The 1,062,157-nt window shown below is 47.0% G+C and overlaps 7 protein-coding genes across 17 annotated transcripts in view; 5 read left to right on the top strand and 2 right to left on the bottom strand.

Annotated features, from left to right (window-relative positions):
• The first annotated feature begins 47,278 nt into the window (after positions 1 to 47,278).
• LOC137379898 (probable G-protein coupled receptor 139) lies at positions 47,279 to 64,017 on the top strand. Of its 3 annotated transcripts, none has more exons than XR_010976934.1 (3): positions 47,279 to 47,363; positions 48,302 to 48,571; positions 62,967 to 63,049. XR_010976934.1 is itself a non-coding variant. In XM_068051301.1 (2 exons), exons 1-2 carry the CDS (start codon positions 47,968 to 47,970, stop codon positions 63,872 to 63,874), a joined length of 978 nt encoding a protein of 325 aa, XP_067907402.1. In that variant the 3' UTR covers positions 63,875 to 64,017. The 3 variants fall into 3 exon arrangements, 1 of the variants encoding a protein (XP_067907402.1); XR_010976933.1 differs by lacking the exon at positions 47,279 to 47,363 and adding an exon at positions 47,950 to 48,037; XM_068051301.1 differs by lacking the exons at positions 47,279 to 47,363; positions 48,302 to 48,571 and adding an exon at positions 47,968 to 48,037 and having other exon boundaries at positions 62,967 to 64,017.
• A 63,003-nt stretch (positions 64,018 to 127,020) lies between these two features.
• LOC137379370 (WD repeat-containing protein 91-like) lies at positions 127,021 to 138,349 on the bottom strand. The gene is made up of 6 exons (XM_068050073.1): positions 138,326 to 138,349; positions 136,470 to 136,495; positions 136,169 to 136,352; positions 135,867 to 136,067; positions 134,744 to 134,934; positions 127,021 to 127,207 (listed from the first exon to the last, which is right to left on the bottom strand). Exons 1-6 carry the CDS (start codon positions 138,347 to 138,349, stop codon positions 127,021 to 127,023), a joined length of 813 nt encoding a protein of 270 aa, XP_067906174.1.
• A 2,874-nt stretch (positions 138,350 to 141,223) lies between these two features.
• On the top strand, positions 141,224 to 148,348 carry LOC137379899 (probable G-protein coupled receptor 139). The gene is made up of 2 exons (XM_068051302.1): positions 141,224 to 141,293; positions 145,748 to 148,348. Exons 1-2 carry the CDS (start codon positions 141,224 to 141,226, stop codon positions 146,650 to 146,652), a joined length of 975 nt encoding a protein of 324 aa, XP_067907403.1. The 3' UTR covers positions 146,653 to 148,348.
• A 161,452-nt stretch (positions 148,349 to 309,800) lies between these two features.
• Positions 309,801 to 385,400, top strand: LOC137379900 (aldo-keto reductase family 1 member D1-like). Its single transcript, XM_068051303.1, has 6 exons — positions 309,801 to 309,949; positions 321,294 to 321,461; positions 339,922 to 340,038; positions 343,287 to 343,364; positions 376,805 to 376,927; positions 385,287 to 385,400. Exons 1-6 carry the CDS (start codon positions 309,854 to 309,856, stop codon positions 385,398 to 385,400), a joined length of 696 nt encoding a protein of 231 aa, XP_067907404.1. The 5' UTR covers positions 309,801 to 309,853.
• Positions 385,401 to 408,793: 23,393 nt separating this feature from the next.
• On the bottom strand, positions 408,794 to 484,440 carry wdr91 (WD repeat domain 91). 3 transcript variants are annotated; one of them, XM_068051087.1, is made up of 16 exons: positions 484,390 to 484,440; positions 483,835 to 483,971; positions 478,209 to 478,388; positions 477,205 to 477,412; positions 467,137 to 467,219; positions 466,514 to 466,617; positions 465,075 to 465,258; positions 464,775 to 464,975; positions 463,652 to 463,842; positions 462,610 to 462,760; positions 456,382 to 456,476; positions 438,282 to 438,441; positions 433,962 to 434,070; positions 433,206 to 433,318; positions 432,597 to 432,794; positions 408,794 to 411,171 (listed from the first exon to the last, which is right to left on the bottom strand). In XM_068051087.1, the coding sequence occupies exons 2-16, from the start codon at positions 483,955 to 483,957 to the stop codon at positions 411,007 to 411,009; spliced, it is 2,265 nt and encodes a 754-aa protein (XP_067907188.1). In that variant the 5' UTR covers positions 483,958 to 483,971; positions 484,390 to 484,440; the 3' UTR covers positions 408,794 to 411,006. The 3 variants fall into 3 exon arrangements, with proteins under 3 accessions (XP_067907188.1, XP_067907187.1, XP_067907189.1); XM_068051086.1 differs by having other exon boundaries at positions 484,297 to 484,434; XM_068051088.1 differs by lacking the exons at positions 467,137 to 467,219; positions 477,205 to 477,412; positions 478,209 to 478,388 and having other exon boundaries at positions 483,835 to 484,433.
• Positions 484,441 to 492,695: 8,255 nt separating this feature from the next.
• On the top strand, positions 492,696 to 965,270 carry LOC137379758 (uncharacterized). Of its 2 annotated transcripts, XM_068051089.1 has the most exons (19): positions 492,696 to 492,781; positions 492,955 to 493,093; positions 524,071 to 524,136; positions 546,303 to 546,430; positions 569,832 to 570,018; positions 585,958 to 586,398; positions 587,312 to 587,364; positions 607,484 to 607,617; positions 683,680 to 683,860; positions 685,138 to 685,162; positions 699,722 to 699,756; positions 735,343 to 735,361; positions 736,269 to 736,375; positions 746,596 to 746,782; positions 788,144 to 788,689; positions 887,360 to 887,409; positions 887,576 to 887,739; positions 908,507 to 908,672; positions 962,052 to 965,270. In XM_068051089.1, exons 2-19 carry the CDS (start codon positions 493,066 to 493,068, stop codon positions 962,109 to 962,111), a joined length of 2,577 nt encoding a protein of 858 aa, XP_067907190.1. In that variant the 5' UTR covers positions 492,696 to 492,781; positions 492,955 to 493,065; the 3' UTR covers positions 962,112 to 965,270. The 2 variants fall into 2 exon arrangements, with proteins under 2 accessions (XP_067907190.1, XP_067907191.1); XM_068051090.1 differs by lacking the exon at positions 524,071 to 524,136.
• Positions 965,271 to 1,005,054: 39,784 nt separating this feature from the next.
• LOC137379759 (protein-methionine sulfoxide oxidase mical3a-like) overlaps positions 1,005,055 to 1,062,157 on the top strand; it is a 1,360,716-nt gene continuing 1,303,613 nt past the window's right edge. For 4 of the 6 annotated variants that reach the window (XM_068051091.1, XM_068051094.1, XM_068051095.1 and 1 more), the window contains exon 1: positions 1,005,055 to 1,005,228. The gene's annotated coding sequence lies outside the window, so the exon portion shown is untranslated. Of the gene's footprint in view, positions 1,005,229 to 1,029,727; positions 1,029,805 to 1,061,839; positions 1,061,897 to 1,062,157 lie in introns of those variants that run through there. The other 2 variants (XM_068051093.1, XM_068051092.1) reach the window with 2 other exon arrangements.

The following is a 1,062,157-nucleotide window of genomic DNA, read 5'->3' on the forward strand; positions in this document are numbered from 1 at the left end:
GGCCATAACAGAATGGACAATCGCACAGCAAACATAATTTGACATGTTAAAGGTGAAGATAGCATCTTGTGTATTTCAATCCACATGTGGAAGCATATGTCACAACAGTCAGGAAATGCAATAGGAGCTGTACTCTCACATTGCAGGAAATGAACGACTGATTGTGTACACATCATGTCCATTGTCAGAAACAGAACACAAATGCTGTATTGGAGAGCAGGAACGACTAGGCTGTTTCTACATTTGTGAACATTAGCACATGTATACCTATGGTAGGAAGTTCACCCTCTGCACCGATCACCAGGCACGGACTACATTGCTAGGCATGTCAGGATCTAGTCATCGACCTCTAGGCATCTGCTGATGGTCTGATCGTCTTCATCAGTGCAACTGTGAGGTCGTGTACCTCACAGCTTCACGCAACCAAGTAGCTGACATGCTTGGCTGTACTACTATCATGGACAGCGTTAGCGATAGCTAAACAACTTGTGACCTCGAAGACTACGTAGTCATGGTGATTTTGCACGCAACTGTGAATCTTGTGACACAAGACGAGTTGCAGGCAGAGTCGGCAACAGGCAGCATATGCAGAAAGTAAGCCAGTGCCTAATAACCGACAGGCCTCGTGAAATAGAGAAAGAACTAGTCCCGAACTACAGATTACGCAATGAGCTTGCGTTATTTGATGATAACTGTATCATATCACTCAGTCTGTCCAAATCCCCTTGAAACCTCTGCATCTTCCTCACAACACACAGTCCACCTAATTTTGTGTCATCCACAAAGTTGGAAATATTACATTTGGTCTCCACATCCAAATCATTGATATATATTATGAACAGCTGGGGCCCAAGCATTGATCCCTGCGGTACCCCACTAGTCACAGTCCGCAAATGCGAGAATGACCCATTTATTCCTACTCTCTGCTTTTTGCCTGTTGTTATGAGCGACCGCTCCAAAGTCCCCAATCAAAGTATACGATTCTGATTGTGATGGGAGAAACGTACTGTTGATTGAGTCCCATTCCTCCACAGATCACCTAACATATCCTTTCAAACTTTCCAAATTAAAGAAAGACCCAGCCAAATTGTACCAGCTATTAATCCCTGAATGAGGCTATCCAAACCAGGTGTCTTTAAATCAACAAATTAACTGTTTAATTAGAAAAACTAAATTCTTAAACACTAGTAAATATAAACAACATTTAAAATAGAAAAATTAGAGTCCTTGCATATTATTCTCCTGCCGAAGCGAAATCTTCCAATGTGGAATCATCCAAGATTGTTTGAAGTCCTCAAAGCCATCCGATGGGGAAAAAAGAAAAATGGTTCTTCAACACTGGAACAGTCTGTAGTCTAATTCAGCAGTAAGTGATGCTTTCCTTCTCCAGCGATGGATTTCAACAATTAACAACTTGCAAATACTTTTTAATGAATCAATTTGGCTTTGGAACTTTTGATGGATAGAAGGTTATCACATTCTAACTTCCCTTCCTTCAGATTAAATTATCAGAGATTTCTGTTCCGTTCCTGCTGGTCCAGCTACCTGTCTGTGGTCTCTGAGTTAGAACAGTCTGTTTTCACTATAGGCCAGTTCAAAATTAAATTGTAACAATATATCTCTCAATCGCTGGTCCTGAATGGCTGTATCCCAGGCAATCAGAATGCACTCTTTGACTCATAGTCTCCAAATAGCTGTGTCCCGGGGCAATGAGAATACATTCTTGGACTCAATTTTTATAGCTTGCTGCCTTAAAGCAGTACTGCTCCCTTTCCAGCCTTAGAGACACACTGCATTCTTCCCAGAAAAAACTACAGGATTATAACACCTGCGCTCCTGGTGGAATGAAACACCATTCCTGGAATATGTTTCATTACAATGGGTAAAAAGTACAATTTGAAAAAAAACTAATTTTTTTTTCGCATTTACAGGCATACACTTTTCTAAAATGTTAAGACTACAGTAGTAAGTTCCACCAGAATATTCCAGCTTTAAATTGTCAAAAGGTTGTCCCAATTAACCCATTTCAAATTTCCAAGCATAGTTTTCCAATTGTTTCATGGTTTCCTTGCACGTGCCCCTATTGTCCATCACCTCAGCCAGGTGAACTGCACAGCTAGGAGGACTGACCACTACTGGGTTCACTATTCTCTGAGAAGTTTTTCAAGTACCCCTTAACCTATGTGCCATCACTTGATAGTGGAAAACCCTGTCCGGTGTAACAGAAGCTGACTTTTTCTTACTCTGAGGTGTCAAAGGAATTTGACAGGTTTCCTCCAACACATTTGTCTCTTTAAGACACATTGTGTTGCCCACTCTGTCCATACAGTCCTTCAAATGAGAATTTGGGTAGGAGTCTGCCTTCTCTATCACAGTGACTTTTCTAGAGTCTATGCAAGTTTGAGAAGACCCACCAGGTTTAAACATCAAGACCATCTTCGAATTCCAGTACTGACTAGGTTCATTTAAGTTGCCCTTCAGCATACATTGTAACTCTGCTTCCACTTGGGTCTGTCTATCTGGACCTAAGCAACAAGGATGTCATTTTAAAGGAATGGCTCCCCCTATACCCACATCATGTGTGGCTAAGTTGGAACATCCTGGCTTATTCCTACAAACGTTTTGAAACGTTGTGAAAACCTTGGTTAAGACTTCACACTGTTTTGCCTCTAAGTGTAAAAGCCTATTGTTTAATTTTCCTAGCCATTCTGCATTCATTAATGGGATAGTTGGAGGTTCAATCTGAGAATTTCCGAGGTCTGCTTCTGCCTCATCCTCACTATCCTTTTCCTTCTCGACAGTCCTGATTACCTGACATACCTGTACTGGCTTATCCTCCTCCCTGCGGTAATATTGTTTGAGCAAATTAATGTGACACAACCGGTTCTTATTCTGGCGATCGGGGGTGTCAATCAAGTAATCCACCTTACCCACTCTTTTGATCACTCTATATGGGCCACTGAACCATGCTTTCACTGGTTCTCCTTGTCATGGTAACAACATTAATACTTCATCCCCTGGTTTTATGGTTGGTTCTGGTTTTCCCACCATTTGACAGGTACGGCATGTCCTACAAAATTGACTCACATCCTTTGTAAAATCTGGCCAGTAATAATGTTGGCTTATGTGTGATTTGGTCTTCTGAATTCCCCTATGTTTTGCAAAAGGAATGCGTGCTCACCTGAATAATCCTTGTCGATATTTAGGTGGTACCATTATCTGTTCAACAACTGTCCAGTCTTCATTGGCAGGCCTATGAGGCGGTCTGCATTTCCTCGTCAAAACCCCCATTTGCCATATAAAAGCCTTCTGGAACTCCTTCTGCCTCATCTTCTGACAGAGCTGTCTGTGCTATTCGGAATATCTCTGGATCAGCTTGCTTTGCTGCAATGACAGTTGATCTGTTAAACATCTCATTTGGATTATCTAAATCCCCAAATAAGGTTTCAGATACTTGGCTATCTATTTGTAGTGCCCCTTTTACCTCCAACAATGGATCCTGTTTAGCCATTGCTTGAGTGACGACAGACACAGGAAATATTCCTGGAACTTGTTCCTGTAATTGCTCCGTTTCCTTAGTTTCACTTGGTTCCTCTGTAACTATAGGAGAACCTGATACTTTTGATCCTGCCAAATCATTTCCTAAGAGTAGATCAATTCCCTTTACTGGTAAACTGTAGACAACACCTACAGTAACTATCCCAGATATTAAGTCACTCTCTAGACGTACTTTATACAAAGGTACGGAATACACTCCCCGCCATTTCCATTAACTAAAACTTTAGCGTCCAAGGCACTCTCTGGTGGAAACCTCATATCTTTCCCCAGCAATAGTGTTTGGGTTGCTCCTGTGTCCCTGAATATAATGATAGGTTTTCTTGCCTCACTTACAGGATATGGTGTTACTATCTCTTTGACAAAAAACCACTATAACTCTCAGGTATTTTATTCTTAACCTCTGCACTCCTTTTAGTTTTAGTATCTGATTTCACATTCACAGCTGTCATTAAACCTATAGCCTGGTCTGCTATACTTTCAGTCAGAGTCTTTTCCTCTGCACTAACTTTGCGTACCCCAACAAGTCCTATAGGTTTACCTCCCAGTTTCCAGCACTCTGAACGAAGATGATCCGTTTTGTTGCAATGATAACACCTTGGCTTGCGAATCTCACTTCTACCCTCAGCACCTTCCTTGCTGACCTGAGGAGGTGATCCTGGGGCATTCCCAGCTGTTCCTTTTTATCCCCTCCTTCTTGCCTTCCTTTCACTCTTCCACTTTCTATCCTTCTCGGGTTTATGGGGGTGATGGACAAAATAGGTTGGCTTATTCACAAGCTCAAAATCATCAGCAATCTCTGTTGCTTGCCTAGCTTTCAAAACTTTCAGGTTATCTATATGAGTTCTCACTAATGAAGGAATGGAGTTTTTAAACTTTTCTAAGAGAATCAATTCTTGAAGGTTCTCATATGTGGTTTCTGTCTTTAATGCCCGTATCCAACGGTCAAAATTCATTTGTTTCACCCTCTCAAATTCTAAATATGTCTGCCCAGTCAATCTCTGTAAATTCTTAAACTTCTGACTGTTAGCTTCAGGGACTAACTCATACACAGTGAGAATAGCCTTTTTTGCCATCTCATAATCTGCAGAAGCTTCTTTAGAAAGCATGGCATAAGATCATAAGATTATAAGAACTAGGAGCAGGAGTAGACCGTCCGGCCCCTCGAGCCTGCTCCGCCATTCAATAAGATCATGGCTGATCTTTTCATGGACTCAGATCCACTTACCCGCGTTCTCACCGTATCCCTTAATTCCTTTATTATTCAAAAAGATATCTACCTTAGCTTTAAAAACGTTTACAGAAGAAGCGTCAACTACTTCACTGGGCAAGGAATTCCATAGATTAACAACCCTCTGGGTGAAGAAGTTCCTTCGTAATTCAGTCCTAAATCTGCTCCCTCTAATCTTGAGGCTATGCCCTCTTGTCCTAGCTTCACCTGCCAGTGGAAACATACTCTCCACTTGTATCTTATCTATTCCCTTCATGATTTTATATGTTTCTATAAGATCCCCCCTCATTCTTTTGAATTCCAATGAATATAATCCCAATCTACTCAGTCTCTCCTCATAAGCCAACCCCCTCAACTCCGGAATCAACCTAGTGAACCTCCTCTGCACCCTCTCCAGTGCCAGTACATCCTTTCTCAAGTAAGGAGACCAAAACTGCACACAGTACTCCAGGTGCGGCCTCACCAGTACCTTATACAGCTGCAACATAACCTCTCTGCTTTTAAACTCAATCCCTTTAGCAATGAAGGAAAAAATTCCATTTGCCTTCCTAATTACTTGCTGTACCTGCAGACCAACCTTCTGCGATTCATGCACATGGACACCCAGGTCCCTCTGCATAGCAGCATGCTGCAACATTTTACCATTCAAGTAATAATCCTTTTTCCTGTTGCTCCTACTGAGCTTCCTGAACTCTGCCTACCAGCCTGTCCTGTATGAGTAATGTACAGCCTTTGTTTGGCCACTTCAGTTGTTTGGCTATTTTTTTCAAATGATATGAAAAATGACACTATGTCCTTTTCCTCGAACTTAGGCAGAGCCTGTATAAATTTAAACAACTTCTCGCTGGGTCCTGATCTATATTCAGATTCTTCCTGACCTGAATTTTCCCTGGATTCAAGTCAACACTTTTGTCTTAGTTCTATCTCTTTTAATTTAAATTCCCTCTCTTTTCTTTCACTTTCTCTCTGAAATGCTCTCTCTTTCTCCCTTTGCTCCAATTCAAGTATTTTTGTTTCTAACTGAATCCTAGCCAATACTACTGCATCACTCTCAGACCTACTACCTTCTTGTCTCCTGTATTCGCTTTCTTGCTCCATGTAATCCCCTTCAGCTTCATCATCATCATCATCATCTTCTGCATCTTCTAATTCCAGATGTTCGGCTATTATTTCAATTATCTCTGCTTTTTTGGCACCTGATTTCAATTCCAACCCCAATTTCGCTGCCAATTATTTTAACTTGTTCTTAGTTCAAGTTATCAAGTCACTCAGGGAAACGTTCTGCTTTCCCGAAACCTCTGCTGCAACCACTAATGCCATTACAATGGTATAGACTGTACCTTATTATATGAGACCTGGTTATTTTATTTCTTTGTAATTGGCATTAGATTTAGATCCCAATAATTGAGTTTCCAATTGATATATTCCCAGACTCGAGAGAAATTAAATATGATGCCAAATGCAAGATCCCAATTTAAATGTGTTATCTCAGAAACGAGTGATTAATATGATTCCAAATGTGAGCCCTCCAAGTTAGTCTGATTCTGATCCCAGACATGAGCCACTGAATTAAATATGATTCAACTGAGAGTGAGCTCCTAATTAATATGTGATTCAAATCCCGGATGTGAAACCCAATTAATATGTTAGGACCAACTGCTCCAGCCAAAGCCCCCAATCAAAATATACAATTCCGATTGTGGTGGAGAAACGCACTGTTAATTCAGTCCTGTTCCTCCATAGATCACCTATCGTATCATTTAAAACTTTCCAAATTCAAGAAAGACCCGCCAAATTGTACCATCTATTAACCCCTGAATGAGGCTAACCAAACCAGGCCTCTTTAAATCAACAAATTAACTGTTTAATTAGAAAAACTAAACTCTTAAACCTTACTAAGATATAAACAACATTTAAAATAGAAAAATTAGAGTCCTTGCATGTTATACCCCTGCCGAAGTGAAATCTTCAATGTGGAATAGTCCAAGGTTGCTTGAAGTCCTCAAAGCTGTCCGATGGGGGAGAAAGAGAAAAGGTTCTTCAACAGTAGAACAGTCTGTAGTCTAATTCAGCAGTAAGTGATGCTTTCCATCTCCTGCGATGGATTTAACAATTAACAACTTGCAAAGACTTTTTAATGAATCAATTTGGCTTTAGAATTTTTGAGGGATAAAAGATTATCACAGTCTAACTTCCCTTCCTTCAGTTTAAATTATCAGAGATCTCTGTTCCTGCTGGTCCAGCTACCTACCTGTGTCTCTGAGTTAGAATAGTCTGTTTCCATTATATCTCTGGTCCTGAATGGCTGTATCCCGGGCAACCAGAATGCACTCTTTGACTCACAGGCTGGAATTTTACAGTGGGCGGAAGGGAGCCGGCTTCCGACGTAAAAGTCAGTGGCGAACCTGTTTCTGCCTCGCCTGGGGATCCGTTCCATATTTTACAGTCCCTAGGCTTTAATTGTTCCGAGGCGGGACTTCAACCCACCTGAGGAAGGAAGTCCCGCCTCATTGAGCTGCCGGCCAATCAGTCCCAGCAGTGCCACCGGGAGCTCAGCATGCACAGAAAATGCCGGTAAGGCAGGTAAGTTTTGGTTGCCTCGCCGGGGGTAATTGGTTGGGCCCCAATGAGGCAACGGTGATCATTTGGAGGTACAGGGGGAGCATGTTGGGTCTTGGGGGTGATTGGGGTTGCGGGACCAACCCTCCATCAGGCACAGAGTGCCCCAGGATGCTCAACAGCCACCTGGTTTTCCCAGGTGGCTTTTCCTGGCTCCAGGACGCCTGCTTGCCACGTGTAAAATCCGCATGGAGGCGGGTGAAGGCCCTTAAGTGGCCAGTAAGTGGCCACTTAAGGGCTTTGATTGGCTTGGGGTGGCTGTGCCATTTTTCACCCTCCCCCCCGCCCTACGTAAAGGGCGGCAGAGGCGGGAGCAGGTCGGGAAAGCCTCCCGGAGCCTCCCACTCCATTTTACGCCACCCCCACCGCAATCTCGCTCGTTGGGGTAGTGTAAAATTCCAGCCACAGTCTCAGAATGGCTGTATCCCGTGGCAATGAGAATACATTCCTTGACTCAGTTTTTAGAGCTTGTTGCCTTAAAGCAGTATTGCTCCCTTTCCAGCCTTAAAGGCACACCGCATTCTTCCTGAAAAAATAAACTACTGGATCATAACACTGTTAACCAATTTTAATCCACGCCAGTATATTCCCTCCTATCCCATGTGCTTTAAAATTGCTAACCAATCTCCTGTGGGGGACTTTATCAAAAGCCTTCTGAAAATCCAAGTATACCACATATCAATTCTATTAGTAACATCCTCAAAAAACTCCAACAGATTCGTCAAACATGATTTCCCATTCATAAATCCATGTTGACTATGCCCAATCAGATCATTATTATCCAAGTGTCCATTAATCACATTCTTTAGAATAGGTTCTAGCATTTTCCCAATGACTGATATAAGGCTCTCTTTCTTTGGCCTCCTTGTCTCGAGAGACAATGGGTAAGCGCCTAGAGGTGGTAAGTGGCTTGTGGAGCAGAGCCTGGAGTGGCTATAAAGGCCAATTCTAGAGTGACAGACTCTTCCACAGGCACTGCAGATAAAATTGTTTGTCGGGGCTGTTACACAGTTGGCTCTCCCCTTGCACTTCTGTCTTTTTTCCTGCCAACTGCTAAGTCTCTTCGACTCGCCACTCTTTAGCCCCGCCTTTATGGCTGCCCGCCAGCTATGGCGATCACTGGCAACTGACTCCCACAACTTGTGGTCAATGTCACAGGACTTCATGTCGTATTTGCAGACGTCTTTAAAGCGGAGACATGGTCAGCCGGTGGGTCTGATACCAGTGACGAGCTCGCTGTACAATGTGTCCTTGGGGATCCTACCATCGTCCATGCGGCTCACATGGCCAAGCCATCTCAAGCGCTGCTGGCTCAGTAGGGTGTATATGCTGGGGATGTTGGCTGCCTCCATGACTTCTGCATTGGAGATATGGTCCTGCCACCTGATGTCAAGGATTCTCTGGAGGCAGTGAAGATGGAATGAGTTGAGATGTCGCTCTTGGCTCACATATGTTGTCTAGGCCTCGCTGCCATAGAGCAAGGTACTGAGGACACAGGCTTGAAACACTCAAACTTTTGTGTTCCGTGTCAGTGCGCCATTTTCCCACACTCTCTTAGCCAGTCTGGACATAGCAGCGGACACCTTTCCCATGCGCTTGTTGATTTCTGCATCAAGAGACAGTTAATTAGTGATAGTTGGTGAACTCTTGAACCACTTCCAGAGCGTGGTCGCCGATATTGATGGATGGAGCATTTCTGACGTCCTGTCCCATGATGATCGTTTTCTTGAGGCTGATGGTTAGGCCAAATTTGTTGCAGGCAGCCGCAATCCTGTCGATGAGTCTTTGCAGACACTCTTCAGTATGAGATGTCAATGCAGCATCGTCAGCAAAGAGGAGTTCCCTGATGAGGACTTTCGGTACTTTGGTCTTCGCTCTAAGACGGGCAAGGTTGAACAACCTGCCCCCTGATCTTGTGTGGAGGAAAATTCCTTCTTCTGAAGACTTGAACGCATGTGAGAGCAGCAGGGAGAAGAAAATCCCAAAAGTGTAGGTGCGAGAACACAGCCCTGTTTCACACCACTCAGGATAGGAAAGGGGTCTGATGAGGTGCCGCTATGCTGAATTGTGCCTTTCATATTGTCATGGAATGAGGTGATGATACTTAGTAGCTTTGGTGGACATCCGATCTTTGCCAGTAGTATGAAGAGACCACGTCTGCTGACGAGGTCAAAGGCTTTGGTGAGATCTATGAAAACAACGTAGAGGGGCATCTGTTGTTCGTGGCATTTCTCCTGTAGCTGGCGAAGGGAGAACAGCATGTCAATGGTCGATCTCTCTGCTCGAAAGCCACACTGTGCCTCAGGGAAGACACACTCAGCCAGCTTCTGGAGTCTGTTTAAAATGACTCGAGCGAAGACTTTCCCCACTATGCTGAGCAGGGAGATTCCACGGCAGTTGTTGCCATCACCACGGTCACCCTTGTTCTTATAGAGTGTGATGATATTGGCATCGCGCATGTCCTGTGGTACTGCTCCCTCATTCCAGCATAGGCAAAGCAGTTCATGGAGTGCTGAGAGTATAGCAGGCTTGGCACTCTTGATTACTTCAGGGGTAAATTTGTCTTTTCCAGGGGCTTTTCCACTGTCTAGAGAATCAATGGCATCACTGAGTTCCGATTTTGTTGGCTGTTTGTCCAGCTCATCCATGACTGGCAGAAACTGGGCTGCATTGAGGGCGGTATCAGTGACAACATTTTCCCTGGAGTACAGTTCTAGGTAGTGCTCCACCCAGCGGTCCATTTGTTTGCGTTGGTCAGTGATCGTTTCCCCTGATTTAGACTTGAGGGGGTCGATCTTCTTGATGGTTGGCCCAAAAGCTCTCTTAATGCCATCATACATTCCTCTGATGTTTCCGGTGTCAGAGGCCAGCTGAATACGACTGCATAGGTGTTGCCAGTAGTCATTTGCGCAGCGCCTGGCTGTTCTTTGTGCAGCGCTTCTGGCTACTTTAAGTGCTACGGATGTTAACTCGCTGGGGGCTTTCTTGTAGTTCAACAGTGCAGTGCACTGTTGTAAGGCTAACAGGTCTGTAATTCCCTGTTTTCTCTCTCCCTCCCTTCTTAAATAGTGGGGTGACATTTGCGACCTTCCAATCTGCAGAAGCCATTCCAGAATCTATAGGATTTTGGAAGATGATTACCAATAGCTACCTCTTTCAACACTCTGGGATGCAGAATATCAAGATCCTTCTCAGATCCTTTATCTTTCCACATGACTGCTGTGCATCACGCATACACATCCTTGCCCTTATATGCCCATGACACAGAGCTACAATTCCCTTTTTGGTTTTATCCTTCGTTTATTTATTTATTCTTTATCTTAGATGACATTTTAGTTTCTTAAAAGTAACTTGCTAAATTACATTGGACTCTTTACATCTCAAAATTATCCCAAATTCAAATAACAGTGTTGCTGGGGTGACAGGTTTTGTTAATGTTCCATTGATTTCTTCCCAAAAGAAACATTTCTCTATATTCATATAAACCACTTCGACTTCCTTTTTTTTTTAGATTTTGATTTTCCCCTTAAACTTCAAAGCATCTCCATTAGGGACGACGACAGTATTTTAGATTAAACTCCAATTGTAAATTGGCCATTATAAATTGCCCCTAGCAGAGGTAGGTGGTAGGGGAATATAGGGACAGGTGGGGATGTGGTAGGAATACGGGATTAGTGTAGGATTAGTATAAATGGGTGGTTGATGGTCGGTAAAGACTCGGTGGGCCGAAGGGCCTGTTTCAGTGCTGTATCTCTAAACTAAACTAAACTAAACAAAGGGTTAACGACTGTTAGCTCTACAGCACACAAGCTACACAGACAAGGACATAAAGTCATGGAAGCTTCCAACATTCATACAGGCTCGAACAAAGACACAGTAACTTGTTTTTACTCACTTTAAATTTCACTGAAGCATCTTGTTTAAATTGTTCAGCTGATCTGGCAGCATCTGCAGAGAGAGAAGCAGAGTTAAGGTTTCAGGTCGGTGACCCTTCATCAGAACTGGCAGATATTAGAAAAGTAAAAGGTTTTAAGCAAGTAAAGCGGGAGTGGGGCAAGAGATAACAAAAGAGAAGGTGTTGATAGGACAAGGTCACAGAGAATAACTGACCAGAAGGTCATGGAGCAAAGGCAAATGGTATGTTAATGGTGTGCTGAAAGACAAAGCGTTAGTACAGAGAGGGTGTTAATGGACAGAAAGCTGAGCAGCCTGGCCCCAAGCTCGGTTTCCAGTGTGTTATCTGTCTGTCTCTGTCTCCTTCTCTCCTTGATGTGAGGATCCCTCATTCTGATCAGGCCCACAGCAGCCACCGTGATTTATCAGTTTGCTGTGGTGCCAGGGCAGGTTTAGTTGAAGTTTAACAGAGCTCTTTAGTGACGTCTGTTTGAGAAACAATTCATGAATCGTCTGTAGAGCAAGTCCCACCTCAATAGGCCGGATTATCAATAAAATATAACATCAGAGTCAGTTCTAAGATCATTTCAGAGCTCTGTGACAGGTTGCACCTGAACCAGAACGGGACCAACATCCTTGCTGGGAGGTTTGCTAGTGCTGTTTGGGGGCGGGGTGGGGGGGGGAGTGGTGTTTAAACTAATTTGGCAGGGGAATGGGATACAGAGTAGAGTTACAGTAGGGGTTGATGCACAGTCAAATATAGAAGAGAAACTGAGTCAGTTTGGAAGGCAGAGCAAATATAGACCTGTTAAGGCACAAGTGAAAAATGCAAGGCTGGATTGCATCTATTTCAATGCAAGGAGTGTTACTAGTAAGGCAGATGAATTGAGGGCATTGATTAAAACATAGGAATATGATATTATTGCTATCACAGAGACATGGTTGAAGGAAGGACAGGACTGGCAGCTCAACATTCCAGGGTACAGAATCTTCAGGCGTGACAGGGGAGGATGTAAAAGAGGAAGTGGCATTGCACTGTTGATCAAGGAGTCAATTACTGCAGTGAGGAGGAATGATATCTTAGTATCTTAGAAGGTTCCTCAAATGAGGCCACATAGGTACAACTTAAAAACAAAAAGGGGGCAATCACTTGGCTGGGAGTGTACCACAGGCCTCCAAACAGTCAGGGCGTGATAGAGGAGCAGATATGTAGGCAAATCGCAGAGAGGTGTAAAACTAATATGGGAATAATAGTGGATAAATGTGAGGTTATCCACTTTGGTAGCAAAAACAGGAAGGCAGATTATTATCTGAACGGCTATAAACTGAGAGAGGGTAATATGCAACGAGACCTGGGTGTTCTGTACAACAGTTACTGAAGGTAAGTATGCAGGTGCAACAGGCGGGAAAAAAGGCAAATGGTAGGTTGGCCTTCATAGCGAGAGGATTTGAGTATAGGAGCAGGGATGTCTTGCTGCAATTGTACAGGGTCTTAGTGAGGCCACACCTGGAATATTGTGTGCAGCTTTGGTCTCCTTATCTGAGGAAGGATGTTCTTGCAATAGAGGGAATGCAGCGAAGGTTTACCAGGCTGATTCCTGGGATGGCGGGACTGACGTATGAGAAGAGATTGATCAGTTAGGATTATATTCGCTGGAGTTCAGAAGAGTGAGGGGGGGATCTCATAGAAACCTATAAAATTCCAACAGGACTTGACAGGATAGATGCAGGAAGGATGCTCCTGATGGTGGGTGAGTCCAGAACCAGGGGTCATAGTCTAAGGATATGGGGTGAACCTTTCAGGACTGAGATGAGGAGAAAGTTCTTCACCCAGAGAGTGGTGACCCTGTGGAATTCGCTACCACAAAAAGCAGTTGAGGCCAAAACATTGTATGTTTTCAAGAACGAGTTAGATATAGCTCTTCGGTCTAAAAGGATCAAAGGATATGGGGCGAAAGCAGGAACAGGATACTGGGTTGGATGATCAGCCATGATCATAATGAATGACAGAGCAGGCTCGAAGGGCTGAATGGCCTACTCCTGTTCCTATTTTCTATGTTTCTATGTAACTTCAGCCCTCGCAATTGTCCAACAGGTTTGAGATTCTTGCAGCCTGTGTGGATGCGAGCAGGGACTGCGGGAAGAATGAGCAAACTGAACTTAGCACTATGACACAGGGGACCATTCAAGTTGGGAGGAGGAAAAAGGAATGTAGTAGTAGGGGACAGTATATTTAAGGGCATAGATACTGTTCCCTGAAGCCGAGAGTGTGAATTGCAAAGGCTATGTTGCCTGCCCGGAGCCAGGGTTAAGGACATCTCCTGAGGGCTGGACAGGAACTTGGATTGGAAGGGGAAGGATCCAGTTATCGTGGTGCACATGGGTAGCAAAGACATAGGTACAATTAAGAAAGGGGTTCTACTGAGGGATTGTGAGTATCACGGGGCTAAATTAGAAAGCAGAACCACAAAGGTAATAATCTCTGGCTCATTACCTGAGCCACTAGCAAATTGGCATAGGGTTGTTACGGAAAACCACACCTGCCAGATGGAAACATATTAATTCCATCATATGGAACATTATTTGAATGTTTGCTAGACATTGAAATAACTTGTTTAAAAAGACCAAAGGATTGAGTGGCTGTAAACAAGGTAGCACATTCGCATTCTGAGAGACAATTGCCCAGAGAGACAATGGAAGTACTTCCTGATCCAATTAGCCAGATAGGTTTTGTCAATAGTGATGATGAAAAGACATTGAGCGTCATTGACTGTGTAAGAGCTAGCATTCCACTAGCTCCCCCCCCACCCCCCCACACCCCCCCCCTCCCCCCACACACTGAGTGTGTCTGGTAAGCTTGGAAGAATTAACAAACTTCACAGGCAATGCTGTTGCAAACAAAAAAGCTAACATGATTAACTTGCTGGTCAAACTGGAGTTGATTGAATTGTGCTCACAATAAAGTTTGGAGACAGACCCCTTTTGGAAGACAAAAAGAGAAGCAAAGTCTCTCTCTCTCTCTCTTGCAAAGTTTCAAAGACCCACAGAAGTAACCTAAGCTTCTAGACAGAAGACCCTGCAGCCTTCTGGTACCAGACACAACAAGTGTGAAAGTGTACACTAGGCCCCAATGAGAACTGCAAGACTTAACTTCAAAGACTTTACATCCAACTCAAAACCAGTAACTGAATTACATCTACTTATTCAAACCTTTCCCTTTAATTTTCTCATCTCCTCTGTCTCTATCTCTGTGTCTGCTTATTGCGTATGCATGCTCGCATGGTCATGTCACGTATTCTTAGTGGTTTTAACTGAATTAGAGTTTTAAGGTTAATAGAGTTACACCTTACTTGTTTAAACCTAAGAAAACCTGTCTGGGTGATTCCTTTACAATCACAATTAGAGAGCAGTGAGCAAGCACTCACTGAGGAAAAGCTAAAAAGACTGTGTTTTAAACGTTAAACCCTGATATGGCCAAACCAGGAAAAGGTGAGAGAGGAGCCCTGGACCCCTTCCTTACCTGGTCATAATAGAAATTTGGGGGCTAGCGTCCATGACTGGACCCACAAATCCTTGCTGGGAAGTTTGCAAATGCTTTTGTGGTGGTGGGGGTGGGGGGGCGGTGTTTAAACTAATTTGGCAGGGGGATGGGATACAGAGTGGAGTTACAGTACAGGGTGATGCACAGTCAAATATAGAAGAGAAACTGAGTAAGTCGTGAAGGCAGAGCAAATATCGACCTGTTAAGGCACAAATTAATAATGCAAGGCTGGATTGCATCTATTTTAATGCAAGGAGTCTTACTAGTAAGGCAGATGAATTGAGGGCGTTGATTAATACATGGGAAAATGATATTATTTTTATCACAGAGACATGGTTGAGGGAAGGGCAGGACTGGCAGCTCAATATTCCTGGGTATAGAATCTTTAGGCATGACTGGGGTTGGGGGTGTAAAAGAGGAGGTGGCATTGCCCGATTGATCAAGGAGTCAATTACTGCAGTAAGGAGGGATGATATCTTAGAAGGTTCCTCAAATGAGGCCATATGGGTCGAACTTACAAATAAAAAGGGAGCAATCACTTGGCTGGGAGTGTACTACAGACCTCCAAACAGTCAGGGTGTGACAGAGGAGCAGATATGCAGGCAAATCTCAGAGAGGTGTAAAAATAATATGGTAATAATAGTAGGGGATTTAAACTTCCCCAATATCAACAGGGATAGCCTTAGTGCAAAAGGCTTAAAGGGGGCGGAATTCTTAAAGTGCATACAGGAGAGCTTCTTGAGCCAGCACGTGGAAAGTCCTAAAAGAGAAGGGTCGGTACTGGACCAAATCCTAGGGAATGAAGCCGGATAAGTGGTAGAAGTGTCAGTGGGGGAGCATTTTGGGGATAGTGACCATAACTCTGTAAGATTTAAGGTAGTTATGGAAAAGGACAAAGATAGACCGGAAATAAAAGTGCTAAATTGGAGGAAGGGCGATTTAAATATGATAAAACTGGATCTGGCCAAAGTGGACTGGGAGCATCTACTTGTTGGGCAGTCTACATCAGACCAGTGGGAGTCATTCAAAAAGGAAATAGTAAGAGTTGAGGGCCAACATGTTTCCGTAAAGGTGAAGGGTAGGACCAACAAGTCCAGGGAACAGTGGATGTCAAGCGATAAAGAGGATTGGATAAGGAAAAGAAAGGAGGTTTAATACAGATTCAAAGCGCTGTGGAGCCGGAGGACATAGATGAGGTTTTAAATGATTACTTTTCATTTGTGTTCGCTATGGAGAAGGACGATGTAGGTGTAGCTATCAGGAGGGGGATTGTGATATATTTGAACATATTAGCATTGAAAGGGAGGAGGTATTAGCTGTTTTAGTGGGCTTAAAGTGGATAAATCCCCAGGGCCAGATCAGATGTATTCCAGGCTGTTATGTGAAGCAAGGGAGGAGATAGCGTGGGCTCTGACACAAATTTTCAAATCCTCTCTGGCCACAGGAGAGGTACCAGAGGACTGGAGGACAGCAAATGTGGTACCATTATTCAAGAAGGGTAGCAGGGAAAAACCAGGTAATTACAGGCCAGTGAGTCAAACATCAGTGGTAGGGAAACTATTGGAAAAAATTCTGAGGGACAGGATTAATCTCCACTTGGAGAGGCAGGGATTAATCAAGGATAGTCAGCATGGCTTTGTCAGGGGGAGATCGTGTCTGACAAATTTGATTGAATTTTACAAGGCGGTGACTAGATATGTAGATGAGGATAAAGCAGTTGATGCATTCTACATGGACTTCAGTAAGGCTTTTGATAAGATCCCGCATGGGAGATTGGTTAAGAAGGTAAGAAGCCATGGGATCCAGGGCAATTTGGCAAATTGGATCCAAAATTGGCTTCATGGCAAGAGGCAGAGGGTGATGGTCGAGGGTTGTTTTTGCGAGTGGAAGCCTGTGACCAGTGGTGTACCACAGGGATCGGTGCTGGGACCCTTGCTGTTTGTAGTGTACATTAATGATTTATGTGTGAATATAGGAAGTATGATCAGTAAGTTCACAGATGACACGAAAATTGGTGGTGTCGTAAATAGTGAAGAGGAAAGTCTTAGATTACAGGATGTTTTCGATGGGCTGGTAAGATGGATGGAGCAGTGGCAAATGGAATTTAATCCTGAGAAGTGTGAGGTGATGCATTTTGGGAGCACTTAAAATGCAAGGAAATATACAATGGATGGTAGGACCCTAGGAAGTACAGAGGGTCAGAGGGACCTTGGTGTACTTGTGCATAGATGAATGAAGGCAGCAGCACAGGTAGATTAGGTGGTTAGGAAGGTATATGGGATACTTGCCTTTATTAGCTGAGGCATAGCATATAAGAGCAGGGAGGTTATGATGGAGCTGCATAAAACGCTAGTTAAGCCACAGCTGGAGTACTGTGTACAGTTCTAGGTGCCACACTACAGGAAGGATATCATTGCACTGAAGAGGGTGCAGCGGAGATTCATCAGTATGTTGCCTGGGCTGGAGCATTTCCGCCATGAAGAGAGACTGGATCGGCTAGGGTTATTTTCCTTAGAGCAGAGAAGGCTGAGGGGGGACCTGATTGAGGTACACAAAATTATGAGGGGCATAGATAGGATGATCGGAAGAAATGCTTTCCCTTAGCAGAAGGATCAGTAACCAGGGGGCATAGATATAAGGTAAGGGATAGGAGGTTTTCACCCAGAGGGTAGTTGGAATCTGGAACACACTATCTGAAGGGGTGTAGAGGCAGGAACCCTCACAACATTTAAGAAGTATTCAGATGTGCACTTGAAATGCCATAGCATACAAGGCTACGGGCCAAGTGCTGGAAAATGGGATTAGAATAGATAGATGCTTGATGGCTGGCACAGACACAATGAGCCGAAGGGCCTATTTCTATGCTGTATGACTCTATGACTCAACGAGAAATTGGAAGTGGGAAGTCAAATTGATTCGAAGCCAAAAAAGAGAAAAGATTTCAATTCAGGTTTTCTTGTGGTTGTGTTTGCTGGAATACTAACATGTCCGTGACTGAAGCCAGTAACTCCCCAAGTCAGGGTGAAGTAATGTGAGATCAGTTAAAGGCACTGTCTATGAAGAAGTTGAGTAATATGGCTGAGCAGAGTGGGATCACTGTCCGTGTCAAGGCTAGGAACTCAGAACTCCTAAGACTAGTGGCCAATCATTTTTCCCATGAATTTGAAGAATCAACGACAGGGTTAGAAATAAACTCTGACAGGGTATTACTAGCAAAGATACAATTGTAACAGAGGAAACTTGAATTAGAGGAGAGAGAGAGAGAAAGAACTTTCCAGAAGGAACAGGAGGAAAGAGAGCTGAGGCGGCTTGAGTTAATGAGGGGGCGATAGAGTAACCCCAGTGAAAGCATGGAAAATCCAAGTGGTGTGGGCTGTGTACAGAATTTTTAACATTTTCCCAATTGACTCCAAATTCACTGAGGGAGATGTGGAAGCATTTTTTGTATTTTTTGAAAAACTTGCAAGGCAGTTAAAGTGGCTAGCTGAGACTTGGACTCTCCTGTTGCAAAGTAAGGGAACAGGAAAAGCCAATGAGGTTTATTCCTTGTTGTCAGATGAGAGTTCATCAAATTATGAACTGACAAAAAATGCTATCCTCGGGGCATTTGAGCTAGTACCGGAAGCCTATTGCCAGAAATTTTGAACCCTCAAGAAGCAAGCTGATCAAACTTACTTGGAGTTTGAGAGAAGTAAGCAGCTGGGTTTTGACCAGTGTTTGAGGGCTCTTAAAGTACAGCCCAGCTATGAAAACCTCAGAGACGTGATTTTGCTTGACGAATTAACAAACTCTATCCCCCTCTCCATAAAGACCCATGTGGAGGAACAAAAAGTGCACAGAGCGAGGAAAGCTGCAGTTCTGGCTGATGAGTTTGCTCTAATATACAAGTCGGTTTCCCAGGGAGAACCTTTCCTAGTCACCCCCACAAATCCGAAAAGGACAAAGATGGGAAGGTGATAGGAGCCCAAGCAGTCCTGAGAGAGAAAGAAAAGCAGGAAACACAGGGGCCCTCCTCCAGCCAAAAAGGATAGTGCTGTAAGTAGGAGTGAGACCCAGAGATCTGTGTCCTTCCATTGTAATAATGCAAGCCATCTGAGAGCTGGCTGTTGGAAACTACGGAAACCCTGTAGGGGTAATCAGGGCACACCTGCCCAGTGAAGGAGAAAGGACCCTGATGGAAAGAACAGCTGAATAAGCTGTGGCTTTAACAGCAGTGGTAGTAAGGCGCAGTAAACATACTGCTGTGGGTGCAGGAAAATTTAATAGGATTGCTGAGGGTTATCAGGATTGTGTGTCTGAAGGGCGAGTAACCCCATACCATTTGAGTGGGGCAGGCAAGCCCATAGTAATCCTCAGGGACACAGGGGCTACTAGATCCCTTTTACTGGGAAAAGGTCTGACCTTTCCAGAGAGTGCAGGAAATACCAGAATTGTCCTGAATGGTAGGGAGGGCAGTGTATGCCTGTGCCTTCACGTCGGGTGCACTTGGAGTGTGACCTAGTTTCAGGACCAGAGACTGTAGGAATTGTGCCTAGTTTGCCTGTGGTTGACCAGCTCCTCGGTAAAGATCTGATGGGGGCGAAGGTGGTAACTTCCCCAGTAGTGAAAGAGAGACTGCGGGAGGTTAGATAGAAACATAGAAAATAGGAGCAGGAGTAGGCCATTTCTATCTATCTTCTTCTTGAATATATTTAATGACTTGGCCTCCACTGCCTTCTGCGGTAGAGAATTCCACAGGTTCATCACCCTCTGAGTGAAGAAATTTCTCCTCATCTCAGTTCTAAATGACATACCCCATATCCTGAGACTGTGACCCCTGGTTCTGGAATCCCCAGCCATTGGGAATATTCTCCCTGCATCTAGCCTGTCTAGTCCTGTTAGAATTTTATAGGTTTCTATGAGATCCCCTCTCATTCTTCTAAACTCTAATGAATATCGGCGTAGTCGACCCAATCTCTCCTCATACATCAATCCTGCCATCCCAGGAATCAGCCTGGTAAATCTTCTTTGCACTGCCTCCATGGCAAGAACATCCTTCCTCAGATAAGGAGACTAAAACTGCACACAATACTCCAGATGTGATCTCACCAAAGTCCTGTATAACTGCAGTAAGACAACCTTGCTCCTGTACTCAAATCCTCTTGCAACGATTCGCCTTCCTAACTGCTTGCTGCACCTGAATGCGACTGGTGTACAAGGACACCCAGGTCTCGTTGCACCTCCCCCTTTCCCAATCTATCACCATTCAGATAATAATCTACCTTTCTGTTTTTACAAAGTGGATAACCTCACATTTATCCACATTATACTGCATCTGTCATGCATTTGCCCACTCACCCAACTTGTCCAAATTGGAGCCTATTTGCATCCTCCTCACAGCTCAAATTCCCCCCCAGCTTTGTGTCACCTGCAAACTTGGAAATGTTACATTTAGTTCCCTCACCTAAGTCATTAATATATATTGTGACTAGCTGGGGTCCTAGCACTGATCCCCGCGGTACCCCACTAGTCACAGCCTGCCACCCTGAAAAAGACCAGTTAATTCCTACTTTCTGTTTCATGTCTGCCAACCAATTCTCAATCCATGCCAGTATATTACCCACAATATTGATTTCCTTCAGTTCCTCCCTCTGATTAGACCCTTGGTTCCCTAACATTTCTGGGAGTTTATTTGTGTCCTCCTTTGTGAAGACAGAACCAAAGTATGTGTTTAATTGTTCTGCCATTTCTTTGTTCCCCATTATAATTTCCCCCGTTTCTGACTGTGAGGGACCTACATTTGTCTTCACTAATCTTTTTCTCTTCACATATTTATAGAAGCTTTTACAGTCAGTTTTTATGTTTCCCGCAAGTTTACTCTCATACTCTATTTTCCCTCACTTAATCAACCTCTTTGTTCTCCTTTGCTGAATTCTAAACTGCTCCCAATCCTCAGACTTGCTGATTTTTCTGTCAATTTTATATGCCTTCTCTTTGGATCTAATACTATCCCTAATTTCTTTTGTAAGTCACGGTTGAGCCACCTTTCTGGTTTTATTTTTGTGCCAGACAGGAATGAATGATAGTTGTAATTCATGCACATGTTTTTTCAATATTATCCATTGCCTATCCACCGTCAACCCTTTCAGTAGAGTTCCTCAATCTACCACAGCCAACCCACACCTCATAACTTTGTAGTTTCCTTTATTTAAATTCAGGACCCTAGTTTCGGATTTAACTACTTCACTCTCCATCTTAATGAAGAATTCTATGATGTTATGGTCACTCCTCCCCAAGGGACTCGCACAACTAGATTGTTAATTAATTCTTTCTCATTGCACAATACCCAATGTAGGATAGCCTGTTCTATATTTGGTTCCTCAGTGTATTGGTCTAAAAAACTGTCACCTACACACTCCAGGAAATCCTCCTCCCCAATATCATTGCTAATTTGGTTTGGCCAAACTATATGTTGATTAAACTCATCTATGATTACAGTTGTACCCTTATTACATGCGTCTCTAATTTCCTGTTTAATGCCATCCCTTACATCTCCACTACTGTTTGGGGGCCTATAGACAACTCCAATAAACGTTTTCTGCCTCTTGGTGTTTCTTAGCTCCACCCATACAGATTCCACATCAGGAATTTCCGAGCCAATATCCTTCCTCACTGTTGCATTGATTTCCTCCTTTACTAACAATGCTACCCCTCCTCCTTTCCCTTTTTGCCTGCCCTTCCTAAATATTGAATACCCCTGGATGTTCAGTTCCCATCCTTGGTCATCTTGCAGCCATGTCCCCATGATTGCAACTATATCACAACTGTTTAGATCTATTTGCGCTGTTAATTCATCTTGTTGTGAATGCTCAGCGCTTTAAGACACAAAGTCTTTGGACTTGTATTTTTAACATTGTTACTCATCTTCGCTTTATTTTGCGTTATGGCCCCATTTGTTTCTTGCCCTTGTTTTCTCTGCCTTCCACTTTTGCTTCTTACCATTCTGTCTTTCATTTCTATCCTTGTTTCACCCTCCTCTGTCTCCCTGCTCAGATTTCCTTTCCCCTGCGATTCTTGTTTAAACCCTCCCCAAAAGTATTGGCAAACACCCCCCGAGGAAATTGGTCCCGGTCCTGCCCAGATGCAATCCGTCCAGTTTGTTCTGGTCCCACTTTCCCCAGAACCGGTCCCAATGTCCCAGGAATCTAAATCCCTCCCCCCTACCCTATTTCTCCAGCCACATATTCATCTGATATATCCTGCTATTTCTGCTCTTGCTAGCAGTGGCACTGGTAGTAATCCTGAGATTACTACATTTGAGGTCCTACTTTTTATGTTACGTTGTAGCTCCCTATATTCAGCTTGTAAGACCTATTCCCTTTTTTACCTATGTCGTTGGTACCGATATGTACCACGACAACTGGCTGCTTGCCCTCCCCTCTCAGAATTTCTTGCAGCCACTCAGAGACATCCTTGACCCTAGCACCAGGGAGGCAACATGCTATCCTGGAGTCTCTTTTGCAGCCGCAGAAACACTTGTCTGTTCCCCTTACGACTGAATCCCCTATCACTATAGCCCTGCCTCTCTTCTTCCTCCCCTCCTGTGCAGCAGAGTCACCCGTGGTGCCATGAACTTTCCTCTTGCTGCTTTCCCCTGAGCCATCTCCCCCAACAGTATCCAAAGCGGTGTATCTGCTAGAGAGGGGGATGGTCACAGGGACTCCTGCATTATCTGCCTTCCTCTACTGTGCTTAGTGGTCACCCATTCCTTTTCTTCCTTTGCAGCATTTGCCTGCAGTGTGACCACCTCACTAAACATGCTATCCATGATGATCTCAGCATCGCGGATGCTCCACAGTGAATCCACCCGCAGCTCCAGCTGTGTAATGCAGTTAGCCAGTAGCTGCAGATGGATACACTTCCTGCACACATGGTCATCAGGGACACTGGAAGTGTCCTTGATTTCCCACATAGCGCAGGAGGAGCATATCACGGGTACGAGCTCTCCCACCATGACTTACATTTAGATTACTTAGTTGCTCCCTTTAATTAAAAAATATTAATTACGCTAGGGGCCTTGTTCTACTTCAAACACTACCCACTACAATCTAAAGTCCTTACCTTTACTTTTGAAGCTAATGGACTACAGTAATATAAATAGTAGAAACACTCACCTGAACCTACTTACCAATTAGCTGCTTCCCTGCGCCTGTGTCACTTTTTGAATCCTGATGTCAATTGTAATTCTGCCGCCTGAAGGTCCTGAAAGTATGCCTGTCCTCAGCTCCTCTCATGTCTCGGCCTCCCTGCTTCTGTTCGCACCCTTTATCTCTCTCTCTCTTGCTCCGCTCCACCTCTCCTTATTAACTATAACTTTATTCCTCTGTGTATTGGACATCATGTCCAATTAAAAAGAAACTGTAACTTTATTCCCCTATGTATTGTTAATCATATCTGATGAAACAATTAACAGTACCTTTGTTCCTATACGCTTTAGCTATTAAGTTCAATTTAACAATGAACTGTGGCTGGAATTTAATAATTGGCTGGGAGGCCCTGCCCACCAGCTGAAAGGTTGGTGGCAAGCCCACCTCCGCTGGGCCTGGGAAGCCACACTGGGATTTTTCATTCCCCAGGCCCTTAATTGGCTTTGGGTGGGACCTCCACCTCCTTGAGGCAGGAAATCCCGCCAAATGGAGTTGCCAGCCAATCAGCGGGCCAGCAGCTCTTAGTCCCAACAGCGCCACTGGGAGCAGTGGCCATTGCTGGAACTATACCCAGCTTCAGCAGGAAGAGGAAGGAGGGCCACGGAACCAAGGTCGGTTTCTGCGGCCTCACCAGGGACAATCGGCCAGGCCGCAGCGAGGTAAGGGGGATCAGTATGAATGGGGGAAGTGTTGTACTTTGGGGGCTGTTGGGGCTTCGGGGGCGGCCCTCCATGGGGCATAGGGTGTTGGATCAGGAGGGCAACCCCAGTCCGCAAGAAAGCCACCAGGTTTTACCTGGCTGTGTTCTTGGAACCTTTGCCATCCGGCTACTGTGGGTAAAATACCAGCAGCTATGGGAGGAGACCCTTAAGTGAGAGTTATTTGGCCTTTTAAGGGCCTAATTGGCCTGTGGCGGGTTGTGGACCGTTTCTTGCCCGGCTTAAAAGTGCAGCGGAGGTGAGAAGGCATTGGGAATGGTCCCCCGCCTCCCTCTCAATTTTTCAGTCTTCCACTGCCACCACCCCGCTTGTTGGGGATGGCTGTAAAATTGCGGCCTGTAGCTTTATTCCCACATGCATTGTATCATAGCCAATTAACAGTAACTTTACATTTTGTATTCTTATCATGTCCAATTTTACAACTAGCTGTAACTTTATTCCCTTATATATTGGTTATCATATCCAGTTAAACAATTAACTGTAACTTATTTCCATGTGAACTGTTAGCAATCTCAATATAGTCATGACTGAGGCAGGAGAAGTGTGTTGTTTATTTTGGTTGCACTTCTTCATAGGCCGAACACATATTTAAATTTTCCCACTTACCGATACGGTCAATCAAATACTCTATTTTCCCTTAAATAAATCACACTAACCAGGTTTCTTTAATGAACAACAAATTGGTCAGTTTATTAAAAACCAGGTCTTAACCAATAATGAAGTAAAGCATAAACACACAGATTGAAATTTTAAAGTTCCCTTTTTACCTTAGTCACACACACAAACACACACACGTTAACCGGAAAAATAAAAGTAATTTTTGTTTAGCACTCTGTTACGGACAAAAAACACTTGGGCTGAATACTTGCTCATTCTTGAAGAAAACAGCAGATGAGATATGACATGTTCCATAACCGGCATACAGTCCGGCCTCCGAGTACACGTAGAGGAGTCATTGGGATCTTTTAGAACAGATCTTTTCAGGCAACATTGAAAATTAATTTATCAGGCTTTTCTTCAAAGCCAGAAGACGATATGAGTTGACACAGTGGACTTCACCCCTAGTCTTTTAGAGAGATGCTGGAAAGCTGAGCTGGGTTGTGGTGTTATGTCCTTCCTTTGGAATTCTTTTTTCTCCTTGGAAGTTCTCTTCCTTTATCTGCAAGCTTTTTAAAGAAATGGAACAGACTGGGCTGAGCTGGGGTTATGGTCTTCAGTTTTACTTTTATAAAACTCCATCCCCTTTTAAATCGTTCATTTACAACTCCAAACAATTCAAAAGTGAAGTCGGAAACAGAAAGTCCACCTTCTGACCTGTCATTCTCTGCACACATCTTCATCAGTTACCAGGGTTTCTGTTCTATTTTTAACTTGGTCATGTTACAACCAGTAAATGTTGTTGTCAAACAAGTCCTTTCAGTGTTCCCTTGATGACATTCTTAAAAAAAACTGGTCCAACATTTCTTCAGATTGACTATGTATTCTCAAAAAAATATTTATAAGAAAACGAGAAGCACTTTTGTAACAATATGATCATTAATTGTAATTATCTTCAGCATGCATGAGATATCAAGCTGAGATTGACAATTAACTGGAAATTTATCCCACAGTGAATTGTTCTCAAGCCTAATACAGCATGCAAGAGCACAAGAAATAGGAGCAAGAGTCGACCATATAGCCCATCGAGCCTGCTCCGCCATTCAAAATGATCATAGCTGATCTTAGGATTCAATTCCACTTTCTCACCTGCTCCTCATATCCCTCGATTCCCTGAGAGACCAAAATCAGTCTATCCCAGCCTTAAATGTATTAAACAATACAGCAACCACAGTCCTCTGGGGTAGAGATTTCCAATGATTAACAACCCTTTGAGTGAAGTAATTTTTTCTCATCTCAGTCCTAAATGATCGGCCCCTCATCCTGAGACTGTGATCCTGTGTTTTAGATTCCCCGACCTGTGGAAAAAATTTCTCAGTGTCTACCCTATCCAGGCCCTTTAGACTCTTATATGTTTCAATGAGATCACCTCACATTCTTCTAAACTCCAGAGAATACAGGCCTAATTTAATTCATCACTCATCATAGGACAACCCCTTCATCCCAGGAACCAATCTAGTGAACCTTTGCTGCTCCTCTCCAATGCAAGTATATCCTTTCTTAAATGTGGAGACGAAAACTGCACACAGTACTCCAGATGTGGTCTCACCAAAACCCTGTACAATTGAAGCAATATTTCTTTATTCCTGTACTCCAAGCCCCTTGCAATAAAGGCCAACATGCCAGTTGCCTTCCTAGTTGCTCGCTGTACCTGCATGCCCTTATCTTGCCAATTACCCTTTTGTGTGGCACCTAATTGAATGCCTTTTGGAAATTCGGGTTCTCTACTGGTTCCCCTTTATCTACTCAACTGGTTAGATCCTCAAAAAAACTTTAATAAATTTGTCAAATGGAATTTCCCTTTAGTAAAACCATGTTGACTTGTTCTAATCATACTGTGCTTTTCTAAGTGCATTGTTAAGACTTCCTTCACAGTAGATTCCAGCATTTTCCCAATGACTGATGTTAGGCTAACTGGCCTGTAGTTCCTTGTTTTCTCTCCCCCTCCTTTCTTGAAAAGCGGTGTAACATTTGCCAACTTCCAATCCGATGGAACTGTTCTCGAATCTAAGGAATTTTGGAAAATTATAGCGAGCGCATCCACTAACTCTACAGCTATCTCTTTTAGAACCCTAGGATGTAAACCAGCAGGTCCTGCCTGGAGATTTTTCAGATTTTAGGCCCTTAAGTTTCTCCAAAACCTTTTCTCTGCTGATATGAATTTCCTTAATTTCTCACTCTTTGGGCTGAATTTTATTAGCAGCAGCACGCTTTGAAGTTGGTGGCCTTTAGGCAGGGATGCCCCGCTGCTGAGCCCCTGCAATGTTTTGCATGGGGGCTTATTTCAATGGTGGTGGTGGAGCAGCTGCCCCTGATGACGTAGAGGGGACGGCTGCTCCATCCCTGGCAATGGCATACGATGCCACCACGCGGGCGCCAGTGCCATTTTTAAAGGGCTTCAAGCCCTTAGCAAATTTCGAATTTTCAAGTGACAAAACTCTGGAATTTGTTACAAAAAATAATTAAAAGCTGGAGGCCCTTTCCCAGCCACCACCCTCCACCCCCCACAATGTTTTGTCATTGGCCTTTATGGCTATCATTAACTTTATTTCCACCCCAAACTTTCTCCCCCAACCTCGTCACATTTGCCCTTCAACCCCTTCCCACCATCTCCACAGCCAATAAGTAAGGTTTTCCCTGCTTCCCCCACTCACCCCCCCCCCCCCGCCCTGATAATTTCAGCCCTCCCCCTTCCTCACTAGAGTCTTGCCTCAGAACTCCAAACGAGTTGCGCTGGCAGCCGTTAAATTGGCCTGGGACGGCAACGGGAAAAAATAAGTTGATTTGCAAGCTTTTAAATTAATTTTAATGTTTAAATGAAGGCCCCGTTGCCAAGCGGCGGTGGGTGGGGGGGGCCGCACCAAGACCTCGCTGCCACCGGTAAAATGCAGCGGGGCCGTCTTGGCGTCAGGGGGCTTGGCGGGCCACTCCCGCAAGTATTTTCCAGGCACCCACCCCCCCCCCCCCCCCAACCACGATCCCTGATGTCGAGCATCTGGTAAAATTCAACCTAGTTTATTCGCTCGGTTACTGTCTATTTCTGGTATGGAACTTGTATCTTCCACTGCGAAGACAGACACAAAATATTTGTTCAATGTCTCTTCCATTTCCTCATTCCCCATGGTAATTTCTCCTGTCTCTGCTTCCATGGGGCCAACGTTTACTTTAGCTTCTCTCTTCCTTTTGATATATCTATAAAAGCTCTTACAATCTGTTTTTATATTGCTGGTTAGTTTACTCTCATTCTATTTTTTCCTTTTTTATCAACTTTTTGGAGGCCCTTTGCTGGTTTCTAAAACACTCCCAATCCTCAGATGTGTTACTCTTTTTTGCAACATTGTAAGCCTTTTCTTTTAATCTAATACTATCCTTAACTTGCTGAGTGAGCCATGGATGGGTCTTTCTGGTTGAGTTTTTGTTTTTCAAAGGAATGTATTTTTGTTGAACATTTTGAGTTGTTTCTTTAAACGTTTCCCACATTTCATTTATCCGCTATACCTTTTCGTCAATTTACCCAATTTGCCTTAGCCAATTCTCCCCTCATGTCTACGTAATTGGCTTTGGTTAAGTTTAAGATTCTTGTCTGTGATTGGAGCATGTCGTTTCAAACTTAGCATGGGATTCAACAGTATTAAGATCACTGTTTCCCAGTGGATCTTTCACTATGACATTGCTAATTAATCCTGCTTCATTACACAATACTAGATTTAAGATAGCTTTATCCCTAGTTGGTTCCACAACGTATTGCTCCAAGAAACTATCCTGAAAACATTCTACAAACTCATCTTTGAGACCACTCCTGCCAATTTCATTGTCCCAGTCTATATGAAGATTAAATTCCTCTACAATTATTACATTGACTTTGTTACAAGCTCTAATAATTTCTTGTTTAATGCTTTGTCCAATGGTGTAATGACTGTTAAAGGGCCTATAAACTACTCCCACCAGTGCTTTCTGATTCTTGCTATTCCTTATTTCCAAGGACTGCAATGGTTCAAGAAGGCAGCTCACCACCACCTTCTCAAGGGCAATTAGGGATGGGCAAAAAATGCTGGCCTAGCCAGCGACGCCTGCATACCAGGAATGAATCATCAAAAAAAGCATATGTCTCAACATCCACATTTCAAAGGCCTCTATTTTCTTCCACAGGTCTTTACTTATTGTTCAGGTTTCTGAGGCACACTGGAAAGTGGATAGAATGTAGCATCTTATCAGTTTTTGCCTTGTTAAAAGCCCGAGCCTTCTTGCTGTCAACACATCCTTCATCTTCACAAAATTACTTCCATGTCTATCCTTCTTCTGACTCCGACATCGCATCTACCATCTTAGATTATTATTTGTCCTAAATGGACAAACTTACATATTTTTGACAGTGTGACACTATTCACTTCAATCTTCACTCAGCTTTCTTCTAATGTATTCCTTCTCAATACTGATGTTATTGTCGTTTTAGTTTTCATACTCATATTCTAAACTTCTAGATTTTCCTTAATCTACGATATTTTGTAGGATCTCTTCTGATTCTACAAGTAGTGCTGTGTGGTCAGCATACCACAAGTTTATGTTCTTACCACCAATTTTTAAACTGGAAGTATATCTAATATTTGTTCTGTGTACAGATTGAATAATTTTGGTGACAGTACACAGCCTTGTCATACTCCTCTCTTCACTTGAAGAATATCTGATTGTACATCTTCTAGCTTGATGCTCACTATTTGGTTCCAATATAGGCTCTGAATAAATCTCACATCTTTACTGTTAATGTCACATTTCAGCCACAGGTCTATTAGCTTTTGGTGAGAAACACAATTGAATGCTTTTTTATAATCTATAAAGAATATGTAAATGTTCTGGTTTACCTCGAGATATTTATCAAAGATTGTTCTTAGGTTAAATATCTCCTCTCTTGTTCCTATCCCAGGTCTAATGCCAGCTTGTGTTTCACCAAGTTCTGCTTCAAATGTGATATTATTTCTTTCTACCATGATTTTTAAGATCACTTTAATGATTTGACTCAATAAGCTTATGGCTTATGGCTCTAAACTGATTGAAGGAAGAGTGCTAAATTGGGGGAAGGCCAACTATACCAAAATTCGGCAGGAGCTGGGGAATGTATATTGGGATATGTTTGAAGATAAATCCACATGTGATATGTGGGATGCTTTTAAAGAAAGGTTGATTAGCGTGCAGGAGAAACATGTTCCTGTGAAAATGAGGGATAGAAATGGCAAGATTAGGGAACCATGGATGACAGGTGAAATTGTGAAACTAGCTAAGAGGAAAAAGGAAGCATACATAAGGTCTAGGCGGATGAAGAAAGACGAAGCTTTGGAAGAATATCGGGAATGTAGGACCAATCTGAAACGAGGAATTAAGAGGGCTAAAAGGGGTCATGAAATATCTTTAGCAAACAGGATTAAGGAAAATCCCAAAGCCTTTTATTCATATATAAGGAGCAAGAGGGTAACTAGAGAAAGGATTGGCCCACTCAAGGACAAAGGAGGAAAATTATGCGTGGAGTCAGAGAAAATGGGTGAGATTCTAAACGAGTACTTTGCATCGGTATTCACCGAGGAGAGGGACATGACGGATGTTGAGGTTAGGGATAGATGTTTGATTACTCTAGGTCAAGTCGGCATAAGGAGGGAGGAAGTGTTGGGTATTCTAAAAGGCATTAAGGTGGACAAGTCCCCAGGTCCGGACGGGATCTATCCCAGGTTACTGAGGGAAGCGAGAGAGGAAATAGCTGGGGCCTTAACAGATATCTTTGCAACATCCTTAAACACGGGTGAGGTCCCGGAGGACTGGAGAATTGCTAATGTTGTCCCCTTGTTTAAGAAGGGTAGCAGGGATAATCCAGGTAATTATAGACTGGTGAGCCTGACGTCAGTGGTAGGGAAGCTGCTGGAGAAGATACTGAGGGATAGGATCTATTCCCATTTGGAACAAGTGATAGGCAGCATGGTTTTCTGCAGGGAAGGTCATGTCTTACCAACTTAATAGAATTCTTTGAGGAAGTGACAAAGTTGATTGATGAGGGAAGGGCTGTCGATGTCATATACATGGACTTCAGAAAGACGTTTGATAAGGTTCCCCATGGTAGGTTGATGGAGAAAGTGAAGTTGCATGGGGTCCAGGGTGTACTAGCTAGATGGATAAAGAACTGGCTGGGCAACAGGAGACAGAGAGTAGCAGTGGAAGGAGTTTCTCAAAATGGAGACGTGTGACCAGTGGTGTTCCACAGGGATCTGTGCTGGGACCACTGTTGTTTGTGATATACATAAATGATTTGGAGGAAAGTACAGGTGGTCTGATTAGCAAGTTTGCAGACGACACTAAGATTGGTGGAGTAGCAGATAGTGAAGGGGACTGTCAGAGAATACAGCAGAATATAGATAGATTGGAGAGTTGGGCAGAGAAATGGCAGATGGAGTTCAATCAGGACAAATGCAAGGTGATGCATTTTGGAAGATCCAATTCAAGAGTGAACTATACAATAAATGGAAAAGTCCTGGGGAAAATTGATGTCCAGAGAGATTTGGGTGTTCAGGTCCATTGTTCCCTGAAGGTGGCAACGCAGGTCAATAGAGTGGTCAAGAAGGCATACGGCATGCTTTCCTTCATCGGACGGGGTATTGAGTACAAGAGTTGGCAGGTTATGTTACAGTTGTATAAGACTTTGGTTTGGCCACATTTGGAATACTGCGTGCAGTTCTGGTCGCCACATTACCAAAAGGATGTAGATGCTTTGGAGAGGGTGCAGAGGAGCTTCACCAGGATGTTGCCTGGTATGGAGGGCGCTAGCTATGAAGAGAGGTTGAGTAGATTAGGATTATTTTCATTAGAAAGACGGAGGTTGAGGGGGGACCTGATTGAGGTGTACAAAATCATGAGAGGTATAGACAGGGTGGATAGCAAGAAGCTTTTTCCCAGAGTGGGGGATTCAATTACTAGGGGTCACGAGTTCAAAGTGAGAGGGGAAAAGTTTAGGGGGGATATGTGTGGAAAGTTCTTTACACAGAGGGTGGTGGGTGCCTGGAATGCCTTGCCAGTGGAGGTGGTAGACGTGGGCACGATAGCGTCTTTTAAGATGTATCTAGACAGATACATGAATGGGCAGGAAGTAAAGAGATACAGACCCTTAGAAAATAGGCGACAGGTATAGATAGAGGATCTGGATCGGCGCAGGCTTGAAGGGCCGAAGGGCCTGTTCCTGTGCTGTAATTTTCTTTGTTCTAGGTATGTTAACAAATAATGAATGCTTCAAATCACCTAGAATGTATCCTTTGGTATATATTTGATCAGCAGTTTCTGTTATCACTTTTAATTCTGTTTCTCCGAGGGATTGTAGATGTTCTGTTGTTACTTCATCTATGCCTGGAGCATTTCCTAAACTCATCAATTTCAAACCATCCTTTACCTCGGATTTCATAATGTTTGGTCCTTCCTTTGCCTCTATATCTCCCTCGATTTGGATCCTCATACAATTCGCTGAAATATTCTGCCCATCTTTTTGCTACTGCACCCGTTTCAAACAATACTTTACCATCTTTGTCTTTGATACACCCACTATTTCTTGTTATCCCTTTCTATCTGTCAGAGTTTTCACCTTCTGGTGCATAACTCTCATTTTGTGATTTCTTTCCAGCTCCAATACTTAATCACACATCTAATAACACCATTTCTCTTCAGCCTGCCTACAAGCATTCTTTACAGACTTTGCAATTTCATCATCCTCAAGTGTGTTTCTTTTCTTTCCCCTTTCTATCATCATTGCTAATATCTCATCTGTCATCCTTGTTTCTTTTTCTTTTCCATTTTTGTAATATTTCCTTTGCAGCATGCGATATACTCTCATGTCTTTCCATTTGGTTTTTTCATTTGTATTTGCATTGAGGTCAATGGAAAATAAATTTGGGTGAATAATAAATCATGGGATGGGGAGCGGTGATTGCTCTGGGATGTTTTGCGCTCCTGCAAAAATTCAATTTTGTTCTAACATATTTCTGCAATCAGTCGCTTATCCCTCTAATTTTTTTTATTAGTTCCTGGGATGTGGGCGTCGGTGGCTAGGCCAGCATTTATTGCCCATCCCTAATTGCCCTTGAGAAGGTGGTGGTGAGCTGCCTTGTTGAACCGCTGCAGTCCATGTGAGGTAGATACACCCACAGTGCTGTTAGGAAGGGAGTTCCAGGATTTTGACCCAGTGACAGTGAAGGAACGGCGATATAGTTCCAAGTCAGGATGGTGTCTGACTTGGAAGGGAACCTGCAGGTGATGGTGTTCCCATGTATCTGCTGCCCTTATCCTTCTAGTTGGTAGAGGTCGCGGGATTGGAAGGTGCTGTCGAAGGAGCCTTGGTGTGTTGCTGCAGTGCATCTTGTAGATGGTACACACTGCTGCCACTGTGTGTCGGTGGTGGAGGAAGTGAATGTTTGTAGATGGGGTACCAATCAAGCGGGCTGCTTTGTTCTGGATGGTGTTGAGCTTCTTGTTGTTGCAGCTGCACCCATCCAGGCAAGTGGAGAGTATTCCATCACTCTCCTGACATGTGCCTTGAAGATGGTGGACAGGCTTTGGGGAGTCAGGAGGTGAGTTACTCACCACAGGATTCCTAGCCTTTGACCTGCTCTTGTAGCCACGGTATTTATATGGCTACTCCAGTTCAGTTCTGGATGGTAACCCCCAGGATGTGGGATTCAGCAATCGTAATATAATTGAATGTTAAGGAGAGATGGCTAGATTCTCTCTTATTGGAGATGGTCATTGCCTGAACACTTGTGTGGCACAAATGTGACTTACCACTTATCAGCTCAAGCCTGGATATTGTCCAGGTCTTGTTGCATTTCTGAACAGACTACTTCAGTATCTGAGGAGTCACGAATGGTGCTGAACATTGTGCAATCATCAGCGAACATCCCCACTTTTCGCCTTATGATTGAAGGAAGGTCATTGATGAAGCAGCTGAAGATGGTTGGGCCTAGGACATTACCCTGAGGAACTCCTGCAGTGATGTCCTGGAGCTGAGATGATTGACCTCCCACAACCACAACCATCTTCCTTTGCGTTAGGTATGACTCCAGCCAGCGGAGGGTTTTCCCCCAGATTCCCATTGACCTCAGTTTTGCTAGGGCTCCTTGATGCCATACTTGGTCAAATGCTGCCTTGATGTCAAGGGCAGTCACTCTCACCTCACCTCTTGAGTTCAGCTCTTTTGTCCATGTTTGAACCAAGGCTGTAATGAGGTCAAGAGCTGAGTGGCCCTGGCAGAACCCAAACTGAGTGTCACTGAGCAGGTTATTGCTAAGCAAGTGCCGGTTGATAGCACTGTTGACAACACCTTCCATCACTTTACTGATGATCGAGATTAGATGATGGGACAGTAATTGGCCGGATTGGTTTTGTCCTGCTTTTTGTGTACAGGACATACCTGGGCAATTTTCCACATTGCCGGCTAGATGCCAGTGTTGTCGCTGTATGGAACAGCTTGGCTGGAGGTGTGGCACATTCTGGAGTACAGGTCTTCGGTACTGTTGCTGGAATATTGTCCGACCCCATTGCCTTTGCAGTATCCAGTGCCTTCAGTCATATCCTGATATCACGTGGAGTGAATCAAATTGGTTGAAGACTGGCATCTGTGATGCTGGGGACTTTGGGATGAGGCCAAGATGGATCATCAACACAGCACTTCTGGCTGAAGATTGTTGCAAATGCTGCAACCTTATCTTTTGCACTGAAGTGCTGGGCTCCCCCATCATTGAGGATGGGGATATTTGTGAGCTACTTCCCCCTGTTCATTGTTTAATTGTCCACCACCATTCCCTACTGGATGTGGCAGGACCCCAGAGCTTATATATAATCTGTTAGCTTTGGGATCACTTAGCTCTGTCTATCGCATGCTTCTTGTGTTGTTTGGCACGCAAGTAGTCTTGTGTTGTAGCTTCACCAGGGGTTGACACCTCATTTTTAGGTATGCCTGGTGCTGCTCCTGGCATGCCCTCCTGCACTCTTCACTGAACCAAGTTGGTCCCCCGGCCTGATCGTAATGGTAGAGTGGGGAAATGCCAGGCCATGAGGTTACAGATTGTGGTTGAGTACAATTCTGCTGCTGCTGATGGCCCACAACGCCTCATGGATGCCCAGTTTTAAATTGCTAGATCTGTTTGAAATCTATCCCATTTAGCACGGTGGTAGTGCCATACAACACGATGGAGGGTATCCTCACTGTGAAGATGGGACTTTGTCTCCACATGGACTGTGCGGTGGTGACTCTGACAAATACAGTCATGGACAGATATATCTGTGGCCGGCAGATTGGTGAGGACGATGTCAGGTATATTTTTCCCTCTTGTTGGTTCCCTCACCACCTGCCGCACACCCAGTCTAGCAGTTCTGTCCTTTAAGACTTGGCCAGCTCGGTCAGTAGTGGTGCTACCGAGCCACTCTTGGTGATGGACATTGAAGTCCCCACATCCAGATATATTCTGTGCCCTTGCTACCCTCAGTGCTTCCTCCAAGTGTTCAACATGGAGAAGTATTGACTCATCAGTTGAGGGGGGGTGCTGTAGGTGGTAATCAGCAGGAGGTTTCCTTGCCCATGATTGACCTGAAGCCATGAGACCTCATGGGGTCTGGAGTCAATTTTGAGGACTCCCAGGGCAACTCCCTCCCTACTGTATACCACTGTGCTGCCACCTCTGCTGAGTCTGCCGGTGGGACAGGACATACCCGGTGAAGGTGATAGCAGTGTCTGGAACATTATCTGTAAGGTATGATTCCGTGAGTATGACTATGTCAGGTTGTTGCTTGATTAGTCTGTGGGGCAGCTCTCCCAATTTTGGCACAAGCCCTCAAATGTTCATAAGGAGGACTTTGCAGGGTCGACATGGCTGAGTTTGCTGTTGTCATTTCCGGTGCCTAGGTCAATGCAGGTGGTCCATCCGGTTTAATTCCAAAAAATAGGGAAGTATTGTTACAACTGTACAGGGTGTTGGTGAAGCTGCACCTGGAGAACTGTGTACAGTTTTGTTCCCCTTAATTAAGAAAGGATATACTGGCATTGGAGGCAGTTCAAAAGAGATTTACCAGGCTGATTCCTGGGATGAAGGGGTTGACTTATCAAGAACGGCTAGGCCTTTATTCATTAGAGATTCGAAGAATGAGGGGTGATCTTATCGAAACGTACAAGATTTCGAGGGAGCATGACAGGGTAGATGTTGAGAAGATGTTTCCACTAGTGGGGGAATCTCGAACTAGGGGACATAGTTATGGAACAAGGGGGCAGTCATTTTAAACTGAGATGCGAAGGAATTTCTTCTCTCAGACGGCAGTAAATGTCTGGAATTCTCTACCCCAGAGAGTTGTGGAGGCTAGATCACTGAAAGTATTTAGAGAGGAGGTAGATAGATTTCTGAAATATCAGGGAGTTGAGGGCTATGAGAAGCTGGCATGAAAGAGGAGTTGAGGTCTGGGGCAGATCAGGCATGATCTTATTGAATGGCGGGGCAGGCTTGAGGGGCTGAATGGCCTACTCCTGCTCCTATTTCTTATGTTCTTATGTTATCAACTTTGTAGTGGTTTGATACAACTGAGTGGCTGGCTCGGCCATTTCAGAGAGCATTTAAGAGTCAACCACATTGTTTAATGCATTTATTTTCTGAGTAAAGCCTAAAGAGGGCTAGTAGTGTTTTTCTTTGCCAGTAACCAAAACAATCCAAAATATATTCTACTTATTTGTGCCGGAGTGTTGCGAAATCAACCTGCATAACAGAGCAAACAGATGAATACGGATGTCATTCATTTCTGTTCGACATTAGAATAGGGCAGCACAGTTTTGATTGAGCTCAAATTTAAGGAGGGTGCAAGAATGTTAGGAGAGTACGGGAATGGACACATCATATAATTTTATTCAAACCAACGATGAAGCGAACAACAAAATGACATTGCAACACTTATGGCAAGTTACATTGGGAATTGACCGAGAGTGTGAAACTGATATTTATTCTCATATTACAATAACCACATGATATGGTTTTTTTGCCACAATCCCAGATAAATAAACAAGCCTCAGTTCACTAGGAGTTGAGGTTAACAAAGGGATAGAAAAGAAGGGAATGATGAAATATTAAATGGGGGAGGATGAAAAGCAAATCGGACAGGAAGCTAGGAAAATGTGGAGGGGTGGCTCTCTTAATTAATGATGGTATTATTGCAATAGAGAGGGATGACCTGAGTCCAAGAAACTCAAGATGTAGAAACGGTTTGGGTGGAGAGGAGAAATGATAAAGGCAAGAAGTCACTTATAGGAGTGGTGTACAGGTCCCCTAACAGCAACCACACAGTAGGATGGGGTATAAAGGAAGAAATAATGGGAGCTTGTCAGAATGGTACAGCAATAATCATGAGGGATTTTAATCTACAGATATTGGTATGGTTCTTAATGAATGCTTTACGTTTGTCTTCACAAAAGAGGGGGAAGATGCAGATATTGTAATCAAGGAGGAAAAGTGTGAAGTATTGGATGTGATAAACATAGGGAGAGAGGAAGTATTAATGGGATTAGCATCCTTGAAAGTTGATAAATCACCAAGGCCAGATGAAATATATCCCAGGCTGTTAAAGGAAGCAAGAGAGGAAATAGCAGAGCACCTGACCACCATTTTCCAGTCCTCACTGGATACGGGTGTGGTGCTGGAGGATTGGAGAACTGCTAAGGTTATATCTCTGTTTAAAAAGGGAGCGAAGGATAGACTGAATAATTGCAGGCCAGTCAGTCTAACCTCAGTGGTGGGCAAATTATTGGAATCTATTCTCAGAGACAGGATAAACTGTCACTTAGAAAGGCACAAATTGCTCAAGGATAGTCAGCATGGATTTGTTAAGGGAAGATCTTGTTTGACCAACTTGATCAAATTTTTTGAAGAAGTAAACAAGGAAGATTGATAAGGGTAGTGCAGTTAATGTGATCTACATTGATTTTAGCAAGGCTTTTGACAAAGTCCCACATGGCAGACTGGTTAAAAAAATAAAATTCCATGGGATCCAGGGAAATGCAGCAAGATAGATACAAAATCGGTTCAGTGGCAGGTAGCAAAGGGTAGTTGTTGACGGCTGTTTTAGTGACCGGAGGGCTGTTTGCAGTGGCGTTCAGCAGGGCTCAGTACTCGGTCCCCTGCTTTTTGTGGTATATCTATATGATTTGGACATAAATGTAGGGGGCTTGATCAAGAAGTTTGCAGACAACACAAAGATTGGCCATGTGGTGGATAGCAAGGTGGATAGCTGTAGGCTGCAGGAAGATATTGATGGTCTGGTCAGATGGGCAGAAAAGTGGCAAATGGAATTCAACATGGAGAAGTATGAGGTGATGCATTTGGTGAGGTCAAACAAGGCAAAGGAATACACAATTAATGGGAAAATACTGAGAAGTGTAGAGGAAGTGAGGGACCTTGGAGTGATTGTCCACAGATCCCTGAAGGTAGCAGGAGAGGTCGATAAAGTGGTTAAGAAGGCATATGGAATCCTTTCCTTTATTACACGAGGTGTAGACGACAAGAGCAGGGAGTTTATGCTGGAACTGTATAAATCATTGGCTAGGCCACAACTTGAGTACTGTGTGCAGTTCTGGCAGCATCTGTGGAGAGAGAAGCAGAGTTAACGTTTCAGGTCTGTGACCTTTCATCAGAACAACTGGAATTCTCCGGGACTTTCAGTTTTTATTTTGCATAGAAACATAGAAAATAGGAGCAGGAGTAGGCCATTCGGCCCTTCGAGCCTCCTCCGCCATTCATTATGTTCATGGCTGATCATCCAACTCAGTAACCTGTTCCTGCTTTCGCCCCATATCCATTGATCCCTTTCGCCCTCCTTCTTGAAAACATACAACGTTTTGGCCTCAACTATTTTCAGTGGTAGCGAATTCCACGGGTTCACCACTCTCTGGGTGAAGTAATTTCTCCTCATCTCAGTCCTGAAATACTTACCCCGTATCCTTAGACTATGACCCCTTCTGGACTCCCCCCCCCCCCATCAGGAACATCCTTCCTGCATCTACCCTGTCAAGTCCTGTTAGAATTTTATAGGTTTCTATGAGATCCCCCTCACTCTTCTGAACTCCAGCGAATATAATCCTAACCGACTCAATCTCTTCTCATATGTCAGTCCCACCATCCCAGGAATCAGTCTGGTAAACCTTCGCTGCACTCCCTCTATAGCAAGAACATCCTTCCTCAGATAAGGAGACCAAAACTGCACACAATGTTCCAGGTGTGACCTCACCAAGTCCCTGTATAATTGCAGCAAGATATCCCTGCTCCTGTACTCGAATCCTCTCGCTATGAAGGCCAACATACCATTCGCCTTTTTTACCACCTGTTGCACCTGCATGCTTACCTTCAGCAACTTGTGTACGAGAACATCCAGGTCTTGTTGCATATTCCCCTCTCTCAGTTTATAGCCGTTCAGATAATAATCTGCCTTCCTGTTTTTGCTATCAAAGTGGATAATCTCACATTTATCCACATTATACTGCATCTGCCATGCATTTGCCCACTCACTCAACTTGTCCAAATCACCCTGAAGCCTCTCTGCATCCTCCTCACAACTCACCCTCCCACCCAGTTTTGTGTCATCTGCAAATTTGGAGATATTACATTTAGTTCCCTCATCTAAATCATTCATATATATTGTGAATAGCTGGTGTCCTAGCCCCGATCCTTGCGGTCCCCCACTAGTCACTGCCTGCCATTCAGAAAAAGACCTGTTTATTCCTACTCTTTGTTTCCTGTCTGCCAACCAATTTCTATCTATCACAAGAAGGCAGCTCACTACCACCTTCTCAAGGGCAACTAGGGATAGGCAATAAATGCTGACCTAGCCAGCGACGCCCACATCCCATGAATGAATAAAAAAAATACACACCCCCAATCCCATGCACTTTAATTTTACACGCTAATCTCTTGTGGGACTTTGTCGAAAGCCTTCTGAAAGTCCAAATGAACCACATCCACTGGCTTTCCCTCATCAACTCTACTAGTTACATCCTCGAAGAATTCTTGTAGATTTGTCAAGCATGATTTCCCTTTCGTAAATCCATGCTGACTCTGTCTGATTCTACCACTGTTCTCTAAGTGCTCTGCTATAAAATCTGTGATAATGAACTCTAGCATATTCCCCACTGCCGACGTCAGGCTGACTGGTCAATAATTCCCTGTTTTCTCTCTACCTCCCTTTTTAAATAGTGGGGTTACATTAGTTACCCTCCAATCTGTAGGAACTGTTCCAGAGTCTATAGAATCTTGGAAGATGACCACCAATACATCCACTATTTCTAGGGCCACTTCCTTAAGTACTCTGGGATGCAGACCATCAGGCACTGGGAATTTATCGGCCTTCAATCCCATCAATTTCCCCAACACCATTTCTCTGCTAATACTGATTTCCTTCAGTTTCTCCCTGTCACTAAACCATGTGTTCCCCAACATTTCTGACATGATATTTGTGTCCTCCTTTGTGAAAACAGAACCAAAGTATGCATTTAGTTGGTCAGCCATTTTTTTGTTCCCCATAACAAATGCCTCTGTTTCTGACTGTAAGGGACCTACATTTGTCTTCGCCAATATTTTTCTCTTCACATGCCATAAGAAACTTTTACATTCAATTTTTATGTTCCCCGCAAGCTTTTATAACTGGGATTCTCATTCCTGGAAGCTGTTTGTGGCTGTCACATCAAGACACCTGGGGATAATTTATTTTGCTGCGATTGTACAAAATGGGTGATATTGAATTAGCTCTTGCACAGCCCGCCTGATTTTCCTTTCCGTTGACGATAATGGTTGGGAAATGGGACAGTGTAAAATGATCAGACACTACCAGATTGCTCATTTTACACAATGGCACACAACTAAAATCACCAAGGGTTGACTTCAATGCACATGTCCATGCAGTGACCTCAGCTGAAGGTCACTGGAATAACTGACTGTTATGACCAGGTGAGGAAGGGGTCTCAGGTTCCCATTTTGCCCCTTCTCTGGTTTGACCACAACAGGGTTTATTCTTTTAACACACTGATTTAGCTTACCACCTCAATGAGCACTTGCTCCTGTTTCTCTAATTATAAATGCAAATGAACCAATCAGACAGGTTTTCTTGAGTTAAGAACACACCTACGCTCACATTCACATGAGAGGCACTCACACATACAACTAGATTACAGAGGGAAAACGGAGTTGGGAGGTTGAAGTAAAGTCTGTAACAAATGGAATTCAAATACTGTGTCTCAGTGTCTTTAGTTGAAGTTAAAGTCTTGAATCCTTGCTGGGCCACGTGCACAATTTGGGCTTGCTTGTCTGGTTCCAGAAGGCACTTTATCTATGTACCTTGGTTGTTGACTGAAAGGATCTGTAGTCTTGAGGCTTAATAGCTGCCACCAAGGCTTCCCTGGGACATTGCTGGAGAGGGAGAGAGAGAGAGATATTCTTTCCCTGGAGTTCAGTTACTATCTTTATTTCTGAATCACAATTTACAAACTCTCAGAGTTACACAGGCAGTCATGTCATTTGATCATATCTTTGTTTGAAACAGAACCTTCTGGAAAGATCTTTGAACTTCAAAGCTGTTCAGACATACTTGGTGGGGGTGGGGGTTTGCTTCTTTCAAAGTCAATGGGTGTTGATGGCTTTTGATGATCAACATTGACAAAACCATTCCAGGAAATTTAATCAGACAGCACCCCAATTGTTCAAGCTAGACAGGGTAATCACCTCTGTCTCCAGTTGGCCTTTGGCTTTTCATGTGCAAATTCATGCATGGCCATCTTTAGCTGATCTGTTCTGCTTTTTAAAAGTTATTTGTTATAATGTTCCATATGACAAAATTAATATTTCCATGTGGCATATGGGGTTTCCATTACACTGACATATATCTACAGTGACCTGGAGATTGGCTCAGACCGACAGGCAGATCCACATTACAAACAGGGAGCGAATGCTGCTCAGAACGAGCTACCCACTGGAGATTGGGCTCTGGATCCAATTGACATTAAAGCAGCAAGTGCAGTGGATCTGAATATCGGGGCATTGCTTCTAATGTGGCACCTTTTGCAAGCGGAAGGTTAGCAGGATGGAGGGGACAATTGCCAGAGGAGAGTGATTGGTAGAAGGGGATGCTCGGGAGAAAAGAAGGCGATCAGAAGAGAAAGTGAGAGGGCAAGTTACAATGGGATTTGGTGTAGCGATCGTACTGGATGAGCAGAAATTCCCTCCAATTAAATATTGGGAAGATTAAAACCATTGTTTTCAGTCCCCGCTCTAAACTCCATTCTCTAGCTACTGACTCCATCCCTCTCCCTGGCAACAGTCTGAGATTAAGCCTGTCTGTTCGTAACCTCGGTGTCACATTTGACCCGGAGATGAGCTTCAGACCTCATATTCATGTCATGACTAAGGCCGCCTGTTTCTACCTCTGCAACATCGTCCAATTTCGCCCTGTCTCAGCTAATCTGCTGCTGAAACTCTCATCCATGACTTTGTTACCTCTAGACTTGACCATTCCAGTGCACTCCTGGCTAATTTCCCACATTCTATCCTCCGTAGACTTACTGCCCGTGTCTTAATTCACAACAAGTCCTGTTCCCCTATCACCCCTGTGCTCGCTGACCTACATTGGCTCCCAGTCAAACAATGTCTTAATTTTAAAACTCTCATCTTTGTTTTCAAATCCCTCCATGGCCTAGCCCTCCCTCGCTCTGTAATCCCCTTCAGTTCCACAACCCTCCAAGCTATCTGCGCTCCTCTAATTCTGGCCTCTTGTGCATCCCTGATTTTAATCACTCCAGCAATGGTGGCTGTGCAATCAGTTGTCTAGGCCCAAGTACTGGAATACCCTTCCTACACATCTCCTCCTTGAAGATACACTTTAAAACCTACTCTTTGACCAAGCTTTTGTTTATCTGTGGCTCAGTGTCATACTTTGCTTTATACTGCTCCTGTGAAGGGCCTTGGAACGTTTCATTATGTTAAAGGCTCTATATCAATGTCAGTTGTTCTTGTTGAATGGGCAGTGTGTTAAGGGAAAACCAATTTAGCGGAAGCATCAAACAGGGTTTAGGCCCTCGATGCCTGTTTTGATGTTGTGGGCAATGCTCAGAAGGTGCATGGAGTGCAGATGCTCCGAAATATTTAAGTTGCAAGTTAAGGCTTGAAGCCCTTTAAAAATGGCGTCAGTGCCTGCGCAAAGGTGGCTGACGCCATTGCCGGGGACAAACCGCCTGCCCCCTCCATGTCATGGGGAGTGGGGGTGTGGGGGGGCGGTCCTGCGCAGCCATTTAAATGAGCTGCCATCTTTAGTGCAGCTCGCATATGCAAGTCGCCATTGTTTACATCACGGCAGCAACATAAATTTCAGCTTCTTGTTAAAAAAAAACAGAGTCTTGGGAATTCAATATTCTTCACAGCAAAACTTTCAGGAAAGATATGGAAAAAAAATGAGGGCTGACAGTATTGATCAAAGATACCATTATAGCACGATGAGGGATGATCTAATTGAAAGGCCAAAGATATAGTGTATTAAATTAGAATTTAGGAACAATAGAAGTGCTGTTCCATTATTGGGTGTTTACTACTGGCCAACAAATAGAGAACATTCTTGATTAGTATGCTTCCAGCCCAACGAGGAAGGGAGAAATGCTGGATCTATTTCTGACAAATGAAATGGGGAAGGAGGGCATGCTTCAGTGGGAAAGCATCTGGGGAATAGTGATCATAATATCATTGGTTATAAAAGTTATGGAAAAGGATATCGTACAATCAAACGTAAAAATATATAACCACAGATTAGGCTGACTTCAGCAATCTAGTCCAGCTGGATTGGAATCAGAAATTGGTAGGCAAACAGTAACTGAATAATGGGAGATCTTCAAAGAAGAAATGGGTCAGGTACAGAGAAGACTCATTTCCATGAGTGGGAAGGAAAGAAAGGGCATGCAAAGCTGGAGCTCCTTGGATGAATTGAGATATAGAAGTTGAAATGAGACAGACAATGGGATGCATCTTAGTTTACTGTGCTGAGCAAGGTGGACATTGCATAAGCTCTGGCCACAATATTCCAATCCTCCTTAGATATGAGTGTGCCAGAGGATTACAGAATTGCAAATGCTACGCCTCTGTTTTATAAAAGGGAGAGGGATAAATCTAGCAACTACAGGCTGGTCAGCCATTCATTTATGGTGAGGCAGTTTTTAGAGACAGTAACCTGGAACAAAATTAATTTTTGCTTGGAAAAATATTGGCTAATAAGTAAAAGTGAGCTTGGATTTCTTAAAGGCGAATACTATTTGACTAACTTGATTGATTTCTTTTAAGAAGTAACAGAGAGGGTTGACAAGAGTAATGTGGTTGATGTTGAGTATATGGACTTTCAAAAGGCATTTTACACAATACCACATAATAGACTCAGCAAATTTAAAGTCCATCAGATTAAAGTAGCAGTGGCAACATAGGTGCATATGTCCTAAATAGTGGAAGCAGCATGCTCCAGACATGGTTGTGTTAACCCAACACCAGTGATCAGCTGAAAATTATGATATTCTGTCACATCAGGCAACAAAGTGTCATGGGAAATTTCTAAATTACTGAGAGATGGGAGCTCCATATTGATCCCCATTCTCAATGATGACCGAATGCAAAAGACAAGGCTCAAATGTTTGCAACTATATTCAGCCAGAAATAGCAAATGTATGATTCTTCTCAACCTCCTACTGAGGTTTCCATTGATCAAAAATGTCAGTCATCCTCCATTCTGTTCATTCCACCTGACATCAATAAACAGAGGAGTGCAAATGACAAATCAAAGGCTATGGGGTCCGTATAATATCCTTTTATTTTATTTGTTCCTGGGCTATGAGTGTCACTGGCCAGTACTTATTGCCCATCCGTAATTGCTCTTGAGAAGGTGGTGATGAGCTGCCTTCTTCAACCACTGCAGTCCATTTTGGGTAGGTACACCCACAGTGCTGTTAGGAAGGGAGTTCCAGGATTTTGACCCAGCGACAGTGAAGGAATGGCGATATAGTTCCAAGTCAGGATGGTGTGTATCTTGGAGGGGAACTTGCAGGTGGTGGTGTTCCCATGCATCTGCGACTCTTGTCCTTCCAGGTGGTAGAAGTTGTGGGTTTGGGAGGTGCTGTCAAAGGAGGCTTGGTAAGCTGCTGTATTGCATCTTGCAGATATTCTGATGAAGGGTCATCGACCTGAAACGTTAACTCTATTTCTATTTCCACAGATGCTACCAGACTTGCTGAGTATTTCCAACATATTTTGTTTTTATTTCAGATTTCCAGAATCTGGAGTATTTTGCTTTTATAGATGGTGCAGACTGCTGCCATTGTGCAGGGATTGAATGTTTAAGGTGGTGGTTGCGATGCTGATCAAGCAGGCTGTTCTGTTTTGGGTGGTATCGAGCTTCTTGAGTGTTGTTGCAGCTGCTGTTCCAGGCAAGTGGAAAGTATTCCATCATATTCCTGACTTTTGGCTTATAGATGGTATGCAGGATCTGGGGTGTCAGTGGGGGATTCAGTGATGGCAATGACATTGAACGTCAATGGAGGATAGTTAGATTCTCTCTTGTTGGAGATGATCATTGTCAGGCACTTGTGTTACTTGCTGCTTATCAGCCCAAGCCTAAATGTTGTCCAGGTCTTGTTGCATTGTTGCATTCAGGAGGGACTGCTTCAGGCTGCTGAACATTGCGCAATTATCAGCGAACATCTCCACTTCAGATCTTATGATGGAGGGAAGGTCATTGATGAGGCAGCTGGAGATGTTTGGGCTGAGGACACTACCCTGAGGAACTCCTGCAGTGATGTCCTGGGGCTGAGCTGATTGGCCTCCAACAACCACAGTCATCTTCCTTTGTGCCAGATATGACTCCATCTAATGTTCTAATATAGCTGCAACACTGGAATCTACCCAACCTGGTATCTAGGGTATAAATTTTTTCCAAAAGCTTTCCATCGTGTTTTCCTTGCTTCATGTCTGTGTCTGTGCTGCACTAAGAGATAGAACTTGATTGCAGTGATTCATCAGAAATTCCATTATTGTATTTTGTACCTACCAGCGGTGTTGAAGGTGAACTTGATGTACCTTTTTAATTCATCTATCAATTCCAATGTTCCTAAATGTAGGTTCATTGCATGAAAATAATGATGTTTATTAGAAAAATTGAAGATCCCATTCAAAGGGACTTTCAAGATGGAAACTGGAGGGAAACTATTTCCACGGGTTGATGTGCGGATAATTATATGGCATCAATTTAAAATCATTAGCAACTCAACCAAGGGACTAGGTTAAGTTTTTTATGCTTTCGGCAGAGAGAGCCCAGGACACGGAATGCTGAGCAGAGAATTGGTGCAAGTAGAATCCATGTTATATTTGAAAAAACAATTGGGTATGTATTTGAGGAAAGAGGGGAAATGTAAGAGGAATAAGAAGTGAATGGAAAAAAAAGCCATTTGGAGAGCCAACACAATTTTGACTAAAGTTCTGTTCTAGTTGCTTTAATTTAGGAAGATGATGATTGTTACAAAAAAGTGCTTCCTCACACTTCGAAATGTCAAGTTTAAAGTGCAGTGTGTAGAGTAAACTGATGGCACTATCCCAAAGCAAAGCTTTGTATGGATTTTCCCAGTTGTAATCAATGGCTCTTCAGTGATCTTTTCTGAGATTATTAGAGCTTCTGTTAAGGGAGGGTTTTTTAAAGAAATCTCCTTGCTGCTTATCTTCACTTTGTTAACCAAGCTAGAAAGGGGGATTTTCTAGAAGGTGTTTCAAAGAGATATCCTCTAGAGTTGATAACTTCTCGACACTTGCAGGCCTCTCAGTATCACCTGGGCGAACGCTGTAACGATTACAGGAAAAATAGATATTAAATCCTCCCACACTCAGACTTCTCATTGCGAGAGATTCTACAACACACGGTTAAATGAGTTTAGTTATTTTCCACTCGTCAAAGTGTAACAAGCTTAACAATATTGTTATGATCAGGTGAGGAAGGGTCGAAGGGCTCCCCTTCTTTCCCTCTCCTTTTTTGAGCACGGTAGATTTATTTCTTTTTTAAGTGGATATACTTGCCAATTCAGTGAGAGTTTAACTGTTTACGCACCGTGATTATAAAAAGAACCAATCAGACAGGTTTTCTTGAGCTTAACAAAGAAAGAGGTAAGTACCTAACCCAATCTAAGTAAAATTATAAAATATGCTCCGACCTTTTACACACACTCACACACGAACACACACAGACACAAATAGGTTACAGAGTAGCGAAGGATAGATTGGTCGCATTAGAAACCAGAGATATAAAAGGAGCATATATTCTGTGGAGGTTGGTGACTTGGCTGGCTTCAGGCTGAATTCGGTGGTCACGCAACTGAGGCTTCATGTTTGATGATGTGGATGCTGATTCAGTGGTTCTCTGGGAAGCAGCAATTCCTTCAAGGGGTGGGGGGGGGGGGGTCTCTGTCTGTCCTTTCGCATACTGCTCTACTCGCAGTAGCTCCCCCCTCAGTCTTAAGTAATTAAGCACAGTGAGCATCAATCAATGAACAGACTAATACAATCAAACACAGAGCAATTAAACTACTGAACACTACAGTTTGCAGCAGGTAATATGTGTTGGTGCTCACGGTTAGCAGGCAGAATTCAAAGCTTGCAAGATTTGAGTAGTTCGCCTCCACCAGTTTAATATTCAGGTTTCCATCCAGTGGATAAAAAGAATCATCATTCGACCTAACACGTTTTTGTGGCAATATTCTTACAATTCTGTTGTTGAATTGGTAGAAGAGGGTCATCACAGGTGGAAAAGGACAGCAATGTCCACTGCTGAGTGGCCCTGGAGAAGGAACACGTGGTATCCGCTGGCATGGTTGAAGCCTTTACAATTGGTGGACACCACAGAGACTGAAGTATGCGGTAAGGACAGAAAAACATTTATTATTTAAATTGTTAAGTTCCTTTATCATTCTTCAGATTTAGGTGTTTATTGATTGGTCCCCTTGAAAGAAAGAGGGACTATGTTTACTTTATTTTATTTGGGTTGGACGACAGTAGGGCAATGAAGTGCAATTAAGAGTCGGAATGATAGCAACCTCATTTGGTGCTTTGTCTATGGCCTGGTGGGTGCTAAGCCTGGAGAATGAGCTCACACTGTCTAACAGGTTGTTTGAGGCTTCCTGGAACTGGTGAGCAACATTGTGCATGTCAGAGAAATGGAAAATGATATTAGTGTTTAATTTGCTAAGTTTTATTCCTTTTCAGGATTTGGATTTAATTAGTTGTGCCCTACCAAAAAAGGGAGCATTTTTGCTTGTTTTTTGCTTGATGGCAATGTCTCCTTATTGTTCCATTGAAAAGAGTTGAATGAAAGCCACAGGCTCAATTTTTGTGCAAAGGAGTGGAAATAACATTAGTAATGATGTTACCTAATTGTGTCACTGGAGGCTTCTGCAATCTATATACTGACTCTGCTGCAAATCATGTGCTGAGGCTGTTGAGATCTAATCGCTTCTGGCAGAACATGCATGAACCAGTAACTGGTCCGGTGTATGCAATTTACTATCCAATTCTTGCCGCTCTTGGTATCCCAGGTAAATGGCAATCATACCCACTATGCAAACCTGTGTTACAATGTCTCATTGTTCTTGCTGCGTGTCTGCTGGTTAATCTGTCTTTGTGGATGTGTACGCAAAAAAGGAACATATTTTGCGGTAACCACTCGATGGCTAAACTATCCTAATTTTATATATTTATTCAATGTAATATTTTATTGCAATGAAATTTATTTCTGCTTCAACATATTCAGACCTTTTTGTAAATAGTCTTCTTGAAACAAATTGCTATTTCATATCCAGACGAACCATTTCGGAGCGGCACGTATCAGTGAGACCAGCGGGGTTATAAACAGCGAGGAGAAGGGAAGAGAGAGGTCAGTCAGAGCAGCGTGAATCAGTGACACCAGCGTGACTATAACCAGTGAGGAGAAGGAAGGAGAGAGCTCAGTCGGAGCAGCGAGACCAGTTGGGCTCTAATCAGTGAGACCAGCCAGACTCACTGTCGCCTGTAACCAGTCGGAACCCGCATTTGGAAAGAGAAAAAAGAGGTGTGACATCACAGGGAAGCAGGTAGATGATTGGTGAATATTGCAGTTTAGGGACTGTGTCTCAACAACTGGCAGACTAAAAATGAGAAAAAATTAAGTATTAATAATAAGGAACAAGTGAGTAGCTGCTGAGTATTATCTTTTTTAAGTAAGGTTTAGTTTAACTAGTGAACCCTGTATTGATTATTTATCAGGATTTATCAGGACTAGTTAGGTTTTATTAATAGTTCTAAGGTATTTTGGTATTGGCAACTTTTCTTTTTTTTAGCAGTAGCAAAGGGTCAACGAATGAATAAAGGAATGGCAGGGTTGCTTCAAACTTGAGAGACCACCTCCTGTGCTATGTGGGAGCTCCAGGATGCTTCTGATATCCTGGATAACCATTTGTGATAGGTGATTCGACCAGGGGTACAGACAGGCGTTTCTGTGCAAGAACAATAGGTCAGTAATAGTAGGGGATTTTAACTACCCCAATATTAACTGGGATAGTTTTAGTGTGAAAGGAATTGAGGGAGCAGAATTCTTGAGGTGCATTCAGGAGAACTTTTTTTGCCCAGTATGTAGCAAGTCCAACAAGAGAGGGATCAGTTTTAGACTTAGTTTTAGGAAATGAAGATGAGCAGATGGAAGGAGTGGCTGTGGGAGAGCATTTTGGTGGTAGTGATCATAATTCAGTCAGTTTTAACATAATTATGGAAAAGGACAGGATATAACAGGAATTAGAGTTCTCAATTGGGGCAAGGCCAATTTTACTAAGCTGAGGAGTGATTTAGCGAAAGTGGACTGGAAACAGCTACTTGAAGGTAAATCAGTGTCAGAAGAGAGGGAGGCATTCAAAGAGGAGATTCAAGGGGTTCAGAGTAAACATGTTCCCACAAAGTAAAATGGTGGGACTGCCCAATCTAGAGCCCCATGGATGTCAAGGAGCCGACAGAGTAAGATAAGGCAGAAAAGGAAAGCTTATGTCCAACACTGAGTACTCAATGCTACAGAAAGGCGAGAGGAGTATAGAATGTGGAGGGGTGAAATCAAAAAGGAAATTAGGAAAGCAAAAAGAGGGCATGAAAGAATATTGGCAAGCAAAATCATGGTGACGCCAAAGATCTTTTATCAATACATTAAGAGTAAGAGGATAAATAAGATAACCTATGTTTAGGGGCAGAAGATGTTGGTCTGTTCTTAATGAATAGTTTGTGACAGTCTTCACAAACGAGGGGGATGATGCCGACATTTTAGTTAAGGAGGAGCAGTGTGAAGTATTGGATGTGATAAACATAGGAAGAGAGGAAATATTAATAGGATTAGCATCCTTGAAAGTTGATAAGTCACCAGGGCTGGATGATATGTACCCCAGAGTGTTTCAAGAAGCAAGAGAGGAAATAGCAGAAGGTCTGACCATCATTCTGAACAAGGGTCACTGACCCGAAACGTTAACTCTGCTTCTCTCTCCACAGATGCTACCAGACCTGCTGAGTATTTCCAGCATTTCTTGTTTTTATTTCAGATTTCCAGAATCCGCAGTATTTTGCTTTTATTTTCCAGTCCTCAGGATTGGAGAACTGCTAACGTTGTACCTCTGTTTAAAAAGAGGGTGAGGGATAGAGAATAATTACAGGCCAGTCAGTCTCAGCTCATTAGTGGGCAAATTATTGGAATCAATTCTCAGAGACTGAGTGAGACCAGCGGTGTTTAAAAAGTGCAGCAGCAGCGAGAAGTAAGGAGACTGAGTGAGACCAGTGGTGTTTAAAAAGTGCAGCAACAGTGGGAAAGAAGGAGACTGAGTGAGAACAGCGGTGTTTAAAAAGAGCAGAGACAGCAGGAAAGAAGGGGACTGAGTAAGACCAGCGGTGTTTAGAAAGAAAAGAGACAGCGGGAATGAAGAAGACTGAGTGAGAACAGCGGTGTTTAAAAAGAGCAGAGACAGCAGGAAAGAAAGAGACTGAGTGAGACCGGTGGTGTTTAAAAAGAGCAGCGACAGCGGGAAAGAAAGAGACTGAGTGAGACCGGCGGTGTTTAAAAAGAGCAGAGACAGCAGGAAAGAAGGAGACTGAGTGAGACCGGCGGTGTTTAGAAAGAAAAGAGACAGCGGGAACGAAGAAGACTGAGTGAGACCAGCGGTGTTTAAAAAGAGCAGCAACAGCGGCAAAGAAGGAGACTGAGTGAGACCAGCGGTGTTTAAAAAGAGCAGCAACAGCGGCAAAGAAGGAGACTGAGTGAGACCAGCAGTGTTTAAAAAGAGCAGGGACAGCGTGCCTGAGTTTTGTAAAAGAAAAGCCAACAGTGACATCACAGGAGAGCTGCAAGGTGATTGGTTGGTGAGTAGCAGATGTTAGAATATCTTAAAAAAATAAGGGGTAAGTTGTTTTTTTGTTGAAAATAAAATCTCGTGATAAGGTGAGTATTACTAAAGTGTTTGTTTTAAGGACTTTAGATTGAAGTAGGTAGAACAAGGCCCCTAGTATAATTAGTTTTTTAAAATTAAGGGAGTAACTAATTAACCTAAGGGTAAGTCATGGCACGAGAGCTCAGCCCCGTGATATGCTCCTCCTGCACTATGTGGGAAATCAGGGATGCTTCCAGTGTCCCTGGTGACCGTGTGTGCAGGAAGTGTATCCATCTGCAGCTACTGGATACCCTCATTACGGAGCTGGAGCTGGGGTGGATTCGCTGTGGAGCATCCGCGATGCTGAGGAAGTCATGCATAGCATGTTTAGTGAGGTGGTCACACCGCAGGTAATGGCTGCACAGGCAGAAAAGAGATGGGTGACCACCAGACGGAGTAGTAGGCACAGGCAGGTAGTGCAAGAGTCCCCTGTGGCCATCCCCCTCTCAAAGAGACATACCGCTTTGGATACTGTTGGGGGGGGATGACCTCTCAGGGGAAAGCAGCAACAGCTACGTTCGTGGCACCACGGAGGGCTCTGCTGCACAGCAGGGAAGGAAAAGGGTTAGAAGAGCTATAGTGATCGGGGATTCTATTGTAAGAGGTGCAGATTGGCGTTTCTGTGGCCACAAACGAGACTCCAGGATGGTATGTTGCCTCCCTGGTGCGAGGGTCAAGGATGTCTCCGAGCGGCTGCAGAACATTCTGAAAGGGGAGGGTGAGCAGCAAGAGGTCATAATCCATATTGGTACTAACGACATAAGCAGGAAAAGAGATGAGGTCCTGCAAAGTGACTATAGAGAGTTAGGCAGAAGGTTAAAAAGCAGGATCTCTAGGATTGTAATCTCAGGATTACTTCCTGTGCCACGTGCTAGTGAGGGTAGGAATAGGAGGATTAGGCAAATGAATGCGTGGCTGAAGAGCTGGTGTAATGGGAGGGCTTCAGCTACTTGGATCACTGGTGCAGAGGCAACCTGGACAAGAAGAATGGGTTGCATCTAAACTGGAGGGCGACCAATATCCTTGCGGGGAGGTTTGCTAGCACAACTATATTGACTGGGACTCACTTCGTGATAGGGGCTTGGATGGGGCAGAATTTGTAAGGAACATCCAGGAGGGGTTCTTGAAACAATATGTAGATAGTCCAACGAGGGATGGGGCCATACTGCACCTGGTATTGGGGAATGAGCCCGGCCAGCTGGTCGAAGTTTCAGTTGGGGGGCATTTCGGGAACAGTGACCATAATTCCATAAGTGTTAAGGTACTTGTGGATAAGGATAAGAGTAGTCCTCGAGTGAAGGTGCTAAATTGGGGGAAGGCTAATTGTAACAATATTAGGCAGGAACTGAAGAATTTAGATTGGGTGCGGCTGTTTGAGGGTAAATCAACATCTGACATGTGGGAGTCTTTCAAACATCAGTTGATTAGAATCCAGGACCAGCATGTTCCTGTGAGGAAGAAGGATAAGTTTGGCAAGTTTCGGGAACCTTGGATAACACGGGATATTGTGAGCCTTGTCAAAAAGAAAAACGAAGCATTCGTAAGGGCTGGAAGGCTGGGATCAGACAAAGCCCTTGAGGAATATAAAGACAGTAGGAAGGAACGTAAGCAAGGAGTTAGGAGGGATAAAAGGGGTCATGAATAGTCATTGGCAAACAGGATTAAGGAAAATCCCAAGGTTTTTTATACGTATATAAAGAGCAAGAGGGTAACTAGGGAAACGGTTGGGCCACTCAAGGACAGAGAAGGGAATCTATGTGTGGAGCCAGAGGAAATGGGCGAGGTACTAAATGAGTACTTTGTATCAGTATTCACCAAAGAGAAGGACTTGGTGGATGATGAGCCAAGGGAAGGGAGTGCAGATAGGCTCAGCCATCTCATTATCAAAAAGGAGGAGATGTTGGGTGTCTTGCAAAACATTAAGGTAGATAAGTCCCCAGGGCCTGATGGGATCTACCCCAGAATACTGAGGGAGGCAAGGGAGGAAATTGCTGGGGCCTTGACAGAAATCTTTGCATCCTCATTGGCTACAGGTGAGGTCCCAGAGGACTGGAGAATGGCCAATGTTGTTCCTTTGTTTAAGAAGGGTAGCAAGGATAAACCAGGAAATTATTGGCCGGTGAGCCTTCCGTCATGGTAGGGAAATTATTAGAGAGGATTCTTCGGGACAGGATTTACTCCCATTTTGAAACAAACAAACTTATTAGCGAGACACAGCATGGTTTTGTGAAGGGGTGGTCGTGTCTCACTAACTTGATTGAGTTTTTTGAGGAAGTGACAAAGATGATTGATGAAGGAAGGGCAGTGGATGTTATCTATATGGACATCAGCAAAGCCTTTGACAAGGTCCCTCATGGCAGACTGGTACAAAAGGTGGAGTCACACTGGATCAGAGGTGAGCTGGCAAGATGGATACAGAACTGGCTTGGTCATTGAAGACAGAGGGTAGCAGTGGAAGGGTGCTTTTCTGAATGGAGGGATGTGACTAGTGGTGTTCCGCGGGGATCAGTGCTGGAACCACTGCTCTTTGTAGTATATATAAATGGTTTGGAGGAAAATGTAGCTGGTCTGATCAGTAAGTTTGCGGATGACACAAAGGTTGGAGGAGTTGCGGATAGTGATGAGGATTGTCAGAGGATACAGCAGGATATAGATCGGTTGGAGACTTGGGCGGAGAAATGGCAGATGGAGTTTAATCCGGACAAATGTGAGGTAATGCATTTTGGAAGGTCTAATGCAGGTGGGAAGTATACAGTAAATGGCAGAACCCTTAGGAGTATTGACAGGCAGAGAGATCTGGGTGTACAGGTCCACAGGTCACTGAAAGTGGCAATGCAGGTGGATAAGGTAGTCAAGAAGGCATACGGCATGCTTGCCTTCATAGGTCGGGGCATAGAGTATAAAAATTGTCAAGTCATGCTGCAGCTGTACAGAACTTTAGTTAGGCCACACTTAGAATATTGTGTGCAGTTCTGGTCACCACACTACCAGAAGGACGTGGAGGCTTTGGAGAGGGTACAGAAGAGGTTTACCGGGATGTTGCCTGGTCTGGAGAGGTTGGATAAACTCGGATTGTTTTCACTGGAACGACGGAGGTGGAGCGGCGACATGATAGAGGTTTACAAAGTTATAAGCGGCATGGACAGAGAGTGGATAGTCAGAAGCTTTTTCCCAGGGTGGAAGAGTCAGTTACTAGGGGACATAAGTTTCAGGTGAGAGGGGCAAAGTTTAGAGGGGATGTGCGAGGCAAGTTCTTTACGCAGAGGGTGGTGAGTGCTTGGAACTTGCTGCCGGGGGAGGTGGTGGAAGCAGGTACGATAGCGACGTTTAAGAGGCATCTTGACAAATACATGAATAGGATGGGAATAGAGGGATACGGTCCCCGGAAGTGCAGAAGGTTTTAGTTTAGGCAGGCATCAAGATCGGCGCAGGCTTGGAGGGCCGAATGGCCTGTTCCTGTGCTGTACTGTTCTTTGTTCTTTGTCCTCGGGAGAGTTTAAACTAGTCTTGCAGTGGGGTGGGACCCAAAGGAGTAGTGTCTCAGATGAGATAGTTGAGGCAAATGTAGAGGTTAAAGCAAGCAAGTCCAGTAGGTAGGCCAGTCAGGGAGCGTGGAAGGCCTAGTAGGCTAAACTGCATTTACTTTAATGCAAGAAGCCTTACAGGTAAGGCAGATGAACTCAGAGCATGGATCCGTACATGGGATTGTGATATTGTAGCCATTACGGAAACGTGGTTGAGGGATGGGCAGGACTGGCAGCTCAATGTTCTGGGGTATCTATCTTTCCGGTGTGACAGAGGTGGAGGTAAGAGAGGAGGGGGAGTTGCACTATTGATTAGGGAGGACATCACAGCAGTACTTAGAGAGGATATCCCAGGGGGAATGTCCAGTGAGGCCATTTGGGTAGAATTTGAAATAAGAAAGGGGTGATCACTTTGATGGTATTGTACTATAGGCATCCCAATAGTCAGAGGGAAGTGGAGGAGCATATATGTAGGGAAATCACAGATAGGTGTAGGAATTATAGGGTTGTAATAGTAGATGATTTTAACTTCCCTAATATTGACTGGGACTGCCTTAGTGCTAAGGGATCAGATGGGAAGAATTTGTCAAGTGTATCTAGGATAGTTTTCTGAAGCAGTATGTGGATGGCCCTACTAGAGAAGGGGCTACACTCAACCTCGTCTTAGGAAATGAGGATGGGCAGGTGGTTGATGTGTCAGTGGGGGAGTACTTTGGGACCAGTGACCATAACTCTATTAGCTTCAAGATAGTTATGGAAAAGGATAGGACTGGTCCTCAGGTTGAAGTCCTGAATTGTGGGAAGGCTAATTTCGATGGCATCAGACAGGAACTCTCAAAAGTTGAATGGGAGAGGCTGTTTATAGGTAAAGGGACGTCTGGCAAGTGGGAGGCTTTTGAAAGTGAGATAGGAGGAGTTCAGGGCCGACATGGTCCTGTCAGATGGAAGGGCAAGGCTGGCAAGTTTACGGAACCTTGGTTGACGAGGGATATTGAGGGTCTGGTCAGGACAAAGAAGGAGGCATATGTCAGGTATAGGCAGCTGGGATCAAGTGAGTCCCTCGAGGAATATAGGAGATGTAGAACTACACTCCAGAAGGAAATTAGGAGGGCGAAAAGGGGCCATGAGATTTCCCTCGCAGATGAGATAAAGGAGAATCCTAAAATTCTATAAGTATATTAAGAGTAAAAGGGTAGCTAGGGTGAGAGTAGGTCCCCTTCAGAATCAGTGTGGCAATCTATGTGTGGAGCCACGGGAAATGGTCGAGGTCTTAAATGAATATTTCTCGTCCATGTTTACCGTGGAGAAGGTCATGGAAGCTGGTGAGTTCAAGGGTGGGAACACCAATATCCTGGAGCATATCCACATTACAAAGGAGGAGGTGTTGGATGTTCTGAAGCGCATTAAGGTGGATAAATCCCCAGGGCCTGACCAGGTGTGTCCTAGGATGCTATGGGAAGCAAAGGAAGAGATTGCTGGGGCCCTGGCAGAGATTTTTGTATCATTGTTAGCCACGGGTGAGGTACTGGAAGACTGGAGGATAGCTAATGTTGTGCCTTTATTTAAGAAGGGCAGCAGGGATAAGCCAGGGAACTACAGGCTGGTGAACCTTACATCAGTGGTGGGAAAGTTATTGGAAGGGATTCGGAGAGACGGGATTTATATGCATCTGGAAAGGCATGGTCTGATTAGGGATAGTCAGCATGGCTTTGTGCGTGGGAAATCATGTCTCACGAATTTGATTGAGTTTTCAAGGAGGTGAGCAAGAGAATTGACGAGGGAAGGGCGATGGACGTTGTCTACATGGACTTTAGCAAGGCCTTTGACAAGGTCCCGCATGGTAGGCTGGTCCAGAAGGTTCATACACATGGGATCCAGGATGAGCTAGCCAATTGGATACAAAATTGGCTTGGTGATCGGAGGCAGAGATTGTCGTGGAGGGTTGTTTTTCAGATTGGAGGCTGGTGACCAGTGGTGTGCCGCAGGGATCGGTGCTGGGCCCTCTGCTGTTTGTCATATATATTAATGACTTGGATGTGAATGAAAGGGGCATGATTAGTAAGTTTGCAGATGACACCAAAATTGGTGGTATAGTGGACAGTGAAGAAGGTTTTCTAAGGTTATAACAGCATATAGATCAACTTTGAAAGTGGGCAAGGGAGTGGCAAATGGAATGTAACACAGACAAGTGTGAAGTGATGCATTTTGGGAAGTTAAACCAGGCAGGACATATACAGTGAATGGCAGGGCCCTGGGGAGTGTTGTTGAGCAGAGAGACCTTGGGGTACATGTACATAGTTCCCTGAAAGTGGCAACACAGGTTGACAGGGTGGTGAAGAAGGCGTATGGCATGCTTGCCTTCATCGGCCGAGGCATTGAGTACAAGATTTGGGACGTCATGTTACAGTTGTACATAATGTTGGTTAGGCCGCATTTGGAGTACTGTGTGCAGTTCTGGTCGCCGCACGACAGGAAAGATGTGATTAAGCTAGAGAGGGTGCAGAAAAGATTCACAAGGATGTTGCCTGGTTTGGAGGGCTTGAGTTATAAAGAGAGATTGGATAGGCTGGGTCTGATTTCCCTGAAGCGAAGGAGGCTGAGAGGGGACATGATAGAGGTATATAAAATTATGAGAGGCATAGATAGGGTAGATAGCCAGAGTGTGTTTCCCATGGTAGGGGTGACTAAAACTAGAGGGCAAAGAGTTAAGGTGAGAGGGGGAGGTTTAAAGGGGATCAAAGGGGTAAATTCTTTACACAAAGAATAGTGGGTATCTGGAATGAGCTGCCTGAGGAGGTGGTGGAGGCAGGAACAGTAGCGACATTTAAGAGGCATCTGGACAGGTACTTGAATGAGCAAGGCATAGAGAGATATGGAATTAATGCAGGAGGCGGGATTAATATAGATAGGCATTATGGTCGGCATGGACGTGGTGGGCCGAAGGGCTTGTTTCTATGCTGTACAACTCTATGACTCTTTGACTCAATGAGATAGAATAAACTGTCACTTCGAAGGGCACAGTTTAATCAAGAATAGTCGCCATGGATTTGTTAAGGGACGATCTTGTCTGAATAAGTTGATTCGATGTTTTGAAGAAGTAACACGGAAGATTGATGAGGGTAGTGTAGTTGATGTGGTCTACATGGACTTTAGCAAGACTTTTGACAAGGTTCCATATGGCAGACTGGTTAAAAAATTAAAGGCCATGGATCCAGGGAAATGTAGCAAGGTGGATACAAAATTGGCTCAGTGGCAGGAAACAAAGGGTAATTGTTGACGGATGTTTTTGCGACTGGAGAGTTGTTTCCAGTGGCGTTCTGCAGGGCTCAGTACTGGGTCCCCTGCTTTTTGTGGTATATATTAACGATTTAGACATAAATGTAGGGGGCATGATTCAGAGGTTTGCAGACAACATATAGATTGGTCGTGTGATATATAGCGAGGCGGATAGCTGGAGGCTGCAGGAAGATGTTGATGGTCTGGTCAGATGGGCAGAAAAGTGGCAAATGGAATTCAACCCGGGGAAGTGTGAGGTGATGCATTTGGGGAGGTCAAACAAGGCAAAGGAATACACGAAAATACTGAGAGGTGTAGAGGAAGTGAGGGACCTTGGAGTGAATGTCCGTAGATCTCTGAAGGTAGCAGGACAGGTTGATAAAGTGGTTAAGAAGGCATATAGAATCCTTTCCTTTATTAGCCGATGTATAGAATATAAGAGCAAGGAGGTTATGCTGGAACTGTATAACTCATTGGCTAGGGCACAACTTGAGTACTGTGTGCAGTTCTGGTCACCTCATTACAGAAAGGATGTAATTGCACTAGAGAGGGTACTGAGGAGATTTACATGGATGTTGTCAGGATTGGAAAAATGCAGCTATGAGGAAAGATTGGATAGGCTGGAGTTGTTCTCCTTGGACCAGAGAAGGCTGAGGGGAGATCTGATTGAAATGTACAAGATTTTGAGGGGTCTGGATAGAGTGGAGGTGAAGGGTCTGTTTACATTAGCAGAGAGGTCAGTGAAGAGGGGGCATAAATTTAAAGTGATTGGTAGAAAGATTAGAGGGGAGATGAGGAAAGAAAATTTCACCCAGAGGGTAGTGGGGGTCTGAAACTCACTGCCTGAAAGGGTAGTTGAGGCAGAGACCCTCAACTCATTCAAAAGGAGTCTGGATATGCACCTCATGTCCCGTTATCTGCAGGGCTATGGATCAAATGCTGGAAGGTGGGATTCGACTGGGTGGATCGCTTTTCGGCTGGCACAGACATGATGGGCCAAGTGGCCTCTTTCTGTGCCATAAACTTTCTATGATCTATTGTCTATTGTCTATGATCTATGCCAAGAGCATTTAAATGTATGCTGTGTTCACTTTAAACTTCCAATGGATAGAGATCACTCTCCAGAGTCCAAATGTAGGGGCTGATGAATATTAACTTTCGACTTTTCGCCATATGGGCGAATGATTCACCTCCATCCACATTGTGGCGTTTTCTATCCTACCCCTGTTACAGGTGTAAGTTATTAAAATAATAATAAGATTAAACAAAATACTATTGTATATACCTTCAGCAATTTGTATTGATTTTCAGCTTTACATGTCAATCATTGTTATTTCAACTAATATATTAAAACACATTGATTTGATTCCAGTTGCCAGACCTGTTTTTCTCCTCTCTCTCTCCTGCGCTTTGTATTTCTCGTCTCCTTTTCTTTCTCTGTCTCTCGTTGTTTCTTTTATCTTTCTCTCTCTTCAACTTTCTTGCAAAGGATCATATCGTCTTTTAATCGAATGGCAAAGCGAAGTGAAATGTTTAAATAAAAGCAAAATACTGCAGATACTGGAATGTTTGTAATAAAACAATGTTTCACCCAAACCCCAGTTCATCATTTAGTTCTGCAGGTTAGGTCTTGTGGTGCAACCAATAACACAGACCAAGCAGGCGAGTTGTTCCTTCATCTGATTGTTATTTCCGAGACACAAATGTATTAACCTAACAAGTAACAATCAGTATAGTCTAAACAGTGCTTTACTGTGTAAAGTCTTTGACCTGCATTGGGCGGTCTGTGTAATTACTAGCACTAAATATAATTTTGTAATCTGCTGATTGTGCCAACACATCGTTCAAAGAATTTGTTAAAGACAATAAGCAATTGTTTTCACCTTTCCCCTTCTGATATTAGGTCCCACAGCCACTGTCAGCATTCAGACACATGCCCTGTTATTCATGCACCATAATGACAGGCAGTTTAACAGCCTATTAACCAGACAGGATCGGCGAAATAATGTCTTCACCAGATTCTCATTCTCAGGCGCTTTCTACTTGTGCTGGTCATAGTAAAAACAATGATTGATGTCACCTGACTCCTCTTCACTATGGACGTCCAATCTCTCTACACCTCCATCCCCCACCAGGACAATCTGACGGGTCTCCGCTTCTTCCTTGAGCAGAGTACCAACCAGTCCCCATCCACCACCACCCTCCTCCGCCTGGCTGAGCTTGTTCTCACATTGAACAACTTCTCGTTCAACTCATTTCCTTCAAGTAAAAGGTGTTGCTATGGGTACCTGCATGGGCCCTAGTTTGTGAGATATGTTGAAAATTCCTTGTTCCAGTCCGACTCAGGCCCCTTCCCCGAACTCTTTTTCCGGTACATTGATGATTGTATCGGTGCTGTTTCCTGCTCCCGCCCCGAACTGGAAAACTTTATCAAATTTGTTTCTAATTTCCACCCTCTTCTCATCTTTACATGGTCCTTCACTGACTCTTCCCAACCCTTCCTCAACTTCTCTGTCTCCATCTCTGGGGATAGGCTGTCTACGAATGTTCATTATAAGCCCACCGACTCCCACAGCTACCTCGACTACGCTTCTTTACACCCTGCCTCCTGTAAGGACTCCATTCCATTCTCCCAGTTTCTCCGTCTCCGACGCATCTGCTCTGATGTAGCAACCTTCCACAACAGCGCTTCTGATATGTCTTCCTTTTTCCTCAACCAAGGATTCCCCCCCAACTGTGGTTGAGAGGGCCCTCAACTGTGTCCGGCCCATTTCCTGCACCTCTATCCTCACCCCTTCCCCTCCCTCCCAGAACCGTGACAGGGTTCCCCTTGTCCTCACTTTCCACCCTACCAGCCTCCACATCCAAAGGATCATCCTCGTCCATTTCCGCCACCTCCAGCGTAATGTCACTACCAAAGTCATCTTCCCCTCCCTTCCCCTGTCAGCATTCTGAAGGGATCATTCCCTCTGCGACACCCTGGTCCACTCCTCCATTACCCCCACCACCTCGTTCCCTTCCCACAGCACCTTCCCCTGCAAGCGCAGGAGGTGTAATACCTGCCCATTTACCTCCTCTCCTCAATATCCAAGGCCCCAAACACTCCTTTCAGGTGAAGCAGCGATTTACTTGTACTTCTTTCAATTTAGTATACTGTATTCGCTGCTCACAATGTGGTCTCCTCTACATTGGGGAGACCAAACGGAGACTGGGAGACCACTTTGCGGAACACTTCCGCTCAGTCCGAAAGCATGAGCCCGAGCTTCCGGTTGCTGGTCATTTCAACACACCCCCCTGCTTTCATTCTCACATCTCTGTCCTGGGATTGCTGCAGTGTTCCAGTGAACATCAACGCAAGCTCGAGGAACAGCATCTCATTTACCGATTAGGCACACTACAGTCTGCTGGACTGAACATTGAGTTCAATAATTTCAGGGCATGATGAGTCCCCCATTTTACTTTTATCTTTAGTATTTTTTTCTTTTTTCTTTTATTTTTTGTGTTTATTTTATTTTAGTTTGTTCAGTTTGTTTCTATTGTGCCTACCCACTGTTTTTTTCTTTTTTTTCATGTTTGTGCTTGTGGCTCTTCAGTTTTCAGTCCATTAACTCTTAATCTGTACTAATGCTTTGTCTTTCAGCACACCATTAACATATTATTTGCCTTTGCTCCATGACCTTCTGGTCGGTTATTCTGTGACCTTGTCCTATCAACACCTTCTCCTTTGTTATCTCTTGCCCCACCCCCGCTTTACTTGCTTCAAATCTTTTACATTTCTAATATCTGCCAGTTCTGAAGAAAGGTCACTGACCTGAAACGTTAACTCTGCTTCTCTCTCCACAGATGCTGCCAGGCCTGCTCAGTATTTCCAGCACTTTCTGTTTTTATTTCAGATTTCCAGCATCTGCAGTATTTTCCTTTATAACGTTAGATTGATGTTACTCCCTCTGCTGGTATCTCTGACTCTGCTGTACTGCCTGCATCACAACCTCTGAGATCAACTGGGGATTAGATGAGGAAGATTTCCACATATTTCATCAATGTGATCTCAGTCTAACACAAGGCTTGCTACTTTCCCGCAGGCCCATCAATAACACCCCATGAACATTAAGCTTCTTTACAATATGGCTTCTCTGCAGCTTATATTGTAATGTGAAAATTGTGTCCATTAATTGTAAAGGGAAGCTCAGGCGCATGTAAACATTTTTCATCAGTTTTGCATCACCCTCAACATGGAAAAGGAGAACGGGCAACAGGATTGTCACTTGAATAATCAATGGTGTGTCAAATGCCCTGAGATGTGGAGAGCACGGGTGGTGAGTCAGTGAGTCAGTGGCACTTTCCACAGCACGAAACCTCCTGTCTGATCTGCAGACAATCCACAACCCCAATTCACTCGCTTCAGTCCTTCCGCCACTTTGGTTCACCTCCGTTACCAGCAGATCCTGGGATCTACCCGATGTTAAGTTTCCCTTTTTTATTGGGGTTTTCCACCTTTATTATTCATTAGTTGAATTTTTAATCTCACACTCGTTTTCTATTGAATTGTAATTCATTCGCTTAATATATTTCAACTTCATTTTGTTTATTGTATTATTTATATGAAAGTGAATTATTCAAATTAATTTATGGCACTCAGCTCGGCTTATCATAACTCATTTCAAAATGTATTTACAACTGCAGTACAACTGTAATACCAGATTTCATTACCGAAACAGGCTTGCTCCTTCTTATGACTTCAAAATATCAAGTTACACTAACCTATCCCATCTATATTAAAAATCAGAGAAAAAATAATAACACCTTTCAGGACCTCAGGCTGTGTTAACGCACTTTACGACAACTTTTCAAGTCTAATCGCCATTGCAATGTACCAGAAATGTTGCAGCGAATTCGTGCACAGCAAGATCCCACAAACAGCAGTGAGGCAATGACCATATTATCGGGTTTAGTGATGTTGATTTAGGGAGAAATATTAGCCAGGGCACCGGGGGAGTGCAGCATTCTCTTCGTACTGGGTTGAAGTGCCAGCTGAGATTATGTGCTCAAATCTTTGAAGTGGGACATGAAACCTCAAACTTCGGACTCAGCTGGCCTTGTTTAAATTTGCAACCTCCATTTACTTGGAAATTTGCACGAACAACATTCGCAAGAGAACAAATGTTGGCAGAAAACTGCTACTTTCCCTTAATGTCTAACAATAATTATTCGTCTTGCTTGTTTTCCCTTCCCAGTTAACCTGGTGGCGATTGTGATCCTGGCCCAGGGAAAGTGCGGTCTCTGCAAATGTATCACCTATTATCTGGTGGCCATGGCAGCAGCGGATCTGATGGTTGTCATCACTGGAGTTATACTCAATCGGATCATTGATATTTACTTTCCTGGAAATTATCTGTTGATAACACCGCTATGTCGGACAAAAACTGCCCTAGTTTATGCAACCAGAGACATTTCTGTCTGGTTAACCGTTGCATTCACCTTTGATCGTTTTATAGCCATTTGTTGCCAGAAGCTGAAAACCAAATATTGCACCAAGGAAACAGCAGCTGTGATTGTAGGAATGGTGCTCACCCTGAGCTGTTTCAAAAACATCCCCTGGTACTTTGTATATGAACCTTTGTACATAATTGACAAATTGCCCTGGTATTGCAGGATAAGGTCAAGGTTTTATACTTCACCTCTATGGCTAGCATTTTCTTATTTTGGCTGCATAGCGACCCCTTTTCTGCCATTTTTTGTTATTTTACTGCTCAATGCACTGACAGTGAGATGTATATTAGTGGCTAGCAGAGTCCGCAAGACATTGAGGGGCAACACCAGCTCTGAAAATAATCCAGATCTTGAGATGGATAACAGGAGAAAATCAATCATTTTACTCTTCAGTATATCTGGCAATTTTCTATTTTTATGGCTGACATACACAATACATTACTTGTATTACAGAATTACCAATACTTATTCTTACACGGGTTACAATGACCCAGTTTATATCCTTCAAGAAACTGGATTTATGCTTCTGCTTTTGAGCTGCTGTACGAACACGATTATTTATGCAGTGACCCAGGCTAAATTCAGAAAGGAGTTAAAGAAAATAGTGAAATATCCAGTGAATCAAATTGTTAAGCTTTTTTTTGTTGGATAGTTAGAGGAACTATGGGCTTGCTGATATTACTATTCTTCTTTGAACTAAGAACATTGAAAAGGGACAGAAATAAGCAGTGTACCGATTTGCTGTTGTCACTTTTGTACTGTAACGGAAGACCAGTTTCAAAGCACAAATTAAATAAAGGCCAGTTCAAATCAAAATCCTGACAAACAGATCCACAGCTGAAGAACAACAATAACAGCAAGAAATTGCAACAAATAACCCTTCAACGTGGTGGCACATGAGAAGGAGATTCACAGGAGGGTTATCGATCACTATTTGACACACAGCTCGGAAGAAAGATATTGGACAGGGGACCAAAATCTTTGTCAATCAGAAACGTCTTAAAGGAAAAGACAATGGTTGGCAACAGAAAATGCAAGAGGTCAGAATTGCAAAGAGGATCTCTAATAGGCAGAAAAAGGAGAATAAAGAAACGGCGGCGATACTAAACAGATCCTCTATATCTGCCTTCATGCTCGAAGAATCAAAAAAAATCAAAATAGTAAGGGGGAGACAGGAAGGGATCAAGATTCTAAAGGCAGAGAGGAACTGACAGTTATTAATATCAGTAAAGAAGGTATTGGAGAAATTAATGGGAATAACAACCAATGAGCTGATGGCCTACATCCAAAGATATTAAAAGAGGTCAACTGGGAAAGTGGACAAAGGATTGGCAAATGGAATTTAACTTTACAAATGTAAAGTGATGCATTTTGGGAAGTTAAACCAGGCAGGACATATACAGTGAATGGCAGGGCCCTGGGGAGTGTTGTTGAGCAGAGAGACCTTGGGGTGCATGTACATAGTTCCCTGAAAGTGGCAACACAGGTAGACAGGGTGGTGAAGAAGGCATATGGCATGCTTGCCTTCATTGGCTGAGGCATTGAGTACAAGAGTTGGGACGTCATGTTACAGTTGTACATAACGTTGGTTAGGCCGCATTTGGCATACTGTGTGCAGTTCTAATTGCCGCACTACAGGAAAGATGTGATTAAGCGAGTGAGGGTGCAGAAAAGATTCACAAGGATGTTGCCTGGTTTAGAGGGCTTGAGTTATAAAGAGAGATTGGATAGGCTGGGTCTGTTTTCCCTGGAGTGAAGGAGGCTGAGAGGGGACATGATAGAGGTATATAAAATTATGAGAGGCATAGATAGGGTAGATAGCCAGAGTCTGTTTCCCATGGTAGGGGTGACTAAAACTAGAGGGCAAAGATTTAAGATGAGAGGGAGGAGGTTTAAAGGGGATCAAAGGGGTAAATTTTTCACACAAAGAATAGTGGGTATCTGGAATGAGCTGCCTGAGGAGGTGGTGGAGGCAGGAACAGTAGCGACATTTAAGAGGCATCTGGAAAGGTACTTGAATGAGCAAGGCATAGAGGGATATGGAATTAATGCAGGCAGGTGGGATTAGTATAGATAGGCATTATGGTCGGCATGGACGCGGTGGGCCGAAGGACCTGTTTCTATGCTGTACGACTCTATGACTGTATGATTCTATGAGGTGACGGCAGAAATTGTGACTACATTAACTTTTGATCTTCTAGAATTGCCTAGGTCCAAGAACCGTCCCCATGGAGTGGAAGGTAGCAACAACATAAACCTTACATTTATATAGTGCATTTAATGTAGCAAAATGGCCCAAAGCACTGAACAAGAGTGATATCAAGTAAACATCTTTGCAATTATTGGACACTTAACCAAAGAAGGAGAGAATCAGGAAAGATTATCAAAGGTTTAACCAGTGAGTTAAGTATTTAGAAACATCTGAAGAAATATGAAAGGGGGAAGAAAGACGGAGAGATTGAGGGAGGAAATTTCAGAGCTTTGGTTCAATGCAGCTGCAAGCACGATCGCCAATGGTGGACTAGTTAAAATCAGGGATGCAGAAAAGATCAGAATTGAAGGAGTGCTGAGATCACGAAGATTTGTAGGACTGGTGGATGCAACACAGATAGGGAGAGGTGAGTTCATAGAGGGATTTGAAAACATGGATGAGGATTTTAAAATTAAGGCATTGGTGGTCACAGAGACACAGGAAGTCAGCAAGCACATGGATGATGTGTGAATGAAATTTGGAGCAAGTTAAGATACAGATAGCAGTTTTGGATGAGCACAAGTTTATGTAGCATAGAATATAGGAACTGGCCAGGAATAGTGAGGTCTAGGGGTAACAAAGGCATGGATGAGGGTTTCAGCAGCAGGTGAGTTGAGAGAGTCTTCCCAACATTTAGTCAAAGGAAATTTCTCCTCAACCAATATTGGATGTCGGACAAGCAATGTGACACATCAGAGACAGTTGAAGGATCCAAAGAGGTTATGGTGAAATAGAGCTGAGCATTCTCGGAATATATGTGGAACCTGATGTTTTGGATGATACTGCTGAGGGCCAGCATATAGTGAGCAAAATAGGAGGGTAAATAATCGATCCTGGGAAACTCCATAGATAAGAGCGAGAGTGCGAAGGAAACCATTGCAGGTAATTCTATAGCTAGACTTACTGCCCTATCAGTTTACTCTTAATCATCAGCGAAGTGATGGAGAGGGTCGCCGAGAGTGCTATCAAGTGGCATTTGCTCAGCAATAACCTGCTCACTGACACTCAGTTTGGGTTCCGCCAGGGCCACTCACACCTCACCTCATTATAGCCTTCGTTCAAACATAGACAAAAGAGCTGAACTCCTGGGATGAGGTGAGAGTGACTGCACTTTACATCAAATCAGCGTTTGACCGAGTATGGCATCAAGGAACCTTAGCAAAATGGAGTCAATGGGAATCAGGGGTAAAACTCTTCACCAGTTGGAGTCATACCTAGCACAAAGGAAGATGGTTGTGGTTGCTGGAGATCAATCATCTCAGCTCCAGGACATCACTGCAGGAGTTCCTCAGGGTAGTATCCTAGGCCCAACCATCTTCAACTGCTTTATCAATGACCTTCCTTTAATCATAAGGTCAGAAGTGGGGATGTTCGCTGATGCTTGCATTATGTTCAACACTATTCGTGACTCCTCAGATACTGAAGCAGTCTGTGTCCAGATGCAGAAAGACCTGGACAACATCCGGCCTTGGGCTAATAGGTGACAAGTAACATTTGCACCACACAAGTGCCAGGCAGTGACCATCTCATGCAAGAGAGAATCTAACCATCTCCCCTTGATGTTCAATGGCATTACCAGCACTGAATCTCCCACTATCAACATCCTGGGGGTTACCATTGACGAGAAACTGAACTGAACCAGCCAGATAAATGCTGTGGCTACAAAAGCAGGTCAGATGCTGGGAATTCTGCAGCGAGTAACTCACCTTCTGGCTCCCCAAAGCTTGTCCATCATCTACAAGGCACATGTCAGGAGTGTGATGGAATATTCTCCACTTGTCTGGATGGGTGCAGCTCCAACAACACTCAAGAAACTCAACACCATTCAGGACAAAGCAGCCCGTTTGATTGGCACCCCATCTATGTCATTCACACAGTGGCAGCAGTGTGTACCATCTACAAGATGCACTGCAGCAACTCACCAAGGCACCTTCCAAATCTGCGACCTCTACCACCTAACAGGACAAGGGCAAAAGATGCATGGGAACACCACCACCTGCAAGTTCCCCTCCAAGCCACACACCATCCTGACTTGGAACTATATCGCCATTCCTGCACTGTCGCTGGGTCAAAATCCTGGAACTCCCTTCCTAACAGCACCCCAAGAACTGCAATGGTTCAAGAAGGCAGATCACCAGCACCTTCTCTTGAGCAATTAGGAATGGGCAATAAATGCTGGCCTAGCCAGTGACACCTACATCCCATGAATGAATAAAAAAATGATAAAAATGGAACAAAGCTGGGGAAGTTCCATGCTGCCAGAAGAGGGAGCAGAGGCCTTGGATCAGGATGGTATGTTGAAAGCTGCAGACAGTTCAAGGAGGCTGCATATAGAAGATCCAGAGGGGAAGTGAAAAAGTAAGTTAGAGAAGAAAATAAAGAGCATGAAAAGAGACTGGCAGCTAACACTAAAAGAAATCCCAAAGTTTTCTACAGAACTATAAATAGAAAAAGAGTGGTAAAAGGAGGGGTGGGACCAATTAGGGACCATAAAGGGATTTTATACACGGAGGCAGAGGGTATAGTTGAGGTATTAAATTAATAATGTGCAACTGTCTTTACCAAGGAAGACGATGCAACCCAGGCAATGATGAAAGAGGAGGTAATTCAGAAATTAGAAGGGTTTAAAATTGATAAAGGCAATGTTTTCGATCGGCTGTTTGTACTTAAGGTAGGTAAGGCAGCAGGACCGGATGAGATGCATCCAAGGATACTGAGGGAAGTGAGGGTGGAACTCGTGGAGGCACTGGCCATAATTGTTCCATCTTCCTTAGACTTGGGGGGTGGTGCCAGTGACTGAAGAATTGCTAATGTTACACCCTTGTTCAAAAAAGGGTGTAAAGATAAGCCCAGCAACTACAGGCCAGTTAGTTTAATTTCGGTGTGGGGAAACTTCGAGAAAAAATAATTCTGGACAAAATTATTAGTCACATGGACAAATGTGGGTTAATTAAAGAAAGCCAGCATGGATTTCTTTAGGGAAAATCATGTTTAACCAACTTGCTGGTGTTTTTTGAGGAGGTAACAAAGAGGGCAATGCTGTTGGTGTGGTGTACATGGACTTTCAAAATGAATTTGATGCAGTGCCACACAACAGACTTGTGAGCAAACTTACAGCTCATGGAATAAAAGGGACGATAGCAACATGGATACGACATTGGCTGAGTGACAGGAAACAAAGAGTAATGGATGTTTTTCATGGTGGAGGAAGGTTTGTAGTAGAGTTTTCCAGGGGTCAGTGCTGGGACCCTTGCTTTTCCTGATATATACTAATGACCTAGACCTTGGTGTACAGGGCCCAATTTCAAAGTTTGCAGATGATGCGAAACTTGGAAGCATTGTAAACTGTGAGGAAGATAGTGTAGACATAAAAGGACATAGACAAGTTGGTGGAATGGGCAGACAGGTGGCAGATGAAGTTCAATGCAGAGAAATGTGAAGTGATTCATTTTTGTAGGAAGAACATGGAGATACAATATAGAATAAAGGATACAATTCTAAAGGGGGTGCTGGAACCTGGGTTTGTATGGGCTGAATGGCCTCCTTCTGTGCTGTAATTTTTCTATGGTTCTTTTTTTTTATTAGAATTAGAATATTACAGCGCAGTACAGGCCCTTCGGCCCTCGATGTTGCGCCGATCATCTGACCTACACTATTCCATTTACATCCATATGTCTATCCAATGACCACTTAAATGCCCTTAAAGTTGGCGAGTCTACTACTGTTGCAGGCAGGGCGTTCCACGCCCCTACTACTCTCTGCGTAAAGAAACTACCTCTGACATCTGTCCTATATCTTTCACCCCTCAACTTAAAGCTATGTCCCCTCGTGTTTGCCATCCTCATCCGAGGAAAAAGACTCTCACTATCCACCCTATCTAACCCTCTGATTATCTTGTATGTCTCTATTAAGTCACCTCTCCTCCTCCTTCTCTCTAACGAAAACAACCCCAAGTCCCTCAGCCTTTCCTCGTAAGACCTTCCTTCCATACCAGGCAACATCCTAGTAAATCTCCTCTGCACCCTTTCCAAAGCTTCGACATCCTTCCTATAATGCGGTGACCAGAACTGCACGCAATACTCCAGGTGCGGCCTCACCAGAGTTTTGTACAGCTGCATCATGACCCCGTGGCTCTGAAACTCGATCCCCCTACTAATAAAGGCTAACACACCATATGCCTTCTTAACAGCCCTATTAACCTGGGTAGCAACTTTCAGGGATTTATGTACCTGGATACCAAGATCTCTCTGCTCATCTACACTACCAAGAATCTTCCCATTAGCCCAGTACTCTGCATTGCTGTTACTCCTTCCAAAGTGAATCACCTCACACTTCTCCGCATTAAACTCCATTTGCCATCTCTCAGCCCAGCTCTGCAGCCTATCTATGTCCCTCTGTACCCTACAACACCCTTCGACACTATCCACAACTCCACCGACCTTCGTGTCATCCGCAAATTTACTAACCCACCCTTCTACACCCTCATCCAGGTCGTTTATAAAAATGACAAACAGCAGTGGCCCCAAAACAGAACCTTGCGGTACACCACTAGTAACTAAACTCCAGGATGAACATTTGCCATCAACCACCACCCTCTGTCTTCTTTCAGCTAGCCAATTTCTGATCCAAAGCTCTAAATCACCTTCAACCCCATACTATGTATCAGTGTTTGGGCCCCAGCTCTTCACAATATATATCAATGATTTGGATGTGGGGACCAGTGCAGTGGTTAGCACCGCAGCCTCACAGCCCCAGCAACCCGGGTTCAATTCTGGGTACTGCCTGTGTGGAGTTTGCAAGTTCTCCCTGTGTCTGCGTGGGTTTTCTCCGGGTGCTCCGGTTTCCTCCCACAAGCCTAAAGACTTGCAGGTTGGTAGGTAAATTGGCCATTATAAATTGCCCCTAGTATAGGTAGGTGGTAGGGAAATATAGGGACAGGTGGGGATGTGGTAGGAATATGGGATTAGTGTAGGATTAGTATAAATGGGTGGTTGATGATCGGCACAGACTCGGTGGGCCGAAGGGCCTGTTTCAGTGCTGTATCTCTAAATGTAGTATTTCCAAGTTTGCAGATGACACAAATCTAGGTGGGAATGTGTGTTGTGAGGAAGATGCAAAGAGGCTTCAAGGGGATTTGGGCAGACTTAGTGAGTGGGCAAGAATGTGGCAGATGGAATATAATGTGGAAAAATGTGAGGTTATCCACTTTGATAGGAGGAATAGATGTGTAGAAACCAGGGTGTCCTTGTCAATAAATCACTGAAAATTAACATGCAGGTGCAGCTAGCTTATGGTATGTTAGCCTTTATCACAAGAGGATTTGAGTACAGGAGTAGTGAAGTCTTGCTTCAATTGTATAGAACCTTGGTTAGACCGCACCTGGAGAATTGTATGCGGTTTTGGTCCCCTTACCATAAGGAGGATATTATTGCCAGAGAGGGAGTGCAATGAAGGTTCACCATATTTGTTCCCGGGATGGTGGGACAGTCCTATGAAGAGAGATTGGGGAAACTGGGCCTATATTCTCTACAGTTTTGAAGAATGAGGGGTGATCTCATTGAAACCTACAAAATACTTAAAGGGATATACAGGGTAGATACAGCTCTGATGCTTCCCCTGGTTGGAGAGTCGAGAACCAGGGGACACAATTTCAAAATAAGGGGGAGGCCATTTAGGACAGAGATGAGGAGAAATGTCTTTACTCTGAGGGTTGTGAATCTTTGGAATTCTCTACCCCAGAGGGCTTTGGAAGCTCAGTCATTGAGTATGTTTAAAGCTGAGATTGACAGATTTCTAGATACCAATGACATAAGGGGATATGAGGATAGTGTCGAAAAAAGGCAATGAAGTGGATGATCAGCCATGATCATATTAAATGGTGGGGCAGCCTCGATGGGCTGAATGGCCTACTCTGCTCTTATGTTCCTATGTTCTCCTTTCAATATCAAAGGATTTCTCCACAGAACTATTTCGGGAGAGTTTAACGAGCTCCATCTTGGCAGACAAGTTTGTTTATTTCCAGTACAGGAGGGGTCACGTGACGGCAATTTCATTTTGACTGTTGTCTAAGTGTCCATGTTCTTGTAGTTTTGTTTAGAATTCATAAATTCTTCCATTTCATTGTTTATTTCATTACGGCTTCTTCCGTGCATGACAGAGGATTGGTTAACAGACAGAAAATGGAGAGTTGGAGTAAACATTTAATTTTTTGTTGGCAGGTTGGAACTAGTGGGGCGCTGCAAAAATCAGTGCTTTGGCCTCAATTGTTTACAATCTACAGCAATGACATAGATGAGGGGTTTGAGTGTGATTAATCAAGTTTTCTGACAATACACAATTGGTGGGAAAGTAAGCTGTGAGAAGGATGCAAAGAGGCTGGAAATGGATATAGACAGTTTAAGTGAGTGGGCAAGAAAATGGAAATGTGGACTAATGTAAGGAAATCTCCATTGCCATGGTTATCATATCCTGGCCAATTGTGTGGTCAGAACTGGGGAGAGGGCCATGCATCTCCTAATAGAAAATATCCACTTTGATCAGAAGAATGAAAATGCTGAATATTATTTTAAACATGAAAGATTAATCAACTTTGGTATTCAGAGGGATTCAGGCATTCTTGTACACAAATCCCAGGAAAATAACATGCAAGTACAGCAAACAATTAGGAAAGCAAATGTTGTGTTGGCCTTTATTGTAACATGTTTGTAGTATAACAGTTCGGATGTCTTGATGAAATTATACATAGCCTTGATGAGATCACATCTGGAGTACTGTTTGCAGTTTTGGTCTCCGTACCTAAGGAAATACTTGCCTAAGCTAGTGTGGAATAAAGGTTCACTAGATTGCTCCCTGGGATGAGAAAGCTGCACTAAGATGAGGGATTGATTGGAAAAGACCTATTTTCTCTAGGCTTTGGAAGCATCAGAAGTGATCTCTTTGAAATGTATACAATTCTTAGAAAACTTGACAGTGTAGATGCTGAGAGGCTATATGCCCTGGCTGCAGAGTCTAGAACTGGGCTCACAGTTTCAGAATAAGTAGTTTGCCATTTGGGGCTGAGAAAACAAGATTTTGTTTTACAGTCAGAGGGCTGTGGATGCTCGGTCATTAAGTATATTCAAGACTGAGATTGATATTTTGGGGCATTAATGACATCAAGAGATATTGTGATAGGACATGAAAGCAGAGTTGAGATAAAAGATCAGCTATGATCTTATTGGATGGTGGAGCATGCGTGATTGTTCACAGGGCCTATTCCTGCCCCTTTTTCTTCTGCTCTTAAGTTCAAAATTAAATTGTAATGCGAGCAAGTCCTTAGTTGCTCTGCTTATCTAAACAAAAATGATGAGCAAATCTGATTCACTGGATAAGTCACTGAAAGCTAACATGCAGGTGCAGCAGGCAATTAGGAAGGCTAATGGTATCTTTATTGCAAGAGGATTTGAGTACAGGAGTAGTGAAGTCTTGCTTCAATTGTATAGAACCTTGGTTAGACAGCACCTGGAGTATTGTGTGCAGTTTTGGTCCCCTTACCTTATGAAAGATATTATTGCCAGGGAGGGAGTGCAATGAAGATTCACCATACTTGTTCCCAGGATGACGGGACTGTCCTATGAAGAGAGATTGGGGAAACTCGGCCTCCAGATTTTTGAAGAATGAGGGGTGATCTCATTGAAACCTACAAAATACTTAACGGGATAGACAGGGCAGATGTAACTCAGATGCTTCCCCTGGTTGGGGAGTCGAGAACCAGGGGACACAATTTCAAAATAAGACGGAGATGTGGAGAAATGTCTTTACTCAGAGGGTTGTGAATCTTTGGAATTCTCTACCCCAGAGGGCTTTGGAAGCTCAGTCATTGAGTATGTTTAAAGCAGAGATTGACAGATTTCTAAACACAAATGACTTAAGGGGATATGAGGATAGTATCAAAAAAAGGCATTGAAATGGATGATCAGCCATGAATATTGAATGGTGGGGCAGCCTCGATGGGCTGAATGGCCTACTCTGCTCTTATGTTCCTATGTTCTCCTTTCAATATCAAAGGATTTCTCCACAGAACTATTTCAGGAGAGTTTAACGAGCTCCATCTTGGCAGACAAGTTTGTTTATTTCCAGTACAGGAGGGGTCACGTGACGGCAATTTAATTTTGACTGTTGTCTAAGTGTCCATGTTCTTGTAGTTTTGTTTAGAATTCATAAATTCTTCCATTTCATTGTTTATTTCATTACTTCTTCCGTGCATGACAGAGGATTGGTTAACAGACAGAAAATGGAGAGTTGGAGTAAACGTGTAATTTTTTGTTGGCAGTTTGTAACTAGCTGCAAAAATCAGTGCTTTGGCCTCAATTGTTTACAATCTACAGCAATGACATAATTGGGGGGGTTGAGGTTTCTTTAACTCTTCTCTGAATTTAGCTTGGGTCATGAAATCGATAAACGTGTTCATACAGCAGCTCAGAAATAGGAGTATAAATCCAATCTCTTGAAGGATATAAACTGGATCATCGTAACCTGTTTAAGAATAAGTTTTAGTAATTCGATAATACATATAATGGATTGTGAACGTCAGCTATAACAGGATAAAATTAGCAGATATACTGAAGAGTAAAATGATGGATTTCTTCCTCTTCTCCATCTCAGGATCAGGATTATTTGCAGAGCTGTTGATGACTTGCAATGCCCTGCAGACTGTACTGGCCACAGATCTTACTGTCGAGCAGCAAAACAATGAAAAATGGCAGAAAAGGACTGGCTATGCAGCTGAAATAAGAAAATGCTCGCCACAAGGGTGAAGTATGAAAAATTGTCCTCATCCGGCAATACCAGGGCAATTTATTATTTATGTACAAAGGTTCATGTACAAAGTACCAGGGGATGTTTTTTAACCAGCTCAGAACAAGCACCGTGACTATTATTGCAGCTGCTATTTCCTTGATGCAATATTTGCTTTTCAGCTTCTGGCTACAAATGGCTCTAAAGCGGTTAAAGGTGAATGCAATGGTTAACCAGACAGAGAAGTCACCGGTTGTATTAGCTGGGATTGTATTTGCCCGACGTGCCGGAGTAAGCAACAGGTAATTTCCGGGAAAGTAAATGTCAATGATCTGATTGAGTATAACACCAGTGATGACAACCAGCAGATCCGTCACTGCCATGGCCACCAGGTAGTAAGTTTTGCATTTTGAGAGACTGCAATTTCCCCGGGTTAGGATCACAATTGCTACGAGGTTAACTATAAGGAAAGGTAGAAAACCAAATACGCTATTAACAAAAATTTATGCAAAAAAACCAGTGTGTGTCCACATCAGAAATTGGGCTAGATCTTGACTTTGCATAATAATGAAAAATGATGACAGTGAGTTTAACATCTCTCTCCATTAACGTCAATGGGAATAAAAATCCGAAGCAATGTTAAGCCACTGATGCCTCATTATCTCTGGTTGTACACTATCGCACAATTTCAAGATCTACCCCATTGCTACTGATCCCGCAAGGAAATACATTTTCGAGTAAATATATATATATAGTATACATAGTGATGGCAAATTATAACTTTTAAAAATCAAATAAAAACTTAAATAGTCTGGGTTAATGCATCATGATATTTGTAGGTCATAGGGAGAAGCCAGTCCAACCAGAAAATGAAAAATGGACTAGAATTAAGTTTTAAAACAAAAATGAAAAGCAGTAATAAATTCTAAATTGAATACCATAAATTTGGCTAGAATAAATAATTTTCAAATAAGTAGCAATACTAAGAACAAAGAATAAAAAGTTATTTAATTGAATAAAATACAAAATACAACTCAACAGAACGCAAGTTTCAGATTAACAGTACAAATAATAATTATTCAAACTGGAACTGACCAATAAAAGCAGGAAATGTCATAAAGAACAGCCACCTGGGTCTCCCGCTAAAGCGTGCAATCCACCAGCAGGGTGGTGGACTGAAGAAACTAATTAAGTTCAGATTGTTACTTCAGAAAGGCTAAAAGATCTACGGATGAGAAAAGGGCCGTTAACTGACCAACGCTGCTCTCGAGACTCGAGGGATTTTTCGAAGCGCAAAACCTAGCTCTTGTGGCCAGAAGAACTAGTTTGGCAAACTTACAAAAGAGGAAGTAGCAGGGGCAACAAAAGCAGAGCGAAGATTGTTGAAGATAGTGAAACACAGCTGATGTGAAATAACAATGTGGTGATTTCAGGCAATACATACAAGCATACAACATACGAATTAGGAGCAGGAGTAGACCACTTGGCCACTCGAGCCTGCTCCACCATTCAGTAAGATCATGGCTGATCTGATTGTAATCTCGACTCCACATTCTCGCCTACCCCCGCTAACTTTTCACCCCCTTGCTTATCAAGAATCTATCTACCTCTGCCTTAAAAATATTCAAAGACTCTGCTCCCACTGCCTTTTGAGGAAGAGAGTGCCAAAGACTCATGACCGTCTGAGAGAAAAAAATTCTCCTCATCTCTGTCTTAAAGGAGTGACCCCTTATTTTTAAACAGTGACCCCAAGTTCTAGAGGATCTAAATGTACGAGCTTCCTTTAAAATAACATATTCATAACGAACACAGAAAGGAAGAACCTGTCAGTTCCATGGAAAATAGATGTTATTAAATCAATCAAATATGTCATTGACCATGTAATGTGGGGTGACTGTGTTGGCAGATGTTGTGCCAGATATCCAGACCTGGGCGAGTCCAAATTTGCACTAAAGCAACATTTGGAAGTTTGAAGCCATTGCTTTCGCCCCGACACAAATTCAATTGCTCAGAAAGCGATGCGATCCGCCTCACTGACCACTGTCCCAGCTTGAACCAGACATTTTGTAACTGATTTACTTGTACTTCTTTCAATGTAGTATACTGTATTTTCTGCTCACAATGTGGTCTCCTCTACACTGGGGAGATCAAACGCAGATTGGGTGACCGCTTTGCGGAACATCTCCGCTCAGTCCGAAAGCATGACCCCAAGCTTCTGGTTGCTGGCCATTTCAACACACCCCCCTGCTCTCATGCTCACATCTCTGTCCTGGGCTTGCTGCAGTGTTCCAGTGAACATTAACGCAAGCTCGAGGAACAGCATCTCATTTACCGATTAGGCACACTACAGCCTGCCGGACTGAACATTGAGTTCAATAATTTCAGAGCATGACGGGCCCCCCTTTTTGCTTTTATCTTTAGTTATTTTTTCCTTTTTCTTTTATTTTTTGTGTTTATTTTACTTTAGTTTGTTCAGTTTGTTTCTATTGTGCCTACCAACTGTGTTTTTTTCATGTTTGTGCTTGTGGCTGTTCAGTTTTTCAGTCCATTAACATCCTATCTGTACTAATGCTTTGTCTTTCAGCACACTATTAACATATTGTTTGCCGTTGTTCCATGACCTTCTGGTCAGCTATCTTGTGACCTTGTCCTATCAACACCTTCTCTTTTGTTATCTCTTGCCCCACCTCCGCTTTACTTGCTTAAAATCTTTCACATTTCTAATATTTGCCAGTTCTGAAGAAGGGTCACTGACCTGAAACATTAACTCTGCTTCTCTCTCCACAGATGCTGCCAGACCTGCTGAGTTTTCCCAGCACTTTCTGTTTTTATTTCAGATTTCCAGCATCCGGAGTATTTTGCTTTTATTTTAGTTTTGTAACCTTTATTGGCTCTTTGACAATATATTGAGTTTTCCACTTGATATCATTTTCTATTACCAAGATCCATGAGCTCCCATTTCCATAATATTGCTCATCTGAGCCCCATCTGAATCCATTTGCTACTGGAATCCTCCACCATGCTTTTGTTAATCCACTCTAGTCTATTCCATTGGCTGATCTCCTATCTTATACCCTCCATAAGATTATGCTCATCCAAAATTCTGCTTCCCATCTCCGAATTCCCATCAAGCCCATTCACCCAAGACACCTGTACTCATTGACCTACACTGGCTCCTCGTGATATCCTTTATTGTAGAATTCTACTCTCATGGTCAGATCTCTCATAGCTTCTCCCCTCTCTAACTCAGAAACCTACTCCAGCCCTACAAGACTTGGAGGAATTTACCTTCTTCCAATTCAGACCCCTTGTCCATCACCCCATCATTGGCAGCAGTGCATTTAGGCCCATGACTCTGGAATGCTCTACCTAAATCTCTCAACCTCTCTCTGAAACTTTTAGACTGGCCTTAAAGGATTCATCTTTCACCAAGTTTTTTCTTACCTCGCCTATTTCTCCTTCTTTTCCTTGTTTTCCATGTTTCTCTGTATTTGTGAAGTGGGTGAGTACATTTTGCTAGTTAATGCTGTTGCATAATTGCAAGTTGCTATTGTTGTTTGTGTAAGGTATTAATCTCAAGCTACTTTGATTACTATTTTGGTGAAAGAACAAAAGGTGTGATAGAACATTTGCTAATGGCTTCTCTACCATATCAGACAAAGGAATTTAAGAACAAGATATTTGAGTCTTGCTGAAAATAGAGACATTTTGTCAAAGCTTTTCATCTTGCACTCATCAGGACAATTTGAAAGAATACCAACGTAAGGGGAACAATGAATTTATACTGTATGAGAAGAGAGTGCTGATTGGTTGGCAAGTGGACTCTGATTGGTAGAGGCGTTGCCATGGAGAATGCACCAATTTATGGTGACTGACAGTTAACTGCCAAGCTTTGTTTGAAATTTAAACCAGGCAGCTTGACTCTGATTGGTCAAGGCATTGCCCTGAGGAATGAGACAGTGAAGGGCTGTCACTTATTTTGTTTAGCTGAAACAGGCGCAATGTGTGTACATGTTCTTTCTGTCTGCAAAGAACAGGGTCCTGTGTATTAATATATGTAGCTTCCAGTACATGCAAATATGCCACACTGCGAGCCTGACTGACAATCTTAAATTGGTTGTCAGCATAATTCTGAGCACACTGAGGATTATTTAGCAAATATTGTCCAATCGTGGAATCACATTGAATGTTGGACACTGTTTTTTGAGTTTTGCAAGCACGGGCTGGTTGGGTATGGCCTGTACCTTGCCTGTTGTGAACAGCGGAAGGGACATGTTGTTTGATACAATCCACCCGTCTTTGGGACGTACAGTTTATATATCTAGCATCACACTAGCATTGAAATTCATATATCACATTATTCATTTGTGTGACAGGTAGAACGTCTTTCAGGCTTGATGCCAGCATCCTGTTAGTGGCGAACACCACACTAACATAGTTAATTTTTGTAATCTGCTATGTTATAGTTCAATTTTAAAATCACATCTTTTCATTCATACCTTTATATATCTTTCAAATCCAGGTGGCATTCATTTCATTATTAAGCAAAATAATCAATTTAGCTGAATGATGAAATTGCACTTTACGAAAATACCGCTGAAAATATAGTCAGGTTATAAGTCCAAATATCAGTTGTTTAAATATTAATATTATAAATAAAATTCACTAGGTGACTGACTTAAATCAATCGAGTTGGCATTAGAACTATTTATCAAACTTTAACCATCATTTTGTCTTTTGAAAAAAATCACAAGCATCAATAAAAGCAACTAAGTTTAATCATTGCTCTGTTGCATACTCAAATCCAAATGACACAACGTTGCTCAGTCTCATAATACAGCTATTAATATTTATGGAGAACGTTATGCAACAGCTTCAAAACTTTACATGCGCTGAACTTCACCGCTCCCTTTACAATTGATGATCAGAACTTATATGTTGCAGTCTGTCCGCGAGATAGATTGCATTGTAAGTAAGCTTAATGCTTCTGAGCTGCATTGATGGATTCATGGGCAAGTACAATGTCTTATTTCATTCTGAGCTGCACAAACAGGGAAATCTAGGATACTTCCTCATCTCATCTGTCTGTTGATCTCAGAGGTTGTGATGTAGGTAATGTAACCAGACTTAGGAATGCCGGTGGAGGAACTAACACAGCTGTCCATTCTTTGTCTGCAGGTCTGAGGAGGTCTCTACTTCCTCGTCAGAATCCCATTTTTCATAGAATAGCCTTCCGAAACTCTTTTTGCCTCAGCTTCTGTTAGAATTGATTGTGCCACTTTATTTAACTCTGGATCAGCTTGCTGAGCTGTGATCAGAGAAGACTTATTAAACATTTCCTTTAGATTACCCAAATGCCCAAAGAAAGTTTAAGATATTCGACTATCTGACGGTGGTGCCAATTTTACCTCCGACAATAGAACTTGTTCAGCCATTGCTCAAGTTACTACACAAGAGGGGTAAGTTCCTGGAACCTTTTCCTGTAATTGTTCTGTCCCTTTAACGTCACTTGGTTTTTCCGTGACTACTGGAGAAGTTACTACTTTCACTCCACAATTATTCCACAAGAGTAGGTCAACTCCATCTACTGGCAAACTATGGACAACTCCTACAGTTACCGTTCCAGACATTAGGTCACAGTCTACGTGCACCCAATATAAAAGTACTGGTATATACTCCCCGCCAATACCATTCACTAAAACCTTAGCGTTCAGTGTGCGATCTGGTGGAAATGTTATGTCTTTCCCCAGCAAAAGAGTCTGGGTGTCTCCTGTATCCCTAAGTATAACTATAGGTTTGCCTGCCTCACTTGAGGGATAAGGAGTTACTTTTACTTTCGACAAGAATTCCCTATAACTGTCAAGTATCTTATTCACAACCCATACACTCACAGTGGTTTCTGTACATGGCCTTACAGCTGAAGTCCAAGGGTTACAGCCTCTCAGTCAGGGCCCCTTTCACTGCATTGTCTTTGTGTATCTCAATAAGTCCCCTGGGTTTACCCCGCAACTTCCAACATTCTGCACGAAGATGTCCCACCTTGTGACAATGGTAACACTTCGGCTTGTAGACCTCACTGCCACCCTCAGCACCTTCCTTTCTAACTGAGAAGGGGATCCAGGGGTGTTCCATGTGGTCGCTTCCTGTCCCCAGCTACTTGCCTTCCTTTCACCTTCCCACCTTCTATTCTTCTTGGGCTTGTGGGAGTGACGGGCAAAGAGTTTGGGCTTCTACACAAGCTCATAATCATCAGCAATTTCCGCTGCCTGTCTGGCCATTGAAATTTTCTGGTTCTTGACATGGGTTTTTACTAATGAATTTTTACATTTTTCCAGGAGAATTAGTTCCCTAAGGTTCTCAAAAGCGACTTCCATCTTAAGTGCCCGTATCCAACAATCAAAATTAACTTGCTTTATCCTTTCAAATTCTAAATCAGTCTGCCCAGGCAATCTCCAGAGGTTCCAAAATTTCTGTTGGTAAGCTTCAGTGACTGAGTCATATGCAATGAAAATAGCCTTTTTTGCCATCTCATAATCTGCAGAAGGCTCCTCAGAAAGCATGGCATAAACTTCATGAGTTCTGCCCATCAATCTGCTTTGCATAAGTAGTGTCCAGCTTTCCTTTGGTCACTTTATCTGTTTGACTATCTTTTCAAAAGAAATAAAAAAAATGCCTCTACATCCCTTTCCTCAAATTTAGGGAGGGCTAGTACAAATTTAAACAGCTGTCCACTGGGTCCTAGGCTTGAGACAGTCTTTCTCCACCAGAATTTTCACTGGAGTCAAGATCCAGATTTTGACTTAGTTCTAGCTTTCTAATCTGGTATTCCTTTTTTCTTTCTCTTTCCCTATCCTTTTCCTGGAGTTCGAGTCTTTTCATTGTCAATTCCTTTTCAAGCTCAAGTTTTTTCACTTCTATTTATTTTTTTTTATCAAGTTCAAGCTGTCTCATCTGTAACTGAATTTTAGCTACTTCAACTGTGCTGTCCCCTGGTTTTCTTTCTTTTTCTTCCAATTACAAATGGTGTGCTATTACTTCAAATATGTCTGCTTTCTTAGTTCCTGGTTTTCATTCTAACACCAAGACTTCTGCCAAATCCTTTAGGTTAACCTTGGTTAAGCTCCTCAAATCACTCAATGATACATCCTCCTTCCCCAAAAAAGTCACAGCAACTGTTAAAGACATTCCAGTGGTGTAAACTTTATTACACAAGAAACTGGGTTCTTTTTATTTTCGCATTTTCAGTTATTATTACCCCACTTACAATTGTACACGTCGGCATTGGGTTTATCCAGGAAAGAGAGCCCCCAATTAATATTTTATGACTGATGCAGGAGGAGTGCACTATTTAATCTAGTCCCACTTCCCCTCGGGTCACAACATATATTTTAAAATTTTCGCACTTACTAATAGTCAATCAGATACTCTATTTTTCCCAGAATATAGCACACCAACCAGGTTTTCTTTAATGAACAACAAAATTATCAGTTTATTATCGAACAAGTCTTAACTAGTAATGAAGTAAAGCATAAACACACAAATTTTAAATGTTAAAGTTCCCTTTTTACCTTAACCCCTCACTCCCACACACACACATACATACACTGGAAAAATAAAAGGGATTTTTAAAAAGTCAGAGCTCTGTTACAGACAAAAAACATGGGCTGATTTCTTGCTCATTTTTGAGGAAAACAGCAGATGAGATATGTTGTTCCAAAACTGGCATACAGTCTATCCTCCGAGTACACGTAAACAGGTCACTGGAATCTTTTCAGTTCTTTTCAGGCAATGTTGAGAATTAGTTTAGCAGGCTTTTCCTCAAAGACAGGAGGCAAGATGAATTGACACAATAGACTTCTCAGGGTCTTCTAGAGATGCTGGAAAGTCAGCTGGGTTGTGGTCTTCTGTCCTTCCTTCCCTTCTTCAACAGCAGGCTAACTTTATCAGCTGCTTACTCTAGAAGGTAAAACACACTGACGCATACCCAAAAGCTTGTGAGTTTGCTGCCCTCTCAAGTGTGCTCTGCTGCTTGCTGGGCTTGTTCAATCAAGGCACATGACTGACTTCTTTGCCCACGGACTGAATTTTACAGCCCCCCAACATCAGGGGTTGTGGCGAGGGTGGCGGACAGAAAATGCCTCTGGCAGAGGCCCATGGGCCTCGACGCAGGGAAGACCCAGCCAGATATTTCCAACAGTGGCGAGGCCTTCTGGTGGCCAACCCCCGCCACTCAGCCACTCATATTTAAATAAAAGCATTAATTACCTTGCTACCTCAACCTTCCATCCTGCTGCAATATTGGTTCCAGTGGCCAGCACTCCCTTGCCTTTGGCAACCCGTCTGGGGATCAGAGGCAGAACATTGATGAGGGGGGGGGTTGGCAGGTACATTTTTCAGTGCAGGGGGTGGGGGGTGCACGTTAAAGTCCTTTCATTGATGTAGGGGATGGTTGGAAGGGGTAAAAATTTAAAGTTTCTGAACTTTGGGGTGGGGGAAGGTCAGGTGCACCAAGCAAGTGTTATTTTTTGGGTGGAGAGGGCAGGTCATTAATTCCATGGGTTATTGGTGGGGAGGTGGGGGGTGGGAGAGAATCAGGATAAATTTATTTAACTTTTTAATTTCATTGCAGCTTTAAAAATTCAAATAAAATGGAAGGACTCAAAGCCCTTTAAAATGGCGTCAGCACCTGACACCATTTTAAAGGGCATGGACCACCTGCCCCCCACCCCCCCCCCCACCCCACCCCAGACCATTGGAGTGGGCGGTCCGCCCCGGCCATTTAAATGAGCCGCCGTGCTGATTACCGTGGCGGCTCTGCGACATGTGGTCCGCAAGGGCGGACTGCCATTGTTTGTGTCCATTGCATGTAGAATGCAGGCCACCTCTTCTCCTGTTACCAGGGTTTCTGTTCTATTTTTAACTTGAATCTTGTGATAACCAGTACATTGTTGCCAAATGAGTTCTTTCAGTGTCCCATTAATGACTCGCTAGGGGAAACAGGTCGTTCCTGTCTACTCTATCTAGGCCCCTCATAATTTTGTACACCTGAATTAATTAACACCTCAGCCTCCTCTGTTCTAAGGAAAACAGCCCTAGCTGATTCAATCTTTCCTCATAGCTGCAATTTTCAAGCCCTGGCAACATTCTTGTAAATCTCCTCTGTAACTCTCTCCAGAGCAATTATGTCCTTCCTGTAACGTGGTGACCAGAACTGTACACAATACTCCAGCTGTGGCCTAACCAGCGTTTTATACAGTTCCAGCATTACATTCCTGCTTCTGTATTCTGTACCTCGGCCAATAAAGGAAAGTATTCCATATGCCATCTTCACCACTCTATCTACCTCCTTTTTTATCCCCCTCTCTATCCCACCTGAAAACTCTATATCCAGGAATGATGAGCTGCCATTCTTTCCCCTCTTTAAGCCAAGTTTCCATTATAGCAATGAAAACATGTTGCCATGTGTCTATCTGTGCCCTCAGCTCATCAGTTTTATTTACTGTACTCCTTGCATTGAAATAAATACCTTTCAACTCTGCCCAATTCCTGTGCTGCACACTGTTTAACCTTTGCTTCTTCTGTCTTTCAGAGTCACTTGCTAATTTTCTGCCTCCCGTTCCCTGCCCTAAAATTGTCCTATCTGAAGCCGTCCTCAGGTTCCCATCTCCCTGCCAAACCAGCTGAAAACATCACCAACAGCACTAGCAAACCTTCCTGCAAGGATATTTGTCCCAGTCCTGTTCAGGTGTAATAAAATCAAAAAGTGCTGGAAATATTCAGCAAGTCTGACAGCATCTGTGGAGAGAGAAGCAAAGTTAACATTTCAGGTCAGTGACTTTTCATCAGAACCATCCGGCTTGTACAGGTCCCACCTTCCCCAGAACCGGTCACAATGCCCCAGAAATCTGAAGCCCTCCCTCCTGCACCATCTCTCAAGCCACGCATACATCCAGTGTATTTTCCTATTTCTAAACTCACTAGTACGTGGCCTTGGGAGTAATCCGGAGCTACTACCTTTGAGGTCCTGCTTGCTAATCTCGTTCCTAACTCCCTAAACTCAGCCTGCAGGACCTCATCCCTCTTTCTTCCTATATCTTTGGTACCAATGTGGACCACGACCTCTGGCTGTGCACCCTCACCCTCCAGAATGCTCTGTAGCCACTCGGTGATATCCATGAGCCTTGCACCAGGGAGGCAACATACCATCCTGGAATCATGTCTGTGATCACAGAAACGCCTAACTGTTCCCCTAACTATAGAATCCCCTATCACTATTGCTCTTCTGTCTTTTCTCCTCCCTTCCTGCACAGATGAGCCACCCGTGGTGCTCTGGTCATGACTCTCCCTGCACTCTCCAGAGGAAACTTCTCTCCCATCGGTACTCAGAACTGAATACCGGTTAGAAAGTGGGATGCCCTCTGGGGACTCCTGCACTACCTGCCTTGACTTTCTTGTCTCTCTGGCAGCCACCCAGTCCCTCTCTGCCTGTGCTCTCTTAAGCTCCAGGGTGACTACCTCCCGAAACGTGCTATCCATATAGTTCTCTGCCTCATGGATGTGCCACAGAGACTCCAGCCGCCACTCGAGTTCTGAAACCTGGAGCTCAAGCCTCTGCAGCCGATAACACTTCCTGCAGATGTGTTTGTCAAGGACACATGGTGCGTCCACGACTTCCCACATACCACAGGAGGCACATTCCGCTTGGCCGAGCTGCCCTGTCATTACTTAGCTTTACAAACTAATTATTGCTAATGTAATAAGTAGAATAATATATCAGCTACTTGCCAATCAGCTTCTTCCCCTGTACTGTGGAGACTGAAAAGGCAGAAATGAAAAGAAAGAGACCAAAGAGCAACTCCTTTCCCTCATCAGTAAAATCCCACACTCACAGCTTTACACTCTGTCCAAACAGCACTATTCAAATTAGTAATTATTAGTAAATTACACCAACTAAAACCTTAGTAGTACCAATCTTACCACTTGCAAGGTAGCTTTTGGAGGGTTTTTTAAAAAATATATTTTTTTTCCTGATTTTATAAGCTACATACAGGCAAAAACAGCTGTTAAATATCAACCAATCAGCTTATAGATTTCCTGTGATGTCACTGAAAGTGTTTTTCTTTCACTTTTCAATCCAGCGCACGCCGACACAGCTAGAGAGGGTCGACTGCCGCTCCACTCTCCCCGGTAACTGCTGCTCCGCTCTCCCCGGTAACTGCTGCTCCGCTCTCCCCGGTAACTGCCGCTCCACTCTCCCAGGTAACTGCTGCTCCGCTCTCCCCGGTAACTGCTGCTCCGCTCTCCCCGGTAACTGCCGCTCCACTCTCCCAGGTAACTGCTGCTCCGCTCTCCCCGGTAACTGCCGCTCCACTCTCCCAGGTAACTGTACGCAGTATTCCAACTGTGGCCTAACCAGCGTTTTATACAGCTCCATCATAACCCCCCCTACTTTTATATTCTATGCCTCGACTAATAAAGGCAAGTATCCCGTAAGCCTTCCTAACCACCTTATCTACCAGTGCTGCTGCCTTCAGTGATCTATGGACAAGCACCCCAAGGTCCCTCAGTCCCTGTACTCCCTAGGGTCCTACCATCCATTGTATTGTTAGACCTCCCAAAGTGCATCACCTCACACTTCTCAGGATTAAACTCTATTTGCCACTGCTCCGCCCATCTTACCAGCCCATCTATATCATCCTGTAGCCTAAGGCTATCCTCCACACTATTTTCCACCAATTTTTGTGTCATCTGCGAACTTACTGATCATACCTCTTATATTCACGTCTAAATCATTAATGTACACGACAAACAGTAAGGGTGCCAGCACTGATCCATGCGGTACCCCACTGGTCACAGGCCTCCATTCACAAAAACAACCCTTTATCATTACCCTCTGCCTTCTTCCACTAAGCCAATTTTGGATCCAATTTGCTAAATTACCCTGGATCTCATGGGCCTTTACTTTCTTAACCAATCTCCCATGCGGGACCTTATCAAAACCCTTACTGAAGTCCATGTAGACTACATCAACTGCTTTACCCTCCTCTAGTCACCGCCTCGAATAATTCAATCAAATTTGTTAGACATGATCTCCCCCTGACAAAGCCATGCTGACTATTCCTGATTAATCCCTGCTTCTCCAAGTGGAGATTAATCCTGTCCCACAGAATTTTTTCCAATAATTTCTCGACCACTGATGTTAGTGTTTATCCCTGGTTTATCCCAATGGTTTATCCCTGCTGGGAGTACACTCAGCCATAGAAGACAAGAGGAAGGACGGCCCCGGAACTCGGGTAAGTTTTTAGGGCATCGCCAGGGACAATTGGTGGGGCCCTGGCGAGGCAAGAGGGTGGGGGGGGGGGGGTGGTGGGGTTGGTTGGAGAGGGGAGTATTGTGCATTGGGGGAGGTTGGAGCTTCGGGAGTGGCCCTTCGTGGTGCATAGGCTGCCGATCAGGGCCTCCTCCCCCCCCCCCCACTAGCCCACAAGAAGGCCATCTGGTTTTGCCAGGTGATGTCCTTGGGGCCTTTGCCATCTGGCCGCCAAGAGTAAAATACCTGCGGTAGTGGAAGCAGGCCCTTAAGTGGCAGTTAATTGACAACTTAAGGGCCTTGATTGGCCTGGGGATGGCAGGTCATTTCTTGCCACCACCACCCATGTGAAATTGCAGCGGGAGCAGGGGGAGGGTGGTGGGGAATGCTGCCCCCCTCCACCTCCCACTCAGTTTTAGCCTCCCCCCATACCCCCACCACCTGCCCGCTTGTTGGGGGGATGGCAGTAAAACTCCGGCCTATGACTATATGACTGTTAATTTTGCCCCCAATTATCATTTGTAAAATCTTTCCCACACCGAGGTTAAACTGATTAGGCTGTAGTTGTTGAGTGTATCCTTTCAGCCTTTTTTGAACAAGAGTGTAATATGTGCAATTCTCCAGCCCTCTGGCACTACACCTGCATCTAAGGAGGATTGGAAAATTATGGTCAATGTCTCTGCAATGTCCGCCCTTACTTCCGTTTGCATCCTCAGATGCATCAGATCTGGTCCTGGTGGCTTAACAACTTTAAGTACAGTTCAGTCTTTCTAATACCGCCTCTTTATCAATTTTTAACCCACCCAGTATCTTAACTACCTCCTCTTTCATTATGATTTCAGCAACATATTCTTTTTTGTTAAAGACAGATACAAAATATAAATTTTGTATCATTTATTCATAATATACAAAATATTCATTTTGTATCTCAGTCATGCCCTCTGCCTCCCTGCATAGACCCTATTTTTGGTCCCTAATCAGCACCACCTATTTCTAATTACCGTTTTACTATTTATCTATCTATAGAATACTTTTAGATTCCCTCTTTTCTTGGCCACTCGTCTTGTCTCATACTCTCTCTTTGCTTCTCTTATTTCCTTTTTCACTTCCCTTCTGAACTTCGTATTTTCTGATTTTCACTTGTATGATCAACTTGACATCTGCCATCCACACCCTTTTTATGCTCATTGGCAATGAGTTCCAGGTCATTACCACTCACTGCATAAAACAGTTCTTCCTCACATTCCCCCTGCATCCCTTGTCCAAAACCTTCAATCTGTGCCCCCTAACCCTTGTGCCATGAACGAATGGGAACAGCTTTTCTTGATCTACCTGATCTAAACCTGCCATAATCTTGTACACCTCTATCAAATGTTAATTGCCGATATATAATGGTTCTAGCTTTCACGCTGGCAGGAGGTCAGAATTTAAAGGGGAATTGCATGTGAGGTTCATTCCTGGTATCTGCAGGAGAGGAATATTATTAGTGTGTTTTAAGGGTGAGGGCATTTATTTTGGCTGCACTTTATTCTAACCCCATTTGTGCCAAGATCTTTGATTCTGCCACTTTAAGTGTTATCTTGACTCAGCGGTGTTGTACTCAACTCTAACTCCGAAGGTTGTAAGTTCAGGTCTCACTCCAGGACATCACAAAATCTGGGCTGAGATTTCAGAGCAGTACTGAGGGAGTGCTGTATTGTCCGAGGTAACACTCCAGTAATGAAAATTGGAACATTTTATTACGTTAATGGCACCATATAAATATACTGTACTATAGTTCCCTCCCACATATACCTACTCTATTTAGGGTCTCATCCGTATAAACCTACTGAATTATTATATCTCACCCATGTAGACATAGCATTTATCTTTCAAAACTCAGGTAATTTATCAATAATTGTAAGGTTTTATTAGTAAGAGTAAAGTTTACTAGCAGTCACAAAGCTTATTGGGAGTAGTGGGGTTTATTAATTATAAGCTAATTAAGTAAAAAATAAATTAATAATCACCTAATCAAATGGCAGAGCAGGTGATGTGTTATGACTACATGATGTGGGAGCTCCTGGATGCCAGTGTGATCCAGGGAAAGCACATCTGCAGCAAGTGTCTGTGGCTCGAGGAGCTTCAGCTCAGAGTCAGTGAGCTGGGGGCCGAACTACAGACACTGCAATGCATCAGGGAGGGGGTAAGGGAGGGGGTAAGTTTTGAGTTTTGCAAGCACAGGTCAGTTGGGTACGGCCCGTATGTTGCCCGTAGCGAACAGCAGAAGGGACATGTTGTTTGATATGATCCGCTAATCTTTGGGACGTACTGAGCAACACACTGGCATTGAAATTCATATATCACATTACTCATATATGTGATAGGCAGGATGTCTTTTTGGCTTGACAGCAGCATCCTGTTTGAGCACAAGGCACAGGTCATACCCAACCAGCCCGTGCTTGCAAAACTCAAAACAGTGTCCAACATCAGATGTGATTCTGCAATTGGACAACATTTGCTAAATAATCCTCAGTGTACTAAGAATTACACTGACAATCAATTTAAGATTGTCAGTCAGGCTCGCAGTGTGGCGCATTTGCACCTACTGGAAGCTACATATATTAATGCACAGGGCCCTGTTCTTTGCAGACAGAAAGAACGTGTACACACATTGTGCCTGTTTCAGCTGAACAAAATAAGTGACAGCCATTCACTGGTTCATTCCTCAGGGCAATGCCTGAGTCAAGCTGCCTGATTTAAATTTTAAACAAAGCTTGGCAGTTAACTGTCAGTCACCATAAACTGGTGCATTCGCCATGGCAATGCCTCAACCAATCAGAGTTCACTTGCCAACCAATCAGCACTCTCTTCGCATGCAGTATAAGCTGTTGTTTTCCCTTACATTGGCTATTCTTGCGATTGTCCTGATGAGTGCAAGACGAAAAGCTTCAACAACGTGTCTCTATTTTCAACAATACAAAAGCTATGACTTTATAAAAAATACTGTTCTATTGGCAGTACTCATATAACATTATTGTGTTGTGTGCTATGCCCATATTCAGATACTGTAATGTTGGCAGTGCTCATATAAAGACATGGTATTATATGCTGAAGCCATCTAGTTTATGAGTGCCATGCTGCTCCTGTGAAGTGCCTTTAACCACTGTCTGTGAGCTACACATGGCCTCGACTTCCCATATTACAGCAGTGGAGCAGGCTAGGTTGGGGTGTGGAGGGGAGGCGGCGGCAGTGGAGCAGATCTAGGTGGAGACTCATCTGGGCAGTGGGAAGCATCAGCTGAATCCATGGACACAGGAAAATTACAATCACCAGGGAAGTGGTACTGAGCAAATTGTTGGAGCTGCGGGCTGACAAGTCATCGGGCCCCGATGGACTTCATCCTAGGGTGTTAAAAGAAGTGGCTAGTGAGACATTTGATGCATTGGTTTTGATTTTCCAAAATTCCCTAGATTTGGGGAAGGTTCCATTCGATTGGAAAATAGCCAGTGGAACTCCTTTATTTAAAAAGGGAGGGAGACAGAAAGCAGGAACCTGCAGGCCATTTAGCTTAATATCTGTCACAGGGAAAACGTTAGATGCTATTATTAAAGATATTATAGCAGGGACCTACGGCAAAAGTGCGAAGAGAAATGCAGACTGGTTTCAATCTCATAATGAAGAGCTGGAACCTGTCATAGCCGCTAAGCGCATTGCACTTTTGAACTACAAGAAAGCCCCCAGCGATTTAACATCCGCAGCACTTAAAGCAGCCAGAAGTACTGCACAAAGAACAGCTAGGCGTTGCGCAAACGACTACTGGCAACACCTATGCAGTCATATTCAGCTGGCCTCAGACACCGGAAACATCAGAGGAATGTATGATGGCATGAAGAGAGCTCTTGGGCCAACCATCAAGAAGATCACCCCCCTCAAATCTAAATCGGGGGACATAATCACTGACCAACGCAAACAGATGGACCGCTGGGTTGAGCACTACCTAGAACTGTACTCCAGGGAGAATGCTGTCACTGAGACTGCCCTCAATGCAGCCCAGCCTCTACCAGTCATGGATGAGCTGGACATACAGCCAACCAAATCGGAACTCAGTGATGCCATTGATTCCCTAGCCAGCGGAAAAGCCCCTGGGAAGGACAGCATTACCCCTGAAATAATCAAGAGTGCCAAGCCTGCTATACTCTCAGCACTACATGAACTGCTATGCCTGTGCTGGGACGAGGGAGCAGTACCCCAGGACATGCGCGATGCCAACATCATCACCCTCTATAAAAACAAAGGTGACCGCGGTGACTGCAACAACTACCGTGGAATCTCCCTGCTCAGCATAGTGGGGAAAGTCTTTGCTCGAGTCGCTCTGAACAGGCTCCAGAAGCTGGCCGAGCGCGTCTACCCTGAGGCACAGTGTGGCTTTCGTGCAGAGAGATCGACTATTGACATGCTGTTCTCCCTTCGTCAGATACAGGAGAAATGCCGTGAACAACAGATGCCCCTCTACATTGCTTTCATTGATCTCACCAAAGCCTTTGACCTCGTCAGCAGATGTGGTCTCTTCAGACTACTAGAAAAGATCGGATGTCCACCAAAGCTACTAAGTATCATCACCTCATTCCATGACAATATGAAAGGCACAATTCAACATGGTGGCTCCTCATCAGAGCCCTTTCCTATCCTGAGTGGTGTGAAACAGGGCTGTGTTCTCGCACCCACACTTTTTGGGATTTTCTTCTCCCTGCTGCTTTCACATGCGTTCAAATCCTCTGAAGAAGGAATTTTCCTCCACACAAGATCAGGGGGCAGGTTGTTCAACCTTGCCCGTCTAAGAGCGAAGTCCAAAGTACGGAAAGTCCTCATCAGAGAACTCCTCTTTGCTGACGATGCTGCTTTAACATCTCACACTGAAGAATGCCTGCAGAGTCTCATCGACAGGTTTGCGTCTGCCTGCAATGAATTTGGCCTAACCATCAGCCTCAAGAAAACGAACATCATGGGGCAGGATGTCAGAAATGCTCCATCCATCAATATTGGCGACCACGCTCTGGAAGTGGTTCAAGAGTTCACCTACCTAGGCTCAACTATCACCAGTAACCTGTCTCTAGATGCAGAAATCAACAAGCGCATGGGTAAGGCTTCCACTGCTATGTTCAGACTGGCCAAGAGAGTGTGGGAAAATGGCGCACTGACACGGAACACAAAAGTCCGAGTGTATCAGGCCTGTGTCCTCAGTACCTTGCTCTACGGCAGCGAGGCCTGGACAACGTATGCCAGCCAAGAGCGACGTCTCAATTCATTCCATCTTCGCTGCCTTCGGAGAATACTTGGCATCAGGTGGCAGGACTATATCTCCAACACAGAAGTCCTTGAAGCGGCCAACATCCCCAGCTTATACACACTACTGAGTCAGCGGCGCTTGAGATGGCTTGGCCATGTGAGCCGCATGGAAGATGGCAGGATCCCCAAAGACACATTGTACAGTGAGCTCGCCACTGGTATCAGACCCACCGGCCGTCCATGTCTCCGTTATAAAGACGTCTGCAAACGCGACATGAAATCGTGTGACATTGATCACAAGTCGTGGGAGTCAGTTGCCAGCATTCGCCAGAGCTGGCGGGCAGCCATAAAGACAGGGCTAAATTGTGGCGAGTCGAAGAGACTTAGTAGTTGGCAGGAAAAAAGACAGAGGCGCAAGGGGAGAGCCAACTGTGCAACAGCCCCAACAAACAAATTTCTCTGCAGCACCTGTGGAAGAGCCTGTCACTCCAGAATTGGCCTTTATAGCCACTCCAGGCGCTGCTTCACAAACCACTGACCACCTCCAGGCGCGTATCCATTGTCTCTCGAGATAAGGAGGCCCAAAAGAAAAAGAAAAAAAAAAAAGAAAATAGCAGGGCATTTTGAAAAATTCAAGGTAATCAGGCAGAGTCAATATGGTTTTGTGAAAGGGAAATCATGTTGAACCAATTTATTGGAGTTCTTTGAAGAAGTAACAGGTGCTGTGGATAAAGGGGAACCGGTAGATGTATTGTACTTAGATTTCCAGAAGGCTTTTGATAAGGTACCACATCAAAGGTTATTGCAGAAAATAAAAGCTCATGGTCTAGCGGGTGACAAGTTGGCCTGTATAAAAGATTGGCTAGCTAACAGAAAACAGAGAGTAGGCATAAATGGGTCATTTTCTGGTTGGCAAGATGTAATGAGTGGTGTGCCACAGGGATCTGTGCTGGGGCCTCAACTATTTACAATTTATATAAATACTTAGATGAAGGGACTCAAGGTATGGTTGCTAAATTTGATGGTGACACAAAGATAAGTAGGAAAGTAAGTGGTGAAGTGGACATAAGGAGGCTACAAAGGGACATAGATAGGTTAAGTGAATGGGCAAAGATCTGGAAAATGGAGTATAACATGGGAAAATGTGAAATTGCCTATTTTGGCAGGACGAATAAAAAAAGAAGTATATGATCTAAATGGTGAGAGATTGCAGAGCTCTGAGATGCAGAGGGATCTGGGTGTCCTGGTGCATGAATTGCAAAAGGTTAGTATGCAGGTTCAGCAAGTAATTAGGAAAGCTAATAGAATATTATTGTTTATTGCGAGGGGTATTGAATACAAAAGTATGGAGGTTATACTTCAGCTATGCAGGGCACTCATGAGACCACATCTGGAGTACTGTGTACAGTATTGGTCTCCTTATTTAAGAAAGGATGTAACCTTAGACCTGAGCAGCAACAGTCAGCGGCGGAGCTGGGAGGAGGCAGATCCAGATCGGAACCTGTAGAAATAAAAAGGTCCTTACCTACCTGAAAACCGGAGCAGCAGCAGTCGGCAGGCTCTCCAGCTGTGTCAGCTTGCGCTGAGTTTGAAAAGTGGGGAAAAAGCTACCAGTGACATCACGGGAAATCTGGAAGCTGTTTGATTGGTAAGGAGCAACTGTTATTGTAAATAGCTTTAAAAAATCAGGAAAAAAAGTTTTTTTTTAAATCCTCAGATAGCTACTTTGTAAGTGAGAAGGTTAGTACTACTAAGGTTTTTTTAATTAGTCCAATTTATTGATAATTACTAATTAGAATATTGCTGTTTGGACAGAGTGAGGCTTTGAGTTGTGTATGAGGGATTTCACTGACTAGGGGAAAGGAGGTGCTCTTTGGTCTCTTTCTTTTCTTTTCTGCCTTTACAGCCTCCACAGTACAGGAGAAGTTTAGAGATACAGCACTGAAACAGGCCCTTCAGCCCACCGGGTCTGTGCCGACCATTAACCACCCATTTATACTAATTCTACACTAATCCCATATTCCTACCACATCCCCACCTGTCCCTATATTTCCCTACCACCTACCTATACTAGGGGCAATTTATAATAGCCAATTTACCTACCAACCTGCAAGTCTTTTGGCTTGTGGGAGGAAACCGGAGCACCCGGAGAAAACCCACGCAGACACAGGGAGAACTTGCAAACTCCGCACAGGCAGTACCCCGAATCGAACCCGGGTCCCTGGAGCTGTGAGGCTGCGGTGCTAACCACTGCGCCACTGTGCCGCAAGCTGATTGGCAAATAATTGGTAAGTTATTCCACTTATTATACTAGCAATAATTAGTTTGTAAAGCTAAGTAATGGCAGGGCAGCTCGGCCAAGCAGAATGTGCCTCCTGTGGTATGTGGGAAGTCGTGGACGCACCATGTGTCCTTGACAAACACATCTGCAGGAAGTGTCATCGGCTGCAGAGGCTTGAGCTCCGGGTTTTGGAACTCGAGTGGCGGCTGGAGTCACTGTCGTGCATCCGCGAGGCAGTGAACTACGTGGATAGCACATTTCAGGAGGTAGTCACCCTGGAGCTTAAGAGAGCACAGGCAGAGAGGGACTGGGTGGCTACCAGACAGACAAGAAGGTTGAGGCAGGTAGTGCAGGAGTCCCCAGAGGGCATCCCACTTTCTAACCGGTGTTCAGTTCTGAGTACCGATGGGAGAGAGGGTTCCTCTGGAGGGTGCAGAGAGAGTCATGACCAGAGCATCATGGGCTCAGCTGTGCAGGGAGGGAGGAGAAAAGACAAGAGAGCAATAGTGGTGGGGGATTCTATAGTTAGAGGAACAGATAAGTGTTTCTGTGATCACAAGACGTGATTCCAGGATGGTATGTTGCCTCCCTGGTGCAAGGCTCATGGATATCACTGAGTGGCTACAGAGCATTCTGGAGGGTGAGGGTGCACAGCCAGAGGTCGTGGTCCACATTGATACCAACGATATAGGAAGAAAGCGGGATGAGGACCTGCAGGCTGAGTTTAGGGAGTTAGGAACGAGATTAGCAAGCAGTAACCTCAAAAGTAGTAATCTCGGGATTAGATTGTACAGCTATTTTTTTCAGCCGGCATGGACATGATGGGCTGAATGGCCTCCTTCTGTGCCGTAATTTGTCTATGGTTCTATGGTACTCCCAAGGCCATGTGCAAGTAAGTATAGAAACAGGAAACTACACCAGATGAATGCGTGGCTGGAGAGATGGTGCAGGAAGGAGGGATTCAGATTTCTGGGACATTGGGACTGGTTCTGGGGAAGATGGAATCTGTACAAGCCAGACACTCTGCACCTGAACAAGACTGGGACAAATATCCTTGCAGGAAGGTTTGCTAGTGCTGTTGGGGCTGGTTTAAAATAGTTTGTCAGGGGGATGGGAACCTGAGCGCAGTTTCAGATAGGACAATTTCAGGGCAGGGAACAGGAGGCAGAAAATTAGCGAGTGACTCTGAAAGACAGAAGAAGCAAAGGTTAAAAAGTGTGCAGTACAGGAATTTGGCAGTGTTAAAATTTTGAATGCAAGGAGTATAGTAAATAAAGCCAATGAGCTGAGGGCACAGATAGACACATGGCGACACAATATTGTTGCTATAACGGAAACTTGACGAAAAGAGGGGTTGAGCTCAGAAATAAAAAAGGGGCAGCCACACTACGAAGAGTGCACTACAGACCCCCAAATAGTGAGAGGGAGATGGAAGATCAAAAATATAGGCAAACTTCTGAGTGCAAAAACAATAGGGCAATAATTGTTGAGGATTTCAACTACCCTAATAAAAACTGGGATACAGTGTGAAGGACACAGAGGGCACAAAATTCTTGAACTGCATTCAAAAGAACTTTTTTAGCCAGCATGTAACAAGCCCAACGAGAGGGGGCACAATTCTAGATTTAGTCTTAGGAAATAAAGCTGGGCAAGTGGATGAAGTAGCAGTGGGTGACCATTTTGGAGATAGTGATCATAATACAGTTAGATTTAGCATTATTATAGAAAAGGACAAAGATAGAACAGGAGTAAAAGTTCTAATTTGGGGGAAGGCAAATTTTACAAAGCTAAGAGATGATCTGGTGAAAGTAGACTGGATACAGCTACTTGAAGAAAAATCAGTGGCAAACCAGTGGAAGGTATTCAAAAGTGAGATTCTACAGGCACAGTGTAGACATATCCCCACAAAGCAAAAGGGTGGTATTGCCAAATCTAGAGCCCCACTGGTCATCTATAAGCTCACAGGGTAATATAAAGCAGAAAAAGCTTATGATGATCACAAAAACTTAATTCTTTAGAAAGCCTAGAGGAGTATAGAAAGTGCAGGCGTGAAGTAAAAAAGGAAATTAGGAAAGCGAAAAGTGGAAATGAAAAAATATTGGCAGGTACAATCAAGGAAAACCCAAAGATGTTTTATCTGTACATTAGGAGCAAGAGGATAACTAAGGAAAGGGTAGGGCCTATCAGAGATGCACAAGGGAACTAATGCATGGATGCAGAAGATGTGGGCAGATTTCTTAATGAGTACTTTGTCTCTGTCTTCACAAAGCAGAGGAATGGTGCAAACATCATAGTTAAAGAGGAGGAGTGTGAAATATTAGATAGGATAAGCATAAAGAGAAAGGAAGTACTAGAGGGTCTGACATCCTTGAAAGTGGATAAATCACCAGGGCCAGATTGATTATATCCCAGGCTGGAAAAGGAAGCCAGGGAGGAAATAGCAGATGCTCTGAGGATCATCTTCAAATTCTCACTGGATACAGGTGAGGTACTAGAGGATTGAAGGTCTGTGAACATTGAACCACTGTTTAAAAAGGATGCGAGGGATAGGCCAAATAATTATTGGCTGGTCAGTCAGACCTCAGTGGTGGGCAAATTATTAGAATCAATTCTGAGAGATAGGATAAACTGCCACTTAAAAAGGCATGGATTAATCAGGGATAGTCAGCAGGGATTTGTTAAGGGAAGGTCATGTCTTACCAACTTAATTGAATTTTTTGAGGAAGTCACAAGGAGGATTGATGAAGATAGTGCAGTGGATGTTGTCTACATGGATTTTAGTAAGTCATCTGACAAGGTCCCACATGGCAGACTGGTCAGAAAAATGAAAGCCCACGGGATACCGGGGAATGTAACGAGTTGGGTCCAAAATTGACTCAGTGACATAAATAAAGGGTTGACGGATGTTTTTGCAAATGGAAAGCTGTTTCCAGTGGTATTCCACAGGGCTCAGTGTTGGGTTCCTTGTTGTTTGTGCTATATATTAACGATTTGGACTTAAATGTGGGAGGCATGATTGGGAAATTTGCTGATGACACTAAAGTTGGCCATGTAGTTGATAGTGAAGAGGGTAGCTGTGGACTCCAGTATGATATCAATGATTTGGTTCAGTGGGCGGAAAAGTGGCAAGTGTAATTCAATCCAAAGAAGTGTGAAGTAATGCATTTGGGGAGGCCAAATAAAGCAAGGGAATACACAGTAAATGGGAGGATATTAAGAGGGGTAGAAGAAGTGAGAGACCTTGGAGTTCATGTCCACAGATCCCTGAAGGTGGCAGGACAGGAAGATAGAGTGGTGAAGAAGGCAGCTGGAATGTTTTCCTTTATTGGCCGAGGTACGGAACACAAAAGCAGAGATGTAATGTCGGAACTGTATAAAACACTGGGTAGGCCACAGCTGGAGTATTATGTACAGTTCTGGTCACCACATTACAGGAAGGACATCATTGCTCTGGAGAGAGTACAGAGGAGATTTACAAGAATACTGCCAAGGCTTGAAAGTTGCAGCTATGAGGAAAGATTGGATAGGCTAGGGTTGTTTTCCTTAGAACAGAGGAGGTTGAGGTTAATTGAGTTAATTAATTCATTCATTAATTGATACGTTCAAAATTATGGGCTGAATGGCCTCTTCCCATGGCTATCGTTTGATGTCTGGGTGGGTACCATTCTGTTATGATGTGACTACTTCACACATATTTATTTTTTGTTTGGGTTGTGAGTCAATCTGTTTCCAGAACCCTTTGTTAATTAATTCATGACGCCAGGAGTCATCAATATGCAATAGTGCTCCTTTCCATTTCCATGGGTGCTCCCCAGAGCTATTTCAGATGAGTTTAATTAGTTTTATCTTTGCAGACAGGTTTGTTGATTTCCAGTACAGGAGGGGGGTCACGTGACTACTACTCCATTTTGACTGTGTATCAAGTGTCCAAGTTCTTGTGGTTTTTAGCAGTTGACTTCTTAACTTCACAATTCCTCCATTTCTTTGTTTATTTTATCATGGTACCTTCCATGCATGTCAATAAGGTTCCAGCCCATAAAAAGGTAAGTTTGCATAGTTCAGGGAATGCTGAGGTCAGCCGGGCAGCAAAAGAGGCAGGCCCAATCAGGTGACCCGTGTGACTGTCTGGACAAATACTAAGCTTTTGTTGCCAACTGTACCCCCACTCATCCTATTGATCCAGTAGCATTGAAACAGCAGTATCCGTTGTATGCTATGGGGATCTCATGGCATGGACAGGGCATGCCCTTGCCACAGTCCACGTCATGGGCCTTGGATACCATGATGGGCCCTATCCTGAACCCTGGCACCCAACTATTAACGTTCCAAAAGTCTTTAGATGCCTTTCCAGTGGTATGTGTTCCAAACAAACAGCCCAAACAAAAATGAATATGTGTGAAGTAGTCACATCATTACAGAATGGGACCCACCCAGACATCAAACAATAGACATGGATTCCACATCCTGGTCCATTGTGTGGTCTCAACAGGGAAGAAGGTCATTCGTCTCCTAACAGAAACTCAGATGTGATAGATTTTTACCTTAAAAAGGTAGCCCTCTGGAGAGAGAGCCAACATCAAGCCAACATCACAGAATGCATGTGATACCTTTCCTACTCTCACCCAGTTGGCCATTCAGCTGATGAAACTTTTCAAGCTTGTTGAAGTTGTCTGGTGGCCTAACATGAAGGGTACAGTAGATTCCACAGTTTTACAGTGTTTGGTTTACCTGCAACATAATGCCCCACCACCAGTGGGACCCTAGGCACACTTGCAAATTGACTTAATTGGTCCCATGCCCAAAACTCAAGGGAATCCTGCCTATGCCCTGGTCATGGTGGACTAATTTACTAAATAGATTGAAGCTTTCCCCTGTCGTACAAATACTGTAATCACTGCTGCCAAAAGTTTATTAATTGGGTTGATCTGCAAGTGGGGAATACTATTGCAGGTCAATAGTAATCAGAGTTCACATTTTCCTGGAAAAAATTTCACCCATCTGCAAGAAATAATGGGGATAAAACATGAGTTACACAGGTGGAGAGGGGCAATAGGACCCTGAAAAAGATGTTGAAGGAACTATATGCAGATCACCCCACTCAACGGACAAGTATGCTGCAAGTGTGTCTAATGGTGGTCCCCTCGATCCTACACAAAACAACCGAGTATCACAATATCAGGCTGTGACTGGGAGATTGTTGAGAATCCCGGGATATGGACATTGCCATGCATGAGTCCTCTGCTACAGGAGTCACGTAGTTCCAAGTGGTTGGAACAGGTGATGGAGTATACCAATCAGATGAATCAGTTTGTAACACAAAGGCTGGGGAAGTCAAAGAAGCATATCAAGAAATACTTCGACAAGGAGCTGCGACCATTTGAGTATGAAGTGGGAGACATGGATAAGGACCTGAATTATGGCAAAAAGGAGCCTGTCTTTGAACCCAAATGGAAGAGGCCATACCAAATTGTGAACAACTTCAGTCCCACAGTCTATTTGATTCTGTTCCAGGGAAAATTAGGTTCAATGGACACAAAGTGGTATCACATTATTCAGCAGGAAATTGTGAAAGAATAAATACATCACTGATCTGTTTGAGGAAGGCCTGGAATACCCGGACAATCTAGATATACAATGAAATTGACTCACTGCTGGATGTTTGTTGGACTATTACTCATTGAACTATCACCCTGCATAAGGAGGGCATACATGATGACCAAGTATGGCAGGTATTCTGCTGTGCCAAAGTATGAAAGCCAAATTACTGTTAACCTCAAAAGCCAACCCAGGAAAGCAGCCGAGAGGTTGCCCTTCGACACATTGGGAAAGGTCTCAGGTCAGCAACATGTGTGGCTCATTCAAAGTGAGAAAACAAATGAAACGAGTTACTCATGCTGGGACATCAGTATGCATATTGAAATCCATCCATGGATAAGGATTATCTCCCATACTTTGGTCATTGTTCAATTGGTGATTGTCCTGTACTTAGTAATGATAACCTACCATGTTGACAGGCAATGTGAGCAGCAAAAACAAACTAGGCTGTTACAGGAAATTCGGGGCTTATTAGAAAAGACTAAAATAGTAAGGGGTCGATAGGGATACCTCCACCTCAAGGTGGGGAGTTGTAGGACATTAAGAATGTCTTATAGAATTTCTTAGTTTATTAGGATAAAATATATAAGTAGGACATCCTATAAACCTACATCAAGGTAGAGGAATTATAGAAAGTAATGCCTCTGACCATGTGTGTCAGACAAAAGATCTCGCAGAGATTTTAACTTCTTGTGTAGGCTGAAAACACAGGATTTTCTGAGGCTGCTAGGGACAAGCGAGTCCAGGAATTTAACAGACTGAGATAACAGGATATTGAGATGATGAATGATGAAGTCATAATAGGGCTGTGTCCTTCTGCTCTGGTGAATCAGCATAGGGATGAGCATGATTGGGCACTGGGAGGGGTTAATTGGATAAGAGCCAGGATAAAATCAAGCCTGCACAGTAGAGAACACAAGAACCAAGCTGTCAAGGGCAGAGAGAGGGAGAGAGAGAGAGAGACAAATTTGAAGACCGACGACCAATAGCTGCAAGGAAAAAACATGCACTCTTCCATCCAGAACTAATATGGGAAGTATACAGCCCGCGTTAAACTGTAAATCGCTGCCCAAGTTTATTGCTTTAGTTTTAGTAAAACATAATAAACGTGTTCTGACTTTGTCTCAATAAAGTTGATTGACAACTGAACTTTTGTCACGTCTGTTCCTGTAGCAATAAGGGGGAGGAACCTTGCAACTGATTGCTGTCCCATCCTGATTTTACTGATGGTGCCAAAGATGGAGGTTGGTGTTCCAATAGGGATGTGGCGGGCAGGTAATTAAGATAGTTTAGAGACCAATTGAAAGTGATTTTATGGTTGGGTTTGAATTTTCCAAATGGTGCACTGGTTTCATAGGGCTTCGGAGGCTCGCCTCCGTCAAAGAGGTGACATTGAGGCGGGAGATCATGGCTGACTGCAAGGGAAGGCCATTGGGAGGTCAACCATCGAATACCTGGCAAGCTACCAAAGGGAGGACATTATACATGCTGTGAGAAGTGAGGGCACCAATGTCCATTTCAGAAGGGCCAACGACCATGTGCGTTTCCTCATGGATCCCAACTGTCAGGCTGAGGGGGCTCTCGGATTCCAGGCCATCACTGGATTCCCCCAGGTGCAGGGTGTCATTGACTTCACACATATGGCCATCCAGGCTCCTGAACACCAGGCAGTGGCCTTCATCATGAGGAAGAGTTTCCACTCCTGCAATGTAAAACAGGTCTGCGACCCTGTAAATTGATCCTGTAAAGATTTCCAAAAGGCAGATCGTGCTTGATGAAGCTAATTACATTTTTTGATGAGCTAACAGAAAAGACTGATGAAGGGATGTTGTCTATATGGACATTAAGAAAGCATTTGACAAAGTACCACTTTGGCACATAAAAGGCTGGTTAATGGGAGGGTCAGTATCAGCTTGGATAAAACATTGGCTTAAGGACAGAAAACAATGAGTCGTGATAAATGGTTTTCAGACTGGAGGATGGTAGACACTGGTCATAGAGTCATAGAGTCGTACAGCATAGAAACAGGCCCTTCGGCCCACCGCGTCCATGCCAACCATAATGCCTATCTATATTAATCCCATCTGCCTGCATTAATTCCATATCCCTCTATGCCTTGCTCATTCAAGTACCTGTCCAGATGCCTCTTAAAATGTTGCTACTGTTCCTGCCTCCACCACTTCCTCAGGCAGCTCATTCCAGATACCCACTATTCTTTGTGTGAAACATTTACCCCTTTGATCCCCTTTAAACCTCCTCCCTCTCACCTTAAATCTATGCCCTCTAGTTTCAGTCACCCCTACCATGGGAAACAGACTCTGGCTATCTACCCTATCTATGCCTCTCATAATTTTGTATACCTCTATCATGTCCCCTCTCAGCATCCTTCGCTCCAGGGAAAACAGACCCAGCCTATCCATTCTCTCTTTACAATTCAAGCCCTCCAAACCAGGCAACATCTTTGTGAATTTTTTCTGCACTCTCTCTAGCTTAATCTCATCTTTCCTGTAGTGCGGCGACCAGAACTGCACACAGTACTCCAAATGCAGCCTAACCAACGTCATGTACAACTGTAACATGACGTCCCAACTCTTGTACTCAATGCCTCGGCTGATGAAGGCAAACATGACATACGCCTTCTTCACCACCCTGTCTACCTGTGTTGCCACTTTCAGGGAATTATGTACTTGCACCCCAAGGTCTCTCTGCTCAACAACACTCCCCAGGGCCCTGCCATTCACTGTATATGTCCTGCCCTGGTTTAACTTCCCAAAATGCATCACTTCACACTTGTCTGCATTAAATTCCATTTGCCAATCCCTTGCCCACTTTCCCAATTGATCTATATCCTGTCGTAACCTTAGACAACCTTCTTTACTGTCCACTATACCACCAATTTTAGTGTCATCTGCAAACTTATTAATCATGCCCCCTACATTCACAGCCAAGAAATTAATATATGTGACAAACAACAGAGGGCCCAGCACCGATCCCTGCGGAACATCACTGGTCACTGGCCTCCAATCTGAAAAACAATCCTTCACTACCACCCTCTGCCTCCTATCACCAAGCCAATTTTGTATCCAATTTGCTAGCTCACCCTGGATCCCATGTGTTCGAACCTTCCGGACCAGCCTACTATGCGGGACCTTGTCAAAGGCCTTGCTAAAGTCCATGTAGACAACGCCCATCGCCCTGCCCTCGTCAATCCTCTTGGTCACCTCCTCGAAAAACTCAAATTCGTGAGACATGATTTCCCACGCACAAAGCCATGCTGACTATCCCTAATCAGACCATGCCTTTCCAAATGTTTATAAATCCTGTCTCTCAGAATCCCTTCCAATAGTTTTCCCACCACTGATGTAAGGCTCACCGGCCTGTAGATCCCTGGCTTATCCCTGCTGCCCTTCTTAAATAAAGGCACAACATTAGCTATCCTCCAGTCTTCTGGTACCTCACCCGTGGCTAACGATGATATAAAACTCTCTGCCAGGGTCCCAGCAGTCTCCTCCCTTGCTTCCCATAGCATCCTAGGATACACCTGGTCAAGCCCTGGGGATTTATCCACCTTAATGCGCTTCAAAACCTCCAACACCTCCTCCTTTGTAATGTTGATATGCTCCAGGATTTCGCTGTTCTGTCCCTTGAACTCACTAGCTTCCATGACCTTCTCCACGGTAAATACAGACGAGAAATATTCATTTCAGACCTCGCCCATTTCCTGTGGCTCCACACAGAGATTGCCACACTGATCCTTAAGGGGACCTACTCTCTCCCTAGCTACCCTTTTACTCCTAATATACTTATAGAATCTTTTAGGATTCTCCTTTATCTTATCTGCCAGGGAAATCTCATGGCCCCTTTTCGCCCTCCTAATTTCCTTCTTAAGTGGAGTCCGACATCCCCTATACTCCTCGAGGGACTCACTTGATCCCAGCTGCCTATACCTGACATATGCCTCCTTCTTTGGCCTGACCAGACCCTCAATATCCCTCGTCAACCAAGGTTCCCTAAACTTGCCAGCCTTGCCCTTCCATCTAACAGGAGCATGCCAGCCCTGAACTCTTCCTATCTCACTTTTCAAAGCCTCCCACTTGCCAGACGTCCCTTTACCTGTAAACAGCCTCTCCCATTCAACTTTTGAGAGTTCCTGTCTGATGCCATCGAAATTAGCCTTCCCCCAATTTAGGACTTCAACCTGAGGACCAGTCCTATCCTTTTCCATAACTATCTTGAAGCTAATGGATTTATGGTCACTGATCCCAAAGTACTCCCCCACTGACACATCAACCACCTGCCCGTCCTCATTTCCTTCTCTAGTAGGGCCATCCACATACTGCTTCAGAAAACTATCCTGGACATGCTTAACATAGCACTAAGGCAGTCCCAGTCAGTATTAGGGAAGTTAAAATCACCTACTATTACAACCCTATAATTCCTACACCTATCTGTGATTTCCCTACATATATGCTCCTCCACTTCCCTCTGAGTATTGGGGGGCCTATAGTATAATCCCATCAAAGTGATCACCCCTTTCTTATTTCTAAGTTCTACCCATATGGCCTCGCTGGACATTCCCCTGGGATATCCCCTCTAAGTACTGCTGTGATGTCCTCCCTAATCAATAATGCAACTCCCCCTCCTTTCTTACCTCCACCTCTGTCACGCCAGAAGGATTGGTACCCCAGAACATTGAGCTGCCAGTCCTGCCCATCCCTCAAAAATCACAATCCCATGTACCGATCCATGCTCTGAGTTCATCTGCCTTACCTGTAAGGCTTCTTGCATTAAAGTAAATGCAGTTTAGCCTATCAGACCTTCCACGTTCCCTGTCCTGCCCCTGACCGGCCTGTCTACTGGACTTGCTTTAACCTCTACATTTGCCTCAACCATCTCATCGGAGAGACTACTACTTTGGGTCCCACCCCACTGCAAGACTAGTTTAAACCCTCCCGAGTAGTACTAGCAAACCTCCCCGCAAGGATATTGGTCCCCTTCCAGTTCAGATGCAACCCGTCCATCTTGTACAGGTCACCTCTGCACCAGAAGAGATCCCAATGATCCAAGTAGCTGAAGCCCTCCCGCCTACACCAGCTCTTCAACCACACATTCATTTGCCTAATCCTCCTATTCCTACCCTCACTAGCACGTGGCACAGGAAGTAATCCTGAGATTACAACCCTAGAGGTCCTGCTTTTTAACCTTCTGCCTAACTCTCTATATTCACTTTGCAGGACCTCATCTCTCTTCCTGCCTATGTCGTTAGTACCAATATGGACCACGACCTCTGGCTGCTCACCCTCCCCTTTCAGAATGTCCTGCAGCTGCTCCGAGACACCCTTGACCCAAGCATCAGGGAGGCAACATACCATCCTGGAGTCTCATTTGTGGCCACAGAAACGCCTATCTGCACCCCTTACAATAGAATCCCCTATCACTCTGAGAGCCCTCTGTGGTGCCACGAACTTGGCTGTTGCTGCTTTCCCCTGGGAGGTCATCCCCCAAAACAGTATCCAAAGCGGTATATCTGTTTGAGAGGGGGATGGCCACAGGGGACTCCTGCACTACCTGCCTACGCCTATTACTCCGTCTGCTTGTCACCCATCTCTTTTCTGCCTGTGCAGCCATTACCTGCGGTGTGATCACCTCACTAAACGTGCTATCCACGACTTCCTCAGCATCGCGGATGCTCCACAGTGAATCCACCCGCAGCTCCAGCTCTGTAATGCGGGTAGTCAGTAGCTGCTACACTTCCTTCTCACATGGTCGTCAGGGACACTGGAAGCTTCCCTGATTTTCCACATAGCGCAGGAAGAGCTGAGCTCTCCTGTCATGACTTGCCCTGAGGTTAATTATTTACTCCCTTAATTAAAAAATTCTCATTACACTAGGGGCCTTGTTCTACCCACTACAATCTGAAGTCCTTAAAAATAAAACACTTTCGTAGTACTCACCTTATCCCCAGAGGTTTTATTTTCAACAAAAAAGCCTTTCCCCTTATTTTTTTTAAGATATTCTAACAGCTGCTACTCACCAAACAATCACCTTGCAGCTCTCCTCTGATGTCACTGTTGGCTATTTTTTTCAAAACTCTGGCGCGCTGAAAGAGGTTCCACTGCTCTCCGCTCCCAGAAGGTAAGAGACTGGGCCTCAACCCTCGGGGTCGATTTATAGGTTCCACACTCGGTGTTCTCCCCACAGGTCTGCTCTGGTCCTGTCCACTCCGCTGCCAGAAGGTAAGAGCCTTGGTGTTCCCCAAGGTTCAGTGCTAGCCCCACTGTTTTTATATATACGTATATGACTTGGATATTGGAGTACAGAGAAAAAATTGAACATTTACAGATGATATCAAACTTGGAAGTGTGGCAAATGGTGAAGATGATACCAATCGATTCCCACAATTCCTAGGATGTTGCCACAATACCTACATTTTGAGGCAGTCTCAAGTGCCAGAGCTTTTCCGGCCTCTTCCCACCTTCAAGGGCGACACACTGAGGACATGGTTACTAACGCCTGTGAGGAACACATACACAGATGCAGAGGTACAACACCTGCCATGGGACAATGTGAGCAACCATCGAGCAGGCTATTGGTCTGCTGAAGGTGAGATTCAGGTGTCTAGATCTATCAGGTGGAGCCCTTCAGTACGCCCCGGTGACAGTGCCATGTATCGTGGTGGTCTGCTGTGCACTACACAACCTTTCACTACAGAGGGGGCAGCCGATGAGCAATGAGGATAGCCGAGGAGTGGATTCCCTCCTTGGACAATAAGGATGCAGAGAAGGACAAGCAACACCAGATGAGGCAAGGGAATACACAATAAATGCTATGATACTGAGAAGTATAGAGGGACAGAGGGACCTTCGAGTGCATGTCGACAGCTCCCTGAAGGTGGTTGGACAGGTAGATAAGGTGGTCAAAAAGGCAGAAGGGATACTGGCCTTTATTAGCCGAGGCATTGAAATATAAGAGCAGGGGGGTTATGCTGGAATTGTATAAACCCTAGCCTCAGCTGGAGTACTGCATGTAGTTCTAGTGACCACACTATCAGGGGGAATAGATTTAGGATAAGAGGTATGGGGTTTTGATGGTATTCAAGGGGAATTTTTTCTTTATCCAGAGGGTCGTGGGGATCTGAAACTCACTGCATGAAAGGGTGGAGGAGGCAGAAACCCTCAGAACAATTAAAAAGTACCTGTATATGCACTTGATATGGCTTAACATAAAGTGATATGGACCAAGAGCTGAAAAGTGGGATTAGGTTGAATGGCTACGTGTTGGCTGGTGTGGAGACCATGGGCTGAATGGCCTCATTCTGTGCTGTAATTTTCTATGATTCAATGATTCTAATTCTATCTCCCACTTGTCTGCCCATCCTCCAAGTTTGATATAATTGGTAAATGTTCAATTTTTTTCTCTGTACTCCAATATACAAGTCATATACATATACTGAAAAGCAGTGGGCCGAGCACTGAACCTTGGTGAACACCAGTGTCTATTATCCTCCAGTCTGAAAAACATTTACCATGACTTGCTGTTTTCTGTCCTTAAGCCAATATTTTATCCAAGCTGACACTGGCCCTCCTATGCCATGAGAGTCAATTTTGTCAAGTAGCCTTTTATGTACTAAAGTGATACTTTGTCAAATGCTTTCTTAAAGTCCATATAGACAACATTCATTGTATTCCCGTCATCAATCTTTTCTGTTAGTTCATCAAAATAGTAATTAGATTCATCAAGGACTTTTTAGAAATCTGTGCTGGCTCTCCTTAATTAACTCAAACCTCTCCAAGTGCCTGTTAATTTTTTTCCCTGATTATATTTTCTAAAACCTTACCCACCACTGATGTTAAACTAATTGGCCAGAAGTTGCCAGGAATGTCCTTACACCCTATCTTGAAATGAGTGTCACATTTGCCACTTTCCAATCCTCTGGCAACACATCCATATCTAGGGAAGATTGCAAGATTATGGCAGCCCTTCCATTATCTTCACTCCCACTTCCTTTCGCAACCTGGGATACAAAACATCTGGACTGGTGACTTATCCACTCTAAGCATGGACAACCTTTACAGCACATTCTGCCTATCAGTTTTCACCCCATCCATCACCTCTATCATCTCCTCTTCTCCTGATATTTTGTCAGCATTCCCTTCCATCGAAAACACCAATACAATGTACTCATTAAGTATTCTAGCCTTGCCCTGCATCTCTAAGCATATATTACACTCTTTGTCCTTAATAGGCCCAGCTCAACTTTTACTACCCACTTACTATTTACATATCAGTGGAAGATTTTTGGCTTCCCTTTTATGTTAACTGCCATTCTATTCTCATATTCTCTCTTTGCCAGTCTTATTTTCCACTTCACTTCCCTCTCAACTTATTGAATTTGCCTAGTTTTTGTTTGAAAAATTCACCTGACATGCATCATAAGCCATCTTTTTTCTTTCATCATATTCTTTGTTGTCTTCTTTGGCCTCCTTATCTCGAGAGACAATGGGTAAGCGCCTGGCGGTGTTCAGTGGCGTGTGGAGCAGCGCCTGGAGTGGCTATAAAGGCCAATTCTAGAGTGACAGGCTCTTCCACAGGTGCTGCAGAAAATTTTGTTTGTCGGGGCTGTTACACAGTTGGCTCTCCCCTTGCGCCTCTGTCTTTTTTCCTGCCAACTGCTAAGTCTCTTCGACTCGCCACACTTTAGCCCCGCCTTTATGGCTGCCCGCCAGCTCTGGTGAACGCTGGCAACTGACTCCCACGACTTGTGATCAATGTCACAGGACTTCATGTCGCGTTTGCAGATGTCTTTAAAGTGGAGACATGGACGGCCGGTGGGTCTGATACCAGTGGCGAGCTCGCTGTACAATGTGTCTTTGGGGATCCTGCCATCTTCCTTGCGGCTAACATGGCCAAGCCATCTCAAGCGCCGCTGACTCAGTAGTGTGTATAAGCTGGGGAGGTACGATCCTGCCACCTGATGCCAAGGATTCTCCGGAGGCAGCGAAGATGGAATGAATTGAGACGTCGCTCTTGGCTGACATACGTTGTCCAGGCCTCGCTGCCATAGAGCAAGGTACTGAGGACACAGGCTTGATACACTCGGACTTTTGTGTTCCGTGTCAGTGCGCCATTTTCCCACACTCTCTTGGCCAGTCTGGACATAGCAGTGGAAGCCTTTCCCATGCGCTTGTTGTAGGATGTCTTTAAGTGGGTATGGCCATAATCTGTATACAGCTTCAGACAGTGAGTAACTGTACAAAGGAGTCACTAGATCATTTGCAAAGGGTTGTGATCAATTAATTTGGATCAGGCCAGTGCAGGTCGATTCAAAGGCAGGCTTAAAGGCTGGAAAAAGCCATCACAGTCATCACAGCTATTTGGGGCATTGCAATGCCGTTTGCACTAAAACAACGCTTTGTGGGCAGGGTCTGAAGAAGCAAAGCAAAGAGGTGCAACAGCACCACAGACTCAGGTACTGCAGGCAACCAGATCTGCAACTGTGAAACCTTTCTTTAGAGGAAAGCAGGAAACCTTCTTCCTACCTAGGAAATTGCATAGAATCCTGGGAATGTTCGCAAGATGTCAGTAAAATTTCAGTGTATGAATTGGAAAGCAGCATATAATCTTTCCAAATTTAAACTTGTCAAACAAATAGAGCTGTGGTTCCTTGATTTGGCTCTATCAGAATCAGATAAACAAGCAGTCAAAATTAAGATAGTTGTCGGAAACGAAGGACTTCATTGGCTTCATCGTACCGATGCAATTATATGTTGCAAACTTAGGGGGTATATATTGATCAGTTGGTTTTGTTTTAAGCTCCCCCTTGGTGAATCCTTGTTCACCGCTTTCCAATTATAAGGTAAAGAATCCAGCAAAAACAGGTTTTCTGAGGTTTAAAGAAATCTGTAATTTGGCTAACATCTGCGGATACACGATGCGTGCACACCAGCATGCACACATGATACACAAATGCAAATAGAGACAGAAAGAGAACAGAAGAGAACTCAAGAGGTGATGTAAGAGTGACTGCCCTTGACATCAAGGCAGCATTTGACCGAGTATGGCATCAAGGAGCCCTAGCAAAACTGAGGTCAATGGGAATCTGGGGGAAAACCCTCCGCTGGCTGGAGTCATACCTAGCACAAAGGCAGATAATAAAGAACAAAGAACAGTACAGCACAGGAACAGGCCATTCGGCCCTCCAAGCCTGCGCCGATCTTGATGCCTGCCTAAACTAAAACCTTCTACACTTCCGTGGTCCGTATCCCTCTATTCCCATCCTATTCATGTATTTGTCAAGATGCCTCTTAAACGTCTCTATGGTACCTGCTTCCACCACCTCCCCCGGCAACAAATTCCAGGCACTCACCACCCTCTGTGTAAAGAACTTGCCTCGCACATCCCCTCTAAACTTTGCCCCTCTCACCTTAAACCTATGTCCCCTAGAAACTGACTCTTCCACCCTGGGAAAAAGCTTCTGACTATCCACTCTGTCCATGCCACTCATAACTTTGTAAACCTCTATCATGTCGCCCCTCCACCTCCGTCGTTCCAGTGAAAATAATCCGACCTTATCCAACCTCTCCTCATAGCTAATACCCTCCAGACCAGGCAACATCCTGGTAAACCTCTTCTGTACCATCTCCAAAGCCTCCACGTCCTTCTGGTAGTGTGGCGACCAGAATTGCACGCAATATTCCAAATGTGGCCTAACTAAAGTTCTGTACAGCTGCAGCATGACTTGCCAATTTTTATACTCTATGCCCCAACCGATGAAGGCAAGCATGCTGTATGCCCTCTTGACTACCTTATCCACCTGCGTTGCCACTGTCAGTGACCTGTGGACCTGTACGCCCAGATCTCTCTGCCTGTCAATACTCCTAAGGGTTTTGCCATTTACTGTATACTTCCCACCTGCATTAGACCTTCCAAAATGCATTATCTCACATTTGTCCGGATTAAACTCCATCTGCCATTTCTCCGCCCAAGTCTCCAACCGATCTATATCCTGCTATATCCTCTGACAATCCTCATCACTATCCGCAACTCCACCAACCTTTGTGTCGTCCGCAAACTTACTAATCAGACCAGCTACATTTTCCTCCAAATCATTTATATATACTACAAACAGAAAAGGTCCCAGCACTGATCCCTGCGGAACACCACGAGTCACATCCCTCCATTCAGAAAAGCACCCTTCCACTGCTACCCTCTGTCTTCTATGAACGAGCCAGTTCTGTATCCATCTTGCCAGCTCACCTCTGATCCCGTGTGACTTCACCTTTTGTACCAGTCTGCCATGAGGGACCTTGTCAAAGGCTTTACTGAAGTTCATATTGATAACATCCACTGCCCTTCCTTCATCAATCATCTTCGTCACTTCCTCAAAACACCCAATCAAATTAGTGAGACACAACCTCCCCTTCACAAAACCATGCTGCCTCTCGCTAATAAGTCCATTTGTTTCCAAATGGGAGTAAATCCTGTCCCGAAGAATCCTCTCTAATAATTTCCCTACCACTGACGTAAGGCTCACCGGCCTATAATTTCCTGGATTATCCTTGCTACCCTTCTTAAACAAAGGAACAACATTGGCTATTCTCCAGTCCTCTGGGACCTCACCTGTAGCTAATGAGGATGCAAAGATTTCTGTCAAGGCCCCAGCAATTTCTTCCCTTGCCTCCCTCAGTATTCTGGGGTAGATCCCATCAGGCCCTGGGGACTTATCTACCTTAATGCTTTGCAAGACACCCAACACCTCCTCCTTTTTGATAATGAGATGACTGAGACTATCTACACTCCCTTTCCTCGGCTCATCATCCACCAAGTCCTTCTCTTTGGTGAATACTGATGCAAAGTACTCATTTAGTACCTCACCCATTTCCGCTGGAATCATAGATTCCCTTTTCTGTCCTTGAGCGGGCCAACCCTTTCCCTAGTTACCCTCTTGCTCTTTATCTATGTATAAAAAGCCTTGGGATTATCATTAATCCTGTTTGCCAATGACTTTTTATGACCCCTTTTAGCCCTCCTGATTCCTTGCTTAAGTTCCTTCCGACTGTCTTTATATTCCTCAAGGGATTCGTCTGTTCCTAGCCTTCCAGCCCTTACGAATGCTTCCTTTTTCTTTTTGACGAGGCTCACAATATCCCGCATTATGCAAGGTTCCCGAAACTTGCCAAACTTATCCTTCTTCCTCACAGGAACATGATGGTCCTGGATTCTAATCAACTGACGTTTGAAAGACTCCCACATGTCAGATGTTGATTTACCCTCAAACAGCCGCCCCCAATCTTAATTCTTCAGTTCCTGCCTAATATTGTTATAATTAGCCTTCCCCTAATTTAGCACCTTCACCCGAGGATAGTTGTGGTTGTTGGAGGTCAATCATCTGAGCTCCAGGACATCACTGCAGGAGTTCCTCAGAGTAGTGTCCTAGAACCAACCATCTTCAGCTGCTTCATCAATGACCTTCCTTCAAACATAAGGTCAGAAGTGGGGATGTTTGGTGATGATTGCACCATTCATGACTCCTCAGAAACTGAAGCACTCCGTGTAGAAATGCAGCAAGACCTGGACAATATCCAGGCTTGGGCTGATAAGTGGCAAGTAACATTCGCGCCACACAACTGCCAGGCAATGACCATCTCCAACAAGAGAGAATCTAACCATCTCCCCTTGACATTCAACGGCATTACCATCGCTGAATCCCCGACTATCAACATCCTAGGTGCTACCATTGACCAGAAACTGAACTGGAGTAGCCATATAAATACCGTGACTACAAGAGCAGGTCAGAGGCTAGGAATCCTGACGTGAGTAACTCACCTCCTATCTCCCCAAAGCCTGTCCACCATCTACAAGGCACAAGTCAGGAGTGTGATGGAATACTCTCCACTTGCCTGCATGGGTGCAGCTCCAACAACACTCAAGAAGCTCGACGCCATCCAGGACAAAGCAGCCCGCTTGATTGGCACCCCATCTGCAAACATTCACTCCCTCCACCACCGACGCACAGTGGCAGCAGTGTGTACCATTTACAAGATGCACTGCAGCAATGCACCAAGCCTCCTTAGACAGCACCTTCAAAATCCGCTACCTCTACCAACTAGAAGTACAAGGGCAGCAAATACATGGGAACACCACCACCTGCAAGTTTCGCTCCAAGCCACACACCATCCTGACTTGGAACTATATCGCCGTTCCTTCATTGTCGTTGGGTCAAAATCCTGGAACTCCTTTCCTAACAGCACTGTGGGTATACCTACCCCAAATGGACTGCAGCGGTTCAAGAAGACAGCTCACCACCACCTTCTCAAGGGCAATTAGGGATGGGCAATAAATGCTGGCCTAGCCAGTGACGCCCACATCCCATGAGTGAATAAAAATTATCTGAGGAGGTTTTTTGTGTTACGGTTCTTTGAGCTCACTGTAGTGTCCTTTATTGTAAGTGGATCTTGCTTTTCATTGGGGCCCAGTATTCTTCTTAAACCTTGTTCTCTGTAGGCGATGTTTCTCTCTTGGGGTTCATTGTCTTCAGTGGATTTGGAGTTTAGTGAGAAAGAGATGGTGAGCCAGTCAGAGAGGCTGTGGTGGGCCAGCCAGGAGAGATCTTCTCAGTCTAGGAGCATTCTGCTTTCTGCCCAAACTGTACAAATTCAGGTTGCCCAGCAGGTTAGTCATGTTGCTTTGACCATGTCCTTTTGTGTATTCGGCCATCTTCGCAGTCAACCTGGAATGCAAGCTCCCCGACCTTCAATGCCTGGTGATCAAAAGTCCATTGTGGGTTGAATGTGTCAGGGAGTGGCTGCTTTGTCCTTCCCAACGCTGTCTGTTAATTTGCAAATGTCTTTCCAGCCAAGATCTGGAAACAGTTTTTTAAAGCAAGTCCTTTCTTCAGTAAAAGTTTAAAATCAATGTTCATGACAAAATTAATGTGCCTCATTCTTGGCAGGTGGGGGCCTAGCATGACACCTCCACACCCAATGGAATGAAATGCGATTTGAGAAAAGGCTCATTTCATTAAAAGTGTTGAGAGAAAAATTTCAGATATCGAAAAAACAAGCATTTCTTTCATTCATTCACAAATCCTAAAACTTATTAAAATCATCCCTTTTTGGCATCCCAATAAACTTGTGGTTCTCTTTTGGGGAAGTTTCTCTTCCATTTGCCATTTCCATGGCTGCCTAGGGTCTTTCTTCCTGCTGAGGTAATTTTTTTTCCTAGGAGAGTCGGTAGTGGGCGGGGCAATCCTAAACTCTCTTTCAGTGCTTTGCTGAGTCACGCAAAGGCTTTTGACTTTGGGGGTTGGGTGGTTTTCTTTGGTGCTGACTATGGGGGAGGATTCTTTGCTGATCTCCCCTTTGCCCCAGAAGACTCCCCTGCCTGCAGGTATTTGTGCAGACTCTACTGCACTCCCCGATGGCACTTTGACTAGGTGAGGCATCACCCTCACGGTTTCTCTGTCCCCAGAGATCTTCCTTTGTCTCTGCAGCTTCCTGCAAATGCTGTTAGAAACTCTGATGGGGTGCTTCCAGTGTCTGCATTTATGTGGGAGGATGTGGAGTCTAACGCTGACCGGACAGTAGGCATTTTCGTCCAGAATTTCTGGGACTTCCTTTAATCTGCCTTCTTGGTCACTTTTCCCCCTTCCCTGTCAACCTTTTGCCAGCCTTATGCCTGCCTGTCCCTTTTTGTTCTCAGCGGGGGTCCCTTACAGTTCACCAGCCCTCTGCTGGAGGGTCCTCCTAACACCGGTATAGGACTTAGGGGTGCAGGTTTCACTGTAGGTTGGGGTTTCCCCTCAACCTGGCACATGTGGCAACTCCTACCTTTCTCTACCACATCTTTGTGGAGTTTTGGCCAGTCAAACTGCTGTCTTATGCGGGCTATGGTCTTTGCGGGCTTTGGCATGTACAGCCACTGTAGTCTCATGAGCGCTGCTTAATATTTCTCCCCGGTACCTCTGCGGCACCACTAACTGGTGAATTACTGTCCACTCCATATCCTCAGGTCTGTGAGGAGAACTCCATTTCCTCATCAGTATCTCAATCTTTAAATAATAGCAGTCAGGGACTCCCTCTGCTTCACTTTCAGACTGAGCAGCCTGTGCTAACTCTCACAATACTGGGTCAGCTCGCTGAGCCTCAGCTAGGGAAAATCCATTTAGTTCATTCCCTGGGTCTCCTAACTTTCCAAAGAAGGTCTAGGACAGACAGACCTCATGGTCACCTGACTGCAGTGCCAATTGAGTCTCCTCTGGGGGAGCTGGTTTGATCATGGCCTGATCCGTTACATATTCAAGGAAACTGCAGGGGACCGTCTCCTGCCACTGCCCTGTCTCACTGACCACCTGCAGTCTTTCTTTTATTACTGGGGGGGCTACCACCTGCACCCCCACCAAATCATTACCTAAGAGCAGGTCAACCCCATCCGCAGGCAAACTAGGGACATTCCTTACGGTCACCAGTCCCAAAACTAGGTAGCACTCCAGGTGTATCCGGTGTACAGGTACAGGCATACACTGCCCTCCAATACCATTCACCACCATTCTGGTGTTCACTGCACTCTCTGGCAGAAACGTCAGGCCTTTTCCCAGTAAAAGGCATCTAATGGCCCCTGTGTCCTTGAGAATTACTATGGGCTTGCTTGCCCCACTTGATGGGTATGGGGTTACTTTCCCTTCAGACACAAAACCCCGATAACCTTCAGGAATCCTATTAAAGTTTCCTGCACTTGCAGCCATAAGCTTCCTGGGTCTCACTCTTACTGCAGTTAAAGCCACAGCTTGTTCTGCTGTGCTTTCCACCAGGTTCCCGTCTTCACTGAGTGGGTGTGCCCTGATTAACCCTCCCGGTTTTTCCTTTAGTTTCCAGCAGTCAGCTTTTAAATGCCCTGCTTGATTACAATGGAAGCACACAGGTCTCCGAGTCTCACTCTTGCTCACAGCACCTTCCTTTTTGTCTGGAGGAGGGACCCCTGTGTTTCCTGCTTTCCTTTCTCTCCCAGGACTGCTTGGGCTCCTATCACCTTCCCACCCTTTGCTCCTTTTGGATTTTTGGGGGTGACTAAGAAAGGTTCTCCCCGGGAAGCCAACCTATAAATGAAAGCAAAACCCATAGGCCAGGATGGCCTCTTGCCAGGCTCTCTGAACCCACTCCTCCTCCAAATGGCTCTTGATGGAGAGTGAGAGACAGTGTTTAAATTCCCCTCTAACAGAATTACTTCTCTGAGATTCTCATAGCTGAGCTGTATTATAAGAGCCCTCGGCCATTGGTCATAATCCAGCTCGTTACTTCTTTCAAACTCCAGATAAGTTTGATTAGCTTGCTTCTTGAGGGTTCTAAATTTTTGGCGATAGGCTTCAGGTACTAATTCATATGCCTCGAGGATAGCATTTTTGATCAGTTCATAATTTGATGAACTCTCATCTGGCAACAGGGAATAAACCTCATGGGGTTTTCTGGTCAGCTTGCTTTGTAGTAAAAGTGGCCAGGTCTCAGCTGGCCATTTTAGCTGCCTTGCCAGTTTCTCAAAGTACACACAAAAAAATCTTCAACATCCTCCCCATTGAATTTTGGAATTAATTGAGCTAGTTTTAACAATTTTGTACCCGTCCCTGAATTACACTACTCCATATTGACTGGGCTTTCACTGGGGTTACTCCGTCATCCTCAAGCTAACTCAAGCCGCTTCAACTGTCTCTCTTCGCATTCCTACCGAAATATCCTTTCTCGCTACCTCTCCTGTCTTCCTCTCTCTCTTTCCTCTAATTCAAGTTTCCTCTGTTCCTTGTATCTTTACTAACAATCCCCTGTCTGGGTCTACTTCTAACCCTGTTTCAGCTTCTTCAGATTCAAGGGAAAATAGGTCGGACACTAGCCTTAGGAGTTCAGACTTCCTAACCTTGCCACGTACAGTGATCCCACACTGCTCAGCAATTTTCTTCAATTCCTCCATAGACAGTGTTTTTAACTTAACCCAAGTTACTTCACCCTGGCTTGGAGAGCTAATAGCTTCAGTTGCAGACATGTTAGTATTCAATCACACACAACCACAAGAAAACTTGTATTGAAATCTTGCTCTTTTTTGATTGGGAACAATTTGGCTTCCCATTTTGCCCGTGGGTAAAATCTGGATACGAGCATGCAAATTTCTGTTATAACCTGGTGAGAAGGGTGTCTAGGGGTCCTTCTCAGCCTTCATCTGGTCTTACTGTAACAGGGTTTAATTTTAAATACACCATGTTTCAGCTCCCCTTGGTGAATCCTTGTTCACCGCTTTCCAATTATATAAGGCAAAGAAACCGGCACAACAGGTTTTCTCAGGTTTAAAGAAGTATGGTGAAATTTTATTAAACTTAAACGTAAACTCTAATTCGGTTAACACCTACAGATGCACACGCGATACACAAATGCAAATAGAGACAGAAAGAGAACCGAAGAAATAAAGTGGAAAAGTTGTGGCAATATCTGAAGAGGTTTTTTGTGTTACACTTCTTTATTGTAGGTGGATCTTGCTTTTCGTTGGGGCCAGTATTCGTCTTAAACCTTGTTCGCTGTAGGAGACTTTTCTCTCTTGGGGCTCATTGTCTTCAGTGGATTTGGAGCTCCGTGAGAAAGAGATGGTGAGCCAGACAGGAGAGGCTGTGGCGATCCAGCTAGGCGAGATCTCCTCAGTCCAGGAGCATTCTGCTTTCTGCCCAAACTGTTTGTACAAATTCAAAAAACTCAGGTTGCCAAGCAGGTTATTCATGTGACTAGCTCATGCCCCTTTGTGTATTCGGCCATCTTAGCAATCAACCTGGAATGCGAGCTCCCCCAACTTCAACGTCTGGTGATCAAATGTCCATTGTAGGTTGAATGTGTCAGGGAATGGTCTTTTGTCCTTTCCAAGCACTGTCTGTTAATATGCAAATGTCCTTCCAGCAAAGATCTGGCAACCATTTTTTAAAGGAAGTCCTTTCTTCACTCCAGTAACAGTTTAAAATCAATGTTCATGATAAAATTAATGTGCCTCATTCTTGGCAGGAGGGGGCCTCGTATGACATACTTAAAACCTACCTCTTTTACTAAGTCTTTGATAACTTGTCCTATTATCTCTTTATGTAGCTCGGCGTCAAATTTGGTTCAAAAAAACGCCTAAGAACGCCTTAGGATATTTTACCATGTTAAAGGTGCTATATATGCAAATTGTTGTTGTTCTGACCATATAAACTGTCTGTATTATACTTCTCAGCCAAATAACCCTAGTATGTTAGAGATTCTGCCATATAAACCAATATTGCAGGCTGCTCCTTTATAAATCTACTCCATTAAAGGCTGTGACCTTATAAAGCTACTGTCATACTGCCAGTGCACATATAAAATTATTATGTTATGTGCTGTGCCCATATATGGATACTGTAATGTTGACAATGCCCATATAAAGAGAATACATTATAAACTGAGCCCATTTATAGTTCATTTGTGCAATGGTATCTCAAGCTGCTGTTAGGCAGCCTGGTGAAGTTGTGCTGTTTGAACATTAATAACTGAATTGATCTGAAACTTTGTCACAAAGGGGCTTTGTTTCCTGCTCAATAAATTGTAGCTGTCCCAATGTTTCTGCAACAGGGACGGGTACATTAATTATTTGTGTTATTCGCCAAGACAATGCTCATCATAACTTGGGTTGGATACATCTTGACATATATAGTATTAATAGGACAACTCTTTTCTGCCTACATTTTTTGTCGATTTTTTGCGATAGAACAACCAATCAATGAACAGAAGATTCCCGGAACAGACGACTATCCTGCTGTCAGTGGTCAGGCTTCTGCATCCAATATCATTGCAGCTGAAGAGACAATGCCTTTCAGCTCACAAAAAGAAGCTGTGAGTGAATCAAATACGTTGAAAGGAGATGTGAAGCAATGGGAAAAGAGCACAGGAACTCACAGTGCAGCAACAAAGCAGCAACAGACTGGTGTAAGGACTACACACCACCACATTGCCACTGACCTCCTGCTGATCAATGCACTGGCTGGTGGAGAACAGAACTCAACAGCAGAAATTGAAATAAAGCAAAAAGGGTCAGAGCAACAGTTCGAACAAGGGTTGGAATTAATGCCAAAGGAAACCGAACATCGGTCCCAGGAAGGATTAACACCAACATGGCCAGAGCATCAGTCCCAGGTAGGGGTAGGGTTACAGCTAACACCAACAGGAATAGAAAATCAGTCTCAGGAAGGGTTAGATGAAAACCTAAACACAGGGTGTGATTTCAAGCCAAGCTTAGGAATTGTGCACAGATCAGGAATGAGGAATATCCCGAACCCAAGTATCCGTATGAAGTGTGCAGTTAGCTTCAGTACATGGAGCCCTGGCTTCTTTGGTGGCATGCCAAGTAGGATTAACAGAAGGTGGTAGAAATATCAATGGATAATTCATGGAACAAAATCATTGTTTAAATAAACAGTTTAAACTTTGGTTAAATTCATGTTTTTTTGATCCATAGCTTCAGTCGTGAGTTTCTTTTTGTGGGGACTGGGTGCTGCTGTTTTTTGGATATTGGCTTTTTACCCTATGAAGCTGGATTTTAATCCAGCCCAGTGTAGGTGGTGATCAGCAGTCAATACTGCAGACTCCCAGGACCACTCTTCTAAAGTCAGTAGTTTTTTTCCCCATGTGTGAAGCTCTCACTCCAGTAATCCGTTAAGCACGGGCAGTGCCTTTCTGTATCATGTTTTTTTAAAGCAAGTCTACTCGGTCAGTCCGGGGAGAGTAAGTTATGCACATTTTACAGTCTTGTTAAAAAAAATCTCCCCTTCTGATTTAGCCAATGTCCCAGACTCCAACACCATTCCTGGCTAAATCCTGGCACACGGGCAAGACAGACCCACCACAGATGGCAGCGGCACAGTGGTATACAGCTGGGATGGAGTAGCCCTGGGGAGTCTGCAACATTGACTCTGGACAAAAAAAAGGTGTATAAAGTAATCATCTACTAAATAGTGCAGGTTCGGAATGGAGTTGAAGTAAGGGGAACCCAACTGAGAAAGAATAAGCAACCACAGAAACTGATTCTATCCAACAGGAGTGATGTACTTGCTGTCTAGGAGGTTAAGGTATTGCCAAAATGTGGACAATGACACCTTGTAAATTGGTGTCGGAATAAACAGATTATGGAATGGTTACAGGACCGGAGGTCTTTTGGCCCATCATGACCATGCTGGCTCTACACAAGAGCAACTCAGATGCACTCCTCCGCCCTTCCCCATAAACCTGCAATTTTCTTTCTTTTCTCGTGCTTCTCCAACTCCCTTTTGAATGCCATGATTGTTCTGAGGGATAAATCTTCATTTTGAAAGATACATATTAATCAAACACAATCAGCAGGGATTTGTTAAGGGAAGGTCACGTTTGACAGGATTGAATTTTTTTAAGGCGATAACACGGTGGGTTGATTGGGGTCGTGCATTTGATGTAGTCTAAATTGATTTTAGCAAGGCTTTCGATAAGGTCGCACATGACAGACTGGTCACGAGGGAGATAGAGAATATGATGAAACTAAAAAAGGTGTATGATGCATGTCAGGTGAATTCTTCAAGGGAGATCTGGGTCAAATGCAATAAGTTAAGACGGGAAGACAAGAGGCACATAAGACCGATAAAGGGAGAATATTTTTTAAAAGCGATTCTCAAAGTACCACATAAAAGGCTCGTTAACAAAACTGAGGCTCATGGAATAGGAGGGTCAGTCTCAGCTTGGATAAAGAAATAGGCGTAAGGACAGAAAACAGAGAGATGGTAATTGGTTATTTTTTAGACTGGATGATAGACAATGGTGTTTCCGAAAGTTGAATACTAGGATCACAGCTTTTTTGATACATTTAGATGACTTGGATATTGGAATAGAGAGTAACATTTCAAAATTTGCCAATGATACCAAATTTGGAGGAGTGGCAAACAATGAGGGTGCTACAAATCGACTGCAACTGGACTTAGATAGGTTAGCAGAATGGGCAGACAAGTGACAGATTCAATTTAATACGAAGTGTGAGGTGATGCATTTTGGCAGAAGGGCTAGGGGGAGGTAATATAGACTAAATGGCACAGGTCTAATGAGTGTGCAGGAATAGAGGGACTGGGGGTGCACGTGATTAGGTCTTTGAAGATGGCAGGAAATATTGAGAGTGGTTAGCAAAACATATGGGATCTTGGGCTTCATAAATGTAGTGAGTACAAAAGAAGGGACATTATGCTGAGCCTTTATAAAGCTCTGGTTAGGCCACGACCTGAGTTGCATCCAGTTCTAATCACCACACATCAGGAAGAATGTAAGGGTCCTTGAGAAGGTGCAGAGGAGATTTACCAGAATGGTTCTGGGGATGAGGGATTTTAGCTGCAAGGTTATGCTAAAGAAGCTGGGGTTGTTCTACTTTGAAGAAGGGAGCTAGAGGTGTACAAGATTATGACAGGTTTAGATAAGGTAGATAAGGAAGAAATGCTCCCATTATCTGATATTTACAAGGACTAGGGGACACAGATTGAAGGTTTTGGGCAAGAGACGCAAGAGGATGTGAAGAAGAACCTTTTACACAATGAGTGGTAATGACCTGCAACTTGCTACCAGCAAGGGTGGTGGAAACAGGGACGATCAATGATTTCAAAAGGAAATTGGATGGGCAATTGAAGGAAATAGACTTGTAGGGCTACAGGAATATAGCGGGGGAATGGAACTGATTGGATTGGTCTAGGGAGAGCCAACATAAATATAATGGACTAAAGGGCCTCCTTCTGTATCGTAAATCACACAATGAATCTTTGAAACAATGGCAGGAATGGCCCTTCAATGGCTCTTCATGCAAAGAGCTTTTAGTCAGAGAGCTACAGAAATGTGTAGCTAAAGGGAATGCAGAAAAATATTTGGAATCATTTGGTTAGTGGAACCTTCAAATATAGACACAGGACAATTGTACTGCAATGCCCTGCACCTTGCTAACGAAGCAATGTCTCAGTCACCCACACTGTAGCTTCAGTCCTGATGGCTTTAGATTTATGGTTTTTGGGCCAGTAGAGTCGTCAGCTTTATCCTCCCATCCATGGATGCTGTCAGGCATGTCCCACAATCCATTGCAGTTATGAGTTTCCATTTTTTAGTAATTTTGAGAATTTGAGCTTGAAACTGAGAAGGATTCCATAGATGTTGGAAATGTGAGTGCTTTTTTTCAAATAGGAGGTGACCAGAAGGTTTGGAAAGAGTTTGAACTGTAAACGGTTACTGGAAGGCACCTTTTTTCAAATAAAAAGCCAGCAGAGGTTGTTTTTGACTTGGAGAGATGTTTACAAGGGAGTGACAGGCCAAGATTTATAGACATCAGAGATTTGACTTGTGGAATGTTTTTGGTTTCAATTTCAACTGTTAAAAGAAGCCTAAAATAAAAACAAAATACTGCAGATGCTGGAATTCTGAAATAAAAACAGAAAGTGCTAGAAATACTCAGCAGGTCAGGCGGCATCTGTGGAGAGAGAAGCAGAGTTAACGTTTCAGGTCAGTGACCCTTCTTCAGAACTGGCAAAGGTTAGAAAAGAATTAGGTTTTAAGCAAGTGAAGGGGGTGGTGGGGGGATGGGTGGTGAGGAAGAGAACAAAAGGGAAGGTGTTTGAGAGGGCAGAGGACAGGACAGATTAAATAACAAAGCCGTCCTGGGACAAAGGCAAAGAGTGTGTTAATGCTTGTCATGAAAGACAAAGCATTAGTCCGGAGAGAGTGTTAATAGCGGAATAATGAGTAGCTCTGTCTACATGAAAAACAGGCACATGGTTAAAAAATAAAGTAAAATAAAATAAAAAATATAAAAATGTCAAAAAAAGGCCAGTCATGCTCTGAAGTATCTTCAGACTGCAAGGCTGTATAGTGCCGAATCGAAAGGTCAGATGCTGCTCCTCGAGCTTGCGTAGATGCTCACTGAAACACTGGAGTAGGCCAAAGACAGAAATGTTGGCATGAGAGCAGGGGGTGTGTTGAAATGGCAAGCAACTGGAAGCTCGGGGTCATGCTTTCGGGTTAAGCGGAGGTGTTCTGCAAAACGGTCGTCCAATCTTTATTTGGTCTCCCCAGTATAGAGATGACTGCATTGTGAGCAGTGAATACATTATACTAACTTGAAAGAAGGACAAATAAATTGCTGCTTCACCTGGAAGCAGTGTTTGGGGCCTTGGATGGTGAGGAAAGAGGAGGTAAAAGGACAGGTACTATACCTCCTGCGATTGCATGGGAAGGTGCCATGGGATGGGGACGAGGTGTCAGCGGTTATGGAGGACTGTGGCAAGGGCATGCCCTGTCCATGCCATGAGAGAGCAAGTGCTAGATAGAGGGTCTGACATCCTTGAAAGTGGATAAAATGTTGAAGGAAGCCAGTGAAGAAATAACAGATGCACTGAGGATCATCTTCAAATCCTCACTAGATACAGGCGAGGTACCAGACGATTGGAGGTCTGCGAACATTGTACCATTGTTTAAAAAGGGTGCGAGGGATAGACCAAATAATTATAGATCGGTCAGTCTGACCTTGATGGTGGGCAAATTGTTAGAATTTATTCTGGGGGACAGGATAAACTGCCACTTAGAAAGGCATGGATTAATCAGGGATAGTCAGCATGAATTTGTTAAGGAAAAGTCATGTCTTATTAACTTAATTGAGTTTTTTGAGGAAGTAACAAGAAGGATTGATTAGGGTAGTGCAGTGGATGTGGTCTACATGGATTTTAGTAAGGCATTTGACAAGGTCCTGCATGGCTGACTAGTCAGTAAAATGAAAGCCCATGGGATACAGGGGAATGTGGCAGGTTGGATCCAGAATTGGCTCAGTGACAGTAAACAATGGGTAGTAATCTATTGATGTTTTTTGTGAATGGAAAGCTGTTTCCAGTGGCGTTCCACAGGGCTCAGTGTTGGATCCCCATTAATGATTTGGACTTAAGTGTGGGTGGCATGATTGAGAAATTTGCTGACGACACACAAATTGGCCGTGTAGTTGATAGTGAAGAGGATAGCTGTAGACTCCGGAAAGATAATAATGGTTTTGTTGAGTGGGCAGAAAAGTGGCAAATGGAATTCAGTGTGAGGAAGTGTCAGGTAATGCATTTGGGGAGGGCAAATAAAGCGAGGGAATAGACAATAAATGGGAGGATATTGAGAGGGCTAGAAGAAGTGAGAGACCTTGGAGTGCATGTCCACAGGTCCCTGAAGTAGATAGAGTGGTACTGGAACTGTATAAAATGCTGGTTAGGCCACAGCTGGAGTATTGCGTATAGTTCTGGTCACCACATTACAGAAAGGACATAATTGGTCTGGACGTAGTACAGAGGAGATTTACAAGTATGTTGCCAGAGCTTGAAAGTTGCAGCTATGAGGAAAGATTGGATCAGCTAGGGTTGTTTTCCTTAGAACTAAAGAGGCTGAGGGGTGACTTAATTGAGGTGTACAAAATTATGAGGGATACAGGAAGGACCTGTTTCCCCTAGCAGAGAGGTCAATTACCAGGGTGCACAGATTCAAGGTGATTGGTAAAGGATTACAGGGTACATGAAGAAAACAATTTTCACCCAGAGGGTGGTGGGTGTCTGGAATTCACTGCCCGGATTGGTGGTGGAGGCAGAAACCTTCAATTCTTTTAAAAGGTACCTGGACATGCACCTGAAGTGCTGTAACCTGCAAGGCTATGGACCAGGAGCTGGAAGGTGGGATTAGATTGGGCAGCTTGTTGAAATTTACATTTCCTTTAAAAAGTGGACAATGTGCTGCAAGATCAGGGGACTTGGCCTGAATATTCAAATCATCTCACTGTCTCAAAAGGACAAAAGGATACATTCCAGACTACAAAGTATCAATTATACTCATCCTGAAAACATTAAGAGATATTCCTGAATTGAATGGGTTCTTCTGAAACAAAGAAGGTGTCAAGTAGCCATATCACAATGGGTTACACCCATCCAGATATCAATGCATGGCCATGGATTCCATATCCTGGTCCATAATGTGGTCACATCAGAGGAGATGACCATGTGTCAACTAACAATGACTCTCAAAGCAAAATACTGCAGATGCTGGAAATCTGAAATAAAAACAGAAAGTGCTGAAAATGCTCAGCATTTTCTGATCTGCTTTGCAAGCATCAATGCATTCATGTCATAGTAAAGACCTGCTCAGGTCTGCAAAGAAAAACCCGACTCGAGCCCGACAGAACCACATCCGACCCGAGCCTGACCCGGCCTGAGCCCTTCCTTTTTTTCCCGCGCCCGACTCAACTCAACTATCAGTTAACTTACCTTCCATTTTTCACTTTGTTGCTGATCTGCACAAGCTTAAAATAACTAACAAAACCACCTTTCTTGTCCAAAAATTAAATTAACATTGGAGCCACTTACCTGTGATACAGCATGTCTGACCCGGCCCAACCCGAGCCCGAAAACTGGACCTGGAAGTGCAACCCGACCCGACCCAAACCATGTCGTCGGGTTCGGGTCGGGTTCGGGTCGGGTAGCCGGCCTTTATGCCAAGGCCTGCAATGAGCATCTTTATTTTCATCTGAAACCATGCAAAAGATTTACAAGAGTACATCAAATGTTAAAGTAAATAAAGGTGTATTGAAAATTATTGACCAGTTCCAAACTATTTATTGTACTTGCTCCAACTTTGTGTTCAAAGTTGTTTCATTTTTTGCTTTCCCCCACTGTGTCTAGGAGCTACCTCGACATTAGCAGCTGAGGTGGAGATAGTCTGCTCAGTGTGCTGCCCCATTGCTGTGGATGGCTGTGTCAGGCGTCTTCTGGAGGAACAGGCGGTCCCTGGCAGCTGGCACTCCTCCTCCATCGCCCCCTCTCGCTTAGACTCTGTTGCATGGAGTCGATGTCCACAGCGATGGAGTGAAGTTCAGATCACATTTGGCTCATGTGCTAAATCACAGTCACCACGGAGCTCACCAAACTCTCAACTGAGGAAGCCTTATGCTCACATGCCTGGGACATGGCACACGTCATGGCTTGCATGGACTCCTCCATGGCACACCAGGCAGCATCTGTGGAGACAGAAGCAGAATTAATGTTTCAGGTCTGTGATATTTCATCAGAACTTTGCTGAAAATCCACTGATGCTGCCTGACCTCTGGGTATTTCTAGATCTTTCTGTTTTGCTAATCAAGCGGGCTGCTTTGTCCTGGATGGTGTCAAGCTTTGTGAGTTGTTGGAGCCGCACCCATCCAGGCAAGTGGAGAGTATTCCATCACACTCCTGACTTGTGTCTTGTAGATGGTGGACATGCACTGGGGAGTCAGGAGGTGGGTTACTCGCTGCAGAATTCCTAGCCTCTCACTTGCTCTTGTAGCCACAGTATTTATGTGGCTGGTCCAGTTCAGTTTCTGGTCAATGGTGACCCCCAAGAATTTGATCGTGGGGGAATTCAGTGATCAAAATGCTATTGAACATCAAGAGGAGATGGTTACATTCTCTCTCACATGGTCAATGGCATGTGTGTGCTGTTAATGTTAATTGCCACTTGTCAGTGCAAGCCTGTATGTTGTCCAGGTCTTGCTGCATATAGCCTGCATATGGGCTGCTTCAGTATCTGAAGAATCGTGAATGGTGATCAACATTGTGCAATCATCAGCGAACATCCCCACTTTTAACCTTAAGATGGAGGGAAGGTCATTGATGAAGAATCTGAAGATGGTTGGGCCTAGGATACTGCCCTGAAGAACTCCTGCAGTGATGTCCCGGGACTGAGATGATTGACCTCCAACAACCACAACCATCTTCCTTTGCGCTAGGTATGACTCCAACCAGCAAAAAATATTCCCCCGGTTTCCATTGTCTCCAGTTTTGCTAGGGCCCCTTGATGCCATACTCGGTCAAATGCTGCCTTGATGTCAAGGGCAGTCACTCTCACCTCCTTACCTACTAGAATTGAAAACAATTCTGCATGGAAATGAGTCAGCTTATCACACATGTCTGTGAGCTATACACAATATGAACTAAGACAAAAGCATTCCCCAGACTCTATGTCTCCAGCTATCCTTCATTACAACAGAGTGTGAATGGCCCTCTTATTATCAAAATGGGGCCATCAAAAGCTATTGTACCAGCCCATCAAGAACTGAAACCTAAAGTCACATGGACTAAGCTAATACATGAGTTCACCTTTAAAGATAATCCTTTGGAAGTAAAAAGGGGTCTTTACAGTTCAGAACATTCATCATCAACATCAGTCTGGGCTCTCCAACCACTCGGTCAACATTGAAAGCCATCTTGAATTCCAGCACAGGCCAAGAGAGAGAGAGAGATCAGTTCAAGCTAACACAGTTGAACCCTGCTGAGACAAGTTGAAAGCCAAAAGCAGCCAAAAGAGTTCCTTTTAAACCACCCTTCCACATGTGAAACTGAACAAAGAAATCAACACAGTTTTCAAACTGAAGTGAACCACCTGAATACTTCAGCAACTCGCAAATACAAGACAACCAGCAAACAGGCCTAAAATAAAAGCAAAATACTGCGGATGCTGGAAATCTGAAATAAAAACAAGAAATGCTGGAACCACTCAGCAGGTCTGGCAGCATCTGTGGAAAGAGAAGCAAAGTTAACGTTTCGGGTCAGTGATCCTTCTTCGGAACTAGCAAATATTAGAAATGTCAAAGGTTAAAAGCAAGTGAGGCGGGGGTGGGGCAAGAGATAACAAAGCAGAAGGTGCAGATTGGACCAGGCCACATAGCTGACCAAAAGGTCATGGAGCAAAGGCAAACAATATGTTAATGGTGTGTTGAAAGACAAAAGCATTAGTACAGATTAGGTGTCAACGGACTGAAAATTGAACAGCAGCAAACTGAACAAACTAAGATGAAATGAAATAAACACAAAAAAAAATTGTAAAAAATGTAAAAAAGAAAAAAAGAAAAAAAAGAGAAAAAATAACTAAAAATGAAAGTAAAATGGGGGGACCGTCATGCTCTGAAATGATTGAACTCAGTGTTCAGTCCGGCAGGTTGTAGAGTGCCTAATCGGTAAATGAGATGCTGTTCCTCGAGCTTGCATTGATGTTCACTGGAACACTGCAACAATCCCAAGACAGAGATGTGAGCATGAGAGCAGGGGGGTGTGTTGAAATGGCAAGCAACCGGAAGCTCAGGGTCCAGGTTGTGGACTGAGCAGAGATGTTGTGCAAAGTGGTCACCCAGTCTGCGTTTGGTCTCCCCAGTGTAGAGGAGACCACATTGTGAGCAGCGAATACAGTATACCACATTGAAAGAAGTACAAGTAAATCGCTGCTTCACCTGACAGGAGTGTTTGGGGCCTGGGATAGTGAGGAGAAAGGAGGTAAATGGGCAGGTATTATACCTCCTGCGATTGCAGGGGAAGGTGCCATGGGACGGGGATGAGGTAGTGGGGGGCAATGGAGGAGTGGACCAGGGTGTCGCGGAGGGAACGATCCCTTGCTTACCCACTGTTTTTTTTCATGTTTGTACTTGCTGCTGTTCAATCTTCAGTCCGTTAACACCCTATTTGTACTAATGTTTTGTCTTTCAACACACCATTAACATATTTACCTATGGAGCCTTTGCTCCATGACCTCTTGGTCACCTATTCTGTGGCCTTGTCCAATCTACACCTTCTCCTTTGTTATCTCTTGCCCCACCCCCGCCTCACTTGCTTATAACCTTTGACATTTCTAATATTTGCTGGCTCCGAAGTAGGGTCACTGACCCAAAACGTTAACTCTGCTTCTTTTTCCACAGATGCTGCCAGACCTGCTGAGTGGTTCCAGCATTTTTTGTTTTTATTACAGCAAACAGGCCTGCAACTTTAAAACCTAGCTTCCCAGAGGATCACGCAAGTTTTTCCTGAAGCAAAAGACTTTACACCTTGAACTCTTAAAACCCATTTTTCTTTCCCTTCACTTACCTTCAGGAGAGGAGTGCAGGCGGACCTCTTCTAGCACGCCGGAGTTTTGAAAAAAAAGAGAAAAAAAAAGCCAACAGTGATGTCACTGAAAAGCTGCAAGGTGATTGGTTGGTGAGTCACTGCTGTTAGGGAATAGCTCTAAATAGCTGGGGAATATCTAAGGTAAGAAAAGTTTACAGTTTATTTTCATATATAGTAAGTAGTTTTTTTTAGGGACTTCTGTAGTAACAAGGATCAAGGAAGAAGGGCCCTTCGAGTAATTGATATTATTTGACATTAAAGGCCATTTCCAGTGCCCAGGACGAGCAAGTGTGCAGGAAGTGTCTCCAGCTGCAGCTCCTGGAAGCCCGGGTTTCGGAGCTGGAGCCGCAACTGGGGACACTGTGGAGCATCCATGAGGCAGAGAGTATTGTGAATAGCATATATAGAGAGGTGGTCACACTGCAGGCTCAAACTCCACAGGCAGGAAGGGAATGGGTCACCACCAGGCAGAGCAAGAGGACTAGGCAGACAGTGCAGGAATCTCCTGTGGCTATTCCCCTGCAAAACAGATATACTGATTTGGATACTGTTGGGGGAATGGCCTCTCAGGGGAAAGCAGCAAAAGCCCAATTGGGATTCAATTGTAAGGGGAATAGATAGGCATTTCTGTGGCTGCATTAGAGATTCCAGGATGGTATGTTGCCTCCCTGGTGCGAGGGTCAAGGATGTCTTACAGCTGTTACAGGACATTCTGAAGGGGGAAGGTGAACAGCCAGTGGTCGCGGTGCATATTGGTACAAACGACGTAGGTGAAAAAAAAGGATGAGGTCCTAAAAGCAGAATATAGGGGGTTAGGAAGTAAGTTGAAAAGTAGGACCTCAAAGGTAGTGATCTGAGGATTACTACTAGTGCCACGTGCTAGTCAGAGTAGAAATAGCAGGATATATCGGATGAATACGTGGCTGAAGAGATGGTGTGAGGGGGAAGGTTTTAGATTCCTGGGACATTGGGACTGGTTCTGGGGGAGGTGGGACCAGTACAAACTGGACGGGTTACACTTGGGCAGGACCGGGACTAATGTCCGAGGGGGAGTATTTTCTAGAGTGGTTGGGGAGGGTTTAAAATAAAATGGCAGGGGAATGGGAACCTTTGCAAGGCAGCATAGTGGTTAGCACCGCAGCCTCAGCTCCAGCGACCTGGGTTCAGTTCTGGGTACTGCCTGTGCGGAGTTTGCAAGTTCTCCCTGTGACCGTGTGGGTTTCCGCCGGGTGCTCCGGTTTCCTCCCACATGCCAAAGACTTGCAGGTTGATAGGTAAATTGACCATTGTAAATTTCCCCTAGTATAGTTTAGTTTAGTTTAGAGATACAGCACTGAAACAGGCCCTTCGGCCCACCGAGTCTGTGCCGACCATCAACCACCCGTTTACACTAATCCTATACTAATTCCATATTCCTACCACATCCCCACCTGTCCCTATATTATCCCTACCACCTACCTATACTAGGGGCAATTTCTAATGGCCAATTTACCTATCAACCTGCAAGTCTTTGGCATGTGGGAGGAAATCGGAGCACCCGGAGGAAACCCACGCAGACACAGGGAGAACTTGCAAACTCCACACAGGCAGTACCCGGAATTGAACCCGGGTCGCTGGAGCTGTGAGGCTGCGGTGCTAACCACTGCACAGGTGGTAGGAGAGTTGAAGGAAGGTGGGGATGTGGGACAGAATATGGGATTTATGTAGGATTAGTATAAATGGGTGATTGTTGGTCGGCACAGACTCGGTGGGCTGAAGGGCCTGTTTCAGTGCTGTATCTCTAAATAAATAAAAGTCAGAGGAGGGGCGATCAAAGACAAGAAAAAAAGACAGTAAGGGGAATAAGAAAAGTGATGGGCAGAGAAATCAAAGGCCAGAATCAAACAGGGCCACAGTGAAAAATAGTGGGAAGGGGCCAAGTAATGCTAAAAAGACAAGCCTTAAGACTTTGCGCCTTAATACGCAGAGTATTCGCAATAAAGTGGATGAATTAATCGCGCAAATGGATGTAAACGGGTATGATATCGTCGGGATTAAGGAGACATGGCTGCAAGGTGACCAGGGATGGGAAATGAGCCTCCAGGGATATTCAGTATTTAGGAAGGACAGACAAAAGGGGGTGGAATTGCATTGTTGGTTAAAGAGGAAATTAACACAATAATGAGGAAAGATATTAGCTCTGACGATATGGAATCAGTATGGGTAGAGCTGAGAAAAACTAAGGGGCAAAAAACATTAGTGGGGGTTGTATATAGACCCCCAAACTGTAGTGGTGATTGTGGGAATGGCATTAAACAGGAAATTAGAGATGGATGCGATAAAGGAACATCAGTTATTTTGGGTGACATTAATCTGCATATAGATTGGGTAAATCAAATTAGTCACAATACCGCAGAGGAGGAATTCTTGGAGCGTATACGAGATGGTTTTCTGGACCAATACATTGCGGAACCAACTAGAGAACAGACCATCCTAGTCTGGGTATTGTGTATGAGAGAGGAATAATTGACAATCTAGTGGTGCGAGACCCCTTGGGGATGAGCGACCATAATATGATAGAATTGGCGCGAGTTGGCTATGACGGATTGGGAAACATTACCTAAAGGGATGACTGTGGATAGGCAATGGCAAACATTTAAAGAGTGCATGGATGAACTGCAACAATTGTTTATCCCTGTCTGGTGCAAAAATAAAACGTGAAAGGTAGCCAAACCATGGCTTACTAGAGAAATTAGAAATAGCATTAGATCCAAGGAAGAGGCATATAAATTCACCAGAAAAAACAACAGACCTGAGGATTGGGAGCAGTTTAGAATTCAGCAAAGGAGGACCAAGAGATTGATTAAGAAGGGGAAAATAGAGTACAAGAGCAAGCTTATGGGGAACATAAAAACTGACTGTAAAAGTTTCTATAGGTATGTGAAGAGAAAAAGATTGGTAAAGACAAATGTAGGTCCCTTACAGTCAAAAACAGGGGAATTTATTATGGGGAATAAAGAAATGGCTGACCAACTAAGTGCATACTTTGGTTCTGTCTTCACAAAGGAGGACACAAACATCATACCAGAAATGTTGGGGAACACAGGACTTAGTGAGAGAGGGGAACTGAAGGACATCAGTATTAGTAGAGAAATGGTGTTGGGGAAATTGATGGGATTGAAGGCCGATAAATCCCCAGGGCCTGATGGTCTGCATCCCAGAGTACTTAAGGAAGTTGCCCTAGAAATAGTGATGCATTGGTGGTCACCTTCCAAGATTCTATAGACTCTACAGATTGGAGGGTAGCTAATGTAACCTCTTCTCTCTTCTTTGGCCTCCTTGTCTCGAGAGACAATGGGTAAGCGCCTGGAGGTGGTCAGTGGTTTGTGCAGCAGCGCCTGGAGTGGCGATGAAGGCCAATTCTAGAGTGACAGACTCTTCCACAGGTGCTGCAGATAAAATTGGTTGTCGGGACTGTTACACAGTTGGTTCTCTCCTTGCGCTTCTGTCTTTTTTCCTGCCAACTGCTAAGTCTCTTCGACTCACCACACTTTAGCCCCGCCTTTATGGTTGCCCGCCAGCTCTGGAGATCGCTGGCAACTGACTCCCACGACTTGTGATCAATGTTACAGGACTTCATGTCGCATTTTCAGACGTCTTTAAAGCGGAGCCATGGAAGGCCGATGGGTCTGGTACCAGTGACGAGCTCGCTGTACAATGTGTCCTTGGGGATCCTGCCATCTTCCATGCGGCTCACATGGCCAAGCCATCTCAGGCGCCGCTGGCGTAGTAGGGTGTATAAGCTGGGGATGTTGGCCGCCTCGAGGACTTCTGTGTTGGTAGTACGGTCCTGCCACCTGATGCCAAGGATTCTCTGGAGGCAGCGGAGATGGAATGAATTGAGACGTCGCTCTTGGCTGACGTACGTTGTCCAGGCCTCGCTGCCATAGAGCAAGGTACTGAGAAGCTAATGTAACCCCACTATTTAAAAAGGGAGGTAGAGAGAAAACAGGGAATTATAGACCAGTCAGCCTGACGTTGTAAGTGGGGAAATTCTAGAGTCCATTATCAAAGATTTTATAGCAGATCACTTAGAGAACAGTGGTAGAATCGGACAGAGTCAGCATGGATTTACAAAAGGGAAATCATGCTTGACAAATCTACTGGAATTCTTCGAGGATGTAACTAGTAGAGTTGATGAGGGGAAGCCAATGGATGTGGTTTATTTGGACTTTCAGAAGGCTTTCAGCAAAGACCCACATAAGAGATTAGTGTGTAAAAGTAAAGTGCATGGGATTGGGGTAGTGTATTGCGATGGATAGAAAATTGGTTGGCCAACAGGAAACAAAGAGTAGGGATAAATGGGTCTTTTTCCGAATGGCAGGCAGTGACTAGTGGGGTACCAAAGGGATCGGTGCTAGGACCCCAGCTATGCATAAAGAACAAAGAACAAAGAACAGTACAGCACAGGAACAGGCTATTCGACCCTCCAAGCCTGCACCAATCTTGATGCCTGTCTAAACTAAAACCTTCTGCACTTCTGGGGTCCCTATCCCTCTATTCCCATCCTATTCATGTATTTGTCAAGATGCCTCTTAAACGTCGCTATCGTACCTGCTTCCACCACCTCCCCCGGCAGCAAGTTCCAGGCACTCACCACCCTCTCTGTAAAAAACATGCCTCACACATCCCCTCTAAACTTTGCCCCTCGCACCTTAGACCTATGTCCCCTGTAACTTACTAGTAACTGACTCTTCCACCCTGGGAAAAATGTTCTGACTATCCACTCTGTCCATGCCACTCTATTAATGATTTCGATGAGGGAACTAAATGTAATATCTCCAAATTTGCAGATGACGCAAAACTGGGTGGGAAGGTGAGTTGTGAGGAGAATGCAGAGGCGTCAAGGTGATTTGGACAAGTTGAGTGAGTGGGCAAATGCATGGCAGATGCAGTATAATTTGGATAAATGTGAGGTTATCCACTTTGGTGGCAAAAACAGGAAGGCAGATTATTATTTGAATGGCTATAGACTGAGAGAGGGGAATGTGCAGCAAGACCTGGGTGTTCTCGTACACCAGTCGCTGAAGATATGCATGCAGGTGCAACAGTCGGTAAAAAGGGCAAATGGTATGTTGGCCTTCATAGTGAGAGGATTCGAGTACAGGAGCAGGGATGTCTTGCTACAATTATACAGGGCCTTGGTGAGGCCACACCTAGAATATTGTGTGCAGTTTTGGTCTCCTTATCTGAGGAAGGATGTTCTTTGCTATAGAGGGAGTGCAGCGAAGGTTTACCAGACTGATTCCTGGGATGACAGGACTGATGTACGAGGAGAGATTGAGTCGGTTAGGATTATATTCACTGGAGTTCAGAAGAGTGACGGGAGATCTCATAGAAACCTATAAAATTCTAACAGGACTTGACAGGGTAGATGCAGGAAGGACGTTCCCGATGGTGGGGGAGTCCAGAACCAGGGGTCATAGTCTAAGGATATGGAGGAAACCTTTCAGGACTGAGATGAGGAGAAATTTCTTCACCCAGAGAGTGGTGAACCTGTGGAATTCACTACCACAGAAAGCAGTTGAGGCCAAAACATTGTATGTTTTCAAGAAGGAGTTAGATATAGCTCTTGGGTTTAAAGGGATCAAAGGATATGGGGCGAAAGCAGGAACAGGTTACTGAGTTGGATGATCAGCCATGATCATAATGAATGGTGGAGCAGGCTCGAAGGGCCAAATGGCCTACTCCTGCTCCTATTTTCTACGTTTCTGTTTCTATATTTATCTCCCCTTTTGAGAGTGAATGTGTGCATACGTGGTGTTGCTAACATTTCAGGTGCTAAATATTGTTCAATAAATATTTAATTTTCTGTTTTAAACCTATGCGAAAACCTGTCACCATCTTTTTATTTGATGGACAAAATGCAAGGGCTGAAACACTAGTAATACAAAAACACTGTCTGTGGTCACTGCGGGGTGAAAACTGGAAACCCGCCATCGGATATGGACAGGTGGTTGGGCCCAGGACACTACCCTAAGGAACTCCTGCAGTGACGTCCTGGGACTGAGATGATTGAGCTAACCCCTCCCCCTCCATCCCACCGCTCACCCGCAGTACATGATGGAGGAGTGATGCTCTGCATATTCCTCCTGACTCAATACTATGAAAGGCTGCTCACTCCCTCGCTCCAGGCTGTTCTTGGCCAGTTTTGTAGGAGAGTCCAATTGATCCACAGCCATCTCAGGACTGCTGGGATTATCCATCTCATTGCTGCCAGACTCCGTTTTTTTCTCCATACCCTACACACAAGGAAGATACATAACGTAGTGACATTGCACCCCTGTGCAATAAAGCATCAGTGAAGTTTACACTCAACATTTTATTCAATAAAATAACTTCTTAAACCTTCACAAAGACCTCGTGTGACCTTTGAGCTTTATAGTAAGGTCAGGAGGAACTCGTTCGACCAGATCAGAGGATCCCAGGTCCCATTTCTATTCTGAGTGATGTAGCTACTCTCAGCTGGAGCAGCAGATGGGATGATATAAATAGCTTCAGTGTTTAATATAAAGTTCAGCCAGGACTGCCTCTCATCGCTACCCAGGCAAAACATTTACCTGGGCAGGATCAGACTTAGCTGTAATGTTCTGTGATGAATAGCACACAGGCACTCTCTGTTCAGGTTCACATGTTATATTCCAATGCCAGAGGACTCCATGTGTCTGTCCAACCAAACCTCACAGGAGTCAGCACCTTCAGGAGCAGATGTGAGAATTTCAGCAATATAAAACTATTAATTGCAAGTTTTTAAATGATAATTGGCTGATAAATTACTCAACTGATATCAAACTGATCCATAAATCAGCAGAAATCTTCCACTTTCATTTGTAGGGGTGGTGGGATGCTGAGCAGCAGTTTGGGACTGTCAGAATCCTCATTGTTAAACAGTCGAGTGGCATCATCCTTTCTGTCTAGGCTGCATCTAAAGCCAGCCTGAGGGCAGTGTGCTGACAGCAATGCAGTATTGCTTACCAAACCTGCAACAGGGTTCAACATTTCTTCAAAACCTCCCAATGGCAAGGATTTTACTGAAGAGATCCTGCAGCATGTTGCTAGTTGGATACATGGTGCAGCACCAGGCCACCAGGGCTTGTATTGATGCGCTCATTATAGATTACATTCAGTCAATCGGAGCGATCCTGAGCACCACTCAGATCAATCTGGTCATTACCTGGGCAGCGTGTTTGGACAAGAGCTCCTTCCGTTCTTTCTCGTGGTCCAGCACCTTCCTCTGTCGCTGCTGCACTGTGTTTGGTTCTCTCTCGTGATCCTGCATCCTTTTCTGTCGCTGCTGCACTGTACTGGGGTCAGCAGCTGTGCTCAATGGCACTTTCCCATCTTTGGGGGCCGAGTTCTCTTTACTCTTGGAGGCCTGAACATTAGAAACAAAGAATAGCCATATCCTGATACAGAGACGAAAACTGAATGGGCTAACATTGAAATAGTGAATGAGCTCAGTGCAAATTGTGATACCTGATTGTTGGTACCATCTCTCTTTCCAGACAACACAGGACTCTGAGACAGCTGCGAAGATCCTGAGTGCACTGGGCTCTTCCCTGGAGGTTTCTTGCTTTGTGGGAGTAACAATGACAAAAATGAGCCGGCTTTGGTCTGAGAGGACAGTAGTGACGAGGTCCTCTGACTGGACATCAAATCGCTGCAAATAAACAAAATCAGAGATTGAGCTGAAAAAGTGCTTGAGCCCAATGTGCCTGACTCCAGAACCTGTACTCAGCAGGGCTAGAGCACAACCCACTGTCAGCCTCTACCGTACCAGGTCGCAGAGGGAAACCAGACATACTGTGAATAGGAAAAAGACATTATTAAAAGGACCCCAGAATTCTTGCAGGACAGGCAGAAAATTCTGACAATGTAGGAGCAAGGCAACTTCTCACTAAACATCACAAAGTCATAACAGCACAGAAGGAGTCCATTCAGACCATTGAGTGCATGTCTGCTCTCTGTAGAGCAATCCAACAGTCTTCTTCACCCGCCCTATTCCTCTAGCCCTGTAAGTTTATTTTCCTCAAGTGCCCATCCAATTTCCTATTGAAATCATTCATTGTCTCTGCTTCACCACCCTCGTAGGCAGCGAGTTCCAGGTCATTATGGTGGCTGGTGTATTGAAAGAAATGATATTTCAAAATTGGCTTCGCTGTAGGAGACAGAGAGTGATGACAGACGGCTGTTCTAGTGACTGGAAGCCAGTGTCCAGTGGCGTACCACAGGGATCTGTGCTGGGTCCCCGATTGTTTTTCATTTATATAAACGACATAGATGACGATGTGGGGGGTAGTTTCAGTAAGTTCGCGGATGACACAAAGATTGGCCAAGTGGTTAACAGTGAGGTTGAGTGGCTTGGGTTACAGGAAATATAGACGGGATGGTCAAATGGGCAGAAAAGTGGCAGATGGAATTTAACCCTGAAAAGTGGAAGGAGTAATGTGACACGGAAGTATTCAATGAATGGCCTGACACTGGGAAGTTCCGAGGAACAAAGGGATCTTGGCGTGTTTGTCCATAGATCTCTGAAGGCAGAAGGGCAGGTTAATAGGGTGGTGAAAAAGGCATATGGGACACTTGCCTTTATCAATCGAGGCATAGATTACAAAAGCACGGAGGTCATGTTGGAGTTGTATAGAACTTTGGTAAGGCCACAGCTGGAATACTGTGTGCAATTCTGGTCGCCACATTATAGGAAGGATGTGATTGCATTGGAGGGGGTGCAGAGGCGATTCACCAGGATGTTGCCTGGGATGGAACATTTAAGCTATGAAGAGAGGTTGGATAGGCTTGGGTTGTTTTCGCTGGAGCAGAGAAGACTGAGGGGTGACCTGATCGAGGTGTACAAGATTATGAGGGGCATGGACAGGGTGGATAGGGAGCAGCTGTTCCCCTTAGTTAAAGGGTCAGTTCCGAGGGGACACAAGTTTAAGGTGAGGGGTGGGAGGTTTAAGGGAGATTTGAGGAAGAACTTTTTTACCCAGAGGGTGGTGACAGTCTGGAATGCCCTGCCTGGGAGGGTGGTAGAGGCGGGTTGCCTCACATCCTTTAAAAAGTACCTGGATGAGCACTTGGCACGTCATAACATTCAAGGCTATGGGCCAAGTGCTGGCAAATGGGATTAGGTAGACAAGTCAGGTGTCTTTAATGCATCGATGCAGACTCGATGGGCCGAAGGGCCTCTTCTGCACTGTATTATTCTGTGATTCTGTGATATTGAGATGTATCATGTGTGCTATCAATGAATAGGAGACAAGGAACCACTCATGTCATTTCTGTCCAGACCAAGGGAGTGTCTAGGAATGGATCTTTTTGAACATAAGAGTTGTTCCAGGTGAATTGAAGTTAAACAACTACAGTGTCAAAGTTCAGAAGCCTTAATCACATCTTTGTGGGAAATTTTTGTTATGCATGGAATTCCAGATATTGTGATATCTGACAATGGGCTGCAATTTACAAATGAATGTTTCAGAGAGTTTACAGAAGTATATGGCTTTGTCTATGTCACTAGTTCGCTGAGATACCCTCATGCTAATGGTGAAGCAGAGAGAGGTGGACAGACTGTAAAGACATTGTTAAAAATGAATGAAGATCTTCAGCTAGCAATTTTAAATTATCAATCAATACCTCGACAGAACGGTTTCGCCCCATGTGAATTGTTAATGGAAAGAAGGTGGAAGACCCAGCTTCCCAAGTACAGTCAAGCCACAAGTAAATGCAGAAGACTTGGAAAAAGTAGGGGAGAGAGAGGATAGAGAGGAGTCAAATTAATCAGAAAATTATGAAAGACATCACAGAGCAAGAAACTTTTGCAGACAACCAACCTGGGGAATCAGTTTGGGTTAGAGACCAAAATAGGTATGGAGAAGTGATAGACATATCACCATATCCACGATCATACATTGTCCAAACTGACCAGGGGATGATAAGAAGAAACAGAAGGTCATTTGTGATGGCACCAAAGAAGCAGCAAATACAAGAGGACAAATCATCTCAAAAGTTTGATGAATGCGTGATGCTGAAATCAAGCAACCTGGAGGACAACCCAAGTGAAGAACTTGAGTCATTCAATAGTTCTACTCAAGCACTGCAAAGTCTGAAGGAGGAACTGGAAGACTCAAAACCTCAAACCCCTTCAAAAGAAAGAAGAATGCATGATGGCAGAGTTGTGAAAATGCCCCAGTGATTATCAATCTGAAAAGGTGAGATATAGTATAATGTAACATAGGGTTGTTACTAGGTGGAATATGTAAATAGTCTGTGAGCATCATCACAGGAAGTGATGTCATGTAATCTGCACAGAACCTCATGGAAGAGTTGTAGTGGAAGCCTTAGATGCAAGACATGTGGAAATAAACTCCTGTTACTTCAACACTCAGACGTATATGTGTATTCTATACTAAGTTCATAGCTGCCAAATACTACGCCATCAAAAGGCTAGTGTCAGAGGAATGAAGAGGCGACAGATTGGAGGAGAGGATGGAGATTCTGGAGCTGACAAATGTGTGATTGATGTTTCAGTGCCTGATGGGCTGAGGCAGGGGCAAAGGCTGGTGGAATGGAGGCGGAAGGAGGCAGGTCAGGGTTTGTGCTCGGGCCAAAGGAGGAGGCTTCGTTCTTCCCCATGTTTCATTGGAGAAAATTGCAGATCATGGAAAACAGATGGTTACAGTCTGATGACACAGAGACAGTGGATGGTCAAGAGAGATGGTAGAGGGCTAGGTGTCGTCAACACATATGTATTAGCTGAACCCATGTTTGTACATGATGTCGCCAGTGGACAGCATGTAGGTCAGAAAGAGAATAGAGCAGGAATTGAAAGTTCAGGGACTCCGGAGATAATGGTGCTGGTTTGGGAAGAGAAGCTATTGTTGAAGATGCTCTGCTTACAATCATATCAGTAAGAATGGAACCAAGCGAGGATATTCCATTGAAAGAAGCCAATGTTAGAGGTATAGAGAGATCACAGGTGGATTTACTGCAGTTTAGAGGAGAGGCTGGAAATGGGAGGGGTGAAAGATTTTAACCCAATGATAAGAATTTTAAATTTAAGGCATTGGGAGACTGGGAGACAATGGGGGTTAGTGAGGGTGATGACGATTGGGACTTGGTGAGGACTGGACATGGACAGTAGATGTTGATGGAAGGTAGAGGTTGGATGGCCACTCAGGAGCGAACTGGAGGAATGGAGTTTGGAGATAACTTTATTGGAGCCATTAACCAATGTAGAATAAACAGGTAAACATCTGCAGTAAAGTAGCAGAGAGAGGAATGTCAATCATTCAGTATCCATCCCCTAAAATCACCCTCAGTAATTTCTAGGCTGCAATCCTAAACATGACCCCCTTCTTCTTCTTTGACCTCCTTGACTCGTGAGACAATGAGTAAGTGCCTGGAGGTGTTCAGTGGTTTGTGAAGCAGCGCCTGGAGTGGCTATAAAGGCCAATTATAGAGTGACAGATTCTTCCAGAGGCGCTGCAGATAAAATTGTCGGGGCTGTTACACAGTTGGCTCTCTCCTTGCGCTTCTGTCTTTTTTCCTGCCAACAGCTAAGTCTCTTCGACTCGCCATTCTTTAGCCCCGCCTTTATGGCTGTCCGCCAGCTCTGGCGATCACTGGCAACTGACTCCCATGACTTGTGGTCAATGTCACAGGACTTCATGTCGCATTTGCAGACATCTTTAAAGCAGAGACATGGACGGCCGGTGGGTCTGATACCAGTGACGAGCTCGCTGTACAATGTGTCTTTGGGGATCCTAACATCTTCCATGCGGCTCACATGGCCAAACCGTCTCAAGTGCCACTGGCTCATGGTGTATATGCTGGGGATGTTGGCCGCCTTGAGGACTTCTGCATTGGAGATACGGTCCTGCCACCTGATGCCAAAGATTCTCCAAAGATGGAATGAATTGAGACGTCGCTCTTGGCTGACATATGTTGTCCAGGCCTCGCTGCCATAGAGCAAGGTACTGAGGACACAGGCTTGATACACTTGGACTTTTGTGTGCCGTGTCAGTGCGCCATTTTCCCACACTCTCTTGGCCAGTCTGGATAAAGTTAATAATTAAACTGGGAAACTGAAGGAATAGAGTGAAATGGGTCTGCTTGTGTCCGTGGATTCAGTGTCCACTGCGGAGAAATCAGTAAAATTTATAATTGAATCGACAAGTATGAACATAGCCAAAACAATTATATGAAAACTGTAATTGAAGCTGTTCATTAATATGGGATCAGTCCTGTATGAATGCAGCTTTCAGCTTTATTCCCAGGAAATGGCCAACTAAGATCTTGTCCTGGACTTTGAGACATTTGTGTTTTATGCACCATATTATTTACATCAGAGTCAAAGCTGCTGATATTATGTGTTTGTTCAGGTGAGTGTAACTAATAGCAACATCGGGGTGTAACCATGTCAGTAGAGACTTATCCCCTGTATAAATCAGGACCCATTGGAATGGATCAGCTCAGAGTGTCTGCCAGAGCTGTGGGTTTTCAGACCAATACAAGTCACTGCTTCTTACAACAATGGGATATCCATTAATCTATCAGATAGAAGACATTTACTATCCTGTGCTTGCAGGAGTTGGAATTCCTGGTAAGCCGTATCTCAGCTGCTAATGGTGTAATCAGTGCTTAATGTGATGCTGCACTCGGTATTATTTCTCACTGTGTGTTTTACACAGCCACCTGTTCTGTTACAGCAGTTGAATGATGAAATGTTCTCAGTCTATGCTCTTTCAGTCTTGTAGGAGATGCATTATATCTGTAATAGTCTTTGTTTGCCCAACTCTGCCATTGCTACTGGATTATTCTCTGTACTGAATATGTTGGACTCTGCTGTCTGGGCTAAGAGCAGGAATCAGACCATCAGGAGCTGTTAACAGTTCTATGTTGTGGAACTAACCTGTCCTGGACTATGTTTATGAGTGTGCTTTCAGTGATTGAAAATGAGACAGCAAGGAGGTCGCACAATATCCTTCCTCTCTAATAACATGGTTCAGTTTAACTGGAATTTCAGTGTTTATCACTGTTATAAAATATTATTTAATTCTGTGTGTGTCTGATGCTGCTTCAGAGGTCTGACTACTGAACTGAGTTTACTGCTGATTCTTTCACATCTCCTCTTCTCCACTGTGGATGAATTCACTGTCATTAGGCTACATTGTAAAATGAAATGTATTAATGTGATGCTGTGTCAGTTTGCACTGTATCCATTGGAAACATGAGTCCTTCTGTAAATTCTAGGTAGCAGCGGTGATGTTGGTTAAACAATCTCGCCCTCTAACACTGTACTTTGTAATTCCAGGAGAAGGAATTTCAATGATTGTGAGGTCTGTCTGGAAGAGGCTTTCGATTCTGTTTATTCCATGCATTGTAGATAAAGTGAACAGTGCAGGTTAACAGGTGGAGGCTTGGGTGATCTGTAGAAACATTAAACTATTCACAGATTGAACAAACTGCCTCTGGGAATACAATCACAACACGGGGCTGGTGAACAGAATGCAGGTGCAGGATGTTAGGATTAAATCATTTGGGAAAAGGGTCATTGAGAAAGAGATTGCGGAGAGTCAGTGCTCCAAACAGATAGGGCAACTGAGAGGCAGAAAGATTGAAGGAGAAGGGAAAATGATAGAGAGCGAGAAAGAGATAACCAGAAGGAAAGACAAAGAGAGAAGCAGCGGTGTGAATAATTCACAAGAATAAACTGGTGAAGTGTCCAGAACAATTAGTGAGAGAAACTTGAGTTGAAGTTGTTGGGCGGATGTTGTCAGATTGGGTGAGTTTATCATTGGTCTCGCTGCCTGTGTGGTTATTTAGCCCTGTCAGGTCCTCAGTCTGTTTTGGAGAAAGATCCTTTTCCTTACTTAGAGACTGAACAAATAAACACAATTGAATCAGTTATTCACGGATGGTGATTCATTAGTTAAATACTGTCCATTAAAATCACTACGACTGCTGAATTCAATAAAAAATGAGGCTGATTTCATGACACATTTAAATTTTTAGAATTACAACACAGAAGGAGACCATTTGGCCCATTGTGTCCATGCTGGCTCTCTTTGAAACTCAGCTAGTCCCACTCCCCTGCCTTTTCCCCGTCGCCCTGTAATTGTTTTCTCTTTTGGTAATTATCCAATTCTCTTTTGAAGGCCTCAATTGAACCTGCCTCCACCACACCCTCAGGTAGTGCATTCCAGATCCTAACCACTCGCTGCATAAAAAAGTTTTTCCTCATGTCACTTTTGCTTCTTTTTACGATCAACTTAAATCAGTGTCCTCTGATTCTAGATCTTTCTGCCAATGGAAACGGCTTCTCCCTCTCTACTCTGTCCACACCCCTTATGGTTTTGAACACCTCTATCCACAGGGATCGGTGCTGGGACCCTTGCTGTTTGTAATGTACATTAATGACGTCGACGTGAATATAGGACGTATGTTCAGTAAGTTCACAGATGACACGGAAATTGGTGGTGTCGTAAATAGTGAAGAGGAAAGCCTTAGATTACAGGATGATATAGATGGGCTGGTAAGATGGACAGATCTGTGGCAAATGGAATTTAATCCTGAGAAGTGTGAGGTGATGCATTTTGGGAGGACTAACAAGGCAAGGGAATGTACAATGGATGGTAGGACCTTAGGAAGTACAGAGGGTCAGAGGGACCTTGGTGTACTTGTCCATAAATCAGTGAAGGCAGCAGCACAGGTAGATAAGGTGGTTAGGAAGGCATATGGGATACTTGCCTTTATTAGCTGAGGCATAGAATATAAGAGCAGGGAGGTTATGATGGAGCTGTATAAAACGTTAGTTAGGCCACAGCTGGAGTATTGTGTATAGTTCTGGGCACCACACTATAGGAAGGATGTGATTGCACTGGAGAGGGTGCAGAGGAGATTCACCAGGATGTTGCCTGGGCTGGAGCATTTCAGCTATGAAGAGAGACTGAAAAGACTAGGATTGTTTTTCTTGGAGCAGAGAAGGCTGAGGGGACATGATTGAGGTACACAAAATTATGAGGGGCATTGATTGATAGGTTAGATAGAAAGAAACTTTTTCCCTTAGCGGAGGGGTCAATAACCAGGGGGCATAGATTTAAGGTAAGGGGCAGGAGGTTTAGAGGGAATTTGAGGAAAACTTGTTTTCACCCAGAATCTGGTTGGAATCTGGAACTCACTGCCTGAAGAGATGGTAGAGGCAGGAACCCTCACAACATTTAAGAAGTATTTAGATGAGCACTTGAAACACCATAGGCTACGGGCCAAGTGCTGGAAAATGGGATTAGAACAGTTAGATGCTTGATGGCCGACATAGACACAATGGGCCGAAGGGCCTGTTTCTGTGCTGTATAACTCTATAACTCGATGACTCTATCAAATCTCCTCTTAATCTTCTCCAAGGAAAACAGACCCAACTTCTCCAACCAATCCATGCAACAGAACTTCCTCATCTCTGGAACCATTCTTGTGAATATTTTCTGCACTCTCTCTAGTGCCTTCCCATCCTTCCTAAAGTGTGGTGCCCAGACCTGGACACAATACTCCAGTTGAGGCCGAACCAGCGTTTTATGCAGGTTCACCATAACTTCCTTGTTTTTATACTCTCTGTCCCTGTTTAGAAAGCCCAGGATCCCATATGTTTTATAAATCTCTTTTTCAACCTGACCTGCAACCTTCAGTGCTTTGTGGACATATACCCCCAGGTCCCGCTGCTCCTGCACCTCCCTTTAGTTTATGTTGCCTGACCTCGTTCTTCCGACCAAAATGTATCTCTTCACACTTTTCTGCATTAAATTTCATCTGTCACTTGTCCGTTCATTCCACCAGCCTGTCTATGTTCCCTTGAAGTTTATCACTATCCTCCTCACAGTTCACAACTCTTCCAAGTTTAGTGTCATCTGCAAATTTTGAAATTGTGTCTTGTACGTCCAAGTATAGGTCATTAATATATATCAAGAAAATCAGGGGTCAGAATACCGCTCCCTGGGGAACCCCACAATATACTTTCCTCCAGTCTGAAAAACAGCCATTCACAATTACTCTCTGTTTCCTATCACTCAGCCAACTTCACCTCATTGCTGCTACTGTCCTTTTTATTCCATGGGCTTTAACTTTGCTGACAAGTCTGCTTTTTAATTAAATGTACTGAACACATTTTAAAATCAATGAGCCGTTGTCTGAAACCAATAAGCACAGAGATTAATGGTTAAATGTATTAATTGAGTTGTGTTACTGGGATCTATAGATTAGATTTCCTCTAACACCCTGCTGCAGTCTCTACCTGTGAATCTCAGCCTCTCTCACTGTATTGAATCCTCTGTCACATTCTCCATTGCTTCAGTTTATCTGCTTTCCCAAACCATCTGCTCTTGTCTCTCCTCCAGCTCCTACATGTTCTTTTCCTTATCTCCCTCCCAATCTCACTCTTCCAACCCAATCCAAACCACCAAACTCAACACTGCCTTTTTCTGTTTTTCAGTCAGCCCCTGTCAGTTCTCTGAACCCAGAGCAACAAACCAGCTGCACCTCCCCTGTTCCAGCACCTCCCCTGTCCCCGCACCTCCCCTGTCCCCGCACCTCGCCTGTGCTCAAACCTCCCCAGTCCCTGCACCTCCCCTGTTTCCGCACCTGCCCTGTCCCTGCACCACCCCTGCCCCCGTACCTCCCCTGTCCCTGCACCTCCCCTGTCCCCAAACCTCCCCATCCCCAAACCTCTCCAGCCATCAGACTGGAGCTCAAATCCAGCTTTAACCCCCTGGGATCCCACTCTGAAAAATCCCTTCTCCCTACCCCACCAGCACTGCATCCTCACTCAGCTCTTCCAGTGAATCCAGTGCTGACTTTATTCACTTTCTGTATCCATTTCCCAATTCATTATTGATAATTGTGTTTCAAACATTTCTCTGTCGGAAAGCGCTGACCAGGTTAATGAATCAGTTTGTACTGTTCAATGCAGAAATAAAACTGGAGTTTTCACTCCAGATCTTGTCAAATTGTTGCTTTGTCTCCAGGTCTGATCAGTAATTTCTCTGCTTCCTTTACTCTCTCTTCCAGTTAACTTGGTGGCGATTGTGATCCTGTCCCGAGGAAAGTGCGGTCTCTCCAGATGTATCACTCACTACCTGGTGGGAATGGCAGCCGCCGATCTCCTGGTCATTATCATTGATCCTATATTGAAGTGGACTATTCCAGTTTATTTCCCACTTCCATTCCTGAGAATTACTCCTGTGTGTCGTCTCATTGCCTTCCTGATTTCTGCAACCACGGGGGTTTCTGTCTGGCTCACAGTCGCTTTCACTTTTGATCGATTTGTGGCCATTTGTTGTGAGAAACTGAAAACAAAATATTGTACTGAGAAAACAGCGGCTGCGGTTCTGGCAGCAGTGAGTGTGCTGGGCTGTTTGGAGAATCTTCCTTGGTACTTCGTATATGAACTAAAATATATAATTGATAATGTTCCCTGGGGTTGTGCCACCAAACCGAGCTTCTTTACTTCCACCGCATGGACTGCATTTGAAGCGCTTCACTATATTTTAACCCCTTGTGTCCCATTCTTTCTGATGTTGCTGCTCAATGTTCTGACGGTCAGACGTATTTTGGTGACCAGTAGGGCGCGCAGGGGACTCCGGGGCCACAGCAATCGAGAGAAACTCAAGGACCCAGAGTTGGAGAACCGAAGGAAATCTATCACTTTACTCTTCAGTATATCCGGTAGTTTTATACTGTTATGGGTGACCCAGGTTGTGTATTCCATTTACCGGCGAATTACAGTAATTCGGTATTATTACTCCGACTCTGACCCGTGCTTTATCACTGATCACACATCAGTGATGCTGCAGGTTCTCAGTTCCTGCACTAACACATGTATTTATGTTGTGAGCCAGACTAAATTCAGAGACGAACTGAAGAACGCGGTGAAATACCCTTTCAATCTAATTGTTAAATTAGTTAAAGCATAAAACGAGCTGAAGGGTTTACGTACGGGAACTCAATCCCATTTCATACTCCATTCCCTACACTCCCCTCGGGACAGATAGTACCTTTTATATTAACAATGCAGAGCCCTGAAATGATCTTAAAACTGATTCTAATGTTATATTTTATTGATAATCTGACCTATTGAGGTGGGACTTACTCTACAGATGATTCATGAATTGTTTTTCAAAGAGACATCACTAAAGAGCTCTGCTAAACTTCAACTAATCCTGCCCTGGCCCCACAGCAAACTGACCAATCACAGTAGCTGCTGTGGGCCTGATCAGAATGGGGGATCTCCACATCAAGGAGAGAAGGAGACAGAGACAGACAGATAACACACTGGAAACCCTCGGAGCCCAATTAGACCCAGATCTCAATGTCTGTCCCTCTGTTTTTCTCTGTCTCTCTCACTATGCCTCTTTTATTTCTCCCTCCTGCACCATGTCTAATCTGCCCCCATCTCTCCATCTCTTTCTCTCACAACCTATTTCCCTATTTTTCTCTCTGTCCATTTCTGTCTCTGTCTCTCTCCACCTCCCTTTGTATCCCTCTGTCTGCACATTTGTGTCTCTGTCTCTCCTCCCATCTCTATCCCTCTGTCTCTTGTCTTCTTCTCGTCCCCTCTGTCTCTGTCTTTCTCTTTCCCTCTGTCTTTCTTTCTGTCTCTCTCTCTCTCTCCACCTCTGTCCCTCTTTCTCTCTCCATCTTCGTCCTTCTGTCTCCCCCTCCCTTTCTGCATCTCTGCCTCTCTAACCATGTCTGTCCCTCTGTCTCACACTTTCCAATTCTCTCCCATCTGTCGGTCTCCCTATCCATGTCTGTCTGTCTCTCTCTCTCTCTCTCTCTGTCTCCCCCTCTCTCCGTGTCTTGTATTACTTTCTCTCTCTCCTCAGGTCTGTCTGTCTCTCTCTCCCTATGTTTCTCTGTCTCTCTCCATGTCTCTCTCTGTTACTCAAACCAAACCTGTCCCTGTGACTCTCCCTCTCCGTATGTTTCTCTCTCTCTCTCTTTTGCCACAATTTTCTGTATTTTTTTCTCTCTCTCCATCTCTGCCATCTTCCTCACCTTGTAATTCTCTCTCTTTCACCTTCTCCCCTTACATGACTGTTTCTCTCTTTCTCCATGTTGGCCCATGTTTCTCTCTCTCTCTTGCATCAAGTCTGTCTCTGTTACTCTCTCCCTCTCTATTGTAAAGCAGAGTCTAACTTGTGTTGCAAAGAGATGGAGGGAGAGGAGTAGAAAGAGATGGAGTTGGAGTGATTTAGAGAGGGAGAGATGGGAGTTACATTGGACAATAAGGAGAACCTGGTGGAAATTCAATGCTGGGATGTCTTGCAGTCTGTCTGCCCTACTTGAACTATTTAAATTTTTTACTCTCTGGTTTCTCCTTTCCCCTCCTCGGGTTCCAAATGAGTACAGGGGAAGGGAATGGATAGAGAGGCATTAGTTTAAGTCGGGGCCGTGGATATTAAACCAAAGCAAAACACTGTGGATGCTGGAAGTCTGAAATAAAAACAGAAAATGCTGTCAGTCTCTGTGGAGAGAAAAACTGTGTTGAAGTGTCACCTTGTGGACTTTTCCTCAGAATTTGTGTCACAATGTTCTGATGAAAGAGCATTAATCTGAAACAATGGGTGGAATTTGATTCCCACCTTGGGAGTGGGCTGGGAGGTAAGGAGGGATGTGTGGAATTGGAAGGGAAGGCAGGGGGTAGAGTGCCTGTGACCTTTGCAAATCCCCTCAGTGAAGGCAGGGTGGGGAAGGTCAAGGACGGTCTTTCACCCGGAGGCCAATTGAGGCCCTTAAGTATCATGAGGCCCTTAAGTATCCAATCAAAGGCCATTTAAGGGCCTCATCCTGCCACCACTGCAGGCATTTAACCATTGCCATGTGGAGAAGGCACCCAGTTAAACTGGACAACCTCCCTGTGGGCTGGAGGGGCCCTCCTACTTGGGCAATCTGTGGCCCATGGAGAGAGAGAGAGAGAGAGAGGGAGAGACCCAGGAAAAAGCTTCACAAGATTTGTCCATCTGGGAGCTGGGAGAAAATCCAACAAGCCAAAAAGAAGGCGTCCTGCTATGAATTCTACATTTCAACCTGTTCAGCAGTGAGCTGGAAGTGATCTTCAAATTGAACTTTCAACCAACAGAGAAATCTACAAACACCCCAGGCCTGCAACTAAAGAGAAATTGACCTCCGAGAGAATTCAACAAGTTTACCGTGAATCCCGAACCCCTACCTCACTTCAAACCACTTACCCTTTTCATCTCTATCTGTCTCCTCTTGTGTATGTGAGTGAATGTGTGAGTCAGTACGGTTGCGACAAATTTGGGATAAAGCGTATTGCTCAATAAATAATTCATCTCCTGTTTATCAACTTACAAGAAAACCTGTCGTTTGACAAATAAAGCACACGGTCAAGTGGGAGTTGAACAATGGGAAGCCCCCACCACCCCACCGCCCCCCCCACCCCCCCACACCCCTCAACTCTCACCAAGTGGCTGGAATACAGGGTAAAATTTCAAAGTTTGCTGATAGTCTCAAACTTGGAGGTGTGGCAAACAGTGAAGATGATATTAATCAACTGCAACAGGATATAGATAGGTGTGCAGAATGGGCAGGCAAGTGGCAAATGGAATTAGAATCATAGAAATTTACAGAACGAAAGGGAGGATCATTCAGTCCATTGTATCCATGCCAGCCTACAAGTAGCCATCCAGCCTAATCCCTCTTTCCAGTCCTTGGTCCATAGCCTTGTATGTTACGCCACTTCGAGTGCATATCCAAGTACTTTTTAAACATCACGAGGGTTACTTCCAAAGAAAACAGTTCTCACCTATCCAATCTTCCCCATTACTAAAATTCTTCAGTCCAGGCAACATCCTTGTAAATCTCCTCTGTACCCTCCATCATGCAAATATCATAAGGGTTACTTCCTCGACAAACCTTTCAGGCAGTGAGATTCAGATCCCCACCACACTTTGGGTGAAAGAAGTTTCCCTTGAATCCCCTCTAAACACTATGTATCCTAAACATCCTAAATCTACGCCCCCTGGTTATAAACTCCTCAACCAAGGGGAATTGGACCTTCTTAACCACTTTATCTAGACCCCTCATGATTTATACACTTCAAATCAGTCTCCCCTCAGTCTCCTCTGTTCCAAAGAAAACAGCTCTCACCTATCCAGTCTTCCCCATTACTAAAATTCTTCAGTCCAGGCAACATCCTTGTAAACCTCCTTTGTACCCTCCATCATGCAATCACATTTTTCCTATAGTGCAGTGATCAGAAGTGAACACAGTACTCCAGCTATGGTCTAACTATTGTTTCATCCAATTCCAGCATAACCTCCCAGCTCACATATTCTGTGCTTTGGCTAATAAAGGCCAGTATCCCTTATGCCTTCTTGACCACCTTCCCCACCAGTCCATCACCTTCAGGGATCTGTGGACATGCACTCCAAGGTCCCTCTGTTCCTCTACACTTCTCTGTATCCTACCATTTATTGTGTATTCACTTGCCTTGTTGGCCTTCCCCAAATGCATTACCTCACGCAATTTGATACAGGGAAGTGTGCAGTGATGTATTTTGGCAGAAGGGCTAGGGAAAGGTAATATACACTTTGTGGCACAATTCTAAAGAGTGTGCCGGGACAGAGGGACCTGGAAATTCATGTGCATTGATCTTTGAAGTTGGCAGGACACATGGTGAGAGTAATTTGCAAAGTATATGAGATTTTTGGCTTCATAAATTGAGGTATTGAGTACAAAAGCAGAGAAATTATGCTGAACCTTTAGAAATCCCTAGTTAGATAACAACTAGCATGTTGTGTCCAGTTCTGAAAACCACACTTTAGGAAGGATTGAGGGTCCTTGAGAGAGTGCAGAAGAGATTTACCAGAATGGTTCCAGAAATGAGGGCTTTTAGCTACAAGGTCAAGTTGGAGAAGTTGGGATTGTTCTCCTTGGAGCAAAGGAGATTGAGGGGAGATTTGACAGAGGTGAACAAATAATGACAGGTTTAGATAAGGTAGACAAAGAAAAGCTGTTCCCAATAAGTATCAAACAGGACTAGGGGACACAGATTTCAGGTTTTGGGCAAGAGATGCTGGGAGAATGTGAGGATTTTTTTATTATGCAGCAAATGATGATGGCCTGGAACTGGCTGGCTGTAAGGTGGAAGCAGAGACAATCAATGATTTCAAAAGGAAATTGGACGGGCACTTGAAGGAAATAAACTTATCGGGTTATGGGGATAGAGTTGGGGAGTAGAACTGACTGGATTCCTCTATAGAGTGACGGCATGGACTTGATGCGTCGAATGACCTCCTTCTGTGCCATAGTGACTCTGACTCTCGGCTTTGAACATAATTTACAAATATTCTTTAATATGGAAGCAGTGCTAATGAAGGGTTATCAAATGGGACTGCTATTAATTTCTCTTTATACTCATTTAACTGTGCTCAGTAACTTTCAATTAAAACTGATCTCACCAGCAGTTTGATTACCCTTTTAACATGGACAGAGCGTGGGAGATGTGAAGGTGACAGGGAACGCCATCTTGTAGATTATTCATCTTCCAGCTTCACAGGGACACAGATGGGAGTGGCCCTGGGAGTTTGCAATATTGACTGGACCCCATGATGCCCATGGCTTCGGGGCATCACCTACCGCTGATCACCACCCACAAAGTTGCCTCACCTCGGAGTTCCAGTTCATGGTTCAGGTGAGGAGACAGTATGAGGCCATGTTCCTGCTCAGTGATCAAGACCACCAGATACACCTGTACAAGGAGAATGAAACACTGGAGCAGCGTGAAGAACAGCCAATAAACTTTTTATTCCCCGAGTTAACAGACTTACCTATCAATATTCTCTGGTTTGAAGTGGTTAATAATGCAGATTACACCAGACTCCTGGCCTCTTGGTTGTCAGAATAGATTTGTGGAAATTTCCCTGTGGATCAGGACTCGAAAGTTGTTGTGCAGAGTTGAAGTGTAGAACAAGATAGGCCGATTTCTCCTGTCCTCCTCTTCAGATTACCCACCGACTGCAATAAGGGCTATTCACCTGGGAACTGCAGGACAAGTTTTGGTTCTGACCCAGTGAAGGTGACAACTCCTTGGATGATTATAACTTGCTGCTGAACTGTTCAATGGAGCTCTCTGTTGTTTATATAACTGCGGCCTAACCATTGCCTTGTACAACTTTATCCCTTAATTCTTGTAATCTTAACCTTTATTGGTGAAGTTCAATGGCATTTTAACGTTATGTATAGAGTCTTAGAGTGCAAGTGTTTAATGTTAATTGTACAACTGCTTTCCCCTCCAATGATAAATTTTCATCCAGAAAAACAGGTAAAACTGCCCAAGAATGCTAAACAGATAAATGCCTAATTTGACAATGACTTGAATTTGTACAGTGACTTTATAGAATAGAAAAACCTCCCAAAGTGCTTCACAGAGACATGAAACTGGATGCGAAAGCAAAGTATGAGATTTTAGGAAGAATTATCAAAAAGTTGTGGTTGAAAAGATGTGTCTTAATGAGGACTTTAAAGGAAAAGAGGGAGATCGAGATTCTTTTAGGTGGGGGAGCACAGAATGTGGGGCCTATGCAGCTGAAGACACAGCCACCAATGGTGGGACAAAAGGAGTGGTGGGGATTGGGGGGGTGCGTGCAGTGTGATGCACAAGAGGCAAAGGAATGGACAGTTTGAAGGGGTGAGAATAAGGAGTGTAGGGCTGGAAGAGGTTACAGAGATGGGGTGAGAAAATATATTGCAAATTTAACCATCATCTCATGAATGTCAAATTTAAGAACTGTACTAAAACACATTGGAAAGGAATTGGAGATCATAACATTATATTTGTGAAACTTGACCAACCGGTGAATCAGTGGGAAGCTTAAATTCTACCATTGTGTTTTACCAGGTGGGAACACAATTCTGTAGAACCAAGCAGTGCAGTATTACTGGCCAGTGAAACAAGGTAACTTCTGGGCTAGCAGAATCCCAGTGGGAAAATGTCCATTCAGTTTTGACACAAGAGCTAGTATCAGACTTGCATTTCATTCTCGAGACATAAATAAATGTAAATCATTCCCTTGCATTTATGCAGGCTCAGGGACAACAAAATAGCTGAAATACTTTGAGGATGGGTTGGTAGATTTTCATCTCATTGCTACTATCCAAAAGGTTGTTTCATTCCAGCAGTGATAAAATACAACCTTATATACCCTATGGTACAATAGTGAATAGACTGGTACTCAAGTTGGGTGTGAGGTGCTCTGGGATGTTCAGGTGTTCTGAAAGGTGCTTTGTAAATACAAGTTCTTCTTCATGACTCCAATGGAAAGTGTAGACCAACTGTTCCAACTTCTTCATTTCATCCTGGTTGAGTTGGTGTCTTCTGCCTTAGAAGTGTAAATATTTTGGACTCAGACATAGTGGGTATGTACAAGCTGCTGCGAAGTGACATACAGCCTGTTTGTGGTCACGTTGAAGCTCAATGCGATGGTGACCTTGCAGCCGATGGTGAGGTATCTGGAAAGCAAATTACAATGAGACACAGAACTATGAGTTTGGAGAGGTTCTCATAATGCACAGCTTCCCAGAGTGGGAGGCAATGGTGACCTGATCTGTTGTCCACTATCCTGAACCTTGCCAGGGGGTCCTCCACCCACCCTGCGGGTGGGACCCAAGTGTATGCTGGAGCGACTGATCTGTTCACTGCATTCTAGGTGGTGCTTGTGTTATGAAAGTGCTCATGATGTTTATGCCATGCTTTCTGGGGAGGCTTCTGCAGGTTATGAGATGCCAAGAAAGGCTATTCTCACTGCTTATGAGTTAGTCCCTAAAGCTTACAGGCAGAAATTTCGGAACCCCCGCAAACTGCCTGGGCAGACATACAGAATTTGAGAGGGTAAAGCATATTAACTCTGATTGTTGGATGCAGGCACTAAAGGTAGAGGCCACATATGAGACCCTTAGGGAAATAATTCTCCTGGAAGAATTTAAAAATTCATTCCTTCTGCTTGTAAGAACCCACATAGAGAACCCGAAGGTTTCAACAGCCAGACAGGCAGCTGAGATCGTTGATGATTACAAGCTTGTTTTCAATCCAAACCCTTTTTCCATCACCTCCACAAACCCGAGAAGGATAGAAAGTGGGACAGTGAAAGTAACGCAAATAGCAGGGGACAAGAAGGGACAGCTGGGAATGCCCTGGGATCTCCTCCTCAGGCCAGAAAGGAAGATGCTGAGGGTGAAGGTGAAGTCTGAAAGCCTAAGTGTTTCCATTGCCAAAAGGTGGGTCACCTTCGTGTAGAATGCTGGAAGTTGCAAGGTAAACCCATGGGACTTATTAGGGTACACAAAGACAATGCAGAGTATGACACATCAGGCTGTAACTCTGACTGCATCTGTAAGGCCAAGCATAAAACTCGCTGTGAGTCTGGGGACATGAACAAGATACCTGAGAGTTATAGAGAATTCTTGTCAAAAGGAAAAGTAATTCCTTATCCCTCAAGTGAGGCAGGTAAACCTATAGTTATGCTTAGAGATACAGGAGCCACCTAAACTCTTTTGCAGGGGAAAGACATAACTTTTCCACCACAGAGCACGTTGAATGCCCAAGTTTTAGTGAATGGTATCAACAGAGAGTATATACCCATACATTTGTATCAGGTGCACCTGGAATGTGACCTAATGTCTGGAATGGTAGCTGTAGGAGTTGTCCATAGTTTTCCTGTAGACAGAGTTGACCTACTCCTGGGAACTGATTTGGCCGCAGTGAAGGTAGTAGCTTCTCCAGTAGTCACAGAAAGACTAAGTGAAGTTAAAGAGACAGAGCAGTTGCAGGAAAAAGTTCCAGGAATTTTTCCTTCATGTGTAGTGACCCGAAGAATAGCTAAACAACTTCCATTGTCAGAGGTCAAATTGGCACCACAGACAGATAGCTGAATATCTAAAACTTTCTTTGGGGATTTGGATAATCCAAAGGAAATGTTCAATACATCTTCTCTGATCAAGGCTCAGCAAGCCAATCCAGAGCTAAGTAAAGTTGAACAATCGGCTCCAACTGAAACTGAGGCAAAGGGAGTTCCGGAAGGCTACTATATTAAAGATGGGATTCTGGTGAGGAAGTAGAGACCGCCTCACAGACCTACAGACGAAGAATGGATGGTAGTTCACCAGATAGTGGTACGGCCCATGTATCGCCAGGAAATATTAAGGATAGTGCATGAAATTCCTACAGCGGGACATGTAGAGGTCCAGAAGACCCAATCATGTATTAAGTCGACATTTTTACTGGCCAGGTCTTTCCAAGGTTATGGTGCAGTTTTGTAAAACGTGCCATATGTGCCAGATTGTGGGAAAACCGCAACCTGCCATAAAACCGGCACCTCTAATTCCCATACCAGTTTTTGGGGAACCATTTAGTCGGGTGTTGGTAGACTGTCTGGGACCTTTACCAAAGACAAAAGTAGGCACCAGTATATACTCATTATCATGTTCCCAGAGGCCATTCCCTTGAGAACAATTTCTGCTATGGTAATGGTAGAGAAGTTAACTCAGTTCTTCATAGATTACCGATTGAGATCTAGTCGGATCAAGGTTCCAATTTTATGTCTAAAATCTTTCAGGAAGTTTTGAGTAATCTGGGTATAACACAGTTAAAGTCTTCAGCATACCACCCACAGACACAGAGAGGTATCATCAGACCCTCAAAATGATGATCAGGGCATACTGTCATGAATATCCCCATGATTGGGACAAAGAGCTGTAATTTCTTTTGTTTGCCACTAGGGATTCACCAAATGAGTCTGCAGAATTTAGTCCTTTTGAATTAGTTTATGGACATGAAGTAGGAGTTCCTCTAAAACTAATCAAAGAAAAGTTTTTAGAACAGAGGGACGAATCTTCCATGTTAGACTATGAATCCATGCTCTGGGACCGGCTCACAAGAGCTGGTGAAGTGGCTCAGGAACACCTTAAAGCTTCCCAAACAACTATGAAGCAATGGGCAGAAAAGCATGCCAAGACCCGAACATTTCATCCTGGGGTGAAATGCTGAAAACACGGTTCAATGGACAACATAGAGCAGTCAAAAGGATTGGTAAAGTAAATGATTTGATTGACACCCCAGATTGCCAGAGAAAGAATCAGCTGTGTCAGATCAATATGTTGAAACAATATTCTCGCCAGGAGGAGGATAAGCAACAACAGGTATGTCAGGTAGTAGGGACAGTGAAGGATGAAAGGGATAGTAAGGACGAGGCAGAAGGAGGCCTAGACAATTCTCAAATTGAACCTCCTACTATCCAGTTAGCTAATACTGAACTGTTAGGGAGATTGGACACTATGCTTTCATATTAAGATACAGAACAACAAGAAGACCTAACAAGGCTACTCACAGCATTTAAAAGAGTCTGTAGGGATAAGCCAGGATGTACACCCTTAGCCATACATGATATGGATATAGGGGAATCCTTTCCTATAAAACAGCATCATTATCACGTGGGTCCAGAGCAAAAGGTCCAAATGAAAGCAGAAATCCAATACATGTTGGAAAACCACCTAATTGAACCCAGTCAAAGCAGCTGGACTTCTCCAGTCATGTTACTGCCTAAGCCTGATGGTTCAACTAGACTACAGAAAGGTTAATGCAGCAACAAAGGCAGACTCCTACCCAATTCCTCACTTGGAAGACTGTATTGACAGAATGGGCAGTGCCACATTCCATACCAAAATAGATTTGTTAAAGGGATGCTGGCAGGTTCCTTTAACACCCTGAGCTAAAGAAATATCAGCCTTTGTCACACCAGACAGTCTTTTCCAATGCTGAGTGATACCATTCAGGCTAAAAAAATGCCCCGGCAACTTCCCAGAGACTAATGAACCAAGTGGTAGTCAGCGTACTAATTGTGTGATTTACCTTGATGATGTGCTGCTATACAGCGACACTTGCAAGGACCACTTAGAACAACGAGAAAATCTATGTAGAAAATTACAGTCGGCTGATTTGGTGACAAACCTTGCCAAAAGTAAATTTGCAAAAGCACGGGTAACTGCCTAGGGCATATAGTAGGACAAGGACAAGTGTTGCCAAGAACAGCAAAAGTACAAGCATTGGTGGAGTTCCCTGCCCCTAAGACTAAACAAGAAATCGTGAGGTTTTTGGGGATGTGTGGTTTCTACTGCAAGTTTGTACCAAATTTTAGCACTGTAGCTGCTCCACTGACGGATTTGCTACAAAAAAAGCCAAGGTAGTGTGATCAGGGGAGTGCCAAGCATCTTTTTAGAGGCTGAAAGCCATTTTGATCAATGAACCAGTGTTGGCTGCCCCAAATTTCACTAAGCCCTTCAAGGTAGCAATTGATGCTAGTGACCTTGGGGCCGGTGCAGTCCTGTTATAAGATGATGAATTGGGCATAGAAAGGCTAGTAGGATACTTTTCCAAAACACTAAATCAACACCAAAAGAGATACTCTGCAGTGAAAAAAGAAACCCTGGGCTTAGTAATAGCTCTTAAACATTTTGAAGTCTATGTCCACCACGACTACAGAAAGACACTGGTATATACTGATCATAGCCCCCGAGCCTTTGTGGAAAAATTAAAAAACCAGAATGCCAGACAATTTTGATGGAGTTTACTATTGTAGCCCTATCACTTAATGATGATCCATATTGCGGGGAAAAAGCAATGTAATTGTTGTTGCTTTGTCAAGAATTTAACCTTGCTTTGAGTTATCTGAGTACAAAGATGGTACAGGGCATAACTGTATTTGTTACAGGTAAAGAGTGAATGAGAATGAGTATGTAACTGTTTTTTTATTATTCTTTATTTTTTCCCATTCATTGTAATGAAACACATTTAAAAATGGCATTTCATTCCTCCAAGGATGGAGATGTTATGAAAGTGCTTCCACTTTTTAATATATTTTGAGGACTCATATTTAAAAATTGTGGAAATTGATTCATTTGAAGGACTGAAGAGATTCCATAGATGCTGGACTTTTTTAAAAAAAAAAAGGTCACTGGAAGGACTTTGGGACTTTGTTTAAAAAGACACTTACAGCTAAGTAAACAACAGGAGCCTTCTGACTAAGGGAGTTGTTTACAGAGAAGTGACAGTTCAAATTTTATGGTGGTCCAGAGTTGGTTTCCTTTTTGGATATTGTTTTGGTTTAGAGAGAAATCATCAGCTCATCCTTTGTGATAGCTGAAACCCCTGATGCAGTGATTCTTCTGGAAAGCCTACCAGGCTAGTCTTCAACGTCATCTGAAAAGGACTGCTCCAAAAAGATCCCAGTGACAGCCGTCTACGGGTATTTGGACACCAGAATAAGGGACCTCCAGGGAACATACTGTATCTTATCCTTTTCCTTCAAAAATTAACAAGTATTTGGCCAAAGTATTTTTTTTTTTGCCTTCTTTGTAAACAGATCTCTGCAGAGAAAACTTCTTTATTTTTTCCTTAACCGGTTTGTGTGTGTGTCGTGTGTGTTGTGTTAATTTAGAAGGGAACTTTTATATTTCAACCTGTGTGTTAATAAGCTTTGCATATTTACTGAAAAAGTCGAGTTTAACAATACATTAATAATTTTATTGTTTATTAAAGAAACCTGGTTGGTGGATTTTATTCTGAAATAAAAATAGAGTACATAATTGGCCGTATTTGTAACTGGGTAAAACATATGTTGTGACCCATGGAGAAGTGGAACTAGAGAAAGACAGTGCACTCCTCCAGCTTCAGTCGTAACATTTGGCTTAGTCGATTGTGGTGGCAACCTGGAGGAGAATTGTTGATGGATGGCAGCTGCTGTGCAATGGGATACATTCCATTACAAGTAAGGCTGTAATGGTGCTCCGCTCATAGTCTCCTCCTATCCGCACCACAGAATGCCTGTACCACCTTGGGAAGCTTTCCTGATTGATTCTGCATGAGCTTGGCGTGGAGTTAACACATTGGACTCACGATTAAGACCAACTGGAGGTTGTGAGGTGCACTCGGCCATGACTCCATCAGGGTTATCCCCACTCAATAAAATTCAGCTTCATGGTGCCGGTAGATTCTGCAGCTAGCTGGCTGACAAGGACAGCAAGGACACTGGCTGAGTAGCAGTGGTGAGATGAAGAATGTTGTAATCCTGATAAATGACAGCAGGTTTGGCCTGCCTCTCCCCCTGGTGATCTGTTGGAGTTTGACTCCTCCATGCTCCTTGACAGTGACAACAGGCTCTCTGCTGGGCCAGTCAATGCTGATTGATGATTGGGTAAAGCAAGAGGTGCATGGTTACACCATCTGTAGCATGTAAATCATAACAGATTGTGGGATGAGAGTGAAGTGGGATAGGAGAGGATGGATTAGGCAGCAACATACCATCATCCGCGATGTTTACAGTCCTGTTGCTAGCCACTGCCGCAGTGACAGCTGCTCCTCTTATTTCCAGCACCATCTCCTCCAAGTGATGAGCACTTGCAGCGGTGCCTGCTCCTGCTGTCATCTATCATGGGCCACCTTGTCCTGCAAGAGAGAGGGAGGTTTGTCAGCGAGTGTGTTGCAACATGTTTGGTGACGGACCTGCCACAGTTGAATAGTTGGCAGCATGTGCAAAGTGTGAGGTCCAAAAGCGACAGAGAAGTGGACTACAGTGCAGGAAATTCAATTTCTGACCAGGAAACACACTGCAGCAAAATAAAGCTGATAAGCCACTTGTACAGAGACGCATAAACTTGACGGCAGAAAACAGATCTAAGATTTAAGTTCTGACGAAAGGTCATCAATTTGAAACATCAACTCTCCACAGATGCTGCCTGACCTGCTGTGTATTTCCAGCATTTTCGTTTTTGATTTCAGATTCCCAGCTTCCGAGGTATTTCTCTTTGGGTTACAGATTTAACTATGGTCAGAGGATGGGCAGTGGTGCAATACAGATTTAACTATGTGGAAGGGAAATTATTAGAGAGGATTCTTCGGGACAGGATTTACTCCCATTTGGAAACAAATGGACTTATTAGCGAGAGACAGCATGGTTTTGTGAAGGGGAGGTTGTGTCTCACTAATTTAATTGAGTTTTCTGAGGAAGTGACGAAGATGATTGATGAAAGAAGGGCAGTGGATGTTGTCTACATGGACTTCAGTAAAGCCTTTGACAAGGTCCCTCATGGCAGATTGGTACAAAAGGAGAAGTCACACAGGATCAGAGGTGAGCTGGCAAGATGGATACAGAACTGGCTCGGTCACAGAAGACAGAGGATCGCAGTGGAAGGGTGCTTTTCTGAATGGAGGGCTGTGACTAGTGGTGTTCCGCAGGGATCAGTGCTGGGACATTTGCTGTTTGTAGTATATATAAATGATTTGGAGGAAGATGTAGCTGGTCTGATTAGTAAGTTTGCGGATGACACAAAGGTTGGTGGAGTTGCAGACAGTGATGAGGATTGTCAGAGGATACAGCAGGATATAGATCGGTTGCAGACTTGGGTGGAGAAATGGCAGATGGAGTTTAATCCGGACAAATGTGAGGTAATGCATTTTGGAAGATCGAATACAGGTGGGAAGTATACAGTAAATGACAGAACCCTTAGGAGTATTGACAGGCAGAGCGATCTGGGCATACAGGTTCACAGGTCACTGAAAGTGCCAACGCAGGTGGATAAGGTAGTCAAGAAGGCATACGGTATGCTTGCCTTCATCGGTCGGGGCATAGAGTATAAAAATTGGCAAGTCATGCTGCAGCTGTACAGAACCTTAGTTAGGCTACACTTGGAATGTTGCGTGCAATTCTGGTCGCCACACTACCAGAAGGACGTGGAGGCTTTGGAGAGGGTACAGAAGAGGTTTACCAGGATGTCAGAAGCTTTTTCCCAGGGTGGAAGTCAGTTACTCGGGGACATAGGTTTAAGGTGAGAGGGGCAAAGTTTAGAGGGGATGTGCGAGGCAAGTTCTTTACACAGAGGGTGGTGAGTGCCTGGAACTTGCTGCCGGGGGAGGTGGTGGAAGCAGGTACGATAGCGACGTTTAAGAGGCATCTTGACAAATACATGAATAGGATGGGAATAGAGGGATACGGACCCTGGAAGTGCAGAAGGTTTTAGTTTAGGCAGGCATCAAGATCAGCGCAGGCTTGGAGGGCTGAATGACCTGTTCCTGTGCTGTACTGTTCTTTGTTTTTTGTTCTTTGTTCAGGGGATGGGCAGTGGTGGAATACAGATTTTGTTTAGCTTAATCTTTCATGGTATTTGTTGTGCGTCCTTAATTGTCCTTGAGAAGGTGGTGGTGAGATGCAATATTTCTTCACTCAGAGGATTGTGAATCTTTGAAATTCTCTCCCCCAGAGGCCGGTGGATTTTCAGTCATAGTGTAGATTCAAGACTGAGATTTTTGGACTCTGAGGGAATCGAAGGATAAGGAGGGAGGGAAGGAAATTGGAGTTGAGATTAGATCAGCCATGATTTTATTGAATGATGGATTTGGCAGGATGAGCTGTATGGCCTTCTCCTGCTCCTATTTCTTTTGTTTTGTGTTCACTCTCTTCCTAATATTGATTCTATAAATTCTAGTAACTGGAAACAACACAGCAATTATTGGTAAGTTCTTGCTATGGAACTTCTCTGAAGACTTCTGTCATGAAGAGATGAGAACCCCCTGTAAATTGTGTTTTGTGCTTTTGAGTATTAATGTCAACCGCCATTTTATACAGCATGTTTATATTTTAGCTGTGTTCCACTTGTGATCATGTGGTACAGCTTGTCCATGAGCCATACTATTCTGCCTGTATGAATGTGAAACCGTAGCAGTTGAAGGTACAGCTTGTTCCGAAGCCACAGCTTCCTGTGCTTCCTGAAGCTACACTTCTCCCTGAGACCTCCCTGCAACAGACCACAGCCGCCTGGAGATGCTCTCCACACTTCTCTCGAAGACACAGTCTGCAAGAAGCAGCACTGCCTTCAAGTTGCATTGATTAAGGCCTTTTCACCAAGAAAAATTAAAAAGAAGCCACAATTTGAAAAATCCAGCAAGAAAAATCAACAAGAAGACAAGCTGCAGAAACAGCAGAAAAGTCTGATTTCTACCAGTTTCCTCTCCGTCCAAAAGAAAGTGATTTCAGCAAGTTAGCTGCCTCCATTTATATCAGCGAGTGAGAGAAGAAGAAGACATTTTCAGAGAAGAGCTATTCTCAGGGACTCCTTCCCCTACCCAACATTTCCAGTCAGCGATCTCCATTTTTGGTCTTTTTTTTTACATTTTAAAAAGGCAACTGAAAATCCATGTTAGCCAGTAGTTAAGATAACTTTCTATTTAGTATATTGCTACAACCAGGTGTCTAGGGGTCTGTTACTATCTTCACCTGGTCTTATTGTAACAAGGTTTAATTTTAAACACACTGTGTTTTGAGCTCTCCCTTTGTGAATCCTTGTTCACAACTTTCCAATTATAAGACAAAGAAATGAGCACAAACAGGCTTTCTTTGGTTTAAAGAAGAAAAATGAAATTTATTAAACCTTAATCTTAAATTCTAATGTAGTTAAAGCCAACGGATATGCAACGCGCCCACGCTAGCATGCACATGTGATACACACATGAAAATAGGGACAGAAAAGATGAGTAGAACAGTTTGAGTCAATATCTTGTTACTGATTATCGAACTCACTGTATTCTTTGATTGAAGATATGGTCTTTTGTTTTGTTAGGGCCCAGTATTCGTCTTAAACCTTGTTCATGTAGGAGACTGTTTTCTCCTGTTTATGTGTCTTCATAAGATTCAGTTCCATGGGAAAGAGATGGAGGTAGGCAGACAGGAGAGGAGATGTTATCAATACATGAGAATACAGCATTCTGCTTTCAAAATCTGCTTTTCTACTTTACAACTCCCCTAGTTGGCCAGCAGGTGATCACGTGACTGACTGGTTTGGCCAGGTCTCTTTCTGTGTACTAGGGGGCAGGGACTGGCTCCCTTCGTTTCAACATTGTCTGGTACTATGCAAATGTCTTTCTAGTCAAGGGCTTGCAATTTTTAAGTTTTTAATGTTCACGTGGCGAAATAATATGTGCCTCAGTCTTGGCAGGTTTGCCTGACAAAATGTCCTTGTCTTTTTATGTCTTTAACCTTTCCCTGAATATTTGTAAGCCATACATCTTTGTTTTTAACTTTAACAACTATGTTGTTTATTTTTATTTATTTATTTCGAGATACAGCACTGGAACAGGCCCTTCAGCCCACCGAGTCTGTGCCGACCATCAACCACTCATTTATACCAATCCTACACTAATACCATATTCCAACACATCCCCACCTTCCCTATCTTCCCCTACTACCTACCTACACTAGGGGCAATTTACAATGGCCAATTTACCTATCAACCTGCAAGTCTTTGGCTGTGGGACGAAACCGGAGCACCCGGCGAAAACCTACGCGGTCACAGGGAGAACTTGCAAACTGTTGTTGTTGTGGTTTATTTACAGACAGGTCGTTGGAAAAACAGGAAATTGGTTCAGAGAAAAAAAGATTAACTACTTGTTCATAACACTTCTCCAAACAGTTTTAGTGAGTACATTTTTTCAATATTTATTCATGGGATGTGGGCATCGCTGGCTAGGACAGCGTTTATTGCCCATCCCTAATTGCCCTTGAGAAGGTGGTGGTGAGCTGCCTTCTTGAACCGCTGCAGTCCATTTTGGGGTAGGTACACCCACAGTGCTGTTTGGAAGGGAGTTTCAGGATTTTGACCCAGCGACAGTGAAGGAACGGCCGATATAGTTCCAAGTCGGGATGGTGTGTGACTTGGAGGGGAACTTGCAGGTGATGGTGTTCCCATGCATCTGCTGTTTTTGTTCTTCTAGGTGATAGAGGTTGTGGGTTTGGAAGGTGCTGTCAAAGGAACCTTGATGAGTTGGTGTAGGGCATCTTGTAGATGTTACACACTGCTGCCACTGTGTGCCTGTGGTGGATGGGGTACCAATCAAGCGGGCTGCTTTGTCCTTAATGCTGTTGAGCTTCTTGAGTGCTGTTGGAGCTGCATCTATAAAGGCAAGTGGAGAGTTTTCCATCACACTCCTGACTTGTGCCTTTTTTTTGCAGCTATGGTCGCCTCATTACAGAAAGGATGTAATTGCACTAGAGAGGGTACAGAGGAGATTTACGAGGATGTTGCCAGCACTGGAAAAAATGCAGCTATGAAGAAAGATTGGAAAGGCTGGGGTTGTTCTCCTTGGAACAAAGAAGGCTGAGGGGAGATTTGATTGAAATGTAGAAATTTGTGAGGGGCCTGTAAAAGTGGAGGTGAAGGGTCTATTCACCTTAACAGAGGGGTCAGGGATGAGGGGGCATAGATTTAAAGTGATTGGTAAAAAATTAGAGGGGAGATGAGGAAAAAACTTTTTCACAAAGAGGGTGACGGGGGTCTGGAACTCACTGCCTGAAAGGGTAGTTGAGGCAGAAATCCCAGTGGCGCAGTGGTTAGCACCGCAGCCTCACAGCTCCAGGGACCCGGGTTCGATTCTGGGTACTGCCTGTGCGGAGTTTGCAAGTTCTCCCTGTGTCTGCGTGGGTTTTCGCCAGGTGCTCCAGTTTCCTCCCACATCCAAAAGACTTGCAGGTAGGTAAATTGGCTGTTGTAAATTGCCCCTCGTGTAGGTAGGTGGTAGGGAATATGGGATGACTGTAGGGTTAGTATAAATGGGTGGTTGTTGGTCGGCACAGACTCGGTGGGCCGAAGGGCCTGTTTCAGTGCTGTATCTCAAAATAAAAAATAAATCAAATAAAATATAAATAGAGTCTGAAAGGGCACTTTAAGTGCCATAATCCGCAGGACTGTGGACCAAATGCTGGAAGGTGGGATTAGAATAGGTGGATTGCTTTTCGGCCAGCACAGACAAGATGGGCCAAGTGGCCTCTTTCTGTGCCTTACACTTTCTATGATTCTTTCTATGATTCTATGATTTTAGCACTCCAACCCCCTACTCCCTGCCTTGGTTGTGTTCCACACTTTGAATTTTGACCCTGACATTTTCAGTATGAACAGGTGGAATGTGTTTTGAGACAGGATGTCCCAGCTCTCCACCCTGAGATTCTCAGTATGAACAAGTGAGATGTGTTTTGTGCCAGCATGTTCCCGCTCTCCAGCATTAAAGGGTCAAGGAGAGGACTACTTGGGCTGAATGATGCTGCTTTATGATATTGTTGCAGTTCCTAGTAACCAAACATCCTGAGCCCTTCTCATGGTCAGCTGGGACCTGCTCTTGTATCCACAGTATTTATGTGGCTGGTCCAGTTCAGTTTCTGGCCAATGGTGACCCCCCAGGATGTTGATGATGGGGGATTCAGCGATGGTAATGCCATTGAACGTCAAGGAGAGATGGTTAGATTCTCTCTTGCTGGATGGAGGCATGGACTGTTTCAGTATCTGAGGAGTTGCGAATGATACTGAACACTGTGTGTTCATCGGTGAATATCCCCACTTCTGACCTCCTGCTGGAGGGATGGTCATAGATAAAACAGCTGAAGATGGTTGGGCCTAGGACACTACCCTGAGGAACTCTTGCAGTGGTGTCCTGGGGCCGAGATGAATGATCTCCAACAAGCACAACCATCTTCCTTTTTTCCAGGTATGACTCCAACCAGTGGAGAGTTTCCCCCATTCCCATTGACTTCATTTTTGTTAGGGTTCCTTGGTGGCATTCTCGGTGAATCCTGCCTTGATGTCGAGTCAATCACTTGCCTCACCTCTGGAATTCAGGCTTTTTGTCCATGTTTGGACCAAGGCTACAATGAGATCTGCAGCCGGGTGACCTCGGCAGAACCAAAACAGAGCGTCAGTGAGCAGGTTATTGCTGAGACAGTATCACTTGATAGCACTGTCGATGACACCTTCCATCACTTTGCTGATGATTGAGAGTAGACTGGGGCAGTATTTATTTATTTTTTAGTTATTTAGAGATACAGCACTGAAACAGGCCCTTCGGCCCACCGAGTCTATGCTGACCATCAACCACCCATTTATGCTAATCCTACACTAATCCCATATTCCTACCACAACCCCACCTGTCCCTATATTTCCCTACCACCTACCTATACTAGGGGCAATTTATAATGGCCAATTTACCTATCAACCTGCAAGTCTTTTGGCTGTGGGAGGAAACTGGAGCACCCGGAGGAAACCCACACAGACACAGGGAGAACTTACAAACTCCACACAGGCAGTACCCAGAATTGAACCCGGGTCGCTGGAGCTGTGAGGCTGCGGTGCTAACCACTGCACCACTGTGCCGCCCAGAAGTTAGCTGGATTGGATTTGTCCTGCCTTTTGTGGACAGGATATACCTGGGCAATTTTCCACATTGTTGGGTAGATTCCAGTGTTGTAGCTGTACTGAAACAGTTTGACTAGCCTGACCAAGCAAACCTGGATGGAGATCCCAGAGGAGGTTAGCAGCTGTGGGATCACCCTCCAAAACTGGGTCCAGTGCTGCAAGCGGGTGAATGAACTCCTTCACTCTGCCAAGGTGAGTCATCCATACACACCTCATTTTTGGGGCTTGTTTGTGGCCACATGGGAGGGAATGTGACAATGGTCAGGGAGTGGATGCAATGTGGGTGGCAAGGAGCTGAGACAACAGCAGATCATGTCAGATGCATGGCTGTACCTCCAAGATAGCCGGCCTTCTGTCCTCACTTTCCCCCCGCATGTCCCTTCAGAGCAAACTTTAGGGGCCAAAGGGCTGCCATCAGAAAAGAAATCCTGCTGGTCTCTGTGGGAAGACTCACATTGTTCCTCTTTCTGCTCACAGTAGAAATTGACGCACAACACTAGGGAAAGGGCAAAGACTGGAGGTGGAATCACGGACCCCGGTAGAGGAGGAAGCCCTGGAACTAGCGGGCTCCCTGGGCAGCCATTCCATAGCAGACTGGAGTGTCAACTTATGAGAGTGAGGAGGCATTGTGTTCATGTACCCATCACCACACTTTTAGAGAATCACATCACACATGGTTGACATGGGCAGAACCATGCAGCAGAACCCCTAAATGTTTGTGTTTTCTCATGCAGGTCGTGGCACTTTGGAGGGAAGATAATCTGTTGGTGCTACTGGAATCCCATTGTCCTCTGAGGACAATGAGGAAGAATCCTCATAGGGTATGTACTGGATTATAAACCTAGCCCCTTTTTGGGACTATCCCGAATCAGGCATACTCCTCAAATGATCACTCTCACTTAAGGTTGAGAAAGACAGATCCCAAAGACACTTGAATGGGTCTGAAGGGCTGATCCAACTGTCCCTAAAGGAATGGAACCAGCTGAGAACATTCTCATCCTCCAGACAGCCTTTTTAACAAGTTTCATCCAGATTATAACAACCCAGATATAATGAGGGTTCGGGAATCTCTCCTCAGTGATGTACCTCCCCACCAAAGAGTGCACAAAGATGGGTTCATGAGTCAGTGATACAGTATGTGAGACAATATAATTTCTAAATTAGATAAAAGTTTATTAAAGAACTGAACGTGCAATTCACAGTTGGTGAGGGAGTCAATCACAACATTAAAATCTTTCTGAGCAAAGAAAGAAATTGCAATCTTATTTCCAGTAGAGTTTCCAATTTTTATATCTAAATATTGCTACAGTAAAATATTGAAGTAGGATATTGATCAATTATTAAAGTGACGTTTATCTTAAATCCCTGAGTAAAAGATTACAGAGTTAGTGAGATAAGGGGAGAATTATCACTGCCTCACTCCAATAATCACACCTTTACCATGAGAGATGTTGGAATATAAAACATATCTAAAAATCCAATGTGTGATTCTACTATTTATACTGTTTTCCAATTTGCATAACTAACTACTTACATCTCCCATTATTTCTCGAATAAGGCTGTATAAGTGTTAATTTCTAATTAAGGTCTATCCTCTTTGATTCCTAAGAAAGGCTGCAGAACTATTAATTTCTCGGTAATGCCCGTCGTCTTTGAATTCTAAGAAAGCTAAGCTGTGACCCTTGTGATGGTCAATTTCACATTCATCCTCTCACTGTGTTTCAAGATTATAATTCAGTTTTTGAGTTTGGTTAGTTCTGTCAAAAATTAAGTTAGCTGTGGTTTAGGGCTGTCAATATAAAACCATCTTTATCAACTATTACAAACACTGTGGTGGCTTTTGTGACAGTTTGCAAACTATGTTATCAATGTTTTACTGTGTGATGAGGTTCATGACATTTGAGAGCAAATTCTCCTTCTCAGAATTTGCCTTTATGGTTCTAAGATGAGGCAAGCTTTTTCGCTCAGTAGCTCATGTCCATTTAGTGTTATAGAGACGAACCTTTATAACCTTTTAGGAAGATGAACCCTTTTAAAAAATTTTTATCCCTCATTCATAGGAAAATAATTCTTTTAACCTTATAACATATCGTTATGGCCAGATTCGTTCACAGGTGCATCATCACTACATTCCCCTTCATCCTGCACCAGCGCAAATACTCTCCCATCAGTGGGTATGTGCTCTGGCTTAGATGCAGGGTCACAGGCAGGTGAGAGCACCACACGCCAGTCCGAGCAGGTGATGGAGGCTCGAAAAGGTGAAGCAGTGACAGTCAGAGGACTGTGGGAGACCTGGTCCATTGCTGAGCCCCCGGTTGATGATGAGCCTCTGGTGTCGGTAGCACAGAACATGTTAGAGTTGCAGAGAAAGGTAATGGAACTGCTGGCAGAGTTGCCAGAGCTAATGCGCAGTCATGTGCAGACAATGCAGGAGTCCGTCCATGCCATAAGTGCTGCCATGTCTGAGATATGTGAGTTCATGACTTTCTCCATCAATCGGTCGGTGACCCTCATGGAGACCCAGATCTCACAGATATGTGCAGACCTGCACACCATGGCCTTGGTGATGAGCTCAACCCAGCAATGGCAAAGCGAGAGAAGGACGATGCATTTGAAGTCTTTTCCAGGTCCTTGTCCTTCTATGGTCAGCAGGGATGTTCAAGTGAGCTTTGAAAGGGAGGAGGAGAGGCTGCCCTCCATATCTGGGGGCTCGCCTCATGACATTCTGAGTGTGACAGTGGCTCCACAACCCCTCTGCCAGTAACCCCAGCTCCAGTAGCTGCGATAACTGAGGACGTTCCTGCACCAGTACAGGAACCCCTCATCCACACAGGGCCCTCCAGGATTCAGGAAGCCAGAGGGCACCTGCCAAAGTCATCCCAGGCCACGGGGTAGTGCATTCGCTATATGGAGCCTGCCTCCACCTCAGCTGCCAGCATAGGGGGAACACTTCATAGGAGTTCACGGAAGTGGGTGAAGAACAGAAACTAGACACACTTAGGGTTTTACAGGTGTGTTCCACTTTGTCTTGCTACTGGGTAATTGTAGATGTTTAAATAAATGGAAGTCACTTTCATTGCTGAGAATCACTGATGCTTTCCCTGCTACCCTGTGAGGTACCACCTTCAATGTTGCTCCTTCAATGGGCTGCCAGTATAGGGGCAGGCTTTGTGTGTGTGCCTGCAAGGTGCAGGAGTGAAATGGGAAAGAGACGATACGTGAGATATAGTGAAGTGAGTATTTGATTCAGTTCACTTGGAACGGGGATCATGGTGGCAGAAATGAGGTATGTATGGGATTGTCCCAAGCCTCCCTTGCAGATCTCTCAGTGGTCCTCGCCTCTGGTGCAAGGTCTTCATCATCCCATGCTGCCTCCTCGGCATCCTCCTCCACATCCTCCTCGTTGGATGAGAAGTGGCAATCGGTCAGGTCCTCTTGATGCAAGGCCTCCCTCCTCTGCAGTGCTAGATTGTGCAGAGCACAGCAGACCACTGCAATGTAGTTAGGATGTTTCCCCTGGCTGGTGAGTCTAAAACCATGGGACACAGTCTTAGAATAAGGGATAGGTCATTTAAGACATGAGGAGGAATTTCTTCACTGAGGGCAGTGAATCTTTGGAATTCTCTACCCCGGAGGGCTGTGAAAACTCAATCATTGAGCATGTTCAAGACAGAGATCAATAGATATCTGGATACTGATGACATGGGGTTAGCGCGGGAAAGTGATGTTGAGATAGATGATCAGCCATGATCTAAATGAATGGCAGAGCAGGCTCGATGGGCTGAATGGACTACTCCTGCTCCTAAGTTCCTATGATCCTATACGCGAGACCCTCACTGTGGTATACTGCAGGGCTCCACCAGATCAATCCAGGCACGGGAATCTCATCTTTAGCAACCCAATGGCCTGCTCGATGATCACTCACGTGAACCCGTGGCAGGTGTTGTACCTCTCCTCTGCTAAAGTGCAAAGGCTCCTCACAGGTGTGAGTAACCATATCATTCCTTGTTCCAGTCCTAATCAAGCCCCCTCGCCCAACTGTTTTTCCTGTACATTGATGACTGTATCGGTGCCGTTTCCTGCTCCTGCGTGGAACTGGAAAACTTTATCAAATTTGCTTCTATTTTCCACCCTTCTCTGATCTTTACATGGTCCATCTCCGACACTTCCCTTCCCTTCCTCGACTTCTCTGTCTCCATCTCTGGGGATAGGCTGTCTACTAATAGTCATTATAAGCCCACCGACTCCCACAGCTACCTCGACTACACTTCTTCACACCCTGCCTCCTGTAAGGACTCCATTCCATTCTCCTAGTTTCTCTGTCTCTGATGCATCTGCTCTGATGAAGCAACCTTCCATGACAGCCCTTCTGATATGTCTTTCTTTTTCCTCAACCGAGGATTCCCCCCCACGGTCGTTGACAGGGCCCTCGACCGTGTCCGGCCCATTTCCCACACCTCTACCCTCACCCCTTCCCCTCCCTCTCAGAACCACGACAGGGTTCCCCTTGTCCTCAATTTCCACCCCATCAGCCTCCATATCCAAAGGATCATCCTCCACCATTTCCACCACCTCCAGCGTGATGCCACTACCAAACGTATCTTCCCCTCCCCTGTCAGCATTCCGAAGGGATCGTTCCCTCCGCGACACCTTGGTCCACTCCTTCATTACCCCCACCACCTCATCCCCTTCCTATGGCACCTTTCCCTGCAATTGCAGGAGGTGTGATATCTGCCCAATTACCTCCTCTCTCCTCACTATCCAAGGCCCCAAACACTCCTTTCAGGTGAAGCAGCAATTTACTTGTACTTCTTTCAATTTAGTATTCTGCATTCGCTGCTCACAATGTGGTCTCCTCTACATTGGGGAGACCAAGCGCAGACTGGGTGACCGCTTTGCGGAACACCTCCGCTCAGTCCAAAAGCATGATCCCGAGCTTCCGGTTGCTTGCCATTTCAACACACCCCCCTGCTCTCATGCCCATATCTCTGTCCTAGGATTGCTGCAGTGTTCCAGTGAACATCAATGCAAGCTCGAGGAACAGCAACTCATTTACTGATTAGATGCGTTGCAGCCTGCCGGACTGAACATTGAGTTCAATCATTTCAGAGCATGACGGGACCCCCATTTTATTTTTATTTTTAGTTATTTTTTTCTTTTGTCTTTTTTCTTCTTTATGTGTTTATTTTATTTTAGTTTGTTTAGTTTGTTTCTACGGTGCCTACCCGCTGTTTTTTTCATGTTTGTGCTTGGGACCTGGCTGCTCAGTTTTCTGTCAATTAACACCCTCTCTATACTAACGTTTTGTCTTTCACCACACCATTAACATATCGTTTGCCTTTGCTTCATGACCTTCTGGTCAGTTATTCTCTGTGACCTTGTCCTATCAACCCCTTCTCTTTTGTTATCTCTTGCCCCACCCCCGCTTTACTTGCTTAAAACCTATTACATTTCTAGCCTCTGCCACTTCTGTTGAAGGGTCACTGACCTGAAATGTTAACTGTACTTCTCTTCCACAGACGCTGCCAGACCTGCTGAGTATTTCCAGCATTTCTTGTTTTATGTAACACCTGGTAACATCTTTCAGTGCAGCAGCTTTTTCGGGAGCAGCGTGTGAGCGAGTGAGCAGCTGGGAAAGTCCGTTTGAAAGTAAATTTAATTTCCTTTTGTTTTTCGGCGGAGGCCAGGGGGCTGCTGGGTAAGTAAAACACTATATATTTGGGCGGTTTCTGAACCCGAGACACCACACTTGTAGTGTCTCCCACCCGCCCTCCTCCTCTAACCAAAAAAAAGGACTCGGTGGGGTGTTTATAAGGTAAGGCTTTTTCGATTTCTCTGGTTTTATTGTGATTGGTAAAAACTTTTCGTTCCTTTTTCATTTAACTAAGTTTAAACTTAAGATTAAAAATGGCAGGAGATCTCAGACCCGTATCATGCTCCTCTTGCTCAATGTGGGAGCTCAGGGACATGGCTGATGACCCTGGCTCCTTCACGTGCAGGAAGTGTGTCCAGCTGCAGCTCTTGTTAGACCGCATGACGGCTCTCGAGCTGCGGATGGACTCACTTTGGAGCATGCGCGATGCTGAGGAGGTCGTGGATAGCACGTTTAGTGAATTGGTCACACCGCAGATTAGGATTGCTGAGGGAGAAAGGGATTGGGTGACCAAAAGGCAGAGAAAGAGCAGGAAGGCAGCGCAGGAGTCCCCTGCGGTCATCTCCCTCCAAAACAAGTATACCGTTTTGGATACTGTTGAGGGAGATGGCTCACCAGGGGAAGGCAGCAGTAGCCAGGTCCATGGCACCGTGGCTGGCTCTGCTGTTCCGAAGGGCGGGAAAAAGAGTGGAAGGGCTATAGTCGTAGGGGATTCGATTGTAAGGGGAGTAGATAGGCGGTTCTGTGGTCGAAAACGAGGCTCCCGAATGGTATGTTGCCTCCCAGGTGCACGGGTCAGGGATGTCTCAGATCGGCTGCAGAACATTCTAAAGGGGGAGGGTGAACAGCCAGTTGTCATTGTGCACATAGGCACTAATGATATAGGTAAAAAACGGGATGAGGTCCTACATGCAGAGTTTAGGGAGTTAGGAGCCAAGTTAAAAAGTAGGACCTCAAAGGTAGTAATCTCAGGATTACTACCAGTGCCACGTGATAGTCAGAGTAAAAATGAAAGAATAGTCAGGATGAATGCGTGGCTTGAGAGATGGTGCAGGAAGGAGGGGTTCAGATTTTTGGGACATTGGGACCGGTTCTGGGGGAGGTGGGACTATTACAAATTGGACGGTCTACACCTGGGCCGGACTGGAACCAATGTCCTTGGAGGTGCTTTTGCTAACGCTGTTGGGGAGGGTTTAAACTAATGTGGCAGGGGGATGGGAACCAATTGAGGTCAGTTGACAGTAAGGAGGTAGTAACAAAAGCCTGTAAGGAACTAGATAATGAAGTCAGTGTGACTAAGGGGAAGAGCAGGCAGGGAGCAGATGATGAATATAAAGGGACTGGTGGTCTGAGGTGCATTTGTTTTAATGCAAGAAGTGTAGTAGGTAAGGCAGATGAACTTAGGGCTTGGATTAGTACCTGGGAGTATGATGTTATTGCTATTACTGAGACTTGGTTGAGGGAAGGGCATGATTGGCAACTAAATATCCCAGGATATCGATGCTTCAGGCGGGATAGAGAGGGAGGTAAAAGGGGTGGAGGAGTTGCATTACTGGTCAAAGAGGATATCACAGCTGTGCTGAAGGAGGGCACTATGGAGGACTCGAGCAGTGAGGCAATATGGACAGAACTCAGAAATAGGAAGGGTGCGGTAACAATGTTGGGGCTGTACTACAGGCCTCCCAACAGCGAGCGTGAGATAGAGGTACAAATATGTAAACAGATTATGGAAAGATGTAGGAGCAACAGGGTGGTGGTGATAGGAGATTTTAATTTTCCCAACATTGACTGGGATTCGCTTAGTGTTAGAGGTCCAGATGGAGCAGAATTTGTAAGGACCATCCAGGAGGGTTTTCTAGAGCAGTATGTAAATAGTCCAACTCGGGAAGGGGCCATACTGGACCTGGTGTTGGGGAATGAGCCCGGCCAGGTGGTTGAAGTTTCAGTAGGGGACTACTTTGGGAATAGTGATCACAATTCCGTAAGCTTTAAAATACTCATGGACAAAGACGAGAGTGGTCCAAAAGGGAGAGTGCTAAATTGGGGGAAGGCCAACTACACCAAAATTCGGCAGGAGCTGGGAAATGTAGATTGGGAGCAGCTGTTTGAAGGTAAATCCACATGTGATATGTGGGAGGCTTTTAAAGAGAGGTTGATTAGCGTGCAGGAGAGACATGTTCCTGTGAAAATGAGGGATAGAAATGGCAAGATTAGGGAACCATGGATGACAGGTGAAATTGTGAGACTAGCTAAGAGGAAAAAGGAAGCATACATAAGGTCTAGGCGGCTGATGAAAGACGAAGCTTTGAAAGAATATCGGGAATGTAGGACCAATCTGAAACGAGGAATTAAGAGGGCTAAAAGGGGTCATGAAATATCTTTAGCAAACAGGGTTAAGGAAAATTCCAAAGCCTTTTATTCATATATAAGGAGAAAGAGGGTAACTAGAGAAAGGATTGGCCCACTAAAGGACAAAGGTAGGAATGTTATGCTTGGACTCAGAGAAAATGGGTGAGATTCTAAACGAGTACTTTGCATCGGTATTCACTGAGGAGAGGGACATGACGGATGTTGAGGTTAGGAACAGATGTTTGATTACTCTAGGTCAAGTCGGCATAAGGAGGGAGGAAGTGTTGGGTATTCTAAAGGGCATTAAGGTGGACAAGTCCCCAGGTCCGGATGGGATCTATCCCAGGTTACTGAGGGAAGCGAGAGAGGAAATAGCTGGGGCCTTAACAGATATCTTTGCAGCATCCTTAAACACGGGTGAGGTCCCGGAGGACTGGAGAATTGCTAATGTTGTCCCCTTGTTTAAGAAGGGTAGCAGGGATAATCCAGGTAATTATAGACCGGTGAGCCTGACGTCAGTGGTAGGGAAGCTGCTGGAGAAGATACTGAGGGATAGGATCTATTCCCATTTGGAAGAAAATGGGCTCATCAGTGATAGGCAACATGGTTTTGTGCAGGGAAGGTCATGTCTTACCAACTTAATAGAATTCTTTGAGGAAGTGACAAAGTTGATTGATGAGGGAAGGGCTGTCGATGTCATATACATGGACTTCAGTAAGGCGTTTGATAAGGTTCCCCATGGCAGGCTGATGGAGAAAGTGAAGGCGCTTGGGGTCCAAGGTGTACTAGCTAGATGGATAAAGAACTGGCTGGGCAACAGGAGACAGAGAGTAGCAGTAGAAGGGAGTTTCTCAAAATGGAGACGTGTGACCAGTGGTGTTCCACAGGGATCCGTGCTGGGACCACTGTTGTTTGTGATATACATTAATGATTTGGAGGAAAGTATAGGTGGACTGATTAGCAAATTTGCAGACGACACTAAGATTGGTGGAGTAGCAGATAGTGAAGGGGACTGTCAGAGAATACAGCAGAATATAGATAGATTGGAGAGTTGGGCAGAGAAATGGCAGATGGAGTTCAATCAGGGCAAATGCGAGGTGATGCATTTTGGAAGATCCAATTCAAGAGTGAACTATACAGTAAATGGAAAAGTCCTGGGGAAAATTGATGTCCAGAGAGATTTGGGTGTTCAGGTCCACTGTTCCCTGAAGGTGGCAACGCAGGTAAATAGAGTGGTCAAGAAGGCATACGGCATGCTTTCCTTCATCGGACGGGGCATTGAGTACAAGAGTTGGCAGGTCATGTTACAGTTGTATAGGACTTTGGTTCGGCCACATTTGGAATACTGCGTACAGTTCTGGTCGCCACATTATCAAAAGGATGTGGATGCTTTGGAGAGGGTGCAGAGGAGGTTCACCAGGATGTTGCCTGGTATGGAGGGCGCTAGCTATGAAGAGAGGTTGAGCAGATTAGGATTATTTTCATTAGAAAGACGGAGGTTGAGGGGGGACCTGATTGAGGTGTACAAAATCATGAGAGGTATAGACAGGGTGGATAGCAAGAGGCTTTTTCCCAGAGTGGGGGTTTCAATTACTAGAGGACACGAGTTCAAAGTGAAAGGGGAAAAGTTTAGGGGGGATATGCGTGGAAAGTTCTTTACGCAGAGGGTGGTGGGCACCTGGAACGCATTGCCAGCGGAGGTGGTAGATGCGGGCACGATGGAGTCTTTTAAGATGTATCTAGACAGATACATGAATGGGCAGGAAGAAAAGAGATACAGAACCTTAGAAAATAGGCGACATGTTTAGAGAGAGGATCTGGATCGGCGCAGGCTTGGAGGGCCGAAGGGCCTGTTCCTGTGCTGTAATTATCTTTGTTCTTTTTTCTTATCTCCCTTGTTTCAACATGTTTTTCTGTACTGTCTACAATTCCTTGGCCATCTGTGTACTGTGGTCCCTTTCTACCCATCCCCCCTATGCTTCAACATACTGTGCATTGTTGTGTGACTAGTCCCTTTGTTTCACTAAGTTCTTATGTGTTTTTATTGGGTCTACACGAGTCCTACAAGACATGTTTGCGACACATGGTATCCCTGATGAAGTACTGTCAGACAATGGACCACAGTTTGAGAATGAATATTTCACACAGTTTGTGCAAGAATGGAATTTCAACATCTCACAAGTACACCACAGTCGAATGGTGAAGCAGAAAGTGGTGTAAGATCCATAAAGTCCTTATTGAAGAAGAATGAAAATCTTCCAACCTCACTTCTAATTCATCGATCTACACCATCGATATGTGAACTATCACTTGCAGAGTTACTGATGGGCAGGAAGATTAGAATGCAACTTCCTGTTTTGCCTACAAAATTGCTTCCAGGATTGAATGTCTGGACTATGAGAGAGTAAGAGACCAGGAAAATTCTTATAGAAGGCAGCAAACTTGAAACTACAAATAAAAGATTTCATGTCAGAGATTTACCGAAACTGACTGAGTATGGTTACGAGACCTAGAAAGGGGAGGGATTGTAATCCACAGAGATGAAATCTACCAGAAATCATCTGTGGTACACACAACTGTAGGAAACATATGTCAAAATAGGAGAAACATTATCCCTATTCCCAAGAAACAACAGTGAATCATTCATTTGGAAGATCCAGATGAAGTTGCACAAATCCAAAGCAAAGATCATACTACAATCCTTAGTAGAAATCAACCAAGTCAGTGATCCAGATGGGATCTACCTGATGGGATCTACCCCAGAATACTGAGGGAGGCAAGGGAAGAAATTGCTGGGGCCTTGTCAGAAATCTTTGCATCCTCATTGGCTACAGGTGAGGTCCCAGAGGACTGGAGAATAGCCAATGTTGTTCCTTTGTTTAAGAAGGGTAGCAGGGATAATCCAGGAAATTATTGGCCGGTGAGCCTTACGTCAGTGGTAGGGAAATTATTAGAGAGGATTCTTCAGGACAGGATTTACTCCCATTTGGAAACAAATGGACTTATTAGCGAGAGGCAGCATGGTATTGTGAAGGGGAGGTCGTGTCTCACTAATTTGATTGAGTTTTTTGAGGAAGTGACAAAGATGATTGATGAAGGAAGGGCAGTGGATGTTGTCTATATGGACTTCAGTAAAGCCTTTGACAAGGTCCCTCATGGCAGACTGATACAAAAGGTGAAGTCACATGGGATCAGAGGGGAGCTGGCAAGTTGCATACAGAACTGGCTCGGTCATAGAAGACAGAGGGTAGCAGTGGAAGGGTGCTTTTCTGAATGGAGGGATGTGACTGGTGGTGTTCCGCAGGGATCAGTGCTGGGACCTTTGCTGTTTGTCGTATATATAAATGATTTGGAGGAAAATGTAGCTGGTCTGATTAGTAAGTTTGCAGACGACACAGAGGTTGGTGGAGTTGCGGATAGTGATGAGGATTGTCAGAGGATACAGCAGGATATAGATCAGTTGGAGACTTGGGCGGAGAAATGGCAGATGGAGTTTAATTCGGACAAATGTGAGGTAATGCATTTTGGAAGGTCTAATACAGGTGGGAAGTATACAGTAAATGGCAGAACCCTTAGGAGTATTGACAGGCAGAGAGATCTGGGCGTACAGGTTCACAGGTCACTGAAAGTGCCAACGCAGGTGGATAAGGTAGTCAAGAAGGCATACGGCATGCTTGCCTTCATCGGTCGGGGCATAGGGTATAAAAATAGGCAAGTCGTGCTGCAGCTGTACAGAACTTTAGTTAGGCCACACTTAGAATATTGCGTGCAATTCTGGTCGCCACACTACCAGAAGGACGTGGAGGCTTTGGAGAGGGTACAGAAGAGGTTTACCAGGATGTTGCCTGGTCTGGAGGGCATTAGCTATGAGGACAGGCTTGATAAACTCGGATTGTTTTCACTGGAACGACGGAAGTGGAGGGGCGACATGATAGAGGTTTACAAAGTTATGAGCGGCATGGACAGAGTGGATAGTCAGAAGCTTTTTCCCAGGGTGGAAGAGTCAGTTACTAGGGGACATAGGTTTAAGGTGCGAGGGGCAAAGTTTGGAGGGGATGTGAGAGGCAAGGCACCACTCACAGAGGGTGGTGAGTGCCTGGAACTTGTTGCCGGGGGAGGTGGTGGAAGCAGGTACCATAGAGACGTTTAAGAGACATCTTGACAAATACATGAATAGGATGGGAATAGAGGGATATGGACCCCAGGAGTGCAGAAGGTTTTAGTTTAGGCAGGCATCAAGATCGGCGCAGGCTTGGAGGGCCGAATGGCCTGTTCCTGTGCTCTACTGTTCTTTGTTCTTTGTTCAGACTTACATGGAAGGCAGACTAGAACAAGATTGGTGAGATTTGTGAAACCTCCAAACAGACTAAGGGCTGAATTTTACTAGCCCCTTGATGTTGGGGGTTGTGGCTAGGGAGCCTGTAAAATTCTGCCGGGAGAGGCCCACCACGACCCCTGATGCTGAGAAGACCCTGCCGCATTTTACCAGCGGTGGTGAGACCTCGATGTAGTCCCGCCACTGCTCGTCAGCGGCACTCCAATTACCATATTTAAAGTGCCACTTCTCCTGATTATACATCCCGCCGCCTGTCGCTCTACACTTCTACATTTTCCGCTGAATGGGCGGCTGTCAGGTGCTGTCCCATTCACAAATATGAAAAGCTGAAGGGACATCAGAAATGGGAGTACTCGCTCACAGTGCAGGTAAGTCTGGATTTAGTGGGCTCTCAACTCTGCATATTGGAAGGGAGGGAAGATGGTATTACAGGGGGCACAAGTGCATACTGGAAGGGAGGTGGGAGGGGGGATGGTATTACAGGGGGCACAAGTGCATACTGGAAGGGAGGTGGGAGGGGGGATGGTATTACCGGGGGCACAAGTGCATACTGGAAGGGAGGTGGGAGGGGGGATGGTATTACCGGGGGAACAAGTGCATACTGGAAGGGAGGTGGGAGGGGGGATGGTATTACCAGGGGCACAAGTGCATACTGGAAGGGAGGTGGGAGGGGGGATGGTATTACCGGGGGCACAAGTGCATACTGGAAGGGAGGTGGGAGGGGGGATGGTATTACCGGGGGCACAAGTGCATACTGGAAGGGAGGTGGGAGGGGGGATGGTATTACCGGGGGAACAAGTGCATACTGGAAGGGAGGTGGGAGGGGGGATGGTATTACCAGGGGCACAAGTGCATACTGGAAGGGAGGTGGGAGGGGGGATGGTATTACCGGGGGCACAAGTGCATACTGGAAGGGAGGTGGGAGGGGGGATGGTATTACCGGGGGCACAAGTGCATACTGGAAGGGAGGTGGGAGGGGGGATGGTAATACAGGGGGCACAAGTGCATACTGGAAGGGAGGTGGGAGGGGGGATGGTATTACCAGGGGCACAAGTGCATACTGGAAGGGAGGTGGGAGGGGGGATGGTAATACAGGGGGCACAAGTGCATACTGGAAGGGAGGTGGGAGGGGGGATGGTATTACCAGGGGCACAAGTGCATACTGGAAGGGAGGTGGGAGGGGGGATGGTATTACCAGGGGCACAAGTGCATACTGGAAGGGAGGTGGGAGGGGGGATGGTATTACCGGGGGAACAAGTGCATACTGGAAGGGAGGTGGGAGGGGGGATGGTATTACCGGGGGAACAAGTGCATACTGGAAGGGAGGTGGGAGGGGGGATGGTATTACAGGGGGAACAAGTGCATACTGGAAGGGAGGTGGGAGGGGGGATGGTATTACAGGGGGCACAAGTGCATACTGGAAGGGAGGTGGGAGGGGGGATGGTATTACCGGGGGAACAAGTGCATACTGGAAGGGAGGTGGGAGGGGGGATGGTATTACAGGGGGCACAAGTGCATACTGGAAGGGAGGTGGGAGGGGGGATGGTATTACCGGGGGAACAAGTGCATACTGGAAGGGAGGTGGGAGGGGGGATGGTATTACAGGGGGCACAAGTGCATACTGGAAGGGAGGTGGGAGGGGGGATGGTAATACAGGGGGCACAAGTGCATACTGGAAGGGAGGTGGGAGGGGGGATGGTATTACCGGGGGCACAAGTGCATACTGGAAGGGAGGTGGGAGGGGGGATGGTATTACAGGGTGCACGTCTGCAGATATGTAGGGAGCCACTGTGTTTCCGCCCTCTGTAAAGGTTGTCTGCTCTGTGCCATTGATTGACTCTGTCAGTGAAGGAGCAATGACGCTCAAGTCACCCTGTATATGGGGAGAGTGCCAGAAATGGTAGGCGCATAAAGCTTATATGTCTGGTGGGCCAATCGATGCAGCTTGTACAATATGTGGTTATGCGGTGCCACTCTTAGTGGGAGCTAAGACGGGCAATGCCATGCCATGCCACATAGTTAATGCATGAAAGCACCTGATGTACCAGTCAACATCAATCTCTGCCCCTTTAGGTACCTTCGAAGAAGTGAAGGAACCGAGTTTAACAGCAACTTTGCGATGGAGATGTTTCACCCTATATGATTTTTCTCGCTCCTCGTGCGGATCCATATGCACCGCAGGCAAAACCAACAGGTATTTGCAGCCCACATAGAGGCCCCCAGTCGTGAGCAGCAGCACCCAAGGAGAGACAGGTCCCGCATGACATACCTGCAGATGTCAGAGCGCCAGTGTCAGAGGCGACTGCAGATGTCGAGACAAGTGGTGACACATCTCTGTGCCCTGCTGAATGATGACCTGCAGCCCATGGGCTTCGGGACACATCCTATACCTGTGGCCCTCAAAGTGACAGCAGCTCTCAATTTTTACACCTCTGTATCATTAAAGTGGCCCACCGGAGACCTTCATGGGGTCACACAGTCATCAGTACACCACTGCATCAGGGAGGTCACTGATGCCCTGTTTCGGAGGGTTGGTGACTATATCCGCTTCACGACGGACTCTGAAAGCCAGGCCCAGAGGGCGATCGGTTTCGGCTCCATCGCGGGATTCCCCACAGGAGCAAGGGGTCGTAGATTGAACCCATGTGGTCATCAAGGCTCCCTCCAGGTGACCAGCTGAATACGCAAACTGTAAGTGCTTCCACTCAATCAACGTGCAGCTCGTATGTGATCACCGGAAATGATTCATACAAATCTGTGCCCGTTTCCCAGGCAGCTGACATGACGCCTTCATCCTGCGCCAGTCCCAGCTGACACTGCTACACAATGAACTGGCTCAGATGGAGGGGTTGCTTCTTGGAGACAAGGGCTTGCAGACATGGCTCCTGACCCCAGTGAGACACCCCACCACTGCTGCAGAGGAGAGATACAACGCCAGCCACAGAGCTACAGAGTCACCATTGAGCAGGCGATCGGCAGGCTGAAAATGTACTTCCACTGCCTGGATAGATCGGGTGGTGCCCTGCAGTACGAGCCGGAAAGGGTAGCTGATATCGTTGCTGTTTGCTATTCTCTGCACAACTACACACTCAATAGGGGGGAGGCCTTGCAGGATGAGGAGAGACGTGAGCAGGACTCATCCTTGGACGATGAGGACGCTGAGGACTTACAGCAGGAAAGTCACATGGGTGGACAGACAGCATCCAGGAACCTCATGCAGGTCGAGCAGTGAGCTAGGCATGCACGGCAGCGCCTCATTGATCAAAGGTTCTCCATGCCATAGGGACCACTGTGGGCTCTGCAAACCACACAGCACCCTCGTTCACCACAGTCCACATCTGCAACATCTTTGCACCCACCATTAATGGCAGCAGCAGACTGAGCCATTGTCCATGTTACTGCATGCGTGGAGATGCACATGAGTAATACTGGCATGGCAATGATGTTATTCCATATATTGGCAGTTCTGAATGGCCAATGATGTAGTGGGAGGAGACATGATCGATACATGTTAGTACACTTCACTCACACAGTCAAAACAACACACAACTTAGTGAAGAAGATTTTGGTTTCGACCTTTCTACATTGTTGTGTCACCAGTGCAGACCCATTTGTGTCACGGTGTTTTTTGGAAATGCTGGTGGATGCTCCTTCACAGTGCCACTTCTGCACTAGCAGCCTGACTGGAGGAAGGCTGCTGACCACATTGCCTTTTGGCTGTGGATGACTTTGACGGTCGTCCTCTGTGCTCACGAGACCTGGAGGGACCCGGCTGGCTGGGGAAATCCTGCATCCGTGCAGAACTCTCCTCAGACATCGCGGCTGCTGGAGCTTGACTCACCGGCGGAGGGGCAGAGGGGCCGGTGGCTACAATGGGTGCACCTTGAGGGTGGACCCCAGAAATGGCGCAGGTTCACCTCCTCCAGCTCAAGGCTCATTTGAACCTCTCTGCTCTCCCGGGAGGGAGCAGGGGCAGGGGCAGTCTCCATGTCCCTGGTCCCTCTCACACCTTGCTACTGATTTATGGATTTGGTGGCCTCGGTGAGGGATTGCAGGGAGCACGTATGAATGGAATGTGGCTCACCAGGAGGGCTGCCTTCGTCTCCACGTATAATGCCATGTGCTCTAATGCCTGGAACACAGCAGCTGTCATGGCCTGGATGGACTCCCCCATCGTCTGCTCAAGGCCGCACATGGCCTGTGGCATCTCCACCAGATGTTGCCACGACTGCTGCTGCAGCTCCAGCATGCCCTGTGCTGTCCACAACAGAGGGTCATCAGCAGCCTAGAGGATCAGCATGGGCCTGGCCACCCACAGCCCTCTTGACTGTCAGGGAAATTGGCTTTCTCAGCCTCAGTCAGCTGCTCAGGCGTGTGTGCAGTGCTCTCACCAGCTTGTGACCAGATTCTAAAGCCAATCGGATTTCCACTGAGGTGACTATCTGCACTGGTGGAAGGTGCGGGAGTGTCCTGGGATGCTGCATCTTCGGAGGATGTCTCTTCATCAGAGGTGTAGAAGGTGTCCTGGGCTGCCATTGCCAACTCAGAGTATTAACCTGCAACATACAATGAGAAGAGCACACTGTCAGTCTTTATGGTGAGTATGTAGTGATTGTAACAGCATTGTGTCAAACACACGATTTCCACAGTGATCATTGTGTATATCAAATGGATGCATGTTCGCCCAAGAGCCCGAGCTCAACTACACCGAATGCACGGTTCACATGTGTCACAGCCAGTTCGAGGGCCTCCTCCTCAGCCTGTGTCACCATCCGCGTATCTGGCACTCCTCCAACAGTCCGACTCATCTCATGAGCATTGTGGGCTCTGTTTGCCTGGAGGAGCAAGGAGGCAGAGATTAAGGATGGCAAGGCAACAACCTGAAAGGTGAGACAAAAGGGGTGCTGGGCCCACAAGTGGTGAAGGCTCAGTGTGCACTACTGAGCGATCCACTCATATAGGTGCCATGTTGTGAGCTGCAAACAAGAGTGAGCTCTGTCATACTTTCATCCATTCATGTCACGTCATTCATTCCTGCCCAACCTCCCTGTCTTTGGCATGGCAGTGGGACACATGTGCCACTCTGTGGTGACACCCAGGTTCAGTGGGGCCATGATGCAAAATACTTCTGCGGTGCGCAGCAGATTATCCTCTTCCGGCACGGGACCCTTTCACTCTGAATGACCCCATGGATACTTACCTCCTCTGCCACCTCCAGCCAGGCTGCCTTGGTCAGGTGGTAGGGGCTTTTCATCCCATCGCTGGGGAAAAGGACCTCCTGCCTTGCCCGCACAGCCTGGAGGAGAGTGAGCAGGGAGGCATCGTTGAACCGTGGGGCCACCCTGGAGCACCCCTCTGCCTTCTTTGGTTTTTGCTCTGGTCCTTTAAATGCAAAGGTTATTCCACAGTGTAACTGCTCTAACTTCCGGTTGCAAGGTTTTTTTTACACATGTTTGAACACTAATGCAGGACTAGTGAGGAAATCTGTGCTTTTGTCCTGGTTTCTCATCTATGACAGATTGACACATGCTCACATACACTTTGCTTCTGCAGCAGTTGATCATAATTATTGATGCAATATTTCTGGTTTTCAATGCAGCTAGAATATAAACATATTTTCCTGGTTCTTTAAGAAGTGCTTTTAATTCTAGTTACCTGTCTTTTCACATAACAGTTAGCAACTAAATGAATACAGATTCTAAATGCATATTATTCTGCAGCTTTTCGCATTCAGGTAATTAAGAGCCCATAGTATGTAGATATTCTTTAATGATGCTTTTATTTCTGATACTGTACTTGCCTTTTATGATACAATTCAGTCTCACGTTCTGGTATGTGTAAAATTAGGAAGGAATGTTACACTGAGTGGAAGAAGAGGATCTCAATTGCACAGGACACTGGGACAAAGCAGATTAAGTATGTGGCAGCGAAGCAGAAAGTGCTGGAGAAACTCAGCAGGTTTGGGAACATCTGTGGAGAGAGAAGCAGAGTTAACGTTTCAGGTCAGTGACCTGTGGCCTGTGTCACAGACCTGAAATGTTAACTCTGTTTCTCTCTCCACAGATGCTGCCTGACCTGCTGAGTTTCTCCAGCACTTTCTGCTTGGCTGCCAGATTTCCTGCATGCCCACTCTTCAATAGTGAGGTAAGTATTTATTTGGCAACTCTCAGGAAACAGGTGCGGGGGTGCCTTAAATAGGGCCCCAGCACATGCTACACAGTTGAGTCAACATCCAACAAGGCGCCGGATGTCCCGTCTCCCATCATGTAATATATGGTGGGGCACGTCACCGTGATGCTAATGAGCAGCCGACGTGCACAAGTATGCCGCCGACTTCAAAGCCCCCCGTCGCAATGTGCGGCCCGTTAATAAAATTCAGCCCTACATCTGTGAAGTCAGAGACTTGGGGGGAGAAAGGGCAGTAGGTTAAGTCAAGAATGTATATATGTTTAAGAAAATATTGAATAAATTCTTGGGGGAAGATGTAGTATAAGGACATGTAAGGGTTAATGTTGGAGACAGTGAGAGCAACCCTTCCCATGTGCAGATGATGTAATAGTCACATGGTAATGGGCTTTTGGCAGAAGAAAGGACAAAGACAGGCCGGAAATAAAGGTACTGAATTGGGGGAAGGTCGATTTCAATATGATAAAACAGGATCTGGCCAAAGTGAACTGGGAGCAGCTTCTTGTAGGGAAGTCTACATCAGACCAGTGGGAATCATTTAAAGAGGAAATAGTGAGAGTTCAGAGCCAGTAAAGGTGAAGGGTAGGACTAACAAGTCTAGGGAATCCTGGATGTCAAGGAATATAGAGGATTGGATCAGTAAAAAAAAGGAGGCTTATGGCAGATTCAGAGCGCTGAAAACAGCAGAGGCATGAGAGGAGTATAGAAAGTGTAGGGGAGCTACTTAAAAAAGTAATTAAGAGGGCGAAGAGGGGACATGAAAAAACATTGGCGGGAAAGATAAAGGAAAATCCTAAGGTGTTTTATAAGTATATTAAGGACAAGAGGATAACCAGGGAAAGAATAGGGCCCATTAGGGACCAAAGTGGCAATCTGTGTGTGGAGCCGGAGGACATAGGTGAGGTTTTAAATGATTACTTCACATCCGTGTTCACTATGGAGAAGGACGATGTAGGTCTAGGGATCAGGCAGGGGGATTGCGATGTACTTGAATATATTATCATCGAAAGGGAGGAAGTATTAGATGTTTTAGCGGGATTAAAAATGGATTATTCCCCAGGCCCAGATGAGATGTATCCCAGGCTGTTGTGTGAGGCAAGGGAGGAGATTGCAGGGGCTTTGACACAAGTTTTCAAATCCTCTCTGGCACAGGAGAGGTGCCATAGGACTGGAGGACAGCAAATGTGGTACCATTATTCAAGAAGGGATAGACCAGGTAGACCAGATAGACAGGCTGGTGAGTCTAACATCAGTGGTTTGGAAACTATTGGAAAAAATTCTGAGGGGCAGGAGTAATCTCCTCTTGGAGAGGCATGGATTAATCAGGGATAGTCAGCATGGCTTTGTCAGGGGGAGGTTGTGTCTAACTAACATGATTGAATTTTTTGAGGAGGTGACTAGATGTATAGATGAGGGTAAAGCAGTTGAGGTAGTCGACATGGCTGTTGATAAGGTCCCGCATAGGAGATTGGTTAAGAAGGTAAGAGCCCATGGGATCCAGGGCAATTTGGCAAGTTGGATCCAAAATTGGCTTAGTGGGAGGAGGCAGAGTAATGGTCGAGGGTTGTTTTTGCAAGTGGAAGCCTGTGACCTTTGGTGTACCACAGGGATCGGTGCTGGGACCCTTGCTGTTTGTAGTGTATATTAATGATTTAGACTTGAATTTCGGAGGTATGATAAGTAAGTTTGCAGATGACACGAAAATTGGTGGTGTCGTAAATAGTGAGGAGGAAAGCCTTAGATTACAGGACGATATAGATGGATTGGGAAGATGGGTGGAGCAGTGGCAAATGGAATTTAATCCTGAGAAATGTGAGGTGATGCACTTTGGGAAGACTAACAAGGCAAGGGAATATACAATGGACGGTATGACCATATGAAGTACAGAGCGTCAGAGGGATCTTGGTGTACTTGTCCATAGATCACTGAAGGCAGCAGCATAGGTAGATAAGGTGGTTAGGAAGGCATATGGGATACTTGCCTTTATTAGCTGAGGCATAGAATATAAGAGCAGGGAGGTTATGATGGAGCTGTATAAAATGTTAGTTAGGCCACAGCTGGAGTACTGTGTACAGTTCTGGTCACCACACTATAGGAAGGATGTGGTTGCACTGGAGAGGGTCCAGAGGAGATTCACCAGGATGTTGCCTGGGCTGGAGCATTTCAGCTATGAAGAGAGACTGGTTAGGCTAGGGTTGTTTTCCTTAGAGCAGAGAAGGCTGAGGGGGGAACCTGATTGAGGTATACAAAATTATGAGGGGCATAGATAGGGTAAATAGGAAGAAACTTTTTCTCTTCGCGAAGGGGTCAATAACTAGGGGGCATAGATTTAAGGTAAAGGACAGGAGGTTTAGAGGGGATTGGAGGAAAAATGTTTTCACCCAGAGGATGGTTGGAATCTGGAACCCACTGCCTGAAGAGGTGGTAGAGGCAGGAACTCTCACAACATTTAAGAAGTATTTAGATGAACACTTGAAATGTCATAGCATACAAGGCTACGGGCCAAGTGCAGGAAAAAGGGACTAGAATAGTTAGGTGCTTGATGGCCGGCACAGACACGATGGGCTGAAGGGCCTGTTTCTGTGCTGTATAACTCTATGACTCTAAGAAAGTAGCAGCACAAAGGATGCTAGCTAAGGAGGATTTAGGAGAGTGTAAACAGTAATGTGTATATAATGAGATATTAGTTGACCGAATCTAGACCCCTAGGACTGGATTTTAAGGAGCACTCGATGTCGGGATCCATGGCGGAGGGGGGGCCTGAAAATGGCCGCGTATGAGGCCCACCACGGACCTCGACGCCAGCAGGGCCCGGCCCAATATTACCGGCAGCAGGGAAGGCCCCTTGGCGGCCTAGCCACCGCTTGGCGATGGGACCATAATTTGAATATTTAAATAAATTAAAATAATAAATTTAAATAAACTTACGTCGCCTCTCAATGTCCCGCTGCAATCTTCTGCCCGGCAGCCAGCACTCCTGCGCCTTCAGATCCCCATCCGGGGAAATGAGGCACAACAATGGTGGGGAGGGGGAAGGAGGTAAGTTTCTCAGTTTGTTTTGGTGGGGGGTGCGGATGCGAATGGGGTCAAATTAACGTCATGGGTGTAGGGGATGGTGGGAAGGGTTGTAATTTAAAGTGCAGTTGGGGGATAAGGTTAGATGGTAAAGGTATTTTTTTGGGGGGGAAGGGCAAATAATTAAATTAATTGTTATGGGGGGGGGTGAGAGAGGAGCAAAAGAAATGTATTTATTTAATTTCATTAAATCTTTCTTTAAATATTTAAATATGCCGTTAGGTTTAACAACCATTTAAAAATGGCTATAGCGCCTGCACACAGGCAGCCACCTCCACATCATCGCGGGGGGCGGCCCACCCCGGCTATTTAAATGAGTCGCCACGATTGGAATCGCGGTGGACGGGTCACCATTTTCTTTTTTATAAAATTCAGCCCCTAGACTTTATCTACGTTACCCGAGCGACCATCCAACTGCTGCTACTACAACAACAACATACAACACAAGTCCTATACGGCTCAGGAGCCATAACATTTAACGTTCGCCTGGGGCCCCTTGTGGACCCATTCATTCTTCCCCTTTGAGGCAGGCAATTGGCAAATGAAACAATAACTTTAAGGGTAAAGGACATAGAGAAGTAGGTGGAATGGGTGGACAGGTGGCAGGTGAAGTTCAATGTGGAGAAATGTGAAGTGATACATTTTTGTCAAACTAACATAGAGAGACAATATAAAATAAAGAGTACAATTCTAAAGGGGATGCACGAGCAGAGGAACCCAGGTATATATGTGCATAAGTCATTGAAGGTGGCAGGACAGGTTGAGAGAGTAGTTAATAAAGCATCCAGTATCCTGGGCTTTAATAATAGGGAAATAGAGTACAAGAGCAAGGACGTTATGTTGAACTTGTCTCAGACATTAGTTCAGCCTCAGCTGGAGTATTGCATCCAGTTCTGGGTGTCATACTTTAGGAAGGATGTGAAGGCGTTAGAGAGGGTGCAGAAAAGATTCACGAGAATGGTTCCAGGGATGAGGAACGTCAGTTATGAAGATAGATTGGAGAAGTTTGGACTGTTTTCCTTGGAGAAGGCAGAGAGGAGATTTGATCGAGGTATTCAAAATCCTGAGGGGTCCGGACAGAGTAAATAGGGAGAAACTGTTGTCACTCATGAAAGGATCGAGAACGAGAGGGCACAGATTTAAAGTAATTGGTAAAAAAAGCAAAAGTGACACCTTTTCATGCAGCGAGTGAGTGGTTAAGTGGAATGCACTTCCTGAAAGTGTTGTGGAGGCAAGTTCAACTGAAGCATTCAAAAGGAAATTAGACTGTTATATGAAAAGGAAGAATGTGCAGGGTTATGGGGAAAAGGCAGGGGAATGGCACTAAGTGAATTTCTAATTCAGACAGCCGGTGCAAACACGATGGGCTGAATGACCTCTTTCTGTGCTGTAATAATCCTGTGATTCTGTATTCTATGTAACATTTTATACTGTGATGAACAACAAAGACTACGCTGAAATGATGCCCCTTCAACAACTTTCGTGACTAATCTTTACAAACAGAAAAGTCAAATTAATAACATAGAAATATAGAAAATAGGAGCAGGAGTAGGCCCTTCGAGCCTGCTCCGCCATTCATTATGATCATGGCTGATCATCCAACTCAGTAACCTGTTCCCGCTTTCCCCCATATAACATGTGCAGCAAGCATACAACAAAAGTTGTCCTGCCATATGAAATGTTACAGAGCTTCATGTTGGAGTGTTTAAACAATGGTTCCACTGTCTGGACTGCTCTGGAGGAGCCCTGCAGCACTCGCCAGAGCGCATGTAAAGATTTTTTGTTGTTGTTGGGTTTGTATTAGTAGTGTTGTAGGACATTCTAAAGAAAGTCTTTGACTCCGGTAACTAACAACTCTATTATTTACAGTTACTATATACACTCTCCGCAAGCCACCTAAGCTGGTATTCTTCAGACTGCTCTACCGTCTTCTCCCCAAGCCTATCTCATGTGACTGCTACAGCATCGCAAGTACAGTCGCAGAGGTCTCTCTCACTGTCTTTGTTATTAACTCTTTATATCCTTATCCTACATCTCCCCGCACCCCACCCCTCCAAGTCTTTATCCAACATTTTTCCAAATGCATACACATTTATAACTTCTCGACTACTCTCTCTTCCCCCAAGTCTCTGACTTTACAGATTCAGTCTCATTGGAGATTGACAACTCTCCCTGATCTGGTTGTAATCTGTTTGGAATGTTCAGTATTCTTCGTTGGAAGTCTGGGTTGCTGACTTGGTTTATCATTTCTACAGGCTGTAGTATTCCGTTTGGTTTGGATTTGTTCCCCTTCATCCGGATCTTGCAGGTGGATTATTGGCTGTTGCTTTTGTGGAATAGGAATGATATTCCTCTCATTCCCTTCATTTGTTCATCTAACACACGATCGCTGTTAGTTCTCATGTTTATGGATTACTGCACCTTCTCGATCCAGGTCACGTATCCAAACTTTGTGACCACTGTTTAATTTGGGTAAGCCTCTCACTCAAAGTCTCCTATTGTAATTCCGGATTTGTTTGCTTCTGTAGGAGTTTTCTCTTTCCTGAACTTTCTCGTAGTCTTGAGTCTTCAATTCTGGCAATAATTGTTGGGGCAATACTGGAAATTTTGTTCTTATCTTCCTTCCCATTAGTAATTCTGCTGGTGATAATCTGCACAGCAGTGGCGTTGAACGATAAACTAGGAGTGAGATAGGAGGATCCTCATTTTTCTTGAGTAAAGATTTTATGGTTTTCACACCTCGTTCTGCCTTGCCATTGGACTGTGGAGACCTCGGTGAGCTCGGAAGATGCTGAAAGTCTATCTTCACAGCACACTGGGTAAAACATTCGTTCACAAGCTGTGGTCCGTTGTCTGAAAGTATTTCAACCGGAATCCCACGTGTCGTGAAGATATCCGTAAGGATTCTGATAATGACCTCAGTGGTTATATAGAATGTAATCGTCTGACTTCTATCCACCTGGAAAAGCAGTCAATAATGATGAAATATGACTTCCCACCAAACATGAATAAATCTATGCCTAGCCATTGCCACAGTCTAGTTGGAAATTGGGTAGTCAACAGCAGGTCGCACTTTTTTGGCCTCTGTATCACACATGTCTGACAGTTGTTGATCATGGTCTCAATATCTAGATATCCAGGCCACCGTACTGAAGATTGTGCTCTCGCTCTGCACTTGGTTATACCCAAATGGCCTTGGTGTAATCGATCGGATCTCATTGAAGTAGGAATAACAATTCTGACATTGCAAACTAATGAGTCATCAATTATGATAAAATATTTCCTATACTCATGGAACGTCTTCATTGTTCTTCCTCCTGAACTTTCTTGTGGCCATCCATCTGTACACGATTGTGTAATACAAATGCATTCTTCGTTATTCTTCTGTGTTTGTCCTATTTCTCACAATGTCTATGTGCTTGCTTTGTGCTGTGTGCTGAGAGTATGACTTTATGTCACCTGAAAAATTCACATCTTCCTGTGATGGATGATCTATGGTTGCCCTCGATAATGCATTGGCTGATGATTGGAACTTCCCTTGGACGTATACCATTTCCTTTGTGTACGTCATTAATCTGAGAGGAAACCTTTGTCTACATGGAGGCATTTTTGCTATTTCTTTTTTGTCCAATAAAGAAACCGATGGCTTGTGGTCAGTCTCGATTACCACACATATTCCAATAATGTAGCCAGAGTTTCTTTTCCGATAACTGCGTAATGTGTCTCTGTATCTGACAGTGTTCTTGATGTATAGAATATGGGTCTCCAGTTGCTCCTGATAAAGAACAGTTCCCAAGCTGTCTGAAGAGGCATCTGCTGCTATCGTTGTACACAGTGTAGGATTGCCAACACATCTGGAGAAATTAACATCTCTTTAATTTTCTGGATGCTTGTTGCTGGTGGGCATCTCAACACCACACCTGCAGTTTTCTTAGAAGTTGTCTCAGCAGATCAGTTATTTGTGTTAAGTGAGGTAAAAACTTTGCTAGTCGATTTACCATTCATAGAAATCTCTGGAGTTGCTAAACTGTTGTAGGGAGAGGAAATTCCTTCATGGCCCTTGTTTTCTTTGGATCTGCCATTATTCCTTCACCACCCACAATGTGGCCAAAGAAACAAAACAAAGTTTTGGAAAACTCACACTTCTCGTTTAAATTCAGTCCCGCTTCTTGAAGTCTCTGTAGAACCTCTCTGACTTTGTGGTCGTGTTTCTCCACTAACTTTCCATGTATCAAAATATCATCCATGTAGCAGATGTAAGACAGCAACTAACAAACAATTATTCACAATTCTAGTCCTACTTAACTACAGATCCAATCTGATGAGGAAATAAATGCCAACATTCATGAGTTCACTGGAGTACCTTAAGCTTTACTCCATACGGCTTTCAAAAAAATTAAGCTTGCCCTACAAGATTAAAGATTACACGGAGGTTACATAGAATTCCAGTAAAATAGCACTAAAATCCTGGTGAGTATTTCTGTAAAATCAATGTTACAAATGATGCCCACAGTCTCTCACCAAGTCTGTGTCTTTGATCTCACCAAGTTCCCACTGATCGATGATCAGTCGTTCAGGACAGATCTTCTTCCAATGGCTGGCCAGGCTTTCTCAGCTGCAGTGCCTGATAAAGGAAAGAGACCCCTTATATCCAAAACTGACCCTCACTCTCACCTCGGACATGATGTCGCTAGTCAATGATAGGATCTTTCTCTGCATGATCAATCACTCTGTGTGATCACTACCTTTCCCTATACCTCCATCCCACTGCCTGTATGACCCACACACATATTCCATTTTCTGAGGATTCAGACTGGAGTAGAATAAATAATGACGCTAGCAAAGAACAAAGAACAGTAGAGCACAGGAACAGGCCATTCAGCCCTCCAAGCCTGCGCCGATCATGATGCCTGTCTAAACGAAAACCTTCTGCACTTCTGGGGTCCGTATACCTCTATTCCCATCCTATTCATGTATTTGTCAAGATGCCTCTTAAACGTCGCTATCGTACCTGCTTCCACCACCTCCCTCGGCAGCAAGTTCCAGGCACTCACCACCCTCTGTGTAAAGAACTTCCCTCGCACATCACCTCTAAACTTTGCCCCTCTCACCTTAAACCTATGTCCCCTAGTAACTGACTCTTCCACCCTGGGAAAAAGTTTCTGACTATCCACTCTGTCCATGCCACTCATAACTTTGTAAACCTCTATCATGTCGCCCCTCCACCTCCGTCGTTCCAGTGAAAACAATCCGAGTTTATCCAACCTCTCCTCATAGCTAATGACGTCCAGACCAGGCAACATCCTGGTAAACCTCTTCTGTACCCTCTCCAAAGCCTCCACGTCCTTCTGGTAGTGTGGCGACCAGAATTGCACGCAATATTCTAAGTGTGGCCTAACTAAGGTTCTGTACAGCTGCAACATGACTTGCCAATTTTTATACTCTATGCCCTGACCGATGAAGGCAAGCATGCCGTGTGCCTTCTTGACTACCTTATTCACCTGCGTTGCCACTGTCAGTGACCTGTGGACCTGTACGCCCAGATCTCTCTGCCTGTCAATACTCCTAAGGGTTCTGCCATTTACTGTTTACTTCCCACCTGCATTAGACCTTCCAAAATGCATCACCTCACACCAGTCATAGCCCTCCATTCAGAAAAGCACCATTCCACTGCTACCCTCTGTCTTCTATGACAGAGCCAGTTCTGTATCCATTTTGCCAGCTCACCTCTGATCCCATGTGACTTCACATTTTGTACCAGTCTGCCATGAGGGACAAAGGTTTAGGATTACAAAATTCTCAAACTAACTTTAATGAACTATGCTTCAAAATCACAAGGATATGAATAGCACTGATAGCTGATGAACAAGCGAATAACACCCTGCAGGCTTATCAATGGAAAACAAAACTCACAAACTAACCTCTTTTAATTCAGTTGTATCTTCATTTTATAAATACCGCACTGAAGCTGAATCTTCCCAATCCACAGGACAACTAACCTGTCTTACTTTAACCTATGAGATCAAAGATTTACACATCCAGTTGTCTGGATGATATCCACAAAGCTAAATAATCCACACAGTCCCCAGCTGCGCCCTTCAATTTCCTTAACTCAACCACAGAAAACTGGCACTGCCCCTCCAGCTCTCCACTTTAATTCAACCAGGTGACTAAAAGGTTGCACATTCCCTGAACGATACTCACCAGCTTTTTTCTTTCTTAGCCTAACTGGTCCCCTCTAGTCGCTGTTCACATCTGGAACACTGATCTGATGCCCAGGGGAAAAGATGTAACTTCTGATGCATTGTCCAAAGGTCTGGGTCTACAGCAAAGGACAAAGGAAGGTATGCCTTTCTTATACCCCTCTGTACATGTGTTCAGTACCTGTGGTGATCAGGGATTGGTTACTCCCTGCCACTGTCAGCTCTGTGAGTGGTCAAGGGTGATGTTACCTCTCATGGACAGTCCCTAGCAGATGCTAGTGATAAGGACAAAGCAGATGGCCTCTGTTGCCAACCATGTTGTGAATGTCTGTCCCTCTCTCAATCACCCAGGTGTCTTCCTTCACACTGTTTCGAGAATCCTTGCTCCCCTGACCATAATGATGACCAGAAGAAGTTAGAAACTTCCCTTAATGAGGTTCATCCTGCCAGTATTTTAATAATCATAGGTATTTGTACAATTGGAATGTTTGCAATAGGACCAGAATAACAGATCCCATACCTGATTTCTTATAATTACAAACTTTTGGTCATTTTATTGCCCATATCCTGCCTTCTTGTAATTACAATACTTTGGTCATTTACTGTCCATATCTTGTCTTCGGAATGCAGTACATAGTGAATTGCCCACGTTTTCCTTACTAATTCCCACTCTCCCACAAAGATCAAGCTAGCAAACTCAACAATGGTGCCAACAATGGTCAATTTGACTTAATATATCATGCCTTATTTACATTCTCATAGCATAGCAGGCATAACTGTAGTCATGATGAACAGCCAAAAATTGATCAGTTACATCGTCATTTCAGTCATTTCAGTCTGTATTTACACATATCACTCCTGAGCCCTTCTAGGATATGGGACGTTGATCATTGAAAAATCTCTGGTGCAGAGGTTATTCCGAACAGTCATCTTTTAAAACAAAACCACCCAAAAGGTGGTATGAATATAGTCAATAACCTTGAGGTCTCATCCAGGGGTACCTGCCAAAACCCACTATTGGCATTGGGTTTTGTAAACATGGTGCCATGAGGGAGTTTCGATAAACTGTCATCCACTGTAAACACTGAGTGAATCTCATATGCTACTGCTTTGTTGAGCTGCGTATTCATTTGACTTCGGAACAGGAATCATGGCTGAACACCAGTCCATCGGTTGTGTTACTGGAGAGATAATGCCCATTCTTGTCATCTCCTCCAATTGTTCTTGGACTTTTGTTCATAAGGAATGAGGTATTCATCTTGGTGTGAAGATACACACTGGTCTGGCCCCTTCCTTCAGAGTGATCCTGTACTCCGTCTTTAGTTTTTTGAGCCCGGTGAACAGCTTTGGCAATTATGTTTAAAAGGAATTGTTTACATTTTGTTAGCAACCCCCCCACACCTGCCAAGACTGAGGCACACATAATTTCACCACATGAACATCGATTTTTAAACTACTGATGGTGAAGAAAGAACTTGCTTTAAAAACAATTGGAGACTTTGGCTGGAGAGAGACATTAGCATATCAACAGACAAGTACTTCAAAGGACAAAGGAGCTATTCCCTGCTCCAATTTACTCCACAATGGACTTTTGATTACTAGACATTGAAGCATTTCAGGTTAACTACTAAGATGGCCAATGGAACAAACAGACATGATCAAGCCAGTTTAGTCACATGACTGACTGTTGGAGTTTTTTGAATTTGAAGTTTCAACAGAGTGTTTGAAACTCAGAACATTGTGTGCTCCCGGTTGGAACAGACCCTCCAGTCCTGCCTATTTCCATCTCTTTCCCACGGAACCGAATCTTGTGAAAACACGTGAACCTCAAAGAGGGAAAAGTCTCCTATGTGAACAAGGTTTAAAAGGAACACTGGGCCCCGACGAACAGCAAGATTACCCACAATCACGTGAGCTCGAAGCACAGTAAATAAGAGACTCTTCTGATATTGCCTCAAACCCCTCTCTAATATATTTTCCTCTTCTCTTTTCTGTCCCTATCAGCAGGTGTATATCGCGTGTGCATGCTAGTGTGGGCGCATCATATATCCGTAGGCATGAATCGTATTAGAGTTTAAGTTTAAGATTAAGGTTTAATAAATTTCATCTTCCTCCTTTAAACCAGAGAAACCCTGGTGTGTTGCTTTCTTTGCCTTATAATTGGAAAGTTGTGAACAAGGATTCACAAAGTGGGGGAGGTCAAAACGCAGTGTGTTTTAAAAATAAAACCCTGTTACAATAATACCAGGAAAAGACCACAAAAGACCCCTAGGCACATTTCTCACCTGGTCATAACACTTTGTTTGTTTGACTTCAGTTACCTTATTAATCAACGGCAGTTCCAGTCAGTAAAACAATTTCTTGATTGTGTAAGACAATGTAAGGTCTCTATCAGTTGCCAGCCTCTCTTTGGCCTCCTTATCTCAAGAGACAATGGATACGCGCCTGGAGGTGGTCAGTGGTTTGTGGAGCGGCGCCTGGAGTGGCTATAAAGGCCAATTCTAGAGTGACAGGCTCTTCCACAGGTGCTGCAGAACAATTTGATTGTCGGGGCTGTTACACAGTTGGCTCTCCCCTTGCGCTTCTGTCTTTTTTCCTGCCAACTGCAAAGTCTCTTCGACTCGCCACACTTTAGCCCCGCCTTTATGGCTGTCCGCCAGCTCTGGCGAACGCTGGCAACTGACTCCCACAACTTGTGATCAATGTCACAGGATTTCATGTCGCGTTTGCAGACGTCTTTAAAGCGGAGACATGGACAGCCGATGGGTCTGATACCAGTGGCGAGCTCGCTGTCCAATGAATCTTTGGGGATCCTGCTATCTTCCATGCGGCTCACATGGCCAAGCCATCTCAAGCGCCGCTGACTCAGTAGTGTGTATAAGCTGGGGATGTTGGTCGCCTCGAGGACTTCTGTGTTGGAGATACGGTCCTGCCACCTGATGCCAAGTATTCTCCGGAGGCAGCGAAGATGAAATGAATTGAGACGTCGCTCTTGGCTGACATACGTTGTCCAGGCCTCGCTGCCATAGAGCAAGGTACTGAGGACACAGGCCTGATACACTCGGACTTTTGTGTTCCGTGTCAGTGCGCCATTTTCCCACACTCTCTTGGCCAGTCTGGACATAGCAGTGGAAGCCTTTCCCATGTGCTTGTTGATTTCTGCATCTAGAGACAGGTTACTGGTGATAGTTGAGCCTAGGTAGGTGAACTCTTGAACCACTTCCAGAGCGTGGTCGCCAATATTGATGGATGGAGCATTTCTGACGTCCTGCCCCAAGATGTTCATTTTCTTGAGGCTGATGGTTAGGCCAAATTCATTGCAGGCAGCCGCAAACCTGTCGATGAGACTCTGCAGGCACTCTTCAGTGTGAGATGTTAAAGCAGCATCGTCAGCAAAGAGGAGCTCCCTGATGAGGACTTTCCGTACTTTGGACTTTGCTCTTAGACGGGCAAGGTTGAACAACCTGCCCCCTGATCTTGTGTGGAGGAAAATTCCTTCTTCAGAGGACTTGAACGCATGTGAGAGCAGCAGGGAGAAGAAAATCCCAAAAGGTGTGGGTGCGAGAATACAGCCCTGTTTCACACCACTCAGGATAGGAAAGGGGTCTGATGAGGAGCCACCATGTTGATTTGTGCCTTTCATATTGTCATGGAATGAGGTGATGATACTTAGTAGCTTTGGTGGGCATCCAATCTTTTCTAGTAGTCTGAAGAGACCACGTCTGCTGACGAGGTCAAAGGCTTTGATGAGATCAATGAAAGCAATGTAGAGGGGCATCTGATGTTTGCTGCATTTCTCCTGTATCTGACGAAGGGAGAACAGCATGTCAATGGTCGATCTCTCTGCACGAAAGCCACACTTTCGATCTCTCTGCACGAAAGCCTCAGGGTAGACGCGCTCGGCCAGCTTCTGGAGCCTGTTTAGAGCGACTCGAGCAAAGACTTTCCCCACTATGCTGAGCAGGGAGATTCCACGGTATTTGTTGCAGTCACCTCGGTCACCTTTGTTTTTATCGAGTTGCCAGCCTCTATGCTTCAGCTTTTCACAAAGCTTTTCAGCTGTCCAGTTTTTCCACAAGTAAAACACTCAGCTTTACTAAATAGTTGCTTGGAGTTTGCCTTTTACTCACAGTCGTGTCCTGCCTGGACCATGCAACTGTATATCTGTTGGTTGCAGTTAATGTCTCTTCACCTAAGGCTCTTGGTCAGACAATACAGTTACACTAGCCCCTGTGTCAAGCTTAAAATTTGTGAGGTGTCCATTCACGTAGACATTTGCTTTCCAGAAATCTTGGTCTGGATTACTGATTTCTCCAGAGAACTCACCTGGTTCTTTCTCTTGCTGAACTTGATTCACTGCTGTTTGTGTGAAGGTTTTCTGCTTTGTATCATTAAGGGCAAAAATTTTGCTGTGGCACATCTTCCCATAGTGTCCATTTTTTCCACAACTAAACACTCAGCTTTATTTGCTGGGCACTGCTCTCGTCTGTGGGTCTCTTGGCTCCACAATGTTGGTAAGGTTTTCCGGCGTCATGCGTCTTCTCACCTTCTCTGTTCCTCAGAATGTTTCCCTGGCTTTGGTTTAACCAGTCGGTCGGGCATTGGACTCCTTCTCATCCACAGCTTGTCCTTGGCTTGTAAGATGTCCCTATTCTGTTTGCGAACTTCAGCCTGTCCTGCAATGTGAATGGCCTTTTCCAGTGTAAGGTCTTCCTTGGATTACAGCAGGTCTGACAAGGATTCATCCACTATGCTAACAACTATCCTGTCTCTGATTAGTTTTGCTTTAATTTACCATATTCACTCCCTTCTGCCAATCTATAAAGGTCATTAACATAGGAATCTACAGATTCACCAATCATCTGCACCCACTTATTAAATGTGGCTCTTTCCAAGATTTTATTGGTACAGAGATTAAAATATTTATCAAAGGCTTGGAGTACCTATGCAAATTTATCAGTAGCCTCGTTGATCCCCTGTTGGAGAGTTATGTTTTCCACTATCGCTCCGACTGAATACAGGAGGGTATTCACTTGCTCCATTTCAGATTTCCTATGGTGTTGAGAAACAGTTTTGAACCTTAAGAACCTTTTCCTCCACATTAGCCAATTCTGGACCTGATCGGGACCTTCTTGATTCTGGAAATTCTCAGGCATTCCCAATTTTGGATCCATATTGCTTCTTTTTCTTTGCTAGGCTTTTCTAGAATGTTCCTCTTTACTATTAAATTTTTCAGGCTTGTCTTGAGGTGTTCGTGTTTGATTTGGGGCTATCCTGCACTCCTGAACTTTCCCATGCTTTCCGACAATTACCGTGCTTTTTCTCCTTGGTGAGGCTGAACAATGGCTGCCGACTGTACTCGCCTCTCTAGTCACCGATTCGACTGAGATCATGTTCTGCAGCCAATTTTTTTTCCCCACTGCACCATTTAAATAAACGGCCAGTTTCACTGCCTCACCATTGCCACGATGTTGCGGTGTTGGGTTTATATTAGTAGCATTGTAGGGTGTTCTAGAGAAAGGCTCTGGTAAAGGTTAATTAAAAACTCTTTATTATTTACAGTTACTATATGCACTCTCCGCAAGCCATCTAAGCTAGCACTCTTCGTGCTGCTACACCTTCTTCTCAAGCCTATCTCATGTGACTATTGTATCATCGCTCGTACGGTGGGTGGGGTCTCTCTCACCGTCTTCAGTATTAAACCTTTACATCCTTATGTTACAGTTGTCTGCTGCATGCAGCACAACCTTGCCATTATGAGGGCATAGCCGTTGCCACCAATGAACTGCTGAGAAGAAGGAGGAGCAAGGGCAACAAACACAGTCCCTTTCTGGCTGTGCTGTCCGCGATTGACTCATCTGATTGCACATACTAGTAAATGTAACCCTATTCATCATTCAGCAATGGCCCCGCACTGTTCCTTCCTTCTGTTCCTGATCATTGTAGCATCTGCAATGGCTACAATTCAAAAATAAAGGTTCCAGGCACTGACAATCAGCAACAAAAGAGACTCTAACAATCTCCCCTTTGCATTCAACAGCATTAGCATTGTCAGACACTCACCATCAACATTCTGGGGGTTGTGATGTCCTGGGCTGAGATGATTGACCTCCAACACCACAATCATCTTTGTTTGTGGTAGGTCTGACTCCCGTCATTGAAGAGTTTTCCCCCAATTCCCATTGACTTCAATTTTATAATAAACCGATTTTTGGTCTCTCAGGGAATGAACAGATATGGGGAGCAGGTGAAAAAGTTCAGTTGAAGTCAAAGATCAGCCATGATCATATTGAATGATGGAGCAGGCTCGATGGGCCAGATAGTCTACTCCTGCTCTTATTTCTTATGTTCTCATTAGGGCTCTTTGATGACACACTCAGTAAAATGCTTCCTTGATGTCAAGGGCAGTCACTCTCACCTCACCTGGGAAATTTAGTTCTTTTGTCCATGTTTAGATCAAGGCTATAATGAGATCTGGAGCCGACTGGTCCTGGCGGAACCCCAACTGTGATGGTGGGGAGTTCAGGAGGTGGCTAAGATAAATCATCCATTCGGCACTTCTAGCTGAAGATGGTTGCAAAAGCTTTAGCCTTGCCTTTTGCCTGACAGATAGAACAGGCTTGATTTAAATTCCAGGGTTGGGAACCCAAGGCCCAGATAATTTCCGTTTCCCGACCACTCACCATCTCTGCGTCGCTCATGCGACACTATCTTCATATGCAGATGCCCTAATTGGGCTGGAGGTGAGATCGGTACTGAGCTCTACCAGGAAGCAGAAGCTGCCTGCTGTACGCAATCCGCAAAGGCAGACGGCAGCCATGACGGTGCCTGTCACTGGCTTGCAGAATAGAGGAGACGGGACATTGGAGGGCAAGCAGACTCACTGTGCACAGAAATAGCCAAATGGCCAACGAAAGGTATTGCACACAGTTTGAGACAAACACCCTTAGTGCCAAAACATTTTCATCAGTGAAAACATTGTTTCTTGGTTCCCTGCATTGCAGCCAACAGCTGTGCACTAATGGGCACCAGACTGTTAGGGTTTGTTTAGTTTTTTTTTAGTTTAGAGATACAGCACTGAAACAGGCCCTTCGGCCCACCGAGTCTGTGCCGACCATCAACCACCCATTTATACTAATCCTATATTCCTACCACATCCCCACCTGTCCCGATATTTCCCTACCACCTACCTATACTAGGGGCAATTTATAATGGCCAATTAACCTATCAACCTGCAAGTCTTTTGGCATGTGGGAGGAAACCGGAGCACCCGGCAGAAACCCACAAGGTCACAGGGAGAACTTGCAAACTCCACACAGGCAGTACCCGGAATTGAACCCGGGTCGCTGGAGCTGTGAGGCTGCGGTGCTAACCACTGCACCACTGTGCCGCCGGTTTGGTGATCTTTGATTTGAAAATCACCTTTTAGCCCTCCCCAGCACGTTAATAAGCTTAACAGGCAGTTAATCAGCGGCGAGCAGGTTCCCGGCTCCAACCTCCCCACCACCACCGCCCTTACTTTGAAAATACCAGTGCATTCCGGAGTTGTCGGGACACTGACACGGCATCCAGGAGCGCTATTTTCAAAGCCCTCCCGCTATCGTTCTTGCCCACATAGGCAATTGAAAATCCCGGCCAACCTCTCAGTTCTGGTATCACTCTTGTAAATCTTGTTTATATCTCCAGCCATCCTCTTTATAATACAGAGAGTACACTTGTACACAATTATGGTCTAACCAAGGCTCTGTACAAGTTTAATTATAAGTTTTTCTTTTCAATTATTTTTATGCTCTTTATGGCCTTATTCACCTCCGTAGCTATTTTAAATGATTTATATATCTGCATCCCAAGATCCCGCTGCTCCTCTCCTCTATTTAGAGGTAGACGCTCAATCACCAGAGTGATGAAAGGTGTTGTCAACAATGCTATCAAGTGGCACTTACTCAACAATAACCTGCTCACTGATGATCAGTATGGGTTCCACCAGGACCGTTCAGCTCCACACCTCATTACAGTCGTGGTCCAAACATGGATAAAGGGGAGGTGAGAGTGACCGCCCTTGACATCAAGGTAGTATTTGACCGAGTGTGGCATCAAGGAGCCCAAGCAAAATTAAAGTCTCTGGAAGGAAAGAAGAAAGACTTGCATTTACATAACACCGGATATCCCCAAGTGCTTTACAACCAATGAAGTACTTTTGAAGTGTAGTCACTGTTGAAGTGTAGGAAATGTGGCAGTCAATTTGGGCAAAGCAAACTCCCAGAAACAACAATGCGATAATGCTAACCCTAATGATAACCATACAAAATTGAAGACAATGGGAATTATGAGGTAAGTTCTACACTGCTTAGAGTCATACCTAGCACAGAGGGAGATGGTTGTGGTTGTTGGAGGTCAATCATCTCAGCCCCAGGATAACACTGCAGGAGTTCCTCAGAAGAGTGTCCTAGGCTCAACTGTCTTCAGTTGCTTCATCATGACCTTCCCTCCATCATAACATCATAACGTCAGAAGTGGGGATGTTCGCTGATGATTGCATAGCATTCAGATCTATTTACAACTCCAGCAAGACTGGACAACATTCAGGTTTGGGCTGATAAGTGGCAAGTTACATTCGCACCACACAAGTGCCTGGCAATGACCATCTCCAACAAAACGGAATTTAATCATCTTGCCTTGATATTCAACGCCATTACCATCGCTGAATCCCCCACTATCAACATCCTGGGGGTCGCCATTGGCCAGAAACTGAATTGGACCAGCCACATAAAAACTGTGGTTATAAGAGCAGGTCAGAGGCTGGAAATTCTGTGGTGAGTGACTCACCTCCTGTCTCCTGAAAGCCTGTCTGCTATATACAAGGAACAAGTCAGGAGTTTGATGGAATACTCTCCACTTGCCTGGATAGGTGCAACTCCAACAGCACTCAAGAAGCTCGACATCATCCAGGACTAAGCAGTCCGCTTGATCTGAACCCAATCCACCACCTTAAATCTTTACTTCCTCCACAACCAATAAACATTGGCAGCAATGTGTACCATATACACACATATACATGATGCACTGCAGCAAACCGCCAAGCCTCCTTCAGCAGAACCTTCCAAAACTTGTGACTTCTGCCAGCTAGAAGAACAAGGGCAGCAGATGCTTGGAACACCACCACCTGCAAGCTCCTCTCCAAGCCACACACCATCCTGACTTGGAACTATATCGTCGTTGTTTTATTGTTGCTGGATCAAAATCCTGGAACTCCCTTCCTGTGGGTGTACTTACCCAAAGGACTGTAGCCATTCAAGAAGGCAGCTCACCACCACCTTCTCAAGGGCAATTAGGGATGGGCAATAAATGCTGGCCTTGTCAGCGACGCCCACATCTCATGAACAACCATATAAAGAAATCTATCAGCACCCACCGCACAAGGTGGCAGCCTGTTATACAGGTCTACTGTTCTCTGGAGACAGTAGAACTGCCTGACATCCAACCTATTTCTTCCCTTGAGGAGTTTATCCACCTGACCCCTGATCATTCCCAACCTATCGAATTGAAATAATTTGTCAATGTATACACAATCTATGTCTACACTTCTGCACTATTCAAGTCACCCTAGAGTCTATACTTCTCTAAAGTATATTGATCTTGTTATGACCGAGGCAGGAGGAGTGCACTGTCTTTTCTCGTTCCACTTCTCCACAGGTCACAACATATATTTAAATGTTTACCCAGTTACCGATGCAGCCCATCATAAATTCTATTTTTTAATACCAGAATAAAATACACCAACCATGTTTCTTTAATAAACAACAAAATTATCAGTATTATAAAACAAGTCTTAACCAGTAATGAAGCAAAGCAATAACACACAGATTGAAATATGAAAGTTCCCTTTTTAAATTCCCCAGTTACACTCACACAAACACTGGAAAAAATACATAATTTCTCTCTGCACAGATCTGTTACAAAAAAAGAGGCTACTTCGGCCAAATACTTGCTAATTCTTCACAAGAAAAGAAAAGATTTGGAAGGAAGTCAGTTGTCCCTTTTTGGTCTGGCGTCCGGGTATACAGACACGGGTCACTGGGATCGTTTCAGAAGCAGTCCGTTCTGGAGATGTCAGGAATTATTCAAGAAGGCTTTCCAGAAGAAATGTGGCATCAGGTTTTTCTGCTGGTATACACTTGAATCCGAGGATTTCTTTCAATTTCTCAGCAGCCATGCAGCACCAGGGATTTTAGTTCTCCCACACTGGATCTTTGCAGGATTTCTTCAAAGAGGTAGAGAAGGAGGTGAGCTGGGTGGTTTCTTTTTCCTTGGCAAGAAAACATCAACTGTCTTCAAACAGTTCACACCCCAATTACACTGAAAACAATGTCCAAACCCCAAACAGAGATTCGACCTCCTGACCTCCATAAACCTTGACATGTGGCTTCTCTGTAACCATTTTTCCCCAAGACACCAAGGGTTCTATCGTCTACTGAGCCCAAAGCACATGATTTCCAGCACATATGTTTTTCAAACAACATCTCAAGTGCCCTTTCAGCGAACTTGGTAAAAAAGAACACATCCATGGAATCTTTTCAGTTTTAACACAGGTCCTCAAAAAAATAAAATATTAAAAAAAGGAAGCACTTTCGTAGCAACTTCGATCCTTGACCCTTTGTGGGAAGTTGAGGTGCTTTAAAGCGGGACAAAAGTAAAATACTGCAGAGGCTGGAAATCTGAAATAAAAACAGAAAATGTTGCAAATACTCAGCAGGTCTGGCGGCATAAGTGGGGAGAGAAACAGAGTTAATGTTTCAAGACATTGAACAGGAACATTAGGCGAGATTTTATCCGGCCCTTGGAGACTGGCTGGGAGGCAGGAAGTCCATTAGGAGGACAATTACGCCACTTAGGGATGCCTCCCACCTCCACTGGCATTTAGCCAGTGACGGAGGGGTCCACTACTGCGTAGAGACACCACCAGGTGAGACCTGGTGGCCTCCTAGCGAGCTCGGGGGGGGGGGGGGGTGGTGGCGGCGCGGGGAGTCCCTTATCTGTGGATAATCCATGGTCCATGGAGGCCCCACCTGGTGACGATGGCAAGACTACCCCCCCCCTCACCAATCCCACCCCTCAACCCCTTTACCTGACCGGCCCAGGTGACCCTAATTCCACTTACCTTGGCCTCTTCCACCTTTGCTGCTCCAGGCTTCCTGCAGTATCGGCAATGGCCACCACTCTTGGTGGTGCTGCTGATACTGCTGAGCTGCCGGCCCTCTGATTGGAGGCAGGATTTTGACCCTGACACGGACAGTACCTCCGACAGTGGGCAGTTAATTTTTTTTTCATTCGTGGGATGTGGGCATCGTTAGCTAGGACAGCATTTATTGCCCATCCTTAATTGCCCTTGAGAAGGTGGTGGTGAGCTGCTTTCTTGAACTGCTACAGTCTATGTGGGGTAGGTACACCCACAGTGCTGCTCCAAATTGAGTTCCAGGACTTTGACCTAGCAGCAGTAAAGGAACGTCAATATGCTTCCAAGTCAGGATGGTGTGTGGCTTGGAGGGGAACTTGCAGGTGGTGTTGTTCCGTGCAGCTGCTGCCCTTGCCCTTCTCGGTGGTAGAGGCCACGGGTTTGGAAGGTGTTGTCTAAGGAGCCTTGGTTTGTTGCTGCAGTGCATCTTGTAGATGGTACACACTGCTGCCACTGTGTGTCGGTTGTGGAGGGAGTGAATGTTTGTAGATGGGGTGCCAAACAAGTGGGCTGCTTGGTCCTGGATGTACACATCCAGTCAAGTGGAGAGTATTCCATCACGCTCCTGACTTGTGCCTTGTAGATGGTGGACAGGCTTTGGGGAGTCAGGAGGTGAGTTATTCACCGCAGGATTCCTAGCCTCTGACCTGCTCTTGTAGCCATGGTATTTATATGTCTACTCCAGTTCAGTTTCTGGTCAATGGTAACCCCAGGAAGTTGTTAGTGGGGATTCAGCGATGATAATGTCATTGAATGTCAAAGGAAGATGGTTAGATTCTCTCTTGTTGGAGATGGTCATTGACTGGCACTTGTGTAGCGTGAATGTTGCTTGCCACATATCAGCCCAAGCTGGATATTGTCCAGGTCTTGCTGCATTTCTACACGGACTAATTCAGTATATCAGGAGTTGCGAATGGTGCTGAATATTGTGCAATCATCAGCGGACCTTATGATTGAAAGAATTGATGAAGCAGCTGAAGATGGTTGGGCCTAGGACACAACCCTGAGGAACTCCTGCAGTAATGTCCCAGAGCTCAGATGATTGACCTCCAACAACCACTAAATATGACTCCAACTAGTGGAGAGTTTTCCCCCGATTCCCATTGACTCCAGTTTTGCTAGGGCTCCTTGATGCCATACTCGGTCAAATGCTGCCTTGATGTCAAGGGCAGTCACTCTCACCTCATCTTTTGAGTTCAGCTCTTTTGTCCATGTTTGAACCAAGGCTGTAATGAGGTCAGGAGCTGAGTGGCCCTGGCAGAACCCAAAGTGAGCATCACTGAACAGGTCATTGCTAAGCAAGTGCCACTTGTTAGCAGTGTCGATGACACCTTCCATCACTTTACTGATGATTGAGAGTAGACTGATGAGGCGGTAATTGGCCGGGTTGGAATTGTCCTGCTTTTTGTGTCCAGGAGATACCAGGGCAATTTTCCACATTGCCGAGGAGATACCAGTGTTGTAGCTGTACTGGAACAGCTTAGCTGAGGGCGCGGCAGGTTCTGGAGCACAGGTTTGAGAAAGTCATTGCCAGGAATTTGTGTAACTTGAATGTTACTTGCCACTTATCAGTCCTCTTTGCAAAATCCATCTGTCAGCAAAATCCCTCTCTCTGCAAAATCCCTCTCTCTGCAAAATCTCCCTCACTGCAAAATCCCTCTCTCTGCAAAATCTCCCTCTCTCTGCAAAATCCCCCTCTCTGCAAAATCCCTCTCTCTGCAAAATCCCCCTCTCTGCAAAATCCCTCTCTCTGCAAAATCCCCCTCTCTGCAAAATCTCCCTCTCTGCAAAATCCCTCTCTCTGCAAAATCCATCTCTCTGCAAAATCCATCTCTCTGCAAAATCCCCCTCTCTGCAAAATCCCCCTCTCTGCAAAATCCCTCTCTCTGCAAAATCCCCCTCTCTGCAAAATCTCCCTCTCTGCAAAATCCCTCTCTCTGCAAAATCCATCTCTCTGCAAAATCTCCCTCTCTGCAAAATCCCCCTCTCTGCAAAATCCCTCTCTCTGCAAAATCCCTCTCTCTGCAAAATCCATCTCTCTGCAAAATCCCCCTCTCTGCAAAATCCCTCTCTCTGCAAAATCCATCTCTCTGCAAAATCTCCCTCTCTGCAAAATCCCTCTCTGTGCAAAATCCCTCTCTCTGCAAAATCTCCCTCTCTGCAAAATCCCCCTCTCTGCAAAATCCCTCTCACTGCAAAATCCCTCTCTCTGCAAAATCCATCTCTCTGCAAAATCCATCTCTCTCTGCAAAATCCCTCTCTTTGCAAAATCCATCTCTCTGCAAAATCCCTCTCTCTGCAAAATCCCCCTCTCTGCAAAATCCCTCTCTCTGCAAAATCTCCCTCTCTGCAAAATCCCCCTCTCTGCAAAATCCCACTCTACGCAAAATCCCCCTCTCTGCAAAATCTCTCTCACTGCAAAATCCCCCTCTCTGCAAAATCCCTCTCTTTGCAAAATCCATCTCTCTGCAAAATCCCCCTCTCTGCAAAATCCCTCTCTCTGCAAAATCTCCCTCTCTGCAAAATCCCTCTCTCTGCAAAATCGCTCTCTCTGCAAAATCCCCCTCTCTGCAAAATCCCTCTCTCTGCAAAATCCATCTCTCTGCAAAATCCCCCTCTCTGTAAAATCCCTCTCTCTGCAAAATCCATCTCTCTGCAAAATCTCCCTCTCTGCAAAATCCCTCTCTCTGCAAAATCTCCCTCTCTGCAAAATCCCTCTCTCTGCAAAATCCCCCTCTCTGCAAAATCCCTCTCTCTGCAAAATCCCTCTCTCTGCAAAATCTCCCTCTCTGCAAAATCCCCCTCTCTGCAAAATCCTTCTCTCTGCAAAATCTCCCTCTCTGCAAAATCCCTCTCTCTGCAAAATCTCCCTCTCTGCAAAATCCCTCTCTCTGCAAAATCTCCCTCTCTGCAAAACCCCCTCTCTGCAAAATCCCTCTCTCTGCAAAATCCATATCTCTGCAAAATCCCTCTCTCTGCAAAATCCATCTCTCTGCAAAATCCATCTCTCTGCAAAATCCCCCTCTCTGCAATATCCCTCTCTGCAAAATTCCCCTCTCTGCAAAATCCCTCTCTCTGCAAAATCCCTCTCTCTGCAAAATCCCCCTCTCTGCAAAATCCCTCTCTCTGCAAAATCCCCCTCTGCAAAATCCCCCTCTCTGCAAAATCCCTCTCTCTGCAAAATCTCCCTCTCTGCAAAATCCCTCTCTCTGCAAAATCTCCCTCTCTGCAAAATCCCCCTCTCTGCAAAATCCCTCTCTCTGAAAATCCCTCTCTCTGCAAAATCTCCCTCTGCAAAATCCCCCTCTCTGCAAAATCCCTCTCTCTGCAAAATCCCCCTCTCTGCAAAATCCCTCTCTCTGCAAAATCCCCCTCTCTGCAAAATCTCCCTCTCTGCAAAATCCCTCTCTCTGCAAAATCCATCTCTCTGCAAAATCCATCTCTCTGCAAAATCCCCCTCTCTGCAAAATCCCCCTCTCTGCAAAATCCCTCTCTCTGCAAAATCCCTCTCTCTGCAAAATCCCCCTCTCTGCAAAATCTCCCTCTCTGCAAAATCCCTCTCTCTGCAAAATCCATCTCTCTGCAAAATCTCCCTCTCTGCAAAATCCCCCTCTCTGCAAAATCCCTCTCTCTGAAAAATCCCTCTCTCTGCAAAATCCATCTCTCTGCAAAATCCCCCTCTCTGCAAAATCCCTCTCTCTGCAAAATCCATCTCTCTGCAAAATCTCCCTCTCTGCAAAATCCCTCTCTGTGCAAAATCCCTCTATCTGCAAAATCTCCCTCTCTGCAAAATCCCCCTCTCTGCAAAATCCCTCTCACTGCAAAATCCCTCTCTCTGCAAAATCCATCTCTCTGCAAAATCCATCTCTCTCTGCAAAATCCCTCTCTTTGCAAAATCCATCTCTCTGCAAAATCCCTCTCTCTGCAAAATCCCCCTCTCTGCAAAATCCCTCTCTCTGCAAAATCTCCCTCTCTGCAAAATCCCCCTCTCTGCAAAATCCCACTCTACGCAAAATCCCCCTCTCTGCAAAATCTCTCTCACTGCAAAATCCCCCTCTCTGCAAAATCCCTCTCTTTGCAAAATCCATCTCTCTGCAAAATCCCCCTCTCTGCAAAATCCCTCTCTCTGCAAAATCTCCCTCTCTGCAAAATCCCTCTCTCTGCAAAATCGCTCTCTCTGCAAAATCCCCCTCTCTGCAAAATCCCTCTCTCTGCAAAATCCATCTCTCTGCAAAATCCCCCTCTCTGTAAAATCCCTCTCTCTGCAAAATCCATCTCTCTGCAAAATCTCCCTCTCTGCAAAATCCCTCTCTCTGCAAAATCTCCCTCTCTGCAAAATCCCTCTCTCTGCAAAATCCCCCTCTCTGCAAAATCCCTCTCTCTGCAAAATCCCTCTCTCTGCAAAATCTCCCTCTCTGCAAAATCCCCCTCTCTGCAAAATCCCTCTCTCTGCAAAATCTCCCTCTCTGCAAAATCCCTCTCTCTGCAAAATCTCCCTCTCTGCAAAATCCCTCTCTCTGCAAAATCTCCCTCTCTGCAAAACCCCCTCTCTGCAAAATCCCTCTCTCTGCAAAATCCATATCTCTGCAAAATCCCTCTCTCTGCAAAATCCATCTCTCTGCAAAATCCATCTCTCTGCAAAATCCCCCTCTCTGCAATATCCCTCACTGCAAAATTCCCCTCTCTGCAAAATCCCTCTCTCTGCAAAATCCCTCTCTCTGCAAAATCCCCCTCTCTGCAAAATCCCTCTCTCTGCAAAATCCCCCTCTGCAAAATCCCCCTCTCTGCAAAATCCCTCTCTCTGCAAAATCTCCCTCTCTGCAAAATCCCTCTCTCTGCAAAATCTCCCTCTCTGCAAAATCCCCCTCTCTGCAAAATCCCTCTCTCTGAAAATCCCTCTCTCTGCAAAATCTCCCTCTGCAAAATCCCCCTCTCTGCAAAATCCCTCTCTCTGCAAAATCCCTCTCTCTGCAAAATCCATCTCTCTGCAAAATCCATCTCTCTGCAAAATCCCTCTCTCTGCAAAATCCATCTCTCTGCAAAATCCATCTCTCTGCAAAATCCATCTCTCTGCAAAATCCCTCTCTCTGCAAAATCCATCTCTGCAAAATCCCTCTCTCTGCAAAATCCCTCTCTCTGCAAAATCCATCTCTCTGCAAAATCCATCTCTGCAAAATCCATCTCTCTGCAAAATCCATCTCTCTGCAAAATCCATCTCTCTGCAAAATCCCCCTCTCTGCAAAATCCATCTCTCTGCAAAATCCCTCTCTCTGCAAAATCCATCTCTGCAAAATCCATCTCTGCAAAATCCCTCTCTGCAAAATCCATCTCTGCAAAATCCCTCTCTCTGCAAAATCCCTCTCTCTGCAAAATCCATCTCTCTGCAAAATCCATCTCTGCAAAATCCATCACTGCAAAATCCATCTCTGCAAAAACCATCTCTGCAAAATCCATCTCTCTGCAAAATCCATCTCTCTGCAAAATCCCTCTCTCTGCAAAATCCATCTCTCTGCAAAATCCATCTCTGCAAAATCCATCTCTCTGCAAAATCCCTCTCTCTGCAAAATCCATCTGTCTGCCATCTGCTATCCCACTCTTTGCAATCACACTGAACTAAACCACTTTCCATTTCACCCTATCTGTGTACATCAATCCCTCTCCACTATCCTTTTCTCTCTATATCTCTCTCCAATTCTAGTGCTTCTCCTGGGTGTTACCTGAGGGCTGCGATCACGGAGGTGGCTGGACGCTGTAACAGCATAGACACAAAATTGGTTAAGGAATAGAAAACAGAGAGTTGTGGTGAATGCCTAATTTTCAGACTGGAAGGAGGTGTACAGTGAAATTCCCCAAGGTTCAGGGCTCGGACCACTGCTGTTTTTGATATACATTAATGACTTATGTTGTACGGTTTCGGGCACAATTTCAAAATTTGCAAATGACATGAAACTTGAAAGTGTAGCAAATAGTAACAAAGATAATAATAGACTTCAAGAGGATGAAGACAGGCTGGTGGAATGGGTGGACATATGGGAAATGAAATTCAACACAGAGAAGTGTGAGTGATACATTTTGGTCAGAAGAATGAGGAGAGACCACTTTAAAGAAGGTGCAAGAAGTGACAGACCTGGCGGTGTTTGTGCACAAATCTTTGAAGGTGGCAGGACTGGTTTACAAAGCAGTTAATAAAGCAAGAAATGCTGGAAATACACAACAGATGCTGCCAGACCTGCTGAGTATTTCCAGCATTTCTTGTTTTTATTTCAGATTTCCAGCATCTGCAGTATTTTTGCTTTTATTTAAGTTCATAAAGCACATGGAATGCTGGGCTTTATAAATAGAGACATAAGAGTACAAAAGCCAGGATGTTACGCGAAACCTGTAGAACACACTAGTTCAATCCTAGCTGGAGTAGAAGAGATTTACCAGAATGGTTCCAGGTCTGAGAGACGACAGTTACGTGGATAGATTGGAGAAGCTGGGATTGTTCTCCTTACAGCAGAGAAGGCTCAGAGGAGATTTGACGAAGGGCTTTAAAATCATGAAGGGTTTAGATAGAGTAAATTCAGTGAAACTGTTTCCAATGGCTGAAGGGCCGATAATCAAAGGGCACAGATTTAAGGTGATTTACAAAAGGACCAGAGGTGATATGAGGATATGTTTTAAGGAACACATGGTTAGAATTTGGAATACGCTGCCTCACATGGAGGTGGATACAGATTCAATGGCAGCTTTCAAAAGGGAATTGGAGAAATCCTTAAAGAAAAAGAAAATTGCAGGGCCAAGGGGAAAGAACAGGGTAGAGGGATGAACTGGTTTGTTCTTTGAAAGAGTTGTACAGACTCGATGGGCCTAATAGCCTCATTTTATGCTGTATTATTCGATGATTCAATGATTCATGGTCTACAAAAGGGTCACGGGACTGAGGTGACTCCTCTACTGGCAGCTGGTTGCTGGCAGACTGCTGCTGCTGGCCGTATCTCAGCTTGTTCCTGTGCAGGCTTGTACAATCCAGTAACATAGTGTTGTGAGGTCAGAGGTCAGAAGCCTCTGCTGCTGTCCCAAGAGACGTGTGAGGCAGGTGGATTCCTACTCCTGTCATTCCATTGGGTCTTGGATCCATGTCCCAAATGATCAGTGGGATGGTTAATCTAACGGCTGCACTCAGATCCTGAAAGCCCTGACTGATAGGCTGCCGATAGACCTATTGCCATCAGGGCTGCAGTCAGTGCACGGGAGGCAGAAACACCTACTGGTACCTGGCTCTTCCTGAGCTGGTGACTGCTTCACAGCCCAATGGCTGCAACAAGCAAAAAGCCTGCCTGACGTTGCCACAGATGATACATGTCAGAGTCATACCTGTCAGTTGCCACACGTCCTCAATGATTGACCATACTGGTTGCACATAGAATCATCGAACCATTCAATACCAAAGCAGGCCATTCAGCCCATTGTGCTTGTGCTGGATCTTTCAATAAGCCATCCACTTAGTCCTATTAACCAGTTCTTTCCTCATAGGCCTGCAAATTTCTCCTTTCCAGTAACATAAGTATGGTGTTCCTTCAACCTCCTCTTTCAGGCCAGTACCCATGTATGTTGGTCCCCAGGCTCAGAACCCATGGGAATCTTTCTCCACCCCCTTCACTGACTAGATGGTATGTCCTCACCCACTCCCCCTCCTCTGCCTCCATCACCCAGTATCATATCATCACAAACACCATCTCATTGTGCCTGGGTGGAAGTAACTGTGCTGATTGGTGGGAGAGAGAAGTCAAGTGGCACAGGGGGTTAAATGGAGGTGGTTGAGCAGAAGAACAAGAGATCATGGGTGGCCTGGCTAGTTTATGACCTGCTGTTCCAACGCTTTATCATCTTCTTCCTCCTGAGTACCATCCCCCACCCACCTCCCCATTGCTGTAGGGGATCCGTAAGGAAGGAGGATGGAAGGGAAGAATGAATAAACATTACAGGACTGCAGCCTCACCTCCAGAGGCCCACTTTGCTGGTGGCTCTGCTTCATTAATGAGGCAGCCCCAGATCTATGTCACTAGTTGCTGCAGCAAATGAAGGCCGGCACCAGGTCTCACAATTCATTGCCTGTGGCTCTGAAGACCCTTTGACCCTGAAAATGTCCACGTGGGTCAGTCCAGGCTGCAACTTGACATAAGTATCATCCGTCAATTTCCCAGCATCAAGCCGGTTGCAGATATACTCTTTAACAAGTCAAACAATATGATCACCTATCCTACAGAGTCAGTGGTCTGGATTAGTGCTGGCAGCAGGGGTCTTGCCACTGTGCGGCGATGGGGATGGGGGGCAAACCTGCTTCAGAGTCACCGGGAGCCGAGTCCGCATCTTGTCAATCAAGAGCTGCCGGCCAATCAGTGGGCCAGCAGCTTAGTAGCCTCAGCACCTCCACTGGGAGCAGTGCCCACTGTAGGGGTTGCACCTGGAGAAGGAAGGCACATCGATTGCTGGGGGTGCCAGGGCCTGTCAGGGAGGCCCCGACAAGGTAGAGAGGGAGCGTTGGTGAGGGCCAGTGACGCTGTTGCCTCAGACGGGGCCCTTCTGTGTGCCAAAGAGTGCCCAAAAAGGAGGCCCCCCCCCTACCCCCAGAGCCCACAAGAATGGTTCAGCTGGGTTCTTGGTGGGCAAGCCACCCATCACCTTTCCTGCTGCTGGCAAGATGGCATGGTGACAGGAAGATGACAGGCATACCACCCACTACCTTTCTGTGCCCTCATGTCAGGAGGGTATTACTTGAACACTTATAAGGAGACACTTACTGAAACCGGTGGAGGTTTTGAGTGAGGAGCTACTTGTTTGTAATTATTTTTACTATGTACAATCAATGTGAAACTGAGTAAAGATAGGCTCCAGAATCATCCTTCCACAACAAGCCTTCTGGAATTTAACAGCTTGACCACATCAGAAAATCACAGGCCCAGTCGGAGGGTCAGAACTGAGGAAGTGCTGTACTGTCGGAGGGTCAGAACTGAGGAAGTGCTGAACTGTCGGAGGGTCAGTACTCAAGGAGCACTGCACTGTCGGAGGGTCAGTTGTGAGGGAGTGCTGCACTGTTAGAGGTTCAGCACTGAAGGAGTGCTGCACTGTCAGAGGGGCAGGATGGAGGGAGTGCTGCACTGTATGTGGGTTAGTACTGAGAGAGTACTGCACAGTTGGAGGGTCAAAACTGAGGAAGTGCTGCACTGTTGGAGGGTCAGTACACGAGGAGCACTGCACTGTCGGAGGATCAGTAGTGAGGCAGTGCTGCACTGTTGGAGGGTCAGTACTGAGGGAGTGCTGCATTGTTGGAAGGTTAGTACTGATGGAGTGCTGCACTGTCGGAGGGTCAGTAGTGAGGGACTGCTGCACTGTTGGAGGGTCAGTACTGAGGGAGTGCTGCACTGTTGGAGGGTCAGCACTGAGGGAGTTTCAGCTGCACTGTTGGAGGGTCAGTACTGAGGGAGTGCTGCACTGTCGGAGGATCAGTACTGAGGGAGTGCTGCTCTGTTGGAGGGTCAGTACTGAGGGTGTGTCGACTGCACCGTTGGAGGGTCAGTACTGAGGGATTGCTGCACTGTCGGAGGGTCAGTACTGAGGGAGTGCAGCACTGTCAGAGGGTCAGTAATGATGGAGCGCTGCACTGTTGGAGGGTCAGTACAAAGCGAGTGCTGCAATGTTGGAGGGTCAGTACTGAGGGAGTGCTGCACTGTCGGAGGGTCAGTACTGAGGGAGTGCTGCACTTTTGGATAGTCAGTCTGTGGAAATGCTGCACAGTTGGAGGGTCAGTACTGAGGGAGTGCTGCACTATTGGAGGGTGAGAACTGAGGGTGTGCTGCACTGTCTGAGGGACAATGCTGATGGAGTGCAACACTATCAGAGGGACAGTACAGAGGGAGTGCTACACTGTCGGATGGTCAGTTCTGAGGGAGTGCTGCACTTTTGGATAGTCAGTCTGAGGGAATGCTGCACGGTTGGAGGGTCAGTACTGAGGGATTGCAGCAATGTTGGAGGGTCAGTACTGAGGGAGTGCTGCACCGTTGGAGGGTCGGTACTGAGGGAATGCTGCACGGTTGGAGGATCAGCACTGAGAGAGTTTCAACTGCACTGTTGGAGGGTCAGTACTGAGGGAGTGCTGCACTGTCGGAGGATCCGTACTGAGGGAGTGCTGCTCTGTTGGAGGGTCAGTACTGAGGGGGTGTCGGCTGCACCGTTGGAGGGTCAGTACTGAGGGATTGCTGCACTGTCGGAGGGTCAGTACTGAGGGAGTGCAGCACTGTCAGAGGGTCAGTACTGGGGGAGTGCTGCACAGTTGGAGGGTCAGTACTGAAGGTTGCTGCACTGTCGAAGGGTCAGTACTGAGGGAGTGCTATACTGTCGGTGGGTCAGTCCTGAGGGAGTGCTGTACTGTTGGAGGTTCAGTTCTGAGGGAATGAAGCACTGTCGGAGGGTCACGACTGAGGGAGTGCTGCATTGTTGGAGGGTGAGAAATGAGGGCGTGCTGCACTGTCTGAGGGACAATGCTGATGGAGTGCAACACTGTCAGAGGGCCAGTCCTGAGGGAGTGCTGCACTGTCTGAGGGACAATGCTGATGGAGTGCAACACTGTCAGAGGGCCAGTACTGAGGGAGTGCTGCACTGTCTGAGGGACAATGCTGATGGAGTGCAACACTGTCAGTGGGCCAGTACTGAGGGAGTGCTGCACTGTCGGAGGGTTAGTGCTGACGAAGTGCTGCATTGTCAGGGGTTCAGTATTGAGGGAGTGCGGCACTGTTGGAGGGACAATACAGAGGGAGTGCTGCACTGTTAGAGGGTCACTACTGAGGGAGTGCTGCACTATTGGAGCGTCAGTACTGAGGGAGTGCTGCACTGTCGGAGGTTCAGTACTGAGGTAGCGCTGCTCAGTTGGAGGGTCAGTACTGAGGGAACGCTACACTGTCGGAGTGTCAGTCGTGAGGGAGTGCTTCACTGTTGGAGGGACAATACAGTGGGAGTGCTGCACTGTTAGAGGGTCAGTACTAGGGAGTGCTGCACAATTGGAGCGTCAGTACTGCGGGAATGCAGTACTGTCAGAGGGTCAGTAATGATGGAGCGCTGCACTGTTGGAGGGTCAGTACTGTCGAAGTGCTGCATTGTCAGAGGTTCAGTATTGAGGAAGTGCTGCGCAGTCGGATGGTCAGTACTGAGGAAGTGCTGCACTGTTGGAGGGTCAGTACTCAAGGAGCACTGCACTGTCGGATGGTCAGTTGTGAGGGAGTGCTGCACTGTATGTGGGTTAGTACTGAGAGAGTGCTGCACTGTCGGAGGGTCAGTACAGAGGGAGTGCTGCATTGTTGGAGGGTCAGTACTGAGGGGGTGTCGGCTGCACCGTTGGAGGGTCAGTACTGAGGGATTGCTGCACTGTCGGAGGGTCAGTACTGAGGGAGTGCAGCACTGTCAGAGGGTCAGTACTGGGGGAGTGCTGCACAGTTGGAGGGTCAGTACTGAAGGTTGCTGCACTGTCGAAGGGTCAGTACTGAGGGAGTGCTATACTGTCGGTGGGTCAGTCCTGAGGGAGTGCTGTACTGTTGGAGGTTCAGTTCTGAGGGAATGAAGCACTGTCGGAGGGTCACGACTGAGGGAGTGCTGCATTGTTGGAGGGTGAGAAATGAGGGCGTGCTGCACTGTCTGAGGGACAATGCTGATGGAGTGCAACACTGTCAGAGGGCCAGTCCTGAGGGAGTGCTGCACTGTCTGAGGGACAATGCTGATGGAGTGCAACACTGTCAGAGGGCCAGTACTGAGGGAGTGCTGCACTGTCTGAGGGACAATGCTGATGGAGTGCAACACTGTCAGTGGGCCAGTACTGAGGGAGTGCTGCACTGTCGGAGGGTTAGTGCTGACGAAGTGCTGCATTGTCAGGGGTTCAGTATTGAGGGAGTGCGGCACTGTTGGAGGGACAATACAGAGGGAGTGCTGCACTGTTAGAGGGTCACTACTGAGGGAGTGCTGCACTATTGGAGCGTCAGTACTGAGGGAGTGCTGCACTGTCGGAGGTTCAGTACTGAGGTAGCGCTGCTCAGTTGGAGGGTCAGTACTGAGGGAACGCTACACTGTCGGAGTGTCAGTCGTGAGGGAGTGCTTCACTGTTGGAGGGACAATACAGTGGGAGTGCTGCACTGTTAGAGGGTCAGTACTAGGGAGTGCTGCACAATTGGAGCGTCAGTACTGCGGGAATGCAGTACTGTCAGAGGGTCAGTAATGATGGAGCGCTGCACTGTTGGAGGGTCAGTACTGTCGAAGTGCTGCATTGTCAGAGGTTCAGTATTGAGGAAGTGCTGCGCAGTCGGATGGTCAGTACTGAGGAAGTGCTGCACTGTTGGAGGGTCAGTACTCAAGGAGCACTGCACTGTCGGATGGTCAGTTGTGAGGGAGTGCTGCACTGTATGTGGGTTAGTACTGAGAGAGTGCTGCACTGTCGGAGGGTCAGTACAGAGGGAGTGCTGCATTGTTGGAAGGTCAGTACTGATGGAGTGCTACACTGTCGGAGGGTCAGTAGTGAGGGACTGCTGCACTGTTGGAGGGTCAGTACTGAGGGAGTTTCAGCTGCACTGTTGGAGGGTCAGTACTGAGGGAGTACTGCACTGTTGGAGGGTCAGTACTGAGGGAGTGCTGCTCTGTTGGAGGGTCAGTACTGAGGGAGTGCAGCACTGTCAGAGGGTCAGTACTGAGGGATTGCTGCACTGTTGGAGGGTCAGTACTGGGGGAGTGCTATACTGTCGGTGGGTCAGTCCTGAGGGAGTGCTGTACTGTTGGAGGTTCACTTCTGAGGGAATGAAGCACTGTCGGAGGGTCACGACTGAGGGAGTGCTGCATTGTTGGAGGGTGGGAAATGAGGGCGTGCTGCAGTGTCTGAGGGACAATGCTGATGGGGTGCAGCACTGTCAGAGGGTCAGTAATGATGGAGTGCTGCACTGTTGGAGGGTCAGTACAAAGCGAGTGCTGCAATGTTGGAGGGTCAGTACTGAGGGAGTGCTGCAATGTCGGAGGGTCAGTACTGAGGGAGTGCTGCACCTTTGGATAGTCAGTCTGTGGAAATGCTGCACAGTTGGAGGGTCAGTACTGAGGGAGTGCTGCACTGTCTGAGGGACAATGCTGATGGAGTGCAACACTGTCAGAGGGACAGTACAGAGGGAGTGCTGCACTGTCGGATTGTCAGTTCTGAGGGAGTGCTGCACTTTTGGATAGTCAGTCTGAGGGAATGCTGCACGGTTGGAGGGTCAGTACTGAGGGATTGCTGCAATGTTGGAGGGTCAGTACTGGGGGAGTGCTGCACCGTTGGAGGGTCGGTACTGAGGCAATGCTGCACGGTTGGAGGATCAGCACTGAGGGAGTGCTGCTCTGTTGGAGGGTCAGTACTGAGGGTGTGTCGGCTGCACCGTTGGAGGGTCAGTACTGAGGGATTGCTGCACTGTCGGAGGGTCAGTACTGAGGGAGTGCAGCACTGTCAGAGGGTCAGTACTGGGGGAGTGCTGCACAGTTGGAGGGTCAGTACTGAAGGTTTGCTGCACTGTCGAAGGGTCAGTACTGAGGGAGTGCAATACTGTCGGTGGGTCAGTCCTGAGGGAGTGCTGTACTGTTGGAGGTTCAGTTCTGAGGGAATGAAGCACTGTCGGAGGGTCACGACTGAGGGAGTGCTGCATTGTTGGAGGGTGAGAAATGAGGGCGTGCTGCACTGTCTGAGGGACAATGCTGATGGAGTGCAACACTGTCAGAGGGCCAGTACTGAGGGAGTGCTGCACTGTCTGAGGGACAATGCTGATGGAGTGCAACACTGTCAGTGGGCCAGTACTGAGGGAGTGCTGCACTGTTGGAGGGTTAGTGCTGACGAAGTGCTGCATTGTCAGAGGTTCAGTATTGAGGGAGTGCGGCACTGTTGGAGGGACAATACAGAGGGAGTGCTGCACTGTTAGAGGGTCAGTACTGAGGGAGTGCTGCACTATTGGAGCGTCAGTACTGAGGGAGTGCTGCACTGTCGGAGGTTCAGTACTGAGGTAGCGCTGCTCAGTTGGAGGGTCAGTACTGAGGGAACGCTACACTGTCGGAGTGTCAGTCGTGAGGGAGTGCTTCACTGTTGGAGGGACAATACAGTGGGAGTGCTGCACTGTTAGAGGGTCAGTACTGTGGGAATGCTGTACTGTCAGAGGGTCAGTAATGATGGAGCGCTGCACTGTTGGAGGGTCAGTACAAAGCGAGTGCTGCAATGCTTGAGGGTCAGTACTGAGGGAGTGCTGCACTGTCGGAGGGTCAGTACTGAGGGAGTGCTGCACTTTTGGATGGTCAGTCTGAGGAAATGCTGCACAGTTGGAGGGTCAGTACTGAGGGAGTGCTGCACTATTGGAGGGTGAGAACTGAGGGTGTGCTGCACTGTCTGAGGGACAATGCTGATGGAGTGCAACACTGTCAGAGGGACAGTACAGAGGGAGTGCTGCACTGTCGGATGGTCAGTTCTGAGGGAGTGCTGCACTTTTGGAAAGTAAGTCTGAGGGAATGCTGCACGGTTGGAGGGTCAGTACTGAGGGAATGCTGCACGGTTGGAGGATCAGTATTGAGGGAGTGCCGCACTGTTGGAGGGACAGGACAGAAGGAGTGCTGCACCGTTAGAGGGTTAGTACTGAGGGAGTGCTGCACTGCTGGAGGGTCAGTACTGAGGGAGTGTTGCACTGTTGGAATTACAGTACAGAAGGAGTGCTGCACTGTCGGAGGGATAGTACTGAAGGAGTGCTGCACTGTCGGAAGGTCAGTGCTCAGGGATTGCAGCACTGTTGGAGGGTCAGTACTGAGGGAGTGCTACACTGTTCGAGGATCAGTACTGAGGGTGTGTCGGCTGCACCGTTGGAGGGACAGTACTGAGGGAGTGCTGCACAGTTGGAGGGTCAGTACTGAGGTAACGCTGTACTTTGGGAGGGTCAGTACTGAGGGAATGCTGTCGGAGGGTGAGTACTCAGGGACTGCTGCTCTGTCGGAGGGTCAGTACCGAGGGAGCAATGCACAGTTGGAGGGTCAATACTGAGGGAACGCTGCACTGTCGGAGTGTCAGTTCTGAGGGAATGCTGCACTGTCGGAGGGTCAGTACTCAGGGACTGCTGCACTGTTGGAAGGCAGTACTGAGGGTGTTGTACTGTAGGAGGGTCAGTACTGAGGGAGTGCCGCACTGTTGAATGGACAGTGCTGCAGGAATGCTGTACTGTCGGAGGGTCAGAAATGAGAGAGCGCTGCACTGTTGGAGGGACAGTACAAAGCGAGTGCTGCACTGTTTTAAGGTCATTACTGAGGGAGTGCTGCACTGTCGGAGGGTCAGTACTGAGGGAGTGCTGGACTGTTGGAGGGTCAGCACTGAGGGAGTTTCAGCTGCACTGTTGGAGGGTCAGTACTGAGGGAGTGCTGGACTGTCGGAGGGTCAGTACTGTCGAAGTGCTGCATTGTCAGTGGTTCAGTATTGAGGAAGTGCTGCACTGTTGGAGGGTCAGTACTGAGGGAGTGCTGGACTGTTGGAGGGTCAGCACTGAGGGAGTTTCAGCTGCACTGTTGGAGGGTCAGTACTGAGGGATTGCTGAACTGTCGGAGGGTCAGTACTCAAGGAGCACTGCACAATCGGAGGGTCAGTTGTGAGGGAGTGCTGCACTGTTAGAGGTTCAGCACTGAAGGAGTGCTGCACTGTCAGAGGGGCAGGATGGAGGGAGTGCTGCACTGGATGTGGGTTAGTACTGAGAGAGTACTGCACAGTCGGAGGGTCATAACTGAGGAAGTGCTCCACTGTTGGAGGGTCAGTACTCAAGGAACACTGCACTGTCGATCAGTAGTGAGGCAGTGCTGCACTGTTGGAGGGTCAGTACTGAGGGAGTGCTGCATTGTTGGAGGGTGGGTACTGATGGAGTGCTGCACTGTCGGAGGGTCAGTACAGAGGGAGTGCTGCATTGTTGGAGGGTCAGTACTGATGGAGTGCTGCACTGTTTGAGGGTCAGTACAGAGGGATTGCTGCAATGTTGGAGGGTCAGTACTGGGGGAGTGCTGCATTGTTGGAAGGTCAGTAGTGAGGGACTGCTGCACTGTTGGAGGGTCAGTACTGAGGGAGTTACAGCTGCACTGTTGGAGGGTCAGTAGTGAGGGACTGCTGCACTGTTGGAGGGTCAGTACTGAGGGAGTTACCGCTGCACTGTCAGAGGGTCAGTACTGGGGGAGTGCTGCACAGTTGGAGGGTCAGTACTGAAGGTTTGCTGCACTGTCGGTGGGTCAGTCCTGAGGGAGTGCTGTACTGTTGGAGGTTCAGTTCTGAGGGAATGAAGCACTGTTGGAGGGTCACGACTGAGGGAGTGCTGCATTGTTGGAGGGTGAGAAGTGAGGGCGTGCTGCACTGTCTGAGGGACAATGCTGATGGAGTGCAACACTGTCAGAGGGCCAGTACTGAGGGAGTGCTGCACTGTCTGAGGCACAATGCTGATGGAGTGCAACACTGTCAGAGGGCCAGTACTGAGGGAGCGCTGCACAGTTGGAGGGACAATACAGAGGGAGTGCTGCACTGTTGGAGGGACAATACAGAGGGGGTGCTGCACTGTTGGAGGGTTAGTGCCGACTAAGTGCTGCATTGTCAGAGGTTCAGTACTGAGGGAGTGCTGCACTGTTGGAGGGTCAGTACTGAGGGAGTGCTGCACTATTGGAGCGTCAGTACTGAGGGAGTGCTGCACTGTCGGAGGTTCAGTACTGAGGTAGCGCTGCTCAGTTGGAGGGTCAGTACTGAGGGAACGCTACACTGTCGGAGTGTCAGTCGTGAGGGAGTGCTTCACTGTTGGATTGACAATACAGTGGGAATGCTGCACCGTTAGAGGGTCAGTACTGAGGGAGTGCTGCACTGCTGGAGGGTCAGTACTGTGGGAGTGCTGCACTGTTGGAATTACAGTACTGAGGGAGTGCTGCACTGTCGGATGGTCAGTACTGAGGGAATGCTGCTGATTGGATGGTCAGTACTGAGGGAATGCTGCACTCTCGGAGGGTGCATATTGGGGGAGTGCTGCGCTGTTGGAGGCTCAGTACAGAGGAAGTGTTGCACTGTTGGAGTGACAGTACAAAGGGAGTGCTGCACTGTTGGAAGGTCAGTACTGAGGGAGTGCTGCACTGTTCGAGGGTCGGTACTGCGGGAGTGCTGCACTGCTGGAGGGTCAGTACTGAGGGTGTGCTGCACTGTTGGAATTACAGTGCAGATGGAGAGCTGCACTGTCGGAGGGTCAGTACTGAGGGAGTGCTGCACAGTTGGAGGGTCAGTACTGAGGGAGCGCTGCACAGTTGGAGGGTCTGTACAGAAGGAGTGCTGCACTGTCGGACGGTCAGTACTGAGGGAGCGCTGCACTTTGGGAGGGTCAGGACTGAGCGAGTGCTGTACTGTCTGAGGGTGTGTACTCTGTGACTGCTGCACTGCTGAAGGGCAGTACTGAGGGAGTGCTCTCCTGTCGGAGGGTCAGTACTGAGGGAGTGCTGCACTGTTGGAGGGACAGTACAAAGGGAGTGCTGCACTGTTGGAGGGTCTGTACTGAGCGAGTGCTGCACTGTTGGAGGGTCAGTACTGAGGGAGTGCTGTACTGTTCGAGGGTTAATACTGAGGGAGTGCTGCATTGTCAGAGGTTCAGTGTTGAGGGAGTGCTGCACTGTCGGATGGTCAGTACTGAGGAAGTGCTGCACTGTTCGAGGGTCAGTTCTGAGGGAGTGCTGCACTGTTGGATGGTCAGTCTGAGGGAATTCTACACTGTTGGAAGTCAGTACTAAAGGAGTGCTGCAATGTTGGAGGGTCGGTACTGAGGGAGTGCTGCACAGTCAAAGGGTGCCTATTGGGGGAGTGCTGCACTGTTGGAGGATTGGTACTGAGGGAGTGTTGCACAGTCGGAGTGTCAGTATTGAGGATGTGCCGCACTGTTGGAGGGTCAGGACAGGGGATGTGCTGCACTGTTGGAGGGACAGTACAGATGGAGTACTGCACTGTTGGACGGTCTGTTTTAAAGGAGAGCTGCATTGGTGGAGGGACAATTCACAGGGTGTGCTGCACTGCTGGAGGGTCGGTCCTGAGGGAGTGCTGCACTGCTGGAGGGTCGGTCCTGAGGGAGTGCTGCACTGCTGGAGGGTCAGTACTGAGGGAGTGCTGCACTGTTGGAATTACAGTACAGAAGGAGTGCTGCACTGTCGAAGGATTCGTACTGAAGGAGTGCTGCACTGTTGGAGGGACAGCACAGAGGGTGTGCTGCACTGTTGGAGGGTCGGTCCTGAGGGAGTGCTGCACTGTTGGAGGGTCGGTACTGAGGGAGTGCTGCACTACTGGAGGGTCAGTACTGAGGGAGTGCTGCACTGTTGGACATTCATTGATAATTTTGTGCTGTACTGTTGGAGGGACAATACAGAGGGAGTGCTGCACTGTTGGAGGGTCAGTACTCAAGGAACACTGCACTGTCGATCAGTAGTGAGGCAGTGCTGCACTGTTGGAGGGTCAGTACTGAGGGAGTGCTGCATTGTTGGAGGGTGGGTACTGATGGAGTGCTGCACTGTCGGAGGGTCAGTACAGAGGGAGTGCTGCATTGTTGGAGGGTCAGTACTGATGGAGTGCTGCACTGTTTGAGGGTCAGTACAGAGGGATTGCTGCAATGTTGGAGGGTCAGTACTGGGGGAGTGCTGCATTGTTGGAAGGTCAGTAGTGAGGGACTGCTGCACTGTTGGAGGGTCAGTACTGAGGGAGTTACAGCTGCACTGTTGGAGGGTCAGTAGTGAGGGACTGCTGCACTGTTGGAGGGTCAGTACTGAGGGAGTTACCGCTGCACTGTCAGAGGGTCAGTACTGGGGGAGTGCTGCACAGTTGGAGGGTCAGTACTGAAGGTTTGCTGCACTGTCGGTGGGTCAGTCCTGAGGGAGTGCTGTACTGTTGGAGGTTCAGTTCTGAGGGAATGAAGCACTGTTGGAGGGTCACGACTGAGGGAGTGCTGCATTGTTGGAGGGTGAGAAGTGAGGGCGTGCTGCACTGTCTGAGGGACAATGCTGATGGAGTGCAACACTGTCAGAGGGCCAGTACTGAGGGAGTGCTGCACTGTCTGAGGCACAATGCTGATGGAGTGCAACACTGTCAGAGGGCCAGTACTGAGGGAGCGCTGCACAGTTGGAGGGACAATACAGAGGGAGTGCTGCACTGTTGGAGGGACAATACAGAGGGAGTGCTGCACTGTTGGAGGGTTAGTGCCGACTAAGTGCTGCATTGTCAGAGGTTCAGTACTGAGGGAGTGCTGCACTGTTGGAGGGTCAGTACTGAGGGAGTGCTGCACTATTGGAGCGTCAGTACTGAGGGAGTGCTGCACTGTCGGAGGTTCAGTACTGAGGTAGCGCTGCTCAGTTGGAGGGTCAGTACTGAGGGAACGCTACACTGTCGGAGTGTCAGTCGTGAGGGAGTGCTTCACTGTTGGATTGACAATACAGTGGGAATGCTGCACCGTTAGAGGGTCAGTACTGAGGGAGTGCTGCACTGCTGGAGGGTCAGTACTGTGGGAGTGCTGCACTGTTGGAATTACAGTACTGAGGGAGTGCTGCACTGTCGGATGGTCAGTACTGAGGGAATGCTGCTGATTGGATGGTCAGTACTGAGGGAATGCTGCACTCTCGGAGGGTGCATATTGGGGGAGTGCTGCGCTGTTGGAGGCTCAGTACAGAGGAAGTGTTGCACTGTTGGAGTGACAGTACAAAGGGAGTGCTGCACTGTTGGAAGGTCAGTACTGAGGGAGTGCTGCACTGTTCGAGGGTCGGTACTGCGGGAGTGCTGCACTGCTGGAGGGTCAGTACTGAGGGTGTGCTGCACTGTTGGAATTACAGTGCAGATGGAGAGCTGCACTGTCGGAGGGTCAGTACTGAGGGAGTGCTGCACAGTTGGAGGGTCAGTACTGAGGGAGCGCTGCACAGTTGGAGGGTCTGTACAGAAGGAGTGCTGCACTGTCGGACGGTCAGTACTGAGGGAGCGCTGCACTTTGGGAGGGTCAGGACTGAGCGAGTGCTGTACTGTCTGAGGGTGTGTACTCTGTGACTGCTGCACTGCTGAAGGGCAGTACTGAGGGAGTGCTCTCCTGTCGGAGGGTCAGTACTGAGGGAGTGCTGCACTGTTGGAGGGACAGTACAAAGGGAGTGCTGCACTGTTGGAGGGTCTGTACTGAGCGAGTGCTGCACTGTTGGAGGGTCAGTACTGAGGGAGTGCTGTACTGTTCGAGGGTTAATACTGAGGGAGTGCTGCATTGTCAGAGGTTCAGTGTTAAGGGAGTGCTGCACTGTCGGATGGTCAGTACTGAGGAAGTGCTGCACTGTTCGAGGGTCAGTTCTGAGGGAGTGCTGCACTGTTGGATGGTCAGTCTGAGGGAATTCTACACTGTTGGAAGTCAGTACTAAAGGAGTGCTGCAATGTTGGAGGGTCGGTACTGAGGGAGTGCTGCACAGTCAAAGGGTGCCTATTGGGGGAGTGCTGCACTGTTGGAGGATTGGTACTGAGGGAGTGTTGCACAGTCGGAGTGTCAGTATTGAGGATGTGCCGCACTGTTGGAGGGTCAGGACAGGGGATGTGCTGCACTGTTGGAGGGACAGTACAGATGGAGTACTGCACTGTTGGACGGTCTGTTTTAAAGGAGAGCTGCATTGGTGGAGGGACAATTCACAGGGTGTGCTGCACTGCTGGAGGGTCGGTCCTGAGGGAGTGCTGCACTGCTGGAGGGTCGGTCCTGAGGGAGTGCTGCACTGCTGGAGGGTCAGTACTGAGGGAGTGCTGCACTGTTGGAATTACAGTACAGAAGGAGTGCTGCACTGTCGAAGGATTCGTACTGAAGGAGTGCTGCACTGTTGGAGGGACAGCACAGAGGGTGTGCTGCACTGTTGGAGGGTCGGTCCTGAGGGAGTGCTGCACTGTTGGAGGGTCGGTACTGAGGGAGTGCTGCACTACTGGAGGGTCAGTACTGAGGGAGTGCTGCACTGTTGGAATTACAGTACAGAAGGTGAGCTGCACAGTCGGAGCTTCAGTACAGAGTGAGTGCTGCACTGTTGGAGGGTCAGTACTGAGGGAGTGGTGCACTGTTGGAGGGACAATACAGAGGGAGTGCTGCACTATTGGAGCGTCAGTACTGAGGGAGTGCTGGTCTGACGGAGGGTCATTACTGAGGGAGCATTGCACTGTCGGAGGGTCAGTACTCAGGGCCTGCTGCACTGTCGGAGGGTCAGTACTCAGGGCCTGCTGCACTGTTGGAGGGCAGTACTGTGGGAGTGCTGTACTGTAGGAGGGTCAGTACTGAGGGAGTACTGCACTGTTGGAGAGTGAGAACTGAGGGAATGCTGCACTGTCGGAGTGTCAGTAATGAGGGTGTGCTGCACTGTTGGAAGGTCAGTGCTGAGCGAGTGCTGCACTGTTGGAGGTCAGTACTGAGGGAGTGCTGCACTGTTGGAGGGTCAGTATTGTGGTCGTGCTGCACTGTTGGAGGGTCAGTACAGAGGGAGTGTGCACTGTTGGAGGGTCAGTATTGAGGGAGTGCTGCACTGTTGGAGGGTCAGTATTGAGGGAGTGCTGCACTGTTGGAGGGACAATACAGATGGAGTGCTGCACTGTTAGAGGGTCAGTACTGAGGGCGCGCTGCACTATTGGAGCGTCAGTACTGAGGGAGTGCTGGTCTGTCGGAGGGTCAATACTGAGGGAGCATTGCACAGTCGGAGAATCAGTACACAGGGAGTGCTGCACTGTCGGAGGGTCAGTGCTGAGCGAGTGCTGCACAGTTGGATGGTCAGTACTGAGGGAACGCTGCACTGTTGGAGGGACAGTAATGAGGGTGTGCTGCACTGTTGGAGGGTCAGTACTCAGCGAGTGCTGCACTGTTTCAGGGTCAGTACTGAGTGAGTGCTGCACTGTTGAATGGACAGTAATGAGGGAGTGCTGCGCAGTCGGAGGGTCAGTACTGAGGGAGTGCTGCACTGTTGGAGGGACAGTAATGAGGGTGTGCTGCGCGGTCGGAGGGTCAGTACTGAGGGAGTGCTGCACTGTTGGAGGGTCAGTACTGAGGGAGAGCTGCACTGTTGGAGGGTCAGTACTGACGGAGTGCTGCATTGTTGGAGGGACAGTACAGAGGGAGAGCTGCACTGTTAGACGGTCGGTACTGAGGGAGTGCTGCACTGTTGGAGGGCATTACTGAGGGAGTGCTGTACTGTAGGAGGGTCAGTACTGACGGAGTGCTGCACTTTTGAATGGACAGTACTGAGGGAATGCTGGACTGTCGGAGGGTCAGTAATGAGGGAGTGGTGCACTGTTGGAGGGACAATACAGAGGGAGTGCTGCACTATTGGAGCGTCAGTACTGAGGGAGTGCTGGTCTGACGGAGGGTCATTACTGAGGGAGCATTGCACAGTCGGAGGATCAGTACACAGGGAGTGCTGCACTGTCGGAGGGTCAGTACTGAGGGAGTACTGCACTGTTGGAGAGTGAGAACTGAGGGAATGCTGCACTGTCGGAGTGTCAGTAATGAGGGTGTGCTGCACTGTTGGAAGGTCAGTGCTGAGCGAGTGCTGCACTGTTGGAGGTCAGTATTGTGGTCGTGCTGCACTGTTGGAGGGTCAGTACAGAGGGAGTGTGCACTGTTGGAGGGTCAGTATTGAGGGAGTGCTGCACTGTTGGAGGGTCAGTATTGAGGGAGTGCTGCACTGTTGGAGGGACAATACAGATGGAGTGCTGCACTGTTAGAGGGTCAGTACTGAGGGCGCGCTGCACTATTGGAGCGTCAGTACTGAGGGAGTGCTGGTCTGTCGGAGGGTCATTACTGAGGGAGCATTGCACAGTCGGAGAATCAGTACACAGGGAGTGCTGCACTGTCGGAGGGTCAGTGCTGAGCGAGTGCTGCACAGTTGGATGGTCAGTACTGAGGGAACGCTGCACTGTTGGAGGGACAGTAATGAGGGTGTGCTGCACTGTTGGAGGGTCAGTACTCAGCGAGTGCTGCACTGTTGCAGGGTCAGTACTGAGTGAGTGCTGCACTGTTGAATGGACAGTAATGAGGGAGTGCTGCGCAGTCGGAGGGTCAGTACTGAGGGAGTGCTGCACTGTTGGAGGGACAGTAATGAGGGTGTGCTGCGCGGTCGGAGGGTCAGTACTGAGGGAGTGCTGCACTGTTGGAGGGTCAGTACTGAGGGAGTGCTGCACTGTTGGAGGGTCAGTACTGACGGAGTGCTGCATTGTTGGAGGGACAGTACAGAGGGAGAGCTGCACTGTTAGACGGTCGGTACTGAGGGAGTGCTGCACTGTTGGAGGGCATTACTGAGGGAGTGCTGTACTGTAGGAGGGTCAGTACTGACGGAGTGCTGCACTTTTGAATGGACAGTACTGAGGGAATGCTGGACTGTCGGAGGGTCAGTAATGAGGGAGTGGTGCACTGTTGGAGGGACAATACAGAGGGAGTGCTGCACTATTGGAGCGTCAGTACTGAGGGAGTGCTGGTCTGACGGAGGGTCATTACTGAGGGAGCATTGCACAGTCGGAGGATCAGTACACAGGGAGTGCTGCACTGTCGGAGGGTCAGTACTCAGGGCCTGCTGCACTGTTGGAGGGCAGAACTGTGGGAGTGCTGCACTGTTGGAGAGTGAGAACTGAGGGAATGCTGCACTGTTGGAGTGTCAGTACTGAGGGAATGCTGCACTGTTGGAGTGTCAGTACTGAGGGAGTGCTGCACTGTTGGAGGTCAGTACTGAGGGAATGCTGCACTGTCGGAGTGTCAGTGCTGAGCGAGTGCTGCACTGTTGGAGGTCAGTACTGAGGGAGTGCTGCACTGTTGGAGGGTCAGAACAGAGGGAGTGTGCACTGTTGGAGGGTCAGTATTGAGGGAGTGCTGCACTGTTGGAGTGTCAGTATTGAGGGAGTGCTGCACTGTTGGAGGGACAATACAGATGGAGTGCTGCACTGTTAGAGGGTCAGTACTGAGGGAGTGCTGCACTGTTGGAAGGTCAGTGCTGAGCGAGTGCTGCACTGTTGGAGGGTCAGTACTGTGGGAGTGCTGCACTGTTGGAAGGTCAGTGCTGAGCGAGTGCTGCACTGTTGGAGGGTCAGTATTGTGGTCGTGCTGCACTGTTGGAGGGTCAGTACAGAGGGAGTGTGCACTGTTGGAGGGTCAGTATTGAGGGAGTGTTGCACTGTTGGAGGGACAATACAGATGGAGTATTGCACTGTCAGAGGGTTAGTACTGAGGGAGTACTGCACTGTCAGAGGGTTAGGACTGAGGGATTACCGCACTGTCGGAGGGTTAGTACTGAGGGATTACTGCACTGTCGGAGGGTTAGTACTGAGGGATTACTGCACTGTCAGAGGGTTAGTACTGAGGGAGTGCAGCACTGTCTGAGGGTTCGTGCAGAGGGAGTACTGCACTGTCTGAGGGTTAGTACTGACGGAGTACTGCACTGTATGTGGGTTAGTACTGAGGGATTACTGCACTGTCAGAGGGTTAGTACTGAGGGATTACTGCACTGTCAGAGGGTTAGTACAGAGGGATTACTGCACTGTCGGAGGGTTAGTACTGACGGAGTATTACACTGTCTGAGGGTTAGTACTGAGGGATTACTGCACTGTCAGAGGGTTAGTACTGAGGGAGTACTGCACTGTCAGAGGGTTAGTAATGAGGGATTGCCGCACTGTCGGAGGGTTAGTACTGAGGGAGTACTGCACTGTCAGAGGGTTAGGACTGAGGGATTACCGCACTGTCGGAGGGTTAGTACTGAGGGATTACTGCACTGTCGGAGGGTTAGTACTGAGGGATTACTGCACTGTCAGAGGGTTAGTACTGAGGGAGTGCTGCACTGTCTGAGGGTTCGTGCAGAGGGAGTTCTGCACTGTCTGAGGGTTAGTACTGACGGAGTACTGCACTGTCTGTGGGTTAGTACTGAGGGATTGCTGCACTGTCAGAGGGTTAGTACTGTGGGATTACTGCACTGTCAGAGGGTTAGGACAGAGGGATTACTGCACTGTCGGAGGGTTAGTACTGACGGAGTATTACACTGTCTGAGGGTTAGTACTGAGGGATTACTGCACTGTCAGAGGGTTAGTACTGAGGGAGTACTGCACTGTCAGAGGGTTAGTAATGAGGGATTACCGCACTGTCGGAGGGTTAGTACTGAGGGATTACTGCACTGTCAGAGGGTTAGTACAGAGGGACTACTGCACTGTCAGAGGGTTAGTACTGAGGGAGTACTGCACTGTCAGAGGGTTAGTACTGAGGGAGTACTGCACTGTCAGAGGGTTAGTACTGAGGGATTACCGCACTGTCGGAGGGTTAGTACAGAGGGAGTACTGCACTGTCTGAGGGTTAGTACTGACGGAGTACTGCACTGTCTGAGGGTTAGTACTGAGGGATTACTGCACTGTCAGAGGGTTAGTACAGAGGGATTACTGCACTGTCGGAGGGTTAGTACTGACGGAGTATTGCACTGTCTGAGGGTTAGTACTGAGGGATTACTGCACTCTCACAGGGTTAGTACTGAGGGAGTACTGCACTGTCAGAGGGTTAGTACTGAGGGATTACTGCACTGTCGGAGGGTTAGTACTGACGGAGTATTACACTGTCTGAGGGTTAGTACTGAGGGATTACTGCACTGTCAGAGGGTTAGTACTGAGGGAGTACTGCACTGTCAGAGGGTTAGTACTGAGAGATTACCGCACTGTCGGAGGGTTAGTACTGAGGGATTACTGCACTGTCGGAGGGTTAGTACTGAGGGATTACTGCACTGTCAGAGGGTTAGTACAGAGGGACTACGGCACTGTCAGAGGGTTAGTACTGAGGGAGTACTGCACTGTTGGAGGGTTTGTACTGAGGGATTACTGCACTGTCAGAGGGTTAGTACTGAGGGAGTACTGCACTGTTGGAGGGTTTGTACTGAGGGATTACTGCACTGTCAGAGGGTTAGTACTGAGGGAGTACTGCACTGTCAGAGGGTTAGTACTGAGGGATTACCGCACTGCCGGAGGGTTAGTACAGAGGGAGTACTGCACTGTCTGAGGGTTAGTACTGACGGAGTACTGCACTGTCTGAGGGTTAGTACTGAGGGATTACTGCACTGTCGGAGGGTTAGTACTGACGGAATATTACACTGTCTGAGGGTTAGTACTGAGGGATTACTGCATTGTCAGAGGGTTAGTACTGAGGGATTACTGCACTGTCAGAGGGTTAGTACTGAGGGATTACCGCACTGTCGGAGGGTTAGTACTGAGGGATTACTGCACTGTCGGAGGGTTAGTACTGAGGGATTACTGCACTGGCAGAGGGTTAGTACAGAGGGATTACTGCACTGTCAGAGGGTTAGTACTGAGGGAGTACTGCACTGTTGGAGGGTTTGTACTGAGGGATTACTGCACTGTCAGAGGGTTAGTACTGAGGGAGTACTGCACTGTTGGAGGGTTTGTACTGAGGGATTACTGCACTGTCAGAGGGTTAGTACTGAAGGAGTACTGCACTGTCAGAGAGTTAGTACTGTGGGATTACCACACTGTCGGAGGGTTAGTACAGAGGGAGTACTGCACTGTCGGAGGGTTAGTACTGAGGGATTACTGCACTGTCAGAGGGTTAGTACTGAGGTACTGCTGCACCATCTGAGGGTTCGTGCAGAGGGAGTACTGCACTGATGGAGGGTTAGTACTGAGGGAGTACTGCACTGTCAGAGGGTTAGGACTGAGGGATTACCGCACTGTCGGAGGGTTAGTACTGAGGGATTACTGCACTGTCAGAGGGTTAGTACTGAGGGAGTGCTGCACTGTCTGAGGGTTCGTGCAGAGGGAGTACTGCACTGTCTGAGGTTAGTACTGACGGAGTACTGCACTGTCTGTGGGTTAGTACTGAGGGATTACTGCACTGTCAGAGGGTTAGTACTGAGGGATTACTGCACTGTCAGAGGGTTAGTACAGAGGGATTACTGTACTGTCGGAGGGTTAGTACTGACGGAGTATTACACTGTCTGAAGTTTAGTACTGAGGGATTACTGTACTGTCAGAGGGTTAGTACTGAGGGAGTACTGCACTGTCAGAGGGTTAGTACTGAGGGATTACCGCACTGTCGGAGGGTTAGTACTGAGGGATTACTGCACTGTCGGAGGGTTAGTACTGAGGGATTACTGCACTGTCAGAGGGGTAGTACAGTGGGACTACTGCACTGTCAGAGGGTTAGTACTGAGGGAGTTCTGCACTGTTGGAGGGTTTGTACTGAGGGATTACTGCACTGTCAGAGGGTTAGTACTGAGGGAGTACTGCACTGTTGGAGGATTTGTACTGAGGGATTACTGCACTGTCAGAGGGTTAGTACTGAGGGAGTACTGCACTGTCAGAAGGTTAGTACAGAGGGATTACTGCACTGTCGGAGGGTTAGTACTGAGGGAGCACTGCACTGTCAGAGGGTTAGTACAGAGGGACTACTGCACTGTCAGAGGGTTAGTACTGAGGGAATACTGCACTGTTGGAGGGTTTGTACTGAGGGATTACTGCACTGTTGGAGAGTTTGTACTGACGGAGTATTGCACTGTCTGAGGGTTAGTACTGAGGGATTACTGCACTCTCACAGGGTTAGTACTGAGGGAGTACTGCACTGTCAGAGGGTTAGTACTGAGGGATTACTGCACTGTCGGAGGGTTAGTACTGACGGAGTATTACACTGTCTGAGGGTTAGTACTGAGGGATTACTGCACTGTCAGAGGGTTAGTACTGAGGGAGTACTGCACTGTCAGAGGGTTAGTACTGAGGGATTACCGCACTGTCGGAGGGTTAGTACTGAGGGATTACTGCACTGTCGGAGGGTTAGTACTGAGGGATTACTGCACTGTCAGAGGGTTAGTACAGAGGGACTACGGCACTGTCAGAGGGTTAGTACTGAGGGAGTACTGCACTGTTGGAGGGTTTGTACTGAGGGATTACTGCACTGTCAGAGGGTTAGTACTGAGGGAGTACTGCACTGTTGGAGGGTTTGTACTGAGGGATTACTGCACTGTCAGAGGGTTAGTACTGAGGGAGTACTGCACTGTCAGAGGGTTAGTACTGAGGGATTACCGCACTGCCGGAGGGTTAGTACAGAGGGAGTACTGCACTGTCGAAGGGTTAGTACTGACGGAGTACTGCACTGTCTGAGGGTTAGTACTGAGGGATTACTGCACTGTCGGAGGGTTAGTACTGACGGAATATTACACTGTCTGAGGGTTAGTACTGAGGGATTACTGCATTGTCAGAGGGTTAGTACTGAGGGATTACTGCACTGTCAGAGGGTTAGTACTGAGGGATTACCGCACTGTCGGAGGGTTAGTACTGAGGGATTACTGCACTGTCGGAGGGTTAGTACTGAGGGATTACTGCACTGGCAGAGGGTTAGTACAGAGGGATTACTGCACTGTCAGAGGGTTAGTACTGAGGGAGTACTGCACTGTTGGAGGGTTTGTACTGAGGGATTACTGCACTGTCAGAGGGTTAGTACTGAGGGAGTACTGCACTGTTGGAGGGTTTGTACTGAGGGATTACTGCACTGTCAGAGGGTTAGTACTGAAGGAGTACTGCACTGTCAGAGAGTTAGTACTGTGGGATTACCACACTGTCGGAGGGTTAGTACAGAGGGAGTACTGCACTGTCGGAGGGTTAGTACTGAGGGATTACTGCACTGTCAGAGGGTTAGTACTGAGGTACTGCTGCACCATCTGAGGGTTCGTGCAGAGGGAGTACTGCACTGATGGAGGGTTAGTACTGAGGGAGTACTGCACTGTCAGAGGGTTAGGACTGAGGGATTACCGCACTGTCGGAGGGTTAGTACTGAGGGATTACTGCACTGTCAGAGGGTTAGTACTGAGGGAGTGCTGCACTGTCTGAGGGTTCGTGCAGAGGGAGTACTGCACTGTCTGAGGTTAGTACTGACGGAGTACTGCACTGTCTGTGGGTTAGTACTGAGGGATTACTGCACTGTCAGAGGGTTAGTACTGAGGGATTACTGCACTGTCAGAGGGTTAGTACAGAGGGATTACTGTACTGTCGGAGGGTTAGTACTGACGGAGTATTACACTGTCTGAAGTTTAGTACTGAGGGATTACTGTACTGTCAGAGGGTTAGTACTGAGGGAGTACTGCACTGTCAGAGGGTTAGTACTGAGGGATTACCGCACTGTCGGAGGGTTAGTACTGAGGGATTACTGCACTGTCGGAGGGTTAGTACTGAGGGATTACTGCACTGTCAGAGGGGTAGTACAGTGGGACTACTGCACTGTCAGAGGGTTAGTACTGAGGGAGTTCTGCACTGTTGGAGGGTTTGTACTGAGGGATTACTGCACTGTCAGAGGGTTAGTACTGAGGGAGTACTGCACTGTTGGAGGATTTGTACTGAGGGATTACTGCACTGTCAGAGGGTTAGTACTGAGGGAGTACTGCACTGTCAGAGGGTTAGTACAGAGGGATTACTGCACTGTCGGAGGGTTAGTACTGAGGGAGCACTGCACTGTCAGAGGGTTAGTACAGAGGGACTACTGCACTGTCAGAGGGTTAGTACTGAGGGAATACTGCACTGTTGGAGGGTTTGTACTGAGGGATTACTGCACTGTTGGAGAGTTTGTACTGAGGGATTACAGCACTGTCAGAGGGTTAGTACTGAGGGAGTGCTGCACTGTCAGAGGGTTAGTACAGAGGGATTACTGTACTGTCGGAGGGTTAGAACTGACGAAGTATTGCACTGTGTGAGGGTTAGTACTGAGGGATTACTGCACTGTCAGAGGGTTAGTACTGAGGGAGTACTGCACTGTCGGAGGGTTAGTATTGAGGGATTACTGCACTGTCAGAGGGTTAGTACTGAGGGATTACTGCACTGTTAGAGGGTTTGTACTGAGGGAGTACTGCACTGTCGGAGGGTTAGTACTGAGGGAGTACTGCACTGTCAGAGGGTTAGTACAGAGGGAATACTGCACTGTCAGAGGGTTAGTACTGAGGGATTACTGCACTGTCGGAGGGTTAGTACTGAGAGAGTGCTGCACTGTCTGAGGGTTAGTGCAGAGGGAGTATTGCACTGTTGGCGGGCTAGTGCTGAGGGAGTACTGCACTGTCAGAGGGTTAGTACTGAGGGAGTGCTGCACTGTCTGATGGTTCATGCAGAGGGAGTACTGCACTGTTGGAGGGTTAGTACTGAGGGAGTACTGCACTGTCAGAGGTTTAGTACAGAGGGACTACTGCACTGTCTGAGGGTTAGTATTGAGGGATTACTGCACTGTTGGAGGGTTAGTACTGAGGGATTTCTGCACTGTCAGAGGGTTAGTACTGAGGGATTACTGCACTTTCGGAGGGTTAGTACTGAGGGATTACTGCACTGTCAGAGGGTTAGTACTGAGGGATTACTGCACTGTTAGAGGGTTTGTACTGAGGGAGTACTGCACTGTCAGAGGGTTAGCACTGAGGGATTACTGCACTGTCAGAGGGTTAGTACTGAGGGATTACTGCACTGTTAGAGGGTTTGTACTGAGGGAGTACTGCACTGTCAGAGGGTTAGCACTGAGGGATTACTGCACTGTCGGAGGGTGAGCACTGAGGGAGTACTGCACTGTCGGAGGGTTAGTATTGAGGGATTACTGCACTGTCAGAGGGTTAGTACTGAGGGATTACTGCACTGTTAGAGGGTTAATACTGAGGGATTACTGCACTTTCGGAGGGTTAGTACTGAGGGATTACTGCACTGTCAGAGGGTTAGTACTGAGGGATTACTGCACTGTTAGAGGGTTTGTACTGAGGGAGTACTGCACTGTCAGAGGGTTAGCACTGAGGGATTACTGCACTGTCGGAGGGTGAGCACTGAGGGATTACTGCACTGTCTGAGGGTTAGTACTGAGGGAGTGCTGCACTGTCTGAGGGTTAGTGCAGAGGGAGTATTGCACTGTTGGAGGGTTATTGCTGAGGGAGCACTGCACTGTCATAGGGTTAGTACTGAGGGAGTACTGCACTGTCGGAGGGTTAATACTGAGGGATTACTGCACTGTCAGAGGGTTAGTACTGAGGGATTACTGCACTGTTAGAGGGTTTGTACTGAGGGAGTACTGCACTGTTGGAGGGTTAGTACTGAGGGAGTACTGCACTGTCAGAGGGTTAGTACTGAGGGATTACTGCACTGTCGGAGGGTTAGTACTGAGAGAGTGCTGCACTGTCTGAGGGTTAGTGCAGAGGGAGCATTGCACTGTTGGAGGGTTAGTGCTGAGGGAGTACTGCACTGTCAGAGGGTTAGTACTGAGGGAGTGCTGCACTGTCTGAGGGTTCGTGCAGAGGGAGTACTGCACTGTTGGAGGGTTAGTACTGAGGGAGTACTGCACTGTCAGAGGGTTAGTACTGAGGGATTACTGCACTGTTGGAGGGTTAGTACTGATGGATTACTGCACTGTCAGAGGGTTAGTACTGTGGGAATACTGCACTGTCAGAGGGTTTGTACTGAGGGATTACCGCACTGTCGGAGGGTTAGTACTGAGGGATTACTGCACTGTCGGATGGTTGGTACTGAGGGATTACTGCACTGTCAGAGGGTTAGTACAGTGGGACTACTGCACTGTCAGAGGGTTAGTACTGAGGGAGTACTGCACTGTTGGAGGGTTTGTACTGAGGGATTACTGCACTGTCAGAGGGTTAGTACTGAGGGATTACTGCACTGTCAGAGGGTTAGTAAAGAGGGATTACTGCACTTTCGGAGGGTTCGTACTGGCGGAGTATTGCACTGTCGGAGGGTTAGTACTGAGGGATTACTGCACTGTCAGAGGGTTAGTACTGTGGGAGTGCTGCACTGTCTGAGGGTTCGTGCAGAGGGAGTACTGCACTGTCTGAGGGTTAGTACTGACGGAGTACTGCACTGTCTGTGGGTTAGTACTGAGGGATTACTGCACTGTCAGAGGGTTAGTACTGAGGGATTACTGCACTGTCAGAGGGTTAGTACAGAGGGATTACTGCACTGTCGGAGGGTTAGTACTGACCGAGTATTACACTGTCTGAGGGTTAGTACCAAGGGAGTTCTGCACTGTCTGAGGGTTAGTACTGACGGAGTACTGCACTGTCTGAGGGTTAGTACTGAGGGATTACTGCACTGTCAGAGGGTTAGTGCTGAGTGATTACTGCACTGTCAGAGGGTTAGTACAGAGGGATTACTGCACTGTCGGAGGGTTAGTACTGACGGAGTATTGCACTGTCTGAGGGTTAGTACTGAGGGATTACTGCACTGTCAGAGGATTAGTACTGAGGGAGTACTGCACTGTCAGAGGGTTAGTACTGAGGGATTACTGCACTGTCGGAGGGTTAGTACTGAGGGATTACTGCACTGTCGGAGGGTTAGTACTGAGGGATTACTGCACTGTCAGAGGGTTAGTACTGAGGGTCTGCTGCACTGTCTGAGGGTTCGTGCAGATGGAGTACTGCACTGTTGGAGGGTTAGTACTGAGGGAGTACTGCACTGTCAGAGGGTTAGGACTGAGGGATTACCGCACTGTCGGAGGGTTAGTACTGAGGGATTACTGCACTGTCGGAGGGTTAGTACTGAGGGATTACTGGACTGTCAGAGGGTTAGTACTGAGGGAGTGCTGCACTGTCTGAGGGTTCGTGCAGAGGGAGTACTGCACTGTCTGAGGGTTAGTACTGACGGAATACTGCACTGTCTGTGGGTTAGTACTGAGGGATTACTGCACTGTCAGAGGGTTAGTACTGAGGGATTACTGCACTGTCAGAGGCTTAGTACAGAGGGATTACTGCACTGTCGTAGTGTTAGTACTGACGGAGTATTACACTGTCTGAAGGTTAGTACTGAGGGATTACTGCACTGTCAGAGGGTTAGTACTGAGGGAGTACTGCACTGTCAGAGGGTTAGTACTGAGGGATTACCGCACTGTCGGAGGGTTAGTACTGAGGGATTACTGCACTGTCGGAGGGTTAGTACTGAGGGATTACTGCACTGTCAGAGGGTTAGTACAGTGGGACTACTGCACTGTCAGAGGGTTAGTACTGAGGGAGTACTGCACTGTTGGAGGGTTTGTACTGAGGGATTACTGCACTGTCAGAGGGTTAGTACTGAGGGAGTACTGCACTGTTGGAGGGTTTGTACTGAGGGATTACTGCACTGTCAGAGGGTTAGTACTGAGGGAGTACTGCACGGTCAGAGGGTTAGTACTGAGGGATTACCGCACTGTCTGAGGGTTAGTACAGAGGGAGTACTGCACTGTCTGAGGGTTAGTGCTGAGGGATTACTGCACTGTCAGCGGGTTAGTACTGATAGATTACTGCACTGTCAGAGGGTTAGTACAGAGGGATTACTGCACTGTCGGAGGGTTAGTACTGACGGAGTATTGCACTGTCTGAGGGTTAGTACTGAGGGATTACTGCACTGTCAGAGGGTTAGTACTGAGGGAGTACTGCACTGTCAGAGGGTTAGTACTGAGGGTTTACCGCACTGTCGGAGGGTTAGTACTGAGGGATTACTGCACTGTCGGAGGGTTAGTACTGAGGGATTACTGCACTGTCAGAGGGTTAGTACTGAGGGAGTGCTGCACTGTCTGAGGGTTCGTGCAGAGGGAGTAATGCACTGTTGGAGGGTTAGTACTGAGGGAGTACTGCACTGTCAGAGGGTTAGTACAGAGGGACTACTGCACTGTCAGAGGGTTAGTACTGAGGGAATACTGCACTGTTGGAGGGTTTGTACTGAGGGATTACTGCACTGTTGGAGAGTTTGTACTGAGGGATTACAGCACTGTCAGAGGGTTAGTACTGAGGGAGTGCTGCACTCTCAGAGGGTTAGTACAGAGGGATTACTGCACTGTCGGAGGGTTAGTACTGACGAAGTATTGCACTGTCTGAGGGTTAGTACTGAGGGATTACTGCACTGTCAGAGGGTTAGTACTGAGGGAGTACTGCACTGTCGGAGGGTTAGTACTGAGGGATTACTGCACTGTCAGAGGGTTAGTACTGAGGGATTACTGCACTGTTAGAGGGTTTGTACTGAGGGAGTACTGCACTGTCGGAGGGTTAGTACTGAGGGGGTACTGCACTGTCAGAGGGTTTGTACAGAGGGAATACTGCACTGTCAGAGGGTTAGTCCTGAGGGATTACTGCACTGTCGGAGGGTTAGTACTGAGAGAGTGCTGCACTGTCTGAGGGTTAGTGCAGAGGGAGTATTGCACTGTTGGAGGGTTAGTGCTGAGGGAGTACTGCACTGTCAGAGGGTTAGTACTGAGGGAGTGCTGCACTGTCTGATGGTTCATGCAGAGGGAGTACTGCACTGTTGGAGGGTTAGTACTGAGGGAATACTGCACTGTTGGAGGGTTTGTACTGAGGGATTACTGCACTGTTGGAGAGTTTGTACTGAGGGATTACAGCACTGTCAGAGGGTTAGTACTGAGGGAGTGCTGCACTGTCTGAGGGTTAGTACTGAGGGATTACTGCACTGTCAGAGGGTTAGTACTGAGGGAGTACTGCACTGTCAGAGGGTTAGTACTGAGGGTTTACTGCACTGTCAGAGGGTTAGTACTGAGGGAGTACTGCACTGTCGGAGGGTTAGTACTGAGGGATTACTGCACTGTCAGAGGGTTAGTACTGAGGGATTACTGCACTGTTAGAGGGTTTGTATTGAGGGAGTACTGCACTGTCGGAGGGTTAGTACTGAGGGAGTACTGCACTGTCAGAGGGTTAGTACAGAGGGAATACTGCACTGTCAGAGGGTTAGTCCTGAGGGATTGCTGCACTGTCGGAGGGTTAGTACTGAGAGAGTGCTGCACTGTCTGAGGGTTAGTGCAGAGGGAGTATTGCACTGTTGGAGGGTTAGTGCTGAGGGAGTACTGCACTGTCAGAGGGTTTGTACTGAGGGAGTGCTGCACTGTCTGATGGTTCATGCAGAGGGAGTACTGCACTGTTGGAGGGTTAGTACTGAGGGAGTACTGCACTGTCAGAGGGTTAGTACAGAGGGACTACTGCACTGTAAGAGGGTTGGTATTGAGGGATTACTGCACTGTTGGAGGGTTAGTACTGAGGGATTACTGCACTGTCAGAGGGTTAGTACTGAGGGATTACTGCACTGTTGGAGGGTTTGTACTGAGGGAGTACTGCACTGTCAGAGGGTAAGTACTGAGGGAGTGCTGCACTGTCAGAGGGTTAGTGCAGAGGGAGTACTGCACTGTTGAAGGGGTAGTACTGAGGGAGTACTGCATTGTCAGAGGGTTAGTACAGGGGGACTACTGCACTGTCAGAGGGTTAATACTGAGGGATTACTGCACTTTCGGAGGGTTAGTACTGAGGGATTAGTGCACTGTCAGAGGGTTAGTACTGAGGGATTACTGCACTGTTAGAGGGTTTGTACTGAGGGAGTACTGCACTGTCAGAGGGTTAGCACTGAGGGATTACTGCACTCTCTGAGGGTTAGTACTGAGGGAGTGCTGCACTGTCTGAGGGTTAGTGCAGAGGGAGTATTGCACTGTTGGAGGGTTAGTGCTGAGGGAGCACTGCACTGTCAGAGGGTTAGTACTGAGGGATTACTGCACTGTCGGAGGGTTAGTACTGAGGGATTACTGCACTGTCAGAGAGTTAGTACTGAGGGAGTGCTGCACTGTCTGAGGGTTCGTGCAGAGGGAGTACTGCACTGTCTGAGGGTTAGTACTGACGGAGTACTGCACTGTCTGTGGGTTAGTACTGAGGGATTACTGCACTGTCAGAGGGTTAGTACTGAGGGATTACTGCACTGTCAGAGGGTTAGTACAGAGGGATTACTGCACTGTCAGAGAGTTAGTACTGACGGAGTATTACACTGTCTGAAGGTTAGTACTGCGGGATTACTGCACTGTCAGAGGGTTAGTACTGAGGGAGTACTGCACTGTCAGAGGGTTAGTACTGAGGGATTACCGCACTGTTGGAGGGTTAGTACTGAGGGATTACTGCACTGTCGGAGGGTTAGTACTGAGGGATTACTGCACTGTCAGAGGGTTAGTACAGTGGGACTACTGCACTGTCAGAGGGTTAGTACTGAGGGAGTACTGCACTGTTGGAGGGTTTGTACTGAGGGATTACTGCACTGTCAGAGGGTTAGTACTGAGGGAGTACTGCACTGTTGGAGGGTTTGTACTGAGGGATTACTGCACTGTCAGAGGGTTAGTACTGAGGGAGTACTGCACTGTCAGAGGGTTAATACTGAGGGATTACCGCACTGTCTGAGGGTTAGTACAGAGCGAGTACTGCACTGTCTGAGGGTTAGTACTGAGGGATTACTGCACTGTCAGAGGGTTAGTACTGAAGGATTACTGCACTGTCAGAGGGTTAGTACAGAGGGATTACTGCACTGTCAGAGGGTTAGTACTGAGGGATTACCGCACTGTCGGAGGGTTAGTACTGAGGGATTACTGCACTGTCGGAGGGTTAGTACTGAGGGATTACTGCACTGTCAGAGGGTTAGTACTGAGGGAGTGCTGCACTGTCTGAGGGTTCGTGCAGAGGGAGTACTGCACTGTTGGAGGGTTAGTACTGAGGGAGTACGGCACTGTCAGAGGGTTAGTACAGAGGGACTACTGCACTGTCAGAGGGTTAGTACTGAGGGAATACTGCACTGTTGGAGGGTTTGTACTGAGGGATTACTGCACTGCCTGTGGGTTAGTACTGAGGGATTACTGCACTGTCAGAGGGTTAGTACTGAGGGATTACTGCACTGTCAGAGGGTTAGTACAGAGGGATTACTGCACTGTCAGAGAGTTAGTACTGACGGAGTATTACACTGTCTGAAGGTTAGTACTGCGGGATTACTGCACTGTCAGAGGGTTAGTACTGAGGGAGTACTGCACTGTCAGAGGGTTAGTACTGAGGGATTACCGCACTGTTGGAGGGTTAGTACTGAGGGATTACTGCACTGTCGGAGGGTTAGTACTGAGGGATTACTGCACTGTCAGAGGGTTAGTACAGTGGGACTACTGCACTGTCAGAGGGTTAGTACTGAGGGAGTACTGCACTGTTGGAGGGTTTGTACTGAGGGATTACTGCACTGTCAGAGGGTTAGTACTGAGGGAGTACTGCACTGTTGGAGGGTTTGTACTGAGGGATTACTGCACTGTCAGAGGGTTAGTACTGAGGGAGTACTGCACTGTCAGAGGGTTAATACTGAGGGATTACCGCACTGTCTGAGGGTTAGTACAGAGCGAGTACTGCACTGTCTGAGGGTTAGTACTGAGGGATTACTGCCCTGTCAGAGGGTTAGTACTGAAGGATTACTGCACTGTCAGAGGGTTAGTACAGAGGGATTACTGCACTGTCAGAGGGTTAGTACTGAGGGATTACCGCACTGTCGGAGGGTTAGTACTGAGGGATTACTGCACTGTCGGAGGGTTAGTACTGAGGGATTACTGCACTGTCAGAGGGTTAGTACTGAGGGAGTGCTGCACTGTCTGAGGGTTCGTGCAGAGGGAGTACTGCACTGTTGGAGGGTTAGTACTGAGGGAGTACGGCACTGTCAGAGGGTTAGTACAGAGGGACTACTGCACTGTCAGAGGGTTAGTACTGAGGGAATACTGCACTTTTGGAGGGTTTGTACTGAGGGATAACTGCACTGTTGGAGAGTTTGTACTGAGGGATTACAGCACTGTCAGAGGGTTAGTACTGAGGGAGTGCTGCACTGTCAGAGGGTTAGTACAGAGGGATTACTGCACTGTCGGAGGGTTAGTACTGACGAAGTATTGCACTGTCTGAGGGTTAGTACTGAGGGATTACTGCACTGTCAGAGGGTTAGTACTGAGGGAGTACTGCACTGTCGGAGGTTTAGTACTGAGGGATTACTGCACTGTCAGAGGGTTAGTACTGAGGGATTACTGCACTGTTAGAGGGTTTGTACTGAGGGAGTACTGCACTGTCGGAGGGTTAGTACTGAGGGATACTGCACTGTCAGAGGGTTAGTACAGAGGGAATACTGCACTGTCAGAGGGTTAGTACTGAGGGATTACTGCACTGTCGGAGGGTTAGTACTGAGAGAGTGCTGCACTGTCTGAGGGTTAGTGCAGAGGGAGTATTGCACTGTTGGAGGGTTAGTGCTGAGGAAGTACTGCACTGTCAGAGGGTTAGTACTGAGGGAGTGCTGCACTGTCTGATGGTTCATGCAGAGGGAGTACTGCACTGTTGGAGGGTTAGTACTGAGGGAGTACTGCACTGTCAGAGGGTTAGTACAGAGGGACTACTGCACTGTCAGAGGGTTAGTATTGAGGGATTACTGCACTGTTGGAGGGTTAGTACTGAGGGATTACTGCACTGTCAGAGGGTTAGTACTGAGGGATTACTGCACTGTTGGAGGGTTTGGACTGAGGGAGTACTGCACTGTCAGAGGGTTATTACTGAGGGAGTGCTGCACTGTCAGAGGGTTAGTGCAGAGGGAGTACTGCACTGTTGAAGGGTTAGTACTGAGGGAGTACTGCATTGTCAGAGGGTTAGTAAAGGGGGACTACTGCACTGTCAGAGGGTTAATACTGAGGGATTACTGCACTTTCGGAGGGTTAGTACTGAGGGAGTACTGCACTGTCAGAGGGTTAGCACTGAGGGATTACTGCACTGTCGGAGGGTGAGCACTGAGGGATTACTGCACTGTCTGAGGGTTAGTACTGAGGGAGTGCTGCACTGTCTGAGGGTTAGTGCAGAGGGAGTATTGCACTGTTGGAGGGTTAGTGCTGAGGGAGCGCTGCACTGTCAGAGGGTTAGTACTGAGGGATTACTGCACTGTTAGAGGGTTTGTACTGAGGGAGTACTGCACTGTCGGGGGGTTAGTACTGAGGGAGTACTGCACTGTCAGAGGGTTAGTACAGAGGGAGTACTGCACTGTCAGAGGGTTAGTACTGAGGGATTACTGCACTGTCGGAGGGTTAGTACTGAGAGAGTGCTGCACTGTCTGAGGGTTAGTGCAGAGGGAGTATTGCACTGTTGGAGGGTTAGTGCTGAGGGAGTACTGCACTGTCTGTGGGATAGTACTGAGTGAGTGCTGCACGGTCTGAGGGTTCGTGCAGAGGGAGTACTGCACTGTTGGAGGGTTAGTACTGAGGGAGTACTGCACTGTCAGAGGGTTAGTACAGAGGGACTACTGCACTGTCAGAGGGTTAGTACTGAGGGATTACTGCTCTGTTGGAGGGTTAGTACTGAGGGATTACTGCACTGTCAGAGGGTTAGTACTGAGGGAGTACTGCACTGTCAGAGGGTTTGTACTGAGGGATTACCGCACTGTCGGAGGGTTAGTATTGAGGGATTACTGCACTGTCGGATGGTTAGTACTGAGGGATTACTGCACTGTCAGAGGGTTAGTACAGTGGGACTACTGCACTGTCAGAGGGTTAGTACTGAGGGAGTACTGCACTGTCAGAGGGTTAGTACTGAGGGATTACTGCACTGTCAGAGGGTTAGTGCAGAGGGATTACTGCACTGTCGGAGGGTTAGTACTGACGGAGTATTGCACTGTCGGAGGGTTAGTACTGAGGGATTACTGCACTGTCAGAGGGTTAGTACTGAGGGAGTGCTGCACTGTCTGAGGGTTCATGCAGAGGGAGTACTGCACTGTCTGAGGGTTAGTACTGACGGAGTACTGCACTGTCAGAGGGTTAGTACTGAGGGATTACTGCACTGTCAGAGGGTTAGTACAGAGGGATTACTGCACTGTCGGAGGGTTAGTACTGACGGAGTATTACACTGTCTGAGGGTTAGTACTGAGGGATTACTGCACTGTCTGAGGGTTAGTACTGAGGGAGTACTGCACTGTCAGAGGGTTAGTACTGAGGGATTACCGCACTGTCGGAGGGTTAGTACTGAGGGATTACTGCACTGTCGGAGGGTTAGTACTGAGGGATTACTGCACTGTCAGAGGGTTAGTACAGTGGGACTACTGCACTGTCAGAGGGTTAGTACTGAGGGAGTACTGCACTGTTGGAGGGTTTGTACTGAGGGATTACTGCACTGTCAGAGGGTTAGTACTGAGGGAGTACTGCACTGTCAGAGGCTTACTACTGAGGGATTACCGCACTGTCTGAGGGTTAGTACAGAGGGAGTACTGCACTGTCTGAGGGTTAGTACTGAGGGATTACTGCACTGTCAGAGGGTTAGTACTGAGGGATTACCGCACTGTCGGAGGGTTAGTACTGAGGGATTACTGCACTGTCGGAGGGTTAGTACTGAGGGATTACTGCACTGTCAGAGGGTTAGTACAGTGGGACTACTGCACTGTCAGAGGGTTAGTACTGAGGGAGTACTGCACTGTTGGAGGGTTTGTACTGAGGGATTACTGCACTGTCAGAGGGTTAGTACTGAGGGATTACTGCACTGTCAGAGGGTTAGTACAGAGGGATTACTGCACTGTCGGAGGGTTAGTACTGACGGAGTATTGCACTGTCTGAGGGTTAGTACTGAGGGATTACTGCACTGTCAGAGGGTTAGTACTGAGGGAGTACTGCACTGTCAGAGGCATAGTACTGAGGGATTACCGCCCTGTCGGAGGGTTAGTACTGAGGGATTACTGCACTGTCGGAGGGTTAGTACTGAGGGATTACTGCACTGTCAGGGGGTTAGTACTGAGGGAGTGCTGCACTGTCTGAGGGTTCGTGCAGAGGGAGTACTGCACTGTTGGAGGGTTAGTACTGAGGGAGTACTGCACTGTCAGAGGGTTAGTACAGAGGGACTACTGCACTGTCAGAGGGTTAGTACAGAGGGACTACTGCACTGTCAGAGGGTTAGTACTGAGGGATTACTGCACTGTTGGAGGGTTAGTACTGAGGGATTACTGCACTGTCAGAGGGTTAGTACTGAGGGAGTACTGCACTGTTGGAGGGTTTGTACTGAGGGATTACTGCACTGTCAGAGGGTTAGTACTGAGGGATTACCGCACTGTCGGAGGGTTAGTACTGAGGGATTATTGCACTGTCGGATGGTTAGTACTGAGGGATTACTGCACTGTCAGAGGGTTAGTACAGTGGGACTACTGCACTGTCAGAGGGTTAGTAATGAGGGAGTACTGCACTGTTGGAGGGTTTGTACTGAGGGATTACTGCACTGTCAGAGGGTTAGTGCTGAGGGATTACTTCACTGTCAGAGGGTTAGTACTGAGGGATTACTGCACTGTCGGAGGGTTAGTACTGACGGAGTATTGCACTGTCTGAGGGTTAGTACTGAGGGATTACTGCATTGTCAGAGGTTTAGTACTGAGGGAGTACTGCACTGTCAGAGGGTTAGGACTGAGGGATTACCGCACTGTCGGAGGGTTAGTACTGAGGGATTACTGCACTGTTGGAGGGTTTGTACTGAGGGATTACTGCACTGTCAGAGGGTTAGTACTGAGGGAGTACTGCACTGTCAGAGGGTTAGTACTGAGGGATTACTGCACTGTCAGAGGGTTAGTACAGAGGGATTACTGCACTGTCGGAGGGTTAGTACTGACGGAGTATTGCACTGTCTGAGGGTTAGTACTGAGGGATTACTGCACTGTCAGAGGGTTAGTACTGAGGGATTACTGCACTGTCGGAGGGTTAGTACTGAGGGATTACTGCACTGTCGGAGGGTAATTACTGAGGGATTACTCCATTGTCAGAGGGTTAGTACTGAGGGACTGCTGCACTGTCTGAGGGTTCGTGCAGAGGGAGTACTGCACTGTCTGAGGGTTAGTACTGACGGAGTACTGCACTGTCTGTGGGTTAGTACTGACGGATTACTGCACTGTCAGAGGGTTAGTACAGAGGGATTACTGCACTGTCGGAGGGTTAGTACTGACGGAGTATTACACTGTCTGAGGGTTAGTACTGAGGGATTACTGCACTGTCAGAGGGTTAGTACTGAGGGAGTACTGCACTGTCAGAGGGTTAGTACTGAGGGATTACCGCACTGTCGGAGAGTTAGTACTGAGGGATTACTGCACTGTCGGAGGGTTAGTACTGAGGGATTACTGCACTGTCAGAGGGTTAGTACAGTGGGACTACTGCACTGTCAGAGGGTTAGTACTGAGGGAGTACTGCACTGTTGGAGGGTTTGTACTGAGGGATTACTGCACTGTCAGAGGGTTAGTACTGAGGGAGTACTGCACTGTCAGAGGGTTAGTACTGAGGGATTACCGCACTGTCTGAGGGTTAGTACAGAGGGAGTACTGCACTGTCTGAGGGTTAGTACTGAGGGATTACTGCACTGTCAGAGGGTTAGTACTGAGGGATTACCGCACTGTCGGAGGGTTAGTACTGAGGGATTACTGCACTGTCGGAGGGTTAGTACTTAGGGATTACTGCACTGTCAGAGGGTTATTACAGTGGGACTACTGCACTGTCAGAGGGTTAGTACTGAGGGAGTACTGCACTGTTGGAGGGTTTGTACTGAGGGATTACTGCACTGTCAGAGGGTTCGTACTGAGGGAGTACTGCACTGTCAGAGGGTTAGTACTGAGGGATTACTGCACTGTCAGAGGGTTAGTACTGAGGGATTACTGCACTGTCGGAGGGTGAGTACAGAGGGATTACTGCACTGTCGGAGGGTTAGTACTGACGGAGTATTGCACTGTCTGAGGGTTAGTACTGAGGGATTACTGCACTGTCAGAGGGTTAGTACTGAGGGAGTACTGCACTGTCAGAGGGTTATTACTGAGGGATTACCGCACTGTCGGAGGGTTAGTACTGAGGGATTACTGCACTGTCGGAGGGTTAGTACTGAGGGATTACTGCACTGTCAGGGGGTTAGTACTGAGGGAGTGCTGCACTGTCTGAGTGTTCGTGCAGAGGGACTACTGCACTGTCAGAGGGTTAGTACTGAGCGAATACTGCACTGTTGGAGGGTTTGTACTGAGGGATTACTGCACTGTTGGAGAGTTTGTACTGAGGGATTACAGCACTGTCAGAGGGTTAGTACTGAGGGAGTGCTGCACTGTCAGAGGGTTAGTACAGAGGGATTACTGCACTGTCGGAGTGTTAGTACTGACGGAGTATTGCACTGTCTGAGGGTTAGTACTGAGGGATTACTGCACTGTCAGAGGGTTAGTACTGAGGGAGTACTGCACTGTCGGAGGGTTAGTACTGAGGGATTACTGCACTGTCGGAGGGTAATTACTGAGGGATTACTGCACTGTCAGAGGGTTAGTACTGAGGGACTGCTGCACTGTCTGAGGGTTCGTGCAGAGGGAGTACTGCACTGTCTGAGGGTTAGTACTGACGGAGTACTGCACTGTCTGTGGGTTAGTACTGAGGGATTACTGCACTGTCAGAGGGTTAGTCCTGAGGGATTACCGCACTGTCGGAGGGTTAGTACTGAGGGATTACTGCACTGTCGGAGGGTTAGTACTGAGGGATTACTGCACTGTCAGAGGGTTAGTACTGAGGGATTACTGCACTGTCAGAGGGTTAGTACTGAGGGAGTACTGCACTGTCAGAGGGTTTGTACTGAGGGATTACTGCACTGTCAGAGGGTTAGTACTGAGGGATTACCGCACTGTCTGAGGGTTAGTACAGAGGGAGTACTGCACTGTCTGAGGGTTAGTACTGAGGGATTACTGCACTGTCAGAGGGTTAGTACTGAGGGATTACCGCACTGTCGGAGGGTTAGTACTGAGGGATTACTGCACTGTCGGAGGGTTAGTACTGAGGGATTACTGCACTGTCAGAGGGTTAGTACAGTGGGACTACTGCACTGTCAGAGGGTTAGTACTGAGGGAGTACTGCACTGTTGGAGGGTTTGTACTGAGGGATTACTGCACTGTCAGAGGGTTAGTACTGAGGGAGTACTGCACTGTCAGAGGGTTAGTACTGAGGGATTACCGCACTGTCTGAGGGTTAGTACAGAGGGAGTACTGCACTGTCTGAGGGTTAGTACTGAGGGATTACTGCACTGTCAGAGGGTTAGTACTGAGGGATTACTGCACTGTCAGAGGGTTAGTACAGAGGGATTACTGCACTGTCGGAGGGTTAGTACTGACGGAGTATTGCTCTGTCTGAGGGTTAGTACTGAGGGATTACTGCACTGTCAGAGGGTTAGTACTGAGGGAGTACTGCACTGTCAGAGGGTTAGTACTGAGGGATTACTGCACTGTCGGAGGGTTAGTACTGAGAGAGTGCTGCACTGTCTGAGGGTTAGTGCAGAGGGAGTATTGCACTGTTGGAGGGTTAGTGCTGAGGGAGTACTGCACTGTCTGTGGGATAGTACTGAGTGAGTGCTGCACTGTCTGAGGGTTCGTGCAGAGGGCGTACTGCACTGTTGGAGGGTTAGTACTGAGGGAGTACTGCACTGTCAGAGGGTTAGTACAGAGGGACTACTGCACTGTCAGAGGGTTAGTACTGAGGGATTACTGCTCCGTTGGAGGGTTAGTACTGAGGGATTACTGCACTGTCAGAGGGTTAGTACTGAGGGAGTACTGCACTGTCAGAGGGTTAGTACTGAGGGATTACCGCACTGTCGGAGGGTTAGTATTGAGGGATTACTGCACTGTCGGATGGTTAGTACTGAGGGATTACTGCACTGTCAGAGGGTTAGTACAGTGGGACTACTGCACTGTCAGAGGGTTAGTACTGAGGGAGTACTGCACTGTCGGAGGGTTAGTACTGAGAGAGTGCTGCACTGTCTGAGGGTTAGTGCAGAGGGAGTATTGCACTGTTGGAGGGTTAGTGCTGAGGGAGTACTGCACTGTCTGTGGGATAGTACTGAGTGAGTGCTGCACGGTCTGAGGGTTCGTGCAGAGGGAGTACTGCACTGTTGGAGGGTTAGTACTGAGGGAGTACTGCACTGTCAGAGGGTTAGTACAGAGGGACTACTGCACTGTCAGAGGGTTAGTACTGAGGGATTACTGCTCTGTTGGAGGGTTAGTACTGAGGGATTACTGCACTGTCAGAGGGTTAGTACTGAGGGAGTACTGCACTGTCAGAGGGTTTGTACTGAGGGATTACCGCACTGTCGGAGGGTTAGTATTGAGGGATTACTGCACTGTCGGATGGTTAGTACTGAGGGATTACTGCACTGTCAGAGGGTTAGTACAGTGGGACTACTGCACTGTCAGAGGGTTAGTACTGAGGGAGTACTGCACTGTCAGAGGGTTAGTACTGAGGGATTACTGCACTGTCAGAGGGTTAGTGCAGAGGGATTACTGCACTGTCGGAGGGTTAGTACTGACGGAGTATTGCACTGTCGGAGGGTTAGTACTGAGGGATTACTGCACTGTCAGAGGGTTAGTACTGAGGGAGTGCTGCACTGTCTGAGGGTTCATGCAGAGGGAGTACTGCACTGTCTGAGGGTTAGTACTGACGGAGTACTGCACTGTCAGAGGGTTAGTACTGAGGGATTACTGCACTGTCAGAGGGTTAGTACAGAGGGATTACTGCACTGTCGGAGGGTTAGTACTGACGGAGTATTACACTGTCTGAGGGTTAGTACTGAGGGATTACTGCACTGTCTGAGGGTTAGTACTGAGGGAGTACTGCACTGTCAGAGGGTTAGTACTGAGGGATTACCGCACTGTCGGAGGGTTAGTACTGAGGGATTACTGCACTGTCGGAGGGTTAGTACTGAGGGATTACTGCACTGTCAGAGGGTTAGTACAGTGGGACTACTGCACTGTCAGAGGGTTAGTACTGAGGGAGTACTGCACTGTTGGAGGGTTTGTACTGAGGGATTACTGCACTGTCAGAGGGTTAGTACTGAGGGAGTACTGCACTGTCAGAGGCTTACTACTGAGGGATTACCGCACTGTCTGAGGGTTAGTACAGAGGGAGTACTGCACTGTCTGAGGGTTAGTACTGAGGGATTACTGCACTGTCAGAGGGTTAGTACTGAGGGATTACCGCACTGTCGGAGGGTTAGTACTGAGGGATTACTGCACTGTCGGAGGGTTAGTACTGAGGGATTACTGCACTGTCAGAGGGTTAGTACAGTGGGACTACTGCACTGTCAGAGGGTTAGTACTGAGGGAGTACTGCACTGTTGGAGGGTTTGTACTGAGGGATTACTGCACTGTCAGAGGGTTAGTACTGAGGGATTACTGCACTGTCAGAGGGTTAGTACAGAGGGATTACTGCACTGTCGGAGGGTTAGTACTGACGGAGTATTGCACTGTCTGAGGGTTAGTACTGAGGGATTACTGCACTGTCAGAGGGTTAGTACTGAGGGAGTACTGCACTGTCAGAGGCATAGTACTGAGGGATTACCGCCCTGTCGGAGGGTTAGTACTGAGGGATTACTGCACTGTCGGAGGGTTAGTACTGAGGGATTACTGCACTGTCAGGGGGTTAGTACTGAGGGAGTGCTGCACTGTCTGAGGGTTCGTGCAGAGGGAGTACTGCACTGTTGGAGGGTTAGTACTGAGGGAGTACTGCACTGTCAGAGGGTTAGTACAGATGGACTACTGCACTGTCAGAGGGTTAGTACAGAGGGACTACTGCACTGTCAGAGGGTTAGTACTGAGGGATTACTGCACTGTTGGAGGGTTAGTACTGAGGGATTACTGCACTGTCAGAGGGTTAGTACTGAGGGAGTACTGCACTGTTGGAGGGTTTGTACTGAGGGATTACTGCACTGTCAGAGGGTTAGTACTGAGGGATTACCGCACTGTCGGAGGGTTAGTACTGAGGGATTATTGCACTGTCGGATGGTTAGTACTGAGGGATTACTGCACTGTCAGAGGGTTAGTACAGTGGGACTACTGCACTGTCAGAGGGTTAGTAATGAGGGAGTACTGCACTGTTGGAGGGTTTGTACTGAGGGATTACTGCACTGTCAGAGGGTTAGTGCTGAGGGATTACTGCACTGTCAGAGGGTTAGTACTGAGGGATTACTGCACTGTCGGAGGGTTAGTACTGACGGAGTATTGCACTGTCTGAGGGTTAGTACTGAGGGATTACTGCATTGTCAGAGGTTTAGTACTGAGGGAGTACTGCACTGTCAGAGGGTTAGGACTGAGGGATTACCGCACTGTCGGAGGGTTAGTACTGAGGGATTACTGCACTGTTGGAGGGTTTGTACTGAGGGATTACTGCACTGTCAGAGGGTTAGTACTGAGGGAGTACTGCACTGTCAGAGGGTTAGTACTGAGGGATTACTGCACTGTCAGAGGGTTAGTACAGAGGGATTACTGCACTGTCGGAGGGTTAGTACTGACGGAGTATTGCACTGTCTGAGGGTTAGTACTGAGGGATTACTGCACTGTCAGAGGGTTAGTACTGAGGGATTACTGCACTGTCGGAGGGTTAGTAATGAGGGATTACTGCACTGTCGGAGGGTAATTACTGAGGGATTACTCCACTGTCAGAGGGTTAGTACTGAGGGACTGCTGCACTGTCTGAGGGTTCGTGCAGAGGGAGTACTGCACTGTCTGAGGGTTAGTACTGACGGAGTACTGCACTGTCTGTGGGTTAGTACTGACGGATTACTGCACTGTCAGAGGGTTAGTACAGAGGGATTACTGCACTGTCGGAGGGTTAGTACTGACGGAGTATTACACTGTCTGAGGGTTAGTGCTGAGGGATTACTGCACTGTCAGAGGGTTAGTACTGAGGGAGTACTGCACTGTCAGAGGGTTAGTACTGAGGGATTACCGCACTGTCGGAGAGTTAGTACTGAGGGATTACTGCACTGTCAGAGGGTTAGTACTGAGGGATTACTGCACTGTCAGAGGGTTAGTACAGTGGGACTACTGCACTGTCAGAGGGTTAGTACTGAGGGAGTACTGCACTGTTGGAGGGTTTGTACTGAGGGATTACTGCACTGTCAGAGGGTTAGTACTGAGGGAGTACTGCACTGTCAGAGGGTTAGTACTGAGGGATTACCGCACTGTCTGAGGGTTAGTACAGAGGGAGTACTGCACTGTCTGAGGGTTAGTACTGAGGGATTACTGCACTGTCAGAGGGTTAGTACTGAGGGATTACCGCACTGTCGGAGGGTTAGTACTGAGTGATTACTGCACTGTCAGAGGGTTAGTACTGAGGGATTACTGCACTGTCAGAGGGTTAGTACAGTGGGACTACTGCACTGTCAGAGGGTTAGTACTGAGGGAGTACTGCACTGTTGGAGGGTTTGTACTGAGGGATTACTGCACTGTCAGAGGGTTCGTACTGAGGGAGTACTGCACTGTCAGAGGGTTAGTACTGAGGGATTACTGCACTGTCAGAGGGTTAGTACTGAGGGATTACTGCACTGTCGGAGGGTGAGTACAGAGGGATTACTGCACTGTCGGAGGGTTAGTACTGACGGAGTATTGCACTGTCTGAGGGTTAGTACTGAGGGATTACTGCACTGTCAGAGGGTTAGTACTGAGGGAGTACTGCACTGTCAGAGGGTTATTACTGAGGGATTACCGCACTGTCGGAGGGTTAGTACTGAGGGATTACTGCACTGTCGGAGGGTTAGTACTGAGGGATTACTGCACTGTCAGGGGGTTAGTACTGAGGGAGTGCTGCACTGTCTGAGTGTTCGTGCAGAGGGACTACTGCACTGTCAGAGGGTTAGTACTGAGCGAATACTGCACTGTTGGAGGGTTTGTACTGAGGGATTACTGCACTGTTGGAGAGTTTGTACTGAGGGATTACAGCACTGTCAGAGGGTTAGTACTGAGGGAGTGCTGCACTGTCAGAGGGTTAGTACAGAGGGATTACTGCACTGTCGGAGTGTTAGTACTGACGGAGTATTGCACTGTCTGAGGGTTAGTACTGAGGGATTACTGCACTGTCAGAGGGTTAGTACTGAGGGAGTACTGCACTGTCGGAGGGTTAGTACTGAGGGATTACTGCACTGTCGGAGGGTAATTACTGAGGGATTACTGCACTGTCAGAGGGTTAGTACTGAGGGACTGCTGCACTGTCTGAGGGTTCGTGCAGAGGGAGTACTGCACTGTCTGAGGGTTAGTACTGACGGAGTACTGCACTGTCTGTGGGTTAGTACTGAGGGATTACTGCACTGTCAGAGGGTTAGTACTGAGGGATTACTGCACTGTCAGAGGGTTAGTACAGAGGGATTACTGCACTGTCGTAGGGTTAGTACTGACGGAGTATTACACTGTCTGAGGGTTAGTACTGAGGGATTACTGCACTGTCAGAGGGTTAGTACTGAGGGAGTACTGCACTGTCAGAGGGTTAGTACTGAGGGATTACCGCACTGTCGGAGGGTTAGTACTGAGGGATTACTGCACTGTCGGAGGGTTAGTACTGAGGGATTACTGCACTGTCAGAGGGTTAGTACAGTGGGACTACTGCACTGTCAGAGGGTTAGTACTGAGTGAGTACTGCACTGTTGGAGGGTTTGTACTGAGGGATTACTGCACTGTCAGAGGGTTAGTACTGAGGGATTACCGCACTGTCTGAGGGTTAGTACAGAGGGAGTACTGCACTGTCTGAGGGTTAGTACTGAGGGATTACTGCACTGTCAGAGGGTTAGTACTGAGGGATTACCGCACTGTCGGAGGGTTAATACTGAGGGATTACTGCACTGTCGGAGGGTTAGTACTGAGGGATTACTGCACTGTCAGAGGGTTAGTACAGTGGGACTACTGCACTGTCAGAGGGTTAGTACTGAGGGAGTACTGCACTGTTGGAGGGTTTGTACTGAGGGATTACTGCACTGTCAGAGGGTTAGTACTGAGGGAGTACTGCACTGTCAGAGGGTTAGTACTGAGGGATTACCGCACTGTCTGAGGGTTAGTACAGAGGGAGTACTGCACTGTCTGAGGGTTAGTACTGAGGGATTACTGCACTGTCAGAGGGTTAGTACTGAGGGATTACTGCACTGTCAGAGGGTTAGTACAGAGGGATTACTGCACTGTCGGAGGGTTAGTACTGACGGAGTATTGCTCTGTCTGAGGGTTAGTACTGAGGGATTACTGCACTGTCAGAGGGTTAGTACTGAGGGAGTACTGCACTGTCAGAGGGTTAGTACTGAGGGATTACTGCACTGTCGGAGGGTTAGTACTGAGAGAGTGCTGCACTGTCTGAGGGTTAGTGCAGAGGGAGTATTGCACTGTTGGAGGGTTAGTGCTGAGGGAGTACTGCACTGTCTGTGGGATAGTACTGAGTGAGTGCTGCACTGTCTGAGGGTTCGTGCAGAGGGCGTACTGCACTGTTGGAGGGTTAGTACTGAGGGAGTACTGCACTGTCAGAGGGTTAGTACAGAGGGACTACTGCACTGTCAGAGGGTTAGTACTGAGGGATTACTGCTCTGTTGGAGGTTTAGTACTGAGGGATTACTGCACTGTCAGAGGGTTAGTACTGAGGGAGTACTGCACTGTCAGAGGGTTAGTACTGAGGTATTACCGCACTGTCGGAGGGTTAGTATTGAGGGATTACTGCACTGTCGGATGGTTAGTACTGAGGGATTACTGCACTGTCAGAGGGTTAGTACAGTGGGACTACTGCACTGTCAGAGGGTTAGTACTGAGGGAGTACTGCACTGTCAGAGGGTTAGTACTGAGGGATTACTGCACTGTCAGAGGGTTAGTGCAGAGGGATTACTGCACTGTCGGAGGGTTAGTACTGACGGAGTATTGCACTGTCGGAGGGTTAGTACTGAGGGATTACTGCACTGTCAGAGGGTTAGTACTGAGGGAGTGCTGCACTGTCTGAGGGTTCGTGCAGAGGGAGTACTGCACTGTCTGAGGGTTAGTACTGACAGAGTACTGCACTGTCAGAGGGTTAGTACTGAGGGATTACTGCACTGTCAGAGGGTTAGTACAGAGGGATTACTGCACTGTCGGAGGGTTAGTACTGACGGAGTATTACACTGTCTGAGGGTTAGTACTGAGGGATTACTGCACTGTCAGAGGGTTAGTACTGAGGGAGTACTGCACTGTCAGAGGGTTAGTACTGAGGGATTACCGCACTGTCGGAGGGTTAGTACTGAGGGATTACTGCACTGTCGGAGTGTTAGTACTGAGGGATTACTGCACTGTCAGAGGGTTAGTACAGTGGGACTACTGCACTGTCAGAGGGTTAGTACTGAGGGAGTACTGCACTGTTGGAGGGTTTGTACTGAGGAATTACTGCACTGTCAGAGGGTTAGTACTGAGGGAGTACTGCACTGTCAGAGGCTTAGTACTGAGGGATTACCGCACTGTCTGAGGGTTAGTACAGAGGGAGTACTGCACTGTCTGAGGGTTAGTACTGAGGGATTACTGCACTGTCAGAGGGTTAGTACTGAGGGATTACCGCACTGTCGGAGGGTTAGTACTGAGGGATTACTGCACTGTCGGAGGGTTAGTACTGAGGGATTACTGCACTGTCAGGGGGTTAGTACTGAGGGAGTGCTGCACTGTCTGAGTGTTCGTGCTGAGGGAGTACTGCACTGTTGGAGGGTTAGTACTGAGGGAGTACTGCACTGTCAGAGGGTTAGTACAGAGGGACTACTGCACTGTCAGAGGGTTAGTACTGAGCGAATACTGCACTGTTGGAGGGTTTGTACTGAGGGATTACTGCACTGTTGGAGAGTTTGTACTGAGGGATTACAGCACTGTCAGAGGGTTAGTACTGAGGGATTACAGCACTGTCGGAGTGTTAGTACTGACGGAGTATTGCACTGTCTGAGGGTTAGTACTGAGGGATTACTGCACTGTCAGAGGGTTAGTACTGAGGGAGTACTGCACTGTCGGAGGGTTAGTACTGAGGGATTACTGCACTGTCGGAGGGTAATTACTGAGGGATTACTGCACTGTCAGAGGGTTAGTACTGAGGGACTGCTGCACTGTCTGAGGGTTCGTGCAGAGGGAGTACTGCACTGTCTGAGGGTTAGTACTGACGGAGTACTGCACTGTCTGTGGGTTAGTACTGAGGGATTACTGCACTGTCAGATGGTTAGTACTGAGGGATTACTGCACTGTTAGAGGGTTTGTACTGAGGGAGTACTGCACTGTCGGAGGGTTAGTACTGAGGGAGTACTGCACAGTCAGAGGGTTAGTACAGAGGGAGTACTGCACTGTCAGAGGGTTAGTACTGAGGGATTACTGCACTGTCGGAGTGTTAGTACTGAGAGAGTGCTGCACTGTCTGAGGGTTAGTGCAGAGGGAGTATTGCACTGTTGGAGGGTTAGTACTGAGGGATTACTGCACTGTCAGAGGGTTAGTACTGAGGGATTAATGCACTGTCAGAGGGTTAGTACTGAGGGATTACTGCACTGTCAGAGGGTTAGTACAGAGGGATTACTGCACTGTCGGAGGGTTAGTACTGACGGAGTATTACACTGTCTGAGGGTTAGTACTGAGGGATTACTGCACTGTCAGAGGGTTAGTACTGAGGGAGTACTGCACTGTCAGAGGGTTAGTACTGAGGGATTACCGCACTGTCGGAGGGTTAGTACTGAGGGATTACTGCACTGTCGGAGGGTTAGTACTGAGGGATTACTGCACTGTCAGAGGGTTAGTACAGTGGGACTACTGCACTGTCAGAGGGTTAGTACTGAGGGAGTACTGCACTGTTGGAGGGTTTGTACTGAGGGATTACTGCACTGTCAGAGGGTTAGTACTGAGGGAGTACTGCACTGTCAGAGGGTTAGTACTGAGGGATTACCGCACTGTCTGAGGGTTAGTACAGAGGGAGTACTGCACTGTCTGAGGGTTAGTACTGAGGGATTACTGCACTGTCAGAGGGTTAGTACTGAGGGATTACCGCACTGTCGGAGGGTTAGTACTGAGGGATTACTGCACTGTCGGAGGGTTAGTACTGAGGGATTACTGCACTGTCAGAGGGTTAGTACAGTGGGACTACTGCACTGTCAGAGGGTTAGTACTGAGGGAGTACTGCACTGTTGGAGGGTTTGTACTGAGGGATTACTGCACTGTCAGAGGGTTAGTACTGAGGGAGTACTGCACTGTCAGAGGGTTAGTACTGAGGGATTACCGCACTGTCTGAGGGTTAGTACAGAGGGAGTACTGCACTGTCTGAGGGTTAGTACTGAGGGATTACTGCACTGTCAGAGGGTTAGTACTGAGTGATTACTGCACTGTCAGAGGGTTAGTACAGAGGGATTACTGCACTGTCGGAGGGTTAGTACTGACGGAGTATTGCTCTGTCTGAGGGTTAGTACTGAGGGATTACTGCACTGTCAGAGGGTTAGTACTGAGGGAGTACTTCACTGTCAGAGGGTTAGTACTGAGGGATTACTGCACTGTCGGAGGGTTAGTACTGAGGGATTACTGCACTGTCAGGGGGTTAGTACTGAGGGAGTGCTGCACTGTCTGAGGGTTCGTGCAGAGGGAGTACTGCACTGTTGGAGGGTTAGTACTGAGGGAGTACTGCACTGTCAGAGGGTTAGTACAGAGGGACTACTGCACTGTCAGAGGGTTAGTACTGAGTGAATACTGCACTGTTGGAGGGTTTGTACTGAGGGATTACTGCACTGTTGGAGAGTTTGTACTGAGGGATTACAGCACTGTCAGAGGGTTAGTACTGAGGGAGTGCTGCACTGTCAGAGGGTTAGTACAGAGGGATTACTGCACTGTCGGAGGGTTAGTACTGATGGAGTATTGCACTGTCTGAGGGTTAGTACTGAGGGATTACTGCACTGTCAGAGGGTTAGTACTGAGGGAGTACTGCACTGTCGGAGGGTTAGTACTGAGGGATTACTGCACTGTCAGAGGGTTCGTACTGAGAGAGTGCTGCACTGTCTGAGGGTTAGTGCGTAGGGAGTATTGCACTGTTGGAGGGTTAGTGCTGAGGGAGTACTGCACTGTCAGAGGGTTAGTACTGAGGGAGTGCTGCACTGTCTGATGGTTCATGCAGAGGGAGTACTGCACTGTTGGAGGGTTAGTACTGAGGGAGTACTGCACTGTCAGAGGGTTAGAACAGAGGGACTATTGCACTGTCAGAGGGTTAGTACTGAGGGATTACTGCTCTGTTGGAGGGTTAGTACTGAGGGATTACTGCACTGTCAGAGGGTTAGTACTGAGGGATTACTGCACTGTTGGAGGGTTTGTACTGAGGGAGTACTGCACTGTCAGAGGGTTAGTACTGAGGGAGTGCTGCACTGTCAGAGGGTTAGTGCAGAGGGAGTACTGCACTTTTGAAGGGTTAGTACTGAGGGAGTACTGCACTGTCAGAGGGTTAGTACAGAGGGACTACTGCACTGTCAGAGGATTAATACTGAGGGATTACTGCACTTTCAGAGGTTTAGTACTGAGGGATTACTGCACTGTCAGAGGGTTAGTACTGAGGGATTACTGCACTGTTAGAGGGTTTGTACTGAGGGAGTACTGCACTGTCAGAGGGTTAGCACTGAGGGATTACTGCACTGTCGGAGGGTGAGTACTGAGGGATTACTGCACTGTCAGAGGGTTAGTACTGAGGGAGTGCTGCACTGTCTGAGGGTTAGTGCAGAGGGAGTATTGCACTGTTGGAGGGTTAGTGCTGAGGGAGCACTGCACTGTCAGAGGGTTAGTACTGAGGGAGTACTGCACTGTCGGAGGGTTAATACTGAGCGATTACTGCACTGTCGGAGGGTGAGTACTGAGGGATTACTGCACTGTCAGAGGGTTAGTACTGAGGGAGTGCTGCACTGTCTGAGGGTTAGTGCAGAGGGAGTATTGCACTGTTGGAGGGTTAGTGCTGAGGGACCACTGCACTGTCAGAGGGTTAGTACTGAGGGAGTACTGCACTGTCGGAGGGTTAATACTGAGCGATTACTGCACTGTCAGAGGGTTAGTACTGAGGGATTACTGCACTGTTAGTGGGTTTGTACTGAGGGAGTACTGCACTGTCGGAGGGTTAGTACTGAGGGAGTACTGCACTGTCAGAGGGTTAGTGCAGAGGGACTGCTGCACTGTCAGAGGGTTAGTACTGAGGGATTACTGCACTGTTGGAGGGTTAGTACTGAGGGATTACTGCACTGTCAGAGGGTTAGTACTGAGGGAGTACTGCACTGTCAGAGGGTTAGTACTGAGGGATTACCGCACTGTCGGAGGGTTAGTACTGAGGGATTACTGCCCTGTCGGATGGTTAGTACTGAGGGATTACTGCACTGTCAGAGGGTTAGTACAGTGGGACCACTGCACTGTCAGAGGGTTAGTACTGAGGGAGTACTGCACTGTTGGAGGGTTTGTACTGAGGGATTACTGCACTGTCAGAGGGTTAGTACTGAGGGATTACTGCACTGTCAGAGGGTTAGTACAGAGGGATTACTGCACTGTCGGAGGGTTAGTACTGACGGAGTATTGCACTGTCTGAGGGTTAGTACTGAGGGATTACTGCATTGTAAGAGGTTTAGTACTGAGGGAGTACTGCACTGTCAGAGGGTTAGGACTGAGGGATTACCGCACTGTCAGAGGGTTAGTACTGAGGGATTACTGCACTGTTGGAGGGTTTGTACTGAGGGATTACTGCACTGTCAGAGGGTTAGTACTGAGGGAGTACTGCACTGTCAGAGGGTTAGTACTGAGGGATTACTGCACTGTCAGAGGGTTAGTACAGAGGGGTTACTGCACTGTCGGAGGGTTAGTACTGACGGAGTATTGCACAGTCTGAGGGTTAGTACTGAGGGATTACTGCACTGTCAGAGGGTTAGTACTGAGGGATTACTGCACTGTCGGAGGGTTAGTACTGAGGGATTACTGCACTGTCGGAGGGTAATTACTGAGGGATTACTGCACTGTCAGAAGGTTAGTACTGAGGGACAGCTGCACTGTCTGAGGGTTCATGCAGAGGGAGTACTGCACTGTTGGAGGGTTAGTACTGAGGGAGTACTGCACTGTCAGAGGGTTAGGACTGAGGGATTACCGCACTGTCGGAGGGTTAGTATTGAGGGATTACTGCACTGTCGGAGGCTTAGTACTGACGGATTACTGCACTGTCAGAGGGTTAGTACTGAGGGAGTGCTGCACTGTCTGAGGGTTCGTGCAGAGGGAGTACTGCACTGTCTGAGGGTTAGTACTGACGGAGTACTGCACTGTCGGAGGGTTAGTACTGAGGGATTACTTCACTGTCAGAGGGTTAGTACTGAGGGATTACTGCACTGTCAGAGGGTTAGTACAGAGGGATTACTGCACTGTCAGAGGGTTCGTACTGAGAGAGTGCTGCACTGTCTGAGGGTTAGTGCAGAGGGAGTATTGCACTGTTGGAGGGTTAGTGCTGAGGGAGTACTGCACTGTCAGAGGGTTAGTACTGAGGGAGTGCTGCACTGTCTGATGGTTCATGCAGAGGGAGTACTGCACTGTTGGAGGGTTAGTACTGAGTGAGTACTGCACTGTCAGAGGGTTAGAACAGAGGGACTACTGCACTGTCAGAGGGTTAGTACTGAGGGATTACTGCTCTGTTGGAGGGTTAGTCTGAGGGATTACTGCACTGTCAGAGGGTTAGTACTGAGGGATTACTGCACTGTTGGAGGGTTTGTACTGACCGAGTACTGCACTGTCAGAGGGTTAGTACTGAGGGAGTGCTGCACTGTCAGAGGGTTAGTGCAGAGGGAGTACTGCACTTTTGAAGGGTTAGTACTGAGGGAGTACTGCACTGTCAGAGGGTTAGTACAGAGGGAGTACTGCACTGTCAGAGGGTTAATACTGAGGGATCACTGCACTTTCGGAGGGTTAGTACTGAGGGATTACTGCACTGTCAGAGGGTTAGTACTGAGGGATTACTGCACTGTTAGAGGGTTAGTACTGAGGGATTACTGCACTGTTGGAGGGTTTGTACTGAGGGAGTACTGCACTGTCAGAGAGTTAGTACTGAGGGAGTGCTGCACTGTCAGAGGGTTAGTGCAGATGGAGTATTGCACTGTTGGAGGGTTAGTGCTGAGGGAGCACTGCACTGTCAGAGGGTTAGTACTGAGCGAGTACTGCACTGTCGGAGGGTTCATACTGAGGGATTACTGCACTGTCGGAGGGTGAGTACTGAGGGATTACTGCACTGTCAGAGGGTTAGTACTGAGGGAGTGCTGCACTGTCTGAGGGTTAGTGCAGAGGGAGTATTGCACTGTTGGAGTGTTAGTGCTGAGGGAGCACTGCACTGTCAGAGGGTTAGTACTGTGGGAGTACTGCACTGTCGGAGGGTTAATACTGAGCGATTACTGCACTGTCAGAGGGTTAGTACTGAGGGATTACTGCACTGTTAGAGGGTTTGTACTGAGGGAGTACTGCACTGTCGGAGGGTTAGTACTGAGGGAGTACTGCACTGTCAGAGGGTTAGTGCAGAGGGAGTGTTGCACTGTTGGAGGGTTAGTACTGACGGAGTATTGCACTGTCTGAGGGTTAGTACTGAGGGATTACTGCACTGTCAGAGGGTTAGTACTGAGGGATTACTGCACTGTCGGAGGGTTAGTACTGAGGGATTACTGCACTGTCGGAGGGTAATTACTGAGGGATTACTGCACTGTCAGAGGGTTAGTTACAGAGGGACTACTGCACTGTCAGAGGGTTAGTACTGAGGGATTACTGCACTGTTGGAGGGTTAGTACTGAGGGTTTACTGCACTGTCAGAGGGTTTGTACTGAGGGATTACTGCACTGTCAGAGCGTTAGTACTGAGGGATTACCGCACTGTCGGAGGGTTAGTACTGAGGGATTACTGCACTGTCGGATGGTTAGTACTGAGGGATTACTGCACTGTCAGAGGGTTAGTACAGTGGGACTACTGCACTGTCAGAGGGTTAGTACTGAGGGAGTGCTGCACTGTTGGAGGGTTTGTACTGAGGGATTACTGCACTGTCAGAGGGTTAGTACTGAGGGATTACTGCACTGTCAGAGGGTTAGTACAGAGGGATTACTGCACTGTCGGAGGGTTAGTACTGACGGAGTATTGCACTGTCTGAGGGTTAGTACTGAGGGATTACTGCATTGTCAGAGGTTTAGTACTGAGGGAGTACTGCACTGTCAGAGGGTTAGGACTGAGGGATTACCGCACTGTCGGAGGGTTAGTACTGAGGGATTACTGCACTGTTGGAGGGTTTGTACTGAGGGATTACTGCACTGTCAGAGGGTTAGTACTGAGGGAGTACTGCACTGTCAGAGGGTTAGTACTGAGGGATTACTGCACTGTCAGAGGGTTAGTACAGATGGATTACTGCACTGTTGGAGGGTTAGTACTGACGGAGTATTGCACTTTCTGAGGGTTAGTACTGAGGGATTACTGCACTGTCGGAGGGTTAGTACTGAGGGATTACTGCACTGTCGGAGGGTTAGTACTGAGGGATTACTGCACTGTCAGAGGGTTAGTACAGTGGGACTACTGCACTGTCAGAGGGTTAGTACTGAGGGAGTACTGCACTGTTGGGGGGGTTTGTACTGAGGGATTACTGCACTGTCAGAGGGTTAGTACTGAGGGAGTACTGCACTGTCAGAGTGTTAGTACTGAGTGATTACCGCACTGTCTGAGGGTTAGTACAGAGGGAGTACTGCACTGTCTGATGGTTAGTACTGAGGGATTACTGCACTGTCAGAGGGTTAGTACTGAGGGATTACTGCACTGTCAGAGGGTTAGTACTGAGGGATTACTGCACTGTCAGAGGGTTAGTACAGAGGGATTACTGCACTGTCTGAGGGTTAGTACTGAGGGATTACTGCACTGTCAGAGGGTTAGTACTGAGGGAGTACTGCACTGTCAGAGGGTTAGTACTGAGGGATTACCGCACTGTCGGAGGGTTAGTACTGAGGAATTACTGCACTGTCGGAGGGTTAGTACTGAGGGATTACTGCACTGTCAGGGGGTTAGTACTGAGGGAGTGCTGCACTGTCTGAGGGTTCGTGCAGAGGGAGTACTGCACTGTTGGAGGGTTAGTACTGAGGGAGTACTGCACTGTCAGAGGGTTAGTACAGAGGGACTACTGCACTGTCAGAGGGTTAGTACGAGCGAATACTGCACTGTTGGAGGGTTTGTACTGAGGGATTACTGCACTGTTGGAGAGTTTGTACTGAGGGATTACAGCACTGTCAGAGGGTTAGTACTGAGGGAGTGCTGCACTGTCAGAGGGTTAGTACAGAGGGATTACTGCACTGTCGGAGGGTTAGTACTGACGGAGTCTTGCACTGTCTGAGGGTTAGTACTGAGGGATTACTGCACTGTCAGAGGGTTAGTACTGAGGGAGTACTGCACTGTCGGAGGGTTAGTACTGAGGGATTACTGCACTGTCAGAGGGTTCTTACTGAGAGAGTGCTGCACTGTCTGAGGGTTAGTGCAGAGGGAGTATTGCACTGTTGGAGGGTTAGTGCTGAGGGAGTACTGCACTGTCAGAGGGTTAGTACTGAGGGAGTGCTGCACTGTCTGATGGTTCATGCAGAGGGAGTACTGCACTGTTGGAGGGTTAGTACTGAGGGAGTACTGCACTGTCAGAGGGTTAGAACAGAGGGACTACTGCACTGTCAGAGGGTTAGTACTGAGGGATTACTGCTCTGTTGGAGGGTTAGTACTGAGGGATAACTGCACTGTCAGAGGGTTAGTACTGAGGGATTACTGCACTGTTGGAGGGTTTGTACTGAGGGAGTACTGCACTGTCAGAGGGTTAGTACTGAGGGAGTGCTGCACTGTCAGAGGGTTAGTGCAGAGGGAGTACTGCACTTTTGAAGGGTTAGTACTGAGGGAGCACTGCACTGACAGACGGTTAGTACAGAGGGACTACTGCACTGTCAGAGGATTAATACTGAGGGATTACTGCACTTTCGGAGGGTTAGTACTGAGGGATTACTGCACTGTCAGAGGGTTAGTACTGAGGGATTACTGCACTGTCAGAGGGTTTGTACTGAGGGAGTACTGCACTGTCAGAGGGTTAGCACTGAGGGATTACTGCACTGTTGGAGGGTGAGTACTGAGGGATTACTGCACTGTCAGAGGGTGAGTACTGAGGGAGTGCTGCACTGTCTGAGGGTTAGTGCAGAGGGAGTATTGCACTGTTGGAGGGTTAGTGCTGAGGGAGCACTGCACTGTCAGAGGGTTAGTGCTGAGGGAGTACTGCACTGTCGGAGGGTTAATAGTGAGCGATTACTGCACTGTCGGAGGGTGAGTACTGAGGGATTACTGCACTGTCAGAGGGTTAGTACTGAGGGAGTGCTGCACTGTCTGAGGGTTAGTGCAGAGGGAGTATTGCACTGTTGGAGGGTTAGTGCTGAGGGAGCACTGCACTGTCAGAGGGTTAGTACTGAGGGAGTACTGCACTGTCGGAGGGTTAATACTGAGCGATTACTGCACTGTCAGAGGGTTAGTACTGAGGGATTACTGCACTGTTAGAGGGTTTGTACTGAGGGAGTACTGCACTGTCGGAGGGTTAGTACTGAGGGAGTACTGCAGTGTCAGAGGGTTAGTGCAGAGGGAGTATTGCACTGTTGGAGGGTTAGTGCTGAGGGAGTACTGCACTGTCAGAGGGTTAGTACTGAGGGAGTGCTGCACTGTCTGAGGGTTCGTGCAGAGGGAGTACTGCACTGTTGGAGGGTTAGTACTGAGGGAGTACTGCACTGTCAGAGGGTTAGTACAGAGGGACTACTGCACTGTCAGAGGGTTAGTACTGAGGGATTACTGCACTGTTTGAGGGTTAGTACTGAGGGATTACTGCACTGTCAGAGGGTTAGTACTGAGGGATTACCGCACTGTCGGAGGGTTAGTACTGAGGGATTACTGCACTGTCGGATGGTTAGTACTGAGGGATTACTGCACTGTCAGAGGGTTAGTACAGTGGGACTACTGCACTGTCAGAGGGTTAGTACTGAGGGAGTACTGCACTGTTGGAGGGTTTGTACTGAGGGATTACTGCACTGTCAGAGGGTTAGTATGAGGGATTACTGCACTGTCAGAGGGTTAGTACAGAGGGATTACTGCACTGTCGGAGGGTTAGTACTGACGGAGTATTGCACTGTCTGAGGGTTAGTACTGAGGGATTACTGCATTGTCAGAGGTTTAGTACTGAGGGAGGACTGCACTGTCAGAGGGTTAGGACTGAGGGATTACCGCACTGTCAGAGGGTTAGTACTGAGGGATTACTGCACTGTTGGAGGGTTTGTACTGAGGGATTACTGCACTGTCAGAGGGTTAGTACAGAGGGAGTACTGCACTGTCAGAGGGTTAGTACTGAGGGATTACTGCACTGTCAGAGGGTTAGTACAGAGGGATTACTGCACTGTCGGAGGGTTAGTACTGACGGAGTATTGCACTGTCTGAGGGTTAGTACTGAGGGATTACTGCACTGTCAGAGGGTTAGTACTGAGGGATTACTGCACTGTCGGAGGGTTAGTACTGAGGGATTACTGCACTGTCGGAGGGTAATTACTGAGGGATTACTGCACTGTCAGAGGGTTAGTACTGAGGGACTGCTGCACTGTCTGAGGGTTCGTGCAGAGGGAGTACTGCACTGTTGGAGGGTTAGTACTGAGGGAGTACTGCACTGTCAGAGGGTTAGGACTGAGGGATTACCACACTGTCGGAGGGTTAGTACTGAGGAATTACTGCACTGTCGGAGGGTTAGTACTGAGGGATTACTGCACTGTCAGAGGGTTAGTACTGAGGGAAAGCTGCACTGTCTGAGGGTTCGTGCAGAGGGAGTACTGCACTGTCTGAGGGTTAGTACTGACGGAGTACTGCACTGTCTGTGGGTTAGTACTGAGGGATTACTGCACTGTCAGAGGGTTAGTACTGAGGGATTACTGCACTGTCAGAGGGTTCGTACTGAGAGATTGCTGCACTGTCTGAGGGTTAGTGCAGAGGGAGTATTGCACTGTTGGAGGGTTAGTGCTGAGGGATTACTGCACTGTCAGAGGGTTAGTACTGAGGGAGTGCTGCACTGTCTGATGGTTCATGCAGAGGGAGTACTGCACTGTTGGAGGGTTAGTACTGAGGGAGTACTGCACTGTCAGAGTGTTAGAACAGAGGGACTACTGCACTGTCAGAGGGTTAGTACTGAGGGATTACTGCTCTGTTGGGGTGTTAGTACTGAGGGATTACTGCACTGTCAGAGGGTTAGTACTGAGGAATTACTGCACTGTTGGAGGGTTTGTACTGAGGGAGTACTGCACTGTCAGAGGGTTAGTACTGAGGGAGTGCTGCACTGTCAGAGGGTTAGTGCAGAGGGAGTACTGCACTTTTGAAGGGTTAGTACTGAGGGAGTACTGCACTGTCAGAGGGTTAGTACAGAGGGACTACTGCACTGTCAGAGGGTTAATACTGAGGGATTACTGCACTTTCGGAGGGTTAGTACTGAGGGATTACTGCACTGTCAGAGGGTTAGTACTGAGGGATTACTGCACTGTTAGAGGGTTTGTACTGAGGGAGTACTGCACTGTCAGACGGTTAGCACTGAGGGAGTGCTGCACTGTCTGAGGGTTCGTGCAGAGGGAGTACTGCACTGTTGGAGGGTTAGTACTGAGGGAGTACTGCACTGTCAGAGGGTTAGTACAGAGGGACTACTGCACTGTCAGAGGGTTAGTACTGAGGGATTACTGCACTGTTGGAGGATTAGTACTGAGGGATTGCTGCACTGTCAGAGGGTTAGTACTGAGGGAGTACTGCACTGTCAGAGGGTTAGTACTGAGGGATTACCGCACTGTCTGAGGGTTAGTACAGAGGGAGTACTGCACTGTCTGAGGGTTAGTACTGAGGGATTACTGCACTGTCAGAGGGTTAGCACTGAGGGATTACCGCACTGTCGGAGGGTTAGTACTGAGGGATTACTGCACTGTCGGAGGGTTAGTACTGAGGGACTACTGCACTGTCAGAGGGTTAGTACTGAGGGAGTACTGCACTGTTGGAGGGTTTGTACTGAGGGATTACTGCACTGTCAGAGTGTTAGTACTGAGGGAGTACTGCACTGTCAGAGGGTTAGTACTGAGGGATTACCGCACTGTCTGAGGGTTAGTACAGAGGGAGTACTGCACTGTCTGAGGGTTAGTACTGAGGGATTACTGCACTGTCAGAGGGTTAGTACTGAGGGATTACTGCACTGTCAGAGGGTTAGTACAGAGGGATTACTGCACTGTCGGAGGGTTAGTACTGACGGAGTATTGCACTGTCTGAGGGTTAGTACTGAGGGATTACTGCACTGTCAGAGGGTTAGTACTGAGGGAGTACTGCACTGTCAGAGGGTTAGTACTGAGGGAGTGCTGCACTGTCTGAGGGTTCGTGCAGAGGGAGTACTGCACTGTCAGAGGGTTAGTACAGAGGGACTACTGCACTGTCAGAGGGTTAGTACTGAGGGATTACTGCACTGATGGAGGGTTAGTACTGAGGGATTACTGCACTGTCAGAGGGTTAGTGCTGAGGGAGTACTGCACTGTCAGAGGGTTAGTACTGAGGGATTACCGCACTGTCGGAGGGTTAGTACTGAGGGATTACGGCACTGTCGGATGTTTAGTACTGAGGGATTACTGCACTGTCAGAGGGTTAGTACAGTGGGACTACTGCACTGTCAGAGGGTTAGTACTGAGGGAGTACTGCACTGTTGGAGGGTTTGTACTGAGGGATTACTGCACTGTCAGAGGGTTAGTACAGAGGGATTACTGCACTGTCGGAGGGTTAGTACTGACGGAGTATTGCACTGTCTGAGGGTTAGTACTGAGGGATTACTGCATTGTCAGAGGTTTAGTACTGAGGGGGTACTGCACTGTCAGAGGGTTAGGACTGAGGGATTAACGCACTGTCGGAGGGTTAGTACTGAGGGATTACTGCACTGTTGGAGGGTTTGTACTGAGGGATTACTGCACTGTCAGAGGGTTAGTACTGAGGGAGTACTGCACTGTCAGAGGGTTATTACTGAGGGATTACTGCACTGTCAGAGGGTTAGTACAGAGGGATTACTGCACTGTCGGAGGGTTAGTACTGACGGACTATTGCACTGTCTGAGGGTTAGTACTGAGGGATTACTGCACTGTCAGAGGGTTAGTACTGAGGGATTACTGCACTGTCGGAGGGTTAGTACTGATGGATTACTGCACTGTCGGAGGGTAATTACTGAGGGATTACTGCACTGTCAGAGTGTTAGTACTGAGGGACTGCTGCACTGTCTGAGGGTTCGTGCAGAGGGAGTACTGCACTGTTGGAGGGTTAGTACTGAGGGAGTACTGCACTGTCAGAGGGTTAGGACTGAGGGATTACCGCACTGTCGGAGGGTTAGTACTGAGGGATTACTGCACTGTCAGAGGGTTAGTACTGAGGGAGTGCTGCACTGTCTGAGGGTTCGTGCAGAGGGAGTACTGCACTGTCTGAGGGTTAGTACTGACGGAGTACTGCACTGTCTGTGGGTTAGTACTGAGGGATTACTGCACTGTCAGAGTGTTAGTACTGAGGGATTACTGCACTGTCAGAGGGTTAGTACAGAGGGATTACTGCACTGTCGGAGGGTTAGTACTGACGGAGTATTACACTGTCTGAGGGTTAGTACTGAAGGATTACTGCACTGTCAGAGGGTTAGTACTGAGGGAGTACTGCACTGTCAGAGGGTTAGTACTGAGGGATTACCGCACTGTCGGAGAGTTAGTACTGAGGGATTACTGCACTGTCGGAAGGTTAGTACTGAGGGATTACTGCACTGTCAGAGCGTTAGTACAGTGGGACTACTGAACTGTCAGAGGGTTAGTACTGAGGGAGTACTGCACTGTTGGAGGGTTTGTACTGAGGGATTACTGCACTGTCAGAGGGTTAGTACTGAGGGAGTACTGCACTGTTGGAGGGTTTGTACTGAGGGATTACTGCACTGTCAGAGGGTTAGTACTGAGGGAGTACTGCACTGTCAGAGGGTTAGTACTGAGGGATTACCGCACTGTCGGAGGGTTAGTACAGAGGGAGTACTGCACTGTCTGAGGGTTAGTACTGAGGGATTACTGCACTGTCAGAGGGTTAGTACTGAGGGATTACTGCACTGTCAGAGGGTTAGTAGAGAGGGATTACTGCACTGTCGGAGGGTTAGTACTGACGGAGTATTGCACTGTCTGAGGGTTAGTACTGAGGGATTACTGCACTGTCAGAGGGTTAGTACTGAGGGAGTACTGCACTGTCAGATGGTTAGTACTGAGGGATTACCGCACTGTCGGAGGGTTAGTACTGAGGGATTACTGCACTGTCAGAGGGTTAGTACTGAGGGATTACTGCACTGTCAGAGGGTTAGTACTGAGGGAGTGCTGCACTGTCTGAGGGTTCGTGCAGAGGAAGTACTGCACTGTTCGAGGGTTAGTACTGAGGGAGTACTGCACTGTCAGAGGGTTAGTACAGAGGGACTACTGCACTGTCCGAGGGTTCGTACTGAGGGATTACTGCACTGTTGGAGAGTTTGTACAGAGGGATTACTGAACTGTTGGAGAGTTTGTACTGAGGGATTACAGCACTGTCAGAGGGTTAGTACTGAGGGAGTGCTGCACTGTCAGAGGGTTAGTACAGAGGGATTACTGCACTGTCGGAGGGTTAGTACTGACGGAGTATTGCACTGTCTGAGGGTTAGTACTGAGGGATTACTGCACTGTCAGAGGGTTAGTACTGAGGGAGTACTGCACTGTCGGAGGGTTAGTACTGAGGGATTACTGCACTGTCAGAGGGTTAGTACTGAGGCAGTACTGCACTGTCGGAGGGTTAGTACTGAGGGATTACTGCACTGTCAGAGGGTTAGTACAGAGGGAGTACTGCACTGTCTGAGGGTTAGTACTGAGGGATTACTGCACTGTCAGAGTGTTAGTACTGAGGGATTACTGCACTGTCAGAGGGTTAGTAGAGAGGGATTACTGCACTGTCGGATGGTTAGTACTGACGGAGTATTGCACTGTCTGAGGGTTAGTACTGAGGGATTACTGCACTGTCAGAGGGTTAGTACTGAGGGAGTACTGCACTGTCAGAGGTTTAGTACTGAGGGATTACCGCACTGTCGGAGGGTTAGTACTGAGGGATTACTGCACTGTCAGAGGGTTAGTACTGAGGGATTACTGCACTGTCAGAGGGTTAGTACTGAGGGAGTGCTGCACTGTCTGAGGCTTCGTGCAGAGGGAGTACTGCACTGTTGGAGGGTTAGTACTGAGGGAGTACTGCACTGTCAGAGGGTTAGTACAGAGGGACTACTGCGCTGTCAGAGGGTTCGTACTGAGGGAGTGCTGCACTGTTGGACGGTTTGTACAGAGGGATTACTGAACTGTTGGAGAGTTTGTACTGAGGGATTACAGCACTGTCAGAGGGTTAGTACTGAGGGAGTGCTGCACTGTCAGAGGGTTAGTACAGAGGGATTACTGCACTGTCTGAGGGTTAGTACTGAGGGATTACTGCACTGTCAGAGGGTTAGTACTGAGGGAGTACTGCACTGTCGGAGGGTTAGTACTGAGGGATTACTGCACTGTCAGAGGGTTAGTACTGAGGGATTACTGCACTGTTAGAGGGTATGTACTGAGGGAGTACTGCAATGTCGGAGGGTTAGTACTGAGGGAGTACTGCACTGTCAGAGGGTTAGTACAGAGGGAGTACTGCACTGTCAGAGGGTTAGTACTGAGGGATTACTGCACTGTCGGAGTGTTAGTACTGAGAGAGTGCTGCACTGTCTGAGGGTTAGTGCAGAGGGAGTATTGAAATGTTGGAGGGTTAGTGCTGAGGGAGTACTGCACTGTCAGAGGGTTAGTACTGAGGGAGTGCTGCACTGTCTGATGCTTCATGCAGAGGGAGTACTGCACTGTTGGAGGGTTAGTACTGAGGGAGTACTGCACTGTCAGAGGGTTAGTACAGAGGGACTACTGCACTGTCAGAGGGTTAGTACTGAGGGATTACTGCACTGTTGGAGGGTTAGTACTGAGGGATTACTGCACTGTCAGAGGGTTAGTACTGAGGGATTACTGCACTGTTGGAGGGTTTGTACTGAGGGAGTACTGCACTGTCAGAGGGTTAGTACTGAGGGAGTGCTGCACTTTCAGAGGGTTAGTGCAGAGGGAGTACTGCACTGTTGAAGGGTTAGTACTGAGGGAGTACTGCACTGTCAGAGGGTTAGTACAGAGGGACTACTGCACTGTCAGAGGGTTAATACTGAGGGATTACTGCACTTTCGGAGGGTTAGTACTGAGGGATTACTGCACTGTCAGAGGGTTAGTACTGAGGGATTACTGCACTGTTAGAGGGTTTGTACTGAGGGAGTACTGCACTGTCAGAGGGTTAGCACTGAGGGATTACTGCACTGTCGGAGGGTGAGTACTGAGGGATTACTGCACTGTCAAAGGGTTAGTACTGAGGGAGTGCTGCACTGTCTGAGGGTTAGTGCAGAGGGAGTATTGCACTGTTGGAGGGTTAGTGCTGAGGGAGCACTGCACTGTCAGAGGGTTAGTACTGAGGGAGTACTGCACTGTCGGAGGGTTAATACTGAGGAATTACTGCACTGTCAGAGGGTTAGTACTGAGGAATTACTGCACTGTTGGAGGGTTTGTACTGAGGGAGTACTGCACTGTCGGAGGGTTAGTACTGAGGGAGTACTGCACTGTCAGAGGGTTAGTACAGAGGGAGTACTGCACTGTCTGAGGGTTAGTACTGAGGGATTACTGCACTGTCAGAGGGTTAGTACTGAGGGAGTACTGCACTGTCGGAGGGTTAGTACTGAGGGATTACTGCACTGTCAGAGGGTTAGTACTGAGGGATTACTGCACTGTTAGAGGGTATGTACTGAGGGAGTACTGCAATGTCGGAGGGTTAGTACTGAGGGAGTACTGCACTGTCAGAGGGTTAGTACAGAGGGAGTACTGCACTGTCAGAGGGTTAGTACTGAGGGATTACTGCACTGTCGGAGTGTTAGTACTGAGAGAGTGCTGCACTGTCTGAGGGTTAGTGCAGAGGGAGTATTGAAATGTTGGAGGGTTAGTGCTGAGGGAGTACTGCACTGTCAGAGGGTTAGTACTGAGGGAGTGCTGCACTGTCTGATGCTTCATGCAGAGGGAGTACTGCACTGTTGGAGGGTTAGTACTGAGGGAGTACTGCACTGTCAGAGGGTTAGTACAGAGGGACTACTGCACTGTCAGAGGGTTAGTACTGAGGGATTACTGCACTGTTGGAGGGTTAGTACTGAGGGATTACTGCACTGTCAGAGGGTTAGTACTGAGGGATTACTGCACTGTTGGAGGGTTTGTACTGAGGGAGTACTGCACTGTCAGAGGGTTAGTACTGAGGGAGTGCTGCACTTTCAGAGGGTTAGTGCAGAGGGAGTACTGCACTGTTGAAGGGTTAGTACTGAGGGAGTACTGCACTGTCAGAGGGTTAGTACAGAGGGACTACTGCACTGTCAGAGGGTTAATACTGAGGGATTACTGCACTTTCGGAGGGTTAGTACTGAGGGATTACTGCACTGTCAGAGGGTTAGTACTGAGGGATTACTGCACTGTTAGAGGGTTTGTACTGAGGGAGTACTGCACTGTCAGAGGGTTAGCACTGAGGGATTACTGCACTGTCGGAGGGTGAGTACTGAGGGATTACTGCACTGTCAAAGGGTTAGTACTGAGGGAGTGCTGCACTGTCTGAGGGTTAGTGCAGAGGGAGTATTGCACTGTTGGAGGGTTAGTGCTGAGGGAGCACTGCACTGTCAGAGGGTTAGTACTGAGGGAGTACTGCACTGTCGGAGGGTTAATACTGAGGAATTACTGCACTGTCAGAGGGTTAGTACTGAGGAATTACTGCACTGTTGGAGGGTTTGTACTGAGGGAGTACTGCACTGTCGGAGGGTTAGTACTGAGGGAGTACTGCACTGTCAGAGGGTTAGTACAGAGGGAGTACTGCACTGTCAGAGGGTTAGTACTGAGGGATTACTGCACTGTCGGAGGGTTGGTACTGAGAGAGTGCTGCACTGTCTGAGGGTTAGTGCAGAGGGAGTATTGCACTGTTGGAGGGATAGTGCTGAGGGAGTACTGCACTGTCAGAGGGTTAGTACTGAGGGAGTGCTGCACTGTCTGAGGGTTCGTGCAGAGGGAGTACTGCACTGTCAGAGGGTTAGTACAGAGGGACTACTGCACTGTCAGAGGGTTAATACTGAGGGATTACTGCACTTTCGGAGGGTTAGTACTGAGGGATTACTGCACTGTCAGAGGGTTAGTACTGAGGGATTACTGCACTGTTAGAGGGTTTGTACTGAGGGAGTACTGCACTGTCAGAGGGTTAGCACTGAGGGAGTGCTGCACTGTCTGAGGGTTCGTGCAGAGGGAGTACTGCACTGTTGGAGGGTTAGTACTGAGGGAGTACTGCACTGTCAGAGGGTTAGTACAGAGGGACTACTGCACTGTCAGAGGGTTAGTACTGAGGGATTACTGCACTGTTGGAGGGTTAGTACTGAGGGATTACTGCACTGTCAGAGGGTTAGTACTGAGGGAGTACTGCACTGTCAGAGGGTTAGTACTGAGGGATTACCGCACTGTCTGAGGGTTAGTACAGAGGGAGTACTGCACTGTCTGAGGGTTAGTACTGAGGGATTACTGCACTGTCAGAGGGTTAGTACTGAGGGATTACCGCACTGTCGGAGGGTTAGTACTGAGGGATTACTGCACTGTCGGAGGGTTAGTACTGAGGGATTACTGCACTGTCAGAGGGTTAGTACAGTGGGACTACTGCACTGTCAGAGGGTTAGTACTGAGGGAGTACTGCACTGTTGGAGGGTTTGTACTGAGGGATTACTGCACTGTCAGAGGGTTAGTACTGAGGGAGTACTGCACTGTCAGAGGGTTAGTACTGAGGGATTACCGCACTGTCTGAGGGTTAGTACAGAGGGAGTACTGCACTGTCTGAGGGTTAGTACTGAGGGATTACTGCACTGTCAGAGGGTTAGTACTGAGGGATTACTGCACTGTCAGAGGGTTAGTACAGAGGGATTACTGCACTGTCGGATGGTTAGTACTGACGGAGTATTGCAATGTCTGAGGGTTAGTACTGAGGGATTACTGCACTGTCAGAGGGTTAGTACTGAGGGAGTACTGCACTGTCAGAGGGTTAGTACAGAGGGACTACTGCACTGTCAGAGGGTTAGTACTGAGGGATTACTGCACTGTTGGAGGGTTAGTACTGAGGGATTACTGCACTGTCAGAGGGTTAGTACTGAGGGAGTACTGCACTGTCAGAGGGTTAGTACTGAGGGATTACCGCACTGTCGGAGGGTTAGTACTGAGGGATTACTGCACTGTCGGATGGTTAGTACTGAGGGATTACTGCACTGTCAGAGGGTTAGTACAGTGGGACTACTGCACTGTCAGAGGGTTAGTACTGAGGGAGTACTGCACTGTTGCAGGGTTTGTACTGAGGGATTACTGCACTGTCAGAGGGTTGGTACTGAGGGATTAATGCACTGTCAGAGGGTTAGTACAGAGGGATTACTGCACTGTCGGAGGGTTAGTACTGACGGAGTATTGTACTGTCTGAGGGTTTTTACTGAGGGATTACTGCATTGTCAGAGGTTTAGTACTGAGGGAGTACTGCACTGTCAGAGGGTTAGGACTGAGGGATTACCGCACTGTCGGAGGGTTAGTACTGAGGGATTACTGCACTGTTGGAGGGTTTGTACTGAGGGATTACTGCACTGTCAGAGGGTTAGTACTGAGGGAGTACTGCACTGTCAGAGGGTTAGTACTGAGGGATTACTGCACTGTCAGAGGGTTAGTACAGAGGGATTACTGCACTGTCGGAGGGTTAGTACTGACGGAGTATTGCACTGTCTGAGGGTTAGTACTGAGGGATTACTGCACTGTCAGAGGGTTAGGACTGAGGGATTACCGCACTGTCAGAGGGTTAATACTGAGGGATTACTGCACTTTCGGAGGGTTAGTACTGAGGGATTACTGCACTGTCAGAGGGTTAGTACTGAGGGATTACTGCACTGTTAGAGGGTTTGTACTGAGGGAGTACTGCACTGTCAGAGGGTTAGCACTGAGGGATTACTGCACTATCGGAGGGTGAGTACTGAGGGATTACTGCACTGTCAAAGGGTTAGTACTGAGGGAGTGCTGCACTGTCTGAGGGTTAGTGCAGAGGGAGTATTGCACTGTTGGAGGGTTAGTGCTGAGGGAGCACTGCACTGTCAGAGGGTTAGTACTGTGGGAGTACTGCACTGTCGGAGGGTTAATACTGAGGAATTACTGCACTGTCAGAGGGTTAGTACTGAGGAATTACTGCACTGTTGGAGGGTTTGTACTGAGGGAGTACTGCACTGTCGGAGGGTTAGTACTGAGGGAGTACTGCACTGTCAGAGGGTTAGTACAGAGGGAGTACTGCACTGTCAGAGGGTTAGTACTGAGGGATTACTGCACTGTTGGAGGGTTAGTACTGAGGGATTACTGCACTGTCAGAGGGTTAGTACTGAGGGAGTACTGCACTGTCAGAGGGTTAGTACTGAGGGATTACCGCACTGTCGGAGGGTTAGTACTGAGGGATTACTGCACTGTCGGATGGTTAGTACTGAGGGATTACTGCACTGTCAGAGGGTTAGTACAGTGGGACTACTGCACTGTCAGAGGGTTAGTACTGAGGGAGTACTGCACTGTTGCAGGGTTTGTACTGAGGGATTACTGCACTGTCAGAGGGTTGGTACTGAGGGATTAATGCACTGTCAGAGGGTTAGTACAGAGGGATTACTGCACTGTCGGAGGGTTAGTACTGACGGAGTATTGTACTGTCTGAGGGTTTTTACTGAGGGATTACTGCATTGTCAGAGGTTTAGTACTGAGGGAGTACTGCACTGTCAGAGGGTTAGGACTGAGGGATTACCGCACTGTCGGAGGGTTAGTACTGAGGGATTACTGCACTGTTGGAGGGTTTGTACTGAGGGATTACTGCACTGTCAGAGGGTTAGTACTGAGGGAGTACTGCACTGTCAGAGGGTTAGTACTGAGGGATTACTGCACTGTCAGAGGGTTAGTACAGAGGGATTACTGCACTGTCGGAGGGTTAGTACTGACGGAGTATTGCACTGTCTGAGGGTTAGTACTGAGGGATTACTGCACTGTCAGAGGGTTAGGACTGAGGGATTACCGCACTGTCAGAGGGTTAATACTGAGGGATTACTGCACTTTCGGAGGGTTAGTACTGAGGGATTACTGCACTGTCAGAGGGTTAGTACTGAGGGATTACTGCACTGTTAGAGGGTTTGTACTGAGGGAGTACTGCACTGTCAGAGGGTTAGCACTGAGGGATTACTGCACTATCGGAGGGTGAGTACTGAGGGATTACTGCACTGTCAAAGGGTTAGTACTGAGGGAGTGCTGCACTGTCTGAGGGTTAGTGCAGAGGGAGTATTGCACTGTTGGAGGGTTAGTGCTGAGGGAGCACTGCACTGTCAGAGGGTTAGTACTGTGGGAGTACTGCACTGTCGGAGGGTTAATACTGAGGAATTACTGCACTGTCAGAGGGTTAGTACTGAGGAATTACTGCACTGTTGGAGGGTTTGTACTGAGGGAGTACTGCACTGTCGGAGGGTTAGTACTGAGGGAGTACTGCACTGTCAGAGGGTTAGTACAGAGGGAGTACTGCACTGTCAGAGGGTTAGTACTGAGGGATTTCTGCACTGTCGGAGGTTTGGTACTGAGAGAGTGCTGCACTGTCTGAGGGTTAGTGCAGAGGGAGTATTGCACTGTTGGAGGGTTAGTGCTGAGGGAGTACTGCACTGTCAGAGGGTTAGTACTGAGGGAGTGCTGCACTGTCTGAGGGTTCGTGCAGAGGGAGTACTGCACTGTCAGAGGGTTAGTACAGAGGGACTACTGCACTGTCAGAGGGTTAATACTGAGGGATTACTGCACTTTCGGAGGGTTAGTACTGAGGGATTACTGCACTGTCAGAGGGTTAGTACTGAGGGATTACTGCACTGTTAGAGGGTTTGTACTGAGGGAGTACTGCACTGTCAGAGGGTTAGCACTGAGGGAGTGCTGCACTGTCTGAGGGTTCGTGCAGAGGGAGTACTGCACTGTTGGAGGGTTAGTACTGAGGGAGTACTGCACTGTCAGAGGGTTAGTACAGAGGGACTACTGCACTGTCAGAGGGTTAGTACTGAGGGATTACTGCACTGTTGGAGGGTTAGTACTGAGGGATTACTGCACTGTCAGAGGGTTAGTACTGAGGGAGTACTGCACTGTCAGAGGGTTAGTACTGAGGGATTACCGCACTGTCTGAGGGTTAGTACAGAGGGAGTACTGCACTGTCTGAGGGTTAGTACTGAGGGATTACTGCACTGTCAGAGGGTTAGTACTGAGGGATTACCGCACTGTCGGAGGGTTAGTACTGAGGGATTACTGCACTGTCAGAGGGTTAGTACAGTGGGACTACTGCACTGTCAGAGGGTTAGTACTGAGGGAGTACTGCACTGTTGGAGGGTTTGTACTGAGGGATTACTGCACTGTCAGAGGGTTAGTACTGAGGGAGTACTGCACTGTCAGAGGGTTAGTACTGAGGGATTACCGCACTGTCTGAGGGTTAGTACAGAGGGAGTACTGCACTGTCTGAGGGTTAGTACTGAGGGATTACTGCACTGTCAGAGGGTTAGTACTGAGGGATTACTGCACTGTCAGAGGGTTAGTACAGAGGGATTACTGCACTGTCGGATGGTTAGTACTGACGGAGTGTTGCACTGTCTGAGGGTTTGTACTGAGGGATTACTGCACTGTCAGAGGGTTAGTACTGAGGGAGTACTGCACTGTCAGAGGGTTAGTACTGAGGGAGTGCTGCACTGTCTGAGGGTTCGTGCAGAGGGAGTACTGCACTGTTGGAGGGTTAGTACTGAGGGAGTACTGCACTGTCAGAGTGTTAGTACAGAGGGACTACTGCACTGTCAGAGGGTTAGTACTGAGGGATTACTGCACTGTTGGAGGGTTAGTACTGAGGGATTACTGCACTGTCAGAGGGTTAGTACTGAGGGAGTACTGCACTGTCAGAGGGTTAGTACTGAGGGATTACCGCACTGTCGGAGGGTTAGTACTGAGGGATTACTGCACTGTCGGATGGTTAGTACTGAGGGATTACTGCACTGTCAGAGGGTTAGTACAGTGGGACTACTGCACTGTCAGAGGGTTAGTACTGAGGGAGTACTGCACTGTTGCAGGGTTTGTACTGAGGGATTACTGCACTGTCAGAGGGTTGGTACTGAGGGATTAATGCACTGTCAGAGGGTTAGTACAGAGGGATTACTGCACTGTCGGAGGGTTAGTACTGACGGAGTATTGTACTGTCTGAGGGTTTTTACTGAGGGATTACTGCATTGTCAGAGGTTTAGTACTGAGGGAGTACTGCACTGTCAGAGGGTTAGGACTGAGGGATTACCGCACTGTCGGAGGGTTAGTACTGAGGGATTACTGCACTGTTGGAGGGTTTGTACTGAGGGATTACTGCACTGTCAGAGGGTTAGTACTGAGGGAGTACTGCACTGTCAGAGGGTTAGTACTGAGGGATTACTGCACTGTCAGAGGGTTAGTACAGAGGGATTACTGCACTGTCGGAGGGTTAGTACTGATGGAGTATTGCACTGTCTGAGGGTTAGTACTGAGGGATTACTGCACTGTCAGAGGGTTAGTACTGAGGGATTACTGCACTGTCGGAGGGTTAGTACTGAGGGATTACTGCACTGTCGGAGGGTAATTACTGAGGGATTACTGCACTGTCATAGGGTTAGTACTGAGGGACTGCTGCACTGTCTGAGGGTTCGTGCAGAGAGAGTACTGCAATGTTGGAGGGTTAGTACTGAGGGAGTACTGCACTGTCAGAGGGTTAGGACTGAGGGATTACCGCACTGTCGGAGGGATAGTACTGAGGGATTACTGCACTGTCGGAGGGTTAGTACTGAGGGAATACTGCACTGTCAGAGGGTTAGTACTGAGGGAGTGCTGCACTGTCTGAGGGTTCGTGCAGAGGGAGTACTGCACTGTCTGAGGGTTAGTATTGACGGAGTACTGCACTGTCTGTGGGTTAGTACTGAGGGATTACTGCACTGTCAGAGGGTTAGTTCTGAGGGATTACTGCACTGTCAGAGGGTTAGTACAGAGGGATTACTGCACTGTCAGAGGTTTAGTACTGACGGAGTATTACACTGTCTGAGGGTTAGTACTGAAGGATTACTGCACTGTCAGAGGGTTAGTACTGAGGGAGTACTGCACTGTCAGAGGGTTAGTACTGAGGGATTACCGCACTGTCGGAGAGTTAGTACTGAGGGATTACTGCACTGTCGGAAGGTTAGTACTGAGGGATTACTGCACTGTCAGAGCGTTAGTACAGTGGGACTACTGAACTGTCAGAGGGTTAGTACTGAGGGAGTACTGCACTGTTGGAGGGTTTGTACTGAGGGATTACTGCACTGTCAGAGGGTTAGTACTGAGGGAGTACTGCACTGTTGGAGGGTTTGTACTGAGGGATTACTGCACTGTCAGAGGGTTAGTACTGAGGGAGTACTGCACTGTCAGAGGGTTAGTACTGAGGGATTACCGCACTGTCGGAGGGTTAGTACAGAGGGAATACTGCACTGTCTGAGGGTTAGTACTGAGGGATTACTGCACTGTCAGAGGGTTAGTACTGAGGGATTACTGCACTGTCAGAGGGTTAGTAGAGAGGGATTACTGCACTGTCGGAGGGTTAGTACTGACGGAATATTTCACTGTCTGAGGGTTAGTACTGAGGGATTACTGCACTGTCAGAGGGTTAGTACTGAGGGAGTACTGCACTGTCAGAGGGTTAGTACTGAGGGATTACCGCACTGTCGGAGGGTTAGTACTGAGGGATTACTGCACTGTCAGAGGGTTAGTACTGAGGGATTACTGCACTGTCAGAGGGTTAGTACTGAGGGAGTGCTGCACTGTCTGAGGGTTCGTGCAGAGGGAGTACTGCACTGTTGGAGGGTTAGTACTGAGGGAGTACTGCACTGTCAGAGGGTTAGTACAGAGGGACTACTGCACTGTCAGAGGGTTCGTACTGAGGGAGTACTGCACTGTTGGAGGGTTTGTACAGAGGGATTACTGAGCTGTTGGAGAGTTTGTACTGAGGGATTACAGCACTGTCAGAGGGTTAGTACTGAGGGAGTGCTGCACTGTCAGAGGGTTAGTACAGAGGGATTACTGCACTGTCGGAGGGTTAGTACTGACGGAGTATTGCACTGTCTGAGGGTTAGTACTGAGGGATTACTGCACTGTCAGAGGGTTAGTACTGAGGGAGTACTGCACTGTCGGAGGGTTAGTACTGAGGGATTACTGCACTGTCAGAGGGTTAGTACTGAGGGATTACTGCACTGTTAGAGGGTTTGTACTGAGGGAGTACTGCACTGTCGGAGGGTTAGTACTGAGGGAGTACTGCACAGTCAGAGGGTTAGTACAGAGGGAGTACTGCACTGTCAGAGGGTTAGTACTGAGGGATTACTGCACTGTCGGAGTGTTAGTACTGAGAGAGTGCTGCACTGTCTGAGGGTTAGTGCAGAGGGAGTATTGCACTGTTGGAGGGTTAGTGCTGAGGGAGTACTGCACTGTCAGAGGGTTAGTACTGAGGGAGTGCTGCACTGTCTGATGCTTCATGCAGAGGGAGTACTGCACTGTTGGAGGGTTAGTACTGAGCGAGTACTGCACTGTCAGAGGGTTAGGACTGAGGGATTACCGCACTGTCGGAGGGTTAGTACTGAGGGATTACTGCACTGTTGGAGGGTTTGTACTGAGGGATTACTGCACTGTCAGAGGGTTAGTACTGAGGGAGTACTGCAATGTCAGAGGGTTAGTACTGAGGGATTACTGCACTGTCAGAGGGTTAGTACAGAGGGATTACTGCACTGTCGGAGGGTTAGTACTGACGGAGTATTGCACTGTCTGAGGGTTAGTACTGAGGGATTACTGCACTGTCAGAGGGTTAGTACTGAGGGATTACTGCACTGTCGGAGGGTTAGTACTGAGGGATTACTGCACTGTCGGAGGGTAATTACTGAGGGATTACTGCACTGTCGGAGGGTAATTACTGAGGGATTACTGCACTGTCAGAGGGTTAGTACTGAGGGAGTGCTGCACTGTCTGATGCTTCATGCAGAGGGAGTACTGCACTGTTGGAGGGTTAGTACTGAGGGAGTACTGCACTGTCAGAGGGTTAGGACTGAGGGATTACCGCACTGTCGGAGGGTTAGTACTGAGGGATTACTGCACTGTTGGAGGGTTTGTACTGAGGGATTACTGCACTGTCAGAGGGTTAGTACTGAGGGAGTACTGCACTGTCAGAGGGTTAGTACTGAGGGATTACTGCACTGTCAGAGGGTTAGTACAGAGGGATTACTGCACTGTCGGAGGGTTAGTACTGATGGAGTATTGCACTGTCTGAGGGTTAGTACTGAGGGATTACTGCACTGTCAGAGGGTTAGTACTGAGGGATTACTGCACTGTCGGAGGGTTAGCACTGAGGGATTACTGCACTGTCGGAGGGTAATTACTGAGGGATTACTGCACTGTCAGAGGGTTAGCACTGAGGGACTGCTGCACTGTCTGAGGGTTTGTGCAGAGGGAGTACTGCACTGTTGGAGGGTTAGTACTGAGGGAGTACTGCACTGTCAGAGGGTTAGGACTGAGGGATTACCGCACTGTCGGAGGGTTAGTACTGAGGGATTACTGCACTGTCGGAGGGTTAGTACTGAGGGATTACTGCACTGTCAGAGGGTTAGTACTGAGGGAGTGCTGCACTGTCTGAGGGTTCGTGCAGAGGGAGTACTGCACTGTCTGAGGGTTAGTACTGACGGAGTACTGCACTGTCAGAGGGTTAGTACAGAGGGACTACTGCACTGTCAGAGGGTTCGTACTGAGGGATTACTGCACTGTCGCAGGGTTAGTACTGACGGAGTATTGCACTGTCTGAGGGTTAGTACTGAGGGATTACTGCATTGTCAGAGGTTTAGTACTGAGGGAGTACTGCACTGTCAGAGGGTTAGTACTGAGGGATTACCGCACTGTCGGAGGGTTAGTACTGAGGGATTACTGCACTGTCAGAGGGTTAGTACTGAGGGATTACTGCACTGTCAGAGGGTTAGTACTGAGGGAGTGCTGCACTGTCTGAGGGTTCGTGCAGAGGGAGTACTGCACTGTTGGAGGGTTAGTACTGAGGGAGTACTGCACTGTCAGAGGGTTAGTACAGAGGGACTACTGCACTGTCAGAGGGTTCGTACTGAGGGAGTACTGCACTGTTGGAGGGTTTGTACAGAGGGATTACTGAGCTGTTGGAGAGTTTGTACTGAGGGATTACAGCACTGTCAGAGGGTTAGTACTGAGGGAGTGCTGCACTGTCAGAGGGTTAGTACAGAGGGATTACTGCACTGTCGGAGGGTTAGTACTGACGGAGTATTGCACTGTCTGAGGGTTAGTACTGAGGGATTACTGCACTGTCAGAGGGTTAGTACTGAGGGAGTACTGCACTGTCGGAGGGTTAGTACTGAGGGATTACTGCACTGTCAGAGGGTTAGTACTGAGGGATTACTGCACTGTTAGAGGGTTTGTACTGAGGGAGTACTGCACTGTCGGAGGGTTAGTACTGAGGGAGTACTGCACAGTCAGAGGGTTAGTACAGAGGGAGTACTGCACTGTCAGAGGGTTAGTACTGAGGGATTACTGCACTGTCGGAGTGTTAGTACTGAGAGAGTGCTGCACTGTCTGAGGGTTAGTGCAGAGGGAGTATTGCACTGTTGGAGGGTTAGTGCTGAGGGAGTACTGCACTGTCAGAGGGTTAGTACTGAGGGAGTGCTGCACTGTCTGATGCTTCATGCAGAGGGAGTACTGCACTGTTGGAGGGTTAGTACTGAGGGAGTACTGCACTGTCAGAGGGTTAGGACTGAGGGATTACCGCACTGTCGGAGGGTTAGTACTGAGGGATTACTGCACTGTTGGAGGGTTTGTACTGAGGGATTACTGCACTGTCAGAGGGTTAGTACTGAGGGAGTACTGCACTGTCAGAGGGTTAGTACTGAGGGATTACTGCACTGTCAGAGGGTTAGTACAGAGGGATTACTGCACTGTCGGAGGGTTAGTACTGACGGAGTATTGCACTGTCTGAGGGTTAGTACTGAGGGATTACTGCACTGTCAGAGGGTTAGTACTGAGGGATTACTGCACTGTCGGAGGGTTAGTACTGAGGGATTACTGCACTGTCGGAGGGTAATTACTGAGGGATTACTGCACTGTCGGAGGGTAATTACTGAGGGATTACTGCACTGTCAGAGGGTTAGTACTGAGGGAGTGCTGCACTGTCTGATGCTTCATGCAGAGGGAGTACTGCACTGTTGGAGGGTTAGTACTGAGGGAGTACTGCACTGTCAGAGGGTTAGGACTGAGGGATTACCGCACTGTCTGAGGGTTAGTACTGAGGGATTACTGCACTGTTGGAGGGTTTGTACTGAGGGATTACTGCACTGTCAGAGGGTTAGTACTGAGGGAGTACTGCACTGTCAGAGGGTTAGTACTGAGGGATTACTGCACTGTCAGAGGGTTAGTACAGAGGGATTACTGCACTGTCGGAGGGTTAGTACTGACGGAGTATTGCACTGTCTGAGGGATAGTACTGAGGGATTACTGCACTGTCAGAGGGTTAGTACTGAGGGATTACTGCACTGTCGGAGGGTTAGCACTGAGGGATTACTGCACTGTCGGAGGGTAATTACTGAGGGATTACTGCACTGTCAGAGGGTTAGTACTGAGGGACTGCTGCACTGTCTGAGGGTTTGTGCAGAGGGAGTACTGCACTGTTGGAGGGTTAGTACTGAGGGAGTACTGCACTGTCAGAGGGTTAGGACTGAGGGATTACCGCACTGTCGGAGGGTTAGTACTGAGGGATTACTGCACTGTCGGAGGGTTAGTACTGAGGGATTACTGCACTGTCAGAGGGTTAGTACTGAGGGAGTGCTGCACTGTCTGAGGGTTCGTGCAGAGGGAGTACTGCACTGTCTGAGGGTTAGTACTGACGGAGTACTGCACTGTCAGACGGTTAGTACAGAGGGACTACTGCACTGTCAGAGGGTTCGTACTGAGGGAGTACTGCACTGTTGGAGGGTTTGTACAGAGGGATTACTGAACTGTAGGAGAGTTTGTACTGAGCGATTACAGCACTGTCAGAGGGTTAGTACTGAGGGAGTGCTGCACTGTCAGAGGGTTAGTACAGAGGGATTACTGCACTGTCGGAGGGTTAGTACTGACGGAGTATTGCACTGTCTGAGGGTTAGTACTGAGGGATTACTGCACTGTCAGAGGGTTAGTACTGAGGGAGTACTGCACTGTCGGAGGGTTAGTACTGAGGGATTACTGCACTGTCAGAGGGTTAGTACTGAGGGATTACTGCACTGTTAGAGGGTTTGTACTGAGGGAGTACTGCACTGTCGGAGGGTTAGTACTGAGGGAGTACTGCACTGTCAGAGGGTTAGTACAGAGGGAGTACTGCACTGTCAGAGGGTTAGTACTGAGGGATTACTGCACTGTCGGAGTGTTAGTACTGAGAGAGTGCTGCCCTGTCTGAGGGTTAGTGCAGAGGGAGTATTGCACTGTTGGAGGGTTAGTGCTGAGGGAGTACTGCACTGTCAGAGGGTTAGTACTGAGGGAGTGCTGCACTGTCTGATGCTTCATGCAGAGGGAGTACTGCACTGTCGGAGGGTTAGTACTGAGGGAGTACTGCACTGTCAGAGGGTTAGTACAGAGGGACTACTGCACTGTCAGATGGTTAGTACTGAGGGATTACTGCACTGTTGGAGGGTTAGTACTGAGGGATTACTGCACTGTCAGAGGGTTAGTACTGAGGGATTACTGCACTGTTGGAGGGTTTGTACTGAGGGAGTACTGCACTGTCAGAGGGTTAGTACTGAGGGAGTGCTGCACTGTCAGAGGGTTAGTGCAGAGGGAGTACTGCACTGTTGAAGGGTTAGTACTGAGGGAGTACTGCACTTTCAGAGGGTTAGTACAGAGGGACTACTGCACTGTCAGAGGGTTAATACTGAGGGATTACTGCACTTTCGGAGGGTTAGTACTGAGGGATTACTGCACTCGCAGAGGGTTAGTACTGAGGGATTACTGCACTATTAGAGGGTTTGTACTGAGGGAGTACTGCACTGTCAGAGGGTTAGCACTGAGGGATTACTGCACTGTCAGAGGGTGAGTACTGAGGGATTACTGCACTGTCAAAGGGTTAGTACTGAGGGAGTGCTGCACTGTCTGAGGGTTTGTGCAGAGGGAGTATTGCACTGTTGGAGGGTTAGTGCTGAGGGAGCACTGCACTGTCAGAGGGTTAGTACTGAGGGAGTACTGCACTGTCGGAGGGTTAATACTGAGGAATTACTGCACTGTCAGAGGGTTAGTACTGAGGGATTACTGCACTGTTAGAGGGTTTGTCCTGAGGGAGTACTGCACTGTCGGAGGGTTAGTACTGAGGGAGTACTGCACTGTCAGAGGTTTAGTACAGAGGGAGTACTGCACTGTCAGAGGGTTAGTACTGAGGGATTACTGCACTGTCGGAGGGTTATTACTGAGAGAGTGCTGCACTGTCTGAGGGTTAGTGCAGAGGGAGTATTGCACTGTTGGCGGGTTAGTGCTGAGGGAGTACTGCACTGTCAGAGGGTTAGTACTGAGGGAGTGCTGCACTGTCAGAGGGTTAGCACTGAGGGATTACTGCACTGTCGGAGGGTGAGTACTGAGGGATTACTGCACTGTCAAAGGGTTAGTACTGAGGGAGTGCTGCACTGTCTGAGGGTTAGTGCAGAGGGAGTATTGCTCTGTTGGAGGGTTAGTGCTGAGGGAGCACTGCACTTTCAGAGGGTTAGTACTGAGGGAGTACTGCACTGTCGGAGGGTTAATACTGAGGAATTACTGCACTGTCAGAGGGTTAGTACTGAGGGATTACTGCACTGTTAGAGGGTTTGTACTGAGGGAGTACTGCACTGTCGGAGGGTTAGTACTGAGGGAGTACTGCACTGTCAGAGGTTTAGTACAGAGGTAGTACTGCACTGTCAGAGGGTTAGTACTGAGGGATTACTGCACTGTCGGAGGGTTAGTACTGAGAGAGTGCTGCACTGTCTGAGGGTTAGTGCAGAGGGAGTATTGCACTGTTGGAGGGTTAGTGCTGAGGGAGTACTGCACTGTCAGAGGGTTAGTACTGAGGGAGTGCTGCACTGTCTGAGGGTTCGTGCAGAGGGAGTACTGCACTGTTGGAGGGTTAGTACTGAGGAAGTACTGCGCTGTCAGAGGGTTAGTACAGAGGGACGACTGCACTGTCAGAGGGTTAGTACTGAGGGATTACTGCACTGTTGGAGGGTTAGTACTGAGGGATTACTGCACTGTCGGAGGGTTAGTACTGAGGGATTACTGCACTGTTGGACGGTTTGTACTGAGGGAGTACTGCACTGTCAGAGGGTTAGTACTGAGGGAGTGCTGCACTGTCAGAGGGTTAGTGCAGAGGGAGTACTGCACTGTTGAAGGGTTAGTACTGACGGAGTACTGCACTGTCAGAGGGTTAGTACAGAGGGACTACTGCACTGTCAGAGGGTTAATACTGAGGGATTGCTGCACTTTCGGAGGGTTAGTACTGAGGGATTACTGCACTGTCAGAGGGTTAGTACTGAGGGATTACTGCACTGTTAGAGGGTTTGTACTGAGGGAGTACTGCACTGTCAGAGGGTTAGCACTGAGGGATTACTGCACTGTCGGAGGGTGAGTACTGAGGGATTACTGCACTGTCAGAGGGTTAGTACTGAGGGAGTGCTGCACTGTCTGAGGGTTAGTGCAGAGGGACTATTGCACTGTTGGAGGGTTAGTGCTGAGGTAGCACTGCACTGTCAGAGGGTTAGTACTGAGGGAGTACTGCACTGTCTGAGGGTTAGTACTGTGGGATTACTGCACTGTCGGAGGGTTAGTACTGAGGGATTACAGCACTGTCAGAGGGTTAGTACTCAGGGATTATTGCACTGTCGGAGGGTTCGTACTGAGGGATTACTGCACTGTCAGATGGTTTGTACTGAGGGAGTGCTGCACTGTCTGAGGGTTAGTGCTGAGGGAGTGCTGCACTGTCTGAGGGTTCGTACAGAGGGAGTACTGCACTGTCGGAGGGTTAGTACTGAGGGAGTGCTGCACTGTCAGAGGGTTATTACTCAGAGATTATTGCACTGTCGGGGGGTTCGTACAGAGGGATTACTGCACTGGCAGTGGGTTAGTACCGAGGGATAACAGCACTGTCAGAGATTTAGGACTCAGGGATTATAGCACTGTCGGAGGGTTCGTACTGAGGGATTACTGCACTGTCGGAGGGTTTGTACTGAGGGAGTGCTCCACTGTCTGAGGGTTAGTGCTGAGGCAGTGCTGCACTGTCAGAGGGTTAGTACTGAGGGATTACTGCACTGTTGGAGGGTTAGTACTGAGGGATTACTGCACTGTCGGAGGGTTAGTACTGAGGGATTACTGCACTGTTGGACGGTTTGTACTGAGGGAGTACTGCACTGTCAGAGGGTTAGTACTGAGGGAGTGCTGCACTGTCAGAGGGTTAGTGCAGAGGGAGTACTGCACTGTTGAAGGGTTAGTACTGAGGGAGTACTGCACTGTCAGAGGGTTAGTACAGAGGGACTACTGCACTGTCAGAGGGTTAATACTGAGGGATTGCTGCACTTTCGGAGGGTTAGTACTGAGGGATTACTGCACTGTCAGAGGGTTAGTACTGAGGGATTACTGCACTGTTAGAGGGTTTGTACTGAGGGAGTACTGCACTGTCAGAGGGTTAGCACTGAGGGATTACTGCACTGTCGGAGGGTGAGTACTGAGGGATTACTGCACTGTCAGAGGGTTAGTACTGAGGGAGTGCTGCACTGTCTGAGGGTTAGTGCAGAGGGACTATTGCACTGTTGGAGGGTTAGTGCTGAGGGAGCACTGCACTGTCAGAGGGTTAGTACTGAGGGAGTACTGCACTGTCTGAGGGTTAGTACTGTGGGATTACTGCACTGTCGGAGGGTTAGTACTGAGGGATTACAGCACTGTCAGAGGGTTAGTACTCAGGGATTATTGCACTGTCGGAGGGTTCGTACTGAGGGATTACTGCACTGTCAGATGGTTTGTACTGAGGGAGTGCTGCACTGTCTGAGGGTTAGTGCTGAGGGAGTGCTGCACTGTCTGAGGGTTCGTACAGAGGGAGTACTGCACTGTCGGAGGGTTAGTACTGAGGGAGTGCTGCACTGTCAGAGGGTTATTACTCAGAGATTATTGCACTGTCGGAGGGTTCGTACAGAGGGATTACTGCACTGTCAGTGGGTTAGTACCGAGGGATAACAGAACTGTCAGAGATTTAGGACTCAGGGATTATAGCACTGTCGGAGGGTTCGTACTGAGGGATTACTGCACTGTCAGAGGGTTTGTACTGAGGGAGTGCTGCACTGTCTGAGGGTTAGTGCTGAGGCAGTGCTGCACTGTCTGAGGGTTCGCACAGAGGGAGTAGTGCACTGTCGGATGGTTAGTACTGAGGGAGTGCTGCACTGTCGGAGGGTTAGTACTAATGGAGTGCTGCACTGTCTGAGGGTTAGTACTGACGGATTACTGCACTGTCAGTGGGTTAGTACTGAGGGAGTACTGCACTGTCTGAGGGTTAGTACAGAGGGATTACTGCACTGTGTGAGGGTTAGTACTGAGGGAGTACTGCACTGTCAGTGGGTTAGTACTGAGGGAGTACTGCACTGTCAGTGGGTTAGTACTGAGGGAGTACTGCACTGTCTGAGGGTTAGTACTGAGGGAGTACTGCACTGTCACTGAGGGAGTACTGTACTTTCTGAGGGTTAGTGCTGAGGGAGTACTGCACTGTCTGAGGGTTAGTACTGAGGGATTACTGCACTGTCAGTGGGTTAGTACTGAGGTAGTACTGCACTGTCAGAGGGTTAGTACTGAGGGAGTACTGCACTGTCAGAGGGTTAGTACTGAGGGATTACCGCACTGTCTGAGGGTTAGTACAGAGGGAGTACTGCACTGTCTGAGGGTTAGTACTGAGGGATTACTGCACTGTCAGAGGTTTAGTACTGAGGGATTACTGCACTGTCAGAGGGTTAGTACAGAGGGATTACTGCACTGTCGGAGGGTTAGTACTGACGGAGTATTGCACTGTCTGAGGGTTAGTACTGAGGGATTACTGCACTGTCAGAGGGTTAGTACTGAGGGAGTACTGCACTGTCAGAGGGTTAGTAGTGAGGGAGTGCTGCACTGTCTGAGGGTTCGTGCAGAGGGAGTACTGCACTGTTGGAGGGTTAGTACTGAGGGAGTACTGCACTGTCAGAGGGTTAGTACAGAGGGACTACTGCACTGTCAGAGGGTTAGTACTGAGGGATTACTGCACTGTTGGAGGGTTAGGACTGAGGGATTACCGCACTGTCGGAGGGTTAGTACTGAGGGATTACTGCACTGTTGGAGGGTTTGTACTGAGGGATTACTGCACTGTCAGAGGGTTAGTACTGAGGGAGTACTGCACTGTCAGAGGGTTAGTACTGAGGGATTACTGCACTGTCAGAGGGTTAGTACAGAGGGATTACTGCACTGTCTGAGGGTTAGTACTGAGGGATTACTGCACTGTCAGAGGGTTAGTACTGAGGGATTACTGCACTGTCGGAGGGTTAGTACTGAGGGATTACTGCACTGTCGGAGGGTAATTACTGAGGGATTACTGCACTGTTGGAGGGTTAGTACTGAGGGAGTACTGCACTGTCAGAGGATTAGGACTGAGGGATTACTGCACTGTCGGAGGGTTAGTACTGAGGGATTACTGCACTGTCAGAGGGTTAGTACTGAGGGAGTGCTGCACTGTCTGAGGGTTCGTGCAGAGGGAGTACTGCACTGTCTGAGGGTTAGTACTGACGGAGTACTGCACTGTCTGTGAGTTAGTACTGAGGGATTACTGCACTGTCAGAGGGTTAGTACTGAGGGATTACTGCACTGTCAGAGGGTTAGTACAGAGGGATTACTGCACTGTCGGAGGGTTAGTACTGACGGAGTATTACACTGTCTGAGGGTTAGTACTGAAGGATTACTGCACTGTCAGAGGGTTAGTACTGAGGGAGTACTGCACTGTCAGAGGGTTAGTACTGAGGGATTACCGCACTGTCGGAGAGTTAGTACTGAGGGATTACTGCACTGTCGGAAGGTTAGTACTGAGGGATTACTGCACTGTCAGAGCGTTAGTACAGTGGGACTACTGAACTGTCAGAGGGTTAGTACTGAGGGAGTACTGCACTGTTGGAGGGTTTGTACTGAGGGATTACTGCACTGTCAGAGGGTTAGTACTGAGGGAGTACTGCACTGTTGGAGGGTTTGTACTGAGGGATTACTGCACTGTCAAAGGGTTAGTACTGAGGGAGTACTGCACTGTCAGAGGGTTAGTACTGAGGGATTACCGCACTGTCGGAAGGTTAGTACAGAGGGAGTACTGCACTGTCTGAGGGTTAGTACTGAGGGATTACTGCACTTTCAGAGGGTTAGTACTGAGGGATTACTGCACTGTCAGAGGGTTTGTAGAGAGGGATTACTGCACTGTCGGAGGGTTAGTACTGACGGAGTATTGCACTGTCTGAGGGTTAGTACTGAGGGATTACTGCACTGTCAGAGGGTTAGTACTGAGGGAGTACTGCACTGTCAGAGGGTTAGTACTGAGGAATTACCGCACTGTCGGAGGGTTAGTACTGAGGGATTACTGCACTGTCAGAGGGTTAGTACTGAGGGATTACTGCACTGTCAGAGGGTTAGTACTGAGGGAGTGGAGCACTGTCTGAGGGTTCGTGCAGAGGGAGTACTGCACTGTTGGAGGGTTAGTACTGAGGGAGTACTGCACTGTCAGAGGGTTAGTACAGAGGGACTACTGCACTGTCAGAGGGTTCGTACTGAGGGAGTACTGCACTGTTGGAGGGTTTGTACAGAGGGATGACTGAACTGTTGTAGAGTTTGTACTGAGGGATTACAGCACTGTCAGAGGGTTAGTACTGAGGGAGTGCTGCACTGTCAGAGGGTTAGTACAGAGGGATTACTGCACTGTCGGAGGGTTAGTACTGACGGAGTATTGCACTGTCTGAGGGTTAGTACTGAGGGATTACTGCACTGTCAGAGGGTTAGTACTGAGGGAGTACTGCACTGTCGGAGGGTTAGTACTGAGGGATTACTGCACTGTCAGAGGGTTAGTACTGAGGTATTACTGCACTGTTAGAGAGTTTGTACTGAGGGAGTACTGCACTGTCGGAGGGTTAGTACTGAGGGAGTACTGCACTGTCAGAGGGTTAGTACAGAGGGAGTACTGCACTGTCAGAGGGTTAGTACTGAGGGATTACTGCACTGTCGGAGTGTTAGTACTGATAGAGTGCTGCACTGTCTGAGGGTTAGTGCAGAGGGAGTATTGCACTGTTGGAGGGTTAGTGCTGAGGGAGTACTGCACTGTCAGAGGGTTAGTACTGAGGGAGTGCTGCACTGTCTGATGCTTCATGCAGAGGGAGTACTGCACTGTTGGAGGGTTAGTACTGAGGGAGTACTGCACTGTCAGAGGGTTAGTACAGAGGGACTACTGCACTGTCAGAGGGTTAGTACTGAGGGATTACTGCACTGTTGGAGGGTTAGTACTGAGGGATTACTGCACTGTCAGAGGGTTAGTACTGAGGGATTACTGCACTGTTGGAGGGTTTGTACTGAGGGAGCACTGCACTGTCAGAGGGTTAGTACTGAGGGAGTGCTGCACTGTCAGAGGGTTAGTGCAGAGGGAGTACTGCACTGTTGAAGGGTTAGTACTGAGGGTGTACTGCACTGTCAGAGGGTTAGTACAGAGGGACTACTGCACTGTCAGAGGGTTAATACTGAGGGATTACTGCACTTTCGGAGGGTTAGTGCTGAGGGATTACTGCACTGTCAGAGGGTTAGTACTGAGGGATTACTGCACTGTTAGAGGGTTAGCACTGAGGGATTACTGCACTGTCGGAGGGTGAGTACTGAGGGATTACTGCACTGTCAAAGGGTTAGTACTGAGGGAGTGCTGCACTGTCTGAGGGTTAGTGCAGAGGGAGTATTGCACTGTTGGAGGGTTAGTGCTGAGGGAGCAGTGCACTGTCAGAGGGTTAGTACTGAGGGAGTACTGCACTGTCGGAGGGTTAATACTGAGGAATTACTGCACTGTCAGAGGGTTAGTACTGAGGGATTACTGCACTGTTAGAGGGTTTGTACTGAGGGAGTACTGCACTGTCGGAGGGTTAGTACTGAGGGAGTACTGCACTGTCAGAGGTTTAGTACAGAGGGAGTACTGCACTGTCAGAGGGTTAGTACTGAGGGATTACTGCACTGTCGGAGGGTTAGTACTGAGAGAGTGCTGCACTGTCTGAGGGTTAGTGCAGAGGGAGTATTGCACTGTTGGAGGGTTAGTGCTGAGGGAGTACTGCACTGTCAGAGGGTTAGTACTGAGGGAGTGCTGCACTGTCTGAGGGTTCGTGCAGAGGGAGTACTGCACTGTTGGAGGGTTAGTACTGAGGGAGTACTGCGCTGTCAGAGGGTTAGTACAGAGGGACTACTGCACTGTCAGAGGGTTAGTACTGAGGGATTACTGCACTGTTGGAGGGTTAGTACTGAGGGATTACTGCACTGTCAGAGGGTTAGTACTGAGGGATTACTGCACTGTTGGAGGGTTTGTACTGAGGGAGTACTGCACTGTCAGAGGGTTAGTACTGAGGGAGTGCTGCACTGTCAGAGGGTTAGTGCAGAGGGAGTACTGCACTGTTGAAGGGTTAGTACTGAGGGAGTACTGCACTGTCAGAGGGTTAGTACAGAGGGACTACTGCACTGTCAGAGGGTTAATACTGAGGGATTGCTGCACTTTCGGAGGGTTAGTACTGAGGGATTACTGCACTGTCAGAGGGTTAGTACTGAGGGATTAGTGCACTGTTAGAGGGTTTGTACTGAGGGAGTACTGCACTGTCAGAGGGTTAGCACTGAGGGATTACTGCACTGTCGGAGGGTGAGTACTGAGGGATTACTCCACTGTCAGAGGGTTAGTACTGAGGGAGTGCTGCACTGTCTGAGGGTTAGTGCAGAGGGACTATTGCACTGTTGGAGGGTTAGTGCTGAGGGAGCACTGCACTGTAAGAGGGTTAGTACTGAGGGAGTACTGCACTGTCTGAGGGTTAGTACTGTGGGATTACTGCACTGTCGGAGGGTTAGTACTGAGGGATTACAGCACTGTCAGAGGGTTAGTACTGAGGGAGTGCTGCACTGTCTGAGGGTTAGTGCTGAGGGAGTGCTGCACTGTCAGAGGGTTCGTACAGAGGGAGTACTGCACTGTCGGAGGGTTAGTACTGAGGGAGTGCTGCACTGTCAGAGGGTTATTACTCAGAGATTATTGCACTGTCGGAGGGTTCGTACAGAGGGATTACTGCACTGTCAGTGGGTTAGTACCGAGGGATAACAGCAGTGTCAGAGGTTTAGTACTCAGGGATTCTAGCACTGTCGGAGGGTTCGTACTGAGGGATTACTGCACTGTCAGAGGGTTTGTACTGAGGGAGTGCTGCACTGTCTGAGGGTTAGTGCTGAGGCAGTGCTGCACTGTCTGAGGGTTCGTACAGAGGGAGTAGTGCACCGTCGGAGGGTTAGTACTGAGGGAGTGCTGCACTGTCGGAGGGTTAGTACTAATGGAGTGCTGCACTGTCTGAGGGTTAGTACTGACGGATTACTGCACTGTCAGTGGGTTAGTACTGAGGGAGTACTGCACTGTCTGAGGGTTAGTACAGAGGGATTACTGCACTGTGTGAGGGTTAGTACTGAGGGAGTACTGCACTGTCAGTGGGTTAGTACTGAGGGAGTACTGCACTGTCAGTGGGTTAGTACTGAGGGAGTACTGCACTGTCTGAGGGTTAGTACTGAGGGAGTACTGCACTGTCACTGAGGGAGTACTGTACTTTCTGAGGGTTAGTGCTGAGGGAGTACGGCACTGTCTGAGGGTTAGTACTGAGGGATTACTGCACTGTCAGTGGGTTAGTACTGAGGGAGTACTGCACTGTCTGAGGGTTAGTACTGAGGGATTACTGCACTGTCGCAGGGTTAGTACTGACGGAGTATTGCACTGTCTGAGGGTTAGTACTGAGGGATTACTGCATTGTCAGAGGTTTAGTACTGAGGGAGTACTGCACTGTCAGAGGTTTAGGACTGAGGGATTACCGCACTGTCGGAGGGTTAGTACTGAGGGATTACTGCACTGTCGGAGGGTTAGCAATGAGGGATTACTGCACTGTCAGAGGGTTAGTACTGAGGGAGTGCTGCACTGTCTGAGGGTTCGTGCAGAGGGAGTACTGCACTGTCTGAGGGTTAGTACTGACGGAGTACTGCACTGTCTGTGGGTTAGTACTGAGGGATTACTGCACTGTCAGAGGGTTAGTACTGAGGGAGTGGAGCACTGTCTGAGGGTTCGTGCAGAGGGAGTACTGCACTGTTGGAGGGTTAGTACTGAGGGAGTACTGCACTGTCAGAGGGTTAGTACAGAGGGACTACTGCACTGTCAGAGGGTTCGTACTGAGGGAGTACTGCACTGTTGGAGGGTTTGTACAGAGGGATGACTGAACTGTTGTAGAGTTTGTACTGAGGGATTACAGCACTGTCAGAGGGTTAGTACTGAGGGAGTGCTGCACTGTCAGAGGGTTAGTACAGAGGGATTACTGCACTGTCGGAGGGTTAGTACTGACGGAGTATTGCACTGTCTGAGGGTTAGTACTGAGGGATTACTGCACTGTCAGAGGGTTAGTACTGAGGGAGTACTGCACTGTCGGAGGGTTAGTACTGAGGGATTACTGCACTGTCAGAGGGTTAGTACTGAGGTATTACTGCACTGTTAGAGAGTTTGTACTGAGGGAGTACTGCACTGTCGGAGGGTTAGTACTGAGGGAGTACTGCACTGTCAGAGGGTTAGTACAGAGGGAGTACTGCACTGTCAGAGGGTTAGTACTGAGGGATTACTGCACTGTCGGAGTGTTAGTACTGATAGAGTGCTGCACTGTCTGAGGGTTAGTGCAGAGGGAGTATTGCACTGTTGGAGGGTTAGTGCTGAGGGAGTACTGCACTGTCAGAGGGTTAGTACTGAGGGAGTGCTGCACTGTCTGATGCTTCATGCAGAGGGAGTACTGCACTGTTGGAGGGTTAGTACTGAGGGAGTACTGCACTGTCAGAGGGTTAGTACAGAGGGACTACTGCACTGTCAGAGGGTTAGTACTGAGGGATTACTGCACTGTTGGAGGGTTAGTACTGAGGGATTACTGCACTGTCAGAGGGTTAGTACTGAGGGATTACTGCACTGTTGGAGGGTTTGTACTGAGGGAGCACTGCACTGTCAGAGGGTTAGTACTGAGGGAGTGCTGCACTGTCAGAGGGTTAGTGCAGAGGGAGTACTGCACTGTTGAAGGGTTAGTACTGAGGGTGTACTGCACTGTCAGAGGGTTAGTACAGAGGGACTACTGCACTGTCAGAGGGTTAATACTGAGGGATTACTGCACTTTCGGAGGGTTAGTGCTGAGGGATTACTGCACTGTCAGAGGGTTAGTACTGAGGGATTACTGCACTGTTAGAGGGTTAGCACTGAGGGATTACTGCACTGTCGGAGGGTGAGTACTGAGGGATTACTGCACTGTCAAAGGGTTAGTACTGAGGGAGTGCTGCACTGTCTGAGGGTTAGTGCAGAGGGAGTATTGCACTGTTGGAGGGTTAGTGCTGAGGGAGCAGTGCACTGTCAGAGGGTTAGTACTGAGGGAGTACTGCACTGTCGGAGGGTTAATACTGAGGAATTACTGCACTGTCAGAGGGTTAGTACTGAGGGATTACTGCACTGTTAGAGGGTTTGTACTGAGGGAGTACTGCACTGTCGGAGGGTTAGTACTGAGGGAGTACTGCACTGTCAGAGGTTTAGTACAGAGGGAGTACTGCACTGTCAGAGGGTTAGTACTGAGGGATTACTGCACTGTCGGAGGGTTAGTACTGAGAGAGTGCTGCACTGTCTGAGGGTTAGTGCAGAGGGAGTATTGCACTGTTGGAGGGTTAGTGCTGAGGGAGTACTGCACTGTCAGAGGGTTAGTACTGAGGGAGTGCTGCACTGTCTGAGGGTTCGTGCAGAGGGAGTACTGCACTGTTGGAGGGTTAGTACTGAGGGAGTACTGCGCTGTCAGAGGGTTAGTACAGAGGGACTACTGCACTGTCAGAGGGTTAGTACTGAGGGATTACTGCACTGTTGGAGGGTTAGTACTGAGGGATTACTGCACTGTCAGAGGGTTAGTACTGAGGGATTACTGCACTGTTGGAGGGTTTGTACTGAGGGAGTACTGCACTGTCAGAGGGTTAGTACTGAGGGAGTGCTGCACTGTCAGAGGGTTAGTGCAGAGGGAGTACTGCACTGTTGAAGGGTTAGTACTGAGGGAGTACTGCACTGTCAGAGGGTTAGTACAGAGGGACTACTGCACTGTCAGAGGGTTAATACTGAGGGATTGCTGCACTTTCGGAGGGTTAGTACTGAGGGATTACTGCACTGTCAGAGGGTTAGTACTGAGGGATTAGTGCACTGTTAGAGGGTTTGTACTGAGGGAGTACTGCACTGTCAGAGGGTTAGCACTGAGGGATTACTGCACTGTCGGAGGGTGAGTACTGAGGGATTACTCCACTGTCAGAGGGTTAGTACTGAGGGAGTGCTGCACTGTCTGAGGGTTAGTGCAGAGGGACTATTGCACTGTTGGAGGGTTAGTGCTGAGGGAGCACTGCACTGTAAGAGGGTTAGTACTGAGGGAGTACTGCACTGTCTGAGGGTTAGTACTGTGGGATTACTGCACTGTCGGAGGGTTAGTACTGAGGGATTACAGCACTGTCAGAGGGTTAGTACTGAGGGAGTGCTGCACTGTCTGAGGGTTAGTGCTGAGGGAGTGCTGCACTGTCAGAGGGTTCGTACAGAGGGAGTACTGCACTGTCGGAGGGTTAGTACTGAGGGAGTGCTGCACTGTCAGAGGGTTATTACTCAGAGATTATTGCACTGTCGGAGGGTTCGTACAGAGGGATTACTGCACTGTCAGTGGGTTAGTACCGAGGGATAACAGCAGTGTCAGAGGTTTAGTACTCAGGGATTCTAGCACTGTCGGAGGGTTCGTACTGAGGGATTACTGCACTGTCAGAGGGTTTGTACTGAGGGAGTGCTGCACTGTCTGAGGGTTAGTGCTGAGGCAGTGCTGCACTGTCTGAGGGTTCGTACAGAGGGAGTAGTGCACCGTCGGAGGGTTAGTACTGAGGGAGTGCTGCACTGTCGGAGGGTTAGTACTAATGGAGTGCTGCACTGTCTGAGGGTTAGTACTGACGGATTACTGCACTGTCAGTGGGTTAGTACTGAGGGAGTACTGCACTGTCTGAGGGTTAGTACAGAGGGATTACTGCACTGTGTGAGGGTTAGTACTGAGGGAGTACTGCACTGTCAGTGGGTTAGTACTGAGGGAGTACTGCACTGTCAGTGGGTTAGTACTGAGGGAGTACTGCACTGTCTGAGGGTTAGTACTGAGGGAGTACTGCACTGTCACTGAGGGAGTACTGTACTTTCTGAGGGTTAGTGCTGAGGGAGTACTGCACTGTCTGAGGGTTAGTACTGAGGGATTACTGCACTGTCAGTGGGTTAGTACTGAGGGAGTACTGCACTGTCTGAGGGTTAGTACTGAGGGATTACTGCACTGTCGCAGGGTTAGTACTGACGGAGTATTGCACTGTCTGAGGGTTAGTACTGAGGGATTACTGCATTGTCAGAGGTTTAGTACTGAGGGAGTACTGCACTGTCAGAGGTTTAGGACTGAGGGATTACCGCACTGTCGGAGGGTTAGTACTGAGGGATTACTGCACTGTCGGAGGGTTAGTAATGAGGGATTACTGCACTGTCAGAGGGTTAGTACTGAGGGAGTGCTGCACTGTCTGAGGGTTCGTGCAGAGGGAGTACTGCACTGTCTGAGGGTTAGTACTGACGGAGTACTGCACTGTCTGTGGGTTAGTACTGAGGGATTACTGCACTGTCAGAGGGTTAGTACTGAGGGATTCCTGCACTGTCAGAGGGTTAGTACAGAGGGATTACTGCACTGTCGGAGGGTTAGTACTGACGGAGTATTACACTGTCTGAGGGTTAGTACTGAGGGATTACTGCACTGTCAGAGGGTTAGTACTGAGGGAGTACTGCACTGTCAGAGAGTTAGTACTGAGGGATTACCGCACTGTCGGAGGGTTAGTACTGAGGGATTACTGCACTGTCGGAGGGTTAGTACTGAGGGATTACTGCACTGTCAGAGGGTTAGTACAGAGGGACTACTGCACTGTCAGAGGGTTAGTACTGAGGGAGTACTGCACTGTTGGAGGGTTTGTACTGAGGGATTACTGCACTGTCAGAGGGTTAGTACTGAGGGAGTACTGCACTGTTGGAGGGTTTGTACTGAGGGATTACTGCACTGTCAGAGGGTTAGTACTGAGGGAGTACTGCACTGTCAGAGGGTTAGTACTGAGGGATTACCGCACTGTCGGAGGGTTAGTACAGAGGGAGTACTGCACTGTCTGAGGGTTAGTACTGACGGAGTACTGCACTGTCAGAGGGTTAGTACTGAGGGATTACTGCACTGTCAGAGGGCTAGTACTGAGGGATTACTGCACTGTCAGAGGGTTAGTACAGAGGGATTACTGCACTGTCGGAGGGTTAGTACTGACGGAGTATTGCACTGTCTGAGGGTTAGTACTGAGGGATTACTGCACTGTCAGAGGGTTAGTACTGAGGGAGTACTGCACTGTCAGAGGGTTAGTACTGAGGGATTACTGCACTGTCGGAGGGTTAGTACTGAGGGATTACTGCACTGTCGGAGGGTTAGTACTGAGGGATTACTGCACTGTCGGAGGGTTAGTACTGAGGGACTGCTGCACTGTCTGATGGTTCGTGCAGAGGGGGTACTGCACTGTTGGAGGGTTAGTACTGAGGGAGTACTGCACTGTCAGAGGGTTAGGACTGAGGGATTACCGCACTGTCGGAGGGTTTTACTGAGGGATTACTGCACTGTCAGAGGGTTAGTACTGAGGGAGTGCTGCACTGTCTGAGGGTTCGTGCAGAGGGAGTACTGCACTGTCTGAGGGTTAGTACTGAAGGAGTACTGCACTGTCTGTGGGTTAGTACTGAGGGATTACTGCACTGTCAGAGGGTTAGTACTGAAGGATTACTGCACTGTCAGAGGGTTAGTACAGAAGGATTACTGCACTGTCGGAGGGTTAGTACTGACGGAGTATTACACTGTCTGAGGGTTAGTACTGAGGGATTACTGCACTGTCAGAGGGTTAGTACTGAGGGAGTACTGCACTGTCAGAGGGTTAGTACTGAGGGATTACCGCACTGTCGGAGGGTTAGTACTGAGGGATTACTGCACTGTCGGAGGGTTAGTACTGAGGTATTACTGCACTGTCAGAGGGTTCGTACAGTGGGACTACTGCACTGTCAAAGGGTTAGTACTGAGGGAGTACTGCACTGTTGGAGGGTTTGTACTGAGGGATTACTGCACTGTCAGAGGGTTAGTACTGAGGGAGTACTGCACTGTTGGAGGGTTTGTACTGAGGGATTACTGCACTGTCAGAGGGTTAGTACTGAGGAAGTACTGCACTGTTGGAGGGTTTGTACTGAGGGGGTACTGCACTGTCAGAGGGTTAGTACTGAGGGATTACCGCACTGTCGGAGGGTTAGTACAGAGGGAGTACTGCACTGTCTGAGGGTTAGTACTGAGGGATTACTGCACTGTCAGAGCGTTAGTACTGAGGGATTACTGCACTGTCAGAGGGTTAGTACAGAGGGATTACTGCACTGTCGGAGGGTTAGTACTGACGGAGTATTGCACTGTCTGAGGGTTAGTACTGAGGGATTACTGCACTGTCAGAGGGTTAGTACTGATGGAGTACTGCACTGTCAGAGGGTTAGTACTGAGGGATTACCGCACTGTCGGAGGGTTAGTCCTGAGGGATTACTGCACTGTCAGAGGGTTAGTACTGAGGGATTACTGCACTGTCAGAGGGTTAGTACTGAGGGAGTGCTGCACTGTCTGAGGGTTCGTGCAGAGGGAGTACTGCACTGTTGGAGGGTTAGTACTGAGGGAGTACTGCACTGTCAGAGGGTTAGTACAGAGGGAGTACTGCACTGTCAGAGGGTTAGTACTGAGGGATTACTGCACTGTCGGAGTGTTAGTACTGAGAGAGTGCTGCACTGTCTGAGGGTTAGTGCAGAGGGAGTATTGCACTGTTGGAGGGTTAGTGCTGAGGGAGTACTGCACTGTCAGAGGGTTAGTACTGAGGGAGTGCTGCACTGTCTGATGGTTCATGCAGAGGGAGTACTGCACTGTTGGAGGGTTAGTACTGAGGGAGTACTGCACTGTCAGAGGGTTAGTACAGAGGGACTACTGCACTGTCAGAGGGTTAGTACTGAGGGATTACTGCACTGTTGGAGGGTTAGTACTGAGGGATTACTGCACTGTCAGAGGGTTAGTACTGAGGGATTACTGCACTGTTGGAGGGTTTGTACTGAGGGAGTACTGCACTGTCAGAGGGTTAGTACTGAGGGAGTGCTGCACTGTCAGAGGGTTAGTGCAGAGGGAGTACTGCACTGTTGAAGGGTTAGTACTGAGGGAGTACTGCACTGTCAGAGGGTTAGTACAGAGGGACTACTGCACTGTCAGAGGGTTAATACTGAGGGATTACTGCACTTTCGGAGGGTTAGTACGGAGGGATTACTGCACTGTCAGAGGGTTAGTACTGAGGGATTACTGCACTGTTAGAGGGTTTGTACTGAGGGAGTACTGCACTGTCAGAGGGTTAGCACTGAGGGATTACTGCACTGTCGGAGGGTGAGTACTGAGGGATTACTGCACTGTCAGAGGGTTAGTACTGAGGGAGTGCTGCACTGTCTGAGGGTTAGTGCAGAGGGAGTATTGCACTGTTGGAGGGTTAGTGCTGAGGGAGCACTGCACTGTCAGAGGGTTAGTACTGAGGGAGTACTGCACTGTCGGAGGGTTAATACTGAGGGATTACTGCACTGTCAGAGGGTTAGTACTGAGGGATTACTGCACTGTTAGAGGGTTTGTACTGAGGGAGTACTGCACTGTCGGAGGGTTAGTACTGAGGGAGTACTGCACTGTCAGAGGGTTAGTACAGAGGGAGTACTGCACTGTCAGAGGGTTAGTACTGAGGGATTACTGCACTGTCGGAGGGTTAGTACTGAGAGAGTGCTGCACTGTCTGAGAGTTAGTGCAGAGGGAGTATTGCACTGTTGGAGGGTTAGTGCTGAGGGAGTACTGCACTGTCAGAGTGTTAGTACTGAGGGAGTGCTGCACTGTCTGAGGGTTCGTGCAGAGGGAGTACTGCACTGTTGGAGGGTTAGTACTGAGGGAGTTCTGCACTGTCAGAGGGTTAGTACAGAGGGACTACTGCACTGTCAGAGGGTTAGTACTGAGGTATTTCTGCACTGTTGGAGGGTTAGTACTGAGGGATTACTGCACTGTCAGAGGGTTAGTACTGAGGGATTACTGCACTGTTGGAGGGTTTGTACTGAGGGAGTGCTGCACTGTCAGAGGGTTAGTACTGAGGGAGTGCTGCACTGTCAGAGGGTTAGTGCAGAGGGAGTACTGCACTGTTGAAGGGTTAGTACTGAGGGAGTACTGCACTGTCAGAGGGTTAGTACAGAGGGACTACTGCACTGTCAGAGGGTTAATACTGAGGGATTACTGCACTTTCGGAGGGTGAGTACTGAGGGATTACTGCACTGTCAGAGGGTTAGTACTGAGGGATTACTGCACTGTCGGAGGGTGAGTACTGAGGGATTACTCCACTGTCAGAGGGTTAGTACAGAGGGACTACTGCACTGTCAGAGGGTTAATACTGAGGGATTACTGCACTTTCGGAGGGTTAGTACGGAGGGATTACTGCACTGTCAGAGGGTTAGTACTGAGGGATTACTGCACTGTTAGAGGGTTTGTACTGAGGGAGTACTGCACTGTCAGAGGGTTAGCACTGAGGGATTACTGCACTGTCGGAGGGTGAGTACTGAGGGATTACTGCACTGTCAGAGGGTTAGTACTGAGGGAGTGCTGCACTGTCTGAGGGTTAGTGCAGAGGGAGTATTGCACTGTTGGAGGGTTAGTGCTGAGGGAGCACTGCCCTGTCAGAGGGTTAGTACTGAGGGATAACTGCACTGTCGGAGGGTTAATACTGAGGGATTACTGCACTGTCAGAGGGTTAGTACTGAGGGATTACTGCACTGTTAGAGGGTTTGTACTGAGGTAGTACTGCACTGTCGGAGGGTTAGTACTGAGGGAGTACTGCACTGTCAGAGGGTTAGTACAGAGGGAGTACTGCACTGTCAGAGGGTTAGTACTGAGGGATTACTGCACTGTCGGAGGGTTAGTACTGAGATAGTGCTGCACTGTCTGAGAGTTAGTGCAGAGGGAGTATTGCACTGTTGGAGGGTTAGTGCTGAGGGAGTACTGCACTGTCAGAGGGTTAGTACTGAGGGAGTGCTGCACTGTCTGAGGGTTCGTGCAGAGGGAGTACTGCACTGTTGGAGGGTTAGTACTGAGGGAGTACTGCACTGTCAGAGGGTTAGTACAGAGGGACTACTGCACTGTCAGAGGGTTAGTACTGAGGTATTACTGCACTGTTGGAGGGTTAGTACTGAGGGATTACTGCACTGTCAGAGGGTTAGTACTGTGGGATTACTGCACTGTTGGAGGGTTTGTACTGAGGGAGTACTGCACTGTCAGAGGGTTAGTACTGAGGGAGTGCTGCACTGTCAGAGGGTTAGTGCAGAGGGAGTACTGCACTGTTGAAGGGTTAGTACTGAGGGAGTACTGCACTGTCAGAGGGTTAGTACAGAGGGACTACTGCACTGTCAGAGGGTTAATACTGAGGGATTACTGCACTTTCGGAGGGTGAGTACTGAGGGATTACTGCACTGTCAGAGGGTTAGTACTGAGGGATTACTGCACTGTCGGAGGGTGAGTACTGACGGATTACTCCACTGTCAGAGGGTTAGTACAGAGGGACTACTGCACTGTCAGAGGGTTAATACTGAGGGATTACTGCACTTTCGGAGGGTTTGTACTGAGGGAGTACTGCACTGTCAGAGGGTTAGCACTGAGGGATTACTGCACTGTCGGAGGGTGAGTACTGAGGGATTACTCCACTGTCAGAGGGTTAGTACTGAGGGAGTGCTGCACTGTCTGAGGGTTAGTGCAGAGGGAGTATTGCACTGTTGGAGGGTTAGTGCTGAGGGAGCACTGCACTGTCAGAGGGTTAGTACTGAGGGAGTACTGCACTGTCTGAAGGTTAGTACTGTGGGATTACTGCACTGTCGGAGGGTTAGTACTGAGGGATTACAGCACTGTCAGAGGGTTAGTACTCAGGGATTATTGCACTGTCGGAGGGTTCGTACTGAGGGATTACTGCACTGTCAGATGGTTTGTACTGAGGGAGTGCTGCACTGTCTGAGGGTTAGTGCTGAGGGAGTGCTGCACTGTCTGAGGGTTCGTGCAGAGGGAGTACTGCACTGTCGGAGGGTTAGTACTGAGGGAGTGCTGCACTGTCAGAGGGTTATTACTCAGAGATTATTGCACTGTCGGAGGGTTCGTACAGAGGGATTACTCCACTGTCAGAGGGTTAGTACTGAGGGAGTGCTGCACTGTCTGAGGGTTAGTGCAGAGGGAGTATTGCACTGTTGGAGGGTTAGTGCTGAGGGATTACTGCACTGTCAGATGGTTTGTACTGAGGGAGTGCTGCACTGTCTGAGGGTTAGTGCTGAGGGAGTGCTGCACTGTCTGAGGGTTCGTGCAGAGGGAGTACTGCACTGTCGGAGGGTTAGTACTGAGGGAGTGCTGCACTGTCAGAGGGTTATTACTCAGAGATTATTGCACTGTCGGAGGGTTCGTACAGAGGGATTACTCCACTGTCAGAGGGTTAGTACTGAGGGAGTGCTGCACTGTCTGAGGGTTAGTGCAGAGGGAGTATTGCACTGTTGGAGGGTTAGTGCTGAGGGAGCACTGCACTGTCTGAGGGTTAGTACTGTGGGATTACTGCATTGTCGGAGGGTTAGTACTGTGGAATTACTGCACTGTCGGAGGGTTAGTACTGAGGGATTACAGCACTGTCAGAGGGTTAGTGCTCAGGGATTATTGCACTGTCGGAGGGTTCGTACTGAGGGATTACTGCACTGTCAGATGGTTTGTACTGAGGGAGTGCTGCACTGTCTGAGGGTTAGTGCTGAGGGAGTGCTGCACTGTCTGAGGGTTCGTACAGAGGGAGTACTGCACTGTCGGAGGGTTAGTACTGAGGGAGTGCTGCAATGTCAGAGGGTTATTACTCAGAGATTATTGCACTGTCGGAGGGTTCGTACAGAGGGATTACTGCACTGTCAGTGGGTTAGTACCGAGGGATAACAGCACTGTCAGAGGGTTAGTACTCAGGGATTATTGCACTGTCGGAGGGTTCGTACTGAGGGATTACTGCACTGTCAGAGGGTTTGTACTGAGGGAGTGCTGCACTGTCTGAGGGTTAGTGCTGAGGCAGTGCTGCACTGTCTGAGGGTTCGTACAGAGGGAGTAGTGCACTGTCGGAGGGTTAGTACTGAGGGAGTGCTGCACTGTCGGAGGGTTAGTACTAATGGAGTGCTGCACTGTCTGAGGGTTAGTACTGATGGATTACTGCACTGTCAGTGGGTTAGTACTGAGGGAGTACTGCACTGTCTGAGGGTTAGTACAGAGGGATTACTGCACTGTGTGAGGGTTAGTACTGAGGGAGTACTGCACTGTCAGAGGGTTAGTACTGAGGGATTACTGCACTGTTGGAGGGTTTGTACTGAGGGAGTACTGCACTGTCAGAGGGTTAGTACTGAGGGAGTGCTGCACTGTCAGAGGGTTAGTGCAGAGGGAGTACTGCACTGTTGAAGGGTTTGTACTGAGGGAGTACTGCACTGTCAGAGGGTTAGTACAGAGGGACTACTGCACTGTCAGAGGGTTAATACTGAGGGATTACTGCACTTTCGGAGGGTGAGTACTGAGGGATTACTGCACTGTCAGAGGGTTAGTACTGAGGGATTACTGCACTGTCGGAGGGTGAGTACTGAGGGATTACTCCACTGTCAGAGGGTTAGTACAGAGGGACTACTGCACTGTCAGAGGGTTAATACTGAGGGATTACTGCACTTTCGAAGGGTTGGTACGGAGGGATTACTGCACTGTCAGAGGGTTAGTACTGAGGGATTACTGCACTGTTAGAGGGTTTGTACTGAGGGAGTACTGCACTGTCAGAGGGTTAGCACTGAGGGATTACTGCACTGTCGGAGGGTGAGTACTGAGGGATTACTGCACTGTCAGAGGGTTAGTACTGAGGGAGTGCTGCACTGTCTGAGGGTTAGTGCAGAGGGAGTATTGCACTGTTGGAGGGTTAGTGCTGAGGGAGCACTGCACTGTCAGAGGGTTAGTACTGAGGGAGTACTGCACTGTCGGAGGGTTAATACTGAGGGATTTCTGCACTGTCAGAGGGTTAGTACTGAGGGATTACTGCACTGTTAGAAGGTTTGTACTGAGGTAGTACTGCACTGTCGGAGGGTTAGTACTGAGGGAGTACTGCACTGTCAGAGGGTTAGTACAGAGGGAGTACTGCACTGTCAGAGGGTTAGTACTGAGGGATTACTGCACTGTCGGAGGGTTAGTACTGAGAGAGTGCTGCACTGTCTGAGAGTTAGTGCAGAGGGAGTATTGCACTGTTGGAGGGTTAGTGCTGAGGGAGTACTGCACTGTCAGAGGGTTAGAACTGAGGGAGTGCTGCACTGTCTGAGGGTTCGTGCAGAGGGAGTACTGCACTGTTGGAGGGTTAGTACTGAGGGAGTACTGCACTGTCAGAGGGTTAGTACAGAGGGACTACTGCACTGTCAGAGGGTTAGTACTGAGGTATTACTGCACTGTTGGAGGGTTAGTACTGAGGGATTACTGCACTGTCAGAGGGTTAGTACTGAGGGATTACTGCACTGTTGGAGGGTTTGTACTGAGGGAGTACTGCACTGTCAGAGGGTTAGTACTGAGGGAGTGCTGCACTGTCAGAGGGTTAGTGCAGAGGGAGTACTGCACTGTTGAAGGGTTAGTACTGAGGGAGTACTGCACTGTCAGAGGGTTAGTACAGAGGGACTACTGCACTGTCAGAGGGTTAATACTGAGGGATTACTGCACTTTTGGAGGGTGAGTACTGAGGGATTACTGCACTGTCAGAGGGTTAGTACTGAGGGATTACTGCACTGTCGGAGGGTGAGTACTGAGGGATTACTCCACTGTCAGAGGGTTAGTACAGAGGGACTACTGCACTGTCAGAGGGTTAATACTGAGGGATTACTGCACTTTCGGAGGGTTTGTACTGAGGGAGTACTGCACTGTCAGAGGGTTAGCACTGAGGGATTACTGCACTGTCGGAGGGTGAGTACTGAGGGATTACTCCACTGTCAGAGGGTTAGTACTGAGGGAGTGCTGCACTGTCTGAGGGTTAGTGCAGAGGGAGTATTGCACTGTTGGAGGGTTAGTGCTGAGGGAGCACTGCACTGTCAGAGGGTTAGTACTGAGGGAGTACTGCACTGTCTGAAGGTTAGTACTGTGGGATTACTGCACTGTCGGAGGGTTAGTACTGAGGGATTACAGCACTGTCAGAGGGTTAGTACTCAGGGATTATTGCACTGTCGGAGGGTTCGTACTGAGGGATTACTGCACTGTCAGATGGTTTGTACTGAGGGAGTGCTGCACTGTCTGAGGGTTAGTGCTGAGGGAGTGCTGCACTGTCTGAGGGTTCGTACAGAGGGAGTACTGCACTGTCGGAGGGTTAGTACTGAGGGAGTGCTGCACTGTCAGAGGGTTATTACTCAGAGATTATTGCACTGTCGGAGGGTTCGTACAGAGGGATTACTCCACTGTCAGAGGGTTAGTACTGAGGGAGTGCTGCACTGTCTGAGGGTTAGTGCAGAGGGAGTATTGCACTGTTGGAGGGTTAGTGCTGAGGGAGCACTGCACTGTCAGAGGGTTAGTACTGAGGGAGTACTGCACTGTCTGAGGGTTAGTACTGTGGGATTACTGCACTGTCGGAGGGTTAGTACTGTGGGATTACTGCACTGTCGGAGGGTTAGTACTGAGGGATTACAGCACTGTCAGAGGGTTAGTACTCAGGGATTATTGCACTGTCGGAGGGTTCGTACTGAGGGATTACTGCACTGTCAGATGGTTTGTACTGAGGGAGTGCTGCACTGTCTGAGGGTTAGTGCTGAGGGAGTGCTGCACTGTCTGAGGGTTCGTACAGAGGGAGTACTGCACTGTCGGAGGGTTAGTACTGAGGGAGTGCTGCACTGTCAGAGGGTTATTACTCAGAGATTATTGCACTGTCGGAGGGTTCGTACAGAGGGATTACTGCACTGTCAGTGGGTTAGTACCGAGGGATAACAGCACTGTCAGAGGGTTAGTACTCAGGGATTATTGCACTGTCGGAGGGTTCGTACTGAGGGATTACTGCACTGTCAGAGGGTTTGTACTGAGGGAGTGCTGCACTGTCTGAGGGTTAGTGCTGAGGCAGTGCTGCACTGTCTGAGGGTTCGTACAGAGGGAGTAGTGCACTGTCGGAGGGTTAGTACTGAGGGAGTGCTGCACTGTCGGAGGGTTAGTACAGAGGGATTACTGCACTGTGTGAGGGTTAGTACTGAGGGAATACTGCACTGTCAGTGGGTTAGCACTGAGGGAGTACTGCACTGTCAGTGGGTTAGTACTGAGGGAGTACTGCACCGTCAGTGGGTTAGTACTGAAGGATTACTGCACTGTCTGAGGGTTAGTACTGAGGGAGTACTGCACTGTCACTGAGGGAGTACTGTACTTTCTGAGGGTTAGTACTGAGGGAGTACTGCACTGTCAGTGGGTTTGTACTGAGGGAGTACTGCACTGTCTGAGGGTTAGTACTGAGGGATTACTGCACTGTCAGTGGGTTAGTACTGAGGGAGTACTGCACTGTCTGAGGGTTAGTACTGAGGGATTACTGCACTGTCAGTGGGTTAGTACTGAGGGAGTACTGCACTGTCTGAGGGTTAATACTGACGGAGTGCTGTTTTCTTGGATAGATTCTGAAGATACCAAGGCATGATTTTGAACAGCAGTGGAATTCACCCTGGGGCCTGACCAAACCCGACATCAGTAAAACAGATTCCCTGGTCATTTGACACATTGCTGTTTGTGGGATCTTGCTGTGTGCCAATTGGCTGCTGTGGTTCCTAAATGACAACAGTGACTACACTTCAAAAATACTTTATTGGCTGGAAAGTGCTTTGGGATGTCCTATGATGGTGAGATCTTGGAATTAGAAGCTCGTCCAGTGCTGACCATGAAACCATTGTCCATTGTTATAAAAACACATCTGGATCACGAATGTCCTTTAGGGAAGGAAATCTGCCATCCTCACCTGGTCTGACCTCCATGTGACTCCAGACACACAATGTGGTTGACTCTTACTTGCCCTCTGAAATTGTCCAGCGAGCCTCTCCATTCAAGGGCAATTAGGGATGGGCAATAAATGCCAGCCTCGCCAGTGATGCCCACTTCCCACAGATCAATAAAAAACTAATGGAATCTTCCTTTTCATTCGAGGGCAGATCAGACAGAAAAGGGAATGAGAGGAAGAAAATTAAGTTCCAAAGAGAGTTATTTGGAGGGAGTGATGAACATGTTTAAATTGAAGCTTTCTCCGGCCACGTTCTTCCCCGGCCAAGTTTATAAGAATGTTTTTGGTGCAGCCTGTTGGAAATAACTTCCTGTAAACATTGAACCCCGAATGAAGTTTAAAGAGGGACAGGAAGAGTTTGTGAGGAGCAGCAGCGCTGAGCAGCCCCGGCAGAACAGGACATGGCAGGGGGGACCGCCCTGTAACTGGCTCCTCCCCGGGGAAGCGATGCTTTATCAGCCGAGGCAGCAGCTGCTTCACCTCCACCTCCGGCTCCGGGATGAGTGAAGCTGCGGCCGCGAAACAGCAGCGGGTCCCCCTGTGTGACGGGAACAGCCTCCCGATCCTGGGGCTGGGAACCTGTTCACTGGATAAGGTGAGGCAGAGCGGAGAGGGGAGTGAGTGGCTGTGGGGTAGTAAAGGGAGTGTGAGGGAGGGAGGGGCGGGGGATGGGGCTGGAGGTGGTGGGTGAGGTTGAGGGAGCTGGAGGGGGGTGAGGGTTGGTGAGGGGAGTGTGGGTGAGGGTAAGGGGTGTGAGGGGGTGGAGGATTGGGGGGGGTGGTGGTAGTCGGTGAGGGGGTGGAGGGGGAAGGGTGAGGAGATGGAGGTGAGGGTGAGGAGGTGGAGCAGAGAGAGGGTGTAGAGGAAGGGGTGGAGGGGGTTGAGAGAGGGCTGGAGGAGGAGGTGGAGGGGGAAGGGGTGGAGGGGAGGTGGTGGAAGGTGGGTTGAGGGGGAGATGGTGGAGGGGGAAGGGGAGGTGGTGGAGGGGGAAGGGGTGGGGGGGGAGGTTGAGAGAGGGCTGGATGAGGAGGTGGAGGGGAGGGGGAGGTGGTGGCGGGGGAAGGGGTGGAGGGGAGGTGGCGGAAGGTGGGTTGAGGGGGAGATGGTGGAGGGGGAAGGGGAGGTGGTGGAAGGGGAGGTGGTGGAGGGGGAAGGGGAGGTGGTGGAGGGGGAAGGGGGAGGTGGTGGAGGGGGAAGGGGTGGGGGGGGGAGGTGAGTGAGGGTGTTGAGTGTTAAGGGTGGGAGGAGGGTGATCCTGGGGTTTGGTGAGTGGGAGTGTTGAATCTTTATAAATGGGCTATGGACACTCTGACAGCAGCCTGCAGACTCTATAATATCAAAGAAAAGACTGTGTTTGTATTAATGTGAATTGAAGTAATTTTCGACACTTTGAGATTGAAACAATATCACCCTGTCCTGGAAATTGAACAGCAGCTGACTGCTGATATGAGATTCAACTCGAGTTGCCAACATTCCCGAGTTACAGAATCACAGAATTATTACAGTGCAGAAGGAGGCCATTCGGCCCATCATGTCCGCACCGGCTCTCTGAAAGACCAACTCCCTCAGTTCCATTCCCCTGCCTTCTCCCTGTAACCCTGCACATTCTTCCTTTTTATATCACTGTCTAATTCCCTTTTGAATGCTTCAATTGAACCTGCCTCCACCACACTCTCAGGCAGCGCATTCCAGACCTTAACCACTCGCTGCATGAAAATGTTTTCCCTCATGTCACTTTTGCTTCTCTTGCCAAATACTTTAAATCTGTGCCTCTCGTTCTCAATCCTTTCACGACTGGGAACAGTTTCTCTCTATCTACTCTGTCCAGACCCCTCATGATTTTGAACACCTCTATCATATCACCACTGAGCCTTCCCTTCTCCAAGGAAAACTATCTTAACTTCTCCAATCTGTCTTCATAACTGAAATTCCTCATCCCTGGAACCATTCTCGTGAATCTTTTCTGTACTCTCTCTGATCGTCCTGGAGTCTCCAGGAATGAATAAATTAAACTCCTGGACATTGCTGGGAACAGACCAGGAGAATTATCATGGACAGTAAAAACAGCTTTTTTTTTACTTTCTTTGAACTCTCGTTTGTTAATCAGAAAACTATTGACGATGTGAACAAAATCTGTTTGGCTGGTTGTAGGTGGGAAATCATGTGATCAGATCTCCAGGAATACAATTATCCAGAGTTGGCCTCTGATTCTCGGCAGCTCTGAGGGCAGGATCTTCAATCCGACAGAATGCCGGGTGCTGTCCACTTAAATGCCTAATTGGCACTTGATTTGGTGGGCCTTCCCCAGTGGAGGCAATGTGGGCTGTTGTCAGTGCTTTTGAACATAGAGAACATTACATCGCAGTACAGGCCCTTCGGCCCTCGATGTTGCGCCGACCTGTGAAACCATCTGACCTACACTATTCCATTTTCATCCATATGTCTATCCAATGACCACTTAAATGCCCTTAAAGTTGGCGAGTCTACTACTGTAGCAGGCAGGGCATTCCACGCCCCTACTACTCTCTGAGTAAAGAAACTACCTCTGACATCTGTCCTATATCTATCACCCCTCAACTTAAAGCTATGTCCCCTCGTGTTTGCCATCACCATCCGAGGAAAAAGACTCTCACTATCCACCCTATCTAACCCTCTGGTTATCTTATATGTCTCTATTAAGTCACCTCTCCTCCTCCTCTCTAATGAAAACAACCTCAAGTCCCTCAGCCTTTCCTCGTAAGACCTTCCCTCCATACCAGGCAACATCCTAATAAATCTCCTCTGCACCCTTTCCAAAGCTTCCACATCCTTCCTATAATGCGGTGACCAGAACTGCACGCAATACTCCAGGTGCGGCTGCACCAGAGTTTTGTACAGCTGCAGCATGACCTCGTGGCTCCGAAACTCGATCCCCCTCCTAATAAAAGCTAACACACCATATGCCTTCTTAACAGCCCTATTAACCTGGGTGGCAACTTTCAGGGATTTATGTACCTGGACACCAAGATCTCTCTGCTCATCTACACTACCAAGAATCTTCCCATTAGCCCAGTACTCTGCATTCCTGTTACTCCTTCCAAAGTGAATCACCTCACACTTTTCCGCATTAAACTCCATTTGCCATCTCTCAGCCCAGCTCTGCAGCCCATCTATGTCCCTCTGTACCCTACAACATCCTTCAGCACTACCCACAACTCCACCGACCTTCGTGTCATCTGCAAATTTACTAACCCACCCTTCTACACCCTCATCCAGGTCATTTATAAAAATGACAAACAGCAGTGGCCCCAAAACAGATCCTTGCGGTACACCACTAGTAACTAAACTCCAGGATGAACATTTGCCATCAACCACCACCCTCTGTCTTCTTTCAGCTAGCCAATTTCTGATCCAAAGCACTAAATCACCTTCAATCCCATACTTCCGTATTTTCTGCAATAGCCTACCGTGGGGAAACTTATCAAACGCCTTACTGAAATGCATATACACCACATCCATGGCTTTACCCTCATCCACCTGTTTGGTCACCTTCTCAAAAAACTCAATAAGGTTTGTGAGGCACAACCTGCTGGTGGGTCAAGAGCCCTGTTGCCAGGACAAAATCCTGACCAGTGCGGGGCTTCTGATCCCATTTGAGCCGATGGCGAGGTTCAGAATCCTGCAGAGCAATTCCTGCCCAGAATTTCTGCTCCTGAATTATTGTCTAATCATCTCAACTGGCAAGTTCATATAGGTATAGGTTTGCGTGTGTGCACGTGTGCTGGTGAGTCTGGATATTGGATGAAAACAAAATTGTGCTCATCTCTGATGCCCTTCATGCTTGAATAGGAGACTGCAGCATTGTTACTTGGTTCAGGTACAAGTTGAATTGTTACCCCGAGAGGCAGAGCCTAAAATTTGTTGGGTGGGGGAGGGGGTGCAGTGGTGGGAGAGAGGGAGTTGGATAAATATTGAAATCAAAAGAATTTACAGGGCTTTGAAGGGTCCAAGTAATTTAATAGCTCTGCCTGAGAACTGGCACAGGGACGTTGGGCTGAATGGCCTCCTTCTGTCCTGCTTCATTCTCCTGTGGTCAGAGGGCAGATCCTTTTTCAACACTTGCTGATGTAGGCCCTGAAAAGTTGGTCAAGTAACGCTTTCTACCCAGCATGTTCTAAGGCAGCTAAAGATAAGCGCAGAACTTGCTGAATGAAGTAAGCTAACAGACATGTCGACGCATGTGGTTAGGGACATGTGACCATTAGATTAGAGTGTTGAACAACAATAGATAAAAGAGAAAAGAGATAAAAGAAAGATATAGGGGAATGAACAGTGGCCATTGCAAACATGTCTGGACTTCTTTCCAGGTGGTTAAATGGCTAATGCTTGCCAAAGACGAGATAATGCTTGAAGATTTGTGCAAAACAAGATCATGTGAGTCATGAGTTGAGCAAGGAGCCTTCAAAGAATATATAAGGGTTAACATTTGAGGGTATTCTCAGCTGAAACCCAGGAACATCTCTCGAAGGCAAGACCCTGAGTCTGGAGGCTCCGTGATCAACCGTGACAAGAGACTGATCACCTCTATGTTGATGGGTCGTATCTTGTACAAGAAGTGAGACTTGTACTTATTTGGTGTCTCAATAAACTGTTGTAAGCATTTGTATGCTTTAAGTGATTTTAGTACTAATAAAGTGAAGTTATACGAGACTTTGGTTTCAGTGTATTTTTGTCCGTCACGTCAGTTGATACTGTACAGAGAAAAAAGGTCAATACTGAGATAACAGGTAGGATTCCTCAGAAACTTTTTGTAAACCATTTGCAGATGCAGTAATATAGGGCTGGATTTTCCAGCAGGTGTTCGGACCCCAAGGTGGGGCCCATTTGGGGGTCTCGAATACAGCCATTTCGTCAGTGCAACCTTCCAGGATGTGGTCTCCTATTAACGACAGCAGGCAGGCTCCTGCTCCCGCCTCTGGCTCCGATGGTCCCCTGGTCTGCCGCCAGGAGGCCACCTCGATTGAGCTGACAGCCTCCGCACGAGGTGGGCTCTGCTAAAATGTTGGTGCCGATGCAAAATGGTTTACGTTTTGAAAAAATAGCAACTTTAATGTTTTTTATACCAACTCTCTAGATTTTTCAGAGTTTGTCTCCTGGTTTATGAAATGGTGGGCCTGACATTACTGAACCTCAGCTGCACTCGAGTATAAAACAATATGACCAGGGAGCCAAGTGCAGCAGATACACAGGGAATACCGTTCAATACATGTGCTGTCAGATTAAAGGTCTCTTTAGGGGAGAAAATTCCATGCACCAGGGGCCAGCATCAAACACTAAAAGCATAATACCCCCATGGCTTTCTGTGGTCTTGGTTTGATCTCCCTCTGTCCCCAGAGGGCTGCCTTTTTTAAGGTAAAAATCTATCACATTTGAGTCTCTGTCAGGTGTCACATGGCCCTCTCCCCTGGTGTAACCGCACAATGGTCTAAGATATGGAAACCGTAGCTAATCTACTGATGTCAATGGGAACCATTCTATTATAATTGTGCTAATTGACACGTATTCATTTTGGTTCAGGCTGTGAGTCAGTCTGTCTCCAGACCCATTGTTAGTTCTTTCATGTAAACATAGAAACATGGAAAATAGGAGCAGGAGTAGGCCATTCGACCCTTCGGGCCTACTCAGCCATTCGAAAAAGATCATGGCTGATTGTCTAATTCAGTACCCAGTTCCCACTTTTTCCCCATATCCCTTGATCCCTTTGGCATTAAGAAATATATCTATCTCCTTCTTGAATATATTTAATGACTTGGCCTCCACTGCCTTCTGCAGTAGAGAATTCCACAAGTTCACCACCGTCTGAGTGAAGATATTTCACCTAATCTCAGTTCTAAATGGCATACCCCATATCCTGAGACTTTGACTCCTGGTTCTGGACTCCCCATCCATTGGGAACATCCTCCCTGCATCTAGCCTGTCTAGCCCTGTTGGACTTTTATAGGTTCCTATGAGATCCCCTCTCATTCTTCTAAACTGTAGTGAATATAGGCCTAGTCGACTCAATCTCTCCTCATACGTCAATCCTGCCATCCCAGGAATCAGCCTAGTAAATCTTGTTTGCACTCCCTCCATGTCAAGAACATCCTTCCTCAGATAAGGAGACCAAAATTGCACACAATACTCCAGATGTGGTCTCAACAAGGCCCTGTATAACTGCAGTAATACATCTTTGCTCCTGTACTCAAATCCTCTTGCAATGAAGGCCAAATACCTTTTGCCTTCCTAATTGCTTGCTGCACCTGAATGCTTGCTTTCAGCGACTGGTATACAAGGACACCCAGGTCTCGTTGCACCACCCCTGTTCCAAATCTATCACCATTCAGATAATAATCTAAGTTTCTGTTTTTACAACCAAAGTGGATAACCTCACATTTATCCACGTTATACTGCATCTGCCAGACATTGGCCCACTCACTCAACTTGTCTAAATCACATTAGAGCCTCTTTGCATCCTCCTCACAGCTCACTTTACCTCCCAGCTTTGTAAATAGGAGTCATCAGTATGCAATGATGCTCCTTTCAATTTCAGTGGGTTCTCCCCAGAGCTATTTTAGAAGAGGTTAATGAGTTTCATGTTCAACAGAGAAGTGTGTATTTCATTTTGTCTGTGGTACAAGTGTTCATGTTCTTGTGGTTCAGTTTAACAGTTGACTTTTTATTTTCATAATTCCTCCAATTCATTGTTTATTTCATCACGGCTCCTTCCGAGCATGCCATAGTTTATAAGCAACAGAGGTCTCGATGGGCCCTTCAGAGAATTCCAAGAGGGGAACCGAAAGAGGCTGTGGACTTATTCAAATATGAGACAGCAGCAGCAGAGTAGAATGGCAAATGAATAGCGATGGATTGTTTTTAGAAAGGGCAAAGTAGCCAAAGGGTAAAAATGATGAGTGACAATGAGAGACAGAAGAGGAGAAGCCAAGACAAGAGAAATAGAAGTAATGGACTCGGTTCTGGAGCAGCAACCAAAGTGCTCATGGAAATGGATACAGTGGGAATTCAGCTTCCATAAACATGGTAGAGATTAGGAGAAACAACTCGCCAACAGAGGACTGTGCAGAGACAAAATCTGAGAGAGTCAGACGTTGTGAAGTCTGAGGTTCTGTGGTTGGGTGAAGCAGACTTATGTGTTGCGTTCTGATCTGAAACCCAGGTTCAGAGACACTGCAGAGAGGGAGTGAATCCAAGAGCTATTTGAGGCAAAAACAAGAAATGCTGGAATCACTCAGCAGGTCTGGCAGCATCTGTGGAAAGAGAAGCAGAGTTAATGTTTCGGGTCAGTGACCCTTCTTCGGAACTGACAAATATTAGAAAAGTCACAGATTATAAACAAGTGAGGTGGGGGTGGGGCAAGAGATAACAAAGGAGAAGGTGCAGATTGGACCAGGCCACATAGCTGACCAAAAGGTCACGGAGAACAGGCAAACAATATGTTAATGGTGTGTTGAAAGACAAAGCATTAGTACAGATTAGGTGTGAATACACTGAATATTGAACAGCAGCAAGTGCAAACCTGAAGAAAAACAACCTGAAAAAAACAGTGGGTAAGCAAACTGAACAAACTAAGATGAAATGAAATAAATGCAAAAAAAGATTGTAAAAAATGTAAAAAGGAATGTAAAAAAAAAGGAAGAAAAAAAAAGGAAGAAAAAATAACTAAAAATGAAAGTAAAATGGGGGGCTGTCATGCTCTGAAATTATTGAACTCAATGTTCAGTCCGGCAGGCTGTAGTGTGCCTAATCGGTAGATGAGATGCTGTTCCTCGAGCTTGCGTTGATGTTCACTGGAACACTGCAGCAATCCCAGGACAGAGATGTGAGCATGAGAGCAGGGGGGAGTGTTGAAATGGCAAGCAACCGGAAGCTCGGTCCTGCTTGCGGACTGAGCGGAGATGTTCCGCAAAGCGGTCACCCAGTCTGCGCTTGGTCTCCCCAATGTAGAGGAGACCACACTGTGAGCAGCGAATACAGTATACTACATTGAAAGAAGTACAAGTAAATCGCTGCTTCACCTGAAAGGAGTGTTTGGGGCCTGGGATAGTGAGGGGAGAGGAGGTAAATGGGCAGGTATTACACCTCCTGCGATTGCAGGGGAAGGTGCACTGGGACGGGGACGGGGTGGTGGGAGTAATGGAGGAGTGGACCAGGGTGTCACGGAGGGAACGATCCCTTCGGAATGCTGACAGGGGAAGGGAGGGGAAGATGCGACTGGTAGTGGCATCACGCTGGAGGTGGCGAAAATGGCGGAGGATGATCCTTTGGATATGGAGGCTGGTGGGATGAAAAGTGAGGACAAGGGGAACCCTGTCACAGTTCTGGGAGGGAGGGGAAGGGGTGAGGGTAGAGGTGCGGGGAATGGGTCGGACACGGTTGAGGGCCCTGTCAACCACAGTGGGGGGAAATCCTCGGTTGAGGAAAAAGGTCATATCAGAAGCACCGTCATGGAAGGTAGCATCATCAGAGCAGATGCGTCGGAGACGGAGAAACTGGGAGAATGGAATGGAGTCCTTACAGGAGGTAGGGTGTGAAGAAGTGTAGTCGAGGTAGCTGTGGGAGTCGGTGGGCTTATAATGGATATTGGTAGACAACCTATCCCCAGAGATGGAGACAGAGAAGTCGAGGAAGGGAAGGGAAGTGTCAGAGATGGACCATGTAAAGGTGAGAGAAGGGTGGAAATTGGAAGCAAAGTTGATAAAGTTTTCTAGTTCGGGGAAGGAGCAGGAAACGGCACCGATACAGTCATCAATGTACTGGAAAAAGAGTTGGGGGAGGGGGCCTGAGTAGGACTGGAACAAAGAATGCTCGACATATCCCACAAAAAGACAGGCATAACTAAGACCCATGCGGGTACCCATAGCGACACCTTTTACTTGAAGGAAGTGCATGGAGTTGAAGGAGAAGTTGTTCAATGTGAAAACAAGTTCAGCCAGGCGGAGGAGGGTGGTGGTGGATGGGGACTGGTTGGGCCTCTGTTCCAGGAAGAAGCGGAGAGCTCTCAAACCATCCTGATGGGGGATGGAGGTGTAGAGCGATTGGACGTCCATAGCGAAGAGGAGGCGGTTGGGACCAGGAAACTGGAAATTGTCAAAATGACGTAGGGCGTCAGAAGAGTCACAGATGTAGGTGGGAAGAGACTGGACCAGCGGAGAAAAGATAGAGTCTAGATAGGAAGAAATAAGTTCAGTGGGGCAGGAGCAGGCTGACACAATGGGTCTGCCGGGACAGTCCCGTATGTGGATTTTGGGAAGGAGGTAGAAGCGGGCTGTCCGGGGTTGTGGGACTATGAGGTTGGAAGCCGTAGAGGGAAGGTCTCCAGAGGAGATGAGGTCAGTGACAGTCCTTTGGACGGTGGCTTGATGTTCGGTGGTGGGGTCATGGTCCAGAGGGAGGTAGGAAGAAGTGTCCGTGAGTTGGCGTTGAGCTTCTGCAAGGTAGAGGTCGGTACGCCATACAACAACAGCACCACCCTTGTCTGCAGGTTTGATGACCATGTCGGGGTTAGACCTGAGAGAATGGAGTGCCTCAAGCTCAGAGGGGGCAGGTTAGAGTGAGTGAGGGGGGCAGAGAAATTGAGATGACCAATGTCTCGCCGACAGTTTTCAATGAAGAGATCAAGAGCGGGTAAGAGGCCAGGGGGAGGGTCCAGGTAGAGGGAGAATGCTGGAGGCGGGTGAATGGGTCTGCTGGTCGGGGGGAGGACTCCTGGTCGAAGAAGTGAGCCCGGAGGCGGAGGCGACGGAAGAAGAGCTCAACGTCATGCCGAGCACGAAATTCATTGAGGTGGGGGCATAAGGGGATAAAACTGAGACCTTTGCTGAGTACAGAACGCTCAGCATCAGAGAGGGGGAGGTCAGAGGGTATAGAGGGTGGTGCTGTTGTTGTATGGCGTACCGACCTCTCTGAGCTTCCGGTTGCTTGCCATTTCAACACTCCCCCCTGCTCTCATGCTCACATCTCTGCCCTGGGATTGCTGCAGTGTTCCAGTGAACATCAACGCAAGCTCGAGGAACAGCATCTCATCTACCAATTAGGCACACTACAGCCTGCCGGACTGAACATTGAGTTCAATAATTTCAGAGCATGACAGCCCCCCATTTTACTTTCATTTTTAGTTATTTTTTCTTCCTTTTTTTTTCTTCCTTTTTTTTTACATTCCTTTTTACATTTTTTACAATCTTTTTTTGCATTTATTTCATTTCATCTTAGTTTGTTCAGTTTGCTTACCCACTGTTTTTTTCAGGTTGTTTTTCTTCAGGTTTGCACTTGCTGCTGTTCAATATTCAGTGTATTCATACCTAATCTGTACTAATGCTTTGTCTTTCAACACACCATTAACATATTGTTTGCCTGTTCTCCGTGACCTTTTGGTCAGCTATGTGGCCTGGTCCAATCTGCACCTTCTCCTTTGTTATCTCTTGCCCCACCCCCACCTCACTTGTTTATAACCTGTGACTTTTCTAATATTTATCAGTTCCGAAGAAGGGTCACTGACCCGAAACGTTAACTCTGCTTCTCTTTCCACAGATGCTGCCAGACCTGCTGAGTGACTCCAGCATTTCTTGTTTTTGTTTCAGATTTCCAGCATCCGCAGTATTTTGCTTTTATTTTAGCTATTTGAGGCACACTGCTGGAGCTTCTGCAATGGGATGTAAGGGACCAAGGAGGAGTAGAAAGTTGACCATGAGCCAACAGAGGTTGATCCAAGGGTCCAGTAGAGGTGTGTAGTGGCCTTGGCATCAATAGTTCACACCAGTGGATCCAGCAGAAAGTACAAAGGAACGTGGTTCTATCTGCTGCCCCTGTTATACAGGGATGTGACACAGTATCAAGCATTGTAGCTCTGTGCTTACTCGTGTACTTTCAGGCAGATACACTGGCCACAGGTCAGATGTCGGGGCCTGTTTTTCATTCTAAATATTGAAGCACTTAGTGTTCTATTGCTGCCCTGGCTCAGCACAGAATGTTTGTTTAAAATTGATACCTGAGTTACCCTGGTGACCTGGTGAGTAAAGGCCCTGTCCAATGGAGGACCAGGCCACAAAGTTCCAAGGCCAGAATTTAATCTGTGAGTTGGCAAATTCCAGCCAGGAGAGCAACAAGGGGACTGTGAGTAGCAGCAGTGCCCCTGGACCAGGGAGAGAAAGTTCACCCAGCTTTACTGTTAATCGCTACCCATTGAACCCCTTCTGAAACAGAACATGGGAATGTTGGGTGAGAGTGGGAATGGACTTGTGTGAGGTACCGGAAGGCTGTTTGTAACTGTGGAGTTGGACCCAGCTGAGCGTTAGGACCCTCGGGAGAGGGAAGGAGAAAAATAGTGGTAGACTTGTCAGTGAGTTGTCTGAATGAGAATACAGGAATTAGGTATAAATTACTCAGTAGGATGTTTCAAAGTGCTCTTGGATTGACTAAGTACTGTCCCAGCTGGTGGTGTGTGAGGAAAAAGGTATCTGAATCAGTTTCTGGTCTACAGCTGGAGTTGACAATATACTCTACATCTGAGGTATGATTGGTTATGGTGAGCCAAGGAGATGACAGGAAATAGACTAAATGTGTTTGCACTGCTGTGCTAAATGGTATCAAACTGAGACCTGTTTGTTTTGTCCCAGACTCTTTCTAGTTTCAGGCTGCTCACTATCAGTGAGTAGGGTGACCTGGCTGAGGCAACATCTTCTCCCTGTCTGCTGTCTGTGCTGAAGGAGGCTTATAGAAATGGAATAGGGATCCTGCCCTTCTCACAAGCCAGTAGAAATCACCCTACTGTTAATTGCAGTTTTCAGATGCTCCACAGAAATGGGGCCAAAGACTGCCTGGGAAGTGGGGAAGTCTAAGATGTGTGTGGGTGGATGGGTGTAGCTGTATATTTTGAACATAACACTTATGGATGCTTGTTTTGACAGGTTGTTAAAGGTGAGACAGTAAAAGCTGTGAAGGCTGGCATTGAAATTGGGTACCGTCACCTCGATGGAGCCTTTCTGTACGGCAATGAAGATGAAGTAGGCGAAGCCATTCGGGCAAAGATTACTGATGGAACAGTGAAACGGGAAGACATCTTTTATACCAGCAAGGTATGAAGTGTTCCTTCACAGTCACAGGCATGTGCCGTGTACTCGGGGGAACCTCCTAAGACAGGAATCTCTGAGTATAAAACAATTTCTGTTGATTTTCAGACCATTTTATTGGGTTGAAAGGTTTACAAAAAGGGAAGGGAACCTGCAATATCTTCTCTACCTCAAATATCATTGTTAAGTTGTGTTGTTGAGATAAAATGAGCAGGGAGAGCCAGGGACAGAGAAAAGAGGAGTGTGAGGAATCAGAAGAAAGTACGGTAGGAAGAGCTATGGTGAGAGGAGTCAAAGAACAAAGAAAATTACAGCACAGGAACAGGCCCTTCGGCCCTCCAAGCCTGCGCCGATCCAGATCCTCTATCTAAACATGTCGCCTATTTTCTAAGGGTCTGTATCTCTTTTCTTCCTGCCCATTCATGTATCTGTCTAGATACATCTTAAAAGACGCCATCGTGCCCGCATCTACCACCTCGGCTGGCAACGCGTTCCAGGCACCCACCACCCTCTGCGTAAAGAACTTTCCACGCATATCCCCCCTAAACTTTTCCCCTTTCACTTTGATCTCGTGTCCTCTAGTAAATGAATCCCCCACTCTGGGAAAAAGCCTCTTGCTATCCACCCTGTCTATACCTCTCATGATTTTGTGCACCTCAATCAGGTTCCCCCTCAACCTCCGTCTTTCTAATGAAAATAATCCTAATCTGCTCAACCTCTCTTCTTAGCTAGCGCCCTCCATACCAGGCAACATCCTGGTGAACCTCCTCTGCACCCTCTCCAAAGCATCCACATCCTTTTGGTAATGTGGCGACCAGAACTGCACGCAGTATTCCAAATGTGGCCGAACCAAAGTCCTATACAACTGTAACATGACCTGCCAACTCTTGTACTCAACACCCCGTCCGATGAAGGAAAGCATGCCGTATGCCTTCTTGACCACTCTATTTACCTGCGTTGCCACCTTCAGGGAACAGTGGACCTGAACACCCAAATCTCTCTGGACATCAATTTTCCCCAGGACTTTTCCATTTACTGTATAGTTCACTCTTGAATTGGATCTTCCAAAATGCGTCACCTCGCATTTGCCCTGATTGAACTCCATCTGCCATTTCTCTGCCCAACTCTCCAATCTATCTATATTCTGCTGTATTCTCTGACTGTCCCCTTCACTATCTGCTACTCCACCAATCTTAGTGTCGTCTGCAAACTTGCTAATCAGACCACCTATACTTTCCTCCAAATCATTTATGTATATCACAAACAACAGTGGTCCCAGCACGGATCCCTGTGGAACACCACTGGTCACACGTCTCCATTTTGAGAAACTCCCTTCTACTGCTACTCTCTGTCTCCTGTTGCCCAGCCAGTTCTTTATCCATCTAGCTAGCACACCTTGGACCCCATGCGCCTTCACTTTCTCCATCAGCCTGCCATGGGGAACCTTATCAAACGCCTTACTGAAGTCCATGTATATGACATCGACAGCCCTTCCCTCATCAATCAACAGTCAGCAGGGGATAGGTCAGAAGTGAGAGGAATGGATGGGAGAGAGGAGGGATCTGGGGTGGAAAGGGTGGCGGGCAAAAGATGGACAGTTGGAACTGGGAGAGGAGAAGAGGAGATCACGAGAGGAGTTGTGGAAGAAGAGGATCGGAGGAGTCGAGTCAAGAAAAGAAACTGAGAGGAAAGGAAGAAGTTTATAGCAGGGCGGGTGGAGAGAACACGAGATGGGAGATGGAAATGGGATGAGAGGAACTGTACCTCCCTCATCAAGGAGGGGAGAGAAAAAGGGTAGGAGCTGAAGAGGAGAGAAAATGCACTGCAAGGGTTTGGGAGAAGAGAAGATGCAGGGAGAGACTGAAGAAGGGAAAAGAGGAGTGGGAGGGGTCTGGAAAAGAATGGCAGGACCCATTGGTTAGGGAACGTCACGCAGTAAGGGAGGCTGATGGGGCCAGTGGAATGTGGGAGAAGTTTAGTGGAAGTTGAGGCTGGGTTTGCAATGTCTTTTCTTTAACCTCTGAGGAAAGTGAGCAATAAAATCAATATATATTTCACTACATGAATTATGGGAGGTTTTAGGAACAGGAGTTGGTCATTTAGCCCATTGATCCCGTTTTAGCCATTCAGTCAGCTCATGGTTGTATATTCACTCAAACCTTCGCCAAACCAAAAAGCCAACCAGTCTCAGTCTTGAAAACTTCAGTTCTCTCAGTATCCAATCTCTTGAAGGTGAGATTTTCAGATTTCTACTCCGCTTTGTGTGAAAACTCCTTTGTTTTATTCTTGCTTTTTCTCCTTCCCTGGATTTGCTAACTCTTGCGTAGGTACAGTTACACATGGCAGATATCTCAACAAAGAAAGAACTTGCATTTATAAAGCAGTTTCACCACCTGGGGACGTCCCAAAGTATTTTACAGCCAATGAAGTTGTTTTCGAGGTGTTCTCATTGTTGGAATCATGCGGCACAGAAGGAGGCCATTCGTCCCATCGTACCTCTTTGAAAGAACTATCCAGTTAGTCCCACTTCCTTGCTCTTTCTCCATAGCCTTGCAAATTCTTCCACTTCAAATATTGAAAGTTATTCTTGAATCAGTTTCCATCCGCCTGTTCGGGCCTTGCATTCCAGATCAGAACAGTTTCTTACGTCATTTCTTTCCCTCATGTTGTCTCTGGTTCCTCTGCCAAGTACCTTAAATCTGTGTCCTCTGTTTACCAAACCTTCTGCCACTGGAAACAGTTTCTCTTTTGTTACTTTCAAAATTCTTCATGGATTTTGACCACCCCTATCAAATCTCCTCTTAACTGCTCGAAGGAGAACAACTGCAGCTTCTCCAGTCTGTCTACATAAAACTGAAGAACTGAATCCCTGGTTCTATTCTAGTAAATCTGTTCAAGGTCTTACAAGAATTGGCCACAATATCCCTGCCTGACCGGTGTTTTATAACATGTTTAACATAACAGTGTACAAAAGCAAGGAAGTTACATTTATAAAGCCAAGAATCCCTCAAGTCTTTCTATCAGCATTCCCAGCTTGTCCTGCCACCTTCAGAGAGTTGTGTCTATACACTCCCAGGTCTCTTTCTTCCTGAACCCCCTTTCAAACTGTACCTTTTAGTTTACAGTGCCCCTCCTTATTCTTCCTACACCCCACATATCTTCTGTGTTAAATTTTATCAGCCAAGTGTTTACTTATTGCACCAGTCTGTCTGTGTCTTCCTGATGTCTGTTATTATCCTTCCCATTGTTCGCTACATTTCTGAGTGTCATCTGAAGACTTTGAAATGATTCCCTGTAAACCCAGATCCAGGTCATTAATTATATATCCAAAAGACCAGTGGTCCCAACACTGACACCTGTGGGACACCACTTCCCTCTCGTCTGAAAAACAACCATTTAACACTACTCTCTGCTTTTGGCCTCTGAGCCAATTTTTGGACTGTGTACCACTACCCCTTTAACTCCATGGGTTTTAATTCTGCAGACAAGTCTATTTTGTGGTACTTTATCAAATGTCTTTTGAAAGTCTGTATTGAGGTCAACAGCACTATCCTCACCCACTCTCTCCATTACTTCATTAAAGAATTCAACCAAATTAATCAAACACAATTTGCCTTTAACAAATCCATGCTGACTCATTTATTAATCCATATTTTACCAAGTGCAAATCATTTGCCTCAGTTTAAAAGTTTTCCCACCATCAGCATTGACCTAACTGGTCTCTTAATTGCCAGGTTTGTCCCTATCCCCTATTTTGAACAGGGGTGTAACAATTGCAATCTTCCAGACCTCTGGCATCACTCCATATCTAAGGAGGATGGAGGATTGTAGCCAGAGCCTCTGCAATTTCCTACCATACTTCCTTCAGTAACCACATCCCATCCAAACTGGGTTTTCTGTTTGAGGACTGCCAATCTTTTAAGTATTACCTATTTTTATGCTATCAAATTTCTCTATTACCTCCTCCCTCTACTGTGGGATTCGCAACATCCTCTTTAGTAAAGTACCTTCACCATGGTCTCTGCCTCCACAAGAAGATCTCCTAATCAGCTCCACCCTGACAATAACTACCTTTTTGCTATTATATGTTTATAAAAGATTTTGGGTTCCCTCCTATGTTCGATGCTGATCTATTCTTCCGTTCTCTTTGTCCTTCTTACTCCACTTTTTTAGATTTCCTCTCTACTTTCCATATTCAGCTTGGTTCTCTGTTGAATTATGAAACTGTTTATTATAAAACCCCTTCTGTCATTTTAATCTCTTTATCTTTATTGTCCAGGGAGCTCCAGTTTTGGATGCCCTTGCTTCCCCCCCACACCCCCTCGGTGAGAAAGTTCAGGCATAGATTAGACACAATCTTCTCTTTGAAGGCTAGTGTTCAACTGGGCCAGATCCTTTTTCAGCCTCCTCCAATTACATATTTTCACATTTGATTGTTTTCTTTTGCCCTTTCCCATAATGACTCTAAAGCTAATGATATTGTGATTACTGTTTCCCAAATTCTCCACTTCATTGCCTGTAACTATACCCAGTACTGCTTCTTTCCTCAATGTGCTGAAAACACAATGATCAAGAAAGTTTTCTTGTACACATTTCCTCCTTGTGTTTTTTCTTTACACTGTTATTTCCCCATCTTATATTAGAATAATTGAAGCTCTCCATTATCACTCCTCACATCCTTCTTAATGCAGGAAACATAGCAAATAATTGCTACGCTGTGAATTCCCACAATGGCAATGAGTTAGTGACCAGGTAATCTGTGTTGGTTAAGGGATAAATCTTGCTGAGGTCACTGAGATCTTCCCTTCTCTTCTTTGAATACTGGCATAGGCTGTTTTAGAGTCATAGTTATTTATGGTACAGAAGGATGCCATTTGGCCCATCAAGTCTATGCTGGTTCTCCACAGAGCCATGCAGTCAGTCCCACTCTCTTTCCACCCACCCCACCCCTCGCCCCCACCACCCCCCGCTCAATCCCCATAGCCTGCAAGTTTATTTCCTTCAAGTGGCCATCCGATGTCCTTTTGTAGTCATTGATCATTTCCCCTTCCACTATCCTTGTGGGAAGTGAGTTCCAGATCATTACCACTTGCTGTGTATCAAAAAAATGTCCTTCCTCATATTCCCCTGCATCACTTGCCCAAAACCTTCAATCAATGTCCCCTAGTCCTTGTACTGTCAGTTAATGGGAACAGTTTTTTCTCATTTAACTTATCTAAGCCTATCATAATCTTGTACACCTCCATCAAATCCCTCAATCTCCTTTGTTCTAAAGGGAACAAACACATCTTTTCCAACCTAACCTTGTAACTAAAATCCCCCATCCCTGGAACTGTTCTGGTAAATCCCCTCTGCACTAGAACTGGATGTACTACTCCAGTTGGGGGCTACCTGGAGCATTATAAAGATTCAGCATAATTTCCTTGCTTTTGTACTCAATGCCTCTATAAAGCCCAGGATCCCAAAAGTTTTACTAACCACCCTCTCAATATGTCCTGCTACCTTCAAAGATCGATGAACGTGCACCCTCAGGTCCCTCTGTTCCTGCACCCTTACCTCTGGTGTTCCCCCGAGGATCTACCCTTGGCCCCCTCCTATTTCCTATTTACATACTCCCCTCAGTGACATCATTGGAAAACACATCAGGTTGCACATGTACACCAAGGACACTCAGCTCTATCTTACAACTGCCTCTCTGGACCACTGCACTGTCTCTGATTTGTCACACTGCTTGTCTGACACCATCCAGCAGAATTTACCTCCAACTAAATATTGGGAAGACTGAAACAATTGCCTTTGATCACCACCACAAACTTCATTCCCTGGCAACTATCTGAAACTGAGCCAGGCTGTTTGCAACCTTGGTGTTCTGTTTGACTCTTGGATGAGCTTCCGACCACACATCTATCACCAAGACTGCCTACTTCCACTTCTGTAACTTCGCCCAACTCTGCCCTGCCTCAGCTGCACTGCTGCTGAGATCCCCATCTATGCCTTTGCTATTTCTAGACTTGACTATTGCAGTCTCCTGGTCTCCCAGCTTCCACCCTACATAAACTGGTGCTCATCCAAAACCCTGTTGCCTGTATCTTAACACCCAGCAAGTTTCATTCACCTATCACCATGTTTTCGCTGACTTACATTGACCCCCAATCGAAAAAACTCAATTTTAAAATCCTTAATTAATATAAAAACAAGAAATGCTGGAAATACTCAGCAGGTCTGGCAGCTTCTGTGGAGAGAGAAGCAGAGTTAATGTTTCAGGTCAGTGACCCTTCATCAGAACTGACAAATATTAGAAATGTAATAAGTTTTAAGCGAGTAAAGCAGGGGTGGGGCAAGAGATAACAAAAGAGGTGTTGATAGGACAAGGTCACAGAGAATAACTAACCAGAAGGTCAAGGAGCAAAGGCAAATGGTATGTTAATGGTGTGTTGAAAGACAAAGCGTTAGTGCAGAGAGGGTGTTAATTGACAGAAAAATGAACAGCCTGGCCCCAAGCACAAATCCTTATCCTTGTTTTCAAGTCCCTTCATGGCACGCCCCTTTTTATTTCTGTAATTGCCTCCATCCCGACAAGCTTTGAGAATCTGCGCTCCTCCAATTCTGGCCTCTTGCACACCCCCAATTTTAATTTCTCCACCATTAGTGGACGTGCTTCCAGCTGCCTTGACCCTAAGCTCTGGAATTCCTTCCAGAAACCTCTCCACCTCTCTACCTCTCTCTCCTCCTTTAAGATGCTCCTTAAAACCTACATCTTTGAGTAAGCTTGTGGTCATCTTTTATGGCTCAGTATCAAATGTTTTTATTGATATTGCTCTTATAAGATCATATGAACTAGGAGCAGGAGTAGGCCGTCCGGCCCCTCGAGCCTGCTCCGCCATTCAATAAGATCATGGCTGATCTTTTCGTGGACTCAGATCCACTTACCCACGCTCCCACCGTATCCCTTAATTCCTTTATTATTCAAAAAGATATCTACCTTAGCTTTAAAGACATTTACTGAAGAAGCGTCAACTACTTCACTGGGCAAGGAATTCCATAGGTTAACAACCGTCTGGGTGAAGAAGTTCCTTCTTAATTCAGTCCTAAATCTGCTCCCTCTAATCTTGAGGCTATGCCCTCTTGTCCTAGCTTCACCTGCCAGTGGAAACATCCTCTCTACTTGTATCTTATCTATTCCCTTCATGATTTTATATGTTTCTATAAGATACCTCCTCATTCTTCTGAACTCCAATGAATATAATCCCAATCTACTCAGTCTCTCCTCATAAGCCAACCCCCTCAACTCCGGAATCAACCTAGTGAACCTCCTCTGCACCCTCTCCAGTGCCAGTATATCCTTTCTCAAGTAAGGAGACCAAAACTGCACACAGTACTCCAGGTGTGGCCTCACCAGTACCTTATACAGCTGCAACATAACCTCTCTGCTTTTAAACTCAATCCCTTTAGCAATGAATGACAAAATTCCATTTGCCTTCCTAATTACTTGCTGTACCTGCAGACCAACCTTCTGCGATTCATGCACAAGGACACCTAGGTCCCTCTGCATAGCAGCATGCTGCAACTTTTTACCATCCAAGTAATAATCCTTTTTACTGTTACTCCTACCGAAATGAATGACTTCACATTTATTAACATTGTATTCCATCTGCCAGACCTTTGCCCACTCACTCAATGTATCTATGTTCCTCTGCAAAGTTTCACAGTCATCTGCACACTTTGCTCTGCCACTCATCTTAGTGTTATCTGCAACTTTGACACCCTACACGTGGTCCCCAACTCCAAATCATCGATATAAATTGTAAATAATTGCGGTCCCAACACCGATCCCTGAGGCACACCACTAGTGACTGATTGCCACCCAGAATAGCACTCATTTATCCCCACTCTCTGCTTCCTGTTAGTCAACCAATCCTCTATCCATGCTAATACTTTACCCCTGACGCCATGCATCCTTATCTTATGCAGCAGCCTCTTGTGCGGCACCTTGTCGAAGGCCTTTTGGAAATCTAGGTACACCACATCCACTGGATCCCCATTGTCCACCTTGCTCGTAATGTCATCATAGAATTCCAAAAGGTTTGTCAAGCATGACCTGCCCTTCATGAACCCATGCTGCATCTGCCCAACGGGACAATTTCTATCGAGATGCCCTGCTATTTCTTCCTTGATAATAGACTCAAGCATCTTCCCCACTACAGAGGTTAAGCTAACTGGTCTATAATTCCCCATCTTTTGTCTACCTCCCTTTTTAAACAGTGGCGTCACATCTGCTGTTTTCCAATCTGCTGGGACTACCCCAGAGTCCAGCGAATTTTGGAAAATTACCGTCAGTGCACCTGCTATTTCTCCCGCCATCTCTGTTCGTACCCTGGGATGCATTCCATCAGGGCCAGGAGACTTATCAATCCTTAGCTCCATTAGCTTGCCCAACACTACCTCTTCCGTAATAATGATTGTTTCCAGATCCTCACGTACGTTCGTCTCTTTGTCAATTACTGGCATGTTATTAATGTCCTCCACTGTGAAGACCGATAGAAAATACCTGTTCAATGCCTCGGCCATTTCATCATATCCCATAACTAAATTCCCCTTTTCATCCTCTAAAGGACCAATGTTTACTTTAGCCACTCTTTTTCGTTTTATATATTTATAGAAACTTTTGCTATCTGTCTTTATATTCTGTGCTAGTTTTTTCTCATGTTCTATCTTACTTTTCTTTATAGCTCTTTTTGTAGCTTTCTGTTGACCTTTAAAGTTTTCCCAATCTTCTAGTTTCATGCTGCTTTTGGCCACTTTGTATGCCTTCTCTTTCAATTTGATAGCCTCCCTTATTTCCTTAGACACACATGGCAGATTACCCCTTTTCTTCCAGTCCCTCCTTTTCACTGGAATATACTTTTGCTGAGCACTTTGAAAAATTGCTTTGAAAGTCAATACCTTGTGATGCTTTACTATATTAAATGTGCGATATAAATGTATGTCAGTAATTGTGGAAAGGATATGTCTCCATTGAGATTATAGCACTATCTCTGGAGCAAGTAAAACAAACAGTTCTTGCCTATTGATTTTGATATACTGATGCATTGCAGCATTATCAATCCAAGGTTTTTATACAGATGATGAACAGCCCTTGCGGTATTCTGGGCCATTGTGACCAGCTGAATTGTATATAATCACAACCTGTAACCTCATGGCCTGGCATATGCCTTCCTCTGTGATCACCATTAAGCAAGGTGACTAATCCTGGTTCAGTACAAAAGGGCATGATAGGAACAGAACCTGACATGCCTTGCAATTATGTATGTACCTAGTGAAGCTGCTGCACAGGACTACCTGCAGGCTGGGCCTGAAAAGCAGCAAACTATTGACCGTTAAATAGGTCCACAACTAACAACAACAACAGCATATATTTATAAAGTGCCTTTAATGTAATAAAACATCCCATTACAGGAGTATTATAAAACAAAATATTGGACTGAACCACATAAGGAGATATTTGGTCAGGTGACCAAAAACTTGGTCAAAGAGGTAGGTTTTAAGGAGTGTCATAAAGGAGGAAAATGAGGTAGACAGGCAGAGAGGTTTAGGGAGGTTATTATAGTTCTTAAAGCCGGGGCAACTTAAAATCGGGGATGTTCAAGAGGCCAGAATTAGAGGAGCACAGGTATCTTGGAGGGTTGTGGGGCTGGAGGGGATTAGAGATAGGCAGGGGCGAGGCCATGGAGTGATTTGAAAACAAGGGTGCGAATTTTAAATTCAAAACATTGCTTGACCGGGCTCTAATATAGGTCAGTGAACAAAGAGATGATAGGTTAATGGGACTTGGTGTGAGTTGAGACATGGGCAGCAGAGTTTGGATGACCTCAAGTTTACGGATGGTAGAATATGGGAGACCAGCCAGGAGTGTGTTGGAATCATCAAGTTTAGAGGTAATGAAGGCATGAATAAGGGTTTCAGCAGCAGATGAGCTGAGATGCGAGAAGTTGGATGATATCGTGGAAGTGGCAATGGACTGTCTTAGTGATGGGCAAGTATAAGGTCAGAAGCTCATTTCGGGGTTAAATGTGACACCAGGATCACGATTAGACTTTTTTAATCTCAGACTGTTGCCAGGGAGAGGGATGGACTTAATAGCCAAGGAATGGAGTTTGGAGCAAGGACTAAAATGATGGCTTCAGTCTTCCCAATATTTAATTGGAGGAAATTACTACTCATCCAGTACTGGATGTCGGATAAGCAGTCTGATAGTTTAGCAACAGTGGAGGAGTTAAGACAAGTGGTGGTGAGATAGAGCTGAGTGTCATCAGCGTACACGTGAAAACTAACGCTGTGCTTTCGGATGATGTCGCTGAGGGGCAGCATGTAGATGCGAAGTAAGAGCAGGCCAAGGATAGATCCTTGGGGACACCAGAGGTAACTGATCAAAACAAAGCTCTGTAACCCTACCTCATCCAGTCAAGAATGGACAACAAACAGGAAGGATGGACATCCCCATTCTCAGGCATGGCACAGCAAAGGCTGTAATTTTCCTAGTGTCTTTAGCCAAAAGTGCTCAGTGGATAATCCTGCTCTGCCTTTTCCCTGGGTCCCCACCAGATTCCAATGTCTAGACAAAAGCAAAATACTGTGGAAGTTGGAAATCTGAAATTTAAAAACTAAAACCACTGGAAACGCTGAGCAGGTCAGGACACATCCAGGAATGTAGGAGCAGGAATATTCTGTTTCACCGCCTCAAGCCTGTTCCACCATTCAGTGAACTCATGGCTGATCTGTGACCTAACTCCATATCCCTGCCTTTGCCCCATATCCCATAACACCTTTGACTAACCTGCGGAGAGAGAAACTGAGTTAACTTTTCAAGTTGATGACCTTTCATCAAAACTGGAAGATGTTGGAGATGAAATTTTTAAGCAAGTACTGAGCTGAGGAAAGGCAGGGTGGTGGGTGTGGTGGAGAGGGAGCAGGAAAAGAACCAAAGGAACAAGTCTATGATGGAGTGGAGTACAGGGCTGATAATGCAGTGTAAAAGGCAGTGATAATGAGGCCAGTAAAGAAACAAAATATGGGTTCAGAGGAGATGTCTAAACAATTTGGTTTATTCCGTAAGACATATCTTGAGTGAACTAGAACGGCAAAGATTAAGGGCTTTGACAGCATCCCAACTAAGGCTTGTTCACAAGCCCTCGTGCTTCCCTCGTTCCACTGTTCCATTACTGCTATAGTATATATCTACCTCACAATATGGACAATTTCCACGATACATCCTATCCACAATTACTACCCTATCAGCCTCATCCCAATCATAAGGAAAGTGATGACACTGAGAGCTCATTTATTGAGTGATGTGTATTCACTGAATCTCCATTTGAGTTTCACCAGAAGCACTCTGCTTTGACCTCATCACAGCCTTGCTATAGCCATGGCATTCAGTTCTTGCATCCAGAGGAGAGGCAAATAGCTTTCCTCAACATCAAGGCAACCTTCAGCCAAGTGGGACCCCTAGCAAAACGAAAGTCAATTGGGTCAAAAGGGAAACTCACCAATGGCGAGAGCTGTATTGACTAAAAGGAAGATGACTGTGACTGTCAGACGCTGATTGTCACAGCCCCAGGCCATCACCGCCAGAATTCTTGGGCCCAACCATCTTCTAGTGCTTCATCAATGATCTCTATGTGATAACATTGGGGTGAGACATTCAAAATGATAATGGTCCCAATGAGTTGGAGAATCCCAATCTTCTTCCGACACCCCTTCCCCCACTTCCCCACTTTGCCATTGCTACTTTCACCAGTGCATTTTTTTTAAACTTTAGCCTGTTTCTTCTCCACACTCAAGTTTTGCCCTCGATCCTGGAAGTTTTGACCTTTTTTGAAGAACAACCTTTCATGTGGGGTGTAATCACCCGACTTTTGAAATTCTACACAATGCTATAGGTTTTACTATTCTTAACTCTGATACTATTTGTGTAACAATGTGGTAAATAGCAGTCAACATGGAAAAGGCCTGCCTGATAATTCAGAAGTTGGTCAGCCAGGCCTTTTCCATGTTGACTGCTATTTAGCATGTGATGGTTATACAGATAATCCTCAAATTTACTCCGATAATTGATGTCATTATTTTATGTGGAATTGAAATAGGACTAATGAACCTGTAACATCTCCAGGTCATACGCTAACCTGATATGTACATGTGTTTCTATTCCTTCATCACCACTGGGTTAGTATCCTGGAATTCCCTACCGAGCATCATTGCGGGAGTAACATCACCACAAGGGCTGCAAGAAGGCTTGTCTGTACCTTCTCGGGGGATACTGGACATTGCCAGCATTGCATAAACTCTGAGAACAAATAGCTTAACAAAAGCAGTGTGTGAAATCCTGAGCATAAACCCTTTTCTCAGTATCCCCTATCTACCTGGCTTGGTTGGTTGTATTGTATAATTCAAGTAAATGTTTTAAAAAGAAACACTCTGCTGAAGATGCCCATAGCCATTTGAAATGACAGATCAACACTTCATTGTCTAAAGTTAATTCGTTAATGTGAATGGCTGTGGAAGGGGCAGGCCAGTTTGCAAATGTCCCCTGTTCACTCAGTCCAGTTGTTCTGAGCCCACCTGCTCAGTCTGACTGGGTGGTTCCTGGGCCTGCTACTCACTCTTGCATCTATTCCAAGTGCTTGTCAACCTGGCTGTTCACCCAGTTTGTCAAAGTACTTCCTAGTCCTGCCATCCTTGTCTGTTCCCTGTTGGGTGGAAAACCCCCCACAAGGCAGTCGGACACAGTCACCCACCCAAGTGTGTTCTGGCCCACCTACCCTCAGTACTTTCCCATCTGCCTGACTGTTTTTCTTCCCATTGAGAGGTCAAGGGGAAGAGACTGAAGTAGTGAGGCCAGGCTTGTTTGTGATATACATGAATGATTTGGAGGAAAGTATAGGTGGTCTGATTAGCAAGTTTGCAGACGACACTAAGATTGGTGGAGTAGCAGATAGTGAAGGGGACTGTCAGAGAATACAGCAGAATATAAATAGATTGGAGAGTTGGGCAGAGAAATGGCAGATGGAGTTCAATCAGGGCAAATGCGAGGTGATGCATTTTGGAAGATCCAATTCAAGAGTGAACTATACAGTAAATGGAAAAGTCCTGGGGAAAATTGATGTACAGAGAGATTTGGGTGTTCAGGTCCATTGTTCCCTGAAGGTGGCAACGCAGGTCAATAGAGTGGTCAAGAAGGCATACGGCATGCTTTCCTTCATCGGACGGGGTATTGAGTACAAGGGTTGGCAGGTCATGTTACAGTTGTATAAGACTTTGGTTCGGCCACATTTGGAATACTGCGTGCAGTTCTGGTCGCCACATTACCAAAAGGATGTAGATGCTTTGGAGAGGGTGCAGAGGAGGTTCACCAGGATGTTGCCTGGTATGGAGGGCGCTAGCTATGAAGAGAGGTTGTGTAGATTAGGATTATTTTCATTAGAAAGACGGAGGTTGAGGGGGGGACCTGATTGAGGTGTACAAAATCATGAGAGGTGTAGACAGGGTGGATAGCAAGAAGCTTTTTCCCAGAGTGGGGGATTCAATTACTATGGGTCACGAGTTCAAAGTGAGAGGGGAAAAGTTTAGGGGGGATATGCGTGGAAAGTTCTTTACGCAGAGGGTGGTGGGTGCCTGGAACGCGTTGCCAGCGGAGGTGGTAGACGCGGGCATGATAGCGTCTTTTAAGATGTATCTAGACAGATACATGAATGGGCAGGAAGCAAAGAGATACAGACCCTTAGAAAATAGGCGTCATGTTTAGGTAGAGGATCTGGATCGGCGCAGGCTTGGAGGGCCGAAGGGCCTGTTCCTGTGCTGTAATTTTCTTTGTTCTTTGTTCTTTGTTCAGGCTGAAGGAAGGGCAAGATTTGTCTTCAAGATGTACCAGTATTCTTAGCAAGAGGGATATGAGAAGCTGAGCATTTTTCTGATGGGGTTTGACCATTATTTGTGAAATACTGAATGAGATTTATTTTTGGTGATGTTTATTGCTAAGGTGGGCTTAAATTTTGCACTCGAGCATAAGGATTTTCTCCAACTAATTTAGCGGTGCCCCTCACAGTTGACGCACTTTAAGGGAATGCTCTTCCCTCTGGCTCATGCCCACCTAAATGCACCTCTTCGTCTTCTTATGCTGTGCCTTCTCTATTATTGCTTTCCTGTGCACTATCCTATCTGTTCTACTCACGCCAACACTCTCCAGGGTTGATTCTGCAGGTCAGACATGGGCAGGGAGCACATGTCAGGAAAAGCCTGCAGTGCCGGTGATGTCTCAACCAGCTGTGCCTGCAAGTGCTCCTTTGTGCTGGGAGTGCCCAACCACAATGTTAGTCCAACAATCACCTCCCTTTGCCACTCCACCTGCCCTCAGCCCCACTCCCATTGGTCAGCACCCCCTGATTGACAGCACCAGTCTTCCCAGCAAGTCCTGCCTCCTGTGCACTCCTATTTGATGGAGGTCCACGCGCAGGCAACCTGTTTTGATTTGTGGATTGACAGGCCCGGTCCAGACCTTTAGCAGGCTGGATTCTGGACCATGAGCCGTAGGGCCTTGCCCGATGCCCCAATGATCCTGATCCTTTCTAATTACTTTCGTTCCTGGTAACTTAACTGTCTTGCTCCAAGCCTGTAAGTTTGTTTTATATTAACCGAGCCACTAGGTTATTTTAAATCACAAGTTTAAAGGCTTGGAATTACCATGGACCTCAAAATTTGTTACCATGGACACTGATGTCCATGTACAGACACGTTGCCAATCCCTGCCATGCAGCCTGTTCCATACAATTGGAACACCTTGTCTATCACAATGCATTCATTGCCCACCCAGAGCCATGTCATCTCCTGGGAGATGTGGAAAACAAGCTAAAAACCCAAGCCACTTCGGGGGGAAAACTTCTGGAAGGTTCCTCTCTGACCCATTTGTTGATCAAAACTAGTCCAGGAGAGCAGTCTATGTCACCAGGTACCTATCTCTTGTACAAGGTGATTGCCACCCCGGCCAGAAACGAGTCCAGTTCTTTTCTTTTTCAGAGATACAGCACTGAAACAGGCCCTTCGGCCACCGAGTCTGTGCCGACCAACAACCACCCATTTATACTAATCTGGCATTCACCCCATGTTCCTACCACATCCCCCTACCACCTACCTATACTAGGTGGAGCACGGGGAGCACCCGGCGAAAACCCACACAGTCACAGGGAGAACTTGCAAACTCCGCACAGACAGTATCCAGAATTGAACCCAGGTTGCTGGAGCTATGAGGCTGTGGTGCTAACCACTGCACCACTGTGCTGAGGAGGTTAGGAGAATTTTTATTTATATTTGGGGTGATAAGAACATGGAATGCCCCAGCAGAAACCATGGGAGATGCAGAATCCACAATTGCCTTTCAATAAAAAATAGATGAATACTTGAGAGAAGAACATTTGTAAAAGGCATTTTGAGAGCCAGCACAAGGTTGATTATTAATTGTATTATTGTATTCAGATGGTGGGTATTAATTGTGCTTATATTTATTATAATATGAGTTGTCCTTCTCCTACATGAGCTGCTGAGCCTCACCAACTCTTTCTACATGACCATCCAGTCCATTGATACTGTCTCTGCTTTTTCGCACTGACAGCTGACAAAGACTTTACTATCTGGTCTATAGCTGGGTGCTTTAGTAGAGTTTTCCTTCTCCTAGGTAGGCTGCCATCCAAGGCTGATGCGCCTCACCTATTTTTCAGCCATGCTCTTGTATGTACTCAAAGATCTGGACATAGGAATACACAGTCAATCCAGGACAGACAGCAACCTCTTCAATCTGCAAACTTCGAGTCTGGCACAAAGATCAAGGAACAGCTACTCAGTGAACTCTTTGTTTGCCGATGACTCTGATCTCATAGCTCTCATAGCACACAATCCAGAGGACATCCAGCTGCTTGTTGACTGCTTTGCCCAAGCCTCCGATCACTTCAGCCTTGTAATAAGTCTGGAAAAGACAGAGATCTTGTACCAACCTACTCCTGGCCACAAACTTCAAGACCTCACAGTCACAATCAACAATAGATCCCTCAATGCAGTTCAGAAGTACTGAAATCTGGGGAGTATCCTCTCCAGCAACACCACGTTGGATGATGAAATAATTGCCCATTGACTGGCAAAGGCAAGTTCAGCAATCGGCAGCTTTCCCACCGGCTTTGGCGAAAACATGGAGTCTGTCTCAAAACAAAGATCAAAGTCTACAAGGCAGTGTTCTCACATCACCGGCTGAATTTTATTATCCCACTGTCAGGAACGGCAGCAGGTGTGCAAAATGAGGGCGGTAATTCCTGTGACGTCAGAGGCTGCACTGCCACGATTACACGGCTGTCAGCCATTTAGCATCGCGGCAATGACCGTCATCCCAATCACGTGGCGGGGCAGCTGTGCAGACGCCGTTCACGGTATCACCTGATGTTGGAGCAAGTGCTGACGCCATCTTTAAAAGGCTGCCAGACCTGCATATACCATCTCTATTCTCCTTGGATCTTCAGTTTCCTTCAAAAGCTAAAGTAAACCTGTAGGATGCCTGCAGTTGCTCTATAACATGGATTTATGTTGATCTGACAATTTTACAATAAGTGAGAGCCATCATTACCATCCCAATACCATTTAAACTACCCAGTAATGCCCTTCCCCCAGACAAATACAACCTATACATTCTCTGAGTCCGCCCCTTTCAAACAAGGTCCACTTGCAGTGTTCCACCACCCTGCCTCAAAGACAATGCACTTGCAGTGTTCCCCTACCACCTTGACAAACCAGCCCCTTGCAGATTCAGCATAGCGGCAATGTCCACTGCAAACCCCACTTCCCCTACATAACTCCAGTGAAGTGACCTTCCCTCTCGAGGCACTGAAGACTCTCGCCATGGTGGCTTCAGCGTTTGAAAGACACGAAACTGAAGGCACGCGAGCGCTGCACGTCAAACACAAAATTAAGTCCGCCTCATTGAATCATGGTGAATAACATTCAAAAATATGCAAAAACATATAAATGATGCCATTGCATCGGGGTGGCAGTGCCACCATGGTACTTCGCCACCTCCGACAAAATCGGAAGCGTAAATTACGTCGCTGGTTCCATAACGGACGCGTCATCAGGGATTCTCCGGCTCCTCCCCGTAATGATCCCACCTTCAACAGGAGTGTAAAATCCATCCCCACATCTATACAGCAATGAGGCATGGACAACTTACTGGTGTCACATAAAGCAACTAGTTGCATTTTACCTTCACTGCTGAAGATCTATCTGCAGCATAAATTGGCAGGACAAAGTCCTGGAGAAGTCTCTGTCATCAGCAATCTCAACATTTGAGGAGAACAGAGTCGGGTCCCTGCAGGACGAGTGAGCACCCGCAAAGCCAGTGCCTTCACCCACCCCTCCAACAGAGACCTCTTATGTAATATTTGTAATTGGATCTGCAAATCAAGATTTGGTTTAACATCATCTATGAGACGAACCAACCTAGATAGTTGAACAACCGGTCTCCTTGCTGAACACTCATCTGTCTAAGGGACAGGAGAATCCGTCATGTATAGCAGCCGGACTGAGTGAGGGATTGTTGGTTGGAGGTGTGCAATATGTGTAAATAAAATCTTAGAAATGTATCAAGACCAAACTGCAGTGTTCTGTCCTTCGCTGTCTGGCTATCTCAGCTGTAACATCAATGGGTCTGATTGGGCTTCGTCTGTGCTCCCTAATGCTGTTTCCATGATTCACGTGTGTAGTATTAATTCTTAAGTGCTGAAACAAATGAAACCTGATTTTTGCCACCATAATCTTAATTTTATTAAATGTACTTCTCATTTCTGTGCGGATGGTTCAATGAAACCAGCCACAAAGGACGTGTAGCCACTGGGATGATATAAACTTATCCTCCAAGTTACAGTAAGCAATGCCACAGGGGATCTGTAGCACACAAATAAAGTCTTGCACTTCGCATCCACCTGCTACACGCCAAAGTTTCAGCTTTAATTACATGTACAACACAAACAAAAGAGCTATCTCTTTGTGAGCTTTTGATTTGAAACCATGAATCCAGAGGAAGCTGTAACTGCTAACACGTAACTATAACCTATTAAATTATTGTATTTACCTATTTCGAGAGTAATTAACCTAAGAAAGGACAGTCTAAGTTGAACATACTTCCATTTTAACAACTGAATATCGCAATTGTGCTTGAGACTCCAGGATATCATTGAGCAAGACGAGGGCAATCCGCCAGCATATTTAAATATGAATTAACAGAGTTGAGTGATTGGAATACTACAATCTATAAACATGCCAGGAAGATTAGGAGACCTGTAGGACACTTTACTGATAACATTCTAAATACAAACAGAAACGTGGGATAATTTTCTGATCGCATTAAGAACTCTATTGTGTTGTGTTTTGACTGTAGCTATGGATGACCTATCTTACTCCCACCCTGGTGCGGAAAGGTCTTGAGAAGACACTGAAAAGCCTGCAGCTGGACTACGTTGACTTATACCTTGTGCACTGGCCTATGGGTTTGAAGGTAAAAACAAAATCAGTTGGTGTACCCATGATAGGTGGAGCTTCGAATGACCAGTGGGTGAACAGCCTAGTATAGTACTGAGCTAAACAAATGAGAATTCCCAGGTTTAATCCTCAGTCTCTGCTGAGTTAGCTGATCTTAGCAGGGGCAGCAGTCGAGGCTCCACGGAGTTCGTGTGTTTAGAGTAGGAAAATTAAGCAGTGTTCCCATTTCTGATCGTTGTCCAGCTCTCCCAGTGAAAGTTCCATCTGTGTGGATCTCACAGTTAGGGATTCAGTGGCTATTTTCTTTGAATAGGACTCAAACATCATCTGCCTGAAAATGTATTTTGAGCCAAGGGCTGAGCTGTTGGGTGATAATTTCCACAGTCCCATGCTCGATTGGCCATAGACACATGAGAGGTGTTTTAAAATTTGCACAGGCCGCAATCATTGGTCATTCAGGAGACATCTAGGACCTTGGTATTGAAAACATTTCTTATTTCTCTTTGGTCTTTGACGAGGGGCTTTTTAAGAGTCAACACACTCACCAGAAGTCAGTCAGTAAAGCAAGATAGGCGGTGGCATAGTGGTATTAGCACTGGGCTAGTAACCCAGAGGCCCAGGGTATTTCTCTGGGGACATGGGTTCGAATCCCACGACGGCAGAAGGTGGAATTTGAATTTAATTAATAAATCTGGAATTAAAAGCTAGTCTAATGGTGACCATGAAACCATTGTCGATTGTTGTAAAAACCCATCTGGTTCACTAATGTCCTTTAGGGAAGGAAATCTGCTGTCCTTACCTGGTCTGGCCTACATGTGACTCCAGACCCACAGCAATGTGGTTAACTCTTACATGCCCTCTGAAATGGCCTAGCAAGCCATTCAGTTGTACCTAACCGCTACAAAGTCAATAAAAAGGAATGAAACCAGACGGACCACCCAGCATCGACCTAGACACCGGAAACGACAACGGCAAACTCAGCCCTGTCGACCCTGCAAAGTCCTCCTTACGAACATCTGGAGGCTTGTGCCAAAGTTAGAAGAGCTGTCCCACAGACTAGTCAAGCAACAGACTGACATAGTCATACTCACGGAATCATATCTTACAGACAATATCCCAGACACTGCCATCACCATCCCTGGGTATGTTCTGTCCCACTGGCAGGACAGACCCACCAGAGGTGGTAGCACAGTGGTATACAGTAGGGAGGGAGTTGCCCGGGGAGTCCTCAACATAGACTGCTGACCCCATGAAGTCTCATGGCATCAGGTCAAATATGGGCAAGGTAACCTCCTACTGATCGCCACCTACCGCCCTCCCTCAGCTGATGAATCAGTACTCCTCCATGTTGAACACCACTTGGAGGAAGCACTGAGGGTGGCAAGGGCACAAAATGTACTCTGGGTGGGGGGACTTCAATGTCCATTACCAAGAGTGGCTCGGTAGCACCACTGCTGACCGAGCTGGCCGAGTTCTAAAGGACATAGCTGCTAGACTGGGTCTGTGGCAGGTGGTGGGGGAACCAACACGAGGGAAAAACATACTCGACCTCATCCTCACCAATCTGCTTGCCGCAGATGCTTCTGTCCATGACTGTATTGGTAGGAGTGACCACCGCACCCTCCTTGTGGAGACGAAGTCCCGCCTTCACATCGAGGATACCGTCCATCGTGTTGTGTGGCACTATCACCATGCTAAATGGGATAGATTTCGAACAGTTCTAGTAATGCAAAACTGGGCATCCATGAGGCGCTGTGGGCCATCAGCAGCAGCAGAATTGTACTCAACCACAATCTGTAACCTCATGGCCCAGCATATCCCCCACTCTACCATTACCATCAAGCCAGGAGACCAACCCTGGTTCAATGAAGAGTGCAGGAGGGCATGCCAGGAGCAGCACCAGGCATACCTCAAAATGAGGTGTCAACCTGGTGAAGCTACAACACAGGACTATCTGCGTGCCAAACTGCGTAAGCAGCATGCCATAGACAGACCTAAGCGATCCCATAACCAACAGATCAGATCTGAGCTCTGCAGTCCTGCCACATCCAGCCGTGAATAGTGGTGGACAATTAAACAACTAACTGGAGGAGGTGGCTCCACACATATCCCCATCCTCAAAGATGGGGGAGCCCAGCACATCAGTGTGAAAGATAAGGCTGAAGCATTTGCAACAATCTTCAGCCAGAAGTGGCGAGTTGATTATCCATCTCGGCCTCCTCCTGAAGTCCCCAGCATCACAGATGCCAGACTTCAGCAAATTCGATTCACTCCGCGTGATATCAAGAAACAACTGAAGGCACTGGATACTGCAAAAGCTATGGGCCCTAACAATATTCCGGCAATAGTACTGAAGACCTGTGGTCCAGAACTTGCCGCACCCCACGCCATGTCTGCAGGAACACGATATTCAAATCTCTAGATAAAGGGGAAAAAACGTACCCAATATCGCCCTCATCCTGATGGTCACCTTTGTCTGTGCCTACATCAAGCTGTGCGTATGTCCCCGGTACGCAAACGCCAACTGTTACTATGTGCTGAGGTTTTTTTTATTCATTCATGGGATGTGGGCTTCACTGGCTATGCCAGCATTTATTGCCCATCCCTAATTGCCCTCGAGAAGGTGGTGATGAGCTGCCTTCTTGAACCTCTGCAGTCCATGTGAGGTAGGTACACCCACAGTGCTGTTAGCAAGGGAGTTCCAGGATTTTGACCTAGCAACAGTGAAGGAACGGCAATATAGTTCCAAGTCAGGATGGTGTGTGACTTGGACGGGAACTTGCAGGTGGTGATGTTCCCATGCATCTGCTGCTCTTGTCCTTCTAGTTGGTAGAGGTCACGGATTTGGAAGGTGCTGTCTAAGAAGCCTTGGTGCGTTGCTGCAGTGCATCTTGTAGATGGTACACACTGCTGCCACTGTGTGTCGGTGGTGGAGGGAGTGAATGTTTGTGGATGGGGTGCCAATCAAGCGGGCTGCTTTGTCCTGGATGATGTCGAACTTCTTGAGTGTTGTTGGAGCTGCGCCCATCCATTCTATCTGTCCACGTTCTATCTGTCCCTGGTGTTGCGAAGGATGGGTCTGGCCACTTCATTCAGTTAGACTGTGCCGTACCATCTATCCTTATATTTTCTTATGTTTTATACTATTTTGTTTTATACTATTCCTGTGAAGTCCCTTGGGACATTTTATTATGTGAAAGATGCAATATAAATAAAAATTGTTGTTTTTCGTGCCTTGTCATACCTTGCATTTATCTTTTGCAGCCGGGAGATGTGATTAACCCACAAGATGAAAACGGGAAGTATTTGTACCACCCAACAGACCTGTGTGCCACCTGGGAGGTAAGCTGGGGCACATCCTCACTCTCCCCTCTCTGCATTGTGTAACATTCCTCTTGTTAATGAGTCAGAAACTGAGAAACAACAAAATGCCAGCAGCAAAGCAGGATGTCAGAACACAAATAATCTAGTCTAAATTTGAGACAAACTTTTACATGTACTCAATAGATTGTGCTTATGAGTTGAGTGCAACAAATGGGTACTTGTTTTCTGCTGGTCGAGTATTATTTAAGTTGAAATGCCCAGCATGTGACCCTGTCATAGGCCTTTAATTATACCACTTTTAATCATACTGCCTCCTATTAATTCATTCCATTCTTCAATGTTCTGTGTGCAGTTTGATCAGATCTGAAAATTTCTCACCTCTCTGTGAATGTTTTTTATTCATTCATGGGCTGTTGGCACCACTGGCAAAGCCAGCATTTATATTCCATCCCAAGGTTGTGGTAAGCACCCTTGTTGAACCCTTGTAGTCCATGTGCTGTGGGTACATCCACAGAACTGTGAGGAAGGGAGTTTCTAGACCTGGCGACGATGATAAATGGTGATAAAGTTTTAAGTCAGGATTGTGTATGACTTGCAGGTGGTGGTATCTTCATGGTCTGGTGCTCTTGTTCCTCTAGTTGGTAGATGTGTATTTTAGAAGGTGCTGTCGAAGGAGGCTTGGTGAGTTGTTGCTGTGCATCTTATAGATGGTACACACTGCTGCCATTTGTGCTAGTGGTGGAGGGAGTGAATGTTTAAGGATGAGGTGTCAGTCAAGCCAGCTGCTTTGTCCTGGATGGTGTTGAGCTTCTTGAGTGTTGTTGGAGATGCACTGATCCAGGCAAGTGAAGATTATTCTATTGCACTCCTGACTTGTGCCTTATAGATGGTGGACAGGCTTTGGGGAGTCAAGAGGTGAGTTACTCGCTGCAGAATTCACAGCCTCTGACCGACTCTTGTAGCCACAGTAGTTATGTGGCTGCTCCAGTTCAGTTTCTGGTCAATGGTAACCCCCAGGATTGACAGTGGGAGATTCAGCGATGGTAATGCCATTGATTGCCAAGGGGAGATGGTTAGATTCTCTCTTGCTGGAGATGGTCATTGCCTGGCACTTGTGTGGCGTAAATGTTACTTGTCACTTATCAGCCCAAGCCTGGATATTGGCCAGGTCTTTCTGCATCTGGGCACGAGCTGCTTCAGTATCTGAAGAGTCGCGAATGGTGCTGAACATCGCACAATCATCAGCGAACATCCCCACTTCTGACCTTATTATGGAGAGAAGGTCACTGATGAAGGAGCTAAAGATAGTTAGGCCTATGAACACTACCCTGAGGAACTCCTTCAGCAATCACCTGTGACTGAGATGATTGGCCTCCAACAAGCAGAACCTCTGTGCTAGGTATGACGCCAACAAGTGGTGAGTTTTCGCCTTGATTCCCATTGAGTTCAATTCTGGGGCTCCTTGATGCATACTCGGTCAAATGCTGCCTTGATGTCAAGGGCAGTCATTCTCACCTCACCTCTGGAATTCAGCTCTTTTATCCATGTTTGGACTAAGGCTGTAATGAGGTCTGGAGCTGAGTTGTTCTGGCAGAACTCAAACTGAGCATCAGTGTGCAGGTTTTTGCTGAGTAAGTGGCACTTGATGTCGATGACACCTTCCATCACTTTGTTGATGATTGAGAGTAGAATGATGGAGCCAAGATGTTAGTGAGGAGGAGTCTGTAGGGTCGACTGGGCAGGGTGTGCCTTTGTTGAGTCCAAATCCGGTGCCTAGTTAAATGTCGATTTTGATGTCTAGTTTTATTCTTATACGAGCTTTCCGTCATGGGTTTGATAAAACTGAGTGGCTCGCTAGGCCATTTCAGAGGGCAGTTAGGAGTTAACCACATGTAGACCAGACCAGGTAAAGACAGCAGATTTCCTTCTCTAAAGGACAAATGTGTACCAGATGGGTTTTTTATGACAATCCGGCTCTTTACACCTCTGTGTGCATGTTCTATTTGATCACCCCACTAAGTGAAATGGTTCTATTTGACTTGTCAATTTCTCACCACTCTGTTAACACTCTGTGAAAATTGTCAGCTGATCAGAGAGCCAGTATGGGTTTGTAAAGGGTACGTCATGTCTGATGAACCTGACTGAATTGTTTGAAGAGTTATCGGAGTGGGCAGGGGAATGTCTATAGATGTCATTTCTATGGTAGGAGACAGAGAGTATGGAGAATGGATAAGTAAGAGCTTGGGTTTGCTTTCATTTAATTGCAAGACTTAGATCAATTCCAATTACAGACGAAGTTGGGAGAGCTGATCTCGAAGGGACTTTCAGTTCAGACTAGCTACAAACCAAGCTGGGTATGAGTGTCTTTTCACAAGCTTCACAGAATTTATTAAGTTTATTACAATAAGTACAAAAATGTAATACTTAACAAAAGGCAGTGGTAAGCAGTTACATTGGCTGTGGAACACCGGTCCTTGACCTCTGGTTGACTCTGGTATTTGTCTATCTTCTATCTTCTCGTTTCTCTTCTTCTCAATGTTGCGTGCCGATGTCTCTCAGCACCTTTCTTTTATCCCACTCCTAGGGGTACTTCATTCCATATTAGGTCATATTCCAAATTAACCCTTTCAATTGATCAGGTATGACCTCACCTTCCATACATGGTCTCTACAAATGGTTTGATGGTCTAAACAATTGTCACAATGGGAAATGTTTGATATCCCCATCAATATTCCAGTTGTGAATAGTCTCCAAACACCTTTATTTACATTTCCTTAATCATGAGGCCTGCAAACCTATCAGTTATTGTTACTCTGAGTCTCTCTCTTAATTGAAATGATGAGGGGCAGTTATCAGACATCCTTCCTACCTCAAAACCATTTCTGCCTTTGTCCTACAGCAGACACTGTCTTTCACCATCTTTCCAGTTGGTTGGTCGGCATCCTTCCATCTATGAAAGATGATGGACACACAGCAAACAAGTCATTTAGATTAGATTAGATTAGAGATACAGCACTGAAACAGGCCCTTCGGCCCACCGAGTCTGTGCCGAACATCAACCACCCATTTATACTAATGCTACACTAATCCCATATTCCTACCAAACATCCCCACCTGTCCCTATATTTTCCCTACCACCTACCTATACTAGTGACAATTTATAATGGCCAATTTACCTATCAACCTGCAAGTCTTTTGGCTTGTGGGAGGAAACCGGAGCACCCGGAGAAAACCCACGCAGACACAGGGAGAACTTGCAAACTCCACACAGGCAGTACCCAGAATCGAACCCGGGTCCCTGGAGCTGTGAGGCTGCAGTGCTAACCACTGCGCCACTGTGCCGCCCTAGGTGGGGTGTCTTCTCTTGGTGCACTTTTGCTGATGGCTGTGAAGGCCAATCCTTGAGAGGCAGGTTCTGCCACAAGTGCTGCCTGTGAAGCTGCCAAGTGACGCTGTGAGTTGTTGTCTTTGACGTTGGCGCCTGTTGCCAAGCTGCAGTAGTAACTGGTCGTCGTGGTAGTGCACACCAGTCCACAGGATGTGTCACCATTTCCCTCTTTCTCCAGCTAGTGACTCCCAGATGTGATAGTCAACATTTAGGGCCTTCATGTCATGCTTGCAAGCATCCTTGAAGCGGAGCTTTGGGTGCCCACAGGTCTTCTGGTCCCGGCTACCCCGCCACACAGAAGGTTCTTGGGTATGCGACCATCTTCCATCCTGCAGACATGGCCGATCCACCAAAGCTGCCTCTGTTTGATCAGTGCCAACACTTGGGAGATCTGCCTTTGAGAGGACTGTCACATTTGTGATTTTGTCCTGCCAGGATATACCCAGAATGCGCCGGAGAGAGCAAAGATGGAAATTATTGAGCTTCTTTTCCTGGTAATTGTAAGTCACTCATGTTTCACAGCCATACAGCAAGGTGCTGAGAACACAGGCCTTATAAACCATCAACTTGGTCCTAAGGGTCAGCTTGGTGTTATCCCGTGCATATTCTGCAAGTCGGCCAAAGGTGGTAGTTGCTTTCCCTATACATGTATCGATCTCTGTATCAAGTCTGTTACCGTGCACCCAAGGTAGAAGAATTTACTAACCACTTCCAGTGGGGTGTTATTTAGTATGATCAGAGGTGGAGATGCAACACCTTGTCCCATGACCACAGTTTTCTTGATGCTTATCATCAAGAAGAACAAGTTACAGACATGGGAGAAACAGTCCATGAGTCTTTGTAAGTGAGTTTCCGTGTAAGCGACTGGCGCAGTATCTTCAGCGTAGAGCAGTTCTCTGATCAGGACGTGATGTGTTTTTATCTTCGCTTTCAGCTTCCAGTACAGCATACGAATGTACATTTCACAAAACAACATGATTCCAGGCACAAACTACACAACTTAATCCTAATATAATGCATTGATACACAGACAAAGTATAATTATTTCCTGCCGTAACTGCATCATTCCCTATATAGCACCTTATGTAAACTGTAGCAGGCCGTAACCTGCACAGTTTCATTCATCAGTACAGTAACAACAGTCCCTGCAGTCCCCACCGTGAGGGTGAAATCCCAGATCACATTAATCCTTCATACACTGCTTCTTAAGGAGGACATACCCTTTCACGATCTCCTGTCTAATTCTCATTTTCTCTATCATTCTCCTGATTTGTCTTCAGGCACATATTAAAATCAGAATTATCACCAATTGAACATTCATTATGACATGGGAAATCTTTCCATCTTTCTTTTGGGCCTCCTTATCTCGAGAGACAATGGATACGCGCCTGGAGGTGGTCAGTGGTTTGTGAAGCAGCGCCTGGAGTGGCTATAAAGGCCAATTCTGGAGTGACAGGCTCTTCCACAGGTGCTGCAGAGAAACTTGTTTGTTGGGGCTGTTGCACAGTTGGCTCTCCCCTTGCGCCTCTGTCTTTTTTCCTGCCAACTACTAAGTCTCTTCGACTCGCCACAATTTAGCCCTGTCTTTATGGCTGCCCGCCAGCTCTGGCGAATGCTGGCAACTGACTCCCACGACTTGTGATCAATGTCACACGATTTCATGTCGCGTTTGCAGACGTCTTTATAACGGAGACATGGACGGCCGGTGGGTCTGATACCAGTGGCGAGCTCGCTGTACAATGTGTCTTTGGGGATCCTGCCATCTTCCATGCGGCTCACATGGCCAAGCCATCTCAAGCGCCGCTGACTCAGTAGTGTGTATAAGCTGGGGGTGTTGGCCGCTTCAAGGACTTCTGTGTTGGAGATATAGTCCTGCCACCTGATGCCAAGTATTCTCCGAAGGCAGCGAAGATGGAATGAATTGAGACGTCGCTCTTGGCTGGCATACGTTGTCCAGGCCTCGCTGCCGTAGAGCAAGGTACTGAGGACACAGGCCTGATACACTCGGACTTTTGTGTTCCGTGTCAGTGCGCCATTTTCCCACACTCTCTTGGCCAGTCTGGACATAGCAGTGGAAGCCTTACCCATGCGCTTGTTGATTTCTGCATCTAGAGACAGGTTACTGGTGATAGTTGAGCCTAGGTAGGTGAACTCTTGAACCACTTCCAGAGCGTGGTCGCCAATATTGATGGATGGAGCATTTCTGACATCCTGCCCCATGATGTTCGTTTTCTTGAGGCTGATGGTTAGGCCAAATTCATTGCAGGCAGACGCAAACCTGTCGATGAGACTCTGCAGGCATTCTTCAGTGTGAGATGTTAAAGCAGCATCGTCAGCAAAGAGGAGTTCTCTGATGAGGACTTTCCGTACTTTGGACTTCGCTCTTAGACGGGCAAGGTTGAACAACCTGCCCCCTGATCTTGTGTGGAGGAAAATTCCTTCTTCAGAGGATTTGAACGCATGTGAAAGCAGCAGGGAGAAGAAAATCCCAAAAAGTGTGGGTGCGAGAACACAGCCCTGTTTCACACCACTCAGGATAGGAAAGGGCATGGGAAATAATCCTGATATAAAGAGGTTTTTCAATGTCTCAGCAGTGGTTGTTGTTGTATATTTGGTTCTTTATGTTGCCACCGTATAGAGTCCAGGCAGAGAGGTTCTTAGACTGTATTGTTTAAACATGAATCGTTATTGTATTGTAATCATCTACACTCCATACTAGCCTGGGTCTTTCCTTCAAAAGCCATGCTGTAAATGTTCTCGAGTCTCTCCCACATGATGTCTTACCGCATCCTGGTGGGCGGTAATCTTTACATTCTCTCAAGATTAACCTTATAGTACATCTCCCCCTAAGTCTTTATCCCAATATATATTTACATACATTCATTTTTTTATTTACATGCTACCCCAACTCCCCCCCCCCCAAGTCTCTGACTTCATAGATTCAACCTATCAGGACGCTGCACAACTCTCCCTGATCTTGTTGTCAGATGTGGAAGGTTGGTAACCTTTCTCTGATCCCTTGTTTCTTGACTTGGACGGCCTTTATTGAGGTTTGGAGCATTCGGTGGTTTTTGAATTTTCGGTTCATCATCTGAGTCCTCTAAATGTCTGACCGATTGACGTCTTTGATGCAAAGGAATAAGATTCTCTCTATTTCTCTGTATAGAGCATTCTTGAGTTTGTTGATTCTCATCTTTATGGAGAATTACTCTTCTGTATTTTGGTCTCATACTCATACCCATACCCACACCAACTTTGATAGGTTTCTTGTACGGTATCATCCGTTATAATTATGGGTCTGTTTGTTTTGATACGACTTTTCTTTGTCTTGTATTTTCTGATAATCCTTGCTTTGCAATCCTGGAAGTAATTTCTTGGGTAGAATTGGAAGTTACATTCAAAGTTTTCTTTCCATTAAGAGTTCTGATTGAGCTAATCCGCATAATCATGGAGTTGTTCTGTATGTCAGTGAGTGCTAATTGGAAATCTTCATTTTTTTTTCATCAGCATAGTTTTAATGGTTCTGACTGCTCACTCAGCTTCTCCATTTGATTGTGGATACTTAGGAGAGCTTGTTAGGTGAATAAATCCACGTCCTTCCGCAAAGTGGGTGAAGTAATTGTTTGCAAACTGTGGTCCATTATCAGAAACTATCTGATCAGGGATACGTGTGTAGTGAAAAGTTCTTGGAAAACTCTGAATATTGCTTCAATTGTGTACATCTGCTTAACGTCAATCCACCTTGAGTAGTAATCAACAATAATTAGATAGAATCTTCCCTCAAAGAAGAATAAATCCATCACCAACCGTTCTCACAGGCTAGTTGGGAATTGGGTCGAAATTAATGGTTTTCTTTGATCTTGTCTGTGAGCTGCACATACATCACAATTTGAAATGAGTTCTTCAATATCCTTCGAGAGTCTTGGCCCCCACATGGGCGCCTGAGCCTGTGCTCTACATTTAGGTTATGTCCACGTAAGCCTGGTGTACTTTGTCCAAGATATCTACCTGGAATGACTCTGGAATCACCAGTCTCTCATCATATAGCAGCAAATCATCTACTATGGTAAAGTGTCTTCTGTGTTCAAAGATGATTTTCATCTTCTTATCTTTGGAACTTTGTGGCCACTCTTGCTCGCAATATTAGCGGACATAGATGCATTCTTCATCTTGCTTCTGTGCCTGATGAATTTGTTGGAGTTTATTTGAACTTGCCAGCCAGCGTGATGCACTGAATCAATTTTGTTAACAAAGTTAACATCCTGTTGAGCAGGATGGTCGACCATCACTCGGGACAATGCATCTGCTGTCGTTTGTTGCTTGCCCTGTACTTATACTGTTTGTACGTGAATCTCTTTAGCCTCAACCAGAATTGTTGGATCCGCGTTGGAATCCTAGTGAGTTCCTTTACATCAAGTAAGGAAACTAGGGGTTTATGGTCTGTCTCAATGATGACCTTTAAGCCAATAATGTAATTTGACAATTTCTCACAAGCCCTAGTGACCGCGAGAGCTTCCTCCTCTATCACAGTGTATCTAATCGCTGGGTCAGATAGCACTCATGATGCGTTATAAACAGGTCTTCGACTTCTATCAGGTTATTCCTGGAAAAGGACTGCCCTATCCCTGTGGATGAGGTGTCGGCCGTGATCCTAGTTAGAAGTGAAGGGTTATAATGGGCTAAAACATCCGGCGAAATTAACATCTCCTTGACCCGTTGGAATGATTGTTTATGATGTGCATCCCAGTGCTATGCTTGAGCTTTCCTCAGCAGTTGCCACAAAGGCTCGGCAATCTGGGCTGTTCGGTCGGAATTTTACAAACTGATTGGCCATACCAAGAAACCGTTGAAGATCATGTATCGAAGTAGGACTCGGAAATTCTCTCATGGCTCCCGTCTTTTGTACATCTGCCATTATGCTGCTACTGCTGACGATGTGTCCCAAAAAATGAATGGACATCTTAGAAAACTTGCACCTCTCATTGAGTGTTACGCCTTCATCCCTGCAGATGATTCAAAAGCACTCTAACCCTTTGGTTATGTTCTTCTATCGACTCCCCATGGATTAGAATGTTGTCCATATGGCAGATTTTTTTACTGTTCTTTCATGGGATGTGGGTGCTGCTGGCAAGGCCAGCATTTGTTGCCCATCCCTAATTGCCTTTGACAACTGAATGGCTTGCTAGGCCATTTCAGAGGGTAGTTAAGAGTCAACCATATTACTGTGGGTCTGGAGTCAAATGTAGACCAGACCAGGTAAGGACAGCAGATGTCATTCCTTAAAGGACATTAGTGAAACAGATGGGTTTTTATAACAATCAATGATAGTTTCATGTCACCATTACTGAGACTCGCTTTAAATTCCTGATTTTTTAATTAATTAATTGAATTTAAATTCCACCATCTTCTGGTGGGATTTGAACCCATTTCCCAAGGCTGTAACATGGGCCTCTGGATTACTAATTCAGTGACATTACCACTATACCACCATCTCCCCCCTAAGATTATACCTTCCAGGCCCTGTAGAATACCTGACATAATTCTCTGGAAAATTTCCAGTGCTGACGTGATACCAAATGGAAGACGGTTGAAGCAAAATCACCCAAAAGGAGTAATGAAGATTGTCAATAGCCATGACTGCTTATCTAATGGATCTTGCCAAAAGCCACCATTCACGTCAAACTTCATGAAGACAGTGCTTCTGGATAACTTTGCTAAACTTTTGTCCACTGAGGACATCAGATGGACTTCATGTGCCAGTGCCTTATTAAATTGAGTTAGGTCTAAACAGATATGAAGATCACTCTTCGGTTTAGGAGCTGGAACCATTCCTGAACACCAATCTGTCGTCTCAGTAACAGGAGAAATGACTCCTGTCCTGGTCATGTCTTTGAATTGATGTTGGGCTTTCTACATTAGTGGGTGTGGAATCTTCCTCAACATGAAGAGACAAAATGGTTTAGCGTCTTTTCGCAATGTGATACTATATTCAGTCTTCAGTCTCCCTAGACCTGTGAACAATTTCAGAATTCCTCTTGAAAGTGACTGCCAGATTCTTGTTGTTTGATCTCTTCAACTTTCTCAATAAGATAAAGGTCAATACAAGTTCTTCTCCTTAAGAGTGAGAACTTCTGACTGCTTAGGGTATGCAGTGTTTCCAATATCTGTTTTCCCTTTATTGAAGTGTTGCTTGTAACTTCCCCTTTATTTCAAGTACAACACCTCCTGGGACATGTAACTGAGTTTCTGCTGCTTGCAGAAAGTGTGTGAAAAGCCACAGCTCTTTATCTGACAGGATCACCACACTTGCTGCTGTATCGAATTTGGAATTAATAATATTTCCATTGACATACATGTCTGCTGACCAAAATACCTGTTTCAGATCATTAATCTCACCACTGCTGCAGGAGGTTTCTTAACTTCATTTACCTCTCTATTCTTAACTACTTTTCCTCTAGAGGTTGAGGTAGTTGAGAATGTATTTCGGCACATTTTACTGAAATGCCCTATTTTCCTGCAGTAAAAGCATTCTGCTCTATTGGCGGGACGTTGTTCACACCAGTGGGATGTTTCTGCACCACACACTAACAGGGTTTAAAGGCGTCTTTCGCTCTCCCCCACTGCACCCCCCCACCCACCAACCCCCCCCCCCCCCCCCCCGCACCCAATGTACCTTTTTTCTTGGTGACTCTTGTCCAGCCCTCTGGTGAAGGAACTGAACAGCTGCAGGTTTTTATCACTGTTTAAAAATAAAAGGTTGCACATTTAAGACAGAGAAAACAACAAAGAACAAAGACCAGAACAGCACAGGAACAGGCCATTCGGCCCTCCAAGCCTGCGCCGATCATAATGCCTGTCTAAATTAAAACTTTCTGGAATTCCGGAGACTGTATCCCTCTATTCCCATCCTATTCATGTATTTGTCAAGATGCCTCTTAAATGTCGCTATCGTATCTGCTACCACCACCTCCCCCAGCAGCAAGTTCCAGGCACTCACCACCCTCTGTGTAAAGAACTTGCCTCGCACATCCCCTCTAAACTTTGCCCCTCGCACCTTAAACCTATGTCCCCTAGTAACTGACTCTTCCACCCTGGGAAAAAGCTTCTGACTATCCACTCTGTCTATGCCACTCATAACTTTGTAAACCTCTATCATGTCGCCCCTCCACCTCCGTCGTTCCAGTGAAAATAATCCGAGTTTATCCAACCTCTCCTCATAGCTAATGCCCTCCAGACCAGGCAACATCCTGGTAAACCTCTTCTGTACCCTCTCCAAAGCCTCCACATCCTTCTGGTAGTGTGGCGACCAGAATTGCACGCAATATTCCAAGTGTGGCCTAACTAAAGTTCTGTACAGCTGCAGCATGACTTGCCAATTTTTATACTCTATGCCCCGACTGATGAAGGCAAGCATGCCATATGCCTTCTTGACTACCTTATCCACCTGCGTTGCCACTTTCAGTGAGCTGTGGACTTGTACGCCCAGATCTCTCTGCCTGTCAATACTCCTAAGGGTTCTGCCATTTACTGTATACTTCCCACCTGCATTAGACCTTCCAAAATGCATTACCTCACATTTGTCCAGATTAAACTCCATCTGCCATTTCTCCGCCAGAGTCTCCAACCGATCTATATCCTGCTGTATCCTCTGACAATCCTCATCACTATCCGCAACTCCACCAACCTTTGCGTCGTCTGCAAACTTACTAATCAGACCAGTTACATTTTCCTCCAAATCATTTATATATACTACAAAGAGCAAAGGTCCCAGCACTGATCCCTGCGGAACACCACTAGTCACATCCCTCCATTCAGAAAAGCACCCTTCCACTGCTACCCTCTGTCTTCTATGACTGAGCCAGTTCTGTATCCATCTTGCCAGCTCACCTCTGATCCCGTGTGACTTCACCTTTTGTACCAGTCTGCCATGAGGGACCTTGTCAAAGGCTTTACTCAAGTCCATCTACTGCCCTTCCTTCATCAATCATCTTGGTCACTTCCTCAAAAAACCCGATCAAGTTAGTGAGACACAACCTCCCCTTCACAAAGATGAAGAGATGAGGAGATAGTTGTTCACTCTCTGGGTCGTGAGTCTTTGGAATTCTCTTCCTCAAAAGGCAGTGGAAGCAGAGTGTTTGAATAATTTTAAGGCAGAGGTAGATAGATTCTTGATAAACAAGGGGGTGAAAGGTTATCAGAGGTAGGTGGGAATGTGGAGTCAAGATTACAATCAGATCAGCCATGATCTTATTGAATGGCGGAGCAGGCTGGAGGGGCCGAGTGGCCTACTCCTGTTCCTCGTTCATTTGTTTGTATGAGGTTTCCTGTACCTCAGCTCGTAGGATCAGTCTGTTGTTCATTCTGTCCTCAGCTTTCCTCACCAACTGAATGGCTATTTCTCGGGTGAGGTCTTCTTTTGACTGTCATAGGTGTGATATGGAATCATCTGCAACACCAACAACAATGAATGAATTCCTCTTTAAGGACTCCATAGTCACATCCCTCTGTGAGTTCTGTAAAGGTCATTGATAAATGTCTTGACCATTACTCCCGGTTTCTGGAACCTTTTATTGAATTTAGCTGTTTCAAGAATCCTATTGCTGCACCAATTGAAGTAGGAATCAAAGCATTTAAGACATCATCAAATTTTGCTGATGTTTCATCAATACATTGTCTTGCTATTATATCATCAGCTACAGCACCAGTGAAATATAATAATGTGTTCACTTGCTCTGTTTCTGACCTGCTGTCCAATTCTGATGCAGTTCTATACCTGAGGAACCTTTTCGTCCACTTTTGATTCTGATTGGATCTGTCATGATCTTTAAAACTCTCGGGCACTCCCAATTTTTGATCTATTGAAAAAAATTTTTATCGACTTTTATAGAGTGTTTCCCCTTTAAGAAACTTTTTTTTTATTTCAGGCTAGCTCACTTTAATGGAGTATAATAGGTGCTTACAGTGTTCCCTGTTTGTTTTTTGGGGGGTTCTCTAGGGATTTTCTCTTTGCTTAAACAGTTCAGTGAAATGTTTACACACCTGTCTATTGGAATTCACAGAGCTGCTCGATAAACAGTTCAAGGGTTTTCCCCTTTGCTTTTTTACTAGCTAGACTGTATTTACCTCCTTCAGGCTTCGCTGCTTTGATGATTTTTTTCTTTTAGTTTGCTGTGTTAATGGAGACTCTGCTGTGTTCGGGGGTTTCCGCACTTTTATTCCACTATTGACCTTCTTTTCTCCTCAGTTCGTGTGCTTTTCAGGGTTTCCCCCTTTTTTTTCTCTTGCTCTCACACAGCCTTTAGAAAACTAGTTTTTTAAGCTCTTGTATGGCTTTTCTTTACTGGGATTTTTCAATCATTGGCACAATGACTCATCCGATCACTTGCCTTTCACACATGCTTTCATTCTACTGAGCTTTTTCAGGTCCGTACTTTGTTTCACTTTTTTCAGGTACATGTTTTAAAGTTTCTTCTCTTCTGGTCATAGGACTTCGATCCCAGCACTGTTCACCATGTTATATATTTGGTTCTTTATGCTGCCACCGTATAGAGTCTAGCCAGAAAGGTTCTTAGACTGTATTGTTTAAACATTAATCTTTATTGGAAAGTAACTATATGCAGTCCACACTAGCCTGTGTGTCTCCTTCAAAAGCCACGCTGTAACTGTTCTCGAGTCTCTCCCACAAGATCTCTTACCTCATCCTGGTGGGCGATAATCTTTACATACTCTCAAGATTAACCCTTTGATACTCTTATACTACTGCTGTCATCCACTATCTCAAGGATTTCCATCTAAATTTCCCCATTTTGTTGGTGTAGGACATAAAAGTGTTTGTTTGATGTGTTGATTCTTTGCAATAGCTCAGTCAGATGTTTGAGTAGAGAGGGAAGGTCTAACCAAATCGACTAGTGTATTGATGTATCTCAGGGTTGTCCAACATACAGCCCGCGAGCCAGGATCCAGCCTGCCAAAGGTTTTCATCCAGCTGGCAGGTGTATTTCAGCGATGAGAAATTTTCCATTGTCATCTTCTTCCAGACTGGCTTTTTAACAAATATCGCTAGTCAGTTTCACAGCTGATTGATGCTGCATGAACAGGACTGGGACAAATATCCTTGCAGGAAGGTTTGCTGATGCTGTTGGAGATGGGTTTAAACTAGTTTGTCAGGGGGATGGGAACCTGAGGACAGTTCCAGATAGGACAATTTCAGGCCGGGGAACGGACAGCAGAAAATTAGCGAGTGATTCAGAAAGACAGAAGAAGCAAAGGTTAAAAAGTGTGCAGTACAGGAATTTGGCAGTGTTAAAAGTGTTTATTTAAATACAAGGAGTATAGTAAATAAAGCCAATGAGCTGAGGCCACAGATAGACACATGGCAACACGATATTGTTGCTATAACGGAAACTTGGCTTAAAGTGGGGCACGAATGGCAGCTCAATATCCCTGGATATAGAGTTTTCAGGCGGGATAGAGGGAGATAAAAGGGGAGTGGGTGTAGCATTATTGGTTAAGGAATCAATAACAGCTGTGAGGAGAGATAATATGCTAAATGAATCATCAAATGAGGCCATATGGGTGGAGCTCAGAAATAAAAAAGGGGCAGTCACATTACAAAGAGTGTACTATAGACCCCCAAATAGTGAGAGGGAGATAGAGGAACAAATATGTAGGCAAATATCTGAGTATAAAAACTATAGGGCAATAATAGTTGGGCATTTCAACTACCCTGATATCAACTGGGATACAAACAGTGTGAAGGGCACAGAGGCCCAAAATTCTTGAACTGCATTCAAGAGAACGTTCTTAGCCAGCACGTAACAAGCCCAACGAGAGGGGGTGCAATTCTAGATTTAGTCTTCGGTAATGAAGCTGAGTAAGTGGATGAAGTAGCAATGGGTGACCATTTTGGAGATAGTGATCATAATAAAGTTAGTTTTAGCATAAGCATGGAAAAGGACAAAGATAAGACAGGAGTTAAAGTTCTAAATTAGGGGAAGGCAAATTTTATGAAACTGAGAGGTGACCAGGCAAAAGTGGACTGGATACAGATACTGGATGGAAAATCAGTGGCAAACCAGTGGGAGGCATTCAAAAGCTAGATTCTACAGGCACAGTGTAGGCATGTCCCCACAAAGATAAAGGGTGGTATGGTCAAGTCAAGAGCCCCCTGGTTATATAAAGGCTTACAGGGTATGCTGAAACAGAAAAAAAAGCTTATGACGATCACAAAAAACGTAATACTTTAGAAAGCCTAGAGGAGTATACAAAGTGCAGGGGTGAAATAAAAAAGGAAATTAGAAAAGCAAAGAGAGTTCATGAAAAACTATTGGCAGGTAAAATCAAGGAAAATCCAAAGATGTTTTATTAGTACATTAAGAGCAAGAGGATAACTAAGGAAATGGTAGGGCCTATCAGAGATGTACAAGGGAAGTTATACATGGATGCAGATGATGTGGGCAGGGTTCTCAATGAGTTTATTGTCTCTGTCTTCACAAAGGAGAGGGATGATGCAGACATTGTAGTAAAAGAGGAGGAGTGTGAAATATTAGATATGGTTAGCATACTGAGAGAGGAAGTTCTTAGTTTAGTTCAGTTTATGTTTAGAGATACAGCACTGAAACAGGCCCTTCGGCCCACCGGGTCTGTGCCGACCATCAACCTCCCATTTATACTAATCCTACACTAATTCCATATTCCTACCACATCCCCACCTGTCCCTATATTTCCCTACCACCTACCTATACTAGGGGCAATTGCTAATGGCCAATTTACCTATCAACCTGCAAGTCTTTGGCATGTGGGAGGAAACCGGAGCAGACACAGGGAGAACTTGCAAACTCCACACAGGCAGTACCCAGAATTGAACCCGGGCCGCTGGAGCTGTGAGGCTGCGGTGCTAACCACTGCGCCACTGTGCCGCCCTACTAGAGGGTCTGATATCCTTGAAAGTGGATAAATCGCCCGGGCTGGATGGATTGTATCCCAGGTTGTTAAAGGAAGCCAGGGAGGAAATAGCGGATGCGCTGAGGATCATCTTCAAATCCTCACTAGATACGGGTGAGGTGCCAGAGGATTGGAGATCTGCGAACGTTATACCATCATTTAAAAAGAGTATGAGGGATTGGCTAAATAATTATTGCCAGTCAGTCTGACCTCAATGCTGGGTAAATTATTAGAATCAATTCTTAGGGACAGGATAAACTGCCACTTAGAAAGGCACGGACTGATCAGAGATAGTCAGTATGGATTTGTTCAGGGAAAATCATGTCTTACTAAATTAATTGAATTCTTTAAGGAAGTAACAAGGAGGTTTGATGAGGGTAGTGCAGTGGATGTGGTCTACATGGATTTTAGTAAGGCATTTGACAAGGTCCCACATGGCAGACTGGTCAGAGAAATGAAAGCCCACGGGATACAGGGGAATGTGGCAGGTTGGATCCAAAATTGGCTCAGTGACAGGAAGCAAAGGATAGTAGTCGACGGCTGTTTTTGTGAATGGAAAACTATTTCCAGTGGTATTCCACAGGGTTCAGTGTTGGATCCCTTGCTGTTTGTGGTATATATTAATGATTTGGACTTAAATGTGGGAGGTCTGATTGGGAAATTTTCTGATGACACAAACATTGGTCGTGTAGTTGATAATTAAGAGGATAGCCACAGGCTCCAGAAAGATATCAATGGTTTGGTTGAGTGGGCGGAAAAGTGGCAAATGGAATTCAATCCAGAGAATGTGAGGTAATGCATTTGGGAGGTCAAATAAAGTGAGGGAATACATAGTAAATGGGAGGATATTGAGAGGGGTAGAACAAGTGAGAAATCTTGGAGTGCATGTCCACAGGTCCCTGAAGGTGGCAGGACAGGTAGATAGAGTGGTGAAGAAGGCATATGGAATGCTTTCCTTTATTGGCCGAGGTATAGAATACAAAAGCAAGGATGTAATGCTGGAACTGTATAAAACACTGGTTAGACCACAGTTGGAGTATTGCATTCAGTACTGGTTGTCACATTACAGGAAAGACATAATTACTCTGGAGACAGTACAGAGGAGATTTATAAGAATGTTGCCAGGGCTTGAAAGTTGCAGCTGTGAGGAAAGATTGGATCAGCTAGGGTTGTTTTCCTTAGAACAGAGGAGGCTGAGGGGTGACTTAATTTAGGTGTACAAAATTATGAGGGATCTAGATAGAGTATACAGGAAGGACTTGTTCCCACTCGCAGAGAGGTCAGTTACCAGGGGCCACAGAATTAAGGTGATTGGTAGAAGGATTAGAGGGGTCATGAGGAAAAACTTTTTCACCCAGAGGGTGGTGGGTGTCTGGAATTCACTGCCAGGAATGGTGGTGGAGGCAGAAACCCTCAATTCTTTTCAAAGGTACCTGGACATGCACCTGAAGTGCTGTAACCTGCAGGGCTATGGACCAGGAAGGTGGAATTAGATTGGGCTGTTAGTTTTGTCAGCCAGCACAGACACGGTGAGCTGAATGGCCTCCTTCTGTGCTGTAATTTTTCTATGATTCTTCTATGGTTCTATGAGAACGGGAACAGTGGTTTCACAACTTTGGACTGATTTGGGATTTTCTGACATTTTTTAAAAGGCTCCCGGACAACCCCAAATCTGTCCAAAGTTCAGAAACCGCTGTTCCACTCAGCACCTATCAGCTGTGAAGCTCAGTGTGATTTTTTTAAAAACTGACTGGACAGAAAGTGACAGAGATGGGGGGCACAGAGAGAGAAAGGAGGAGCTTGTGGGGGGAGCAACACAGAGAGGGGGCACAACACAGATTGGGGAGAACATAGGGAAAAAGAGAATCAGAGAGAGAGAGTCAGAGAGAGAAATAGAGAGCGAAAGGGAGAAAGAGTGATCAAGATCATTCCTGACAGATGGACATCTATCTGGAATATTCCGCATCGCTACAAGAAGTGTGCAGGAACACATTGACTACTTGTGCAAGCAAAAAAATGCCAGGTATCTCACTAAACCAGTGTCCAACATAGTGATGAGAAAGTAAGTCAATAAATTAATCCTCTCATTTCAAACTTCTTAACAAAAATGCACATTTGTTGTTGTTTTGATTCATAGTAAGTTAAATTTTTAATGCCTTTATCTTTCCGAACTTGTCTCACAGGCCCCCTATGTAAGACAAAAATTGTAATGAGGCCCCCCACGCAAAAATGTTGGACAACCCTGGTGTAACTTCTCCTTGAGGTGATCTTCAACCATGATATTTATTTGTTTATGATTCCTTATACTGAATAGAACCTTGTTTCCTATCTGTGCAGTTAAAGAAGGCCTAAAGAAAAACATTTCCTTATCCAATTGACACACTTAACTGCCATGTGTGTAGTCTGTCTGGGTAATAACAACACAATACCTTCCCTCACCTTGGTAGGCAAAGTGAACGGGGAACTCCTTGCTGCTCACTATTTACAATGTACATTTGAAAGGGTCTTTAAGTCCACACGTTGGAGCAGTGTTTTCTACTATATCATAGGGACAAACAAAGGCATCTTCTGGCTGGAGACACCTAGTGACGTCTGGAACAACCCAGGTGGTTCCATTGACTCGGGAGATATAATTTGGTGGCTTTTCATATCTAACAATGTGATTCCTCATTATAATCTGTTCCTTAACAACTGTTGCTGTTATTCCAGATTCCCAAGACCAATTCTTTATTCTTTGCCTAAGCGCTGTTAATTCTCAGTTATTGACACCTGTTGTAAGCACTTTTGTTTCAAGTAACCAATCAGACGTGGACTTAAAAGATTTGCGATTGCTCCTTTACTGTATCCATATTGTGGATAATTCCTAGTCCTTCAACTGTCTCTCTGAACTTTAATCTTACTTCTTCTGCCCATTACCAGTGTGTTTAATTCTATTCTAATTGTTTTAAAGTCAGTTTCTCTATGGAATATGTGCCTTGATAATTTAAAAATGTTTCACTCTACTGGCCACATTAACCATTCCCTGTTGTTCTGTTGTTGAGTAGGTGAACATGTCTGAGACCCGTTCTTCAGAGCATTTCACCATACATTCTGCATGTTAGTTACCTCACATGTGACATATCACATTTGCACATTTATAGCAGTGTCCCAATATCATGTCACACATTCTTGACTCTCCTACGTCACCTCTCACGGTCCGCCTTGCTTCTTCAGGCGGCGTGTGGAGACTGATGAAACGTGGGAGCGAGTGGGCAAGAGGTGGGAAGCGGCGCGGCCTGGAGCTAGCGGCTGGAGGGGGCAGCGGGGAATGAGCGGCCAGAGAACGGGGTGATGGAGTGGAGAACAATTGGCCAGGGAAGTGGGGGAGCGCAGCGAGGTCTGGAGCGAGCGGCTGAGGGGGGGAAGCAGCTGGTGGTGATGAGGGGGAGAAAGCGAGTTGCCGAGGGAGGAGAGCGGTCAGTGGGGTGGGAGCTAATAGCTGCGTTCAGCTGAAATCAGTCCATGTCAGTCATATAAACAAATCACGATAACCAACTGGCAGCACATTTTATACTCTGCCTGATTTTCGATCACATTATCTTCCAATGGAAATTCAATCATAAAATTCCTTTTGTATTTAATAGGTTTACTGGAATATTAAATGGGATCTGAGGATTACAGTTAGTATGCTGTAGGTACATAGTAGCATATTACTGGGCTTCCATCCAACTTAATGCAAGGTTAGTTTGCTGGAACAATCTCGCCGTAAGCATTTCCTGTGATAAATTGAGCAGCGCCATCTTTAATCCTGGCAGCTGCCTGAACATCGCAGACACTGATGTTCCAGTTGAAGACCCTGCATTTGTGCATGTGCAAGACTGCGCCAATTCCAATTTACACTACCAAATCCTAAAAACTACCCCACTCTTACATGTGTGAATTTGCATCTGGATTAAAATTCCCATTTGTTTTACTGACTGGAATATCACTATGGCCACCAATGAAATGCCAGTTTTCACAATTTAAATGGTTTACTTTATTAATTCCACATCCCTTTAAACGGTGCTTACAATTCTCATGTTTAACTCAAAGTGTCAAATCTACTATCACCAGATTGTGAGTTCCAGGGATAAAAATTAAGTATTACAAATGCAGACACATATTAAACAGACAACTTAACAACAACTTCCACCCCAGACCACAAAGGGGTTAAAATATTTCAATTCAGTACACAGAAGGGTAGAGATGACACAAAAAAATTCAAACAAAAGAATCACACACAACACCCAAACTGAAAAAAGGTCTTTCATTCAAAAATTAGGAAGCTTCCTCTCACACACACTGCAGCCACTTTGGAGCTTTTCGACTTTAATAACTTAAAACTACTTTATCAACTCAACACAGAACAGAATAGAAAGTGCTTATTAAAAGGGAAAATAGAGGAAAATAAATTACATCACTTGTCTTCTTTCTTCAGGTACCTTGACAAGTGCCCGTAATTGAAAACTATCGAGTTCGTTCCACAAACAACAAAAGGAAACCTTCACCATTTTTAGCCCAAAAAGAAAATCACCCAGCAAAGTTTTTGCAGCCTGTTATGCAATGTCTCGAGTCACAGGGAGATTCTTAAAGAGACAGAACACTACAACCTCACATTTTCCATTCATTTCAACATAACTTATTCTTCCCGCTTAAACCAACTTTGATACAAATGTATACAGCACACACATTAAACAATCAACAACCTTAGTTGTTGCACAGTGGCGCAGTGGTTAGCACCGCAGCCTCACCGTTTCAGGGACGTGGGTTCGATTCTGGGTACTGCCTGTGCGGAGTTTGCAAGTTCTCCCCGTGACCGCGTGGGTTTCTGCCGGGTGCTCCGGTTTCCTCCCACAGCCAAAGACTTGCAGGTTGATAGGTAAATTGGCCATTGTAAATTGCCCCTAGTGTAGGTAGGTGGTAGTGAATATGAGTATAAATGGGGGGTTGTTGGTCGGCACAGGCTCAGTGGGCCGAAGGGCCTGTTTCAGTGCTGTATCTCTAAATAAATAAAATAATAAAGCAGCATGCGAAACCGGACCACAGAGGATTAATTAGTCTACAATTCCAGTGACATATTGAACACACGCACACAAGGGAATCAATCAGAGATAGAGTTATACAGCACAGAAACAGGCCCTTCGGCCCATTGTATCTGTGCCAGCCATCAAGCACCTAACTATTCTGATCCCATTTTCCAGCACTTGGCGTTGGTGAATCTTTGCTCACCGCTTTCCAATTATAAGGCAAAGAAATGAGCACAAACAGGCTTTCTTAGATTTAAAGAAGAAAAGTGAAATTTATTAAAACTTAAACTCTAATTTGGTTAACACCTACAGATACACACTGTGCCCCATGCTATCATGCATACGCGATACACACATGCAAATAGAGACAGAAAAGAGCAGAAGAAAAATAAAGTAGAGAGGTTTGAGGCAATCTCTGAAGAGGGGTTTTTGTTCCTGTGCTTCGAGCTCAGTGAGTCCTTGCTTGCAGATAGATCTTGCTTTTCGTTGGGGCCTAGTATTCTTCTTGAGCCTTGTTCACTGTTGGAGACTTTTCTCTCTTGGTGCTCATATGCCTTCAATGTTTTCCGAAGCTGGTGAGAGAGATGAGAGCAGACAGGAGAGAGACGTTCTCAGTGCAGGAGCAAAGAGCTTTCTGTCTTCAAATTCTGTTTCTCCAATTTAAAACTCCCCTTATTAGCCAGCAGGTGGCCACGTGACTGACAGGTTTGACCAGGTCTCTTCTGTGTAATGGGGCAGGGACTGGTTCCTTTATTCCAACACTGTCTGCTAGTATGAAAAAAATGCCTTTCCAGCCAGAGACTTAGCAACCCCTTGTAATAGGCCTTCTTTTATTCCCAGCAACAATTTTAAAATTTAATGCCCATGTGGAGAAATCTATATGCCTCATTCTTGGCAGGTGGGGGCCTGCATGACAATAACTAATTCCTAGCATAACCACATCATTCCCTAAAGCATTCTACTTTTAAAAATATAACACCTTATGTAAACTGCAGCAGGCCATAACCTGCAGTTTCATTGAAGCAGTATAGTAACAACAGTCTTTTATTTAGCAGATCAACTTAACAGTTGCTGTTAGGGTTGGGGAAGATGAGTTTTAGACCAGCTTTAAACAAGGTTCACTCAGGCTCTGCTTGCAGCTGCACCTTGTTAATTAGAGAATTGGTTTAAACCAGTTTTCAGGGGGCGAGAGTGAGTCAGTGTAAAAGTGAGCTATCTTACAGTGCTGACTTTGTTTGTACTGGAGTGCTGACTTTGTTTGTACTGGAGTGCTGACTTTGTTTGTACTGGTGTGCTGCAGTGGAAGTTTGGTAAGTGAGGAAGTTCGGTAAGGAGGGAGCGAGGAGCTCCTTTCATTTCCTACCCTGTCCTCAGTGAGGGGAGCCCAGAGCTTCCAGAGAGCACCGCTGACTGGGAGAAGACTCAAAGGGCAGAGTTCCAGACCGGTAAGTATAAAAAACTTACCTCTGATAAAAAAAAACTGAAAATGACTTCACAGGAAAGCTGTGACCTGATTGGCTGGTAGGGAATTTTTTTTACTGAATTTGAAAATAAAGCATTGATAAAAATTGATTAAAACCCTAATTAACTAATTCATAAGTAGAGTAACTAAACCAGAGGGAGGAGGTTACTGTTTAGTTAGCATTTAATATTTATAGTAGGAATCTACCACGAGAGACCATATAGTTATAACAATTTAGTAAGGATTTAATAAGTATTTATTTATCTTAAATTAATTTATTAATTAGTGATAGAAATGTCAGTTAGAGGGGTGAAGTGCTTCACCTGTGAGATGTGGGAGGTCCGTGATGCTTCCAGCGTTCCGGACGACTGCATCTGCAGGAAGTGTACCCAGTTGCAGCTCCTCACAGACCGCATGGATCAGTTGGAGCGGCAACTGGATGCACTTAGGAGCATGCAGGTGGCGGAAAGTGCCATAGACAGGAATTTTAGAGAAGTGGTTACACCCAAGGTGCAGGCAGATAGATGGGTGACCGCTAGAAGGGGCAGGCAGTCAGTGCAGGACTCCCCTGTGGCTATCCCCCTCTCTAACAAGTATACCGTTTTGGATACTGTTGGGGGGGATGGCCTATCAGGGGAAAACAGCAGCAGCCAGAACAGTGGCACCATGGCTGGCACTGTTGTTCAGCAGGGAGGGACAAAGCGCAGAAGAGCAATAGTTATAGGGGACTCGATAGTCAGGGGCACAGATAGGCGCTTCTGTGGATGTGAAAGAGTCTCCAGGATGGTATGTTGCCTCCCTGGTGCCAGGGTCAAGGATGTCTCTGAACGGACAGGGGGCATTCTGAAGGGGGAGGGTGAACAGCCAGACATTGTGGTACACATCGGTACCAATGACATAGGCAGGAAGAGTGACGAGGTCCTGCAGGGGGAGTTTAGGGAGTTAGGTAGAAAGTTAAAAGACAGGATCTCTAGGTTTGTAATCTCGGGATTACTCCCTGTGCCACGTGCCAGTGAGGCTAGAAATAGGAAGATAGTGCAGCTAAACACGTGGATGAACAGCTGGTGTAGGAGGGAGGGTTTCAGATATCTGGACCATTGGGATCTCTTCAGGGACAAGTGGGACCTGCACAAGAAGGACGGGTTGCATCTAAACTGGAGGGGCACAAATATCCTGGCTGTGAGGTTTGCTAGCGTCACTTGGGAGGGTTTAAACTAGTGTGGCAGGGGGGTGGGAACCGTCCATGTCTCCGCTATAAAGACGTCTGCAAACGCGACATGAAATCGTGTGACATTGATCACAAGTCGTGGGAGTCAGTTGCCAGCATTCGTCAGAGCTGGCGGGCAGCCATAAAGACAGGGCTAAATTGTGGCGAGTCGAAGAGACTTAGTAGTTGGCAGGAAAAAAGACAGAGGCGCAAGGGGAGAGCCAACTGTGCAACAGCCCCGACAAACAAATTTCTCTGCAGCACCTGTGGAAGAGCCTGTCACTCCAGAATTGGCCTTTATAGCCACTCCAGGCGCTGCTTCACAAACCACTGACCACCTCCAGGCGCGTATCCATTGTCTCTCGAGATAAGGAGGCCCAAAAGGAAGGAAAGGCAGGGGGGTGGGAACCAGAGCAGTAGGACAGCAAGTGAAATAAATGAGGGGGAACTAGTAAATAAGGCCAGTAAGACTAAGAGGAAGAGCAGGCAGGGAGATGTTGCTGAGCAGGACTGGTGGTCTGAAGTGAATTTGTTTTAATGCAAGAAGTATAACAGGTAAGGCAGATGAACTTAGAGCTTGGATTAGTACTTGGAACTATGATGTTGTTGCGATTACAGAGACTTGGTTGAGGGAAGGACAGGATTGGCAGCTAAATGTTCCAGGATTTAGAAGCTTCAGGCGGGATAGATGGGGATGTAAAAGGGGTGGGGGAGTTGCATTACTTGTTAAGGTGAATATCACAGATGTACTGCGGGAGGACACCTCGGAGGGGTCATGCAGCGAGGCAATATGGGTGGAGCTCAGGAATAGGAAGGGGGCAGACACGATGTTGGGGGTTTTCTACAGGCCTCCCAACAGCCAGCGGGAGGTAGAGGAGCAGATATGTAGACAGATTTTGGAAAGATGTAAAGGTAACAGGGTTGTAGTGGTGGGTGATTTTAACTTCCCCATATATTGACTGGGACTCACTTAGTGCTAGGGGCTTGGATGGGGCAGAATTTGTAAGGAGCATCCAGGAGGGCTTCTTGAAACAATACGTAGATAGTCCAACTAGGGATGGGGCTGTACTGGACCTGGTATTGGGGAATGAGCCCGGCCAGGTGGTCGAAGTTTCAGTCGGGGAGCATTTCGGGAACGGTGACCATAATTCCATAAGTTTTAAGGTACTTGTGGATAAGGATAAGAGTAGTCCTGGAATGAAGGTGCTAAATTGGGGAAAGGCTAATTATAACAATATTAGGCAGGAACTGAAGAATTTAGATTGGGGGCGGCTGTTTGAGGGTAAATCAACATCAGGCATGTGGGAATCTTTCAAATGTCAGTTGATTAGAATCCAGGACCAGCATGTTCCTGTGAGGAAGAAGGATAAGTTTGGCAAGTTTCGGGAACCTTGGATAATGTGGGATATTGTGAGCCTCGTCAAAAAGAAAAAGGAAGCATTCGTAAGGGCTGGAAGGCTAGGAACAGACGAATCCCTTGAGGAATATAAAGACAGTCGGAAGGAACTTAAGCAAGGAGTCAGGAGGGCTAAAAGGGGTCATGAAAAGTCATTGGCAAACAGGATTAATGATAATCCCAAGGCTTTTTATACATAGATAAAGAGCAAGAGGGTAACTAGGGAAAGGGTTGGCCCGCTCAAGGACAAAGAAGGGAATCTATGTGTGGAGCCAGCGGAAATGGGCGACGTACTAAATGAGTACTTTGCATCAGTATTCACCAAAGACTTGGTGGATGATGAGCCTAGGGAAGGGAGTGTAGATAGTCTCAGTCATTTCATTATCAAAAAGGAGGAGGTGTTGGGTGTCTTGCAAAGCATTAAGGTAGATAAGTCCCCAGGGCCTGATGGGATCTACCCCAGAATACTGAGAGAGGCAAGGGAGGAAATTGCTGGGGCCTTGACAGAAATCTTTGCATTCTCATTGGCTACAGGTGAGGTCCCAGAGGACTGGAGAATAGCCAATATTGTTCCTTTGTTTAAGAAGGGTAGCAAGGATAATCCAGGAAATTATAGGCCGGTGAGCCTTACATCAGTGGTAGGGAAATTATTAGAGAGGATTCTTCGGGACAGGATTTACTCCCATTTGGAAACAAGCAAACTTATTAGTGAGAGGCAGCATGGTTTTGTGAGGGGGAGGTCGTGTCTCACTAATTTGATTGAGTTTTTTAAGGAAGTGACAAAGATGATTGATGAAGGAAGGGCAGTGGATGTTATCTATATGGACTTCAGTAAAGCCTTTGACAAGGTCCCTCATGGCAGACTGGTACAAAAGGTGAAGTCACACGGGATCAGAGGTGAGTTGGCAAGATGGATACAGAACTGGCTCTGACATAGAAGACAGAGGGTAGCAGTGGAAGGGTGCTTTTCTGAATGGAGGGCTGTGACTAGTGGTGTTCCGCAGGGATCAGTGGTGGGACCTTTGCTCTTTGTAGTATATATAAATGATTTGGAGGAAAATGTAGCTGGTCTGATTAGTAAGTTTGCGGACGACACAAAGGTTGGTGGAGTTGCGGATAATGATGAGGATTGTCAGAGGATACAGCAGGATATAGATCAGTTGGTGTCTCTGGCGGAGAAATGGCAAATGGAGTTTAATCCGGACAAATGTGAGGTAATGCATTTTGGAAGATCTAACGCAGGTGGGAAGTATACAGTAAATGACAGAACCCTTAGGAGTATTGACAGGCTGAGTGATCTGGGCGTACAGGTCCACAGGTCACTGAAAGTGGCAACGCGGGTGGATAGGGTAGTCAAGAAGGCATACGGCATGCTTGCCTTCATCGGTCGGGGCATAGAGTACAAAAATTGGCAAGTCATGCTGCAGCTGTACAGAACCTTAGTTAGGCCACACTTGGAATATTGCGTACAATTCTGGTTGCCACACTACCAGAGGGACGTGGAGGCTTTGGGGAGGGTACAGAAGAGGTTTACCAGGATGTTGCCTGGTCTGGAGGGCATTAGCTATGAGGAGAGGTTGGATAAACTCGGATTGTTTTCACTGGAACGACGGAGGTGGAGGGGCGACATGATAGAGGTTTACAAAGTTATAAGTGGCATGGACAGAGTGAATAGTCAGAAGCTTTTTCCCAGGGTGGAAGAGTCAGTTACTAGGGGACATAGGTTTAAGGTGAGAGGGGCAAAGTTTAGAGGGGATGTGCGAGGCAAGTTCTTTACACAGAGGATGGGGAGTGCCTGGAACTTGTTGCCGGGGGAGGTGGTGGAAGCAGGTACAATAGCGACGTTTAAGAGGCATCTTGACAAATACATGAATTGGATGGGAATAGAGGGATACGGTCCCCGGAAGTGCAGAAGGTTTTAGTTTAGGCAGGCATCAAGATCGGCGCAGGCTTGGAGGGCCGAATGGCCTGTTCCTGTGCTGTACTGTTCTTTGTTCTTTGATTAAACATTGCAGTTGTTAATCCCTTAGTTGCTACAGATATGTACTCTAATTGGCAGGATGTGACTAGAAGTATCCTGCAAGGATCTGTGTTGAGATGTCAACTATTCTGCGCATTTATTAACACTTAAGATGATGGGGTAGAGAGCTACATATCAGAGTTTGAAGATGACACAAAGATAGTCAAAATTGTAAGCAATGGAGATGGAAGCATAACATTACAAAATGCTAGTTATCCCACACCTGGAGCACTGTGAGCAGTTCTGGACACCACACCTTAGGAAGGACATGTTAGTCTTGGAGAGAGTGCAGCAAAGACTTACCAGAATGAAGTTAGGAAACACTCTGACTGCAAAGGGTGGTAGATGTTTGGAACTCTCTTCTGCAAATGGCAATTGATGTTTGGTCAGTTGTTAATTTTAGACCTGAGATTGATAGATTTTTATTAACCAATGGTGTTAAGGGATATGGACAAAGGAGTTAGGTCACATATCAGCCATGATCTCATTGAATGGTGGAACTGTTCTAGAGGCTAAATAGCCTCCTCCTGTTTCTAGATTCCTATGTCCATTCTTTGCCCCACATGAAATAGATTGATCAGATCTGTCCATTCCTCACCCCTTGTTAATTGTGTATCAATTGTATTTAATTGAATGCAGGTGTTGAGCATTAACTGGGGATTCACTTATGCTCCTAATAAGAGGAACAGACTGAAACTGTAGTTGTTGGGTTAGGAGGTATATGTTGCAATATGTATCTCTGTAAATAAAAGTTTATAAAAGTGTGTAAAATTAGGCTCCAGTTCTATCTTTCACCACTTGGTTTTCTGGAATAGAACATGGCAACAGAGAATGGTTACCCAAAGGTGAAGGTTGGAAACTCAGAAAAATATTTTTCAGACTGAAAATAAAATCCTAGTTGCCATTGTAGAAAAATGGCAGAAAACAAGGGTGAACTGTTAAGGTATGATTACCCTCCGACGTTTTCGGAGTCTGAACCATATGACCCATGGAAGAATGAAGTGGATATATGGACACTGATTATGTCCCTATCAAAGAGGAAACAAGGCATGGCCTTGGCATCATTGATTCCTACCAGAAGTAAAATCAGCAGTAAAGTATTTTGTGAGATGGGTGCCTGTCATTTGGATAGTGATGGAGGTTTGGACCTTCTATATGAGTTCTTGGATGAAATCTACAAGAAATATAATCTGGTAAATGCCTTAAGGCAGGGTCAGAATTTGATAGATTTTGGAAAACAGATGTTCATGTCATGGAGGAATATATCATGAACTTTAAAAAATTGTGTAAAAGATTGGCAAAATTCAATTTGGGGATCTCTGGGTGAGTAGTCAGTGTTTAAATTATTGGATTGTGCTAAGGTGTCTCATATGGACAGGCTCCTGGTTCAAACGGGATCAGATGTCTGCTGCCTTGAAAAAATTCCTGCAGAAACAACCATTTCCATCAGCCTTCATGGAAAAGTCAGATATTCTACAGTGACACAAAGAATAGAGGACTCAATGATTGCCAAATTTTCAAATAATCCAGATGTAGGACACAAGGGTCAATACAATGGAAGGAATAAAGACAGACAGAAAGGGGATGAAAGTACCTTTAGCAGATCTGGTTATTACAGTAGGAGACAAAATTGGAACAAAAATAATAGGTGAATGAATCCCAGGAATGCCCAAGGAACAGTGATAAGTGCTTTATGTGTGATTTGAAGTATTGGCGCAGTGGTTAGCACCGCAGCCTCACAGCTCCAGTGACCCGGGTTCGATTCTGGGTACTGCCTGTGTGGAGTTTGCAAGTTCTCCCTGTGTCTGCGTGGGTTTCCTCCGGGTGCTCCGGTTTCCTCCCACATGCCAAAGACTTGCAGGTTGATAGGTTAATTGGCCATTATAAATTGCCCCTAGTATAGGTAGGTGGTAGGGAAATATAGGGACAGGTGGAGATGTGGTCGGAATATGGAATTAGTGTAGGATTAGTATAAATGGGTGGTTGATGGTCGGCACAGACTCAGTGGGCCGAAGGGCCTGTTTCAGTGCTGTATAACTAAACTAAACTAAAATTATTATATGGTGAAGTGCCCAACGATGCAAGGTTTTCAAGATGATGCATGACAAAGAGAATTCTGAGGAAAAGTGTGAAGATAAAGATGAATCCAAATAAATTATACTTGTCATAAGGAGTTTTAGTCCTGTGATGAATGTGTGAGTCATGGACTCCTTTAACTGTGCAATACCAGACAATTGTGGGATGTGAAGGAAATGCTCCTGGCAAGTTTAATATTGGTTGAACGTTCAGGATGATGGTCAGGATGTAAGGTCCATGAATTAGTAGGATGGGGTGACAGAGTGGAGAGTAAGAAAGTGCAATGCAAGTGCTGATAATGGGTCTGGAAATGACATGTCAGAAAACGAGCATGTGCCAGAGAAAGAAGGTTCGATAGTGCAGAGGGAGATCTCACAGTCGTAGTCCTGACAGACATAAAAGTTCAAGTAAATTAGATGATGAAATTAAGGCTATAGAATAGTCTTGTAACAGAACTAAAAGCAGAAGTCCTTAGGCCCGTGAAGTTTTGGTGACTGCCAATAAATGTGAGGATAAACTTATAAGAGAGGCAAAACAAAGAGAGCCAGATAGTTGGAGAGATTTGGAGTTTATTCTGAGGTACCAGATAAGGGGCATCCACCTTGTTACATAGGTGGATTTGTACTGGCAAAGTCCTTTGTCACAAAAGCGTGCTTTAGGTCAAATGATTTTTAATCCACTGGCTGGAAACTGGAATTGAATTTTTTTTAAAAGAGATTAAAGGTGACTCAATGCTTGCAGCTAAAAATGGTTATTCCAATTTGCATCGCTGAACCTTCCACATTCCAATACAATTTGCATCACTGGACCTTCCACATTCCGATACACTGAGATGCAGACTGCATGTCTTCACAGACTCATCAGGGACAATGACCTGGGGAATCTGAGTGATCCTGTTCCCAATAGCAAGATGTCAAGGCCATCACCTGATGTATTCAACTGGTAGAGATGAGCCACTAAACCTAATCACTTGAACAATAGGACCCTGGCTGTGAGAACGGGATTCCGAGACATGGACTAATTAAGTCGCAAGAGGGAATGCACTAATAATGACCATGCTTGAATCACTGGTGACACTCATGTGACAGGCTCGCCCTCCGTGTGCTTATGCTTCTGTTTTCTCTGAATTTTGAGACAACCAGCTAGATGCTGATGAGAGAGGACCTGAGTGGGGTCCCTCCTTCCTTTCTCTCTCTCCAACCCACCTTGCAAGCTTCGAACTCTGTTTGCTGACCGTGACCACCCAGGGTTGCCCCTATTGTAGACAGAGACAATTTGAAGGAAACTAGTGTTGGATCCCATTAGTTGCACAAAGAGAGACGTAGTCTGACTGCAGCTTTAAGAAACTTTATTGCAGTACTTAATTGTAACATCTTCAGAAAACTTAACAATGAACTGAACTAAAACTAAAAGCAACACATGCACGGAACTAACACTGAACTACCCAAAACTAAAAGCAACGCACACACTAAACTAACCCCCGAACTAACCCCCCTCCCTGAACTGAACTCTTCGTGCCAAATCAAGCCTTATTATAGTTATTCATACAAATCAGTAACACCTACTCTTTGTTCCCAATTGGTCTACAAACTTCTGCAGTTTCTTGGTGTCGGGGCCTGATTGGGGTACTGCCTTGTCAATTTGTTTTTAACTTCTTACTCCAGTTTCTCATCCCCTTTATCTGCTTGTGAACCGTTAGGCTGACTGTTATACAATAAGCTATTATGAAGCAGCTTACAGTTGTCCTGTGAATTTTTACTTGTTAGTCTACTTCTGCTGATAAGCTATCTGTGTAGCCCTGAAGCTATGAAGTCATTTCTGATAAGCTGTCTCTGCAGCTCCGAGGTTATTTTGTCAGTCGGCTATACTTAATTGATTAGTTCACTTTAAATGTCCCCAATAGTTCTGTTCTCGAAAATTCTGTTCCCACACCAGTGACACTACTGTCTCCAGGAGGACAGCCAAATCAGCTGTCTCCATCTCCTAATCAGAAGCCTCAGGACCACCAAAGGGAAGTCGCACAACCACCGAATTCAGCATGAAGCCAGCCAAGTCACCAACCCCCACAGACTGTATACCCCTTTTATTTCTCTGGACTCTAATTCAACTCGTCTACTCTCCCCCACTCACTCTGTAACCTGTGTGTGTGTGTGTGTGTGAACTTTGAGTGAGTGTGTGAAAGTCACAGCATATTTTTTAGTTTACCTAGATCAATTTAAGTACAATAAATCTAACCTCTTTCTTTGGTAAACGCAAGGAAACCTGTCTGGTTCTTTTTATGATCATAGAACGTAAACAGTTGAACACTTTCTGAATTGGCAAGCAGATCCTTGCCAAAAAATAAGTAAACCTGTTGAGGTCAAACAAGGAGGAGGAAGATAACTATTCAACCCTGATCGTAACACTTTGCAGATGGCACTTATAAGGCTAAAGTGAGGCTAATTACTAGGAGTCTTGAAGAATGACTTGGTGATACAGATGTTAGAGTGAACTCTCCCACAGCTGGAAAAGTAATCTGGAAAATCTTTTTAGCTCTTTTGGCCAAATATTCATTGGAGTGTAGAATAATTGACATAACAGCTACATATCTGCAGGGTGATAATTTTCAGTTACAAGTGTTTCTGAAACCACCCAAAGATACAACGATGGAGAAGGTAAACTATGGAAATTAAACAAATAAGTCAATGGCCCGAATGATGCTTCCAGGGTGTGGTATTTTTCAGTGAGACCAATTTTGCTGAAAATAGGTTGTGTTCAACTAAAAGCAGATCTGGCAATGTTATATTGGTATCATGAAGTAAAACTTTCAGGTGTCTTCTTGATGCATGTTGATAATTTCTTATGCGATGGTTCTGTGGAATTTGCGAAATTAGTTATTAGTAAGATTAGAATCGAATTTAAGATTAGGAGTCAGGCTTGTGGGGCTTTTAAATATATTGGTTTAGATATTAAGCAGGGTAGGTTGGGAATAATTTAAAATCAACAATCCTATTTGGAGAGTGTTACTCCCATCCGGTCAATCGTGCTCGGTCGTCACAGAAAGATGATGATATATCTGACAAAGAAACAACAATTGCAAAGCCAGTTGAACGTTTTGTGCATCCTGACTAGGCCAGATGCTAGTTTTGATGTTTTGGAGGTAAGTACTACAATGAAACACCCTAAGGTACTGGAGTGTGAACCCGGGTGCGGGAGTCTGACCCCGGGTGCGGGAGCCTGGCCCCGGGTCTGGGAGCCTGGCCCCGGGTCTGGGAGCCTGACCCCGGGTCTGGGAGTCTGACCCCGGGTGTGTGTGTGGGAGTCTGACCCTGGGTGTGGGAGTTTGACCCTGGGTGTGGGTGTGGGAGTCTGACCCCGGGTGTGGGAGTCTGACCCTGGGTGTTGGTGGGGGAGTCTGACCCCGGGTATGGGTGTGGGAGTCTGACCCCGGGTGTGGGAGTCTGACCCCGGGTGTGGGAGTCTGACCCTGGGTGTGGGAGTCTGATCCCGGGTATGGGTGTGGGAGTCTGATCCCGGGTGTGGGTGTGGGAGTCTGACCCTGGGTGTGGAAGTGCCCAGATTGATGACATTTTCTCATATTGAATGAGCTTATACATTTTATCAGGTATTAATGGAAATCTTAGCCACTGGATTCCCCTCACTCCTTCTGTCCAATGCTGTGAAGGAGGAGGGGTAGATAATAAAACAAAAGTCCTTTCTTGCCCAGTGTCATCAATTCGAGAGCACTGTGCATCACCGGAGAATTAATATCCATTTAATAACATGTTTCTGCAGCTGGTAAAGGCAGATCAGCAGCAGATATTTCCCCACACCCATCCTCTGCTCACAGCAACCCCCCCCCCCCCTCCTCCCCCGCCGCCAGTGATGAGCTCTCAGGAGAAAGTGCCAATGACACAGTGAGTCCAGCATGATATTTTAACCAGTCTGATGCCAGGAAATTAGCTGGGTACAGGTGGAGGTTCCCAGTGCGACACAAACACCCTCCCCGGGAGGAAAATCCTTGCCTGCCAGTTTCTCCCATCAAAAAAATCAAAAGCAGCAGCTGGGTATCAGAAGCAGCCAATGATGTCAGTGGAGCTTCTAGCTCTGTCCCTTTAAACAGGGCCTGTGCTTTAAATGGAGGGTAATCACCATGGCGATGAAAGCTGAGACAGTCTCCTTCTGTAGCAATTTTTTTCCCTTGTAATCTTCGATGAGGAAAGTGTCAGGAATTCCCAGTAGTTCCTTTAAATACAGAAGTTTTGAAAGTTGCAGCGACGAGGAAAGATTGGATAGGCTGGCGTTGTTTTCCTTAGAACAGAAGAGGTTGAGGGGTGACTTAATTGAGGTGTACAAAATTATGAGGGTAGACAGGAAGGATCAATTACCAGGGGGCAGAGATTTAAGGTGATTGGTAGAAGGATTTGAGGTGACATGAGAAAAACTTTTTCACCCAGAGGGTGGAGGGTGTCTGGAATTCACTGCCCAGATCGGTGGTGGAGGCAGAAACCCTCAACTCATTTAAAAGGTACCCGGACATGCGCCTGAAGTGTTGGAACCTGCAAGGCTACGGACCAGGAGCTGGAAGGTAGGATTGGAATCGGCGGCTAGTATTTTCAGCTAGCGCAGACATGATGGGCTGAATGGCTTCTTTCTGTGCCGTAACATTTCTATGGTTCTATAGTTCTAATGAATGTCTTGGTATGTAGCCCAATGAAAACATCTTCACAAAATTCACACTCAGGATGTAATTTTGCAGGTGATTTTAATGATAAAATGAAAGTGAAAAGAATTTAAGAACTGAAAATATTAGAAATTCTCAGCAGGTCAGACAGTATGTGCAGAGAGAGAGAGCAAGAAACAGAGTTAATGTTTCAGGTCTGATTTAAGACTTCCAGCATCCACAATATTTGGCTTTTGTATCACAATTTTTACCTGCTAGGCCCTGGAAGTGTGTAAAGATGCTGGTTTGGTGAAGTCGATTGGTGTGTCAAATTTCAATCGCAGACAGTTGGAGCAGATCCTCAACAAACCAGGCCTGAAGTACAAGCCAGCAGTAAACCAGGTATTGTCCATTTACAACATGTAGTGGTATGGTGTTCTAATTCTACCTATTTCAGCAGATTAGATTAGATTAGAGATACAGCACTGAAACAGGCCCTTCGGCCCACCGAGTCTGTGCCGACCATCAACCACCCATTTATACTAATCCTACACTAATCCCCTATTCTTACCAAACATCCCCACCTGTCCCTATATTTCCCTACCACCTACCTATACTAGTGACAATTTATAATGGCCAATTTACCTATCAACCTGCAAGTCTTTTGGCTTGTGGGAGGAAACCGGAGCACCCGGAGAAAACCCACGCAGACACAGGGAGAACTTGCAAACTCCACACAGGCAGTACCCGGAATCGAACCCGGGTCACTGGAGCTGTGAGGCTGCAGTGCTAACCACTGCGCCACTGTGATATCGTGAAACCTTCACCTTTACTGAAACCTTCATTCCTCGCTATATTTTCTACCACTTGTCCCACCCAGACTGTCACGGTCATGGTGTGGGTCCTGTCACCAAATCACACCTTGATCTGTCCCCCCAACCCTTAGTACCTTTTCCTCCTTTGAGTATCTCCCCTTGTTCCATCCCACTAATCTCTCATTTAACATCCTCATTCTCTACTGCCCACTCAAGAACCATGCCAAATTTCTCACTGAGATATCATCCCTGCTTTCCTCCCTCAGCCTCTGAACTGGGCAATTTCTCATCCTCGGTAGAGTCATACAGCACAGAAACAGGCCCTTCGGCCTATCGTGTCTGTGCTGGCCATCAAGCACCTAACTATTCTAGTCCCATTTTCCAGTACTTGGCCCATAGCCTTGTATGCTACAGTGTTTCAAGTGCTCATCTACCATCCCTTCAGGCAGTGCGTTCCAGATTCCAACCAACCTCTGGGTGAAAAATCTTTTCCTCAAATCCCCTCTAAACCTCCTGTCCCTTACCTTAAATCTATGGCCCCTGGTTATTGACCCCTCCGCTAAGGGAAAAAGTCTCTTCATATCTGACCTATCAATGCCCATCGTAATTTTGTATACCTCAGTCATGTCCCCCCTCATCCTTCTCTGTTCTAAGGAAAACAACCCTCGCCTTTTCAGTCTCTCTTCATAGCTGAAATGCTTCAGCCCAGGCAACATCCTGGTGAATCTCCTCTGCACCCTGTCCAGTGCAATCACATCCTTCCTATAGTGTGGCAACCAGAACTGTACACAATACTCCAGCTGTGGCCTAACTAGCATTTTATACAGCTCCATAATAAACTCTCCCTGCTCTTATTCTATGCCTTGGCTAATAAAGGCAAGTATCCCATATGCTTTCCTAACCACCTTATTTACCTGTGCTGCTGCCTTCAGTGATCTTGGACAAGTACACCAAGGTCCCTCTAACCTTCTGTACTTCCTAGGGTCCTACCATCCAGTGTATATTCCCTTGCCTTGTTAGTCCTCCCAAAATGCATCACTTCACACTTCTCAGGATTAAATTCCATTTGCCACAGCTCCACCCCATCTTACCAGCCCATCTATATCGTCCAGTAATCTAGGGCTTTCCTCCTCACTATTTACAACACCACTAATTTTCATGTCATCTGTGAACTTACGGATCATACCTCCTATATTCACGTCTAAATCATTAATGTACACTACAAACAGCAAGGGTCCCAACACTGATCCCTGTGGTACACCACTGGTCACAGGCTTCCAATCGCAAAAACAACCTTCGCCCATCACCCTCTGTCTCCTGCTACTAAGCCAATTTTGGATCCAATTTGGCAAATTGCCCTGGATCCCATGGGATACCTTCTTAACCAATCTTCCATGCGGAACCTTATCAAAAGCCTGACTGAAATCCATGCAGACATCATCAACTGCTTTACCCTCACCTACACATCTAGTCACCTCCTCGAAAAATTCAATCATGTTAGTTAGACATGATCTCCCCGACAAAGCTGTGCTGACTATCCCTGATTATTCCCTGCCTCTCAAAGTGGAGATTAATCCTGTCCCTCAGAATTTTTTCCAATAGTTTCCCAACCACTGATGTTAGACTCACCAGCCTGTAACTACCTGGTCTATCCCTGCAACCCTTCTTGAATAATGGTACCACATTCGCTGTCCTCTAGTCCACTGGCATCTCTCCCGTGGCCAGAGAGGATTTGAAAATTTGTGTTAGAGCCCCAGCTATCATCTTCCTTGCCTCACATCACAGCCTGGGATACATCTCATCTGGGCCTGGGGAATTATCCACTTTTAAGCCTGCTAAAACATCTAATACTTCCTCCCTTTCAATGTTAATTTGTTCAAGTATATTGCAATACCCCTCCCTGATATCTACACCTACATCGTCGTTCTCCACAGTGAAAACAGATGAAAAGTAATCATTAAAAATCTCACCTCTGTCCTCCAGCTCCAAACACAGATTGTCACTTTGGTCCTCAATGGGTCCTACTCTTTCCCTGGTTATCCTCTTGCCCTTAATATACTGATAAAATGCCTTAGGATTTTCCTTTATCTTGCCTGCCAATGTTTTTTCATGTCCACTCTTTGCTCTCCTAATTACTTTTTAAGTAGCCCCCCCCCCACCCACACTTTCTATACTCCTCTAATGCCTCTGCTGTTTTCAACGCTCCCTATCTGCCATAAGCCTCCTTTTTTTTCCTGATCTAATATTCTATATCCTTTAACATCCAGGGTTCCCTGGACTTGATGGTCCTACCCTTCACCTTAATGGGTACATGTTGGCTGTGAACCCTCACTATTTCCTCTTTGAATGGCTCCCACTGGTCTGATGTAGACTTTCCGACAAGTAGTTGCTCCCAGTCCACTCTGGCCAGATCCTGTTTTATCAAATTGAAATCGGCCTTCCCCCAATTCAGTACCTTTATTTCTGGCCCGTCTTTGTCCATAACTACCTTAAATCTTACAGGGTTATGGTCACTATCCCTGAAATACTCCCCCACTGACACTTCTACCACTTATCTAGTTTCATTCCCTCGGATTAGGTCCAGTACTGTCCCTTCTCTTATAGGACGTTCTACATACTGCCTTCATATCTGCCTACCTCTCCCTGACTGTTTGGAAGCCTGTAGTACATGCCCAGCCAAATGATTGCCCCCTTTTTGGTCTTCAGTTTTTTTTAGATTAGAAAGATGCAGCACTGAAACAGGCCCTTCGGCCCACCAAGTCTGTACTGACCAATGACCACCCATTTATACTAATCCTACATTAATCCCATATTCCCTACCACCTACCTACACTAGGGGCAATTTACAATGGCCAATTTACCGATCAACCTGTAAGTCTTTGGCTGTGGGAGGAAACCAGAGCACCCAGCGGAAACCCACATGGTCACAGGAAGAACTTTTTAAAATTTATTTAGAGATACAGCACTGAAACAGGCCCTTCGGCCCACCGAGTCTGTGCTGACCAACAACTACCCATTTATATTAATCCTACTTTAATCCCGTATTCCCTACCACATCCCCACCATTCTCCTACCATCTACCGACACTAGAGGCAATTTACAATGGCCAATTTACCTATCAACCTGCAAGTCTTTGGCTGTGGGAGGAAACCAGAGCACCCGGCGGAAACCCACACAGTCAGAGGGAGAACTTGCAAACCCCGCACAGACAGTACCCAGAACCGAACCCAGGTCGCTGGAGCTGTGAGGCTGCAGTGCTAACCACTGCACCACTGTGCCACCCACTACCCATATGGCCTCATTTGAGGTACCTTCTAAGGTCTCATCCCTCCTTACTGCAGTCATTGACTCCTTGATCAACAGTGCAATACCACCACCTCTTTTATCCCCTCCCCTATCATCCCAGAAGATTCTATACCCTGGAATATTGAGCTGCCAGTCCTGCCCCTCCCTCAACCATGTCTTTGTGGTAGCAATAATATCCTAATGCCATGTGCTAATCAATGCCCTCAATTCATCTGCCTTCTTAGTAAGACTACTTGCATTAAAATAGATGCAATCCAGCCTTGCATTTTTCACTTGTGCCTTAACAGGTCTATATTTGCTCTGCCTTCCAGACTGACTCAGTTTCTCTTCTATACTTGACTGTGCCTCACCCCCTACTGTACTCTGTATCCCATCCCCCTGCCAAATTAGTTTAAAACCCCCTCAACAACACTAGCAAACCTCCCAGCAAGGATGTTGGCCCTGTTCCAGTTCAGGTGCAACCCATCCAACTTGTACAGGTCCCACTTTTGCGAGAAACGGATCCAGTGATACAGGAAACTAAAGCCACTCCGTCCTGCACCATCTCCTCAGCCACACATTCATCTGCTCTATCCTCCTATTCCTATACTCGCTAGCACATGGCACAGGGAGTAATCCAGAGATTACAACTTTTGAGGTCCTGCAACAAGAATCTAGGGAGCTCGGGAGTAGAGTAAAAGCAGGACCTCATCCCTCTTTCTACGTATGTCGTTGGTACCAATCTGTATCATGACCTCTGGTAGTTTCATCTCAGCTCATTAATCTCTTTCTGCTCTGAGTTCATTGCCCCCCTGTCACCCCTAAATCTCTCCCTCCAAATAAGCTCTGTTACCCATGTTAATGGCCACCTTCTTGACTTTGTCATTTCATGTGACCTTGCTACTCACACTGTATCATTCACAGAGAAGACTATCTCTGATTCTTGAACTCCAACCCCCTTACAATAAAGGCCCACAGAGCATTTGCCTTCCTAATTGCTTCCTGTATTTACATGTTAACTTTCTGCGATTCTTGTATAACAAAACCCAAGTCCCTCTGATCACCAACATTTAATTATTTCTTACCATTTAAAAATGTATCTCTTCTATTCTTCCTCGCAAAATGAATAACCTCACATTATACTACATCTGCCACCTTTTTGCCCATTCATTTCACCCACCGAAACACCTTTGCAGACTCTTTGCATCTTGCTCACAGCTTACATTCCCACCTAGCTTTGTATCGTCAGCAAACATCAATACATTACACTCGGCTCCTTCATCTCATTCATTAATGTAAATTGTAAATAGCAGGGGCCCCAGCACTGATCCTTGTGCCACCCCACTAGAAACAGCCTGTCAATTTGAAAATGCCCCGTTTAGCCCTATTTTCTGTTTTCTGTCATTTAACCAATCCTCAATCCATGCTAATATATTACCCCAACCCTGTGAATCCTTATCTTGTAAAACTTCTCATGTGGCATCTTGTTGAATGCCTTTTGAAAATCCAAAAATACTACATCCATCTGTTCCCCTTTATCTACCCTACTTGTTACATCCTCAAAGAGCTAAGATTTGTCAAACACAATTTTCTTTTCATTAAACCATGCTGACCCTGCCTGATCATACTTTGATTTTCTAAGTGCCATTACCACTTCCTTAATAATGGATTCCAGTATTTTCCCGACGACTGATGTCAGACGAACTGGCCTTTAGTTCCCTGTTTTCTCGTTCCCTCCATTCTTGAATAGTGGTGTTACATTTGCTAACTTCCAATCCACTGGGACTGTTCTAGAATCTAGGGAATTTTGGAAGTTCATGACCAGTGCATCCACTATCTCTGCAGCTACCGCTTTGAACCTTAGGATACAGGCCATCAGGTCCAGGAGATTTGTTGGCTTATATTCTCATTAATTTCTCCAATACTTTTTCTTGCTAATATCGATTACATTTAGTTCCTCTCTTATTAGACCCTTGGCCCCACTATTTTTGATTGTTTTTGTCTTCCACTGTGAAGACAGGTTAACATCTCTGCCATTTCCTTATTCCCCATTATCATTTCTCCTGTCCCAGCCTCTAGTGGATGAATATTTATTTTTTCTACTCTCTTCCTTTTTACATACTTTTAGAAGCTGTTACAATCTGTTATATTTCTGGCTAAGTTATTCTCATATTCTATTGTTTCCCTCTTTATCAATTTTTTTGGTCATCTTTGACTGGTTTCTAAAACTCTCCCAATCTTCAGACTCTTCCTGGCAATATTATAAGTCTCTTCTTTTAATCTAACACTATCCTTAACTTTTTTATTTATCCACAGGTGGATCACTTTTCCAGTGGAATTTTTATTCTTTCATGGAATGTAGATTTGTTGAGAATTATGAAATATTTCTTCAAATGTTCACCAATGAGCATCTACCATCATACCTATTAATCTCATTTCCAATCTACCTTAGCTAACCTGTCCTTCATACCTATATAATTGGCTTTATTTAAATTCAGTGCTCTAGTTTTGGACTTAAGTGTGTCACTCTCAAATTCAGTGTTAATTTCTGTGCAATTATGATCACTCTTTCCCAGAAGATCGCTTTCTAGGAGATTACTAATTAAACTTGTCTCCTTACGTAAGGTAAGACCTAAAATAGCCTCTTCCCTGGTTAGTCCCATGACAAATTGTTGTGGGCAACTGTCTCGAATGCACTCCATGAACTCCTCCATCAAACTATTTTTGCCAATTTAATCCATCTAGTCTATATGACGGTTAAAGTTCCCCATTTAAAAACAAAAAGTGCTGGAAATAATCAGCAGGTCTGGCAGCATTTGTGAAAGGTCACAGACCTGAAATATTAACTTTGTTTCTCTCTCCACAGATGCTGCCAGACCTGCTGAGTATTTCCAGCACTTGTTGTTCTTAATTCAAATTTCCAGTATCTGCAGTATTTTGCTTTTATTAAAGTTTCCCATAATTGTTCCATTTCCTTTGTTACAGCCTTCTTTTATTTCTTGATTATTGCTCTGTCCAACAGTATAACTACTGTTGGGGGGTGGGGGGGGGGGCAGAGGAGTGGGTCTATAAACTACTCCCACCAGTTTTCTGACCCTAGTTATTTCTTACATCCACCCATACTAATTCTCCTTCCTGCTCTTCTGAGACCAGATCCTTCCTTACTACTCTCTTTATGTTATCCTTTATTATCGGGGCTAACACCTTCCTTTTCCATTTTGCGTGTTTTATCAAAATCTCAACTATCCTGAAATAATTACTTCTCACCCTTGGTCACCTTGCAACCACATCTCTGTAGTGGCTGTTAGATCAACCCCATTTATCTCTAGTTTTGCCATCAACTTGCCTATCTTGTCACTTCGTTGTCTCACTCAGTACCCATATCTCCCTTCCCCTTCCCACCCAACTTCCCTCTGTGTCTGCCCCGGGAAAAAAACTTGATCCCAATTCACTGACAAGTTAATTTTCAAATTTCCAACTGTCTAAGCATTCGCCATTGCATTTCTACAGGTATCAATCTACTCAACCACATTTTCCCCTCTGCCTTTGATGCTCTAGTCCTCATCAAAATCATTACTATTTCTCACCCAGCATAGCTCTTATCTCTGCTGCTAAGTCCAAGGAACATAGTCTGAATGGATATGGCAGACAACTGCTTTGGCCAGTCACTGCCAGAACTGGTGGACAACATGAAGCACTTTCAGGTCTACTCTCATCTATCAAAGCTGCTCATTATTCCAGGCTGTCGTGAAATGCAAAGATTCTTTTCTCTGCTACAAACAGTCTTCTTAAACCCCTCTGGGCTGCATTCTCCACCCTCAACTCCGACAATGGTGAGGACTTTACCATGCATTGGCGGAATCTTATGGGCCCCCTGGAGTGAAGGGCCTACAGAATTATGACAAGAGGCGAGGGGCAGAGGGTCTGTCACCTTCCTGTCTCACCAGAATTTTGTCAGGGGCAGGAAAGGCCAACCTTCCCGCCCAGAGACCAATTGAGCCCCTTAAGTGGCCTATTAGCAGTCACTTAAAAACCTCTTCCTGCTGTCACTGGGGTTGAACCAGTGGTGGCAGGGGGGGTGGTGTGGGGGAAGCCTCCACCACACGGTAAGTTCACTCAGTAAAACGAGGCTGCCTCCCTGCGGGCTTCGGGGGGGCCCCTCCTCCATGGGCAATCTGTGGCCCACAGAGGATGCCTGCTGGGAAAACTTCCACATAGGTTAACCCCTTCTCCCTGCATTAAATGCCCACCCTCCTCCCATAACACCACCCCCTCCCTCAGCTTGCCAGGGCCTGCTGATTTGACCCCAGCAACTCCACTGCACTTAACGTTACTAAACTGAGCTGGCATCACATCTCTACACACCCACTCTTCACCCTTCTGTCAATGCTAACTACTGCCTCATTCAGATTTCACTGCCACAGATTACTAATTCCCTGACTCCTCCTTTTCCCAAAGTTTCCCCAACTTCCACATTCTGATCAGTCTGAGAGTGAGCTTGAATTCACAATCTGATAATTCTGGGGTGAGAATGCTCCCTCTGAACTAGACTGAGGGCTCCTTATATGGAATGTAATTTACACAGAATGATGCAAGGCCCATATCTGTGTCCACTGGTCAAAATTACAAGAGGCTTTTTCTTTTTGTCTTTTTCTTCTCAGGTCGAATGTCACCCATACTTTACTCAGCCCAAGTTAAAGGAATTCTGTGACTCCCATGGCATTGTCATCGTGGGCTACAGCCCCCTGGGAACTTGTCGAGATTCTCTCTGGTAAGCAGTCCTGTTGCTGTTTTTCCCCCCCTCCCCCCACCACTCTCTGAGGTGCTGACTCCCGACTGGAGTGCAGTGCCACCGAACTGACCATTCTCCATGTGTGAGGCGAGACGGTGAGTACAGGTCGAGGTCAGTCCATTGAGCCTCAGCTGCTGCAGTGATTGGAATCAGATATCTTGGCATGGTTTTATATCCTAAACTGATTTATGGTGTTGTAAATTCAGTCCCTTCACACTGCAGGCTAGTGTCTGTGACTAGCAGTAAATGCTGAACTGTTGGGTAAACACAAGGCACTCCCCAGCTCAGTTACTCCAAGCCTTAGTGAGTTTAATATTCTAACTCTCGACCTTTGCACTGCTGAGGTCACAGTTCAGCAATATTCAAACCTTGTAGCTATGGATAAAAATGTTTGCAGTTTTGGGACTGGGCAATTTTCCTCTTTCACTGAGAGCACTTTACCTCCACAAACCTGCCCTGTGTGATCCCAAACATGTGCAGTTTGCAACAAGCACGAGATATAATCTGGGGCAAGAATCTTGACCGATTAACCAGGGACACTGAACCAAATTGTAAAACCACAGTTACCCTTGCCTATATAGTAGTCAAGTGTCAGCCAGTTCCCAGTGGGTAGCACTCATTCCTCTGACTCAGAAGGTTGTGGGTACAAGTCCCACTCGAGAATCTTGAGCACAAAATCCAGGCTGATGCTCCAGTGCAGTGCTGAGGGAGTGCTGCACTGACAGAGGAGCCATCTTTCAGATGAGATGTTAAACAGGCCCCATCTGCCCTCTCAAGTGAACATTAAAGATCCCATGGCACTAAGTTGAAGACGACCTTGGGAGTTCTCCCATCGGTCTTGCCTGACATTTATCAGTAGAACAGATCACCTGCTCATTTAGCTCATTGCTTTTTGTGGGATCTTGCCGTGCACAAATTGGTTGCCACATTTCCCACATCACAACAGCAACTACACTTCAAAATTATTTAATTGGCTGTAAAGCGTGCTTTAATTTTTTCATGCCCACAGCCTTATCTGTATGACAGATCTGCCTCTGAATGCAGAGCCATCTTAAAACACTGCACCATAAATAAATAGCTGTCACTTTCTAGTATGCTACTGAGCTGTATCGTGATAGGGTCCTTATTGTTCAGAGTATGTCCAAGCTGTAAATGATTTCATCCTCTCCTGTGCATCCCCTCGTGACTGAGGAATCTGATGCAGATTCAGCATGGACGTCCACAAAACTGGCAGTTCATACTGTTGTTGTTGGAGGAACTTCTGCAGCTGCACCACCTCTGACCTTTTCTGGACACATCGGTTGTTGCGAGTTTGGCGTAGATGATCCTCAAAACACATTGAAGCAGATTTCTGTGTGTGCCTCTATACAGACAGGCAGCTGCTGTGTTTTCCCAAGAGAGGTGGTCTACAATGCAGAGGTTTATAAGGCTCTTTTTTAATGTGTCCTTATATCATTTATACTGACCACCTTGATATCATTTGCCATAAGACAGTTCCTCAAAGAAGATCTGTTGGGGATTCTGTAATCATCCATGTGGGAGATATGACCTGTCCATCTAAGTTCAATTTCCTGGATGGTGGTCTCTGTTGTATTATATTACTTTAAGGGCATGTACAAAGAGTGGGTGTGATCTTCGTAAAGGGAAGTGATATCATGGAGCATGTGACCATGCCCATTGTAAGGTGTGGATTCCAAGGCTCGATGTGCCTCATGGACTCTCTTGTAATATATCTGTAACAGTCATAGTTTTCAAAGAAAAGAACCTATCTTGTTTGTATCAATTGTTTTGGTTTGATTGATCTATTCGTGTACAGCAAAGAAGGAACATGAAATGGTGGCAACAGTAAGCATTTAAAGGCTGGACCACATTGTAGAATCTTTAAAAAACGAAGCCAAGAAGTGGAATGGAAAAATTGGGATCATGGTGCTCTACTTCAGCAAAACATCAGTGAATGCAGCCAGCCCAAAGAGAGAGAGAGCCACTTAAGAAGTGAGAGAACACACAGGACATTTTCAGCAAGAGCAATAAAGGGCAAGGTGTCCGTAAAACATTCAAGCTGCAGTGATTACCTCAGTTCAAAATAGACATTGAAGGCAGGGAAGCACATTCCATTCCCTGCTAAGAAGATACAATACACAGAACCAAGATGTGGTCAGACCAGTTAGTAACCTGCTTGGCAACCTGGGGGTTTCAGAATTGTACAGTTTGAACTGACAGCCTGCAGAAAGCAGAATGCTCCTAGACTGAAAAAGACCTCCTGTCTGTCTGCTCCCATCTCTTTCACAAGCCTCTGAATACACATGAACCCCAAGAGAGAAAAGTCTCCTACAGCGAACAAGGTTAAGAGAAATACTGGGCCCCAAAAAAAAGCAAAATCTACCTACAATCAAAGACACTACAGTAAGCTCAAAGAGCCTTAACAAAAACTCTTGAGATATTGCATCAAACTTTTCAACTTTATTTTTCTTCTGCTCTTTTCTGTCTCTATTTGCATGTGTGTATCATGTATGCATGCTAGTGTGGCCGTGTCGTGTATCCGTAGGCATTAACCGAATTAGAGTTTAAGTTTAATAAATTTCAACTTTTCTTCTTTAAATCTAAGAAAGCCTGTTTGTGCTGGTTTCTTTGCCTTATAATTGGAAAGTAGTGAACAAGGATTCACCAAGGGGGAAGCTAAAAAAAAAAAATGTGGGTTTAAAATTAAACCCTGTTACAGTAAGACCAAGTGAAGGCTGAAAGGGAATCCTAGACCTCTTTCTCAGCTGGTCGTAACAAATAGCCTTTAAAGAAATATTGCATAGTTTACAGCAACTATACATTCCTTCAAGGCACAAAACCCCCAAAAGTAAAGGTAGTCAACCATGGATAACAAAGGACATTAAGGATTGTATAAGATTGAAAGAAAAGGCCTATAAAGTTGCCAGAAATAGTAAACCTGAGGATAGGGAGGATTTTAGGATACAGCAAAGGAGGACCAAGAAACTGATTAAGAAAGGGAGAATAGAACATGGAAATAAGCTGTCAAAAAATATAACAATGGTGTTACGACCAGGTGCGAAAGGTGCCTTGGGGTCTTTGGCTTTCTTTATCTGGTCTTATTGTAACTGGGTTTTATTTTATACACACTGTTTTGAGCTCCCTTTTTGTGAATCCTTGTTTACAGCCTTCCAATTACAAGACAAAGAAACAAGCACAAACAGGCTGCGATTTAAAGAAAGATGAAATTTATTAAACCTTAAACTTAAACTCTAATACGGTTCACGCCTACGTATATTCGACTCGCCCACACTAGCATGCACACGCTATGTAAACATGTAGATAGGGACAGTAAAGAGAAGAAAAGGTAAGTAGAACAGTTTGAGGCAATGTCTTGTTACTGTTTCTCGAGCTCGCTGTCGTCCTTGAAGATATGGTCTTGCATTTCAATGGAGCCCAGTAATCTTCTTAAAACCTTGCTCAGGTAGGAAACTGTTCTCTCGGAGTTTCACATGTTTTCACAAGATTCAGTTCTGTGGGAAGAGATGAAAGCAGGCAAACAGGAGATGTTCGCAGTCCATGAGCGCACGGCATTGTGTGTATAAATCCCTTTGTCAGGAGTTCAAAATCAAAAAAATACTCCCAGGTTGCCCAGCAGGTTAGTCATGTGACTAGCTCCTTATATGGAACAGTCTATTCAATATCCTTTGTTCGAAGTTCAAATTCTCTGCAACAGCCAGTTAGTCATGTGACTAAAACTGGTCTGATCACTTGTGTATTGGGGAAGCAACTGCTGGGTCCCCAATGTTTCAACATTGTAAATGTCCTTCCAGTCTGGGCTTGCAATTTTTACATTTTTGTTCAAGTGGCGAAATACTGTGTACCTCAGTCTTGACAGGTGGGGGGATTTGCCTGACTGTAAAAGCTTCTACAGGGACGTAAAAAGGAAACGTTTGGCTAAGACAAATGTGGGTCCATTACAGGCAGAGTCAGGAGAATTTATAATGGGGAAGAGAAATGGCAGAGAAGCTAAATGATTACTTCATGTCTGTCTTCACTGAGTAAGATACAAGAGATCACCCAGAATTAGAGATCCAAGGGATTGGGGGAATGAGGAATTGAAGGAAATTAGTAAGAAGGTTGTATTGGAGAAATTAATGTGGCTGAAGGTTGATAAGTCCCCAGGACCTGATATTCTACATCCTAAAGTGTTGAAAGAGATAGCTATGGAGATAATAGATGCATTGGTGATCATCTTCCAAATTTCTATAGATTCTGGAGCGGTTCCAGCCGATTGGAAGGTCGCAAATGTCACCCTACTATTTAAGGGAGGGAGAGAGAAAACAGGGAATTACAGACCTGTTAGCCTTACATCAGTTGTTAGGAAAATGATGGAATCTATTCGAAGGTATATGATAAATGGACACTTGGATAATAATGATCTGATTGGGCATAGTCAACATGGATTTCTGAATGGGAAATCATGGTTGATGAACCTGTTGAATTGATAAAGGGGAGTCTGTGGACATGGTATACTTGAATTTTCAGAAGGCTTTGATAAAGTCCCACACAGAAGTTGGTTAGCAAAATTAAAGAACAGGGGAGAGGAGGTAATATACTGGCATGGATTAAGGATTGGTTAACAGGCAGATAAGAGAGTAGGAATAAATGGATCATTCTTGTGTTGGCTGGCTGTGACTAGTGGGGTTCCACAGGGATCAGTGCTTGGGCCCCAGATGTTCACAATATACATCAATAATTTCGATGTGGGGATTAAATATATTTCCAAGTTTGAGGATAACACAAAACTAGGCAGGAATGGTGTTGTGAGGAAGATGCAAAGTGGCTTCAAGGGGATTTGGACAGACTTTGTGAGTGGGCAAGAACATGGCAGATGAAATATACTGTGGAAAAATGAGAGGTTATCCACTTTGGTAGGAGGAACAGATGTGCCGTGTATTTCTTAAATGGTAAGAGATTAGAAAGTGGAGATGTACAAAGGGACCTGGGTGTCCTTGTCAATGTCACTGAAAGCTAACATACAGGTGCAGCAAACATTAGAAAGGCTAATGGTATGTTCATGAAAGCAAAATACTGAAATAAAAACAAGAAATTCTGAAAATACTCAGCAAGTCTGGCAGCATCTGTGGAGAGAGAAGCAGAGTTAACATTTCAGGTCAGTCAGTGACCCTCCGAACTGACAAACATTAGAAATGTATAAGGTTTTAAGCAAGTAAAGCGGGGGTGTGGCAAGAGATAACAAAAAAGGTGTTGATAGGGTAAGGTCACAGAGAATAACTGACCAGAAGGTCATGGAACAAAGGTATGTTAATGGTGTGCTGAAAGACAAAGCATTAGTACACAGAGGGTGTCAATTGACTGTAAAATGAGATGGTATGTTTGCCTCTATCGCAAGAGGATTCGAGTACAGGAATAGCGAAGACTTGTTTAATTGTATAAAACCTTGGCTAGACCGCACCTGGAGTACTGTGTGCAGTTTTGGACCCCTTACCTTAGGGAGGATATTATTGCCATAGAGGGAGTGCAACGAAGGTTCACCAGACTTGTTCCCGGGATGGTGGGACTGTCCTATTAAGAGAGATTGGGGAAACTGGGCCTCTATTCTTCCGTGTTTCGAAGAATGAGAGGTGATCTCATTGAAACCTACAAAATACTTAAAGGGATATACAGGATAGATGCAGCTCAGATGTTTCCCCTGGTTGGGGAGTCTAGAACCAGGGACACAATTTCAAAATAAGGGGGAGGCCACTTAGGACAGAGACTAGGAGAAATTTCTTTATTCAGAAGGTTGTGAATCTTTGGAATTCTCTACCCCACAGGGCTGTGGAAGCTCAGTCATTGAGTATTTTTAAAGTAGAGATTGACAGATTTCTCAATACCAATGACATAAGGGGATATGAGGATGGTGTGGGGAAAAAGGCATTGAAGTGGATGATCAGATTGTATTGAATGGCGAAGCAGGCTCGATGGGCTGAATGGCCTCCTCCTGTTCCTATGATCAATGAAGTTACAGGAGACTTTTGAAAATGAGAGAAGCAACGATCATGGAAAAATTTAGGAACAGCATTCCAATAACTATTAGATCACACTTGGAAGACTACAGTTTCTAAGATTAGAAATGTTGCAGTTCTGGCAGATGGGTACAATATTTCACAAACAGCAGGGGGCAGTAGGCCTCCATTTGTAAACCCACAGGAAAACTGAAGCAATAGAAAATTTGGAAATGGAAAAGATTCAGGTTTTAGAACATAGAACAGTACAGCACAGTACAGGCCCTTCGGCCCACGATGTTGTGCCGACCCTTTAACCTACTCTAAGATCAAACTACCTACATACCCTTCATTCTACTATCATCCATGTACCTATCCAAGAGTCGCTTAAATGTCCCTAATGTATCTGCTTCTACTACCACCGCTGGCAGCGCATTCCACGCACCCACCATTCTCTGGTTAAAGAACCTACCTCTGACATCTCCCCGAAACCTTCCTCCAATCACCTTAAAATTATGTCCCCTGGTGATAGCCCTTTCCGCCCTGGGAAAAAGTCTCTGGCTATCCACTATCTATGCCTCTCATCATCTTGCACACCTCTATCAAGTCACCTCTCATCCTTCTTTACTCCAATGAGAAAAGCCCTAGCTCCCTCAATCTTTCTTCGTAAGACATGCCCTCCAGTCCAGGCAGCATCCTGGTAAATCTCCTCTGCACCCTCTCTAAGCTTCCACATCCTTCCTATAATGAGGCGACCAGAACTGAACACAATATTCCAAGTGTGGGCTACCCAGGGCTTTATAGAGCTGCAGCATAACCTCGCGGCTCTTAAACTCAATCCCCCTGTTAATGAAAGCCAACACACCATACGCCTTCTTAACAACCCTATCAACTTGGGTGGCAACTTTGAGGGATCTATGGACGTGGACCCCAAGATCCCTCTGTTCCTCCACACTGCCAAGAATCCTGTCTTTAAGCCTGTATTCTGCATTCAAATTCGACCTTCCAAAATGAATCACTTCACACTTTTCCAGGTTGAACTCCATCTGTCACTTCTCAGCCCAGCTCTGCATCCTGTCAATGTCCCGTTGCAACCTACAACAGCCCTCCACACTATCCACAACTCCAGCAACCTTTGTGTCATCGGCAAACTTACTAACCCAGCCTTCCACTTCCTCATCCAAGTCATTTATAAAAATCACAAAGAGCAGAGGTCCCAGAACTGATCCCTGCGGAACACCACTGGTCACCGAGCTCCAGGCAGAATACTTTCCATCTACTACCACCCTCTGTCTTCTATGGGCCAGCCAATCCTGTATCCAGACAGCCAAATTTCCCTGTATCCCATGCCTCCTTACTTTCTGAATGAGCCTACCATGGGGAACCTTATCAAACGCCTTGCTAAAATCCACATACACCACATCCACTGCTCTTCCTTCATCAATGTGTTTTGTCACATCCTCAAAGAATTCAATAAGGCTTGTGAGGCATGACCTGCCCCTCACAAAGCCATGCTGACTATTTAGGGCGGCACAGTGGCGCAGTGGTTAGCACCGCAGCCTCACAGCTCCAGGGACCCGGGTTCGATTCCGGGTACTGCCTGTGTGGAGTTTGCAAGTTCTCCCTGTGTCTGCGTGGGTTTTCTCCGGGTGCTCCGGTTTCCTCCCACAAGCCAAAAGACTTGCAGGTTGATAGGTAAATTGGCCATTATAAATTGTCACTAGTATAGGTAGGTGGTAGGGAAATATAGGGACAGGTGGGGATGTTTGGTAGGAATATGGGATTAATGTAGGATTAGTATAAATGGGTGGTTGATGGTCGGCACAGACTCGGTGGGCCGAAGGGCCTGTTTCAGTGCTGTATCTCTAATCTAATCTCTAATCAAACTATGCTTTTCCAAATAATCATAAATCCTGTCTCTCAGATTCCCCTCCAATAATTTGCCCACCACCAACGTTAGACTGACTGGTCTGTAATTCCCAGGGTTATCCCTATTCCCTTTCATGAACAAGGGAATAACATTTGTCACCCTCCAATCATCTGGTACTACTCCAGTGGACAGTGAGGACGCAAAGATCGCCAAAGGCGCAGCAATCTCTTCCCGTAATAACCTTGGGTACATCCCGTCTGGCCCCGGGGACTTATCTATCAAGAACAAAAAGAACAAAGAACAGTACAGCACAGGAACAGGCCATTCGGCCCTCCAAGCCTGCGCCGATCTTGAAGCCTGCCGAAACTAACACCTTCTGCACTTCTGGGGCCCATATCCCTTTATTCCCTTCCTATTCATAGATTTGTCAAAATGTCTCTTAAACGTCGCTATCGTATCTGCTTCCACCACCTCCCCTGGCAGCAAGTTCCAGGCACTCACCACCCTCTGTGCAAAGAACTTGCCTCGCACATCCCCTCTAAACTTTGCCCCTCTCACCTTAAACCTATGTCCCCTAGTAATTGACTCTTCCACCCTGGGAAAAAGCTTCTGACTATCCACTCTGTCCATGCCGCTCATAACTTTGTAAACCTCTATCATGTCGCCCCTCCACCTCCGTCGTTCCAGTGAAAACAATCCGAGTTTTTCCAACCTCTCCTCATAGCTAATGCCCTCCAGACCATGTCTTTCAAAATTCCAGCAAATCCTCCTTGTTATCAACCTGTTCGAGCATATCAGCACGTTTCACGTTGTCCTCACAAACGACAAGGTCCCTCTCACTAGTGAATACTGAAGCAAAGTATTCATTTAGGACCTCCCCTACCTCCAGGCACAAGTTCCCTCCACTATCCCTGATCGGCCCTACCCTCACTCTGGCCATCCTCTTGTTCCTCACGTAAGTGTAGAACGCCTTGGGATTTTCCTTAATCCTACCCACCAAGACGTTTTCATGTCCCCTTCTAGCTCTCCTAAGTCCATTCTTCAGTTCCTTCCTGGCTTCCTTGTAACCCTCTAGAGCCCTGTCTGATCCTTGCTTCCTCAACCTTAAGTAAGCTTCCTTCTTCCTCTTGACTAGCTGTTCCACATTTCGTCATCCAAGGTTCCTTCACCCTACCATCCCTTCCTTGCCTCATCAGGACAAACCTATCCAGCAGTCGCAGCAAGTGCTCCCTAAACAACCTCCACATTTCTGTTGTGCATTTCCCTGAGAACATCTGTTCCCAATTTAAGCTCCCCAGTTCCTGCCTAATTGCATTGTAATTTCCCCTCCCCCAATTAAATATTTTCCCATCCTGTCTGTTCCTATCCCTCTCCATGACTATAGTAAAGGTCAGGGATTTGTGATCACTATCACCGAAATGCTTTAGGGAGAAGGCAGAAGCTGTTCCTGGCATAAGCCACGGGAAGTAAAAGCACATTGTTGGAAGATAAAAGGTAAATCAATGGTAATTATCGCAATACCCAAGAAGTTTTCAGAAAAGATTATATCAGAAGAGAAAATGGGTGATAATACAGTAATAGTACAATTGCAAAATGTTTCCCTCAGAACTGACTAGAGGGGTGGATGCACGTGATAATCAAAGGGATACTTCCCTGGGTACTAATGAAGTGAGCCAGATTAGTGAAGGTTTTGTCTCTAAGGGAGAAGTATTTATATTTATTTAGACATACAGCATTGAAACAGGCCCTTCGGCCCAGAGTCTGTGCCGACCACCAACCACTCATTTATACTAATCCTACATTAATCCCATATTCCTACCACATCCCCACAATTCCCCTACCACCTACCTATACGAGGGGCAATTTATAATGGCCAATTTACCTATCAACCTGCAAGTCTTTGGCTATGGGAGGAAACCGGAGCACCCGGCGAAAACCCACGCGGTCACAGGGAGAACTTGCAAACTCCGCACAGGCAGTACCCAGAATTGAACCCGGGTCACTGGAGCTGCGAGGCTGCAGTGCTAACCACTGCACCACTGTGCTGCCCCAGTATTCCCTTTCTCCTCCAACAAGTAAACACATAAATATTCTGAGGGATACTGGAATATTGATGGTGGCTGATGATACGATTTGTCTTCTAGATGGTTTGATGAAAAAGTGCTAGGGTGTATTCATAGGAGGTGTGAACTTGTAACTTAGTAAATGGAGTTGTTACTGTGGGAGTTGTTCCTACTTTGCCTATTATAGAGGGAGTGAGGGAGGGATGGAGGGAGGGAGGGAGCGAGAGAGTGACAGCGCTGCAACAGGCCCATCAGCCGACCAAGTCTGTGCCAACCAACCACTTATTTATAATAATCCTACATTAATCCCATATTCCCTACCACATCCCCTCCTACATTAATCCCATATTCCCTACCACATCCCCTCCTACATTAATCCCATATTCCCTACCACTTACCTACACTAGGGGCAATTATTGAAGGGATGGATTTTATACTGGGAAATGGTTTGGTAGGTTTGAGAGTATTAGCATCTCCGAGAGTTTTGAGAGAGCTATTGAAGTGAAGGAAACTGAGATTTTGCAGGGGGAACATCCTGGATTGTTCCCAGATTGCATGGTAACTAGATCCTAGGCTCGTAAAGCTAGACAGGATGAAGCAGAATCTATTGATAGGAAGGGTGATTCGGGTGTTCAGTTAGCTAGGACTTTTTTCAAGAATTTGAATGAGCATAAAGACCTTGAAAATAGCAGGGCTGACTTATTTTGGCAATCTTCCTTGATTCAGGCCCAACAGGCAGATCCTGGATTGCAGAGATTGTCTCCAACAGCATATTCTCTGAGGAAGAATCAGAAAAGGTTCCTGAATGGTATTATCTAAAAAAGGACATTAACGAGGAAGTGGAGACCTCATCAGAGACCAGCAAAAAAAGGAGTAGACAGTAGCCCAGCAAATTGCTGTCCCTCCTGATTATCACAGGGAAACTCAGAATTGCCCATGAGATTCCAATGGCAAGTCACTTTGGAATAAGACAGGCTCAGGCTAAAGTAATGAAGTACTTTTATTGGCCAGGATTGCATGGAGATGTGGCTGAATTTTGCAAGACACGTCACCCATGTCAAATGGTTGGGAAGCCCCAGTCATCAATTTAAACCAGCTCCATTGGTCCCTATACCCATTTTTGATCAACCATTCAGTAGGGTTCTAGTGGATTATTTGGGACCCCGACCCAAAACCAAAACAGGGCATCAATATCTTTTAACTTTCATGGAGTTGTCTACTCAGTTCCCAGAGGCAATACCCTTAAGAAAGATTACTGCAAAGGTAGTAATCAAAGTGTTAATTCAGTTTTTCACTAAGTATGGGTTACCCAGAGAGGGTCAGTCTGAATAAGGATCAAATTTTATGACCCGAGCATTCCAGGAGACGATGTGCAGCTTAGGAGTAAAGCAGCTTAAATTATCTGCATACCATCCAATCACAGGGGGCATTGGAAAGATGCCATCAGACCTCAAATACTATGATTAGAGCTTATTGTCTTGAATATCCTGAGGACTGGGGTAAGGGAATTTCATTTTTATTATTTGCCATTAGAGAAGCACCTAATGAGTCAACTGGTTTCAGTCCCTTTGAGTTAGTCTATGGACATGATATAACGGGACCACTTAAATTCATTCAAGAGAAATTCATAGCGCAGGAAGAAGGAAATACTCTCAGACTACATGTCCAAGTTTCAAGAAAGACAGTCAAAAGCATGTGCAGTAACTCAGGAACATCTTAAGGTTTCCTAACACGTAATGAAAAAAATGAGTAGATAAGACAACTGAAACTCAAACTTTTAAAGCTGGGGATAAAGTACTAGTTCTGTTAGCCTTCAGGGGTTCACCCAGCAAAGGTAAGTTTAGTGGACCTTCTATTAAAAAGAAACGCAATGAGGTAAACTATACAATCAGTACCCCCGGAAAGAAGGGAAAATCTACTAGCATGTAATATAAAAAGGTGAAACAGTATTAGAATAAGGAGGCGAGTCAACCAGTGAGCATCTTCCAGGTAGTAAGGAAGGAAAATGGTGTTATGAATACACAAGGGTTCAAACAACGAGTCAGAGACTCAAATCCAACACCCAGTAATAAAATTAGCCAATACAGAGGTGTTAAAGAATTCAGATAGAATATTACACCGTCTTCTAGAGACGTTTCGGGGTGACATAGCCTAGCTACTAAAAGAATATGAGTCAGGGTGTAAAGATAGATCAGGGCAAACTTCTTCAGCTCTGTATGATATGGGAAATGTTACACCCATCAAACAAAACCCTTACCAATTCAACCTTGAAAAATTGGCTCAAGTCAGAGGGGAAATTAAATTTATGCTGGACAATATCATTGAACCAAAGTAGTTGGAGTTCTCTAGTCACATTACCACCAAAACTTGACGGATCACAGCAATTGTGCATTGATCAAAAAGTTAATGGTGCAACAAAGGATGATTCTTATCCAATAAACCATCTTGAGTGTTGCATCGATACAGTTGGAAACTCAAGACTTTGTTAGCAAGATCGATTTGCTAAAAGGTTATTGGCAAGTTCCACGAACAGATCAAGCCAAATAAATCTCTTTTTGTAACCCCATACAGCCTGTATCAATGTAAAGTTATGCTACCTTTCAAAGATTGACAAACCTAGTTATTGCTAGATTTCATAATTGTGTTGCATATAATCGATGATCTATTGGTCTACAGTAACATTTGGGAAGGACATGCAGAACACCTAAGTGCACTATTTGATAATGACAAAAAGCTGATTTGGTGATAAATTTGGCAAAAAGTGAACTTGCCAAGGCCAAAGTCACTTATTTGTGACATGTCATGAGACAAGTTCAAGCAATTATGTACTTTTCTGTGCCTAAAACAAAATGAGAAATACTGCAGTTCCTTGGACTGTGTGGGTTCGACAGGAAGGTTGTCCCAGCACAGTAGTTGCTCCATTAACCAAAGGCCTGCTCGGGTCTAGAAAAAAAAACGGACCCAAACCCAGCAGAACCACATCGGACCCGAGCCCAACCTGGCCAGAGTCTTTCCATTTTTTCCCGCGCCCGACCCGACCTCCGGAATGTTCACTTTACCTACCTTCCGATTCCAAATCAGTTTTTCACTTTTTCAGTTTGTGCAGATAAGCAACAAAAACTGTAGTTGGACTTGAAAGGTTGTTTAAAATGATGAAGATTGGAGCCACAAAAACAGCGATTTGGTCACGAGTTAAACAAAAACCCATGGAATTGTGCCCAGACAGGTTGTGCCACACTGTACCTGTATCTGTATTGCTTAAAATAAACACAGCAATTCCCCGAAGGCTCAGACAATATTATACATTATCTAGACCCCCTGCTTTACAGGTTGAAATACTTGCTGCAAGTTTATCCAGTGAGCAGCTGAGATGCAGAGACCAGGAAGGTCCTGAGTGATTATTATAAAATATATACAGTATTTATACAAAAAATATAAAATCATCACGGTCAGGACTCTAGTCTACACACACAGTACTGTACTCCACCAGCATTTTTGGAAAAATTCCGCATAAATAATCTTCGGTTGCTTTGCTCGAGTTTGATGCTGCGCCCATTCAACCTAAGTATTGTTCACGCTGCAGGGAAAAGCAACATAATTGCCGATGCGCTATCTAGAGTGTAACGTTTTTTTTAAAATGACTCAACTGTCCTCAGAGACTTGCAAGTACATTTGCTTACGACAATACTGAAAATATTCTTTCCATCTATTTAAATCCTATCATCTCTTGTAAAGGACATGGGATCACACAATTTTGGATATTTGAATGTTGATTGAACTATGTGGGGGTAATACTGTGTATTATATGTGAGAAGATTGAGATTGAAGTCCATAGCCTTTATAAGTTACTTTAAATTGGTACAATGAAAACATCATGTTGATGAAGCACTTTCATTTTTCCATGGGAGCAGGTGTTACAATCATCTAGTTTCATGGTTTATATTATTTAGAGTTCACTTTTAGTTTTGGGGAAATAAAACTTGTAAATATAAGGTGATTGAAACTCGAATTCAGAAGGTGCCAGACCAGTATTTACACTTCAAAGGTCTTCTGTTACCATAGAAATAAGTGATTCATGGAGGAGCCTTGGTTGGAATTCTGGGGGGTTTTGACTAGAGGATTCGTCCAGAAGGCAGTTAGGGTTCTGGGTGTCGCCAGGCTGGGATCAGAAAGAATGTAGTGAAAGAGAAAACTAACAGACAGTGGATTACAGCAATTGAATCCCGAAGCGAACGGACTTCAGGAATCAGGGAGTGTTTCCTGTTTTTGATGTCGCTACGCGTGACCGTCAGTGACACCTCTACTTCAATTGGGAGTTCACAAATAGTTAGCTGCTTGATGGCCGGTACAGACACGATGGGCTGAAGGGCCTGTTTTTGTGCTGTATAACTCTATGACAAACATCAGGGGGTGAAGGAGATTTAAAAGGAATTAATCTGACCGAATTAGTGGAAGACCCGAGAAATCTCATACCTCAAGAGAGCTGTGGAAATCTTTGGAGCTGTTCCCAGGAAAAGAGCATAACCTTGCATAAGTAGCCATTGATTTTCTGGGTGGAGAGTGGAAAGGGGAAGGTTGATTTCAGGATTTCAGTTGTAAAATGTAAGCAACTGTGCTTTTTTGTACTTTGATTTCTTTAAAGTATAAGTGACTACCTAAGATTGCGTTTAGTTAGTAGTCCTTGCCTTGTTTAACTCTTGCACAGTAAAGGTTTTTGTTTAAAACATAAAATTGCGTGGTGTAATTCTGTTATTACCTGGGAGTTTGAATTTTTAAAAAATGTTACTGGTCTCTACTGAGATGGTAACACAGTCACCCTACCCTTAATTATACATTCTAGCAATTACCCGACAACAGATGTTAAGCTAACTGGTCCATAAAGAACAAAGAACAGAACAGCACAGGAACAGGCCATTCATCCCATCAAGCCTGTGCCGATCTTGATGCCTGCCGAAATAACACCTTCTGCACTTCCGGGGACCGTATCCCTCTATTCCCATCCTATTCATGTATTTGTCAAAATGCCTCTTAAACGTCGCTATTGTACCTGCTTCCACCACCCCCCCCGGCAGCAAGTCCCAGGCACTCACCACCCTCTGTAAAGAACTTGCCTCGCACATCCCCTCTAAACTTTGCCCCTCGCACCTTAAACCTCTGCCCCCTAGTAACTGACTCTTCCACCCTGGGAGAAAGCTTCTGACTATCCACTCTGTCCATGCCGCTCATAACTTCGTAAACCTCCATCATGTCGCCCCTCCACCTCCGTCGTTCCAGTGAAAACAATCCGAGTTTATCCAACCTCTCCTCATAGCTAATGCCCTCCAGACCAGGCAACATCCCGGTAAACCTCTTCTGTACCCTCTCCAAAGTATCCACATCCTTCTGGTAGTGTGGCGACCAGAATTGCACGCAATATTCTAAGTCTGGCCTAATTAAAGTTCTGTACAGCTGCAGCATGACTTGCCAATTTTTATACTCTATGCCCCGACCGATGAAGGCAAGCATGCCATGTGCCTTCTTGACTACCTTATCCACCTGCGTTGCCACTTTCAGTGACCTGTGGACTTGACGCCCATATCTCTCTGCCTGTCAATACTCCTAAGGGTTCTGCCAGTTACTGTATACTTCCCACCTGCATTAGACCTTCCAAAATGCATTACCTCACATTTGTCCGGATTAAACTCCATCTGCCATTTCTCCACCCAAGTCTCCAACCGATCTATATCCTGCTGTATCCTCGGACAACCCTCATCACTATCCGCAACTCCACCAACCTTTGTGTCATCCGCAAACTTACTAATCAGAGCAGCTACATTTTCCTCCAAATCATTTATATATACTACAAAGAGCAAAGGTCCCAGCACTGATCCCTGCGGAACACTACTAGTCACATCCCTCCATTCAGAAAAGCACCCTTCCACTGCTACCTTATGCCTCTTCTATGATTGAGCCAGTTCTGTATCCATCTTGCCAGCTCACCTCTGATCCCGTGTGACTTCACCTTTTGTACCAGTCTGCCATGAGGGACCTTGTCAAAGGCTTTACTGAAGTCCATATAGATAACATCCACTGCCCTTCCTTCATCAATCATCTTTGTCACTTCCTCAAAAAACTCAATTAAATTAGTGAGACACAACCTCCCCTTCACAAAACCATGCTGCCTCTCGCTAATAAGTTCATTTGTTTCCAAATGGGAGTAAATCCTGTCCCGAAGAATCCTCTCTAATAATTTCCCTACCACTGACGTAAGGCTCACCGGCCTACAATTGCATGGTTTCCTTCTGTCACCTTTCTTAAATAGTAGACTGTAATGCGCAATTTTTCAATCTAAAGGAACAGTTCCTGAACTGATAGAAGTTTGGAAGATTATAGTTAGGACATCAACAATGTTCTGACCTACTCTTTGAAAATGCTGGGATGGAAACCATCTGGTGCTTTATACTGCAACCTGACCCTATTTATACTGTTATCTGACCCCTATTTATACTGCTATATTTCAGTTGTAAAATGTAAGCAACTTTGCTTTATTGTACTTTGATTTCTTTAAAGTATAAGCGACTGCCTCAGATTGCGTTTAGTTAGTAATCCTTGCTTTGTTGCAAGTAAGTTTATGCATCCTGACCTTCTAGACATCGATATCAATAGGACCTACCTATTCTATCTATTAATTGCACTCGTCAGTCCTTTCTCTTCATTGAGTTAGTGATGAAGCAGAGGCTGACTCCATTTAGAAAAACTGGAATCCATTGTTCCGAACAGAAATGGGAAATTCAGAAACCTTTGCATCGATAGCCTGCCAGTTTAGCAATCAGATGTTAATGTTTTTACAAGACCACAAAGTTTGGTATAAAAACAAGAAATGCTGGAACCACTCAGCAGGTCTGGCAGCATCCGTGAAAAGAGAAGCAGAGTTAACGTTTCGGGTCAGTGACCCTTCTTCGGAACTGATAAATATTAGAAAAGTCACAGGTTATAAGCAAGTGAGGTGGGGGTGGGGCAACAGATAACAAAGGAGAAGGTGTAGATTGGACAAGGCCACATAGCTGACCAAAAGGTCATGGAGCAAAGGCAAACAATATGTTAATGGTGTGTTGAAAGACAAAGCATTAGTACAGATTAGGTGTTAACGGACTGAATATTGAACAGCAGCAAGCGCAAACCTGAAAAAAAAAGTGGGTAAGCAAACTGAACAAACTAAGATGAAATGAAATAAATGCAAAAAAAAAGATTGTAAAAAATGTAAAAAAGAAAAAAATAATAACTAAAAATGAAAGTAAAATGGGGGGGGCTGTCATGCTCTGAAATTATTGAACTCAATGTAGTGTGCCTAATCAGCAGATGAGATGCTGTTCCTCGAGCTTGCGTTGATGTTCACTGGAACACTTCAGCAATCCCAGGACAGAGATGTGAGCATGAGAGCAGGGGGGGAATGTTGAAATGGCAAGCAACTGGAAGGTCAGGGTCCTGCTTGCGGACTAAGCAGAGATGTTCCGCAAAGCGGTCACCCAGTCTGCGCTTGGTCTCCCCAATGTAGAGGAGACCACATTGTGAGCAGCGAATACAGTATACTACATCGAAAGAAGTACAAGTAAATCACTGCTTCACCTGAAAGGAGTGTTTGGGGCCTGGGATAGTGAGGAGAGAGGAGGTAAATGGGCAGATATTACACCTCCTGCAGTTGCAGGGGAAGGTGCCATGGGACAAAGTTTGGTAACCGTCTCAAGAAGCATTAGAGTAGGAAATAGAGGTGTGGCAATACACCAGTCTTCTGTGTTCCCTCAATCTGGGTAGAACATTGTAAAGGTAACTCTACGCTGTACCTAACCTGGGCTGTACCTGCTCTAGGTGTGTTTGATGGGACGGCATAAGGAGAGCTTTACCCTGAATCTAACCTGTGCTGTATAAGGAAATAATTTATATTTATATAGCATATTTTGCATTAATAAAAATTCTCATCTTAGGCCTATATGATCACCCTGAAACTGTGTTCTCGTGTTCTAGATTCCCCAGTCAGAGGAAACAACTTCAGTATCTACCCAGTCAAGCACCTGCAGAATCTTGTATGTTTCAATGAGATCACCTTTCATTCTTCTAAACTCCAGTGAATATAAGCCTAATTTACTCAGCCTCACATCCCAGGAACCAATCTAGTGAATCTTTGCCAGGATGATCCTGGAATAGTGAGCAGTCTTACCAGACAAAAGCAGGACCTGCCGTACCTTCGGCCTCCAGAATTGGATTACTAGGGGATAGAGGGAATCTATGAAGTACAAGCTCTTTTCAATACTTTTCAACAAATGCATCGACATGGTCAACCAGAAATACCAACAAAGGACAAAAGTTTAGTGATGCTTTTTACCATCTCAGTAAAACCTTTGGATTTTACAGGACTGGCCAATACAGTGTGAAATTCTCCCCTGCTGTTCCAGGATATCAAACCATTCATTAAATTGTCACAAACCCAATCAGTTGTGAACCAGAGGTCATCCAATCTGTCCTTCCAAAATCCAGGTGCCACTCAATCACATACAGTTTAACTGTTAACCAAGACTGGACTCATCATTAACCAAATGACCCAGCAGACCAAGTGATCTGGCTAATGACTCATTGATTGAGTGGTTACTAATTTCTAAGCAGGTTGCTTGACTGTTCGGCAATGACACTGAACATGTCTCTGCCCTGTCTCTGAGGAGCACTGTCCCGTTAGTGTGATATCTGAATGCTTCCTCATCATTCCCTGAACTCACTCACTCTCCCTGCAAGTATCTGATGACCTGGATAATTGCACTTTTTGAGGGTCAGCTGGAGCTTTGGCCGTGTGGAATGAGAAATATTTGATAGTTTCTGACAGGAGTAACATTGGGTCAACACCAGCAGTCGGGAGCCACAGCTTCCCCTCACAGCCTGTGAAGTAGATGTTGTGCCAATTAACTGGATGTTTCTCCAGTGACCAGCTCCTGATATAACAGAGAAAGCAGATTAGGATTAGACTAAATACAGCAAACTGTGACTTGGAGACAGTAGTCAGAAGGGCTGACATATCATTAAGTGATAGTGACACATGACAGAGGCTAAACAAACAATTCAATCTTGGACTGTTAGTAGTGGGTGACTGGTAAGAACAGAGTTTGGTCTCACCTGATAGGCAGCCAAACCAAATACGATAAAAGGTGGCTTCAACCGACAAAACCTCAGTGAATCAGGCAAACCCAACCATAAGAAAACATGCCGTTTCATTCCATTTTTGATCTTAAACACAAATTGATAAATTACAGAAATTAAGGTAGAGACCAAGGATCCGAATGAGGCTTAAAAAAAAGAGAATAAACACTGGCTACAGTCTGACATGGGAGCAACACAATACCCATTGGTTGGACCATAGCATACTGCTGCTGGTCTCTCAAAGCAGGAGAGTTTAATGCTCTTTGGCCTGCGATTAGGCAAGTTATTGGCTCCTGTAACAATTTTAAAAAATGCACTTCACCTTTCATTAGTAGCTAACCTCTTGTGGTGTTGGTGGATCTGCTATTTTGAATGACAGGAGCATGGTGTTATTCTGTCAAACTGAAGCTTTTTAAAGTAATCTGTCCTTTGTCCCTTTGAGGACATAAAGCCTAATCATGGGAAATAAAAATTTTGGGGGGGCCTCATTCAGAATTGCAATGTTTAATCAGGGAACTTTTTGATACAGAAGAGAAAGCAGGGAGCAGGAAAGTGGGGGACAGCCAGAGCGCGAGAGAGAAGGGACAACGAGAGAGAGCATACGATGGACAGAGAAGGCGGGGAGGACAGGGAGAGAGCATGCGGGCGAGACAGGTAGAAAGCAAGTGATTGGATAGAAAGAGAGAGAGCGAGAATCAAGAGAAGTCAGATGTGAAAGAAAGCGACGAGAGCAAGAGAGTGAGCACGCATGCGCATGAGGGGGACAAACAGTAGGGACTGAGAGGACGGAAAGTCAACAGACAGGTGGGGGGGAGGGAGGGGGAAGAGAGAGAGAGAGAGCGCGCGAGCGAATAGTTAGAGAGCAGTAGAGAATGGAAAGACCAGCTACTGTGCTCTACGATCTCCCATGGACTGGTCACTGTGATCGTAAATGTGACTGTATGGTCAGCTCCAAGCTCAGCCGAGGCTTGTGGACTGTTGACATGTTATGCGCCAAACGATTCGACTGTCTAGTGGTGCGTGGGTAGCACAAATCTGTAAGGGCTGCTGCCAGCCAACTGCTCCCCAGCATCTGGGGAAAGCCAGGGAGAGCGCTCATACTTCCCGTCACATTCTATATTTAAAAAGGTGCTTCACACACTGTGTCTGACTCTAATTCTGGTTGGATGGAACCTGACAGTGGGAGCTTCAAAATATTTAATAAGGCAGAAGAGATCCTATTTGGACCTTGCCCACCAATAGGAGGAGAGAAAAAGGGAAAGGCAGAGTTGGAAGAGAGAAAGAGCTTTAGGTGGATTTGAAATTGGAGGGAGTTTCAGAGGAAAGGGAAGAGGGAGCAAGCACCCCACTATTTGTCCTGCTAGGACCACCATCTTCAAGCTGAGTGAGAACAACTCTCCAGCTTTTGGGTCCCAATAAACCAAGCTGGATGGTCAATCCTTACTACCCTGGAATACCATGACCCTGCCTGGCTCAGGTATTCAAATACTGACGAGTGATTGCTCTAATTTTCCAACTTCAGGCGATAACCTTCAAACCAGCTTTACTGCTGAGTGACCATATTTACAGCACTACACGCAGACACTGGGCATAGAGAAATTAAAACAGAATAATGTATTCAAATCAATTAAAACACCTTTACTCTGACCCTGATTGCGATTAATCCCTGGTCTGGGTGGAGTTATCTGCATGGGGGGCCTTCCTGTTCCAGAACAGCTACTTGCTGTGCAAGTTCAAATGACTTTTATTGTTATTTAGTGACTCCTCCTATAAAGCATTTAGTAGGTGTGAATGTCAGGAGTGAGGACAGAACTAGCTCATCTGTAACTAAACTTCTCCATTTACAGTCATTCGGGGGAAAGGAGGGGGGGGGGGGGGGGGTGGAATCCCAATCAGTTTAAGCAGCTTCAGTTATATTCATGTTTTTCTGTTCCAACTCAGATTGCTTGGACACCCCATGTACCTGCTGCACAATGAATATTGAGATCTGCATGTGATGGGGTGCCTCAAAGACGCAACTTTGCCAAAATTCACAAGACCAACTGGATAGGTCAGGAACATGACAGATTCCTTGCAGCAGATACATTACTTGATAAAGAAATAAAATCTGAGCATTATTGGATATTTCAAAGGAACTGTCTCATTAAACATTCTTGAGTGAATTAAATATCCATCCGGCTGTCGCTGACCTTTTCTCCCTCTCCCCAACTCAATGTCCTCTGCTTCAATGAAGCAAGGGCATAGAATGTACTCGGCATGGGGGACTTCAATGTCCAGCACTAAAAGTGACTCAGTACGCTACCAATATTTGAGCTCTGAAGAGCACAGCTGTTAGAGTGGTGATGAGGGAATCCGCCTTGTCCTCACTAACCTGTCTTTTAATACTAGTACCAATGAGCACTGAAAAATCCTTGGGAAGGCAGAAGTCTCCACTCCACAGTGAGCACATCCTTCATCATTTAGTGCAGCACTACCACTAGGTAGGACAGACTAAAGACCAAGCGAACAGCCCAAAAGTCCATCAGGCACTGTGGGCCACCAGCAGTAGCATGATTATATACCAGCCCTACTTTACTGAGAAGTGTCAATTAGTTTGCCAGAAGCAGCACCAAGCCTTCCTCTGAATGAGTGAAACATAGCAAACAGGTCCGCCTGTACAGTGATCATCAAAACTAGCAGGCTGTAGTTCGAGCTAAACAGCCCTACAAACAGTTCAGAGGAGAAGCTCTCTAGCCCTACTCTATCCAGTCATGAATGGTGATGGCCTCCCAGCCAGGTAACAGTAGGAAGAAATTCTGAACATGCCATCAACCATGGTGGAACCCAACCATGTGGAAGCAACAAGACTGAAGTGCTTGGCATCTTCGAAAGTACTCAGTGGACAATCTCACCCTGCTTCTTTCTGTATTACCCAGCCAATTCAGTTCACTTCATGATATTGAACAGTGACCGAGTGCACTGCCTGCAAAGACGATAGGTCCCTTTACATCCACGCTGTGGTGTTGAAGAACTGTGCACCAAAACTAGCTGCTTCTGTAGCCAAACCGTTTCAGTCCAGTTTTGACAATGGCATTGTCCATAAGAGAATAAATCTAACCCAGTCTTAATAGCTTCCTCAAAATAATCCGTATGATAGAAGGAGTCAGCAAGCAACTCCCCAAAAACCTGTTCCCTATTAGATTCCATAACTACTAAGCTCCAACATCCATCACAGCGTATATCCAGACATAGACACAAGAACCAAATGCCAGAGGAAAAGAGTGTAGCTGGTTTTGGCATCAGGGCAACATTCAGAGTATGAATTCAACAAGGCCAAGCAAAACAATGGGGGCCAAAATGAAACCTTCCTATTACTGGAGTCATAGCAGATAATGCCCATCGCGAACAAGAGAAAGCCCAGCCACTCCCCTCTTGGCCTGAAATTGTTCTTGGGATGACTATGCTGCCAAAACCACAATTATCACTGTTCCCTAACCCAGGGTTGAAAGTTATTGTAGACACCATCTGTCATCCTTGCTAGCCCAGCACAGAACCGGAACATGGCTCTGTTGCACACTCTCAACTATCAGGGGAGTCTTGTTGATTCTGAATGCTACAGCAATACAGATTGCGACCCATTCACGTATTTTGCTATTCCTCGTCCTACATCTCAACTTGTCACTTTTTATTAGCCATCTCCATGCCCGAGTCATAGGAATAGGAGCCAGTCATAGGATCCAAATCAAGCTGCTGAGAAATCTACCCTGTGTGTCGGTTTTTTCTCTGATATGGAGTGCAATTTCTCGTTGTAGGGACACATCCTACATACCCAAGTTCAAAGAGCTTATGCACAGGGGCAGAACCTAGTCTTTAGGAATGCCCAGGTGTAAGCAGAAGCACTGCTGGAGTTTAATCAAATAAAACCATGCAATACATTGAAATAAAATAGTGATAAACTTCCTACTGCTAGTCCATTTAGCACCATTCTACTTCCACTCTTAAATCCAATTTCAGTGGCCAATTAGCAACAGCTCCCTAAAGAGTGCAGACTTGATTGGTTCAGAACTCAGGTTACAAAGTCTATCATGGTCCAGTGCAGAATCTGTCAGCCTCTTTTCCAGGACAGGTCAGCCCTGCCATCTTAACCAAGGCAACAACTGGTCTAAGGTTTCCCCCACCAGACTGAATAATGCATTTGGAAAGCAACAAGTAGGCAAACTATTCACTACAGCATGTATTGCTGCAATCTCTGAACTCTCTGCTTATGCCAAGTAGTTAACAAACCTCATACAAAAAGAACATACAACAAATGGGATTTGCAGCACCTTTAAAGTATATTTGAGTCACCAATGAGAAGCAATTAACAATCAGGAAGCCATCTGATGAGGCCTTCCACGAGTACATCTTGCATCTTGAAAATCCGCAACACCAAGACCCTTGCAGCTGAGGAAAATACAAAAATCTTTGCCCAAAAGCTAACAAAGCTCAGCCAACATCCACTGTAAGTAGGTCCTGATCTGAGACATGACTGGTCATATTTCTATCTGGGTACACAGGTCTTCAGTCACATTATGGGATTTTATCACTTTAATCATCTGCAAAAGGATTTTCAGATTGAGTTATATTGTGTTGTATTTTAAAACAGTTTGCACTGGTTTAAAAAAGCCATTGGCTGCGTATGAAAGCCATACAAGCCAATTTGTGGAACGTCACTTTGGACAGTCTATTCCATACCAATATAATTAGACTTCATTGTCAGGGGGGCCTGGGATGTTGAGCAATTGGTTCTTAGCGCAGGTTGGCAACAAATATTCACAACCTTTGTGGTGAGGTTGATTCTATTTATGTGAGCACTGCAAGGAGTATATTCTTCTGGGGCTAGGGGTGGTCACTATGGTTCAGAGGCCTGTTGATGAATTTTGGCACAGGTTCCTGGGTCAGAATTAATCGAGAAAGGAAGGGAGGGGATTGTGCAAAGCAGAAATGCGTACCCAAAACCTAGTGAGCCAGGGCACATGGTTTCTTATTTTTCTAAAGAGAGAAATGAGATCAAGCAGAATTTGCTCTGACTCGTATTCTAGGTTCACCTGCTGTCTGCTCAATAAAGCAGCCTAACAATTCCTATCAGGACTCATTTCACCAAGTGTTTCAACCTGCAGAAAGATTGGATTGTACATGCCCTCATGTGAAAGATTTGATTACCTAATTCAGATCACAAAGGCATTCCACTGTTACAACACCAGCTTACACAATTGTGCAATTAGTTAGTACAGTACAAGCAAATTCTTGAACACAAGACATTCAGACCGCTTAAAGGAGCGAGCAGCACCACTGCCTCAGAGAAAACATCAAAGGCCGACTCAAAACGTCTAACACTCAGACAACTTATCTAGGGAGCCTGAGTCAATAGTCATTGACTATTGTTTATACTGAAGGGCAAGGACACAAATTGGTTTCTGACCTGAGGCTTTGGACCATCCTGGAAGTTGGCATTTTGCACCATTATACCCTTAAATGTCCTCATCTCCCTGTAAAGCACTCAATCTTTCTTCTACTTGAGTGAACTATGTAAAGCTAAACTTGCCAGTTAAGATATTCAGATTACTCCAAGTAGACATCAGAGATTAAATCTCTGCAAATCAGGGGCATTTAATGTCAAGTAATGTTAATATAAATGGCTCATGTGCACAATTCTGGATCAGGAGCTTTATTTTGTGCTAAGTTTCTCATTGATGTATCCTATTTCAAATCTGTCCAAGCTGCCACGATGCTACACAGCGAGTGCCTGCAGCATACTTGACCATGACAGTTATCACTGTCTGCCCAGATCTTGTTCTTAACCAAAAATACTAAAATACTTCAGCAGGTAGCACTGGATAGCACAGGAGTGAGAAACTGGTTAATTTTTAACCATCTACCCCAGGGGCACTGAGGCAAGCTGTAGTATCCGACAACTGTCCCATCTGACATCAGCCAAGCCAATGATTTCCAGCAACTGCAGTATTTCGCTTTTCCATCAATTTCTGGTTTGGGTGTCTTATGATTATACCACCTGGTGCATGTAAGCAGTACACTGGCACAACTACTGCTACACAATTCTGAGCATAATATGTGACTCATGTCCCAACTGTGAGGTGAGTAAAAAAATGTATTATTTTGTTCATAGAAGGCATGTTGCATTGCAGTGACAGAGAGCCAGGAGCCACTATTAACAGGGTATCCAGCTTCTGCCATGTTTAAAATCAGGTTTAGACAGCACATTGATCTGGCCCCAGTAATGCAATATGCTATTTTTGAAGTTAATTGTTAGACATGAAACAATAGCAGGAATGGCTTTTCATACAAAGAGCTGTTAGTCTGAGAGCTACAGAAATGTGTAGTTGAAGGGAATGCAATTAAATTATTCCAAACATTTTGCTTGACACAGATTCAATTGGAAGTCAAGTACTGCAATGCCCTGCACCTTGCTAACGAAGCAATGTCTCAGTCACCCACACTGTAGCTTCAGTCCTGATGGCTTCAGATTTATGGTTTTTGGGCCAGTAGAGTAGTTAGCTTTATCCTCCCATCCATGGATGCTGTCAGGCATGTCCCACAATCCATTGCAGTACACCAATCGACAGTGACCACAGGTGCTCGGTGACCTCCAAGTGACAGACAAGGCTCCAAGATTCGTTCTGTATCTGTCAGCTAGGAAAAAAGACAGAAAAGCCCACTGGAGTCAACAGGTATATAGAATCTAGAACCTTACTCATTCCTGGATCAACTTCAGACCACCCCCATTAAGAGTTACTTCTGGTGTCAGAAGAATTAACCATAAATAAAAACACTTCTTACTCTATGAAAAGAAATGGAGATCTTTGATCTCAAAAGGTAGCAACTTAGGGGAATCTTATATAAAAAAAACTAAATGTTATATAAATGGCAAATCTGAAGTATCGCTTCAAGGTATAAACACACCATTAGAAGAGGACGCATAGCTTCAAACTGGTGATGGACAAATTAAAGAGCTATAATGGGATTAGCAGGCACTCATCTCATTCACTTTACAATCTTGTCAACTGGACATAGGAACAGATTAAGTAATTCAGTCCCTCAAGACTGTTGCGCCACTCAATGAGATCATGGCTGATCTGTATTCCAACTCCAGCTACCTGCCTTGGCTTCATACCCTTTTCATTCAGGTTTGAAATTGAGGTAGCATCAGATCCTTTTTTGTGGGATCAGAATTCCACAATTTTACCACTCTCTGCATGAAGGCGTGCTACTTAACTTCTCACCTGAATGATCTGGTCCTGAGATTAAGGTTATAACACTTCTCCTAGATTTGAGATTCGAAAAGAGGGGAAGAGATTTTTTCTCAGATGGATGGGCGACTGGCACCTGAAGCAATTCCTACACCATGTGGGACCTTCAGGACACTTCGTACATATGACGTGGTTCCAGCTGCTTGAGCTCGTGCTCAGAATTTCTGAGCTTGAAGGGCAGCTGGAGTCACTGCGGAGAATCAGAGAGGATGAGAGTTTTCCTGGATTGTACGTTCCAGGTGGTGGCCACCCCTCAGGCAGTAAGAGTTCAGGATAGTGGGTGGCCACCTGGAAGAGGCAGGAAGTCTTCAGGGTGCGCGCTATTCAGCATTAGAGACAGCTGGGAGTGATGATACCTTGAAAGAGTGCAGTGCAGACTATGGCACCAATGGGCAAAGGACTGCACAGGAGGGAAGAGTAGAAATGCAGTCGTTTTAGCAAATTCTAGAGTTGGGGGACAGCCAGGCATTTCTGTAACTGGCATTGTGAGTTGCACGTTGCCTCCTTGGTGCCAGAGTAAAGGAGAGGGTGCAGAATATGTAGGGGAAGGGAGTGCGCCAAAATTTGCGGTACACATAAACAAACTGCAGATTGCAAGCCGAGTGTGGAGATTCGAGTTTGGTGAGTGGGGATTTTAAGTGTTGTTATCCTTACAAAAGTTTGGTCTGCAGTTAGCATTTAACTGGGATTTACCCTCTAGATAAAATAGGGTTAAGAAAGTAAAGTAAGTTTCTTAGAGTGTTAAGCAGGGATTAACAGGCTCAACTGCAGAGTAGCTGATTAGTTAAGTAGCTGAGCAGTCAAATCTGGTTGCTGCAGTTTCAGCTTCAAAAGGTATAAAGACAGAGGTCTGGGTGCAGCCTGCAAACAGAGTGCAGATTGCAAGCTGAATGTACAGATTTGGGTTTGGTGAGTGGCGAGTTAGGGGGAGGTGGTGCTCCATTGTTCTACTTTTTTTTTTTTTAAGCCCTCCAGTATTGGTTCTTGCTTTGGTGCAGTGGAAGGAGCGGTTTGATGAGTACCTGGTCAGCTATTCTACTTATAATAATTAGTCTGTAAAGTTAAAGTATGGCAGGGCAGCTCTGCCAACTGGAATGTGCAGCCTGTGGCATGTGGGAAGTCATGGACACACCATGTGTCCGAGATAAACACATCTGCAGGAAGTGTCACCGGCTGCAGAAACTTGAGCTCTGGGTTTCGGAACCCGAACGGCAGCTAGAGTCACTGTTGTGCATCTGCGCGGTGGAGGACTACGTAGATGGCACGTTTAGGGAGTTGGTCACACTGCAGGTTAGGAGCATGCAGGCAGATAGGGAATGGATGACTGCTAGGGCGTGTAAGAGAACCAGGCACGTAGTGCAGGAGTCCCCTGATATGATCTCACTCGCTAATCGGTTTTCCATTTTAGACACTGGTGAGGGTGATAGTTCCTCAGAGGAGTACAGTCAGAGCCAAGTTTGCAGCACCACAGGTGGCTCAGCTGCACAGGAGGGGAAGAGGAGGAGTGGAAGGACAGTAGTGACAATGGATTCGTTAGTTAGGGGAACAGATAGACATTTCTGTGCAGTAAACGTGACTCCAGGATGGTATGTTACTTCCCTGGTGCCAGGATCAAGGAGGTCACAGAAAGGCTGCAGGACATTCTTCTGGGGAAGGGTGAACTGCCAGAGGTCATGGTCCAATTTGGTACCAATGACATAGGTAACAAAGGGGAATGAGGTCCTGAAAGCAGATTTTAGGGAGCTAGGAACCAGATTTAAAAACAGGACCTCAAGAGCAGTAATCTCAGGATTACTCCCAATCCCACATGCAAGTGAGCACAGGAATAGGAGAACTGAGCGATTGAACACGTGGCTGGAGAACTGGTGTAGGAGAGAGCGCATCAGATTTCTCAGACATTGGAACTGGTTCTGGGGCAGGTGGGACCTGTAAAAGATGGATGGGTTGCATCTTAGCAGGACTGGGATGAATATTCTCGCTGGGAGATATGCTAGTGCTGTTGAGGAGGGTTTAAACTAAATTGTCAGGGGGATGAGAACCTGAGAGGGAGCTCAGATTGGAGGGAAGCAAAACTGGTAACTTGTCAGTGGTGTGGAAACCAAGAGGAAATATCAGAGGAATACCAAGATGCACAGAACACTGGGGGAGATAGATAGCACAAGAGTAGGGAATAGGACGTTATTAGGTGGGTTCAGAGTAAGGGAGAAAGTAGTAAAGTCTGAATCATAGAAACATAGAAAAACAGGAGGAGTAGGCCATTCGAGTCTGCTCCGCCATTCAATACGATCATGGCTGATCATCCAAACTCAGTACCCTGTTCTCGCTTTCTCTCCAAATCCCTTGACCCCTTTAGCCCCAAGAACTATATCTAACTCTATCTTGAACATATTTAATAATTTGGCCTCAACTGCTTTCTGTGGTAGAGAATTCCACAGGTTCACCACTCTCTGGGTGAAGAAATCCCTCCTCATCTAAGTCCTAAATGGCTTATCCCTTATCCTTAGACTGTGACCCCTGGTCCTGGACTCCCCCGCCATCAGGAACATCCTTCTTGTATCTAGTCTGTCCAGTCGATTTAGAATTTTGTAGGTTTCTATGAGATCCCCTCTCATTCTTCTAAACTCTAGCGAATACAAGCCTGATCGACCCAATCTCTCTTCATACGTCAGTCCTGCCATCCCAGGAATCAGTCTGGTGAACCTTCATTGCACTCCCTCCATAGCAAGAACATCCTTCCTCAGATAAGGAGACCAAAACTGCACACAATACTCCAGATGTGGTCTCACCAAGGCCTTGTACAATTGCAAATCTATCGCTGTTCAGATAATAATCTGCCTTTCTGTTTTTGCCACCAAAGTGGACAACCTCACATTTATCCACATTATACTGCATCTGTCATGTATTTGCCCACTCACTCAACCTGTCCAAATCAAGTCCAGTCCAACTGGAGCTTCTCTGCATCCTCCTCACAGCTCCCACTCAGCTTTGTGTCGTCTGCAAACTTGAATAGGACAGAATCAATTTGGCTAGAGCTAAGGGACAAAAAAGGTGCAGTTACAATGCTCGGTGTTGTCTATAGGCCACCAGTTAGTGGGAAGGACATGGAGGAACAAATTTGCAAGGAAATTACAGAAAGGTGAAAAAATTATATGGTAGTTATAATGGGGGACTTTAATTATCCAAACATAGACTGGGTTAATAGTACTGTAAAGTGCAGCGAGGGGCAAGAGTTCCTAGAGTGTGTTCAGGAAAATTTTCTACAACAGTATGTTGGTAGTCCAACAAGAAAGGAGGGACTGGTTCTTGGGAATGAGGTAGGCCACGTGAATTATGTATCAGTAGGAGAGCATTTAGGGGATAGTGATCATTGTATCATAAGGTTTATACTGACCATGGAAAAGGAGCAATCGAGGGTAAGAATAATTAACTGGGGGGAAGGCCAACTTCAATGGGGCAAGAATGTAACTGGGGCAACTAAACTGGAGTCAAAGGCTGGCAGGAAAACCGGTAGATGAACAATGGGCTACCTTCAAGAGATAGTTCGAGCACAGTCAAGGTATGTTCTCTCGAAGGGGAAATGTAGGGCAAACAAATCCAGAGCTCCCTGGATGACAAAAAAGAGGTAGAGATTAAGACACAGAAGAAAAAGTGTGCTTATGACACATGCCAGTTAAATATGTACTACTGAGAACCAGGCTGAATATTGAAGGTCCAAAGGGGAAGTGAAAAAGCAAATAAGAGAAACAAAGAGAGCATGAAAAGAAACTGGCTGCTAGCATTAAAGAAAATCCCAAAGTTTTTTTATAGGCATATAAATAGTAAAACGGTGGTAAAAAGGAGGGGTGGGACCAGAAAGGGGATTTACACATGGAGGCAGAGGGCACATCAAAATCATGAGGTGTCTGGACAGAATTGATAGAGAGAAACTGTTGCCACTCACGAAAGGATCGAGAACGAGAGTGTACAGATTTAAAGTATTTGGTAAGAGAAGCAAAAGTGACATGAGGAAAACTTTTTTCACGCAGCGAATGGTTAAGGTCTGGAATGGGCTGCCTGAGAACGTGGTACAGGCAGGTTCAATTGAAGCATTCAAAAGGGAATTAAACAGTTATACGAAAAGGAAGAATGTGCAGAGTTATGGGGAGAAGGCAGGGTGAATGGAACTGAGAGCTGCTTTTTCAGAGAGCTGATGCAGACACGATGGGCTGAATGGGCTCCTTCTGCACTGTAACGATTCTGTGATTCTATGATGTCAGTACCAATGATAGTGAGCAGTTATTGAGGTTCTACTGTCAGATTTTCATGAGGTTGGGAAGGAGGAAATTCCAGGTTTTTGACCCAGGTGACACTAAAGGAATGGATGGTGTATGACTTGGAAGGGAACTTGCAGGTGGCAGTTTTCCTAGGTGTCTGCCGCCTTTGATCTTTTGGGTGGTAGACGTCATAGGTTTCAAAGGTGCTGTCAAAGGAGGCATGGTGAGTTGCTAGTGCATCTTATAGATGGTACACACTGCTGCCACTGTGTGCCGGTGATGGAGGGAGTGAATGTTTAAGGTGGTAGATGGGGTGCCTATCAAGTGGGCTGCTTTTTCCTGGATGCTGTTGAGCTTCTTGAACGTTGTTGGAGCTGCACTCATCCAGGCAAGTGGAGAGTATTCCATCACACTCCTGACTTGTGCCTTGGAGATGGTGGGCAGGCTTTGAGTCAAGAGGTGAGTTACTCACCAGAGACAAAATATCAGGAGAAGTGGAGATGTTGGAGGTAATAGAAGGGGTAAAGATTGATAGGAAGGATTTTTTTATTCGTTCATGGGATGTGGGCGTCACTGACTCGGCCAGCATTTATTGCGCATCCTTAATGTACTGGGAAGGTTGGCTATAATTAGAACGGCTAAGTTGCCTGGTCCAGATGGCTTGTATTGCAGGTTGCTAAAAGAAGTGGGAGTGGAGATAGTGGAAGGCCTTGCCATAATCTTCCAATCTACCCTGGTTATCGGGGTGGTGCAGAGGATTGGAAAGTGGCAAATGTGACACCTATATTCAAGAAAGGGTGGAAGGATATTCCTCGTAACTACAGGCCAGTCAGTTTAACCTCAGGTGGTGGCCAACATTTTAGAAACAATAATCGGGGGGGGTGGGAAACAAATCAACAGGCACTTGGAGAGGTTTGAGTTAATTAAGGAGAGCCAGCACGATTTGTAAAAGACAGATCATGCTTGAGTAATCTAAAGATTTGATGAAGTAACAGGAGGTTGATGAAGAGAATGCAATAGATGTTGTCTATATGGATTTTTAAAAAAGCACTGGACATAATAGCACATAAAAGGCTGGTTAACAAAATTGAGGCTCATGGAATAGGAAAGTCAGTGGATAAAAATTGGCCTAAGGAAAGAGAACAGTGAATCAAGGTAAATGTTTTTTTCAGACTGGAAAATGGTAGATATTGGTGTTCCCCAAGGTTCAGTGCTGAGATTACTGCTTTTTGTATATGTTTTAGATATTGGAATACAAAGTAAAATTTCAAAATTTGCCAATGATACCAACCCTGGAGGAGTGGCAGACAATGAGGATGATACCAATCAACTGCAACAGGACACAGATAGGCTGGCAGAATGGGCAGGCAAGTGGCAGATGGAATTTAATACAGAGAAATGTGAGAACATAGAACATAGAACATACAGCACAGAACAGGCCCTTCGGCCCACAATGTTGTGCCGATCCTTTGTCCTCTGTCAAGGACAATTTAATCTATACCCCATCATTCTCCTTTATCCATATACCTATCCAAAAGCCTTTTGAAAGTCCCTAAAGTTTCTGACTCAACAACTTCCCCGGGCAAGGCATTCCATGCCTCGACCACTCTCTGGGTAAAGAACCTTCCCCTGACATCCCCCTTATATCTCCCACCCTTCACCTTAAATTTATGACCCCTTGTAACGCTTTGCTCCACCCGGGGAAAAAGTTTCTGACTGTCTACCCTATCTATTCCCCTGATCATCTTATAAACCTCTATCATGTCACCCCTCATCCTTCTCCTTTCTAATGAGAAGAGGCCTAGAATGTTCAGCCTTTCCTCGTAAGACTTATTCTCCATTCCAGGCAACATCCTGGTAAATCTCCTCTGCACCCTCTCCAAGGCTTCCACATCCTTCCTAAAATGAGGCGACCAGAACTGCACACAGTACTCCAAATGAGGCCTTACCAAGGTCCTGTACAGCTGCATCATCACCTCACGGCTCTTAAATTCAATCCCTCTGCTAATGAACGCTAACACCCCATATGCCTTCTTCACAGCCCTATCCACTTGAGTTGCAACTTTCAATGATCTATGCACATAGACCCCAAGGTCTCTCTGCTCCTCCACATGCCCAAGAACCCTACCGTTAACCCAGTATTTTGCATTCATGTTTGTCCTTCCAAAATGGACGACCTCACACTTTTCAGGGTTAAACTCCATCTGCCACTTTTCAGCCCAGCACTGCAACCTATCCAAGTCCCTTTGCAGACGACAATAGCCCTCCTCGGTATCCACAACTCCACCAACCTTTGTATCATCTGCAAATTTACTGACCCACCCTTCGACTTCCTCATCCAAGTCGTTAATAAAAATCACAAACAGGAGAGGACCCAGAACTGATCCCTGCGGCACGCCACTGGTAACTGGGCTCCAGGCTGAGTATTTACCATCTAAGACCACTCTCTGCCTTCTATCAGTTAGCCAATTCTTAATCCAACTGGCCACATTCCCCACTATCCCATGCCTCCTGACTTTCTCCATAAGTCTACCATGGGGGACCTTATCAAATGCCTTACTAAAATCCATGTACACCACATCCACTGGTTTACCCTCATCCACTTGCTTGGTCACCTGCTCAAAGAATTCAATCAGGCTTGTGAGGCAAGACCTACCCCTCACAAAACCGTGCTGACTGTCCCGAATCAAGCAGTGTCTTTCCAGATGCTCAGAAATCCTATCCCTCAGCACCTTTTCCATCAACTTGCCTACCACCGAAGTAAGACTAACTGGCCTGTAATTCCCAGGGTTGTTCCTATTCCCTTTCTTGAACAGGGGCACAACATTTGCCACCCTCCAATCACCTGGTACCACCCCCGTCAGCAGAGAAGATGAAAAGATCATTGCCAACGGCTCTGCAATTTCATCCCTTGCTTCCCATAACATCCTTGGATATACCCCGTCAGGCCCGGGAGACTTGTCTATCTTCAAGTTATTCAAAAACCCCAACACATCTTCCCTCCTAACGAGCACTTCCTCGAGCTTACCAGTCTGTTTCACACCGTCCTCTTCAGTAATACACCCCTTCTCATTCGTAAATACCGAAGAGAAGTACTCATTCAAAACCTCACTTATCTCTTCCGGCTCAACACACAGTCTCCCGCTATTGTCCTTGACCGGACCTACGGTCCCCCTGGTCATCCTCATATTTCTGACATACGCGTAAAAGGCCTTGGGGTTTTCTTTTATCCTACCCGCCAAGCATTTTTCATGCCCTCTCTTAGCTCTCCTAATCCCTTTCTTCAGATCCTTCCTGGCCATCTTGTATCCCTCCTGAGGTGATGCATTTTGACAGGAGGGATAAGAGAAGCAATACATACCTAACAGCCCAGTTCCAAACAGTGTGCAAGGACAGAGGGGCCTCGGGGTTCATGTGCACAAATCTCTGAAGGTGGCAGGACGTATGGAGATTAATTAGCAAAGCCCATGGAATGTTGGACTTCATAAATAAAGGTACGGAGTACAAAAGCAAGGAAGTTGTGCTGAACCTCTACAAAGCTCTCGATAGGCCACAACTAGACTATTACGTCCAGTTCTGGTCACCACACTTTAGGAAGGTGCAGGGGAGATTGACCAGAATGGTTCCAAGGATGAAGGATTTTAGCTACAAGGTTAGTTTGGAGAAGCTGTGTTTGTTCACCTTGGAACAAAGTAGTTTAAGGGGAGATCTGATACAGGTGTACAAGATTATGACACGTTTAGATATTGTAGACAAAGAAAAGCTGTTTGGGCAAGAGATGTGGGGGGGGGGGGGGGGGGGGTGGAATCTGAGGAAGAACATTATTTTTACAGTGAGTGGTAATGACCTGGCACTTGCTGTCTACGAGAGTGGTGGAAGTAGAGATGAATGATTTCAAAAGAATATTCGATGCTCACTTGAAGGGAATAAACTTGCAAGGCTACTGGGATAGAGTGGGGGGGAATGAGACTGACTGCATTGCTCTACAGAGCCCCTGCAATGACTCAATAGACTGAATGGTCTCCTTCTGTGTTATCACTTTGGGACTCCTCCAGCAGGGAAAAAGTTTCTCTTTTTCTAATCCATCAGTTCCTTTACAAATTCTATGAAACTTCAATCAAATCATAAGAACCAGGAGCCAGAGTGGGCCATTCAGCCCTGCGAGCCTGTTCCACCATACAGTAAAATCATGGTTTCTCTTCTAGTGCAACTCCACCTTCCCCCATCATCCCCACATCCATTGATTCCCTCAGTATCTAAAATTTGTGTCTTGAATATGCTCAACAACTGAGCTTATCTCAGGGCTAGCAAATTCCAAAGGTTCACAACCCTTTTTGAGTAAAGGAATTTCTCATCTCAGTCCTAAATGCCAACCCCCTTATTCTGAGTCTGTGACCCCCAACTTTAACTCCCCAGCCTGAAGAAACATCCTCCCAGCATCTACCCTGCCAAACTCCTAAAGAATTTTAGGTTTTAACAGGATTAGCTCTCATCCTTTTAAACTCAGGAATAAAGGCCAATTCTACTCAATCTTTGCTCATAAGTTCCCTCATCCCAGGAATCAGTCGCATGAACCTTCACTGTACTCCAAGGCAAGTTCATCCTTCCTTTGGTAAGGAGACCTGACCCTCCCCCCGCCCCCACCCCCATCCCTCCCTCTACCCCCAACCCACCCCCCCACCCATGGGCCTTCTCATTATGGACACTGGAAACATGTCCCGATTTTGAACACTTCCATTCTTGTATATAAAAGCAAAATACTGCGGATGCTGGAAATCTGAAACAAAAACAAGAAATGCTGGAATCACTCAGCAGGTCTGGCAGCATCTGTGGAAAGAGAAGCAGAGTTAACGTTTCGGGTCAGTGACCCTTCTTCGGAACTAACAAATATTAGAAAAGTCACAGATTATAAGCAAGTGAGATGGGGGTGGGGCAAGAGATAACAAAGGAGAAGGTGCAGATTGGACCAGGCCACATAGCTGACCAAAAGGTCACGGAGCAAAGGCCAACAATATGTTAATGGTTGTATATATGTTTGGTTGTGCCGAATGGCCTGTTTCCATGTTGTAACTTTGTTTTCTATGCTGATAATGCTGAATTTACCCAAACGTTGCTTTGTGCTGCAGCATAAACAATCAGAACAGAACACCCAACCATCATTCAGATAATTAAAGGCAATTTCCTCATTTTATCAAAATCATTATTATTCCCCTTGTATTAATACAGGTTCTCCATCTGCTTCTCCATTCTGGGCCGGTTAACCCAACTATTTCTATCCATCCTTCAACTCAGTGCCTATGCAATAGTACAGCTGGGATTTGGGAATCAGTGTTTACATCAACACTATTGCACTCTGTCACCATATGTTAGCAGCACCGTGTACATGGACCGCATTAGTCTGTCACCATTTGTTGGGTAGCACAGTTTCACAACATGGTGCAGAACATTACAACAGCAGCTAATGGCCTAATCCATAGAATGCAGTATTTTGGAACAGGAGGTTCAGATCCATGTGACAACCAGCGACTGAGCTACATATGATTAATGTGTTCTGAGGTTAGGCAGCACCCTGGTTAAACACCATATCTAACACAATCACCTTTTGGAATATGACCCAAACTCTAATTGTTTCAAAAACCTTAGGATTTAAATGCAGCCAAAGAGCACATTTAAAATAAAATCAAACAACATTTTATAAAAATTATCTTGCCCCCGGCTCCTCGCTGACCATTTACTATCTGCTGCTCACCTACTTTCTGCATCCATGGCTTCAGCTGGTGCTTCCCACTGCCAAGCTGAGTCTCCACCTGCTCCACCGCCCACTCCTCCCCTCCACTCCCCGACCAAGCCTGCTCCACCGCCCTCTCCTCCCTTCCACCCACCAACCAAGCCTGCTCCACCGCCCTCTCCTCCCCTCCACCCACCAACCAAGCCTGCTCCACCGCCCTCTCCTCCCCTCCCCGACCAAGCCTACTTCACCACCGTCTTCTCCTCTCTACACACCGACCAAGCCTGCTCCACCGTCCTCTCCTCCCCTCCACACCCCGACCAATCCTGCTCCACCGCCCTCTCCTCCCCTCCACACCCCGACCAAGCCTGCTCCACCGCCCTCGCCTCCCCTCCACACCCCGACCAAGCCTACTTCACCACCGTCTTTCTCCCCTCTACACACCGACCAAGGCTACTCCGTCATCTCCGCCCCTCCGCATGCTGACTAAGCCTGCTTCACTGCTGTAACATGGTCAGTCGAGGCCATGTGGGGCTCACAGACAGCAGTTAAGGGTATTGGCTGGTATAGTTCTAATGTACACAACCCAGAAACTCTCAGTTTAATTCCCTATCTTGTGGAGGCAGCTCATTTTTTTTTATTCATTCATGGGATGTGGGCATCGCAGGCCAGGCCAGCATTTATTGCCCATCATCTCAGCCCAGTAGCAGTAAGAGCAGCTCTACCACTATGCATGGAACAGAGGAATATGAGTAGGTCATTCAGCCTCTTGAGCCTGTTTCTCTATTCAATTGGGTCATGGTTGATCTGCATCTCAACTCCCATCTATCTGCCTGGCTCCATATTCCTTAATACCCTTACTTGACAAACCTGCATCAACCTCAGTCGTGAAAATCTGAATTGACCCCCAGCATGCACAGCCTTTTAAGGGAGTATGTGCAAAAATAGTAAAAAGACAGAACTAAAGGCTCTGTATCTGAATGCATGCAGCAGCATTCATAAATAAAAAGATGAATTGACAGCACAAATACAAATAAACAAGTATGACATGCTTTGAGAACAGAAAGTGCCAGAAATATTCAGCAGATCTGGCAGCATCTGTGTAGAGAGAAACAGTGTTAACGTTTCAGGTCTGTGACCCTTCAGCAGACTGCGACATGGCTGCAGGGTGACCAAGGCCGGGACGTGAATATTCAAGGGTACTTGGCATTTCGGACGGTCTGGAAGCTAGAAAAGGTGATGGGATTAAGGATGACATAAGTACTATAGTGAGAGATGACTTCAGTTTCAAAGATCAAGATGTAGAATCAGTTTGGGTAGATATAAGAAATAGTAAAGGTAAGAGTAGTTGGAGTAGTTTATAGGCCCCCTAAAAGTAGCTACACTGTAGGACAGAGTATACAGGAAGAAATAATGGGGGCTTGTAAGGAAGGTACAGCAATAATCATGGGTAATTTTAAGCTATATATAGATATTGGACAAATCAAACTGGCAAAGGTAGCCTGGAATGTGAGTTTGTAGAGTGTATACGAGACAATTTCTTAGAGCAGCACATTGTAGAGTCAACCAGAGAGCAGGGTATTCTCGACCTGGTAACGTGCAATGAGACAGGATGAATGACCTCAGTGAAGGAGCCGCTAGGTAGCAGTGATCACATGAATGTGAAATTCATTCAGTTTGAGGGTGTGTAATGTGGATCTAAGACCAGTGTTTTAAACTTAATGACAATTGCAAGGGAATGAAGGCAGAGCTAGCTGAAGTCAAATGGGAAATCAGGTTAAAGGGTAGGACAGTAGAGGTGCAGTGGCAGACATTTAAGGAGCTATTTCATAACACTTAGCAGAGATACATTCCAGTGAGAAAGAAAGACTGAGAAGGACAGACCATCCATGACTAACTAAGGAAGTTAAGGATAGTATCAAATTGTGAAAGAAAAAGCATACAATTCTGCAAAGATTAGTGATAGCTCAGAAGATTGGACAGAATTTAAAAACCAAAGATCGACAAAAAAAAGAGGGAGAAATTAGAGTATAAGGGAAAGCCAGTTACAGATATAAAAACAGATGGTAAGAGTTTCTAAAGTATTTAAAGCAAAATAACTAAAGTGAGCCTCTAGAGAACAAAGAACAGTACAGCACAGGAACAGGCCATTCAGCCCTCCAAGCCTGCGCCGATCTTGATGCCTGCCTAAACCAACACCTTCTGCACTTCCGGGGCCCATATCCCTCTATTCCCTTCCTATTCATGTATTTGTCAAGGTGTCTCTTAAAGGTCGCTATCATATCTGCTTCCACCACCTCCCCTGGCAGCATGTTCCAGGCACTCACCACCCTCTGTGTAAAGAACTTGCCTCGCACATCCCCTCTAAACTTTGCCCTTCGCACCTTAAACCTATGTCCCCTAGTAACTGACTCTTCCACCCTGGGAAAAAGCTTCTGACAATCCACTCTGTCCATGCCACTCATAACTTTGTAAACCTCTATCATGTCGCCCCTCCACCTCCGTCGTTCCAGTGAAAACAATCCGAGTTTTTCCAACCTCTCCTCATAGCTAATGCCCTCCAGACCAGGCAACATCCTGGTAAACCTCCTCTGTACCCTCTCCAAAGCCTCCACATCCTTCTGGTAATGTGGCGACCAGAATTGCACGCAATATTCTAAGTCTGGCCTAACTAAGGTTCTGTACAGCTGCAACATGACTTGCCAATTTTTATACTCTATGCCCCAACCGATGAATGCAAGCATCCCGTATGCCTTCTTGACTACCTTATCCACCTGCATTGCCACTTTCAGTGACCTGTGGACCTGTACGCCCAGATCTCTTTGCCTGTCAATACTCCTAAGGGTTCTGCCATTTACTGTATACCTCCCACCTGCATTAGACCTTCCAAAATGCATTACCTAACATTTGTCCAGATTAAACTCCATCTGCCATTTCTCCGCCCAAGTCTCCAACCGATCTATATCCTGCTGTATCCTCTGACAATCCTCATCATTATCCGCAATTCCACCAACCTTTGTGTCGTCCGCAAACTTACTAATCAGACCAGCTACATTTTCCTCCAAATCATTTATATATACTACAAACAGCAAAGGTCCCAGCACTGATCCCTGCGGAACACCACTAGTCACAGCCCTCCATTCAGAAAAACACCCATCCACTGATGCCCTCTGTCTTCTATGACAGAGCCAGTTCTGTATCCATCTTGCCAGCTCACCTCTGATCCCGGGTGACTTCACCTTTTGTACCAGTCTGCCATGAGGGACCTTGTCAAAGGCTTTACTGAAGCCCATATAGACAACATCCACAGCCCTTCCTTCATCAATCATCTTCGTCACTTCCTCAAAAAACTCAATCAAATTAGTAAGACACGACATCCCCTTCACAAAACCATGCTGCCTGTCGCTAATAAGTTCGTTTGTTTCCAAATGGGAGTAAATCCTGTGCCGAATAATCCTCTCTAATAGTTTCCCTACCACTGACGTAAGGCTCACCGGCCTATAATTTCCTGGATTATCCTTGCCACCCTTCTTAAATAAAGGAACAACATTGGCTATTCTCCAGTCCTCTGGGACCTCACCTGTAGCTAATGAGGATGCAAAGATTTCTGTCAAGGCCCCAGCAATTTCTTCCCGTGCCTCCCTCAGCATTCGAGGGTAGATCCCATCAGACCCTGGGGACTTATCTACCTTAATGCTTTGCAAGACACCCAACACCTCCTCCTTTTTGATAAAGACATGACCGAGACTATCTGCACTCCCTTCCCGAGGCTCATCATCCACCAAGTCTTTCTCTTTGGTGAATACTGGTGCAAAGTACTCATTTAGCACCTCGCGCATTTCCTCTGGCTCCACACATAGATTCCCATCTCTGTCCTTGAGTGGGCCAACCCTTTCCCTGGTTACCCTCTTGCTCTTTATATATGTATAAAAAGCCTTGGGATTTTCCTTAATCCTGTTTTCCAATCATTTTTCATGACCCCTTTGAGCCCTCCTAACTCCTTGCTCAAGTTCCTTCCTACTGCCTTTATATTCCTCAAGTGCTTCGTCTGTTCCTAGCCTTCCAGCCCTTACAAATGCTTCCTTTTTCTTTTTGACTAGGCTCAATATCCAGTGTTATCCAAGCTTCCCGAAACTTCCCTTTCTTCCTCACAGGAACATGCTGGTCCTGGATTCTAATCAGCTGACGTTTGAAAGACTCCCACATGTCAGATGTTGATTTACCCTCAAACAGCTTCCCCCAATCTAAATTCTTCAGTTCCTGCCTAATATTGTTATAATTAGCCTTCCCCCAATTTAGCACCTTCACCCGAGGACTACTCTTATCCTTATCCACAAGTACCTTAAAACTTATGGAATTATGGTCACTGCTCCCGAAATGCTCCCCCACTGAAACTTCGACCACCTGGCCGGGCTCATTCCCCAATACCAGGTCCAGAATGGCCCCATCCCTAGTTGGACTATCTACATATTGTTGCAAGAAGCCCTCCTGGATGCTCCTCACAAATTCTGCCCCATCCAAGCCCCTAGCAATAAGTGAGTCTCAGTCAATATAGGGGAAGTTAAAATCACCCACCACCACAACCCTGTTACCTTTACATCTTTCCAAAATCTGTCTACATATCTGCTCCTCTACCTCCCGCTGGCTGTTGGGAGGCCTGTAGTAAACCCCCAACATCATGACTGCACCCTTCCTATTCCTGAGCTCCACCCATATTGCCTTGCTGCATGACCCCTCTGAGGTGTCCTCCCGCAGTACAGCTGTGATATTCTCCTTAACCAGTAATGCAACTCCCCCATCCCTTTTACATCCCCCTCTATCACGCCTGAAGCTTCTCAAGCCTGGAACATTTAGCTGCCAATCCTGCCCTTCCCTCAACCAAGTCTCTGTAAGAGCAATATCATCATATTTCCAAGTACTAATCCAAGCTCTAAGTTCATCTGCCTTACCTGTTATACTTCTCACACTGAAACAAATGCACTTCAGACCACCAGTCCCGCTGTGCTCAGCAACATCTCTCTGCCTGCTCTTCCTCTTAGTCATACTGGCCTTATTTACTATGTCCTCCTCATTTATTTCACTAACTGTCCTACTGCTCTGGTTCCCACCCCCCTGCCACACTAGTTTAAACCCTCCCGAGTGACGCTAGCAAACCTTGCAGCCAGAATATTAGTGCCCCTCCAGTTTGGATGCAACCCGTCCTTCTTGTACAGGTCCCATCTGTCCCTGAAGAGAGCCCAATGGTTCAGATATCTGAAACCCTCCCTTCTGCACCAGCTGCTCAGCCACATGTTTAGCTGCACTATCTTCCTATTTCTAGCCTCACTGGCATGTGGCACAGGGAGTAATCCAGAGATTACAACCCTCGAGGTCCTGTTTCTTAACTTACTACCGAAATCCCTAAACTCCCCTACAGGACCTCATCACTCTTCCTGCCTATGTCGTTGGTACCGACGTGTAACACAACCTCTGGTTGTTCACCCTCCCCCTTCAGAATGCCCCCTGTCCGTTCAGAGACATCCTTGACCCTGGCACCAGGGAGGCAACATACCATCCTGGAGTCTCTTTCACGTCACGTATGGGGAATAATAATGGGAAATAAGGAAACGGTGGAAGCGTTGAAAAGATAGTGTGTCTGTCTTCACTGTAGAAGACACATGTAACATCCTAGAAATACTTGTAAATCAAGAGGTGAAAGGGGAGGAGGAACTTAAAAAATTACAATCACCAGAGAAAGGGTATGAGAAAACTATTAGAAATAATGGCCGATATGTCCTTAGGACCTGATGGCCTGAATCCTAGGATCTTAAAAGTAGCAAGCTGGTTAGCCTAACATCTGTCATAGCAAAAATGCTAGAACCTATTGAGGTTATAGCAGGGCACTTACATCTTAATGCAATCAGGCAGAGTCAACATGGTTTTGTGAAAGGGAAATCATGCTTGACTAAGAGGAAGTAACAAGAAAGATGGATAAAGTAGAACCTGTAGATGTAGTGTATTTGGAATTCCAAAGACATCTGATAAGGTGCCACGTCAAAGCTTATTTCACAAAATAAGAGGTCATTGTGTAGGGGGCAATATATTAGCACGAATAGAAGATTGGTTAGCAAAAAGGAAAAATAGGGATAAATGAGTCATTTTCAGGTTGACAGGATGTGCCTAGTGGAATGCTACATGATCAGTGCTGGGACCTCAACTACTTACAATCTATATCAACAATTTGGATGAAGGGACCAAATGTGTGCTTGCTAAATTTGCTGATAACACAAAGATAACTAGGAGAGTAAGTAGTGAAGAGGACATAAGGAGGCTACAAAGGAATATAGATAGGTTAAGTAAGTTGGCAAAAATTTGACAGATGGATTATAATGTGGGAAAATGTGAACTTGTCCACTTTGATAGGAAGAATAGAAAAACAAATTATTTAAATAGAGAGAGATTACAGAACTCTGACAGAGGGATCGGGATGTCCTGGTACATGATTCACAATAAGTATGTAGGTAAAGCAAGTAATTAAGGAGGCAGATGGAATGGTCACTTATCGCAAGGGGAATGGAACACAAAAGTAAGGAAGCTTTACTACAGTTTTACAGGGAGGTGATGAGACCACATCTGGAATACTGTGTACAGTTCGGGTCTCCTTATTTAAGGATCGATGCAATTGCATTCGAAGCAGTGGAGAAAAGAATTACTTGATTGATTTCTGGGATGAAGGGGTTATCTTATGAGGAAAGGTTGAACAGGTTGGGCCTGTATCCATGGAAGTTTAAAAAAATGAAGGGCAATCTTATTGTAACATACAAGATCCTGAGGGACTTGACAGGGTGGATGCTGAAAGGATGGTTCCCCTTATGGGAGAGACTAGAACTAGGCGATATAGTTGAAAAATTAGGGGTCTTCCATAAGATGGAAACGAGGAGAATTTTTTTAAAATCAGAGTCATTAGTCTGTGGAAGTCTCTTCCCTCGAGCAGTGGAGGCAGGGTCATTGAATTTGTTTAAGGTGGAGATAGATTCTTGATTGACAAGGGAGTCAAAGGTTATAGCAAGTAGACAGGAAAGTAGAGATGAACCAACAATCAGATCAGCCATGATCTCATCAAATGCTGGAATAGGCTTGAAGGGCCAAATGGCCTACTCCTGCTCCTAATTCGAATGTTGGTATGTTCTGGACTCTCCCACTAGAGGAAATAGTTTATCTGTTTACTGTATCAAATTATTTTGCCATTTTAAATACCTAGGCTAGATCATCCGTCAACTGAAGGGAAGGCAGCTTGTTCAATCTGTCCTCAATTTAACCCTTTTAGCTCTGTTATTATTCTAGTAAATCTGCACTGCACCCCCTCCAAAATCAATATATCCTTCGTGAGATGTGGTGCTCAGAACTGAACGCAGTATTCTAGATGGGGTCCAACCAGAGCTCTGTCTGGTTCAATGAACAAGAACAAAGAACAGTTCAGCACAGGAAGAGGCCATTCGGCCCTCCAAGCCTGCGCCGATCTTGATGCCTGTCTAAACGAAAACCTTCTGCACTTCTGGGGCCCATATCCCTCTATTACCATCCTATTCATATATTTGTCAAGATGCCTCTTAAACGTCACTATTGTACCTACTTCCACCACCTCCCCCGGCAGCAAGTTCCAGGCACTCACCACCCTCTGTGTAAAGAACTTGCCTCGCACATCCCCTCTAAACTTTGTCCCTTGCACCTTAAACCTATGTCCCCTAGTAACTGACTCTTCCACCCTGGGAGAAAGCTTCTGACTATCCACTCTGTCCATGCCACTCATAGCTTTGTAAACCTCTATCATGTCGCCACTCCACCGCCGTCGTTCCAGTGAAAACAATCCGAGTTTTTCCAACCTCTCCTCATTGCTAATGCCCTCCAGACCAGGCAACATCCTGGTAAACCTCTTCTGTACCCTCTCCAAAGTCTCCACATCCTTCTGGTAGTGTGGCGACCAGAATTGCACGCAATATTCTAAGTCTGGCCTAACTAAAGTTCCGTACAGCTGCAGCACGACTTGCCAATTTTTATACTCTATGCCCCGACCGATGAATGCAAGCATGCCATATGCCTTCTTGACTACCTTATCCACCTGCATTGCCACTTTCAGTGACCTGTGGACCTGTACACCCAGATCTCTTTGCCTGTCAATACTCCTAAGGGTTCTGCCATTTACTGTATACTTCCCACCTGCATTAGATCTTCCAAAATGCATTACCTCACATTTGTCCAGATTAAACTCCATCTGCCATTTCTCCGCCCAAGTCTCCAACCGATCGAATATCCTGCTGTATCCTCTGACAATCCTCATCACTATCCGCAACTCCACCAACCTTTGTGTCATCCGCAAACTTACTAATCAGACCAGCTACATTTTCCTCCAAATCATTTATATATACTACAAACAGCAAAGGTCCCAGCACTGATCCCTGTGAAACACCAGTCACAGCCCTCCATTCAGAAAAGCACCCTTCCACTGCTACCTTCTGTCTTCTATGACTGAGCCAGTTCTGTATCCATCTTGCCAGCTCACCTCTGATCCCGGGTGACTTCACCTTTTGTACCAGTTTGCCATGAGGGACCTTGTCAAAGGCGTTACTGAAGTCCATATAGACAACATCCACAGCCCTTCCTTCATCAATCATTTTCGTCACTTCCTCAAAACACTCAATCAAGTTAGTGAGACACGACCTCCCCTTCACAAAACCATGCTGCCTCTTGCTAATAAGTTCATTTGTTCCCAAATGGGATTAAATCCTGTCCCGAAGATTCCTCTCTAATAATTTCCCTACCACTGACGTAAGGCTCACCGGCCTATAATTTCCTGGATTATCCCTGCTACCCTTCTTAAACAAAGGAACAACATTGGCTATTCTCCAGTCCTCTGGGACCTCACCTGTAGCCAATGAGGATACAATGATTCCTGTCAAGGCCCCAGCAATTTCTTCCCTTGCCTCCCTCAGTATTCTGGGGTATCCCATCAGGCCCTGAGGACGTATCTACCTTAATGCTTTGCAAGACGCCCAACACCTCCTCCTTTTTGATAACGACATGACCCAGACTATCTACATTCCCTTCCCTAGACTCATCATCCTTCTTAGTTTAGTTTAGAGATACAGCACTGAAACATGCCCTTCGGCCCACAGAGTCTGTGCCAACCATCAACCACCCATTTATACTAATCCTACACTAATTCCATATTCCTACCACATCCCCACCTGTCCCTATATTTCCCTACCACCTACCTATACTAGGGGCAATTTATAATGGCCAATTTACCTATCAACCTGCAAGTCTTTTGGCATGTGGGAGGAAACCGGAGCACCTGGAGGAAACCCACGCAGACACAGGGAGAACTTGCAAACTCCACACAGGCAGTACCCAGAATTGAACCCGGGTCGCTGGAGCTGTGAGGCTGCGGTGCTAACCACTGCGCCGCCCTATCTCTTTGGTGAATACTGATGCAAAGTACTCATTTAGTACCTCGCCCATTTCTTCTGGCTCCACACTTAGATTCCCTCCTCTGTCCTTGAGTGGGCCAACCCTTTCCCTGGTTACCCTCTTTCCCTTTATATACGTATAAAAAGCCTTGGGATTCTCCTTAATCCTGTTTGCCACTGACTTTTCAAGACCCCTTTTAGCCCTCCTGACTCCTTGCTCAAGTTCCTTCCTACTGTCTTTATATTCCTCAAGGGCTTCGTCTGTTCCCAGCCTCCCAGCCCTTACGAATGCTGCCTTTTTCTTTTTGACTAGGCTCATAATATCCTTCGTTATCCAAGGTTGCCGAAACTTGCCAAACTTATCCTTCTTCCTCAGGAAAATGCTCGTCCTGGATTCTAATCAACTGACGTTTGAAAGACTCCCACATGTCAGATGTTGATTTACCCTCAAACAGCCGCCCCCAATCTAAATTCTTCAGTTCCTACCTAATATTGTTATAATTAACCTTCCCCCAATTTAGCACCTTCACCCGAGGACTACTCTTATCCTTATTCACAAGTACCTTAAAACTTATGGAATTATGGTCACTGTACCCGAAATGCTCCCCCACTGAAACTTCGACCACCTGGCCGGGCTCATTCCCCAATACCAGGTCCAATATAGCCCCATCCCTAGTTGGACTATCTACATATTGTTGCAAGAAGCCCTCCTGGATGCTCCTTACAAATTCTGCCCCATCCAAGCCCCTAGCACTAAGTGAGTCCCAGTCAATATAGGGGATGTTAAAATCACCCACCACTACAACCCTGTTACCTTTACATCTTTCCAAAATCTGTCTACATATCTGCTCCTCTACCTCCCGCTGGCTGTTGGGAGGCCTGTAGTAAACCCCCAACATCGTGACTGCACCCTTCCTATTCCTGAGCTCCACTCCAAAAATAATGACTTTTTAATTGGAAATTATACTGAATTAATTCAGAATTAAAGGCTAAATTAGATGGCACTGTTCACAGCCAGGACAGTGATAGGAACGCTGCAATTCAGCTCAGTGCCTACAATGTGGGAGAGGGAGAAAAAATACAACCAGAAAGCATAGTCTTGATGGCTATGTAGTTACTTTTGCTGGAAGTATGCCGGTCACTCAAGTGGATAATACTCATCTGTGATGCCCCCATAGTTGTTGAACGATCTGTGACACTCACTGTCCAGACTTACATAAGAGAAATAGCCACTTGGGTCAAGTGGCACAGGTCGCTCGGTGACAGGGGAATTGCACCTCAACATTAATCAGTCCTTCAGAAGAGGTAAGAAAACAGAATAATGGGTGAAAATAAAACAAGCTAAGCTTCCATCACAAATATAGGTGGGTTTGTCTCTTACCTTGTGAATGATTCCACCACCAGAGGAACAAGTGAGCACATAATGTCCCTCTGAGTCAAACGCAAAAAGTCTTCCACGTGGCACCTGCACTTGCTTGTACCCGCTATACCCAGACAGTACAAACGGGCCGATAGCGTCCGACTGTACACCACACTCAGAAACCTTGACTCCGCTCTTATGAATGTTCCACTGAATGAACTGGATCAGCGGGAGAATCAAAAATAAAAAACCATAATCAGGCAGATCCAATAAAACCTGCACATTCCTCAACTGGGTACATGAAACAAACCTATTGCAACTAGCTTCAAACTTATTCAGACTGCACCGGGGACGGCAGGTGTCACACGTATACGCACACATCCACCCACAGACAGACACGCACATCATCTCCTTGATTAAGCCTACATGGGAGCCTCCTACATGCTCCCATTGGGAAAATATGAATGTGGAGAGACTGTGCTTTCAAATTCCAGGGAAATGAAACTCTGCAGGAAGGAGGATGATCCCTGGGGGACGGACAGGTAGAGTTCTAACTGCTGCTGCCTCCCTTCCAATAGAACAGTTTGCTCACACCGCCCAAGTTTCCCTGTTTGGCACCTGTCCCATTACCTTTCCATCTTCACCAATGCTGTAAACAGAGTTTTCATCATAGCTGAATTCCACTGAATAAACCTCCCCAGAATGTGCGTGCCAGCTCATGGCACAATCGTACCGCTGCATGTCTGAAATACACCAAACAGAACACACTCACTCCGGAGACCTTCACGCTGGGGTTGGAGGAAAGAAGACAGTGAGAAGTTATATTACGTTTGGTGGGGGGGGGGGGGGGGGGTGGGGTGTGTGGCTCAACACGAGTCTTTACTGAAAGACTGTTGTGATCGATGAGGCATGCAGCACTGGGGCTGACAGGTTCTTGGCTCTGATACGTACACCTTATTTACTGCTCTAATGGCAGACGCAGAAATCCCAACATTTAAAGCACAGGCAAATCCTCTCAAAGGCCCGAACCCCTCAAAACCTTAACCCTTTCACCCCACTGTCCAGTAGTTTAAAGCCTGTGTAAGGAGGTGCCACACTTGATTTTGCTCTATGCTGGGTTTGCCAATTCTAGTCAGCTGGACTCACTGCCTTGGGCTAGGGACAGAGGCGAGGACAGGTTTTATACTGGGAATCACTATGCAGTGGTCCCTGTTGGAAGATGCATGGGTAGTCCAGCGGTCCAACATCTGGTGGAGGGCAGAGAGTTAGGAAAACAGGCTTTATATTAATGTTAACATCAGTTTGAACTGACCACAGTATGTGTGATTAGATGAAAACTTGTTAAAATGAGGTTTCGAAGTCTAATAGAGAAAATGTCCATCTTACCAAAGAGTCGGATGATGCCATCAGCAGCTCCAGTCACCAACAGATTTCCATTATGGTTGAAAGCTGTACAGTTAATGGCAATGGGCTCAGGATCCAGAGAAAACTGGTGCTGCAGAAAAATAAGTCAACCTACTGGAAACTTTTCAAGCCTTAGCAGTATGAAGTTGCAAACACTGCATCTTCCACCCATTTTAGTTTGCTATCAGACAGTAAGCCTGAACTAGATTTACCTCCCGGCACTGCTCAAACTGCAGATGAATTTGAATGTCACTGCCCTGATCAAAAGAACAAAATCAAACCCAACTGTCCATTTAAAGCAGCTCATGGGAAAGTTCACTTCCTTTTGGGGGGGGGATGGGGAAATGGCAGTCAGAGGATGGGGTGTCCTGAAGTATTTAAAAAAGGACAAAACAATAAAGTCAGGCTAAACTAAGCATTCACTGCCCAGTTACAGAAGGTATTCCAGGATCAGGACCAAAGGCACCTATATGCCTCAGCCAGGAACTTATAGCAAATACATCTTGTATCTGATAAAAGAGAAGTTCAATTTATGAAATCAAGTTGCGAGGGACTGTGCAGTAATAAACATTTGGCCCCCAAGCTTCCCTTTGCTTTTAGGGGATTATTCAGCACATTGTGTATACACAAAGATTCCTCTCCCGTAGACCCAGGAAATTCTTCACTGACCTGTTGTTCAAATTTCATTCTCAGATGTCGGTGTTGCCGAGGAAGGCCACACTTATTGCCCATCCCTACTTGCCCTGCGAAAGTGATGCTTGGCCTTCTTGAACCATCCTTTGTAACTAAGAGGCTTGTTAGGCCCCATCAGAAGGCAGTTAGGAATCCATCATGTTAGTGTGGGACTTTTTTTTTTTTAATTCATTCATGGGATGTGGGCGTTGCTGGCTAGGCCAGCATTTATTACCCATCCCTAATTCCCCTGGAGAAGGTGGTGCTGAGCTGCCTTCTTAAACCATTGCAGTCCATGTGAGGTAGGTACACCCACTGTGCTGTTAGGAAGGGAGTTCCAGGATTTTGACCCAGCGACAGTGAAGGAATGGCGATATAGCTGGAGTTACAGGTAGGCCACACTGGGTAAAGACAGGTTTCCTTACCTGAAGGGCATGAGTCAGTTGGGCTCTTATGACAATCCAAGTGCTTCATGGTCACATTTATGGATAGACATTTTATTTCCAGATTTTTAAAATTTAATTTAAATTATCAAACGGTGATTAGATTTGAACACCAAATTCCTTGATAAGTGCAGGCCCCTGGATTACTAACCCAGTAACATAACCGTTACATTATAGCACAGGTAGATAAGGTGGTTAGGAAGGCATATGGGATACTTGCCTTTATTAGCCAAGGCATAGAATATAAGAGCAGGGAGGTTATGATGGAGCTGTATAAAACGTTAGTTAGTCCACAGCTGCAGTACTGTATACAGTTCTGGTCACCACACTATAGGAAGGATGTTATTGTACTGGAGAGGGTGCAGAGGAGATTTACCAGGATGTTGCCTGGACTGGAGCATTTCAGCTATGAAGAGAGACTGAAAAGACTAGGGTTGTTTTCCTTAGAACAGAGAAGGATGGAGGTGGGGGGGGGGGGGGGGGGGGCAAGGGGTTGGTGGGACCATGAGTGAGGTATACAAAATTATGAGGGGAATTGACAGGTTAGATAGGAACAGACTTTTTCCCTCAGCGGAGGGGTCAATAACCAGGGGGCATAGATTTAAGGTAAGAGGCAGGAGGTTTAGAGAGGATTTGAGGAAACATTTTTCACCCAGAGGGTGGCTGGAATGTGGAATACACTGCTTGAAGGGGTGGTAGAGGCAGGAAACCTCAACATTTAAGAAGTATTTATGTGAACACTTGGAAGCGCCACTGCATACAAGGCTATGGGCCAAGTGCGGGAAAATGGGACTAGTTAGGTGCTTGATGGCCGGCACAGACATGATGGGCCGAAGGGCCTGTTTTTGTGCTGTATAACTATGACTCTTATTACCTACTGGAGGCCAGCTGGCACATTTGGAGTTTGCTGCACTTTTCATGAGAACTTTACATAGAAAGCTTCTCAGGTAAAGCTTGGCTTTAACATAAATGCTCTGGAATGTGATTGATGCCAACAAAGCCATATTCATGGCTTGTCCACTTCTGTTGTAATTAAGAGTTAACCATGTAGTTAAAAACCAAAGGGCCACCAAAAAGTTGATTTAAATAAAGGAAAAAAATAAAATGAGAGTTAACAAGCCAGTAATATAAAAACATTGTAAGAGCTTTTATAGGTATATAAAAAAGGAAGACGGTAGCTAAAGTAAATGTTGGTCCCTTAGAAGCAGATAGAAGAAATTATCATGGGCAATGAGGAAATGGCAGAGGCATTGAACAAATATTATGTCTGTCTTCACAGTCGAAGACACAAGTTTCATACCAGAAACAGACAGTAATCTACGGGCTAAAAAGAATTGAGGAAATTAAGGAAATTCATATCAGCAGAGGAAAAGTATTGGAGAAACTTAAGGGACTAAAATCTGACAGATCTCCAAGACCTGCTGGTCTACATCCTAGTGTTCTAAAGAGATAGCTGCAGAGTTAGTGGATGCGCTCACTATGATTTTTCAAAATTCCTTAGATTCGGGAACAGTTCCATCAGATTGGAAGTTGGCAAATGTTACGCTGCTTTTCAAGAAAGGAGGGAGAGAAAACAAGGAACTACAGGCCAGTTAGCCTAACATCAGTCATTGGGAAAATGCTGGGATCTATTGTGAAGGAAGTCTTAACAATGTACTTAGTAAAGCACAGTATGATTAGAACAAGACAACAATGGTTTTACTAATGGGAAATCCTGTTTGAAAAATGTATTCTTTTTTTGAGGATGTAGCTAACAGGTTAGATAAAGGGGAACCAGTAGATCTTGTATACCTGGATTTCCAAAAGGCATTCAATAAGGTGCCACACAGAAGGTCAACAGGAAAAATAAGGGTTCATGGAGTTGGGGTAATATATTAGCATGGGTAGGGGATTGGTTAATGGACAGGAAGCAAAGAGTGGGCATAAATGAGGCTTTTTCAAGTTGGCAGTCTGAATAGTGGAGTGTGCACGGATCAGCGCTTGGGCCTCAGCTATACATAACCTGGATTAATGACTTACATGAAGAGTCAGAAAGTATTGTATCTAAGTTTGCTGATAATACAAAGGTAGGTGGAAAGGTAAGATGTGAGAAGGACAGAGAGAGGCTGCAAAGATATATAGACAGGTTAAGTGAGTGGGCAACAAGATGGCAAATGCAATATAATGTAGGGAATTATGAAGTTATTCACTTTGGTCACAAGAATAGAAATAGAAAAGCAGAATGTTTTTTTTTTTTAAAAAGGTGTAAAAATTGCGAGTGTTGACGTTCAGAGACTCGGGTGTGCTCGGACAAGGAATGCAGAAGGTTAACACGCAGGTACAGCCAACAATTAGGAAGGCAAATGGCATGTTGGTCTTTATTGCAAGGGCATTGGAGTACAGGAATAAAGAAGTCTTGCTACAATTGTACAGGGTTTTAGTGAGACCACATCTGGAGTACTGCATGCAATTTTGGTCTCCACATTTGAGAAAGGATGTACTTGCATAGGAGGTGGTGCATCAAAGGTTCACTAAATTGGTGCCTGGGATGAGGGGTTTCTCCTATGCTGAATAAATTGGGCCTATATTCTCTGGAGTTTAGAAGAATGAGGGATGATCTAACTGAGACATACAAGATTCTGAAGGGGCTGAATAGTGTAGACACTGAGAGATTGTTTCCGCCGATCGGGGAATCTAAAACACGTGGGCACAGTTTCAGGATCAAGGGCCAATCATTTAGGACTGAGACGAGGAGAAATTACTTCACTTAAAGGGTTGTGAATCTTTGGAATTCTCTACCCCAGAGGGTTGTGGATGCTCAATTGTTGAATATATTTAAAGATGGAATAAACAGCTTTTTGGTCTCTCAGAATCAAGGGATATGGCAAGCGGGCAGGAAAGTGGAGTTGAAGGCTAAGATCAGCCATGATCATACTGAATGGCAGGGCAGGCTTGATGGGCCATATGGTCTACTCCTGCTCCTATTTCTTATGTTCTAATGTGGAAGTAGTCATGTGCAAGCAACACCAAAAGGTGGCGTACTCGTTGGACTTCTACAACAACCCAACAACCATTTTTCAGCTGCCAGCTCACAAATTACTCAATTTATTGAATTTATTTCACAATTTGAGCTCTCAAACTCAGTTGCTAGACCAGTACCATAACCCACTGCACTACCATTTCTCCAGAGGTTGTCCTGGTACATTACCTGCTGCTTCATGGTTTTTGTGTCCCACAGGAGGAGATTGCCTGGGACCAGGTTCACTCCCTTATCTCCAGTATCCAGCAGTGTCCCCAGTTTGATGCTCGGAGCAGCTGAGGAGCAAACAAACGATGTACCACTTGGACTACAAGCTAGAGACAAGATTCTGGTGGACACAAACAGGGGCAGCAAGTTAGGAAACTTCCCAAAGTATCCCACACTGATACAATACACGTTAGGAAACTATCCATATAATGACACTATACAAGCTCTGTTTTAGTGAGAATGCATTTACCATTTCTTGTATCCACCCAATCAAGTGCTTCCCCTCCTCCATGTTGTCCTCATCTGTTTTTAGATACAGACCCACAGGTATAGGACAACTCAGACACCTAAGTGACATGGTCATTCTCTGCCAGTGAGCATTTTGAGACTATTTAACTGCCAGCTGTGGCTCAGTGCTAGCACTCTCACCCAAGTCAGAAGGTGGTTGTGGTTCAAGCCTCAGGGACTTGAGCAGATAATCTGGACTGACACTCCAGTGCAGTAGTGAGGGACTGCTGCACTGTTAGAGGTGCCATCCTTCGGATAAGACATTGAAACCAAAGTCCCATCTGTCTGCTCAGGTGGATTAAACATCCCTTGGCATTACTGGAAAGAAAGCAGGAAGTTTTCTTAATGTTCTGACCAACATTTATCCTTCAACCTTCATCAAATGCTGACCAACTGGTTATGGAATTTGCTAGCTGGGGGACCTCACTGTGTACAAATTGGATGCTGTAATTCCTTACAAAACAGCAATGACACTTCAAGAGTAACATACTGGCTGTGAAGTGCTTTGGAACATCCTGAAAAAGTGAAAGGTGACAGATAAATGCAAGTTCTTTCTTTGAAATGTATCACAGTTAAGCCAAATCTTCATCCAACAGGCACATTTCCAGACCGATTGTTGGATAGTGATAAAGAAAAGTTAATGTCGGCTGATTGCTTCCCTCCCTAGTCCAAGGTTAACTGCAATGTCTTCCCTTCATTTGCTGGCTCAGCATGAACCAGGGATAGAATAGGAGACCTTTTTGATCCATATGGAATGCCACACTGTGCGTGGGCTGCACTTACCAGCTGAGCCACAGGTAGAAAAAGCCTCTGAATTTTACAGGCTTTGTGAGACCACACCTGGAATACTGTACACAGGTTTGTCTCTACATCCAATAAAGGATGTACCTGGCTTGGAAGCTGCACAGCGAAGATTCTGGGATGAGAGGGTTGTTTTATGGTGACAGGCTGAGTAAACTGGGCCTAAACTCTCTGTGGAGTCTAGATCTAATTGAAACATACGAGATTCTGAAGGGGCTTGACAGGGTAGTCAGAGGTCGTTTCTCATGGCTGGGGATCTAGAACACAGGGGCACAATCTCAGGATAAGGGGTCAATTGTTTAGGACTGAGATGAGGAGAAATTACTTCACTCGGGGTTGTGAATCTTTGGAATTCTCTAACCCAGAGGGCTGTGGAGGCTCCAGCATTGAGTAATTCAAGACAGAGATTGATAAATCTTTGATCTCTCAGGGTAATAAAGGTTATAGGGAGTGGGCAGGAAAGTAGAGTTGAGGTCAAAGATCAGCCATGATCGTATTGAGTGGTGCAGCAGGCTCTTATTTCTTATGTGATGTTCCCTCTAAAACAGTCTAGTGTGTATTTTGTTTTTTAAGACTGTGACTCAGTATTTTAGCTTCCTGTATCTGATAGCTTTGAAAAGTTTCACTGACGGGGTACTCTAAGCAGACAATTTGGAAAATGACTTCAAACCCTTTTTCTCATAGGAATTCTCCTTCTCCAGCGAATGCTGATGTACTCTTGGGTGAATGTTGATTAGTTTGCTTGGTTATCTGACCAGATTTCTAGCGCAAGATCACCACGATTTGATGCTGACGGGCGGGTTTTAACTTTATCAGCAATATGATATCGACCAAGTATCCACAGTAATGAAAACACAACGGACAAGCAAAACTTGTAATTGCATATCAAAAGCCCAACTGAAAGTATTTCTGAAGGTTTCTTGCTCCTTTGCTGATGACTCCAAGTCTACCTAGTGAGTAACAAGTGTACTGAAGACCCAGATTCAATTGCTAGACTACGGTGAGCTTTCTCCACCAAAGTGTCCTCAGTTCCCTGGGTTCGAGGGGAAAATCAGCCAAAACACTCATTCCCCATCGGTATCCAGTGACCTCAGCTGGAAGTGTGCAAGTGGGGATTTGGGCAAGGACAGGATCAGAACATTTTGTGCCCAGACTCACAACTGAAGCATCCTCATTTTCATGAGATACAGGAGGGCAGGCAGGACCCACAAAACCACACTTGAGAGTCAGCACCTTCAAGGTAGATGAGAATGATTGTAGGATAAACAATATTAATCCAATTATACTTCACAGAACTGGATGCTTCAAACACCATCTACAGGCAACATGCAAAGGAGGGGGTTGGAAGTCAGAAATGGGGGAAAGAGACAGGAAAAGAGAATGTCACAAACAGTAATCGAGATGGAGGATGGTGTGAAGGAGGAAACAGGTAAGGCAGTTTTCAGAGAGGTTGGAAGTGGGTAGCGGTGTCCCGCATGGTTCTGTTCTGAAGTCACTTGTGTTATTTGTGTAAATTTGAATATAGGGCTAAGTGAGGGATCTCTGCATTTGCAGACACCACCAAAATAAACAAAGTCAATAATTGGAAGACCAAAGGAAGTTCCAAGGAGATAAGGTGGAGCAATGGACAAAAAAAAGGCAGATGAAATTTAGCGTCAGTAAATGTGATGGCATATTTTCATAAAAAATAAAAGTAATGATACTTTGAATGGGGAAGGTTGATGTGGATGATTTTTTTTCTTATTCGTTCGTAGTGTCCCTAGTTAGGCCAGCATTTATTGCCCATCCTGAATTGCCCTTGAGGAGGTGGTGGTGAGCTGCCTTCTTGAACCGTTGCAGTCACTGGGGTGTAGGTACACCAACGGTGCTGTTAGCAAGGGAGTTCCAGGATTTTGACCCAGTGACAGTAAAGGAACGGCGATATAGTTCTAAGTCAGGATGGTGTGTGGCTTGGAGGGGAACTTGCAGGTGGTGGTGTTCCCATGTATGTGCTGCCCTTGTCCTTCTGGTAGAGGCTACGGGTTTGGAAGGTGCTGTTGAAGGAGCTTTGGTGTGTTACTGCAGTGCATCTTGTAGATGGTACATACTGCTGCCACTGTGCGTTGGTGGTGGAGGGAGGGAATGTTGAAGGTGGTGGATGGGGTGCCAATCAAGCGGACTGCTTTGTCCTGGATGGTGTCAAGCTTCTTGAGTATTGTTGGAGCTGCACCTATCCAGGCAAGTGGAGAGTATTCCATCACACTCCTGACTCATGCCTTATAGATGGGGAAACAGGCGAGTTACTCGCCACAGAATTCATAGCCTCTGACCTTCTCTTGTAGCCACAGCATTTATTTGGCTGTCCAGTTCAGTTTCTGGTCAATGGTAATCCCCCAGGATGTTGATAATGGAGGATTCAGCAATGGTAATGCCATTGAACATCAAGGGGAGATGGTTAGATTCTCTCATGTTTGAGATGGTCATTGCCTGGCACTTGTGTGGCATGAAAGTTACTTGCCACTCATCAGCCCAAGCCTGGATGTTGTCCAGGTCTTGCTGCATTGGACATGGCTGCTTCAGTATCTGAGGAGTCATGATTGGTGAACACCCCCACTTCTAACCTTATAATGGACAGAAGGTTATTGGTTGGGCCGAGGACACTACCCTGAGGAATTCCTGCGGTGATGTCCTGGACGGAGATGACAGACCTCCAACAACCACAACCATCTTCCTTTGCACTAGTTATGAGTCCAACCAGCAGAGAGTTCCACCCCCTATCTCCCGATTCCTATTGATTCCAGTTTTGCTAGGGCTTCTTGATGCCATACTCCGTAGCCACTCCAGGCGCTGCTTCACAAACCACTGACCACCTCCAGGCGCGTATCCATTGTCTCTCGAGATAAGGAGGCCCAAAAGACTCCGTCAAATGCTGCCCTGATGTAAAGAGCAATCACTCTCACCTCACCTCGAGTTCAACTCTTTTAGAGTCAGTTATACAATACACAAATAGGCCATTTGGCCCATCGTGTCCGTTTTGGCCATCAAGCACCTAACAATTCTAATCCCATTTTCAAGCACTTGGCCCATAGCCTTGTATGCTATGGCGTTTCAAGTGCTCATCTAAATACTTCTTAAATGTTGTGAGGGTTCCTCCCTATACCACCTCATCAGGGAGTGCGTTTCGGATTCCAACCACCCTCAGTGGAAGATTTTTTCCTCAAATCCCCTCTAAACCTCCTGCCCCTTACCTTAAATCTATGTCCCCTGGTTACTGACCCCACCGCTAAGGGAAAAAGTTTCTATATAACCTATCAATGCCTCTCATAATTTTGTATACCTCAATCATATCTCCACTCAGTCTTCTCTGCTCTAGGGAGACCAACCCTAGCCTTTTCAGTCTCTCTTCATAGCTGAAATGCTCCAGCCCAGGCAACATCCTGGTGAATCTCCTCTGCACCCTCTTCAGAGCAATAACATCCTTCCTATAGTGTGGTGCCCAGAACTGTACACAGTACCCCAACTGTGGCCTAACTAGTGTTTTATACAGCTCCATCATAACCTCCCTGCTCTTATATTCTATGCCTTGGCTAACAAAAGGCGAGTATCCCATATGCCTTCCTAACCACCTTATCGACCTGTGCTGCTGCCTTCAGTGATCTATGGACAAGTACACCAAGGTCCCTCTGTACCCCCCGAGGGTCCTACCATCCATTGTATATTCCCTTGCCTTGTTCGTCCTCCCAAAATGCATCACCTCACACTTCTCAAGATTAAATTCCATTTGCCACTGCTCCTCCCATCTTACCAACCCATCGAAAACATCCTGTAATCGAAGGCTTTCCTCCTCACTATTTACAACGCCACCAATTTTCATGTTATCTGCGATCTGACGATCATACCTCCTTTATTCACGTCTAAATTATTAATGTACAACACAAACCGCAAGGGTCCCAGCACCGATCCCTGTGGTACACCACTGGTCACAGGCTTCCACTCGCAAAAACAACCCTCGACCATTACCCTCTGCCTCCTGCCACTAAGCCAATTTTGGATCCAATTTGCCAAATTGCCCTGGATCCCATGGGCTCTTATCTTCTTAACCAATCTCCCACGCGGGACCTTATCAAAAGCCTTACTGAAGTCCATGTCGACTACATCAGCTGCTTTACCCTTATATACACATTTAGTCACCTCCTTGAAAAATTCAATCAAGTTTGTTAGACATGATTCCCCTTGACAAAGCCATGCTGACCATCCCCGATTAATCCCTGTCTCTACAAGTGGAGATTAATCCTGTCCCTCAGAATTTTTTCCAACAGTTTCCCTACCACTGATGTTAGACTCACTGGCCTGTAATTACCTGGTTTATCCCTGCTACCCTTCTTGAATAATGGTACCACATTCGCTGTCCTCCAGCACCTCTCCTGTGGCCAGAGAGGATTTGAAAATTTGTGTCAGACCCCCTGCTATCTCCTCCCTTGCTTCACATAACAGCCTGGGATACATCTCATCTGGGCTTGGGGATTTAACCACATTTAAGCCCGCTAAAACAGCTCATACTTCCTCCCTTTCAATGCTAATATATTAAAGTATATCAGAATCTCCCTCCCTGATCTCTACACCTACATCGTCTTTCTCCATAGTGAACACAGATGAAAAGTAATCATTTAAAACCTCACCTATGTCCTCTGGCTCCACACAGATTGCCACTTTGGGCCTTAATGGGCCCTACTCTTTCCCTGGTTATCCTCTTGCCCTTAATATACTTATAAAGCGCCTGAGGATTTTCCTTTATCTTGCCCGCCAGTGTTTTTTTCATGTCCCCTCTTCGCTCTCCTAATTACGTTCTATACTTTCTATACTCCTCTCGTGCCTCCGTTGTTTTCAGTGCTCTGAATCTGCCATAAGTCTCCTTTTTTTCCCCTAGCCAATCCTCTATATCCCTTGATATCCAGGGTTTCCTGGACTTGTTGGTCCTACCCTTCACCTTAACAGGTACATGTTGGCTCTGAACTCTCACTATTTCCTCTTTGAATAACTCCCACTGGTCTGATGTAGACTTTCCTACAAGTAGCTGCTCCCAGTCCACTTTGGCCAGATCTGGTTTTATCATATTGAAATTGGCCTTCCCCCAATTCAGTACCTTTATTTCTGGTCCATTCTTGTCCTTCTCCATAACTACTTTAAATCTTAGAGTTATGGTCACTATCCCCAAAATGTTCCCCCACTGACACTTCTACCGCTTGCCCAGCTTCATTCCCTAGGATTAGGTCCAGTACTGCCCTTCTCTTGCAAGACTTTCTACATACTGGCTCAAAAAGCTCTCCTGTATGCATTTTAAGAATTCTGCCCCCTTTAAGCCTTTTGCACGAAGACTATCCCAGTTGATATTGGGGAAGTTGAAATCCCCTACTATTATTACCCTATTATTTTTACACCTCTGAGATTTGCCAACATATCTGGTCGTATATCTCTCCTTGACTGTTTGGAGGCCTGTAGTACACTCCCAGCCAAGTGATTACCCCCTTTTTGTTTTTAAGTTCTACCGACATGGCCTCATTTGAGGAGCCTTCTTAGATATCATCCTTCCTTACTGCAGTAATTGACTCCTTGATCAACAGTGCAATGCCACCTCCTCTTTTACCCCCTCCCGTCTCACCTGTAGATTCTATACCCTAGAATATTGAGCTGCCAGTCCTGCCCCTCCCTCAATCATGTCTCTGTGATAGCAATATCATCCCATGTGCTAATCATCGCCCTCAATTTATCTGCCTTACTAGTAAGACTCCTTGCATTAAAGTATGTGCAATGCAGCCTTGCATTTTTCACTTGTGCCTTCACATGTCTATATTTGCTCTGCCTTCCAGACTGACTCAGTTTCTCTTTTATACTTGACTGTGCATCATCCCCTACTGTACCTCCACTCTGTATCCCATCCCCCTGCCAAATTAGTTTAAACCCCACGCCCCCCAACCACCAACAGCACTCGCATACCTCCTAGCAAGGATGTTGGTCCCGTTACGGTTCAGGTGCAACCCATCCACCTTGTACAGGTCCCACCTTTGCCAGAAACAGACCCAGTGATCCAGAAAACTAAAGCCCTCCCTCCTGCACCATCTCCTCAAACCTCCTATTCCTATACTCACTAGCACGTGGTACCGGGAGTAATCCAGAGATTACAACCTTTGAGGTCCTGCTTTTTAATCTGCTACCTAGCTCCCTAAATTCTTGTTGCAGGTCCTCATCCCTCTTTCTACCTATATCATTGATACCAATGTGTACCAGGACCTCTGACTGTTCACCCTCCCCCTTCAGAATGCCCATGTTTGGACCAAGACTGTAACGAGGTCAGCAGCTGACTGATTCTGGTGGAACCCAAACTGAGTGTCAGTGAGCAGGTTATTGCTGAGCAAGTGCCACTTGACAGCTGTCAACAAACCCTTCCATCACTTTGTTGATGTTCCAAAGTTGACAGACAGAGCGGTATTTGGCGGGTTGGATTTGTCCTGCTTTTTGTGCACAGGACATATCTGGGTAAATGCCAGTGTTGTAGTTGTAATGGAATAACTTGGCTAGGGGCACAGCTTGTTCTGGAACACAAGTCTTCAGTACTATTGCCAGAATGTTGTCAGGGCCCATAGCCTTTGCAGTATCCAGTGCCTTCATGTGTTGCTTGATATCACATGGAGTGAATCAGATTGGCTGAAGTCTGGCATCTGTGATACTGGGGACCTCAGGAGGAGGCCGAAATGCATCATCTACTCGGCACTTCAGGCTGAGGATGGACGCAAATGCTTCTGCCTTGTCTTTTGCAATGATGTGTTGGACTCCCTCCATCATTGAGGATGGGGATATTTGTGGAGCCTTCTCCTCATGTCAGTTGTTTAACTGTCCACTACCATTCACGGGGATGTGGCAGAATGCAGAGCTTAGACCTGATCCATTGGTTGTACATTTGCTTCGCCCTGTCTATCGTATGCTGCTACTACTATTTGGCATGCAAGTAGTCCTGTGTTATAGCTTCACCAAGCTGACACTCTTCATTGAACCAGGGTTGGTCCCCCAGCTTGATGGTAATGGTAGAGTGGGGGATATGCTGGGCCATGAGGTTACAGATGGTGGTGGAATACAATTCTGCTGCTGATGGTCCACAGCGCCTCATGGATATCCACTTTTGAGTTACTAGACCAGTTCGAATTCTATCCCATTTAGCACGGTGGTAGTGTCACACAACATGATGGTGGGGACCCTCAAGGTGAAGACAGGACTTTGCCTCCACAAGCACTGTGCAGTGGTCACTCTTACCAATACTGTCATGCACAGATGCATCTGTGACAGGTAGATTTGAGAGTACGAGGTCAAGTGGGTTTTTCCTTCTTGTTGGTTCCCTCACCATCTGCTGCAGACTAGCAAGAAACAAAGATTTTAAAAGCCTCTAGAAGTATGTAAATAGAAAGAACCTAGCGAGAGTAAATGTTGGTCTGTTAAAAGTCGAAGAGAAATTATAATAGGAATAAGGAAATGGCAGAGATGTTAAATATTTTGTATGTCTTCACAGTAGTGTTATGAAACACTGGACTTTGTAGTATGTTGGGTTTTTTTTTTAAAACAAAACTGATTTTTAATGCAGTGTAAACAGAATTCAAAGAAGACATGTGACCTCACATCAAGCTTGTCCAGAGACAAGCCAGGAGTCTTCTTTAGCATAAACACAAGGAACCCAGATCAAAGATCCTTCTGAAAGCACAGTGCAAAGTTATAATAACTGAAGGACAATGGGTTTCACTCTCCAAGACTCAGATCATAAACTGGGAGCCAGGGACTCTAAAAACTGAACATTCAAGTTGCAATTGCTAACACCTGGAAACAAAAGGCAGCCCAGGTGGTTTTGCTTTGCCCAGACTTATGAACTGATTATAAAAAGAAAACCACTATTGGATTTTGATTCTGGATAAATTCAACAGGCATTCCTCGGTCTATAGGCTGTCAGGAAAAAGGAAGACACAAATACCAGCAGCAACCTCAGAAGGAGAGAAAACAAAGGCTCTCAGAACACATACAGCAAAAGGATGCTAAAATTTGAACCCCATTCAAGGTTTATGAAGCAGAGATTCCCTTATTAAGAGAAGATCAGTCAAGTGTGCTCAGAAGAAGTGAGCAAAGAGGACATCTGTTATTTTTGAGAAGGGTACTGGGACCAATGTAACTGGAAGGAGATTGGGACATCTAACTGCAAAGATTCAATTAGAACACTAACGTATAAATGTGGGGTTTGAGTGCATCAAATTCATGGGAAATAACTTTCTCTAATTTAGTATATTAGATGCCCAAGTACTGTTAGGTTAAAGTTGATTTTTAGCTCAGTTACAGTAAAAGTCTTAAAATATGAAATTTTGCGTAATTCTTTAATCAGTCACTGGGAAGTTCAAACCTCTTGTTTTGAAGATAACAGTCTCAACTGCAGTTGTATCAGTGGAAGATACCAAAAATAGTGGGGAACGATGGGTGAATAAGTAACAAATCCAAGATATCAGTAAATCAGTAGAGAAAAGCTTATGGGACTAAAAGTCAGAATATCCCAGGACCTGATGGCTTACAACTCGGGGCTGAAGGAAGGTAGCTGCAGAGATAGTGAATACATTAGTTGCGAACTTCTGAAATTCCCTAGATTCCGGAATAATCCCAGTCGGCTGAAAGGTAGCAAATTTAACAGCGAGACCCCTTGGGGATGAGCGACCATAACATGATGGAGAGTGAGGTAGCTGAATCTAAGACTAGGGTCCTGGACCTCAGTAAAGGAAACTACGAAGGTATGAGGCGTGAGTTGGCTATAACGGATTGGGAAACGTTACTTAAAAGGGATGACGGTGGATAGGCAATGGCAAACGTTTAAAAAGCGCATGGATGAACTGCAACAATTGTTTAGTCATAAGAGTCACAGAGAGATACAGCACTGAAACAGGCTCTGCGACCCACCGAATCCGTGCCGACCATCAACCACCCATTTATGCTAATCCTACATTAATCCCATATTCCCAACCACATCCTCACCCTCCCTCAATTCTCCTACCACCTACCTACACTATGGACAATTTACAATGGCCAATTTACCTATCAACCTGCAAGTCTTTGGCTGTGGGAGGAAACCGGAGCACCTGGCAGAAACCCATGCGGTCACAGGGAGAACTTGCAAACTCCGCACAAGCAGTACCCAGAACCGAACCCGGGTCACTGGAGCTGTGAGGCTGCGGTGCCAACCACTGCACCATTGTGCCGCCCGTTTATCTCTGTCTGGCGCAAAAGTAAAACGGGAAAGGTAGCCAAACCTTTCCTAGCTTACAAGGGAAATTAGAGACAGCATTAGATCTAAGGAAAAGGCATATAAATGGTGCCAGGAAAAAAACAACAGATCTGAGGATTGGGAGCAGTTTAAAATTCAGCAAAGGAGGACCAAGGGATTGATTAAGAAGGGGAAAATAGAGTACAAGAGGAAGCTTGTGGGTAACATAAAAACTGACTGTAAAAGTTTCTATAGGTATGTGAAGAGAAAAAGATTGAAGAAAAATGTAGGTCCCTTACAGTCAGAAACAGGGGAATTTATTATGGGGAACAAAAATTGCTGACCAACTAAATGCATACTTTGATTCTGTCTTCACAAAGGAGGACACAAATATCATACCAGAAATGTTGGGAAACACATAGCTTAGTGAGAGAGAGGAATTGAAGGAAATTAGTATTAGTCGAGAAATGATGTTGGGGAAATTGATGGGATTGAAGGCCGATAAATCCCCCGGGCCTAATGGTCTGCATCCCAGAGTACTTAAGGAAGTGGCCCTAAAAGTAGTGGATGCATTGGTTGTCATCTTCCAAGATTCTATCGACTCTGGAACAGTTTCGACAGATTGGAGGGTAGCTAATGTAACCCCACTATTTAAAAAGGGAGGTAGAGAGAAATTAGGGGATTATAGACCAATCAGCCTGACGTCAGCAGTGTGGAAAATTCTAGGGTCCATTGTCAAAGATTTTAAAGCAGAGCACTTAGAGAACAGTGGCAGAATTGGACAGAGACAGCATGGATTTACAAAAGGGAAATCATGCTCGACAAATCTACAAGAATTCTTCAAGGATGTAACTAGTCGAGTTGATGAGGGGGAGCCAGTGGATGTGGTTTATTTGGACTTGCAGAAAGCTTTCAACAGAAGAGATTTTTAAAAATTCTAATTTTTTTTTATTCATTCGTGGGATGTGGGCGTCACTGGCCAGGCCAGCATTTATTGCCCATCCCTAATTTCCCTTGAGAAGGTGGTGGTGAGCTGCCTTCTTGAACCGCTGCAGTCCATTTGGAGTCGGTATACACACAGTGCTGTTAGGAAGGGAGTTCAAAGATTTTGACCCAGTGACAGTGAAGGAACGGCAATATAGCTCTAAGTCAGGATGGTGCGGGACTTGGGGGGGAAACTTGCAGGTAGTGGCATTTTAATGTATTTGCTGCCCTTGTCCTTCTAGTTGGTAGAGGTCACGGGTTTGCAAGGTGCTGTCTAAGCAGCCTTGGTGCATTGCTGCAGTGCATCTTGTAGATGGTACACACTGCTGCCACTGTGCATCGGTGGTGGAGGGAGTGAATGTTTGCAGATGGGGTGCCAATCAAGCGGGCTGCTTTGTCCTGGATGGTGTCGAGCTTCTTGTGTTGTTGGAGCTGCACCCATCCAGGCAAGTGCAGAGTATTCCATCACACTCCTGACTTGTGCCTTGTAGATGGTGGACAGGCTTTGGGGAGTCAGGTGGTGAGTTACTCGCCTCAGGATTCCTAGCCTCTGACCTGCTCTTCTAGCCACAGTATTTATATGGCTACTCCAGTTCAGTTTCTGGTCAATGGTAGCCCCCAAGATGTTGATCGTGGGGGATTCAGCGATGGTAATGCCGTTGAATGTCAAGGGGAGATGGTTCGATTCTCTCTTGTTGGAGATGGTCATTGCTTGGGACTTGTGTGGCGCAAATGTTACTTGCCACATCAGCCCAAGCCTGGATATTGTCCAGGTCTTGCTGCATTTCTACACAGACTGCTTATGTATCTGAGGAGTCACGAATGGTGCTGAACACTGTGCGATCAGTGAAAATCCCCACTTCTTACCTTATGATTGAAGGAAGGTCATTGATGAAGCAGCTGAAGATGGTTGGGCTTTGGACACTACCCTGAGGAACTCCTGCAGCGATGGCCTGGTGCTCAGATGATTGACCTCCAACAACCACAACCATCTTCCTTTGCGCTGGGTATGACTCCAGTCAGCGGAGGGTTTTCCCCCTGATTCACATTGACCTCAGTTTTGCGAGGGCTCCTTGATGACATACTCGGTCAAACGCTGCCTTGATGTCAAGGGCAGTCACTCTCACCTCACCTCTTGAGTTCAGCTTTTTTGTCCATGTTTGAACCAGGGCTGTAATGACGTCAGGAGCTGAGTGGCCCTGGCGGAACCCAAACTGAGCGTCACTGAGCAGGTTATTGCTAAGCAAGTGCCGCTTGATGGCATTGCTGATGACACCTTCCATCACTTTACTGATGATTGAGAGTAGGCTGATGGGGCGGTAATTGGCCGGGTTGGACTTCTCCTGCTTTTTGTGTACAGGACATACCTGGGCAATTTTCCACATTGCAGGGTAGATGCCAGTGTTGTAGCTGTACTGGAACAGCTCGTCTAGGGGCGCGGCAAGTTCTGGAGCACAGGTCTTCAGTACTATTGCTGGAATATTGTCAGGGCCCATAGCTTTTGCAGTATCCAGTGCCTTCAGTCATTGCTTGATATCACGCAGAGTGAATCGAATTGGCTGAAGTCTGGCATCTGTGATGCTGGGGACTTCAGGAGGAGGCCAAGATGGATCATCAACTCGCCACTTCTGGCTGAAGATTGTTGCAAATGCTTCAGCCTCATCTTTCACACTGATGTGCTGGGCTCCCCCATCATTGAGGATGGGGATATTTGTGGAGCCACCTCCTCCAGTTAGTTGTTTAATTGTCCACCACCATTCACGGCTGGATGTGGCAGGACTGCAGAGCTTAGATCTGATCCGTTGGTTATGGGATCGCTTAGTTCTGTCTATGGCATGCTGCTTACGCAGTTTGGCACGCAGATAGTCCTGTGTTGTAGCTTCACCAGGTTGACACCTCATTTTGAGATATGCCTGGTGCTGCTCCTGGCATGTTTTCCTGCACTCTTGATTGAACCAGGGTTGGTCTCCTGGCTTGATGATAATGGTAGAGTGGGGGGTATGCCGGGCCATGAGGTTACAGATTGTGGTTGAGTACAATTCTGCTGCTGCTGATGGCCCACAGCGCCTCATGGATGCCCAGTTTTGCATTGCAAGATCTGTTCTAAATCTATCCCATTTAGCATGGTGATAGTGCCACACAACACGATGGACGGTATTGTCAATGTGAAAGTGGGACTTCGTCTCCACAAGGGCTGTGCGGTGGTCACTCCAACCAATACAGTCATGGACAGAAGCATCTGCAGCAGGCAGATTGGTGAGGACGAGGTCGAGTATGTTTTTCCCTCGTGTTGGTTCCCCCACCACCTGCCGCAGACCCAGTCCAGCAGCTATGTCCTTTAGGACTCGGCCAGCTCGGTTAGTAGTGGTGCTACCGAGCCACTCTTGGTGATGGACATTGAAGTCCCCCCACCCAGAGTACGTTTTGTGCCCTTGCCACCCTCAGTGCTTCCTCCAAGTGGTGTTCAACATGGAGGAGTACTGAGTCATCAGCTGAGGGAGGGCGGTAGGTGGTAATCAGTAGGAGGTTACCTTGCCCATGTTTGACCTGATGCCATGAGACTTCATGGGGTCCGGAGTCGATGTTGAGGACTCCCAGGGCAACTCCCTCCCTACTGTATACCACTGTGCCACCACCTCTGGTGGGTCTGACCTGACAGTGGGACAGGACATACCCGGGGATGGTGATGGCAGCGTCTGGGACATTGTCTGTTAGGTATGATTCCGTGAGTATGACTATGTCAGGCTGTTCGACTAGTCTGTGGGACAGCTCTCCCAACTTTGGCACAAGCCCCCAGATGTTAGTAAGGAGGACTTTGCAGGGTCGACAGGGCTGGGTTTGCCGTTGTCATTTCCGGTGCCTCGGTCAATGCCGGGTGGTCCGTCCGGTTTCATTCCTTTTTATTGACTTCGTCGTGGTTAGGTACAACTGAGTGGCTTGCGAGGGCATGTAAGAGTTAACCACATTGCTGTGGGTCTGGAGTCACATGTCGGCCAGACCAGGTAAGGACAGCAGATTTCCTTCCCTAAAGGACATTAGTGAACCAGATGGGTTTTTACAACAATCGACAAGGGTTTCATGGCCATCATTAGACCAGCTTTTAATTCCAGATTTATTAATTAAATTCCAATTCCACCTTCTGCTGTGGCGGGATTCGAACCCATGTCCCCAGAGAAATACCCTGGGTCTCTGGGTTACACGTCCAGTGATAATACCAACACGCCACCGCCTACCCCGTGTGTAAAATTAAAGGGCATGGGATGGGGGGTAGTATATTGCGATGAACAGAAAATTGGTTTTTAAGATGGGAAACAAAGGTTAGGGATAAATGGGTCTTTTTCCGAATGGCAGGCAGTGACTAGTGGGGTACCGCAGGGATCAGTGCTAGGACCCCAGCTATTCACAATATATATTAATGATTTAGATGAGGGAACTAAATGCAATATCTCCAAATTTGCAGATGACACAAAACTGGGTGGGAGGGTGAGTTGTGAGGACGATGCAGAGGTGCTTCAGGGTGATTTGGACAAGTTGAGTGAGTGGACTAATGCATGGCAGATGCAATATAATGTGGGTAAGTGTGAGGTTATCCACGTTGGTAGCAAAAACAGGAAGGCAGACTATTATTTGAACGGCTATAAACTGAGAGGGAAATATGCAGCGAGACCTGGGTGTTCTCGTACACCAGTCGCTGAAGCTAAGTGTGGAGATGCAACAGGCGGTAAAAAAGGCAAATGGTATGTTGGCCTTCATAGAGAGAGGATTCGAGTACAGGAGCAGGGATGTCTTGCTGCAATTATACAGGGTCTTGATGAGGCCACACCTGGAATATAGTGTGCAGTTTTAGTCTCCTTATCTGAGGAAGGATGTCCTTGCTATTGAGGTAGCGCAACGAAGGTTTACCAGACTGATTCCTGGGATGGCGGGTCTGACGTATGAGGAGAGATTGAGTTGATTGGGATTATATTTGCCGGAGTTCAGAAGAGTGAGGTCTGGGGGGGTGGGGGGTGGGGGGAGGGGATCTCATGGAAACCTATGAAATTCTAACAGAACTTGACAGGGTAGATGCAGGAAGGACGTTCCTGATGGTGGGGGAGTCCAGAACCAGGGGTCATAGTCTAAGGATACGGGGTAAACCTTTCAGGACTGAGATGAGGAGAAATTTCTTCACCCAGAGAGCAGTGAGCCTGTGGAACTTGCTACCAGAGAAAGCAGTTGAGGCCAAAACACTATGTTTTCAAGAAGGAGTTAGATATAGCTCTTGGGTCTAAATGGATCAAAGGGTATGGGGAGAAAGCAGGAACAGGTTACTGAGTTGGATGATCAGAAATGATTAGAATTAATGGCAGAGCAGGCTCGAAGGGCCTAATGGCCTACTCCTGCTCCTATTTTCTATGTTTCTATTCAGTTGAGAGAAAACAGGGAACGGCACGCCAGTTAGCCTAACATTAGGAAAATGCTAAAATCCATGTTCTTATATTCTTTCATGGGATGTGGGTGTCGCTGGCAAGACCAGCATTTGTTGCCCATCTCTAATTGCCCTTGACAACTGAATGGCTTGCTAGGCCATTTCAGAAGGCAGTTAAGAGTCAACCACATTGTTGTGTATTTGAAGTCACATGTAGGCCAGACCAGTTAAGGCAGATTTCCTTCCCTGAAGGACATTAGTGAGCCAGATGAGTTTTGATGATAGAAAAATCTGGAATTGAAAGCTAATTAATTGAATTTAAACTCCACCAACCACCATGGTGAGATTTGACCCAGTGTCCCCATGGCATTAGCCTGGGCCTCTGGAGTACTAGTTCAGTGACTATCACGATGCCACCTCTCGCCGAAGTGATAATAAGGCACTTAGGCAGAGTGAACATGATTTCATGAAAGGGAAAGTGTTTGACAAATGTATTAAGAGCTTTTTCAGGATGTAACTAGCATGGTAGATTAAGCGGGAAAACCAGTGGATACAGTATATTTGGATTTTCAAGACATTCGACAAGCTACCATAGAAAACATTGCTACTAAAAAAGGGCTCATTGAGTGGAGGTCATTTATGAGCATGGATAGAGGGTTGGTTAGCGTACAGGAAGCAGAGAGTTGGGGTAAATGGGGCATTTTTTTTTTTAAAACAGGCAGAACATGCAGGCTGTAACTAGTGGGATCCGCAAGGATCAGTGCTGGGGCCTCAGTTATTTATAAACAATATTAAATGACTTAGATGAAGGGACCGAGGGTAATGTATCCAAGTTTGTTGATGATGCCATGATAGGTAGGACAGTAAGCTGTGAGGAGGATGCAAAGAGACTGCAAAGGGATATAGACAAGTTAAGTGAGTGAGCAATAAAGTGGCAGATGGAGTATAATGTGGGAAAGGGTGAGGTTATTCACTTTGGCAGATAGAATAGAAAATCAGAATATTGTTTAAATGGTGAGAAACTTTTAAAATGTTGGGTGTTCAGAGATTTGGATGTCCTCTTATTGGAAACACAAAAGGTTAGCAAGTAATTAGGAAGGCAAATAGCACAGTGGCCTTTATTGCAAGCGGGTTGGAGTACAAGAGTAAGGAACTCTTGCTACAATTGCACAGGGCTTTGGTAAGACCTGGAGTACTGTGCGCAATTTTGGTCTCCATAGCTCAGGAAGGATATACTTGCCTTGAGGGTATGTAGTGAAGGTTCACTAGATTGATTCCTATGATGAGAGGGTTATATTATGAGGAGATGTTAAGTAGTATGTTATAGTCATTACAGCACAGAAGGCAGCCATTCAGCCAATGGGTCCACACGACCTGGAACTTAGGAGAGAAGTGATCTCATTGAAATGTATAAGATTCTGAAGGGGTTTCACAGGATAGAGAGGTTGCTTCCCCTGACTGGAGAGTCTAAAACAAGGGGGCATGGTCTCAGAATAAAAGCATGACCATTTAAGACTGACAAGAGGAGGAATCTCCTCACTCAGAAGGCTGTGAATGCTCAGTCGTTAAGGACATTCGAGGCTTGAACAGATAGACTTGTGGACTCAAGGGAAAACAAGAGATATGGAACCAGACAGGAAAGTGGAACTGAGGTCCAAGATCAGCCATGAGCTTATTGAATGAAGGAGTAGACTCAAAGGGCCATACGGCCTACTCCTGTTCCTATTTCTTACACTTTTATGGAACAGAGCATTAACCTGCATTTATATAGCATCTTTAAGGAAGCAAAATATTCCAAGGCACTTCACAAAATTCTACACTGAGCCATGTAAGGAGATATCAGGATAGATGATCAAAAACTTGGTCAAAGGGGTAGATTTTAAGGAGAGTCTTAAATGAGGAGAGATGGAGAGGCAGAGGGGTTTAGGGACAGAATCCCAGAACTTAGGGCCTCGGCAGCTGAAGGCACAGCCGTTTATGGAGGAGCAATGAAAATCAGGATAAGCAAGAGGCCAGAATTGGAGGAGTGCAGTTATCTCGAAGGTGTAGAGTTGGGGGCGGTTAGCGATAGGGAGGGGTGAGGACATTGAGGGATTTGAAAACAGGTACAAGATTAGGGATACGCCTCTCGCGGAGGATCAATGATGCAAACTGGTTGGGCAGAATGGCCTGTTTCTGTCTTGTACTTTCTATGTTTGAGGGGTATTTGATGCAGAAAATCAACTGAGCTTCAACATTTCAACAGGTTTAAAACAGCAATCCCGCAAATTCTTCTTTTGCCAATTCACACTCTCTACATACACATTGAATCCAGAACTTACCTGGGATAAGATTCATCGATTGTCAGCTCATACAGACTCTTCTTGGCTTCAGTATCATAAAGTCGGACCGTTCCAACTCCACTGCCAAGCAACAGCTGCAGAAGAAATATGGAGCATGTGAAAACACAGCTGCAGCATCCTGAGGCAGGCAAAGTAAAACCTTCACAGCAGCTAGCAGACACTTGGTTCTTAATTGTGGTCTTGTACAAAATGAACAAATTGCAGCAAATTATCCTAAAACTGATGCAAAGCCCATCATCCTATGCGATAGAAATGGAATTTGATTTCCAATTACCATTGGCCCTGCTTAATCATTCTGTCACTATGAAATAGCAAAAATGGATCTAGACAGGTAATTACACTGAGCCTGCACCAGGAGATCATTAGAGTGCAAAGGGCCAGTGCAGTGGGGAGTTTCACTTCAACAGGAAGTTCAGTCTTGGGGTGCAGATGGTATAAACTTTATTTGAGCAATTAATCACCAAGTGATTTGTTTCATTTATCAAACTTAAGAATAAAAAAAAACAGAGAGGTGGGAGCAGAGTTAGAAAAACAGCTGACACTTAGCTTCTGCATTCTGGGGTAGATTCTGTGGCTGGGATGACCACACATACAGCAAACGTCTACAAGTTTTTGTGCATCAGCTCATAGGTCCTGAGCTCCAGGAGCAGCTGGCAATATTCCATCACATCTGAAAAGATGAAAGATTCTGGGAATCACATTCCAGGAGGTGCTCACTCTGCAGGCAGGGTGAGTTAGTGAGGAAAGGGAAGTGAAGGACTGTGCATTGTGGTAATACGAGACAGGAGGCAGTAACACTCTGTTGAATTGATAGGTGAAAACACACGACAATGGTAGCAGTTCAGATGTTGGAAGAGATATTGGATCAGGTGGCTAAAAGTTTGACCAAAGAGGTGGGTTTTAAGGAGGGTCTTAGAGGAAGAGAGAAGCGGAATAGGTTAGGGAGGGAATTCAAGAACGTGGAGCCCAGACGGTTGAAGTTATGGCTGCCGGTGGCGGGTGGGACTGGGGCAAGAGGCCAGTGTGTTGGAAGAACAGAGCTTGGGAGAGTGGTGGGGAGGGAAGGTTTTCCAGCCTTGAGTAGTTTAGAAGATACAGACAAAGCCATAAGAGATTTAAAGACAAGGATCAGAATTTGAATTTTTGAAGTATTGCAGAACCGGGAGCCACTTCAGATCAGAGGCACAGGAGTGACAGGTGAATAGGACTTGGTGCCACTTAGGATATGGATAGCAGAGTTATGAATGAGCTCGAGTTTACCGAAAGTGAAGAATGGGAGGCTGGCCAGGAAAGCATTGGCATAGTCAAGACTGGAAATGACAAAAGGCACAGTTGATTTTTTTTTTAAGCAGTGAGGGACTGAGGCAGGAGCGGAGATAGGCAATTTCACAGAGGTGAAAGTAGGTGGTCTCAGACAAATAGCATTGGAAGTCAGCTCGGGAGGAAGGACACGGAGGTTACAAGCAGTCTAGACAGTAAAAATGAAACCATGAAGCTATAAGATTGTTGTAAAAAACCAACTGGTTCATTAATGTCCCTTAGGGAATGAAATCTGCCATCCTTGCCCAGTCTGGCCTATGCGATTCCAGTTTAGCACCAAGTGTGTGGCACTTAATTGCCCTCTAAAATGGTTGAGCAAGCTACAGTCAGGGCAACAAGGGAATGAGCAATAAATACCTGCCTTATCAGTGACTCCCACATCCCAAGAATGTAAAGGAGATTTTTTTTTTTAAGTCTCTGGAGTGACGCTGACCCTACAACCTTCTGACTCAGGCGAGAGTCTCACCACTGAGCCATAGCTGAGACCTAAAAAAGTTATGTGCTAAACAGGCTCACGTCTGCACCCTTTGGACTTGGAGCAAAGTTGACGGCCACACCCGGGGAATGACCAGGATGGGAGAGAGTAAGAGTTTTACTGGGACAAGGATATCAAAGGTGGAACGGGGGAGAGCTTGAATGGATTAGCAGCTGTACAAGTATCAACAACATACATTTATATTGTGCCTTTAACACAATAAATCGTATGAAGAAGCTTCACTGGTGTGTCATTGAACACAATTTGACACTGAGCCACATCAGGAGATATTGGGACAAGTGAGATAGGTTAAGGAGTGTTTTAAAAGAAGAGAGGGGTAAAGAGAGAGATTTAGGGAGGGAATTCAAGAGATTAGGGCCCAGGCAGCTGAAGGCACAGCCACCAACTGTACAGTGATTAAAATCAGGCATGTGCAAGAGGTCGGAATTGGAGGAACACCGAAATCTGAGGATTGTAGGGCTGGAAGAAATCAGAGCTAGCGAGGGCTAGGCTATGGAGGGATTCGACAATAAGGACCAGATTTTTTTTCCAAATCAAGGCAAATGAAAGGCCAAAGGCTAGACAGTTATCAGCTTGTAATTGCAATTGTAAGAATCTTTTCCAGAAGTATACCAGAAGCAAGTGAGAGTGGAAGGAGTTTGGGGAATGTGGTTGATGAGGGATACAAGGAAGTGTTCAGACAAAGTTGGTCTATGATCAACATTCTGGGAGTAGAGCAGTCATGGGGCTTGGCAAAGTCAAAGGGGCGGTTGCGAATATGGGTAGGCGAGTTTCTATAAAAGGGAGAGGTTAAGGACGGACAGGAGGACAGTGAAATCAGAACATAAAGGGCAAGGTGAGTTGCAATGAAGATAGAAGTCAATGAGGATGAGGATTCATTCAGTGCAGTAGCTAAGGGAGGAAATCTGAGAAACTAGAGTTGGGACTAGGGGTGGGGGATTGGAGCAGAGTATGTGAATTTTAAAGAAGTCACAGGAAGGGTAGACCAGGTACTGAAAGGGGAGAAACCAAAGGCTAGCTTCACTCCTTTTGTCTTTTAATCACTCCTGCCTTTCACCCTATCTCAGACCTTTCCTTTTTTGCTCTTTCCTCCCCCACCCCCCTTTTTCCTTGCTTAGGTATTTGTTTAAAACATCGCTAACTTTCTCCAGTTCCGGTGAAAGTCCAGCAATGTGAAAAGTTAACCTTTTCTCTCCACAGATGCTGGCCTTTATAGCAAGGGAGATGGAGAGTAAAAGTAGGCAAGTTTTGCTACAACTGTGCACGGCATTGGTGAAACCACACCTAGAGTACTGTGAACAGTATGGGCCTCCTTACCTAAGGAGAGATACACTTGCATCTGAAGCAGTTCAGAGAAGGTTCACTAGGTTGATTCCTGGGATGAAGGGGTTATCTTATGAGGAAAGGTTGAATCGATATGTAGTGGAGTTTGAGAGGTGATCTTATTGAAACGTACAAGATTCTGAGGGGGCTGGACAGGGTAGATGCTTCCCCTCATAGGAGAATCTAGAACTTAGGGGCACAGTTTCAGAATAAACAGTCTCCCGTTTAAGACAAAGATGAGGAAGAATTTCTTCTCAGAGGGTCGTTAATCTGTGGAATTCTCTTCCCCAGGGAGCAGTGGAGGCTGGGTCATTAAATATATTCAAGGCTGAGTTGGACAGATTTTTGATTGACACAGGAGTCAAGGGTTATGGGGGTCAGCAAGAAAATTGAGTTAAAGCCACAATCAGAACCTTGTTGAATGGCACAGCAGGCTCAATAGGCCAAATGGCCTATTCCTGCTCCTATTTCTTCAGCTCTCAAAACCTGCTGAGTTTTTCCAGTATCTTCTGTTTCTATTTATTTGTTATTTGGTGAGTAGGACCACATCACAACCATGGCGGTTTAGGCATGGTAGATGGAGGAAAGTATAGCCAGGCCAGCAGGTGGGGAGGCTTCAGAAGAGGCAAGGAGAAAAAATTGAGGGGAGACAAAGGAAAAGAGGCAAAGGTTGCAGGAAGGGTGAGAGGAAAAGATTCTAAAGAACAGATCAGAAGAATGGATTTGAATGAGTATGGCAACGAAACAGGACAGGTTTGAGTTGTATATTTAAGAAAAGTTCCTCTCCTGGGAGTGATGGAGATTGAACACTAGAACCTCAGATGATATGGGCAGAAAACATTGCAATTTCTTTCAGTAAGCAGCACATGACAAATAGCCTGAGAAAAAAATCAGCTCCAAAGGGTGCCAGGAAAGCCCTGAGTAAGTGTCAAAGGGCAGCAAGTAGAGAAGGTTGAGGAAGGAAAATTACTTCATCTAGAAAGTAATAAAGCAGGTTCACTTAGACACCAGCATGTCCTCCAAGGCCAAGGGCATCACAAACTCCTTTGTGAATGATATTTGCAAGCACATCATGGCTGAGGCTTCCCACCCGGACCATTAGAACAAGTGCCACACCATGAGCTGCCAGGAAATCCCGACTGCCGATTGCCTATTGCTCTCTGGGGAGCTGGCCGGAAAGGGCATGGAAGAAGGGGCTAAAGCAATGACCAAGTTCACCAGCTCCATGTAAAACACCACAATGTCCTGAAAAAATGCACATGGCAGCAGTGCATCGAATACAGGAATGGTGATAAAAACACTGCAGGTTAGTACAGTAACCAGCACATGGCAGCACTGTATCTATTACAGGGATGGTGATAAAAGTCCAAACTTGCCTGGTTGCTTTGACTATCTCCCTGCTGCTGCCTCCATTGCAAACAGTTTTAACATTTCCCTCATGATGGACACCGAGTTAATTTTAGTTTAACTACACTTTGTTTAATTCTATTAATGGCGTCTCCTCAGTTTGAGGGGAAACTTATGTAGATGCCTATTAGTTACATCGGAAGAACCCAGCATTGGTTTATTTAAAATAGGCAACTGGAGATCCTTTTTTCATGGGATATGAGCGTCACAAGGCCAGCATTTGTTGCTCATCCCCAATTGGCCTTCTCTGAACACCACACTTAAGTAACATGGTAAATGATAAAGAACGAAAGAAAGACTTGCACTTAAAGAGCACCTTTCCACACCAAAGGACATCCCAAAGCACTTTACAGCCAATGAGGTAATTTTGCTCTGTAATCGCTGTTGTAATGTAGGAAATGCAGGTAATTTGCAAACAGCAAGATCCCACAAACTGTATCATCATAACCAGATAATCTGGTTTTGAGATTTGATTTTTTTTTTTATAGAGATACAGCACTGAAACAGGCCCTTCGGCCCACCGAGTCTGTGCCGACCATCAACCACCCATTTATACTAATCCTACACTAACCCCATATTCCTACCACATCCCCACCTGTCCCTATATTCCCCTACCATCTACCTATACTAAGGGCAATTTATAATGACCAATTAACCTATCAACCTGCAAGTCTTTTGGCATGTGGGAGGAAACCGGAGCACCCGGAGGAAACCCACGCAGACACAGGGAGAACTTGCAAACTCCACACAGGCAGTACCCAGAATTGAACCCGGGTCGCTGGAGCTGTGAGGCTGCGGTGCTAACCACTGGGCCACTGTGCCGCCCCCTATGGATTGAGATAAATATATTGGCCAGGAAACTGAGGCAAATCCCCTAACTCTTAGTTCAAAATAGTGCCATGGGTTATTTTATATCCACCTGAAAGGGCGGACAGTTTAACATCTCATTTGAAAGATAGCACCTTCAAAAGTGCACCACTCCCTCAGTATTGCATGAGAGTGTCAGCCTTGAGTTTTGTGAAGTTGCAGAATTGAATTTGAACACACAATCTTCTGACTCAGAGGCAAAGGTGCTACCAAATGAGGCACAACTGACATCAGTTAAGGTGCAACTTCAAAATGAACACCCATTGTAGCCAATTTGCTTTTAGTATCTTCTAAAATAAAGTAGTCTTCGCAATTTGGCTTCATTTATGAGTTTTCCCATTGGCTGGTTTAAATTTCTGTAATTTTTTTATGTCTTTAGGATTTCTCAAACAATATTAAATGGAATCTTCAGGTTCAATTCGCTCATGGAATTAAAACATGAGCAACCTGTTAAGTGTTCAAACCAGCAGCAATGGGCACTGGCACACAGAAAGCAAAAGGAAACCTTTTCTTCCACTCAATACTTTGCCGCTGTGCTACAGTCACTATGAGGAAGTCGGCTGTTTAGCGTTTGTAGTTATATTTCCCAGCACAGTATTGCACCCATTGCTGCACTGCATGCTTCTCATCGCCATGCTGTCCTGCTACTCTATCACCCTGTAGTACGTCTCTCTGCCACTCTGCCCATCACTCTGCACTACTTCACTAATGGCTCTTCCCATTTCATTCCAGTGAATATTCTGAAAGAAACCGCGCCTTTGAGAAATGTTCAGATTGCATAGATTGTTCCTCACCAATCGGTCTGGTTTGGTGGCCCATTCCAAGGAAAGCAGCTGTGATTTGGACATTATGGTGGCCTTAGTCTGCATAGTGGGGTTAAATGCCCACACTTTAACCACTCCATCAACATCCAGACTGGCAACTCTCCTACCAGAGCAATCCACCCTAAATCAATCACAAGAGATGCACTTTCAAAATGAGTGCAATATCCTCAGAAACCATGATTCGACTAATATCACTAACTGTATAATGAACCTCACCTCCATGAACACTGTACACCCCCCTCATTACCTAGAGCTGGTCCTCCAGGAGCACCAACACCAGTGCCTCTCTCCTAATAGTTCGGAAGTCTAATGTACCTCATTTGTTTGAGTACAAGAGAGTTAAATACGAGTACCAGAGAGGGATACAGATTAGTTGTGTAACTGAGTTTAGATATCACTCGCAAGTAAAAGGAGGTCAATGAAATGAACATCTATGAATCTGTGGTCAGTCAGTTTTCCTCAAAATAAAGCCAGTGCTCCCCCACCCAAAGGCTGTCAAGCAAATCCTGTGGATGGCCATGTTACACAGTATTTAATCACTTTAGCATGGTAAGTTACTGTAGAGGCATTGGAATAAAGTGCTTTCCTTTTCAGCACTGCAACCAGATACAGTTCACAACACCTGAAGCCTCGTCATTCAGGCTCTGGGTGGCAAATGTACATATTAGATTCAAGGCCCATATGAATAATAATTCTGCCATGAGAGGCAGTCCCCGGAATATAATTCCTTAACCCCACTAAAGATGTTGCCGAGATACATCACACATCTCGGAAGGGAAATAAAGACAACTTACATGGTACCGTGTTGATTAACAAAACCCACACACAATAACCACCCCCCAAAATAAATTAAACCTGTTGCTTTGTTAAATTGTTTTCAAATCTACCACACACGTCAGTTGAGAGAAAATTTCAGAACTCAATCAAGCTGTTAAAAAGATAAACCGAGCGACAATTCTTGACATTACTGCACTCCACTACCATCCCCGCCCCCCCACCCCTCCCCACTCACCCGCAGTACATGATGGAGGAGTGATGCTCTGCATATTCCTCCTGACTCAATACTATGAAAGGCTGCTCACTCCCTCGCTCCAGGCTGTTCTTGGCCAGTTTTGTAGGAGAGTCCAATTGATCCACAGCCATCTCAGGACTGCTGGGATTATCCATCTCATTGCTGCCAGACTCCGTTTTTTTCTCCATACCCTACACACAAGGAAGATACATAACGTAGTGACATTGCACCCCTGTGCAATAAAGCATCAGTGAAGTTTACACTCAACATTTTATTCAATAAAATAACTTCTTAAACCTTCACAAAGACCTCGTGTGACCTTTGAACTTTATAGTAAGGTCAGGAGGAACTCGTTCGACCAGATCAGAGGATCCCAGGTCCCATTTCTATTCTGAGTGATGTAGCTACTCTCAGCTGGAGCAGCAGATGGGATGATATAAATAGCTTCAGTGTTTAATATAAAGTTCAGCCAGGACTGCCTCTCATCGCTACCCAGGCAAAACATTTACCTGGGCAGGATCAGACTTAGCTGTAATGTTCTGTGATGAATAGCACACAGGCACTCTCTGTTCAGGTTCACATGTTATATTCCAATGCCAGAGGACTCCATGTGTCTGTCCAACCAAACCTCACAGGAGTCAGCACCTTCAGGAGCAGATGTGAGAATTTCAGCAATATAAAACTATTAATTGCAAGTTTTTAAATGATAATTGGCTGATAAATTACTCAACTGATATCAAACTGATCCATAAATCAGCAGAAATCTTCCACTTTCATTTGTAGGGGTGGTGGGATGCTGAGCAGCAGTTTGGGACTGTCAGAATCCTCATTGTTAAACAGTCGAGTGGCATCATCCTTTCTGTCTAGGCTGCATCTAAAGCCAGCCTGAGGGCAGTGTGCTGACAGCAATGCAGTATTGCTTACCAAACCTGCAACAGGGTTCAAAATTTCTTCAAAACCTCCCAATGGCAAGGATTTTACTGAAGAGATCCTGCAGCATGTTGCTAGTTGGATACATGGTGCAGCACCAGGCCACCAGGGCTTGTATTGATGCGCTCATTACAGATTACATTCAGTCAATCTGAGCGATCCTGAGCACCACTCAGATCAATCTGGTCATTACCTGGGCAGCGTGTTTGGACAAGAGCTCCTTCCGTTCTTTCTCGTGGTCCAGCACCTTCCTCTGTCGCTGCTGCACTGTGTTTGGTTCTCTCTCGTGATCCTGCATCCTTTTCTGTCGCTGCTGCACTGTACTGGGGTCAGCAGCTGTGCTCAATGGCACTTTCCCATCTTTGGGGGCCGAGTTCTCTTTACTCTTGGAGGCCTGAACATTAGAAACAAAGAATAGCCATATCCTGATAGAGACGAAAACTGAATGGGATAACATTGAAATAGTGAATGAGCTCAGTGCAAATTGTGATACCTGATTGTTGGTACCATCTCTCTTTCCAGACAACACAGGACTCTGAGACAGCTGCGAAGATCCTGAGTGCACTGGGCTCTTCCCTGGAGGTTTCTTGCTTTGTGGGAGTAACAATGACAAAAATGAGCCGGCTTTGGTCTGAGAGGACAGTAGTGACGAGGTCCTCTGACTGGACATCAAATCGCTGCAAATAAACAAAATCAGAGATTGAGCTGAAAAAGTGCTTGGGCCCAATGTGCCTGACTCCAGAACTGCACACAGCAGGGCGAGAGCACAACTCACTGTCAGCCTCTACCGTACCAGGTCGCAGAGGGAAACCAGACATACTGTGAATAGGAAAAAGACATTATTAAAAGGACCCCAGAATTCTTGCAGGACAGGCAGAAAATTCTGACAATGTAGGAGCAAGGCAACTTCTCACTAAAGGCGTGAAACAAGAACTGAAGAAAAAAAAGACGTGAAATCCCAGGACCACGGAACAGGCAAGGTCCAGGCTCACTTCCCAACCTGGGCTGGGCTGGCTGTTGTCAGCACTACATAGAGTCATTATGGCACAGTAGGAGGCTATCTGACCCATCAAGACCGTGCTGGCTCTCTGTAGGGCAATCCAATCAGTCTCATTCACCTGCTCTATCCCTGTAGCCCTGTAAGTTTATTTCCCTCAAGTGCCCATCCAATTTCCTTTTGAAATAACTCATGCTCTCCACTTCCACCGCCCTTAAAGGCAGAGTGTTCCAGGTCATTACTACTCACTGTATAAAATTTTTTCCTCACATCCCCGCTGCATCTCTTGCTCAAAACCTTAAATCAGCGTCCCCTAGTCCTACAGTAAATAGCTGTGCTCCTGAACTAGGGAGGGGCAAAACTTAACAGGGTTTTCACTTCCAGTCATTACCCACTGACACCATCTGGGAACGGAGCGTGTGAACAGAGAATGATGGCAAGCCAAAACTGGGCCAGCCTCTGATGTAGTTCTCACTGCAATTGAAAAGTTGCTGAAGCTGACTAAACCTACCCATACAAAATGAAGAAAAATATCCATTGGCCTGTACAACAGCAAGGAATCAACATCTTCATGGAATAGGGAGAGAATTACTATGATAAACAATTTGGATAATGCAGATCTATTACTCTATATGAACAAATGTCTTTAAAAGCTGCCATCTCCATGAAATGTTGCAGTGGATGATGGAATGTACTTTGTGCATGAAGTGTTCACAGAAGAATCAGGAAACAGGAATGTTGCTAACAACATTTTATATTGTACTTGAGTACATGACAAACCAACGGCAGAGGGAGTGGAATTGGCTAGAGGTGAGGGGGTGGTTTGCAGAGCTGAACTGGCACCAGATTCAATCCAGAGGAATGATCTGTTTTGAACTGGCCTGTGTAGAACGACAATAAAAACTGATCAAAACAAACCTCAGTGCACTACTCACAATTCTGAATCTCCCAGCCGGTCCATGTTCTGAATGTATGGGGGCAATTTATGGTGAATTATCTCTTCCTTCTTCATTCTTGACTCTGCTTGTAGAGCAAACAGCTGGGACACATGAAATATTTAGGGGAAAACAAAATATTAAGCACTTTACAGTACAAATGATAACCCTGTCAACAAGTATTTCTGCAAATCCCCAGTGTGCACTGAGAAACACAGGCAGGGAAGGACGAATAACAGACACCCTGACAAACACCCTCGAGGATTCCCATGCCTCCACTGACAACTGTAAGTAAACTGCAAGGAAAAGGCAACAACCCATTTGCCAGCCTGCACGTCTCACTTTGAAAGTACATTGCCGAGGGTTAAGCACAAACAACTGGAAACAACGGCAGTTCCCATACTATCCTGTGTGGCCATCAGCATGGGAAAACCTATGATTATTGAGCCTTGGCTTTCCATCCCACAGCCCTGCCAACCCCCGCAAGCCTCAGCCAGGCTGCCCGGCCCTGCCAGTTCCCGCCACTGCCCCCAGGCCCTGCCTGTCCCTTCAGCCCCCAGCACTCTCCCTTCCCCAGCACCCCTAGCTCACCCCTCCTAGGTCTCGTTAGAATAAAACACTACCTTCTGCCGTAAGGCTTCATTTTCTTCCAGCAGTTGTGAGCATCTCTGGACCTCTGCATCAAAGTTCAGCATAACAGGAACAGGTGATAAAAGTTAAAGAAAAAAAAACTTATCTATTCTCAGTTGGTCATGTTTTATTCTAATGTCAGTCCTCCCCCTGGGAAATATCTGTACTCCTTCAAGGAATCATCATAGCCTCTTGAAAGTCTCATGCCCAGCTTCTATATATGGCAGTAACATTATCAGACACATCAAATTCATCAGGTCCAAGCCAGTCAGATCTAGTAAAATTGTAGGCCATTACTTATACAACTCTGATAAGTCACCTACAGCCTCAGAGTGCCATTATTTACAATTCAATTGAATATTGGAATGGAGTAAAATTTCAAAATCTGCCAATGATACCAAACCTCGAGTAATGGCAAACAGTGAGGATGATACTAATTGACTGCAACAGGACATAGATAGGCTAGCAGAATGGGCAGATCGAATTTAATACAGACAAGGAAGGTGATGCATTTTGGCAGAAGGGATATGGGGAGGCACTTTAGACTAAATGGTTAATATACAATTCATTACAATATAGTTCTAAAGACGTATACAGAGACAACAAGGACCTGGGGGTTCATGTGCACAGATCTTTAAAAGGTGGCATGACATATTGAGAGTAATTAGCAAAGCATATTGGATCTTGGGCTTCCTGAATAGAGGTACTGAGTACAAAAGTAGAGAAGTTATGCTGAACCATTATAAAGCTCTGGTTAGGCCCCAAATAGAAAACTGTATCCAGTTCTGGTCACCACACTTTAGGAAGAATCTGAGAGTCCTTGAGACGGTGCAGAGGAGATTTACCAGAATGATTCCAAGGATGAGGGATTTTAGCTACAAGGTTAGGTTGGAGAAGCTGGGGTTGTTCTCCTTGGAGAAAAGGAGATATAGAGGAGATCTGATAAGGGTATACACGATTATGACAGGCTTAGATAAGTAAACAAAGAAAAGCAGGTGATCCAAGGACAAAGGGACACATATTTAAAGGTTTGGGGCAAAAGATGCAGGGGTGATGTGAGGAAGTACTTTTTTTTGCAGCAAGTGGTAATGATCTGGAACTTGCTGGTTACGAGCATGGTAGAAATGGAGATAATGAATGATTTCAAAAGGAAATTGGATGGGTACTCGAGGGAAATAAACCTGCGAGGCTATGCAGATAAAGCAGGGGATATGGGACTGACTGGATCGCTCTACGGAAAGCCGGCACTAGCTCGATGGCCCAAATGGCTCCTTTTGTGCCATAAAGACTATCACTTGTGCCAACTGTCAGATCTCAGTCTGGACCCTATGCACCTCTGAAATAATAGCGAACATCAAGGCCTCTAGCACAGGAATATTAGGAAATGCAAGAAAGCACAAGACTGCAAATCAAGTACTGACAATGGGTCTACACCAGTTCTCCCTCAACACTAGTACTCTGGACCCCTCCACTGCCTTTGATTTGTCACACTTTAACTTCCAGATCGGACAAACAGAAATTTCTTCCAATTAAATATTTGGAAGACTGAAGCTCCTATCTTCAGTCCTGCCACAAACTAAATTTTCTAACCCTAGTCACTGTCTCAGGCTGATCCAGACTGTCTGCAACCTCAGCATTCTACTTGATCCTTGAGCTGAGCTTCCATCCACATATCCTCGACATCGCCAAGACCATCTAATGCCACCTCTGTAATATCACCAGTTTCTACCCGTTTCAGCATCTCCATTGCTGAAACCCTCATCCATGCCTTTTTTGCCTTTAGACTTGACTATTCCATTGCTTTCCTGGCCAGCCTCCCACCTTGCACCCACTGCAAACTTGGAATATATTACTGTTCCTTCACTGTCACTGGGTCAAAATCCTGGAATACTCTACCTAACAGAAGTGTGTGAGTGTACCCACACCAGATCGACTGCAGCGGTTCAAGGTGGCGGCTCACCACCACCTTCAAGGGCAATAAATGCTGGCCTAGCCAGCGATGCCCACATCCCATAAATGAATAAATAAAAAAAGCTTTTGGTTACCCGCCATAGTATCTAATGTGGCTCAGTGTCAAATTTTGACCATGTTTCCGTGTAGAATCTCAGGTCATTTTACTGAATTAAAGGAACTAGCTGGAGATTACAGGAAGATAACAATGGACTGATCAGGTGGGCAGAAAAGTGGCAAATGGAATGGAACCCAGAGAAGTGCAAGGTGATGCATTTGGGGAAGTCAAACATGGCATATACAACAAATGGGAGGTTGCTGAGAGGTGTAAAGGAAGTGAGGGACCTGAAGGTAGGACAGATCAATAAGGTGGTTAAGAAGGCATTTGATCATCCGTTATTGGCCAAGGCATAGGAATAGGGAGGTTACGCTGGAACTATATAAAACATTTCGCCCACAACTTAAGTACTGTGTGCAGTGACTGGACTAGTAATCCAGAGGTCCAGGCTAATGCTCTGGGTCATCAGCAGCAGAATTGTATTCTGGTATGTCCCCCACTCTACCATTACCATCAAGCCGGGGGATCAACCCTGCTTCAATGAAGAGTGCAGGAGGGCATGCCAGGAGCAGCACCAGGCATAGCTAAAAATGAAGTATCAGCATGGTGAAGCTACAAGACTGGACTACTTGCATGTCAAACAGCATGCGATGGACAGGGATAAGTGATCCCACAAGCAACGAATCAGATCTAAGATCTGCAGTCCTGCCACATCCAGTCGTGAATGGTGGTTGACAATTAAACAACTGACAGGAGGCGACCCCAGAAATACCCCCATGCTCAATGATGGGGGAGCCCAGCACATCAGTGCAAAAAACAAGGCTCAAACATTTGCATCCATCTTCAGCCAGAAGTGCCAAGTGAATGATCCATCTCAGCCTCCTCCTGAGATCCCCAGCATCACAGATGCCAGTCTTCAGCTAATCTGATTCATTCCGCGTGACATCAAGAAACATCTGAAGGCTATGGTTACTGCAAAGACTATGCGCCTGACAATATTCCGCCAGTAGTACCGAAGACATGTGCTCCAGAATTAGCCTTGCCCCTAGCCAAGCTGTTCCAGTTCAGCTACAACACTGGCATCTTCCCGACCAGGTATGGCCTGTACACAAAAGGGACAAATCCAACCTGGCCAATTACCACCCTATCAGTTTACTCTCAATGCAGGAAGGGCTCATAGACAGTGCTATGAAGTGGCACTTCCTCAGCAAATACCTGCTCAGACGCTCTTTTTGGGTTCCACCAAGATCACTCAGCTCCTGACCTCGTTACAGCTTGCTCCTAGCATGGACAAAAGAGCTGAACTCAAGAGGTTAAGGGAGACTGACTGCCTTTGACACCAAAGGAGGATTTGACTGAAAAGGGCATTAAGGAGTCCTAGCAAAAGTGGAGTCAATGGGAATCAGGGAACACTCTCTGCTGGTTGGACTCATACCTAGCACAAAGGAAGATGACTGTGGTTGTTGGACGTCAATCATTTCAGTCCCAGGACATCACTGCAGGAGTTCCTCAGGGTAGTGTCCTTGGTCCAACCATCTTCAGCTGCTTCATCAATGACCTTCCCTCTATCATAAGGTCAGATGTGAGGATGTTCACTGATGATTGCGCAATGCTCAGCACCATTTGCAACTCAGATACTGAAGTAGCCTGTGTCCAGAGGCAGCAAGACCAGGACCACATTCAGGCCTGGGCTGATATGTGGCAAGTAACATTCGCGCCACACAAGTGGCGGGCAATGACCATCTCATACAAGAGAGCATCAAACCACCTCCCCTTCAATGGCATTACCATCGCTGAATCCCCCACCATCAACGTCCTGGGGGTCAGCATTGACCAGAAACTGAAATGCACCAGCCACAAGTACCGTGGCTGCAAGAGCAGGTCAGAGCTAGGAATTCGGTGGCGAGTAACTCACCTCCTGACTCCCCAGTGCCTGCCCACCATCTACAAGGCACAAGTCAGGAGTGTGATGGAATAATCTCCACTTGTCTGGATGGAGTGCAGCTCCAATGCTCAAGATGCTCAACACCATCCAGGACAAAGCAGCCCACTTGATTGACACCCCATCCACCACCATCAACGTTCACTCCCTTCACCACCAACGCACAGTGGCAAGAGTGTGTTCCATCTACAAAATGCACTGCAGCAACTTACCAAGGCTCTTTCAACAACACCTTCCAAACTCACAACCTCTATCGCCTGAAAGGACAAGGGCGGCAGATGCGTGGGAACACCACCACTTGTGAGTTCCCCTCCAAGACACACATCATCCCGACTTGGAGCTATATCACTGTTCCTTCACTGTCGCTGGGTCAAAATCCTGGAACTCTCTTCCGAACAGCACTGTGGGTGTACTTGCACCCTAAGGACTGCAGCAGTTCAGAAAAACAGCTCACCACCACGTTTTCAAGGACAATTAGGGATGGACAATAAATGCTGGTCTAGCCAGCAACTGCCACATCCCATGAAGGAAGAGTAAAAACAAGCTCTGGTCACCTCATTACACAAAGGATGTAATTGCACTAAAGAGGGTACAGAGAGAGATTTACGAGAATGTTGCCAGGACTGGAAAATGGAGCTATGAGGAAACATTGGAGAGGCTGGGGTTTTTCTTGGAACAGAGAAAGCTGAGGGGAAATTTGATTGAAATATACAAAATTGTGAGGGGCCTGGAGAGAGTTGAAGGATTAGCGGGGAGCTGAGGAAAAGCTTTTCCCAAAAAAGGGTGGTGGGGGTCTGGAATTCACTTGTCTGAAAGGGTGGTAGAGCGAAAAAACTTCATCTCATTTAAAAAAGGTACCTGGATGTGCACCTGAAGAGCCACAACCTGCAGGGCTGTGGACCAAATGCTGGAAAAGGGGATTAGGCCAAGTGGCTTCTTTTTCCGGCCAGTGCAGACATGATGGGCCAAGTGGCCTCTTTCTGTGATGTAAACTTTCTATGACTCTAATGCAAATTGTTTCTGTACTCAACTCTCCACAAATACTTCCATTTATTTCTTGTTCTCTTCAATGCCCTTCCCAGTAACTGGCCATACTACTTGTACTCTTTGGCTGAAAAGGTTCTCCAGACTTCCCTTTTTACTCTTAACTTGCTCATTGTATTTGATTTGAGTCTTCTCCACCATTTGCTTGCAGTTTATCAATTCCATGTATGGTCTTAAAAACCTCAATCAGGATCCTTCAAATGCTGCCTATCCTGCAGCAGCCTTGGACATGAAGGGAACCAGTACCCATGACACCGGCATCTCCACTCTACAAACTAAGTCCAGGAGGTGGCTCAGTCACCCTTAGAAAGTTTCCTTCCTTTATTAGCCTCCCCAAGACTGAGGTAAGGAGCTCACCATGCAGGAAGTGGCAGAGTTCACCCTTAATTCACAATGCAGTACACTGTTCCAATGGAAAAAGATCTTATAAATATAACCATCTGGTATGCACTGGAATCAGACAGATCAGATGATCCCAGGCTGTGCTCAGTTCGTTGATCTATGCCAGGCAAAGCATCACAACTGACCCCAGGACCAGGACAGGGGAAGCAAACAAAGTAAGAGTTACTGATCAGCATCCAGTGAGCCCTGCTGGAAAGTACATGGATGTGCACATGGCAGCCACTGAATAAAGTTGAGCTGCGATACCTTCTATGGTCCCGTAGCCTGCTGGCCTGGTCAGCTGTGCCTCCGTTGGTAGCACTCTTGCCTTTGAGTCAGAAGGTTGTGGGTTTAAGTCCAACCCAGGACTCGAGCACAAAAATCTTGGCTGACACTCCAGTGCAGTACTGAGGGAGTGTTGCACCGTCAGGATCTTTTGGATGAAACAGTAAACCGAGGCCCCGTCTGCCCTCTCAGGTACACGTAAAAGATCCCATGGCACTATTTTGAAAAGTGACAGGGAAGTTGTCACCAGTCTCTTGGCCAATAATTAGCTCTCAATCAACATCACAAGATCGGGCCCTGATGTCACTGTTTGTGGGAGCTTATTACGTGCAAACTGTCTGACATTTCCCACAACAGTGACTATACTTCAAAAGTATTTTACTGGCTGTAAAGCACTTTGGAACATCTTGAGGTCATGAAACGCACTATATAAATGCAAGTCTTTCTTTTGTCTCTCCATCTCGGCCCACATTTGAAGAATTACCAGTTGAATGGTGCACCAGAGGACACCTGACCTGCCTGGAACAATCCAGTTCAAATCAGTGTCCATAAGAGAGGAAATGGCCCTCTGCTCCATCCAGCCTGGCCCCTACAATTTTGTTACCTTGTGTATGCCACCAAATACTATCTCCACCCCACCCAAAACCCTGTCATCTCCTGGGAGGTGCAAAAGAACAGCAAAAAGACCCAGGAAATTCCTCTGTAAACACCACCCACCTTCCCTCCACCAAGGCAATCAAAACTAGGCTAGATCTCTACTCTGGCCCTGATAATTCCTTGCTGAACTGACCTTTTGTACAAGGTAATCTCCATCGCAGACAAAGAAATTTAGCTTTCACAAAGGAATTCAACAAATCTGCATCCACTGGACAAGCCAACACCCTGTTCCAGAGATCCGCTATTCTTTGGGAAAAGAACTACCTCCTGACATCTAACCTAGATCTGGTCTTGCACCACTCAAACACAATCTATTCTCGTCATCATCTTATAGATCTCAATCAGATCACTCCTAACTCTTTTAGCTTATGTTGACAATGAAGATGCCTCAATTGGGAAATCAGTCTTGTGGTCCTCCTTTGGACCCTTTCCAAAGCTTCAATCTCACCCACCATGGGAGACAACCGAAACTAGGAACAGTATTCTGATTGAGACCTGACCCCAAAGTCTTGTACAAGGACAAAACAGAATGCCTTTTTTCATTTGTTCATGGAATGTGGACATTGCTGGCAAAGCTGGTCTTTCTTGCCCTTGAGAAGTTGGTGGTGAGTCACCTTGAACCGTTGCAGTCCGTGTGGTATAGGTACACTCAGTGCTGTTAGAGCATAAGAAATAGGAGCAGAAGGCTATTTGACCATCCAGAGCCTGCTCCGCTATTCAATAAGGTCAATATTCAATAACGGCTGATCTGATTGTAGCCTTAACTCCACCTTCCTGCCTGCCACCCATAACCCTTAACTCCCTTAGCAATTAAAAATCTGAATTTATTCAAGGCTGAGTTAGACAATGACCCAGCCTTCACTGCTCTCTGGATTCCAAAGATTCACAACCCTCAGAAGAAATTCCTCCTCATCTCCATCCTAAATGGGAGACCCCTTAATTTGAAACTGTGCCCCCGAATTCTGGATACCCCCACAAGGGGAAACATCCTCTCAGGTTCTACCATCAAACCCCCTCAGAATCGTATGTTTCAATAAGATCACCTCTCATTCTTCTAAATTCCACTGAGTATAGGCCCAATCTACTCAACCTTTCCTCGTAAGACAACCCCTTCATCCCAGGAATCAACCTAGTGATCCCTTCTCTGAACTGCTTCCCATCCCTCCTTAAATAAGGAGACCAATATTGTACAAAATACTCTAGGTGTTATCTCACCAATGTCCTGTTCAGTTTTAGCATTACTTCTCTACTTTTGTACTTCACCCCCTTGCAATAAAAGCCAACATTCCATTTGCCTTCCCAATTACTTGCTGTACCTGCACACTAGCTTTGAGACTCATGTGCAAAGACACCCAGATTTCTTTGTATCACAGCATTCTGCAGTCTCTCTCCATTTCAGTGATTATCTGCTTTTCTGTTCTTCCCAAAGTGGAAAACCTAATTTTCCCACATTATACTCCATCTCCCAATTTTTGGCCCACTCACAACCTCTATATCCCTTTGCAGACTGCATCCTCCTTACAACTTGCTTTCCTATCTTTGCATCAGCAAATTTGGCTACAATACACTCGGTCCCTTCATTTGTGTCATTAATATAGATTGTAAATTGTTGAGGCCCCAGCACTGATCCCTATGGTACTTCATTAGTTAGTTTGCCAAACTGAAAATCACCCATTTATCCCAACTGTCTCCTGTTGGCCAATCCTCGATCCATGCTAACAGATTACCCACAACACCACGGGCTCTTATCTTGTGCAGGAACCTTTTATGTTGCACCTTATCTAATGCTTTTTGGAAAAACAAATACACATCTACTGGCTCCCCTTAATCCATCCTGCTCGTTACATCCTCAAAGAACTCTAATATATTTGTCAAGAAGGGCGTTCCAAGATTTAGACCCAGTGATGAAAGAATAGCAATATATTTCCAAGTCAGATGGCATGTAACTTGGAGGGGAACTTGCAGGTGGTGTTCACAGGCACTGCTGCCCTTGTCCTTCTCGGTTGACATGTCATGGGTTTGGTGCTGCTGTCAAACAAGCTTTGGTGAGCTGTTGCATGCATTTTGTAGATGGTACACACTGTAGACACTGTGTACCAGTAGTGGAGGGAGTGAGTGTTTAAGGTAATGGATCGGATGCAACCAAACAGACTGCTTTGTCCTGGATGGTGTCAATTATGCTCCTGATTTGTGCCTTGGAGCTGGCCAGACTTTCAGGTGTCAGGTGGTGAGTTACATGGTGCAGACCAGCTCTTCTAGCCACAGTATTTGGTGGCTGGTCCAGTTAAGTTTCTGGTCAATGGTGACCTCCACGATATTGATGGTGGGGAATTCAGCAATGGTAATGTCATTGCATGTCAAGGGGAGGTGGTTAGACTCTCTTGTTGGAGATAATCATTGCCTGGTATTTGTGCAGCGTAACTGTTACATGCCACTTATCAGCCCAAGCTTGAATATTGTCCAGGTTTTGCTACATGCAGGCACAGACTGCTTCAGCAGCTGAAGAGTTGCAAATGGTACTGAATATTACAATCATCAGCGAGCATCCCCATTTCTGACCTAATGATGGAGTAAAGGTCATTGATGAAGCAGCTGAAGATGGTTGTCCCTAGGATACTACCCTGAGGAACTCCTGCAGCAATGTCCTGGGGTGGAGATAACTGCCCTCCAACAACCAATAACTATCTGTTTTCAGAACAATGAACAGCGCTGTCCGAAAGCAAAAACATGAAAAACAAGTTTAAGACTAGCACGTGGTTAAAAAATATATAAAAATAATAATTGTCTGAAATTATTGAACTTAATATTGCTTTCAGAGTTGTTCATTATTATGCCATTAGCACTCTCTCTGGACTCGTGCTTTGTCTTTCATCACAACTATTCAGCACTCCAATTGCATTCTGTTCCATGACGTGTCATTTAATCTCTCTCCTCTCTGTCCTATCACAGACCTTCCTTCTTGTTCTTTCCACCCCCCCACCTCCCCCTTTCTACTTGCTCAAAGACTGATACATTTCTAACTTTTGCCAGTGCTGATGATCTGAAACATTAACTGTTTCTCTCTACACAGATGCTGCCAGACCTGCTGAGTATTTCCAACACTTTCTGTTCTCATTTCAGAGTTCCAGCAGCCGCAGTATTTTGCTTTCATCTTTTGTCCTAGCTGACCCCAGCCAGTGGAGAGTCCCCGCCCCCCCGATTCCCATAGTCTTACACTCAATTGTTCTGTGAATGCATCCCACCATTCTATTTGCTCTAGCTATCGCTTCACAGCATTATTCATGCATATGTAAAGATTTATGCACTCAATCACGGAGATCTCTTTCTCCACTTGCTTTAATGCTTTTTCCGAGGGTGTTTTCATATCCAGCATTTACCCAGTCCACATGCATAATATTGCACTTTTCAAAGTTGATGATCTGCCAGACAATGGAGAAAGAACTGGGGGGAAAATATGGCTTGGTTTTTTTTAAAATCCAATGTCAAACACTAAGGAATAAGATATAACTCACGACATTTGAGGGTGTATATTTTTAACAAAGTCACAAAGGATTGTGAGCAGCACAGAAAGGATTGAGAAGAGGCCGAAATTGACAGCAGGTATAAATCTGTTACTTTAAGGTGCCTTGATTTTCAACCTGAGTTCTATTAAATGGCTCCCCTTCTGTTTGGTTGACAAGTGGAAAAAAATCTCAGAATGGAAATTCAGACAGCAGGCTCCCCATTCTAATGCAAAAAGGATATGCATGCACTGGAAGAGCACACTCAGGAAGTTATGCAGTGACACCAGGAATGTCTCTGCCCACTGCTTGGAGAAGTAGGTGGCGAACACCAGGTTCTGATCTGGATTTGGAATGAAGGGAAGAACAAACCATTCTTTCCACTCTGGTTGGTTTTGCAATTCCAGGGCCTGTTTCTGGAAGAATTCCTGGGTTTTATCAATCCTGTTAGACTGCAACAAAAAGCAAAAGGAAGAAATTACTTTGCTTCCTTCACCAAAAGCCCAAACTCTACAAACTTGAAATGTTATTAAGACACATTTGAATAGCCTTCACCAACCACCTTCACTCCACCCTGCGCCCCCCACCCACCAGCCCCAGCCAATAGCTGGTCGGTAAAAATAACTGATCTCAGCTGCAGCAGCGCTTGGAGTCCTCTAAACACAGGAGGAGAAAGATATAAAAGTGTACCAAATCACAATCCAGGGGGCAGCATTGTGGGGAAGCAGTCATGATCAGGTTTGACCATGGTGCCCCCATGACAAAATAGTTGATTAGCACTCACTGCCCAGAATGTCATGAAGAATGGTCACAGGATAGGAGGCCTGCGATGACCCGTGGAAGGAGCTCCAGGCCAGGATACTGGGGGCACTGGGTGAACCATTGGAGATGATCCAGGGCAGGACACTAGGATATTTCCTGAAGTACGAAGGAGAAAGTACACATGCCTTCATTCTGCTGACACTAACATTGAAAGTGTTGCACTCTTAGCTTTCTCCTTGTACAGCTTTACTGATTATCTGTGCTGGTAAAGCTGTAGAATGAACCTCACTTTCTTCCTTGTGTCAGTAACAGAAACTTGCAGGTCAGAGTTAGACAGAGTAAAGCCTCATCAAACACTCTCAGGGCAGGTACAGCATGGACCAAGTACCTGGATAGTATGGACAAGGCAGTAACGGTACAGGTTGGTAATCAGATACCTGGACAGTATGAACCAGGTAGTAACGGTACAGGGTTGTAATCAGATACCTGGACAGTATGGACCAGGTAGTAACGGTACAGGCTAGTTTTCAACTTGTTGACTGTGTGTCGATATGCATCCTCCAGCCTGCTGAACAGGCGACGATCCAGGTAGCCCCAGTATTCACGCAGTCCATTGAGGTCATAACCCTGAACCAAATTCTGCAGCTGTTCTACAATCTTATCAACCTACCAAGAGAGAGATTATTACACCATTAGCATTACAAAGGTCATCTTTTTAAAACATGATTTATGCACTGATGCAAATGATCTTTGACCAATTGAAATTTCTCAAGGCAATAGCAATAGTTTTTTGTGACTGACATCAGTCATACACCTCATCACCAGTTAGTGTTAGCTGCAGCTCAATAGGCAGCACTTAAAAGTTAGAAGGTTGTGGGTTCAAGCCCCAATTCAGAGACTTGAGGACATAATCCAGATTGACACGCTAGTGTAGTACTGAGGGAGTGTTATCAGACGCGCTGTCCTTCAGATGAGACATTAAACCGAGGCACTATTCATAAAGTAGAGGAGTTCTTCCCCCATGTCCTGGCCAATACTTATCCCTCAACCAAAAAACAACAAAAACAGGTCACAAGAAATAGGAGCAGAAGTAGACCATATGGCAATCTCAAATAGTGCATTTTAGAAAAAAACAGTGATAGTTAAGAGTGCAGGAATGGAGATCCATGATGCAGATACCTTTAATGGAGATTGCCAAAGTAATGAACAGTGTTGAGAGTAAGTACTGACTCTTTCAACTGCTGATGGGCCAACTAACTAGTCTCCTGTGCTGTAAACTTGGATGGGCCAGAGTAACACACAGGACTGTCATGCAGGCCCCCATCTGCCAAGGATGAGGCATTATGAATTTCGCCACACGGACATTAAATTTCAAATTGTTGCTGGGAAGAAGAGATGGCCTGTTACCAGGAGTTGCCAGACCCCTGGCTGGAAAGACATTTTTGCATATCAACAGACAGTATTTATAGACAAAGGACCATTCCCTGACACACACAATACACAGAGTCAAGACATGGTCAGACCAGTTAGTCAGTGAACAGAGTTTAAGAATACTGGGCCCCAACAGATCTACCTACAAACAACGACTCTACAGTGAACTCGAAGACCCATAACAAAAACTTCAGATATTGCCTCAAACTTTTTCACTTTATTTCTTCTGCTCTTTTCTGTCCCGATCTGCATATGTGTATTGTGTATGCATAAGCGTTAACCAAATCAGTGTTTAAGTTTAATGAATTTCACTTTTCTTCTTTCAACCTAAAAAGAAACTGTGTGCACGCTGATTTCTTTGCCTTATAATTGGAAAGCGGTGAACAAGGATTTACGAAGAGGGAGCTAAAAACAGTGTATTTAACATTAAATCCTGTTACAGTAAGACCAGGTGAAGGCTGAAAGGGACCCCTGGACCTCTTTCTCATCTAGGTGTAACAAGGACAATGGACAGAGCAATCCCAATGGGTTATAGTTTGGATTATTCAAGCCACAACAGCTAAACTCTGACACAAATGGCTTTCTATAATGCAAACTGCTACGTTTCTAGGATTGGTGAACTACTAAAACAAGAGGCATAGACTGAGAATTATCACAAGAACAAAGGGGGAAGTTAAAAGAATGTTTAGAACATGGAATGCTTTCTTTCTTTTGGGCCTCCTTATCTCGAGAGACAATGGATACGCGCCTGGAGGTGGTCAGTGCTTTAATACAATGAATACAGGGGCTAGATCATAATTTAGAAGAGAATCAAATGAATGCTTGAAAAGCAAATGAAAGGAACACAGTGGCCATTCAATTAATCATGACTGATCAGCACCTCAACTCCATTTACCTTACCTTTGCTCCATATTCCTTAATACCCTGACCAATCAAATATCTAGTGATCTCAGCATTGAAAATTCCAGCCTCAACAGGGGCGGCGCAGTGGTCAGCACCGCAGCCTCACAGCTCCAGCGACCTGGGTTCAGTTCTGAGTACTGCCTATGCGGAGTTTGCAAGTTCTCCCTATGACCGCGTGGGTTTCTGCCGGGTGCTCCGGTTTCCTCCCACAGCCAAAGACTTGCAGGTTGATAGGTAAATTGGCCAGTGTAAATTGTCCCTAGTGTAGATAGGTGGTAGGAGAATGGTGGGGATGTAGTAGGGAATATGGAATTAATGTAGGATTAGTATAAATGAGTGGTTGTTGGTTGGCAGAGACCCGGTGGGCTGAAGGGCCTGTTTCAGTGCTGTATCTCTAAATAAATAAAAATAAACAGCTTTTGGGGAAATGAGTTCCAGATTTCCACTACCCTCTGTGTGGAAAAGTGTGGTTCTGGATTTCACTCAACAGCCTAACTCTAATTTTAAGGTTATACCTTCTTGATCTGGATTCCCCCACCAGAGGAAACAGTTTCTCTCTTTCTTCCTCATTAAACCCAATCATTTTGAACAACTATATCAGATCACCCCTTAATCTTCTAAACACAAGCAAAATACAAGCCAAGTTTATGCAACCTATCCACATAATTTAAATCTTTTAGCCCTGGTGTTATTCTGGTACATCTGCGCTGCTCACACTCGAAGACCAATACATCCTTCCTGAGCTGCAGTGCCCAGAACTGAACACAGAACTCTAAATGGGATTGAATAAGAACACAAGTAGGAGCAGAAGTAAGCCATTCAGCCCCTCGAGTCTGTTCCAGCATTCAATAAGATCATAGCTGAGCTGATCTTGGCCTCAACTCCAATGTTCAGTCTGCTCCCCATAAACCTCGACTCCACTACAGTTCAATCTATCTCAGCCTTGAATATATTCAATGACTCAGCTTCCACTGCTCTATGGTAGAAAATTCCAAAGATTCACAACCCTCAGAAGAAAATCCTCATCTCCATCTTAAATGGGAGTCTCCTTATTCTGAAACTGTGACCGAGTTCAGGATTGCCCTCACAAGAAGAAACGTCCTCTTAGCATTACCCTGTCAAGCCCCCACACATTTTTATATGCTCCAATAAGATCCTCTCATTCCTCTAATCTCCAACGAGTATAGGCTCAACCTTCCCTCATAAAACCACCCCTTCAGCCGAGTGAACCTTCTCTGAACTGCCTCCAAGTATATCCCTCCTTAACTAAGGAGGCCAAGACTGTGCAAAGTACTCTAGATGTGGTCTCACCAAAGACCTGTACAGTTGCAGCAAGGCTTCCCTACTTTTATACTCCATCCCCCTTGCAATAAAGGCCAGCATTCAATTTGCCTTCCTAATTACTTGCTGTACCTGCATGCTAACCTTTTGTGATTCATTCCTGAAAGGTGGCATTGCTGGAGCTGGCGCTGGGCCAATTGCCTGTGGGGGAACACTTAAGCAAGAGCGATCACCATATCACAAGGTTTATACTCGTTATGCAGAAAAGCAAGGAATGATACAAGATAGAACAGCATTATTGGAAGATAGCTAATTTCAATGCGACGAGAAAGGATCAAGCCAGGGTAAAATGAAACCAAAGACTGACAGGAAAAACTAATGGAGCAATATGTTATCTTCAAGGGAGAGATGTTTCAGGTACAGGCTAGGTACATTCAAACAAGCACGAAAGGTAGGGGAACCAAAAACAGGTCTCCTTGGATGAGAGGGAGATAAATATTATGATGAAACAAAAAAAAAGGATATATGATGCACGTCAGGCGAATTCTTCAAGTGAGAACCAGGCCATATACAATAAGTTGAGGGGGAGGTGAAGAAGAAAATAAGACTGGCAAAGAGAGAATATGAGAATAGAATGGCAGTCAAAATAAAAGGGAACCCAAAAAGCCTTCCACAGATATGTAAATAGTAAGCAGGTAGTAAGAGGTGGAGTGTGCCATATTAGGGACAAAGAGGGTGATATATGCTTAGAGGCACAGGGCAAGGTTAGAATGCTTAATGAGTACTTTGTACCAGTGTTTACTAAGAGGAATCAGACAAAATATCAGTAGAAACAGAGTACAGGCAATGGATAGGGTAAAAATTGAGAGGGAGGTGGTACTGAAAGGGCCGGCTATGCTTAGGGTAGATAAGTCACCTGGTCCAGATGGCTTGCATCCCAGTTTGCTAAAGGAAGTATGGGTGGAGATAGCAGAAGGGCTTGAAATAATCTTCCCTAGATAGGGGGGAGGTGCCAGAGGATCGGAGAGCGTCAAATGCAACATCCTTATTCAAGAAAGGGCGTAAGGACAGTTCTAACAAGTACAGGACTATTGGTCAGAAACAATAATCAGAGAAAAGAAAAATCAACACGCACTTCCAGATGTTTGAGTTAATTAAGGATAGCTAGCACGGATTTGGAAAAGGCAGATCATGCTAGACTAATCCAATATAATTTTTTGATGAAGTAATAGAGAAGGTTGATGAAGGAAATGCAGTGGATGTTGTCTATATAGATTTTAAGAAAGTGCTTGATTAAGAACCACATAATTGAGGCTCATGCAATAGGAGGATCAGAGTCCAATTGGATAAAAAAAACAGGCTTTAAGGACAGAAAACAGCAGGTCGTGATAAATGGTTGTTTTTCAGACTGGAGGATGGTAGACAGTGATGTTCCCCAAGGATCAGTACTGGGACCACTGCTTTTTTTCATTTATATATATTATAGATAAATGACTTGAATCTTGGAATATAGAGTAAAATTTCAAAATCTGATGATACCAAACTTGGAGGAGTGGCAAACAGTGAGGATGGTATGAACTGCCTAGGCAGACAAGTGGCAGCTGGTATTCAATGAAGACAAGTGCGAGGTGAGGTATTTTGGCAGCAGGGCTATGGAGAGGCAATATGGGCTTAATGGCACAATTCTAAAGAGTGTGCAGGAACAGAGGGACCCAGGGGTGCATCTGCGTAGGTCTTTGAAGATGGTAGAAAATATTGAGAGCATGGTTAGTAAAGCATATGGGATCTTGGACTTCATATATAGAGGCACGGAGTACAAAAGCAGGTATGTTATGCTGAACCATTATAAAGCTCTGGTTAGGCCCCAACTAGAGTACTGCATCACCACACTTTAGGAAGGATGTGAGGGTCCTTGAAAAGGTGAGATTTACCAGCATGGTTCTCGGAATGGGGAATTACAAGGTTAGGTTGGAAGAGCTGGGGTTGTTCTCCCTAGAGTAAAGAGATTGAGGGGAGATATGGTAGAGGTGTACAAGATTATGACAGGTTAAGTTAAACAAGGAAAAACTGTTCCATTAACTCATGTAGGAGGACAAGGGGACACAAATTGAAGGTTCTGGGTCCCGGAGATCAAGCGAGGGAGCGAGACTGACTGGATTGCTCCGCAGAGGGGTGCCATGGACTTGATGGACTGAATGACCTCCTTCTGTACTGTAAGTAACTATGACTCTGTACAAGGATGTCCTCTGTACTGCAACATTCTGCCACCTCTCTCCATTTAAAAAATATTTTGCTTTTCTATTCTTCCAAGCAAAGTAGGTAATTTCACATCCCACATTATTCTCCATCTGCACAATTTTTGCCTGACCAAGGCTTTGACACTCGAAAGAAAATTGTCTCTAATCTGCCTTTAATCTCTTGACAGCGACATCAGTCAGAAATAAACTTGGACACTGGCCATCAATGCCATGCTCGCCAGGCTTTGCTGTCAACTCACTCGAAATCCCTTTTCCTTGTCCGCCTTGATCTCTGCGTCAAATGTTTTGAGGGTACTGCTGAATTCTCGGTAGAGGAGGTACTCCCGGACCAACTCATCGGTTCGTTCCACAGCCGATGCCATGTCAGTTGATTATCCTGGGTAACAAGGGAAGAGAGGAGAGTGGGGATGTAATGCCGCTGATAGGGTTCAAACCCAGCACCGGGCAACGGCCGACAAATCCACGTGCCCAATGGCCAGCAATCATACAGTCACTGCCGACTGGGGGAAAACCAGGCTAATTCCTCCCCCCACCCCTCTCTCCCAGCCCAGCCCAGCCCAGCCCAGCCCAGCCCGGTCCGGGCAGCTCCACACTGTGGTCACAAACCAGGGCCCTTAGCCCGGGATAGAAACAGCAGCAGGACCAGAGACGGAACTCTCCTGTTTTGGGACAAGGACGGGCACAGTCAGTGGCGGATCCACCTGTAGCAGGATGGCCTCCATCGCGGGCCCGGGAGGCCGCACTCTCTCACTCCAGGCCGAGGATGCTGCCCAAGCGTTCACTCACTCACTCACCCACCGGCCCCACTGCAGACAACAACCAGTACAGCACGTGACCCACACTAGCCAATCCCCCTCCTGAACATCTCACCCCCCCCAGTCAGCTGACAAGAAGCTGGCTGACGCATCTTCAACCCGCCCATATCAGATGACGAGCACTGGCCAATCCGAACACCGCGCACTCTCGTCTTTTCCACATCCGAAGCCCAGCGCGTGACCCGGCCGACCTCGAGCCGCAGGCCAGGAAACCCCTCTAACCCCGCCCATCCAGAGGTCAGGCCCCGCCTACCCAGGTCCTTCCTCAGAGCTCCACCCACAGACCCGCCTAATCAGTCACTACCAAGACTGCTTATCACCCTCTTTGCAATATTGCACACCTCAATATTGTTCCACCTCAACCCAATGCTGCTGAAACACTTATTACATCTTCATTACATCTGGACTCATTGGTGTAGAAATACCTTTGCATCTTGAAGTTGTTGGAGCACAAATTCAGTGTTGGACTTACAGATTCTGCAGTTGGATGTCCCAAACGCATGTGCACTCAAATTGGTGGTCGCCACCACATTGCTGCAGGCAGGCAATAAGGCTCCCTGAAAGCCACCTGAAATGAATCACAAAATCACAGAATAATACAGTGCAGAAGAGGCCCTTCAGCCCATCGAGTATGCACCGATGCATTAAAACACCTGACTTGTCTACCTAATCCCATTTGCCAGCACTTGGCCCATAGCCTTGAATGTTATGACGTGCCAAGTGCTCATCCAGGTACTTTTTAAAGGATGTGAGGCAACCCGCCTCTACCATCCTCCCAGGCAGGGCATTCCAGACCATCACCACCCTCTGGGTAAAAAAGCTCTTCCTCAAATCCCCCTTAAACCTCCCGCCCCTCACCTTAAACTTGTGACTCCTCGTAACTGACCCTTCAACTAAGGGGAACAGCTGCTCCCTATCCACCCTGTCCATGCCCCTCATAATCTTGTACACCTCGATCAGGTCATCCCTCAGCCTTCTCTGCTCCAGTGAAAACAACCCAAGCCTATCCAACATCTCTTCATAGCTTAAATGTTCCATCCCAGGCAACATCCTGGTGAATCGCCTCTGCACCCCCTCCAATGCAATCACATCCTTCCTATAATGTGGCGACCAGAATTGCACACAGTATTCCAGCTGTGGCCTTACCAAAGTTTGATACAACTCCAACATGACCTCCCTGCTTTTGTAATCTATGCCTCGATTGATAAAGGCAAGTGTCCCATATGCCTTTTTCACCTCCCGATTAACCTGCCCTTCTGCCTTCGGAGATCTATGGACAAACACGCCAAGGTCCCTTTGTTTCTCGGAACTTCCCAGTGTCAGGCCATTCATTGAATACTACCGTGTCACATTACTCCTTCCAAAGTGCATCACCTCACACTTTTCAGCATTAAATTCCATCTGCCACTTTTCTGCCCATTTGAACATCCCGTCTATATCTTCCTGTAACCTAAGACACTCCACCTCACTGTTAACCACTCGGCCAATCTTTGTGTCATCCGTGAACTTACTGATCCTACCCCCCACATAGTCATCTATGTCGTTTATATAAATGACAAACAATCGGGGACCCAGCACAGATCCCTGTGGTACGCCACTGGACACTGGCTTCCAGTCACTAAAACAGCTGTCTGTCATCACTCTCTGTCTCCTACAGCGAAGCCAATTTTGAATCCATCTTATCAAGTTACCTTGTATCCCATGTGCATTTGCTTTCTTGATAAGTCTCCCATGTGGGACCTTGTCAAAGGCTTTGCTGAAATGCATGTAAACTACATCAACTGCACTACCTTCATCTTCACACCTGGTCACATGCTCAAAAAAGTCAATCAAATTTGTTCGGCATGACCTCCCTCTGACAAAGCCATGCTGACTATTCCTAATCAAATTTTGCCTCTCCAAGTGGAGATAGATTCTCTCCTTCAGAATTTTCTCCAATAGTTTCCCCACCACTGACGTGAGACTCACTGGTCTGTAGTTCCCTGGCTTATCTCTATAACCTTTCTTAAATAGTGGGACCACATTAGCTGTTCTCCAGTCCTCTGGCACCTCCCCCGTGGCCAGAGAGAAATTAAAAATTAGGGTCAGAGCCCCTGCAATCTCCACCCTCGCCTCCCACAGCATCCTGGGACACAAGTCGTCCGTACCTGGAGGTTTGCCCACTTTTAAGCCTTCCAAAACCTCCAATACCTTGTCACTCCCTATGACAATTTGCTCAAGAACCTCACAGTCTCTCTCTCTGAGTTCCATATCTGCATCCTCTTTCTCTTGGGTGAAGACAGATGTGAAGTATTCGTTCAACACCCTACCAATGTCCTCTGGCTCCACCCACAAATTTCCCCCTTGGTCCCTAATGGGTCCTACTCTTTCCCTGGTTATTCTCTTCCCATTGAAATACTTATAGAATATCTTGGAATTTTCCCTACTTTTACCAGCCAGAGCATTCTCATATACCCTCTTTGCTCTCCTAATTGCTTTCTTAAGCTCCATCCTACACTTTCTGTACTCCACTAATGCTTCCATTGATTTGCTCTCCTTGTATTTGCTAAAAGCCTCTCTTTTCCTTCTCATCGTACCCTGACTGTTTCTGGTCATCCATGGTTCTCTGGGCTTGTTGCTCCTACCTATTACCCTAGAGGGAACATGTTGGGCCTGTACCCTCCCCATTTCCTTTTTGAATGCCCCCCACTGCTCTTCTGTAGATTTCCCAACAAGTAACACTTTCCTGTCTACCTTGGCCAAATCCTGCCTTATTTTACTAAAATTCGCTCTCCCCCAATACAAAACCTTTTTTTGCAACTTGTCTATTTCTTTCTCCATAACAAGCTTAAATTGTACCGTGTTGTGGTCGCTATCACCAAAATACTCCCCCACCAACACATCAACCACCTGTCCGGCTTAATTCCCCAGAATTAGGTCCAGCACTGCAACCTCCCTTGTTGGATCCTCTATATATTGAGCTAAAAAGTTCTCCTGTATACATTTTAAGAATTCCACTCCATCTAAGCCCTTAACACGATGACTATCCCAATTAATGTTGGGAAAGTTGAAATCACCTAATATAATTACCCTATTATTTTTACACACCTCTGCAAATTGTGCACATATTTGCTCCTCAATTTCCCACTGACTGTCTGGGGGTCTATATAAACACCTAGCAATGTGGCTGTCCCTTTTTTATTCCTAAACTCTACCCATAAAGCTTCATTTGATGCCCCCTCCAAGAAATCATCTCTCCTTACTGCAGTAACTGACTCCTTAACGAATATAGCAATGCCTCCTCTTTTACCCCCTCTTTTGTCTCGCCTGAAGATTCTATATCCTGGGATATTGAGCTGCCAATCCTGCCCCTCCCTCAACCATGTCTCCGTGATGGCTACTATATCACAATTTCACGTGTCAATCATTGTCCTTAACTCATCCGTTTTACCTGGCATTAAAGGAGAGGCCTTCCATCCTGGTCTTACTCCCTTGAAACTTACTTCTGCTGTATTCCCTCTGACTTGTTCGCTGACATTGTCAAAATATCTTAATCGCAGCCCTGCATCATATTCGGATTCTTTTGTGAAATTAGTGAATGGAAGACTTCCGTTCAAACTTTCTTGAAGCCATGTTGGAGATGTGCTATTTAAAGCAACACCTGCTCTATTAAGGTAAGTTGGTTTAAGTGTTTTGTGTAGCTGTTTTGGTTGAGCTTTGGCAGCAGTGCAGAATACCAAGCAGGTGGACTGAAGAATTTTGGCTGCATCTGCAACGTTTGGCTCCGTTAACTGCAGCAGGCCCAGAAAAGAGGGGCATGTTGTCAGGATGACCATTGAGGCTGATACAGAGGTGGCATCAGTAGCAGCAAGCATGGCAGCAAAGACCTGTGGTGCATCAAAGAAGGAGGCAAGAGTCAAGGAGGCATTACAGCAAGAGCAAGATGTACCTTAATATGTCCGAAGCGGAGTGCTTCAGCAGGCAGTCACTGATCTATGTCACCTGTTGGAGCAGGAATTGGAGCCAAACACCAGGATACACACAATGAGACCTGTTGCTATGTAGGTAATGGTGGCCCTCAACTATATCACAGGCTCATATAGGTGGTAGGAGAGGTTAGTAGTTATATTACCGGACTGGTAATCCAGAGGCTGGATTAATAATCGGAGAAACGTGAGCTCACATCCCACTCTGGCAGTCTGAGAATTTGAATTAAGTTTAAATTTTTAAAACTGGTAAAAGTGACCATGAAATTGTGTAAAAATCCAACCTGCCGTCCTCACTCATGACTCCAGATCAACAGAGTGTGAAGTACAGTGTGATCGGGAATGGAGTGCACGGTTGACAGAGTGTGAAGTACAGTGTGATCGGGAACAGAATGCAGTTGACAGAGTGCTGAAGTCAGGATTTTGGTGTCGAGTGGGAAGGACACACTGCTATTTTTGCGTTACCTCCAGTAGCGGGTAAGTGTTTCTTCTTTTCTCCAAGCTAGAAAACTGTAGCTTGCTATTACTTTATTAAATTAGTAACAAATTTAATAATCAAATAAATAATGAATGGTAGACGGCTATGGAGGAGCAGCTGGAGTACCATGACTGCAACATGTGGGAATTTGTGTAAAACACTGTGATCCCGAACAACCACATACAGTCAGCCTCTGCATCTCAAGCAACTTCGGCTCAGAGTCGTTGAGCTGGAGTCCGAGCTGCAGAAATTGCGGAGTATAAGGGAGGGGATGTTGGGGAGGGTTTAAACTAGATTGACAGGGGGATAGGAATCTGAGAAGGAACTCAGATTGGAGGGTAGCAAAACTGGTAACTTGTCAGGGGTGTGGGAACAAGGAGCAAGTATCAGAGAGGAATACCAAGGTGCACAGAATACTGAGAGATAGATAGCACTAGAGTAGGGAATAGTAATTTGTTAGGTGGGGTCAGAGTAAGGGAGAAAATAATGAAGTCTGAATCAGGGTTAATGTGCATGTATGTGAATGCACGGAGTGTGCTTAGTAAGACTGGTGAGGTACAGGTGCAGATTGCCATGTGGAAATATGATGTTGTGGCTACAACAGAGACCTGGCTCAAAGAAAGGCAGGACTTGGTGTTAAATATTCCTGGATACAAGGTGTTCAGGCAAGATAGGAAAGGGAAAAAAGGTGGAAGTGTGGTGGTGTTGATTAAGGAGAGCATTGCAGTGCTGGAGAAAAAGGATGTCCCAGAGGGGTCAAGGACAGAATAAATTTGGCTAGAGCTAAGGAACAAAAAAGGTGCAGTTACATTGCTCGGTGTTGTCTATAGGCCACCAACTCGTGGGAAGGATGTAAAGGAAAGAAATTACAAGGAAATTACAGAGAGGTGCAAAAATTATTGGCTAGTTATAATGGGGACTTTAATTATTCAAACATAGACTGGGATAGTAGTAGTGGAAAGGGTAGTGAAGGGCAAGAGTTCCGGGAGTGTGTTGAGGAAAATTTTCTACAGCGGTATGTTTCTCGTCCAATGAGAAAGGAGGCAAGGCTGGAACAGGTTCTTGGGAATGAGGTGGGCCAAGTGGATCAAGTATCAGTCGGAGAGCATTTAGGGGACAGTGATCATTGTATCATTCGGTTTAGGCTGACCATGGAAAAAGACAAAGAACAATCCAGAGTAAGAATAACTAACTGGGGGAAATCCAACTTCAATGGGGTAAGAATGGAGCTGGGATGAATAAATTGGAGTCAAAGGTTGGCAGGAAAAACAGTAACTGAACAATGGGCTACCTTCAAAGAAGAGATAGTTCGAGCACAGTCAAGGTATGTTCCCTCGAAGGGGAAAGGTCAGGTAAACAAATCCCTGGATGAGAAAAGAGGTAGAGATTAACACAAAGAAGAAAAAGTGTGCTTATGACAGATGCCAGGTAGAAAATACTATTGACAACCAGACTAAATATAGAAGGTCCAGAGGGGAAGTGAAAAAGCAAATAAGAGTAGCAAAGAGAGAGCATGAAAAGAGACTGGCAGCTAACATTAAAGGGAATCGCAAAGTTTTCTATAGGCATATAAATAGTAAAAGGGTGGTAAAAGGAGGAGTGGGGCTGATTAGGGACCATAGAACATAGAACAGTACAGTACAGTACAGGCCCTTCGGCCCACGATGTTGTGCCGAACCTTTAACCTACTCTAGGATCAAACTACCTACATACCCTTCATACTAATAGAAGACCATAAACGGGATTTACACATGGAGGCAGAGAGCATAGCTGAGGTATTAAATGAATACCTTGCATCTATCTTTATCAAGAAAAAAGATGCAACCCAGGCAATGGTGAAAGAGGAGGTAAGTCAGACATTAGAAGGGTTTAAAATTGATAAAGAGGACATATTACATAGTCTGTCTGTACTTAAAGTGGATAAAATACCAGGGTCAGATGAGATGCATCCAAGGATACTGAGGGAAGTGAGGTGGAAATTGTGGAGGCACTGGCCATAAATTTTCAGTCTTCCTTCAACTCGGGGGTGGTGCCAGAGGACTGGGGAATTGCAAACGTTACACCCTTGTTCAAAAAAGGGTGTAAAGATAAGCCCAGTAACTACAGACCAGTCAGTTTAACTTCGGTGGTGGGGAAACATCTCGAAAAAATAATTCGGGACAAAATTAATGGTCACATGGACAAATGCGGGTTAATTAAAGAAAGCCAGCATGGATTTCTTGAGGGAAAATCATATTTAACCAACTTGCTGGAGTTTTTTAAGGAGGTAACAGAGGGTTGATGAGGGCAATGCTGTTGGTGTGGTGTACATGGACTTTCAAAAGACATTTGATACAGTGACACACAACAGACTTGTGAGCAAACTTACAGCTCATGGAATAAAAGGGACGATAACAACTTGGATACGAAATTGACTGAGTGACAGGAAACAGAGTAGTGGTTAATGGATGTTTTTCGGGCTGGAGGAAGGTTTGTAGTGGAGTTCCCCAGGGGTCAGTGTTGGGACCCTCCCTTTTCCTGATATATATTATTGACTTAGATCTGAGTGTACTGAGCACAATTTGAAAGTTTGCAGATGATAAGAAACTTGGATGCATTGTGAATTGTGAGGAGGATGGTGTAGAACTTCATAAGAACCTGGACAAGTTGGTGGAATGGGCAGATAGGTGGCAGCTGAAATTCAATGCAGAGAAATATGAAGCGATTCATTTTGGTCGGAAGAATATGGAGAGACAATATAGAATAAAGGGTACAATTCTATAGGGAGTGCAGGAGCAGAGGAGTGAAGGTTGCAGGACAGGTTGAGAGCACAGTTAATAAAGCATAAGGTATTGTGGGCTTTATAAATAGCGGCATAGAGTACAAGAGCAAGGAAATTATGATAAAACTTTATAAAACACTGGTTCAGCCTCAACTGGAGTATTGTGTCCAGTTCTGAGCACCACACTTTCAGGAGGAGAGTAAGGTATTAGAGACGTTGCAGAAAAAAATTACAAGAATGGTTCCAGGGATGAGGAACTTCAGTTCTCTGGATAGATTGGAGAAGCTGTATCTGTTCTCCTTGGAGAAGAGAATATTAAGAGGAGAGAAGATTGAGACGCAATTTGATAGAAGTGTTCAAAATCGTGAGCTGTCTGGATAGAGTAGATAGGGAGAAACTGTTCCCATTGGCGGAAGGATACAGAATCAGGGACACTGATTTAAGGTGATTGGCAAAAGAAGCAACAGTGACATGAGGAAATGCTTTTTTACACAATAAGTGGTTAGGATCTAGTATGCACTGCCTGAGAGTGTGGTTGAAGCAGATTAGATCGAGGCCTTTAAAACAGAATTGGATAATTATCTGAAGAGAAAAAATTTGCAGGGCTACCGGGAAAAAAGCAGGAAGTGAGACTGGGTGAATTGCTCTTGCAGAGAGCCAGCACTGACACATTGGGCTGAATGGCCTCCTTCTGTGCTATAACCATTCTATGATTCTATGCATCAGTTGCATGCCTTACAGATAGAAACAGAGAAACCTGGAAAAATTGACACCCCAGGAGGAGGACATTCAATCCACCATATTGCCTGTTTGCTACATTAGCAGTATATTTTAATTCTAAGATTTACTTACAAACATAATATTAAATTAAACTTAATATAATTTTTTGGGGGTTAAATGGATTGCTTATTTATTTCTCAATCTTAATCTCCAACAGATTGAGGTCTGGAGGATAGCAGGTGCAACCCAACCAGAGCAAGAATCAGCGGAGAGGCGGAGAATCATTCGGGAATTGATTTGGAAAACAAAACCTTGTCATATCTGCATGCAAACTCTGCAAGTTAGAACATACATAAATAGACTGACAGGAAAAGAAAAGCCACTTCCTGGATATTCTGTGCACAGCCCTTTAAACTATCAGCGAGCCTTTTAAGTGGAGAACGTGTGGTAGGTATAGATTCAATTAACAAATGAAACTATCAGAATGAAATTAACCACCCAACTCTTGCTTAATGTAGAAAATAATCTTACTAAACAGGAATGCCAACCTGTTGGATTTTAAATATCTCACGGAGGGTGAATAGTCGATACAGGATGCTGACGCTTCTCTCGCATTCTAGGTTTCAGATTGTTCACACTCGGTCCATCTTGCTCTGCGTGTGATAACTACTGTGACTGGGATCACCCTGTCAAGTGCCCACCAGCCTTTTGACCAACGGTGAGCCCTTTATATGGCGAACACAAATAAGAATCCATCTGGTACGTGTGTGTTTTTTTAAATTAAAATTATCGGATGAAATTAACCATCTTTCCTTATTTGAAAATTGATGTGGTTAAGTAGACCTGAAATGCCTGTTATGATTTGCCTGTGCCGAGTTATCAAACAAGTTGTCCATAAATATGTTTATAAATACAGCAGGTGTTTTTAACCAGCAGTGAATAGGAACTCTTCAAATGGGCAGAGTACAGTCACCAGGTACTGGTGCATTGTCACTGAGTTAAGTGGGTCTGGATCTGAGTGACATTAACACTGAGGTGAGGAGGGGGTTGTGATATTCAGCCAGAGAAAAGGAGACAGATAAAAACAGGGCCATGTTAGTCTGTTGATCTTGTTCGTAAAGGGATTTTGTTTACAATATTGAAATAAAGTGGAATGAAACCTGTTTATTATATATTTGCTGTTTTCTCCAGGGATAGAGAGTTCACTGAAGAAGCTTCTGAATTTATTCCATCTATTTGGTCCCTTTTCTCTGTTCTTTTGCCAGCCCTGACTGGGGATTTTCTGATGGACCAACCCTTAAACAGCTTTGACACAGAGCAAAGAAAATATAAAGTAAACCGTATAATGGCTCGCATGTAGTAATTCAACAGAAAATGTGAAAAATCTAACTCATCTTCTCTGAGTCAGATACAACTTCCTGTGAGGTGTGGAGTCCAGTCCTTTTAGAAACATCTATACCAAACCACATGAGTGAGATTTAATTTCTAAGTAGGTTCATTTAATTAACCCCCAATTTCTATTGCATCCCTCTCCTGAAAGTACAAATTTTGGACACTTTGGGATGGGCCTTCCTTGTTTTGACTACCCTGTTTTGGGTAGTGTTAGGATGATCGAAACAGTAAAATGGGGCTGGATGGCATACTAAAATGATCATCTTTAATCATCTGTGGTACCACTTGCCCTGAAATCACCCTGCCACATGTAAATAAGGGTGGATGGGTGGGTATAACCCGTACCTTCATGCAACTGCCCCAGAGCTGCCCTCTGAGAATTCTGTCACTGTTTAAAGGTGGTATAAAAACAGAGAAAATAGGAGCAGGAGTAGGCCATTCGGCCCTTGGAGCCTGCTCCTCCATTCATTATGATCATGGCTGATCATCCAACTCAGTAACCTGTTCCCGCTTTCGCCCCACATCCTTTGATCCCTTTTAACCCAAGAGCTATATCTAACTCCTTCTTGAAAACATACAATGTTTTGCCCTCAACTGCTTTCTGTGGTAGCGAATTCCACAGGTTCACCACTCTCTGGGTGAAGAAATTTCTCCTCATCTCAGTCCTGAAAGGTTTATCTCATATCCTTAGACTATGACCCCTGGTTCTGGACTCCCCTACCATCGGGAACATCCTTCCTGCATCTACCCTGTCACGTCCTGTTAGAATTTTACAGATTTCTATGAGATCCCCCCTCACTCTTCTGAACTCCAGCAAATATAATCCTAACTGACTCAATCTCTCCTCATACGCCAGTCCCGCCATCCCAGGAATCAGTCTGGTAAACCTTCGCTGCATTCCCTCTATAGCAAGAACATCCTTCCTCAGATAAGGATACCAAAACTGCACACAATATTCCAGGTGTGGCCTCACCAAGTCCCTGTATAATTGTAGCAAGACATCCCTGCTCCTGTACTCAAATCCTCTTGCTATGAAGACCAACATACCATTTGCCTTTTTTACTGAATGTTGGACCTGCATGCTTACCTTCAGCGACTGGTGTACGAGAACACCCAGGTCTCGTTGCATATTCCCCTCTCTCAGTTTATAGCCATTCAGGTAATAATCTGCCTTCCTGTTTTTGCTACCAAAGTGGATAACCTCACATTTATCCACATTATACTGCATCTGCCATGCATTAGCCCACTCACTCAACTTGTCCAAATCACCCTGAAGCCTCTCTGCATCCTCCTCACAACTCACCCTCGCACCCAGTTTTGTGTCATCTGCAAATGTGAAGATATTACATTTAGTTCCCACATCTAAATCATTAATATATATTGTGAATAGCTGGGGTCCCAGCACCGATCCCTGCGGTACCCCACTAGTCACTGCTTGCCATTTGGAAAAAGACCCATTTATCCCTACTCTTTGTTTCCTGTCTGCCAACCAATTTTCTATCCATTGCAATACACTACCCCCAATCCCATGCCCTTTAATTTTACACGCTAATCTCTTACATGGGATTTTGTCGAAAGCCTCCTGAAAGTCCAAATAAACCACATCCACTGGCTCCCCCTCATCAATGAGCAGCACAGCAGTGCCCCTGTGGCAGATACAACATTTCTTTTACCTGACTCCTTGAAGAAATAGCAGCAAAGTGCCTGACCACTGTTCTACATTGACAATTCTCATGAAGCTGAAACAGCCTGTGCTCCCCCTTACCCTGCCTTTACCAGCCTCATTTCAGCACTTCATCTCTTCCCCATCGTCAACAGCCTTTCCTGTTTGTCATCCAATGAACTGTTCAGCTTCCTCCTCGCATGGACTTAAATAATTCAAGATTACCATTCTTCCTCAATGAGAGAATACAGATTTGAAGGAATGCCATTGGCAAGGATACTTCTTTTCCCTGTGTGTCTGTACACATACCATTGCAGACCTAACCTCCTTTAAAACCCTCTACAGAAAGATAAGCAAAACCTGTGTCAGGTAATGTGAGTTCCACAGTGATTTCAAATTCACATCGTGCAACATTGTTCCCATAGCTTCCCCCGTGAAGAGCTGTCACCTAGGCAATGAGACTGAGTGGGTCTGAGAGATAGGGAAGTAAGTTATACCTTTATCCTTCTTACAAGATATGCATGGGGAACAGTGCCACCGCTCACATTTGTGGCCCCTGTGAGGTCCTTAAAGTGCTTCTTGCACTGTGTAGCAGTTGATATTGTGCTGCAGGTCCCACTCACTAGCACTCCACTGGACCACTCACTGCCTCTGACACCAGACCATTCACTGCCTCTGACACCAGACCATTCACTGCCTCTGACACCAGACCATTCACTGCCTCTGACACCAGACCATTCACTGTCTCTGACACCAGACCATTCACTGTCTCTGACACCAGACCATTCACTGCCTCTGACACCAGACCATTCACTGCCTCTGACACCAGACCATTCACTGCCTCTGACACCAGACCATTCACTGCCTCTGACACCAGACCATTCACTGCCTCTGACACCAGACCATTCACTGCCTCTGACACCAGACCATTCACTGCCTCTGACACCAGACCATTCACTGCCTCTGACACCAGACCACTCACTGCCTCTGCCACCAGACCATTCTCTGCCTCTTGTCACCAGACCATTCACTGTCTTGGTCACTGGACCACTCACTGCCTCTGTCACCAGGTCACTCAGTACGCTCAGCTCTGACGCTCCTTCCCTACTGCACCTTATTTCTTCTGTAAGGATATCCAATGAATCATGAGCATTTCTGGGCATTCTTCCTGCTGCTGCCCCCTCCTCAAAGCCACTATTTCCTGATTCAGTCTAACACTGTTCTGCTACTCCCTGCCAAAAGATGTATATTCATTAGTAGCATCATTTTAAAACGATTGAGTGTCCCTTCCTTCCAATGGTAGTAAACCAAAAGACAACTCCCTGTAAGAAATGAGGGCCAAACCGGAAAACTCCAGCATTTTAATGGTGGAATCACATGGACAGGCTGTACCCCTGCCCTGCTTCTAGTTTGCCAAAGGGAGGAGAATCCAGCCTTTTATTCGGATGATTTTCCAGTATTTTCACAGACTTTCTAAGGCTGATTTTATGAGGCTCTACTGTCACAACCAATTTCATATTACTCTCATTTAAGAGGGATGTTTATTCTTTTGTCCTGGCCGAATGATCTCCAAAAGCGTAGGATGAAGAGCTTCCAGGAGTTGGTAAAGAAGGTGAGTGGTATCAGCACTTTCCGGAAAATATGCCAGCAGGTGGGTTCATCATCCACTTGGCACCACCACATCCTGTTTCTGGCCAGGCTGTCCATTATCACCTCATTTGACTATAGTTCTGCTGAAGACAACTCCAAATCCGAATTGTACAATGGTCCCACATCTTACCTGTGTGGATAGAGTCATAGAGGGAGAGTCATAGAGTCCTTGAGTTTTACAGCACAGAAACAGGCCCCTTCGGCCCAACGCGCCTGCGCCGTCCATCAAGCACCCATCCTAACTAATCCCATTTCCTTTATCCTTCTTACACGATATGCATGGGGAACAGTGCCACCGCTCACATTTGTGGCCCCTGTGAGGTCCTTAAAGTGCTTCCTGCACTGTGTGCAGTTGGCATTGTGCTGCAGGTCCCACTCACTGCCTCTGACACCAGACCATTCACTGCCTCTGACACCAGACCATTCTCTGCCTCTGACACCAGACCATTCTCTGCCTCTGACACCAGACCATTCACTGCCTCTGACACCAGACCATTCACTGCCTCTGACACCGGAACATTCACTGCCTCTGACACCGGACCACTCACTGCCTCTGACACCAGACCATTCACTGCCTCTGACACCAGACCATTCACTGCCTCTGACACCAGACCATTCACTGCCTCTGACACCAGACCATTCTCTGCCTCTGACACCAGACCATTCTCTGCCTCTGACACCAGACCATTCTCTGCCTCTGACACCAGACCATTCTCTGCCTCTGACACCAGACCATTCTCTGCCTCTGACACCAGACCATTCTGTGCCTCTGACACCAGACCATTCTCTGCCTCTGACACCAGACCATTCACTGCCTCTGACACCGGAACATTCACTGCCTCTGACACCGGACCATTCACTGCCTCTGACACCAGACCATTCTCTGCCTCTGACACCAGATCATTCTCTGCCTCTGACACCAGACCATTCACTGCCTCTGACACCAGACCATTCACTGCCTCTGACACCGGACCATTCACTGCCTCTGACACCGGACCATTCTCTGCCTCTGACACCAGATCATTCTCTGCCTCTGACACCGGACCATTCACTGCCTCTGACACCGGACCATTCACTGCCTCTGACACCGGACCATTCTCTGCCTCTGACACCAGACCATTCACTGCCTCTGACACCAGACCATTCACTGCCTCTGACACCAGACCATTCACTGCCTCTGACACCGGACCATTCACTGCCTCTGACACCGGACCATTCTCTGCCTCTGACACCAGATCATTCTCTGCCTCTGACACCGGACCATTCACTGCTTCTGACACCAGACCATTCTCTGCCTCTGACACCAGATCATTCTCTGCCTCTGACACCAGACCATTCACAGCCTCTGACACCAGACCATTCACTGCCTCTGACACCAGACCATTCACTGCCTCTGACACCGGACCATTCACTGCCTCTGACCCCAGATCATTCACTGCCTCTGACACCGGACCATTCACTGCCTCTGACACCAGACCATTCACTGCCTCTGACACCAGATCATTCACTGCCTCTGACACCGGATCATTCACTGCCTCTGACACCAGATCATTCACTGCCTCTGACACCGGACCATTCACTGCCTCTGACACCAGATCATTCACTGCCTCTGACACCAGATCATTCACTGCCTCTGACACCGGACCATTCACTGCCTCTGACACCAGATCATTCACTGCCTCTGACACCGGACCATTCACTGCCTCTGACACCAGATCATTCACTGCCTCTGACACCAGACCATTCACTGCCTCTGACACCAGACCATTCACTGCCTCTGACACCAGACCATTCACTGCCTCTGACACCAGACCATTCACTGCCTCTGACACCAGACCACTCACTGCCTCTGACACCAGACCATTCACTGCCTCTGACACCAGACCATTCACTGCCTCTGACACCAGACCATTCACTGCCTCTGACACCAGACCATTCTCTGCCTCTGACACCAGACCATTCACTGCCTCTGACACCAGATCATTCACTGCCTCTGACACCAGATCATTCTCTGCCTCTGACACCAGATCATTCATTGACTCTGACACCGGACCATTCACTGTCTTGGTCACTGGACTAATCACTGCCTCTGTCACCAGGTCACTCAGTACGCTCAGCCCGACACTCCTTCCCTACTGCACCTTATTTCTTCTACAAGGATATCCAATGAATAATCTGCATTTCTGGGCATTCTTCCTGCTGCTGCCCCCTCCTCAAAGCCACTATTTCCTGATTCAGTCTAACACTGTTCTGCTACTCCCTGCCAAAAGATGTATATTCATTAGTAGCATCATTTTAAAATGATTGAACAAAGAACAGTACAGCACAGGAACAGGCCATTCGGCCCTCCAAGCTTGTGCCGATCGTGATGCCTGTCTAAACTAAAACGTTCTGCACTTCCGGGGTCCGTATCCCTCCATTCCCTTCCTATTCATGTATTTGTCAAGATGCCTCTTAAACATCGCTATCGTACCTGCTTCCACCACCTCCCCCGGCAGCAAGTTCCAGGCACTCACCACCCTCTGTGTAAAGAACTTGCCTCGCACATCCCCTCTAAACTTTGCCCCTCGCACCTTAAACCTATGTCCCCTAGTAACTGACTCTTCCACCCTGGGAAAAAGCTTCTGACTATCCACTCTGTCCATGCCGCTCATAACTTTGTAAACCTCTATCATGTCGCCCCTCCACCTCCGTCGTTCCAGTGAAAACAATCCGAGTTTATCCAACCTCTCCTCATAGCTAATGCCCTCCAGACCAGGCAACATCCCGGTAAACCTCTTCTGTACCCTCTCCAAAGCCTCCACATCCTTCTGATAGTGTGGCGACCAGAATTGCACGCAATCTTCTAAGTGTGGTCTAACTAAAGTTCTGTACAGCTGCAGCATGACTTACCAATTTTTATACTCTACGCCCTGACCGATGAAGGCAAGCATGCCGTATGCCTTCTTGACTACCTTATCCACCTGCGTTGCCACTTTCAGTGACCTGTTGACCTGTACGCCCAGATCTCTCTGCCTGTCAATACTCCTAAGGGTTCAGCCATTTACTGTATACTTCCCACCTGCATTGGACCTTCCAAAATGCATTACCTCACATTTGTCCGGATTAAACTCCATCTGCCATTTCTCCGCCCAAGTCTCCAACCGATCTATATCCTGCTGTATCCTCTGACAATCCTCAACACTATCCGCAACTCCACCAACCTTTGTGTCGTCCGCAATCTTACTAATCAGACCAGTTACATTTTCATCCAAATCATTTATATATACTACAAAGAGCAAAGGTCCCAGCACTGATCCCTGCAGAACACAAGTCACATCCCTCCATTCAGAAAAGCACCCTTCCACTGCTACCCTCTGTCTTCTATGACTGAGCCAGTTCTGTATCCATCTTGCCAGCTCACCTCTGATCCCATGTGACTTCACCTTTTATACCAGTCTGCCATGAGGGACCTTGTCAAAGGCTTTACTAAAGTCCATATAGACAACATCCACTGACCTTCCTTCATTAGTCATCTTTGTCACTTCCTCAAAAAACTCAATCAAATTAGTGAGACATGATCTCCCCTTCACAAAACTATGCTGCTTCTCGCTAATAAGTTTGTATGTTTCCAAGTGGGAGTAAATCCTGGCCCGAAGAATCCTCTCTCATAATTTCCCTACCACTGACGTAAGGCTGACCGGCCTGTAATATCCTGGATTATCCTTGCAACCCTTCTTAAACAAAGGAACAACATTGGCTATTCTCCAGTCCTCTGGGACCTCACCTATATGAGGATGCAAAGATTTCTGTCAAGGCCCCAGCAATTTCTTCCCTTGCCTCCCTCAGTATTCTGGGGTAGATCCCATCAGGCCCTGGGGACTTATCTACCTTAATGCTTTGCAAGACACCCAACACCTCCACCTTTTTGATAATGATATGACTGAGACTATCTACACTCCCTTCCCGAGGCTCATCATCCACCAAGTCCTTCTCTTTGGTAAATACTGATGCAAAGTACTCATTTAGTACCTCGCCCATTTCCTCTGGCTCCACACGTAGATTCCCTTCTCGCTCCTTGAGTGGGCCAACCCTTTCCCTCGTTACCCTCTTGCTCTTTATAAAAAGCCTTGGGATTTTCCTTAATCCTGTTTGCCAATGACTTCATGACCCCCTTTTAGCCCTCCTGACTCTTGCTTAAGTTCCTTCCTACTGTCTTTATATTCCTCAAGGGCGTCTGTTCCTCGCCTTCCAGCCCTTACGAATGCTTCCTTTTTCTTTTTAACAAGGCTCACAATATCCCGTGTTATCCAAGGTTCCCGAAACTTGCCAAACTTATCCTTCTTCCTCACAGGAACATGCTGGTCCTGGATTCTAATCAACTGATATTTGAAAGACTCCCACATGTCAGATGTTGATTTACCCTCAAACAGCCGCCCCAATCTAAATTCTTCAGTTCCTGCCTAATATTGTTATAATTTGCCTTCCCCCAATTTAGCACCTTCCCCCGCAGACTACTCTTATCCTTATCCACAAGTACCTTAAAACTTACGGAATTATGGTCACTGTTCCCCAAATGCTCCTCTACTGAAACTTCGACCACCTGGCCGGGCTCATTCCCCAATACCAGGTCCAGTATGGCCCCATCCCTAGTTGGACTATCTACATATTGTTTCAAGAAGCCCTCCTGGATGCTCCTTACAAATTCTGACCCATCCAAGCCCCTAGCGCTAAGTGAGTCCCAGTCAATATATGGGGGAAGTTAAAATCACCCACCACTACAACCCTGTTACCTTTACATCTTTCCAAAATCTGTCTACATATCTGCTCCTCTACCTCCCGCTGGCTGTTGGGAGGCCTGTAGTAAACCCCCAACATCATGACTGCACCCTTCCTATTCCTGAGCTCCACCCATATTGCCTCGCTGCACGACCCCTCCGAGGTGTCCTCCCGCAGTACAGCTGTGATATTCTCCTTAACCAGTAATGCAACACCCCCACCCCTTTTACATCCCCATCTATCCCGCCTGAAGCTTCTAAATCCTGGAACATTTAGCTGCCAATCCTGTCCTTCCCTCAACCAAGGCTCTGTAATAGCAACAACATCATAGTTCCAAGTACTAATCCAAGCTCTAAGTTCATCTGCCTTACCTGTTATACTTCTCGCATTGAAACAAATGCACTTCAGACCACCAGTCCCGCTGTGCTCCGCAACATCTCCCTGCCTGCTCTTCCTCTCAGTCTTACTAGCCTATTTACTAGTTCCCCCTTATTTATTTCACTTGCTGTCCTTCTGCTCTGGTTCCCACCCCCCTGCCACACTAGGTTAAACCCTTCCGAGTGACGCTAGCAAACCTCGCAGCCAGGATATTTGTGCCCCTCCAGTTTAGATGCAACCCGTCCTTCTTGTACAGGTCCCATCTGTCCCTGAAGAGATCCCAATGGTCCAGATATCTGAAACCCTCCCTTCTACACCAGTTGTTCAACCACGTGTTTAGCTGCACTATCTTCCTATTTCTAGCCTCACTGGCACGTGGCACAGGGAGTAATCCCGAGATTACAACCCTAGAGGTCCTGTCTTTTAACTTTCTACCTAACTCCCTAAACTCCCCCTGCAGGACCTCGTCACTCTTCCTGCCTATGTCATTGGTACCGATGTGTACCACAACGTCTGGCTGTTCACCCTCCCCCTTCAGAATGTCCCCTGTCCGTTCAGAGACATCCTTGACCCTGGCACCAGGGAGGCAGCATACCATCCTGGAGTCTCTTTCACGTCCACAGAAGCGCCTATCTGTGCCCCTGACTATCGAGTCCCCTATAACTATTGCTCTTCTGCGCTTTGTCCCTCCCTGCTGAACAACAGTGCCAGCCGTGGTGCCACTGCTCTGGCTGCTGCTGTTTTCCCCTGATAGACCATCCCCCCCAACAGTATCCAAAACGGTATACTTGTTAGAGAGGGGGATAGCCACAGGAGATTCCTGCACTAACTGCCTGCACCTTCTAGCGGTCACCCATCTATCTGCCTGCACCTTGGGTGTGACCACTTCTCTAAAACTCCTGTCTATGACACTTTCTGCCACCTGCATGCTCCTAAGTGCATCCAGTTGCCACTCCAACCGATCCATGCGGTCTGTGAGGAGCTGCAACTGGGTACACTTTCTGCAGACGTAGTCGTCCGGAACGCTGGAAGCGTCACGGACCTCCCACATCTCATAGGTGAAGCACTTCACCCCTCTTGTGTCCCTTCCTTCCAGTGGTGGTAAACCAAAAGACAACTCCCCATAAGAAATGAGGGCCAAACCGGAAAACTCCAGCATTTTAATGGTGGAATCACATGGACAGGCTGTACCCCTGCCCTGCTTCTAGTTTGCCAAAGGGAGGAGAATCCAGCCTTTTATCCGGATGATTTTCCAGTCTTTTCACAGACTTTCTAAGGCTGATTTTATGAGGCTCTACTCGCACAACCAATTACATATTACTCTCATTTAAGAGGGATGTTTATTCTTTTGTCCTGGCCGAATGATCTCCAAAAGCGTAGGATGAAGAGCTTCCAGGAGTTGGTAAAGAAGGTGAGTGGTATTAGCACTTTCGAGAAAATATGCCAGCAGGTGGGTTCATCATCCACTTGGCACCACCACATCCTGTTTCTGGCCAGGCTGTCCATTATCACCTCATTTGACTATAGTTCTGCTGAACACAACTCCAAATCCGAATTGTACAATGGTCCCACACCTTACCTGTGTGGATGAGAACAGGAACTGCAGGGTGGATGAGCAAACTGACCTTTGGACGATGGCATAGGACCAGTGGGGCAGCGAAAAGGATTGTGGTACTGATAGGAGACGGTATAGTCAGGCGGATAGATACTGTTCTCTGCAGATGCAACTGGGAGTTCCAACGTTGTGTTGCCTGCCCAGTGCCAGGGTTGAGGATGTCTCCTCATGGCTTGAGATGAACTTAGAGTGGGAGGGGAAGGATCCAGTTGTCATAGTCCACATAGAAAACAATGGCATATGTAGGGGTAGGAATCATGTTCTGCTAAGTGAATTTGAGGAGTTCGTATCCAAATGAGAAGAAGAACATCAAAGATAATAGTCTCTAGATTGTTACCTGAGCCACCCGCCAATTGGGTTAGGGTCAAGCAGCTTACAGAATTAAATGCATGGCTCAAAGATTGTGGTGGGAAGAAAGGGTTTTGATTCATGGGTCACTGGTAACAGTACTCTGGAAAGAGGGAGCTGCTCTGTATGGATGGACTCCACTTAAACAGGGCTGCGATAAGTGTCCTGGCGAATCGTATAACTAGGGCTGTGGACAGGGCTTTAAACTAATAGAGTGGGGAGAGGGTTCAAGTGAAGGTCGATTTAGAATTCCAAAGAGAAAGTTGGGACAATGGAACAGTGTAGCAATGTGGTCAACGATAAGCAGAGTGGGACAGGAAAGGACAGAGAGTTTAACAGTAATAATGCATCGTGAGTAAGGACCATGCAAAGGTTAGTCGTAAAAAAAAAATCAAAGGCTCTTTATCTGAATGTGCAAAGCATCTGCAATAAAATAATTGAACTAGTGGTTGCAAGGTGACCAAAGTTGAGAAATAAATATTCCAGGGTATATAACATATTGAAAAGACAGACAGAATGGAAAAAGAGGAGTAATCCAGATAGTAAAGGATGAGATAAGAACAGCAGTGAGGAAGGATCTTGGCTCACAAGATGAGGAAGTTTGGGTCAGAAGAAGCTGATAGGAGTAGTTTACAGGCCCCTTAACAGTGGTTGTACCATTGGACAGGGCATTAAGCAATTAATCATTGGAGCTTGTAACAAAGGCAGTGTAATAATTGTGGGGATCTTTAATGTGATCTGAAGGATGTATTTGTGGAATGCTTCCATGAGAGTTTCCTGGAATAGTACATTGTGGAACCAACTAGGGGAATAGCTATTTTAGATCCAATATTGTGCAATGTGGCAGGGTTAAATAGTAATCGCATAGTAAAAGATCCACTGGGAAAAAGTGATCACAATTGAATTTCATATTAAGTTTGAAAGTGAAATACTCCAGTCCTAAACATGAATCTTAATTTTAAACAAAGCCGATTACATAGGAATGAGGGGAGAGCTGGCCAAGGTTGATTGAGTAAATAGACGAAAAGGTATAGCAGTAAATAAACAGTGGGAAACATTTAGAGTCATAGAGTTATACAGCACAGAAACAGGCCATTCAGCCCATCGTGTCTGTGCCGGCCATCAAGCACCTAACTATTCCAATCCCATTTTCTAGCACTTGGCCCGTAGCCTTGTATGCTATGGCGTTTCAAGTGCTCATCTAAATACTTCTTAAATCTTGTGAGGGTCCCTGCCTCTACCACCTCTTCAGGCATTGCATTCCAGATTCCAACCACCCTCTGGGTGAAAACATATTTCCTCAAATCCCCTCTGAACCTCCTGCACTTTACCTTCAATCTATGCCCCCTGGTTTTTGGTCCCTCTGCTAAGGGAAAAAGTTTCTTCCTATCTAATCTATGCCCCTCATAATTTTGTGTACCTCAAAAATAACTCCCCTCAGCCTTCCCTGCTGTAAGGAAAACAATCCTAGCCTTTTCAGTCTCTCTTCATAGCTGAAATGCTCCAGCCCAGGCAACATCCTGGTGAATCTTCTCTGCACCCTCTCCAGTGCAATCACATCCTTCCTATAGTGTGGTGCCCAGAACTGTACACAGTACTCCAGCTGTGGACTAACTAGCGTTTTATACAGCTCCATCATAACCTCCCTGCTCTTATATTCTATGCCTCGGCTAATAAAGGCAAGTATCCCGTATGCCTTCCTAACCACCTTATCTACCTGTGCTGCTGCCTTCAGTGATCTATGGACAAGTACATCAAGGTCCCTCTGACCCTCTGTACTTCCTAGAGTCCTACCATCCATTATATATTCCTTTGCTTTGTTAGCCCTCCCAAAATGCATCACCTCACACTTATCAGGATTAAATTCCATTTGCCACTGCTCCGCCCATCTTACCAACCCATCTATATCGTCCTGTAATCTAAGGCTTTCCTCCTCACTGTTTACGATACCACCAATTTTTGTGTCATCTGCGAACTTACTGATCATACCTCCTCTATTCATGTCTAAATCATTAATGTACACTACAAACAGCAAGGGTCTCAGCACCGATCCCTGCGGTACACCACTGGTCATAGGGTTCCACTCACAAAAACGACCCTCGACCATCACCCTCTGCCTCCTGCCACTAAGCCAATTTTGGATCCAATTTGCCAAATTGCCCTGGATCCCATGGGCTCTTATCTTCTTCACCAATCTCCCATGCGGGACCTTCTCAAAAGCCTCCCTGTCGTCCATGTTGACTACACCAACTGCTTTACCCTCATCTACACATCTCGTTACCGCCTCAAAAAATTCAATCAAGTTAGTTCGACACGATCTCCCCCTGACAAAGCCATGCTGACTATCCCTGATTAATCCCTGCCTCTCCAAGTGGTGATTAATCCTGTCCCTCAGAATTTTTTCCAATAGTTTCCCAACCACTGATGTTAGACTCACCGGCCTGTAATTACCTGGTTTATCCCTGCTACCCTTCTTGAATAATGGTACCACATTCGCTGTCCTCCAATCCTCTGGTACCTTTCCTGTGGCCAGAGAGGATTTGAAAATTTGTGTCAGAGCCCCTGCTATCTCCTCCCTTGCCTCACATGACCTGACAACAGTGAAGGAACAGCGATATAGTTCCAAGTCAGGATGGTGTGTGGCTTGGAGGGGATCTTGCAGGTGGTGGTGTTCCCACACATCTGCTGCCTTTGTCATCTAGGTGGTAGAGGTCACGGGTTCAGAAGGTGCTGCTTGAAGGAGGAATGATGAGTTACTGCAGTGCATCTTATACACTTTAAACTCTGCTGCCACTGTGCATCGGTGGTGCAGGGAGTGAATGTTGAAGATGGTGGATGGGGTGTCAATCATGCAGGCTGCTTTGTCCTGGATGGTTTTGAGGTTCTTGTCAAGCTTGTTAGAGCTGCATCCGTCCAGGCAAGTGGAGAGAACACCATCACATTCCTGATTTGTGCCTTGTAGATGGTGGAGCACTGGGGAGACAGGAGGTGAATTACTCACTGCAGAACTCCTAGCCTCTGACCTTCTCTTGCAGCCACAGCATTTATGTGGCTGGCTCGGTTCAGTTCTTGGTCAATGTTAACCCACAGGATGTTGATAGTGGGGGATTCAGCGATGGTAATGCCATTGAATGTCAAGGGAGATGGTGAGATTCTCTCTTGTTTGAGATGAATATTACTTGCCACTTATCAGCCCAAGCCTGGATGTTGTCCAGGTGTCGTTGCATTTCTACACAGACTTCTTCTTATCTGAGGAGTTGCGAATGGTGCTGATCATTGTGCAATCATCAGCGAACATCCCCACTTCTGACCTAATGATGGAGGGAAGGTCATTGACGACACAGCTGAAGATGGTTGGGCCTGGGACACTACCCTGAGGAACTCTTGCAGTGATGTCCTGGGACTGTGATGATTGACCTCCAACAATTACAACCATCGTCCTTTGTGTTAGGCATGACTCCAACCAGTGGAGAATTTTCCCCATGATTCCCATTGGCTGCAATTTTGCTCGGGTTTCTTGATGCCAGACTCAGTCAAATGCTGGCTTGATGTCAAGGGCAGTCACTCTCACCTCAGCTCTGAGTTCAGCTCTTTTGTCCATGTTTGAACCAAAGCTGTAATGAGGTCAGGAGCTGAATGGCTGTGGCGGAACTCAAACTGAGCACCAGTGAGCAGGTTATTGCTGAGCAAGTGCCTCTTGATAGCACTATTGATGACCTCTTCCATTGCATTACTGATGATCGAGAGTCGACTGATGGGGCGGTAATTGGCCGGGTTGGATTTGTCCTGCTTTTTGTGTACCGGACATATCTGGGCAATTTTCCATGTTGCTGTGTAGATGCCCAGTTGTAGCTGTACTGGAACAGCTTGGCTAGGGGCCTAACTAGTTCTGGAGAACAAGGCTTCAGTACTATTGCCGGAATGTTGTCAGGGCCCATACCCTTTGCAGTATCCAGTGCCTTCAGCCGTTTCTTGATATCACATGGAGTGAATTAGATTGGCTGAAGACTGGCATATGTGATGCGGCGGACCTCAGGAGGAGGCCGAGATGGAACTTCCACTTAGCACTTCTGGCTGAAGATAGATGGAAATATTTCAACCTTGTCTTTTGTATTGATCTGCTGGGGCTCCCCCATCATTGAGGATGGGGATATTTGTGGAGCCTCCTCATCCTGTTAGTTGTCTAATTGTCCTCCACCATTCATGACTGGATGTGGTAGGACTGCAGAGCCTTGATCTGATCTGTTGGTTGTGAGATCGCCGAGCCCTATCCATCGCATGCTGCTTCCACTGTTTGGGATGCAAGTCGTCCTGTGTTGTAGCTTTACCAGACTGACACCTCATTTTGAGGTATGCCTGGTGCTGCTCCTGGCATGTCCTCCTGCATTCTTCATTGAACCAGGGTTGTTTCCCTGGCTTGATGGTAATGGTAGAGTGGGAGATATGCCAGGCCATGAGTTTACAGATTGTGGTTGAATACAGTTCTGCTGTTGCTGATGACCCACAGAGCCTCAAGGATGCCCAGTTTTGAGTTGCTGGTTCTGTTCAATGTCTATCCCATTTAGCATGGTGATCGTGCCACACAACACGATGGTGGCTAGCCTTAATGTCAAGACTGTACTTTGTCCCCACAAGGACTGTGCGCTGGTCACTCCTTCCAATACTGTCCTGGAGAGGTGCACCTGTGATAGGTAGATTGGTGAGGACAAGGTCAAGTAAGTTCAACAATAATAAAATCCATTAAAAAACAAAAAGCTCAACAAGAAGGGCGGCACAGTGGCGCAGTGGTTAGCACCGCAGGCTCACAGCTCCAGGGACCCGGGCTCAATTCTGGATACTGCCTGTGTGGAGTTTGCAAGTTCTCCCTGTGACCGCGTGGGTTTTCGCCGGGTGCTCCAGTTTCCTCCCACAGCCAAAGACTTACAGGTGATAGGTAAATTAGCCATTGTAAATTGCCCCTAGTATAGGTAGGAGGTAGGGAGTATGGGATTACTGTAGGGTTAGTATAAATGGGTGGTTGTTGGTCGGCACAGACTCGGTGGGCCGAAGGGCCTGTTTCAGTGCTGTATCTCTAAATAAATAACGATCCAACCATGGCTTATTAAGGAAATTAAGGGTAGTATTAGATTAAAAGGAGTTGACTGGACTGAAAGTTGATAAGTCACCAGGACCAGATGTGATGCATCCAAGGATACTTCGAAAAGTAAAGTAGAAATTGGGGAGGCACTGGCCATAATCTATCTGTCCTCCTTAGATATAGGGCTTGTGCCAGAGGACTGGAGAATTGCAAATACTGATAATTTGGGACAAAATTAATAGTCATTGGACAAATGTGGATTAATTAAGGAAAGGCAGCACAGAATTGTGAAGGGCAACTAACTTGCTTGAGTTTTTTGATGAGGTAACAGAGAGAGTTGATGAGAGTAATTCGGTTGATGTAGCATATATGGACTTCCAAAAGGCCTTTGATAAAGTGCCACATAACAGGCTTGTCAACCAAGTTAGAGCCCATGAAGTAAATGGGATAGTTAGCAGCATGGATACAAAATGTTCTGAGTGACAGGAAACAGAATAGTTCTGAAATGTATTTTTTTGGAGTGTAGGATGGTATATAGTGGAGTTCCCTAGGGGCCAGTGTTGGGACCCCTGCTTTTCTTGAAATATATTTAAGACCATACTTGGGTATACAGGGTACAATTTCAAAATTTGCAGATGACACAAAACAACCAGGTTGGTGATGGAGTGGCTGGTTTCCACTGTTCACCCTCCAACTGACCACAATTGTGTTTTGTTTAAAATGATGAGTTCACCCCTGAGTGTTTTACTTGCCAAATAAACAGACAGTGACAGGTTCTCTTGTAGGTTTAAAGCAGAAGATTCATCATTTATTGAAAAATATTCATTCCTGAAATGGTCACAACTGCACCCACACATGGACTCAGACACACACACAACACAAGAACTGAAAGATAGAGAGGAAAAGGGGAAGTGGTTTGAAGTGAGGTAGGTGTTCAGGGTTCACGGTAAACATGTTGAATCTTCTTGGAGGACAGTTTCTTTTAAAGTTGCAGGCCTGGGTGTTGTTAGATTTTTGGCGGTTAAGCCTTCAGAATGGAGGCGGTGGCACTTTCAGTTCTCTGCTGTTCCAAGTTGAAGTGTAGAATTTTTAGCAGGGCTCTTGTTTTTCATCTGGACTTCTTTTCACAGCCCTTCGCTGGATTGCTTTTCTCTGATGTTCTCGTGATCTCTCTCCTGCTCTCTCCAGAGAGCTATCTTTTAAGGTAAAAAATCTCTCACATTAGCTTCTGTTAGGAGACATATGGCCTTCTCCTTGTTGCGACGATACAATCACCAGGATGTAGCTACTTCACAGCTTTTGTTTCAGAAGAACCCATTCAATTCAGGAATGTCACTTGATGATTTCAGGATAGGTACAATTGACACGTCTTAATCTGGAATGTGTCTTTCTGTCCTTAACAGACAATGAGACATTTTGAATATACAGTGTAAGTCAGCTGACCTTCGGTGACCATTTTGCAGCACATTGTCCACTTTTTAAAGGAAAAGTCAATTTTCTATAACTCTTCAGTTTGGTTATGTATTTTCATCGCTGCGCTTCTCACGAGTGTGAAAATTGTGAACTGTGAAGTGGATAGTGGATACAGACAGGCTGGGGGGAATGGACGAACAATTGGCAGATACAATTTAATGCAGAAAAGTGTAAAGGGATTCATTTTGGTTGGAAGAATGAGGAGAGGCAATATAAATTAAAGGATGTAATTCTAAATGGGGTGCAGGAACAGAGGAACCTGGGGGTATATGTGCACAAATCATTGAAGGTTGCAAGGCAGATTAAGAAAGCAATTAATAAAGCATATAGGATCCTGGGCTTAATAAATAGAGGCATTGAGTACAAAAACAAGGAAGTTATGATAATCCTGTTTAAAACACTAGTTCGGCCACAACTGGAGTATTGTGTCCAGTTCTGGGCAATACACTTTCGGAAGGATATTAAAGCATTAGATCGGGGTTGCCAACACATCGATTGCGAGCTGCCAGTAGCTTGCGTCGACCTTTATGTAGCTCGCATAAAGCTCCTGACAATGCAGTCGATCACCCATGTCATCCTATCAGCATTAATCCGTGCATGCGAATCCTCATGTATGGCACACTATAGGAAGGATGTGATTGCATTGGAAAGGGTGCAGAGGAGATTCACCAGGATGTTGCCTGGGCTGGAGCATTTCAGCTATGAGGCGAGACTGGATAGGCTAGGGTTGTTTTCACTGATGCTCAGTTTGGGTTCTGCCCGGGCCACTCAGTTCCTGACCTAATTACAGCCTTGGTCCAAACATGGACGAAAGAGCTGAATTCAAGAGCTGAGGTGAGAGTGACTGCCCCTGACATCAAGGCAGCATTTGACCAAGTATAGCTTCAAGGAGCCCTAGCAAAACTGGAGTCAATTGGAATCAAGGGGAAAACTCTCCACTGGTTAAAGTCCTACTTAGCACAAAGGAAGATGGTTGTGGTTATTGGAGACCAATCATCTCAGCCTCAGGACAAAGCTGCAGGAGTTTGATTTGGTAGTGTCCTATGCCCAGCCATCTTCAGCTGCTTCATCAATGACCTTCCATCCATCATAAGGTCAGAACCATATTGCAACTCCTCAGCTAATGATGTAGTTCATGGCTGCATGCAGTAAGACCTGGCCAACAGTCAGGCTTAGTTCATAAGTGGCAAGTTGCATTCGCACTACACAAGTGCCAGGCAATGACCATCTCCATCAAGAGAAAATCTAACCATCTTCTCTTGACATTCAACGGCATTACCATCACTGAATTCCTCCCACCGTCAACATCCTGGGAGTCACCATTGACCAGAAAGCTAGCTGGACCAGTCATATACATACTGTGGCTGCAAGAGCAGTTTAGAGGCTGGGAATTCTACGGCGAGTAACCTACCTCCTGACTCCCCATAGCCTGTCCACCATCTACAAGGCACAAGCCAAGAGTGTGATGGAATACCACATCTTGCCTGGATGGGTGCAGGTCCAAAAATGCTCAAGATACACCGTCCAGGATGAAGCAGCCCCCTAGATTGGCACCTCATTCAGTACCTTAAGCTATTCACTCCATCCACTCCTGGCACATAGTGGTGACAGTGTGTATCATCTACAAGATGCACTGCAGCAACTCCCAAGGCTTCTTCAACAGCACCATCTAAACCTGTGATCTCTATCACCTCAAAGAACAAGGACAGCAGACGCATGGGAACACCACCACTGCCTGCAAGTTCCACTCCAAGCCACGTACCATCCTGACTTGGAAAAAGATCACTGTTCCTTCACTGTTGCTGAGTCAAAATCCTGGAACTCCCTCCCGAACAGCACTGTGGGTGTACCTACACTACAAGGACTGCAGTTATGCAAGAAGGTGGTTCACTACCATTTTCTCAAGGGCTATTTGGAATGGGCAATATATGCTGGCTTTGCCAGCGATGCCCACATGCCATGAACGAATATAAAAAATAAATCCCTGGCAGTGTATGCAAACTGTGAGATGTAAATGTGAGGCTTGCAGTAGTGTTAAATGTGTGAGTTTAAGGTAATGCGATGACTGTTGGATATGATTCGTTTTTGATTGAAACTGGTCATTGGATGAAGCTGGTGTGGTGAATTGAGCAGTTTGTCTGGGTAGTGCTTTATTTGTAAGTATATGGCATGTGAAAATGCATTCATTAATCTTGATCATCCTGTGAGGTCATGTGGCACTGCATCCAGGTCTTTGGAGCTGTACTGCTGGCATTGACTGTGATGGCTGTCTGCTCTCACTGTTTTCGTAATGTCTGTCTGAAGTGCCTCCTAGGGCCCCGAGAGAAAAGGACCTCTCCCATCCTGAACATCTCCTCCGACAAAGGTGTTGCATTGGAGAAACTCGGGGGGATGCTGTTTGGCCTGTTGTGTCTTTTCAACTCCTCTTTCTGCTCATAAACTCCTCTTTAATTAGTTCCAGAGCTGCTCCAGCCAGAATGTACCTCCCCTTTCAGAGGTGAAGCTGGGTTTAGGTAGTGCAGGCTAGCTTTAAGTGGCACAAGCCTCACACAAACTTGAGCCTCCTGTTGAGGTGTGCAACCACTCACCAGCTTGCTTAGTGTTGGGGTACACACTACTATTATTTAAATTAGCAGGCAGCATGAAATTTGCATGCTGCCTACGTCAGTATGAACAGGTACCGGCAAATTGCAGAATGTGATTCCTGATTACCGACCTAATCCAATTTTTCACTACATATTTGCTGCATCCACTGTATTTATCCCATCCACGATGTATGTGTCAAAGAATTCTACGAGGTTTGTCCAGTACTATTGTCCTTTTGCAATCCATGCTGATTACTTCTCATTATTTTCTCAATCTAGATATGTAGTAATTTAATCCTTAATTAAAGACACTAAAATTTTCTCTACCACAGCTCAGCTATTCGCTGAGGCTGAACAAGACCCTACAAATCATTGGTGGCCTTGAAGCCCAATATCCTATCCTTCCTTAATGTCACTTATTTCTAATTCCACAATGTAGCCACCTGACCCTCAGTCGCCGAAACCCTTATCCACATGTTTTGCATCTCAAACTCAATTTTCTAATTCCCTCCTTGCTGGCCTCTCACCCCCCATAATTCTTGCTTCTCCAAAACTCGTCTTCCCATATCTTGTTTCCCACTAAAACCCTCTTGTCCATGAATTTAAAATCATCCTCCTCAAGTCCCAACAAGCATTGCCCTATCCTATCTCTGCAACTGCCTCTAGTTGATTATTTCCACCTGTATTCTTTAGTTTACTCACCTCTATTCTTTTGTACATCCTTCTCCCTTCAACTAGCTTTGTTCTACTCACTGGAACTCCCTTCTTTCCTCTATCCAGCTATAAAACCTTTCTTAAAACTCCTTTTATCATCCAACAACTTTTATTTATATAGCACCAAAAATATTGGAAAATATGCCAAGGTGCTTCTTAGAAAAGTAAGGAAAATGATGTGAAGCCAAAGATGGAGAGATTAGAGAGAGGACCAAATGCTTGGCCAAATGGGTGCGTTTTAGGGGTGATCTTAAAGGAAGAGAGTGAGCTAAATGAGCTTAGGGTGGAAATTCTAGAGCATTGGACCTTGGTGTGGTAACCTAATGGTTATGATAGCAACCAGAGGTTATGAGTACAGATCCCACCATGTGAAGATGAATTTAATGAATCTGGTAGTTTATGGGCTAGAAAATTACCATAAGAGTTGATAGATTGTCAGAAAAACACGACTGGCTCACTAACATCCTTCAGGGAATGGATCTTCCCACCCCTACTTGGTCTGGCCTCCATGTGACTCATCTCTATACTACAGGGTTGCCTCTTAAATGCTCTTTGGCAAATGAAAGATGGACAATAAATATTGACTTCCAAGTGTTGCCTGCATCCTAAGAACAAGTATTTTAGAAAAAGTGCTGAAGGCAGGGCTGCTAATGGTAATACAAAGGGATCGGTACGCATTAGAGTTCCTCAGCCTCCTGCTATAGCTTTGGCAGTAACTGTTCAGTATAGAAATACAATACTGTACTAATTTGCCTCCTGGCTTGTTGTAGTCATGTGATCTCTTCCATGAGGCACTCACTGCAGACAGCCATCACAAATTCAGTTCAATAAAGATGCAGTACAACCAAAATTGTTGTCCTGTGAGCTCGTAACATGGTGTCAGAGTGGTGATGAGATTGAGCATTGAAAAGCTGTATAGAAGCACAGCTACTAAAAGAGGAACATAGGAATGTTTTGGGCTGCTGAAAGCTGCAAAAAGCTATAGGGAGCCACAGAACAGGAACAAAGAAAGCTGAAAGCACTAGGTAAAACAATGGCTGCACATTTTCCTCTCCCGGCACCAGTTGAAATGAAAGGTGATATGAAGCAGAACTGGCGGTTTTTCCATTCACAATGACATTATTATGAAATTGCAACAGATTTAATGAACAAACCACAACAGCCAAGAGTAGCTGCACTTTTATTCCTGCTGGAGAGAGACTGTTACAAAATGTATACCACCCTAACTCTCTCTGAAGAACAAAATGAAAGCATAAATTTTGAAGGCCTTGACAGCACGCTTTGAACCCCAAGTGAACATGACTTATGAATGGTATATGTTTAATATTAGGGCCCAAGGTGAAAAAGAGTTCATTGATCAATATGTGACTGTATTAACATAGCTCATAGAAGTTGCACAACAAAAAGATGATCTAATTAAAGACAGGATCGCATTAAGCATAAGAGATCCTGCAGTGAGAACACATCTATTGAGAGAGGACAAACTTACTCTCAGGAAAGCGATCGACTTGCAGAAGCATTGAGGTTGTAAATCAGCAGCTGGAGCATATTCATGGCAGAACAGACCAGGCTATGCATTATGCTGAAAGAAATTCCAGGCCAAAAGGCCAGAAAGATCACGGACAAAGGGCAGGATGCAAATACTGCGGAAGACATCACACAAAAGAAAGCATGTCCAGCACGGGGAAAGCAGTGCTCTCACTGCAAGAAGCAGAATCATTTCGCACACAAGTGTTTGGCTTGAAGGAGTTCCAGATCATAGATGGCAAGCAAAAGCCACCCATCTCAGCAAGTCTAAAGCTTGGACTGGTAACCCTCAACATGCAAAAAGAGATTTGCAACGTGTCACAGCAAACTAAACCTTTGAACACAGAACAGATCCCAGAGGAGTACAACGATGTGTTTACAGGTTTAGGGTGTCTTCCTGGAGAATATCATCTCGAAGTAGGTGGGAGGATAAGACCAATTCAGCATCTGCCAAGGAAAGTTCCAGCTGCCCTCAAGGCCAGCCTGAAAGACAAGATAGAAGAGCTGGAAAAGAAGGAAGTAATCAAGATAGTGATAACCCCAACAGAATGGCTTCGCAGCATGGTAGCAGTGAAACAATATGGAAATCTGAGAGTAAACATCGACCCAAAAGATTTAAATAAAGCTCTGAAGAGATCACACTACTCCATGCTAACCATCGAAGGAATTTTGCCACAACTTGCAAAGGCAAAAATCTTCACTACCCTAGATGCGAAGGATGGTTACTGGCAAAGTAAAGCTGGATAAAAGCAGCAGTTTTCTAAGTACAATCTGGACACCGTTCAGGAGATACACGTGCTGTTTGGCCTTTCCACGGCTCCAGAGGAGTATCAATGCAGACAGCATGAGATAGCGAATGATCTTCCCGGAGTGGAACCTGTAGTGGGATGATCGGCTCGTTTATGAATGCGGAGACACAATGGAAAAAGCCATTGCTGACCACGATCAAAATCTAGTGTGACTGTTAGACAGAGCTCGCCAGATAAACCTGAAGCTGAACAAGAAAAAATTGCAATTAAAAATGCCCGAAGTCAAGTAAATAGGTCATGTACTGACAGCAAAAGGTCTTCGCCTGGATCCTGAAAAGGTGAGAGCGGTAGCAGCAATGCTCGACCAACAGATATAAAAGCAGTGCAATGATTTGTTGGATTCATCAACGATTTGTCGTCAGAATGTGAACCATTACACCAACTCACTGCCAAGGACATGCAGTGGCATTGGGGCACAGAACAAGAAGCAGCGTTCACTAAAATCAGGTAACTAGTTACGGCAATGCCAGTGCTGAAATACTATGACCTAAATGATAAAGTCACCCTGTAGTGTGACGCCAGCGGGACAGGACTTGGAACAACCCTAATGCCGCAAGAACAACTGGCATTAACGCAAATGGTTCAGCACAACTGTCAGGCAAACCCCACCTGCCAAGACTAAGGCACACGTTATTTTGCCACATGAACATTAAAACTTAAAAATTGCAAGCCCTGATTGGAAGGACATTTGCATAGTACCAGACAATGTGGAAACAAAAGGAGTCATCCCTGTTCCTCCAATACACAGAAGTGGTCAGACCAGTTTTAGTCACAAGACTAACTGGCTGTTCAGAGTTTTTGAACTCCCAACAAAGGAATTGCCAGTCAGAACGCCATGTGTTCATGGACTGAGATCATCTCTGCCTACCTGTTCAACTTTCAGGGAACTGAAACCATTGAAGACACATAAACTCAGAGAGAGAAAAGGTTTCCTATGTGAGCAAGGTTTTTAGAAGACTACTGGGCCCCAACAGAACGCAAGACTACAGTGAACTGAAGAAACAGTAACAAGATATTGCCTCAGACTGTTCTACTTATCTTTTCCTCTGTCTTTTCTATCCATATCCGCATGTTTATATCGCGTGTGCATGCTAGTGTGGGCGTGTTGTCTATCCGTAGGCGTGAACCGTATTAGAGAGTAAGTTTAAAGTTTAATAAATTTCATCTTTCTGCTTTAGACCAAAGAAAGCTTGCTTGTGCTCACTTATTTGCCTTATAATTGGAAAGTTGTGAACAAGGATTCACAAAAAGCGAGCTCAAAACACAGTTTGTTTAAAATTAAACCCTGTTACGATAAGACCAGGTGAAGCCAGCAAAAGACCCCTAGACACATTGCTCACCTGGTTGTAACATTACGCTCAGATTGTGAAAGAAAGGCCATTGTCTTTTCTTGTGAGCATTTTCATCAATACCTTCTTGGAAGAGACAAAGTGACAGTCGAGTCTAACCACAAGACACTTAAAAGCACTTTCCTCAAGCCGCTCCTATCTACTCCAAAGCGTCTGCAAAGAATGTTACTCCGGTTACAGAGATATCATCTGGACGTGACATACAAGCAAGGGAAACAGATGTACATCGCTGACATCCTATGAAGGAAGTTGAGGATGCTACGACAGAGTGTGAAATCTTCCAGATCAGGTCAGAGTGTAAAATCTTCCAGATCCAACGTGAAGCTGCAGTTCAACATGCTCTGGAAGTCATCAGCCCAGCAGAGACATTGAATCTGACGGACAAGCACCTTGCTCAAATCAAGCGAGCTACCCAAAAAGATGCAACTCTCCGAGTGTTGCATGAAGTAGTGATGAAAGGATGGCGTGAAAGTATCATGGACACTCCTGTGGCCACAAGAGTGTATTGGGCAGACAGAGATAAATTGACAGCCCAAGATGCATCTTTTACAAAGGAAGCAGAGTCATTATGTATGAGGAGTTGAGAGGAGAGATGCCAAAGTGCATCCATGCAAGCCATCAAGGAATTGAGTGGAGTCTGAAGAAGGCAAGAGAAGTGCTCTACTGGCCAAACATGAGCAATGAAATGAAGGACTACATCAGCCAATGAGGTGCATGTAATGAATACCATGCTAAGCAAGTAAAAAAGCTGCTGATGACACATGACATCCCTGACAGACCATGCATGAAGCTGGAAGTCGACCTCTTTACTCTCGTAGGAACTAATTATCTTATCGTAGGCTACTATTCTGACTACTGGGAGGTAGACCAGCTGACGTCATCAACTACCGGTGAGATTGTAGAGTGCCTGAAAGCACACTTCGGATGTTATGGCATTCCAGACATTGTGAATGAATGACAATGGCCCTCAGTTCACGAGTGAAGAATTCAGCCACTTTACAAAGAATTGGGAAATTTAACTCCATACATCATCTCCACGCTTTCCCCAGTCAAATGGAAAGGCTGAGGTGGCAGTGAAAATCGCCATAGGAATCATAAAGAAAGTGAGCAAATCCAGTACAGGAAAGGCAATACAAAGCAATCCTCGAGTGGAGAAACTCACCTAGTGAAGGCATGGAAAGTAGTCCAGTGCAAAGACTAATGTCACGCTGCACTCAAACTACTCTTCCAATAGCAAAAAAGCTACTGAAGCCAGAAGTAGTAACAGGCGTGAGTGACAAAATCAAGGTGAAACAGCAGAAAGCCAAATTTCATTTTGGCAGAACTGCCAAACCATTGCCAGAATTGAGCATTGGAGAGCCAGTCAGGTTACTAACGTTCAATGTTCTCAACAAGAGTCAGCTCAAGTGGCATTTGTCACCTTGATCGTACGCGGTGGAAGTGAATGATCAGATATACCGTGGCAACCGCAGGCACATTCACACAACTGGAGAAGCTGTTCCTTCACTGCAGGCGGCCGATCAGGAAGATGTAAACTCACCATTCTGCACAGACCACAGATCAACCATCAGTCCCAGAGGTCCACAGCACCCCAACAACGGAAGTGAAACAACAACAGTTACCGCAGCAAAAACAAGTGACATGGGAACAACACTCCCCGGAGAAGGAAAATCACCCAGATGAACAGCCAACGACAATGCGCATGCACACCGTTGAGAGACCAGCATGATTTAAAGACTATGTGTGCAATGCATGCTCAGAGACTGACGAGAATAACAAACTGCTAATGCATGAGAACAGTTGTGTGCATCGTGCGTAACATGAGTAACTCACTACCATGAGGCACTCGCTGCAGGCAGCCATTACAGGTTCAGTTCAATAAACACACTGTACAAGCAAGATTGTTGTCCGGCGAGCTCATAACAGAAACCTCAAATAAATGGTAATTTATAGAGTTTCACCAGGATTTCTCCCAATCTTCTGATGAAGAACCTCAGCATAAATTACTGGTGGAAGTGTTAAGGGACTGAAGTCAATGTAGATCAGTGAGGATGGTGTAATGGATGAGTATTACTTGGTGCAGTATAGAATATGGGAAGCAGACGTTTGGATATTCTGAAGTTGATGGGGGGTGGAGAATGGAAGGCCACCAAAAGAATTTGGAGTAGTCAAGTCTGAACATGACGATGACATGAAAAACCGAGCTTTCAGTCGCTTGTCCTATTTTTCCTCCACGGTTTGGCTTCTGTTTCCCCTTCTATTCCCAAATAGACATTTATAAATTAACGGTACTGTAAAAATGGAATTTTACATGTACTCTAGAGCAGCATGATTCTGCATTTGAACAGTGGTGAATTGCTGAAATTGCTTGTGTCAGTTTTTGTTTAGAAGTGCGAAATCATGTTGAGTCATTTATTGAATTTCTTTCAGTAGATGACAGATCTAGTAGATAGGAAAGAGATGGTGGGTGTTATAAACCTGAATTTCAGGAAGTCATTTGACTCTGTCCCACATAACAGGCTAATGCATAATAAGCCCATGGGATAGGTGGTAATCTACCAAAGTGGATTGGCAAATGGTTGATAACAATGAGTTGTAGTGTGTGCGTTGGTATCTGGTTAGCAGTCAGTTCCCAGTGGAGTGCCACAACAATCAGTGCTGGAGCAGTTGTTTATAATTTTTATATAACATTTAGAGGAAGGAAGTATTTCCAAAGTATCCAAATTTACAGACAACACCAAATTGAGAAAAGATTAATATCAATGCACACAAATAGAAATGATCTGGACAAATTCATTCAGTAGGTGGAGATGCACTTTGATGTAGGGAACTGCAAGGTTATGAAAGTTGGTAGGTCAAATGTTGATGAGGATTATGTGCTAATTGGGATTATACTTGAACTATTGGAGCAGGAGAGAGAACTTGAGGCTTTAGTGAAATGTCACTAAACCCATCAATCAACACAATGGTATAAGGGCAAAATACTGCGGATGCTGGAACTCTGAAATGAGAACGGAGAGTGCTGTAAATACTCAATAGGTCTGGCAACATCTGTGCAGAGAGAAACAGAGTTAATGTTTCAGGTCTGTGACCATCCATCACAAATGCTGCCAGACCGGCTGAATATTTCTGGCACTTTCTGTTCTTAGTCAATACAATGGTCTCAGCCTGTTAAAAAAGCAAACAGAATGTTGGGTTGCATAGAAATTGGCTGTATCATATAAATCCAGAGAGGTAATTTTAAAACTGTATTAGTCCTGGTGAGACCACATTTGGAATATGTGAGCAGTTTTGGACTCCTTATTTCTAAAATATTCATCCGCTATTGGAGGGCCGCAAAGAAATGCTACACAGTTGAGCTCACAACTTAGGAATGATATATGAGAAAAGGTTGACAACCTTGGGTCTTTTCTCTTTTGAAAGAGAAAACAGAGTGGATCTGAAGATCGAATCAAAGTAAACTTTTCAGCCATGTACAGAATTGAAGCATGAGTAGTTATATTTACAAACTAAGGTAACAAAAGAAAATAGGAAATGTAGGAGGAACTTTTATTCAAAAGTTGGTAAATATGTGGAACAGATTCCTGATATGGGTGGTGAATGAACAAGAAACCTTAATGGGTTTTAAGAAAAAACTGGACAGGTTCTTGCCAACAGATTGGATTCAGGGTTATTAGGGTAATGTTCTAGGCCCAACCATCTTCAGCTGCTTCATCAATGACCTTCCTTCAATCATAAGGTCAGAAGTGGGGATGTTCGCGGATGATTGCACAATGTTCAGCACCATTCGTGACTCCTCAGATACTGAAGCAGTCCGTGTAGAAATGCAGCAAGACCTGGACAATATCCAGGCTTGGGCTGATAAATGGCAAGTAACATTCGCGCCACACAAGTGCCGGGCAATGACTATCTCCAACAAAAGAGAATCCAACCATCTCCCCTTGACATTCAACAGCATTTCTTTTCTTTTGGGCCTCCTTATCTCCAGAGACAATGGATACGCACCTGGAGGTGGTCAGTGGTTTGTGAAGCAGCGCCTGGAGTGGCTATAAAAGCCAATTCTAGAGTGACAGGCTTTTCCACAGGTGCTGCAGAGAAATTTGTTTGTCGGGGCTGTTGCACAGTTGGCTCTCCCCTTGCGCCTCTGTCTTTTTTCCTGCCAACTACTAAGTCTCTTCGACTCGCCGCATTTTAGCCCTGTCTTTATGGCTGCCCACCAGCTCTGGCGAACGCTGGCAACTGACTCCCACGACTTGTGATCATTGTCACAGGATTTCATGTCGCGTTTGCAGACATCTTTATAGCGGAGACATGGACGGCCGGTGGGTCTGATACCAATGGCGAGCTCGCTGTACAATGTGTCTTTGGGGATCCTGCCATCTTCCATGCGGCTCACATGGCCAAGCCATCTCAAGCGCCGCTGACTCAGTAGTGTGTACAAGCTTGGGATGTTGGCCGCTTCGAGGACTTCTGTGTTGGAGATACGGTCCTGCCACCTGATGCCAAGTATTCTCCGGAGGCAGCGAAGATGGAATGAATTGAGACGTCGCTCTTGGCTGGCATACGTTGTCCAGGCCTCGCTGCCTGTACTGAGGACACAGGCCTGATACACTCGGACTTTTGTGTTCCGTGTCAGTGCGCCATTTTCCCACACTCTCTTGGCCAGTCTGGACATAGCAGTGGAAGCCTTACCCATGCGCTTGTTGATTTCTGCATCTAGAGACAGGTTACTGGTGATAGTTGAGCCTAGGTAGGTGAACTCTTGAACCACTTCCAGAGCGTGGTCGCCAATATTGATGGATGGAGCATTTCTGACGTCCTGCCCCATGATGTTCGTTTTCTTGAGGCTGATGGTTAGGCCAAATTCATTGCAGGCAGCCGCAAACCTGTCGTTGAGACTCTGCAGGCACTCTTCAGTGTGAGATGTTAAAGCAGCATCGTCAGCAAAGAGGAGTTCCCTGATGAGGACTTTCCGTACTTTGGACTTCGCTCTTAGACGGGCAAGGTTGAACAACCTGCCCCCTGATCTTGTGTGGAGGAAAATTCCTTCTTCAGAGGACTTGAACGCATGTGAAAGCAGCAGGGAGAAGAAAATCCCAAAAAGTGTGGGTGCGAGAACACAGCCCTGTTTCACACCACTCAGGAAAGGAAAGGGCTCTGATGAGGAGCCACCGTGTTGAATTGTGCCTTTCATATTGTCATGGAATGAGGTGATGATACTTAGTAGCTTTGGTGGGCATCCAATCTTTTCTAGTAGTCTGAAGAGACCACGTCTGCTGACGAGGTCAAAGGCTTTGGTGAGATCAATGAAAGCAATTTAGAGGGGCATCTGTTGTTCACGGCATTTCTCCTGTATCTGACGAAGGCAGAACAGCATGTCAACGGTCGATCTCTCTGCACAAAAGCTACACTATGCCTCAGGGTAGACGCGCTCGGCCGGCTTCTGGAGCCTGTTCAGAGCGACTCAACAGCATTACCATCGCTGAATCCCCCACTATCAACATCCTAGGGGTTACCATTGACCAGAAACTGAACTGGAGTAGCCATATAAATACTGTGGCTACAAGAGCAGGCCAGAGGCTAGGAATCCTGAGGCGAGTAACTCATCTCCTGACTCCCCAAAGCCTGTCCACCATCTACAAGGCACAAGTCAGGAGTGTGATGGAATACTCTCCACTTGCCTGGATGGGTGAAGCTCCAACAACACTCAAGAAGCTCGACACCATCCAGGACAAAGCAGCTCACTTGATTGGCACCCCATCTACCTCCACCAATCACCATCCACTCCCTCCACCACCGACGCACAGTGGCAGCAGTGTGTATCATCTACAAGATGCACTGCAGCAATGCACCAAGGCTCCTTAGACAGTACCTTCCAAACCCACGACCTCTACCAACTAGAAGGACAAGGGGAGCAAATACATGGGAACACCATCACCTGCAAGTTCCCCTCCAAGTCACACACCATCCTGACTTGGAACTATATCGCTGTTCCTTCACTGTCACTGGGTCAAAATCCTGGAACTCCCTTGCTAACAGCACTGTGGGTCTACCTACCCCAAATGGACTGCAGCGGTTCAAGAAGGCAGCTCACCACCACCTTCTCAAGGGCAATTAGGGATGGGCAATAAATGCTGCCCTGGCCAGTGATGCCCACATCCCACGAATGAATAAAAAAAAACTAGAAATGAATCAAGAGAATACTGTGTCTAGGTGGGCTAGATGGGTCAGAGGTCTGTTACTGCCTGAAAGTATGACAATAGGAATGATTTTAACCCCACATTCCAAAAACAGACCTGGAGTTAAATTCAGTGCTTATATTGCTAAAATGTTAACACAATTGACTAAGAATAAATGAAATTGATCAATAAGTTTCATCCACTTTCTTCCTCTCCTAGATGCAGCCACTGAACTTTGTAGCAACGCCACAGCTGACCAGCAAACCAAAGAAAAGAAGCCAAGTGGTAATGATAGCTCTGTGTTCTCTTACTGTACTAAGAATTCACCTGGTCCTCCATAACTTCCTGAATGAAACACATTTCCTTGCCACTCATCTGCTGGCCCTTAAATCACCACAATACTCCACTTCTAGTTGAATTCCTTTGATAAATCCCTCTGCCTCCTTTTCTATCATTGTTTTTAAAAACCTCAAAATCCTTCTGTCTGACCAGGCATTCTTTCTGCTCTCGCCGTCCATGGCTCAGCCTATATTTCCATTGTGATATCCTCAATTTTAGACCCAAGGAAGATAAATCAAAATGTTTTCTCAATGGCAAGAAACTAGGAACTGTGGAGGAGCAAAGGGATTTGAGTATTCAGCTAGGCAAATTACCAAAAGTTAGTGCACAAGTACAAAAAGCAACCAAACAATTGAATGGACTGTTATCCTTTATCTCAAAGGGGATGAAATACAAAGGGGAGGAAGTGAAACTACAGTTGTAAAGAGCCTGGGTCAGGAACCATCTGGAGTATTGCATTCAGTTTTGGGCACCGTATGCCAGGAAGGATATGTTGACCTTGAAGAGGTTACAAAGCAGATTCAGCAAAATGATACATGGGCTTAAAGGGTAAATTATGAGTACACATTACATTAACTTGGCTTACATTCATTTTAGATTAAACGATTAAGGGGTAATCTAATTAAAGTTTTTAAAATTGTAAAAAGCTTCTACAGAATAGATACAGGGAAGCTATTTGCTTTAGTGGATTGTCCAGGATAAAGGGGCAGAATATTACAATTCAAACTAGGTCATTCAGGAATGACATCAGGAAGCAATTTCTCACACAAAGGATAGTGGAAATCTGGAAATCTCTGCTCCAATGGGCTGTGGAATTTTCAAGAATGTGATTGAGTGATTTTTATTGGATAAGGATACCAAGGACTGAGGGGAAAAGGTGTGTAAATGGAGTTGAGGTACAGATCAGCCATGATCTAATTTAATGGCAGAAAATGCTCAAGGGGCTGAATGACCTACTCCTGTTTCGGTGTTTCTAAGGAAAGAAACCCGAGTTGATGTAGTTCGGGGTAATGAAGTAGAATAAGTAAGTGAGCTGAAAGTAGGGAACATTTGTGAGACAGTGATCTCAAAGTAAGCAGTGTAAGAATGGGAAAGGAAAAAGTGTAGTCAGGGACAAGGGCACTTGTGTAAATAAAGGGAATTATGAAGCAATAAAAATGGACCTCGGCCAGATTGATTGGAAGGAAAACCTGGCAAAAAGAACCATAGGTCTATCATGTTTAATGTTGACACAGGACATGGATAGGGTACAGATCAATGTATTCCAGTAAGAAAAAAGGGTGTATATTGAAGTTCGGTGTTCAGGGACGAACAGGGAAATTAGGTCAAATTTAAAATGAAGCATTTTGTACTTGCTCGGACGATAATAAAAAGGAAAGAAATGAAAGATTTGAAGATTATATAAAAACTATAAAATGTGAGGTTTAGAAGGCTGAGTGGTAGTATGGGAGAAAATAAAAAATAAACAAAGGGCAATGAAAAGGCATTCTACAGGCATTTTAGTAGTAAGTCAGGGTAAGAGTAGGATCACAAAGAAATAAAAGTGGAGTCCTTGTCATTAAGAATGAGTGAATGGCAGAGATACTGAACAAAGATTGTCTCAATTTTGACAAAGATGTTGGATATTGGGATTGTAGAGCTCTAAGAGGATGGGTGCACAACATTTAAAGCAGATGTGCTGAGGGCATAGATAGACACGTGGCAGTATGACATCATAGCTATTATAGAAACATGGCATAAGGAGGGACAGGAATGGCAGCTCAACGTCCCTGGTTACAGGACTTTCAGATGCGATAGGGAGGGGGATAAGAAAGGAGGGTGAATGTTCATTTTGGTCAAGTAAACTATTACAGCTGTGAAGAGGGATGATATGTTGGAAATTTCATCAAATGAGGCCATATGGATTGAGCTAAGGCACAAATAAGGGGCAATCACACTGCTGCGAGTGCACTATAGACCCCCAAACAGTCAGAGGGAGATAGAAGAGCAGATATGTAGGCAAATCTCTCAGAAGTACAAGAACAATAGGTCAGGAATAGTAGGGGATTTTAACTCAATACTACAGAAAGTCGAGAGGAGTATAGAAAGTGGAGGGATGAAATCAAATTAGGAAAGCAAAGGAAATTAGGAAAGCAAATTAGGGGCGGCACAGTGGTGCAGTGGTTAGCACCGCAGCCTCACAGCTCCAGTGACCCAGGTTCAATTCTGGGTACTGCCTGTGTGGAGTTTGCAAGTTCTCCCTGTGTCTGCGTGGGTTTTCTCCGGGTGCTCCGGTTTCCTCCCACAAGCCTAAAGACTTGCAGGTTGGTAGGTAAATTGGCCATTATAAATTGCCCCTAGTATAGGTAGGTGGTAGGGAAATATATAGGGACAGGTGGGGATGTGGTAGGAATATGGGATTAGTGTAGGATTAGTATAAATGGGTGGTTGATGGTCGACACAGACTCGGTGGGCCGAAGGGCCTGTTTCAGTGCTGTATCTCTAAAACTAAAACAAAGAGAGGGCATGAAAGAACATTGGCAAGCAAAATCAAGATGAACACAAAGATGTTTTATCAGTACATTAAGAGGAGAAGGGTCCATAAAAGACCAAAAAGGTAACCTATGTGTAGGGGTGGAAGGTGTTGGTATGGTTCTTAATGAATACTTTGCGTCTGTCTTCACAAAAGAGGGGGACGATGCAGATATTGTAGTTAAGAAGGAAGAGTGTGACGTATTGGATGTGATAAACATTGGGAGAGAGGAAGTATTAATGGGATTAACATCCTTGACCGTTGATAAATCACCAAGGCCAGATGAAATGTATCCTAGACTGTTGAAAGAAGCAAGAGAGGAAAAAGCAGAGGGTCTGACCATCATTTTCCAGTCCTCACTGGATACAGGTGTGGTGCCGGAGGATTGGAGAATTGCTAACATTGTACCTCTGTTTAAAAAGGAAGCGAAGGATAGACTGAATAATTACAGGCCAGTCAGTCTACGCTCAGTAGCAGGCAAATTATTGGAATCGATTCTGAGAGATAGGATAAACTGTCACTTAGAAAGGCACAGGCTAATCAAGGATAATCAGCATGGATTTGTTAAGGGAAGAACTTGTTTGACCAACTTGATTGATTTTTTTGAAAAAGTAACTAGGAAGATAGATGAGGGTAGTGCAGTTGATGTGGTCTACATGGAATTTAGCAAGGCTTTTGACAAGGTCCCACATGGCAGATTGGTTAAAAGAGTAAAATCCCATGCAATCCAGGGAAATGCAGCAAGATGGATACAAAATTGGCTCAGTGGCAGAAAACAAAGGGTAATTGTTGACGGCTGTTTTAGCAACTGGAGGGCTGTTTGCAGTGGCGTTCCACAGGGCTCAGAACTGGGTCCCCTGCTTTTTGTGGTATATATTAGTGATTTGGACATAAATGTAGGGGGTATGATCAAGAAGTTTGCAGATGATACAAAGATTGACGTGTGGTAGATAGTGAGGAGGATAGCTGTAGGCGGCAGGAAGATGTTGATGGTCTGGTCAGATGGGCAGAGAAGTGGCAAATGGAATTCAACTTGGAGAAGTATGAGGTGATGCATTTGAGGAGGTCAAACAAGGCAAAGGAATACATGATTAACGGGAAAATACTGAGAGGTGTAAGGAAGTGATGAACCTTGGAGTGAATGTCCATAGATCCCTGAAGGTAGCAGGACAGGTCGATAAGGTGGTTAAGAAGGCATATGGAATCCTTTCCTTTATTAGCCGAGGTGTAGAATACAAGAGCAGGGAGGTTTTGCTGGAACTGTATAACTCATTGGTTAGGCCACAACTTGAGTACTGTGTGTAGTTCTGGTCACCTCATTACAGAAAGGATGTAATTGCACTAGAGAGGGTACAGAGGAGATTTACGAGGATGTTACCAGGACTGGAAAAATGCAGCTATGAGGAAAGATTGGATAGGCTGGGGTTGTTTACCTTGGAACAGAGAAGGCTGAGGGGAGATCAGATTGAAATGTACAAAATTGTGAGGGGCCTGGATAGGGTGGAGGTGAAGGGTCTATTCACCTTAGCAGAGAGGTCAGTGACGAGGGTGCATACATTTAAAGTGATTGGTAGAAAAATTAGAGGGGAGATGAGAAAAACGTTTTCACCCAGAGAGTGGTGGGGGTCTGGAACTCACTGCCTGAAAGGGTAGTTGAGGCAGAGACCCTCAACTCATTCAAAAGGAGTCTGGACATGGCACCTCCAGTGCCGTAATCTGCAGGACTACAGACCAAATGCTAGAAGGTGGGATTATAATAGGTGGATCATTCTTTGGCTGGCACAGACACGATGGGCGAAGTGGCCTCTCTCTGTACCTTACACATTGTATGATTCTGTGACAGTGTTATTTTTCAAAGGGAGACAGAGGGTAAGAGCCAGTGGTGGATCAGAGATGGCAAGAAACTCAGTGAAGGATTGGGGACAGAAGGAGAGATTCTGAAAGATCAGGGACGTCTCAGACTTGAATTGTTCCTGGAATAAGCCCACAGCTACCCAGTGTGCTCTCCCCAACTATGCTTCTGTGTGTTGGCCATGGCTCAGTTGCTAGCACTTTTGCTTTTGAGTCAGGAAGTTCTGGGTTTAAGTCCCACTCTGGGGCTTGAGCACAAAAATCTAGACTGACACATCAGTGCTGCACTTTCAGAGGAACCCCCTCACCATCACCTTTAATGTCTCCAGGAACACCTTTGTTCTTCCATACTGGTTTTCCCTTCTGATAGAGCTCCCATCTTTCCACCCTCAAGCCCAAGAGGCACAAATATAAGCATATCTAGCACACAACGGATTTAGCTATTCATCACTAGACCTAGCAGGACAACACAACAGTGCTAGTAGGCCCCACTTTCTATCAAAACAGCCTCAACTCTAGGATCATCTGGGAGAGCATAGGTAACCTCCGGCTTCTTTTACCCATTGCCAACCATCTCCTTAAATCTCGTTCTCTTACTTCCTCCATTCTCACCTCCAACAAGTGTGAAGATCTCATGAACTCATTTGCCACTAAAATTGAAACAGCTTTCTCTGCTGCTTCCCCTTTACTCTTTCCCACCAAGTCAGAATTCCCACCGACCCTAGCCCTGTGATCTTGTTGCTTCCTAGTTTCTCTTTCATCTCTCTTCATACACCATCTTGGAGCTCACCTTGTCCATGAGAGTCACCTGCTGACTTGACCTCATTCCCATTAAATTGCTAACCATCCAACTTCTGTTTCTGGCCCCCACTCTGGCTGACATTTTAAATACATGCCTTTTCTGAGGCACTCTTTCAAGACTGCCATCAATTCCTCACTCATAAACCCCACCCTCAGCCTCTGCTTTTGTTCCGATCTCCAACTTCCTCTACAAAGTTCTTTACAAACACAACCTACTTCCCCCTCAGTAAATGTATCTACCTCTGATCTTACCTCAGCCCAAGTGCTACTGAAATCCTCATCTATGGCCTTTGTCAATTCCAGGCTTGACTATTCCAACTTTTTGCTGGCTGGCCTCACATTCTTTTCAAACATTCTATGATTCTATGATATTCTGAAGGAACTGTTGTGCATTATTTGCATTTCTGGTTTCAGTCTAGGGACTCAGCAGTGTCCCTGAATCTCTCAATTTCAGGAATAAAAGCTTCCTTCTAAGGACCATGTACCTTCAGTTCAGTGAGATAATTAATATTGGAAGGACTGATATTGACAGGAATTTACTTATAGCAGCCCCTGGAACCTCTCTGACTCCTAAATCGACTCCATTACGCTGGACTTGTTATTTTTAAACAGTTAATTTTTTACTTTTTCAGATCATGTTTTTTTTGAAATTAGTTCCTTCCTTTTTAACTCCTGAGAGGCACCCAGTAGATCTGCTTTGCATCTGCTCTGTAACTGAGTGGCCAAAATAAGCTTCCACTTCTGACCGTTCCCCCTTCTCCCTAATTCTCCATGCTTCCTTCCGGTGTCAGGGCTGAGATCGGGTTGTGGTTCTGAAGCTGTGCCACAACCCTGCACCAGCCTTTCCACCACATCACACTTACACTTGCATTTCAGATTGGTGCTGAATGAAACATCATTAATGGAAGCTACATGATTAACATTTATTGTACAAGTGATTCGGTCCCATCCTCAGTCTGTGCTGAGTTACCTGACTCAGAGTTACCTGCTCGGTAAAAGTTTAGGGTGTTACATTTGGCCTCAGTACCGGAAGGGATTCCTGATAATTATCCAGTGACCCCTGCTGTAGGTGTCTGTGTGTGCTATGTACAGGATCAGACACCCATGTGGTCAAAGCCTGTAGATCGTCTGCAGCTGTATGCACTTTTTCTTCCTGGGTGTTCCTTGTTCTGGATGTTGGCAGGCAGCTTGACTATGGGGAGAATATGACCAAAACTGACACTATCCGCACTTCATGCACTGAGCTGATGTTTAATACTTGACCGAAATAACAGAAAAGCCCTGATTGCTATCTTTCTCCTCCCGCTTCCCCCAGCATCCACCCCCCCTCCCATGCCCACCCACTATCACTTTGGCTGGGATCAATTAACTGAATGTAGACCAGGGGTTATATCAGGAAACTGCAAGGCTGGTGCCTCACACCGTGAGCAACCAGGGATTTGAAGCATTTAAAACTAAATATTTCTCTCAATAACTTGCCATCTTTGTAAGTTCAGGGTAAGTTCCTCTATACACTAAAGTTTAAATAAGCTCAATATTTCAAAATAATCTCAAAACTTGCCAATGACGCCAATCTCGGAGGTGTGGCAAACAGTGAGGATGATATGAACTGCCTGCAACAGGACATAGATAGGCTAGCGGAGTGGGCAGACAGGTGGCAGATAGAATTTAACACTGACAAGTGTGAGGTGATGCATTTTGGCAGAAGTAATAAGGAGAGGCACTATATACTTAATGGCACAGTTCTAAAAAGAGTGTGCAGGAACAGAGAGACCTGGGGGTGCATGTGCATTAATCTTTGAAGGTGACAGGACATATTGAGAGTGGTTAGTAAAGCATAAGGGATCTTGGGCTTTATAAACAGAGGCATTGTGTACAAAAGCAGGGAAGTTATGTTGAACCTTTATAAAGCTCTGACTAGGCCTCAACTGGAGGATTGCATCCAGTTCTGGTCACCACACTTCAGGAAGGATGTGAGGGTCCTTGCGAGGGTGCAGGGGAGGTTTTTATTTTATTCATTCATGATATATGGGCATCGCTGGCTAGCACACCATTTATTGCCCATCCCTAATTGCCCTTGAGAAGGTGGTGGTGAGCTGCCGCCTTGAACTGCTGCAGTCCATGTGGGGTAGGTACACCCACAGTGCTGTTAGGAAGGGAGTTCAAGGATTTTGACCCAGCGACAGTGAAGGAACAGCGATATAGTTCCAAGTCAGGATTGTGTGTGGCTTGGAGGGGAACTTGAAGGTGCTGGTGTTCCCATGCAACTGCTGCCCTTGTCCTTCTAGGTGGTAGAGGTCATAGGTTTGGAAGGTGCTGTCTAAGGAGCCTTGGTGTGTTGCTGCAGTGCATCTTGTAGATGGTACACACTGCTGCCACTGTGCATCTGTGGTGGAGGGAGTGAATGTTTGTGAATGGGTGCCAATCAAGCGGGCTGCTTTGTCCTGGATGGTGTCGAGCTTCTTGGGTGTTTTTGGAGCTGCACCCATCCAGGCAAGTGGAGAGTATTCCATCACAATTCTGATTTGTGCCTTGTAGATGGTGAACAGGCTTTGCGGAGTCAGGAGGTGAGTTACGTGCCACAGGATTCCTAAACTCTGACCTGCTCTTGTAGCCATTGTATTTATATGGCTACTCCAGTTCAGTTTCTGGTCAATAGAAACCCCCAGGATGTTGCTAGTGGGGGATTCAGCGATCGTAATGCCATTGAATGTCAAGGGGAGATGGTTAGATTCTCTCTTGTTCGAAATTGTCATTGCCTGGCACTTGTGTGGTACGAATGTTCCTTGCCACCTGTCAGCCCAAGCCTGGATGTTGTCCAGGTCTTGCTGCTTATGAACATGGACTGCTTCAGTATCTGAGGAGACGCGAATGTTGCTGAACATTGTGCAATCATCAGCGAACATCCCCACTTCTGACCTTTATGATGGAGGGAAGGTCATTAAAGCAGCTGAAGATGTTTGGGCCTAGGACACTACCCTGAGGAACTCCTGCAGTGATGTCCTGGAGCTCAGATGATTCACCTCCGACAACCACAACCTTTGTGCTAGGTATGACTCCAACCGGCAGAAAGTTTTCCCCCCCTGATTCCCATTGACTCCGGTTAGCTAGGGCTTCTTGATGCCAGTCTTGGTCAAATGCTGCCTTGATGTCAAGGGCAGTCACTCTCACCTCAACTCTTGAGTTCAGCTCTTTTGCGTGTGTTTGAACCAAGCCTGTCATGAGGTCAGGAGCTGACGGCACCCGAACTGAGCATCACTGAGCAGGTTATTGCTAAGCAAGTGCCGCTTGATAGCAGTGTCGATGACACCTTCCATCACTTTACTGATGATTGAGAGTAGACTGATGGAGCGGTAATTGGCCAGGTTGGATTTGTCCTGCTTTTTGTGTACAGGACAAACCTGGGCAATTTTCCACATTGCCAGGTAGATGCCAGTACTGTAGCTATACTGGAGTAGCTTGGCTAGGGACGAGGCAAGTTCTGGAGCACAAGTCTTCAGTACTATTGTCAAAATGTTGTCAGGGCCCAAAGCCTTTGTCGTATCCAGTGCCTTCAGTCGTTTCTTGATATTACGCGGAGTGAATCGAATTGGCTGAAGACTGGCATCTGTGATGCTGGGGACTTCAGGAGGAGGCCGAGATGGATCATCCACTCTGCACTTCTGGCTGAAGATTATTAACCAGAATAGTTCCAGGGAAGGGGGATTTTAGTCAGAAGGTTAGGTTGAAAAAACTGGGATTGTTCTCTTTAGAAGAAAAGAGATTGAGGGAGATTTAATAGAAATGTACAAGATAATGACGGGTGTAGTATAAGGGTTTGAAAGCGTTAATGTCTGGGATAATGTGAGTAACACCTCCCACTATGATGATGTAAGAGATCACATGTGAAAGAGATTTGAGTAGAAGAAGCATCATGACCATCAGACGAGTTAGACATGTTTAAGTAAAGTATATATAGTTTCTTATTATGTAATAAGTAGTTATTGTTTAAACCTGACCAAAGACTCTGGTAGAGTAATCAAACATACAATATTGTGGCAATGGTGAACAGTGGTGGTTCTTGCTATACAACACCCAGAGAAATTTGAAAATCATCAGACCTGGAAAAACTGCAGAGCTCGAGAAGCGGCTGTGAAGAGCTCCAGAGCAGCCCCGTGGACAGAACAGAGAGTCGGGGAGTTGGCTTGCAGAGGCATTCAGGCTACACCACAGAGGCGTGGTGGTTGGTGAAGAAAAATTCCGGTCCAGCGGGCCGTAAGCTTCGAGTCGGAGAACCAAGCAACGGTTGGGGATCTGGTGAGCAACCCTTAAAAAATAGTATAACATTTTTCTAATGATGCACGAGGTAGACAGCACTGGGAAAAACAAATTCCTGGCAAGGACAGATCCGAGGTCAGAGCCATTCCATGAGGTGACCGCAAGGCTGAAAAGCATGAGAAAACTTGCAGCACTGGAAGAAAAATTTAAAATTGAAATAAAATGACATAGAAAGTTTAGAAAAGCCTTGGATCTTAAATTTACACTCGCAAAGAGGTTTGAACGCATGGAAGGGCCAAATCAAACTCAAAACTGGTCACTGTGGAGGAAAAGATTTTTGAGGTACAAAATTGCTTCTCAATTAGGCAGCAAGTCTGAATCAGAACAAGTCAGCACTTTACTCCATCGGGGCAATAGCAGACAATGTTATTGCTGGACAACTCATTAATGAGACATTAGATAAGTTTTGAAGAAGTCTGAAAAGCCCTTGATAAATACTTCAACCTGAGGAACAAGAAGATTCTAGAAAGGGCCAAGTTCAACAAAAGTGTGCAGAAACCGGGTGAATTGGTAGATGCTTTTATGAATGACCTTTAAAGGCTAGTAGAAGGATGCGAAAACGGAGTCCTAAAATCAGAATTAATACCAGACCGCATTGTAATAGGCATTGCTGATGAACCCCAATCAGATTTATTGCTGTCGAAGGAAGAACTCACCCTAGAAAAAGTAATACAGCTGGAGAGAGAAGCAGATAACTGTAAGCAGAACAGAGCAATCCCGACAGGTGAAGAAAAACCTTGGTTCAGGAAACCTCCAATGACCATACAGTTCCTTAATTGAAAGACTAAAAGAAGCAGCAGAAAAGATAGGGAAGGTACGAGACGCCCAAGACCCACAGGCGCGAACAGTGTCCTGCAAACAAAGCAGAATGCTTTCATGGCAAGAAAGTTGGCCATTTTGGGAAGATGTACCAAAGTAAAACTTCCAAGATTCTAAAGAAAAAGTCTTCACACACACAGCTATTAATGAAGTTCAACAATCTCCATCAGAAGAGGAATCAGAAAACTTCCTTGGTGAGAGCAATGACCCCAGTCGTGCATTCTGGACTGCAGATATATATGTCAATGGATATATCATCAACTTTAAACTGGACATTCAAGCAAGCGCAACAGTTTTAATAGACAACGAGCTGTGATTATCAATGCATTACCTACAATCAACAAACACTCAGTTACACAGTCCAGCAGGGATTAAACTGAAAGTCAAGGGAAAGGTACAGGCAACAATCCAGTGCAAGGGAAAGCAGATATTGGAAACACTGTATGTTCTACAAGAAGCAATAATTTTCTCTTTTAAGTAGAAGAGCCTGTATAGACCTTCATCTTATCAAGAAAGTGGAAGAAATCAAGCAGCAAGAATTGAGGAGTCACTTCCAAAAAGACTTTCCAAAATTATTTACTGGTCTAGGAAGACTTAAGACTGAATATCGCATTACTTTATGAAAAGATGCTGAACCTCTATGTCTTTTCATGTCTAGGAAGATACCACATCCACTAGTGAAGCAAGTGTAACTTCAGCGAGAAGAAATGACCAGGATGGGAGTCATTCTCCTGTCACTGAGCCAACAGAGTGGTGTTTGGGAATGGTTCCAGTTCCTAAACTTGATGGTACTCTTCACATTTGTGTAATGTCATGCAGGCCCCCACCTGCCAAGAATGAGGCACATTAATTTCGCCACATGGGTATTAAATTTCAAATTGTTGTTGGGAAGAAGAAAAGGCATGTGACAAGGTGTTGCCAGGATCCTGGATGGAAAGGCATTTTTACATATTAACACACAGTGCTTGTAGACAAAGGAACTATTCCCTGCTCAAATACAATCCTCAAACAGACGTAGTCAGACCAGTTAGTCACATGATCTGAGTTTGAACTGAGAGTTGGCAAAAAGCAGAATGCTCCTGTACTGAGAAGAACTCTCCTGGCTGGCTCGCCACAGCCTCTCCTGCCTGTCTGCCTGCTACCATCTCTTTCTCACTGAACTCCAAAAACCAACTTGAACCCCAAGAGTGAAAAGTCTCCTACAGTGAAAAAGGTCTAAGAGGAATACTGGGCCCCAACGATCTACCTACAAGCAAGGACTCTACAGTGAGCTCAGAGACCAATAACAAAAATTCTTCAGATATTGCCTCACATCTCTTCTGTCCCTATCTGCCTGTGTATATCGCATATGCATGGTAACGTGGGCACGTCGTGTATCCGTAGGTGTTAGCCGAATTAGAATCTAAGTTTAATAAAATTCAATTTTTCTTCTTTAAACCTAAGAAAACCTGTTTGTGCTGGTTTCTTTGCCTTATGATTGGAAAGCGGTGAACAAGGCTTCAACAAGGGGGAGCTAAAAACATGGTGTCTTTAAGAATAAAACCCTGTTACAGTAAGACCGGGTGAAGGGTGAAAGGGTCCCTAGACCTTTTTCTAACTGGTCGTAACAGAAATTTGGGTGCTAGCATCTGGGATTGACCCACAGACAAATGAGAGAAATTGGAAGTGGGAAGCCAAATTGTTCCCAATCAAAAAAGAGCAAGTTTGCAACACAGGTTTTCTTGTTGTGTGTGCTTGAATACTAACATGTCTGCAACTGAAGCTGGTAGCTCTCCAAGCCAGGGTGAAGCACTGTCAATGGAGGAGTTGAGGGAAATGGCTGAGCAGTGTGGGATCACTGTACGTGGCAAGGCTAGGAAGTCTGAACTCTTAAGGCTAGTGGCCAACCATTTTTCCCCTGAATCTGAAGAAGCAGAAACAGGATTAGAAGCAGACCCAGACAGGGTATTGTTAGCAAAGATACAATTGGTACAGAGGAAACTTGAATTTGAGGAAAGGGAAAGGGAGAAAGAGACAGCCTTCCAGAAGGAACATGAGGAGAAAGAAAGAAGAGAGATAGAGAGAAAGACAGGAAAAAGAAACAGAGGGAGAGGAGAGAGAGAGAGAGAGAGAAAGAATATTCCTGAAGGAATGCGAAGAAAGAGAGCTGAAGCGGCTTGCATTAACTAGGGGGTGACAGAGTAACCCCAGTGACAGCACGGCCATTATGGAGAAGTGTAATTCAGGCTGGGTACAGAATTGTTAAAACTAGCTCAACTAATTCCAAAATTCAAAGAGGAGGATGTAGAAGATTTTTTGTGTCCTTTGACTAACTGGCAAGGCAGCTAAAATGGCCAGCTGAGATCTGGTCTCTTTTACTACAAAGCAAGCTAACTGGAAAACCCCATGACGTTTATTCCCAGTTGCCAGATGAGAGTTCATTAAATTATAAACTGATCAAAAATACTATCCTCGGGGCATATGAATTAGTACCCGAAGGCTATCGCCAAAAGTTTAGAACCCTCAAGAAGCAAGCTAATCAAACTTATCTGGAGTTTGAAAGAAGCAAGCAGCTGGCTTTTGACCAGTGGCTGAGGGTTCTTAAAATACAGCTCAGCTATGAGAATCTCAGGGAAGTAATTCTGTTAGAGGAATTTAAACACTCTGTCCCACTCTCCATAAAGACCCATATAGAGGAGCAGCAGGTCCGGGGAGCCCGGCAAGCGGCCGTTCTGGCCGATGAGTTCGCTTTAATTTATAAGTCGGTTTCCCAGGGGAGAACCTTTCCTGATCACTGCCACAAATCCGAAAAGGACAAAGGGTGGGGAGGTGATAGGAGCCGAAGCATTCCGAGGAGAGAAAGGAAAGCAGGAGACACTGGTGGCACCCCGTTAGCCAAAAAGGAAGGTGCTGTGAGCAAGTGTGAGACCTGGAGATCTGTGTGCTTCCATTGTAATAAAGCAGGGCATTTAAGAGCTGACTGCTGGAAACTAAAGGGAAAACCGGAAGGGTTAATCAGGGCACACCCGCTCAGTGACAACAGGGACATGATGCAAAGCACCGCAGAACAAGCTGTGGCTTTAATCGCAGTAAGAGTGCAACCCAGGAAGCTTGCTACGGCCAGTGCAGGAAAAGCCAATAGGATTTCTGAAGGCTATCAGGGTTTTGTGTTTGAAGGGAAAGTAACAGCATACCCCTCGAGTGGGACAAGGAAGCCCACAGTAATTCTAAGGGACACAGGGGCCACTGGATCCCTTTTACTGGGAAAAGGCCTGACCTTTCCCACAGAGAGTGCGGTGGTGATGATAGTATTGGAGGGCAGTGTATGCCTGTACCTGTACACCGGGTGCACCTGGAGTACCACCTAGTTTCGGGACCGGTTACCATAGGGATTGTCCCTAGTTTGCCTGTGGTTGGGGTTGACCTGCTTCTAGGTAATGATCTTGCGGGGGTGAAGGTGGTAGCCCCCACAATAGTGAAAGAAAGACCACAGGAGGTCAGAGAGACAGAGCAATGACAGGAGACAGACTCCTGCAGAGATAATGAATGTGTAGTGGGTCGGGCCGTGATCAAACCAGCTCCCCCCAGAGGAGACTGCATTTGCACTGCAGGCAGATGACCATGAGGTCTGTCTGTTCAAGACTTTTTTTGGAAACTTAGGAGACCCGGGGAAGTAATTAAATGGAGTTCCCCTAGCTGAGCAGAAGGAAGTGCAGAAGGTGTTAGTTTAGGTAGGCATCAAGATCGGCGCAGGCTTGGAGAGCCAAATGGCCTGTTCCTGTTCTTTGTTTTTTGTTCTTTGTTCTGAGGTTCAATGAGATGACCCAGTATTGCGAGAGTTAGCACAGGCTGCCCAGTCTGAAAGTGAAGCAGAGGGAGTCCCTGGTTGCTATTATTTAAAGAATGAGGTACTGATGAGGAAATGGAGTTCTCCTCACAGACCTGAGAGCAAGGTGTGCACAGTGGTTCACCAGTTAGTGGTGCCGCAGAGGTACTGTAGAGAAATAATAAGAAGGGCCCACGAGGCTACAGTGGCTGTACATGTGGGTATACGAAAGACCATAGCCCGCATAAGGCAGCAGTTTGACTGGCCAAAACTCCACAAAGATGTGGTGGAGTACTGCAGGAGTTGCCACATGTGCCAAGTTGAGGGGAAACCCTCAGTGAAACCTGCACCCCTAAGTCCTGTATCGGTGTTAGGAGCACCCTTCAGCAGAGGGCTGGTGAACTGTAAGGGACCCCCGCCGGGAACAAAAAAGGACAGGCAGGCACAAGACTGGCAAAGGTTTAGACAGAGAAGGGGAAAAAGTGATCAAGAGGGTAGGTTAAAGGAAGTCTGGGAGGAATCCCGGATGAAAACCCCTACTGTCCAGTCAGCCAACCCCCAAAAATTTGAGAAGTTAGACCCCACATTCTCCTATGTAAATGCAGACATAAAAGCACTCCACCAGAGTTGCTAACAGCATTTACAGGAATCTGCAGAGACAACAAAAGACCTCTAGGGGGCAGAGAAACTGTGAGGTTGATGCCTTACCTTGTCGAAGTTCCGCAGGGGAGTGCAGTAGAGTCTGCACAAATACCTTCAGGCAGGAGTGTCCCAGAGACCAAAGGGGAGATTAACAAAGAATCCTCCCCCACAGGCCGAGAAAAAGGGAACCACCCATCCCCCTTTTCAGACCTCAACAGGAACAAAGACCCTAGGCAGCCATGGAAATCGGCAAACGGAAGGGAAACTTCCCGAAAAAAAAGGAACCACGTGGTTACTGGGATGCCAAAAAGGGGAAATTAAAGCAGCACTGGCACCAAGAAAAGACAGTTTTAGTAAGTTTTCAGATTCATGAATGAATGGGATTGAATGAGAGAAATGCATGGTTTTCTGTATCTGATATATATTTTCTCTCAACCCTTTTAATAAAGTGTGCTTTTCTCAAATCACATTTCATTCCCCTGGGTGTGGCGGTGTCATGCAGAATGCTCCTGGACTGAGAAGAACTGTCCTGGCTGGCTTGCCAGAGCCTCTCCTGCCTGTCTGCCTGCTCCCATCTCTTTCTCATGGAACTTCAAAAACCCACTGAAGTCATTTGAACCCCAAGAGAGAAAAATCTCCGACAGTGAACAAGGTTTAAGGAGAATACTGGGGCCCAACGGAAAGCAAGATCTACCTACAAGCAAGGACTCTACAGTGCGCTCAAAGACTCTTCAGATATTCCCTCAAACTTTTCCACTTGATTTCTTCTGCTCTTTTCTGTCCCTGTCTGCATGTGTGTATCACGTATGCATGCTAGCGTGGGCACGTCATGTATCAGTAGGCGTTAGCCGAATTAAAGTTTAAGTTTAATAAAATTTCACTTTTCTTTTTGTGCTGGTTTCTTTGCCCTGTAATTGGAAAGTGGTGAACAAGGCTTCACCAAGGGGGAGCTAAAAACACGGTGTGTTTGCAAATAAAACCCTGTTACAGTAAGACCAGGTGAAGGTTAAAAGGGAACCCTCGACCTCTTTCTCACCTGGTCGTAACAGTAGACTTAACACAACTTCATAAGGCTGTCACACGAGAAATTCATCTGATGCCCTCAGTAGACAAAGCTTGTCAAAGCTATCTAAAAGTATTATGTTCAGAAAGCTTGACACGAATAGTAGCTCTTGGTTGGTCCCTTTGGATGGGAAGTCAAGGTTACTGACAACGTGCATTGCTCCGTTCAGAAGATATTGTTTTAATAGTTTAGCATTCGGTTTAACATCTGCAACTGAAATATTCCAAAGAGCTATGTCAAACATTCTACAGGGCCTTAAAGGAGTAACATGCTAACTGGAGGATATCTTTGTCCATGGTGAATCCGTCAAAGAATATGACATGTGGGTTAGTGCGGTTTTGAATTGCCTACAAGAGGAAGGCCTGATGCTTAATGAAAAGTGCGAATTCTCGAAAACATCTATTTATTGTTCGTAGCAAGGGCATAATGGCAGACCTGCAAAGACGAGAGCCATTAGTGAATTCCCAATTCCTACTTCTGTCCGAGGTCGTCAACAATTCCTTGGAATGGTTAATCACCTGGCAAAGTTTCTGCCCAATCTAGCGCAAGTTACTGAACCCTTAAGATAACTATTAAGGAAAACTCAAACAGGTGTTGGAATGCACATCAGGAGCAGGCATTTCAAGCGATCAAGTAAATGCTGATTTCGCCAGATATCTTAATGCATTATAGCCTCTCACGACTGACCACAATTGCAGCAGATGCTTCATCTACAGGGCTAGGGGCAGTCCTTTTTCAAGAACAGCCAGATGGATGTTGCAGACCAGTTTATTATGTGTCTCAAGCATTGACTGAGACAATGTACGCCTTCATAGAGAAAGAAGCTCTCGCAGTCTTGTGGGCTTGCAAAAGTTCTCAGGTTACATCATCGGCTTAAAGGTTGTCACAGAGACAGACCACAAACCCCTAGTTTCCTTACTTGATGACAGCAACTCATTAGAATGCCTCCGAGAATCCAGAGATTCCAGTTGAGGCTAATGCGATTCACGTATGAAACAGTATATGTACAGTGCAAGCTGCAAACGTCAGCAGATGTATTGTCCAGAGCTACTGTTAACTTCATTAATGAGATTGAGTCATATTCTCAGTTCACTGCATCACAATGGCCAGCATGCTCAAAAAAGCTCCAATAAATTAGTCATGCTCAGATGCAAGATGAGGAATACATCCGTATTTGTCAATTTTGCACACAAGGTTGGCCACAGCAGCGTTCCAGTGGTACGATGATGAAAATCATCTTTGAGTACAGGAGGCACTTTACTATTGTGGCTGATTTGCTGGTACATGCATGAGGCTGGTGGTTCCGGTCTCACTCCAGGCAGATATCTTGGAAAAGGTGCACCAGGGCCACATGGGTATTACAAATTGCAGAGCACAGGCTCAGTCATCTGTGTGGTGGCAGGAATATCAAGAGGTAGAGGAGAAATGATTTCTGAATGCCGGGTATGCACAGTTCACAGATCAGACCAGAGGGAACCCCTTATCTCGACCCAATTTCCAACGAGATGGTGGGAATGTCTGGGGATGGATCTATTCATGCAGTGTCTGCTGCAATTGTGGTCAGTCTTGAGAGGCTATAATGCGTTAAGCTATCTGGTGAAATCAACTTTTCCTTGATTGCTTGAAATGCCTCTCCTGATGTGCTTTCCAACAGCTGTTTGAGTTTTCCTTAATAGTTATCTTTAGGGTTCAGTAACTTGCACTAGATTGGACAGAAATTTTCCCAGATGATTAGCCATTCCAAGGAATCATTTGAAGATCTTGGACAGAAGTAGGAATTGGGAATTCACAAATGACTCTGGTCTTTGCGGGTCTACCATTGTTGTTATTCATTATTTTCTAAGGTGAATTGAAGTCAAACATTTGTACACAACGACAGCTGAGACGGTCATTTGAGCTTGACAGAATATCTTTGCAACTCATGACATTCCTGACGAGTTTGAATCAGATAATGGTCTTCAATTTGCAAATCACTACTTCATGCAATTTGTGGAAAACTTTTGATTTGTACACCTTACAAGTTCCCCTAGATACCCTCAAGCTGAAAGGAGAGTCAGAACTATCAAAGCACTGTTAACGAAGAATGAAAATTTCCAAACACAGTCCTAAGCTACAGATCTACTCCATTGCTATGTGGATAAGCACCATCAGAGCTGTTAATGGGAAGGAAGCTCAAAGCACAACTTTCTTTCCTACAAAAAAAATTACTTCCAGGGCTCGAAGTCCAGGATTATCTGAGAGTTGAAGACAGGAAAGATTTATTGAAAAGAATAAGCTTATAACTTTAACAGGAGATATCGTACCAAGAAGCTACCCAAATTGATGGAAGGAGAACAAGAATGAGATGAGACCAGGGGGATGGGATACAGAGTGGAAGCACAGTAGGGGGTGATGTACAATCAAATATAAAAGAGAAGCTAAATCAGTCTGGCGGACAGAGTAAATGTAGACCTGTTAAGGCTCAGGCAAATAATGCAAGGCTGGATTGTATCCATTTTAATGTAAGGCAGATGAATTGAGGGTGTTGATTAACACATGGGAATATGATATTATTGCTATCACTGAGACATGGTTGAGGGAAGGGCAGGACTGGCAGTTTAATATCTCAGGGTATAGAATCTTCAGACGTGATAGGGGAGGTGGTAAAAGAGGAGGTGGCATTGCTTTGTTGATTAAAGAGACAATTACTGCAGTAAGGAGGGATGATATCTGAGAAGGTTCCTCTAATGAGACCATATGGGTAGAACTTAAAAACAAAAAGGGGGCTATTACTTGGCTGGGAGTGTACTACAGGCCTCCAAACAGCCAGGCAGCGGTAAAGTAGCAGATATGTAGGCAAATCTCAGAGAGGTGCAATAATAATAGGGTAATAAGAAAAGGGGATTTCAGCTTCCCCTATTTTGGAGGGGATAGTATTAGTGCAAGGGAGCGGAATTCTTCAAGTGCATTCAGGAGAGCTTTTTGAGCCAGCACGTAGAAAGTCCTACAAGAGGAGGGGCAGTACTGGACTTAAACCTAGGGAATAAAGCCAGCCAAGTGGTAGAAGTGTCAGTGGGGGAGCATTTCGGGGATAGTGACCATAACTCTGTAAGATTTAAGGTTCTTATGGAAAAGGACATAGAGGGACCGAAAATAAGAGTACCGAATTGGGGGAAGGCAGATTTCAAAGTGATAAAACAGGATCCGGCCAAAGTGAACTGGGAGCAGCTTCATATAGGAAAGTCTACATCAGACCAGTGGGAATCATTTAGAAGGGAAATTGTGAGGGTTCAGATGCAACATGTTCCTGTAAAGGTGAAGAGTAGGACCAACAGGTCAAGGGAACCCTGGATGTCAAGGGATATAGAGGATTGGATAAGGAAAAAAAGGAGGCGTACGGCAGATTCAGAGTGCTGAAAACAGCAGAGGCCCGAGAGGAGTATAGAAAGTGTAGGGGAGTACTTCAAAAAGTAATTAGGAGAGCGAAGAGGGGGCATGAAAAAACACTGGCAGACAAGATAAAGGAAAATCCCAAGGCATTTTATAAGTATGTTAGGGGCAAGAAGATAACCAGGGAAAAAGTGGAGCCCATTCGGGATCAAAACAGCAATCTGTGTGTGGAGCCGGAGGACATAGGTGAGGTTTTGAACGATTACTTTTCACCTGTGTTCACTATGGAGAGGGACGATGTAGGTGTAGTGATCAGGGAAGGGGATTGTGATATACTTGATCAAATCAGCATTGAAAAGGAGGAAGTATTAGCTGTATTAGCGGGCTTAAAGGTGGAGAAATCCCCAGGCCCAGATGAGATGTATCCCAGGCTGCTATGTGAGGCAATGGAGGAGATAGCGGGAGCTCTGACACAAATTTTCAGATCCTCTCTGGCCACAGGAGAGGAATCAGAGGATTTGAGGACAGCGAATGTGGTACCGTTATTCAAGAAGGGTAGCAGGGATAAACCAGGTAATTACAGGCCGGTGAGTCTAACATCAGTGGTAGGGAAATTATTGGAAAGAATTCTGAGACAGGATTAATCTCCACTTGGAGAGGCGGGGATTAATCAGGGATAGTCAGCATGGCTTTGTCAGGGGGAGAACGGGTCTAACAAATTTGATTGAATTTTGCGAGGAAGTGACTAGAGGAGGGTAAAGCAGTTGATGTAGTCTACATTGACTTCAGTAAGGGTTTTTATAAGGTCCCGCATGGGAGATTGGTTAAGAAAGTAAAAGCCCATGGGATCCAGGGTAATTTGGCAAATTGGATTCAAAATTGGCTTCGTGGAAAGAGGCAGAGGGTAATGGTCGAGGATTGTTTTTGTGATTGGAAGCCTGTGACCAGTGGTGTACCGCAGGGATCGGTGCTGGGACCCTTACTGTTTGTGGTGTACATTAATGATTTAGACATGAATATAGGAGGTATGATCAGTAAATTCACAGATGACGCAAAAATTGGTGGTGTCGTAAATAGTGAGGAGGAAAGCCTTAGACTACAGGACGATATAGATGGACTGGTAAGATGGGCGGAGCAGTGGCAAATGGAGTTTAATCCTGAGAAGTGTGAGGTGATGCAGTTTGGGAGGTCTAACAAGGCAATGGAATATACAATGGATGGTAGGACCCTAGGGAGTGCAGAGGGACCTTGGGATGCTTGTCCATAGATCACTGAAGGCAGCAGCACAGGTAGGTAAGGTGGTTAGGAAGGCATACGGGATACTTGCCTTTATTAGTGGAAGCATAGAATATAAGAGCAGGGAGGTTGTGCTGGAGCTGTATAAAATGCTGGTTAGGCCACAGCTGGAGTACTGTGTACAGTTCTGGTCACCACACTATAGGAAGGTTTGAATGCAGTGGAGATGTTGCCTGGGCTGGAGCATTTCAGTTATGAAGACAGGCTGGATAGGCTGGAGTTGTTTTCCTTGGAGTGGAGAAGGCTGAGGGGGGACCTGATAGAGGTATACAAAATTATGAGGGGCATTGATAGGATAGATAGGAAGAAACTTTTTCCCTTAGCAGAAGAATCAATAACCAGAGGGCATAGATTTAAGGTAAGGGGCGGGAGGTTTAGAGGGGAGTTGAGGAAGAATTTTTTCACCCAGAGGATGGTTGGAATCTGGAATACACTGCCTGAAGAGGTGGTAGAGGCAGGAACACTCACGACATTCAAGAAGTATTTAGGTAAGCACTTGAAACACCATAACATACAAGGCTACGGGCCAAGTGCGGGGAATTGGGATTAGTTAGGACGGGTGCTTGATGGTCAGTGCAGGTGCGTTGGGCCGAAGGGCCTGTTTCTGTGCTGTAAAACTCTATGACTCTATGACCAAGGCAGTGGAGGAGTAATCATCCAGAGAGATGATAATCAACAGTAATCTTATTTAGTACATACTTCAGAAGGTACGATAAGAAACAGGAGAAATCTTATTTCTATTCATCAAAGATGTCAATCGGTCATTCATTTGAATGAACCAGATGTTGAACCTGAGGTTCAGAAAGCATCAGTTACTACAAACCTCAATGAAGGCCGTCCATGTCAAGACACAAGTGTTCAGAGAAAAACTACTGATCTTCCAAGTCTCACAAGAACATTATCAGGGAGAGTTGTGAAGCCTCCTGAGAGATTGAATCTGTGATGTCAGAGACTTGGGGGGAGACATGGGCAGTATGTAAGTGTAAAAATGAATGTCTAAATAAATATATGGACAAAGACTTGGGGGTAGATGTCGTATAAGGGTTTGAAAGGGTTAATAGCTGGGAGAGTGTAGTAACACCTCCCACTATGATGATGTAAGCAATCACATGTGAAAAAGACTTGAGAAGAAGCAGCATCATCATGACCATCAGAGGAGTTAGACATGTTTAAGTGTCTATAGTTTCTTATTATATGATAAATAGTTATTGTTTAAACTCTACCAAAGACGCAGTAATCTCTCTGGTAGAGTAACCAAACATAAAACAACAGGCTTAGATAATTTAGACAAGGAAAAACTGTTCCCATTAACTGATGGTACAAGTACTAGGGGACACATATTGAAGGTTTTGGGCAAGAGATGCTGGGAGAATATGAGGAGGAACCTTTTTACACAGAGGGTGGTAATGACCTGGAACTCGCTGCCCACAAGGGTGGTGGAAATGGAGACAATCAGTGACTTCAAGAGGAAATTGGATGGTCATGTGAAGGAAATAGACTTGCAAAGCTATGAGTATTGAGCGGGAGAGTGGGACTGACCGAATAGCTCTGTGGAGAGCCGATATGGACTTGATGGGCTGAATGGCCTCTGTGCCGTAAATGACTCTGACTCTAAGCTGTGGTGACTCTTATTCCAGATTATGCTGAGCCTACCCTACGGCTGAAGGACAAGGAGACCCTCTTCATGCTGCTTGCTCTTCACATGGAAGAGTCTCCACTCTGTGAAGAACCAGTTAGACTAAGTAACAAAAATGAAAATATCAAGGTAGGAAAAATAATTTGTTTCTGAATTTTTCAATAACAATCATTGCAGATTCATAATAAATTGGAGGATTGTTTCAAACAACTGAAGAGTAGAAAGCATTGACCAAGTTTTTTGCTTGCATGTCTTGTCTATTTGGAATCTAAAACTCCAAATTTAACTAGTGTTACGACCAGATGAGGAATGTCTAGGGGTCTTTTGCTGTCTTTACCTGGTCTTATTGTAACAGGATTTAATTTTAAACACACTGTATTTTGAACTCCCCCTTTGTGAATTCTTGTTCACAACTTTCCAATTATGAGGCACAAACAGGCTTTCTTTGGTTTAAAGAAGATGAAATTTATTAAACCTTAAACTTAAACTCGAACACAGTTCATGCCTACGGATATATGACTTGCCCACGCTAGCCTTCACATGCGATATAAACATGCTGATAGGGACAGAAAAGAGCAGAAGAAAAGATAAGTAGAACAGTTTGAGGCAATATCTTATTACTGTTTCTTGAACTCGCTGAAGTCCTTGATTGAAGATATGGTCTTGCGTTTTGTTGGGGCCTAGTAGCCGCCTTAAAATAAAAACAGAAAGTGCTGGAAAAACTCAGCAGGTCTGGCAGCATCTGTGGGGAGAGAAGCAGAGTTAACGTTTCAGGTCAGTGACCCTTCTTCAGAATCCTTCTTAAAACCTTGTTCAAGTAAGAAAACTTTTCTGTCTCTGAGTTTATGTGTCTTCAATGGTTTCAGTTCCCTGAGAGATGAGTAGACAGGAGAGGAGATATTCTCAGTCCATGAGCATATGGTATTCTCTGTCTCAGTCCTTTTGTTGGGAGTTCAAATTCAAAAAAACTCCCAGGTTGCCCAGCAGATTAGTCACGTGACTAGCTCCTTATATGGAACAGTCTCTTCAAATCCTTTGTTGTGCGTTCAAATTCAAAAACTCCAGCCAGTTAGTCATGTGACTAAAACTGGTCTGACCACATCTGTGCATTGGGGAAGCAACTGCTGGGTCGCCATTGTTTCAAAATTGGAAATGTCCTTCCAGTCAGGGCTTGCAATTTTTAAGTTTACTTCATGTGGCGAAATACCCTGTGTCTCAGTCTTATCAGGTGGGGGGGTTTGCCTGACACTAGGAACAGAAATTGGGGGTGGGGGCAGGTGCAGGTGACACTCCATCGTCCGAGGAGTTCATCATCAAAACATCTTTTCCACTGGGATACAAACGATCAGTTACTGAAAGGAACATGGTCACCAGGTCTGTTCTAGATTAGATTAAGTTATTTTAGGTCAAGTGGATATTTGACACAGGCAGAAACACATCCACCTTCTTCAGAGTCTCCAAACTGAGAAATAGATACAGGTAGATTTCTGGTCTGCCCAATATGAAGTGCATGACTCTGTCCACAAACAGACACTTGCTGCTCATCTAAATCCAGAGAGTTTAGGCAGAATTTGGCACTGGCCAAGTGTAAGGGATCCTGAGGTGTGAGAAGGGGTATTGCTGGAGTTCAACTAGCTAAAACCATGCAGTTCGCCAGCACAGAGCATGAGTAAGCATGTTAATGACCCAGCTAGTTGTCCATCAGTTCTTTAAAAAATCTTTGCATGAAAAAAGGAATAAGAAATGTGGAGTGAGCAGCAGAGTGGGATTGGACTGAGTGAGATTTTAAAAGTTTGAAGGTGTGATCAGCGGACTGTGATTAGACAACCTGGAGCATTAAAGTGTGTGAAGAGTGAGCTGGAGAGTCAGGTTGTAGTCGATGTGACAGTAAAGTTTATGGAGCTGGAGCAAGAGAGTTGGATTGGGGCATTAAAGGGTTTGCAAGTGCTTCGGAGACTGGGATTTGGCTATCAGGGATAGTAGACGATATGAGGACATATCGGGGATACAAAACAGGGGGTATCACACTGGCTGCCCATTACACACTGCCCATTATATATTGCCTGTTATATTCTCCCTGTTTTTTGCTCCGTCCGATATTGGGTTTCATTGACACAATGGAACTGAATATCATGCGTGTATATGAAGGGTTGGAAATGAGACCCCACCTGTTTGACCCAAATCCAATTTCACTGCAACCATCTCTTTACAGCTCTCGCACCCCTTACACATCCATTGGGGGAAAACTTGGATATGACCTGAAAATGGGTGGCTGTGAGCAGCCCTTTCATTGCAATGCGGGCAGTCTGTTAAATTTATGCTGCCTGCTGTTTTAAATAGGAACATAGGAACAGAAGTAGGGCATTCAGCCCGTCGAGCCTGCTCCGCCATTCAGTTAGATCATGGCTAATCTTAATGCCACTTTACCACGTTATCCCCATATCCCTTGATGTCGTTAGTATCCAGATATCTATCGATTTCTGTCTTGAACATGCTCAATAATTGAGCTTTCACAGCCCTCTGGGGTAGAGAATTACAAAGATTCACCACCCTCTGAGTAAAGAAATTCCTCCTCATCTCAGTCTTAAATGGTCTACCCTTTATTCTAAGACTACGTCCCCTCATTCTAGTCTCACCAGTCATGGGAATCATCCTATTTACTCCCAGCTTGTCACGCCCAGTAAGAACTTTGTAAGTTTCAATGCGATCACCTCTCATTCTTCGAAACTCTTGAGGCCCAGTTTCCTCAATCTCTCTTCATAAGACAATCTCGCCATCCCAGGGATTTGTCTGGTGAACCTCCGTTGTATTCCCTCTATGTCATGTATATCCTTGCTTAGATGAGGAGAACAAAACTGTACACAATACTTCAGGTGCAGTCTCACCAAGACTCTATACAATTGCAGCAATACAATTCTTGCATGCACATCTCACACCTCGTATGGTCATGTGCTACATGAGATCACTTCCTTTCGTGATGATCACGCCCACTCTCTATATATGTCCTTAAAGCAACATAAGACAACAGCTAGTGCTATTTAAAGGCAGCCTCCACATATTAAAGGGGAGGTGCATTGTGGCTGCAGGAAGTGGTGGCAGTCCTTTGTAAGCTGAATCTGTGCTGTACCTGAACATGGTAGGGAGCGTGGACCAACCAAGGTTTTCTGATGGTGTGCTGGAAGTCTTGGTGGAAGAGATGTAAAGGAGGGGAGTGTGCTGTATCTGCAGGGGTGGCAGGTGGCTCTCCAGACACCTGATTAGGAGGCAGTGGGAAGAAATAGCGGCAGAGGTCAATGCCAAGAGCATAGATGTGGTGCAGGAAGAAGTTTAATTCTCTCACATGAGTTGTCAAGATGAGTGACGTCTTATTCAATTCTTATTTAAAATTCTTATCCTAACAACTGCATCTCTAGCCTCATCCACTGCTCAATTCACTACACCCACATCACCTACCTATCAACAATCTCTATCAATCAGTACCCAACCCTACCATTCCTATGCTTGATCTCACCCTCACACACAAAGCATTGATGCAACCCTCACACCAACATCTCACAGCGTGCACAGAGCTATTCAACCATGACAACCGTATCACCCAGGCAGATTTCACAATGTTCATTGACACATTTCCCTCTCTCTTGAGAAGGTTGTCACACAACCAGAGGCAACACTAATTAACTGGTGGGGAACAGGCACAAGTGCACATTCTACCTCCATGGAGGAGACAGTGCTGGTCATAATGGGAGTAGCCGTTGCCAAGCCCGCGCCCAGTGGCACAGGTGAAGCCATTGAAGATGAGGGAATCCCCAGGCCCAATCCTCTTTCTCCCATCCCACTTCTCCCTCACCCTTTCTCCCACAATCTCTTCTGAGAAGCTGCTGATGGTGTAATCATGTCCTCCTTATTTTCTCCTCTCCTCTCACCACAACCCTACCCTTGATCCTTTTCCCTTTCGATATCCAAGATTTGCAGCCTGTTCAGGTAGTGGAGTGAGATCAAGAAGCTAGTGAAGGTGAAGGGACACTGTCACTCAATCTTACACTAACAGCCATCAGCTCAGATACTGACACTGAGTCTATTTTAGAGTCCACGATAGAGGAGGGATCTGCATATGGTGAGTACAGGCACAAGTGCACTGCAGCAAGGCAGGGAGAAAGGATGTGCCAGCTTGTCGGATGGCAAGATATCACACTAGTTCTATTGCAGAGGATTCAGATGATGACTTTGATGGGCCAGGCTACAGAAGGCTGATGGGTGTACACATCCAAATGCTTGGTGCACTGAGAAACCGGCCAGAATGCCTGCGTTCAATGTCAAGGAGCATGGAGGAGTTTGGAACTAATTTGGTTTGGAGCTATCTGCAGAGCTTGGAACGATCCTTTCAAAAATGCAATGGGTGGCTACCTCCTTCAGCACACCTGTGGAACCAACCATGGGCAGACAAGTGGCAGATGAAATTTAATGCAGAAAAGTGTGAAGTGATTCATTTTAGTAGGAAGAGCGAAGAGAGGCAATATAAAATAAAGGGTAGAATTCTAAAGAGGGTGCAGCAGCAGAGGGACAAATCATTGAAGGTAACAGGGCAGTTTAAGAACATGGTTAACAAAGCATACGGGATCCTGGGCTTAAAAATTGGGTCAGAGTACAAAAGCAATAAAGTTATGCTGAACCTGTATAAAACACTGGTTTGGCCTCAACTGGAGTACGGTTCCAATTCTGGACACCACACTTTAGGAAGGATGTGAAGAGTGCAGAAAAGATTCATGAGACTGGTTCCTGGGATGAGGAACTTCAGTTATGTGGATATATTGGCGAAGCTGGGGCTGTTCTCCTAGCGTTTCTACTCTATATCTCTACTTATAAAGCCCAGGATCCCATATGCTATTTTAACTACTTTGTTAAGTTGGCCTGCCATCTTCTAAGATTTGTATACAAATACCCCCAGGTCTCTTTATTTTTGCACCCCTTTAATATTCTACCATTTAGCATGTATTGTCCCTCCTCATTTTTCCCACCAATATGTAACATCTCTCACTTTTCCATGTTGAACTTCATTTGTCATGTGTCCTCCAATTACAGCAGCCTGTCTGTGCCCTGTTGAACTGTATTACTATCTTGCTCAATGATTATTACACTTCCAAGTTTCATGTCATCTGCAAGTGTCAAAATTATACCCTATATCCTCAAGACCAAAACATGAACTTACATCTACCGTTTGTCACAGAGCTACCGCCTCCTACAGATCTCCACCTCTTACAGATCTACTGCCTCTTGCAGACCTAATGCTCTTCTAGATCTCCCCCATCTCTTGGTCTATCATTTCTTGCAGGCCTGCTACCTCTTGCAGTTCTCGGACCTACCATCCCTTACAGAACTCCCATCAGTTACAGATCTCCCAACAACTATTGCCCACATATCTACCCTTTCTTACAGATCTACAATATCTTAGAGTTCTACCAGCTGTTACAGATCTACCATCTCTTGGTGTACTGGACAGCTCTACGAACGCTTAGGACTGGATTTTGTGCAGGAGGAGGGGCTCCCGACACCAGGCCGAAAAGTTGGGGGGAACGTTGCCTCTGCATTTTCTCTGACCCCCGGGGTGATCCTCTGATCTTTTGGGGTCAAAGTTTAAGGAGGCGGGACAGGGATCCCACCCCCCAAGAGCTGCGGCCAATCACAGGGCCAACAGCTCAGCAGTATCGACAACGCCACGAGGAACAGTGGCTACTGCCAGTACTGCAGAGGCCTCGGAACCATGCCCAGTTGTGGAATCCTGGAACACAGGTAGGTGAGGCGAGGTCACCAGGGCCAGTCCAGAAGGCCCCACAAGGGGAAGGCATGGGGGCGTGGGTGTTTGGTCCAGGGGGAGGGGGGTTCCTGGGGGTACATTTATTCCCTGTGGAGGGTCCTCTGTGGGCCTCAAATTGGCCATGAAGGAGGGACAACCGCACCCTCCCCCACCAAGTCCACAATAAGGGCGCCTTGTTTTCCAAGGCATCCTCCCCGCGCGCGGAGGCACCCCCTTCCCCACCCCCCCCACCCCAGCTGCTGGTAAGATCCCAGCGGCGGCAGGAAGAGGCCCTTATTTTGCCTCGGGGCAGGAAGGCTGTCGTCAGCTTATCCTGTTCCCAGGAGAATCGTAACAGGGATCGCTGGCATCAGTTTCCCTGGCGGACAATTATGCCCCGATTCTCTGGCACCACCACCCCCCCCCCCCCCCGCTCTACCCCTGGCTCGAAAGGTGCTGTTGGGATGACCATAAAATCTGGCCCTTACTGTTCTCCCACCTACCATTTCTTACAAATCTGCTATTTCTTTCATATTTCCCATCTCTTTCTAATATTCCAACTTTCACACATGTACCAATTCTTACAGATCCTCCCACCTCTGATCCACCATTTCTTACAGTTCTCCTACCTGTTAAAGATCTCCCACCTCTTACAGATTTACCATCCGTTCCAAAGCTCCCATCTCTTACAGATTTATAAGCTCTTACATATCTCCCATCTGTCTGACTGTAGGTTCTTACATATATCCCATCTACCATCCCTTACAGATCTACCATCCTTCAGCATTTACTAGTCCTTTCTCCCATCCCGTACTGGTTTCCCAGCCTTACTAATCTCCCACCTTCTATTACACATCCATCATCTCTTACAGATCTCCTATTCCTTGGCCCGTGTTTAGTACAGTTCTCCCATCTCTTAAAGGTCACCCATGTACCATCTCTTACCATCTCATTGCTTGATCTAACATTTTTAAAGGTTCCAGCTTGGCTTTTATTTAATTCAGTTGCTCTTTGTGATGGTGTGTTAATCTATTATGGCTGAATTTGCATAAAATGCAGACTTACATTTAAAGATCTTATTGTCATTTATATAACATCTTATCATATCCTTCGGATGTCGCCTGTACTTCACAGCCAGTATGATGAATTTTAAAGTCCAGTCACTGTTGTATAAGTGAGACTGTTGGTTATTTTGGCTCAATACTCCAAGATGCCTGGCTCAATAACTAACTAGTATTGGTGGTATGCAGATGGGAACAAAAGTGTCAAGTTTCTGATCCAATATCAGTTGAATTCTTACTGAAACCACCATCTCTGTCTGTCATTGGGTGATGCTGAACCAGGGAGCCCAGGCCTGCTAGCCTCAGTAACCTGATCTTTGGCAGGATGGGAATGTGGACAAAGAAATTTGCGAATACTCCAAAACCTGGTTGTGCCAGAGACACATATTCTGAGGTCCTAAATCATTGTGCACCAAAGGGAGAATGTATGCACCTTTTTTGGTTTTGCTCAACTCATTTTCTTGTGTTCAACATCAAGACTGTCATCGATACTCTGGAGTTTAGAAGAATGAGAGGTGACCTCATTGAAACATACAATATTCTGAAGGGGCTTGACAGGGTAGATACTGAGAGGTTGGTTCACCTGGCTGGGGAATCTAGAACACAGGGGCACAGTCTCAGGTTAAGGGGCCGATCATTTTGGACTTAACTCAAAGGGTTGTGAATCTTTGGAAGTCTCTACCCAACAGGGTTGTGGATGCTCAATCATTGAGTATATTCAAGGCTGAGACAGATAGATCTTTGATTTCTCTGGGAATAAGGGATATGGAGAGTGGGCTAGAAAATGGAGTTGAGGCAGAAGATGAGCCATGATTGTATTGAATGGTGAAACAGGCTTGAGAGGCCCAATGGTTTACTGCTGCTCTTATTTCTATGTTCTTATCTCACTCCCTCCAAACCAACATGTGTTCATTATACTCCCACTCCTTTGGGCTCAATTTTAACTCAAAACCAATTCACTTACAGCTAAAATCAGGCTGAAAATTTCAGTGATTTAAGAAGGGACAGAGCACAGGAAGATTGGAAAAGGGATTGCAAGGAAAAGCAGTAATAGAGTAATAGAAGACATTGGGGGATGAGATATTTTAGGTACAAAATTGACATATTCCTTTGAAGGGAAAGTGTAGTGCATCAAAAGCTAATACAGCTTGGATGACAAAGGAAATAGAAGTTAAAATAAAAGAGAAAAAGGAGGCTGATAAAAAATGTCAGGAGAAAAATTCAGTTAATCACCAGGAAGATTATGGAAAGTACAGGAGGGAATTGAAAATTATAATATGAGAATGTCATGCAGGCCCCCACCTGCCAAGCATGAGGCATATTAATTTCGACACATGGATATTACATTTTAAACTATTGTTGAAGTGAAGAAAGGACTTGCTTTAAAAAAATGCCAGAACTTGGCTGGAAAGGCATTTGCATATTAACAGACAGTGTTTGCAAGGACAAAGCAGCCATTCCCTGACACATTCAACCTACAATGGACTTTGATCACCAGACATTGAAGATGGAGCAGCTTGAATTCCAGGTTGACTACTAAGATGGCCGAATACAAAAACGGGCATGGTCAAACCAGCTAGTCACAAGACTAACCTGCTGACAACCTGAGTTTTTTGAAACAAACAGTTTGAACTGAGTGTGTCTGTTTGCTCCTGGACTGAGAAGATCTCTCTCCTGTCTGCTCCCATCTCTTTCTCACAAGGCTCTGAATCCACTGAAGCCACATGAACCCCAAGAGAGAAAAGTCTCCTACAGCGAACAAGGTTTAAGAAGAATACTGGGCCCCAATGAAAAGCAAGATCTACCTACAATCAAGGACTCTACAGTGAGCTCAAAGAACTGCAACACAACTCTTCAGATATTGCCTCAAACGTTTCCACTTTATTTTTCTTCTGCTCTTTTCTGTCTCTATTTGCATGTGTGTATCGTGTATGCATGCTAGTGTGGGACACGTTGTGTATCCTTTGGCATTAACTGAATTAGAGTTTAAGTTCAAGTTTAATAAATTTCAACTTTTCTTCTTTAAGCCTAAGAAAGCCTGTTTGTGCTGGTTTCTTTGCCTTATAATTAGAAAGCAGCGAAAAAGGCTTCACCAAGGGGGTTCTAAAAACACGGTGTGTTTAAAATCAAACCCTGTTACAGTAAGACCAGGTGAAGGCAGAAAGGGAACCCTAGACCTCTTTCTCACCTGTTCGTAACAGATATTTTAGCGCTAGTGTCTGAAATTTTACGCACTGACAAACAAGAGAAATTGGAAGTGGGAAGCCAAATTGTTTCGAATCAACAAAAAAAAAGCACGATTTCAATACAGGTTTTCTTGTGGTTGTGTGTGCTTGAATACTAACCTGTCTGTGACTGAAGCTAGTAGCTCTCCAAGCCAGGGTGAAGTAACTTGGGATAAGTTCAAAGCACTGTTTATGGAGGAGTTGAGGAAAATGGCTGAGCAGTGTGGGATCACTGAATATGGCAAAGCTAGAAAGTCTGAATTCCTAAGACTAGTAGCTAATCATTTTCCCTTCAATCTGAAGAAGCAGAAACAGGGTTAGAAGCAGACCCAGACAGGGTATTGTTAGCAAAGCTGCAATTCGAACAGAGGAAACTTGAATTAGAGGAAAAAGAAAGGGAGAAAACAAGAGCCTTCCAGAAGGAATGTGAAGAAAATGAATGACAAGAGAAGGAACGAGAGAGAGGAGAGAGAGAGAGAAAAAGAATATTCCAGAAAGAATGTGAAGAAAGAGAGCTGAAGTGGTTTCGGTTAACTAGGGGGTGACAGAGTAACCCCAGTGAAAGCACGGCCAATATGGAAGAGTGTAATTCAGGGCTGGGTGAAAATTGTTAAAACTAGCTCAACTAATTCCAAAATTCAAAGAGGAGGATGTAGAAGATTTTTTGTCTCCTTTGACTAACTGGTAAGGCAACTAAAATGGCCAGCTGAGACCTGGCCTCTTTTACGACAAAGCAAGCTAACTGGAAAAGCCCATGAGGTTTATTCCCAGTTGCCAGATGAGAGTTCATCAAATTATAAACTGACCAAAAATACTATCCTCGGAGCATATGAATTAGTACCTGAAGCCTATCGCCAAAAGTTTAGAACCCTCAAGAAGCAAGCTAATCAAAATTATCTGGAGTCCGAAAGAAGTAAACAGCTGGCTTTTGATCAGTGGCTGAGGGCTCTTAAAGTACAGCTCAGCTATGAGAATCTCAGAGAAGTAATTCTGTTTGAGGAATTTAAAAACTCTCTCCCAATCTCCATAAAGACCCATGTAGAGGAGCAGCGGGTTCAGAGAGCCCGGCAAGCGGCCATTCTGGCCGATGAGTTTGCTTTAATTTAGAAGGCAGTTTCCCAGGGGAGAACCTTTCCTAGTCACCCCCATAAATCTGAAAAGGGCAAAGTGTGGGAAGGTGGTAAGTGGCCAAGCAGTCCTGGGAGAGAAAGGAAAGCAGGAGACACAGGAGGCCCTCCTCTATCCATAAAGGAAGGTGCTGTGAGCATGAGTGAGACTCGGAGCCCTGTGCATTTCCACTGTAATAAAGCAGGGCATTTAAAAGCTGACTGCTGGAAACTAAAGGGAAAACCTGTAGGATTAATCAGGGCACACCCACTCAGTGAACAAATGAATCTGTTGGAAAGCACAGCAGAACAAGCTGTGGCTTTAACTGCAGTAAGAGTGAGACCCAGGAAGTTTATTCTGCTAGTGCAGGAAAATTTAATAGGATTCCTGAAGGTTATAAGGGTTTTGTGCCTGAAGGGAAAGTAACCCCATACCCCTCGAGTGGGGCAAGCAAGCCCATAGTAATTCTCAGGAACACAGAAACCACTAGATCCTTTTTACTGGGAGAAGGCCTGACCTTTCCCCCAGAGTGCAGTGAACACCAGAAAGGTGGTGAATGGTATTGGAGGGCAGTGTATGCCTGTTACTTTACACCAGGTACACCTGGAGTGCTACCTGGTTTTGGGCCCAGTGACCTTAGGGATTGTCCCTAGTTTGCCTGTGAATGGGGTTGACCTGCTCCTAGATAATGATCTGGCGGGGGTGAAAGTGGTAGCCTCCCCAGTAGTGAAAGAAAGACCGCAGGAGGTCAGAGAGACAGGGCAGTGACAGGAGATGGTCCCCTGCAGTTTCCCTGAATAGGTAGTGGATCAGGCCATAATCAAACCAGCTCCCCCAGAGGAGACTGAATTAGCACTGCAGGCAGATGACCAGGTCTGCATGTCCGAGACTTTCATTGAAAAATTAGGATACCTAGGGAATAAATTAAATGGATTTTCCCTAGCTGAGGCTCAGCAAGCCGACCCAGTGTTACAAGAATTAGTACAGGCTGCCCAGTCTGAAAGTGAAGCAGAGGGAGTCCCTGATTGCTACTATTTAAAGAATGAGATACTGATGAGGAAATGGAGTTTTCCTCACAGACCTGAGGGCAAGGAGTGGACATTAGTTCACCAGTTAGTGGTGCCACAGAGGTACTTGGGAGAAATATTAAGAAGGGCCCACGAGACTACAGTGGCTGTACATGCCAGTATACGAAAGACCAAAGTCCACATAAGACAGCAGTTTAACTTGCCATAAACTCCACAAAGATGTGGTGGAGTACTGTAGGAGTTGCCACATGTGGCAGGTTGAGAGGAACCCCCAACCTAGAGTGAAACCTGCACCCCTAAGTCCTGTATGGGTGTTAGGAGGACCCTCAGCTGGTGAATTGTAAAGGACCCCCTGCCAAGAAAAAAAAGGACAGGCAGGCACAAGGCTGGCAAAAGGTTAGACAGGGAAGGGGAAAAAGTGACCAAGAGGGCAGGTTAAAAGAAGTCGAGAGGAATTCCGGATGAAAACCCCTACTGTCCAGTCAGCCAATCCTGAGAAATGTGAAAAGTTAGAACCCACATTCTCCTATGTAAATGCAGACATAGAACCCCACCAGAGTTCCTAACAGCATTTACAGCAACTTGCAGTGACAAAGAAAGACCTCGAGTGGGCAGAGAAACCATGAGAATGATGCCTCACCTAGTCGGAGTGTCACAGGGGAGTGCAGTGGAGTCTGCACAAATACATCAAGCAGAATGTCCTCTGGGACAAAGGGGAAAGTAGCAAAGAATCCTCCCCCACAGTTAGAATCAAAGAGAAACCATCCATAGAACCATAGAGAAATTTCGGCATAGAAGGAGGCCATTCAGTCTGTCGTCTCCATGCTGTCTGAAAAAACCAGCAGCCCAATCTAATCCGACCTTCCAGCACCTGGACCGTAGCCTTTGAGGTTACAACACCTCAGATGCATGTCCAGGAACCTTTTAAAGGAATTGAGGGTTTCTGCCTCCACCACCATTCCTGGCAGTGAATTCCAGACACCCACCATCCTCTGGGTGAAAAGGTTTTTCCTCATGTCCCTTCTAATCCTTCTACCAATCACCTTAAATCTGTGCCCCCTGGTAATTGACCCCTCCGCTTGGGGAAACAGGTCCTTCCTGTCTACGCTATCTAGGCGCCTCATAATTTTGTACACCTCTATTAAGTGACCCTCAGCCTCCTCTGTTCGAAGGAAAACAACCCTAGCTGATCCAATCTTTCCTCACAGCCTCTACGTTTGAGCCCTTGCAGCATTCTTATAAATCTCCTCTGTACTCTCTCCAGAGCAATAACATCCTTTCTGTAATGTGGTGACCAGAACTGTACGCATTACTCCAACGCCTAACCAGCATTTTATACAGTTCCAGCATTACATCCCTGCTTTTGTATTCTATACCTCGGCCAATAAAGGAAAGCATTCCATATGCCTTCTTCACCACTCTATCTACCTGTCCTGCCACCTTCAGGGACCTGTGGACATACACCCCAAGGTCTTTCACTTCTTCTAGCCCTCTCAATATTCCCCTGTTTATAGTGTAAGTGTTCACTTTATTTGCCCTTCCCAAATGCATTACCTCACACTTATCTGGATTGAACTCCAATTGCCACTTTTCCGCCCACTCAACCAAACTATTGATATCATTCTGGAGTCTACGGCTATCCCCTTCACTATCAAATAGAATGCCAATTTTTGTGTCATCAGATTTCCCAATCATGCCTCCCACTTTTAAGTCCAAATCATTAATATATACCACAAACAGCAAGGGACCCAACACTGAATCCTGTGGAACGCCACTGGAAACAGCTTTCCATTCACAAAAAACATCTGTCGACTACTATCCTTTGTTTCCTGTCCCTGAGCAAGTTCTGGATCCAACCTGCCACATTCCCCTGTATCCCATGGGCTTTCATTTTACTGACCAGTCTGCCATGTGGGACCTTCTCAAATGCCTTACTAAAGTCCATGTAAACAACATACACTGCACTACCCTCATCAATCCTTCTTGTTACTTCCTCAAAAAACTCACTTAAGTTAGTAAGACATGACCTTGCCTTAACAAATCCATGCTGACTATCCATGATTAATCCGTGCCTTTCTAAGTGGGAGTTTATCCTGTGCCTCCGAACAGATTCTAACAATTTACCCACCACCGAGGTCAGACTGACTGGCCTTTAATTATTTGGCCTATCCCTCACACCCTTTTTAAACACTCCATCCCCCTTTTCAGACCTCAACAGGAACAAAGACCCGAAGCAGCCATGGAAATGGGCAAACGGAAGAGAAACTTCCCAAAAAAAAGAACCATATGTTTATTGGAGTGCCAAAAAGGGGGAAGTTAAAGCAGTACTGGCACCAAGAAAAGACAGGCTGTAATAAGTTCTAGGATTTATGAATGAATGGGAATGAATGAGAGAATTGCATGTTTTTTTTCTGTATCTTATATTTATCTCTCGACTCTTTTAATAAAATGCGCTTTTCTCAAATTGCATTTCATTCCGCTGGGTTTGGAGGTGTCATGCAGGCCCCCACCTGCCAAGCATGAGGCATATTAATTTTGCCACATGGATATTAAATTTCAAACTGTTGTTGAAGTAAAGAAAAATCTTTAAAAAAATTGCCAGATCTTGGCTGGAAAGGCATTTGCATATTAACAGACAGTGTTTGGAAGGATAAAGCAGCCATTCCCTGACACATTCAACCTACAATGGACTTTTGATCACCAGACATTGAAGGTGGGGGAGCTCGCCTTCCAAGTTGACTGCTAAAATGGCTGAATACACAATTAAACGTAGTCATACCAGCTAGTCACATGACTAACCTGCTGGGCAACCTGAGTTTTTTGAATTTGTACAAACAGTTTGAACTGAGTGTGTCTGTGTGCTCCTGGACTGAGATGATCTCTCTCCTGTCTGCTGCTGTCTCTTTCTCACAAGCCACTGAGGACACATGAATCTCAAGAGAGAAAAGTCTCCTACAGCGAACAAGATTTAAGAAGAATGCTGGGCTGCAACGAAAAGCAAGATCTAACTACAATCAAGGACTCTATAGTGAGCTCAAGGAACCGTAACAACTCCTCTTCAGATATTCAGATAGGGCGGCACAGTGGCGCAGTGGTTGGCACCGCAGCCTCACAGCTCCAAGGACCCAGGTTCAATTCTGGGTACTGCCTGTGCGGAGTTTGCAAATTCTCCCTGTGACCGCATGGGTTTTCCCCAGGTGCTCCAGTTTCCTCCCACAGCCAAACACTTGCAGGTTGATAGGTAAATTGGCTATTGTAAATTGCCCCTAGTGTAGGTAGGTGGTAGGGAATATGGGATAAATTGGTGATTGTTGGTTGGCACAGACTCGGTGGGCCGAAGCGCCTGTTTCAGTGCTGTATCTCTAAAGAAAGAAATATTGCCTCAAACGTTTCCACTTCATTTTTCCTCTGCTCTTTTCTGTCTCTATTTGCATGTGTGTATTGCGTTTGCATGCTAGCGTGGGGCGCATCGTGTATCCTTCAGCTTTAACCGAATTAGAGTTTAAGTTTAATAAATGTCAACTTTTCTTCTTTAAACCTAAGTAAACCTGTTGTGCTGGTTTCTTTGCCTTATAATTGGAAAGCAGTGAACAAGGATTCACCAAGGGGGTTGCTAAAAACACAGTGTGTTTCAAATTAAACCCTGTTACAGTAAAACCAGGTGAAGGCTGAGAGGGACACCTTGACACCTTTCTCATTTGGTCGTAACAAGAAGCAAAGGGAGGTTACGAAGAAAGATTAGCAGGAAACATTAAATTGAACCCTAATACATTTTGTAAATATAATCTAGGGAAGACGTTGGCACTGATAAGGACCCAAAGTGGAATGTTTATGTAGAGGCAGAGGCCATGGCTAAAGCATTAAATGGGTTCTTTGCATATCTCTTCACAAAGGCATACTGGTTATACTCAAAATGGGAAGCTATTGACAGGATAATAATCAAGAAAGACTTGCAATTATATAGCGCCTTTCACAACCACTGGATGTTCCAAAGTACTTTACAGACAACGAAGTACTTTTTGAGGTGTTTGCTCTGTTCTAATGTAGGAAACACGGCAGCCAATTTGCGCAAACTCCCACAAACAGCAATGTGATAATGACCAGATGATCTGTTTTAGTGGTGTTGATTGAGGGATAAATATTGGCCGGGACACCGGAGAGATCTCCCCTGCTCTCCTCCAAAATAGTGCTTTGTGATTTTTTTCATCTACCTGATAAGGCAGGCGGGGCCTCAGTTTAACGTCTCATTGGAAAGACAGCACCTCTTCCACTGTAGCACTCCCTCAGTATGGCACTGCAGTGCCAATCTAGATTTTGTGCTTGAGTGCAGGCGTGGGACTAAATCGCACAACCTTCTGATTCAGAGGCAAGAGTTCTACCACCTGAGCCACAGCTGACAATGACACTATCTAGTAATGGATAGAAAAGATATACTGAAAAGATTATTACTAAAAGTTGGTAAGTCATCTGGTCCGGATGGAATGCATCCTGGTTGTTGATGTTGTGATAATGTAATATGTAAATAATGAGTGTGCATCATCACTGCAGGAAGTGATGTCATATAGCGTGCGACATAGCAGTCGGAGCTGTGTTAACCACGAGTAAGATGTGCAAGCAGAGCTCTCCTGTATCTTGTATATAGTCTTGTGAGTCTTCATTAATAAAGAACCCAAAGTATTTGTTATCATTCATCAGTGTGTGATTACTAACTTTGTATGAAGAACCCAATAATATTACAGTTGAAAGAAGCAAAGGTAGAAATAGCACGGCATTGGTCACAATCTTTCAATCCTCGTTGGATACAGTAGTAGTACCAAAGGACCAGTGATTTACTAATATTATACCACTATTCAAGAAAGGGGAGAGGGATAAACAAGGAAACTGCATGCCAGTCAGCCCTACATCCAACGGTGATGGAGAAGTTACTAGAAATCAATATCAGGACAAATAAACTTTGATTTGAAAAGGCAGGGGTTAATCAGGGAAAGATAGCTTGGATCTGGTAAAGGCAAAATCTGTCTGACTAACTTGATTGATGAGGTAACAAAGAAGGTTGGTAAGATAGTGCAGTAGATTTATATATGGACTTTCAGAAGACATTTGGCAATGTACCACACAGGAGACTTATTAAGAAGATGGAAGCCCATTGAATTAAGGAAAAGTGGTGGTATAGATACAAAATTGGCTGAGTGATAGGAAGCAAAGGTTGGTGGTACTGGTGGATGAATGTTTTCAGACTGGGGGATGTTTTGCAATGGTCTTCCCCATGGGTTAGTTTTGGGTCCATTACTCTTCTCAACTTTTATAAATGACTTAGACTCAGCTGTAGGGAGCAGCATTATAAATTTTGCAGATGATACAAAACTTTGCAAAGCAGTAGACAACGATAAGGTTAGATTTATGTTTCCAGATAACATAGGAAGGATGATGAAATGGCAACAGCGTGGCAGAAGGAACTCAATGTGGAGAAGTGTGAAGTGATGCACTTTGGGAGGACTAATATGAAAAGACAGTTTACTGTGAATGGCACAATTTTGAAAGTGTAGATGAGCAGAGGAGCCTTGGTGTCCATATACGCAAACCCTTGTAGGTGGCAAAGCAAGTTGATAAGGTGGTTAATAAGCTCATGGGTTAAATGGGTTTATAAATAGAGGAATAGAATATCACAGAAAAGAGTAAAATAAAAGCAAAATACTGCGGATGCTGGAAATCTGAGATAAAAACAAGAAATGCTGGAAATACTCAACAGGTCTGGCAGCATCTGTGGAGAGAGAAGCAGAGTTAACATTTCAGGTCAGTGACTCTTCTTCAGAACTGGCAAATATTAGAAATGTAAAAGGTTATAAGCAAGTAAAGAGGGGTTGGGGCAAGAGATAACAAAGGAGAAGGTGTAGATAGGACAAGGTCACAGAATAACTGACCAGAAGGTCATGGAGTAAAGGCAAACGATATGTTAATAGTGTGTTGAAAGACAAAGCATTAGCACAGATAGAGTGTTAATGGACTGAAAATTGAACAGCCGCAAGTACAAACATGAAAAAAAAAGTGGGTAAGCAAACTGAACAAACAAAGATGAAATAAAATAAAATAAACACAAAAAAAATATAAAAAAAGGAAAAAGAAAAAAATAACTAAAAATAAAAGTAAAATGGGGGGCTGTCATGCTCTGAAATTATTGAACTCAATGTTCAGTCCGGCAGGCTGTAGTGTGCCTAATCCGTAAATGAGATGCTGTTCCTCGAGCTTGCTTTGATGTTCACTGGAACACTGCAGCAATCCCAGGACAGAGATGTGAGCATGAGAGCAGAACATCAACGCAAGATCGAGGAACAGCATCTCATTTACCGATGAGGCACACTACAGCCTGCCAGACTGAACATTGAAAATACTCCCCCCTGCTCTCATGCTCTGTCAGGATCAATGGGTCTTTTTCAGGTTGGAAAGCCATAACTAGTGGGGTGTCACAAGGATTGGTCCTAGGGCCTCAACTATTTACTATCTATATTAACAACTTGGAGAAAGGGACAGAGTGTAGTGTATCCAAATTTGCTGATGATACAAAAATAGGTGGGAAGACATGTTGTGATGAGGCCACAAAGAATCTGCAAAGGGATATAGATAGATTAAGTGAGTGGGCAAAAACTTGGCAGATGGAGTTCAATGTGGGAAAGTGTGAGGTCATCCACTTTGGTAGGAAGAATAAAAAGGCAGATTATTATTTAGATGGAGAAAGGCTAAAAAATATGGCAGTACAGAGGGATCTGGGTGTTCTTGTACATGAAACACAAAAAGTTAGCATGCAGGTGCAGCAAGTAGCATCTAGGGATGGGCAATAAATGCTGGCATAGCCAGTGATGCCCACATCCCATGAATGAATAAAAAAAAATTAGGAAGGCAAATGGAATTTTGGTTTTTATTGCTAGGGGGTTAGAGTTTAAAAATAGGGAAGTCTTGTTACAACTGTACAGGGTGTTGGTGAGGCCACACCTGGAGTACTGTGTACAGTTTTGGTCCCTGTATTTAAGGAAGGATATACGAGTATTGGAGGCAGTTCAGAAAAGGTTCTCTAGGCTGATTCCTGGGATGAAGGGGTTGTCTTATCAAGAACAGCTAAACAGGTTAGGCCTTTATTCATTGGAGTTTAGAAGAATGAGTGGTGATCTTATAGAAACATATAAGATTCTAAGGGGGCTCGACAGGGTAGATGTTGAGAATATGTTTCCACTGGTGGGGGAATCTCAAACTAGGGAACATAGTTACAGAATAACGGGTCACACATTTAAAACTGAGATGCAAAGCAATTTCTTTTCTCAGAGGGTGGTGAATCTCTGGAATTCTCTACCTCAGAGAGTTGTGGAGGCTAGGTCACTAATTGTATTTAAGGAGGAGGTAGATAGATTTTTGAAATCTCGGGGAGTCGAGGGTTATGCGAAGCAGGCCCGAAAGAGGAGTTGAGGCTTGGGATAGATCAGCCATGATCTTATTGAATGGTGGGGCAGGTTTGAGGGGCTGAATGGCCTACTCCTGCTCATATTTCTTATGTTCTTATGTGGGTAGAGACAAGAAGTTGGGATTTGGGACTAAGTTTGCACAACAGGCCTCCTTCTGTGCTGTAAATTTCTATGATTCTTTAATATATGAGATCAGACAGAAACCCATCACGGTGTACAAGGAAACAGATTTATTACAAGTTTCACATGACCCTCCATGAGGGTTCTCCCCATCATCCACCATAACCTTCGACAACTCAGCCATTTCTCCAAGGTTTCTACTGAAGTTACTTCAGAAATTCAACTCCTCTACCTTTACAGCAAATTGCACAATTTTTACAGACATTTAACTCACTCTTCTTTCTCAGAAAGAAAATAACTAAAAAAAAAACCTGGAACTGTGTCCAAGTTGTAACTTATATTGTTGCAGCTTATATTTCACCTTTAAATCTCCCAGTGTATTATATTGTGAGCCCAATATGCAAGCCTGCACTTTTCTGTCCAATAAAATTTGGGGTAGAATAATTAATCTAAGAGGGTAAGAAAGAACTTGTATAGATTCATCCCCAAATCCAGTACTGGGTCCAATTCTGGTCACTTTATTAAAAGGCTTCAGAGACAATACACAGGATGGAACTAAACTGATAGCTGCATGATGCCTCATTTCAGTATCATGAACGGAAGCAGCCGTGATGAAATCAATAATGAAATGCAAGAATTATGAATTTAAAAAGTCAACTGTTAAACAAAACCATGAAAACATGGACACTTGTACCACAGTCAAAATGGAATAGTGATCACGTGACTCAACCTATACTAGAAATCAACAAACCTGTCTGAAAAGATGAACTCATTAATTTAATTTGAAATAGCTCTGAGGAGAACCCCATTGAAATTGAAAGGAGCAGTCTTGTATATTAATGACTCATCAACATGGATTAACTAACAAAGGATTTTGGAGACAGACTGACTCACAGCCCAAACCAAGATGAATAGTTGTGAAGTAGCACCATGTTATCAGAATGGTCCCCATTCAGACATCAATCGATAGCCATGGTTATCATATCCTGGCCCATTGTGTGGTCACACCAGGGAAGAGGGCCACGTGTCTCCTAGCAGAAACGCTAATGTGATGGATTTTTACCTTAAAAAGGTAGCCTTCTGGAAAGACAGGGGAGATCAAGCCAACACCTTCAGAAAACAGTCCAGCCAGGGGGTGTGCAAGAGATCCAGCCAAGCAAGAAGAACCCTGCTGAACAATAACTGAACAACCACTACAGCAGAGACATCACAAAGTGGCTTTATGATCTCCATCTGTGAAGGTAGCAAAGTCCACACCACCAGCTTTGTGCTAAGTTATAACCACTAAAATTCTACAATAACTCAACAGGTTTAAGACTACAAACACCCAGGCCTGCACTTTTAAAAATATTTTCCTCCTAAGAAGATTCAATGAAATTACTGTAAACTATGAACACTTATCTCACTTAGGACTTTAAACTACCTACCCTTTTCTCTCCCTCTATCTAGTCTTGTTTATATGTATGCAGGTGAATGTGTATGTGGGTGAGGTTGCGACCATTTCAGGAATTGTGTAAAAATAATTACCTTTTTTAACCTACGAGAACAACTGCAAATTGTCTGTTTATTTGACCCAAAAGACCCGCAGCCTAATGCATCATTTTTAACAAAAAAAGGTTGTGGTCAGTTGAAAGGTGAACAGTGGGAATCACCCGCCGCCCTTTATACCTGTCCATAACACCTGGTATGAGGAAGGATTAATATTTGACAAAAACAACAAATTCTGGGGTAGAAGTTGGTCTTGAACAGTAGCACAAAATGAGCGGTATCACGTTGGCTGCCTTTTATAGGCCCCAGGCAATACTCCGTTCCATTGGTATTGATAGAACTAAATATTGAGCGGAGCATATAACAGATGCCCAATGTGATACGGCATAAGAACATATAAAATAGGAGCAGGATTGGCATTTCAACCCTTTGGCTTGCTCCACCATTCAATAAGTTCATGGCTGATCTACCTCAACTGCACCTTTCTTCACTATCCCCATCGCTCTTGATTCCCTTTGTATCCAAAAATCTATGATTTCTGTCTTCAATATACTCAGTGACTGAGCATCCACAGTCCTCTGTTGTAGAGAATTCCTCATATTCGTAACCCTTTGACTGAAGAAATTTCTCCATATCTTAGTCCTAATTGGCTGACCCCTTATTCTGCGACTGTGACCCCAGCCAGGGGAAACATTTTCTCAGCAGCTATCCTGTCAAGCCCGTTACGAGTTGTACGTTGCAATGAGATCACCTCTCATTCTTCTAAGCTCTAGGGAATAGGCATAGTCTACTCAATCTCTTCATAGGACCATTCCCTCATCCAAGGAATCAGTCTAGTGAACTTTCATTGCACTTCTTATAAGGCAAGTATATCCTTCCTTAGGTAAGGAGACCAAAACTGTGCATAGTACTCCAAGTGTGATCTCACTGAGGCCCTATGTAATTGCAGTAAGACTTCTTTACTCTTATACTCTAAACCTTTTGTAATAAAGTTTAATGTACCATTTGCCTTCCTAATAGCTTGCTATACCTGTATGTTAACTTTCTGTGATTCAGGTACAAGGACACCCATGTCCCTTCAACATTTCCTAGGCTTTCAACTTTTAAAAAATATTCTACTTTTCTGTTTTTCCTTCCAAAGTGGATAATTTCACATTTCCCCACATTACATTTCGTCTGCCATGTTCTTGCCTTTTCGCTTAACCTATCTATCCCTTTACTGCATCTTTACAATGTTCTGACAGTTTATGTTCCCACCTAACTTTATATCAACAAACTTGAATACATTATAAATGATCTCCTCATCTGAGACATTAACATAGGTTGTAAATAGCTGTAACTCAAGCTCTGATACGTGTAGTACCCCGCTAGTTGCAACCAGCCAACCTGAAAATGGCCAGTTTATTTCTACTCTTTGTTTTCTATGCATTAACCAATCTTCAACATGATAATATATCACTCCAAATCCCATGAGCCCCTAATTTTGAGTGGAACATTATCAAATGCTTTTTGAAAATCTAACTGCTGGTTCTCCCTGATCTACCCTGCTAGTTACAACCTTAACAGATGTATCACACACAGTTTTCCTTTTATAAATCCATGCTGACTGTGCCCAATCATTTTCTAAGTACTCTGTTATCCTGTCCCTAATAATAGATTCTAGCGTTTCCCCAATACAGATGTTAGACCAACTGGCCTATAGTCCCCTACATCTTTCTCTCTCCTTTCTTGAATGATTTACCTTCCAAATCATGGAGACGGTTCCCGAATCTAGGGAACTTTAGAAAAATCTAGGATCTTTTAAAATCCTAGGGTGTAGGCCATCAGGTCCAAGGTATTTGTCAGCTTTCAGTCCTATTAATGTCTCCAGTGCTATATTTAGAATAATACTAATTTCTGCAAGTCTCATATACTCACTAGTCCCTTAGTTACCCACTATTTCTGGAATGATTTTGTCTTTTACCAAGAAAGTAGATACGAAGTATTCATTTAATGTCCGTTATTTCCTTATTCGCCATTATAATTTCTTCTTTCTCTGCCTATAAGGGGCCCACATTTACTTTCGCTAATCTAGTCCTTTTTACATACATAGAGCAGCTTTTCTGTCTCTTGCTGGTTTACTCTCATTCAATTTTCTCTTTCTTTATCAATTTCATGCCATCCTTTGCTGAATTCTAGAATCCTTCCCAATTCTTAAGCTTACTACTCTTTTTGGCAACATTATGTGCTTCTTTCTTTAATCTAATATTATCTCTAACTTCTCTAGTTGGCCATAGCTCAATCATTTTTACTGTGGGGTTTGATTTCTTCAGGGAGTGTATATTTGTAAAGAACTATGAATTTTTTTAGCATTAGCCATTGTTTTTCTGCCGTCATGTTGCTTAATAAAGACTTACATTTATATAGCGCCTTTCATGACAACTGGAATCCCAGTGCTTTATGGTCAATGACTTTTGAAGTGTAGTCACTGTTGTAATTTAGGAAACGCAGCAGCCAATTTGCGCACAGTGAACTCCCACAAAAAGCAATGTGATAATAACCAGATAATACGTTTTCATGATGTTGATTGAGGGATGATATTGCCCAGGACACTGGAGAGAACTCCCCTGCTCTTCTTCAAAATAGTACCATGGAATCTCTCTTTATCCACTTGAGAGAGCAAATCAGCCCTCAGTTTAATGTCTCATCTGAAAGATAGCATCTCCAACAAATGCAACACTGTAGTACTGCAATCAAGTTTTCGCCTTGATTTTTGTCTTGGAGTGGGACTAAAACCTAGAACCTTCTGCCTCAGAGCCAATGCTACTACCAACTGAGCCATACTGCAAATTTGGTCTTCCCACTCTATGTGACGTTCTCCATGGTTACTGTATTACACTTGTTGCATGCACCTCTAATTTGCTGATTGGTACCCTGCTTGTTTTGTACTTCCGCCCAATACCAGTTTCCCCCGCCTTGGTAACGAGGCATGTAAAGTCAAGCTCGGAAGAAGGATTAACCAACTGTTATTTAATTATTTTAATCAGTGTGTGCTCAGTAGAATAGACTGCATATGGAGACAGTTGCAGTGGATAGTGTTAGTTGAGCCGTAGAGAGCAGAGCAGGTATAGTGCATTTTTGTGAAGTCTAGGACTGACCAGATGAAGCACAATGATCTTTCCCTGTTCAGTAAAATGCTTTGCTGCTGTTGCACAGTTCTGTGCATTTTATTGTGCTTGCACACTTTATTAAGTTAGTTAATTCACTACTGTTCTTGCAGATCAACAAAACTGGGATTGTCATTTGTGAGTCAGATTCGATCCAGCGTATAGTGGCAATGGATTGCTCAAGGAAGAAGCTACATGCTGTGCAACTTGTGATGATGAATCTGACAACAAGGACAAGAGGATGCAGTGTGTACTTATCCAGGAAACCCTGCACAGACTGTGCGAAATGTCTAGTTCAAGGCAAGACTCAAATTTTTATAAATCACTGACTTGACAGCACTTTTTTCCAATTTTTTCCTCTCCTCTTTAAAGGTGCTAAAGCTGGTTCTCTGAGTGAGAAATCTCTGATACCTCAACCAAGTGCCCACTCTTTTATGAGATCAAGTGGTGAACATTTTGTAAGGTGATTCTCAAGATCACAAGATAGATGCAGATAATGGAGTTATTCAGCTTTCTTGAGTTTATCCATCTCGAATAAAAAAACTACTTCTTCTATCATGTCATCTAACTGTCCAGTGCATGACTATGTCATAGATCATAGCTTTTCACCTTCGCAACTCCATTATGAGTCTATTCCATCTCTTTATCATTCTTCATCTGAAGACATTCTTGCCATCTTTGACAAGTTTTCCTTTAATCTATTTCAACCTATTGCCACTTATTCTAGTATCCTGCCATATCTAGTGCATGCTCTGCCTTTACCTCATTGCCTTTACACCTCTCCACTCAAATCCTCATTCGCTCCTGTACCTCCAAGCTGCACCCTGAGTTTCTCGCTGAGATTTCCTCGTTCCTATTCTCCGTCAGCCACTGCACTCAGCCACTCTTTATCCTTTGTGATTTAAATCTCGTTCAAATTTACCAATTTCTCCTGTGATTTCACTGCCCTCTTACCCTTCATAAATCTCTCCCACCCTATGAACTCTCCTAATATATTCAAGACCACACCTTCCATTTTGATGTTTCACTCGACCTCTCTGACAAAGACCATCTTTGACCACTGACTGGTATCCTGCACCACCCACATCCTCCTAACCCCTTATAACGCTACTCCTTTCTGCACCCACCCGAAAATAACATTCTTTACCAAGGCACCTGGAATTGCATTTTCACACTTTCAGGCTGCCAAGAAACCACTCTTTCCTCTCCAAAGCCCTTGAACATGTTGTCACCTTGCAAGTCCATGCCAATTGTTATCAGAACTCTGTGTTTAAAATTCTCGAATGAGGTTTCTGCCTCTGCATAGCAGTGAAATTACTCTAATCAAAGTTATAAATTATATCCTCGATGACTGTGACTATGTTGCATTATTCCCTCTCATCCACTTTGACCTATCTGCAGCCTTTGATATGTCTAACCATTCTCATGTTTTTCCAATGCCTCTCCTTTCTTGTCCATGTCACTCGTTTCTACTCTTAACTATCTGATTATAGTTAGAGCAAATCCCACAACAGCTTCTCTTCCTGCCCCTGCACTGTTATTTTTGGAGTCTGTATGTGGCCCATTGGCAACATCATCAGACAACAAGAGTGTGGAGAACAGTTTTCACAAAAGAAGTGCTTCATAAACAGACTGCTAAAGTCAGGAATTTGGTGCAAATGGATCTCTCTGGTAAGTTTATCTCAAACTGAAATTTAGTTTAACATTTAGAATTTGGCTTAGAACTTTAAAGCTGTAAAAGAGATTAAAAGCTAGTTGTCAGCTCGTTAACAGAAACTGCTCGGCAATGGCAGTTAGCTGTCAATTAGAGGAAAGTGGTTGCCTGAATAAAGTGCTAAAGTTGGGAATTTGGTGTAAGTGGGAATTCGGTGCAGAGGGGGAAGGAGGGGATGCTTTTTATTCTGTTTGTTTTAAGTCCAGTAGCTGGTGAGTGTTTTCCTTTTGTCTCTAAGCCAAGAAACTGTAACTTATTGTTATTTTACTAAATTAATAACTAATCAACTGATCAATAAAAATAAGTAAATTAGACAGACATGGCAGGTGGTGTGCCGTAACTGCAACACATGGGAGTTTGTGGAGAGACTTGTGATCCCGGAGAACCATATCTGCGGTAAGTGTCTGGAGCTTGAGCTCAGAGTTATTGAGCTGGAGTCCGAGCTGCAGGCATTGCGGGGCATCTGGGAGGGGGAGAGTTACCTGGACACTTTGTTCCAGGAGGCAGTCATATCCATTATGTTAAGTAAAACTTTAGAGTTGGTCAATGGACAGGGACAGGAGGGTGTGACTGAGAGTCAGGCTGATATGAGGATCCAGGCTGCAGTGATAAAGGAGCCCCAGCCCTTTACTTTGACCAACAGGTATGAGGAGACTATTCAGGTAGGGGGAGTGGAAAGGAATGTGGTCGTGATAGGGGTCAGTATAGACGGGGGATAGATACTATTCTCTGCAGCCATGATTGGGAGTTCTGAAGGTTATGTTGCCCGCCTGGTGCAAGGGTTAAAGAGAATTCCTCATGGCTGGAGACAAATTTGGAGTGGGAGTGGGGGGAGGATCCAGTTGTCTTGGTCCACATAGAAACCAACAACATACGTAGAGCTAGGAATGATATTCTGCTGAGAGAATTTGAGGAGTTAGTGTCCAGATTATAAAGCAAAACCTCAAAGGTGATAATCTCTAGATTGTTACCTGAGCTACATACCAATTAATGTGGGGTCAAGCAGATTAGGTAATTAAACCCCTGGTTCAAAGAGTAGTGGGGGAAGAAGGGGTTGGGTTCATCTGTCACTGGCACCAGTACTCCATCGCACCTGCATTGGCTGACCTACATTGACCACAAGACCCCCAATGACTACAATGTACAATTCTTAACCTCATGTTTTAATCCCTTCATGACCTTACTCATCCTGAAGTCTGTAACTATGAACTTCACTCCCTGAGAAGACTGCATTCTTCTGACCTTGGCCTCTTATGTTTCTCCATTCTTTTGCCCCATCATTGCCGGATGTGCATTCAGTCACCTGGCTGTCATGGAACACTAAAACCTACCCTATCATAGACCATCAAAACGTATCCCATCATAGACCATCATCACACAGACAGCAATAGATCAACATCACCTAGACAGCCATTAACCAGGAACATTCAGACAGCCATGGTCTACTAAAACCTGGAGAGTCATGCACCAGCAGCTCTCAGACAACTATAGACTGATCAGACAGACAACCATGATCCAACAACACCCACAGCCATGGACCACCAGAACCCACATAATCATGCATCACCAGCATTCAGACAGCTAAGAACTATCAAAATAAAGTCAATCATGGACAACTAAAACCGAGACAGACGTGCCCCCCCCACCCCGCCCCCAGACAAACATGGATAACCACAGCCTACACTGTCATGAACCACCAAAACCCATACAGTCATGGACTCGGCAAAGCCTGGAAATTTATAGACACTGCTACCTCGACAGGAAAAAAATAGACTTGTATTTATGTAGTGCTTTTCATGACCACCTGACATCTCAAAGCACTTTAACGAAAATGGTGAGCCTGTGGAATTCGCTACCACAGAAAGCAGTTGAGGCCAAATCATTGTATGTTTTCAAGAAGGAGTTAGATATAGCTCTTGAGGTGAAAGGGACCAAAGGATATGGGGGAAAAGCGGGAACAGGTTACTGAGTTGGATAATCAGCCATGATCATAATGAATGGCGGAGCAGGCTTGAAGGGCTGAATAGCCTACTCCTGCTCCTGTATTCCATGTTGCTATGTTTACAGTCAATGAAGTACTTTTTTAAGTGTAGTCACTGTTATAATGTAGGTAACATGGCAGCCAAATTCGCACACAGCAAACTCTGACAAACAGCAATGAGTTGACCAGATAGTCTGTTTTTGTGATGTTGATTGAGGGTTTAATATTGGCCAGGACACCAGGGATAACTCCCCTGCTTTTCTTCGAAATATTGCCATGGAACTTTTTATCTTCACCTGAGAAGGGAGTTGGGACCTTCGTTTAACATCTCATCTGAAAGGTGGCACCTCTGACAGTGCCTAAGTCCCCTGGGCCAGATGGGATTTATCCTAGGATTCTCTGGGAAGCCAGGGAGGAGATTGCAGAGCCTTTGTCCTTGATCTTTATGTCGTCATTGTCGACAGGAATAGTGCCGGAAGACTGGAGGATAGCAAATTAGATTAGATTAGATTAGATTAGAGATACAGCACTGAAACAGGCCCTTCGGCCCACCGAGTCTGTGCCGAACATCAACCACCCATTTATACTAATCCCATATTCCTACCAAACATCCCCACCTGTCCCTATATTGCCCTACCACCTACCTATACTAGTGACAATTTATAATGGCCAATTTACCTATCAACCTGCAAGTCTTTTGGCTTGTGGGAGGAAACCAGAGCACCCGGAGAAAACCCACGCAGACACAGGGAGAACTTGCAAACTCCACACAGGCACTACCCAGAATTGAACCCGGGTCGCTGAGGCTGCGGTGCTAACCACTGCACCACTGTGCCGCCCTTACAAACAAATTTTGTGTTCATGTCCTGGAATGCGACTTGAATCTGGACCCTTGTGTCTTAGTAGCAAGAGTGCTGCCAGCTGGACCACAGCTGATAGTCATGGACTCAGCAGACAGACAGTCATGGATTACCAGCACCCAGATAGTATGGACCGCCAAAACCAAGGCAGTTAAAGATTGATTTCAGGGTGGACTGGACCAGTGGTGCCGAGATTTCCCCAAGCAAATGCTTGGATTTTCTGCTGTTGATCTCCATTTTTATGTGTTACAGCCAGGTGGTAAGGGGTGTGGGTGATCCCTACTGTTCACCTCCCAGCTGACCGCAGCAAGTGTTTTTGTTACTTGGGTTTTAACCCCTTTTGTTGTATTTTTCAAATAAACAGACAGTGACAGGTTTTCTTGTCGGTTTAAAACAGAACATTAACTATTTATTGAACAATATTCACTCCCGAAATGGTCGCAATCGCACTCATGCACACACGCACGCATAAGGATAGATAGAGGGGGGAAGTGTAAGTGGTTTGAAGTGAGGTAGGTGTTCGGAGTTCATGGTAAACCTGTTAAATTCTCCTGGAGGTCAATTTCTCTTTTAAAGTTGCAGGCCTGGATACTTTGTAGATTTTTCTAATGGTTGAAACTTCAGACTGAAGGCGGTCATCACTTGCAGCTCTCTGCTGCACAAGTTGAGGTGTGGAATTCACAACAGGTCTCCTTCTTTGGCTTTTGCTGAATCTCTCAAAAGTCTCGGCTGGACAGGCCTTCGTGATGTTTGTTTTGATCTCTCCCTCTCTCTCCAGAGAGGCACTTTTTAAGGTCAAAAATCTCTCACATGTTGCCTCTGTTGGGAGACACAAAGCCCCCTCTTTGTGGTGACCAGAAGAACCCATTCAATTCAAAATGTCTCTTGATGGGTTCAGGATGGGTGTAATTGATACCTCTCAGCTTGGAATGTATCCTTTTGTCCTTAACTGACAGCAAGATAGTTTGAATATACAGGGAAAGGTAGTTTGACCTTCAGTAGCCATTTTGCAGCACATTGTCCACTTTCTTTTTAAAGGAAAAGTCAATTTTTATAATTCTTCAGTTTGGGTTCTGTATTTTCAATCGCTGCACTTTATGTGAATGTGACATATGGCATTAACTGTACTGAATTCTAAAGTATACTGAATGTAATCATTTTGTGGCGTTACCACCCACATTGCCTACATGATCCATTTTCTATATGTTTTTAGGATCACTTACCATTAAAAAGTCAAGTGTAGAATTGGTTCATATCCACAAACTAAATGAATCTGTTTCTTACACAGATGCTGCTTGACCTGCTGACAGTTTCCCATATTTTGTTGTTTCCCTGATCCACTGGATCATAATGTAATCAAGTTCTAACAATATTTTAATATGCCTTGTACAGAGATGATATTGTATCAAATGACTAAGACAGCAGTGCTGTTGTATCATGTGACTAGTACTGCAGTGATATGTATCACATGTCCTGTAATGAGTGATATTATATCATTTGACTACTACTGATTTGACCCCTCTGTCCTTGCAAAACTATCACCCTATCTCCAACTTCCCTTTCCTCTGCAAAGTCTTTGAACATGTTGTCACCTCTTAAATCCATAGCAATCTCTCTCACACCAAAATGTGCCACCTCACACTTATTCGTTTACTATTTACATGCCTATTCTGGAAGTTTATTAATGGCTTCTTGTATTTTGTCACATTCTTCCTCTGTATTAACTATACCCCCAAATTTGGTGTCATCCAAAAAATTTGATGTTGTATTTCTGGTTCCTGAGTCCAAATCATTTATGTAAATTAAAGCAAAATACTGCGGATGCTGGAAATCTGAAATAAAAACAAGAAATGCTGGAACCACTCAGCAGGTCTGGCAGCATCTGTGGAAAGAGAAGCAGAGTTAACGTTTCGGGTCAGTGACCCTTCTTCGGAACTGACAAATATCATACTGTATTCGCTGCTCACAGTGTGGTCTCCTCTACATTGGGGAGACCAAGCGCAGACTGGGTGACCGCTTTGCGGAACATCTCCACTCAGTCCGCAAGCAGGACGCTGAGCTTCCGGTTGCTTGCCATTTCAACACTCCCCCCTGCTCTCATGCTCACATCTCTGTCCTGGGATTGCTGCAGTGTTCCAGTGAACATCAACGCAAGCTCGAGGAACAGCATCTCAATTACCGATTAGGCACACTACAGCCTGCCGGACTGAACATTGAGTTCAATCATTTCAGAGCCCCATTTTACTTTCATTTTTAGTTATTTTTTCTTCCTTTTCTTTTACATTCTTTTTTACATTTTTTACAATCCATTTTTTTGCATTTATTTCATTTCATCTTAGTTTGTTCAGTTTGCTTATCCACTGTTTTTTTTTTCAGGTTTGCACTTGCTGCTGTTCAATATTCAATGTATTTACACCTAATCTGTACTAATGCTTTGTCTTTCAACACACTATTAACATATTGTTTGCCTTTGCTCCATGACCTTTTGGTCAGCTATGTGGCCTGGTCCAATCTAGACCTCCTTTGTTATCTCTTGCCCCACCCCCACCTCACTTGCTTATAACCTGTGATTTTTCTAATATTTGTCAGTTCCGAAGAAGGGTCACTGACCCGAAACGTTAACTCTGCTTCTCTTTCCACAGATGCTGCCAGACCTGCTGAGTGGTTCCATCATTTCTTGTTTTTATTTCATTTATGTAAATGGTGAACAACAATGGTCCTAGCACTGATTCTTGTGAGGCACCAATTCCTACCTTCCATCAGTCAGAGTAACTAATGTTTACCCCTACTGTCTATTTTCTACTTTGTCGCCAGGTAACTTATCTGGTTATTCCACATGCTCGGAGTTTAGTCACAAGTCTACTCAGTCGTGTCTTGTATATTGCATCTATGACCTTCCTCTTGCCTACTTTTTTTCTTTCGTCTTGGCAGAATTCAATAGGACTGGTCAAGCATGATCTTCCCTTTTGTGCTGACTATTATTATATTTTTGGTTTCTCGGTGTTCTTCGGTTACAATTTTGAGAAAAATTCCTGTATTTTTCCTACCACCTTTAAGTTAACTGGTCTTTAGTTCCCTGGACGTGTTCTACTTTTTTTTTAAATATAGGAAAAATATTAGCTGTCTGCCAGTCCTCTAGCACTATTCCCTTTTCTATTGAATTCATAATCATGTATATCTCTTCCCTAGTTTATTTTGGCAGGTAGAGACCAGAGGTTTTATCCTCTCTAAATTTCTCTAGCTTATCAAATATTTATTCCTTTCTATTTTAAATGTCTTGATATCTTTTTGATCTCTTCTTCGAATGTCCACCTTGTCAGTTTCCCTGGTAAATACCGAGGCACAGTAACTATTCAATATTTTTTCCATTTCACAGTCATTACCTGAGCGTTTATCTTCTGCATCCCTTAGTGGCCCTTTCTCTATCTTAATTTTCCTTTTGGTATTTATGTATGTGTAGAATACTTAACTATTTTTATATTCTTTGATAATTTCATAGTTCATCTTTGCTTTCTTAATTTTGTTTGACGTCTTAACCTTTTTGTATTCCTTTTTTTATCCTCTCCCGCATTATTTATTATTTAGAAATAATCATTAGAATCTATCATTACCTGAAACCTTATTACGTTGTCATCGATATTGCCTGGATACTCTTCTATGTTTGCTTCTCCTACCTGCTCTAGATCATTTCCTATTACTAGATCCAGCAGGGATTTCTCTCTTTTAGGGCTTCTTATGTACTAGGTTAGAAAAGAGTCCGGTATACATTGTAAAAATTCCATTCACTTTTCCCCTTTCACTACCTCTTTCCAATTTATTTGTGAATAGTTGCAATCTCCCTTGATTATTATTCCAAGTTTTGACTAATTTCACAGATTTTCCAACATATTTTACCCCGCACTTCCCTTTCACTATTAGATGGTCTATAGTGTACTCCTATTTGATTCCTTGTCTTTTGTTTCAATCCTTTTGTATTTTGTTTCTGCCTTAATGTTCATTATTTCTCTTTTCTATTACTATTTCGTTATCTCTAATTAGTGCAAATACCCAAAACTCCTTCTTCCTCCCTATTCTTTCTAAATACATTATATCCTGCTCTATTTAGCTATCAATCTGTTCTTTATGTAGACATGTTTAGTTATCTCTATTACAGCTGGTTCCTCTTGAAGAATTATTGCCTTCAGTTCTCCTGTTCTGTTTTGGATGCTGTGCGTATTGCAGTATAGATAATTTAATTTGTTTTAATTAATTGCTCCACTCACTTCATTTTTAAACTTCTGTTCTATAACTTTATCTGTACCCTGACCATTTAGGTACCTTTATTCTTGATCTTCGGCTGACATTTACTCTCATCTCTTATTGTACACTTGCCCTTATCTTTCCCTCAGTACCTTACGAACTTAATGTTTTATCGACAGTCTTATTTATCCTTTCTGCTAGGACTCTGATTCCAGTGCAGCCCATCCCTGTGGTACAGCTCCTTTCACTCTCAGTGCTGGTGCCAGTTTCTATGAAATGGTATGTCTTCTTCGATATACTATCTATATCCCTGATTATTGAATCCTCCATGTCTACAGCCTTTCTATTTTGCTCCTTCTCCGATGGACTGCCTTCTGCTGCACAATGCCATCGTTAGCATTCTGGGTGTCCTTCCTGCAGCCTTCTCCCTTATCCTCGCAGGTAGCAAATACATTGTATCTATTGGTTAGGATCAGTGTCTGCGGGACCTCCTTTTCTATCTCTCATAGGTTCCATTTATCCTACTGACTGACAGCCATCCACTCCCGTTCCTGCACCTTTTCTTTACTCAGAGGTGTGACTGAACTCTGAAGAAAACCATTCAGCTATTCCTCCCCTTTCCCTATGGGTCAGAATTTCTCTACCTCCTGGTCCAGCTCAGCAATTCTGAGCCAGAGTGTCAGACAGTTCCTACAGTTGTGGTCATTCAGGACCGTCTCCCACATTCTGCAATCCCAACACACTGCCTGTGCTGCCAATTCTAAGCTTTACTTAGTTATTTATTTCTAGAACTAATAGAATGACCAGAGGTCTAGATTATATTTAGTAGATGGATTTAATTTTATTCCAAATTAATTATTACTAGCTCTAAATAAATAAAGAAATACTTGTTTATTATTTATTTATTATTTAATTATTTTTTGGGATGTGAGTTTCATTCGCCCAGCATTTATTGCCCATCCCTAATTGCCCGAGAAGGTGGTGGTGAGCTGCCTTCTTGAACCACTGCAGTCCATTTGGGGTAGGTACACCCACAGGTGCTGTTCGGAAGGGAGTTCCAGGATTTTGACCCAGTGGCAGTGAAGGAATGGTGATAGATTTCCAAGTCAGGATGGTGTGTGGCTTGGAGGGGAACTTGCAGGTGGTGGTGTTCCCATGCGTTTGTTGCTCTTGTACTTCTAGATGCTAGAGGTTGTGGGTTTGTAAGGTGTTGTTGAAGGAAGCTTGGCGAGTTGCTGCAATGCATCTTGTAGATGATACATATTGCTGCCACTGTGCGTCGGTGTTGGAGCAAATGAATTCTTTAGGTTGTGGATGGGATGCTGATTAAGTGGATGCTTTGTCCTGTATAGTTTGAAGCTTCTTGAGTGTGGTTAGAGCTGCACTCGTAGAGAAAAATGGAGAATATTCCATCATACTCCTCATTTTTGCCTTGTAGATGGTGGACAGGCATTGGGGAGTTAACTTACAGATGGTGGTGTTTCCTTGCATTTGCTGTTCTTGTCTTTCTAGGTGCTAGAGGTTGCATGTTGGAAGGTGCTGTCGAAGGAGGCTTGGTGAGTTGCTGCAGTGCATCTTGGAGATGGTGCAAACTACTGCCACTGCGCATCGGTATTGAGGGGAGTGAATTACTCGCTGCAGAATTCCCAGCCTCTGACCCACTTTTGTAGCCACAGTATTTAGATGATTGGTCCAGGATGTTGATGGTGGGGGATTCAGCGATGGCAATGCCATTGAATGTCAAGAGGAGCTGGTTAGATTCTCTCTTGTTGGAGATGATCATTGCCTAGCATTTGTATGGCGCAAATGTTACTTGCCGCCTATCAGCCCAAGTCTGAATGTTGTCCAGGTCTTGCTGCATGCAGGAATGGATTGCTTCAGTATCTGATGAGCTGCACATAGTACTGAAGCATTGTGCAATCATCAGCGAACATCCCCACTTCTGACTTCATGTTGATGAAGCAGCTGACGATGGTTGGGCCCAAGACACCACCCTGCATAACTCCTTCATTGATGTCCCGGGGCTGAGTTGATTGACCTCCAACAATCACAACCAGCTTCCTTAGTGCTGGGTATGACTCCAACCAGTAGAAAGTTTTCCCCCGGTTCCCATTGACTTCAATTTTGCTAGGGCTCCTTGATACCATACTCTGTCAAATGCCCCCTTGATGTCAAAGGCAGTCACTCTCACCTCACCTCTTGAGTTCAGCTCTTTTTTCCATGCTTAGACCAAGGCTGTAATGAGGTCTGGAGCTGAGTGGCTCTGGTGGAATCCAAACTGAGCTTCAGTGAGCACGGTTGTTGCTGAGAAAAATGTAGTTTGGTAGCACTGTCAACGACACCTTCCATCACTTTGTTGATGATTCAGAGTGGTCTAATGGGGAAGTAATTAACTGGATTGGATTTGTCCTGCTTTTTGTGGACAGGACATACCTGGGCAGTTTTCCACATTCGGAACATAGGAACAAACATGGGACCATAGGACTTAGGAGCAGGAGTAGGCCCTTTGGCCCTTCGAGCCTGCTTCACCATTTGATAAGATCATGGCTGATCTGATTGTGGTGTCAACTTCACTTTCCATTCTTCCTCTCACAACCCTTGACTGGCTTGTCTGTCAAAAATTTATCTAACTCAGTCCTGAATAATTTCAATGACCGTCTCCATTGCTTTCTGGGGAAGAAAAACAAATTCTCCTCATCTCTGTCTTAAAAGGGAGACCACTTATTCTTGAACTGTGTCCTCAAGTTCTAGTTTCCCCAACAAGAGAAAACACCCTCCAAGTATGCAGTCTCTCAAGTCCGCTCAGGATCTTATATGTTTCAATAAGATCATCCCTCATCCTTCTAAACTCTAAAATAAAAACAAGAAATGCTGGAAATACTCAGCAGGTCTGTCAGCATCCATGGAGAGAGAGCAGAGTTAACGTTTCAGGTCAGTGACCCTTCTTCAGAACTTCTTCTAAACTCTAATGGGTATAGGCCAATCTGTTCAACCTTTCTTCATAAGATAAACCCTTCATTCCCAAAATTGATCAAGTGAACCTTCTCTGAACTGCTTCTAATGCAATTATATCCTTTTCCAAATAAGGAGACCAAAACTGTATTCAGTACTCCAGATGTGGCCTCACCAAGGTCCTGCACAGCTGCAGTAAAACTTCCCAACTTGTATACTCGATTCCCCTTGCAATAATCGCCAACATTCCATATACCTTCCTAATCAATGACTGTACCTGTATACCAACTCTTTGTGATTCATGTACCAGGACACCCAATTCCCTCTGTAGCACTGATTCTCTCTCTATTTAAATAGCATGCTACTTTTTTATTCTTCCTGTCAAAGTGGACAAGTTCACATTTTCCCACATCATACTCCATCTGCCAAGTTTTTGCCTACCCACTTAACCTATCTATGTCCCTTTGTAGAATCTTTACCTCCTCTTGAAACTTACTTTTTCCTTCCCATCTTGGTGTTATCAGAAAATTTAGCTAACGTACATTTTTAGCTAACATACTTTTTCCTTCCTCTAAGTCATTGATATAAATTGTAAATAGTTGAGGCCCCAGCACTGATCCTTGTGGCACTCCACTAGTTACAGCTCGCCAACCTGAAAAAGACCCATTTGTCCCTACTATCTGTTTCCAGTAAGCTAATCAATCCTCCATCCATGCTATAATGTTTACCCCTACACCACATGCTCTTATCCTGTGTAGTAACCTTTGATGTGGCAGTTTGTCAAATGCCTTTTGGAAATCAAAGTACACCACATCTACAGTTACCCTTTATCCACCTTGCTTGTTAATTCCTCAAAGAACTTTAATAAATTAGTTAAACACGATTTCCCTTTCACAAAACCATGTTGACTCTGTCTGATCGCATTATGATTTTCTAAGTATCCTGCCATAACCTCCTTAATAATGGCGTCTAGTAATTTCCCTATGATAGATGTTCGGCTGGTTGGCCTATAGTTTCCTGCTTTGTGTCTCTCTCCTTTCATGAATTAATGTGTTGCATTTGCTATTTTCCAATCTGCTGGGACCTTCCAGAACAAAAGAACAAAGAACAAAGAACAGTACAGCACAGGAACAGGCCATTCGGCCCTCCAAGCCTGTGCCGATCTTGATGCCTGCCGAAACTAACACCTTCTGCACTTCCGGGGCCCATATCCCTCTATTCCCTTCCTATTCATATATTTGTCAAGATGTCTCTTAAACGTCGCTATCGTATCTGCTTCCACCACCTCCCCTGGCAGCAAGTTCCAGGCACTCACCACATCCCCTCTAAACTTTGCCCCTCGCACCTTAAACCTATGTCCCCTAGTAACTGACTCTTCCACCCTGGGAAAAAGCTTCTGACTATCCACTCTGTCCATGCCATTCATAACTTTGTAAACCTCTATCATGTCGCCCCTCCACCTCCGTCGTTCCAGTGAAAACAATCCAAGTTTTTCCAACCTCTCCTCATAGCTAATGCCCTCCAGACCAGGCAACATCCTGGTAAACCTCTTCTGTACCCTCTCCAAAGCCTCCACGTCCTTCTGGTAGTGTGGCGACCAGAATTGCACGCAATATTCTAAGGAATTTTGGAAGATTATAACCAATGCCTCTACTATCTCTGCAGCCACTTCTTTGAAGATGCAGGCCATCAGTCCTAGGGACTTGTCAGCCTATAGTCCAATAGTTTTCCCAATAACCTTTTCTTGGTAGTGGTGATTGTTTTAAGTTCCTCCCTTCCATTCACCACTTAATTTTCAAGTATGTTTGGGAGTTTTTCTAAGTCTTCTACAGTGAAAACAGACACAAGATACCTGTTGAATGCCTCAGCCATTTTCTTGTTTTTCATTATCAATTTCCTAGACTCACTCTCTGGAAGACTAACACTAGCTTTAGTTACTGTTGTATATTACTAAATAATTTTCTCTTGTACTCTATTATTTCCCTCTTTTTTGTTATTCTTTGCTGATTCTTAAAATCTGTCCAATCATCTGACTTACCACTAATCTTTGCAGATTTGTACAGTGTTTCTTTCAATTTGATACTATCCTTAATGTCCTTATTTAGCCACGGATGATGCATCCTTCTCAAAGAATCTTTCTTTCTCACTGGGATATCACTCCAGGGGTTGAGCACAAAAACCAAGGCTGATACTCCAGTGCCGTACTGAGGGAGTGCTGCACTGTTAGAGGTGCCATCTTTTGGATCAGACGTTAAACTGAGGCCCCATTTTCCTGCTCAGGTGGATGTAAAGGTTCCCATGGCACATTTTGAAGAACAGGAGAGGAGTTGTCCTGCCCAATATTTATCTCTCAATCATAGAATAGTTACAGAACAGATGGAGGCCATTCAGCCCTTCGTGTCCATGCCAGCTCTCTGAAACAGTAACTTACCTAGTCCCAAACCCCTGCTTTATTCCCGTAGCTCTGATCCTGACCACTCACTGTGTAAAAAAGCTTTTGCTCATGTCACCATTGCTTCTTTTGTCAATCACCTTAAATGAATACACTCTGGTTCTCAATTCATCCGCTAACGGGAACAGTTTCTCCCTATCTCCTCGAGACCCTCATGATTTTGAACACCTCTATCAAATCTCCTCTTAATTTTCTCTTCTCTAAGGAGAACAGCCCCAGCTTTTCCAATCTATCCACGTAACTGGAATGATACTCATGAATCTTTTCTGAACCCTCTCAAATGCCTTCACATCCTTCTGAAAATGTAGTGCACAATACTCCAGTTGAGGCCGAACCAATGTTTTAGACAGGTTTGTCATAATTTTCTTGCTTTTGAATTCTATGTCCCTATGTATAAAGCCAAAGATACTGTGTGCTTGATGAACCACTTTCTCAACCGACCCTACAAACTTCAATGACTTGTGTACATATACCCCCAAGGTACCTCTGCTTCTGCACCCCCATAGGAATTGTACCCTTTAATTCATTTTGCCTCTCCTCATTCTTCCTGCCAAAATGAATCACTTCACACTTCTCTGCATTATATTTCATCTGCCACTCATCTGTCTATATCCTCTAGAAGTTTATCGCTATCCTCCTCACAGTTTGCAATACTTCTAAGTTTTGTGTGATCGTCAAATTTTGAAATTGTGCCCTGTGCATCCAAGTCCAGGTCATTAATATATATCAGGAAAAGCAAGGGTCCTAATACTGATCTCTGGGGAATCCCACTATATACCTTCCTCCTGTCTGAAAAACAACCCATTCACCACTACTGTTACCTGTCACTCAGCCAATTTCATATCCATGCAGTCACTGTCCCTTTTATTCCATGCACTCTAACTTTGGTGACAAGCCTGTTATGTATCACTTTATCAAATGCCTTTTGGAAGTCCATAAACACCACATCAACAGCATTATCCTCATCAACCCTCTCTGTTACCACATCAAAAAACTCAAGCAAGTTAGTTAAACACGATTTGCCTTCAACAAATCCATATTTGCTTTCCTAAATTAATCCACAATTGTCCAAGTGACTGTTAATTTTGTCCCAGGTTAGTTATTTATAAAAGATTTCCCACAACCAAGGTTAAACTGACTGGCTTGAACAAGGCTGTAACATTTGCAATTCTCCAGTCCTCTGGCACCAACCCTGTACCTAAGGTGGTTTGGAAGATAATGGTCAGTGCCTCCGCAATTTCCAACTTTACTTCCTTCAGTATCCTTGGATGCATCTCATCGGGTCATGGCGACTTATCAACTTTAAGTACTGCCGCCATTTCTAATACCTCTTTTTATCACTGTGCTGCACCACTTGTGGATCTGTCCTGTTGGGGTGACAGGAAGTACCCAAAGATAGTGGCGCAGTGGTTAGCACCGCAGCCTCACAGCTCCAGCGACCCGGGTTCAATTCCGGGTACTGCCTGTGTGGAGTTTGCAAGTTCTCCCTGTGTCTGCGTGGGTTTCCTCCGGGTGCTCCGGTTTCCTCCCACATGCCAAAGACTTGCAGGTTGATAGGTAAATTGGCCATTATAAGGATGGTGCCCCACCCCCATTTTACTTGCTTATAACCTTTCACGTTTCTAATATCTGCTAGTTCTGAAGAAGGGTCACTGATCTGAAACGTTAACACTGCTTCTCTCTCCACAGATGCTGCCAGACCTGCTGAGTATTTCCAGCATTTCTTGTTTTTATTTCAGATTTCCAGCATCTGCAGTATTTTGCTTTTATTTTAGTTAATCATGACTAGCTTTTTAATTCCAGACTTAATGATTGAATTTAAATTCCCTCAGCTGTCATGGTGGGATTTGAACTCATATCTCCGGAGCATTACTCCAGGCCTCTGGATTACTAGCCCAGTAACATTACCACTATGCTACTGTCCGACACGCAATGGAGTTGATAGATTGGTTTATAGTTAAATTTAGAGTGTGTATAATAAATTCAACACGTACTTTAAATTATGCGATTTAAATAACTGTTATTGTCTCATTCATTGCAGGAGGGGTTTGTTCAGTGTTTTTCTGGCCTAAGGATCCAGAATATAGTCTCAAAAATGAAAAAACAGGTGAAAAAGATTCAAATGAAGTCAACCAAATCTTTAAAAGCAGCAGCACAATAGCAACAGCCCATGTACCTACTATTGATTATAATGCTGTGGAATCGAAGGTCTGCAGACTTACTCGCAGACAGAAGTGCAAAGAATGTCAGAAACTTGTTCAGAATACCAATTTGAAAAAGGAGATGATTGATAATTGGAATAAATTTGAAATGAATTATACAAGGGATAAGGAAACCTTGACATCTGTGATTGACTGCACAATACGTAGCTATGATGCACTCCTGAACTGTAACCATGGCACCATCGCTGAGATCCCAGGCTTCACTCCAGCCCTTGCTGCTCATTTATTGCAACTTTGCTTCCTGCTAGCTGCTCGATCAGGTTTGTTACTGCGTAGTAATCTCAAGTGCTATTGTCAGTGTTAGTATCAAGCATCACATGATAGTTATAGCAGAATGACAAAGAACAGGAGTCAGCCTGAACTGCCATTCAGTTAGTTCATGGCTGATCTGTACCTCAACTCCATTTACCTGCCTTTGTTCCATACCCTCTGATACAGTTAGCTAATACAAATCTATCAGTCTTGGTGTTCAAAATTTCAAATGATCCAGGTGGATGGGTAGAAATGCTCCACACTTTGCCTGGACCTCAGAAAAGAATCTCTTACTACACCAACATTTTTTATTTCACACTGTCTATCCTGTGGCTTGTCTGGATTACTTTGCCAGTTGAATGCTGAACTGGACATAACATTGTAGTATGGGCCCAGGTTCACTCGACTGAGATTCCCCAAACTCATTTGACCTTCACTTTATGAGTCTGTGTTAGGTTTGAAACCAAGCCAAAGGTGAGTGTCTCACCTTTTACAGCTTTTAGTCTCCCTTCTTTAGATCTGCACCATCAGATCACCAGTGTGCTATAAATAACAAACTAAGACTTGCACAAAAATGGAGACTCCACTTGTCTGTTCCAATTCCCAGTGTTTATTCCAAAAGCAGAGGATTACTGACTAGTGTTTAGTCCAAAAAATCATTTTAATTTACTTTTCATCTGTTTTTGTCTTGCATTTTAGTTTTAGTATGTATAAGTTTTTAGTTCTACTTTTAATTTGATAATGAAAATATAATAATTTTATTCAGTGACTATCTTCATCCTGATTTTGGTTGACTAAAGAAACATTGATTAAGCATGAAATGCCATCGCAGTTAGTGACAAGAAACAATCTAAAATAAAGAAGTGGAAAAGAATCCAAGAATATATCAGTGTGTTTCTAAGTTTCTCATTTCTGATTTAGATGATCCAGATCGTGGTGTTGGAGCAATAATCTACAACGAGAGACAGCATATCGTAAGTGAAAGCTGCATATTTAGAATTTTTTAAAATTCATTCACAGGATGTGGATGTTGCTGGCAAGACCAGCATTTGTTGCTCATTCCTAATTGCCCTTGGAAAGGTGGTGATGAGCTGCCTTCTTGAACCACTACAGTCGTGTGATGTAGGTACACGCACAGTGCTGTTAGGGAGTGAGTTCCAGGAATCTGACCCAGCAGCAATGAAGGAACGATATATTTCCAAGCCAGGGTGGTGTGTGACTTGGAAGGGAACTTGGAAGTGGTGGTGTTCCCATGCACCTGCTCCCCTTGTCCTTCTACATTGCTAGTTTGAAAGATGCTGTTGAAGAAGCCTTGGTGAGTTGCTGCAGTGCATCTTGTACACACTGAAGGGAGTAAATGTTCACCAACTCAAAACAGTATCTCTTGAAATGTAGTGCTGACACACTGCACTTTATTCTGAGGCATAAGATACCATAAGCTCCCATACTGTATTGTAAAACATGAAAAATGGAGCCAGGGTGCTGTCGTGCTCCCACCCTCCCCCCACCCCCCCTGTCTAAAACCTGACTCATGAAAGGCCCAAGTTGAAGGGCAGACCAATCCATGGATTTGGATGGTTTATGACTTTATGACCCTACTTCCACTAAGCTGCTGACCACCCCTTGCTGGCTGATATTGTAAACTACTCCTCTTCAAATACTGTTCCCCTCCTTTTAAATCTGCCATCATCACTCCCCTCTCAAAGAAACCCACCTTTGACCCTCTGTCTTTGTAAATTTTTGTTCCATCGCCAACCTCCGTGCCCTCTCCAAAGCCCGTGAATTCGTTGTCATCTCTTAAATTCATGCTGATCTTTCCCTTGACACAATGTTTGAACCTCTCCAATCAGGTTTCCGCTCCTGTCACAGCACTGAAACAGCCCTTATCAGAGTTAGCAATTACATCTGACTGTAACCATGGTAAACTATCCCTCCTCATCCTTCTTGACCTGTCTGTAGCTATTCACATGGTTGACCACACCAACCTTCCCCAACTACTCTCCTCCATTATACAGCTGAGTTTGACTACTCTGGCCTGGTTCCATTCCGATCTAACAGCTGCAAGCAAAGAATTACCTACAATGGCTTTTCATCCTTTCCCGTATTATTACCTCTGGAGCCCCCCACGGATCTACCCTAGGCCCCCTTCTATTTTTCATCTATCTATACACTGCCCATTGCCAACATCATTCAAAGATACATTGCCAAATCCCACCTGTACACTGACGATACCCAGTTCTTCGTCACCACCACCTCTCATGACCCCTCCATTGCCTCTGATTTGTCGCGCTGCTTGTCCAACATCTAGTACTCAAAGAGCTGAGATTTCTTCCAATTAATTTTTTGGCAGACTGAAGCCATTGTCTTCAATCTCTACCAGCAACTTTGACTAGGAGACCTCTAAGGGGCTATTGACCTGTGAGCTTATAGGAACATGGGGTCCACATATAATGAAGTAGGGTGGAGGAAGAGGTGCAGTGTCCTCCAGCTCAGTAGCCACAACAGCAGGAACAGCAGCTCGAGGTAGAGCAACAAACTGCAGCATGCAACATAGCCACATGTAGCTGGGCAGAGCAGAAGGAACATAGGAAATAGGAGCAGGAGTAGGCCTTTCGGCCCCTCGAGCCTGCTGCACCATTTAACTCGATCATGGCTGATCTTTTAACTCAACACCATTTTCCTGCACTATCTCCACATCCCTTGATATCTTTAATATCTGGAAATCTATTGATCTCTGTCTTGAGCATACTCAATGAATGAGACTCCACCACCCTCTGGGGTGGGAATTTCACAGATTCACCACCCTCTGAGTGAAGAAATTCCTCCTTATTTCAATCCTAAATGGCCTACCTGTTATTCTGAGACTGTGTCCACTGGTTCTAAACCCTAGACCCCCAACTCCCCCCTCACCACCACCCCCCCCCCACCCCCAGCCAGTATCAACTGTATCAACCTTGTCGAGCCCTATAAGAATATTTTTGCTTCAATGAGATCACCTCTCATTCTTCTAAACTCGAGAGAATACAGGTCCAGTCTCCTCAATCTCTCCTCGTAGGACAATCCCACCATCCCAGGAATCAGTCTGCTGAATCTTCGTTGCACCCCCTCCATGAACAAAGGGATGGACAAAGAGCTGCATATTGACGAAGGCAATACCCTCAGCACACGGTCTGTAGGCCAAGGGTCAGCTACCTCAACCTCTCTGAGCAGCAGTGCCTCTGAAGTCTGTAGCTCTCGTGTCAGGTAGTTGCAGATCTTAGCACCCTCATGGAAGCCCATGGCTGTCAAGGTGACCATAGCCCTCAATTTTTCTGCATTCAGTTCATTCCAGGGCTCAACCACTGACATCTGTAGGATATCACATTCTGCAGCCGACAACAGCATCAGCTAGCTTATGGCAGCATTCTTTGCGAGAGGTTCACACGACAGAGGGCTGTCGGTTTTACATCCCTGGCAGGTTTTCAACAGGTCCAGGGTGTGATGGACTACACCCATCAGAACAGCCAAGTCTCTTTGTCAATTGGAAGGGATTCCACTCCTTCAATGTGCATCTGGTATGTGACCACCACAAAAGGATAACTTAAATTTGTGCCAAGTATCCAGGGAGCTGCCATGATGAATTCATCCTTTGGCAGCCTCAGTTTCTGCAGCCCTTCTCTCCACCAGACAGTCTCATGGCTGGCTGTGGGGACAAGGGTTACCCACTCAAGTCTTGGCTGATGACCGCAATGACGGACCCCAGTACAGAGGCATAGGAGATGTACAACCACAGCCATCTTGCCACCAAGGCCACAATAAAGCAAGCCATTGACTTGCTCAAAATGTGGTTCTGGTGCCTTGAACTTCAATATGGTCTGGCAAGGGCCTCCCAGATAGTAGTGGTGTGCTGCACCCTGTACAACCTGGGACTGCAGAGAGGACTGGATCTGGCACCAGAGGAAGGTGGGGAGCACCCGGTGTCCTGGGAGGAGAAGTACGAAGAGGAGGAGGGGTGGGCAGAGCAGGAACATCCAGGTGTTCCACCGAAGACTCCTGCCATAGACCTGCATGCCTGTAAAGCCTGCAATGCCCTCATCTCGGCATGCTTCAGCTGAGTACAATGCGTTCAGCATTACACGAGCCATCCTGACCCCAGTGGCAGCAAGGATAGGCACACCCATCACCCCTCCCCACCAAACTGTACTCACAGCAAAGAGCCTTACGTTGTTATACCACTCACCTACATCCGCCTACCTATCGTCAATGTGGAATGGAACATAAACAACTCCATGACACTTACCAGGGCACAAAAATATATGCCTTCATTGAAATAAACATCACTCACATGACACTAATATTGGAATAGGCACCCGAGCGACTCCTGCGCCCTCTTTCTCTTACTTCTGCATGGTGCTACCCCTTTGGTTTCAACAGAGCTAGAGGCAGGCTGCTTGTTTCCCTGCTCTGACACATGAGATACCCGTGGTGGACATCCTGTGGATTGTGGAGCTCTTGAGGGTCCCACCAAAGACTGCCTTACCTGCATCTGTGCAAGGGCAGACTTCGTCATGGGGGTAGGAGGCAGTGTGCGCCACTCTGTCAGAGGGGCTGAGGGCATGGGCCATGCCATGGGGTTTCCTAGAGGAGAGTCTCCATTACCCTCATCCCTGCCACTCTCTTCTCTCTCAGGGCCCACCTACACTTCCTTGCTAACCAAGAGTAGGAGAGCACTTGGCTGCATTTGAATGTAGTGATCAACCATCAAGGCAACTGTTTGATCAATGCTTTGCAAATTCACCACCATAGTGTGCAGGCCATTGTTGTGAGCCAGAATCCACTCTTTGGCCTGCCTCCATAAGGTTGGCCACTCTTTCAGTGGAGGTGGTCATGAGCTCAAATGCATGAGACATCACGGCAATCATGGTTGAGATGGATTCCTCCATCTTCTGTGCAAAGGTACACACCGTTTCTGGAAATTCTGAACTGGTGCTCACATATTTCCCTTTGCTGCTCCTCAAGTACCTGTTTGGTGTGTGAACCCCCCCCTGAGGCTCAACATCTGTGTTGAGTTGAAATTAGTTGGAGGTGTCCTCAGGTCTTCGATGGGGATTCTCCACACCTGTCCCTGCCTTCAGCGCCTGTTTCTGCTTACATGTGAAGTGTTCCTCGCCTTGTGCCACACGAAAATACAAATTAGGAGCAGGAGTAGGCCACTCGGCCCCTCAAGCCTGCTCCGCCATTCAATAATCTGATTGTAACCTTAACTCCACATTCCTACCTACCCCCAATAACCTTTAACCCTCTTACTTATCAAGAATCTATCTACCTGTACCTTAAAAATATTCAAAGACTGCTTCCACTGCTTTTTGAGGAAGAGAATTCCAAAGCACCACAACCCTCTGAGAGAAAACTTTTCTCCTCATCTCTGTCTTAAATGGGTGACCCCTGATTTTTAAACAGTGACCCCTAGTTCTAGATTCTCCCACAAGGGGAAACATCCTTTCCACATGCACCCCGTCACGACTCCTCAGAATCTTATATTTCAATCAAGTCACCTCTTACTGTTTTAAACTCAAGCAGATACAAACCTAGCCTGCCCAACCTTTCCTCATAAGACAACCCACCCATTCCAGGTATTAGTCTGGTAAACCTTCTCTGAACTGCTTCCAACGCATTTACATCCTTCCTTAAATTAGGAGACCAATACTGTTCACAGTACTCCAGATGTGGTCTCACCAATGCCCTGCATAGCTGAAGCATAACCTCCCTACTTTTGTATTCAGTTCTCCTCGCAATAAATGATAACATTCTATTAGCTTTCCTAATTACTTGCTGTACCTGCATACTAACCTTTTGTGATTCATGCACGAGGACACCCAGATCCCTCTGCATCTCAGAGTTCTGCAATCTGTCACCATTTAGATAATATGCTTCTTTTTTATTCTTCCTGCCAAAATGGAAAATTTCACATTTTCCCACATTATCCTCCATTTGTCAGATCTTTTCCCACTCAGTTAACCTATCTCTATCCTTTTGTAGCCTCCTTATGTCTTCACCACAACTTACTTTCCTGTCTATCTTTGTGTCAGCAACAAATTTAGCAACCATACCTTCGGTCCCCTCATCCAAGTAATTTATATAAATTGTAAGAAGTTGAGGACCCAGCACTGATCCCTATAGCACACCACTTGTTACATCTTGCCAGCTGGCCAATCTTCTACCCATGCCTATATGTTACCCCCTACACCATGAGCTTTTATTTTTCGCAATAACCTTTGATGTGGCACCTTAGATTTCCTTCTGGAAATCTAAGTACAGTACATCCACCAGTTCCCCTTTATCCACAGCAGATGTTTCTTCTTCAAAAACTCCAATACATTTGTTAAACATGATTTCCCTTTCACAAAACCAGGTTGACTTTGCCTGATTACCTTACATTTTTCTAAGTGCGCTGCTGTTGTAATAGCTTCTAACATTTTCCCTATGACAGATGTTAAGCTAACTGGCCTGTCGTTTCTTGCTTTCTATCTCCCCCCTTTTTGAATAAAGGAGTTACATTCGCTATTTTCCAATCTAATAGAACCTTCCCCGAATCGAGGGAATTTTGGAAAATAAAAATCAACGCATCAACTATCTCGCTAGCCACTTCTTTTAAGACCCTAGGATGAAGTCCATCAGGACCCGGGGACTTGTCAGCCTGCAGCTCCAACAATTTGCTCAGTACCACTTCCCAGGTGATTGTAATTTTCTTAAATTTCTCCCTCCCTTCCATTTCCTGATTTACAGCTATTTCTGAGATGTTACTTGTATCCTCTATGATGAAGACCGATGCAAAATACCTGTTCAATTCATCTGCCATCTCCATATTTTCCCTTATTAATTCCCCAGACTCACTTTTTATAGGGCCAATGCTCACTTTGTTAACTCTTTCCTTTTTAAAATATCTATAGAAACTCTTACTATTTGTCTTTATATTTCTAGCCAGATTTCTCTCATATTCTAATTTTTCCCTCCTTATTCATCTTTTAGTTGTTATTTGCTGCTTTTTATATTCTGTCCAATCTCTGACCTGTCACCCATCTTTGCGCAATTATATGCTTTATCGTGAAGTTTGATACAATCTTGTACTTTTTTAGTTAACCACGGATGGTGGGTCCTCCCCTTGGAGTTTTTCTCTCTCGTTGGAATGTATCTATTCTGTGTATTCTGAAATATCCCCTTAAATGTCTGCCACTGCATCTCTTTTGACCTTGTCTTAATATACTTTGCCAGTTCACTTTTGCTTTCATGCCTTCATAATTGCCTTTATTTAAGTTTAAAATACTAGTCTTAGATCCACTCTTCTTTCCCTCAAATTGAATGTAAAATTCAATCATATTATGATCTCTGCTGCCCAGGGGAGCTTTCACTCTGAGATCATTAATTAATCCTATCTCATTGCACAATACCAGGTGTAGTATAGCCTACTCTCTGGTTGGCTCCAGAATATGTTGTTCTAAGAAACTATCCCACAAAAATTCAATGAACTCATCATCTAGGTTACCTTTGCCCATCTGATTTTTCCAATCTATATGTAGATTAAAATCCCCCATGATTATCGCCGTACTTTTCTGACAAGCACCCATTATTTCTTCCTTTATACCCCATCCTACCATGTGGTTATTGTTAGGGGACTTATACACCACTCCCACGAGTGATTTCTTGCCTTTAACATTTCTCATTTCGACCCAAACCGCTTTCACATCCTGGTCTCCTGAATTTAGGTCATCCCTCTCTATTGTGCTAATACCATCATTAGTTAACAGAGCCACCCCTCCACCTTTTCCTAGTTTCCAGTCCTTCCTAAATGTCATGTGTCCTTGAATATTCAGGTCCCAATCTATGTCATCCTGCAGACATGTCTCTGTGATGGCTATCAGATCGTACTTATTTATTTCTACTTGCGCTATCAGTTCATCTATTTTGTTTCAAATGCTACATGCATTCAGATACAGAGCCTTTAGTTTTGTCCTTTTATTATTTTTGTAACCTCTAGCCTTATCTGCTAATTTACTCTTAGATTTGTACTTACTGTCCCTTCCTGTCATGATCTGTTTATCTTTTCCCAAATTAATACCTTTCTCTCTTGCCTTGTCTCTTTGATCTACCACATCTTCCCAAATTTGATCCCTTGCCCCCACTTTTTAGTTTAAAACCCTTTCTACTTTCCGCGTTATGCGACTTGCTAGGTTCAGGTGTAGACCGTCCCAACTGTACAGCCCCCAAGTTTTCCCAAAACTAGTGCCAGTGCCCTGGAACCCACTTTTACCACACCAGTCTTTGAGCCACACATGCAGGAATGATAGGAAAGGTAAAAGAGGGGAGGGGTGGCAGTACAGATTAAGGAGAGCATTGCAGTGCTGGAGAAAAAGGATGTCCCAGAGGGGTCAAGGACAGAATCAATTTGGCTAGAGCTAAGGAATAAAAAAGGTGCAGTTACATTGCTCGGTGTTGTCTATCGGCCACCAGCTAGTGGGAAGGACGTGGAGGAACAAATTTGCAAGGAAATTACACAGAGGTGCAAAGATTATTGGGTAATTATAATGGGGGACTTTAATTATTCAAACATATACTGGGATAATAGCAGTGTAAAGGGCAGTGAGAGGCAAGAGTTCCTAGAGTGTGTTCAGGAAAATTTACGGCAACAGTATGTTGCTAGTCCAATGAGAAAGGCTAGGCCTGGTTTTTGGGAATGAGGTGGGCCAAATGGATCAGGTATCAGTAGGAGAGCATTTAGGGGATAGTGATCATTATATCATAAGGTTTAGGCTGACTATGGAAAAGGACAAAGAGCAATCCAGGGTAAGAATAATTAACTGGGGGAAGGCCAACTTCAATCTGGTAAGAATGGAGCTGGGGTGAATAAATAGGAGTCAAAAGCTGGCAGGAAAACCGGTAGATGAACGATGGGCTACCTTCAAAGAAGAGATAGTTCGGCACGGTCAAGTTATGTTCCCTCGAAGCGGAAAAGTAGGGCAAACAAATCTAGAGCTCCCTGGATGACAACTGAGGTAGAGATTGAGATAAAGAAGAAAAAGTTTGCTTATGACAGATGCCAGGGAGAAAATACTATTGAGAATATAGAAGGTCCAGAGGGGAAGTGAAAAAGCAAATAAGAGAAGCAAAGAGAGAGCATGAAAAGAGACTGGCAGCTAGCATTAAAGGAAATCCCGAAGTTTTCTATAGGCATATAAATAGTAAAAGGGTGGTAAAAAGAGGGGTGGGGCCAGTGAGGGACTAGAAAGGGGATTTACACATGGAGGCAGAGGGCACAGCGGAGGTATTAAATGAATACTTTGCTTCTGCCTTTACCAAGGAAAACGATGCAGCCCAGGCAATCGAAAGAGGAACTAAGTCAGACATTAGAGGGGTTTAAAATTGAGAAAGAGGAAGTGTTAGATGGTCTGTCTGTACTTAAAGTGAATAAAGCACCAGGGCTGGATGAATGCATCCAAGGATACTGAGGGAAGTGAGGGTGGAAATCGCAAAGGTACTGGCCATAATCTTTCAGTCTTTCTTAGACTCGGGTGTGGTGCCAGAGGACTGGCGAATTGCAAAAGTTACACCTTCGTTCAAAAAGGGGTGTAAAGCTAAGCCCAGCAACTACAGGCCAGTCAATTTAACTTCGGTGGTGGAAAAATTTTGGGACAAAATCAATAGTCACATGGACGAATGCAAGTTAATTAAGGAAAGCCAGCATGGATTTCTTAGGGAAAATCATGTTCAACTAACGTGCTGGAGTTTTTTGAGGAGGTAATAGAGAGGGTTGATGAGGGCAATGCCGTTGATGTGGTGTACATGGACTTTCCAAAGGTGTTTGATACAGTGCCACACAACAGACTTGTCAGCAAACTTGTAGCTCATGGAATAAAGAAGATGGTAGCAACATGGATACAAAATTGAGTGACAGGAAACAAAGAGTAGTGGTTAATGGATGTTTTTTGGGCTGGAAGAAGGTTTGTAGTGGAGTTCCCCAGGGTTCAATGTTGGGACTGTTGCTTTTCCTGATATAGATTATTGATCTAGACCTTAGTGTACAGGGCACAATTTCAAAATTTGCAGATGATTTGAAACTTGGAAGTATTGTGAGCTGTGAGGAGGATAGTGTAGAACTTCAAAAGGACATAGACAAGTTGGTGGAATGGGCAGACAGGTGGCAGATGAAGTTCAATGCAGAGAAATGTGAAGTGATTCATTTTGATAGGAAGAACATGGAGAGTTCTGGGCGCCACACGTTAAGAAAGACGTGAGAGCATTGGAGAGAGTACAGAAAAGATTCACAAGAATGGTTCCAGGGATGAGGAATTTCAGTTATGGAGAAGTTAGGACTGTTTCCTTGGAGAAGAGAAGGCTGAGAGGTGATTTGATAGAGGTATTCAAAATCATGAGGGGTCTGGGCAGAGTGGGTAGACAGAAACTGTTCCCACCCGTGAAAGGATCGAGAACGAGAGGGCACAGATTTAAAGTATTTGGTAAGAGAAGCAAAAATGATATGAGCAAAAACATTTTCACGCAGCGAGTGGTTAAGGTCTGGAATGCGCTGCCTGAGAACTTGGTGGAGGTTGGTTCAATTGAAGCATTCACAAGGGAATTAGACTGTTATATGAAAAGGAAGAATGCGCAAGGTTACAGGGAGAAGGCAGGGAATAGAACTGAGGGAGTTGCTCTTTCACCGAGCCAGTGCAGACAAGATGGGCCGAATGGCCTCCTTCTGCAATGTAACGATTCTGTGATTTCTCTAATCTTATTTGCCCTACTCCAATTTGCATGTAAATCAGGTAATAGTCCAGAGATTATTACCTTTGAGGTTCTTCTTCTTAATTTGGTGCCTAGTTCCTCATACTGACTATGCAGAATTTCTTTCCCTGTCCTGCCTATGTCGTTGGTACCTACATTGACCCCGACGACTTGATCCTCTTCCTCCCACTGTAAGTTCCTCTCCAGCCCTGAGCAGATGTCCCAAACCTTGGCACTGGGCAGGCAACACAGGCTTCTAGACTCTCGCTCTTTGCTGCAGAGAACATGTCAATCCCCCTTGCCATACTGTCTCCTAGTACCACTACTTTCCCCTTTTCTCCCCCCACTTGCACGGCCTCCTGTACAATGATGCCATGGTCAGTCAGCTCATCCACATTACAGCCCTCGCTCTTGTCCATTCAAGCCGCAAGAACCTCATACATGTTGCTCAATTACAAGGGCTGAGGCCCCTCCACTCCCACCTTCTTGATCCCCTTACCTGCCTGACTCGCAGTCACACCCTCCTGTCCCTGACCAACACAGATGATCCTATCATGAGGGGTGTGACTGCCTTCTGGAACAAAGTGTCCAGGTAACTTTCCCCCTCCCTGATGCATCGCAATGTCTGCAGCTCGGCCTCCAGCTCAATGACTCTGAGCCGAAGCTCCTCAAGCTGCAGACACTTACTACAGACGTGGTTGCCATGGATTGCCATGGCATCCAGGAGCTCCCACATACTGCAGTCGTAACACATCACCTGTCCCGCCATCTTTATTGTGTTAATTCAATTAAGTTTATATTCTCTTAATTATTTTATAGCTCCCCTCCTTACCAAACTCCCTCACTTACCAAACTCCCTTCTTCACACTCTGTGCATTCAAGCAGCATTCAGTAGAGACAAGCAGCACTGAGAGTCCTGTGAATTTATACTCTCTGAAAACAATGATGCTTTACTAGAGTTCTGCTGGAGCTCAGAAACCAGTTTATGCTAGCTACCTAATTAACTAGCTACAGCTACTCTCAGAGAGCTTGTATACCCCTGTTTAAAACTGTAAGAAACCTAACTTGCCTCTTAACTTAAACAGTAATTTCAGTTAATTGCTCAATGTAAACAAAACAAAAACTAGACTTGAGAGAGATTAACATTTGAAATTTACTCACTTACCAAACTCCCTTCTTCACACACTGTGCCCTCCAGCAGCACTCAGTGCCACACTTTCCATCTGACACTAGACTCCCTGAAGTGTGTCTATCTTAACAGTGGAGGTTTGCATGAGTCATGTGACAGTACTTCCTTAGAGTGATGTTCCTCCTCTGAGGACTACGCAGGCTCCTCCCTATTCTCCTGTGCTGGCTCCATCAATGCACCTGCGTGTGAAGAAAGCCATTTGTTTGTTTGCAATGAGGCGAAAAAAGGCCCAATAGTGCACAGTATGAGAGGTAATATATTGCTTTCAACAATTCAACATGAGTAGCAGTTCAGTGTCAAATGGCAGTGTGATAACGAATGCTGATACCAGGCCTCTGGGCCACCCACATATCTCCATCAGTAACAGCCAGTAATGCTGCCACCCTGACGATTTCCAGGTCTTCCTCCCCCACTGCCATCAGCATGACCAAGGATAAAATTCCACATCCCCTTTTCCACCTCTGCTGGTAGTTGTGGACTCTCTTCTCCTGTAATGAGAAAAGCAGAAATAGGACTCGAGGAGTAAAGTGTTTGCTCAAGGAGGGGAAAATAGAGTACGAGAGCAAGCTTGTGGGGAACATAAAAACTGACTGTAAAAGTTTCTATAGGTATGTCGAAAAAGATTGGTGAAGACAAATGTAGGTCCCTTACAGTCAGAAACAGGAGAATTTATTATGGGAATTATATGGGCGACACAGTGCCGCAGTGGTTGGCACCGCAGCCTCACAGCTCCAGTGACCCGGGTTCAATTCTGGGTACTGCCTGTGTGGAGTTTGCAAGTTCTCCCTGTGTCTGCTTGGGTTTCCTCCAGGTGCTCCGGTTTCCTCCCACAGCCAAAGACTTGCAGGTTGATAGGTAAATTGGTCATTGTAAATTGCCCCTAGTGTAGATAGGTGGTAGAAGAATGGTGGGAAAGTGGGGATGTGGTAGGGAATATGGGATTAATGTAGGATTAGTATAAATGGGTGGTTGATGGTCGGCGCAGATTCGGTGGGACGAAGGGCCTGTTTCAGTGCTGTATCTCTCTTAAAAAAAAAGAAATGGCTGACCAACTAAACACATACTTTGGTTCTGTCTTCACAAAGGAGGACACAAATATCATGCCAGAAATGTTGGGGAACACAGGGCTTAGAGAGAGAGAGGAACTGAAAGAAATCAGTTTTAGTAGAGAAATGGTGTTGGGGATATTGATGGGATTGAAGGCCGAGAAATACCCAGAGCCTGATGGTCTGCATCCCAGAGTACTTAAGGAAGTGGCCCTAGAAATAGTGGATGCATTGGTGGGCATCTTACAAGATTCTATAGACTCTGGAACAGTTCCTACAGATTAGAGGGTAGCTAATGTAACCCCACTATTTAAAAAGGGAGGTAGAGAGAAAGCAGGGAATTATAGACCAATCAGCCTGACGTCGGTAGTGGGGAAAATTCTAGAGTCCATTATCAAAGATTTTATAGCAGAGCACTTGGAGAACAGTGGTAGAATCAGGCAGAGTCAGCATGGATTTACGAAAGGGAAATCATGCTTGACAAATCTACGAGAATTCTTCGAGGATAGTAGAGTTGATGAGGGGGAGCCAGTGGATGTGGTTTATTTGGACTTTCAGAAGGCTTTCGACAAAGTCCCACATAAGAGATTAGCATGTAAAATTAAAGCGCATGGGATTGGGGGTAGTGTATTGCGATGGATAGAAAATTGGTTGGCGGACAGGAAACAAAGTGTCGGGATAAATGGGTCTTTTTCCGAATGGCAGGCAGCGACTAGTGGGGGACCACAGGGATCAGTGCTAGGACCCTAGCTATTCACAATATATATTAATGATTTAGATGAGGGAACTAAATGTAATATTTCCAAATTTTCAGATGACACAAAACTGAGTTGAAGAGTGAGTTGTGAGGAGGATGCAGAGAGGCTTCAGGGTGATTTGGCCAAGTTGAGTGAGTGGGCTAATGCATGGCAGATGCAGTATAATGTGAGGTTATCCACTTTGGGAGCAAAAACAGGAAGGCAGATTATTATCTGATCGGCTATAAACTGAGAGAGGGGAATATGCAGCAAGACCTGGGTGTTCTCGTACACCAGTCGCTGAAGGTCCAACAGGCAGTAAAAAAGGCAAATGGTATGTTGGCCTTCATAGCGAGAGGATTCGAGTACAGGAGCAGGGATGTCTTGCTGCAATTGTACAGGGTCTTGGTGAGGCCACACCTGGAATATTGTGTGCAGTTTTGGTCTCCTTATCTGAGGAAGGATGTTCTTGCTGTAGAGAGAGTGCAGCGAAAGTTTACCAGACTGATTCCTGGGATGGCGGGTCTGACGTATGAGGAGAGATTGAGTCGGTTAGGATTATATACACTGGAGTTCAGAAGAGTGAGGGGAGATCTCATAGAAACCTATAAAATTCTAACAGGACTTGACAGGGTAGATGCAGGAAGGATGTTCCCAATGGTGGGGGAGTCCAGAACCAGGGGTCATAGTCTAAGGATACGGGATAAACCTTTCAGGACTCAGATGAGGAAAGATTTCTTCACCCAGAGAGTGGTGAGCCTGTGGAATTCGCTACCACAGAAAGCAGTTGAGGCCAAAACATTGTATGTTAGATATAGCTCTTGGGTCTAAAGGGATCAAAGGGTATGGGGTGAAAGAGGGAACAGGTTACTGAGTTGGATGATCAGCCTTGATCATAATGAATGGTGAAGCAGGCTCTAAGGGCCTAATGGCCGACTCCTGCTCCTATTTTCTATGTTTCTATGTAAGAAGAAGGTAACACATTTGAGGGGGGGTCACTGATGGAATGGGGGACTCTAGGTCAGCATGTTGCGGGTGAGTATCAGTGCTGTCTGTAGAGATGGAGAGTTAAGGAGGAGCCTGGGGAGATATTCTTCTGTATGGCTGCAGATTGTGTGCCCCAGAGGATATCTGTGCTGAAGATTGCTAAGGAGGTGAGAGATTGATGGCTAAGAATTGCAGGGCTGTCACCTTGCTTGAACTCAGGAGGTTATTGAACCATTTCCAGCATTGAATCCACATTCTCTACACCCGCTTCTTCTGACCATCATCCTGGACACTCTTCCTAATTGGTCAGCAATCCTGGAGGAGGGTTCTTAACTGATTTGCTCTGGTAAAGAGCAATTGGAAAGCCTGCTAATCAGGAAGTCAGGTTCACCACCTGAAAATGGCCGTGCCATTGCACCAGCGACTAAGGCAGTATGAGTCCACCCAGACTTTTGGCAACCTCGGTGTCCTATTTAACTCTGAGCTGAGCTTTTGACCTCATATCCTGCCCGTCATTAGGAACGCCTACTTCCACCTCCGTAATATCACTCGTCTCCACTCCTGCATCAGCCTATCTGCTGCTGAAACCCGCATCTATGCTTTCGTTACCTGTAGATTTCACTATTCCAACCCACTCCAGGCACTCACAACCCGCCCCCCCCGCCAGCCGCACCCACTCCCGCCCCATCTTCCACCCTCCATAAACTTAAGCTCATCAGAAACTATGCTTACTTACACCAAGTCCAGTTCACCCCGGTCACCCCAGTCACCCCGGTCACCCCAGTCACCCCGGTCACCCCAGTCACCCCGGTCACCCCGGTCACCCCGGTCACCCCGGTCACCCCGGTCACCCCGGCCTACATTGGCTCTCCGTCAAGCAACGCCTCAATTTTAAAGTTCTCGTCCTTGTTTTCAAATCCCTCCATGGCCTCGCCTCTCCCATCTCTGAAACTTTTTCCAGCCCTCTGAGATATCTGCAGTCCTCCCATTCTGGTCTCTTACTGATCACCAATTTTAATCGCTCCACCACACAGTCCTTGTGGAGACGAAGTCCCACCTTCACATTGAGGATACCGTCCATCGTGTTGTGTGGCACTATCACCATGCTAAATGGGATAGATTTAGAACAGATCTTGCAATGCAAAACTGGGCATCCATGAGGCGCTGTGGGCCATCAGCAGCAGCAGAATTGTACTCAACCACAATCTGTAACCTCATGGCCCGGCATATCCCCCACTCTACCATTACCATCAAGCCAGGAGACCAACCCTGGTTCAATGAAGAGTGGAGGAGGGCATGCCAGGAACAGCACCAGGCATACCTCAAAATGAGGTGTCAACCTGGTGAAGCTACAACCCAGGACTACTTGCATGCCAAACTGCATAAACAGAGCTAAGCGATTCCATAACCAACGGATCAGATCGAAGCTCTGCAGTTCTGCCACATCCAGCCATGAATGGTGGTGGACAATTTAACAACTAACTGGAGGAGGTGGCTCCACAAATATCCCCATCCTCAAAGATGGGGGAGCCCAGCACATCAGTGCGAAAGATAAGGCTGAAGCATTTGCAACAATCTTCAGCCAGAATTGCCGAGTTGATGATCCATCTCGGCCCCCTCCTGAAGTCCCCAGTATTACAGATGCCAGACTTCAGCCAATTCGATTCACTCCATGTGATATCAAGAAACAACTGAAGGCACTGGATACTGCAAAGGCTATGGGTCCTGGCAATATTCCGGCAATAGTACATAGTACATAGAACATAGAACAGTACAGCACAGTACAGGCCCTTCGGCCCACGATGTTGTGCCGACCCTTTAACCTACTCTAAGATCAAACTACCTACATACCCTTCATTCTACTATCATCCATGTACCTATCCAAGAGTCGCTTAAATGTCCCTAATGTATCTGCTTCTATTACCACCGCGAGCAGTGCATTCCACACACCCACCATTCTCTGTGTAAAGAACCTACCTCTGACATCTCCCCTAAACCTTCCTCCAATCACCTTAAAATTATGCCCCCTGGTGATAGCCCTTTCCGCCCTGGGAAAAAGTCTCTGTCTATCCACTCTATCTATGCCTCTCATCATCTTGTACCCCTCTATCAAGTCACCTCTCATCCTTCTTCGCTCCAATGAGAAAACCCTGGCTCCCTCAACCTTTCTTCGTAAGACATGCCCTCCAGTCCAGGCAGCATCCTGGTAAATCTCCTCTGCAATCTCTCTAAAGCTTCCACATCCTTCCTATAATGAGGCGACCTGTGCTCCAGAACCTGCCGCATCCCTTGCCAAGCTGTTCCAGTACAGCTACAACACTGGCATCTACCCGGCAATGTGGAAAGTTGCCCAGGTATGTCCTGTACACAAAAAGCAGGACAAGTCCAACCCGGCCAATTACCATCCCATCAGCCTACTCTCAATTATCAGCAAAGTGATGAAAGGTGTCATCAACAGTGCCATCAAGCAGCACTTGCTTAGCAATAACATGCTCAGTGATACGCAGTTTGGCTTCTGACAGGGCCACTCAGCACCTGACCTCATTACAGCCTTGGTTCAAACATGGGCAAAAGAGCTGAACTCCAGAGGTGAGGTGAGAGTGACTGCCCTTGACATCAAGGCAGCATTTGACCGAGTATTACATCAAGGAGCCCTAGCAAAACTGAGATCAATGGGAATCAGGGGGAAAACCCTCCGCTGGCTGGAGTCATACCTAGCACAAAGGAAGATGGTTGTGGTTGTTGGAGGTCAATCATTTGAGCTCCAGGACATCACTGCAGCAGTTCCTCAGGGTAGTATCCTAGGCCCAACCATCTTCAGCTGCTTCATTAATGACCTTCCTTCAATCATAAGGTCAGAAGTGGGGATGTTCGCTGATGATTGCACAATGTTCAGCACCATTCGCGACGACTCAAATACTGAAGCAGTCTGTGTAGAAATGCAGCAAGACCTGGACAATGTCCAGGCTTGGGCTGATAAGTGGCAAGTAACATTTGCGCCACCCAAGTGCCAGGCAATGACATCTCCTACAAGAGAGAATCTAACCATCTTCCCTTGACATTCACTCCATCCACAAACATTCACTCCCTCCACCACCAACGCACAGTGGCAGCAGTGTGTACCATCTACAAGATGCACTGCAGCAATGCACCAAGACTCCTTCGACAGCACCTTCCAAACCCGCGACCTGTACCACCTCGAAGGACAAGAGCAGCAGATGCATGGGAACATCACCACCTGCAAGTTCCCCTCCAAGTCACACACCATCCTGACTTGGAACTATATCGCCGTTCCTTCACTGTCGCTGGGTCAAAATCCTGGAACTCCCTTCCTAACAGCACTGTGGGTGTACCTACCTCACATGGACTGCAGCGGTTTAAGAAGGCAGGTCACCACCACCTTCTCAAGGGCAATTAGGGATGGGCAATAAATGCTGGCATAGCCAGTGACGCCCACATCCCTTGAATGAATTTTTAAAAAAGGGCCCTGTTCTTTGCAGACAGAAAGAACCTGTACACACATTGTGCCTGTTTCAGCTGAACAAAATAAATGACAGCCATTCTCTGGTTCATTCCTCAGGGCAATGCTTTGACCAGTCAGTCAAGCTGCCCTGTTTAAATTTCAAACAAAGCTTGGCAGTTAACTGTCTGTCACTGTAAACTGGTGCATTCTCCATAGCAATGCCTCTACCAATCAGAGCTCACTTGCCAGCCCATGAGCACTCTCTTCTTATGCAGTATAAGTTGTTGTTTTCGCTTACATTGGTTATTCTTGCATATTGTCCTGACGAGTGCAAGACGAAAAGCTTCGACAACATGTCTCTATTTTCAGCAATATTCAAGTTCTCTCCTACCAAATTACTATTTGATTAATTTGTACTTCTTTCAATTTAGTATGCTATATTCACTGCTCACAGTGCGGTCTCCTCTGCATTGGGGAGATGAAACACAGATTAGGTGACCACTTTGCAGAACACCTCCACTCAGTGCATGACCCCAAGCTTCCGGTTGCTTGCCATTGCAATTCACCACCCTGCTCCCATGCCCACATCTCTATCCTGGGCCTGCTGCAGTGTTCCAGTGAACATCAACGCAAGCTCAAGGAACAGCATCTCATCTTCCGATTAGGCACTCTGCAGCCTTCCAGACTGAACATTGAGTTACAGTCATAGAGTTTTACAGCACAGAAAAAAGCCCTTCGGCCCATCGTGTCCAGGCTGGCCATCAAGCACCTAACCATTTTAATCCCATTTTCCAGCATTTAGCCACAGCCTTGTATGTTGTGGCATTCAAGTGTTCATCTAAATACTTCTTAAATGTTGTGAGTGTTCCTGCCTCTACCACCCCTTCAAGCAGTGTGTTCCAGATTCCAACCACCCTCTGGGTGAAAAACTTTTTCCTCAAATCCCCTCTAAACCTTTTGCCCCTTACCTTAAATCTATGCCCCCTGGTTATTGACCCCTCTGCTCAGAGAAAATGCTTCTTCCTATCTATCCTATCTATGCCCTTCATAATTTTGTATACCTCAATCAGGTCCCCCCTCAGCCTTCTCTGTTCTAAGGAAAACAACCCTAGCCTATCCAGTCGCTCTTCATAACTGAGATACTCCAGCCCAGGCAACATCCTGGTGAATCTCCTCTGCACCCTCTCCAGTGCAATCACATCCTTCCTATAGTGTGGCCACCAGAACTGTACACAGTACTCCAGCTGTGGCCTAATAATTTCAGAGCATACTGGCCCTTTTTTATTATTATTTTATTTTGTTTTAACATTTTTTTGACAATGCCTTGAACTTGGTTTTTCATGTTTGTGCTTTTGAACAGAGCTGTTCATTATACTGTCATTAACACTCTCTGCACTAATGCTTTGTCCTTCACCACACCATTAGCACACTTCCTTTGCCTTTGCCCCATGACTTCCTTGTCATTTAATCTCTCCTGCCCTCTGCCCTATCACACAACTTCCCTTTTGTTCTCTTCCCCCACCCCCAAATCCCTGCTTCACTTGCTTAAAACCTATTACATTCCTAACCTTTGCCAGTTCTGATGAAAGGTCACAGACCTGAAACATTAACTCTGCTTCTGTCTCCACAGATGCTACCAGACTTGCTGAGTATTTCCAGCATTTTCTGATTTTTGAAACCAATAAGCCTCACCTTGGCAGTGGGGAAATTATTGGAATCAGTACTGAGAGACAGAATAAACTGTCATTTCGAAAGGCATGAAGTAATCAAGGACAGTCAGCATGGTCTTGTTAAGGGAAGATTGTGACTGACCAACTTGATTGAATATTTTTAGGGTAGTGCAGTTGATGTGGTCGACATGGATTTTAGCAAGGCTTTTGACAAGGTCCCACACGGCAGACTGGTTAAAAAAATAAAAGCTCTTGGGGTCCAGGGGAATATAACATGCTGGATACAAAATTGGCTCAGTGGCAGGAAATAATGGGTAATTATTGACTGGTGTTTTTGTGACTGGAAGGATGTTTCCAGTGAGATTCCATAGGACTCAGTACTAGGTCCCCCGCCTTTTGTGGTATGTATTATATGCCTCTCCGGGTTCTGCTGCCTGCCTAAGCTGAGTCACCTCCCACTTTTGGCCCTGGCAACAGGACCTCAGCCATCCCGGTAAAATCCAGCCTGATGATTCCAATGCATTCCTGGCTGGCCTCCCATTCTTCAGCCTCAGTAAACCTCAGCTCATCCAAAATTGGGTGGGAAATCAGCATTTCTGATGACATTTATAAGCAGGCAGGACCTCTTAAAGAGGTGGTGCATTCTGGCTACTGATATGAGGGTATAAGGTGATAGAAATGGCTGAGAGACCTGTACAGTGTTTACAATACATTAATGGAGCAAAAGAGTGGGAGAACCTTGAGGGAGGGATGGAAAGTAAGCTGCTGAGGACTGCAGGCCAGACTTTCCATGCAGCCCCTAGTCCAAAATGCAGCCTGCAACTTTTGGTAACCTATTTCTCCACTACACCAAGCTATAATAAAAGAAGAAACAGACAGAGATAGAATCAAAAGAAAAAAAAACAAGGAGAGAGATAGCGAGAACAACATGAAGACAAGACAGGTTAGGAAGTGACCATAAATAAAAACAAGAAATGCTGGAAACACTCAGCAGGTCTGGCAGCATCTGTGGAGAGAAAAGCAGAGTTAACGTTTCAGGTCATTGACCCTTCTTCAGAATGGAAGTGACCATATTCTCTGTCTGACAGCTGCAACTACACAGAAGACTGACCGGTATAGCAGAAGGACAGAAACATCCTCTGCCAGGACAGTATATCTACTGGCAGTCCTTAATTGCAGTGGGTTGGATTCAGTTGCTGTCAAATGTTATTGCTATACATGCTGTTAATCTGTTACTTTTCTGCAGATTGGGGCTGGCTACAATGGCTATATTAAAAAAGCAACATACGGAAATTTTCCTCGCTGTGGACGAAATAGTAGCCGCACAATCGCCAAATCCCGTTCCATGGTCCATGCAGAAGTGAATGCTCTTCTGTTCAGGTAGAGTCTCTGCTGTCTGTCTATTAAGTGTAACACCCATGAAAACTATTAATAACAACATGCCTGATGGATCAATTGGTGAATGTCCTATGTTGACCTCAGCCTGATAGGCCAGAGCTGTCAAGGTTGAGCCCCAGTCAATGCTGTGTTAACTGAGGTCAGAGAGTGTGACTGAAGAGACACAACTTTTGGCCTCAATGTCTCTGGAAAAGAATGGAGAAAAAGTAGCTTGACTTTGCATGCCTGATCACTGTTCTGTTGGAAAGGACACATAAGTCTGTGAGGATGTCACATGAAGGATGGCTGGTCTGCATCTCATAGTTGAATAGCCTACCGAAACTTCCTGTGTAGACTTTGCACCGGAAGAAATTGTGTGAATTACAGGAAGTCAAGCGGCACCAGTGACATGAACTCCTGCAAGTCAACCCCGTAATGTGAGGAACTTGATAAAATAAAGGAAACTAGTGTCTGCTTCACAAGATAGAACTCTCCAGACATACTGTTCAGATAGTAGCCTACGCATCCCATGGATATCCGAGTAGGTGGAATCTCTCACATCCCACACAGACTCACACAGGTGGAGAACCTCACATCCCATACAAACACACACAGCAAGCAGAACCTCATAAGTAGTAATCTCCAGATTACTCCCAGTGCTACACGCCAGTGAGCATAGAAATAGGAGGATAGTGCAGATGAATGTGTTGCTGGAAAGTTAGTGCCAGAAGGAGGGCTTTAGATTCCTGGGACACTGAGACCAGTTCTTGAGGAGCTGGGACCTGTACAGGCCGTACAAATTACACCTGAATAGAGCTGGGACAAATTTCCTTGCAGGGCAATTTACTAGTGCTATTGGAAACAGTTCAAACTAAATTAGCAGGGGTGCGGGAACCAGGAGGAAATATCAGAGCGGAATACCAAAGTGCACAAAATACTGGGAGAGAGGATTAAAGGGGGCGGAATTCTTAAAATGCATACAGGAGAACTTTTTGAGCCAGTACGTAGAAAGTCCTACAAGAGAAGGGCCAGTACTGGACCTAATCCTAGGGAATGAAGCTGGACAAGTGATAGAAGTGTCAGTGGGGGAGCATTTCGGGGATAGTGACCATAACTCTGTAAGATTTAAGGTAGTTATGGAAAAGGACAAAGACAGACCGGAAATAAAGGTACTGAATTGGAGCAAGGCCGACTTCAGTCTGATAAAACAGGATCTGGCCAAAGTGGACTGGGAGCTACTTGTGGGAAAGTCTACATCAGACCAGTGGGAGTCATTCAAAGAGGAAATAGTGAGAGTTCAGGGCCAACATGTTCCTGTTAAGGTGAAGGGTAGGACAAACAAGTCCAGGGAACCCTGGATGTCAAGGGATATAGAGGATTGGATCAGGGGAAAAAAGGAGGCTTACGGCAGATTCAGAACGCTGAAAACAGCGGAGGCCCTAGAGGAGGATAGAAAGTGTAGGGGGGTACTTAAAAAAGTAATTAGGAGAGCGAAGAGGGGAATGAAAAAACACTGGCGAGCAAGATCAAGGAAAATAAAGGCAAGAGGATAACCAGGGAAAGAATAGGGCCCATTAGGGACCAAAGTGGCAATCTTTGTGTGGAGCCGGAGGACATAGGTGAGGTTTTAAATGATTACTTTTCATCAGTGTTCACTATGGAGAAGGACAATGTAGGTGCAGAGATCAGGGAGGGGGATTGTGATATACTTGAACATATTAGTATCGAAAGGGAGGAAGTATTAGCTGTTTTGACAGGCTTAAAAATGGATAAATCCCCAGCCTGTTATGTGAGGCAAGGGGGGAGATAGCAGGGACTCTGACACAAATTTTGAAATCCTCTCTGGCCACAGGAGAGGTACCAGAGGACTGGAGGACAGCGAATGTGGTACCATTATTCAAGAAGGGTAGCAAGGATGAACCAGGTATTTATAAGCCGGTGAGTCTAACATCAGTGGTAGGGAAACTATTGGAAAAAATTCTGTGGGACAGGATTAATGTCCACTTGGAGAGGCAGCGATTAATCAGCAATAGTCAGCATGACTTTGTCAGGGGGAGATCGTGTCTAATTAACTTGATTGAATTTTTCGAGGAGGCGACGAGATGTGTAGATGAGGGTAAAGCAGTTGATGTAGTCTACATGTACTTCAGTAAGGCTTTTGATAAGGTCCCACATGGGAGATTGGTTAAGAAGGTAAGAGCCCATGGGATCCAGGGTAATTTGGCAAATTGGATCCAAAATTGGTTTAGTGGCAGGAGGCAGAGGGTAATGGTCGAGGGTTGTTTTTGCGAGTGGAAGCCTGTGACCAGTAGTGTAACGCAGGGATCGGTGCTGGGACCCTTGCTGTTTGTAGTGTACATTAATGATTTAGACGTGAATATAGGAGGTATGATCAGTAAGTTTGCAGATGACACGAAAATTGGTGGTGTCATAAATAGTGAGGAAGAAAGCCTTAGATTACAGGATGATATAGATGGGCTGGTAAGATGGGCGGAGCAGTGGCAAATGGAATTTAATCCTGAGAAGTGTGAGGTAATGCATTTGGGAGGGCTAACAAAGCAAGGGAATATACAATGGATGGTAGGACCCTAGGAAGTACAGAGGGTCAGAGGGACCTTTGTGTACTTGTCCATAGATCACTGAAGGCAGCAGCACAGGTAGATAAGGTGGTTAGGAAGGCATACGGGATAATTGCCTTTAATAGCCGAGGCATAGAATATAAGAGCAGGGAGGTTATGGTGGAGCTGTATAAAACGCGAGTTAGGCCACAGCTGGAGTATTGTGTACAGTTCTGGTCACCACACTATAGGAAGGATATGATTGCACTGGAGAGGGTGCAGAGGGGATTCACCAGGATGTTGCCTGGGCTGGAGCATTTCAGCTATGAAGAGCTTGAAAAGGCTAGGGTTGTTTTCCTTACAGCAGAGAAGGCTGAGGGGGGACATCATTGAGGTAGACAAAATTATGAGGTGCATTGATAGATTAGATAGGAAGAAACCTTTTCCTTCAGTGGAGGGGTCAATAACCAGGGGGCTTATATTTAAGGTAAGGGACAGGAGGTTTAGAGGAGATTTGAGGAAAATTTTTTCACCCAGAGTGTGGCTGGAATCTGGAACACACTGCCTGAAGAGGTGGTAGAGGCAGGAACCCTCACAACATTTAAGAAGTATTTAGATGAGCACTTGAAACGCCATAGCCTATAAGGCTACGGGCCAACTGCTGGAAAATGGGATTAGAATAGGTAGGTGCTTGATGGCCGGGACAGACACGATGGGCCGAAGGGCCTGTTTCTGTGCTGTATGACTCTATGACTCTATGAGATAGATAGCACTAGAGTAGAGAATAATATGTTATTAGGTGGGGTCAGAGTAAGAGAGAAAGTAATAAAGTCGAAATCATGTATGTGAATGCACATAGCGTCGTTAATAAGACTGGTGAGGTACAGGTTGACATGTGCAAAAATTATAGGGTAGTTATTATGGGGGAACTTTAATCACCCAAACCTAGACTGGGATAGGAGTAGTGCAAAGGACAGTGAGGTTCAATAGTTCTGGGAGTGTGTTCAGGAAAATCTTGACAGCAGTATGTTACTAGTCCAATGAGAAAAAAGGCACTGCTAGACCTTGTTCTTGGGAATGAGGTGGGCCAAGTGGATCAAGTGTCAGGAGGAGAACATTTAGGGGATAGTGATCATTGTATCATAAGGTTTAGGCTGACTATGAAAAAGGACAAAGAACAATCCAGAGTAAGAATAATTAACTGGAGGAAGGGCCAACTTCAGTGAGGTAAGAACGGAGCTGGGATGAATAAATTGGAGTCAAAGTTTGGCAGAAAAAATGTATAGTTCAGGCACAGTCAAGTTATGGTTGCTCAAAGGGGAAAGGTAGGGTAAACAAATCCAGAGCTTCCTGGATGACAAAAGAGGTAGAAATTAAGATAAAGAAGAAAAAGTGTGCTTATGACAGAGAACCTCACATCCCATACAGACCTACAAAGGTAGCAACACTCATATCACATACAGATTCACACAGCTAGAGAACTTCACATGCCATACAAACTCACATATGTTGCAACCCTCACATTCCACAGAGACCCACACTGGTCGCATGCCCCAGATCCCATAAAGACCCACACAGGTAGAGAACTTCATATCCCATAAAGATCCAAACAGGTAGAGAACCTCATATCCCATAAAGCCAAACCGGTAGAGAACCGCATATCCCATACAGGCCAAACGGGTGAAGAACCTCATATCCCATACAGACCAAACGGGTGAAGAACCTCATATCCCATACAGGCCAAACGGGTGAAGAACCTCACATCCTATACAGACCAAACAGGTAGAGAACCTCATATCCCATAAAGATCCAAACAGGTAGAGAACCTCATATCCCATAAAGCCAAACTGGTAGAGAACCGCATATCCCATACAGGCCAAACGGGTGAAGAACCGCATACCCCATACAGGCCAAACGGGTGAAGAACCTCATATCCCATACAGGCCAAACGGGTGAAGAACCTCATATCCCATACAGGCCAAACGGGTGAAGAACCTCATATCCCATACAGGCCAAACGGGTGAAGAACCGCATACCCCATACAGGCCAAACGGGTGAAGAACCTCATATCCCATACAGGCCAAACGGGTGAAGAACCTCATATCCCATACAGGCCAAACAGGTAGAGCACCGCAGATCCCATTCAGACCAAACAGGTAGAGAATCTCATATCCCATACAGACCAAACAGGTAAAGAACCTCATATCCCATACAGACCCAAACAGGTAGAGAACCGCATATCCCATACAGACCATACAGGTAGAGAATCTCGTATCCCGTACAGACCAAACAGGTAGAGAATCTCATATCCCATACAGACCAAACAGGTAAAGAACCTCATATCCCATACAGACCAAACAGGTAGAGAACCGCATATCCCATACAGACCAAACAGGTAAAGAATCTCATATCCCATACAGACCAAACAGGTAGAGAACCGCATATCCCATACAGACCAAACAGGTAAAGAATCTCATATCCCATACAGCCCAAACAGGTAGAGAACCGCATATCCCAAACAGACCAAACAGGTAAAGAATCTCATATCCCATACAGACCAAACAGGTAGAGAACCGCATATCCCATGGAGACCAAACAGGTAGAGAACCTCATATCCCATACAGACAAAACAGGTAAAGAATCTCATATCCCATACAGACCAAACAGGTAAAGAATCTCATATCCCATACAGACCAAACAGGTAGAGAACCGCATATCCCAAACAGACCAAACAGGTAAAGAATCTCATATCCCATACAGACCAAACAGGTAGAGAACCGCATATCCCATGGAGACCAAACAGGTAGAGAACCTCATATCCCATACAGACCAAACAGGTAGAGAACCGCATATCCCACAGAGACCAAACAGGTAGAGAACCGTATATCCCATGGAGACCAAACAGGTAGAGAACCTCATATCCCATACAGACCAAACAGGTAAAGAATCTCATATCCCATACAGACCAAACAGGTAAAGAACCTCATATCCCATACAGACCAAACAGGTAGAGAACCGCATATCCCAAACAGACCAAACAGGTAAAGAATCTCATATCCCATACAGACCAAACAGGTAGAGAACCGCATATCCCATGGAGACCAAACAGGTAGAGAACCTCATATCCCATACAGACCAAACAGGTAGAGAACCTCATATCCCATACAGACCAAACAGGTAGAGAACCGCATATCCCAAACAGACCAAACAGGTAAAGAATCTCATATCCCATACAGACCAAACAGGTAGAGAACCGCATATCCCATGGAGACCAAACAGGTAGAGAACCTCATATCCCATACAGACCAAACAGGTAGAGAACCTCATATCCCATACAGACCAAACAGGTAGAGAACCGCATATCCCAAACAGACCAAACAGGTAAAGAATCTCATATCCCATACAGACCAAACAGGTAGAGAACCGCATATCCCATGGAAACCAAACAGGTAGAGAACCTCATATCCCATACAGACCAAACAGGTAAAGAATCTCATATCCCATACAGACCAAACAGGTAGAGAACCGCATATCCCATATTGACCAAATAGGTGGAGTACTGCATATCCCATACAGACCAAACAGGTAGAGAACCGCATATCCCATGGAGACCAAACAGGTAGAGAATCTCATATCCCATACAGACCAAACACGTAGAGAACAGCATATCCCATACAGGCCAAACAGGTAAAGAATCTCATATCCCATACAGACCAAACAGGGAGAGAATCTCATATCCCATACAGACCAAAGAGGTAGAAAATCTCATATCCCATACAGACCAAACAGGTAAAGAACCTCATATCCCATAAAGACCCAAACAGGTAGAGAATCTCATATCCCATACAGACCAAACAGGTAGAGAATCTCATATACCATACAGACCAAACAGGTAGAGAACAGCGTATCCCATACAGGCCAAATAGGTCGAGAACCGCATATCCCATGCAGACCAAACAGGTAGACAATCTCATATCCCATACAGACCAAACAGGGAGAGAATCTCATATCCCATACAGGCCAAACAGGTAGGGAATCTCATATCCCATACAGACCAAACAGGGAGAGAATCTCATATCCCATACAGACCAAACAGGGAGAGAATCTCATATCCCATACAGGCCAAACAGGTAGAGAATCTCATATCCCATACAGACCAAATAGGTAGAGAATCTCATATCCCATACAGACCAAACAGGTAGAGAATCTCATATCCCATACAGACCAAACAGGGAGAGAATCTCATATCCCATACAGACCAAACAGGGAGAGAATCTCATATCCCATACAGGCCAAACAGGTAGAGAATCTCATATCCCATACAGACCAAATAGGTAGAGAATCTCATATCCCATACAGACCAAACAGGTAGAGAATCTCATATCCCATACAGACCAAACAGGGAGAGAATCTCATATCCCATACAGACCAAACAGGGAGAGAATCTCATATCCCATACAGGCCAAACAGGTAGAGAATCTCATATCCCATACAGACCAAATAGGTAGAGAATCTCATATCCCATACAGACCAAACAGGTAGAGAATCTCATATCCCATACAGACCAAACAGGGAGAGAATCTCATATCCCATACAGACCAAACAGGGAGAGAATCTCATATCCCATACAGACCAAATAGGTAGAGAATCTCATATCCCATACAGACCAAATAGGTAGAGAATCTCATATCCCATACAGACCAAACAGGTAGAGAATCTCAGATCCCATACAGACCAAACAGGGAGAGAATCTCATATCCCATACAGACCAAATAGGTAGAGAATCTCATATCCCATACAGACCAAATAGGTAGAGAACCGCATATCCCATACAGACCAAATAGGTAGAGAATCTCATATCCCATACAGACCAAATAGGTAGAGAACCGCATATCCCAAACAGACCAAAGAGGTAGATAATCTCAGATCCCATGCAGACCAAACCGGTAGAGAATCTCATATCCCATACAGACCAAACAGGTATAGAACCGCGTATCTCATACAGACCAAACAGGTAAAGAACCTCATATCCCATACAGACCAAACAGGTAAAGAATCTCATATCCCATACAGACCAAACAGGTAAAGAATCTCATATCGCATACAGACCAAACAGGTAGCGAACCGCATATCCCAAACAGACCAAACAGGTAGAGAACCGCATATCCCATACAGACCAAACAGGTAGAGAATCTCATATCCCATACAGACCAAACTGGTAAAGAACCTCATATCCCATACAGACCAAACAGGTAGAGAATCTCATATCGCATACAGGCCAAACAGGTAGAGAACCGCATATCCCAAACAGACCAAACAGGTAGAGAACCGCATATCCCATACAGACCCAAACAGGTAGAGAACCGTATATCCCATACAGACCAAACAGGTAGAGAACCGTATATCCCATACAGACCAAACAGGTAGAGAATCTCATATCCCATACAGACCAAACTGGTAAAGAACCTCATATCCCATACAGACCAAACAGGTAAAGAATCTCATATCGCATACAGACCAAACAGGTAGCGAACCGCATATCCCATACAGACCAAATAGGTAGAGAACCGCACATCCCATACAGACCAAACAGGAAAAGAACCTCATATCCCATACAGACCAAACAGGTAGAGAATCTCATCTCCCAAAGAGACCAAACAGGTAAAGAATCTCATATCCCATACAGACCAAACAGGTAGAGAATCTCATATCCCAAAGAGACCAAACAGGTAAAGAATCTCATATCCCATACAGACCAAACAGGTAGAGAATCTCATCTCCCAAAGAGACCAAACAGGTAAAGAATCTCATATCCCATACAGACCAAACAGGTAGAGAATCTCATATCCCATACAGACCAAACAGGTAGAGAACCTCATATCCAATACAGACCAAACAGGTCAAGAACCTCCTATCCCATATAGCCAAACAGGTAAAGAACCTCATATCCCACACAGACCAAACAGGTAGAGAATCTCATATTCCATACAGACCAAACAGGTAGAGAATCTCATATTCCATACAGACCAAACAGGTAGAGAACTGCATATCCCATACAGACCAAACAGGTAGAGAATCTCATATTCCATACAGACCAAACAGGTAGAGAACTGCATATCCCATACAGACCAAATAGGTAGAGAATCTCATATCCCATACAGACCAAACAGGTAAAGAACCTCATATCCCAGACAGACCCAAACAGGTAGAGAACCGCATATCCCATACAGACCAAATAGGTAGAGAACCTCATATCCCACACAGACCAAACAGGTAGAGAATCTCATATTCCATACAGACCAAACAGGTGAAGAACCTCATATCCCAGACAGACCCAAACAGGTAGAGAACCGCATATCCCATACAGACCAAATAGGTAGAGAACCTCATATCCCATACAGACAAAACAGGTAGAGAACCGCATATCCCATACAGACCAAACAGGTAGAGAATCTCATATCCCATACAGACCAAACAGGTAGAGAACTGCATGTCCCATACAGACCAAATAGGTAGAGAAACGCATATCCCATACAGACCAAACAGGTAGAGAACCGCATATCCCATACAGACCAAACTGGTAAAGAACCTCATCTCCCATACAGACCAAACAGGTAGAGAATCTCATATCCCATGCAGACCAAACAGGTAGAGAATCTCAGATCCCATACAGACCAAACAGGTAGAGAATCTCAGATCCCATGCAGACCAAACCGGTAGAGAATCCCAGATCCCATGCAGACCAAACAGGTAGAGAATCTCAGATCCCATACAGACCAAACAGGTAGAGAACCTCATATCCCATACAGACCAAACAGGTAGAGAATCCCATATCCCATACAGACCAAACAGGTAGAGAATCTCATCTCCCAAAGAGACCAAACAGGTAAAGAATCTCATATCCCATGCAGGCCAAACAGGTAAAGAATCTCATATCCCATACAGACCAAACAGGTAGAGAATCTCATATCCCATACAGACCAAACCGGTAGAGAATCTCATATCCCATACAGACCAAACCGGTAGAGAATCTCATATCCCATCCAGACCCAAACAGGTAGAGAACCTCATATCCAATACAGACCAAACAGGTCAAGAACCTCCTATCCCATATAGCCAAACAGGTAAAGAACCTCATATCCCACACAGACCAAACAGGTAGAGAATCTCATATTCCATACAGACCAAACAGGTAGAGAACTGTATATCCCATACAGACCAAACAGATAGAGAATCTCATATTCCATACAGACCAAACAGGTAGAGAACTGTATATCCCATACAGACCAAACAGATAGAGAATCTCATATCCCATACAGACCAAATAGGTAAAGAACCTCATATCCCAGACAGACCCAAACAGGTAGAGAACCGCATATCCCATACAGACCAAACAGGTAAAGAACCTCATATCCCAGACAGACCCAAACAGGTAGAGAACCGCATATCCCATACAGACCAAATAGGTAGAGAATCTCATATCCCATACAGACCAAACAGGTAAAGAACCTCATATCCCAGACAGACCCAAACAGGTAGAGAACCGCATATCCCATACAGACCAAATAGGTAGAGAATCTCATATCCCATACAGACCAAACAGGTAGAGAACCGCATATCCCATACAGACCAAACAGGTAAAGAACCTCATATCCCAGACAGACCCAAACAGGTAGAGAACCGCATATCCCATACAGACCAAATAGGTAGAGAACCTCATATCCCATACAGACAAAACAGGTAGAGAACCGCATATCCCATACAGACCAAATAGGTAGAGAATCTCATATCCCATACAGACCAAACAGGTAAAGAACCTCATATCCCAGACAGACCCAAACAGGTAGAGAACCGCATATCCCATACAGACCAAATAGGTAGAGAACCTCATATCCCATGCAGACCAAACAGGTAAAGAACCGCATATCCCATACAGACCAAACAGGTAGAGAATCTCATATCCCATACAGACCAAACAGGTAGAGAACTGCGTGTCCCATACAGACCAAATAGGTAGAGAAACGCATATCCCATACAGACCAAACAGGTAGAGAACCGCATATCCCATACAGACCAAACTGGTAAAGAACCTCATCTCCCATACAGACCAAACAGGTAGAGAATCTCATATCCCATGCAGACCAAACAGGTAGAGAATCTCAGATCCCATACAGACCAAACAGGTAGAGAATCTCAGATCCCATGCAGACCAAACCGGTAGAGAATCCCAGATCCCATGCAGACCAAACAGGTAGAGAATCTCAGATCCCATGCAGACCAAACAGGTAGAGAATCTCAGATCCCATGCAGACCAAACCGGTAGAGAATCCCAGATCCCATGCAGACCAAACAGGTAGAGAATCTCAGATCCCATACAGACCAAACAGGTAGAGAACCTCATATCCCATACAGACCAAACAGGTAGAGAATCCCATATCCCATACAGACCAAACAGGTAGAGAATCTCATATCCCATACAGACCAAACAGGTAGAGAATCCCATATCCCATACAGACCAAACAGGTAGAGAATCTCAGATCCCATACAGACCAAACAGGTACAGAATCTCAGATCCCATGCAGACCAAACCGGTAGAGAATCCCAGATCCCATGCAGACCAAACAGGTAGAGAATCTCAGATCCCATACAGACCAAACAGGTAGAGAACCTCATATCCCATACAGACCAAGCAGGTAAAGAATCTTATATCCCACACAGACCAAACAAGTAAAGAACCTCACATCCCATACAGACCCACACAGCTGGAGAACCTCACATATCCGGGGAGACAGTGGCATCGTGGTAATGTCACTGGACTAGTAATCCAGAGCCCAGGCTAATGCCCTTGGGACACAGGTTCAAATCCCACCATGGCAGCTGATTGAATTTAAATTCAATTAATCAATAAAAATCTGGCAATGAAATTTCAGTAATTGTGCCACGAAACTATCATCTTCTTCTTGTTCTTCTTTGGCCTCCTTGTCTCGAAAGACAATGGGAAAGCGCCCAGAGGTGGTCAGTGGTTTGTGAAGCAGCGCCTGGTGTGGCTATAAAGGCCAATTCTAGAGTGACAGACTCTTCCACAGTTGCTGCAGATAAAATTGGTTGTCGGGGCTGTTACACAGTTGGCTCTCCCCTTGCGCTTCTGTCTTTTTTCCTGCCAACTGCTAAGTCTCTTTGACTCGCCACACTTTAGCCCCGCCTTTATGGCTGCCCGCCAGCTCTGGCAATCACTGGCAACTGACTCCCACGACTTGTGATCAATGTCACAGGACTTCATGTGGCGTTTGCAGACGTCTTTGAAGCGGAGACATGGACGGCCGGTGGGTCTGATACCAGTGACGAGCTCACTGTACAATGTGTCCTTGGGGATCCTGCCAGCTTCCCCATGCGGCTCACTTGGCCAAGCCATCTCAAATGCCGCTGGCTCAGTAGGGTGTATATGCTTGGGATGTTGGCTGCCTCGAGGACTTCTGTGTTGGAGATACGGTCCTGCCACCTGATGCCAAGGATTCTCCAGAGGCAGCAAAGATGGAATGAATTGAGACGTCGCTCTTGGCTGACATACGTTGTCCAGGCCTCGCTGCCGTAGAGCAAGGTACTGAGGACACAGGCTTGATACACTCGGACTTTTGTATTCCGTGTCAGTGCTCCATTTTCCCACACTCTCCTGGCCAGTCTGGACATAGCAGTGGAAGCCTTTCCCATGCGCTTATTGATTTCTGCATCGAGAGACAGGTTACTGGTGATAGTTGAGCCTAGGTAGGTGAACTCTTGAACCACTTCCAGAGCGTGGTCGCCAATATTGATGGATGGAGCATTTCTGACGTCCTGTCCCATGATGTTCGTTTTCTTGAGGCTGATGGTTAGGCCAAATTCTTGCAGGCAGCCACAAACCTGTCGATGAGTCTCTGCAGACACTCTTCAGTGTGAGATGTTAAAGCAGCATCCTCAGCCAAGAGGGGTTTCCTGATGAGGACTTTCCGCACTTTGGTCTTCGCTCTTAGGCGGGCAAGGTTGAACAACCTGCCACCAGATCTTGTGTGGAGGAAAATTCCTTCTTCTGAAGACTTGAACACATGTGAGAGCAGCAGGGAGAAGAAGATCCCAAACAGTGTAGGTGCGAGAACACAGCCCTGTTTCACACCACTCAGGATAGGAAAGGGGTCTGATGAGGCACTGCTATGCTGAATTGTTCCTTTCATATTGTCATGGAATGAGGTGATGATACTTAGTAGCTTTGGTGGACATCCGATCTTTTCTAGTAGTTTGAAGAGACCACGTCTACTGACGAGGTCAAAGCTTTGGTGAGATCAATGAAAGCAACGCAGAGGGGCATCTGTTGTTCATGGCATTTCTCCTGTAGCTGGCGAAGGGAGAACAACATGTCAATTGTGGATCTCTCTGCTCGAAAGCCACACTGTGCCTCAGGTTAGATGCACTCAGCCAGCTTCTGGAGCCTGTTTAAAGCAACTTGAGCGAAGACTTTCCGCACTATGCTGAGCAGGGAGATTCCACGGTAGTTGTTGCAGTCACCACGGTCACCCTTGTTCTTATAGAGGGTGATGATATTAGCATCGCGCATGTCCTGTGGTACTGCTCCCTCGTCCCAGCACAGGCAAAGCAGTTCGTAGAGTGCTGAGAGTATAGCAGGCTTGGCACTCTTGATTATTTCAGGGGTAATGCCATCCTTCCCAGGGGCTTTTCCGCTTGCTAGAGAATCAGTGGCATCACTGAGTTCCGATTTTGTTGGCGGTCCGTCCAGCTCATTCATGACTGGCAGAGACTGGGCTGCATTGAGGGCAGTCTCAGTGACAACATTTTCCCTGGAATACAGTTCTAGGTAGTGTCCATTTGTTTGGGTCAGTGATTGTTTCCCCTGATTTAGACTTGAAGGGGTCGATCTTCTTGATGGTTCGCCCAAAAGCTCTCTTCATGCCATCATACATTCCTCTGATGTTTCCGGTGTCTGAGGCCAGCTGAATATGACTGCATAGGTGTTGCCAGTAGTCGTTTGCGCAGCGCCTGGCTGTTCTTTATGCAGCGCTTCTGGCTGCTTTAAGTGCTGCGGATGTTAACTCGCTGGGGGCTTTCTTGTAGTTCAGCAGTGCAATGCGCTTAGCGGCTATGACAGGTTCCAGCTCTTCAAAGTGAGATTGAAACCAGTCTGCATTCCGCTTCACATGTTTCCCATAGGTGGTCATTGCTGAGTCATAGATGGCGTCTCTGATGTAGGCCCACTATGTCTCTGCATCCCCTGTAGGAGTGTTTTAAAGGGCTTTTTCAAGTGAATTTGGAAACCTATGTAACAGCTGTGGATAAGAAATTCTGTTTATGTTGATGCACGGGCAGCCCTTCTGCTTGGAGTGATGTAGCTTCTTTGGTTTGAGTCTAATCTTGCTGCACACCAGGGAGTGGTCGGTGTCGCAGTCTGCACTGTGGAAGCTGCGTGTGATTTGAACACTGTTTAAATTGCCTTGTGACGATGAGGTCCAGCTGGTGCCAACGACGTGATCTTGGGTGCCTCCAAGAAACCTGGTGACAGGGTTTAGTGTGAAAGAACGAGTTGGTGATGCACAGGTTATGATAGGTACACAACTCAAGCAGTCTCTGTCCATTCTCATTCATCCTTCCAATGCCATAGCGCCCAAGGCAGGAGGGCCATGAGTCATGGTCGGCCCCAACCCTGGCATTAAAGTCCCCCAGCAGGAACAGGTGTTCGGTATTGGGGATGCTACTAACTATCATCAATTGTTGTAAAAGCCTGTCTGGTTCCCTTTAGGGAAGGAAATCTGCTCTCCTTACCTGGTCTGGTCTACATGTGACTCCAGACCCACAGCAATGTGGTTGACTCTTAACTGCCCTTTGAAATGGCCTATCAAGCCAGTCAGTTCAAGGGAAACTGGGGATGGGCAACAAATGCTGGTCAGCCAGTGATGCCTACATCCCATGAAAGAATAAAAAAAACATACAGACCCACACTTGGTGCAACTCTCACATTCCACAGAGACCCACACTGGTCACAAGCCTCAGCTCCCATCCAGATCCACACAGGTAGAGAACCTCATATCCCACATGTGGCTGATCCTCGGCTTCCACTCCATTTTCAGGCCTGCTCGCCATATCCCGTGATTCCCTGAGAGACCAAACATCTAATTATCTCAGTCTTAAATGTATTCAACGATGGAGCATCCACAACCCACTAGGGTAGAGAATTCCAAATATTCACCATCCTTTGAGTGAAGTAATTTCTCCTCACCTCAGTCCTAAATGATCAGCTCCTTACCCTGAGACTGTGCCTCTGTGTTTTAGATTCCCCAAACAGCAGAAACAATTTCTCGGTGTCTGCCCTATCCAGCCCCTTCAGAATCTTATATGTTTCAATGAGATCAACTCTCATTCTGCTAAACTCCAGAGAATATAGGCCCAATTTACTCAGCCTCTCATCATAGGACAACACCCTCATCCTAGGAACCAATTTAGTGAACCTTTTTCTGTATTGCCTCCAATGCAGGTTTATCCTTTCTGAAATGTGGAGACCCAAACTGCACACAGTACTCCAGATATGATCTCACCAAAACCCTGTACAACTGTATCAAAAATTCTTTATTCCTGTACTCCAATCCCCTTGCAATAAAGGCCAACATGCCATTTGCCATCCTAATTCCTTGCTGTACCTGCTTACTAACTCTCTGCATTCCTTGTCCAAGCACACCAAGTCTCTATGGACATCAACACTTACAAATTACACACCTTTTTAAAAAAGTCTGCTTTTCTATTCTTTCACGCTTCCCTACATTATACTCCATCTGCCATCTTGTTGCCCACTCACTTAACCTGTCTATATCTCTTTGCAGCCTCTCTGTGTCCTCCCCACAGCTTACCTTTTCACCGAGCTTTGTATCATCAGCAAACATCAATACATTACTCTCTATCCTAACCCTAACGTGACCCTTCATCAGAACTGGCAAAAGTTAGAAATGTAACAGTCTTTGAGCAAGCGAGAGGGGGGATGGGGGAAGTAGAACAAGAAGGAAGGACTGTGATAGGACAGAGGGGAGAGAGATTAAATGACAGATGTCATGGAACAGAATGCAAATGGAGTACTAAATACTTGTAGCGAAAGACAAAGCACGGGTTCAGAGAGAGTGTGTCTCAGACCCCCACCTGCCAAGAATGAGGCATATTAATTTCGCCACATGGACATTAGATTTCAAATTGTTGCTGGAAAGAAGAGAAGGCCTGTTACAAGGGCTGCCAGATTGGCTGGAAAGACATTTCTGCACATTGACAGACTGTACTTGAAAGGTCAAAGGGGCTATTCCCTGCTCCAATTTAACCCACAATGCTCCTTTGATCACCAGGTATTGTGTGTAGAGGTGACATTCCAAGGTCTGCTAGAACAAGACAATTCACAAGGGCCAGGACTGATGAGGCCAGCTGGTCACATGACTGTTGCAGGTTTTTTTTGAACTTGCCACAGAGAATTTGAACTCAGAAATCTCTTGGCTCCTGGATCGAAAATACCTCCTCCCCTCCTGTCTGCTCCCACCTCTTTCTCACGGAACTGAAACACACCGAAGACATATCAGTTGTCCTGCCATCCTTAATGTGTTTTAATTAACTACTTAAATATTTTATTCAATTATTTATTTTCCATTTTTATATATTATTAACCTATGCGTCCCATTATCCCTCTCCTCACACACATGTCCCATTATCCCTCTCCTCACACACACATCCCATTATCCCTCTCTTCACGCACACGTCCCATTATCCCTCTCCTCACACACACGTCCCGTTCTCCCTCTCCTCAAGCACACGTCCCATTATCCCTCTCCTCACACACATGTCCCATTATCCCTCTCCTCACACACACATCCCATTATCCCTCTCCTCACACACACGTCCCGTTCTCCCTCTCCTCAAGCACACGTCCCATTATCCTTCTCCTCACACACACATCCTATTATCCCTCTCCTCACACACACGTCCCGTTCTCCCTCTCTTCACGCACACGTCCCATTATCCCTCTCCTCACACACACGTCCCGTTCTCCCTCTCCTCACACACACATCCCATTATCCCTCTCCTCACACACACATCCTATTATCCCGCTCCTCACACACACGTCCCGTTCTCCCTCTCTTCACGCACACGTCCCATTATCCCTCTCCTCACACACACGTCCCGTTCTCCCTCTCCTCACACACACATCCCATTATCCTTCTCCTCACACACACATCCTATTATCCCGCTCCTCACACACACGTCCCGTTCTCCCTCTTTTCACACACACGTCCCATTATCCCTCTCCTCACGCACATGTCCCGTTCTCCCTCTCCTCTCTTGTTCCTGTACTATGTCAACCATTAGGAATAGAGTAGACCTTAACCACTTACTAGATGCTCACCAAACAGATAGCTTCTTCCCCTGTAGTAGAGTAAGAAGCAAATCCTACATGGTGAAAAAGGTAGAAAAAGCAAAGGAGCACCTCCTTCCCCAACTCCTTCAACTCACTAACCTCCCAGCACTCTGTTCAAGTCGCACTCATTCCCTTTTTTAAGAATCTAATTAGTAACCTGTTTAAACTGTCAATTTTAATTAATACTTCTAGCCCTGCTCTGTGTTTATACTCTTATTACAACACTTACTGTTACACTACCCAACTGAAGATTTTCAATTTCCCAGGTCCTAATTTGAACCAATGTACTCCCTGCTGGTCTCTCTCTCTCTCTGTATGATAAATTATAAAATCTGCCCTCGTTTTTAGTTTATATACTAATGAATCGATCAAGTCTTATTTCATATTTCATTGATTGAGATTAAATTAAATCAAAAGCTTACCGGTATACTCACCCCAGCCGGCTTTCTGTTCCTCTGCTCTTTCTGTTAATTGTGACGTCACTCCGATGTCACTTTTCGGTTTTTCCAGTCTCTGACCCTTTGGTGTGCTTTTTAAATCTTCGCTCTGCTCCTGCCGTGCACTGTCATGCGTGAGAGGAGAGGAAGAACGGGACGTGTGCGTGAGGAGAGAGATAATGGGATGTGTGTGTGAGGAGAGGAATAATGGGATGCATAGGAGAGGAGAGAGAGAATGGGACGGGTGTGAGAGGAGAGGGAGAATGGGACATGTGAGAGGAGGGGGGCAACGGGACATGTGAGAGGAGAGGGGGAATGGGATGTGTGAAAGAGAGAGAATGGGACGTGCGAGGGGAGAGAGAGAATGGGACGTGTGAGGGGAGAGGGAGAATGTGACATCTGACTGAGGAGAAGGAGAGTGTGATGTGTCTGAGATGAGAAAGAGAATATGATGTGTGTGAGGAGAAGGAAAGTTGGATGTATAAGGGGTGAGGGATAATTTTTTTAATTTGTTCATGGGTTGTGGGCGTCGCTGGTCAGCATTTATTGCCCATCCCTAATTGCCCTTGAGGAATTGGTGGTGAGCTGCCTTCTTGAAACACTGCAGCCCTTGGGGTGTAGGTACACCCACAGTGCTGTCAGAAAGGGAGTTCCAGGATTTGAAAAGTGACAATGAAGGAACGGAGATATAGTTGCAAGTCAGGATGGTGTGTGGCTTGGTGAAGAACCCGCAGGTAGTGGTGTTCCCATGCATCTGCTGCCCTTGTCCTTCTAGGCAGTAGAGTTTGCAGGTTTGGAAGGTGCTGTCAAAGGAGTCTTGGTGAGTTGCTGCAGTGTATCTTGCAGATGGTACACAGTGCTGCCACTGTGCATTGGCAGTGGTGGGAGTGAATGTTGAAGGTGGTGGATTGGGTGCTAGTCAAGTGCGCTGCTTTGTCCTGGATGGTGTCGAGTTTTTGGAACTGCACCCATCCAGGCGAGTGGAGAATATTCCATCACACTCCTGACTTGCGCCTTGTGGACATGCATTGGGGAGTCAGGAGGTGAGTTACTCGATGCAGATTTCTCAGCTTCTGACCTGCTTGTAGCCACAGCATTTATGTGGCTGGTCCAGTTCAGTTTCTGGTCAATGGTGACCCCAGGATGTTGACAGTGAGGAGATTCAGTGATGGTAATGCCATTGACATCAAGGGGAGATGGTTAAATTCTCTCTTGTTTGAGATGGTCATTGCCTGCCACTTATGTGACACAAATGTTGCTTGCCACTTGTTGGCCCAAGCCTGGAGGTTGTCCAGGTCTTGCTGCATTTCTACACGGATGGCTTCAGTATCTGAGGAGTCGCAAATGGTGCTGAACATTGTGCAATCATCAGCGAACATCCCCACTTCTGACCTTATGATGAAGTGAAGGTCATTGATGAACAGTTGAAGATGTTGGGCCTAGGACACTACCCTGAGGAACTCCTCCAGTGATGTCCTGGAGCTCAGATGATTGACCTCCAACAACCACAACCATCTTCCTTTGTGGTAGGTGTGACTCCAACCAGCGGAGATTTTCACCCTGATTCCCATTGGCTCCAGTTTTGATAGGACTGCTTGATGCCATACTCAGTCAAATGCTGCCTTGATGTCAAGGGGAGTCACTCTCACCTCACCTCTGGCGTTGAGCTCTTATGTCCATGTTTGTACAAAGGATGTAATGAGGTCAGGAGCTGAATGGCCCTGGCGGAACCCAAACTGAGCATCACTGAGCAGGTTATTGCTGAGTAAGTGCTGCTTGATATCACTGTCAATGACCCCTTCCATCACTTTATTGATGATAGAGAGTAGACTGATAGGACAGTAATTGGCCAGGTTGGATTTATCCTGTTTTTTGTGTACAGAACATACTTGAGCAATTTTCCATATTGCCGGGTAAATACCAATGTTGCAACTGTCCTGGAACAGCTTGGCTAGGGGTGCAGCTAGTTCTGGAGCACAAGTCTTCAGTACTATTTTGTGGAGTGAATCGGATTGGCTGAAGACTGGCATCTGTGATGCTGGGGACCTTAGGAGGAGGCCAAGATGGATCATCCACTTAGCAGTTCTGGCTGAAGATGGATGCAAATACTTCAGCCTTGTCTTTTGTAATAATGTGCTGGGTTCCCCCATTGTTGAGGGTGGGGATATTGTGGAGCCTCCTCCTGTTAGTTATTTCATTGTCCACCACCATTCATGACTGGATGTGGCAGGAGTGCAGAGCTTAGATCTGATTCGTTGATTGTGGAATCGCTTTGCCCTCTCGATCACATGCTGCTTACGCTGTTTGGTATACAAGCAGTCCTGTGTTGTCGCATCACCAGGCTGACACCTCATTTTTAGGTATGACTGGTGCTGCTCCTCATGTGCCCTCCTACACCCTTCATTGAACCAGGGTTGGTCCTGCGACTTGATGGTAATGGTAGTGTGGGGTATGTGCCGGGCCATGAGGTTACAAATTGTGGTTGAATTGCTGCTGATGGCCCACAGCACCTCATGGATGCCAAGTTTTGAGTTGCTAGATTTGTTCGAAAAATATCACATTTAGCACAGTGGTAGTGCCGCACAGCACAATGGTGGGTATCCTGAATGTGAAAATGGGATTTTGTCTCCACAAGCACTGTGCAGCAGTCACTCCTACCAATACTGTCACAGACAGAAGCATCTGCGACGGGTAGATTAGTGAGGACGAGGTCAAGTAGGTTTTTCCTACTTGTTGGTTCTCTCACCACCTGCCGCAGACCCAGTCTGACAGCTATGTCTTTCAGGACTCAGCCAGTAGTGGTGCTACTGAGCCACTCTTGTGATGGATATTGAAGTCCCCCGCCCAGAGCGCATTCTGTCTTCTTGCTATCCTGAGTGCTTCTTCCAATTAGTCTTCAACATGGAAGGGTATTGAGTCATCAGTTGAGTGGGGTGGCGTGCAGTAGGTGGCAATCAGCAGGAGGTTTCCTTGCCCATGTTTGACCTGATGCCATGAAACTTCATGGGGTCTGGAGTCAATGTTGATGACTCCCAGGGCAACTCCTTGCCAACTGTACACCACTGTGCTGTCACCTCTGGTGGGTTTGTCCCACCGGAGGGAGAGGACATATGCTGGGATAATGATGTTGGTGTTGGGGACATTGTCTGTAAGGCATAATTCTGTGAGTATGACTATGTCAGGCTGTTGCTTGACTAGTCTGTGGGACAGCTCTCCCAATTTTGGCACATGCCCCCAAATGTTAGTAAGGAGGACTTTGCAAGGTCGGCAGGACTGGGTTTGCTGTTGTCGTTTCCAGTGCCAAAGTTGATGCTGGGTGGTTTGTCTGATTTCATTCCATTTATTATGCTTTGTAATGGTTTGATACAAACTGAGTGGCTTGCGAGACCATTTCAGAGGACACTTAAAAGTCAACCACATTGCTGTGGGTTTGGAGTCACATGCAGGCCAGACCAATTAAGGGCGACAGATTTTCTTCCCAAAAGGGCATTAGTGAGCCAATGGAATTTTACAACAATCGAAAATGGTTTCATGGTCACCATTCAATGAGCTTGTTTTTTAATTCCAGATTTACCAATTGAATTTAAATTTCACCATCTGTCATGGTGGGATTCAAACCCACCCCTGAGGCATCATAGTTCAGCAACTAGTGACATTTCCACTACACGACCACCTCCCCATATGTGAGAGGAAAGCGAGAATGGGACCTTTGAAAGGAGAGGGGGAATGGGACGTGTGTGAGGAGAGGGGGAATGGGACGTGTGTGTGAGGAGAGAGAATATGGGACGTGTGTGAGGAGAGGGGGAATGGGAAGTATGTGAGGAGAGGGGGAATGGGACGTGTGTGTGAAGAAAGGGAATATGGGACGTGTGTGAGGATAGGGGGAATGGGAGGTATGTGAGGAGAGGGGGAATGGGACGTGTGTGTGAAGAAAGGGAATATGGGACGTGAGTGAGGATAGGGGGAATGGGAAGTATGTGAGGAGAGGGGGAATGGGACGTGTGTGAGGAGAGGGGGAATGGGACGTGTGTGTGAAGAAAGGGAATATGGGACGTGTGTGAGGATAGGGGGAATGGGAAGTATGTGAGGAGAGGGGGAAGGGGACGTGTGTGTGAGGAGAGGGAATATGGGACGTGTGTGAGGATAGGGGGAATGGGAAGTATGTGAGGAGAGGGGGAAGGGGACGTGTGTGAGGAGAGGGGGAAGGGGACGTGTGTGAGGAGAGGGAGAATGGGATGTGTGTGAGGAGAGGGAGAATGGGACGTGTGTGTGAGGAGAGGGAATATGGGACGTGTGTGAGGATAGGGGGAAGGGGACGTGTGTGAGGAGAGGGGGAAGGGGACGTGTGTGAGGAAAGGGGGAATGGGACGTGTGTGAGGAGAGGGAGAATAGGACGTGTGTGTGAGGAGAGGGAATATGGGACGTGTGTGAGGATAGGGGGAATGGGAAGTATGTGAGGAGAGGGGGAAGGGGACGTGTGTGAGGAAAGGGGGAATGGGACGTGTGTGAGGAGAGGGAGAATGGGACGTGTGTGTGAGGAGAGGGAATATGGGACGTGTGTGAGGATAGGGGGAATGGGAAGTATGTGAGGAGAGGGGGAAGGGGACGTGTGTGAGGAAAGGGGGAATGGGACGTGTGTGAGGAGAGAGAATATGGGACGTGTGTGAGGAGAGAAAATATGGGACGTGTGTGAGGAGAGGGGGAATGGAATGTGTGTGTGGAAAGGGAGAATGGGACGTATGTGAGGAGAGGGAGAATGGGACAAGTGTGAGGAGAGGGGGAATGGGATGTGTGTGTGAGGAGAGAGAATATGGAATGTGTGTGAGGAGAGGGGGAATGGGACGTGTGTGAGGAGAGGGGGAAGGGGACGTGTGTGAGGAGAGGGAGAATGGGACAAGTGTGAGGAGAGGGGGAATGGGACGTGTGTGAGGAGAGGGAATATGGGACGTGTGTGAGGAGAGGGAGAATGGAATGTGTGTGAGGAGAGGGGGAATGGGACGTGTGTGAGGAGAAGGGGAAGGGGACGTGTGTGAGGATACGGGGAATGGGACGTGTGTGAGGAGAGGGGGACGGAGACGTGTGTGAGGAAAGGGGGATTGGGACGTGTGTGTGAGGAGAGGGAATATGGGACGTGTGTGAGGAGAGGGGGAATGGGACGTGTGTGAGGCGAGGGGGAATGGGACGTGTGTGAGGAGAGGGAGAATGGGACGTGTGTGAGGAATGGGGGAATGGGACGTGTGTGAGGAGAGGGGGAATGGGACGTGTGTGAGGAGAGGGAGAATGGGACGTGTGTGAGGAGAGGGGGAATGGGACGTGTGTGAGGAGAGGGAGAATGGGACGTGTGTGAGGATAGGGGGAAAGGGACGTGTGTGAGGAATGGGGGAATGGGATGTGTGTGAGGAGAGGGGGAATGGGACGTGTGTGAGGAGAGGGAGAATGGGACGTGTGTGAGGATAGGGGGAAAGGGACGTGTGTGAGGAATGGGGGAATGGGACGTGTGTGAGGAGAGGGAGAATGGGACGTGTGTGAGGAGAGGGAGAATGGGACGTGTGTGAGGAATGGGGGAATGGGACGTGTGTGAGGAGAGGGAGAATGGGACGTGTGTGAGGAGAGGGAGAATGGGACGTGTGTGAGGAGAGGGGGAATGGGACGTGTGTGAGGAGAGGGGGAATGGGACGTGTGTGAGGAGAGGGAGAATGGGACGTGTGTGAGGAGAGGGAGAATGGGACGTGTGTGAGGATAGGGGGAAAGGGACCTGTGTGAGGAATGGGGGAATGGGACGTGTGTGAGGAGAGGGAGAATGGGATGTGTGTGAGGAGAGGGAGAATGGGACGTGTGTGAGGAGAGGGAGAATGGGACGTGTGTGAGGAGAGGGGGAATGGGACGTGTGTGAGGAGAGGGAGAATGGGACGTGTGTGAGGAGAGGGAGAATGGGACGTGTGTGAGGAGAGGGGGAATGGGACGTGTGTGAGGAGAGGGAGAAGGGGACGTGTGTGAGGATACGGGGAATGGGACGTGTGTGAGGAGAGGGGGACGGAGACGTGTGTGAGGAAAGGGGGATTGGGACGTGTGTGTGAGGAGAGGGAATATGGGACGTGTGTGAGGAGAGGGGGAATGGGACGTGTGTGAGGCGAGGGGAAATGGGACGTGTGTGAGGAAAGGGAGAATGGGACGTGTGTGAGGAGAGGGGGAATGGGACGTGTGTGAGGAGAGGGGGAATGGGACGTGTGTGAGGATAGGGGGAAAGGGACGTGTGTGAGGAATGGGGGAATGGGACGTGTGTGAGGAGAGGGGGAATGGGACGTGTGTGAGGAGAGGGAGAATGGGACGTGTGTGAGGATAGGGGGAAAGGGACGTGTGTGAGGAATGGGGGAATGGGACGTGTGTGAGGAGAGGGAGAATGGGACGTGTGTGAGGGGAGGGGGAAAGGGACCTGTGTGAGGAATGGGGGAATGGGACGTGTGTGAGGAGAGGGAGAATGGGACGTGTGTGAGGGGAGGGGGAAAGGGACCTGTGTGAGGAATGGGGGAATGGGACGTGTGTGAGGAGAGGGGGAATGGGACGTGTGTGAGGAGAGGGAGAATGGGACGTGTGTGAGGAGAGGGGGAATGGGACGTGTGTGAGGAGAGGGAGAATGGGACGTGTGTGAGGAGAGGGAGAATGGGACGTGTGTGAGGAGAGGGGGAATGGGACGTGTGTGAGGAGAGGGAGAATGGGACGTGTGTGAGGAGAGGGAGAATGGGACGTGTGTGAGGAGAGGGGGAATGGGACGTCTGTGTGAGGAGAGGGGGAATGGGACGTGTGTGAGGAGAGGGGGAATGGGACGTATGTGAGGAAAGGGGGAATGGGACGTATGTGAGGAGAGGTGGAATGGGACGTGTGTGAGGAGAGGTGGAATGGGACGTGTGTGAGGAGAGGTGGAATGGGACGTGTGTGAGGAAAGGGGGAATGGGACGTGTGTGAGGAGAGGGAGAATGGGACGTGTGTGAGGAGAGGGAGAATGGGACGTGTGTGAGGAGAGGGAGAATGGGACGTGTGTGTGGAGAGGGGGAATGGGAAGTGTGTGAGGAAAGGGGGAATGGGACGTGTGTGAGGAGAGGGAGAATGGGACGTGTGTGTGGAGAGGGGGAATGGGAAGTGTGTGAGGAAAGGGGGAATGGGACGTGTGTGAGGAGAGGGAGAATGGGACGTGTGTGAGGAGAGGGAGAATCGGACGTGTGTGAGGAGAGGGAGAATGGGACGTGTGTGAGGAAAGGGGGAATGGGACGTGTGTGAGGAGAGGGGGAAGGGGACGTGTGTGAGGAGAGGGGGAAGGGGACGTGTGTGAGGAGAGGGAGAAGGGGACGTGTGTGAGGAAAGGGGGAATGGGACGTATGTGAGGAGAGGTGGAATGGGACGTGTGTGAGGAGAGGGAGAATGGGCGTGTGTGTGGAGAGGGGGAATGGGAAGTGTGTGAGGAAAGGGGGAATGGGACGTGTGTGAGGAGAGGGAGAATGGGACGTGTGTGTGGAGAGGGGGAATGGGAAGTGTGTGAGGAAAGGGGGAATGGGACGTGTGTGAGGAGAGGGAGAATGGGACGTGTGTGAGGAGAGGGGGAATGGGACGTGTGTGTGGAGAGGGGGAATGGGAAGTGTGTGAGGAAAGGGGGAATGGGACGTGTGTGAGGAGAGGGAGAATCGGACGTGTGTGAGGAGAGGGAGAATGGGACGTGTGTGAGGAAAGGGGGAATGGGACGTGTGTGAGGAGAGGGGGAAGGGGACGTGTGTGAGGAGAGGGGGAAGGGGACGTGTGTGAGGAGAGGGAGAAGGGGACGTGTGTGAGGAGAGGGGGAAGGGGACGTGTGTGAGGAGAGGGAGAATGGGACGTGTGTGAGGAAAGGGGGAATGGGACGTGTGTGAGGAGAGGGGGAAGGGGACGTGTGTGAGGAGAGGGGGAAGGGGACGTGTGTGAGGAGAGGGAGAAGGGGACGTGTGTGAGGAGAGGGGGAAGGGGACGTGTGTGAGGAGAGGGAGAATGGGACGTGTGTGAGGATAGGGGGAATGCGAAGTGTGTGAGGAGAGGGGGAATGTGACATGTATGAGGAGAGGGGGAATGGGACGTGTATGAGGAGAGGGGGAATGGGACGTGTGTGAGGAGAGGGGGAATGTGACGTGTGTGAGGAGAGGGGGAATGAGACATGTGTGAGGAGAGGGGGAATGGGACGTGTGTGAGGAGAGGGGGAATGGGACGTGTGTGAGGAGCGGGGGAATGGGACGTGTGTGAGGAGAGGGGGAATGTGACGTGTGTGAGGAGAGGGGGAATGAGACATGTGTGAGGAGAGGGGGAATGGGACGTGTGTGAGGAGAGGGGGAATGGGACGTGTGTGAGGAGAGGGGGAATGTGACGTGTGTGAGGAGAGGGGGAATGAGACATGTGTGAGGCGAGGGGGATTGGGACGTGTGTGAGGAGAGGGGGAATGGGACAAGTGTGAGGAGAGGGGGAATGGGACGTGTGTGAGGAGAGGGGGAATGGGACGTGTGTGAGGAGAGGGGGAATGGGACAAGTGTGAGGTGAGGGGGAATGGGACGTGTGTGAGGAGAGGGGGATTGGGACGTGTGTGAGGAGAGGGGGAATGGGACAAGTGTGAGGTGAGGGGGAATGGGACGTGTGTGAGGAGAGGGGGAATGGGACAAGTGTGAGGAGAGGGGGAATGGGACGTGTGTGAGGAGAGGGAGAATGGGACGTGTGTGAGGAGAAGGGGAATGAGCCATGTGTGAGGAGAGCGGGAAAGGGATATGTGTGAGGCGAGGGGGATTGGGACATGTATGAGGAGAGGTGGACGGGTACGTGTGTGAGGAGAGGGGGAATGAGCCATGTGTGAGGAGAGGGGAAATGGGACGTGTCTGTGGAGAGGGGGAATGGGACGTGTGTGAGGAGAAGGGGAATGGGACGTGTGTGAGTTGAGGGGGAATGGGACGTGTGTGAGGAGAGGGGGAATGGGACGTGTGTGAGGAGAGGGAGAATGGGACATGTGTGAGGATAGGGAGAATGTGACGTGTGTGAGGAGAGGGGGAATGGGACGTGTGTGAGGAGAGGGGGAATGGGACATGTGTGAGGAGAGGGGGAATGGGACGTGTGTGAGGCGAGAGGGAATGGGACATGTGTGAGGAGAGGGGGAAAGGGATATGTGTGAGGAGAGGAGGAATGGGACGTGTCTGTGGAGAGGGGGAATGGGACGTGTGTGAGGAGAAGGGGAATGAGACATGTGTGAGGAGAGGGGGAAAGGGATATGTGTGAGGAGAGGGGGAATGGGACGTGTGTGAGGAGAGGGAGAATGGGACGTGTGTGAGGGGAGGGGGAAAGGGACCTGTGTGAGGAATGGGGGAATGGGACGTGTGTGAGGAGAGGGGGAATGGGACGTGTGTGAGGAGAGGGAGAATGGGACGTGTGTGAGGAGAGGGGGAATGGGACGTGTGTGAGGAGAGGGAGAATGGGACGTGTGTGAGGAGAGGGAGAATGGGACGTGTGTGAGGAGAGGGGGAATGGGACGTGTGTGAGGAGAGGGAGAATGGGACGTGTGTGAGGAGAGGGAGAATGGGACGTGTGTGAGGAGAGGGGGAATGGGACGTCTGTGTGAGGAGAGGGGGAATGGGACGTGTGTGAGGAGAGGGGGAATGGGACGTATGTGAGGAAAGGGGGAATGGGACGTATGTGAGGAGAGGTGGAATGGGACGTGTGTGAGGAGAGGTGGAATGGGACGTGTGTGAGGAGAGGTGGAATGGGACGTGTGTGAGGAAAGGGGGAATGGGACGTGTGTGAGGAGAGGGAGAATGGGACGTGTGTGAGGAGAGGGAGAATGGGACGTGTGTGAGGAGAGGGAGAATGGGACGTGTGTGTGGAGAGGGGGAATGGGAAGTGTGTGAGGAAAGGGGGAATGGGACGTGTGTGAGGAGAGGGAGAATGGGACGTGTGTGTGGAGAGGGGGAATGGGAAGTGTGTGAGGAAAGGGGGAATGGGACGTGTGTGAGGAGAGGGAGAATGGGACGTGTGTGAGGAGAGGGAGAATCGGACGTGTGTGAGGAGAGGGAGAATGGGACGTGTGTGAGGAAAGGGGGAATGGGACGTGTGTGAGGAGAGGGGGAAGGGGACGTGTGTGAGGAGAGGGGGAAGGGGACGTGTGTGAGGAGAGGGAGAAGGGGACGTGTGTGAGGAAAGGGGGAATGGGACGTATGTGAGGAGAGGTGGAATGGGACGTGTGTGAGGAGAGGGAGAATGGGCGTGTGTGTGGAGAGGGGGAATGGGAAGTGTGTGAGGAAAGGGGGAATGGGACGTGTGTGAGGAGAGGGAGAATGGGACGTGTGTGTGGAGAGGGGGAATGGGAAGTGTGTGAGGAAAGGGGGAATGGGACGTGTGTGAGGAGAGGGAGAATGGGACGTGTGTGAGGAGAGGGGGAATGGGACGTGTGTGTGGAGAGGGGGAATGGGAAGTGTGTGAGGAAAGGGGGAATGGGACGTGTGTGAGGAGAGGGAGAATCGGACGTGTGTGAGGAGAGGGAGAATGGGACGTGTGTGAGGAAAGGGGGAATGGGACGTGTGTGAGGAGAGGGGGAAGGGGACGTGTGTGAGGAGAGGGGGAAGGGGACGTGTGTGAGGAGAGGGAGAAGGGGACGTGTGTGAGGAGAGGGGGAAGGGGACGTGTGTGAGGAGAGGGAGAATGGGACGTGTGTGAGGAAAGGGGGAATGGGACGTGTGTGAGGAGAGGGGGAAGGGGACGTGTGTGAGGAGAGGGGGAAGGGGACGTGTGTGAGGAGAGGGAGAAGGGGACGTGTGTGAGGAGAGGGGGAAGGGGACGTGTGTGAGGAGAGGGAGAATGGGACGTGTGTGAGGATAGGGGGAATGCGAAGTGTGTGAGGAGAGGGGGAATGTGACATGTATGAGGAGAGGGGGAATGGGACGTGTATGAGGAGAGGGGGAATGGGACGTGTGTGAGGAGAGGGGGAATGTGACGTGTGTGAGGAGAGGGGGAATGAGACATGTGTGAGGAGAGGGGGAATGGGACGTGTGTGAGGAGAGGGGGAATGGGACGTGTGTGAGGAGCGGGGGAATGGGACGTGTGTGAGGAGAGGGGGAATGTGACGTGTGTGAGGAGAGGGGGAATGAGACATGTGTGAGGAGAGGGGGAATGGGACGTGTGTGAGGAGAGGGGGAATGGGACGTGTGTGAGGAGAGGGGGAATGTGACGTGTGTGAGGAGAGGGGGAATGAGACATGTGTGAGGCGAGGGGGATTGGGACGTGTGTGAGGAGAGGGGGAATGGGACAAGTGTGAGGAGAGGGGGAATGGGACGTGTGTGAGGAGAGGGGGAATGGGACGTGTGTGAGGAGAGGGGGAATGGGACAAGTGTGAGGTGAGGGGGAATGGGACGTGTGTGAGGAGAGGGGGATTGGGACGTGTGTGAGGAGAGGGGGAATGGGACAAGTGTGAGGTGAGGGGGAATGGGACGTGTGTGAGGAGAGGGGGAATGGGACAAGTGTGAGGAGAGGGGGAATGGGACGTGTGTGAGGAGAGGGAGAATGGGACGTGTGTGAGGAGAAGGGGAATGAGCCATGTGTGAGGAGAGCGGGAAAGGGATATGTGTGAGGCGAGGGGGATTGGGACATGTATGAGGAGAGGTGGACGGGTACGTGTGTGAGGAGAGGGGGAATGAGCCATGTGTGAGGAGAGGGGAAATGGGACGTGTCTGTGGAGAGGGGGAATGGGACGTGTGTGAGGAGAAGGGGAATGGGACGTGTGTGAGTTGAGGGGGAATGGGACGTGTGTGAGGAGAGGGGGAATGGGACGTGTGTGAGGAGAGGGAGAATGGGACATGTGTGAGGATAGGGAGAATGTGACGTGTGTGAGGAGAGGGGGAATGGGACGTGTGTGAGGAGAGGGGGAATGGGACATGTGTGAGGAGAGGGGGAATGGGACGTGTGTGAGGCGAGAGGGAATGGGACATGTGTGAGGAGAGGGGGAAAGGGATATGTGTGAGGAGAGGAGGAATGGGACGTGTCTGTGGAGAGGGGGAATGGGACGTGTGTGAGGAGAAGGGGAATGAGACATGTGTGAGGAGAGGGGGAAAGGGATATGTGTGAGGAGAGGGGGAATGGGACGTGTGTGAGGAGAGGGAGAATGGGACGTGTGTGAGGAGAAGGGGAATGAGCCATGTGTGAGGAGAGGGGGAAAGGGATATGTGTGAGGAGAGGGGGAATGGGACGTGTGTGAGGAGAGGGGGAATGAAACATGTGTGAGGAGTGGGGAATGGGACATGTGTGAGGAGAGGGGGAATGGGACGTGTGTGAGGAGAAGGGGAATGGGACGTGTGTGAGGAGAAGGGGAATGAGACATGTGTGATTAGAGGGGGAAAGGGATATGTGTGAGGAGAGGGGGAATGGGACGTGTGTGAGGAGAGGGGGAATGAAACGTGTGAGGAGTGGGGAATGGGACATGTGTGAGGAGAGGGGGAATGGGACGTGTGTGAGGAGAAGGGGAATGAGACATGTGTGAGGAGAGGGGGAATGGGACGTGTATGAGGAGAGGGGGAAGCGGACGTGTGTGAGGAGAGGGGGAATGTGACGTGTGTGAGGAGAGGGAGAATGGGACGTATGTGTGAGGAGAGGGGGAAAGGGATTTGTGTGAGGCGAGGGGGATTGGGACGTGTGTGAGGAGAGGGGGAATGGGACGTGTGTGAGGAGTGGGGAATGGGACGTATGTGTGAGGAGAGGGGGAAAGGGATTTGTGTGAGGCGAGGGGGAATGGGACATGTGTGAGGAGTGGGGAATGGGACATGTGTGAGGAGAGGGGGAATGGGACGTGTGTGAGGAGAGGGGGAATGGGACGTGTGTGAGGAGAAGGGGAGTGAGACATGTGTGAGGAGAGGGGGAATGGGACGTGTCTGAGGTGAGGGGGAATGGGACGTGTGTGAGGAGAAGGGGAGTGAGACATTTGTGAGGAGAGGGGGAATGGGACGTGTCTGAGGAGAGGGGGAATGGGACGTGTGTGAGGAGAGGGTGAATGGGACAAGTGTGAGGAGAGCGGGAAAGGGATATGTGGAGGCGAGGGGGATTGGGACGTGTGTGAGGAGAGGGAGAATGGGACAAGTGTGAGGAGAGGGGGTATGGGACATGTGTGAGGATAGGGGGAATGGGACGTGTGTGAGGAGAGGGGAATGGGACGTGTGTGAGGAGAAGGGGAATGGGACGTGTGTGAGGAGAGGGGGATTGGGACCTGTATGAGGAGAGGTGGACGGGTACGTGTGTGAGGAGAGGGGAATGGGACGTGTGTGAGGAGAGGGGGAATGGGATGTGTGTGAGGAGAGGGGGAATGGGACGTGTGTGAGGAGAGGGGGAATGAGACATGTGTGAGGGGAGGGGGAATGGGACATTTGTGAGGAGAGGGGGAATGGGACGTGTGTGAGGAGAGTGGGAATGAGACGTGTGTGAGGAGAGGGGGAATGGGACATGTGTGAGGAGAAGGAGAATGGGACGTGTGTGAGGAGAGGGGAATGGGACGTGTGTGAGGAGAGGGGGAATGGGACATGTGTGAGGAGAGGGGGAATGGGACGTGTGTGAGGAGAGAGGAATGGGTCATGTGTGAGGAGAGGGGAATGGGACGTGTGTGAGGAGAGGGGGAATGGGATGTGTGTGAGGAGAGGGGGAATGGGACGTGTGTGAGGAGAGGGGGAATGAGACATGTGTGAGGGGAGGGGGAATGGGACATTTGTGAGGAGAGGGGGAATGGGACGTGTGTGAGGAGAGTGGGAATGAGACGTGTGTGAGGAGAGGGGGAATGGGACATGTGTGAGGAGAAGGAGAATGGGACGTGTGTGAGGAGAGGGGAATGGGACGTGTGTGAGGAGAGGGGGAATGGGACATGTGTGAGGAGAGGGGGAATGGGACGTGTGTGAGGAGAGAGGAATGGGTCATGTGTGAGGAGAGGGGAATCTGACGTGTGTGAGGAGAGGGGGAATGGGACGTGTGTGAGGAGAAGGAGAATGGGACGTGTGTGAGGAGAGGGGGAATGGGACGTGTGTGAGGAGAGGGGGCATGGGACATGTGTAAGGAGAGGGGGAATGGGACGCCTGTGTGAAGAGAGGGAGAATAGGACTTGTGTGAGGAGAGGGGGAATGGGACGTGTGTGAGGAGAGGGGGAATGGGAAGTGTGTGAGGAGAGGGGAATAGGACGTGTGTGAGGAGAGGGGAATGGGACGTGTGTGAGGAGAGGGGGAATGAGACAAGTGTGAGGAGAGGGGGAATGGGACGTGTGTGAGGAGAGGGGAATAGGACGTGTGTGAGGAGAGGGGGATTGGGACGCGTGTGAGGAGAGGGGGAATGGGACATGTGTGAGGAGTTGGGGAATGAGACATCTGTGAGGAGAGGGGGAATGGGACGTGTGTGTGGAGAGGGAGGTTGGGACGTGTGTGAGGAGAGGGGGAAGGGGACGTGTGTGAGGAGAGGGAGAATGGGATGTGTGTGAGGAGAGGGGGAATGGGACTTGTGTGAGGAGAGGGTGAAGGGGACGTGAGTGAGAAGAGGGAGAATGGGACGTGTGTGAGGAGAGGGGGAATAGGACGTGTGTGAGGAGAAGGGGAATAGGACGTGTGTGAGGAGAGTTGGAATGGGACGTCTGTGTGAAGAGAGGGAGAATGGGACGTGTGTGAGGAGAGGGGGAATGGGACATGTGTGAGGAAAGGGGGAATGGGACGTGTGTGAGGAGAAGGGGAATAGGACGTGTGTGAGGAGAGTTGGAATGGGACGTCTGTGTGAAGAGAGGGAGAATGGGTCATGTGTGAGGAGAGGGGGATTGGGACGTGTGTGAGGCGCGGGGGAATGGGATGTGTGTGAGGAGAGGGGGTATGGGACGTGTGTGAGGAGAGGGGGAATGGGACGTGTGTGAGGAGAGGGGGAATGGGACGTGTGTGAGGAGAGGGGGAATGAGACATGTGTGAGGGGAGGGGGAATGGGACATGTGTGAGGAGAGGGGGAATGGGACGTGTGTGAGGAGAGGGGGAATGAGACATGTGTGAGGGGAGGGGGAATGGGACGTGTGTGAGGAGAGGGAGAATGGGACGTGTGTGAGGAGAGGGGGAATGAGACATGTGTGAGGGGAGTGGGAATGGGACGTGTGTGAGGAGAGGGGGAATGAGACATGTGTGAGGGGAGGGGGAATGGGACGTGTGTGAGGAGAGGGGGAATGGGACGTGTGTGAGGAGAGGGGGAATGAGACATGTGTGAGGAGAGGGGGAATGGGACATGTGTGAGGAGAAGGAGAATGGGACGTGTGTGAGGAGAGGGGAATGGGACTTGTGTGAGGAGAGGGGGAATGGGACATGTGTGAGGAGAGGGGGAATGGGACATGTGTGAGGAGAAGGAGAATGGGACGTGTGTGAGGAGAGGGGAATGGGACTTGTGTGAGGAGAGGGGGAATGGGACGTGTGTGAGGAGAGGGGGAATGGGATGTGTGTGAGGAGAGGGGGAATGGGACGTGTGTGAGGAGAGGGAGAATGGGACGTGTGTGAGGAGAGGGGGAATGAGACATGTGTGAGGAGAGGGGGAATGGGACATGTGTGAGGAGAAGGAGAATGGGACGTGTGTGAGGAGAGGGGAATGGGACTTGTGTGAGGAGAGGGGGAATGGGACGTGTGTGAGGAGAGGGGGAATGGGATGTGTGTGAGGAGAGGGGGAATGGGACGTGTGTGAGGAGAGAGGAATGGGTCATGTGTGAGGAGAGGGGAATGGGACGTGTGTGAGGAGAGGGGGAATGGGACGTGTGTGAGGAGAGGGGGAATGAGACATGTGTGAGGGGAGTGGGAATGGGACATTTGTGAGGAGAGGGGGAATGGGACGTGTGTGAGGAGAGTGGGAATGAGACGTGTGTGAGGAGAGGGGGAATGGGACGTGTGTGAGGAGAGGGGGAATGAGACATGTGTGAGGGGAGGGGGAATGGGACGTGTGTGAGGAGAGGGGGAATGAGATGTGTTTGAGGAGAGGGGGAATGGGACGTGTGTGAGGAGAGAGGAATGGGTCATGTGTTAGGAGAGGGGAATGGGACGTGTGTGAGGAGAGGGGGAATGGGACGTGTGTGAGGAGAGGGGAATAGGACGTGTGTGAGGAGAGGGGAATGGGACTTGTGTGAGGAGAGGGGGAATGGGACGTGTGTGAGGAGAGGGGGAATGGGATGTGTGTGAGGAGAGGGGGAATGGGACGTGTGTGAGGAGAGAGGAATGGGTCATGTGTGAGGAGAGGGGAATGGGACGTGTGTGAGGAGAGGGGGAATGGGACGTGTGTGAGGAGAGGGGGAATGAGACATGTGTGAGGGGAGGGGGAATGGGACGTGTGTGAGGAGAGGGGGAATGGGACGTGTGTGAGGAGAGGGGGAATGGGATGTGTGTGAGGAGAGGGGGAATGAGACATGTGTGAGGGGAGGGGGAATGGGACGTGTGTGAGGAGAAGGGGAATGGGATGTGTGTGAGGAGAGGGGGAATGAGACATGTGTGAGGGGAGGGGGAATGGGACGTGTGTGAGGAGAGGGGGAATGGGATGTGTGTGAGGAGAGGGGGAATGAGACATGTGTGAGGGGAGGGGGAATGGGACGTGTGTGAGGAGAGGGGGAATGGGACGTGTGTGAGTAGAGGGGGAATGGGACGTGTGTGAGGAGAGGGGGAATGAGACATGTGTGAGGGGAGGGGGAATGGGACGTCTGTGAGGAGAGGGGGAATGGGACGTGTGTGAGGAGAGGGGGAATGAGACGTGTGTGAGGGGAGGGGGAATGGGACGTGTGTGAGGAGAGGGGGAATGGGACGTGTGTGAGGAGAGGGGGAATGGGACGTGTGTGAGGAGAGTGGGAATGAGACGTGTGTGAGGAGAGGGGGAATGGGACATTTGTGAGGAGAGGGGGAATGGGACGTGTGTGAGGAGAGGGGGAATGGGACGTGTGTGAGGAGAGTGGGAATGAGACGTGTGTGAGGAGAGGGGGAATGGGACGTTTGTGAGGAGAGGGGGAATGAGACATGTGTGAGGGGAGGGGGAATGGGACGTGTGTGAGGAGAGGGGGAATGAGATGTGTGTGAGGAGAGGGGGAATGGGACGTGTGTGAGGAGAGAGGAATGGGTCATGTGTGAGGAGAGGGGAATGGGACGTGTGTGAGGAGAGGGGGAATGGGACGTGTGTGAGGAGAGGGGGAATGGGACGTGTGTGAGGAGAGGGGAATAGGACGTGTGTGAGGAGAGGGGGAATGGGACATGTGTGAGGAGAGGGGGAATGGGACGTGTGTGAGGAGAGGGGGAATGAGACAAGTGTGAGGAGAGGGGGAATGGGACATGTGTGAGGAGAGGGGGAATGGGACGTGTGTGAGGAGAGGGGGAATGGGACATGTGTGAGGAGAGGGGGAATGGGACGTGTGTGAGGAGAGGGGGAATGGGAGGAGTGTGAGGACAAGGGGAATGGGACATGTGTGAGGAGAGGGGGAATGGGACATGTGTGAGGAGAGGGGGAATGGGACATGTGTGAGGAGAGGGGGAATGGGACGTGTGTGAGGAGAGGGGGAATGGGACTTGTGTGAGGAGAGGGGGAATGGGACGTGTGTGAGGAGAGACGAATGGGTCATGTGTGAGGAGAGGGGAATGGGACGTGTGTGAGGAGTTGGGGAATGAGACATCTGTGAGGAGAGGGGGAATGGGACGTGTGTGTGGAGAGGGAGGTTGGGACGTGTGTGAGGAGAGGGGGAAGGGGACATGTGTGAGGAGTTGGGGAATGAGACATCTGTGAGGAGAGGGGGAATGGGACGTGTGTGTGGAGAGGGAGGTTGGGACGTGTGTGAGGAGAGGGGGAAGGGGACGTGTGTGAGGAGAGGGAGAATGGGATGTGTGTGAGGAGAGGGGGAATGGGACTTGTGTGAGGAGAGGGTGAAGGGGACGTGAGTGAGAAGAGGGAGAATGGGACGTGTGTGAGGAGAGGGGGAATAGGACGTGTGTGAGGAGAAGGGGAATAGGACGTGTGTGAGGAGAGTTGGAATGGGACGTCTGTGTGAAGAGAGGGAGAATGGGACGTGTGTGAGGAGAGGGGGAATGGGACATGTGTGAGGAAAGGGGGAATGGGACGTGTGTGAGGAGAAGGGGAATAGGACGTGTGTGAGGAGAGTTGGAATGGGACGTCTGTGTGAAGAGAGGGAGAATGGGTCATGTGTGAGGAGAGGGGGATTGGGACGTGTGTGAGGCGCGGGGGAATGGGATGTGTGTGAGGAGAGGGGGTATGGGACGTGTGTGAGGAGAGGGGGAATGGGACGTGTGTGAGGAGAGGGGGAATGGGACGTGTGTGAGGAGAGGGGGAATGAGACATGTGTGAGGGGAGGGGGAATGGGACATGTGTGAGGAGAGGGGGAATGGGACGTGTGTGAGGAGAGGGGGAATGAGACATGTGTGAGGGGAGGGGGAATGGGACGTGTGTGAGGAGAGGGAGAATGGGACGTGTGTGAGGAGAGGGGGAATGAGACATGTGTGAGGGGAGTGGGAATGGGACGTGTGTGAGGAGAGGGGGAATGAGACATGTGTGAGGGGAGGGGGAATGGGACGTGTGTGAGGAGAGGGGGAATGGGACGTGTGTGAGGAGAGGGGGAATGAGACATGTGTGAGGAGAGGGGGAATGGGACATGTGTGAAGAGAAGGAGAATGGGACGTGTGTGAGGAGAGGGGAATGGGACTTGTGTGAGGAGAGGGGGAATGGGACATGTGTGAGGAGAGGGGGAATGGGACATGTGTGAGGAGAAGGAGAATGGGACGTGTGTGAGGAGAGGGGAATGGGACTTGTGTGAGGAGAGGGGGAATGGGACGTGTGTGAGGAAAGGGGGAATGGGACGTGTGTGAGGAGAGGGAGAATGGGACGTGTGTGAGGAGAGGGGGAATGAGACATGTGTGAGGAGAGGGGGAATGGGACATGTGTGAGGAGAAGGAGAATGGGACGTGTGTGAGGAGAGGGGAATGGGACTTGTGTGAGGAGAGGGGGAATGGGACGTGTGTGAGGAGAGGGGGAATGGGATGTGTGTGAGGAGAGGGGGAATGGGACGTGTGTGAGGAGAGAGGAATGGGTCATGTGTGAGGAGAGGGGAATGGGACGTGTGTGAGGAGAGGGGGAATGGGACGTGTGTGAGGAGAGGGGGAATGAGACATGTGTGAGGGGAGGGGGAATGGGACATTTGTGAGGAGAGGGGGAATGGGACGTGTGTGAGGAGAGTGGGAATGAGACGTGTGTGAGGAGAGGGGGAATGGGACGTGTGTGAGGAGAGGGGGAATGAGACATGTGTGAGGGGAGGGGGAATGGGACGTGTGTGAGGAGAGGGGGAATGAGATGTGTTTGAGGAGAGGGGGAATGGGACGTGTGTGAGGAGAGAGGAATGGGTCATGTGTGAGGAGAGGGGAATGGGACGTGTGTGAGGAGAGGGGGAATGGGACGTGTGTGAGGAGAGGGGAATAGGACGTGTGTGAGGAGAGGGGAATGGGACTTGTGTGAGGAGAGGGGGAATGGGACGTGTGTGAGGAGAGGGGGAATGGGACGTGTGTGAGGAGAGGGGGAATGGGACGTGTGTGAGGAGAGAGGAATGGGTCATGTGTGAGGAGAGGGGAATGGGACGTGTGTGAGGAGAGGGGGAATGGGACGTGTGTGAGGAGAGGGGGAATGAGACATGTGTGAGGGGAGGGGGAATGGGACGTGTGTGAGGAGAGGGGGAATGGGACGTGTGTGAGGAGAGGGGGAATGGGATGTGTGTGAGGAGAGGGGGAATGAGACATGTGTGAGGGGAGGGGGAATGGGACGTGTGTGAGGAGAAGGGGAATGGGATGTGTGTGAGGAGAGGGGGAATGAGACATGTGTGAGGGGAGGGGGAATGGGACGTGTGTGAGGAGAGGGGGAATGGGATGTGTGTGAGGAGAGGGGGAATGAGACATGTGTGAGGGGAGGGGGAATGGGACGTGTGTGAGGAGAGGGGGAATGGGACGTGTGTGAGTAGAGGGGGAATGGGACGTGTGTGAGGAGAGGGGGAATGAGACATGTGTGAGGGGAGGGGGAATGGGACGTGTGTGAGGAGAGGGGGAATGGGACGTGTGTGAGGAGAGGGGGAATGAGACGTGTGTGAGGGGAGGGGGAATGGGACGTGTGTGAGGAGAGGGGGAATGGGACGTGTGTGAGGAGAGGGGGAATGGGACGTGTGTGAGGAGAGTGGGAATGAGACGTGTGTGAGGAGAGGGGGAATGGGACATTTGTGAGGAGAGGGGGAATGGGACGTGTGTGAGGAGAGGGGGAATGGGACGTGTGTGAGGAGAGTGGGAATGAGACGTGTGTGAGGAGAGGGGGAATGGGACGTGTGTGAGGAGAGGGGGAATGAGACATGTGTGAGGGGAGGGGAAATGGGACGTGTGTGAGGTGAGGGGGAATGAGATGTGTGTGAGGAGAGGGGGAATGGGACGTGTGTGAGGAGAGAGGAATGGGTCATGTGTGAGGAGAGGGGAATGGGACGTGTGTGAGGAGAGGGGGAATGGGACGTGTGTGAGGAGAGGGGGAATGGGACGTGTGTGAGGAGAGGGGAATAGGACGTGTGTGAGGAGAGGGGGAATGGGACATGTGTGAGGAGAGGGGGAATGGGACGTGTGTGAGGAGAGGGGGAATGAGACAAGTGTGAGGAGAGGGGGAATGGGACATGTGTGAGGAGAGGGGGAATGGGACGTGTGTGAGGAGAGGGGGATTGGGACGCGTGTGAGGAGAGGGGGAATGGGAGGAGTGTGAGGACAAGGGGAATGGGACATGTGTGAGGAGAGGGGGAATGGGACATGTGTGAGGAGAGGGGGAATGGGACATGTGTGAGGAGAGGGGGAATGGGACGTGTGTGAGGAGAGGGGGAATGGGACTTGTGTGAGGAGAGGGGAAATGGGACGTGTGTGAGGAGAGAGGAATGGGTCATGTGTGAGGAGAGGGGAATGGGACGTGTGTGAGGAGAGGGGGAATGGGACGTGTGTGAGGAGAAGGAGAATGGGACGTGTGTGAGGAGAGGGGGAATGGGACATGTGTGAGGAGAGGGGGAATGGGACGTGTGTGAGGAGAAGGGGAATAGGACGTGTGTGAGGAGAGTTGGAATGGGACATCTGTGTGAAGAGAGGGAGAATGGGACGTGTGTGAGGAGAGGGGGAATGGGACAAGTGTGAGGAGAGCGGGAATGGGACGTGTGTGAGGAGAAGGAGAATGGGACTTGTGTGAGGAGTGGGGGAATGGGACATGTGTGAGGAGAGGGGGAATGGGACGTGTGTGAGGAGAGAGGAATGGGTCATGTGTGAGGAGAGGGGAATCTGACGTGTGTGAGGAGAGGGGGAATGGGACGTGTGTGAGGAGAGGGGGAATGGGACGCCTGTGTGAAGAGAGGGAGAATAGGACTTGTGTGAGGAGAGGGGGAATGGGACGTGTGTGAGGAGAGGGGGAATGGGACGTGTGTGAGGAGAGGGGAATAGGACGTGTGTGAGGAGAGGGGAATGGGACGTGTGTGAGGAGAGGGGGATTGGGACGCGTGTGAGGAGAGGGGGAATGAGACAAGTGTGAGGAGAGGGGGAATGGGACATGTGTGAGGAGAGGGGGAATGGGACGTGTGTGAGGAGAGGGGAATAGGACGTGTGTGAGGAGAGGGGGATTGGGACGCGTGTGAGGAGAGGGGGAATGGGACGTGTGTGAGGAGAGGGGGAATGGGACATGTGTGAGGAGAGGGGGAATGGGACGTGTGTGTGGAGAGGGAGGTTGGGACGTGTGTGAGGAGAGGGGGAAGGGGACGTGTGTGTGGAGAGAGGAATGGGTCATGTGTGAGGAGAGGGGAATGGGACGTGTGTGAGGAGAGGGGGAATGGGACGTGTGTGAGGAGAGGGGAATAGGACGTGTGTGAGGAGAGGGGAATGGGACTTGTGTGAGGAGAGGGGGAATGGGACGTGTGTGAGGAGAGGGGGAATGGGACGTGTGTGAGGAGAGGGGGAATGGGACGTGTGTGAGGAGAGAGGAATGGGTCATGTGTGAGGAGAGGGGAATGGGACGTGTGTGAGGAGAGGGGGAATGGGACGTGTGTGAGGAGAGGGGGAATGAGACATGTGTGAGGGGAGGGGGAATGGGACGTGTGTGAGGAGAGGGGGAATGGGACGTGTGTGAGGAGAGGGGGAATGGGATGTGTGTGAGGAGAGGGGGAATGAGACATGTGTGAGGGGAGGGGGAATGGGACGTGTGTGAGGAGAAGGGGAATGGGATGTGTGTGAGGAGAGGGGGAATGAGACATGTGTGAGGGGAGGGGGAATGGGACGTGTGTGAGGAGAGGGGGAATGGGATGTGTGTGAGGAGAGGGGGAATGAGACATGTGTGAGGGGAGGGGGAATGGGACGTGTGTGAGGAGAGGGGGAATGGGACGTGTGTGAGTAGAGGGGGAATGGGACGTGTGTGAGGAGAGGGGGAATGAGACATGTGTGAGGGGAGGGGGAATGGGACGTGTGTGAGGAGAGGGGGAATGGGACGTGTGTGAGGAGAGGGGGAATGAGACGTGTGTGAGGGGAGGGGGAATGGGACGTGTGTGAGGAGAGGGGGAATGGGACGTGTGTGAGGAGAGGGGGAATGGGACGTGTGTGAGGAGAGTGGGAATGAGACGTGTGTGAGGAGAGGGGGAATGGGACATTTGTGAGGAGAGGGGGAATGGGACGTGTGTGAGGAGAGGGGGAATGGGACGTGTGTGAGGAGAGTGGGAATGAGACGTGTGTGAGGAGAGGGGGAATGGGACGTGTGTGAGGAGAGGGGGAATGAGACATGTGTGAGGGGAGGGGGAATGGGACGTGTGTGAGGAGAGGGGGAATGAGATGTGTGTGAGGAGAGGGGGAATGGGACGTGTGTGAGGAGAGAGGAATGGGTCATGTGTGAGGAGAGGGGAATGGGACGTGTGTGAGGAGAGGGGGAATGGGACGTGTGTGAGGAGAGGGGGAATGGGACGTGTGTGAGGAGAGGGGAATAGGACGTGTGTGAGGAGAGGGGGAATGGGACATGTGTGAGGAGAGGGGGAATGGGACGTGTGTGAGGAGAGGGGGAATGAGACAAGTGTGAGGAGAGGGGGAATGGGACATGTGTGAGGAGAGGGGGAATGGGACGTGTGTGAGGAGAGGGGGATTGGGACGCGTGTGAGGAGAGGGGGAATGGGAGGAGTGTGAGGACAAGGGGAATGGGACATGTGTGAGGAGAGGGGGAATGGGACATGTGTGAGGAGAGCGGGAATGGGACGTGTGTGAGGAGAAGGAGAATGGGACTTGTGTGAGGAGTGGGGGAATGGGACATGTGTGAGGAGAGGGGGAATGGGACGTGTGTGAGGAGAGGGGGAATGGGACTTGTGTGAGGAGAGGGGGAATGGGACGTGTGTGAGGAGAGAGGAATGGGTCATGTGTGAGGAGAGGGGAATGGGACGTGTGTGAGGAGAGGGGGAATGGGACGTGTGTGAGGAGAAGGAGAATGGGACGTGTGTGAGGAGAGGGGGAATGGGACATGTGTGAGGAGAGGGGGAATGGGACGTGTGTGAGGAGAAGGGGAATAGGACGTGTGTGAGGAGAGTTGGAATGGGACATCTGTGTGAAGAGAGGGAGAATGGGACGTGTGTGAGGAGAGGGGGAATGGGACTTGTGTGAGGAGAGGGGGAATGGGACGTGTGTGAGGAGAGGGGGAATGGGACGTGTGTGAGGAGAAGGAGAATGGGACGTGTGTGAGGAGAGGGGGAATGGGACATGTGTGAGGAGAGGGGGAATGGGACATGTGTGAGGAGAGGGGGAATGGGACGTGTGTGAGGAGAGGGGGAATGGGACTTGTGTGAGGAGAGGGGGAATGGGACGTGTGTGAGGAGAGAGGAATGGGTCATGTGTGAGGAGAGGGGAATGGGACGTGTGTGAGGAGAGGGGGAATGGGACGTGTGTGAGGAGAAGGAGAATGGGACGTGTGTGAGGAGAGGGGGAATGGGACATGTGTGAGGAGAGGGGGAATGGGACGTGTGTGAGGAGAAGGGGAATAGGACGTGTGTGAGGAGAGTTGGAATGGGACATCTGTGTGAAGAGAGGGAGAATGGGACGTGTGTGAGGAGAGGGGGAATGGGACAAGTGTGAGGAGAGCGGGAATGGGACGTGTGTGAGGAGAAGGAGAATGGGACTTGTGTGAGGAGTGGGGGAATGGGACATGTGTGAGGAGAGGGGGAATGGGACGTGTGTGAGGAGAGAGGAATGGGTCATGTGTGAGGAGAGGGGAATCTGACGTGTGTGAGGAGAGGGGGAATGGGACGTGTGTGAGGAGAGGGGGAATGGGACGCCTGTGTGAAGAGAGGGAGAATAGGACTTGTGTGAGGAGAGGGGGAATGGGACGTGTGTGAGGAGAGGGGGAATGGGACGTGTGTGAGGAGAGGGGAATAGGACGTGTGTGAGGAGAGGGGAATGGGACGTGTGTGAGGAGAGGGGGATTGGGACGCGTGTGAGGAGAGGGGGAATGAGACAAGTGTGAGGAGAGGGGGAATGGGACATGTGTGAGGAGAGGGGGAATGGGACGTGTGTGAGGAGAGGGGAATAGGACGTGTGTGAGGAGAGGGGGATTGGGACGCGTGTGAGGAGAGGGGGAATGGGACGTGTGTGAGGAGAGGGGGAATGGGACATGTGTGAGGAGAGGGGGAATGGGACGTGTGTGTGGAGAGGGAGGTTGGGACGTGTGTGAGGAGAGGGGGAAGGGGACGTGTGTGTGGAGAGAGGAATGGGTCATGTGTGAGGAGAGGGGAATGGGACGTGTGTGAGGAGAGGGGGAATGGGACGTGTGTGAGGAGAGGGGAATAGGACGTGTGTGAGGAGAGGGGAATGGGACTTGTGTGAGGAGAGGGGGAATGGGACGTGTGTGAGGAGAGGGGGAATGGGACGTGTGTGAGGAGAGGGGGAATGGGACGTGTGTGAGGAGAGAGGAATGGGTCATGTGTGAGGAGAGGGGAATGGGACGTGTGTGAGGAGAGGGGGAATGGGACGTGTGTGAGGAGAGGGGGAATGAGACATGTGTGAGGGGAGGGGGAATGGGACGTGTGTGAGGAGAGGGGGAATGGGACGTGTGTGAGGAGAGGGGGAATGGGATGTGTGTGAGGAGAGGGGGAATGAGACATGTGTGAGGGGAGGGGGAATGGGACGTGTGTGAGGAGAAGGGGAATGGGATGTGTGTGAGGAGAGGGGGAATGAGACATGTGTGAGGGGAGGGGGAATGGGACGTGTGTGAGGAGAGGGGGAATGGGATGTGTGTGAGGAGAGGGGGAATGAGACATGTGTGAGGGGAGGGGGAATGGGACGTGTGTGAGGAGAGGGGGAATGGGACGTGTGTGAGTAGAGGGGGAATGGGACGTGTGTGAGGAGAGGGGGAATGAGACATGTGTGAGGGGAGGGGGAATGGGACGTGTGTGAGGAGAGGGGGAATGGGACGTGTGTGAGGAGAGGGGGAATGAGACGTGTGTGAGGGGAGGGGGAATGGGACGTGTGTGAGGAGAGGGGGAATGGGACGTGTGTGAGGAGAGGGGGAATGGGACGTGTGTGAGGAGAGTGGGAATGAGACGTGTGTGAGGAGAGGGGGAATGGGACATTTGTGAGGAGAGGGGGAATGGGACGTGTGTGAGGAGAGGGGGAATGGGACGTGTGTGAGGAGAGTGGGAATGAGACGTGTGTGAGGAGAGGGGGAATGGGACGTGTGTGAGGAGAGGGGGAATGAGACATGTGTGAGGGGAGGGGGAATGGGACGTGTGTGAGGAGAGGGGGAATGAGATGTGTGTGAGGAGAGGGGGAATGGGACGTGTGTGAGGAGAGAGGAATGGGTCATGTGTGAGGAGAGGGGAATGGGACGTGTGTGAGGAGAGGGGGAATGGGACGTGTGTGAGGAGAGGGGGAATGGGACGTGTGTGAGGAGAGGGGAATAGGACGTGTGTGAGGAGAGGGGGAATGGGACATGTGTGAGGAGAGGGGGAATGGGACGTGTGTGAGGAGAGGGGGAATGAGACAAGTGTGAGGAGAGGGGGAATGGGACATGTGTGAGGAGAGGGGGAATGGGACGTGTGTGAGGAGAGGGGGATTGGGACGCGTGTGAGGAGAGGGGGAATGGGAGGAGTGTGAGGACAAGGGGAATGGGACATGTGTGAGGAGAGGGGGAATGGGACATGTGTGAGGAGAGGGGGAATGGGACATGTGTGAGGAGAGGGGGAATGGGACGTGTGTGAGGAGAGGGGGAATGGGACTTGTGTGAGGAGAGGGGGAATGGGACGTGTGTGAGGAGAGAGGAATGGGTCATGTGTGAGGAGAGGGGAATGGGACGTGTGTGAGGAGAGGGGGAATGGGACGTGTGTGAGGAGAAGGAGAATGGGACGTGTGTGAGGAGAGGGGGAATGGGACGTGTGTGAGGAGAAGGGGAATAGGACGTGTGTGAGGAGAGTTGGAATGGGACATCTGTGTGAAGAGAGGGAGAATGGGACGTGTGTGAGGAGTGGGGGAATGGGACATGTGTGAGGAGAGGGGGAATGGGACGTGTGTGAGGAGAGAGGAATGGGTCATGTGTGAGGAGAGGGGAATCTGACGTGTGTGAGGAGAGGGGGAATGGGACGTGTGTGAGGAGAGGGGGAATGGGACGCCTGTGTGAAGAGAGGGAGAATAGGACTTGTGTGAGGAGAGGGGGAATGGGACGTGTGTGAGGAGAGGGGGAATGGGACGTGTGTGAGGAGAGGGGAATAGGACGTGTGTGAGGAGAGGGGAATGGGACGTGTGTGAGGAGAGGGGGATTGGGACGCGTGTGAGGAGAGGGGGAATGAGACAAGTGTGAGGAGAGGGGGAATGGGACATGTGTGAGGAGAGGGGGAATGGGACGTGTGTGAGGAGAGGGGAATAGGACGTGTGTGAGGAGAGGGGGATTGGGACGCGTGTGAGGAGAGGGGGAATGGGACGTGTGTGAGGAGAGGGGGAATGGGACATGTGTGAGGAGAGGGGGAATGGGACGTGTGTGTGGAGAGGGAGGTTGGGACGTGTGTGAGGAGAGGGGGAAGGGGACGTGTGTGTGGAGAGGGAGGTTGGGACGTGTGTGAGGAGAGGGGGAAGGGGACGTGTGTGAGGAGAGGGAGGTTGGGACGTGTGTGAGGAGAGGGGGAACGGGACTTGTGTGAGGAGAGGGGGAATGGGACATGTGTGAGGAGAGGGGGAATGGGACGTGTGTGTGGAGAGGGAGGTTGGGACGTGTGTGAGGAGAGGGAGAATGGGACGTGTGTGAGGAGAAGGGGAATGGGATGTGTGTGAGGAGAGGGGGAATGAGACATGTGTGAGGGGAGGGGGAATGGGACGTGTGTGAGGAGAGGGGGAATGGGATGTGTGTGAGGAGAGGGGGAATGAGACATGTGTGAGGGGAGGGGGAATGGGACGTGTGTGAGGAGAGGGGGAATGGGACGTGTGTGAGTAGAGGGGGAATGGGACGTGTGTGAGGAGAGGGGGAATGAGACATGTGTGAGGGGAGGGGGAATGGGACGTGTGTGAGGAGAGGGGGAATGGGACGTGTGTGAGGAGAGGGGGAATGAGACGTGTGTGAGGGGAGGGGGAATGGGACGTGTGTGAGGAGAGGGGGAATGGGACGTGTGTGAGGAGAGGGGGAATGGGACGTGTGTGAGGAGAGTGGGAATGAGACGTGTGTGAGGAGAGGGGGAATGGGACATTTGTGAGGAGAGGGGGAATGGGACGTGTGTGAGGAGAGGGGGAATGGGACGTGTGTGAGGAGAGTGGGAATGAGACGTGTGTGAGGAGAGGGGGAATGGGACGTGTGTGAGGAGAGGGGGAATGAGACATGTGTGAGGGGAGGGGGAATGGGACGTGTGTGAGGTGAGGGGGAATGAGATGTGTGTGAGGAGAGGGGGAATGGGACGTGTGTGAGGAGAGAGGAATGGGTCATGTGTGAGGAGAGGGGAATGGGACGTGTGTGAGGAGAGGGGGAATGGGACGTGTGTGAGGAGAGGGGGAATGGGACGTGTGTGAGGAGAGGGGAATAGGACGTGTGTGAGGAGAGGGGGAATGGGACATGTGTGAGGAGAGGGGGAATGGGACGTGTGTGAGGAGAGGGGGAATGAGACAAGTGTGAGGAGAGGGGGAATGGGACATGTGTGAGGAGAGGGGGAATGGGACGTGTGTGAGGAGAGGGGGATTGGGACGCGTGTGAGGAGAGGGGGAATGGGAGGAGTGTGAGGACAAGGGGAATGGGACATGTGTGAGGAGAGGGGGAATGGGACATGTGTGAGGAGAGGGGGAATGGGACGTGTGTGAGGAGAGGGGGAATGGGACTTGTGTGAGGAGAGGGGGAATGGGACGTGTGTGAGGAGAGAGGAATGGGTCATGTGTGAGGAGAGGGGAATGGGACGTGTGTGAGGAGAGGGGGAATGGGACGTGTGTGAGGAGAAGGAGAATGGGACGTGTGTGAGGAGAGGGGGAATGGGACATGTGTGAGGAGAGGGGGAATGGGACGTGTGTGAGGAGAAGGGGAATAGGACGTGTGTGAGGAGAGTTGGAATGGGACATCTGTGTGAAGAGAGGGACAATGGGACGTGTGTGAGGAGAGGGGGAATGGGACAAGTGTGAGGAGAGCGGGAATGGGACGTGTGTGAGGAGAAGGAGAATGGGACTTGTGTGAGGAGTGGGGGAATGGGACATGTGTGAGGAGAGGGGGAATGGGACGTGTGTGAGGAGAGAGGAATGGGTCATGTGTGAGGAGAGGGGAATCTGACGTGTGTGAGGAGAGGGGGAATGGGACGTGTGTGAGGAGAGGGGGAATGGGACGCCTGTGTGAAGAGAGGGAGAATAGGACTTGTGTGAGGAGAGGGGGAATGGGACGTGTGTGAGGAGAGGGGGAATGGGACGTGTGTGAGGAGAGGGGAATAGGACGTGTGTGAGGAGAGGGGAATGGGACGTGTGTGAGGAGAGGGGGATTGGGACGCGTGTGAGGAGAGGGGGAATGAGACAAGTGTGAGGAGAGGGGGAATGGGACATGTGTGAGGAGAGGGGGAATGGGACGTGTGTGAGGAGAGGGGAATAGGACGTGTGTGAGGAGAGGGGGATTGGGACGCGTGTGAGGAGAGGGGGAATGGGACGTGTGTGAGGAGAGGGGGAATGGGACGTGTGTGAGGAGAGGGGGAATGGGACGTGTGTGTGGAGAGGGAGGTTGGGACGTGTGTGAGGAGAGGGGGAAGGGGACGTGTGTGTGGAGAGAGGAATGGGTCATGTGTGAGGAGAGGGGAATGGGACGTGTGTGAGGAGAGGGGGAATGGGACGTGTGTGAGGAGAGGGGAATAGGACGTGTGTGAGGAGAGGGGAATGGGACTTGTGTGAGGAGAGGGGGAATGGGAAGTGTGTGAGGAGAGGGGGAATGGGACGTGTGTGAGGAGAGGGGGAATGGGACGTGTGTGAGGAGAGAGGAATGGGTCATGTGTGAGGAGAGGGGAATGGGACGTGTGTGAGGAGAGGGGGAATGGGACGTGTGTGAGGAGAGGGGGAATGAGACATGTGTGAGGGGAGGGGGAATGGGACGTGTGTGAGGAGAGGGGGAATGGGACGTGTGTGAGGAGAGGGGGAATGGGATGTGTGTGAGGAGAGGGGGAATGAGACATGTGTGAGGGGAGGGGGAATGGGACGTGTGTGAGGAGAAGGGGAATGGGATGTGTGTGAGGAGAGGGGGAATGAGACATGTGTGAGGGGAGGGGGAATGGGACGTGTGTGAGGAGAGGGGGAATGGGATGTGTGTGAGGAGAGGGGGAATGAGACATGTGTGAGGGGAGGGGGAATGGGACGTGTGTGAGGAGAGGGGGAATGGGACGTGTGTGAGTAGAGGGGGAATGGGACGTGTGTGAGGAGAGGGGGAATGAGACATGTGTGAGGGGAGGGTGAATGGGACGTGTGTGAGGAGAGGGGGAATGGGACGTGTGTGAGGAGAGGGGGAATGAGACGTGTGTGAGGGGAGGGGGAATGGGACGTGTGTGAGGAGAGGGGGAATGGGACGTGTGTGAGGAGAGGGGGAATGGGACGTGTGTGAGGAGAGTGGGAATGAGACGTGTGTGAGGAGAGGGGGAATGGGACATTTGTGAGGAGAGGGGGAATGGGACGTGTGTGAGGAGAGGGGGAATGGGACGTGTGTGAGGAGAGTGGGAATGAGACGTGTGTGAGGAGAGGGGGAATGGGACGTGTGTGAGGAGAGGGGGAATGAGACATGTGTGAGGGGAGGGGGAATGGGACGTGTGTGAGGAGAGGGGGAATGAGATGTGTGTGAGGAGAGGGGGAATGGGACGTGTGTGAGGAGAGAGGAATGGGTCATGTGTGAGGAGAGGGGAATGGGACGTGTGTGAGGAGAGGGGGAATGGGACGTGTGTGAGGAGAGGGGGAATGGGACGTGTGTGAGGAGAGGGGAATAGGACGTGTGTGAGGAGAGTGGGAATGGGACATGTGTGAGGAGAGGGGGAATGGGACGTGTGTGAGGAGAGGGGGAATGAGACAAGTGTGAGGAGAGGGGGAATGGGACATGTGTGAGGAGAGGGGGAATGGGACGTGTGTGAGGAGAGGGGGATTGGGACGCGTGTGAGGAGAGGGGGAATGGGAGGAGTGTGAGGACAAGGGGAATGGGACATGTGTGAGGAGAGGGGGAATGGGACATGTGTGAGGAGAGGGGGAATGGGACATGTGTGAGGAGAGGGGGAATGGGACGTGTGTGAGGAGAGGGGGAATGGGACTTGTGTGAGGAGAGGGGGAATGGGACGTGTGTGAGGAGAGAGGAATGGGTCATGTGTGAGGAGAGGGGAATGGGACGTGTGTGAGGAGAGGGGGAATGGGACGTGTGTGAGGAGAAGGAGAATGGGACGTGTGTGAGGAGAGGGGGAATGGGACGTGTGTGAGGAGAAGGGGAATAGGACGTGTGTGAGGAGAGTTGGAATGGGACATCTGTGTGAAGAGAGGGAGAATGGGACGTGTGTGAGGAGAGGGGGAATGGGACAAGTGTGAGGAGAGCGGGAATGGGACGTGTGTGAGGAGAAGGAGAATGGGACTTGTGTGAGGAGTGGGGGAATGGGACATGTGTGAGGAGAGGGGGAATGGGACGTGTGTGAGGAGAGAGGAATGGGTCATGTGTGAGGAGAGGGGAATCTGACGTGTGTGAGGAGAGGGGGAATGGGACGTGTGTGAGGAGAGGGGGAATGGGACGCCTGTGTGAAGAGAGGGAGAATAGGACTTGTGTGAGGAGAGGGGGAATGGGACGTGTGTGAGGAGAGGGGGAATGGGACGTGTGTGAGGAGAGGGGAATAGGACGTGTGTGAGGAGAGGGGAATGGGACGTGTGTGAGGAGAGGGGGATTGGGACGCGTGTGAGGAGAGGGGGAATGAGACAAGTGTGAGGAGAGGGGGAATGGGACATGTGTGAGGAGAGGGGGAATGGGACGTGTGTGAGGAGAGGGGAATAGGACGTGTGTGAGGAGAGGGGGATTGGGACGCGTGTGAGGAGAGGGGGAATGGGACGTGTGTGAGGAGAGGGGGAATGGGACATGTGTGAGGAGAGGGGGAATGGGACGTGTGTGTGGAGAGGGAGGTTGGGACGTGTGTGAGGAGAGGGGGAAGGGGACGTGTGTGTGGAGAGGGAGGTTGGGACGTGTGTGAGGAGAGGGGGAAGGGGACGTGTGTGAGGGGAGGGAGGTTGGGACGTGTGTGAGGAGAGGGGGAACGGGACTTGTGTGAGGAGAGGGGGAATGGGACATGTGTGAGGAGAGGGGGAATGGGACGTGTGTGTGGAGAGGGAGGTTGGGACGTGTGTGAGGAGAGGGAGAATGGGACGTTTGTGAGGAGAAGGGGAATGGGACATTTGTGAGGAGAGGGTGAAGGGGACGTGAGTGAGAAGAGGGAGAATGGGACGTGTGTGAGGAGAGGGGGAATGGGACGTGTGTGAGGAGAGGGGGAATGGGACGTGTGTGAGGAGAGGGGGAATGGGACGTGTGTGAGGAGAGGGGGAATGGGACTTGTGTGAGGAGAGGGTGAAGGGGACGTGAGTGAGAAGAGGGAGAATGGGCCGTGTGTGAGGAGAGGGCGAATGGGACGTGTGTGAGGAGAAGGGGAATGGGACGTCTGTGTGAAGAGAGGGAGAATGGGACGTGTTTGAGGAGAGGGGGAATAGGACGTGTGTGAGGAGAGGGGGATTGGGACCTGTATGAGGAGAGGTGGACGGGTACGTGTGTGAGGAGAGGGAGAATGGGACGTGTGTGAGGGGAGGGGGAATGGGACGTGTGTGAGGAGAGGGGGAATGGGACGTGTGTGAGGAGAGGGGGAATGGGACGTGTGTGAGGAGAGGGGGAATGGGACGTGTGTGAGGAGAGGGGGAATGGGACGTGTGTGAGGAGAGGGGGAATGGGACGTGTGTGAGGAGATGGGGAATGGGACGTGTGTGAGGAGAGGGGGAATGAGACATGTGTGAGGAGAGGGGGAATGGGACGTGTGTGAGGAGAGTGGGAATGGGACGTGTGTGAGGAGAGGGGGAATGGGACGTGTGTGAGGAGAAGGGGAATGGGACGTATGTGTGAAGAGAGGGAGAATGGGACGTGTTTGAGGAGAGGGGGAATAGGACGTGTGTGAGGAGAGGGGGATTGGGACCTGTATGAGGAGAGGTGGACGGGTACGTGTGTGAGGAGAGGGGGTATGGGACGTGTGTGAAGAGAGGGGGAATGGGACGTGTGTGAGGAGAGGGGGTATGGGACGTGTGTGAGGAGATGGGGAATGGGACGTGTGTGAGGAGAGGGGGTATGGGACGTGTGTGAGGAGAGGGGGAATGGGACGTGTGTGAGGAGAGGGGGAATGGGACATGTGTGAGGAGAGGGGGAATGAGACATGTGTGAGGGGAGGGGGAATGAGACGTGTGTGAGGAGAGGGGGAATGAGACATGTGTGAGGGGAGGGGGAATGGGACGTGTGTGAGGAGAGGGGGAATGGGACGTGTGTGAGGAGAGGGGGAATGAGACATGTGTGAGGGGAGGGGGAATGGGACGTGTGTGAGGAGAGGGGGAATGAGACATGTGTGAGGGGAGGGGGAATGGGACGTGTGTGAGGAGAGGGGGAATGGGACGTGTGTGAGGAGAGGGGGAATGGGACGTGTGTGAGGAGAGGGGGAATGGGACGTGTGTGAGGAGATGGGGAATGGGACGTGTGTGAGGAGAGGGGGAATGAGACATGTGTGAGGAGAGGGGGAATGGGACGTGTGTGAGGAGAGTGGGAATGGGACGTGTGTGAGGAGAGGGGGAATGGGACGTGTGTGAGGAGAAGGGGAATGGGACGTCTGTGTGAAGAGAGGGAGAATGGGACGTGTTTGAGGAGAGGGGGAATAGGACGTGTGTGAGGAGAGGGGGATTGGGACCTGTATGAGGAGAGGTGGACGGGTACGTGTGTGAGGAGAGGGAGAATGGGACGTGTGTGAGGGGAGGGGGAATGGGACGTGTGTGAGGAGAGGGGGAATGGGACGTGTGTGAGGAGAGGGGGAATGGGACGTGTGTGAGGAGAGGGGGAATGGGACGTGTGTGAGGAGAGGGGGAATGGGACGTGTGTGAGGAGAGGGGGAATGGGACGTGTGTGAGGAGATGGGGAATGGGACGTGTGTGAGGAGAGTGGGAATGGGACGTGTGTGAGGAGAGGGGGAATGGGACGTGTGTGAGGAGAGTGGGAATGGGACGTGTGTGAGGAGAGGGGGTATGGGACGTGTGTGAGGAGAGGGGGAATGGGACGTGTGTGAGGAGAGGGGGTATGGGACGTGTGTGAGGAGAGGGGGAATGGGACGTGTGTGAGGAGAGGGGGTATGGGACGTGTGTGAGGAGAGGGGGAATGGGACGTGTGTGAGGAGAGGGGGAATGGGACATGTGTGAGGAGAGGGGGAATGAGACATGTGTGAGGGGAGGGGGAATGAGACGTGTGTGAGGAGAGGGGGAATGAGACATGTGTGAGGGGAGGGGGAATGGGACGTGTGTGAGGAGAGGGGGAATGGGACGTGTGTGAGGAGAGGGGGAATGAGACATGTGTGAGGGGAGGGGGAATGGGACGTGTGTGAGGAGAGGGGGAATGAGACATGTGTGAGGGGAGGGGGAATGGGACGTGTGTGAGGAGAGGGGAATTGGGACCTGTATGAGGAGAGGTGGACGGGTACGTGTGTGAGGAGAGGGAGAATGGGACGTGTGTGAGGGGAGGGGGAATGGGACGTGTGTGAGGAGAGGGGGAATGGGACGTGTGTGAGGAGAGGGGGAATGGGACGTGTGTGAGGAGAGGGGGAATGGGACGTGTGTGAGGAGAGGGGGAATGGGACGTGTGTGAGGAGAGGGTGAATGGGACGTGTGTGAGGAGATGGGGAATGGGACGTGTGTGAGGAGAGTGGGAATGGGACGTGTGTGAGGAGAGGGGGAATGGGACGTGTGTGAGGAGAGTGGGAATGGGACGTGTGTGAGGAGAGGGGGTATGGGACGTGTGTGAGGAGAGGGGGAATGGGACGTGTGTGAGGAGAGGGGGTATGGGACGTGTGTGAGGAGAGGGGGAATGGGACGTGTGTGAGGAGAGGGGGTATGGGACGTGTGTGAGGAGAGGGGGAATGGGACGTGTGTGAGGAGAGGGGGAATGGGACATGTGTGAGGAGAGGGGGAATGAGACATGTGTGAGGGGAGGGGGAATGAGACGTGTGTGAGGAGAGGGGGAATGAGACATGTGTGAGGGGAGGGGGAATGGGACGTGTGTGAGGAGAGGGGAATGGGACGTGTGTGAGGAGAGGGGGAATGAGACATGTGTGAGGGGAGGGGGAATGGGACGTGTGTGAGGAGAGGGGGAATGAGACATGTGTGAGGGGAGGGGAATGGGACGTGTGTGAGGGGAGGGGGAATGGGACGTGTGTGAGGAGAGGGGAATGGGACGTGTGTGAGGAGAGGGGGAATGAGACATGTGTGAGGGGAGGGGGAATGGGACGTGTGTGAGGAGAGGGGGAATGAGACATGTGTGAGGGGAGGGGGAATGGGACGTGTGTGAGGAGAGGGGAATTGGGACCTGTATGAGGAGAGGTGGACGGGTACGTGTGTGAGGAGAGGGAGAATGGGACGTGTGTGAGGGGAGGGGGAATGGGACGTGTGTGAGGAGAGGGGGAATGGGACGTGTGTGAGGAGAGGGGGAATGGGACGTGTGTGAGGAGAGGGGGAATGGGACGTGTGTGAGGAGAGGGGGAATGGGACGTGTGTGAGGAGATGGGGAATGGGACGTGTGTGAGGAGAGTGGGAATGGGACGTGTGTGAGGAGAGGGGGAATGGGACGTGTGTGAGGAGAGTGGGAATGGGACGTGTGTGAGGAGAGGGGGTATGGGACGTGTGTGAGGAGAGGGGGAATGGGACGTGTGTGAGGAGAGGGGGTATGGGACGTGTGTGAGGAGAGGGGGAATGGGACGTGTGTGAGGAGAGGGGGTATGGGACGTGTGTGAGGAGAGGGGGAATGGGACGTGTGTGAGGAGAGGGGGAATGGGACGTGTGTGAGGAGAGGGGGAATGAGACATGTGTGAGGGGAGGGGGAATGAGACGTGTGTGAGGAGAGGGGAATGGGACGTGTGTGAGGAGAGGGGGAATGAGACATGTGTGAGGGGAGGGGGAATGGGACGTGTGTGAGGAGAGGGGGAATGAGACATGTGTGAGGGGAGGGGAATGGGACGTGTGTGAGGGGAGGGGGAATGGGACGTGTGTGAGGAGAGGGGAATGGGACGTGTGTGAGGAGAGGGGGAATGAGACATGTGTGAGGGGAGGGGGAATGGGACGTGTGTGAGGAGAGGGGGAATGAGACATGTGTGAGGGGAGGGGAATGGGACGTGTGTGAGGGGAGGGGGAATGGGACGTGTGTGAGGAGAGGGGGAATGAGACATGTGTGAGGGGAGGGGGAATGGGACGTGTGTGAGGAGAGGGGAATGGGACGTGTGTGAGGAGAGGGGGAATGAGACATGTGTGAGGGGAGGGGGAATGGGACGTGTGTGAGGAGAGGGGGAATGAGACATGTGTGAGGGGAGGGGAATGGGACGTGTGTGAGGGGAGGGGGAATGGGACGTGTGTGAGGAGAGGGGGAATGAGACATGTGTGAGGGGAGGGGGAATGGGACGTGTGTGAGGAGAGGGGGAATGAGACATGTGTGAGGGGAGGGGGAATGGGACGTGTGTGAGGAGAGGGGAATGGGACGTGTGTGAGGAGAGGGGAATGGGACGTGTGTGAGGAGAGTGGGAATGGGACGTGTGTGAGGAGAGGGGGAATGGGACGTGTGTGAGGAGAGTGGGAATGGGACGTGTGTGAGGAGAGGGGGTATGGGACGTGTGTGAGGAGAGGGGGAATGGGACGTGTGTGAGGAGAGGGGGTATGGGACGTGTGTGAGGAGAGGGGGAATGGGACGTGTGTGAGGAGAGGGGGTATGGGACGTGTGTGAGGAGAGGGGGAATGGGACGTGTGTGAGGAGAGGGGGAATGGGACATGTGTGAGGAGAGGGGGAATGAGACATGTGTGAGGGGAGGGGGAATGAGACGTGTGTGAGGAGAGGGGGAATGAGACATGTGTGAGGGGAGGGGGAATGGGACGTGTGTGAGGAGAGGGGAATGGGACGTGTGTGAGGAGAGGGGGAATGAGACATGTGTGAGGGGAGGGGGAATGGGACGTGTGTGAGGAGAGGGGGAATGAGACATGTGTGAGGGGAGGGGAATGGGACGTGTGTGAGGGGAGGGGGAATGGGACGTGTGTGAGGAGAGGGGAATGGGACGTGTGTGAGGAGAGGGGGAATGAGACATGTGTGAGGGGAGGGGGAATGGGACGTGTGTGAGGAGAGGGGGAATGAGACATGTGTGAGGGGAGGGGAATGGGACGTGTGTGAGGGGAGGGGGAATGGGACGTGTGTGAGGAGAGGGGGAATGAGACATGTGTGAGGGGAGGGGGAATGGGACGTGTGTGAGGAGAGGGGAATGGGACGTGTGTGAGGAGAGGGGGAATGAGACATGTGTGAGGGGAGGGGGAATGGGACGTGTGTGAGGAGAGGGGGAATGAGACATGTGTGAGGGGAGGGGAATGGGACGTGTGTGAGGGGAGGGGGAATGGGACGTGTGTGAGGAGAGGGGGAATGAGACATGTGTGAGGGGAGGGGGAATGGGACGTGTGTGAGGAGAGGGGGAATGAGACATGTGTGAGGGGAGGGGGAATGGGACGTGTGTGAGGAGAGGGGAATGGGACGTGTGTGAGGAGAGGGGAATGGGACGTGTGTGAGGAGAGGGGGAATGGGACGTGTGTGAGGAAAGGGGGTATGGGACGTGTGTGAGGAGAGGGGGTATGGGACGTGTGTGAGGAGAGGGGGAATGGGACGTGTGTGAGGAGAGGGGGAATGAGAAATGTGTGAGGGGAGGGGGAATGGGACATTTGTGAGGAGAGGGGGAATGGGACGTGTGTGAGGAGAGTGGGAATGGGACGTGTGTGAGGAGAGGTGGTATGGGACGTGTGTGAGGAGAGGGGGAATGGGACGTGTGTGAGGAGAGTGGGAATGGGACGTGTGTGAGGAAAGGGGGAATGGGACGTGTGTGAGGAGAGGGGGAATGAGATGTGTGTGAGGAGAGGGGGAATGGGACGTGTGTGAGGAGAGTGGGAATGGGACGTGTGTGAGGAGAGGGGAATGGGACTTGTGTGAGGAGAGGGGGAATGGGACGTCTGTGTGAAGAGAGGGAGAATGGGATGTGTGTGAGGAGAGGGGGAATGGGACGTGTGTGAGGAGAGGGGGAATGGGACGTGTGTGAGGAGAGGTGAATGGGACGTGTGTGAGGAGAGTGGGAATGGGACGTGTGTGAGGAGAGGGGGTATGGGACGTGTGTGAGGAGAGGGGGAATGAGAAATGTGTGAGGGGAGGGGGAATGGGACATTTGTGAGGAGAGGGGGAATGGGACGTGTGTGAGGAGAGTGGGAATGGGACGTGTGTGAGGAGAGGGGGAATGGGACGTGTGTGAGGAGAGTGCGAATGGGACGTGTGTGAGGAAAGGGGGAATGGGACGTGTGTGAGGAGAGGGGAATGGGACTTGTGTGAGGAGAGGGGGAATGGGACGTCTGTGTGAAGAGAGGGAGAATGGGATGTGTGTGAGGAGAGGGGGAATGGGACGTGTGTGAGGAGAGAGGAATGGGTCATGTGTGAGGAGAGGGGAATGGGATGTGTGTGAGGAGAGGGGGAATGGGACGTGTGTGAGGAGAGAGGAATGGGTCATGTGTGAGGAGAGGGGAATGGGACGTGTGTGAGGAGAGGGGGAATGGGACATGTGTGAGGAGAGTTGGAATGGGACGTCTGTGTGAAGAGAGGGAGAATGGGACGTGTGTGAGGAGAGGGGGAATGGGACGTGTGTGAGGAGAGTTGGAATGGGACGTCTGTGTGAAGAGAGGGAGAATGGGACGTGTGTGAGGAGAGGGGGAATGGGACGTGTGTGAGGAGAAGGGGAATAGGACGTGTGTGAGGAGAGGGGGATTGGGACCTGTATGAGGAGAGGTGGAAGGGTACGTGTGTGAGGATAGGGGGAATGGGACAAGTGTGAGGAGAGCGGGAATGGGACGTGTGTGAGGAGAAGGAGAATGGGACAAGTGTGAGGAGAGGGGGTATGGGACGTGTGTGAGGAGAGTTGGAATGGGACGTGTGTGAGGAGAGGGGGATTGGGACCTGTATGAGGAGAGGGGGAATGGGACGTGTGTGAGGAGAGGGGGTATGGGACGTGTGTGAGGAGAGGGGGAATGGGACGTGTGTGAGGAGAGGGGGAATGGGACGTGTGTGAGGAGAGGGGGAATGGGACGTGTGTGAGGAGAGGGGGAATGAGACATGTGTGAGGGGAGGGGGAATGGGACGTGTGTGAGGAGAGGGGGTATGGGACGTGTGTGAGGAGAGGGGGAATGGGACGTGTGTGAGGAGAGGGGGAATGAGACATGTGTGAGGGGAGGGGGAATGGGACATTTGTGAGGAGAGGGGGAATGGCACGTGTGTGAGGAGAGGGGGAATGGGACGTGTGTGAGGAGAGGGGGAATGGGATGTGTGTGAGGAGAGAGGAATGGGTCATGTGTGAGGAGAGGGGAATGGGATGTGTGTGAGGAGAGGGGGAATGGGACGTGTGTGAGGAGAGGGTTCATGGGACATGTGTAAGGAGAGGGGGAATGGGACTTGTGTGAGGAGAGGGGGAATGGGACGTGTGTGAGGAGAGGGGGAATGGGACGTGTGTGAGGAGAGGGGGAATGGGATGTGTGTGAGGAGAGAGGAATGGGTCATGTGTGAGGAGAGGGGAATGGGACGTGTGTGAGGAGAAGGAGAATGGGATGTGTGTGAGGAGAGGGGGAATGGGACGTGTGTGAGGAGAGGGGGAATGGGACTTCTGTGTGAAGAGAGGGGGAATGGGACTTGTGTGAGGAGAGGGGGAATGGGACTTGTGTGAGGAGAGGGGGAAGGGGACGTGTGTGAGGAGAGGGAGAATGGGATGTGTGTGAGGAGAGGGGGAATGGGACCTGTGTGAGGAGAGGGGGAATGGGACTTGTGTGAGGAGAGGGTGAAGGGGACGTGTGTGAGGCGAGGGGGAATGGGACTTGTGTGAGAAGTGGGAGAATGGGACGTGTGTGAGGCGAGGGGGAATAAGTGTGTCAGGAGAGGGGGAATGGGACATGTGTGAGGATAGGGAGAATGAGACAAGTGTGTGGAGAGGGGGAATGGGACGTGTGTGAGGAGAGGGGGAAAGGGACGTGTGTGAGGAGAAGGGGAATGAGACAAGTGTGAGGAGGGGGTTAAAGGGATATGTGTGAGGAGAGGGGAAATGGGACGTGTGTGAGGAGAGGGGGAATGAGACATGTGTGAGGAGAGGGGAATGGGACTTGTGTGAGGAGAGGGGGAATGGGACGTGTGTGAGGAGAGGGGGAATGAGACATGTGTGAGGGGAGGGGGAATGGGACGTGTGTGAGGAGAGGGGGAATGGGACGTGTGTGAGGAGAGGGGGAATGAGACATGTGTGAGGGGAGGGGGAATGGGACGTGTGTGAGGAGAGGGGGAATGAGACATGTGTGAGGGGAGGGGGAATGGGACGTGTGTGAGGAGAGGGGAATGGGACGTGTGTGAGGAGAGGGGGAATGAGACATGTGTGAGGGGAGGGGGAATGGGACGTGTGTGAGGAGAGGGGGTATGGGACGTGTGTGAGGAGAGGGGGAATGGGACGTGTGTGAGGAGAGGGGGTATGGGACGTGTGTGAGGAGAGGGGGAATGGGACGTGTGTGAGGAGAGGGGGAATGAGACATGTGTGAGGGGAGGGGGAATGGGACATTTGTGAGGAGAGGGGGAATGGGACGTGTGTGAGGAGAGTGGGAATGGGACGTGTGTGAGGAGAGGGGGTATGGGACGTGTGTGAGGAGAGGGGGAATGGGACGTGTGTGAGGAGAGGGGGAATGAGACATGTGTGAGGGGAGGGGGAATGGGACATTTGTGAGGAGAGGGGGAATGGGACGTGTGTGAGGAGAGTGGGAATGAGATGTGTGTGAGGAGAGGGGGAATGGGACATGTGTGAGGAGAAGGAGAATGGGACGTGTGTGAGGAGAGGGGAATGGGACATGTGTGAGGAGAAGGAGAATGGGACGTGTGTGAGGAGAGGGGGAATGGGACGTGTGTGAGGAGAGGGGAATGGGACTTGTGTGAGGAGAGGGGGAATGGGATGTGTGTGAGAAGAGGGGGAATGGGACGTGTGTGAGGAGAGAGGAATGGGTCATGTGTGAGGAGAGGGGAATGGGACGTGTGTGAGGAGAAGGGGAATAGGACGTGTGTGAGGAGAGGGGGATTGGGACCTGTATGAGGAGAGGTGGAAGGGTACGTGTGTGAGGATAGGGGGAATGGGACAAGTGTGAGGAGAGCGGGAATGGGACGTGTGTGAGGAGAAGGAGAATGGGACAAGTGTGAGGAGAGGGGGTATGGGACGTGTGTGAGGAGAGGGGGATTGGGACCTGTATGAGGAGAGGTGGACGGGTACGTGTGTGAGGAGAGGGGGAATGGGATGTGTGTGAGGAGAGGGGGATTGGGACCTGTATGAGGAGAGGTGGACGGGTACGTGTGTGAGGGGAGGGGGAATGGGACGTGTGTGAGGAGAGGGGGAATGAGACATGTGTGAGGGGAGGGGAATGGGACGTGTGTGAGGGGAGGGGGAATGGGACGTGTGTGAGGAGAGGGGAATGGGACGTGTGTGAGGAGAGGGGGAATGAGACATGTGTGAGGGGAGGGGGAATGGGACGTGTGTGAGGAGAGGGGGAATGAGACATGTGTGAGGGGAGGGGAATGGGACGTGTGTGAGGGGAGGGGGAATGGGACGTGTGTGAGGAGAGGGGGAATGAGACATGTGTGAGGGGAGGGGGAATGGGACGTGTGTGAGGAGAGGGGAATGGGACGTGTGTGAGGAGAGGGGGAATGAGACATGTGTGAGGGGAGGGGGAATGGGACGTGTGTGAGGAGAGGGGGAATGAGACATGTGTGAGGGGAGGGGAATGGGACGTGTGTGAGGGGAGGGGGAATGGGACGTGTGTGAGGAGAGGGGGAATGAGACATGTGTGAGGGGAGGGGGAATGGGACGTGTGTGAGGAGAGGGGGAATGAGACATGTGTGAGGGGAGGGGGAATGGGACGTGTGTGAGGAGAGGGGAATGGGACGTGTGTGAGGAGAGGGGAATGGGACGTGTGTGAGGAGAGGGGGAATGGGACGTGTGTGAGGAAAGGGGGTATGGGACGTGTGTGAGGAGAGGGGGTATGGGACGTGTGTGAGGAGAGGGGGAATGGGACGTGTGTGAGGAGAGGGGGAATGAGAAATGTGTGAGGGGAGGGGGAATGGGACATTTGTGAGGAGAGGGGGAATGGGACGTGTGTGAGGAGAGTGGGAATGGGACGTGTGTGAGGAGAGGGGGTATGGGACGTGTGTGAGGAGAGGGGGAATGGGACGTGTGTGAGGAGAGTGGGAATGGGACGTGTGTGAGGAAAGGGGGAATGGGACGTGTGTGAGGAGAGGGGGAATGAGATGTGTGTGAGGAGAGGGGGAATGGGACGTGTGTGAGGAGAGTGGGAATGGGACGTGTGTGAGGAGAGGGGAATGGGACTTGTGTGAGGAGAGGGGGAATGGGACGTCTGTGTGAAGAGAGGGAGAATGGGATGTGTGTGAGGAGAGGGGGAATGGGACGTGTGTGAGGAGAGGGGGAATGGGACGTGTGTGAGGAGAGGTGAATGGGACGTGTGTGAGGAGAGTGGGAATGGGACGTGTGTGAGGAAAGGGGGTATGGGACATGTGTGAGGAGAGGGGGAATGGGACGTGTGTGAGGAGAGGGGGAATGAGAAATGTGTGAGGGGAGGGGGAATGGGACATTTGTGAGGAGAGGGGGAATGGGACGTGTGTGAGGAGAGTGGGAATGGGACGTGTGTGAGGAGAGGGGGAATGGGACGTGGGTGAGGAGAGTGCGAATGGGACGTGTGTGAGGAAAGGGGGAATGGGACGTGTGTGAGGAGAGGGGAATGGGACTTGTGTGAGGAGAGGGGGAATGGGACGTCTGTGTGAAGAGAGGGAGAATGGGATGTGTGTGAGGAGAGGGGGAATGGGACGTGTGTGAGGAGAGAGGAATGGGTCATGTGTGAGGAGAGGGGAATGGGATGTGTGTGAGGAGAGGGGGAATGGGACGTGTGTGAGGAGAGAGGAATGGGTCATGTGTGAGGACAGGGGAATGGGACGTGTGTGAGGAGAGGGGGAATGGGACATGTGTGAGGAGAGTTGGAATGGGACGTCTGTGTGAAGAGAGGGAGAATGGGACGTGTGTGAGGAGAGGGGGAATGGGACGTGTGTGAGGAGAGTTGGAATGGGACGTCTGTGTGAAGAGAGGGAGAATGGGACGTGTGTGAGGAGAGGGGGAATGGGACGTGTGTGAGGAGAAGGGGAATAGGACGTGTGTGAGGAGAGGGGGATTGGGACCTGTATGAGGAGAGGTGGAAGGGTACGTGTGTGAGGATAGGGGGAATGGGACAAGTGTGAGGAGAGCGGGAATGGGACGTGTGTGAGGAGAAGGAGAATGGGACAAGTGTGAGGAGAGGGGGTATGGGACGTGTGTGAGGAGAGTTGGAATGGGACGTGTGTGAGGAGAGGGGGATTGGGACCTGTATGAGGAGAGGGGGAATGGGACGTGTGTGAGGAGAGGGGGTATGGGACGTGTGTGAGGAGAGGGGGAATGGGACGTGTGTGAGGAGAGGGGGAATGGGACGTGTGTGAGGAGAGGGGGAATGGGACGTGTGTGAGGAGAGGGGGAATGAGACATGTGTGAGGGGAGGGGGAATGGGACGTGTGTGAGGAGAGGGGGTATGGGACGTGTGTGAGGAGAGGGGGAATGGGACGTGTGTGAGGAGAGGGGGAATGAGACATGTGTGAGGGGAGGGGGAATGGGACATTTGTGAGGAGAGGGGGAATGGCACGTGTGTGAGGAGAGGGGGAATGGGACGTGTGTGAGGAGAGGGGGAATGGGATGTGTGTGAGGAGAGAGGAATGGGTCATGTGTGAGGAGAGGGGAATGGGATGTGTGTGAGGAGAGGGGGAATGGGACGTGTGTGAGGAGAGGGTTCATGGGACATGTGTAAGGAGAGGGGGAATGGGACTTGTGTGAGGAGAGGGGGAATGGGACGTGTGTGAGGAGAGGGGGAATGGGACGTGTGTGAGGAGAGGGGGAATGGGATGTGTGTGAGGAGAGAGGAATGGGTCATGTGTGAGGAGAGGGGAATGGGACGTGTGTGAGGAGAAGGAGAATGGGATGTGTGTGAGGAGAGGGGGAATGGGACGTGTGTGAGGAGAGGGGGAATGGGACTTCTGTGTGAAGAGAGGGGGAATGGGACTTGTGTGAGGAGAGGGGGAATGGGACTTGTGTGAGGAGAGGGGGAAGGGGACGTGTGTGAGGAGAGGGAGAATGGGATGTGTGTGAGGAGAGGGGGAATGGGACCTGTGTGAGGAGAGGGGGAATGGGACTTGTGTGAGGAGAGGGTGAAGGGGACGTGTGTGAGGCGAGGGGGAATGGGACTTGTGTGAGAAGTGGGAGAATGGGACGTGTGTGAGGCGAGGGGGAATAAGTGTGTCAGGAGAGGGGGAATGGGACATGTGTGAGGATAGGGAGAATGAGACAAGTGTGTGGAGAGGGGGAATGGGACGTGTGTGAGGAGAGGGGGAAAGGGACGTGTGTGAGGAGAAGGGGAATGAGACAAGTGTGAGGAGGGGGTTAAAGGGATATGTGTGAGGAGAGGGGAAATGGGACGTGTGTGAGGAGAGGGGGAATGAGACATGTGTGAGGAGAGGGGAATGGGACTTGTGTGAGGAGAGGGGGAATGGGACGTGTGTGAGGAGAGGGGGAATGAGACATGTGTGAGGGGAGGGGGAATGGGACGTGTGTGAGGAGAGGGGGAATGGGACGTGTGTGAGGAGAGGGGGAATGAGACATGTGTGAGGGGAGGGGGAATGGGACGTGTGTGAGGAGAGGGGGAATGAGACATGTGTGAGGGGAGGGGGAATGGGACGTGTGTGAGGAGAGGGGAATGGGACGTGTGTGAGGAGAGGGGGAATGAGACATGTGTGAGGGGAGGGGGAATGGGACGTGTGTGAGGAGAGGGGGTATGGGACGTGTGTGAGGAGAGGGGGAATGGGACGTGTGTGAGGAGAGGGGGTATGGGACGTGTGTGAGGAGAGGGGGAATGGGACGTGTGTGAGGAGAGGGGGAATGAGACATGTGTGAGGGGAGGGGGAATGGGACATTTGTGAGGAGAGGGGGAATGGGACGTGTGTGAGGAGAGTGGGAATGGGACGTGGGTGAGGAGAGGGGGTATGGGACGTGTGTGAGGAGAGGGGGAATGGGACGTGTGTGAGGAGAGGGGGAATGAGACATGTGTGAGGGGAGGGGGAATGGGACATTTGTGAGGAGAGGGGGAATGGGACGTGTGTGAGGAGAGTGGGAATGAGATGTGTGTGAGGAGAGGGGGAATGGGACATGTGTGAGGAGAAGGAGAATGGGACGTGTGTGAGGAGAGGGGAATGGGACATGTGTGAGGAGAAGGAGAATGGGACGTGTGTGAGGAGAGGGGGAATGGGACGTGTGTGAGGAGAGGGGAATGGGACTTGTGTGAGGAGAGGGGGAATGGGATGTGTGTGAGAAGAGGGGGAATGGGACGTGTGTGAGGAGAGAGGAATGGGTCATGTGTGAGGAGAGGGGAATGGGACGTGTGTGAGGAGAAGGGGAATAGGACGTGTGTGAGGAGAGGGGGATTGGGACCTGTATGAGGAGAGGTGGAAGGGTACGTGTGTGAGGATAGGGGGAATGGGACAAGTGTGAGGAGAGCGGGAATGGGACGTGTGTGAGGAGAAGGAGAATGGGACAAGTGTGAGGAGAGGGGGTATGGGACGTGTGTGAGGAGAGGGGGATTGGGACCTGTATGAGGAGAGGTGGACGGGTACGTGTGTGAGGAGAGGGGGAATGGGATGTGTGTGAGGAGAGGGGGTATGGGACGTGTGTGAGGAGAGGGGGTATGGGACGTGTGTGAGGAGAGGGGGAATGGGACGTGTGTGAGGAGAGGCGGAATGGGACGTGTGTGAGGAGAGGGGGAATGAGACATGTGTGAGGGGAGGGGGAATGGGACGTGTGTGAGGAGAGGGGGTATGGGACGTGTGTGAGGAGAGGGGGAATGGGACGTGTGTGAGGAGAGGGGGAATGAGACATGTGTGAGGGGAGGGGGAATGGGACATTTGTGAGGAGAGGGGGAATGGGACGTGTGTGAGGAGAGTGGGAATGAGACGTGTGTGAGGAGAAGGAGAATGGGACGTGTGTGAGGAGAGGGGGAATGGGACGTGTGTGACGAGAGGGGGAATGGGACGTGTGTGAGGAGAGGGGGAATGGGATGTGTGTGAGGAGAGGGGGAATGGGACGTGTGTGAGGAGAGAGGAATGGGTCATGTGTGAGGAGAGGGGAATGGGACGTGTGTGAGGAGAAGGAGAATGGGATGTGTGTGAGGAGAGGGGGAATGGGACGTGTGTGAGGAGAGGGTTCATGGGACATGTGTAAGGAGAGGGGGAATGGGACGTGTGTGAGGAGAAGGGGAATGAGACAAGTGTGAGGAGAGGGTTAAAGGGATATGTGTGAGGAGAGGGGAAATGGGACGTGTGTGAGGAGAGGGGGAATGAGACAAGTGTGAGGAGAGGAGGAATGGGACATGTGTGAGGAGAGGGGGAATGGGACGTGTGTGAGGAGAGGGGAATAGGACGTGTGTGAGGAGAGGGGGATTGGGACGCGTGTGAGGAGAGGGGGAATGGGAGAAGTGTGAGGAGAGGGAGGTTGGGACGTGTGTGAGGGGAGGGGGAATGGGACTTGTGTGAGGAGAGGGGGAAGGGGACGTGTGTGAGGAGAGGGAGAATGGGACGTCTGTGTGAAGAGAGGGAGAATGGGACGTGTGTGAGGAGAGGGAGGTTGGGACGTGTGTGAGGGGAGGGGGAATGGGACTTGTGTGAGGAGAGGGGGAAGGGGATGTGTGTGAGGAGAGGGGGAATGGGACGTGTGTGAGGAGAGGGTAAAGGGTACGTGTGTGAGGAGAAGGGGAATGGGACGTGTGTGAGGAGAGGGAGAATGGGACGTCTGTGTGAAGAGAGGGAGAATGGGACGTGTGTGAGGAGAGGGGGAATGGGACGTGTGTGAGGAGAGGGGGAATGGGACGTGTGTGAGGAGAGGGAGAATGGGATGTGTGTGAGGAGAGGGGGAATGGGACGTGTGTGAGGAGAGGGTGAAGGGGACGTGTGTGAGGAGAGGGGGAATGGGACGTGTGTGAGGAGAGGGAATATGGGACGTGTGTGAGGAGAAGTGGAAGGGTACGTGTTTGAGGAGAGGGAATATGGGACGTGTGTGAGGCGAGGAGGAATGGGACGTGTGTGAGGAGAGGGAGAATGGGACGTGTGTGAGGAGAGGGGGAATGGGACGTGTGTGAGGAGAGGCGGAATGGGACGTGTGTGAGGAGAAGGAGAATGGGACATGTGTGAGGAGAGGGGGAAGGGGACGTTTGTGAGGAGTGGGAGAATGGGACGTGTGTGAGGAGAGGGGGAATGGGACGTGTGTGAGGAGAGGGAGAATGGGACGTGTGTGAGGAGAGGGGGAATGGGACCTGTATGAGGAGAGGTGGAAGGGTACGTGTGTGAGGAGACGGAGAATGGGACGTGTGTGAGGCAACGGGAATTGGTCGTGTCTGAGGAGAGGGAGAATGGGACGTGTGTGTGAGGAGAGGGAATATGGGACGTGTGTGAGGAGAGGGGGAATGGGACGTGTGTGAGGAGAAGGAGAATGGGACATGTGTGAGGAGAGGGGGAAGGGGACGTTTGTGAGGAGTGGGAGAATGGGACGTGTGTGAGGAGAGGGGGAATGGGACGTGTGTGAGGAGAGGCGGAATGGGACGTGTGTGAGGAGAGGGAGAATGGGACGTGTGTGAGGAGAGGGGGAATGGGACGTGTGTGAGGAGAGGCGGAATGGGACGTGTGTGAGGAGAGATAGAATGGGACATGTGTGAGGAGAGGGGGAATGGGACGTGTGTGAGGAGAGGGGGAATGGGACGTGTGTGAGGTGAGGGGGAATGGGACGTGTGTGAGGAGAAGGGGAATGGGACGTGTGTGAGGAGAGAGGAATGGGTCATGTGTGAGGAGAGGGGAATGGGATGTGTGCGAGGAGATGGGGCATGGGACGTGTGTGAGGAGAGGGGGAATGGGACGTGTGTGAAGAGAGGGAGAATGGGACGTGTGTGAGGAGAGGGGGAATGGGACCTGTGTGAGCAGTGGGGGAATGGGACCTGTGTGAGGAGAGGGGGAATGGGATGTGTGTGAGGAGAGGGGGAATGGGACCTGTGTGAAGAAAGGGAGAATGGGACGTGTGTGAGGAGAGGGTGAAGGGGACGTGTGTGAGGCGAGGGGGAATGGGACTTGTGTGAGGCGAGGGGGAAGGGGACATGTGTGAGGCGAGGGGGAATGGGACTTGTGTGAGGAGAGGGGGAAGGGGACGTGTGTGAGGAGAGGGAGAATGGGACGTGTGTGAGGAGAGTTGGAATGGGACATCTGTGAGGAGAGGGGGAAGGGGACGTGTGTGAGGAGAGGGAGAATGGGATGTGTGTGAGGAGAGGGGGAATGGGACTTGTGTGAGGAGAGGGGGAATGGGACGTGTGTGAGGAGAGGGGAATAGGACGTGTGTGAGGAGAGGGGGAATGGGACTTGTGTGAGGAGAGGGTGAAGGGGACGTGTGTGAGGAGAGGGGGAATGGGATGTGTGTGAGGAGAGGGGGAATGGGACGTGTGTGAGGAGAGTTGGAATGGGACGTGTGTGAGGAGAGGGGGATTGGGACCTGTATGAGGAGAGGTGGAAGGGTACGTGTGTGAGGAGAGGGAATATGGGACGTGTGTGAGGAGAGGGGGAATGGGACGTGTGTGAGGCGAGGGGGAATGAGACGTGTCTGAGGAGAAGGAGAATGGGACATGTGTGAGGGGAGGGGGAATGGGACATTTGTGAGGAGAGGGGGAATGGGACGTGTGTGAGGAGAGTGGGAAAGAGACGTGTGTGAGGACAGGGGGAATGAGACGTGTGTGAGGAGAGGGGGAATGGGACATTTGTGAGGAGAGGGGGAATGGGACGTGTGTGAGGAGAGTGGGAATGAGACGTGTGTGAGGAGAGGGGGAATGGGACATTTGTGAGGAGAGGGGGAATGGGACGTGTGTGAGGAGAGTGGGAATGAGACGTGTGTGAGGAGAGGGGGAATGGGACATTTGTGAGGAGAGGGGGCATTGGACGTGTGTGTGTGGAGAGGGGGAATGGGACGTGTGTGAGGAGAGGGGGAATGGGACGTGTGTGAGGAGAGGGGGAATGGGATGTGTGTGAGGAGAGGGGGAATGGGACGTGTGTGAGGAGAGGGGGAATGGGATGTGTGCGAGGAGAGGGGGAATGGGACGTGTGTGAGGAGAGGGGGAATGGGACGTGTGTGAGGAGAGGGGGCATGGGACATGTGTAAGGAGAGGGGGTATGGGACGTCTGTGTGAAGAGAGGGAGAATAGGACTTGTGTGAGGAGAGGGGGAAGGGGACGTGTGTGAGGAGAGGGAGAATGGGACTTGTGTGAGGAGAGGGTGAAGGGGACGTGTGTGAGGCGAGGGGGAATGGGACATGTGTAAGGAGAGGGGGAATGGGACGCCTGTGTGAAGAGAGGGAGAATAGGACTTGTGTGAGGAGAGGGGGAATGGGACGTGTGTGAGGAGAGGGGGAATGGGACGTGTGTGAGGAGAGGGGGATTGGGACGCGTGTGAGGAGAGGGGGAATGAGACAAGTGTGAGGAGAGGGGGAATGGGACATGTGTGAGGAGAGGGGGAATGGGACGTGTGTGAGGAGAGGGGAATAGGACGTGTGTGAGGAGAGGGGAATAGGACGTGTGTGAGGAGAGGGGGATTGGGACGCGTGTGAGGAGAGGGGGAATGAGACAAGTGTGAGGAGAGGGGGAATGGGACATGTGTGAGGAGAGGGGGAATGGGACGTGTGTGAGGAGAGGGGAATAGGACGTGTGTGAGGAGAGGGGGATTGGGACGCGTGTGAGGAGAGGGGGAATGGGAGGAGTGTGAGGACAAGGGGAATGGGACATGTGTGAGGAGAGGGGGAACGGGACATGTGTGAGGAGAGGGGGAATGGGACATGTGTGAGGAGTTGGGGAATGAGACATCTGTGAGGAGAGGGGGAATGGGACCTGTGTGTGGAGAGGGGGAAGGGGACGTGTGTGAGGTGAGGGAGAATGGGATGTGTGTGAGGAGAGGGAGAATGGGACGTGTGTGAGGAGAGGGGGAATGGGACGTGTGTGAGGAGAGGGGGAATGGGACGTCTGTGTGAAGAGAGGGAGAATGGGACGTGTGTGAGGAGAGGGGGAATGGGACATGTGTGAGGAGAGGGGGAATGGGACGTGTGTGAAGAGAAGGGGAATAGGACGTGTGTGAGGAGAGGGGGAATGGGACATGTGTGAGGAGAGGGGCAATGGGACGTGTGTGAGGAGAAGGGGAATAGGACGTGTGTGAGGAGAGGGGGAATGGGACATGTGTGAGGAGAGGGGGAATGGGACGTGTGTGAAGAGAAGGGGAATAGGACGTGTGTGAGGAGAGGGGGAATGGGACATGTGTGAGGAGAGGGGGAATGGGACGTGTGTGAGGAGAGGGGGAATGGGACATGTGTGAGGAGAGGGGGAATGGGACGTGTGTGAGGAGAAGGGGAATAGGACGTGTGTGAGGAGAGTTGGAATGGGACGTCTGTGTGAAGAGAGGGAGAATGGGACGTGTGTGAGGAGAGGGGGAATGGGACGTGTGTGAAGAGAAGGGGAATAGGACGTGTGTGAGGAGAGGGGGATTGGGACCTGTATGAGGAGAGGTGGAAGGGTACGTGTGTGAGGATAGGGGGAATGGGACGTGTGTGAGGAGAAGGGGAATAGGACGTGTGTGAGGAGAGGGGGATTGGGACCTGTATGAGGAGAGGTGGACGGGTACGTGTGTGAGGAGAGGGGGAATGGGATGTGTGCGAGGAGAGGGGGTATGGGACGTGTGTGAGGAGAGGGGGAATGGGATGTGTGTGAGGAGAGGGGGTATGGGACGTGTGTGAGGAGAGGGGGTATGGGACGTGTGTGAGGAGAGGGGGAATGGGACGTGTGTGAGGAGAGGGGGAATGAGACATGTGTGAGGGGAGGGGGAATGGGACATTTGTGAGGAGAGGGGGAATGGGACGTGTGTGAGGAGAGTGGGAATGAGACGTGTGTGAGGAGAGGGGGAATGGGACATGTGTGAGGAGAAGGAGAATGGGGCTTGTGTGAGGAGAGGGGGAATGGGACGTGTGTGAGGAGAGAGGAATGGGTCTTGTGTGAGGAGAGGGGAATGGGACGTGTGTGAGGAGAGGGGGAATGGGACGTGTGTGAGGAGAAGGAGAATGGGACGTGTGTGAGGAGAGGGGGAATGGGAAGTGTGTGAGGAGAGGGGGAATAGGACGTGTGTGAGGAGAGTTGGAATGGGACGTCTGTGTGAAGAGAGGGAGAATGGGACGTGTGTGAGGAGAGGGGGAATGGGACGTGTGTGAGGAGAAGGGGAATAGGACGTGTGTGAGGAGAGGGGAATGGGACGTGTGTGAGGAAAAGGGGAATGGGACGTGTGTGAGGCGCGGGGGAATGGGATGTGTGTGAGGAGAGGGGGTATGGGACGTGTGTGAGGAGAGGGGGAATGGGACTTGTGTGAGGAGAGGGGGTATGGGACGTGTGTGAGGAGAGGGGGAATGGGACGTGTGTGAGGAGAGGGGGAATGGGACGTGTGTGAGGAGAGGGGGAATGGGACGTGTGTGAGGAGAGGGGGAATGGGACGTGTGTGAGGAGAGGGGGTATGGGACGTGTGTGAGGAGAGGGGGAATGGGACGTGTGTGAGGAGAGGGGGTATGGGACGTGTGTGAGGAGAGGGGGAATGGGACGTGTGTGAGGGGAGGGGGAATGGGACATTTGTGAGGAGAGGGGGAATGGGACGTGTGTGAGGAGAGTGGGAATGAGACGTGTGTGAGGAGAGGGGGAATGGGACGTGTGTGAGGAGAGGGGGTATGGGACGTGTGTGAGGAGAGGGGGAATGGGACGTGTGTGAGGAGAGGGGGTATGGGACGTGTGTGAGGAGAGGGGGAATGGGACGTGTGTGAGGGGAGGGGGAATGGGACATTTGTGAGGAGAGGGGGAATGGGACGTGTGTGAGGAGAGTGGGAATGAGACGTGTGTGAGGAGAGGGGGAATGAGACATGTGTGAGGGGAGGGGGAATGGGACGTGTGTGAGGAGAGGGGGAATGGGACGTGTGTGAGGGGAGGGGGAATGGGACATTTGTGAGGAGAGGGGGAATGGGACGTGTGTGAGGAGAGTGGGAATGAGACGTGTGTGAGGAGAGGGGGAATGGGACATGTGTGAGGAGAGGGGAATGGGACTTGTGTGAGGAGAGGGGGAATGGGACGTGTGTGAGGAGAGGGGGAATGGGATGTGTGTGAGGAGAGGGGGAATGGGACGTGTGTGAGGAGAAGGAGAATGGGACGTGTGTGAGGAGAGGGGAATGGGACGTGTGTGAGGAGAGGGGGAATGGGACGTGTGTGAGGAGAAGGAGAATGGGACGTGTGTGAGGAGAGGGGGAATGGGACTTGTGTGAGGAGAGGGGGAATGGGACGTGTGTGAGGAGAGGGGAATGGGACGTGTGTGAGGAGAGGGGGAATGGGACGTGTGTGAGGAGAAGGAGAATGGGACGTGTGTGAGGAGAGGGGGAATGGGACATGTGTGAGGAGAGGGGGAATGGGACGTGTGTGAGGAGAAGGGGAATAGGACGTGTGTGAGGAGAGTTGGAATCGGACGTCTGTGTGAAGAGAGGGAGAATGGGACGTGTGTGAGGAGAGGGGGAATGGGACGTGTGTGAGGAGAAGGGGAATAGGACGTGAGTGAGGAGAGGGGGATTGGGACCTGTATGAGGAGAGGTGGAAGGGTACGTGTGTGAGGATAGGGGGAATGGGACAAGTGTGAGGAGAGCGGGAATGGGACATGTGTGAGGAGAAGGAGAATGGGACGTGTGTGAGGAGAGGGGGAATGGGACATGTGTGAGGAGAAGGAGAATGGGACGTGTGTGAGGAGAGGGGAATGGGACGTGTGTGAGGAGAGGGGAATGGGACGTGTGTGAGGAGAAGGGGAATAGGACGTGTGTGAGGAGAGGGGGATTGGGACCTGTATGAGGAGAGGTGGACGGGTACGTGTGTGAGGAGAGGGGGAATGGGACGTGTGTGAGGAGAGGGGGAATGGGACGTGTGTGAGGAGAGAGGAATGGGTCATGTGTGAGGAGAGGGGGAATGGGACGTGTGTGAGGAGAAGGGGAATAGGACGTGTGTGAGGAGAGGGGGATTGGGACCTGTATGAGGAGAGGTGGAAGGGTACGTGTGTGAGGATAGGGGGAATGGGACAAGTGTGAGGAGAGCGGGAATGGGACATGTGTGAGGAGAAGGAGAATGGGACGTGTGTGAGGAGAGGGGGAATGGGACATGTGTGAGGAGAAGGAGAATGGGACGTGTGTGAGGAGAGGGGAATGGGACGTGTGTGAGGAGAGGGAGGTTGGGACGTGTGTGAGGGGAGGGGGAATGGGACTTGTGTGAGGAGAGGGGGAAGGGGATGTGTGTGAGGAGAGGGGGAATGGGACTTGTGTGAGGAGAGGGTGAAGGGGACGTGTGTGAGGAGAAGGGGAATGGGACGTGTGTGAGGAGAGGGGGAATGGGACGTCTGTGTGAAGAGAGGGAGAATGGGACGTGTGTGAGGAGAGGGTGAAGGGGACGTGTGTGAGGAGAGGGGGAATGGGAAGTGTGTGAGGAGAGGGAGAATGGGACTTGTGTGAGGAGAGGGGGAATGGGACGTGTGTGAGGAGAGGGTGAAGGGGACGTGTGTGAGGAGAGGGGGAATGGGACGTGTGTGAGGAGAGGGAGAATGGGACGTCTGTGTGAAGAGAGGGAGAATGGGACGTGTGTGAGGAGAGGGTGAAGGGGACGTGTGTGAGGAGAGGGAGAATGGGACGTCTGTGTGAAGAGAGGGAGAATGGGACGTGTGTGAGGAGAGGGTGAAGGGGACGTGTGTGAGGAGAGGGGGAATGGGACGTGTGTGAGGAGAGGGAGAATGGGACGTGTGTGAGGAGAGGGGGAATGGGACGTGTGTGAGGAGAGGGGGAATGGGACGTGTGTGAGGAGAGGGAATATGGGACGTGTGTGAGGAGAGGTGGAAGGGTACGTGTTTGAGGAGAGGGAATATGGGACGTGTGTGAGGCGAGGAGGAATGGGACGTGTAGGAGGAGAGGTGGAAGGGTACGTGTGTGAGGAGAGGGGGAATGGGACGTGTGTGAGTAGAGATAGAATGGGACATGTGTGAGGAGAGGGGGAATGGGACGTGTGTGAGGAGAGGGGGAATGGGACGTGTGTGAGGTGAGGGGGAATGGGACGTGTGTGAGGAGAGAGGAATGGGTCATGTGTGAGGAGAGGGGGAATGGGATGTGTGCGAGGAGATGGGGCATGGGACGTGTGTGAGGAGAGGGGGCATTGGACGTGTGTGTGTGGAGAGGGGGAATGGGACGTGTGTGAGGAGAGGGGGAATGGGACGTCTGTGTGAAGAGAGGGAGAATGGGACGTGTGTGAGGAGAGGGGGAATGGGACCTGTGTGAGGAGAGGGGGAATGGGACTTGTGTGAGGAGAGGGGGAATGGGACCTGTGTGAGGTGAGGGGGAATGGGACTTGTGTGAGGAGAGGGAGAATAGGACGTGTGTGAGGCGAGGGGGATTGGGACCTGTATGAGGAGAGGTGGAAGGGATGTGTGTGAGGAGAGGGGGAATGGGACGTGTGTGAGGAGAGGCGGAATGGGACATGTGTGAGGGGAGCGGGAATGGGACATTTGTGAGGAGAGGGGGAATGGGACGTGTGTGAGGAGAGTGGGAATGAGACGTGTGTGAGGAGAGGGAGAATGAGACGTGTGTGAGGAGAGGGGGAATGGGACATTTGTGAGGAGAGGGGGAATGGGATGTGTGTGAGGAGAGTGGGAATGAGACGTGTGTGAGGAGAGGGGGAATGGGACATTTGTGAGGAGAGGGGGAATGGGACGTGTGTGAGGAGAGGGGGAATGGGACATTTGTGAGGAGAGGGGGAATGGGACCTGTGTGAGGAGAGGGGGAAGGGGACTTGTGTGAGGAGAGGGGGAATAGTACTTGTGTGAGGAGAGGGAGAATGGGATGTGTGTGAGGAGTGGGGGAATGGGACCTGTGTGAGGAGAGGGGGAAGGGGACTTGTGTGAGGAGAGGGGGAATAGGACTTGTGTGAGGAGAGGGGGAATGGGACCTGTGTGAGGAGTGGGGGAAGGGGACGTGTGTGAGGAGAGGGAGAATGGGATGTTTGTGAGGAGAGGGGGAATGGGATGTGTGTGAGGAGAGGGGGAAGGGGACTTGTGTGAGGAGAGGGGGAATAGGACGTGTGTGAGGAGAGGGGGAATGGGACCTGTGTGAGGAGAGGGGGAAGGGGACTTGTGTGAGGAGAGGGGGAATAGTACTTGTGTGAGGAGAGGGAGAATGGGATGTGTGTGAGGAGTGGGGGAATGGGACCTGTGTGAGGAGAGGGGGAATGAGACGTGTGTGAGGAGAGGGGGAATAGGACTTGTGTGAGGAGAGGGGGAATGAGACGTGTGTGAGGAGAGGGGGAATAGGACTTGTGTGAGGAGAGGGGGAATGGGACCTGTGTGAGGAGAGGGGGAATGAGACGTGTGTGAGGAGAGGGGGAATAGGACTTGTGTGAGGAGAGGGGGAATGGGACCTGTGTGAGGAGAGGGGGAATGGGATGTGTGTGAGGAGAGGGGGAAGGGGACTTGTGTGAGGAGAGGGGGAATAGGACTTGTGTGAGGAGAGGGGGAATGGGACCTGTGTGAGGAGTGGGGGAATGGGACCTGTGTGAGGAGAGGGGGAAGGGGACGTGTGTGAGGAGAGGGAGAATGGGATGTGTGTGAGGAGAGGGGGAATGGGATGTTTGTGAGGAGAGGGGGAATGGGATGTGTGTGAGGAGAGGGGGAATGGGACTTGTGTGAGGAGAGGGGGAATGGGACCTGTGTGAGGAGAGGGGGAATGAGACGTGTGTGAGGAGAGGGGGAATAGGACTTGTGTGAGGAGAGGGGGAATGGGACCTGTGTGAGGAGAGGGGGAATGAGACGTGTGTGAGGAGAGGGGGAATAGGACTTGTGTGAGGAGAGGGGGAATGGGACCTGTGTGAGGAGAGGGGGAATGAGACGTGTGTGAGGAGAGGGGGAATAGGACCTGTGTGAGGAGAGGGGGAAGGGGACGTGTGTGAGGAGAGGGGGAATGAGACGTGTGTGAGGAGAGGGGGAAGGGGACGTGTGTGAGGAGAGGGAGAATGGGATGTGTGTGAGGAGAGGGGGAATGGGATGTGTGTGAGGAGAGGGGGAATGGGATGTGTGTGAGGAGAGGGGGAATGGGACGTGTGTGAGGAGAGGGGGAATGAGACGTGTGTGAGGAGAGGGGGAATAGGACCTGTGTGAGGAGTGGGGGAATGGGACCTGTGTGAGGAGAGGGGGAAGGGGACGTGTGTGAGGAGAGGGAGAATGGGATGTGTGTGAGGAGAGGGGGAATGGGATGTTTGTGAGGAGAGGGGGAATGGGATGTGTGTGAGGAGAGGGGGAATGGGATGTGTGTGAGGAGAGGGGGAATGGGACTTGTGTGAGGAGAGGGGGAATGGGACTTGTGTGAGGAGAGGGGGAAGGGGACGTTTGTGAGGAGAGTTGGAATGGGACATCTGTGTGAAGAGAGGGAGAATGGGATGTGTGTGAGGAGAGGGGGAATGGGACTTGTGTGAGGAGAGGGGGAAGGGGACGTTTGTGAGGAGAGGGAGAATGGGATGTGTGTGAGGAGAGGGCGAATAGGACGTGTGTGAGGAGAGGGGGACTGGGACGTGTGTGAGGAGAGGCGGAATGGGACGTGTGTGAGGAGAGGGGGAATGGGACGTGTGTGAGGAGAGAGGAATGGGATGTGTGCGAGGAGATGGGGCATTGGACGTGTGTGTGAGGAGAGGGTGAATGGGACGTGTGTGAGGAGAGGGAGAATGGGATGTGTGTGTGGAGAGGGGGCATGGGACTTGTGTGAGGAGAGGGTGAAGGGGACTTGTGTGAGGAGAGGGTGAAGGGGACTTGTGTGAGGCGAGGGGGAATGGTACATGTGTGAGAAGAGGGAGAATGGGACGTGTGTGAGGAGAGTTGGAATGGGACATCTGTGTGAAGAAAGGGAGAATGGGACGTGTGTGAGGAGAGGGGGAAGGGGACATTTGTGAGGAGAGGGAGAATGGGATGTGTGTGAGGAGAGGGAGAAAGGGACGTGTGTGAGGAGAAGGGGAATGAGACATGTGTGAGGAGGGGGTTAAAGGGATATGTGTGAGGAGAGGGGAAATGGGACGTGTGTGAGGGGAGGGGGAATGAGACACGTGTGAGGAGAGGGGGAATGTGACATGTGTGAGGCGAGGGGGAATGGGACGTGTGTGAGGAGAGGGAAATAGGACGTGTGTGAGGAGAGGGGGATTGGGACGCGTGTGAGGAGAGGGGGAATGGGACATGTGTGAGGAGAGGGGGAATGGGACGTGTGTGAGGAGAGGGAGGTTGGGACGTGTGTGAGGAGAGGGGGAATGGGACCTGTATGAGGAGAGGTGGAAGGGTACGTGTGTGAGGAGAGGGAGAATGGGACTTGTGTGAGGAGAGGGAGAATGGGACGTGTGTGAGGGGAGGAGGAATGGGACGTGTGTGAGGAGAAGGAGAATGGGACATGTGTGAGGGGAGGGGGAATGGGACATTTGTGAGGAGAGGGGGTATGGGACGTGTGTGAGGAGAGGGGGAATGGGACGTGTGTGAGGAGAGGGGGAATGAGACGTGTGTGAGGAGAGGGGGAATGGGACATGTGTGAGGAGAAGGAGAATGGGACGTGTGTGAGGAGAGGGGGAATGGGACATGTGTGAGGAGAAGGAGAATGGGACGTGTGTGAGGGGAGGGGGAATGGGACATTTGTGAGGAGAGGGGGAATGGGACGTGTGTGAGGAGAGGGGGAATGGGACATGTGTGAGGAGAAGGAGAATGGGACGTGTGTGAGGGGAGGGGGAATGGGACATTTGTGAGGAGAGGGGGAATGGGACGTGTGTGAGGAGAGGGGGAATGGGACGTGTGTGAGGAGAGTGGGAATGAGACGTGTGTGAGGAGAGAGGAATGGGTCATGTGTGAGGAGAGGGGAATGGGATGTGTGTGAGGAGATGGGGCATGGGACGTGTGTGAGGAGAGCGGGCATTGGACGTGTGTGTGAGGAGAGGGGGAATGGGACGTGTGTGAGGAGAGGGGGCATGGGACATGTGTGAGGAGAGGGGGAATGGGACGTCTGTGTGAAGAGAGGGAGAATGGGACGTGTGTGAGGAGAGGGGGAATAGGACTTGTGTGAGGAGAGGGGGAATGGGACCTCTGTGAGGAGAGGGGGAAGGGGATGTTTGTGAGGAGAGGGAGAATGGGATGTGTGTGAGGAGAGGGGGAATGGGACGTGTGTGAGGAGAGGCGGAATGGGACGTGTGTGAGGAGAGGCGGAATGGGACGTGTGTGAGGAGAGATAGAATGTGACATGTTTGTGAGGAGAGGGAGAATGGGACGTGTGTGAGGAGAGTGGGAATGGGACGTGTGTGACGAGAGGGGGAATGGGACGTGTGTCTGCTGCTCCTAATTCATTCTCTGAAGTCCCATTTTGCAAGTAACATTTCCATGCGGTTCGAGATTCACTCTCTTCCCAGCTCTGTTTTGTTTGTGCGTTCCTCTCATGCTACTGTGCTGTACTGCAACCTCTACCAGATTAGATCAGAAATCAAGTTCAGCTTCTCAGTGCAACTACTCAGTCGAGTAACCTTTATATTCTGACCAGCTGCTGATTTTGTTGTTACAGATCGGACACAGAAATCAATTCCGGAGTGCTGCTTTCCTCTAAAATTCCTTGCACAGCGTGTAAAGAAATGATCAATACTTCTGGCATAAAGTTTGTTGTTTCAGTCCGGGATTGGAACAAAGATGCGGAGGCATTGGGCGAAGGAGCTGTGGAGTTGAGTGAAGGTGTGAAAATCTTTTTGGTAAGTCAGATATACGTTGCATCTTCAGCGTGTGCTGTTTAGGTGAATAATGTCCAATCCACCATTTTGTTTTAATAAGTTTTGATCTGTGAGGATTTTGTTTGTGTATTTAACTTGAATAGAGAGCACTGTTTCATGGTTGAAGGGGCAGTCCTCTATCAATGCTGTATGACAACCCACCACTAGGAGCCACATCAAAGCAACCTGTATCAAGTAAAGCGCTGACTTTCCCTCTTCCATGTACGAACCCCATCTCTGCTCTAAACAGATTGACAATCAGAGGCAGGTGCTCACATCCAATATATGATAATAATACTCAGTTTTTGTCTGTCCGGACTGTTTTGAATGGTCTGTTTAAAGGGAGCATCTGTTAATGAGTTTATTTGGTCGACGGTGCCTGGCACACATGAGACACCTGGAAGATGATGATGTGATGCACATGGTTGATGGTGGCACCAGGCTGGGGAGGGGTTAGTGGAGAACAAAAAACTGCAGAAGGTAAGAGAAACCAACAAAGTCACCCTGCCTCGGGAGATTGTTTCCATGAGGAATGAGATGGGATTGATGAGGGGGGATGTTAATGGCAAGAGCAGAATGGGGATAGTATGGGAGGGATGGAAGGAATGGGATGGGGATAGCATGAGGGAGAAGGCATTGGCAGGTTGGAATGGCATCGAATGGGAATCCTAAACAAGGACTTTGTCCTGGAACAAAATTGATAGGAAGCTGTTTTATTTGATGATAAATGCTGAAATTATAACAGACAGATTTCAAGGATATAGACTGTTTATTCCTCGAAACAATGTGAGTCCATCAGATGTAAACCTGCCTTTTCAACTCAGGAGAAAACAGTTCCCAATTAGGCTTTCATATTCTATGATTATAAACAAGTCACAAGGCCAGACTCACGACAAAATTTGTATTTAGATTCCCAGGCCTGTTTTTACACCAGCTCAGATTTACGTAGCTTTTTCCAGAATGAGAAGTTTTGATTCTGTGAAAGTCTTTGGTGAAAGACTAACTAGAAATCCTGTATGTAAAGAAGTACTGTTGTAATAAAAATAGTACTTTTACCACAAATGTTTTTCAGGTCTTTGCTAAAATAATCAATAATAAACGAGTGCTGTATATTATTTCGATGTAGCAAGCCTGCATTATGAAATGGGCAGCCCTCTGAACAGCTAACAACTTGAACCATCATTTAATGCATGTGTTGAGATTATTCTGTTTAATTATATCGGGCAAGCATTAAAACTATTTCTGTCTTTTGCTTGCAGTGGGAGTGGCCCAGTGAGTTTCAAGGTAAGGGGCATTATTTTAAAAATTGGAATATTAAAAATCAGGAGTTAATATTGTTTCATTTGTGAAAAGTCAGTGAAGATATGTGCTGCAAGCTCTTATCATTTCACTCTCCCCTGTACAGCACTTACCCACATGCTTAGCCCCACAGTCTCAGCTAAATCTTCCCAATTGATCTTTCCCCTGCTAGAACCTGTCTAGTCACTTGTGGTCAGTATCAGTTGACCACTGCAGGGAAAACACATCCTGCCCATTGCACCTTTCTCACTTAATATGTTCTGTTACTGCAGGTAGGCTGCTCCTTATAACTACTTCAGTGACTCTGTCCTTCCTGGAAAGCACTTAACTTCATCTTTACAGGACATAGAGTCACAGAGAGATACAGCACCGAAACAGGCCCTTCAGCCCACCGAGTCCACGCTGACCATCAACCACCCATTTATACTAATCCTACATGAATCCCATTTTTCCCTCTCACATCCCCACCTTCCCTCAATTCTCCTACCACCTACCTACACTAGGGGCAATTTTTTACAATGGCCAATTTACCTATCAACCCACAAGTCTTTGGCATGTGGGAGGAAACCGGAGCAGCCGGAGGAAACCCACACGTTCACAGGGAGAACTTGCAAACTCCGCACAGGCAGTATCCAGAACTGAACCCGAGTCGCTGGAGCTGTGAGGCTGCGGTGCTAACCACTGCGACACTGTGTTGCAAAAGCCTTCAACCTTTGCGACTAAACCTTTGTCAAGTCCAGTTCTCAGCAGCATAAAGGACTATCGAGGAAACTATGGTTGAGAGGAATGATACCAACACCAAACACATTTCCCCTCCACTCCACTTTCAGTATGCCAAAAGGATCATTCCCTCCCTGACACCTCGTCGTCTTCCCATAGCACCTTCCCAAGCAATCGCAGGAGGTCTAACAACTGCATTTTACCTCCTCTCTCCTCACATCCAAGGCCCCAAACATTCCTTTTCGATGAAGCAAGGATTTACTTGGTCTTCTTTCAATTTTAGTATACTGTATTCATTGCTCACAATGCAGTATGCTTATACCGGGGAGACCAAACGCAGATTTGGTCATTGCAGAAAATCTCCACTCAGTCTGCAAGAATGACTCCGAGCTTCCGTTTGCCTGTCATTTTAATTCACTGCCCCGCTCTCATGCCCACATTTCTGTCCTTGACCTGCTGCAGTGTTCCAGTGAACCTCAACGCAAGCTAGAGGAGCAGCACCTCATCTTCCGATTAGGCACTCTTTTAGTTTACAAATTCATGGGATGTGGGCGTCACTGACCAGCCCAGCATTTATTGCCCATCCTTAATTGCCCTTGAGAAGGTGGTGGTGAGCTGCCTTCTTGAACCGCTGCAGTCCATGTAAGGTAGGTACACCCACAGTGCTGTTAGGAAGGGAGTTCCAGGATTTTGACCCAGTGGCAGTGAAGGAACGGCGATATAGTTCCAAGTCAGGATGGTGTGTGACTTGGAGGGGAACTTGCAGGTGGTGGTGTTCCCATGCATCTGCTGCTCTTGTCCTTCTAGGTGGTAGAGGTCACGGGTTTGGAAGGTGCTGTCGAAGAAGCCTTGGTGCGTTGCTGCAGTGCATCTTGTAGATGGTACACACTGCTGCCACTGTGCGTCGGTAGTGGAGGGAGTGAATGTTTGTGGATGGTGTGCCAATCAAACGGGCTGCTTTGTTCTGGATGGTGTCGAGCTTCTTGAGTGTTGTTGGAGTTGCACTCATCCAGGCAAGTGGAGAGTATTCCATTACACTCCTGACTTGTGCCTTGTAGATGGTGGACAGGCTTTGGGGAGTCAGGAGGTGAGTTACTCGCTGCAGGTTTCCTAGCCTCTGACCTGCTCTTGTAGCCACGGTATTTATATGGCTACTCCAGTTCAGTTTTTGGTCAGTGGTAACCCCTAGGATGTTGATAGTGGGGGATTCAGCGATGGTAATGCCATTGAATGTCAAGGGGAGATGTATAGATTCTCTCTTGTTAGAGATGGTCATTGCCTGGCACTTGTGTGGCGCAAATGCTACTTGCCACTTATCAGCCCAAGCCTGGATATTGTCCAGGTCTTGTTGCATTTCTACACGGACTGCTTCACTATCTGAAGAATCGCTAATGGTGATGAACATTGTGCAATCATCAGCGAACATCCCCACTTCTGACCTTATGATTGAAGGAAGGTCATTGATGAAGCAGCTGAAGATGGTTGGGCCTAGGACACTACCCTGAGGAACTGCTGCAGTGATGTCCTGGAGCTCAGATGATTGACCTCCAACAACCACAGCCATCTTCCTTTGCGCTCGGTATGACTCCAACCAGCAGAGAGTTTTCTCCCTGATTCCCATTGACTCCAGTTTTCCTAGGGCTCCTTGATGCCATACTTGGTCAAATGCTGCCTTGATGTCAAGGGCAGTCACTCTCACCTCACCACTTGAGTTCAGCTCTTTTGTCCATGTTTGAACCAAGGCTGTAATGAGGTCAGGAGCTGAGTGGCCCTGGCGGAACCCAAACTGAGCGTCACTGAGCAGGTTATTGCTAAGCAAGTGCTGCTTGATGGCACTGTCGATGACACTTTCCATCACTTTACTGATTATTGAGAGTAGGCTGATGGGGCGGTAATTGGCCGGGTTGGACTTCTCCTGCTTTTTGTGTACAGGACATACCTGGGCAATTTTCCACATTGCCGGGTAGATGCCAGTGTTGTAGCTATACTGGAACAGCTTGGCTAGGGGCGCGGCAAGTTCTGGAGCACAGGTCTTCAGTACTATTGCCGGAATATTGTCAGGACCCATAGCCTTCGTAGTATCCAGTATCTTCATTCTACAAGACAGAGATTGATAGATTTCTAAATATTAAAGATATCAAGGGATATGGGGATACTGCAGGAAAATGGCGTTGAGGTAGAAGATCAGCCATGATCTAGTTGAATGGCGGAGCAGGCTTGAGGGGCCGAATAGCCTACTCCTGCACCTATTTCCTCTGTTCCTATTTTTCAAATCCACCCAGGATTACAGGTATCTCCGAGAGATACAATGTTCCTCAGACTGCTTTTCTCACAGCATCCTGAGATCCACACTCAGTACCATGCACCCGCACATGTACACACTCGACCTCTCTCCAGAAGCACCTTGTCTCAAAGGTGTCCTGCTCTGCGGTTTCATTTCATCTTTCATCTTATCCAATGCATTAACAAAAAACATTTCCTCTTCCTTTCAGATGTTAAGGAACACAAGCTCCAGCAGCTCATGGGGATCAAAGCCACTCCAGACCTTTCTTCCCCTTCACTTCTCTCTGACCCCATCCCTTCTCCTAAACTCTCCCTTTGCTGTGTATTCATAATAGCCGCTGACCTTCCCCTCTTTGACACTGAACAATCTTTACTTAGCAAAGGACTTAGTTTTATCTTCTCACGCTCCCACCTCAATGAATTTTACAGCATGACGTTGAGCTCTTCTTCCGTCGCCTTTGCCTCCGGACTCACTTCTTTGACGAGGTGTCCTCCCGCGACCAGCACACCCATTCACCCGCCTCCAGTATTCTCCCTTCACCTGGACCCCTCCCTCTGGCCTCTTACCCGCTCTTGATCTTTTCATTGAGAACTGTCAGCGCTACATCAGCTGTGTTAATTTCTCCACTGCCCGCACTCACGCTAACTTGTCTCCCTCCGAACTTGCTGCACTCTGCTTTCTCAGGTCTAACCTCGACATTGTGATCAAACCTGCTGAAAGGGGTGGTGCTGTTGTTGTCTGGCATACCAACCTCTACCTTGCAGAGGCTGAGCACCAACTCTTAGACACTTCTTCCTACCTCCCCCTGGACCATGACCCTACCACTGAACGTCAAGCCACCATCTCCAGGACTGTCACCGGCCTCATCTCCTCTGGAGATCTTCCCTCTGCAGCTTCCCCCCTCGAAGCCCTGCAACCAAAGACAGCCCACTTCTATCTCCTTCCCAAAATCCCCAAAAAGGACTGTCCTGGTAGACCCAATGTTTCATCCTGTTCCTGCTCCACTGAACTTATTTTTTCCTATCTCAACTCTATGTTTTCTCCCCTGCTTCAGTCTCTTCCGACCTGTGCCCAAAGTAATTTCAGCAATTTGCGGTTTCCTGGCCCGAACCATCTCTCTTCACTATGGATGCCCAATCTCTCTACACCTCCACCCACACCAGGACATTCTGCGGGCTCTCCGCTTCTTCCTTGAACGGAGGCCCAGGCAGTCCCCATCCACCACCACCCTCTTTTGCTTAGCTGAACTTGTGCTCACATTGAACAACTTCTCCTTCAAATCCACTCACTTCCTCCAAATAAAAGGTGTTATAATGAGTACCCGCATGGGTCCCAGTTATGTCTGTCTTTTTGAGGGGCATGTCGAATATTCCTTGTTCTAGTCCGACTCAGGCCCCCTCCCTCAACTCTTCTTCCAGTACATTGATGACTTTATGGGTGCCGTTTCCTGCTCTCGACACGAACTGGAAAATTTCAGCAACTTTGCTTCGAATTTCCATCCTTCTCTCACCTTCACATGGCCCATCTCTGGCATTTCCCTTCCCTTCCTCTACTTTTCTGTCTCATAGAAACATAGAAAATAGTAGCAGGAGTAGGTCATTCGACCCTTCGAGCCTGCATTCAATACGATCATGGCTGATCGTCCAAACTCAGTACCCTGTTCCCGTTTTCTCCCTGTATCCCTTGATTCCTTTAGCCCTAAGAATTATATCTAACTCTTTCATGAATATATTTAATGAGTTGGCTTCAACTGCTTTCTGTGGTAGAGAATTCCACAGATTCACCACTCTCTGGGTGAAGAAATACCTCCTCATCTCAGTCCGAAATGGCTTATCCCTTATCCTTAGATTGTGACCCCTCGTCCTGGAATCCCCCGCCATTGGAAACATCCTTCCTGTATCTAGTCTGTCCAGCCCTGTTAGAATTTTGTAGGTTTCTGTGAGATCCCCTCTCATTCTTCGAAACTCTAGCGAATACAATCCTAATCGACCCATTCTCTCTTCATACGTCAGTCCTGCCATCACAGGAATCAGTCTGGTGAACCTTTGCTGCACTCCCTCGATAGCAAGAACATCCTTCCTCAGATAAGAAGACCAAAACTGCACACGATACTCCAGATGTGGTCTCACCAAGGCCTTGTATAATTGCAGCAAGACATCCTTGCTCCTGTACTGGAATCCTCTCGCTATGAAGGCCAACATACCATTTGCCTTCTTAACTGCCTGCTGCACCTGCATGCTTACTTACTGGTGCACAAGGACCAGGTCTGAGATGAGGAGGTGTTTCTTCACCCAGAGAGCGGTAACCTGTGGAATTCTCTACCCAGGTCTCACTGCACCTCCCCCTTTCCCAATCTATCGCCGTTCAGATGATAATCTGCCTTTCTGTTTTTGCTACCAAAGTGGATAACCTCACATTTATCCACATTATACTGCATCTGCCATGTACTTGCCCACTCACTCAACCTGTCCAAATCACACTGGAGCTTCTCTGCATCCTCCTCACAGTTCACACTCCTACCCAGCTTTGTGTCGTCTGCAAACTTGGATATATTACATTTAATTCCCTCATCGATATCATTAATATATATTGTGAATAGCTGGGGTCCGAGCACTGATCCCTGCGGTACCCCACTAGTCACTGCCTGCCACTCGGGAAAAAGACCCGTTTATTCCTACTCTTTGTTTCCTGTCTGCCTACCAGTTCTCTATCCATTGTCAGTACCCTACCCCCAATCCCATGTGCTTTAATTTTGCATGCTAATCTCTTATGTGGGACCTTATCGAAAGTCTTCTGAAAGTCTAAATACACCACATCCCCTGGTTGTCCCTTATCTGTTATACTAGTTGCATCCTCAAAAAATTCCAATAGATTTGTCAAGCATGATTTCCCTTTTGTAAATCCATGTTGGCTTTGTCCGGTCATGTCATTGCTTTCCAAGTGCTCTGCTATTACATCTTTTATAATGGACTCTAGCATTGTCCCCACTACTCATGTCAGGCTAACCAGTCTATAATTCCCTGATCTCCCTCTGCCTCCTTTTTTAAATAGTGGGGTTACATTAGCTACCCTCCAATCAGTTGGAATTGTTCCAGAGTCTATAGAATTTTGAAAAATGACCAGCAATGCATCTACTATTTCTCGGGCCACTTCCTTAAGTACTCTGGGATGTAGATTATCAGGCCCTGGGGATTTATTGGCCTTCAATCCCATCAATTTCCCCAACACCATTTCCCTGCTAATACTGACTACACTTCCTCTCACCCTGCCTCCTGTCAGGATTCCATTCCATTCTCCCAGTTTCTCCATCCCTGACGCATCTGTTCTAATGGTGCTACTTTCCACAACAGTGCCTCTGATATGTCTTCCTTTTTCCTCACCGAGGACTCCCCCCTGCTGTGGTTGACAGGGCCCTCAACCGTGTCCGACTCATTTCCCGCACCTCTACCCTCACCCATTCCCCTCCCTCCCAGAATAGCGGCAGGGTTCCCTTGTCCTCACTTTCCCACCAGCCTCCACATCCAAAGGATCATCCTCCGCCATTTCCGCATGATACCCCCAAACACACTTTCCCCTGCCCTCCCCTCGCCGTCAGCATTCCAATGGGATTGTTCCCTCCATGACACCCTAGTCCACTCCTCTGTCACCCCTATCACCACGTCGCCTTTTCATGTCACCTTCCCATGCAATTGCAGGAATTGTAATACCTGCCCTTTTACCTCCTCTCTCCTCACTATCCAAAGCCCCAAACACTCCTTCCAATTAAATTAGGGATTTACTTGTACTTCTTTCAATTTAGTAAACTGTATTCACTGTTCACAATGAGGTCGCCTCTACATTGGGGAGACCAAATGCAGATTCAGCGACCACTTTGTCAGACACCTCTGCTCAGTCCGAAAGCATGACCCCGAGCTTCCGGTTGCTTGCCATTTTAATTCAATACCTTGCTCTCATGCCCACATTTCTGTCCTTGGCTTGCTGCAGTGTTCAAATGAACATCAAAGCAAGCTCGAGGAACAGCACCTCTTCTCCCGATTAGGCACCCTACAGCCTTCTGGACTCAACATGGAGTTCAACAATTTCAGAGCATGACTACCTGTTTTTTATTTATTTTAGTTTCTTTTATGTTTTAATCATGTGCCTGTCTTAAATTTGTTTTTCATATTTTTCTTTTGGACAGAGCTGTTCATGATTCTGCTCTGAATACTCTCTGCACTAGTGCTTTGTGTTTTACTATAACTATTAGCACTCCCTTTGCCTTTGTTTCATGTCATTTAATCTCTCCTGCCCTCTGCCCGATCACACACTTTCCCTTTTGTTCTTCATTCCCCCTCCCCCCTTTCACTTGCTCAAAGCCTTTTACATTTCTAACCTTTGCCAATTCTGATGAAAAGTCACAGAACTGAAATGTTAACTCTGCTTCTCTCTCAACAGATGCTGCCAGACCTGCTGAGTATTTACAGCACTTTGCTTAGGCAGTGTGCATTGAACTAATTGTATTGTCAAACTGCAGTCTGCATGATCGGACTTCGGAAACAAAGTAGGAGGTAGTGCGTTTTGGCAGGAAGAATAAAGGAGGCCACGACTTGGGTAATAAGAATTGAGTAGAGGAGCAAAGGGATCAAGGGATACAGATAGACAAACCACTAAAAGCAGATTAATAAGGCTATAAAAAACATACACCAAACATCGGGTTCATTTCCAGAGGGATAGAATTGAAAAGCAGAGAAGTTATTTTAAACAGGTAGAGAACCCTGGTCAGGCCATACTTGGAGTCCTGTGTCACAGTTCTGGTCTCCCTGTTATAAAGAGAATATAGAGGGATTGGGGAAGCTGTAAAAAAATATTCACAAGGATGATACCAGAATTGAGAGGTTATATTTGTCAAGAAAGACTGAACCACAAAAGGCTGAGGGATGACCTGTTAGAGAAATTTAAGATAATGTAAGTGTTTGATCGACATAGGGAAAATGTTTCTATTATGGGGATGTTCAAAATTAGAGGTAATGATATAAGATAATCACTAATAAATCCAATAGGGAATTCAGGAGAAACTTATTTACACAGGAAGTGGTTAGAATCTAAAATGTGCTACTACAGGGAATAGTTGAGGCAAATAGCACAGGTGCATTTAAGGGGAAGCTAGATAAACACATGAGGGGGAAAGGAACAGAATATCTTGATAGATTTAGATGAAGAGGGGTGGGAGGAGGTTCATATGGAGCATAAGCATCAGCATAGACTAGTTAGAGTAATAGAGTTATACAGCACAGAAACAGGCCCTTTGGCCCATCGTGTCTGTGCCGGCCATACAGCACCCAACTATTCTAATTCCATATTCCTGCACTTGGCCCCTAGCCTTGTATGCTATGGCATTTCAAGTGCTCATCTAAATACTTCTTAAATGTTGTGAGGGTTCCTGCCTCTACCACCCCTTCAGGCAGTGCATTCCAGATTCAAACCACCCCATGGGTGAAAAAATGTTTCCTCAAATCCCCCCTAAACCTCCTGCCCCTTACCCTAAATCTATGCCGCCTGGTTCTTGACCTCTCTGCGAAGGGAAAAAGTTTCTTCCTGTCTAGCCTATCAGTGCCCCTCATAATCTTGTACACCTCAATCACGTCCCCCCTCAGCCTTCTCTGCTCCAAGGAAAACAACCCGAGCCTTTTCAATCTCTCTTTATAGCTGAAATGCTCCAGCCCAGGCAACATCCTGGTGAATCTCCTCTGCATCCTCTCCAGTGCAATCAGATCCTTCCTATAGTGTGGTGACCAGAACTGTACACAATACTCCAGCTGTGGCCTAACTCGCGTTTTATACAGCTCCATCATAACCTCCCTGCTCTTATATTCTATGCCTCTGCCAATAAAGGCAAGTATCCCATATACCTTCCTAACCACCTTATCTACTTGTGCTGCTGCCTTTTGTGATCTATGAACAAGTACACCAAGGTCCTTCTGACCTTCTGTATTTCCTAGGATCCGACCATCCATTATGTATTCCCTTGCCTTGTTAGTCCTCCCAAAATGCATCACCTCACACTTTTCAAGATTAAATTCCATTTGCCACTGCTCCGCCCATCTTACCAGCTCATCTATATCTCTCTGTAATCGAAGGATTTTCTCCCTCACTATTTACAATACCACCAATTTTTGTATCATCTGTGAAATTACTGATCATACCTCCTATATCCACGTAGGCGGTGGCGTAGTGGTATTATCACTGGACTAGTAACCCAGAGACCCAATGTATTTCTCTGGGGACATTGGACTCTGGGTTCGAATCCCACCACAGCAGAAGGTGGAATTTGAAATTAATTAATAAATCAGGAATTGAAAAGCTAGTCTAATGGTGACCATGAAACCATTGTCAATTGTTGCAAAAAGCCATCTGGTTCACTAATGTCCTTTCGGGAAGGAAATCTGCTGTCCTTACCTGGTCTGGCCGACATGTGACTCCAGACCCACAGCAATATGGTTAACTCTTACATGCCCTCTGAAATGGTCTAGCAAGCCACTCAGTTGTATCTAACTGCTACAAAGTCCATAAAAAGGAATGAAACCGGACGGACCACCCAGCATCGACCTAGGCACCGGAAACGACAACGGCAAACCCAGCCCTGTCGACCCTGCAAAGTCCTCCTTACTAACATCTGGGGACTTGTGCCAAAGTTGGGAGAGCTGTCCCACAGACTAGTCAAGCAACATCCTGACATAGTCATACTCACGGAATCATACCTTCCAGACAATGTCCCAGACACTGCCATCACCATCCCTGGGTATGTCCTGTCCCACCGGCAGGACAGACCCACCAGAGGTGGTGGCACAGTGGTATACAGTAGGGAGGGAGTTGCCCTGGGAGTCCTCAACATTGACACCGAACCCCATGAAGTCTCATGGCATCAGGTCAAACATGGGCAAGGTAACCTCCTACTGATTACCACCTACCGCCCTCCCTCAGCTGATGACTCAGTACTCCTCCATGTTGAACTCCACTTGGAGGAAGCACTGAGGGTGGCAAGGGCACAAGATATACTCTGGGTGGGGGACTTCAATGTCCATCACCAAGAGTGGCTCAGTAGCACCACTACTGACCGAGCTGGCCGAGTCCTAAAGGACATAGCTGCGAGACTGGGTCTGTGGCAGGTGGTGGGGGAACCAACACGAGGGAAAAACATACTCGACCTCATCCTCACCAATCTGCCTGCCGCATATGCTTCTATTCATGACGCTATTGGTAGGAGTGACCACCACACAGTCCTTGTGGAGACGAAGTCCTGCCTTCACATTGATGATACCGTCCATCATGTCATGTGGCACTATCACCGTGCTAAATGGGATAGATTTCGAACAGATCTAGCAATGCAAAACTGGGCATCCATGAGGCGCTGTGGGCCATCAGCAGCAGCAGAATTGTACTCAATCACAATCTGTAATCTCATGGCCCAGCATATCCCCCACTCTACCATTACCATCAAGCCAGGAGACCAACCCTGGTTCAATGAAGAATGCAGGAGGCCATGCCAGGAGCAGCACTAGGCATACCTTAAAATGAGGTGTCAACCTGGTGAAGCTACGACCCAGGACTACTTGCATGCCAAACTACGTAAGCAGCATGTGTTAGACAGAGCTAAGTAATCCCACAACTAACGGATCAGATCTAAGCTCTGCAATCCTGCCACATCCAGCCGTGAATGGTGGTGGACATTTAAACAACTAACTGGAGGAGGTGGCTCCACAAATATCCCCATCCTCAATGATGGGGGAGCCCAGCACATCAGTGCGAAAGATAATGCTGAACCATTTGCAACAAAGTTCAGCCAGAAGTGCCGAGTTGATGATCCATCTCGGCCTCCTCCTGAAGTCCCCAGCATCACAGATGCCAGACTTCAGCCAATTCGATTCACTCTGCATGATATCAAGAAACGACTGAAGGCACTGGATACTGCAAAAGCTATGGGTCCAGACAATATTCCGGCAATGGTACTGAAGACCTGTGCTCCGGAACTTGCTGCGCCCCTAGCCACGCTGTTCCAGTACAGCTATAACACTGGCATCGACCCGGCAATGTGGAAAATTGCCCAGGTATGTCCTGTACACAAAAAGCAGGAGAAGTCCAACCCGGCCAATTACCGCCCCATCAGCCTACTCTCAATCATCAGTAAAGTGATGGAAGGTGTCATCAACAGTGCCATCAAGTGGCATTTGCTTAGCAATAACCTGCTCAGTGATGCTCAGTTTGGGTTCTGCCAGGGCCACTCAGCTCCTGACCTCATCACAGCCTTGGTTCAAACATGGTCAAAAGAGCTGAACTCAAGTGGTGAGGTGAGAGTGACTGCCCTTGACATCAAGGCAGCATTTGACCGAGTATGGCATCAAGGAGCCCTAGCAAAACTGAGGTCAATTGGAATCAGGGGGAAAGCCCTCTGCTGGCTGGAGTCATACCTAGCGCAAAGTAAGATGGCTGTGGTTGTTGGAGGTCAATCATCTGAGCTCCAGGACATCACTGCAGGAGTTCCTCAGGGTAGTGTCCTAGGCCCAACCATCAATGCTTCATCAATGACCTTCCTTCAATCATAAGGTCAGAAGTGGGGATGTTCACTGATGATTGCACAATGTGCAGCACCATTCATGACTCCTCAGATACTGAAGCAGTCCGGGTAGAAATGCAGCAAGACCTGGACGATATCCAGGCTTGGGCTTATAAGTGGCAAGTAACATTCGCGCCACACAAGTGCCAGACAATGACCATCTCCAACAAGAGAGAATCTAACCATCTCCCCTTGACATTCAACAGCATTACCATCGCTGAATCCCCTGCTATCAACATCCTAGGGGTTACCATTGACCAGAAACTGAACTGGAGTAGCCATATAAATACCGTGGCTACAAGAGCAGGTCAGAGGCTAGGAATCCTGAGGTGAGTAACTCATCTCCTGACTCCCCAAAGCCTGTCCACCATCTACAAGGCACAAGTCAGGAGTGTGACGGAATACTCTCCACTTGCCTGGATGGGTGAAGCTCCAACAACACTCAAGAAACTCGACACCATCCAGGACAAAGCAGCCCACTTGATTGGCACCCCATCTACAAACATTCACTCCCTCCACCACCGACGCATAGTGGCCGCAGTGTGTACCATCTACAAGATGCACTGCAGCAATTCACCAAAGCTCCTTAGACAGCACCTTCCAAGCCCGCGACCTCTACCAACTAGAAGGACAAGGGCAGCAAATACATGGGAACACCACCACCTGCAAGTTCCCGTCCAAGTCACACACCATCCTGACTTGGAACTATATCGCCGTTCCTTCACTGTCGCTGGATCAAAATCCTGGAACTCCCTTCTTAACAGCACTGTGGGTCTACCTACCCCAAATGCACTGCAGCGGTTCAAGAAGGCAGCTCACCACCACCTTCTCAAGGGCAATTACGGATGGGCAATAAATGCTGGCCGAGCCAGTGATGCCCACATCCCATTAATGAATTTTTAAAAAAAATCATTAATGTACACTACAAACAGCAAGGGTCCCAACACCGATCCCTGTGGTACACCACTCGCCACAGGCTTCCAATCGCAAAAACAGCCCTCGACCTTTACCCTCTGCCTCTTGCCACTAAGCCAATTTTGGATCCAATTTGCCAAATTGCCCTGATCCCATGGGCTGACTTGCCTTTTTCTGTACTGTAGACTCGATATAACTCAACGTAGATACAGACTTCATTGATAAGGAACAGATAATATTTAGGGCAAGGATACTGATGAGGTGCAGCTACTGATAAAGAGTCTGTTTCGGGCCAGGATACGGAGAAGGAGCAGGTGCTAATAAGTGGTAGGTACTGATAAAGATCAGCTGCTGATAAGGGGCAGTGACAGAGATGGAATAGGTACTGATAAAGGGAAAATACTGAGAAGGTACAGATACTAATCAGGGGCAGATACTGATAAGGAACAGATATTGATCAAATGCAGATACGGATAAAGGGCAAATATAGAGAAGGAACAGATACTGATAAGGAACAGGTGCAGAAGAAATGCTGATACTGATCAAGGGCAGGTACTAATTAGGAGCAGCTACTGATATGAGGCAGACACTGAGAATAGCAACTAGTTATATATAATAACTTGATATTAGCCCCTTATCAAGCTATGACTGATGAGGAGCAGGCACTGGAAAAGCACCACATACTTTGCCCATTCTCTCCCTCTCTGTCCTCTCTCTCTCTCTGGCATCACTCTCTTTCCCTTTGCCCCTCTTTGTCCTCTCTCCTGATCTGTCCTCTCTCTCTGTCATCTCTCCCTCTCTGTCATCTCCCTCTTTCTGTCTTCTCCCTCTGTCTCCCTGGGCATTCTGTCTCTCTGTCCTCTATTTTTGTTCTCTCTCCCTCTCCTTGCTTTCCCTCTCTATTTCTCTCTCTCTCTCTCGTCTTTCTCTTTCTTCTATATCTGTCTACACCATGTCTATTCGTCCTGTGCCTGTTCTCTCATATCCTTTTGTTCTCGATCCATTGCTTGTGTCCTCCACCTCTTACCTCTATATCCTCTCCTTCACTGCTCTATCTCTCTCTGGCATGACCCTCTCTGGCCTCACCCTCTCTCGCCTCTTCCACTTTGTCCTTTCCCTCTGTGACCACATCCTCTCTGTCCACTCCTTCTCTGGCCTCTTCCACTCTGTCCTGTGCTTCTCTGTTCTATTTTGCTGACCACTCCATGGGTTAAATTTCACACACATGTCTGTGTTCTCCCTCTCTGTCTTCTGTTTCTGTCGAGTCCACATGTGTTGTGCCCATTTCTGTCTTCTCCTCCTCTGTCTGCTCCTTTGTTGCCCCCTCCCTCTCTGTCCTCTACTTTTCTTTCTTTAGCCTCCTTCTCTGTTTTCTCCCTATATGTCCTTGCTGTCTCTGTCCTCCCCCACACTCTTTTTTCCTTCCTTCTCTGTCCTCTCTGTCTGTCCTGTCTTTCTCCGTCTGTTGGTTTCAACTTTCACTGGGCTCTCCCGCTCTATCGTTTGCTTCTGTCATATGTTCTGTACTCCCCCTCTCTCCCCTCTCCTCTTGCCTTCCCCTCTTTTGCCTCTCCCTCTCTCACCTCCCCCTTCCTTCTCTCTCTTTCTGTCCTCCATCTCCCTCTGTCCTGTCCTATCATTTTCCTCTTTGCTTTCTTGTTTTGTCTTCTTCCCATCTGTTGTCTCTGTCGGTTAAATCCTTCTGTCCAAATGTCTATCAGAACATTCAATGTTTCTTTCCCTTTGCTGACCTTGGCTTCCACCTACGCTGTCTAAACTGCACCAGCCAAAGTGTTCGACAGTTTTTCTATGATTGAACTGTCTCTTGGACCCAGCTCCCACACTCTCATTTACTTTGTTCTGCATGTCCCTTCTATAGGCTTTGTACGCTGGTATGTTAATTTCAAAATCAATATCTTGGTTTGATCAACATAGAATTCCTAAGACCTTTCTTTAAGATGAATATTAGATCTTGCCAATAAATACATTCTAATTCTGATCCAAGATGTTATCATCCTGTATCTTTGACCTTCAGGTTCTCTGGGGAACAAGGCTCGTCCTGCCACTGAGGTAAGCTAAGTTATTCAGTGCAGTCAGTAAATTTTAAGCTTTGAGTGGATTGTTATTAATTTTTTAGGGATACAGCATTGAAACAGGCCCTTCAGCCCACCAAGTCTGTGCAGTTGATATATAGAGCCTGTGATATATTCAGCTATTGTTATATATATCAGTTGATATATAGAACCTGTGATATATTCAGCTATTGTTATACACAGCAGTTGATATATAGAACCTGTGATATATTCAGCTATTGTTATACACAGCAGTTGATATATAGAGCCTGTGATATATTCAGCTATTGTTATACACAGCAGTTGATATATAGAACCTGTGATATATTCAGCTATTGTTATACACAGCAGTTGATATATCGAGCCTGTGATATCTTCAGCTATTGTTATCCATAGCATTTGATATATAGAACCTGTGATATATTCAGCTATTGTTATATATAGCAGTTGATATATAGAACCTGTGATATATTCAGCTATTGTTATATATAGCAGTTGATATATAGAACCTGTGATATCTTCAGCTATTGTTATACACAGCAGTTGATATATAGAACCTGTGATATATTCAGCTATTGTTATATATATCAGTTGATATATAGAACCTGTGATATATTCAGCTATTGTTATATATATCAGTTGATATATAGAACCTGTGACATATTCAGCTATTGTTATACACAGCAGTTGATATATAGAACCTGTGATATATTCAGCTATTGTTATACACAGCAGTTGATATATAGAGCCTGTGATATCTTCAGCTATTGTTATATATAGCAGTTGATATATAGAACCTGTGATATATTCAGCTATTGTTATACACAGCAGTTGATATATAGAACCTGTGATATATTCAGCTATTGTTATATATATCAGTTGATATATAGAACCTGTGATATATTCAGCTATTGTTATATACAGCAGTTGATATATAGAACCTGTGATATATTCAGCTATTGTTATATACAGCAGTTGATATATAGAACCTGTGATATATTCAGCTATTGTTATACATAGCAGTTGATATATAGAACCTGTGATATATTCAGCTATTGTTATACACAGCAGTTGATATATAGAGCCTGTGATATCTTCAGCTATTGTTATACACAGCAGTTGATATATAGAACCTGTGATATATTCAGCTATTGTTATATATAGCAGTTGATATATAGAACCTGTGATATCTTCAGCTATTGTTATACACAGCAGTTGATATATAGAACCTGTGATATATTCAGCTATTGTTATATATAGCAGTTGATATATAGAACCTGTGATATATTCAGCTATTGTTATACATAGCAGTTGATATATAGAACCTGTGATATATTCAGCTATTGTTATACACAGCAGTTGATATATAGAGCCTGTGATATCTTCAGCTATTGTTATACACAGCAGTTGATATATAGAACCTGTGATATATTCAGCTATTGTTATATATAGCAGTTGATATATAGAACCTGTGATATCTTCAGCTATTGTTATACACAGCAGTTGATATATAGAACCTGTGATATATTCAGCTATTGTTATATATATCAGTTGATATATAGAACCTGTGATATATTCAGCTATTGTTATATATATCAGTTGATATATAGAACCTGTGATATATTCAGCTATTGTTATACACAGCAGTTGATATATAGAACCTGTGATATATTCAGCTATTGTTATACACAGCAGTTGATATATAGAACCTGTGATATATTCAGCTATTGTTATATATATCAGTTGATATATAGAACCTGTGATATATTCAGCTATTGTTATACACAGCAGTTGATATATAGAACCTGTGATATCTTCAGCTATTGTTATACACAGCAGTTGATATATAGAACCTGTGATATATTCAGCTATTGTTATACACAGCAGTTGATATATAGAACCTGTGATATCTTCAGCTATTGTTATATACAGCAGTTGATATATAGAACCTGTGATATCTTCAGCTATTGTTATACACAGCAGTTGATATATAGAACCTGTGATATATTCAGCTATTGTTATATATATCAGTTGATATATAGAACCTGTGATATATTCAGCTATTGTTATATATATCAGTTGATATATAGAACCTGTGATATATTCAGCTATTGTTATACACAGCAGTTGATATATAGAACCTGTGATATATTCAGCTATTGTTATACACAGCAGTTGATATATAGAACCTGTGATATATTCAGCTATTGTTATACACAGCAGTTGATATATAGAACCTGTGATATCTTCAGCTATTGTTATACACAGCAGTTGATATATAGAGCCTGTGATATCTTCAGCTATTGTTATATATAGCAGTTGATATATAGAGCCTGTGATATATTCAGCTATAGTTATACACAGCAGTTGATATATAGAACCTGTGATATATTCAGCTATTGTTATACACAGCAGTTGATATATAGAACCTGTGATATATTCAGCTATTGTTATATATAGCAGTTGATATACAGAACCTGTGATATATTCAGCTATTGTTATATATAGCAGTTGATATATAGAACCTGTGATATCTTCAGCTATTGGTATACACAGCAGTTGATATATCGAGCCTGTGATATATTCAGCTATTGTTATACACAGCAGTTGATATATAGAACCTGTGATATATTCAGCTATTGTTATACACAGCAGTTGATATATAGAACCTGTGATATATTCAGCTATTGTTATATATAGCAGTTGACATATAGAGCCTGTAATATATTCAGCTATTGTTATACACAGCAGTTGATATATCGAACATGTGATATATTCAGCTATTGTTATACACAGCAGTTGATATATAGAACCTGTGATATATTCAGCTATTGTTATATATAGCAGTTGATATATAGAACCTGTGATATATTCAGCTATTGTTATACACAGCAGTTGATATATAGAACCTGTGATATCTTCAGCTATTGTTATATATAGCAGTTGATATATAGAGCCTGTAATATATTCAGCTATTGTTATACACAGCAGTTGATATATAGAACCTGTGATATCTTCAGCTATTGTTATACACAGCAGTTGATATATAGAGCCTGTGATATATTCAGCTATTGTTATACACAGCAGTTGATATATAGAACCTGTGATATCTTCAGCTATTGTTATATATAGCAGTTGATATATAGAACCTGTGATATCTTCAGCTATTGTTATACACAGCAGTTGATATATAGAGCCTGTGATATCTTCAGCTATTGTTATATATAGCAGTTGATATATAGAGCCTGTGATATATTCAGCTATAGTTATACACAGCAGTTGATATATAGAACCTGTGATATATTCAGCTATTGTTATACACAGCAGTTGATATATAGAACCTGTGATATATTCAGCTATTGTTATATATAGCAGTTGATATACAGAACCTGTGATATATTCAGCTATTGTTATATATAGCAGTTGATATATAGAACCTGTGATATCTTCAGCTATTGTTATACACAGCAGTTGATATATCGAGCCTGTGATATATTCAGCTATTGTTATACACAGCAGTTGATATATAGAACCTGTGATATATTCAGCTATTGTTATACACAGCAGTTGATATATAGAACCTGTGATATATTCAGCTATTGTTATATATAGCAGTTGATATATAGAGCCTGTAATATATTCAGCTATTGTTATACACAGCAGTTGATATATCGAACATGTGATATATTCAGCTATTGTTATATATAGCAGTTGATATATAGAGCCTGTGATATATTCAGCTATTGTTATACACAGCAGTTGATATATAGAACCTGTGATATATTCAGCTATTGTTATACATAGCAGTTGATATATACAACCTGTGATATATTCAGCTATTGTTATACACAGCAGTTGATATATAGAACCTGTGATATATTCAGCTATTGTTATATACAGCAGTTGATATATAGAACCTGTGATATATTCAGCTATTGTTATACATAGCAGTTGATATATAGAACCTGTGATATATTCAGCTATTGTTATACACAGCAGTTGATATATAGAACCTGTGATATATTCAGCTATTGTTATATATAGCAGTTGATATATAGAACCTGTGATATATTCAGCTATTGTTATACACAGCAGTTGATATATAGAACCTGTGATATCTTCAGCTATTGTTATATATAGCAGTTGATATATAGAGCCTGTAATATATTCAGCTATTGTTATACACAGCAGTTGATATATAGAACCTGTGATATCTTCAGCTATTGTTATACACAGCAGTTGATATATAGAGCCTGTGATATATTCAGCTATTGTTATACACAGCAGTTGATATATAGAACCTGTGATATCTTCAGCTATTGTTATATATAGCAGTTGATATATAGAACCTGTGATATCTTCAGCTATTGTTATATATAGCAGTTGATATATAAAGCCTGTAATATATTCAGCTATTGTTATATATAGCAGTTGATATATAGAGCCTGTGATATATTCAGCTATTGTTATACACAGCAGTTGATATATCGAACCTGTGATATATTCAGCTATTGTTATATATAGCAGTTGATATATAGAGCCTGTAATATATTCAGCTATTGTTATATATAGCAGTTGATATATAGAACCTGTGATATCTTCAGGTATTGTTATACACAGCAGTTGATATATCGAACCTGTGATATATTCAGCTATTGTTATATATAGCAGTTGATATATAGAGCCTGTGATATATTCAGCTATTGTTATACACAGCAGTTGATATATCGAACCTGTGATATATTCAGCTATTGTTATACACAGCAGTTGATATATAGAACCTGTGATATATTCAGCTATTGTTATACACAGCAGTTGATATATAGAACCTATGATATATTCAGCTATTGTTATATACAGCAGTTGATATATCGAACCTGTGATATATTCAGCTATTGTTATACATAGCAGTTGATATATAGAACCTGTGATATATTCAGCTATTGTTATACACAGCAGTTGATATATAGAACCTGTGATATATTCAGCTATTGTTATACACAGCAGTTGATATATAGAACCTGTGATATATTCAGCTATTGTTTTACACAGCAGTTGATATATAGAACCTGTGATATATTCAGCTATTGTTATACACAGCAGTTGATATATCGAACCTGTGATATATTCAGCTATTGTTATACACAGCAGTTGATATATAGAACCTGTGATATATTCAGCTATTGTTATACACAGCAGTTGATATATCGAACCTGTGATATATTCAGCTATTGTTATACATAGCAGTTGATATATAGAACCTGTGATGTATTCAGCTATTGTTATATATATCAGTTGATATATAGAACCTGTGATATATTCAGCTATTGTTATACACAGCAGTTGATATATCGAACCTGTGATATATTCAGCTATTGTTATACACAGCAGTTGATATATAGAACCTGTGATATATTCAGCTATTGTTATACACAGCAGTTGATATATAGAACCTGTGATATATTCAGCTATTGTTATACACAGCAGTTGATATATCGAACCTGTGATATATTCAGCTATTGTTATATATATCAGTTGATATATAGAACCTGTGATATATTCAGCTATTGTTATACACAGCAGTTGATATATAGAAACTGTGATATATTCAGCTATTGTTATACACAGCAGTTGATATATAGAGCCTGTGATATCTTCAGCTATTGTTATATATAGCAGTTGATATATAGAACCTGTGATATCTTCAGCTATTGTTATATATAGCAGTTGATATATAGAGCCTGTGATATATTCAGCTATTGTTATACACAGCAGTTGATATATAGAACCTGTGATATATTCAGCTATTGTTATATATAGCAGTTGATATATAGAGCCTGTAATATATTCAGCTATTGTTATACACAGCAGTTGATATATAGAGCCTGTGATATATTCAGCTATTGTTATACACAGCAGTTGATATATAGAACCTGTGATATATTCAGCTATTGTTATATATAGCAGTTGATATATAGAACCTGTGATATATTCAGCTATTGTTATATATAGCAGTTGATATATAGAACCTGTGATATCTTCAGCTATTGTTATACACAGCAGTTGATATATAGAGCCTGTGATATATTCAGCTATTGTTATACACAGCAGTTGATATATAGAATCTGTGATATATTCAGCTATTGTTATACACAGCAGTTGATATATAGAACCTGTGATATATTCAGCTATTGTTATATATAGCAGTTGATATATAGAGCCTGTAATATATTCAGCTATTGTTATACACAGCAGTTGATATATCAAACATGTGATATATTCAGCTATTGTTATATATAGCAGTTGATATATAGAGCCTGTGATATATTCAGCTATTGTTATACACAGCAGTTGATATATGGAACCTGTGATATATTCAGCTATTGTTATACATAGCAGTTGATATATAGAACCTGTGATATCTTCAGCTATTTTTATATATAGCAGTTGATATATAGAACCTGTGATATATTCAGCTATTGTTATACACAGCAGTTGATATATAGAACCTGTGATATGTTCAGCTATTGTTATACACAGCAGTTGATATATAGAACCTGTGATATATTCAGCTATTGTTATACACAGCAGTTGATATATAGAACCTGTGATATATTCAGCTATTGTTATACACAGCAGTTGATATATCGAACCTGTGATATATTCAGCTATTGTTATACACAGCAGTTGATATATGGAACCTGTGATATATTCAGCTATTGTTATATACAGCAGTTGATATATAGAACCTGTGATATATTCAGCTATTGTTATACACAGCAGTTGATATATCGAACCTGTGATATATTCAGCTATTGTTATACATAGCAGTTGATATATAGAACCTGTGATATATTCAGCTATTGTTATATATATCAGTTGATATATAGAACCTGTGATATATTCAGCTATTGTTATACACAGCAGTTGATATATCGAACCTGTGATATATTCAGCTATTGTTATACACAGCAGTTGATATATAGAACCTGTGATATATTCAGCTATTGTTATATATATCAGTTGATATATAAAACCTGTGATATATTCAGCTATTGTTATACACAGCAGTTGATATATCGAACCTGTGATATATTCAGCTATTGTTATACACAGCAGTTGATATATAGAACCTGTGATATATTCAGCTATTGTTATATATATCAGTTGATATATAGAACCTGTGATATATTCAGCTATTGTTATACACAGCAGTTGATATATAGAACCTGTGATATATTCAGCTATTGTTATACACAGCAGTTGATATATAGAACCTGTGATATATTCAGCTATTGTTATACACAGCAGTTGATATATAGAACCTGTGATATATTCAGCTATTGTTATACACAGCAGTTGATATATCGAACCTGTGATATATTCAGCTATTGTTATACACAGCAGTTGATATATAGAACCTGTGATATATTCAGCTATTGTTATATATATCAGTTGATATATAGAACCTGTGATATATTCAGCTATTGTTATACACAGCAGTTGATATATAGAACCTGTGATATATTCAGCTATTGTTATACACAGCAGTTGATATATAGAACCTGTGATATATTCAGCTATTGTTATATACAGCATTTGATATATAGAACCTGTGATATATTCAGCTATTGTTATACACAGCAGTTGATATATAGAACCTGTGATATATTCAGCTATTGTTATATATATCAGTTGATATATAGAACCTGTGATATCTTCAGCTATTTTTATATATAGCAGTTGATATATAGAACCTGTGATATATTCAGCTATTGTTATACACAGCAGTTGATATGTAGAACCTGTGATATATTCAGCTATTGTTATACACAGCAGTTGATATATAGAACCTGTGATATATTCAGCTATTGTTATACACAGCAGTTGATATATAGAACATGTGATATATTCAGCTATTGTTATACATAGCAGTTGATATATAGAACCTGTGATATATTCAGCTATTGTTATACACAGCAGTTGATATATAGAACCTGTGATATATTCAGCTATTGTTATACATAGCAGTTGATATATAGAACCTGTGATATATTCAGCTATTGTTATACACAGCAGTTGATATATCGAACCTGTGATATATTCAGCTATTGTTATACATAGCAGTTGATATATAGAACCTGTGATATATTCAGCTATTGTTATACATAGCAGTTGATATATGGAACCTGTGATATATTCAGCTATTGTTATACACAGCAGTTGATATATGGAACCTGTGATATATTCAGCTATTGTTATACACAGCAGTTGATATATAGAAACTGTGATATATTCAGCTATTGTTATATATAGCAGTTGATATATAGAACCTGTGATATCTTCAGGTATTGTTATGCACAGCAGTTGATATATCGAACCTGTGATATATTCAGCTATTGTTATATATAGCAGTTGATATATAGAGCCTGAGATATATTCAGCTATTGTTATACACAGCAGTTGATATATAGAACCTGTGATATATTCAGCTATTGTTATACATAGCAGTTGATATATAGAACCTGTGATATATTCAGCTATTGTTATATACAGCAGTTGATATATAGAACCTGTGATATATTCAGCTATTGTTATATACAGCAGTTGATATATAGAACCTGTGATATATTCAGCTATTGTTATACATAGCAGTTGATATATAGAACCTGTGATATATTCAGCTATTGTTATACACAGCAGTTGATATATAGAACCTGTGATATATTCAGCTATTGTTATATACAGCAGTTGATATATAGAACCTGTGATATATTCAGCTATTGTTATACATAGCAGTTGATATATAGAAACTGTGATATATTCAGCTATTGTTATACACAGCAGTTGATATATAGAACCTGTGATATATTCAGCTATTGTTATACACAGCAGTTGATATATAGAACCTGTGATATATTCAGCTATTGTTATATACAGCAGTTGATATATCGAACCTGTGATATATTCAGCTATTGTTATACACAGCAGTTGATATATAGAACCTGTGATATATTCAGCTATTGTTATACACAGCAGTTGATATATAGAACCTGTGATATATTCAGCTATTGTTATACACAGCAGTTGATATATAGAACCTGTGATATCTTCAGCTATTTTTATATATAGCAGTTGATATATAGAACCTGTGATATATTCAGCTATTGTTATACACAGCAGTTGATATATAGAACCTGTGATATGTTCAGCTATTGTTATACACAGCAGTTGATATATAGAACCTGTGATATATTCAGCTATTGTTATACACAGCAGTTGATATATAGAACCTGTGATATATTCAGCTATTGTTATACACAGCAGTTGATATATCGAACCTGTGATATATTCAGCTATTGTTATACACAGCAGTTGATATATGGAACCTGTGATATATTCAGCTATTGTTATATACAGCAGTTGATATATAGAACCTGTGATATATTCAGCTATTGTTATACACAGCAGTTGATATATCGAACCTGTGATATATTCAGCTATTGTTATACATAGCAGTTGATATATAGAACCTGTGATATATTCAGCTATTGTTATATATATCAGTTGATATATAGAACCTGTGATATATTCAGCTATTGTTATACACAGCAGTTGATATATCGAACCTGTGATATATTCAGCTATTGTTATACACAGCAGTTGATATATAGAACCTGTGATATATTCAGCTATTGTTATATATATCAGTTGATATATAAAACCTGTGATATATTCAGCTATTGTTATACACAGCAGTTGATATATCGAACCTGTGATATATTCAGCTATTGTTATACACAGCAGTTGATATATAGAACCTGTGATATATTCAGCTATTGTTATATATATCAGTTGATATATAGAACCTGTGATATATTCAGCTATTGTTATACACAGCAGTTGATATATAGAACCTGTGATATATTCAGCTATTGTTATACACAGCAGTTGATATATAGAACCTGTGATATATTCAGCTATTGTTATACACAGCAGTTGATATATGGAACCTGTGATATATTCAGCTATTGTTATACACAGCAGTTGATATATCGAACCTGTGATATATTCAGCTATTGTTATACACAGCAGTTGATATATAGAACCTGTGATATATTCAGCTATTGTTATATATATCAGTTGATATATAGAACCTGTGATATATTCAGCTAGTGTTATACACAGCAGTTGATATATAGAACCTGTGATATATTCAGCTATTGTTATACACAGCAGTTGATATATAGAACCTGTGATATATTCAGCTATTGTTATATACAGCAGTTGATATATAGAACCTGTGATATATTCAGCTATTGTTATACACAGCAGTTGATATATAGAACCTGTGATATATTCAGCTATTGTTATACATAGCAGTTGATATATAGAACCTGTGATATATTCAGCTATTGTTATACACAGCAGTTGATATATCGAACCTGTGATATATTCAGCTATTGTTATACATAGCAGTTGATATATAGAACCTGTGATATATTCAGCTATTGTTATACATAGCAGTTGATATATGGAACCTGTGATATATTCAGCTATTGTTATACACAGCAGTTGATATATAGAACCTGTGATATATTCAGCTATTGTTATACACAGCAGTTGATATATAGAACCTGTGATATATTCAGCTATTGTTATACACAGCAGTTGATATATAGAACCTGTGATATATTCAGCTATTGTTATACACAGCAGTTGATATATAGAACCTGTGATATATTCAGCTACTGTTATACATAGCATTTGATATATAGAACCTGTGATATATTCAGCTATTGTTATATATATCAGTTGATATATAGAACCTGTGATATATTCAGCTATTGTTATACACAGCAGTTGATATATAGAACCTGTGATATATTCAGCTATTGTTATACACAGCAGTTGATATATAGAACCTGTGATATATTCAGCTATTGTTATACACAGCAGTTGATATATAGAACCTGTGATATATTCAGCTATTGTTATACACAGCAGTTGATATATAGAACCTGTGATATCTTCAGCTATTTTTATATATAGCAGTTGATATATAGAACCTGTGATATATTCAGCTATTGTTATACACAGCAGTTAATATATAGAACCTGTGATATGTTCAGCTATTGTTATACACAGCAGTTGATATATAGAACCTGTGATATATTCAGCTATTGTTATACACAGCAGTTGATATATAGAACCTGTGATATATTCAGCTATTTTTATATATAGCAGTTGATATATAGAACCTGTGATATATTCAGCTATTGTTATACACAGCAGTTGATATATAGAACCTGTGATATATTCAGCTATTGTTATACACAGCAGTTGATATATAGAATCTGTGATATATTCAGCTATTGTTATACACAGCAGTTGATATATAGAACCTGTGATATATTCAGCTATTGTTATATACAGCTGTTGATATATAGAACCTGTGATATATTCAGCTATTGTTATATATAGCAGTTGATATGTAGAACCTGTGATATATTCAGCTATTGTTATATATATCAGTTGATATATAGAACCTGTGATATATTCAGCTATTGTTATATATAGCAGTTGATATATAGAACCTTTGATATATTCAGCTATTGTATATATAGCAGTTGATATATAGAACCTGTGATATATTCAGCTATTGTTATACACAGCAGTTGATATATAGAACCTGTGATATATTCAGCTATTGTTATACATAGCAGTTGATATACAGAACCTGTGATATATTCAGCTATTGTTATACACAGCAGTTGATATACAGAACCTGTGATATATTCAGCTATTGTTATATATATCAGTTGATATATAGAACCTGTGATATATTCAGCTATTGTTATACACAGCAGTCGATATGTAGAACCTGTGATATATTCAGCTATTTTTATATATAGCAGTTGATATATAGAACCTGTGATATATTCAGCTATTGTTATATACAGCAGTTGATATATAGAACCTGTGATATATTCAGCTATTGTTATGCATAGCAGTTGATATATAGAGCCTGTGATATATTCAGCTATTGTTATACACAGCAGTTGATATACAGAACCTGTGATATATTCAGCTATTGTTATACACAGCAGTGATATATAGAGCCTGTGATATATTCAGCTATTGTTATACACAGCAGTTGATATATAGAACCTGTGATATATTCAGCTATTGTTATACACAGCAGTTGATATATAGAACCAGTGATATATTCAGCTATTGTTATACACAGCAGTTGATATATAGAACCTGTGATATATTCAGCTATTGTTATATATATCAGTTGATATATAGAACCTGTGATATATTCAGCTATTGTTATACACAGCAGTTGATATATAGAACCTGTGATATATTCAGCTATTATTATATATATCAGTTGATATATAGAATCTGTGATATATTCAGCTATTGTTATACACAGCAGTTGATATATAGAACCTGTGATATATTCAGCTATTGTTATACACAGCAGTTGATATATAGAACCTGTGATATATTCAGCTATTGTTATATATATCAGTTGATATATAGAACCTGTGATATCTTCAGCTATTTTTATATATAGCAGTTGATATGTAGAACCTGTGATATATTCAGCTATTGTTATATATAGCACTTGATATATAGAACCTGTGATATCTTCAGCTATTTTTATATATAGCAGTTGATATATAGAACCTGTGATATATTCAGCTATTGTTATATATAGCAGTTGATATATAGAACCTGTGATATATTCAGCTATTTTTATAATTAGCAGTTGATATATAGAACCTGTGATATCTTCAGCTATTTTTATATATAGCAGTTGATATATAGAACCTGTGATATATTCAGCTATTGTTATATATAGCAGTTGATATATAGAACCTGTGATATATTCAGCTATTTTTATAATTAGCAGTTGATATATAGAACCTGTGATATCTTCAGCTATTTTTATATATAGCAGTTGATATATAGATCCTGTGATATATTCAGCTATTGTTATACACAGCAGTTGATATATAGAACCTGTGATATATTCAGCTATTTTTATATATAGCAGTTGATATATAGAACCTGTGATATATTCAGCTATTGTTATACACAGCAGTTGATATATAGAACCTGTGATATATTCAGCTATTGTTATATATAGCAGTTGATATATAGAACCTGTGATATATTCAGCTATTGTTCTCTATAGCAGTTGATATATGGAACCTGTGATATCTTCAGCTATTTTTATATATAGCAGTTGATATATAGAACCAGTGATATATTCAGCTATTGTTATATATAGCAGTTGATATATAGAACCTGTGATATATTCAGCTATTTTTATAATTAGCAGTTGATATATAGAACCTGTGATATCTTCAGCTATTTTTATATATAGCAGTTGATATATAGATCCTGTGATATATTCAGCTATTGTTATACACAGCAGTTGATATATAGAACCTGTGATATATTCAGCTATTTTTGTATATAGCAGTTGATATATAGAACCTGTGATATATTCAGCTATTGTTATACACAGCAGTTGATATATAGAACCTGTGATATATTCAGCTATTGTTATATATAGCAGTTGATATATAGAACCTGTGATATATTCAGCTATTGTTATATATAGCAGTTGATATATAGAACCTGTGATATATTCAGCTATTGTTCTCTATAGCAGTTGATATATGGAACCTGTGATATCTTCAGCTATTTTTATATATAGCAGTTGATATATAGAACCTGTGATATATTCAGCTATTGTTATACACAGCAGTTGATATATAGAACCTGTGATATATTCAGCTATTGTTATACACAGCAGTTGATATATAGAGCCTGTGATATATTCAGCTATTGTTATACACAGCAGTTGATATATAGAACCTGTGATATATTCAGCTATTGTTATATATAGCAGTTGATATATAGAACCTGTGATATATTCAGCTATTGTTATATTTAGCAGTTGATATATAGAGCCTGTGATATATTCAGCTATTGTTATATATAGCAGTTGATATATAGAGCCTGTGATATATTCAGCTATTGTTATATATAGCAGTTGATATATAGAGCCTGTGATATATTCAGCTATTGTTATACACAGCAGTTGATATATAGAGCCTGTGATATATTCAGCTATTGTTATATACAGCAGTTGATATATAGAGCCTGTGATATATTCAGCTATTGTTATACACAGCAGTTGATATATAGAGCCTGTGATATATTCAGCTATTGCTATACACAGCAGTTGATATATACAGCCTGTAATATATTCAGCTATTGTTATATATAGCAGTTGATATATAGAGCCTGTGATATATTCAGCTATTGTTATATATAGCAGTTGATATATAGAGCCTGTGATATATTCAGCTATTGTTATACACAGCAGTTGATATATCGAACCTGTGATATATTCAGCTATTGTTATACACAGCAGTTGATATATAGAACCTGTGATATCTTCAGCTATTTTTATATATAGCAGTTGATATATAGAACCTGTGATATATTCAGCTATTGTTATACACAGCAGTTGATATATAGAACCTGTGATATGTTCAGCTATTGTCATACACAGCAGTTGATATATAGAACCTGTGATATATTCAGCTATTGTTATACACAGCAGTTGATATATAGAACCTGTGATATATTCAGCTATTGTCATATATAGCAGTTGATATATAGAACCTGTGATATATTCAGCTATTGTTATACACAGCAGTTGATATATAGAACCTGTGATATATTCAGCTATTGTTATACACAGCAGTTGATAAATAGAATCTGTGATATATTCAGCTATTGTTATACACAGCAGTTGATATATAGAACCTGTGATATATTCAGCTATTGTTATATACAGCTGTTGATATATAGAACCTGTGATATATTCAGCTATTGTTATATATAGCAGTTGATATGTAGAACCTGTGATAAATTCAGCTATTGTTATATATATCAGTTGATATATAGAACCTGTGATATATTCAGCTATTGTTATATATAGCAGTTGATATATAGAACCTTTGATATATTCAGCTATTGTATATATAGCAGTTGATATATAGAACCTGTGATATATTCAGCTATTGTTATACACAGCAGTTGATATATAGAACCTGTGATATATTCAGCTATTGTTATACATAGCAGTTGATATACAGAACCTGTGATATATTCAGCTATTGTTATACACAGCAGTTGATATATAGAACCTGTGATATATTCAGCTATTGTTATATATAGCAGTTGATATATAGAACCTGTGATATATTCAGCTATTGTTATATATATCAGTTGATATATAGAACCTGTGATATATTCAGCTATTGTTATACACAGCAGTTGATATATAGAACCTGTGATATATTCAGCTATTGTTATACACAGCAGTTGATATATAGAACCTGTGATATGTTCAGCTATTGTTATACACAGCAGTTGATATATAGAACCTGTGATATATTCAGCTATTGTTATACACAGCAGTTGATATATAGAACCTGTGATATATTCAGCTATTGTCATATATAGCAGTTGATATATAGAACCTGTGATATATTCAGCTATTGTTATACACAGCAGTTGATATATAGAACCTGTGATATATTCAGCTATTGTTATACACAGCAGTTGATATATAGAATCTGTGATATATTCAGCTATTGTTATACACAGCAGTTGATATATAGAACCTGTGATATATTCAGCTATTGTTATACATAGCAGTTGATATATAGAACCTGTGATATATTCAGCTATTGTTATACACAGCAGTTGATATATAGAACCTGTGATATGTTCAGCTATTGTTATACACAGCAGTTGTTATATAGAACCTGTGATATATTCAGCTATTGTTATACACAGCAGTTGATATATAGAACCTGTGATATATTCAGCTATTGTCATATATAGCAGTTGATATATAGAACCTGTGATATATTCAGCTATTGTTATACACAGCAGTTGATATATAGAACCTGTGATATATTCAGCTATTGTTATACACAGCAGTTGATATATAGAATCTGTGATATATTCAGCTATTGTTATACACAGCAGTTGATATATAGAACCTGTGATATATTCAGCTATTGTTATATACAGCTGTTGATATATAGAACCTGTGATATATTCAGCTATTGTTATATATAGCAGTTGATATGTAGAACCTGTGATATATTCAGCTATTGTTATATATATCAGTTGATATATAGAACCTGTGATATATTCAGCTATTGTTATATATAGCAGTTGATAAATAGAACCTTTGATATATTCAGCTATTGTTATATATAGCAGTTGATATATAGAACCTGTGATATATTCAGCTATTGTTATACACAGCAGTTGATATATAGAACCTGTGATATATTCAGCTATTGTTATACATAGCAGTTGATAAACAGAACCTGTGATATATTCAGCTATTGTTATACACAGCAGTTGATATATAGAACCTGTGATATATTCAGCTATTGTTACATATATCAGTTGATATATAGAACCTGTGATATATTCAGCTATTGTTATACACAGCAGTTGATATGTAGAACTTGTGATATATTCAGCTATTTTTATATATAGCAGTTGATATATAGAACCTGTGATATATTCAGCTATTGTTATATACAGCAGTTGATATATAGAACCTGTGATATATTCAGCTATTGTTATACATAGCAGTTGATATATAGAACCTGTGAGAGATTCAGCTATTGTTATACACAGCAGTTGATATGTAGAACCTGTGATATATTCAGCTATTGTTATATATATCAGTTGATATATAGAACCTGTGATATATTCAGCTATTGTTATACACAGCAGTTGATATATAGAACCTGTGATATATTCAGCTATTGTTATACACATCAGTTGATATATAGAACCTGTGATATATTCAGCTATTGTTATATATAGCAGTTGATATATAGAACCTGTGATATATTCAGCTATTGTTATATATATCAGTTGATATATAGAACCTGTGATATATTCAGCTATTGTTATACACAGCAGTTGATATATAGAACCTGTGATATATTCAGCTATTGTTATATATATCAGTTGATATATAGAACCTGTGATATATTCAGCTATTGTTATACACAGCAGTTGATATGTAGAACCTGTGATATATTCAGCTATTGTTATACATAGCAGTTGATATATAATACCTGTGATATATTCAGCTATTGTTATACATAGCAGTTGATATATAGAACCTGTGATATATTCAGCTATTGTTATACACAGCAGTTGATATATAGAACCTGTGATATATTCAGCTATTGTTATACACAGCAGTTGATATATAGAACCTGTGATATATTCAGCTATTGTTATACACAGCAGTTGATATATAGAACCTGTGATATATTCAGCTATTGTTATACACAGCAGTTGATATATAGAACCTGTGATATATTCAGCTATTGTTATACATAGCATTTGATATATAGAACCTGTGATATATTCAGCTATTGTTATATATATCTGTTGATATATAGAACCTGTGATATATTCAGCTATTGTTATACACAGCAGTTGTTATATAGAACCTGTGATATATTCAGCTATTGTTATACACAGCAGTTGATATATAGAACCTGTGATATATTCAGCTATTGTTATACACAGCAGTTGATATATAGAACCTGTGATATATTCAGCTATTGTTATACACAGCAGTTGATATATAGAACCTGTGATATATTCAGCTATTGTTATACACAGCAGTTGATATATAGAACCTGTGATATCTTCAGCTATTTTTATATATAGCAGTTGATATATAGAACCTGTGATATATTCAGCTATTGTTATACACAGCAGTTGATATATAGAACCTGTGATATGTTCAGCTATTGTTATACACAGCAGTTGATATATAGAACCTGTGATATATTCAGCTATTGTTATACACAGCAGTTGATATATAGAACCTGTGATATATTCAGCTTTTGTTATATATAGCAGTTGATATATAGAACCTGATATATTTTCAGCTATTGTTATACACAGCAGTTGATATATAGAACCTGTGATATATTCAGCTATTGTTATACACAGCAGTTGATATATAGAATCTGTGATATAGTCAGCTATTGTTATACACAGCAGTTGATATATAGAACCTGTGATATATTCAGCTATTGTTATATACAGCTGTTGATATATAGAACCTGTGATATATTCAGCTATTGTTATATATAGCAGTTGATATGTAGAACCTGTGATATATTCAGCTATTGTTATATATATCAGTTGATATATTGAACCTGTGATATATTCAGCTATTGTTATATATAGCAGTTGATATATAGAACCTTTGCTATATTCAGCTATTGTTATATATAGCAGTTGATATATAGAACCTGTGATATATTCAGCTATTGTTATACACAGCAGTTGATATATAGAACCTGTGATATATTCAGCTATTGTTATACATAGCAGTTGATATACAGAACCTGTGATATATTCAGCTATTGTGAAACACAGCAGTTGATATATAGAACCTGTGATATATTCAGCTATTGTTATATATATCATTTGATATATAGAAGCTGTGATATATTCAGCAATTGTTATACACAGCAGTTGATATGTAGAACCTGTGATATATTCAGCTATTTTTATATATAGCAGTTGATATATAGAACCTGTGATATATTCAGCTATTGTTATACACAGCAGTTGATATATAGAACCTGTGATATATTCAGCTATTGTTATACATAGCAGTTGATATATAGAACCTGTGATATATTCAGCTATTGTTATATATATCAGTTGATATATAGAACCTGTGATATATTCAGCTATTGTTATACATAGCAGTTGATATATAGAACCTGTGATATATTCAGCTATTGTTATATATATCAGTTGATATATAGAACCTGTGATATATTCAGCTATTGTTATACACAGCAGTTGATATGTAGAACCTGTGATAAATTCAGCTATTTTTATATATAGCAGTTGATATATAGAACCTGTGATATATTCAGCTATTGTTATACACAGCAGTTGATATATAGAACCTGTGATATATTCAGCTATTGTTATACACAGCAGTTGATATATAGAACCTGTGATATCTTCAGCTATTGTTATACACAGCAGTTGATATATAGAACCTGTGATATATTCAGCTATTGTTATACACAGCAGTTGATATGTAGAACTTGTGATATATTCAGCTATTTTTATATATAGCAGTTGATATATAGAACCTGTGATATATTCAGCTATTGTTATATACAGCAGTTGATATATAGAACCTGTGATATATTCAGCTATTGTTATACATAGCAGTTGATATATAGAACCTGTGATATATTCATCTATTGTTATACACAGCAGTTGATATGTAGAACCTGTGATATATTCAGCTATTGTTATATATATCAGTTGATATATAGAACCTGTGATATATTCAGCTATTGTTATACACAGCAGTTGATATATAGAACCTGTGATATATTCAGCTATTGTTATACACAGCAGTTGATATATAGAACCTGTGATATATTCAGCTATTGTTATATATAGCAGTTGATATATAGAACCTGTGATATATTCAGCTATTGTTATATATATCAGTTGATATATAGAACCTGTGATATATTCAGCTATTGTTATACACAGCAGTTGATATATAGAACCTGTGATATATTCAGCTATTGTTATATATATCAGTTGATATATAGAACCTGTGATATATTCAGCTATTGTTATACACAGCAGTTGATATGTAGAACCTGTGATATATTCAGCTATTGTTATACATAGCAGTTGATATATAGAACCTGTGATATATTCAGCTATTGTTATACATAGCAGTTGATATATAGAACCTGTGATATATTCAGCTATTGTTATACACAGCAGTTGATATATAGAACCTGTGATATATTCAGCTATTGTTATACACAGCAGTTGATATATCGAACCTGTGATATATTCAGCTATTGTTATACACAGCAGTTGATATATAGAACCTGTGATATATTCAGCTATTGTTATACACAGCAGTTGATATATAGAACCTGTGATATATTCAGCTATTGTTATACATAGCATTTGATATATAGAACCTGTGATATATTCAGCTATTGTTATATATATCAGTTGATATATAGAACCTGTGATATATTCAGCTATTGTTATACACAGCAGTTGATATATAGAACCTGTGATATATTCAGCTATTGTTATACACAGCAGTTGATATATAGAACCTGTGATATATTCAGCTATTGTTATACACAGCAGTTGATATATAGAACCTGTGATATATTCAGCTATTGTTATACACAGCAGTTGATATATAGAACCTGTGATATATTCAGCTATTGTTATACACAGCAGTTGATATATAGAACCTGTGATATCTTCAGCTATTTTTATATATAGCAGTTGATATATAGAACCTGTGATATATTCAGCTATTGTTATACACAGCAGTTGATATATAGAACCTGTGATATGTTCAGCTATTGTTATACACAGCAGTTGATATATAGAACCTGTGATATATTCAGCTATTGTTATACACAGCAGTTGATATATAGAACCTGTGATATATTCAGCTTTTGTTATATATAGCAGTTGATATATAGAACCTGTGATATATTCAGCTATTGTTATACACAGCAGTTGATATATAGAACCTGTGATATATTCAGCTATTGTTATACACAGCAGTTGATATATAGAATCTGTGATATATTCAGCTATTGTTATACACAGCAGTTGATATATAGAACCTGTGATATATTCAGCTATTGTTATATAGAGCTGTTGATATATAGAACCTGTGATATATTCAGCTATTGTTATATATAGCAGTTGATATGTAGAACCTGTGATATATTCAGCTATTGTTATATATATCAGTTGATATATAGAACCTGTGATATATTCAGCTATTGTTATATATAGCAGTTGATATATAGAACCTTTGCTATATTCAGCTATTGTTATATATAGCAGTTGATATATAGAACCTGTGATATATTCAGCTATTGTTATACACAGCAGTTGATATATAGAACCTGTGATATATTCAGCTATTGTTATACATAGCAGTTGATATACAGAACCTGTGATATATTCAGCTATTGTGAAACACAGCAGTTGATATATAGAACCTGTGATATATTCAGCTATTGTTATATATATCATTTGATATATAGAACCTGTGATATATTCAGCTATTGTTATACACAGCAGTTGATATGTAGAACCTGTGATATATTCAGCTATTTTTATATATAGCAGTTGATATATAGAACCTGTGATATATTCAGCTATTGTTATACACAGCAGTTGATATATAGAACCTGTGATATATTCAGCTATTGTTATACATAGCAGTTGATATATAGAACCTGTGATATATTCAGCTATTGTTATATATATCAGTTGATATATAGAACCTGTGATATATTCAGTTATTGTTATACATAGCAGTTGATATACAGAACCTGTGATATATTCAGCTATTGTGAAACACAGCAGTTGATATATAGAACCTGTGATATATTCAGCTATTGTTCACTATATCATTTGATATATAGAACCTGTGATATATTCAGCTATTGTTATACACAGCAGTTGATATGTAGAACCTGTGATATATTCAGCTATTTTTATATATAGCAGTTGATATATAGAACCTGTGATATATTCAGCTATTGTTATACACAGCAGTTGATATATAGAACCTGTGATATATTCAGCTATTGTTATACACAGCAGTTGATATATAGAACCTGTGATATCTTCAGCTATTGTTATACACAGCAGTTGATATATAGAACCTGTGATATATTCAGCTATTGTTATATACATCAGTTGATATATAGAACCTGTGATATATTCAGCTATTGTTATATATATCAGTTGATATATAGAACCTGTGATATATTCAGCTATTATTATATATATCAGTTGATATATAGAACCTGTGATATATTCAGCTATTGTTATACACAGCAGTTGATATATAGAACCTGTGATATATTCAGCTATTGTTATACATAGCAGTTGATATATAGAACCTGTGATATATTCATCTATTGTTATACACAGCAGTTGATATGTAGAACCTGTGATATATTCAGCTATTGTTATATATATCAGTTGATATATAGAACCTGTGATATATTCAGCTATTGTTATACACAGCAGTTGATATATAGAACCTGTGATATATTCAGCTATTGTTATACACAGCAGTTGATATATAGAACCTGTGATATATTCAGCTATTGTTATATATAGCAGTTGATATATAGAACCTGTGATATATTCAGCTATTGTTATATATATCAGTTGATATATAGAACCTGTGATATATTCAGCTATTGTTATACACAGCAGTTGATATATAGAACCTGTGATATATTCAGCTATTGTTATATATATCAGTTGATATATAGAACCTGTGATATATTCAGCTATTGTTATACACAGCAGTTGATATGTGGAACCTGTGATATATTCAGCTATTGTTATACATAGCAGTTGATATATAGAACCTGTGATATATTCAGCTATTGTTATACATAGCAGTTGATATATAGAACCTGTGATATATTCAGCTATTGTTATACACAGCAGTTGATATATAGAACCTGTGATATATTCAGCTATTGTTATACACAGCAGTTGATATATCGAACCTGTGATATATTCAGCTATTGTTATACACAGCAGTTGATATATAGAACCTGTGATATATTCAGCTATTGTTATACACAGCAGTTGATATATAGAACCTGTGATATATTCAGCTATTGTTATACATAGCATTTGATATATAGAACCTGTGATATATTCAGCTATTGTTATATATATCAGTTGATATATAGAACCTGTGATATATTCAGCTATTGTTATACACAGCAGTTGATATATAGAACCTGTGATATATTCAGCTATTGTTATACACAGCAGTTGATATATAGAACCTGTGATATATTCAGCTATTGTTATACACAGCAGTTGATATATAGAACCTGTGATATATTCAGCTATTGTTATACACAGCAGTTGATATATAGAACCTGTGATATATTCAGCTATTGTTATACACAGCAGTTGATATATAGAACCTGTGATATCTTCAGCTATTTTTATATATAGCAGTTGATATATAGAACCTGTGATATATTCAGCTATTGTTATACACAGCAGTTGATATATAGAACCTGTGATATGTTCAGCTATTGTTATACACAGCAGTTGATATATAGAACCTGTGATATATTCAGCTATTGTTATACACAGCAGTTGATATATAGAACCTGTGATATATTCAGCTTTTGTTATATATAGCAGTTGATATATAGAACCTGTGATATATTCAGCTATTGTTATACACAGCAGTTGATATATAGAACCTGTGATATATTCAGCTATTGTTATACACAGCAGTTGATATATAGAATCTGTGATATATTCAGCTATTGTTATACACAGCAGTTGATATATAGAACCTGTGATATATTCAGCTATTGTTATATACAGCTGTTGATATATAGAACCTGTGATATATTCAGCTATTGTTATATATAGCAGTTGATATGTAGAACCTGTGATATATTCAGCTATTGTTATATATATCAGTTGATATATAGAACCTGTGATATATTCAGCTATTGTTATATATAGCAGTTGATATATAGAACCTTTGCTATATTCAGCTATTGTTATATATAGCAGTTGATATATAGAACCTGTGATATATTCAGCTATTGTTATACACAGCAGTTGATATATAGAACCTGTGATATATTCAGCTATTGTTATACATAGCAGTTGATATACAGAACCTGTGATATATTCAGCTATTGTGAAACACAGCAGTTGATATATAGAACCTGTGATATATTCAGCTATTGTTATATATATCATTTGATATATAGAACCTGTGATATATTCAGCTATTGTTATACACAGCAGTTGATATGTAGAACCTGTGATATATTCAGCTATTTTTATATATAGCAGTTGATATATAGAACCTGTGATATATTCAGCTATTGTTATACACAGCAGTTGATATATAGAACCTGTGATATATTCAGCTATTGTTATACATAGCAGTTGATATATAGAACCTGTGATATATTCAGCTATTGTTATATATATCAGTTGATATATAGAACCTGTGATATATTCAGCTATTGTTATACATAGCAGTTGATATACAGAACCTGTGATATATTCAGCTATTGTGAAACACAGCAGTTGATATATAGAACCTGTGATATATTCAGCTATTGTTCACTATATCATTTGATATATAGAACCTGTGATATATTCAGCTATTGTTATACACAGCAGTTGATATGTAGAACCTGTGATATATTCAGCTATTTTTATATATAGCAGTTGATATATAGAACCTGTGATATATTCAGCTATTGTTATACACAGCAGTTGATATATAGAACCTGTGATATATTCAGCTATTGTTATACACAGCAGTTGATATATAGAACCTGTGATATCTTCAGCTATTGTTATACACAGCAGTTGATATATAGAACCTGTGATATATTCAGCTATTGTTATATACATCAGTTGATATATATAACCTGTGATATATTCAGCTATTGTTATATATATCAGTTGATATATAGAACCTGTGATATATTCAGCTATTATTATATATATCAGTTGATATATAGAACCTGTGATATATTCAGCTATTGTTATACACAGCAGTTGATATATAGAACCTGTGATATATTCAGCTATTGTTATACACAGCAGTTGATATATAGAACCTGTGATATATTCAGCTATTGTTATATATATCAGTTGATATATAGAACCTGTGATATATTCAGCTATTGTTATACACAGCTGTTGATATATAGAACCTGTGATATATTCAGCTATTGTTATACACAGCAGTTGATATGTAGAACCTGTGATATATTCAGCTATTGTTATATATATCAGTTGATATATAGAACCTGTGATAGATTCAGCTATTGTTATACACAGCAGTTGATATATAGAACCTGTGATATATTCAGCTATTGTTATATATATCAGTTGATATATAGAACCTGTGATATATTCAGCTATTGTTATACACAGCAGTTGATATATAGAACCTGTGATATGTTCAGCTATTGTTATACACAGCAGTTGATATATAGAACCTGTGATATATTCAGCTATTGTTATACACAGCAGTTGATATATAGAACCTGTGATATATTCAGCTTTTGTTATATATAGCAGTTGATATATAGAACCTGTGATATATTCAGCTATTGTTATACACAGCAGTTGATATATAGAACCTGTGATATATTCAGCTATTGTTATACACAGCAGTTGATATATAGAATCTGTGATATAGTCAGCTATTGTTATACACAGCAGTTGATATATAGAACCTGTGATATATTCAGCTATTGTTATATACAGCTGTTGATATATAGAACCTGTGATATATTCAGCTATTGTTATATATAGCAGTTGATATGTAGAACCTGTGATATATTCAGCTATTGTTATATATATCAGTTGATATATAGAACCTGTGATATATTCAGCTATTGTTATATATAGCAGTTGATATATAGAACCTTTGCTATATTCAGCTATTGTTATATATAGCAGTTGATATATAGAACCTGTGATATATTCAGCTATTGTTATACACAGCAGTTGATATATAGAACCTGTGATATATTCAGCTATTGTTATACACAGCAGTTGATATATAGAATCTGTGATATATTCAGCTATTGTTATACACAGCAGTTGATATATAGAACCTGTGATATATTCAGCTATTGTTATATACAGCTGTTGATATATAGAACCTGTGATATATTCAGCTATTGTTATATATAGCAGTTGATATGTAGAACCTGTGATATATTCAGCTATTGTTATATATATCAGTTGATATATAGAACCTGTGATATATTCAGCTATTGTTATATATAGCAGTTGATATATAGAACCTTTGCTATATTCAGCTATTGTTATATATAGCAGTTGATATATAGAACCTGTGATATATTCAGCTATTGTTATACACAGCAGTTGATATATAGAACCTGTGATATATTCAGCTATTGTTATACATAGCAGTTGATATACAGAACCTGTGATATATTCAGCTATTGTGAAACACAGCAGTTGATATATAGAACCTGTGATATATTCAGCTATTGTTATATATATCATTTGATATATAGAACCTGTGATATATTCAGCTATTGTTATACACAGCAGTTGATATGTAGAACCTGTGATATATTCAGCTATTTTTATATATAGCAGTTGATATATAGAACCTGTGATATATTCAGCTATTGTTATACACAGCAGTTGATATATAGAACCTGTGATATATTCAGCTATTGTTATACATAGCAGTTGATATATAGAACCTGTGATATATTCAGCTATTGTTATATATATCAGTTGATATATAGAACCTGTGATATATTCAGCTATTGTTATACATAGCAGTTGATATACAGAACCTGTGATATATTCAGCTATTGTGAAACACAGCAGTTGATATATAGAACCTGTGATATATTCAGCTCTTGTTATATATATCATTTGATATATAGAACCTGTGATATATTCAGCTATTGTTATACACAGCAGTTGATATATAGAACCTGTGATATATTCAGCTATTGTTATACACAGCAGTTGATATATAGAACCTGTGATATCTTCAGCTATTGTTATACACAGCAGTTGATATATAGAACCTGTGATATATTCAGCTATTGTTATATATATCAGTTGATATATAGAACCTGTGATATATTCAGCTATTGTTATATATATCAGTTGATATATAGAACCTGTGATATATTCAGCTATTATTATATATATCAGTTGATATATAGAACCTGTGATATATTCAGCTATTGTTATACACAGCAGTTGATATATAGAACCTGTGATATATTCAGCTATTGTTATACACAGCAGTTGATATATAGAACCTGTGATATATTCAGCTATTGTTATATATATCAGTTGATATATAGAACCTGTGATATATTCAGCTATTGTTATACACAGCAGTTGATATATAGAACCTGTGATATATTCAGCTATTGTTATACACAGCAGTTGATATGTAGAACCTGTGATATATTCAGCTATTGTTATATATATCAGTTGATATATAGAACCTGTGATATATTCAGCTATTGTTATACACAGCAGTTGATATATAGAACCTGTGATATATTCAGCTATTGTTATATATATCAGTTGATATATAGAACCTGTGATATATTCAGCTATTGTTATACACAGCAGTTGATATATAGAACCTGTGATATGTTCAGCTATTGTTATACACAGCAGTTGATATATAGAACCTGTGATATATTCAGCTATTGTTATACACAGCAGTTGATATATAGAACCTGTGATATATTCAGCTTTTGTTATATATAGCAGTTGATATATAGAACCTGTGATATATTCAGCTATTGTTATACACAGCAGTTGATATATAGAACCTGTGATATATTCAGCTATTGTTATACACAGCAGTTGATATATAGAATCTGTGATATAGTCAGCTATTGTTATACACAGCAGTTGATATATAGAACCTGTGATATATTCAGCTATTGTTATATACAGCTGTTGATATATAGAACCTGTGATATATTCAGCTATTGTTATATATAGCAGTTGATATGTAGAACCTGTGATATATTCAGCTATTGTTATATATATCAGTTGATATATAGAACCTGTGATATATTCAGCTATTGTTATATATAGCAGTTGATATATAGAACCTTTGCTATATTCAGCTATTGTTATATATAGCAGTTGATATATAGAACCTGTGATATATTCAGCTATTGTTATACACAGCAGTTGATATATAGAACCTGTGATATATTCAGCTATTGTTATACATAGCAGTTGATATACAGAACCTGTGATATATTCAGCTATTGTGAAACACAGCAGTTGATATATAGAACCTGTGATATATTCAGCTATTGTTATATATATCATTTGATATATAGAACCTGTGATATATTCAGCTATTGTTATACACAGCAGTTGATATGTAGAACCTGTGATATATTCAGCTATTTTTATATATAGCAGTTGATATATAGAACCTGTGATATATTCAGCTATTGTTATACACAGCAGTTGATATATAGAACCTGTGATATATTCAGCTATTGTTATACACAGCAGTTGATATATAGAACCTGTGATATCTTCAGCTATTGTTATACACAGCAGTTGATATATAGAACCTGTGATATATTCAGCTATTGTTATATATATCAGTTGATATATAGAACCTGTGATATATTCAGCTATTGTTATATATATCAGTTGATATATAGAACCTGTGATATATTCAGCTATTATTATATATATCAGTTGATATATAGAACCTGTGATATATTCAGCTATTGTTATACACAGCAGTTGATATATAGAACCTGTGATATATTCAGCTATTGTTATACACAGCAGTTGATATATAGAACCTGTGATATATTCAGCTATTGTTATATATATCAGTTGATATATAGAACCTGTGATATATTCAGCTATTGTTATACACAGCAGTTGATATATAGAACCTGTGATATATTCAGCTATTGTTATACACAGCAGTTGATATGTAGAACCTGTGATATATTCAGCTATTGTTATATATATCAGTTGATATATAGAACCTGTGATATATTCAGCTATTGTTATACACAGCAGTTGATATATAGAACCTGTGATATATTCAGCAATTGTTATATATATCAGTTGATATATAGAACCTGTGATATATTCAGCTATTGTTATACACAGCATTTGATATATAGAACCTGTGATATATTCAGCTATTGTTATACACAGCAGTTGATATGTAGAACCTGTGATATATTCAGCTATTGTTATATATATCAGTTGATATATAGAACCTGTGATATATTCAGCTATTGTTATATATATCAGTTGATATATAGAACCTGTGATATATTCAGCTATTGTTATACACAGCAGTTGATATATAGAACCTGTGATATATTCAGCTATTGTTATATATATCAGTTGATATATAGAACCTGTGATATATTCAGCTATTGTTATACACAGCAGTTGATATATAGAACCTGTGATATATTCAGCTATTTTTATACATAGCAGTTGATATATAGAACCTGTGATATATTCAGCTATTGTTATACACAGCAGTTCATATATAGAACCTGTGATATATTCAGCTATTGTTATATATATCAGTTGATATATAGAACCTGTGATATATTCAGCTATTGTTATATATATCAGTTGATATATAGAACCTGTGATATATTCAGCTATTGTTATACACAGCAGTTGAGAGATAGAACCTGTGATATATTCAGCTATTGTTATATATATCAGTTGATATATAGAACCTGTGATATATTCAGCTATTGTTATACACAGCAGTTGATATATAGAGCCTTTGATATATTCAGCTATTGTTATACATAGCAGTTGATATATGGAACCTGTGATATATTCAGCTATTGTTATATTATGCAGTTGATACATAGAACCTGTGATATATTCAGCTGTGGATATATATATCAGTTGATATATAGAACCTGTGATATATTCAGCAGCTACCACCATTTAAATTAGGTGCAGAAGTAGGCCATTCAGCCCATCAAGCCTGCTCCACCATTTAATAAAATCATGGCTGACCTGTGTCTCAACTTCCACACTCCCATGTACCCCGATAATCTTTGATTCCCTTGCCTAATAAGAATCTACATACCTCCCCCTTAAAAATATTCGATGATCCCGCATCCACCACCTTCTGAGACTGAGGATTCCAAAATCGCACAACCTTCTGAGAGAAAAAATTTCTCCTCATCTCTTTCCTAAAAGGGTGACCCCTAATTTTAAAACACTGCCCCCTAGTTCTGGACTCACCCACAAGAGGAAACATCCCCTCCGCATTCACCTTGTCAAGACCATTCAGGATCTTATATACTTCAATCAATTCTCCCCTCACTCTTCTAAACTCCAGTGAAAACAAGTCCAGTCTGTCCAACCTTTCCTCATAAGACAATCCGCTCATTCCAGGTATCAATCTCGTAAACCTCTTCTGAACTGCCTCCAATGCATTCACATCCTTCCTTAAATAAGGAGACCAAAACTGCACACAAATTCGAGATGTGGTCTCACAAATGCCCTGTATAACTGAAGCATAACATCCTTACTTTTATTTTCAATTCCTCTCGTAATAAAGGAGAGCATTCCATGAGCCTTCTTTCTTACTTGCTGTACCTGCATATTAACATTTTGTGTCTCCTACACTGGAACCCCTAGAGTCCTCTGCACCGGAATTATTCAGTCATTCCCCATTTACGAAATGCTCTGCTTTTTTATTCTTCGTGCCAAAGTGAATAACTTCACATTTTCCCATATTATACTCCATCTGGCAGATTTTTGCCCACTCACTCACCCTATCTATATCGGTCTGCAACCTCCTTTTGTCTTCTTCACAACGTACTTTCCTACTTATCTTTATGTCATCTGCAAATCTCGCTACCATGGTATTGCTCCCCTTATCTAATTCATTGATATAAATTGTAAAAAGTTGAGGCCCCAGCACAGACCCCTGTGGGACTCCACTCGTCACATCCTGCCAATCAGAAAAGGACCCATTTATGCATACTCTCTATTTTCTGCCAGCCAGCCAATCTTCTATCCATGCTCATATGTTACCCCCCCCCCCCCCCCCACACCATGAGCTCCGAATTTGCGCAATAGCCTTTTATGTGGCACCTTGTCGAATGTCTTCTGGAAATCCAAGTACAGAACTTGTAATATAGAAACATAGAAAATAGGAGCAGGAGTAGGCCATTTGGCCCTTCGGACCTGCTCCACCATTTAAAAAAGATTATGGCTGATCGTCTAATTCAGTACCCTGTTCCGCTTTTTCCCCATATCCCTTGATCCTTTGGCATTAAGAAATATATATATCTCTTTCTTGAATATATTTAATGACTTGGCCTCCACTGCCTTCTGCGGTAGAGAATTCCACAGGTTCATCACCCTCTGAGTGAAGAAATTTCTCCTCACCTCAGTTCTAAATGACATACCCCGTATCATGAGACTGTGACCCCTGGTTCTGGATTCCCCAGCTATCGGGAACATCCTCCCTGCATCTAGCCTGCCTTGTTCTGTTAGAATTTTATAGGTTTCTATAAGATCCCCTCTCATTCTTCTAAACTCTCGTGAATATCGGCCTAGTCGACCCAATCTCTCCTCATACATCAATCCTGCCATCCCAGGAATCAGCCTTGTAATTCTTCTTTGAACTCATTCCATGACAAGAACATCCTTGCTCAGATAAGGAGACCAAAACTGCACACAATACTCCAGGTGTGGTCTCATCAAGGCCCTGTATCACTGTGGTAAGACATCCTTGCTCCTGTACTCAAATCCTCTTGCAATGAAGGCCAACATACCATTCGCCTTCCTAACTGCTTGCTGCAACTGGATGCTTGCTTTCAGCGACTGGTATACAAGGACACCCAGGTCTCATTGCACCTCCCCCTTTCTCAATCTATCACCATTCAGATAATAGTCTGTCTTTCTGCTTTTACAACCAAAGTGGATAACCTCACATTTATCCACGTTATACTGCATCTGCCATGCATTTGCCCACTCACCCAACTTGTCCAAATCACACTGGAGCCTCTTTGCATCCTCCTCACAGCTCACACTCCCCCCCTGCTTTGTGCCTTATGCAAACTTGGAAGTGTTATATTTAGTTCCCTCACCCAAGTCATTAATATATATTGTGAATAGCTGGGGCCCAAGCTCTGATCCCTGTGGTATCCCACTAGTCACTGACTGCCACCCGGAAAAAGACCCGTTTATTCCTACTCTCTGTTTCCTGTCTGTCAACCATTTCTCAATCCGTGCCAGTATATTACCCCCAATCCCATGTGCTTTAATTTTGCTCACTAACCTTTTATGTGGGAGCTTATCAAAAGCTTTCTGAAAATCCAAATACACCACATCCACTGGTTCTCCCTCATCTATTCTACTAGTTACATCCTCAAAAAAATTCATTAGATTTGTTAAGCATGATTCCCCTTTCGTAAACCCATGCTGACTTTGCCCAATCCCGTTTATGCTTTCCAGGTGTTCTGCTATCACATCCTTTATAATGGACTCTAGCATTTTCCCCACTACTCATGTAAGGCTAACTGGTCTGTAATTCCCTGTTTTTTCTCTCTCTCCTTTTTTTAAATAGTGGGGTTACATTTGCCATCCTCCAATCTGTAGGAACTGCTCCAGAGTCTATAGAATTTTGAAAGATGACCACCAATGCATCCACTATTTCCAGGGCCACTTCCTTTAGCACTCTGGGATGTAGATTATCAGACCCTGGGGATTTGTTAGCCTTTAACCCCATTCATTTCCCCAGCACTATTTTTTTACTAATACTGATTTCCTTCAGTTCCTCCCTCTCATTGGACCCTTGGTTCCCTAACATTTCTGGGTGGTTATTTGTGTCCTCTTTTGTGAAGACAGAACCAAAGTATGTGTTTAATTGTTCTGCCATTTCTTTGTTCCCCATTATAATTTCCCCTGTTTCTGACTGTAAAGGACCTACATTTGTCTTCACTAATCTTTTTCTCTTCACATATTTATAGACACTTTTACAGTCAGTTTTTATGTTCCCCGCATGTTTACTCTCATACTCTATTTTCCATCGCTTAATCAACCTCTTTGTCCTCCTTTGCTGAATTCTAAACTGCTCCCAATCCTTAGACTTGCTGCTTTTTCTAGCAATTTTATATGCCTCCTCTTTGGATTTAATACTATCCCTAATTTCTTTTATAAGCCACGGTTGAGCCACCTTTCTGGGGCTTTTTGCGCCGGACATGAATGAATAATTGTTGTAATTCATGCACATGTTCTTTAAATAATATCCATTGCCTATCCACCGTCAACCCTTTTAGTAAAGTTCCCCAATCTACCATGGCCAACTCACGTCTCATAATTTTGTAGTTTCCTTTATTTAGATTCAGGACCCTAGTTTCAGATTCAACTATGTCACTCTCCATCTAAATGAAGAATTCTGAATGTTATGGTCGCTCCTCCCAAAGGGACTCCGCACAACAAGATTGTTAATTAATCCTTTCTCATTGCACAATACCCAGTCTAGGATAACGTGTTCTCTAGTTGGTTCCTCAACGTATTGGTCTAAAAAAAACACCATGTACACACTCCAGGAAATCCTCGTCAACTGTATTATTGCTAATTTGGTTTGTCCAATCTATATCTAGATTACAGTCACACCCTTATTACATGCGTCTCTAATTTCCTGTTTAGTGCCATCCCTTACATCTCCACTACTGTTTGGGGGCCTATAGACAACCCCCAGCAACGTTTTCTGCCTCTTGGTGTTTCTTAGCTCCACCCATACAGATTCCACATCATGATTATCTGAGCCAATATCCTTCCTCACTATTGTATTGATTTCCTCCTTTACTAACAGCGCTACCCCATCTTCTTTCCCTTTTTGCCTGTCCTTCCTAAATATTGAATATCCCTGATGTTCAGTTCCCATCCTTGGTCACCCTGCAGCCATGTCTCCATAATTGCAACTATATCAGAACCGTTTATATCTATTTGCGCTGTTAATTCGTCGACCTTACTGCGAATAAGGCTACAGGCCAAGTGCTGGAAAGTGGGATTAGAATAGTTAGGTGCTTGATGGCCGGCACAGACACGATGGGCCGAAAGGCTGTTTGTGGGCTGTATAACTCTATGAATGCTCCGCCCATTAAGCCACAATGCCTTTAAACTTGTCTTTTTCACATTGTTAGTCATCTTAGCTTTATTTTGTACTACGGCCACATTTGTTTCCCACCCTTGTTTTCTCTGCCTTCCACTTTTGTTTCTTACCTTTCAGTCTTTCATTTCTATCCTTGTTTCCCCCTCCTCTGTCTCCCTGCTCAGAGTCCCATCCCCCTGCCATTCTAGTTTAAACCCTCCCCGACAGTACTGGCAAACACACCCCCGAGGTCCTGGTCATGCCCAGATGCAACCCGTCCAGCTTGTACTGGTCCCACCTTCCCCAGAACCGGTCCCATGTCCCAGGAATCTGAATCCGTCCCGCCTACACCATTTCTCCAGCCACGTATTCATCTGATATATCCTGTTATTTCTGCTCTGGCTAGCACTAACTCCCTATATTCAGCTTGTAGGACCTCATCCCTTTTTTTACCTATGTCGTTGATACCGATATGTACCACGACAATTGGCTGCTCGCTGTCCCACCTCAGAATGCCCTGCAGCCGCTCAGAGACATCCTTGACCCTAGCACCAGGGAGGCAACATACCATCCTAGAGTCTTGCGGCCACAGAAATGCCCGTCTGTTCCCTTTACGACTGAATCCCCTATCACTATAGCCCTGCCACTCTTCTTCCTCCCCTCCTGTGCAGCAGAGCCATCCATGGTGCCATAAACGTGGCCTTTGCTGCTTTCCCCTGAGCCATTTCCATGAACAATATCCAAAATGGTATATCTGTTAGAGAGGATGATGGCCACAGGGGACTTCTGCATGACCTGCCTTCCTCTTCTCTGCCTGGTGGTCACCCATTCCCTTTCTGCCTTTGCAGCATTTGCCTGCGGTGTGACCATCTCACTAAACATGCTATCTATAGTTGATGTATAGAACCTGTGATATATTCAGCTGTGGAATAATACCGGCCTACCCAACCCTGCGAGAATTTTACCTCCTTTCTTTGTCTATGGCTCGAAAGTTTCCTGAACATATATCAAACATGTCAGCCATGGATGGTCTGTCGCTCCAGAGTCAGAAGGTAGTGGATTCAAACCCCACTCCATAATCTAGGCTAGTACTTCAGTACTGAGGGAATGCTGCATTGTCAGAAGTGCCATCTTTCTGATGAGATGTTAAACTGAGGCCCTGTCTGTCCTGTCAGGTGCACATAGAAAATCTCAAAGAAATGCAGGGAAGTTCTCCCAGGTATCCTAGCCAGTATTTATCACTCACTCAAAATCACTAAAACAGGTCATCTGGTCTTTATATCATTGCTGATTGTGGGAATTTGGTGCATGCAAGTTGGGTGCAGCGTTTCCCGCCGTTATCAGAGTGACTATATGTCAAAGCTACATTATTAGCAGTAAAGTGCTTTGGGATGTCCTTAGTTTGCAGAAGTGCTGTGTAATTGCGAATTCATTTAGTTTCCTATTTCCGCTGTGCTGTGCTCCATCTGGACCTCTGTGACCTGCTGCAGCTGTGACCCACCAGCTCCTTCTTGGAGCCAGCAGTATTATTTAATCTTCACATTTCCTCTGCTTCATTCTCACAAGATTTACTGTTCAAGAAGATTAATGAATGCACCATTTAATAACAGTGATATATCATGTCCATGTAAATACAATCAATGTTCCACACTTTGCGTTTGTTGAACTAATACCTCTATCCTTTTTTTATTCCAGGATCAGTGTCACCCTCCTGGTAAGCTGAAACATAATAGTGTTTAAGCAAATTAAATCACTAAAATAAAAACGATTCCAAACAATCAAAAGAAATATATGCATTTGGGCATTTTAAATGGTCATCAAACTTTTCTAATACAGTACTTTCATTATTTTTTAAGTTCAGTCAAGGCTCATGGTACCAGAAAAGCAGCTTATTCATTACAGGCATCAAATGCCAGACAAACACTCCCAGGTACAGCACGGGGTTAGATACAGAGTAAAGCTCCCTGTACACTGTCCCCATAAAAAGAAAACGGGGTTAGATAGAGAGTAAAGCTCCCTCTACACTGTCCCATCAAACACTCCCAGGACAGGTACAGCACGGGGATAGAGAAAAAAAAGGTTTAGATTCAGAGTAAAGTTCCCTGTACACTGTCTTCATCAAACACTCCCAGGGCAAGTACAGCACAGATTAGATACAGAGTAAGCTCTCTCTACACTGTCTTCATCAAACACTCACAGGACAGGGACAGCACAGGGTAGATACAGAGTAAAGCTTCGTCTGTACTCTCTTATCCAACATTCAGTGAAATACAGCGTGAAGCTCCTTTTAAACTGTCTGAAGCACTCCCAGGCCAGGAAAGGCAGGAGTTAGAATCAGAGTAAAGGTCAATGATTACTCCCAAGTCTGTCTCCCTTTTTTGACCTTTAACTTACACGCGCTTATATTCTAACCCTTACTCAACACATTTAAGGTCATAACTGCAATCTTACCTATACTTGCAGTCTTTGGCAATCTTGGTCTCCCTCACCAATTTTGTGTTGGAATTCATCCAACCTGTCTCTGATTTCCAATCCTAATGTTCACACTGCAAAATAATACAGGTGAATGTGACTTCTCGTAAGTGTAGTATCTTAAGTTGTGTCTATTTGATCAATCTTAGTTGGTCCTGCACGCCTACCATACAAGGATGATCTGTTGATGTATCTCGCTCTGCAAATGGAAGAATCGCCATTGTGTGTGAACCCTAAAGAAAAGGACGGAATGAAAGTAAGTATTTCATAGGATGAATGTTGCCATGCCATGTGGTGTGGCCATCTGTATTGGATCTCTCTTCCAGTCTGCTAATCCTACATAGCAAAGATCAGAGATCTACAGGCCTTGTCCCATAGGGGATGCAGTGGAACCTTGTGCTGTATAACCTCCTAGCAATTCTGGGGCTGTAATCAAACTAAAAAGAACTTAGTCCAGGATTCACGACACCTCAATTGCTCTAAAAACAAAGAATGCTGGAAACACTCAGCAGGTCTGGCAGCATCTGTGGAGAGAGAAGCAGAGTTAACATTTCCAGTCAGTGACCCTTTATCAGAACTGGCAAAGGTTAGAAATGTAATAGGTTTTAAGCAAATAAAGTGGGGGTGGGGCAAGAGATAACAAAAGGGAAGGTGTTGATAGGACAAGGTCACAGAGAATAACTGACAAGAAGGTCATGGAGCAAAGGCAAAGGGTGTGTTAATGGTGTGCTGAAAGACAAAGTGTTAGTGCAGAGAGGGTGTTAATTGACAGAAAAATGAACAGCCCAGGCCAGAAGCACAAACATGAATAAAACCAGTGGGCAGGCACCTGGCAAAGAATGAATGATGCAACAAACTAAAATAAAATTTTAAAAAACTAAAAATTAAAAAGGGGGAGGCCACTCATGCTCTGAAATTATTGAACTCAATGTTCAGTCCAGTAGGCTGTAGTGTGCCTAATCGCTAAATGAGATGCTGTTCCTCGAGCTTGCGTTGATGTTCACTGGAACACTGCAGCAAGCCCAGGACAGAGATGTGGGTATGAGAGTGGGGGGAGTGGTATGTTGAAATGGCAAATGACAGGAAGCTCGGAGTCATGTTTTTGGACTGAGCGAAGGTGTTCCACAAAGCGGCCACCCAATCTGCGTTTGGTCTCCCCAGTGTAGAGGAGACTGTATTGTGAGCAGCGAATACAGTATACTAAATTGACAGAAGTACAACTAAATCGCTGCTTCACCTGAAAGGAGTGTTTGGGGCCTTGGATAGTGAGGAGAGAGGAAGTAAAAGGGCAGGTATTACACCTCCTGTGATTGTATGGGAACGTGCTGTGGGGAGGGAACGAGGTTTCGGGAGTAATGGAGGAGTGGACCAGGGTGTCGCGGAGGGAACGATCCCTTCGGAATGCTGACAGGGGAAGGGAGGGGAAGATGCGTTTGGTAGTGGCATCACGCTGGAGGTGGCAGAAATGGGAGAGGATGATCCTTTGGATGTGGGGGCTGGTAGGGTCAAAAGTGAGGACAAGGGGAACCCTGTTGCGGTTCTGGGAGGGAGGGGAAGGGGTGAGGGTAGAGATGCGGGAAATGGGCCGGACACGGTTGAGGGCCCTGTCACTACAGTGGGGGGAATCCTCGGTTGAGAAAAAGGGAAGACATAACAGAAGGGCTGTTGTGGAAGATTGCAGATGCGTCAGAGATGAAGAAACTGGGAGAACGGAATGGAGTCCTTACAGGAGGCAGTGTGTGAAGAAGTGTAGTCGAGGTAGCTGTGGGATGTCAGTGAGCTTATAATGAATATTAGTAGACAGCCTATCCCCAGCGATGGAGACAGGAAGTCAAGAAGGGGAAGGGAAGTGTCGGAGATGGACCATGTAAAGGTGAGAGAAGGCTGGAAATTCAAGCAAAGTTGATAAAGTTTTCCAGTTCGGGGCAGGAGCTGGAAATGGCACCGATACAGTCATCCATACTTTAGCAACTTTGCTTCCAATTTCCACAATTTCCAACGCATCTTCTCCTCCCCTCCCCTGTCAGCATTCAGAAGGGATTGTTCCCTCTGCGACACCCTGGTCCACTCCTCCAATACTCCCGACACTTCGACCCCTTCCGACGGCACCTTCCCCTGCAATCGCAGGAGGTGTAATACCTGCCCTTTTACCTCCTCTCTCCTCACTATCCAAGGCCCCAAACACTCCTTTCAGGTGAAGCAGTGATTTACTTGTACTTCTTTCAATGTAGTATACTGTATTCGCTGCTCACAATGTGGTCTCCTCGACATTGGGGAGACCAAACGCAGATTGGGTGACCGCTTTGCAGAACACCTTCACTCAGTCCGAAAACATGACCTTGAGCTTCCGGTGGCTTGCCATTTCAACACACCCCCCTGCTCTCATGCTCACATCTCTGTCCTGGGATTGCTGCAGTGTTCCAGTGAACATCAACGCAAGCTCGCGGAACAGCATCTCATCTATCGATTAGGCACTCTACAACCTGCCGGAGTGAACATTGAGTTCAATAATTTCAGAGTATGACTGCCACCCCCCACCCCCCTTTTTTATTTTTAGTTTTAATTTTTCTTTTTTCATTTTATTTTATTTTATTTTATTTCATCATTCATTTATTTTACCAGGTGCCTACCCACTTTTTTTCCATGTCTGTGCTTTTGGCCAGGGCTGTTCATTATTCTGTCATTTAATACCCTCTCTGCACTAACACTTTGTCTTTCAGCACACCATTAACAAACCCTTTGCCTTTGCTCCATGACCTTCTTGTCAGTTATTCTCTGTGACCCTCTGTCCTATCAACACCTTCCCTTTTGTTCTCTTTTGCCTCACCCCTGCTTTATTTGCTTAAAACCTATTACATTTCTAACCTTTGCCAGTTCTGATGAAAGGTCACTGACCTGAAACGTTAATTCTGCTTCTGTCTCCACAGATGCTGCCAGACCTGCTGAGTATTTCCAGCATTTTTTGTTTTTATTTCAGACTTTCAGCATCTGCAGTATTTTGCTTTTATTACCTCAATTGCTCTACTTACCCTGACAAACTGAAGTGAAACCAACAGTGATGTCATGAACACTTATTGGAAACTCAGATCCACTCCCAGTTTCCCATTCTGTTCTCCCGGTGAGTGAGCCTCCATGGCAGCAGCATGGATTCATGGTATAAACTCCACAGTGTAAATGCGATGCCCAGAATCAAGACAATGGAGTGGAGTTTCCGATGGTCCCACTTGGACAACAGCAGTGTGACAGGCGGGACATCAACCACCCATTGAAATAGTTAAATATCTCTGACCCCAATTCACAGATTTCCAAATATTGTGGGCAGGCACCAATGCTATTTGTGGCACAGCTGTGGTGGGGGAAGTGAAAGCACTGTGCTTCCTTGCAGCAACATAAGTGATCCCAGCCTAATAGTGGGGGAAAGTTTTTGGAGCAGCTAAAGACGCCAATTGCCAGTTTCAATAATGCAATTAAACCAACCTTTTGAAATTTAAATCTCCCTCAAACCCCTCGGCAGCTTCTGAGCCCAGTGTACAAATGATGAAAACTATGCTGGATATCCTATTTCTTTTGTAATAATGTATACAGTTTTTTGGTGGGTGTGTTCTATGTCAATTCTATCTCCAGCAGAAATTACAATAGATGCAAAAAATGAGTAAGCACCCGAGGTGGCCAATTTCATCTCCCCAGTCAAATTACGGAGGTTTCCCAGTTCAATAGAACGGGAAATTGAGATTTAGTGGTCAACTCAGGTTGGAATAAAAGACAAATGTGACAAGACACACTGAGGTTACTAAGCACGTCATTTGTAATTTTGTAAGAATTTCGTATGTGAGAACTATCCCATCAAACACTCCCAGGACAGGTACAGCACTGGGATTGGCTGGGCAATTTGGGAAGCACTTCCTGCCTTCAATCAGGGGGAGCAGCTGCACCTGTGTTGCTGCAACTGCAACTGGAGAGGAGGGAGGAGACTGGAGACAGCTGTATTTACTGTGGAACTGTTGCACTTTTTCAAGACTAAGAAGACCTGAGAGTCATTTTGGAGAGGTGGGTGTTGGAGCACCAGAGAACTGTTGGTTGTTTGGACTGTTGGGGGAGGGAGAAGGCACCGGAAGATCCAGGGGTGGGGCTGCCAAATTCTATAGGGAGCCCCTGTACTTGCTCTTGTTTATCTGCCATCCTGCACAAAAGGGGCTCCCTCCCCACCCCCAACTGTGTGGCTCAGGACGGCTGGAGCTGCCTGGCTGAAGAGTGGACTGTCGACTCTGCAGGAAGGTGCTCCAACCACCAATTGAAGTGTAACATCCTTGCAGCTGTTCTCTCTCTTCCATCACTCGGCCACCGATCCTCTCCTCTCCTTTTCAGCCCTATCCTCCTCTATTCCCATCCCCCCCTCCCCATCATATTGCTTGTGTTAAAGGAAACTGTTGTGTGCTTTGTTTCTTGGGGGTGGACGTGGCTCTTAGACCCCATGGCAAGCCCTCCTTCGCCGGTGGCGGGGCCTTCCCGTTCATATGCTGCTGCAGCTGCACCTATTGCCCCGTCACCGTTTGCATTAATAACATCTAAGCATGGAGTCAAGAGCTACGTCCACCCGAACATGACAATAGAGGCATGTGTGAAAGCAATGGCTGAGGTTGTCGGCCCTTCGGCCATTGTTGCAGCCTCTAAAATGTATGGGAAGGCAGTGTTATTCCTGAAGACCGAGCGGGCGGTGTCCCTGGCTCTGAGCAAGCAGCTCACCGTGGGCGGAACCTTTCTGCCAGTGGACCCCCTGGAGGCAAAAGGTCATTTTATCCAACGTCCCGCCCTTCATTCCTGGTGAGCTCCTCCTTCCCCACCTGCACCATCTGGGGGAGGTAAAGACGGGGCTCACCCCAGTCCCGCTCGGTCTTCGGGAGAACATGTGTACTCCTTCCGCCGCCAGTTATTCATGCAGCTGGCGCGGGAGGAGGTTACAGAGGGTCACTTTAATATCGAGTTCCAGGGGACGGCCTACCGCGTCTTCTGGACCTTGGATGGGCTGCGGTGCCATGTCTGTAAGGGGGTGGGGCATGTTCGTAAGAACTGCCCCAACCTCCCGGCTGCCAACTCCAACTCGGCGGCCCAGGGTGGCGCCGCTGCACCTCCTCCCACCACCCCCCCACACTTCCACCATATACCATTCAGTCGGTACCGGAGGCTGTGGTTTTCACGGCCTCCAGCAGGGAGGGGGGTGACTGTCCAAGTGGAAGGAAGGCGCGAAGGAGAAATAAACATCGAGAGGCGCGTCCCCTGGACACCGTAACACTACCCGAGTCTGAACTCAGCGAAAAGCCCGATCTCGGGGAGTCAACTTGCCCCAGGGCTGGGCTCAGGCCCAGGGTGAATAAGAAAAAAGAGAGTGCGGAGGCGGAGGCCTCTGATGACATGGAGGTCTCTGAGCCTCTGCGCCCTGGTGGGAAAAAGAGGAGAAGGCACCCCTCCACAGAGGTAATGAGGGGCCCTGAGGCGCAGGGCCCATCTGTTGGAGGGGAGCTGTCTCCTGTCTCGGGTCCCCAGGTTTCCCCTACCGCCACCACCAAGGCTACAAACTCCATGCAGGATCTCTCTATTCCTCAGGATGGAGGGGAAGGGAAGGCCCCGGTACATGAGGCCCCTCCTGAAGGAGTAAGTGGGGCCCAGCTTGTGGTGGGGGAGCCTGGGGATTCCGCCCATTCTGCCACTGCTACTGGGTCGGTTGCCCTGAGTGAAGGGGAGGGCGAGGCCCCAGAGGGTCAGCCCTCCCAGCCGGAGTCCACCACCAACCAAGAGACACCCGACCCGGTTATAATCGAGAATGCTGCCCCATCTGCTGGACCTGTGGGTGCTGAAGGAGCGGGAGATGGCCTCCTCTCTCCGCCTCCAGTCTCGGCTCCGGCTGGTTTTCCGGAGTCGGGAACTTCTGTCGCCCCTGGACCGCTCATTGGCCTGGGGACGGAGGTGGAGGGGGTTCCTGAACCGCTGGTGCCTACAGGCTCCAGTTTCACAATAGAACCCAGAGAGGACTCCTCCGCCATCGATCCTGGGGGTGGGATTGTGACGGAGGCGGGACCAGCTGGCGCGGCCGGGACGTCCGCCCCACAGTGTGCGGTGGGCGTGTCGGCCGCTGGCGGTGATGACCCGGAGGAGGATGGGGATTCGGTGTGGGGCACGGAGGATGATCTTGATTCCATCGCCAGTGAGGTGGTGGAGTCCCTCGTGCCTCCCACCGAATCTCCTCTCATCCCCACGGCGGAACTCCGGGATTTCCTCGCGGCTTGCAGGGGTTGCCGCAATAAAGTTCAGCTGGCCCTCGGCCGTTGGTCGAATCTGGCGCTGATCATACAGTCCGTCCGTGCCGCCCTGAAGATAACGGGCAAGCGCACGGGCGTGTAACTGGTTGAGAGGCACCGTTTTAATGTGTTCCTCAATGGGTTGCTGGGGGAGTGGAAGGCCAGGTGCACTTCCACTCCCTCCTCACAGTGAGCTGTTGGTGACGGGTTTTAAGTACCTTTGACATGAAGATAACCATAGCCAGCCTGAACATCAACAGCAGCAGGGGGTCTCACCGCAGACTTCACAATCTCTCAGTCCTCAGGGAAGGGAGATACGCGGTGAGCTTTCTGCAGGAAACCCACACCGTTCTGGGAAACGAAGCCACCTGGCTCCTGGAGTGGCAGGGTGGGGTCTACATGAGTCACCTCACCCCTATTTCTAGTGGGGTGGCTATCTTGTTGGCCCCGACTTTTCAGCCGGAGATCTTGGGGGTCAAGGAGCTAGTGCCGGGCCACTTGCTCCACCTCGCCGTTGGCCTGAGTAGCGTGCCGCTCCACTTTGTGAACGTGTACGCGCCCAGGCCAGGCGCGTTGCAAGCGCGCCTCTTTGAAGAAGTGTCCGCTTTCTTGAGCTCCATCGATAGCGGCGAGTGCATCATCCTCGGGGGGGATTTTAACTGCACCCTCGAGGTGGGGGATCGCTCCGGTCCCCAGCGCGGCCAAGCGTCGGTGGAGAAGTTGAGGGGACTGATCAGCTCCCTTAACTTGGTGGATGTCTGGCGGAATCTCCATCCCGACTCCAGCGCCTTCACGTGGAGGTCTGGAGGACAGTCCCGAATCGACCGCCTCTACTTTTCGCAGGCGTACGTCTCCCGCGTCTCAGCGACCTCCATGCGGCTGGTGCCGTGCTCGGACCACCACCTGGTGTGGGCGGAGTTCACTCCGCTCCACACGCAGGCGGGGTCCGCGTACTGGCACTTTAAAAACCGGCTGCTGGAGGACGAGTGATTTCGGGACTCGTTCTGTCGATTCTGGGCCGACTGGAGAAGGAAGCAGGGGGGCTTCCCCTCCTTGAGGCTATGGGGGGATGTGGGCAAGACTCACATCCGTGTCTTCTGTCAGGAGTACGCGAAGGGGTCGAACAAGAGGCGGGAGGCCGAGATCGGGCGCATTGAGAGGGAGGTGCTCGACCTGGAGTCCCGCCTCGGTCATGCCGTCGCGGACCTGGCCCTGTGGCAGGCGTACGAAGAGAAGAAGGGCGCGCTGAGGGACCTGCGTACGTGAGGTCGCGGATCCAGATCCTGGAAGATTTGGACCGCGCCTCACCCTTCTTCTACTCGCTGGAAAAATGGCGGGGGTCTGTAAGCAGCTCGTTGAGCTGCTGGCCGACGACGGACCCTCCATCACGGATCCGGAGGGAATGGGCCTCCTGGTCCGTACTTATTACAGTGCGTTGTTCTCTCCGGATCCATCCAACGAGGATGCACGCAGAGTTTTGTGGGAGGACCTGCCGCAGGTCAGCCCGGAGGGCACCGAAGGATTGGAGGCTCCGCTCACGTTGGCGGAGCTGACTGGTGCCCTCCACCAGCTCTCAAGGGGCAAATCCCCAGGGCTGGATGGGTTGACCGTGGAGTTCCTCAGGGCGTTCTGGGACGTCCTGGGGGACGATTACGCGTGGGTCCTGGGAGAAAGCCTGGCGACCGGGGAGATGCCCCTTTCGTGGCGCAGGGCGGTCATTGTCCTGCTGCCGAAGAAGGGCGATCTCCGCCTGCTTAAAAACTGGCGTCCGGTCTCCCTCCTCAGCACGGATTATAAGATCTTTGCCCAGGCTATGTCGACCTGCCTGAGCTCCGTGCTGGCCCACATGATCCACCCTGACCAGTCCTACACGGTCCCGGACCGGTCCATCCAAGACAACATCTACCTAGTCCGGGACCTGATCCATCTTTCCCAGAGGACTGGTTGCCTTTCTCTCCCTCGATCAGGAGAAGGTGTTCGACAGGGTGGATCACGAATACTTTTTCGGGACTCTGCGCGCTTTCAGACTCGGGCCGCATTTCGTGGCCCGTGTCCGACTTTTATACGCCGCCGCAGAGTGTCTAGTCAAAGTTAACGGGTCCTTGACGGCGCCCCTTCACTTTGGGAGAGGAGTGTGTCAGGGATGCCCCATGTCCGGCCAATTGTATACCATCTGCGTGGAGCCCTTCCTGTGCCTGCTTCGCAAGAGGTTGATGGGATTGGCTCTGCGCGAGCCGGCCATGCGGGTCGTCCTCTCGGCTTACGCCGACAACGTGCTCCTCGCGGTCACAGATCCCGTTGACTTGCGGAGGATGCGCGACTGCCAGCAGACCTTTTCTGCCGCGTCCTCCGCGAGGATCAATTGGGAGAAATGTTCTGGACTCCTGGTGGGTCAGTGGCGGGTGGACTCCCTGCCGGAGGAGATGACACCTTTTGCGTGGAGCACCACGCACCTCCTCGATCTGGGAGTCCATCTTAGCCCCGCTGAGGAAGCCTGGCCGGCAAACTGGCAGGAGTTGGAGGCGAAAGTCACCGCTCGGCTGGGGCGCTGGACAGGACTGCTCCGAGTGCTTTCCTACAGGGGCCGAGCGCTGGTCATAAACCAACTGGTGGCCTCCATGTTGTGGTACCGGTTGGTCACTCTGGCCCTGCCCCCTGTATTTGCCACCAAGATCCAGTCGAAACTCGTTGATTTCTTCTGGGGCGAGAGGAAACACTGGGTCTCTGCCCCGGTCCTGAGTCTCCCGATTGAGGAGGGCGGTCAGTCGCTGGTGTGCGTCCGCACCCAGGCTGCGACTCTCCGCCTTCGTACCCTGCAGAGATACCTGTACGTCGAGCGTCCTCCCAGATGGTGTGCGCTGGCGACGTATTTTTCCGCCAGTGTCACTGCCTTCAAGACGACACGCAGCTCCCGGTGGAGTCCGTTAGCCGCGCCTCTCTGAGGGAGTTGCCTGTCTTTTACCGGGATCTATTCCGAGTCTGGAACATGGTTGCCTCCAGTCAGGGCGCTCCCCCGCCGGCGGAGGAGAACGCCTCGGCTGTCCGGGCGGCCGACTCCGGGGACGGTCCGGCGGGCGGAGGAGTAGCCGAAACCCCCAAGACGCCCCTCACTGCGGGTTGCGAGGGGGCTCGGGAGTGCGGAGCGATCCCGGCCGAGCTGACCCCCGCTCGGCTGGAACTGCTCATCGGACCCAGGCCCCGAAACCTTCCTCGGGAGCCGGTCCCGCACAACCCGAGCCGCCTCTCGGAAACGCCGATTGGAATGGCACGGAGGGGTTTCCTGTTCGGGCTGCTCCTGCACACCTTCCACTTCCTCGCCCTCGTCAGCCGACCGGACACTCCCTGGCGGTCCACGTTGCTATCTGGCGGCGAGGGGAAACCCCGATGGAGGTCTCTCTTCCCCCTTTACATCGGGGTCCTGGGGTGGAGGGTGCTGCACAGAGCAGTCCTGTGCAATAGACTTTTAATTCGGTTCACGGACTCCCAGGCCGCCTGTACTTTCTGCGGCCTGGGCGAGTCCGCGTTCCACGTTTATACGGAGTGTGCAAGGTTGCAGCCCCTATTTGAGTATCTGAAGGGGCTGCTCCTCAAATTCTGGCTGCACTTCAGTCCCACGCTCCTGATCTTTGGGCACCCGGCGCGGAGGGGCTTGGGCCAGGAGGAGGATCTCCTCGTCAGTCTGCTCCTGGGCCTGGCCAAGGTGTCAATTCACAGGTCCAGGTTGCGGGCCGTCGGGGGGGTCCGTCCTCCCCGATTGCCTGCCCCTCTTCCGCGGTTACGTTCGCGCCCGGGTGTCCCTGGAGAAGAAGCATGCGGTGTCCGCCGGTACGCTTGAGGCCTTCCGCGACCGGTGGGCACCGCAGGGACTGGAGTGCATCGTCGACGCCGAGAATGGCATTTTAATTTGAGTTTTTTGTCGATTTATCTGGTTTTAATAAAGTTATTTTAAAACTGTAAATATGTATATAAAGGGGGCCTGAGGAATAAAGGCCCCCTCGATGTGAAAAATATAAAAGGGGCCTGGGGTATAAAGGCCACCTTAAGAAAGAAAAAATAAATGGGGTTAGATACAGAGTAAGGCTCCCTCTAAACTGTCTCCTCAAACACTCCCAGGTCAGGAACAAACATGTGCAAAATACATCAAGGTTGTAAAGTGGTAAATTGTCCATCTTTTTTATTTCAGTTTTGTAAAACTGGGATTACAATCTATGATGCAAATGGAACCAATCAGATACTTGTGATTGACTGCTCCAGAAATGGCCTGCATGCTGTACAGCGAGCACTGCTCAGCTTTCCCAAATGTTTGCAAGGATGTGAGGTGTACTTGTCCAGGCATCCATGTATCCACTGTGCAAAATTACTCATTCAAGGTATGTGGAAACTGCCAGTACAGACATGGAGCATTGAGAATTGTATGGCTATGGGTGAATAATGTAAGATTTAAGCAACTCTCTGAAGCCTTAATTGTGTTATTAGCGAGGCGGGAGTCAATTCAGTCCCGTCACTCCATAGGTCACAGCATATTATTGATGTTTTCCCACCCAATCAGAAAAGCAGCCAAATTAAACACCCTAGTAACCCCCAGAATAAAACAGACCAAACCAGATATCTTTCGACAGCAACAAAATGTGGAATCTGTTTCGGTCGAGCTAAGAAACAGCAAGGGGCAGCAAACATTGGTAGGAGTTGTTTATAGTCCACCAACAGTAGTCATAGTGTGGGACATGGTATTAATCAGGAGATTAGAGAAGCATGTAGCATTGGTAATACAGTAATCATGGGTGATGTCAATCTGCAGAATGAGCACTAATGCTGTGGAGGACGAGTTTCTGGAGTGTGTTAGGAATAGTTTTCTAGAGCAGTATGTTGAGGAACCAACTCGAGAACGTGACCATAATATGATAGAATTTTACATTACGTTTGAAAGTGAGGTAGTTCAATCTGAAGGCAAGGTGTTAAATTTGAACAAAGGAAATTATGAAGATATGAGGGGCAAATTGGCTGAGGTGGATTAGGAAAATGCATTAAAAAGTAGAATCATAGAACGTTTAAGGCACAGAAAGAGGCCATTTGGCCCATCGCATCTGTGCCGGCCGAAAAAAGATCCACCTATTCTAATCCCACCTTCCGGCATTTGGTCCGTAGCCCTGCAGATTACAGCACTTGAGGTGCATATCCAGTCTCCATTTGAATGAGTTGAGGGTCTCTGCCTCAGCTACCCTTTCAGGCAGTGAATTCCAGGCCATCACCACCCTCTGGGTGGAAAAGTTTTTCTGCACCTCCCCTCTAATTTTTCCAGAAATCACTTTAAATCTATGCCCCCTCATCACTGACCTCTCTGCTAAGGTGAATAGACACTTCACCTCCATTCTATCCAGGCCCCTCAAAATCTTGTACATTTCAATCAGATCTCCCCTCAGCCTTCTCTGTTCCTAGGTAAACAACCCCAGCCTATCCAATCTTTCCTCATAGCTGCATTTTTCCAGTCCTGATGACATCCTTGTAAATCTCCTCTGTACCCTCTCTCGTGCAATTACATCCTTTCTGTAATGAAGTGACCAGAACTATGCACAATACTCAAGTTGTTGCCTAACCAATGAATTATACAGTTCCAGCATAACCTCCCTGCTCTTATATTCTATACATAGTCATAGAGAGATACAGCAGCGAAACAGGCCCTTCGGCCCAACAAGTGTGGGCCGACCATCAACCACCCATTTATACTAATCCTACATTAATCCCATTTTTTCCCTCTCACATCCCCACCTTCCCTCAATTCTCCTGCCACCTACCTACACTAGGGGCAATTTTTTTTACAATGGCCAATTTACCTATCAACCCACAACTCTTTGGCATGTGGGAGGAAACAGGAGCATCTGGAGGAAACTCACGCGGTCACAGGGAGAACTTGCAAACTCTGCACAGGCAGTACCCAGAACTGAACCCGGGTCACTGGAGCTGTGAGGCTGCGGTGCTAACCACTGCACAACTGTGCCACCCTTGGGCTAAAAAAGGAAAGGATTCCATATGCCTTCTTAACCACCTTATCGACCTGTCCTGCTACCTTCAGGGATTTGTGGACATTCACTCCGAGGTCCCTCACTTCCTCTACACTTCTCAGTATTTTCCCATTAATCAGTATTCCTTTGCCTTGTTTGACCTCCCCAAATCCAAGTTGAATTCCATTTGCCACTTTTCTGCCCATCTGACCAGACCATCAATATCTTCCTGCAGCCTACAGCTATCCTCCTCACTATCTACCACACGGCCAATCTTTGTGTCTACCGCAAACTTCTTGATCATGCCCCCTGCATTTACATCCAAATCGTTAATATACACCACAAAAAGCAGGGGACCCAGTACTGGGCCCTGCGGAACACCACTGGAAACAGCCCTCCAGATGCTAAAGCAGCCGACAACAACTACCCTTTGTTTCCTACCACTGAGCCAATTTTGTATCCACCTTGCTGCATTTCCCTGGATCCCATGGGATTTTATTTTTTTAACCAGTCTGCGATGTGGGACCTTGTCAAAAGCCTTGCTAAAATCTATGTATGACAGTACGTAGGCAATAGATAATCTTTAAAGAAATATTACATAGTTTACAGCAACTATACATTCCTTCAAGGCACAAAAACCCAAAAAGTAAAGTCAGTCAACTGTGGCTAACAAAGAAAGCTAAGGATTGCATAAGATTAAAAGAAAAGGACTATAAAGTTACCAGAAATAGTCATAAACCTGAGGATTGGGAGGATTTTAGAATATAGCAAAGGAGGATGAAGAAACTGATAAAGAGAGAATAGAATATGAATATAAAGTAGCAAAAAATATAAAAACGGACTGTAAAAGCTTCTATAGGTATGTAAAAAGGAAATGTTTGACTAAGCCAAATATGGGTCAATTACAGGTGGAGTCAGGTGAATTTATAATGGGGGAATAGAGAAATGACAGAGAAGCTAAATTATTACTTTGTAACTGTCTTCACTGAGGCAGCTACAAGAAATCTCCCAGAATTAGAGATCCAAGGGACTAGGGAGAATAAGGAATTGAAGGAAATTAGTTTTAGTAAGAAGATTTATTGGAGAAATTAATGGGGTTGAAGGTTGATAAGTCCCCAGGACCTGATATTCTACATACTAGACTGTTGAAAGAGGTAGCTATGGAGATAGTGGTGCATTGGTGATCATCTTCCAAAATTATATAAATTCTGGAGCGGTTCCTGCAGATTGGAAGGTTGCAAATGTCTCCCCACTATTTAAGAAGGGAGGGAGAGAGAAAACTGGGAATTATAGACCTGTCAGCCTTACATCAGTCATTGGGAAAATGCTGGAATCTATTCTAAAGGGTGTAATAAATGGACACTTAGATAATAATGATCTGATTGGGCGTAGTCAACATGGATTTCTGAATAGGAAATCATGTTTGACGAACCTGTTGGGGGTTTTTTGAGGATGTTACGAACAGAATTGATAAAGGGGAGTTGGTGGACGTGGTATACTTGGATTTTCAGAAGACTTTTGATAAAGTTCCCCACAGGAGGTTGGTTAGCAAAATTAAAGCACATGGGATAGGAAGTAATATACTGGCATGGATTAAGGATTGGTTAACAGGCAGAAAGTAGAGAATAGGAATAGACGGTCATTCTCGCATTGGCAGGCTGTGACTGGTGGGGCGCCACAGGGATCAATGTTTGTGCCCCAGCTGTTCACAATATATATCGATGATTTGGATGTAGGAACCAAATGTAGTAGTTCCAAATTCGCAGATGACATAAAACTGTGTGGGATTGTGTGTTGTGAGGAAGATGCAAAGCAGCTTCAAGGGGATTTGGACAGACTTCGTGAGTGGGCAAGAACTTGGCAGATGGAATACAATGTGGAAAAAATGTGAGGTTATCCACTTTGGTAGGAGGAATAGATGTGCAGAGTATTTCTTAAGTGGTAAGAGATTAGAAAGTGTAGGCGTACAAAGGGACCTGAGTGTCCTTGTCAATAAGTCACTGAAAGCTAACAGGCAGGTGCAGCAAGCAATTAAGAAGGCTAATGGTATGTTATCCTTTATTGCAAGAGAACAAAGAACACAGGAACAGGCCATTCGGCCCTCCAAGCCTGCTGATCTTGATGCCTGTCTAAACTAAAACCTTCTGCACTTCCGGGGTCCATATCCCTCTATTCCCATCCTATTCAGGTATTTGTCAAGATGCCTCTTAAACGTCGCTATCGTACCTGCTTCCACCACCTCCCCCGGCAGCAAGTTCCAGGCACTCGCCACCCTCTGTGTAAAGAACTTGCCTCGCACATCCCCTCTAAACTTTGCCCCTCGCACCTTAAACCTATGTCCCCTAGTAACTGACTCTTCCACCCTGGGAAAAAGCTTCTGACTATCCACTCTGTCCATGCCGCTCAGAACTTTGTAAACCTCTATCATGTCGCCCCTCCACCTCCATCGTTCCTGTGAAAACAATCCGAGTTTATCCAACCTCTCCTCATAGCTAATGCCCTCCAGACCAGGCAACATCCTAGTAAACCTCTTCTGTACCCTCTCCAAAGCCTCCACGTCCTTCTGGTAGTGTGGCGACCAGAATTGCATGCAATATTCTAAGTCTGGCCTAACTAAAGTTCTCTACAGCTGCAGCATGACTTGCCAATTTTTATACTCTATGCCCCGATCGATGAAGGCAAGCATGTCGTATGCCTTCTTGACTACCTTATCCACCTGCGTTGCCACTTTCAGTGACCTGTGGACCTGTACGCCCAGATCTCTCTGCCTGTCAATACTCCTAAGGGTTCTGCCATTTAATGTATACTTCCCACCTGTATTAGACCTTCCAAACTGCATTACCTAACATTTGTCCGGATTAAACACCATCTGCCATTTCTCCGCCCAAGTCTCCAACCGATCGAATATCCTGCTGTATCCTCTGACAACCCTCATCACTATCCGCAACTCCACCAACCTTTGTGTCGTCTGCAAACTTACTAATCAGACCAGCTACATTTTCCTCCAAACCATTTATATATACTACAAACAGCAAAGGTCCCTGCACTGATCCCTGTGGAACACCACTAGTCACAGCCCTCCATTCAGAAAAGCACCCTTCCACTGCTACCCTCTGTCTTCTATGACCAAGCCAGTTCTGTATCCATCTTGCCAGCTCGCCTCTGATCCCGTGTGACTTCACCTTTTGTACCAGTCTGCCATGAAGCCTTGTCAAAGGCTTTACTGAAGTCCATATAGACAACATCCACTGCCTTTCCTTCATCAATCATCTTCGTCACTTCCTCAAAAAACTCAATCAAGTTGGTGAGACACGACCTCCCCTTCACAAAACCATGCTGCCTCTCGCTAATAAGTTTGTTTGTTTCCAAATGGGAGTAAATCCTGTCCCGAAGAATCCTCTCCAATAATTTCCCTACCACTGACGTAAGGCTCACCGGCCTATAATTTCCTGGATTATCCTTGCTACCCTTTTTAAACAAAGCAACAACATTGGCTATTCTCCAGTCCTCTGGGACCTCACCTGTAGCCAATGAGGATACAAAGATTTCTGTCAAGGCCGCAGCAATTTCTTCCCTTGCCTCCCTCAGTATTCTGGGGTAGATCCCATCAGGCCCTGGGGACTTATCTACCTTAATGCTTTGCAAGACGCCCAACACCTCCTCCTTTTTGATAACGACATGACCGAGACTATCTACACTCCCTTCCCTCGACTCGTTAGCCACCAAGTCCTTCTCTTTGGTGAATACTAATGCAAAGTATTCATTTAGTACCTCACCCATTTCCTCTGGCTCCACACATAGATTCCCTCCTCTGTCCTTGAGTGGCCCAACCCTTTCCCGAGTTACCCTCTTGCTCTTTAAGGGGATTTGAGTAAAGTAGTGAAGTCTTGCTTCAATTATGCAGAACCTTGGTTCGACGGCACCTGGAGTACTGTGTGCAATTTCAGTCCCCTTACCTTAGGAAGGATATTATTGCCATAGAGGGAGTGCAACAAAGGTTCACCATACTTGTTCCTGGGATGGCGGGACTGTCCTATGAAGAGAGATTGGGGAAACTGGGCCTGTATTCTCTAGCGTTTCGAAGAATGAGGGGTGATCTCATTGAAACCTGCAAAATACTTAGAGATAGACAGGGTAGATGCAGCTAAGATGTTTTCCCTGGTTGGGGAGTCTCGAACCAGGCAACACAATTTCAAAATAAGGGGGAAGCCACTTATGACAGAGATGAGGTGAAATGTCTTCACTCAGAGGGTTGTGAATCTTTGGAATTCTCTACCCCAGAGGGTTGTGGAAGCTCAGTCATTGAGTATGTTTAAAGCAGAGATTGACAGATTTCTAAATACCACTGACATAAAGGGATATGAGGATAGTGTGGGAAAAAGGCATTGAAGTGGATGATCAGCCATGATCGTATTGAATGGCAGGGCAGGCTCGATGGGCTGAATGGCCTACTCTGCTCCTATGTTCCTAACAAATTAACTATTTATTAAATAACTCAATCTGAAACACTATTAAGATAAGCCTATATCTAAAGACCATATAACTTCTTATTTTAATCTATCTCCCCCATTCACACACATACATTCAAAAATCACAGTTAACTGGCTTCTTTCAAAAAATCATGTTTTTAAAAATTAGCAGATTCTTCACAATAAATAAATAAGTCTTTGAGATTTACGTTTCCAATTGGTGAAGTATTCTAATGTGAAAAGAATCAAATAGTGCTCGAAGTCTTCACACGGATTTGATGAAATAGTCTGTTTTTGAAAGGCATTCAAACTCTTCGGCTGCAGCAGGCATCAAGGCCATCAGCGAATTCCACAAAATACAATCAGTCAAGAGAGAGTCAATGTTGAAGCAAATACTTCCTGGCTTGGAAGTAAAGAAAAGGAGTTTTGCTGCCTTCAACAATACAAAATGGTCTCTTCAAAAAAAAAGGCTTTTTCTTTCCTTCATCAATTCATTTCACCCATAGCGCTTTATAGAATTTCTGCTGAGAGAGAATAGAAGCTCCTTTCACCAGTAGCATGCGTCGCTGTTTGCTGGTTCAGACCGGGTTTTGCCAGTCTTACACACAATCAAACAGCAGGAGAGAGGAGGACCCGGAGACAGACAGCAGGACCTAAAACAGCAGGAGAGGGGAGGACCCGGAGACAGACAGCAGGACCTAAAACAGCAGGAGAGAGGAGGACCCGGAGACAGACAGCAGTACCTAAAACAGCAGGAGAGAGGAGGACCCGGAGACAGACAGCAGTACCTAAAACAGCAGGAGAGAGGAGGACCCGGAGACAGACAGCAGGGTCTAAAACAGCAGGAGAGGGGAGGACCCGGAGACAGACAGCAGGACCTAAAACAGCAGGAGAGGGGAGGACCCGGAGACAGACAGCAGGACCTAAAACAGCAGGAGAGGGGAGGACCCGGAGACAGACAGCAGGACCTAAAACAGCAGGAGAGGGCAGGACCCGGAGACAGACAGCAGGTCCGAAAACAGCAGGAGAGGGGAGGACCCGGAGACAGACAGCAGGTCCGAAAACAGCAGGAGAGAGGAGGACCCGGAGACAGACAGCAGGACCTAACAGCAGGAGAGGGGAGGACCCAGAGACAGACAGCAGGACCGAAAACAGCAGGAGAGGGGAGGACCCAGAGACAGACAGCAGGACCGAAAACAGCAGGAGAGGGGAGGACCCAGAGACAGACAGCAGGACCTAAAACAGCAGGAGAGAGGAGGACCCGGAGACAGACAGCAGGACCTAAAACAGCAGGAGAGAGGAGGACCCGGAGACAGACAGCAGGACCTAAAACAGCAGGAGAGAGGAGGACCCGGAGACAGACAGCAGGTCCGAAAACAGCAGGAGAGAGGAGGACCCGGAGACAGACAGCAGGACCTAAAACAGCAGGAGAGGGGAGGACCCGGAGACAGACAGCAGGACCTAAAACAGCAGGAGAGGGCAGGACCCGGAGACAGACAGCAGGATCTAAAACAGCAGGAGAGGGGAGGACCCGGAGACAGACAGCAGGACCTAAAACAGCAGGAGAAGGGAGGACCCGGAGACAGACAGCAGGGTCTAAAACAGCAGGAGAGAGGAGGACCCGGAGACAGACAGCAGGACCTAAAACAGCAGGAGAGGGCAGGACCCGGAGACAGACAGCAGGTCCGAAAACAGCAGGAGAGAGGAGGACCCGGAGACAGACAGCAGTACCTAAAACAGCAGGAGAGGGCAGGACCCGGAGACAGACAGCAGGATCTAAAACAGCAGGAGAGGGGAGGACCCGGAGACAGACAGCAGGACCTAAAACAGCAGGAGAGGGGAGGACCCGGAGACAGACAGCAGGACCTAAAACAGCAGGAGAGGGGAGGACCCGGAGACAGACAGCAGGTCCGAAAACAGCAGGAGAGGGGAGGACCCGGAGACAGACAGCAGGACCTAAAACAGCAGGAGAGGGGAGGACCCGGAGACAGACAGCAGGACCTAAAACAGCAGGAGAGGGGAGGACCCGGAGACAGACAGCAGGTCCGAAAACAGCAGGAGAGAGGAGGACCCGGAGACAGACAGCAGGACCTAAAACAGCAGGAGAGAGGAGGACCCGGAGACAGACAGCAGGACCTAAAACAGCAGGAGAGGGGAGGACCCGGAGACAGACAGCAGGTCCGAAAACAGCAGGAGAGTGGAGGACCCGGAGACAGACAGCAGGACCTAAAACAGCAGGAGAGAGGAGGACCCGGAGACAGACAGCAGGTCCGAAAACAGCAGGAGAGGGGAGGACCCGGAGACAGACAGCAGGACCTAAAACAGCAGGAGAGTGGAGGACCCGGAGACAGACAGCAGGACCTAAAACAGCAGGAGAAGGGAGGACCCGGAGACAGACAGCAGGACCTAAAACAGCAGGAGAGGGGAGGACCCGGAGACAGACAGCAGTACCTAAAACAGCAGGAGAGGGGAGGACCCGGAGACAGACAGCAGGACCTAAAACAGCAGGAGAGAGGAGGACCCGGAGACAGACAGCAGGACCTAAAACAGCAGGAGAGGGGAGGACCCGGAGACAGACAGCAGGTCCGAAAACAGCAGGAGAGAGGAGGACCCGGAGACAGACAGCAGGACCTAAAACAGCAGGAGAAGGGAGGACCCGGAGACAGACAGCAGGACCTAAAACAGCAGGAGAGGGGAGGACCCGGAGACAGACAGCAGTACCTAAAACAGCAGGAGAGGGGAGGACCCGGAGACAGACAGCAGGATCTAAAACAGCAGGAGAGAGGAGGACCCGGAGACAGACAGCAGGACCTAAAACAGCAGGAGAAGGGAGGACCCGGAGACAGACAGCAGGGTCTAAAACAGCAGGAGAGAGGAGGACCCGGAGACAGACAGCAGGACCTAAAACAGCAGGAGAAGGGAGGACCCGGAGACAGACAGCAGGACCTAAAACAGCAGGAGAGAGGAGGACCCGGAGACAGACAGCAGGACCTAAAACAGCAGGAGAAGGGAGGACCCGGAGACAGACAGCAGGGTCTAAAACAGCAGGAGAGAGGAGGACCCGGAGACAGACAGCAGGACCTAAAACAGCAGGAGAAGGGAGGACCCGGAGACAGACAGCAGGACCTAAAACAGCAGGAGAAGGGAGGACCCGGAGACAGACAGCAGGACCTAAAACAGCAGGAGAGGGGAGGACCCGGAGACAGACAGCAGGTCCGAAAACAGCAGGAGAGAGGAGGACCCGGAGACAGACAGCAGGACCAAAAACAGCAGGAGAGTGGAGGATCCGGAGACAGACAGCAGTACCTAAAACAGCAGGAGAGTGGAGGATCCGGAGACAGACAGCAGTACCTAAAACAGCAGGAGAGAGGAGGACCCGGAGACAGACAGCAGGGTCTAAAACAGCAGGAGAGAGGAGGACCCGGAGACAGACAGCAGGACCTCAAACAGCAGGAGAGGGGAGGATCCGGAGACAGACAGCAGTACCTAAAACAGCAGGAGAGGGGAGGACCCGGAGACAGACAGCAGTACCTAAAACAGCAGGAGAGGGGAGGACCCGGAGACAGACAGCAGGACCTAAAACAGCAGGAGAGAGGAGGATCCGGAGACAGACAGCAGTACCTAAAACAGCAGGAGAGGGGAGGACCCGGAGACAGACAGCAGGACCTAAAACAGCAGGAGAGGGGAGGACCCGGAGACAGACAGCAGGACCTAAAACACAGGAGAGGGGAGGACCCGGAGACAGACAGCAGGACCTAAAACAGCAGGAGAGGGGAGGACCCGGAGACAGACAGCAGGTCCGAAAACAGCAGGAGAGAGGAGGACCCGGAGACAGACAGCAGGACCTAAAACAGCAGGAGAGGGGAGGACCCGGAGACAGACAGCAGGTCCGAAAACAGCAGGAGAGAGGAGGACCCGGAGACAGACAGCAGGTCCGAAAACAGCAGGAGAGGGGAGGAACCGGAGACAGACAGCAGTACCTAAAACAGCAGGAGAGTGGAGGATCCGGAGACAGACAGCAGTACCTAAAACAGCAGGAGAGAGGAGGACCCGGAGACAGACAGCAGGGTCTAAAACAGCAGGAGAGAGGAGGACCCGGAGACAGACAGCAGGACCTAAAACAGCAGGAGAGGGGAGGATCCGGAGACAGACAGCAGTACCTAAAACAGCAGGAGAGGGGAGGACCCGGAGACAGACAGCAGGACCTAAAACAGCAGGAGAGTGGAGGATCCGGAGACAGACAGCAGTACCTAAAACAGCAGGAGAGAGGAGGACCCGGAGACAGACAGCAGGTCCGAAAACAGCAGGAGAGAGGAGGACCCGGAGACAGACAGCAGGACCTAAAACAGCAGGAGAGGGGAGGACCCGGAGACAGAGAGCAGGGTCTAAAACAGCAGGAGAGAGGAGGACCCGGAGACAGACAGCAGGACCTAAAACAGCAGGAGAGAGGAGGACCCGGAGACAGACAGCAGTACCTAAAACAGCAGGAGAGAGGAGGACCCGGAGACAGACAGCAGGTCCGAAAACAGCAGGAGAGAGGAGGACCCGGAGACAGACAGCAGGACCTAAAACAGCAGGAGAGGGGAGGACCCGGAGACAGACAGCAGGACCTAAAACAGCAGGAGAGGGGAGGACCCGGAGACAGACAGCAGGACCTAAAACAGCAGGAGAGGGGAGGACCCAGAGACAGACAGCAGGACCTAAAACAGCAGGAGAGGGGAGGACCCGGAGACAGACAGCAGGACCTGAAACAGCAGGAGAGAGGAGGACCCGGAGACAGACAGCAGGACCTAAAACAGCAGGAGAGAGGAGGATCCGGAGACAGACAGCAGTACCTAAAACAGCAGGAGAGAGGAGGATCCGGAGACAGACAGCAGTACCTAAAACAGCAGGAGAGAGGAGGACCCGGAGACAGACAGCAGTACCTAAAACAGCAGGAGAGGGGAGGACCCGGAGACAGACAGCAGGATCTAAAACAGCAGGAGAGAGGAGGACCCGGAGACAGACAGCAGGACCTAAAACAGCAGGAGAGGGGAGGACCCAGAGACAGACAGCAGGACCTAAAACAGCAGGAGAGGGGAGGATCCGGAGACAGACAGCAGGACCTGAAACAGCAGGAGAGAGGAGGACCCGGAGACAGACAGCAGGACCTAAAACAGCAGGAGAGAGGAGGATCCGGAGACAGACAGCAGTACCTAAAACAGCAGGAGAGAGGAGGACCCGGAGACAGACAGCAGTACCTAAAACAGCAGGAGAGGGGAGGACCCGGAGACAGACAGCAGGATCTAAAACAGCAGGAGAGGGGAGGACCCGGAGACAGACAGCAGGACCTAAAACAGCAGGAGAGGGGAGGACCCAGAGACAGACAGCAGGACCTAAAACAGCAGGAGAGGGGAGGACCCGGAGACAGACAGCAGGGTCTAAAACAGCAGGAGAGGGGAGGACCCGGAGACAGACAGCAGGACCTAAAACACAGGAGAGGGGAGGATCCGGAGACAGACAGCAGGACCTAAAACAGCAGGAGAGAGGAGGACCCGGAGACAGACAGCAGGTCCGAAAACAGCAGGAGAGAGGAGGACCCGGAGACAGACAGCAGGTCCGAAAACAGCAGGAGAGAGGAGGACCCGGAGACAGACAGCAGTACCTAAAACAGCAGGAGAGGGGCGGACCCAGAGACAGACAGCAGGTCCGAAAACAGCAGGAGAGGGGAGGACCCGGAGACAGACAGCAAGGCCTAAAACAGCAGGAGAGAGGAGGACCCGGAGACAGACAGCAGGTCCGAAAACAGCAGGAGAGGGGAGGACCCGGAGACAGACAGCAAGGCCTAAAACAGCAGGAGAGGGGAGGACCCGGAGACAGACAGCAGGGTCTAAAACAGCAGGAGAGAGGAGGACCCGGAGACAGACAGCAGGACCTAAAACAGCAGGAGAGGGGAGGACCCGGAGACAGACAGCAGGACCTAAAACACAGGAGAGGGGAGGACCCGGAGACAGACAGCAGGACCTAAAACACAGGAGAGGGGAGGACCCGGAGACAGACAGCAGGTCCGAAAACAGCAGGAGAGAGGAGGACCCGGAGACAGACAGCAGGTCCGAAAACAGCAGGAGAGAGGAGGACCCGGAGACAGACAGCAGGTCCGAAAACAGCAGGAGAGAGGAGGACCCGGAGACAGACAGCAGGACCTAAAACACAGGAGAGGGGAGGATCCGGAGACAGACAGCAGGACCTAAAACAGCAGGAGAGAGGAGGACCCGGAGACAGACAGCAGGACCTAAAACAGCAGGAGAGTGGAGGACCCGGAGACAGACAGCAGGACCTAAAACAGCAGGAGAGAGGAGGACCCGGAGACAGACAGCAGGACCTAAAACAGCAGGAGAGGGGAGGACCCGGAGACAGACAGCAGGACCTAAAACAGCAGGAGAGGGGAGGACCCGGAGACAGACAGCAGGACCTAAAACAGCAGGAGAGAGGAGGCCCCGGAGACAGACAGCAGGACCTAAAACAGCAGGAGAGGGGAGGACCCGGAGACAGACAGCAGGACCTAAAACACAGGAGAGGGGAGGACCCGGAGACAGACAGCAGGACCTAAAACAGCAGGAGAGAGGAGGACCCGGAGACAGACAGCAGGACCTAAAACAGCAGGAGAGAGGAGGACCCGGAGACAGACAGCAGGACCTAAAACAGCAGGAGAGGGGAGGACCCGGAGACAGACAGCAGGACCTAAAACAGCAGGAGAGGGGAGGACCCGGAGACAGACAGCAGTACCTAAAACAGCAGGAGAGGGGAGGACCCGGAGACAGACAGCAGGATCTAAAACAGCAGGAGAGAGGAGGACCCGGAGACAGACAGCAGGATCTAAAACAGCAGGAGAGAGGAGGACCCGGAGACAGACAGCAGGACCTAAAACAGCAGGAGAGGGGAGGACCCGGAGACAGACAGCAGTACCTAAAACAGCAGGAGAGGGGAGGACCCGGAGACAGACAGCAGGATCTAAAACAGCAGGAGAGAGGAGGACCCGGAGACAGACAGCAGGATCTAAAACAGCAGGAGAGAGGAGGACCCGGAGACAGACAGCAGGACCTAAAACAGCAGGAGAGAGGAGGACCCGGAGACAGACAGCAGGACCTAAAACAGCAGGAGAGGGGAGGACCCGGAGACAGACAGCAGGACCTAAAACAGCAGGAGAGAGGAGGACCCGGAGACAGACAGCAGGACCTAAAACAGCAGGAGAGGGGAGGACCCGGAGACAGACAGCAGGACCTAAAACACAGGAGAGGGGAGGACCCGGAGACAGACAGCAGGACCTAAAACAGCAGGAGAGGGGAGGACCCGGAGACAGACAGCAGGGCCTAAAACAGCAGGAGAGGGGAGGACCCGGAGACAGACAGCAGGGCCTAAAACAGCAGGAGAGGGGAGGACCCGGAGACAGACAGCAGGACCTAAAACAGCAGGAGAGGGGAGGACCCGGAGACAGACAGCAGGGCCTAAAACAGCAGGAGAGGGGAGGACCCGGAGACAGACAGCAGGGTCTAAAACTGCAGGAGAGGGGAGGACCCAGAGACAGACAGCAGGACCTAAAACAGCAGGAGAGGGGAGGACCCGGAGACAGACAGCAGGACCTAAAACAGCAGGAGAGGGGAGGACCCGGAGACAGACAGCAGGTCCGAAAACAGCAGGAGAGAGGAGGACCCGGAGACAGACAGCAGGACCTAAAACAGCAGGAGAGGGGAGGACCCGGAGACAGACAGCAGTACCTAAAACAGCAGGAGAGAGGAGGACCCGGAGACAGACAGCAGGACCTAAAACAGCAGGAGAGGGGAGGACCCGGAGACAGACAGCAGGACCTAAAACAGCAGGAGAGGGGAGGACCCAGAGACAGACAGCAGGTCCGAAAACAGCAGGAGAGAGGAGGACCCGGAGACAGACAGCAGGTCCGAAAACAGCAGGAGAGAGGAGGACCCGGAGACAGACAGCAGTACCTAAAACAGCAGGAGAGGGGAGGACCCAGAGACAGACAGCAGGTCCGAAAACAGCAGGAGAGAGGAGGACCCGGAGACAGACAGCAGGACCTAAAACAGCAGGAGAGGGGAGGACCCAGAGACAGACAGCAGGTCCGAAAACAGCAGGAGAGTGGAGGACCCGGAGACAGACAGCAGGACCTAAAACAGCAGGAGAGGGGAGGACCCGGAGACAGACAGCAGGTCCGAAAACAGCAGGAGAGAGGAGGACCCGGAGACAGACAGCAGGACCTAAAACAGCAGGAGAAGGGAGGACCCGGAGACAGGCAGCAGGTCCGAAAACAGCAGGAGAGAGGAGGACCCGGAGACAGACAGCAGGATCTAAAACAGCAGGAGAGGGGAGGACCCGGAGACAGACAGCAGGACCTAAAACAGCAGGAGAGGGCAGGACCCGGAGACAGACAGCAGGTCCGAAAACAGCAGGAGAGAGGAGGACCCGGAGACAGACAGCAGGACCTAAAACAGCAGGAGAGTGGAGGACCCGGAGACAGACAGCAGGACCTAAAACAGCAGGAGAGTGGAGGACCCGGAGACAGACAGCAGGACCTAAAACAGCAGGAGAGTGGAGGACCCGGAGACAGACAGCAGGATCTAAAACAGCAGGAGAGGGGAGGACCCGGAGACAGACAGCAGGACCTAAAACAGCAGGAGAGGGGAGGACCCGGAGACAGACAGCAGGTCCGAAAACAGCAGGAGAGTGGAGGACCCGGAGACAGACAGCAGGACCTAAAACAGCAGGAGAGGGGAGGACCCGGAGACAGACAGCAGGTCCGAAAACAGCAGGAGAGGGGAGGACCCGGAGACAGACAGCAGTACCTAAAACAGCAGGAGAGGGGAGGACCCGGAGACAGACAGCAGGACCTAAAACAGCAGGAGAGTGGAGGACCCGGAGACAGACAGCAGGATCTAAAACAGCAGGAGAGGGCAGGACCCGGAGACAGACAGCAGGATCTAAAACAGCAGGAGAGGGGAGGACCCGGAGACAGACAGCAGGACCTAAAACAGCAGGAGAGGGGAGGACCCGGAGACAGACAGCAGGACCTAAAACAGCAGGAGAGAGGAGGACCCGGAGACAGACAGCAGGTCCGAAAACAGCAGGAGAGGGCAGGACCCGGAAACAGACAGCAGGTCCGAAAACAGCAGGAGAGAGGAGGACCCGGAGACAGACAGCAGGTCCGAAAACAGCAGGAGAGAGGAGGACCCGGAGACAGACAGCAGGTCCGAAAACAGCAGGAGAGGGGAGGACCCGGAGACAGACAGCAGGTCCGAAAACAGCAGGAGAGGGGAGGACCCGGAGACAGACAGCAGGACCTAAAACAGCAGGAGAGGGGAGGACCCGGAGACAGACAGCAGGTCCGAAAACAGCAGGAGAGTGGAGGAACCGGAGACAGACAGCAGGTCCGAAAACAGCAGGAGAGTGGAGGACCCGGAGACAGACAGCAGGACCTAAAACAGCAGGAGAGAGGAGGACCCGGAGACAGACAGCAGGTCCGAAAACAGCAGGAGAGAGGAGGACCCGGAGACAGACAGCAGGGCCTAAAACAGCAGGAGAGGGGAGGATCCGGAGACAGACAGCAGGATCTAAAACAGCAGGAGAGTGGAGGACCCGGAGACAGACAGCAGGTCCGAAAACAGCAGGAGAGTGGAGGACCCGGAGACAGACAGCAGGACCTAAAACAGCAGGAGAGGGGAGGATCCGGAGACAGACAGCAGGATCTAAAACAGCAGGAGAGTGGAGGACCCGGAGACAGACAGCAGGACCTAAAACAGCAGGAGAGAGGAGGACCCGGAGACAGACAGCAGGATCTAAAACAGCAGGAGAGGGGAGGACCCGGAGACAGACAGCAGGACCTAAAACAGCAGGAGAGAGGAGGACCCGGAGACAGACAGCAGGACCTAAAACAGCAGGAGAGGGGAGGATCCGGAGACAGACAGCAGGATCTAAAACAGCAGGAGAGTGGAGGACCCGGAGACAGACAGCAGGACCTAAAACAGCAGGAGAGAGGAGGACCCGGAGACAGACAGCAGGATCTAAAACAGCAGGAGAGTGGAGGACCCGGAGACAGACAGCAGGACCTAAAACAGCAGGAGAGAGGAGGATCCGGAGACAGACAGCAGGTCCGAAAACAGCAGGAGAGAGGAGGACCCGGAGACAGACAGCAGGATCTAAAACAGCAGGAGAGGGGAGGACCCGGAGACAGAAGGGAGGGCCTAAAACAGCAGGAGAGAGGAGGATCCGGAGACAGACAGCAGTACCTAAAACAGCAGGAGAGGGGAGGACCCGGAGACAGACAGCAGGTCCGAAAACAGCAGGAGAGAGGAGGACCCGGAGACAGACAGCAGGTCCGAAAACAGCAGGAGAGGGGAGGACCCGGAGACAGACAGCAGGTCCGAAAACAGCAGGAGAGGGGAGGACCCGGAGACAGAAGGGAGGGCCTAAAACAGCAGGAGAGGGCAGGACCCGGAGACAGACAGCAGGACCTAAAACAGCAGGAGAGGGGAGGATCCGGAGACAGACAGCAGGATCTAAAACAGCAGGAGAGGGGAGGACCTGGAGACAGACAGCAGGACCTAAAACAGCAGGAGAGGGCAGGACCCGGAGACAGACAGCAGGACCTAAAACAGCAGGAGAGGGCAGGACCCGGAGACAGACAGCAGGACCTAAAACAGCAGGAGAGGGGAGGATCCGGAGACAGACAGCAGGATCTAAAACAGCAGGAGAGGGGAGGACCTGGAGACAGACAGCAGGACCTAAAACAGCAGGAGAGGGCAGGACCCGGAGACAGACAGCAGGACCTAAAACAGCAGGAGAGGGCAGGACCCGGAGACAGACAGCAGGACCTAAAACAGCAGGAGAGGGGAGGACCTGGAGACAGACAGCAGGACCTAAAACAGCAGGAGAGGGGAGGATCCGGAGACAGACAGCAGGATCTAAAACAGCAGGAGAGGGGAGGACCTGGAGACAGACAGCAGGACCTAAAACAGCAGGAGAGGGGAGGACCTGGAGACAGACAGCAGGACCTAAAACAGCAGGAGAGGGGAGGACCCGGAGACAGACAGCAGGACCTAAAACAGCAGGAGAGGGCAGGACCCGGAGACAGACAGCAGGACCTAAAACAGCAGGAGAGGGCAGGACCCGGAGACAGACAGCAGGACCTAAAACAGCAGGAGAGGGGAGGACCTGGAGACAGACAGCAGGACCTAAAACAGCAGGAGAGGGGAGGATCCGGAGACAGACAGCAGGATCTAAAACAGCAGGAGAGGGGAGGACCTGGAGACAGACAGCAGGACCTAAAACAGCAGGAGAGGGGAGGACCTGGAGACAGACAGCAGGACCTAAAACAGCAGGAGAGGGGAGGACCTGGAGACAGACAGCAGTACCTAAAACAGCAGGAGAGAGGAGGACCCGGAGACAGACAGCAGGACCTAAAACAGCAGGAGAGAGGAGGACCCGGAGACAGACAGCAGGTCCGAAAACAGCAGGAGAGGGGAGGACCCGGAGACAGACAGCAGGACCTAAAACAGCAGGAGAGGGGAGGACCTGGAGACAGACAGCAGGACCTAAAACAGCAGGAGAGGGCAGGACCCGGAGACAGACAGCAGGACCTAAAACAGCAGGAGAGGGCAGGACCCGGAGACAGACAGCAGGACCTAAAACAGCAGGAGAGGGGAGGATCCGGAGACAGACAGCAGGATCTAAAACAGCAGGAGAGGGGAGGACCTGGAGACAGACAGCAGGACCTAAAACAGCAGGAGAGGGGAGGACCTGGAGACAGACAGCAGGACCTAAAACAGCAGGAGAGGTGAGGACCTGGAGACAGACAGCAGTACCTAAAACAGCAGGAGAGAGGAGGACCCGGAGACAGACAGCAGGACCTAAAACAGCAGGAGAGAGGAGGACCCGGAGACAGACAGCAGGTCCGAAAACAGCAGGAGAGGGGAGGACCCGGAGACAGACAGCAGGACCTAAAACAGCAGGAGAGGGGAGGACCTGGAGACAGACAGCAGGACCTAAAACAGCAGGAGAGGGGAGGACCTGGAGACAGACAGCAGGACCTAAAACAGCAGGAGAGGGGAGGATCCGGAGACAGACAGCAGGATCTAAAACAGCAGGAGAGGGGAGGACCTGGAGACAGACAGCAGGATCTAAAACAGCAGGAGAGGGGAGGACCTGGAGACAGACAGCAGGACCTAAAACAGCAGGAGAGGGCAGGACCCGGAGACAGACAGCAGGACCTAAAACAGCAGGAGAGGGGAGGACCTGGAGACAGACAGCAGTACCTAAAACAGCAGGAGAGAGGAGGACCCGGAGACAGACAGCAGGACCTAAAACAGCAGGAGAGGGGAGGATCCGGAGACAGACAGCAGGATCTAAAACAGCAGGAGAGGGGAGGATCCGGAGACAGACAGCAGTACCTAAAACAGCAGGAGAGGGGAGGACCCGGAGACAGACAGCAGGTCCGAAAACAGCAGGAGAGAGGAGGATCCGGAGACAGACAGCAAGTCCTAAAACAGCTGGAGAGGGGAGGACCTGGAGACAGACAGCAGGACCTAAAACAGCAGGAGAGGGGAGGACCTGGAGACAGACAGCAGGACCTAAAACAGCAGGAGAGAGGAGGATCCGGAGACAGACAGCAGGACCTGAAACAGCAGGAGAGAGGAGGACCCGGAGACAGACAGCAGGACCTAAAACAGCAGGAGAGGGGAGGACCCGGAGACAGACAGCAGGACCTAAAACAGCAGGAGAGGGGAGGACCTGGAGACAGACAGCAGGACCTAAAACAGCAGGAGAGAGGAGGATCCGGAGACAGACAGCAGGACCTGAAACAGCAGGAGAGAGGAGGACCCGGAGACAGACAGCAGGACCTAAAACAGCAGGAGAGGGGAGGACCCGGAGACAGAAGGGAGGGCCTAAAACAGCAGGAGAGGGGAGGACCCGGAGACAGACAGCAGGACCTAAAACAGCAGGAGAGAGGAGGACCCGGAGACAGACAGCAGGATCTAAAACAGCAGGAGAGGGGAGGACCTGGAGACAGACAGCAGGACCTAAAACAGCAGGAGAGAGGAGGATCCGGAGACAGACAGCAGGATCTAAAACAGCAGGAGAGGGGAGGACCTGGAGACAGACAGCAGGACCTAAAACAGCAGGAGAGTGGAGGATCCGGAGACAGACAGCAGTACCTAAAACAGCAGGAGAGGGGAGGACCCGGAGACAGACAGCAGGGCCTAAAACAGCAGGAGAGAGGAGGATCCGGAGACAGACAGCAGGGCCTAAAACAGCAGGAGAGAGGAGGATCCGGAGACAGACAGCAGGACCTAAAACAGCAGGAGAGGGGAGGATCCGGAGACAGGCAGCAGGACCTAAAACACAGGAGAGGGGAGGACCTGGAGACAGACAGCAGGACCTAAAACAGCAGGAGAGGGGAGGATCCGGAGACAGGCAGCAGGACCTAAAACACAGGAGAGGGGAGGACCCGGAGACAGACAGCAGGTCCGAAAACAGCAGGAGAGAGGAGGACCCGGAGACAGACAGCAGGACCTAAAACAGCAGGAGAGGGGAGGACCCGGAGACAGACAGCAAGGCCTAAAACAGCAGGAGAGGGGAGGACCCAGAGACAGACAGCAGGGTCTAAAACAGCAGGAGAGGGGAGGACCCAGAGACAGACAGCAGGTCCGAAAACAGCAGGAGAGAGGAGGACCCGGAGACAGACAGCAAGTCCTAAAATAGCTGTCCTGTCCAGTAAAGTCCAGTCTGTGGCACCAGTCAAGTTCAGTCCATATCAGTCTGTGGCTGCATTCCTGTTCACTCTGTGGCTCTCGGCCAGTCCAGTCCAGTCCAGTCTGTGGCTCAGTCCAGTCCATGGCTCCAGTCCAGTGCAGTCCAGTTCAATCAACGGCTCCAGTTCAGTCTGTGGCTCTTTCCAGTCTGTGGCTCCAGTCCAGTCCAGTTCAATCTGTGGCACCAGTTCAATCCAGTCCAGTCCAGTCTGTGGCTATAGTCCAGTCTCTTCCAGTTCAGTCCAGTCTGTGGCTCTAGACCAGTCCAGTCCAGTCCAGTCTGTGGCTAGAGTCCAGTCTATTCCAGTCCAGTCCAGTCCGTGGCTCTAGACCAGTCCAGTCCAGTCTGTGGCTCTAGACCAGTCCAGTCCAGTCCAGTCTGTGGCTATAGTCCAGTCTTTTCCAGTTCAGTCCAGTTTGTGGCTCCAGTCAAGTCCAGTCTGGTCGACTCTGTGGCTCCAGTCCAGTCTGGTCTACTCTGTGGCTCCAGTCCGGTCTGGTCGACTCTGTGACTCCAGTCCAGTCTGGTCGACTCTGTGGCTCCAGTCCGGTCTGGTCGACTCTGTGGCTCCAGTCCGGTCTGGTCGACTCTGTGGCTCCAGTCCGGTCTGGTCGACTCTGTGGCTCCAGTCCGGTCTGGTCGACTCTGTGGCTCCAGTCCGGTCTGGTCGACTCTGTGGCTCCAGTCCGGTCTGGTCGACTCTGTGGCTCCAGTCCGGTCTGGTCTACTCTGTGGCTCCAGTCCGGTCTGGTCTACTCTGTGGCTCCAGTCCGGTCTGGTCTACTCTGTGGCTCCAGACCGGTCTGGTCTACTCTGTGGCTCCAGTCCGGTCTGGTCTACTCTGTGGCTCCAGTCCGGTCTGGTCTACTCTGTGGCTCCAGTCCGGTCTGGTCTACTCTGTGGCTCCAGTCCGGTCTGCTCTACTCTGTGGCTCCAGTCCGGTCTGGTCGACTCTGTGGCTCCAGTCCAGTCTGGTCGACTCTGTGGCTCCAGTCCAGTCTGGTCGACTCTGTGGCTCTAGTCCAGTCCAGTCTGGTCTACTCTGTCTGCTCCAGTCCAGTCTGGTCTACTCTCTGCTCCAGTCCAGTCTGGTCTACTGTGTGGCTCCAGTCCAGTCTGGTCTACTCTGTGGCTCCAGTCCAGTCTGGTCGACTCTGTGACTCCAGTCCAGTCTGGTCGACTCTGTGACTCCAGTCCAGTCTGGTCGACTCTGTGACTCCAGTCCAGTCTGGTCGACTCTGTGGCTCCAGTCCAGTCTGGTCGACTCTGTGGCTCCAGTCCAGTCTGGTCGACTCTGTGGCTCCAGTCCAGTCTGGTCGACTCTGTGGTTCCAGTCCAGTCTGGTCGACTCTGTGGCTCCAGTCCGGTCTGGTCGACTCTGTGGCTCCAGTCCGGTCTGGTCGACTCTGTGGCTCCAGTCCGGTCTGGTCTACTCTGTGGCTCCAGTCCGGTCTGGTCTACTCTGTGGCTCCAGTCCGGTCTGGTCTACTCTGTGGCTCCAGACCGGTCTGGTCTACTCTGTGGCTCCAGTCCGGTCTGGTCTACTCTGTGGCTCCAGTCCGGTCTGGTCTACTCTGTGGCTCCAGTCCGGTCTGGTCTACTCTGTGGCTCCAGTCCGGTCTGGTCTACTCTGTGGCTCCAGTCCGGTCTGCTCTACTCTGTGGCTCCAGTCCGGTCTGGTCGACTCTGTGGCTCCAGTCCGGTCTGGTCGACTCTGTGGCTCCAGTCCAGTCTGGTCGACTCTGTGGCTCCAGTCCAGTCTGGTCGACTCTGTGGCTCTAGTCCAGTCCAGTCTGGTCTACTCTGTCTGCTCCAGTCCAGTCTGGTCTACTCTCTGCTCCAGTCCAGTCTGGTCTACTGTGTGGCTCCAGTCCAGTCTGGTCTACTGTGTGGCTCCAGTCCAGTCTGGTCGACTCTGTGACTCCAGTCCAGTCTGGTCGACTCTGTGGCTCCAGTCCAGTCTGGTCGACTCTGTGGCTCCAGTCCAGTCTGGTCGACTCTGTGGCTCCAGTCCAGTCTGGTCGACTCTGTGGTTCCAGTCCAGTCTGGTCGACTCTGTGGTTCCAGTCCAGTCTGGTCTACTGTGTGGCTCCAGTCCAGTCTGGTCTACTCTGTGGCTCCAGTCCAGTCTGGTCGACTCTGTGACTCCAGTCCAGTCTGGTCGACTCTGTGACTCCAGTCCAGTCTGGTCGACTCTGTGACTCCAGTCCAGTCTGGTCGACTCTGTGGCTCCAGTCCAGTCTGGTCGACTCTGTGGCTCCAGTCCAGTCTGGTCGACTCTGTGGTTCCAGTCCAGTCTGGTCGACTCTGTGGCTCCAGTCCGGTCTGGTCGACTCTGTGGCTCCAGTCCGGTCTGGTCGACTCTGTGGCTCCAGTCCGGTCTGGTCTACTCTGTGGCTCCAGTCCGGTCTGGTCTACTCTGTGGCTCCAGTCCGGTCTGGTCTACTCTGTGGCTCCAGACCGGTCTGGTCTACTCTGTGGCTCCAGTCCGGTCTGGTCTACTCTGTGGCTCCAGTCCGGTCTGGTCTACTCTGTGGCTCCAGTCCGGTCTGGTCTACTCTGTGGCTCCAGTCCGGTCTGGTCTACTCTGTGGCTCCAGTCCGGTCTGCTCTACTCTGTGGCTCCAGTCCGGTCTGGTCGACTCTGTGGCTCCAGTCCGGTCTGGTCGACTCTGTGGCTCCAGTCCAGTCTGGTCGACTCTGTGGCTCCAGTCCAGTCTGGTCGACTCTGTGGCTCCAGTCCAGTCTGGTCGACTCTGTGGCTCTAGTCCAGTCCAGTCTGGTCTACTCTGTCTGCTCCAGTCCAGTCTGGTCTACTCTCTGCTCCAGTCCAGTCTGGTCTACTGTGTGGCTCCAGTCCAGTCTGGTCTACTGTGTGGCTCCAGTCCAGTCTGGTCGACTCTGTGACTCCAGTCCAGTCTGGTCGACTCTGTGACTCCAGTCCAGTCTGGTCGACTCTGTGGCTCCAGTCCAGTCTGGTCGACTCTGTGGCTCCAGTCCAGTCTGGTCGACTCTGTGGCTCCAGTCCAGTCTGGTCGACTCTGTGGTTCCAGTCCAGTCTGGTCGACTCTGTGGCTCCAGTCCAGTCTGGTCGACTCTGTGGCTCCAGTCCAGTCTGGTTGACTCTGTGGCTCCAGTCCAGTCTGGTCGACTCTGTGGCTCCAGTCCAGTCTGGTCGACTCTGTGGCTCCAGTCCAGTCTGGTCGACTCTGTGGCTCCAGTCCAGTCTGGTCGACTCTGTGGCTCCAGTCCACTCTGGTCGACTCTGTGGCTCCAGTCCACTCTGGTCGACTCTGTGGCTCCAGTCCACTCTGGTCTACTCTGTCTGCTCCAGTCCAGTCTGGTCGACTCTGTGGCTCTAGTCCAGTCCAGTCTGGTCGACTCTGTGGCTCCAGTCCAGTCTGGTCGACTCTGTGGCTCCAGTCCAGTCTGGTCGACTCTGTGGCTCCAGTCCGGTCTGGTCGACTCTGTGGCTCCAGTCCAGTCTGGTCGACTCTGTGGCTCCAGTCCAGTCTGGTCTACTCTGTGGCTCCAGTCCAGTCTTGTCGACTCTGTGGCTCCAGTCCTGTCTGCTCCAGTCCAGTCTGGTCTACTCTGTGGCTCTAGTCCAGTCCAATCTGGTCTACTGTGTGGCTCCAGTCCAGTCTGGTCTGGTCCAGTCTGTCCCTCCAGAGCAGACCGCCTACTTTTTGAAAAAAATCAAAGTGTGACATTACAGAAAAACAGGTAACTGGTTGGTGAGTATTTTTCTCATTTATCTTCCAAACTCAGGTAATTTTAGGAATTGTAACGTTTTATTCATAATAGGTTTATTAATAGTAGTAAAGCTTATTAGATTGCCTAGTATTTCCCATTTATCTATTTAGAGATACAGCACTGAAACAGGCCCTTCGGCCCACCGAGTCTGTGCCAACCAACAACCATCCATTTATACTAATCCTACACTAATCCCAGATTCCTACCACATCCCCACCTGTCTCGAGATTCCCCGACCTATACTAGGGGCAATTTATAATGGCCAATTTACCTATCAACCTGCAAGTCTTTTGGCTGTGGGAGGAAACCGGAGCACCCGGAGAAAACCCACGCAGACACAGGGAGAACTTGCAAACTCCACACAGGCAGTACCCAGAATCGAACCCGGGTCACTGGAGCTGTGAGGCTGCAGTACTAACCACTGTGCACTGTGCCGCCCAGTCTTAACTAGGGGATTTCAATTGGGGTAAGTAGAACATTTATTGAAATATTAAGAATATAAACACAGGCAGGACGAGAGACATAAATTAAAATGCAATCAGTAAAATCATTAATTAATTAAACACTATCAAGATGGTAGTGCAGGTGATGTAAGGCAACTGCAGAATGTGGGAGCTCGTGACACCTGTGTGATCCAAGGCAAACACATCTGCAGTAAGCGTCTGCAGCTGGAGGAACTTCGGCTCAGAGTCATTGAGCTGGAGGCCGAGCTACAGACACTGCGGCACATCAGGCAGGGGAAGGTTACCTGGAAACTTTGTTTCAGGAGGTGGTGTCACCGCTTAGGATAGGGTTGTTTGATTTGGTCCATGGTCAAGGACAGCAGGGTGTGACTGTGAGTGAGGCAGGTAAAGGGGTCGAGAAGGTGGGAGTGGAGGAGCCTCAGCCCTCGCAATTGTCCATCAGGTTCAAGGTCCTGCAGCTTGTATGGACAGAAACGAGGTCTGCAGGGTCGATGAGGAAACTGACCAATGCACTATGGTACAGGAATTCATTCAAGTGGGGAGAGTTAATAGGAATGTAGTGGTAGTAGGAGACAGTATAGTCAGGGGGATAGACACTGTTTTGTGCAGCCAAGAGCAAGAGTCCAGAAGGCTGTGTTGCCTGCCTGGTGCCAGAGTTCAGGACATCTGCTCAGGGCTGCAGAAGAACTTACAGTGGGAGGGGGAGGATCCATTTGTGGTCCAAATGGGCACCAGCGACATTGATAGGACAAAGAAAGAAGTTCTGCTTAGAGAATATGAGCAGCTACAGGCTAAGTTTATAAAACAGAACCTGAAAGGTAGTAATCTCTGGATTATTACCTGATCCATGAACAAATTGCAGTACGGTAAATAAGACCAGAGAGTTAAATACGTGGCTCAAAGATTGCTGTGGGAGAAAAGGGTTTCAATTCATGGGGCACTCACCAGGACTGGGGAAAGTGGAAGCTGTACTGCTGGCACCAGTGTTCTGGCGAATCAAATGACTGGGGCGTCGAGAGGGCTTTAAACTAAATAGTAGGGGCGAGGGATCAAGTGAGGGAAGATGTGATAAATTAAAGAGAGAGGACAAGGCAAGAGAGCAATGTAGCAGTAAGGGAATTGATGATCTGAATGTGGCAGGAAGGGACAGAGCGTACAAACTTAAGAGTGTGTCGGCAGATAAGGATAGGGGTTGCGAAAATAGTAAAAAGCCAGAATTAAAGCACTTTACCTGCCTGCACGCTGCATTCACAACAAGGTAGATGAATTGATACACAAATAGAAGTATACAGGTGTGATCTAATTGCCATTAGGAGACATGGCTGCAGGGTTACCAAGGCTGGGAACTGAATGTTCAAGAGTATTCGACATTTAGGAAGGATAGGCAAAAAGGAAAAGGAGAATGGGTAGCATAAAGGATGAGATCAGTACATTAGTGAGAAAGAATCTTGGATCGGAAGATCAAGATGTGGAATCAGTTTGGGTGGAGCTAAGAAACAGCAAAGGGCAGCAGACATTGGATAGGAGTTGTTTATAGGCCATCAAACAGTAGTGGTAATGTAAGCCATGGTATAAATCAGGAAATTAGAGGTGCAAGTAACAAGTGTAATAGAGTAATCAAGGGAGACTTCTATCTACCTATAGACTGGATATAATCTAATTAATACTAATGTTGTCGAGGACTAATTCCTGGAATGTATATGAGATGGTTTTCTATAAAAGTATGTTGAGAAACCAACTCGAGAATGGGCAATGTGGAAGGGCTAATTAATAATCTCACTGTAAAGGTACTGCTCGGAAAGAGTGACCAGGATAGAATAGGTAGAATTTTACATTAAGTTTGAAAGTGATGTAGTTCAATACAAAACTAGGGTCTTAAATCTAAATACGAACATACGATTTAGGAGCAGAGGTAGGTCATTCAGCCTCTCTTGCCTGCTGCGCAATTCAATAAGATCATGACTGATCTGTTTGTATCTCAAATTCCACACTCCCATCTACCCCCGATAACCTTTGATTCCCTTGCCGAACAAGAATCTATCTACTTCCACCTTAAAAATATTCAATGACCACCACCTTCTGAGGCAGTGAGTTCCAAAATCACACAACCCTCTGAGAGAAAACATTTCTCCTCGTCTCTGTCCTAAAAGGGCGACCGCTAATTTTAAAACAGTGCCCCCTAGTTCTGGACTCACCCAGAAGAGGAAACCTCCTTTCCACATCCACCTTGTCAAGACCATTCAGGATCTTATATACTTCAATCAAGTCTCCGCTCACTCTTCTAAACACCAGTGAAAACAAGCCCAATCTGTCCAACCTTTCCTCAAACGACAACCCGCTCATTCCAGGTATCAATCTAGTAAACCTCTTATGAACTGCCTCCAACGCATTCACATCCTTCCTTAAATAAGAAGACCAAAACGGCACCCAGTATTTGAGATGTGGTCTCACCAATACCCAGTATAACTGAAGCCTAACATCCTTACTTTTTATTTTCAATTCCTCTCATAATAAAGGATAGTATTCCATTAGCCTTCTTTATTACTTGCTGTACCTGCATATTAACTTTTTGTGACTCATGCACTAGAAAACCTATATCCCTCTGCACCTCGGAATTCTGCAATCGTTCTCCATTTAAATAATACTCTTCTTTTTTTTATCCTTCCTGCCAAAGTGAACAGCTGCACATTTTCCCACATTATAATCCATCTGCCAGATTTTTGCCCACTCACTCAACCTATCTATATCAGTCTGCAAGCTCCTTATGTCCTCTTCACAACATACTTTCCTACCTATCTTTGTGTCATCTGCAAATTTAGCTACCATGCCATCTCCCCTCTCATCTAAGTCATCGATATAAATTGTAAAAGGTTGAGGCCGCAGCACAGACCCCTGCGGGACTCCACTTGTCACATCCTGCCAATCAGAAAAGAACCCATTTATGCATTCTCTCTGTTTTCTGCCAACCAGCCAATCTTCTATCCATGCTAATATGTTACCCCCTAAACCATGAGTTCCTACTTTGCGCAATAACCTTTCATGTGGCACCTTGTCAAATGCCTTCTGGATATCCAAATACAGTACATCAATGGGCTCCCCTTTATCCACAGTGCATGTTACTAGGGTGACCCTAGGATGAAGTCCATCAGGACCCGCAGCTCCATCAGTTTGGTCAGTACTACTTCCCTGGTGATTGTAATTTCACAAAGTTACTCTCTTCCTTCCACCACCTGATTTACAGCTATTACTGGAATGTTTTTTGTACCCTCTTTAGTGAAGACAGAAGCAAAGTATTTGTTCATTTCATCTGCCATTTCCTTATTATCTATTATTAACTCCCCATTCTCTGGAGGACCAACACTCACTTTACGTATTCTTATTCTTTTAAAATACCTGTAGAAAATTTTGCTATCCATTTATACATTTCCAGCTAGCTTCCTCTCGTACTCTAATTTCGTTCTCCTGATTTACCTTTTAGTCATTCTCAGCCGTTCTGTATATTCTGACCAATCATCTGACTTGCCACTCATCTTTGCGCAATTATATGCTTTTTCCTTAAGTTTGATGCTTTCCTTAACTTCTTTAGTTGACCACGGATGGGGGGTCCTCCCCTGAGAATTTTTCTTTCTAGTAAGAATATACTTATTCTGAGTATTCTGAAATATCCCCTTAAATGTTTGCCACTGCTTCTCTATTGACCTATCTCCGAGCCTCCTAACCCAGTTCACTTCAGCTAGCTCAGCTGTCATGCCCACATAATTGCCTTTATTTAAGTTTAAAATACTAGTCTTAGGCCCACCCTTCTCTCAAAACTGTGAAGGTATGAGGAGCAAATTGGCTGTGGTAGATTGGGAAACTATATTAGAAGATATGATGGTAGACAGGCAACAAATAGCATTTAAAGAATTAGTACATAGTTTACAACAAATTTACATTCATTTGAGGCACATAAACCCATGAGAAAAGGTGATCCAACCATGGCTAAGAAGACATTAGAGATTATATTAGATCAAAGGAAAAGGTTTAAAGTTTCCAAAAAAAAGTGGTAAGCCTGAGGATTTGGAGCATTTTAGAATTCAGCAAACAAACTGACATCAAGGCAGCATTTGACCAAGTATGGCATCAAGGAGCCCTAGCAAAACTGGAGTCAATGGGAATCAGGGGGCAAACTCTCTGCTGGTTGGAGTCATACCTGGCAGAAAGGAAGATGGTTGTGGTTGTTGGAGGTCAATCATCTGAGGCTCCAGGACATCACTGCAGGAGTTCCTCAGGGTAGTGTCCTCGGTGCAACCATCTTCAGCTGCTTCATCAATGACCTTCCTTCAATCATAAGGTCAGAAGTGGGGATGTTCGCGGATGATTGCGCAATGTTCAGCACCATTCACGAATCCTCAGATACTTTTTGTTTTATTCATTCATTTGATGTAGGCATCACTGGCTATGCCAGCATTTATTGCCCATCCCTAATTGCCCTTGAGAAGGTGGTGGTGAGCTGCCTTCTTGAACCGCTGCAGTCCATTTGGGGTAGGTATACCCACAGTGCTGTTAGCAAGGGAGTTCCAGGATTTTGACCCAGCGAGAGTGAAGGAACGGTGATATAGTTCCAAGTCAGGATGGTGTGTGACTTGGAGGGGAATTTGCAGGTGCTGGTGTTCCCATGTATTTGCTGCCTTTGTCCTTCTAGTTGGTAGCGGTCGCGGGTTTGGAAGGTGCTGTCTAAGGAGCCTTGGTGCATTGCTGCAGTGCATCTTGTAGATGGTACACACTGCTGCCACTGTGCGTCGGTGGTAGAGGGAGTGAATGTTTGTAGATGGGGTGCCAGTCAAGTGGGCTGCTTTGTCCTGGATGGTGTTGAGCTTCTTGAGTGTTGTTGGAGTTGCACCCATCCAGGCAAGTGGAGAGTATTCCATCACACTCCTGACTTGTGCCTTGTAGATGGTGGACAGGCTTTGGGGAGTCAGGAGGTGAGTTACTCGCCGAAGGATTCCTAGCCTCTGACCTGCTCTTGTAGCCACGGTATTTATATGGCTCCTCCAGTTCAGTTCCTGGTCAATGGTAGCCCCTAGGATGTTGATAGTGGGGGATTCAGCGATGGTAATGCCGTTGAATGACAAGGGGAGATGGTTAGATTCTCTCTTTTTGGAGATTGTCATTGCCTGGCACTTGTGTGGCGCGAATGTTACTTGCCACTTATCAGCCCAAGTCTGGATATTGTCCAGGTCTTGTTGCATTTCTGCACAGACTGCTTCAGTATCTGAGGAGTCACGAATGGTTCTGAACATTGTGCAATTATCAGCAAACATCCCCACTTCTGACCTTATGATTGAAGGAAGGTCATTGATGAAGCAGCTGAAGATGGTTGGGCCTAGGACACTACCCTGAGGAACTCCTGCAGTGATGTCCTGGAGCTCAGATGATTGACCTCCAACAACCACAGCCATCTTACTTTGCGCTAGGTATGACTCCAGCCAGCAGAGGGCTTTCCCCCTGATTCCAATTGACCTCAGTTTTGCTCGGGCTCCTTGATGCCATACTCGGTCAAATGCTGCCTTGATGTCAAGGGCAGTCACTCTCACCTCGCCTCTTGAGTTCAGCTCTTTTGTCCATGTTTGAACCAAGGCTGTAATGAGGTCAGGAGCTGAGTGGCCCTGGCGGAACCCAAACTGAGCGTCACTGAGCAGGTTATTGCTAAGCAAGTGCTGCTTGATGGCACTGTCGATGACACCTTCCATCACTTTACTGATGATTGAGAGTAGGCTGATGGGGTGGTAATTAGTCGTGTTGGACTTGTCCTGCTTTTTGTGTACAGGACATACCTGGGCAATTTTCCACATTGCCGGGTAGATGCCAGTGTTGTAGCTCTACTGGAACAGCTTGGCTAGGGGCACGGCAAGTTCTGGAGCACAGGTCTTCAGTACCATTGCCGGAATATTGTCAGGGCCCATAGGTTTTGCAGTATCCAGTGCCTTCAGTCGTTTCTTGATATCACGCGGAGTGAATCGAATTGGCTGAAGTCTGGCATCTGTGATGCTGGGGACTTCAGGAGGGGGCCGAGATGGATCATTAACTCGGCACTTCTGGCTGAAGATTGTTGCAAATGCTTCAGCCTTATGAATGTGGCAGGACTGCAGAGCTTCGATCTGATCCGTTGGTTATGGGATCGCTTAGCTCCGTCTATCGCATGCTGTTTACGCAGTTTGGCATGCAAGTAGTCCTGTGTTGTAGCTTCACCAGGTTGACACCTGGTATGAGGTATGCCTGGTGCTGCTCCTGGCATGCCCTCCTGCACTCTTCATTGAGCCAGGGTTGATCCTTGGATTGATGGTAATGGTAGAGTGAGGGATATGCCGGGCCAGGAGGTTACAGATTGTGGTTGAGTACAATTCTGCTGCTGCTGATGGCCCACAGCGCCTCATGGATGCCCAGTTTTGCATTGCTAGATCTGTTCAAAATCTATCCCATTTAGCACGGTGATAGTGCCACACAACACGATGGACGGTATTCCTCAATGTCAAGGCGGGACTTCGTCTCCACAAGGACTGTGCGGTGGTCACTCCTACCAATACTGTCATGGACAGATGCATTTGCGGCAGGCAAATTGGTGAGGAGGAGGTCAAATATGTTTTTCCCTCGTGTTGGTTCCCCTACCACCTGCCACACGGCCAGCTCGGTCAGTAGTGATGCTACCAAGCCACTCTTGGTGATGGACATTGAAGTTCCCCACCCAGAGTACATTTTGTGCCCTTGCCACCCTCAGTGCTTCCTCCAAGTGGTGTTCGACATGGTGGAGTACTGAGTCATCAGCTGAAGGAGGGCGGTAGGTGGTAATCAGTAGGAGGTTACCTTGTCCATGTTTGACCTGATGCCATGAGACTTCATGGGGTCCAGAGTCAATGTTGAGGACTCCCAGGGCAACTCCCTCCCTACTGTATACCACTGTGCCACCACCTCTGTTGGGTCTATCCTGCCGGTGGAACAGGACATACCTGGGGATGGTGATGGCAGTGTCTGGGACATTGTAAGGTATGATTCCGTGAGTATGACTATGTTAGGCTGTTGCTTGTCTAGTCTGTGAGACAGCACTCCCAACTTTGGCACAAGCCCCCAGATGTTAGTAAGGAGGACTTTGCAGGGTCATCAGGGCTGGGTTTGCCGTTGTCGTTTCCTAGGTCGATGCCAGGTGGGCTGTCCGGTTTCATTCCTTTTTATTGACATTGTAGCGGTTAGGTACAACTGAATAGCTTGCTCGGCCATTTCAGAGGACTTGTAAGAGTTAACCATATTGCTGTGGGTCTGCAGTCACATGTAGGCCAGACCAGGTAAGGACAGCAGATTTCCTTCCCTAAAGGACATTAGTGAACCAGATGGGTTTTTACAACAATCGACAATGGTTTCATGGCCATCATTAGACTGGCTTTTAATTCCAGATGTATTAATTAAATTCAAATTCCACCTTCTGCTGTGGTGGGATTCGAACCCATGTCCCCAGAGAAATACTCTGGGTCTCTGGGTTATTAGTCCAGTGATAATACCACTACACCACCGCCTACCCCATACTGAAGCAGTCTGTGTAGAAATGCAACAAAACCTGCACAATATCCAGGCTTAGGCTAATAAGTGCCACACAGGTGCCAGGCAATGGCCATCTCCAACAAGAGAGAAATCTCACCATCTCCCCTTGACATTCAATGGCATTACCATCGCTGAATCCCCCACTATCAACATCCTAGGGGCTACCATTGACCAGAAACTGAACTGGAGTAGTCAGGATAAATTGAGCCCGAGGCACTTACCTTCTGAGAGTGGAGCAGAGAGGAGCGGACCTGTGTGAGAGCTGTCCAGGTACGCTGGAGTTTGAAAAGAAGTCAACAGTGACATCACAGGAAAGCTGCAAGGTGATTGGTTGGTGAGTAATAGCTGTTCGTGCCTGGATATAGCTTAAAAAAAATCAGGGGAAAGTTCTTTTTTTAAACCTACTGGATAAGTGATAAGGTTAGTACTACTAAAGTGTGTGTTTTTTTTAATTAGTCTAATTTACTAAGAACTTTAGATTGTGGTGGGTAGTGTTTGGAGTAGAACAAGACCCCGACTGTAATTAGTATTTTTTAAGGGGAGTAACTAAATAATCTAAAGGTAAGTCGTGGCAGGAGAGCTCGCACCCGTAATTTGCTCCTCCTGCGCTATGTGGGAAATCAGGGATTCTTCCAGTGTCCCTGACGACCATTTGTGCAGGAAGTGTATCCATCTGCAGCCACTGGCTACCCGCATTATGGAGCTGGAGCTGCGAGTGGATTCACTGTGCAGCATCCGCGATGCTGAGGACGTCGTGGATAGCATGTTTAGCGAGGTGGTCACACCGCAGGTAATGACTGCAGAGGCAGAAAAGGGATGGGTGACATACGAGGCAGAGTAATAGGCACAGACAGGTAGTGCAGGAGTCCCTTATGGCCATCCCCCTCTCAAACAGATATATCACTTTGAATGACAGTATGGCCCAGGGGAAAGCAGCAACAGCCAAGTTCGTGGCACCACGGATAGTGGAAGGATGGATAAAGACAGGGAGAGCCAAAGTGATAGGAGTTTCAATTGTAAGGGGAACAAACAGGTGTTTCTGTGACAGCAGACAAGACTCCAGGATGGTATGTTGCCTCCCTGGTACTAGGGTCAAGGATGTCTTGGAGCGGCTGCAGGACATTCTGAAGGGGGAGGGTGAACATCTAGTGGTTGTGGTACATGTCGGTACCAACGACATAGGTAGAAAAAGGGATGAGGTCCTGCAAGATGAATTTATGGAGTTAGGGGCTAAATTGAAAAGCAGGACCTCAAAGGTAGTAATCTCAGTAATCTCATTGTGCCACGTGTTAGTGAGTATAGGAACAGGAGAATAAACCAGATGAATGCGTGGCTGGAGAAATGATGCAGGAGGGAGGGATTTAGATTTCTGGGACATCACGACCGGTTCTGGGGAAGGTGGGGCCTTTACAAGCAGGACGGGTTACACCCAGGCAGGACCGGAACTGATGTCCTCGCGGGGGCATTTGCTAGTGCTATTGGGGAGGATTTAAACTAGAATGGCAGGGGGATGGGAACCTGTGCGGGGAGACTGATGAGGCGGAAACAAGGATAGAAACGAAAGACAGGAAACAAAAAGGCAAAAGTGGAAGGCATAGAAATCAAGGGCAAGAAACAAATAGGGCCATAGTGCGAAATAATGCTAAGATGACTAAGAATGTTGAAAAGACAAGCCTAAAGGCATTGTGTCTCAATGCATGCAATAAGGGTGCAACTGTAATTATGGGTAACTTTAATCTACATATAGATTGGACAAACCAAATTAGCAATAATACTGTAGAGGAGGAATTCCTGGAGTGCGTACGTGATGGTTTTTTAGACCAATACATTGCAGAACCAACTAGAGAATAGGCCATCCTAGACTGGGTATTGTCTAATGAGAAAGGATTAGTTAACAATCTTGTTGTGCGGGGTCCCTTGGGGAAGAGCGACCATAACATGATAGAATACTTCATTAAGATGGAGAGTGAGAAAGTTGATTCCAAGACTAGGGTCCTGAATCGAAATAAAGGAAACTATGAAGGTATGAGGCGCGAGTTGGCTATAATAGATTAGGGAATGTCACTTAAAGGGTTGACAGTGGATAGGCAATGGCTAGCATTTAAAGAGTGAATTACAACAATTGTTCATTCCTGTCTGGCTCAAAAATAAAACAGGAAGGGTGGCTCAACCGTGGCTTACACAAGAAATTCGGGATCGTATTAGATCCAAGGAGGAGAAATATAAAATGGCCAGAACAAGCAGCAAACCTGAGGATTGGGAGCAGTTTAGAATTCAGTAAAGGAGGACAAAGGGATTGATTAAGAAAGGGAAAATAGAGTATGAGAGTAAGCTTGCAGAGAACATAAAAACTGACTGTAAAAGCTTCTATAGATATGTGAAGAGAAAAAGATTAGTGAAGACAAATGTGGGTCCCTTACAGTCAGAAACGGGGGAATTTATAATGGGAACAAAGAAATGGCAGACCAATTAAATACATACTTTGGTTCTGTCTTCACAAAGAAGGACACAAATTACCTCCCAGAAATGCTGGGGAAAATAGGGTCGAGTGAGAAGGAGGAACTGTGTGAAATCAGTATTAGTAGGGAAATGGTGTTAGGGAAATTGATGGGATTGACGGCCGATAAATCCCAGGGCCTGATAATCTACATCCCAGAGTACTTAAAGAAATGGCCCTAGAAATAGTAGATGCATTGCTGGTCATTTTTCAAAATTCTATAGATCCTGGAACAGTAACGACAGATTGGAGGGTAGCTAATGTAACCCCACTATTTAAAAAAGGAGGTGGAGAGAAAACTGAATTATAGACCGGTTAGCCTGACATCAGTTGTGGGGAAATGCTAGAGTCCATTATAAAAAATGTAATAGCAGAGCACTTGGAAAAGAATGACAGGATCGGACAAAGTCAACATGGAATTACGAAAGGGAAATCATGCTTGACAAATCTACTGGAATTTTTTGAGGATGTAACCAGTAGAATTGATAAGGGAGAACCAGTGGATGTGGTGTATTTGGACTTTCAAAAGGGTTTCAATAAGGTCTCATATAAGAGATTAGTGTGCGAAATTAAAGCACATAGGAGTGGGGGTAAGGTACTGACATGGATAGAGAACTGGTTGGCAGACAGGAAACAAAGAGTGGGAATAAACGGGTCTTTTTCTGAGTGGCAGGCAGTGACTAGTGGGGTACCGCAGGGATCAGTGCTAGCACCCCAGCTATTCACAATATATATTAACGATATAGATGAGGGAATTAAATGTAATATATCCAAGTTTACAGACAACGCAAAGCTGGGTGGGAGTGTGAGCTGTGAGGAGGATGCAGAGAAGCTCCAGTGTGATTTGGACAGGTTGAGTGAGTGGGAAAATGCATGGCAGATGCAGTATAATGTGGATAAATGTGAGGTTATCCACTTTGGTGGCAATAACAGAAAGGCAGATTATTATCTGAATGGCAATAGATTGGGACAGGGGGAGGTGCAGCGAGACCTGGGTGTCCTTGTACACCAGTCGCTGAAAGTAAGCTTGCAGGTGCAGCAGGCAGTTAAGAAGGCAAATGGTATGTTGGCCTTTATAGCGAGAGGATTCAAGTACAGGAACAAGGATGTCTTGCTGCAATTATACAGGGCCTTGGTGAGACCACATCTGGAGTATTATGTGCAGTTTTGGTCTCCTTATCTGAGGAAGGATGTTCTTGCTATGGAGGAAGTGCAGTGAAGGTTCACCAGACTGATTCCTGTGATGGCAGGACTGACATATGAAGAGGGGCGGCACAGTGGCGCAGTGGTTAGCACCGCAGCCTCACAGCTCCAGCGACCCGGGTTCAATTCTGGGTACTGCCTGTGTGGAGTTTGCAAGTTCTCCCTGTGTCTGCGTGGGTTTCCTCCGGGTGCTCCGGTTTCCTCCCACATGCCAAAGACTTGCAGGTTGATAGGTTAATTGGCCATTATAAATTGCCCCTAGTATAGGTAGGTGGTAGGGAAATATAGGGACAGGTGGGGATGTGGTAGGAATATGGGATTAGTGTAGGATTAGTATAAATGGGTGGTTGATGGTCGGCACAGACTCGGTGGGCCGAAGGGCCTGTTTCAGAGCTGTATCTCTAAACTAAACTAAACTAAACTAAACTAAAAGATTGGGTCGATTAGGCTTGTATTCGCTCGAGTTTAGAAGAATGAGAGGGGATCTCATAGAAACCTACAAAATTCTAACAGGACTGGACAGACTAGATACAGGAAGGATGTTCCCAATGGTGTGGGAGTCCAGGACCAGAGGTCACAGTCCAAGGATAAGGGTTAAGCCATTTAGCACTCAGATGAGGAGAGATTTCTTCACCCAGAGAGTGGTGAACTAATGGAATTCTCCAGAACAGAAAGCAGTTGAGGCCAAATCATTAAATATATTCAAGAAAGAGTTAAATATAGTTCTTAGGGCTAAAGGGATCAAGGGATACGGGGAGAAAGCGGGAACTGAGTTTGGACGATCCACCATGATCTTATTGAATGGCGGAGCAGGCTCAAAGGGCCGAACGGCCTTCTCCTCCTATTTTTCTATGTTTCTATATAAATACCATGGCTACAGGAGCAGGTCAGAGGCTAGGAATCCTGAGGCGAGTAATTCACCTCCTGACTCCCCAACACCTGTCCCACAATCTACAAGGCACAAGTCAGGAGTGTGATGGAATGCTCTCCACTTGCCTGGATGGGTGCTGCTCCAACAACACTCAAGAAGCTCGACACCATCCAGGACAAAGCAGCCCGCTTGATTGCACCCCATCTACAATCATTCACTCCCTCCACCACCAACGCACAGTGGCAGCAGTGTGTACCATCTACAAGATGCACTACAGCAATGCACCAAGGCTCCTTAGACAGCAGCTTCCAAACCCATGACTCTACCACCTTGAAGGACAAGGGCAGCAAATGCATGGGAACACCACCACCTGCAAGTTCCCCTCCAAGTCACACACCATCCTGACTTGGAACTATATCGTCGTTCCTTCACTGTCGCTGGGTCAAAATCCTGGAACTCCCTTCCTAACAGCACTGTGGGTGTACCTACCCCACATGGACTGCAGTGGTTCAAGAAGGCAGCTCACCACCACCTTCTCAAGGCCAATTAGGGATGGGCAATAAATGCTGGCCTGGCCAGTGACGCCCACATCCCATGAATGAATAAAAAAAAGAGAAAATAGAATATGAAAGTAAACTAGCAAGAAGCATAAAAACGGACTGCAAAAGCATCTATAGGTATGTGAAAAGGAACAGATTGGCAGAGACAAATGTGGATCCACTACAGGCAGAGACATGAGAAATTATAATGGGAAGTAAGGAAATGGAAGAGAAACTAAACAAATACTTTGGGAGAATTTTATGAAGTCCACCGTGGCGGTTTTGATGGTGTTGGCATGCAGGGGGATGTAATTTAGTGGGAGGTGTTTTTTTGAATTCCCGGTGGCGGGATATTTTAGAGGAATTAAGCCGTTGCCAGGTTTGCAGCATTCCAGGGTTCCCCCAGCATGATGGCGGATTGCAGCTGCGCATTTATTTACATTCCATGAATACTCATTACCCTATGCACAGTCAGGATTTAGTCATAGAGTCGTACAGCATGGAAACAGGCCCTTCGGCCCACCGCGTCCATGCCGACCATCATGCCTATCTATACTAATCCCACCTGCCTGCATTAATTCCATATCCCTCTATGCCTTGCTCATTCAAGTACCTGTCCAGATGCCCCTTAAATGTTGCTACTGTTCCTGCCTCCACCACCTCCTCAGGCAGCTCATTCCAGATACCCACTATTCTTTGTGTGAAAAATTTACCCCTTTGATCCCCTTTAAACCTCCTCCCTCTCACCTTAAATCTATGCCCTCTAGTTTTAGTCACCCCTACCATGGGAAACAGACTCTAGCTATCTACCCTATCTATGCCTCTCATAATTTTATATACCTCTATCATGTCCCCTCTCAGCCTCCTTTGCTCCAGGGAAAACAGACCCAGCCTATCCAATCTCTCTTTATAACTCAAGCCCTCCAAACCAGGCAACATCCTTGTGAATCTTTTCTGCACCCTCTCTAGCTTAATCACATCTTTCCTGCAGTACGGCGACCAGAACTGCACACAGTACTCCAAATGCGGCCTAACCAACGTTATGTACAACAGTAACATGGCATCCCAACTCTTGTACTCAGTGCCTCAGCTGATGAAGGCAAGCATGTCATATGCCGCCTTCACTACCTTGTCTACCTGTGTTTCCACTTTCAGGGAACTATGTACTTGCACCCCAAGGTCCCTCTGCTCAACAACACTCCCCAGGGCCCTGCCATTCACTTTATATGTCCTGCCCTGGTTTAACTTCCCAAAATCAGTGTCAGAACAGTGGGAGATATTCAAAGGGGAGATTCAAGGGGTTCCGAGTAAACATGTTCCCACAAAGAAAAAGGGTGAGGCAGCCAAATCTAGAGCCCCATGGATGTCAAGGAGCCTACAGTGTATATAAGGCAGAAAAGGAAAACTTATGTCCGACACCGAGAACTCAATACTACAGAAAACTGAGAGGAGTATAGAAAGTGGAGGGGTGAAATCAAAAATGAAATTAGGAAAGCAAAGAGAGGGCATGAAAGAATATTGGCAATCAAAGTCAAGGTGAACCCAAAGATGTTTTATCAATACATTAAGAGTAAAAGGATAACTAAGGAGAGAGTCGGGCCCATAAAAGACCAAAAAGGTAACTGATGTGTAGCGACAGATGATGTTGGCATAGTTCTTAATGAATACTTTGCATCTGCCTTCACAAAAGAGGGGGATGATGCAGATAATGTAGTTAAGGAGGAGTTATGCTGAACTTTTATGGAGCTCTGGTCAGGCCTGAATGAGAGTATTGCATCCAGTTCTGGTCACCACATCTCAATGATACAGTGGTAAACACCAAACTGAAATATGTGGCTGGTGCCATCTGCTGCAGCCTGGAAGAACCTTGTGTAAAAGTTAAGAGTCATTAACAGCCACAGACAATGCTATCCATGCCCAAATGCAGGACTTGAGTTGTGACTGCAGTGAGTGACATATCTCAGTGACAGCCTCCTTGGTGAATTGAAGGCACCTGGGACATGTTTTCTCAGTGAATTTAATGTAGGAGAAGCTCTCCCTAAAATCCCACGATGGGTATGTTCTCCTGTGCAGTGTCCTCCTTGTCCCTCATCTCCCAGCTGCTCCTGCTCGCTCTTGTCTTCTTCACTGTTTCCCTTCATCCTGCAAAGGTGACCTGCCAGACCACCCATTGGCAGTAACATAACTGCAAGTTAGATAAAATCAGTGCAGCACCTGAAAAAAATTGTTAGCAGAAGTCAGAATTCAGCTTTAGAAAGCAGGAAATAGGTTTCAAAATGCCCAGATGTTAACCAGCAGCCAAAAAGGACAAACCAGCAACTAGCCTTTAAGTAAGGGGGTGGCACAGTGGTGCAGTGGTTAGCACCACAGCCTCACAGCTCCAGCATTGCAGGTTCAGTTCCAGGTACTGCCTGTGTGGAGTTTGCAAGTTCTCCTTGTGCCCGTGTGGGTTTCCCCCGGGTGCTCCGGTTTCCTCCCACATGCCAAAGACTTGTGGGTTGATAGGTAAATTGGCCAATGTAAAAATTGCCCCTACTGTAGGTGTGGGGATGTGAGATGGAAAGTGGGATTAATGTAGGATTAGTATAAATGGGTGGTTGATGGTTGGCATGGACTCGGTGGGCTGAAGGGCCGTTTCGGTGCTGTATCTCTCTATGACCCTAATGGATGAGCCCTTAAATGGTCCACTGCAAGGCCCTTGCTGCCAGTTAGCACCATGATTTGCTGGGAGAGTTTATTGTACTATGGGATAGGCACTATGGCAGACCAGTTTCAGAAAGGAGTTCTACAACAAGCTTTGTACTCTTATTTAAATATGGTAAGAACCTTTTAAATACTTCTGGCACGCCTTAGAAGCCTATGGAGGAGACCCATCCAATATGGTAGTGGTACACTTCCAGGGTGGGATGAGCATGCATGCATGCTGCCACAGTGGGCCCTTGGGCACCTGTTCTGTCCCTGTAAAGTGGGTGCAACGCAATCAAATTTCTAAGTCTAGGTCTCTAAGCTCTGGGTCCCTCAGCACCTTAACCAAGCCAGGCATTTCTCCGGCTTTCATAGCTGAGAAGCTTGTTTCCCTTCCACTTCTAGGTCCTCATTGCTACACTAGTGCTTGGTACTTCACACTTTCTGGTCTGTCCTGTTGAGCACATGTCTCGTGGTGATGCTGAAGCAGAAAAGACTCATTGATGGAGCTGGTGAGGATGAGGCAGTTTTGTAACTTAAAGTGCCTGGCAGGTTCTGCTGTTCCACCAAACCATCTCCTTGGATGTTCGAAACACAAGACATTCTCTAGCTGTGTTATTAGTCAAATGGCTCTTTGAAAAATTCTCAGCTGAGTCATTGCTCATTTAAATACGTTGACATTTCATATGAAGTTTATACGAACTGTGCTCCCCCTTAGTCTGCCTTATCACCATCCTGTTCTTGGCACTTCACCTCTTCCATAGCCTGTCCTCTGTCCCATCCAATGAACTGTAAAGCTTCCCACTCTTCCGACTTATTTTGGAAAGTGGGTGTTCCTCCAGTTGTGTTTCTTTCCCTCTGGTTGTATTCTATCTTTCCCTTTGTGAAAAAGAACACAATGAAGAAGGAATCTGAATGGCAGTTACAGGCAGTGTGAGTTTCAAGTAAACAAAGTATATTGTTGGTTTCAGAAGTTGTTTGTGAATAGTGCATCTTTCTTTTCACCCAGTTAGTGACAGAGACAGCATGATAGGTAAAGGGGAAGAATCATGTTTCTATCATTCCTACATGATATGTATGGCCAACCACGTGAGGTCACTCTTCCAACACCATGTCGGATGGTGAAAGTGGTACTGACTTACATCTTCCACTTCCCCTCGTACCACCCTCATTGTGAATAAAACATCAATCAAAACATCTGAGAGCCCTTCCTACTGCTAACTCCCCCCCCCCCACCCCCCCCCCACCACCACCACCTCCCAGACAGCTCCTTCCTGATTCGTTCTTGCAGTGTTCCAAAAGGTGTGCGTCCTTTAAATTAATGGCAGCATTTTAATGCCTCAAGGTGGTGGTAAACCAATTAACAGCAATGTTACTGCTATGAACCCATTCTGTATAACTGATGAGAGCCACTTCATCAGACTTCAGTGGGCTTATGGTAGGGATACATGGACAGACGCAAGTCCTGCCCTGCCCTGCCATTAACCCACCAGTCAAAGGAAAATCCAGCCCGCCATGCAAAATAAAGATTCTGAAGCCATGCCATATTGTGTGATGTAAATGTTAGCTCCAATCCTTTTGCTGTTGGCCCTACGTTGACATTAATGTCAGGGTTCCATTCCCTGAACCTCTTCCCGCACCCATACAGTGTACATTCATTGCTGCCATGGATGCTGGGATAGCCCTGTCATGATAGCAGTCTCTTGAAATTACACATCAGGAAATACTGCAGGCATTATTTAGCAATTCTGGAGTAGGACATCACTGTGTCACTCACGAGGACCCATCAAGTGCATGAGTGTTGGTCGGCCTGAATTTTACATCTGCATTATAAATGTTAGAGTTTGATTTTAATACTGAGGTGATTTCTTTCTCAATAGGAGGTGTTCTCCATGTTCGTTATTGGCCTAATCTGGAGCAGGAAGAATCTCGCACGGAGGAAAGTGCTTTGGTTAATGCTACGAGTGTTAATCAGTTGTTTCGTGGGGGTAAAGTCATTGCAGAAATGTACATACCATTACTAGACTTAAACACTGTCAAACAAAGAATTTCACCGAAAATCAAATTGCAACCTGCAAAAACATCGATTGCATGCAAGTCAATTTTTGATTCACCTAACCTACCGAAAATTCTGGTTGCTCTGGATTTGTCACATATAAAAGAGAAGGATTACAAGGCCACCTTTCTGAAACAAGTGGAAACTGCTTATGAGTGCCTTAATGCATTGCAAAACTGCACTGCTGGTAAATTTGAAAATAACACAGAAATAAACCCCCAAGATCAGGATGACAGGAATTTACCTGAACTGTCAAACAGCACTGATGGTAATTTGAGAGAAAAAAGTCCCAATTGGGATGTGGAATTGCAGAGGAAGAAGAGGGATTTACATGCCTTGCAACTGTGCTTCCTACTGGCTGCAAGGACAGGTAAGAAAAATGACTCCAGAACATGGAGCAATATGACCATTGAATGGGTTGTTGCTTCTAATTCATGTGGTGAATTGGCTGTTTCTACCTAAGAAATAAACTCACTTGGTATATTGGTTTTCTCACTTTCTCTTTTCTCAAGTTTCCCAGGTGAGAGAGTGTGGTCTGCTAGCAGCCCTTTACCAGTTTAGCTCTGCAACTTGCAACTTCAGGTGTTTCAGTGACCTGGATGATGTAGGGATAAGAATTCTTCCCTCTCTGATGCATCGATGGATTAGATGCTATGGTCTAAAAATCAGAGTTCCAATATCTCAGTTAGGGAATGCATGTTCTTACTTATGTTATTCCATAAGATAATAGGATTCAAAGGCATTAATTGGATTTCATAGGAATTAAGCATACAAATGATAACTAGCATTACCAAAATGCATATGCAATGATAATCATTACTAATAATAGTTTTAAAGACCTCTTTTAGGTCATGCCTCAGCCTTCCATTTTCAGGGGAAAAGAGACCCAACCTATTCAACCTTTCCTACTAGTTATATCCTTTCAGTTCTGATATCAGCCTTGTGAATCATTTTTGCTCCCTCTCCAGTGCTTTATATTCTCCTTTTGTCCTGGTGACAGGGATCCTGATGGCGGGCTGGAAGGTGAGGGGAGACCATGCTTCGGCCCTCCGTCAGACCCCCTTTGCAATTCCACAGCAGGCGGGCAATATAACTGCCTGTCGTCGGGACGCCAACCCTTGAAGGGACGCGCTGCTGCCTCCAGAGCTGCCAGCCAATTGGAAGGCAGGCAATTCTGCAGTACCAGCAGCGCCACTGGGAGCAGTGGCCACTGCCCTTACTGCAGGTGGCCCTGCAGCACCAAGAACGTCGAAGACCCAGGAGAGGTAAGTGGGGTTGGGGTCACTGGGGCCAGTCAAGAAAGCCCTGGCGATGGGATGGGTGTGTGCGCGGCAGCGGGCCCCTCCACCTTCCATTAAATTGAGGTGGAGGCAGGAAGAGCCCCTTAAGTGGCCATTAATTGGAATTGAGAATTAACCATTTCCTTGCAGATTCCACTTTGAATGTCTATCTATATATATATATATATATATATATATACACATAAGGCATTCACTACACAATTTATTAGCACCATGTATCTATCTCAATCAATCTTTTCTACCCATTTGTATCATCAAAGCATTATTCGTAACATGACACATTGAATGACAAGCAAAGCCTTAAAGCACATTTCCCCCCAAGTACTCCCAACTATCAAAAGGTCATCTCCTGGTCTTAAAAGATTCTCCAGTACTCTTTTACTATTGTACATGCCTTGGGTAATCTTAATTTCAAATTTGGCTGTTCACCCTGAATTGTAATTTCCAATGTTACTTCATTCTTTACTTGATTTTCCATCCCTCTGATGTGTGTTTAATCCTATCCTGATGGTTTCATTAATTAGTTGGCTTCTCTGTGGAACATGTGGTAGTGTCTTTATTTCTCGTTCTCCTGAGGCACATGAGCCATTTCATATCATGGTGTTGTCAGCGTGATGGAGCATGTCTAAGACTTGTTCTTCAGTGCATCTTCATCATGCATTCCCCATGCTGGTTGTCTTACGTGCAATATATTACATTTTGCACAAAATGCAGTATCCCAAGATCATGCCACACATAACATCAGATACAAGCCATCAGTGTGTTTTCAGGCTATGTTGTCAAAAGATCGAGGATTGGAGGTTGGAGAGGTGGTGTCTGGAGGTCTTTGCTTATTCCCTGCTGCGTGGTCCCGGTGTCTCAGGCAGTGGCCAGCTTATCAATAGAAGCAAGGACACAACCATTTCCAAGAGAAAGCTATCAATTAACTAATTTTACCTTAATCTTCATTCATTTCACCCGATTGTATGTTGATTCTAGATTGATATCTTTTGGTGAATCGTGTCCTGGTAATTTGAGTTACTCGTGGATGTACTGACACATCTTTTCGGAAGTCCTTAGGTTTAGTTCCTGAAATTCACCAAGGGCAATGACCTTAGACTCCATTTGAAGATGTAATTTCCTGTTCCAATCACATCCTCTCATCTAATTTTATACAATGTTACCATTTCATCTCATTTATCAGCCCGGGAGATCAAATACAATATTATCATTTCTCCTTAAATGTTCCCAACTTAGTCTAAGATATAAACATTTTTATTTATTTTATTTAAACTCCTCTTGACCACTTTCTGTCTGTAAAATATCCTGTTATATTGTGTCTGACTCCATTTAATCCTTTCAGCACTATCCCAATTCCAGAGAGCAGTCCAATTTGCAAAATAAGGGATGTTAGTTACCTTTAACATACCAGTCTCCCCATTCACATCAGGAATCGGTTCAAACTGGTTGATATTGTTGGACAGACAGCACTTGTCAATGATAAATTTTATTTCCTGAAAAAGCTTTCTTTCTTAATATACGGTATTGGACAGGAACCACCTAGTCTGGACTCTGTTAAATAACATTTTGATTAACCCGTTAAAGCTTTCAGGTAAATGTTCCCTTCTTGAGTGCTAGGTTTGATGGTTTTACAGGGAAGACAGAAATGCTTGCAATTATTTTTGGAGGGAACTTGCCTGCCCTTGAGCACATAGTCTTGAAAGATAAATGACCTTGAATGGGTTAAAGGCAAACCTTTGCGACACATAGTCATATGTCACCACACTTTGGCATTTGATGATTTAGATAAGATCTTAAATTTAAATAAAAAGTTGGTATCAGTGAAACTGTCGGATTCTCATGCACTAATGTCCTTTCACTGTAAACATTGACAGGAATGAATACTTCCTCATAGAAGCATGTGTGTCTGGGGATCCTGAGCACCATCTGCCCCAAAACGAGTTGCAGCGCACATGCACACTTGATGTTCCACCAGGCATGTGTACGGAGCCTGGGGCCTGAAGCACGCTATTTCTCTGCTTGCCCACATTATCTGCCAGCTTGCTGCTGGCCTGGAGAAGGCCAGGAGATTGGAGGAGGGAAGTACAGGAGGTCGGAGGGGTGGAAGGACAGGGGATCAGGCAAGCGAGAGAAAGTCAGGTGCTCAGGGTGGGAGGGGCAGAAGATTGAAGGATGGGAGAAGGTCTGGAGTTTGGGGGCAAGGTCAGGAGATCGGAGAGGAAGCACAGAAAAAACAGTGGTGTAGGAGTAAACCGTGATCTAAGTCTAATGAGGAGAGATGGGAGGAAGAACGTAATCCAGAGGGGTAGACGGATCATGTTCTAACGCCCACTCTTAGAGCTGGATCACCTTCTTCCCTCTCCTTTTCCCCTCCACCCCCCCCCCCCCTCAGCCACTCACTCCAGGCCTCGATGCTTTCTCTCCCTCCGCCTCCTCCCCACCGGCCACTACCCCCGTCCCCCCTCAGCCGCTCGCACCAGATCTCACCACTGCTCCATCAACTCCCTTCGGCTGATATTTCCCCGCTTCCCACAACCGCCACCCCGCTCTCCGGCTGCTTGCTCCCCACTCACCACCACCACCCCCCCTCCCCCACAACCAGCCACTAGCTCTAGGCTGCGCCACATCCCTCCTCTTGGCCACTTGCTCCCAAATTGCTCCGTCACCCCTTGCAGCCCACCTTGCTTCTTCGGGCAGCGCAGCGGAGAACAATCGAACATGGGAGCCAGTGGCCGAGAGGAGGGAAGTGGTGCGGCCTGGAGCTAGCGGCTGGAGTGCGGGGGGAGAAGTTGGGAGCAAGTGGCCGGAGAGCAGGGTGGCTGGGGGGTGGTGGTGGTGGGGTGCAGGAAGCGAGGAGCAGGGAACAATCAGTCGAGGGGAAGGGAGGGGAGCAGTGGCAAGGCCTGGAGCAAGTGGCTGAGGGAGGGGGGAAATGCCAAGGCTGTAGCGAGTGCTTTAGGGGAGGCAGCGGGGAGCCAGCGATGAGAAGACGTATGCAGGAGGGACCAATAGATAGAAGCACAAAGGCAGGAGGGAGCGAGAGACTGTTGGGGGTAGGATGGAAGCGGCGATGGCAGCCATTGAGGGGGTTTTCGGGTTGAAGTTGTTTTTCTGTGATAAATTGAGCAGTGCCATCTTTAATCCTGGCAGCTGCATGAATGTCGCAGATACTGATGTTTCAGTGGAAGAGGCTGCATTTGTGCATATGTTAGTACTGTGCCACCTAGTGGTTGCGTTGTCAGCAAACACAGCCTTCACAGAAAGTTTAGTTTAGTTTAGAGATACAGCACTGAAACAGGCCCTTTGGCCCACCGAGTCTGTGCCGACCATCAACCACCCATTTATACTAATCCTACACTAATCCCATATTCCTACCACATCCCCACCTGTCCCTATATTGCCCTACCACATACCTATACTAGGGGCAATTTATAATGGCCAATTTACCTACCAAAGTCTGGCCAATGTGCACCAATGATAACTGGGCAAAATCCAAAAATTCGGATGCTGTCATTGTTCACTTTGTAGTTTAAAATGCCTGCAGGAACTGAATTTTTCCCATAGATCCCCAATAACAAAATCCATTTTTGGATCAAGGTTACGTTGAGCTCTGCAGTCAAGTCATCCTGGCCAAGCCCAAACTTAACATTGGTGAAGAGCTCAGCAGTGTACAGGTATTGTCAGATGGCACTATTGCTGATTCCTACTATCACTTTGCTGATTCAAAAACCAGAGACTACAGATGCTGGAAGCCAGATGTGAAATGCTGGAAACACTCAGCAAATCGGGCTATGTTTACAGAAAGAGAAAGAGTTAACATTTCATGTTCTGATAAAAGGGCACAACCTGAAACATTAACTCTGCTTCCCTCTGCACAGACCCAGCCTGACTTGCTGAGTGTTTCCAGCATTTTATGTTATATCACTGAACTGATAATTGGGAGGAGGTCACCAGGGTAGGCCATACGTGGCCGTGTTAGACTTACCTTGCTTTTCTGGGTGACCCTCCTTATTAATGGGTAGATGTAATTTTCATGGCTGCACTGGAGCAGCTTAGCTTGGGGAGCAGCAAGCTCTGATGCATGAATCTTCTGCACTTTACCTGGGATATTGTCCCAGGGCCTTTGCTGTGTCCAGTGCAGTGGGCCACTTCACCATTGCACGTGGAGTGAGCCAGTGGAAATAATATTTCACTATTTTTGAAATAAGCGGGGAGGGATAAAGTTAGCACCTACAGGCCAGTCAGCCAAACATCAGTAGTGGTGAAACTTATAGAGACAATAATCAGTGACAAAATTAATTAGCATTTGGAAAGATATGAGCTAATAAATGAAAGTAAACACAGATCGTTAAAGGCAAATGATGTTTGACTAACTTCATTGAGTTCTTTGATGAAGTAATAGTGCTTGTGTGGTCTTTGTGTATATGGATTTTCAAAAGGGATTTGATAAACTTCCACATAATACACTTTCAGCTCAGTTTGAGCTCCACCAGGACTGTGGGACTCCAGACTCCATCACAGACTTGGTCCAACATGAACAAAAGAACTGAATTCCAGAGTGAAGTGAGGTGAGAGTGTCTACCCTTGACAACAAGGCAGCATTTTGACCAACTGTGACACCAAGAACCCTTAGTATAAGTTCGAGTCAATGTTTGGGACTTTTAGTTCTCCGGGTATGAGGCATTTGGTGAAGCAGTACTAAGTTTATTAAGTAGAAACATCAGTAGTACAATAAAATACTGCTTAACAAGGCGGGAGTTACAATCTGTTCTTGTGAGTACCGGCTCTGGACTCTCCGGTTGATTTGGGTGCTGTCCTTGCTGTGTTCTTGCTGACCTTAGTCTACCTTCTCTTCTATTGATTTGTGCACTGAATACAGAATAGCTTCTTTCTTGATACCCTTTTCCCTAACAGTCTCTTGCCATATTAGGTTACTTTAGTTTCAGCCAATATGATTGATTTATCATTAAGCAGGGTGAAAGCTCGTTTTATCAACCTAATTAGTTTACCATTACTTCATTATTAACTGACACAACCTCCTGACCTCATGCAAGACGTTTTTGTTTATAAAGCAGGCGATGCTTTAGCTAATATGGTTAACGCAGCACCTTTCCTTATATTTGCTATTGTCTCTAGTTATACAGGTGAGCGGACGACAAACATATTTACCCAGTTCCTATCAGTCAGAATTTTCCCTGACATAAGCTTTTACAACCACTTGCTATTTTCCTTCCACTGTCCCCATAAATTGGAATCTTACATTGACTAAATAAATGAATCATGCCTCGCTTCTCAGCATTTTTCACTCATAATTCCATATTAACCGACACGAGTAAATGAGGATTGAGGGAAAACTATGGATGGATTGATACCTAGCACTCAGGAAGATGTGTTGTGGTTGTTGGAGGTCAATCATCTCAGCTCCAGGACATCACTGCAGGAGTTCCTCAGGGTAGTGTCCTAGGCCTTCATCAGTGATCTTCTCTCCATCACAAAGTCAGAAGTAGGATGTTCGCTGATGATTGCACAATGTTCAGCACCATTCGCAATTTTCAAACAGTGAAGCAGTCCGTGCCTGCATGCAGCAAGACTTGGACAACATTCAGGCTTGGGCTAAGAAGTAGCAAATAACATTGGCACCACACGAGCATCAGGCAATGACCATCTCAACAAGAGGGACTCTAACCACCTTTCCTGTATATTCAGTGACATTGCCATCGCTGAATTCCCCCCACTATCAAAACGCTGGGTGCCACCGTTGACCAGAAACTGAACTGGCTAGCTGTATAAGTACTGTAACTACAAGAACAGTTCAGAGGCTGGGAATTCTGCAGCAAATAACTAACCTCCTGACTCCCCACTGCCTGTCCAACATCTATAAGGCACAAGTCAGGAGTGTGATGGAATACTATCCACTTACCTGGATGTGTGTGGCTCCAACAACATTTAAGAAGCTCGACACCATCCAGGACAAAGCAACCTGCTTGATTGGCACCCCATCCACCACTTTAAACATTCACTCCCTCCACCACCAACACACAACGGCAGCATTGTGTACCCTGTACAAGATGCACTGCCGCAACTCACCAAGGCTGCTTCAACAGCACCTTCCAAACCTGCGACTTCTACCACCTCGAAGGACAAGGGCACCAGATGCATGGGAACACCACCACCTGCAAGTTTCCCTCCAAGCCACACACCATCCTGACTTGGAACTATATCGCCGTTCCTTCACTCACTGGGTCAAAATCCTGTAACTCCCTTTCTAATAACACGATGGGTTTGGCTACACAGATGAACTGCGGCGGTTCAAAAAGGCAGCTCACCACCATTTTCTGAAGGGCAATTAGAGATGGACAACAAATGCTGGCCTTGCCAATGACACTCACATATCATAGAACCATAGAAAAATTAGGGCACAGAAGGAGGCCATTCAGCCCATCGTGTCTGTACCGGCTGATAAAACTAGCCACCCAGTCTAATCCCGCCTTCCAGCACCTGATCTGTAGCCTTGCCGGTTGCAGCACTTCACCACCCTCTGGGTGAAAAAGTTTTTCTTCATGTCCCCTCTAATCCTTCTGCCAATCTCCTTAAATCTGTGCCCCCTGGTTATTGACCTCTCTGCTTGGGGAAACATTTCTTTCTTGTCTACTCTATCTAGGCCCCTCATAATTTTGTACACCTCAATTAAGTCACCCCTCAGCCTCCTCTGTTCTAAGGAAAACAACCCTAGCTGATCCAATCTTTTTTCATAGCTGCAACTTTCAAGCTCTGGCAACATTCTTGTAAATCTCCTCTGTACTGTCTCCAGACCAACTATGTCCTTCCTGTAACGTGGTGACCAGAACTGTATGCAATACTAAAGCTATAGCCTAACCAGCATTTTATACAATTCCTGCATTACATCCCTGCTTTTGTATTCTATACCTCAGCCAAGAAAGGAAAGCATTCCATATCTATCTGTTCTGCCACCTTCAGGGACCTTTGAACATGCAAACCAATGTCTCTCACTTCTTCTACCCCTCTCAATATCCTCCCATTTATTGTGTATTCCCTCGCTTTATTTGCCCTCCTCAAATACATTAACTCACACTTCTCTGGATTGAATTCCATTTACGACTTTTCCGCCCACTCAGTCAACCCATTGATATCATTCTGGAGTCTATGGCTATCCTCTTCACTGTCAACTACACGGCCAATTTTTGTGTCATCAGCAAATTTCCCAATCATGCCTCCCACATTTAAGTCCAAATCATTAATATATACCAGAATAGCAAGTGACTCAACACTGAGCACTGTGGAACACCACTGGAAACCGCATTCCATTCGCAATAACATCGGTTGACTACTACCCCTTGTTTACTGTCAATGAGCCAAATTCCGGATCCAACCTGCCACATTCCCCTGTATCCCATGGGCTTTCACCAGTCTACCATGTGGGACCTTGTCAAATGCCTTGCTAAAATCCATGCAAACCACATCCACTGCATTCATGAATCCTCCTTGATACTTCCTCAATAAATTCAATCAAGTTAGTAAGACACGACCTTCCCTTAACATATCCTGAACCAATATCATAATCAAATAAAAGAAATGTTCTGCAAACTATGGAGTGTCAGTGCTGTACATGCTCTGAATTCGATGGAGTTGGTGCTGTACATTTTATGAACTTTGTGGTGTCAGTACGGTATGTTCTGTGAACTCAATAGTGTCAGTGCTGTACATTCTCTGAACTCGGTATTGTCAGTGCTATACATTCTCTGAACTCGCTCGTGTCAGTGCTGTACATTCTCTGAACTTGGTAGTGTCAGTGCTGTACATTCTCTGAACTCGGTATTGTCAGTGCTATACATTCTCTGAACTCGCTCGTGTCAGTGCTGTACATTCTCTGAACTCGGTAGTGTCAGTGCTGTACATTCTCTGAACTTGGTAGTGTCAGTGCAGTACATTCTCTGAACTTGGTAGTGTCAGTGCAGTACATTCTCTGAACTTGGTAGTGTCAGTGCAGTACATTCTCTGAACTTGGTAGTGTCAGTGCAGTACATTCTCTGAACTCGGTAGTGTCAGTGCAGTACATTCTCTGAACTCGGTAGTGTCAGTGCAGTACATTCTCTGGACTCGGTAGTGTCAGTGCAGTACATTCTCTGAACTTGGTAGTGTCAGTGCTGTACATTCTCTGAACTTGGTAGTGTCAGTGCAGTACATTCTGTGAACTCGGTAGTGTCAGTGCTGTAAATTCACTGAACTCAGTAGTGTCAGTGCTGTACATTCTCTGATCTCACGAGTGTCTGTGCTGTACGTTCTCTGAACTAGGTATTGTCAGTGCTGTACATTCTCTGAATTCAGTATTGTTAGTGCTGTACGTTCTCTGAACTCGCTCGTGTCAGTGCTGTACATTCTCTGAACTCGGTATTCTCAGTGCTGTACATTCTCTGAACTTGGTATTATCTGTGCAGTACGTTCTCTGAACTCGGTAGTGTCAGTGCTGTACATTCTCTGAACTTGGTATTGTCAGTGCTGTACGTTCTCTGAACTCAGTATTTTCAGTGCAGTACATTCTCTGCACTTGGTAGTTTCAGTGCAGGACATTCTCTGAACTCAGTATTGTCAGTGCTGTTCATTCTCTGAACTTGGTAGTGTCAGTGCAGTACATTCTCTGAACTTGGAAGTGTCAGTGCTGTACGTTCTCTGCACTCGGTAGTGTCAGTGCTGTACATTCTCTCAACTTGGTAGTGTCAGTGCTGAACATTCTCTGAACTCGGTAGTGTCAGTGCTGTACATTCTCTGAACTTGGTATTGTCAGTGCTGTACATTCTCTGAACTTGGTATTGTCAGTGCTGTACGTTCTCTGAACATGGTATTATCTGTGCTGTACGTTCTCTGAACTCGGTAGTGACAGTGCAGTACATTCTCTGAACTTGGTAGTGTCAGTGCTGTACATTCTGTGCACTCGGTAGTGTCAGTGCTGTACATTCTCAGAACTTGGCAGTGTCAGTGCTGTACATTCTCTGAACTAAGTATTGTCAGTGCTGTACATTCTCTGCACTTGGTAGTGTCAGTGCAGAACATTCTCTGGACTCGGTAGTGACAGTGCTGTACATTCTCTGAATTTGGTAGTGTCAGTGCTGTACGTCCTCTGAACTCGGTAGTGTCAGTGCTGTACATTCTCTGAATTTGGTAGTGTCAGTGCTGTAAGTCCTCTGAACTCGGTAGTGTCAGTGCTGTACATTCTCTGAACTTGATAGTGTCAGTGCAGTACATTCTCTGAACTTGGTAGTGTCAGTACAGTACATTCTCTGAACTTGGTAGTGTCAGTGCTGTACATTCTCTGAACTTGGTAGTGTCAGTGTAGTACATTCTCTGAACTTGGTAGTGTCAGTGCTGTACATTCTCTGGATCGGGAGTGTCAGTGCTGTACATTGTCTGAACTCAGTCGTGTCAGTGCTGTAGATTCTCTGAACTCGGTAGTGTCAGTGCTGTACGTTCTCTGAACTCAGTATTGTCAGTGCTGTACATTCTCTGATCTCGATATTGTCAGTGATGTACATTCTCTGAACTCGGGAGTGTCAGTGCTGTACATTCTCTGAACTCAGTATTGTCAGTGCTGTACATTCTATGAACTCAGTAGTGTGAGTGCTGAACATTCTCTGAACTCAGGAGTGTCAGTGCAGTACATTCTCTGGACTCGGTAGTGTGAGTGCTGTAAATTCTCTGAACTTGGTATTGTCAGTGCTGTACAGTCTCTGAACTCAGTATTGTCAGTGCTGTACATTCTCTGAACTCGGTATTGTCAGTGCTGTACAGTCTCTGAACTCAGTATTGTCAGTGCTGTACATTCTCTGCACTCGGTAGTGTCAGTGCTGTAAATTCTCTGAACTCTGTATTGTCAGTGCTGTACATTCTCTCAACTTGGTAGTGTCAGTGCTGTACATTCTCTGAACTCAGTATTGTCAGTGCTGTACATTCTCTGAACTCGATATTGTCAGTGATGTACATTCTCTGAACTCGGGAGTGTCAGTGCTGTACATTCTCTGAACTCAGTATTGTCAGTGCTGTACATTCTCTGCACTTGGTAGTGTCAGTGATGTACATTCTCTGAACTCAGTATTGTCAGTGCTGTACATTATCTCAACTCAGTATTGTCAGTGCTGTACATTCTCTGCACTTGGAAGTGTCAGTGATGTACATTCTCTGAACTCAGTATTGTCAGTGCTGTACATTCTCTGAACTCAGTATTGTCAGTGCAGAACATTCTCTGGACTCCGTAGTGACAGTGCTGTACATTCTCTGAACTGGGTAGTGTCAGTGCTGTACATTTTCTGAACTCGGGAGTGTCAGTGCTGTACATTTTCTGAACTCGGGAGTGTCAGTGCTGTACATTCTCTGAACTTGGTATTGTCAGTGCTGTACGTTCTCTGAACTCGGTAGTGACAGTGCTGTACATTCTCTGAACTTGGTATTGTCAGTGCTGTACATTCTCTGAACTCTGTAGTGACAGTGCTGTACATTCTCAGAACTTGGTATTGTCAGTGCTGCACATTCTCTGAACTTGGTAGCGTCAGTGTAGTACATTCTCTGAACTTGGTAGTGTCAGTGCTGAACATTCTCTGGACTCGGTAGTGACAGTGCTGTACATTCTCTGCACTTGGTATTGTCAGTGCTGTACGTTCTCTGAACTCGGTAGTGTCAGTGCTGCACATGATCTAAACTCAGTATGGTCAGTGCTGTACATTCTCTGCACTTGGTAGTGTCAGTGCTGTACATTCTCTGAACTCAGTATTGTCAGTGCTGTACATTCTCTGAACTTGGTATTCTCAGTGCTTTACATTCTCTGAACTTGGTAGTGTCAGTGCTGTACATTCTCTGAACTCGGTAGTGTCAGTGCTGTACATTCTCTGAACTCGGTAGTGTCAGTGCTGTACATTCTCTGAACTCGGTAGTGTCAGTGCTGTACATTCTCTGAACTCGGTAGTGTCAGTGCTGTACATTCTCTGAACTTGGTATTGTCAGTGCTGTACATTCTCTGAACTTGGTAGTGTCAGTGCTGTACATTCTCTGAACTTGGTATGTCAGTGCAGTACATTCTCTGAACTTGGTAGTGTCAGTGCAGTACATTCTCTGAACTCGGTAGTGTCAGTGCAGTACATTCTCTGGACTCGGTAGTGTCAGTGCAGTACATTCTCTGGACTCGGTAGTGTCAGTGCAGTACATTCTCTGAACTTGGTAGTGTCAGTGCTGTACATTCTCTGAACTTGGTAGTGTCAGTGCAGTACATTCTGTGAACTCGGTAGTGTCAGTGCTGTAAATTCACTGAACTCAGTAGTGTCAGTGCTGTACATTCTCTGATCTCGCGAGTGTCTGTGCTGTACGTTCTCTGAACTAGGTATTATCAGTGCTGTACATTCTCTGAATTCAGTATTGTCAGTGCTGTACGTTCTCTGAACTCGCTCGTGTCAGTGCTGTACATTCTCTGAACTCGGTATTCTCAGTATTGTACATTCTCTGAACTTCGTATTATCTGTGCAGTACGTTCTCTGAACTCGGTAGTGTCAGTGCTGTACATTCTCTGAACTTGGTATTGTCAGTGCTGTACGTTCTCTGAACTCAGTATTTTCAGTGCAGTACATTCTCTGCACTTGGTAGTTTCAGTGCAGTACATTCTCTGAACTCAGTATTGTCAGTGCTGTGCATTCTCTGAACTTGGTAGTGTCAGTGCAGTACATTCTGTGAACTCGGTAGTGTCAGTGCTGTAAATTCACTGAACTCAGTAGTGTCAGTGCTGTACATTCTCTGATCTCACGAGTGTCTGTGCTGTACGTTCTCTGAACTAGGTATTGTCAGTGCTGTACATTCTCTGAATTCAGTATTGTCAGTGCTGTACGTTCTCTGAACTCGCTCGTGTCAGTGCTGTACATTCTCTGAACTCGGTATTCTCAGTGCTGTACATTCTCTGAACTTGGTATTATCTGTGCAGTACGTTCTCTGAACTCGGTAGTGTCAGTGCTGTACATTCTCTGAACTTGGTATTGTCAGTGCTGTACGTTCTCTGAACTCAGTATTTTCAGTGCAGTACATTCTCTGCACTTGGTAGTTTCAGTGCAGTACATTCTCTGAACTCAGTATTGTCAGTGCTGTTCATTCTCTGAACTTGGTAGTGTCAGTGCAGTACATTCTCTGAACTTGGAAGTGTCAGTGCTGTACGTTCTCTGCACTCGGTAGTGTCAGTGCTGTAAATTCTCTGTACTCAGTATTGTCAGTGCTGTACATTCTCTCAACTTGGTAGTGTCAGTGCTGAACATTCTCTGAACTCGGTAGTGTCAGTGCTGTACATTCTCTGAACTTGGTATTGTCAGTGCTGTACATTCTCTGAACTTGGTATTGTCAGTGCTGTACGTTCTCTGAACATGGTATTATCTGTGCTGTACGTTCTCTGAACTCGGTAGTGACAGTGCAGTACATTCTCTGAACTTGGTAGTGTCAGTGCTGTACATTCTGTGCACTCGGTAGTGTCAGTGCTGTACATTCTCAGAACTTGGCAGTGTCAGTGCTGTACATTCTCTGAACTAAGTATTGTCAGTGCTGTACATTCTCTGCACTTGGTAGTGTCAGTGCAGAACATTCTCTGGACTCGGTAGTGACAGTGCTGTACATTCTCTGAATTTGGTAGTGTCAGTGCTGTACGTCCTCTGAACTCGGTAGTGTCAGTGCTGTACATTCTCTGAACTTGATAGTGTCAGTGCTGTACATTCTCTGAACTTGATAGTGTCAGTGCAGTACATTCTCTGAACTTGGTAGTGTCAGTGCAGTACATTCTCTGAACTTGGTAGTGTCAGTGCTGTACATTCTCTGAACTTGGTAGTGTCAGTGTAGTACATTCTCTGAACTTGGTCGTGTCAGTGCTGTACATTCTCTGGACTCGGGAGTGTCAGTGCTGTACATTGTCTGAACTCGGTAGTGACAGTGCTGTACATTCTCTGAACTTGGTAGTGTCAGTGCTGTACATTCTCTGAACTCAGTCGTGTCAGTGCTGTAGATTCTCTGAACTCGGTAGTGTCAGTGCTGTACGTTCTCTGAACTCAGTCGTGTCAGTGCTGTAGATTCTCTGAACTCGGTAGTGTCTGTGCTGCACATTTTCTGAACTCGGGATTGTCAGTGCTGTACATTCTATGAACTCAGTAGTGTGAGTGCTGAACATTCTCTGAACTCAGGAGTGTCAGTGCAGTACATTCTCTGGACTCGGTAGTGTGAGTGCTGTAAATTCTCTGAACTTGGTATTGTCAGTGCTGTACAGTCTCTGAACTCAGTATTGTCAGTGCTGTACATTCTCTGAACTCGGTATTGTCAGTGCTGTACAGTCTCTGAACTCAGTATTGTCAGTGCTGTACATTCTCTGCACTCGGTAGTGTCAGTGCTGTAAATTCTCTGAACTCTGTATTGTCAGTGCTGTACATTCTCTCAACTTGGTAGTGTCAGTGCTGTACATTCTCTGAACTCAGTATTGTCAGTGCTGTACATTCTCTGAACTCAGTATTGTCAGTGCTGTACATTCTCTGAACTCAGTATTGTCAGTGCTGTACATTCTCTGCACTTGGTAGTGTCAGTGATGTACATTCTCTGAACTCAGTATTGTCAGTGCTGTACATTATCTCAACTCAGTATTGTCAGTGCTGTACATTCTCTGCACTTGGAAGTGTCAGTGATGTACATTCTCTGAACTCAGTATTGTCAGTGCTGTACATTCTCTGAACTCAGTATTGTCAGTGCAGAACATTCTCTGGACTCCGTAGTGACAGTGCTGTACATTCTCTGAACTGGGTAGTGTCAGTGCTGTACATTTTCTGAACTCGGGAGTGTCAGTGCTGTACATTTTCTGAACTCGGGAGTGTCAGTGCTGTACGTTCTCTGAACTTGGTATTGTCAGTGCTGTACGTTCTCTGAACTCGGTAGTGACAGTGCTGTACATTCTCTGAACTTGGTATTGTCAGTGCTGTACATTCTCTGAACTCGGTAGTGACAGTGCTGTACATTCTCAGAACTTGGTATTGTCAGTGCTGCACATTCTCTGAACTTGGTAGCGTCAGTGTAGTACATTCTCTGAACTTGGTAGTGTCAGTGCTGAACATTCTCTGGACTTGGTATTGTCAGTGCTGTACGTTCTCTGAACTCGGTAGTGTCAGTGCTGCACATGATCTAAACTCAGTATGGTCAGTGCTGTACATTCTCTGCACTTGGTAGTGTCAGTGCTGTCCATTCTCTGAACTCAGTATTGTCAGTGCTGTACATTCTCTGAACTTGGTATTCTCAGTGCTTTACATTCTCTGAACTTGGTAGTGTCAGTGCTGAACATTCTCTGAACTCGGTAGTGTGAGTGCAGTACATTCTCTGGACTCGGTAGTGTGAGTGCTGTAAATTCTCTGAACTTGGTATTGTCAGTGCTGTACAGTCTCTGAACTCAGTATTGTCAGTGCTGTACATTCTCTGAACTCGGTATTGTCAGTGCTGTACAGTCTCTGAACTCAGTATTGTCAGTGCTGTACATTCTCTGCACTCGGTAGTGTCAGTGCTGTAAATTCTCTGAACTCTGTATTGTCAGTGCTGTACATTCTCTCAACTTGGTAGTGTCAGTGCTGTACATTCTCTGAACTCAGTATTGTCAGTGCTGTACATTCTCTGAACTCAGTATTGTCAGTGCTGTACATTCTCTGATCTCGATATTGTCAGTGATGTACATTCTCTGAACTCGGGAGTGTCAGTGCTGTACATTCTCTGAACTCAGTATTGTCAGTGCTGTACATTCTCTGCACTTGGTAGTGTCAGTGATGTACATTCTCTGAACTCAGTATTGTCAGTGCTGTACATTATCTCAACTCAGTATTGTCAGTGCTGTACATTCTCTGCACTTGGAAGTGTCAGTGATGTACATTCTCTGAACTCAGTATTGTCAGTGCTGTACATTCTCTGAACTCAGTATTGTCAGTGCAGAACATTCTCTGGACTCCGTAGTGACAGTGCTGTACATTCTCTGAACTGGGTAGTGTCAGTGCTGTATATTTTCTGAACTCGGGAGTGTCAGTGCTGTACATTTTCTGAACTCGGGAGTGTCAGTGCTGTACGTTCTCTGAACTTGGTATTGTCAGTGCTGTACGTTCTCTGAACTCGGTAGTGACAGTGCTGCACATTCTCTGAACTTGGTATTGTCAGTGCTGTACATTCTCTGAACTCGGTAGTGACAGTGCTGTACATTCTCAGAACTTGGTATTGTCAGTGCTGCACATTCTCTGAACTTGGTAGCGTCAGTGTAGTACATTCTCTGAACTTGGTAGTGTCAGTGCTGAACATTCTCTGGACTCGGTAGTGACAGTGCTGTACATTCTCTGCACTTGGTATTGTCAGTGCTGTACGTTCTCTGAACTCGGTAGTGTCAGTGCTGCACATGATCTAAACTCAGTATGGTCAGTGCTGTACATTCTCTGCACTTGGTAGTGTCAGTGCTGTACATTCTCTGAACTCAGTATTGTCAGTGCTGTACATTCTCTGAACTTGGTATTCTCAGTGCTTTACATTCTCTGAACTTGGTAGTGTCAGTGCTGTACATTCTCTGAACTCGGTAGTGTCAGTGCTGTACATTCTCTGAACTCGGTAGTGTCAGTGCTGTACATTCTCTGAACTCGGTAGTGTCAGTGCTGTACATTCTCTGAACTTGGTATTGTCAGTGCTGTACATTCTCTGAACTTGGTAGTGTCAGTGCTGTACATTCTCTGAACTTGGTAGTGTCAGTGCAGTACATTCTCTGAACTTGGTAGTGTCAGTGCAGTACATTATTTGAACTTGGTAGTGTCAGTGCAGTACATTCTCTGAACTCGGTAGTGTCAGTGCAGTACATTCTCTGGACTCGGTAGTGTCAGTGCAGTACATTCTGTGAACTCGGTAGTGTCAGTGCTGTAAATTCACTGAACTCAGTAGTGTCAGTGCTGTACATTCTCTGATCTCGCGAGTGTCTGTGCTGTACGTTCTCTGAACTAGGTATTATCAGTGCTGTACATTCTCTGAATTCAGTATTGTCAGTGCTGTACGTTCTCTGAACTCGCTCGTGTCAGTGCTGTACATTCTCTGAACTCGGTATTCTCAGTGTTGTACATTCTCTGAACTTGGTATTATCTATGCAGTACGTTCTCTGAACTCGGTAGTGTCAGTGCTGTACATTCTCTGAACTTGGTATTGTCAGTGCTGTACGTTCTCTGAACTCAGTATTTTCAGTGCAGTACATTCTCTGCACTTGGTAGTTTCAGTGCAGTACATTCTCTGAACTCAGTATTGTCAGTGCTGTACATTCTCTGAACTTGGTAGTGTCAGTGCAGTACATTCTGTGAACTCGGTAGTGTCAGTGCTGTAAATTCACTGAACTCAGTAGTGTCAGTGCTGTACATTCTCTGATCTCACGAGTGTCTGTGCTGTACGTTCTCTGAACTAGGTATTGTCAGTGCTGTACATTCTCTGAATTCAGTATTGTCAGTGCTGTACGTTCTCTGAACTCGCTCGTGTCAGTGCTGTACATTCTCTGAACTCGGTATTCTCAGTGCTGTACATTCTCTGAACTTGGTATTATCTGTGCAGTACGTTCTCTGAACTCGGTAGTGTCAGTGCTGTACATTCTCTGAACTTGGTATTGTCAGTGCTGTACGTTCTCTGAACTCAGTATTTTCAGTGCAGTACATTCTCTGCACTTGGTAGTTTCAGTGCAGTACATTCTCTGAACTCAGTATTGTCAGTGCTGTTCATTCTCTGAACTTGGTAGTGTCAGTGCAGTACATTCTCTGAACTTGGAAGTGTCAGTGCTGTACGTTCTCTGCACTCGGTAGTGTCAGTGCTGTAAATTCTCTGTACTCAGTATTGTCAGTGCTGTACATTCTCTCAACTTGGTAGTGTCAGTGCTGAACATTCTCTGAACTCGGTAGTGTCAGTGCTGTACATTCTCTGAACTTGGTATTGTCAGTGCTGTACATTCTCTGAACTTGGTATTGTCAGTGCTGTACGTTCTCTGAACATGGTATTATCTGTGCTGTACGTTCTCTGAACTCGGTAGTGACAGTGCAGTACATTCTCTGAACTTGGTAGTGTCAGTGCTGTACATTCTGTGCACTCGGTAGTGTCAGTGCTGTACATTCTCAGAACTTGGCAGTGTCAGTGCTGTACATTCTCTGAACTAAGTATTGTCAGTGCTGTACATTCTCTGCACTTGGTAGTGTCAGTGCAGAACATTCTCTGGACTCGGTAGTGACAGTGCTGTACATTCTCTGAATTTGGTAGTGTCAGTGCTGTACGTCCTCTGAACTCGGTAGTGTCAGTGCTGTACATTCTCTGAACTTGATAGTGTCAGTGCAGTACATTCTCTGAACTTGGTAGTGTCAGTGCAGTACATTCTCTGAACTTGGTAGTGTCAGTGCTGTACATTCTCTGAACTTGGTAGTGTCAGTGTAGTACATTCTCTGAACTTGGTCGTGTCAGTGCTGTACATTCTCTGGACTCGGGAGTGTCAGTGCTGTACATTGTCTGAACTCGGTAGTGACAGTGCTGTAGATTCTCTGAACTCGGTAGTGTCAGTGTAGTACATTCTCTGAACTTGGTCGTGTCAGTGCTGTACATTGTCTGGACTCGGGAGTGTCAGTGCTGTACATTGTCTGAACTCGGTAGTGTCAGTGCTGTACGTTCTCTGAACTCGCGAGTGTCTGTGCTGCACATTTTCTGAACTCGGGATTGTCAGTGCTGTTCATTCTATGAACTCAGTAGTGTGAGTGCTGAACATTCTCTGAACTTGGTAGTGTCAGTGCTGTACAGTCTCTGAACTCAGTATTGTCAGTGCTGTACAGTCTCTGAACTCAGTATTGTCAGTGCTGTAAATTCTCTGAACTCAGTATTGTCAGTGCTGTACAGTCTCTGAACTCAGTATTGTCAGTGCTGTACATTCTCTGAACTTGGTATTCTCAGTGCTGTACATTCTCTGAAATTGGTCGTGTCAGTGCTGTACATTGTCTGAACTCGGTAGTGTCAGTGCTGTACATTCTCTGAACTCGGTAGTGTCAGTGCTGTACATTCTCTGAACTCGGTAGTGTCAGTGCTGAACATTCTCTGAACTCGCGAGAGGCTGTGATGTACGTTCTCTGCACTTGGTATTGTCAGTGCTGTACATTCTCTGAACTTGGTATTGTCAGTGCTGTACGTTCTCTGAACTTGGTATTATCTGTGCTGTACGTTCTCTGAACTCGGTAGTGACAGTGCAGTACATTCTCTGAACTTGGTAGTGTCAGTGCTGTACATTCTCTGCACTCGGTAGTGTCAGTGCTGTACATTCTCAGAGCTTGGCAGTGTCAGTGCTGTAAATTCTCTGAACTCAGTATTGTCAGTGCTGTACATTCTCTGAACTAAGTATTGTCAGTGCTGTACATTCTCTGCACTTGGTAGTGTCAGTGCAGAACATTCTCTGGACTCGGTAGTGACAGTGCTGCACATTCTCTGAATTTGGTAGTGTCAGTGCTGTACGTCCTCTGAATTCGGTAGTGTCAGTGCTGTACATTTTCTGAACTCGGTAGTGTCAGTGCTGTACATTTTCTGAACTCGGGAGTGTCAGTGCTGTACATTCTCTGAACTCGGTAGTGACAGTGCTGTACATTCTCTGAACTTGGTATTGTCAGTGCTGTACGTCCTCTGAACTCGGTAGTGTCAGTGCTGTACATTTTCTGAACTCGGGAGTGTCAGTGCTGTGCATTCTCTGAACTCGGTATTCTCAGTGTTGTACATTCTCTGAACTTGGTATTATCTGTGCAGTACGTTCTCTGAACTCGGTAGTGTCAGTGCTGTACGTTCTCTGAACTCGGTATTTTCAGTGCAGTACATTCTCTGCACTTGGTAGTTTCAGTGCAGTACATTCTCTGCACTTGGTAGTTTCAGTGCAGTACATTCTCTGAACTCAGTATTGTCAGTGCTGTAAATTCTCTGAACTTGGTAGTGTCAGTGCAGTACATTCTCTGAACTTGGTAGTGTCAGTGCTGTACGTTCTCTGAACTCGGGAGTGTCAGTGCTGTACATTGTCTGAACTCAGTATTGTCAGTGCTGTACATTCTCTGCACTTGGTAGTGTCAGTAATGTACATTCTCTGAACTCAGTATTGTCAGTGCTGTACATTCTCTCAACTCAGTATTGTCAGTGCTGTACATTCTCTGCACTTGGTAGTGTCAGTGATGTACATTCTCTGAACTCAGTATTGTCAGTGCTGTACATTCTCTGAACTCAGTATTGTCAGTGCAGAACATTCTCTGGACTCGGTAGTGACAGTGCTGTACATTCTCTGAACTGGGTAGTGTCAGTGCTGTACATTTTCTGAACTCGGGAGTGTCAGTGCTGTACATTTTCTGAACTCGGGAGTGTCAGTGCTGTACATTCTCTGAACTTGGTATTGTCAGTGCTGTACGTTCTCTGAACTCGGTAGTGACAGTGCTGTCCATTCTCTGAACTTGGTATTGTCAGTGCTGTACATTCTCTGAACTCGGTAGTGACAGTGCTGTACATTCTCTGAACTTGGTATTGTCAGTGCTGCACATTCTCTGAACTTGGTAGCGTCAGTGTAGTACATTCTCTGAACTTGGTAGTGTCAGTGCTGAACATTCTCTGGACTCGGTAGTGACAGTGCTGGACATTCTCTGCACTTGGTATTGTCAGTGCTGTACATTCTCTGAACTCGGTAGTGTCAGTGCTGCACATGATCTAAACTCAGTATGGTCAGTGCTGTACATTCTCTGCACTTGGTAGTGTCAGTGCTGTACATTCTCTGAACTCAGTATTGTCAGTGCTGTACATTCTCTGAACTTGGTATTCTCAGTGCTGTACATTCTCTGAACTTGGTCGTGTCAGTGCTGTACATTGTCTGAACTCGGTAGTGTCAGTGCTGTACATTCTCTGAACTCGGTAGTGTCAGTGCTGTACATTCTCTGAACTCGGTAGTGTCAGTGCTGTACATTCTCTGAACTTGGTATTGTCAGTGCTGTACGTTCTCTGAACTCGGTAGTGTCAGTGCTGTACGTTCTCTGAACTCGGTAGTGACAGTGCAGTACATTCTCTGAACTTGATAGTGTCAGTGCAGTACATTCTCTGAACTTGATAGTGTCAGTGCAGTACATTCTCTGAACTTGGTAGTGTCAGTGCAGTACATTCTCTGAACTTGGTAGTGTCAGTGCTGTACATTCTCTGAACTTGGTAGTGTCAGTGCAGTACATTCTCTGAACTCAGTATTGTCAGTGCTGTAAATTCTCTGAACTTGGTAGTGTCAGTGCAGTACATTCTCTGAACTTGGTAGTGTCAGTGCTGTACGTTCTCTGAACTCGGGAGTGTCAGTGCTGTACATTGTCTGAACTCAGTATTGTCAGTGCTGTACATTCTCTGCACTTGGTAGTGTCAGTAATGTACATTCTCTGAACTCAGTATTGTCAGTGCTGTACATTCTCTCAACTCAGTATTGTCAGTGCTGTACATTCTCTGCACTTGGTAGTGTCAGTGATGTACATTCTCTGAACTCAGTATTGTCAGTGCTGTACATTCTCTGAACTCAGTATTGTCAGTGCAGAACATTCTCTGGACTCGGTAGTGACAGTGCTGTACATTCTCTGAACTGGGTAGTGTCAGTGCTGTACATTTTCTGAACTCGGGAGTGTCAGTGCTGTACATTTTCTGAACTCGGGAGTGTCAGTGCTGTACATTCTCTGAACTTGGTATTGTCAGTGCTGTACGTTCTCTGAACTCGGTAGTGACAGTGCTGTCCATTCTCTGAACTTGGTATTGTCAGTGCTGTACATTCTCTGAACTCGGTAGTGACAGTGCTGTACATTCTCTGAACTTGGTATTGTCAGTGCTGCACATTCTCTGAACTTGGTAGCGTCAGTGTAGTACATTCTCTGAACTTGGTAGTGTCAGTGCTGAACATTCTCTGGACTCGGTAGTGACAGTGCTGGACATTCTCTGCACTTGGTATTGTCAGTGCTGTACATTCTCTGAACTCGGTAGTGTCAGTGCTGCACATGATCTAAACTCAGTATGGTCAGTGCTGTACATTCTCTGCACTTGGTAGTGTCAGTGCTGTACATTCTCTGAACTCAGTATTGTCAGTGCTGTACATTCTCTGAACTTGGTATTCTCAGTGCTGTACATTCTCTGAACTTGGTCGTGTCAGTGCTGTACATTGTCTGAACTCGGTAGTGTCAGTGCTGTACATTCTCTGAACTCGGTAGTGTCAGTGCTGTACATTCTCTGAACTCGGTAGTGTCAGTGCTGTACATTCTCTGAACTTGGTATTGTCAGTGCTGTACGTTCTCTGAACTCGGTAGTGTCAGTGCTGTACGTTCTCTGAACTCGGTAGTGACAGTGCAGTACATTCTCTGAACTTGATAGTGTCAGTGCAGTACATTCTCTGAACTTGATAGTGTCAGTGCAGTACATTCTCTGAACTTGGTAGTGTCAGTGCAGTACATTCTCTGAACTTGGTAGTGTCAGTGCTGTACATTCTCTGAACTTGGTAGTGTCAGTGCAGTACATTCTCTGAACTTGGTAGTGTCAGTGCAGTACATTCTCTGAACTTGGTAGTGTCAGTGCAGTACATTCTCTGAACTTGGTAGTGTCAGTGCAGTACATTCTCTGAACTCGGTAGTGTCAGTGCAGTACATTCTCTGGACTCGGTAGTGTCAGTGCAGTACATTCTCTGAACTCAGTATTGTCAGTGCTGTACATTCTCTGAACTCAGTATTGTCAGTGCAGAACATTCTCTGGACTCGGTAGTGACAGTGCTGTACATTCTCTGAACTGGGTAGTGTCAGTGCTGTACATTTTCTGAACTCGGGAGTGTCAGTGCTGTACATTTTCTGAACTCGGGAGTGTCAGTGCTGTACATTCTCTGAACTTGGTATTGTCAGTGCTGTACGTTCTCTGAACTCGGTAGTGACAGTGCTGTCCATTCTCTGAACTTGGTATTGTCAGTGCTGTACATTCTCTGAACTCGGTAGTGACAGTGCTGTACATTCTCTGAACTTGGTATTGTCAGTGCTGCACATTCTCTGAACTTGGTAGCGTCAGTGTAGTACATTCTCTGAACTTGGTAGTGTCAGTGCTGAACATTCTCTGGACTCGGTAGTGACAGTGCTGGACATTCTCTGCACTTGGTATTGTCAGTGCTGTACATTCTCTGAACTCGGTAGTGTCAGTGCTGCACATGATCTAAACTCAGTATGGTCAGTGCTGTACATTCTCTGCACTTGGTAGTGTCAGTGCTGTACATTCTCTGAACTCAGTATTGTCAGTGCTGTACATTCTCTGAACTTGGTATTCTCAGTGCTGTACATTCTCTGAACTTGGTCGTGTCAGTGCTGTACATTGTCTGAACTCGGTAGTGTCAGTGCTGTACATTCTCTGAACTCGGTAGTGTCAGTGCTGTACATTCTCTGAACTCGGTAGTGTCAGTGCTGTACATTCTCTGAACTTGGTATTGTCAGTGCTGTACGTTCTCTGAACTCGGTAGTGTCAGTGCTGTACGTTCTCTGAACTCGGTAGTGACAGTGCAGTACATTCTCTGAACTTGATAGTGTCAGTGCAGTACATTCTCTGAACTTGATAGTGTCAGTGCAGTACATTCTCTGAACTTGGTAGTGTCAGTGCAGTACATTCTCTGAACTTGGTAGTGTCAGTGCTGTACATTCTCTGAACTTGGTAGTGTCAGTGCAGTACATTCTCTGAACTTGGTAGTGTCAGTGCAGTACATTCTCTGAACTTGGTAGTGTCAGTGCAGTACATTCTCTGAACTTGGTAGTGTCAGTGCAGTACATTCTCTGAACTCGGTAGTGTCAGTGCAGTACATTCTCTGGACTCGGTAGTGTCAGTGCAGTACATTCTCTGAACTTGGTAGTGTCAGTGCTGTACATTCTCTGAACTTGGTAGTGTCAGTGCAGTACATTCTGTGAACTCGGTCGTGTCAGTGCTGTAAATTCACTGAACTCAGTAGTGTCAGTGCTGTACATTCTCTGATCTCGCGAGTGTCTGTGCTGTACGTTCTCTGAACTAGGTATTGTCAGTGCTGTACATTCTCTGAATTCAGTATTGTCAGTGCTGTACGTTCTCTGAACTCGCTCGTGTCAGTGCTGTACATTCTCTGAACTCGGTATTCTCAGTGCTGTACATTCTCTGAACTTGGTATTATCTGTGCAGTACGTTCTCTGAACTCGGTAGTGTCAGTGCTGTACATTCTCTGAACTTGGTATTGTCAGTGCTGTACGTTCTCTGAACTCAGTATTTTCAGTGCAGTACATTCTCTGCACTTGGTAGTTTCAGTGCAGTACATTCTCTGAACTCAGTATTGTCAGTGCTGTACATTCTCTGAACTTGGTAGTGTCAGTGCAGTACATTCTCTGAACTTGGAAGTGTCAGTGCTGTACGTTCTCTGCACTCGGTAGTGTCAGTGCTGTAAATTCTCTGTACTCAGTATTGTCAGTGCTGTACATTCTCTCAACTTGGTAGTGTCAGTGCTGAACATTCTCTGAACTCGGTAGTGTCAGTGCTGTACATTCTCTGAACTTGGTATTGTCAGTGCTGTACATTCTCTGAACTTGGTATTGTCAGTGCTGAACATTCTCTGAACTCGCGAGAGGCTGTGATGTACGTTCTCTGCACTTGGTATTGTCAGTGCTGTACATTCTCTGAACTTGGTATTGTCAGTGCTGTACGTTCTCTGAACTTGGTATTATCTGTGCTGTACGTTCTCTGAACTCGGTAGTGACAGTGCAGTACATTCTCTGAACTTGGTAGTGTCAGTGCTGTACATTCTCTGCACTCGGTAGTGTCAGTGCTGTACATTCTCAGAGCTTGGCAGTGTCAGTGCTGTAAATTCTCTGAACTCAGTATTGTCAGTGCTGTACATTCTCTGCACTTGGTAGTGTCAGTGCAGAACATTCTCTGGACTCGGTAGTGACAGTGCTGTACATTCCCTGAATTTGGTAGTGGCAGTGCTGTACGTCCTCTGAACTCGGTAGTGTCAGTGCTGTACATTTTCTGAACTCGGGAGTGTCAGTGCTGTACATTCTCTGGACTCGGTAGTGACAGTGCTGCACATTCTCTGAATTTGGTAGTGTCAGTGCTGTACGTCCTCTGAATTCGGTAGTGTCAGTGCTGTACATTTTCTGAACTCGGGAGTGTCAGTGCTGTACATTCTCTGAACTCGGTAGTGACAGTGCTGTACATTCTCTGAACTTGGTATTGTCAGTGCTGTACGTCCTCTGAACTCGGTAGTGTCAGTGCTGTACATTTTCTGAACTCGGGAGTGTCAGTGCTGTACATTCTCTGAACTCGGTATTCTCAGTGTTGTACATTCTCTGAACTTGGTATTATCTGTGCAGTACGTTCTCTGAACTCGGTAGTGTCAGTGCTGTACATTCTCTGAACTTGGTATTGTCAGTGCTGTACGTTCTCTGAACTCAGTATTTTCAGTGCAGTACATTCTCTGCACTTGGTAGTGTCAGTGCAGTACATTCTCTGAACTTGGTAGTGTCAGTGCTGTACGTTCTCTGCACTCGGTAGTGTCAGTGCTGTAAATTCTCTGCACTCAGTATTGTCAGTGCTGTACATTCTCTCAACTTGGTAGTGTCAGTGCTGAACATTCTCTGAACTCGGTAGTGTCAGTGCTGTACATTCTCTGAACTTGGTATTGTCAGTGCTGTACATTCTCTGAACTCAGTATTGTCAGTGCTGTACATTCTCTGCACTCGGTAGTGTCAGTGCTGTAAATTCTCTGAACTCTGTATTGTCAGTGCTGTACATTCTCTCAACTTGGTAGTGTCAGTGCTGTACATTCTCTGAACTCAGTATTGTCAGTGCTGTGCATTCTCTGAACTCAGTATTGTCAGTGCTGTACATTCTCTGATCTCGATATTGTCAGTGATGTGCATTCTCTGAACTCGGGAGTGTCAGTGCTGTACATTCTCTGAACTCAGTATTGTCAGTGCTGTACATTCTCTGCACTTGGTAGTGTCAGTGATGTACATTCTCTGAACTCAGTATTGTCAGTGCTGTACATTCTCTCAACTCAGTATTGTCAGTGCTGTACATTCTCTGCACTTGGTAGTGTCAGTGATGTACATTCTCTGAACTCAGTATTGTCAGTGCTGTACATTCTCTGAACTCAGTATTGTCAGTGCAGAACATTCTCTGGACTCCGTAGTGACAGTGCTGTACATTCTCTGAACTGGGTAGTGTCAGTGCTGTACATTTTCTGAACTCGGGAGTGTCAGTGCTGTACATTTTCTGAACTCGGGAGTGTCAGTGCTGTACATTCTCTGAACTTGGTAGTGTCAGTGCAGTACATTCTCTGAACTCCGTAGTGTCAGTGCAGTACATTCTCTGGACTCGGTAGTGTCAGTGCAGTACATTCTCTGAACTTGGTAGTGTCAGTGCTGTACATTCTCTGAACTTGGTAGTGTCAGTGCAGTACATTCTGTGAACTCGGTCGTGTCAGTGCTGTAAATTCACTGAACTCAGTAGTGTCAGTGCTGTACATTCTCTGATCTCGCGAGTGTCTGTGCTGTACGTTCTCTGAACTAGGTATTGTCAGTGCTGTACATTCTCTGAATTCAGTATTGTCAGTGCTGTACGTTCTCTGAACTCGCTCGTGTCAGTGCTGTACATTCTCTGAACTCGGTATTCTCAGTGCTGTACATTCTCTGAACTTGGTATTATCTGTGCAGTACGTTCTCTGAACTCGGTAGTGTCAGTGCTGTACATTCTCTGAACTTGGTATTGTCAGTGCTGTACGTTCTCTGAACTCAGTATTTTCAGTGCAGTACATTCTCTGCACTTGGTAGTTTCAGTGCAGTACATTCTCTGAACTCAGTATTGTCAGTGCTGTACATTCTCTGCACTTGGTAGTTTCAGTGCAGTACATTCTCTGAACTTGGTATTGTCAGTGCTGTACGTTCTCTGAACTTGGTATTATCTGTGCTGTACGTTCTCTAAACTCGGTAGTGACAGTGCAGTACATTCTCTGAACTTGGTAGTGTCAGTGCTGTACATTCTCTGCACTCGGTAGTGTCAGTGCTGTACATTCTCAGAGCTTGGCAGTGTCAGTGCTGTAAATTCTCTGAACTCAGTAGTGTCAGTGCTGTACATTCTCTGATCTCGCGAGTGTCTGTGCTGTACGTTCTCTGAACTAGGTATTGTCAGTGCTGTACATTCTCTGAATTCAGTATTGTCAGTGCTGTACGTTCTCTGAACTCGCTCGTGTCAGTGCTGTACATTCTCTGAACTCGGTATTCTCAGTGCTGTACATTCTCTGAACTTGGTATTATCTGTGCAGTACGTTCTCTGAACTCGGTAGTGTCAGTGCTGTACATTCTCTGAACTTGGTATTGTCAGTGCTGTACGTTCTCTGAACTCAGTATTTTCAGTGCAGTACATTCTCTGCACTTGGTAGTTTCAGTGCAGTACATTCTCTGAACTCAGTATTGTCAGTGCTGTACATTCTCTGCACTTGGTAGTTTCAGTGCAGTACATTCTCTGAACTTGGTATTGTCAGTGCTGTACGTTCTCTGAACTTGGTATTATCTGTGCTGTACGTTCTCTGAACTCGGTAGTGACAGTGCAGTACATTCTCTGAACTTGGTAGTGTCAGTGCTGTACATTCTCTGCACTCGGTAGTGTCAGTGCTGTACATTCTCAGAGCTTGGCAGTGTCAGTGCTGTAAATTCTCTGAACTCAGTATTGTCAGTGCTGTACATTCTCTGCACTTGGTAGTGTCAGTGCAGAACATTCTCTGGACTCGGTAGTGACAGTGCTGTACATTCTCTGAATTTGGTAGTGTCAGTGCTGTACGTCCTCTGAACTCGGTAGTGTCAGTGCTGTACATTTTCTGAACTCGGGAGTGTCAGTGCTGTACATTCTCTGGACTCGGTAGTGACAGTGCTGCACATTCTCTGAATTTGGTAGTGTCAGTGCTGTACGTCCTCTGAATTCGGTAGTGTCAGTGCTGTACATTTTCTGAACTCGGGAGTGTCAGTGCTGTACATTCTCTGAACTCGGTAGTGACAGTGCTGTACATTCTCTGAACTTGGTATTGTCAGTGCTGTACGTCCTCTGAACTCGGTAGTGTCAGTGCTGTACATTTTCTGAACTCGGGAGTGTCAGTGCTGTACATTCTCTGAACTCGGTATTCTCAGTGTTGTACATTCTCTGAACTTGGTATTATCTGTGCAGTACGTTCTCTGAACTCGGTAGTGTCAGTGCTGTACATTCTCTGAACTTGGTATTGTCAGTGCTGTACGTTCTCTGAACTCAGTATTTTCAGTGCAGTACATTCTCTGCACTTGGTAGTGTCAGTGCAGTACATTCTCTGAACTTGGTAGTGTCAGTGCTGTACGTTCTCTGCACTCGGTAGTGTCAGTGCTGTAAATTCTCTGCACTCAGTATTGTCAGTGCTGTACATTCTCTCAACTTGGTAGTGTCAGTGCTGAACATTCTCTGAACTCGGTAGTGTCAGTGCTGTACATTCTCTGAACTTGGTATTGTCAGTGCTGTACATTCTCTGAACTCAGTATTGTCAGTGCTGTACATTCTCTGCACTCGGTAGTGTCAGTGCTGTAAATTCTCTGAACTCTGTATTGTCAGTGCTGTACATTCTCTCAACTTGGTAGTGTCAGTGCTGTACATTCTCTGAACTCAGTATTGTCAGTGCTGTGCATTCTCTGAACTCAGTATTGTCAGTGCTGTACATTCTCTGATCTCGATATTGTCAGTGATGTACATTCTCTGAACTCGGGAGTGTCAGTGCTGTACATTCTCTGAACTCAGTATTGTCAGTGCTGTACATTCTCTGCACTTGGTAGTGTCAGTGATGTACATTCTCTGAACTCAGTATTGTCAGTGCTGTACATTCTCTCAACTCAGTATTGTCAGTGCTGTACATTCTCTGCACTTGGTAGTGTCAGTGATGTACATTCTCTGAACTCAGTATTGTCAGTGCTGTACATTCTCTGAACTCAGTATTGTCAGTGCAGAACATTCTCTGGACTCCGTAGTGACAGTGCTGTACATTCTCTGAACTGGGTAGTGTCAGTGCTGTACATTTTCTGAACTCGGGAGTGTCAGTGCTGTACATTTTCTGAACTCGGGAGTGTCAGTGCTGTACATTCTCTGAACTTGGTATTGTCAGTGCTGTACGTTCTCTGAACTCGGTAGTGACAGTGCTGTACATTCTCTGAACTTGGTATTGTCAGTGCTGTACATTCTCTGAACTCGGTAGTGACAGTGCTGTACATTCTCTGAACTTGGTATTGTCAGTGCTGCACATTCTCTGAACTTGGTAGCGTCAGTGTAGTACATTCTCTGAACTTGGTAGTGTCAGTGCTGAACATTCTCTGGACTCGGTAGTGACAGTGCTGGACATTCTCTGCACTTGGTTTTGTCAGTGCTGTACGTTCTCTGAACTCGGTAGTGTCAGTGCTGCACATGATCTAACCTCAGTATGGTCAGTGCTGTACATTCTCTGCACTTGGTAGTGTCAGTGCTGTACATTCTCTGAACTCAGTATTGTCAGTGCTGTACATTCTCTGAACTTGGTATTCTCAGTGCTGTACATTCTCTGAACTCGGTAGTGTCAGCGCTGTACATTGTCTGAACTCGGTAGTGTCAGTGCTGTACATTCTCTGAACTCGGTAGTGTCAGTGCTGTACATTCTCTGAACTCGGTAGTGTCAGTGCTGTACATTCTCTGAACTTGGTATTGTCAGTGCTGTACGTTCTCTGAACTCGGTAGTGTCAGTGCTGTACGTTCTCTGAACTCGGTAGTGACAGTGCAGTACATTCTCTGAACTTGATAGTGTCAGTGCAGTACATTCTCTGAACTTGGTAGTGTCAGTGCTGTACATTCTCTGAACTTGGTAGTGTCAGTGCAGTACATTCTCTGAACTTGGTAGTGTCAGTGCAGTACATTCTCTGAACTTGGTAGTGTCAGTGCAGTACATTCTCTGAACTCGGTAGTGTCAGTGCAGTACATTCTCTGGACTCGGTAGTGTCAGTGCAGTACATTCTCTGAACTTGGTAGTGTCAGTGCTGTACATTCTCTGAACTTGGTAGTGTCAGTGCAGTACATTCTGTGAACTCGGTCGTGTCAGTGCTGTAAATTCACTGAACTCAGTAGTGTCAGTGCTGTACATTCTCTGATCTCGCGAGTGTCTGTGCTGTACGTTCTCTGAACTCAGTATTGTCAGTGCTGTACATTCTCTGAATTCAGTATTGTCAGTGCTGTACGTTCTCTGAACTCGCTCGTGTCAGTGCTGTAGATTCTCTGAACTCGGTATTCTCAGTGCTGTACATTCTCTGAACTTGGTATTATCTGTGCAGTACGTTCTCTGAACTCGGTAGTGTCAGTGCTGTACATTCTCTGAACTTGGTATTGTCAGTGCTGTACGTTCTCTGAACTCAGTATTTTCAGTGCAGTACATTCTCTGCACTTGGTAGTTTCAGTGCTGTACGTTCTCTGCACTCGGTAGTGTCAGTGCTCTAAATTCTCTGTACTCAGTATTGTCAGTGCTGTACATTCTCTCAACTTGGTAGTGTCAGTGCTGAACATTCTCTGAACTCGGTAGTGTCAGTGCTGTACATTCTCTGAACTTGGAAGTGTCAGTGCTGTACGTTCTCTGCACTCGGTAGTGTCAGTGCTGTAAATTCTCTGTACTCAGTATTGTCAGTGCTGTACATTCTCTCAACTTGGTAGTGTCAGTGCTGAACATTCTCTGAACTCGGTAGTGTCAGTGCTGTACATTCTCTGAACTTGGTATTGACAGTGCTGAACATTCTCTGAACTCGCGAGAGGCTGTGATGTACGTTCTCTGCACTTGGTATTGTCAGTGCTGTACATTCTCTGAACTTGGCATTGTCAGTGCTGAACATTCTCTGAACTCGCGAGAGGCTGTGCTGTACGTTCTCTGCACTTGGTAGTGTCAGTGCTGTACGTTCTCTGAACTCGGTAGTGTCAGTGCTGTACATTCTCTGGACTCGGGAGTGCCAGTGCTGTACATTGTCTGAACTTGGTAGTTTCAGTGCTGTACATTCTCTGAACTCGGTAGTGTCAGTGCTGTACATTCTCTGAACTTGGTAGTTTCAGTGCTGTACATTCTCTGAACTCGGTAGTGTCAGTGCTGTACATTCTCTGAATTTGGTAGTGTCAGTGCTGTACGTCCTCTTAACTCGGTAGTGTCAGTGCTGTACATTTTCTGAACTCGGGAGTGTCAGTGCTGTACATTCTCTGAACTCGGTAGTGACAGTGCTGTACATTCTCTGAACTTGGTATTGTCAGTGCTGTACGTTCTCTGAACTCGGTCGTGACAGTGCTGTACATTCTCTGAACTTGGTATTGTCAGTGCTGTACATTCTCTGAACTCGGTAGTGACAGTGCTGTACATTCTCTGAACTTGGTAGTGTCAGTGCTGTACATTCTCTGAACTCTGTAGTGACAGTGCTGTACATTCTCTGAACTTGGTAGTGTCAGTGCTGTACATTCTCTGAACTCAGTATTGTCAGTGCTGTACATTCTCTGCACTTGGTAGTGTCAGTCCTGTACATTCTCTGAACTCAGTATTGTCAGTGTTGTACATTCTCTGAACTTGGTATTCTCAGTGCTGTACATTCTCTGCACTTGGTAGTTTCAGTGCAGTACATTCTCTGAACTCAGTATTGTCAGTGCTGTACATTCTCTGAACTTGGTAGTGTCAGTGCAGTACATTCTCTGAACTTGGAAGTGTCAGTGCTGTACGTTCTCTGCACTCGGTAGTGACAGTGCAGTACATTCTCTGAACTTGGTAGTGTCAGTGCAGTACATTCTCTGAACTTGGTAGTGTCAGTGCTGGACATTCTCTGAACTTGGTAGTGTCAGTGTAGTACATTCTCTGAACTTGGTAGTGTCAGTGCTGTACATTCTCTGGACTCGGGAGTGTCAGTGCTGTACATTGTCTGAACTCGGTAGTGACAGTGCTGTACATTCTCTGAACTTGGTAGTGTCAGTGCTGTACATTCTCTGAACTCGGTCGTGTCAGTGCTGTAGATTCTCTGAACTCGGTAGTGTCAGTGCTGTACATTTTCTGAACTCGGGATTGTCAGTGCTGTACATTCTATGAACTCAGGAGTGTCAGTGCAGTACATTCTCTGGACTCGGTAGTGTGAGTGCTGTAAATTCTCTAAACTTGGTATTGTCAGTGCTGTACAGTCTCTGAACTCAGTATTGTCAGTGCTGTACATTCTATGAACTCAGTAGTGTGAGTGCTGAACATTCTCTGAACTCAGGAGTGTCAGTGCAGTACATTCTCTGGACTCGGTAGTGTGAGTGCTGTAAATTCTCTAAACTTGGTATTGTCAGTGCTGTACAGTCTCTGAACTCAGTATTGTCAGTGCTGTACATTCTCTGAACTCGGTATTGTCAGTGCTGTACAGTCTCTGAACTCAGTATTGTCAGTGCTGTACATTCTCTGCACTCGGTAGTGTCAGTGCTGTAAATTCTCTGAACTCTGTATTGTCAGTGCTGTACATTCTCTCAACTTGGTAGTGTCAGTGCTGTACATTCTCTGAACTCAGTATTGTCAGTGCTGTACATTCTCTGAACTCAGTATTGTCAGTGCTGTACATTCTCTGATCTCGATATTGTCAGTGATGTACATTCTCTGAACTCGGGAGTGTCAGTGCTGTACATTGTCTGAACTCAGTATTGTCAGTGCTGTACATTCTCTGCACTTGGTAGTGTCAGTGATGTACATTCTCTGAACTCAGTATTGTCAGTGCTGTACATTCTCTCAACCTAGTATTGTCAGTGCTGTACATTCTCTGCACTTGGTAGTGTCAGTGATGTACATTCTCTGAACTCAGTATTGTCAGTGCTGTACATTCTCTGAACTCAGTATTGTCAGTGCAGAACATTCTCTGGACTCCGTAGTGACAGTGCTGTACATTCTCTGAACTGGGTAGTGTCAGTGCTGTACATTTTCTGAACTCGGGAGTGTCAGTGCTGTACATTTTCTGAACTCGGGAGTGTCAGTGCTGTACATTCTCTGAACTTGGTATTGTCAGTGCTGTACGTTCTCTAAACTCGGTAGTGACAGTGCTGTACATTCTCTGAACTTGGTATTGTCAGTGCTGTACATTCTCTGAACTCGGTAGTGACAGTGCTGTACATTCTCTGAACTTGGTATTGTCAGTGCTGCACATTCTCTGAACTTGGTAGCGTCAGTGTAGTACATTCTCTGAACTTGGTAGTGTCAGTGCTGAACATTCTCTGGACTCGGTAGTGACAGTGCTGGACATTCTCTGCACTTGGTATTGTCAGTGCTGTACGTTCTCTGAACTCGGTAGTGTCAGTGCTGCACATGATCTAAACTCAGTATCGTCAGTGCTGTACATTCTCTGCACTTGGTCGTGTCAGTGCTGTACATTCTCTGAACTTGGTATTCTCAGTGCTGTACATTCTCTGAACTTGGTCGTGTCAGTGCTGTACATTGTCTGAACTCGGTAGTGTCAGTGCTGTACATTCTCTGAACTCGGTAGTGTCAGTGCTGTACATTCTCTGAACTCGGTAGTGTCAGTGCTGTACATTCTCTGAACTCGGTAGTGTCAGTGCTGTACATTCTCTGAACTTGGTATTGTCAGTGCTGTACGTTCTCTGAACTCGGTAGTGTCAGTGCTGTCCGTTCTCTGAACTCGGTAGTGACAGTGCAGTACATTCTCTGAACTTGGTAGTGTCAGTGCTGTACATTCTCTGAACTTGGTAGTGTCAGTGCAGTACATTCTCTGAACTTGGTAGTGTCAGTGCAGTACATTCTCTGAACTTGGTAGTGTCAGTGCAGTACATTCTCTGAACTCGGTAGTGTCAGTGCAGTACATTCTCTGGACTCGGTAGTGTCAGTGCAGTACATTCTCTGAACTTGGTAGTGTCAGTGCTGTACATTCTCTGAACTTGGTAGTGTCAGTGCAGTACATTCTGTGAACTCGGTCGTGTCAGTGCTGTAAATTCACTGAACTCAGTAGTGTCAGTGCTGTACATTCTCTGATCTCGCGGGTGTCTGTGCTGTACGTTCTCTGAACTAGGTATTGTCAGTGCTGTACATTCTCTGAATTCAGTATTGTCAGTGCTGTACGTTCTCTGAACTCGCTCGTGTCAGTGCTGTACATTCTCTGAACTCGGTATTCTCAGTGCTGTACATTCTCTGAACTTGGTATTATCTGTGCAGTACGTTCTCTGAACTCGGTAGTGTCAGTGCTGTACATTCTCTGAACTTGGTATTGTCAGTGCTGTACGTTCTCTGAACTCAGTATTTTCAGTGCAGTACATTCTCTGCACTTGGTAGTTTCAGGGCAGTACATTCTCTGAACTCAGTATTGTCAGTGCTGTACATTCTCTGAACTTGGTAGTGTCAGTGCAGTACATTCTCTGAACTTGGAAGTGTCAGTGCTGTACGTTCTCTGCACTCGGTAGTGTCAGTGCTGTAAATTCTCTGAACTCAGTATTGTCAGTGCTGTACATTCTCTGAACTTGGTAGTGTCAGTGCTGTACGTTCTCTGCACTCGGTAGTGTCAGTGCTGTAAATTCTCTGTACTCAGTATTGTCAGTGCTGAACATTCTCTGAACTTGGTAGTGTCAGTGCTGTACATTCTCTGAACTTGGTATTGTCAGTGCTGTACATTCTCTGAACTTGGTATTGTCAGTGCTGTACGTTCTCTGAACTTGGTATTATCTGTGCTGTACATTCTCTGAACTCGGTAGTGACAGTGCTGTACATTCTCTGCACTCGGTAGTGTCAGTGCTGTACATTCTCAGAGATTGGCAGTGTCAGTGCTGTAAATTCTCTGAACTCAGTATTGTCAGTGCTGTACATTCTCTGAACTAAGTATTGTCAGTGCTGTACATTCTCTGCACTTGGTAGTGTCAGTGCAGAACATTCTCTGGACTCGGTAGTGACAGTGCTGTACATTCTCTGAATTTGGTAGTGTCAGTGCTGTACGTCCTCTGAACTCGGTAGTGTCAGTGCTGTACATTTTCTGAACTCGGGAGTGTCAGTGCTGTACATTCTCTGAACTCGGTAGTGACAGTACTGTACATTCTCTGCACTTGGTAGTGTCATTGCTGTACATTCTCTGAACTCAGTATTGTCAGTGCTGTACATTCTCTGAACTTGGTAGTGTCAGTGCTGTACATTCTCTGAACGTGGTAGTGTCAGTGCTGTACATTCTCTGAACTTGGTAGTGTCAGTGCTGTACATTCTCTGAACTTGGTATTGTCAGTGCTGTACGTTCTCTGAACTCGGTAGTGTCAGTGCTGTACGTTCTCTGAACTCGGTAGTGACAGGGCAGTACATTGTCTGAACTTGATAGTGTCAGTGCAGTACATTCTCTGAACTTGATAGTGTCAGTGCAGTACATTCTCTGAACTTGATAGTGTCAGTGCAGTACATTCTCTGAACTTGGTAGTGTCAGTGCATTACATTCTCTGAACTTGGTAGTGTCAGTGCTGTACATTCTCTAAACTTGGTAGTGTCAGTGCTGTACATTCTCTGGACTCGTGAGTGTCAGTGCTGTACATTGTCTGAACTCGGTAGTGACAGTGCTGTACATTCTCTGAACTTGGTAGTGTCAGTGCTGTACATTCTCTGAACTCGGTCGTGTCAGTGCTGTAGATTCTCTGAACTCGGTAGTGTCAGTGCAGAACATTCTCTGGACTCGGTAGTGAGAGTGCTGTACATTCTCTGAATTTGGTAGTGTCAGTGCTGTACGTCCTCTTAACTCGGTAGTGTCAGTGCTGTACATTTTCTGAACTCGTGAGTGTCAGTGCTGTACATTCTCTGAACTCGGTAGTGACAGTGCTGTACATTCTCTGAACTTGGTATTGTCAGTGCTGTACATTCTCTGAACTCGGTAGTGACAGTGCTGTACATTCTCTGAACTTGGTATTGTCAGTGCTGTACATTCTCTGAACTCGGTAGTGACAGTGCTGTACATTCTCTGAACTTGGTATTGTCAGTGCTGTACATTCTCTGAACTCGGTAGTGACAGTGCTGTACATTCTCTGAACTTGGTAGTGTCAGTGCTGTACATTCTCTGAACTCGGTAGTGACAGTGCTGTACATTCTCTGAACTTGGTAGTGTCAGTGCTGTACATTCTCTGAACTCGGTAGTGACAGTGCTGTACATTCTCTGATCTTGGTAGTGTCAGTGCTGTACATTCTCTGAACTCAGTATTGTCAGTGCTGTACATTCTCTGAACTCAGTGTTGTCAGTGTTGTACATTCTCTGAACTTGGTATTCTCAGTGCTGTACATTCTCTGAACTTGGTAGTTTCAGTGCAGTACATTCTCTGAACTCAGTATTGTCAGTGCTGTACATTCTCTGAACTTGGTAGTGTCAGTGCAGTACATTCTCTGAACTTGGAAGTGTCAGTGCTGTACGTTCTCTGCACTCGGTAGTGACAGTGCAGTACATTCTCTGAACTTGGTAGTGTCAGTGCAGTACATTCTCTGAACTTGGTAGTGTCAGTGCTGTACATTCTCTGAACTTGGTAGTGTCAGTGTAGTACATTCTCTGAACTTGGTAGTGTCAGTGCTGTACATTCTCTGGACTCGGGAGTGTCAGTGCTGTACATTTTCTGAACTCGGGATTGTCAGTGCTGTACATTCTATGAACTCAGTAGTGTGAGTGCTGAACATTCTCTGAACTCAGGAGTGTGAGTGCTGTAAATTCTCTGAACTTGGTATTGTCAGTGCTGTACAGTCTCTGAACTCAGTATTGTCAGTGCTGTACATTCTCTGAACTCGGTAGTGTGAGTGCAGTACATTCTCTGGACTCGGTAGTGTAAGTGCTGTAAATTCTCTGAACTTGGTATTGTCAGTGCTGTACAGTCTCTGAACTCAGTATTGTCAGTGCTGTACATTCTCTGAACTCGGTATTGTCAGTGCTGTACAGTCTCTGAACTCAGTATTGTCAGTGCTGTATATTCTCTGCACTCGGTAGTGTCAGTGCTGTAAATTCTCTGAACTCTGTATTGTCAGTGCTGTACATTCTCTCAACTTGGTAGTGTCAGTGCTGTACATTCTCTGAACTCAGTATTGTCAGTGCTGTGCATTCTCTGAACTCAGTATTGTCAGTGCTGTACATTCTCTGATCTCGATATTGTCAGAGTTGTACATTCTCTGAACTCGGGAGTGTCAGTGCTGTACATTCTCTGAACTCAGTATTGTCAGTGCTGTACATTCTCTGCACTTGGTAGTGTCAGTGATGTGCATTCTCTGAACTCAGTATTGTCAGTGCTGTACATTCTCTCAACTCAGTATTGTCAGTGCTGTACATTCTCTGCACTTGGTAGTGTCAGTGATGTACATTCTCTGAACTCAGTATTGTCAGTGCTGTACATTCTCCGAACTCAGTATTGTCAGTGCAGAACATTCTCTGGACTCCGTAGTGTCAGTGCTGTACATTCTCTGAACTTGGTCGTGTCAGTGCTGTACATTGTCTGAACTCGGTAGTGTCAGTGCTGTACATTCTCTGAACTCGGTAGTGTCAGTGCTGTACATTCTCTGAACTCGGTAGTGTCAGTGCTGTACATTCTCTGAACTTGGTATTGTCAGTGCTGTACGTTCTCTGAACTCGGTAGTGTCAGTGCTGTACGTTCTCTGAACTCGGTAGTGTCAGTGCAGTACATTCTCTGAACTTGGTAGTGTCAGTGCAGTACATTCTCTGAACTCGGTCGTGTCAGTGCAGTACATTCTCTGAACTTGGTATTGTCAGTGCTGTACGTTCTCTGAACTCGGTAGTGTCAGTGCTGTACGTTCTCTGAACTCGGTAGTGACAGTGCAGTACATTCTCTGAACTTGATAGTGTCAGTGCAGTACATTCTCTGAACTTGGTAGTGTCAGTGCTGTACATTCTCTGAACTTGGTAGTGTCAGTGCAGTACATTCTCTGAACTTGGTAGTGTCAGTGCAGTACATTCTCTGAACTTGGTAGTGTCAGTGCAGTACATTCTCTGAACTTGGTAGTGTCAGTGCAGTACATTCTCTGAACTTGGTAGTGTCAGTGCTGTACATTCTCTGAACTTGGTAGTGTCAGTGCAGTACATTCTGTGAACTCGGTCCTGTCAGTGCTGTAAATTCACTGAACTCAGTAGTGTCAGTGCTGTACATTCTCTGATCTCGCGAGTGTCTGTGCTGTACGTTCTCTGAACTAGGTATTGTCAGTGCTGTACATTCTCTGAATTCAGGATTGTCAGTGCCGTACGTTCTCTGAACTCGCTCGTGTCAGTGCTGTACATTCTCTGAACTCGGTATTCTCAGTGCTGTACATTCTCTGAACTTGGTATTATCTGTGCAGTACGTTCTCTGAACTCGGTAGTGTCAGTGCTGTACATTCTCTGAACTTGGTATTGTCAGTGCTGCACGTTCTCTGAACTCAGTATTTTCAGTGCAGTACATTCTCTGCACTTAGTAGTTTCAGTGCAGTACATTCTCTGAACTCAGTATTGTCAGTGCTGTACATTCTCTGAACTCGGTAGTGTCAGTGCTGAACATTCTCTGAACTCGGTAGTGTCAGTGCTGTACATTCTCTGAACTTGGTATTGTCAGTGCTGTACATTCTCTGAACTTGGTATTGTCAGTGCTGAACATTCTCTGAACTCGCGAGAGGCTGTGATGTACGTTCTCTGCACTTGGTATTGTCAGTGCTGTACATTCTCTGAACTTGGTATTTTCAGTGCTGTACGTTCTCTGAACTTGGTATTATCTGTGCTGTACGTTCTCTGAACTCGGTAGTGACAGTGCAGTACATTCTCTGAACTTGGTAGTGTCAGTGCTGTACATTCTCTGCACTCGGTAGTGTCAGTGCTGTACATTCTCAGAGCTTGGCAGTGTCAGTGCTGTAAATTCTCTAAACTCAGTATTGTCAGTGCTGTACATTCTCTGAACTAAGTATTGTCAGTGCTGTACATTCTCTGCACTTGGTAGTGTCAGTGCAGAACATTCTCTGGACTCGGTAGTGGCAGTGCTGTACATTCTCTGAATTTGGTAGTGTCAGTGCTGTACGTCCTCTGAACTCGGTAGTGTCAGTGCTGTACATTTTCTGAACTCGGGAGTGTCAGTGCTGTACATTCTCTGAACTCGGTAGTGACAGTGCTGTACATTCTCTGAACTTGGTATTGTCAGTGCTGTATGTCCTCTGAACTCGGTAGTGTCAGTGCTGTACATTTTCTGAACTCGGGAGTGTCAGTGCTGGACATTCTCTGAACTCGGTAGTGACAGTGCTGTACATTCTCTGCACTTGGTAGTGTCATTGCTGTACATTCTCTGAACTCAGTATTGTCAGTGCTGTACATTCTCTGAACTTGGTATTCTCAGTGCTGTACATACTCTGAACTTGGTAGTGTCAGTGCTGTACATTCTCTGAACTTGGTAGTGTCAGTGCTGTACATTCTCTGAACTTGGTATTGTCAGTGCTGTACGTTCTCTGAACTCGGTAGTGTCAGTGCTGTACGTTCTCTGAACTCGGTAGTGACAGGGCAGTACATTGTCTGAACTTGATAGTGTCAGTGCAGTACATTCTCTGAACTTGATAGTGTCAGTGCAGTACATTCTCTGAACTTGGTAGTGTCAGTGCATTACATTCTCTGAACTTGGTAGTGTCAGTGCTGTACATTCTCTGAACTTGGTAGTGTCAGTGTAGTACATTCTCTGAACTTGGTAGTGTCAGTGCTGTACATTCTCTGGACTCGGGAGTGTCAGTGCTGTACATTGTCTGAACTCGATAGTGACAGTGCTGTACATTCTCTGAACTTGGTAGTGTCAGTGCTGTACATTCTCTGAACTCGGTCGTGTCAGTGCTGTAGATTCTCTGAACTCGGTAGTGTCAGTGCTGTACGTTCTCTGAACTCGCGAGTGTCTGTGCTGTACATTTTCTGAACTCGGGATTGTCAGTGCTGTACATTCTATGAACTCAGTAGTGTGAGTGCTGAACATTCTCTGAACTCAGGAGTGTCAGTGCAGTACATTCTCTGCACTCGGTAGTGTGAGTGGTGTAAATTCTCTGAACTTGGTATTGTCAGTGCTGTACAGTCTGTGAAATCAGTATTGTCAGTGCTGTACAGTCTCTGAACTCAGTATTGTCAGTGATGTACATTCTCTGCACTCGGTAGTGTCAGTGCTGTAAATTCTCTGAACTCTGTATTGTCAGTGCTGTACATTCTCTCAACTTGGTAGTGTCAGTGCTGTACATTCTCTGAACTCAGTATTGTCAGTGCTGTACATTCTCTGATCTCGATATTGTCAGTGATGTACATTCTCTGAACTCAGTATTGTCAGTGCTGCACATTCTCTGAACTTGGTAGTGTCAGTGCTGTACGTTCTCTGATCTTGGTAGTGTCAGTGCTGTACATTCTCTGAACTCGGTATTGTCAGTGCTGTACCTTCTCTGAACTCAGTATTGTCAGTGCTGTACATTCTCTGAATCGGTAGTGACAGTGCAGTACATTCTCTGAACTTGATAGTGTCAGTGCGCGACATTCTCTGAACTTGGTAGTGTCAGTGCTGTACATTCTCTGAACTTGGTAGTGTCAGTGCAGTACATTCTCTGTACTTGGTAGTGTCAGTGCAGTACATTCTCTGAACTCGGCAGTGTCAGTGCAGTACATTCTCTGGACTCGGTAGTGTCAGTGCAGTACATTCTCTGAACTTGGTAGTGTCAGTGCTGTACATTCTCTGAACTTGGTAGTGTCAGTGCAGTACATTCTGTGAACTCGGTAGTGTCAGTGCTGTAAATTCACTGAACTCAGTAGTGTCAGTGCTGTACATTCTCTGATCTCGCGAGTGTCTGTGCTGTACGTTCTCTGAACTAGGTATTGTCAGTGCTGTACATTCTCTGAATTCAGTATTGTCAGTGCTGTACGTTCTCTGAACTCGCTCGTGTCAGTGCTGTACGTTCTCTGAACTCGGTATTCTCAGTGCTGTACATTCTCTGAACTTGGTATTATCTGTGCAGTGCGTTCTCTGAACTCGGTAGTGTCAGTGCTGTACATTCTCTGCACTTGGTATTGTCAGTGCTGTACGTTCTCTGAACTCAGTATTTTCAGTGCAGTACATTCTCTGCACTCAGTATTGTCAGTGCTGTACATTCTCTGAACTTGGTAGTGTCAGTGCAGTACATTCTCTGAACTTGGAAGTGTCAGTGCTGTACGTTCTCTGCACTCGGTCGTGTCAGTGCTGTAAATTCTCTGTACTCAGTATTGTCATTGCTGTACATTCTCTCAACTTGGTAGTGTCAGTGCTGAACATTCTCTGAACTCGGTAGTGTCAGTGCTGTACATTCTCTGAACTTGGTTGTCAGTGCTGTACATTCTCTGAACTTGGTATTGTCAGTGCTGAACATTCTCTGAACTCGCGAGAGGCTGTGCTGTACGTTCTCTGCACTTGGTATTGTCAGTGCTGTACATTCTCTGAACTTGGTATTGTCAGTGCTGTACGTTCTCTGAACTTGGTATTATCTGTGCTGTACGTTCTCTGAACTTGGCAGTGTCAGTGCTGTACATTCTCTGCACTCGGTAGTGTCAGTGCTGTACATTCTCTGAACTCAGTATTGTCAGTGCTGTACATTCTCTGCACTTGGTAGTGTCAGTGCAGAACATTCTCTGGACTCGGTAGTGACAGTGCTGTACATTCTCTGAACTCAGTATTGTCAGTGCTGTACATTCTCTGATCTCGATATTGTCAGTGATGTACATTCTCTGAACTCGGGAGTGTCAGTGCTGTACATTCTCTGAACTCAGTATTGTCAGTGCTGTACATTCTCTGCACTTGGTAGTGTCAGTGATGTACATTCTCTGAACTCAGTATTGTCAGTGCTGTGCATTCTCTGAACTCAGCATTGTCAGTGCTGTACATTCTCTGATCTCGATATTGTCAGTGATGTACATTCTCTGAACTCGGGAGTGTCAGTGCTGTACATTCTCTGAACTCAGTATTGTCAGTGTTGTACATTCTCTGCACTTGGTAGTGTCAGTGATGTACATTCTCTGAACTCAGTATTGTCAGTGCTGTACATTCTCTCAACTCAGTATTGTCAGTGCTGTACATTCTCTGCACTTGGTAGTGTCAGTGATGTACATTCTCTGAACTCAGTATTGTCAGTGCTGTACATTCTCTGAACTCAGTATTGTCAGTGCAGAACATTCTCTGGACTCCGTAGTGACAGTGCTGTACATTCTCTGAACTGGGTAGTGTCAGTGCTGTACATTTTCTGAACTCGGGAGTGTCAGTGCTGTACATTTTCTGAACTCGGGAGTGTCAGTGCTGTACATTCTCTGAACTTGGTATTGTCAGTGCTGTACATTCTCTGAACTTGGTATTGTCAGTGCTGTACGTTCTCTGAACTCGGTAGTGACAGTGCTGTACGTTCTCTGAACTCGGTAGTGACAGTGCTGTACATTCTCTGAACTCGGTAGTGACAGTGCTGTACGTTCTCTGAACTCGGTAGTGACAGTGCTGTACATTCTCTGAACTTGGAAGTGTCAGTGCTGTACGTTCTCTGCACTCGGTAGTGACAGTGCAGTACATTCTCTGAACTTGGTAGTGTCAGTGCAGTACATTCTCTGAACTTGGTAGTGTCAGTGCTGTACATTCTCTGAACTTGGTAGTGTCAGTGTAGTACATTCTCTGAACTTGGTAGTGTCAGTGCTGTACATTCTCTGGACTCGGGAGTGTCAGTGCTGTACATTGTCTGAACTCGGTAGTGACAGTGCTGTACATTTTCTGAACTCGGGATTGTCAGTGCTGTACATTCTATGAACTCAGTCGTGTGAGTGCTGAACATTCTCTGAACTCAGGAGTGTGAGTGCTGTAAATTCTCTGAACTTGGTATTGTCAGTGCTGTTCAGTCTCTGAACTCAGTATTGTCAGTGCTGTACATTCTCTGAACTCGGTATTGTCAGTGCTGTACAGTCTCTGAACTCAGTATTGTCAGTGCTGTACATTCTCTGCACTCGGTAGTGTCAGTGCTGTAAATTCTCTGAACTCTGTATTGTCAGTGCTGTACATTCTCTCAACTTGGTAGTGTCAGTGCTGTACATTCTCTGAACTCAGTATTGTCAGTGCTGTGCATTCTCTGAACTCAGTATTGTCAGTGCTGTACATTCTCTGATCTCGATATTGTCAGTGATGTACATTCTCTGAACTCAGTATTGTCAGTGCTGTACATTCTCTGCACTTGGTAGTGTCAGTGATGTGCATTCTCTGAACTCAGTATTGTCAGTGCTGTACATTCTCTCAACTCAGTATTGTCAGTGCTGTACATTCTCTGCACTTGGTAGTGTCAGTGATGTACATTCTCTGAACTCAGTATTGTCAGTGCTGTACATTCTCTGAACTCAGTATTGTCAGTGCAGAACATTCTCTGGACTCCGTAGTGACAGTGCTGTACATTCTCTGAACTGGGTAGTGTCAGTGCTGTACATTTTCTGAACTCGGGAGTGTCAGTGCTGTACATTTTCTGAACTCGGGAGTGTCAGTGCTGCACATTCTCTGAACTTGGTATTGTCAGTGCTGCACATTCTCTGAACTTGGTAGCATCAGTGTAGTACATTCTCTGAACTTGGTAGTGTCACTGCTGAACTTTCTCTGGACTCGGTAGTGACAGTGCTGGACATTCTCTGCACTTGGTATTGTCAGTGCTGTACGTTCTCTGAACTCGGTAGTGTCAGTGCTGCACATGATCTAAACTCAGTATGGTCAGTGCTGTACATTCTCTGCACTTGGTAGTGTCAGTGCTGTACATTCTCTGAACTCAGTATTGTCAGTGCTGTACATTCTCTGAACTTGGTATTCTCAGTGCTGTACATTCTCTGAACTTGGTCGTGTCAGTGCTGTACATTGTCTGAACTCGGTAGTGTCAGTGCTGTACATTCTCTCAACTTGGTAGTGTCAGTGCTGAACATTCTCTGAACTCGGTAGTGTCAGTGCTGTACATTCTCTGAACTTGGTATTGTCAGTGCTGTACATTCTCTGAACTTGGTATTGTCAGTGCTGAACACTCTCTGAACTCGCGAGAGGCTGTGATGTACGTTCTCTGCACTTGGTATTGTCAGTGCTGTACATTCTCTGAACTTGGTATTGTCAGTGCTGTACGTTCTCTGAACTTGGTATTATCTGTGCTGTACGTTCTCTGAACTCGGTAGTGACAGTGCAGTACATTCTCTGAACTTGGTACTGTCAGTGCTGTACATTCTCTGCACTCTGTAGTGTCAGTGCTGTACATTCTCAGAGCTTGGCAGTGTCAGTGCTGTAAATTCTCTGAACTCAGTATTGTCAGTGCTGTACATTCTCTGAACTAAGTATTGTCAGTGCTGTACATTCTCTGCACTTGGTAGTGTCAGTGCAGAACATTCTCTGGACTCGGTAGTGTCAGTGCTGTACATTCTCAGAGCTTGGCAGTGTCAGTGCTGTATATTCTCTGAACTCAGTATTGTCAGTGCTGTAAATTCTCTGAACTCAGTATTGTCAGTGCTGTACATTCTCTGAACTAAGTATTGTCAGTGCTGTACATTCTCTGAATTTGGTAGTGTCAGTGCTGTACGTCCTCTGAACTCGGTAGTGTCAGTGCTGTACATTTTCTGAACTCGGGAGTGTCAGTGCTGTACATTCTCTGAACTCGGTAGTGACAGTGCTGTACATTCTCTGAACTTGGTATTGTCAGTGCTGTACGTCCTCTGAACTCGGTAGTGTCAGTGCTGTACATTTTCTGAACTCGGGAGTGTCAGTGCTGTACATTCTCTGAACTCGGTAGTGACAGTGCTGTACATTCTCTGCACTTGGTAGTGTCAGTGCTGTACATTCTCTGAACTTGGTATTCTCAGTGCTGTACATTCTCTGAACTTGGTAGTGTCAGTGCTGTACATTCTCTGAACTTGGTAGTGTCAGTGCTGTACATTCTCTGAACTTGGTATTGTCAGTGCTGTACGTTCTCTGAACTCGGTAGTGTCAGTGCTGTACGTTCTCTGAACTTGATGGTGTCAGTGCAGTACATTCTCTGAACTTGATAGTGTCAGTGCAGTACATTCTCTGAACTTGGTAGTGTCAGTGCATTACATTCTCTGAACTTGGTAGTGTCAGTGCTGTACATTCTCTGAACTTGGTAGTGTCAGTGTAGTACATTCTCTGAACTTGGTAGTGTCAGTGCTGTACATTCGCTGGACTCGGGAGTGTCAGTGCTGTACATTGTCTGAACTCGGTAGTGACAGTGCTGTACATTCTCTGAACTTGGTAGTGTCAGTGCTGTACATTCTCTGAACTCGGTCGTGTCAGTGCTGTAGATTCTCTGAACTCGGTAGTGTCAGTGCTGTACGTTCTCTGAACTCGCGAGTGTCTGTGCTGTACATTTTCTGAACTCGGGATTGTCAGTGCTGTACATTCTATGAACTCAGTAGTGTGAGTGCTGAACATTCTCTGAACTCAGGAGTGTCAGTGCAGTACATTCTCTGCACTCAGTAGTGTGAGTGGTGTAAATTCTCTGAACTTGGTATTGTCAGTGCTGTACAGTCTGTGAAATCAGTATTGTCAGTGCTGTACAGTCTCTGAACTCAGTATTGTCAGTGCTGTACATTCTCTGCACTCGGTAGTGTCAGTGCTGTAAATTCTCTGAACTCTGTATTGTCAGTGCTGTACATTCTCTCAACTTGGTAGTGTCAGTGCTGTACATTCTCTGAACTCAGTATTCTCAATGCTGTACATTCTCTGAACTCAGTATTGTCACTGCTGTACATTCTCTGAACTCGGTAGTGACAGTGCAGTACATTCTCTGAACTCGGGAGTGTCAGTGCTGTACATTCTCTGAACTCAGTATTGTCAGTGCTGCACATTCTCTGAACTTGGTAGTGTCAGTGCTGTACGTTCTCTGATCTTGGTAGTGTCAGTGCTGTACATTCTCTGAACTCGGTATTGTCAGTGCTGTACCTTCTCTGAACTCAGTATTGTCAGTGCTGTACATTCTCTGAACTCGGTAGTGACAGTGCAGTACATTCTCTGAACTTGATAGTGTCAGTGCGCTACATTCTCTGAACTTGGTAGTGTCAGTGCAGTACATTCTCTGAACTTGGTAGTGTCAGTGCAGTACATTCTCTGAACTTGGTAGTGTCAGTGCAGTACATTCTCTGGACTCGGTAGTGTCAGTGCAGTACATTCTCTGAACTTGGTAGTGTCAGTGCAGTACATTCTCTGAACTTGATAGTGTCAGTGCGCTACATTCTCTGAACTTGGTAGTGTCAGTGCTGTACATTCTCTGAACTTGGTAGTGTCAGTGCAGTACATTCTCTGAACTCGGTAGTGTCAGTGCAGTACATTCTCTGGACTTGGTAGTGTCAGTGCAGTACATTCTCTGAACTTGGTAGTGTCAGTGCTGTACATTCTCTGAACTTGGTAGTGTCAGTGCAGTACACTCTGTGAACTCGGTAGTGTCAGTGCTGTAAATTCACTGAACTCAGTAGTGTCAGTGCTGTACATTCACTGATCTCGCGAGTGTCTGTGCTGTACGTTCTCTGAACTAGGTATTGTCAGTGCTGTACATTCTCTGAATTCAGTATTGTCAGTGCTGTACGTTCTCTGAACTCGCTCGTGTCAGTGCTGTACATTCTCTGAACTCGGTATTCTCAGTGCTGTACATTCTCTGAACTTGGTATTATCTGTGCAGTACGTTCTCTGAATTCGGTAGTGTCAGTGCTGTACATTCTCTGAACTTGGTATTGTCAGTGCTGTACGTTCTCTGAACTCAGTATTTTCAGTGCAGTACATTCTCTGCACTTGGTAGTTTCAGTGCAGTACATACTCTGAACTCAGTATTGTCAGTGCTGTACATTCTCTGAACTTGGTAGTGTCAGTGTAGTACATTCTCTGAACTTGGAAGTGTCAGTGCTGTACGTTCTCTGCACTCGGTAGTGTCAGTGCTGTACATTCTCTGAACTCGGTAGTGTCAGTGCTGTACATTCTCTCAACTTGGTAGTGTCAGTGCTGTACGTTCTCTGCACTCGGTAGTGTCAGTGCTGTACATTCTCTGAACTCGGTAGTGTCAGTGCTGTACATTCTCTCAACTTGGTAGTGTCAGTGCTGAACATTCTCTGAACTCGGTAGTGTCAGTGCTGTACATTCTCTGAACTTGGTTGTCAGTGCTGTACATTCTCTGAACTTGGTATTGTCAGTGCTGAACATTCTCTGAACTCGCGAGAGGCTGTGCTGTACGTTCTCTGCACTTGGTATTATCTGTGCTGTACGTTCTCTGAACTTGGTAGTGTCAGTGCTGTACATTCTCTGCACTCGGTAGTGTCAGTGCTGTACATTCTCAGAACTTGGCAGTGTCAGTGCTGTAAATTCTCTGAACTCAGTATTTTCAGTGCTGTACATTCTCTGAACTAAGTATTTTCAGTGCTGTACATTCTCTGAACTAAGTATTGTCAGTGATGTCCATTCTCTGAACTCGGGAGTGTCAGTGCTTTACATTCTCTGAACTCAGTATTGTCAGTGCTGTACATTCTCTGCACTTGGTAGTGTCAGTGATGTACATTCTCTGAACTCAGTATTGTCAGTGCTGTACATTCTCTCAACTCAGTATTGTCAGATCTGTACATTCTCTGCACTTGGTAGTGTCAGTGATGTACATTCTCTGAACTCAGTATTGTCAGTGCTGTATATTCTCTGAACTCAGTATTGTCAGTGCAGAACATTCTCTGGACTCCGTAGTGTCAGTGCTGTACATTTTCTGAACTCGGGAGTGTCAGTGCTGTACATTTTCTGAACTCGGGAGTGTCAGTGCTGTACATTCTCTGAACTTGGTATTGTCAGTGCTGTACGTTCTCTGAACTCGGTAGTGACAGTGCTGTACATTCTCTGAACTTGGTATTGTCAGTGCTGTACATTCTCTGAACTCGGTCGTGACAGTGCTGTACATTCTCTGAACTTGGTATTGTCAGTGCTGCACATTCTCTGAACTTGGTAGCGTCAGTGTAGTACATTCTCTGAACTTGGTAGTGTCAGTGCTGAACATTCTCTGGACTCGGTAGTGACAGTGCTGGACATTCTCTGCACTTGGTATTGTCAGTGCTGTACGTTCTCTGAACTCGGTAGTGTCAGTGCTGCACATGATCTAAACTCAGTATGGTCAGTGCTGTACATTCTCTGCACTTGGTAGTGTCAGTGCTGTACATTCTCTGAACTCAGTTTTGTCAGTGCTGTACATTCTCTGAACTTGGTATTCTCAGTGCTGTACATTCTCTGAACTTGGTCGTGTCAGTGCTGTACATTGTCTGAACTCGGTAGTGTCAGTGCTGTACATTCTCTGAACTCGGTAGTGTCAGTGCTGTACATTCTCTGAACTCGGTAGTGTCAGTGCTGTACGTTCTCTGAACTCGGTAGTGTCAGTGCTGTACGTTCTCTGAACTCGGTAGTGACAGTGCAGTACATTCTCTGAACTTGATAGTGTCAGTGCAGTACATTCTCTGAACTTGGTAGTGTCAGTGCTGTACATTCTCTGAACTTGGTAGTGTCAGTGCTGTACATTCTCTGAACTTGGTAGTGTCAGTGCAGTACATACTCTGAACTCGGTATTCTCAGTGCTGTACATTCTCTGAACTTGGTATCATCTGTGCAGTACGTTCTCTGAATTCGGTAGTGTCAGTGCTGTACATTCTCTGAACTTGGTAGTGTCAGTGCAGTACATTCTCTGAACTTGGAAGTGTCAGTGCTGTAAATTCTCTGTACTCAGTATTGTCAGTGCTGTACATTCTCTCAACTTGGTAGTGTCAGTGCTGAACATTCTCTGAACTCGGTAGTGTCAGTGCTGTACATTCTCTGAACTTGGTTGTCAGTGCTGTACATTCTCTGAACTTGGTATTGTCAGTGCTGAACATTCTCTGAACTCGCGAGAGGCTGTGCTGTACGTTCTCTGCACTTGGTATTGTCAGTGCTGTACATTCTCTGAACTTGGTATTGTCAGTGCTGTACGTTCTCTGAACTTGGTATTATCTGTGCTGTACGTTCTCTGAACTTGGTAGTGTCAGTGCTGTACATTCTCTGCACTCGGTAGTGTCAGTGCTGTACATTCTCAGAACTTGGCAGTGTCAGTGCTGTAAATTCTCTGAACTCAGTATTTTCAGTGCTGTACATTCTCTGAACTAAGTATTGTCAGTGCTGTACATTCTCTGCACTTGGTAGTGTCAGTGCCGAACATTCTCTGGACTCGGTAGTGACAGTGCTGTACATTCTCTGAACCTGGTATTGTCAGTGCTGTACATTTTCTGAACTCGCGAGTGTCAGTGCTGTACATTCCCTGAACTCGGTAGTGACAGTGCTGTACATTCTCTGCACTTGGTAGTGTCAGTGCTGTACATTCTCTGAACTCAGTATTGTCAGTGCTGTACATTCTCTGAACTTGGTATTCTCAGTGCTGTACATTCTCTGAACTTGGTAGTGTCAGTGCTGTTCATTCTCTGAACTCAGTATTGTCAGTGCTGTGCATTCTCTGAACTCAGTATTGTCAGTGCTGTACATTCTCTGATCTCGATATTGTCAGTGATGTACATTCTCTGAACTCGGGAGTGTCAGTGCTGTACATTCTCTGAACTCAGTATTGTCAGTGCTGTACATTCTCTGCACTTTGTAGTGTCAGTAATGTACATTCTCTGAACTCAGTATTGTCAGTGCTGTGCATTCTCTGAACTCAGTATTGTCAGTGCTGTACATTCTATGATCTCGATATTGTCAGTGATGTACATTCTCTGAACTCGGGAGTGTCAGTGCTTTACATTCTCTGAACTCAGTATTGTCAGTGCTGTACATTCTCTGCACTTGGTAGTGTCAGTGATGTACATTCTCTGAACTCAGTATTGTCAGATCTGTACATTCTCTGCACTTGGTAGTGTCAGTGATGTACATTCTCTGAACTCAGTATTGTCAGTGCTGTACATTCTCTGAACTCAGTATTGTCAGTGCAGAACATTCTCTGGACTCCGTAGTGTCAGTGCTGTACATTTTCTGAACTCGGGAGTGTCAGTGCTGTACATTTTCTGAACTCGGGAGTGTCAGTGCTGTACATTCTCTGAACTTGGTATTGTCAGTGCTGTACGTTCTCTGAACTCGGTAGAGACAGTGCTGTACATTCTCTGAACTTGGTATTGTCAGTGCTGTACATTCTCTGAACTCGGTCGTGACAGTGCTGTACATTCTCTGAACTTGGTATTGTCAGTGCTGCACATTCTCTGAACTTGGTAGCGTCAGTGTAGTACATTCTCTGAACTTGGTAGTGTCAGTGCTGAACATTCTCTGGACTCGGTAGTGACAGTGCTGGACATTCTCTGCACTTGGTATTGTCAGTGCTGTACGTTCTCTGAACTCGGTAGTGTCAGTGCTGCACATGATCTAAACTCAGTATGGTCAGTGCTGTACATTCTCTGCACTTGGTAGTGTCAGTGCTGTACATTCTCTGAACTCAGTATTGTCAGTGCTGTACATTCTCTGAACTTGGTATTCTCAGTGCTGTACATTCTCTGAACTTGGTCGTGTCAGTGCTGTACATTGTCTGAACTCGGTAGTGTCAGTGCTGTACATTCTCTGAACTCGGTAGTGTCAGTGCTGTACATTCTCTGAACTTGGTATTGTCAGTGCTGCACATTCTCTGAACTTGGTATTCTCAGTGCTGTACATTCTCTGAACTTGGTCGTGTCAGTGCTGTACATTGTCTGAACTCGGTAGTGTCAGTGCTGTACATTCTCTGAACTCGGTCGTGACAGTGCTGTACATTCTCTGAACTTGGTATTGTCAGTGCTGCACATTCTCTGAACTTGGTAGCGTCAGTGTAGTACATTCTCTGAACTTGGTAGTGTCAGTGCTGTACATTCTCTGCACTTTGTAGTGTCAGTAATGTACATTCTCTGAACTCAGTATTGTCAGTGCTGTGCATTCTCTGAACTCAGTATTGTCAGTGCTGTACATTCTATGATCTCGATATTGTCAGTGATGTACATTCTCTGAACTCGGGAGTGTCAGTGCTTTACATTCTCTGAACTCAGTATTGTCAGTGCTGTACATTCTCTGCACTTGGTAGTGTCAGTGATGTACATTCTCTGAACTCAGTATTGTCAGATCTGTACATTCTCTGCACTTGGTAGTGTCAGTGATGTACATTCTCTGAACTCAGTATTGTCAGTGCTGTACATTCTCTGAACTCAGTATTGTCAGTGCAGAACATTCTCTGGACTCCGTAGTGTCAGTGCTGTACATTTTCTGAACTCGGGAGTGTCAGTGCTGTACATTTTCTGAACTCGGGAGTGTCAGTGCTGTACATTCTCTGAACTTGGTATTGTCAGTGCTGTACGTTCTCTGAACTCGGTAGTGACAGTGCTGTACATTCTCTGAACTTGGTATTGTCAGTGCTGTACATTCTCTGAACTCGGTCGTGACAGTGCTGTACATTCTCTGAACTTGGTATTGTCAGTGCTGCACATTCTCTGAACTTGGTAGCGTCAGTGTAGTACATTCTCTGAACTTGGTAGTGTCAGTGCTGAACATTCTCTGGACTCGGTAGTGACAGTGCTGGACATTCTCTGCACTTGGTATTGTCAGTGCTGTACGTTCTCTGAACTCGGTAGTGTCAGTGCTGCACATGATCTAAATTCAGTATGGTCAGTGCTGTACATTCTCTGCACTTGGTAGTGTCAGTGCTGTACATTCTCTGAACTCAGTATTGTCAGTGCTGTACATTCTCTGAACTTGGTATTCTCAGTGCTGTACATTCTCTGAACTTGGTCGTGTCAGTGCTGTACATTGTCTGAACTCGGTAGTGTCAGTGCTGTACATTCTCTGAACTCGGTAGTGTCAGTGCTGTACATTCTCTGAACTTGGTATTGTCAGTGCTGTACGTTCTCTGAACTCGGTAGTGTCAGTGCTGTACGTTCTCTGAACTCGGTCGTGACAGTGCAGTACATTGTCTGAACTCGGTAGTGTCAGTGCTGTACATTCTCTGAACTTGGTAGTGTCAGTGCTGTACGTTCTCTGAACTCGGTAGTGTCAGTGCTGTACGTTCTCTGAACTCGGTCGTGACAGTGCAGTACATTCTCTGAACTTGATAGTGTCAGTGCAGTACATTCTCTGAACTTGGTAGTGTCAGTGCTGTACATTCTCTGAACTTGGTAGTGTCAGTGCTGTACATTCTCTGAACTTGGTAGTGTCAGTGCAGTACATTCTCTGAACTTGGTAGTGTCAGTGCAGTACATTCTCTGAACTTGGTAGTGTCAGTGCAGTACATTCTCTGAACTCGGTAGTGTCAGTGCAGTACATTCTCTGGACTCGGTAGTGTCAGTGCAGTACAATCTCTGAACTTGGTAGTGTCAGTGCTGTACATTCTCTGAACTTGGTAGTGTCAGTGCAGTACATTCTGTGAACTCGGTCGTGTCAGTGCTGTAAATTCACTGAACTCAGTAGTGTCAGTGCTGTACATTCTCTGATCTCGCGAGTGTCTGTGCTGTACGTTCTCTGAACTAGGTATTGTCAGTGCTGTACATTCTCTGAATTCAGTATTGTCAGTGCCGTACGTTCTCTGAACTCGGTCGTGTCAGTGCTGTACATTCTCTGAACTCGGTATTCTCAGTGCTGTACATTCTCTGAACTTGGTATTATCTGTGCAGTACGTTCTCTGAACTCGGTAGTGTCAGTGCTGTACATTCTCTGAACTTGGTATTGTCAGTGCTGTACGTTCTCTGAACTCAGTATTTTCAGTGCAGTACATTCTCTGCACTTGGTAGTTTCAGTGCAGTACATTCTCTGAACTCAGTATTGTCAGTGCTGTACATTCTCTGAACTTGGTAGTGTCAGTGCAGTACATTCTCTGAACTTGGAAGTGTCAGTGCTGTACGTTCTCTGCACTCGGTAGTGTCAGTGCTGTAAATTCTCTGTACTCAGTATTGTCAGTGCTGTACATTCTCTCAACTTGGTAGTGTCAGTGCTGAACATTCTCTGAACTCGGTAGTGTCAGTGCTGTACATTCTCTGAACTTGGTATTGTCAGTGCTGTACATTCTCTGAACTTGGTATTGTCAGTGCTGAACATTCTCTGAACTCGCGAGAGGCTGTGATGTACGTTCTCTGCACTTGGTATTGTCAGTGCTGTACATTCTCTGAACTTGGTATTGTCAGTGCTGTACGTTCTCTGAACTTGGTATTATCTGTGCTGTACGTTCTCTGAACTCGGTAGTGACAGTGCAGTACATTCTCTGAACTTGGTAGTGTCAGTGCTGTACATTCTCTGCACTCGGTAGTGTCAGTGCTGTACATTCTCAGAGCTTGGCAGTGTCAGTGCTGTAAATTCTCTGAACTCAGTATTGTCAGTGCTGTACATTCTCTGCACTCGGTAGTGTCAGTGCTGTAAATTCTCTGAACTCTGTATTGTCAGTGCTGTACATTCTCTCAACTTGGTAGTGTCAGTGCTGTACATTCTCTGAACTCAGTATTGTCAGTGCAGTACATTCTCTGAACTTGGAAGTGTCAGTGCTGTACGTTCTCTGCACTCGGTAGTGTCAGTGCTGTAAATTCTCTGTACTCAGTATTGTCAGTGCTGTACATTCTCTCAACTTGGTAGTGTCAGTGCTGAACATTCTCTGAACTCGGTAGTGTCAGTGCTGTACATTCTCTGAACTTGGTTGTCAGTGCTGTACATTCTCTGAACTTGGTATTGTCAGTGCTGTACATTCTCTGAACTCGCGAGAGGCTGTGCTGTACGTTCTCTGCACTTGGTATTGTCAGTGCTGTACATTCTCTGAACTTGGTATTGTCAGTGCTGTACGTTCTCTGAACTTGGTATTATCTGTGCTGTACGTTCTCTGAACTTGGTAGTGTCAGTGCTGTACATTCTCAGAACTTGGCAGTGTCAGTGCTGTAAATTCTCTGAACTCAGTATTTTCAGTGCTGTACATTCTCTGAACTAAGTATTGTCAGTGCTGTACATTCTCTGCACTTGGTAGTGTCAGTGCAGAACATTCTCTGGACTCGGTAGTGACAGTGCTGTACATTCTCTGAACTTGGTATTGTCAGTGCTGTACATTTTCTGAACTCGGGAGTGTCAGTGCTGTACATTCCCTGAACTTGGTAGTGACAGTGCTGTACATTCTCTGCACTTGGTATTCTCAGTGCTGTACATTCTCTGAACTTGGTAGTGTCAGTGCTGTACATTCTCTGAACTTGGTAGTGTCAGTGCTGTACATTCTCTGAACTTGGTATTGTCAGTGCTGTACGTTCTCTGAACTCGGTAGTGTCAGTGCTGTACGTTTTCTGAACTTGGTAGTGTCAGTGCAGTACATTCTCTGAACTTCGTAGTGTCAGTGCTGTACATTCTCTGAACTTGGTAGTGTCAGTGTAGTACATTCTCTGAACTTGGTAGTGTCAGTGCTGTACATTCTCTGGACTCGGGAGTGTCAGTGCTGTACATTGTCTGAACTCGGTAGTGATAGTGCTGTACATTCTCTGAACTTGGTAGTGTCAGTGCTGTACATTCTCTGAACTCGGTAGTGTCAGTGCTGTAGATTCTCTGAACTCGGTTGTGTCAGTGCAGAACATTCTCTGGACTCGGTAGTGACAGTGCTGTACATTCTCTGAATTTGGTAGTGTCAGTGCTGTACGTCCTCTGAACTCGGTAGTGTCAGTGCTGTACATTTTCTGAACTCGGGAGTGTCAGTGCTGTACATTCTCTGAACTCGGTAGTGACAGTGCTGTACATTCTCTGAACTTGGTATTGTCAGTGCTGTACGTTCTCTGAACTCAGTATTGTCAGTGTTGTACATTCTCTGAACTTGGTATTCTCAGTGCTGTACATTCTCTGAACTTGGTAGTGTCAGTGCTGTACATTCTCTGAACTTGGTAGTGTCAGTCTGTACATTCTCTGAACTTGGTATTGTCAGTGCTGTACGTTCTCTGAACTTGGTAGTGTCAGTGCTGTACGTTCTCTGAACTCAGTATTGTCAGTGCAGAACATTCTCTGGACTCCGTAGTGTCAGTGCTGTACATTTTCTGAACTCGGGAGTGTCAGTGCTGTACATTTTCTGAACTCGGGAGTGTCAGTGCTGTACATTCTCTGAACTTGGTATTGTCAGTGCTGTACGTTCTCTGAACTCGGTAGTGACAGTGCTGTACATTCTCTGAACTTGGTATTGTCAGTGCTGTACATTCTCTGAACTCGGTCGTGACAGTGCTGTACATTCTCTGAACTTGGTATTGTCAGTGCTGCACATTCTCTGAACTTGGTAGCGTCAGTGTAGTACATTCTCTGAACTTGGTAGTGTCAGTGCTGAACATTCTCTGGACTCGGTAGTGACAGTGCTGGACATTCTCTGCACTTGGTATTGTCAGTGCTGTACGTTCTCTGAACTCGGTAGTGTCAGTGCTGCACATGATCTAAATTCAGTATGGTCAGTGCTGTACATTCTCTGCACTTGGTAGTGTCAGTGCTGTACATTCTCTGAACTCAGTATTGTCAGTGCTGTACATTCTCTGAACTTGGTATTCTCAGTGCTGTACATTCTCTGAACTTGGTCGTGTCAGTGCTGTACATTGTCTGAACTCGGTAGTGTCAGTGCTGTACATTCTCTGAACTCGGTAGTGTCAGTGCTGTACATTCTCTGAACTTGGTATTGTCAGTGCTGTACGTTCTCTGAACTCGGTAGTGTCAGTGCTGTACGTTCTCTGAACTCGGTCGTGACAGTGCAGTACATTGTCTGAACTCGGTAGTGTCAGTGCTGTACATTCTCTGAACTTGGTAGTGTCAGTGCTGTACGTTCTCTGAACTCGGTAGTGTCAGTGCTGTACGTTCTCTGAACTCGGTCGTGACAGTGCAGTACATTCTCTGAACTTGATAGTGTCAGTGCAGTACATTCTCTGAACTTGGTAGTGTCAGTGCTGTACATTCTCTGAACTTGGTAGTGTCAGTGCTGTACATTCTCTGAACTTGGTAGTGTCAGTGCAGTACATTCTCTGAACTTGGTAGTGTCAGTGCAGTACATTCTCTGAACTTGGTAGTGTCAGTGCAGTACATTCTCTGAACTCGGTAGTGTCAGTGCAGTACATTCTCTGGACTCGGTAGTGTCAGTGCAGTACAATCTCTGAACTTGGTAGTGTCAGTGCTGTACATTCTCTGAACTTGGTAGTGTCAGTGCAGTACATTCTGTGAACTCGGTCGTGTCAGTGCTGTAAATTCACTGAACTCAGTAGTGTCAGTGCTGTACATTCTCTGATCTCGCGAGTGTCTGTGCTGTACGTTCTCTGAACTAGGTATTGTCAGTGCTGTACATTCTCTGAATTCAGTATTGTCAGTGCCGTACGTTCTCTGAACTCGGTCGTGTCAGTGCTGTACATTCTCTGAACTCGGTATTCTCAGTGCTGTACATTCTCTGAACTTGGTATTATCTGTGCAGTACGTTCTCTGAACTCGGTAGTGTCAGTGCTGTACATTCTCTGAACTTGGTATTGTCAGTGCTGTACGTTCTCTGAACTCAGTATTTTCAGTGCAGTACATTCTCTGCACTTGGTAGTTTCAGTGCAGTACATTCTCTGAACTCAGTATTGTCAGTGCTGTACATTCTCTGAACTTGGTAGTGTCAGTGCAGTACATTCTCTGAACTTGGAAGTGTCAGTGCTGTACGTTCTCTGCACTCGGTAGTGTCAGTGCTGTAAATTCTCTGTACTCAGTATTGTCAGTGCTGTACATTCTCTCAACTTGGTAGTGTCAGTGCTGAACATTCTCTGAACTCGGTAGTGTCAGTGCTGTACATTCTCTGAACTTGGTATTGTCAGTGCTGTACATTCTCTGAACTTGGTATTGTCAGTGCTGAACATTCTCTGAACTCGCGAGAGGCTGTGATGTACGTTCTCTGCACTTGGTATTGTCAGTGCTGTACATTCTCTGAACTTGGTATTGTCAGTGCTGTACGTTCTCTGAACTTGGTATTATCTGTGCTGTACGTTCTCTGAACTCGGTAGTGACAGTGCAGTACATTCTCTGAACTTGGTAGTGTCAGTGCTGTACATTCTCTGCACTCGGTAGTGTCAGTGCTGTACATTCTCAGAGCTTGGCAGTGTCAGTGCTGTAAATTCTCTGAACTCAGTATTGTCAGTGCTGTACATTCTCTGCACTCGGTAGTGTCAGTGCTGTAAATTCTCTGAACTCTGTATTGTCAGTGCTGTACATTCTCTCAACTTGGTAGTGTCAGTGCTGTACATTCTCTGAACTCAGTATTGTCAGTGCAGTACATTCTCTGAACTTGGAAGTGTCAGTGCTGTACGTTCTCTGCACTCGGTAGTGTCAGTGCTGTAAATTCTCTGTACTCAGTATTGTCAGTGCTGTACATTCTCTCAACTTGGTAGTGTCAGTGCTGAACATTCTCTGAACTCGGTAGTGTCAGTGCTGTACATTCTCTGAACTTGGTTGTCAGTGCTGTACATTCTCTGAACTTGGTATTGTCAGTGCTGTACATTCTCTGAACTCGCGAGAGGCTGTGCTGTACGTTCTCTGCACTTGGTATTGTCAGTGCTGTACATTCTCTGAACTTGGTATTGTCAGTGCTGTACGTTCTCTGAACTTGGTATTATCTGTGCTGTACGTTCTCTGAACTTGGTAGTGTCAGTGCTGTACATTCTCAGAACTTGGCAGTGTCAGTGCTGTAAATTCTCTGAACTCAGTATTTTCAGTGCTGTACATTCTCTGAACTAAGTATTGTCAGTGCTGTACATTCTCTGCACTTGGTAGTGTCAGTGCAGAACATTCTCTGGACTCGGTAGTGACAGTGCTGTACATTCTCTGAACTTGGTATTGTCAGTGCTGTACATTTTCTGAACTCGGGAGTGTCAGTGCTGTACATTCCCTGAACTTGGTAGTGACAGTGCTGTACATTCTCTGCACTTGGTATTCTCAGTGCTGTACATTCTCTGAACTTGGTAGTGTCAGTGCTGTACATTCTCTGAACTTGGTAGTGTCAGTGCTGTACATTCTCTGAACTTGGTATTGTCAGTGCTGTACGTTCTCTGAACTCGGTAGTGTCAGTGCTGTACGTTTTCTGAACTTGGTAGTGTCAGTGCAGTACATTCTCTGAACTTCGTAGTGTCAGTGCTGTACATTCTCTGAACTTGGTAGTGTCAGTGTAGTACATTCTCTGAACTTGGTAGTGTCAGTGCTGTACATTCTCTGGACTCGGGAGTGTCAGTGCTGTACATTGTCTGAACTCGGTAGTGATAGTGCTGTACATTCTCTGAACTTGGTAGTGTCAGTGCTGTACATTCTCTGAACTCGGTAGTGTCAGTGCTGTAGATTCTCTGAACTCGGTTGTGTCAGTGCAGAACATTCTCTGGACTCGGTAGTGACAGTGCTGTACATTCTCTGAATTTGGTAGTGTCAGTGCTGTACGTCCTCTGAACTCGGTAGTGTCAGTGCTGTACATTTTCTGAACTCGGGAGTGTCAGTGCTGTACATTCTCTGAACTCGGTAGTGACAGTGCTGTACATTCTCTGAACTTGGTATTGTCAGTGCTGTACGTTCTCTGAACTCAGTATTGTCAGTGTTGTACATTCTCTGAACTTGGTATTCTCAGTGCTGTACATTCTCTGAACTTGGTAGTGTCAGTGCTGTACATTCTCTGAACTTGGTAGTGTCAGTCTGTACATTCTCTGAACTTGGTATTGTCAGTGCTGTACGTTCTCTGAACTCGGTAGTGTCAGTGCTGTACGTTCTCTGAACTCGGTAGTGACAGTGCAGTACATTGTCTGAACTTGATAGTGTCAGTGCAGTACATTCTCTGAACTTGGTAGTGTCAGTGCAGTACATTCTCTGGACTCGGTAGTGACAGTGCTGGACATTCTCTGCACTTGGTATTGTCAGTGCTGTACGTTCTCTGAACTCGGTAGTGTCAGTGCTGCACATGATCTAAACTCAGTATGGTCAGTGCTGTACATTCTCTGCACTTGGTAGTGTCAGTGCTGTACATTCTCTGAACTCAGTATTGTCAGTGCTGTACATTCTCTGAACTTGGTATTCTCAGTGCTGTACATTCTCTGAACTTGGTCGTGTCAGTGCTGTACATTGTCTGAACTCGGTAGTGTCAGTGCTGTACATTCTCTGAACTCGGTAGTGTCAGTGCTGTACATTCTCTGAACTTGGTATTGTCAGTGCTGTACGTTCTCTGAACTCGGTAGTGTCAGTGCTGTACGTTCTCTGAACTCGGTCGTGACAGTGCAGTACATTGTCTGAACTCGGTAGTGTCAGTGCTGTACATTCTCTGAACTTGGTAGTGTCAGTGCTGTACGTTCTCTGAACTCGGTAGTGTCAGTGCTGTACGTTCTCTGAACTCGGTCGTGACAGTGCAGTACATTCTCTGAACTTGATAGTGTCAGTGCAGTACATTCTCTGAACTTGGTAGTGTCAGTGCTGTACATTCTCTGAACTTGGTAGTGTCAGTGCTGTACATTCTCTGAACTTGGTAGTGTCAGTGCAGTACATTCTCTGAACTTGGTAGTGTCAGTGCAGTACATTCTCTGAACTTGGTAGTGTCAGTGCAGTACATTCTCTGAACTCGGTAGTGTCAGTGCAGTACATTCTCTGGACTCGGTAGTGTCAGTGCAGTACATTCTCTGAACTTGGTAGTGTCAGTGCTGTACATTCTCTGAACTTGGTAGTGTCAGTGCAGTACATTCTGTGAACTCGGTCGTGTCAGTGCTGTAAATTCACTGAACTCAGTAGTGTCAGTGCTGTACATTCTCTGATCTCGCGAGTGTCTGTGCTGTACGTTCTCTGAACTAGGTATTGTCAGTGCTGTACATTCTCTGAATTCAGTATTGTCAGTGCCGTACGTTCTCTGAACTCGGTCGTGTCAGTGCTGTACATTCTCTGAACTCGGTATTCTCAGTGCTGTACATTCTCTGAACTTGGTATTATCTGTGCAGTACGTTCTCTGAACTCGGTAGTGTCAGTGCTGTACATTCTCTGAACTTGGTATTGTCAGTGCTGTACGTTCTCTGAACTCAGTATTTTCAGTGCAGTACATTCTCTGCACTTGGTAGTTTCAGTGCAGTACATTCTCTGAACTCAGTATTGTCAGTGCTGTACATTCTCTGAACTTGGTAGTGTCAGTGCAGTACATTCTCTGAACTTGGAAGTGTCAGTGCTGTACGTTCTCTGCACTCGGTAGTGTCAGTGCTGTAAATTCTCTGTACTCAGTATTGTCAGTGCTGTACATTCTCTCAACTTGGTAGTGTCAGTGCTGAACATTCTCTGAACTCGGTAGTGTCAGTGCTGTACATTCTCTGAACTTGGTATTGTCAGTGCTGTACATTCTCTGAGCTTGGTATTGTCAGTGCTGAACATTCTCTGAACTCGCGAGAGGCTGTGATGTACGTTCTCTGCACTTGGTATTGTCAGTGCTGTACATTCTCTGAACTTGGTATTGTCAGTGCTGTACGTTCTCTGAACTTGGTATTATCTGTGCTGTACGTTCTCTGAACTCGGTAGTGACAGTGCAGTACATTCTCTGAACTTGGTAGTGTCAGTGCTGTACATTCTCTGCACTCGGTAGTGTCAGTGCTGTACATTCTCAGAGCTTGGCAGTGTCAGTGCTGTAAATTCTCTGAACTCAGTATTGTCAGTGCTGTACATTCTCTGCACTCGGTAGTGTCAGTGCTGTAAATTCTCTGAACTCTGTATTGTCAGTGCTGTACATTCTCTCAACTTGGTAGTGTCAGTGCTGTACATTCTCGGAACTCAGTATTGTCAGTGCAGTACATTCTCTGAACTTGGAAGTGTCAGTGCTGTACGTTCTCTGCACTCGGTAGTGTCAGTGCTGTAAATTCTCTGTACTCAGTATTGTCAGTGCTGTACATTCTCTCAACTTGGTAGTGTCAGTGCTGAACATTCTCTGAACTCGGTAGTGTCAGTGCTGTACATTCTCTGAACTTGGTTGTCAGTGCTGTACATTCTCTGAACTTGGTATTGTCAGTGCTGTACATTCTCTGAACTCGCGAGAGGCTGTGCTGTACGTTCTCTGCACTTGGTATTGTCAGTGCTGTACATTCTCTGAACTTGGTATTGTCAGTGCTGTACGTTCTCTGAACTTGGTATTATCTGTGCTGTACGTTCTCTGAACTTGGTAGTGTCAGTGCTGTACATTCTCAGAACTTGGCAGTGTCAGTGCTGTAAATTCTCTGAACTCAGTATTTTCAGTGCTGTACATTCTCTGAACTAAGTATTGTCAGTGCTGTACATTCTCTGCACTTGGTAGTGTCAGTGCAGAACATTCTCTGGACTCGGTAGTGACAGTGCTGTACATTCTCTGAACTTGGTATTGTCAGTGCTGTACATTTTCTGAACTCGGGAGTGTCAGTGCTGTACATTCCCTGAACTCGGTAGTGACAGTGCTGTACATTCTCTGCACTTGGTATTCTCAGTGCTGTACATTCTCTGAACTTGGTAGTGTCAGTGCTGTACATTCTCTGAACTTGGTAGTGTCAGTGCTGTACATTCTCTGAACTTGGTAGTGTCAGTGCTGTACATTCTCTGAACTTGGTATTGTCAGTGCTGTACGTTCTCTGAACTCGGTAGTGTCAGTGCTGTACGTTTTCTGAACTTGGTAGTGTCAGTGCAGTACATTCTCTGAACTTCGTAGTGTCAGTGCTGTACATTCTCTGAACTTGGTAGTGTCAGTGTAGTACATTCTCTGAACTTGGTAGTGTCAGTGCTGTACATTCTCTGGACTCGGGAGTGTCAGTGCTGTACATTGTCTGAACTCGGTAGTGATAGTGCTGTACATTCTCTGAACTTGGTAGTGTCAGTGCTGTACATTCTCTGAACTCGGTAGTGTCAGTGCTGTAGATTCTCTGAACTCGGTTGTGTCAGTGCAGAACATTCTCTGGACTCGGTAGTGACAGTGCTGTACATTCTCTGAATTTGGTAGTGTCAGTGCTGTACGTCCTCTGAACTCGGTAGTGTCAGTGCTGTACAGTTTCTGAACTCGGGAGTGTCAGTGCTGTACATTCTCTGAACTCGGTAGTGACAGTGCTGTACATTCTCTGAACTTGGTATTGTCAGTGCTGTACGTTCTCTGAACTCGGGAGTGTCAGTGCTGTACATTCTCTGAACTCAGTATTTTCAGTGCTGTACATTCTCTGAACTCAGTATTGTCAGTGCTGTACATTCTCTGATCTCGATATTGTCAGTGATGTACATTCTCTGAACTCGGGAGTGTCAGTGCTGTACATTCTCTGAACTCAGTATTGTCAGTGCTGTGCATTCTCTGAACTTGGTAGTGTCAGTGCTGTACATTCTCTGATCTTGGTAGTGTCAGTGCTGTACATTCTCTGAACTCGGTATTGTCAGTGCTGTACATTCTCTGAACTCAGTATTGTCAGTGCTGTACATTCTCTGAACTCGGTAGTGTCAGTGCAGTACATTCTCTGGACTCGGTAGTGTCAGTGCAGTACATTCTCTGAACTTGGTAGTGTCAGTGCTGTACATTCTCTGAACTTGGTAGTGTCAGTGCAGTACATTCTGTGAACTCGGTCGTGTCAGTGCTGTAAATTCACTGAACTCAGTAGTGTCAGTGCTGTACATTCTCTGATCTCGCGAGTGTCTGTGATGTACGTTCTCTGAACTAGGTATTGTCAGTGCTGTACATTCTCTGAATTCAGTATTGTCAGTGCTGTACGTTCTCTGAACTCGCTCGTGTCAGTGCTGTACATTCTCTGAACTCGGTATTCTCAGTGCTGTACATTCTCTGAACTTGGTATTATCTGTGCAGTACGTTCTCTGAACTCGGTAGTGTCAGTGCTGTACATTCTCTGAACTTGGTATTGTCAGTGCTGTACGTTCTCTGAACTCAGTATTTTCAGTGCAGTACATTCTCTGCACTTGGTAGTTTCAGTGCAGTACATTCTCTGAACTCAGTATTGTCAGTGCTGTACATTCTCTGAACTTGGTAGTGTCAGTGCAGTACATTCTCTGAACTTGGAAGTGTCAGTGCTGTACGTTCTCTGCACTCGGTAGTGTCAGTGCTGTAAATTCTCTGTACTCAGTATTGTCAGTGCTGTACATTCTCTCAACTTGGTAGTGTCAGTGCTGAACATTCTCTGAACTTGGTATTGTCAGTGCTGTACATTCTCTGAACTTGGTATTGTCAGTGCTGTACATTCTCTGAACTTGGTATTGTCAGTGCTGAACATTCTCTGAACTCGCGAGAGGCTGTGATGTACGTTCTCTGCACTTGGTATTGTCAGTGCTGTACGTTCTCTGAACTTGGTATTATCTGTGCTGTACGTTCTCTGAACTCGGTAGTGACAGTGCAGTACATTCTCTGAACTTGGTAGTGTCAGTGCTGTACATTCTCTGCACTCGGTAGTGTCAGTGCTGTACATTCTCTGCACTCGGTATTGTCAGTGCTGTAAATTCTCTGAACTCAGTATTGTGAGTGCTGTACATTCTCTGAACTAAGTATTGTCAGTGCTGTACATTCTCTGCACTTGGCAGTGTCAGTGCAGAACATTCTCTGGACTCGGTAGTGACAGTGCTGTACATTCTCTGAATTTGGTAGTGTCAGTGCTGTACGTCCTCTGAACTCGGTAGTGTCAGTGCTGTACATTTTCTGAACTCGGTAGTGACAGTGCTGTACATTCTCTGAACTTGGTATTGTCAGTGCTGTACGTCCTCTGAACTCGGTAGTGTCAGTGCTGTACATTTTCTGAACTCGGGAGTGTCAGTGCTGTACATTCTCTGAACTCGGTAGTGACAGTGCTGTACATTCTCTGCACTTGGTAGTGTCAGTGCTGTACATTCTCTGAACTCAGTATTGTCAGTGCTGTACATTCTCTGAACTTGGTATTCTCAGTGCTGTACATTCTCTGAACTTGGTAGTGTCAGTGCTGTACGTTCTCTGAACTCGGTAGTGTCAGTGCTGTACATTCTCTGAACTCGGTAGTGACAGGGCAGTACATTGTCTGAACTTGATAGTGTCAGTGCAGTACATTCTCTGAACTTGATAGTGTCAGTGCAGTACATTCTCTGAACTTGGTAGTGTCAGTGCATTACATTCTCTGAACTTGGTAGTGTCAGTGCTGTACATTCTCTGAACTTGGTAGTGTCAGTGTAGTACATTCTCTGAACTTGGTAGTGTCAGTGCTGTACATTCTCTGGACTCGGGAGTGTCAGTGCTGTACATTGTCTGAACTCGGGAGTGACAGTGCTGTACATTCTCTGAACTTGGTAGTGTCAGTGCTGTACATTCTCTGAACTCGGTCGTGTCAGTGCTGTAGATTCTCTGAACTCGGTAGTGTCAGTGCTGTACGTTCTCTGAACTCGCGAGTGTCTGTGCTGTACTTTTTCTGAACTCGGGATTGTCAGTGCTGTACATTCTATGAACTCGGTAGTGACAGGGCAGTACATTGTCTGAACTTGATAGTGTCAGTGCAGTACATTCTCTGAACTTGATAGTGTCAGTGCAGTACATTCTCTGAACTTGGTAGTGTCAGTGCATTACATTCTCTGAACTTGGTAGTGTCAGTGCTGTACATTCTCTGAACTTGGTAGTGTCAGTGTAGTACATTCTCTGAACTTGGTAGTGTCAGTGCTGTACATTCTCTGGACTCGGGAGTGTCAGTGCTGTACATTGTCTGAACTCGGGAGTGACAGTGCTGTACATTCTCTGAACTTGGTAGTGTCAGTGCTGTACATTCTCTGAACTCAGTATTGTCAGTGCTGTACATTCTCTGAACTTGGAAGTGTCAGTGCTGTACGTTCTCTGCACTCGGTAGTGTCAGTGCTGTAAATTCTCTGTACTCAGTATTGTCAGTGCTGTACATTCTCTCAACTTGGTAGTGTCAGTGCTGAACATTCTCTGAACTTGGTATTGTCAGTGCTGTACATTCTCTGAACTTGGTATTGTCAGTGCTGTACATTCTCTGAACTTGGTATTGTCAGTGCTGAACATTCTCTGAACTCGCGAGAGGCTGTGATGTACGTTCTCTGCACTTGGTATTGTCAGTGCTGTACGTTCTCTGAACTTGGTATTATCTGTGCTGTACGTTCTCTGAACTCGGTAGTGACAGTGCAGTACATTCTCTGAACTTGGTAGTGTCAGTGCTGTACATTCTCTGCACTCGGTAGTGTCAGTGCTGTACATTCTCTGGACTCGGGAGTGTCAGTGCTGTACATTGTCTGAACTCGGGAGTGACAGTGCTGTACATTCTCTGAACTTGGTAGTGTCAGTGCTGTACATTCTCTGAACTCGGTCGTGTCAGTGCTGTAGATTCTCTGAACTCGGTAGTGTCAGTGCTGTACGTTCTCTGAACTCGCGAGTGTCTGTGCTGTACTTTTTCTGAACTCGGGATTGTCAGTGCTGTACATTCTATGAACTCAGTAGTGTGAGTGCTGAACATTCTCTGAACTCAGGAGTGTCAGTGCAGTACATTCTCTGGACTCGGTAGTGTGAGTGGTGTAAATTCTCTGAACTTGGTATTGTCAGTGCTGTACAGTCTGTGAAATCAGTATAGTCAGTGCTGTACATTCTCTGAACTCGGTATTGTCAGTGCTGTACAGTCTCTGAACTCACTATTGTCAGTGCTGTACATTCTCTGCACTCGGTAGTGTCAGTGCTGTAAATTCTCTGAACTCTGTATTGTCAGTGCTGTACATTCTCTCAACTTGGTAGTGTCAGTGCTGTACATTCTCTGAACTCAGTATTTTCAGTGCTGTACATTCTCTGAACTCAGTATTGTCAGTGCTGTACATTCTCTGATCTCGATATTGTCAGTGATGTACATTCTCTGAACTCGGGAGTGTCAGTGCTGTACATTCTCTGAACTCAGTATTGTCAGTGCTGTGCATTCTCTGAACTTGGTAGTGTCAGTGCTGTACATTCTCTGATCTTGGTAGTGTCAGTGCTGTACATTCTCTGAACTCGGTATTGTCAGTGCTGTACATTCTCTGAACTCGGTAGTGTCAGTGCAGTACATTCTCTGGACTCGGTAGTGTCAGTGCAGTACATTATCTGAACTTGGTAGTGTCAGTGCTGTACATTCTCTGAACTTGGTAGTGTCAGTGCAGTACATTCTGTGAACTCGGTCGTGTCAGTGCTGTAAATTCACTGAACTCAGTAGTGTCAGTGCTGTACATTCTCTGATCTCGCGAGTGTCTGTGATGTACGTTCTCTGAACTAGGTATTGTCAGTGCTGTACATTCTCTGAATTCAGTATTGTCAGTGCTGTACGTTCTCTGAACTCGCTCGTGTCAGTGCTGTACATTCTCTGAACTCGGTATTCTCAGTGCTGTACATTCTCTGAACTTGGTATTATCTGTGCAGTACGTTCTCTGAACTCGGTAGTGTCAGTGCTGTACATTCTCTGAACTTGGTATTGTCAGTGCTGTACGTTCTCTGAACTTGGTAGTGTCAGTGCAGTACATTCTCTGAACTTGGAAGTGTCAGTGCTGTACATTCTCTGCACTCGGTAGTGTCAGTGCTGTAAATTCTCTGTACTCAGTATTGTCAGTGCTGTACATTCTCTCAACTTGGTAGTGTCAGTGCTGAACATTCTCTGAACTTGGTATTGTCAGTGCTGTACATTCTCTGAACTTGGTATTGTCAGTGCTGTACATTCTCTGAACTTGGTATTGTCAGTGCTGAACATTCTCTGAACTCGCGAGAGGCTGTGATGTACGTTCTCTGCACTTGGTATTGTCAGTGCTGTACGTTCTCTGAACTTGGTATTATCTGTGCTGTACGTTCTCTGAACTCGGTAGTGACAGTGCAGTACATTCTCTGAACTTGGTAGTGTCAGTGCTGTACATTCTCTGCACTCGGTAGTGTCAGTGCTGTACATTCTCTGCACTCGGTATTGTCAGTGCTGTAAATTCTCTGAACTCAGTATTGTGAGTGCTGTACATTCTCTGAACTAAGTATTGTCAGTGCTGTACATTCTCTGCACTTGGCAGTGTCAGTGCAGAACATTCTCTGGACTCGGTAGTGACAGTGCTGTACATTCTCTGAATTTGGTAGTGTCAGTGCTGTACGTCCTCTGAACTCGGTAGTGTCAGTGCTGTACATTTTCTGAACTCGGTAGTGACAGTGCTGTACATTCTCTGAACTTGGTATTGTCAGTGCTGTACGTCCTCTGAACTCGGTAGTGTCAGTGCTGTACATTTTCTGAACTCGGGAGTGTCAGTGCTGTACATTCTCTGAACTCGGTAGTGACAGTGCTGTACATTCTCTGCACTTGGTAGTGTCAGTGCTGTACATTCTCTGAACTCAGTATTGTCAGTGCTGTACATTCTCTGAACTTGGTATTCTCAGTGCTGTACATTCTCTGAACTTGGTAGTGTCAGTGCTGTACGTTCTCTGAACTCGGTAGTGTCAGTGCTGTACATTCTCTGAACTCGGTAGTGACAGGGCAGTACATTGTCTGAACTTGATAGTGTCAGTGCAGTACATTCTCTGAACTTGATAGTGTCAGTGCAGTACATTCTCTGAACTTGGTAGTGTCAGTGCATTACATTCTCTGAACTTGGTAGTGTCAGTGCTGTACATTCTCTGAACTTGGTAGTGTCAGTGTAGTACATTCTCTGAACTTGGTAGTGTCAGTGCTGTACATTCTCTGGACTCGGGAGTGTCAGTGCTGTACATTGTCTGAACTCGGGAGTGACAGTGCTGTACATTCTCTGAACTTGGTAGTGTCAGTGCTGTACATTCTCTGAACTCGGTCGTGTCAGTGCTGTAGATTCTCTGAACTCGGTAGTGTCAGTGCTGTACGTTCTCTGAACTCGCGAGTGTCTGTGCTGTACTTTTTCTGAACTCGGGATTGTCAGTGCTGTACATTCTATGAACTCAGTAGTGTGAGTGCTGAACATTCTCTGAACTTGGTATTGTCAGTGCTGTACAGTCTGTGAAATCAGTATAGTCAGTGCTGTACATTCTCTGAACTCGGTATTGTCAGTGCTGTACAGTCTCTGAACAAACTATTGTCAGTGCTGTACATTCTCTGCACTCGGTAGTGTCAGTGCTGTAAATTCTCTGAACTCTGTATTGTCAGTGCTGTACATTCTCTCAACTTGGTAGTGTCAGTGCTGTACATTCTCTGAACTCAGTATTTTCAGTGCTGTACATTCTCTGAACTCAGTATTGTCAGTGCTGTACATTCTCTGATCTCGATATTGTCAGTGATGTACATTCTCTGAACTCGGGAGTGTCAGTGCTGTACATTCTCTGAACTCAGTATTGTCAGTGCTGTGCATTCTCTGAACTTGGTAGTGTCAGTGCTGTACATTCTCTGATCTTGGTAGTGTCAGTGCTGTACATTCTCTGAACTCGGTATTGTCAGTGCTGTACATTCTCTGAACTCAGTATTGTCAGTGCTGTACATTCTCTGAACTCAGTATTGTCAGTGCTGCACATTCTCTGAACTCGGTAGTGTCAGTGCTGTACATTCTCTGAACTCGGTAGTGTCAGTGCTGTACATTCTCTGAACTTGGTATTGTCAGTGCTGTACGTTCTCTGAACTCGGTAGTGTCAGTGCTGTACGTTCTCTGAACTCGGTAGTGACAGTGCAGTACATTCTCTGAACTTGGTAGTGTCAGTGCTGTACATTCTCTGAACTTGGTAGTGTCAGTGCTGTACATTCTCTGAACTCGGTAGTGTCAGTGCAGTACATTCTCTGGACTCGGTAGTGTCAGTGCAGTACATTCTCTGAACTTGGTAGTGTCAGTGCTGTACATTCTCTGAACTTGGTAGTGTCAGTGCAGTACATTCTGTGAACTCGGTAGTGTCAGTGCTGTAAATTCACTGAACTCAGTAGTGTCAGTGCTGTACATTCTCTGATCTCGCGAGTGTCTGTGCTGTACGTTCTCTGAACTAGGTATTGTCAGTGCTGTACATTCTCTGAATTCAGTATTGTCAGTGCTGTACGTTCTCTGAACTCGCTCGTGTCAGTGCTGTACATTCTCTGAACTCGGTATTCTCAGTGCTGTACATTCTCTGAACTTGGTATTATCTGTGCAGTACGTTCTCTGAACTCGGTAGTGTCAGTGCTGTACATTCTCTGAACTTGGTATTGTCAGTGCTGTACGTTCTCTGAACTCAGTATTTTCAGTGCAGTACATTCTCTGCACTTGGTAGTTTCAGTGCAGTACATTCTCTGAACTCAGTATTGTCAGTGCTGTACATTCTCTGAACTTGGTAGTCTCAGTGCAGTACATTCTCTGAACTTGGAAGTGTCAGTGCTGTACGTTCTCTGCACTCGGTAGTGTCAGTGCTGTAAATTCTCTGTACTCAGTATTGTCAGTGCTGTACATTCTCTCAACTTGGTAGTGTCAGTGCTGAACATTCTCTGAACTCGGTAGTGTCAGTGCTGTACATTCTCTGAACTTGGTTGTCAGTGCTGTACATTCTCTGAACTTGGTATTGTCAGTGCTGAACATTCTCTGAACTCGCGAGAGGCTGTGCTGTACGTTCTCTGCACTTGGTATTGTCAGTGCTGTACATTCTCTGAACTTGGTATTGTCAGTGCTGTACGTTCTCTGAACTTGGTATTATCTGTGCTGTACATTCTCAGAACTTGGCAGTGTCAGTGCTGTAAATTCTCTGAACTCAGTATTTTCAGTGCTGTACATTCTCTGAACTCAGTATTGTCAGTGCTGTACATTGTCTGCACTTGGTAGTGTCAGTGCAGAACATTCTCTGGACTCGGTAGTGACAGTGCTGTACATTCTCTGAACTTGGTATTGTCAGTGCTGTACATTTTCTGAACTCGGGAGTGTCAGTGCTGTACATTCCCTGAACTCGGTAGTGACAGTGCTGTACATTCTCTGCACTTGGTAGTGTCAGTGCTGTACATTCTCTGAACTCAGTATTGTCAGTGCTGTACATTCTCTGAACTTGGTATTCTCAGTGCTGTACATTCTCTGAACTTGGTAGTGTCAGTGCTGTACATTCTCTGAACTTGGTAGTGTCAGTGCTGTACATTCTCTGAACTTGGTATTGTCAGTGCTGTACGTTCTCTGAACTCGGTAGTGTCAGTGCTGTACGTTCTCTGAACTCGGTAGTGTCAGTGCAGTACATTCTCTGAACTTGGTAGTGTCAGTGCTGTACATTCTCTGAACTTGGTAGTGTCAGTGTAGTACATTCTCTGAACTTGGTAGTGTCAGTGCTGTACATTCTCTGGACTCGGGAGTGTCAGTGCTGTACATTGTCTGAACTCGGTAGTGATAGTGCTGTACATTCTCTGAACTTGGTAGTGTCAGTGCTGTACATTCTCTGAACTCGGTAGTGTCAGTGCTGTAGATTCTCTGAACTCGGTAGTGTCAGTGCAGAACATTCTCTGGACTCGGTAGTGACAGTGCTGTACATTCTCTGAATTTGGTAGTGTCAGTGCTGTACGTCCTCTGAACTCGGTAGTGTCAGTGCTGTACATTTTCTGAACTCGGGAGTGTCAGTGCTGTACAATCTCTGAACTCGGTAGTGACAGTGCTGTACATTCTCTGAACTTGGTATTGTCAGTGCTGTACATTCTCTGAACTCAGTATTGTCAGTGTTGTACATTCTCTGAACTTGGTATTCTCAGTGCTGTACATTCTCTGAACTCAGTATTGTCAGTGTTGTACATTCTCTGAACTTGGTATTCTCAGTGCTGTACATTCTCTGATCTTGGTAGTGTCAGTGCTCTGCATTCTCTGAACTTGGTAGTGTCAGTGCTGTACATTCTCTGAACTTGGTTTTGTCAGTGCTGTACGTTCTCTGAACTCGGTAGTGTCAGTGCTGTACGTTCTCTGAACTCGGTAGTGACAGTGCAGTACATTGTCTGAACTTGATAGTGTCAATGCAGTACATTCTCTGAACTTGATAGTGTCAGTGCAGTACATTCTCTGAACTTGGTAGTGTCAGTGCATTACATTCTCTGAACTTGGTAGTGTCAGTGCTGTACATTCTCTGAACTTGGTAGTGTCAGTGTAGTACAATCTCTGAACTTGGTAGTGTCAGTGCTGTACATTCTCTGGACTCGGGAGTGTCTGTGCTGTACATTTTCTGAACTCGGGATTGTCAGTGCTGTACATTCTATGAACTCCGTAGTGTGAGTGCTGAACATTCTCTGAACTCAGGAGTGTCAGTGCAGTACATTCTCTGGACTCGGTAGTGTGAGTGGTGTAAATTCTCTGAACTTGGTATTGTCAAAGCTGTACAGTCTGTGAAATCAGTATTGTCAGTGCTGTACATTCTCTGAACTCGGTATTGTCAGTGCTGTACAGTCTCTCAACTCAGTATTGTCAGTGCTGTACATTCTCTGCACTCGGTAGTGTCAGTGCTGTACATTCTCTCAACTTGGTAGTGTCAGTGCTGTACATTCTCTGAACTCAGTATTGTCAGTGCTGTACATTCTCTGAACACAGTATTGTCAGTGCTGTACATTCTCTGATCTCGATATTGTCAGTGATGTACATTCTCTGAACTCGGGAGTGTCTGTGCTGTACATTCTCTGAACTCAGTATTGTCAGTGCTGTACATTCTCTGAACTTGGTAGTGTCAGTGCTGTACGTTCTCTGCTCTTGGTAGTGTCAGTGCTGTACATTCTCTGAACTCGGTATTGTCAGTGCTGTACATTCTCTGAACTCAGTATTGTCAGTGCTGTACATTCTCTGAACTCAGTATTGTCAGTGCTGTACATTCTCTGCACTTGGTAGTGTCAGTGCTGTACATTCTCTGAACTCAGTATTGTCAGTGCTGTACATTCTCTGAACTCAGTATTGTCAGTGCTGTACATTCTCTGCACTTGGTAGTGTCAGTGATGTACATTCTCTGAACTCAGTATTGTCAGTGCTTTACATTCTCTGAACTCAGTAGTGTCAGTGCTGTACATTCTCTGCACTTGGTAGTGTCAGTGATGTACATTCTCTGAACTCGGCATTGTCAGTGCTGTACATTCTCTGAACTCAATATTTTCAGTGCAGAACATTCTCTGGACTCCGTAGTGACAGTGCTGTACATTCTCTGAACTGGGTAGTGTCAGTGCTGTACATTTTCTGAACTCGGGAGTGTCAGTGCTGTACATTCTCTGAACTTGGTATTGTCAGTGCTGTACGTTCTCTGAACTCGGTAGTGACAGTGCTGTACATTCTCTGAACTTGGTATTGTCAGTGCTGTACATTCTCTGAACTCGGTAGTGACAGTGCTGTACATTCTCTGAACTTGGTATTGTCAGTGCTGTATATTCTCTGAACTTGGTAGTGTCAGTGCTGTACATTCCCTGAACTCGGTATTGTCAGTGCTGTACATTCTCTGAACTCAGTATTGTCAGTGCTGTACATTCTCTGAACTCGGTATTGTCAGTGTTGTCCATTCTCTGAACTCCGTATTGTCAGTGCTGTACATTCTCTGAACTCGGTATTGTCAGTGCTGTACATTCTCTGAACTCGGTATTGTCAGTGCTGTCCATTCTCTGAACTCAGTATTGTCAGTGCTGTACATTCTCTGAACTTGGTAGTGTCAGTGCTGTACATTCTCTGAACTCAGTATTGTCAGTGCTGTACATTCTCTGAACTCGGTAGTGTCAGTGCTGTACTTTCTCTGAACTCGGTCGTGTCAATGCTGTACTTTCTCTGAGCTCAGTATTGTCAATGCTGTACTTTCTCTGAGCTCAGTATTGTCAGTGCTGTACATTCTCTGAACTTGGTAGTGTCAGTGCTGTACATTCTCTGAACTTGGTTTTGTCAGTGCTGTACGTTCTCTGAACTCGGTAGTGTCAGTGCTGTACGTTCTCTGTACTCGGTAGTGACAGTGCAGTACATTGTCTGAACTTGATAGTGTCAGTGCAGTACATTCTCTGAACTTGATAGTGTCAGTGCAGTACATTCTCTGAACTTGGTAGTGTCAGTGCAGTACATTCTCTGAACTTGGTAGTGTCAGTGCATTACATTCTCTGAACTTGGTAGTGTCAGTGCTCTACATTCTCTGAACTTGGTAGTGTCAGTGTAGTACAATCTCTGAACTTGGTAGTGTCAGTGCTGTACATTCTCTGGACTCGGGAGTGTCTGTGCTGTACATTTTCTGAACTCGGGATTGTCAGTGCTGTACATTCTATGAACTCAGTAGTGTGAGTGCTGAACATTCTCTGAACTCAGGAGTGTCAGTGCAGTACATTCTCTGGACTCGGTAGTGTGAGTGGTGTAAATTCTCTGAACTTGGTATTGTCAAAGCTGTACAGTCTGTGAAATCAGTATTGTCAGTGCTGTACATTCTCTGAACTCGGTATTGTCAGTGCTGTACAGTCTCTGAACTCAGTATTGTCAGTGCTGTACATTCTCTGCACTCGGTAGTGTCAGTGCTGTAAATTCTCTGAACTCTGTATTGCCAGTGCTGTACATTCTCTCAACTTGGTTGTGTCAGTGCTGTACATTCTCTGAACTCAGTATTGTCAGTGCTGTACATTCTCTGAACACAGTATTGTCAGTGCTGTACATTCTCTGATCTCGATATTGTCAGTGATGTACATTCTCTGAACTCGGGAGTGTCAGTGCTGTACATTCTCTGAACTCAGTATTGTCAGTGCTGTACATTCTCTGAACTTGGTAGTGTCAGTGCTGTACGTTCTCTGATCTTGGTAGTGTCAGTGCTGTACATTCTCTGGACTCGGTACTGACATTGCTGTACATTCTCTGCACTTGGTATTGTCAGTGCTGTACGTTCTCTGAACTCAGTATTGTCAGTGCTGTACATTCTCTGAACTTGGTAGCGTCAGTGTAGTACATTCTCTGAACTTGGTAGTGTCAGTGCTGTACATTCTCTGGACTCGGTACTGACAGTGCTGTACATTCTCTGCACTTGGTATTGTCAGTGCTGTACATTCTCTGCACTTGGTAGTGTCAGTGCTGTACATTCTCTGAACTCAGTATTGTCAGTGCTGTACATTCTCTGAACTTGGTATTCTCAGTGCTGTATATTCTCTGAACTTGCTAGTGTCACTGCTGTACATTGTCTGAACTTGGTAGTGTCAGTGTAGTACATTCTCTGAACTTGGTAGTGTCAGTGCTATACATTCTCTGGACTCGCGAGTGTCATTGCTGTACATTCTCTGAACTCGGGTGTGTCAGTGCTGTACATTGTCTGAACTCGGTAGTGACAGTGCTTTACATTCTCTGAATTCAGTATTGTCAGTGCTGTACATTCTCTGAACTCGGTAGTGTCAGTGCTGTACATTCTCTGAACTCGGGAGTGTCAGTGCTGTACATTCTCTGGACTCGGTAGTGTCAGTGCTGTAAATTCTCTGAACTCGGTATTGTCAGTGCTGTACATTCTCTGAACTTGGTAGTGTCAGTGCTGTACAGTCTCTGCACTCGGTAGTGTCAGTGCTGTAAATTCTCTGAACTCAGTATTGTCAGTGCTGTACATTCTCTGCACTTGGTAGTGTCAGTGCAGTACATTCTCTGAACTCAGTATTGTCGGTGCTGTACATTCTCTGATCTCGATATTGTCAGTGATGTACATTCTCTGAACTCGGGAGTGTCAGTGCTGTACATTCTCTGAACTCAGTATTGTCAGTGCTGTACGTTCTCTGATCTTGGTAGTGTCAGTGCTGTACATTCTCTGAACTCGGTATTGTCAGTGCTGTACATTCTCTGAACTCAGTATTGTCAGTGCTGTACATTCTCTGAACTCCGTATTGTCAGTGCTGTACTTTCTCTGAACTCGGTATTGTCAGTGCTGTACGTTCTCTGATCTTGGCAGTGTCAGTGCTGTACATTCTCTGAACTCGGTATTGTCAGTGCTGTACGTTCTCTGATCTTGGCAGTGTCAGTGCTGTACATTCTCTGAACTCAGTATTGTCAGTGCTGTACATTCTCTGCACTTGGTAGTGTCAGTGCAGAACATTCTCTGGACTCGGTCGTGACAGTGCTGTACATTCTCTGAACTTGGTATTGTCAGTGCTGTACATTCTCTGAACTCAGTATTGTCAGTGCTGTACATTCTCTGAACTCAGTATTGTCAGTGCTGTACATTCTCTGCACTTGGTAGTGTCAGTGCTGTACATTCTCTGAACTCAGTATTGTCAGTGCTGTACATTCTCTGAACTCAGTATTGTCAGTGCTGTACATTCTCTGCACTTGGTAGTGTCAGTGATGTACATTCTCTGAACTCAGTATTGTCAGTGCTGTACATTCTCTGAACTCAGTATTGTCAGTTCTGTAGATTCTCTGAACTTGGTTGTGTCATTGCTGTACATTCTCTGAACTTGGTTGTGTCAGTGCTGTATATTCTCTGAACTTGGTTGTGTCAGTGCTGTATATTCTCTGAACTTGGTAGTGTCAGTGCTGTATATTCTCTGAACTTGGTAGTGTCAGTGCTGTACATTCCCTGAACTCGGTATTGTCAGTGCTGTACATTCTCTGAACTCAGTATTGTCAGTGCTGTACATTCTCTGAACTCGGTATTGTCAGTGTTGTCCATTCTCTGAACTCCGTATTGTCAGTGCTGTACATTCTCTGAACTCGGTATTGTCAGTGCTGTACATTCTCTGAACTCGGTATTGTCAGTGCTGTCCATTCTCTGAACTCAGTATTGTCAGTGCTGTACATTCTCTGAACTTGGTAGTGTCAGTGCTGTACATTCTCTGAACTCAGTATTGTCAGTGCTGTACATTCTCTGAACTCGGTAGTGTCAGTGCTGTACTTTCTCTGAACTCGGTCGTGTCAATGCTGTACTTTCTCTGAGCTCAGTATTGTCAATGCTGTACTTTCTCTGAGCTCAGTATTGTCAGTGCTGTACATTCTCTGAACTTGGTAGTGTCAGTGCTGTACATTCTCTGAACTTGGTTTTGTCAGTGCTGTACGTTCTCTGAACTCGGTAGTGTCAGTGCTGTACGTTCTCTGCACTCGGTAGTGACAGTGCAGTACATTGTCTGAACTTGATAGTGTCAGTGCAGTACATTCTCTGAACTTGATAGTGTCAGTGCAGTACATTCTCCGAACTTGGTAGTGTCAGTGCATTACATTCTCTGAACTTGGTAGTGTCAGTGCTGTACATTCTCTGAACTTGGTAGTGTCAGTGTAGTACAATCTCTGAACTTGGTAGTGTCAGTGCTGTACATTCTCTGGACTCGGGAGTGTCTGTGCTGTACATTTTCTGAACTCGGGATTGTCAGTGCTGTACATTCTATGAACTCAGTAGTGTGAGTGCTGAACATTCTCTGAACTCAGGAGTGTCAGTGCAGTACATTCTCTGGACTCGGTAGTGTGAGTGGTGTAAATTCTCTGAACTTGGTATTGTCAAAGCTGTACAGTCTGTGAAATCAGTATTGTCAGTGCTGTACATTCTCTGAACTCGGTATTGTCAGTGCTGTACAGTCTCTGAACTCAGTATTGTCAGTGCTGTACATTCTCTGCACTCGGTAGTGTCAGTGCTGTAAATTCTCTGAACTCTGTATTGCCAGTGCTGTACATTCTCTCAACTTGGTTGTGTCAGTGCTGTACATTCTCTGAACTCAGTATTGTCAGTGCTGTACATTCTCTGAACACAGTATTGTCAGTGCTGTACATTCTCTGATCTCGATATTGTCAGTGATGTACATTCTCTGAACTCGGGAGTGTCAGTGCTGTACATTCTCTGAACTCAGTATTGTCAGTGCTGTACATTCTCTGAACTTGGTAGTGTCAGTGCTGTACGTTCTCTGATCTTGGTAGTGTCAGTGCTGTACATTCTCTGGACTCGGTAGTGTCAGTGCTGTACATTCTCTGGACTCGGTACTGACAGTGCTGTACATTCTCTGCACTTGGTATTGTCAGTGCTGTACATTCTCTGCACTTGGTAGTGTCAGTGCTGTACATTCTCTGAACTCAGTATTGTCAGTGCTGTACATTCTCTGAACTTGGTATTCTCAGTGCTGTATATTCTCTGAACTTGGTAGTGTCAGTGCTGTACATTGTCAGAACTTGGTAGTGTCAGTGTAGTACATTCTCTGAACTTGGTAGTGTCAGTGCTGTACATTCTCTGGACTCGCGAGTGTCATTGCTGTACATTCTCTGAACTCGGGTGTGTCAGTGCTGTACATTGTCTGAACTCGGTAGTGACAGTGCTTTACATTCTCTGAATTCAGTATTGTCAGCGCTGTACATTCTCTGAACTCGGTAGTGTCAGTGCTGTACATTCTCTGAACTCGGGAGTGTCAGTGCTGTACATTCTCTGGACTCGGTAGTGTCAGTGCTGTAAATTCTCTGAACTCGGTATTGTCAGTGCTGTACATTCTCTGAACTTGGTAGTGTCAGTGCTGTACAGTCTCTGCACTCGGTAGTGTCAGTGCTGTAAATTCTCTGAACTCAGTATTGTCAGTGCTGTACATTCTCTGCACTTGGTAGTGTCAGTGCAGTACATTCTCTGAACTCAGTATTGTCGGTGCTGTACATTCTCTGATCTCGATATTGTCAGTGATGTACATTCTCTGAACTCGGGAGTGTCAGTGCTTTACATTCTCTGAACTCCGTATTGTCAGTGCTCTACATTCTCTGAACTTGGTAGTGTCAGTGCTGTACATTCTCTGAACTCCGTATTGTCAGTGCTGTACGTTCTCTGATCTTGGTAGTGTCAGTGCTGTACATTCTCTGAACTCGGTATTGTCAGTGCTGTACATTCTCTGAACTCAGTATTGTCAGTGCTGTACATTCTCTGAACTCCGTATTGTCAGTGCTGTACATTCTCTGAACTCGGTATTGTCAGTGCTGTACGTTCTCTGATCTTGGCAGTGTCAGTGCTGTACATTCTCTGAACTCGGTATTGTCAGTGCTGTACGTTCTCTGATCTTGGCAGTGTCAGTGCTGTACATTCTCTGAACTCAGTATTGTCAGTGCTGTACATTCTCTGCACTTGGTAGTGTCAGTGCAGAACATTCTCTGGACTCGGTCGTGACAGTGCTGTACATTCTCTGAACTTGGTATTGTCAGTGCTGTACATTCTCTGAACTCAGTATTGTCAGTGCTGTACATTCTCTGAACTCAGTATTGTCAGTGCTGTACATTCTCTGCACTTGGTAGTGTCAGTGCTGTACATTCTCTGAACTCAGTATTGTCAGTGCTGTACATTCTCTGAACTCAGTATTGTCAGTGCTGTACATTCTCTGCACTTGGTAGTGTCAGTGATGTACATTCTCTGAACTCAGTATTGTCAGTGCTGTACATTCTCTGAACTCAGTATTGTCAGTTCTGTACATTCTCTGAACTTGGTTGTGTCATTGCTGTACATTCTCTGAACTTGGTTGTGTCAGTGCTGTATATTCTCTGAACTTGGTTGTGTCAGTGCTGTATATTCTCTGAACTTGGTAGTGTCAGTGCTGTATATTCTCTGAACTTGGTAGTGTCAGTGCTGTACATTCCCTGAACTCGGTATTGTCAGTGCTGTACATTCTCTGAACTCAGTATTGTCAGTGCTGTACATTCTCTGAACTCGGTATTGTCAGTGTTGTCCATTCTCTGAACTCCGTATTGTCAGTGCTGTACATTCTCTGAACTCGGTATTGTCAGTGCTGTACATTCTCTGAACTCGGTATTGTCAGTGCTGTCCATTCTCTGAACTCAGTATTGTCAGTGCTGTACATTCTCTGAACTTGGTAGTGTCAGTGCTGTACATTCTCTGAACTCAGTATTGTCAGTGCTGTACATTCTCTGAACTCGGTAGTGTCAGTGCTGTACTTTCTCTGAACTCGGTCGTGTCAATGCTGTACTTTCTCTGAGCTCAGTATTGTCAATGCTGTACTTTCTCTGAGCTCAGTATTGTCAGTGCTGTACATTCTCTGAACTTGGTTTTGTCAGTGCTGTACGTTCTCTGAACTCGGTAGTGTCAGTGCTGTACGTTCTCTGTACTCGGTAGTGACAGTGCAGTACATTGTCTGAACTTGATAGTGTCAGTGCAGTACATTCTCTGAACTTGATAGTGTCAGTGCAGTACATTCTCTGAACTTGGTAGTGTCAGTGCATTACATTCTCTGAACTTGGTAGTGTCAGTGCTGTACATTCTCTGAACTTGGTAGTGTCAGTGTAGTACAATCTCTGAACTTGGTAGTGTCAGTGCTGTACATTCTCTGGACTCGGGAGTGTCTGTGCTGTACATTTTCTGAACTCGGGATTGTCAGTGCTGTACATTCTATGAACTCAGTAGTGTGAGTGCTGAACATTCTCTGAACTTGGTATTGTCAAAGCTGTACAGTCTGTGAAATCAGTATTGTCAGTGCTGTACATTCTCTGAACTCGGTATTGTCAGTGCTGTACAGTCTCTGAACTCAGTATTGTCAGTGCTGTACATTCTCTGCACTCGGTAGTGTCAGTGCTGTAAATTCTCTGAACTCTGTATTGCCAGTGCTGTACATTCTCTCAACTTGGTTGTGTCAGTGCTGTACATTCTCTGAACTCAGTATTGTCAGTGCTGTACATTCTCTGAACACAGTATTGTCAGTGCTGTACATTCTCTGATCTCGATATTGTCAGTGATGTACATTCTCTGAACTCGGGAGTGTCAGTGCTGTACATTCTCTGAACTCAGTATTGTCAGTGCTGTACATTCTCTGAACTTGGTAGTGTCAGTGCTGTACGTTCTCTGATCTTGGTAGTGTCAGTGCTGTACATTCTCTGAACTCGGTACTGTCAGTGCTGTACATTCTCTGAACTCAGTATTGTCAGTGCTGTACATTCTCTGAACTCAGTATTGTCAGTGCTGTACATTCTCTGCACTTGGTAGTGTCAGTGCTGTACATTCTCTGAACTCAGTATTGTCAGTGCTGTACATTCTCTGAACTCAGTATTGTCAGTGCTGTACATTCTCTGCACTTGGTAGTGTCAGTGATGTACATTCTCTGAACTCAGTATTGTCAGTGCTTTACATTCTCTGAACTCAGTATTGTCAGTGCTGTACATTCTCTGCACTTGGTAGTGTCAGTGATGTACATTCTCTGAACTCAGCATTGTCATTGCTGTACATTCTCTGAACTCAGTATTTTCAGTGCAGAACATTCTCTGGACTCCGTAGTGACAGTGCTGTACATTCTCTGAACTGGGTAGTGTCAGTGCTGTACATTTTCTGAACTCGGGAGTGTCAGTGCTGTACATTTTCTGAACTCGGGAGTGTCAGTGCTGTACATTCTCTGAACTCGGGAGTGTCAGTGCTGTACGTTCTCTGAACTCGGTAGTGACAGTGCTGTACATTCTCTGAACTTGGTATTGTCAGTGCTGTACATTCTCTGAACTTGGTAGTGTCAGTGCTGTACATTCTCTGGACTCGGTACTGACATTGCTGTACATTCTCTGCACTTGGTATTGTCAGTGCTGTACGTTCTCTGAACTCAGTATTGTCAGTGCTGTACATTCTCTGAACTTGGTAGCGTCAGTGTAGTACATTCTCTGAACTTGGTAGTGTCAGTGCTGTACATTCTCTGGACTCGGTACTGACAGTGCTGTACATTCTCTGCACTTGGTATTGTCAGTGCTGTACATTCTCTGCACTTGGTAGTGTCAGTGCTGTACATTCTCTGAACTCAGTATTGTCAGTGCTGTACATTCTCTGAACTTGGTATTCTCAGTGCTGTATATTCTCTGAACTTGGTAGTGTCAGTGCTGTACATTGTCTGAACTTGGTAGTGTCAGTGTAGTACATTCTCTGAACTTGGTAGTGTCAGTGCTGTACATTCTCTGGACTCGGGTGTGTCAGTGCTGTACATTGTCTGAACTCGGTAGTGACAGTGCTTTACATTCTCTGAATTCAGTATTATCAGTGCTGTACATTCTCTGAACTCTGTAGTGTCAGTGCTGTACATTCTCTGAACTCGGGAGTGTCAGTGCTGTACATTCTATGAACTCAGTAGTGTCAGTGCTGTACATTCTCTGGACTCGGTAGTGTCAGTGCTGTAAATTCTCTGAACTCGGTATTGTCAGTGCTGTACATTCTCTGAACTTGGTAGTGTCAGTGCTGTACAGTCTCTGCACTCGGTAGTGTCAGTCCTGTCAATTCTCTGAACTCAGTATTGTCAGTGCTGTACATTCTCTGCACTTGGTAGTGTCAGTGCAGTACATTCTCTGAACTCAGTATTGTCGGTGCTGTACATTCTCTGATCTCGATATTGTCAGTGCTGTACATTCTCTGAACTCGGGAGTGTCAGTGCTGTACGTTCTCTGAACTCGGTAGTGACAGTGCTGTACATTCTCTGAACTTGGTATTGTCAGTGCTGTACATTCTCTGAACTTGGTAGTGTCAGTGCTGTACATTCTCTGGACTCGGTACTGACATTGCTGTACATTCTCTGCACTTGGTATTGTCAGTGCTGTACGTTCTCTGAACTCAGTATTGTCAGTGCTGTACATTCTCTGAACTTGGTAGCGTCAGTGTAGTACATTCTCTGGACTCGGTACTGACAGTGCTGTACATTCTCTGCACTTGGTATTGTCAGTGCTGTACATTCTCTGAACTTGGTAGTGTCAGTGCTGTACATTCTCTGGACTCGGGTGTGTCAGTGCTGTACATTGTCTGAACTCGGTAGTGACAGTGCTTTACATTCTCTGAATTCAGTATTATCAGTGCTGTACATTCTCTGAACTCTGTAGTGTCAGTGCTGTACATTCTCTGAACTCGGGAGTGTCAGTGCTGTACATTCTATGAACTCAGTAGTGTCAGTGCTGTACATTCTCTGGACTCGGTAGTGTCAGTGCTGTACAGTCTCTGCACTCGGTAGTGTCAGTCCTGTCAATTCTCTGAACTCAGTATTGTCAGTGCTGTACATTCTCTGCACTTGGTAGTGTCAGTGCAGTACATTCTCTGAACTCAGTATTGTCGGTGCTGTACATTCTCTGATCTCGATATTGTCAGTGCTGTACATTCTCTGAACTCGGGAGTGTCAGTGCTGTACGTTCTCTGAACTCGGTAGTGACAGTGCTGTACATTCTCTGAACTTGGTATTGTCAGTGCTGTACATTCTCTGAACTTGGTAGTGTCAGTGCTGTACATTCTCTGGACTCGGTACTGACATTGCTGTACATTCTCTGCACTTGGTATTGTCAGTGCTGTACGTTCTCTGAACTCAGTATTGTCAGTGCTGTACATTCTCTGAACTTGGTATTCTCAGTGCTGTATATTCTCTGAACTTGGTAGTGTCAGTGCTGTACATTGTCTGAACTTGGTAGTGTCAGTGTAGTACATTCTCTGAACTTGGTAGTGTCAGTGCTGTACATTCTCTGGACTCGGGTGTGTCAGTGCTGTACATTGTCTGAACTCGGTAGTGACAGTGCTTTACATTCTCTGAATTCAGTATTATCAGTGCTGTACATTCTCTGAACTCTGTAGTGTCAGTGCTGTACATTCTCTGAACTCGGGAGTGTCAGTGCTGTACATTCTATGAACTCAGTAGTGTCAGTGCTGTACATTCTCTGGACTCGGTAGTGTCAGTGCTGTAAATTCTCTGAACTCGGTATTGTCAGTGCTGTACATTCTCTGAACTTGGTAGTGTCAGTGCTGTACAGTCTCTGCACTCGGTAGTGTCAGTCCTGTCAATTCTCTGAACTCAGTATTGTCAGTGCTGTACATTCTCTGCACTTGGTAGTGTCAGTGCAGTACATTCTCTGAACTCAGTATTGTCGGTGCTGTACATTCTCTGATCTCGATATTGTCAGTGCTGTACATTCTCTGAACTCGGGAGTGTCAGTGCTGTACGTTCTCTGAACTCGGTAGTGACAGTGCTGTACATTCTCTGAACTTGGTATTGTCAGTGCTGTACATTCTCTGAACTTGGTAGTGTCAGTGCTGTACATTCTCTGGACTCGGTACTGACATTGCTGTACATTCTCTGCACTTGGTATTGTCAGTGCTGTACGTTCTCTGAACTCAGTATTGTCAGTGCTGTACATTCTCTGAACTTGGTAGTGTCAGTGCTGTACATTCTCTGGACTCGGTACTGACAGTGCTGTACATTCTCTGCACTTGGTATTGTCAGTGCTGTACATTCTCTGCACTTGGTAGTGTCAGTGCTGTACATTCTCTGAACTCAGTATTGTCAGTGCTGTACATTCTCTGAACTTGGTATTCTCAGTGCTGTATATTCTCTGAACTTGGTAGTGTCAGTGCTGTACATTGTCTGAACTTGGTAGTGTCAGTGTAGTACATTCTCTGAACTTGGTAGTGTCAGTGCTGTACATTCTCTGGACTCGGGTGTGTCAGTGCTGTACATTGTCTGAACTCGGTAGTGACAGTGCTTTACATTCTCTGAATTCAGTATTATCAGTGCTGTACATTCTCTGAACTCTGTAGTGTCAGTGCTGTACATTCTCTGAACTCGGGAGTGTCAGTGCTGTACATTCTATGAACTCAGTAGTGTCAGTGCTGTACATTCTCTGGACTCGGTAGTGTCAGTGCTGTAAATTCTCTGAACTCGGTATTGTCAGTGCTGTACATTCTCTGAACTTGGTAGTGTCAGTGCTGTACAGTCTCTGCACTCGGTAGTGTCAGTCCTGTCAATTCTCTGAACTCAGTATTGTCAGTGCTGTACATTCTCTGCACTTGGTAGTGTCAGTGCAGTACATTCTCTGAACTCAGTATTGTCGGTGCTGTACATTCTCTGATCTCGATATTGTCAGTGATGTACATTCTCTGAACTCGGGAGTGTCAGTGCTTTACATTCTCTGAACTCCGTATTGTCAGTGCTGTACATTCTCTGAACTTGGTAGTGTCAGTGCTGTACATTCTCCGAACTCTGGAGTGTCTGTGCTGTACATTCTCTGAACTCCGTATTGTCAGTGCTGTACATTCTCTGGACTCGGTACTGACATTGCTGTACATTCTCTGCACTTGGTATTGTCAGTGCTGTACGTTCTCTGAACTCAGTATTGTCAGTGCTGTACATTCTCTGAACTTGGTAGCGTCAGTGTAGTACATTCTCTGAACTTGGTAGTGTCAGTGCTGTACATTCTCTGGACTCGGTACTGACAGTGCTGTACATTCTCTGCACTTGGTATTGTCAGTGCTGTACATTCTCTGCACTTGGTAGTGTCAGTGCTGTACATTCTCTGAACTCAGTATTGTCAGTGCTGTACATTCTCTGAACTTGGTATTCTCAGTGCTGTATATTCTCTGAACTTGGTAGTGTCAGTGCTGTACATTGTCTGAACTTGGTAGTGTCAGTGTAGTACATTCTCTGAACTTGGTAGTGTCAGTGCTGTACATTCTCTGGACTCGCGAGTGTCATTGCTGTACATTCTCTGAACTCGGGTGTGTCAGTGCTGTACATTGTCTGAACTCGGTAGTGACAGTGCTTTACATTCTCTGAATTCAGTATTATCAGTGCTGTACATTCTCTGAACTCTGTAGTGTCAGTGCTGTACATTCTCTGAACTCGGGAGTGTCAGTGCTGTACATTCTATGAACTCAGTAGTGTCAGTGCTGTACATTCTCTGGACTCGGTAGTGTCAGTGCTGTAAATTCTCTGAACTCGGTATTGTCAGTGCTGTACATTCTCTGAACTTGGTAGTGTCAGTGCTGTACAGTCTCTGCACTCGGTAGTGTCAGTCCTGTCAATTCTCTGAACTCAGTATTGTCAGTGCTGTACATTCTCTGCACTTGGTAGTGTCAGTGCAGTACATTCTCTGAACTCAGTATTGTCGGTGCTGTACATTCTCTGATCTCGATATTGTCAGTGATGTACATTCTCTGAACTCGGGAGTGTCAGTGCTTTACATTCTCTGAACTCCGTATTGTCAGTGCTGTACATTCTCTGAACTTGGTAGTGTCAGTGCTGTACATTCTCCGAACTCTGGAGTGTCTGTGCTGTACATTCTCTGAACTCCGTATTGTCAGTGCTGTACGTTCTCTGAACTCGGTACTGTCAGTGCTGTACGTTCTCTGAACTTGGTAGTGTCAGTGCTGTACATTCTCTGAACTCGGTGTTGTCAGTGCTGTACATTCTCTGAACTTGGTAGTGTCAATGCTGTACATTCTCTGAACTTGGTAGTGTCAATGCTGTACATTCTCTGAACTTGGTAGTGTCAGTGCTGTGCATTCTCTGAACTCAGTATTGTCAGTGCTGTACATTCTCTGAACTCGGTACTGTCAGTGCTGTACGTTCTCTGAACTTGGTAGTGTCAATGCTGTTCATTCTCTGAACTCAGTGTTGTCAGTGCTGTACATTCTCTGATCTTGGTAGTGTCAGTGCTGTACATTCTCTGAACTTGGTTGTGTCATTGCTGCACATTCTCTGAACTTGGTAGTGTCAGTGCTGTACATTCTCTGAACTTGGTAGTGTCAGTGCTGTACATTCTCTGAACTTGGTTGTGTCATTGCTGTACATTCTCTGAACTTGGTTGTGTCAGTGCTGTACATTCTCTGAACTTGGTAGTGTCAGTGCTGTACATTCCCTGAACTCGGTATTGTCAGTGCTGTACATTCTCTGAACTCAGTATTGTCAGTGCTGTACATTCTCTGAACTCGGTATTGTCAGTGCTGTACATTCTCTGAACTCAGTATTGTCAGTGCTGTACATTCTCTGAACTCGGTAGTGTCAGTGCTGTACTTTCTCTGAACTCGGTCGTGTCAGTGCTGTACTTTGTCTGAGCTTAGTATTGTCAATGCTGTACTTGCTCTGAGCTCAGTATTGTCAGTGCTGTACATTCTCTGAACTCAGTAGTGTCAGTGCTGTACATTCTCTGAACTCAGTAGTGTCAGTGCTGTACATTCTCTGAACTCAGTAGTGTCAGTGCTGTACATTCTCTGAACTTAGTAGTGTCAGTGCTGTACATTCCCTGAACTCAGTATTGTCAGTGCTGTACATTCTCTGAACTCGATATTGTCAGTGCTGTACATTCTCTGAACTCGGGAGTGTCAGTGCTGTACGTTCTCTGAACTCGGTAGTGACAGTGCTGTACATTCTCTGAACTTGGTATTGTCAGTGCTGTACATTCTCTGAACTTGGTAGTGTCAGTGCTGTACATTCTCTGGACTCGGTACTGACATTGCTGTACATTCTCTGCACTTGGTATTGTCAGTGCTGTACGTTCTCTGAACTCAGTATTGTCAGTGCTGTACATTCTCTGAACTTGGTAGTGTCAGTGCTGTACATTCTCTGGACTCGGTACTGACAGTGCTGTACATTCTCTGCACTTGGTATTGTCAGTGCTGTACATTCTCTGCACTTGGTAGTGTCAGTGCTGTACATTCTCTGAACTCAGTATTGTCAGTGCTGTACATTCTCTGAACTTGGTATTCTCAGTGCTGTATATTCTCTGAACTTGGTAGTGTCAGTGCTGTACATTGTCTGAACTTGGTAGTGTCAGTGTAGTACATTCTCTGAACTTGGTAGTGTCAGTGCTGTACATTCTCTGGACTCGGGTGTGTCAGTGCTGTACATTGTCTGAACTCGGTAGTGACAGTGCTTTACATTCTCTGAATTCAGTATTATCAGTGCTGTACATTCTCTGAACTCTGTAGTGTCAGTGCTGTACATTCTCTGAACTCGGGAGTGTCAGTGCTGTACATTCTATGAACTCAGTAGTGTCAGTGCTGTACATTCTCTGGACTCGGTAGTGTCAGTGCTGTAAATTCTCTGAACTCGGTATTGTCAGTGCTGTACATTCTCTGAACTTGGTAGTGTCAGTGCTGTACAGTCTCTGCACTCGGTAGTGTCAGTCCTGTCAATTCTCTGAACTCAGTATTGTCAGTGCTGTACATTCTCTGCACTTGGTAGTGTCAGTGCAGTACATTCTCTGAACTCAGTATTGTCGGTGCTGTACATTCTCTGATCTCGATATTGTCAGTGATGTACATTCTCTGAACTCGGGAGTGTCAGTGCTTTACATTCTCTGAACTCCGTATTGTCAGTGCTGTACATTCTCTGAACTTGGTAGTGTCAGTGCTGTACATTCTCCGAACTCTGGAGTGTCTGTGCTGTACATTCTCTGAACTCCGTATTGTCAGTGCTGTACATTCTCTGGACTCGGTACTGACATTGCTGTACATTCTCTGCACTTGGTATTGTCAGTGCTGTACGTTCTCTGAACTCAGTATTGTCAGTGCTGTACATTCTCTGAACTTGGTAGCGTCAGTGTAGTACATTCTCTGAACTTGGTAGTGTCAGTGCTGTACATTCTCTGGACTCGGTACTGACAGTGCTGTACATTCTCTGCACTTGGTATTGTCAGTGCTGTACATTCTCTGCACTTGGTAGTGTCAGTGCTGTACATTCTCTGAACTCAGTATTGTCAGTGCTGTACATTCTCTGAACTTGGTATTCTCAGTGCTGTATATTCTCTGAACTTGGTAGTGTCAGTGCTGTACATTGTCTGAACTTGGTAGTGTCAGTGTAGTACATTCTCTGAACTTGGTAGTGTCAGTGCTGTACATTCTCTGGACTCGCGAGTGTCATTGCTGTACATTCTCTGAACTCGGGTGTGTCAGTGCTGTACATTGTCTGAACTCGGTAGTGACAGTGCTTTACATTCTCTGAATTCAGTATTATCAGTGCTGTACATTCTCTGAACTCTGTAGTGTCAGTGCTGTACATTCTCTGAACTCGGGAGTGTCAGTGCTGTACATTCTATGAACTCAGTAGTGTCAGTGCTGTACATTCTCTGGACTCGGTAGTGTCAGTGCTGTAAATTCTCTGAACTCGGTATTGTCAGTGCTGTACATTCTCTGAACTTGGTAGTGTCAGTGCTGTACAGTCTCTGCACTCGGTAGTGTCAGTCCTGTCAATTCTCTGAACTCAGTATTGTCAGTGCTGTACATTCTCTGCACTTGGTAGTGTCAGTGCAGTACATTCTCTGAACTCAGTATTGTCGGTGCTGTACATTCTCTGATCTCGATATTGTCAGTGATGTACATTCTCTGAACTCGGGAGTGTCAGTGCTTTACATTCTCTGAACTCCGTATTGTCAGTGCTGTACATTCTCTGAACTTGGTAGTGTCAGTGCTGTACATTCTCCGAACTCTGGAGTGTCTGTGCTGTACATTCTCTGAACTCCGTATTGTCAGTGCTGTACGTTCTCTGAACTCGGTACTGTCAGTGCTGTACGTTCTCTGAACTTGGTAGTGTCAGTGCTGTACATTCTCTGAACTCGGTGTTGTCAGTGCTGTACATTCTCTGAACTTGGTAGTGTCAATGCTGTACATTCTCTGAACTTGGTAGTGTCAATGCTGTACATTCTCTGAACTTGGTAGTGTCAGTGCTGTACATTCTCTGAACTCAGTATTGTCAGTGCTGTACATTCTCTGAACTCGGTACTGTCAGTGCTGTACGTTCTCTGAACTTGGTAGTGTCAATGCTGTTCATTCTCTGAACTCAGTGTTGTCAGTGCTGTACATTCTCTGATCTTGGTAGTGTCAGTGCTGTACATTCTCTGAACTTGGTTGTGTCATTGCTGCACATTCTCTGAACTCGGTAGTGTCAGTGCTGTACATTCTCTGAACTTGGTTGTGTCATTGCTGTACATTCTCTGAACTTGGTAGTGTCAGTGCTGTACATTCTCTGAACTTGGTAGTGTCAGTGCTGTACATTCTCTGAACTTGGTTGTGTCATTGCTGTACATTCTCTGAACTTGGTTGTGTCAGTGCTGTACATTCTCTGAACTTGGTAGTGTCAGTGCTGTACATTCCCTGAACTCGGTATTGTCAGTGCTGTACATTCTCTGAACTCAGTATTGTCAGTGCTGTACATTCTCTGAACTCGGTATTGTCAGTGCTGTACATTCTCTGAACTCAGTATTGTCAGTGCTGTACATTCTCTGAACTCGGTAGTGTCAGTGCTGTACTTTCTCTGAACTCGGTCGTGTCAGTGCTGTACTTTGTCTGAGCTTAGTATTGTCAATGCTGTACTTGCTCTGAGCTCAGTATTGTCAGTGCTGTACATTCTCTGAACTCAGTAGTGTCAGTGCTGTACATTCTCTGAACTCAGTAGTGTCAGTGCTGTACATTCTCTGAACTCAGTAGTGTCAGTGCTGTACATTCTCTGAACTTAGTAGTGTCAGTGCTGTACATTCCCTGAACTCAGTATTGTCAGTGCTGTACATTCTCTGAACTCAGTATTGTCAGTGCTGTACATTCTCTGAACTCAGTAGTGTCAGTGCTGTACATTCTCTGAACTTGGTAGTGTCAGTGCTGTACATTCTCTGAACTCGGTAGTGTCAGTGCTGTACATTCTCTGAACTCGGTAGTGTCAGTGCTGTACATTCTCTGAACTCGGTACTGTCAGTGCTGTACGTTCTCTGATCTTGGTAGTGTCAGTGCTGTACATTCTCTGAACTCGGTATTGTCAGTGCTGTACATTCTCTGAACTCAGTATTGTCAATGCTGTACATTCTCTGATCTCGATATTGTCAGTGCTGTACATTCTCTGAACTCAGTATTGTCAGTGCTGTACATTCTCTGCACTTGGTAGTGTCAGTGCTGTACATTCTCTGAACTCGGTACTGTCAGTGCTGTACATTCTCTGATCTCGATATTGTCAGTGCTTTCCTTTCTCTGCACTTGGTCGTGTCATTGCTGTACATTCTCTGAACTCGGGAGTGTCAGTGCTGTACATTCTCTGAACTCAGTATTGTCTGTGCTGTACATTCTCTGCACTTGGTCGTGTCAGTGCTGTACATTCTCTGAACTCGCTGGTGTCTGTGCTGTACATTCTCTGAACTCGGTATTGTCAGTGCTGTACATTCTCTGAACTCGGTATTGTCAGTGCTGTCCATTCTCTGAACTCAGTATTGTCAGTGCTGTACATTCTCTGAACTTCGTTGTGTCATTGCTGTACATTCTCTGAACTTGGTTGTGTCAGTGCTGTACATTCTCTGAACTTGGTAGTGTCAGTGCTGTACATTCCCTGAACTCGGTATTGTCAGTGCTGTACATTCTCTGAACTCAGTATTGTCAGTGCTGTACATTCTCTGAACTCGGTAGTGTCAGTGCTGTACTTTCTCTGAACTCGGTCGTGTCAATGCTGTACTTTGTCTGAGCTCAGTATTGTCAATGCTGTACTTTCTCTGAGCTCAGTATTGTCAGTGCTGTACATTCTCTGAACTCAGTAGTGTCAGTGCTGTACATTCTCTGAACTCAGTAGTGTCAGTGCTGTACATTCTCTGAACTTAGTAGTGTCAGTGCTGTACATTCCCTGAACTCAGTATTGTCAGTGCTGTACATTCTCTGAACTCAGTATTGTCAGTGCTGTACATTCTCTGAACTTGGTAGTGTCAGTGCTGTACATTCTCTGAACTCGGTACTGTCAGTGCTGTACATTCTCTGAACTCGGTACTGTCAGTGCTGTACGTTCTCTGATCTTGGTAGTGTCAGTGCTGTACATTCTCTGAACTCGGTATTGTCAGTGCTGTACATTCTCTGAACTCAGTATTGTCAATGCTGTACATTCTCTGATCTCGATATTGTCAGTGCTGTACATTCTCTGAACTCGGTATTGTCAGTGCTGTACATTCTCTGCACTTGGTCGTGTCATTGCTGTACATTCTCTGAACTCGGTACTGTCAGTGCTGTACATTCTCTGATCTCGATATTGTCTGTGCTGTACATTCTCTGCACTTGGTCGTGTCAGTGCTGTACATTCTCTGAACTCGCTGGTGTCTGTGCTGTACATTCTCTGAACTCGGGAGTGTCAGTGCTGTACATTCTCTGCACTCGGTAGTGTCAGTGCTGTAAATTCTCTGAACTCTGTATTGCCAGTGCTGTACATTCTCTCAACTTGGTTGTGTCAGTGCTGTACATTCTCTGAACTCAGTATTGTCAGTGCTGTACATTCTCTGAACACAGTATTGTCAGTGCTGTACATTCTCTGATCTCGATATTGTCAGTGATGTACATTCTCTGAACTCGGGAGTGTCAGTGCTGTACATTCTCTGAACTCAGTATTGTCAGTGCTGTACATTCTCTGAACTTGGTAGTGTCAGTGCTGTACGTTCTCTGATCTTGGTAGTGTCAGTGCTGTACATTCTCTGAACTCGGTACTGTCAGTGCTGTACATTCTCTGAACTCAGTATTGTCAGTGCTGTACATTCTCTGAACTCAGTATTGTCAGTGCTGTACATTCTCTGCACTTGGTAGTGTCAGTGCTGTACATTCTCTGAACTCAGTATTGTCAGTGCTGTACATTCTCTGAACTCAGTATTGTCAGTGCTGTACATTCTCTGCACTTGGTAGTGTCAGTGATGTACATTCTGTGAACTCAGTATTGTCAGTGCTTTACATTCTCTGAACTCAGTATTGTCAGTGCTGTACATTCTCTGCACTTGGTAGTGTCAGTGATGTACATTCTCTGAACTCAGCATTGTCATTGCTGTACATTCTCTGAACTCAGTATTTTCAGTGCAGAACATTCTCTGGACTCCGTAGTGACAGTGCTGTACATTCTCTGAACTGGGTAGTGTCAGTGCTGTACATTTTCTGAACTCGGGAGTGTCAGTGCTGTACATTTTCTGAACTCGGGAGTGTCAGTGCTGTACATTCTCTGAACTCGGGAGTGTCAGTGCTGTACGTTCTCTGAACTCGGTAGTGACAGTGCTGTACATTCTCTGAACTTGGTATTGTCAGTGCTGTACATTCTCTGAACTTGGTAGTGTCAGTGCTGTACATTCTCTGGACTCGGTACTGACATTGCTGTACATTCTCTGCACTTGGTATTGTCAGTGCTGTACGTTCTCTGAACTCAGTATTGTCAGTGCTGTACATTCTCTGAACTTGGTAGCGTCAGTGTAGTACATTCTCTGAACTTGGTAGTGTCAGTGCTGTACATTCTCTGGACTCGGTACTGACAGTGCTGTACATTCTCTGCACTTGGTATTGTCAGTGCTGTACATTCTCTGCACTTGGTAGTGTCAGTGCTGTACATTCTCTGAACTCAGTATTGTCAGTGCTGTACATTCTCTGAACTTGGTATTCTCAGTGCTGTATATTCTCTGAACTTGGTAGTGTCAGTGCTGTACATTGTCTGAACTTGGTAGTGTCAGTGTAGTACATTCTCTGAACTTGGTAGTGTCAGTGCTGTACATTCTCTGGACTCGCGAGTGTCATTGCTGTACATTCTCTGAACTCGGGTGTGTCAGTGCTGTACATTGTCTGAACTCGGTAGTGACAGTGCTTTACATTCTCTGAATTCAGTATTATCAGTGCTGTACATTCTCTGAACTCTGTAGTGTCAGTGCTGTACATTCTCTGAACTCGGGAGTGTCAGTGCTGTACATTCTATGAACTCAGTAGTGTCAGTGCTGTACATTCTCTGGACTCGGTAGTGTCAGTGCTGTAAATTCTCTGAACTCGGTATTGTCAGTGCTGTACATTCTCTGAACTTGGTAGTGTCAGTGCTGTACAGTCTCTGCACTCGGTAGTGTCAGTCCTGTCAATTCTCTGAACTCAGTATTGTCAGTGCTGTACATTCTCTGCACTTGGTAGTGTCAGTGCAGTACATTCTCTGAACTCAGTATTGTCGGTGCTGTACATTCTCTGATCTCGATATTGTCAGTGATGTACATTCTCTGAACTCGGGAGTGTCAGTGCTTTACATTCTCTGAACTCCGTATTGTCAGTGCTGTACATTCTCTGAACTTGGTAGTGTCAGTGCTGTACATTCTCCGAACTCTGGAGTGTATGTGCTGTACATTGTCTGAACTCCGTATTGTCAGTGCTGTACGTTCTCTGAACTCGGTACTGTCAGTGCTGTACGTTCTCTGAACTTGGTAGTGTCAGTGCTGTACATTCTCTGAACTCGGTGTTGTCAGTGCTGTACATTCTCTGAACTTGGTAGTGTCAATGCTGTACATTCTCTGAACTTGGTAGTGTCAATGCTGTACATTCTCTGAACTTGGTAGTGTCAGTGCTGTACATTCTCTGAACTCAGTATTGTCAGTGCTGTACATTCTCTGAACTCGGTACTGTCAGTGCTGTACGTTCTCTGAACTTGGTAGTGTCAATGCTGTTCATTCTCTGAACTCAGTGTTGTCAGTGCTGTACATTCTCTGATCTTGGTAGTGTCAGTGCTGTACATTCTCTGAACTTGGTTGTGTCATTGCTGCACATTCTCTGAACTCGGTAGTGTCAGTGCTGTACATTCTCTGAACTTGGTTGTGTCATTGCTGTACATTCTCTGAACTTGGTAGTGTCAGTGCTGTACATTCTCTGAACTTGGTAGTGTCAGTGCTGTACATTCTCTGAACTTGGTTGTGTCATTGCTGTACATTCTCTGAACTTGGTTGTGTCAGTGCTGTACATTCTCTGAACTTGGTAGTGTCAGTGCTGTACATTCCCTGAACTCGGTATTGTCAGTGCTGTACATTCTCTGAACTCAGTATTGTCAGTGCTGTACATTCTCTGAACTCGGTATTGTCAGTGCTGTACATTCTCTGAACTCAGTATTGTCAGTGCTGTGCATTCTCTGAACTCGGTAGTGTCAGTGCTGTACTTTCTCTGAACTCGGTCGTGTCAGTGCTGTACTTTCTCTGAGCTCAGTATTGTCAGTGATGTACATTCTCTGAACTCAGTAGTGTCAGTGCTGTACATTCTCTGAACTCAGTAGTGTCAGTGCTGTACATTCTCTGAACTCAGTCGTGTCAGTGCTGTACATTCTCTGAACTTAGTAGTGTCAGTGCTGTACATTCCCTGAACTCAGTATTGTCAGTGCTGTACATTCTCTGAACTCAGTATTGTCAGTGCTGTACATTCTCTGAACTCAGTAGTGTCAGTGCTGTACATTCTCTGAACTTGGTAGTGTCAGTGCTGTACATTCTCTGAACTCGGTAGTGTCAGTGCTGTACATTCTCTGAACTCGGTAGTGTCAGTGCTGTAGATTCTCTGAACTCGGTACTGTCAGTGCTGTACGTTCTCTGATCTTGGTAGTGTCAGTGCTGTACATTCTCTGAACTCGGTATTGTCAGTGCTGTACATTCTCTGAACTCAGTATTGTCAATGCTGTACATTCTCTGATCTCGATATTGTCAGTGCTGTACATTCTCTGAACTCGGTATTGTCAGTGCTGTACATTCTCTGCACTTGGTAGTGTCAGTGCTGTACATTCTCTGAACTCGGTACTGTCAGTGCTGTACATTCTCTGATCTCGATATTGTCAGTGCTTTCCTTTCTCTGCACTTGGTCGTGTCATTGCTGTACATTCTCTGAACTCGGGAGTGTCAGTGCTGTACATTCTCTGAACTCAGTATTGTCTGTGCTGTACATTCTCTGCACTTGGTCGTGTCAGTGCTGTACATTCTCTGAACTCGCTGGTGTCTGTGCTGTACATTCTCTGAACTCGGTATTGTCAGTGCTGTACATTCTCTGAACTCGGTATTGTCAGTGCTGTCCATTCTCTGAACTCAGTATTGTCAGTGCTGTACATTCTCTGAACTTCGTTGTGTCATTGCTGTACATTCTCTGAACTTGGTTGTGTCAGTGCTGTACATTCTCTGAACTTGGTAGTGTCAGTGCTGTACATTCCCTGAACTCGGTATTGTCAGTGCTGTACATTCTCTGAACTCAGTATTGTCAGTGCTGTACATTCTCTGAACTCGGTAGTGTCAGTGCTGTACTTTCTCTGAACTCGGTCGTGTCAATGCTGTACTTTGTCTGAGCTCAGTATTGTCAATGCTGTACTTTCTCTGAGCTCAGTATTGTCAGTGCTGTACATTCTCTGAACTCAGTAGTGTCAGTGCTGTACATTCTCTGAACTCAGTAGTGTCAGTGCTGTACATTCTCTGAACTTAGTAGTGTCAGTGCTGTACATTCCCTGAACTCAGTATTGTCAGTGCTGTACATTCTCTGAACTCAGTATTGTCAGTGCTGTACATTCTCTGAACTTGGTAGTGTCAGTGCTGTACATTCTCTGAACTCGGTACTGTCAGTGCTGTACATTCTCTGAACTCGGTACTGTCAGTGCTGTACGTTCTCTGATCTTGGTAGTGTCAGTGCTGTACATTCTCTGAACTCGGTATTGTCAGTGCTGTACATTCTCTGAACTCAGTATTGTCAATGCTGTACATTCTCTGATCTCGATATTGTCAGTGCTGTACATTCTCTGAACTCGGTATTGTCAGTGCTGTACATTCTCTGCACTTGGTCGTGTCATTGCTGTACATTCTCTGAACTCGGTACTGTCAGTGCTGTACATTCTCTGATCTCGATATTGTCTGTGCTGTACATTCTCTGCACTTGGTCGTGTCAGTGCTGTACATTCTCTGAACTCGCTGGTGTCTGTGCTGTACATTCTCTGAACTCGGGAGTGTCAGTGCTGTACATTCTCTGAACTCAGTATTGTCAGTGCTGTACATTCTCTGCACTTGGTAGTGTCAGTGCTGTACATTCTCTGAACTCAGTATTGTCAGTGCTGTACATTCTCTGAACTTGGTAGTGTCAGTGCTGTACATTCTCTGAACTCAGTATTGTCAGTGCTGTACATTCTCTGAACTTGGTAGTGTCAGTGCTGTGCATTCTCTGAACTCGGTATTGTCAGTGCTGTGCATTCTCTGAACTCGGTATTGTCAGTGCTGTACATTCTCTGAACTCGGTATTGTCAGTGCTGTACATTCTCTGAACTCGGTATTGTCAGTGCTGTACATTCTCTGAACTCGCTACTGTCAGTGCTGTACATTCTCTGAACTTGGTACTGTCAGTGCTGTACATTCTCTGAATTCGGTACTGTCAGTGCTGTACATTCTCTGAACTCGGTACTGTCAGTGCTGTCCATTCTCTGAACTCAGTATTGTCAGTGCTGTCCATTCTCTGAACTCAGTATTGTCAGTGCTGTCCATTCTCTGAACTCAGTACTTTCAGTGCTGTACATTCTCTGAACTCAGTATTGTCAGTGCTGTACATTCTCTGAACTCGGTATTGTCAGTGCTGTACTTTCTCTGAACTCAGTACTGTCAGTGCTGTACATTCTCTGAACTCAGTATTGTCAGTGCTGTACATTCTCTGAACTCAGTATTGTCAGTGCTGTCCATTCTCTGAACTCAGTACTTTCAGTGCTGTACATTCTCTGAACTCAGTATTGTCAGTGCTGTACATTCTCTGAACTTGGTATTGTCAGTGCTGTACTTTCTCTGAACTCAGTACTGTCAGTGCTGTACATTCTCTGAACTCAGTCGTGTCAGTGCTGTACATTCTCTGAACTCGGTATTGTCAGTGCTGTACTTTCTCTGAACTCAGTACTGTCAGTGCTGTACATTCTCTGAACTTGGTAGTGTCAGTGCTGTACTTTCTCTGTACTCAGCACTGTCAGTGCTGTACATTCTCAACTCGGTAGTGTCACTGCTGTACATTCTCTGAACTCGGTATTGTCAGTGCTGTACTTTCTCTGTACTCGGTCATGTCAGTGCTGTTAATTCTCTGAGCTCGGTAGTGTCAGTGCTGTACATTCTCTGAACTCGGTATTGGCAGTGCTGCACATTCTCTGAACTCGGTATTGTCAGTGCTGAACATTCTCTGAACTCAGTATTGTCAGTGCTGTACATTCTCTGAACTCGAAATTGTCAGTGCTGTCCATTCTCTGAACTCGGTATTGTCAGTGCTGTACATTCTCTGAACTCAGTATTGTCAGTGCTGTACATTCTCTGAACTCGGTACTGTCAGTGCTGTACATTCTCTGAACTCGGTATTGTCAGTGCTGTACATTCTCTGAACTCGGTGGTCTGATTAGCAAGTTTGCAGACGACACTAAGATTGGTGGAGTAGCAGATAGTGAAGGGGACTGTCAGAGAATACAGCAGAATATAAATAGATTGGAGAGTTGGGCTGAGAAATGGCAGATGGAGTTCAATCAGGGCAAATGCGAGGTGATGCATTTTGGAAGATCCAATTCAAGAGTGAACTGTACAGTAAATAGAAAAGTCCTGGGGAAAATTGATCTCCAGCGAGATTTGGGTGTTCAGGTCCATTGTTCCCTGAAGGTGGCCACGCAGGTCAATAGAGTGGTCAAGGAGGCATACGGCATGCTTTCCTTCATCGGACGGGATATTGAGTATTAGGGCTGGCAGGTCATGTTACAGTTGTATAAGACTTTGGTTCGGCCACATTTGGAATACTGCGTGCAGTTCTGGTCTCCACATTACCAAAAGGATGTAGATGCTTTGGAGAGTGTGCAGAGGAGGTTCACCAGGATGTTGCCTGGTATGGAGGGCGCTAGCTATGAAGAGAGGTTGAGTAGATTAGGATTATTTTCATTAGAAAGACGGAGGTTGAGGGGGGACCTGATTGAGGTGTACAAAATCATGAGCGGTATAGACAGGGTGGATTGCAACAAGCTTTTTCCCAGAGTGGGGGATTCAAATACTTGGGGTCACGAGTTCAAAGTGAGAGGGGAAAAGTTTAGGAGGGATATGCGTGGAAAGTTCTTTACGCAGAGGGTGGTGGGTGCCTGGAACACGTTGCCAGCAGAGGTGGTAGATGCGGGCACGATAACGTCTTTTAAGATGTATCTAGACAGATACATGAATGGGCAGGAAGCAAAGAGATACAGACCCTTAGAAAATAGGCGACATGTTTAGATAGAGGATCTGTATCGGCGCAGGCTTGGAGGGCCGAAGGGCCTGTTCCTGTGCTGTAATTTTCTTTGTTCTTTGTTCTACATTCTTTGAACTGGATCGTGTCAGTGCTTTACATTCTCTGAACTCGGTAGTGTCTACCCTGACATCAGAACATACGGCACTGACACAACAAAGTACAAAGAAGACAGTGAAGAGACTGATGGAATGATGGAGCAGTGGGGAGGCTGATGGAGCAGTGGGGAGGCTGATGGAGCAGTGGGGAGGCTGATGGAGCAGTGGGGAGGCTGATGGAGCAGTGGGGAGGCTGATGGAGCAGTGGAGAGGCTGATGGAGCAGTGGGGAGGCTGATGGAGCAGTGGGGAGGCTGATGGAGCAGTGGGGAGGCTGATGGAGCAGTGGGGAGGCTGATGGAGCAGTGGGGAGGCTGATGGAGCAGTGGAGAGGCTGATGGAGCAGTGGGGAGGCTGATGGAGCAGTGGGGAGGCTGATGGAGCAGTGGGGAGGCTGATGGAGCAGTGGGGAGGCTGATGGAGCAGTGGAGAGGCTGATGGAGCAGTGGAGAGGCTGATGGAGCAGTGGGGAGGCTGATGGAGCAGTGGGGAGGCTGATGGAGCAGTGGGGAGGCTGATGGAGCAGTGGGGAGGCTGATGGAGTGAGGGATCAGTGGAGGAGGGTGATGGAGAGGAAGCAGTGGGGAGGGAGGTGGAGTGAAGGAGCAGTGGGGAGGCTGATGGAGTAGTGGGGAGGCTGATGGAGTGAGGGATCAGTGGAGGAGGGTGATGAAATCAGAAAGCAGTGGGGAGAAGGAATTGGTGTCATGGAGCAGCATCGAAGGATGGAGTCAGGGTCAATTATCCAGATTCTGAATATGAAACACAGGTTTGATTTATACCAAAGCTTCATCATAGCATCAACATGGTTAAGGGAGGAGACTGTTGGAAGGCATGATCAGGTGATTGCAGTCTGCAGAGGGTGATCTACATCCAGTTCCTTGGTGACCGCGTAGAAGTGTTCTCCAACGGTTTGTTGAAGTTTGCAGACCAGCCTCAAATCAGAATCCCATGAACCCAAATGTTGGTGCTTTGATATTATAGTCACGTGTTTGAGAGACTGCATAGTTCCAGTTCATTGCCTTTCATGAATGATGTATTTCTGATTTTCAGATAGTCCTGGCCATGGAGTAGGGGCACTGATCTACCAGAATGATTACTTTGTAAGTACTGTTTGTACATTGACACAGATTCATTTCATTTTTGCTCATTTGGCAGGTCAAACTTTTCCCTTTAGTTTATACTTTAATTCCATGGGGGACTCTAATATTGTTAAAACATTGAAATGGATTTGGCTGCACTGATAAATCAACCATGATCATTCTGCAGGTGGGAATTGGCTACAATGGTTTTCCAAGAGGGAATCTCTACAGTCGATATCTTCGGGATTGCCAGGAGAATGGTGCTAATCAGTCACAGAATAGGACCTCAAGATCACAGGGATGCAGCACAGGCTTTATCATCTGTGCTGAGGCCAATGCTCTTTACTTCAGGTCAGTGGTGGGTCAATTCAACAGCAACAACAATTCTGTAACTCTTCTCCTACAGAGATGGACTGCAGAGGAAGTTACAGGGCAGCAACAACAACTTGCATTTAAATAGCACCTTTCATATTCTAAAATGTCCCAAGGCACTTCACAGGAAAATTTTAAGCACATTAGGACAGGTGACTAAAAACTTTGGCTCCTTAGGTTTTCAGAGCATTTTAAGGAGGAGAGTGAGGTAGAGAGCTGCAGACGTTTAGAGAGGTAATTCCAGAGCTTAGGGCCCAGGCACCTGAAGGTTTAGATGCCAATAGTGGGGCAAAGGTAATCGGGGATGTTTAAGGCCAGAAATGAAGGAGCGCAGAGTACTGGGAGGGTTGTGGGGATGGAGAAGGTTACTGAGATAGGGAGGGGTGAAGCCATGGAGGGATTTGAATGTAAAACCTGAGGCGTCCTGGATAAAGAGCCAATGTACATCAGTCAGCACAGAGATGAGAGGTGAATGGCACTTGGTGAGAGTCAAGATAGGGGTAGCAGAATTTTGGATAAGCTGAAGGTTCAGAGGATTGCAGATAAGAGGCCAGTCAGGAATGCATTACAATAATAACAACAACAACTTATATTTATATAGCACCTTTCTTCTTTGGCCTCCTTGTCTCGGGAGACGATGGGTAAGCGCCTGGAGGTGGTCAGTGGTTTGCGGAGCAGCGCCTGGAGTGGCGAGAAAGGCCAATTCCAGAGTGACAGACTCTTCCACAGGTGCTGCAGATAAAATTGGTTGACAGGGCTGTTACACAGTTGGCTCTCCCCTTGCGCTTCTGTCTTTTTTCCTGCCAAATGCTAAGTCTCTTCGACTCGCCACACTTTAGCCCCGTCTTTATGGCTGCCCGCCAGCTCTGGCTATCACTGGCAACTGACTCCCACGACTTGTGGTCAATGTCACAGGACTTCATGTCGCGTTTGCAGATGTCTTTAAAGCGGAGACATGGCCGGCCGGTGGGTCTGATACCAGTGGCGAGCTCGCTGTACAATGTGTCTTTGGGGATCCTGCCATCTTCCATGCGGCTCACATGGCCAAGCCATCTCAAGCGCTGCTGGCTCAGTAGGGTGTATATGCTGGGGATGTTGGCCGCCTCGAGGACTTCTGTGTTGGAGATACGGTCCTGCCACCTGATGCCAAAGATTCTCCGGTGGCAGCGAAGATAGAATGAGTTGAGATGTTGCTCTTGGCTGACGTACAATGTCCAGGCCTCGCTGCCATAGAGCAAGGTACTGAGGACACAGGCTTGATACACTTGGACTTTTGTGTTCCATGTCAGTGTGCCATTTTCCCACATTCTCTTGGCCAGTCTGGACATAGCAGTGGAAGCCTTTCCCATGCGCTTGTTGAATTCTGCATTGAGAGACAGGTTACTGGTGATAGTTGAGCCTAGGTAGGTGAACTCTTGAACCACTTCCAGAGCGTGGTCGCTGATATTGATGGATGGAGCATTTCTGACGTCCTGTCCCATGATGTTCGTTTTCTTGAGGCTGATGGTTAGGCCAAATTCGTTACAGGCAGCCGCAAACCTGTCGATGAGATTCTGCAGACACTCTTCAGTATGAGATGTTAAAGCAGCATCGTCAGCAAAGAGGAGTTCCCAGATGAGGACTTTCCGTACTTTGGTCTTCGCTCTTAGACGGGCAAGGGCACCTTTAATGTATCAAAATGTCCCAAGGGGCATTATAAAACAAAAATATGACACCAAACCACATAAGAAGTATTAGAGCAGATGATCAAAAATATGCTAAAGAGGTAGGTTTTAAGGTAATGAGAAGCTTTTTATGTTGTCTGATGCAACATAAATGAGATGCATGAGGTTCATTTGATTGAAGAACTCAAGCAGGATTATTAACAGCTAACAACTATGTACAGTGCAGAGCTAACTATTTACAGGTCTTGCCTCTTGGTGTTACAGTTACAGACTGAGACTGGCATGTAGTCTCATCTTAAGGGGACATCACTTCTTTCCAAAGATAGGGCTCGTATGCTAAAAGCAAAAACATATAAAATTAGATAGAACCATAGAATAATTACAACACAGAAGGAGGTCATTCAGCCCATCATGTCTGTGCCAACCAAAAAACTAGACTCCCAATCTAATCCCACCTTCCAGCTCCTGGTCCATAGCCTTGCAGATTACAGCACTTCAGGTGTAGGTCCAGGTACCTTTTAAATGAGTTGAGTGTTTCTGCTTCCACCACCGTTCCTGGCAGTGAATTCCAGGCACCCACCACCTCTGGGTGAAAAAGGTTTTCCTCATGTCTCCTCTACCAATCACCTTAAATCTGTGCTCCCTGATAATTGACCTCTCTGCTAGGGGAAACCGGTCCTTCCTGTCTACTCTATCTAGGCCCCTCATAATTTTGTACACCTCAATTAAGTCACCCCTCAGCCTCCTCTGTTGTAAGGAAAACAACCCGAGCTGATCCAATCTTTCCTCATAGCTGCAAATTTCAAGCCCTGTCAACATTCTTGTAAATCTCCTCTGTAACTCTCTCCAGAGTAATTATGTCCTTCCTGTAACGTGGTGACCAGAACTGAATGCAATACTCCAGCTGTGGCCTAACCAGCATTTTATACAATTCCTGCATTACATCCCTGCTTTTGTATTCCATACCTCAGCCAATAAAGGAAAGCATTCCATATCTATCTGTCCTGTCCTTCTCCCCCTCTCAATATCCTCCCATTTATTGTGTATTCCCTCGCTTTGTTTGCCCTCCCCAAATGCATTACCTCACACTTCTCTGGATTGAATTCCATTTGCCGCTTTTCCATCCACTCAGTCAACCCATTGATATCATTCTGGAGTCTATGGCTATCCGCTTCACTATCAACTACATGGCCAATTTTTGTGTCATCAGCAAATTTCCCAATCATGCCTCCCACATTTAAGTCCAAATCATTAATATATACCACAAACAGCAAGGGACCCAACACTGAGCCCTGTGGAATACCACTGGAAACCACTTTCCATTGGCAAAAACATTTGTCGACTACTACCTTCTTTTTCCTGTCACTGAGCCAATTTTTGGATCCAACATAGAAAATAGGAGCAGGAGTAGGCCATTTGACCCTTCGAGCCATTCATTATGTTCAAGGCTGATCATCCAACTCAGAACCTGTTCCCGCTTTCTCCCCGTATCCTTTGATCCCTTTCACCCAAGAGCTATATCTAACTCCTTCTTGAAAACATACAATGTTTTGGCCTCAACTGCTTTCTGTGGTAGTGAATTCCACAGGCTCACCACTCTCTGGGTGAAGTATTTTCTCTTCATCTCAGTCCTGAAAGGTTTACCCCGTATCCTTAGACTATGACCCCTGGTTCTGGACTCACCCACCATCGGGAACATCCTTTCTGCATCTACCCTGCCAAGTTCTTTTCGAATTTTATAGCTTTCTATGAGATCCCCCCTCACTCTTCTGAACTCCAGCGAATATAATCCTAACCGACTCAATCTCTCCTCATACGTCAGACCTGCCATCCCAGGAATCAGTCTGGTAAACCTTCGCTGCACTCCCTCTATAGCAAGAACATCCTTCCTCAGATAAGGATACCAAAACTGCACACAATATTCCAGGTGTGGCCTCACCAAGTCCCTGTATAATTGTAGCAAGACATCCCTGCTCCTGTACTCGAATCCTCTTGCTATGAAGGTCAACATACCATTTGCCTTTTTTACCGCCTGTTGCACCTGCATGCATATCTTCAGCGACTGATGTACAAGAACACCCAGGTCTCGTTGCATATTTCACTCTCTCAGTTTATAGCCGTTCAGATAATAATCTGTCTTCCTGTTTTTGCTACAAAAGTGGATAATCTCACATTTATCCACATTATACTGCATCTGCCATGCATTAGCCTACTCACTCAACTTGTCCAAATCACCCTGAAGCCTCTCTGCATCCTCCTCACAACTCACCCTCCCACTCAGTTTTGTGTCATCTGCAAATTTGGAGATATTACATTTAGTTCCCTCATCTAAATCATTAATGTATATTGTGAATAGCTGGGGTCCCAGCACCGATCCCTGCAGTACCCCACTAGTCACTGCCTGCCATTCAGAAAAACACCTGTTTATTCCTACTCTTTGTTTCCTGTCTGCCAACCAATTTTCTATCCATCGCAATACACTACCCCCAATCCCATGCGCTTTAATTTTACACACTAATCTCTTATATGGGACTTTGTCGAAAGCCTTCTGAAAGTCCAAATAAACCACATCCACTGGCTCCCCCTCATCAACTCTACTAGTTACATCCTCGAAGAATTCTAGTAGATTTGACAAGCATGATTTCCCTTTTGTAAATCCATGCTGACTCTGTCCAACTCTACCACTGTTCTCTAAGTGCTCTGCTATAAATATCTTTTATAATGGACTCTAGAATTTTCTCCACTACGAACGTCAGGCTGACTGGTCTATAATTCCCTGTTTTCTCTCTACCTCCCTTTTTAAATAGTGGGGTTACATTAGCTACCCTCCAATCTGTAGAAACTGTTCCAGAGTCTATAGAATCTTGGAAGATGACCACCAATGCATCCACTATTTCTAGGGCCACTTCCTTCAGTACTCTGGGATGCATACCATCAGGCCCTGGGGATTTATCGGCCTTCAATCCCATCAACTTCCCCAACACCATTTCTCTACTAATACTGATTTTTTTTAGTTCCTCTCTCTCACTAAGTCCTGTGTTCCCCAACATTTCTGGTATGATATTTGTGTCCTCCTTTGTGAAGACAGAATCAGAGTATGTGTTTAGTTGGTCAGCCATTTCTTTGTTTCTCATAATAAATGCCCCTGTTTCTGACTGTAAGGGACCTACATTTGTCTTCACCAATCTTTTTCTCTTCACATACCTATAGAAACTGTTACAGTCAGTTTTTATGTTCCCCGCAAGCTTGCTCTCATACTCTATTTTCCCCTTTTTAATCAATCCCTTGGTCCTCCTTTGCTGAATTCTAAACTGCTCCCAATCCTCAGGTCTGTTGTTTTTTCTGGCAAATTTGTATGCCTCTTCCTTGAATATAATGCTATCTCTAATTTCCCTTGTAAACCATGGTTTGGCTACCTTTCCCATTTTACTTTTGCGCCAGACAGGAATAAACAATTGTTGCAGTTCATCCATGCGCTCTTTGTTTGCCATTGCCTATCCACCGTCATCCCTTTAAGTAACATTTCCCAATCCATCATAGCCAACTCACGCCTCATACCTTCGTAGTTTCCTTTATTAAGATTCAGGATCCTAGTCTCAGAATCGGCTACGTCACTCTCCATCTTGATGAAGAATTCTGTCATATTATGATCGCTCATCCCCAAGGGGTCTCGCACCACTAGATTGTCAATTATTCTTCTCTCATTACACAATACCCAATCTGGAGTGGCCTGTTCTCTAGTTGATTCTGCAATGTATTGATCCAGAAAACAATCCCGTATGCACTCTATAAATTCCTCCTCTGCAGTATTGTGACTAATTTGATTTTCCCAATCTATATGCAGATTAACGTCACACATAATTACAGACGTTCCTTTATCGCATGCATCTCTAATTTCCTGTTTAATACCATTCCCAACATCGCCACTACTGTGTGGGGGTCTATATACAACCCCCACTAATGTTTTTTGCCCCTTAGAGTTTCTCAGCCCTACCCATACAGATTCCACATCATCAGAGCTAATATCTTTCCTCACTATTGTGTTAATTTCCTCTTTAACCAGCAATGCAACTCCACTGCTTTTTGCTTTTTGTCTGTCCTTCCTAAATACTGAATACCCCTGGTTGTTCATTTCCCATCCCTGGTCACCTTACAGCCATGTCTCCGTAATCCCGACTATATCGTACCCGTTCGCATCTATTTGCCCGATTAATTCATCCACTTTATTGCGAATACTCCGCGTGTTAAGGCACAAAGCCTTAAGGCTTGTCTTTTTAACATTATTTGTCCCTGTCCCACTATTTTTCACAGTAGCCCTGTTTGATTCTGGCCTTTGATCTCTCTGCCTATCACTTTTCTTATTCCCCTTACTGTCTTTTGTTCTTGTCTTTGATTTCCTCCCCCCCCCCCCCCCCCCCTCTGACTCCTTGCAAAGGTTCCCATCCCCCTGCCATTTTACTTTAAACCCTCCCCATCCACTCTAGCAAATACTCCCCCGAGGACATCAGTCTCGGTCCTTCCCAGGTGTAACCCGTCCAGTTTGTACTGGTCCCACCTCCCCCAGAACCAGTCCCAATGTCCCTTCCACATTCCTCTGTATCCCATTGGCTTTTAGTTTTCTGGCCAGTCTGCCATGTGGGATAACATCAAAATTATTTACACATGGATAGAGATTATGAAATTTACAAAACTAGAGGCTTAAAAGTCCATATATTTTCTCGGATATTTGGCAACTCTTGCTCGGTGAGTTTGCGTCTCATCTGTTGCTGTTCTTTCTGAAGTTTCTCCCTCTCTTCCAGTCAGCTTGCTGATATACCTTTCTCAAGTTGACCACCTTTGAGGCCTTGTCATTCTTAGAACGATCCAGCACCTCATCTCAAAAAAACCAACAGACAATTCTTCAACTTATTCCTCCTCTACCTCTTCAGGTCGTTGCGTGTCCTTCACCTCTCCTCATCCTCCATGTCGGAAGGCTTGGAGCACAAGGCTGAGGACTTGTTGGAAGAAGAGGACTTGGTCTCTTGGAGATACCCGTCCGTTCTGGCTCGTTGTTGGCGGTTTGCTATAGAGCAGAAGTTAAGGCACGGCCTATTTGTGCTGTTGCTGCATTTCCAGACTGCACCGTTTTAATGCTAGTCAGAGTTTGTGAGTGGGTTTCAGTCCTTGGAGATTTCCTCTTGGCAGTGCTCTCGTGGATAGTCAGGATATTGAGGTCCTTACACACTGGTAGTCCTGCCACTGCTGGTCCGCTCATGTCTACTGGGTAGAATGTTTGTGGTTTCCATGCCGACTTGCAATATCTGCATTGCATTGTTAGTGTGCCAGTTTTATCATTGATCTCCAACGACTCAGGTACATATGTTTGAGGATTCGGATTGGTAGGATATTTGCACTAGCACCAGTGTCAATCTTGACCTTGAGTGTATGACCATCTTTCTTTGGGCATGTGATGTTGAGAGTGGTGAAAGCTTTCAATTGTTTGACTTCATCAATATGATGTGTCAAGTTCACAATGTGGAATGTTTGCTTGTCTTCTGACTGAAAATTACTTCTCTCTGGGTTTTATCTCAGGTCTGTTTTGCTGTGGAGCTCATGAATTGGCTTGCAATTATGCAGGTCTCTGCCACTTTCCTTGCTGCTGTTGCTGTGTTGCTTCACCTGTCTTCTGTTGGCTCATGTCCTACCGTGGCTTCTGGCTGTATCTTCAGAGCCAGAATTCTGCATAGAAGGGCCCAATGCCCTTTTTCACTGCATGCCTTGCACAGGTCTTGAAATGCAGGGCAATTTTGCCATGAGTGGGACAGACCACACTTACCACACAGCTTGCTTTCTCTTTTCGACCTGGTTATAATGCCAATACTGTTGGCTACACCTAGTGCTTGCAGGTGCTGTTGTCCAACTACAATGGCTTCGTATTTCCTACCATTTTCCAGCAGTGCATCAATGCTGTGCCCTTTTTCCCTGGCAAGGTCTTTTTGGAATACTTCAATGGGTGTTAATACAATCACCAGCTCCATTCGTCAGTTTGACAGCTCAAATTCTGAAAAATCACACTCATTGCCCTGGCTATGGCATCTACTGATGAACTGGTCCATTGATTCCTGTGGCAGTTGCCTGGAGGACATCAATTCAAGGCGCTGAAATCGAAAATTTACTCTGAATCTGTGTTGATCTTCCAGCACTTTCCATATCCTTGCAGGATCTTTCTGGTCCTCTTCAGATATGCCTGTGGTGTTGATTCTGTGTAATCCCTCATTTCCAATTGCTATCATTATTTTTACAGCTTGCTTTTCTAGTTCAGTAAGTACTTGTTCTGTGAGGCATAAATGCATTTTTTGAACAATTGGAACTCAGGTAGGCCTTCAATGGCCTTTCAGTTCATGCTGGGAAGTTTGGTTTCCATGTTCACGCTGTTCTTTTGCTTTAAAACATGCTTTAAGACCTTGCTTCTATGACTCTGAACTGCTTTCCATTCAAAAAAAGTTCTCTTCTTTAAACTGGCTGGTTTGATTGACTGGAGCAGCTTCTCTGTTTATCTAGCTTCCAGCACTCTGTTCATACTGTGCAGTAGGCATTTCAAGTACTTTCTTTTTACGAGGATTTGTTTATACAGCCGTTCAAAAGACAATTCTTCATGCTTGAGTGGTTTTGTGAGTTTGTTTTCAACTCAGGCTGGTTGAATGAAAGCTCTTCACACTGGAGTGATTTAATGGTTTATTTTCATAGTTTCAGCGGCTCGAATGGAGGATTCCCATGCTTTTTATTCTCGGGTGCCTCCTGTAATGGCGTGGACATGATCAACCTGGGGGAGCCTTTGAAAACAATTGAACAGACTGAGATATGGAATGGGTTTTCCCTGCTTTTTTCATTTACTGAGCCTTCAAAAAAAAACACTTTTCAAGCACCTCAAAGCTTTATTTTTAACTGGGGTTCCTGTACTGACTCAGCCGCTGACAGTGATTGATTTGCAGCCTGTCATTCAGCTCTGTCTTCTACAGCTGGAGGTGAGTTTTTTTCTTCTTTACACTGTTTGAACCAGTGTCTCTTTTAACTTTCTTTTAGCGAGAGTTTTTAAAGCTGTTTTCCTGTGGTCTTCAGTCTTAGATTCTGCCTGCTCACTACAGCTGCCACCATGTTATAAGAAGCTTTTTATGTTGTCTGATGCAACGTGAATGAGATGCGTGGAGTTTAGTTGACTGAATATCTCAAACAGTTTTATTAAACAGCTCACAAGTATATACAGTGTAGAGCTAACTATTTACAGAACTTGTTACAGAATGAGACTCTGGCTCTGGGTCACATGACTGCATCCTGTTACTCATCTCATTAGCATATTAAGATCTTAAAGGGACTTCACTCTTAAAGGCAATCACACAACATTAAGGAGTGCCTTAAAGGAGGAATATGAGGTAGTGAGGTTTCGGGAGGGAATTCCAGAGCTTAGAGCCCAGGCAGCTGGAGGTACAACCACCCATGGGTAGAGCAATTAAAATCAGAGATGCTCTCAAGAGGCCTTGGAGGGTTGTAGGACTGGGGGACATGACAGAGGGAGGGTGAGGTGAGGCAATTGAGGGATTTGAAAACAAGGACAAGAATTTTAAACTCAAGACGTTGCTTAATCAGGAGCCAATGTAAGTTAGCAACCACAGCGATGATGGGTAAAGAGGACTTGGTGTGAGTTAGGACATGGGCAACAGAGTTTTGGATGCGTCACGTTTACCAGAGGCCAGCCAGGAGTGCATTAGCATACACAAGTCTGGAGGCAACAAAGGCACGAATGAGGGTTTCAACAACAGATGAGCTGAGGCAGGGGCAGTGTCAGGTGACATTAAGGAGTTGGAATAGGCAGTTTTGGTGATGGTGCCAAGTTGTGTTTGGAAACTTTTATCGGGGCCAAATATGACATCAAGTTTGCAAACAGTCTGGCTAAGCCTCAGACAGGAGCTAGGGAGAGGGAGGAATTTGTATTGAGGGATAGCGTTTGTGACGGGGACCAAAGAGGTTGGTGATGGGGCAGTAGTTTGTCTTCCCAATATTTAATTGGAGGAAGTTTCTACTCATCCAGTACTGGATGTTGGACATGCAGTCAGATACCTAAAGCACAGTGGAGGAGCCAAGAAAAGTGGTGGTGAGGTAGAGCTGGGTGTTGTCAGTATACATATGGAAACTGACATGGTGTTTTCGGAAGATGTCACTGAGGGGCAGTATATAGAAGACAAATAGGAGGAGGCCAAGGATAGATCTTTGGGGACACAAGAGGATTAGTGGGGGAGCAAGAAAGGAAGCCATTACAAGTGATACTCTGGCTATGATTAGATGAATAATCATGGAACCAAGACAAGAGAGAGCAGTCCCACTCAGCTGGACAACAGTGGAGAGGCATTAGTGGATGAGAGGATCATGTGGTCAACCATACCAAAGGCTGCAGAAAGGCCGAGAAGGATGAGGAGAGATAGTTTGCCTTTGTCACAGTCACATTGGATGTCATTTGTTACTTTGATAAGAGCTGTTTTGGTGTGGCAGAGGCAGAAAACTGGAGGGATTCCGATTTTGTTGGCTGTACGTCCAGCTCATCCATGACTGGCAGAGACTGGACTGCATTGAGGACTGTCTCAGTGACAACATTCTCCCTGGAGTACAGTTCTAGGTAGTGCTCCACCCAGCGGTCCATTTGCTTGCGTTGGTCAGTGATTATGTCCCCTGATTTAGATTTGAGGGGGGCGATCTTCTTGATGGTTGGCCCAAAAGCTCTCTTAATGCCATCATACATTCCTCTGATGTTTCCGGTGTCAGAGGCCAGCTGAATATGACTGCATAGGTGTTGCCAGTAGTCATTTGTGCAGCGCCTGGCTGTTCTTTGTGCAGTGCTTCTGGCTGCTTTAAGTGCTACGGATGTTATCTCGCTGGGGGCTTTCTTGTAGTTCAACAGTGCAGTGCACTTAGCGGCTATGACAGGTTCCAGCTCTTCAGAGTGAGATTGAAACCAGTCTGCATTCTGCTTCACACGTTTGCCAAAGGTGGTCATTGCTGAGTCATGGATGGCGTCTCTGATGTGGGCCCACTCGGTCTCTGCATCCCCTGTAGGAGTGTTTTGAAGGGCTTTTTCAAGTGAATTTAGAAACTTATGTAACAGCTGTGGATAAGAAATTCTGCTCGTGTTGATGCGTGGGCAGCCCTTCTGCTTGGAGTGATGCAGCTTCTTTGGTTTGAGTCTAACCTTGCTGCACACCAGGGAGTGGTCGGTGTCGCAGTCCGCACTGTGGAAGCTGCGTGTGATTTGAACACTTTAAAGAGGCTCGCCTTGTGATGATGAGGTCCAGCTGGTGCCAACAACGTGACCTTGGGTGCCTCCAAGAAACCTGGTGACAGGGTTTAGTGTGAAAGAATGAGTTGGTGATGCAGAGGTTATGATCGGTACACAACTCGAGCAGTCTCTGTCCATTCTCATTCATCCCAGTAATGCAACTCCCCCACCCCTTTTACATCCCCCTCTATCCCGCCTGAAGCTTCTAAATCCCGGAACATTTAGCTGCCAATCCTGTTCTTCCCTCAACCAAGTCTCTGTAATAGCAACAACATCATAGTTCCAAGTACTAATCCAAGCTCTAAGTTCATCTGCCTTACTTGTTATACTTCTCACATTGAAACAAATGCACTTCAGACCACCAGTCCCACTGTGCTCAGCAACATCTCCCTGCCTGCTCTTCCTCTTAGTCTGACTGGCCTTATTTACTAGTTCCCCCTCAGTTATTTCACTTGCTGTCCTACTGCTCTGGTTCCCACCCCCCCTGCCACACTAGTTTAAACCCTCCCGAGTGACGCTAGCAAACCTCGCAACCAGGATATTTGTGCCCCTCCAGTTTAGATGCAACCCATCCTTCTTGTACAGGTCCCACCTGTCCCTGAAGAGATCCCAATGATCCAGATATCTGAAACCCTCCCTTCTACACCAGTTGTTCAGCCACGTGTTTAGCTGCACTATCTTCCTATTTCTAGCCTCACTGGCACGTGGCACAGGGAGTAATCCCGAGATTACAACCCTAGAGGTCCTGTCTTTTAACTTTCTACCTAACTCCCTGAACTCCCCCTGCAGGACCTCGTCACTCTTCCTGCCTATGTCGTTGGTAATGATGTGTACCACAACCTCTGGCTGTTCACCCTCCCCCTTCAGAATGTCCCCTGTCCGTTCAGAGACATCCTATAGGTCCAACCTGCTCAACCTTTCCTTACAAGACAACCCCTTCATCTCAGGAATACACCGCTTGAACCTTCTTTGAATTGCTTCCAATGCAAGTATGTCCCTCCTTAAATAAGGAGAACAAAACTGTACACAGAACTCTAGGTGCAGTCTGACAAATGCCATGCACAGTTGTAGCAAGACTTCCCTTTAATACTCCATCCCCTTTGCATAAAGGCCAACATTGTATTTGCCTTCCTGATTACTTGCTGCACCTGCATGCTCACTTTTTGTGATTCATGTTCAAGGAAACCAGGTTCTTCTGAACCACAGCATTTTTTTAATTTTTTTTTAATTTAGAGATACAGCACTGAAACAGGCCCTTCGGCCCACCGAGTCTGTGCCGACCAACAATCACCCATTTATACTAACCCTACAGCAATCCCACATTCCCTATCACCTCCCTACACTAGGGACAATTTACAATGGCCAATTTACCTATCACCTGCAAGTCTTTGGCTGTGGGAGGAAACCGGAGCACCCGGCGAAAACCCACGCAGACACAGGGAGAACTTGCAAACTCTACACAGGCAGTACCCAGAATCGAACCCGGGTCCCTGGAGCTGTGAGGCTGCGGTGCTAACCACTACGCCACTGTGCCGCCCTATATTGCTGTATCATGTATTGCAATGGTAACCATGTAGTGCAAAGGCTTCGCCTTGCAGTCTTTCTCCATTTAAATAATATTCTGTTTTTTTATTCTTCCAAACAAAGTGGACAACCTCACATTTTCCCATATTATACTCTGCCATGCAGGCCCCCACCTGCCAAGAATGAGGCACATTAATTTTGTCATATGAACATTGATTTTGAACTGTTGCTGGAGAGAGGAAATGACTTGATGAACAGATCAGCTGTGGCTGGAAAAAACATTTGCATACCAACAGACAGTGCTTGTGTAGACAAAGGACCATTCCCTGATACATTCAACCCACAATGGATGTTGATCACCTGGTAGTGAGGGGGTGGGAAGCACATGACAGGGCCTGCTGGGGTAATGGGGCCAGGACTGGTTGGACCAGCTGGTCACATGACTAAATGGCTGTTCCAGGCTTATTTAAACTAGCCACAGAGAGTTTGAACTCAGAACAGACTGTTTGCTCCTGGACTGAGAAGATCTCTCCTATCTGCTCCCTTCTATTTCTGACAAGCCTCAGAATCCACTGAAGACTCATGAACCTCAAGAGAGAAAAGTCTCCTACAGCGAACAAGGTTTAAGAAGAATACTGGGCCCCAACGAAAAGCAAGATCTCCGTACAATCAAGAACTCTACTGTGAGCTCGAAGAGCCATAACAAAAACTCTTCAGATATCGCCTCAAAACTTTCCACGTTATTTTTCTTCTACTCTTTTCTGTCTCTATTTGCATGTGTGCATCACATATGCATGCTAGCGTGGGCGTATTGTGCATCTGTAGGCGTCAACTAAATTAGGGTTTAAGTTCAAGTTTAACCTTTTCTTCTTTAAACCTAAGAAAACTTCTTTTTGCTGGGACCTTTCCAGAATCTTGGGAATTTTGGAATTTTACAACCAATGCATCCACTATCTCTGCAGCCACTTCTTTGAAGACCCTCAGATGCAGGCCATCAGGTCCAGGGGACTTGTCAGCCTTTAGTCCCATTAGTTTTCCTAGTACTTTTTCTCTAATGATAGTGATTTTAAGTTTCTCACTCCCTTTTGCCTCCTAATTTTCTACTTTTCTTGGGATACCTTTTTGTGTCCACTACTGTGAAGACAGATACAAAATACTTGTTCAATGCCTCTGCCATTTCTTTGTTCCTTATTATTAATTCCCCAGTCTCACCCTCTAAGGGACCAATGCTTACTTTAGCTACTCTTTTCATTTTTATACATTTGTAAAAGCTTTTACTGTCTGTTTTTATATTTCTTGCTAGTTTTCTCTTATACTCCAATTTCTCCCTCTTTATTTTTATGAGTCATCCTTTGTTGGTTTCTAAACTTTTCCCAGTCTTCTGGCCTACCACTAATCTTCACCGTATTGAACGCATTTTCTTTCAATTTGATACCATCCTTAACTTCCTTAGTTAGCCGTGGAGAGATGGACTTAGTCAGAGATGGGCATTGTTTCCAAGGTGGAAGTAGGTGGTCTTGTTGATGGAGGGGCTATGGGGGCAGAAGCTTAGCTGATGGTTAAATAGGACTCCAAGGTTGCAAACAGTCTGGTTCAGCTGAGACAGTGGACAGAATCACAACAAGGGGACTGAGTTTGTGTCAGAGGCCAAAATCATTGCGTTGTCCAACACCTTGCCCTAGCTCCTGTCCAGTTATGCCTGACAAGTCAGCACATATAGCACCTCCTCTGGCCTAGTCTCTAAAGTCTACATGCTGCCAATATCTGAGCTGTGCTTGGGAGTCAAATCGAGTGATGGTGCATCTTGTGGGAGGGTGGCATCTTTCACTCATTGAGGAGTGTCAATATTCTGGGCAGCTAAAATGAAAGAAAGGGCCAATGGTTAGCTTGTGGTGTGAGGAAGAGCAGAGAGACCATTGGACAAGTCCTGTCCCTCTTCTTAGCTGCTGCCAGTGCTAAAGGATCACGATGCAACTCTGGATACTGTAAATGGGAGGTTCCATTTTTGTCATCCGCTGATTGTTGGCATAGTTGTGTGACGACTTGAACACCCATTCTACACCAGAAATGGAATGCAGTATTCAGGCAGTGCAGCAGTGAAGCAGTTTGTGTCTGGTGTCCCATTCAAAGAAAGCATCCATTCTCTATGCAATATCATCTGCAACATACTTACTGCTCATTGATCCCATTTCTTCTGGGGATTCAGATGTTCTTTTTTTAAATTATTCTCAGGGATGTGGCCGACTCGCAAAGCTGCATTTCTTAACTGTCCCAAGTTGCCAAGAGAAGGTGGTAGTGAGTGTCTTCACTCAAACATTGAGTGGTTTGAAACAACTGAGCAGTTGACTATGGCCATTCACAGGGCAGTTAACAGTCAGCCACACTGCTGTGAGACTGCAGTTAAATATCTGCCAGTCCAGGGTGAGGATAGCAAGCTCCCTTCCCTAATGAACAATAATGAAAAGGCTGGGTTGACTTTTACTTATTTTCTTAAACTGAATGCAAATTCTTCAATTGCCATGGTGGGATTTAAACACACGAGTTCAGGAAACTTTAACCCCTAAGAATGCGCAGGTTGAGATTGGGTGGGTAATCAGAATAAAAGAAACTGAAATGTGATGGCATCTGACGCCAAAATGAAAATATCAGAGACTATCAGAGGCACGTGTGTGTCTGTGTGTGCAATACATGTTCATGGGAGTTAGTGCAAACAGAAGCACAGCATTTAACATCAATAACACAGGAGGGTCAGTAATTATCACAGCATTTAACATCAATAGCACAGGAGGGTCAGTAATTATCACAGCATTTAACATCAATAACACAGGAGGGTCAGTAATTATCACAGCATTAAACATCGATAACACAGGAGGGTCAGTAATTATCACAGCATTTAACATCGATAATACAGGAGGGTCAGTAATTATCACAGCATTTAACATCGATAATACAGGAGGGTCAGTAATTATCACAGCATTTAACATCAATAACACAGGAGGGTCAGTAATTATCACAGCATTTAACATCAATAGCACAGGAGGGTCAGTAATTATCACAGCATTTAACATCAATAACACAGGAGGGTCAGTAATTATCACAGCATTTAACATCAATAACACAGGAGGGTCAGTAATTATCACAGCATTTAACATCGATAATACAGGAGGGTCAGTAATTATCACAGCATTTAACATCAATAACACAGGAGGGTCAGTAATTATCACAGCATTTAACATCGAGAGCACAGGAGGGTCAGTAATTATCACAGCATTTAACATCAATAGCACAGGAGGGTCAGTAATTATCACAGCATTTAACATCGAGAGCACAGGAGGGTCAGTAATTATCACAGCATTTAACATCGAGAGCACAGGAGGGTCAGTAATTATCACAGCATTTAACATCAATAACACAGGAGGGTCAGTAATTATCACAGCATTTAACATCGATAACACAGGAGGGTCAGTAATTATCACAGCATTTAACATCAATAACACAGGAGGGTCAGTAATTATCACAGCATTTAACATCGATAACACAGGAGGGTCAGTAATTATCACAGCATTTAACATCAATAACACAGGAGGGTCAGTAATTATCACAGCATTTAACATCGATAACACAGGAGGGTCAGTAATTATCACAGCATTTAACATCAATAACACAGGAGGGTCAGTAATTATCACAGCATTTAACATCGATAACACAGGAGGGTCAGTAATTATCACAGCATTTAACATCGATAACACAGGAGGGTCAGTAATTATCACAGCATTTAACATCAATAACACAGGAGGGTCATTAATTATCACAGCATTTAACATCAATAACTCAGGAGGGTCAGTAATTATCACAGCATTTAACATCAATAACACAGGAGGGTCAGTAATTATCACAGCATTTAACATCGATAACACAGGAGGGTCAGTAATTATCACAGCATTAAACATCGATAACACAGGAGGGTCAGTAATTATCACAGCATTTAACATCGATAGCACAGGAGGGTCAGTAATTATAACAGCATTTAACATCAATAACACAGGAGGGTCAGTAATTATCACAGCATTTAACATCGATAACACAGGAGGGTCAGTAATTATCACAGCATTTAACATCGATAGCACAGGAGGGTCAGTAATTATAACAGCATTTAACATCGATAACACAGGAGGGTCAGTAATTATCACAGCATTTAACATCGATAACACAGGAGGGTCAGTAATTATCACAGCATTTAACATCAATAACACAGGAGGGTCAGTAATTATCACAGCATTTAACATCAATAACTCAGGAGGGTCAGTAATTATCACAGCATTTAACATCGATAACACAGGAGGGTCAGTAATTATCACAGCATTTAACATCGATAACACAGGAGGGTCAGTAATTATCACAGCATTTAACATCAATAACACAGGAGGGTCATTAATTATCACAGCATTTAACATCAATAACACAGGAGGGTCAGTAATTATCACAGCATTTAACATCAATAACACAGGAGGGTCAGTAATTATCACAGCATTTAACATCGATAGCACGGGAGGGTCAGTAATTATCACAGCATTTAACATCAATAACACAGGAGGGTCAGTAATTATCACAGCATTTAACATCAATAACACAGGAGGGTCAGTAATTATCACAGCATTTAACATCGATAGCACGGGAGGGTCAGTAATTATCACAGCATTTAACATCGATAACACAGGAGGGTCATTAATTATCACAGCATTTAACATCAATAGCACAGGAGGGTCAGTAATTATCACAGCATTTAACATCAATAACACAGGAGGGTCAGTAATTATCACAGCATTTAACATCGATAACACAGGAGGGTCAGTAATTATAACAGCATTTAACATCAATAACACAGGAGGGTCAGTAATTATCACAGCATTTAACATCAATAACACAGGAGGGTCAGTAATTATCACAGCATTTAACATCGATAACACAGGAGGGTCAGTAATTATCACAGCATTAAACATCGATAGCACAGGAGGGTCAGTAATTATCACAGCATTTAACATCGATAGCACAGGAGGGTCAGTAATTATCACAGCATTTAACATCGATAACACAGGAGGGTCAGTAATTATCACAGCATTAAACATCGATAGCACAGGAGGGTCAGTAATTATCACAGCATTTAACATCGATAACAGGAGGGTCAGTAATTATCACAGCATTTAACATCAATAGCACAGGAGGGTCAGTAATTATCACAGCATTTAACATCAATAACACAGGAGGGTCAGTAATTATCACAGCATTTAACATCAATAGCACAGGAGGGTCAGTAATTATCACAGCATTTAACATCAATAACACAGGAGGGTCAGTAATTATCACAGCATTTAACATCAATAACACAGGAGGGTCAGTAATTATCACAGCATTTAACATCAATAGCACAGGAGGGTCAGTAATTATCACAGCATTTAACATCAATAACACAGGAGGGTCAGTAATTATCACAGCATTTAACATCAATAGCACAGGAGGGTCAGTAATTATCACAGCATTTAACATCAATAACACAGGAGGGTCAGTAATTATCACAGCATTTAACATCAATAACACAGGAGGGTCAGTAATTATCACAGCATTTAACATCAATAACACAGGAGGGTCAGTAATTATCACAGCATTTAACATCAATAGCACAGGAGGGTCAGTAATTATCACAGCATTTAACATCAATAACACAGGAGGGTCAGTAATTATCACAGCATTTAACATCGATAACACAGGAGGGTCAGTAATTATCACAGCATTTAACATCGATAACACAGGAGGGTCAGTAATTATCACAGCATTTAACATCAATAACACAGGAGGGTCATTAATTATCACAGCATTTAACATCAATAACACAGGAGGGTCAGTAATTATCACAGCATTTAACATCAATAACACAGGAGGGTCAGTAATTATCACAGCATTTAACATCGATAGCACGGGAGGGTCAGTAATTATCACAGCATTTAACATCAATAACACAGGAGGGTCAGTAATTATCACAGCATTTAACATCAATAACACAGGAGGGTCAGTAATTATCACAGCATTTAACATCGATAGCACGGGAGGGTCAGTAATTATCACAGCATTTAACATCGATAACACAGGAGGGTCATTAATTATCACAGCATTTAACATCAATAGCACAGGAGGGTCAGTAATTATCACAGCATTTAACATCAATAACACAGGAGGGTCAGTAATTATCACAGCATTTAACATCGATAACACAGGAGGGTCAGTAATTATAACAGCATTTAACATCAATAACACAGGAGGGTCAGTAATTATCACAGCATTTAACATCAATAACACAGGAGGGTCAGTAATTATCACAGCATTTAACATCGATAACACAGGAGGGTCAGTAATTATCACAGCATTAAACATCGATAGCACAGGAGGGTCAGTAATTATCACAGCATTTAACATCGATAGCACAGGAGGGTCAGTAATTATCACAGCATTTAACATCGATAACACAGGAGGGTCAGTAATTATCACAGCATTAAACATCGATAGCACAGGAGGGTCAGTAATTATCACAGCATTTAACATCGATAACAGGAGGGTCAGTAATTATCACAGCATTTAACATCAATAGCACAGGAGGGTCAGTAATTATCACAGCATTTAACATCAATAACACAGGAGGGTCAGTAATTATCACAGCATTTAACATCAATAGCACAGGAGGGTCAGTAATTATCACAGCATTTAACATCAATAACACAGGAGGGTCAGTAATTATCACAGCATTTAACATCAATAGCACAGGAGGGTCAGTAATTATCACAGCATTTAACATCAATAACACAGGAGGGTCAGTAATTATCACAGCATTTAACATCAATAGCACAGGAGGGTCAGTAATTATCACAGCATTTAACATCAATAACACAGGAGGGTCAGTAATTATCACAGCATTTAACATCAATAACACAGGAGGGTCAGTAATTATCACAGCATTTAACATCAATAACACAGGAGGGTCAGTAATTATCACAGCATTTAACATCAATAGCACAGGAGGGTCAGTAATTATCACAGCATTTAACATCAATAACACAGGAGGGTCAGTAATTATCACAGCATTTAACATCGATAACACAGGAGGGTCAGTAATTATCACAGCATTTAACATCGATAGCACAGGAGGGTCAGTAATTATCACAGCATTTAACATCGATAACACAGGAGGGTCAGTAATTATCACAGCATTTAACATCAATAACACAGGAGGGTCAGTAATTATCACAGCATTTAACATCGATAACACAGGAGGGTCAGTAATTATCACAGCATTTAACATCAATAACACAGGAGGGTCAGTAATTATCACAGCATTTAACATCAATAACACAGGAGGGTCAGTAATTATCACAGCATTTAACATCAATAACACAGGAGGGTCAGTAATTATCACAGCATTTAACATCAATAACACAGGAGGGTCAGTAATTATCACAGCATTTAACATCAATAACACAGGAGGGTCAGTAATTATCACAGCATTTAACATCAATAGCACAGGAGGGTCAGTAATTATCACAGCATTTAACATCAATAACACAGGAGGGTCAGTAATTATCACAGCATTTAACATCGATAACACAGGAGGGTCAGTAATTATCACAGCATTTAACATCGATAACACAGGAGGGTCAGTAATTATCACAGCATTTAACATCAAAAGCACAGGAGGGTCAGTAATTATCACAGCATTTAACATCAATAGCACAGGAGGGTCAGTAATTATCACAGCATTTAACATCAATAGCACAGGAGGGTCAGTAATTATCACAGCATTTAACATCAATAGCACAGGAGGGTCAGTAATTATCACAGCATTTAACATCAATAACACAGGAGGGTCAGTAATTATCACAGCATTTAACATCGATAACACAGGAGGGTCAGTAATTATCACAGCATTTAACATCAATAGTGCACTGGGTCAGGATATTAACACAGCTACAGCATGGGCTAGATACAGAGTAAAGCTCCTTCTAAACTCTCCCATTAAGTACTCTGAGGGCCGGGAGAACACTCTGATTGTGGCTGGGTTTATGAACTCGCGTATCTTTACTGCTAGAATGATCCTAACGTTATCTTCATTTCAGATTCTTGCAATAATTCTCCTGTCGTAAACTCACTTGTTAAGTTTTAAATAAAACTAATGTCTAAATTTTGCTTTAATTTTGTGTTTGTACTCCAGGTCTGAACAAATTCTGAAGGATGCTGTGATGTACAGCAGCAGTTACCCCTGCACCGAGTGCTTGGCTTTAATTAAAGCAACCAAAGGCATCACAGAAGTCATTTGTGTGAAACCCAAGAATAAGCAAGATTTGGATTCTTTTCCAGAGGGCATCTCCCTCACTGTGGTAAGTGGAGGTAGTAACAAACACCTACATGTACTCAGGATTCCTCAATAATTCATTAAAGAAACCATTTACTCAGTCCCGCTCTTGCCCAAGGGGCAAATGCCTTGGCTGGTATAGGCTGAGCTAGGTGGGCCACAAGTTCCCAGTTTTAGGCCCCAGCCTCTGTTCAGTTAGCTGACCTCAGCCAGTCCACCACATCCTTCTGCACGGAGCGGCAGGGGAATCAGAGAGCAAGTTGTATCCGGGCTCCCCTTGTAGACAGGACTCCCCGCCATATACAGGGTACAGAGTGGTACTGCCCTCAATCATAAAGAGACTTATGACCACCTGACCTAAAAGGAAAATACTCCAACTGTAACTTTAGAGGAAGGAGATAATAACAGCCATCACACTCATCACATATGACAGACATACATCTCAGTGTACTATACAGAAGGAAAGGGAGACAGGCAAGAGGCAATGGCAAAGCAATGCTGCTGAGGGAGGGAGTTCCAGAGTGGCGATTCGTAGATGATGGAACAAGGAAGCAGAGATAGGCGCATGTCAGAGAGCTGAAGCAGGGTCAGAGAGCAGGGTCAGAGAACTGGAGCAAGGTCAAAGAGCTGGAGCAGAGTCAGAGAGCAGGAGAGATCACGCAGGGTCAGAGAGCAGGAGAGATCACGCAGGATCAAAGAGCTGGAGCAGAGTCAGAGAGCTGGAGCAAGGTCAGAGAGCTGGAGCAGGGTCAAAGAGCTGGAGCGATCTCGCAGGGTCAAAGAGCTGGAGCGATCACGCAGGGCCAGAGAGCAGGAGCAGGGTCAGAGAACTGGAGCGATCTCGCAGGGTCAGAGAGCAGGAGAGATCACGCAGGGTCAGAGAGCAGGAGCGATCCCGCAGGGTCAGAGAGCAGGAGAGATCTCGCAGGATCAAAGAGCTGGAGCAGAGTCAGAGAGCAGGAGCAGGGTCAGAGAGCAGGAGAGATCACACAGGGTCAGAGAGCTGAAGCAGGGTCAGAGAGCTGGAACGATCACGCAGGGTCAGAGAGCAGGAGCAGGGTCAGAGAGCAGGAGAGATCTCGCAGGGTCAGAGAGCTGGAGCGATCTCGCAGGGTCAGAGAGCTGGAGCGATCTCGCAGGGTCAGAGAGCTGGAGCGATCTCGCAGGGTCAGAGAGCTGGAGCGATCACGCAGGGTCAGAGAGCTGGAGCGATAGCGCAGGATCAAAGAACTGGAGCGATCTCGCAGGGTCAGAGAGCTGGAGAGATCTCGCAGGGTCAGAGAGCTGGAGCGATCTCGCAGGGTCAGAGAGCTGGAGAGATCTCGCAGGGTCGGAGAGCTGAAGCAGGGTCAGAGAGCAGGAGCGATCACGCAGGGTCATAGAGCAGGAGCAGGGTCAGAGAGCTGGAGAGATCTCGCAGGGTCAGAGAGCTGGAGCGATCTCACAGGGTCAGAGAGCTGAAGCAGGGTCAGAGAGCTGGAGAGAGCACACAGGGTCAGCGAGCAGGAGAGATCGCGCAGGGTCAGAGAGCAGGAGCAGGGTCAGAGAGCTGGAGCGATCTCGCAGGATCAAAGAGCTGGAGCAGGGTCAGAGAGCTGGAGAGATCTCGCAGGGTCAGAGAGCTGGAGCGATCTCGCAGGGTCAGAGAGCTGGAGAGATCACGCAGGGTCAGAGATCTGGAGAGATCACGTAGGGTCAGAGAGCTGGAGAGATCTCGCAGGGTCAGAGAGCTGGAGCGATCTCGCAGGATCAAAGAGCTAGAGCTGGGTCAGAGAGCTGGAGAGATCTCGCAGGGTCAGAGAGCTGGAGAGATCTCGCAGGGTCAGAGAGATGGAGAGATCACGCAGGATCAAAGAGTTGGAGCTGGGTCAGAGAGCTGGAGAGATCTCGCAGGGTCAGAGAGCTGGAGAGATCACGCAGGGTCAGAGAGCTGGAGCAGGGTCAGGGAGCTGGAGAGATCTCGCAGGGTCAGAGAGCTGGAGAGATCACGTAGGGTCCGAGAGCAGGAGCAGGGTCAGAGACCTGGAGCGATCACGCAGGGTCAGAGAGCTGGAGCGATCACGCAGGGTCAGAGAGCAGTAGCAGGGTCAGAGAGCAGGATAGATCACGCAGGGTCGGAGAGCTGGAGTGATCTCGCAGGGTCAGAGAGCAGGAGCAGGGTCAGAGAGCTGGAGCGATCTCGGAGGGTCAGAGAGCTGGAGCGATCTCGCAGGGTCAGAGAGCTGAAGCAGGGTCAGAGAGCTGGAGAGATCACGCAGGGTCAGAGAGCAGGAGCAGGGCCAGGGAGCTGGAGTGATCACGCAGGGTCAGAGAGCGGGAGAGATCACACAGGGTCAGAGAGCTGGAGAGATCACGCAGGGTCAGAGAGCTGGAGCAGTGTCAGAGAGCTGGAGAGATCACGCAGGGTCAGAGAGCTGGAGCGATCCCGCAGGGTCAGAGAGCAGGAGCAGGGTCAGAGAGCTGGAGAGATCTCGCAGGGTCAGAGAGCTGGAGCGATCTCGCAGGGTCAGAGAGCTGGAGCAGGGTCAGAGAGCTGGAGAGATCTCGCAGGGTCAGAGAGCTGGAGCGATCTCGCAGGGTCAGAGAGCTGGAGCAGGGTCAGAGAGCTGGAGAGATCTCGCAGGGTCAGAGAGCTGGAGCGATCTCGCAGGGTCAGAGAGCTGGAGCAGGGTCAGAGAGCAGGAGAGATCTCGCAGGGTCAGAGAGCTGGAGAGATCTCGCAGGGTCAGAGAGCTGGAGAGATCTCGCAGGGTCAGAGAGCTGGAGAGATCTCGCAGGGTCGGAGAGCTGAAGCAGGGTCAGAGAGCAGGAGCGATCACGCAAGGTCATAGAGCAGGAGCAGGGTCAGAGAGCAGGAGCGATCACGCAGGGTCAGAGAGCAGGAGCAGGGTCAGAGAGCTGGAGATATCTCGCAGGGTCAGAGAGCTGGAGCGATCTCACAGGGTTAGAGAGCTGAAGCAGGGTCAGCGAGCAGGAGAGATCGCGCAGGGTCAGAGAACAGGAGCAGGGTCAGAGAGCTGCAGCGATCTCGCAGGGTCAGAGAGCAGCAGATATCTCGCAGGATCAAAGAGCTGGAGCAGGGTCAGAGAGCTGGGGAGATCTCGCAGGGTCAGAGAGCTGGAGAGATCTCGCAGGGTCAGAGAGCTGGAGAGATCACGCAGGGTCTGAGAGCTGGAGAGATCTCGCAGGGTCAAAGAGCTGGAGCGATCTCGCAGGATCAAAGAGCTGGAGCAGGGTCAGAGAGCTGGAGAGATCTCGCAGGATCAAAGAGCTGGAGCTGGGTCAGAGAGCTGGAGAGATCTCGCAGGGTCAGAGAGCTGGAGAGATCACGCAGGGTCAGAGAGCTGGAGCAAGGTCAGAGAGCTGGAGAGATCTCGCAGGGTCAGAGAGCTGGAGCGATCTCGCAGGATCAAAGAGCTGGAGCTGGGTCAGGGAGCTGGAGAGATCTCGCAGGGTCAGAGAGCTAAGAGATCACGTAGGGTCCGAGAGCAGGAGCAGGGTCAGGGAGCAGGAGAGATCTCGCAGGGTCAGAGAGCTGGAGAGATCACGCAGGGTCAGAGAGCTGGAGCAGGGTCAGAGAGCAGGAGAGATGTCGCAGGGTCAGAGAGCTGGAGTGATCACGCAGGGTCAGAGTGCTGGAGAGATCACGCAGGGTCAGAGAGCTGGAGAGATCACGCAGGGTCAGAGAGCTGGAGCAGGGTCAGGGAGCTGGAGAGATCTCGCAGGGTCAGAGAGCTGGAGAGATCACGCAGGGTCAGAGAGCTGGAGCAGGGTCAGGGAGCTGGAGAGATCTCGCAGGGTCAGAGAGCTGGAGAGATCACGTAGGGTCCGAGAGCAGGAGCAGGGTCAGAGAGCTGGAGCGATCACGCAGGGTCAGAGAGCTGGAGCGATCACGCAGGGTCAGAGAGCAGTAGCAGGGTCAGAGAGCAGGATAGATCACGCAGGGTCGGAGAGCTGGAGTGATCTCGCAGGGTCAGAGAGCAGGAGCAGGGTCAGAGAGCTGGAGCGATCTCGGAGGGTCAGAGAGCTGGAGCGATCTCGCAGGGTCAGAGAGCTGAAGCAGGGTCAGAGAGCTGGAGAGATCACGCAGGGTCAGAGAGCAGGAGCAGGGCCAGGGAGCTGGAGCGATCACGCAGGGTCAGAGAGCAGGAGAGATCACACAGGGTCAGAGAGCTGGAGAGATCACGCAGGGTCAGAGAGCTGGAGCAGGGTCAGAGAGCAGGAGAGATCACGCAGGGTCAGAGAGCTGGAGCGATCCCGCAGGGTCAGAGAGCAGGAGCAGGGTCAGAGAGCTGGAGAGATCTCGCAGGGTCAGAGAGCTGGAGAGATCTCGCAGGGTCAGAGAGCTGGAGCGATCTCGCAGGGTCAGAGAGCTGGAGCGATCTCGCAGGATCAGAGCTGCAGCGATCGCACAGGGTCAGAAGGCTGGAGCGATCACGCAGGGTCAGAGAGCTGGAGCAGGGTCAGAGAGCTGGATCGATCACGCAGGGTCAGAGAGCAGGAGAGAGCACGCAGGGTCAGAGAGCAGGAGAGATCGAGCAGGGGCAGGGTCAGAGAGCAGGAGAGATCGAGCAGGGGCAGGGTCAGAGAGCTGGAGAGATCGAGCAGGGGCAGGGTCAGAGAGCTGGAGCGATCACGCAGGGTCAGAGAGCTGGAGAGATCTCGCAGGGTCAGAGAGCTGGAGAGATCACGCAGGGTCAGAGAGCTGGAGCAGGGTCAGAGAGCAGGAGAGATGTCGCAGGGTCAGAGAGCTGGAGAGATGTCGCAGGGTCAGAGAGCTGGAGAGATGTCGCAGGGTCAGAGAGCTGGAGAGATGTCGCAGGGTCAGAGAGCTGGAGAGATGTCGCAGGGTCAGAGAGCTGGAGAGATGTCGCAGGGTCAGAGAGCTGGAGCGATCATGCAGGGTCAAAGAGCAGGTGCAGGGTCAGAGAGCAGGAGAGGTGTCGCAGGGTCAGAGAGCAGGAGAGGTGTCGCAGGGTCAGAGAGCTGGAGAGTGCACGCAGGGTCAGAGAGCTGGAGAGATCACGCAGGGTCAGAGAGCTGGAGCAGGGTCAGAGAGCAGGAGAGGTGTCGCAGGGTCAGAGAGCTGGAGCGATCACGCAGGGTCAGAGAGCTGGAGCAGGGTCAGAGAGCAGGAGAGATGTCACTGGGTCAGAGAGCTGGAGCGATCACGCAGGGTCAGAGAGCTGGAGCGATCACGCAGGGTCAGAGAGCTGGAGCGATCACGCAGGGTCAGAGAGCTGGAGCGATCACGCAGGGTCAGAGAGCTGGAGAGATCACGCAGGGTCAGAGAGCTGGAGCAGGGTCAGAGAGCAGGAGAGATGTCGCAGGGTCAGAGAGCTGGAGCGATCACGCAGGGTCAGAGCTGGAGAGATCACGCAGGGTCAGAGAGATGTCGCCGGGTCAGAGAGCTGGAGCGATCGCGCAGGGTCAGAGAGCTGGAGCGATCGCGCAGGGTCAGAGAGCTGGAGCGATCAGGCAGGGTCAGAGAGCTGGAGCGATCAGGCAGGGTCAGAGAGCTGGAGCGATCAGGCAGGGTCAGAGAGCTGGAGCGATCACGCAGGGTCAGAGAGCTGGAGCGATCACGCAGGGTCAGAGAGCTGGAGCGATCACGCAGGGTCAGAGAGCTGGAGCGATCACGCAGGGTCAGAGAGCTGGAGCGATCACGCAGGGTCAGAGAGCTGGAGAGATCACGCAGGGTCAGAGAGCAGGAGCAGGGTCAGAGAGCAGGAGAGATGTCGCAGGGTCAGAGAGATGGAGAGATGTCGCAGGGTCAAAGAGCAGGAGAGATGTCGCAGGGTCAAAGAGCAGGAGAGATGTCGCAGGGTCAAAGAGCAGGAGAGATGTCGCAGGGTCAAAGAGCAGGAGAGATGTCGCAGGGTCAAAGAGCAGGAGAGATGTCGCAGGGTCAAAGAGCAGGAGAGATGTCGCAGGGTCAAAGAGCAGGAGAGATGTCGCAGGGTCAGAGAGCTGGCGTGTTCATGCAGGGTCAGAGAGCAGGAGCAGGGTCAGAGAGCAGGAGCGATGACGCAGGGTCAGAGAGCTGGAGCGATCACGCAGGGTCAGAGAGCAGGAGCAGGGTCAGAAAGCTGGAGAGATCTCGCAGGGTCAGAGAGCTGGAGCGATCTCGCAGGGTCAGAGAGCTGGAGCAGTGTCAGAGAGCTGGAGCGATCACGCAGGGTCAGAGAGCTGAAGCAGGGTCAGAGAACAGGAGAGAGCACGCAGGGTCAGAGAGCTGAAGCAGGGTTAGGGAGCTGGAGCGATCACGCAGGGTCAGAGAGCTGGAGCGATCGCACAGGGTCTGAGAGCTGAAGCAGTGTCAGAGAGCTGGAGCGATCACGCAGGGTCAGAGAGCTGAAGCAGGGTCAGAGAGCAGGAGAGAGCACGCAGGGTCAGAGAGCTGAAGCAGGGTTAGGGAGCTGGAGCGATCACGCAGGGTCAGAGAGCATGAGAGATCGAGCAGGGGCAGGGTCAGAGAGCTGGAGCGATCACGCAGGGTCAGAGAGCAGGAGCAGTGTCAGAGAGCAGGAGAGATCACGCAGGGTCAGAGAGCTGGAGCGATCACGCAGGGTCAGAGAGCAGGAGCAGGGTCAGAGAGCAGGAGAGATGTCGCAGGGTCAGAGAGCTGGAGCGATCACGCAGGGTCAGAGAGCTGGAGCGATCACGCAGGGTCAGAGAGCTGGAGCGATCACGCAGGGTCAGAGAGCTGGAGCGATCACGCAGGGTCAGAGAGCTGGAGCGATCACGCAGCGTCAGATAGCTGGAGAGATCACGCAGGGTCAGAGAGCTGGAGTGATCTCGCAGGGTCAGAGAGCAGGAGCGATCACGCAGCGTCAGATAGCTGGAGAGATCACGCAGGGTCAGAGAGCTGGAGCGATCACGCAGGGTCAGAGAGCTGGAGCAGGGTCAGAGAGCAGGAGTGATCACGCAGGGTCAGAGAGCTGGAGCAGGGTCAGAGAGCAGGAGCGATCGAGCAGAGTAAGAGAGCTGAAGCAGGGTCAGAGAGCTGGAGCGATCACGCAGGGTCAGAGAGCAGGAGCAGGGTCAGAGGGCAGGAGAGAGCATGCAGGGTCAGAGAGCTGAAGCAGGGTTAGAGAGCTGGAGCGAGCACGCAGGGTCAGAGAGCAGGAGCAGGGTCAGAGAGCTGGAGAGATCTCGCAGGGTCAGAGAGCTGGAGCGATCACGCAGGGTCAGAGAGCAGGAGCAGGGTCAGAGAGCTGGAGAGATCAAGCAGGGTCCGAGAGCAGGAGCAAGGTCAGAGAGCAGGACTGATCACGCAGGGTCAGAGAGCTGGAGCGATCAAGCAGGGTCCGAGAGCAGGAGCAGGGTCAGAGAGCAGGAGTGATCACGCAGGGTCAGAGAGCTGGAGCGATCACGCAGGGTCAGAGAGCTGGAGTGATCAAGCAGGGTCCGAGAGCAGGAGCAGGGTCAGAGAGCAGGAGTGATCACGCAGGGTCAGAGAGCTGGAGCGATCACGCAGGGTCAGAGAGCTGGAGCGATCACGCAGGGTCAGAGAGCTGGAGCAAGGTCAGAGAGCTGGAGAGATCTCGCAGGGTCAGAGAGCTGGAGCGATCTCGCAGGATCAAAGAGCTGGAGCTGGGTCAGAGAGCTGGAGAGATCTCGCAGGGTCAGAGAGCTGGAGAGATCACGCAGGGTCAGAGAGCTGGAGCAGGGTCAGGGAGCTGGAGAGATCTCGCAGGGTCAGAGAGCTGGAGAGATCACGTAGGGTCCGAGAGCAGGAGCAGGGTCAGAGAGCTGGAGCGATCACGCAGGGTCAGAGAGCTGGAGCGATCACGCAGGGTCAGAGAGCAGTAGCAGGGTCAGAGAGCAGGATAGATCACGCAGGGTCGGAGAGCTGGAGTGATCTCGCAGGGTCAGAGAGCAGGAGCAGGGTCAGAGAGCTGGAGCGATCTCGGAAGGTCAGAGAGCTGGAGCGATCTCGCAGGGTCAGAGAGCTGAAGCAGGGTCAGAGAGCTGGAGAGATCACGCAGGGTCAGAGAGCAGGAGCAGGGCCAGGGAGCTGGAGCGATCACGCAGGGTCAGAGAGCAGGAGAGATCACACAGGGTCAGAGAGCTGGAGAGATCACGCAGGGTCAGAGAGCTGGAGCAGGGTCAGAGAGCAGGAGAGATCACGCAGGGTCAGAGAGCTGGAGGGATCCCGCAGGGTCAGAGAGCAGGAGCAGGGTCAGAGAGCTGGAGAGATCTCGCAGGGTCAGAGAGCTGGAGCGATCACGCAGAGTCAGAGAGCTGGAGCGATCTCGCAGAGTCAGAGAGCTGGAGCGATCTCGCAGGGTCAGAGAGCTGGAGCGATCTCGCAGGGTCAGAGAGCTGGAGCGATCTCGCAGGGTCAGAGAGCTGGAGCGATCTCGCAGGATCAGAGCTGCAGCGATCGCACAGGGTCAGAAGGCTGGAGCGATCACGCAGGGTCAGAGAGCTGGAGCAGGGTCAGAGAGCTGGATCGATCACGCAGGGTCAGAGAGCAGGAGAGAGCACGCAGGGTCAGAGAGCAGGAGAGAGCACGCAGGGTCAGAGAGCAGGAGCGATCACGCAGGGTCAGAGAGCAGGAGAGATCGAGCAGGGGCAGGGTCAGAGAGCTGGAGAGATCGAGCAGGGGCAGGGTCAGAGAGCTGGAGCGATCACGCAGGGTCAGAGAGCAGGAGAGATCTCGCAGGGTCAGAGAGCTGGAGAGATCACGCAGGGTCAGAGAGCTGGAGCAGGGTCAGAGAGCAGGAGAGATGTCGCAGGGTCAGAGAGCTGGAGTGATCACGCAGGGTCAGAGTGCTGGAGAGTTCACGCAGGGTCAGAGAGCAGGAGCAGGGTCAGAGAGCTGGAGAGATGTCGCAGGGTCAGAGAGCTGGAGAGATGTCGCAGGGTCAGAGAGCTGGAGAGATGTCGCAGGGTCAGAGAGCTGGAGAGATGTCGCAGGGTCAGAGAGCTGGAGAGATGTCGCAGGGTCAGAGAGCTGGAGAGATGTCGCAGGGTCAGAGAGCTGGAGCGATCACGCAGGGTCAGAGAGCTGGAGCGATCATGCAGGGTCAAAGAGCAGGTGCAGGGTCAGAGAGCAGGAGAGGTGTCGCAGGGTCAGAGAGCTGGAGAGTGCACGCAGGGTCAGAGAGCTGGAGCAGGGTCAGAGAGCAGGAGAGGTGTCGCAGGGTCAGAGAGCTGGAGCGATCACGCAGGGTCAGAGAGCTGGAGCAGGGTCAGAGAGCAGGAGAGATGTCACTGGGTCAGAGAGCTGGAGCGATCACGCAGGGTCAGAGAGCTGGAGCGATCACGCAGGGTCAGAGAGCTGGAGCGATCACGCAGGGTCAGAGAGCTGGAGAGATCACGCAGGGTCAGAGAGCTGGAGCAGGGTCAGAGAGCAGGAGAGATGTCGCAGGGTCAGAGAGCTGGAGCGATCACGCAGGGTCAGAGAGCTGGAGCGATCACGCAGGGTCAGAGAGCTGAAGCAGGGTCAGAGAGCAGGAGAGAGCACGCAGGGTCAGAGAGCAGGAGCGATCACGCAGGGTCAGAGAGCAGGAGAGATCGAGCAGGGGCAGGGTCAGAGAGCTGGAGCGATCACGCAGGGTCAGATAGCAGGAGCAGTGTCAGAGAGCAGGAGAGATCACGCAGGGTCAGAGAGCTGGAGCGATCACGCAGGGTCAGAGAGCAGGAGCAGGGTCAGAGAGCAGGAGAGATGTCGCAGGGTCAGGGAGCTGGAGCGATCACGCAGGGTCAGAGAGCTGGAGAGATCACGCAGGGTCAGAGAGCTGGAGCAGGGTCAGAGAGCAGGAGAGATGTCGCAGGGTCAGAGAGCTGGAGCGATCACGCAGCGTCAGATAGCTGGAGAGATCACGCAGGGTCAGAGAGCTGGAGCAGGGTCAGAGAGCAGGAGCGATCACGCAGGGTCAGAGAGCTGGAGCAGGGTCAGAGAGCAGGAGCGATCGAGCAGAGTAAGAGAGCTGAAGCAGGGTCAGAGAGCTGGAGCGATCACGCAGGGTCAGAGAGCAGGAGCAGGGTCAGAGAGCAGGAGAGAGCATGCAGGGTCAGAGAGCTGAATCAGGGTTAGAGAGCTGGAGCGAGCACGCAGGGTCAGAGAGCAGGAGCAGGGTCAGAGAGCTGGAGAGATCTTGCAGGGTCAGAGAGCTGGAGCGATCACGCAGGGTCAGAGAGCAGGAGCAGGGTCAGAGAGCTGGAGAGATCAAGCAGGGTCCGAGAGCAGGAGCAAGGTCAGAGAGCAGGAGTGATCACGCAGGGTCAGAGAGCTGGAGCGATCAAGCAGGGTCAGAGAGCTGGAGTGATCAAGCAGGGTCCGAGAGCAGGAGCAGGGTCAGAGAGCAGGAGTGATCACGCAGGGTCAGAGAGCTGGAGCGATCACGCAGGGTCAGAGAGCTGGAGCGATCACGCAGGGTCAGAGAGCTGAAGCAGGGTCATAGAGCAGGAGAGAGCACGCAGAGTCAGAGAGCAGGAGAGAGCACGCAGGGTCAGAGAGCAGGAGAGAGCACGCAGGGTCAGAGAGCTGAAGCAGGGTTAGGGAGCTGGAGCGATCACGCAGGGTCAGAGAGCAGGAGAGATCAGGCAGGGGCAGGGTCAGAGAGCTGGAGCGATCACACAGGGTCAGAGAGCAGGAGCAGGGTCAGAGAGCTGGAGAGATCACGCAGGGTCAGAGAGCTGGAGCGATCACGCAGGGTCAGAGAGCAGGAGAGATCACGCAGGGTCAGATAGCTGGAGTGATGTCGCAGGGTCAGAGAGCTGGAGAGATCACGCAGGGTCAGAGAGCAGGAGCAGGGTCAGAGAGCAGGAGAGATGTCGCATGGTCAGAGAGCTGGAGCGATCATGCAGGGTCAGAGAGCTGGAGCGATCATGCAGGGTCAGAGAGCTGGAGCGATCACGCAGGGTCAGAGAGCTGGAGCGATCACGCAGGGTCAGAGAGCTGGAGCGATCACGCAGGGTCAGAGAGCTGGAGCGATCACTCAGGGTCAGAGAGCTGGAGCGATCACGCAGGGTCAGAGAGCAGGAGCAGTGTCAGTGAGCAGGAGCGATCACGCAGGGTCAGAGAGCAGGAGCAGTGTCCGAGAGCAGGAGCGATCACGCAGGGTCATAGAGCAGGAGCAGGGTCAGAGAGCTGGAGAGATCACGCAGGGTCAGAGAGCAGGAGCAGGGTCAGAGAGCAGGAGCGATCACGCAGGGTCAGAGAGCTGGAGTGATCACGCAGGGTCAGAGAGCAGGAGCAGGGTCAGAGAGCTGGGGCGATCACGCAGGGTCAGAGAGCTGAAGAAGGGTCAGAGAGCTGGAGAGATCACGCAGGGTCAGAGAGCAGGAGAGATCGCGCAGGGTCAGAGAGCTGGAGCGATCGCGCAGGGTCAGAGAGCTGGAGCGATCGCGCAGGGTCAGTGAGCTGGATCGATCTCGCAGGGTCAGAGAGCTGGAGAGATCACGCAGGGTCAGAGAGCAGGAGCAGGGTCAGAAATCAGGAGAGATCACGCAGGGTCAGAGAGCTGGAGAGATCCCGCAGGGTCAGAGAGCTGGCACAGGGTCAGAGAGCAGGAGCAGGGTCAGAGAGCAGGAGAGATCACGCAGGGTCAGAGAGCTAGAGCGATCACGCAGCGTCATAGAGCTGGAGCGATCACGCAGGGTCAGAGAGCAGGAGCAGGGTCAGAGAGCTGGAGAGATCTCGCAGGGTCAGACAGCTGGAGAGATCTCGCAGGGTCAGAGAGCAGGAGCAGGGTCAGAGAGCAGGAGAGAGCACGCAGGGTCAGAGAGCTGGAGAGATCTCGCAGGGTCAGAGAGCAGGAGCAGGGTCAGAGAGCAGGAGAGAGCACGCAGGGTCAGAGAGCTGAAGCAGGGTCAGGGAGCAGGAGCGATCACGCAGGGTCAGAGAGCTGGAGAGATGTCGCAGGGTCAGAGAGCTGGAGCGATCTCGCAGGGTCAGAGAGCTGGAGCGATCTCGCAGGGCCAGAGAGCTGGTGCGATCGAGCAGGGTCAGAGAGCTGGAGAGCTGAAGCAGGGTCAGAGAGCTGGAGAGAGCACGCAGCGTCAGAGAGCTGAAGCAGGGTCAGAGAGCAGGAGCGATCACGCAGGGTCAGAGAGCTGGAGAAATCACGCAGGGTCAGAGAGCTGGAGAGATCACGCAGGGTCAGAGAGCAGGAGCAGGGTCAGAGAGCAGGAGTGATCACGCAGGGTCAGAGAGCTGGTGCAATCACGCAGGGTCAGAGAGCTGGAGCGATCAACAGGGTCAGAGAGCTGGAGTGATCAAGCAGGGTCAGACAGCAGGAGCAGGGTCAGAGAGCAGCAGAGATCACGCAGGGTCAGAGAGCAGGAGCAGGGTCAGAGAGCTGGAGAGATCACGCAGGGTCAGAGAGCTGGAGCGATCACGCAGGGTCAGAGAGCAGGAGAGATCACGCAGGGTCAGATAGCTGGAGTGATGTCGCAGGGTCAGAGAGCAGGAGAGATGTCGCATGGTCAGAGAGCAGGAGAGATGTCGCATGGTCAGAGAGCAGGAGCGATCACGCAGGGTCAGAGAGCTGGAGCGATCACGCAGGGTCAGAGAGCTGGAGCGATCACGCAGGGTCAGAGAGCTGGAGAGATCACTCAGGGTCCGAGAGCTGGAGCGATCACGCAGGGTCAGAGAGCAGGAGCAGTGTCAGAGAGCAGGAGCGATCACGCAGTGTCAGAGAGCTGGAGCGATCACGCAGGGTCAGAGAGCAGGAGCAGTGTCCGAGAGCAGGAGCGATCACGCAGGGTCAGAGAGCTGAAGCAGGGTCATAGAGCAGGAGCAGGGTCAGAGAGCTGGAGAGATCACGCAGGGTCAGAGAGCAGGAGCAGGGTCAGAGAGCAGGAGCGATCACGCAGGGTCAGAGAGCTGGAGTGATCACGCAGGGTCAGAGAGCAGGAGCAGGGTCAGAGAGCTGGGGCGATCACGCAGGGTCAGAGAGCTGAAGAAGGGTCAGAGAGCAGGAGAGATCGCGCAGGGTCAGAGAGCAGGAGAGATCGCGCAGGGTCAGAGAGCTGGAGCGATCGCGCAGGGTCAGAGAGCTGGATCGATCTCGCAGGGTCAGAGAGCTGGAGAGATCACTCAGGGTCAGAGAGCAGGAGCAGGGTCAGAAATCAGGAGAGATCACGCAGGGTCAGAGAGCTGGAGAGATCCCGCAGGGTCAGAGAGCTGGCACAGGGTCAGAGAGCTGGCACAGGGTCAGAGAGCAGGAGCAGGGTCAGAGAGCAGGAGAGATCACGCAGGGTCAGAGAGCTGGAGCGATCACGCAGTGTCATAGAGCTGGAGCGATTACGCAGGGTCAGAGAGCAGGAGCAGGGTCAGAGAGCAGGAGAGAGCACGCAGGGTCAGAGAGCTGGAGCGATCTCGCAGGGTCAGAGAGCTGGAGAGATCTCGTAGGGTCAGACAGCTAAAGAGATCTCGCAGGGTCAGAGAGCAGGAGCAGGGTCAGAGAGCAGGAGAGAGCACGCAGGGTCAGAGAGCTGAAGCAGGGTCAGGGAGCAGGAGCGATCACGCAGGGTCAGAGAGCTGGAGAGATGTCGCAGGGTCAGAGAGCTGGAGAGATCTCGCAGGGTCAGAGAGCAGGAGCAGGGTCAGAGAGCAGGAGAGAGCACGCAGGGTCAGAGAGCTGAAGCAGGGTCAGGGAGCAGGAGCGATCACGCAGGGTCAGAGAGCTGGAGAGATGTTGCAGGGTCAGAGAGCTGGAGCGATCTCGCAGGGTCAGAGAGCTGGAGCGATCTCGCAGGGTCAGAGAGCTGGTGCGATCGAGCAGGGTCAGAGAGCTGGAGAGCTGAAGCAGGGTCAGAGAGCAGGAGCGATCACGCAGGGTCAGAGAGCTGGAGAAATCACGCAGGGTCAGAGAGCTGGAGAGATCACGCAGGGTCAGAGAGCAGGAGCAGGGTCAGAGAGCAGGAGTGATCACGCAGGGTCAGAGAGCTGGTGCAATCACGCAGGGTCAGAGAGCTGGAGCGATCAACAGGGTCAGAGAGCTGGAGTGATCAAGCAGGGTCAGACAGCAGGAGCAGGGTCAGAGAGCAGCAGAGATCACGCATGGTCAGAGAGCAGGAGCAGGGTCAGAGAGCTGGAGAGATCACGCAGGGTCAGAGAGCTGGAGCGATCACGCAGGGTCAGAGAGCAGGAGAGATCACGCAGGGTCAGATAGCTGGAGTGATGTCGCAGGGTCAGAGAGCAGGAGAGATGTCGCATGGTCAGAGAGCAGGAGCGATCGTGCAGGGTCAGAGAGCTGGAGCGATCACGCAGGGTCAGAGAGCTGGAGAGATCACTCAGGGTCAGAGAGCTGGAGCGATCACGCAGGGTCAGAGAGCAGGAGCAGTGTCAGAGAGCAGGAGCGATCACGCAGTGTCAGAGAGCTGGAGCGATCACGCAGGGTCAGAGAGCAGGAGCAGTGTCCGAGAGCAGGAGCGATCACGCAGGGTCAGAGAGCTGAAGCAGGGTCATAGAGCAGGAGCAGGGTCAGAGAGCTGGAGAGATCACGCAGGGTCAGAGAGCAGGAGCAGGGTCAGAGAGCAGGAGCGATCACGCAGGGTCAGAGAGCTGGAGTGATCACGCAGGGTCAGAGAGCAGGAGCAGGGTCAGAGAGCTGGGGCGATCACGCAGGGTCAGAGAGCTGAAGAAGGGTCAGAGAGCAGGAGAGATCGCGCAGGGTCAGAGAGCAGGAGAGATCGCGCAGGGTCAGAGAGCTGGAGCGATCGCGCAGGGTCAGAGAGCTGGATCGATCTCGCAGGGTCAGAGAGCTGGAGAGATCACTCAGGGTCAGAGAGCAGGAGCAGGGTCAGAAATCAGGAGAGATCACGCAGGGTCAGAGAGCTGGAGAGATCCCGCAGGGTCAGAGAGCTGGCACAGGGTCAGAGAGCTGGCACAGGGTCAGAGAGCAGGAGCAGGGTCAGAGAGCAGGAGAGATCACGCAGGGTGAGAGAGCTGGAGCGATCACGCAGTGTCATAGAGCTGGAGCGATTACGCAGGGTCAGAGAGCAGGAGCAGGGTCAGAGAGCAGGAGAGAGCACGCAGGGTCAGAGAGCTGGAGCGATCTCGCAGGGTCAGAGAGCTGGAGAGATCTCGTAGGGTCAGACAGCTAAAGAGATCTCGCAGGGTCAGAGAGCAGGAGCAGGGTCAGAGAGCAGGAGAGAGCACGCAGGGTCAGAGAGCTGAAGCAGGGTCAGGGAGCAGGAGCGATCACGCAGGGTCAGAGAGCTGGAGAGATGTCGCAGGGTCAGAGAGCTGGAGAGATCTCGCAGGGTCAGAGAGCAGGAGCAGGGTCAGAGAGCAGGAGAGAGCACGCAGGGTCAGAGAGCTGAAGCAGGGTCAGGGAGCAGGAGCGATCACGCAGGGTCAGAGAGCTGGAGAGATGTCGCAGGTTCAGAGAGCTGGTGCGATCGAGCAGGGTCAGAGAGCTGGAGCGATCACGCAGGGTCAGAGAGCAGGAGCAGGGTCAGAGAGCAGGAGAGAGCACGCAGCGTCAGAGAGCTGAAGCAGGGTCAGAGAGCAGGAGCGATCACGCAGGGTCAGAGAGCTGGAGAAATCAGGCAGGGTCAGAGAGCTGGAGAGATCACGCAGGGTCAGACAGCAGGAGCAGGGTCAGAGAGCAGCAGAGATCACGCAGGGTCAGAGAGCTGGATAGCTGAAGCAGGGTCAGAGAGCAGGAGCAGGGTCAGAGTGCAGGAGAGATCACGCAGGGTCAGAGAGCAGGAGCAGGGTCAGAGAGCAGGAGAGATCACGCAGGGTCAGAGAGCTGGATTGATCAAGCAGGGTCAGAGAGCAGGAGCAGGGTCAGAGTGCAGGAGAGATCATGCAGGGTCAGAGAGCAGGAGCAGGGTCAGAGTGCAGGAGAGATCACGCAGGGTCAGAGAGCAGGAGCAGGGTCAGAGAGCAAGAGTGATCACGCAGGGTCAGAGAGCAGGAGCAGGGTCAGAGAGCTGGAGCGATCATGCAGGGTCAGAGAGCTGGAGTGATCAAGCAGGGTCAGAGAGCAGGAGCAGTTTCAGAGAGCAGGAGAGATCACGCAGGGTCAGAGAGCTGGAGAGCTGAAGCAGGGTCAGAGAGCAGGAGCAGGGTCAGAGTGCAGGAGAGATCACGCAGGGTCAGAGAGCAGGAGCAGGGTCAGAGAGCAGGAGAGATCACGCAGGGTCAGAGAGCTGGATTGATCAAGCAGGGTCAGAGAGCAGGAGCAGGGTCAGAGTGCAGGAGAGATCACGCAGGGTCAGAGAGCAGGAGCAGGGTCAGAGAGCTGGAGAGATCACGCAGGGTCAGAGAGCTGGAGCAGGGTCAGAGAGCAGGAGAGATGTCGCAGGGTCAGAGAGCTGGAGCGATCACGCAGGGTCAGAGAGCTGGAGTAGGGTCAGAGAGCAGGAGAGATGTCGCAGGGTCAGAGAGCTGGAGAGATCACGCAGGGTCAGAGAGCTGGAGAGATCACGCAGGGTCAGAGAGCAAGAGCAGGAGCAGGTTCAGAGAGCTGGAGAGATCACGCAGGGTCAGAGAGCTGGAGAGATCACGCAGGGTCAGAGAGCTGGAGAGATCACGCAGGGTCAGAGAGCTGGAGAGATCACGCAGGGTCAGAGAGCTGAAGCAGGGTCAGAGAGCTGGAGAGATCACGCAGGGTCAGAGAGCTGGAGAGATCACGCAGGGTCAGAGAGCAAGAGCAGGAGCAGGTTCAGAGAGCTGGAGAGATCACGCAGGGTCAGAGAGCTGGAGAGATCACGCAGGGTCAGAGAGCAGGAGAGATCACGCAGGGTCAGAGAGCTGGAGAGATCACGCAGGGTCAGAGAGCTGAAGCAGGGTCAGAGAGCTGGAGTGATCACGCAGTTTCAGAGAGCAGGAGCAGGGTCAGAGAGCTGGAGCGATCAAGCAGGTTCAGAGAGCTGGAGCGATCACGCAGGGTCAGAGAGCTGGAGCGATCACGCAGGGTCAGAGAGCTGGAGAGATCACTCAGGGTCAGAGAGCTGGAGCGATCACGCAGGGTCAGAGAGCAGGAGCAGTGTCAGAGAGCAGGAGCGATCACGCAGTGTCAGAGAGCAGGAGCGATCACGCAGGGTCAGAGAGCTGAAGCAGGGTCATAGAGCAGGAGCAGGGTCAGAGAGCTGGAGAGATCACGCAGGGTCAGAGAGCAGGAGCAGGGTCAGAGAGCAGGAGCGATCACGCAGGGTCAGAGAGCTGGAGTGATCACGCAGGGTCAGAGAGCAGGAGCAGGGTCAGAGAGCTGGGGCGATCACGCAGGGTCAGAGAGCTGAAGAAGGGTCAGAGAGCAGGAGAGATCGCGCAGGGTCAGAGAGCTGGATCGATCTCGCAGGGTCAGAGAGCTGGATCGATCTCGCAGGGTCAGAGAGCTGGATCGATCTCGCAGGGTCAGAGAGCTGGAGAGATCACGCAGGGTCAGAGAGCAGGAGCAGGGTCAGAAATCAGGAGAGATCACGCAGGGTCAGAGAGTTGGAGAGATCCCGCAGGGTCAGAGAGCTGGCACAGGGTCAGAGAGCAGGAGCAGGGTCAGAGAGTAGGAGAGATCACGCAGGGTCAGAGAGCTGGAGCGATCACGCAGTGTCATAGAGCTGGAGCGATTACGCAGGGTCAGAGAGCAGGAGCAGGGTCAGAGAGCAGGAGAGAGCACGCAGGGTCAGAGAGCTGGAGCGATCTCGCAGGGTCAGAGAGCTGGAGAGATCTCGTAGGGTCAGACAGCTAAAGAGATCTCGCAGGGTCAGAGAGCAGGAGCAGGGTCAGAGAGCAGGAGAGAGTACGCAGGGTCAGAGAGCTGAAGCAGGGTCAGAGAGCTGGTGCGATCAAGCAGGGTCAGAGAGCTGGAGCGATCACGCAGGGTCAGAGAGCAGGAGCAGGGTCAGAGAGCAGGAGAGAGCACGCAGCGTCAGAGAGCTGAAGCAGGGTCAGAGAGCAGGAGCGATCACGCAGGGTCAGAGAGCTGGAGAAATCACGCAGGGTCAGAGAGCTGGAGAGATCACGCAGGGTCAGACAGCAGGAGCAGGGTCAGAGAGCAGCAGAGATCACGCAGGGTCAGAGAGTAGGAGAGATCACACAGGGTCAGAGAGCTGGAGTGATCAAGCAGGGTCAGAGAGCAGGAGCAGTGTCAGAGAGCAGGAGAGATCACGCAGGGTCAGAGAGCTGGAGAGCTGAAGCAGGGTCAGAGAGCAGGAGCAGGGTCAGAGTGCAGGAGAGATCACGCAGGGTCAGAGAGCAGGAGAGATCACGCAGGGTCAGAGAGCTGGATTGATCAAGCAGGGTCAGAGAGCAGGAGCAGGGTCAGATGCAGGAGAGATCACGCAGGGTCAGAGAGCAGGAGCAGGGTCAGAGTGCAGGAGAGATCACGCAGGGTCAGAGAGCAGGAGCAGGGTCAGAGAGCAAGAGTGATCACGCAGGGTCAGAGAGCTGGTGCAATCACGCAGGGTCAGAGAGCTGGAGCGATCACGCAGGTTCAGAGAGCAGGAGCAGGGTCAGAGAGCAGGAGAGATCACACAGGGTCAGAGAGCTGGAGCGATCACGCAGGGTCAGAGAGCTGGAGCAGGGTCAGAGAGCTGGAGAGATCACGCAGGGTCAGAGAGCAGGAGCAGGGTCAGAGAGCTGGAGCGATCATGCAGGGTCAGAGAGCAGGAGCAGGGTCAGAGAGCTGGAGAGATCACGCAGGGTCAGAGAGCTGGAGCGATCAACAGGGTCAGAGAGCAGGAGCAGGGTCAGAGAGCTGGTGAGATCACGCAGGGTCAGAGAGCAGGAGCGATCACGCGGGGTCAGAGAGCAGGAGCAGGGTCAGAGAGCTGGAGAGATCACGCAGGGTCAGAGAGCTGGAGCGATCACGCAGGGTCAGAGAGCAGGAGAGATCACGCAGGGTCAGATCGCTGGAGTGATGTCGCAGGGTCAGAGAGCTGGAGAGATCACGCAGGGTCAGAGAGCAGGAGCAGGGTCAGAGAGCAGGAGAGATGTCGCATGGTCAGAGAGCTGGAGCGATCATGCAGGGTCAGAGAGCTGGAGCGATCACGCAGTTTCAGAGAGCTGGAGCGATCACGCAGGGTCAGAGAGCTGGAGAGATCACTCGGTCAGAGAGCTGGAGCGATCACGCAGGGTCAGAGAGCAGGAGCGATCACGCAGTGTCAGAGAGCTGGAGCGATCACGCAGGGTCAGAGAGCAGGAGCAGTGTCCGAGAGCAGGAGCGATCACGCAGGGTCATAGAGCAGGAGCAGGGTCAGAGAGCTGGAGAGATCACGCAGGGTCAGAGAGCAGGAGCAGGGTCAGAGAGCAGGAGCGATCACGCAGGGTCAGAGAGCAGGAGCAGGGTCAGAGAGCTGGGGCGATCACGCAGGGTCAGAGAGCTGAAGAAGGGTCAGAGAGCTGGAGAGATCACGCAGGGTCAGAGAGCAGGAGCAGGGTCAGAGAGCAGGAGAGATCGCGCAGGGTCAGAGAGCAGGAGAGATCGCGCAGGGTCAGAGAGCTGGATCGATCTCGCAGGGTCAGAGAGCTGGAGAGATCACTCAGGGTCAGAGAGCTGGAGAGATCACTCAGGGTCAGAGAGCTGGAGCGATCACGCAGGGTCAGAGAGCAGGAGCAGTGTCAGAGAGCAGGAGCGATCACGCAGTGTCAGAGAGCTGGAGCGATCACGCAGGGTCAGAGAGCAGGAGCAGTGTCCGAGAGCAGGAGCGATCACGCAGGGTCAGAGAGCTGAAGCAGGGTCATAGAGCAGGAGCAGGGTCAGAGAGCTGGAGAGATCACGCAGGGTCAGAGAGCAGGAGCAGGGTCAGAGAGCAGGAGCGATCACGCAGGGTCAGAGAGCTGGAGTGATCACGCAGGGTCAGAGAGCAGGAGCAGGGTCAGAGAGCTGGGGCGATCACGCAGGGTCAGAGAGCTGAAGAAGGGTCAGAGAGCAGGAGAGATCGCGCAGGGTCAGAGAGCAGGAGAGATCGCGCAGGGTCAGAGAGCTGGAGCGATCGCGCAGGGTCAGAGAGCTGGATCGATCTCGCAGGGTCAGAGAGCTGGAGAGATCACTCAGGGTCAGAGAGCAGGAGCAGGGTCAGAAATCAGGAGAGATCACGCAGGGTCAGAGAGCTGGAGAGATCCCGCAGGGTCAGAGAGCTGGCACAGGGTCAGAGAGCTGGCACAGGGTCAGAGAGCTGGCACAGGGTCAGAGAGCAGGAGCAGGGTCAGAGAGCAGGAGAGATCACGCAGGGTCAGAGAGCTGGAGCGATCACGCAGTGTCATAGAGCTGGAGCGATTACGCAGGGTCAGAGAGCAGGAGCAGGGTCAGAGAGCAGGAGAGAGCACGCAGCGTCAGAGAGCTGGAGCGATCTCGCAGGGTCAGAGAGCTGGAGAGATCTCGTAGGGTCAGACAGCTAAAGAGATCTCGCAGGGTCAGAGAGCAGGAGCAGGGTCAGAGAGCAGGAGAGAGCACGCAGTGTCAGAGAGCTGAAGCAGGGTCAGGGAGCAGGAGCGATCACGCAGGGTCAGAGAGCTGGAGAGATGTCGCAGGTTCAGAGAGCTGGTGCGATCGAGCAGGGTCAGAGAGCTGGAGCGATCACGCAGGGTCAGAGAGCAGGAGCAGGGTCAGAGAGCAGGAGCGATCACGCAGGGTCAGAGAGCTGGAGAAATCAGGCAGGGTCAGAGAGCTGGAGAGATCACGCAGGGTCAGACAGCAGGAGCAGGGTCAGAGAGCAGCAGAGATCACGCAGGGTCAGAGAGCTGGATAGCTGAAGCAGGGTCAGAGAGCAGGAGCAGGGTCAGAGTGCAGGAGAGATCACGCAGGGTCAGAGAGCAGGAGCAGGGTCAGAGAGCAGGAGAGATCACGCAGGGTCAGAGAGCTGGATTGATCAAGCAGGGTCAGAGAGCAGGAGCAGGGTCAGAGTGCAGGAGAGATCATGCAGGGTCAGAGAGCAGGAGCAGGGTCAGAGTGCAGGAGAGATCACGCAGGGTCAGAGAGCAGGAGCAGGGTCAGAGAGCAAGAGTGATCACGCAGGGTCAGAGAGCTGGTGCAATCACGCAGGGACAGAGAGCTGGAGCGATCACGCAGGTTCAGAGAGCAGGAGCAGGGTCAGAGAGCAGGAGAGATCACACAGGATCAGAGAGCTGGAGCAGGGTCAGAGAGCTGGAGAGATCACGCAGGGTCAGAGAGCAGGAGCAGGGTCAGAGAGCTGGAGCGATCATGCAGGGTCAGAGAGCTGGAGTGATCAAGCAGGGTCAGAGAGCAGGAGCAGTTTCAGAGAGCAGGAGAGATCACGCAGGGTCAGAGAGCTGGAGAGCTGAAGCAGGGTCAGAGAGCAGGAGCAGGGTCAGAGTGCAGGAGAGATCACGCAGGGTCAGAGAGCAGGAGCAGGGTCAGAGAGCAGGAGAGATCACGCAGGGTCAGAGAGCTGGATTGATCAAGCAGGGTCAGAGAGCAGGAGCAGGGTCAGAGTGCAGGAGAGATCACGCAGGGTCAGAGAGCAGGAGCAGGGTCAGAGAGCTGGAGAGATCACGCAGGGTCAGAGAGCTGGAGCAGGGTCAGAGAGCAGGAGAGATGTCGCAGGGTCAGAGAGCTGGAGCGATCACGCAGGGTCAGAGAGCTGGAGTAGGGTCAGAGAGCAGGAGAGATGTCGCAGGGTCAGAGAGCTGGAGAGATCACGCAGGGTCAGAGAGCTGGAGAGATCACGCAGGGTCAGAGAGCAAGAGCAGGAGCAGGTTCAGAGAGCTGGAGAGATCACGCAGGGTCAGAGAGCTGGAGAGATCACGCAGGGTCAGAGAGCTGGAGAGATCACGCAGGGTCAGAGAGCTGGAGAGATCACGCAGGGTCAGAGAGCTGAAGCAGGGTCAGAGAGCTGGAGAGATCACGCAGGGTCAGAGAGCTGGAGAGATCACGCAGGGTCAGAGAGCAAGAGCAGGAGCAGGTTCAGAGAGCTGGAGAGATCACGCAGGGTCAGAGAGCTGGAGAGATCACGCAGGGTCAGAGAGCTGGAGAGATCACGCAGGGTCAGAGAGCAGGAGAGATCACGCAGGGTCAGAGAGCTGGAGAGATCACGCAGGGTCAGAGAGCTGAAGCAGGGTCAGAGAGCTGGAGTGATCACGCAGTTTCAGAGAGCAGGAGCAGGGTCAGAGAGCTGGAGCGATCAAGCAGGTTCAGAGAGCTGGAGCGATCACGCAGGGTCAGAGAGCTGGAGCGATCACGCAGGGTCAGAGAGCTGGAGAGATCACTCAGGGTCAGAGAGCTGGAGCGATCACGCAGGGTCAGAGAGCAGGAGCAGTGTCAGAGAGCAGGAGCGATCACGCAGTGTCAGAGAGCAGGAGCGATCACGCAGGGTCAGAGAGCTGAAGCAGGGTCATAGAGCAGGAGCAGGGTCAGAGAGCTGGAGAGATCACGCAGGGTCAGAGAGCAGGAGCAGGGTCAGAGAGCAGGAGCGATCACGCAGGGTCAGAGAGCTGGAGTGATCACGCAGGGTCAGAGAGCAGGAGCAGGGTCAGAGAGCTGGGGCGATCACGCAGGGTCAGAGAGCTGAAGAAGGGTCAGAGAGCAGGAGAGATCGCGCAGGGTCAGAGAGCTGGATCGATCTCGCAGGGTCAGAGAGCTGGATCGATCTCGCAGGGTCAGAGAGCTGGATCGATCTCGCAGGGTCAGAGAGCTGGAGAGATCACGCAGGGTCAGAGAGCAGGAGCAGGGTCAGAAATCAGGAGAGATCACGCAGGGTCAGAGAGCTGGAGAGATCCCGCAGGGTCAGAGAGCTGGCACAGGGTCAGAGAGCAGGAGCAGGGTCAGAGAGTAGGAGAGATCACGCAGGGTCAGAGAGCTGGAGCGATCACGCAGTGTCATAGAGCTGGAGCGATTACGCAGGGTCAGAGAGCAGGAGCAGGGTCAGAGAGCAGGAGAGAGCACGCAGGGTCAGAGAGCTGGAGCGATCTCGCAGGGTCAGAGAGCTGGAGAGATCTCGTAGGGTCAGACAGCTAAAGAGATCTCGCAGGGTCAGAGAGCAGGAGCAGGGTCAGAGAGCAGGAGAGAGTACGCAGGGTCAGAGAGCTGAAGCAGGGTCAGAGAGCTGGTGCGATCAAGCAGGGTCAGAGAGCTGGAGCGATCACGCAGGGTCAGAGAGCAGGAGCAGGGTCAGAGAGCAGGAGAGAGCACGCAGCGTCAGAGAGCTGAAGCAGGGTCAGAGAGCAGGAGCGATCACGCAGGGTCAGAGAGCTGGAGAAATCACGCAGGGTCAGAGAGCTGGAGAGATCACGCAGGGTCAGACAGCAGGAGCAGGGTCAGAGAGCAGCAGAGATCACGCAGGGTCAGAGAGTAGGAGAGATCACACAGGGTCAGAGAGCTGGAGTGATCAAGCAGGGTCAGAGAGCAGGAGCAGTGTCAGAGAGCAGGAGAGATCACGCAGGGTCAGAGAGCTGGAGAGCTGAAGCAGGGTCAGAGAGCAGGAGCAGGGTCAGAGTGCAGGAGAGATCACGCAGGGTCAGAGAGCAGGAGCAGGGTCAGAGAGCAGGAGAGATCACGCAGGGTCAGAGAGCTGGATTGATCAAGCAGGGTCAGAGAGCAGGAGCAGGGTCAGATGCAGGAGAGATCACGCAGGGTCAGAGAGCAGGAGCAGGGTCAGAGTGCAGGAGAGATCACGCAGGGTCAGAGAGCAGGAGCAGGGTCAGAGAGCAAGAGTGATCACGCAGGGTCAGAGAGCTGGTGCAATCACGCAGGGTCAGAGAGCTGGAGCGATCACGCAGGTTCAGAGAGCAGGAGCAGGGTCAGAGAGCAGGAGAGATCACACAGGGTCAGAGAGCTGGAGCGATCACGCAGGGTCAGAGAGCTGGAGCAGGGTCAGAGAGCTGGAGAGATCACGCAGGGTCAGAGAGCAGGAGCAGGGTCAGAGAGCTGGAGCGATCATGCAGGGTCAGAGAGCAGGAGCAGGGTCAGAGAGCTGGAGAGATCACGCAGGGTCAGAGAGCTGGAGCGATCAACAGGGTCAGAGAGCAGGAGCAGGGTCAGAGAGCTGGTGAGATCACGCAGGGTCAGAGAGCAGGAGCGATCACGCGGGGTCAGAGAGCAGGAGCAGGGTCAGAGAGCTGGAGAGATCACGCAGGGTCAGAGAGCTGGAGCGATCACGCAGGGTCAGAGAGCAGGAGAGATCACGCAGGGTCAGATCGCTGGAGTGATGTCGCAGGGTCAGAGAGCTGGAGAGATCACGCAGGGTCAGAGAGCAGGAGCAGGGTCAGAGAGCAGGAGAGATGTCGCATGGTCAGAGAGCTGGAGCGATCATGCAGGGTCAGAGAGCTGGAGCGATCACGCAGTTTCAGAGAGCTGGAGCGATCACGCAGGGTCAGAGAGCTGGAGAGATCACTCGGTCAGAGAGCTGGAGCGATCACGCAGGGTCAGAGAGCAGGAGCGATCACGCAGTGTCAGAGAGCTGGAGCGATCACGCAGGGTCAGAGAGCAGGAGCAGTGTCCGAGAGCAGGAGCGATCACGCAGGGTCATAGAGCAGGAGCAGGGTCAGAGAGCTGGAGAGATCACGCAGGGTCAGAGAGCAGGAGCAGGGTCAGAGAGCAGGAGCGATCACGCAGGGTCAGAGAGCAGGAGCAGGGTCAGAGAGCTGGGGCGATCACGCAGGGTCAGAGAGCTGAAGAAGGGTCAGAGAGCTGGAGAGATCACGCAGGGTCAGAGAGCAGGAGAGATCGCGCAGGGTCAGAGAGCAGGAGAGATCGCGCAGGGTCAGAGAGCTGGATCGATCTCGCAGGGTCAGAGAGCTGGAGAGATCACGCAGGGTCAGAGAGCAGGAGCAGGGTCAGAAATCAGGAGAGATCACGCAGGGTCAGAGAGCTGGAGAGATCCCGCAGGGTCAGAGAGCTGGCACAGGGTCAGAGAGCAGGAGCAGGGTCAGAGAGCAGGAGAGATCACGCAGGGTCAGAGAGCTAGAGCGATCACGCAGCGTCATAGAGCTGGAGCGATCACGCAGGGTCAGAGAGCAGGAGAGAGCACGCAGCGTCAGAGAGCTGGAGCGATCTCGCAGGGTCAGAGAGCTGGAGCGATCTCGCAGGGTCAGAGAGCTGGAGTGATCTCGCAGGGTCAGACAGCTGGAGAGATCTCGCAGGGTCAGACAGCTGGAGAGATCTCGCAGGGTCAGACAGCTGGAGAGATCTCGCAGGGTCAGAGAGCAGGAGCAGGGTCAGAGAGCAGGAGAGAGCACGCAGGGTCAGAGAGCTGAAGCAGGGTCAGGGAGCAGGAGCGATCACGCAGGGTCAGAGAGCTGGAGAGATCTCGCAGGGTCAGAGAGCTGGAGCGATCTCGCAGGGTCAGAGAGCTGGTGCGATCGAGCAGGGTCAGAGAGCTGGAGAGCTGAAGCAGGGTCAGAGAGCTGGAGCGATCACGCAGGGTCAGAGAGCAGGTGAGAGCACGCAGCGTCAGAGAGCTGAAGCAGGGTCAGAGAGCAGGAGCGATCACGCAGGGTCAGAGAGCTGGAGAAATCACGCAGGGTCAGAGAGCAGGAGCAGGGTCAGAGAGCAGGAGTGATCACGCAGGGTCAGAGAGCTGGTGCAATCACGCAGGGTCAGAGAGCTGGAGCGATCAACAGGGTCAGAGAGCTGGAGTGATCAAGCAGGGTCAGACAGCAGGAGCAGGGTCAGAGAGCAGCAGAGATCACGCAGGGTCAGAGAGCAGGAGCAGGGTCAGAGAGCTGGAGAGATCACGCAGGGTCAGAGAGCTGGAGCGATCACGCAGGGTCAGAGAGCAGGAGAGATCACGCAGGGTCAGATAGCTGGAGTGATGTCGCAGGGTCAGAGAGCTGGAGAGATGACGCAGGGTCAGAGAGCAGGAGCAGGGTCAGAGAGCAGGAGAGATGTCGCATGGTCAGAGAGCTGGAGCGATCACGCAGGGTCAGAGAGCTGGAGCGATCACGCAGGGTCAGAGAGCTGGAGAGATCACTCAGGGTCAGAGAGCTGGAGCGATCACGCAGGGTCAGAGAGCAGGAGCAGTGTCAGAGAGCAGGAGCGATCACGCAGTGTCAGAGAGCTGGAGCGATCACGCAGGGTCAGAGAGCAGGAGCAGTGTCCGAGAGCAGGAGCGATCACGCAGGGTCAGAGAGCTGAAGCAGGGTCATAGAGCAGGAGCAGGGTCAGAGAGCTGGAGAGATCACGCAGGGTCAGAGAGCAGGAGCAGGGTCAGAGAGCAGGAGCGATCACGCAGGGTCAGAGAGCTGGAGTGATCACGCAGGGTCAGAGAGCAGGAGCAGGGTCAGAGAGCTGGGGCGATCACGCAGGGTCAGAGAGCTGAAGAAGGGTCAGAGAGCAGGAGAGATCGCGCAGGGTCAGAGAGCAGGAGAGATCGCGCAGGGTCAGAGAGCAGGAGAGATCGCGCAGGGTCAGAGAGCTGGAGCGATCGCGCAGGGTCAGAGAGCTGGATCGATCTCGCAGGATCAGAGAGCTGGAGAGATCACGCAGGGTCAGAGAGCAGGAGCAGGGTCAGAAATCAGGAGAGATCACGCAGGGTCAGAGAGCTGGAGAGATCCCGCAGGGTCAGAGAGCTGGCACAGGGTCAGAGAGCAGGAGCAGGGTCAGAGAGCAGGAGAGATCACGCAGGGTCAGAGAGCTGGAGCGATCACGCAGCGTCATAGAGCTGGAGCGATCACGCAGGGTCAGAGAGCAGGAGCAGGGTCAGAGAGCAGGAGAGAGCACGCAGGGTCAGAGAGCTGGAGCGATCTCGCAGGGTCAGAGAGCTGGAGAGATCTCGCAGGGTCAGACAGCTGGAGAGATCTCGCAGGGTCAGAGAGCAGGAGCAGGGTCAGAGAGCAGGAGAGAGCACGCAGGGTCAGAGAGCTGAAGCAGGGTCAGGGAGCAGGAGCGATCACGCAGGGTCAGAGAGCTGGAGAGATGTCGCAGGGTCAGAGAGCTGGAGCGATCTCGCAGGGTCAGAGAGCTGGTGCGATCGAGCAGGGTCAGAGAGCTGGAGAGCTGAAGAAGGGTCAGAGAGCTGGAGCGATCACCCAGAGTCAGAGAGCAGGAGAGAGCACGCAGCGTCAGAGAGCTGAAGCAGGGTCAGAGAGCAGGAGCGATCACGCAGGGTCAGAGAGCTGGAGAAATCACGCAGGGTCAGAGAGCTGGAGAGATCACGCAGGGTCAGAGAGCAGGAGCAGGGTCAGAGAGCAGGAGTGATCACGCAGGGTCAGAGAGCTGGTGCAATCACGCAGGGTCAGAGAGCTGGAGCGATCAACAGGGTCAGAGAGCTGGAGTGATCAAGCAGGGTCAGACAGCAGGAGCAGGGTCAGAGAGCAGCAGAGATCACGCAGGGTCAGAGAGCAGGAGCAGGGTCAGAGAGCTGGAGAGATCACGCAGGGTCAGAGAGCTGGAGCGATCACGCAGGGTCAGAGAGCAGGAGAGATCACGCAGGGTCAGATAGCTGGAGTGATGTCGCAGGGTCAGAGAGCTGGAGAGATGACGCAGGGTCAGAGAGCAGGAGCAGGGTCAGAGAGCAGGAGAGATGTCGCATGGTCAGAGAGCTGGAGCGATCACGCAGGGTCAGAGAGCTGGAGCGATCACGCAGGGTCAGAGAGCTGGAGAGATCACTCAGGGTCAGAGAGCTGGAGCGATCACGCAGGGTCAGAGAGCAGGAGCAGTGTCAGAGAGCAGGAGCGATCACGCAGTGTCAGAGAGCTGGAGCGATCACGCAGGGTCAGAGAGCAGGAGCAGTGTCCGAGAGCAGGAGCGATCACGCAGGGTCAGAGAGCTGAAGCAGGGTCATAGAGCAGGAGCAGGGTCAGAGAGCTGGAGAGATCACGCAGGGTCAGAGAGCAGGAGCAGGGTCAGAGAGCAGGAGCGATCACGCAGGGTCAGAGAGCTGGAGTGATCACGCAGGGTCAGAGAGCAGGAGCAGGGTCAGAGAGCTGGGGCGATCACGCAGGGTCAGAGAGCTGAAGAAGGGTCAGAGAGCAGGAGAGATCGCGCAGGGTCAGAGAGCAGGAGAGATCGCGCAGGGTCAGAGAGCAGGAGAGATCGCGCAGGGTCAGAGAGCTGGAGCGATCGCGCAGGGTCAGAGAGCTGGATCGATCTCGCAGGATCAGAGAGCTGGAGAGATCACGCAGGGTCAGAGAGCAGGAGCAGGGTCAGAAATCAGGAGAGATCACGCAGGGTCAGAGAGCTGGAGAGATCCCGCAGGGTCAGAGAGCTGGCACAGGGTCAGAGAGCAGGAGCAGGGTCAGAGAGCAGGAGAGATCACGCAGGGTCAGAGAGCTGGAGCGATCACGCAGCGTCATAGAGCTGGAGCGATCACGCAGGGTCAGAGAGCAGGAGCAGGGTCAGAGAGCAGGAGAGAGCACGCAGGGTCAGAGAGCTGGAGCGATCTCGCAGGGTCAGAGAGCTGGAGAGATCTCGCAGGGTCAGACAGCTGGAGAGATCTCGCAGGGTCAGAGAGCAGGAGCAGGGTCAGAGAGCAGGAGAGAGCACGCAGGGTCAGAGAGCTGAAGCAGGGTCAGGGAGCAGGAGCGATCACGCAGGGTCAGAGAGCTGGAGAGATGTCGCAGGGTCAGAGAGCTGGAGCGATCTCGCAGGGTCAGAGAGCTGGTGCGATCGAGCAGGGTCAGAGAGCTGGAGAGCTGAAGAAGGGTCAGAGAGCTGGAGCGATCACCCAGAGTCAGAGAGCAGGAGAGAGCACGCAGCGTCAGAGAGCTGAAGCAGGGTCAGAGAGCAGGAGCGATCACGCAGGGTCAGAGAGCTGGAGAAATCACGCAGGGTCAGAGAGCTGGAGAGATCACGCAGGGTCAGAGAGCAGGAGCAGGGTCAGAGAGCAGGAGTGATCACGCAGGGTCAGAGAGCTGGTGCAATCCGCAGGGTCAGAGAGCTGGAGCGATCAACAGGGTCAGAGAGCTGGAGTGATCAAGCAGGGTCAGACAGCAGGAGCAGGGTCAGAGAGCAGCAGAGATCACGCAGGGTCAGAGAGCAGGAGCAGGGTCAGAGAGCTGGAGAGATCACGCAGGGTCAGAGAGCTGGAGCGATCACGCAGGGTCAGAGAGCAGGAGAGATCACGCAGGGTCAGATAGCTGGAGTGATGTCGCAGGGTCAGAGAGCTGGAGAGATGACGCAGGGTCAGAGAGCAGGAGCAGGGTCAGAGAGCAGGAGAGATGTCGCATGGTCAGAGAGCTGGAGCGATCATGCAGGGTCAGAGAGCTGGAGCGATCACGCAGGGTCAGAGAGCTGGAGAGATCACTCAGGGTCAGAGAGCTGGAGAGATCACTCAGGGTCAGAGAGCTGGAGCGATCACGCAGGGTCAGAGAGCAGGAGCAGTGTCAGAGAGCAGGAGCGATCACGCAGTGTCAGAGAGCTGGAGCGATCACGCAGGGTCAGAGAGCAGGAGCAGTGTCCGAGAGCAGGAGCGATCACGCAGGGTCAGAGAGCTGAAGCAGGGTCATAGAGCAGGAGCAGGGTCAGAGAGCTGGAGAGATCACGCAGGGTCAGAGAGCAGGAGCAGGGTCAGAGAGCTGGGGCGATCGAGCAGGGTCAGAGAGCTGGAGCGATCACGCAGGGTCAGAGAGCTGGAGAAATCATGCAGGGTCAGAGAGCTGGAGAGATCACGCAGGGTCAGAGAGCAGGAGCAGGGTCAGAGAGCAGGAGAGCTGAAGCAGGGTCAGAGAGCAGGAGCGATCACGCAGGGTCAGAGAGCTGGAGCGATCACGCAGGGTCAGAGAGCAGGAGCAGGGTCAGAGAGCAGGAGAGAGCACGCAGGGTCAGAGAGCTGGAGCGATCTCGCAGGGTCAGAGAGCTGGAGAGATCTCGCAGGGTCAGACAGCTGGAGAGATCTCGCAGGGTCAGAGAGCAGGAGCAGGGTCAGAGAGCAGGAGAGAGCACGCAGGGTCAGAGAGCTGAAGCAGGGTCAGGGAGCAGGAGCGATCACGCAGGGTCAGAGAGCTGGAGAGATGTCGCAGGGTCAGAGAGCTGGAGCGATCTCGCAGGGTCAGAGAGCTGGTGCGATCGAGCAGGGTCAGAGAGCTGGAGAGCTGAAGAAGGGTCAGAGAGCTGGAGCGATCACCCAGAGTCAGAGAGCAGGAGAGAGCACGCAGCGTCAGAGAGCTGAAGCAGGGTCAGAGAGCAGGAGCGATCACGCAGGGTCAGAGAGCTGGAGAAATCACGCAGGGTCAGAGAGCTGGAGAGATCACGCAGGGTCAGAGAGCAGGAGCAGGGTCAGAGAGCAGGAGTGATCACGCAGGGTCAGAGAGCTGGAGCGATCAACAGGGTCAGAGAGCTGGAGTGATCAAGCAGGGTCAGACAGCAGGAGCAGGGTCAGAGAGCAGCAGAGATCACGCAGGGTCAGAGAGCAGGAGCAGGGTCAGAGAGCTGGAGAGATCACGCAGGGTCAGAGAGCTGGAGCGATCACGCAGGGTCAGAGAGCAGGAGAGATCACGCAGGGTCAGATAGCTGGAGTGATGTCGCAGGGTCAGAGAGCTGGAGAGATGACGCAGGGTCAGAGAGCAGGAGCAGGGTCAGAGAGCAGGAGAGATGTCGCATGGTCAGAGAGCTGGAGCGATCACGCAGGGTCAGAGAGCTGGAGCGATCACGCAGGGTCAGAGAGCTGGAGAGATCACTCAGGGTCAGAGAGCTGGAGCGATCACGCAGGGTCAGAGAGCAGGAGCAGTGTCAGAGAGCAGGAGCGATCACGCAGTGTCAGAGAGCTGGAGCGATCACGCAGGGTCAGAGAGCAGGAGCAGTGTCCGAGAGCAGGAGCGATCACGCAGGGTCAGAGAGCTGAAGCAGGGTCATAGAGCAGGAGCAGGGTCAGAGAGCTGGAGAGATCACGCAGGGTCAGAGAGCAGGAGCAGGGTCAGAGAGCAGGAGCGATCACGCAGGGTCAGAGAGCTGGAGTGATCACGCAGGGTCAGAGAGCAGGAGCAGGGTCAGAGAGCTGGGGCGATCACGCAGGGTCAGAGAGCTGAAGAAGGGTCAGAGAGCAGGAGAGATCGCGCAGGGTCAGAGAGCAGGAGAGATCGCGCAGGGTCAGAGAGCAGGAGAGATCGCGCAGGGTCAGAGAGCTGGAGCGATCGCGCAGGGTCAGAGAGCTGGATCGATCTCGCAGGATCAGAGAGCTGGAGAGATCACGCAGGGTCAGAGAGCAGGAGCAGGGTCAGAAATCAGGAGAGATCACGCAGGGTCAGAGAGCTGGAGAGATCCCGCAGGGTCAGAGAGCTGGCACAGGGTCAGAGAGCAGGAGCAGGGTCAGAGAGCAGGAGAGATCACGCAGGGTCAGAGAGCTGGAGCGATCACGCAGCGTCATAGAGCTGGAGCGATCACGCAGGGTCAGAGAGCAGGAGCAGGGTCAGAGAGCAGGAGAGAGCACGCAGGGTCAGAGAGCTGGAGCGATCTCGCAGGGTCAGAGAGCTGGAGAGATCTCGCAGGGTCAGACAGCTGGAGAGATCTCGCAGGGTCAGAGAGCAGGAGCAGGGTCAGAGAGCAGGAGAGAGCACGCAGGGTCAGAGAGCTGAAGCAGGGTCAGGGAGCAGGAGCGATCACGCAGGGTCAGAGAGCTGGAGAGATGTCGCAGGGTCAGAGAGCTGGAGCGATCTCGCAGGGTCAGAGAGCTGGTGCGATCGAGCAGGGTCAGAGAGCTGGAGAGCTGAAGAAGGGTCAGAGAGCTGGAGCGATCACCCAGAGTCAGAGAGCAGGAGAGAGCACGCAGCGTCAGAGAGCTGAAGCAGGGTCAGAGAGCAGGAGCGATCACGCAGGGTCAGAGAGCTGGAGAAATCACGCAGGGTCAGAGAGCTGGAGAGATCACGCAGGGTCAGAGAGCAGGAGCAGGGTCAGAGAGCAGGAGAGATCGCGCAGGGTCAGAGAGCTGGTGCAATCCGCAGGGTCAGAGAGCTGGATCGATCTCGCAGGATCAGAGAGCTGGAGAGATCACGCAGGGTCAGAGAGCAGGAGCAGGGTCAGAAATCAGGAGAGATCACGCAGGGTCAGAGAGCTGGAGAGATCCCGCAGGGTCAGAGAGCTGGCACAGGGTCAGAGAGCAGGAGCAGGGTCAGAGAGCAGGAGAGATCACGCAGGGTCAGAGAGCTGGAGCGATCACGCAGCGTCATAGAGCTGGAGCGATCACGCAGGGTCAGAGAGCAGGAGCAGGGTCAGAGAGCAGGAGAGAGCACGCAGGGTCAGAGAGCTGGAGCGATCTCGCAGGGTCAGAGAGCTGGAGAGATCTCGCAGGGTCAGACAGCTGGAGAGATCTCGCAGGGTCAGAGAGCAGGAGCAGGGTCAGAGAGCAGGAGAGAGCACGCAGGGTCAGAGAGCTGAAGCAGGGTCAGGGAGCAGGAGCGATCACGCAGGGTCAGAGAGCTGGAGAGATGTCGCAGGGTCAGAGAGCTGGAGCGATCTCGCAGGGTCAGAGAGCTGGTGCGATCGAGCAGGGTCAGAGAGCTGGAGAGCTGAAGAAGGGTCAGAGAGCTGGAGCGATCACCCAGAGTCAGAGAGCAGGAGAGAGCACGCAGCGTCAGAGAGCTGAAGCAGGGTCAGAGAGCAGGAGCGATCACGCAGGGTCAGAGAGCTGGAGAAATCACGCAGGGTCAGAGAGCTGGAGAGATCACGCAGGGTCAGAGAGCAGGAGCAGGGTCAGAGAGCAGGAGTGATCACGCAGGGTCAGAGAGCTGGTGCAATCCGCAGGGTCAGAGAGCTGGAGCGATCAACAGGGTCAGAGAGCTGGAGTGATCAAGCAGGGTCAGACAGCAGGAGCAGGGTCAGAGAGCAGCAGAGATCACGCAGGGTCAGAGAGCAGGAGCAGGGTCAGAGAGCTGGAGAGATCACGCAGGGTCAGAGAGCTGGAGCGATCACGCAGGGTCAGAGAGCAGGAGAGATCACGCAGGGTCAGATAGCTGGAGTGATGTCGCAGGGTCAGAGAGCTGGAGAGATCACGCAGGGTCAGAGAGCAGGAGCAGGGTCAGAGAGCAGGAGAGATGTCGCATGGTCAGAGAGCTGGAGCGATCACGCAGGGTCAGAGAGCTGGAGCGATCACGCAGGGTCAGAGAGCTGGAGAGATCACTCAGGGTCAGAGAGCTGGAGAGATCACTCAGGGTCAGAGAGCAGGAGCAGGGTCAGAGAGCTGGAGAGATCACGCAGGGTCAGAGAGCTGGAGCGATCACGCAGGGTCAGAGAGCAGGAGAGATCACGCAGGGTCAGATAGCTGGAGTGATGTCGCAGGGTCAGAGAGCAGGAGAGATGTCGCATGGTCAGAGAGCAGGAGAGATGTCGCATGGTCAGAGAGCAGGAGCGATCACGCAGGGTCAGAGAGCTGGAGCGATCACGCAGGGTCAGAGAGCTGGAGCGATCACGCAGGGTCAGAGAGCTGGAGAGATCACTCAGGGTCCGAGAGCTGGAGCGATCACGCAGGGTCAGAGAGCAGGAGCAGTGTCAGAGAGCAGGAGCGATCACGCAGTGTCAGAGAGCTGGAGCGATCACGCAGGGTCAGAGAGCAGGAGCAGTGTCCGAGAGCAGGAGCGATCACGCAGGGTCAGAGAGCTGAAGCAGGGTCATAGAGCAGGAGCAGGGTCAGAGAGCTGGAGAGATCACGCAGGGTCAGAGAGCAGGAGCAGGGTCAGAGAGCTGGGGCGATCGAGCAGGGTCAGAGAGCTGGAGCGATCACGCAGGGTCAGAGAGCTGGAGAAATCATGCAGGGTCAGAGAGCTGGAGAGATCACGCAGGGTCAGAGAGCAGGAGCAGGGTCAGAGAGCAGGAGAGCTGAAGCAGGGTCAGAGAGCAGGAGCGATCACGCAGGGTCAGAGAGCTGGAGAAATCACGCAGGGTCAGAGAGCTGGAGAGATCACGCAGGGTCAGAGAGCAGGAGTGATCACGCAGGGTCAGAGAGATGGTGCAATCAAGCAGTGTCAGACAGCAGGAGCAGGGTCAGAGAGTAGGAGAGATCACGCAGGGTCAGAGAGTAGGAGAGATCACACAGGGTCAGAGAGCTGGAGTGATCAAGCAGGGTCAGAGAGCAGGAGAGATCACGCGGGGTCAGAGAGCAGGAGTGATCACGCAGGGTCAGAGAGCTGGTGCAAGATTGCAGGGTCAGACAGCAGGAGCAGGGTCAGAGAGCAGCAGAGATCACGCAGGGTCAGAGAGTAGGAGAGATCACACAGGGTCAGAGAGCTGGAGTGATCAAGCAGGGTCAGAGAGCAGGAGAGATCACGCGGGGTCAGAGAGCAGGAGCAGGGTCAGAGTGCAGGAGTGATCACGCAGGGTCAGAGAGCTGGTGCAATCACGCAGGGTCAGAGAGCTGGAGCGATCAACAGGGTCAGAGAGCAGGAGCAGGGTCAGAGAGCTGGTGAGATCACGCAGGGTCAGAGAGCAGGAGCGATCACGCGGGGTCAGAGAGCAGGAGCAGGGTCAGAGAGCTGGAGTGATCAAGCAGGGTCAGAGGGCAGGAGCAGGGTCAGAGAGCTGGCGTGTTCTCGCAGGGTCAGAGAGCTGGAGCAGGGTCAGAAATCAGGAGAGATCACGCAGGGTCAGAGAGCTGAAGCAGGGTCAGAGAGCTGGAGCGATCTCGCAGGGTCAGAGAGCTGGAGTGATCTCGCAGGGTCAGAGAGCTGGAGCAGGGTCAGAGAGCTGGAGAATTTGGACATGGAAGAAGGCAATGGGATGAAGGAGCTAATAAATTGATTATCCAGACCACAAGACACCAGTGGAAGATGATAAGGAAGGCAAAGTGGAGATAGGAGGTAATTTCAGGTGTTCGTCATTTACAATCATCATTAAGAACATCATTTAGGTACTGGTCATACTCAGAAGAACACTGTTTTATTTGTTCATGCTGTTGTTAATAATCGAGTTTGAGATACAGCTGATTAATAGCTCTATTCAGAAGTCCTACAGGGGGATATTCCTCAATTTGACAGGGGTTTCTTGACAGTGAAACTCTCCCCTCACCCCTCTCCTCTCTACCCCCCACCCCCCCCCCCGCCCCACTCTCTCTTCCCCCACTCTCTCTTCCCCCACTCTCTCTTCCCCCACTCTCTCTTCCCCCACTCTCTCTTCCCCCCTCTCTCTTTTCCCCTCTCTCTTTTCCCCCTCTTCTCTTTTTCCCCCCTCCTCTCTCTTTCCCCCTCTGCTCCCCCCTCTCTCCTCCCCCTCTCTTCTCCCTCCTCTCTCTTCCCTCCTCCTCTGTCTTCCCCCTTCCTCTCTCTTCCCCATCTCTCTTTCCCCCCTCCTGTTTCTTTTCCCCCTCCTCTCTCTTCCCACCTCTCTGCCCCCTCCTCTCTCTTTCTCCCCTTTCTCTTTCTCTCTTCTCTCCTCCCCCCTCTCTCTGGCCCCCCTCTTCCCCCGCCTCCTGTCTCTTCCCCCCCCCCCCCGCCTCCTCTCTCTTCCCCCCCCCCCGCCTCCTCTCTCTTCCCCCCCCCCCCGCCTCCTCTCTCTTCCCCCCCCGCCTCCTCTCTCTTCCCCCCCCGCCTCCTCTCTCTTCCCCCCCCCCGCCTCCTCTCTCTTCCCCCCCCCCGCCTCCTCTCTCTTCCCCCCCCCGCCTCCTCTCTCTTCCCCCCCCCGCCTCCTCTCTCTTCCCCCCCCCCGCCTCCTCTCTCTTCCCCCCCCCCGCCTCCTCTCTCTTCCCCCCCCCCGCCTCCTCTCTCTTCCCCCCCCCCGCCTCCTCTCTCTTCCCCCCCCCCGCCTCCTCTCTCTTCCCCCCCCCGCCTCCTCTCTCTTCCCCCCCCCCGCCTCCTCTCTCTTCCCCCCCCCCGCCTCCTCTCTCTCTTCCCCCCCCCCGCCTCCTCTCTCTCTTCCCCCCCCCCCGCCTCCTCTCTCTTCCCCCCCCCGCCTCCTCTCTCTTCCCCCCCCGCCTCCTCTCTCTTCCCCCCCCCGCCTCCTCTCTCTTCCCCCCCCCGCCTCCTCTCTCTTCCCCCCCCCGCCTCCTCTCTCTTCCCCCCCCGCCTCCTCTCTCTTCCCCCCCCCGCCTCCTCTCTCTTCCCCCCCCCCGCCTCCTCTCTCTTCCCCCCCCCGCCTCCTCTCTCTTCCCCCCCCCGCCTCCTCTCTCTTCCCCCCCCCGCCTCCTCTCTCTTCCCCCCCCGCCTCCTCTCTCTTCCCCCCCGCCTCCTCTCTCTTCCCCCCCGCCTCCTCTCTCTTCCCCCCCGCCTCCTCTCTCTTCCCCCCCGCCTCCTCTCTCTTCCCCCCCGCCTCCTCTCTCTTCCCCCCCGCCTCCTCTCTCTTCCCCCCCGCCTCCTCTCTCTTCCCCCCCGTCTCCTCTCTCTTCCCCCCCGCCTCCTCTCTCTTCCCCCCGCCTCCTCTCTCTTCCCCCCGCCTCCTCTCTCCTTCCCCCCGCCTCCTCTCTCCTTCCCCCCGCCTCCTCTCTCCTTCCCCCCGCCTCCTCTCTCCTTCCCCCCGCCCCCTCTCTCCTTCCCCCCGCCCCCTCTCTCCTTCCCCCCGCCTCCTCTCTCCTTCCCCCCGCCTCCTCTCTCCTTACCCCCCGCCTCCTCTCGTTTCTTCCCCCCACGCTCCTCTCGTGCTAAATGGGATACATTTTGAACACATCTAGCAACTCAAAACTGGGAATCCATGAGGTGCTGTGGGCCATCAGCAGCATCAGAATTGTACTCAACCACAATCTGTAACCTCATGGCCCAGCATATCCCTCACTCTACCATTACCATCAAGCCAGGAGACCAACCCCGGTTCAATGAAGAGTGCAGGAGGGCATGCCAGGATCAGCACCAGGCATACCTCAAAATGAGGTGTCAACCTGGTGAAGCTACAACACAGGACTATCTGCGTGCTAAACTGCATAAGCAGCATGTAATAGACAGAGCTAAGTGATCCCAGGCAAATGGATCAGATCTAAGCTCTGCAGTCCTGCTACATCCCTTTGTGAATGGTGGTGGACAATTCAGCAACTGACGGGATGAGGAGGCTGTACATATATCCCTGTCTTCAATGATAAGGGAGCCCAGCACATCAGTGCAAAAGACAAGGCTAAAACATTTGCATCCATCTTCAGCCAGAAGTGCCAAGTGGATGATCCATCTCAGCCTCCTCCTGAGATCTCCAGCATCACAGATGCCAGTCTTCAGCCAATCCGATTCACTCCACATGATATCAAGAAATGGCTGAAAGCATTGGATACTGCAAAGGCTACTGGTCCTGACAATATTCCGGCAATAGTACTGAAGACTTGTGCTCCTGAACTAGCCACGCCCCTAGCCAAGCTGTTCCAGTACAGCTACAACACTGACATTAAAGGCCTGCTCCGGTATGCAATTGAAATCCGACTCGACACCTTTGATTTTTTCCCGCACCCAACCCGACTAGACCCGACTACTGGAATGAAGTTGATTATGTCGAAGAAGTTGTGCTCTACCTTGGATGGAATCGCTCACTGCAGACTAGCGTGAAGTCCGGATGCACGTTTCCCGCCTTTGATGTCCGGGCTGTTCAAATCTTGAAGCTTTTCGCTCCCTGACCTAAAGGCTAACCCGGCCCAACCCAAGCCCAAGCTGGACCCGGAAGAGAGACCCCACCCAACCCGAACCCGACACATGTCGTCGGGTCTGGTCAGGTTCGGGTCGAGTAGCCATGCTCAAACTGACATCTACCCAGCAATGTGGAAAATTGCCCAGGTATGTCCTCGACTCAAAGAGCAAGACAAATCCAACCCGCCAATTACTGCCCTATCAGTCTACTCTCGATCATCAGCAAAGTGATAGAAGGGGTCGTCAACAGCACTATCAAGCAGCACTTGCTCAGCAATAACCTCACTGATGCTCAGTTTGGGTTCCGCCTGGGCCAATCAGCTCCTGACCTCATTATAGCCTTAGTCCAAACATAGATAAAAGAGCTGAACTCCAGGGGTGAAGTGAGAGTAACTGCCCTTGACATCAAGGCAGCAGTTGACCGAGTATGGCATCAAGGAGCCCTACCAAAACTGGAGTCAATGGGAATCAAGGGGAAAACTCTTCATTGGTTGGAGTCATACCTAGCACAAGGGAAGATGGTTGTGGTTGTTGGAGGTCAATCATCTCAGACCCAGGACATCGCTGCAGGAGTTCCTCAGGGTAGTGTCCATGGCCCAACCATCTTCAACTGCTTCATCAATGACCTTCCTTCAATCATAAGGTCAGAAGTGGGGATGTTCGCTGATGATTGCACAATGTTCAGCACCATTCGTGACTCCTCAGATACTGAAGCGGTCCGTGTAGAAATGCAGCAAGACCTGGACAATATCCAGGCTTGGGCTGATAAGTGGCAAGTAATATTTGCGACACACAACTGCCAGGCAATGACCATCTCCAACAAGAGAGAATCTAACCATCTCCCCTTGACATTCTATGGCATTACCATCGCTGAATCCCCCACTATCAACATCCAGGGGGCACCATTGACCAGAAACTGAACTGGACCAGGCACATAAATACTGTGGCTACAAGAGCAGGTCAGAGGCTGGGAATTCTGAGGCAAGTAACTCACCTCCTGACTCCCCAGTGCTTGTCCGCCATCAACAAGGCACAAGTCAGGAGTGTGATGGAATACTCTCCACTTGCCTGGATGAGTGAAGCTCCAACAACACTCAAGAAGCTCGACACCATCCAAGACATACGAGCCCACTTGATTGGCACCCAATGCACAAACATTCACTCCTTCCACCACTGACGCACAGTGGCAGCAGTGTGTACCATCTCCAAGATGCACTATAGCAATTCACCAAGGCTCCTTCGACAGCACCTTCCAAATCCGCGTCTTCTACCACCAGGAAGGACAAGGGCAGCGGATACATGGAGACACCACCACCTGGAAGTTCCCCTCCAAGTCACACTCCATCCTGACTTGGAACTATATCGCCGTTCCTTCACATTCGCTGGGTCAAAATCCTGGAACTCCCTTCCTAACAGCACTGTGGGTATACCTACCTCACATGGACTGCAGCAGTTCAAGAAGGCAGCTCACCACCACCTTCTCAAGGGCAATTAGAGATGGGCAATAAATGCTGGCAGAGCCAGCGACGCCCACATCCCATGCATGAATAATAAAAAAAATCTCCCTTCCCCTCTCACCCCTCTCTCCACTCTCCCTTCCCCTCTCCCCTGTCTCCCTTCCCCTCTCTTCCCTCGCCCTCTTCCGTCTCCTCTCTCCCCTCGCGCTCTCCCGTCTCCTCTCTCCCCTCCCCTCTCTCCTTTCACTCCCCTCTCCCATATCTCCCCTCTTTCCTCCCCTCTCCCCTCTTCCCGCCCCCTCTCCTCTCTTCCCCTCACCTATTTCCCCTCTCTCCTCCACCCTCCTCTCTTCCCTCGCCTCTTTGTCCTCTCCATTCTCCAACCTCTGTCTTCTTTCTCCTATCCCATCACTCCTCTCTTCACTCCACTTTCCTTTCTCTGCCTTCCCCCTCCCTCCTGCTCCTTCTTCCGAGAAGGCTATGTTACCCTAATGCACCTCTTCCACCAAAGGGAATGCATCATGTTACAAGTTTCAGGTCTGCTTGAAATATTCTCTCTGGTATGATTAATCCAACGCTCTCCTTTGAGTCACTCAGAACCAACAGTCGCCTGTACCTAACACATTTCTTTTTTGTGCATCAGCACTCAGGCGTCTCAATTAGGCAACAGCCAACCTCGTGCTGTATGAGGGAGTGTTTGATGGGGATAGCGTAGAGGGAGCTTTACTCTGTATCTAACTCCATTTTATTTTCCTTTAGGTGGCCTTTATTCTCCAGGCCCCTTTATATGCATTTTAAATAAATAACTATTAAAAGCAGATAAATAAAGCAAAACTCAAATTAAAATAGCATTCTGTACATCAATGATGCACTCCAGCCCCTGCGATACCCACTGATCGCGGAAGGCCTCAAACGAATCGGCGGACACCGCGTGCTCCTTCTCCAGGGACACCGGGAGTGCAAACATAACCTCAGAAGAGGGGCAGGCAATCAGGGTGGATGGACCCCCCGATGGCCCGCAGCCTGGATCTGTGAATTGTCACCTTGGCCAGGCCTAGGAGCAGATGGATGAGGAGATCCTCCTCCCGGCCCATGCCCCTCTGCACCCCCTTAAAAACTCAAAGAGGGGCTGCAACCTCGCACACTCCATGGAAACAGGGAACACAGACTTGTCCAGGCCACAGAAATTACAGGCAGCCTGGGAGTCCATGAACCTACTTAAAAGCATATTGCATGGGACTGCCCTGTGCAGCAACTTCCATCCCAGGTGCTCGATGTAAAGGGGGAGGACTCCCACGTAGAGGGTTTCCCCTCGCTGCCAGATGGCAACACTGACCACCATGTCCGGGCAGCAGACAGTGAGGTCTGGAGAGTGTGCAGGAGCAGCCCATACAGAAAACACCTCTGCACGGTGTGGAATGGCACGGAGGGCATTTCCGAGAGGTGGCTCAGGTTGTGTGGGACCGCCCCCCTGAGGAGGGTTTCGGAGCCTGGGTCCGATGAGCAGTTGCGGCCAAGCAGGGGTCAGCACAGCCGGGAGCGCTCTACATTTCCGAGCCCCCTCATCACCCATAGTGAGGGACATCCTGAAGGCTTCGGCTACTCCTCCGCCCATCGGTCCATCCCCAGAGCTGGCCGCCCAGACAGCCAGAGCCCTCTCTTCTGCCAGTGGGGGAGCGCCCTGACTGCAGGCGACTATGTTCCAGACTCTGAACAGATCCCAGTAAAAGACAGGCAACTCCATCAGAGAGGCACGGCTAATGTTAGCCGTCGGGAGCTGCGTATCATCTTGAAGGCTGTGCCCTGGTAGAAAAAATACGTCGCCAACACACACCATCTGGGAGAACGCTCAACGTATAGGTATCTGCAGGGTCTGAAGGCAGAGAGTCACAGCCTAGGTGTGGTCGCACACCAGCGACTGGTTGCCCTCCTCGATCGGGAGACTCTGGACCGCGGCAGAGACCCAGTGTTTCCTCTTGCCCCAGAAGAAATAAACGAGTTTCTTCTGGATCGTGGTGGCAGATGCAGGGGGCATGGCCAAAGTGACCACAGCATAGAGGCCACCAGTTGGTTTATGACCAGCGCTCAGCCCCTGTAGGAAAGCACTCGGAGCAGTCCTGTCCAACGCCCCAGCCGAGTGGTGACTTTCACCTCTAACTTCTGCCAGTTTGCCGGCCAGGCTTCCTCAGCGGGACTAAGGTGGACTCCTAGATAGAGGAGGTGCGTGGTGCTCCATGCAAAAGGTGCTCACTCCTCCGGCAGGGAGTCCACCCGCCAATGACCAACATTTCTCCCAATTGATCCTTGAGGAGCACGTAATCGGCGTAAGCCAAGAGGTCGACCCGCATACAGCCAAAGCCGCCAGCCTCCTGCGAAGCAGGCACAGGAATAGCTCCATCCAGATGGTATATAATAGGTCGGACATGGGGCATCCCTGAAGTACGCCTCTTCCAAAGTGAAGGGATGCCGTTAAGGACCCGTTAGCTTTGACCAGACACTCTGCAGCGGCGTATAAAAATCGCACCCGAGCCACAAAATGCAGCCCAAGTCTGAAGACACGCAGAATCCCAAAAAGATATGTGATCCACCCTGTTGAATGCCTTCCCCTGATCGAGGGAGAGAAAGGCAACCGACAGACCAGTCTTCTGGAAAAGATGGATCAGATCTTGGACCAGGTGGATGTTGTCCTGGATGGACCAGCCCGGGACCATGTAGGACTGGTCAGGGTGGATCATGTGGGCCAGCACAGAGTCCAGGTAGGTAGACAGAGCCCGGGCAAAGATCTTGTAATCCGTGCTGAGGAGAGAGACCAGATGCCAGTTCTTAAGCAAGCGGAGGTTGCCCCTCTTCGGCAGCAGGACAATGACTGCCCTGCACTACGAGTGGGGTATCTCTCCAGTTGCCAGGCTTTTCCCCAGGACCCACGTGTCATCGCCCCACAGGACATCCTAGAACACCCTGAGGAGCTCCATGGTCAGCCCGTCCAGCCCTGGGGATTTGTCCCTGGAGAGCTGATGGAGGGCACCAGTCAACTCCACCTAAGTGAACAGAGCCTCCAGTCATTCAGCACTCTCTGGGCTGACCTTTGACAGGTCCTCCCACAAGACTCTGTACGCGTCCTCGCTTGATGGATCCAGAGAGAATAACATGCCATAATAGGTACAGACCAAGAGGCCCATTCCCTCTGAATCAGTGACGGAGGAACCATCGTTAGCCAGCAGCTAGGCGAGCTAATTACGGACCCCCACCAATTTTCCAGCGAGTAGGAGAAGAGTGAGGAGCTGTCCAAATACTCCTGGATCTGGATCCTCGACCTCACGTACGCTCCTTGGGACCCTACAAGATGCAGGTCCCTCAGCATGCCCTTTTTCTCTTTGTACACCTGCCACAGGGCCGGGTCCACGACGGCCTGACTAATGTGGGTCGAGCACCTCCCTCTCTCGGTGCACGATCTCGGCTTCCCACCTCTTGGTTGATCCCTTCGCGTACTGCTGACAGAAGACATGGATGTGAGTCTTGCCCACATCCGACCATAGCCTCAAGGAGGGGAAGCCCCCCTGCTTCCTTCTCCAGTTGGCCCAGAATTGATGGAACGAGTCCTGGAATTGCTCATCCTCCAGCAGCCAGTTGTTAAAGTGCCAGTACGTGGACTCCGCTTGCATGCGGAGCGGAGTGAGCTCCGCCCACACCAGGTGGTGGTCCGAGCATGGCACCAGCCATATGAAAGCCACCAAGACGCGGGAGATGTACGCCTGCGAAATGTAGAGGCGGTCGATTCGGGATCCTCCTCCTCCAGACCTCCATGTGAAGACACTGGAGTCGGGATGGAGGTTCCGTCAGACGTCCACCAAGTCGAGGGAGCTGATCAGTCCCCTCAACTTCTCCATCAACGTTTGGCCGCGCTGAGTACTGGAGAGAACCCTCATCTCAAGGGTACAATTAAACTCCCCCTGAGGATGATGCACTCGCCGCTATCGATAGAGCTCAAGAGAGCAGACACTTCTTTAAAGAAGCGCGCTTGCAATGCGTCGGGTCTGGGTGCGCACACGTTCACAAGGTGGAGCGGCACGCTACCCAGGCAAAGGGCAAGTTGGAGCAAACGGCTCGGCACAAACTCCTTGACCCCCAAGATCTCCAGCTGAAAAGTCGGGGCCAACAAGATAGCCACCCCACTCGAAATAGGGGTGAGGTGACTCATGTAGACCCCACCCTGCCACTCCAGGAGCCAGGTGGCTTCGTCTTCCTGAACGGTGTGGGTTTCCTGCAGAAAGCTCACCGCGTATCTCCCTTCCCTGAGGACTGAGAGATTGTGAAATCTGCTGCTGTTGATGTTGAGGCTGGCTATGGTTATCTTCATGTCAAAGGTACTTAAAACTGTCACCAACACCTCACTGTGAGGAGATAGTGGAGGTGCATGTTGGATCCCATCAGTTACAAAGAGAGACGAGGTCCGACCGTAACTTTTAGGAACTTTATTGCAAAAGAACAAAACAAAAGAACATGTGCTCACTACAGCAAGCCTTTCTTATAGTTATTCAAACAAAACTAGTAACGCCACCCCCCCTCCCCCCTTGTTTCTGAGTGGTTTGCAGACTTCTATTATCAGTGCATGATTGGTTCATTCGTCCCAGCATTTTATTCTTGCATCTTATTTCAGTAGTTTCACATTCCCCCCTCCTTGAACTGTTAGGCTGATTATTAAACAATAGGCTACTATTAAGCTATCTGCAGCTGTCCTGTTAGCTTCTGCTTGTTATTTTTTATAAATTGGCTCCACAGTTAGTCTGTTAGTTGATTAGTTTACTTTTAATCTGTCCCCACAGTCCCCCCTTTGATTCTTCAAACTTCTTTAAGAATCATTCCGTCAATCCCGCCTCGGTGCCTTTAATGGTCTCTACTTGTCTAGAAACAGCCTTCAACACCTGGAGGGGTTGCGCTTAATACGTTGCCCACTTGTGCCACAAGAGGGGACGGTGGGAGCTCTGTAAGGGCAGGGGTTTCAGTTACTTGTTTACAACAGCACTTAATAAGCAAAAACGTAAAATACAAAATTATGATTATAACAAAAAAGATCAAACCCTGTACCATTGAGGTCCCTATTGAGCCCAACCACCCGGTCGCCCAACTCCATAAGGTGGGGGTTGGGGGTTGTTTGAGTTTCTCTATCAACGTGCATTTCCCTGGACACTCGATTAGTTCCCCAAAGTGGAAAGGTTTGGTTAGCCAAAAGTAAGCAGATACTTAAAATGCATGCAAAGAGGATAATAAAAATTCTGAACATATTGGCAAATGGTAATTGTCCTGATAGCAGGTCGATATTTAGTCACGGATTGCTCGCTTGACTTGTTTTCTTCCCTTCCATCTTAACTGCTGACTGGGTGGTCAGTAGCACCTGGAAAGGTCCCTCCCACTTGGCGCCCAATGGTTCTTTATGTATTTTCTTCATGTAGACCCAGACTCCCGGGACAATGTCGTGCCCTCCTTCTGGTGGGACACCCCAAGCTGCCGATACCTGCGAGGAAGCAGAACTGATAGCATTTGTTAGGTTCTGACAATATTCTAGTGGATCGTCACTCACCAGGTGACAATCAGCTTTTCGCAAGTCAATTGTTCCCGGCAGAGACATGGGTCTCCCTGTTATTATTTCAAATGGACTCAGGCCCGTAGTTCTGTTCGGAGTCACCCTAACTTTGTGCAGGGTTGTCACCGTCCATCCTGCTTTCCGGGTACCGTTGTCAACAAAGGAGGAGCCGTCTGTAAAAAGGATTAAATCTGCATTGTGTAATGCCTCCTCTGCTGCTAAGGTTACTTCCTCTGTCTCTCTCACAGCCTCCACGCAGTCATGCTCTTCCCCCTCTTGCTCCCCAGGCAACGGGAGCATATCTTCTGGGTTTACCGGGCTGGCTCGGACTATATGGAGGTTGGGGGCCTCTAGGACCGTTGTCCATTGGGTCCATCTGGCTGCTGTCACTTGGGATACTCTATTCATGGACAGCAGTGTGTGGACGGTGTGCAGACACTTGACTGTTAGCTTTTGGTCCAATACCAGACCTGCAGTAGCCATCACAGCTTGGCATGTGGCTTCCATGGCCCTTAGGCAACTGCCCCATCCTAGGGCCACGGTGTCCAGTTTTCTCGAATAGTATCCAATAGGTCTCTGTTGGTCCCCATGCTCCTGTGTCAATATGGCGGTCATGTATCCCTCTTTTTCATGTACAAACAGGGTAAACGGTTTCCCGTTTAGGTCCCAAAAAGGACCTAATCTCCTGGATAGTGGTGGGCAGTTTGGCAGCTCAAATGACTGTGGTCCTGTCCTGGGTAAGTTCCCTCTTTCCTTTTGAAATCTTTTGTCCCAGGTACACGACCTCTTCTTGGGCTATCTGTGCTTTGTCAATACTGGCTTTGTGTCCTCTCTGATGAAGGTGGTCCAGCAGGGTACGCAGATCTTGTTCGTGTTGTTCTTCCGTTTCAGAGGCTAACAGAATGTCGTCCACGTACTGGATGACCGTGGAGTGCATGGGAGGTAACTCCCTCAGATGGTTTTGTGGGGCCATATGAAATACCGTAGGGCTGTTGTGGAAACCCTGTGGCAGCCGGGTCCAGGTGTAGTGTTGTTGTTGAACGGTAAAGGCGAACCACGGTTGGACCTTGGGTGCCAGTGGCACCAACCAAAATCCATTGGCCCTGTCAATAACAGAGAACCATTTATGTTCCGGCCTCAGGGCATTGAATACTGTGGAGGTGCCAGCTACCATAGGGGCCTTTTGATCAATACACTGGTTAGCCTTTCTATAGTCAACAGTAAGCCGCCAGGTCCCGTTTGGTTTCCGTCCTGGTCACACAGGGCTGTTTGAGGTACTGTGTGTTTTAACCAGCACGCCTCGCTCCTCTAGCTGTCTAATTATGGGTAAAATTCCTGCAATAGATGTTGGACTGATGGGGTATTGTTTAGTACAAGGCGGAGCGGATCCTGTAAACATTGCCGGTTCCATTTGAAGTAGTCCACAGTCGTTCTTATCCCGAGCTCCTCCTCCTTCAGACTTCTGATAGACCATGTTACCTGACCGCCTTCAAAATACAACGAGGAGTTCAGCTGGGTAAGAGCATTCATACCCAGAAGGGTCTGACCCACCGGACCTATCCAGACTGGTGTTATCAATTCGTGTGGGCCAAGACCAATGCGTATGGGCTGAGTTTTCCTGATCACCCACCCATGGCCACCAGCCCCGTGGGCGGTCTTAACTTTACCGTCCATCGGTATAGAGTTCCCGTATCGTTGAGGTAGATACGTTAATTCGGCCCCAGTATCCAGCAGGCAGTCTATATCCTGATCACCCGCCCTCGCAGTTATATACAATCCATCTCTTTGTTGTTCTATTAGTGCCAGGAGGGGCACCGAAAGGGCGAGGGAGGGGTCCGCTAGTTTTTTGCCACATCAAGTAACGCCAGTATCTCCTTCCGTTGCTGGGGTAACAACTGTTTGAATTTTTCTTGGTCATTGTCCTCAGGGGAGGGACCCGGTCTTGGTGCCGGATTGTATCCTTACCGTCCTCTTCCCCGTCCCTTGGCTCTACACATCTTAGCCCAATGGCCTTCCTTCCTGCAGTAGTGGCATGCCCCGGGTCACCTATCTTGCGCCTTATCAGGGCCTTTGGACGTCCAACCTGCCTGCAGAGCTCGGAGCTTTGCTTCCATGTCCCTGTCCAGCTGACTGCATCGATCAATCAACTGCGCGTAGGTTACTCCTGTGCCTTCCTACTCTGGTAAGGTTACCTTCAGCATCTTGGATAATTCTGGTTTTAGCCCTGCAATAAAGGCAGACTTCAAGGTCACAAAACGGGTATCATCCAGATCCTCTGGAGCAATGTCCATTATCCCCGAGTGTTCCAGCCAAGGAGATCTAAACCTCTCTTCATACTCCCGCACCTCTTCGGTACCTTTTTGCTGACAGGCTGTAATTTTATTCCAATCTGTCTTTGCGGGACAGAACGCTCACAGCCACTGACTAATCGCAGCCCATCTGGCATCTAGTTGTTGCTCGTCCTCGCCCAAAGCAGTTTGGACATCTCTGTTCAGTCTTCGCCCCGCTCGCCCGGGCACCATCACAGTCAAAATCTGTACCGTCCCACGGGTGGAGGTGGTAAATTCCCTTCAAACGTTCCAACTGTTCCCATGTCTTCTGACCCCCCTTTTTCGGGTCAGGCAATTCTTTGGACCATTTATCAATTTTCTCAGGATCCGCTGGGACATGCATCCAATAAGTGTTGTGCTCAGACGTGATCACCTCGTTACCGTCTGTAGTCTTCTTTTCCTGCTTGACCTTAACGCGTTTCTGTTTAAGGGGAGCGAGCCGCGCAAAAGGAAACTCATCATCAGTATCACTTTCTTCGCTGGAGGACTCAGCTTCCTCGATACCGGCTTCACGCCGTTGCGTTTTTCGTAGTTCTTTTAGTAACGACTCCAGATTCGGGTACAGGTGAGACGGTTGTGGTCGGCGGGGTCCGCAGGGCGGTCCCGGTCCCTTCGGTTGGGTCGCCTGTCCGTCTCGTAATTGTTTTTTTAAGTTCTTTAATTTCAGTCTCCAGATTGTTTTTCAGTCTCTAATTTTTCTAATTTAAGCTTTTCCTTTCTCAGTTGTTCGCAGACTGCCTTCAATTGGACCTTCACATTAGTCAGGTCGTGGTCACGTTGAGATAATTTCATTACACTGTCGGATCTGGCCCATTACGACTAAGGACCATTGGGTCCGTTCTTCATCCTTTAAACGGGTCGTTTTTCCCCAAACTCTCTTTATATCTTCCAGGGACCACTGTCCCTTGGAGACACCGTATTTCTGTTCAATTTCAGTCCAGGTTTTAGCCAAATTAAACTGTTGCTCGATATATCCTTTTAACTGCCAAAGAATTTCATCTTCGGAAACGTCTGGCGGGGCTCGCCCGCCTTTTACGGTGGTTGGCAACTGTCGGTCATTGTACCAATTTTGTGTGGGGGAGGGGGTCTCGAGCCGTGGGGCTTCTTATACAGGTACCGTGGAGCTTTGCAGCCGGGCTGGTGTATTACCATCGAACACAGCCGATTTAGACGTCTATAAAGCGGGTCTCAAGCCTCAGAAGAGTTCGGGATCGCGTGGTGGAGTACCGAAACCAGACAACGGCCGAGGACTTCTTAGAGTAAAGAGGAGTCCTTACCTCCGGGGGCCGATATAGGTCCGATGTCCAGGGCTTCGGTCTTTATCCTCCAGCGATCCTGCCGACTTCGCCAAGTTGTTGGATCCCATTAGTTACAAAGAGAGATGAACTTTTCGAAACTTTATTGCAGTATATGGTTGTTACATTGCAAGGTTACAAAAGAAACAAAAACAAAACAAAAGAACATGCAAAAGAACAAAACAAAAGAACATGTGCTTACTACAGCAAACCTTCCTTATAGTTATTCAAAAAAAACTAGTAACGCCCCCACCCCCCCGCTCTTGTTTCTGAGTGGTTTGCAGACTTCTATTATCAGTGCATGATTGGTTCATTCGTCCCAGCATTTTATTCTTGCATCTTATTTCAGTAGTTTCACATCCCCCCTCCTTGAACTGTTAGGCTGATTATTAAACAATAGGCTACTATTACGCTATCTGCAGCTGTCCTGTTAGCTTCTGCTTGTTATTTTTTATAAATTAGCTCCACAGCGCCACAGTTAGTTTGTTAGCTGATTAGCTTACTTTTGATCTGTCCCCACAGTGCACCTCACCTTCCACTCCCCCAGCAACCCATTGAGGAACACTTCAAACCAGTGCCCACGCCTTTCCCGTACCTTTCCTGAGGGTGGCTCAGATGCACTGGATGATCAGTGCCAGATTTGACCACCGGCCGAGGGTCAGCTGACCTTTATTGTGGCAACCCCTGCAGGCTGCAAGGAAGTCCCAGAGTTCCATAGTGGGAATGGGAGGAGACTCATTAGGAGGCACGAGGGTGTCCACCATCTCATTGGCGATGGATTCAAGATCGTCTTCCGTGCCCCACACACAGTCCCCATCCTCCTCCGGGTTGTCACTGCACACTGTGGGGCAGACTTCCAGCCGCGCCAACTGGTCCCACCTCCGTCATGATCTCACCCCCAGATTCGATGGGGAGGGGTCCTCGTTAAGTTCTTGTAGGGAACCTGGGCCTATGGTCGCCAGCGGTTTAGGACCCCCCTTTACCTCCATCCCCAGGCCAGTGAGCGGCCCAGGGGAGACAGTAGATCCAGACTCCAGTAATCCAGCTAGAGCCAGGACCGGAGGCAGAGAGAAGAGGCCATCTCCCCACTGCCAGCGCTCACAGGCTCAGCAGACGGTGCAGCATTGTGAATCGCAACTGGGTCAGGTACATCCTGGTCGGGACTGGACTTTAGCTGGGAGGGACGAACCTTCGGGGCCTCACCCTCCCCTCCACTCAGGGCACCTGACCCAGTGGCAGATGGTGAGGCTTCTCCAGGAACATCCCCAGGCTCCCACACCACAAGCAGGGCTCCACTTGCCCCTTCAGGAGGGGCCACACATTACAGGGACTTCCCCCTGCCCTCCATCCGGAGGGGTAGGGAACTCCTGCCCAGGCCTTATGCCCTTGGTGGTGGTGGCAGAGGGAACCTGTGGACCCGAACCAGCAGGAAAATCCCCTCCAGCAGATGGGCCCTGTATCACCACTGTGGAGGGGTGCCTTCTCCTCTTTTTCCCACCAGGGCGCAACGGCTCAGAGTCCTCCATGATGTCAGAGGCCTCTGTACCCTCCTTTTGCCTGTTTACCCTGGACCTGAGCCCAGCCCTGGGGCAGGTGGGTTCCTGGGATCATGCCTTGGGCTGAGCCCAGGCTCAGGCTGTGCCGTGGTTTCCAGAGGACGTGCCTCTCAGTGTTTATTCTTTTTCTGCGCCTTCCTTCCATTTAGACAGGCCCCCCATCCTTACCAGAGGCCATGAAAACCACTGCCTCTGGAACCGGCCCTGCGGTGGCAGCTACGGGTACAGGAGGAGTGGGGGTGGTGTGCAGCAGCGCCACCCTGGGCTGCTGAGGTGGAGTGGGCAACCGGGACCTTGGGGCAGGTCTTCTGAACATGGCCCACCCTCTTGCAGGCATGGCAGTGCATCTTCCCGTACATCTTCGAGTTTGCAAAAATGGCCGAGGGGCCAACAACCTCAGCCACTTTCACGCAGGCCTCAATAGACATGTTGGAGTAGGCACAGCTAGAGGTTGGTAGTCTAAAAGGTGACGGGGTCACATGGGCAGCCACAGAGCCTGCAGCCGCATAGATGTTTGAGTGTCCCGCCACCGGTGATGACGGGCTTGCCATTGGTTCAAGAGCTAAACCCATCCCGAATTGTAGGCGTGCATATGCCAACAAAAAATAAAAGGTTTGCAAGGAATAACAAATGAACAAATAGGTTAGGGGAGAGGCTGAGGATCTACAGGGAAGGGAAAGACAGGCTGTAAGCGATGACTTGATTTTAAAGGTAGTACACAGAGCACTTTAAACAGTCTTTGGTACCACTCCTCGTCTTCCGGTTGGGAGAGGGGTCTTCACCTGGATCAGCTGAAAGCTATCCTGTTCTCTTTAGCCAGGCTGGAATATTGAGGTGGGGCGCCTCCCTGTGTGCTTGATGAAAGTGCAAAGCTCCCTGCAAAATTGTACAGCCCCCACCCACTTGAGCATTCCCATTAAATATTCAAAAAGGCGCTGCTACCTCGTACACTCCATATACATGTGGAACACAGACTCATCCAGGCCGTAGAAATTACAGGCGGTCTGGGAGTCCATGATCCTACTTAAAAGTCTATTTCACGAGACTGCCCTGTGCAGCACTCTCCACGCCAGGTCCCCAATATAAAGGGGGAGGACTCCCTTGTAGTGAGACCTCCACCGAGGTTTCCCCTCGCCGCCAGATGGCAAGACAGACCGCCATAGCGTGTCCAGGCTAGGGAAGCAGAGTGTGCAGGCGCAGCACGTACAAGAAAGCCCTTCGTGCGGTGTGGAATGACATGGGGTCCATTCATACTCCTCAAGTTTTGGTTGCACTTCAGTCCCACGCTCCTGATCTTGGGGCACCTGGTACGGAGAGGGGTGGGCCGGGAGGAGGATTTCCTCATCGGTCTGCTCCTGGGCCTGGCCAAGGTGGCAATTCACAGGTCCAGGCTGTGGGCCATCTGGGGGTCCTCATTGCCTGGCCCTCTTCCGAGGTTATGTTCCGAGGAGGGTTTCGGGGCCTAGGTCCGATGAATTGTTCCGGCGGAGCGGGTCTCAGCTCAGCCGGTTGCGCTCCACACTCCCGAACCCCCACGTCACCCACAGTGAAGGGCATCCCGGGGGTTTCAGCTACTCGTCTGCCCATGGGTCCATCCACAGAGCTGGTAGCCCGGACAGCCTCTCCTGCACCAGCGGGGGAGCGCCCTGACCGGAGGCCACCATGTTCCAGACTCTGAATCGATCCCGGTAAAAGAAAAGCAACGCCCTCAGAGAGGCGCGGCTAACGTTCTCCGCCGGGAGCTGCATGTCCTCTTGAAGGCAGTGACACTGGCGGAAAACATATGTCGCCAGTGCAGACCATCTGGGAGGACGCTCCCACCACACACTGTAGGACAAACGTCCCGGCCGCCCCAGCTGGTCCTGACTCCGTCAGCATCCCACCCCAAGTCTCAACGGCAGAGGAGTCCTCTTTGGGCTCCTCTATGGAACTGGAGCCTAAGGGCGCCAGCGGTTCAGGACCCCCTCCACCTCCATCTCCAGGCTAGTGAGTGGCCCAGGGAAGACAGTCGTACCCGACTCCGTCAATCCAACCGGAGCCAGGACCGGAGGTGGAGAGAGGATGCCATCTCACATCCCGCCAGCACTCACAGATTCCGCAGACGGGGCAGCATTTTCAAACGCAGCTGGGTTGGATACATCTGGTTGGGACTGGACTTTAGCTGGGAGGGCCAACCCGTCGGGTCCTCGCCTTCCCCTCCACCAAGGGCATCCGACCAAGCGACAGATGGTGAGGCTTCTCCAGGAGTGTCCCTAGGTGCCCCCACCACAAGCAGGGCACCACTCGCTCCTCTAGGAGGAGCCACATGTACAGGGATCTCCCCTTCCCCTCATCCAGAGGGGTAGGGAGCTTCTGCCCAGGCCTTATGGCCTTGATTGTGGTGGCAGGGGGAACCTGGGGACCCGAACCAGGAGGCAGCACCCCTCCAGCAGGTGGGCCCTGCACCTCAGGGCCCTGTGTTACCTCTGTGGAGGGGTGCCTTCTCCTCTTTTTCCCACTGGGGCACGGAGGCTCAGAGTCCTCCAAGTCATCAGAGAGCTCCGCACCCTCCTTTTGCTTAGTTACCCTGGACCTGAGCCCAGCCCTGGGGCAGGTGGCTTCCCCGGGATCGGGCTTTGGACTGAGCCCAGGCTCAGGTTGTGCCACGGTATCCAGGGGACGCGTCTCTCGGTGTTTATTCTTTTTCCACTCGGACTGGCACCCCACTCCCCGCCGGATGCTGTGAAAACCACCGCCCCAGCAACTGACTGAGCGGTGTTTGTTGCAGGTCAAAGGATAGTAGGGGAACGTGTGGCAGCGCCACCTGGGCTGCCAAGGTCGAGTTGGCAGCCCAGAGTTTGGGGCAGCTTTTCTGAACATGCCCCACCCCTTGCAGGCATTCCCTACTCTACAAAACAGCCCAGGTCTTCAGGTCTTTTCTTCCCCACCCCTCCTGCCCCGCATAACAATTAATGAATGAGCTTCAAAAGCCAAACTCACGAGAGCTTTCAGTTTTTATTGCCTCTTATTTTCTTCCTTTTAGTCGGAATAGATGGAAAAACTTCCTTCCAGTCTGTCGCACAGCTTCCGGCCTCGGCACACAGTCAGCTGAACCTCATTGTCCACTCAGCACCCTCAATTAGGCAGCAGACTACCCAGTGCTGTACCTGTCCTGGGAGTGTTTGATGGGACAGTGTAGAGGGAGCTTTACTCTGTATCTAGCCTGGGAGTCTTTAGTATGCCTCAAACAGAAAGTGTACTTACACTCCTTGCCACTTTGACGAGGAAAGGAAGTGATTTTAAATGTAAAAGTATCAAAGGTTGCAAAGTAATTGCTGCCCTGACAATTCCAATGCTTACCTGCAGAGGGAACACTGGAGCTGCTCTGCAAAAGTTTAGTTTAGTTTAGAGATACAGCACTGAAACAGGCCCTTCAGCCCACCGAGTCTGTGCCGACCATCAACCACCCATTGATACTAATCCTACACTAATCCCACATTCCTACCACATCCCCACCTGTCCCTATATTTCCCGACCACCTACCTATACTAGGGGCAATTTATAACGGCCAATTTACCTACCAACCTGCAAGTTTTTTGGCTGTGTGAGGAAACCGGAGCACCCGGAGAAAACCCACGCAGACACAGGGAGAACTTGCAAACTGCACACAGGCAGTACCCAGAATTGAACCCGGGTCGCTGGAGCTGTGAGGCTGCAGTGCTCACCACTGCGCCACTGTGCCGCCCCAAAGTTTGTGTAGTTTGATTGTGGATCATTTGAGTTTTAAATATTTGATGGGTTTCTATTACTCTGATTTTTCATTAATTGTGCTGTGTTTGTGGCTACCTTTATTTATTAATTTCCTCCTTTCTACTACTCCAGTGGACGCAAGATTTGGGCATCACAAATGAGAGCTGCAAGGAATTGAACTATGAGGAGTGACAGTACAAATCAGCGTGGGGATAGACTGCTAACCATACAAAGCCTAAATTAATATCTGGCAACTCATAGCAACTGTCGTCTCTGGAAGAGTGGGTCAAACGGGATGTGGTAAAAAAACATTTTTTCAGCTTGAACCACAGCCTGGATCTTGGCTAAAGTTGCACTCTTTTGGGTTGAAGTACATTTCTCCACCGCTTCGGGATCTTTTTGGGATTTCCAACTTCATCACCAGTTGTTTCTGCCTCGCCATCGAATCTGCAGCCCTCCTGGATCTTCATTCCAAAGAAAATAACTCGCCCCATCACTTTGTCCTCCGATACACCACTCTTCAAACAGCTCCTAAACTTTACTCGTCCGTCACACCTGTCTCCGAACTCAAACAACAGTTTGTCAAAGCGCCACGCTGACTCCGCCTACCGACATCAACTTTAACCCACTACGGGACTCTGCCTGCTCCAAACTCTGTTCCCTAGCTACCAGCTCCATCCCTCTCTCTGACAACAGTCTCTCTATTCCCTGTTTACGAGTGCTCAGCCAGAATGTCAGCCTTGACTCAGTCAGTAGCACTCTTTTTCTGAGTCAGAGGTTGTGGATTCAAGTCTCACTCCAGGATTTCCACACCAAAATCTAGGCTGACACTCTTGTGCAGCGCTGAGGGATTGCTGCACTGTCAGAGATGCTGTCTTTTGGCTGCATTGCAGACTTGAAAGGATGTGGCGGACAACTGGTTTAGCCCTCCACCACCAGATGTGGTTGGACCACACAAAGCACTATAGGGTCCCACTCTCCTCTGCAAAAACTGCTCACTATTCCAAGATCATCCAGCTTCTTTTCCCTACTGCAAACAGTCTTCATAAACCCCTCTCACCTGTCTTCTCCTCCCTCACCTCCAACAATAAATGCGAAGATCTCATGGACTATCCTTGACTCCCTCCTATTTCTCCTCTAGATGCTGCCCCTTAGTGACATCATTTGAAAGCACAGCATTAGTTTTCACATATACGCTGACGACACTCAGCTCCACCTCACCACTACTTCTCTCAAACCCTCCACTGTTGCTAAACTATCAGACTGCTTATCCAACATCCAGTACTGGATGAGCAAAAATGTCCTCCAATTAAATATTAGGAAGACAGAAGCCATTGTTTTTGGTACCCGCTCCAAACTCTGTTTCCTAGCTACCGACTCCATTCCTCTCTCTGGCAACAATTCACAACCTTGGTGTCACATTTGACCCGAGATGATCTTCCGACATCATATTTGGACGAAGACTGCCCATTTACACCTCCATAACCACCTGACTTCACCCTGTCTCACAATGTTCAGCACCATTCACAACTTCTCAGATACTGAAGCAGTCCGTGTCCACATGCAGCAAGACCTGGCCAACATTCATGCTTGGGCTGATAAGTGGCAAGTAACATTCGTGCCACACAAGTGCCAGGCAATGACCATCTCCAACAAGAGAGAATCTAACCATTTCCCCTTGACAATCAATGACATTAGCATTGCTGAATCCCCCACTATCAACATCCTGGAGGTTACCATTGACCAGAGACTGAAGACCAGCCATATAAGTACAGTGGCTACAAGAGCAGGTCAGAGGCTGGGAATTCTGCAGCAAGTAACTCACCTCCTGACTCCCCAAAGCCTGTTCACCATTAGGCACAAATCAGGAGTGTGATGGAATACTCTCCACTTGCCTGGATGGGTGCAGCTCCAACAACACTCAAGAAGCTCAACACCATCCAGGATAAAGCGGCCTGCTTGATTAGCACCCCATCCACCACCTTAAACATTCACTCCCTCCACCACCGATGCACAGTGGCAGCAGTGTGTACCATCTACAAGAACCACTGCAGCAACTCACCAAGGCTCCTTCGACAGCACCTTCCAAACCCGTGACCTCTACCACCCAGAAGGACAAGGGCAGCAGATGCATGGGAACACCACCACCTACAAGTTCCCCTCCAAGAACACCATCCTGACTTGGAACTATATCGTCGTTCCTTCACTGTCACTGGATCAAAATCCTAGAACTCCCTTCCTAACAGCACTGTGGGTCTACCTACCCCACATGGACTGCAGTGGTTCATTGAAGGTGCTGGATGGATACAAACTGTTATTGTTGAAATGGAAAAATCAGGAGATGGTCTCCACTTGTATGCCTGCTGTCAAAGGTAAACAAGTGGGAGGAGTTTGAGGCATTGTACTCTGGAGATGTGATGGGATTTTCTTTGTAAGGTACAAGTCTGATGTTTTGCCCTCCTTCTGCAATATTCAAAAATAAATGTATTATTTACAGCCCTCTCTTCCTTAGTGGAATGTTCAATAGGCAACTGATTTAAAGTCTGCTCAGGGGCCTGAACAGAATCTAAGAATATTCGATTACATGAAGTTAAAAAGAGCTGCAGCTAGTGCCATATATGTAGTACAATCAGACATTGGGTTGTTACTGGGATAATATGCTAATCATATTGTATACCTCATCACAGGAAATGATGTGGCACCAAGTGGTATGGATGCCTGGTGCAGGCTCTTGGAGATGTAAACCAGAACAGTAATACATGTTTCAAGAAAGCTCCTGTGTCTTTTACCTCATCTGACTCTTTAGATATTCTGTACTAGACTAACAGTACTCAGAATATTACAATATATGTTTGTATTATACCATGGCTAGTTTCTAAAGTTGTGCCAGCAGATGTGCCAGGACTGGAGGTGAAGGGAGGGGTTATTCCCATTCATCTCCTGGATCTGTCTACACATTTCCTCTTTCATTTCCCTTCCAGAATCAGAGATTTGCAGTTCAATGCTATTTTATTTTATTTTGAGATACAGCACTGAAACAGGCCCTTCGGCCCACCAAGTCTGTGCTGACCAACAACCACCCATTTTATACTAGTCCTACTTTAATCCCATATTCCCTACCATTCTCCTACCTACACTAGGGGCAATTTACAATGGTCAATTTACCTATCAACCTGCAAGTCTTTGGCTGTGGGAGGAAATTGGAGCACCCGGCAGAAACCCAGTCAGAGGGAGAACTTACAAACTCCACACAGGCAGCATCCAGAACCGAACCCGGGTCGCTGGAGCTGTGAGGCTGCGGTGCTAACCACTGCGCCGCCCTCTATGAATGTAACAATTCCTTTTTTTGAATCTCACCCAAGCTGGAACATAAGCACTGTCTGCCAAAGATTTACCAGAGAACTGAGACAGAAGCTGCAATATGTTAGCTTTTATTTAACTGAGAGGTTTAAATATCCACCTGATCTATTGCTTGAACTCGGCTGTCTTCCCAAATTGGCCCAGAAATTGCTGGAGTGGGGGGCATCTCACAGGGAACGCTGTGAATTAGATTTTTTCCTTGTCCATCAGGCCATGTAATTATTGCAGCATGAAGTACTGGAAATGTGATGAGGGCAGCAGAGCATCTGGGAGCTCCTGAACATCTCTTTAAGCAAGTAAATCGAAGGATCGGGAAAGAAACAGAGGAACGATGGAAAAAGAGATAGGGTGAATTAGAGTCAAATTAGATGCAGAGAGAGAGGGGAGGAAAAGATTGGATTCAGAAACAGAAAGTTCTTAACTTGGCTGCAAATTTTGTTTTGAGTAGGACTGTTTTTCAGGAAGACAGCCGAGTTCAAGCATTAGAGCAGGTGGATATATAAACCTCTCATTTAAATAAAAGCTAACATATTGCAGCTTCTGTCTCAGTTCTCTGGTAAATGTTTGGCAGACAGTGCTTATGTTCCAGCTTTATTCAGCCTTTGGGAATTCAAATTGATAAGATCAGGATGGGAGGTGTCTTGGGTGTTTCTGATAACACACCAGGAGAGGAAGGCCATCACAATCCACAGCAGTGACAATGTGCTGTGCTGGGATCAGCACATGCACAGGCTGGAGGTTTGCAGGAGGAGGATACAGGGCCTCAGCACTCATCTTCAGATAATAAAAACATAGAGAAGAAGGAGCAGGAGGATGAAGATGGAGCACCCAGTGCCAGACCAGCCACTTACATTGCTCCCTGGGATGCCTTAATATCACAAAGGTTCAGCTAGTGTCAAACATAATAAATGGAACCCCTGACAGGGACTGTCCACAGCCAACCCTGTCAGTAGTCCACAACTGTCCCTGTCAGCTGTCGCTGTCAATTGTCCCTGTCAATTGTCCCTGTCAGCTGTCGCTGTCAATTGTCCCTGTCAGCTGTCCCTGTCAATTGTCCCTGTCAGCTGTCCCTGTCAGCTGTCCCTGTCAATTGTCCCTGTCAGCTGTCCCTGTCAGCTGTCCCTGTCAATTGTCCCTGTCAGCTGTCCCTGTCAATTGTCCCTGTCACTAGTCCACAACTGTCCCTGTCAACTGTCCCTGTCAGCTGTCGCTGTCAATTGTCCCTGTCAGCTGTCGCTGTCAATTGTCCCTGTCAGCTGTCCCTGTCAATTGTCCCTGTCAATTGTCCCTGTCAGCTGTCGCTGTCAATTGTCCCTGTCAGCTGTCCCTGTCAGCTGTCCCTGTCAATTGTCCCTGTCAATTGTCCCTGTCAGCTGTCCCTGTCAATTGTCCCTGTCAATTGTCCCTGTCAGCTGTCGCTGTCAATTGTCCCTGTCAGCTGTCCCTGTCAATTGTCCCTGTCAATTGTCCCTGTCAGCTGTCGCTGTCTATTGTCCCTGTCAGCTGTCCCTGTCAATTGTCCCTGTCAATTGTCCCTGTCAGCTGTCGCTGTCAATTGTCCCTGTCAGCTGTCCCTGTCAGCTGTCCCTGTCAATTGTCCCTGTCAATTGTCCCTGTCAGCTGTCCCTGTCAATTGTCCCTGTCAGTAGTCCACAACTGTCCCTGTCAGCTGTCCCTGTCAATTGTCCCTGTCAATTGTCCCTGTCAGCTGTCCCTGTCAATTGTCCCTGTCAGTAGTCCACAACTGTCCCTGTCAACTGTCCCTGTCAGCTGTCGCTGTCAACTGTCCCTGTCAGCTGTCGCTGTCAATTGTCCCTGTCAGCTGTCCCTGTCAGCTGTCCCTGTCAATTGTCCCTGTCAATTGTCCCTGTCAGCTGTCGCTGTCAATTGTCCCTGTCAGCTGTCCCTGTCAGCTGTCCCTGTCAATTGTCCCTGTCAATTGTCCCTGTCAGCTGTCGCTGTCAATTGTCCCTGTCAGCTGTCCCTGTCAATTGTCCCTGTCAATTGTCCCTGTCAGCTGTCCCTGTCAATTGTCCCTGTCAGCTGTCCCTGTCAGCTGTCCCTGTCAATTGTCCCTGTCAGCTGTCCCTGTCAATTGTCCCTGTCACTAGTCCACAACTGTCCCTGTCAACTGTCCCTGTCAATTGTCCCTGTCAATTGTCCCTGTCAGCTGTCGCTGTCAATTGTCCCTGTCAGCTGTCCCTGTCAGCTGTCCCTGTCAATTGTCCCTGTCAATTGTCCCTGTCAGCTGTCGCTGTCAATTGTCCCTGTCAGCTGTCCCTGTCAGCTGTCCCTGTCAATTGTCCCTGTCAATTGTCCCTGTCAGCTGTCCCTGTCAATTGTCCCTGTCAGCTGTCCCTGTCAGCTGTCCCTGTCAATTGTCCCTGTCAGCTGTCCCTGTCAATTGTCCCTGTCAATTGTCCCTGTCAGCTGTCCCTGTCAATTGTCCCTGTCAATTGTCCCTGTCAGCTGTCCCTGTCAATTGTCCCTGTCAGCTGTCCCTGTCAACTGTCCCTGTCACTAGTCCACAATTGTCCCTGTCAGCTGTCCCTGTCAATTGTCCCTGTCAATTGTCCCTGTCAATTGTCCCTGTCAGTAGTCCACAACTGTCCCTGTCAACTGTCCCTGTCAATTGTCCCTGTCAATTGTCCCTGTCAATTGTCCCTGTCAGCTGTCCCTGTCAATTGTCCCTGTCAGCTGTCCCTGTCAGCTGTCCCTGTCAATTGTCCCTGTCAGCTGTCCCTGTCAACTGTCCCTGTCACTAGTCCACAATTGTCCCTGTCAATTGTCCCTGTCACTAGTCCACAACTGTCCCTGTCAACTATCCCTGTCAGCTGTCCCTGTCAACTGTCCCTGTCAGTAGTCCATGTCAATTGTCCCTGTCAACTGTCCCTGTCAATTGTCCCTGTCAACTGTCCCTGTCAACTGTCCCTGTCAATTGTCCCTGTCAGCTGTCCCTGTCAACTGTCCCTGTCACTAGTCCACAATTGTCCCTGTCAATTGTCCCTGTCACTAGTCCACAATTGTCCCTGTCAGCTGTCCCTGTCAATTGTCCCTGTCACTAGTCCACAATTGTCCCTGTCAATTGTCCCTGTCACTAGTCCACAATTGTCCCTGTCAATTGTCCCTGTCAGCTGTCCCTGTCAACTGTCCCTGTCAGTAGTCCATGTCAATTGTCCCTGTCAACTGTCCCTGTCAATTGTCCCTGTCAATTGTCCCTGTCAATTGTCCCTGTCAGCTGTCCCTGTCAACTGTCCCTGTCACTAGTCCACAATTGTCCCTGTCAATTGTCCCTGTCACTAGTCCACAATTGTCCCTGTCAGCTGTCCCTGTCAGTAGTCCATGTCAACTGTATCTGCTCATGCTCCTGTTTGTGAGGAGTGAACCACAGGTGAAAATGATTTAGTTGTGGCAAAGTCACAATCTTGACAGTCTCCACACTCAGTCATCTCATAGTTCACTTATTGATGAAATAAAATTTGCATTCTTGCATCAAAGATATTTGTAATTCTGTTATTTGCTATCTATGAGCTCCCTTTCCCTATATTTCTGGGGATTGCAGATGTGCTACTTATCTCCACAGTATCCTCTTCTGGAAGATTGAATTGGACTATTTTTAACATAAGAAATAGGAGCTGGAGTGGGCCATTTGGTCCTTCACTCCTGCTCCGCCATTTAACAAGTGCATAGCTGATCCTCTACCTCAACTCCACCTGCTCGCACTATCCCCATATCCCTGAATTTCCTTAGTACCCAAACATCTCTCCATCTCAGTCTTGAATACCCAACGATGGAACATCCACAGCCCTCTCGGGTGGAGAAAATCCAAAGATTCACAACACTGAGTGAAGAAATGTCTCCACATCTCAATCCAAAATTGGGGGGAGGCGGTGGCGTAGTGGTATTGTCACTGGGCTAGAAATCCAGAAACCCAGGGTATTGCTCTGAGGATATGGGTTCAAATCCCACCACAGCAGAAGGTGTAATTTGAATTCAATTAATAAATAAGGAGTTAAAAGCTAGTCTAATGATTGCCATGAAACCATTGTTGATTGTTGTAAAAACCCATCTGGTTCATAATGTCCTTCAGGGAAAGAAATCTGCCGTCCTTACCCGGTCTGGCCTACATGTGACTCCAGACCCACAGCAATGTGGTTAACTCTGAAATGGCCGAGCAAACCACTCAGTTTTACTTAACCGCTACAAAGTCAATAAGGCATGAAACCAGATGGACCACGCAGCATCGACCTAGGCACTGGAAACAACAACGGCAAACCCAGCCCTCTCGACCCTGCAAGGTCCTCCTTACTAACATCTGGGGGCTTGTGTCAAAGTTGGCAGAGCTGTCCCACAGACTAGTCAAGTAACAGCCTGACATAGTCATACTCGCCGAATCATATCTTACAATGTCCCAGACACTGTCATCACCATCCCCGGGTATGTCTTGTCCCACCGGCAGGACAGACCCAGCAGCACAGTGGTCTACAGTCACAAGGGAGTTGCCCTGGGAGTCTTGAACATCAACTCCAGACCCCTGAGGTCTCATGGCATCAGGTCAAACATGGGCAAAAAAAACCTCCTGTTGATTACCACCTACCACTCTCCTTCAGCTGATGAATCAATACTCCTCCATGTTGAACACCATTTGGAGGAAGCACTGAGGGTGGCAAGGGCACAGAATGTACTCTGGGCGGGGGACTTCAATGTCAATCACCAAGAGTAGCTCAGGAGCACCACCACTGACTGAGCTGGTCGAGTCCTAAAGGACATAGTTGCTAGACTGGGTCTGCAGCAGGTGGTGAGGGAACCGACAAGAGGGAAAAATATACTTGACCTCGCCCTCACCAATCTGCCTGTCGCAGATGCATCTGTCCATGACAGTATTGGTAGGAGTGACCACCGCACAGTCCTTGTGGAGACAAAGTCCCGTCTTCACATTGAGGGATAGATTTCGAACAGCTCTAGCAATGCAAAACTGGGCACCTCAGTGAGCCCTTTCTCACTGCACTCTCATTACAATTGCAAATGAACCAGACAGGTTTTCTTGGGTTGAAACAAGAAAGATGCAAGTTTATTAACCTTATTACTCTAACCTGGTTAAAATTACTAAAATGCGCAATGCATCCATGCTCACATGCACGTGAAAGGCACACACACACACAACTAGATGCAAAGGGGAAGAAAGAGTTGGTAGGTTGAAGTAAGGTTGGCAATAAATGGAATACAGATACTGTCCTTAGTGTCCTTGATTGAAGTTAAAGTCTGGGAGACCTCGCTGGGACCACGTGCACAATTTCAGGCTTGCTTCTCTGGTACCAGAAGGCTGAAGGTAGATCTCCTTGGTGATCACCTGTAAAGCTCTGTAGTCTGGAGGGTTTAAAAAGCTGCTCCCATGGTTTCCCTGGGACTTTTCTGGAGAGGGAGACAGAGAGAGACTTTTCTCTGCCAGTTCAGTTGCAGTCTTTTGTTCACTCTGAGGCACAATTCAAAAAAAACCAACCTTACACCAACAGGCATGGCATGTGACCATCTCTTTGTTTGAAATCACAGTTCCTGCAGTACTGTTGGGATTTAGAGTCTTTCAGACATACTTGGTGGGAGGTGGAGTTTGGCTCTTACGATGTCATAGGGGTGTTGACGTCTTTTGATTACCCCGATTGGCAAAACCAATCTCGCTAATTGAATCAGTGAGCAATCCCATTGTCTCTCTGTTCAGCTGTCTCTCAGCCAGTCCTTGTCTTCTCAGAATGCAAATGTGTAACCATGTTTTCAGCTGCTCAGTTCTGCTTTTTAAAGTTATTTGCAACGTCCAGTAGAAGTTTCAAGCAGTGTTCCATGACGATATTAATATGTTTCCATTTGGCAGGTGTGGTTGCCGTCACACCAAGCATAACTCAAAATGAGGTGTCAACCTGGTGAAGCTGCAACCCAGGACTACTTACGTGCCAAACAGCTGAAGCAATCTGTGATAGACAGAGCTAAGCGATCCTATTACAAACGAATCAGATCTAAGCTCTGCACTCCTGCCACATCCAGTCGTAAATGGTGGTGGACAATTAAACAACTAACTGGGGGAGTTGGCTCCACAAATATCCCCATCCTCAATGATGGGGGAGCCCAGAACATTAGTGCAAAAGATAAGGCTGAAACATTTGCAACAATCTTCAGCCAGAAGTTCCGGGTGGATGATCCATCTCGGCCTCCTCCTGAAGTCCCCAACATCACAGATGCCAGTGCAGAGAGATTAGAAAGTGTAGAGATACAAAGGGACCTGGGTGTCCTTGTCAATAAGTCACTGAAAGCTAACATGCAGGTGCAGTAAGCAATTAAGAAGGCTAATGGTATGTTAGCCTTTATCACAAGAGGATTTGAGTACAGGAGTAGTGAAGCCTTGCTTCAATTGTATAGAACCTTGGTTCGACCGTACTTGGAGTACTATGTGCAGTTTTGGTCCCCTTACCTTAGGAAGGATATTATTGCCATAGACGGAGTGCAACGAAGATTCACCAGACTTGTTCCCGAGACAGCGGGACTGTCCTATGAAGAGAGATTGGGGAAACTAGGTCTGTATTCTCTAGAGTTTTGAAGAGTGTGAGGTGATCTCATTGATACACAATACTTAAAGGGATAGACAGGGTAGATGCAGCTAAAATGTTTCCCCTGGTTGGGGAGTCTAAAACCAGAGGACACAATTTCAAAATAAGGGAGAAGCCGCTTATGACAGAGATGAGGAGAAATGTCTTTACTCAGAGGGTTGTGAATCTTTGGAATTCTCTACCCCAGAGGGCTGTGGAAGCTCAGTCATTGAATATGCTTAAAGCAGAGATTGACAAATTTTATAAATACAAATGACATAAAGGGATATGTGTGGGGAAAAGCCAGTGAAGTGGATGATCAGCCATGATCATATTGAACGATGAGGCAAGCTCGATGGGTTGAATGGCCTACTCCTATGTTCAGCCAATTCGATTCACTCTATGTGATATCAAGAAATGACTGAAGGCACTGGATACTGCAAAGGCTATGGGCCCTGACAACATTCCAGCAACAGTACTGAAGACCTGTGCTCCAGAACTTGCCGCGCCCCTAGCCAAGCTGTTCCAGTACAGCTACAACACTGGCATCTACCCGACAATGTGGAAAATTGCCCACTTATGTCCTGTACACAAAAAGCAGGACAAGTCAAACCCAACCAATTACTGCCGCATCAGTCTGCTTTCAATCATCAGTAAAGTTCTACCAAGTGGCACGTGCTCAGTAATAACCTGCTCAATGACACTCAGGGTTTGGATTCTGCCAGCGCCACTCAGCTCTGAGCTCATTACAGCCTTGGTTCAAATATGGACAAAAGAGCTGATCTCAAGAGGTGAGGTGAGAGTTACTGCCCTTGACATCAAGGCAGCATTTGACAGAGTATGGCATCAAGGAGCCCTAGCAAAACTGGAGTCAATGGGAATCAGGGGGAAAACTCTCTGCTGGCTGGAGTCGAACCTAGCGCAAAGGAAGATGGTTGTGGCTGTTGGAGGTCAATCAACCCAGGTCCAGGACATCACTGCAGGAGTTCCTCAGGGTAGTGTCCTAGGCCTAACCATCTTCAGCTGCTTCATCAATGACCTTCCTTCAATCATAAGGTCAGAAGTGGGGATGTTCGCTGATGATTGCACAATGTTCAGCACCATTTGTGACTCCTCAGATACTGAAGCAGTCCGTGTAGAAATGCAGCAAGACCTGAACAATATCCAGGCTTGGGCTGATAAGTGGCAAGTAACATTTGCGCCACACAAGTGCCAGACAATGACCATCTCCAACAAGAGAGAATCTAACCATCTCCCCTTGACATTCAACAGCATTACAATTGCTGAATCCCCCACTATCAACATCCTAGGGGCTACCATTGACCAGAAACTGAACTGGAGTAGCATTGTAAATATCATGGGTACAAGAGTAGGTCAGAGGCTAGGAATCCTGAGGCGAGTAACTCACCTCCTGACTCCCCAAAGCCTGTCCACCATCTACAAGGCACAAGTCAGGAGTGTGATGGAGTATTCTCCACTTGCCTGGATGGGTGCAGCTCCAACAACACTCAAGAAGCTTGACACCATCCAGGACAAAGCAGCCCACTTGATTGGCACACCATCCACAAAACATTCACTCCCTCCACCATAGATGCACAGTGGCAGCAGTGTGTACCATCTACAAGATGCACTGCAGCAATGCACCAAGGCTCCCTAAGAAAGCACCTTCCAAACCTGCAACCTCTAACACCTAGAAGGATAAGGGCAGCAAATGCATGGGAACACCACCATCTGCAAGTTCCCCTCCAAGCCACACACCATCCTGACTTGGAACTATATCGCTGTTCCTTCACTGTCGCTGGGTCAAAATCCTGGAACTCCCTTCCTAACAGCACTGTGGGTGTACCTACCCCACATGGACTGCAGCGGTTCAAGAGGCAGCTCACCACCACCTCCTCAAGGCAATTAGGTATGGGCAATAGATACTGGCCAGTGATGCCCACATCCCAGGAATGAATAATTAAAAAAAAAAGTCCTAAGTGGCTGACCCCTTATTCTGAGACTGTGACCCCATGTCCTAGATTCCCCAGCCAGGGGAAACAGTTTCTCAGCAGCTACCTTGTCAAGCCCATTAACTATTTTATATGTTTCAAGGAGTTCACCTCTGATTCCCCTGGGGGATATAGAGCAGGACAGCTTAATCTCTCCTCAGAGAACAATCCCCCCATTCCAGGAATCAGTGACAGCCTTCCTCCTGTTTTCTCTCCCTCCCCCTTGTGTTTTGTGCTCTCTCCAAGGAGTGAATAAACAGATCTGTGAGTGAGCGAAGGTCACATATTCACCCAGTGGATGTGTTGCAATCGAGGAGAGTGACTATCAGACAGATGCATCAATTCGGTAAGGATTCGGGTGAGTGGCAACAGTGAATGGATAAATAGGGAAGTGAGGAATTGCAGAGAAAGCGAACCTGGGGGCTACTGAAAGTTGAGTGGTTGTGAGGGTTGTTGTGATGGAGAACACTTGGCAAGATACAGGATGAAGGCAAAATGTACTCACTTTTCCTCATCTGGTTCGGGTATTAAACTACTTCTTGCACTGCATCCAAGACGGGGGTACTCCTGCTGCTCACCCCCAACCACACCTTCTTGGTGACAGCAGCAGGTTTTTTTCTGCCCATTGCTGGGAAAACGTCTGTTCCTGCTGCACCTGACTGCATCCAACAGTAATTCCAATGAGGCATCATTGAATCTGGATGCTGCCTTTGCTCTGTGTAAATCCATCTGAAACAAGTGCTGGCTGCTCCAAATTCCATTTCTGCAATGTCCCTTTAAACATTGGACTTCATGTCACGGCATACTGGTGCGCATCATGCTCACTGTGCAGCCTGGAGACGGGGAAGTAGAATTCATTGTATCAAAGAAGCTGAAATTGGAGAATCCGACCAGCCTAGAAGCCATCTTTACATTAGTATTGGGAGCAGTGTGGTAGCATGTTAGTGTGTGTGTGTGTGTGTGTGTGAGAGAGGCAGAATAGAGATGGTCAGAGATCCAAGCCTTTCAAAAGGTTTGTGAACAAAGGATTTTGATTTTGTTTTTATGTGGTCTTGCCAAAGATGTACCAGGTTCGTGAGGGAGTGTTGAGTAAAGGGGAATTTATAAATATAAAATATATTTCACTTCAAAACAAAAAGATTTTATTGCAACGAAATTGGATAATGTCCCTCTCTGCAGATTGCCCCTGAAATAACCTCATCTTTGCTGCAGCTGTGCCCCTCGTTCAGTGTCCGATACCTCTCTGGATGAGTCTGCTTTTCTTTTCTGAGACTGTATCCAAGCCACATTCCCAGACATTATTTGTGCCCCATTCCTGGATTCCTGGACAATGTCCATGCCCTGTTCCTGAACAGTATCTGTGTCCCATTCCTGGATTGATGGACAGTGTCCATACCTCATTCCTGTTCAGTGTCTAGGCCCATTCCCGGTTGGGAATAGTTAGATAGAAATACAGAGAGGGACAGGAGAGCGAGAGAGAGTGAGAAGGGGTGTTGGAGTGAGAGATGGAAAGAGTCAAACAGACATTGAGAGAAAAGGAAAGAAGGGAACGCACATTTTTCAACCTCGCAATGTCCCAAAATACTTAAGTAATTTTCACATGTAGTCACTGTTGTATTGTAGGGAGAGAAAGCAAGACAAAGGAGACTGAAAGAGACTCAAAGCGAGATATAGAGAAAGAGAAAGAAAGAAAGAAAGAAAGAAAGAAAGAAAGAAAGAAAGAAAGAAAGAAAGAAAGAAAGAAAGAAAGAAAGAAAGAAAGAAAGAAAGAAAGAAAGAAAGAAAGAAAGAAAACATGAGAGAAAGAGGCAAGCACAAAAAGACTGACAAAAAGAGAAGCAGAGAGAGTCAGTGATAGAAAAATTGTCAGTGCCAAAGAGAGGAAAAGAAACAGCAGTGAAAGACAGAAGGAGATAGTGAGAAAGAATAAAAGTTAAATGCAAAAAGAGTGAGGGAGTGTGTAAGAAACAGAGAGAGAAAGAGAGTTGCAGGGAGAGTGATATTCTTTGTCCATGAGCAATGCCACAGGAGGTCAGGCATGTTATAAATGCTGGTTTAACAGCTGTCATTAGAAAGTAGTATGTCCCTGATTTGTGATGAGCAATGCCACAGGAGATGTACTTGCATCTACTTAATATTTGGTATAATTTACCCACGTCCCTTTATATTGTACACAGCTTGAGAATCTCTACTCTTACACTGAGATCAATCTTTGCTCCTTATTCATGTCAGGGTTCAACACAAAAAAAGTCATCTCATTTAGGGTCATGATGAAAGTCTTCACTACTGACCCCATGACACACTCAGCAGTAATAAGGTGATCCACCCAACCATAACAACACACTTCCCATTTGCTTCTTGGAATGATGCTGCCTCTCCACTGTAGATAGCGAAGGGAACTAAAAAGGGTATGATCATGCTACTGGAGGTATTTTATAGGCATCCAAATAGTGAATAGTGATAGAGAGATAAAGGAGCAAATCTGCAGGGAAATCACAGAGATGTGCAAGAACAATAGAGTAGTGATACTGGGGGACTTTAATTACCCAAATAGCAATTGGGTCAATGTTTTTTAAAAATTTATTCACGGGATGTGGGCGTCGCTGGCCAGGCCAGCATTTATTGCCCATCCCTAATTGCCCTTGAGAAGGTGGTGGTGAGCTGCCTTCTTGAACCGCTGCAGTCCATTTGGGGTAGGTATACCCACAGTGCTGTTAGGAAGGGAGTTCCAGGATTTTGACCCAGTGACAGTGAAGGAATGGCAATATAGTTCCAAGTCAGGATGGTGTGTGACTTGGAGGGGAACTTGCAGATGGTGGTATTCCATGTATTTGCTGCCCTTGTCCTTCTAGTTGGTAGAGGTCGCGGGTTTGGAAGGTGCTGTCCAAGGAGCCTTGGTGCGTTGCTGCAGTGCATCTTGTAGATGGTACACACTGCTGCCACTGTGCGTCGGTGGTGCAGGGAGTGAATGTTTGTAGATGGGGTGCCAATCAAGCGGGCTGCTTTGTCCTGGATGGTGTTGAGCTTCTTGAGTGTTGTTGGAGCTGCACTCATCCAGGCAAGTGGAGAGTATTCCATCACACTCCTGACTCGTGCCTTGTAGATTGTGGACAGGCTTTGGGGAGTCAGGAGGTGAGTTACTCGCCTCAGGATTCCTAGCCTCTGACCTGCTCTTGTAGCCATGGTATTTATATGGCTACTCCAGTTCAGTTTTCGGTCAATGGGAGCCCCTAGGATGTTAATAGTGGGGGATTCAGCAATGGTAATACCGTTGAATGTCAAGTGGAGATGGTTAGATTCTCTTTTGTTGGAGATGGTCATTGCCTGGCACTTGTGTGGCGCGAATGTTAGATTGAAAGGTAAGGAGGGAAAGGAATTTTTGAAAGTAATAGTTCAGGAGAACTTCCTTCACCAGTATGTTCTCAGTCCAAGTAGGAAGGAGGCACTGCTGGATCTTCTGCTGGAGAATGAGGTGGGCCAAGTGGACCAACTGTCTGTGGGGGAGCACTTGGATACGAGTGATCATTGTATCATAAGGTTTCGATTAGTAATGGAGAAGAGCAAGGAACAATCTAAAGTAGAACTTCTAAATTGTAAGAGGGCTAACTTCAATAGGATGAGAGAGGATCGAGCCAGGATAAAATGAAACCAAAAATTGACAGGAAAAACTGTCGCAGAACAATGGGTATTCTTGAAGGAGGAGATGCTTCAGGTACAGGCTAGTTACATTCCAACAAGGATGTAAGGTAAAGGAAACAAAAACAGGGCTCCTTGGATGACGAGTGATTTGAGAATATGATGTATTATGACTAGGTGAGGCAGGGGTCTAGGGCTCCCCTATCAGCCTTTTCCTGATTTGGCCGTAACAGGGTTTAATTTTTAAAACACCATGCTTTAGCTTCCCTCTCAGTGAGTCCTTACTCACTGCTCTCTAATTGTAATGGCAAAGAAATCAACCAGACAGGTTTTCTCAGATTTAAACAAGAAAGGTGCAAGTCTATTAACCTTAAAACTCTAATTTAGTTAAAACTACTAGAAATGCGTGACATGACCATGCAGGCATGCATGCACGATAAACATACATGCAAATAGAGACAGAAAAGGAGAAAGAATAAAAGGAGAAAAGGTTTGAAGCAAAAGCTGAAGTTCAGTTACTGGCTTTGGGTTTGATATAAAGTCTTTAATTGCAGTTAAGTCTTGCAGTTCCCGTTGGGGCCCAGTGCACACTTTCAAACTTGTTTCGATGGTCTTCTGTCTTGAGGCTTGAGTTACTTCCGTGGGTCCCTGGAGCTATGCGTGAGAGAGAGAGAGCGAGACATGGAGAGACCTTCCTTCTCTTTGGTCTTCAATTTGCAATCTCTTCCAAAACTGTTCTGTGAGCACAATTCAAATAACTCCAAGTTGGCCAACAGGTTAGTCATGTGACTAGCTCATTATTTGGGACAACCTCTTCATTGAGGTTTGTGGATTTCATTAGACACTCTCGGGGGACGGGGGTGGAATGTTGGCTTTTACACGTGCAATGTCTCTTGATCAAAATCCATTTGGCTAATTGAACCAGGGTGGCATTCCCATTGTCGTCTTCAGGCAACAGTCCTTTAGAATGCAAATATGCAGCCATGTTTTCAGCCACTGTTGTGGTCTTTTTAAACAAGTTATTTCCAGTACAGTAACAGTTCAACAATAAGGTTCCTTGACAAAATTAATATCTCATTTTGACAGGTGTGCTTTTCATCACAGATATAACAAACATACTGAGTGACAATGAAGGAACGGTGATATAGTACCAAGTCAAGATGGCGCGTGGCTTAGAGGAGAACTTGCAGGTGGTGGTGTTCCCATGAATCTGCTACCCTTGTCCTAGGTGCAAGAGGTTGGGGTTTGGAAGGTGCTGTCGAAGGAGCCTTGGTGAGTTGCTGCAGTGCATCTTGTAGATGGTATACACTGCTGCCACTGTGCGTCCGTGGTGAAGCAAGTGAATGTTGAAGGTGGTGGATGGGAGCTGCACTCATCCAGACAAGTGGAGAGTATTCCATCACACTCCTAACTTGTGCCTTGTAGATGGTGGACAGGCTTTGGAGAGTCAGGAGGTGAGTTAATCTCTACGGAATTCCCAGCCTCTGACCTGCTCTTGTAGCTGCAGTATTTTTATGGCTGCTCCCGTTCAGTTTCTGGTCAATGGTAAACCCCAGGATATTGATAGTGGGGGATTCAGTGATGTTAATGATATTGAATGTTAAGGGGAGATGGTTAGATTCTCTCTTGTTGGAGATGGTCATTGCCTGGCACTTGTGTGGCACGAATGATACTTGCCACTTATCAACCCAAGCCTGGATATTGTCCAGGTTTTGCTGCATCTGGACATGGACTGCTTCAGTATCTGAGGATTTGCGAATGGTAATGAACATTGTGCAATCATCAGTGAACATCCCCACTTCCCACCTAATGATGGAGGGAAGGTCATTAATGAAACAGCTGAAGATGGTTGGGCCTAGGATACTACCCTGAGGAACTCCTGCAGTGATGTCCTGGGACTGAGATCATCGACCTCCAACAACCACAACTTTCTTGCTTTGTGCTAGGTATGACTCCAACCAGTGGAGAATTACCCCCCTGATTCCCATTAATGACCCCTTCCATCACTTGGCTAATGATCGAGAGTAGACTGATAGAACAGTAATTTGCCGGGTTGGACCTGTCCTGCTTTTTGTGTACAGGACATACTTGGGCAATTTTCCACATTGCCAGGTAGATGGTCATGCTGTCGCTGTACTGGAACAGCTTGGCAAGGGGCACAGCTAGTTCTGCAGTACAAGTCTTCAGTACTATTGCCAGAATATTGTCAGTGCCTTTAGCCTTTGCAGTATCCAGTGCCTTCAGCCATTTCTTAATATCACATAGTGTGAATCAGATTGGCTGAAGACTGGCATCTGTGATGCTGGGGACCTCAGGAGGAGGCCGAGATGGATCATTCACTCAGTACTTCTGGCTGAAGATTGTTGTAAATGTTTCAGTTTTGTCTTTTCATTGAGGATGGGGATATTGTTGGAGCCTCCTCCTCCGGTCAGTTTTTTAATTGTCCACCAGCATTTACGACTGGATATGACAGGACTGCAGAGCTTAGATCTGATCCGTTAGTTGTGGGATCGCTTAGCCCTGTCGATTGCATTGCTGCTTCCGCTGTTTGGCATGCAAGTAGTCCTGTGTTCTGGCTTCACCAGGTTGACACCTCATTTTGAGGTATGCTTGATGCTGCTCCTGGCATGCCCTCCTGCACTCTTCATTAAACCAGTGTTGATCCTTGGATTGATGGTAATGGTAGAGTGGGGGATATGCCCGGCCATGAGGTTACAGATTGTGGTTGAATACAATTCTGCTGCTGCTGATGGCCCACAGCGCCTCATGGCTGCCCAGTTTTGAGCTCCGAGATCTGTTTGAAATCTATCCCAATTAGCACGGTGGTAGTGTCGCACAACACGATGGTAGGTACACTCAATGTGAAGATGGGACTTAATGTGCATTGGTCACTCCTACCCACACTATCATGAACAGATGCATCTGTGACAGATTGATGAGGATGAGGTCAAGTATGTTTCTCCCCCTTGTTGGTTCCCTCACCACCTGCTGCAGACCCAGTCTAGCAGCCATGTCCTTTATGACTTGGCCAGCTCAGTCAGCAGTGGTGCTACCAAGCCACTCTTGGTGATGGACAGTGAAGTCCCCCACCCAGATTACATTCTGTGCCCTTGCTATCAGTGCTTTTTCCAAGTGCTGTTCAACATAGAGAAGCACTGATTCATCAGCCAAGGAGGAGCAGTAGGTGGTAATCAGCAGGATGTTTCCTTGCCCATGTTTGACCTGATGCCATGAGACTTCATGGGTTCTGGAGTCAACGTTGAGGTCTCCTGGGCTACTCCCTTCCGACTGTATACCACTGTGCTGCCATCTCTGCTGGATCTGTCTCACCGGTGGGACAGGACATACCCAGGGATGGTGATGGTGGTGTCTGGGACATTGTCTGCAAGTTATAATTCCATGATTATAACTATGTTTTACTGTCGCTTGACTAGTCTGTGGGACAGTTCTCCCAACTTTAGCACAAGCCCGCAGATGTTAGTAAGGAGGACTTTGCAGTCCCGACAGGGCTGGGTTTGCCATTGTCGTTTCCAGCGCCTAGGTAGATGCCGGTGGTCCCTCTGGTTTCATTCCTTTTCTTGGACTTTGCAGCGTTTTGATCCAACTGAGTGGCTTTGTCATGCCGATCCCCACCTGCCAAGAATGAGACATATTAATTTTGTCATGTGAACATTGATTTTAAACTGCTGTTAGAGCGAGGATATAACTTGTTAAACAGATCAGTCGTGGCTAGAAAAAAATATTTGCACACTAACATACAGTGCTTGGAGCAACAAAGGGGCTAGTCCCTGTTCCAACTTAACCCACAATGGACTTTGCGCACCAGATATTGTGTGTAAGAAGAGACATTCTAGGGTCGACTAAGACAAGATAATCCAAAAACAGACGTGGTCAGACCAGCTAGTCATATTACTAACCTGCTTGGCAACCTGGGTTTTTCTGAATTGTACAAAGAGTTTGAACAAAGAAAGACTGTTTGCTCCTGGAGTGAGAAGACCTCTCCTGTCTGCTCCCATCTTTTTCTCACAAGACTCTGGACCCACTGAGGACACATGAACTTCAAGAAAGAAAAGTCTCCTAGATTGAACAAGGTTTAAGAAGAATACTGGGCCCCAATGAAAAGCAAGACCTACCTACAATCAAGGACTTTACAGCAAGCTCGAAGAACAGTAACTAAAACCATCTTCAGATATTGCTTCAAGCTTTTCCACTTTATTTCTTCTGCTCTTTTCTGTCTCTATCTGTAAGTGTGTATTGCATATGCATGCTAGTGTGGGCGTGTCACATATCTCTAGGCATTAACCAAATTAGAGTTTTAAGTTCAATAAAGTTCAGCCTTTTTTCTTTAAACCTAAGAAAAGCTGTGTGGCTAGTTTATTTGCCTTATAATTGGAAGTTAGTGAACAAAGATTCACCAAGGGTGAGCTAAAAAAAAGGGTGTGTTTAAAATTAAAGCCTGTTATGGTAAGCCCAGGTGAAGGCTGAGAGGGAACCCTAGACCCCTTTCTCACCTGGTCATACCAAAGATTTGGGGACTACTGTCCTGGATTTTACCCACTGACAAATGAGAGAAATTGGAAGTGGGAAGCCAAATTGTTCCCAATCTAAAATGAGCAAGATTCCAATACAGGTTTTCTTGTGGTTGTGTGTGATTGAATGCTAACATGTCTGCAACTGAAGTTAGTAGCTCTCCAAGCCAGGGTGAAGTCATTGGAATAAGTTAAAAGCACTGTCTATGGATGAGTTGAGGAAAATAGCTAAGCAGTGTGGGATCACTGTACATGGCAAGGTTAGGAAGTCTGAACTCCTAAGGCTAGTGGCCAACCTTTTTTCCATTGAATTTGAAGAAGCAGAAACTGGGTTAGAAGCAGACCCAGACAGGGTATTGTTAACAAAACTGCAACTGGAACAGAGGAAACTTGAATTAGAAGACAGAGAAAGAGAAAAAGATGCAGACAGGAGAGAGAGAGAGAATGAAAGAGCCTTCCAGAAGGAATATGAGGACAAAGAGAGGCAGGAGAGAGAGAACCTTCCAGAAAGAATGCAAAGAAGGAGAGCTGAAGCAGCTTGAGTTAAGTAGGGGGCGAGAGAGTAACCCCAGTGAAAGCATGGCCAATATGGAGCAGCGTAATTCAGGACTGGGTACAGAATTGTTAAAACTAGCTCAACTAATCCCAAAGTTCAATGAGGAAGATGTGGAAGAGTTTTTTGTGTCCTTTGAGAAACTGGCAAGGCAGCTAAAATGGCCAGCTGAGACCTGGTCTCTTTTATTAAAAAGCAAGCTAACCAGAAAGCCCATGAGATTTATTCCCTGTTGCCAGATGAGAGTTCATCAAATTATGAACTGACCAAAAATGCTATCCTCGGGGCATATGAATTAGTACCCGAAGCCTGTCGCCAAAAGTTTAGAACCCTCAAGAAGCAAGCTAATCAAACTTATCTGGAGTTTGAAAGAAGTAAGCAGCTGGCTCTTGACCAGTGGCCGAGGGCTCTTAGAATACAGCTCAGCTATGAGAATCTCAGAGAAGTAATTCTGTTAGAGGAATTTAAACACTCTCTCCCACTCTCCATAAAGACCCATGTAGAGGAGCAGTGGGTTCAGAGAGTCTGACAAGCAGTCGTTCTGGCCGATAAGTTTGCTTTAAATTATAAATCAGTTTCCTAGGGGAGAACCTTTCCTGATCACCCCCACAAATCCGAAAAGGGCAAAGTGTGGGAAGGTGATCTCTGCCCAAGCAGTTCTGGGAGAGAAAGGAAAGCAGGAGATGCAGGAGGCTCTCCTCTAGCCAGAAAGGAAGGTGCTGTGAGCAAGAGTGAGACCCAGAGACCTGTGTGCTTCCATTGTAATAAGGCAGGACATCTAAAAGCTGACTGCTGGAAACTAAAGGGAAAACCTGTAGGGTTAATCAGGGCACACCCACTCAGTGAAGAAGAGACCCTAATGGAAAACATAGCAGAACAAGCTGTGGCTTTAACTGCAGTAAGAGTGAGACCCAGAAGGCTCACAGCGACAAGTGCAGGAAAATTTAATAAGATTCCTGAAGGCTATCAGGGTTTTGTGTTTGATGGAAAGTAACCCCATACCCCTCAAGTGGGACATGTAAACCAAAAGTAATTCTCAGGGACACAGGGGCCACTAGATCCCTTTTACTGGGAGAAGGCCTGACCTTTCCCCTGGAGATTTCAGTGAACACCCGAATGGTGGTGAATGATATTGAAGGACAGTGTATGTCTGTACCTGTACATCGGGTGCACCTGGAGTGTGACCTAGTTTTGGGAACGGTGACCGTAGGGATTGTCCCCAGCTTTCCTGTGGACAGGTTTGACCTGCTTCTAGATAATAATCTGGCAGGGGTGAAGGTGGAAGCCCCCCCCAGTAGTGAAACAAAGACTACAGGAGGTCAGAAAGACAGGGCAGTAGCAGGAGACAGTCCCCCGCAGTTTCCCCTGAATGTGTAGTGGATCAGGCCATGATCAAACCAGCTCCCCCAGAGGAGACTGAATTAGCACTGGAGGCAGATGACCAGGTCTGCCTGTCCGAGGCTTTCTTTGGAAAGTTAGGAGACACAGGGAATGAATTAAATAAATCTTCTCTAGCTGAGGCTCAGTGAGCTGACCCAGTACTGAGAGAGTTAGCACAGGCTGTCCAGTCTGAAAGTGAAGCAGAGGGAGTCCCTGACTGCTACTACTTAAAGAATGAGATACTGATGAGGAAATGGAGTTCTCCTCACAGACCTGAGGACAAAGAGTGGACAGTAGTTCACCAGTTAGTGGTGCCGCAGAGGTACCAGAGAGAAATATTAAGAAGGGCCCACGAGACTACAGTGGCTGTACATGTGGGTATACAAAAGGCCAAAGCCTGTATCGGACAGCAGTTTAACTGGCCAAAACTCCACAGAGATGTGGTGGAGTACTGCAGGAGTTGCCACATGTGCTAGGTTGGAGGTGAAACCCCAAACTATAGTGAAACCTGCTCCCCTCTGTCCTGTACTGTTGTTAGGAGGACCCTCCAGCAGAGGGCTGGTGAACTGTAAGGGACCCCCACCGAGAACAAAAGGGGACAGGCAGGCACAAGGCTGGCAAAAGGTTAGAGAGGGAAGGGGAAAAAGCGACCATGAGGGCCGGTTAAAGGAAGTTCGGGAGGAATCCTGGATGAAAACCTCTGCTGTCTGGTCAGCCAACCCCACATGTGAAAAATGTGAAAAGTTAGACCACACATCTTCCTATGTAAATGCAGACAATAGAAGCACCCCACCAGAGTTACAAACAGCATTTACAGGAAGCTGCAGAGACAAAGAAAGACCGCTAGGGGGCAGAGAAACCATGAAGGTGATGCCTCACCTTGTCGAAGTGCCACAGGGGAGTGCATTTGAGTCTGCACAAATAACTGCAGGCAGGAGTGTCCCAGAGGACAAAGGGAGATTAAGAATGAATCCTCCCCAACAGTCAGAAAAAAAGAGAACCACCCACCCCCTGATGTCAAAAGTCTTTGCATGACTCAGCAAAGCACTGAAAGAGAGTTCAGGATAGACCCACCCACTACTGACTCTATTGAGCAAAGATTCCAACCTAGGCTAATTAAATGTGCTCCCCCGCCTTTCTGCAGACCTCAACAGGACCAAAGAGCCTAGGTAGTCATGGAAATGGGCATGCTGAAGAAAAACTTCCCCAAAGAACCACGTGTTTATTGGGATGCCAAAAAGGGCAGTTTAAAGCAACACTGCTACCAAGGAAAGACAGGCTGTAGTAAGTCTTAGGATTTATGAATGAACGTGAATGACAGAGAGAGAGAGAGAGACACATGCTTTTTTTCCTGTATCTTATATTTTCTCTCTTGACCCTTTTTAATGAAATGTGCTTTTCTCAAATCACATTTCATTCCGTTGGGTGTGGAGCTGTCACGCAGACCCCCCACCTGCCAAGAATGAGGCATATTAATTTTGTTGTGTTAACATTGATTTTAACCTGTTGCTGGAAAAAACATTTGCATACTACAGACAGGCTTGGAAGGACAAAGAGGTTATTCCCTGCTCCAGTTTAACCCACCATGGACTTTGAGCACCAGGTATTGTGTGTAAGAAGAGACATTCCAGGGTCGACTAAGACAAGATAATCCACAAACAGACGTGGTCAGACCAGCTAGTCACATTACTATCCTGCTTGGCATCCTGGGTTTTTCTGAATTGTACAAAGAGGTTGAACAAAAAAAGACTGTTTGCTCCTGGAGTGAGAAGATCTCTCCTGTCTGCTCCCATCTTTTTCTCACAAGACTCTGGACCCACTGAGGACACATGAACTTCAAGAGAGAAAAGTCTCCTACATTGAACAAGGTTTAAAAAGAATACTAGGTCCCAACAGAAAGCAAGACCTACCTACAATCAAGGACTTTACAGCGAGCTCGAAGAACAGTAACTAAAAACATATCTTCAGATATTGCCTCAAACTTTTCCACTTTATTTCTTCTGCTCTTTTCTGTCTTTATCTGCATGTGTGTATTGCATATGCATGCTAGCATGGGCGCGTCATGTATCTTTAGGCGTTAACCGAATTAGAGTTTAAGTTTTTTGCCTTATAATTGGAAATTAGTGAACAAGGATTCACCAAGGGGGAGCTATAAAAAAAACCCTGTTATCGTAGGACCTGGTGAAGGCTGAGAGGGAACCCTAAACCCTTTTCTCACCTAGTTGTAACAGGCTTGCTGAGGGGCATTTAAGAGTCAACCACATTGCTATGGGTCTGGAGTCACATATAGACCGGACCAGGTAAAGATGGCAGATTTCCTTCCCTAAAGGATATTAGTGAACCTGATGGGTTTTTACAACAATCATTGTAATACAGTGAGGGGGAACAGTCACTAGATTAGCTTCTAATTCCAGATTTTTTATTAATTGAATTCAAATTCCACCGTCTCCCATGGTGGGATTCAAACCCATGTCCCCAGAAATTAGAATAGGTTACTAGTCCAGTGACAATACCATTACACCACTGCCGCCCCTCACTCTTTCCCCCCTCTCAGTCTGTTCCCCACCTCACTCTGTTCCCCCCTCACTCTGTTCCCCCCTCACTCTGTCCCTCCCTCACTCTGTCCCCCCCACTCTGTTCCCCCCTTCACTCTGTTTCCCCCTCACTCTGTCCTTCCCTCACTCTGTCCCCTACCTCACTCTGAGCCCCCCTGACTCTGTACCCACCTCGCTCTGTTCCCCCCTCAATCTGTCCCTCCCTCACTCTGTCCCCCCCACTCTATTCCCCCTTCACTCTGTCCCCCACCTCACTCTGAGCCCCCCTGACTCTGTACCCACCTCACTCTGTTCCCCCCTCACTCTGTCCCTCCCTCACTCTGTCCCCCCCACTCTGTTTCCCCCCCTCACTCTGTTCCTCCCTCACTCCATTCCCTCCTCACTCTGTTCCCCCTCACTCTGTTCTCTACCTCATTCTAGTGTGATCTTGGCTTGAGTTTGGTTGCTTTGTGTTTTAATCTAATATTTGATTGCAGCCACAATTTGTGAGAGGTTGAGCAGGTGAGAGTTGTTGAGGCTGAAGGGGTTTGTGATGCTGATGTCTTGTTGTCAGTGTTTGTGACATCACCTGAAGCCCTGATTTAAGGGTGCTCCTCCTGCACACTGCCAAGCAGAGTAGTCTGATTGTACAGAGCCTGTTGAGTGTGATTATTATTTTGCGTATTTTCCTGCCAGGGGAAAGGGTGCAGTAACTATCCACGATCCAGCTGATAATGGGTGAGTGTTTCAGTCTACTTGAGTGCTTTTCCTTTCACTGTGGCTCTGTTCTCACGCCATGACCAATTCATCCAGACAGCAGTGAGTGAGCCTTTGGGTTTCAGACCATGCAATGTGAAGAAACAAGAGATCACGGAATCATATGAATTTACAGCCAAGGAGGCCATTCAGCCCATCATGTCTGTGCCAGCTGAAAGGGATTTATGCAGCCTAATCCCACCTCGGGCTCTTGTTACGCACCTTGTATGTTACGGCACCTCAAGTGCATATCCAAATGTCTTTTTTAAATGCGATAAGGATTTCTGTGACTTTGAGGCAGTGAGTTCCAGATCTGCATTCCCCTCTGGGTGAAAGAATAACTCTCAAATCCCCTCTAATCCTGTTCTTTTAAATCTCTGCCCTGTGCTCATTGATCTCTCTGCTAAGGGAAATAGGTCCTTCATATCCACTCTATCTAGGTCCCTCATTATTTTATACACAGACCTCAATTGAATCACCCCTCAACCCCTCTGTTCCAAAGAAAACAACTCCAACCTATCCTCATAGCTCAAATTCTCCATTCTTGGCAACATCCTCGTAAATGTTCTCTGTACCCTCTCTAGTGTGATCACATCCCTCCTGTAATGCAGTGACCTGTATGCAGTTCTCTAGCTGTGGTCTAACCAGTGTTCAATATAATTCCAGCATAACCTCCCTGCTCTTATATTCTAGGCCTTGGTCAAAAAAGGAAAGTCATCCTTATGCCTTTTGACCACCTTGTCTACCTCTCCTGCTACCTTCAGGGATCTGTGGACATGCACTGCAAGTTCTCTCTGTTCCTCTACACTTCTCAGTTTATTGTGTTTTCCCTTGCCTCGTTAGCCTTCCCCAAATGCATCACCTCACACTTCTCCAGATTGAATTCTATTTGTCACTTTTCTGCCCATCTGACCACCAAAAGTGTCGCTATGGGTACCCGTATAGTTATGTCTGTCTTTTTGTGGGATATGTCGAACATTCCTTGTTCCAGTCCTACTCAGGCCCCCTCGTTCAACTCTTTTTCTTGGTACATTGATGACTGTATATCGGTGCTGTTTCCTGCTCCCGCCCCGAACTGGAAAACTTTATCAACTTTGCTTCCAGTTTCCACCCCTCTCTCACCTTTACATGGTCCATCTCCGACACTTCCCTTCCCTTCCTCGACTTCTCTGTCTCCATCTCTGGGGATAGGCTGTCCACTAATATTCATTATAAACACACCGACTCCCACAGCTACCTCGACTGCACTTCTTCACACCCTGCCTCCTGTAAGGACTCCATTCCATTCTCCCAGTTTCTGCATCTCTAACGCATCTGCTCTGATGATGCTACCTTCCACAACAGAGCTCCTGATATGTCTTCCTTTTACCTCAACTAAGGATTCCCCCCCACTGTGGTTGAGAGGGCCCTCGACCGTGTCCGTCCCATTTCCCGCACCTCTACCCTCACCCCATTCCCTTCTTTCCAGAACCATGACAGGGTTCCCCTTGTCCTCACTTTCCATCCCACCAGCCTCCACATCCAAAGTATCACCCTCCACCACTTCCGCTACATCCAGCGTGATACCACTCCCCTCCCCTGTCAGCATTCCGAAGGAATCATTCCCTCCGTGACACCCTGGTCCACACCTCCATTACCCCCATCACCTCGTCCCCTTCCCACTGCACACACACATTCCCTTTTCAGCCTCCTTCCCTCTCCCACGAGCTTCCTTTGATCTGCGACTGACAATCTACCTGAAACCTCACCTGGCCTTTGCCAGTGAGCACCTGAGGGGGAGTGATGGGGAGGCGGTGGTGATGGAGAGGGGGGAGGGAGCGGTGATGGAGAGAGGGGAAGGGGGTGGTGATAAGGAGAGGGGGAGGGGTGGTGATGGGGAGGAGGGAGGGAGCAGTGTTGTGCAGGTGGGTGGGAGCGCTGATGGGGCGGGGGGAGGGGGAGAAGCAGTGATGGGGAGGGGGGAGAAGCGGGGAGGGGGGGAGAAGCAGTGATGGGGAGGGGGAGGAGCAGTGATGGGGAGGGGGAGAGGGCGGTGATGGGGAGAGGGCGGTGATGGGGAGGGGAAGGGAGGAGAGGCGGTGATGGGGAGGGGGATGAGGTGATGATGGGAAGTGGGCGGTGCTGATGAGGGGAAGGGGGCGGCAAGGGGGAGGTGAGGAAGTGGTGAGGGTGAGGGGGAGGGGGCGGTGATAGTGAGGGGGAGGGGGCGGTGAGGGGGAGGGGGAAGCGTCAGTGAGAGGGATGTGAGGGAGCGATGAAGGGGTGGAGGAGGGGCGTTGATGGGAAGGGGATGGGGAGGTGGAGGGGGGAGGGGACGATGCTGGGCAGAGGCTGGTGTTGGGGAGTGGAGGTGGCAGTGATTTGGAGGGGAGGAGGTGGTGCTGGGGAGTGGGGAGGTGATTGGGAGGGGGCGGTGAGGGGGAGGGGTGGGTGAGGGGGCGGTGATGGGAATGGGGTGGGGCGGGAGGGGTGGTGATTTGGAGGGAGTTCATGATCAGGAGGGGGAGGGGGCGATGATGGGGAGGGAGCGGTGATGGGGGAGAGGATGGTGATGGGGAGGGGAGTGGGCGGTGATGGGGGGAGGGGATGGTGATGGGGAGGGGAGTGGGCGGTGATGGGGAAGGGGATGGTGATGGAGAGGGGGGAGGGAGTGGTGATGGGGCGGGGGGAGGGGCCGGTGATGGAGTGGGGAGGGATGAGGGGGCGGTGATGGGGGAGGGGATGGTGATGGGGAGGGGAGTGGGCGGTGAAGTGGAGGGGAGGGGGTGGGGATGGGGCAGTGATGGGAAGGGAGAGGGGGGCAGGGAGGGGGAGGGGGCTGTGATGTGGAGGGGGAGACGTCAGTGAGGGGGAGGGGAGGGAGCGGTGATGGGCTGGGGGAGGGGCGGTGATGGAGAGGGGATGGGGAGGTGGAGGGGGTAGGGGGCGATGCTGGGCAGGGGGTGGTGTTGGGCAGTGGGCAGTGAGGGGCAGGGGAGGGGCGGTGATGGTGAGGGGCGAGGGCAGGAGGGGGAGGGGTGAGGGGGCGGTGATGGGGAGGGGGCGGTGAGGGTGAGGGGCAGAAGGGAAGAGGGAGGGGGGAGGGAGAAATGATGGGGATGTGAACGAGGAGGGTGCAGTGATGGGGAGGACATTCGTAATTGGGAGGGGAAGGGGGCAGTGATGGGGAGGGGATGGTGATCGGGGGCGGTGATCGGGGGTAGGGGGTGGTGATGGGGAGGGGACGGTGATGGGGGGTAGGGGATGGTGATGGGGAGGGGACGGTGATGGGGGGTGGGGGTGGTGATGGGGAGGGGACGGTGATGGGGAGGGGGCAGTGATGGGGGGTAGGGGATGGTGTTGGGGGGTAGGGAACGGTGATGGGGAGGGGATGGTGATGGGGACGGGTTGGTGTTGGGGGGTAGGGGGCAGTGATAGGGAAGGAATGGTGATGGGGAGGGGATGGTGATGGAGGGTAGGGGGCAGTGATGGGGAGGGGATGTTGATGGGGAGGGGATGTTGATGGGGAGGGGATGTTGATGGGGGGTAGGGGGCAGTGATGGGGAGGGGATGGTGATGGGGGGTAGGGGGCAGTGATGGGGATGGGATGGTGATGGGGAGGGGATGGTGATGGGGGGTAGGGGATGTTGATGGGGAGGGGATGTTGATGGGGAGGGGATGGTGATGGGGAGGGGATGGTGATGGGGGGTAGGGGGCAGTGATGGGGAAGGGATGGTGATTGGGGGTAGGGGGCAGTGATGGGGACGGGATGGTGTTGGGGGGGAGGGGATGGTGATGGGGAGGGGATGGCGATGGGGGGTAGGGGGCAGTGATGGGGAAGGGATGGTGATGGGGGGTAGGGGGCAGTGATGGGGACGGGATGGTGTTGGGGGGGAGGGGATGGTGATGGGGAGGGGATGGTGATGGGGGGTAGGGGGCAGTGATGGGGAAGGGATGGTGATGGGGAGGGGATGGTGATGGGGGTAGGGGGCAGTGATGGGGAAGGGATGGTGATGGGGAGGGGATGGGGAGGGGATGGTGATAGGGGGTAGGGGGCAGTGATGGGGAGGGGATGGTGATGGGGACGGGATGGTGTTGGGGGGTAGGGGCAGTGATGGGGACGGGATGGTGATGGGCAGGGGATGGTGATGGGACGGGATGGTGTTGGGGGGTAGGGGGCAGTGATAGGGAGGGGATGGTGATGGGGAGGGGATGGTGATGGGGAGGGGATGGTGATCGGGGGTAGGGGGCAGTGATGGGGAAGGGATGGTGATGGGGAAGGGATGGTGATGGGGAGGGGATGGTGATGGGGGGGAGGGGATGGTGATGGGGGGAGGGGATGGTGATGGGGAGGGGATGGTGATGGGGAAGGGATGGTGATGGGGAGGGGATGGTGATGGGGAGGGGATGGTGATGGGGGGTAGGGGGCAGTGATGGGGAGGGGATGGTGATGGGGGCTAGGGGGCAGTGATGGGGAGGGGATGGTGATGGGGGCTAGGGGGCAGTGATGGGGAGGGGATGGTGATGGGGAGGGGATGGTGATGGGGAAGGGATGGTGATGGGGAAGGGATGGTGATGGGGAGCGGATGGTGATGGTGGGAGGGGATGGTGATGGGGAGGAGATGGTGATGGGGGCTAGGGGGCAGTGATGGGGAGGGGATGGTGATGGGGAGGGGATGGTGATGGGGGCTAGGGGACAGTGATGGGGAGGGGACGGTGATGGGGAGGGGACGGTGATGGGGAGGGGATGGTGATGGGGGGTAGGGGATGGTGATGGGGAGGGGATGATGATGGGGAGGGGATGGTGATGGGGGGTAGGGGATGTTGATGGGGAGGGGATGTTGATGGGGAGGGGATGGTGATGGGGAGGGGATGGTGATGGGGGGTAGGGGGCAGTGATGGGGAAGGGATGGTGATTGGGGGTAGGGGGCAGTGATGGGGACGGGATGGTGTTGGGGGGGAGGGGATGGTGATGGGGAGGGGATGGCGATGGGGGGTAGGGGGCAGTGATGGGGAAGGGATGGTGATGGGGGGTAGGGGGCAGTGATGGGGACGGGATGGTGTTGGGGGGGAGGGGATGGTGATGGGGAGGGGATGGTGATGGGGGGTAGGGGGCAGTGATGGGGAAGGGATGGTGATGGGGAGGGGATGGTGATGGGGGTAGGGGGCAGTGATGGGGAAGGGATTGTGATGGGGGTAGGGGGCAGTGATGGGGAAGGGATGGTGATGGGGAGGGGATGGGGAGGGGATGGTGATAGGGGGTAGGGGGCAGTGATGGGGAGGGGATGGTGATGGGGACGGGATGGTGTTGGGGGGTAGGGGCAGTGATGGGGACGGGATGGTGATGGGCAGGGGATGGTGATGGGACGGGATGGTGTTGGGGGGTAGGGGGCAGTGATAGGGAGGGGATGGTGATGGGGAGGGGATGGTGATGGGGAGGGGATGGTGATCGGGGGTAGGGGGCAGTGATGGGGAAGGGATGGTGATGGGGAAGGGATGGTGATGGGGAGGGGATGGTGATGGGGGGGAGGGGATGGTGATGGGGGGGAGGGGATGGTGATGGGGAGGGGATGGTGATGGGGAGGGGATGGTGATGGGGAGGGGATGGTGATGGGGGGTAGGGGGCAGTGATGGGGAGGGGATGGTGATGGGGGCTAGGGGGCAGTGATGGGGAGGGGATGGTGATGGGGGCTAGGGGGCAGTGATGGGGAGGGGATGGTGATGGGGAGGGGATGGTGATGGGGAAGGGATGGTGATGGGGAAGGGATGGTGATGGGGAGCGGATGGTGATGGTGGGAGGGGATGGTGATGGGGAGGAGATGGTGATGGGGGCTAGGGGGCAGTGATGGGGAGGGGATGGTGATGGGGAGGGGATGGTGATGGGGGCTAGGGGACAGTGATGGGGAGGGGACGGTGATGGGGAGGGGACGGTGATGGGGAGGGGATGGTGATGGGGGGTAGGGGATGGTGATGGGGAGGGGATGATGATGGGGAGGGGATGGTGATGGGGACGAGATGGTGTTGGGGGGTAGGGGCAGTGATGGGGAGGGGATGGTAATGGGGAGGGGATGGTGATGGGGACGAGATGGTGTTGGGGGGTAGGGGCAGTGATGGGGAGGGGATGGTGATGGGGAGGGGATGGTGATGGGGAAGGGATGGTGATCGGGGGTAGGGGGCAGCGATGGGGAAGGGATGGTGATGGGGAGGGGATGGTGATGGGGAGGGGATGATGATGGGGAGGGGATGGTGATGGGGACGGGATGGTGTTGGGAGGTAGGGGCAGTGATGGGGAGGGGATGGTAATGGGGAGGGGATGGTGATGGGGACGAGATGGTGTTGGGGGGTAGGGGCAGTGATGGGGAGGGGATGGTAATGGGGAGGGGATGGTGATGGGGACGAGATGGTGTTGGGGGGTAGGGGTAGTGATGGGGAGGGGATGGTGATGGGGAGGGGATGGTGATCGGGGGTAGGGGGCAGCGATGGGGATGGGATGGTGATGGGGAGGGGATGGTGATGGGGACGGGATGGTGTTGGGGGGTAGGGGCAGTGATGGGGAGGGGATGGTAATGGGGACGGGATGGTGATGGGGACGGGATGGTGTTGGGAGGTTGGGGCAGTGATGGGGAGGGGATGGTAATGGGGAGGGGATGGTGATGGGGACGAGATGGTGTTGGGGGGTAGGGGATGGTGATGGGGAGGGGATGGTGATGGGGAGGGGATGGTGATGGGGAAGGGATGGTGATGGGGAAGGGATGGTGATGGGGAGCGGATGGTGATGGGGGGAGGGGATGGTGATGGGGAGGAGATGGTGATGGGGGCTAGGGGGCAGTGACGGGGAGGGGATGGTGATGGGGGCTAGGGGGCAGTGATGGGGAGGGGATGGTGATGGGGAGGGGATGGTGATGGGGAAGGGATGGTGATGGGGAAGGGATGGTGATGGGGAGCGGATGGTGATGGAGGGAGGGGATGGTGATGGGGGGAGGGGATGGTGATGGGGAGGAGATGGTGATGGGGGCTAGGGGGCAGTGATGGGGAGGGGATGGTGATGGGGAGGGGATGGTGATGGGGGCTAGGGGACAGTGATGGGGAGGGGATGGTGATGGGGAGGGGATGGTGATGGGGGGTAGGGGATGGTGATGGGGAGGGGATGATGATGGGGAGGGGATGGTGATGGGGACGGGATGGTGTTGGGAGGTAGGGGCAGTGATGGGGAGGGGATGGTAATGGGGAGGGGATGGTGATGGGGACGAGATGGTGTTGGGGGGTAGGGGCAGTGATGGGGAGGGGATGGTAATGGGGAGGGGATGGTGATGGAGACGAGATGGTGTTGGGGGGTAGGGGCAGTGATGGGGAGGGGATGGTGATGGGGAGGGGATGGTGATGGGGAAGGGATGGTGATCGGGGGTAGGGGGCAGCGATGGGGAAGGGATGGTGATGGGGAGGGGATGGTGATGGGGAGGGGATGATGATGGGGAGGGGATGGTGATGGGGACGGGATGGTGTTGGGAGGTAGGGGCAGTGATGGGGAGGGGATGGTAATGGGGAGGGGATGGTGATGGGGACGAGATGGTGTTGGGGGGTAGGGGCAGTGATGGGGAGGGGATGGTAATGGGGAGGGGATGGTGATGGGGACGAGATGGTGTTGGGGGTTAGGGGTAGTGATGGGGAGGGGATGGTGATGGGGAGGGGATGGTGATGGGGAGGGGATGGTGATCGGGGGTAGGGGGCAGCGATGGGGAAGGGATGGTGATGGGGAGGGGATGGTGATGGGGACGGATGGTGTTGGGGGGTAGGGGCAGTGATGGGGAGGGGATGGTAATGGGGACGGGATGGTGTTGGGGGGTAGGGGCAGTGATGGGGAGGGGATGGTAATGGGGATGGGATGGTGTTGGGGGATAGGGGCAGTGATGGGGAGGGGATGGTGATGGGGAGGGGATGGTGATGGGGATGGGATGGTGATGGGGACGGGATGGTGTTGGGGGGTAGGGGCAGTGATGGGGAGGGGATGGTGATGGGGAGGGGATGGTGATGGGGACGAGATGGTGTTGGGGGGTAGGGGCAGTGATGGGGAGGGGATGGTGATGGGGAGGGGATGGTGATGGGGGGTAGGGGCAGTGATGGGGAGGGGATGGTGATGGGGAGGGGATGGTGATGGGGACGGGATGGTGTTGGGGGGTAGGGGGCAGTGATGGGGAGGGGATGGTGATGGGGAGGGGATGGTGATCGGGGGTAGGGGGCAGTGATGGGGAAGGGATGGTGATGGGGACGGGATGGTGATGGGGACGGGATGGTGATGGGGAGGGGATGGTGATCAGGGGTAGGGGGCAGTGATGGGGAAGGGATGGTGATGGGGAAGGGATGGTGATGGGGAGGGGATGGTGATCGGGGGTAGGGGGCAGTGATGGGGAGGGGATGGTGATGGGGAGGGGATGGTGATGGGGAAGGGATGGTGATGGGGAGGGGATGGTGATGGGGAGGGGATGGTGATTGGGAGGGGATGGTGATTGGGAGTGGAGTCAGGTTTGTGCTGCCTGCTGGTTTGATGTAAAGGATGCCCTCGGTCCCATATCCCATGGGAAATTCTGTTCAAGGCTATTTGATGAAAATTGGGAGCAGGTTTTGCTTTTCAAGTTCAGAAACAACTTGCTGCTTTCAACAAGTTCCACAGTTCAGGCCTGGCCCAGGTGGCAGGCACAGCGACTCTGTTATCTGTGTCTTATACTGCTTAGTACAAACCCTGTGTAACATGCAGATTAATGGGCAGCCCTGCCCTGTTTAGACTGATTGCAATGAAATCGAGGTCGTGTCATGTGTTGTACTTTGGGTGGATTGTTTGGGTGGAAGGTTTGGGTGGAAGGTTGCTGTCACTACATATTCACTCTATAAATGACTTAGGTGAAAAGGTAGAAAGCTGTATATCTAAGTTTACTGATGACAAAGTTAGATGGCACAGTAAATAGCGCAGATGGGAGCAGAAAAGTTGCAAAAGGATACTGATAGTTTAAGTGAGTGGGTAAAACTGGCAGATGGAGTTCAATGTGGGAAAATGTGAGGTCATCCCTTTTGAGCTTTGTAAGAAAGGTAGATCAGTATATTTACTAAAGTTTGAGAAGTTAGGAACTCTGGACAAGCAGAGATTTAGAGATTTAAGTACAGAAATCACTAAAAGCTGGTGAACAGGTACAGAAAAATTAAAAAGGCAAATTGCATGTTTGCCTTTATCTGAAGAGGGCTGAATAGAAAGGATGAAAGTTATGCAGAGCTTTAGTCAGACTACATCTGAAATCTGGTGTATTGGGTTCAGTTCTGGGCACCGCACCTCAGAGAGGATATATTGACCTTGGAGACTGTGTGCGGTGCAGTTCACCAGAATGATACGAGGGCTAAAAGGGTTAAATGATGAGGACAGGTTGCATAGCCAGTGGTGGAGATGCCGGTGATGGATTTGCCAGTGGTGGAGATGCCGGCGGTGGAGATGCCGGCGGTGGAGATGCCGGCGGTGGAGATGCCGGCGGTGGAGATGCCGGCGGTGAAGTTGCCGGTGATGGATATGCCAGTGATGGATATGCCGGTGATGGAGTTGCCGGTGATGGAGATTCCGGTGATGGAGATTCCGGTGATGGAGATTCCGGTGGTGAAGTTGGCGGTGATGGAGTTGCTGTTGATGGAGTTGCTGTTGATGGAGTTGCCGGTGTTGGAGTTGCCGGTGTTGGAGTTGCCGGTGTTGGAGATGCCGGTGTTGGGGATGCCGGTGATGGGGATGCCGGTGATGGGGATGCCGGTGATGGAGATGCCGGTGGTGGAGATGCCGGTGTTGGGGATGCCGGTGTTGGGGATGCCGGTGTTGGGGATGCCGGTGTTGGGGATGCCGGTGGTAGAGATGCCGGTGTTGGAAATGCCGGTGGCGGGGATGCCGGTGTTGGTGTTGCTGGTGGCGGGGATGCCGGTGGTAGAGATGCCGGTGTTGGAAATGCCGGTGGCGGGGATGCCGGTGTTGGTGTTGCTGGTGGCGGGGATGCCGGTGGCAGGGATGCCGGTGTTGGAAATGCCGGTGGCAGGGATGCCGGTGTTGGAAATGCCGGTGGCGGGGATGCCGGTGTTGGTGTTGCTGGTGGCGGGGATGCCGGTGTTGGAAATGCCGGTGGCAGGGATGCCGGTGTTGGAGTTTCCGGTGTTGGAGTTGCCGGTGATGGAGATGCCATTGATGGAATTGCCGGTGGTGGATTTGCCGGTGATGGGGATGCCGGTGATGGGGATGCCGGTGATGGGGATGCCGGTGGTGGAGTTGCCAGTGGTGGAGTTGCCGGTGGTGGAGATGCCACTCACACTTAGGAACCAAACATCCTGGGGTGCAGGGCAGTAATTACACATGGGGCCTGTTTGAAATGGCCAAGTAGGCTATAAGACTGACTCACTGGGGAAAGCAATGGCCGGCTCCACTGTGTGACAAATTTCCATGAGCTTCCAACAGCTAAGAGTTACAGTGTGGCCCACACACCCCCTGTGCCAGACCTCCAATATGTCAACCCAATCCCTGATTGTCCCATTAATGCCTGGCAAAATGGGTACTTTCCTTGCGGACAGGTGGCACCCTGTTAACAGTGCATCTTAGAAGCATGCAGCACAGAAGCAGCCATTTGACCCTCTTTGAAATAGCTGTCCAATTTATTCCACACCCCGCTGTTGCCCCTTTAGTCCTTTTGACAAATCTATGACCTCTGGTTACCAACCCTCCTGCCAGTGGAAACAGTTTCCCCTTATGTACGCTATCAAAACCCTTCATAATTTGGAACACCTCTATTAAATCTCCCCTTAAACTTCTCCACTCCAAGGAGAACAATCCTAGTTTCTCTAGTCTTTCAATACAACTGAAGTGCTTCATCCCTGGTACCATTCTAGTGAATCTCTTCTGCACGCTCTCCAAGGCCTTGACATTCTTCCTAAAGTGTGGACATAAGAATTGGATACAATATTCCAGCTGAGGCCTAAGCAGAGACTTCCTTGTTTTTGTGTTCAGTGCCTCTATTCACAAAGCCAGGTATTCCATATACTTTCTCAGCCTGATTTGTGAATGTACAGCCCCAGGTTCCTATGCTGTTGTACCCCTTCAAGATAGTATTATTTAGATTATACTGCCTCTCCATGTTGTTTCTCCTGAAGTGCATCACTTCTCCCATATCTGCATTAAATTGTATCTGTCACGTGTCTGCCCATTTCACTAGTCTCTCCTCATGAAGAATGCTGCCATCCTCATGATTTACTATGTAACCAAGTTTTGTATCATCCACAAACTTTAAAATTGTACACTCTATTCCCAAGTTCATTTATATATAAAACAAAAGCAATAATCCTAATACTGATCCCTAAGGGCTCACTGTGTACTTCTCTCCAGTCAGAAAAACATTTGTTCACTGTCTACCTTCTAACCCTCAGTCAATTACTTAGACAAATTACCACCATCCCTTTAATCACATTTCTATTTTCCGTTTCAGTCTGTTCTGAGGTACTTTATCAAATGCTTTTTGAAAGTCCATATATACATCTACTGCATGACCTTCCAGAACCTTCTGTTACTTCATTAAAGAACTCAGTCAGTTTTGTCAGACATAACTTGCCTTCAACAAATTTGTGCTGGCTGTCCCTCATTAACCCAGACTATCTACAGACTTAGTCTCCCAGTTACAAGTCTGTGACTTTTGCACTCAGGTACTGGGCTGTCAGAGAAATCTTTTTTTATTATTATTCTTTCATGGGATGAGGGTGTCACTGGCTAGGCCAGCATTTGTTGCCCATCCCTAATTGCTCTTGACAACTGAGTGGCTTGCTAGGCCATTTCAGAGGACATTTTTAAGAGTCAACCACATTGCTGTGGGTCTGGAGTCACATGTCGGCCAGACCAGGTAAGGACAGCAGATTTCCTTCCCTAAAGGACATGAGTGAATCAGATGGGTTTTTACAACAATCGATGATCGTTTCATGGCACCATTACTGAGACTATTTTTCAATTCCAGATTTTTAAATTAAAAATTGAATTGAAAATCCACCACCTGCCATGGTTGGATCTTAACCAATGTTAAGTAATTAGCATAGCCTATTGGATTACTTGCTCAGTAACATTACCACTACACCACTATCTCCCCTCTAACCCAGTCACAAGCACAGCTCTGTGATACCATGACACTAATCCAAGACCAACAGTGCCAAGCACTCTTCAGTGTTGTACCTGCTGTGGCAGCTCAGCACCACACACTCACACAGATACAGACACTCAAACAGACACACACAGACACACTCAAACAGACACACACAGACACACTCACACACTCACACAGACACACACACACACACATTCTCACACAGACATACACACACACACATTCTCACACAGACACACAGACACACACACACACACACTAACACAGACACAAACACTCAGACACACAGACACACAGACACACAGACACACACACTAACACAGACACAGACATTCAGACACACACACAAACACACACACACAGACACACACACAAACACACACACACAGACACACAGACACACAGACACACACACACAGACACACAGACACACAGACACACACATATTCACACACAGACTCACACAAACATTCACACATTAACACGCACAGACAGACACACATTCACACACAAACAGACACACACACAGCCGCACACACACATGCCCTACTCAAAGTTCCAGCAGGCCAATACTCTGAGACTTATTGATTGAATTTCCACTGCTGAAATGATCAGTTGTTGCCTGTGGTTACAGATCTTCCACGGCTGAACCCAGCACAGCCCAATGCTGATGCCTGATAACACTTATTGCACAGAGCAAACAGAAACATCTTTATTAACAATGGTTCAGTGATATCCCTGCAGTTAGCTATTTAACAGATTCCCTCAGTTGGCTTTAACTCGATGGCTGTGTGTAAGAGTGATGAAACGTGGAGTTCAAACCACTTTTTACCTTTCCTTTCATTCTCCCTTTTCTGCTTTCTATGCACTGGTGTTTGATCTGCTTGTGATCTTGCTCTTGATCCATTCATTGCATGATCCGATTTGCCTCCTGTGCATTGCTGCCACTCCCTGATCCCTGTTTGTCCTCCTGCTGCAGGTGCTGCCTGAACAGTGAAGGTTTGAACAGATTCCCAGCCGGCCTGGCCTCTGCCCAGAGACAGAGCCGGGAAGGCAATGCTGCAAGTGGAACTGGGACTCAGCCCATCCTCCCCTCACACTGGCTCCTGGGCAAAGACCTGAGGACTCACAACCAGTGCCAATGCAGACCTGTACCCCGGGACAGAGATAGCGGCCCCTTCTCCCTGACAGATGGCTAATCCCCGACACCCCAGAGAGGGATCTGCTCCCCGCCACAATCCCCCAGTGAGGGAGCTATTTCCACACCCCACCCCCCCCAGTGAGGGAGCTATTCTCCCCCCCACCCCCAGTGAGGGAGCTATTCTCACCCCCCACCACCCCCCCCACCAGTGAGGGAGCTATTCTCCCCCCCCCCCCACAAATAACGATGGAGCTGTTCCTGCCCCCACCACCCCCCCCCCCCCACCCCACAGTGAAGGAACTGTTCACCCAGGATGTTCCCCCCAACACCAGCCCACCCCCAGTTTGCAGTGGTATTGTATAATTGCAGTTTTAAGCCCTGATTCAGACTGGTCACTTCTCAATGTCGGGTTCACTTGATATTGGGAATGGAGATGGTGAATGAACTGGATCATTTCCATCTTATCAACCACTGACGCACTATAGAATTGGCTCGATGCTGTAGGTAGGCCATTCAGCCCCTCTAGCCTGCTCCACCATTCAATAAGATCATGGCTGATTTGTTTGTGTTTCGAATTCCACACTCCCATCTACCTCCGATAACCTTTGATTCCCTTGCCTAACAAGAATCTATCTACCTCCGCTATAAAAATATTCAATGACCCCACCTCCACCACCTTCTGAGGCAGAGAGTTCCAAAATCACACAATCATCTGAGAAAAAATTTCTCCTCATCTCTGTCCTAAAAGGGCGACCCCTAATTTTAAAACAGTGCCCCCTTGTTCTGGATTCGCCCACAAGAGGAAACATCCTCTCCACAGCCACCTTGTCAAGACCATTCAGGATCTTATAAACTTCAATCAAGTCTCCCCTCACTCTTCTAAACGCCAGTGAAAACAAGCCCAGTCTGTCCAACCTTTCCTCATAAGACAACCCGCTCATTCTAGGTATCAATCTAGTAAACCTCCTCTGAACTGCCTTTGACGCATTCACATCCTTCCTTAAATAAGGAGACCAAAACTGCACACAGTATTCGAGATGTGGTTTCACAAATGCCCTGTATAACTGAAGCATAACATCCTTACTTTTATTTTCAATTCCTTTTGGAGTAAAGGATAGCATTCCATTAGCCTTCTTTCTTACTTGCTGTAGCTGCATACGAGCTTTTTGTGACTCATACTAGAACACCGAGATCCCTCTGCACCTCGGAATTCTGCAGTCATTCTCCGTTTAAGAAATACTCTTTTTTTATTTTTTCTGCCAAAGTGAACAACTTCACATTTTCCTACATTATACTCCATCTGCCAGATTTTTGCCCATTCACTCAACCTATCTATATCGGTCTGCAACCTCCTTATGTCCTCTTCACAACATACTTTTCCTACCTATCTATGTGTGGTCTGCAAATTTAGCTGCCATGCCATCACTGCCCTCATTTACATCATTGATATAAATTGTAAAAAGTTGAGGCCCCAGCACAGACCCCTGTGGGACTCCACTCGTCACAGCCTGCCAATCAGAAAAGGACCCATTTATGTATACTCTCTGTTTCCTGCCAGCCAGCCAATCTTCTATCCATGCTAATATGTTACCCCCTATGTCATGAGCTCCTACTTTGCGCAATAACCTTTTGTGTGGCACCTTGTCAGATGCCTTCTGAAAATCTAAGTACAGTACATCAACGGGCTCCCCTTTATCCACAACCTATAGTTACCTGTTTTCTGCCTCCCCCACTTCTTGAATAGAGGGGTTATATTTGCTACTTTCCAGTCTGATGGAACCTTTCCAGAATCTAGCAAATTTTGAAAACTTAACACCAACATAGAAACATAGAATATAGGAGCAGTTGTAGGCCATTCGGGCCTGCTCCGCCATGCAAAAAAGATCATGGCTGATCGTCTAATTCAGTACCCTGTTCCGCTTTTTCCTCATATCCCTTGATCACTTTGGCATTAAGAAATATATCTATCTCTTTCTTGAATATATTTAATGATTTGGCCTCCACTGCCTTCTGCAGTAGAGAATTCCACAGGTTCACCACCCTCTGAGTGAAGAAATTTCTCCTCATCTCAGTTCTAAATGGCATAACCCATATCCTGAGACTGTGACCCCTGGTTCTGGACTCCCCCGCCATCGGGAACATCCTCCCTGCCTCTAGCAATGCATCTGCTACCTCATTAACCACCTCTTTTTAGACCCTAGGCTGAAGGCCATCAGGAGCTGGGGACTTGTCAGCCCGCAGCTCCATCAGTTTGGTCAGTACCACTTCCCTGGTGATTGTAATTTCACCAAGCTCCTCTCTTCCTTCCACCTCCTAATTTACAGCTATTGCCAGAATGTTTTTTGTATTCTCTATAGTGAAGACCGAAGCAAAATATTTGTTCATTTCATCCGGCATTTCCTTATTATCTACTATTAACTCCCCATTCTCACTCTCTAGAGGACCAACACTCACTTTACTTACACTTTTCCTTTTTAAATACCTGTAGAAACTCTTGCTGTCCATTTTTACATTTCTAGCTAACTTCCTCTCATACTCTAATTTCTTTCTCCTGATTAACCTTTTAGTCATTCTCTGCTGTTCTTTATATTCTGATCAATCATCTGACCTGCCACTCATCTTTGCGCAATTATATGCTTTTTCCTTAAGTTTGATGCTTTCCTTAACTTCTTTAGTTGACCATGGATGGTGGGTCCCCCCCTGAGGACTTTTCTTTATAGTAGGAATATACTTATTATGAGTATTCTGGAATATCCCCGTAAATGTCTGCCACTGCTTCTCTATTGATCTATCTCCCAGCCTAGTAACCCAGTTCACTACAGCCAGCTCAGCTTTCATGCCCACATAGTTGCTCTTATTTAAGTTCAAAATGTTAGTCATGGACTGACTCTTCTTTCTTTCAAAATTCAATCATATTGTGGTCGCTGCTACCAAGAGGTGCCTTTACTCTGAGGTCATTAATTAATCCTGTCACATTACACAATACCACGTCTAATATAACCTGCTCTCTGGTTGGTTCCAGAACGTGCTGCTCTAAGAAACTATCTCGAAAGCATTCCATGAACTCCTCATCCAGGCTACTGTTGCCAATCTGATTTTTCCAGTTTATCTGTAGACTAAAATCACCCATGATTATTGCCGTCCCTTTATCACAAGCACCCAATATTTCTTCTTATATACTTCATCCTACATTGTGGTTACTGTTCGGGGGCTTGTAGACCACTCCCACTAGTGACTTCTTTCCCCTACTATTCCTCATCTCCACCCAAATTGATTCTAAATCCTGATCTCCTGAACCAAGGTCATCTCTAACTATTGTACCAATGCCATCCTTGATTAACAGTGCTACCCCTCCACCTTTACCTAGCCTCCTATTCTTCTTGAATGTTATATACCCCACAATATTGAGGACACAATCCTTGTCATCCTGCAGCCACGTCTCCATAATGGCTATCAGATCATATTTATTTACTTCAATGTGCACTATCGGTTCATCTACTTTGTCATGCATGCTTCATGCATTCAGATACAGAGCTTTTAGTTTTGTCTTTTTGTTATCTTTGTAACATCTAGTCTTGACTGTTGATGTGTTCTCTCTGTCTCTTCCTGCCATTCTCTGATCTCCATTTCCCATATTACTATTCTGCTCTCCTGCCTTGACTCTACCCCTTGATTTGCTACATCTACTCAAGCATGATCCCTCTCCACCCTTGTTTAGTTCAAAGCCCTCTCTACTTCCCTAGTTATATTGTTTGCTAGAACACTGGTCCCAGCATGGTTCAGGTGCAGACTGTCCCAACGGTACAACCCCCACTTCCCCAGTACTGGTGCCAGTGCTAAGTCTCCTCCCCCTCCCCTGAAGGTGCTGATTCTCTCCCGCCTGCCTGACGGTGAGGCAGTGGGGTTTGTCAGGGCGTATGGCCTGTGGTGTCCCTGTACCGTTTTGGCCTGGCTGTCTGGATATTGGTCACTGGCTGCCCCCTGACATGGCCAGCTGTGCATTTTAATATGGAAAGTGTTTTAAGTTTTTTAAGGCCTCTCACTGGTTAAAGTATCACAGGCGATGGTTAATGTAAAGTAGTGGACTTGGCATCAGGTTAGGACATGAATCTGCTCGTGATGTGATGCCCCAGTAGTTGAATATCACAGCAGTACCTGATGAAGAAATGCCTCCTGGAGTGCGGTCCTGTGCATTGCTCAACAGTGGTTCACGCTTTCAGGAGAAGATTGGAAATATTTATGTGTGGCCTCGGTGTGGGGCAGTGGAGGGAGTGATAGGCTTCCCTCGCCCTCCATAGAAGGTGGGGTGGGGGGGGGGTGGGTGGTGGTGGTTGCCGCCAGTTGGGGCAGTGGCATTCAGCAGAGATGAATTTTGAGCTGGTATTGGTGAGGTTACAGTTCAGGCAGGCAAGGGTTAATGTGCAGTGAAGCTGCTGATTAGCTGAGAGTGCCAAGCTGGAACTCCGAGGGAGTGAGCAGGCAATTGCTATGGGCAGGTCATAGCTGCCTCCTTCCGCTGACCTTGCAGACTGACAGAGGAAGGAGGGCTCTCGGAGCAGCTTGTTGCTGTGGGCGAGGGGAAGTTTTTGCTTGCTGCACGTAGATAGTGTGGATGTGCAGGTCGATGCCGTGACGGGGGAATGCAGTCAGGGTGGGCACACAACATAGCTCCTCCTCATCGTCTTAAAGACTCAGCAAAGGATTTAGCTGCTGCTGCACTGTGAGTACTCGGGGAGGGAGGGAGGGAGGGGGGGGACACTAACAGACTTTGGCTTAGGGAGACTCTGCTGCACTGTACTGCTCAGATGTGTGAGGCTGTGATCTGCCAGGATAGCTGAATGTATGTGGGTACCCTGGTGTGGGTTGATGTGTGTGAGGACACCAGCTGGAATGTACATGTTGCAGTCTGCACCACTCTCCGTGTTACAGCTCACCCTGCCTGCTCAGCCCAGTGATTTCAGTTTTCTCTCTTGTGAAAGCTGTTCCCAGGCATGTGTTTCTGAAGCAAACTGATTGCATTTCACAGAACTTTCCTGTCCTTAGAAAATGTGTGTGGGATAGGGCTGATCCCTGGGACTGGGTTACAGGCAGTGGGGGAGGAGAGGGAGTATGTGTACGGATTATCAGGGGACACTGATTGAATGGGAAAGCTGTACTGCTGTATTAAGCTTCAGAGGAGGGTGTCCAGGGTGTGCCTGACTCAGAGCAAGGGGAATGTTTGGGATTGTGAAGGTTTTAATTTCAGGGCCATGGTGTCAAGTGCTGACTGAGGATCTCTGGCAGAGCCTCAGCACAGCGCCCTTAAAGCTAGACTAAGTGGGATAAGGCAATTGCTGCAGTTCACAGCATTCAATGCTGCAGTCATAGCCATTACTCAGAGCCTTGTACAGCCAGCCTGCTGCTGTTTCCTGTCATTCCGGCCTATTCTCTATAAATGGGATTCCAAACAAAACTTCCTGCAGCTCCTAATTGCCGTGTTGTGAAGAGACCGGCAGAGGCAGTGGGCTCTGTTCTGAGATATGTTCAAACAGACTGTTTTCTGCACGTTCAGAGCCACTCACCGGCCATGGGGATAAGACCAGCAGAAGATGTCAGTGTCACTGCACCACTGCCTGTTTCCCCCCATCCCCGAACCCCCACCCCCGAACCCCCATCCCCGAACCCCCATCCACAAACCCCCATCCCCGAACCCCCATCCCCGAACCCCCATCCCCGAACCCCCATCCCCGAACTCCCACCTCGAAGCCCCATCCACAAACCCCCATCCCCGAACCCCCATCCCCGAACCCCCATCCCCGAACCCCCATCCCCGAACCCCCATCCCCGAACTCCCACCTCGAAGCCCCATCCACAAACCCCCATCCCCGAAGCCCCATCCCCGAAGCCCCATCCCCGAACCCCCATCCCCGAACCCCCATCCCCGAACCCCCATCCCCGAACCCCCATCCCCGAAGCCCCATCCCCGAAGCCCCATCCCCGAACTCCCACCTCGAACCCCCGACCCCCCACCCCCGAACCCCCATCCACAAACACCCATCCCCGAACCCCCATCCACAAACACCCATCCCCGAACCCCCATCCACAAAGCCCCATCCCCGAACTCCCACCTCGAACCCCCATCCCCGAACTCCCATTCCAGAACCCTCATCCCTGAACCCCCATGCCCTAACTCCCACCCTGAACCCTTATCCCTGAAGTCCCATGCCCGAACTCCCATCCCCGAACTCCCATTCCCGAATCCTCACCCCCGCACCCCCATGCCCGAACTCCCAACCCGAACTCCCAACCCGAACTCCCATACCCGAACTCCCTCCCCCAAACCCCCATCACTGAACTCCCATACCCGAAACCCATATACCCCAAATCCCCACCACCAACCTCCACCCTGGACCCCCATCCCTTATCCTCTCCATTCCCCCACCCCAACACCCATTTCCCACCACCACCCAGCTTCCAGTTCCCCCATTTCACAACTCCTGTCCACCCCATGCACAGCCGGCCAGTGAGGCAGTCTGTGGCCCTCGCTGGGCTGAGCTGTGAAGCAGTTTGCGGCCCTGCTTGTGCTGGTTAGCAGGGATCTTTCCTGCTGTTCTGTGTCATGTATTATGTAGACTGGGTCGTGTAACTGAGATGAATTGCCTGCCTTGTAAATGTAGAGAGTGTTGTGCTGGAAGGAGCAGCTGGTCTCACAGGCACTCTGTGATCTATCCATGAATTCTGTCACCAGGTATTGCAGCAGATAGTTGATTCCATTCCTTTGGTCCCTTTATTTTTGTAAATATTTTGCAGACCCTGGAAGGAAAGGTTCAATTCACTTCCCCCTCCCTCCGAGTGGAGATGGAGCCTGCAATCTGTAACTGTTCTGGTGGATTTGGCATCAGTACAGTAGTGGCCAAGGCCTAGAGCTCTGAGTTAGCTAGGGGCCTGAAATGTGCCTAAATCTCTGCTCAAAGCTTTCAATTGCACCTACAGCAGTGCCAGACTGTGGCCCTGATGTGACCTGTGCTGAAATGCCCAGTCTATTTTTACTGCTGCGTTAAGAATACTCTGAGGTTAATGCAACTGTGTGCTGCTGCTGTGTCGATCATAGGACCTGCCCTTCAATTCTGGAAACCTTCACTGGTTTTCTTATTGAACAGTGAATTGAGGATGAGGACGATAATCAGGCAGGACCACAATGCCCCTTGTAGTCAACTAGCCCATTCAGCCTCCCACACGAAAGATGGTTGTGAGGATGATATACAGGAGTCTTACCTAGTGGAGTAAGCTCTGAACTTGCCCCATTGGACAGTGAGCACCACTAATTTGTTTTTTATTCATTCATGGGATGTGGGCGTCGCTGATGAGGCCAGCATTTATTGTCCATCCCTAATTGCCCTTGAGAAGGTGGTGGTGAGCTGCCTTATTGAACCACTGCAGTCCATTTGGGGTAGGTACACCCACAGTGCTGTTAGGAAGGGAGTTCCAGGATTTTGACCCAGCGACAGTGAAGGAATGGCGATATAGTTCCAAGTCAGGATGATGTGTGGCTTGGAGGGGAACTTGCAGGTGGTGGTGTTCCCATGTATCTGCTGCCCTTGTTCTTCTAGTTGGGAGAGGTCACGGGTTTGGAAGGTGCTGTCGAAGGAGCCTTGGTGCATTGTTGCAGTGCATCTTGTATATGGTACACACTGCTGCCACTGTGCGTCGGTGATGGAGGGAGTGAATGTTTAAGGTGTTGGTGGGGTGGGGGGGGAATCAAGCGGGCTATTTTTGTCCTGGATGATGTTGAGTTTCGAGTGTTGTTGGAGCTGCACCCATCCAGGCAAGTGGAGAGTATTCCATCACATTCCTGACTTGTGTCTTGTAGATGGTGGACAGGCTTTGGGGAGACAGGAGGTGAATTACTCGCCGAAGAATTCTCAGCTTCTGACCTGCTCTTGTAGCTACAGTATTAATATGGCTGGTCCAGTTTCTGGCCAATGGTAACCTTCAGAATGTTGATTTTGGGTGATTCAGCAATGGTAATGCCCTAGAATGTCATGGGTAGATGGGAAGATTCTCTCTTGTTTGAGATGGTCGTTGCCTGGCACTTGTGTGCCTCCTTTTGTAAAAGGAGATTCATTGTTCTCCATCAGTAGGTGACTCTGATCGAGGGTGAATGAGATGTGAGACTGTCTCACTATGTGAGCCTCAGTCAGTCTAGCTGTTTACAAACTGCTGAACTCAATATAATTACCCCTGCACTCCTCCCCAGGTCACAAAATTAGCAGCTTTGCTTCCCTGTTTAGAAAGTGTCTCACAGCTCAGCGTAACCCTATAATTATATTCCCCAACCCACAGCTTTTACAGCTCTGGATTGATCTCCTTTGGGATCGCTGATGCTACATTCACTGCCACCCTGCCAATCCCTGTCAAGAGTCTGCTCAAAAGCTAAATGGTCCGTGCCAAATGCCAACTCTTTTAAGGACAGTAACAAGGTAAAGCAGCAATCTGCTGTGTGCCCCATGACACACAAACTGCATCAGGGCCCCATTCCACACACACTGGGTCAGGGCCTCATTCCACACAAACTGGGTCAAGGCCCCGTTCCACACACACTGGGTCAGGGCCCCGTTCCACACACACTGGGTCAGGGCCCCGTTCCACACACACTGGGTCAGGGCCCCATTCCACACACACTGGGTCAGGGCCCCATTCCACACACACTGTGTCAGGGCCCCATTCCACACACACTGGGTCAGGGCCCCATTCCACACACACTGGGTCAGGGCCCCATTCCACACACACTGGGTCAGGCCCCATTCCACACACACTGGGTCAGGGCCCCATTCCACACAAACTGGGTCAGGGCCCCATTCCACACAAACTGGGTCAGGGCCCCATTCCACACACACTGGGCCAGGGCCCCATTCCACATACACTGGGTCAGGGTCCCATTCCACACACACTGGGTCAAGGCCCCATTCCAAACAAACTGGGTCAGGGCCCCATTCCACACAAACTGGGTCAAGGCCCCATTCCAAACAAACTGGGTCAGGGCCCCATTCCACACAAACTGTGTCAGGGCCCCATTCCACACACACTGGGTCAGGGCCCCATTCCACACACACTGGGTCAGGGCCCCATTCCACACACACTGGGTCAGGGCCCCATTCCACACACACTGGGTCAGGCCCCATTCCACACACACTGGGTCAGGGCCCCATTCCACACAAACTGGGTCAGGGCCCCATTCCACACACACTGGGTCAGGGCCCCATTCCACACAAACTGGGTCAGGGCCCCATTCCACACAAACTGGGTCAGGGCCCCATTCCACACACACTGGGCCAGGGCCCCATTCCACATACACTGGGTCAGGGTCCCATTCCACACACACTGGGTCAAGGCCCCATTCCAAACAAACTGGGTCAGGGCCCCATTCCACACAAACTGGGTCAAGGCCCCATTCCAAACAAACTGGGTCAGGGCCCCATTCCACACAAACTGTGTCAGGGCCCCATTCCACACACACTGGGTCAGGGCCCCATTCCACACACACTGGGTCAGGGCCCCATTCCACACACACTGGGTCAGGGCCCCATTCCACACACACTGGGTCAGGCCCCATTCCACACACACTGGGTCAGGGCCCCATTCCACACAAACTGGGTCAGGGCCCCATTCCACACAAACTGGGTCAGGGCCCCATTCCACACACACTGGGTCAAGGCCCCATTCCAAACAAACTGGGTCAGGGCCCCATTCCACACAAACTGGGTCAAGGCCTCATTCCACACAAACTGGTCGCCACATTACCAAAAGGATGTAGATGCTTTGGAGAGGGTGCAGAGGAGGTTCACCAGGATGTTGCCTGGTATGGAGGGCGCTAGCTATGAAGAGAGCTTGAGTAGATTAGGATTATTTTCATTTGAAAGACGGAGGTTGAGGGGGGACCTGATTGAGGTGTACAAAATCATGAGAGGTATAGACAGGGTGGATAGCAAGAAGCTTTTTCCCAGAGTGGGGGATTCAATTACTAGGGGTCACGAGTTCAAAGTGAGAGGGGAAAAGTTTAGGGGGGATATGCGTGGAAAGTTCTTTACGCAGAGGGTGGTGGGTGCCTGGAACGCGTTGCCAGTAGAGGTGGCAGACGTGGGCACGATGGCGTCTTTTAAGATGTATCTAGACAGATACATGAATGGGCAGGAAGCAAAGAGATACAGACCCTTAGAAAATAGGCGACAGGTTTAGATAGAGGATCTGGATCGGCGCAGGCTTGGAGGGCCGAAGGGCCTGTTCCTGTGCTGTAATTTTCTTTGTTCTTTGTTCAAACTGGGTCCGGGCCCCATTCCACACAAACTGGGTCCGGGCCCCATTCCACACACACTGTGTCAGGGCCCCATTCCACACAAACTGGGTCAGGGCCTCATTCCACACACACTGGGTCAGGGCCCCATTCCACACAAACTGGGTCAGGGCCCCATTCCACACAAACTGGGTCAGGGCCCTATTCCACACACACTGGGTCAGGCCCCATTCCACACACACTGGGTCAGGCCCCATTCCACACAAACTGGGTCAGGGCCCCATTCCACACAAACTGGGTCAGGGCCCCATTCCACACACACTGGGTCAGGGCCCCATTCCTCACAAACTGGGTCAGGGCCCCATTCCACACAAACTGGGTCAGGGCCCCATTCCACACAAACTGGGTCAGGGCCCCATTCCACACACACTGGGTCAGGGCCCCATTCCACACAAACTGGGTCAGGGCCCCATTCCAAATAAACAGGGTCAGGGGCCCCATTCCACACAAACTGGGTCAGGGCCCCATTCCACACAAACTGGGTCAGGGCCTCATTCCACACACACTGGGTCAGAGCCTCATTCCACACACACTGGGTCAGAGCCTCATTCAACACACACTGGGTCAGGGTCCCATTCCCCACACACTGGGTCAGGGCCCCATTCCACACAAACAGGGTCAGGGCCCCATTCCACACACACTGGGTCAAGGCCCCATTCCACACACACTGGGTCAAGGCCCCATTCCACACAAACTGGGTCAGGGCCCCATTCTACACACACTGGGTCAAGGCCCCATTCCACACAAACCGGGTCAGGGCCCCATTCCACACAAACCGGGTCAGGGCCCCATTCCACACAAGCAGGGTCAGGGCCTCATTCCACACACACTGGGTCAGGGCCTCATTCCACACACACTGGGTCAGGGCCCCATTCCACACAAACTGTGTCAGGGCCTCATTCCACACACACTGGGTCAGGGCCCCATTCCACACAAACTGTGTCAGGGCCTCATTCCACACAAACTGTGTCAGGGCCTCATTCCACACACACTGGGTCAGGGCCCCATTCCACACACACTGGGTCAGGGCCTCATTCCACACACACTGGGTCAGGGCCCCATTCCACACACACTGGGTCAGGGCCCCATTCCACACACACTGGGTCAAGGCCCCATTCCACACACACAGGGTCAGGGCCCCATTCCACACACACAGGGTCAGGGCCCCATTCCACACACACTGGGTCAGGCCCCATTCCACACAAACTGGGTCAGGGCCCCATTCCACACACACTGGGTCAGGGCCCCATTCCACACACACTGGGTCAGGGCCCCATTCCACACACACTGGGTCAGGCCCCATTCCACACAAACTGGGTCAGGGCCCCATTCCACACAAACTGGGTCAGGGCCCCATTCCACACAAACTGGGTCAGGGCCCCATTCCACACACACTGGGTCAGGGCCCCATTCCACACACACTGGGTCAGGGCCCCATTCCACACACACTGGGTCAGGGCCCCATTCCACACACACTGGGTCAGGCCCCATTCCACACAAACTGGGTCAGGGCCCCATTCCACACTCACTGGGTCAGGACCCCATTCCACACGTTGGGTCATCCTCTGCTTTCACACATGCACATTCTCTGTGTCTATCACATTAAATCCTTTACATCATCTTGAACACCTCAATTGATTCACCCCATAATTTTCTGTACTCGGGAATACAACCTAATCTATGCATCTGGGCCTATAATGTCATGTTTTTATTCTGGTCTCACTCTTGTGAATCTGCACTGCACATCCTCCAAGACTATTATATACATTCTGATGTGCAGTGGCCTGAAAGCAATTAGTCCACATGGTGTCTAACCAGACTTCTGTGCAACTGAAACATTACTTGCTTCACTTTGAAATGCAGTCCCACATCAATCAGATTCCACCTCTATGGTGTTGTTCCTCCCTATCTGTATAATCTCTTCCATAACCCAAGTTCTCTCTCACTGTGTAATAAAAGCAAAATACTGCAGATGCTGGAAATCTGAAACACAAACAAGAAATGCTGGAAATACTCAGCAGGTCTGGCAGCATCTGTGGAGAGAGAAGCAGAGTTAACGTTTCAGGTCAGAGACCCTTCATCAGTTCTGATAAAGGGTCACTGACCTGAAACGTTAACACTGCTTCTCTCTCCACAGATGCTGCCATACCTGCTGAGTATTTCCAGCATTTCTTGTTTGTAGTTCTCTGTCACTGTGGCTGTTTTCGCCTCCCCCACCCCCCCCTCCCACCACCACTCCACCCCCCACCCCCTCGCCTTTGCTGCAGCCCTGCCAGCTGTGCATTTAATTTTGACCTCACGTGCTGGACTTCACTCCCTCAAACCCTCTGCCTCTTTACCTCCCTCTCCTCCTTTAGGTTTCTCCTTAAAACCCACCATTCTACCCTCCTCTTTGCTCCTTCTTTGACTTAATGTCCACTCTTGCCTGACTGTGCAGGGCACTATATAAAGGCAAGGTTTTGTTGCAATCAGGAGCTCCAACCCTCAGTGCTCCTCTTTGACTAGATGCTAGTAGCTGTGTGAGTGACAGTAAACTGCCTCCTGCTAGTGACTATCTACTCTGCAGCTCCCAACAGGCCACCAAAACCCAGTGCAGCTTGTGCTGTGTGGTCAGAAGTGGTGCTGGTTTGTACAGACTGTCCGAGTTGCTGCACACACAGCAACAGTGACTGTGCGTTGTGCCCACTGATCCACATTGAGCCTTTAATGACCTTGGACTGAGTGATGCCTCTGCCTGACTCGGGGTGAACAGCCATGAAATGGCTGTAATCAGCTTGGTTATAAAACCTCTCTTGGCATTATCTGCTGTCACATTAATGGCTGCCTTATTGATGGCTGTGAGGCATGGGATGCCAGCAGTTATCAGAAGGAATTCACAGCAAAGCTGTGTTTACGGAGCAACCTCCAATCCATACTCCATGATAGGCAGTGCTGCTGAGCTTTGCTGGAACATCCCTTAACATGCAGGATGAGTAGTGAAGGCAATGTCACAGGACCATCTGCCATCACACTAAGTAAATAGAGGAACAAAGTGGGAGACTGGCGTCAAACTGAGAGATTCAGGTACTTAATATTATAGAGTTACAGACTGGAATCTAATCGAGGGGTTCGGGGGGTTTATATACAGAATGACAGATACCCGGGAGTGAGTTACAGACTGGAATCTAATCGAGGGGTTCGGGTGGTTTATATACAGAATGACAGATACCCGGGAGTGAGTTACAGTCTGGAACCTAATCGAGGGGTTCGGGGGGTTTATATACAGAATAACAGATACCCGGGAGTGAGTTACAGACTGGAATGTAATCGAGGGGTTCGGGTGGTTTATATATAGAATAGCAGATACCCGGGAGTGAGTTACAGACTGGAATCTAATCGAGAGGTTCGGGTGGTTTATATATAGAATAACAGATATCCGGGAGTGAGTTACAGACTGGAATCTAATCGAGGGGTTCGGGGGGTTTATATACAGAATAACAGATACCTGGGAGTGAGTTACAGACTGGAATGTGATCGAGGGGTTCGGGTAGTTTATATATAGAATGACAGATACCCGGGAGTGAGTTACAGACTGGAATCTAATCGAGGGGTTTGGGAGGTTTATATACAGAATAACAGATACCTGGGAGTGAGTTACAGACTGGAATGTGATCGAGGGGTTCGGGTGGTTTATATATAGAATGACAGATACCCGGGAGTGAGTTACAGACTGGAATCTAATCGAGGGGTTTGGGAGGTTTATATATAGAATAACAGATACCCGGGAGTGAGTTACAGACTGGAATCTAATCGAGGGGTTTGGGAGGTTTATATACAGAATAACAGATACCCGGGAGTGAGTTACAGACTGGAATCTAATCGAGGGGTTTGGGAGGTTTATATACAGAATAACAGATACCCGGGAGTGAGTTACAGACTGGAATGTGATCGAGGGGTTCGGGTGGTTTATATATAGAATAACAGATACCCGGGAGTGAGTTACAGACTGGAATGTGATCGAGGGGTTCGGGGGGTTTATATACAGAATAACAGATACCTGGGAGTGAGTTACAGACTGGAATCTAATCGAGGGGTTCGGGGGGTTTATATAGAGAATAACAGATATCCGGGAGTGAGTTACAGACTGGAATCTAATCGAGGGGTTCGGGGGGTTTATATACAGAATAACAGATACCTGGGAGTGAGTTACAGACTGGAATCCAATCGAGGGGTTCGGGGGGTTTATATATAGAATAACAGATACCCGGGAGTGAGTTACAGGCTAGAATCTAATATAAAAGTTTGGGTGGTTTATATATAGAATAACAGATACCCGGGAGTGAGTTACAGGCTAGAATCTAATATAAAAGTTCAGGTGGTTTATATATAGAATAACTGATACCCGGGAGTGAGTTACAGACTGGAATCTAATATAAACGTTCGGGTGGTTTATATATAGAATAACTGATACCCGGGAGTGAGTTACAGACTGGAATCTAATATAAAAGTTCGGGTGGTTTATATATAGAATAACAGATACCCGGGAGTGAGTTACAGACTGGAATCTAATCGAGGGGTTCGGGTAGTTTATATATAGAATAACAGATACCCGGGAGTGAGTTACAGACTGGAATCTAATATAAAAGTTCGGGTGGTTTATATATAGAATAACAGATACCCGGGAGTGAGTTACAGACTGGAACCTAATATAAAAGTTCGGGTGGTTTATATATAGAATAACAGATACCCGGGAGTGAGTTACAGACTGGAATCTAATATAAAAGTTCGGGTGGTTTATATATAGAATGACAGATACCCGGGAGTGAGTTACAGACTGGAATGTGATCGAGGGGTTCGGGTAGTTTATATATAGAATGACAGATACCTGGGAGTGAGTTACAGACTGGAATCTAATCGAGGGGTTCGGGTAGTTTATATATAGAAAACAGATACCCGGGAGTGAGTTACAGACTGGAATGTGATCGAGGGGTTCGGGTAGCTTATATATAGAATGACAGATACCTGGGAGTGAGTTACAGACTGGAATCTAATCGAGGGGTTCGGGTAGTTTATATATAGAATGACAGATACCCGGGAGTGAGTTACAGACTGGAATCTAATCGAGGGGTTCGGGTGGTTTATATATAGAATAACAGATACCCGGGAGTGAGTTACAGACTGGAATCTAATCGAGGGGTTCGGGTAGTTTATATATAGAAAACAGATACCCGGGAGTGAGTTACAGACTGGAATCTAATCGAGGGGTTCGGGTAGTTTATATATAGAAAACAGATACCCGGGAGTGAGTTACAGACTGGAATGTGATCGAGGGGTTCGGGTAGTTTATATATAGAATGACAGATACCTGGGAGTGAGTTACAGACTGGAATCTAATCGAGGGGTTCGGGTAGTTTATATATAGAATGACAGATACCCGGGAGTGAGTTACAGACTGGAATCTAATCGAGGGGTTCGGGTGGTTTATATATAGAATAACAGATACCCGGGAGTGAGTTACAGACTGGAATCTAATATAAAAGTTCGGGTGGTTTATATATAGAATAACAGATACCCGAGAGTGAGTTACAGACTGGAATCTAATATAAAAGTTCGTGTGGTTTACATATAGAATAAGAGATACCCGGGAGTGAGTTACAGATTGGAATCTAATTGAGGGGTTCAGGGAGGGTTTATCTCTCGGCATTCATTCAAAAGGTTTAGTTTAGAGATACAGCACTGAAACAGGCCCTTCGGCCCACCGAGTCTGTGCCGACCATCAACCACCCATTTATACTCATCCTACACTAATCCCGTATTCCTACCACATCCCCACCTGTCCCTATATTTCCCTACCACCTACCTATACTCGGGGCAATTTATAATGGCCAATTTACCTACCAACCTGCAAGTCTTTTGGCAGGAAACCGGAGCACCCGGAGAAAACCCACGCAGACACAGGGAGAACTTGCAAACTCCACACAGGCAGTACCCAGAATTGAACCCAGGTCGCTGGAGCTGTGAGGCTGCGGTGCTAACCACTGTGCCACTGTGCCGCCCTTAAGTTGTTTGATAAAGCACCATGTAATAGATGTATTAGCAAAATTGAAGGATAAAGGATCAGTGACAGAATGGATACAAAATTAACTACTTGACAGAGAGTAGCGATCCACACTTTCAGCTAAGAAGGATGTGAGCAGTTGTGTTCTCCAGGGGTTGGTATTAGGAGCAGTGCTCTGACGAGATACATGTTAATGACCTGGATTTGGGTATATGGGGCATCATTTCAAAGTTTGGAGATGACATAAACTTGGTAAGGTAGCAAAGACCTCGGAGGATGATAATGGACTCCAGGAGGATATAGAATGGTAAAATGGGCAGATACATAGCAGATGAAATTTAACACAGAAAAGTGTGAAGTGATGGATCTTGGTAGGAAGAATAAAAGGTAATATGAAATAAATGGCACAATTCCAATGGGGGTGCAGGAATAGGATGCCCTGGGGGTGTACATGCACAAATCGATGAAGGTGGCAGGACAAATTGAGAAGGCTGTAAAAAAAAAAAATGGGATCCCAGAATTTGTAAATTGAGAAATAGACTACAAAAGCAAGGTCATTATATTAAACTGTTATAAATCACGAGTAAGGCCCCAGTTGGAGTATTGTGTCCTATTCTGGGCACCACACTTTAGGAAGGATTTCAGGGACTTGAAGAGGGAGCAGAGGATATCGAGGATGCAAGATTTCAGTTACTTGGCTAGATGGGAGAAGCTGGGATTGTTCCCTTCAGAGCAGTGAAGTAAAGGGGAGGTTTAATAGTGGTGTTTAAAATCATGAAGGATTTTGACTGACTAAATAAGGAGAAGCTGTTTCCATTGGCAGGAGGCTTGGTAACTAGAGGGCACAGATTTAAGGTAATTGGCAAAAGAACCTGGAGATGTGGAGAATTTTTTACACAGTCAGTTGTTGTGATCTGGAATATGCTGCCTGAAACAGTGGTTGAAGCAGATTCAATCGTAATTTTCAAGAGGCAATGGGAAAAATATTTTCATGCTAGGCCCCCACCTGCCAAGAATGAGGCACATTAATTTTGTCATGAACATTGATTTTAAACTGTTATTTGAGTGAAAAAAGGATTTGTTAAACAGATCCGCCATGGCTGGAAAAGACATTTGCATATTAACAGACAGTGCTTGGAAGGACGAAGGACGGTTCCCTGACACATTCACAATAAACCTTGATCACCAGGTATTTTGTGTAACAGGAGCATTCCGGAGACTGCTAAGGTGATACAATCCAAGACATGGTCAGACCAGTTAGTCACATGACTGACCTACTTGGCAACCTTGGTTTTTCTGAATCGTACAAAGAGTTTGAACTGAGAGTGTCTGTTTGCTCCTGGACTGAAATGATCTCTCCTGGCTGGCTTGCCACAGCCTCTCCTGTCTGCTCTCCATCTCTTTCTCACGGAACTCCAAATCCACTGAAGACACATGAACCCCAAGAGAGAAATGTTTAAGCAGAATACTGGGCCCCAACGAAAAGCAAGATCTACCTACAAACAGTGAGCTCAAAGATCAGTAAGAATAACCCTCTTCAGATATTGCATCAAACTTTTCCACTTTATTTTTGTTCTGCTCTTTTCTGTCCCTATCTTCATGTATGTATCATGAATGCATGCTAGCGTGGGTGCATTGTGTATCCGTAGGCGTTAACCGAATTAGAGTTTAAGTTTAATAAATTTCAACTTTTCTTCTTTAAACCTAAGAAAACCTGTTTGTGCTGGTTTATTTGCCGTATAATTGAAAAGTGGTGAACAAGATTCACCAAGGGGGAACTAAAAACATGGTGTGCTTAAAATTAAACCTTGTTATGGTAAGATCAGGTGAAGGCTGAGAGAGAACCCTAGACACCTTTTTCACCTGGTCGTAACAATATTTAAAGGGGAAAATTTGTCAGGGTATTGGGAAAGGGCAGGGGAACTGATTCATTGGATAGTGCTTTGAAAGGCACAATGGGTTGAATGTTGTCTTTCTGTGAATGTATGATTACAACAGTGCCCACACTTCAAAAGTACTTAATTGGCTTAATTTGGGTCATTTTGAGGTTGTGAAGGTGCTATAGAAATGTAAGCTCTTTCACTGTTCAGGAAGGGAAAGACAAACGAAGCTGTTAATAGTACAATTAGTCTAATGTCAGTTTTACAAAAACTCATAAAATCCATAATTTGAGATAAAGTTAGTGAACACAGATTTGATAAAGTAAGTCATGTTTTTCAAGAAGCAACTGATTCGATAGGTAAAGGAAAGACAGTAGATGTGTATGTGAATTTTAAGATGTTTGATGAGAGGCTTGTTAGAAAAATTGAGTTGATGGTTTGAGAGGAAATGATATAATGGTAAGTTGGTTGGCAGACAGGACATTAAGAGTTTCTGTAAATGGGTGTAGCACGAACTGGAGCAGGATTGTATCTGGTGTACCCAGGAGTTAGTACTAGATCCACTTTTGTTCTTTGTGTATGTATATAATTTGAACTTCCTCAGGGGGAGTACAAGCTTGACATTTGCTGAGGACATAGGTTTGGCAAACAGTGAAAGACAATGAAAATAGTGACAGGGTAATGGATACAATTTAATGTGGAGAAGTATGAAGTAATATAGTTCAGAAGCAAAAACAAGGAATGGGAGTATCCAATTAATGGAAAGGCATTTAAAGCTATAAATGAATAGAGAGAAATACGAATTTCCTGAGAGCTAAAGTTATTTTTGAAATTGCATTTTGAGTTTTATAAATAAGGGCAGAGAGAGCAAGAATAAGAAAGTGGCGATAATTTTGTACAAACCATGAATGTTGCTCAGTTAAAGTGCTTTGTGAAGCTCTGGGTGCCCCATTAAAGTTGTAGCAAACATACAGCATAGATTCACCAGGATAAGGCCATGGATGGGAAGCTGGTTATGAGAAGAGACTTGAGATTTTGGGACTGGATCCACCGCAGCAGAGAAGGCCAAGAGGAAGTTTAGTAGAGCATTTTAAAGTAATGAAAGGTTTTATATACATGTGGTTGAATTGGGGGGGGGTCAGTAGCGAGGCTTCATCAATTTAAAATGCTCACTGAGAGTGAGGACGGTATCTGAGAGAAATGTCTTTATGCAGAGTTTATGGAACGTGCAATGTTTTGTCACAGAGTGTTTCTGCCTCAACCAATCACATTTTTAAAAAGAAAATAGGTTGATGCAGAGGAGGATGTCAAGATATGTGGAAGTTTTGGATTGATTCAGCGAAGAGCTGCCACAGATACAATGGGCCGTGTGGACTCCTTTAACAATGTGAACTTCAATGATTCCGGAGAATAAATGGGCTTCTGTTTAAATACTGGACCGCTGCTGCGAAGCCTTTGCACTACATGGTTACCATTGCAATACATGATACAGCAATATAGGGTGGCACAGTGGCGCAGTGGTTAGCACCGCAGCCTCATAGCTCCAGGGACCCGGGTTTGATTCTGGGTACTGCCTGTGTGGAGTTTGCAAGTTCTCCCTGTGACTGCGTGGGTTTTCGCCGGGTGCTCCGGTTTCCTCCCACAGCCAAAGATTTGCAGGTGATAGGTAAATTGCCCTAGTGTAGGGAAGTGATATGGGATTACTGCAGGGTTAGTATAAATGGGTGGTTGTTGGTCGGCACAGACTCGGTGGGCCGAAGGGCCTGTTTCAGTGCTGTATCTCTAAAAAATAATATATTATACTTTCAAAGATAGTGGTTCACTGTAATATATCATACCTCATTATATTATCTAAATGCAAGTCTTTGTTTTTAATACCTCATTCTGATATACAGTATTTGACTGCAATATAGATTAGTGAAAGTAAACATGGGTCCCTTACAGGCAGAGACAGGGGAAATTATAATGGAGAATAAAGAAATGGTAGAAACATTAAACAAATACTTTGTATCTGTCTTCACAATAGAAGATGCAAAAACATTCCAGAAATAGTGAGGAACCAAGGGTGTGGTGAAAATGAGAATCTTAGGGGTATTATTATAAGTGAAGAAATAGTATTGGAGAAATTTATGGAACTAAATAAAAGTCAATAAATCCCCTGGACCTGATGGTCTACATCCTATTGTTTTAAAAGGGGTGGCTGCAGAGATAGTGGATGTATTGGCTTTGATCTTCGAGAATTACTTAGATTTTAGAATAGTCGCCAAGGATTGAAAGTTAGCAAATGTAACCTCACTATTCAAGAAAGTAGGGAGAGAGAAATCAGGGAACTACAGGGCAGTTAGCCTGACATGAGTCATCAGGAAAATGCTGGAATCCATTATTAGGGACGTAGTAACAGGGCACTTAGAAAATCATAATTAGATTGCGCAGAGTCAACATGAAATTATGAAAAGAAAATAGTGCTTGACAATCTGATTTTTGAGGATGTAACTAGTAGGGTTACTAAAGGGAAAACCAATGGACGTAGTGTATTTGGATTTTCAAATAGCATTCGATAAGGTGCCACACAAGAGGTTATTACACAAAATTAGGGCTCACAGGATTAAGGCTAATATACGGGCATGGATTGAGGAGTGGTTAATGGACAGAAAACAGTATGTGGAAATGAACTGATCATTTTCCGGTTGGCTGGTTTAACTAGTGGGGTGCTGCAAGGATCAGTGCTGGGGCCTCAACTGTTTACAGTTTATATGAATGACTTAGATGAGGGGGGCTGAGTATAATGTGTCCAGGTTTGCTGATGATACCAAGCTAGGTGGGAATATAAGCTGTGAGGAGGATGCAAGGGTGGCTACAGAGTGATTTTTTTTTTTATTCGTTCAGGGGATGTGGGCATCACTGGCAAGGCCAGCATTTATTGCTCATCCCTAATTGCCCTTGAGAAGGTGGTGATGAGCTGCCTTCTTGAACCACTGCAGTCCTTGGGGTGCCGATACACCAACAGTGCTGTTAGGAAAGGAGTTCCAGGATTTTGACCCAGCGACAGTGAAGGAACGGCGATATGGTTCCAAGTCAGGATTGTGTGTGGCTTGGAGGAGAACTTGCAGGTGGTGTTGTTCCATGCATCTGTTGCCCTTGTCCTTCTAGATGGTAGAGGTTGCGAGTTTGGAAGGTGCTGTCGAAGGAGCCTTGGTGAGTTGCTGCGGTGCATCTTGCAGATGATAGACACTGCTGCCACTGTGCATCAGTGGTGGAGGGAGTGAATGTTTGTCGATGGGGTGCCAATCAAGCGGGCTGCTTTGTTCTGGATGGTGTCGAGCTTCTTGAGTGTTGTTGGAGCTGCGCCCATCCAGGCAAGTGGAGAGTATTCCATCACACTCCTGACTTGTGCTTTGTAGATGGTGGACAGGCTTTGGGGAGACAGGAGGTGAGTTACTCACCGCAGGATTCCCAGCCTCTGACCTGTTCTTGTAGCAGCAGTATTTATGTGGCTGGTCCAGTTCATTTTCTGGTCAATGGTGACTCCCCCCCATAGGATGTTGATAGTGGGGGATTCAGCGATGGTAATGCGATGCCATTGAATGTCAAGGGGAGATGGTTAGATTCTCTCTTGTTTGAGATGGTCATTGCCTGGCACTTGTGTGGCACAAATGTTACTTGCCACTTATCAGCCCAAGCCTGGATATTGTCCAGGTCTTGCTGCACGTGGACATGGACTGCTTCAGTATCTGAGGAGTCACGAATGTTGCTGAATGTTGTGCAATCATCAGTGAACATCCCCACTTCTGACGTTGACGTTATGATGGAAGGAAGGTCATTGATGAAGCAGCTGAAGATGGTTGGGCCTAGGACACTACCCTGAGAAACTCCTGCAGTGATGTCCTGGGACTGAGATGATTGACCTCCAACAACCAGAACCATGTTCATTTGCACTAGGTATGACTCCTACCAGTGGAGAGTTTTCCCCCTTATTCCCATTGACTCCAGTTTTGCTAGGGCTCCTTGATGCCATACTCCGTCAACTGCTACCTTGATGTCAAGGGCAGTTACTCTCACCTCACCTCTTGAATTCAACTCTTTTGTCCATGTTTGAACTAAGGCTGTAATGAGGTCAGGAGCTGAGTGGCCCTGGCGGAACCCAAACTGAGCATCACTGAGCAGGTTATTGCTAAGCAAGTGCCGCTTGATAGCACTATCGATGACCCCTTCTATCATATAGACAGGTTGGGTGAGTGGGCAAGCACATCACAGATGGAATACAATGTGGGAAGTGGGGAGTAGGAAGTGGGAAGTTATCCACTGGTAGGCAAATAGAAAAGCAGAATATTTTTTAAATGTGACTGAGAAATGTTTGCATTCAGAAGGAGCTGGGTGTCCTTGTACATAAATCATACAAGCAATTAGAGAAGCAAATTATAAATTAATCTTTATTACAAAGGGATTAGAGTATTAGAGTGAAGAAGGGTCCAGCAGCATAGTGGTTATGTTACTGGACTCGTAATCTGGAAATAAGAACAGAAAATGTTTAAAATAAGAAGTGTGCCATTTGCTTGGGCTCATTTGGTAGGAAAAACGAAGAGGAGCAGTACAAATTAAAGAGTACAATTCTAAAGGGGTTGCAGAAACAGAGAAACCTGGGATTATATGTGCACAAATCATAGAAGTTGGCAGGGCAGGTTGAGAAAGTGGTGAAAAAGGTATATGGGATCCTGGGCTTTATAAATAGGGGCTTTATAAATAGTACAAAAGCAAGGAAGTTATGGTGAATGTTTATGAAACACTGGTTTGGCCTCAACTGGAGTATTGTGTCCAATTCTGGGCACTGCACTTTATGAAGGATGTGAAGGCATGAGAGGGAGTACATAAAAGATTCATGAGAATGGTTCCAGGGATGAGGAATTTCAGTTACGTGGATAGGTTGGAGAAGCTGGGTCTATTCTCCTTGGAGAAGATAACATTAAGAGGAAATCTGAGAGAGGTGTATAAAATTATGAGGGGTCCGGGCAGAGTAGAGAGAGAAACTGTTCCCATTAGCGGAAGGATCCAGAACCAGAGGACACGGATTTAAGGTTATTGGCAAAAGAAGCAATGATGATATGAGAAAAATCTTTTTACACAGCGAGTGTTTAGGATCTGGAATGCACTGTCTGAGAGTGTGGTGGAGGCAGATTCAGTGAGTGTTTAGGATCTGGAATGCACTGTCTGAGAGTGTGGTGGAGGCAGGTTCAGTGAGTGTTTAGGATCTGGAATGCACTGTCTGAGAGTGTGGTGGAGGCAGATTCAGTGAGTGTTTAGGATCTGGAATGCACTGTCTGAGAGTGTGGTGGAGGCAGGTTCAGTGCAAGTTTTGGGTCTGGAATGCACTGCCTGAGAGTGTGGTGGAGGCAGATTCAGTGACTGTTTAGGATCTGGAATGCACTGCCTGAGAGTGTGGTGGAGGCAGGTTCAGTACATGTTTTGGGTCTGGAATGCACTGCCTGAGAGTGTGGTGGAGGCAGATTCAGTGAGTGTTTAGGATCTGCAATGAACTGCCTGAGAGTGTGGTGGAGGCAGATTCAGTGAGTGTTTAGGGTCTGGAATGCACTGCCTGAGAGAGTGGTGGAGGCAGGTTCAGTGCAAGTTTTGGGTCTGGAATGAACTGCCTGAGAGTGTGGTGGAGGCAGATTCAGTGAGTGTTTAGGATCTGGAATGCACTGTCTGAGAGTGTGGTGGAGGCAGATTCAGTTGCGCCTGTCAAAAGGGAATTGGATACACACCTGAAGTGAAAAATGTGCAGGGCTATGGGGAAAAGGCAAGGAAGTGACACTAGCTGATTTGCTGTTAGAGAGCCAGCAGAGACACGATGGCCCGAATGGCCTCCTTCTGTGCTGTAACCATTCTATTTTTCTATGAAATACTCAGCAGGTCTGGCAGCATCTGTGGAGAGAGAAACAGAGTTAACCTTTCTGATTAAGGGTCATCGACCTGATACGTTAACTGTGTTTTTCTCTCCACAGATGCTGCCAGACCTGCTAGTATTTCCAGCGTTTTCTGCTTTTATTTCAGATTTTCAGTATTCGCAGTATTTTGTATTAGTAGTAATCCAAAGGCCTTGCCTAATGATCCAGAGATGTGAATTCAAATCTCATCATGGCAGCTGGGAAATTTAAATTCTGTTAGTTAAATAAATCTGAAATTTAAAGCTCGTCTCGATAACGGTGATCATTAAACTATCGGACTATCATAAAAATCCATCTGATTCACCAATGTCCTTTCGGGAAGGAAATCTGCCATCCTTACCCGGTCTGGCCTACATGTGCCTGCAGACACACAGCAATGTGGTTGACTCTTAACTGCCCTCTGAAATGGTCTAGCAAGCCACTCAGTTGTATAGCGATAGGCAATAAATGCTGGCCTTGCCAGTGATGCCTAAAGCTTGTGAATAAATAAAAGAAATTGCAGTCCGACCAGGTTTCTATACATGTTTAACATAATGTCAATACTTTTGAATTCTAAACCCCTAGAAATTAATCCCAGTGCTTTTTAATTGCTTTGCTAACCTGGAACGGCACTTTTCATTTCACCTATATCCCTAAATATCGTCCTACACTATGATGCAGTGTTACTCACTGGGATAGGGAGTAGAGGCCTGCTACCCGACCTGAGCCCGACGGGACCCGATGAAATGTGTCGGGTTCGGGTCGGGTTGGGCCGAGTCCAGGTCTAGTTGGGTCGGGTCGGGCCAGACACACACGGTAAGTGCTCTGCTGGTAAGTATTGAAAGTAAAAAACTTACCTGAGCTGGGAGTCCGGGACGAAACTGAATCTGCGCAGCGAGCGAGTGATGTCACAATGACCTCATCACGCTTGCGCCGCAGCTTTGTGGAGCTTCCCAGTCGGAAGGTAAGTAAAGGGATGGTCGGGTAGGGCTCGGGTCGTGTTGAGTAGGGCTCGGGGCAATATCGGAGGAACTCGGGCCGGGCTGGGCTCGGGTCCGCTGTGGTTCGGTCGGGTTCGGGTCAGGTTCATTTTTCCTGACCTGAGCAGGCTTCTAATAGGGAGTGCTTCACTGGCACATATAGCATCTCATTGCCTTGTCTCTAATCTGTACTGCAGTTTATGGTGCATTTTTGCATTCAGATTCTTCACATTTTCAGACGGTGAGGTGTGCAGGGAGCTGTCCCTACATGTTCAGCTACATCTCTTTCCCAAAAATCAGCTCATCCCTGCTAATGCAGTGATTTGTAACTCTTTAGGATATGTAATAAAGACTGCAATCAGAGATACGCACAACAATGTTATTTGGAAAATAGCAAAGGGTCCTGCGCAACACGTCAAGGGCTTCTGTGTTGTGCTGATTATTGTTTGTGGAGCAGCATTTTCTATGCAGAGTGGTGTGACCATAATGTGTCGAATTTGATTATAATTTTGACTGCCTCAGAACCTTTGTTCTTACAGTAAGTGCTGCAGACCCTGCTCTGCCACTTTCTGAAATCTCCATCCTCTCCTATCTGTGAAGAGGAACAGTTTGTTTCTGCATTAGCAGTTACATTTCACCGACATATTGCACCCAGGGTTTGCCCAGCAATGCAATCCTGTTCTTTTTGAAACAGCGAACTTGTGAACGCTGCCCGGTGGTACCAATCAGGCCAAGATTAGCAGTCAGGTTTATTTTCAGGAATTATAATTGCACAGAAGCAAAGAATTAGAGCAAGTTACAAATGGCTCAATACTCTAAAAAATAAAAATTGAATGAAGTCAGCAGAGCTGACATATTTTCTTTAGACTTGTGCTGCCCAATAATCAGCCAGGTATTTGGAAGACACAAATTTGTAGAAGCATCATTTATGAATGTATGAAGCAGATTGTACCTGGGAGAGGAAGATTGTACCTGGGAGAGGCGGATTGTACCTGGGAGAGGCGGATTGTACCTGGGAGAGGAAGATTGTACCTGGGAGAGGCGGATTGTACCTGGGAGAGGCGGATTGTACCTGGGAGAGGAAGATTGTACCTGGGAGAGGAGGATTGTACCTGGGAGAGGAAGATTGCACCTGGGAGAGGCGGATTGCACCTGGGAGAGGCGGATTGCACTTGGGAGAGGCGGATTGCACCTGGGAGAGGAGGATTGTACCTGGGAGAGGAGGATTGTACCTGGGAGAGGCGGATTGTACCTGGGAGAGGAGGATTGCACCTGGGAGAGGAGGATTGCACCTGGGAGGGGAGGATTGCACCTGGGAGAGGCGGATTGCACCTGGGAGAGGAGGATTGCACCTGAGAGAGGAGGATTGCACCTGGGAGAGGAAGATTGCACCTGGGAGAGGAAGATTGCACCTGGGAGGGGAGGATTGCACCTGGGAGAGGCGGATTGTACCTGGGAGAGGCGGATTGTACCTGGGAGAGGAAGATTGCACCTGGGAGAGGAAGATTGCACCTGGGAGAGGAGGATTGCACCTGGGAGGGGAGGATTGCACCTGGGAGGGGAGGATTGCACCTGGGAGAGGCGGATTGTACCTGGGAGAGGAGGATTGTACCTAGGCAAGGCGGATTGTACCTGGGAGAGGAAGGTTGCACCTGGGAGAGGAGGATTGTACCTGAGTGAGGCAGTGTACCTGCTGGGCTGTATAGGACCCTGATATCACCTTAACCACCACCAAAAACATATCTAATGAAACAGAAAACACTCCTCTCCATTGTGTCAGTCCGTTAGGTCTCCGAGGCAGAATGTAATACACTAAATCAGAAGAGCTCACTGTCATTAAGCAGGTAGCTTTCTTATTAATTGATTTTTCTGAGTGCTGTGTTATTAAGCTTTACTGTACTGCGGCTACAAGAACAGGTCAGAGGCTAGGAATCCTGTGGCGAGTAACTCACGTCCTATCTCCACAAAGCCTGTCCACCATCTACAAGGCACAAGTCAGGCGTGTGATGGAATACTCTCCACTTGCCTGGATGGGTGCAACTCCAACAACACTCAAGAAGCTCGACACCAATCAAGACAAAGCAGCCCGTTTGATTAGCACCCCATCCACAAACATTCTCTCCCTCCACCACCGACACACAGTGGCAGCAGTGTGTACCATCTACAAGATGCAGTGCAGCAATGCACCAAGGCTCCCTCGACAGCACCTTCCAAACCTGCGACCTCTACCACCTAGAAGGACAAGGGCAGCAGATGCATGGGCACACCACCACCTGCAAGTTCCCCTCCAAGTCACACACCATCCTGACTTGGAACTTTATCGCCGTTCCTTCACTGTCGCTGGGTCAAAATCCTGGAGCTCCCTTCCTAACAGCACTGTGGGTGTATCTACCTCACATGGACTGCAGCGGTTCAAGAAGGCAGCTCACCACCACATTCTCGAAGGGATGGGTAATAAATGCTGGCCAAGCCAGTGACATTCACGGTCCATGATCGAATAAATAAAAAAATTTCTAGGGGAGTGCTGTAGTGTTGGATGTTTGTCTTTTAGATCAGATCTCAACTAAGGCCCTGTCTGCTTCTTTAGGTGGATGTAAAAGTTCAAAAAGCACAATTGGAAGAAGAGCAGCTGTGTTCTCCCAGTGTCCTGCCCAACGCTGATCGTGTAATGAACACCAAAACAAAACTGGTCTCTTATCTCATTACAGTTTGTGGGATTTGCTGTACGCAAATTGAATTTTGTGATAGTATACATAACATCAGTGATTGCACTCTGAAATGATTCACTGATAATCAAGTGCATTGGCATATCCTACAAATATGAAAGTTGTCCCTTTATTCTTCGTTATTCTTGGTGTCTGTTTAACTTTTTATCACTTGACTTCAATATCGAATAGATTGGTTTCAAAAACAAGCCGAGAGCATGTGACAGACAACTGTAAGCATGGCATTCTTGACATTTCAAAGACACAAGGAGATAATCCGCTTCTCACAAACTCACTGAACCTCTCTGACAGTGCAGCACTCCCTCAGTACTCACCCTCCGACAGTGCAGCACTCCCTGACTACTGACTCTCTGACAGTGCAGCACTCCCTCAGTACTCACCCTCCGACAGTGCAGCACTCCCTGACTACTGACCCTCCGACAGTGCAGCATTCCCTCAGTACTCACCCTCCGACAGTGCAGCACTCCCTCAGTACTGACTCTCCGACAGTGCAGCACTCCCTCAGTACTGACCCTCTGACAGTGCAATGAAGTGCTCTTGTAACTATAATATTTATATGCCTGCTCCAGTTAAGTTTCTAGTCAATGCTAACCCCCAGGATGTTGATAGTGGGGAATTCAGCAACGGTAATGCCATTGAATGTCAAGGGGAGATGGTTAAATTTTCTTTTGTTGGAGATGGTCATTGCCTGGACCTTCTGTGAACAAAAGAACAAAGAACAAACAACAGTACAGCACAGGAACAGGCCATTCGGCCCTCCAAGCCTGCGCCGATCTTGATGCCTGCCTAAACTAACACCTTCTGCACTTCCGGGGTCCGTATCCCTCTATTCCCATCCTATTCATATATTTGTCAAGATGTCTCTTAAACGTCGCTATCGTATCTGCTTCCACCACCTCCCCTGGCAGCAAGTTCCAGGCACTCACCACCCTCTGTGTAAAAAACTTGCCTCGCACATCCCCTCTAAACTTTGCCCCTCGCACCTTAAACCTATGTCCCTTAGTAACTGACTCTTCCACCCTGGGAAAAAGCTTCTGACTATCCACTCTGTCCATGCCGCTCATAACTTTGTAAAGCTCTATCATGTCGCCCCTCCACCTCCGTCGTTCCAGTGAAAACAATCCGAGTTTTTCCAACCTCTCCTCATAGCTAATGCCCTCCAGCCCAAGCCTGAATATTGTCCAGGTCTTATTGCATGCCGTCATGGACTGCTTCAGTATCTAAGGAGCTGCACATGGTACTGAATATCAAACAATCATCAGTAAACATCCCCACTTCTGACCTTATGATGGAGGGGAGGTCATTGATGAAGCAGCTGAAGGTGGTTGGGCCAAGGACACTTCCCTGAGGAACTCCTGCAATGATGCCCTGGAGCTGAGATGATTGACCTCCAACAACTGCAACCATCTTCCTTTGTGCTAGGTATGACTTCAACCAGCAAAGTTTTCCCCCTGATTCCCAATGACTCCAGTTTTGTTAGGGCTGCTTGATGCCATACTCGGTCAAATGTGCCTTGGTATCAAGGGCAGTCACTCTCACCTCACCTCTGGAGTTCAGCTCTTTTGTCCATGTTTGGACCAAGGCTGTAATGAGGTCAGGAGCTGAGTGGCCCTGGTGGAATCCAAACTGAGCTTCGGTGAGCAGGTTATTGCTGAGTAAGTGCCACTTGTTGCAGCTGTACTGGAACAGCCTGGCTAGGGGTGTGGTTAATTCTGGAGCACAAGTCTTCAATACTATTGCTGGGATGTTGTCAGGTCCCAAAGCCTTTGCTGCATGCATAGGTTCAGCATGGGGTAGACAGGAAAGTAGAGTTGAGGCCACAATCAGATCAGCCATGATCTTATAGAATGGCAGAGCAGGCCTGTGGGGCTAGAATTTAGAATTTAGAACATTACAGCGCAGTACAGGCCCTTCGGCCCTCGATGTTGCGCCGACCTGTGAAACCATCTGACCTACACTATTCCATTTTCATCCATATGTCTATCCAATGACCACTAAAATGCCCTTAAAGTTGGCGAGTCTACTACTGTTGCAGGCAGGGCATTCCACGTCCCTACTACTCTCTGTGTAAAGAAACTACCTCTGACATCTGTCCTATATCTATCACCCCTCAACTTAAAGCTATGTCCCCTCGTGTTTGCCATCACCATCCGAGGAAAAAGACTCTCACTATCCACCCTATCTAACCCTCTGATTATCTTATATGTCTCTATAAGTCTCTCCTCCTCCTTCTCTCCAACGAAAACAACCTCAAGTCCCTCAGCCTTTCCTCGTAAGACCTTCCCTCCATACCAGGCAACATCCTAGTAAATCTCCTCTGCACCCTTTCCAAAGCTTCCACATCCTTCCTATAATGCGGTGACCAGAACTGCACGCAATACTCCAGGTGCGGCCTCACCAGAGTTTTGTACAGCTGCAGCATGACCTCGTGGCTCCGAAACTCGATCCCCCTACTAATAAAAGCTAACACATCATATGCCTTCTTAACAGCCCTATTAACCTGGGTAGCAACTTTCAGGGATTTACGTACCTGGACACCAAGATCTCTCTGCTCATCTACACTACCAAGAATCTTCCCATTAGCCCAGTACTCTGCATTCCTGTTACTCCTTCCAAAGTGAATCCCTCACACTTTTCCGCATTAAACTCCATTTGCCATCTCTCAGCCCAGCTCTGCAGCCTATCTATGTCCCTCTGTACCCTACAACATCCTTCGGCACTATCCACAACTCCAACGACCTTCGTGTCATCCGCAAATTTACTAACCCACCCTTCTACACCCTCATCCAGGTCATTTATAAAAATGACAAACAGCAGTGGCCCCAAAACAGATCTTTGCGGTACACCACTAGTAACTAAACTCCAGGATGAACATTTGCCATCAACCACCACCCTCTGACTTCTTTCAGCTAGCCAATTTCTGATCCAAAGCTCTAAATCACCTTCAACCCCATACTTCCGTATTTTCTGCAATAGCCTACCGTGGGGAACCTTATCAAACGCCTTACTGAAATCCATATACACCACATCCACTGCTTTACCCTCATCCACCTGTTTGGTCACCTTCTCAAAAAACTCAATAAGGTTTGTGAGGCACGACCTACCCTTCACAAAACCGTGCTGACTATCGCTAATGAACTTATTCTTTTCAAGATGATTATAAATCCTATGTCTTATAACCTTTTCCAACATTTTACCCACAACCAAAGTAAGGCTCGCAGGTCTATAATTACCAGGGCTGTCTCTACTCCCCTTCTTGAACAAGGGGACAACATTTGCTATCCTCTAGTCTTCCGGCACTATTCCTGTCGACAATGACGACATAAAGATAAATGGTCTATTCCTCCTCCTAATTCCTATGTTCATATGTATCATGTGGAGGGAATCGAATTGTCTGAAGACTGGCATCTGTGATGCTGGGAACCTCAGGAGGAGGCCGAGATGGATCATCCACTCGGTACTTCTGGCTGAAGATGGATGCCTATGCTTCAGCCTTATCTTTTGCTCCCCCATCACTGCGGAATGTTTGTGGATGTCAGTTGTTTAATTATCCATCACCATTTATGACTGGATGTGGCAGAAGTGCAGAACTTAGATCTGATCCGTTGGTCGTGGGATCGCTTAGCTCTGTTTATTGCATGCTGTTTCTGCTGTTTAGCACGCAGGTAGTCCTGTGTTGTAGCTTCACCAGGCTGACACCTCATTTTGAGGTATGCCTGGTGCTGCTCCTGGCATGCCCTCCTGCACTCTTCATTGAACCAGGGTTGATCCCCTGGCTTGATGGTAATGGTAGAGTGGGGGACATGCCGGGCCATGAGGTTACAGATTGTGGTTGAATACAATTCTGCTCCTGCTGATGGTCAGTTTTGAGCTCTGAGATCTGTTCTGAATCTATTCCATTTAGCACAGTGGTAGTGCCACACAACCCGATGGAGGGTATCCTCAATGTGAAGACAGTATTTTGTCCCCACAAGGACTGTGCGGTGGTCACTCCTACCAACCGACTCTCATCGACAGATGCATCTGTGACAGATAGATTGGTGACGACGCGGTCAAGTAGGTTTTTCCCTCTTGTTGGTTCCCCCACCACCTGCCCCAGACCCAGTTGAGCAGCTATGTCCTTTAGGACTCGGCCAACTCGGTCAGTAGTGGTGCTACCGAGCCACTCTTGGTGATGGACATTGAAGTCCCCCACCTAGAGTACATTCTGCTCCCTTGCCACCCTCAGTACTCCTCCAAGTGGTGTTCAACATGGAGGAGTACTGATTCATCAGCTGAGGGAGGGCGGTAGGTGGTAATCAGCAGGAGGTTTCCTTGCCCATGTTTGACCTGATGCCATGAGACTTCATGTGGTCCGGAGTCGATGTTGAGGACTCCCAGGGCAACTCCCTCCCTACTGTATACCACTGTGCCACCACCTCTGGTGGGTCTGTCCTGCCAGTGAGACAGGACATACCTAGGGACAGTGATGGTGTTGTCTGAGGCAATGTCTGTCAGGTGTGATTCGGTGAGTATGACTGTGTCAGGCTGTTGACTAGTCTGTGGCACAGCTCTCCCAACTTTGGGACAAGTACCTAGATGTTAGTAAGGAGGACTTTGCAGGGTCGAGTGGACAGTGTGTGTCTTAGTTGTTTCCATTTCCTAAGTTGACGCTGGTTGTCTGTCCGGTTTTTTACTTTTATTGACTTTTCTGCAGCAGTTTGGTACAACTGAGAGGCTTGCTAGGCTATTTGAGAGGGCATTTAAGAGTCAACCACATTGCTGTGTGTCTGGAGTCACATATAGGCCAGACCAGGTAAGGACAGCAGATTTCCTTCCCTGAAGGGGCCACTGGTTTTTATGGCAATTCAGTAGATTCATGATTATTATTGAGACTGGCATTTTATCCCAGATTTATTGATTAATTGAATTTAAATTCCCTCAGCTGACCTGGAGGCTTTTGAACTCATTTCTCGAGTATTAGTCCAGTAACATAACTGTGATGCTACTGTTCCGCTAAAGGTGGTGCGTCAAAGAAGAGAGGTTCGGCTGACTGCTGCAGGAGGAATGCTTCATGGCTGCTGCCAGGGTTGTGGGCATTCAGTGAGAGGATCTTTTCAGTATGGTCATGCACCAGCTGCATGTTTATAGAGTGTTAGCCCTTGTGGGTCTGGTCCATCTCCTCATTATCATGTGGGGCAAGCAGAGCCACATGTGTGCAGTCGATTGTACCCTGCACCACTGGGAATCCACGTTCTCCCTCCTCCTGCTTCTGTCTTGTCAATGAGAAGATGATACAGTCTTCTCTCCTCTATACAGGGCCTCTGTCACTTCTCTGATGCAGCGATGGACAGCAAATTTTGAGATGTTGCTAATGTTGCCTGCTCCCACCTGGAGGGATCCACTGGCATAGAAATTTAGGGCCATGGTGATCCTAACGGCCACTGGCACTGCCGTCCTTGCCCTCCTCTGATGCTGCAGGTTGGGTTCTAGGAGATGGCACAGTTCAATGACCACCTCATTGGGGAAATGCAGGTGTCTCAGACACTGCTCTGGGATGAGGTGGAGGGAGGAAAGACAGTGCTTCTGAAAGACCATTGGTGGGCAAGGCTTTCTATTGAGAGCCTTCCTCCCTCTGTGCACTGTTCCCCCTTTCTGCTGTTTACTGCTCCATTTCTAAGTCATGATGCAGCCCAAGAGGGACTGTAACTGAAGCAGGATTTCTCCCGACAATCCTCTGACCTCTGCGTCAGGACCCAGCAACACTCCTTGTAAATCCTAAAAGTTTGGAAAACTCCTCCAATAAAACTGAACACAGCACTTCCACCATGACAGAATTACAGAATTGTAACAGTGCAGATGGAGGCCATTCGGCCCATCGTGTTTGCACCGGCTCTCCAAAGAGCAATTCACTTAGTGCCATTCCCTTGCCTTCTCCCCAATACCCTGCACATTCTCCCTTTTCAGATACCAGTCTAATTCCCTTTTGAATGCTTCAATTGAACCTGCCTACACCACGTTCTCAGGCAGTGTACAAGAACACAAGAAGTAGGAGTAGGAGTAGGAGTAGGCCATTCAGCCCCTCGAGCCTGTCCCGCCATTCAATAAGATCATGGCTGATCTGTCCCAGTCCTCAACTTCTCTTTCGGGCCTGTTCTGCCTAACCCTCGACTCGCGAGATTTCAAAAATCTATCTCCTCCTTAAATACAATTAGTGGCCTAGCCTCCACAACTCTCTGAGGTAGAGAATTCCAGAGATTCACCACCCTCTGAGAGAAGAAATTGCTTCGCATCTCAGTTTTAAATGTGTGCCTCCTCATTCTGTAACTATATCCCCTAGTTCGAGAATCCCCCACCAGTGGAAATATATTCTCAACATCTACCCTGTCGAGCCCCCTTAAAATCTTATATGTTTCTATAAGATCACCACTCATTCTTCTAAACTCCAATGAATAAAGGTCTAACCTCTTTAGCCGTTCTTGATAAGACAACCCCTTCATCCCAGGAATCAGCCTAGAGAACCTTTTCTGAACTGCCTCCAATACTCGTATATCCTTCCTTAAATTTGGGGACCAAAACTGTACGCAGTACTCCAGGTGTGGCCTCACCAACACCCTGTACCGTTGTAACAAGACTTCCCTATTTTTAAACTCTAACCCCCTGGCAATAAAGGCCAAAATTCCATTCACCTTCCTAATTACTTGCTGCACCTGCATACTAACTTTTTGTGTTTCATGTACAAGAACACCCAGATCCCTCTGTACTGCAGTATTTTGTAGTCTTTCTCCATCTAAATAATAATCTGATTTTTTCTTCTTCCTACCAAAGTGGATGACCTCACACTTTGCCACATTGAACTCCATCTGCCAAGTTTTTGCCCACTCACTTAACCTATCTATATCCCTTTGCAGATTCTTTGTGTCCTCATCACAACATGCCTTCCCACCTATTTTTGTATCATCAGCAAAGTTTAGATACACTACACTCTGTCCCTTCCTCTAAGTCATTAATGTAGATAGTAAATCGTTGAGGCCCTAGGACTGATCCTTGTGACACCCCACTACTTACGGCTTTCCAACCTGAAAAAGACCCATTAATCCCTGCCTTCTGTGTGTTAGCTAATCCTCAATCCATGCTAATACATTACCTCCAACACCCTGAGCTCTTATTTTGTGTAATAACCTTTTATGTGGCACTTTATCGAACGACTTCTGAAAATCCAAATACACGACATCTACCAGTTCCCCTTTATCCACTCTGTTATATCCTCAAAGAACTCTAACAAATTTGTCAAACATGATTTCCCTTTCATAAAACCATGTTGACTCTGTTTGATTGCATTATGTTTTTCTAAATGTCCTGCTATTTCTTCCTCAATAATGGACAGATGTTAAGCTAACTGGTCTATAGTTTCCTGCTTTCTGCCTCCCTCCTTTCTTGACTGTGGGTGTCACATTAGCAGTTTTCCAATCCGCTGGTCCCCTACCGGAATCCAGTGAGTTTTGGTATATTATGACCAATGCCTCCACCATCTCTGCAGCCACTTCTTTTAAAACCCTTGGATACAGGCCATCAGGTCCTGGCGACTTGTCTGCCTTTAGTTCCATCAGTTTGTCCAGCACCTTTTCCCTCGTGATAGAGATTGTTACACGTTCCTCCCTCTCATTTACACCTTGTTCATCTATTATTGTTGGGATGTTTATAGTGTCCTCCACCGTGAAGACCCATGCAAAATATTGGTTTAAATTATCTGTCATTTCCCTGTTTCCTGTTATTAATTCTCCAGTCTCATCCTCCAAGGGTCCCACACTTACTTTAGCTACTCTCTTCCTTTTAATATACCCATAGAAGCTCTTACTGTTTGTTTTTATATTTCTTGCCAATTTACTCTCATAATCAATTTTCTCCCTCTTTATTAGTTTTTTAATCATCCGCTGCTGGTTTCTAAAAAATTCCCAATCCTCTGGCCCACCATTAGTTTTTGCTGCATTGTATGCCTTTGTTTTTGATTTGATACTCTCCTTAACCTCCTTTATTATCCACGGGTGGTTCATCGTTCTCATCGAGTCTTTCTGACTGGAATAAATGTTTGCTGAGTGTTATGAAATATCTGCTTAAATGTCTGCCACTGCTCCTCGACTGACTTTTCCTGTAGTCTATCTTCCCAGCTCGCTTTAGACGACTCCTTCTTCATACCTCTGTAATTGTCCTTGTTTAAGTTGAAGACGTTGGTTTGAGACCCGAGTTGCTCACCCTCAAACTGAATTTGAAATTCTACCATGTTATGATCACTTCCCCCTAAAGGATCCTTAACTACGAGATCTCTTATTAATCCTACTTCGTTACACAATACCAAATCTAAAATAGCCTGTTCCCTGGTAGGTTCTGCCACGTTTTGTTCTAAGTAACAATCCCTGATGCATTCTACATATTCATCTTCCATACTACCCTTGCCAATTTGATTTGTCCAGTCTATATGCAGATTAAAATCCCCCATGATAATTGCAGTGCCCTTCTTACACACCTCCATTATTTCCTGATTAATATCTTGTCCTACAGAGAAGCAACTCCTCGGGGGCCTATAGACCACGCCCACCTGTGATTTCTTTCCCTTGCTATTCCTTATTTCCACCCAAACTGATTCTACATCACGATCTATTACACCTATATCATTACTCACAACTGCACTGATCCCTTCCTTTAATAACAAAGCTACCCCACCTCCTTTTCCTTTCTGCCTATTCTTCCAGAACGTTGAATATCCTTGAACATTGAGTTTCCAGTCCTGGTCATCCTGCAACCACGTCTCAGTGATAGCCATCAAACCATATTCATTTATTTCTATCTGTGCCATCAGCTCATATATCTTGTTATAAATGCTACGTGCATTCAGATAACGAGCCTTAAGCCTGAATTTTTACCTACTCTTGTTCTAATTTCTGCTGTACTCTTATGCTCGTATTTTCCATCCCTAACTGTCACACTCTGATTAATGTATGCCCCTTCACTACCCTGTACCTCTGCTCTCTCGTTACTATTCGACCTTTTAAACTTCCCTTCAATTGAACCCTCCCCCCCCACTATTTAGTTTAAAACCTTATCTACAACCCTAGTTATATGATTCGCCAGGACACTGGTCCCAGCATGGTTCAAGTGAAGCCCATCTCAATGGAACAGCTCTCTCTTTCCCCAGTACTGGTGCCAGTGTGCCATGAATCGGAACCCATTTCTCCCACACCAATCTTTGAGCCACACATTTATCTTTCTAATCTTATTTGCCCTACGCCAATTTGCACATGGCTCTGGTATTAATCCTGAGATTATTACCTTTGTGGTTCTGCTTTTTAATTTAGCCCTGAGCTGCTCAGAGTCCCTCAGTAGAACCTCTTTCCTAGTCCTACCTATGTTGTTGGTACCCTTGGGGACCACGTCAACTGGATCCTTTTCCTCCCACTCCAAGTTCTTCTCTAGCCCAGAAGAGATGTCCTTAACCTTGGTACCAAGTAGGCAACACAGCCTTCGGGACTCCCTGTCTTTGCTGCAGAGAACAGTATCTATTCCCCTAACTATGCTATTCCCTATTACTACAACATTTCTCTTTTCTCCCCCCACTTGAATGGCGCTCTGAACCACGGTGCTGTGGTCAGTTCGCTCATCCTCACTGCATTATGTGCCCTCATCCACACCGGGAGCAAGAACCATGGCAGTGAGAGCGACGGCAGTGAGAGCGGGAACAGGCGAGAGGAGCCGGGGGATAAAAGGAGCCGAGGCCCGAGACCAGAAGCAGCGGTGAGAGTGGCGGCAGTTAGAGTGGCGGCGGTTAGAGTGGTGGCGGTGAGAGCGGTGGCGGTGAGAGCGGTGGCGATGAGAGTGGTGGCGGTGAGAGTGGTTGCGGTGTAAGTGGTTGCGGTGTAAGTGGCGGCGGTGTAAGTGGCGGCGGTGAGAGTGGCGGCGGTGAGAGTGGCGGCGGTGAGAGTGGCGGCGGTGAGAGTGGCGGCGGTGAGAGTGGCGGCGGTGAGAGTGGCGGCGGTGAGAGTGGCGGCGGTGAGAGTGGTGGCGGTGAGAGTGGTGGCGGTGAGAGTGGTGGCGGTGAGAGTGGTGGCGGTGAGAGTGACGATGGTGAGAGTGGCGGCGGTGATTGTGGCGATGGTGAGTGTGGCGATGGTGAGAGTGGCGGCGGTGAGTGTGGCGGCGGTGAGTGTGGCGATGGTGAGTGTGGCGATGGTGAGTGTGGCGATGGTGAGAGCGGTAGCGGTGAGAGTGGCGGCGGAGAGAGTGGCGGCGGTGAGAGTGGTTGCGATGAGAGCGGTGGTGAGAGTGGTGGCGGTGAGAGTGGTGGCGATGAGAGTGGTGGCGATGAGAGTGGCGGCGATGAGAGTGGTTGCGATGAGAGTGGTTGCGATGAGAGTGGTTGCGATGAGAGTGGTTGCGATGAGAGTGGTTGCGATGAGAGTGGTGGCGGTGAGAGTGGTGGCGGTGAGAGTGGTGGCGATGAGAGTGGTGGCGATGAGAGTGGTGGCGATGAGAGTGGTGGCGATGAGAGTGGTGGCGGTGAGAGTGGTGGCGGTGAGAGTGGTGGCGGTGAGAGTGGTTGCGATGAGAGTGGTTGCGATGAGAGTGGTTGCGATGAGAGTGGTGGCGATGAGAGCGGCGGCGGTGAGAGTGGCGGCGCTGAGAGTGGCGGCGCTGAGAGTGGCGGCGCTGAGAGTGGCGGCGCTGAGAGTGGTGGCGATGAGAGTGGCGGCGATGAGAGTGGTGGCGATGAGAGTGGTGGCGATGAGAGTGGTGGCGATGAGAGTGGTGGCGGTGAGAGTGGTGGCGCTGAGAGTGGTGGTGAGAGCGGCGGCGGTGAGAGCGGTGGCGCTGAGAGTGGTGGCGCTGAGAGTGGTGGCGCTGAGAGTGGTGGCGCTGAGAGTGGTGGCGATGAGAGTGGTGGCGATGAGAGTGGTGGCGATGAGAGTGGTGGCGGTGAGAGTGGTGGCGGTGAGAGTGGTGGTGAGAGCGGCGGCGGTGAGAGCGGCGGCGGTGAGAGTGGTGGCGCTGAGAGTGGTGGCGCTGAGAGTGGTGGCGCTGAGAGTGGTGGCGCTGAGAGTGGTGGCGGTGAGAGTGGTGGCGGTGAGAGCGGTGGTGAGAGTGGTGGCGGTGAGAGTGGTGGCGGTGAGAGTGGTGGCGGTGAGAGTGGTGGCGGTGAGAGTGGTGGCGGTGAGAGTGGTTGCGGTGAGAGTGGTTGCGGTGAGAGTGGTTGCGGTGAGAGTGGCGATGGTGAGAGTGGCGATGGTGAGAGTGGCGGCGGTGAGAGTGGCGGCGGTGAGAGCGACGGTGAGAGTGGCGACGGTGAGAGTGGCGACGGTGAGTGTGGCAGCGGTGAATGTGGCAGCGGTGAGAGCGACAGTGAGAGTGGCGGCGGTGAGAGTGGCGGCGGTGAGAGTGGCGGCGGTGAGAGTGGCGGCGGTGAGTGTGGCGGTGAGAGCGACAGTGAGAGTGGCGGCGGTGAGAGTGGCGGTGAGAGTGACAGTGAGAGTGGCGACGGTGAGAGTGGCAGCGGTGAGAGTGGCAGTGGTGAGTGTGGCGGCGGTGAGAGTGTGGCGGTGAGAGCGACAGTGAGAGTGGCGGCGGTGAGAGTGGCGGCGGTGAGAGTGTGGCGGTGAGAGTGTGGCGGTGAGAGTGTGGCGGTGAGAGCGGCGGTGAGAGTGGCGGTGAGAGTGGCGGTGAGAGTGGCGGCGGTGAGAGTGGCGGCGGTGAGAGTGGCGGTGAGAGCGACAGTGAGAGTGGCGGCGGTGAGAGTGGCGGCGGTGAGAGTGTGGCGGTGAGAGTGTGGCGGTGAGAGTGTGGCGGTGAGAGTGTGGCGGTGAGAGCGGCGGTGAGAGTGGCGGCGGTGAGAGCGACAGTGAGAGTGTGGCGGTGAGAGTGTGGCGGTGAGAGTGTGGCGGTGAGAGTGTGGCGGTGAGAGTGTGGCGGTGAGAGCGGCGGTGAGAGTGGCGGCGGTGAGAGTGGCGGCGGTGAGAGTGGCGGTGAGAGCGACAGTGAGAGTGGCGGCGGTGAGAGTGTGGCGGTGAGAGCGACAGTGAGAGTGTGGCGGTGAGAGTGTGGCAGTGAGAGCGACAGTGAGAGTGGTTGCGATGAGAGTGGTTGCGATGAGAGTGGTGGCGGTGAGAGTGGTGGCGGTGAGAGTGGTGGCGGTGAGAGTGGTGGCGGTGAGAGTGGTGGCGGTGAGAGTGGTGGCGGTGAGAGTGGTGGCGATGAGAGTGGTGGCGATGAGAGTGGTGGCGATGAGAGTGGTGGCGGTGAGAGTGGTGGCGGTGAGAGTGGTTGCGATGAGAGTGGTTGCGATGAGAGTGGTTGCGATGAGAGTGGTGGCGATGAGAGCGGCGGCGGTGAGAGCGGCGGCGCTGAGAGTGGCGGCGCTGAGAGTGGCGGCGCTGAGAGTGGCGGCGCTGAGAGTGGTGGCGATGAGAGTGGTGGCGATGAGAGTGGTGGCGATGAGAGTGGTGGCGATGAGAGTGGTGGCGATGAGAGTGGTGGCGGTGAGAGTGGTGGCGCTGAGAGTGGTGGTGAGAGCGGCGGCGGTGAGAGTGGTGGCGCTGAGAGTGGTGGCGCTGAGAGTGGTGGCGATGAGAGTGGTGGCGATGAGAGTGGTGGCGATGAGAGTGGTGGCGGTGAGAGTGGTGGCGGTGAGAGTGGTGGCGGTGAGAGCGGCGGCGGTGAGAGCGGCGGCGGTGAGAGTGGTGGCGCTGAGAGTGGTGGCGCTGAGAGTGGTGGCGCTGAGAGTGGTGGCGCTGAGAGTGGTGGCGGTGAGAGTGGTGGCGGTGAGAGCGGTGGTGAGAGTGGTGGCGGTGAGAGTGGTGGCGGTGAGAGTGGTGGCGGTGAGAGTGGTGGCGGTGAGAGTGGTTGCGGTGAGAGTGGTTGCGGTGAGAGTGGCGATGGTGAGAGTGGCGATGGTGAGAGTGGCGGCGGTGAGAGTGGCGGCGGTGAGAGCGACGGTGAGAGTGGCGACGGTGAGAGTGGCGACGGTGAGTGTGGCAGCGGTGAATGTGGCAGCGGTGAGAGAGACAGTGAGAGTGGCGGCGGTGAGAGTGGCGGCGGTGAGAGTGGCGGCGGTGAGAGTGGCAGCGGTGAGTGTGGCGGTGAGAGCGACAGTGAGAGTGGCGGCGGTGAGAGTGGCGGTGAGAGTGACAGTGAGAGTGGCGACGGTGAGAGTGGCAGCGGTGAGAGTGGCAGCGGTGAGTGTGGCGGCGGTGAGAGTGTGGCGGTGAGAGCGACAGTGAGAGTGGCGGCGGTGAGAGTGGCGGCGGTGAGAGTGTGGCGGTGAGAGTGGCAGCGGTGAGAGCGACAGTGAGAGTGTGGCGGTGAGAGTGTGGCGGTGAGAGTGTGGCGGTGAGAGTGTGGCGGTGAGAGTGTGGCGGTGAGAGCGGCGGTGAGAGTGGCGGCGGTGAGAGTGGCGGCGGTGAGAGTGGCGGTGAGAGCGACAGTGAGAGTGGCGGCGGTGAGAGTGTGGCGGTGAGAGCGACAGTGAGAGTGTGGCGGTGAGAGTGTGGCAGTGAGAGCGACAGTGAGAGTGGCGGCGGTGAGAGTGTGGCGGTGAGAGCGACAGTGAGAGTGTGGCGGTGAGAGTGTGGCGGTGAGAGCGACAGTGAGAGTGGCGGCGGTGAGTGTGGCAGCAGTGAGAGTGGCAGCGGTGAGTGTGGCAGCGGTGAGTGTGGCAGCGGTGAGTGTGGCAGCGGTGAGTGTGGCGGCGGTGAGAGTGTGGCGGTGAGAGCGACAGTGAGAGTGGCGGCGGTGAGAGTGGCAGCGGTGAGAGTGGCGGCGGTGAGAGTGGCAGCGGTGAGAGTGTGGCGGTGAGAGTGTGGCGGTGAGAGCGACAGTGAGAGTGGCGGCGGTGAGAGTGTGGCGGTGAGAGCGACAGTGAGAGTGGCGGCGGTGAGAGCGACAGTGAGAGTGGCGGCGGTGAGAGTGTGGGCGGTGAGAGTGTGGGCGGTGAGAGTGTGGCGGTGAGAGCGACAGTGAGAGTGGCGGCGGTGAGAGCGACAGTGAGAGTGGCGGCGGTGAGAGTGTGGGCGGTGAGAGTGTGGGCGGTGAGAGTGCTCCGTTCTGTTCTGTTCTGTTTTGTTCTGTGGACCTGCTTGACCAGCAAAAATCGAAGTGTGACATCGCAGGAGAGCTGATCAGTGATTGGTGGATATTTGTTTCTTCCGTGTCTCGGGTTTTTTTTTGGTTTTGGCCCAGTGATTTAAACCAGGCGACGTCATTATAGGTTAAAAGTGCACTTAAATTGTTTTTTTTAAAATACTGTGATCCAAATTAATTAATTAAATAGAATAGAGATGGCTGGGCAGGCGATGTGTTGTAGCTGTAGTATGTGGGAGCTGGTGGACGCCGGTGTGATCCACTGTGACCACATCTGCAGCAAGTGTTGGCTGCTCGAGGAACTTCGGCTCAGAGTTGCTGAGCTGGAGTCCGAGCTGCGGACACTGCGACACATCAGGGAGGGGGAGAGTTACCTGGACACTGTGTTTCAGGAGACAGTCACACCCTTTAGATTAATTACATCCAATCTAGACTGTGGTCAGGGACAGGAGGGTGTGACTGTGAGTGAGGCAGGTATGGGGATCCAGAATTTAGCTTTGGAGGAGCCTCAGCCAGTGCCCTTATCGAATAGGTACGAGGTTCTCGCTCCCAGTGTGGACGAGGGCACAGACTGCAGGGAGGATGAGCGAACTAACCATACATGGTGGTTCAGAGCACCATTCAAGTGGGGGGAGAAAAGAGAAATGTTGTAGTAATAGGAGATAGCATAGTTAGGGGAATAGATACTGTTCTCTGTAGCAAAGACAGGGAGTCCCGAAGGCTGTGTTGCCTACATGATACCAAGGTTAAGGACATCTCTTCTGGGCTGGAGAGGAACTTGGAGTGGGAGGAAAAGGATCCAGTTGACGTGGTCCCCAAGGGTACCAACAACATAGGTAGGACTAGGAAAGAGGTTCTGCTGAGGGACTCTGAGCAGCTCAGGGCCAAAATAAAAAGCAGAACCTCAAAGGTAATAATCTCAGTATTAATACCAGAGCCATGTGCTAATTGGCATAGGATAAATAAGAATAGAGAGGTAAATGTGTGGCTCAAAGATTGGTGTGGGAGAAATGGGTTCCGATTCATGGCACACTGGCACCAGTACTGGGGAAGGAGAGAGCTGTTCCGTTGGGATGGGCTTCACTTGAACCATGCTGGGACCAGTGTCCTGGCGAATCGTAAAACTAGAGTTGTAGATGGGACTTTAAACTAATTAGTAGGGGGGGGACGGTTCAATTGAAGGGAAGTTTAAAAAGTCGAATAGTAACGAGAGAGCAGAGGTACAGGGTAATGAAGGAACATACATTAATCAGAGTGTGACAGTTAGGGACAGAGAATACAAGCACAAGAGTACGTCAGAAATTAGAACCAGAGTAGGTAAAAATGGTAAAAAGGCAAAGCTTAAGGCTCTTTATCTGAATGCACATAGCATTTGTAACAAGGTAGATGAGCTGACGACACAGATAGAAATAAATGAATATGGTTTGATGGCTATCACTGAGACGTGGTTGCAGGATGACCAGGATTGGAAACTCGATGTTCAAGGATATTCAACGTTCTGGAAGAATAGGCAGAAAGGAAAAGGAGGTGGGGTAGCTTTGTTATTAAAGGAAGGGATCAGTGCAGTTGTGAGTAATGATATAGGTGTAATAGATCGTGATGTAGAATCAGTTTGGGTGGAAATAAGGAATAGCAAGGGAAAGAAATCACAGGTGGCAATGGTCTATAGGCCCCCGAAGAGTTGCTTCTCTGTAGGACAAGAAATTAATCAGGAAATAATGGAGGTGTGTAAGAAGGGCACTGCAATTATTATGGGTGATTTGAATCTGCATATAGACTGGACAAATCAAATTGGCAAGGGTAGTATGGAAGACGAATTTATAGAATGCATCAGGGATTGTTTCTTCGAGCAATACGTTGCAGAACCTATCAGGGAACAGGCTATTTTAGATTTGGTATTGTGTAATGAGGTAGGATTAATAAGAGATCTCGTAGTTAAGGATCCTTTAGGGGGAAGTGATCATAACATGGTAGAATTTCAAGTGCAGTTTGTGGGTGAGCAACTCGGGTCTCAAACCAGTGTCTTCAACTTAAACAAGGACAATTACAGAGGTATGAAGAAAGAGTTGTCTAAAGCGGGCTGGGAAAATAGACTACAGCAGAAATCAGTGGATGAGCAGTGGCAGACTTTTAAGCAGATATTTCTTAACACTCAGCAAACATTTATTCCAGTCAGAAGGAAGGACTCGATGAGAACGATGAACCACCCGTGGATAATAAAGGAGGTTAAGGAGAGTATCAAATCAAAAACAAAGGTGTACAATGCGGTGAAAACGAGTGGTCGGCCAGAGGACTGGGAATTTTTTAGAAACCAGCAGCAGATGACTAAAAAAACTAATAAAGAGGGAGAAAATTGATTATGAAATTAAAATGGCAAGAAATATAAAAAGGAACAGCAAAAGCTTCTATGGGTATATAAAAATAGAGTAGCAAAGTAATAGTGGGGCCCTTGGAGGATGAGAATGGGGAATTAATAACAGGAAACAGGGAAATGGCAGATAATTTAAACCAATATTTTGCATCAGTCTTCACGGTGGAGGACACTATAAACATCCCAACAATAATAGATGAACAAGGTGTAAAAGGGAGGGAGGAACTTGTGACAATCTCTATCATGAGGGAAAAGCTACTGGACAAACTGATGGGACTAAAGGCAGACAAGTCGCTAGAACCTGGTGGCCTGCATCCAAGGGTTTTAAAAGATGTGGCTGCAGAGATAGTGGAGGCATTGGTCATAATATACCAAAACTCACTGGATTCCAGTAGGGTACCAGCGGATAGGAAAACCGCTAATGTGACACCCACTGTCAAGAAAGGAGGGAGGCAGAAAGCAGGAAACTATAGACCAGTTAGCTTAACATCTGTCATTGGGAAAAGGCTTGAGTCCATTATTGAGGAAGAAATAGCAGGACATTTAGAAAAACATAATGCAATCAAACAGAGTCAACATGGTTTTATGAAAGGGAAATCATGTTTGACAAATTTGTTAGAGTTCTTTGAGAATATAACAGAGTGGATAAAGGTGAACCGGTAGATGTTACTGTATTTAGATTTTCAGAAGGTGTTTGATAAGGTGCCACATAAAAGGTTATTGCACATAATAAGAGCTCAGGGTATTGGGGTAATGTGTTGGCATGGATTGAGGAGTAGCTAACACACAGAAGGCAGAGAGTTGGGATTAATGGGTCTTTTTCAGGTTGGAAAGCCATAACTAGTGGGGTGTCACAAGGATCAGTCCGAGGGCCTCAACTATTTTCTATCTATATTAGTGACTTAGAGGAAGGGACAGAGTGTAGTGTATCTAAATTTGCTGATGATACAAAAATAGGTGGGAAGGCATGTTGTGATGAGGACACAAAGAATCTGCAGAGCGATATAGATAGGTTAAGTGAGTGGGCAAAAATATTATTTAGATGGAGAAAGACTACAAAATACTGCAGTACAGAGGGATCTGGGTGTTCTTGTACATGAAACACAAAAGATTAGCAAGCAGGTGCAGCAAGTAATTAGGAAGGCAAATGGAATTTTGGCTTTTATTGCTAGGGGGTTAGAGTTTAAAAATAGGGAAGTCTTGTTACAACTGTACAGGGTGTTGGTGAGGCCACACCTGGAGTACTGCGTACAGTTTTGGTCCCTGTATTGAAAGAAGGATATACTAGCATTGGAGGCAGTTCAGAAAAGGTTCACTAGGCTGATTCCTGGGATAAAGGGGTTGTCTTATCACGAACAGCTAAACAGGTTAGGCCTTTATTCATTAGAGTTTAGAAGAATGAGAGGTGATCTTATAGAAACATATAAGATTCTAAGGGAGCTCGACAGGGTAGATATTGAGATTATGTTTCCACTGGTGGGGGAATCTCGAACTAGGGGATATAGTTACAGAATAAGGAGGCACACATTTAAAACTGAGATGCGAAGCAATTTCTTCTCTCAGAGGGTGGTGAATCTCTGGAATTCTCTACCTCAGAGAGTTGTGGAGGCTAGGTCACTAATTGTATTTAAGGAGGAGATAGATAGATTTTTGAAATGTCGGGGAGTCGAGGGTTTTTTTTTTAGTTTTTAGAGATACAGCACTGAAACAGGCCCTTCGGCCCACCGAGTCTGTGCCGACCATCAACCACCCACTTATACTAATCCTACACTAATCCCATATTCCTACCACATCCCCACCTGTCCCTATATTTTCCCTACCACCTACCTATACTAGGGGCAATTTATAATGGCCAATTTACCTATCAACCTGCAAGTCTTTGGCATGTGGGAGGAAACCGGAGCACCCGGAGGAAACCCATGCAGACACAGGGAGAACTTGCAAACTCCACACAGGCAGTACCCGGAATTGAACCCGGGTTGCTGCAGCTGTGAGGCTGCGGTGCTAACCACTGCGCCACTGTGCCGCCCCAGGTTATGCGAAGCAGGCCCAAAAGAGGAGTTGAGATCTGGGACAGATCAGCCATGATCTTATTGAATGGTGGGGCAGGCTCGAGGGGCTGAATGGTCTACTCCTACTCCTATTTCTTATGTTCTTATTGGATAAGGGCACTGGCTGAGGCTCCTCCAAGGCTAAATTCTGGATCCCCATACCTGCCTCACTCACAGTCACACCCTCCTGCCCCTGACCATGGTCTAGATTGGATGTAATTAATCTAAGGGGTGTGACTGTCTCCTGAAACACACAGTGTCCTGGTAACTCTCCCCCTCCCTGATGTGTCGCAGTGTCCGCAGCTCGGACTCCAGTTCATCAACTCTGAACTGAAGGTCCTCGAACAGACAACACTTGCTGCAGATGTGGTCACCGTGCATCGCACCGGCGTCCACCAGCTCCCACATACTACAGCTGCTACACATCGCCTGCTCAGCCATCTCTATTCTATTTAATTAAATAATTTGGATCTCAGTATTTCAAAAAAAAATTATTTAAGTGTACGCTTAACCGATAATGATGTCTCCTGATTTAAATCACTTGGTCAAAACAAAAATAAAAAAACAAAAAAGAGACACAGAAGAAATACCCACCAGCTCTCCTGTGATATTACACTCAATTTTTGCTGGTCAGGCCGGTCCACAGAACAGAACTGAACAAAGTGCTCTCACCACCACTGCTACTTCTAGTCTCAGACCTCGCTCTCTGCTCCTGTTATTTCCCGGCCCCTCTCACCACCACTGCTACTTCTAGTCTCAGACCTCGCTCTCTGCTCCTGTTATTCCCCGGCTCCTCTCACCACCACTGCTGCTTCTAGTCTCAGACCTCGCTCTCTGCTCCTATTATACCCCGGCCCCTCTCACCACCACTGCTACTTCTAGTCTCAGACCTCGCTCTCTGCTCCTGTTATTCCCCGGCTCCTCTCACCACCACTGCTGCTTCTAGTCTCAGACCTCGCTCTCTGCTCCTATTATACCCCGGCTCCTCTCACCACCACTGCTGCTTCTAGTCTCAGACCTCGCTCTCTGCTCCTGTTATTCCCCAGCTCCTCTCACCACCACTGCTGCTTCTAGTCTCAGACCTCGCGCTCTGCTCCTGTTATACCCCGGCTCCTCTCACCACCACTGCTACTTCTAGTCTCAGACCTCGCTCTCTGCTCCTATTATACCCCGGCTCCTCTCACCACCACTGCTACTTCTAGTCTCAGACCTCGCTCTCTGCTCCTATTATACCCCGGCTCCTCTCACCACCACTGCTGCTTCTAGTCTCAGACCTCGCTCTCTGCTCCTGTTATTCCCCGGCTCCTCTCACCACCACTGCTGCTTCTAGTCTCAGACCTCGCTCTCTGCTCCTGTTATACCCCGGCTCCTCTCACCACCACTGCTACTTCTAGTCTCAGACCTCGCTCTCTGCTCCTGTTATTCCCCGGCTCCTCTCACCACCACTGCTGCTTCTAGTCTCAGACCTTGCTCTCTGCTCCTGTTATACCCCGGCTCCTCTCACCACCACTGCTGCTTCTAGTCTCAGACCTTGCTCTCTGCTCCTGTTATTCCCCGGCTCCTCTCATCACCACTGCTGCTTCTAGTCTCAGACCTCGCTCTCTGATCCTGTTATACCCCGGCTCCTCTCACCACCACTGCTACTTCTAGTCTCAGACCTTGCTCTCTGCTCCTGTTATTCCCCGGCTCCTCTCATCACCACTGCTGCTTCTAGTCTCAGACCTCGCTCTCTGATCCTGTTATACCCCGGCTCCTCTCACCACCACTGCTACTTCTAGTCTCAGACCTCGCTCTCTGCTCCTGTTATTCCCCGGCTCCTCTCACCACCACTGCTGCTTCTAGTCTCAGACCTCGCTCTCTGCTCCTGTTATTCCCCGGCTCCTCTCACCACCACTGCTACTTCTAGTCTCAGACCTCGCTCTCTGCTCCTGTTATTCCCCGGCTCCTCTCACCACCACTGCTGCTTCTAGTCTCAGACCTCGCTCTCTGCTCCTGTTATACCCCGGCTCCTCTCACCACCACTGCTGCTGCATTCTCGACCTTAAGCACTTGCTGCATGAAAATATTTTTCCTCATGTCGCTATTCCATCTCTTCCCCATTATTTTAAATCTGTGCCCTCTCGTTCCCGCACCTTTCTGGAGTGGGAACTGTGTCTCTCTATCTACTCTGTCCAGACTCTTCATGATTTTGAATACCTCTATCAAATCACCTCTCAGCCTTTTCTTTTCCAAGGAAAACAGTCCTAACTTCTCCAATCTATCTTCATAACTGAAATTCCTCATCCCTGGAACCATTCTCATGAATCTTTTCTGTACTCTCTCCAATAGCCTCACATTTCTCCTCAAGTGCGGTGCCCAGAATTGGACACAATATTCCAGCTGAGGCCAAACCCGTGTCTTATACAAGTTCAACATAACTTCCTTGCTCTTGTACTCTATGTCCCTATGAATAAAATCCAGGATACTGTATGCTTTATAAACTGCTTTAACGTCCAGCGTTAGCTGGACCTGTGTGGTCCAAAATGGCGTTTGAAGCTGTTTGAAGTTATGATCCGCCCATTCTGCATGCTTCTGGCGCGTGCCCACTCTAACACCCTTACAGTCAGATGGTGCCATGCAGACTGGACCAGAAATGGCCTGAGGTGTTTGGCCAACATTTTTGCAGTTTTGGGCTCCCATGGTGCCAGTGCCAGCAGTGCTACAAAGAGCAACTTCACAGTCATTGTTGCTAACTGAGGTACACTTTGACAAAAATACTGTCAAGCAACACTTTCCACACCAGCTTTCTTCAAGCTTGTCGGTGACTCTGGGCTGCATGAAGTCTTGGAAATCATTGATTTAATTTCATTTGCAAAGCAAGACAGCTACAGCAGGGTGTGAATTCCATATGAACCCTTCGAGCTTGGGAGGCAGTGCCGACTGGGTTCTGCTGACAGCGGATTCTGGCAGGGATTCAGACACCCATTCGGTTCTTTTGCTTGTCCTTAATTCTCAGGATTGTATGATCCAATTTTTATTGGAGTGTCGATGGGGGGTGGGGGGGGGGGGCGGTGGGGCGGGGGGGCAGTCTGAGTGTGAGGTGTTGTCGGGGTGGGTTAGTGTTGCCAATGCGGAGGGAGGGGCAGTCTGAGTGTGAGGTGTTGAGGGTGTCGATGGGCAGTCTGAGTGTGAGGTGTTGAGGGTGTTGATGGGCAGTCTGAGTGTGAGGTGTTGATGGGCAGTCTGAGTGTGAGGTGTTGAGGGTGTCGATGGGCAGTCTGAGTGTGAGGTGTTGAGGGTGTCGATGTGCAGTCTGAGTGTGAGGTGTTGAGGGTGTCGATGGGCAGTCTGAGTGTGAGGTGTTGGCGGTGTCGATGGGCAGTCTGAGTGTGAGGTGTTGAGGGTGTCGATGGGCAGTCTGAGTGTGAGGTGTTGAGGGTGTCGATGGGCAGTCTGAATGTGAGGTGTTGAGGGTGTCGATGGGCAGTCTGAGTGTGAGGTGTTGGCGGTGTCGATGGGCAGTGTGAGTGTGAGGTGTTGGCGGTGTCAATGGGCAGTCTGAGTGTGAGGTGTTGAGGGTGTCAATGGGCAGTCTGAGTGTGAGGTGTTGGCGGTGTCGATGGGCAGTCTGAGTGTGAGGTGTTGAGGGTGTCGATGGGCAGTCTGAGTGTGAGGTGTTGAGGGTGTCGATGGGCAGTCTGAGTGTGAGATGTTGAGGGTGTCGATGGGCAGTCTGAGTGTGAGGTGTTGAGGGTGTCGATGGGCAGTCTGAGTGTGAGGTGTTGAGGGTGTCGATGGGCAGTCTGAATGTGAGGTGTTGAGGGTGTCGATGGGCAGTCTGTGTGTGAGGTGTTGAGGGTGTCGATGGGCAGTCTGAGTGTGAGGTGTTGAGGGTGTCGATGGGCAGTCTGAGTGTGAGGTGTTGAGGGTGTCGATGGGCAGTCTGAGTGTGAGGTGTTGGCGGTGTCGATGGGCAGTCTGAGTGTGAGGTGTTGAGGGTGTCGATGGGCAGTCTGAGTGTGAGGTGTTGGCGGTGTCGATGGGCAGTCTGAGTGTGAGGTGTTGAGGGTGTCGATGGGCAGTCTGAGTGTGAGGTGTTGGCGGTGTCGATGGGCAGTCTGAGTGTGAGGTGTTGAGGGTGTCGATGGGCAGTCTGAGTGTGAGGTGTTGAGGGTGTCGATGGGCAGTCTGAGTGTGAGGTGTTGGCGGTGTCGATGGGCAGTCTGAGTGTGAGGTGTTGAGCGTGTCGATGGGCAGTCTGAGTGTGAGGTGTTGGCGGTGTCGATGGGCAGTCTGAGTGTGAGGTGTTGGCGGTGTTGATGGGCAGTCTGAGTGTGAGGTGTTGAGGGTGTCGATGGGCAGTCTGAGTGTGAGGTGTTGAGGGTGTCGATGGGCAGTCTGAGTGTGAGGTGTTGGCGGTGTCGATGGGCAGGCTGAGTGTGAGGTGTTGAGGGTGTCGATGGGCAGTCTGAGTGTGAGGTGTTGGCGGTGTCGATGGGCAGTCTGAGTGTGAGGTGTTGGCGGTGTCGATGGGCAGTCTGAGTGTGTGGTGTTGGCGGTGTCGATGGGCAGTCTGAGTGTGAGGTGTTGGCGGTGTCCATGGGCAGTCTGAGTGTGAGGTGTTGGCGGTGTCGATGGGCAGTCTGAGTGTGAGGTGTTGAGGGTGTCGATGGGCAGTCTGAGTGTGAGGTGTTGGCGGTGTCGATGGGCAGTCTGAGTGTGAGGTGTTGAGGGTGTCGATGGGCAGTCTGAGTGTGAGGTGTTGGCGGTGTCGATGGGCAGTCTGAGTGTGAGGTGTTGAGGGTGTCGATGGGCAGTCTGAGTGTGAGGTGTTGGCGGTGTCGATGGGCAGTCTGAGTGTGAGGTGTTGGCGGTGTCGATGGGCAGTCTGAGTGTGAGGTGTTGAGGGTGTCGATGGGCAGTCTGAGTGTGAGGTGTTGGCGGTGTCGATGGGCAGTCTGAGTTGAGGTGTTGGCGGTGTCGATGGGCAGTCTGAGTGTGAGGTTTTGGCGGTGTCGATGGGCAGTCTGAGTGTGAGGTGTTGAGGGTGTCGATGGGCAGTCTGAGTGTGAGGTGTTGAGGGTGTCGATGGGCAGTCTGAGTGTGAGGTGTTGAGGGTGTCGATGGGCAGTCTGAGTGTGAGGTGTTGGCGGTGTCGATGGGCAGTCTGAGTGTGAGGTGTTGGCGGTGTCGATGGGCAGTCTGAGTGTGAGGTGTTGAGGGTGTCGATGGGCAGTCTGAATGTGAGGTGTTGAGGGTGTCGATGGGCAGTCTGAGTGTGAGGTGTTGGCGGTGTCGATGGGCAGTCTGAGTGTGAGGTGTTGAGGGTGTCGATGGGCAGTCTGAGTGTGAGGTGTTGGCGGTGTCGATGGGCAGTCTGAGTGTGAGGTGTTGGCGGTGTCGATGGGCAGTCTGAGTGTGAGGTGTTGAGGGTGTCGATGGGCAGTCTGAGTGTGAGGTGTTGGCGGTGTCGATGGGCAGTCTGAGTGTGAGGTGTTGGCGGTGTCGATGGGCAGTCTGAGTGTGAGGTGTTGAGGGTGTCGATGGGCAGTCTGAGTGTGAGGTGTTGAGGGTGTCGATGGGCAGTCTGAGTGTGAGGTGTTGGCGGTGTCGATGGGCAGTCTGAGTGTGAGGTGTTAAGGGTGTCGATGGGCAGTCTGAGTGTGAGGTGTTGGCGGTGTTGATGGGCAGTCTGAGTGTGAGGTGTTGAGGGTGTCGATGGGCAGTCTGAGTGTGAGGTGTTGAGGGTGTCGATGGGCAGTCTGAGTGTGAGGTGTTGAGGGTGTCGATGGGCAGTCTGAGTGTGAGGTGTTGGCGGTGTCGATGGGCAGTCTGAGTGTGAGGTGTTGAGGGTGTCGATGGGCAGTCTGAGTGTGAGGTGTTGGCGGTGTCGATGGGCAGTCTGAGTGTGAGGTATTGGCGGTGTCGATGGGCAGTCTGAGTGTGAGGTGTTGAGGGTGTCGATGGGCAGTCTGAGTGTGAGGTGTTGAGGGTGTCGATGGGCAGTCTGAGTGTGAGGTGTTGAGGGTGTCGATGGGCAGTCTGAGTGTGAGGTGTTGGCAGTGTCGATGGGCAGTCTGAGTGTGAGGTGTTGAGGGTGTCGATGGGCAGTCTGAATGTGAGGTGTTGGCGGTGTCGATGGGCAGTCTGAGTGTGAGGTGTTGGCGGTGTCCATGGGCAGTCTGAGTGTGAGGTGTTGGCGGTGTCGATGGGCAGTCTGAGTGTGAGGTGTTGGCGGTGTCGATCGGGAGTCTGAGTGTGAGGTGTTGGCGGTGTCGATGGGCAGTCTGAGTGTGAGGTGTTGGCGGTGTCGATGGGCAGTTTGAGTGTGAGGTGTTGGCGGTGTCGATGGGCAGTCTGAGTGTGAGGTGTTGGCGGTGTCGATGGGCAGTCTGAGTGTGAGGTGTTGAGGGTGTCGATGGGCAGTCTGAGTGTGAGGTGTTGGCGGTGTCGATGGGCAGTCTGAGTGTGAGGTGTTGAGGGTGTCGATGGGCAGTCTGAGTGTGAGGTGTTGAGGGTGTCGATGGGCAGTCTGAGTGTGAGGTGTTGGCGGTGTCGATGGGCAGTCTGAGTGTGAGGTGTTGGCGGTGTCGATGGGCAGTCTGAGTGTGAGGTGTTGGCGGTGTCGATGGGCAGTCTGAGTGTGAGGTGTTGGCGGTGTCGATGGGCAGTCTGAGTGTGAGGTGTTGGCGGTGTCGATGGGCAGTCTGAGTGTGAGGTGTTGAGGGTGTCGATGGGCAGTCTGAGTGTGAGGTGTTGAGGGTGTCGATGGGCAGTCTGAGTGTGAGGTGTTGGCGGTGTCGATGGGCAGTCTGAGTGTGAGGTGTTGAGGGTGTCGATGGGCAGTCTGAGTGTGAGGTGTTGGCGGTGTCGATGGGCAGTCTGAGTGTGAGGTGTTGAGGGTGTCGATGGGCAGTCTGAGTGTGAGGTGTTGAGGGTGTCGATGGGCAGTCTGAGTGTGAGGTGTTGGCGGTGTCGATGGGCAGTCTGAGTGTGAGGTGTTGAGGGTGTCGATGGGCAGTCTGAGTGTGAGGTGTTGGCGGTGTCGATGGGCAGTCTGAGTGTGAGGTGTTGAGGGTGTCGATGGGCAGTCTGAGTGTGAGGTGTTGGCGGTGTCGATGGGCAGTCTGAGTGTGAGGTGTTGGCGGTGTCGATGGGCAGTCTGAGTGTGAGGTGTTGAGGGTGTCGATGGGCAGTCTGAGTGTGAGGTGTTGGCGGTGTCGATGGGCAGTCTGAGTTGAGGTGTTGGCGGTGTCGATGGGCAGTCTGAGTGTGAGGTTTTGGCGGTGTCGATGGGCAGTCTGAGTGTGAGGTGTTGAGGGTGTCGATGGGCAGTCTGAGTGTGAGGTGTTGAGGGTGTCGATGGGCAGTCTGAGTGTGAGGTGTTGAGGGTGTCGATGGGCAGTCTGAGTGTGAGGTGTTGGCGGTGTCGATGGGCAGTCTGAGTGTGAGGTGTTGGCGGTGTCGATGGGCAGTCTGAGTGTGAGGTGTTGAGGGTGTCGATGGGCAGTCTGAATGTGAGGTGTTGAGGGTGTCGATGGGCAGTCTGAGTGTGAGGTGTTGGCGGTGTCGATGGGCAGTCTGAGTGTGAGGTGTTGAGGGTGTCGATGGGCAGTCTGAGTGTGAGGTGTTGGCGGTGTCGATGGGCAGTCTGAGTGTGAGGTGTTGGCGGTGTCGATGGGCAGTCTGAGTGTGAGGTGTTGAGGGTGTCGATGGGCAGTCTGAGTGTGAGGTGTTGGCGGTGTCGATGGGCAGTCTGAGTGTGAGGTGTTGGCGGTGTCGATGGGCAGTCTGAGTGTGAGGTGTTGAGGGTGTCGATGGGCAGTCTGAGTGTGAGGTGTTGAGGGTGTCGATGGGCAGTCTGAGTGTGAGGTGTTGGCGGTGTCGATGGGCAGTCTGAGTGTGAGGTGTTAAGGGTGTCGATGGGCAGTCTGAGTGTGAGGTGTTGGCGGTGTTGATGGGCAGTCTGAGTGTGAGGTGTTGAGGGTGTCGATGGGCAGTCTGAGTGTGAGGTGTTGAGGGTGTCGATGGGCAGTCTGAGTGTGAGGTGTTGAGGGTGTCGATGGGCAGTCTGAGTGTGAGGTGTTGGCGGTGTCGATGGGCAGTCTGAGTGTGAGGTGTTGAGGGTGTCGATGGGCAGTCTGAGTGTGAGGTGTTGGCGGTGTCGATGGGCAGTCTGAGTGTGAGGTATTGGCGGTGTCGATGGGCAGTCTGAGTGTGAGGTGTTGAGGGTGTCGATGGGCAGTCTGAGTGTGAGGTGTTGAGGGTGTCGATGGGCAGTCTGAGTGTGAGGTGTTGAGGGTGTCGATGGGCAGTCTGAGTGTGAGGTGTTGGCAGTGTCGATGGGCAGTCTGAGTGTGAGGTGTTGAGGGTGTCGATGGGCAGTCTGAATGTGAGGTGTTGGCGGTGTCGATGGGCAGTCTGAGTGTGAGGTGTTGGCGGTGTCGATGGGCAGTCTGAGTGTGAGGTGTTGGCGGTGTCGATGGGCAGTCTGAGTGTGAGGTGTTGGCGGTGTCGATCGGGAGTCTGAGTGTGAGGTGTTGGCGGTGTCGATGGGCAGTCTGAGTGTGAGGTGTTGGCGGTGTCGATGGGCAGTTTGAGTGTGAGGTGTTGGCGGTGTCGATGGGCAGTCTGAGTGTGAGGTGTTGGCGGTGTCGATGGGCAGTCTGAGTGTGAGGTGTTGAGGGTGTCGATGGGCAGTCTGAGTGTGAGGTGTTGGCGGTGTCGATGGGCAGTCTGAGTGTGAGGTGTTGAGGGTGTCGATGGGCAGTCTGAGTGTGAGGTGTTGAGGGTGTCGATGGGCAGTCTGAGTGTGAGGTGTTGGCGGTGTCGATGGGCAGTCTGAGTGTGAGGTGTTGGCGGTGTCGATGGGCAGTCTGAGTGTGAGGTGTTGGCGGTGTCGATGGGCAGTCTGAGTGTGAGGTGTTGGCGGTGTCGATGGGCAGTCTGAGTGTGAGGTGTTGGCGGTGTCGATGGGCAGTCTGAGTGTGAGGTGTTGAGGGTGTCGATGGGCAGTCTGAGTGTGAGGTGTTGAGGGTGTCGATGGGCAGTCTGAGTGTGAGGTGTTGGCGGTGTCGATGGGCAGTCTGAGTGTGAGGTGTTGAGGGTGTCGATGGGCAGTCTGAGTGTGAGGTGTTGGCGGTGTCGATGGGCAGTCTGAGTGTGAGGTGTTGAGGGTGTCGATGGGCAGTCTGAGTGTGAGGTGTTGAGGGTGTCGATGGGCAGTCTGAGTGTGAGGTGTTGGCGGTGTCGATGGGCAGTCTGAGTGTGAGGTGTTGAGGGTGTCGATGGGCAGTCTGAGTGTGAGGTGTTGGCGGTGTCGATGGGCAGTCTGAGTGTGAGGTGTTGAGGGTGTCGATGGGCAGTCTGAGTGTGAGGTGTTGGCGGTGTCGATGGGCAGTCTGAGTGTGAGGTGTTGAGGGTGTCGATGGGCAGTCTGAGTGTGAGGTGTTGAGGGTGTCGATGGGCAGTCTGAGTGTGAGGTGTTGAGGGTTTCGATGGGCAGTCTGAGTGTGAGGTGTTGAGGGTGTCGATGGGCAGTCTGAGTGTGAGGTGTTGGCGGTGTCGATGGGCAGTCTGAGTGTGAGGTGTTGAGGGTGTCGATGGGCAGTCTGAGTGTGAGGTGTTGAGGGTGTCGATGGGCAGTCTGAGTGTGAGGTGTTGGCGGTGTCGATGGGCAGTCTGAGTGTGAGGTGTTGGCGGTGTCGATGGGCAGTCTGAGTGTGAGGTGTTGAGGGTGTCGATGGGCAGTCTGAGTGTGAGGTGTTGAGGGTGTCGATGGGCAGTCTGAGTGTGAGGTGTTGGCGGTGTCGATGGGCAGTCTGAGTGTGAGGTGTTGAGGGTGTCGATGGGCAGTCTGAGTGTGAGGTGTTGGCGGTGTCGATGGGCAGTCTGAGTGTGAGGTGTTGAGGGTGTCGATGGGCAGTCTGAGTGTGAGGTGTTGGCGGTGTCGATGGGCAGTCTGAGTGTGAGGTGTTGAGGGTGTCGATGGGCAGTCTGAGTGTGAGGTGTTGAGGGTGTCGATGGGCAGTCTGAGTGTGAGGTGTTGGCGGTGTCGATGGGCAGTCTGAGTGTGAGGTGTTGAGGGTGTCGATGGGCAGTCTGAGTGTGAGGTGTTGGCGGTGTCGATGGGCAGTCTGAGTGTGAGGTGTTGAGGGTGTCGATGGGCAGTCTGAGTGTGAGGTGTTGGCGGTGTCGATGGGCAGTCTGAGTGTGAGGTGTTGAGGGTGTCGATGGGCAGTCTGAGTGTGAGGTGTTGAGGGTGTCGATGGGCAGTCTGAGTGTGAGGTGTTGGCGGTGTCGATGGGCAGTCTGAGTGTGAGGTGTTGAGGGTGTCGATGGGCAGTCTGAGTGTGAGGTGTTGGCGGTGTCGATGGGCAGTCTGAGTGTGAGGTGTTGAGGGTGTCGATGGGCAGTCTGAGTGTGAGGTGTTGAGGGTGTCGATGGGCAGTCTGAGTGTGAGGTGTTGAGGGTGTCGATGGGCAGTCTGAGTGTGAGGTGTTGGCGGTGTCGATGGGCAGTCTGAGTGTGAGGTGTTGAGGGTGTCGATGGGCAGTCTGAGTGTGAGGTGTTGAGGGTGTCGATGGGCAGTCTGAGTGTGAGGTGTTGGCGGTGTCGATGGGCAGTCTGAGTGTGAGGTGTTGAGGGTGTCGATGGGCAGTCTGAGTGTGAGGTGTTGAGGGTGTCGATGGGCAGTCTGAGTGTGAGGTGTTGAGGGTTTCGATGGGCAGTCTGAGTGTGAGGTGTTGAGGGTGTCGATGGGCAGTCTGAGTGTGAGGTGTTGGCGGTGTCGATGGGCAGTCTGAGTGTGAGGTGTTGAGGGTGTCGATTGGCAGTCTGAGTGTGAGGTGTTGAGGGTGTCGATGGGCAGTCTGAGTGTGAGGTGTTGGCGGTGTCGATGGGCAGTCTGAGTGTGAGGTGTTGGCGGTGTCGATGGGCAGTCTGAGTGTGAGGTGTTGAGGGTGTCGATGGGCAGTCTGAGTGTGAGGTGTTGGCGGTGTCGATGGGCAGTCTGAGTGTGAGGTGTTGGCGGTGTCGATGGGCAGTCTGAGTGTGAGGTGTTGAGGGTGTCGATGGGCAGTCTGAGTGTGAGGTGTTGAGGGTGTCGATGGGCAGTCTGAGTGTGAGGTGTTGAGGGTGTCGATGGGCAGTCTGAGTGTGAGGTGTTGGCAGTGTCGATGGGCAGTCTGAGTGTGAGGTGTTGAGGGTGTCGATGGGCAGTCTGAGTGTGAGGTGTTGAGGGTGTCGATGGGCAGTCTGAGTGTGAGGTGTTGGCAGTGTCGATGGGCAGTCTGAGTGTGAGGTGTTGGCGGTGTCGATGGGCAGTCTGAGTGTGAGGTGTTGGCGGTGTCGATGGGCAGTCTGAGTGTGAGGTGTTGAGGGTGTCGATGGGCAGTCTGAGTGTGAGCTTTGTGTGCTGTATCCGAGTTCTCTCCCTGCCTTGTGAGTGGGTCTAAAATTGTGGTTGTTTTGTCTGAAATCACTGGGGTTTCCTTCCTGGTTACCATGGCAACTCCTGGCAAGGCTGACTTCATCCTGAGGATGTGATCTATAGAGGACGTGCAGCATCTGTGCACTGACTCTGCTGTTGTATTGAATTTCGGACAGACACAGTTTGTTACCTGCTGTGTATAATAAAGGACATTGGAAGGAGATGGAGTGAGCAGCCTCACAATTCATGCTGAAGGTACAGATGTGTGTCGGGTAACCTGCTGAAGCAGCTTATGCCTCGGAGTGTGTGGCCAGGGCAGGTTGCAGACTTACCAGGCTGTGTGCTTGGGCCTGCCAGACAGGGTGAGCCATAGGTATCAGGCATGTTGTGTCTGATATGGGGAGCAGGAAACAAAAGGCCTACATTGTCCAGAGTGGCGGAATCAGGGTGGTGGAAGGGCAGAACCTCCAGTCATGTTTCTGACCCTCCCACAGTACTGAAATAGTTATTATCAAAGTCTCAAATTACATCCTCTGTGACTGTGACAAAGGTAAACTTTCCCTCCTCGTCCTTCTCAACCTGTCTACAGACTTTGACACGGTTGACCACACCATCCTCTTCCAATGCCTCTCCACTGTTGTCCAGCTGGGTGGGACTGCTCTCACCTGGTTCCATTCTTATCTATCTAGCCATAGCATGAGAGTCACTTGCAATGGCTTCTCTTCCTGCTCCCATACTGTTACCTCTGGTGTTCCCCAAGGATCTATCCTTGGTCCCCTCCTAGTTCTCATCTATATGTCGCACCTTGGTGTCACCATTGTAAAAATGTCAGGTTCTACTCAAGGCTAACACAACCAAGGCTCTTGGAATAGGAGGGCCAGTGTGCAATTGGATAAAAAATGGGCGTTAAGGACAGAAAACAGTGAGTTGTGATAAATGGTTGTTTTTCAGACTGGAGGATGGTAGACAGTGGTGTCTCCCAAGGTTCAGTACTGGGACCCCTTATTCTTTTGCTATATATAAATGACTTGGATCTTGGAATACTGAATAGAATCTCAAAATTTGCTGATGACACCAAACTTGCAGGAGTGGCAAACCATGTAAATGATATGAACCACCTGCAACAGGACAAAGATTGGTTAACAGAATGGACAGAGAGGTTGCAGATGGACTTTCATACTGACAAGTGTGAGGTGATGCATGTTGGCTGAAGGGATAAGATGAGGCAATATATACTTAATGGCACAGTTCTAAGGAGTGCAGGAGCAGAAGGACCCGGGGATATATGTGCATCAACCTATGAAGGTGATAGGAAATATTGAGAGTGGGATCTTAGGTTTCATAAATAGAGGCATTGAGTACAAAAGCAGGGAAGTTATGCTGAACCTTTATAAAGCTCTGGTTCGGCCCCAACTGCAGTATTACATCCAGTTCTGGTCACCACACTTTAGGAAGGATGTCAGAGTTCTTGAGAGGGTGCCGAGGAGATTTACCAGAACCTCATACCAGGGATGGGGAGCTTTAGTTACAAGGTTAGGTTGGAAAAGCTGGGATTGTTCTCCTTAGCGCAAAGGAAATTGAGGGGAGATTTAATAGAAGTGTACAAGGTTCTGACAGGCTTAGATAAGTTAGACAAGGAAAAACTTTTCCCATTAACTGATAGTACCAGGACCAGGAGACACAGATTGGCAGTTTTGGGTGAGACATGCAAGGGGGGATGTGAAGAAGAACTTTTTTACGCAGTGAGTGGTAATTACCAGGAACTCGCTGCCCATGAGGCTGGTGGAAGAGGAGACAATCAATGATTTCAAAAGGAAATTGGATGGGCACTTGAAGGAAATGAACTTGCATGGTTGTGGGGATCGAGTGGGGGAGTGGGACTGATTGGATAGCTCAGTGGAGAGCCAGCATGGACTCAATGAGCTGAATGGCCTCCTTTTATGCTGTAAATGACTCTATATACACTGACACCACCCATCTCTAGTCTTCTCGAGCCCTGCACTGTCTCTGATTTGTTATTTTGCTTATCCGAAATTCAATACGGGATGAGCAGGAATTTCCTCCAAGTAAATTGGGATTCTGAAGCCAATATCTTTGGTCCCTGCTACAAACTCCACTCCCTCGCCACTGACTCCATCCCTCTCCCTGGCAACTGTCTGAGGCTGACAATTGACTCCAAGCAACGCTTCCAACTCCATATCTATTCCACCAGCTGCTCCCACCTCTATAACATCACTTGTCTCCACCCCCTGCTTCAGCTCATCTGCTGCTGAAACCCTCTTCTGTGCCTTTATCACCTTCATACTTAACTGTTCCAATGTTCTACTGGACAGCCTCCCATCTTCCATAAACATCAGCTTATCCAACACTCTGCTAACTCACTACCTGTATCCTAATTCATACCAAGACCAATTCATTGATTACCCCAGTGCTCGCTGACCTACACTGGCTCCACGTCTGCAGCATCTTCATTTAAAAATTCTCATCCTTGTTTTCAAGTCCTTCCATGGCCTCACCCCCTCCCTATCTCTGTAATCTCCTCCTTATCTATAACCCACCCAACACTGCACTCCTCCCAATCTGGCCACCTGTTCTTCCCTGATTTTAATCTCTCCAGCCTTGGTGGCTGTGCCTTCAGCTCTGGAATTCCCTCCGTGAATATTTCTGCTCCTTTAATTCTCTATCCTCCTTTAAGACATTTCTTAAAACCTACCTCTTTGAATAGCCATACCATGTTGATTCTGAGATGACCATAGCAGTTAAGTGTCAGCTGTTGCTCAATGGGTAACACTCTCACCTCTGACATTGGAGATTATGATTCAATTCTGAGTCCAGAGACTTTAACTCCTTATCTGCGCTGACATTCTCATGCAGCACTGAGAGAATGTGAACCTGTTGGAGATGCTGTTGTTAAACTGAGGCCCTGTCTGTCTAGGTGGATGTAAACGATCCCACTGGGTTATTTGAAGGAGAGTGGAAGATTTCTCCCTGGAGTCTGAGGCATTGTTTATTCTTCAACCAGCATCACTAAAATCAGACGATCAGATCATTAGCACATTGTTGCTTTAACCCCAAAACTTGAAATCATGAACTCAGAATAAGAGTAAGTCCTTCTGCCGTTCAACCCACTCATATTATCCGATCTCCCCAAGAGTGTTCTTTTCAGGGTTTTGCCCCATCTGATTGTACAATTCCCTGACCTCAGGGTCAAGCAGGTCCCACACATCTCCGAACCCTCAGCCCTGCTCCTAACCAGATAGTCAACTTGTTCTCTTTTGCGTAACATACACTTGTGGACAAGTAATTACTGCTGCATCGTCAAGTTCATTCCACACTATTTGCATGAAACCAGTTGGTGGGGTACTAGGACCCAGTGCAGAAGTGTATCTCTCGCAGTGCTCTGTGCTGCACACTCCTCTGAATGTAGAAAACAGATAAAGGAAGCACTGACTCAATGGGTTGTTATCATTTGGTACCTGACTGTGGTTACAAAGTCCGGGACGCTCTCTCCCCATGCACTCTGCCTGAGCCACTATTGGAGCTTATTCACACACCAGTTCATGCAGAGAAAGGTTTACTGTAAGTGAAGCAGTGAACATTTTAGTGTCAGTACAGGCCGAATCAGCAGGTTTATATATATGAATATAGATGTTTATATACGGAGGTTGAGAATGTGTTTGCATGTGCATGTGATTGTGGGCTGAATTTTACAGAGCCCCCAGTGTCGGGGTTCATGACAGGAGAGGCTGGAAAATGCCTCCGGGAGAGGGCCGTCAGGCACCCTGACGCTGGGAGGGCCCAGCCTGATATTGCTGGTGGTGGCGAGGCCTTGTGGTGGCC

Source organism: Heterodontus francisci, chromosome 18, assembly GCF_036365525.1.
Source record: "Heterodontus francisci isolate sHetFra1 chromosome 18, sHetFra1.hap1, whole genome shotgun sequence".
Lineage (NCBI taxonomy): Eukaryota > Metazoa > Chordata > Chondrichthyes > Heterodontiformes > Heterodontidae > Heterodontus > Heterodontus francisci.

Coding starts and splice junctions, on each gene's coding strand:
- LOC137379898 (XM_068051301.1), top strand. CDS start 47,968: ATGCATGAACCAGTAACTGGTCCGGTGTATGCAATTTACTATCCAATT. Junction 48,038..62,966: donor TGCCGCTCTTGGTATCCCAG/GTAAATGGCAAT, acceptor TTCCCTTCCCAG/TTAACCTGGTGGCGATTGTG.
- LOC137379370 (XM_068050073.1), bottom strand. CDS start 138,349: ATGGGGCGAAACCGTTCTGTCGAG. Junction 136,353..136,469: donor TGGTTTCCCTCTGCGACCTG/GTACGGTAGAGG, acceptor GTTTATTTGCAG/CGATTTGATGTCCAGTCAGA. Junction 127,208..134,743: donor TCCTCCATCATGTACTGCGG/GTGAGCGGTGGG, acceptor CTTTTATTTTAG/GCCTGTTTGCTGGTTGTCTT.
- LOC137379899 (XM_068051302.1), top strand. CDS start 141,224: ATGGGATATCCATTAATCTATCAGATAGAAGACATTTACTATCCTGTG. Junction 141,294..145,747: donor TGCAGGAGTTGGAATTCCTG/GTAAGCCGTATC, acceptor TCTCTCTTCCAG/TTAACTTGGTGGCGATTGTG.
- LOC137379900 (XM_068051303.1), top strand. CDS start 309,854: ATGAGTGAAGCTGCGGCCGCGAAACAGCAGCGGGTCCCCCTGTGTGAC. Junction 340,039..343,286: donor ACTGGCCTATGGGTTTGAAG/GTAAAAACAAAA, acceptor TATCTTTTGCAG/CCGGGAGATGTGATTAACCC. Junction 376,928..385,286: donor ACAAGCCAGCAGTAAACCAG/GTATTGTCCATT, acceptor TTTTCTTCTCAG/GTCGAATGTCACCCATACTT.
- wdr91 (XM_068051087.1), bottom strand. CDS start 483,957: ATGGCATCGGCTGTGGAACGAACCGATGAGTTGGTCCGGGAGTACCTC. Junction 465,259..466,513: donor CGGCTGGGAGATTCAGAATT/GTGAGTAGTGCA, acceptor GTTTATTTGCAG/CGATTTGATGTCCAGTCAGA. Junction 433,319..433,961: donor TGGCATCATCCGACTCTTTG/GTAAGATGGACA, acceptor GGTGTATTTCAG/ACATGCAGCGGTACGATTGT.
- LOC137379758 (XM_068051089.1), top strand. CDS start 493,066: ATGGCGAACACAAATAAGAATCCATCTG. Junction 570,019..585,957: donor TGCGAAATGTCTAGTTCAAG/GCAAGACTCAAA, acceptor CATTCATTGCAG/GAGGGGTTTGTTCAGTGTTT. Junction 887,410..887,575: donor TCTACCAGAATGATTACTTT/GTAAGTACTGTT, acceptor ATCATTCTGCAG/GTGGGAATTGGCTACAATGG.